Source organism: Orcinus orca, chromosome 10 (assembly GCF_937001465.1).
Source record: "Orcinus orca chromosome 10, mOrcOrc1.1, whole genome shotgun sequence".
Taxonomy (NCBI): Eukaryota; Metazoa; Chordata; class Mammalia; order Artiodactyla; family Delphinidae; genus Orcinus; species Orcinus orca.
This window is the reverse complement of record NC_064568.1, coordinates 12,260,080-13,413,512: the sequence shown is the minus strand read 5'-3', so window position 1 is coordinate 13,413,512 and position 1,153,433 is coordinate 12,260,080. Positions and strand designations below refer to the sequence as shown.

Below are 1,153,433 nucleotides of genomic sequence, written 5' to 3'. Positions count from 1 at the left end.
TGAACATTTGGAATCACCTAAACCTTATTATACAGGAAGTCTTCTGGCTTATTTTGAAGGAGAAAATGCTTTAGAGAGAAAAGAGAAAAAAATCAAAGCAAACTCTGTTTGCCTCTCAACATTCTAATCACCAATGACTGGAATTTTTAGGAACCAATTTCAGTTTTATGGTTCTAGCTAAAATTGAATTTATTGTATGTATGTATATGTACGTATGTACACACACACATTTTTTAATATGGTATTTGAAGTGCAATGAAGCCAGAACTCTTTCCTTGATTTTGTGTGTGTATCACTTTTACTCTATAATTCAAAAATATCAAGAAATCTATGTATATTTAATAGAAATTCAGTGAAGTTAGACACTAAAGGCAAATAAATATTAATAGCTCCTGGCAGCTAAGGCCCTACAAATCAGTTCAATTAGTTGATGTATTTATTTGTGCATGTACAGCCATGACATTTGTACAAATGTTGTCCCAACATATATACATAAATGGGGAGATAAAGATCCACTTCCTTGCTTTTGTAGCTGAACAAATTTCCTCAAGATGTTACCAGTGGTAACCACTTTTCCCATTTAAAAGGCATTTTCAAATGGGACAACAAGGTTGTCTTTTCTTTCCTTGGCATTCAAAGTAATTTTTAATCTAAGAAAAATACACTTAAATGTGTACAACAAAATACACTATTAATAATAACATCTGGTATTTGTTGAATATTTGCTGTGTATCCAGCATTGTGTTAAATGTTTTACGTACAGTATCCCATTTTAATTTTCAAGATGGGTTAGTCAGTGGCAGTTATAGATATTCTATATACTAAGGAATCAGTGATGGCAATTAGGGTTTAGAATAGACTCTAGTAGACTTGTTTTGAAGCTGACTATTTATTTTAAGCGCGTTATTTTTACGTGGTGTATATGTTTTGGATCAATATAAATTTCCTTAAAAAATACATTCAGCCATAGCTGAAATAACGTGCTTAATGTAGTAAATAGCTTTTGCACAAAGAAAAAAAAATGCATTCAGTCATGCTGTACATAAGACTAGGAAAATACCAGTTGTCCATTTCAGAGATTAGGAAGTATCCACATATAGGGGTTATTGTTGGAGTTTTGGCTAAAGCCCTTCTATACCACTCCTGGGCACCAATACTCATTGTGGGTTCCATTTTATCCATTTTACAGAAGATGAAACTAAGGCTTACAGAGTTTAAATGCTTTCTCAAGATCATACAGCTGGTAAATGGTGGAGGACTAACTCAAAACTAGTCTTTCTGAACCCAGAATCCGTGAGCTGTTAACCACCATGCCGCATCACCATTGTTAGTCCTCTGGCAATCTATTTTTCGTAAGTCCCAAGTTTATGACCTCTTTATTCTGATGTCATTTTCTCCATCCTTTTGGGTAGTTTAAAATAAACCCTGTTTGCAACTTCAAATATGATGGTGAGCAGCTAGACCAATGTGTGGTATTATTGCATAGGGTCAGAAGACCCCCAGAAAGACCATCTCACTACTTAACAGCTTTGCTTGCAGCACTTTCTGTATTATGGCCATCTTTTGTAGCAAGGTTTGTAGCATTCATCAAACTTCCTTTGGTTAAAAGTTTGTAACGCCAGAGAACCCTCAACTCGTCAGTCAGAGAAAAATAATTCCTTGGAGGAAGTTACATCAGCATTATTCATTACTGCATTAGAGAGTGTACTTGGGTCAATCCTCTAGCACACATCAAATTCCTGAGGGAATTAAATGGAGAAACAAGCATTCGGTATAAGTTGTATGAGGTTCTCCGTTGCCTGAGGTCTGAGTTAGCTGTCAGCAAGAGGCTAAAATCTCTTCTATATTGAGATTTGGAGCACTTGTTTCTCAAGCGATAAAATATTCAGAACCTCAATTTTGGGATTCTACCCCATCCCTGTTTTAGTTATGGGATTCTTATTAATAGAGAGCATGTCATCCACAGATTACAGGTGCTATGTGGTAGTAATATAACAAGAACAAGAGAGAAGACTAATGTACCAGTTACTTTCTTTATGAAGCACAGATTTGCCTGCTGAGTATGCTGTCCTACATTTTGGCTTAGGGGGAAAAGAAGGCTTAAGTAAATGAGGTTTCAGTGAGCACATACAGGAGTATGTCCTATCATATAAAGCAACCTGGTAAACTGTTTGAAAGTTTAAATCCTAGGATGGTTCAGGTGGCTGAATGAACATGAGTGAATATGAGTATGGGGCGAAATTGTTTCTTCACTTACTTGATTATAATTTGTTTAAAATGCCTTCTGGAATTCCTGAGTCCCTTCCCATGTTTCTGTGCCTCTCACTTCTCTGCCAAATTATAATTGTCAAGAATTTTTTATTTTTTTTTCATTTCGGACGGAACAAACTTGTTACTCTATATGACTAGGGAATAATATTTAGGGTTAATTAAAGAGTAACTGACCTTTCCATATATGCCAAGCATCGAAGACTAATAAAATTAGAAATACAGTGTATTCATTATGTTGAAAGTATACAACATGAAATTCTGTCTTTGATTGAGAAGGTACTTTAGGATCTCCTAGGGTGGAAAAATCGTTAGAAATAGTCTGCCTCTTGTAATGTTATGCAAGTGCAGGTTTATAGAGATTTTTCTGTGGTGCGAGAAGCAGATAATCAAATCTCTACAGAAACAAAACCCTATGGAAAATAATTCTGGCGCTCTGCTGATTTAAGCGTTGAATAAAATGGATTAGGTAAATAGAAAAAAATGAACATGTAAGTATTAGAGATAGTAGTTTCTAAATATTGAATTCAGAAACTTGAATAATGACTTATATTTCACATCTTATGGCTTAAAGATTTTTTTCTTTATTTCCTGTGGTTGAAAATGAAATGAGGTGTATATGAGAGCTCCAGTCGAATACAAACAGCCCATTATGGGATCATCTATTCCTTCTTTAACAAAGCTCTGTATCTTGTCATAGGGCAGCTTAGAATGATAGGGAGGAGGTGTGGATTTGTGTCCTATCTCTTCCACTTGGTAGCTTTGTGTATTATTTGGGATAAGCAACATAGTCTAGCTTGTGCTATAGTAAAAAAGTTTCAATGACACATCCCTGGGAATGTGTGTATTTCACTCACACTACATCTTCCAAGGGGATTTGTCACCAAGGGGCCTCTACTATTGATTCATTCAGGGACCTGGGCTGGTGGAGGCTTGCTCTTAACACCTGCTTTAAACACCATGGACAGTAGGAAGGGAAATGTAAATCATTGAGGCTATTTACATTTCTACCTGGAAGTGACACATAACTTCTGTCACATTTCATCTGCCAGCGCAAATCACGTGGTCAAAGGCAAAGAAAGTAGAATCCTACCATGTGCCTAGCAAGATGTTACTCATGACTACCACGCTGTGTGACTTTGTATAAACCTCTTAGTACATCTGAGCTTCCTTAGTCTGTTAAAAAAGAATGTAGAGGATTTCCCTGATCGGACCTCTCTTTCCAAAACCCTCCTCTGATCTTGCATATCCTGGAAACCAGAGTAAAGCCTCCCCCCCCCCATTCATTTAGCAAATATTTTTTTGAGTTCCTATGAGTCAGACAACTGGCTAAACTTTAGAGAAACTGCAGAAAGCAAAAACAGGCAAAATTCCTGATCTCGTGGATCTTATATTCCAACAGTGTTGACAACACACAAATAATTTGTGACATTTCACTTGGTAAAAAGTTGTAAGAAGAAGAATAAAGCAGGGTAGGTTTTTCAAGGAAAACTTCTCTGATAAGAATAAACGTGGAGACTTCAGAAAGAAAGGGGGATCAAAATCCATGATTATCAGTAGGAGAAGCCTTCTAAAAAGTGCAAGAGTGAATTCAGAGCCCTAAGGCAGGATGCTGCTGGGGACATTTGAGGACCAGACAGATCCTAGAGTCTCCAGAGTGCAGTGAGTCAGACAGACAGTGGAAGGAAGTGGGAGACTTGATCAGAGAACACAGCAGGGTGTCGGGTCTCGAAGGGCCCTGGAGGCACAGTAAAGAATCTGAGTGTTATTCTGAGAGAGAAGGGAGGGTTACAGGGCTTTGAGCCAAGGGGTGTCATGACATGATTTGAATTTCTCTGGCTTCTCTGTGGAGAATAACCTGTAGTGCAGCAATCATGGAAGCAAGGAGCACAGCTGGGCAGCTGCTGTAGTCATCCATGTCAGGTGATGTTGGCTTGGACTGGAATGGGGGTGGTAGCATTGAGGGCAAGGGATGGATTCTGGATGCATTTTGAACGTGGAGCCTTCAGGTTTCTTAATGGATTGTCTGGGAGATGTGAGATTACCCTGGTAATTATTACTCTGTAGATGCCGCAGATCTACGCTATGGAAGTAACTGATAACCTGTCACGGGCTAGTGCAGTTCCAAGAATTGGGGTTGCAGGGATTGAATTTTCATGGGGTTTAATTCTAACATGGGGATGTGAGCGGACAGGTAATCACGTAAGCCTGGGAGAGCTGAGGCCTAAGCGAAGAGAAGCAGACATCAAGAGATTGGAGGAATGGAAGGGGAGCCCGCAAGCAGACACACTGTACTGCAGGGATCCTTAGGCTTAGCCAGTGGTGGAAAGGTTATAGTCTCTGTAGTTTAAACATAACGTGAAGGTAGAAGATGGTTCAGTATTGATAGGGAAGCCCACAAAGGCCAGGTCACACAGGGCTTTTAAGCCAAGGTAAGAACTTTAGATGGTTGTGGTTCTGTGGCCATAAGAAGTCATTCTAAGGTTTCAAACTGAGTTTATTACCTGATTTACCCTTTTAATAAGAATTCGCCCTGACTACTGCAGAATGGACTTTAAAGGGATTTTAGCTTTGAGACCATTTTGGAGACTATTGTTTTATGGCTAATTCCACATCCTTTTCTTATCTTTGCACAACCAGTTGCTATTCCTTTTGTTTTTTAAAGTGAAATAAATATTTGCCCCTCTAAGCACCATTCAGCATTCTTAGTGAATAAAATGATCCTTAGAAAAAGACTTCCCAAATAGCTATGGGTTGCCCTTATAAGCTCTGCATTTTTAACAAGTTTGTGTTCCATTTAAATGAAAGTTTTCCTGAATATTTAACACTCACGCATCATTTAAATGGAGGGGAGCCGTACTCCAAATCTTTTCCTTTGCCTCACCCTTGTTATTAGATTGATGGAAAGGGATGACCTCAGACTCTTCAGATCTCCAGACCAGTGAGTTTTTTTTGTTTGTTTGTTTGTTCTGCGGTACGCGGGCCTCTCCCGTTGCGGAGCACAGGCTCCGGACGCGCAGGCTCAGCGGCCATGGCTCACGGGCCCAGCCGCTCCGCGGCATGTGGGATCTTCCCGGACCGGGGCACGAACCCGTGTCCCCTGCATCGGCAGGCGGACTCTCAACCACTGCGCCACCAGGGAAGCCCGACCAGTGAGTTTTATAGATTCTGCCTCTACTTTGTCCTTTGACTCCTGGCTGTGACTTCTTGTGCTTACTTCTGTCAGCCCTCCTCAAGCTCCCATGGCAAGCTTTTCTAAATAATTTTAAGCTCCTCTCCTATTGCACTGCTGCCTTTCTTGTTGAGTAAATTGTATGGGCTTTGTTAAGTAAATTATATATTCTTCTAAGGACTTTTTCTTTTGGTATCCGGTTCAACCTATTGCTTTTGCTAAAAAACTGTCATGTGGGTGAGGAATAGAGTACAAAGGGTTACATTCATATTGTAGAGGAATGTAAACAGTCCACTGAAGTTGATTATGTACATACTTAGCATCCAACAGTGGTAATTCTAGGTTTCTGCCCAAGAGCAACATGAGCACGTACACAAGAACACAGGTACCCGATGTTCACCGTAGCACTGTTTTAATAGCAAAGAGACAGAAGCAACCTAACGGTCCATCAGAAGGGGAATCAATACATAATTTCTTTATTCATATAGTCGAATACTGCATCATAAGTAACTAAATTAGAGCTATGTGTATCAATGGGAATACCTGAAAAAATGTAATATTGAGGGAAAATAGTAAATTTCAAAATAACATAGAAATGCAGTGCTGTTTATATACATTTAGAAATACAAAATTATATATATGATATATATAATTTTATTTCTCTATATATACATAAATACACATAACATACATATCAATATATGGCTAATAAAAGTATAAAAATATGCATGGTAATGATACATACAAGTTTCAGAAAACTTCTGGGAATAAAAGCAGGAGAGTTAAAGAAGGCCTTAGCCGAACCTGTCATTTTAAAATGCTATGTTAAAAAAGAGATGGATATATTTTAAACTAATCTGTAAATGTTATCATCTCTTAAATCTGGCTTTTGAGTGCAAGGGTGTCATAGTAATTTATGAACATTTCTGTGGGATAGAAGTATTTAATAATTGAAAATATTAAATAATAAAAAATACTTGTCTTTTTACAGTTACTTTTCCCACAAGCCATATCTTGATCAGTTTGATGCTTTTTTTCCCCTGTGCTTTTATACCATTCAAGCACATAATAAAATCTTTTTTTTTTTTCTAGTGAGTGACTGAATCATTTTTAGATGTGATGCTCTACTTTTAATGTTTAGGTTGACTCTTCAGTACAGTCACAGGGTTTGTTGTAAGATCTAACCCAAGAGTCTGAAATAACTTGACAGTAGTGAAATGTGAGGTGTTATTTCAACTATGTACTTAATAATCACATGAGATGATGATGGAGTTTGGAAGTCAACATCAGGTGGACATTTGTGCTCCGAGTGAGCTGGAGAAATTCAGGCAGAGAAAAATACTTAAAGCCTTTTCCCTAGCCCACCGCATAAACCATTTGATTTGAGCATGATTAATACTCTCAGAAAGACCCACTTGTTTGAGTAGAATGGATGGAAAAGGAAGTAGTGGCTCGAACTGTCTGATTCCCTATTGCTCCACCTTTGGGAGATTTCACCACGCAAATAATCTTTCTAGACGTGGGAGTGCCTGGGGATGCTGACAGCCGATAAAGTCTGGTCTTCCTCTCCTTTCATCATCTTCTGAGGTAAAATAATCAACAAGAGAGGTTTAAGAAACCCTCTAATACTTTAGCCAAGTCATATTGAGCCATTCTATGGAAAAGCTCATCTTTCTACTAGGCTTTCTTGAAAATAAATATGTATGCTTCGTGTGCTGATACGTTCAATACAGAATTCAAAACAATGAAACAGCTATTTGTATTTATACAATAGAGATAGTTCTCAAGAGCAGTAAGTTCAGTAGGGTAACTCTCTAACTTATCCTCTAAATAAGTTAATTAAAAAATAAGGATTATCAGACTTCTGGTTGCCAACGGGGAGGGGAGGAGAAGGATGGACTGGGAATGTTGCGTTGCTAGATGGAAACTATTACATTTAGAATGGATAAACAACGTGGTCCTACTGTATGGCACAGGGAACTATATCCAGTCTCCTGGGATAAACCATAATGGAAAAGAATATAAAAAAAGAATGTATATATGTGTATAACTGAGTCACTTTGCTGTACAGCAGAGACTGGCACAACATTGTAAATCAGCTGTACTTCAAGTAAAAATAAAAGATGTGAAAAAAATTAAGGACTATAAATGAGTTTCTTCTCATTGTACTTTCTAAAGAAAATAAATCTTTGGGGCTTGAAATATTAAATGCTAAATATATTTCCTATAGGCATGTTTCTATATTATATACATGTATATTTCTATAATATATAGTATATATTAAAATCATATATTTTCTCTTTTAAAAACTCTTCTATTTTTCAATTTTTAAATAAATTCTCTCCCTTACTATAAATAAAATGGTAATTTTAGATTTGCATAGCCTTACATATGGCATCATTTTGTTTCATTATACAAATGTCATCAGTGATTTCATACTCACAAAAATTTATTGTCTTCACCTTAATTTGGAACATGTTCACCCAAACAAAAATATATGTTTATCTTTTGTCCTTTTGATTTATTTATAATGTCTTATTGATTTCTCTCTCCCTAGACCTGCCCTGTGTGTGGCACTTGTCAGGTACTTAAATGTCTATTGACTGGGTAAAGCAGTGTCCGTATTATAAGTAAATATAAAATACCAAGTTTTACAAAAGCACTTGCCATGTGGTGTGCCACCCCCATCCCACTTTTTCTCCATAGTCCGTATTAGTATGTCTGTGCCTTTACTTGTTTGATTTTTGTCTGTCTCCTTCCATAGAATGTACACTCCAAAGAGATAGGGATTTTATTGTCCCTACTGCTTTACCCACCTGGAAAAGTGTGTGTCACATAACAAGTGTATTACAAATTTTTCATCAAGGAACAAATACTGGTTTGCAATAGCTCTAAAGCAGATTGTTAAAGAAAAGGCAAGGAATCGGAATCCTCCTTTAATTTTCTTCTCCCAGGATTTTAACACGGAATTAAGCTTTTTGAGCATTTCCTATAAGAATATTCAGGATTCACTTCATCTCTTCTTATCAAGGGTGCTGTTTCCAAATGTAGAAGTGATCATTTTGCTTCTACTGGACCTTTAGGAAATTGACTGCCTTTTGCATAGTGACCTAGGGTCTAGGAGAGTTTTCTTACTGTAGTGATTGTAATCTTCTGTTACTAAAGAAAAACACCCAAAATGTGAAAGAGTATCTCTGATACCTTAGTCCTTATTTGCATAATGAGATAATTTTATTTCTTGGGTAACCATCCTGAAGGCACTTTTTCTAAGTCTTTAGAAACCTGTGACTATTTTTAAATTACCGTTGCTGTACATGATAAAGTTTAAGTCTGTGGCCTTCAGAGATGATTCGGTTAATCAGTTCTAACATCTCTTTTTGGCAGCATTGCTTTTTACGTGTGTGTTTGCTCTCCTCAACTTTTTTGCAGTTGTTTCCACTGAATCATATTTCAGCACTTGGAGAAACTCATAACAACTTGTCATCTAGTAAAACCTCACACTTTGTGCATTTTGCAGTTGTGGGGGTGGATCGATGTGCTGTGAGTGTACAAAACCTTGCTGTAACAGCAGGCGGTAGGTGGAGAAGAAAACACGAAAAAAAATTGTGTTAGTTTGCTTTTCTGAGAAATTTAAGTATATCTTCTAAGACTGATATCAGAGCATTTAAAAATTATAAACATGCAGCCAAGTGGGAGGACAGCTATTATGAACATTGTAGAGTGTTTTATCTGAGAATGTGGTGGTGTTTTCCACTGCCAAAAAGAAATTGACATGGTATTCCACTAATAACTTGGGGGAAATACATTTTCAAGTATATGATGCAGGAAGTTATTTGACCTGGAAGGGGTGCTTAAATTTGTGTTGATTTTTAACACATTTTTATGAGGCTCTCTTGAACATTTAGGAAATACGGGTTGGAGGAGACTGGCCATGGTGCCTTGGCTCTTTGTAGTGTAACAGACTGCCCCTGTGGCATCTCTTAGACAGATGACTCTAAAATTTTTAATTACATTTTTTAACGTCAGGTGAGGTTTGCTTTTAAGTGCACCAAACCTATAGTGAGATGAACTACTAGGTGGCCTAGTTTTATTCAGACTGCATAGGGGCTGGAATATTGTAAAGCTGCGTCCACAAAGATTCTATTCCATATGCCCAGAAGACAACATTTTAATGGCTAGGAACACTGTAATGTGTTCCATTTGAAGTCTACTGTTGAACTTAATATAACCAAAACGTATATATGCTTTTGGAATTGGAGCACACGCAGGTGCTTTGGCAGCAGGTTTGAAGTCGAGATATGACATATATTAATACTAGTTGCACAAAGTAGAGAACGTTATTATTATTTTTTTCAATTTTTAAATTAATTTTTTATACAGCAGGTTCTTATTAGTCATCCATTTTATACACATCAGTGTATACATGTCAATTCCAGTCGCCCAATTCATCCCACCCCCACCCCACCACCACTTTCCCCCCTTGGTGTCCATACGTTTGTTCTCTACATCTGTGTCTCTATTTCTGCCCTGCAAACTGGTTCATCTGGACCATTTTTCTAGGTTCTACATATATGCGTTAACATACGATATTTGTTTTTCTCTTTCTGACTTACTTTCCTCTGTATGACAGTCTCTAGGTCCATCCACATCTCTACAAGTGACTCAATTTCATTTTTTATGGCTGAGTAATATTCCATTGCATATATGTACCACATCTTCTTTATCCATTCACCCATCGATAGGCATTTAGGTTGCTTCCATGACCTGGCTATTGTAAATAGTGCAGCAATGAACATTGGGGTGCATGTGTCTTTTTGAATTATGGTTTTCTCCGGGTATATGCCCAGTAGTGGGATTGCTGGGTCATCTGGTAATTCTATTTTTAGTTTTTTAAGGAACCTCCATACTGTTCTCCATAGTGGCTGTATCAATTTACATTCCCACTAACAGTGCAAGAGGGTTCCCTTTTCTCCACACCCTCTGCAGCATTTGTTGTTTGTAGATTTTCTGATGATGCCTGTTCTAACTGGTGTGAGGTGATACCTCATGGTAGGTTTGATTTGCATTTCTCTAATAATTAGTGATGTTGAGCAGCTTTTCATGTGCTACTTGGCCATCTGCCTGTCTTCTTTGGAGAAATGTCTATTTAGGTCTCCTGCCCATTTTTTGATTGGGTTGTTTGTTGTTTTAATATTGAGCTGCATGAGCTGTTTATATGTTTTGGAGATTAATCCTTTGCCCGTTGATTCGTTTGCAAATATTTTCTCCTGTTCTGAGGGTTGTCTTTTCATCTTGTTTGTAGTTTCCTTTGCTTTGCAAAAGCTTTCAAGTTTCATTAGGTCCCATTTGTTTATTTTTGTTTTTATTTCAATTACTGTAGGAGGTGGATCTTAAAAGATCTTGCTGTGATTTATGTCAAAGAGTGTTCTTCCTATGTTTTCATCTAAGAGTTGTATAGTGTCTGGTCTTACATTTAGGTCTCTAATCCGTTTTGAGTTTATATTTGTGTTTAGTGTTAGAGAGTGTTCTAATTTCATTCTTTTACATGTTGCTGTCCAGTTTTCCCAGCACCACTTATTGAAGAGACTGTCTTTTCTCCATTGTATATCCTTGCCTTCTTTGTCATAGATTAGTTGACCATAGGTGCGTGGGTTTACCTCTGGGCTTTCTGTCCTGTTCCATTGATCTATATTTCTCTTTTTGTGCCAGTACCATATTGTCTTGATTACCTTAGCTTTGTAATACAGTCTGAAGTCAGGGAGTCTGCTTCCTCCAGCTCCGTTTTTTTCCCTCAAGACTGCTTTGGCGATTAGGGGTCTTTTGTGTCTCCATACAAATTTTAAGATTTTTTTGTTCTAGTTCTGTAAAAAATGCCATTGGTAATTTGATAGGGATTGCATTGAATCTGTAGATTGCTTTGGGTACTAGAGTCATTTTCACAATATTGATTCTTCCCATCCAAGAACATGGTATATCTCTCCATCTGTTTGTGTCATCTTTGATTTCTTTCATCAGTGTCTTTTAGTTTTCTGAGTACAGGTCTTTTACCTCCTTAGGTAGGTTTATTCCTAGGTATTTTATTCTTTTTGTTGCAATGGTAAATGGGAGTGTTTCCTTAATTTCTCTTTCAGATTTTTTGTCATTAGTGTATAGGAATGCAACAGATTTCTATGCATTAATTTTGTATCCTACAACTTTGCCACATTCATTGATTAGCTCTAGTAGTTTTCTGGTGGCATCTTTACGATTCTCTATGTATAGTATCATGTCATCTGCAAACAGTGACAGTTTTACTTCTTCTTTTCCAATTTGTATCCCTTTTATTTCGTTTTCTTCTCTGCTTGCCATGGCTACGACTTCCAAAACTATGTTGAATAATAGTGGCGAGAGTGGACATCCTTGTCTTGTTCCTGATCTTAGAGGAAATGCTTTCAGTTTTTCACCATTGAGAATGATGTTTGCTGTGGGTTTGTCGTTTATGGCCTTTTTAAAGTGGAGGTAGTTTTCCTCTATGTCCACTTTTTGGAGAATTTTTATCATAAATGGATGTTGAATTTTTTCAAAAGCTATTTCTGCATCTATTGAGATGATCATATGGTTTTTCTTCTTCAATTTGTTAATATGGTGTATCACTATGATTGATTTGCATATATTGAAGAATCCTTGCATCCCTGGGATAAATCCCACATGGTCATGGTGTATGATCCTTTTAATGTGTTGTTGGATTCTGTTTGCTAGTATTTTCATGAGGATTTTTGCATCTATATTCTTCAGTGATATTGGTCTGTAATTTTCGTTTTCTGTACTGTCTTTGTCTGGTTTTGATATCAGGGTGATGGTGGCCTCATAGAATGAGTTTGGGAATGTTCCTTCCTCTTCAATTTTTGGAAGAGTTTGAGAAGGATGGGTGTTAGCTCTTCTCTAAATGTTTGAAAGAATTCACCTGTGAAGCCATCTGGTACTGGAGTTTTGTTTGTTGGAAGATTTTTAATCACATTTTCAATTTCATTACTTGTGATTGGTCTGTCCATATTTTCTTTTTCTTCCTGGGTCAGTCTTGGAAGGTTTTACCTTTCTAAGAATTTGTCCATTTTTTCCAGGTTGTCCATTATATTGGCATAGAGTTGCTTGTAGTAATCTCTTATAATCCTTTGTATTTCTGCAGTGTCAGTTGCGATTTCTCCTTTTTCATTTCTAATTTTATTGATTTCAGGCCTCTCCATCTTTTTCTTGATAAGTCTGGCTAACGGTTTATCAATTTTGTTTATCTTCTCAAAGAACCAGCTTTTAGTTTTATTGATCTTTCCTATTGTTTTCTGTTTCTTAATTCACTTATTTCTGCTCTGATCTTAATGATTTTGTCCCTTTTGCTGTCTTTGGGTTTTGTTTGTTCTTCTTTTTCTACTTCCTTTAGGTGTATGTTTAGATTGTTTATTTGAGATTTTTCTTGTTTCTTGAGGTAGGATTGTATTGCTGTAAACTTCCCTCTTCGAACTGCACTTACTGCATCCCATAGGTTTTGGGTCATCGTGTTTTCGATGTTTCAAAGATTTCCTCTTTGATATCTTCAGTGATCTCTTGGTTATTTAGTAATGTATTCTTAGGCTCCATGTGTTTGTGTTTTTTATGTTTTCTTCCCTGTAATTGATTTCTAACCTCCTAGCCTTGTGGTCGGAAAAGTTGCTTGATATGGTTTCAATTTTCTTAAATTTACCGAGGCTTAATTTGTGACCCAAGGTATGATCTATCCTGGAGAACGTTCTGTGTGCACCTGGGAAGAAAATGTAATCTGCTGATTTTGGATGGAATGTCCTATAAATATCAATTAAATCTATCTAGTCTATTGTGTCATTTAAAGCTTGTGTTTCCTTATTAATTTTCTGTCTGGATCATCTGTCCATTGGTGTAAGTTAGATGTTAAGGTCCCCCACTATTATTGTGTTACTGTAGATTTCCTCTTTTCTAGCTGTTAGCATTTCCTTATGTATTGAGGTGCTCCTATGTTAGGTGCATATATATTTATAATTGTTATATCTTCCTCTTGGACTGATCCCTTGATCATTATGTAGTGTCATTCCTTGTTTCTTGTAACATTTTTTATTTTACAGTCTATTTTATCAGATATGAGTATTGCTACTCCAACTTTCTTTTGATTTCCACTTACATGGAGTATCTTTTTGCATCCCCTCACTTTCAGTCTGAATGTGTCCCTAGGTCTGAAGTGGGTCTCTTGTAGACATCATATATATGGGTCTCATTTTTGTATCCATTCAGCAAGCCTGTGTCTTTTGGTTGGAGCATTTAATCCATTCACTTTTAAGGTGATTATCGATATGATGTTCTTATTACCATTTTCTTAATTGTTTTGGGTTTGTTTTTGTAGGTCCTTTTCTTCTCTTGTGTTTCCCACTTAGAGAAGTTCCTTTAGCACTTGTTGTAGAGTTGGTTTGGTGGTGCTGAATTATCTTAGCTTTTGCTTGTCTGTAAAGCTTTTGATTTCTCCATCGAATCTGAATGAGATCCTTGCTGGGTAGAGTAATCTTGTTTGTAGGTTCTTCCCTTCATCACTTTATTATGTCACTCCCTTCTGGCTTGTTGAGTTTCTGCTGAGAAATCAGCTGTTAACCTTATGGGAGTTCCTTTGTATGTTGTCATTTTTCCCTTGCTGCTTTCAGTAAATTTTTTTGTCTTTAATTTTTGCCAATTTGATTACTATGTGTCTTGGCGTGTTTCTCCTTGGGTTTATCCTGTACGGGACTCTCTGCACTTCCTGGACTTGGGTGGCTATTTCCTTTCCCATGTCAGGGAAGTTTTCAACTATAATCTCTTCAAATATTTTCTCAAGTCCTTTCTCTCTTTTCCTTCTGGGACCCGTATAATGCACATGTTGTTGCGTTTAATGTTGTCCCAGAGGGCTCTTAGGGTGTCTTCATTTCTTTTCATTCTTTTTTCTTTATTCTGTTCTGCAGCAGTGAATTCCACCATTCTGTCTTCCAGGTCACTTATCCGTTCTTCTGCCTCAGTTGTTCTGCTATTGATTCCTTCTAGTGTATTTTTCATTTCAGTTATCATGTTGTTTATCTCTGTTTGTTTTTTCTTTAATTCTTATAGATCTTTGTTAAACATTTCTTGCATCTTCTCAATCTTTGCCTCCATTCTTTTTCTGAGGTCCTGGATCATCTTCACTGTCGTTATTCTGAATTCTTTTTCTGGAAGGTTGCCTATGTCCACTTCATTTAGTTGTTTTTTCTTGGATTTTGTCTTGTTCCTTTATCTGGTACATAGTCCTCTGCTTTTTCATCTTATCTGTCTTTCTGTGAATGTGATTTTTGTTCCACAGGCTGCAGGACTGTAGTTCTTCTTGCATCTGCTGTCTGCCCTCTGGTGGATGAGGCTATCTAAGGGGCTTGTGCAAGATTCCTGTTGGGAGCGACTGATGGCGGGTAGAGGTGGCTGTTGCTTTGGTGGGCAGAGCTCAGTAAAACTTTAATCCACATGTCTGCTGATTAGTGGGGCTGAGTTCCCTCCCTGTTGGTTGTTTGGCCTGAGGCGACCCAACACTGGAGCCTACCCAGGCTCTTTGGTGGGGCTAATGATGGACTGTGGGAGGGCTCATGCCAAGGAGTACTTCCCAGAAATTCTGCTGCCAGTGTCCTTGTCCTCACAGTGACACACAGCCACCCCCCGCCTCTCCAGGAGACCCTCCAACACTAGCAGGTAGGTAGGTCTGGTTCAGTCTCCTGTGGTGTCACTGCTCCTTCCCTTGTGTCTGGATGAGCACACTACTTTGTGTGTGCCCTCCAAGAGTGGAGTCTCTGTTTCCCCCAGTCCTGTAGAAGTCCGGCAATCAAATCCCACTAGCCTTCAAAGTCTGATTCTCTAGGAATTACTCCTCCTGTTGCTGGACCCCCAGATTGGGAAGCCTGACGTGGGGCTCAGAACCTTCCCTCCAGTGAGTGGACTTATGTGGTATAAGTGTTCTCCAGTTGTGAGTACCCACCCAGCAGTTATGGGATTTGATTTTATTGTGATTGCGTCCCTCCTGCCGTTTCATTGTAGCTTCTCCTTTGTCTTTGGATGTGGGGTATATTTTTTGGTGAGTTCCAGTGTCTTCCTTTCAATGATTGTTCAACAGTCAGTTGTGATTCTGGTGTTCTTGTAAGAGGAAGTGAGAGCATGTCCTTCTACGCTGCCATCTTGAACCAATCTGGAGAATGTTATTATTGCTAAGGGAATTTAGTGAGGAAGATGTGGCTTTCAGTCCAGTAGAGTGATGCAGATAAAAGATATCTTCTGGGTTATTTGAATTAGGGATTTCATGTGATAAGCTGCATTTCTTATTTCTTACTCTTTAAAGAAATCAACATGTACTTTATGATACCTTTATTACAGATGGAAATAGAATAGTATCCCAAGATGGAGACATTTAATTTAGTCAAATTCAGCTATACAACCTTAAAATGAAAGGGAAGGGTGAGAGAAATAGCAATTTAAATAACGTGAGCAACTTCTCACACTTTTTGACACAAAGAGTGCTAAGCTGAGTGACCTTGAGATGGGAGAAGCGAATCACCTGGTGACTCAGTAGATCCCATTTCATTTCATGTGTGACTAAAGGAAGCATGTTAGGGCACTGCCCATGAGCATATGTTTAAAAATATAATATGGTTAAAATATATTTTGCATATTATAACAGGAGCCGGTAGCTGCAGATCAGTAGTGCAGTGGCATAAGGCTTGGGTTTTTTTCCCCCTGTTAATTTGCTGTGCCATTCTGAGAATGACCACTTAGGTTCCTTTCAGATTGCTGCCATAGTTCTAAGCCCAGATGGAGACTCCAGGTCCAGTGGAAAACATTCTGTTTCTTCTCTTATATTTTATTAGTGATCATACCTTCCCCCAGACACTCCCCCAGCCTGTTTCTCCTCACTTCTTCTTGGCCAGAATTGCATCACACACCTAAACCAGTCCCTGGCAAGGAAAATGATACCATGATGATTTGCTTAGATCAGCCATAATTCAATCACTGGCTTGGGAGCGGGCCCTTATTCTCTAATGCATAAGGCCAACCATTAGGTTCTGCCAGAAAAGAGGAACGGGAGTAAACAGTGGTAAGGTAGGCAAATGAGTTCTACCACATATTTATTCACTAACGTGTTGTAAAGCACTGGTTTTATTTCACATTTTTACATTCATAGTACTTTATGAAGTGGTATACTCAAGACTTCATTGTGCATTGTACTTCATGGGCAATAAAAAGGCGTTTTGTGGGGATAATTGTGACTCAGCCTTTTGCCTTAAGATTGGTGTTAGAATATAATGCACACATAAGGTGAGAACTCAAGTGTAGTATCAAGATCTGCCTAAGTTTACCCTTTATCCTTCCTGGGTGTATCATAAGCATTCTCCTTAAGGATGAATAGAGAACCAAGTTTGCTGTTAAAAAAAGTTTGATCAGCAACTTACGTGTTTGTCTTTTTGGAAAGAAAGCCAGTGTAGAGTAACTCTACATTAAATAAACCTCACGAAATCTATCCAGACACCTAGCTATTCAACCAAAAAAAAGAAAAAATACTCTACCTTCTGTATGCTTGTCACTGTTCTAACCATTGTGGATAGAGGACAGAATGAGACAGTTAAGGTTCCTGTTCTTACAGAGTTTACATTCTGTTGTGGAAAGAAAAAATAAGCAAATATGTCAACTAGAAAAAAAAAAAACAGTAAAAAGTTACATAGTGAAAAGTGCTCTGATAACAGTCAAATGGGTGGCTGTTTTGGTGGGTCAAGTAAGTTCGCTCTGAGGAATTGGCACTGAAGCTGAAATCTAAATGAAAAGAAGGAGCCTGCGTGTGAAAGTCCAAGGAGGTGCTGGCTAAACACTGGGAATAGCTAGTGCCAAGACCTGTAGGTGGGAATGAACTTAAAATGCAGGGAGCAGAGGGAGGCAGGGAGATGAGGTCAGAGAGGACCACAGGGGGCCAGATCATGGGGAATTGTGTAATCAAATGTAAAAAGATATTTATTCCAAGCACGTTGGGAAGCCATTGGAAAGTTCCATGTTGAGAAGTGATGAGCACATACTGGATGGGGTGGGGACAGTATCATAGGGAAGCAATCAAAGTACAGCTAGGGGATTAAGAGGTACAGACTATTATGTATAAAATAAGCTACAGGATATATTGTACAATGCAGAGAATATAGCCAATATTTTATAATAACTATAAATGGAGTATAACTTTTAAAATTGTGAATCACTGTATTATACACCTGTAACTTATATAATACTGTACATCAACTACACTTCAATGTTTTTTTAAATGTACAGTTGGGAGGTTGTTGCCCAGGTGACAGATGTCAGTGGATAAGACCAAGGTGGTAGCAGTGAAATGTACAAAATATGTACAGATTTGGGATGTCGTGGGAAGTAGGGAAATGAGAGAAAGGATTACTCTCTAGATGTTTGGCTTAAGCTACAGAGTAGAGGGAGGAATTGTTTTCTCCTAAGCTGGGTAGGAAGCAAGATTGTTGGGGAAAGGTGATGGGAAGAATCAGGAGTTCTCTTTTGGCCCTATTAATTCAGATGTGCCTCTTGTGTGCCTCTGGACATCCTGATGGAGATACCAAGTAAGCAGTAGGGTACAACAGCCTAGAGTTCCAGGAAGAAACTAGGTCTGGCGATAGAGATTTGGGAGTCATCTGCATATAAAAAAGCAGAGACGTGCCCACACAGTTATTTTAATTAATTCCACAGTGCATTGCAAAGTATAATTTGGATGACTGAAAACTGACGGGTACTTATTTATTGAAACATTTGTCTTGAAAATTTGTTGACAACATGATTTCTGAGAAATTAATTTATTGTTCATGACAAGCAGTGATGGCTCATTTCATCAAAGTTTCCCTAAAAGATAAAGAAAGTTTTATAGTATCAGCTTTGGCTTGCTTTGAAAATTGTTTTTGTACGTCATTGTTTGGAGTTAGCAATAAAATACTCTGCTTTTACTTCATAAATCAAACAAGGACACAATTGTTAAATAGTCTATATCATATTAATTAAGCTCTGAAACAAGGCAAGCATTACAGCCATTTATAACAGGGTATTGCATAAGTTGTTAATCAATGAGAAAAGCAACCAATTAACAAGCCAGTAGTCAGCATTTTGAGCAGAAGTCGGTGACTTTCAGCTTAATTAAACCTTGCAGGTGTCAGTGATGATAAGAAAGAATCTTTAATCTGTTTGTGTCTAAATTGCCCCAGATCATTTTCACATCTGTACATCTTTAAGTCCTCTATGTGTTTTGAGGGAGGTAAAGGGATTTGTGTCTTAAAACACTTTACATTTTTAACAGCGCTTTTTAAAACTAAATTGTTGATATTTCTCTTGGATTAAGACAACAGAATGAAGTTCTTGAACTATTTCACTCAAAAAGTAATATACTTAGAGTGTTGATTAAATTCCACATACAAAAAATAATTTTTAAAAACCTGCTGAAAGAGTAAGTGAGGTTTTTTTTTTTTTTTTTTTGTGGTACGCGGGCCTCTCACTGTTGTGGCCTCTCCCGTTGCGGAGCACAGGCTCCGGACGCGCAGGTTCAGCGGCCATGGCTCACGGGCCCAGCCGCTCCTCGGTATGTGGGATCTTCCTGGATCGGGGCACGAACCCGTATCCCCTGCATCGGCAGGTGGATTCGCAACCACTGCGCCACCAGGGAAGCCCAGTAAGTGAGTTTTTAAAGCATCCTTATTGAAGCATAATTTGCATACCATTAAATTCACTTTTTTAAGTGTAAAATTTAATTTTTTTTAGTAAATGTATAGGGTTGTACAGTCATCACCAAAGTATATTTAGAAAAGATGAAATTTTAAAGTTTGGACAAATTTATCCATGGTGCTGTTGAATTTAGCTTGCAGGGGAAGCTGGGATGTACCTAACCTTTAGAAATGACCTATAAAAGGATTGGTATGCCTTTCTTCTAAAATATTTCCATGAGTTGGCTAAAACTAACATCGAAAACAGGATTCTAGACAGGAAGAATCAAGGATTGGGATTAATTATTCTTTAAATAGTATTTAAGTAACACAGATTCTTCTGTAATTACATTATTTGGCAAAAATTAAAAATCCTAGTTCTTCACGATGCCCTTAGTTCTTTTTAGGGATCATTCTCTCATGGTTAATCTGAAGAATACAAATATTCTTTCCCTAATGATAATGTTCTTATTTCTTCTCAGTTATAATCTCTTTGCTGAGATGGTGTCATTTTCAAAGAGTTGCTTAGGAAATGGACAAACATTTTTACTTGAAATTTAGATAAGTGTGCATCTCAAAAATATGTGTCACATTGAACACATTCACATGAAATTATTTGAAATTTTCAAGAGCTAGATTGTGGTATGCCAAATACAAGTATCAAATAAAAATCATTATCTTAATAAAAATCAACACTTTCTATGTTTCAGGTACATTTTAAGCTAGAGGTATATTTTTCTTCATCTGATTTTTACAGCAACTTGTGGAATAGGCATTTATATTGGCCTCATTCCACAAACTAGGAAAGTAAGGCACAGAGAAATTAGTTTGCTCATGGTGCCCCAAATAGTAAGTAGCAATGCAAATTATCACCATTGCTCATATCATATGGCTTCAATTGTTTAACATCAGTAAGACCTAATAAAGTTTCATGTGTTAGTCCCAATCTAATAACAGATATGAGTTTGCTCTGAAATAGTTCTTTTAAAATTGTAAGATATTCTCAGACACATTGGCCACCTAGTGTTGTATGAAGAATAGTGAATTTGGAATCTGGAGATTTGGGTTAGAAATGATCATTCTTCTAACATAATTGCATGAACTTGGGAAATTATTTAGGTTCTTTGCACTTGTTATCAATAAAATAGAGAAGGAATTCCTTGGCTGTCCTGGTGTCTCTTTTGTATGTCTTCATAATAGCAACATGGTAGCCACATCACATTGCCTGGGAGTTTCTGTTCACTGTCTTTCCATAACAATAGGGACCTTAACAGTAGGGACCACATCTTTTTATCTTTGTATCTCCAGTATTGTTGAGGATACTCTCTGTCATCTCAGAAGTACATGTTCAATATGTGCAGAAATAAAGTATAAAGGAAGAGATAATATTATATATCCCCCAAAGAGTTGTCATCAAGATCAAATATGATAATACAGGTGACATGCTATTCTTGGGCTCTTGCTACCAGCTGTAGTTGACTGAAAATACCAATATGGGGCTTCCCCTAGTAGCAATATATAGTGATTCATAGGCACAGATGCAACATAGGAACCACACGGGGAGTAAATATTTTCAAACAGATAGCTTGAGGAATAAAGAACATTCCAGTCTTCACCTATGGGGAAAACATGTGCGGCATCTGTGTCTATCTTGATTTTCTGCTTCTATTATCTCTTAAAGTTATTCACAATTTCTTATTAGAGACCAAGTGTGGTCATTGGGTCACAGTTGTAAAATGGTTGACATCAGAAGAACTGTTTGGTTTAGTAATGAAAAAGGGCAAGTCATATTGAATCTAGCTTTAGGGATCACACACTTTATTTCATGACTGTTTTTTTTTTTTTTTTTTTGCGGTATGCGGGCCTCTCACTGTTGTGGCCTCTCCCCTTGTGGAGCACAGGCTCTGGACTCGCAGGCTCAGCGGCCATGGCTCACAGGCCCAGCCGCTCCGTGGCATGTGGGATCTTCCCGGACCGGGGCATGAACCCGTGTCCCCTGCATCGGCAGGCGGACTCCCAACCACGGCACCACCAGGGAAGCCCCGTGACTCTTTTTATATCCTTACAGAGAAGGCTTTTTATGTGCTGATGAAGAATATGAGGGAACAAACACTTTTTCCTTGAAATGTTTTTTGTATTGATCAGATATGTTAATAACATAACATAGACAGTCTACCAGGGCTCTGACTGCTTATAGCTTTTCTGGCCACAAGACAGTGCAGAGCATTTGTTATGCCTTCATTTTCCCAGAAGTACTCAGAGCTGATAGCTTTAACCCTTTCAATTTTGGAATCTCTTGTTCTTTGATAGAAACTATGCTCTTGTTTCTGTACCTGGTGTTTTTTTTTTTTTCTAATATAAAAAAGAGTATAAAGTTTTCTTTTTTCTAGTATAAAAGTATCGCTCTGCTCCAAATGTGTACTCAAGCAGTGACTTGTTCTCTTTCCCAGTCCCTGGGGAGCTTTGAAAATTGTAAGCTGGTCATTCATTTGGTTGTACTAAGATTGAGTAATTGAAAGCAGGGCAACGCCCTACTATATAAAATCATATTTGACTTTTTGCTTAATACAACTCTAGCTGAGCTACTCTAGTGATGCAGAAAGTGGTTTTGAATTTAAAATATTTATTAATTTATCAAGAGTACATGGAAATCTAAGTTATAGGACTTGTGGGGTAAAATAATAACCCTATACCTTTAATATGCTGATAAAAGATTCAGTAAATGTTGCTACAAGTTGGATTTAATCCTTTATAATTGCTTGGGTTTAAGTGAAAAATCTGTTTACACAAGAAAGTCCTTGTATAGGATTAATAGGATTTTAGGAAATCTGAAACCCTCACTTACAGACAAAATAGACACATCACTAGCCTCTGTAATAACCCCGTATCATTATCCCTCCTTTGAAACAAGACATTCAAACTCCAGAGCACCTCTGTTAAAAATTGGTTAGGTGTGATTTTATCTTTTAGACCCCTTTCCTGGATGTTTAACAAAAGAAGACTCTACGTTGTAAGAGAAACGAACCTAAACATAAAATAAAGACTTGGGCCTCCCTGGTGGCGCCGTGGTTGGGAGTCCGCCTGCTGATGCAGGGGACACGGGTTCGTGCCCCGGTCTGGGAAGATCCCACATGCCGCGGAGCAGCTGGGCCCGTGAGCCATGGCCACTGAGCCTGCGCGTCCGGAGCCTGTGCTCCGCAATGAGAGAGGCCACAACGGTGAGAGGCCCGCGTACCGCAAAAAAAAAAGAAAAAAAAAGAAAGACTTGATATCTGGTTCTAGAAAGTATATATTTGAACTTGGGTCAGTACTGGACCTCACTGAATCATAAGTTCAATCTTTATAAAATGAAATAATAAAAATTGTGTCTGCCGAATAAGGTGGTTGGGAAGATTAGATTATATGGGAAAACTGCAAAAACATTGACATCTTGTCAGACACATAGAACGTTCTCAGTAAATGTCAGCAGTGCCCATTCTCCTCCCACTACTCCTGCTCATCATCTTCAATGGGTTTAAAATTACAACAGGAGGGGGACTTCTCCGGCCGTCCAGCCGTGAAGACTCCAGGCTTCCAGTGCAGGGGGCACGGGTTCGATCCCCGGTTGGGGAACTAAGATCCCACGTGCTGTGTGGTACGGCCAAAAAGTTAAAAAAAAGAAAAAAAAAGAAAAAAAGCTCAACATGAGGAATCGGGACTGGACTGAGTCTGCTTAAGAAAATTCTGGAAAGGAATAGTCTGTGCTGCCGGAATTTGGGTTATAATTCTCAGATGTGTCACCCTATTTCAGTAACGATCTGTGAAAATACCTGGATGGTTCTTAACTTGTATTTTATTAAAAACGCAAAAAAGTATAAGTGGAGAAAGACTTAATGAACCTCATGGAATGAAAGCCAAATACAGTTTATATGCATTTAACTTGTATAGTTATAAGGAATTTTTTCAGTGCATTATGATACATTCTGCTTTTACAAAAATACTAGTGAAAACCTTAAGCAACTCTGGCCACAAGAATGAATCCTAGTCAGTTTCATTTTAGACTTCTCCAGAAGGGTGATGTCCTCCCTGGCTCCCTTTCCATGCCCTGCACAGGACTTGCTCCAGACTGTTACATGCTGTCATGTCACATCTGGATATCGAGGCTCATGTCCTGCTCTGTAAAATCGCAGGCTTGCTGCGTATTTAAGCGCATGAAGTTCTCATTAAGCGATCCTTTGTCAGAGAGAGTGCTCAGGCACTTTGTTTCATTTCTGCCCTAATTATTAGAAAATACCCCCTTTCTCTAAGTCCACTCTTGATCTGCATGTCGGCCATTTGCTTTGCTGTTTCAAGGTTCTGCTTTTTATGGTGTGTTCTTTACTCACTGTGACTAGATGAGGGGATTTTTATATTTGTTACCTTTTGGTAAAAAAGAGTAACTTCTAGATGGGAATCTGAGCTGTAAATGTAGTCCTCATTAGACAGAAGATAAAGACTTCACTTTGCCGGGGTGGTACCAGGAGACCCTTAGCCGCAGTAAATGTGATGTAACCCTTTTAAGAAAATCACACAAGTTACAGGACTAGCAGTGGCTAAAGCAGTTGTTGCTCAATAAAGATTCGTTGAGATGAGTTCCGATAACTAAGAATCTTTACGCAGATGTTGAATGACCTGTCATGGGCATCACAGAGGGGTAATGATTTCAAAAATGTACCTTTCTTTTGAAGGGCATGCAATTAGTATAATTTATTATATTGGGAAAGTCATCAATTCTGATTCTGAGGTATAGAGTAGTATAGATGTAGGACAAGTATGTTTTGCAGTAGAGGAAGACTGCTGAAAAACCTGGAACATGTGAGCAATTATGGAGGAATAGTAGTACTTAATATAATTATTATTGTTTATTGAATGTGTTAATATGTAACACACCTTCTGAGAAATCCCTTACATACATTATTTTAAGAGCGCCTATTCCACAATAACCATAAAAGAGAGAGTATTAATATATTCATTTATAAATGAAGTAACAGAAGCTCAGAAAGGTCAATATCTCACCCTAGATCACACAGCCAGAATGGAAAAGCTAGGATTTCAGCCCAGTGCACTCTGACTCCAAAACAAGTGCTCTTAAGGATTGGATCTCCTAGTATGAAAAGTAGGTCTAAAGAGGACAGTGGGGACACATATCTGTTTTCTTTTTCTTACCCAATATCAATTCTGTATTTATAACTAGTAATTTTTCTATAGCTATCAAAGAATTACCTGTAAAGGAGTGGACGAAATTAAAGATCCATGCTGTGTTTTGGAAGGCAAATTTTCTTTCACCTTAAGAAATGATGCAAAGGTTGTAGAAAGATAATTCTAACCCAAATATGATGAAATCCTTTCATATTCACCTCATTCAAGGATGATAATCTGGTGTGTCTGTAAATACTGAATATTAGCTGCTTTTTTTTTGAACATTAGCTTCTTGAAAAATCCCTTTTTGAGATGAATCCTCTTTTATTTCCATTTTTATTCTCATGTTTTCTTTCCTGACTTCCTGCCTCCTTGTTTTGCCCATTCATGGTCCATATATTTTTGTCATTTTAACTCCTCATCTTGAAGCTCCACAATCATTTCTGAGTTTTATGGATCAGTGCACAGATATTCTGGTGGTGTGTGCTATTAATCCTCCTCCACCACGTGGCCATTTTACCAGGGCTTTGGGGTGATATTTAGCTGTTACTGTGGAGCTTCCTTCCGGAATCTAGACAGAAGGGGGGCAGGGGAGGTCAGGGGAGAGGTAAACATAAATCAGCTTTGAACAAACAAGCATGATGAATGCTGGTTCCCAAAGTCCTCTGCCTTTTGTCAAACTCCTATTTAGCAGAGAGGGCTGTGTGGCGTGAATGATGAATCATAGAACTGCTCCCTGGTGAAAGAGCAAGCATGGGAACTACTGCAGTAGCACAGTCGCTTGGATACATCATAGGGCTTGGGGATACAGAGTGAAAAACCAATGGTATCTGTATCAGCCTGAATGAAACAGTACAAGGAGGAGCACACTGTCCCTGACTGGGAAAACCAAGTCAGTCAAAGGAAGGTGAGCCTGGAGAAGCAGAGTAAGATACAGTACACCCGGGTTTCTTAACCAGCGGCCACAGATTGAAGAAAACAAAACAAAGCCAAACAAACAAAATCCCAATTCTGTATTCATTCACCTTTCACTGAAATTTAGCATTCCCTTCAGTTATGAATGTAGATAATAATCATGGAATTATGATCAGTTACTGTACCTTCATCACCAGTAGAAATCACTGATTTATTTATATGTTAACAGTTATTGCAAATATCTCAAAATACTTTTATGATATTCACTACTTTGAAAGTTTAGAAGTTATTATGGTCACCTTAGAAATGTATATTTTATCACACAAGCTTAAAATATTTTATAATCATTTCATTATACATGGTTGCCTCTGTAATTCTATATATGTTTTTTGATGTCCAAAAAATACTATTCTAAGAACCCATAATTTTCACTTAAGTATCAAAAGGGTCCATAGCACATAAAAAAGCTACGAACTCTTACAGTAGGTATTGTTTTTAATGTTAGATGAAGTCTGACTTCTAAAGGGCTTAATTTTTTTTAATGTCTGAGGAAGCAGAAGTTGTACTTGGATATATTCAATGTGATATGTGTTGCCACGTCAGCATCTACCGTGAATAAAAATTAATTTGGGGAGTAATGTCTTACCTTTGACTTATCAAAGCTTGCAACCTGGATGCTAACCCAGGAACATGGCATGATTTTCAGACTAATCAATAGTAATCTACCCTTATATTAACGTTTACTTTCATTATGCAGGTACAGTTTGAATTGTGATTAATAGTCCTGGTTCTAGGAGTGGAATTCCTAGATGTCAATTTTAGCTACTACTTTATTAGATGTGTGGTGTTGGGTATATCTTATTTTACCTTTATAAGCCTCAGTTTTCTCATCTATAAAACTGGGAATAATAGCATTACCTAAATTACAGGGTTGTGGTAAAGGATAAAAGAAACAATGTATTTAGAGCACTTAAAACAGTTATAAATACATAGTGCTTAATACAAAATCACCAGTATTATTTTTAATACTATAATTATGTGTGTAATAAGAATTGCTGCCCACCACCATCGTCATCCTCCAAAAATTTAGTAGGTCCCTAAGAACCCATGCCCCCTCACCCCAGGATGCCACAAGAGTAGACTCGGTCATTTGGAGCATCCTGGTACCTACCTCATATGATAGCTTATCATATAGTCAACCTATATTCTACTTTTAAAATTAGCCTCAATAAATATTGGGTCATTATACAGGAATACTTATAAAGTATATGTAAGTTATAAAGAATAACAATGTAACGGATACTAATGACAGTTTAAGGAAAACATCATTACCATTATCTTTGAAATTCCCCGAATGCTTCTCTATGATCCCAGGTTCTTTCCTCCCCACAGTTGTAACCACCAGCCTGAATTATGTTTAATAGTCCATTGCTTGCTTTTACAGTTTTATCACGCATATCTACAAATAAATATAAACTTGATGTGAATGGAGTCATACCGAAATTTGTGATTTCCTTTTTTCACTCAGTTTAAGTTCTAAGATTCATCCATACTGTTACAGTTAGCTATAATTCATTTTACTTTATTTTCTCTTTTCTATCATTTGTCTCTAACTGGATGTACCACAATTTATTATCCATTTACTACTGATAGCCTTTTTATTTGCTAGTAATAATAAGTGCCACTATGAATCCTGCCATATATGTCCCCTGTTGTCCCTGACTCTAAGAAGAATTACTGAATCTAGGGTATCTTTACCTTCACAGTAAAGATAATTTGAAATGCAGATAATTCAAAATTGTTTTTCAAAGGATTGTTCTAATTTAATTTCTACCAGCAGTGTCTAATTGTATCAGTTCCTTCACATTCTTGCCAACACTTGATATTGTCAGACTTCTGCACATTTAACAATCTGTTAAGTTTGAAATAGTATCACAGTATGATTTTAATTTGGAATTTATATTTTTATTTCTCTATAGACCATTTATGTTTTTTCTGTGAATTGCCAATTCAAGTCATTAGATACTTTTCTTCAAGATTATTTGTATTCTTCATAATTTGAAGAAGTTCTGGACACTATTCTTTGCCAGATATATGTACATGTGTATATAAATAATATGTCTTCCAGTTTGTAGTTTGTTGCTGGCCTCTTCCCATTTATTTGGAGTCTTTTGAAGAGCAGAAGTACTTAGTTTTGCTATAGTTGAGGCTGTTAAGCTTTTTCTGTATGATTGTGCCTCCTGCCCTGTGTAAAAAATTCCACAATCTACTTTTCCTAATGGTAAAATGGATCAAATAAAAATTCCACAGTCTACTTTTCCTAATAGTGAAATGAATCAAATAAAACTCTTTCTATCATTAAAAGAGGAAAAATAACACAAGGGAAGAGGAAAGAGTTGTCTTGGAGTTGGTTCTGTTTACATTTTTTTCTGTAATTTTTTTTTTTATTGTACTGTCATTGATTTACAGCTTTTTACAGTTTTCGTCTGTGACTGCACTGTGGGTAAAAGCCAGAAACTTGCTTGTGACTACCCAGATTATTTAAAGAGAATCTTTAGTTAATAAAACTGTAATGTTTCTGTGGTGTCCACCTCTCATTTAACTTACAGGGTTTAGGTTACCCATTTTTACTCAAACATACTAGATGCTAGAGATATAAAGACTGTCATAAGGAGGGGAGGCATGTGCCTGGGCTTCTACATCTGGATAGCACGTCTCACAGTTACCATGTGACTGGGGCGTGATTCAAGGGTGATGCACAGAATTACATCTGCATTTCCTTTATAATCTTAGTATTTGCTGTGTCTATATCCAGTTTATACTTGGTCCTCAATCCCCACTCTGCTCATCTACTTAGTATAATTTGGTTTATGCCTCCTCTTCCTGCTGGTCTAAACATACTGTCAAGGCAGGATCTAACCATCCTGCTTTGGCTGAGTTTGAGGAGTTTCCTGGGATGCAGAGCTCTCAGTACTAAACTCAAGCTCCAGGCAGCTGGGACAAGTTGGTCACCCTCCTTTGAGGACAAGAACTGTATATATTGCATCTTTTTTATGTTGTACAACTCTTTTCACAGTGTTTCCACATAGTCAGCTGTTTTAAAAAAAAATGTGTTTTACTTCAAAATGGGAGATACTTAGTTCTGATTTGGATTCTACTGAGTCTTTTTACAAGTTATGTTTTTTTCCTAGCATATAATTTCATTAAGGTGGCATTTTTCTTAAGTACGTTTAATCTTTTTAATCTGGTGCCTTTAGGGTGACAGTGGACTTCCTTTACTAGCAGAGTCTACCTCCGTATGAGTGATGTATCCATTAGCCAGCATGTATTTTTTTTTTCATTTTCACAAATACATCGCAGGTTACTAATTAAAATAAATTTACTGTGAATTGCAATACTAATTAACAGTTTCATTAACATCTTGCAGACTTTAATTGAAGATACTGATTTGGTTTTTGTTCTGTCGTCAAATGTCTCTCTTTAGAATCATAAAAGTTTTAGTTGTCAAGTTTTTGACACTGTTGAATTATCCTGGAGGTGACATTTTTGTGTACAGATTGATGAGGGATTTGCTTCATGGTGTAATTTTAGAGGTGACTGAAATGGCTTCTGTAGCTGGCAGTATGTCTAACACTGGCCTAGTGTGTGCCTTAAACTCACCAATTTTCACCCATACGTTGGTTAACCCTGGTTGCCTAAACACCAATGCCTTGAGGAAGCTCAGCATATTAAGACAGTTGGATTAGTACCCCTTGTGGCAGAAATTAGTTTATCAGCTGCTTTCCAAAGTAACAGCATAGAAGAGAGAAAATTTGGACAAGAAAGGAATTATAAGGCAGCAGGTAGGAAGCAGTCATCGGGAACACAGAATGGCAGGCCCAGAAGACTGTGGCTGCATGTTTGGGAGATGCGGTAGGGCACCTTAAGGGTATTAGCTCCAGAGACCAACTTTGCTATTCCACAATGCTCTGATCTTGGGACAAAAAGTAAAGACTTTAAAAGGTTTGATTCATGAGATTATTTTCCACTCCAGATAGAATGCAATAGATATCTGATGTAGTTTTGTTCTAATCTAAGTGACTATTGAGAGAAGATTTCCAGATTTCTCTGATTGCCATCAGTAGGCAATGATGAAGTGGGATTTTTTTTCCCTAGTTGCCTTTTTCAGTGTCAGTGAAATGAGAGCAAGGCTCTCTACTCTCTCAAACTGGAAAGAAATCAGATCTGAATCTTTAAAAATCAGTTGAATGTCCTTCAACCTGTAGTTCCGTGTCTGGTTTGTACAAAGTGGTAACTGCCTTATTCAAAGCCACCTAATCATGTTCTCTGTGATAATTCAGAGCTGGACATATCAAAAAGTGCTATAAAAAACTCACAAAATAATTTTTCTTTATCATGCTCATTTAAAACTGGACAAAACCAAAAAGTTTTTAACTCATGATATAATTTTTTTTCTGAGAAAATGTTTCCCAATTATGTGGCAAATAGATTAGGGTAACTGTTAGGATAATAATCCAACTACTGCTACTATGGACCTTAGAATAATTTAATTTTGTCAGTTGTCGTTGGCTATAGTGAAATTATATCTTAAGGTAATATATCCAAATGGGCGTCTCATAGATTGAATTGTGTCCTCTCCATAATGAAGCCCTAAACCCTAATGTAAGTATATGTGGAGACAGGATCTTTATAGAGGTGATTAAAGTTAAATGAGGTCATAAAGGTAGAGCCCTAATGCAATAGGACTGGTGTCCTCATAAGGAGAGGAAGAGGTGGCAGGGATGCGTACACAGAGAAATAGCCATGAGTGGACACAGAGAGAAGATGGCCATCTACAAGCCTAGGAGAAAGTCCTCACCAGAAACCAACCCTGTCCACACCTTGATCTTGAACTTCCAGCCTCCTGAACTGCAAGAAAGTAAATTTCTATTGTTTAAGCCATGCAGTCTGTGGCATTTTGTTGTGGCAGCCGTAGCCGACTAATACAGCACCTAACTTTAAAATAAACATTTTGAAAACACCTCGTTTTCCCAGGGCAGATTATTACTGCTTGACTTATGAATTAGATTCTCTGTCTTCTATTAATGGCCTTTGACCTTAGTCCTTTCCATCCCAGGTTCATAGACTGACTTCTTGTCCTCCCTGTGGGTACTCCAGCCATTTGGTCTATTGACAAGACTTTGTAAGTTTAATACGAAGCAGAAGGCCCAGGTTATAACATTGCCCTCCTTGGTGATCTGACAGGGTGCATAGTCCCTCCTCTAGGCCTCTAAGATTCCTGACACATGCTTCCAGGTTTTTGTCATTCCTGAAATTGCTTGACTCTATAATAATTGAATTCCTTCAATTCAAATGATGCCTGATGCTGTGGTTTGTTTTATGGTTTTCCTAAAGGGGGAACTTGTGGATTGTTACAGAGGCCAGGATACTCTGGGATGAAATTATGCTACAAACTCCTATTTATCCGTGGTCATCCTCTACTCTCCCCAAAACTCAATTGGAAATTTTTCTGTATGTTTCTCTGTAAGATAACTTTTATCCTCTACTTAGTAATCTTTTTTTCTTTATCAGGGCTGGGAAAACTAGAGCTTTGGGCCAAATCTGGGCCTACACCTGTTTTTTGTCAGTGAAGTTTTATCGGAACAAAACCGCACTCATTGGCTTACACGTTATCTAGGGCTGCTATCATGCTACAATGGCAGAATTGAGATGTTGCAAAAAGAGCAAAAGAGACCATAGGAGCCTAAAATATTTGCTACCTCTACATCCATATATTACTAACACATTCACTATCTATATTAAATAAAAAAATTAAGGAAAAATCTTCAAATCCCTGGCTGTATACTGACATCTTTGCTTGATAGCCCCAATATACTCCAATCCCTTATTAATATGTAAAGCATAAATAATGCTGAGAAACTATAACTTAGTATTGTTAAATCTTTTCTTTCAAATTATAGAAAAATTTGAGAGAAATTAATATGACATATCTCTAGGAGCATGTTTTTATATGTAAATATTTATATATGCCATGTGTTTAATAAAATCTTAGGAACACTAGGATTTATTGAGTAACTTCCCTTTTTAAAACAAGTATAAAACTTAAAATCAAATAAATATTCTCAGTACAGGAGTCTTATTAGCACAAAGATGTACCTGGGTAAAGACACAGTTATTCTCTGTACTTCATCAAGCAAGTTCTCAACTTCATTAAGAGATGGTATATGTTACTTTCATCTTATCAGCCCTCTACTCATTTATTACCAGTTGACCAAGTTACAAAAGACTTTCTTTGTATTCCCATCAGATTTCATCCATATTGGCTGATGTGGGAGTAGTAGTATTATCAGGCAAAGTTTCTCATCCCTTCTCCAGAAGCTAATTAAGTCTTGAAGGTGTTTCCTAAGAGTGATGGCTCTCAGGCAGTGTTTTATAGTTTATTTCCACATTTGTCATTACTGACTGCTAAGAAGCCTAGATTACTAGGTCAGGAATCTAGCTTAGGGGAATGAAAAGATGGCAAACAGTCACTTGAAGCTTAAAATCCATACAGTGTGACAGGTTATTGCAGTGAATACTTAGTTTTGAGAGACTTCATTTATTATGTAGTAGCAGAATGCAGTTAGCGGAATGCTTCTGTCAGTGAACCTTACAAAATGTTTTAGTAACCCCCAGAGATTAGCTGGATGTTCATATACACTGTACGAAGGAAACAAGTTTGACACTAAAAACTATACATAATTCAGTGAAAATAAAATACCCCTAAGAGTTACCATGTACTCTAGAAAGCCCATCGGCCGTCCAGAGCCTGATGTTGGTCACTCATCTCCACCATCTGGCTCCATGCTGGTTCTTGTGTCTTAATCATAGTTTTGACAATGTACCAGGCCCTATACTAAGGGATTAACTTATAAATAATTGGATTTTTATTTTTCTTATCTGAGAATATTGAAATCAGGTTAACTAAGATGCCTTAGGTAAAATCTGATTCAAACCCAGTGTACAAGAATCTGAAATCTGTGCTGTGTTTAAAAATTATTTCTTGTTGAGCTGCATTGTGTTTACCTTCTCTCCTAATCTATAATCCCATGAAAAGCAGAGACAGTGTTTTATTAATTGTTTAATTCCCCTAGTGCTTATCAGGTGCATTTCCCACATGGTACAATCATACCTTATTCAGAACTTTATTTTTAAAAACAGTGCAGAGACGAAATTACTTTTCAGAACCTTTGGGAAAGGGACGTGTTGGAGATTGATATATTACTTCTCAGTAAATCCAACACTTCTGAATTTCCCCTTAACACTGGAACAAATCCCTGTTGAGCATTAGACGAAGTACTTTTCTTATCCTCAGTGGCCATGTTGTACATAAAATATGCTCCTTCATACACCAAAATCACGCTCAACATGGCTGTGAGAGGCATGTAGAGATCAAGGCTTACTCAAAGCGTTTCAGGTTTATGCCTGTCTTCACATGCTCACTGTAGGGCACAGAATCATGAAGAATGTTCTGAGCAGGATCCCCACGTGAGCTCCTTAGGTGTGATTTAATTCATGTAAAATAAATTCACCTGTGTTCCTAAACCATTGTACCAGGTGGTACATCTCAAGTTTCTTTAACACTTTTCTATGCACCATCCACATTGTATGTGCTTTGCAGCAGTAGTTCTCACGACACTGAACAAGACCTATGTTACCATCTTTGTTTTAGGGGTGATGAAACTGAGGGATAGAAAAGTTGGGTCAATTCCAGAGTTCAGTCTGCCATTGAGTGCCAAAATGAGCATTTAAACACCACAAATGCTCTTAACCGACCAAGCTGCACTGCCTGAAGTTCTCATTAGTATATGTTGATGTTGACGGAAAAACTGCAAGTAATAAAAAGTGTATTGAATTTAACACTGTACAGTAGCTGCTTTTTGCTTCAGGTTCCTTTTTAAAATTATTCTTCTGTATATTTATTATTTCCATAGTCCAAAAAGTGATTTAAGGTAGTAAAATCCTCAGTCATCTGGACATAGGAATCTGGTCATGTAAACCTTAGCTGTATCCCACCTACCGTATTGCACATGGTGCTTTATGTGAGCATCACCCCCACTTTACTGCAAAGTTGTGCAGAGCAATCAGGGTCCAGGCTCGCTCATTAGTCATTGGATTCATCATCAAAAGGGTTTGCCTTTATCACACAAACAGTTGTGTCTTTCTCCCACTTCATGAGTCACATTCATTGCTGTGTCTCCAGTTCTGTTCCTGCATGTATTTAATACACAGAGATTTCAACAAATGTGATGACGTATTTATTGTGCCTAACTTTAAGAGTGAAGATTTCAGCCTAGTGGACTTGGTGCCATAAACATGTTGGTTTGTCATGTTTGTAGACGAATCCAAACTTGATTTTAGGCTTCAATCCTTTGTGAAAATTCAGTCTTTTTCAATCAGGTGGGGATTTTTCTGAAGACATCTTTTATCTCTCTTTTTTTGGTGATGATAATGTAATCATAAAAACAGCAAACTAGGAGGTGTCATGCAAGCAATCACAGTAGTCTGCAGCCTGTAAAAGTCTTTTTGAAAGCAGAAGCACTGTGTTTATAACCTTGCTGGCATGGGGTTAATTCAGAAAGTTGCTTGGTCTTTAGCTCTTGACCTCAAAATCTATGTCCCTATAAGGAAGGAAAGAAGGGGGATTAAAGTATCTGCTCTGTCACTTCTCAGGAAATGAAAAGAAGAAATGCGACACTCAGGGTCAAGTAATATAGTGGAAACACGAATTTTCTACTGTTAAGTGCCATTACCTTCAGACGTTGTTGATATTGTAGAAAAAGAAATGCTTACCTACTCTCTACAAATCATACCTACCCCTTACAATCATTGCTTTTCGTGACCAGGGGAACACAGTGGTTGCAAAACGATTTAAATTGTTTCTGAGTTCTTTGGAGGATCTCATGTAAATTCATTAGTAACTCTGGAACCAGCTACTATGCATTTAAGTAATGAAAAATGTATTAGTTTCACTACAAAAATGTATTCGCTTCCACTCTGTAGTCAAATGAAAAATGTATTAGTCTCTATGTATAAATGCATTAACATTCACTCTCTGGCATTTTCTCTTAGACGTTACTCCACTTGAACTAGTCTGTGATGCAAACACTTCTTAAAGTCTCAATGCTGAAGAATTACACTGTAAAAAAAGATTCTCTTAAGTAGCAAGAAGTATGTGTGTCTCCAGTGGTGTTTGTTTATTATAGAAAATAAGCATTCCTTCCTAAGAAAATGTTGTTTCAGAAAATATTCGCTGCTGGGTTTTTATAGAGACAATAGTATGATTTTTAAAACTCTGAAAATAAATACATACATTAATCATTTGGAATTTCAAAAAAAATCTAGAATTGGGAGATAAAGATATTCTTTAGACATGGCATAAGCCACTCCATTATTGGAAAGATTCACTTTATGTCGTAACTAAATTTGTATCAGTAAGACATATTCCTCTGCACCATCCAGGGGAATTTTTTAATTTTCATGGAACATTTTTTGTGTTGAACATTATTGTTGCACTAAGTTTAAACTGAAACCTATTCATTCCTTACTTCCCTATTTAACACCACCACTCTGGATAACTGTTAAAATCCCTTCCCCTCTGTATCTCCTTGAAAAAATAGCCTGTTATGTTTGATGGGTCAATCTGACAATCTCCAAAGAAAGATAAATCAAGTTAGAAAAAAGGAACGTGTGAGATATCAAAATGTAATTTGCCATCAAGGTATTTTCTCTTAATTTTTCTAGTTCCCATACACTTTTTTCTTTATTAACATTTTAGTCATGCCTCATCTTCCATTAAACTGTAGTTTGAAAACAGTTTAAGAGTCAATAAAAGGTGTTCTGTCTCTGTATATCTCAGACACATTGATGTATCTGTACGTACATAACCTCTGTCCCCCTGACTCCTTCGCCTGAGATCCTTCGCAGGTTCTCAGTTCTCTGCCCTTCCGTTCTCCAGTTGTTTTGGGAACTCCCACCAGGGGTCCCTTGAAAGTGCCCACAGAAGGACATGCAAGCTGGAGGCCACCCAGCACTGCCTTGTTCTTTTCCTACTCTAGCTTCTTCTGGCTATGTTCAGAGGTTGCGATAATCTGTAATCTTGATGGGAACTGCCTCCACCCCTCACAGAAAGAGGAAAAGAGAGCTAATCCCAGATGCTCTCAGTACTTCCTGTCATCAGGACGTACTCCATCCCCTCTCCTCTCTGTCCCCTCTCTTACTGCTGAACCAGTTAAATATGCCTATTTAACTTACAGAAGATAGAATGTTGATAGTCTTTAGGGATTGTGTAATCATTTTCCCAAAGTCTTACAGTTTACAACCTGATAGGGATCTGTTCACTTCGAAGAGAAGAAAACCCAGGAACTGATGATCTCTACTCCTTAAATTCTCTGAGTTAACCTGGAAATGAAGTGGTTTATAAAATAAGTTTTTCTTAATGTATTTTGTTATTGGGCAGTTTCCAAAATCCCCAGCCTAACTCATACCGGTTCATTATTTTACAGCTGCCCCCCTACTCCTCCTATCAACAGTGAAATCCAAACAAGTTGATAAAATCCTAACAGAATCACAAGCATGAGGTTTTTAAATGCATCAGATGTTTTGAAGACTATTTTCTATTTCATTCAAATGCATTTTCTGCTGAAGGACAACACAGTATTAACTATCTCGAGGGCAGTTGCTTTAGAATTAACAATGCTCCCACATATACTTCTCTCTATTTTTAATTATTTGTAAATGCAGTGCGTAATTTCCATTTTTTAACACACACAGGGTTTTTAAAAAGTTAAGCTAGTGTCTTCCTTTGCCCTACTTCTAAGACAGGCAGAATACACACATTTTGGTTACTATTGAATTTGAAAGGCATACCTGGAACCAGAAGTCTTTGCACTTTTCAACTGTATGACCTTGAACAAAATTGTTAATCTATAAATTCTAGCTCTACAGTCGAGACTATAAATGATAGTCTATAATGAGTTATATGTATAAACTGTCAAGCAGAGTGCAACACATATTGTGGGAACTAAGCAAATGGTAGCTGTTGTTTTCCTCAAGCTCGACTTTAACTTCTAGCTCTTTAGATAAATTCCTCCATTGGCCCTCTCATTGGCTTTGGATTCATCATGACTCAGTGTATGCTGCCGACTGAAATAAAAACACACAAAGGGAGAGCTGTGAGTTTCAGTTTTATATGGGGACTTACTGAGGACTATAGCCCAGGAGACAGCCTCTCAGATAGCTCTAAGGAACTTCTCCAAAGGGGTAGGTCGGGAGGTCAGTATAAACTTCATTTTGTCAAAGGGAGTCCGTGCAACCAAGTGCACATCTAAGTAGAAGGTTGCTGCTAGTCACGGGGAACAGGTATCTTAGTTAATGGTTTTAGTGTTTTCTAAGTATGGGAAGATGCAAGAATCCAGGTTCATAAAAAATTTCTCCTGGAAATATCCAACTATTTGAAGGCCTGTTCTGCCAGTTTTCCCAGAGTACAGGGTGCCTCATTCCTGATCTCCACCCTGAACTCCTTTCAGAGTGTGTTAAAGGTTAGCAGTAGCTAATGTCTCAATCCTTTTAGAGCCTGATGGCTAGTGACATGCTTCAGCTGGCCATGCTTAAAATCTCTCAGTGTAATATTGTGACTTATAATAAGAAATCTATGTATATGGTTTTCATCGTCATTTCTGGCACAGAGGTCCAAAAACCCTAAGTGGTGAGAGTGATAAAGTCGTCTTAACATTTATAACATACCCGTTTGAACCACACCTGTGGTCCTATCTACCTCCCTCCACAATCATGGGTCTGTTTATCCTGTTCCATGTTTTCTTTTTTCTATGACATTTATAAGAATTTTCACCTACCATATATTTTATGGATTATATTTGCTTATTGTATTTCCCTCCTGCTAGAATATAAGCTCTTCAAAGGCGGACATCTTTGTTTTATCCACTCATGTATCCCAAGTACCAAGAACAGTGCCTACCACAAAGCAGGCACTCAGTAAATTCTTCTTGAATGAATACATGAATAAATGAGTGAGACTATCTGAAGTAAATGCCTCTGGAAAAGTTTAATACATTAGTGTTTTGTTGGGGGAGGAGGGAGGTTTGTTACTACTGCTGTTTCGATGCAAGGTTGGAATACAGAAGGGAAAAGAGAATCTTACCAGTTATCTCCCTTTGTGCAGATAAAGCCAAATGACTGAATGGTAGACCAAACTGACAGCTTGTTTGGACATTTTTAAAAATAATAGCTTAAGGAAAAACTGAGCTATTTGACTTCCACCTCCTCTCCTCTTGCTAGAGCTGGAATTGTCAAAAAGGCACATAATACACACTTGGTTTTTTAAAAGAACTTAGTTAATTGAATTCAATGAACCAAAAATACAATGAAAATCATCAACATTTACATGTAAAACAAAATCTGTTTTTGTCTGACTTAAAGGGGGTGTAGCTGGGGACTAAAGGATTACAAGCAAGTAAGAGAATGATCTGACATTGCTTTTCTTTCCATGCAAGCTTTCTGAACTCTGAAATGACAGTGTTTGGAAAATGCATTACATGATGGTAAAGTGTGACAAGTTGAAGAGTTTAAATTGAGTAACAGAAGCAAACCTTAACATATCTATCGTGCGTGAGAACTACTGTGGAGACAGCAGAGCAAAAGCTGAATTCTATAACAACACTGTACTCCTTAGGAAACAACATTCTCTGTCTTCAGAGATTTGGAAGGCCGTTTATAGATTGATTAGCATGGAAAGAATAGGTTTTTCACCAAAAGGTGATATGCAGGTTTTGTACAGAAATATGTCTGGCCGGGATTAAGTAATCAGGAAACGGTGGGTTTGTGGAAAGACTAGGATGTGAAAGAAGAAAAAAAATGTAGTTAAGAACCGGTGGTTACCTGGTAAAGTTCTTAGGGAGGATTGGGTGATGGTAAATATTACTTGGGAACAAATGTAAAGCTGAACAATGACTGACGTATATATAGAATCAAGAGCAGCTCTTTGTTATCCAGGGGCAGCTTATACCTGAGTGTGTGTGCATGTATGTATATAAAACACACATACACACATATAACAAGCACACACAGTGTATGTGTATATGACCAACACTAGGAAGATTCTTGATCAAAAATACGAACATCACTATTCAGCTCTCGGCATCAAATTTTCCGTTACTTATGGCTAATTCTTTTATTGTTGAATGACTTTGGAAGCAGAAGGTCCTTTGTAATAATTTTAATTATATGAATTATTAATGATTCTAATAACAAGTCCTAGGATGGTATGTCCTCGTAAGGATTGTAAAACCTCTTTTTAAATGTGCCACATTTGTCAGGCCACTTTCCTCTCTGACCCCAGGCAGCATTAGAGTGCTGGGCAGGGGGTAAGAGGGAAGAGGATAGGGTAATTAAAGGGAAAAAAGAAAAATTGGAGGTGGTCATGCAGACTTTTCTTGATTTCTCAATTCTGCATTGTCGCAGACCTAAGAAGAATTCTGCCAGATTGTTCATTACAATTTAGCGTATTCATTAAATACATCTGATACACAACTCCAAGTACATGTTTCAAAACAAACGCAACAACTGCATCGCTTTTTTTTTTTAGTTTTATAAATTGGGTATTACTGTTTGTTTGTTTTTTAACGTCTTTATTGGAGTATAATTGCTTTACAATGGTGTGATAGTTTCTGCTGTATCACAAAGTGAATCAGCTATACGTATACATATATCCCCATATCCTCTCCCTCTTGCGTCTCCCTCCCTCCCACCCTCCCTATCCCACCCCTCTAGGTGGTCACAAAGGACCGAGCTGATCTCCCTGTGCTATGTGGCTGCTTCCCACTAGCTATCTGTTTTACATTTGGTAGTGTATATATGTCCATGCCACTCTCACTTCGTCCCAGCTTACCCTTCCCCCTCCCCGTGTCCTCAAGTCCATTCTCTACGTCTGCATCTTTACTCCTGTCCTGCCCCTAGGTTCTTCAGAACCATTTTTTTTTTTTAGATTCCATGTATATGTGTTAGCATACGGTATTTGTTTTTCTCTTTCTGACTTACTTCCCTCTGTATGACAGATTCTAGGTCCATCCACCTCACTACAAATAACTCAATTTTGTTTCTTTTTATGGCCGAGTAGTATTCCATTGTATATATGTGCCACAACTTCTTTTTTTTTTTTTTTAAGATAAAACATAGTTTTATTCTTTTACCTACTGGGGAAGAACATGATCTCTGAGCCTTGTTTTCAAATTATGATACTATTATTTTACACCCAAATATATTGAAAAAGTATTTAAAAAACAAACATTAAATAAATACAGCCTTTTAAAAAACAAAATATAGCTTTAAGTAACAAGGCCTGCAAGGGGCAGGGCATATTTCAATTGACATTCCTAGTTAACAGAATGAGATAAAGAACAAATACTAAAAAAATTTTTTACTGTGTATTAGTACACTGTCTCCCCCAATTTTAAGTGTATAGTACTAAACATACCTAAATCTTTCTCAGAATTAAGGATACTTAAGCTTCGGAGGTAATCATTGGAACATCATTTTCACCAAATAGAGTAATGTAGATTTAGACGTAGTAAGAGGTGTATGTATCCATTCATCTTTCGATGGACAATTCGGTTGCTTCCCTGTCCGGGCTATTGTAAATAGTGCTGCAGTGAGGATTGTGGTACATGAGTCTTTTTGAATTATGGTTTTCTCAGGGTACTTGCCCAGTAGTGGGATTGCTGGGTCATATGGTAGTTCTATTTTTAGGTTTTTAAGGAAACTCCATACTGTTCTCCATAGTGGTTGTATCAATTTACATTCCCAACAGCAGTGCAAGAGGGTTCCCTTTTATCCACACCCTCTCCAGCATTTATTGTTTGTAGATTTCTTGATGATGGCCATTCTAACTGGTGTGAGGTGATACCTTATTGTAGTTTTGATTTGCATTTCTCTACTAATTGATGTTGAGCAGCTTTTCATGTGCTTCTTGGCCATCTGTTTTTCTTCTTAGGAGAAATGTCTGTTTAGGTTTTCTGCCCATTTTTGGATTGAGCTACTTGTATATTTTGGAGATTAATCCTTTGTCAGTTGCTTCATTTGCAAATATTTTCTCCCATTCTGAGGGTTGTCTTTTTATCTTGTTTATGGTTTCCTTTTCTGTGCAAAAGCTTTTAAGTTTCATTAGGTCCCATTTGTTTATTTTTGTTTTTATGTCCCTTCCTCTAGGAGGTGGGTCAAAAAGGATCTTGCTGTGATTTATGTCATAGAGTTCTGCCTATGTTTTCCTCTAAGAATTTTATAGTGTCTGGCCTTATATTTAGGTCTCTAATCCATTTTGAGTTTATTTTTCTGTATAGTGTTAGAGAATGTTCTAATTTCATTCTTTTACATGTAGCTGTCCAGTTTTCCCAGCACCACTTATTAAAGAGGCTGTCTTTTCTCCATTGTATATTCTTGACTCCTTTATCAAAAATAAGGTGACCATATGTGCGTGGGTTTATCTCTGGGCTTTCTATCCTGTTCCATTGATCTATATTTCTGTTCTTGTGCCACTACCATACTGTCTTGATTACTGTAGCTTTGTAGTATAGTCTGAAGTCATGGAGCCTGATTCTTCCAGGTCCATTTTCCTTTCTCAAAATTACTTTGGCTATTCGGTGTCTTTTGTGTTTCCATACAAATTGTGAAATTTTTTGCTCTAGTTCTGTGAAAAATGCCATTGGTAGTTTGATAGGGATTGTATTGAATCTGTAGACTGCTTTGGGTAGTATAGTCGTTTTCATAATGTTGATTCTTCCAATCCAAGAATATGGTATTTCTCTCCATCTCTTTGTATCATCTTTAATTTCTTTCATCAGTGTCTTATAGTTTTCTGCATACAGGTCTTTTGTCTCCTTGGGAAGGTTTATTCCTAGGTATTTTTTTCTTTTTGTTGCAGTGGTAAATGGGAGTGTTTCCTTAATTTCTCTTTCACATTTTTCATCATTAGTGTATAGGAATGCAAGATATTTCTGTACATTAATTTTGTATCCTGCTACTTTACTAAATTCGTTGATTAGCTCTAATACTGTTCTGGTAGCATCTTTAGGATTGTCTATGTATAGTGTTATGTCGGGGCTTCCCTGGAGGCTCAGTGGTTGAGAGTCCGCCTGCCGATGCAGGGGACACGGGTTCATGCCCTGGTCCAGGAAGATCTCACGTGCCGCGGAGCAGCTGGGCCTGTGAGCCATGGCCGCTGAGCCTGCGTGTCTGGAGTCTGTGCTCTGCAGTGGGAGAGGCCACAACAGTGAGAGGCCCGTGTACCACCAAAAAATATATATATATATATATATATATACACTAAAAGAGACAGACAGACAGAACCCTAGGACAACTGGTAAAAGCAGACCTCTACAGACACAGTCACACAAAGAAGCATACACATACACACTCACAAAAAGAGAAGAAGAAAAAAATATATTAAAAAAACAGGAAGAGAGCAACCAAATCAATAAACAAATCTAACAATGATAATAAGCTCTACATACTAAACTAAGATAAACATAAAACTAGAAACAAATTAGACACAGAAAGCAAACCCCAAGCCTACAGTTGCTCCCAAAGTGCACCACCTCAATTTTGGGATGCTTCATTGTCTGTTCAGGTATTCCACAGACTCAGGGTACATCATGTTGATAGTGGAGATTTAATCCACTGCTCCTGAGGATGCATGGAGAGATTTCTCTTTCTCTTCTTCGTTTACACAGCTTCTGGGGTTCACCTTTGGGTTTGGCCCCGCCTCTGCGTGTAGGTTGCCTGAGGGTGTCTGTTCTTCACTCAGACAGGACAGGGTTAAAGGAGCGGCTGATTTGGTGGCTCTGGCTCACTCAGCCCGGGGACAGGGAGAGGTATGGAATGTGGGGTAAGCCTGCTGCGGCAGAGGCCAGCATGACATTGCACCAGCCTGAGGCACGCCATGTGTTGTCCCGGGGAAGTTGCCCCTGCATCACGGGACCCTGGCAGTGGCAGGCTGCACAGGCACCTGGGAGGGGAAGTGTGGATAGTGACCTGTGCTTGCACACAGACTTCTTGGTCGCTACAGCAGCAGCCTTAGCGTTTCATGCCTGTCTCTGGTGTCCGCACTGCTAGCCGCAGCTCACGCCCATCTCTGGAACTTGTTAAGGCAGTGTTCTGAATCCCTCTCCTCACGCACCCCGAAACAATGGTCTCTTGACTCTTAAGCAGTTCCAGACTTTTTCCCGGACTCCCTCCTGGCCAGCTGTGGCTCACTAGCTCCCTTCAGGCTGTGTTCACACAGCCAACCCCAGTCCTCTCCCTGGGATCTAAACTCTGAGGCTTGAGCCTCAGCTGCCAGCCCCAACCTGTCGCGGTGGGTGAGCAGACTAGCCTCTCCGGCTGGTAAGTGCTGGTCGGCACCGATCCTCTCTGCGGGAATCTCTCCGCTTTGCCCTCTGTACCCCAGTTGCTGCGCTCTCCTCCGTGTCTCTGAAGCTTCCCCCCACTACCCCTCATCTCCCCCAGTGAAGGGGCTTCTAGTGTGTGGAAACCTTTCCTCCTTCATGGCTCCCTCCCACTGGTGCAGGTCCCGTCCCTATTCTTTTGTCTCTGTTTTTCCTTTTTTCTTTTGCCCTCCCAGGTCCGTGTGGATTTTCTTGCTTTTTGGGAGGTCTGAGGTTTTCTGCCAGCATTCAGTAGGTGTTCTGTAGGAGTTGTTCCACTTGTAGATGTATTTTTGATATATTTGTGGGGAGGAAGGTGATCTCCACGTCTTACTCCTCTGCCATCTTGAAGGTCCTCTCCATCACATTTTAATGATGGATGAAATTAAATGTTGTCATATGCTTGATTGTTCCCAAATTATTACGTTAATTATGATAGGTAGTTCCACTGTGGCATGCAAGTGTTAAAAATCCTATTGAATTTGTCTGTAAATGCATTTGAAATGATTTGTGTATATTCTCTTGGTGTTTCCCAGGGAGTACACATTATTCACATATTTCACGGAGACATGAAAAGAAGAAACACTTAGATTTTCCAGAAATCAGTCTTGGCATTAAAATATCTAGGTTATTTTAATCCTCATGACTGCAGGAAATATCTGATTAAAACCATCTTGCCAGAGGCCAAATAAATAAATGCAGATAAATTCTGTCATGGAGAATGTTAAATTCATCAACTTTAGTCCCCCTACCCCCCACAGTTTATAGACTTACTATTAAGACTGGTCCATATTTTCTTTTCTATTGATATTTTTCTACTTCGTCCTCAGGATGGCGCTTGTCTACAGTTCTCATTACTCTAAATAGCCCCCGAGATTATGGCAAAGTTTGTAACACGATGAATTACACTTCGGTATCCTGGGGGTGAATTTTTAAAATTTTGTTCTTTGCTGGTTTGCTGGAGTTTATTTGATGCCAGCAAGGAAAATTGCTTGGAAGCTAGGATTACGTTATAGCCCGTATTGACAGATGGAACTTTAAAATCCAGTCAGATTGCAAGCCATATTTGTATTATGTTGAATAATATATTTAATTATATCATGCTTTTTCACACCTTAACATTGGTGGATCCCAAAATGTTTGGTGAAAATGTGGGGAGAGAAGATACTCTCTTTCCTCATGTAAGCCACATAAATTATATAGAGTGTATTGGTTCTCTTCAGTACCAATACCTTCCAGTATACAGGTATGCGTACTTAGAAGCAGGTATGTGTATGCATCTTCTGTGTATGTTTATATTATGGCCAAATCTAATATCTTCAGCCTTTCTGTCTCTTGCTAATCCTCCCCCCACCTTCTTTCCTCCTGTTCCGTGAGTGCACATGTGTTTATTTCTGCAGTTAGAAGATTAAAAACTTTACCTACTTTTGTCCTTCTGTCTTTGTCCTTGATATTCCTTCCTCAGTCATCTCTATTTTTTTAAAACCCTGCCTGTACTTCAAGACCCAAGAGGCATAATACATTCTGATTCCTTGGATACCAATTCAAAATCCACCAGCAGATGGGGTGTATGATTTGGGGCAAGTGACCTAACTGCTCTAAACCTGTGTCTGCTTCTGGAAAAGGTTGATGGTATTAGTACATACCTCCTAGGGCAGATATGATTATGTTGAAATAATCCTTTTAAAGTACTGTGCACAATACCTGTCACATAGGAAGTGCTTAAACAAAGGAAGCTGAGCTGTATCATCACCATGGAGCCCTTTTTATCCCCGTGTATTAATCTCTTACCCTCAAGTGACCTCATAGTGCTTGGCTACTGGAATCTTATCAAACTGTGTTCTCTCATCCAGCGACTTGCATGTGTGCCTGTCTTCTGCGCACTGAGCATTTGTAGAACTCCTACAGTGCAAACTCTGGGTTAGATCCTGAGAATGTGGGAGTAAAAACACAGGCCAGGAATACCTGCTCGCCTTCCACCTGGAGAAGACAGATAATAAAGAAGTTAATATAAGTGGCCTAAGATAGTGATAAGAGAAAGGAAGGAAATAAAAGAGGTGATGTAATTGTCACCGTTTTGGTTTATATGTTTGGAGCTATGTTAGTAAGAGGAGAGTGAGACCGGGCCACTGCTTTTGAGTCTCTTTCAAAGTATCCCTGACTCCCCTCATCTGAGGTCATAAACATCTTATAAACTCTGCCGCACCTCTACATGCTAAGCTTAGGGAACTTCTCTGGGGGCTGCTTCCTTCTTTTTGTTCAAATTCATTTGTTCTTATCAGATTTGAACCCATCTTCCCCTGGTACCTGATCACTCCGTTGTGTCTTCCATTCCTCTCAGCTTAAGGGCACAGTCAGCCTGACCCTGATTTCAGGTTCATCCCTCGACACTATCATTAACTTAGATCCCTCTTTTTTTTTTTAATAGATTATTTATTTCTTTATTCATTCATTCTTGGCTGTGTTGGGTCTTTATTGCTGCATGCAGGCTTTCTCTAGCTGTGGAGAGCGGGGGCTACTCTTCATTGGGGTGCACAGGCTTCTCATTGCGGTGGCTTCTCTTGTTGCAGAGCACGGGCTCTAGGCATGCGGGCTTCAGTAGTTGTGGCTTGCAGGCTCTAGAGTGCAGGCTCAGTAGTGGTGACGCACGGCTTAGTTGCTCTGCGGCATGTGGGATCTTCCTGGACCAGGGATCAAACCCATGTCCCCTGCATTGGCAGGCGGATTCTTAACCACTGTGCCACCAGAGAAGTCCCTAGATCCCTCTTTATGATTCCATTTACTATAGCCAGGGAGCAGGAACACGGAGCCAGGACATCTGTTCCTGTGCCCGGCTCCCCACTTGGTGTTCCTACTTGCCAGGGAGGGAAGAGTAGGTAAGGAAGCCCCTAAGGGTAATTTCTAATTATCTCCCCAAAGAAAAGAACTTGGGCAGAGAGACTCTCAACAACAGTACCAGCTGTCATTGCTGATTTTTATTTTGGAAATTGAAGAGGGGTTCAGCAACACTTGTACTCACACTGCAGTAGAAGAAAAGTCTCCTTTGGACAAATTGCTCCGCAGCCTTCTTTACACCAGCTACCGAGATTTTGGTTTCTAATATGTTTACTATCTTATGAGCTCTTTTTAGAACCTCTCTTGATTCTTAGAGCCAAGGATGAATGCTGATGGCAAAGGGAAATTACACTCGTCTTGCTATGCTCATTCTGTCTGTCCATCTGTCCCTTATCCATCCGTCCTTCCATTCCTCTATCTATTTATCTATCTATCTACCACTCAATTCCAATACATGCTTTATTTGTCCACTGTTCTGCAAAATACCTGTGTCTAAACCTGAGAAGACAAGACTAAGGTGAAATCGGATTCCCCAGGATGAATCCATGAATTTAACTCACCATGGCCTCTGTGATCTGTCTGTAGGAGAGTCACAGAAACTAGGACCTTTGATCTTTGATCTGAGTCATTGAAAATGGACCCAGTCTTAGTGTGGCTAACCCCTGAGAAAACTGGCCTGATATTTCTGTTTGGGCTGTACGTCAGGGCTGCATAAGGTGGTGGACACAGTGGCGCTTCCCAATGGGGAGAAAAGCAGCTAACCCCTCATCTGGTATTTTGCAAATGTCTAGTATTACTCTGCTTATTCCCAAGATACAGGCCTCATGAATTAATGCCTCCTTTCCCAGTTAAGTATTTAAAACTCATTTGCCTAAACTGAGTGACAAAGAAAATAATTTTAAAGATGGGTGGTAGAGGGGGGTTGCTCTATCGTATTGGAAGCATTTGATTAAATAGATTTGAGAGCCACCGCTAAATTAACAAAAACTGGCACACTTCACCCATTTTTGTTTCTTAGTTTTTGATGTGTAAATTGCTCAGATTTCAAGTCTAGTCTGTGTGAAAGCAATAAGTGTTTCAGAAATCAACGTGTCTTATCAATCTAATGTGCTCTGGGGGTTAAAAAGCCCACTTGTGACATCATTTCCTTACGTTCTAGAAACCTGATAATACCTTATTGTACATCAGGAGTTTAAGCAGGCTTCATTGTAAAGAGGTTCTTGTGACAAAATCTATGAAGAACATTATGTTACTTAGATGTCTGCACTTACAGTATAGCTTTTCCAAGACAATTTTTGTTGGGCTACAGGTGGTTATTTAAGACAATCAATTTACATAGAACAATTTATTCTTTTTTCATGCTGTTAAAGCAAATTGGTATGTAATTATATACTGAATAATCTCATTTGCATATCCAATTAATTCTTCCTGTTTTAATTTGCCAGGGTTGAATTCACATTAGTAGTAAAACACTTAAATTATCAAGGACTTAAATTATCAAGGACTCAAATTTTCCTTTGCTGTGACTTGTTCAAGATGTTCCATTTAAAAATTGGGCCCCAGCATTCTTTTCATTGTCTACTGGGAGTATGTGAAAGAGTGTAGTTAAAAATGTCCTTAGCCAAAAAATCACAAAGTTGAGGTTTGCCTGTTGTTCATGGTGAACAGGGAAGTGGATAGTATAAAGCTAGTTCCTGCCTTACTACACATTATTCAAAACAAGGAAAAGTCAGGTCCCAGATTTTCATCCTCTAACATCTTTTCACATTTCAGAGTATGTTTAAACACAGAGACATATACATGCAAAAATGACATCTCTTCCAAAAATGATTTATACTAATTCTTCAATTGTATCATTTCAACTACTGTGGTGTATCACTGCAGTAGAAAATGTATGACACTGGGATTCAAACCAACCAGGGCCTAATATTTGTTTTCTACTTTTGCTGACTTTGATATTGGGCATCTGACTTTATCTGAGAGTCAGTTTCCTTATCTGTAAAAATAAAGTATAAGATGTAATGTATCAATACCTTCTAGAATTACTGTGATTTCATATGGCATAGCATGTGAAGGTATCTGCTATGATGGAGCTGGCAATAGAAGATGCTTTGTAAACAGTTGTATCTGGTCTGTACTAAAGATACATGAATGGTATTAAAATGAAGTCTCAATTTCTGGGACTCAATAATATTTTTATGAAACTCCGTGAACATTTATTAATGATCATTTTTATAAATCCAGCTAGATGCTGGGTTCAAATATTGGCTAAGCATTTTGTGTAAGTTACTTAGTCTGTCTATGCTTCAGTTTCTTCATTTGTCAATTAGGAAAAATAAAGAGTACTTACCTCATTAAATCGTGGTCAGAATTATAGGGGTTAGTACATGTTAACCCTTGGAATATTTTCTAGCACATAGTAAGAACTCAGTAAGAGTTAACCATTGCTATCATTGTTACCCTCTTGAAAGAATATGCACACATATCAGAGTTTACTTATCATTTTCTGTTATCTTGTGTATTAGTTTACTGGGGCTGCCATACCAAAATACTATATACTGGGTGATTTAAACAACAGAAATGTATTGTCTCGCAGTTTTGGAGGCTGAAAGTTCAAGATCAAGATGTAAGCAGGTTTGGTTTCTCCTGAAGCTTCTCTCCTTGGCTTGCAAAGAGCTGCCTTCTCACTGTATATTTAAAGGTCTTTCCTCTGTGTGTTTCCAAATTTTCTCTCCTTTTAAGGACATCAGTCAGTCGGATTAAGGTTTACTCTAAGGGCTTCATTTTAATTTAATCACCTCTTCAAAGGCCCTGTCACCTAGTCTGTCACAGTCTGAGGTTATGGGGGTTATAGCTTCAATCTTATGAATTTGGGGGGAACATAATTCATCACATAACCCCAAGATAGAACCTGACCTACGTATGGCAGTTATCCTGATGCTCTGCCTTCAGGATTTATACCAGGATGAATGTATTTAAAAGCATATGTAATGTATGCCTTATCTCAAAATCTCTGTCCAGTTTCTGTGGCTACAGTTAGTCTTTCAACACCACATGTTTATTATTTTTGTCCCTCTGATAATTAGCATGTGTGTCAGACTCATGCCATAGTAAGATGATAACATTTACGGTCCAGAGACTTGGGTTTACACTTCAGATTTGCTGCATATTATACAAATAGACTTACTGATATTATACAAATATAGGAATTATGTAAACTCAGGCAAGTCATTTCACCTCTAAAGACTTGCTTTTACTTATCTGTAAAAGGGAACACATATCCTCACAAAAAGATATAAACTAAGCCAGGAGAGGGAAAAGAATTTTGTAACTTCTAAATTGCTAAACAGGTACCAGCTTTCTGCTTACTGAAAAAGCGATATTAATTCCATTTTCTGTTTTACAGTCTTCGTTACTTGACAGTTATTAATATTAAATGGCTTTAATGGTTACTTTAGGAAAGACACTTACCTCGTTGCTGAAGCAATAAGTTTACAATTAGATGCGTTTCTTTCTAGATTTTAAGAAAACTGTAATTTTCAGTTGACATTTAAGCAAATTACTGTGTTCTGCTGTATACCCATTTCAAAATACAAACCCTTCCCAGTCATCATTCAGAGTATGTATAACAAATTCAAAGCAAATGCTCTAAAGATTTTTTTTTTCCCCTGTAAAATACCACTTTGCCTTTGGAACCACCATCTCTATTTAATTTTAATGTCATTTATTTTATTTGAATGACGGTATCCTATGTGTACTTTGAAATAGCCCGCAGATATTTGGGAAACTTTACCAGCTTCTTCTTCATCATTTCAGTTTGGAAGATTAGCAGTCTTTTACAGGTTAGACTATAAAGGCTTGTCATTTTATAGGCTGGAGAAATCTTAAAGAACAACTAACTTGTTTGGAATCCTATTATTAGACCCTTTCCAGTCTTTTCCTTTGTCATGTCTTCTAACCTAGCAGGATAAGGATTCAAGTCCAAGTGGCCACTGCAGTCTATTTAACTGCTCCATCCTTCTACCACCCTCCCCTCCTTTTTATCCCATCTCTTAGAGCCTCCTCTCTTACAATGAGGGTCTAGAGAGGGGGATAGAATTCGTTCTTAGGACTCTCTCTCATTCCTTTGTTCTTCCTGTGATCCCTTTGTAGCTTTGATCCATGGGTCTCTTTAATGCCTTCACTCCCTCCTTCTCTCTAAAATACAATTTCTTCTCCAGGGCCACCTATGTAGGTTGTCAGCCATTCAGTTCTATCAGATTTCTGTGGAGCCACCCTTTTCCAAGAATGACCTCCTCTTAGCATATACTCTGGATGTTAGGTTGAAATAAAATCCATCTCTTCCTCTGACTGGATAGTGTTATCAAAACGACCAAAGAGGGCTTCCCTGGTGGCGCAGTGGTTGAGAGTCCGCCTGCTGATGCAGGGGACACGGGTTCGTGCCCCGGTCCGGGAAGATCCCACATGCCGCGGAGCGGCTGGGCCCGTGAGCCATGGCAGCTGAGCCTGCGCGTCCGGAGCCTGTGCTCCACAACGGGAGAGGCCACAACGGTGAGAGGCCCGCGTACAGCAAAAAAAAAAAAGAAAAATGACCAAAGAAAGTTGAGAGCAGAAGAGAGAGAAAAATACTTCATCTCATAATGCATTCATTCACAAAACACATATTTAATAACCGCCTATGCTAGTGTCAACTGAAAAAAAATACACAACCTAACAGTTGAGAACTGTGTTTTATTCGGCAGATAATACTGAGGACATAGGTCCAGGAGACAGGCTCTCAGATTGCTGTGAGGGACGGCTCCAAAGAGATAAGGGAGAAGCTAGGGTAGACAGGCAAACTTACCACAACAAAAACCAGGCTACTGGAACATCAAGAGATTACTGTAAACTGAAGAAAAACCAGATATCTCAAGTTAATGAATTTAGCGCTTCTCTATGTATGGGAGGACTCAAGAGTCTGGGCTCAGTGAGATCATTCCTTTGTTATGCCCCTTAACTATCTAGGGCCAGTATCCTGTTTTTCTTCACTCTGAATCCCCTCAGGGTACATAGAGCAGGAAGCTGCAGTGGATGATGGCTTGGTGGCTGCAACATCCTTTGTTTACTGAAGTGGCCGGCAAAATTCTTGGTCCACACTAGTTCCTGGGAGTGTGTTCTAAAAAGCCACGCATTTCCCTCTTGGATCTGCTAAACACACACACTCCCCCTGAAATACAGTAAGTGTTGGACAGAAACTGAGCACTGACTACAGTGCAGCTACAATGAAGCATAGCATCCAACCCAGCCTGGGGTTACTAGTGGGATGTGAGAGGGAGTGAAGAGATAGAAGACTTCCCAGATGGTATTCTATTATTTCTAGACCCAAGGGATTTAGCAAGGAAACCTGGGCAGGGGCCCAAAGAATAGAAAGACTTGCCCAAGGATGTGAAGGAAGGAAGTAGTAATACAGGTCCCAGTGGAACCCATGCCTTAGTAAGTTAAGTCATTGTTTACACGGTTGACTCGATTTCTCACATGTGAATGTATTCTCCATCCAAGAAGTATGCTTCCCAAACTACATACTTATGATCACACTTCTGCTGTCGTTTAAAACATTTATTATGGATCTTCTCTTTTTGAATTTTCTTTATGGCTTGTGTTTTATTCCTCTGATTATTTTAAACTGCTGGTAAATCCTTCTCCTTTGAAGTCGGATTTCACTTTTGGCAACAGCTACCTTTCTATTTTTAGAAACGTATTCAGAGCCAAGTCACGATAAAAGTCAGTGTTCATGCTGGGAAACACCATTTTTGGTCGAAAAATGAATGGTGACTAAAAATTAGTGAAGCGCATTTTCTTCTGTGGCTCATAAATCAGTTCTGTATACAGTTTCAAAAATGTTTTAAAATTCACGAGAAAATATATGTGAAAGCTTTTTCAAAAAATTGTGGGGGCTTCCCTGGTGGTGCAGTGGTTGAGAATCTGCCTGGTAATGCAGGGGACACGGGTTCGAGCCCTGGTCTGGGAGGATCCCACACAGTGCGGAACAACTAGGCCCATGAGCCACAACTACTGAGCCTGCGCGTCTGGAGCCTGTGCTCCACAACAAGAGAGGCCGCGATACTGAGAGGCCCGCGCACCGCGATGAAGAGTGGCCCCCGCTCGCCTCAACTAGAGAAAGCCCTCGCACAGAAACGAAGACGCAACACAGCAAAAATAAATTAATTAATAAACCCCTACCCCCAACATCTAAAAAAATAATAAATAAATAAATAAATAAAATAGTTGGGTAGGAAGATATCACTCTTCATTTAAAAAAATTGTGATTCACTCTACAAAAGAGCTTATTTTTTATTCGTATCAGTTATTAAATTATATTGACATTTCAACACATTCCTGTAATACTCAATACACATGTTTTAAACTACCTTTTTAACTGCTAAATTCACTTCTTTAAAAATTGCTCCTTTGGTGGTATCTACGAGCTAACCTGTTGATTGAGCACTTTTCCATATTTTATCTTCAGTTCATAAGAAGTATCTTAAGAGAATTGTAAAATGAGGAACCTGAGGCTCAGGAAAGAGAAACAAGTGACTTATCTATGATGAAAAAGTTAGTAACTGATGAGCCAGAGAATATAATTCAAATTTCCTGCCTTTAAGTCCACTAAACTTCGCTCCTTGCATTTGTGTAGGTCAAGTGATTTAGCCTGAATTTAGCCTGAAGTATTCTTCTTTCTCCTGTTTTCTCTCTGAAACCTCTGCCTTCAACCTCCATAGTCTATACCAAACTCCTTGTATAACTTCCAGCTGTTTTAGGGTTTGAGTAACAAGCAAAGTCTTCTTTTTTTTTTTTTAATTTGTATTGGAGTAGAGTTGATTTACAATGTTGTGTTAGTTTCAGGTGTACAGCAAAGTGAATCAGTTATACATATACATAAATTCACTCTTTTTTAGATTATTTTTCCATTTAGGTCATTACAGAGTATTGAACGGAGTTCGCTGTGCTATACAGTAGGTCCTTATTAGTCATCTATTTTATATATAGTGGTCTGTATGTGTCCGTCCCAATTTCCCAGTTTATCCCTTCTTCCCTTTCCTCCCTGGTAACCGTAAGGTTGAATAACAGTCTTCTTGACTATTCATTTCCTTTCTTTCCCATAAGTTCCTAGTGTAAATTGATGCACATGCATATAATGGGCACTAGGTAAATGAACTTTTAATTCTTTGCAGTTTCCTCTTCCTTAAAGACCAAGGGACCAGTTCATCTGTGCCAAATCCAGGATGTGGTTTTGACTGAGTTATGAGTGGCTACATAGGGACAACTAGCAGCAGGTAAACAGAAAGGTTAAGAATATAGGTACTTATAGAAAAGCAGAGCATGTTTTGTTTTGCTATTGTTTTTTGCTTGCTTATTTTGTTTTTGCTTTGTTTTCTTTTGTTTTATTGTCCTTGGTAGCTAAAACTAACCTGATAAGCAGATGTATGTTTGCTAATTTCCCCAAGGCCTGGCTTTCCTTCCTGTAAGCAATTAATTGCTGAGTTTCTATTCAGGAGATGAGCTTTATCTACTCCTTCTGCCCCAGAGCTGAGCTACGAGAATTCAAGAGGGATATGGAAAGACCACCGAAAAAAAGAATTCATCTTGACCATCAGTTTTGTTGCCTTTGCCAACCACTTTGTTGTTTGTTGAGAATATTGTCTAAGAAAACCCCCATAAAGTTGGAAGCCTCTTAAAAGTGTACGGATTGTAAGACCTTAAAAGGATTCTGAATAATTTAAATTATTGTGCTACTTTCAAAGTTACATTTTTTGTGACCATAATGTTAAAATAGCCTAAAACGTGAGGTATATGTGTTGACTTTACAGCACATGTATTACTTCTCAATTGAAAGTGTCGTGAAACACTTACAGTACTTACGTTGTTTTAAGTGGACATGTGTTGGAAGGAGATGACCATTTTTACAATTATTGGCTGTTGTCATGTTATGAAAATGTCTTTTTCCATCAATATATTTTAAATCCCAAAGTTGAATTTGTTGATGAAAAACATAAAGCAAAAGGTTCTGTTTGTGGAAATAGAAAGGGTTGTATACCAGGGGCACAGTTCTTATGCTACCATTTCGCTTTTGTTTTTAGTGCTGAAGGGCAGCTAATTGGCAGGTGTAAATAGGCTCTAGCTAGTCTCATACTGTATTTACAATAATTTATCACGGATTAAAATGTCTGTTACATAGGGAACTGGGCACATTACTTCTGTTTAGAATTATGGAAGCTTAATGTCTCATTTCAAACATAGCTTGAATATACTTCTTTAGCCTAATCTTGCATTAATTTACATCAATTTTTATAGAATGTATACAAATGGATTGTTAGGGGCCTTTCTATTTGTGACTTTTTCTTCCTTCCTTCATTCCTTCCTTCCTTCCTTCCTTGCATTGGGTCTTAGTTGCTGCATCCAGGCTCTCTCGTTGAGGCGCTAGCTCAGTAACTGTGGTGTGGGCTTAGTTGCCCTGCAGCATGTGGGATCTTAGTTCCCCGACCAGGGATCGGACCTGTGTCCCCTGCATTGGAAGGCGGATTCTTTACCACTGGACCACCAGGGACGTCCCAATTTGTGACTTATTTTATACTTGCATAAAGTTTGAAAATTTGTATTTAAAAAAAGTAAATGCTTTAGAATCACTAAATTATTATTCCTTTTCCACCCCCCATGCTTTTTTTATGATTTGTATCTCCCTCTTCCAAAAGACTTCATGAGGCCAGCCCGAGGTATTAATTCTGAAAATGAACAAAAAATGGTGTTATTTTTTCTCAGACCTTAGTCATTACAAGCATTTAGCCCTTCCTTGCAATATGTATTTGAAGAATCGGTCTTTGGGGTGGAAAAGGAATGTTTGGGAAGAGTGTGGCGGTTTTCTTATAGGCTGCTTCATTTGTCACCTCCTCCTTCCCCAGTCCTTTCTTTCTAACCCCAGTAAGTCCAGGTGGGAGACCTGGATTTAGGTTTGTAAAAATAAATAGGAATCTAGCAGTGCTTTCTGGAAGGTCTGGGTCATAACTTCTTTGCTTCTCCTTATTATCTACTCTAGTAGATATTAATGTGTGGGATATTATGCCCCAGTTAATGCCAGGGAGGAATTTGACCCATTGACATCCTACATGCAGCCTACATCCTAGAAAGCAGAGAATTTTGTGAAGCAAGTTAGCATCTCACCCTTAAGGGCAGATAGCTTTGAAAAATTTTCCCTAAATAATTGTTTTTGATGAAATTCATGGTCTACCCAAAGCACAAAGTCACTCATGGTCACTTTCTCTCTAAAAGAGTCACAACCCATAAATGATATGAATCCTGATATTTCAAGGAATTTAGAAAATCTTTGTTTTAGTCTTCCTCCTTCCAGTGTGATACAGAATCTTAATGAGAAGCTTACATTGCCTTTTGAACCATTAACTCTGAAGAGAGTTAAGGGATGTTAGACTTGGGAGATTCATAGCTGTAACTGCAGAGAGAAATCTTGTCTGTTAAAGAATGTGTGTGCACTATTGCACCACCCAGTGTGTGCACCAGGCTTTCTATTTTTAACATTTTTAATGACAGGCTGTCTCTTTGGTTCTGTATGCCCTTCACCTTTCTCAAAATGAGATTGATAGTGAAAGTTTCTCTACTGTTCTCATAAAAGTTGAATTAAGGATCTTGATTTCGGTTTAATACACCGCAGCCTTAGCTCATATTCGTGTAGTCGTCTCCCCTCTGGTTCTGTTTCCTGCTCCCCAGTATTCTGACACGCAGGGCAGTTCACCTTGAAAAGATACAGCTCTGTATTGAGATATCTGACTTGTCTGTAACACAGAAAGGAAAAGGAGTCTCAAGAGCTGAAACAAAGGATTATACACGGCCAGAGCAATTTGAAATGATAGAACTTGAATACTTGGACATGTAGTAGCCTCGTACCTCTTTGCCGGAGGATGATAATGAAATGAATAGTCAAATTGTTGCAGTGTTACCAAGTTTCTTTCGACTCTTGGTTTGGGGTAATCCTACTCGGTTGTTAACTTTCAAAAATTTGAAGGACCATCATATAGAAGAGGAGGCTGACTTGTTTGCAGTAGCCCTAGAACTTGGACAAATGGTGAAAACTGAAGATATATTCTACCTCAGATTTAGGATTTACTTTCTCATGATTTGACATATCTAAAAAATAGGATGGACTTTCTGGAATGGAGAAGAAGAGTGTTGTTTCGTTTATTGGTGCTGTTTTCTTTTTTCCATCATGGAGCTGTCAGGATTGTGGCAAAAATTATCTGAATTATCTGGCAAGGGTGTTGAAGAGTAGGACCAAGGATCCTATGGAATTTTAAAAGCAATAACAATAGAATAATTTAAGTTACAAGGAAGGGCAGATATAGTCTTATTTCACTGGGTGATAGTAGATGAGAATACCCATCATATCTCAAGACAGGAAAATCTATTCAAAGTCCAAGAAATGGAAGAGAAATTCAAATGGATAAAAAAAGTAAGCTGAGAATAAAAGTACTTTTGCCATGCAAAAAGCAGTTTGATCTAATCCCAGGTTTAGTTGCACAGAAGCATCATCAGATCCCCTGTGTTGTCCTGTCTTCAAAGCATGTTTTACTGTTGTAATTGAGGGTTTGTCGTTATGACTGATTAATGTCCAGTTTCTCCCATGTGCTGTAAATTCCATGAAGAGAGCAGCTATATCTGTTTGTTCTCCATTTGAATCCCAAACTCTAGTACAGTGCCTGGAATATAATACAGGCTAAGTTAGTATTTGTTGGATGAATTAGTGAATGGATACATTTTGACAATTTTAATGGGACAATAAATTGAATAAGTCTCAAAGGGGTGGGTCTAACTAATGAATGTTTTGGATTTGTATGCAAGAATAGCTTAGTGTAGCAAAATCTTTTCAGTGTGGATAGATAGTAGTAACTGGAACTCAGTGTGGATGTATAGACCCAAATGTGGATAGGAATTCAAGTATTCTACTCATACCTTCCCATCTATCTTCCTTTTTCTGGGGTAGAAGGACTGCCAGTTTCATGTAAGTGGTGTGCCTCATCCTTCAGGAGAACAGCTCATGGAGAGTTCTGGTCAGATACTTGGAAATTCAAATAAACAAGCTCTCTGAAATATCTAGTATACACACGGCAAAATAATTTGAGATTACAGTGGTGCTCTGATGTGATGTGGAACAGTTCATCTACTCCTCCTTGGCAATGAAAGTAAATTAGATAATGGGACAGCCAACTGTTACAGCTTGGAAAACTGTTAAAGGCTGAAAATAAATATATAGGTTAATGCCATGAAGTACTTGAGCAGACAAGCATATTTTTCCAATTCTGGGGTCAGAAAGTGTCTGTAAACATTCCTGTATGTCAGAAAGCAAAGTGACCTCTAGCTTTGAGGCACTTATTGAAAACCTATTTTAAATTGAATACACAGCCAAGATAATATAGGTTGTTTGATAAACACTAGAGAAATCTATAACGTGAGACTTTTTATTATAGGTTTATTACATCAATCTCTGCAGTGGGTAATGGAACTTGTAAATATACTCTTATGTAGGAGTCCCCTTGCGGGCATTTTATTCATGCTGAAGTAAGCACAGCAAACTTATTTGCTGTCAGGGTACATTGAATTTAAGATTAGTATTTATTTTGGTTCTAAGGAGGTTTTGCTTTTGTGAATTGAAAGTTGGACCAGCTGGATGAAAACATGATGGGGCTACAGGGAGCACAGGAAGTAAATTAGTTTTTTCTAAATATGCATTCTGTAAACCTGCATATTTAGTTAGCAGAGGGCGTATATGTGTGGTTTCTCAGATGGGTGAGTCATGAGTCGGATGTGTATGTTTATGGCTCTGTGATCTGGATAGAGAGATTCAAAATGGCATGTTTTTCCAATGCAAAGAGTTTGAGGGCCAAAAAGAAAAAAAAAGGTATTTTTAGAAGGGAAATTTGTTAACCTCTTTTGAACTAAAGACTTTTTTAATTTCAGGGGAGAAAGTGAATCAATATAAATAAAACTCTAAAAGCTCATTGAGCTGCACTGTAGTTTCCATAAAATTAACAAATAGCATTAGCAAATTGTTCCAAATTTTCTTGGCAATTGAATTGAGTTCATCAGATATAACTGAATCCATGAGAATGGCTCACCACAGAAATGATTGGAAGAGTAATAATAGTAAATAGCTGTGACATATTAATCATATACTAGGGGCCAGATACTGTGGTACGTGATCTACATTATCTCATTTAATACTGTGGTTAAATCAGGTGATTATGAAGGGAGGTACCATTGATACTCCCATTTTACTGAGGAGGAAAAGTAAGCTCAGAGAAGTAAAACAACTTACTGAAGTTCACAAGAATAAAGTCCGTTCCATCTAGCTGTCTTGTATTGTTATTTTGTTACCTCAGTTCATTTTTTTTTTTAAAGATGTTGGAGATAGGAGTTTATTAATTAATTTATTTATTTTTGCTGTGTTGGGTCTTCATTTCTGTGCGAGGGCTTTCTCTAGTTGTGACAAGCGGGGGCCACTCTTCATCATGGTGCGCGGGCCTCTCACTACCGCGGCCTCTCTTGTTGCGGAGCACAGGCTCCAGACGCGCAGGCTCAGTAGTTGTGGCTCACGGGCCTAGTTGTTCCGCACCATGTGGGATCCTCCCAGACCAGGGCTCAAACCCGTGTCCCCTGCATTAGCAGGCAGATTCTCAACCACTGCGCCACCAGGGAAGCCCCTCAGTTCATATTTGACAAGTACCATCCTTCCCATTTCCTTAAGTCCCCAGAATCATAAGCATTTGTACCATCCTTTTCTTCTTATAGACATTTTCATTATTTCATTTAATCTGAGAAGTTAATGTTGTTATACTTATTTATCTAAGGGAACTGACAATAAGAAAGGTGGAATGACTTGCCCAGGCTAGGTAAATTACTCTTAATGTCAAGCCTTTATATAACAAAACCCATACTTTCTCCAGTAGAGCATGTTCAGGTTTCTAAGATTTGAACCCAAAAGAGGATCAACTGAAAATCCCATATCCATGATTTTAAATAGCTGCTTGGTAATTTTTTTTTTAACTTTTATGGACACACACATATACATACACAGAGCGAATATTTCAGTTCTCATAAATTGTATTTGGTTTTAAGTACAGTGGTTCTAGAGAGAATGTCTTTATTAGAATGACACATAGTTCGTACTCTTTATTGCACAATAAAATTCTGTAAGAACCTTCTTAGAAAAAGGAACACAGAGTAAATCTGTAGTATCTTTATAGTATCTTGCAGGCATCACCCTCATCTGCCATGAAGTTTCTCTTAACGCCCACAATCATTAATGAATTGTAATATCTTTTAATTTAATGTGTAACCTGTTCCTTAGTTGTTATTATTTACCTTTGCACTCGTTTGTCTTGGCTTCCTGAGCATAAGATGGTCAGTCTGAGACCAAGGACACTTCTTATTCTTTCTTTTTCATCCTTTAAGACTTTTCATAATATCTGGTATATATTTGGCATGCCCAAGTATTTAGTTGATTGTTTTATTTTGATAGAATAATGCTTTGAAGTCATCCTCAATGTACATAATCTTTTTGGGAGACATATTAACAACATGCCAACATGTGAATTTCTCAAAATGTTGCTTTTGTTCAGATACATAGAGCTAGAAACCTCCTCAAGGATTGTTTGAACAGCTTCATCTTTGCATGTATACTTTGTACATAAAATCCTGTTTGTGTTTGTCTTTTATTGGCTTTTAAAATAGCATGACAATTTGATGCAAAGTCACTGGGCTTTGTCAAATCTCTATTTCCTCCTGGCCAGAGAAATTTACATTTCTTCCCAAGCTACTCTTGTCAGTGAACAATCAGTCTGAGGAGTGACCTCAGTTGAGCTGAAAGCATCCAACATCCTGAAAACTGTAAAGCCACAGCACTTACTGGTTTTCTAAGTGCTAAGAGATGGTTTAAAAATGATAACAAAACTACAGGAGTATACTCGAAACATTTTTTAAAAGAAAGAAAACTCTCAGTCTACCGGGGCTTATTTAAGAACGATGTACTAATGCTGAGGGTGTTGGATTCAGCTACACTATTACATCAAACGAGTATTTCAGGTGTGTGGAGATAAAGCAGCAAACTATGTAAAATAAACAGCATGTGTTCAACTTAGATAGCCAGGGCATTTTACTTTGAATAGGTGCGCTCCTGGCAAACTAGCACACTGCTTTTAAGAATCCAAGGCTATATTGTCTATGAGAGAGATTCTGTATTTGGTCTGCTTCAGGCCTGTTTTAACCCTGTCATCAATAGGTGTACACCAGGCAATTAAAATTATAGTATCTGGCAAATTAGGAAGGTGAATTTAAGTCCCCAAAGTCACTGGAAATTGCAAGGTCAAATTAAAATGACATTGAGTTTTCTTCTTTGGGGGATTAGCCTTGACTCTGTGTACACCAGTGATAATAATCTAGACTTAATGCTTCCTCTTAGCACCTTCAAAAGGGGAAGACACGAGAACATGATTTGCTCAAGGGCAGAATGACAGATACGAGACTGAAGTTAAACAGGACTGAAGCCCAGTAAGTCAAAGCGAGACTAGGAGTCCGTGGCAAATTTAATCCCACTCTTTGCTTTTGAAAGACACTCTGAAGCCCAGAGTGGTAAGTGGACTTGTCTAAGGTCACCACAACGAGACTCCCACCAGTGTTCTTCCTGTTAATAACTACCGTAAAGAACATTCGTTGACCAAGCCCTCTTCCAAACTCTTTACATGTTTTGATTGTTGTAGTTGAGAGCACTGAGGTACAGGGCCAGCAAAATAAGTTTCCACTTCGTCATACTGACTCCCAAACTGTTTCTCTGTGACTGAGCCAATAGCTACAGTCCTTCCAGCCCATTCTTAGCCAGACTCAGAAAACAAAGGAAGTAAAGAGGCGGGATTTAAATTAGCCTCGCGTCCTAGTTCTTGTTCTTAACGTGTACTCACGGCAGAAACATCTCCGAAAGCTAGGTGACCCCAAATGAAGAGAGGCTCTGGCGTGAATACTCCAGAAACTCTTCAGCCCCTGAATATTCAAATTGACTATGTGATTTATGCATCTAGGACTGAAATAAAACATTTCAGAGTTTCTATGCAAGATTTTGCAGTATTTATATTATTAGTCAAGGTCAGCTGTTTTCCAAAATATGCTCTGTGGATCGCTCGCCTTTCAAGATGTTCCGTGAGAAAAAAAGCCTGTGATCAAATAATTTGAGGAACAAACTACATCATTTTTTTTTTTTTTTTGGTACGCGGGCCTCTCACTGTTGTGGCCTCTCCTGCTGCGGAGCACAGGCTCCAGATGCGCAGGCTCAGCGGCCACGGCTCACGGGCCCAGCTGCTCCGCGGCATGTGGGATCTTCCCGGACCAGGGCACAAACCCGTGTCTCCTGCATCGGCAGGCAGACTCTCAACCACTGCGCCACAAGGGAAGCCCCCAAACTACATCATTTTGATGATGCTTATTAGTATACAGAAGTTTTAAGAAGGCCTATGAGAAACATTTTGTTTTGTTTAACATAGCATTTCCCAAATTTGGAGAAACTCAGAAATTCTCCCTTCCCCCCCAACTCTTTGTTCAAAATTCCTGCAGAACAGACATGGGGAAAGATGTGTGAGGGGAACTTTAACTCATTCAGCAGATACTTATCAAATATAAGAGGTATATATATATACACCCCGGGTACTGTGGATGGTGTTGGGTCAAAGCCCCAGCCCCTGACATGGTGGAGTGCACAGGCCAGGTGGGGAAGGAGGTAAACTTGTAGATTGCAGTTACGTTACAGTTTGGCAGGTAGTGTGATGCACAAAGGGAGGCACGTGGAGATAGAAATGAAAAAGCCTTTTTGAGCATCTGCTTGTTGAAGAGTTGGATTATCCCTGAAATGTGAGGCTTTGTAGATGAGAACTTACTCACATAAAGATTCAGTGGAGGAGAGTGGCTGGAACAGCTGTGGCTCACGTAGTCATTCAGGGACCCAGGCTCGTCTTCAAATGGGACTTTCAAGGTGTCATCGGACATCAACATCCAGTCACTTGACAAGAGGAGAGAAAAACAGAGAGAGGAACATTGTACAGGAGGCTTTTATAATCCAGGTCTGAAAGGACCCATGGGCGAACAGTGAAGTTCAGCCACCTGGCCATGCCTGACTGCACGACAGGTGTGGTCTAGCTCTGGGTCCAGGAAGAAAGAGAAGGTTTGTTAAGCAGCTAACTAGTCTCTCCCTCACCGAACAATATGAAATTAGGCAACAGAAGAAGAGGAAAGGACATTCCAGGCAGAGGGAATAAACTGTCCAGTGGCATAAAGGGCAAGCAGTCTGATGTGACCGGATGAGAGGTCACCTGTGAAGAGGTGTGTGAGGGGTAAGTTAGAGGAATAAACAGAGATGAGACCAGGGAGGATTTTGTACCTTGCTGAGGAGCTTGCCGTTTATTTTTTTCAATGATGGTGAGTTATTAAGGTAAAAAGTGTTAGAGTCTGAAAAACTGGAGTTTAAGAGGTTAGGGCTGCAGAATTAGAGATAAATGATGAACTAACAAGGAATTAATGACATGGAATAGGGATGGATTCAAGAAATAGCAGTAGGTAAAATATACATGACTTGTGGATCCACTGAATGTGAAAAGTGAGGAAAAAAGAAGGTAGAGTCTAGAATATCTCCTGGGCGATATCTGGCTAAATTAATTAGATATTGGAAAAGATAATAAGTAGGAGGGAAGGATAATAAGTGGGTAGGAATCTATATGGGTCTGAAGTACAGAAGGGAAGTCTTTATACGTTGTGATTTGAGGCTTATCAACATGTAGGTTTCCTTGAAGCATGCAGAGTAAATGCCATCGCAAAGAGAAAGAAAACACCAAAGGCTTGCAGAGGGTATGCAACAAGCCTGCAAGGCAGAATTTAAAAGACTGGAAGAAGAGTTTGTCCATGAAGACACTAAAATGGTTACAAAGAGAAGTAAGAGAAGAAAGAACTATAGAAAGAAAGGTAGGAAACACCGCAAATGTCCATCAGCTGATGAATGGACGAGTAAAATGTGGTAAATCTGTACACTATCATTCAGGAGTAAAAAGGAATAGAGTACTGAAACCTGGTATGACGTGGATGAACCTTGAAAACATCATGCTAAGTAAAAGAATCCTGTCACAAAGGCCACAGATTGTATGATTTCATTTGTATGAAATGGCCAGAAGAGGCAGCTCTACAGAGATAGAAAATAGATCAGTTGTTTCCTAGGGCAGGATGCAGGGTGGGGAGGTTGGGTTGTAGAGGAGAAAGGGGAATGACTGCTAACGGGCTTTTTGGGATAACGATGAAAATATTCTAAAATTAATTGTGGTGATAGTTGCACAATTCTGTGACTATACAAAAAACATTGAATGTTAGACTTTAAACAGGTGAACTGTATGGTATGTGGACTGTATCTCAATAAAACTTTCATTTAACAAAAAAGGGAACAACAAAGTCTTGGGTACAATAAATATCCATATGTATTCTAAGCAAACTTCTGGAGGTAAAATTCTGTGATTTCTAAACCAATCATGTTTTCGTTTGTGTGTGTGTTTGTTTTTATCCAGAAATATATTTAAATTTCTGTGTAGAAAAGACTTTTATTTGTAATTGGGCATATTCTTAAGGTACTGAGATCACCACCCATGTTTTCTCCTTCTTAAGTCTAGGTCATCCGTAAATTAGCATTGAGATTTATGATAAGTACGTTGGGGAAGTTCTATTTATAATAAAAGACTTTTAATATCAAGATTAATGTCAAATTTATCTTAGAAAATATTGCAGTTACCTATAAACATGTAGCCTCCTATTATCCAGGGTTAGATAATCAGAACCACACCCTCAGTAGTGTCTGGGACCCAAAGTGAACCCAGCTAAACTTATCAGAGAAAAACATTTGGCATTTTACGTTTAAATTCTCCTCCAAGATATTCTCCAGGTTTTCCTGGAATGGCACAAATAACACAGTTATACATTATTTAGTAACCAGCTTGCTTTGCAGAGGTCAAGTCCATGTTATAGAAAATGTGATGCTTATAGTATGCAATAACACCAACAGATTTGTTGTTTTAAAGTAATAGGACATGATGAGTGAAACCAAGTTTCTCTGGAAGAAAGATGTCTTTTTTCGTCAGCATTTGATTTGCAAGCGTGTTTGGCTTCATTAATATTTAATTGTCTTTTTAATCTGTATGTCAGTTTTTATTGTGGCCTGCTTCTGGGGAGGTTTTCCTTAGAAATACCAGTAACACCCATTCTTCGCTCTAACATCAAAACAGGGGCTCTCTCGGGGACAACTAGCTGTATTTCATCTCTTGGGATATAATTATTTTGCGTTTATCCACAATTCCTCAAAAGGCTGGTGATGTAGGACACCCTTCTTGCAGGCCTTTAGATTTCAAAAGAGAATCTCATTTGTTAGTGTTGCAAATATTAATTCAGATGGTCTTGCATCATTCTTGTTCTTAAGCCAGCTTTGTGCAAGTTCTACTTTTTTTGTTAGCATGGTACTCAGGTCTTTGAAGCTGTGTTAGTCAATTTTTTCAAGATGTTTTCATGAGCTTTAGTAGTTTAAGGAACAGAGTATCTTTTCTGTTGATGTGTTTTAAAAACTTAAATTCATTTTCAGACTCATAATAGACTAAATCAGAACAGGGAATAGAATTATACACAACCCTCTTTGAATTTTCAACATGATCATATCTAGCAATAAAGCTACAAACAGAAACTCAGAATCAGTATCTCTGGAGATTGACATTGAGAAATGGAGCTTGGCATGTCTGCAGCAAGGTTGAACCTCTTTTATGCAAGTTCGTAATTTTTGTTTCCTGGTCACCTGGGAGAACCTGCGTGAAAAAAGTTGAAAGCCTCAGTTTTTGTTTCTGGTGGGAGAAATCCTGGTGATCAAAGCCTCAGCCTGATTTGGTGACCACTCTTGGGCCTCTCAGGAGGGAATGGGAGGGTAGATATGGTGGTAGAGACTTAAGCTACCCTCTCAATCAATCCCAGTGGGGCAGAACTGAATAATTTACCACATTCTTCTTTAGCTGGATACTTGGCATGTGAGGAATAAAGATGGGGTATGGAGGACGTATTTCTGTCCACATCCTAACATTGAAATGTTGCCCTGTTCTTACACAGATGGCATGTGGCATCAGTAGGATGGATGCTGTCATTGGCCTTTTCAGGAAGGTCAGTAGTGGCACTGCTTTGATTCTTCAAAGATTTCATCTCCTTCATAAAGGATATTATTCATTTATATACGTATACTTTGAAGTTATAGTATAACCTGTAATTATGAGCAGGTGAAGATAACCGGCCCTCCTAAAGGTCAGACCGCTCTACCCTGCAATGGTAACACATCATAGCTAACTACAGAATAAATTCATGGGGCTTTATTTCATGACTTTTCCTAGAAGAGGAATGATGATTCATCTTGTTATCCAGGCCAATTAATACTCTTCCTTTTTAGATTTCTCCTAGCTATTTTTGGTATTAGAATAACTGGTTTCATGTCCTTGGGGTTTTAATTTACGTTCAGCGTCTTGTTTTTGTAGAATTGCTTAAGTCTTCAGAGCCATTGTTTATTATTCTACAAATAGGTCATTATAAGTAAGACCTGATTTTTGAACTGGTATTAAGAAAATGTATATTTAAAAAAAAAAAAACTAAGTTTCAGGGAGCAACCATTTTTCTTTCTAGATCGTAGTGCAGTAAGTGACCCTTTTATGATCATTACTGATTTTTCCCAAAGTCATTGCTGATTTATTTTTATTTGTGTTACCATTTCTTCTCTAAAAATATTCCTTGAGGCAATTTTTTCCACTAGGAATGAAAATTTTAAAATATGTAACTTTCCACTGCTCAAGGGAGAAAACACCCTTACTTAGCTTTGTAACATTTCAATTAATTAACAAGGATTTCCCTGGTGGCACAGTGGTTAAGAATCCGCCTGCCAATGCAGGGGACACGGGTTCGAGCCCTGGTCCGGGAAGATCCCACATGTTGTGGAGCAACTAAGCCCGTGCGCCCGCATGCTTAGAGCCTGTGCTCCGCAACAAGAGAAGCCACCACAATGAGAAGCCCGTGCACCACAACGAAGAGCAGTCCCCGCTCACCACAACTAGAGAAAGCCCATGCACAGCAACGAAGACTCAACGCAGCCATAAATAAATAATTTTTTTAAAAAATTGAGAACTTAAAAGATATGTTTAAAAATTAATTAATTAATTAATTAACACATTTAGTAATAGTTCTAAGAAGTCTGCTATGAACCATCCAGCCACTGTTTTAGGCCCTGGGGTTACACAGATGATTAAGATCTGGTCCTTGCCCTAGAGAAGCTTTAATTCTAGTGGCCTAAAGAACATGCAAATAGGTAACTACAATGAAGTTTGATAACTGAAATAATAGATACACAAAGTACAATGGGAATACAGACTTACCACTTTTCCATAGTACCTTTATACTTCTATTATGGTAAATACCATATTATCTTTCAGAGATTTTTTTAACCATTTTTTTTTGAAGTATAGTTAATTTACAATGTTGTGTTTCAGGTGTACTGCAAAGTGATTGTGTGTGTATATATATGTATATTCAGTATATATGTAGTATATTCATATACTGAATATTCAGTATATATATACTGTATATATGTATGTATGTGTGTGTGTATATATATTCTTTTTCAAACTCTTTTCCATTATAGATTATTACAAGATATCTAATATAGTTCCCTGTGCTGTACAGTAGGTCCTTGTGTATGTATATGTATATATGCATGTGTATATATACATATTCTTTTTCAGATTATTTTCCATTACAGATTGTTATAAGATATTGAGTATAGTTCCCTGTGCTATATAGTAGGTCCTTGTTGTTTATCCATTTTATGTATAGTAGTGTGTATCTGTTAATCCCAAACTCCTAATTTATCTCTTGTCCCCCCCACCCTTCCCCTTTGGTAACCATAAGTTTGTTTTCTATTCCTGTGAGTCTATTTCTGTTTCGTAAATAAGTTCATTTGCATCATTTTTTTTTAGATTCCACATATAAGTGACATCATATGATATTTGTCTTTCTCTGTGTGACTTACTTCACTTAATACGATAATCTCTTGGTCCATCTATGTTGCTGCAAATAGCATTATTTCATTCGTTTTTATGGCTGGGTACTATTCCACTGTGTGTATATATATATATATATATATATATATATATATATATATATATATATATATATACCACATCTTCTTTATCCATTTATCTGTCAGTGGACACTTAGGTTGCTTCCGGGTCTTGGCTATTGTAAATAGTGCTGCTGTAAACATTGGGTTGCATGTATCTTTTCAAATTAGAGTTTTCTCTGGTTATATGCCCAGGAGTGGGATTGCAGGATTACATGGTAACTCTATTTTTAGTTTCTTAAGGATCCATACTGTTCTCCACAGTGACTGCACCAATTTACATTCCCACCAACAGTACAGAGGGTTCCTTTTTCTTCACGCCCTCTCCAGCATTTATTATTTGTAGACTTTTTTTTTTTTTTTTTTGCAGTATGCGGGCCTCTCACTTTTGTGGCCTCTTCCATTGCGGAGCAGAGGCGCCGGACGCGCAGGCCCAGCGGCCACGGCTCACGGGCCTTTATATATTTATATAAAGAACTCAATAAACCAATCCATTCTGAGATTTATCAGTTATGTGCAGTCAACAATTTTTATGGTGAAAATATCACATTGATGAACAGTAGCTGATCAGATAACATCGTTGAAAAAGATCTTTCTTATGGGTACTAAAGTAAGCCTTGTCTGAGTTCTCCTTAACTTAGGTACCCTCTGACAATTGTGATGATGGTAATAAAGATTAATATATTAAGTTTAGAATGTTTTACTGTACTCCAACTGGGGCTTTTGTCAATCTGTTTTTTTGTTGTTGTTGTTGTTGTTGTTTTTTGTGGTACGCGGGCCTCTCACTGCTGTGGCCTCTCCCGTTGCGGAGCACAGGCTCCGGATGCGCAGGCTCAGCGGCCATGGCTCACGGGCCTAGCCGCTCCGCGGCATGTGGGATCTTCCTGGACTGGGGCACGAACCCGTGTCCCCCGCATCGGCAGGTGGACTCTCAACCACTGCGCCACTAGGGAAGCCCACGTGTAGACTTTTAATGACAGCCACTATGACTGTTGTGAGGTGTTACCTCATTGTAGTTTTGATTTGCGTTTTTCTAATAATTACTGATGTTGAGCATCGTTTCAGGTACCTTTGGGCCATCTGTAGGTCTTCTTTTCAAAGATTTTGTTTGTTTTTTTCTCCTGTCAATATAGTGGGAAATGGTTGAATATTTTAATTGAGAATGCACACTCCATAGTCAGAGTACCTGGGTTTAAATACCTGGCTTCAATAACTAGTAACATTGGGAAGCTGTTTAACCTGTACAAGCTTCATTCCAGAGACAGTAAAATAGGCATACAAAAGAGCCCTATCAGGTAGCTGTGTACACTATTTCTATGTTTGCTGCAACATCACACCCAGGTTTAAGGCACCATTATTCCTTACCTGGACCCACTAGACCACTACGGTTGAGATAAATTGCAACCTATGATTATGAATTCTTGTCATCCTGGTGTACTCATTCCTTTGCAATGTGACTTTGCTGCTCGGCTTATCAAGAGGTGGACCTTAATCTGGGCTGGACTTTGGTTACTCTCTGACCTACTTTGGCCAGTAGAATGCAGCTGAAGTGACTCTTCTGAGGTTGGGCTCTAAGAGGCCTTGCAGCTTCTACTTTCATCCTCTTGAAACATTCTTTTGTGACCACTGAAAAGAAGGCCACATTAGCCTGCTGGAGGATGAGAGGCCATGTGGAAGAGAACTGAAGTGACCGAGCCAACTGCCAACACCAGCTGCCAGACATTGAGTGAAGCCATCTCAGACCTTCCAGCCCAGCTGATACTGCAGCTGAATATGGCCACATAAGTGAGCTCAGATGAAAGAATGGTGAGAAATAATAAATCATTACTCTTTCCCCACTCAGTTTCGGAGTAGTTTGTTACAAAGCAGTAGATAATTTAAGTACTTATCCCATTTGTTGCATATACCTCACAATAGAAAAAAGTGGCCTTTTAAACAAAAACTAGTGTCACAAGTCCAAATTCCTCATGTCATGTTTTAAAAAGGGTCCTACCTGCTCTGGCCCTGCCCACCTCTCTTTACCTTATCTCCTTATCTTTTCTCTAACTCCTAGCCACATTCCCAAAATGTGCCAAGCCTTTTCAGACTTCAAGACCTTTGTCCTTCCTCAGATTCTTTTTCCAGGCTTTCACATGCCTGATTCCTTCTCACAAATCAGGTCTCACCTAAATGTCACTTTCTCGGATAACCCCTTACCAACAGCTGGCCAGAAAGTACTTAATTCCCCTATTTTCTTTCTATCATCCCAACAGCTGGCCAGAAAGTACTTAATTCCCCTATTTTCTTTCTATCATAGTGCTTAGCACTATCTTTCATTACCTCGTTTATTTATGTTTACCTTATGGTCTATTCTCCCACCTTTCCATGAGGTCAGGAAAGACTGTGGACTCTGAGTTGTCCAGATCCTACAACAATGTGTGGTGCATAGTCCCTGCTGAGTAAATGCACATTGAACGAATAGGTAAAGTGGTCATTCTGAGGAATTATTCAGAGTTAGAGGCATGAAGGCACCTAGCAAAGGACCTGGGTCATGAGAACAGTACTGATAACTACAGTACTAACTCCCACTGCTCTTCCTACTTGTTGACATGTCTTGAATGCTTTCTTTGAACCAGGCACTTTTCTCCTAAGCATATCCATGATCTCAGTCTTCTATTATCTTCTTTTTACCAATAAAAAACTTAAGTCTTAGAGAGGTTAAACAACTTGGTAACTAGCTGCCTGTTACTCAGATAAAATACCCAAGATTTAAAGTCACAAGGTTTAACCCTAGAGACTCCTTATATAATACACGGGACTATGATTTCTTGAATAAATTGTTGCTATGTTATTATCCCATCTTTATGCTTCCCTCCAAAGTGATGGTAGTATCTTACTTACGTTTGGAACCTGATCAACAGGCACCCAGGCAATAAAACCGAAGGTTAACTCATACAGTTCAGGGGCATAGGGAAGGCTTCGTGGAGCAGTCTCATTTGAGATGGACTTTCAGGAATGGATGAGCAAGGTTTGGCCAGGCAGAAATTAGGAATTCCAGGGAAATGAAACTGAATGTACAAAGGGATTTTGATAAAGTGTTTTCAAAGGTTACAGTGTTTAGAAGAAAATGTTTTGGTACGGAAACCTTCCTGATGACCTTTGCACAATTTTCAACCTCTCTGGAGTCTTGAGAAACATACTTTAACAGACACATTAAAAAAACAGTGGAGAGAGACTTCCCTGGTGACGCAGTGGTTAAGAATCCACCTGCCAATTCAGGGGACACTGGTTTGATCCCTGGTCCGGGAAGATCCCACATGCTGCGGAGCACCTAAGCCTGTGAGTCACAACTACTGAGGCTGCACTCTAGAGCACACAAGCTACAACTACTGAGCCCACGTGCCACAACTACTGAGCCCATGTGCTGCAACTACCGAAGCCCGTGCACCTAGAGTGCGTGCTCCACAAGAGAAGCCACCGCAATGGGAAGCCCGCACACCGCAACGAAGAGCAACCCCTGCTCGCCGCAACTGAAGAAAGCCAGCACGCAGCAACAAGACCCAATGCAGACAAAAAAAAAAATAGTGGAGAGAAAATGATGAGACATCTGATCTTTCAGAGAAGACCCTAATTGGACAACATTCTTAAACGGTATATGGTGTTTGTCCTTAATTGGAAGATGTTTGTGTGGATCAGGGGGATCAAAATGGACTTTTCAGTCATTTGCACATAAACTTTTCAGTCTGCAGAATTCTGGGTTTTTAGACTAAGTGTCTATCTGAGGCATACCCTTCACATCAAACAACTTAAATCCAGTAACAAGTGAAAACTTTTCAGAAATTAACACACCAGGTTCAATTGAGAGGTTCAAATACCTTCTCGACTGAGAAGAAATTGTGCATGAAAAGTAAGTCAGGGCTTCCCTGGTGGCGCAGTGGTTGAGAGTCCGCCTGCCGATGCAGGGGACACGGGTTCCTACCCCGGTCCGGGAAGATCCCACATGCCACGGAGCGGCTGGGCCCGTGAGCCATGTCCACTGAGCCTGCGCGTCCAGAGCCTGTGCTCTGCAATGGGAGAGGCCACAACAGTGAGAGGCCCGCGTACCACACACACACACACACAAAAAAAAGTAAGTCATAATATACCACACGTTTAGCATCAATTTCATGAAAATAATTATATATATAATTATGTATAATTATATATGTGTAAACTTTTATAAGCATATGTATATATATAGAGAGAGAGAGAAAGAGAGAGAGAGAGAGACACATGACTGGTTTAATCTTAACAAGAGCTCTTTTGGGTGACTGGGAAGTAATATAGTCTTTATGAAGATAGGTTGAACATCATCAAACAGCATGGTTCGTTGTGAGATTTTTGTCTTAAGCATTTTAAACACTTGACTTCAAATTCCCAGCAGATGGTGGTGGCAGCAGGCAAACACTCTAGTCAATGAGAAATCAAAGAGAACTTTTAAAATAGCTGATTCGTAAACTTGGAACAACAAGGAGTGAATGTTAGAAAAAAAATAACAGATTTTCTACAATGCATCTTATTATGTGAAAATCGAAAAATTGAGAAACTGTAGAATTTGCAATAAGCACACCAATGTGTATTTTACATTATGGGAATGTAAAGCAGTTGATGAGTCTGTTAGCAGAGACCTGAATATTAGCTGTCACCAAATCTCTTTAGTATGTAATAACCTAGGAAATGCAGAGCAATGTGTTTTTGTCCAAAAAAGCTTACCAGAGGTATTTTCTAAAAGGTTATGGTTTTTCTATTAATGATTTAAAGTGGAAAAAAATAAGGGTACATGTTCTCTTAGTAGCCCGTTCTATAGCATGATGATGATGATCTTATTATACTTACTATTATTCTTACTATAATAACTACATTTTAGTATAATTTGGGGAAAAGAAATGATTATTTTTAATTAGTCTTTTAAATTACTCTTTATAGATTTTTAAGCACTTCAAAGTCTAGAATTCCATGAATTTGTGAAGAAATTATTATTCAACCCTGGATATGTATGTATATGTGTATATATATATGTATATATATTTATACATATATATGTATGTATTCTTATCTATCCTTGGTCACATTTATGCTTACCTTGACCTTAAGAATATTGATTATAACTTCTCTCTACAATGGAAATTTTACAGATTGTGCAACTTTATCTCAATAGATGCTCAAAAAACCAAACCAAGATGATTTATGTCACTGTTTTCCCCCTTAGTTGTCTTTTTTTATTTGTCCGTTTGATCTCTGCTCTATGGTAGTGGAAATGGCGGCTGTAACGGGGGTGGGGATTGGGGGTTATATTTGCAGTAACCACAAGAAACAGTCCTAGCACAGAGAGGCCATATTTGCAGATAACCTTTATGGTTTTTTGCTATACTGTATCTCGCTATGCTGTATCTTCTGTTATCCAAGATTCCCCAGGCCATTTTTGCATGGTTGGTTTATCAGCATGTAATGGAATAGCTCAGTATACAATTCAGCTCCTCCAAATGTCAGATACATGAGGTGGCTAAGAAACTTCATCCAATGCCAATAATAGGAAAAGAAGTACATATCTAATAAGGCAGGCCCACATTAAGTCTTTAGGGCTATATGGCTTTTCTCATGCCTTAGAAAGTCAACAGATATGGTAACTCCCCAACCAGCTGGTTCCCTTTACTTAGTTGGGTGATCAAGGGAGTAAAAGTGTAGCTGTCATTTTAGCTGCAAAGGTACAATTTTACATTAAACAGGAAAAGGGCACATGTGTTTTACTGAAATGCCCTCCATATCTGTTTTAAATTTCAGTTCATTGAATGCCCTGAAAATTAAATAAACACACAACAGGGCTTGCTAATATCTTCAATGAGGTGCTTAATTCCCCATCTTAATCAGCCGTTTTCCATCCCTTTCCTCCTTCCTGCCTATCTGTCAAATGTTCCTTAATTAAGAATTATTCTTAATTACAAAGTTTGTGTGTCATTTTATTTTAGAGGTAATTAATTAAATTTAGCACTAATCGTTGAGGATATTGCCTTTTCTGCACATACGTTGTTGCTTAATTATTGGAATACCTTGAATCCCTGGCTGAGAGTAGAGCACATTGATTTGTTTTGTGTCCGTGTGGCAGCTCATACTGAATAGGACAGAGACTCGGCCTGTTGAACAGACAAAGAAGTAAGAAGCATTTTTTTCTCAGTTGAAGGACGGTGAACAAATGCACTTTGGTCGTTCGGTGCATTATGTGTAGTCTCTGAGGGGCAAGGGAGTGTGATGATTATAGGTAAAATTCGATCCTAAAAGCAATAGGCATAGTGAAGCTATTCTGTAAGGGTCCTTGGATACTTGTTAGAATGGATTTGCCAATTTTTGTGTGTGGGGGCGATGATACTGAGGTCACTCTGAACAGGTCACCTGGTTAGAGGAAGGAGAGATCCAGTGAGCAGATTAGGAGAGGGGTGCATTAGATTTTGGTTCCCTCTTCCCATTCTTTCCCCTCCCACACTCTCCGACTTTATTTCTAGTATCATTTTCTGAGAGAAACCTTCCACAGCTAAATTATATACCTTTCCTTGGCACCAGTCAACCTTATTATAATTGCAGTTTATTTGGTTGATTATTTGATTGTCTGCCTCACCCAAAAAAATGAAGTCTCTTCAAGGGCAGAGGTCATTTCTAATTTTGCTTATTATTTATTTGTCATTTGTTTAATAGTAATTGACACAGAGTAGACACTAAGTAATTTTTAATGAATAATCTATTAAATATTTTTTCAAGAAACTGCAAGATATTTGACATTTTTTGAAAGTATTAAGTGTCCATTATGCTCAGTGATACTGTATTTTTGTGGGGGGCCAAGCCACGTGGCTTGCTGGATCTCAGTTCCCTGACCAGGGATTGAAGCCGGGGCCCCGGCAGTGAAAGTGCCGAGTTGTAACCATTGGACAGCCAGAGAACTCCTAGTGATACTGTGGTATTAGGTTCTGGGAGCAAGGAATAGATAAGTAAAATCTAATCCTTGCCTTCAAAGATTTATAATACGGTGGAAGAGAAAGTCATACAATTAAATATCATATAAGCCGGATGGTAATACATGCTGTAAAAGAGATAGAAACACACCCCTATGAGAACACAGAGAAAGCAAATCTGCCAACATGGACAAGGCTTTAAAAATGCAGACATTATTTGAAATCTGCCTTGCAGGTAGTTTTGGATACGTGGAGAACTAGGGAAAGGGCATATTGGGAAGAGGTCAGAAGATGAGCAAGGATCAGGTGCATAAATGTCGATAAACATGATGTTATCACATTGTCAAAGATTGGAAAACATGGTGGTCCTCAATCCTGACAAGGATCCAGTAAGACAGACATTTTCTCTGCTCCTAGCAGGACTGCAAAGGTGTGGACACTTTCTGGAAAGCCATTTGGCAGTACACATCAGAAGCCTCAATGTTTCCTCTTCTAGGAATCTGTTTAATGATCAGAGGTGTGAGCAATTCTTTATGTTCAGAATTCTTAATCACAGCATAATTAACAAATTAACAGCCTAAACAAACAAATGAAGGTTCATATTAAATTACAGAATTTCTATACTGAAGAGCTATGCATCCGCTAAAAAATGTTTTTAAAGGCTATTTAATGAAATGGAAAGGTGCTTGGAATGCAATATGTATATAATATAATGAAAATCTGAATGGAAAGTTGGACACCAGTTTTATAAGAGTGAAAATATAGCCTGGGGGAAAAAGGAAATAACAGCAATATGTTAATTTGCTATCATTAATTACCTTTGGGTGGTAGGTTTACAAAGACCTTCCATCTTCTTTTGCATATGTTTTCGTTTTCCACAAAAACTACAGTTTCTACAGTGGTAATATTGCTTTTGTAACAAGGAAAACAGATATTTGAAATTATATGTTATGAAGGAAATAGGATATGATATCATATGGCTAAACTATAAAATTTACAGAGAACAGTTTTAGAAAATAAAGCTACAGTTTTAAAGGTTTTTTAGACCCTAATGTTTCTAGAGCCTTGTATTAAGTATTCAAGGTAATAGGGAAAAAGTACATGATATGGCTCTTCACTCAGATTTTATAATCTGGCTTAAGGAAGCAAGACATAAATGTATAACTTAATAACAATGTCAGATAACAGTTCTAGCCATACCATGGGTCAGGATGCTAGAAATTGCCAAAAGTGTGGTATATAAATCATGACCTAGAAGTTCAGACAGAGATTAGCCTACTGAGTAACTACGTAGAATTTCTAAGTGCTTTTTGTTATGCCCCAACCATGTCCCTTTGGGGTACATGTGGTCCCACCAGCTGTACAAGGAGATGTGGGCTCTGCAATTACCTGCCATGGCAGCAGAGTCTGGGAGTGATGGGTAAACGTGTGGGCTGACTGAGAAGGTAGGGAGGAGGCGGGTAGAGAGATCTCAGACTTCCTATGACTAGAGGTCCAGAAACAAGTAGATGTTCCTCAGCAGCCTTCCTTTCTCAAGCTGTGTCTTCCCAAAAAAACCCATCCTTAATATCTTAATATGTGGTTGTACCTTCTCTGACATGTGATTAACATTAATTACACACACACCTATGTATGTGTACATATGTCTGTATTCTCTATATATGTGTGTGTGCACATGTGTGTAAGTTTTTTCTTTGCGTGAATCACTCAATCTATGGCAGGTGATTGTATAAACTCATTTAAATGGATTTACCATTTTCATTCCTGTTGCCACCAATTTGCTTCATCCTAAATTACTGTTGAATTACTAGAATGGTCAAAAATATGTACAATGTTATTGAAAAATGCCTGGAAATGTTTGAAAAGGACAAGAAAAATATATTCTGAATACCAAGAGAACCAGTAAATTTGCCTTTGAAAGTATCATAGCAAACTTAAAATATTAGGCAAATGGGATATTTCTTAGTTGTTTATTTAGTGTTTTTTGTGTTTGTTCTTTCGATATGAATTTTCATCCATTCACACATAGGTGTAAAGCTCTTCCTCCACTAGGTGTAAAGCTACTGATAAATGATACAGAAATATAAAGTACAAGTTAAGGAACATGAGTCCCTACTGTCTACAGATACTGAGATTCTAGAATAAATAAAATGCACTCCTTGACCATGAAACATTTATGATCTCTTAGAGGACTCAGGCCAAAAGGTACTGATTTTGCCCTCAGGGAAATTCTAACCATTGACCTTGACCTGCAGGCTGAAGAAATCAAGGACATCTTTATGGAAAAAGTGACCCATGATCTCGGTTCCAGGTTGCAGTGTTTCTTAACTTTTTTGGTGAGGAGGTCAGAGATCTCTTTCATCATCTGAGGAAAATGATTGTTTCTCAGCTCCAAAATTTACAAGTACAGTGTAATTCACTTTAACAAAGTGATGGATTCTCTCCAAGCCAGTCTGGGTGCATTTAGCTTACAAACGCCTACTTTCTTTCTTTTTTTTTTTTTTTTTTTTTTTTTTTTTAAGCAGTACGCGGGTCTCTCACTGTTGTGGCCTCTCCCGTTGCGGAGCACAGGCTCTGGATGCGCAGGCTCAGCGGCCATGGCTCACGGGCCCAGCCGCTCTGCGGCATGTGGGATCTTCCCGGACCGGGGCACGAAGCCGTGTCCCCTGCAAAGGCAGGCGGACTCTCAACCACTGCGCCACCAGGGAAGCCCACAAACGCCTACTTTAATTAGTAGTTAGAACCTAGACATGCACTAGGCTGGAAGCAGGCAAAGGGAATTAATTGTATATGGGTGAGTAAAAACACCCAGGTGAAATGCATGAAGTGTGTATAGAAGATGGGGAGTAGCTCTGTTTGAATACCTGGAATTGGGTAATAGAAGATCTAGATTGAAAGGTGAGGGAGGGGTGTCAAATCTCTAAGTACTGAAAGTTGCCATATTATATCATGGGTCCATTTCCAAGGACCTGCCTTTCAGCCATTGTTAATCTTAATTAAGCAAAAGTACCGTCTTCCTAGTTTCATTCTAGGACTTTAGCAACAACAAATTTTGCCCTTATCCTTCATAAGGTGGTTTTCCTTCTGCTGCCAGCATCCAGGTGTATGTTTGGCATTCTGTGAAACCAAAGGAGAGATTGGACAGACCGTACCAGTCATTGACCCCACCTTTCAGAGCGATTGAGGTCTGTCTTGTCACTTTCCTGTGTGGAGACATTTTTTCTCCTTAGATTCCCTATAAGTCAGAACAATCCACTATTATTGTGATAGCATGTCCATCTCTCAGAATGTCACAAACTCTTTACAAAAAGAAGTGGAAAAGAAAGATGATGCTTTGCAGACTTGGGTGTAGTTATTTTCAAACAAAGGGAAAATGACAAGAGATTGAGTGGAATAAAAGTAAAGATAAGGCTGCTGACTTGAAAACACAGTCAAGACAAGATTGATAGACCCTGAACAAATGCACATATCTCTCTTGTGTACACACACACACAAACACACACACACACACACAGTCCCAGCCAGCAACTTTTAAGAGTTTTGTTGATGATGTGATTTTCCTGGTATTAATTTTTAATCATAGGAATATAGTTATATGCTGATGCTTGAACATAGTTCAGTTAGTCCCCCAAATATATGTCCACATGTTGAAGATTAAATGAGTCAATACATGCAAACACTTAGACCAGAGCATAGCGCATATGAACACACTTCAAGTGTTTTTCCATTATTATTGATGTTAATGATGACGTTGATGGTGATGATGGCCAACAATGATATATTATTAACTTGTTTATTCCTTAGAGGAACCCAGTAAAATAATGATTCTTTTGAACCCTTTTGATATTTGAGCAAAGGTACCTGAGAGATGCAACTAAGTGGCAGCTGTAGGTGTTGCCCTTCTCATCCTTGACTATGAATATTCCAGTAGCCTTTCAGGTGGCAGGTATTTTATAGTGTACTCTCAAGACCACTTGCTGCAAAATCTCTTGTGTTGTTCCCTTAAACACAGATTTCTGGGCTTTCCCATAAACCTACTAAAACAGAGTCTCTGGGCATGGATCCCTGAGGCTGCCTTAAACTCTGCAACCATTGCTCTATCCAAACTGGAAAAACTCACCTTTATGTATCATTTGTAGGATTTACCTTAAAGGTAGACTTTCATTTGATGAGGACTAGTGGAGAATGCTGGCTCTAAAATGTCTTTACTTTTCCTACAATTCACACTATTAAATATTTATTCTTTTGATTTCTAGTGTACTTATAAGTGTTTCCATTTAAAATTTAAATACTTGGGGAAGCCATTAACATCCATTAACACTCTGTGTGATTTAGGGATTTGAAAGTCAATCATTTAGCAAGCCTTCAAGGGGAGAGGAAGATGAATGAATCCCATTGAGAACAAAGGAGAGAGAAAGCAGGGAGCAGAATAGATCAGCCTAACCAAAGCATTGCAACTGAGAATACTGGACAGGTAGGGAATATGAAAACAATGGATTTTGTAGCCAAAGGCAAAAAAGGAGAAATTGTAGAAAGTTGTATAAGTGGGTTTAAAATAAGCTTTGGACCCCAAGTACCTGTTTTTCCTGTTTCCTTCCCAGCGTGACCTGAAGTAGAGTCTGATGTCTGTCCCATGTATTTAACATGCAATGCAGAGTTCAGACATCTCAGTATAAATCATGAGATGAAGAATGGACCCTGAACAAGTCAGACAAAATTAAACGTAGATTTATCCAAACAATGGTAATCAGCTAATTTTGTTTTGGGAAAAAAGTTTTCTCTTCAATTTTGAATACTGTTTCTCCTAAATTATTTTTTAAACTGCTTACAAGTTTTTTTTTTCTTTTTAATGATCATAAATAAAATAATTCAACAGAAAGTCACAGCCATGTGATTTTCTTGTTATCTGTATGAACGTATCATTGTACACATTAAAATGATAAAAGAAGGATCCGAAATACTCAGGCAAGATGAATTGGGATGGACAGAGGAGAAATACCTTTAGGAGTATTATTTAGGAGTGTTATTAGCCAGGCCATTGCCTTGTTCAGCGATCGGTATGATAATTTGTACTTGTCAGAACTTGTGGAAAAGAAAGATTAGCTATACATTCTTGTGAAATGGAAGCTACATTCATTTAGCTATTAGCTCTTTACATAGCAATTAGCTTTGGTTATTTTAATATACATAAACATCTGTCATATTAATCTGCCATTTCTTCCTTGTATGTACATTATCTACCATCTGGTCTTTAACCTAAAAAATGTCTATACCGAGAATCGTCTTTGTCAGGTCAAGTAATGGGGATAAAAATGCACAGTAACTTACTGCAGAACTGAAGAAAAGGCATTGAAAGAGAGGTAACTTCAGCATCACATTTTGAGAAGTAGTGAGAGAGTGAATACTTAGGTGACCTAACCCCTTTCCATTCCCTTTAACTTATGCCAAAAAAAATGTTAAAAATAATCTTAAAATACAAGAATGCATATAAACCTCTGAAGAAACCAATGGAAATAGTATAATTCTTCCCCCATTGCATGTTTTCATCTAGTTTTATTTCACATCAAGAGGTAGCACTACCCCATAAATTTAGTAGCATTTGGTCTTACTCTAAGACAAGACATAAAAATAGAAGTGTCCTTCCAAAAATGTCACTGTTTTGATAATTTTAGAAACAGTTTTAAGGTTTAGAATCCAAGAAGTAAGCTTCATAGATCATCATAGTGGTTTTTTAAAAAAATATTTATTTTTTTGGCTGCGCTGGGTCTTAGTTGCCGCATGTGGGATCTTTTAGTTGTGGTGTGCGAGCTCTTAGTTGCAGCATGCGGGAATCTAGTTCCCTGACCAGGGATTGAACCCTGGGCCCCTGAATTGGGAGTTCAAAGAGTCTTAACAACTGGACCACCAGGGAAGTCCCCATTTTAGTGATTTAAAGGAGAAAACCTAACTGCTTTTTGTGGGCTTGTTTATTTTGTTAAAATATGAGACTTATCTATATTTTCTTTGCTAGATTAAAGCCTTGTTTTCCCTCTGTTTGAGCCCCTTGTTATTTAAATCGTATTGTAAAAGAATTAAAGAGTAGATGGTGGTGGTTTTGGTTTACATCAATGAACGCTTCACAATTGTGTTTCTATTCCAATTTCCAACCTCAGTTAGCAGTATTACACCTTGTGATTTTGGGCAGGAGAAAACCCAAACCACAGATTAAACTGATTTTTGTTTGGAGAAAATACACCATCCAGTTCCTGACTACCGAAGCTGTATTTTAATCCCAAAGTGCATGGAATTAAAATAATTTCAAATAAGAGTACCTATAAAGAGAATTACATCGTATACAATAAACTAGTTCCCCAGCTATTGGTAGGAGGACAAAGATACTTGCTCTGGAAAGGTATGTGATTCCTGTTATTGAACATTTATTAAAACAGCAAGTGAGGGCTTCCCTGGTGGCACAGTGGTTGAGAGTTCTCCTGCCGATGCAGGGGACACGGGTTCGTGCACCAGTCCGGGAAGATCCCACATGCCGCAGAGCGGCTGGGCCCGTGAGCCATGGCCGCTGAGCCTGCGCGTCCAGAGCCTGTGCTCCGCAACGGGAGAGGCCACAACAGTTAGAGGCCCGTGTACCGGAAAAAAAAAAAAAAAAAAAAAACAGCAGGTGAGTGCTGTAGGGGAAGCTAGCAATATGCCTGATGCCTGCAGCCTGAGAATGAGACAGCTTTCTGGCAGGGTTTAACTCTTACATCAATCCAAATTTACTGCCTTTGAACTTCCTCTTTTTGGCCCAGGTTAAGTGTGCCCACAACTGAATTCTTAAATGCTGTGGGAGAAAACTAACTGTATGCAAGTTGGTGCGATTTAGATTTCATGGCATCCAAGTGGAGATGCCTGGGAGGTTATTAAATATATAGCCTGAGGTTTAAGAATGAGAGCCAAGGTAGAGATCTTAGAGATTTGGGAGTCCTTAGCCTAGAGGTGTTAATTGAGGCCAAGGTAGGTGTGACCTTATCTGGGAAGAGAATGAGCTTTTAATAAGGAACTGTGATTTCCCTTTAGCCTACTAGAGTTTGTCCACAGGGAGTTTCAGTCATTTAAATATCAGGAGATCTAAGGGAAAAGTCTGGATTTCTGACTTCTCTTGATGGTATGGTGTCTTGCATTCCTGTATGGCTGCAGTAGACTGGAGCTGACAAGTTGCCTTTTACAGACGGGGAGTGTGCTCCTTGGTTCCCCAAAGTTCCCGCTACTCACTTATGGTTGGCTTCACACATTTATATTCAAGCCAGTCACCTTGTAAACATTTGAATTTGCAGTTTCTGACGGACAATTGTAAACACGTATCTCTGCTTTTGATTTCATTCTCTTAGTCCTTGAATGGGCAATTATTTTACAACTGAATGGGAGTTAAAAGTGTGGCTTTTTGGTAGGATTGTTTGTATCATTAGAGAGATGCAACTATCCAATGTTAGAGTAGGAGGAAACCTTAGCAGTTATTTAGTCAGCCATTCATTCTGCAGATGGAGAGGCGGGGCAGAGGCTAGCTTAGAGTTGGCAGTAAGTTCACATCATGGTAAGGATAGAATTCAGGTCACATGGTTCCCAGACCTTGGAATCTTTAGTTATTAACATATACTGACATGCTTGCTCTTAATTGAACAGAAAAGTTTGTATTTATATCTGGATGGGAATAGAGACACCAAAAATGAAGTTAAAACCTGTAACTAATTTGATATCTTATTGAATATGAATATATGGTGTACAGATTTTTGAAGGGATTGTAAATTTACTTATTGCAGTTGTGCTTTGAACAGTGCCTTTTAAAAAATAATCTGCTTATTTCTATCTATTGAGAGAGAAATAGCTATTTCCTTAGTATTTTCCTTTGGATCACATTGGTTTTTTTCCCAACACAGTTTGCAATGCAGCCAAATTAAAAGGGCCACAGGCACCGCCCTCCACCCAAGAATCAAAGGAATCATTTGGTGTGAAAGGTATGAGTCATGCCAGGCTCAACACCAGCCAATTACTGATTACCCAAGCTGTGTTTTATCATCCTGAATACATAGAATTAAAATAATTGCAGATGTGTGTATATACACAAAGAGAAATATATCATATGCACACAGCTCCCTGCTGTTGGTGGGAGGACAGGGTTATTTGCTGGAGTGGTATACGATTTCTGTTTTTGAGCAAGATGCGTAACTTGAGCCTGCATTTATTAAAATAGCAGATGAGTGCAGGCAACCTGATAATGAGGAACCATCTAGCAAAGTTAACTTTTCAACAAGGTTAGAGGCATGAATAGTCCCATCCAGTTACCAGCTGCAAGACCTTCAGAAAACACACATTTACCTAGTGAAGTATATATCCAACCTTATTCCCCCTGTGGGTCTTTGTAACCCTCACTGGGTGTGCCTGGAGCCATTATTTGAGTTCAGGTCAGTGATCTAAGCATTTCTGTGGCCCAGGCGCTAGTGAGAGTTAGTTGTTGAGAACATTGTAAAAGTTGGCAGTCTGGGAACCATTAAACAAAGAGCAGAGCCAAGACGAGGAGATATAATCCTTATTGAGTTTCAGTATAGCACCTATAGGGAAGGAACCATTTTTGCTAGGTCTAATAATCAAATTAACGATAAAACAGGGTAACAGGAGAAAAACAAATTTAAGTATGTATGTATGGGTCCCGTAAGAATATAGGACAGGAGGGCAAGTTGGGCAGTTGAAGCTTATATGCCATTCTGAGCTAAGGATGGGGATAGGGGCCTTAAAAGAGGACAAGGGTAATTCACAGGACAGTAAGCAGAGCAGATGTCTGTCCTGCCATACAGATAGGTCATTCAGATAAAAAGTTATCTCTGGTACTTGTTCTCTTTCTGGGCCAGGCCCCCTATCAAAATTCCTTTAAATAGTCAAGGGAGAGAGAAAATTTTTCCTTGAGTCTGCCAGGTCTTTATTGCCTTAAGCTGAGAGTAGTTCACATGCCAAATTGGAACCTTTTGGAGAGGCTTATCTGAACCTTTTCACACCTGAGGACTCTATACTAAGTCATCCACAATTGAGACTGGAAGTTTAACACAACAGAGAGTTCTGCAACTTGCAGACATAAACAAGTAACACTAGTGTGTAAGATTTCATTTCTTTATTTGCTTTAAAGCAACGTATTTCTGGCTATGAAGCTCCATCCAATCTTTGCCAGTTTGGTGAGAAAATTACATTTCCATTCTTACTGGAGCTAATCCAGCCTCTGAAGTTGAACACAGGAAATGGGGAAGGATATCTAAACGCTGGTCTGCTAAAATTGCCACTGACAGTCTCTGTCAAAGCCCAGATGGTTCCTTGCAATGTGGCAGCTCTCAACTCTGGCCTCTAGAAAAAGAATCTCAGCTAAAGTTGTAACATCAGTACCTTGGATAGCACCTCCCTAGGCACATCGCGGAGTAACCTGGTAGGGGGAGGCTGACTTGCCACAGATGCTCTACTCCCACAGAACTGCATCCCCTCCGCAGTCCAAAGGGATCTCATCTTTCATCTTGTTTATTACTGTTGCCTCTGTCTGCATCTTGCTAGAGACCACCTCTTTTCACAAGCTCTTTACTACTTCTTTTAGGAGAGAGAGAGAGAGAGAGAGAAGGGTGGGGAATGGGGGAAGAGGTGTCTCCTCCCCCTTCTTTTTTTTATTATTTATTTATTATTTTTGCAGTTCACGGGCCTCTCACTGCTGCAGCCTCTCCCGTTGCGGAGCACAGGCTCCAGAAGTGCAGGCTCAGCGACCATGGCCCACGGGCCCAGCCGCTCCGCGGCATGTGGGATCTTCCCGGACCGGGGCACGAACCCATGTCCCCTGCATCGGCAGGCGGACTCCCAACCACTGCGCCACCAGGGAAGCCCTCCTCCCCCTTCTTCAGGAGATATTTGACCATATGTGCTGTTGCTCAGCATCCCCCAATGCACAGAGCAATACCCATACAACAAAGAATTATCCAACCCTAAATGTCAGGAGTACTGAGGTTGAGAAACCCTGCTCTATCCCTTATTTCATGGGATCAGGTTAGAGATATTTGGAACCATTTCTGAGAGGGAAAAATGAGGCAGGGGGAGGGGCAATACTAGAGAGAATTAAATCTGTGGGAGGATGGTGATTCAGCAGGTCAGGATGAAGTGAACTCTCTGAAATTCACTCTGGGATTAGCGGTGGAGAGGCTGATATAAGAAGTCTGCGTTTTTAATGCAATGCCCTGGCCCCAGTTCCCTTCTCCTCCTCTCTTGTATACACTGCTATGAAAATTTATTGGTTTCTATAGAGACACTGAGCAACCCACACCTCCTTCCCTTCTTCCAGAACATACAGGAAAGTTCTTATCAGCTCACTTTTCATGTGTATTCTTTATGAAAAGTCAGGCATGCCCTGTGAGATGTCTGTGTGTGTGCGCGCACATGTGTGTGTGTGTTGCCACTGAACTAAGATTATATGTCTTCTCACTACTTTCTATTTCTGTTGCTCATGGAAAACCTGAACACTTAGAAAAGTAGTCATAACAGCCTATGATGTTCATACTAGCTAATAATTTCCCTTTTTTTCCCTTAATCTCCAGTTTCTTTGGTGAGCTATCAGAGCAATAGGTTTTCCAAATAAAGTTTCTATTCGGTCAGCAGGTAGTGTGTGTCCTACAGCTTGTGAATATTTTGCTACAACTACCGTTTTAGTTAAATTACATTCTCTGGGACAGGTAATAAGAAACAAAATTGCTCTACTTTTGGTTTCATGTGTTCTCCTCAAGTGAATATGCTCACCAAGAGACAAAGTAGTCTGGGGAAATGTCCCAAGTATGTTCAATTCACTATTTCTCAGAGAAGCCAATTAGCATAGTGGAATACATGACCTGTGGGTTAGTCTAGACACGAACCCCTATGCTAACTATGTGGTCTTGGGTAGGTTTTCAACTCTCCAAGCTTTATTTTCTAATCTACAAGTCGGGTAATACTGCCAACATCACAGTTTAGGTGAATAGTCAGTGTTCAGTCCATGAGAGGTCCTTTTGTTTTTAAGCATCCTTAACAATATCTTCTTCATTCACCAAGGAAAATGTATTACCCATCATTAAGTAATAAATCCCTGCACTCCTCACCCAAGGGCAGGGGGCAGCAGATTATGGCCAAAGGGGCAAATCTTAACAGTTGCCTATTTTTGTACAAACCACGGGCTGAGGATGGCTTTACAGTTTTGTAAATGCCTGAAAAAACTTACTAATATCTCATTATATATGAAAATTTATATATAAATTGTGTGTCCCTCAGTAAAATTTTATTAGAATACAGTTACATTCATTCCTTTATGTTTTGCCTCTGAGTGCTTTCACACTCTAGCTGCAAAGTTGTAACAAAGACCCTTGCTCTCAAAACTTAAAATATTTACAATCTGATCCTTTACAGAAGATACTTGTCAACCTCTGCCCTAGAGAATACCATATAGGGGAGACCACGTGAGAATCATCTCCATCACAGATAATCACCTTTACCCTTGTTATCTTTGATGTGGGTCTTACATTCAAAATCATTGTTTATTTTTTTATGTGTGCCAGGTATTCATATGCATAACTTGTCTCTATTGGCAGTTATCCTGACTTACAGTATTATCTCAGTTACGGCTCTTTGGGAGAATGTGTGACCATTTCTTTAAGGCGTTCCTCAAGAACGTCTCAAAGCTGATTCCTTCAGTGCCTCCTTGACTTTATTTTAAATCATGTCACCCATAGCGTGTCCTCAAAGTTTGTTGAAAAACTACCCAACACTTCTTACAATGGTCTAGTAATAAAGAGGCAGAAACGTTATTTTGTTTATAACCTATGATGATTGTGATGGTGCTTATGATGGAAGAAGTGGTGGTGGTGGTAGTGGTAGAGGAGGAGGACACAAAGGAGGAGGCAGAGAAGAAGAAAAAGAAAACGATTCCGTTTTCCTCCCACTGTGCAATGATAGCCCAAGGACTGTTAGGTCAACAGCTGGCTTGAGGATCACATGATCTCATTTCCAAGCTGGGTGAAATCAAGGTAGGAGTTCTCTCCTCTAGGGTACTGAGAATGAGGAACTCACTGGAAAGTAATAGAAGCTATTAACTGCAGGGTCTTCCAAAATATCTCTTCCAAGATAGTGTTTCATCAGGCTGTTTACCTAAAGCCATATGGCCTCCAGGGAATATACTAATTAGCATAGCTATCAACGACAGTAGCACATATGGATAAGTTTAAACATAGGTATTTTGATTAACAAATTGTCTCACTAACAAAAGAGGGTTAGATGTATTTTCTTGGTACTGCAAGTTAAAATAAACAAGTGTTAGAGCTTTTGTTTTTCTTGTTGTTTCTAAGCAAGCTAACACCCGAGCTGTTTGCCATAACAAACATATTTATGACCTTCCTTAGCACACCATGTGTGTCAGCATATTAGACAAGTGGATACCTTCCAGCTAGAGAGGATGATGTTTGTTCTTACTGCTTTGCAGAGTATCCAGGGGTGATGAGTGCCAACATTCTGCACCCGTGTTATTGTTGAACAGCAGAATGCAATCCAGTTGATTTTCATGTAGTATGTGGCACAAATTACATCTCAGATGCTTAGATTAAAGTTAAGTGACACACTTGGACCCAAGAGAAGTATTAAGTTTCTCACTAGGCAACTGGCAATTCTGTCTGCTTATTCACAAATATTTGAAGAGGCAATCCCTTGATTAAATATTTCTGCAAATAGCAGGAAGAAAGGTTGGCAACAAGCAGCTTTGCTTCTAAGAGAGTTTGATGTTCCCCTTTTGGAAAAGCGATGAAAACCCACAGTGCCCAGTGCTTTCCCTCCACTATCTCTGCCCTCCCTGCACACAGTTCCAGTAATTTCCCTTTTCTTGCCAGCCTGCTTTCTCCTTGAAGTAACTCATTTTTTTAAAAGAATGTAAATATCACGGAGATGGAAACAACCTAAGTGCCCATCATCGGATGAATGGATAAAGAAGATGTGGCACATATATACAATGGAATATTACTCAGCCATAGAAAGAAACGAAATTGAGCTATTTGTAATGAGGTGGATAGACCTAGAGTCTGTCATACAGAGTGAAGTAAGTCAGAAAGAGAAAGACAAATACCGTATGCTAACACATATATATGGAATTTAAGAAAAAAAATGTCATGAAGAACCTAGGGGTAAGACAGGAATAAAGACACAGACCTACTGGAGAACGGACTTGAGGATATGGGGAGGGGGAAGGGTGAGCTGTGACAGGGCGAGAGAGAGGCATGGACATATATACACTAACAAACGTAAGGTAGATAGCTAGTGGGAAGCAGCCGCATGGCACAGGGATATCGGCTCGGTGCTTTGTGACCGCCTGGAGGGGTGGGATAGGGAGGGTGGGAGGGAGGGAGATGCAAGAGGGAAGAGATATGGGAACATATGTATATGTATAACTGATTCACTTTGTTATAAAGCAGAAACTAACACACCATTGTAAAGCAATTATACCCCAATAAATATGTTAAAAAAAATGTAAATATCAGAGCCTTGAGGATTGGGGCAGGAGGAAGGGAATGTGAGTTCCATCCACGTTTTGAGCACTTAGATATCTTCTATTTTTCCCTTTGCCTCTTTCTTAATATGACAGAAAATTTGAGATTAAATTTATCTCTCTGAGATCTGTTGCTGTTTATGTCTTTGATTAAAACATCCTGCAACTGCATATCCTGAGAGGGTATCTTTCTTAATACTCTCTAGTAAATATTTTTTTGTCATACACACACTGAGACATACAAACACCATTTTATTTAATCCTGTGATGACTCTGTCAAGAAAGAGAAATATCCTTATAGAAAATTTCTGAATTAAAATGTGTAAAAAAAAAATCAGTAAAAAACATTTCATTTTTATCTTTTTACATTTCTTCACCATAGGTTAGAATACTTCTTTAAAAAATATGGTAGTCTCAAAAGACAAATGTGGTACTTCTGTAAATGTCTGTTCCTGATTTTAATTTTTTTATTGAAAATCTTTGCATCATTTTCTTATGAAAATTCTCAAACATACATCGTTTCAAATAATAGCACAGTGAACACCAGTATACCCATCAACTGGATTCTATCTGTAACATTTTACTGTCTCCATCCTTCTATCTATCCATCCCCCTTTTCATTCATTGGTTCTTTATTCCAATGCATTTCAAAGTAAACTACACACATGCATACACTTCTTCCTAAATACTTAGCCAAAATTCATATACAATGAAACATACAGATCTTAAGTGGCCACCTCTTGGGATTTGACAAGGGCATACACCTGTGTAAAACAAACCCCAATCAAGGTACAGAACATTATCCCAGAAAACTCCTTCTAAGTATGAATTGAGTTTTAAATAAAATATCAAAAGGTTGATTTTGTAAGATTTTCTATAAAAGTCTTTAGAACGAGAAGAAAACATCAGTGAAATTCACAAATTAATCCAAGGTAAATTTGCCTACAGCCTGAGTTTATGAATGCCCTTGCCTTGGTTTTCTCTTTGAATATTTTAGTGACATTAGGCAGACCCTGCTTAACTGTGATGAAAATTATTATCTTTGTTCTTAGGGTCATGCCTAAGATTATTATCTTTGTTCTCGTGGTCATCAAATGGATATATCCTAATCATGTCACATTTTTGCAGTTTCCTGACTGTTGTCTAGGAGCCTTTTAATGCTAATTGATCCTTAAATCTAAGTAGTGGGTCATCTGCAGTTCATAACATGTGTCTACAACTACAGTTACTCTGTGGAAGAGATCACTGATCTTATCCTTTGAATTTCTGTATGAAAAACCAAAAATCCCAGATATGCACGTGACTTTCCCAAGATGGCATATCTCAGCAATATAACAGCTAAACTTTGAGAATATACCTGTCTGGTTCTTTTTATTTATTTATTTTTAAATTAAATTTAATTTTTTTTTTAATACAGCAGGTTCTTGTTAGTTATCTATTTTATACATATTAGCGTATACGTGTCAATCCCAAGCTCCCAATTCATCCTACCACTGCTCCCCCACTTTTCCCCCTTGGTGTCCATACGTTTGTTCTCTACATCTGTGTCTCTATTTCTGCCTTGCAAAACGGTTCATTTTTACAGTTTATCTAGATTACGCATATATGCGTTGATATACGATATGGGATTTTTCTCTTTCTGACTAACTTCACTCTGTATGACAGTCTCTAGATCTAACCACATCTCTACAAACAACCCAATTTCGTTCGTTTTTATGGGTGAGTAATATTCCATTGTATATATGTACCACAGCTTTATCCATTTGTCTGTCGATGGACACTTAGGTTGCTTCCATGACCTGGCTATTGTAAATAGTGCTGCAGTGAACATTGGGGTGCATGTGTCTTTTTGAATTATGGTTTTCTCTGGGAATATGCCCAGTAGTGGGATTGCTGGGTCATATGGTAGTTCTATATTTAGTTTTTTAAGGAACCTGCATACTGTTCTCCATTGTGGCTGTATCGATTTACATTCCAATCAACACTGCAAGAGGGTTCCCTTTTTTCCACACCCTCTGCAACATTTGTTGTTTGTGAATTTTCTGATGATGGCCTTTCTGACTTGTGTAAGGTGATACCTCATTGTAGTTTTGATTTGCATTTCTAGAATAATTACTGATGTTGAGCATCTTTTCATATGCCTCTTGGCCATCTGTATGTCTTCTTTGGAGAGATGTCTATTTAGGTCTTCTGCCCATTTTTGGATTGGGTTGTTTGTTTTTTTCTAATATTGAGCTGCATGAGCTGTTTATATATTTTGAAGATTAATCCCTTGTCCATTGATTCATTTGCAAATAATTTCTCCCTTTCTGAGGGTTGTCTTTTCGTCTTGTTTATAGCTTCCTTTGCTGTGCAAAAGCTTTTAAGTTTTATTAGGTCCCATTTGTTTATTTTTGTTTTTATTTCCATTATGCTAGGAGGTGGATCAAAAAAGATCTTGCTGTGATTTATGTCAAAGAGTGTTCTTCCTATATTTTCCTCTAAGATTTTTATAGTGTCCGGTCTTACATTTAGGTCTTTAATCCGTTTTGAATTTATTTTTGTGTATGGTGTTAGGGAGTGTTCTAATTTCATTCTTTTACATGTGGCTGTCCAGTTTTCCCAGCACCACTTATTGAAGAGACTGTCTTTTCTCCATTGTATATCCTTGCCTCCTTTGTCATAGATTAGTTGACCATAGGTGCATGGGTTTATCTCTGGGCTTTCTGTCCTGTTCCATTCAACTGTATTTCTGTTTTTGTGCCAGTACCATATTGTCTTGATTACTGTAGCTTTGTAGTATAGTCTGAAGTCAGGGAGTCTGATTACTCTAGCTCCATTTTTCTTTCTCAAGACTGCTTTGGCTATTCTGGGTGTTTCGTGTCTCCATACAAATTTTAAGATTTTTTGTTCTAGTTCTGTAAAAAATGTCATTGGTAATTTGATAGGGATTTCATTGAATCTGTAGATTGCTTTTGGTAGTGTAGTCATTTTTACATTATTTATTCTTCCCATCGAAGAACATGGTATATCTCTCCATTGGTTTGTGTCATCTTTGATTTCTTTTAACATTGTCTTATAGTTTTTGGAGTACAGGCCTTTTACCCCCTTAGGTAGGTTTATTCCTAGCTATTTTATTCTTTTTGTTGCAGTGGTGAATGGGATTGTTTCCTTAATTTCTCTTTCGGATCTTTCATAGTTAGTGTATAGGAATGCAAGAGATTTCTGTGCATTAATTTTGTATCCTGCAAAATTACCAAATTCATTGATTAGCTCTAGTAATTTTCTGGTGGCATCATTAGGATTCTCTATGTATAGTATCATGTCATCTGCAAACAGTAACAGTTTTACTTCTTCTTTTCCAATTTGGATTTCTATTTTTTTTTTCTTCTCTGATTGCTGTGGCTAGGACTTCCAAAACTATGTTGAATAATAGTGGCGAGAGTGGACATCCTTGTCTTGCTCCTTACCTTAGAGGAAATGCTTTCAGTTTTTCACCATTGAGAATGATGTTTGCTGTGGGTTTGTTGTCTATGGCCTTTATTATGTGGAGGTAAATTCCCTCTATGCCCACATTCTGAAGAGTTTTTATCATAAATGGCTGTTGAATTTTGTCAAAAGCTTTTCTGCATCTATTGAGATGATCATATGGTTTTTATTCTTCAGTTTGTTATGGTGTATCACATTGATTGATTTGCATATATTGAAGAATCCTTGCTTCCCTGGGATAAATCCCACTTGATTATGGTGTATGATCCTTTTAATGTGTGGTTGGATTCTGTTTGCTAGTATTTTCATGAGGATTTTTGCATCTGTAATTTTCTTTTTTTGTAGTGTCCTTGTCTGGTTGGTATCAGGGTGATGGTGGCCTCATAGAATGAATTTGAGAGTGTTCCTTCCTCTGCAATTTTTTGGAAGAGTTTGGGAAGGATGGGTGTTAGCTCTTCTCTAAGTGTTTGATAGAATTCCCCTGTGAAGCCATGTGGTCCTGGACTTTTGTTTGTTGGAAGATTTTTAATCACAGTTTCAATTTCATTACTTGTGATAGGTCTGTTCGTATTTTCTATTTCTTCCTGGTTCAGTCTTGAAAGGTTGTAGTTTCTAAGAATATGTCCATTTCTTCCAAGTTTTCCATTTTATTGGCATAGAGTTGCTTGTAGTAGTCTCTTATGATGCTTTGTATTTCTGCTGTATCTGTTGTAACTTCTCCTTTTTCATTTCTAATTTTATTGATTTGAGTCCTCTCCCTCTTTTTCTTGATGAGTCTGGCTAAAGGTTTATCAATTTTGCTTATCTTCTCAAAGAACCAGCTTTTAGTTTTATTGATCTTTGCTATTGTTTCTTTGTTTCTTAATTCATTTATTTCTGCTCTGATCTTTATGATTTCATCCCTTTTGCTAACTTTGGATTTTGTTTGTTCTTCTTTTTCTAGTTCCTTTAGGTGTAAGTTTAGATTCTTTATTTGAGATTTTTCTTGTTTCTTGAGGTAGGATTGTATTGCTATAAACTTCCCTCTTAGAACTGCTTTTGCTGAATCCCATAGGTTTTGGATCATCGTGTTTTTGTTGTCAGTTGTCTCTAGGTATTCTTTAATTTCCTCTTTGATTTCTTCAGTGATCTCTTGGTTATTTAGTAACGTGTTGTTTAGCCTCCATGTGTTTGTGTTTTTTACGTTTTTTCCCCTGTAATTCATTTCTAATCTCATAGTCTTGTGGTCGGAAAGGTTGCTTGATATGATTTCATTTTTCTTAACTTTACCGAGGCTTAATTTGTGAGCCAAGATGTGATCTATCCTGGAGAATGTCCCGTGTGCACTTGAGAAGAACGTGTAATCTGCTGTGTTTGGATGGAATGTCCTGTAAATATTAATTAAATCTACCTGGTCTATTGTGTCATTTAAAGCTTGTGTTTCCTTATTAATTTTCTGTCTGGATGATCTGTCCATTGGTGTAAGTGAGGTGTTAAGGTCCCCCACTATTATTGTGTTACTGTCAATTTCCTCTTTTATAGCTATTAGCATTTGCCTTATATATTGAGGTGCTCGTATGTTGGCTGCATATATATTTATAATTGTTATATCTTCCTCTTGGATTGATCCCTTGATCATGATGTAGTGTCCTTCCTGCTCTCTTATAACATTGTTTATTTTAAAGTCTATTTTATGTGATCTGAGTATTGCTACTCCAGCTTTCTTTTGATTTCTATTTGCATGGAATATTTTTTTTCATCCCTTCACTTTCTGTCCATATGTGTCCCTAGGTCTGAAGTGGGTCTCTTGTAGACAGCATATATACGGGTCTTGTTTTTGTGTCCATTCAGCCAGTGTATGTCTTTTCATTCGAGCATTTAATCCATTCACATTTAAGGTAATTATCGATATGTATGTTCCTATGACCATTTTCTTAATTGTTTTGGGTTTGTTTTTGTAGGTCCTTTTCTTCTCTTGTGTTTCCCACTTAGAGAAGTTCCTTTAGCATTTATTGTAGAGCTGGTTTGGTGGTGCTGAATTCTCTTAGCTTTTGCTTGTCTGTAAACCTTTTGATTTCCCTGTCGAATCTGAATGAGATCCTTGCTGGGTAGAGCAATCTTGGTTGCAGCTTCTTCCCTTTCATTACTTTCAATATATCATGTCACTCCCTTCTGGCTTGTAGAGTTTCTGCTGAGAAATCAGCTGTTAACCTTATGGGAGTTCCCTTGTATGTTATTTTTCATTTTTCCCTTGTTGCTTTTAATAATTTTTCTTTTCTTTAATTTTTGTCAATTTGATTACTATGTGTCTCAGTGTGTTTCTCCTTGGGTTTATCCTGCTTGGGACTCTCTGTGTTTCCTGGACTTGGGTGCCTATTTCCTTTCCCGTGTTAGGGAAGCTTTTGACTATAATCTCTTCAAATATTTTCTCAGGTCCTTTCTCTCTCTCTTCCTCTTCTGGGACACTGATAATGCAAATTTTCGTGCATTTAATATTGTCCCAGAGATCTCTTAGGCTGTCTTCATTTCTTTTCATTCTTTTTTCTGTTTTCTGTTTTGTGGCAGTGAATTCCACCATTCTTTCTTCCAGGTCACTTATCCATTCTTCTGCCTCCGTTATTCTGCTATTGACTCCTTCTAGTGTATTTTTCATTTCAGTTATTGTATTGTTCATCTCTCTTTGTTTGTTCTTTAATTCTTTTAGGTGTTTGTGATTCAATTCTTCTAGGTCTTTGGTAAACATTTCTTGCATCTTCTCGATCTTTGCCTCCATTCTTTTTCCGGGGTCCTGGATCATTTTCACTATCATTATTCTGAATTCTTTTTATGGAATGTTGCCTATCTCCACTTCATTTAGTTGTTTTTCCATGGTTTTATCTTGTTCGTTCATCTCGTATATAGTCCTCTGCCTTTTCATTTTGTCTGTCTTTCTGTGAATGTGCTTTTCATTCCACAGGCTGCAGGATTGTAGTTCTTCTTGCTTCTGCTGTCTGCCCTCTGGTGGATGAGGCTATCTAAGACACTTGTGCAAGCTTCCTGATGGGATAGACTGGTGGTGGGTAGAGCTGGGTGTTGCTCTGGTGGGCAGAGCTCAATAAAACTTTAATCCGCTTGTCTGCTGATGGGTGGGGCTGAGTTCCCTCCCTGTTGGTTGTTCGGCCTGAGGTAGCCCAGCACTGGAGAGTACAGGCTCTTTGGTTGTGCTCATGGTGGACTTCGGGAGGGCTCGTGCCAAGGAGTACTTCCCAGAACTTTTGCTGCCAGTGTCCTTGTCCCCACAGTGAGCCACAGGCATGCCCCACCTCTGCAGGAGACCCTCCCACACTAGCAGTTAGGTCTGGTTCAATATTCTGTGGGGTCACTGCTCCTTCCCCTGGGTCCTGATGCACGCACTACTTTGTGTGTGCCCTCCAAGAGTGGAGTCTTTGTTTCCCCCAGTCCTGTCGAAGTCCGGCAATCAAATCCCACTAGCCTTCAAAGTCTGATTCTCTGAGAATTCCTCCTCCTGTTGCCAGACCCCCAGGTTGGGAAGCCTGACGTTGTGCTCAGAACCTTCACTCCATTGGGTGGAGTTCTGTGGTTTACGTGTTCTCCAGTTTTTGAGTCCCCAGCCAGCGGTTATGGAATTTGATTTTATTGTGATTGCCCCCCTCCTACCATCTCATTGTGGCTTCTCCTTTGTCTTTAGATGTGGAGTATGTCCTTTGGTCAGTTCCAATGTCTTTCTGTTGATGACTGTTCAGCAGTTAGTTGTGATTCTGGTGTTCTCGCAAGAGGGAGTGAGAGCACGTCTTTCTACTCTGACATCTTGAACCCATCTCCCTCTGGTTCTTTTTAAATGAATAACTTTTCCTTGTACATTTGTTGTCAGTTCCACAAACCCTCCTCCTCAGTTTATTTTGAACAGGGCTTGTGAAAGACATCTGATGGGGGATATTGGGTGGTTGAGGGGGTATTGTAGAGAAGATTAACAGGGCATAACCCCTGCTTCCCAAAAGTATATGCACAGCAGCAGGGGGACAATGATTTTGCCAGATTATTTCAATGTGAAATTGCAAATCATGTTAGCAATAAGCAAGGGGTACTGTGGGAGTACTCCGGAAGGTAGTTTAGTCCAATCTTGATTTAAAGAAAGTAGATTTAGTGGAATGTCCCCAGAATTGAATCTGAAATGATGACCAAATATTAGCTGGGAGGTGAAATGTAGGAAATGAACCAACATGAGTTAAGGCATTGAGGTGAGAAATGAGTACAGTGGGTGGAGGTTTTGGAGACACTATAGTTATTTTTAAGAATGAATTATGACAGAAAAGAGGGCTCATGAGGTGTGTGTATGTGTGTGTGTGTGTGTGTGTGTGTGTGTGTATACGTATATATGTTTGTGTGTGTATGAAGATATTTTTTGATTTTTTAATTATTAAGTTTTGCCACAGTTGTCTTGTTGGAAATTAGAATTTTTTCTCGGTGGCCAAGGCCTATAACTAATGTATTAGCTTTTCAAGGGGTCATAAAGAATCAGCGTTGATTATCATAATGACCTGATCATAATGACCAGAAATGTAATAAATAGTTTCTGCAAAGCAGAGTTTTATGTAGTGTGTGTGGTAAAAAGGTATAGTTATAAATCAGTAGTAAGTTGCTTCAAGTGTCTTAGTAAGGAGGTTTGCCATTTGGGGATGCTTCTTTACTTCTTTTACCTAAATAAACTAGCAGATTTGATTCTTATACTATTGATTTTTTTTTTTTTTTTTTTTAAGAACATAGATTTATTTATTTTTTTATTTATTTTTGCTGTGTTGGGTCTTCGTTTCTGTGCGAGGGCTTTCTCCAGTTGTGGCAAGCGGGGGCCACTCTTCATTGCGGTGCGCGGGCCTCTCACTATCGCGGCCTCTCTTCTTGCAGATCAGAGGCTCCAAACGCGCAGGCTCAGTAGTTGTGGCTCACGGGCCTAGTTGCTCCGTGGCATGTGGGATCCTCCCAGACCAGGGCTCGAACCTGTGTCCCCTGCATTAGCAGGCAGATTCTCAACCACTGTGCCACCAGGGAAGCCCTACTATTGATATTTGAGAGGAAGGTTTTCATCTATTTCAGAAGACTTGTGTCCCATGGATTATTTGCATCCCAGAAACCAAACTCTATTTGATGCTTTCCAACTTAAGATAGCCATTTAGGTAAGTAATTGCTATGAGTGGACTAAGCCATATTGTACAGTCGTTGTCAGTATTTAGAAAGGGAGGTTTATGAATTTTAAAAAATTACTCTTCACTCAATTTTATATATCACTCATCACAAAACTCACTGTGCACAATCTATGAATGGCGTTTGAGTTCCTGAATCTAGATTTGTGTCAAGAACAAGGGTAGAAAATTTAGAACTCACACTACTAGTGACCAGAGGAAATATAACAAGCTGTTAAGAAGTGGTCTTTTTAATAACTTTATAGTTTATTTAAGGAGATAATGTAGGTGCTCATGTAAAGATAGCCTGCAGTATTAAGTACTAATTGAGTGCCCTGGACTGTGTAGGGGGTGTCTGTGGTGTGCCTGCCCACTATCCACTTCCTCTGCTTTTGTGATAGCACTTTAATTTTCCTTTGGACGATTAGTCATCTCCTATTTTTAGTTCATTGGGGTTTCCCTGACCATCCCCCCAAAACACTTAAAAGAAGCCCAGGTTTGGCAGGATCAGTCTTCCTCATTCCTCAAACTCTTGCTGAGTCTTTGTGGAAAGAGAAGTGCCCATTGATTATGATGTTTGACATGGTAAAATGTAAGCCCAGGTGGCCAGTGACCGTCTCTTTTGCCACAAAGAGGAGCCCACCTACAAATAAAGAAAATAGACAATAGAGCTTAGACTTTGCAGTTGTGTCAGACAACAGATTTTTTCAAAGCCAGTTTTGGTTGAGTTCTCTGCCATTTGTTGTGTTAGGATTCTCCAGAGGAACAGAACCAATAGGATCCATGTATATACAGAGAGAAAGATATTTACAGGTATCTCCTGCTTTTGGAAAGTTCACTTTACACCACTTCGCTTGTACAAAAGACCTACTTAATACCTGTTTTCACTAACTGAAAGAAGTCCAAAGAGGATTTTTTTCTTTATCAAAAAAAAGTGAGAATAGTGTTCAGCATTTCTTTTGCAGTGAGCCTATAGACGGAATTGGTACCCAGAGTAGCCAGAGTGGCACCACCAACCTCCTTCCCCAGCAACTACACTGGGCATCTTAGCACTAAGCCACCATAGCTTGGAACTGTGTCTGTGAGCATCTGTGCTTTATCTCAGTTTAATCTGTGCATCCATTAGCACATGTGCCCTAAGGCACATCCATTAGCATCCATGTGCCCTAAGGTAACTGCTTCTCTTTACACCATTTCAGCTTACACAAGTCTTTACAGGAATGCTGTAGTTTTCGATAGCCAGGAAACTCACATTTTAAGAAATAGGCTTATGTAATTATGGGGACAAGCAAGTCTGAATTCTGCAGGCCAGGACTCAGGGAAGAGTTGATATTGCCATCTTGAGTCTGAAGGCAGTCTGGAGAGAGAATTCTTAGTCTTTTTTTCTGTTAAAGCCTTTTCATGACTGGATGAGACCCACCCACCTTATGAAGAATAATCTGCTACTCAGAGTTTACTGTTTTAAATGCCAATCCCTATCAAAATACTAGTGACATTTTTTTACAGAACTAGAACAAATACTTTAAAAATTTGTATGGAAATACAGAAGATTCCAAATAGACAAAACAGTCTTGAGAAAGAATAATAGAGCTGGAGGAATCATGCTCCCTGACTTCAGCCTATACTACAAAGCTACAGTCATCAAAACAATATTGTACGGGCACAAAAACAGACACATAGAACAATGGAATAGAATAGAGAGCCCAGAAATAAACCCATGCACTTAATGGTCAATTAAGCTATGACAAAGGGGGCAAGAACATACAATGGAGAAAAGACAGTCTCTTCAATAAGTGGTGCTGGGAAAACTGGACAGCTGCATGTAAAACAATGAAATTAGTACATTCTGTAACACCATATACAAAAAGAAAATGCAGATGGTCAACAGGCACATGAAAAGATCCTCAACATAGCTAATCATCAGCGAAATGCAAATCAAAAGCACAATGAGATATCACCTCACACCTGTCAGAATGGCTGTCATCAAAAAGAACACAAATAACAAATGTTGGTGAGGACGTGGAGAAAAGGGGACTCTCATACACTGTTGGTGAGAATGTAAATTGGTGCAGCCACTGTGGAAAACATTGTGGAAGTTTCTCAAAAAACTGAAAATACATGTACCATGTGACTCAGCAATTGCGCTACTGGGTATATATCTGAAAAAACCAAAAACACTGATTTAGAAAGATACATTCACCCCGGTGTTCATGCATTATTTACAGTTGCCGTGATATGGATGCAACCTAAGTGTCCATCAAAAGATCAGTGGATGAGGAAGATATGGTGCATATATACAATGGAATACTACCCAGCCATAAAAAAGAACAAAAATTTGCCATTTGCAGCAACATGGATCGACTTGGGGGGCATTGTGCTAAGTGCAATAAGTCAGACAGAGGAAGACAAATACTGTATGAGCTCACTTATATGTGGGACCTAAAACATACAGCAAACTAGTGACTATAACAAAAGAGAAGCAGACTCACAGGTATGGAGAACAAGCTAGTGGTTAACAGTGGGGAGAGGGAAGAGGGAGGGGCAAGATAGGGGTAGGGGAGTAAGAGGTACAAACTATTAGGTATAAAATAAGCTACAAGGATATATTGTACGACAGAGGGAATATAGCCAATATTTTATTACAACTATAAATGAAGTCTAACCTTTAAAAATTACAAATCACTATATTGTACACCTGTAACTTATATAATATTGTACAGCAACTATACTTCGATAAAAATAAATTAAAAAAAAATGTTGGGCTTCCCTGGTGGCGCAGTGGTTGAGAGTCCGCCTGCCGATGCAGGGGACACGGGTTTGTGCCCCGGTCCGGGAAGATCCCACATGCCGCGGAGCGGCTGGGCCCATGAGCCATGGCCGCTGAGCCTGCGCGTCCGGAGCCTGTGCTCCACAATGGGAGAGGCCACAACAGTGAGAGGCCCACGTACCGCAAAAAAAAAAAAAAATGTTAATGACACCTAAAAACTACCTCACAGCAATATCCATCTAGACTGATGTTTGAGCAAACAACTGGGCACCTCAGTTTAGCCAAGTTGACTTATAAAATTAACCATCACACTTGTAAGTAAAAAAGGCATGACCTCTTCAGACAGCCACTGGTAGAGGTGCTCAGATGTGGCAGAAGTCATCATGGGATAGATACAGTAAGGAGAGAGGCTATAAGGGGGTATACTACTTCATGGTAAGTTAGAAAATCCATACTTTTCTCTTCTGTATTTGTAAAGTGGGAATATATTTCATGGCTTAGGGAGACTTGAATAAGCTAAAATATAAGTCCAGTGCATAGGAGATGCCTAAATGTTCAATTTTCTTCGCCCTTTTCCCTTCCTCTTTCTATATTTGGGCCTCTGAGTAAGCCTCTTGCTCTGCCTAAAAACCGGAAATTTGCAAAGTACTTTGAGAGTTTCTGTTTTAGAGATTAACTGGTTTCTTACTGCCCAGGCAGCACTCCAAGAGGCTAGAGCTAGAAGTGTCCACAGAGAAAGTATTTCTCCCTCTGCCCATTTTACAGATATGAAGTTGCTCTCTGTGGTGATGACCTTTTAAAAAACATGAAGTTTGACTGCCATGTGCTTTGCCAGTCAGATGTCTGCATACATTTCCAAGTCAGTACAGCTGGAACATATGTTTCAAATCTTATTGACAGAGTTCAAGTTACTTACTCATGGTCTTATGTCTATGGACCATGGAAGTTGAGCATTCCATTAAGATATAAAAAAGTAAAATATGTAACGATAATCATTTATACATAATTTTAGTATCCTGGAATTGCTAGCATACTCATCCAAGGTGTTTAACTTACAACTGGGGGAATGCCTAATGCTTGGGAGAATCTGATGATAATCTTTTAAAAACTGAGTCTAATCAGTCAGCCCTAAAATACACCCTCTGGCTTATAACTGGAGGTTACCAAGGTCTACGACATTTGGGGAAGGCTTTGGAGTGGCGATTTCTATCATTGTAAATTTGCAGGAAGACATGTGTGGCGTGTTTCTGCAAGGGTTTCACACCTGCTGCTCTGTCTCCTCTGCACTTGACTGTTCCTTGCTCAGCTCCTCTCTGAATGCTGCACCTGGCTTGTCAAATACCACTTCAGACTAGATCTGTGCTCCCAAAAGTAATCTGCAACTTCATAAAAGAATTCTACCTGACATTTTCAAGCACAGCCCATTTGAACTCGTAAAAGTTAGGTGTAAATTGAGAGTGGATTTACACCTAAGCCTTTTTGGTTGATTTTGGTATTCATTTGGAAATGACATTTGGAGAATCAATCAGTTGCCATTAGAATCAGTCCCCTATTCACTCCAAAGTTGGGGGTGGTGGTGCAAGTGTCCAAATGGCTAGTCCAGTGTGTTTCAGGTGAATTTCAGACACTTTTATTTAGTGGGTTTGCATCCATTTGGAATGGAAGTCAGCAATGTGCCAATACCGTCATTTCACCAATGTGGCCTCTTGGGTCATTGCTGGTCTCTGAATGAATCACATTTGTTGCCTAAAGATGTTAATGGTTGTACAGCTTGGCCTCGTGGGCCTGATTCTTCAACAGAAATATGTTGATTATTGGCATTGTAGACATTGTTGGGGTTATACAGCTGCATCTCCACACAAATCTGGATCATCGCACAGGCTGCCGCCACTGGGTGAGCTGATGAAACAGATGATTCCTCCTCTCATAATGCTGCACCAGGTAGATGGAGTGGCAAGCTGTCTATTCCTCTGAGTGTGTGTGATTGGGAACCTGTCCTCTGCCCAGCACAGCCACCCCTCCTTCATCCAGTGTGCTGCTGAGCCACAAGGAGGTGACACAGTAAGACATGGTTGGTACCATAGGCCAGTGCAACTCTTGAACTGGACATTTAGTGCCCGTGTGAAATCCATCACATTGCAAACCCCTGATGAGATTATTATTTTCAAAGATAAACTTAGGGATTAAAAAACTATAAAGACAAAGTTAGAGATTGAAGAACTATAAAATCATCATACCCAGTTCTTTTCTCCTAGAGTTAATAAAACTGAGATCCGGAAGGGTTAAGTCCCTTCCCTAAGGTTACATAGGCAGTTGGTGGTGGAGATGGGGCAAGAATTCCAGTTGCTTTTGAGTCACAGTGTTATTGTTGTAATAAAGAGGGTCCAATGGATGCATGATTTGGATTGCGAGCAAATGTGAAATCCAACAGTGTAAACAAGTTGACTCTTAGCCACTCTTCGACCTCTTCCTGGATTTATTCAACTTCTCTTTTCACATTCCCGGAAGGGGGGACTCTTGACACATTTCTGCCTTGTAGAAGTACTCGTTTGTAAGTTGGTTTGAAAGTGGCCTGTCATCTGATTCACTTCGATAGAGTTAAAATAAATTCCTTTGGGGGGAAAAAAAATTGAGAAAGGATTTTATCATCTATGTGGCTCAATTCCAAAAGTTCAGTTCAGTTTAGTTATTAGTTTTCCCTACAGTATGAGACATTCAATTAAATTCTCTCTCAAATTGGCCATAAATTTCGATGAAAATGAAAGAAGTTCCATTTAGCAAACAATTTCTGTCAAAGATTCTAATAATGGGATGCAATAAGAATGATTTTCACTTATGCACCTGAATGAAAATGTTTGGTCTGGTTATTGTTCTGATTTATTTCATTGTTGTTTTGGTTTTGGTTTTTGTCCCTGTATGGTACAGCATGTCCAAAGTGGCTGGAATGTGGGATCAGATGCAATTGTTCACAAACACAAAGGAGTATTCTATAGCATTGTTTTCACCACTGATTTGGTGGGTCTTTGATATACTTGTGTAATATACTGTACCCACATCCTCCTCTGTTAAACAGAACCATATCTGTTAAGTAATGTTTGATACTCATTCATAGAGCATAACAAAACTCATCATGACCTTTCCTTGGGGCCTTCCTTTTAGGTACAGACACTCACTTACCATCCATGGAGTAGCCATCTGTAGTAATAACCCATTCTAAAAAAATTCCTCTGATATTTACTGAGTAAGGACTGATGATTGGCACTAATCTAGGTCTTGGAAATGAGAGATAAATCAGGGATGGTACCTCAGTGTAATTTATGGTCCAATGCAGGCAAAAATGAGGGAAAACATAAGTTAGGAAACATGGCACAAAGTCGTGAGCATTGCTAATGAAAACACAGTGATGTTCACCTTCAGCCTGGAGTAGCATGGATAAAATCGCATTTGCGCTGTAATTCAAATGTTTTGGAAATCTGCTTTATCCAGCTTTTGTTGGAAGTGACTTTTGTGAATAGTTTGCCCCTGGAGCCATGTAGGGAGTTGGGGGATGAAGACGGAGCATCCAGAGAGCATCCTGACAAATGGTTCATAGGGCAACACATGAGTGATAGCATCCAAGGACTACCCCACTTTTCACAGATGAGAAAACTGGGGCTTAGCAAGGTTAACAACTTGCCAAGTAAATTATATGCTCTAGGATTTCAGTCCTAATCTTGTGACTCCCCTTTCACAGTTGTTTTACTTGTGGAAATAAAACATCATTTTTCAAAATTTCTTGATCAGTTAGGATTCTGAGGATACAAGTAACAGAAGCTGATTCCAGATCATTTAAGTAGAAAAGGAATTCACTGAAAAGTTAGGAGTTCCCAGAAATTATGGAGATCTTGGCCAGATTCAGAGAAAATTGGAGACAGAGTAGAGTGAAAGGTGTCGGTGAACATCATAATCGAGTTTTCTGAAGGACAGTGTGGCCAGTGGAATGAATGGGCTCTAAAATTTGCTACAGTTTTCTTATCTCTGGCTTATTGCTCAGTATCCAAAATCTTAGAATAATATCTGATTGACTTAGTTTGGAAGATAGGCCAGTGCTCACCCCTTTGTTGAGGGAGGGCTGCGCGTCTTGATTATACACCACTGTGACAGCTGCTATAAGTTGTTATCCTAATTCTAGAGATGAAGAGACTGAGGCAGAGATAACGTTTAATAAATTGCTTGAGATCCTCCATATATATATGATCTTTTATAACACTTTCTATACTCTTCACATGGCTTTTTTTTCACTAAAGACTCCTTGAGGGCAGGAGTAATCTCTTATTCATATTTATATCATCTGTGCCTGATATAGTACCTGGTACCTAGCTAAGATTGAACAAATGATTGAATAAATTAATTAAAATTATATCGTGCAATGTAAGGGTATAGCAATGGTTAGGCAAATGGAAATGTAACAGCTTTCATGAAATGGATAAAAATCTAGCATTTCATAATTTGTTTATAGTTTTCATATCCATTAGCTCATTTGATAAGAAATGCATTTAGTTAAAGGGTATTATTATTGTTTTATTATCGTTTGACCAGAAAGAAAAATCTCAAGGATGTAAATTGCCCGTATTGATTCAATTGTAACAACTAGTTCTTAATTGTAAAAGATTTACAACAAAGAAACAAAGAAATCTTTAATAAATTCTATTATCTTTAATAAATTCTATTATCTAGAAATCTAAAAATTGTACAATCTACATTATCTTGGCACAGAATCACAAAATTAGAAATTGCAAATAAAAAACAAACCACAAAGTTATTAAACTTCAAAATCGAATCAAAGGAGAAAACTAAATTGCAATCATAGGGCTTCCCTGGTGGCGCAGTGGTTGAGAGTCTGCCTGCCGATGCAGGGAACGCGGGTTCGTGCCCTGGTCCGGGAGGATCCCTCATGCCGCGGAGCGACTGGGCCCGTGAGCCATGGCTGCTGAGCCTGCGCTTCTGGAGCCTGTGCTCCGCAACGGGAGAGGCCACAACAGTGAGAGGCCCGCGTACCACCAAAAAAAAAAAAAAAAAAAAAAAAAAATTGCAATCACAGTTAGTTATAAACCAGTGGTAATGACAACACAGTATATCTAAATTAACAGAAAATGCAAAGGCCATTCTAAGAGGAAAAAATATGGTTTACATGTGTTTGTTAGCCCAAAAAATAAGAATGAAAGAGTTAGGTATTTTACTACAATTTTTTTTTTTAATATGGTAACAAATGTAAAGAAAGTAGGATAAAGGAAACTTGAATTTGGAAAATCTCCATACAATTATTGGGGAAGAGGAGAAGAGATGGGAAGGAATGAACTAGCTTTTTCTCCAAGTTGAAGTTAACTGTAACACACTCTCTCTTATATATACTACTACTTCAAAACCCCCTTTAAAGTTAATGACAATAAAGAAGATAAAATAATGGGATGGAAAATAGGATAGCACTGTGAAAGTAAGAGCAATTTTAAAATTACAACCAAAGGGCTTCCCTGGTGGTGCAGTGGTTACGAATCTGCCTGCCGATGCAGGGGATATGGGTTTGATCCCTCGTCTGGGAAGATCCCACATGCCACGGAGCAAGTAAACCCTCGTGCCACAACTACTGAGCCCATGCATCTAGACCCTGTGCTCTGCAACAAGAGAAGCCACTGCAATGAGAAGCCCGTGCACCGCAACGAAGAGTAGCCCCTGCTCACCGCAAATAGAGAAAGCCCGTGCACAGCAACAAAGACACAACGCAGCTAAAAATAAATAAATAAAATAAATAAATATATATTAAAAAGACAAAACCAAAGTGATCTCTTAACGGCTTAAAAAAGAAGAGAAAATAGTATGGCTGCAGTGGATAGAATTGGTTCATCAGCACAGTGGCAAGACTGGTGTCCTTTGCTGGAAGAACTTCATATCGTACAGGCTGGAATAATGGTTCTCTTTAGTAAGCATCAGGGTCACCTGGAAGATGTGTTAAAACACAGCTTACTATCCTCATTCCCACAGCTTCTGTTCAGTACTTCCGGGGTGGGGGGAAGTACTAAAAATTTGCATTTCTAAGTTCCCAGATGCTGCTGCTACTGGTCTGAAAACCATATTCAGAACCGCTGTGCTAGAATACTGGGGGCCCTCTCCTATGAGCCACCCCTGGGAAGAGGGCTAGATTTCTCACTATTCAAGTGATGTCTGGGATTTATTCTTTATTCTAGAGATGAGCATTACATACACCTAGAAAAAGCATGAATAGCTAGCTTCCTGTTTGGGCCTTGCATTGTGTGTCTTTGTGTCTGTGTGTGTGTCTCCAAATTACTAAAATATGGATTTATATACAATCAGATTGACTTTAAAAAATGCATTGATGGTTTACCATTGTTATAAGGCAGGAACTTTGTATAGAACACTCCCTAACACCATATACAAAAATAAACTCAAAATGGATTAAAGACCTAAATGTAAGGCCAGACACTATCAGACTCTTAGAGGAGAACATAGGCAGAACACTCTATGACATAAATCACAGCAAGATCCTTTTTGACCCACCTCCTAGAGAAATGGAAATAAAAACAAAAATAAGCAAATGGGACCTAATGAAACTTAAAAGCTTTTGCACAACAAAGGAAACCATAAACAAGACGAGAAGACAACCCTCAGAATGGGAGAAAATATTTGCAAATGAAGCAACTGACAAAGGATTAATCTCCAAAATTTACAAGTAGCTTATGCAGCTCAATATCAAAAAAACAAACAACCCAATCCAAAAATGGGCCGAAGACCTAAATAGACATTTCTCCAAAGAAGATATACAGATTGCCAACAAACACATGAAAGAATGCTCAACATCATTAATCATTAGAGAAATGCAAATCAAAACTACAATGAGATGTCACCTCACACCAGTCAGAATGGCCATCATCAAAAAATCTACAAACAATAAATGCTGGAGAGGGTGTGGAGAAAAGGGAACCCTCTTGCACTGTTGGTGGGAATGTAAATTGATAACAGCCACTATGGAGAACAGTATGGAGCTTCCTTAAAAAACTAAAAATAGAACTACCATCCGACCCAGCAATCCCACTACTGGGCATATACCCTGAGAAAACCATAATTCAAAAAGAGTCATGTATCACAATGTTCATTGCAGCTCTATTTACAATAGCCAGGATATGGAAGCACCCTAAGTGTCCATCAACAGATGGATGGATAAAGAAGATGTAGTGCATATATACAATGGAATACTACTCAGCCATAAAAAGAAATGAAATTGAGTTATTTGTAGTGAGGTGGATGGAATAGAGTCTGTCATACAGAGTGAAGTAAGTCAGAAAGAGAAAAACAAATACCGTATGCTAACGCATATATATGGAATCCAAAAAAAAAAAAAATGGTCATGAAGAACCTAGGGGCAAGACGGGAATAAAGACACAGACCTACTAGAGAACGGACTTGAGTATATGGGGAGGGGGAAGGGTAAGCTGTGACAAAGTGAGAGAGTGTCATGGACATATATACACTACCAAACGTAAAATAGATAGCTAGGGGGAAGCAGCCGCATAGCACAGGGAGATCGGCTCGGTGCTTTATGACCACCTAGAGGGGTGGGATACGGAGGGTGGGAGGGAGGGAGACGCAAGAGGGAAGAGATATGGGGACATATGTATATGTATAACTGATTCACTTTGTTATAAAGCAGAAACTAACACACCATTGTAAAGCACTTATACTCCAATAAAGATGTTTAAAAAAAAAGAAAATGAAATGAAAACTGTTGAATAAAAAACTTTAATATGTACTATATTTTATTAAACTTGGCTATAGACAATGGTAGCTGAAGTTTAAGTCTTAAGAAGACTATGTTCCTTTTCATTTTCCTTAAACCATCTCAAGTTGTATCCCAAAGACTGTATGAGGGACGATGGGATCAGAGATCACTGGAGCACTGGATTAGGTGTATATTAAATCTGAGTTGTAAAGAAACTGCTCCAACTTCAGCAGTATATAGGCTGTATAAAGCATTAAGTGTAAAGTTTTTATCTCCACCGTTGGTGGAGGTGAGACATCTGTTAATCTAGTAAAAGAGCCAAATGACTATAGAAGTCCATTTTAAAAGTATGCTTTATATAATAGGGAAAGCCGGTGACATAATACATAACGTATGGATGTCATTTTTGTGCTAATCCATCGTCTGCTTTATGCCCACCATTATGATCAGTGAAATCTTCTTGATATCTGTCACTCAGACAATACTCCATTGTCATTGCTGAAAAAATAACAGTGCACTTTCTTAAGAGAAATGACAACTGTAGATGTTTCATTAATTATATAGTACTGTGAAATATAAATCAGTGAGGTAGAAGTGGTTGTGTTGGTCTTTAGTGTTACTGTTGTTTGACTCTGAAGTCAACATTTGCAATTCACTTTTCACAGAAGATGATCAGGCCTCGTGTCATCACATCAGACCCTGTGCCACACCCATTTCCTGTAGTATCGGGGCAGTGGGCTGGATGATATCATTGCACGTAAAAATGCAGCAGTTTGGACTCAGGTGATCTACCTGTGGTTATTCAATTTTACCTGCCATAGGAAAAGGATACTTGTATAGTGTAAGTGAGTATAGCCTACCCATGGGTAGGTGGGTGTCCATGTACAATTCTTTCAACTTTTCTGCATGTTTAAAATTGTTCATACAATGTTGGGGGAGGAAATAAAAGATCATACGGTCTCCAGAAATAAACTGCCTAGATTCAACTCCCACCTCTCCTGATATTATCTTGGGCAAATCCCTTAACGTCTCTGTGCCTCAGTTTCCTCAACTGTAAAACATAACTTACCGGGTTAGAATAAAATTAAAGGGAGTTAGTATTTCCGAAGTGCCTGGAAGAGCCTTTGAAATAGGGAAGGACTAGATTGTATATATGTGTGTGTATTTAGTTATAAAATAAAACTTTACCTACTATTTGATAAATATTGTTTTCTTTTTCCTTAAAATCATGGAAAATTAAATTCAAAAAATCTTCAGGGATAATTTAGTTCAACCCTCTTAATTCCAAAGAGACAACACAGATAGATGTGTAAAAATTCTCAGCTAGTTAATAGCAGAACCAGATCTGTAAGTCAGGTTTTCCAGTTGACAGTCCCCTGTTGTTGTCAGCACACCAGAATTTCTGCTTTGGCAGTGACAGGGAAGAAAGTTTATAGATTTTTGTTACTGTATCCTTTTTTAACTTAATTTTGTTTGACACTTATGTAAGTTAAAATATGTCTGAATTTTCATAAATCTGACTGGATTTCATGTGCTCGAATGAAAACGAATTACCATAGCCATAATTTTTTTTAATTAATTAATTTATTTATTTTTGGCTGCATTGGGTCTTCGTTGCTGCGTCTGCGCTTTCTCTAGTTGCGGCGAGCGGGGGCTATACTCTTTGTTGCGGTGTACAGGCTTCTCATTGTGGTGGCTTCTCTTGCTGCGGAGCATGGGCTCTAGGTGCATGAGCTTCAGTAGTTGTGGCACATAGGCTCAGTAGTTGTGGCTCGCAGGCTCTAGAGCACAGGCTCAGAGGTTGTGGCTCACGGGCTTAGTTGCTCTGCGGCATGTGGGATCTTCCTGGACCAGGGCTCGAATCTGTGTCCCCTGCATTGGCAGGCGGATTCTTAACCACTGTGCCACCAGGGAAGTCCCACCATAGCCATAATTAAAGCTAATAAGTATGGAAATAATTCAATAAATTTAATATTTTTATTTTACTTACTACATAGTCATATTGAAATATGGTGGACAAAGAAGGTAGTTTGTTCTTTATAATGCCAGCCCATTCTCGTCTTGGTTCTTCTGGAAACTGAGGAAACAAAATGAGAACAAATTGGCTTCAGGCTAGGGTGCTGATCAAATATTGAATACATTATTCTTAAGATTGTCTTGTCTTATTTTATATTTCACAATTGCAATGGGTTAATCACATAGTTACCATTTACTTAAAAATGAAAGCTAGTGACGTGAAGTTCAAATATACCGTCATTCTGGTCTTCATTATATACTTTAAGAAGCACAGTAATGATGACAAAGTATCTTCATTTGCTAATAACACGATGGGACTTAAAGAAGGAAAGGAGTGTCCAACAAAAGGTAATCATTTATAACCAAATACTACTTTCAAAGTAACCCATATTATTTACGAGGAGTTGTTGTAAGTGTTGGGAGGGGAGACAATGAAGGATTCCTTAGGAGACTCTGCCCGTTCTTGGAGGGGGCAGACTCCAGATTTTTGAGGATTACTCTATCTTCCACTGCTGTGCTGAAGCTCTGTGACATGAGTGAGCGCCATCAGTGACGAAAGTGGGAAGTTTTAATAAAGGAACATATGGGCATGGGCCCCAGGTGCTAGCCCTGTGGCCTGCGTCCCACCCTGTGAATATTCCTTCACAGCCTGAGGTCTGGAGACCTTCCTGGAAAGGCAGTCCACACACACAGAACTATGCGCTCCAGGAAAATATCATAGAACTTTTTCCTGTTGTAAAAATCTTACTATTTTATAATAGGCAAACAAACAAGTTTGGAAAAATATATACATTTGTTGGTGGTATATATCTAATACATATATATATAAAAAATATATATAACCTCTCCATTTTCTCATGTAAAATGTTCTGATAAGACGTTAAGTGTAAATCCAACTGTGTATGGATGGCTTCATGCTGGATATTGCATTGCAGAAATGTGTGTACATATTCTTTTAATGGCTATTACTACTGGCATCTTCAGAATAAAAGGTGGCATATCTCTTTCAGATGTCCCAAAGACCCCATCCTCCCACCCAGTGAATTTTGTTTTGCTTAGACCGCAGGAGCTGTGTTTTACACCAGAGCATCACAAATATAGCCTTAACATTTGATGACAATCCAGCAAAAAATGCATATTGCATTTATAACAGACAAGCCTAATTTTATTGATAGAGATAACCATCCTTTTAGAATACGAAATGTATTCATAGGGTTTTTGTTTATTTGTTTAATCTTAAAAGGGATCTGAATTTATAAGCATTATGGTGTGATTTTCGACCTTAGCTGCACATTGGCTTTAAAAAAATACGATGCTTGGGTCCTATTCCCAGATTATGATTTGACTGGTTCTGTGCATCCTGTCCACCAGGGGTTTGTGAAGCTCTCCTGTTACTGTAATATGCTGCCAAGGATGGGAACTGCTGAGCCTCAACCCAGGGAATTATAGCAAGTGTATGTATCAATAGTTAGGCCAAGGCCAAGGTCTTACACTAGATTTCCAGACCAGCCTACTTTCCAATTCTGTAAGATGAACAATTTCAAATATTAAAAACATTTTTAATTAATTATTTAAATTCTGTAATGCATGTGTCCCCAATTATTACTTATTGCTAATCCCCCACCCCGTTTGTTAACATATTTAATCATCACTGTAGATATTGTTACCTTTCTTCTGGAAGAGTCATTGATACAGACTAAACTGCTAGCCCCAGCTATAATATTTGGCCCATGTTATAGTTAGAACCACAGTTAGTAAATACACTATTGTAAAAATGCCTTGTGAGTATTTCATTGCATCACGATCATGTATTTTACATATGAGGGGTTTGGGTTTCTAGTTCATGTGTAGTCCGTGAGAGTAATTTTGGTTTGGGTACTTTTCATTGCTCGTTGTACAGACCTCAGAAGACTCCAAATAATAACAGTATTTTTATGGCATCCATCTTGTATGGGGTATGTATAAAGCAGTTTCCAGATTGCTTCTCTTGGCTAGACAGAAGTAGTCTTTGGAAAGGGAAAAGAAAAACCAGTCAGGAATCATTTTAATTGTGCATTACTGTGGCAATTTTATTCTGGGTTTTGTATTTTAATAGTGACAGGTGCACCCAGAATTTCTTGTTTCCTTAACTAGTGCAATTTCCTTTTCCTGAAAGCTCTATGTAGTTGTAACCTGGTCTTTTGTTTTCCAGCTTTGACTAAGGAAATTAATTTTTTTGTTACAAGACAGATAAAGGACAAATGTTAAAAGGTGTCAATTGCATTCATTTTTTAATATGGAGAAAGCATCCAATCCTGTGGTCTGTCTTTAGTTAATTTTAGATATGATTTTATTTTTCTGGCCACCCGTGGTTTTGTCACAAATTAATTAAATGCTCCATTTCTTTTATCTAATTGAGGCCATTTCTACCTCTGATGAATAATTTCATAAAGTTTGTCAGAAAGGAACATGCTTCATGAGTGACTATTTATGCAAAGTAGACACCCAGAACAGCTCTCAAAGAAGACCAATCTCTTCCCTTTTTACTTACAGTATGAAAATATACTTGACCCTAAGCTTCAAAGCAGAGAAGTCAGCTTTACCAAGCAGATACAACATGCATTTAATCAGTGAAATGGCCGAGTGTGAAACCAGTGGAATTGGGATTGGATTTAAGTGAAGGTCAATCAGCCTGAAGTGTTCTGACATTTTCTAAATGAACTGTTTGTAGCACTGGCCTTCAAAGTCATTGTCAGTTTTTGATGATTTCCTCAGCCAGAGTAGTATTACACATAATACAGGGTCACAAATCCAGATGCCTGTGTAAGGAAATAAATGAGTGAGACTCACCAGGTAGATGATAATAGGTGGTCATAGAGGCTGTGGTCCAGACTTCGGAGAATGCATGGCTCATCCAAAGTGGTCAGCATCTATTGAGTTCCAGCCAGTTTCTGCCTAGTAGGAGTGCTGACCCAGTGTGATAAGAGATGCCAGTTTTTTAGGAGGAGCTCTAAGTGTGGACTTTTATTTTAAATGTTGGGAACTAATTTAAAAGGGAGTAAAATACCATACCAGCACCACAATAGATATCTTTGGCCCAGCTTTAGTAAGGGACTTGAGACTTCATATATTGAAGAGTCGTCAACTTTTCTGTAAGAGGAAGGAGGAAGAATATCTAGAACTGGAGGGAGTTTAGGATGATGGCAAGGTCCCTGAAGATGTAGGAAGGGGACACCATCAGCACCACTGTCCAGATTAGAATTGCTAACCACAGAGAGGATTAGCATGACAGAAAGAAAACTACTCATTTAGTATAACCTCTTCATCTGCTAGAGAACTGGTCCAGTCACCCAACTAATGAGTGTTAGAACTGGGACCATAATAAATGTATCATAATAAAGTTATAAAACTGGTAAGAACCTTTGAAAGAATATAAATTCCAGCCCATTCTATAATAAGGGTCCAAAGACTGCTAAGGATAATAAAGAACTTGCCCAATCCTCTCACTAGTTAGTGACAGTTAGAACCTATGTGCATTGGGTACAAATATTTTCAAGCATACAGGTATCAACCAATTTTTTTCACCTCTCCCTTCATTGTATTAAGAACTTTAAAATATGTTATTCATAGCATAGTTCATCAGAGGGCTTCATGGTTGATCTGCTCTGCCTATTAATGACAGATTAGTAGTCACTCAGCATTTACTGAATTACACAACCATTTAGAATGCAGTTTATGGAGGCTCTGAAGAAGGATGGAAAGTACTTATCAGAACAAAAGCTTGATAGAAAATTCTACATACATTGTGATTACAACTATTATTATAGTTGAATTACAAAACAATGGAAGGAAGTATACCAAAAGTAGCTGTTTGAGGTGGAACTACATGTCATTTAAAAAAATTTGTTTTCTTGGGCTTCCCTGGTGAGAGTCCGCCTGCCGATGCAGGGGACACGGGTTTGTGCCCCGGTACGGGAGGATCCCACATGCCGCGGAGCAGCTGGGCCCGTGAGCCGTGGTTGCTGAGCCTGCGCATCTGGAGCCTGTGCTCCGCAACGGGAGGGGCCACAACAGTGAGAGGCCCGCGTACCGCAAAAAAAAAAAAAAAAATTGTTTTCTTTGAATTGTTGTTATATGTCTATATACTTCTTTATATTTTTATTTTATTGAAGTATAGTTGATTTACAATGTTACATTGATTTCTGCTATACCGCAAAGTGATTCAGTTATATATATATATATATTTTCATATTCTTTTTCACATGGTTTTTCACAGGATATTGAATATAGTTCCCTGTGCTATACAATAGGGTCCTGTTGTTTATCCATTCTGTATATACTAGTTTTGCATCTGCTAGTCCCATACTCCCAATCCATCCCTCCCCAACCTTTCTCTCCCTCGACAACCTCAAGTCTGTTCTCTATGTCTGCAAGTCTGTTTCCGTTTCATAGATAAGTTCACTTGTGTCATATTTTAGATTCCACATAGATTCCACATATAAGTGATATCATATGGTATTTTTTCTTTCTCTTTCTGACTTACTTAGTATGATAATCTCTAGGTCCATCCATGTTGCTGCAAATGGCATTATTTCATTCTTTAATGGCTGAGTAGTACTCCATTGTATATATGTACCACATCTTCTTTATTCATTCATCTGTTGGTGGACATTTAGGTTGTTTCCATGTATGTCTATATACTTTTAATACAAAACAAATGTATAGCAACCAGAATAAATTATTATTTGACATCTACTGAGAGTCCAGCAATGTGCTAGTTTGCCATAGTGAGATAAAATTCTATTACACAGTCATACCACTGCACGCCACACAGGGTGCTCAGACTCTTACTTGCTTGTTTTCTAAATTCCACAACAATCCTTTTAAAAAATATGTATAATTGATAATATAGTTGGCCCCCATGTCATGTGTGGGTTTCGCTTCTGACAACACGGAGGGTTGACTGTAAGAGCAGCCCCAGATTTTGATACTTGCCGGACAGGCTGTGAGGGGGAGTGGGGTGGTCCTGGAAGCAGTCCCCTGTGGATACCAACGGAGGGCTGTACTATTATAAAGAAATGTAATTATAAAGAAATAACATTATTGTATACTAGTATATATAATTATATATTATTATATTGAATATAATGTAGTATTATAATAATACTATTCTATAGAAAATGAGGCAAATAGAGGAGCTGGGATTTAAATCATTTATGATTCTAAAACTGAGTTCTTCCCACTGTTCTACAGACAAATACGCATGTAGCCCTAGGAAATGGCCGGGCTCTATATAGTGAACAGCCAAGTGAGGAAGGGTTCAGACTAGAGACATTTCATCACTAGTTGGACTGCCAGGGAATTAGATGCTATGCCAAAAAGGAACCTAAGAGTTTGAGAAGAAGATAACATCTTTTAACTTGCAGTTGTGGTGTAAGGCCACGTTGCCAAAGGCATGGGACCTGTAGTCCAAAGACAAAGCCAAGTCAAACAAGTATTCAGCCCCAAAGAAAACGCTATTATAGGGATCAATCTTCACCAAGAGAGCAGGCCAGAGTAATTACCAAGAGGGCCACCTGATGTCCAGTCCCAGTGTTGAGGTAGGAGGTTTGATAGAGGATGAGGTTAAATAGTATAAATGCATGGAAAACAACTGACAGTACTCAGATTATTGGGGAAAACCATGGCCTTTTATAAAACACACTTCTTAATAGAATATATTATTAAGGTTGAGGAGACCTTTGACCCATGGAAATCTCTAAATTCATAAACACCTAGTAGCATGACTTCGGGGTGGCATTTTTTTCTACAAAGAAATGAAGTTTAGTCTAAACCTTGTATTTATTCTGTGCGTGATGAGGTGCTAGAAAAGCCACACGGCAATGCTGAGTGAGTGTTGAATCTGCTTACTGATCTCTCAAGGGTTCCAGTTTAAAATGGTGCCTCAGCAAAATCACAAGATGTGAGGTGGAACTTTGGGATCACTTACAAAAATCCAAATCTCAAATGTTCATCCCGCAGCACAAAGATTCTGCTGTAATTAAAAGTGCTCATAAACTTTACAGAGAAATCTTCATAGATTTCGTAAAGGCTTCTCCTATATATAGACAAAGATTATATATTCAAATCAACAAAATTATCATTAGAAAATGACCCTAGATCAAAATATTCTCCTAAACTTTATCATACTGTATATACATATTATTTCCTTCATTCCTCTATTGAGTTCCATCACCTCCTTGCATCCATATCCCTGTGGCAGATTTAGCTTTGTGTTTTTATGTAGAAGAAAGCAGAGATAAAAATGCAGAAATAACATTGTGAATCTACCTGTTAATCTTCTTTGACGATGGTATATTGTTTAGTCATGAAGAAAATTGCTGTAGTTCTGAGCAATTTTGATCTGTTCAATTTGTAAGTGGTTAATTAGATGAAATTAGTACCACATAATAAGACAACCTAAACGAAATAATGATAAGGCCTCTTACAGAGGAGATGTGGCTCTTAAATTACATAATTGTGACCTCAGAGTAAAAAGGAACCTTTACAGTAAGAATCAGATTCAGCTAAATATTTCTTAGCCCTCTTCCAAGCATCAGATTTCATGGAGGTTTGGCTTGGTGAGCCATGATTTTACTTATACAGAATTCAATTTGAAGTAATCAGTGCTTTAGACCCCTGTTTGTTGCTAAATGCTGCCATTCATCTGCTCTATATTCTGGATTTTATGGAGTCCTTTATACATGTCATGTATAAAACTTAAACATTCTGAATACAGTTTCAAATGAGGAAGGTCAGTCAGAGTCCCCATTTTTACCCAAGGGAATATAGTATGAATTTAGTTTTAAACTAGTTCAAAGGTAACCTTGAAATTAAGGGAAGTAGAATACATATTTTTCTCATCTGCACATTTATCTAACTGGAATTTAGTAGAATGTCAAAAGTGAGATTGGTGTGTGTGTATGTTGGGGGGGCAGGAAAGGAGGGGAGGGAAGAGGGCAGGAAGGAGGAAGAGAGAGAGAGAGCAAGCTATTTTTGCTGAATTATGGTATATATGTTTCTCAGGATTTAGAAGAATAATTCTTCATTTTATTAGCTTCTGAACTACTAAATAGCTTTGGATGCCTTAAATGTTTGTGGAATTTGTGAATCCATCTGTGTCTGATTCTTTGATAGCTCTTGGACAGCTGTCTACTCAGCTAACTGACCTAATTAGATTTTCTACTTCCTCTAGAGTTAGTTTTTTGGGTTTTTGTTTTTTTTGGTTTTTTTTTGGCTGCGTCAGGTCTTGGTTTTGGCATGAGGGATCTTCGTTGAAGCATGCAGGACCTTTCTTTTTCGTTGTGGTGCCTGGGCTTCTCTCTAGTGGCGTGCAGGTTTTCTCTCTCTAGCTGTGGCACACGGGCTCCAGAATGCCTAGGCTCTGTAGTTTGCAGCACGCAGGCTCTCTAGTTGAGGCATGCGAGCTCAGTAGTTGTGGTGTGCAGGCTTAGTTGCCCCGCAGCATGTGGGATCTTAATTCCCCAAGCAGGGATCAAACCCACATCCCCTGCATTGGAAGGCGGATTCTTTACCACTGGACCACAGGGTAAGTCCCTAGAGATAGTTTTGAACATTAATATTTTCCTACTGATCATCTGTTTGCATAGAATTGAGACAATCTCTTTGGATTCTTTTAATTTTCTCTGCTTTGTGTTCGTGGCTTTTCATTTTTTATTTGGTGTTTTTGGACTTTTATTCTTTTCTTGTATAAGATTGTTTAACCATTTAAGTCTTTTATAGGTTCTTTAAATTAGATGAATTGAGCCATTATTCTATTCTCTGATCGATTTTTACTTTTCTCTTCCCTTCATTTTTAGTTGTTGTTCTTTTACTTTGCTTTTTACTTACATACTTATTTCATTATATTAAACAACATGGGTTCCTCTAAGCATTGCTTTTGTTGAATCATAGGTTTTGTGTGATATTTTACTATGTCATTCTGAAAATATTCCCCAGTTTTCAGTTTAATTTTCTCCTTAATCACTGATTGTTTTAAATTTTCAAGTGTTTTTTTTTTCTAGTTTGTAATTAGTCTATTATTTTATTTGGAAATTTATTTAGTTTGTGTGACTACTATGGTCAATTACACCTGTTACATGGCACATAAAAAGAAGTTCATTGCTCTGTTGGCCGTATTTTTTTATATAGATATAGATCTATCTATCTCAAGTAGATATAACTTAGAATTATTTCATTTAGAAATCCTATCTAATTAATTTTTCCCCATTTAAACTGTCACAGAGTGAAAGAGACAAATCAATGGTTCCTAGTATGATTTTGTTTTAGTCTATTTCTCCCCTGTATCTCCTACATTATTTCCATGTAAATGCTGCTGCTGTTCTTTTTAGATGTATTAATAACAACAATGTCTTCTTTGTGGGCTGGAGCTTTTATCCTTGTAAGGATTTCTCCTTTGATTCATTTGTTTTGCCTTGTCTACGACTAATATGGTCTCCTCTGATTTCTTTATACTTGCATTTGTTGAGTATACGTTTGCCCATCCTGTAATTTTTAACAAGTCGTGACACTTTTATTTAGGAAGTCATTAGACTTTGCTTTGTGATTCATACTGGGAGTATCTTTCAATATTTCTTTCACATAAAATAATTGTTTGCTTTTATTGTCATATTTTGATATGGTACCCATTTTTATCATTTTATTTATTTATTTTTTTGCGGTACGCGGGCCTCTCACTGTTGCGGCCTCTCCCGTTGCGGAGCACAGGCTCCGGACGCGCAGGATCAGCGGCCATAGCTCACGGGCCCAGCCGCTAGGCGGCATGTGGGATCTTCCCGGACCGGGGCACGAACCCGTGTCCCCTGCAGCGGCAGGCGGACTCTTAACCACTGCGCCACCAGGGAAGCCCCGTTTTTATCATTTTAAAAAATATTTCCACATGTAGTTGATGATTATTTTTGGTAGGTATATTTATTTTGATATTTGGGTGTGGTAATTATCTTCATGATGAGAATGCCATATGATGTAATTAATCATTCATTTCTTAAGGTAGTGTTTTTTGACTCCCTACTGTGAACAGTAGTAGAATTAGTAAATTTTTGCCTCTTGATTCCTTCCCACTGTCCCCTCCAATGTCCCATTTTAATGTTACATAATTTTATATAGTTTCCTTATATCTTTTAATGTTCACATCTTACTACCTTTAAATAATATCTTTTGAACATAAAAGATGAGGAAATCTGTGTACTTCCACTACCTCCCACTTTCTCCCCCCGTGCCAAATTTTGATAGTTGTAGAATTTGCATTGTCAGGTTGGTGACATTTCATTCTGTTGTGTATAATTTCTCATTTGTTTCAGTGTTAACCCTACAATTATAAGGATTCAATATTCACCTCTAGTCCTTTTGTGGTATTTTCTCAATTTTTCTGTCATTTGGCTACTGGTATGGTTTCTTCAAGAAAGGCTTACGAAAAGTAGATTTCCTGCATTATGCACATTTTAAAATATCTTTGTGTTGTTATTCAAATGACAGTTTGCGTATAAAATTCTGTGATCACACTTTTTTTTTTCTCTAAGGTGTTTATAAATGTCTTCAGTGTCTCACGTTAAATGTTGCTTTAGAGAAGTCTGAAGCAGACTTTCTTTCTAAATGATTTGCTTCAGTGCTTAAAGGATCTTTTTTTTTTTTTATGGTTATCTAGTGACTATACTGTACTTTGTTACATATCTGTGTTCATTATTCTGGGCCAGTTGTTTCTGAGACATGTAATGCTTTTTACCTTTATATTTATTTACTTTAATTTTACTTACGAAGTTTTTTTTTTATTATTTACATCTTTGAATCATTTGGCTTGTTTCATTGGTACAATTCTCTTCCATAAGGGTATGAACTAAGCACATGTTGAAAGTGCTATACTTCAGTAACCATAAATCTTATTATTTTCATGGTTTTCCTTTTCAGTTCTTAACTCACTTCTATTTCATTTTCTCATTGTTTTCCTTTCTATCTTCTCAGTCTATTATTATATTAACAATGCCTTTTCTCCTTTGTAGAATTTCTAATTTCATTTTTGTGTCCATGATGGTTTTAACATATCCCACATCTTTGTGCTTGAGCTTATATTCCTCTTCTTCTGATGTCACACCTTATTTCCCTGAGCTTTAGAATCTCTGCAACCAGTGTATCTTTTATAAGGTTATTGCTTTATTAAGATATTTAATATACGATAATATAGTTGATCACATTTAATCTGTTCTGTGGCAGTGTATTTTGGGTTCATGTTCTTTTTTCTGCCATTTACTTTTGCTGTTCCATTTCTCCTTTTTTTAATTCGTTCAATATGTTCTGTGCTGTTTTCTTTTTTTTACATTACCCGTCTTTGAATAGGGTGAGTTCTTTATTAACCACTTAGTACTGTAAAAAGCCAGTACTGTATTCCATACAGTAAGGGTTCTCCTTTTGTCTCAAGGTTTTATCTTTGTCATATTTTTTTAGGTTTTAATTCTCTCTAGCCAACAGAGATCAATACCTATAGTGATGCTCAAAATACAGTCATTTCTGCTGCCAAAACATAACTTTTGGCATATATATGTTTTCTGTGTGATTTCATGTTCATTCTCACCTTCCTCGTTTCTTGAGATTTTCTACAAAACCAGTTCCAGAATACCCTTGGTCTCAGTCCATAAAAACATATTTTTATTCCAAACAAGTTGCTGTTGGTTGGGCAACTTGCTTTGGAGAGCTGTACTCTGTTGCTTTGTCTGAGATTATCAGGTTCTTTCAGGACCTTTCTGAATTCCTAGGTGACTCCAAGAGATTTGGCAGCCCTCTGCTACCTTCAACAACTTGGGTTTGAACTACACAGGTCCACTTATAACTCCGATATTTTTCAATAGTGAATATTATAGTACTACAAGATCTGTTATCAGTTGAACCCACGGTTGTGGAGGAATCAGTTACGGAGGGCCACCTATAAGTTATACATGGATTAACCTCCATGTTGTTCAAGAATCAACTGTACCATGTTCCATAGATTTCCATAGATATTTCCTGTTTTTGTCTGGGATAGAGTTTTCACTTCCTTTTTACATGCTGCTTATTGCTTTGAGTGGTGATTTCCAGCAAGAGAAGAATTAAGCACTGCCTTTGTGTGCCCAACATGGAATTGGGTGTTTCTGAAGGAAGTGGTTACCGAAAAGAAATATAATAAAGGAAAAGGAATTGTGAAAATACATGCATAAATGGGTAAGTTATATATACAAAGGAAATTTTAAAACATGAGCCTATTTTATATTATATATTCTCGTAATTTGGAAATTTTTTCACAGTATCATTATAGTTTGAGGCAGTATAGAGTATGATGGAACATGGATTTTTAATATCGGGTAACCTTTCTTTAAATTCTACTTCGCTACTTGAGCAAATTAATCGTCTTAAGGCTTTATGTAAAAAGGAAACATGAATAGAGTTTCTCTCACAGCATTGTTTTAAGAAAATTAAGTGACATACTTTATGTAAAGTATATCGCATAGTCCCTGTCTTAGCTAGGATTACTTTAACAAAGTGAGTGGCTTAAATAACACAAATTTATTTTCTCACAATTCTGGATTCTGGGAATTTCAGGATGAAGGTACTGGCTGATTCAGTTTTGGTGAAGGCTCTCTTCCTAGCTTGCAGACAGCTACCTTCTTGCTGTGTCCTCTCATGGCAGAGAGAAAACACAAACTCTGTGGTGTCTCCCCTTGTAAGGGCACTAATTCAGTCAGATCAGGGCTCTACTCTCGTTTAACCTTGATTACTTCCTTATTCCAAGTACAGCCACACTGGGGGTTATGGCTTTATGTGAATTGTTGGGGGGGGGCGGGGAATACAGTTTAGTCCATAGCAGTCCTCATTACATTTTTAATACATCAATTATGTCTAGTACACCAAATAGACATATCTTATTTTACCATTGCTGAGTTTTTATTTTTCATTTGAGGTAGAACTCCCAATTGTAATGATTTTAAAGTACAAAATTTATGGGTTTTTGTATATTCACAGTGTATGCAACTGTCACCACAATTCTCTTGGGTATTGTACAGAAAAGAGGTAACTTAGTAGGCCTGCCTGCTCTGTTGGAAAGGATGACATAAAAGTTTAGCCCTTGACTAGCATCTGGGAACCCACATTTCTGTAGGTTTTGTCCTACCCTAACTGATAAGAATGCCTTACTGCTCCTAAGCTGCTTATACAAGCAATATGTTTTATGCTGGATACCCCTTTTCCTTCTGGGAATCTGAAAATTTGGTATGTGCCGAGCAGAGGCTGCCTACATGACCAGTGCCCCATAAAAACTCTCTGAGGACTGAATCTCAAATGAATCTCCCTGTTAGACAACATTTCACAGGTGTATTCAAAGTGAATTGCTTTTGTGTGAGTCAACTTGACAGAGGAATTTGGAAGCTTGTCCCCGGTTTCCTCTGGTCTTCACTCCATGTGCCTTTTCCCTTTGCTGATTTTGCTCTGTAACCTTTTACACTGTGATGTAATGAATCCTGTCTGTGAGTCCTACTGTGTGCTGAGTTCTGTGAGTCCTCCTAGCAGATCATTGAACCTGGGGTGTCTTTGGAGACCTCTGACATAGGTATACATCTAGGAGTAGAATTTCTGGGTCACTTAATTTTTTGAGCAACTGCAGACTATTTTACATAGCAGCTACACCATTTTACATCCCCACCAGCAATATTTGAAGTTTTAAGTTTCTCTACATTTTTGTCAGCGTTTGACTTTTTCTGTTTTTTTTTTTTTGTTTAAATACGTATAACACCTACTGGGTGTGAAATGGTACCTCATTTATTTGTATTTCCCTAGTGTCCAGTGACGTTGAACATCTTTTTGTGTGCCTGTCTGCCATTTGTATATCTTTTTTTGAGAGGTGTCCATTCAAATCCTTTGCCTATTTTTTTAAATGGGTTTCTCTTATCATTGTTAAGTTAAACGAGTTTTTATACATATTCTGAATACCAGCATCTTATCAGATATATGATTTGCAAATATTTTCTGATGTTCTATGGCCCATGATATTTTAAGTGCTTCATAAAGGTTGGCTATAATTATTATGTTTTAATAGTCATACCTTCACATCATCACTAGCCTTTCTTCAGTTTACCAAAATAGCCTCATTTATATTTTCGCCAAAAGCGTGTATTTTCATGGTTATTTTTTCTGACCCTGTAGCTTTTGCTGTATTGATAGCACACTGAATCCCCTATGTGTATTGGCCAAGTATTTCACACATTTCAGTAATTATCTGTGGAAGGTTTATAAATCCCTCGGTTACATGCTGGAAATTTTGCCAAGAGTAAAAGCCTTTCAACTGTCAACTGCCAACTCCTGAATTATCCTGAGGGAATGTTAACAATTGCTCAAATCCTACTTCAGGATGCATTTTGGGTCAAGATCCCGAAAGTTTGGTAATGAATGGTTCCTCCTCATTTGAGAGCAGTTATTACCCAGGCAAAATAGTTGTATTTCACTCAGTCTTTTTCGTGAGATTAACTTACACTTTAACCAGTAGTTCACTGTTGATTTCCCGAGGGTACAGAGGACTTCAACGGGAGTTGTACTTTTTGAAATACTTTTTCTTGTTACTTTGTTACTAAAAGAGAACAAATTATCTCTAATTGTTGTTTCCCTACCACTTAAAACATTTTATTTTCACTTTTGCAACTTCTCAATCCTCTGAAATACCCTAGAGACTTAGCTATAGTTAATATTTTGCTATGAGGTTTGTAATATGAGCTAAACATTTTTACTTTGTGTCTTTAAAGTAAGCTTAGACACACGCACACACGTGCACACACGAGCACATGCACATACACGCGCATGCACACACACAAGGTATGAAATGATGGACCCAGATTGGATCAGGGATTTTAACCTGAAATCCATAGATGGTCTTCAGGGAAGTCTGTCTGGGAACCCCTGAAATTTTATGTAAAAGTTTGTGTAGATATCAGTTCCTCTCTACCTTCTTATCGATATGTTCTGTGACTCAGAAAATGATAAGAACCAGTTACTGGACTAGGTGATGCCTTAGGCCTGTCCACATCAGGTTTTTTGTTTTATGTTTTGTTTGTTTAAGTTTCTAAGCATCAACTTGTCGGTGGTGAATAGATGTTTAATGAACAAAGGGAGAAACCTTATCTGTCTTCGTTCATTATTGTATCTTCAGCATGTGGAACAGAGTAGATGCTCAGAAGAAACTCATCGTATGAATGAGTGGATGAATGAATGAATGGAAAGGATTTCTTCTATAGAGTGACCTCTATAGAAGGTCATTAGAAACAGACTTTATAAAGATAAGACTCTATTTTAAAAGCGAATGAAAAGTCAATTTTCATAGAAAATTCAAAAATTGACATTCTTTATTGAATAAGCCTTATCTAGGTCTCTCAAAAGATCTTCCAGAAGCACCAACTTCTGTTGTAAATAGTACTTGACAAGCAATCAGGATATTTAGTTTTCCACCCTGGTTGTGCTACATACCACCTTATAATCATTGGCAAGTTGTTTCCTTCATTCACTAACTCATTCGTTAGAGATGGTTTAGATATCAACAGCATGTCAGAAAGGAAGATAAAGTCTGGGGAACTAAGACCCCATTGACTGAAGTTCCTATCTTGAAAGAACTTACAGTCAATATGCAAGTAAATAAAGTATCATCATAATCTGGGTAGCTAAGTATCAGAGTGTACAGAATGGGGGGCAGAAGGAAAGGTTGTTTCATTGGTGGGGATGTTTTATTGCCTGCCAAAAATAGACATGTCTCCTAATTTTGTTCCACATCGTACTTTGCTTTTTTTGATGTCGTTGGGATAGAAATGCTGTGACATCAATAGATAGAAACCAATCAGAGGGATTTATATTTCTTTTATTCCCTTTTAAACAGGGACATTGCCCGTATTCTTTTCAGCCCTTTCTGAAGACGACCTTCTTTGATTTAGACAAGTATTCTAAGCCTGAATGTTGGATCATTCATTCAGAAACCTGGGGGAAGATTAAAGATGGGTTGTGTGCAGCTCATACTTGAGTGTTTATCGAACCATCCAGACTACTAATTTGGTTGGGCAGGGGGATAAGAGGAGCAATATGTGCTGACCCACTTTACTACTTTTCTTGAGGCAAAAAAAAATTTATGTCCTTGGCGATTTACATTCAGAAAATTGTTATTGCATCTGGACTGCAGAGGACAGGGTTCATTCTCTCCTTTGTATTTCCAATACTCCCCTCCCCAAGTCAGAGACTTGAAACAGGGAATTTGTAGACATTTTGTGTTTCCTTCCTTATGTAGGACTCATTAGGTGCCAGGCACTGTTCTTAGCACTTTAAAAATATTAAGGCACTCCACACTCACAGGTAACCCTATAACATATGTGCTACTGTTTCACAAATGAGGAAGCAGAGGCACAGAATCTAAGCAACTGTTCAAGGTTACCCACAGGTAGAGCTGAGATTTAATCCGGGCAGTATTGTCTGAAGCCCATGCTTTTAATTCCTATACTGTAAGTAACGTACAGATCTTGGCATGTTCTACATAAGAAAATTGGTCAAGAATTACAGTTTCCTAATTCCATTTGCATCCCTTGAGAGAGAAAAAGAAACATTGTGGTAGTACCAGGGTCCCTCAAGTGGATTTTTGGTGTGTCTTACCTTGTCTGTCTGTAGACTGAGGATATAGCAATAATACCTGCTTTCACTGACACAGTGTAGGTTGGAGAACTGCCAGAAATATGGCAGAGGGAAGCTCTGATAGGTGGTATAGCTGCTACCTCTCCTCCTTGTCTCCTGTTACTGTTCCCTCTGTTCCCGGGCTCCACGTACACTGGGGATATGTGTATATATATGTGTGTGGAGGGGTGGAGAGCAGGGAACCGGGGAGTGGGGAGAGAGAAAGTGGGAAAGTGTTTATTACGCTAAGTACCTTCCCACTACCCCAGGAGTTTTGCAGTCACTTCAGTCTTTACCTGCAGTGTTTATCTCCCAGGTACCCTCCTGGTTTGTTTCCTCACTTCCTTCAAGCCTTACATCAGATATCATCTTCTCATAAAGGACTTCACTGGCAGCCCTATATAAAATTGCAGTACCGTACCTGGACTCTGTGCCCCTTCTTTTTACTTCCTGGCAGTAATCAGCTTTCAACACACTGTATAAATTACTTAGGGTCTGCCTCCCCAATCTAGAACATGAGCTCTCTTAGGGCAGTGTGTTGATCTGCTTCCCTGTCTATCCTCAGTGTGTTGAATATGGTCTAGCGCATAGTGGGGAATCATTAAATACTTGTTGAATGAGTGAAAGATGATAATCCAGTATCCCGTCAATTACTTCCTGGTTAGTTGCTGTATTGCTTAAGCAAACAGGTATTTTTGTTATAGAGAAGGTCATGGTCACGCACCTCCTCTCTGGTTGCAGGTCTATGGGAAGGAATTTGAGCATCAATTGTCAGTGAAATGAAGCAGACAGGTGGATGACTTATTCAGAGAGCCCAACAATTTAATGGACATGCTTTTTATGTTGTCTTTGGAAAGCGAAGGAAACGTTTTTCCCTCCTTTGATAAGCCTGTGAATTCACGTCAATGGCATTTTTTTTTACTGCCATTTATCCCTTTACAGAAGGAGTTTTTGCTTTGTGTTTGCCCAAATCAGCATGCATGCCACTCTACCTTAAGACAGAATGACATAGAAAAGGCAGAATGGCCAGTAATTAGATGCACATTTTATGCTTGTCGTTTTGAAAGGTTATGAATCCCCTCCTTTACAAAGCTTTCTATAGAGGATACTTTAGGACAAAATATCCTTTCTGTGCATCAATATGCTGGTAATTCCCTGAAAGAACAACTTTGTAATTTGAAAGAATTAGGAACAAGTATAGCATATGATGAATGCATTTATCCTTTCTGCTCTCTATTGAAAAGAAACAGGCTTTCACTTATTTTCTCCTGAAGTTTCAAGACATAAATATTGACAAAATAGATTATCCCCTTCCCTAAGGGATGACTTGGTCATTTTTCTCCACTATATTTCTAGGTAAAAGTGGACTAATTCTACTGTTATCCAAATAGTAAACTGGAGGGAACCTATGGTACTACAAAAAAATTCCACTAGTAATCAGAGAATCAGGATTCTGGTTCGAGCTCCATCACGGAGTATCTGTGTGCCCACTTAACCTCTGAAAACCTTTGTTTCCTTGCCTCGAAAAAGGAGTTGGATTAAAAGTCTGAAACCATTCACATTTAATGATACCATTCTTACTCAACATATCAGAATCTCCTTTGTTGTTTGTTGGGGGTAACATACAGAGGGCAGTTGCCACTGTATATCATAGTGCCGCTGAGTACTGGGCTCTAAGAAGAAGAAACCAGGTTCAGATCCCTGTCTTGACACCCATTATAAGGGTGGGTTATCTCCAGGCCTCTCTCTCTCCGTCAGCAAGTGAGGAGAAGCATAGGACCTGTCAGTAGGGTTGTTGTAGCCTGAGACAAGGCCTACTTAGTATTTTTATTCAGCACAGCCTTATTATGATGGAGAGTTGTTATTTTCATTACTCAGCGTGTCTCTAAATAGGAGGCACACGTGTTACCTTTTGAAGAAGGGAAGGTAGAAGTTGACTTGTGATTTCCTAAGCATCTTTTTGCCAAAGCGGAGCACATCTCTGCCTAAATTGAGTGGTTGCGGTTGTGTTTATCCTTCTCTAGCAGGACTTCTGGATTCAGTCAGTGAGGGAGGTAAAACCTAAGTCTGATTTGGGTTTCCTTACCAACTTTCAATTAACATACACACGTCCCACCAGGAAGGCTCATGCCTGGAGCCCACTGCCTGCCATGAACTAAATCTTATTTTTTTTCTCCTCCCCAACTTCATCAGGGACACAGTGACAGCCTTGTTTCCTAAGCAACGATATGCAAAATCACTAAAGTACCTACACACCAGAAAGAGAAGCATATGAAATTCAGCTTTAGTGGATCTTTCCTTTTGAAATATATTGTTAGACTTTTGCTTGAACAGGTCTCAGATTGCTCCCTTTCACGCTTCCCAGTGTATGTACGTGTGTGTGTATATATATACTGATGCGTTCACTATGTGTCAAATTGAAAACCTGAAACATTTAAGGAAAGACAGACATGGGGTACCTCAGCTGCTGAAGAGACAGGTGCAAAGGTTCATTAATATTCCTTGAAAAGCCACGGTGCATGTAACATGAAAGCAGTGCCTGCAGGCGTTCTGTGTTCAGGCATCTTAATGTCAGGGAAGGCAGTGGGGAACTTAGGGTGTCATTGAGGAGATAATAACACCAGCAGTTCACCCCAGAAGGGCTTAAAGCAGATGGTCTCCAAGGAAGTGTGAAATTATGACTGAGGGCAGAAAACACAACCTCAACCCTTTGGCTGTAGTTTTTTTCATTGAGAAGGAGGGTACTTTGGCTGTGGGAGGCTTGGAGAGAGAGCTGGGGAAACTGCAGAAGCTTGGACAAATCTGGATGATAATATTCTTAATACATGATAAGGAAAGCATCAGGGGCCAAAGCAGGTCTGGTATAATCACTGACACTTCCTATTGCACCGAAGAATTTATTCCTGTTATCATGTAGGTTGGGAGATCCTCCACTCACCCAGGGCATAAAAGAGAGGCATTTCCAGCATTTGATTTGAGAGCTACACAAATGAAAGAGCTCTCTTTCGTTGGTTACCAGCTGTAGCAGCCACCTGGTGCTTGAAACAGTCTGCTAGGGTTGCTGGTGTGCCCCCAATTTTTCTTTCTTAAATGGTGACTCATGATTATAGAACACATGCATCTGAGTAACCTGACACGCAGGATTCAGATGCATATACCTGTGCCCCACCTCCAAATCTATCTAATCAGAATTTGGGGAGAAGAATGTAGTTCTATATTAATTTTTAAGTGTCCCGGGAGTGTCTTTTTGCACCCAAAGAATATAAAGCACATTAGGAGTATTACCACTGTTTTAGGTTAATGATCTTCTGAAAAGGCCCCCATTAAAGTGTATGAATTTCAGCTGGAAGCTAAGACTTTGGGGAATGATTAACATATAGTTATATATATATATTTTTTCCAATTAGAAGTAGTGTCCTGTGATGGAGAAGGGCATGGGAAAGACCTGTTTTGTTGGGGCTCATACATATCCAGAAATCAGAAGAGGCGCAGTTCAAAGGAGGAGACTTCTAGGGTGCTGTTGACCATAGGACTGACCAGGTGAAGGTGGAGGCATAAAAATGAACTTTAGGTCCACAGAGAGAAAATCTTTGCCTGCCAGATTGCCGACAGCCTATTTGTGTGCATTTTTACGTACGCATGTAGACAATTGTCTACATGCGTAGACATGTAGTCTACGCATGTAGACAATTGTCAAAAGGAAATAGAAAGAAGAGAAAGAAGACCAATAACATGAATTAAACCCATGAATAAACTGATACGTATTTTCTATGAATACAGTTTCAATTAGGGCTCATTTAGCTGCAGCGGATAAAACAACTCAAATTGGCTTAAATAAAGGCAGTCGTTTGCTCACATATCTGGGCATCTTAGGAATAAATCTTGCTTTGGACAGAACTGGCTCCAAATCTCGATATCATCAAAGCTCAGTCAGCCTCCATCCTTCGGTTTTGTTTTAGCTTCATTCTTGTTTTTTTGGCATCATTCATTTTTTTTAGGCTGTCTATGTGGGGACCTTTGGAAGCTCCACGCTTCTTGCCACCAAGCAGTTCTAGGGTCTAAAAGGGACTTTTGCCCTAGTAGTTTCATGAAAAGCTCAGGAATAGCATTATTAGCCAAACTTACATCTTACGCATGGGAACCATAATTTAGTCAGGGAAATGGAATATTAACTGGCCAGGCCTGGGTTACCTCCTCCTGACTTGGACAGAGGATTTTAGCCTATCCAGACCACCTACTTTGAGAAAGTGGTTCACCAAAGAAAGGGTGGAGTGCTCTTACCTTAGAGAGGAGGGATGGATTCTGAGCAGGCAAAAGCCATAGATTTTCACTATATACTCATGTCACTAGGGAGACAATAGTAAGTGAATTAGCGACCCAGATATACCAGATATTTAGACTTCTTTAGCCAAAACCAATCAGTTAGATACATATGTGTTTTATATTCTTATTTGTTCTCATGAGTCAGTAGTAATATATTTGAATATAAATTAAAGAGCTGTAGTGGAGCACAGAGGTTTTTAGGACAATAAACTGTGTGATAGAGTAATAGTGCATACATCTTATGTTGATACCTTTGCCAAAATCCATAGAATTATACACAACACAAAGAGTGGACCCTATTGTACACTATGAACTTTAGTTAATAATAATGTATCAGGGCTTCCCTGGTGACGCAGTGGTTGAGAGTCCGCCTGCCGATGCAGGGGACACAGGTTCGTGCCCCAGTCCAGGAAGATCCCACATGCCGCGGAGCGGCTGGGCCCGTGAGCCATGGCTGCTGAGCCTGCGCATCTGGAGCCTGTGCTCCACAACGGGAGAGGCCACAACAGTGAGAGGCCCGCGTACCGCAAAAAAAAAATAATAATAATGTATCAGTTGGCTCATTTGTTACAACACATGTGCCACACTGAAGCAAGATTTTTTTTTAACATCTTTATTGGAGTATAATTGCTTTACAATGGTGTGTTAGTTTCTGCTATATAACAAAGTCAATCAGCTATATGTATACATATATCCCCATATCCCCTCCCTCTTGCACCTCCCTCTCAGATGTTAATAATAGGAGAAGCTGTGAGCAGGGGAGAAACGATATATGAGAACATGTACTTTCTGCTCAATTTGTTCTAAAAATGAAGTCTATTAATTAAAAGTATAAAGTTAGCTCTACTTATCTGATTGTCTGTCGGTCCTTCTAGAATAAACACTCCATGAGGGCAGGGTGGTTGCCATGAGGGCAGGATGGTGTCTTCTTTGCACACTGTATGTCCTCTATATGTAACATTGAAATGACATATAGTATATAGGCCTGTGAATGCTGATCAGAAACTGGGTCAAAATGTCTGATAATTAAGAATCCTTCTGATTTTAGAAAAGAAATATGGTGCACAAAACATGCCCAGTATTATGTAACATCCCCAGCTGAGTCTGGGTCAGCACTCCATAATCAAACACATTTATAATTCTGTAGCCAAAAAACGTGAATATTCATGCTAAGCTATATATAGCTTCATAGCTTAGGTCATTTTTTGCCTCCAGTTGAGCTGCACAGTATTTGCATTTGTTGAAAAGTCATCTTTCTTTTCATACCTGAGGCTTGACATCAAAATCACCCAATTACTTTTTTTTAATTGAAGTGTAGTTGATTTATAATGTTGTGCCCATCTCTGCTGTACAGCAGTGACTCACTTTTACATATATATATGTTCTTTTTTTTAATATTCGTTTCCATTACGGTTTATCACAGGAGACTGGATATAGTGCTCTGTGCTATACCGTAGGACCTTGTTGCTTATCCATTCTAAACGTAATAGTTTGTATCTACCAACCCCAAATTCCCAGTTTTTTTTTTTTTTTTTAAAGGAGTAATGAATCCATTGCCCCTGAAATGGGTCAGAGTTTGAGGTCAAGGTCAGAGTAGGATGTGTGGACACAGCTCCCCTTGCTGTTCTTTTCCACTCCTACAGACCATTCCTCCAGCAACATAGAATTTCTCTAAGCAGAGCCACTTTTATCTCCTCATGCTTTCTCACATCCCATCATTTCTAAGCTCTGGCATTACGTACGACTAGGTCCTCATTATGTGTGACATGATGTGTGATAGCAGTGGCATCGTTTTGTTAACCAGAGAACAAAGAAAGAGTAGAAGAGTTCACCTCTCGTTTGGATTTTCTTTCACTTTCTGCCTTCAAAACATATACCATCTGTCAGTAGACTTCTCTGTTGCTTGCTGTTTAAAATGCTCATTTGAGGGAGTTAAAATAAGGAAGGTGGGGGCTTCCCTGATGGCGCAGTGGTTAAGAATCCACCTGCCAATGCAGGGGACATGGGTTCGAGCCCTGGTCCAGGAAGATTCCCACATGCTGCGGAGCACCTAAGCCTGTGTGCCACAACTACTGAGGCTGCGCTCTAGAGCCCGTGAGCCACAACTGCGGAGCCTGCACACCACAACTACTGAAGCCCATGTGCCTAGAGCCCGTGCTCTGCAACAAGAGAAGCCACCGCAGTGAGAAGCCCACGCACCACAACGAAGGGTAGCCCCTGCTGGCCACAACTAGAGAAAGCCCACGTGCAGCAGTGAAGACCCAACGCAGCCAAAAAAAATAAAATAAAGATATCTTAAAAAAATAAATAAATAAGGAAGGTGGAAGCAAGAACGGATGAAAGAAATGTGTTATCCTTTAAGTAGGAATGTCTGTCTCCTCTAGTATCTGTTTTGCCTTTGCTCCATTCAACTGAACAACCAAATAGAACCAAATGGAATAATTATTCAATAAAAATGCTGTGTGTAGGCTAATTTCACACATAAGCCCTTGTGTGGGGCCTTTGAACATCCCCTGCTATTTATTTTATAAAGACGAACAACAGTAAATCGTATTTGTAATGATCGTTTGACAGCTGTCCAGTCATTTCTACGATCAGTAGATTCACTTTTATTAAATTTTAAAGGAATTCTCACACTCTGGAAAATCACTGTTACAGTATTTCATTTGTTTCTGAATTTCCTTAGGTTATTGCCCATACGTTTTGTGAGTAATTTGGATCCACGGAGATGCTGCTGACCTTACAGATTTTTAGCCAAAACGAATTTCCATGATCATTAGAAAAGCTGGAGGAGAAGGCTCACAGCCAGCCAGATACAGTGGGCCCTGTGTGAGCCCTTCTTGGAACATTTGGTTCTCCCCTTTGGGCTTCCCCCTTGAAAAAGCGAAATGTGTCCATGACGCTGGAGCACACCCAACAAACCAGCTTAGCGGGACTACCCGTTCCTTGTCCCCCGTGGCATGGCTTTGCTCTGCAATCCAATAAGGCAGCGTTGTTCTCCCTGATTACACACACAGACACACGCACACACCCGCAAACACACACACGCAGCATTTACTCTCTGGATTGGTCAAGGGCTCTGCAGGATGCAGAGTAAAAGACACAACACGGCAAAGCCTCTGTGGTTCGCGTCAGGATGCTTCTGTGCGTGCCGAATGCAACAGTCCACCTGCCCTCCAGATGTGACCCAGATAAAACTCTCATCTAAACCCATGGGCTCATGTTCTGAGCTTATATTTCAAGCCCTTGTTGTTCTGCATTAGGTCTCCTAGAGTTGGCTTTCTGAAATGAGATCGTTGCCATTTCTGCCCAAGACCAGGTGTTTAATCAAACAACCTATTTGATGTTGTAGGAAAATTGACTGTATATCATAGTCCTAGATTCTTGGCTGCTATGGCAGTACTTTCTACCTGCCGTGAGGATGAAGGGCCCAAACAACCCTCAAGTGTGACGCCTGGGAACTCCACAGCAATTACAAGTAGAATTGAATCCGGTATTTTTAGTTTTCTAGGATGAAATCATAGTACTGCATTTTTGTCCTTTCCCAGCAGAGTTGTGTCACTGAGTTTGCAACAGATGAAAAATAGTTCCAGCGGAAGAGAAGCACATTGACCAAAGGGCTATGCTTGCAAAACACGACCTTTTACCCCATCCCACATGGTAGCTACGGAGTAATCTAGCACACAGAACAAAACTCTGCAGGGTTGTTTTTCTTCATTGGTGTCCTTAATTGGTCTAGGGCTGAAAGTTATCTGTGCTCAATTCGTAATTGAAAGTACTAGTTTTCCAGCCGCAGAATGCACAGTAATGAACAGAGGTGCTGGGTTGGTCTGTCAGGAGCTCAGAAATCTGCCTTTTATCAAGTACCCCCAGGTAAGGGGGTATTGGTGCATGAGGTTACTAGACCACACTTTGAGGAATAATTATTTTGGAGATAGGTTGACTATTTTTTTTATTAAGTTATCTTCTATGAAATATTTACCCTGAATTCATCCCTGCTGTCTAATATGGCTCAGCTGCTAAATGACTTTCCTTCCCATCTCAGTTACCTTTTAGGACTGTTCAGAGATCCCTGTTAAAAAAAAAAAATCTATATTTAGCATCAGTGGATTTCTGTAAGCTCTACCTCCCCTCTCACTTGCTCCTTTATGCATGTTATCTTTTGCTGACCTTTCACTTGGAATCCAGAGTTTGCTCTACTCTTATTCCCTGGGACCTGATACTCAGGCCTCTGTTTTGCTTCCCTGAGTCTACTATCACCTGAGATTCAGCCTCATTTTTCTCTGGTCAGTCTCAGAAAACTTCATGCTGGCCCTATCCATTCCAATTCCTTAGCCCAGTCTGGCTTCTGGTAGCCTAACTGAGCAGCATCCTGCTTGACTGGGAGAGAACTTTGGGGACATGCAGAAATGGGCCAAATTAATTCAAAGAATAAAATAGAGAGTGAAATCAATGATGTCCCAAAGCTGCAGATAGAATGTGACATCTAGCTATCAGTTATTTTATCTGCAGCTTTGGGACATCAGTGATTTCACTCACATCTGGTGGTCCAATGTTGTTTTATTACTGTTTTTCTTAGAGTATTATTTTATTCTTAGGTGAAAATCATTTTTCTTTCTATTACAGATGCAGTACAGTTTTAGTCTGTGATCTGGGAAAATACATTTAGGAATAAATAATCTCTTCTAATCTAAAATTCTGTGATTCTCTGCATCTCTTTCAATAATCTAAAATTTTGAAGAGTAGCCCTGGCACTACAGTTTATTTCTGGGCTGCTTGCAGGAGGATAAAGGAAGGAGTTGGCTGACAAACATTGGTTTTATCTCTCCCCAGAATAGATTCTAAAAAGAGAAGCATCAAATGGGAAAAGGAGTTTGAGAATTGCTGGATGAGAGCAATGTTTTTCAGTAACTTTTAATATTTAAATTAAAAGTTATTTAACTTTTTATTAACTTTTACATTTAAATTAAATTTATTTAAATTAATATTTGAGCAAAAGGGGAGAAAGGTTTAGAGTAGCCTGATCTTTAACCTAAATAAGTTTCTGGTCATGAAATCTCTACTCTTCTCTGAAGATCTAAACATTCCCCACTCTTCATTGAAGCATGAAAGCAGGGTTTCTTTAACATAGATCTTCTCTCTTCTCTTTTAAACTATCCCTGAATAAAAATTGGAGAGCTTCTGTGGGCTAGAGTTTAGGGATCATGGGTGGTGAGGCTAGAGGTAACCTAGCGACCGATTGGCAGTTAGTTGTCAAGGAGGGGAGAACCCAGAAAATCAGGATGTACCAGTATCGGCATTTGCACTAAATCCCCCAAGCTGGGGCTGAGATCAGTGGTCTGGAATCTATGAGATTCTATCTGGGTTTCTGACCACCTGGCTGCTTCCCCCATCCTTCTTCTTAACCGTGATTTTTGAGACTTCCCGGAAGTATGAAAGATCCTTACCTTCTCCTTTCCTGAGAGATCCCTAAAAACAATGTGAGCCCATTTCCCTAACTTCTCCAAGGCAGGGGAGCACCACCGTGACTTTTCACCCTATTGGTAATCCCAAAGTAAAAACATCAATCTGAACAGCCTGTCATTTAAATAAGATGAGATTCATTACATATAAATAAAGTGTGGGTATAGCAGGAATGTTGTGTGTATGAAGTGAGGGTAAGATTTTACTACAGGGAAGTGGACTAGTGGGTCTCCCTGAGGATGCCTCTTGTTTGTCAACGGGGTTCAGCCCTGGGGGTTCTCACACTTAGCTTCTTGAGTTCAACTATGAGTGTTCTAAGGGTTATTTTATACAGCTTTAGTCCCAGAGTTTGACAAGTCCACCCATTTTCTTTGTGTGGGTCAGTTTTATAGTTTTCTGTTCCTGGCTTCTTACCTCTCAACTATTAGTCCAAACATGTGCTAAAATTCCTTCTCTAAATGTTTTCAAACAAGAATTTGTTGGTTAAACTTTGCTTAAGAGAGAAAGTCTAAGGGTGGGTCTAAAGCCAGTGTTGGCTGGTGTGCTGCTGTTAGGAAATGGAGAGCTAGGATCAGAAGGATCTGTTAGTACTTCTCAAATTTCAGTGTACAAAAGAATCCCTCAGAGAACCAGGTTAAAAGGCAGATTCATGGACCCCAGATTTTTCTGGTGTAGTCAGTCTGGACTGGGGTTTAAAAAAATAAGCATGCCATAATTACAACGCAGGTGGTCCACAGACCAACAGTGAGGTGTATTGGCTTATTAATCCTTTCCTCTGTTGCTTTCTGAGATGCTCCTTTACCTCACAGGCTGAAAAATCACGGCCACTCCACTAGTTACATAGGACAACTTACTGTGATAAAGGGAAGGGTGAAGTTAATCTTCTCAGCTTTGAAAATAGCACATGCAAAGTGTTTTGTGTATACCTTCAAGCCACTGGAAAGTCACTCTGTGGCTCCTACACACGGATAGAACAGACTTAGTGGTGTCATGCTCCGTGTTGCATTTGAGAATGTCACTCTCAGGGCTGTTTAACCCAGGCACCTCAAGGTTTGGGGGAAATAAAGCAACTCTTTCAGTCATTTTTCTTAAAATATTGGTAACCCTGGTCTTAAAGGTATTAAAGTTAGGATATCTGTTTTCTACACCTGGATAGCAACTTTCTAAAATCTCTCCCTCCGTCTTTGTGAAACCAAATAGTTCATGCTTGAAAGCCTGTGGATTTCCTTAGATGAGAACTGAAATGCTAGTCCCTTTATGCTAATGTTAATTTCTAGGCAGTGAGCTTGGTTAACCAAGAGAAAATAAAAACTTCAGATGAAATGTGTCAATTATAGCAAATGCAAAGCATCATTATTATGAATTCTTGTTACAAAATACACAGAAAAAATATCCTTTTTGTTATTTAAATACGGCATGGATACATTGAGAAATGTACAGATGTTAATCCAAAGTCTCTCAGCTGCATCCTGGATAATCATATTATGTTTTATTCTTATTTGGAATTACTAGTAACAGACCGTGTATTTCTGTATGAAATTCAAATCAGAGAACACCAATGAACTGAGATGGTTGATATTATATATATATATATATATACACACACACACACACATAATTTTGGAATTGAGACAACAATAGAAATATATTTCTCTCTTAAAGAAAAATCTACCAAACTTGCTGCTGTGTTAGTGATCTTGATGAGTAATGTTTGTCACTTAACTATATATGCTAAAAATTCACCTAATTCTTCAAGATTGAATTGAGCTAACTGATGACCAGTATCTAAATTTGTTTTGAAAATAACTGTCATTGAAAATCTGAAACGTAAATATGCAGATTTTGAAATATCTAGCTTTAAATGACCAGTGTTTAAAAAAATACTTTTGTGTACTTCTGCTCCATGCTTTTATTCTGTGTTCTTTGGTAAATCCTGTTTTCTTTGTTTAACTCCTTCATTAGCCTGAGATTATATACATGGACTGAGGAGAGAGGGTGGTGGTGGTAATATAATTCATGACATCTTTGAATGCAAATATCATGTGTATGTGCATGTGCGTTTATGGGAAAGTTTTCATGGCTTCTTTTTCACCCTTAACCAATGTAGAACCACTGAGTGAGTCCAACGCTGTTATTTTATAGATGAGAAAATTGGGGCATAGAGAGACTAGGTGATTCTCCATAGGTCATGGAGTTAGTAGCTGACACAAGGCGTTGAATCTCAGTTCCTAGTCTTTCTGAACCCATATCCTGCTTATTCTCTCAACAAGGTCATTGGCTGTCCCCATTCCTCTAAAATTCTGTTTGATTTTCTTGTGTCCTTAATTTTTCTTCTATCCCAACCTGAACATGCAGAGTTTTTAAAGCCTGGATCGGCTCCGTGGTGCTTTGTGACCGCCTGGAGGGGTGGGATAGGGAGGGTGGGAGGGAGGGAGACGCAAGAGGGAAGAGATATGGGAACATATGTATATGTATAACTGATTCATTTCGTTATAAAGCAGAAACTAACACACCATTGTAAAGCAATTATACTCCAATAAAGATTTAAAAAAAAAAAAAAACTTAAATTACTTTACCATGTTTCACCTAGATCCCCAAATCGGCTTTCTTCTTTTTCCTCAGTCCTGATTCACCTGAATGAGTTCAGTCTCGTCCTATCACCTATCAACAGAAAGCTGGTTTTGAAGGTTTTCCAGGATAGCAGTTAAAATTCACAGCCATCAGAATAATCCATATAAGGGGAGAATGGATTGTCAGCTACAGGGTGCTACTCAGTATCACTTTACATCATAGACCCTGGCCCTCTGTCTCAGAATTTGTTAGGCAGTGCCTAAATCAGCTGACTGAATACATTAAAAAGTGAAAAAACACCTCAGTTAGAACAAATCCTTATTGACTGTCTTTGATGTATAAGCTACTGTAGTTAGTACTACAAGACATGCAAAAACGGGTAAGATAGAGTCATGCTCTCGAGCTTACAGTCCAAAGAAGGGGAAAGAAAGGCACAAATGCATTTAATAGAAAAAGACGTGTCCACAGAGAAATATGGATATATTTTATGAATCACGTGGTTAAAGGAAGACCTGAGGGTCTAGAAAAGCCTTCTAGGAAAAAAGGGACTAGATTGTAAAGAATGAAAACCACCTTCATGGTATGGGTGGTGAGGGGCCTTTTGACCAATATTTATTATGTGTTTACTATAGAAGCATATGTACTCTACACTGCTCCTTCAAATCTAGTTTGTGGATTATTCCATTCTTTGAGCTTTGTTGCTGCTCCATGACAAAGTAAGTTTTATGCATTTAGTTTCTGTTACTGAGAGAAGGAATTTAGAAACTCATACCTCTTTGAACTTGGTATAGACCAGTCTGGTTATTACTGAACTCATGTGCTTAGTCAATCCCAGCTGTGTGATACTTACACAAGTATCCATCTATGGGTCCATAACAGGTTGAAAAAAAACAAACTGTTAATTTACCACACATAATTTGAGAATCATTAACTCTAGGTTATTCTTTATTTACCTGCATATCCAACTTAAGAAAGTTTTGTACATATTTTAGCAGTACACTGCTGCTTCTCCTTATTAATGTATTTACGAAATTATCATTGCTTGCTTCCAACTATAGTATCCCATTACAGAGCAGAGACATTCTAACTTTGTGACATTAGACAGTCTTCCAGGATGACAGCAGCACAAAAGGCACGTAGGAGGCACAAAATGTGAACAAAGTAAAAGGCCGGGCTAAAGACAGGTGGAACAATAAGAAGTGGAGGAGAGAAAAGGGAATGCCAAGCCGTTCGGTGTCTGGAAGTTGTTGGTAAAAATAAGTCATCGATATGAAATAGGAGAGTCCATATCTCCACTTCATAATGCCAAAGATTATTCTTCAATGGGAAATTTCATCCAGAGGCTGGAACGAATCTGTTGTGTATTACTCTTTTTTTTGTTAGTTTACCTCTTTTATTTTCATTTTGTTGTTATTTCCTGTCATTGTCCCTATTTGGAAGATGTTCATTTTTGGACATTTTCTCTTCTTATTTCAGATGACTACACACTGCATGGCCCAATTTTCATTCAAGAACCAAGTCATGTAATGTTCCCTTTGGACTCTGAGGAGAAAAAAGTGAAGCTCACTTGTGAAGTTAAAGGGAATCCAAAACCTCATATCAGGTTTGTTAACTTAAAAGCATGTGTTCTCACGCATATACTTTCTGTTATTAAACAACAAATGCTTACGGAGTGCTGATTACAGAAAGAGCTTTTAGATAGGCATCGTTGGATATCCTGAGATGCTCAAGAGATGCTCGTGCTCATGAAAAGTTTAGTACCCAGCTTCTGTTTCTGGCAGTACCAGGAATTAAATATCCTGATTGACTATCTCACTGAAAGCCTTAACATTACTTAACAACATATTTTTTTAAAACGCCTTTTTAAAAATGCATCAATAAACTGGCAGGAAAGAAAGAAATACTTAGTAAGTGGGTTTTGAACCCAGAGAAGAACACTGAAAGCAATTTTCACCTTGAAGAACTATGTGAACTGCAGCTTTGGATTTTGCAGTTTCACAGGGCACTGGGGTCACAAGACAAAGCCTAGACTCAACCAGAAGGAGAGTCTAACATGCGAACCCCTTCCAGAATAGACCCGGGACCCAAGGGCTACATTCTTAGAGTGAATGTAATAAGAAGTAACCTTGCCTCCCAAAGGACTTAAAAGCAAAAGTAATTGCCTGTTTCAAACCTTGGTGTTAAGTGGTTTTAATAACAGATGAGACGCAGCTGAAAGGAGAATTAGTAAAGTGCAAGATATATCTGAAGAAATCGTCTAAAAGCAGCAGAAATGGATAAAGAGGTGTTCCTCTTTATCCAAATATGAGAGAGACAGAGAAAAAAGAGATTAAGAGAAAACGTTTACACATATCTAATCAGAGTTCCATAAGGAAAGGAAAAAAAAAAATGAGACAGAGGCAATATTTAAAGAAAGGCTAAGAATTTCCCAAAGCTAATTAAACATTCAAAGCCACAGACTAAGTAAGCCCAGTGAATTTCAAGCAGTGCAAATAAAAGTAAAGCCCTGTCTAGAATTATCATGGAGAAACAGCAAAACACCAACCCTAAGACATGATCATAAAAGTAGGCCAAAGTTGTAATACAGCTAACCTTCAAAGAGATGACAATTAAACCAACAGCTGACTTCTCGATAGCAACAAAAAAATCAAGACAGAAGACAGAATCTTCAATATGCTGAGAGAAATTAGCTGTCAAATTTTTTTATGGCAGAAGTACTTTTTAAAAAGGAGAAGAAAGTAAATGTGTTTTCAGACAGACAGAAACTGAAGTTTGACTCCAGCAGATCCTTACTAAAGAAAATGCTGAAAGATATACTTTAAGCAGAATAAAGATGATCCCAGGTATACTGTCTTAGATATAAGAAAGAATGATAAGTAACACAAATGGTAAAGGTTAATATTTCCACATAAAAATCAATTGCACTAAACAATAAAAATAATAAAAACAATACTGTATTGTGAAGATTAAAAAAGAAAAGTTAAAAGTCATGACAATATTAGAAATAAATTGAGAAGATATATACTGCACAGTGGATTATCCATGTGTTTAAAAAAAATGGAATGAAGTTAGATCCCTACCTCACAGGGTACACAAAGATCAAATCCAAGTGAATAGAAGACCAACATGGGAAATTTACAAAACTTTTAAAAGGAAATAGGCATACATATTTATGACTTTGGAGGGAAGAAAAAACTTTTCAATAATGACAAATAAGCACAAATCATAGAAGAAAATATTTAACTTCACTAAAATTAAGAATTTCTGTTTAGCAGAATATACTGGGATGGGTAAAATTATAAGTTTCCAACTGGGAGAAGATATGTTTAATACATATTATTTGCAAAGGATTAATATGTAAACTATTTAAAGAATTTCCACAAATCAAAAAGTAAAAAACAAGTAACCTAATAAAAACATTTCCAAAAGACTTGATCAGATACTTCTTAGAAAAGAATATCAAATATCCATTAATCATATAAAGAGATTATCAGTGTATATTAAAATATACAAATTAAAACTAAAATGACACACTCTTTCAAACCCACCAAATTGACAGAAATTTAGAAGAGCAAATTTAACGTAATATAAATAACATACATAAATATAACCTGGCATATTCATACACGGTAACCCCATGCAACAGTAAAAATGAATGAATTATAGCTACAAAAACATGATGGGTCACAGGAACGTAACTTTGAGTAGACAAAGCAAGTCATAGAAGAATGCAAAGTTTATAATCCCGTATTTACTAAGTTCGAAGGCAGTAAGATGGAGTAGTTGTTTAAGGATACTAACATACATGATAAAATCATAAAATCAAAGGAATGAAAAAGCCAAAATTCAAGATTATAATCAACCATTGAGATAAGAGTGATTGCAAACAAAATGGAAATAGGAGACTTCAAGAGTAATAATATTCCTTTTCTTAAACACAGATCTTTATTGTCTTGGGATCCTTTATATAATTTACATACATATTATAAATATTATTTTACCTCTATTCAGATTTAATTGATGAAAACCTTAAGCTAATAACCAATATGTAGTGGTATATAAAGACCAAAAGAGTATATGGCACATGTGTCATAGTTTAGGGGAGGAAGAAATTGGAGTCACCCGGGGGGCACAGAAGTGGAATTTGAACTGAGGTAGGTATTGATAGTTTTCAAATTGGCAGAGGGCAAGGGACATCCCATACAGGATGGTAGTATTAACGTAGTGGAAATTGTTTTAGAGTTTAGTTTGTGTGCCCATTCATTCATCAAACATAGCATTATTCATCAGACCCCCCCAGTGTTTTTCAAACTGTGAATTCCAGGGTCCAAGGAGTTGACTCAGGAATTACCTGGGATGAGTTATTATAGAGTTTCTAACCAAGATTCCATCGTGGTAGGTCTACTTTGAACTAGGGTATATATTAGGATTCTGAAAAATACATCCTCTAGGAAAGATGTTTAAACCACTACATTAAAGCAGCTGCAATGTTCCATCCTAGGTTTGAGGTATTCAAAGATTAATAAACTACATATTCAAATAGTGTGCTTTGGGGGTCAGTGCCTGGAGGTGGAAGTACAGGACTATGCTGGAAGTGTGAATAAAGGATGTCCAAGTTCTAGGGCATTCTGGAGGAAAGAAAGTCTGCTTCAGGATAGAGAGGGAAGGTATCAGAGAAAGTTTCACAGGAAAGGAGATATTTAAGTGAATTTGGAGGGCTAATGACCTTTTGTCATAGGGACAAAAAAAAGAAGTACATTCCAGAAAGAAAAACAAAAAACAAACTCTCTAATGGACCATATAATTAGGGTGAACATGTAATTTATCATCCAAACCAGCACACTTCTGAGAGGAAAAGGCCACTGTTAATAATTATTCCAGGAGGACAGGTGTAAACCCAGCAATGTCCTGGATAAATCAGAATACGTAGCTATTCTCCCTATAATATGTTGAATTCAAGGCTAAATCAAACATTTTTAAATGCTTTACGTAGTAAAATAAATAAATGAATAAATGCAAGAGGCAAAGGTTCCTACACACATAAATGATGAGTTAAATGGCCCCAGTTTTTAATACATCGCCAAGTATAAGTTCAGATGTTAGCCACAAATGAGAAGAAATTTTGCAGCAGAATTTGGCAGGTTGCTGCTTTGTTTTTCCCCAAACTCTGACCTTTAATTAACATTGCTTTTGTAACATTGTGTTTCTAGATATGGGGGCTTGCTTTGTTATTTAAAACAAGCAGAGGAACAGAAACCTATTATGTTTTTAAAGATTGCCAGGAAAAGCTGAGAAGAAAACTTTTAATCAAATGCACTAGCAGTTGGTTGCAGTGTACTTCACTTTCCTGTATATACTTTTGGTAGTTTCTCTGTGACGAAATAGCTGATTGGTACCTGGGAGCTAAAAGCTCCCTTTTGTAGGAGGAAAGAACAAGAGAAAGAATGGAGAGATCAGGTATTTTCAAACATCTTTCTGGCTGAACTTTTTCAGTCTTCAGGCTGACTTTGAGGGGAGGAACCCCTAGGAGAAATTCAAGGTGAGTTCTTCATGGGGATCTTCGCCATTAGGTTTTCCCTCAGATGCCCCGACTGACCTCTCTTCTTTGTGTTTATTCCCTGAATGGAGCCTTCTCTTTTCATTGTTTCCTGCCCCTGAATTTTGAAAGGATTGACCCAGACCCAGAAAAACTTAAGAAGTTTTGACTTGTGCCCACTTTCCTTGTATTAAAGTTCCGGAAGGACATGTGACAGTACTTATGGCTGTCAGCCTCCATTTCCCGATGGAAAGAATGGTCAAGTACTTGGTGGAAATACTTTTGCTGTGAAGTTTGTATTCAGCTTGGTTTGCAGACAACTAATTTCAGGTCAGAAAGGTCCTGCCCCTTCTTCGGTGCCAAGCTGAAACAGGGAACAAAGAGAGAGGGTTTTGCTACAACACATGCTATAGACAGCTTCCCAGCAAGGTCTGAAAAATGGTACCTTACAGAGCTTCACAGTGTCAGTATTTGGTTGTGCACAACCTCACTCTCTGGAGAGAATGGGATTGTGATTCCCTGAATAATTCAGAAATCAGCTTACAAGACTCACCCATGTCCTGGCCCTTGGGAAAATCTCTTTGGGTCAAATGAGCATCGCCTCTATATTACCAGTTCTTAAAAGACTCCTCAAACATTGAAAATGAATTGTGAATATTTTCAAGAGTGTTTCAGTATAGAATAAGGAATTCAACGCAGTCCACATTCAGTTGGAATGAACAGTGACTGCATCGCAATAAAACTTGGTATAGTGCTGTGTAATGGAGACTCAACTGCATTTCACAACAAGCGCCTTATTTTCTAAATATTCCGTTTTCCTTTGCTATTTGTATGTAAAAGCAGGTAATAAAGTAGAGTAATGGACTTTCTGCAGAGCATTCTGGTTGAGATGACGAGTGTAGACAAACCCACAGAGGTGTTCTCATTATCCCTACGAAGACTTTTCTAAAAAGGCTCACGTGATCCCATTCCTAAATTCCGCTCTCTGCTTGCAGCTCACATTAGATTCCAATTTCCTCTTTGAGTTCTTACACTTGTCATATTAAATTGCTCGACTCTCATTTGAAGTGAGAGTTATGACAGAGATGTGACCAGCTGACTCAAAAAATTGTCTAGGGCAGGCAGTCAGCCCTGGAGATTCATGAGCATATAGACCTGCTAGGACGTAACCCAGTCGTTCTCTTTTTATTGCGTATTACTTTCTTGTCTGTGTCAGAACACAGAGAGAATTACTGTCAAGCTTAAGAACAATGTCAGTTTCTAATACCCATCTTCTTATCAAAAGACACTTAAAGAGCTATGTCCCATTTCCTGATCTGGCCCACCTTTCCCACGCCTCATGTTTCCGTATTTTCACCTTTCAAAGACATAGACGTGAACAAATGTACACTGCTGTGCTGTGGTGGGCTAGGATGCTTCTTAAATTGTGTATGCTCAAAGCTAAAATATCCAGCCAAGAAGTAAAATATTTAGTGAAATACCACAAACCTTTATTGAGCACACTGAGTGTCAAGTTCTAGGTTACTAAAGGGAGACTACGAAAGTGATATAGGCAAATTATCTATGGTGAAGGCAGAATTCCCACCTAAACAAGTAAGGAGAATTCTGTAGGAGCTTGGGGGAAGCTTTGATTTATCTTGACTAGGAATACTGAGGAAGACTTCATGAGAAGAGGTGTAGTTTAAGATTGACTTTGAAGTATGAGAGACGGACGTCTTGGTGGAAAGAAAGCACTCATTCTTTAAACATGTTTCTGATGATACCCAGTATCCAAAATCTTGAAACTAACTGGCCTTCATTTTTTTCATTTCAATGCTTTTACATTATGCATACCAGCCCTAGTGCCCCTGAATGTTATAAGAGGATACACAATGAGTATGTATATACACGCACACGTTTAAAGAGTGTTTTTTTTTTACCGTTTGAAGGAAATAAGATCACTGTTTCTCATTCTTTACTCCCGTTATTGCTTCCAATCAATTTCCTTTATGGTCTAGTGTTGCCTTATTTTTGGCCTCCCAGTGTGAACGCTACTAGGAGACAGTTGATAATTCAGATACTCTGACTATGCTGTATCCATTACCTGATATTTTATGTAGGATTGTGGGGAAGGAAGAGAAAAAAAGATAATCATTGTTTTGTATTAGTTCAAAAGTTTGTACGTATTAAAACAACTTACTGAAATGCAGTTTGGTTAAAATAAGGTCTCTCTGGAATGTTATTGGCTGTTTAAAAAAAAAAAAAAAGGAGATCTTGTTACTAAAGCTTTTCTGTTTAAATGTGTGAGTCCCACTAAAACTAATTTATTGGGCCAGGCCCTATACTCAGATACACAGATGATCCAAGTAAACAAACAGAAAAGCAAGAAAACACTCTTTGTGTCTGTTACCTAATGGCCTGATCTACAGTTTATTGGGCTGGTTGATTGATGTTTGAGTGCTGGTAGCTAAGGAGATCTTCAAAGTGATCCCTGTTGAAGGCTAGTTTGGTTCCTAAGATAACTCTAGATCAATGGAATTCCTCTGCTTTGTAGTCAGCCATTTCAGTCATATTAAGGACCAAATCAAAGCAACTCTGCAATTTCATCAAATACTCTGCAATCTACCGGAAAATGGTGTATTCTTTCCAAAAAAAAAGGGAAGTGTCTGTAGCATTGTAAGTAGTCACAAAAACAAGTGTTAAAATTTTAATATCTTGTTTACTTTAAAAGGACGTGCTCTTTTAAAGCATGTGTATGCATCTATGTTGGCACCATTGCTGGGTAGAGCTTTTCTAATTTTTTTTTTTACCATGGTTAAAAAACAGTCACAGATGATATTTCATGCGATTCATAGTTTTTATGTATTTTAGACAACTCAGAATTATTGATTAATATTACAAGGCTTTATCTACTGGCATTTTTATACTATAGGTGGAAGTTAAATGGAACAGATGTTGACATTGGTATGGATTTCCGCTACAGTGTTGTTGAAGGCAGCTTGTTGATCAATAACCCCAATAAAACCCAAGACGCTGGAACGTACCAGTGCAGAGCAACAAACTCATTTGGAACAATTGTTAGCAGAGAAGCAAAGCTTCAGTTTGCTTGTAAGTAGCAATTATATCCTGCTGCAAATGTGACTTTGAGTTTTTGTGCCTTGTACCAATCAGCCTTTAAAACAGTTTATCTTAAAACACCAAACAGATTTTACGTTTTCATGTTGATCTTCTTTACCCTTCTTTCATATTTGCAAAATATCTTTCATTGTAGGGTAAACTGTAAATCTGAATGGGAAGATGTATTCTTCTGCTTTTATAAGGGTTGAGATAGTTTGACTATAAGATAATTTGGTTATATGATGCTCTATACACATAAATTCACATACACTCAAATTTATACACGTATAAGTTTACATGTACAACAAATTGCACGTACACACACACACACACACACACACATATTTTAAAGTGAATATGTATAAGCAAGCAGTTGAATTACCAGTAAGTTAATAGTCCATGTGACAAGCGATTTGGCCATAAAGCTCACAGTTGGAAAAGAAAAAAGCTTGGTAGTCTCTTAATCCTATAATTCTCTAATACTTTTTCTTATTTGAAGGAAAAGGAAAAATTTAAAAGCAACTGCAAAAAACAAAAAGTAAAGGCAATCAAAGCTTTACCTTTTATATTTGTGGTTTAGAACATTTAAAAAGCAAATTGCAATCTTTTAGGATTATCAGCTAATGAAAGTTCATGAGCATGTGAAAGATAGTGGAATTTAGAGATCGCAAGTTGAAAATAAAATCCACAGGCAAGAGCAGTGAGTACACATTGAGTATAGACACCTTGAAGGATTGATGTTCAGTGGTATTTTTAAGGGTTTATGTATTTGCCTATGATTATGTATTTCCTTGTGTAAAATCCCAACTCATATAGCAGTGCATGAATGTCAAAGCTTTCCTAATTACAAAGTCGGTTGGCAGTAACGCTGTAGGATATTCTCATTAACAAAATCCTCTCCAGAAACTCAATATCAAATATACCTAATATTCAGTACTTAATTTCTTATTGCTGTTTGGTGGCATTTTGATGAGTTGAGAAATGAATTTTCTAAGTATTAGGTATATATGGGATACCAGGCTTATTTTCTTCGTGAATGTCTTCTGCAGTAGTCTTCCAAATAATCTAAGGTGAGCAGAAAAATAGGAGGATATGTCTGATTGAGTGCTACAGAACCAAAGTGTTTATTTCTTTTGGTTTAACACAAATGTGGTATCTATATTTTTAACAAATAGATTTTGTTGGATTCATTTTAGAAAATAATCATAGACTCTCAGAGTAGGGAAATCTCTGTATTCAGTTACTCTTGTACTTCATTGATTTTTGGATTTCACAGTGTAGGAAATTTTTTTTAAAAACGGTAACAATAACAGGAACAGAAAAGAGATTAACATAGCATTAACAACCTTTTGCTTTTCTAATTTATGACATTTAAAAAACAAATTACTAACTTTTAAGGCTCTCCTTTTGTAGAAGTCCAGGCATTTCTACTACTAAAAATATTGGAAAGATAGAATCTCATATGCAGGGATAGTCATTTAAATAGAATAGTTTAGCCAAAGTAAAAGCTCTGCCACTCGTTTTGTGGTTGAGGTGCCTGAGTTTGGAATCCACCCTGCTTATCGCACTTCTTATGCCTAACATCCTGCCACCCTCAGAATCGTCAGCTGATAAGCATTCAGCTTGAAAAATTCTGAAGATAGAGAGCTCACCTTTTCATCACAGAGCATCCTGACCTGTGATTGCTGTACTTGTTCAAAAACACAAAACCAAGCACAATATCTCTTCCTTAAAATTGGGCTAAGTATCTAAATCTCTATCACCTTCACTCCCAGTGCTTACTCTATGATTCTGGTTAGGTTCAGACACGTGAAAATATGTTCATGTCCCTTGTCCCATAATTCTTTTCTTCTCCAGGTACTCAATCCACAACCATCTTCTTCACAACACAATTTTATTCAATTATCTATTAAACTGTGACCCTGTAGAAATGTCTGTACCCAACTCTATGCGTGTGCCTTGACTTTGCAGAGGCCAGTGGGAACAGTAGTATCCCACGATGTGAGCTTCTCTTTTGATGAATGGGGCTGACATTGATATTTACTTTTTTTTAAAACCTCAGTCTCATATTTCAACTTTTTTCATATAAAATTAGAGGATTGATTTTTCATGAATGGCTATTAATCCAGAGCTACCCAATTATGTTATTTTAATGCCTAAATCCAGAATTTTATATTTACTCCTATTAAATTCACCTTCTGTGTTGTGACCCTTTGTTCCATCACAGTTGAAATTGTTTTAAATCTTTTTTTTAAAATCTGACATACTGATCCTTTTACTTCAGTGTCAGCAGAAAATGTGATAAGCGTGTGTCCATTCAAATAATTGATACAAAATGTTGACCAGGACAGGGCAGCCTGCCAGTAGAGAATGTCCAATAAAATGAGATTAAATTGATAAATCAATATCCTTCACCTACTCGTGTTCAATTAGCTACACATTTACCCATACATACTATACTTGAACCTCAGTATCTCCTACTTGTTCTTAGAGTAATGAGAATCTTTGCCAGATGCCTTGCTGAAATCAAGATGGACAATTTCTACAACATCCGCTTGTACCTGGTCTCTGTGAATCTTGTCTAGATCTTCCTTAACCATTTATCATAAAACAGCCAGAGTAATCTTTTAAACATGTAAATGAGACCATTCTACTTTCCCGCTTTATGCCTTCTACTGCACTTAGACTAAATCTCAAATTCATTACCATGGTCTTGTTTTCATTTCTCAAAAATGACAAACTATCTTTTGCACCAGTCCTTGATACTTTCACTCCCTCTGCCTTATTTGCTTTTCTCCTGATCTTTCACACGCTCACTTCCTATGATACTTAGTTCTCAATTTAGGTGTGACCTCCTAAGAGAAAGTTTCCATATCACCATGTCTAACCTAAGAAGCAGCTCCTTCCATTTCTTCTCCTGTCTTCTGCCTACCTTTTTGTTGCCCTCTACTTTTCTACATAACAACATCATTTTCAATCATTAGGACTCACTATGATCTGGAATGATTTTGTGTATTTCTTTTTTCTCATTATTTGACTTCTATGATAGAATCTAAGTTGTAAGAGAGGTGAGGCTATCTTGTCCATCCTTATATCTCCAGAGTCTAGAATAATTTATATGTAGGAATAAACAAATTGCTTTATTAATTGCCTATTCAGTGACACAACAAAGAAAATATATGTATAAAGTTATTTTGGGGGAGGATGTATTTTTTTGGTAAACCTGCACCCTTTCTATTCTAGTCATTTTCTGGAGTCTAGCATTTTGATCGTTAACATATAGTTTCTAGACCTTTCTTTTCTATCCTTTTTAAATTAAAAAAAAAATTAAAAGACATTGCCTCTATTCAAAAATCATTTTTAATTGGTTAGAATAAAATGTTTTTCTTCATTGATATAAGGTGGAGCATGACAATGACATCTTTTAAATGTTACCGAGTAATTGCTTTCTCCCAAGCATTTTCATAATCATTGAGGGAAAAAGATGTTGCCTTTTGACCATACTTACTGAACTATAATACGCAAGTAAGAATATTTCTTCATTTTTAATCATATGATCTTATGGCTGAAACGGACCTTAAAGGTTTCCTGGCCTGTATCTTAAAATAAAAAAAAATTAAATTGAAGATTGAAGTTACTGAATTACTTGTTATTTACATAATTAATAAGTGAGAACCAAGGAATGGCAGCTTCAGCTCCTATCCAGCACACCTTGATTTGTGCCTGTGTTAGACTCACTTTGATTTTATAAGAAAAAAAATCCCTTCATCTTTATCTAACATGTTACACCTTCAGATCTCATTTATATACCTTCTGTAACTTTATCCACACGATAATTTGATAAGGTAGACATCATTTATGATTTATTTAAAAAATATTTTCATACTGCTTTTATAGACAGAATTTGATAATCTCTTGTATTTAGCATTTAAAAAATGAATTAATTCACATAAGCAAAGAATCTAATTAATGGAGATGATGCCTCTAAGAACCCCCGCTTTTCTTAGGACAGCAAACTTTCCTTGATTAAACAGGCAGAGCATAATTGAAGTCACTCTTGATAAGGTGTGGACATTTTCACGAGCATAGAGTATTGTAATGTAATTTGGAGCACATTTTGTTTTCAGTCCCCTTGCAATATTAAGCCAGGGTCAATCACTTCTCTTTCTGTCATTTAGCCTGCTTCTAATAGTAGACTACCAATGCCCCTTCTACCATCTAGTCCTACTGTTTCACCTTGGGCTAGCAAACTTGATTGATTAATTTACCAGGGTCTACCCAGCGCCTGGCATTTAGTAAACTTGCAATAATGTTGAATAAATGAATAAGTTATAAGGATTGGATGTTAAAGTCATCAGGCCATGTGTGGGGTATGAGTTGAACCACTGCATTTAAGGACTTTCTGGCAGTCCTTTGGGAGTGCTTCAGAGGTAGATGCAAGTATTTCCACCTTGAGTTTGTGTAGAAGACAATCGCCATCCTACTTCCAGATAAGGGTATGTGTTGGGGCATCATATGTTAAAACATGCCATCAAAGTTTACTTGTATCCTGAAAACCTGGCGCAAGAGTATATATAGCTTCAATGAAGTGTTTAGGAATAGCTTTCCTTTAACCTTCCCTTCTCACAAGGGGTAAAGCAAGTTGAATGTTCTTTAACTCTTACGTACGTACCTGAATCAGAAGATAAGGCCAGGAGTAGAAGGAATTTCAGTTCATTACTTTCACTGCTTCATGGTGGGGATTTTTCCAGAGGCTGTGTCTATACAGAATGAAGTGCTACAGCTCTGTCACCCTACCTACCTACTTCCCAGCCAAGCATCCCAATCCAAATCTGCTTGAGAATCACCTTACACAATTAGGCAACAAGGCAATTTTGTTCACTGACATATAGATGTGGATTTTTTTAAGTAAGTTGTAATCTACACTTACACGCTTATAAAATACCCAAGTCACTGTTTTAAAAATTTGTGAATGTGGGCTTGAGAAACTGAGATACTATATTGCCTAAGTTTAGATAGAATGGAATGTTGTCCATTGCTCCATTCCACTTTATGTGTCTTATAATGTTGCTAGAACTGAAACATCTCATCAGAGCCCTGGGGATAACCATACTTCCGCCTTAGGGTGTTATGAAGATTAAATTATAAAGCATATGCAAAAGCCCAGAATAATTCCTAGCATGAGAAAATGATGAAAAAGCTGCTTCTGTATTTTCCTTCTGTCTTTTCTTCTCTTCACCTCTTTTCCCCTCTTTTTTCTGTCTTTTTAAAATAAGAATAATAACTAACCTTTATTAAACACTTAGGTATAGGGGGTAAGGGCACAAGCCCTGGAGTTAGGTTCCCTGGGTTGGAATTCAATTTATCCTGTAACCCTGTGACCTGGGACAAGGTTCTTCTCTCTGCCTCAGTTTCTTTATCCATAAAATAGGGTTAATAACTCTACCTCCTTTATTGTGAAGATCACATAAATTAATATTGCCTAAAATTCCTAGATCATTGTCTGGCACACATTAGGGGTTAATAACTGTTAGCTATTGTTATAATTTTTATTATGATTTGATTACTCTAGGTCGGAGATGAGGCTAAGCATTTTGGAAGCGTTATCCCATTTAGTTCTCAACATAACCCAAGGAAGTATAGTCATTATTTTTCTTTCGTAGGTAAAGAATCTGCAGATTAGTGAAATGAGATAATTTTCACCAAGGGTGCAGTGGAAGGGAGAGGACCCAGCATAGGAATCTGGCTACCTGACTTTTGAGCAGATGCTCATTTCATGGCATTTGACATGCATAGTTCCCTCATGACAGCTAAAACTACACTTTCCTTGTAGAATTCATGTTCAAACTATAGATTTGGGTGATTAATAAAATGTTTCTTTTGTAGACACAAACTTGGATTTTTCAGTGTGTTTACAACCTTTCATATAGTACATCCATCATTAGTTTGTTTTTAATTTTTTAGTTATAAGCTTCCTGATGCTGTCATAATGTTGATTTGCTGTTAATATCTAAAACCATAATGTTGTGTACCACAATTATGCATACATTTGTGGCTCGAATTTTAATATAATTGGTTTCAGGTTCCATAATGAGAATAATTAATAACAATATTTCTGCTCTAAAAGTTAATATGCAAATTTCCAGTTTATTGCTAGTAGGTTGTAAAACATTCTGAATATTGATATTTTATGATAAATAACTGTGAGTTGGCAAACTTTCTATCCCCAAGCAGTAAATGACATGTTATTATAAGTTTTTTTACTCCTGTATTATTCCTCCCCCACCTGTGAAAAAAGATGTACTTTAAATGTAGATTGTTAAGAAGGGCTTCCAAGAGACTAATCCAATAACTCTCAGATTTTAGCCTGTCAAACTGATTGCTTCATAAACATTGTTTGGGGCCTTCTTCCTGGAAGAAGTTCAGCTGTTTTATAACAGTTCAGATCTTCAAAACAGAAGACTTAATACTGCTCATCTCCTGCTGGGGATGACTATAATTCATACATAAGTACCTCCAAATTGCTTACGGTAAAATTAAATCACTTAACAAAATCAAGTCGCCTGCCTGCTGTAGGGAAACTGGCATGGTCTTGGCTGTGGGCGAGGTGGTGTTCTTTTGAAGGAAGTGATGGATATGCTGATCTCTGTTGGTACCTCGCATGAGGTGGGAAAAGAAACTAGATTGGTACACTCTATTCAAACCCTGCATGTGTACCTCCTGAGCTTGTATTATGAGGAAGGGAATAGAAGAGGAAAAGGAAGAAAAAAGAAGGATAAAGATGATAAATGAAAGGGAACCTTAGGTGCAAAAACCACCCCATATTGGCCTTCTATGACCTCTCTCTATATATATATATATAGAGAGAGAGAGAGAGAGAGAACTCAATAAACCAATCCATTCTGAGATTAATTTTGGTTTATCAGTTATGTGCAGTCAACAATTTTTATGGTGAAAATATCACATTGATGAACAGTAGCTGATCAGATAACATCATTGAAAAAGATCTTTCTTATGGGTACTAAAGTAAGCCTTGTCTGAGTTCTCCTTAACTTAGGTGCCCTCTGACAATTGTGATGATGGTAATAAAGATTAATATATTAAGTTTAGAATGTTTTACTGTACTCCAACTGGGGCTTTTGTCAATCTGTTTTTTGTTGTTGTTGTTGTTGTTGTTGTTTTTGCGGTACGCGGGCCTCTCACTGTTGTGGCCTCTCCCGTTGTGGAGCACAGGCTCCGGATGCACAGGCTCAGCGGCCATGGCCCACGGGCCCAGCTGCTCCGCGGCATGTGGGATCTTCCCGGACCGGGGCACGAACCCGTGTCCCCCGCATTGGCTGGTGGACTGTCAACCACTACGCCACCAGGGAAGCCCAGCAACCTGGTTTTTGAGTCTTGATCATTGCAGTTATTCGCAGTAAATTTCCAATGTTCATTGCTTTTAATGTTTAGTTTATCTTTCATAGCCAAAGAATAAAATGTGCAATCAGAACAATAACTGGGAGTTTGATAGATGGCCAAACTCAGGACTGACTTGACTGATTTTTAATTAGGAAGGCCAGCTGCTTAAATAGGCAGACTTTTGTTTCTGAGCAATAAAATGTTGGTGGACGACTGTTTGGATAAATAATTTGTGAATATTTAGATGAATTAAAACTTGATCAACTAAGAAGTATTTGAATTGCAAAGCTGCTAACATTTATCAATGAAGGGCTTTGATCCTCCATGAAAGAATTAAAATTTTCTCATTTGAATAGTTAGAAGAATTCAAACCCAAACTTGCTGAGTTTCTGAAATAATGTTTTTAGTAGGTATTGTCTGCTACTTACCATAGTACTAAAAAGAATGGTGACAATTGGTGTCTGTTGAAAATTTCATAATGCAGAACTGGTTAGTACATAGGTGTGCTGTTGGTTCTTAGTGGTGTGGGCAGTTGTGAGATGTGGTACAAAGAGTTGAAATTCACAAGTACACAGCATTATTCTCACTTGTATTTTTTTTTTCTGTCTCTTCCACAAAACCTGTAATGTACAGATGCTAGTTAATTGTAGCTATCCGTTTATTAGGTATATTTCCTTCAGTCATCCTGCAGTCCAGTTTGCGGTCTGACAAAGAGTAGTTTATGACTAAGTCAATGAAGTATAGAGAATTTTTTAAAATTCAGGAGCATTCTTAAGAATACAGTACACATTAAAATTGGCAACCAGGACCAGATAGGTGTTTATACAGGCTTGATGAGTCAGGGCTTTAACAGAAATCACCAAGTTAAAAACAATTAACACTTCGTATCTTTTTTTTTAAAGTAATGTTACTAAAATGTCATCCCTTTTTGTTTTATTGTTGGAATAATTCAGTCACTAAATATTAAAATAATTTTGTTTGATTGTTCTGCAAGTTTAGTTTTTAGACAATGAGGATCAAATCTGACCATCACTGCGCTGTAAGTTTGAAGTTTTGGTCTACCATCAGTTAGGTGTCACCAGTTAGTTGAAAGAGGCAGCAGTTTTTGAACGGGAGAAGGTGTCGACCTAGAGAACACTCTCATCGTATCGCATTCTTTTTCAAGAGTTTTTATGTGAGAGATTATGGTTCAAATTCAGAATCTAATTGACCACCTGTAGTGGTTAGAATAATAATTTAGTACAAGATACATGCACCTAGAACCTGTCATTGGGAAGACTTTGTTGGCAAAAATGGAAAACGCTTTGGAAAATTGCATTATACCAAAGGCAACGAATGATGAGTGAAAACGCAGTTGTGGAACAAATTGGAAAAACGGGTCTTTAGAGATGTAATTAAATTAAAGATCTTGAGATCATCCAGAGTTAAGCATTTGGACCCTAAATCCCATGGCAGGGTCCTTGCCGAGGCCTTGGTGGTATCGTGGTTAGCATAGCTGCCTTCCATGGCAAGGACTTTTCAAGAGACAAAAGTGGAGACACACAGAGGAGAAGGCACTGTGACCATGGAGGCAGAGGTTGGAGAGAAGAAGCCAAGGGGCACCAACAATTGCCAATGGCCATCGTAAGCTGGAAGAGCCCAGGGAGGATTAGAGCCTTGGCGGTGAACACAGCCCTGCCGACACCTTGATTTCAGACTAATAGCTTTCAAAATGTGAGAGAATAGGTTTCTTTTGTTTAAAGCCACCAAATTTGTGGTAACTTGTTTATGGCCACGGTAGGAAACTAGTAGATCATTTCTTTCCTGACCACCTTCATCAAGGAAAAAATAAAACCACCTAGGAGTGAGACCGAGGTCAGGTACTTTTGTAACTGAACTGTATTAGGAAGCAAAGTATTGAGAGGGACGGCCTTGATTAAATGTGGAATAATCTGGGCAAGTTTTGTGTCACGCTTTGTATTTTCCTCTGGGGAGCATAAAAGGGGTTTTAATCTTTGTGTAGTATGATTTGATGAAGTACTGGAAAAAGATAGTACTCTGCAGAAGTTCAGAGTAAGCTTTTCTTTTTGCCAGCACATTTCTGCCCATCTCTTGGAATAGCCCGGTATAAAATAGGTGGAATTGACCCTTTCTCCATAGTGTAATGATTTGAAGTGATTCTGAGTTGTTTTTTGGCCCCTAGACCCTCTCTCTGGACTTTTTTTTTCTAGGTCATTTTCCCTGAATTTGACCTTTTTGTCTGGCACTCTAAAGTCCTAGAAACTAGCTATTATCACATTTAGAGTATCTGACCAACCTGTGTCTGTAACAGTTCTACTGTGGTCTCTCATGCATTGTTACGATTCGTGTTATGACATTTCTGGCTGCAGAAAGAAGCCCCTGTGCTATCAAGGGCCCGATTCTGCTGCCTTCCCAATCAGCACCTTTCACTAAGTAGCCTCTAATCAGAACAAGCCAGTTGGCTCCTAGTGGACATGTATTTTATGCACCACGCTGGCTGGTTTTTACTTCACAGCTGTAATATGTGGTCCCTGGAGAGAACAAATGCTTTAGGGTTCAGAGGTTAAATCTCAAACTCAGGAGCATCATGATAAGGTGTGTGTGCATGTGTGTGAGAGTTCATGTGTGTGTGAGTGTGTGTGAGTGTGTCTGTTTTTCCAAGAGCTAAATTATTCTGTTAGATATTTTACCAGAGATGCAATTCTGTACTAGCCGCTAAACCCTTGACGGATGGTGTTGCCCGTCAGTAATCTATTCCTGATACGTGTATTTAGGGTACACACTCATGATATTTACAGTGTTGATCTGCTGCGAAATATTTGCATTGTTGTATATCTTTAGCGTTTCAATTTTTTTTTTCATAGCATTTACTTCTCTCCCACCCCAAATTCAACGCAGTCTTGTGCTGTGAGCAGTCTGTTAGCTTGACCTCATAAAGTTTAGTTTAATTATGCCTTATAGACTATCTTTTAAGCAGCACAGATTTATTTAATAGGGGTTAGGGGATGTGAGGGAGTCAACAAATGGATTTTCTTAATTTTAAGTTCAGCGATTGCTTTCTCCTATTGTATTCAAACGTTACCACCCAGAGGACAGGTACTTATGAATAGGTGCTGAATAAATCCTTGTGGAATAAATTAAGCTGAATGAATATATGAATCAGCCCATGTAAAACTATAAGAGAAACAGAAGCGCCTTGGCCTTTACTACCCTATGAGGTACTGTTTCCTCTAAAATAGTCTATTTCCCTGACCTGAGTACTTTTTTTTTAGTGTTTCTCTTTTAAAAACAAAATTCGTTAAAGCGTTGCCTCTGACTTCCAGTACCATCTTTTTTCAGTAACAATTTTATTAAGATATGTCACATACTATATAATTCAACAGTTTAAGATGTACAATTTAGTTAGTTTTTAACCTGTTCACAAAGTTGTATAACCATCACCACTGTCTAGTTTCAGAGCAGTTTCATCATCTTAAAAAGAATCCCTGTACTCGTTAACAGTCATTCTTCATTCCGCCCAGCACTGGACAACCAGTAACCTAATTTCTGTCTCTATGACTTTGCCCATTCTGGCCATTTCGTATAAGTGGTATCACGCAGTACGTGGCCTTTTGTGCCTTATTTCACTTAGCATGATGTTAGCAGGGTTCATCTATGTTGTCGCGTGTAACAGTACTTCATTTCTTTATATGGCCAAATAATAGGCCATTGTATGGAAAAAGACCATTTTGTTTGTCCATTCATCAGTTGTTGGACATTTGGGTTGTTTCCACTCTTTGGCTTTCTGAGTAATGCTGCTGCAAACATTGATTTATGGATTTTTCAATGTGGACACATGTTTTTATTTCTTTCAGTTATCTTCCTAGGAGTGGAATTGCTAGGTCGAATGGTAACTTTATGTTAACATTTTGAGCAGCTGCCAAACTATTTTCTAAATTGGCTGTGTCCGTTTATAATCTACTAACAGTGTATGAGGGTCCCAGTCTCTGCATATCCTTGCCAGCACTTGTTATTGCCTGTCTTTTTTATTTTAGCTGTCATAGTGGGTGTGAAGTGATATCTTACTCTGGTTTTAATTTGCATTTCTCTAAGGGCTAATGATATTGAACAACTTTTTATGTGTTTACTGACTATTGGTAATATTGTCTTTGGAGATATATATATTCAAATCTTATGCCTGTTTCTTAATTGGGTTATTTGGCTTTCCATTATTGTGCTGTAACATTACTTTATATATACTGGGTACAAGTTCCTTATCAGATACATGATTTGCAAATACTTTCTCCAGTTCTATATGTTGTCTTTTCAGTTCCTTAACGACGTCATTTCGACTACAAAGGTTTTCATTTTGATGAAGTCAATTTATCTAATTTTTCTTTTGTTACATGTGCTTTTTTTGTTGTTTTAATGTCTTTATTGGAGTATAATTGCTTTACAGTGGTGTGTTAGTTTCTGCTGTATAACAGAGTCAATCAGCTATGCATATACGTACATCCCCATATCTCCTCCGTCTTGCGTCTCCCTCCCTCCCTATCCCACCCCTCTAAGTGGACACAAAGCACCAAGCTGATCTCCCTGTGCTATGCGGCTGCTTCCCACTAGCTATCGATTTTACATTTGGTAGTGTATATATGTCCATGCCACTCTCTCACTTTGTCCCAGTTTACCCTTCCCCCTCCCCGTGTCCTCAAGTCCATTCTCTACGGCTGCGTCTTTATTCCTGTCCTGCCCCTAGGTTCTTCAGAACCTTTTTTTTTTTTTTAGATTCCATATATATGTGTTACCATAGGGTATTCACAATCACACTGGTCAGAATGGCCATCATCAAAATATCTACAGGCAATAAATGCTGGAGAGGGTGTGGAGAAAAGGGAACCCTCTTGCACTGTTGGTGGGAATGTAAATTGATACAGCCACTATGGAGAACAGTATGGAGGGTCCTCAAAAAACTAAAAATGGAACTACCATACGACCCAGCAATCCCACTACTGGGCTTATACCCTGAGAAAACCATAATTCAAAAAGAGTCATGTACCACAATGTTCATTGCAGCTCTGTTTACAATAGCCAGGACATGGAAGCAACCCAAGTGTCCATCGACAGATGAATTGATAAAGAAGATGTGGCACATATATACAATGTTACATGTGCTGTTGATGTCATATCTAAGAAACCATTGCTTAATCCAGAGTCACAAAAATTTACTCCTATGTTTTCTAATAAAATGTTTTGTAGTTTTAGCTCTTGAGTTTAGGCCTGTGATCCATCTTGAGTTAATTTTTGGATATGTTGAAGTTGGGATCCAACTTGATTCTTTTTAAATTTTTTCAAATGTATTCTTTTGCATGCGGATATCTGTTTGTCCCAGAACCGTTAATGAAAAAATGATTCTTTTTCCATTGAATGGTCATGCACTCTTGTCAAAAATCAATTGACTCTAAGTATAAGAGTTAATTTCTACCCCATTGATCTATATGTCTGTTCTTATCCAGTACCACACCGTGTTGTTTACTGTAGCTTTGTAGCAAGTTTTGCAATCAAAAGTATCCATTGATAGCATCATAAGGTCAAAGAAATATAATGCATATATCGTATTAACTGTAGACTCCATCTTACTTTCCTGTAAGCAAAGCATATTGCCTTTGGTTGTGTTATATAAAATTTAAAATTGATAAATTCTGAGCTGTGTAATCTTAAATAACATCACATTTGGAGCCTTGACAACCTAATTTACTGTTTCCTCAAATTTGAGGAAGAACTCATTTTTTTTCTTACTCCTCAGAGTCTTAGTTCTGTTTTCGTCAACCTCTCAAGGAAGAATGCTTGCAATTTCTTACGAGCAATCACTATCTTACAGGCCAGGCAAACTCTAAATCCACAGAGAAATAGTTTTCTCTAAGGCATCGAAGTCCTAGGATAACTACTGAATAAGCAACCAGACCATTTAACATTGGCCAGCGCATCTCCACTTCTAACTCTTCCAGAAACTGTGTGGAGGTAATTGGTGTATATTTGCACACCTTAAACGGTCCTTAGTGGGTTTTCTCAGAACAGAGAATACTACTGACCCAGCGTTTATTTTGAAATGTCAGTTTTCTTATCTCCACTAGAGTAATTTATAATAAGTGATTTCTCCTAAATTTGCTTAGACCTTACAACCCCCACGTTGCCTTTGGAGCTGACATTCTCTGTATCTACCACCGAAAGGCTGTGTGACCTTGAGAAAGTTTCCACACTCCTCTCAACACCAGTGTCCTCAGAAGAAGCATAATGATAGTATTTTAAAATTGTGAGAATGAAATATGCCAGGGAAATATAATTTGTATGTTTATCAACATGCCTTTACCTGTTCATGTACAGAATGTACATAGATACATGAGTGCTGTGCTTTCTTATCTCCTTTGTCTACAAGTGCTCCGGTACTTCATCTGCAAATGCTCCGGTACTAGGGTGGTTCTGTCTGGCCCTCTCACTGGTCGGTGTACACCCTCCAAATCCAACTGTATTCACGTTTTTACATTTTACTGAGCATTAAACATGGAAGATGTTCTAAGGTTTCAGAAACAGTTAGCAATTGGTCTCTCTAAGATACTAAGCTTCATTATACTCTAAACAACCATTGATCCTGTATATAATTCAACCTCAGTAGTCACAACCTGAGATTTCTGCTAAGTAATTATTTATATTATTAGGAAATTATTAATCCTCCTGCATATTTGAAAAATTAAGTACCTTTGGGAAGTACCACCACATCATCCAAGTACATGTGTTGCAAAAAACTGAGTTATCAATATTCAGTGTGGAGACTTCCTTTGCGTGTTTGTTTTTCTTTCTTTCCATAAATACTTAACAAATACCAACTAGGTAGTAAGTGCTGTGTTAGATGATCAGGAGCACATCAATGCACTAGACAAATATGAAACTTACATCCAGCAGGGAAGACAGATACTGGAGAAGTAACCTCAAGTGTGGTGAGTATTAGGAAGGTTGAAGTCTTGATTTCTAAGGAACAAAGGACAGAATGAGCAGCAGCGGAGAGGGAATGGAGCGATGGCCTGAAAGTGGTGTTTGTTTATAAGGTAGTTGGTTAGATTGTTGTTCAAGGAGAGGCAAAATGGAGGGGTACGGAGAAAAGAGCAAGGCATTTCAGCAGAGGAGAAAACTGTATATGGTGTTCATTAGTTCAGAATTTTTTCGGAGTATCCACTCTTTGCTGAGAAAGGAAAGAAAACAGGACCCAGTCCCTCTTCTTAGAGTTCACATTCTAACAGGGGGCAGGGGGTGTTCATCAAGTAATTACACAAGAAGTATGTAATCATCCACTGAGGTAAATGGGAAAAAAAATGGTTTTGGTACTTTGACATAGACATAGAACATAGACAGATGGTAATTTCCCCTGAGGAAGGGACTCTAATTGAGATCTGAAGGATATGTAAGGACTCAAGAGGAAGCATTTTCCAGACAGAAAATACAGGATGTGCAAAGGCACTGTGGTAGAATAGAATGTGGCACATTTAGGGGAATCAAAGAAGACCCACCTGTATGGCTGGAGTACACAGAGCAGAAAGAGGTGAATACAGCAGAGTAGAAGATGGTGATAAGGAGTGAGTAGAGTGAAGATTATTTATTTATTCTGCATTTTACCTCAAGACCTTGAAGTATATCTGTTTACTGGCTAAAGATTAGCAAAATTCTCATATATGTGCTTCTGTAAAACATGCTCAGTGCCTTGAAATCTACATCATGTTCAGTACAGTGGGAGCTTTCTGTAAGTCCGATCATCAGTTCACACATCCCCAACCAACCACCTATAATAACAACAGGAGCTAACAATTCTTACCTGATTTGCATGTTCCAGGCAGCCAGATATGAATTGTCTTTTAATCCTGTCTCAACTCTAGACACTGGTACTCTCGATATTCCCATTTTACAAAGGAGAGAGCAGAGGTATGAAAAAGTTAAATGACTAGCCAAAGTCCACTCAACTAGGAAGTTGAAAGGCCAGGAGCAGATTCCAGGTCATTTGACTTCAATACTTGCCTGATTCATCACTACACCATACTGTCGCTCTTCTATTTCTACTGCAGTGAAAATGCATCTCCATCAGAGGAAACAATTTGCCAAGAAACTCCAAACTGAGTTTGGAGTGTGATACTAATAAAAGAGCCAGACTCTTTTTTTTCTGGATGTCATATTGTTAACCAACCTCCACTTGCATCCGTGGGTGAAAAGGTGAAGTTGTGCTTTGTTCTTTGGCCAGTAAGAGACCGCACTGAGTGCAGTTCAGGATTTCAGTATCACTAGTCTTATTTTTCAACACCAAATTTCTGCAGAGGATGAGAGAATAAGATTGAAGTTGCTAAGGAAGTCATGATAGTAGCTCGAGAACAGAGCTCACCTGATGCCGCTGATGTTCTTTCTGGTTTCCCTGCCTCACTTGGTCATTTGAAGAATTAGGAAATATCTGCAAAGTTTCTGGTGTAGAGGAGAAAAGTGAAGCTATTTGTTTTCATGACGTTGACGGCTGATCAGGTTCTGCTCTAATAGTCTCATTTGTGTTTTTAATTTCACTTAATAATTTTAAATTATTGTCAAATATGATTAGATGTCATTAAATGTCGTTATGTTACACAGAGTTTTTATATCTGTGAATAGATGTATAGAAGGTCCTCTGTCTTTCTGCCTGTCTTTGTCTCTAGTAAACAGGTACCCTCAGAGGTCATCCCATAGATTTATAAGGCAAGTGCCACCTGGAGAAACCCCATTCCTTCTTCAGTAATTCCTCCTTCATTAGCCAAGAAGTAAACAAGCGTGTGTTAAATTTAAACCTGATCAAAACAAATATTTAGTGCCTATTCTTTCAACAACAGCACTGTGCCCCTAGACGGAGAAAGTAACAATACTGGAGGACAAACCACCAGCAAAAGAGAAAACATTTCATGAGGTTAGGGATTTGGGCAATGGAAAGTAAGAACCTCCCAGAATTTTATCTCCTGTCTGTAGCAATAAATCTTACTCCCCCTCCCCTTCCTAACCCCCCATGAGATGGTACAAGGCATCTCTTGTCACCACTTCTTCCAGATCAGAGTTAAAGTCCACAGTCACAATAAGGGTCATTTTTGGTTTTTTGGTGCAAAATCCTGCTATCAACTACCTTTGCCATGCTGGCTAAAGTGGCTTTCCTCAGTCCTATCTTTTCAATATCCTGTTGATTTTCTTTACATTTTCCCTAATAAGAGTCTATAATTGTATCTACCAGTTTGTCTATTGCTCATCAACCCCACTAGAAAGTTTACCAGTGCCTTGCTTTGTTCAGTACATTTTTGTTGGATAAGCAGACTAGTAAGTTACTCTACATGGAAGCAGAGGTCCCAAAGAGATGCTAGTAGGGATAGCAACCTTGACATTTCAACACTTTACATGCAAAAAAACCCTCAGAGACAAAGATAAACGTGCTTTGCTTTGGGAAGAGATGTTCTGCAGGAGAGAGAGGAGATCTCCCAAAGACTTTATTTCCTTTGTTGTCAGGTGTGCATGTAACTTTTTGATCAGAGGGCTGTTACGACCACTCCTGATGAACAGCTGTCATGTGCTTGGTTTATAAAATAGACCCACTGTTTGCCACAGCTAATCAGGGCCTAGTTAGTGTATTCTAAAAAAAAAAAACATGAAGTTTATAGGAGTGCTGTTTATTACCTTTTGTAAGTGAGCTGTTTTTTTGTTTCTTGGGTTTTTTTTGCGGTACGCGGGCCTCTCACTGTTGCGGCCTCTCCCGTTGCGGAGCACAGGCTCCAGACGCGCAGGCTCAGTGACCATGGTTCACGGGCCCAGCCCCTCCGCGGCATGTGGGATCTTCCCGGACCGGGGCACGAACCCGTGTCCCCTGCATCGGCAGGAGGACTCTCAACCACTGTGCCACCAGGGAAGCCCAGTGAGCTGTTTTTTTAAAATATTCATTTAGTGGTCCCGTTGGCAGATAATAGAGATAATAATTAGTCCATGGAATACTTCATGGTGGAAAATGCAAGGCCCATTGAAGAAATGCTCCTACCTGAGAGGACCAAACTTGGAGTCCCAGACACTGGGTTCTGATCCCCTTTCTTTCTCTGATTTGCTCTGTGACCAACGTCCTAATAATGATAAGGAGCAAAGTCTTGAATATGAGTTTACTGGTGGCAGCTCTGTGGCTTCCCTATCCTGATAGCCCAGCATGTAATACAGTGCTCCACAGGCAGCAGACACTCAGTAAAAGCTCTTAAATTAAATAGCTTTCACTCTTATTATTTTTGCATTTTTTTCTTTAATTGGTTAGAGGGAAGAACTTAAAATATCATTACATAGCAGTAGATGTGTGATGTCATTTACTGTTTGCCAACCAGATGTTGAAGCTAGAAAACATTTGTGTACAAATGTTACATGAGTTGAGGTTTTTAAATCGCTGAAATGTAGGTAATTTGGGCAAAGAGTGGCACTTAGAGATGAACGAATGTATTACATCTGTGGAGCCTTCATATTTATCACCTTGCCTGTCATTGCCATTTCCTGCTGGAAATTAAGCATCACACATGTATCCTTCATTTGACCAGGTGGCCTTGATGCCTCTAAAATGAACGGTAACTCCAGGAATATAAATTATCATCACATCATAAGCATCTTCCTCTTAACCTTGGCAGTGATGTAAAATAGTGCATTTTAAGCTTGCTCTGAAGGTTAAGCAGGAAATCTTGTTTTAGATAATTAATATTTCCACAAAATCAATGTTGCTACAGCTAGCAAGTAGGTGATCTGGCTAATTGGCTCAGTATTCAATTCATTAACTATGAAATGTCTTTTAGCTGAAATTGTGTTTATAAAAAAAAGAAAATCAGTGCGGTGTTTACTGGTTTGCTGGCACAGTCTCGTTTAGCCAGCTGTAGAGAGCTGAGGAAATGAATGTGGAGGAGCTTGTCCTCTGGTTGCCTCCAAAATAATCCTGATGATTTTCCCTCTTTTGTCTTGACACTGAAGACGGTAAAGCCAAGGAAACTGTCACTCCACAGAATATGTCTTGGTCCTTTCGTCAATGGCTTGCTTCACTTTCTCCTTGATAATCTAAGCCACCACTGTAATGCCTTGGAAAAATAATTAATAGCTAAATTGTCTATACTATTTTACTGTTTAGAGAGCACTTTCAAATCTATGATTAACTTTTGTCATCACAAAAGCCCCATGAGGTATGATTTATCATCATCATCATCCCCATTGTACAACTGTGGAATGAGTAACTCAAGACGAGAAGCAGCTTCCTCAAGTCGAGAAGCAGCTTCCTCAAGTCCCTGCCACTAGTAAGTGTCAGATCTCGGAATCAAAACACAGACTTTTGACTTCAAGTCCTGATGTCTTTTCACTACACCACATTGTTATTTTCAGTTAAAGTGGGCTCCTTTCTTTTTTTTTTAACATCTTTATTGGAAGTATAATTGCTTTACAATGGTGTGTTAGTTTCTGCTGTATAACAAAGTGAATCAGCTATACATATACATAAAACCCCACATCTCCTCCCTCTTGCGTCTCCCTCCCACTCTCCCTAGCCTACCCCTCTAGGTGGACACAAAGCACTGAGCTGATCTAAAATGGGCTCCTTTCTTAAGCCAAATCAATGGATCTTTACTTGTGAGGTGTCTGATGTCTGTCATTGTTTTGTGAAGAAGATATTCGGGGGTATACCTTCAAATGCAGGTTCCCCAAACTATATTGTTTTAAAAAGGCAGAACTTAGACAATTTAAAAAACATTTTTTTGTCCTGATTTTATACCCTGCCTCTAATTTTTAATGTTGAAAAATTATTTCTTGTATGAATTGAGGATGGTGGAAGATGGTAGTAAGAATGGTAGTAGTTTTTAGCACCAACACTTAGAAATATCTATGTTGGTTTCACACACCTCCCTTCTTAAAAAAAAAATTATCTTGCCCCATTAAATACAAAAGACTATGAACCACAAGAGGGAGGAGATATGGGGATGTATGTATATGTATAGCTGACTCACTCTGTTATACGGCAGAAACTAACACACCATTGTAAAGCAATTATACTCCAATAAAGATGTTAAAAAAAAAAGACTATGAACCAGTGCTTTTAAAAACAACATGAGCTGATAGAATGGGTGGCAGGTAAAATGCTTCTTGTTGGTAGTATCAACCCTTAGAAAACATGAGCAGAGCCAGCATCCCAACCAGCAGACTGAAAGTACCAGCAAGAGCAGCAGACTGTCTCCAGGAGTCAATGCTAGCCTCTGTAGTGCTCCCTGGAGCTCATTTCTTGGACCTCAGCACCTGTGTTATGTCTTGTTTTCAAGGTTAGATTAATTATATCCTGTCACTGAAGAAGGAAAGAGTGGCTTCTCTTCCCTCTCTTTCCATTTAGTTTTGTAGGCAGCTCTTGGAACTCTGCAACCCTTTAGGATAAGGCACTGTTGCATTTTGTTCCCAGGTACATCCCCATCCTTTAACCTGGGCAACCATCTTCCTTCTTCCCAAGAGAGGAAGTGTGTTGTAGAATCCCTCACCAGTCTGGCTCCATAAAAGACAAAGAATCTTGAAACCTGCCGATTTTTTAGAGCATTATCTCCTTTTTTCCACTTCTTTCTGCACAGCTATTACACGTGTCACTACACTGGCCCTACGGAGGGTGGAAAACGAACAAATAGAAGTGATCCGGAGATAGTCAGTAGACTGGACTCAGCAAAGGAATGTAAAATTCAAGTGTCATGTGGTTAAGAACTGTTGTTTGAAAAGCTGATGCAGTGGGAATAGCAAGGGTTTAAAAGCAGCACTCACTAGTTGGTAAAACATTCCGTGGGATTCTATTAGCACCTGAGGCACGGCTAAGGGACTCTGCTACCAGACACGACAGATTACTCCCGGAAGCACGGGCCATGCATACACAGCCAGTGTAGACCATGTGTTTTCCTTTTTTTTTTGCGGGGGGGGGGGGTTGCTTTTCTATGAAAAATTCAGAGTGAGAAGCCATTGTGCTTGAAAAATACTGCTTCTCCTGCACCAGTAGTGTTTAGAAGCAGGAGTGTTCTGGAATAGAGCATGGTAGGGTCTCACACATCTTCCAGGAATTTGTTTTCAAAGTCAGCACTGAAAGCAAAATGTATATACAGTACTTAAAATTACCCTCAAAATCCCCTGAAGTTGTGGGTCTAGGCGCCCACGTTGGAAAAAGGCATGCCGTTCTTTCTTCCTCCAGGATCAGAACGTACAAATAACTGTTTCTTTGGCTTAGCGTCAGATGGAGAAGTTAGCTTGAGTTTACAACCATGTTGTATGAAAAATAGATATCTTTAAATACAGAAAAAATATTCCCTTTTGTGAAGCTAGTGAAAATTGAAGCTGAGTAATAAAATAGATTTGGGTGCCCCATCTTTAATGCAAATGGGAAGTTATACAAGCGAGTGGCACGGTGGGCAGTTGCCCACACAGTTTATATGGCTGTCTCTTCTGTCTCCCATATGCCACCCCACTCTGTCAAGTCATTTTATTCTTCTGTGCCTCAGTTTCATTCTCTTTAATAAGGATAATATTAGTAGCAATGGCTCTTTTAAAAGATTCACCAAAACAAAGTATAAGGGAATATTTTCCTTCCAATTTTAAAAGTAGGACATGCCTTGTTGGAAAAAGACAACAGAAAAAGATCTAAAGAAGAAATGTCTGAAAGGAATAAACATGACAGAGAGGGATCTTGCACACTAATGGGAGAGAAAGGCATAAGGTATTAATAAAGTATTCCAGGAAATTATACGGTGAATGAAAACACAGTGGTGTGCACAGTATGTTGTAGAAGCCTGGAGGAGCAACATACAACCTATTCTGGGAGTGCCCAGGAGACTCCCCAAGAGGGACAGTGACTGAGCCTCGTCTTGACAGATGGTTGACAGTTAAAGAGGCCCAGTGTTGGCAGGATGTTTCATGCAAAATGAGCTGCAAAGACAAGAAAGCTGACTCTTCACTGATAGGCAGGGAGCATGGAAACACTCCAGATATCAAGGCTGTCAAACATGAATTGGGGAATGGGAGGCCAGGAGAGAGGTAAGAGGGAGAGGTAAGGGCCAGGTTACGGGGGGCCTCATTTGAGATGATGAGTTAGTCTTTTGGTGGGTGATGATTTCCAAGGTAATTTTAAGCAGCAGAATGATATAATCAGGTTTGCGTTTCAGAAGTGTATTACTCTAGCTTCATTTTGGAGTGTACATTTAGGGAGCTGGAATGCCAGAGCATTTTTAATATTCCAGGCAGGAAATGTTGAGAGTCTGTCCTAAGACAAAAGCAGAAGTACTAGATGAGGCATATTATACAAAATATTTACGGGGTAAAATCATCAGGGTTTGGTGGATGGTTTGAGTGAGTGTGGGGAGAGGGAGTGAAGAGTACAGAATGACTTGAGAGTTTTGTTTTGCATGGTGGGGTGTCACTGACTGAGTCTGGAAGCAGGTTAGGGTTGGAGATTAAGATAAGGCAAATTCATTTTAAGACATACCAAGTCTTGGGCTTCCCTTGGTGGCACAGTGGTTGAGAGTCCGCCTACCGATGCAGGGGACACGGGTTCGTGCCCCGGTCCGGGAGGATCCCACGGGCCGCGGAGTGGCTGGGCCCGTGAGTCATGGCCGCTGAGCCTGCGTGTCCAGAGCCTGTGCTCCGCAACGGGAGAGGCTGCAACAGTGAGAGGCCCGCGTACTGCAAAAAAACAAAACAAGACACACCAAGTCTTATGATTTATCATCTGAACTTGGGTACTTATGAATGTGAAAAAGGCCATTATTAATAATTTTGCCAGGACAGTACATGTAAACCACAACTATCTAGGGAAAACTAGGATGTAAAGTCACTTTACCCATAGGACATTCAAGTATATATGTCTGTGCTAATCAGACTGTTGGATATATGAGGATAATACATCAAACAGGAATGAAGATTTACAGTAAGTAGACATGAGCTTAAAGGTTAGAATTAAAATCAAGAGAGTGAATCAGATTGCCTAAAAAAGAAAGAGAGGAGAACAGCAGGCCAAGATCACCTTGAGGAGCGCTAGTGTTTAAAGGGAAGGGGAAGTTGAAAGAATTCAGGAAGGATTAGGAGTTAGAAGAGGGCAGAGAGCAGGAAGTTTCAGAGAGAGGCTGAAAATGTTCTGTGCAGCAAGAGAAATGAGAACTCAGATAGGAAAAGAACTAAAAAATGCCTACTGGGTTTGGCGATAGAGAGTTGATTTTGCCACTGATTTCAGGTGGAGCTGAGGTTAGTATCCAGATGCAGTGGGGTGACAAGTGAATGGGAAATAAAGTAGGGGAAGCAAGGGTGCACCAAGGGAAGGGAAGAGAAAAAGAGAGAAATAGCTAAAAGGAGTATAGAGTCAAAGGAAGTTTTGCTTTATATATAGATTTTTTTTCAAGTTGACAGAAGTTTGCATATTTTACTAGGCAAAAGAACAAGTCTAAAGACACAGGTGTGTTTTTTTTCCCCAATAGTAGTACTGACTTATTTAAGTTTAGTTCAAGTTGAAAGTCTGTACCATTTTCATTCAATGACAGTATTAACTCATTTAAGTTTTATTTTTCACTTTGCTCTTATAAGTAGGTAGAGCAGTGAATGAAACATGTTTATTGGGTATTTTCCATGCTACCTTGCTGCAGAATTATTTGAGGACACCTGGAAACTGGAGGAAGACCTCAGAAGGGTGATGCATGTATGATTCTGAGTGAAGATGAGACTGCTGCAGGATTTTTTTTTTTTTTTTTTTGTGGTACACGGGCCTCTCACTGTTGTGGCCTCTCCCGTTGCGGAGCACAGGCTCCGGACGTGCAGGCTCAACGGCCATGGCTCACGGGTCCAGCCACTCCGCGACATGTGGGATCTTCCCGGACTGGGGCACGAACCCGTGTCCCCTGCATCGGCAGGTGGACTCTCAGCCACCGCACCACCAGGGAAGCCCTGCAGGATTTTCTTAAAACTAGAAGCTAGGTGCTATCAGGAAAATAATACTATTGCATTAAAATACAAAGTCATAGTAATAGGTTAAGTCACTGAATGAGAAATACATGTTTTAAGAACGTGCTGCAGTAAGTCTACACCACTGATTTCCTTACTTGTGGATAGAAAGTGTGTCCTCCTTTCTGAACGACCTGTAGACATTGAGGTTTAGGTGTTACCAAAGCTCTGGTGTTACGTCATGATGAAGACTTCATCTCAGCTCAGTAGGCTTTTGACCACGACTTATGCTAATTCAGAAAAGATAAGTCAGCATCACCTCCCAGGCTCCATTTTCACTGCCAAGCTTGTTTTCTGAGCAACATACCATCCCCACAGCAATTCCTTCATTTCTCTTCCACATGAGTCTTAAGTTACTGTATCTCCTTTCTCTCCTCTACCTTCAAAGTAACCAATCACTCATTTTCTCCTTGTGCACATCAAGTGAAGGAGGGACTCCTTTTCTCTACAGATTGACTAAAAAATAATGCTTACTGTCCACTCTATTAGCTCTTGAGAACATTTAGACAGAAACTGATACATTCTATGTTTTGAGTTTTAGAAAGCTTTCAAGAAGCTCTGGACTTTGTTCTTGTGTACTAGACATAGAAGGGGAAGAGGTGAGGCAGCACCTTCAGTCCTTTAGACTAGCAGGTATCTCTTCGCTTTCATTTGTAAAGACTCCAAGAGGGATGACTGTTAGAGGAGTTCAGGAACCAAGATGTGACCATAGACTACAAGGCAACGTCATTTCGCTTCAAGATGTTTATTGAATACTATTTTCTCATTTCCATTAACCATCTAGAACATGAAAAAGATGCTTTGTGGGGGGGCAGTTTACAAAACAGCCTGTTGTTCTTGCAAGATTCCCAAGATTCTTTTGTCAAGTTCCATTCAACCATGGACTGACCAGCCCTTATCCTTTGGAAGCAGAGACGGCTATTTCAGCTTCGCAAAAGACTGGTTATGCTTGTGAAGTTCAGCAACCTGCTGGTGCTCTTTATTCATCATGTGCTCCATGGGACAGTGATGGCTTTCCAGCAGGCATAAGTGATGGTTTGCTTTTGCATCTTAAGAGCACTAATCTCATATGATATGATCCATATGCTTTGTACAGTGACTGTAACAATTAAAAATTCACATGGACTCCTTTAGGGCCCTGCTTTAGCTTGTTTTGGGGTTCAAATACTGCTTCGTGTTTTTATTTCCAGCCAGTTCATTCTTACAGATCTGTTTTCAAACCTCATTTCTCCCGTTCCTCTTTTACTCCTATCATCACCCTCTTCCCCATACAAAACTCTTTTGCATGAAGAGTTCCTGCAGAAGCACACCATCTCTGACGACCCTCTAGAAAGCCATTTCCTACCATTTAATCTCTTTAACATTTAAAACATGTCCACCATGGCAATTATTATCACATTCTGTGATCATCTCCTTTTTTTCTTATTTACTAAGTTATTGATTGTTTCCTTTACTATACTATATGACAGCAAGAACCTTTTCTTTTATATTCACTGCTGTGATACCAACGCCTAGCATTGGACCTGACCCACACAAGACAGTTAACAGATATTTGTTTTTAAATTTACTTATTTATTTATTTTATTTTTTTGGCTGCGTTGGGTCTTCATTGCTGTGCGTGGGCTTTCTTTCTTTAGCTGCAGCAAGTGGGGGCTACTCTTCATTGCCATGCGTGGGCTGCTTATTGCGGTGGCATTTCTTGTTGTGGAGCACAGGCTCTAGGCACGTGGGCTTCAGTAGTTGTGGCACGCGGGCTCTAGAGCACAAGCTCAGTAGTTGTGGTGCATGGACTTAGTTGCTCCACGACATGTGGGATCTTCCCGGACCAGGGCTCGAACTCGTGTCCCCTGCATTGGCAGGTGGATTCTTAACCACTGCGCCACCAGGGAAGTCCCAAGATTTGTTGACTGAAGTGTTGCTCTTTAGGTAGAACTAACCGCTTTACTTTGTGGCTTGCATTTTGTACACACTTACCTCATAGCATATTTGTGGCACACATTTATAGGACATGCCCTCTCCCCTCAGTAGACTTGATAGACTGAACTCTTTGAGAGAAGGGACTGCCTTCCTCATCTTTGATGCCCTAGCGCTCAGGCTTTGTGCTGGAGAGTCAGTGCTCAATAAATATATGATGAATTACCTGTAGGCATCCACTGCACTGTTTTATTTAATAAGATTTTGCTGACCCCATAGGGTTCAAAGACCTAGGTTATGCATGTTTGCCAACTGGAAATAGATGTAGCCCTTTCATTTGATCTTTTAGGCAGATGATGTAGAGACCAAATTTAGTCAAGAGGGGCTGAGGGTAGTGACTCATGGTTACCACTGGAAACATCTTCAACTGATATTTCTAATACTGTGTTTGGAGGCTTTACCAGGGAGTATAGCTGCTTATCAGTCTTTGCCTGAGTAAAGGTGTGCTTTAACTAATGAGCCTGGCATCAATTATCCATCTGACACCTGGCTGGGTGCACCCGACCCTTTCCGGCAGCAGCAAAGGGGCGGAAGACCAACTGATAGTTCAGGTTACTGAGGTTACTGTCAGCTTCCCTAGTTCCTATGAACTGAGTCACCTCACAAGTAACCAGGAGAGTGGGCTTTGCAATTCCCCAGTTACAGGCTTTCTGACACACAGCATATCAATGGGACAAACAGGAGTCATGAACTCTTGGTTTATTTGGGAGGAATCTTGCCCCAGACATCCGCAAGCAGTCAGATCTAATATATGTCCTTTTACACAACATAAACTCTTTGCAGTATGACTGGCATATTTCCAAACATGCCTAGCTGTATAATTGTATCTTTTTTTTCTATGAAAGCTCTTAAAATGTTTCTCATTCAACGACTTAACCTATTACTCTGACTTTATATCTTAATGCAGTAGTATTTGGTTTTCCTGATAGATAGTACCTAGCTTCTGGTTTTAAGAAAAATCTATCCTAGAAATACTTCGTATCATCTATATTCCATGGATGTATAAAAGAAAACCATGACACAGTTGTTTTAAAAATTTTAAATTTGATGAATTGGATTCCTCTAAGCGAAATGAATTAAATTAAGTTCCCACAATGTGAGCCACCAGTATGATCTTTGAGAAGCCAATTTGTCACTGATAGGTAAATGGATAAGGAAGACGTAGTATGTATATATACAATGGAATATTACTCAGGCATTAGAAAAATGAAATCTTGCCATTTGCAACAATATGGATGATCTGAAAGGTATTATGCTAAGTGAAATGAGAACAAGACAAAGTGAAATAAGAGAAAGACAAATACCGTATGATCTCGCTTACATGTGGAATGTAAAAAACAAACAAAACAAAAACAGACTCATATGTACAGAGAACAAGTGGGTAGTTACCAGAGGGTGGTGGGGTGGCGGGTGGAGGAAGTAGGCAAAGGGAATTAAGTGGTACCCACCTCCAGTTATAAAATAAATAAGCACAGGGACGTAATATTCAGCGTAAGGAATATGGTCAATAATATCGTAATTACTTTGTTTGGGGACAGAAGATAGTTACTCGACATATTGTGGTCATTTCTTTATGTATACAAATGTCAAATCACTATGTAGTACACCTGAAAATAACATAATATTGTAGGTTAATATATTTTAACTTAAAAAAATAAGCAAAGTGTGCCTGAAAATCTCCTAAGCTCTCAGACTAAGACCACTCAGCTTTCACTACTGTTTTTCCCTGTTTACAGCATATAACACCCTTTAAAATCCCTATTGCTCTCACTCATACCCATTATAAAAATTTTAATTTACTCTAACCATGACTACATTTAATAAATGCTGTTTCAGACAGGAAATGGAACTATTATAGTGCTGAACTCCTTTCCCCTAGTTATTAAAGCAAGCTGTTTTTATCATGATGATTCTTTTCAGCTTACTATAATGCATGGAATAACCAATACAGTTGGGTTCAGTATAATGTGAAAGAAAGGGGAAGAAAGCAACACATACAATAATAGCTGACTTTTAATGAGAATTCTTGAGGGCTTTGACCAAGCAGGTCCAAAATAATTTATCTATGATAGTAGCAAAAGCAAATTACTCACAACATTATACTGTTGAGGACTGTCGCAATATTCCCAAGGCTGTAATGCTGCCTCGTATAGATGTGCTAGAATCAACTTTCGCTATTAGTTGCTAAGAAACAAATTATAATTGCAACTCAGGTTCTTTACTATGTCAGTCTCTTAATGCCCCATAGTGGCATTTATTTACTTCAGATGATTAAATGATCAACATTGTCAGTTTTGAATATAACTGACAATGAAAGAATTTTCAGAAAGCAAGCCAGCCATGTTTGATTTTTATTGTGGGGGAGGGCAGGGAGGTAGAGTAATAATTTTATTGATATCAACATGTTGAAATGACTTGAGACTTTGACAGATATTTAATGGCTTTCGTTTCTGGCAATTGGTTATTAATTAGAAATCAATTTTACTATTTTAAAAATAATTATGGGGGCTTCCCTGGTGGCGCAGTGGTTGAGAGTCCGCCTGCCGATGCAGGGGACACGGGCACGTGCCCCGGTCCGGGAAGATCCCACATGCCGCGGAGCGGCTAGGCCCGTGAGCCATGGCCGCTGAGCCTGCGCGTCCGGAGCCTGTGCTCCGCAACGGGAGAGGCCACAACAGTGAGAGGCCCGCGTACCGTAAAAAAATAATAATAATAATTATGTTGGAATAAAAGGGATGTTTATAAGGGTATAAACTTTGGGATGAGACTGATCAGAGTTCATGTGGTAGCTCTTTCACTTAGCAGATGTGACTAACTTAGGATAAGTCATTTAATTTCCTCAAAACCTCAGTGTTCCCTTCAGAAGAGTGAGTTTAATAGTACATACCTTGCAATGAGGACTAAAGAGGATTATGTATTTTTCCAGTTTTATTAAGAAATAATTAACATATATCACTGTATATATGTAAGGTATGCAGCATAGTGGTTTGATTTACATATTATGAAATGGTTACCACAATAGGTTTAGTTAACATCCATCATCTAGTAGAGATATAATAAAAAAGAAAAGAAAAAAAATTCTCTTGTGATATGAGGGTCACCCTGCTTAACAACTTTCCTGTGTAGCATATGGCAATGTTAGCTATACTCATTATGTTATACCTGACATCCCTAGTACTTATTTATCTTATAACTGAAAGTTTGCACTGGTTGACCACCTTCCTCCAGTTCTCCCCCTCCCTCCATCCCTGCCTCCACCTCTAGTAACCACAAATCTGATGTTTTTGTCTATGACTTTTTTTTTTAGATTCCATATATAAGATTATACAGTAATTTGCTTCTTCAGTCTGACTTATCTCACTTAGCATAATGCCTTCAGGGTTCATCCATGTTGTAGCAATGGTAGGATTTCCTCATTTTTTATGGCTGAATAATATTCCATTGTATATATATGTACTATGACTTTATCCATTCATCCATTGACAGACACTTGGGTTGTTTCCATGTCTTGGCTATGGTAAATAATGGCGCACTGAACAAGGGAGTACAGATATGTCTTCGAGTTAGTGTTTTCATTTATTTTGGATATATTCCCAGAAGTAAAATTTCTAGATCATATAGTAGTTCTATTTTTAATTTGAGGAGCATCCATACTGTTTCCCATAATGGCTGCACCAATTTACATTCCTACCAACAGTGTGCAAAGATTCTCTTTTCTCCACATCTATGCCAACATTTGTTATCTCTTGTCTTTTTTGATGATGGCCATTCTAACAGACAGGAGGTGATATCTCACTGTGATTTTAATTTGCATTTCCATAATGACTAGTAATGTTGAGCATCTTTTCATATACCTGTTGGCCATTGGTGTGTCTTCTTTGGAAAAATGTGTATTAAGGGCCTTTGCCCATTTTTAAATTGGATTGTTTGTTTTGCTATAGAGTTATATGAGTTCTTTATTTATTTTGGGGGGACGTTAACCTCTTATCAGACATGTGGTTTGCAAATGTTTTCTTCCATCCCATAGGTTGTCTTTGCACTTTGTTGATGGTTTCTTTTGTCGTGCAGAAGCTTTTTAGTGTGATATAGTTTTGCTTGTTTATTTTTTATTTTGTCGCTTGTGCTTTAGCTGTAATTTCCTGAAAAATCATTACTAACACGTATGTCAAGGAGCTTTTTCCTTATGTTTTCTTCTGGGAGTTTCTTTTTTTCAAAACAAAAACGTACATTTATTGGCAAAGCAAACCCATTATGTTTCTATTCTTATGTATATCAAGAGCTTTAATGCACTATGTTTCCTACTGGTAATTTTTTTTTTTTAATCTCCTATTTTTTTTTATTGGGGTATAGTTGCTTTACAATGTTGTGTTAGTTTCTGCCGTACTAACAGAATCAGCTATATGTATACATATATGCCCTCTATTTTGGATTTCCTTCCCATTTAGGTCACCACAGAGCATTAAGTAGAGTTCCCTGTGCTATACAGCAGGTTCTCATTAGTTATCTATTTTATATATATTAGTGTATGTATGTCGGTCCCAATCTCACAATTCAACCCACCACCACCCCTCCTTCTCCCCTTGGTGTCCATACGTTTGTTCTCTTTGTCTGCATCTCTGCTTCTGCCTTGCAAACAGGTTCATCTGTACCATTTTTCTAGATTCCACATATACGCGTTAATATACGATATTTGCTTTTCTCTTTCTGACTTACTTCACTCTGTGTGACAGTCTCTAGGTCCACCCATGTCTCTACAAATGACCCAGTATCATTCCTTTTTATGGCTAATATTCCATTGTATATATGTATCACATCTTCTTTATCCATTCATCTGTTGATGGACATTTACGTTGCTTCCATGACCTGGCTATTGTAAATAATGCTGCAATGAACATTACGGTGCACTTCTGGGAGTTTCATGGTTTCAGGTCTTATATCTGAGATTTTAATCCATTTTGAGTTAATCTATGTGAGTGGTGTAATATAGGGTCAAGTTTCATTCTCTTAGATGTGAATATCCAATTTCCCCAGCACCATTCATTAAAGAGGCTGTCTTTTCTTTTTTCAGAAAAAAATTATTTATTTATTTATTTATGTATGTATGGCTGTGTTCGGTCTTTGTTCTGGCACACGGGATCTTTTGTTGTGGCGTGTGGGCTCTTCCTTGCGGCGCATAGACTTAGTTCCTCCACAGCATGTGGGATCTTGCTTCCCCGACCAGGGAGTGAACCAACGTCCCCTGCACTGCAAGACAGATTCTTAACCACTGGACCACCAGGGAACTCCCAGTGGCTGTCCTTTCTATATTGAGTATTCTTCTTCTTTGACAAATATCAGTTGATTCTGTGCTTGAGATTATTTCTTGGCTTTCAATTCTACTCCATAGGTGTATTTGTCTGTTTTTATGCCAGTACCATAGTGGTTTTTTTCTGTTTTATTTTGGGTTTTGGTATTTATTTTTTAAATTTTTTTTAGCATCTTTATTAGAGTATAATTGCTTTACAATGGTGTGTTAGTTTCTGCTTTATAACACAGTGAATCAGCTATACGTATACAAATATCCCCATATCTCCTCCCTCTTGTGTCTCCCTCCCACCCTCCCCATCTCACCCCTCTAGTTGGTCAAAAAGCACTGAGCTGATCTCCCTGTGCTATGAGGCTGCTTCCCATTAGCTATCTATTTTACATTTGTTAGTATATATAAGTCTATCCCACTCTCTCACTTCATCCCAGTTTACCCTTCCCCCTCCCCGTGTCCTCAAGTACATTCTCTATGTCTGTGTCTTTATTCCTGTCCTGCCACTAGGTTCTTCAGAAGCTTTTTTTGTTTTATTTGGATTCCATATATATGTGTTAGCATACAGTATTTGTTTTTCTCTTTCTGTCTTACTTTACTCTGTATGACAGACTCTAGGTCCACCCACCTCACTACAAATAACTCAGTTTCGTTCCTTTTTATAGCTAATATTCCATTGTATATATGTGCTACATCTTCTTTATCCATTCATCTGTTGATGGATACTCAGGTTGCTTCCATGTCCTGGCTACTGTAAATAGTGCTGCAGTGAACATTGTGGCACATGACTCTTTTTGAGTTATGGTTTTCTCAGGGTATATGCCCAGTAGTGGGATTGCTGGGTCGTATGGTAGTTCTATTTATAGTTTTTTAAAGAACCTCCATAGTGTTCTCCATAGTGGCTGTAGCAATTTATATACCCACCAACACTGCAAGATGATTCCCTTTTCTCCACACACTCTCTAGCATTTATTGTTTGTAGATTTCTTGATGATGGCCATTCTGACTGGTGTGAGTTCATACCTCATTGTAGTTTTTTTTTTTTTTTTTTTTTTGCGGTACGCGGGCCTCTCACTGCTGTGGCCCCTCCCGCTGCGGAGCACAGGCTCCGGACGCGCAGGCCCAGCGGCCATGGCCCACGGGTCCAGCCGCTCCGCGGCATGTGGGATCCTCCCGGACCGGGGCACGAACCTGTGTCCCCTGCACCGGCAGGCAGACCCTCAACCACTGCGCCACCAGGGAAGCCCCTAATTGTAGTTTTGATGTGCATTTCTCTAATGATTAATGATGTTGAGCATTCTTTCAAGTGTTTGTTGGCAATCTGTATATCTTCTTTGGAGAAATGTCTATTTAGGTCTTCTGCTCATTTGGGGCTTGGGTTGTTTGTTTTTTTGATATTGAGCTGCATGAGCTGCTTATAATTTTGGAGATTAATTCTCTGTCAGTTGCTTCATTTGCAACTATTTTCTCCCATTCTGAAGGTTGTCTTTTCATCTTGTTTATGGTTTCCTTTGCGGTGCAAAAGCTTTTAAGTTTCATTAAGTCCTATTTGTTTATCTTTGTTTTTATTTCCATTACTCTAGGAGGTGGGTCAAAAAGGACCTTGCTGTGATTTATGTCATAGAGTGTTCTGCCTATGTTTTCCTCTAAGGGTTTTATAGTGTTTGGCCTTACATTTAAGTCTTTAATCCATTTAGAGTTTATTTTTGTGTATGGTGTTAGGGAGTGTTCTAATTTCATTCTTTTACATGTAGCTGTCCAGTTTTCCCAGCACCACTTACTGAGGAGACTGTCTTTTCTCCATTGTGTATTCTTGCCTCCTTTATGAAAAATAAGGTGACCATATGTGCGTGGGTTTAATGAGGAGGCTGTCTTTTCTCCTTTGTGTATTCTTGCCTCCTTTATCAAAAATAAGGTGACCATATGTGTGTGGGTTAACTCTGGGCTTTGTATCCTGTTCCATTGATCTATATTTCTTTTTTTCTGCCAGTACCATACTGTCTTGATTACTGTAGCTTTGTAGTATAGTCTGAAGTCAGGGAGCCTGATTCCTCCAGCTTGATTTTTCTTTCTCAAGATTGCTTTGGCTATTGGGGGTCTTTCGTGTTTCCATACAAATTGTGAAATTTTTTGTTCTAGTTCTATGAAAAATGCCATTCTTAGTTTGATAGGGATTGCATTGAATCTGTAGATTGCTTTGGGTAGTAGAGTCATTTTCACAATGTTGATTCTTCCAATCCAAGAATGTGGTATATCTCTCCATCTGTTTGTGTCATCTTTAATTTCTTTCATCAGTGTCTTACAGTTTTCTGCATACAGGTCTTTTGTCTCCCTAAGTAGGTTTATTCCTAGGTATTTTATTCTTTTTGTTGCAATGGTAAATGGGAGTGTTTCCTTAATTTCTCTTTCAGATTGTTCATCATTAGTATATAGGAATGCAAGAGATTTATGTGCATTAATTTTGTATCCTGCTACTTTTCCAAATTCATTGACTAGGTCTAGTAGTTTTCTGGTAGCATCTTTAGGATTCTCTATGTATAGTATCATGTCATCTGCAAAGAGTGACAGCTTTACTTCTTCTTTTCCGATTTGGATTCCTTTTATTTCTTTTTCTTCTCTGATTGCTGTGGATAAAGCTTCTAAAACTATGTTGAATAATAGTGGTGGAGTAGGCAACTGTATCTTGTTCCTGATCTTCGTGGAAATGGTTTCAGTTTTTCACCATTGGGAATGATGTTTGCTGTGGGTTTGTCATATATGGCCTTCATTATGTTGAGGTTAGTTCCCCCTATGCCTACTCTCTGGAGGGTTTTTATCATAAATGGGTGTTGAATTTTGTCAAAAGCTTTCTGCATCAGTTGAGATGATCATATGTTTTTTCTCCTTCAATTTGTTAATATGGTGTACCACATTGATTGATTTGCATATATTGAAGAATCCTTGCATTCCTGGGATAAATCCCAGTTCATCATGGTGTATGATTCTTTTAATGTGCTGTTGGATTCTGTTTGCTAGTATTTTGTTGAGGATTTTTCAATCTGTGTTCATCAATGATATTGGCCTGTAGTTTTCTTTTTTGTGACATCTTTGTCTGGTTTTGGTATCAGGGTGATGGTGGCCTCATAGAATGAGTTTGGGAATGTTCCTCCCACTGCTACATTCTGGAAGAGTTTGAGAAGGATAGGTATTAGCTCTTCTCTAAATGTTTGATATAATTCGCCTGTGAAGCCATCTGGTCCTGGGCTTTTGTTTGTTAGAAGATTTTTAATCACAGTCTCAATTTCATTGCTTGTGATTAAACTGTTTCTATTTTCTATTTATTCCTGGGTCAATCTCAGAAGGTTGTGCTTTCCTAAGAATTTGTCCATTTCTTCAAGGTTGTCCATTTTATTGGCATATAGTTGCTTGTCGTAACCTCTCATGATCCTTTGTATTTCTGTGGTGTCAGTTGTTACTTCTCCTTTTTCATTTCTAATTCGATTGATTTAAGTCTTCTCCCTTTTTGTCTTAATGAGTCTGGCTAATGGTTTATCAATTTTGTTAATCTTCTCAAAGAACTAGCTTTTAGTGTAATTGATCTTTGCTATTGTTGTCTTCATTTCTTTTTCATTTATTTCTGATCTGATCTCTCTGATTTCTTTCCTTCTGCTAAGTTTGGGGTTTTTTTGTTCTTATTTCTCCAGTTGCTTTAGGTGTAAGGTTAGGTTGCTTATTTAAGATGTTACTTGTTTCTTGAGGTAAGATTGTATTGCTATAATCTTCCCCTTAGAACTGCTTTTGCTGCATCCCATAGGTTTTGGGTCATCATGTTTTCATTATCATTTGTTTCTAGGTATTTGTTAATTTCCTCTTTGATTGCTTCAGTGATCTGTTGGTTATTAATTAGTATACTGTTTAGCCTCCATGTGTTTGTATTTTTTACAGATGTTTTCCTGTAATTGATATCTAGTCTCATAGCGTTGTGGTCGGAAAAAATACTTGATACAATTTCAATTTTCTTAAATTTACCAAGACTTGATTTTTGACCCAAGGTATGATCTATCCTGGAGAATGTTCCATGAGCACTTGAGAAGGAAGTGTATTCTGTTGTTTTGGGATGGAATATCCTATAAATATCAATTAAGTCCATGCTGTTTATTGTATCATTTAAAGCTTGTGTTTCCTTATTTTTTTTCATTTTGGATGGTCTGTCTATTGGTGAAAGTGGGGTGTTAAAGCCCCCTACTATGATTGTGTTACTGTCGATTTCCCCTTTTATGGCTGTTAGCATTTGCCTTATGTGTTGAGGTGTGCCTATGTTGGGTGCATAAATATTTACAATTGGTATAACTTCTTCTTAGATTGATCCCTTAATCATTGTATAGTGTCCTTCTTTGTCTCTTGTAATAGTCTTTATTTTAACGTCTATTTTGTCTGATAGGAGAATTACTTCTCCAGCTTTCTTTTGCTTTCTGTTTGCATGGAATATCTTTTTTCATCCTCTCACTTTCAGTGTGTGTATGTTTCCCTAGGTCTGAAGTGGATCTCTTGTAGACAGCATATATGTGGGTCTTGTTTTTGTGTCCATTCATCCAGTCTCTGTCTTTTGGTTGGAGCATTTAATCCATTTACATTTAAGGTAGTTATCCATATGTATGTTCCTATTACCATTTTCTTAATTGATTTGGGTTTCTTTTTGTAGGTCTTATCCTTCTGTTGTGTTTCCTGCCTAGAGAAGTTCCTTTAGCATTAGAGGTAAAGCTGGTTTGGTTGTGCTGAATTCTCTTAGCTTTTGCTTATCTGTAAAGCTTTTAATTTCTCTGTCGAATCTGAATGAGATCCTTGCTGCGTAGAGTAATCTTGGTGTAGGTTTTTCCCTTTCATCACTTTAAATATGTCCTGCCATTCCCTTCTGTCTGGCAGAGTATCTGCTGAAAGATCATCTTTTAATCTTATGGGGATTCCCTTGTATATTATTTGCTGTTTTTACCTTGCTGCTTTTAATATTTTTTCTTTGTACTTAATGTTTGATAGTTTGATTAATATGTGTCTTAGCATGTTTCTCCTTGGATTTATCCTCTATGAGTCTCTCTGTGCCTCCTGGACTTGATTAACTATTTCCTTTCCCATATTAGGGAGGTTTTCAACTATAATCTCCTCAAATATTTTCTCAGTCCCTTTCTTTTTCTCTTCTTCTTCTGGGACCCCTATAATTCGAATGTTGGTGCGTTTAATGTTGTCGCAGAAGTCTCTGAGATTGTCCTCAGTTCTTTTCATTCTTTTTTCTTTATTCTGCTCTGTGGTAGTTATTTCCACTATTTTATCTTCCAGGTCACTTATCCATTCTTCTGCCTCAGTTATTCTGCTATTGATTCCTTCTAGAGAATTTTTAATTTCATTTATTGTGTTGTTCATCATTGTTTGTTTGCTCTTTATTTCTTCTGGGTCCTTGTTAAACGTTTCTTGTGTTTTCTCCATTCTATTTCCAAGATTTTGGATAATCTTTACTATCATTACTCAGAATTCTTTTTCAAGTAGACTGCCTATTTCCTCTTAATTTGTTTGGTCTGGTGGGTTTTTGCCTTGCTCCTTCATCTGCTGTGTGTTTCTCTGTCTTCTCATTTTGCTTAACTTACTGCATTTGGGGTCTCCTTTCGCAGGCTGCAGGTTCATAGTTCCTGTTGTTTTTGGTGTCTGCCCCCAGTGGATAAGGTTGGTTCTGTGGTTTATGTAGGCTTCCTAGTGGAGGAGACTAGTGCCTGTGTTCTGACGGATGAGGCTGGATTTTGTCTTTCTGGTCGCCAGTACCACGTCCGGTGGTGTGTTTTGGTGTGTGTGTGTCCCTATTATGATTTTAGGCAGCCTCTCTGCTAATGGGTTGTGTTCCTGTCTTGCTAGTTGTTTGGCATAGGATATCCAGCACTGTAGCTTGCTGGTCGTTGAGTGGCAGTGGGTCTTCACACTGAGATGGAGATCTCTGGAGAGCTTTCGCTGTTTGGTATTACATGGAGCTGGGAGTTCTCTGGTGCATCAATGCCCTTAACTCGGCTCTCCCACCTCAGCAGCACAGAGCTGACAACTGGCCGGAGCACCAAGATCCTGTCAGCCACACGGCTTAGAAGAAAAGGGAGAAAATAAATAAATTAATTAATTAATTAATTAATTAAATAAAGAAATAAATAATTATTTAAAAATTAAAAAGTAATTAAAGAGGAAAATAAAAGAAGGGAGCAACCAAACCAAGAAATAATCCACCAATGGTAACAAGCAGTAAAACCTATATTTAAAAATAAATAAATAAATAAAATTTAAAAATGGACAGACAGGCCCTAGGTCAAATGGTAAAAGCAAAGCTATACAGACAAAATCACACAAAGAAGTATACACATACACACTCACAAAAAGAGAAAAAGGTAAAAAAATAGACATATATCTATATATTAAAAAAAAAAGGAAGAGAGCAACCAAATCAATAAACAAATGTACCAGTGATAATAAACTGTAAACACTAAACTAAGATAAACATAAAACCAGAAATAACAAATTAGATGCAGAAAGCAAACCCCAAGTCTACAGTTGCTCCCAAAGTCCACTGCCTCAATTTTGGGATGATTCATATTACATTCAGGTATTCCAGAGATGCAGGGTACATAAAATTGATTGTGGAGATTTAATCCGCTGCTCCTGAGGCTTCTGGGAGAGATTTCCCTTTCTCTTCTTTGTTCGCACAGCTCCTGGCGTTCAGCTTTGGATTTGGCCCCGCCTCTGCGTGTAGGTTACCTGAGGGCATCTGTTCTTCGGTGAGACAGGACGGGGTTAAAGTAGCAGCTGATTAGAGGGCTCTGGTTCACCAGGCCGTGGGGAGAAAGGGGTACGGGATGTTGGGCGAGCCTGCAGTGGCAGAGGCAAGCATGACATTGCAACAGCCTGAGGCGTGCCATGTGTTCTCCCAGGGAAGTTGTCCCTAGATCATGGGACCCTGGCAGTGGCGGGCTGTACAGGCTCCCGGGAGGGGAGGTGTGGATAGTGACCTGTGCTTGCACACAGGCTCCTTGGTGGCTGCAGCAGCAGCCTTAGAGTTTCATGCCCGTCTCTGGTGTCCACACTGATAGCTGCGGCTCGCGCCGGTCTCTGGAGCTTGTTGAGGCGGTGCTCTGAATCCCCTCTCCTTGTGCACCCTGAAACAATGGTCTCTTGCCTCTTCGGCAGCTCCAGAGTTTTTACCGGACTCCCTCCTGGCTAGCTGTGGTGCACTAGCGCCCTTCAGGCTGTGTTCACGCAGCCAACCCCAGTCCTCTCCCTGGGATCCGACCTCCGAAGCCTGAGCCTCAGCTCCCAGCCCCACCCATCCGGCTAGTGAGTGTTGTTCGGCACTGATCCTCTGTGCGGGGATCTCTCTGCTTTGCCCTCTGCACCCTTCTTGCTGCGCTCTCCTCTGTAGCTCTGAAGCTCCCCCCCCAACCCCCCCATCTCCACCAGTGAAGGGGCTTCCTACTGTATGGAAACTTTTCCTCCTTCACAGCTCCCTCCCAGAGGTGCAGGTTCGATCCCTTTTCTTTTGTCTCTGTTTTTTCTTTTTTCTTTTGCCCTACCCAGGTACGTGGGGAGTTTCTTGCCTTTTGGGAGGTCTGAGGTCTTCTGTCAGCATTCAGTAGGTGTTCTGTAGGAGTTGTTCCACATGTACATGTATTTCTGATGTATTTGTGGGGAGGAAGGTGATCACATCTCACTGGTCCGCCACCTTGAAGGTGTTTTAATTTCTGTAGCTTTATAGTATAGCTTGAAATCAGGAAGTGTGATGCTTCCAGCTTTATTCTTCTTTCTCAGGATTTATTTGACTTTTCATTGTCTTCTGTGGTTTTATATAAATTTTAGGAGTGTTTTTTCTTTTTTTGTAAAAAACAAAAACATTGGAATCTTTGTAGCCATTACACTGAATCTATAGATGGTTTCTGGTAGTAGTGACATTTTTTTACAAATAAATAAATTTATAAATAAATTTATTTATATATTTATTTATGGCTGCATTGGGTCTTCATTGCTGCAAATGGGCTTTCTCTAGTTGCGGCAAGCAGGGGCTACTCTTTGTTGTGGTGCGCAGGCTTCTCATTGCAGTGGCTTCTCTTGTTGCGGAGCCTGGGTTGTAGGTGCACGGGCTTCATTAGTTGTGGGATGCGGGCTCTAGAGCACTGGCTCAGTAGTTGTGGCACATGGTCTTAGTTGCTCCGAGGCATGTGGGATCTTCCCAAACCATGGATCGAGCCCGTGTCCCCTGCACTGGCAGGCGGATTCTTAACAACTGCGCCACTAGGGAAGACCCAGTAGTATTGACATTTGGCAATATTAATTCTTCCAATCTATGAACATGGGATACTTTTCCATTTTTTTGTGTCTTCTTTGATTTCTTTCATCAATATCTTGCAGTTTTCAGAGTACAGATCTTTTACCTCCTTGATTACATTTATTCCTAAGTATTTATTGTTTCTGATGCTATTATAAATGAGATTGGTTTCTTTATTAGAAAATTCATCTTTACTGATTTTTTTTTTTTTTTTTTTTTTTTTTGTGTGTGTGTGGTACGTGGGACTCCCACCGCTGTGGCCTCTCCCGTTGCGGAGCACAGGCTCCGGACGCGCAGGCTCAGCGGCCATGGCTCACGGGACCAGCCGCTCCGCGGCATGTGGGATCCTCCCAGACCAGGGCACGAACCCCTGTCCCCCGCATCGGCAGGCGGACTCTCAACCACTGCGCCACCAGGGAAGCCCCCATCTTTACTGATTTTTATATGTTAATTTTTTATCCTGTAACTTTACTGAATTCATTGATTAGTTCTAACAGTTTTTTAATTGAGCCTGTAGGAATTTCTATATATAAAATCATGTTATCTGCAAATAGAGAAGTTTTACTCCTTCTTTTCCAACTTGGATATCTTTAATTATTTTTCTTACCCAGTTGCTCTAGCTAGGACTTCCAGTACTATGTTGAATACGAGTGGTGTGAGTGGGCAACCTTCTCTTGTTCCTGATCTTAGAGGAAAAGCTTTCAACCTTTCATCACTGAGTATGATGTGAACTGTGGGCTTGTCATATATGGCCTTTATCATGTTGTGATATGTTCCTTCTATGCCTAAGTTGTTAAGAGTTTTTTATCATGAATGAATGTTGAATTTTGTCACATGCTTTTTCTGCCTCTATGAAGATCATCATATGATTCTTTTCTCCCATTCTTTTAATGTGATGTATTACATTGATTGATTTACATATATTTAACCATCCTTGCATCCTGAGGATAAATCCCATTTGATCATTGCAAATGACCCTTTAATGTGCTGCTGAATTCAGTTTGCTAGTATTTTGTTGGGAATTTTTGCATCTATATTTTCAGGGATATTGCCTGTCATTTTCTTTTCTGTTAGTGCCCTTATGTGACTTTGGTATCTGGATAATTCTGACCCCCTAAAATCAGTTTGGGAGTGTTTCCTCTTCGTCAGTTTTTTGGAAGAGGTTGCGAAAGACTAGTGTTAATTCTTCTTTAAATGGTTGGTAAAATTCACTGGTGAAGCCATCTGGTCATGAGCTTTTCTTCATTGGGAGATGTTTGATTACTGATTGAATCTCCTTACTAGTATTTGGTTTATTCAGATTTTCTATTTCTTACCAATTCAGTATTGGTAAGTTATAGGTTTCTAAGAATTTTTCCATTTCTCTTAGGTTGTCCATGTTTTGGGCATATAGTTGTTCACAGTAACTTCTTATGATTCTTTGTATTTCTATGCTGTCAGCTGTAATTTTTTTTTTTAATTTATAATTTTGTTGATTTGGGTCCTCTCTCTTTTTTTCTTGGTTAATCTACCTAAGGGTTTATCAGTTTTGTTTATTTTTCATAGAACCAACTCTTAGTCTGGTTAATCTTTTCATTTCTCGTTCTCTATTTTATTTATCTCTGCTCTAATCATTATTGTTCCCACCCTTCTACTAACTTTGGACTAAGTTTGTTCTTTTTTTCCTAATTTATTAAGGTATGGAGTTAGGTTGTTTTGGAGCATCTTTTTCCTCCTTAATGCAGGCATTTATTGCTGTGAAGATCTCTTTTAGAACTACTTTTGCTGTGCCCTGTAAGTTCTAGTAGATTGTGTTTCCATTTTCTGCTTATCTCAAGAAACATTTTTATTTCCCCTTTAATTTCTTATTTAATCCATTGGTTGTTCAGGGGAGTGTTGTTTAATTTCCATGTATTCATAAATTTCTAGTTTTCCACTTGTTTTTGATTTCTAGTTTCATGTCATTATGGTTAGAGAAGGTACTTGGTATGATTTGTCTTCCTGAATTTGCTAAGACTTGTTTTGTGGCCTAACATATGGTCTATTCTAAAAAATGTTCCATGTACACTTGAGAAGGATGTGTAATCAGCTATTGTTGGATAGAATGTTCTGTATATGTCTTTTTAGGTCCAGGATTATGTATTTGAAGTACCTAGAAACCACACAGTAAGTTATGATAGTTATTTGTTTTATTGTTAACTCCTCAAATCAGGAGAGGAAATTCTTAAACTATTTATAAAAGCCTTCATAAGGATTAATGACTAATAAGGTAGATTAGCAATATATTACTTCAAATTACTGCGATTTTTACTCTCAATAGGCCATACCAAAATTAAATAGTGATATGAGAAACTCATTAATTTATTCATTGATTTGAAGAGTCAGCTGACCATTATTATTTTAAGATTAAACACTCACTGATACCACTGTTAAAGAAATGGGGACAGTCTTTTTTTTTTTTTTGAATTTTTGAATTTTATTTTATTTATTTTTTATACAGCAGGTTCTTATTAGTTATCCATTTTACACATATTAGTGTATATATGTCAATCCCAATCTCCCAATTCATCCCACCCCCACCACCCCCACCCCCGCTTTCCCCCCTTGGTGGCTATACGTTTGTTCTCTACATCTATGTCTCTATTTCTGCTTTGCAAACTGGTTCATCTGTACCATTTTTCTAGATTCCACCTATATGTGTTAATATACAATATTTGTTTTTCTCTTTCTGACTTACTTCACTCTGTGTGGCAATCTCTGGATCCATCACCATCTCTACAAATGACCCAATTTCGTTTCTTTTTTTGGCTGAGTAATATTCCATTGTATATATGTATCACATCTTCTTTATCCATTCATCTGTCGATGGGCATTTAGGTTGCTTCCATGACCTGGGTATTGTAAATAGTGCTGCAGTGAACATTGGGGTGCATTTGTCTTTTTGAATTATGGTTTTCTCTGGGTATATGCCCAGTAGTGGGATTGCTGGGTCATATGGTGATTCTATTTTTAGTTTTTTAAGGAACCTCCACACTGTTCTCCATAGTGGCTGTATCAATTTACATTCCCACCAACAGTGCAAGAGGTTTCCCTTTTCTCCACACCCTCTCCAGCATTTGTTGTTTGTAGATTTTCTGATGATGCCCATTCTAACCAGTGTGAGGTGATACCTCACTGTAGTTTTTTGATTTGCATTTCTCTAATAATTAGTGATGTTGAACAGCTTTTCATGTGCTTCTTAGCCATCTGTAAAAGAAATGGGGACAGTCTTAATCCCACCAACTGTAGTGGGCAACACATGACAGAAGGAAAAATGTTGGTGAGTATGTCTGAATCGTAGTATGAGTATTATATATGAGAGTATTATATGAGAATAAGAGAAAACTGGTTGCCAAAAAAATCTACATTGTGAGGGCCAAGTGCAGATGCAGAATGATTCTAAATATTTTAATTCAAGCTGTAGTAAGCACCGTGTTCTTACTACTAATGTCTTTTCTAATGTTAGACATTTAGTGCCTGACTACATGGACGTTTTCAGTGTAAGAGATCATTTATGCCTGTTAGCGTCTGTGAAATTGATTTTTCACACCCACTCTATTCATCCAGTAAACACATTTATAATCTCCAAAGGGCTCTGGACCCTCCAACCCTCTGTGTGTTCGATGTGAGTATGTTCTCTTTTATATGCTTTGTGTTTGGTGTTCGGCCTAAGAGTAAAGACTCTGGGTTTTTTTTTAAGTTTTTTTCCTCCAGAAAGTAATCAGGATTTCAAGCTTCTCTTAAAGACATAGAATTTCTAGCAACCATGGCTGCCATTGAGCTCCTGTTGATGAGACATGTTATTCCACCACTTTGATCTTATATGTAATATGCAATTAAACCCAGCCCATTTCACTCATTTAATGTTTACTTTTTACCCCTGTGGGCAAGTACGTTTGTAGTCCTTGCTCTACCTTATGTATACCCTTGCGCTTAAAATTCTATTCTCGCATTAGTAAAAAAGTACCACTTTCATATCTGTAATAATATATTTCATTTCCTGAGAAAGTAAATGGTGATGCTATTTATCATACAAAATTAAATAATCTTCTTTAGCGTTCCTGCATTATGAATTTTAGTCAGTGTGAACTCTTTGCTGATTTTAATTCTCTCTCAAAATTTCAAGCCCAGGTAAAGTAAAAAAATATTTTGATCTGTACTTAAATACCAACTGAGCACATGCCACTGTCTAGGAGCTCTGGAAAACAGGAGGCACATTAAATATGCTCCTGCCAAAATCACAGATGAGTAGAAAAGTGAGAAGTAGAAAGAATTAGACATGGAGTGCGTGGCTTCAATGAAAAGAAACCAATATGCCGTAAGATCAGTTGAAATAAAATCTCTGCCAGAAACCTAAACAAGGAGTAAAGGTGCTTTTAATCTTAATTCCGGTGAGTTCAAACTTGCTGAATTCAGGAAATACCATTTGTATTCTTTAGTCTTCTATAACTTTCATTTGAAACCTCCTTTTGAAAGTAGGGGGAAAAACACTCTTCTAAGTTTATCATCATTAACAAATCAAATATAAAACACTTTAAAAGACTTTTAAAAAATGGAAAAAAGAGTAAGCAGTAATACTGTTCTGCAAATCAGATCAAGGCTGTATCCTAAAGATATGTGTATGAAGTGGGCAAGATGCCTGGGAACACGGTATTAACCCTTTTACTCTGTCTTCCATGGAGCAGCTTTTTAGTAAATGGTTTCCTAGTGGCAATAAAGAGCTGAAAATGCATACCCATAACTGGTTCCTACCTTCCTATTGAATGTGTTTTTTTTTTAACAGGTAGGAGTAGACAGTTCATAAAGGGTTCTGCCTCCCTTACAAAGAATTAGCCTAAGTCTCAGAAAGGTCTGGTCGTTTCTCTAGGAAGTCATGATACACCACTGGGCAGACAGGAGACCTGGTGTCATGGCTCAGTTTGGGAACCAAAAGCCAGTAACACTACTTTGAAAATCTTTTTAGTGCTCATTCCCTGTGGCTTCCAGGATATGCTGCTACTTTTCTTTATCTCTCTGCTCTTCAATGCATAATAAAGAAAAGGAAAGGAAGGCATGTATCCTAAAGCCCTGGGGTGACGAAAGGCAACTTGATATGCATGAAGTGCTTTCAAGGGAGATCGTAATCTTAGGGCTAAAGGGTGACCTGAAATCAATTTTGTGTTTCTGTTGAGTGTCCTGCCCTGATCCGTGTATTTACTGAGCTAGGTAAGGGATCCCTAAGACCACGGATCCAGTTTCCTAATTGTAAAGTCGAGAACGGTTGAGGGCTTAGAGGTACTGCATCTTGAAGAAGGTCACAGTTGTCAGCTGAAGTCCAGATGCTATTATTAGGGCTTGTGGGTCACCCTTCCCCCGTCATACCCATGGTTTGCACGTTGGTGTCCCCTCTTTACCGCCAGAGGTACAACATGGAGGTTTACATGGGAATCTAAGGATCAGAAGGAATGAAAGGGAAGAGTAGGAACCAATAGAAGTAGTTAGAAGATAATTGTGATTTTTCTCTGTAGGATTTAGGCTTTTAAACTTTTAAAGATTTTTCTCTAGATTACTTGAAAATATCAATATTTAGTGCTGAAATGTATCCAGTGCTTAGAAAAACTGAAACCAATCTCATGCGTCCTATGTTATAAGACAGCATTTGAACTCAAGACTAGAAGAGTTGGCAGTAAAAAAAAAAAAATTCATTCCTGGCATTTTGAATATCATTCGATCACTGCAGGCTACCTACTACTGTTCCTGATTCACCAGGTTGACATCTAATGAATGTTCACGATGAATCCATTCTCTAATTGGTTGAACCCTGCAATTTTCTTGTCTGTTTTTCATTTTACAGTGTTTGTTATAAAGGTGCCATGCATAATTCCTCTGGAAAGGTCAATATACTCTTTTATTAATCATAACCCTTCCTGGTTTTCTGGGTGTATATTTGCCAGAGAACAGACAATATTGTGCCGTGATTTCAAATTTTAGATTATATAGATTATCTGTATCGTCTCATGACCTGCTGAAATATTTACTTGTAGGCATTTAGAAAATTGGGATAATAACAGCCAACACTCTTTATTGTTCCCTCAGGAGTTAGAAACTCAGACTCATGTACAATCCAGGTGGGTAACACGAGTGGATGGAAAAGGGGGATAGATATCAAAAGAGAGAGGTGGAAATTGTGCCAGACCAGAAGAGCACGTGTGTGTGCTTTTTTATCACATTCAGTGTTTTGAAAGCATGTTAATCATTTTGTTCAGCAGGCCTAACACACCTTGGACCGATTCTCTCACCTTTCTCCAGCTTGTACATATGATCTTCGAAATGCTATAGGGAAAATATAATTAGCCCCATTTTTCAGATGAGGAAACTGAATTTCAGAGAGGTTAAGGTCTTTGCCTGAAGCCATACAGCTAATAAGTGGTAGAAACGATACTCAAAGTCAACACAAAGCATCCTCTGATGCCTGAAAAACAGAAACTGTGTCCAAAAGGGAAAGAAGATAATATGATGAACGCAGTCTGTTAGTGCTGAAAGGACATCAAGCTATCAACTACGCGATTTACATTTCAGGCCAGACTTTGCCCTGAACAGAGTGACTTTACACTGATGTGGAAATATTTCGGTTTTCATTCTGGTGTGTTTATGGTTTTGTGCCCACTATGGAATCTCCCATGCTAAATTCTAGGAGGCATTTTTCAGATATCTTTTATCAAATGTACACTGGTATATCCACCCAGGTAGGAAAGATGGTTTACAACTTGAGCAATCTGTTTAACCTCTCAGCAACGAAAGAAACTCAGACCCTGCTGTCTTCTCTGATTTTTTTTGCGTAGGTGAGAGTATCACCTTGGGCAGGGCATCTACCTGCCTGTACTTCATTCTCTCTGATCTGCAGAATCAGGGTTCAACAGCTACATCATTTCTAAGCTTCCTTCTAGGTGTGATATACCATTAATATGTGTGATCTGATTAAAATATCTCACTGAAGGCTGAATCATACTGATACATGAGTCAGAATTGAGATGTTACCATGGGACACAGGACCTGAACCCAGAGGAAACCCAGCAGTATTTTCACTGCAGGAATAGTTTTTAGGCAGAAGGAAGTAGCCTAGAAACACTGTCATGACCTAGAAAGAGTAGAGTTTTGGTGGCAGACATCACTGGATTAAAATCCCGGCTCTGCTTATGACTTCACAGCTGTCTCACTTTGAGCCACTTACTTAACCTTTCTGAGCTTCACCTCCACTTATATGAAAGGATTATGACTCACCTCACCCGGTGCTTTTATGAACTAAATGCCATGGCTCGCAGAGGGCGTTCAATAAGGACTAGTTGCCTTTTCCTATAGAGTTGAAAGGAGCGATGGCATGAATCTAGAGATTCTTACAAAGAGTCCCTTTTTTGTGTACCTGGATGGTTAAACTTGAGTAGCTCCTGCTTGAATCAGCCCTCACATTTTAGCTTACTTGGCCCGGGACCTGAAAGTCCCTAGGTTCTTACTTGTTCCTCCATCTAATCATAGAGATGGACACATTCATCTGTTCTGTAACTATTTATTGAGATTGGCTATATCTCATAATTATACAGTGATGGATAAGACAAGTAAGTTCTTTCATGGAGCTTATATCCTAGAATGAAGCCAAATAGAAGATGAGAGAACACATAAAAATACAGAACCATTTAATACAGAAGTTATGGTATAATGAAAATACAACTGGTTTGTGTAGATGGGAACTAGAAGGAAACTTGGGAGTGAGTGATCAGGAAGACCTCTCAGATGACAGAACTATCCTTCATAATCTCTGCTACCCCAAGTGGTGGCTCTGCTGAGGTGGATGTTTGAGTTTAGACCTAAAAGACAAGAAGTGATCTCCACCCCTCATCACCACCTCCTGTTTGCCTGAAATAACGAATAATCTTGGTAACTCTCAAAACTTTTCTCATCTCTTTTTCAAGAGTTTTAATCATGTTCAGGAAAGAAAATAGGTCCTAGGGAACTAAGAGTGACTTGGCCTCAAGAAAAAGCACACTTTTGCATATGGTTTCCTGTATTTAAAAATTATGAGCTCCAGTTCTGTGAAGTGCAATTGAATTGTATGGTGAATACCATCACAGATCAGCAAGGGCATATTTCCAGGAGAACAAAATCTGGTGTCAGTCTTGTGGCTAACAATAAAATATCAACCTCAAATGCAGTGAGTGGCCTTAGTAATTCACTCAAATGATGCTATTTTTTATTTGAACTTTTTTTCCGACACTCATGCAGGCAGAAACTGTATCAGAAATTGATGTAACAGTAGACACATGGTATAAAATGAATGTGCAGTTTGACTTTGACGGTTAAAAGGAATAAGGAAACTTGACAGCTTTTCAAGAAAATAAAAAAATTGATTTTTTATGTTAATAAGAATTATGAGAAGGGTAATTTAAAAAGGCATATGACCAGGATTATTAAACCTTAGGAGAAGTAAATTGAGGAGACATACAGCAGTCATTATATCCAAGAATTATTGATATGAAAGCCATGGTGTTTATTGGATAAATGTCTGCACACTTCACTAGATAATGTAGAAAAGGCAAAATCTTGTAATGATTGAGTTGCAGGTTCCAAAATTCCCAGAGTTCAAATCCAGTCTCTGTCACGTATCAGCTGTTTAACCACAGGCAAGTTATTTACTTTTTCCATTTGTTTTCCTCATCTGTAAAATGGAGCTGATGTAGCGCATATTTCATAGGGTTATTCAGTTAGCTAATACATGGAATGTACTTATCACAGTCCTGCCACATTGTAAAAATAATAATAACAACAATAATAGTAATAATAATACTATCACATCATCATCATAACAGAAATAGCTAGTATGTTGTGAGCACTTACTTTGTGCCAGGCATTACTGTAACCAGTTTACATGTATTAACTCTCCTAATCCTCACACAAATTTATAAGAAATCTTATTATCCCCACGTAATAGATGAGAATGAAGCTCAGAGAAGTTAAGTATTTTACCCAGCATCACACAGTTAGTAAGTGGTAGAACCAGGGTTTGAACCCTGCTAGCAAGACTCTAGTACCCATACATTAAACATAACCCTGTGCCTTTTTCTATTAACATTAGCTGCTCATAATAATAATAATTCTAGCTATTAACTGAAATTAATAACAGCCACCATCTTCGTAATGCATACTCATTGTTATAATAATTTTTTTTATTGTTGTTTTAAAAGAAGCTTCAGTTTTTGCATTTAAAATTTAAATTAGAGCCAATAAAGTATTCCCTATGTAGTTTGTTAAATATCGGTTAGTATATGTAAGGGTATGTGCAAAAATTTCATCTTATTATTTTATTTGAAAGATTTTCTCCAGTAATGGTGTAAGGAAGATCCTACCAGAACACAGAGTCATTCATTTATTCAGTAACTTGTATCAGGTTCTTCTTCTGCTTGGCATTGTCCTCAGTGCTTCTCAGGTTGTTCTCGGCCTGAAGTATGAGCTCTGACATCTCCTCAGAGTCCCTTTCTTTCCACTTTGTTTATGAACCAGCATGCGTCTGTGCCCAGGCATCAGAATGGGGGGGGGGGGCAGTGTAGGCTGTCAATAAAGTACATGTGACTGTTCCCTCAGCTGGTAAAGCAGCACTCACTACAGAAATCAGGCATGATTCCCCCTGTTCTTCCTCTGTGCTCCCTACTCCAGAGGCTTGCTTCCTAGCATCTAGATGATGGGTGATGGTGGGCTCTTCTTTACCCCTTCTGTTTCTAAATTATAAACAGTCTTGGCATATGTAATGTCCCCCACTTTGGGGACAATTGAGGTGAGATTCCTCCTTCCTCAAGACACTAGCCAGCATCCCTAATGAATTTCACATCACTGGCAAGGAAACTCTTTGGTGAGAGAGTAGCTCATATGTCTCTTTCTTCGGGCATGAGGTGCAATGGGCCAAAGTACAAAAGTGCCAGTGGGCACTTGGGAGTGGAGAAGTCATGGAGGTACTCAAGGGAAACGGATTTCTGAAATGCGAATTTTCTTCTGTGTCCTGTGTCCTCCCTAATTGCAGGCACCCATTCATTTCACTGTATGATACAATTGGGGATTATTTAACCCAATGGAAGATAAATTGATTCAATATTCACTACCTCATAATGTAAGGATAAAATGGAGTTTGGAGATATAAATAATTGATTTCTCAAACGATACCGATACCTATTTACAACATTCTTATCGAGTTCAGATGTTCCAAATACACATACACAAAAGAAGCATCTGTGACAGGATGATTTTTAAACACCATTATTTGGCTAATGATTCTCCTCCATCTTTTGGAGAGTATGCTATATCTTTTTAAATTATTTTGCAATTAAATTGTAATAGTATCTAAAACTTTTATTCCAAAGGTCAAATTAGAAAGCGTTCATCCTCAAAGGCTCTAAGAAAGAAGTCAGTAGAATGCCAAGCCTTAAATGGAAAAACCATTAAGCTCTGTCCAAAGGTCTTTTGTTAGAACCATCCATCCCTCCAGCTGGCAGGGAAGCCTTGCCCGAACTCCCAGGGCCAGCAGGAGAACAGAACCACTGTAGTTGCTTAAGAAATGACAAAAAACTTTCTCCTTTTTTAAAAGCATAAAACTCTTAGAGACATAGGTCTTTACAAAGTTCAGCGTATCAGTTTTCTTAGAGACATGACAAGAAAGGGGAAAAAAGTGTTCTGATTCTGTCTGTCCGCCACGTATATTTATCTCTTTATGCCTTTAAGATTGTCCTCAATGTATAATCAGGTAGATCTTCACTGTGTGTGATGTTGTGTCCATCTAGTCTTAATTATACTGACACAGGATCCCTAGGAATTTGCCTGACCATTTGAAGGAAGTCTCTCGAACCAGACTGTGTAGGATCCAAGTTTGACTCCTTTTAATAACTGTGTGCTTCTGGGCAGGTCTCTTACTCTGAATATTTCTTCATCTGTGAAATAATAATAAGGATAATAATAACAACAACTAATCCATGGAGCAGTTGCAAGGATTAAAGATATGACCCGTGTGAAATGTGGAATGGTGTGTAGTTATTATTATTGTACCATCATCACTTTAAATTGACATACCTGAAAGGTCTTAGCTCTGACCTAGTTACCCAGGTAGATGCAACTCTGAAGTTTCCTTCTGATACAAAACAGAGGGATTCCAAAGAACAGTGCAGAGAGGTAAAGGGGAAAAGAAACTAACTCAGAGAGACTTGGAAAGGTATATATCTGGTTGCAAGATGAAGAGTGAATTTTTCACTTTGAACCCGACCTGTTATCCTGGCTCCATCAGACTAGGGAAGTGTGTATGGTTTCAGCCGTTTGGTGGAGTTTACAGGTGAGGTAGCTTTTTTATTTCCAAAGGTGGATTTGATAACAATGGTGAATATAATAATAGCGGCAGCTGCCGTTTAGCGCTTAGCATTCACCAGACGCCAGGTTACACAGTTTATGGACATAATATCACTTTATATGTAGGGAGAAAAAAATCATCATCTCTTTTAAACATGAGAAAGCCAAGGTTAAGATGAAAGAAGGGCAAAGTTAGAATTTGAACCTGAGTGTAGGAGATTCTTATCTTCTAAATGCTGCCGTTTTGCTGCGTCCCTCTTTGGTATTCCGGGCCATCTAAAGGGATTCGTTGTGGCTGAGTGAGCTAAAAAGGGTGGCATTGAGCCACACTAGATCTGGAGAGATCAGCTGTGCCAGCTCAGTGCCTCCATCAGGTGTATGACCCAGACATCTAGGACAGGTACTTGCTACTTTTCTTCCGAAAGATCTTCAGGGATAATCACTTCACAACATCCCCAGAGGGCAGAGGAGCAGAGCCGGGCAAGCATGGCAGAGTAAGGGCCTAAGTGGGTAGATGTGCTCCATGTGACCCGGGCCCCCAGCTAACAAGCTTACTGGGAGGTGTTCTGCTTGAGAACTTTCTGTTTAACATGGCAGGCAAACCAGCCTCCAAGTCTTAAGTGCAGGAAGATCACTTTGCTTTCTGTGAGTACTGTATGGATTTATCCAATGCCTTCCACTGTAGCAGAGTTTGATATTTGTCACAGACCTGTCTACCTTCCAGAAAAGCAGTTCAGAGGATGGCCAGTGAGTTGTCTTTTCCTGCCACCTGTAACTCCTACATTTTCTTGACTTCCTTCCTTTCCAGAGAAAGTGATCTTATCTTTGATGTAAATTCTATACATGAAATAGATAAATACTTAATGATAATCAGCGTCTGCCAGCATCAGTTTGCAGAAGTTACAGGTATTATTGCTCTTGTTTAATTATAAAATTCAAGTGAGATTGGATTTAGTTGCTTAATATTCGTCTTCCCTGCTAGGCTGTAAACTCCAGGTCAGCAGAGTGATCATGAGCACAGTGTCCTAATCATATTATGTATTGAATAAGGAAGGGAAAAAAGGAAGGTCAAGGGTGGAGTCCCTACAGGCTCCCTGTTTCAACAAGGATGAGTCATTTAACTGCTCTGAGATTAGTGTTAAAATGAGTTTTGTAACACAACTGGCAGGATTATTGTAAGGAGTTATGCACATGGTAGTAAAATGGGGCTGTTATTTATTCTTATAATTTTCATCATTTAATTCAGAAATAACTTTTTAAAAGAGAAGGGAACTAAAAACCTGTATATATCTGTGACTCTTTACCCAAGTTCAAAACGCAGAGGAATGCCCACCTGGTGTATTTCCCTGAAGCTGCTGTAACACATTAGCACAAATTGGGTGGTTTAAAACAGTAGAGGGCTTCCCTGGTGGCGTAGTGGTTGAGAGTCCGCCTGCTGATGCAGGGGACACGGGTTCGTGCCCTGGTCCGGGAAGATCCCACATGCCGCGGAGTGGCTGGGCCCGTGAGCCATGGCCGCTGAGCCTGCGCGTCTGGAGCCTGTGCTCTGCAACGGGAGAGGCCACAACAGTGAGAGGCCCGTGTACCGCAGAAGAAAAAAAAAAAAAAAAGTAGAAATGTGTTCTCTCCCAGTTCTGGGGCCTGGAAGTCCCAAGCGTGGTACAAATGTACTCGCTCTGGCAGCTCTAGGGGAGAATCTGTTCCTTGCTTCTTCCAGCCCCCGGTGGCTGCCCTGTCCTCCCCCTGCTTGTGGCCATATCACGCCTTCCTCTTCACATAGCCTTCTCTTCTGTGTGTCTGTCTTATCTCCCTCCTTCGCTCTTATTAAAGATACTCACCAGTTAAGTCCTACCCAGGTAATCCAGGATAATCCTCTCATCTGGAGATCCTTAACAACATCTGCGAAGACTTTTCCCAGATAGTCACATTCACAGATTCTGGGGCTTAGGATGCGGACATACCCTGTTTTTGGAGCATCATGCAGCCCGCTCTACCTGGTCTCCGTAAATGTAGATGATCCCTACGCTCTTCCAGTGTGGATGCTAATTGGACATGTTTTGCAGTGAGGAATGTTAGACCACAGGAATCAAACAATAGAAATTTCTACTACCTGACTACTTTGGTGATCATGGCTGTTTACAATCTTTATTTCAGAGATAGGTCATCTGAGGATCCACAATCCTGGCTAAAAAAAAGTGACATTAATTTGCGTGAATATTAAAATTGCTCTGAGTTTTGAGTGAGATGGTTTTAAAATATCTAAAACCAATTGATACATGCATCTTTTAGCTTGCAACTGAATATGTACTAATTCTGGCTGTGAGCTTCCTAAGCAAAAATTCTAGAGAGCCGGCTGAAGTAACAAATGCACTCGGATTTGGGTAGCATTATTCAGCTAAATGTGGAAGTCCTTCACGAGGAATCAGCTACAGAAACCGTCTTGCTAAGAGACACCTGTCACATCCAATTCCATTCACTGACCACTCACTTCTAATATTTAAGGGTGTTTTGTTTTAACTCCGTATCTTCCATCCCCAGAGACAGGGAGAGAGAGACCCTTAGTTTAGGTTCTTTGTTTTAAAATGAGTGTAATAACAATAAATCCCACAAAATTAATATAGAGGTGTATATAGGGGTGTATGTATACTGTGCATTTTTATAACATAGATTCTGAAATGCCAGTGTTCACGGGAACATTCCCCTGGTGAATAAAGATTTGCAAAGCAGAGAGTAGCCTTCATAAAGGATAGGGACATCTCTGTCACACCACCAATGACCTGAGACATGGAACCTCCTTGGGGAAGTATTCTTGTTTTCATTATGGTTACCGAGGAGCAGTAAGTGCAGTTGCTGAATTATTTCCACATTATGGGCAATGAAACGAAGAAAGCTAACCTTGTATAAAATGCTGTAAACAGGATGCCAGAGTTCAAATGAAAAAAACTTCACAATTAGTTTCATCCTAAATGGAAATAGGTGTATTTGCTGGAAACAGAGGTCATGCATTTCACTCTCAGCTCCTAACATATTTCTGCTTGTTTCTTCATAGCTTTGAGAAGGCTGGTTATTCATCTTATCTATCCAGCAAGCCCACTAGTTTCTCTTATTAACCTATGAAATCTTGTCAGAAAAGGTTCAAGAGCAAGTTTTGTCCTTGCTCATAAGTGTTTCTGCCTCTAGCTTGTTCCCATAACCATTTGGCTTATTTCCATCTATAATGTAAAAAAGGGATTTGGGGCTTTACTTTGGGATTTGGGGCCCTTAATTATTGGTAATTACCTTCTTGAAATAGGGGACGGTATAGTTTAACCAAATATAGTTGCAGTTATTGAGAACCTAAATGATTTTTCTTTTCAGTTCTTGATCACTGCTATTTAAGGGACTTTTAAAAAGTATTATTTCTTATCTACAGTTCCCAAGAATGATATACTTGTTCCAACTCTCAAATTTCCAGACCTTTGTGATAACCTCGTTTTTGGCTACCAGTATGGCATTGCCTCATTCCATGCAGCATAGGAAAACATAACAGGGAAAAAGGTAACCATTTCTTGCCGTGATCACAGTTACTGAATATAGAAGAAGGAGAGAACAGCAAAGTCATGAGCTCCAGGTTCTGGGAAGTTGAATGGACTCAAGTAACAATCAGGTAACCCACTCGTATGTATGAGTCACGAAGAAGACTCATACATTTCTGAGACTTATTCATATCTAAGAAGAATGACCAACTGCTGCCTCCCACCTTTCTGGTAGGCTCTGACTAGTTGGGAATACCAAATAAAAATGTGCACTGCCACACATCTTGTTGTCAATTTATGACACAAAGTTTACAGCATAGGAAAATTTAGCATGTTTCATATCTGCCATACTTTCAGAGATATTCTCCTGTCCATTCACCTCTTTTAGTATTTTGGGACAAATAATGAAAAACATGTCTCATGTTTTACAGATTCTGATCCTAAAAGTTGATTATATCATCACAGAAATATTTCAGCCTCTGCAAATAATGTCTGGTACTGTATCCATTAGTGAAAACTTAGCCTGATGCTCCACTGTAGCTGTTCTCAATGTATGCTTCGGAGGACACTACTTCAGGAGAGATCAGCAATGAACAGTTCATAGGTTTGTTTTCTGCAGGACTTCTGAGAGTTTTTGATGCTGTAATGTGCGTTGTATATCCCCAGGAAGGAGATACAGGAAGTAGTAAATCCCAGACTCATTTGATGATAAATCCCCTTTTTGTTCAGAGAAAAATCATTGTTCTCAGAAATGAACTTTAATAATAATGCAAGAAACATTGGCATTGTACAATATCGTGGAATGGAAAAGCAGGAGAAATGTCAACTTGGGTTCTAATCCCAGCTCTGTGACAAACAGGGCACTCAAAGCAAGTCACGTGACAGCTCTCAGCCTCAGCTTCCTTTGGGAGTGGAGATAAATGATCTCTTGAGTCCTTTGAAAATCTGGAATGCTGTAATTCTCTGTTCAAGGTTAAGTAGATTCCCATGTGATACCCACATTTCCATTTTGCAAGTATGATGATCTGCTGGTGTCAGAAAGAATCATCAAATCCACTGGTATAGTTAAATGATTTACATGAAAAGGGTTCATATTTTGAAAGTATCATAGTCAAGGACAAATAATCCCAATTAGGCAGGTTAAATATCAAAATTGGAACTAGCAGGCAGACACTTTAACCTTACACTCAAATAAAAAGCTAGAAAAGATTTGGGTGCAACACAAGATTTTGGGGATAGTGAGTGGGTGAGGGGTGAAGGGCTCAGACATTTTCCTGATGGCATTAGTTCAGTCATCCACCCCCCTCCCCTCTCTCCAGGGTCTGGTGCAAAGGTCGTCACATGTGTCCTTTGTTTTCCCATTCTCAAGAATGGAGTGCAACTTGTATAATTGGAATTTGGTGGGACCTCAGTACCTTTTCTCCCCACAACTCAGGGGACAATCCCGTCGGGGAGGGGACCCCTATTATATATTCTATTAAATAGGTATGAAACATCTCCTAGTACCCGTAACAGTCTTATTTTTGAGTAATAGAAAGGTATCTTTTGATTCAAATTTGTGGTTTGTTTTTTTTTTTTTGCTGTATTGGGTCTTTGTTTCTGTGCGAGGGCTTTCTCTAGTTGTGGCAAGCGGGGGCCACTCTTCATCGCGGTGCGCGGGCCTCTCACTATCGTGGCCTCTCCTATTGCAGAGCACAGGCTCCAGACGCGCAGGCTCAGTCATTGTGGCTCACGGGCCTAGTTGCTCCGTGGCATGTGGGATCCTCCCAGACCAGGGCTCAAACCCGTGTCCCCTGCATTAGCAGGCAGATTCTCAACCACTGCGCCACCAGGGAAGCCCTCAAATTTGTGTTTTTATCCAAAAAAATATGTATGATCAATGCAAAAACTAATCAGATTTATGTAAAATTTGATTGTGGGCAAAGTAATCTTTTCATTACACCTAATTCTTATGTGTTCATTACTGTAGAGAAGTTAGACAACTCTATCAGAATTCTGAAAATTACTTTTCTTATCCTTTCATTAATCACAGAAACAGCTGGAGGAAACAACAGGATGTTTTGTTCTCAGTATAGAACTGTTGTTTAGTGGTTTCTTGTGGCTTTGAGGCAGGGAGTTAAGTTTGTGTTTGTTCTCTTCTTTTAAAGTAAATCCAAGTGTATTTCAATTTCATTATGTACTTGGTTTTGGACAAAAAAATAGGGACTTAAGCTACACCGTAACTTGAACAAATTGAACTACCTTCCTTCTTCCTTGTAGTTCTTAACTAAAATAATTATTAGGAGATGTCACTTTTAGAATTATATCTGAAGGTTTTCAAGAAACCAAAATGTGGAAAGTTGAAGAACTCATCAGCATGGCTGGCATGAATTTGAGTTTTCTTAAAGCCAATCAAGCAGAATTTTTTGGCCTCCCCTGATCTAAAAATACCACTTGATTAAGTTCACTTTTCAATATCCGTTTTAATTCCATAGTATGGTTTTTAATGCGCCTTTACTTCTCTGAGGAAAAAAATGGAAATGAAAAGCTGGAATCTAAAAATAAAATCTGTACTTAATACACAAGCTAAATATACCCCCAAGTTTTCTCGTTGCTACATTAATTCAATGAAATCTAATTTAGGCTGGTACCAGTGTTCTGAATAAAGATGAATAAGTCTTACCAGTTCGCATTGTGTTTCAGCTTCTTTCTTTAAGACTTATCAGAAGAAATGTTAATTGCTTAAGTCCTTATATAAGACAGTGTGTTCTTTAAAGTTCTCTGGCAGAGATTAAATGAAGGAGGGCAAACACCTTTGTATTTATTTTTAGCTTCATCCTGTTCTATTGCTATACCCCCAAAGTGTTCGTCCTTAAGTTAAGAGTTCAGACCATTCCATAAGTTGAGTTAACTTTCCAAAATCCTGATAACTATCATGTTGCTCACGACATCACCCCTACTGCACACTCAAATTCCTGCTCTATCCATTGTTGTTTGTAAGAATGTTTCTCAAATTGGTGAACTCCGGTTCTACAGGATGTTAATAGAGGCACTTCCAAAGTGTACAGACTCAAATAAATTTAGGAAATAATCGATTTAATAAAGTTAAGCAAATCCCTTTACTGTGGATTTTTTCTGCACCATGAACGGTAAATCTCTAAGAGATCAATATAATTTTTTACCTTTGCAACTAACCACAAAACATTTTTAAACCATCTCTATTTTATTAGATTACTCTGTGGGAAACAGAATACGATTCCACGGTGGTAACAATGTCTACACTATGACCCTTACCTACCTTTCTAGCATCATTCCTCTTATTTTTGTGCAGACACTTGACTGTCATTCCATGACCATACTACATATATTTAATGCCTCTTGATCTTTATGCAAGCTGTCCTTTACCCCGTCATTCTCTTTCTTTTTTTTTCTCCTCTTGAAATCTTAATTTTTTTCTAGGTCAAAACTGAATGTTATATACCGTGTTGTTATATTTTTTTCCTGAAAGAAAAATAATTTGCTTTCTCCTTTGTGATCCCATAGCACTTTGTTTACACATCTGCTAAAGCTCTTGCCATTGTCTGTTGTTTTTTGCGGTACGCGGGCCTCTCACTGCTGTGGCCTCTCCCGTTGCGGAGCACAGTCTCCGGATGCACGGGCTCAGTGGCCATGGCTCACGGGCCCAGCTGCTCCGCGGCCCGTGGGATCCTCCCGAACCGGGGCACGAACCCGTGTCCCCTGCATCGGCAGGCGGACTCTCAACCACTGCGCCACCAGGGAAGCCCCTCATTGTCTGTTTTGAACCAGGTAATTGTCCACATTTCCTTACAAGATGAGGGACTCTTTAGGGGTAGTGGCTTTATCTTAATTTATCTTTACATCTTTCATTTCTTAGCACTCGGCCCAGGAGGTAATAGGCAGTCATTCTGGTTGAACAGAATTGAGTTGAATAACCACAAAACCATAAGTCAAACCATGTCACTCTTCTCAGACACCTGCTGTGGCTTCCACTTTGGCTCAGAATAGGAGCCAAGGACCTTCCAGGGGTCCCTACACGGTCGCCCCCGTATATCCATGACTCCATCTCCCAGCTGCTCCCTCTCTTACTCATTACACTCCAGCCAGGCTGGCTTCCTGATGTCCCTAAAACATGCTTAGTATCCTTACTTTCAGAGCCTTTTCTTCTACCTGGAATGATTTCCCCTAAATAACTACCTGATTAAATCCCTCAACTCCTTTAAATATCAGAATTGGAGCTCTTTGTTCTAATGTCCTCATCTTGCTCAGACCCACCCTGAGCGCATTATAAATTACAGCTCTCTCCATCCTCCCAGTTCTCCCAGTCCCTCTTACCCTGTTCTGGTTTTCTGTTTTCTTTTTCCCACTGCTTCACTACTTTCTAACCCACTACGTAATTTAAATTTTATCATGTTTATTATCATCCAGCCTCACCTGGCTAGATGTAGGTTCCACAAGCGCAGGGATATTTGTCTGATTTCTTCATTGCTGTGTCCCAAGCCCCTCGAGCAGGGATTGGCCTATATTAGGCACTGCATTAACATATGTTAAAAGAATAGAGCAAATGAACATGATTTTCATCCTGTTTTCTAGTACAGCAAGTGTGTGCTGTTGGTCACAATATGTTCATATGGAACTTAGTAAGATCAGGGTAGTTTCTGTTAGCTTTCATTATTGAAAATTTGTTCTCTCCACTTCAACTCTCTCAAGCTGTGAAGGTAGTAAAACATTACACCAATTAAAATATTCCAGTTAACAGTAATCGGGAAGAGCAATATTAATAACACAGCTGAATCAGATTGTTGAATCTTCATAGCCTAACATATCACTCTAGACACAGTGTGTTAGTTTTATCAGATCGTTTTTGTTCCCTCTGAAGAATTTTGGTAAAATAATGAAGTCTTCTTGGGGGGAGGAAAATAGAGCATTCAAAAAAAGTGGGTCCCTATTTGAAAATACCAGGTTTCTACTCTTTAATCCAACGCAACACTGCCTTTATCATCATCATAGTTAAGTGCAATATTTCATGGCATGTCCACTCCATCAGAACACTGAGATAAGTTTTTGGAGCCTAACAAATGTGATATGTCATTCTTGCCCTCAAGGAGCTTGCAGTCTCCACTGAAAGTGTTTTGAATTCTAGTCTCAGATCATTTACTAAGTTTTTCCAGCTTTACTGAGATGTAACTGACGTACGATATCATGTAAGTTTAAAGTGTACAACATGTTGATATGATCCACTTATATATTGCAAAATGTTTGCCACCATATGGTTCGCTAATACCTCTGTCACATCACTCATATCGCATAATTACATTTCTTTTTGTGGTGAGAACATTTAAGATCTGTCTTAAAAACTTTTAAGAGTATGATATAGTAATGTTAACTATAATCACCATGCTCTACATTAGATCCTCAGAACTTAGTCATCTTATAACTGGAAATTTGTATCCTTTGACCAGCATCTATCTCCCCATTTCTCCCACCTCCCAGTCCCTGGTAAACCCCATTCTACTGTCTGTTTCTATGAATTTGGCTTTCTTAGATTCCACATATCAGTGATATTATACACAATTTGTCTTTCTCTGCCTGGCCTATTTCACTTAGCATGATGCTCCAAGGTCCATCCACTTTGTCACAAATGTCAGGATTTCCTTTTTTCTCATAAATTGGATAATATTCTATTTTATATAAATATAATATACATATACATGTATATATGTATATGTCTCACATCTTCTTTATCCATGCAGCTGTTGAAAGATACTTAAGAAATGAACGTAGGACCTGAAAGAAATACCTGCACTTCCATGTTCACTGCTGCATTTGTTACAGTAGCCAATATCTGGAAACGACTGTATCATTTACTTATTAGAGGTTTAACTTTGAGCAACTCTATTAACTTTTCTGAATTTCAAATGTCTTCTTCTATACAGTACAGTTAATACTTAATGCTGTCTCCTCCTACTTTAGAGAGATGCTTTAATGATCAAATGAGTTATTAGAAGTAAAAATGTTGTTTTTTGTTTACTTGTTAAAAATAATTACTATACAAATTTATAGAGACGGAAGGTAGAATGGCAGTTGCCAGAAGCTGGTGGGAGGAGGAAGAGGAGGTTATTGTTTAATGGGTAGAGTTTCAGCTTAGCAAGAGGAAAAGAGCTCTGGAGAGAGACGGCGATGGTGGTTGCACAATACTATGAATGTATTTAGTACCACTGGACTGTATACTTAAAAATATTTAAGAAGGGAAGTTTTATGTTACATATATTTTACCATGATAAAAAAATTAGAGGAAAAAAATATGCATATCCCAAGCATCCTATGTTAAAGGACTATATTCATTTGCATATATGAGTTCAGGTGCCTTTCAGAATTAACGTGGTCCCAAATTCAAGAAAGCTCAACAAAAATGAAGCATTTTTTTAGAGTGCTATAAAAATATAAGGAAACATCATCATTGGTCCTGTTGCCGCTACTTTTATTATTACAACAACATCTAATAGTTTTAATGTTATGATTGTCATCATTGCTAAATTATTTCTATCATCATCATCGTCGTCGTCGTCATCGTCTTCTTCATAATTATTATATTACCTGAAACATGGCCTAAGAGCATAAAATGTCTGGTATCACCCATGTCTAAACTCTGTGTAAGATACTAAGTATTTAACTATTACATTTATCGAGTACCTACAAAGTATCCAGCCTGCAGTCATTCATGGTCATTCATGGACAGGTGCAGAGCAGTAAAATACTGAGTCACCCTACACACCCTTTTCCTTCTGAGGTTGAACAAGATGACTCTTTGCCTTCTTGGTTCAGCTCTCATACTATAAACAGTGTTCTTTTTTTTTTTTTTTAAACGTCTTTATTGGAATATAATTGCTTTACAATGGTGTGTTAGTTTCTGCTTTATAACAAAGTGAATCAGCTATACATATACATATATCCCCATATCTCTTCCCTCTTCCCTCTCCCTCCCTCCCACCCTCCCTATCCCACCCCTCTAGGTGGTCACAAAGCACCCAGCTGATCTCCCTGTGCTATGCGGCTGCTTCCCACTAGCTATCGATTTTACATTTGGTAGTGTATATAAGTCCATGCCACTCTCTCACTTCGTCCCAGCTTACCCTTCCCCCTCCCCATATCCTCAAGTCCGTTCTCTAGTAGGTCTGTGTCTTTATTCCCGTCTTGCCCCTAGGTTCTTCATGACCATTTTTTTTTTTTTAGATTCCATATATATGTGTTAGCATTTGTTTGTCTCTTTTTGACTTACTTCACTCTGTATGACAGACTCTAGGTCCATCCACTTCACTACAAGTAGCTCAATTTTGTTTCTTTTTATGGCTGAGTAATATTCCATTGTATACATGTGCCACATCTTCTTTATCCATTCATCTGTCAGTGGACACTTAGGTTGCTTCCATGTCCTGGCTATTGTAAATAGTGCTGCAATGAACATTGTGGTACATGACTCTTTTTGAATTATGGTTTTCTCAGGGTATATGCCCAGCAGTGGGATTGCTGGGTCGTATGGTAGTTCTATTTTTAGTTTTTTAAGGAACCTCCATACTGTTCTCCATCGTGCCTGTATCAATTTACACTCCGACCAACAGTGCAAGAGGGTTCCCTTTTCTCCACACCCTCTTCAGCATTTATTGTTTGTAGATTTTTTGATGATAGCCATTCCGACTGGTGTGAGGTGATACCTCATTGAGTTTAGATTTGCATTTCTCTAATGATTAATGATGTTGAGCATCCTTTCATGTGTTTGTTGGCCATCTGTATATCTTCTTTGGAGAAATGTCTATTTAGGTCTTCTGCCCATTTTTGGATTGGGTTGTTTGTTTTTTTGATATTGAGCTGCATGAACTGCTTGTAAATTTTGGAGATTAATCCTTTGTCAGTTGCTTCATTTGCAAATATTTTCTCCCATTCTGAGGGTTGTCTTTTCATCTTGTTTATGGTTTCCTTTGCTGTGCAAAAGCTTTTGAGTTTTATTAGGTCCTATTTGTTTATTTTTATTTCCATGTCTTTAGGAGATGGGTCAAAAAGGATCTTCCTGTGATTTATGTCAAAGAGTGTTCTTCCTATGTTTTCCTCTAAGAGTTTTATAGTGTCTGGTCTTACATTTAGGTCTCTAATCCATTTTGAGTTTATTATTTTGTATGGTGTTAGGGAGCATTCTAATTTCATTGTTTTACATGTAGCTGTCCAGTTTTCCCAGCATCACTTATTGAAGAGGCTGTCTTTTCTCCACTGTATATCCTTGCCTCCTTTATGAAAAATAAGGTGACCTTATGTGCATGGGTTTATCTCTGGGCTTTCTATCCTGTTCCATTGATCTATATTTCTGTGTTTGTGCGAGTACCATGCTGTCTTGATTACTGGAGCTTTGTAGTGTAGTCTGAATCAGGGAGCCTGATTCCTGCACCTCCGTTTTTCTTTCTCAAGATTGCTTTGGCTATTCGGGGTCTTTTGTGTTTCCATACAAATTGTGCAATTTTTTGCTCTAGTTCTGTGAAAAATGCCATTGGTAGTTTGATAGGGATTGCATTGAATCTGTAGATTGCTTTGGGTAGTATAGTCATTTTCACAATGTTGATTCTTCCAATCCAAGAACATGGTAGGGCTTCCCTGGTGGCGCAGTGGTTGAGAGTCCACCTGCCGATGCAGGGGACGCGGGTTCATGCCCCGGTCCGGGAGGATCCCACATGCCATGGAGCGGCTGAGCTCGTGAGCCATGGCCACTGAGCCTGCACGTCCGGAGCCTGTGCTCTGCAACGGGAGAGGCCATAACAGTGAGAGGCCCGTGTACCACAAAAAAAAATAAATAAAAAGAACATGGTATATCTCTCCATCTGTTTGTATCATCTTTCATTTCTTTCATCAGTGTCTTACAGGTTTCTGCATACAGGTCTTTTGTCCCTGTAGGTAGGTTTATTCCTAGCTATTTTATTCTTTTTGTTGCAGTGGTAAATGGGAGTGTTTCCTTAACTTCTCTTTCAGATTTTTCATCATTAGTGTATAGGAATGCAAGAGATTTCTGTGCATGAATTAAACAGTGTTCTTTTTGCAGTCTTTTTAGTGCCTTTTTTTTTTTGCGTTTTTATGCTCTTTGTTGGTAATTTTGCTGTTTAAAATAGCCCAAAGTGTAGTACTTTAGTACTGTCTAGGGTTCCTAAGCTAGAGAAGGCCGTGCTCTGCCTTACAGAGAAAATACTTGTGTGAGGTAAGCTTTATTCAGGCATAAGTTACAGTGCTGTTGGCATTGAGTTAATGTTAGTGAATCAACATTATATATTTAAAAGGTTTATTTAAATATAAACACACATAATACAAGGTTATATGTTGATTGGTGGAGGAAAATGTTATGAGCAAAGACTCACAGAAACCTAACCCTGTAATTCCCTTCAGAACAACAGTACAGTATTCACTAAATAAGTGTTTGCAGCAATTTTATAGGACATAATTCCATCAGTGCTGAGAACTGCCTGTTGATACCTGATAGTGTTGTGCTGTGATTGAGTACAAGAACTTAAATGAGAATAACAAAAGTTTAATCTTTTTAGAAAACAAAATAGCAGAGAATATCCTTATGACTTCGGGATAAGGAAGAGATTCTTAGGTAAGAAACTAAGAATGTTAGCCTTAAAGCAAAGATTGATACACTCAGAAGACTTCCATTCATCAAAAAATACTAGAAAGAGAGTGGGGAAGAAAGTCATATACGAGGAGAAGATAATTATAAAAATATAACTGACAAACAGAAGATCCTAAATATGTAAAGAACATCAATGAATTAGTAAGAATAAATGCAAGTCCACTAGATGACTAGGTAAAAGACATGAACTGGCATTTTAAGAATGATATAATGTGGGTGGCCCATAAACATGAAAAAAAAACAGCTTTATTAGTAACTGAAGAAATGCAAATTAGAAATTATGGACTGCCATTTATATACCAGATTGACAAAAATTCAAAATAAAGAAAAACGTCAGATTATCTGGAATCAGACAAGCCTGGGTTAGAATGCTGGCATTATTATTTACTATCAGTGTGAACCTGAACAAATGATTTCACTTTCTTTGCCTCCATTTCCTCATAGATAAAAGGGAATAAAAAGTACCTATTTCATGGTATTGTTGAGAAGATTAAATGAGTTAATACCTGAAAAGTGCTTAAAATAGTACCTGGTACATAGTAAGCACTCAATAAATCTTAGCTGTCATTACTATTATTATTACTGCAACCCAGAGCCACCCCTGAATTAGTACCAAACTTCCAACTGAGCAAGAAGGTTGTGAGCATTGCATCATCACTTAAGTCCCAGGATGCCTCAGCAGTGATCTGTAATACCTTCACTAGATCACCCAACTACACACATGCACACATTTAAAAATGGGTCTGTCACTTGCTGTGCTGTGTAGCATCCTTATACACAGATGTAGGCTTTGTCGACAATGTTTAAAGAAGTCTGTGGAAATCCAAGTGCCACAGTGAGGTTGTAAAGTTGCTGTAGAGTGTCTTGTGACAGTGGGGATTGTGCTGAAATATTCTCAAAACTCTAGCCTTAAAGTTGTGAGGCAGAGATGTTGAGCTGGAAAATGACCTCAGGAGTGATGTTGTGAAGATGGAAAGATGGCACGTCAGTGCTCTGAAGATATGACTAGAGCTGCATATGAGCTTGTCTCCTGTGAAAACTAGTAGTCTCAATGGTTGACAGAGTCTAGGTTTGATGGGTTTGAGCGACTGACCTGGACATACTTGATGCTACGGTTCTCATAAGAATCCAGTCACACCTTGAGTAGGAGTGAGGCAGTGCCCTGTGCCGTCTGTGCGCTTTGATCTGTAGGAGAGAAAGTGGGGAGAGTGAGCAGGGCTGAGAGAGAGATGGAGAGGAAGCAGGTCCTGGGTACTGACTTAAATTAAAACCCAGATCCAAGATCCATATACTTGGGTCCATCATTTGTGCAGCTGAAATGCTGACTGGATGAATCACCCCAGCAAAAAGTACTTCTTATCAACTCCCATAGTGCTTTCTCTCTACAGCTCGACAGCATTGACTACTTCCTTTGTACCTTGCAGTAGAGTTCTTTATGTGCCTATCTGATCGAAATTGGAAACGGCTTGAGGTCAGGCATCATGTTCGACTTACCCTAATATTCTCCACAGCATCCACCACACATGGTACCGTAAATTATATTGATGGAGAGAAGGGAAGAAGGGAGGGGGGCAAGGGAGGGAGTTCAGATTGAAGAAAGGATGCTGTTATGGACTGAATGTTTGTGTCTCCCCCAAAATTCATATGTTGAAATTCTAACCGTCACCCCCTGGCAAAGTGCTTTTATAAAGAGGTGGAGCCTTTGGGAGGTAATTAGGTCATGAGGGTGGAGCCCTCTTGAATGGGTCAGTTCTCTTATGAGAAGAGACATGAAGAGTTTCCTCTCTCTTCGCTTTCTACCATGTGAGGACACAGCAAGAAGACGGCCATCTGCAAACCTATAAGCAATTCCTCACTAGACACAAGGTCTTCCAGCACCTTCATCTTGGACTTCTCAGTCTTAAGAACTGTGAGAAATACCTGTCTGTTGTATAAGACACCCCATCTGTGGCATATGTGTTGTAGCAGCCTGAACAGACTAAGACAGACAGTAAGATCTTCCCACCTCTGAAATTCTCTAGCTTTGTAGGATTTCTGAGGCAGAAAACAGTACCTGTATCTAAAGCAGAGCATAAGTTATCACAATACTGGTTTGGTAATTGTCTTCCCTTAGGAAATCAGTGTATATTTTAGTATGCCTGCTCAGTTGTTTCTCCCACTTCCTCAGTTACCAAGAAGTTAGCACTCTTTGAAACTTTTAGATGGAAGACGAAAATACTTATTTATTAGTTTCCTCAGGTGTTACCTGAACTAAGGAGACTTCAACTTCAGTTATAAATAAGAAAGTACAAGACTAAATCAGGACGGCTGTGTCGCTTGACACTACTTTTTGCCCTTCTCTGCAGCCTCCGTGGGGGCCAGGAGCTGAGTCGGCAGAGGGAGGGTGATTTATTTCTCCACATTTGGAAGTGGGATGGAAAGTAGCAAGATCCTACTTTTATATTATCTTCCTCTTTTATAGTTTTTATGCCAGTTCCCAATCCTGTTTCCCTAACTTATTTTTTATAGCACTTGTCACCCTTAAAGATGCTATGCATGATTTATTTATTTTGTTTATGGTCCTTTCACCCACTTAACCTTCTTTAAGGGGAGAGATCTGTTTTGTTTTATTTTTCAATGGTGTAACCCCAGTGCCTAAAACAGTGGCTGGCATATGATAGATGCCCATTGGAGGCCTATTGTAGGTATTGAATGAATCTGTATTGATTCTCAGGGTGTATTTAAAAGCAAGGTGCTTGAGTGATGACATTTCCAAAAACTGGCAGTGTTACCACAGTGCAGCATTATCTCTGATTTCTCTCTGTGAAGGGAATGGTGAAACAGCCCCCATAGCAAAGTCTAAATAGATGATGAATAAACACATGGCTTGCATGTATATTTGATGATGGTTTTATTTTCAAAACTGTAATTAAATGAGATAAAAATATATGGTTGGAGTTGCCGAAGCAACTTAAATTCAACATAAATAACAGCTGCTCTTCATCTGGGAATTTCATCCATATACAGCATTTTTTATGCCCTTAAAAAATTTTAACCAGTATACAGCTAATTCAGCATCCAGTGTCCCAAGAAATGTTTTATACTCAGAGAAGGGGAAGGAAAAGAGAAAAGAAATAACCCTCTATGAGCCAGTGGTTAAACAAACCTGTTACTTCCAAAAGCTTTGATTTCCCCCAAATAGCTGTATGGCAGAACATGTCCAATTTCTTAGGAGCAATGAATTTAAGCATGACTGGCATTTTTCGTTATGAGTCATCAATCCCTATTTTATTAGTTCAGAAATCCACAACTGAGTACATAGTGAGGAGTCTTCTACTTGCTTTTAAAGCAAAACTTCTGCAGAGCATTGGTGTCAGGAAATACTAGTAAAGTTTGCCTCTCCCTTTAAAGTTAACCATCAGAGTAATTTCCTCCCAAGCTGCTTGGGGAAAATGCCTACTTTTATGGATAGAATTAAGAGCCAGTTTAACTATACGAACATCTACCTAATTTTATTTATGATCAAGGAGTGAGAAATTGCCCCTCTTCCTTCAGAGATTGTATCCACTGCCATTAAGTGTTAGGCAAATTCGGTAGCCATCTCGTTACTCAGGCTTGTACCCCTGAAAGCTTAACAAAAGAAAAGAAATGGACTGAAAAAGTCAGATATGAAGCAATTTCCCTTCACTTTAAAGCAAGGTTTTTCATGACCAGTCGCTTGGCTGGTAGAGTTGTGGTCTCTGGGTTTTTATCATGATCTGTGGCCCATATATCTCCATCCAGTAATACTTCCCCAACGTTTTTTCCTGTAGATTAGCAGCTTTACAATGTCCTCTTGATGCAGTGCCTTTTCAGCATTTCTTCAGGGAATATTTATTCTAATGTTACTTGAATATATCTGACTTGCCCACTAGGGTTGCCCGTTTCTTAGGAAAACTTGGGCAAGGGATTACAACTTTCTAATTTTAATTTTCAGAGGGGAGAAAAAAAGCCTATGAAGTAAAAGTTCAAAATGAAGATTCACATTTCTTTCCATCAAAACTGTAATGACCATAAGTCTATCAAGTTGTACAACTCTTACACTAGGTGAAGAACAGATAATTGTAGGATATTTCCCTGACTAGCTGATAACAGCCCTGATTACAAAGAGCAACAAGCCTGTGCAATTTGCATGATGTCCTTTCATGTTTTCTTCATCTCAAGTGTTCCCTGGGGCAGGTGTCAGTGGGTGAGAGAGTGTTTCTTTTGCCAAGCAATGCGTTTGTGTCATATGCTGCTTGCATTCCAATCTTAGTGTGCCTCTAAGCTTTCATTTTAAATTTCATTTTAAGGCATCGTGGGTGGTTCGGTGCAGTTGATTAAAGACCTTTTCTTAAAGTTATCTTTTAGAGCATCCCTGGTCATTGAGCACACAAAGGTCCATCGTAGCCAAGATGCTGGAAGACAGTGTGTCATATGGACAAATATTACAAGAAGGTTCACCCTACTCCAGCAAGTCTCCTGACCACCACCTCAGTGTGTGAAGCAGGAAAGGGAATAGTGCTCAGCAAATAGTAACTAAGCACATCGTATGTGTTAGACATGTTTTGGGCACTGTCCTATATATAGCCTGATAAAGACTGAAAAGATTCCTGCCTCTATTGAGCCTTCATTTTGGGGTGGGGCGGGGGGGAAGGAACAGTAAACCAAATATCATATAAATGAACAAAGTAATCGAAGATGTTGGTGATGATCTCTATGAAAGACATAATAAAGAGGTGATGTGGTAGAGAGTAACCGGAGCTGCGTGGTGGGCTACTTCAGATTAAAAACTCAGCGAAGGCTACTCTGAGGAGGTGACATTTGAATTGGATCCCGAAGAATGAGCGTGATAAGCTAAAAGATGGGTAAAGAGCATTCCAAGCAAAGAGAACAGGAAGTTCAAAGGTCCTGAAACAGGATTAGCCCTAAGGTGTTTGAAGAACAGAAAGCAAAACATGGTTGTTACAGTGTAAATAAGTAAGGGGGAACCTAACAGGCGATGAGACTGGGGACCTGGGCAAGGATCAGATCCCTAAGGGCTATTGTAAAGCTCAGCAAAGAGTCCATATTTTGTTCTAAAATTTTCTAGGCCAAATGGTTTTCTGAAACTTTTGTTTCTCTTTGTGTTATGTAAGTATGAAACCAAAGATAGAGAATGCAGATGCCTAACCATTAACACTCCTGAGTCAGGATGATATGCAAAAGGAGATGTGCTCCTGTAGAGAAAATTGCTGGTAATAATAGCTTGTGTTTTAGGGCACCTGTCTCCAAAGGAGAACAACAGTAGTTATGATGCCAGATTGTACTAATCACAGTAACCTCATGAGTCTGGTACGTGCACACTTTTATGGAACACGCAGGGAAACTCAAACATCTGAAACTGGGTTGTTCTTTGGCTTCTTAAATAGCATGAAGGTCTAGGTAAAATAGAGTATGTCAAAGCAACGAGGAAAGAAAAAATCTGAAATCAGAAATAAAAATAGCTATCAGGAAAGTCGTACACTTACAGGGAAAAGGGCAGCAAAGCAGCCTTTATTTTCTTGTAAAGTCAAGAAAATAAAAGCAGAGGGGTAAAAAATTATGAGTCTCAAATAGTCAACCAGAATATCAACATGTGTTGTTTCATTCCTGGTATCTAATTCAGTATAGAATAGAGGCTAAATACATGGACTTGTGGGTCAAAGAAGAGCTGGGGTCTAATCCACACTCTTCCTTATACTAGGACTGTGATCTCGGATATGGATTTTTAAAATTTCTATAAAGTGGAATCAGTAATAATACTTACATCATAGAGTTGTTGTGAGGATTTAATGAATGAATGCATGGAAAGTGAGAAATTGTGTTCTTTACATAAGTTAGTTGAAACTGGCCTTACATTTCTCCCAAAGAGTTAGTATTTACAAAAGTGATTAAATTTCAAAATCAGCCCACAGAAGCCTCCTTAACAGGTAGCATTCATTATGCTCTTTTCAGGTCTTTCCTAGGTTTTGTTACTGGAAAGAAAAAGTGATGTAGAAATGTGGTGCAGGAAGAGAAAGAGGAGAGTAACCTCTTGCTAAATGCAGAATTGCTGACCCCAGACAAATTTGTCTTTGGCAATCTGCACACACCTTTCTCACCCTATATGTATTTTTCCTTTTCAGCTCTTCTACAAAAAAATAAGGTAAAGAATTCTGAGTGAGAAACTAGTATTGTTTATAGATAGTTTTGTTGGTACATAACTCTTTCAGTAAGAAACACCTGTGAAGAAAATCAAATTTAAGAGTATTTTTAAGTCATTATTCCTTTCTTGAGCTTTCTCAGCCCTACGTTGCCTTCCTTATTACTCCATAGATTACATTTTCTTTGTTTCTTTTTTGGCTAATCAAAACTCACATTCAAAGAATCCATACTGCTCTTATTTATTTAAGAGGAAACAATCTCTTTGAATTAATTAATTCTTCACTGTAAGTGACTCATAGCAAGGTAATGCATTTGCAGCCATATGTGGGTTTAAAATGGCATTTCTATAATTCCAAAGTAATCCGTAAATTATAGACTTTCATCTGATATGACTAAATAGGTTGAGGAAAAATTCAGACAGAGGGAAAACATTGTGAGGGTCAGAATCAGCACCTGGGAGAGCTTCCATGAGTTCTTCCTTTTTCACTTTGAAACAAGTGCTCTAAGGATTTTCGTAGGGATGTCGATAGCAGTAGCATTAGGCTATGAAAGAAGAAGGTCATAAACAATTTCTATAACTGAGTCATTTGTAAAGTGTGTGTACATTAATTTAGGAATACTGATAAAGTCCTTTGTTATCTATACAAAGATCTCCAGGAAAGAGATTGGCTTTTCTTTTCAAAGTCAAACTGCTACCTAGAATCAGATTTTGATCCCTTACTTTAAACTGCCAACAAATTGGGATATTTAATGTCAAATCTTGAGCATATCCATAGGTTTTTGATTGTTTTGTTTTACTTAGTTGTTGGAGAGATAAAATGGCTGACACCAATACTTGGAGGAAAAGAGGAACTCAAAAATTATTTGCTGAAGGTTGGCTAAACAAATGGAAAAATTAATGACATAGGAAAAGCAAGATACTGACAAACATATAATGTATATATATATTTTTTCCAGTTCCATTTATATTCATTCTATTTTCATCTGGTATACAGTGTAAACTCCTCAAATTTTAAGTGCAACGAGTAAATTTATATAATCAGTAAATAATATGTTTTGTCTTTTATTTCTCTGTTAAAATAACAATATTTTGTATCCTTTATAAAGATACACAAACATCAGTTTTTACTGTTTTATGAAAATGATATTTCCCACCTTAACATTAAAAAGTAATACCTGCTCAGAATATACCATCATAGGAATTTCTTAAGGAAAATTACCTGAATTCAGTATATGGGAGTGTTTCTTAATTTTAAGTCACCTGAAGAGTAACTCCATGCACTTCAAAGGATAAGGTATCTGGCTTACTTTAGCACCAGTCTAGACTTGAAAACACAGTTAAGACCAGCAAAAGAAGAGGTGTTTTAAGTCTTAGCAGCTTATTTTGCCACAGTGGGATTGACCTGACTACTCTACTGTTACTTTATCTGGTGGAAGTTTGGAATCACTAGCTTTGCCCCAGTGAGTTACTTTCTGTAGACTTTCCTGTGGTGCTCAGAAATGATAATGATAGTGCTAGCATCTACAGACTACTGACTTTCGGCCAGTCATTGTGTTAAGTGCTTTATATTCATGATCTTAATCTCTAAAGAGCCGTATGAGATAGGAATTATTTTCCTGATATTAGAAATGAAGAAACTGAAGTTCAAGGAGAGTACTCACCCACATCGTACAGCTAAAGAGTGAGACTACCGAGTTTGTGCTCAGGTCCTTCTGACTGCAGAGCCAGTGTGCTAAACCATTAAGTGATTCTTCCTCTTGCTGTATACACTCTCACAGGAAAAACCCATCAGCCATGCCAGTCTCCCTAATGGTTTCTTCCTTCTTGTGTGGAAAGAATGTCAAAAATGTGACCTTGCAACTCATAAGGTTTTTGTAAAGTTAGACTTATTGTCATTCTGAGTCCCTAGAATCCAAGAAGCCATGCAAATCCACATATGTACACACTCAAGGAGCAAATGGCAGAGTCAAGACATAATTTTAGATATGCTGCATGATAACTGGTTTTTAAAGTCATACCCCCCAAATACCTCTTTTTAAAATAAATAGTGCAGTCATCATTATGGAAATTATATTCATAACAAATATATCACTTGACCATTTTTCCAAGCTGATATTGATTTTTTCATTGATTGCTTCTTGAAGGAAGCAGTAACAAAGGCAACTGTCACTGACAGTTTCTTGTTCTAAAGTCACCCTGTGAGAATTGATAGAATCCAGGTCTACCCAAGTCAGGAAAAAAGTGAATAGGTTTTTTTTTAACTTGTAGTAAATAATACATGCGTTAAAAATATGTGCGTTACTTGCATGGTTTACTGTATCATTTTTCCTCTTTCCTCTTCTCCTGCCCCTCTGTGGATTCTTGACAAAGCATGATGTTTGTTACTATGTCATTAACCTTTCCTGGCCATTTTAAAGCTGAATTTCGTATGCTCTTCTGCGCTGGCTCCACACTGTGGATGGCTTTAACTCTTCCTCTTCATAAGTGTGATGGGCAGTCCCTTAATGATGGCCAAAAAAGTTACTCTTTCTTATTTACTGTTATTACTTCTCAAAAAATATCTTGGACCCTCGATTTTGTTTTCGTTCAACCCATCCAGGTATTTTTTATAGACTACCTCATCCCCAGCTCTAAACATTTAATAACTTTCCAGACAGTAAATATCTGGGGATTTTTCCCCCTCACTCTCTGATTTACTCTGTGGGCTGAATTGCAAATGTTTTCATATATTAAGGCTTTTATTATTTATCTCATGTTGCAGCTTTAAGACCTTTGTACACTTTTACTTCTCAAGGAATTTAGCTGCTAAAGCACTTCCTCTAAGCTCTCAATGAGCTACACTTTCCAAGTACTATAATAGTGTATTTTTTAAAACCTCATGTAAAAATAAAGTGCTAATATTATATTCTACAGAAGAACAAAGGACAGTTGTTTTCACAGAAAAACATGACGGGAAAACACATCTGCCACAAAACTGTGCATTTTTTAGCCCATGATTTCTGGAAAGATTTATATAAAATGCTGATAAATGAAGTCAACACCAAAATGTATGGTCACTCATTTTTTTAAAAAGTCTACAAGTCACTTTTCAATGAACCATACAGAAAGCTGCAAAAAATGTTTTGAGAAACTACAGTACATGGATATTAATTCCTTGTGATAAGAGTACATCATTTATTCAGGTACCTTTAGTAACTATCATTTATCCAACTACCTTTAGTAACTAGCTGCACGGAGCTAAAGGGAATACTACCTAAGTGTCATGGTTCAGCTACCTCCCTAACAATGCAGCAATCCTGCTTTTTAATACGGTGGTTTCTGATTGTTTTCTCCTTGTTCCACTCCATCCTTTGCACCTGATGTTTAAAATCCCCCCATCAAGTGATCACCCGCAAGGAAAAGCAAAGGAATAGAAAATTTGGAATCAAATGTACCGACTCATCGCATTATGCATTGAAATGTGGACTTTCTTACATATTCACTGAAGAGCATAAAATTCATTCAAACAAACTTTTTTTTTTGGTCCCTAGGATGTGAAGTAACTAGTTTGAATGCCCTTTTTCACTGGCTTCACTAAGTCAGTGGGGAAATGATAGATTCTGGTACTTGATAGTGGTGGGTTTGGAGAGAGGCAGATGAGTTTGTACTCTTCTGGCCACTTTCTCAGTGTGTGAAGAAGGTTCTGAAATTCAGTTACATCACCTTAAAATTGGGAATTAAAACTATAATGGAATTAAATGAGATCTGTGTGAAAATTTGTTAGCACATGGTATGAACTCATTACATTTTGCAAGTAGATCCAATTATTGCTATGAGTGCTATGGTCATGATGACATAACATTATCTATAACGTATTCTAACTTGGAATGCCTCTTGCTACTGATTATTACCTAATACCAAGTCTTTGGAGATAAAATGACCCTAAATAAGATAATATATATGAGAATATTTCTGGGAAAGGCCTGGCCATGTCCAAGTTTCAAAAAAATACCCATTCACACACACATAGTTCTTTAATTTGGAAAATTATCATGCTGCTAGCAGTTAAGATCTGAATGGATAATTACATCTGAAAAGACCAATAATGGACATGCAATCTTTTCTTAAACATGTGCATAAATATGGTGGCCTTTGACTAGCCTCTTCACCTCTCTCTAGAGTACATTTGCTATTCAAAACCCTTTCTTAAATGGAATAATAGGGGTATGATTTGCCACTGGACTACATTATTCCTCAGTGAACAGAACATATAGTAAGCACCAAACTTGTAGTAGGAAAGGCTTTGTGCTTTTTAAATATTACCTCATTTAATCTTTTCCCATCATTTTTTCAAAATAAATTACATTTAATTATATCTCATGTTATTTATGGGAAAATTAAACCTTGCATAATACATGGCAGAGATGATTTTCAAACTCAGATCTGCCCAAATGCAATATTTCCATTCACTATGTAGGTAGGGTTTACCATCTGGAATCTATTTCACTTAACTGCTAAGAATCTTATCGAAATATTATCTCAAATACCAGAATTAATGCAATTTTCTAACTGTCCAAAACAAATCCTGTGGAACTGCATGGACTCATAAACTATAGGGAAATAAACAGGAATGCAGTTTTTAAAACTCAGTAAGGACAAGTTAAAAAAATAATTGCATATATTTCTCATTTTCTTTCCCATTTCCTAATGCTCTTTCTCTAGTCAGAATCAAGGTGGATTTTGCCTGGATAAGACTTGATCTCAATTACCTATCAGTTCTTAATTTTTCATGCCACTCTGGAGATTGGATGAGATGTCTCTGCCAAAACTTAGATGACTTATTTTAAGAACCTGTATGCAGAAGCGACAATTTAGAGTGATTCAGTATCATTTTTAGGGATAATGGTTTACAGTATTAATGCCATAATGAAGTTTTTTAAATCTCTAGTTTAATCATTTTCAAAGGCTTCTCAAACCATTTGCTTAAAGAGAAGAAAAAATCATGTCCTAGCCTCACCTGGTACTCATGGAATAAAAGGAATTTTATTATATCAGAAATGTAATGAAAGGAATTTTATTACATCAAAACTTAAATTGTAGTCATGTTTTGTTTTGCACTAAGTACGTGCGGGTCCTCAAGGTGTCGCTCTGCACACCTCAACTTCAGCAGTCTTTGGATTCCCATGATTAGGTGTTACCTGTCAGTCCTGCCCACCAAACTCTTGAGTCCCTACAGGGCAGAAGCTTTCTTTTCGTAATGTCTGTATCCCAAGCTGGCAGCCAAATTTGTATATGTTTAATTGATAAAAGCAATAATATATGAGCTTCAGATTTGCCTAATTCTAGAAGAAGCTGGTAATGAAGACATGTATGTGTATAGATTATTTCTTTAACATCTTTATTGGAGTATAATTGCTTTACAATGGTGTGTTAGTTTCTGCTTTATAATAAAGTGAGTCAGCTATACATATACATATATCCCCATATCTCCTCCCTCTTGCATCTCCCTCCCACTCTCCCTATCCCACCCCTCTAGGTGGTCACAAAGCACCGAGCTTATACACACTACCAAGTGTAAAATAGACAGCTAGTGGGAAGCAGCCACATAGCACAGGGAGATCAGCTCGGTGTATAAATTATTTTTAACCCTGTGAACACTCCCTGAAACCCAGCCTGAGTGTGGAAACATTCCATTTTGTAACTGCAGCAATGCTGTCCAGGTTTATTTCCTAGCTCCATCACTCCCTGATGTTGTACCCTTTAACAAATGTTATAGTGCCACTCTTTTCTAGTCTGTAAAATGAGGATATTAATGGTACTTAACTCATATAATTGTTGTTAGGATCACTTGAAATAATCACCATAAAGTACTTACCAAAATGGCCAAAATGGAGGAAATAGTCAATAATTGTTACTGAACTCTGATGTGCACAGCTACAGGGCTTGCAACCCTATAGAACATACTTGGCTTAGAATAATCCTCAAATCTGGTAACAGGTTATTACATCAAATGTTTCAGACAACAAAAAATGAAATGGCACTTAAAACAATCATTGCTGAGAGGATTTGCAGTTGGAAGGATGAAAGAAACATCTTTTTGAACAATAATATGTCTGTCACTTTATTAGACATATTTCTTATATTAACTCATTGTTATTGGCAACTGTGTATTTACTGACTCCAACTGTGATCTTTGGGCTTGTAACGTCTTATCTTTCTAACCAGATTTGACCTCCTTGAGAAAGGGGAACTTTCTTCCAAACAGAACCTTGGACAGTACCTTATAAGTATTTAAAAGTACACAGGAACTTCATAAAACAATTGTGTATGTATGTCTGTTTACACATTGTATGTAACGTGTGTGTGTGTGTAGACAGAGATAGTCATATTCTAGGTACATATAGAGTAACAAACATAATTGCATATAATGGAACGGTTTGTGAAGTAAACAGTTGACTATCAAAACCCACGAATTTATATCCTGATAATGATATTCAGTTACAGATAGAGTTGGGGAGGTCACTTACTCCATCCAGACATGTGCTACCCAATAAAACTTTCTGCACTGATGTAAATGTTCTCTCTCTCTCTGCTGTCCAGTGTGGAAACCAGTAGCTACGTGTGCCTCTTGAGCTCTTAAGATGCAGCTTGTGTGACTAAGGAACTGAATTCATACATTTTATTTGATTTTAACTGTTTTTTAACTTAAATAGGCACATGTGGCAAGTGGCTACCTTACAGTATAGATATAGAGTCATAGAGGATGAGACAATATCATGCAAGAAGACGGTAGAGTTGAATTTCCCTGATCCGGGTGGTGTAAAGGCCGTTTTACAGCAGAAGACTATCCTCTTTTGAAGTAGTATTAGTCTTCCATAATGTCTTAGGACTTAAAATTTTAAACTCCTTTTCCTTTATGTCTCCCAACAGATCTTGAAAACTTTAAAACAAGAACGAGAAGCACCGTGTCTGTCCGCCAAGGTCAGGGGATGGTACTGCTGTGCGGCCCACCAGCCCACGCTGGAGGTAACTCTGCACCGAAATGTGCACATGTCACCGGCTGCTATTTTTCTTGCTGATTGTTCACCCTCTTGGCATCAGAAAGGGGGACAGTGTCATTCGTAGAGATTCCCAAAGTCCCTCTGTGTCGAGGAAGCATCGTCAGTGCCTCCCATAATTAGGATAGGAAAATATCAGATGGTACCACTGTTCCATCCCCCTGCTGTCTACCTGGCTCAAGGGGAAAGATACCTGAGTCAATCAAAATCAGAATCCTGTTGCTTGGTAAAGCCACGTAGGTAAAACTGCCAGCACTTCTTCCAACTTGATCGTATTAAAAGATGGCCTTGCTTCACTTCATCTCATTGTTGGTCTGGGAAGGGATCAGACCCAGAACCAGAGTCCCTTGACCACAGAATCCAAGATGACTTTGTAAGGACTCATAATGACTAGATCAGTTAGGAATGCATTTGATTGCAAGTCCCTGAAAACCCAGCTAACACCGGCTTCAGTGGACTTGGGTTTGTGTTGTTCTCACACATAAGACTTCCAAAGGTATGTGGTATAAAGCTGGCACTGCTTTTGGGGGACATCTTCCAGGACCCAAGCCCTTTCTTTGATCCTTCTCTGAAGTCCTAAACATGGGGCATGGCTAAGGCACCAGTGCAGAAAGGTAGAAATGGGAAGAGGGCAGGGCACATGTCAGAAGTCTCTTCATTTCGATTTGCTTTTGTATTATGGAAGGTTTGCTTTGCCCAAGGACTTTTATGTACATTTCATTGATCACTCCAGTGGCAAAAGAGACACAAAAATCAAGTATTTTCTACAGATACACGATGGCCCTAAAAAATCATAATTTTGATAATAAGGGAGAATGCAGAGAGACGATGTGTAGGCAGGTTGCAGTGTCTGCAGAAAGGACTAATGACGACTGGAAGGTGACTCTGACTGCACATACAGAGTTCAGGAGTCTGGAGGTTTAGTAGTTAGTGATATTTATTAGGATTTCACTACAGTTTGTGCTGACAAGACTGATAAACTCCATTTGTGGTCACTTTGGCTAAAATTTAGTTTGATACCTGCTCTTCTTGTTATTAGCTTAATTTTCCATTTGGCTTTACATGTGATGGAAAAAGAAGATATTTTAAACTGAGAATTTGAAAACACCATTTTATTTTTGTCCTGTCTTCAGAAGTTTTAACTTTTCCTTCTCACCTAATGCCCTGGCTAACGTTTTTAGCAGGAAATAACAATTAGTGAAACAGCTACATGGCTTGCATTTCAAGCACGGTGAATAGATAAGCAGATGGAAGAGGCAGGCACCCCTCCAAGTCTGGATGGAGGGTATGGAATTGTTAGGGTTTCTGGTGTTTGAGACTGGCAGAGAATCCAGATTACATTTCAGGAGTTTGTCTTCTGAGAAATGGGTTTATTCTTTAGGACTTAATTTTCTTGCCAAGTTAGTATCAGAAGCATTCAATTCGGAGTCCAGGACATGAATTCTGGTCCTGGCTCTATTTCAAATCATTATTTGATATTGGGCTACTATGTTCACGTTCTCTATCTCTACTTATCTCTAAACGAAGAGATTAAAAGAAATCTCTCAGATCCCTTTTAGTTCTATCATTACATAATAATTGCTGAATAAAAACTAAACATATTTATAAACTATATGTGCATTATTGAAGTCCTGTCCTTTATATGAGGAGAGCAATTAACTGGACATCTATTTAGGTTAAAGTGATGTTCACTCACATTAACAGTTCTCTTCTTATTATGAAATTTGATCAAATAAGAAAGGAAGATTTTGCTAGTTTCTTCTGCAGGCTACCTTCACAGCATTAATCTTTCATAACATGGCAGCAACTCTGAAAATTAATCTTACAGCATATTGAGAAAAAAATACCCCACTAATCCCTGGTACAATGATATCTTTGGGAAACGCAAAACACAAGAAACACTGTTGTGCTGCTCCACAATGAATGAACCTGAATACTTTCCCCTTCCCACTCAGAAATATATTAAAAATTTCTGTGGACATCTACTGAAATTTGCTTGTCTCTGCTGGCAGCAGTCAGCAGCTCTGAAATCCAGTTCCTTGAGTAGTGCTGACATTCCTGACAGTCTTGATGTTGAAAGACAAGGAAATAAATATTCTCATTATGGGCTCTATTAGAAACTGTGAGCTCAGTAATACTGTAGGCAAGGCAGGCAAGGCAAGGAAATTTGAGAGAAAACAAGGTGGGTATTGAAGGTTATAAGAGAGCATCACAGACATCCATCAGTTTGGGGCAGTGGAGTCAATGATTATCTGATGAAATCTCCCCAGTTACTCAAAACCCTCCAATGCAAACTGTCCAGCAGTGATTCTCTCATTGCTTCTCCAGGCTGTGATCACCTTAAAGCTGGCAGCATCGCCAAGAGCCGCTGGACATACTGAGCGTTTTAAACCCAGCATATGGTATCCCAGTTTCTATTGTAACAGATCATGAAGAGGAAAGGAAATGAGTCAGCCTTTTATTGTATCAGTGGGATACTGGGTAATGGCATGAGATCCATTGTAAGGGATGCTGCATGTCCTATTTCAAAAGCTGTGCAGTGTCAGACCTTCTTAGGATAACATAGAAATGAGCAGCAATTAATCTACTTTGAAAAGCATTTCCATCAGCACGTAGTTCCAGTGCTCTACCAATCACCCTGCATAGCGTCTTTGTCATTTCTTGGTGAATAGGTACAAATTCAGATGTGATATCGTCGCATAGATTGTACTATTAAATCTTTAACACAGACACCAAAAAATAGAAATCACTATGGATGATGGGGTTCTGGTTGTCTATGATGCTTCTTTAGATTAGAAACAGTATTTTGAGATCTAGAATTTTCACTGTGCTTTCCATCAACTCCAGGGTCATTTGGCAGCAGGAATTTGTGATCTTCAACCACTCATTAAATAGGAACAGAAGTGAGGTACTTTGAGATTCTTCCTCCTAGCTTACTAAAACTGACAGCTCATTCACCAGTGAAATCCCCATGAACTGCTCACCAAGGGATGTTTTTGTTTCCACCTTCCTTTTATATGTCACCCAGATCCTTGCTGCTCAAAATGTGGTCCTTGTACCTGAAGTATCTACCTCACCTGGAAGATTGTTAAAAAGGCAGAGTGTTGGATGCCACACAGGGCCTACTGTATCAGAATTCAAATTTTAACAGGATCTCCAAGTGATTCATGTGCACATTAAAGTTTGAAAAGCCCTGAGCTTCACCTATGCTCCCCCCACACTCCGCACCTCTGGCCAGGGGTGTGCAGGAAGCGGAAGCATCACCAGGGCAGCATGTTAGAGCCACAGGTGCCTGGCCTTTGCCCACGGATATTCTGATTCCATAAACCCAGGGCAGGGTCCCCAAAACTGTTGTTCCAGTTGGCTGGAACAGATTGAGGCAGCGCCAGATTGAAGATACACCCACTTTGATCGCCTTCTACAAAACCAGCCCAGGTTCACCCTGCTGAGGTGGAGTACTTTGATTTCCACATCAAACCCAAGCAGAAGTGTTAAAAGTTTTTTATGTCCAATTCGTATTTAAAATAAAATATAATCACTTCAGGCTTTCCTATATTTTTTTCATTGTTGTTAAGAGAGGTGAACAACTAAGAAAAGACTGGCTTTTTCTCAGGTATTCACATGAAGAAGTAGCATTTTACATTTGGACAGCTCTTACTACGTCGTTGTTAGAGAAAATATGCCTTCCTACAGTATAAAAAAAGAAAGCCACATGATTCTGATTCTGAGATTATTTTTGTTGTTATGAGTTATAGAGAAACTAGCTATAATTGTCATCGTTGGATGCTTTTACGCTAAACACATCCCCGTTAAACTTAGATCCCATTCGCACGGCACCAGACTCAGGGACCTTATAACAGCATCTGTAGAGTTCCTTATGGTGTTTATAATCTTTAGTTTACCTTATATTATCTTTGGATCCTTACAATAATCCTATAAGAAATAAGGACATGTGTTTCATAGATAAGAAAGTGAAAGCAAAGAGATTGAGGTCACACGTTAATCAGTGGCAGATCTAGGAGTTACCTTTGCATAGAATGTGCCCCATTTTTTTTTATAGTCAGGAGACAACCGTACCACTACTTTTCTGTACTCTTATGCATTAGTTCTTTGGGTGCCATCCCATATCAATTGTCTGAATTTTTTTTTGAGATTGGTTCCCTTGACATCATTCATAGTTTTGAAAGCACTCCAGGTGATTCGAATATGTAGCCAGGGTGGAAAACTTGTGTGTCTGCCCTGCAAAATCAAGTAGGTCTTGTCCCAGCAAAAACCTTTCGATTTGCAAACATCTCCAGGGGCCCAGAAATGTGATTTGATCTAGACATATCATGAATATTATAGTCTTAAAAAAATCAATCACGCCCTCCCACAGCATGATTATTTCAGCTGGATATTTGTCTTTGCTGTAGGACAGAGGTAACAGCATGAAACTAGGACACCCACATTCTAATCCTAGTGCTGCTGTTAACTTACTTGAGCCAATTATATAACTTCTCTGAGCCCTATTCTTTTTCTATCTCCCCACACGTACTCAGCTTCCGGCATCAAGATGTCACCTTCAGAATCCGGCTCACCAGTTTCTTAATTAGTGCAAACTATGCTGACAGGTCACTGGGCCACAAGTAATCTTGCTATGCTAAAATGAGCATCCTTTATGCCCAGAATAATCTTCAAGACATCTACATGCTAGTCAAGAATGTATAATGAATAAGGCAGGAGTGCCTAATTCCCCTCTGCATGCCTTATTCCCATGCCTGCCCCAAACTGCTTACCAATTTTATATAACTTTAGATTTTCAGGGGCATCCGTATTAGCTCCAAATACCAACCCATTCCACTGCAGTCCAGACAGTTTAGCTCTTTGCCTTCATGTTTCACCCAAAGGTACATGCAGATTCCATTCTAATCCAGCTCCAAACCTCAAACCATAACACACTATCCTTTGGATTCTGAGTATTGCATCCTCCAGGTAGTCTAGTTACCAGGCCCCGCCTGCCATATCAGACGCCTTTGGATACTGACATCTTCCTGGCTAGGTTCTAATTTTCTTGCTCTGTTGATTAGACAACTGACCACCTTCCTCAGGAAGCAGTCCCTCCATTTCCAACTTATTCCTCTACTTTCTCTCACCGAGATTTCAGGCTCTCCTTCTCCGTATCTTGGTTCCCAGCATAACCCTCAAATCCTCACACAGCATTATGCCAGCCAAATGGAATTTATCTTTGTCCTTTAAATCTCCCCAGTGTGTTGTAAGGATTAAAGACATAATAAATGTGGCACCAGTTTGCAAAATTCAAACATCCAAACATTCCTGATTTTATTAATTAGGCCTGGTTTGATTTTTTCATTTGCCTAAGCCTGGAATTAAATCAGAAAATCGCTTGTCTTTGAAGACATATTATGATTCTTGATTTACATTCATTTAACAAATTTTAAGTAGGCAAATATTTTTCAGATATATCTTCCAAGAGATTCATCTGGAATATGCATCTATTGTTAACATAAACTCATCATGCTCTGGCATTGTGGCTTTATTAAAATGCTGATTTAGCCATTCTCCTAACATTTGAAAATTGCTCTTAAAGACTCAGCATGACAATTGAGATGAACTCTGCCAATCATCTTCTCAGAGGCCAAGCCCCATGTAATTCTTTGTTTGCATGTTCCATTAGTGTGCACAGTATATGCCTGGGCTCCATTCATTTCCTTAGAAGAAACAAAGCATTAATTGGGCCTCAGAGGAGCTAAGGGCTTTAAAATATTGCAGAGTTTTTTTTAAGAGACTAGGGAACATAATCTTCAGCTTAATTTGTATGGCTATTTTAAAACAAAATTTGAAATTTTTAGATGGTTATAAGATTAACAGTCACTTAATTGTCATGAAAAGCTATAAGAAGAGTCCCTTTCTAAGTGTGGTACCAATCTCTTCTTCTGGTTATAGTGGGGACATGGTTGAATGTGCACATCAGGATGAAGGGCCGACATTGCACTTGAGTCATCTTGTTCTGTGTGTGTGTGTGTGTGTGTGTGGAGTGAGGGAAGGTGCCCAAAATTAGACTCAGTTTTTAAGACACTTAAATAACAAGTGATAAATTATGTTCTTAGGATCTTGAGTCCTTAATGTTTGGTCAGCACTGAAATAGCTGCCCTTTGATGCCCATTTCATGTCACCTGAGAAGTGACTTACCTGAGAGATGCCCTATCTCCTGCAAATAAATTTTAGAACCACAGGTGTTCAGTAAGTTAAGAGTGACCTTGTTGGAGATCAGTGATTCTGGATGTGGGATCCCGGGAAATAATGTTTAAAATGCTGGTTGGAGCAGCATTGAAATAATACTACTGTTCTAGTCTTCAAGAATATTACGGATCAAACTCTGGTAAACCAACTTGGATGGTATTATTTCTATGGAAAATGCATTCTGGGTTCCACTTCTAAGCCCAACACATTATATATTCATTTGAATACACATCTATTGAAATTCAGTGAGGAGAGGTTAATACTTAGCTAGTGATAGGTTCATCAACACCATAGTACTAGGTATTTTCTTTAATCTTGTTTTAAATATTCTTAAAGCAATCCTGTTTGATACTCCTTGACTCTACCATGTTCCTTTGAAAAATACAAACCTGGATTCTTTTATCTGAAAGTTATTGAGCCAGTTCCTCCCTTTTTTCTTTTCCCACTTTGCCATCCAGCGGAGGTTATAGCACAAGAGCGATTTAATCAGCATAGAGTAATGGGAAACAGTTTGGAAGATGATGATTTTCTCCATTCATTAAACCTCCCTTTTTTCACCAACTGAGGAAAAAAAAAAAAAAAAAAAGCCACATTGATCAGGGACTACTTGTTAGAAAACTGTCTAACCTAAATGGCCTGGTGGAGTGTTTCATGTTTGGGAGGAGAGGCCACTAGGATTTTTTTGTCCTTACCACACCAGATACAGGCTCCATTTCTCTCAGCCATGAGATGACGTAGCTCAAAGAAGGAATCAACAAGGGAAGCAAAAGGGAGAAATCAGGCTCCACATTTCTAGAAGAATGGTGAGCTTCTCCATCACTAGATGTGACAAGAAGAACTGGGATGAATATTTCTGATGTCAGTTATCTCCAGAATTGGTTAAGCATGTTCTGTGATGCTACCAACATACTTTTTGCCTTTGAATTTTCCTGTCAGCTCTTTAAAACAATCTGAAGGTTTCATGACGTTACTTTTGAATGCCTAGATGTCAACAACTATATACTTATGAGTAGAAGAAATGAGTTTGTATAGACAGCAAGCATTCCCTGGTCATAGAATAATTCTGAGCCCCCCGTTTCTTAACCTGTATAGAGAATTGCTGGTCTGTTTTCAAAGAAAAGTTCCCCAGGAGTGGTAGTTGTACACTTTCTACCTTCATTCCACTTTCAGTTCTAGTAAGAGAGATGTTTAAGCTGTTTTTGCATCTATAGCAAGTCCCAGGCTGTAGCACTTAGAAATACACTTAGCTACTTAATAGCAGTTAATTAAATTTCTTAGTGTTCAGTAGCCTAAAGAGGATCATTTAGTTTAGAAAAAAAAATTAGCAGAAATACATTGCAAGAATTTTCTTCTCTCTCTTCTTTTTTCCTTGTTTGCTTTTATGTAGATGTTTCCATGTTCTTTATTTGGCTGAAACCACGGATTTTAGTAAATTAATGATGGCCCTAATTACCCAGCTTCTCTGCTGATAGTTACTCTGTACTAAATTTAATAATAGGCACTATATTTGTAGATTTAAATTCAAGTTGAGAAGGTCTCTATTTTCTTTTCAAACATTAAAAAAGAAATCAAAGTGATTATCTCCAGGTTTGATCCTTAGAACTGGAGGACCACTGATCCATCAGAATGAGGGTCAGACACATTAGCACCAAAAGGAAATGGTATTTGGAAAGTGAGATTTGATCCATAAAAGCAAAGTGTCTACAAACTGTGATCATTCAACAAAGCTCAGCTGCATGCAGAGTTCCCTTTCGGAGTTGTCCTGTCCCAGAAAGCAGGGAAAGGTGATGCTATGTGGAAACCCAGGTGCTAGGTGGGAGGTGGAGGGTCTGGAGATGTGAAAAACACATTACATACCCAGTTAAGAGTGCTACCAGGGATGTACCAGCCAGAGCGGAACACATGATCAACAGTGATCTTTCAACAAAGTAGACCTGGCTGAGCATTTCATAAATAATCCAGTGGACAGTCACTGCAGGATATATGGCAAGCGTTCTTGTTTTAATGCACACTGGAAATATGAATCTCATCTTTTCAGGTGAGAAAGAAATGAGCAGCCCTTTGGATACATTTTCATCAACAAATCGGTGTTTTGTCAGGTCAGTACATCATGATGTTACATTGAATTAAGCAGGATAATGGTGCAGTACATAGAATGAGGAAATGCTGGTTGAGTCCTGGAAATTTGGAAATAGACTCAGGTTGGGAGATCAGAAATTGAAGTCTCAAAAGTGGAATATTCACTACTCTCAGGGATCTTGATCCTCTGAGTGTGATGGCACAAATAAGTTGATGGGCTTCCCTGGTGGCGCAGTGGTTAAGAATCCACCTGCCAATGCAGTGGACACAGGTTCAAGCCCTGGTCTGGGACGATCCCACATGCTGCAGAGCAGCTAAGCCCGTGCACTACAACTACTGAGCCTGCACTCTAGAGCCCGTGAGCCACAACTGCTGAGCCCTCGTGCCACAACTACTGAAGCCCGCACGCCTAGAGCCCATACTCCGCAACAAGAGAAGCCACCGCAATGAGAAGCCCATGCACCACAACGAAGAGTAGCCCCCGCTCACCGCAACTAAAGAAAGCCTGCGTGCAGCAACGAAAATCAAAGCAGCCAAAAATAAATAAATAAAATAAATAATTTTTTTAAAAAATCTTAAAAAAAAAAAAGTTGGCCATTTTTCTGATATATTTTTTAACTCATTCAGTTTAGTTTTCAGACATTTAAGAAGAAAATACCTGGTGCTGGTCAAATCAAAGACCAGACAACACTATGCATTTGGACAAGTAAAGTTCACTTTTATAGGCAAAGGAATAGACGGTGGCATTTTGACTAAAGGTGGGATTATAGCTGCTGATTTAAAAGGAAATGACTTAATGAAGTCGCTTGTTCATCGAGGACAAACAGTATGGATGAAAAAGTCTTTTACGCATCATGCTTATCTGAGTTAACTGTATGCGCTAACGATTTTGGCATTTGAGACATATAGAATAAACACAGATTTTCACATGAAGTAGTAATCCTTTCACAGAGAGCCCAACTCTGCCTACATTATGAACTAAAAGAAATGTCCTATCTTTAGTGCAGAGGCTGGTTGGGAGAATGTTCATGATATTTTAGGTGGGTCCTGGCTGCTGATGAGACAGTGGGCAGCCGTATCATATTGAGCCAAGAAAGCTCCTCCCATTTCTAACTGCAACACACCCTGTTTCTCTCACATCAGCTAGTCACAGGTTAGCACATTATCACCATCCTCACCATCAAAATTAACCCCTGGGAAGTAGTTGTGCTATAACGACACTCCGCAGTAATTCATAGATCCATATGGTGGGCACAGCTGGAAAGATAGTTGCAGTTGCTAATGTAGCGTCTCAGAAATATCCACAGAATCTCTACTTTGTGAACTAATGTGGAATTTGTACACTTTCTTTTTCTCTCAAACCAGCACATACAATAGGAAACACCTGGGAAATGCCAAAATACTTCAGTTTTATAGGGGTTTGAAGCCCCAGTTCTTATCATTTCATGCAAACTCAGGTTTGCCTTTTGAGAAGACAAATGGGATTTTCAGAATAAATTGTAGCTGATTTAAGTATCATGTGTTTCTTCCCTTTGTGGTTCCCACTTACTGCCAAATGAGGCCTGTATGACACACCTCTGAAATCAACAACTATAACAAAGACATCCCTACACCTTCTCTATAAGTGTTGCTGCCTTTTGAATTTGTTCAGTATATTGCAAGCCAGCATTCTTTCTCAATGTGCAGTTCCAGGTTACTTCAGTGAAACTGTTGTGATGAATGAGATTTATGATTGGGTCCCAGTGGAGTATGTAAATCAGGATATTGAGGTTGAGGAGAATAGATTATTTTTTAAAAGTGAAAGCATCGAACTTTGGCAGCACCTCTCAGATGTCAGGGGTTTAGTAGACATGGCAGGTATAGGAGTGAACAAAAACAGAGTGGTTCCTCTTATCATGGGACCTACAGGTCTGCTGGGGAGTAAGAGGGTAATCAGAAAATCACACTGGGACGTGTGCTTTTGGTTGTGAGGTGGGAGAAGAATAGGGTTCAATGATCTGATCATGTAGAATAGAAGGACGTGATGTAGTCTGGGAGAAGGCTTCTCTGAAGAAGTAGCTCTGGAGCTTAGATTTTGAAGGATGAAAGATGGAATAGTATTACAGGTGGAACAGTGCATAAGTCTAGGAGGTTGCCTGCCAGGAGAGAAAGGCAGTGTGGTGGGACCTCCAGAGCAGCAGGGAGAGTAGGATAAGTCTCAGGTTGGGATACAGGCAGAAACTAGGGTCAGATGTGGTGGTAATGATTTGGGTGTTTTTCCAGAAAGAAGTTAGGAATTGCTAAAGATTTTTTTTAAGTAGCATCGTGAGATAAGTTATAAGTTAGAGTGGAAGGCAGTTTTAAAATGGGTTCTTGGAAGCCAAGGCTGATTTATTATTACCCAGCTTTCTATGAAAAACAAAGAAAGAAGCAATGTTCTAATCAGACTAGAAACAGAGGGTAACCATCAAAAATTTACTTGAAAAATTACCTGTAGTTGTAGCACAGGTCAAGTTGAGAAGTGACCATCTGACAGTCTTAGTCTGTTCGGGCTACTACAAAATACCACAGACTAGGTGGCTTATATACAACAGACATTTATTTCCACAGTTCTGGAGGCTGGAAGTCTGAGATCAGGGTGCCAGCGTGATCAGGTCAGGGCTCTCTTCTTGGTTTATTACAAGCACGTTTTCACTGTGTCCTCACACGGTGGAAGGAACGTGGCAGCTCTGTGGGATCTCTTTTACAGGAGCACTAATCTCATTCAGGAGGGTGCTCCCCATGACCTGATGACCTCCCAAAGACCCCACCTACTAATACCATCACCTTTATGGTTTAGGATTTCAAAATATGAATTCTGGGGGGGACACAAACATTCAGGCTAGAGTAAAGACTAATAACTAAAGAACTAAATTGACAACACGGGGAGATAGAGAGGATATCTTTAAAAGCTTTCAGCGGTAGCCACAATACCCACTTTGTATTTCTCTATGAAATACACATTAAATCTGCACACCTGTTTTAAAAATTAGGTGTTCACTTGTTATAAAGGAAACATTTTTCTAAGGAATCCAGAAGAAATGTTCTACCATACTTACCAACACACACATACATGCCGTACACCATCTTTCCCTGCCAAAAAATTACTAGGAAATTAACAATTCTAGCTAATACTTTATAGGGAAAGAGGCTCACATGGCATATTGGGTGTGGACATAGCTAAAGGGTGATACCAGCTTACTCTGAAGGTGGAAACTGAAGCAGTAGAAAGTTCCATCTGAGTTCCTCAGGTAGGAATTCTGGAAGCTGCCCCCCACACACTTTTGGAGGAATAAAGGGATACACCCACTTTTGGTTAGTGAAGCTAAGACCTGGATAGAATTACAACCAATGTTAATAGACAAAGTTAAATAAAAAAACTACTCCATCACGGTGACCTAAGAAAATATTCAGTGTTAAAAGAGGGGAGGGGTGGAAGGGGGGAAGTGTCACCTATTGCCTGAGGATGCAAAACAAAACAGACACCAGAAATGCATGTGAAAGAGATGTCTTAAGAAAATACAATAAAATTAAAAGATGCATCTCTGTTGTGCCTTCTGTCAAGCACAAGAAACCATGGAATCTGTGAAACAAAGATGCTCATGTGAAGAGAGACCTAACTCTGATACTAACTGGGGTTTAAAGGGCGCTAACAAAAATTAGTAATGAAAGAATTAAAATCTGGAATGCAGACTCAGTAAAAAGCCAAATGAGCATTGTAGGAAATTGAATTAGTGATAAGCATGAGTAACTAAAGTTGTTTTGTTTGGTTTTGTTTTTTAATATGTAAAAGGAAAGTATAATGATCAGGAAGCTTCGTAGATATGGCATTAGGGAGTAAAGATCTAATCTATGTATAATCAATGTAATTGATAAAGATATTTGACCAGTATATATGTGTGTACCATTTTGTTTTATATCATGACACACTTATTGTACTTTCTCCTCTTTGAGAGGGAGCCACAAGGTATTCTTTATTTTAATAATTAATGGAAATAGAAATCTAGGTAGATATAAAAACAGAATATGTACCTTCCAAGTTGCTGGAGACAGTTCAGTCAAAGAAATAGTAATCTATTAAAGCAAAGGCCAAAAGGAAAAATGAGAAAAACAGCATAAATAAAAAATACACAAGAAAGATGACAGGTAGGGCTTCCCTGGTGGCGCAGTGGTTGAGAGTCCGCCTGCCGATGCTAGGGGACACGGGTTCGTGCCCCGGTCCGGGAAGATCCCACTGGGCCCGTGAGCCATCGCCGCTGAGCCTGCGCGTCCGGAGCCTGTGCTCCGCAATGGGAGAGGCCACACAGTGAGAGGCCTGCGTACAGCAAAAAAAAAAAAAAAAAAATTTATAATACTCAACATTTGGAAATACAAGGAGAAATTACTAAAGTACGTTTGTGATGTAACTTGATAGTTAAGTAAATAGAAATAATGATACAGAACTTTGAATAATGTAATAATACAATATGTATTTATGTACTTCCTTTTGTGGTGCCCATATAATGCTTATTTTAATTGGTTATATATTAAGCCAAAAAAAGAAAAGGTTCAACAAGTTGAAATTGTACAGATCAGGCCTTATTTTCTGCCATAATGTAGTTACACTAGAAATTAGCTATAGATCAGTTTTACACAATGACAACCACCACAATTTTTTTTTAAAATCAACTCATGTAAATTTCAAGTCTGCTTTCTAGTATCTCCTGGGTTGAAACAGAAACAAAAACCATAATTTATAGACATTTCAAAATTGAAGAAATGAAAACAGATCTATGCTTAACGAAATTTATGAAAAGTTTGCTCTGAAGCAAATCAGTAACCTTAAATTCATTATTAAGCAAGGAATTCTGGAAATCAAAATGAGTAAACTAAGTATTCACCTCATGAAGTTAAAAAAGAACATGAAACAAACCTCAGGGAAACAGAAGGAAGACAAAGGTTGAAATTAGTGGATGAGAAAATAGAAACAGTACACAGGAGACAGCACAGAGGAGTTTTGATAGACAAAAGAAAAGATAAATACAAGTGTATTCCTCTTCAAATATAATCAAGAACGAAGAAGAGGAGTACAAATACAGTCAGCCCCCTGTATCCACTGGTTCCACATCCTCGGATTCAACCAACCAAGGATTGAAAATATTCATGGAAAAAAATTCCGGAAAGTTCCAAAAAGCAAAACTTGAATTGGTTGCTTGCTGACAATTGTTTATATAGCATTTACCTGTGTATACAACTAACTATGTAGCATTTACCTTGTATTAGGTATTATAAGTCATCTGGAGATGATTTTAAATTTACGGGATGATGTACGTAGATTATACGTGAATACTACAGCATTTTATATAAGGGACTCAAGTATCCACGGATTTCCTTGATATCCAAGGGGGCATCCTGGAACCAGTTCCTCACAGATGGTAAGCTAAGGGATGACTATATACAAAATTAGAAATTAAAAAGAGCATATAATTTTGTATATAATGTTTAAAATCATAAGAGAAAAACTAGGTACAACCCTATGTTCATTTGAACATCTGGATGAGATGAACAATCTGCTGAGAGTATATAAGCAACAAAATGGAACCAAGAAAATATAGAAAATCTGAATAGATTAATTATCATGGAAAGAATTCAAAGTTGTCAGGAATTACTTTCTCCAAGTACTCTGGCCTATAAATTTTACAAAGAACTCTTTCAAAATTTTAAGGTAATTCCCTTTCCAAATAATGTGTTTCAGAGCAAAAGACAAGCTGTCAGTTCATTTTATGAAATGGGTATAACACTGGGACTAAAACCTGACAAAGACAGCGAAAGGGGGAGGTAGCCTCACTTATGAATGTTAGTAACACATATAGTGTATAGTATATTTCAGGCACTATTTTAAAAGCTTTACATAAATTAACTAATGTAATTCTTACAACAACCTGATGATATAATTGCCTTATACAGCCATTTTATAGATGGCAAAATCCCTGCGACATTGTTTAAGTAAATAGGAAGTTCCTCAACACCTTATGAACAACCATTTTTGGATATGTATATAAAAGGAGCAAAAAGTTTTAAAGGTACAGATAACCCAAAAAGAGTTTTGCTTAAATTCTTCCCATATTCCAAATTTAAAATACAAAAAGTTATAAAAGAAAAATATAATGACTTGTAGAAAGATACTTCTGTGTCCTATTAAATTGTAGCCAACACCCAGAGAGAGTAAAGAGACAAGAATGAAACAATGTTGATAATTATTGAAGCTGGGTGATACAAGAGGGTTCCTTATCCCATTATCTCTACTTTTGTAATTGGTGTGTGTCTGAAATTTTCCATAACAAAAAATTTAAAAATACAAGTATGTGGCTGGATTTAGTGATCTCCAAGTTTGCTTCCAGCTCAGATTTTAGATGATCTTCCATTGTTAATTACTTTCTTCTCCATAAAAGTATTTTTGTATCAGCCTTTGAGGCAAGAAGATGTTTGCATTGCATGGAGGAGTCTCTATGATGTGCAGACGTATAGCTATTTTATTACTTATTTTCCTTCTGAAAATCACTCTGGTTATTAATAGCTGTCCTTGCTACCCTGCCTTGAGAGATGGTTATCACTAAAAATGCCTGGGTTGGCAGTAATATGCTTTGGTTCTGCCTGGAGCTGTTTTGAATCTCCAGTGGCAGACCTTCACTGTGTTACTGGGGCAAATGTGCAGTGCTGTGCATTAAATCTGCACTGATCAATGCTCAGATGATTTGACTTTCTGCAGGGAATGAAAAAAATAAACACCCCCATTCCCAAATGGCACTGTAGCCTAGTTAAGAGAATTGCCTGCAGGGGAGTACATTATGCTAAGAGGACTAGTTCATTTTCAGGTCAGAAAACTTTAAATTCAAGTTGACATAGCTTTTCTTTTCATTTCCGTACTCATCTCAGCTGGGGAAATGCGGCGTTTGCCACTAAAAATCAACCAGTGAAATATGGCAGAGGCGGGGGGGTGGGGTGGGGGGACAGGGGGAGTCAGTGGTCCAAAGCCTGAAAGTGGCTGTGATCTGAAATATGTCATGGTTTATTTCATAGCAGACACCATACCAAATTTGCTTTCCACTGGTAGACCACCTCCTTTTATTTTCCACAAAATCCCACGTACCCAGCAGCAATCTTTAACAGCAAAAATGCAATCCACACAAGTTATCTCGTGGTGTTACCAGCATTCCAGACAGTTCATAAGCAATTAAGGATCAAGTCTGAATTAAATCCAGAGGTTCAGGGCTGAGGATGTTAGGGTAAAGCAGAGAATGATGTTCAGCCAGTTTTCTGACCATGAGCGGCTTCATTCAATAAACCTCATGTTAGGTGCTCCCCCCTTAAGCACCACGTATGACTTCTGCTTTTACATCAGGGTAGATCCATAAAGTTTAAGGTGTAGAAATTTTCATGTAGCTATTGTAGGGGAGGGAAACTTTTCCTCTGTTCCCTCTAGGTTCTTTGGCTGGTAATAATTAAATTGGCCTAAGACAGATTAACAAGAGAAAAAAAAATTTAATTTTGTATGTACAGGAGCCCGTACAAATATGAGACTCCAAGAGGTGACCAAAGCAAGGAGCTTTTATACATTTTAGACACAAGAACAATAAACTTGTGAAGAATTGACAAGACAAAGAAGTTTGGGCCTAGGGTAGTAAATCAGTGAAAAAGTAACAAAGTTGGTTATATACATCCTTCTTGGCCCTGAATTCCCTATCTCCGGTGATAAGGGATGATCTCTACCTTTGGAACAGGGAGGGTGCCTTTCACGTGGGAGATTTATTTCCTGCTTTCAGGAGGACAAAGGAGGGTCAGAGTGTCTTGCTTGCACTGACCGTTTCTTAAGTAACTTTAATTCCAAGTAATCAATATGCCAGCATGGCACGCTTTGAGGTGACATATTCTGTCCTCCTTCACTGTACTGAAATTTTCAGGTTGAGAATGAATGGGCTCATTAAAAGACAGAGCTGGCTAAGACTAAAAGTAATCCTCCCTAATCCTAGCTTTAACAGCTTTCATCTTTGCTGTGAACAAGTGTCGTTAAAATGAGTTACAAGCACGTGAATGTGCTCTTCTGGACACCCTTTCACATACAGTCCTCTTCTAACAGAAGCTGGGAGACAGTCCAGGATTAATTAATTAAAGAGTCACTTGGCTTTTATAGATAGTATGAGAAATATTAAAGTTGTAAAGGTTTTTGTTGACAGACTAGTAGGATCTATTTGCCATTCAGACCCTATGCCTTGTAAGAAAAAAATTAAGAAGAATTTGGGGCGTTGACCCTGGGATGTGTAATTTATGCATGGCTCTTGTAAGCTGTTACCTCTTAATCACTCAGGAGCCCCAGCTCTTGAAGCAGACTAATGATCCCCTGCTGACTACCCCGCTCTGCTTGCAGTTCTGCCTTCAACACATCTGTCAGCACCACTTCCCAAGGGGACTCTCTGAAAGTTGGAAAGTCTGACATCCATACATTAACTACCCTGTGACTTTCTCCATGAATAATGGACTGGCCCGCTGTAAGCTGTGAGTTTCCTTCCCAACACCGACTGCTTTTCCTTTTATGTGCCACTATGCTTGTCATCAGAGAGACGGCCAGAGAAAAGACATCTGGCGTCTGTAACTCATAGGGGATTCATAAAAACTAAAACGGGTAGATTGTTCTCTCAAATGAAGTTCCTGAAAATACTGAATGATGAATGTCGTGCTAATGGTCTCCTTCCTCTAGCTTGGTGACAGCCTGTAACCAGTTTAAAAAAAAAAAGAAAAGAAAAACACCCTACACCCACAGTGACACACACATTCTAAATTTTATTTAAAAGGTATATTTCTAATTGTTAGGTTGAATCCTTGGAGATAGAGTGCAGTTATTTTGAAAACATTATTTCTTTCCATGTCTGCTACGGAATTGTCCTAGGATATGATAGATAAATATGTTGTCAAGACCTATTCTCCAATTAATTGTTAAAAAAAGAATTCTCTGAAGTAAGTCAAAATTGCCTGTAAGATTTTGGCTGGAGTGTTTATTAATTCACCTTACATGCAGGTAAAAACTAGGGGCTGGAAAGAGGAAATTGGGAACCCACTGGGCCAGGATGGCAGGTCTTTGCTTTTCTCCAGAAAACACAAGAAAGAACAAAGAGGTGGTCAAAACAGAAATATGTTAGACTCCTGTAGGTGAGTGATTTTTATTTCTCTAAAGGTCATAAATATTGAGAGGTTCAGTGCTTCCCTTGACAGGTTACTTGTCAAGTTACTGTAGGAAGAAATTACCCCACCCAGAATCTAGAACTGGGCTTGAAAACTTTCAGAAGTCACGCTGAAACTGAATTAGAACAAGCCAGGTGTAAGATGATAGGGAATGGCGAAGACTCTGGTGAACTAGAGAGCATACATTTCATCAAAAAGGGGCACCTGGGGAGCCGGTTCCGAGCGGAGTGGAGTGGAGGTCTTCCCCGGAGCGTAGCTGCCTGAGCGGGCGCCGAGCCCCCGCCATGGCCCGGAACACGCTGTCCTCGCGCTTCCGTCGGGTGGACATCGACGAATTTGACGAGAACAAATTCGTGGACGAACAGGAGGAGGCGGCGGTGGCGGCGGCCGAGCCAGGCCCGGATCCTAGCGAGGTGGACGGGCTCCTGCGGCAAGGGGACTGCTTCGGGCGTTTCATGCAGCCTTGCGGAACTCTCCCGTCAACACCAAGAATCAAGCTGTGAAGGAACGGGCCCAGGGCGTGGTGCTGAAAGTGCTTACAAATTTTAAGAGCAGCGAAATTGAGCAGGCTGTGCAGTCACTGGACAGAAATGGCATTGACTTGCTCATGAAGTACATTTATAAAGGGTTTGAGAAGCCCACAGAAAATAGCAGTGCAGTGTTACTCCAGTGGCATGAAAAGGCATTAGCAGTAGGAGGACTAGGCTCCATTATAAGAGTTCTTACAGCAAGAAAGACTGTTTAAAAAAAAAAAAAGACTCATGTTACCTTGAGAAGAATTTTGGATGCACAGGCTGTTGAAGAAGGGATTGACAATGGATCATCTTCCTCAGAACTCCCAAGTAAACTATTTCAGGACATGCATCCGCTAAAGTGTATTTTATTTTCAAGGTGGAGGGAGAAATTGTCTTACTGTTTCCTAAATCCTTTGCAGGATCTGATAGTCTATGCCTTTGTCCACAAGTAATGCAGAACTGACATTGTGACTGTCTACCAGAGTGGCTGGCCCGCATTGGTCAGGTGTACCTGTGTGCACTGCCTGTGTAAAAGTGGGGAAGGATGACTTGGGCAGGTGCAGATTCAAGGGGTGTGGTAAAAAAGGGAGAGCTTGGTTTTTGTTGAAGTGGAAAACCCCCAAGGGTCTGTACAGACATCCCGACCTCCCAAAGAAGGCGGGCTCTCTTGGGTTCATTGTAAAGTGCCTGCTGCATCAATAAAGCTCTTGGCTTATTAGTAAAAAAAAAAGGGGGGCACCTGGTTATATCTACAGTTCACCCAAAAGAGTGTTCATAGGCTGGACTAGACAATTGAAATGACATGATCACTGTGGATCACACTTAGCAACAGGTACTTAAGGGTAGGACCCAGTCCAAACACATATCTCCAGGGAGTTATTTTTAAAATTATTTCTTTTCCAAGTGATATTTTAAGAGCAAACAATTAAGAATCAGTTAAGCGTGGAGCCTCCTGACTTAGAAGGCCCAAGTCTTAAAAAGATATCTTGTAACATTTCTATTGACAGATCTTCCAAAGTTCTGCAGAGGAACAAGCCCAGTGGTGAAAATCATCACAGGCAGGGAAGCCCAACACCAGATATGTATGAATAGTTCATTTGTATTCCTCCCAGCCAGAGGCAGGGTGCCAATCCTAGGTCACTTTTACCATAACAACGTTGCCTGGTCACACAACTGACATTCACCTTCATCAGGTTTGTGGGGTCACAAGCCAGAAAGTTAACCCGAGATAAATTTGTCCATAGAGAAGAAGAAAGGGTTTTAACACTGAACCCACTGCTGTCATATGGGAGTGTGGACTCAGGTCTTCCTTTTTCTTTTCCTTTTTTCCTCCTCCTCTTCTACCCCCTCCTCCTCAGTGTCTTTCCTTTTCTTCTTCCTTTAAAAATGATAGAAGTCCAGAATTTTTAAAAGTTAAATCTCCCAAATTTCAAGTGAGAGTCCTATAATAAGAGCCCTGGACCAGAGAATAAAAGAGCTGTGTTCTAGTATTCTAGCAATTAGCTGTGTGAGCTACATCTATAAAGTAAAAGTCTTGCCTAAGGTCAAGTGAGAAGATATTGCTAATGATTTTGTTGCTATTTTCTAATTGATACTTCCTGCTCATATGCTCAATGCTAAGGAGCCTGTTTCTCTTCCCTCAGTTTTTCTATCGTGCTTTATCATGTGAAACCAAAGAGTGAGTGTAAACTAGTCAAAGGTCTTTCAAAACTATAAATGATTGATGCCAATCTCGTTATTGGACAAGATTTCCCAACAAAGACCAATATATCTGCTTTTGTTTGCATCACCCAAAGAGACTGGGCCCGAAATGTTATATCTGAGTGGATTTTGACTTTCAGTCCAGTTTTTCAGAGCATTGATATGTTAATACACAGCATAGAGATTATTACCAGGGTAGTTACAGAGGCTACAATCCTTGAAACAGCTTCATATTGGTATCCTGTTATAGCCTACAGTCACACAAATCACACACACACAAATATTTTGCCAACTCTACCATCATCACCAAGAAAAGGTGTGGTATAGAATTTACTTACAAATGAAGGAAATTAGGATTACTTTCATTTTTATATTCCTGGTACAATTTCATCAACAGTCTTATGGAGACCAAGTCAAGGATTCCATTCTTTAGCCAGAAATGAAGAAAGGAATTTATCAACTCCCAACCTGGTTCCAGTATCACATCTACAGTTGGCCAGTAGCCTAGGGATTTGATTATTTGCTCAGTCCTTTTCGAAGAAATCTTTTTAAATTTTGTGGGTCAGAGGCTCTTTTTCTTTTTTTTCTTTAATTAATTAATGTATGTGTTTGTTTGTTTATTTTTCTTTGGCTGCATTGGGTCTTCCTTGCTGCCTGTGGGCTTCCTCTAGTTGCAGCAAGCAGGGACTACTCTTCGTTGCGGTGCACGGGCTTCCCATTGCGATGGCTTCTCTTGTGGAGCACAGGCTCTAGGCGCATGGGCTTCAGTAGTTGTAGTGTGCGGGCTCGGTAGTTGTGGCTCATGGGCTTAGTTGCTCCACGGCATGTGTGATCTTCCTGGACCACGGCTCGAACCCATGTCCCCTGCATTGACAGGTGGATTCTTAACCACTGTGCCGCCAGGGAAGTCCCCAGAGGCTCTTTGTTATGTGGGAAAAGTGTATCCATGAGGAACAGAAGGGTCTAGGTTGAAAGTGATGATGCCTCACAGTTGTTAGAAATGCTCTCATTCATGATAACACAGGCATTTGTAGGAATTTCATTTTCCTCCACTGGCCACAATATTAAACATTTCACCAAGGAAATATTCAATGGGAGATTGTGTCTTAGGAACAGGATCTAATCTTTCATATAACAGTAAGAAGCTGATCAAAGGTGTTGAAAGCTAGCTCTTAAAGGATTAACTAGGTCATATTGTAATATATGATATGAAAACAGAGGGACCTTTTTTTCTTCTGTTGAAACATACAAAAAAATTACAGAAATTGCCTCCCCCCATTTTTTTCAAGACAACTTTCATTGAGAGAATATTTTGAAGGACTTCCCTGGTGGTACAGTGGTTAAGAATCCGCCTGCCAATGCAGGGGACACGGGTTCAAGCCCTGGTCCGGGAAGATCCCTCATGCCGTGGAGCAACTAAGCCCATGCGCCACAGCTACTGAGCCTGCGCTCTAGAGCCCGTGAGCCACAAGTACTGAACCCGCGTGCCACAACTACTGAAGCCCAGGTGCCTAGAGCCCGTACTGCACAGCAACAGAAGCCACCGCAATGAGAAGCCTGCTCACTGCAATGAAGAGTAGCCCTCGCTCGCCACACCTGGAGAAAGCCCACGCGCAGCAACAAAGACCCAACGCAGCCAAAAGAAAAAATTAAATTAATTAATTTAAAAATATTTTTTAAAGAAAAGATATTGAGCCTTTATTTAACATTTAAAATATTCTTACTAAGATTAGTTGAAGCCATATAAGGAGTTTTGTTCTGTAACGTAAGTGCAATGAAGAGCCATTTGGTTTTAGGTAATTATATTTATAGTTTGAAAATTAACTCTTTTGAAGAGTGCAGAAAATGGCTGCAGCAGGGCAGGAGTGTGTGCAGAGACAAAGGAAGTGGTAGTTGCAGTAGCCAGCTAAGAGGTGTTGATTCTTTGTCCTGTGTAATGGCTGTAGTGATGGATACTTTCTGCTCCCTCCCTGAAACCCAAACACAGAATCTCTCTGGGTTCCCATTTAGGGTCACCCTTGTGGCTGGATTCTCTCCCCTCTCACTCACTCAAGAACTTTGCTCTAGCCACTGTTTTCCTTCTCATTCCTGCATTAGGTATATTCTCCTTCCCTGATACGTCATCCCCATTTGCATTTAAAAATGTAGCAGCATCTCACATCTTCAATAAATTAGAAACTCCTCTGACCTCACTACCCAGTTTCTATGCTCTCCTTTGCAGCAAAACTTCACAAATCTTCTGTTTCACCGCCTTTCGCACCCAGCCCCACAGGACTTTTCTCCACAGTTGCGCAAAAGTAGTCTCGTCAGTGATCTCCAGGGTACTAATGCCAATGGTAAATTCTCAGTTGTCGTCTTATCCAACCAGTCAGCAGCACTCAATACAGTCGATCACTCTAAACTTCTTGAAATACTTTCTTCCCTAGGCCTTTGGGCTACAGCTCTCTTGGTACCCCCTTTATATTACTGGCTTAACATTTTGGTCTCCCTTCCTGGTTTCGTCTCATTTTCCTGTCATCTTCCCATCTTCTTAAAGTAAATTATAAGCATCCTCAGGCTCAGGACCCCCTATATGTGCATACTCCCTAGTCATGTCATCCAGTTCATGGCTTCAGTTGCCGTGTTTATACTCATATTTCCCAAATGTCTATCTGCAACACGCCTCCGTCCTAAATCCTAGACTCATGTATCCATTGTCTGGCCATTAGCATGCTTGGTTTCCTAATAGTTATGTCAAAGATGGTGTGACCAAACCTGAGCATTGATCTTCTTCCTAAATCTAATCCTCCTAGAGTTTCGCCAGTCGTGAGAAACAGCAACTCACTCCATTCAGCCAGTGGCTCAAGACTGACACTTAAGACATAGTCCTTAATTTCTTTCTTTTCCTATACCTCCATCTAGTCTGTTAACAAATCCTGTCTACTGTACCTTTGAAATATACTCTACATCTAGCCACTTTTCCCTACCTCCACCACTGCCACCCTCATCCAGATTCCCATCATATCCATCTTGGACTTTCATAACTGCCTCCTAGCTGGTCCCCCTGCTTTTGTTCCTGCCCCTCTCCAGCTGTTTCTTATCATAGGACATAGAATGATACTTTTGAGATGTAAGTCGTCTCATGTTTCTTCCTTGCTTAAAACTCTCCAAAGGCTTTTATATCTCACCCAGGAAAAAAATATATAAAACCATTATCTTGGCTAGTAGCCTCCATAAACTGGTCCCTGGCTACCTCTCAATCACCATCCCCTGTCTCAGTGGGCTCTAGCCATAGACTGTTTCTCAAAGACACTAAATGTGCCCCTGCCTGTATTGGGCCCTCTGTGATTGCTGTTTCCATGCCTTAAATTCTCGTTCCCCAGACACCAGCATGGCTGGCCACCTTCTCTCATTTCATAGCCGTGCTCATTTTTACTCCTTCCCTGATATTTCTAAAATAGTACCATGTCTTTCATTGTTTTTTTGTTTTTTTCCTAATAGTGTTTGACACCACATGACATAATGCTCATTCCTGAGAATTATATTTGTTAACAGATTTGAGGAATTTCATGGCAATATTTTAAAACATTTTATGTTAAATCCAGCATCAATGTATTATGCCACGGCATTCTGAAGCAGAATAAGTAAGTAATGTAAACACTCCAGACTTGCAGGGGAAGTGCTTCAGGGTTTGTTTCTGGGCCTTCAGAAGTGTGTGTTGATCTACTCCTCAGTGAGGGATACATCAGTAGAAAAGTTTGAAATGCTCTGTTTTGTATGGACTGGACAATCATCAATATTATGCAGTTGAAGGATACCTAGAAATGCTCTTCTCCATATGCATCTGTCATTGAGCTGCGATCATACCTGTAAAGTCCCACATTAGTCTCCCCTAGTGGTACCAACCACAATTAGAAGTCAACCTGCAATGCCTCTCTAGGCAGCCTTTGCAGAGACCTTGAGGTAAAGTTACGTGGTCTGATGAGCAAGAGTCTGTTTATGGAGCAATAAAGCAGAATATGACATTTTAAAGCACCATCCCTTAACTAACTTTCTGGATAAGAAGATTCTCTTCATTCCTTCTGTGATACACAGTGACCGTTCCATGTAGCAAGCTGTAGGCTCGTGGCTGGAAGGCTACTCTCAGGTAAACATGTTCCTACCCGTTGAGTTGCATACTTGCCAAGAATCAGTTGTTTTTAGTCCTAAACTTGTTTATGCCGGTTGTACTTTATATAAAGTGCTGAAATATCATGAAAAGGAAAGAATTTCCATTTCCATAAAAACTACAGGAAATCCTTTGGGGAAGACTCAATAAAGGCAAGTCAGTAAAAAATAAAGATGCTGTGGGCAAGACAGTTATAAGAGCTTGGGGGGAATCATTAAACTCTTGTAGGATTCTTTACTAATATATTTTTACAAGTCTGTTTTTAAGGAAATCAAGACGGGATATGAGGGCAGATTGTACGTGATGAGTGTAGTTTATATGAAAATGATAACAACAACCCCAGTCAGTAGTAAACTTTTTTTAAAAAGATAAAAAATAAAAAGACAAAGGGGCATTTGGTTCTATGTCAAAAGAATGACAAATAATAAATTTAATTTCCTGAAAAATAAACATTTTTAATAATGAATAATAAATATATGTAAACTATATAAATAGATAAACAATATGTAAATTTAATTGCATGATATGTTTAAGATGTAAATATGGAATTTTTTTATGGTCTCACACTTCTACCAACTTTTTTTTTTTTGCGGTACAGGGGCCTCTCACTGTTGTGGCCTCTCCTGTTGCGGAGCACAGGCTCCGGATGCGCAGGCTCAGCGGCCATGGCTCACGGGCCCAGCCACTCCTCGGCATGTGGGATCTTCCCAGACCGGGGCATGAACCCGTGTCCCCTGCATCGGCAGGCGGACTCTCAACCACTGCGCCACCAGGGAAGCCCCTACCAACTTTTTCAATTAACCAACCAACTACTGAGCCTGTTCTTTAGAGCCCACAAACCACGACTACTGAGCCCATGTGCTGCAACTACTGAAGCCCATGCACCTAGAACCCGTGCTCCGCAACAAGAGAGGCCACCGCAATGAGAAGCCCGCGCACCACAATGAAGAGTAGCCCCCGTTCGCCACAGCTAGGGAAAGCCTGCGCGCAGCAACGAAGACCCAACGCAGCCAAAAATAATAAATAAATTAAATAAAGACTGCTGACCTAATCATATATTTTACTTAATAGCTCCTGAATGACTATGACATTGTGATAATAGAAATGCCATTTTTCATCTCCAGTGACCAACTCTTGTAGCTTAAGAGGGTGTCAGGCTGTTCCCTGTTTTGGTAAATACTGCATATCAAATCTTTTGGAGATTTTACAGTGCTGAGATTAGGAAAAATGTAGTGAATAAATGTACCCAACTTTTTTCAATCCGGTATCTCCCAAACTTATTTGTCCACGTTTTTATCATGTAATGCCACTTTAAATTCAATTGAAGCAGTATTCCATGCACACATTTTTTAAATGTTGTTTTATAGAATGTGCTTATGTTTTCTCTTATATGCAGTCCTGTTCTTACATACTCTCAGCTTGTTGACCATAGTTCTCTGGTCTGAATCTTTTTATTGTACTCTTATTTTTCTCAGCTCTTTATCATATTCAGGAGAGAAAAGACAAGTGTTTCCAGAGATAGACTTGGCCGTTTCTTCTGATAGCTGAACTGTGACCTTGGCACCCCTACCCTTAGAGGTCAGTAAGGGCTCCATGCAACTATCCACAAGCAGAGAGTCAGCTAAAGACTGAGATCACCCCTTGCTCAACAGGTCTTGGTTGAGAAGCTTATGGGGAGCAAAAGAAGTTCTACCACAAGCTGAACAAGTGCATCTAGGGTCAGCATCATCAAAAAGAGTCAGCTAATCAGTGTTCACCCAGCAATTAGTGATGTGAAGGGTGGCAAGAATGCTAAAATTATATGTATCTTGTTGTCCCTTAGAGCTAAAGTTGACACGTCAGGAGGTGATAGCTCTGTGTTGTGAAGCCAGTTGAAAATAGCTCTGTGGAGACCTTAGCCCTGACCCTGCTGCAGCCTCAGGCTCTTCTTTGCAGGATAACCAGGCCATTTGTGGTTTACTGTCATTTGTGTCTCTCCTGTGCCAACTCATAGTGTGCTAGTTCCTGACCACCTAGCAAATATGAGATGAACAGTGAACGCTTGTGCTCAGAGCTTTTAGTGAGAAGGACCTTCCCTCATTCCACCCCGCACATATCTCCTGAATCTTCACCACCATCCATCAGAAGAGATCAACTACAGAGATACCTTAGGGAATACTTACCTGCCTGCTTCCTCATCCTCATGCTCTCATAGGCGGACTTAACGGCCGGACAGCTCAGAGAGTTGAAGTGACTTGCCCAAGATCACTTGGCTAACAATTGGTAGATGTGACATTGTATCTAAAATCTTAGCATAGGCTTTTAGATAACATGTTTTTCAATTAGAATGAGGCTGCATACACATCTGAGGAAGAAGAATTAAAGCAGAGATGCCAAGGATGTATTAGGACAGGAGCAGGACTAGGGCGGGGCAATGGAAATAAGTGTGCTTTAAAGAGAATTTAGAAGGTAGACTTTGAGAACAGATTTCCAGAAGTCACCATACAATTGGCCATTGGACACTTGTTAAGATTATATAACACTCTTTAATACTACATCTATTATCTAATTGTTCTGTTAAGCAGGATCCTTTTGGCTACAAGAGCCAAAATCCAAATCATATGGGCTTAAACAAAAATGAGAATCTATTGGTGTAAAATTCCCATTAGAGGCAGCTAGATTTTACTTCTCTAATAGTGTTAGTAATCTGTCTCTCCATCTCTTGGCCTGACTTTCCTCAAAGTGACTCTTACGGGCTTCCCTGGTGGCACAGTGGTTGAGTCCACCTGCCGATGCAGGGGACACGGATTCGTGCCCTGGTCTGGGAAGATCCCACATGCCACGGAGCGGCTGGGCCCGTGAGCCATGGCCGCTGAGCCTGTGCGTCCGGAGCCTGTGCCCCGCAACGGAAGAGCCCACAACAGTGAGAGGCCCGTGTACCGCAAAAAAAAAAAAGTGACTCTTACTGCATGGTAACGCTAGCAGACAGAGAATGCCGCATTCCCAATAATTTCTGCAAAATTTAGCGAAAGTTTCAAAAGTGCCTGTGATGTGTCACCTTGAGTCATATGCCCATCTCTAAACTAATTAGGATAACTGGAGGGTTATTTGATTGAGCAGAACTAGAACACGTGCCCATTCCTGGAGCCAGAATGAGGATCGGCCTCACTCATATAATAAAATCTACTGAGAGTGGGAGGAGAAATAGTTCCTGATGAAAAATGGAGATGAGGGTACATGGTGGGGGGATGCGAAGCAATAAGAACAAATGTAGATAAGTTCATTTGTGTCATATTTTAGATTCCATATATAAGTGATATCATATGGTATTTGTGTTTCTCTTTCTGACTTCCTTCACTTAGTATGATAATCTCCAGGTCCATCCATGTTGCTGGAAATGACAGTTCATTTTTTATGGCTTAGTAGTATTCCAATGTATATATATGTACCACATCTTCTTTTTCCATCCATCTATCGATGGAAATTTAGGTTGTTTCCATGGCTTGGCTATCATAAATAGTGCTGCTATGAACATAGAGGTGCCTGTATCTTTTTGAATTAGAGTTTTGTCCAGATCTATGCCCAGGACTGTGATTGCTGGATCATATGGCAGCTCTATTTTCAGTTTTTTTGAGGAACGTCCATACTGTTTTCCATAGTGGCTACACCAGATTACAGTCCCACCAACAGTGTAGGAGGGTTCCCTTTTCTCCACACCCCCTCCAGCATTTGTTATTTATAGACTTTTTAATGATGGCCATTCTGACTGGTGTGAGGTGGTATCTCATTGTGGTTTTGATTTGCATTTCTCTAATAATTAGCGATGTGGAGCATCTTTTCATGTGCCTGTTGGCCATCTGTATGTCTTCTTTGGAAAAATGTCTACTGAGGCTTTCTGCCCATTAAGAAAGGCAATATTTTGATGGCTTCTTCCCTTTAAGCTTGCCCTAGTCAGTCGCTGGAGCTCAGGAGTTGTTTAGTCACCAGTGGGAGCAGAAGCAGTTATCTGGTGCTGGTTCCACCAGAGTCGGGCACAGGTATTAGCTGCCCCCTGCTTCACACAAGAAAACCAGGAAATACAAAGTGGTTAGGACTGATAGAAGTCAGGAAGTTTATTTTATGAATGCATGGGATGTATGTAAGAGGTTCAGCCAGAGTTTGAAAACTCTTCTGTCTTTAAGCCCCAGGCATGTAAGAATGTCAATGAATAAGATAATGTAGGTCTGGCCAAGATTCATGTGCCCCACTCAACCATGCCAGCGACTACTCATCTCAAGCCAGTTATTGCCTTGAAGAAATATAGGCTTAGTATTGCCTGGTCTTAGGGTTTTTCATGAGAAACCATAATGTGGAATTCTATATGAAATATTTCAATTTTTGTCTGTTAGCAATCAATTTTTAAAAATTTATACCATAAGCATGGAAAATAGAACACAACTATTATACAGATCTGGCCCATGGTCCAACAGCTTGAAATAAATGTTGTCAATGCTACTGTCGTTTTATTTATTTTCAGTTTCCTCCAAAGGGTAGACTATTATTTACTTTCTCACAGACGATAGTAATGATACCACGTATTTTGTACATTTTACAGTTGAGGGTGACATGTGTGGGTAGGATAGATACCATCATCCCAATTTTACTCTTGAAACCACTGAGGCTTGACGTGGAAGGACCTAAACTTGTACCCAAATACCTGTGAAACAATGCTCTGTATCACGTGACCTCAGGTGGTTGCTTTCAAAGCTCCCCCTCCGGCTCTTTTATTTATCATTTATCCAGACTAATTCTTTCTCCTTCACATCATCGGAGAAAACTGAGGTTCTCAGTTCCCCACAATTCCTTTTGTTAGTCAAATGGGAGAAAATAAAAATCATTACCTGTGCGACCTATAGAAATAGGCTTGTGCGTTTAATAAATGCTATAACTAAGGAATTTAAATCATATAATATTTTCCATCTTGCCAGAGATGGATAGATTTTTTTTTTCCTTTTTTTCCTTAAGAAAGAATGTGTTTAAATTCCCTTGGCCTATTAGAATAATCATTAATGTTTACAGTTGCTATAGCAACTAGAAATGCTGGCAATTGAGTAGGAAAGGAGCCTGAGAGAGGAAGATAAGCTATGTCAGTTATTGAACATCTGTCAAACATTTAGCCAATTTAAAGTGACAGGCGAAAAGCTAGAAATTGAAAGTGGGCAAAATATTTTTACTAACATTCACTTAAGAACGTCAGTTTCGTATTGTTTTGTCTGTATTATGGAGGGGTAATTAACTTTTATTTTCATGCACATAAAGGAGGTATTTTCTATGGGTAAGATATGGCTGCATGTGTAATTTTTTTATGCTATAATAGTATTAATCTATCTCCACTGGAGGTTGCTTTGCAGTTTCTTGAGCTCTTCTGCATATAATATTTAATTGCATCTTCAAGACAGCACTGAATTTGGTAATTTTCATTTTACAGAATTTTACATTTTGTGGGAACAGAGAGGTAAAGAAAACTATACTGTAAAACATAGTCTCTTAATTAAAGACTTCCCCCTCCCCATCCTAGCCACTATTCATTTACACAGGGGCAGCACCCTAAATATTGTTACATGTGTTCCCAGTTCCCACTCTTGTACCCATGGGAGCATCCCAGATCTATTATGACTCCTTTTTCCTGTGGGTCCCAGTGCATCCTCAAAACCCTAACAGCATTCCAGATCGCCAATACCAATCAGGCAGGGCTCTGTAGTCAAGTTGAAATCTGTTCGCTATGCCCGTGAGATAATGATTTCTCACCTTGGCTTGGTGTTTTCTTGTTTACAAATCCTTTTCACATAGATGTCTTATTTGGTCATCAAGCCTCTAAAGTAAGGGTTATCCCTTCTTTACATGTGAGAAAATTGAGGCTTAGGGAGATTAAGTGATTTGGCCAAGATCACAAAGTTAGGTGGAGGACACCTCCTCCCCTCCCACCTTTCAACTACACTGTATGAAAAGAGAAGAATAGGTATAAAGACTAATGTCATGGATACCAAGTCCTACCCTAATCACTTACTAACTACAAGCAAAACAAAACAAACAAGCAAAAAACATGAAAGTTATCTAATGCCCCTCTAGGTGCCTCTCCCTGCTTCTGAAAAGGAAAGTGTTGGTCAGATTTTCTCTAGAGTAATTCTAGCTAAAATCTGTAATACATGAGCTCTGATTTTAACTTTAATGCTAAGCTTCCCCAGTGCAGTATTTATTACCCACAGAGCTCTGTTTGTCATTGCTTCCCTAGCTTCTCTCTGATCTCAGTTTCTAGAAAGTGAGAGAACGTATTAATTTTGAGTTATGATTTTGCTATTTCCACTTATTGGCATAAGTATACTAGCACTGTACAAACGGTCAGAAGATTTGATTTTCTGGGCTAGCTTTGTTTAATGCTAAGTTTTAATAAGTCATTTTTCTCTCTGTTCTTCACTTTCCTTTCCTGAAAGCAGATATTACCTCCTAGAGATGAATCAAATGAATAACATAAGTGAAAATAATTTCAGAAAAAGAAAGAATATGCTGAGATGTCAGTGTAGCTTTATTAATCATAAATCCTGATCTGGGGCTTCCCTGGTGGCGCAGTGGTTGGGGGTCCGCCTGCCGATGCAGGGGACGCGGGTTCGTGCCCCGGTCCGGGGGGATCCCGCATGCCGCGGAGCGGCTGGGCCCGTGAGCCATGGCCGCTGGGCCTGCGCGTCCGGGGCCTGTGCTCCGCAGCGGGAGAGGCCGCGACAGTGAGAGGCCCGCATAACGCAAAAAAAATAAATAAATAAAATAAAATAAATCCTGATCTGATTTGTTAATATAAGTGGATGATTTAGAATGTATCTTTAGAGTGAATTTGAATGAATGTATAATTTATCAGACAGTTCTAGTCACCATCTTTGCCTTATCCATAATAACAACAAATATTAACTGACATTTATTGAGTGCTTGTATGTGCTGGACATTGTGCTAATTGTAATTAAGCACTTTGCTTACCAAGTTACCCTTGATCCTCTCAAATACTTATGAAGTGTAAGTATTATTATCCCCACTTTTCAGATGAGAAAACTGAGTCATAGATCAGTAACTTTCCATGGTCTCATAGAAGTGGCAAAGCAGAGTTTCAGGAGCAGGTATGTCTAACTCCAAATACTAGGGTAGATAGTTGACCAGTTATAGAAAATACTCTAAAACACCTGAGGTAAGAATATTTATTTAAAAAAACAAACACACACAGATTTGCTTAAACATCAGATAAAGGGCAGTGATCATCACTTGTTTTTTTCCTACTGAAAAGTTTTCTTGAAGCTGCCTTTTTTCATGCAGGTCTTTGTTTCATTGCCTTAAAAGAGATAGAAGAGTCATTGGTAAGAATCCACAGTTCCTAAGAGTCACTAATTTAAAGAACAGTTTTAAGTGGTAGTGGGTGGATGGTAGATTAGTAAACAAGTATTTTTCAAAGGACATTCTGAGGGGACTTAATGAAGGATGGTAAGAAGAAGCCATTACTAAATTGGGAAGAGGAGGTATGGTAAATCTCTAAGAAGGAAAAGAAATGGCAAGAGTTAATATTAGCCAAGACACTTTTGATTGCAGGGGACAGGAATTCAGTATCCCTGGGGAATTTTTCTTTTTTAATGAACAATTTATTGATTTTTAAGAAAAAGAAGATTACATGAAGGGCAAGAATGTTTCCTCCGAGTTGATTTTTCTCAAGGAACTCAACACCACATGTACTCACTTGCTCTGCCTGTCAGCTTTGAGTCTTCCTTTCACCCATTCACACCAGCTTGTCAGGAGCACCTTAGACACGGGCATGGAGGACTCTGCTCACAGACAGAGTCTTGAAACTTGAGGGAAAAAAAGCCCTTCATGCTCAGATTGAATTTTATAAAATTCTGCTTGCTGGCTTATGTCATATGACCCTTACTGGACCAGTCACTGTGCCTTGGGAGGGAGGTAATATGATTGGTTTACCTCACGACTCACCCTCATTCGTATAACCAGCCTTTGAGGAATGGTGATTCCATGCTATGAGAACCAAGTGAAGAAATATTGATAAGAAGAAGAAAAGTGCCTTTCATGGCAAACCAGATAATGAACTCTAACTCATGGGTGATAAATCTTTCATCTGGTCCTGTCCACCACACCTCAAAGCAAAACTTGACCATTTCAGTCAGTACAAAACTTTTTTTGTTTTTAAACGTCCAAATAAAAACAGAAAATACTTCTCTTTGGTGAAGGACAGATTCATTTTTAATAGACCACCAAGCCGAATGCTTTGGTATGGGTTTCACTTCAGCATTGGCAAGATAAAGGGAAGAGACAAGAAAAAGTATCTTGGATTCCAGTGAAAAATAGTATTTTCTTGATAAATTTGATTGAGTTAAAGTTAATTTATACTCAGAATTTAAATGTCAGTTGTTTGAATTTTAGATCACATCTTTAACTGAGGAGGGTGTAGAACTGTTTAATAATCTGGTGAAAAGGTTGTGTATTGCTGACTTGTGTGGGAGTTGATATTGCTTGAAAGCTTATTCAGCTAACCATATTACTGCTTGAATCCTATAAAATGTAAGTAATTATAGTTTAATTGACTTTTTTTTTTACCATTTACTCAAAATTTTTCTTCATTCTTGTGACTGTATTTCATTTCCCACATTGAATATTTCTTTTTTTTCCCTCTGTTGCCAGAAATGGCTTAGCTTAAAGTAATAACAGATTTTGATTATGCTGTGACAGAAAGCACAAATTCTATTAATGATGATTGGTGCAGCCTTTTCTTAGAACATGGCTTTAAATTCTGATGATATACTTGATGTGTACATCCTGATATGTCAGGATTTAGCTGGTCAGCTAGTTCCCTGAAATTCTGAGCATCTCCTGAGTGCCAGCTCTGGGATTAGGTACTGTGGAATACAAAAACAGTCAAGATTGTCACGATCCTTGCCACAATCCTTACTGCAGCTCTGTCAGCAAAGGGGGTGGAGCATCAGTCATGATAACCCCTGGACCACCACATTACTGGCTCAGTTAATCTGAAGGTTGTGGTTGTGATGGTTTGTAGCACAGAAAAAGAAATCTCTGCCACAGTCTTAAGAGATGTCTGTTTTAATCCCAAGACTAATTCCACTGGTTCTCTCTGTGGTCTTGGAATAGATCCCTTGACTTTCCTGTGTCTTACATTTCCTCTGTCTCCAACGGAACTGATCTTTTTTTTTTTTTTAACAGCAATTTTTTAAAATTTATTTTTGGCTGCACTGGGTCTTCGTTGCTGCGCACGGGCTTTCTCTAGTTGCGGCGAGCGGGGGCTACTCTTCATTGTGGTGCATGGGCTTCTCATTGCGGTGGCTTCTCTTGTCGCAGAGCATGAGCTCTAGGCGCGCAGGCTTCAGTGGTTGCAGTGTGTGGGCTCAGTAGTTGCGGTGCACAGGCTGTAGGGCACGTGGGCTTCAGTAGTTGTAGCTCGTGGGCTCTAGAACGCAGGCTCAGTAGTTGTGGTGCATCCGCTTAGTCGCTCCACGGCATGTGGGATCTTCCCGGACCAGAGCTTGAACCCATGTCCCCTGCATTGGGAGGTGGATTCTTAACCACTGTGCCACCAGGGAAGTCCCCGGAACTCATCTTTATCCTACTTATTTCCAAAAATTGTCTGAGCCAACAAATGAGATAATAGATACCAAAGTGTTTCAGAAATGTAAGGAATTAAGCAAGTTATGGTTCTGTTAATGTATTGGCTTACCTCATTTTATTGCACTTCGTTTTACTGCACTTCACAGATATTTCCTTTTTTACAAATTTAAGGTTTGGGGCAATCCTTCACCAAGCAAGTTCTATTGGCGCGATTTTTCCAACAGCATTTGCTCTTTTCTATCTCTGTGTCATAGTTTGGTAATCCTCACAATATTTCAAACTTTTTCATTGTTATTATATATATTATGGTGATCTGTGGTCAGTGATGTTTGATGTTACTATTGCAAAAAGATTACAACTCACTGAAGGCTCAGATGATGGTAAGAATTTTTTAGAGATGAAGTATTAATATTTTTTAGTTTTAAAGTATGTACATTTTTTAAGATCTAATGCTATTGCAAATTTAATGGACTACAGTGTGGTCTAAACATAACTTTTATATATACTGGAAAACCAGAGCACCTCATATGAGGTGCTTTATTGTCATGGTCAGGAACCAAACTCGCAGTAATCTCTGAATTAAGCCTGCACTTATAAGATGTAGCCTTACTTAAAGGTAGATGGGAAAATCTGGCTCACTGGAGCTAGGTTTACCTTTCTTGTGCATGTAAATTTCTTAGTCCAGGGATTACTGCTAACTTTGAGTATCTGTGGTCTGGCCAGGGCACACAGGCGTCATCTGGCAACTCAAGTCATTTTTTCAATATATGTCACTTAGCCTGTTAAGTCGTGTGGGCCAGCTTCACCCCTGCATGCTTACCTCTCTGCTTTTCCTAAGTCTTTCTCACTCTTGGATATTCGAAAAACTATGAATCAGTCATCTTTTCTTTCTGTCATTTTGTAAACTTAGTAAACTGCATCCGAGTGTCAGAAAAAAAGAAAAAGAAAGCTTTTTAGGGAAAGGGCTTATGCATTCTGATTGAAAATATATGGACTCTGATATTACAGAGTTTTTGCCCTTCTCTGATTTCAGTGATTTTGATTTGCCATCAGTGGTCTGATGAAAGTCTTGTAGCCTCTTATTTGCAGTTAACTTACTTCTCACTAGCACTCTGGGCCTCGAGTTCAGTAATGAAATCGTGGCTCCAGGAAACTTCTAACATTTGGAATTTCAGTTCAGTTCAACTAGTGTTTACCTGAGTTGCTTCCAGAATGTGAGGGACCAGAGTGAAACCTGTGTTCTCCTGCTGTACGTATTCTGGTGCACAAGTAGTATTCAAGTTTGGTAGTCGGAGAGGAGACAAACAATTGAACCATTCTCATATGGGAAAAACATTTTAATATGTGTGAGAATGTGCAGTTGCTATGAGGCAGAAAAGACACACATGCTTATTTGGTTGTTGAGGAGAGAGCACTTATATTTCCCAGGCCAGAAAATGGCTTCTTTGCAGAAGGCAGTGTTTGAGTTAAGCAGAAGTGGGAAGGGAATCCTGGGAAGACAGTGCACTGGCCTGGGCAGGGAGACTCTCAGGGGAGCAGTGACTGTTTTTCCATGTTACCTTAAACGAACCTACTTAGCAGTATGAACCTTCCTTAAGATACAATTTTGTTGAGAAGTGCAAATCACACAAAAGATTTACAGCAGAGCTCTCTACTTAAAGCCAAACGGGGGGGGGGGGGCAGAGCCTTCCCTCGGTGCCTAATCTTTGTATCAAAAAGTGATCCCTGAGGGAATAAGGATGTATGGTATGAATAAATTAATCATGGCTGCCCCTCCTCAGCCTCCCTGGAATTTTGTAGAGTTTCGCTTGAGGAATCCTCTCCCAAATATAGATCTGCATGTAAAGAAGTGTGTAAAGCCAAGACTAGATAATATGGAGTCCTGCTTCGGAAGGACTTGAATACTAGTCTGATGCATTTTACTTAATCCAGGAGACATCGGGGCTCACAAAAGACTTGTGTGCAAAGGAGGGGCCTGATTTAGAATGGTTCCACAGAAGGATTCATCTGGCAGTTGTGTGTGGGTTGGTGTGGAGTGGCAGTCAGCCTGACGTTGGCAAAATGAATGTCCTTAAGCCAATGAGAGGTAATGGTGAGACAGCCATGGGTGCCAAAAACAGGACTTGTATGCTGATTGCATTTGCCCTTCCCCCTGCAATAGGAAATTTACACCTTCTAGAGATATCTCGGATCTGGGGGAGGGCATTGTATGAAGAGGGCATAAATATTAAGCTGAAAGAGTTTTGTCATCTGACGTTCTGTTCTCCCACTACCCCAGGAAAAGTGGTATTCTTTCTAGAATTGGGCAGTGAGCTCATCAACTTTTATGTGCTTTTCACATTTTATACTTGGCTTTTGAAGAGTATCTGTGCTTCACGGGATTAATACTTTTCAAATGAACTTTGGCTGTTGTTTGAGCTCTTCATAAAATATGGTGCTACTCTGACTGCTTTAAATGCTAAATATTTAACAAATAAGAAAACTGAAAGAAAAATCCTGTAATCCCCAATGAACGGTATTTTCATCTGGCCATTGTAGTCCACTCAAGCTGTGCTGTGGCCTTCCTAGTTTGACCACAGTGAGCAGGCTGGACCATTCCCTGTTACAATCACGCAAAGCTCTGATATTGATTCTGTGTCGTTTCAGCACCACCTCCACCTTCATCTCGTCAAAGTACTCAGGTTGGCTTGCATTTATGGTCTCCAGTACCATTCTTATGCTAACAAAAGCACGCAACTAAGGGTCACTCCCGTATCTTGATTTGTCTTTCCTTCTAGATACCAAAGCAGAGCTCACAAGCTAAATTGCCTACTGAGTACTATGGGCCTGGTGTACACTAGGGATTGGTAGAGACTGTGGCAAACAGAAGACTGCTTGCTTGCTTCCAAGTGGGAAGCTGGTGCTCAGCTCTGCCAGTTGTTTCCCTGATAGAATGAGAGCCTAATGTAGTCAGCCTTTTAAAGGAGTGTTTCTCCAAGTGTGGTCTCCAGACCAGCACCACCAGCATCACCTGGGAGCCTGTTAGACATGCAGATTCTCGGTCCCCATCCCAACGTCCTGAATCAGGAACTCTGGGGGTGGGACCCAGCATTCTATGTAGTAACAAGCCCTTCTGTTAATTCTGGAGCTCACTCTAGTTGGGGACCCACTAGTGCACCCCCCTGATTCCTCTCGAAGCCTGATATTTAAGAACTGTGTTTGAGTTTCAAGAAAACCCTAATTATCTAGATGTCTATTTGATTTTCAGTGTTTTCAAAACAGTTTTAGCCATAAAAGGCACATACACTTTTGTAAGCTAAATCCGTTTCATGTGCTATCACTTTCCTGCCTCCACTCAAGAGTCTGAGTGTGCTAACAGAGAGGATGCTATTCTGTCTAAAAATTATAGGGCTTCTCCCCTTGGAGTATAAAAGTTTGCTGACTCCAGGCCTAGGCAGTATTTCTCAGATTTTTTACTGATCCATTTCTGAGAGCGAAGGAGAGTCAGCATCTGCCCCCTGGGAATCTGGGAGCATATCCTAAAGCAATCCACTGCAAAGTACAGATTTTGTTGAAGTTTTTCCTTTAAATTTGTGTGAGTTTTATACCTGTTCCATCATATACTCATTTCTGGCTTTTTGTCAGAACAATGTGTTAAATTGCCTTCAAGTTAAATTCCTGAACTTCCACCTAAAAATGTTTAAAGAAAATTTATACTCCAGAAAAATGTCCAATTTCCCAATAAAATAGAGACAAAAAAAACAAGAAGTCACCCATAAAATGGGGGAAATCGTGAGCCATACACAAGAGCAATATTCAAGAGCTGTATACATGACTAGAAAATACTCTCTTTCCATCTTACTTCCCATACCTCCACTGCCACATCTGAGTGAGTAAAGAGCATGTACTAAAAATCACTGAACTCAGTGAGTGGTCAGGAGGCTTAGTCAGGAGGCTTATTTTTAGAAATGCTTGCCACGAGTTTGGATGAGTTTTAGCACTGGGTCTTATCTAATCCTTGCCTCACATGGTCACCATTTCATTTCCCCTAAATCACTTTTGCAAAGATGGTAAAAAGGTTTGACTTCATGTGCCAACATCAATTGATTGGAGCTAACAGCCTGAAGCGCTGCGTTGCGGATTGTGAATCTGTGTCTGGCATAGTCAATTTTCAGTGTCTGCCATGAGAGAAGGCATGGCATCTGCTGGTCCAAGTGATACATATATGCCGTCCCTACTCCACTCAGCACTAATGAATAATGCAAAACAGTGTCTGAACCCTGGGAGGTCCTGCTTGATGATGGGTTCCTTGTTTAAACCCAGTTCTCTGGGACACAGAGCATCTATAACAGGGGTCCTTTCAGCCACAGCCATGATTTCAGCAACCTAAGTTGTCAAGGGCTGTGGCCATTATCATATGTGTTAAACACCCATAAGTCCATCTTCTAATTAACAGAGGTACAATATGTGTCCTATTCCAGCCCTTCAATTTCAACTCGTCTCAGACACCTCCCCTCCACTCCTATTTCCCAACATGCTATTCAAATATACTTATATTGATCATTTAGTGTCTTAGTATTAGAGGTGTCATCCAGAGGCTTCAGCTTTCAGAAGTCAGAAGTCTATCGGTCACCCCCTCTTGGGATATCACTTCAGTATAGAAAAGCACACTCTTTCCTTTGACTCTCCCACTACCTGTTTATGGTGCGTAATCACTAGGGCCGCTTTGCGTTTAAGGTTCCTCGCTGAGTTCTTTTTTTTTTTCTGGAATTAATGAGATTACTTACAATTTATAATGTCTTCCTTCTCCTCAGGTCAGAGGAAGACAAATGACTTATCGATCAGTTTACAAGCAAAAACAAACAAAGCAAAACAAAAATAGCAGAATCTTTAAAAAATTGACTTAAATTAACATAGTTGATGTCCAGCTAGCAGGACAGGTGTTCTTTTTATTATCCCTGTTTTTCAGATGAGAAAACTTATAAGTAGAAATTACTTTCTAGCTGAGAAGCACTGAAACCAAGACTCAGTCTATGTTGCTTGACACCAAATTCAGGGATCTTTCCACTGGGTTATGCTCTCTGCCCCTTTGCCCACACAGACTACCCACTGATGGTGATCCCTGTCTTTCTAGCTGCTCTCCATTCCAGCCCTGAGCTCCATGCTTTTGTAAATGGTTAATGCCAGGTAAATATTTGGCCAAAAAGTAAACCAATGACTGCCTTCTCAAAACCTGTTTCATTTGTAGAATCATTTAAAATACATTTTATCACATCTACTTGCTTAGAATCATATCTTAGTTGAAATTTAACCTCACAAGACTGTGCAAAAAGTAGGAGAGGTGCGTATAAATCTATCTAAAGATCAGGAGGCTCTCGTGCTGTTGAAACAACTGTCAAAGCCCAAAATGGTTGCAATGCAAGGACTAGAATCCAGGTCTCCTGACTATCAAGTCAGTTATCCTTCTACACAGCACAGCTTAACTCAAATATAAGTGCGTATGCCTGTTTGTGTGTGTGTGTGTGTGTGTGTGTGTGTGTGTGTGTGTGTGTGTATAAAAGTTCTAGTTCTTGACCTGCCAATAAACTACCTGTGTGAATCTTAGCAAGTTACTGGGTCTCTTTGGATCCCACTTTCTTTATTTGTCAAAATAGGGTGTTGGATTTGATGGTGTGCTTATAAAATCATGGGATTTTAATGCTGCAAGATACTTAGAGGTCATCTAATTCTACTCTTTAAATTTACAGATAAAGAAAAGTGATCTCTTCTAGCTCCAGATTAAATCCTGAGAGGAACATATGGCTTGCTAACAGAACCAGCTCATCTGAATATTGCAACTACCCCATCATCCCATTTCTGCCCACTTATCATGTGCCTGTCATCCAGGCATGTAATTTCTCTAGGCCTCAGCTTCCTGATCTGTAAAATCACAGGGGTTGGATTTAGGTCCCTTTCAAATTTAAAACTGAGGATTAAGAACGGTATCTTCGAAAACTGACATCTTTGCTACCCCTTGGGATATGACTCAATGTTGTGCAACATAATATAACTCTAGAAAGAAATTAGGCAGCATCAAGGTGAAGTTAAGAGCATTCATCTTGAGGACTCTGATCAGAGGGTAAACTTGTTCAATGAGTACCTGAATTTGAAAATTCCTTGATTGATGTCTTCTTTTAAAAATAATAAACATCCTTCGCTGTTGGCCCAAAGATATGGAAAAAGGAACCAATTAAGAGGGTGATGTTTCATAGTTAATTTCCTATAGACTTACATGCTACGAGTTAGAAAACCATCGCTAGGTCCTTCTGCCTTAATAGCTATCACATTCTAACCAGTCTCAGTATTTTTCAGTTGAGCATCAGAAACCTCACAATCTATTAAATACTGCATTCCAAGTATCTGTTTACTCAGTTGATAAAAATTGCCAATGGGACAGGAACTGTCTGTCACTTCCAGAGCAATTAGTGTGTGAAAACTTATCAAAAGAAATCTGTCAAGTTTGAACAAGTATAAATATTGCATGAAAGTCCCTAAGGAAATCAGATGGAGTGGGATACATTTTTGCAGCACATGAGCATTTATTTTGTTTTATTTACTTGGCTTTATTTTTTCAGAATGTGGATAGCATTTCATGTAACCCAGTGAATTAATGTTCTGCTCTGATAAAAATAGACTGGTTCTTAGGGGAGAACTGCGTTGTCTCATGAGTAATATAACAATACTAACTCCTTGCTTTCAAACTCCAAAAGCTTTTACTACTTTGGGAGGGAGCATTGGAATGGGAGTGTAGGTAGAAGGACTAAGATGTAGTCTGTTTTGCCACTTTCTGACTCTCCAGTCTTACCTTTTCTAGGCCTCAGAATTGTCATATTTTTTGTTTGGTTGTTGTTGGCTTTTTGCTTTGTTAAAAAACACTTTTCTTTTTTTGGCCACCCTGTGTGGTTTGCAGGATCTTAGTTCCCTGACCAGAGATCGAACCTGGGCCCTCAGCAGTGAAAGCGCTGAGTCTTAACCACTGGACTGCTAGGGAATTCCCTTTTTTTTTTTTTTCTTTAATAATATTTAAGCTATGGTTAAAATCATGAAAAGCCTACAGGCATATAGGCAAGAATTGAAAAGGTATTCCGAACAATAGCTATCATTATGTTGAGGTAATGGAATTGCTAGGGAGTTTTGTTTTAAGATTTTATAAATTCAGTTTGTTTTTTACTTTTTTTTTTTTTTATTTTTATTTTTTTTTATTTTTTAACATCTTCATTGGGGTATAATTGCTTTACAATGGTGTGTTAGTTTCTGCTTTATAACAAAGTGAATCAGTCATACATAAACACATGTTCCCACATGTCTTCCCTGTTGCGTCTCCCTCCCTCCCACCCTCCCCATCCCACCCCTCCAGGCTGTCACAAAGCACCGAGCCAATATCCCTGTGCCATGCGGCTGCTTCCCACCAGCTATCTACCTTACTGCGTTTGTTAGTGTGTATATGCCCATGACTCTCTCTCGCCCTGTCACAGCTCACCCTTCCCCCTCCCCATAACCTCAAGTCCGTTCTCTAAGAGGTCTGCGTCTTTATTCCTGCTTTACCCCTAGGTTCTTCATGACATTTTTTTCTTAAATTCCATATATATGTGTTAGCATACGGTATTTGTCTTTTTCTTTCTGACTTACTTCACTCTGTATGACAGACTCTAGGTCTATCCACCTCATTACAAATAGCTCAATTTCGTTTCTTTTTATGGCTGAGTAATATTCCATTGTATATATGTGCCACATCTTCTTTATCCATTCATCCGATGACGGGCACTTAGGTTGTTTCCATCTCCGGGCTATTGTAAATAGAGCTGCAATGAACATTTTGGTACATGACTCTTTTTGAATTATGGTTTTCTCAGGGTATATGCCCAGTAGTGGGATTGCTGGGTCATATGGTAGTTCTATTTGTAGTTTTTTAAGGAACCTCCATACTGTTCTCCATAGTGGCTGAACCAATTCACATTCCCACCAGCAGTGCAAGAGTGTTCCCTTTTCTCCACATCCTCTCCAGCATTTATTGTTTCTAGATTTTTTGATGATGGCCATTCTGACTGGTGTGAGATGATATCTCATTGTAGTTTTGATTTGCATTTCTCTAATGATTAATGATGTTGAGCATTCTTTCATGTGTTTGTTGGCAGTCTGTATATCTTCTTTGGAGAAATTTCTGACCCACCTCCTAGAGTAATGGAAATAAAAACAAAAATAAACAAATGGGACCTAATGAAACTTCAAAGCTTTTGCACAGCAAAGGAAACCATAAACAAGACCAAAAGACAACCCTCAGAATGGGAGAAAATATTTGCAAATGAAGCAACCGACAAAGGATTAATCTCCAAAATTTACAAGCAGCTCATGCAGCTCAATAACAAGAAAACAAACAACCCAATCCAAAAATGGGCAGAAGACCTAAATAGACATTTCTCCAAAGAAGATGTTTTTTACTTTTTAATGCCCTTCACCCATTTCTCCTACTACCTCACCCCCTGCCTCTGGCAACTACCAATCTGTTCTTCATATATATAAACTTGGTTTGTTGGTTTGTTGCTTTGTGTTTTAGATTCCACATATAACTAAGATCATGTGATAATCATCTTTCTTTCTTTGACTTATTTCGCTTAGCATAATACTCTCAAGGTCTATCCATGTTGTCCCAAATGGCAAGATTTAATCCTTTTTTAATGGCTGAATTATATTCTATTCTCTGTATATGTGTGTGTGTGTGTGTGTCTCTGTGTGTGTGTATTTATATTTATACATGATTTGTTTATCCATTCATCCACCAGTGGACACTTAGGTTGTTTCTATGCCTGACTATTGTAAATAATGCTGCAGTGAACATGGGGGAGCAGATATCTTTTCAAGTTAGTGTTTTAGTTTTCTTGACGTAAGTACCCAGAAGTGGGATTGCTGGATCATATGGAAGTTCTATTTTTAATTTTTTGAAGAACCTCCATACTGTGTTCCATAGTGGTTGCACCAATTTATATTCCCACCAACAGTGCACAAGGGTTCCCTTTTCTCCACACCCTCTCCAATGCATGTTATTTCTTGTCCTTTTGATAATAGCCATTCTAACAGGTATGAGATAATAGCTCATTGTGATTTTCATTTGCATCTTCCTGATGATTAACGACGTTGAGCGTCTTTTTATGTGCCTGTTGGCCATCAGTATGTCTTCTATGGAAAAATACTTGTTCAGATCTGCCCTTCTTTTTTTTTTTTTAACATTTTTATTAGATTATAATTGCTTTACAATGGTGTGTTACTTTCAGCTTTATAACAAAGTGAATCAGCTATACATATACATATATCCCCATATCTCCTCCCTCTTACGTCTCTCTCCGACCTTCCCTATCCCACCCCTCTAGGTGGACACAAAGCACCAAGCTGATCTCCCTGTGTTATGCGGCTGCTTCCCACTAGCTATCTGTTTTACATTTGGTAGTGTATATATGTCCATGCCACTCTCTCATTTTGTCCCAGCATACCCTTCCCCCTGCCCGTGTCCTCAAGTACATTCTCTACGTCTGCGTCTTTATTCCTGTCCTGCCCCTAGGTTCTTCAGAACCTTTTTTTTAAATTCCATATATATATGTTAGCATATGGAATTTGTTTTTCTCTTTCTGACTTACTTCACTCTGTATGACAGTCTCTAGGTCCATCCACTCATGACAAATAACTCAATTTCGTTTCCTTTTATGGCTGAGTAATATTCCATGTATATATGTGCCACATCTTCTTTATCCATTCATCTGTTGATGGACACTTAGGTTGCTTCCATGTCCTGGCTGATGTAAATGGAGCTGCAGTGAACATTGTGGTACATGACTCTTTCTGAATTATGGTTTTCTCAGGGTATATGCCCAGTAGTGGGATTCCTGGGTCATATGGTAGTTCCATTTTTAGTTTTTTAAGGAACCTCCATACTGTTCTCCATAGTGGCTGTATCAGTTTACATTCCCGGCAACAGTGCAAGAGGGTTCCCTTTTCTCCATACACTCTCCAGCATTTATTGTTTATACGTTTTTTGATGATGGCCATTCTCACCTGTGTGAGGTGATACCTCATTGTAGTTTTTTTTCTTTTTTTTTTGAATTTTTGAGTTTTATTTTTTTATACAGCATGTTCTTATTAGTGATCAGTTTTATACACATGAGTGTATACATGTCAATCCGAATTGCCCAATTCATCACACCACCACCCCCTTGGCTTCCCCCCCGTGGTGTCCATACGTTTGTTCTCTACATCTGTGTCTCAACTTCTGCCCTGCAAACCAGTTCATCTGTACCATTATTCTAGGTTCCACATACATGCGTTAACATACGCTATTTGCTTTTCTCTTTCTGACTTACTTCACTCTGTATGACAGTCTCTAGATCCATCCACGTCTCAACAAATGACCCAATTTCATTCCTTTTTATGGCTGAGTAATATTCCATTGTATATATGTGCTGCATCTTCTTTATCCATTCATCTGTTGATGAGCATTTAGGTTGCTTCCATGACCTGGCTATTGTAAATAGTGCTGTGGTGAACGTTGGGGTGCATGTGTATTTTTGAATTACGGTTTTCTCTGGGTATATGCCCAGAAGTGGGATTGCTGGATCATATGGAAATTCTATTTTTAGTTTTTTAAGGAACCTCCATACTGTTCTCCACAGTGGCTGTATCAATTTACATTCCCACCAACAGTGCAAGAGGGTTCCCTTTTCTCCACACCCTCTCCAGCATTTGTTGTTTGTAGATTTTCTGATGATGCCCATTCTGACTGGTGTGAGGTGATACCTCATTGTAGTTTTGATTTGCATTTCTCTGCTAATTAGTGATGTTGAGCATCCTTTCATGTGTTTGTTGGCAATCTGTATGTCTTCTTTGGAGAAATGTCTATTTAGGTGTTCTGCCCATTTTTGGATTGGGTTGTTTGTTTCTTTAATATTGAGGAGCATGAGCTGTTTATATATTTCGGAGATTAATCCTTTGTCCATTGATTCGTTTGCAAATATTTTCTCCCATTCTGAGGGTTGTCTTTTCATCTTGTTTATGGTTTCCTTTGCTGTGCAAAAGCTTTGAAGTTTCAAAGGTCCCATTTCTTTATTTTTGTTTTTATTTCCATTACTCTAGGAGGTGGATCAAAAAAGATCTTGCTGTGATTTATGTCATAGAGTGTTTTGCCTATCTTTTCCTCTAAGAGTTTCATAGTGTCTGGCCTTACATTTAGATCTTTAATCCATTTTGAGTTTATTTTTATGTATGGTGTTAGGGAGTGTTCTAATTTCATTCTGTTACATGTAGCTGTCCAGTTTTCGAAGCATCACTTATTGAAGAGACTGTCTTTTCTCCATTGTATATCTTTGCCTCCTTTGTCATAGACTAGTTGACCGTAGGAGCGTGCGTTTGCCTCTGGGCTTTCTATCTTGTTCCATTGATCTATGTTTCTGTTTTTGTGCCAGTACCATATTGTCTTGATTACTGTAGCTTTGTAGTATAGTCTGAAGTCAATGAGTCTGATTCCTCCAGCTCCTTTTTTTTCCCTCAAGACTGCTTCGGCTATTCGGGGTCTTTTGTGTCTCCATACAAATTTTAAGATTTTTTGTTCTAGTTCCATAAAAAATGCCATTGGTAATTTGTTAGGGATTGCATTGAATCGGTAGATTGCTTTGGGTAGTATAGTCATTTTCACAATATTGATTCTTCCAATCCAAGAACACGGTATATCTCTCTGTTTGTGTGTATCATCTTAATTTCTTTCATCAGTGTCTTATAGTTTTCTGCATACAGGTCTTTTGTCTCCTTAGGTAGATTTATTCCTAGGTATTTTATTCTTTTTGTTGCAATGGTAAATGGGAGTGTTTCCTTAATTTCTTTTTCAGACTTTTCATCATTACTGTATAGGAATTCAAGAGATTTCTGTGTATTAATTTTGTATCCTACTACTTTACCAAATTCATTGATTAGCTGTAGTACTTTTCTAGTAGCATCTTTAGGATTCTCTATGAGGATTTTTGCATCTATGTTCATCATTGATATTGGCCTATACTCTTCTTTCTTTGGGACATCTTTGTCTCGTTTTTGGTATCAGGGTGATGGTGGCCTCGTAGAATGAGTTTGGGAGTGTTCCTCCCTCTGCTATATTTTGGAAGAGTTTGAGAAGGATAGGTGTTAGCTCTTCTCTAAATGTTTGATAGAATTCGCCTGTGAAGCCATCTGGTCCTGAGCTTTTGTTTGTTGGAAAATTTTTAATCACAGTCTCAATTTCAGTGCTTGTGATTGGTCTGTTTATATTTTCTGTTTCTTCCTGGTTCAGTCTCGGAAGGTTGTGCTTTTCTAAGAATTTGTCCATGTATTCCAGGTTGTCCATTTTATTGGCATAGAGTTGCTTGTAGTAATCTCTCATGATCCTTTGTATTTCTGCAGTGTCAGTTGTTACTTCTCCTTTTTCATTTCTAATTCTATTGATTTGAGTCTTCTCCCTTTTTTTCTTGGTGAGTCTGGCTAATAGTTTATCAATTTTGTTTATCCTCTTAAAGAACCAGCTTTTAGTTTTATTGATCTTTGCTATTGTTTCCTTCATTTCTTTTTCATTTATTTCTGATCTGATCTTTATGATTTCTTTCCTTCTGCTAACTTTGGGGGTTTTTTGTTCTTCTTTCTCTAATTGCTTTAGGTGTAAGATTAGGTTGTTTATTTGAGATGTTTCTTGTTTCTTGAGGTAGGATTGTATTGCTATAAACTTCCCCTTAGAACTGCTTTGCTTTGTCCATAGGTTTTGGGTCATCGTGTTTTCATTGTCATTTGTTTCTAGGTATTTTTTGATTTCCTATTTGATTTCTTCAGTGGTCTCTTGGGTATTTATTAGTGTATTGTTTAGCCTCCATGTGTTAGTATTTTTTACAGTTTTTTTCCTGTAATTGATATCTAGTCTCATAGTGTTGTGGTTGGAAAAGATACTTGATATGATTTCAGTTTTCTTAAATTTACCGAGGCTTGATTTGTGACCTAAGATATGATCTATCCTGGAAAATGTTCCATGAGCACTTGAGAAGAAAGTGTATTCTGTTGTTTTTGCATGGAATATCCTATAAATATCAATTAAGTCCATCTTGTTTAATGTATCATTTAAAGCTTGTGTTTCCTTATTTATTTTCATTTTGGATGATCTGTCCATTGGTAAAAATGGGGTGTTAAAGTCCCCTACTACGATTGTGATACTGTCGATTTTCCCTTTTGTGGCTGTTAGCATTTACCTTATGTATTGAGGTGCTCCTATGTTGGGTGCATAAATATTTACAATTGTGATATCTTCTCTTTGGATTGATCCCTTCATCATTATGTAGTGTCCTTCATTGTCACTTGTAATAGTCTTTATTTTAAAGTCTATTTTGGCTGATAAGAGAATTGCTACTCCAGCTTTCTTTTGATGTCCATTTGCGTGGAATGTCTTTTTCCATCCCCTCACTTTCAGTCTGTATGTGTCCCTAGGTCTGAATTGGTCTCTTGTAGACAGCATATATATGGGTCTTGTTTTTGTATTCATTCAGCCAGTCTGTGTCTTTTAGTTGGAGCATTTAATCCATTTACATTTAAGGTTATGATTGATAAGAATGTTGCTATTCCCATTTTCTTAATTGTTTTGGGTTTGTTATTTTAGGTCTTTTTCCTTCTCTTGTGTCTCCTGCCTAGAGAAGTCTTTAGCATTTGTTGTAAAGCTGGTTTGTTGGTGCTATATTCTCTTAGCATTTGCTTGTCTGTAAGGTTTTAATTTCTCCGTCGAATCTGAATGAGATCCTTGCTGGGTAGAGTAATATTGGTTGTAGGTTCTTCCCTTTCATCACTTTAAATTTGTCCTGCCACACCCTTCTTGCTTGCAGAGTTTCTGCTGAGAAATTAGCTGTAAACCTTATGGAGATTCCCTTGTATGTTATTTGTTGCTTTTCCCTTGCTGCTTTTAATATTTTTTCTTTGTATTTAATTTTTGATAGTTTGGTTAATATGTGTCTTGACATGTTTCTCGTTGGATTTATCCTCTTTGGGACTCTCTGTGCTTCCTGGACTTGATTGACTATTTCCTTTCCCATATTAGGGAAGTTTTCAACTACTATCTCTTCAAATAATTTCTCAGTCCCTTTCTTTTTCTCTTCTTCTGGGACCCCTATAATTCGAATATTGGTGCATTTAATGTAGTCCCAGAAGTCTCTGAGACTGTCCTCAATTCTTTTCTTTCTTTTTTTTTTATTCTGCTCTGTAGAGGTTATTTCCACTATTTTATCTTCCAGGTCACTTATCCGTTCTTCTGCCTCAGTTATTCTGCTATTGATTCCTTCTAGAGAATTTTTAATTTCACTTATTGTGTTGTTCATCATTGTTTGTTTGTTCTTTGGTTCTTCTAGGTCCTTGTTAAATGTTTTTTGCATTTTGTCTATCGTACTTCCAAGATTTTGGATAATCTTTACTATCATTACTCTGAATTCTTTTTCAGGTAGACTGCCTATTTCCTCTTCATTTGTTTGGTCTGGTGGGTTTTTACCTTTCTCCTTCATCTGCTGTATATTTCTCTGTCTTCTCATTTTGCTTATCTTACTGTGTTTGGGGTCTTCTTTTTGCATGCTGCAGGTTCTTAGTTCCCGTTGTTTTTGGCGTCTTCCCCCAGTGGGTATGGTTGGTTCCATGGGTTGTGTACACTTCCTGGTGGAGGGGACTAGTGCCTGTGTTCTGGTGGATGAGGCTGCATCTTGTCTTTCTGGTGGGCAGGACCGCATCTGGTGGTGTGTTTTGGGGTGTCTGTGACCTATTATGATTTTAGGCAGCCTCTCTGTGAATGGGTGGGGTTGTGTTTCTTTCTTGCTATTTGTTTATCATGGGACATCCAGCACTGTAGCTTGCTGGTTGTTGAGTGGAGCTTCGTCTTAGCGTTGAGATGGAGATCTCTGGGAAAGCTATCGCCATTTGATATTACATGGCTCCAGGAGGTCTCTGGTGGACCAGTGTTCTGAACTCAGCTCCCCAACCTAAGAGGAGCAGGCCTGACACCCAGCCCGAGCACCAAGACCCTGTCAGCCACACGGCTGCTAGTGTTGGAGGGTCTCCTGCAGAGGCAGGGCATGGCTGTTGCTCACTGCAGGGACAAGGACACTGGCTGCAGAAGTTCTGGGAAGTACTCCTGGGTGAGCCCTCCCATAGTCCACCATTAGCCCCACCAAAGAGCCGGGTGTCAGAATGGGAGAAATTATTTGCAAATGAAGGAACTGACAAAGGATTAATCTCCAAAATTTACAAGCAGCTCATGCAGCTCAGTATCAAAAAACAACCCAATCCAAAAATGGGTAGAACACTTAAATAGACATTTCTTGAAAGAAAATATACAGATGGCCAACAAACACATGAAAGAATGCTCAACATCATTAATCATTAGAGAAATGCAAATCAAAACTACAATGAGATATCACCTCTCACCAGTCAGAATGGCCATCATCAAAAAATGCACAAACAATAAATGCTGAAGAGCGTGTGGAGAAAAGGGACCCTGTTGCACTGTTGGTGGGAATGTAAATTGATAGAGTCACTATGGAGAACAGTACGGAGGTTCCTTAAAAAACTAAAGATAGAACTACCATACGACCCAGCAGTCCCACTACTGGGCATATACCCTGAGAAAACCATAATTCAAAATATTCATGTACCACAATGTTCATTGTAGCTCTGTTTACAATAGCCAGGACATGGAAGCAACCTAAGCGTCCATCGACAGATGAATGGATAAAGAAGATGTGATACATATATACAATAGAATATTACTCAGCCATAAAAAGAAACAAAATTGAATTATTTGTAGTGAGGTGGATGAACCTAGAGACTGTCATACAGAGTGAAGTAAGTCAGAAAGAGAAAAACAAATACCGTATGCTAACACATGTATATGGAGTCTAAAAAAAAAAAAAAGAAAGAAAAAATGGTCATGAAGAACCTAGGGCCAGGATGGGAATAAAGACACAGACCTAGTAGAGAATGGACTTGAGGACACAGGGAGGGGGAAGGGTAAGCTGGGACAGAGTGAGAGAGTGGCATGGACATTTATACACTACCAAATGTAAAACCGAAAGCTAGTGGGAAGCAGCAACATAGCACAGGGAGATCAGCTTGGTGCTTTGTGGCCACCTAGAGGGGTGGGATAGGGAGGGTGGGAGTGAGGGAGGCGCAGGAGGGAAGAGATATGGAGATGTATGTGTATGTATAGCGGATTCACTTTGTTATAAAGCAGAAACTAACACACCATTTTAAAGCAATTATAGCCCAATAAAGAGTTAAAAAAAAGTAAAAAGAGCCGGGTAGGCTCCAGTGCTGAGTCTCCTCGGGCCAAACAGCCAACAGGGAGCTTCTGCCCATTTTTAGTCAGATTTTTTTTTTTTGCTGCTTCGTTGTAGTTCTTTATATTTTTTGGATATTAACCACCTTATCAGATATATGATTTGTAAATGTTTTCTTCCATTCAGTAGGTTGCCTTTTCAATTTATTGATGGTTTCATTCACTGTGCAGAAGTTTTTTAGTTTGATGCAGTCCCACTTGTTTATTTTACCTTTTGCTTTTGATGTTATATTCAGAAAGTCATCTCTAAGCCCCATGTCAAGGAGCTTACTGCCTGTTATTTCTTCTGGGAGTTTTATGGTTTCAGGTCTTACATTCAAATCTTTAATCCCCTTTGAGTTACCTTTTGGGTATGGTTCAAGGTAGTGTTCCAGTTTCATTCTTTTGCATGTGACTGTCCAGTTTTCCCAATGTCATTTACCAAATTATTGTTCTTTCCCTATGGTATATTCTTGGCTCCTTAGCAGTAAGTTTACTAACCATATATGTATAGGTTTATATCTGGACTCTCTATTCTCTTTCATTGATCTGTGTGTCTGTTTTTATGCTAATACCATACTGTTTTAATTACTGCAGCCTTGTAGTATAGTTTGAATTTAGTGAGCGTGATGCCTTCAGCTTTGTTCCTCTTTCATACCTGTAAAAAGAACAGATAAGACAAGTTATATGTTGTGTAATTTTTAGTCTTACTACATATTTCCCTGCTTTCATGTCTGCATTATCATTATATTATATTACTCATGCTCCTTACTCATTGTTGTGGGCAAATAAAAATACAGTATTCCAGGTAGTGCTCTTTACTGTGAAGAAAAATAAATTAATATCATTTTTAGAGACTTTCCCCCTTCAAGGGGCTCAGCGTTTAGCTCAATGTGATCTCACCAGTGCACCAGCCAAGATTCTTTGGCTAACCTTTGCACTTTGGGGTTCAACAGTATTTTACAAAGGTTGCATGTTGAATTGATGTTAGTTACCATCCTTAGCACAATCCATTTGAGACTTGTCTTCAGAACTATGGTTTGTTCCTTTGTCTACAGCATTGGAAATGGTTACAGTGTTATATTACTATTACAATTTCGGAAACTTATTGCAACTTTATTTCAACATTTTCTTGTTTTCTGTTGTTCATTGTAACTTAATGGCTTTCCCCAGAACTGAAGTAATACAGTTAATAATCTTTATATTATACTTACCATTTCTTGAATTGAAATCATTGCATTAGTTCAGGGTTTCCCAACCTAGGTTTTGTGACATCTTAATAATTTCTTAGAAAAACAATGTGTGGGTGGAGGGGTTGGGAGGCAGTTCTATATCAAATAAGTTTGCATGGCTTACATACTCTAAGAAATTTGAGGAACGTTGGCATGTTAAAAACCTCTTGCAAGTCCTGAAAGGAAAAATTTTTTAATCAGTTAAACTTTACTTAATCCAGTGTTTCTTAAAGTCATTTGGTCATGTAACCTTTTTAAATTTGAGGTAGACGGGGGTGTAGAGAACTTCTATTAACAGGGAATTAATATTCCAAGGACCACAGTTTAGAAAATCCTGCAGAATATGTTTACAGTTGTTTGCATCTCCTACTAAAGCACTAAGTAACAAAATCAGTGAAACCAAAATAATTTAAATAGATCAACAGCATGTTCATTGACTTTTGTTCTTATATTTACTTTAAAAATGATTAACTTTTAATGATACAGATGTGCTTATGACTCAGAGCGCTTTCATGTAACTTGATCGTCACCACATATCCCCTTTTGATGGATTAAGAAATTGAAAGGGAGAGTGTTTAAATTTAAATGACTTTCTTTATGGAATATAGGTTTGAGTTTTGGTTTTCTCGTCATTTTTTTTTTTTTTACTCCAATTAGGAAAATAACAAAGCAGATGTCTTTTTTCCTGATATGCGTGGTCCATACAACTTTCTAGTTACTAAACTGTCCTTCTCCTACAAAATTAAGAAAGCCTTTTGGCACTAGCCACTAGCAACAGTTTTAAAAAATATCTTCAGGAAAAAATATATATGTACAGTTTATATATGTGATTATAACTCTCCTTGGAGAAGTGTGTGTTAATTAATATTTTGCTGGTAAATTACCTTCTAATTTCTACCTTGTGACTTTGGATATGTTAATTTATTCTTAAAACTCTCTTATAGTTAATTAGGGGATAAGCAGTGTTCTCTTCATTGTTCATATGAGAAAATTGAGAAGCTCAGAGATTACTTTGTTTTCCTGAAACTCACATACCAAATTGAGAGAGGAGTACATTGCTGTGTGCTGTTTGTTAAATCTCCTGTTTTTATGGGAAGATTGCCATATCACATGGTACTTCTTCATGACCTATTAGAGGGGCTTTTCCTCCCCCAGATTTTAGTTTCTTGAGGAAGTAACTAGCTTTTTGGGAAGCACTTGTTTATTTACACTGAGTATCCTCTTGACATCAGCATGGGGTTATTTATAATTACATGCACATGTGTAAATAAAATGATTAGCTATTCTCATATAAACATAATTATATCTCTCTAAAATAATGCATACGGAAATGTTATAATCCAGTGATAAAGGGAAAGAAATCTGCATGACCCCTCCTTTGTATGCAAACAGTGGGTTATTTAAGACAGAATATGTTTCCTGTTGCACATTCAGTTATTGAGGCCAGTTACAACTGGGGACTCATTGAAGTACTAAACAACAAGTGCCTTTTCCAATAGTTAGTATTCTCTATACAAAGCTGAGGTGACCTTTCTGCCATTTTCCAAGGACACTCCATACATTTAGAATTTAGGCCAGGATCGTATTAAAGAGCAGCATACAAGAACACAGCCAACTAGTTCTGAAACCTGAGACTCCCTTTGCCTCTAGTTGCTTCCTCTTCCTGCCTAAAATAACTTTTGAAAATAAAACAGGTCTTGTTGGCTAATCAGTGCCAGTGGGTACTATATCACTTCTCCAGCTTTGAACAAATCTGGGGATCACACTTTAAAGTGGAATGCCTGGAGCTAAAAAGTTTGGTTTCCTCAGAGCACAGTAGTTCACTGCAGCAAATCATTTAAACTCACTGTCATTTAGGTTTCTTTTCTGAAATTGAAAGCATGGGCGGACGTGCTCGTTCACAAAACATTCACCTAGTTCTTAAGAAAAATTAGATCCTTCAAAGGAATATTTTCAGGTATGACTGCCTATTACACTCATCCCACTGGCGTTCTGGGATGAGTAAGTGTTTGTGAGAAGGTCGCTCTTTGATGGCTACTTTATAGTCACTCCCTTACGTATGTAATAATATTTTCAGCTAATTTTCTAAAAATACAGATTTGCATTTATGGGACCAGGCAACCAGTCATTGTATGTTTAGTGAGTATTTGCTACAATATTAAATCCCCATCTCACTAAAACAGTGGGAAAGGAGTTCAACCTCACAAGTGAGAAAGGAGTAAGAATTTGCATCAAGAGTAAGAGGCATTGGGAAAAGACTGGATTGAGACTCAAAATTGTCTCTAATTAGGGCTGAGTTTAGATTCGTCACTTTGTTCCTCTGTGCCAAAGTTTCTCAGTTAATGGAAAACTATAAAATGTATTGGAAACCCGCAAAGTACTATGCAAGTATGTGGCACCGTGATGTACTATTATGATTATTATCTATCAATTGAAAGAAGTGATCTAAATAGTTTCCAGGGTATATCAAGATTGTAGACTCTCTGGGTCTGTAATTTGAGCATTAGCTCTGTAAGTAATTACATGGTGCTTGACACATGGTTAGCAAACTATAAATGCTTACTTACTCCCTTGATTTAAAGAGATTGGACTTCTCTTAATCGGCTATCAGTGTACCTTCTAGTCATATAGGAATAAAATCTCCCTGACTGATGGTAGGAAGACTATAAATGCTTTAAGGGACTGTAATTACTTCCTATTGATATTTAGCCCGCTGAAAAAGGACCATTGGGGAGGAATATGAATTTTTAACTTGACCAGTTCTTTCATGAGTACAGTAGAGTTCTTACAAAAGACATATTTGTAATGATGATTCCTTTTGCTTTCAGAGCTGAGCTATGCCTGGATTTTCAATGAATACCCTTCCTATCAGGATAATCGCCGCTTCGTTTCTCAAGAGACTGGGAATCTGTATATTGCCAAAGTAGAAAAATCAGATGTTGGAAATTATACCTGTGTGGTTACAAATACAGTAACAAACCAAAAGGTCCTGGGGCCACCCACACCGCTAATGTTGAGAAATGATGGTGAGTTTTCAAAGGGATTTTCGTAATTCTGCTTTTTGTGATCATAGGTTGAGTTCAGGAGGTTGTTATGTTATTGGCATGCAAAGCTTGACTGTGTCAATTAAATTTAAGAAAAGTTTAATGCTTTCTACATTCAGTATCTATCTGTCCTACACTTACGTAAGAAATAAACCCATGAATCCATTTTGGAAAACTAATTAGAAATCTAATTGCTAATCTCAACAGGAATGGAATGTGGATTTAGGTGACTATAAATAACAGAGGAATCTATTTCTTGTTTCTTTCCACTTAAATTGTGTACACAGGCAAAATGAAGTAGAAGGTTAAACAATTAGCTCATTAATCAATTCTATGTAATTTAGTATTCAGTGTCCAAAGAGAACTTCTAAATTATCCAAATAACTTCTGGATTTATGATACTGAAGACATAGTTCCAACCACAGTGAAATGCAAGAATGTCAAGTCTTATTTGAGATAGAAGTTTTCATTTCCCACACTTTGGTAAGAATATTTCAAGCAAATATATGAATTTCACTTTACTTAACTTAGATGGATGGCATAACAGTATATGGTAATTCATGGTGTGCGTTTTGAAGACAATCTTGCCGATTTGTATGCCAAATTCTAATAGCACCATGCCTTTTCCCCACCATGAGTCCTTGTACATTCACGATGAGTATTTATATGTATTCTGTTCCCTCTTCTTGAAATGCTCTTCCTTCTCTTGGTCTCTTGACTAATACTGGTCCTTCCAATTTCTTCAAATGTATTACGTTCTCCAGGAGATCATGTCTGTGTGACCCCTCCCCCTCATCTATGCTGTATCAGGTGCCTTCTTAAACCACCTCTGCAGAGAAAGTCTGAGCATCCTTACAGCATAGACCAAGCTTGAATTTTTGAGCAAATAATGTAGATTTCAATCATTCATTTACTTATTCATGCATTTAACATATGTTCATTTAGCACTTGCTATGTGACAGTCACTACTCTGGGCACCAGTGAACAAAAATCATAAGACCCCTTCTCATGGCATTTACATTGTTCAGAGGATACAGGTACAAACAACCAAACATAAACAAAACCCAAAATGCAGTATTTTAGATAGTAATAAATAAATGAGTATGATGAAACAGAGGTTCTGTGGGGCAGAATGTCTACTTTAGACAGGGTTGTCATGCAAAACCTTTCTGAAGGGATGACATGAGCTGACACCTGAATGATAAGAAGTCTGTCCTGTGAAGATCAGAGGGAGGAGCTTTCCAGGCTGAGTTAACATCACATGCAAAGGCCCTGAGGCCTAAAAATAAATCACTTGGCATGTTCAGAGAGCAAAGAGAATGTGAGCCTTATGGAGCATAGTGACCAGGGAAGAGGGTGGTTTGAGTTGAGGTTGGAGACTGTGTTTTGTTTCAAGTAAAATGAAAAGCCATTTGAGGGTTTTATGTAAGAGAGTTATGTATGTTTTTTTAAAAGATTGCTTAGCTACTGTGTGAAAAATGGACTTTTAAAAAAGTGAGGGTCAAAACTGGAAGTCCAGTTAAAGACTGTTGCCGTAGTTCACTCAGTAAACGGTGGCAGCTTGAACTACCGGGTGGCGGTGGAGAGGAGAGAAGGGGATGGATTCAGGATATAGTTTGCAGTTTGCTGCCAGGACTTGCTGATGCATTGCATGTGGGAGGTGGTGAAAGAGAAAATCGAGGATGACACATAGGTTTCTGGCACAGCAGCTGGGTGGATGGGAATGCCATTTACTGAAATGGTTTTACTGAACAGGTCTACAAGGGAGAAATTCAGAATATTATTTGGTCATTATTTATGAAGCCAAAAGCATGACTTCTCCCTTGGTAACAGAAAGAATTGTTTGTTTTGTGCTTCTTGGTCCATCTCTCTATCATAATATTCATCTGGTATATTCATATTTACTTGTCAGCCTACCCTCCCCCACCCCGCTGACACTGACATGTGATCAAGCACAGACCAGAGTTTTCATCCAGTTTGGTGCGAGGGTGCAACACAGTGCTTGCCACATGGCAAATGTTAAATGACTGTGTTGCATTAGGCTGAGTTCCATTAAATAAAACTGAACAATCTCATCAGTTTAGTGAGAAAGGTAGGCAAAGGATCGATTCTGTTAAAAAGCTATCAGTGCCATCTCTCTAGATCTAAGGATAAAAACTCTGTTTCGAGATATGTGTTCCAGGGGCATTCTGTACTGAATTATTTAAAAATACAGCCCCTCTGGCCTCTGCCCGTAATACGCTTATGCCAAAATGTCCGTTCAGTGGTGTTGTCCATTTTGGTATATCAAGGAAAAAATATAGTCAAATATTGACTTTGATGCACTAAGACACAGCCCAGGAGAAACATCACCCAGAGTTGCTGCTTCAGAGAGAAGGAACAAAAATTCAGGAACACGGGAAGTCCACAGTCTTCCTAGGTGACACAAGTTGGCCACAACTCTGCCTTCTGCTTGGCTTTTAGATTTATCTCGACTTGCTTAGTATATCTTCATAGAGATGACAAATGTGTTCTATTAGAATATTTTATCACAAAATTAGCAGACTGAGGATCTCATTCTTCAGCAATTAATGCCCATTCATTTCTAATTTCCATGAGAGCTGCATGGTGAAAATTCATAATATGTCTTTCCCATTTAGGCTGGAATACATAAAATGGCTGCTCAAACTGTATTACTAAGCACAAAAGAGATTATTTAATTAGCTCTTGTCTGGAGGTAAGAGAAAAGGGGAAAGAAATCAAGAAGAGATTGCAAAATAAAAATGACATTCTTGTTAAAGTGTACACTGTGAGAGTAAAATCAATGAAATCATCGTTCTGCACAGTCTGGTATTTAGTGACTGTATATTAGAGTGCTAAGTGCAAGGTGAGCATAGAATTTGTACAAGCATCTCGATAACTGAAGCTCGCTCAAAATTTCATAGCCTCCTTCTGCCTCCAAAATGTGGGTAAGCAAGGCAATGGAGCTTTTTGCCTGCACTGAACTAATTGGCATGGCTGATCATTTCCCTTGCTAAGTGCAGGTGTAGCTTAAAGAGCTAGGTATCCTCAATATTCAGGTTATTTCTTTAGAGTTTCAACTAAGCAGTCTGGACTGTGACTGTTTCCAGCCCCAAAGGTTACAGTGAGTCAGAAGTGAACAGCAGACAACTCCCATCAGTCCATGTTCCTATCAGGAACCAAGGGCGATGTGCTCCATGTTGATCCTACTGACCCTCTTTAGCTCTCTCCCCCAACACACTGTGGTTCTGCGAGACCTTCATACTTGTTGTTGCCTTTTCCCCAGCTCTTCACATGGCTCACCCCTGCCTACATCTCAGATCATGACTGAAATGTAGGGCAGGGTGTTGAGGAGGTAAGCCAGGTTCCCTGGGTGGAATCCAGCCCCACCACTTATTAGCGACGTGACCTTGGACATCAGTTTAACCTCACCTCACGGTGTTCTCATCAGTCAAATGAGGACAGCAGTACCTACCTCAGAGGCTTACTCTGTGTGTGAAATTATAGGTAAACTGCTTTGAACAGTGACAACACAGCAGTACTGTTTTGTACATCAATAACTTCCCTACCTAAGATATGCTCCACAAATTATATTTTTAAAAAGCAGATTACAGAGTGAATGGATACTGTTATCCTTGTTTTGTAAAATGTATGTGGCAAATGACAGAGAAAGCTGGAATCCTACTCTCCAAAATGCTAACAGTGTTAAACTTTAAAGCAGTTAACTTTTAGTGGTAAAATGTTCCGTTCTTATTTTCTTTCTGCTTCTCTGTGTTTTCTCATTTTTCTTCAGTGATTAGAGATTTTCTTTTTGTTTTAGAAAAATGTTTGGTGAAAGGGATATTCACATTTTATTGGATCTAGAAGGCACTTAGAGATCACCCAATTTTACACCTTTATTCTTTGAGAAAGAAGGGAACTAAGGACCAGAGAAGTAAGTCAGGACAGCAGTGGGATCAAATTCTTAGTCTCCAGTTACCATGCTATTTAACTGAGGTTCAGAAAAGATTTTTTGGCCTCTGGATTTACATATTTACCTTATGATTTTGCAAATTTTATTTTGGGAATTCTCCTAAAAACTGTATGTTATTTGTAGTGTTCATCACGAGGAAGTACTATAAAACTGAGAGCTGGACAAATGTGAGAGAATTTTACATTAGAGTTAATACTTATTTATCTAGTTTTTTTTCCCACACTGCACGGCATGCGGGGTCTTAGTTCCCCAACCAGGGATCGAACCCGCGCCCACTGCAGTGGAAGTGCGGGGTCTTAACCACTGGACCACCAGCGAAGTCCCTTATCTGGGTATTTTCAAATCTGCTTTGAAATGATAATAAAACTCATTATGTGGGAAAGTGCACCAGTTGCATTGGTACCGTGAAAGAAAGATTTAATTGAGAAAAATATATCATAATTATTTTTAGCACAGATACTAAAGTAGTCCAGGGATCAGTATTAACCCAGTTGCTGGTTATTGATGATAAGCTTGCTCCATTGTTTGCTTCCTCCACAGATTTCAAAGAATTGTACCTATATTTCCATAAACAAAGGTAATGGACCACCCATGGAGCATAACCAGGAGAGAAATCGTAGATTTAGATGATAATCATAATGGCTACTTTTTCTGTCTTTAGTTATTACCCCTGACTTGCTCTAAAATGGCTAAAGATAAAAAAAAATTAGCAAAAAGTAAGACAGTCTTGGGAAAATGAGATCAGGTCTGTGAGGTTGTTTATGTACTTTACATAAACAGGTATGTAACTGAGCATGAAAAATTACTGTATGGCCTTTGCCTTTTTTCTGTGTTTTCCTTGAGACTGGCTGGGGATTGGTTGGGCAGTTCCTTAGTTTGCTTATTATAACCAAGACAAATGTTGAGCAGTTTACAGCCAGTGTGTGTCTGATGGTTCTTTGCCTAGCACATTGGTTGTTAAATATTTTTGAATATTACTGCTAATTAGAACTCTCAGTAGAAGAGCTACTAGGGGACAGGAAACAAAGGATTTATCCTATCTTAGAATTCACATTCTGCCTCTCTCTGTCTCTCTTTCCTTCCTCCATCCCCATATTTTTATTTTTTATAGAGTTGCTTGTAGTAATCTCTCATGATCTTTTCATCCCCATATTTTTATACATTGATAAGCATATATATGTAGGATGTGTGTGTATAAATATACATGTATTTATATACACTATATATATTGTCTTCGGAAGTTAAAATGTAAACTACTTTTCTGAATGTTTATTATACTTCATTGTAAATTTAAATTATCAAAAATTTGTATTCTCAATATAACAAAATAACTGACCATATTTTTCTAAATCCTGACCCATTTCCCCAAGCCTAATTTTATTTAGCCATGAAAACATTGAACAAGGTCAGCATTGAAGCATTTAATCTTCTCAACATAAATCAAATTTTAACCTACTGGACAAGAGACCACCTGATATAACCCTAGCAGCCTAGAGTTTCAGAGCAGTCTAAGGTGGGACAGAAACGGACGTGCTGGACATAGGATTGAGAGTGTCCATCATCGGTTCCAACCAGCTTTGTCTTGTTTGCTGTGGCGCCACCTAGGATGCAGTAAAAGAAAGGTAGCACTAACAGTCAAGAAGAAATAAAAAGTCATAGGATTCTGAGGTGTAGTCCCAGGTCTACCACTAACTCATGTGAGACAAATCATGCCATTTCCTTGGTCCCCAGTTTTCTTAGCTATAAAAATGAGTGATTTATAATAAGGTATATCTAAGGGTCCTTCTAGTTGTTTTCTGAGTTGCCAGTCACAACTCTCTACCTTACTTTACTCCAGTCTCAGCATTTGCACAGGCCACATGATGTCAAATACAACTCACCACACAGATCCTGTTCATTGGATCAGATTTCTTCTTAGTGCTAACAACCAGTCCTAGTTGAATGCAAAACTAGGTACATTCACTCTTTCAGGCTATCACGGGTCATTTTGTGAACCTTCACCTCTGTGGCCATTGGATTTCCTAGTGGCTCAGAAGACTACATTCCCTTCAATGTTCCAAATTTAAGACCAAAGACTAAAAAAAAAGAAAAGAGAAAGCTAGAATATTCTAGAATATTCTGGATTATCGATGGAGTGTAATGTATTCTTCATTATGATACTACCATCTGTTCATAGTAAGCTTTCCTAATATTGCCCCAAATTGGGTTAGGTCCTCAAGTGAGCATTAACAACCACAATGGGTCTTCTTGAATAGATCAGCTTCAATTGTAGGCCATTTAATTAACCTAGGCGTCAGATTAAAAACCTAGGCATTAAGAGGATCTCTTTTTGATTGTAAACTTGATCTAAAACCTTTTTTTGATGATTTAGCCTTTAGACTGGCAAGGGTGAAACTTCTGCCTGGCAACAGGCAGAGATGTGCCCTTGACTTGCACATAATTTTATATTACCTAAGATCTAGGGTTTGTCCCAAAACACGTTGCTTTATTTTACTCTCACTTCTGATTGCAACTTTTGTGTGGCTTTGTCACAGCGATCATGTCTTTCATTTAATTCTCTGACAACCTCACATTTGAGGATCTGTGGGCATAAAACTTGTTTTATGAGAAGAACATCTGAATGACTAAAGGATGTGAGATATTTTGCTAAACTGCCATTGCTAATCTGATTTAATAGTGTCTCAATGATCTGGATATTTTGAAACCTTGACAAGCTTAGGAACTTGTCAGTCAGCTTTAGACCTCTAGCATAGTCAGATTCATTTCAGGTCCGTGGGAGCCAAAAGGTCTTAGATGGTCATTTCACTATTCAGTTAGGAAGCATCTATTAGGTACCTGTTGTGTATAGTACACTGTAAAATAAAAAGATGTGATCAGAGCCCCTGGGAGCCTGCAGTTTTAGAGAACTCCAAATTAATGAAAGGTCTAAAGTTTCATCCTTATTGGAATTATTGAATTGAGTTCCAGGAAACACATTTACAGATGGAGGGATTTGAAATGAAAGAGGACAGGAGAGGTGTCCAGCCTAGAATACAGATGACTTGGGCATTCATTTGATCATACATTTAAGCAAGAAATGTTCATTGAGTGCTTGTTGTATACTTGTCACTAGGGATACAAAAGTCTTCTATGTCCTCATAGATAATAGTCTAGTTTAGGAGCCTAATTACAACCTGAGGCAGGAGTGGAGCCAGACTGGGGAGGATGGAGAATTAAAGCAGGATTATTTAAGCTTCAGTTGTGGTAAGAGCTACCAAGGAACAGTGAAGGTTCAGTGAGATTATGCAAACAATCAAGGTTTGTGTGTAAGGAAGCCTGGCGTGGTCTTGGGAACCAGCTCAAGCTTCCGTAGAGTTGGCCAATCTAACAGGAAGGATAAGAATTCCAGGCAGTGGATACAGTATTTGTTTAAACCAGGAGCTGGCAAATTTCCTCCTGTAGGCCAGTCTTGCCTGTGGCCTGCTTTTCTAAACAAAGTTTAACATTTTTTTCCATAAAAATGTTGAGTATTCTTAGCTAACTCCTAGGTTCTCTGTAATTTTTATTGCTATTGTAAATAATATCTTATTTTTAATTACATTCTCTATTTTACTTGTCAGTGATTCAGCATTTGGCAAGCTTGCTGAAATCTTGTTAGTTCTATAGTTTGTTGATGCTGTTGACTCTCTCATACTTTGCTATCTTCCCCATTTCTTCCAAGCCAGGATTTAGCCAACCCTTAGTTTATGGGCCACATATAGCCCACCGCTGTTTTTGTAAATAAAATTTTATTGGAAAGTAGCCATGCTTATTTGTTTGCATATTGTCTCTGGATGCTTTCCAGCTACAATGGCAGAGTTGAATCAGAGACTGCATGACTCACAAAACCTAAATAAAATCCTTGCTATCTGTGTCTATGCAAAAAATAACTTTGCCAATCTCTGACAACAGGGTAATATCTTTAAATATTTTAAGACTGTTCATCAAGACTTGTTCTTTGTGGCTCCAAAGACTTGAACTAGGACCACCATGTACAAATTAGGGGGAGAGGGACTTCCCTGGTGGTCCAGTGGTGAAGAATCCACCTTCCAATGCAGGTGATGCGGGTTTGATCCCTGGTCAGGGAACTAAGATCCCACATGCCACGGGGCAACTAAGCCCATGCCACATCTACTGAGCTCATGCGCCTCAACTAGAGAGCCTGCGTGCCACAAACTACAGAGCCCATGTGCTTTGGAACCTGCACACCATAGCTACAGAGTCCACGCGCCCTGGAGCCTGTGTGCCACAACTAGAGAAGAGAAAACCCTCATGCCACAACTAGAGAGGAGCCCACGTGCAGCAACGAAAGATCCCTCATGCCTCAACAAAGATCCTGCGTGCTGCAACTAAGAACCGATGCAGCCAAAAATAAATAAATACATACATACATACATAAGAAAGACATAAAAAATTAGAGGGAGAGAGAGTTGTTTAGCTCATAATATGAAGAACTTTTTAGTAGGATCAATACAAAAGTACTTTGCCAAAAAAAGACAAAAGTCAGCTTTCTTTCACCTAAAAGATGGTGGCTTTATGATTAATTGCCCAAACTGGAAACTATTAGCAAAGTACTTCAGGACTTGTTGTAAACCAGGACTGTCCCAGGCAAGCTTGGATAAATAGTTACTCTACGTTCATAGGAGACACCTTTCTGGAATAGTTCAGGTTATCTCTGTACTTTAACTATTGAGAAGGAGGGAAAGAGATGTAGGTTTGATTGAGGTCAAATAATGGGGTTTGTTTTCACCTCCCACAGGCTTCTGAAGTTACATTAAAACCCCAAGTGTAAGGGACATACACCCCTCAGGTGTCTTATTCCTCTTTTCCAGCACTGGGGAAGTTCTTATTTGCACAATTATTGCCTCGAATGGGAATTCACTGATTATGGGCTGGGTAGTGGTGGAGATTCCATGGACAGTCCCCTAGATCCTACAATGTCTCCTTCAACACAGGGCAAAACAAACCTTTCTTAAAAGAGTAAAATAGTGAACTCAGCCAAAGAAATGTGTATGACTAATCAGATATTTCCAAATATTTTTAGATAAATGGAATATATATGATTCATTCCTCAAGAAAGGCCATGTGGGAACTTTTCATAGGACAATTTTTGCAGTTTTTCTTCAGTAGAAAATCCCACTCTGTAGAAGTTGGTAAAAGTCCCTTCTGTGGTTTAATTTACAACCGCAGATTCCAGCTAAGGCAGGTGTTGGCAAAATCTTACGGCACAAAATTCTGCAAACTGGCCTCCTTCTGCCAAGACAGCTGTCTGCAAATTGTAGTTAAACAAGAGTGGTGTGTGGCTGATTTCTCTTTTATATTCTATAATTTGGCAGTTATTCTGTCACATTCTAGTTCTTACATACATTAGCGTCAGCCTTAATAATTTTTCAGACTTTGAACGAGAGATAATCATTGCCACAAGGTCGTCTGCAGGATCCAGGCTCTTGATTGGCGTTTTGACTGGTGCGACTCTGCGTTACTAGTCATCTCCCAATGACTAGCCCATGATGCATGTTACTTTTCCGTGCAACTTCTTTCTTTGGCTCAGCACCTCATGGTTGCTACAGAAGTTCTTAAAGTACATTCCCTGGACCAGAAGCATCAGCATCACCTGGGAACTTGTGAGAAATGCACATTCTCAGGCTCCATCTCAACTTACTAATTGAAACTCAAGCCCTCCAGGTGATTTAAAGTTTAGGAACACTGGTTTTGGAAAAAACACCTAGAAATTTGTAGCATGTCTTCTTTAGGAAATAAACTCAGTTATTCCATAAACAATTAATTGTTCTGTACATATGCCACATCACTATGCAAGGCACTGGAAAAGGTTAACTACAGATGTCATGAAGATAATGATCAGGTCTGTGGTATGCACATCGTAACCCCATTGCTATAGTTGGTGTTAAATCAATATTTATTGAATTCATTGGAATGTAAATACACCTAAGCCCCTGACTCCTGAAGACTTTGATGTATGAAATTTTAAGTGATATAACTTTCACTTTTGTAGCAGCCGGTGCTCTCACTCCAATGAATAGAAAACATTGACAATGCATTTTAATGAATTAAGACTTTTTTCACCTTATGTTTAAAATTATAGATATAGGTATCTCTATTTAGAATTGAAAGCAAGAGTCTTCTCTATAGGCAATATATATATATTTCAGTCAGGAGAAAGGAATTATTGCTGAGATTATAAATCCTGGTTGATCCTGACAATATTGTATGCACTTTTACTTTAGCTGTACCTTGGTTGTGTAGACATACCTAGGCCTTGATATCTTCCCAACTTCCTAAATAGTTTGAAGATGGAAAAAGGATTCTGGAGCAGTTCCATCAATGGCCTCACCCTTTTTGCCTAATTGTTATGTAAATCACCAGAGCAGCTATAGACCAATTCAGTTCAAAAGTGTACAGGTGGTCAGAGGAATGACTTGGAAAATGCGCTCCTCTTTTAAGGGGCCTTTTGTTTCTTAAAAAATAAAAAAAGGCAACAGGTTTTTAAATTTAATGTAGAAAAAGGCCAAAATAGTTGAAATGAAAGAAACAGTCAAATAAAAATGTAGCCTGTGCCAGATGTAATCAAGTTAAATGGAACGCTTCACAGGTGTTCCAAAAAATGTTCATAATGTTGTTGAAGAAAATGGCTTCCTTCATTTTTTTATGACTTAAATACTAGGACAGGCTTTACATACAATAAAAATTCTGTAAAGAGCAGTGAAATGCATGCCATTTCATCTCTGATCCCTATCTTTATGTTCTATAACTACTGCCATAAATACCGTTCAATCTTCACCATTACTGATAACTTTGTTACTTGGTTCCTATAGCCATAAATACAGATCACTGTGTGTCCACCCTGAAATCACTCCACGTGACCACATAAACAGCCTACACAACTCATTTTAGAGAAACGTGATCTGAAGTGAGTGAACTTGGACAAGACCCATGATAATACTTAAAAACAACTTCCATGCCTCGGAAGACTTTCATGTTTGAATTAATGGCTATCATGTGTCCCAGTATAAAGAGCCACATTTCTACATCTTTTCCTCCCTTTCACAAATTCCTACGTATCACAGTTTTTTCCCATATGCCTTGTACTGAGCTAAGATTTGTGAGGAACAGAAAAAAATCAGAAGTACTTCCATTCCTCAAAGAAGTAAAAGTACAACAGAAGAGATGACAGATGTATAAATAACTGTAAAGATGATAGAAAACAGCAATGTTATTCGAGAGCGCCCAGAAGTTTATTTGTAAAATGTTTCATGGCACTTTTTTACTGAGCACCTATTAAGTGCAGAAACAAAGATAAAAGCAAGCATGAAAAAGATGGACATATTACTTGACATCATGGGGTTTACAATCTGGATGGAAGACAGAACTAAACACATGAACTAAACATGAGAAGTATACATTGTGATGGAGGCAGAAGTCACAAATAAACAAAATATTTCAGAAATTTGAAATCTTTGAAAGAGATGTTCTTTAAAAAATTGTTCAGTGAGGAGCCAACTGGTAGGCAAGACAAGATGGCAATTAAGAAGAACATGGCTATGACCCAGCAATCCCACTCCTGGGCATATACCCAGAGAAAACCATAATTCAAAAAGACTCATGCTCTCCAGTGTTCATTGCAGCACTGTTTACAATAGCCAGGTCATGGAAGCAACCTAAATGCCCATCGACAGAAGATGCGGTACATATATAGAATGGAATATTACTTAGCCATAGAAAGAAACAAAATTGGGTCATTTGTAGAGATGTGGATGGACCTAGAGACATACAGAGTGAAGTAAGTCAGAAAGAGAAAAACAAATATTGTATATTAACACGTATATGTGGAATCTAGAAAAATTGTACAGGTGAACCAGTTTGCAAGGCAGAAATAGAGACACAGATGTAGAGAACAAACGTATGGACACCACGGGGGGAAAGCGGCGGGGGTGGTGGTGGTGGGATGAACTGGGAGATTGGTATTGACATATATATGCTAATATGTATAAAAATAGATAACTAATAAACTAGAACCTGCTGTATAAAAAATAAATTAAATTAAAAAAAAAAAAGAAGGATTTAGATAGAGGGCCTGGTCCAGAAAGAGAGCTATTACCAGAGATAACTACAAAGAGTATGGCCTAGGTGTGGTAGACTGGGGAGAGCTCAGTGGACCTGTTTATTCAAATTCCTAACTCTATCCTATTGTCTCTGTGTGGCATAACAAACTTTGTTTACCAAACATTTGCTTTTCCCATATTTCTGTGAGTTGTCTTCCTCCCTTTGAAGACCCATATCCTCCCTATCCCCTCCTCCTTAGCTCAGGATGGCCTATAAGCTTTAACTGCCTGCCTGTCTTTGACCCTCTCATGCCTATGTGAGGCCCCCATATGTACAAAATTAAATTTGTTTTCTCTCCTGTTAATGTCTTAATTAATAAATAAGCCAAAAGAATTTTAGAAAGGTAGAGAAACAGTTTTTCCTCCCTTACATTCCCAGTTGTATTCCTGGCATCTAGGGCAGTAAAAAAAAGAAAGAAAGAAAGAAGCCGAATGCAAAAGACCACACATTGTTTGATTTCATTTATAGGTAATGTCCAGAAAAGGCAAATCTATAGACATAGAAAGCAGGTTAGTGGTTGCTGGGGGCTGGGATTGGTTCTGGGATTAACTGTCAACAGGCATGAGGGGTCTTTTTGGGGTGATGAAAATGTTCTAAAACCGGGTTCTGCTGATGGTTGCACGACTCAGTCAATTTACAAAATCATTACATGTTTTTTACAGTAAGTCATGGGAAACAGTGAGAACTGAAGCAAAAGATTTGATACTTTCTGGTCATTTAAAGACTGTTGTGGGCTACAGAGTGTAGGGCGTACTAAGGAAAGGGGTACAGGAGACTGGAGGAGGGGATTTTGAGTCGGGGCCATAATAGGTGGGATTTTAGGATGAGGAGATAATAGCTGAGGGGACCTGGGACACTGAGCAGTGCTATTTCGGTTGCTTAGGACAAGGATGTGTGAGACATTTTTGATCCTTGATGGACCTTTCATAGTTGGATTACAGAAACCAGGTTTATATGTAGTGTTGATAGAACGAGGGAGTAGGGGGAAAACCTGATCATGGCTGAGACAATCTTGACCCTCCGTATTTTAACCTTATCATTTCATCTCCCTTCCACTCACGATACGCCACAATGTAGTTTGTCTTGATTTCCCGGGAGGACCAAAGACCTCTTTCTCTCAAGGCAGTTGTTTTTCTAATTAACACTGCTCTCGGGGTACACAGCCGCACACACAGCACTCAAAGGTGTTAACTTATTCCTGAGCTCCGAGTCATCCTACAGATATTTATGGGATGGTGAGTCAGCTGTATGGGTTGTTTGTTAGCAAGTTGAGCAGAAGTGTGCGAATGCGGGCGTTAGCCAGCACTGTCTCTTTATGGTGCTGCTGTGAGGGCACATGCTCAAGGGAAGGCAAACTGAACGTAAGTGCAAGAGGACTCAGAGACTGACCAGAAAGGGGGGAATGGTTTTGTATCTGAACGTGTCAAGCATGGATTTCGTGTATTGGAATTTAGTTTTGGAGTATTACTCCTGCAGTGGCCAGAGGCCATAGTAAAAGATTAAGATGAGGACTCAGGGACCAGAGTTGCAACCTTGAACACTAGTCTGTTGTGGGGCTAAAGACAAACAGTTTAATCCCTTTGAGATTACAGACTTGCTTGTGAAAGGCAGGGACAGACTAGAACTGTGGTTTTAATTTTGCGGGGGTTAAGGTCCTTTCTAGTATGGGTTGCTAGGTATGGGTCCTTTCTGCAGGAAAGTATGCATCCGTGAATGCCAAGATGAAGAATACTGAACCAAATTAACTCAAAGGTGTCTTCCAAATCCATTCCTCCCTGTCAGTCTATGAAAGGATAAAAACGAACAAGTATGTTCAACTCTGCGCTTTTGATGACATATGTCACAGCAAACCTAGCTAGACTAATGCATCATCTGTCACTTGGGGTTGATTTCTTTTTTACACATTGAGGAAATCCCATTGCTGCTTCCCAAACTGTGAAGCTGCAGATAAAGAGGGTCACCTCTGCAAAATGAATGGAACTGTTTCTCTTAGTCATTGTACCTGTCCCTCTCTGTTCCTTACTTTTAACCATTCCATCTGAATCCTTCAGTCTCTTTTCCCTCTAACTGTGGGAAGCCTAAAGAAGAGATGAAACGGAGGATCCTATCATATTTTAGTAAGCTAGATAATTTTAAACTTTATATTGGCACAGTTGAACCAGAGACCACAGGAGATGACTAGAAATTGAATAGAAATAAATGTATTAAAACAATTAGAGTAGTGGTAGACAGTGTCAAGAGTGTATTGATAAGAAATCATTCATAAGCATTTAGTTATAAAGCGTGGACTTAATTTGTTAGGCTGTGCTGCCTTGGCTATAATTGTACAGTAATTTTCCAGGATATGGGAAAGTGGGAGAATATGACCTTCAAGGTAAGCCTGCCATTGCTGCCATTGGCAAGGTGGGTATAACTTAAAGGCTGTTTTCAATGGTTACTTCCTATTGTTCTTTTGTCATTGTTTCAGAATATATTAAAAATATGAGAATTTTGTGTTACCTTGCATATACCAATTTATGACTAATTCAGATTGACCTTCAAAAGTGAAAGAAAAGTAATTTGTGGTGATAAATTGATTACTCAGAAATTGTCTTTATATAGACACAATAAAGCATGAACATATTATTTTAATGTATTTTAAATTTTCTGTAGTACGTTTCCAAAAAAATAATATATTCCCGGTGACTAGGACTTTATACCCCTTACTCTTTTTCTTCCATGACTACTTTTTTTTTTTTTTTTGTGGTGCGTGGGCCTCTCACTGTTGTGGCCTCTCCCGTTGCGGAGCACAGGCTCCGGACGCGCAGGCTCAGCGGCCATGGCTCACGGGCCCAGCTGCTCCGCGGCATGTGGGAGCTTCCCGGGCCGGGGCACGAACCCGTGTCCCCTGCATCGGCAGGCGGACTCTCAACCACTGCGCCACCAGGGAAGCCCCATGACTACTTTTTTTAAAAAGTATTTTCAAGAAGCAATGGGGTATGCATGGAGAATTTACTCCTAGGCAGATGGTGTGGTGCTGTGATACAAATTTTTCTGTAGCAGTAACTGGGAGAGAAGCCATGATTCACGGCTGTTAAGAGATAGGAGCCGTTTTTGAAGGAAGGAATTAATTGCACACACAGTGATGTGTAGGAGCATCCTACGTTAACAGAAAAACACTTGTGTATGTTTTAAAAGAATCTCCAAGACTTAGCTCCTTTGTTTATTCACAGGGGTGATGGGTGAATATGAGCCAAAAATAGAAGTGCAGTTCCCGGAAACGGTCCCGACTGCAAAAGGAACAACGGTGAAGCTGGAATGCTTTGCGTTAGGAAAGTAAGTCCTGGTTTCTCTTCTCCCTTGTCCTCCCTCCAGCTTGGGCAAGTGTAGAATTTTCTTTGCACTGTTCGCCGTGATGGTTTCTGAAGTTACTGAAAAGCAAGCCAAGCCTCTCTCGCTGTGATTCTGCGTGCGCATCTTTGATTTCGCCCTCTCATCATGGAGAGGGGATGTGTCATGGAACGAGAGGGATTAGGCTGCCACAATGGACATGGCCACAAAGGAGAGGAGAATGGGCAGTTCTGAAAAAGTGCTTTGTTTTATTACAATGACCTGTAATGTACATGTAACCCAGAATGATAGGAAAATAATGGCCTTCATTTGAGGTACAGTGAAGTTGACTGTTTGGAAAAATGTGGACTTTCATTCGGGTCCCAGTTTATGGAATATGCATCAAACTTGTATTTCTTTTTAAATTGCCCGTCTCTTCTTTCTACTGTTCTGAAAATTTTACTTTATTGCAGTATAGTTGATTTACAGTATTGTGTTAATTTCTGCTGTACAGCAAAGTGAGTCAATTATACATACATATATGTATTCTTTTTCATATTCTTTTCCATTATGGTTTATTACAGGATATCGGATATAGCTCCCTATGCTATGCAGTAGGAGCTTATTGTTTATCCATTCTCTATATACTGCTTTGCATCTGCTAATCCCAAGCTCCCAATCCATCCCTCCCCACCTCCCTCCCCCTTGTCAACCACAAGACTGTTCTCTATGTCTGTGAGTCTGTTTCTGTTTCATAGATAAGTTCATTTGTGTCATATTTTAGATTCCACATGTAAGCAATAGCATCTTCTTTCTACTTTTGATTTCCTTCTGCTTTGGATAGAGATTGGTAAGACCTGATATTCTCTAAGAGAGTCTTTATTTTACAGAGTCATCTGAAAATTATTCACAATTTTATTATTCAATCTGTGGAGTCTTCTTAGATAAGCCCACTTGGGAACCAGTTAGATTTTCCGTTACAGTATCTGTCAGAGGGCATAAGGGAGATGAAAAGCAGATCAGTTAAGATTTTGCCAGTAAGCCTGCAAGAAAGATTTGGCATCAGTGATAAAAACTGTCATCTGAAATAAGAATTTTTTGGTCATCTATGTACTTTAATGATGCACGTGAATCTCTATGCCCAACCCCACCTATCTGGCTAACTCACTGCTAACTCCTTATCCGTTTCCTGTACCCAAATGTTGGCTAAGGCAGCAACACTAACTTTTACTCACCCACTGTGTCAGCATGTAATCTATATTCACATGATTTTGTGTTTTACAGCAACCATGGAAGAAAGCTGTTCCTTTTTATTTTCAATTTTATTTTTAGCTCTAAAGGAAGGATTCTTTTGGTTTTCCTGTTTTCAACTCATGGCAGTATACGCTGCAGTAGTATCTTTACTTTGGTGCTGAAAAATACAGTGATCATTTCCTATGTCCTGAAAACTTACCCCGTTAAATAAATTATGACATTGCTGTAGGATTGAACACTGTACCAACATTAAAAGTCAAGTTGTAAAACAACATGTGAAGCCTAGAAAATGCCCATGGTTTATTACTAAGAGACTAAAAGCAGATTGCCAAACAGTAGAAGATGGTCCTGGTTTTTACTGTATATAAATATATATTTATATATATATTAGGAAACTTAATTCAAAGAAAAGATGAGAGAAGGTAACTGGATAGGCTAGAAATGGGTTTGGTGAACTCTGCAAGGTGACAGCTTGAAAAATCTTCTGTGGAGGAAGACAGCAAAATTTATGTTGTTCCCACTTCAAAGGGGGTATGAATTACACACTATTCACGCTGCTTGAATGGCACTAGAATGAAAACAAAGGACCCAAATTGGGCTCCTCCAATCTACACAGAAATGTTTGGGCATGCACATCCGGCTGCGGAAACACATCCTCACGGCCCGCTTAAGAGCAGAAAGACTATCTCTAAGTACAGTTATTTGTAAAGGCACGTATTAAGTATCTATCTCATCACATGTAAAGATACCCATAATGTACTTTTGATAGAGCCCTTTCTACCTTTCCAGTTAGTGTCTGCCTAATGAACTTAAATTCCTCTAAAACAAGTATAGTGGAGTTGATGGCTCTAATTTTTTAAATACCATCTCAGGTTTTCCAGAGAAGATTAGCAAGTCTTTAGTGTAATTACTTGTCTGTGTGTGTTTTTGTAAAAAATAAATATGTAAACAATTGTATCCCCTGCTAGGAAGCTGCAATCTTAAAAGCTGTGGTTAGCTCACTAAACCATTGATTTGCAGATTCAGTGATGCCCTTGCAATTTAAGATGCGTCCTAAGAGTTTCAGCTGGAGGATGATAGATGTCTTGAGAGTACTTAAAGACCTCACATATTGTTTCTTTCCTTATCCCACTACTTAAGTAAAGTTTCCTGAAACCACCCTCCTAATGGACTGCTACAAGTTGATAAGGTTCCACAGAGAGTGTCCCAAGAGGCAGCAAGTAGAAGCTGCCAGTTTCTTATCCCCTGAGCCTTGAAACTGACACATCACTTCTGCCTTATTTCAGTAATCCAGGTAGCCAAAGAACCCACGAGTTTCAAGGAGAGAGGGGCCTGGACCTCATCTTAGTGGAAGGCATCTTTAATTCTCCACATTTGTGCATGGACATTTTTATTTTCATATTTATGATTTTAAAAGAAACAGATGCACTAGAAAAAATAGAATGAGCATATAAAAATCTGTTTTTATTTCATTGGTAATATTGCATATGGTATAGATTAACTTATTTAAGGTTAAGAAAGGTTATTTGATTTTAAGGAAAACACTAAGTATATAATAATACTGGAGATGTGGATATCACTAAAATCATAATAGTGATATGTGAATAAATGACATTTGGGGAGCATTGTCTAGTGTGAGCTAATAATGTTTAGAAGGAAGAAGGAAGGGATTGGAAGCAGCATGGCTTCAAATAAAAGAAACAGTCTCTCTAACTTGATTCACTGCCGTTTTTTCTTGCTATCAGTCCAGTGCCAACTATTATCTGGAGAAGAGCTGATGGAAAGCCGATAGCAAGGAAAGCCAGAAGACACAAGTCAAATGGAATGCTTGAAATCCCCAACTTTCAGCAGGAGGACGCTGGTTGGTACGAATGTGTGGCTGAAAATTCAAGAGGGAAAAACATAGCAAGGGGACAGCTGACTTTCTTTGGTAAGACTGTGATTCCAGTTTATCATTTGTTGACCTTCCTGGTATTAACTTTATAAGCTGGGGGGTTTGCATTCAGGTTTTTTCAGAAAGATTGTTCGAAATAGGATCGTGTAAAACCCTTGGTTTGCTGATTAATTAGCATGCCCTGGGTGATTCTGGGTGGGGAGAGTGAGGATGGGGGGCAGGGATGGAAGATATAGGCTGATACGTTTGGGGGATAGAAATTAGTGTGAACACACTTGCAAAGGACCTATTTTCTCTCCTGCCATCAAGCTGTAAAACTGGCACAGGAAACGTTTTGTTATTCCTGCTCCTGTTTTTTTTTTTTTTTTTTTTTTTTAAGCTCTCTGCTTTTCTTCATTCAAATTTTGATTTGGAGTTCGTGTTAATCCTTTGTAATTGCTCCTGTTTGGTAGTGATTTAATATGGTACTATGAACATTTCGAAATGCACATTGTCCAAATTTAGTTCTTACCAGAGTGGAGCATGACAAATCTCTCTCACCCCAAAGACTTTTTCTGCGCAGCTGCTCCTATTCCAATCGAATCATCGGCATTGATCCAAACATAATATAAATGTAAAACCTCTAGCAAGTGGTCATCAATTGAGCCTATCTTGGAAACCCTGTTAGGATATTGATTTGAAATCCAGAAAGGGATTTCATCGGATAGGCATTTTGAAAGCAAATTGAGTTCTCCTAAATTGGAACATGCCTGAATCCCATCTGTCTGGGGTATTGAAAATAAATATTATAGATCGATAAGTATTCAAGAATGGCTTAAATAAACAACAGTGTATATTAAAAGGATGAGAGCAGTTCTTTAGGCAGGGGCAAGTTGTAGCAAAGGCTTTAAACCTTCCTATTTCTTGCAGTAACTAATACCACGAAAGTGTATTTATTTCATCAATTCTTCTTCTAAAGCGTTTTGGTTTTAAGATATGGGGAAAGACTTTTGTTCAGTAATCATGTAAGGTTTTTTAGAAGCATGGTTAGAAACTGGGCGGAGATTTTGAATATCAGCTAGCCTTCAGCAACCTCCCCCATCTGATCCTCAGCATTTTGGACTCCTACTTCTGACATTGGCCAGTTGGTGGAAGAACACACATGATTTTACCAAGTGTTTCACATGATGACTTCAGCACCAGTTGTTTGAATAAATTTGCACTCTTTTTTAATCACCCATCTTCCTTCAACAATAAAGGACCAACTCTACTCATGCCAGAGGACAGACTTGATGCTTGATCTTTGCTCTTTCATAAACTGTCATGGTTGATACCTTATTTGATTGGTTGAAAAGCAAAAGACATCACAGTTCATTGGCTGGAAAAACATAAGACTGAAGGTTACAGATTTGTTCAGTGAGATGCACTTGCTGTCTTTTTTAAGTGTTTAGGGTACATTTTTCTCTCCAGTGTAATAATTATTTCTCCTGTATCAGGTAGGAACAACCTGAAAATATTCAGGTAAATGACCAATTTTTTTTTTTTTTAATTAGTTGGGTAGATATTTCCATCCAGTGGCGGTGGTTCCTAAGTGTTACTTGTGTTGCTCAAATAATTAATTGAAGTCATTTTTCACTTTCATGATTTTCTTTGAAGTGAAATATCTGTTTCACTATGTTAAAAAGGTGTGAAATAGTCTGTTACCAGGAGTTGACATAGTGCTTTCTGGTAGGTCAAAGGTTTCCTGCACAAGAAATAGAAGAGTCCAGTGTTACTCTTCTGGAAAATCAACCTTGTCACTGGCCTCCAGCCTTGTATAGTGAAAGGTTTTTTCAGGAATCCTGCCTGGAGATGAAAATCAGGTCCTAACGGTGTTTCCCTTTTAAAGGAAGTTGTCTGCATCCACGCATGGAGAAGAAAGCGGAATGAAATGTGCCTACTTTCTGAAGATAACTCAGCTTTTTCCTCAGTTGTCAACCACCCTAGGTGTTAGAAGCTTGTCTAATAAGTTGACTTTCATGGTGCTGGGCTTTTGCATCTATGTTTATTCTTTTGTTTATCCTCAACTAGAGTATCAGCTAGTTGACACAGAAACTATCAGATTGTTTTCATTGTCACAGGAGAGCTTAATTATACAAAAGTGCTTGGCTGTCATTTTTTTTCTTTCTTTTTATATATTTTTTCTGGTATCTAGTGGGTTTGTCCAATGCTGCGTTTCTGATATCCAGCTGCCTAGATCTCCAAGTTAAATGAGTTATTATCATTAAAGTCACCATATATTTCACAAAAGGGGAGAAAGTAGCCCCAGTCACTTATCCATGAACGTTCTGTCTTTGTTAACAAGAAAATTTCTTACAACATTAAGATGTGCTGTGCTCAGGGATTATAAACCATGGGTTTCAGTTTAGAAACCTGCTTCTCCTTTTTGGTTCCAAGTTGCTGCATCCCATTCATCACCTCTTCACTTCAACAACAACGGACAGGTGTGCTCACTTCTGTTCTGGCCTGACAAATTGGCAATTTTTCTGATCCTGCCCTAAAACCCTTTCACCTTCCTCCAAAGGCCTGCTGGGCATGGTTCCATTGCTCCTACGTTCCCTGTGTCAGGATGATAGAAGCCCCTGTTCCTGGTTGGTGTGTTTCCACTGTGGCTGTGTCTTTAGGTTAGCATGTGCTACTCGTGGCTGGGATATGGGAAGAACTGAAACTAGTTCAGACATAAAACATTTTTACCCATCTCCATTTTCCCAATTTATTTTGCCATGACCTATACTTGTCTGTGTGGTCTAATTTTAATCTGCTCTTTCAGATATTTTTCAGCATAAAAAACTTCCTAAAAAATAGATCTGTTAATATATTCAGGGTTAAAATACTACAGATCTTTGTTACTTAAAGATTGACATTTTCTAAAATGACTTTAATATATTATTAATTTGTTCAAAAGAAATTTTTATTGCCTACCATATGGCAGGCAATGTTGGGCACTTAGGGTTGTAAGACAAATCCCTGCCTTCAAGGAGCTTGTCTTTTACTAGAAACTGATGGGAAATTTACTATTAAGCAAATAAATGAACTAGAAAATTTCATAGTGTGGTAAGAGTTGTGAAGAAAATGAGTTGGATGATATGATAGCATATAACTAGGAGCAGAAGAAAGGCTTCATAAGATAAGGTAGTCAGGGAAGACTTGTCTGAGATTTGACTTTGGAGCTGAAACCTAAAGGATGCAAAAGAGCCAGGCTTTCAAGGAGTGGTACATTCCAGGCAGAAGGTAAGGAAGTACAAAGGCCCTGAGACAGGAAACTACTTAACATTGCAATTAACACTGCATTGTGAGATGTAACAAGGAAGCTAGTGTAACTTAGTCATGGTGAGAAAGGGCAAAAGGTTTGGAAACATAGGAGGGTGACAGCCAGCCACAGAGTTTGGGATTTATTCTGATCATAACGGGAAACCAGTGGAGGATTTTAAGCAGGGGAATGACTCAATCACATTCATGCTTTTAAAAGACCACTCTGGTTGTTTTGTGATGACTAGATTATAGGGAACCAAGAGTAAAAGCAGGACAACCGGTCAAGAAGCCAACCAGGTGAGAGAGGTTGGTGGCTAGGACTCAAAGAAGGAAAATAAATGGAGGCTTGACGTATATTTTGGAGTTAGAATGAGTAAGACACTCCCGAGTCATTCCTACACTTAGCCATTTTATAGATAAGGAAATTGATTCCCAAAGAGAAAATGTTACTGATTGAAGTTACATGGTTATATAGAGCTAGATTCCAAATGCTATGCCTGTTCCTTCATGCTAGAGGTTCTCAAACTTCAGTGTGCTTTAGAGTAATCTGAAAATTTTATTAAAATACAGAATACTGCGTTCAATCCCCAGAAGTTCTGATTCTGTAGAACTAGGGTGGGACCTGAGAATTTGTATTTCTGTTAAGTTCCCTGGTCATGCTTGTGCAGCTTGTCTGGAGTCCACAGTGTAAGAACCATTGCTCTCGTGCTAGGCTGTTTTCAAGTGGTAGAGCGAATCCTAAGATTAAATTACATGCAAGCAAAGGTGTTCCTGCTTCCCATGAAAGCTAGCAGCTTGCTGTCACATCAAGCATTATGGCCAGTCTACATAGACAAAGTAGGAGGGTGCTAAAGTAATTATCTTTGAAAAAAGGAAAAGGAAGTATAAAATGGATTTAATTCACTTGATAATTATTCACCTTTCCACCTCATTATGTCTGTATAGTCACTTCCTTTTTGCACAAATACACCAATAGAGTAACATCATTTAGAAGAATGAAGCATGAACTAAAGGAAGCTGATATTTAATGCCTTTTGTTCGGTTTCTCCTATATGTAACGGGTGTTAAGAGAGTAAAATCATCTTCACCATGAGGAAATAGGGAATATAATATTTGAGCGGTGAGCAGGCTGTTGTTCATAGAATCCTATAATGTTTGAGCTGGAAGGATCTACTGGGGCCAACTCATTGATTTTTTAAAATTTATTTTTATTTCTGGCTGTGTTGGGTCTTCGTTGCTGCGCGCGGGCTTTCTGTAGTTGTGGTGGGCGGGAGCTACTCTTGGTTGCGGTGCGTGGGCTTCTCATTGCAGTGGCTTCTCTTGTTGCGGAGCACAGGCTCTAGGCGTGCGGGCTTCAGTAGTTGTGGGGCGAGGGCTCAGTAGTTGTGGCTTGCAGGCTCTAGAGCGTAGGCTCAGTAGTTGTGGCGCACTGGCTTAGCTGCTCCACAGCATGTGAGATCTTCCTGGACCAGGGCTTGAACCCATGTCCCTTGCATTGGCAGACGGATTCTTAACCATTGCACCACCAGAGAAGCCCTTCTCTTTGATTTTTATAAGTTAAAAAAAAAAGAAAAAGAAAAAAAAGGCCCAGAGACATAAAATAACTTACCCAAGGTGATAGAATGAGTGAGAATCAGAGCTATGACTAGACCTGCTCTTCCTGTGTTCCTTTTCCTGCCAATAAGACATTTTAATAAAATAGGTAAAGGGAAAAAAAATTCATCAATCATCCAGATACTTCTGCTTATTTTCCACAACCAAAGACATACATTAAAACATCCAGTTGAACAGATGACTTATTCACTTCCTATTTTCCAAGGTGATCACCTGATTATTGAGTCCAAAAGAGCTCTTTTTTATTTTCCTCTCCAACTTACATCTGTGACTATATGTCTAGACCTTGTAGGCCATGGTCCTTTGGCTCTAAAGGCAAAACTGTAGCCATGATGACACTGCACATGGTGTTGGATTATCTGTAAGGTCAGAATACAGAAGCATCGTGTAGCATCTCATACTAATTTCCCCACAGATGTGCTATGTATATGTGATCACTAAATAATATTCAGCCCCACAAAGTGGCTTAAAGGATCGAGTGACCAAAAAATGAACACAGCAGATAAGGTTATTTTGCAGTAAAGCTGTAGTCTGCTTAATTGTCCTAGACAGAACTGATATCGAGACCCTCAGTTTCCTTGAGTGTCACTTCAGATAGTCAACAATTTTTGTTTCCTTCACTTCAGCTGGTAGTTCCAATTAAGTGGGTTGGTGCAATTTTTCAAGGGGTGCACATTGAAACATTTTGTAAATAATGGTCAGTGGGAAGTAATACAGGAGTAGGGTTATAGGGTCCTTACCCCACGAGAAGCTTCAGACCCGGGAAGAAAAAGTCACATCAAAGACAATGTAGTGAAATGCAGTTCCATTCCCTTACTCTGTCATCACAGAAGGCAGAAGTAGCTGTTACAATTTTTATCTATCAAGGAATATTGTTTAAATTTACTTGTAGCAAGTTTTGCATACATAGATTCATTTATCTGAAAGTTTCCGTGCTTCTCTAAAGCTGGAGTCCAAAAATTTTGGGTTTCAGGTCCCCTTTTCACTCTGAAAGATTATTGTATACTCCAAAAAACTTTTGCTTATGTGGGCTATTTCTACCAATATATAGCATATTAGAAATTAATCCCGAGAATTTGAGTACTTTATTTTAAAATGACAACAGTATAATCAGTGCATATTAACATAATTAACGTATTTTAAGAAAACTGTATTTTCCCAAACAAAAAAGAGGGATGTTGTTTAGGTTTTTGCAAATATCTTTAACGTCTATCTTAGCAGAAAAAACTAGATTCTGGTATGTGCTTCTGTATTTAATCTGTCACGATTGTTGTTTTGGTTGAAGTGTACGAAGAAAATCTGATCTCACACAGATGTGTAGGTGGAAAGAAAGGCTCTCATGGACTCTCTGAAAGAGGCTTGGGGAACCCCAGTGGTCCTGAGACCACACTTTTGAGAACCATGGGTCCAAAAGAATACTCCCTTCTCCATTGACAGTAGGGGCATAGTTTGAGAGCCTGTCAGGAGAGCACAGACGTTGAAGCCAAGCAAGGCCTGTGTACCAGTCCTAACTGAGCCACATTCTGAATCTGGACTTTAATGTCTCTGGACCTCATCTGTAAAATGGGGACAATGACACTTAACTTGCAGGTTATTATGAGGTTGAGAAATAACATATATAAAGTGATGCTGATTGAGATATTATGTAAGTACTTTAGTGTTTGTGATTGGTAGTACTCTGCTCAGAAGGTGAATAGGGGATGGAGAAAGGAATGTATTTAAACCAGTAAGAGCACATTCAGAGAAACAGTAGGCAGTGACCGAGTTGAGGATTAAAAATAAACATAAAGAAATTAGTCTGTGTTAAACTAGATAATAGCTTGGTTTGTTTGGGTGGCAGTGGGCTTGGTGAACCAGCCTTAAGACCTTTTTCATGAACATATGGCTAATTTCCAATCCTTTTTTATTCATTGATTCATTTCTCAAGTTCTGAAATGACTACAGCACATCCAGGAAGAAAAGAGAAAATGTATGCTCTTATAGAAATTAGGTAGGAGTAAAAGAGTTAAACCAACCCGTTCAAAACAATACACGTGATGGCACAGAACAGTTTTGCTGTTCGTGCCCTATGAGCTGTATGTGTTCAGGAGGATAGCAGTTGACAGATCAGGGAAGGCTTCGTGGAGGAGGTGTTTCCGCAGAGTGAACACTGGGTAGGGATGAAGGGGAGGAGAACATTCCAAAAACACAAGTTGTTTTGAACAAAGATATGAGGCAGGAGCTGGCTTATTGGATTTGAGAACAAAGAAGACCCTCATTTGACAGGAGCTGTGTGTTCACTGGGCATACTTGGACAGAAAGTGAGAGAACTAGGTAGAACCAGATGACAGAGTACTTTAAATATTAGCCTAAAAATATGAAATGATGGCAGTGTTCTCTTAATTTGTACAACATTTACAGTGTGCAAAGCACATTCGCACATCCTATCCATTATCTCATGCATGGATTATTCCTACAATCATATCTGTTTTATATATTAATGAGTACCTATTAATAGAAACGTACCTGCTTTTGGTTACCCTTAAGTGCGCCTTCACATTGTTAGTTTTTATATTCTTTGTGGCTTATCATTGTTACCTGTGAGACAGTTGGCCTGGTGGCACCTCCTCTGCCATTGCCAGGAGTAAAAGTACAGTGCAACTTACACAGAGATGAAGAGATCTCAAATAGGAAAGTCTGAGTGAAACAGTAATTAACAGAGAACCCAGGAGATCCAAGAATTCAGATGGTTCAAGAGGTAATTAAAGGTTTAGCACATTAAAGTCAGAAGGGACTTTAGACACCATCAAGTCCAGCCTCCCCTTGATTCAAATGAGAAAATGTATGCACTCAATCTCCAAGTTCCAAATTCAAAGCTCTTTCTACAAAAGGACAAGATTTAGATACCTCAAAATAGTACTTTTCAACATGTGTGTATTTTTAAATTGTCACGTTACTTTTTTAAACATGAAATTTTCAATATTTAAAACAAAGCAAGGCTGTCCTAGTTGAAGGACGTCCCTCCCAAGAACTCTCTGAGCATCATAGAACTGAATTTGAAAACCCTCATTAGCAGGGATCCCCAACCCCCCGCCACGGGCCGGTACCAGTCCGTGGCCTGTTAGGTACAGCAGGAGGTGAGCGGCAGGCTAGTGAGCAAAGCTTCACCTGTGTTTACAGCCGCTCCCCATCGCTCACGTTACCACCTGAGCTCCACCTCCTGTTGGGTCAGCATAGGCATTAGATTCTCAGAGAAGCGCGAACCCTACTGTGAACTGAGCGGACAAGGGATCTAGGTTGCGTGCTCCTTATGAGAACCTAACGCCTGATGATCTGAAGTGGAGCTGAGGCAGTGATGCTAGCACTGGGGAGCGGCTGCAAATACAGATTATCATTAGCAGAGAGGTTTGACTGCACTGAGACCATAATAAATCAATTGCTTGCAGAAACACTATCAGTGAGTGGCAAGTGACAATTAAGCTGCATCTTATGGAGTAGACTGGACATAAGGAACACACTTTGGGTGTCACTGTCTCCCATCACCCCCAGATGGGACCATCTAGTTGCAGGAAAACAAGCTCAGGGCTCCCAGTGATTCTGCATTATGGTGAGTTGTATAATTATTTCATTATATATTACAATATAACAATAATAGAAATAAAGTGCACAATAAATGTAATTCGCTTGAGTCATCCCAAAACCATCCCCCGCTGCCAGTCCATGGAAAAATTGTCTTCCACAAAAGCGGTCCCTGATGCCAGAAAGGTTGGGCACCACTGCTCATTAGGATATTGATTGCTGGTGTTGTGTGGGGAGTGGATGAGAGCCTGAAGTCAGAGGACTGGAGATTATGAGGGGAGATCAAATTTGGACCCCAGCACAGAACACAGTATGAGTCTTTCATGTGAAGCTCGTCCTTCCTTTTAGTGACTTCTGCAAATGAGAAGTTGAGGGTGTAAGAGGAAACTATAACAATAAATTGGAAGACGCTCTACAGTAAGGTTGGAAAATGAATAGTTCAAGTGCCAATACTGGGAATGTTGGATTCAAGGTAAAGATATTGACAGTATCTCAATGATTCTTGTCAACAGTATAAGAATTCCAGCTGGAGATAAAGATTTGGGAAGCAACTATATATGTGGTAAACTGAAGCCAAGTAATTATCTTCAGGCTCATAGAGCTCACTATCAGTATAATTCTTAAGTAATGTTAGCCAAACCTCTGCATTCCTTGGACATGATTCATCTTCTCCAAGACTGTATAAGCAGCCAGAAATAATTTTGAATGCCCACAGGTCATCATCCTAATAGCAGTTTAAATTGTTTTTCCCCATCATATCCTTTCTTTAAAATTTTTAACTTTCTAAGGTCTAAGGCTCATGATGGCATTTCTTTCTACCAGAAATTTCTGGTCTTGGACAGTCAGAGAGCCAGATATGTCTGAGCATTGTTTAACCACTAAATTCCAATTATATCTATCTGCAATATAAATTGTTATTGGATAAGATGCTTGCATGATTCCAGTGGCTGGAATACATTGACTTAGGTCATTTCTGGCAGTTACTGATCTAAAGATTGAAATGAAGAGCTTGTTCATTTATCCAAGAGACTAACAGTGTCACAGGGTCAAAGAAAACACAACCATTTAACCTTATATTTGAATTTGTATCTTGAGAACAAGACTTAAGATGTTTTAGAGGAGAGATTCTTCTATTCAAACCTTGAAAGAACATGAATGGCCAAAACAGATGGTTCTGTTTTAATATGTGAATATGATTAATTCTGTTTAGTATTGGAGATCTATATATATAATGCCCCAAAAGACGTTTAGACACAACCTTCTTCCTGAAATAATAGGGCTGAATCAACCTGTTCAAGCCTTCCTTGGAGCTATTTTTCAGACATGGAGTTATAAAATGTAGTCGAACCTAGATATTAAGTGATAAATACAATGGACCCAAATACATTATCAAAAGCAAGTTACAGGAAACAATATTTTCTATTATGCACTAAAATGGACCATTTGTCATCCAAGCACTTTGAACTGGGTGACCCGAAGAGCTATGTAGAGATATGAATAATTTCCATCAGGCACAGGACTATTCTATTACAAAAAACTCACCCACTTAGAGATGATTCATCCAATCTAAGTGAGTGGCAGGAGCAACCTTCACTGTGTGGGCTTTTGCCCTGTAGATCTGCAGTTGGCATGTTAAAAAAAAAACATTATCTCATTCTTTGCCCTTTATATAATATCATATTCCAATCGTGATCCCCCTGGGCCCGTGTCCAGATATTGACTTCAAGAGGAACATGTTTATATCATTTCAAATTTGGCATATATGAATTCATTTTACTTCGGGAGCAATAGGTTTTTAACCATTCAAATTTGGTTTCCACGAATTAATTTTACTTAAAAAAAGGAAAGTACCTGACGATGTCTCACAAAGGCTGAATTTACTATTGATTTCACCTTGACCAGCACAAATCACTACCACGGAGCATTCCTGTCGAGCACCTTAACCTCGATAACCCTGTTGCAAGAGACAGAATGAGCCCTCAGAAGTGTTTAATTAGTTAGAGCTTTGCAAGGTCTTCTCAAAATCCTCTCAAGCCTCTCCCTTCCCTTCCCCATCTCCTTTTTGAGATTGCAAGGTAGTGCTTCCAGCTTTCTGTATTTTTGAAAGAAAGCAATGAATAAGCCCAAGAGTTACAGGAAATCTATGACATTGAAATCTCTGTCTCTGCACATCGTTTTGATGTTTCCTTTTTGAACTTCAACTTGACATTGCTTCATAAGTTACATTTGCCCTTCCATTTTTTTTTTCTTCCTCACTCTCTTTGAAAAGTTTGGCTTAGTTGTTAATATTCCACACAGATTTCTGTAGCTTTTCTTTTTTGCTTTGTTTTCATAAACTCTGTGGGGGGTAAATATTCAGCAGGGTGAATGTGAAATCAGGCAGACAACTGCCATTAGCCTTATCAGGATTGCACATCAGATTTTCCAGGCAGAGAACTCAAAAGGTGTCTACCTTTTGAGCTCCTTTGCATTAGCAGCAGGAAGATAAAGAAAAATGGTAGGCTTGCAGCTCTTTCAAGGATAAAGGTTATAACCCTTCGTTCAAGTTAATACTTGTTGATGTTATAACTTTTTTGAAAGTTGACCCTTTCAGCCTCTCCGCATATGCAGCAATGCATCATCCCCATCAGTAGAGGATTTGTAAAATTGTGTTTTGCTCTTTGAAAAACATGAAATTGCTTATAGAGGGGTAAAAGGAGAAAGCAGGATTTATTCAGGGACCTAGAGACCTCTGCTGGTTAAGTGACTTGTTAGTGTTTTTCCAGTTTCATTTATTGCTGGGAAGATAAGAGAGCTTGGCCTCAACACTAGTCATTTCCTTTTGAATTAAATTACGGATGATCAGTAGCCTCACTGACTAAAGATACTGAGGTCAAGTCAGCAAAGAGACGAGTTAAGAATATTGAGTAGCGTCTTCTAATTAAATACTGATACCAGTTCTGACTGTTAGGTTTACATTGGTAGGCATTATCCTATGGAAGTGCCTTGTTACAAGATAACATTCCAGAATGACAGCTGTGCTTCTCTCCTGCATGAACTTTGTGCTGAGGGTCTTCTGCCTAAATATGTTTGCCATTATAGTTACCAATGGCACGAATTGTGCTTTAGGGAAGGCTTGCTATTGATGAAGACTTTTTAGGGAACGTAGGTTAACATTGTCTTTATCTCCCTTAAGAACAAGGAAAGAAAATATGACCTTAATTGAAGCATGAAAAATTAGGCATAATTTGGGTGGGGAGAGTGGAAGAGGGCATTGGGCAGTGTGGGAATTAACACATTAATTCAATTAATTTGAATTTCAATTAATTCAAATTAATTGAATTCCTGTGTTAGACTGTGGGCAGGACTTGATTTCCTGAGAAGGTTTTGGTAAAAACCAGGACTCATTCAGAGATTTGGAATTCCAGGCCCATACACTTGTGGATAACATTCTATCAATATGAAAGAAGTCAATAGTAGAAAATGATGATAGCCTCGAAGGAGAAAGGAGTCACAAAAAGTATCCATATGATGTGTGTGAGAGACACCCAGAAATATAGTGCCTGAAATAAGCTTATTTCTCTCCCATGTATCTCTCCAAAAATAGGCAGGTGGGTCTGGTGCCGCTTTCCTCCACAAGGTCATTCAAGGGCCGAGGCTGGCAGGTCAGCATTTTCATCCTACATAGCTTCATCTATGAGCCCAAAGCTGTTTCAGTTGTTACTTTTTCCAATCAGTGGGGAAGGGCAGTGAGAGTCCAGGACAAGTATCTTTAAGTCAGTAACCTGGAAGTTGCTCTCATCACTTTCACACACACCACATATCATTGGTATGAACTTAGGCCCATGGTTACCACCAGCTGCAAAGGAATCTTGGAAATGCAGTGTGTAGCTAGAAAAAACATGAGCCCAGCTAAAAGTAATAGGCTGGTGGTGGGAGATTTCTCTTATTAAAAGGAAAAAAGGAAGAACAGATATTTGGGGGGAAGGGCAGTTAATTTTACCATATGACTCATGGTAGTGTTATTCATTCTGCCTTTAGTAATGAAAGAACCAGCCACGTGGGCTGCAAAAATGTGACATTCAGAGTTGGACATAGGGTGGGGTGTTTTCTAAAAGCACCCCCTGGACTTCTACCCAGCTTTATAATTTGCATAACCTCTGGAAAAGGAATTTTATTATAAGCCCTTGACTGCATTTTGTCCCTTGACTGCATATGATAAACATGGATTGAACATACACTGAATGTATGTCTCTGCTTTGTGAACTGCTATAGCTCAACCTAATTGGATTCAAAAAATAAATGACATTCATGTGGCCATCGAAGAAAATGTCTTCTGGGAATGTAAAGCCAATGGAAGACCCAAACCTACATACAGGTGGCTGAAAAATGGTGAACCGCTGTTAACTCGGGTAAGCAACTGGGTGATGATTGTGTCTTAATATTTACTGTAATGTTGAATGTGGTGTTGTTGCTATGGAAACAGAAGAATGACCAGTTGTCTCCAAAATAGTATGCAGCCCAATGCCATAAATAGTGGAAAAAGTGAAAGCGAATGCAGGTGATAAATACAAACGGTACATAAATCTGATTCTCTAGCCTTGTTCAACCTTTGGTCTTCAGAGATTAACATCTCTGGCTTTACAGTTGGAAAGTTATGCTGAAGGTCTGGAACATGTAATTGTGCTAAGACACAAATTTGCGTGTATGCTAGACACGAATGAGTGAGTAACACCTTTCAGCATCCAAATTCTCCCCTTCAGTGTGGTTTTATTATCGTCTTCCGTCTGAGGAGACTAGTGGACAACATGGTCCAGTATGTTCACCAGCAAAATGCCCACTCTGCCTCAGATGTTTAGCAATGCCATATGCAAGCTCGAGACTAACATCTCTAATGCAACAGAAATAGAAGAAAAACTAAAAGTGATGAGTGAGGCGGGAGGCACCAGCCTATAGGACCTGAAGCAGGCAGTAGGAGCTGAGAGCTCAGGTATAAAAGAAATCCTCTCTGGAGACAAGGGTACAATATCCTTGTGCAAAAGCAAACAAACTGCTGCCTGGCTTAATAGGACTCTGTGACGTAAGAGAGGTAAAAGGTACCAGGTTATGCCCCCTACTGGCCCTGGATGGGAATTGCAGTAGTCCCAGCATCCTCCCAGATCAGGACCTGAGAGAAGCCTTGAGTAGTTCTGCTTCTGGACCAGCGGGCCAGCGGTTGAGGTGGAGGCAACCACAAAACTGCTAAATACAGGGGAAAATACAGACAAAAATAACTCCTTTTCAAAATAAGCCTGCACACCAATATCCCAAACCATATGCAAAAAAACTTTTTTTTAGAAAGATAACCAACCTGTAGAACAGTCTAAGACAGAAATCGGAATAAGTCTGTTAAGGATGCTCAAAGAGATAACGGAAGGAATAATGCCCATAAAAATAAGCGAAGGTGGGACCTTAGAATGAGGAACAATTGTGTCTAGTTTAATTTTCCTTATGTATTTTCCTCCTGAAGTCAAATGTTCGCTGAAATTTGACATTTTCCTCAGGCCCCAAGTTGAAGGCCAGTTTTTTGTGCTCAGGTTTCCTCCCCCGTCAGCCCCCAGAGAAGAGCAGCTGCTCTGAGTGCTGGCCAGGACGTCAGTGTGGTGTGTGCAGCTGCCGAAACGGGCTGGTGTGATGAGCCTAGCCCACACCCTGGCACCCACACCTCTGCCTGTCACTGCTGGACTCTTTTTGGTCCCATGATTCTCTCAATTCTAAAAGCCAAACTCAAATCGCTAGAGTGTAAGTACCCAGGTAACTGGCATCTTCTTCCCTTTATTTAATGTGAGAGAACATGGATGGTTAGATTTGATCAAAGCCTAATACGGTGTCCACCCAACTAAATCACAACCCTGGGGCAAACAGAAAACCAGGATGTCTTTATATATTTTACTTTCTTAAATGGCAGGTCTTCTGGAGAAGAGGAGATCCTTTTGGGTACTTGTAAAAATTGACCCCTCAAGTTACGTAGCCTCAGGCTGATGAATGAGGATGCTCTATTGTTCCATACACTAACTTTGCTTTCTTCAGATTGGCTACCAGCAGGTGGTCCTATGCTTAGATCGTGCCACCGATAGCAATCGAGTAAGGGAACATTAAATTACTAATACCTACTCTTTTTCTTAGTAAATTTCGGCTGACGTTAAATATTTGTCTCTGCTTCATCCAAGAAGATTACAATCCTATTAACCTTCAAAGTGTTGCCTGATTATAATCTGAGCGTCTTAACTACTCTAAACGGTAAACTTACTTGTATTTCCCACTCCTCACCCACAGTTAGCACAAAGCCTTGGAGTAAAAAAAGCATTTTAAATTTCAAGTTCATCTATTTAGAGGGGATATTAATCTGACTGGTTTCACTGTTAAATCAATGAGAGCTCAAGAGAGTCCTACAATTTAAATTCCATTTACCAACTGATGTACGGGTTGTTCCACTTAGCATCTGACCTGCCACAAATTTAGTTGACAGATAAATAGATCATGGTATGTAAATTGCTTATGTGATAGCTATTTTCTTCCCATTAAGCCCCTTTGATATAACATGCAGCAAAATTGCCTTAAGGTCTCAGTTGTAGAAGGTCATTGTTTTGTGTTCCTCTTTTCTTTCACAGGATAGAATTCATATCGAGCAAGGAACACTCAACATAACAATAGTGAACCTCTCAGATGCTGGCATGTATCAGTGTGTGGCAGAAAATAAACATGGAGTTATCTTTTCCAGCGCAGAGCTTAGTGTTATAGGTGAGTCTTTATACTGGAAAGAAAAAAAGTAAAAACACTTAGAATCACTAAACTACCATGTCCTCTGCCAAACATAAACATTCAATCCAAGAAAAGGGGGTGAAGAAATCTTTAGACCAAAGATATCACTCGAGAAACAAGGAATGCATTCTGCAAGCAATAAGAAGAGACCACTTTCTAAATCAGCTTCTCCTGATGTTTACAATGGGTGACGCAGTTCCCTTGGCGCTCATTTTTATTCCTCTATCAACCCCTCTTCTAAATTGAGTGACGTTTATGAAATGCTTTGGCGTCTGTTGCTATCACTCTGATTGGGCTTGGAGAGAGGAAGAGCGGGCTTGGTGTGGAAAGGTGTATTTGAACAGCCAGCAAAGTGCATCTTATTCTTTCACCTCTGAATTTTCCAGGCTATGCCCTGATGTCCTGCCCCTCCAGCTCCATTTTTCACCATGTGCCCCTTTCCTTCTGCTCTTCAGCAATGCTGAGCTTTCTGTGCTGCATGTTCACCACCCTCCCTTCCTCCACAGGGCACTTGGTCCACACTGTTTCCTCTGCCTAGAGTGCTTTTCTGTCTCCTCTTCATATATCATGCTACTGTTGCATTTTACATTTGCTTATGTGATTTTTCTGTCTTTTTCTCTAACTGTCCTATAACTTCCCCATGATGTCCCGGACCATATTTGGTTTAACTCATCATTTAATCCTCAGGACTTAATACAATGTTGAAGCACAAAGTATGTGCTCAATAAATAATGAATGAATGAATGTAAGGATGAACGACTGTACTAAGTGATGAAGGAGTTGAGAGACTGTTAAAAAATGAATTAATGAGTTAAGTAAATCATTGAAAACACAAGTTAAGTGATTTAACAAACCTATGGACATTAAAAAAAAACAAAACAAAACAAGGAAACAAGAACTCCAGGCCATCAACTTGCATTTGTCTTGTAGAAAAATCTTGACTCTGACTTCAGAATTTATCTTAAATATCTAAGCAGCAGTTCTTCTTAGTGAGAACATAATAGAAAGATTATAAATAAGAGAAAGGCAGCACACAAAGGGAACTGATTCCATAAGCCCTGATAATTTTCCCAGATTCAGAGACCTGACTTGCCCTTCTGTAAAGCACTCCTTGGTGCCTGGACTGTAGATCTAACGTGCATAAGTAGTTGCTGCCGAATTGAATGTCCTCCCACCCTCTGCAAGGTAAAAACGGATGGAAAAGCTTCCATAATTGTTGTTCTCACCACATTCTTTACTTGAACCAACATCCCATCAAAGACAAGAATTTGTGAGCGTTCACAAGGCTGCAGTCTTTCTCAAAGGGGCCTCGGAGAATTCTTTTCTCCCGGAGTCATCATCACCTTGGCTTGGCCTGCTGTAAGGATGACCTAAACACACATATCTCCCACCCTATAAATATTGAGAACAGTAATTCCAGCTTCCTCCAGGACAAGTACAATGATCCCACCATGGCCAAATGGGCTCTGATTATTGGTAGTTAGAGCCGATTCTTGTGGAGCGCAGTTCACGAAGGTAGATTGCTTCGGATGTTCTGCAGAAAGAAGTGTGTTCTCTGTTAAACACTATGTCAGCTGGTTAGCAGAACAGCTAAAACTGAGGGTGTGTGGCCTAAGAAATGAATCACATAGTCCTGAAACCTTCTAAGTGAGTGCTGGCCAATTGCTAAGTCTGGGGACGCCGTGATAATTTTAAAAGATTTTGTAGGTCCCTTAGTTAAAATGAAAAAATTTGACAGTAACAGATGACTGGAAATCATGGGACATAGTCATGGGATAAAGATAGAGGATGACTAAAGTCCCAAAAGCAGAGCCCAAAGTGAGAAAGGCTGGTAAATGATTTTTATCAAGAACACGTACCCACAGCTGAAAATAACAGTATGTAGAGATGTGTATGTGTGTATACGTCCATCTCTATATATCCATAACTATATCTATCTCTATATATGTATGTTATGATTTACATTTATATATCCCAAGATCCTCACCAGATCCTTTCCCTTCCCCCTTCCCAGGGTTCAAGGCCTGTGAGGTGGTAATCACTGCTTCAACTCTTACATTCAGGGGTTTATTTCAAATCATTTCCAGTTGGAACTAATTCCAAATGAATTCTTGATCTGAGTCCTTTCTTAAGTCCCTTGAGATCAGCAAGCAAGATCAGTAAAGATAAGATAAAAATGCCTGAGAGGTTATTTAACGCCCGATTTCAACCTTGTTGAGTATGAGAAGGGTAAGGCATGTCAGTAAATGATACAGGCCAAGCAAGTGGTGAAAATAGTAAGTCTTCCAGAAATTCAGGAAAGAGTTTAGCTAATGGACTGGGCTAGTCAGGTGAGCTTTGAAAAATAATTTTTGTACAGGCAAAAAAAAAAAAAAAGAAGAAAAGGACCAGGAATATTGCAGAATAGAGTGAGATGGCCTGAACAAAGGTTCAAAGTTATAAAACATCTGGATAGTTTCTCACCCATAGAGAATCCTGAATGTTTTTCAGAATTTTTTATTCAAATACATAAAGCGTACTGGCAAACTTTAAACTTGAAAGAGAAAGATGGAAAAATTAATTAACGGCCAATTTTAGAGGATCTTAAACAAGTTTAGAAGCTCCCTCTTTAATATCCCATTTTTCCTGCCCCCCCCAAAAAAAATCATGCTAGTATATTCCAAGTGACTTGAAGGGCAGTTAAGTATTGAATGGGTGAATCCTAGAGTCCATCTGAAGTGAAGGAGGGAGAAGACATTTGACTATTTAAAAATAGACATAAATTAATATTGGTTAACTTGGGTAAGCTCTAATACGATTGTGTTTCACAAGTCACTTTGTTTCTTGTCGAATGGTAATAGTTTGACTCTTACGGATCAAATAACTGAGCAGTTATTACCTGTATTAGAATCTTAGAGAGGTTGAAATGAACAAAGAAACAAAATGAAAACAAGATACTTCAGTATGAGGAAGAAAAAATGGAGGTTGGTTCCAGCTATCGATCAAATTTCAGCATCCTCCAATGCTAGAGAGGAGATTCCCTTTCATGCTGGGTAATAGCTCTAAGTCATGAATAAGAGATGGTTAGGAAGCATATATTTAATAGGCTTTTCCCTTGGTCTTGTTTTATGTGTTCTGTCTGGGTATTTCATGTATATGTAACGTATCTATAATTAATGGATTGAAACTGCTAAATAATTAACCTAGGTGCTGGGTGATTTACTCACCGGGTGGGTGAATGCCATAGGGAGACTTTTACTTTGAGGTCAGTGTATTAGAGTAGGCCTGGTTAGGAGTACATCAAATAGAAATGTCCTTGTTTGTGACTGACCTATTGCAATTGATAGTTTATTATTCCTCAAGGCAACTGTTCCCAGACTTTTTCTCCTGTGTTAGCCTAGGTCATGGATGAGATTCACTCGTGTGACATATGCTCGTGGGCATCCCTGGGGTGCTACACAATTCCCTGGGTCATACCATCATCGCATCTCCCTCTCCACTTATGAAGGCATGTTGGAGTTAGAGTGAATAGACTCTTATAATCGTGAGGAAATTTGAGTCTTTTATAAAAAATATAATTAAAAAAACCCAAACTAGTATTTTATTGATTTAAAAGTAACTTTTCTAATGAAATATTTCTATTCATGTTTAATGTTTGTGTCTACTTAGGTAGATGATCATATTGGTTCTAGGGAATGCTGACTGAATTGCTAAACTTGAGATGTTCTGTGCTGCTCCGACAGAATACTAATGTCATTCTGTATATATCGTGTGGTAAAGAAAGAGGATGCCTAAGCCCTCAAAAGCAGAGGCAGGGATTCAGGTACCTATGAGTCACTGCAGGAGTGTCCTCTGGGAAAAACCTGGAAGAGAAAGCAAGCTAGGGAGGCGATGGAGGGCAGCTGAGCAGGGACAGGGTCTCAGATGAAGTCTCGCCTATATCGCATCCTGGAGGGGGATGTCTAGAGTATAAACTGCATCTCAGAGCTATTCCCACCTTAGGCAAGGAGGCTGGCCTTTTAAAAAAATCTCCGTATCAGTTATTCATTGGACTGCCCTTTAGGTGGTGGTAGCAATGGCAGGGCAGATGGAGCAAAACCTCCCAGTCAATTTCCCAGAGAAGGGGAGACAGCTGGAGATGTTAGACAACCAATGCTCGCAGCAGCTGGGGCCAGAAAAAAGAGTCTGAGTGAGGGTACCAATAATTCTGTACAGAAGACAAGTGATTTATTTGCTAGAGCAAGATGCTTGGGTACTGGGTCCAGTTTACCTGGGTCATAACCAGCAGTGTCACTAGAGTACCTTTGATTTTGAAATGGGATGAACTATCTCAAAGAGCAAGTGGGTGTCTTCACATTCAAGTGGTCTTGAATGTGACCTGAGTTTGCCAAGACTGTGTAAGGGATAGAAGTAGCTTCACCCTGAGGAGTTTCCGTCTGATGGTTCAGGACCGTGGGGATTCTCCTGGCCCATGTGGTGGAGAACGTCAGACCCTGGCAGGACATTCCAATGCCATTAAGGAACTGATGGTCCAATTAAAGTGAGGTGCAGGCTTGAGCAATTATCTGGTTAATTTGGCATTTGTCCAAATGATCGGCTCACAAATTAGAAAAACATTAAGGCTAAACTGAAAGTTATTTCACAGGGACTTCCACAAGGGCTCATCTGCATCTGATTTCTCAACTGCCTCGTTGAGCCAGATTACAAAATAATCAAATATACTGATTTGCATCCAATGCTGAGTGGGATCAGCATCCAATGAGAGGACGGACGCCTTTCTTACCCAAATGTCATCTAGGCAGGAGCTTTGCATAACGCGTCCTGAAAAGGGGAAGCTATGCACTTGGATCTCAAATGCAAATTTGGTATCTTTTAACAAGTTGCTAAGCCTACATTTATCAGTAAAATGAGGGTGCTACTCCTCATTGCCAAAACTAAAAGAGATCACATGTGAAAACTTCTTGCAAATCTATAAGTGTAGCAATATAGTAAGATGTGTTTTGTTTGTTTTTAACTAGTATCCATACCAAAAGCTTATAATGTAGACAGCTGCACAATCACCAGAAAACCCCATGGCAGTGGTTCTCAAATTGTGCTGCATATGACAGTCATCTAGGGAGTTCTTTAAGAGCCCAATACTCTACCATCCTCCCTACCAACTAATTCAATCCCTGGGCCTGGGACCCCAGGACCCTTTATTCCTTAAAGCCGCCCAGGTGTGATTCCAATGGACAGCACAGTTTGGGAACTTACTGCTGTAATCGATTAGATCAGAAGGTAATTAAGTTTTCCCATGGTATTGATTCTCAAACTTTACCACACCATCAGAATCACTTGGAGGACTTGTTAAAACACAGATTGCTGAGCGCTACCTCCAGAGTTTCTGACACAGTAGTTCTGGGGTGATGCCTGAGGATGTGTATTTCTAACAAGTTCCCAGGTGATGTCGATGCTGCCGGTCCAATGCTGCCCTTGGGAAACCACGATCCTAAAATAGGAAATCTAGCCTGAACAGAGGGTTTGTTGTTGTTGTTGTCTGTTTGTTTAAGTTGAATATGGTCTACCTGGCAAACCTTCTGATTTAAATCAGGACTCTGAAACTGAAGTCCTTCTGCAGAAGAGAAATATCAAGCATCAGAGCTTCCAACCATGTCTTAAATGCCCCATTTTACCAAGATGGTGAGTTAGAATTAAGCCCACAGAGTGACTTTGGATGCCATGTGAGGATTATACTTAGATGTTCTTGGCGTCTCCCTTCGGTGGCTTAAAGCCAACTGAAGGGAGACTTTGAAATCTGAAGGATAAATATTATGACAGTTCCTTATGTCATTTCCCCAAAAGAAATGCCTTCAGTGAGTTAGAGTTTAAAATATAACTCAGGAACACAGCCCGAGGCATCACTGACTCTTAATCCCATGTACTGTTGGCCCACTGTATCTGCAAATTCAGTGTTGTTGGATTCAACCAACTGTAGATTTCGGAAGCTATGGGTACTGAGGGCCGGATGTACCTATCCTTCCACCGAAGTCTGAGTTTTCTGTAAAAGTGCTATGAAGGCATTATCCATTCCAAAGTCCTTAGTCCTTTCCATAAAGGGATTTCCAATAAATTGTTAAGGTGTAGAATCAGGAGGAAAGTTTGTCTTCTAAAAAATTATATGGTTTGGTTTTTTGTTTTTGTTTGTTTTTTATTAGTTAGAAAGAAATATATTCTTTTTCCCTCTGCCCGTCACGTTGACTTGTCTGTTTTGGCTTCAGAGTAGCTCACTTTATTGTACTAAGTCTAGTAAGATAGTTTCCTACCTTTCCTATATTTGACATCAGCCATATTTTAAATGTATTTATTACTTTATGTCTTTTATCATTATCTGCTGCAAGTCTCTGTGAATTACTGAATAAATAAATAAATGAAATATTTTTTCTCTCCACTACTTTCTGGCAGCACATTGATCCTCTTTTAGTAGCCTGACCCAGGGAGTGTTAGAATTGGTGTTCACAAAGATTTAGCAGTGAGTTTCCAACCTTGATGCATTTTTAAACTACTTGGGGGTCTTGTTAAATTCAGATTCTGATTTCAGATCTGGGGTGGGGCCTGAGAGTCTGCATTTTTAACAAGCTCCCAGGTGATCACCAGTGCTTCTGCTCTGAGGATCACTGTTTTAGTGGCAAAAATAGTAAAATTTAAATTCTCAGGTCCCCTTTCATGGTGGGTAGAGTTGAGGAGGACCTCCAAGTGATTCTTATGATCAGTTAAATTTAGGTGCCCCATCTAAGGTCTGCTCTATAGAACGCTTTGTTATCCAATCTTAAGCCATCCCAGCGGAGTAGCTAACTTGTAAAAGCAAGTAGGAGTTGGAGGGAGGAATAATGATTTGTTGGTATAACCACTCTACTTCCAATTAATCCATGCTTCCATGATTGAACCTAGTATTGACAAAAGCTCTATTAATCACGTGAGACAATTTCTTCTAGAAACAGAGCGTTTGTACCAACAACATTCCAGCTTTTTTTTTTCCCAACATGAACAGACATTGGCTCTTCTAGGCTCCTGAAGAAATTCATTTGTACTTAGTATGAGGCACGTTGCTTTTAATAAAGCCTTTTGAATATGGTTGAGAATAAGCATAGTGCAGAGGCAAAAAAAAAAAAAAAAGCAACAAACAAAAAAACAAAGCAAAAAACTCCTTCACTTAAGTGCCTTATTGAAGGAACATGATAAGCAAGAGATCAGTCACTGCTGGGCTGTATAAACATCGCTTGTCCACATTGCAGTATGTTTCTCTTGAGCCCGCTTGTCTAGGTCAGGGCACATGTAGCTGAAGCCCTTAAAACTGCTGTGTTATTGTCACTCACGAAGTGTCAGGATACAGATTCTTTAAACAGAGTGAACCAATCAAAGGAATTGGAAGGGAACTGAAGTTCCCATCTTCTCACCACTGGGTTGTCTGGGAGAACCCGGGAGGAAAGGGGAGACAGTCGTGTGTTGCCTCAGAGAAAGGCCCAAATCTGGGGAAAGCTGAACTCCCAGGGCCCACTTGCCCTGTACCCTTCTCTTAAGTATGTGCTTTAGGGAAGCAGGGAAAGGATATTATGTGCCGGAGCTAGTTCATATTGGCAGGAGCTGAGTTGGTATATCCTCAGTTCAGCGTTCAATGACTTCTTGTTGGTAGCCTGAACTCGGCCCTAATGGGAGTATTTAGACCACAGAAATTGGCAAGCACCGAAAACCAAATTCTTTGGTGTTTTGTTTTGCTTGGAGAGCCAGTTGTTAAACATCTACCATCACACCAGTACACGTGGTGTGAGAATACAGCCAGCACTCTGCATCCGCCAGTTATGGGGAGCTGGCTGTATTCCTTGCACTATGCTATTCGAATGAGGGACTATAGTATCTGTGGATTTTGGTACCTTCAGGGTCCTGGAGCCAATCTCCCTGTGGATAGCAGATGCCAAGGGACAACCGTATCAACAGCCCAGATTGTTTCTTGGGTAATTCTGCTTCATTTGACTGACGTCCAGAGAGGACAGAGTGTCCTGTACACAAGCCAGGAAGTTCAAGAAGCCATTTACAACCCCACTTGGATAAAAGAAAGGGTTGTGATATCCAGCCAAAGCATCATGAGAAGGGAATTTCCTGTTTGGAACTTAATTCCTGAGTTTTCTCCTACAACACACATTAATTCAGCACATACTGATCGAACATCTACCTCGTACCAAGGACTGTGCTAAGTCCAAGATCCATAATTCATAGTCTCTGCCTTCAAGGAACCGATGAGCTAATAATTGCTAATTGCAAGTACTACCGTTTCTTAACCACTGGAATTCCAGAATTCTCACAGTCTAATTACCCTCTTCTGTTAAGTCAACAAATAGAGGCTTCCCTGCTGGTGCAGTGGTTAAGAATCCGCCTGCCAATGCAGGGGACACAGGTTCATGGCCTGGTCTGGGAGGATCCCACATGCTGCGCAGCAACTAAGCCCACGCGTCACAACTACTGAGCCCGCGTGCCTAGAGCCCGTGCTCCGCAACGAGAAGCCACCGCAATGAGAAGCCTGCGCACCACAATGAAGAGTAGCCCCTGCTCGCCGCAACTGGAGCAAAAGGCCCGTGCGCGGCAACAGACCCAACACAGCCAAAGAAATTTTTAAAAAAATAAATAAAATTCAACAAAGATTTCGATCTCATGACGAAGTTACTCGTAATCAAATGTGACATTGTACTGCCATACACTACTTGTTTAACGAAGGACACAAATGTGTGTGAGTGTTTAGGACATTGTGCCAAGTGTAATGGAATGTCACTAACTTGGACTGATATAGCAAGGTCAAGTGCTTCCAGATATTTAAAAACACATACTGTCTTATGATCGTCATACAGATAGGGTAGCTCAAGGGAGGTTAATAGGGGTTTAGCAGCTAAAGCTTTTAAAACATGTAAGAATGATTTTCAATCAACATGTTAATTATTGTATAAGAAATGGCGTTCTAAAATGGCTTTAAAATCTTTTTCTTTGAATAAGAAAGATTCCACCTATGTCTACACAATTGATTTTTGGCTTTCAAACCTTTATAAAAAGAAAAAAGGGCTAATCTGCATCCTACTTGTTGACAGAGAAAGTGTTGAAAGATCCTGAAATGGTTCCTGTGCTTAAAAGCATTTGTCAGTTATCACAGTGCCTGAAATGCCAACAGTAAAGATGAATTTCTCGTCCATACCAGGATGGGTAAGATATAAGATATGACTACTCAGCAATAGAAAGGAACTCACCTAGCAACCTGGGTGGATCTCAAGAGCATTATGCTGACTGAAAAAAAGAAATCCCGTAAGCTCATATAATGTATGATTTTATATATACATATATTTTTTTTTTTTTCTCAAAACTATAGAGTTGCAGAACAGATTGGTAGATTCTAGGCATAGGGAGGACAGACAGGAGGGTGTTGGATGTGCCTCTAAAAGGGTAGCCTGAGAGAGATCTTTGTGGTGATGGAAGCGTTCTGTATCTTTATTTCAGTGAAAGTTACAAACATCGAAGTATTTCATAAAATAACATAGAACTCTACACCCTGTGCCCATGATCAATTTTCTTGTTTTGATGTTGTACTATGCTCACATAAGCTGTAACCACTGAGAGAAACTCAGTGAAGGATACACAGGACCTCTCTGTACTATCTTTGCAACTTCCTATGAATCTATAATTATTTCAAAATAAAAAGTTTTTTTTTTTCTGTTTTCAAACAAAACTATATTTCTTTAAGCTTTTCAGCTTAAAATGCTCTAAAAATGGTGGTGGTGATAGTAGTAATAGCAGAGGGGAAGAGTTGGTATAAAGGACTTACTCTGGGAAAATATTGAACTAAGTACTTTATGTACAGTACATGTATTTTATTTAATCTGCAAAGCAACCTTGTGACTGTAAATGTTATTTGTTTGGTTTTATAATAACTTTCCCGAAAGAGCAGGAGCCCATAAACAAGAGGTACCATGGTAGGAGGAGCCCTGGGGAAACGGGACGTTCAGTGAATGAGACCGAAACCAGCAGGGCAGACTATTAGAGACTTAGAAGGAACACATTATGTTGATGTTAGAACAGAAAACTCTTACTTCAGCATTTCTTGACAGTCTTGTGAATATCATCCCAAGTCACAGAGGCTGATTTTGCATCAGCCATTCTGAAATGATGGGTCCAGAAAGAAGAATATTTCCAGTATGGCCAGCTTTCTAGTTACCTACCCAGCAACCAGGAGAGGTTTGGGGTTTTAGTATCTGATACCAGCACTATCTCTTCAGTGGTGGAAATACTTGAATGAATATATGTACTCTGGGTTTATTTTTATGGAGTGATGAGGTAATAAAGATAATAAATAAAAGTTAAAATAATATGAAATTCTGAACTTCTAAAAGAGCCATCCTTAATAGTCTCCATCAACTGGCAGTGTTCCCAGTGTTGTGTCTACAGACTATGATAGAACAGGCACACATAATTATCCTTTCCCCTTCAATAATAGAGTAACACATCACACCCATCTATTTCCCAGATGGGACTGCCACTGCACATCCCATTAAGGAGTTATCATTCTTACTATCTCTCTGAGAAATGATCCTAAGGCACAACTTCAGTTTTCAAGGGTTCCGTTGGCCACTTAAAATACCCTTGACATGTGACCAAGAGCCATTTAATTAAGTAAAAACGAACAGTTGAGAATTGCACAGAAGGCTTTTCTCAGCCGGATGATGCTTCTCCTAGGTAATGTAATGTTAATGAATTAAAGATCATTGATAAATAATAAAAAGTTGATTTCCCACAGGGAAGAGGTGGCTTATTCCAACACTGGGTGAGCAGTGCCCCCTAGTCGTCCGTGTAAAAAATAATTGTCCTCGAAGTGTATTAGATTTAGCAAAAGAGGATCTCCCAGGATGGGTGCTACTCTCAGACTCAAGTGGGTAATTGGACAATTGGTTTTATCTTTTCTGAACTACTAGGAACCCACTGAAATCTCACCTTCAAAGTGCACTCACTTTTTCCAGTGCCAGCAAAGGTTGGATTCTAACAGTGCCCTATTGGGACCTTACCAATAACTTAAAACCTGATTCTCTGTGAATGTCAAATTAACAGGGTCCTTTTACTTTGCCTTCAAGCTCTCCTCTCCTGATTACTAACTCTCCTGGTTAGTAATCAGAATAAATATAAGGTACAGACATGAAAGAGTGTCATCCCACAAGCTTTAGGGTATCTCAAGTGTGAAAGATGGTCACAAAATGGCAGAGTATTAAGACACCATTAATGGATCAAGTACTCAAAAACAGATGAAGGTCTAACAATTTTGCCCTAGGAAGCATTGCAGCTTATGGTGGCAACTGATAGATTGGCAGAGTTTGGTAACACTAGAAATAAATTAAGCAAACGAAGTAGACAAAGAGAAAAGATTTAAATTTATAATTCCATTTTTATTAGTGAAAGACATTCAAAGGCAGTCTTATCTCTAGGATATCCAAAAGATAATATGCACATACATAGTACAGTACAAATTCTTTTGACACTGGGATGTGTGTTTTCTGCCTTCTGTGTGGCTGATATCATGCGATTTCAAAGCGTAAACGCAATACATAGTTTTTTGACAAATACACCCATGTGTTGTGCATGGTTTGATTTATGTAACTCATTTCAAATGCAACTGCAGAATTCCTGTTGAACAGATGAAAAATGTCTGCCTAAAGTGATAAAAATGTGTGTAGAAAGATAGAGTTTTAAGAAGGGATTTTTGTATGTTACAGATTTGTACCTCTATTTCACACAATACCCTTTTTTAAAATATTCTAGAAACTTGATTTTTTTTTTTTTTTTACATTAATGTGTCAGTTCAGGTGTTTCCATAAGATGGGAGTGAGTCTATTCTGCTACAAGAACCTTTCTGTGGGACTTCCCTGGCGATCCAGTGGTTAAGACTCTGTGCTTCCACTGCAGGGGGCACAGATTCCATCCCTGGTCAGGGAACTAAGATCCCACATGCCATGCGGTGAGGCCAAAAAGAAAAAGAAAAAGTAACTTTTCTGTGTTGAAAATTAGCATGTGTGGGAGTGGCAAATGAGGTCAGTATAGCAGATGCTGGCTTTGTGTATGTCACTAGTTCCAGCAACCGAGAACAAGGCCCACTAACTCAGGTCAACACAGCTAGCCAAGGCGGAAAGCACATTGACCGTGACTCCCATTCAGCCCACATTTTCCTCTTGACTGAGTTTGGTCACATACTCTAACATAGCGATGTTCAGAGCGTGGTTCTCTTCTGCACTTTGTACTTGTTTTATACTTTACCAATCTCAACTCTTCTCTCTTCCAGCTCCCTTGTTTCATCAAGCTGTCTTCATACACACACACACACACACACACACACACACACACACACACTGAAGTCCTGTATTTTTTGTAGTATTTATCTATTAGGGATTTAATCTGTCTTTTCAGTCATGCTAACATATTTACTAGAATGATTATTGTTTTTGTTAGTATTCCTGTTACATAAATATTGAGTATGTCTGTCCTGACCTTATCTTTTTCAGAACCCTATAATTTTTATTATGTGATTTTGCAGATCATACAAGGAATGCATCTATCTAATTATAGCAAAAACATTTGTACTTGCACTCTACTTATTAATTTCATTTATCATTATGGAATTACTCTTTGAATTATAGATTCCCCTCATGAATCCAAGGAGCACAGATTGAAGTATCAATTGCCTGCTAGATTCATTTATTTACTTTAATCTTCACGTAGTAAAACCAGCCCCATGTGTACATTGCATCACCCCAGTAAAAAGTAACCTTTCCATCTTTCTTTCTTTCTAGACACTGAAAGTATTTCCATGACAAAAGCACTTAATAAAGGTTTACCTTGCTTCTGCTGAAGCCTGCTTTTATTTTTTTAAATCACCAGCTTACAGTTTGGGTACGTTTAAAAAAACTGACCCCCGTCCTCCCCACCTACATACATACACACTCACTACCTGTCCTCTTTCAAGTAATTTGTGGTTAGCATTTAAATTTCACATTCAGCATGGTACTAAATCTTAAATTCCATCAGGTCAAATGGCAGTGAGTTTGGGATTTTAAATATGATAAAATTAAGATTCCAGGAGATGAATCTGTGCTCACAACATATCCTAAAACATGTTAATTCAACTAATGCAGAAGAAAATAGAGATTTTTCAGAAAGGCCCCTTCTATATTTCTGTAAGGATACAGATGTATATCTTTTGTTTTAGGAAAGAAAGAATTATTTAATGTTATATCCCCATAACTACATATTTGGTGTCAACATGAATGAATTTTTAGAATACTGGTAGTGAGGATAGAATCGAGTTTTGTAAGAGTAAGTCACAATTTATCCAGCAAGAACCAAGCACTGCATTGGGCAGTAGTAGTGGAAAGCTGAACAAAGTCGTTGATTTTAAGGAGAAGCTTTACAGATGGTGATGCTATAGACATTCCAGCACATCTTCTGATGGAGACATGCACAGAGTGCTATGGAAAAGAGCAGAGGTGGTAACTGTCAATGAAGGGAAGGTTTAGTCTACACAATCAGAAAAATACCTTATGGGTTTTTGTTTTGTCTCTCCTTTTTGCTTCCCTGAAATTTTTAAATTTATCTTCATTTGAACATGGAATAATTTTTTTTAAAGAATCACTCAGTAAGGTGATAGAATGTTCTATATTTTGATCTTCACGTTGGAGTATACCAAATGCATCAAGCTGTGTGCACTTACAACTGGTATATTTTACCATATACAAATTACAGCTCAACTTTCCATAATCTATCAAAACATCCAGTGCTACTCCCTTTACATCAGAAAAAAATGTAGCATCCTCCCTTTGATGCCCAAGACAGCAATAAGTCCATTACAGAAAGAAAAAAGCTATAAAGAATGGTCTAGTGGGTTTTTTCTTCCATAATAATTAATTATTCTATTTTCTATATTCTCTTCCAGCTGTGGGCCCAGATTTTTCAAGAACCCTCTTAAAAAGAGTAACGCTTGTCAAAGTGGGAGGTGAAGTTGTCATTGAGTGTAAGCCGAAAGCCTCTCCGAAACCTGTCTACACCTGGAAGAAAGGAAGAGACGTATTAAGAGAAAATGAAAGGTATTATCTTGAAGTAATTTTAATATTTGATTAACCTGCAATAATTTATAGGTCTGTTATTAATAGTCCTAGAGGGAAGAATTTACTCTCTGCTCTTCGTGAATTAACTGTTAATCAAAGAACTGAAGCTTTGGAAAAGGGTGGTAAATTAGTTGGTCTTTATAATCCTTCTTGATACTAGGATTCTAGAAAGCCCTTCCTGCACAGAGAGGTCACATGATCCCTCTTGAAGGCTGTTGGAGCTGCCCAAAGATGAGCAACTAGAAATAATCTTTCTTAATTTTAGCCTAAAATTTGTTTGTAGGTTTGCCCACTTTTCTCCATCCTACCTCCTTTTCGTATAAACAAGTAAATCCAGTTCTTCTTTGCGATGACAACCCCTTTAGATAGTTGGCAGTGGCTAGTATGTCTCTTGTTAGTCTCTCCTTTTTTGGAGCTAAATGTCTCTAATTCCAAAACTCATTCTCAAATAGGATGGTTTTGATCATTTTAATCATGTCTTTGTGAAACAGAGTTCCAAAAAGAAACTTGTTTTGAAAAGTTTTTTTTTTTTTTTTTTTTCTGATATCTAAACTCGTCACCCGTGTTTCCTATTGTAAGGGAATTACGTTTAGAAGCCATGTTGTTTATACAGTGTAATTACAGGGGTTGTTGGGGTTTTCGGTCACATTGTGACAGATGGCAGGTATCTCTTAAGACCTTTTCTTGGCCATCACCTCCATAAAATATATCCCCCACCCCTTTCCGTAATCTACTCAATCTGTTGGAAAATGATAATTGCACATGAGTCCATGTCCCACATCAGATCACATATACCAGCTCTATACATAACGATTTTCATGGATGCTAAAGGTCAAGTACTCAAAGATGCAATTGGGGAAGGCTGTAAAAATGTGTATGTATCAACTTTATACCTGTACACCTTTGGATTTGCATATGCAAAGTAGATCATTGCACTGATGATATCGTCCTTATTAATGATTTTTGCCAACAAACCTGATATGGTTTATAGATGGTGTATTCACATATATTAAATCTGTAATATACATCTCTCTCTGATTTCTGTCACATCAAGAAAGCAGTATCGTTTACAAATTATTGGCATGGCATTTAAATCTGGAGCCAAAGTTGGAACTTGAGAGCACAGTTTCTTATTTTATGTACCACATGTATTGCTTAGATTAAGGCTGAATTTTTAAAGTTTTACTATAACCATGATATGAAGAAAACAATTTTTTTAATAATATGAATAAGAGACAGACATGTCAAAAACCGTGAATGAATGAAGCTCGAGCAACATGGTAGATCAAAATCCAGGAGAGGCAAATAAGCTTTGCCACTGTCACAAGCAGCCTGCAGTGTTTTAAAACGAAAGGAAATTTCCCATCCACACTGCACGTGCACCAGGGGTCTGCTGGGGGCTTTGCTGCCTTCTAAAGTATAGGCTGGTAGAATAGCACTCTCTGGAACATTCGAATTGCAGAAGGAAAAGAGGGTGGCTAAACATGCATGGGCTCTTAAAGCTTCTGCCCAGAAGTGAAACACTTCTTTTTCACTCATGTTTCAATGGCCAAAACAAGTCACATGGCTCTGCCCAAATTCAACCCAGCAGGGAAATATAGTCTTACTATGTGCCTAGAAGAAAAGGGACAGCCTAACATTTTGAACAGTATTAATGATTGTTTACCACTGCTATAACTTAATCATTGCTATAAGTTGATTAAATCAACTATGGGAAAATGATATATCAATATCAAGAATTATTATTATTATTATTTTATTTTTTTTTTTTTGCGGTGCGCGGGCCTCTCACTGCTGTGGCCTCTCCCGTTGCGGAGCACAGGCTCCGGATGTGCAGGCTCAGCGGCCACGGCTCATGGGCCCAGCCGCTCCGCGGCATGTGGGATCTTCCTGGACCAGGGCACGAACCCGTATCCCCTGCATCGGCAGGCGGACTCTCAACCACTGCGCCACCAGGGAAGCCCAAGAATTATTTTTAATAAGTGAATTTAATTGACTGTTTCTACCACTTAGCTTACCACAAAGCTTATCTCTCTCCAATTTTTGTTTTTTCTCTGACTTGATTAATGGGGTTCAAATATTGCTTCAACATTTATGTGGCACTAAAGGTATCTTTAAAGCGAGGGAACTCCCCATCATTACTCAAGTCTTAGTATTTATCACTTCCACCTCCAGTGTCACCAGGCATGACCCAAACTATCAGTATTAGCACTTTTTCTCTCCATGGGTGCTGTGTTCTCACAGTTTTATTTCTCCCTGCTACCCCGCTCAAAATGTATTAAACGGGTAGGTTGATTTCCCTAATGTAAATGAATCCAAAAGCTGGCCAGGTGTAACTTAAAGGGGAATGGTGGGGACTTCAGTGTGTGCCCCGTCCAAGGGAGACACCTGCCACTCAATTCTAGCATATTTTTGCCACCAAATGGACATGCAGGTCCGTTGCCTCCCCACCATCTCATTTTTCAAGGGAAACTAGAAATAAGGAATTTAATTTGAAGTATCTTAATTTTTAATCATCAGCACCTTTTTAAAATTTTAATGTTAGTACAATATGGTCCACACATCCATGGACCAAGTTTACTCCATGGGCTGCTGGTTTTTAAGTTACGAGAAAGACATAATCTCAGCTGAACATCCTGTAATTTCTGAAAAGTGTAAAAAATAAGAAAGATATTACCATTATTTTCTCATTGGCAGAGAAGAAATTCCACCATTTTCCTCTATTTTTTTCTGATAGAGGAGAATCATAATTAAGTGGATAAGTGAACAAAACCAATCATATGCAGAATTCAGAAGTGAAAAATTTTAGAATTCCTATTTTAGGAAAGGATTGACATTGTTAGAACAACACAAAAGGAAAAATTCTTTGACTGTGTCCAGTGTTGAGTAATACTTTCTAATATACTGACTTGTTAGCCCTAATTCTTTTTTTTTTTTACATCTTTATTGGAGTATAATTGCTTTACAATGGTGTGTTAGTTTCTGCTTTATAACAAAGTGATTCAGTTATACATATATATATGTTCCCATATCTCTTCCCTCTTGCATCTCCCTCACTCCCACCCTCCCTATCCCACCCCTCTAGGTGGTCAGAAAGCACCAGTTGATCTCCCTGTGCTATGCGGCTGCTTCCCACTAGCTATCTATTTTACATTTGGTAGTATATATATGTCCATGCCACTCTCTCGCTTTGTCACAGCTTACCCTTCCCCCTCCCCATATCCTCAAGCCCATGCTCTAGTAGGTCTGTGTCTTTATTCCTGTCTTACCCCTAGGTTCTTCATGACATTTTTTTCTCTTAAATTCCATATATATGTGTTAGCATACAGTATTTGTCTTTCTCTTTCTGACTAACTTCACTCTGTATGACAGACTCTAGGTCCATCCACCTCATTACAAATAGCTCCATTTCATTTCTTTTTATGGCTGAGTAATATTCCATTGTATATATGTGCCACATCTTCTTTATTGATTCATCTGATGATGGATACTTAGGTTGTTTCCATCTCCTGGCTATTGTAAATAGAGCTGCAATGAACATTTTGGTACATGAGTCTTTTTGAATTATGGTTTTCTCAGAGTATATGCCCAGTAGTGGGATTGCTGGGTCATATGGTAGTTCTATTTGTAGTTTTATAAGGAACTTCCATACTGTTCTCCATAGTGGCTGTACCAATTCACATTCCCACCAGCAGTGCAAGAGTGTTCCCTTTCCTCCACACCCTCTCCAGCATTTATTGTTTCTAGATTTTTTGAAGATGGCCATTCTGACTGGTATGAGATGATAGCTCATTGTATTTTTGATTTGCATTTCTCTAATGATTCATGATGTTGAGCATTCTTTCATGTGTTTGTTGGCAGTCTGTATATCTTCTTTGGAGAAATGTCTATTTAGATCTTCTGCCCATTTTTGGATTGGGTTGTTTGTTTTTTTGTTATTGAGCTGCATGACCTGCTTATAAATTTTGGAGATTAATCCTTTGTCAGTTGCTTCATTTGCAAATATTTTCTCCCATTCTGAGGGTTGTCTTTTGGTCTTGTTTATGGTTTCCTTTGCTGTGCAAAAGCTTTGAAGCTTCATTAGGTCCCATTTGTTTATTTTTGTTTTTATTTCCATTTCTCTAGGAGGTCGGTCAAAAAGGATCTTGCTGTGATTTAAGTCATAGAGTGTTCTGCCTATGTTTTCCTCTAAGAGTTTGATGGTTTCTGGCCTTACATATAGGTCTTTAATCCATTTTGAGCTTATTTTTGTGTATGGTGTTAGGGAGTGATCTAATCTCATACCTTTACATGTACCTGTTCAGTTTTCCCAGCACCACTTATTGAAGAGGCTGTCCTTTCTCCACTGTACATTCCTGCCTCCTTTATCAAACGTAAGGTGACCATATGTGCGTGGGTTTATCTGTTCCATTGATCTATCTTTCTGTTTTTGTGGCAGTACCTTACTGTCTTGATTACTGTAGCTTTGTAGTATAGTCTGAAGTCAGGGAGCCTTATTCCTCCAGCTCCGTTTTTTGTTCTCAAAATTGTTTTGGCTATTCGGGGTCTTTTGTGTTTCCATACAAATTGTGAAATTTTTTGTTTTAGTCCTGTGAAAAATGCCAGTGGTAGTTTGATAAGGATTGCATAGAATCTATAGATTGCTTTGGGTAGTAGAGTCATTTTCACAATGTTGATTCTTCCAATCCAAGAACATGGTATATATCTCTCCATCTATTTGCATCATCTTTAATTTCTTTCATCAGTGTCTTATAATTTTCTGGATACAGGTCTTTTGTCTTCTTAGGTAGGTTTATTCCTAGATATTTTATTCTTTTTGTTGTAGTGGTAAATGGGAAGGTTTTCTTGATTTCACTTTCAGATTTTTCATCATTAGTGTATAGGAATGCCAGAGATTTCTGTGCATTAATTTTGTATCCTGCTACTTTACCAAATTCATTGATTAGCTCTAGCAGTTTTCTGGTAGCATCTTTAGGATTCTCTATGTATAGTATCATGTCATTTGCAAACAGTGACAGCTTTACTTCTTCTTTTCCGATTTGGATTCCTTTTGTTTCCTTTTCTTCTCTGATTGCTGTGGCTAAAAATTCCAAAACTATGTTGAGTAAGAGTGGTGAGAGTGGGCAGCCTTGTCTTGTTCCTGATCTTAGAGGAAATGCTTTCAGTTTTACACCATTGAGGATGATGTTGGCTGTGGGTTTGTCATATATGGCCTTTATTATGTTGAGGAAAGTTCCCTCTATGCCTACTTTCTGCAGGGTTTTTATCATAAATGGGTGTTGAATTTTGTCGAAAGCTTTCTCTGCATCTATTGAGATGGCCATATGGTTTTTCTCCTTCAGTTTGTTAATATGGTGTATCACATTGATTGATTTGCGTATATTGAAGAATCCTTGCATTCCTGGAATAAACCCCACCTGATCATGGTGTACGATCCTCGTAATGTGCTGTTGGATTCTGTTTGCTAGTATTTTGTTGAGGATTTTTGCATCTATGTTCATCAGTGATATTGGCCTGTAGTTTTCTTTCTTTGTGACATCCGTGTCTGGTTTTGGTATCAGGGTGATGGTGACCTCGAAGAATGAGTTTGGGAATGTTCCTCCCTCTGCTATATTTTGAAAGAGTTTGAGAAGGATAGGTGTTAGCTCTTCTCTAAATGTTTGATAGAATTTGCCTGTGAAGCCATCTGGTCCTGGGCTTTTGTTTGTTGGAAGATTTTTAATCACAGTTTAAATTTCAGTGCTTGTGATTGGTCTGTTCATATTTTCTATTTCTTGCTGATTCAGTCTTGGTAGGTTGTGCATTTCTAAGAATTTGTCCATTTCTTCCAGGTTGTCCATTTTATTGGCATAGAGTTGCTTGTAGTAATCTCTCATGAACTTTTGTATTTCTGCAGTGTCAGTTGTTACTTCTCCTTTTTCATTTCTAATTCTATTGATTTGAGTCTTCTCCCGTTTTTTCCTTGACGAGTCTGGCTAATGGTTTATCAATTTTGTTTATCTTCTCAAGGAACCAGCTTTTAGTTTTATTGATCTTTGCTATCGTTTCCTTCATTTCTTTTTCATTTATTTCTGATCTGATTTTTATGTTTTCTTTCCTTCTGCTAACTTTGGGGTTTCTTTGTTCTTCTTTCTCTAATTGCTTTAGGTGCAAGGTTAGGTTGTTTATTTGAGGTGTTTCCTGTTTCTTAAGGTATGATTCTGTTGCTATAAACTTCCCTCTTAGAACTGCTTTTCCTGCATCCCATAGATTTTGAGTCGTTGTGTCTCCATTGTCATTTGTTTCTAGGTATTTTTTGATTTCCTCTTTGATTTCTTCAGTGATCACTTCGTTATAAAGTAGTGTATTGTTTAGCCTCCATGTGTTTGTATTTTTACAGATCTTTTCCTGTAATTGATATCTAGTCTTATAGCGTTGTGGTCAGAAAAGATACTTGATACAATTTCAATTTTCTTAAATTTACCAAGGCTTGATTTGTGACCCAAGATATGATCTGTCCTGGAGGATGTTCCATGAGCACTTGAGAAAAATGTGTATTCTGTTGTTTTTGGATGGAATATCCTATAAATATCAATTAAGTCCATCTTGTTTAATGTATCATTTAAAGCTTGTGTTCCCTTATTTATTTTCATTTTGGATGATTTGTCCATTGGTGAAAGTGGGGTGTTAAAGGCCCCTATGAATGTGTTACTGTCGATTTCCCATTTTATGGCTGTTAGTATTTGCCTTATGTATTGAGGTGCTCCTATGTTGGGTGCATAAATATTTACAATTGTTATATCTTCTTCTTGGATCGATCCCTTGATCATTATGGAGTGTCCTTCTTTGTCTCTTCTAATAGTCTTTATTTTAAAGTCTATTTTGTCTGATATGAGAATTGCTACTCCAGCTTTCTTTTGGTTTCCATTTGCATGGAATATCTTTTTCCGTCCCCTTACTTTCAGTCTGTATGTGTCTCTAGGTCTGAAGTGGGTCTCTTGTAGACAGCATATATATGGGTCTTGTTTTTGTATCTATTCAGCCAATCTGTGTCTTTTGGTGGGATCATTTAGTCCATTTACATTTAAGGGAATTATCGATATGTATGTTCCTATTCCCATTTTCTTAATTGTTTTGGGTTTGTTATTGTAGGTCTTTTCCTTCTTTTGTGTTTCTTGCCTAGAGAAGTTCCTTTAGCATTTGTTGTAAAGCTGATTTAGTGGTGCTGAACTCTCTCAGCTTTTGCTTGTCTGTAAAGATTTTAATTTCTCCATCAAATCTGAATGAGATCCTTGCTGGGTAGAGTAATCTTGGTTGCAGGTTTTTCTCCTTCAACACTTCCAATATGTCTTGCCAGTCCCTTCTGGCTTGCAGAGTTTCTGCTGAAAGATCAGCTGTTAACCTTATGGGGATTCCCTTGTGTGTTATTTTTCCCTTGCTGCTTTTAATATGTTTTCTTTGTATTTAATTTTTGACAGTTTGATTAATATGTGTCTTGGCGTATTTCTCCTTGGATTTATCCTGTATGGGACTCTCTGTGCTTCCTAGACTTGATTAACTATTTCCTTTCCCATATTAGGGAAGTTTTCAACTGTAATCTCTTCAAATATTTTCTCAGCCCCTTTCTTTTTCTCTTCTTCTTCTGGAACCCCTATAATTCGAATGTTAGTGCGTTTAATGTTGTCCCAGAGGTCTCTGAGACTGTCCTCAGTTCTTTTCATTCTTTTTTCCTTATTCTGCTCTGCAGTAGTTATTTCCACTATTTTATCTTCCAGGTCACTTATCCGTTCTTCTGCCTCAGTTATTCTGCTATTGATCCCATCTAGAATATTTTTAATTTCATTTATTGTGTTGTTTATCGTTGTTTGTTTCATCTTTAGTTCTTCTAGGTCCTTGTTAAATGTTTCTTTCATTTTGTCTATTCTATTTCCAAGATTTTGGATCATCTTTACTATCATTATTCTGAATTCTTTTTCGGGTAGACTACCTATTTCCTCTTCATTTGTTAGGTGTGGTGGGTTTTTATCTTGCTCCTTCATCTGCTGTGTATTTTCCTGTCTTCTCATTTTGCTTATCTTACTGTGTTTGGCGTCTCCTTTTTGCATGCTGCAGGTTCTTAGTTCCCGTTGTTTTTGGTGTCTGTCCCCAGTGGCTAAAGTTGGTTCAGTGGGTTGTGTAGGCTTCCTGTTGGAGGGGACTAGTGCCTGTGTTCTGGTGGATGAGGTTGGATCTTGTCTTTCTGGTGGGCAGGTCAACGTCTGGTGGTGTGTTTTGGGGTGTCTGTGAACTTATTATGATTTTAGGCAGCCTCTCTACTAATGGGTGGGGTTTTGTTCCTGTCTTGCTAGTTGTTTGCCATAGGGTGTCCAGCACTGTAGCTTGCTGGTCGTTGAGTGAAGCTGGGTGCTGCTGTTGAGATGGAGATCTCTGGGAGATTTTTGCCATTTGATACTATGTGGAGCTGGGAGGTCTCTAGTGGACCAGTGTCCTGAAGTTGTCTCTCCCACCTCAGAGGCACAGCACTGACTCCTGGCTGCAGCTCCAAGAGCCTTTTATCCACACGGCTCTTTTTCATATTCTTTTCCGTTATGGTTTATCACAGGATATTGAATATAGTTCCCTGTGCTATATAGTAGGACCTTGCTGTTTATCTATCCTGTATGTAATAGATTGCATCTTCTAATCCCAAACTCCCAATCCATACTTCCCCCACTCTCCCCTCCCCCTTGACAACCACAAGTCTGTTCTCTATGTCTGTGAGTCTGTTTTTGTTTCATAGATATGTTGATTTGTATTATATTTTTAGATTTCACATATAAGTGATATCATATGGTATTTGTCTTTCTCTTTCTGACTTACTTCACTTAGTATAATAATCTCTAGGTCCATCCTTGTTGCTGCAAATGGCATTATTTCATTCTTTTTTTATGGCTGATTAGTATTCCATTGTATATATGTACCATGTCTTCTTTATCCATTCATCTGTCAACGGACATTTAGGTTGTTTCCATGTCTTGGCTATTTATTATAAATAGTGCTGCTATGAACATAGCGGGTGCATGTATCTTTTCGAATTATAGTTTTGTCTGGGTGTATGCCCAGGAGTGGGATTGCTGGATCATATAGCAACTCTATTTTTTGTTTTTTTCTGTTTGTTTTTGGTTTTTTTGCGCTACGCGGGCCTCTCACTGTTGTGGCCTCTCCCGTTGCAGAGCACAGGCTCCGTACGCACAGGCTCAGCGGCCATGGCTCACGGGCCCAGCTGCTCCGTGTCATGTGGGATCTTCCCACACCCGGGCACGAACCCTTTTCCCTTGCATCGGCAGGCGGACTCTCAACCGCTGCGCCACCAAGGAAGCCCTATTTTTGGTTTTTTGAGGAACTTCCCTAATGTTTTTCGTAGTGGCTGCACCAATTTACATTCCCAACAGTGCAAGAGGGTTCCCTTTTCTCCACACTCTCTCCAACATTTGTTACTTGTAGACTTTTTAGTGATGGCCTTTAATATTTGAATAAAAGATTATTCATCTCGATTACAAAATATCAATATCAACCAAGTTTCGGTGGAACAAAATTTGTGATCAAGCACCACTTTTTATTAATGTTCTCCCTAGAGCTTATGTTTTGACTTTGCCAAATGCTACTTAAGTGGTTTTTAATTTCAAATTTAAGTAATCAACTGCCTACAAATTAGTTTACAATAAAAGTATAAGAAGCAACATTTTTAAATGTTTACATTTTGATCTTATATGGTGGTATTATAGTTATCTCAGTGGGTATAGATTCAAAAGTACTGATTTAATGTTAACATGTGAGCAATTTTTAAAATACGTTTGTATGTCCTTACTTTGGTTTTTCAAGGCTTTAGAAATTTAAATCAGATTTACACTGGCCTTATCTATATTAAACCAATCATCTAAATGAAAGACTGAATCTTCAGTTTTTATAGCTTTGCTGTTGTGTAGGCAGAATAGCCATAAACATAAATCATTTCTTGTTTTCTTGTATATTTATCCAACAATAGGAGTGTAGGCAATAGCAGACATTTAAAACAGGGATGACTTGTCACAAAGGTGCAAGTACTTTACTTCTCAGGAGAGGCCTCTAGATGCCACCAAGGCAGTGGAATCATTTGGATTAATTGAGCAGTTAAGCCAACTAACTGAATAAAGTTGATAATTTTGTTTACTTTTAGTTTCTAGACAGAAGGCACTTGAGGCAGATGAGGTTGAAGTTGATGTATTACAAACAAAAACATCAAAATATAGAAATAACAGAACCATTAATAAACACCTAGGCTCCTACAATTATAGGGAGCCATTAAACCAACCTGGATGGACTGTTGATTGCAAGTGACAGAAACTCAGCTCTGAGCTGGCTTCAGTACAAAAGGGAATTCATTGGCTCCATGTTTGAGAAGACCAGGGATGGGCTGTGACTTGAGGTGTGACCGGGTTCAGGTGCTTACACGGTGACATCAGGACTGGATGGCTCTCTTCATCTCTCACCAGTGCCTTGCTCTTTGTTGGCTCCATTTTCTGATGGGTTGTCCTCTCCTGGCGGTAGGATGCCTGCCAGTAGCACCATGCTTGCCCTCTCTTCTAACAGTCCCAGAATAGGTGTTCGTGAAATTGAATAAACCTGCCTTGGTCAGTGATCTTCCCTGAACCAGTAACATTCAAGGGGGTGTGATGCACTGATTAGAAGCACATGATCGTGTGCTTATCCTAATCTAAGCTACGAGGCCCTTGGAGAAGCGCCACCTCAGACCTCATGGACTGAGAATGGGACAGGGGTTTCTCCAAAGAAATATAGGGTCCTACAACCAGAAAAAGAATAAATGGATACTAGACAGGCAGTAATGTCAAATTCCTACTCTAGTCATGGAGCCTAGCCTCCATTCCAGGACAGGGATCCCCACAATGGCTGGACCCTCACCTTCCCTGGTTACATCTGAGATGGAGACCTAACTAATTGTTAGATTATTTCTTTATAACCAATAGCCTTGTAATTTCCACTCTGAAGTTATACTAAACAATCTAATTCTTTTCCATCACCCCTCTTCCCCTTATATTCTAACAAGCTATTCTCAAGTCCTCTTTCAATTCTTTTCCAAGCCCAAATGTCCCTGATCATCTTCATATGACATTATTTGGCATCCTCTCACTGTCTTAAGCATTTCTTTCAATGTCTTTCTGAAAGCCAGAATTAAATCTGCCGTTCGGAATTAAAACAGTATTAATAAGGGAATAAATATCTTTCTTTATCTCTGCAGCAAACAATGACAATTGCTGTTTTATTATGTCCCTAAAGAGGAAAAATTATCTTCAGTGAGCTTAGATTAGTAAGGCAGGTGAGTGTACATCATAGAAAGACCACTCCCTCCCAGTGATAATTTTTAAAAATTAACTTAGTGCTTAAAGGGGTAAATCTAGCTGTCTGGAAAATTCACTTAGAGAAAATATTTTATTTCTCACTGAAGCTGAAGAAATGAGTGAAATGTTACTCTAATTAACAATGTGTGAATAATGATTTCTTATTCTTACTCATCCTTGAGAATTTCTCTGCTTCCTTTTAGACATTAGGCTAATACATTGTATCAAGCTAATGTATAATAACTAAGTAGAGATATGCTGCTGAATGTTTTTGAAAAGAATCTGAAACTTACAGCCTGCATGTCACAGGCATGGTTTCAGAACAGCAGCAGGGCTATTTTGTCAAACTAGCCAACACAAATTTTGATCAACGAACGAAATATTCATTGGATGCTTGCCACATGCTAAGCCCTTTGCTTGGCACTGAGGACAGAGAGAAAGCGGAGACATAAACCCAGCCCTCAAGATGCTCTTAGAGGACTTCCCTGCTGGCACAGTGGTTAAGAAGCAACTTGGCAATGCAGGGGACACAGTTTCGAGCCCTAGTCTGGGAAGATCCTACATGCCACGGAGCAACTAACCCTGTGCGCCACAACTACTGAGCCTGCCCTCTAGAGCCCCCAAGCCACAACTACTGAGCTTGCATGCCACAATGACTGAAACCCACGCGCCTAGAGCCCATGCTCTGCAACAAGAGAAGCCACCGCAATGAGAAGCCTGCGCACCGCAACGAAGAGTAGCCCCACTCGTCACAACTAGAGAAAGCCCGCGTGCAGCAACAGAGACCCAACACAGCCAGAAATAAATAAATAAATTTATTTTTAAAAAAGATGCTCTTAGAACAGTGCAGGGGGCCCAGTAGCAAAATAGCAATATGTTTTTCAATAATCCTAGGGCGTATGTTATAAAGGTGATATATTAAGATGGAGCATTGGAAAAGGTAGGTCAACAATAGATTGTGGAAGCCTTGAATTTTATGTTTGTAGAGTTTAGACTTGAACTCTGGGAGAGAATTGAAGGATTTCATGCAAGGGAGTGCAGAGTCATACACGTGCTGCAGAAAGGTTGCTCTGCCTGTGACATGGAGAAAGAATCAGAGTAGAGCAAGATTTGGCAGGTACAGAGACCAGTTGCAGACAGTAGGCTGGGACAGAAATCAAAAGGACTTCAATGATGTCAGTCTTCTGAGAGTATAGGAGAGAAGACAGATAGATGAGCTATTAAAGAGTAGAATTTAAATTTAAGCAGAAAGATTTTTGAAAGAAGGAAGCAAAAAAGAAAATGACTCCTAGGATTCTAACTTGAGCAGCTGGTAGATGGCAGTGCCATTTACCACAATACAGAGTCCAGAAAAAACAAGTTTGAGAGGGGAAAATAAAGACATTAGTATTAACATGTTAAATCTGAGGTGCCTGTAAGTGGTGATGTCACATTCAGATTGGAATTCCCATTCAGTGCCACCTTCTCAGCAAAGCCTTTTCCCAACTAACCTATTTCAAATTGTAAAAACCGCCCCATCCTCTTTCCATGCTTTATATTTTCCATAGTTCTTATCACCATATAACATGCTGCATATTTGCTTTTTTGTTTTATTATCTGTTTTCTCCACCCTCCATTTAATCATAATGTAAATTCCATGAAAACAGAGACGTGTGTATGTGTGTGTGTTTGTGTGTGTGTGTGTGTGTGGCTTAAACAATATAAATTTAATATTATACAGCCTTGGAGGCCATAAGTCTGAAATGGTTCCTCCTGAGCTAAAGTCACGTGTTCCTCCTGGAGGTTCTAGGGGAGACTCGGTGTCTGGCTTTCCAGAGGTCACCTGCATTCCTTGGCGCATGGCGTAGAGCTAACAAAGTCAAGTGCAGTCCAGTTGAGTTCTCACAACACAGCACTTCAACCTCCTCTTCTGCCTCCCTCTTCTACTTTGAAGGACCATCACGGTTACATGGAGCCCTTTGTATTTTGTCCAATTCTGTAACGGTAGCATCTAGGACAATGCCTGGTACAGAGTAAGTTTTCAGTGAATGAATGTCTAACAGGAACTATGGGTCTGAGTTCAGGAGGGTAAAGACAGAGACCTAGATGTCACCAGTAGATAATAAGCCATGGAGTGGAGAAGTGAATCCAGAGAGAGTTTTGTAGAATGAGAACACCTGTGAATCGAAGGAACCTTGAGGAACGGCCACATGCAAAGAATGGGTGGAAGCAGAGCCCACTGGGAGGACTGGAGTGGGAATTCAGAGACGTGGGGGAACAAGCAGGAGAGCGTAGTAAACAGAAACTAAGGGAGCAGAAAGTTTCAAGAAGGAGCAAGCGCTTGGTGCTTCCAGGCGGTCCGACAAAATAATGGCTCAAAGATGAGTGCTGGACCTAGGAACCTTAACATCACCTTGGGCGAGCACATTGAGGCCACAGTGGACACATTCTGAAGACAATAAAATGGTATAATTATCCATATTCTTAGGCATTCCTTCCCAGACTGAAATATATGTTTATGTTTGCCTGACCCCCCACGGTATAATCAGAGCAAGTCTAACATCCTGTGAGACTCTTCAACCCAAATAGGAATAAAATGCATGTGTCTTGTCTAGAGACATTGAAGTCTTCATCCAAGGTGAAATTAGATCATGGCTCTAATTTGCCTCTCTTCCCAAAGGCCTTTGGAAGAGTTGAAATGCATGTAAAACGTGGGGGAAAATCCCAGTACAGGGCAGCAAAACTCCATGTTGTCTATAAGGTATGAAACTCTGGTCTGAAGACACTGGCAGTCTGGGAGGCAGAGCAAATGTGATGGCAGGTATTTGCCCAGAAGGCTGATGCAATCCTTGCATGGAAGGGAAAGTTTATTGCTTCAGGCGTTCTGTTTCCCTTCTGGAGGCAGTGTGTCTATATATGTGCTCTTAATGAGAAACCTGCCCTCAGGATATCTCTTACAGGGGCTGCAGAGGCATACAGCTCTGTTATTAGGAATTCTGCCCTGGGGAACAATTATGTTATTGCAGTAATTAGAGGCACTTCATCTCCGTAATAATGGAAATCCTGTCTTGGAGGCAAAACATCATCAAAGCAACTTGAGCATCATTGCTCTAGGTAGAATCTGTTGCCCTGCTTATTGGCAGTACTATATCATTTAAATTTTGCATGTGTAGTCATGGAAATAGGCAGAGCTTATCCTGCTCTCCAGTTCAGAACTGGAACTTTCCCCCATTCCTTCCGTCTGACTCTCCTAGAGCCATGCATAAAATAGTTATGGCTTTGAGTTCCCCTGAAGAGCAGTTGCAGAAGAGTTTAGAGACATTTGTTTTTAAATGTCTGTAATGGTACACAGACCCTGTCCTGTGGAGACTCCATGAATTTAACTCTCAGCCACCAGCCTTTCCTACCTCAGTATAGTTATGTCATATTGTTTTATGGCCAGGATTTAAAGTGATCTCCAAATTCACGCAGGGACTACCTGCCACCTGTTCTATTCATATGCTCACAGTATTGGTTATCTCTCAGGATATGCTGGCAAGAGAACTGAATTTTCATGTGGAAGTATTTTCAAAAAGGTCCCCAATCTAAAGGCAACACCTGATAAAATCCTTCTAGCTGCCTCCCATGTTCATTGTTTCTCTGTCAGTCAGTCCTCTGCCCCTGTCCTAGTTTCTACCCTTATTATCTCTTGTATAGACTTTGCCACTGTTAAACTAACCTCTTAACTGGTTTATTTGAAACCAGCCCTCACTCAAATCTTCCACGAGATCAAACTTCCCACATCACATCCCTGGTATATTCAATTCAGTAGACATCTGTCACACCCTTCCTCCGTATAAGACACATTTGAGATTATGAACATAATTTAAAACACGGTTCTACAGGTGTCATTTTTTTTTTATTGGAGTATATTTGCTTTACAAGGTTGTGTTAGTTTCTGCTGTACAACAGAGTGAATCAGCTATATGTGTACCTGTATCCCCTCCCTCATGAGCCTCCCTTCCACCCTCCCCATCCCACCCCTCTAGGTCGTCACAGAGCACTGAGCTCTGTGCTATACAGCAGTTTCCTACTAGCTATCTATTTTACACATGGTAGTGTATATATGTCAGTGCTACTCTCTCAAATCGTCCCACCCTCCCCTTCCCCCACTGTGTCCACAAGTTCATTCTCTACGTCTGCATCTCTTTTCCTGCCCTACAAGTAGGTTCATCAGTATCATTTTTCTAGATTCCATGTATATGCACTAATATATGATATTTGTTTTTCTCTTTTTGACTTCACTCTGTATGACAGACTCTAGGTTCATCCACATCAGTACAAATGACTCAATTTTGTTCCTTTTTATGGCTGAGTAATATTCCATTGTATGTATGTGCCACATTTTCTTTATCTGTTCATCTGTCGATGAACATTTAGGTTGCTTCCATGTCCTGGCTATTGTAAATAGTGCTGCAGTGAACATTGGGGTACATAACTCTTTTTGAATTATGGTTTTCTCAGGGTATATGCCCTGTAGTGGGATTGCTGGGTCATATGGTAGTTATATTTGTAGTTTTTTAAGGAACCTACATACTGTTCTCCATAGTGGCTGTATCAATTTACATTCCCACCAACAGTGCAAGAGGATTCCTTTTTCTTCACACCCTCTCCAGCATTTATTGTTTGCAGATTTTTTGATGATGGCCATTCTGACCAGTGTGAGGTGATACCTCATTGTGGTTTTGACTTGCATTTCTCTAATGATTAGTGATGTTGAGCATCTTTTCATGTGTTTGTTGGCAATCTGTTATATCTTCTTTGGAGAAATGTCTATTTAGGTCTTCCACCCATTTTTTGATTGGGTTTTTTGTTTTTTTGATATTGAGCTGGATGAGCTGCTTGTATATTTTGGAGATCAATCCTTTGTCAGTTGCTTCATTTGCAAATGTTTCCTCCCATTCTGAGGGTTGTCTTTTCGTCTTGTTTATGGTTTCCTTTGCTGTGCAAAAGCTTTTATGTTTAATTAGGTCCCATTTATTTATTTTTGTTTTTATTTTCATTACTCTAGGAGGTGGGTCAAAAAAGACCTTGTTGTGGTTTATGTCAAAGAGTGTTCTGCCTATGTTTTCTTCTAAGAGTTTTATAGTGTCTGGCCTTACATTTAGGTCTTTAATCCATTTTGAGTTTACACACAGAAATCTCTTGCATCCCTATACACTAACAAGGAAAAATCAGAAAGAGAAATTTAGGAAACACTCCTATTTACCATTGCAACAAAAAGAATAAAATACCTAGGAATAAGCCTACCTAAGGAGGCAAAAGACCTGGATGCAGAAAACTATAAGACACTGATGAAAGAATCAAAGACGACACAAATAGATGGAGAGATGTACCATGTTCTTGGATTGGAAGAATCCACATTGTGAAAATGACTATACTACCCAAAGCAATCTATAGCTTCAGTGCAATCCCTGTCAAATTACCAATGGCATTTTTCAAAGATCTAGAACAAAAAATATTACAATTTGTATGGAGACACAAAAGACCCTGACTAGCCAAAGCCATCTTGAGAAAGAAAAATGGAGCTGGAGGAATCAGGCTCCCTGTCTCCAGACTATAGTACAAAGGTACAATAATCAAGACAGTATGATACTGGCACAAAAACAGAAATGTAGATCAATAGGAACAGGATAGAAAGCCCAGAGATAAACCCATGCACCTATGGTCACCTTATGTTTGACAAAGGAGGCAAGAATATACAATGGAGAAAAGACAGCCTCTTCAATAAGTGGTGCTGGGAAAACTGGACAGCTACATGTAAAAGAATGAAATTAGAACACTACCTAACACCATACAGGTGTCATTTTGAAAGGGAAAAAATTTCTACAGTGGTTTAAAGGAAAGAGACTTTTCATCTTTTACAGGTATAAATTTTATTTTTTAAAAGTATATAAAATATCATTGTATAGTCTCAACACGCATATACATATTCATATTTTGATATACATGCAGAGAAAAAGCCTGGAAGGAACTCCACCAAAATAGTAACGGTGGTTTGCCTGGGAGTTGGGAGTATGGATTTCTTTCTTTCTCCTTTCTTCCTTCTTTCCATCCTTTCCGTTCTCCTTCCTTCCTTCCTTCTCTTTACAGTTATAAATTTTGCGTTTATGGGTATGATTATTTTATTAATGTTTATTTCCCATAACAGGCTGAAATGACCATGAGCAAAGATGCCATGTGTGTTTGAGCACACGAGTGCCCCCACTCCTGGAACTGTGCCTAGAATACCGTAGATACTTAGGATTTTTGTACGAAATGAATGAACCAACCATCCTGCATCATCTGATTCTTAGAGATCAGTGGAGAAGGTGGTGATGGGATATTTAAGTGAAAGGAGCAGCAGGAATAAAACATATTCAAAAGGAAAGTACAGAGGAATTTTTGAACAGGGGGAGATCAGGCTGAAAAATTTCTCAAAAGCAGACTGAGGAACTGATACTTCACTGGGGAACAGACAGAGTTAGGAAATGATTTGGGCATGGGTCTCCGCACTCCTTTTAAATTGTTTCTCATCCTTGATCAGTTGTGTTCGATGTGTGTATTCAGAAAGCGTCTGCTGGGCCTTCTTGTGCACCCATCTGGGAACTCACTTGACCTTCCTAGGGTCTCTCCATCCCTCAAGCAGAGATCCACAGGTAGTTCCCAAATTCAGGTCTGCAGGCTGGTGCTGAGCTAACTGCATTGGGACCAACAGAGGTGCATTTAAAAATACAGAATCCCACTTTCTGTCCCCAAAGATTCTTTCTAAGGAATTCTGAGATGAGACCAGGAGTCTGAATATGTTTTTAAGTTTCCCAGGTGATTCTAATGCACAGCCAGGTGTGGCACTATATTAGTGGCTTCCCATTAACCTCAGGACAGACAGCCCATCACATGACCAACAAAACCCTAAACTGGTCACGCTCCAGCCACACTGTCCCAACTGCTCTCTCTTAGTCTCCCTGAATCTTACTTCTTGAGCCACATGGACCTCCTGTCATTTCTTCAAATGGCCTTATTCTTCCTGCCACAATGCTTTTCAACAAGCTGTTCTTTTTGCCCCAAACTCTCTTATCCAGTGCTTGACAAACTACAGCCCCACAGCCACATCCAGCCCTCCACCTGTGTTTGCACAGCCCTCATGCTTGAGAATGGTTTTACATTTTCAAACGATAGGAAAAAAATAAAAAGGAAAAGAGCATTTTGTGACACATGAAAATTAGATGAAATTCGAATTTCAGCATCCACAAATAAAGTTTTATTGGACCCAGCCCCATACTCATTCATTAACAAATTGTCTAGGCTGCTTTTGTGCTCCATGGGCGGCAGGGTTGAGTAGTTGCAACAGAAACCACCTAGCTTGCAAAGCCTCAAATATTTACTATCTGGCCCTTTACAGAAAAAGTTTGTGTCCCTCGATCTAACGCATGGCATGTTTCTAGAAATGAGGGGTATTAAAACATCTTCCAGCAACACAACTCTCCCTTTGCCTGGCTTTTTTATTTTGGTTTTATTTTGGTTTGCTGTCTTTTACCTGTTCTTTGTGACTTACGTTTTGATTAAATTGTCACTTTTACTGGGTCCATCAAATGCAAAGTGAAGAGGAAGTAAATTTGGCTGGAGACCTAAATGCTGTCCCTTCTGTCTCTAGAGCAGTGGCTCCCAAATTTTGCTAGAGGGAACTTCTTTTAATGCCCCCAAAGCCTTGAACTCCCTGGAGAAATCAGCAGAGGGGAGCTTGCAAAGTGAAGACCTGAAAGGTGAGAGATGTTGGCGATGGAGAGGGAAGTGTATTTCTGGATCCTCTTCCCCAAATTTCTAGAAAAGCAGTAAAAGAATGAAGCGATGGGAACTCTTCATCCCAGGTTAAGCATCTGTGGTTTACACTGAGTGTTTTGCAGAGGGGTTTTCATTTTCACTTTGATTATAAAAATTATTTTTTAAATGATAAATGGTCTATTTCAGTTGAAGGAGGAGAGAGGAGATAGAAACCCCAAGACTCGCTTCCTAGGGTTTTATAAAATTCAGCTATTATGACAATATATACACACATGAAACAATTTGGAAACCACCAGTGAAGTACAAATTAACATAATATCTTCCAAACAGAAATAGGCGGCAGTGCTTAGGGAACACACAGAGAAGAAACTCTCAGAGTTAGGCAGGGTCTGCCAGAACTGGCTTCCAACTGGAGTTTAAGCAGTTGTGAAAGAAAGTGGTTGACATAGGCAGAGGGGGAAGCGGGGGGTCTCCGTGTGGGAGTTCGTGTATGTGCAAGATGAAGGGACAGATGTGAGCAAGTCAAAAGGGATCCAGCCAAGTGGGAGACTGGGTGTTGATCGAGTTTAGATGGAAGAAATGGAAGAATAATCAGTAGGGAGATGCTTCAGATTTCTTAACAAGAGATGATTAACATTTTGAAATAATGTTGACATATAAAATAATAGTGACAGAAACACTGTGAGTCGTCTTGGCTCTGAAACAGCTCAGAAATCTCTAGTTATTAAGTTGAAATGAGACTTTGATCTCCCTTTATGTCACTAGTACATTCACGAATAAACCTTGTGCCTTGGGAATCCTTGGGGATTCAGGATACTGATTACTTTGGCTCTTTTCCTGTATTTCCTAGTTATCTTGTGGCCATCGCTTTTCTCCCATTTGTGAATAATATTACCTCACTTTTTTCAGTCTTTACTATGCCCTCTGCTAAACACTTTAAATGTGTTTTCTTTTAGTCCTCTGAAAAACTTAATGAGATCAGTCCTATTATTAACCCCATCTTTTAGATAAGGAAATCTAGGCCCAGAGAGGGTTTTCACCCTACCTAAGGTTGCAAAGCTTGGTAGTGTTAGAGCTGGGATTCAAATCCAGGTCACACTTATTCCAGAAGCCATGTCTCTACCAGCTTTGCTTGAAGAAGGAACAAGCATTAGATGCTTCTCTCTACTTAAAGAGAGCATGGAATCTGGTGGTAAGCCAATAAATTATTAGTAAAAATAAAGCTCTGCTTTCATTACCTCCCTTTTGAAACTGGAATATTGCTGATGCCTTTAATATAGATAAATTGGACAGAAGCAGCTTTTACTGTTACTCATTTCATATTTTCAATAATAAATTGGCAGCCTTCAGATCCATGGCTTTCTAGTTTCCTGGGGAAAGAGGCATAATGGTCTGATTTCAGGACTTGGGTTAGAACCATGTAAGCCCCTTGGAGAAGAGGTAAATTAAGTCCTCGAACTACCTCAGCAGTGCCTTTGTTCAGAGAAAATAGCTCTGTATCGTCAAATGGATTTACACGATCATGAAAATATTCAAACCAAAGTGGCATGTAATTCAGAGCAATTACAACTGAAGTGATGTGACTGGATATTAAAACCAGAAAGACAATATTTGTGCCTCCTCAATAGAGACAAGGCAGATAATTTGGGTTCCTCCTAACTTTGTCATCTCTAGCAATAGTATCTGCTAGACCGTGTAGATACTGTATAAATATTGAAGGTCTAGTGTCATGCACTATGTTTGACCCTATATTTCTATAGTGCAGTTTTATCCTCATATTTCAGTCACAGATATGTCAGAGTTAATTAGATCTCTACTAGTAAATATCCATCATGGTGTTTCTAAATCCCTTTTCTAAATGATCTAATTAGAGCAACATTTGGCTCTCTATATAATTACAACATATGGCACCTAGAGGGTACATATAGTAGAATTATAGGTTGCCTGATGAGAAACCCAGGTAGTAGATAAAAGACTCTATTAAACAAAGTTGCTCTGTGCGTGCGCGCGCGCGCGTGTGTGTGTGTTTCAATGCATACAATTCCTCCTCCTCTCCCCAGAATAAGAAATAGGTTGTAATTCAACTGTCCTTCCCACATGAAACATAATTATGTCATAGGAGTTTTACACTTTTAAATAAAACAAATCATTGATACTATTAGCATAAATTATTTAACCCTCCATACCTCTGAAAGTTATCATGTGAAGTAAGTCAGCAATGCTGGAAGCGGCTCTGTATAAGATAAGTTACTTGATGGATGTATTCCTCCCTCCAAGCAAAGTAACCTACCCAAATGGCTGCAAAATATATAGGCCTGAATCCTTTGACCAATAATAAAAAAGGGGTTTTTAATGCCTAGTTATCATCTCTGGAAGTAGACTAACCAGTTTGGTACATGATGAGTTCAGTGTCAGTGTGTTGAATTTGAAAGACTTATCATGAGAAGGTATCCTGGACTCCGCTTGGACGGGCTTGTAAGAGCCAAACGTGCACATCTCTCCTCAGGACCATGTTCAGTGATGTCACCTTGATAGCTTGACACTGACCATAGCGGGAGTATTTACACCATGGAAATTAGCACACATCAGGACATTCTTTTCCATAGAGGGCCAGTTGTTAAACATTTACCAGCACATCATTATTTGCTGGACATAACACAGCTCAGAGTTGGCAGTGCCAGTTTGGAGTTCATGGGAGAGATGAAGACTAGAAACAGAGCTTTCCAGCTCATCTTCTTTGAAGTGATGACGGTGAATAAGTTTAATTGAGAAAAAATGGGAAAACAAAAGAGTTCTGGATAGATTCTTCCAAACTGTCGAGTGCATGAAAGAGAAAAAGAAACCCCAAAACATTCATCAGAAGACTAAGAGGAGAATCAGGAAATTGGGGTGTTGTAAAATCCCAGGTAAGAGAGTATCATAACTGGCAGTTTTTGACACTGTCAGGTATCACTGAGAGGTCGTAAAGAATCAGGACCTCAAACTATATTTGGAGTGGTGTTAATGAAGTGAAAAGTAACTTTGAAATAAACACTTTCAATAAGAGCAAAAGTTTTTTCTGGCCGGATCAGCAACTGGATGCAGTAACTGATTTTTGCAGGTGTCATGTAATGAAAAGAGAAAGATCAGATACACTGGAGGGAAGTGACATGTTTGTGGCAAGGATGTTATTAGGATGGAGGACGTTGGGGCATATTTATAGCCTGAGGGGAATCACACCGAGGTAAAGAAGGAGTTAACAATGTAAGAGAGGGGAGGTATTCTCAAGGAGACAGGAGGTGTCAGACCTGAAATCGATTGTGGGAAAGAAGGATGAACCTGTCTCCTCTGACTGTGGGGAGGAAGGGAGGGTAGGTGAGGGCACAGAGAAATGTGTGAAAGAGGGAGTTGAGGAATTTCATGGAATATGGCCTTGACCATGATCTCCATAAAATGAGAGTCAAGGTCATCTTATGAAAGTGTGGCCATGGGAGGTGCTTGTGTGCTTGTGTGCTTCAGAAAGAAAGATGCCTAGACCGTCATCTATGGTCAATGTGATAGCAATTAGATAAGATTTGGACTGTGCTTTTTATGTTTTCTGTTGCTTCCACACACATTGACTTTCCCATATATTGATTTGCTCTAAAGGGTTTTATTCCAAAAGAGGTGGTTTGTTCCAAAGGGTGCATAAAATTGTTACAGAAAAAATGAAACTGCCTGCTCTTAACACCAAGAAAAATGTTTTTCAGCTGAATTCAATATGTTCTGACTCAGAAAAAACAATGCACTTTAAAATTATTCTTCCCCTTTCTCGTTTACTCAAGGACTCTCACACCTTTAGTCACCCCTGTTCTTTCCTTCGTCATCACACTTTCCTTCCGCTTTCACTTTCTGTTGCATCGTTCTGGTCAGCGTATCTTCATCTTCCTCATCTACCTCCTCCCATGGCTTTAAACTCCATCTGTACTAACAGCTCCCGAATGTACATCTTCAGTCTATGATTGAGCAATTTGGCCTTGACATGCCCCAAAGAGAACTCATTCCAGCCTCCAACCTCCACCCTAAAACCTATTCTTCCTCTGCTTACCCCATCTCCCTCTGGTGGTTCCAGCCAGAAACCTAGAAATCATCTTTGATTTTCCTCTTCCAATGTCCCACATATCCAATGCATTAGTAAATTTTGGTAATTCTTCCAGAGAATATATAGAATCTATCTCCTTTCCATCTGCTTTGTCTGTGCCCTAGTCCAACCACCATCATCTCCTGTTGGATTATTCCGGTAGCCTCCGTCTTAGTCCATTTGAGCTACTATAACAAAAACACTGTAGACTGGGCGGCTTAAACAACAAACACTTATTTCTCACAGTTCTGGAGTCTCTGGGAAGTCCAAGATCAATGTGTCTGCAGATTCAGTGTCTGGTGAGGGCCTGCTTCCTGGTTCATAGATAGTGGTCTTCTCTAACCTCAGAAAGACGGAGGGAGCTCTCTAGAGTCTCTTAATAGGGTGTTATTCCCATTCATGAGGGCTTCGCCTCATGACCTAATCATCTTCCAAAGCCCCACCTGCTAATGCCATCACACTGGGGGTTAGGATTACAACATATGAATTTCAAGGGGACACAAACAGTCAGTCCATGACATCCCCTAACCAGTTGCCCTGTACTGTACTCACCCCCTTCCAGCCTGCTCCCTGTACCAAGGCCACAATGGTCTTTTTGAAACATAATTCAGATCTTATCACTAACCCTTAAGACAGAGGCTGCTGACCAGGACCTTAAAGGCACTGCACGATCTGGTTCCTTATTGTATTATTTTTGTTTCAATATTCTCCCCTTCACTAATCAAAGTGGCAAAATATCTAAGACCGTGTGTATCTTGTTTTTCCTTAGATCTCCAGTGCCTGCTTTCCTCTTCAATTCCTCCTTGCATTTTTCTGAATTTGAGGTTACATACTTATGTCTGTTATACCTATTATCTATCTTCCCAGACTGGTGTGTAAGCTAGGTAGGACCGGACCTGGTTTCATTCACCACTGTTTATCCAGCACTAGTTCAGGAATAGTGCTGAGGAGTTGCATCAGTAATTGTTGAATAAATGGAGAAAAGAATCAGTAAACTTACAGTGTACCTCATTTCACAAAGGATTTGAGGCTGCTTTAAAAAAATACAAGCAATAGAAAAGATAAAAGTTAGTAATTTAGAGATTGGGAATAATGGGAAATCAGTAGAAAACAAAAACGTCAGAAGTGAAATTAGTACGTGGAAACACATTCTGTATAATTCACAGACTTGGCTGTACCTGTCTTACTACCTAAGCAAAGAGAAACATAATTAGTTAAAAGAACTGTAGTATTTGTAAAATGTAAAGTAGTTGTTTTGCCTGATAGTGAAATCTTAGAAGAATATTCCCCGTGAGACACAGTTACTATAGTAGATACAAGATTTCATAGATGTGCCTTATATTTTTAATACATTTGTCAAGTTATGTAGTGATAATAGGCAAGTTAGTAAATTCAGTTCTGCGAGATGGGGCCAAGAATGAATGAATGAATAGTTAATTTATTATTATTTTTAAATGGAGAGGCTCGACCCAAGGGTAAAGATTTAAGCATCTACAGCAGTATTTTTCAAAGCTAGTTCTTGGGGTGGGGGGTGGTGTGTGACACATTTTATATAAAGCAGTATTCTGTGATCAAGCAAGTATAATGTCTATATTTCAAACCTTCTCAGAGCCTTTACTATGCTATTTGCACTGAGAATCTCCAAGAATTGTGTTTCCCGAACTTACTTGGAGTTGAATCTTATGACACAGAATACCTTAAGGGACTGGGGCTTCAGGGGGAAAAGAACTTTGGAAAACTTTCATCTAAATGAGTGTATGGGTTCATTTACTTTAGAAATTCCATCATTAATTGTAATGGTCAGAATTTTAATAAAGGTTGGTTAGAATAAATTTCAAGATTGTAATTACTGTCAAGAATATGAGATGCAGCTCTTCTGTTACCAGTTTTGTGTTATCCGTTTAGACCAGGCCTATGCTATAAAATAAGTCAAGAGAATCATTAAGACCAATGGCAGAATGCTACTTTCAGGATGGTATGCAGATGCGGGTGGACAGGGATTCTAGCATGACTCTTCCAGTCCACAGTGTCAAAGATGGAAAAAGCTTGGTAAAAGCTACAGATACTCGCAAGTGTTTCCTGACGTATTTTTCCACAAGGGTGTTAGTTGTTACAATGAATAGCTGTATCAAAAGCAGACCAGCTCTGTCTATGTGGAATAAAAGCATGAATGACTCAAGCCTACAATTAACCAAAGAAGAGCAGGGCTTTATTCCTAGTTATTTCCTGGCTGAAAGTTCGAGCACCGTTCAGGAATATGCAGCAACTTCTTAGCGGTTTCATCATCTTCCTTGTTAATTTGGCATCCAGCAGTGTATGTTGATTAGTAAATACTTGGTTACAGAGGCATAGATATTATTCAGATTATTATATTATACAGTTTTAGAATCCTAGATATTTATATTGGCCACAAACAGTTGCCTACCAATTGGCTTGAAAGTGTTTGCTTTACCCAGAAGGAATGCCCACTTTGCCTACAGATGTATGCATTTGTATATGTGATTATGTAACAGTGGAATTGTGGTACCATTGTTTTTAAAAAATCCATTGGTAAGTTATTCCTCAGAAGTTCTTAGTATTTAATTCCTAATTACTTTTACCTTTGTCCTTCAAACAGGCATAGTCACAAGGCAAGAACACGGCCTAAAGAAAAGTGGATTTTGTTTTGTTTTGCTTTGTTTTGTTTTAGTTTTGCCCCGCACCTTCAAACACTCACAGAAACATCACACCTGGTTTATTAAATTTTATATTAACATCAACATTATGAGGTAACTAGAGAAGAAATTGTACTTTTCCATTTTATTACTGGGAGCACTAGAGCACAGAGTAAAAAAAGAAAGAATCCAAGTAGTAGAATTTTAGAGCTAAGAGTAGTATCCAGTTGAGAACTTCTTAAACTAGATCCTCCTCTATAATACCATGTTCGTTTGCTTTCTAATAATTATTCAAAGCCAAGACCCATGATGTTGCTGACGGAGCTTTTATCATTTCTGCTTCTCTATAAGGCCATTTAATATTTAGTTCTGAATTTATAATGTGTTTTGTTTTCTTTGACTACTGAGCTCTTAAGCACTTATCAAAAATGAAGCAGGGCTTCCCTGGTGGCGCAATGGTTGAGAGTCCGCCTGCCGATGCAGGGGACACGGGTTCGTGCCCCGGTCCGGGAAGATCCCACATGCCACGGAGCGGCTGGGCCCGTGAGCCATGGCCGCTGGGCCTGCGCGTCCGGAGCCTGTGCTCCGCAGCGGGAGAGGCCACAACAGTGAGAGGCCCGTGTACTGTAAATAAATAAATAAGCAAAGCAAAACGTATACAAACTTGGTATAAAAGAATAGTTTCAAAGTTTTCAGTGATGACCTTCATCCTTATTTAAGGCCACTTATTTGAGGCCACTGAATTGAAATAAAAATATAATATGAACACTCCCTTTAAGTTTGCTGGAAGCTTTTATAAGACCAGTATCTTAGGTTAGGCATTCTGGGAACAAACTGAGCTGGAGAGTTGCATGCAGAAGGGAAGCTAGGAAGGTAGAACTAGGCAGACAGAAAAGCTGCCCTGCTGTGTGGTCACAGTTGAGGCTTCAGTCAACCCCACTGGGAGCTTTAGAACTGGAATTGCCCCTCAGAGGTGTCCCATCTTGAGGCCGGGGGGACTGGTCTTTGAAACCCTGAATCAGCTAGTTACTAGCTTCAGGCCACCACCTGGAAGGGAGAGGGCTCATTTTGGTGTAGACAGTCCCCCACTGCAGAGGGCAGTTCAGTGAGGGACACAGCTGTGAGACAAGCAAGTCTCTTAGGCAGTGCAGGAGAAGAGTGTGCATTGGCCCTGAGGCGGGAATCTGGGTAGAGTGCACTTCTGTATACAGTTGACCCTTCCACACAGGTTTGAACTGCTCAGGTCCACTTATAAGTGGATTTTTTCTCAATAGTAAATAGTACAGTACTGCACAATCTGAGGTGGTTTGAGTCTGTGGATGCAGAACCGAAATACACTGCAGATGTGGGGAGCCTCATATACAGAGGGCTGCCTATAAGTTATATGCAGACTTTTGGCTGCAGAGTGTCAGCGCCCCTAACCCTCGTGTTGTTCAAGGGTCAGCAGTAATTATAAGAACTGTCACTTATCATGGGAGGAATGCTTGGAACTCTTCATCATCAAAAATATGTCTTACGTTAGCCAATCAGTCTTACATAGGAGGCTCGGAAGAACCTGCTCTGCGTTTCGTCATGGTCAAAGCCTAAGTTGAAACTGATGGAGAGTCTTTCCTGAATGGGAAACAACACATGAATCCTCTGCCTGATTATATCTTTCCAACCCTTTCCTCAAAAGGCAGATTCAGGGAGTCACCTACATGGTATCGCCTTTTCCATACACTTGGGGACTCTCTCTCCTCTGAATTATTGTCTTCTTCTCTCCCACAGACTCCTCTGTCTCTTAAAACCCTCTGTGTGCTTCCACCTCCCTATCTCTACCTCTCTTCCTTGACTTTTGTCTGAGATTGTCAGTCATTTCATTTCATTTTTTCCTTCCATGATGAAGGTGTAAAAGATTTATGATCCATATAGAAGGAGGAAGAAAGGAAGAAAATCAGGAGGGAGGGTAAAAGGAAGGGAGGGAAGGAGAGAGGGAGGGAGGGAAGGAAGGGAGGGAGGCGGGAGGGGGAGCAAACCTTAATCCAACTTTTACACTGGACCAGTAAGAGCACCTTTTGGCCTAGTGCCTGTGATTTTTTTATGCAAATAATGAAAACTTTCTGTGCTTTGAGTTGCATGAGAAAAGACCCCTTTAGTTAGCCTAACTTGATGCATGCCCTTGCCCAGAAGGTGCATATGTGGCAAGCCTAAAAAAGAAAGTTTAAAAAAAAAAAAAAACACTTATATACAAATATGACTTCATGTATTCATTTGAATTGATCTTGGAATTTTCAAAAGTGAGGTAGAAGATTTGAATGCTGGAACTATTCTCTGTAACTTATATATGCAAGTAGGAGTAAGTACATTATGTGTAGTGTCCAAAGATCCCCCTGTTTTCTTTGAAGGGTGGATATCTTTTCATGTAACTAGTGTCATCTCTGATTATGAGAATTTTAGGGTTAGATGAAGCCTTAGAGATCAATAGGCCAGTGGTTTTCAATCTATTTCTACCCCGCTGCGTACCTGTGGGCTGCAACATATTCCTACTGCTTGAAATGGTTCATCACACCCTGATTATGGGAGGAACAGGGGATGGAAAGCAATGGACGGAGGGAGCCCAGGAGCATATGATAGATAAGAATCTCAGGCAGGGCATGATTTGAAGAAAATCCCTCCAGAATATGCTATCATGCATGCCTTCCCAAACTATGGGAATCACTGGTTCCCTAGCACCAGCACTTTTGATCTACATTTATGAGAACACAGGAGTTAGGTGACTCATAGCAGGTCCCACAACTAACTGTTGGCACATACGTTGCTCATGTAATAGTGTGTCCAAACTAGAGAAACCCCTTCCCATTCTTGGTTTGGTGTTAAAACTTTATAGCAAGAGTAGGATTTAGAATCCCAGAAAGATACCATCAGAAGATCCCAAAAGTCATCTAGCCAAGATTCAATGAATTCAGCTTGCAGGAAGGTTTTCTTTGGCAAACACATGACATTATCCAGCATTATGTTTACATTTTTAAATTAGATTCTAACCATTAAAATTTGGAATATGTCATGTAAATCAGGTTTCTGATTTATTTTTGAAAAAACTAGATGATCTATATCAGCCAGCCTGCATTGCTATAGCTGAGCTGGCCAAAGGTGAGAAACAATTATCCTTTTAGCAAGGGCATGAAATCTTCTGTTTGCCACACAACCCTCGTACCCCATATTAAGATGTAATGTCAGTTGGCCATTTATCGCTGCTGTTGAATTATTGTTTTTCTTACAGTAGACTTAAAATAAAAGTAATATATTGACGGTATCTATTTCTCTATCAAAAATGGGAAAAAGAAAGCTTGGCCAAAAAGGCCACACATTTCAAAAGAAAAAAAGAAAAAGTGTGTTTTCTTATGCTCATAATTAAATTCTTGTTTTCAAATAGAAGCAGAGTGTATCATGAAAACATTCTCACAAACTTGGACTGTGTATAGTACCCACCTAAACCCTATAGGTCATGGCATCTGTAAATCTAGATCTAGTTCTATCCCTTTATGTTAGCAGTGATAATTTGGAGGAAGAAGATGGTTTGGAATCCCTGAGACGAGCCGAAGAAGGCTGGACAAGAATCTGCTTCCTGCTATCTAGCACAGTGTTGTTTTTATTTTCCCATGAATGGTTAAATAATAGAATCTCTGTATTTTGTCTTCCCTGGTGATTCTGCTAATCCACAGGTGTTTTTTTCCTCCTCTTTTTGTCTTCGTTCCCTCTGTCATACTGACATGCGTGACAGGTTGTCAATTATCCGTGTTTCCAGAGTGCATTAAAATTTGAACGTGAAACCTAGAGTCAGACCTCTCTTCCGTTATAGATATCAGGCATCTAACAACACCCCAGGTGAGGGTTTTTTCGGCTGTTTTTCCTGAGCAGCTGATTGTCAGCCTAACTTATTGCCTGATTGATAAAAAAGAGAATTAAACTTGCCTTTTAAATAGGAAATTATTCTATTCTAACATTATTGCTCATGTTAAACTCCTGTGCCATTAAAGCTGTCTCTTTTAAATGGATGGGCCCTGGGTGCATTGTTTATTCAATTTAATTGTAGGAAGAAAAAAAAAAAAACCTCATACAAGGGAAATGGTTGTTTGAACTGGTTTTTACCAGTCACAAGCCTTGTGAATGAGTGTCCAATTAAATAGTGGCTCGCTAGGACTGGTATAATAGTAACATCTGTTATCTTAATTAAACAAGTTACTATATAAAGGAGCTTTCATGGCTCACCTTAGAGTAGGTTCTGACCTAGAAACTCTACAAAGTCTTGTTCTCTTTGGGGGATTTGGTTGTGGGTCATGTTCCCAGTTGGTCCCATTATGTTGTAGACCTGACAGGCTCTGTGATCTGCAAACCTACACATTTGTTCGAGCCCACAGAGCCCAGGGATAGGAAGGAACTGAAGTTCATGATGCAAAGTGGAACAAATAAGGAAGAACCCTCAGCAGGAGTGCTTCGTTTTCACTCTGCTCTACTTGGATATTAGGACTTGGAGGGAGATGGGGGTGGTAAGTGATGGAAAAGGGAAAATTATCAAGTATGTATTGACTCTTCCTTACTGCCAGGACCAAGGAGCACCCTTACCTTCAGGCATGGAGCCACAGTTCTGTATCTGTATCTTAGAGATCCAAAATGCTCTGAAAACAGAAGAGTTTGTTTGTTTTCCTTTCTTCTTCTTCTTATTTGTCTATTTTTGGCAGTTTTGTAGCAAACTCATCTGGTGGCAAAATCAAACTGAGGCTACAGACTTTTTTTTTAATCTTCTGTTTGTTTTGTTTTGTTTTTTTATCTTGTGTTTAATTGCAGAAATTGTGTTTAAATCATGTATTGGATGGTTAGATGCCACATCAGACTTTTGGGGGAATGTTACCTACAATAAACTACGTGCCATAGTATGATTCTTAATATTAGAAATCCTGAATTCTAAAACACAGCTTTCCCTGAGGATTTTTGGTTTATGTACTAGACCATTGTAAAGAAGATCTAATAAACTGAGACTCAGTGATATTAAGCATCGTGCTCAAGGTACAGGTGTACCTTGTTTTATTGCATTTTGCAGATACTGCGTTTTTTTACAAATGGAATGTTTGTGGCAAGCCTGCATCAAGCAAGTCTGCTGGTGCCGTTTTTCCAACAGCATTTGCTTACTTCGTGTCTCTGTGTCACATTTTGGTAAATGTCGCAATATTTCAAACTTTTTCATTATATTTGTGATGATGATCTGTGATCAGTGATCTTTGATGTTACTACTTGCTGAAGGTTGAGATGAGGTTAACATTTTTTAGCAACAAAGTATTTTTATATTTTGAGGTATGTACATTTGCCAGCTCTTTCACTTAGTTGTAATCACACTGGATTTGTAAATAGTTTATCAAAGACATCAAGTTGTTCTCTGCCTCAGGGCCTTTGCACTTGCTCTTCCCTTGGACTGAAGTACACCTCGCTGATCTTCAGTGTCTGGCTTCCTCTTGTCCTACATCTCATCTGACATGCAACTTCTGCAGAGAGACCTTGTTCCTGTCATGCAAACCAAAAAGAGTGATGGTAAATTAGGCAGATTTCTCTTGGGTTCATAGATGAGATAACATCGGAAAGAATTCGGATATTATGAAAAAAAAGCATAATATCTTTTCAGGAAGTACCTTGTCACATTCATACCATCTCCCTAATTTATTGATCCCAGTACTCTGCCCTCTCTATCCAGTGGCTGGAGGTATGAGTGGGCACAGCTGAGCCAACCAGATTCTCTCCCTCTTCAGGAATTAGAACTTTCCTGTAGGCAGAACAAAGTCAGAGCAGAGTCCTTTGATGGCAGCTCCCTGGGGATACTCCTCCTTAGATTCTACTCCCTACTTCCCCAGAGCTACTTACTATTAATTTCTATCCTCTCCAAGACATTTTTGTTCAGTTTCTTCTCCAGTTTGTAAGCTACTCCATATCCTTCAGATAAGTTCCATAAGTTAACCAAGGTCTGTTTTGTTTACTTAAAACCCCGTATCCCTAACTGATATAAGCAAACAGATGGATCATCTGTAACAAGATTTTTTTTTTTCTTTAAATCTGCCTTAGAAAAATAAGAAGCAACCCTTTAATGTCATTTGGGTATTTATCTTAGTTCTTAAAAATGATTACACCTTATCCCATTTGAACTAGACAACTTATTATCTTGAATATCTAAAACCTATGAGGGGCAGTTTGAAGCACTGTGCTTCACAAAGGCATTTGCATTCAACTTAACTAGTTACCATCCTGATTAAGTACGTTGTCCGGGACTAATGGCATTAGTTGAGCATGTGGAGTGGCAGGATTCCCTGGAATTAAAACAAATGCATGCCCTCCAGAGAGCTCTTTTCTCTAGAAGGAGAGCACGCACTGGAGTGTGACACTGCCCACCGCCATGGGCATGTGCCCAGCATTCTGGTTCTTACACTGGCATCTGTGAAGTTCTTTGGATGAAACCTGTTGGCTGCCTTTGTGCAGACTCAGGTTGTCTGGCATCTGTATCCTCCCAGGAAGAATCATTGAACTTCTCTGCTTCATTGATTCTCGCTGAAGATTTGGACAATGGGGTTGAACATGCCAAATGAGTTTGGGAAACCCCTAACACATCAGTTATATAAGCATTTTGTGCTCAGCAGTTAGACCTGCCATTGTCTGCGATGATGAGCAGGTTCCCGTCCCAGTGACATCCAGATAGGGTACTTTGCCCATGTCCGTGCAGTACACTTGAGCCCAGAGATGCTGAAATAGACCCTCTTTCAGCAAAATGAGTGCCCGTTGCCCTGACAGCATTGTGATGGCATTGGGGCAGAATATCAAAGGCAACATGGGACCCCTCACCTAAGCTGAAATTTGAGCCCCCCCCAGCACCTTGTGGGTGTGGAGGAAGAAGAGATACTCCAGTATTCTTGGATGAATTGATTTCAACTCTGCATGGAGACCTTCCTGAATCCCAGGATGGTCTAAATTCCTGTTCTCATAGCTCATGCACTTTTCTTTTAGAGCATTTGAAGCTTCAGTTAGTGGTTTAGAGTCCATTTCCTACACTAGACTGTAAGCCCCATGAGGACAACATTGCCTGCCTTGGTCATTGTGGTATCTTAAGTTCTTAACACAGTATTTGGCATGTAATAGATACTAAATGAACATATTTATTTATAACTTCCCACAAACAAAGTTTCATTCCTTCATGTGTATATCAGAACAGCAAATGTGACTCATCTCTCTATGACAGTTCCATTTATTTCCTTTCATTGCAACTCTTTTTTTGCAAGAGTCAGAATCATAATATGTGTGAATGTATGCCTCTAGTGACTTCACCTTCTAAACACTATTTTAGAAAGTGATTTTGTTTTGGCATGCATGGATTTTAACTCCCAAACTCACCACATATGTCACGGATCCCTGTGCTGGGGGCAGTTAGATGACTGGGTGAACTAAAGGACACTTGACAGATTTAACAACAGCTACAGCAAGACCCAGGGGATTTCTAACCCTATACCCAGGTGCCTGGTGGGTTCTGGAAGTCACTCAACACAGAAAGGCCTGGCAACCACCCCTGACCTGAAGCCCCAAATCCTGGAGAGAAATCCTGCTGCCCCTGTAATAGGGAGCTTCTACTAAAGCAGAGACAAAAGTCCTCACAAAGAGAGAAGAAAGATAAACAGCATGAGAACTACTTTTTCCCAGAATAGGCTTGTCTAAAAGCCTTAGGTGGTTTTGCAGATGTACATGGAGCCTGTGTGGGCTCACAGCTTCCCATGTATTTTGAACTCAGTCCCGGAGACTCTCGGAACTTGAGGCTACTGCAGTGACATGATTTGATATGAAAAGGACTAGATTTGGGGAATGGAATCAGTGGCCAAGGTTTACCATCTCTGTGGCCTTGAGCAAGTCACTTAATTTCTTGTCTTTAGAATAGACTTAATAATAAATACTTACAGTGTTCTGGTGAGACTGCATTAAAGGGGAAAGTGCTTTAGAAATGGTAAAGCACTGTGGAGATTTTATTCTATAGATTTTAAACCTATACACATTTTTACAAAAATGGCATTCTCTCATACCTGTTTTATAACTTGACTTTTCGATTTAAAACATACAGTCGATATCATTTCATAATGTAAGTATAGAACATACTTTCATTTCTTTCATTTTTAATGGCTAGATCCTGTGGCATTACGTGATTTTGTCAATTCATTCAAAATACTTTTAAGTTTTAGGCAACTCAGTATCTTCCTGAGAAATGCTGTTTAACTCACTGAAGTTCACATCAGCCACTTTAAATCTCTAGGATTCTAATGAGAATTATAATAATAACCTTGGGAACTTCCAAGCAGTCATATTTTGGGCATCTCCACCAACATGACTACAGTAACAGCTAGCATTTTTCAAGTGACTAATATGTGCTAGGTGTATACTTTATATGAATCTCTCCAGAACATTCCAGCTCATTATTATCGTGCTCTTTTACACTTGAAGTAACTGAATGGCGCTCATCAGCGTTCACTAACTTACCCATAGCCTTTCAGATGAGTAAGTGGCAAAAGCATAGTTCATTTGTAGATTTATTTGACTTCAAAACAACATAAACACCATCATATCAATATCCTGTGTGATCTCAAGCTCACCACACCTATAGCTGATCTCACCATCTCACCCTTCCCTTAAATGTGTCCCCCAATGTACCCCATTCCTATGTGGGACACCATCACCTACCAGGCTGCCCTCACCTTCCCCAACACACCCTGAAACCACTCTTGTGAAAGTTAGTGACCCATGGATTGTCACATCTAATGGCCAGGATTCATTCTTCACCTTGGTCTCTCAGTAACATTGGACACAGGTGTGGATCACTCCTCCCAGAGTGAAACCCTTGTTTTACTTGATATCCAGGACCCTGGTTTTCTTTCTACACTGCAGTCACTCCTTCTTAGTTGAGTCTGTTGTATTCTCATCTCTACAATCTCCAAAGTGACCCAGGACCCAGTGTTTAGGCCTCTTATCTATCTGTTCCCTCTTCCTAGGTGTCTTGTCTTCATCTAATTCACAGCCTTATATGCTCTCTAAATGCTAAGGGAGCCCAAGTTTTATCTCTAGCCCAGACTTCTACAAACTTCAGAGTAGTATATTAAGTAGCCTATTGAACATCTACCTCAGTCTTTGCTTACTTGCCAGCGGTGCAAAGTTCTGACTCCAAAATGTGAACCATCTTTCCCCTCAGTGAAAGGTGGGGAAAGCCATCAAGCTTTGTTGGGCCTATTGATTTAGACGACAAATGTCCTCCAAACCACCTGCGGGAATTCATTGATTAATGGAGCCATTAATTCATCAATCTGTTCATTTAAATGTTATTTAGCAACAGCATCATGTGCCAGGTACTATGCTCAGACTCTAGATAAAAACGTTAGAGCCATTTATCTAAGCACTAAGTAATTCCAAATTAAATCGATAACTTTAGAATCAGCTTTTAGTTTTCATAATACACAGTGATTGGAGGATTTCTGAATCACTCGTCCCCGCATTTCCTTTTCTAAAATAGATATTAATTCTTTCCAAAATGGAGATTTATTTGGATGTCATACAAGATAATTGCACCCTAGTAAGGCTGACCTAAGGGAGATTGAGTTTTCATTCAGAAACCTTATCTTGATTGCCTACACATCACCCAGCCTCCTCTGGTCCCTCTGCTTGATGTCGTCATGTCAGCTTGTCTCCTAGAGAGAAAGAGGAAACATCACCAAAATGAACAAGGTCTTTCACCTTCTCCCTTTGGGTTACATGAAGAAGCTATTTATGAGCCTTGTCCCCCTGTGCCCAGTGGGAACTTGCAGAACATCATTTACTGCAGATGGACAGTATGTCTGGTCTTTCTCCCCTTTTCCACATATTAAATTGTCACAGTGTCAAATGTCTTGTCATCAAATGTGGTGCTGCAAGGAAATTGCAATTATATTTATCAATTTTTTTTCTCTGACCTTTGGATTTCATTCAGACTACGAAGAGTCCCTCTATGTGGTTCAGAGAACATGTGTCACCCAAATCAATAGGGCCAACAATGCCTGACTCCTTCCTCCTCTTTGCACTGAGGGGAAGGACCATTCATGTATTGGAGTTGGAACGTTTCATGCCTAGGATGGATAGCAAAGTCCTATAGTTTCAGTGCGTTTAATCTTGCAATGTAATAACGTTATAGTCATGCAATCTAGGTCCAGTAAGTAATTACAACAATACCATATAGAATTTTCTAGTGCTTTCATCCTCTGTGTCTGGTACTAATTTTAAGCTTCTGTCTCTGGACAATTTTGTTTAGATTTTTAAGTCGTGGCTTTTGTTCTCTGATCTTTTTCTCTCACCATAAGAAGTCCTACTGTCAGAATTAAGTAGGTTGTAAAACGAATGTTTAACCCTGGTCCCTCTCCCCCTTCCCATCACCTGGAATATTTTGAAGGGGCAGGTGGTAGATAACAGCAGGCTGATTCTCTAGCAGTGCAATCTTGTTTTAATATTGGCTAAAGCAAAACTAATCAAGAAGGCAAATCTGTCAAGAAAAGTCTTATAAAACATTCCAAAGTTAAAAGGACCATTAAAAAATAGTAGGCAGAGAAGACAGCCAGGTGCTCACCAAAATCTAAGAATTGAAAATTATAAGTCACACATAATGAGCAAGATAATATGCAAAGTCAGATTTAAAGATAAAATATTTCCCAGGACTCAAGTCTAAAATGCATATAAATATTATTTGTTAGCATGACTCAACCATCATCAAAGTAAGTGGTATTTGCACGTGTCAGTCAGGTGGAGTGTATTAGGCTTTTCTCATTGCAGGTAACAAAATAAACACAAGGTCAGCTCTTCTCTCCACCATGTTGACTCTTTTCCTTCTCTGGGCCAAAAAATAGTTGCAGCAGCTCCAGATCTTAAGTCTTCAGATATTTAATTCCAGAAGGAAAGAGTGAGAATCATTTTCCAGAAAGTCCCAGAACAAGTCTCATTGCAGATCATTGACTTAGTTGGGTCATGTGATCATCCCTAATCAATTCCCTGTGAAGAAATTAAATTCTGTGATTAGTATAAGCCTGGCTTCCATGTTTCACTCAAAGGTTTAGTAGTAGAAACCTAACAACATTATGTGGCTGAGACTGGAAGAGGGGTGGCTTTTCAAATGGCCATTATTAGGTATAGGACTAGTGGATGCTGGACATAGCTGTCTGTACAAGAAGGAAGGGTCAAAGTAGAAGATAGTGTGGATAAATTGTAACTCTCATGCACTGCTGGTGGGAGTATAAATTGGTGCAGCCACTATGGAAAAGAATATGGAGATTTCTCATAAGATTAAAAATAGAATTACCATATAATCCCACAGTCTCACTTATAGGTATATCCTCAAAAGAATTGAGAATAGGAATTTATAGGTTAACTAAGAAAAAAAAATAGAGAGGATACAAATTACTAATATGAGAATGAAAGAGGGGATATTGCTACAGATCCCATGGACATGAAAAGAGTAATTAATACCTTGAGGGAGTCTGTGCCCACAAAATTGATAAACTAAATGAAGTGAGCCCATTCCTTGAAGACACAGTCTGCTAAAACTCACACAAGAAGAAAACGACAATCTGAATAGGCCTATATCTGTTAAAGAAATTGGATCAATAATTTAAAACTTTCCGAAACAGAAAGCACATTACCCAGATGCATTCACTGGTCAATTCTACCAAAACATTTCAGGAGGAAATTATACCACATACCTACAATCTCTTTCAGAAGACAGAAATGGAGGGAATACTTCTTAATTCATTCTATGAAGCCAGCATTACCCTAATACTGAAACCACACAAATACATTACAAGAAAAGAAAGTACAGTTGACCCTTGACCAACTCGGATTTGAACTGTATGACTCAACTTATATGAAGATTTTTTCAATAAATACTACAGTATTACATGGTCCATGGTTGGGTGAATACACAGATGCAGAACCATGGATATGAAGGACCAACTATGGGACTTGAGCATCCGTAGATTTTGGTATCTATGGCTGGTCCTGGAACCAATCTCCCATGGTTACCAAGGGGCGACTGTACAGTATCTCATGAAAATAGACACAAACATCTTCTCCCCACTGGTGCGTTATCGGGGTAGAGGATTAAGAGGTACAAACTATTATGTATGAAATAAGCTACAAGGATATGTTGTACAACATAGGGAATATAGCCAATATTTTATAATAACTACAAATGGAATAAAACCTTTAAAGATTGTGAATCACTATATTGTACACCTGTAACTTATATAATATTGTACATCAACTACATGTCAAGTTAAAAAAAAATTTACACCTTATAAAAAAGAGAATGAGAAGACTAGCCAATGACTAGGAGAAAATGTTTGCAAAAGACATATCTGATAAAGGACTATTATCCAAAATATAAAAAGAACTCTTAAAATTCAATGATAAGAAAATAATCCAATTTTTAAAAAGGACCAAAGACCTTAACATACAACTCACCAAAGAAGGTATACAGACAGCAACTAATCATATGAAAAGATACACCACACCACTAGAGAAATGCAAATTAAAACAGCATGAGATAGTACTATAATAGGACAGTGAAAATCTGGAGCACTGACAACACCAAATGCTGGTGAGGATTTGAAGTAGTACCTATCATCCATTGCTGGTAGGAATGCAAAGTAGTACAACCATTTTGAAAGAGTTAGTGTTTTCTTACAAAATTGAACATTCTCTTACCATGCAATCAAGGAATTGCATTGCTTGGTATTTACCCAAAGGAGTTGAAAATTTATCTTCACACAAAATCCTGCACACAAATGTTTACAACAGCTTTATTCATAACGGCCAAAACTTGGAAGCAACCAAGATGTCCTTTGGTAGGTGAATGTATAAATAAACTGTGGTACATCCAGACAATGTGCTATTAATCATCACTAAAAAAAAAATGACCTATCAAGCCAAGAAAAGATAGAGAAGAAATACATATTACTAAGTGAATGAAGCCAATCTGAAAAAGTTAGAAATTGTATGATTGCAACTATATGACTTTTTGGAAAAGGCAAAATGGTGCAGACAGTACAAGGATCAGTGGTTGCTAAGGTATTGGACCATGGAAATTCACCAGCATAACTCAGACTATTGAATTCCCATAACCAGCCTTGCATCTTCCCTGCTACCTTTGCAATGTGTTCCTTTTAAACTTTAGCAAAAACAATCTGCACTTTTTAAATTATCTCTGTCATCACTCCCCCCCAGTGCCACTGTAAATGATAAAAAGAAAGCAGCTATGGAGTCTACCTCAGGAAGCATTATGATATAATATAGGAAGTAAGAAATCCCTTAAGAAGCAGTGAAAATGAGGGAATGCAAGAATCAGGGGTGGCAGAAAGAAATTCCAGGTAGGAGAATCAGAGAAGTCTCCATAAAAGATAACACCTAAGAGGTACCGCACATGATAATGAACATGTACGTTTGTGGAGAGGGTAAGGAGAGGTATTCCTTGCATTCCATGAGTCAAGTGGGGAAACTAAAACTAGACCTAAGGAATATAGATTTTACGAATTTCTAAATTCCTACATAACTGCAGAGCAACGAGCATAAAGATGAAACAGCCATTGTATTGACTAGTTAATTTGCCCAAATGATTTGTTAGACAAAAATTGTGCCCCTAGGAAACAGAAGGATCAGCATTTCTTTGGGTATCCGCATACCTACAGACAAAGACATGCCCATAAAGAGAGCAACTGAGGCATTAATTGAAATCAGAGTTCTCGGCATCTGTGCTAGAGCCTTCCCCTGGATCATACTGAGTATAATATATAAGCCCTTAACATTAGCTATAAACTATTCCTTCCTGCACAGGAATAAATATCATTACGGGAAATTACAACAATAATTTGACGTCAAGAAAAGAATATAGGGACTTCCCTGGTGGTCCAGTGGTTAAGAATACACCTTCCAATGCAGGGGATGCGGGTTCGATCCCCAGTCGGGGAACTAAGATCCAACATGCCGTGGGACAACTAAGCACACGCGCTCTCAAGCCCGCAGACCGCAACAAGAGAGCCCTCATGCCTCAACTACTGAGCCGGCGTGCTCTAGAGCCTCCACACCACAGCTAGAGAGAAGCCCGCGCACCACAGCTAAGAGCCCGTGCACCGCAAAGAAAGATCCTACACGCCACAACTAAGATCTGATGCAGCCAAATAAATAAATAAAATATTTTTAAAAAGAAGAAGAATAGAATAGAATCCTTTGAAGTCCTTTTAGGTCAATGAAATTAGCTTCTGGGGGAAATATATTAAAAAGAAGGAGGTGGGTGATATTTTCAGAGCAAGTTTTCAGAAGGCAATGTATTTTAAGTTATGTCCATGATATCTATAGAGTTTCTGTGGAAAGCTCTTTAAAATTATAAATACCTAGCCATATTTCATTGTGATGAAACCAGAAAGTCCTCAAGTCTACACAAGGTGTTTCTGAATTCTTCAGATTGATTGTAACTTTTATAGCCCTTTTCACATTGATACCTCTCAACCTATTGTGTGAAAATCACTGAGGAGGTATCCCTTGTTTTAGAATTGGTATAGACAGTCTATTATTTTAATTTCAATCATTTCCTTACCATTAAATTGAATACCTAGCCCATTCTTCATTTAAATGGGAGAATTCATCCTTTATTTTCAGATTCGTATTGATTTGTGACTGATTTATCACAAAGAAATCTTCAACTCATCAAAAATAATTTGGAATCTGTAAAAATCCTCTGGTGTCTTCCAGAGGTAAATTCCCCCAAAGACTTTTAACACCTATTAATTCTTTGTCTCACTAGCTATGAGAGTTTGCTGTCAGTTCAGAGGAAATATATAAGAAAATGTTAAAACCAGCTTTAATAACTTTCTAGTTCTATTTAATGTTGGTATAACTTGAATGAAAATATTTCAAGTCAGCATTTCAAATTCCACTGCCAAGGCTCAGGTAATATTTCCTGGACTCAATCATATGGATATGAAACACTGCCACTATATCTTCAAAGTGCTTTGAAGATCTGTCCCATGATATCTTTAGAGAAAATATTCTAAAATGAAATGAAGAACTTCATTTTTGGATGAATTTTCTTTACATCTGTCACCTTCTTCGGTGTGAGTTCAGAATTTTAAAATACCTCTCTTTTTGAACCTGTGGAGATTTTAAGAGGCTACATCCCTAGTGGAAATTGGTTTGAGGTAATTCCCAGAAAAACCTTTGTTGAGATGTATAGCTGTCACTTTGGTTCACAGTAGAACCAGGAGAATGTAATATGTAATAATGACTAAAGCCCCTTTCAAAAAGAAAGCTTCTCTCTCTTCTTTTGTCCACAGATATTTTGATGTCTATAGGTATACTTAATTGACAATGACCATATAGTCACTTTTGGTTAATATACAATCTCTCTCTGAAACAAATAAAAAAAATACTTGAGGTAGCTTACAAGTTATATACAGTAAGACTGTTAGACCTGTACAAGAAGGGAGAAGCATATATTAGTAGTGATTTGGATAAATACATATTAATATTTTGAGCTTCCTAGTAACCTAAGCCAAAAGAGAAATCAGTGAGCTACTAAGGTTCATTGTCTGAAAAATGTTATTGAAAAGAGACAACTTTCTCCTGATAGCCAATTATATAGCCAATTCAATTATTATTTGAATCCAGTAGTAGATTGGTTGCAGCAATGCCCCCAATTTTTTACACTTGCCTGCATTCATGCCCTTTGACGTTGCCTTCCCACTTGGCTCTGGGCTTGGCTATGTGACTTGCTTTGGCCAGTGGAATGTTAGTAAAATTAATGCAAGCAAATGCTTTAAAAGTGGTTGCCCATTAGAGCTTCTCCCTGGCTGCTTGTCACTACGCTGCAAAAAAGATAAGGGCAGTCTTCTGGATGAGGAAAAGACACACATCCCAGTCACCCCTGTCACTCCAGCCAACACTTAGCCAACGCACAGACTCATAAGCAATAAAAATGCTTGTTGTTTAAAGCAACTGAATTTGGTGGCTATTTGCTATGCAGTGATCGGTAACTAATACAGAGTCTCATATGAGAGATATTTGATAATACAATGAATAGTGTCTTACACAGTAGTTTTTCAGCAACTACTGGAATATCTTCATTATAAAAAATGACAACCCTTGAGGGCATACCTTATGTAAAAATAAAAACACTTTTTATTTGCCTCAGTGCCTACTACATTAAATATTATCGAATTCCTGCTGAAGGTAACATGCCCACCTCTGAACCAAACCACGTCATTAGAAACCAGCCATCCTTTCAGTCATGCAAAGCTACCCTGCTTAATAGCTGGGGAAGCAAAGGCTATTTTTACTTTCTCAAACACTTAAAATGTGGATTGGCGAGAATGAAATTACCAGGCTGCAGTTTAGCTATGGTGTCATGCTTTGAGGGTGAAAACAAAGCCATGTGCACAGAATAACCTTTTGTTTGTTTGTTTGTTTTTCAGAATAACCTTTGAGAAGCATTTTATACGGGGAAATTGGTCTAGAAAGCATGTCCTAACTTTTTCAATCCATTAGATGCTTGATTTTTTTGTATTTTTGCTTTTAATTGCACTTCCTATAAGAATCCATTGCCTTTTTTTTTCTCCATCAAAGTCTGTTTAAGCTTGGGGAGAATATACTGGCAAGAAATATGCCCAAAAAATTGCATTTGAAAATTTAAGTTATATGACAGATGTCATTTGAACCTTGAGAATTATTGAATCTCTGGACCTTATAAAAATAATTTCAACTATTCCCCGCCCCCCTGCCATTCTTGAAATCCCTCTAAGAAAAGCCCAACTTGTTTAGCTCTCTTCTGCTAAAAATACCTCAACTAATAGAACCTGGTGGCCTTTCACAGAGAATTGTACCCCTTAGGGAAATTTTATTTATTAAGATGTTTATCGATAAATAGAGTTTTTATCATTGAGTTCTAAGCCAGCTCCCTGGTATGGTGTAGGAGAAATCCAAGCTTTCTTTTCTGAAACAGAAATGTTTGGAAACAGCAGCTCTCCTGTCCCCAGGTTCACCCAAGTCTTTTGTTCACCAAAGCTAAACGTATCAGCGTTCTTTGGTTGCAGTTAACAAAAATAACTCTAGCTAACTCAAGCAAACAAGAATTTTACTGCGAGGATATGGGGGACTTTGAAAATCCATGGAAGAAGCAAGTTTTGAAACTAAGTGGCCCAGGTTGGTTCTCTGGGGTTAGGAAACAGGAAATGCAGAAGCTGTTTCTTTATGGGGGTAGTTTGATCAGGCTGCCACTGCTGAGTTTAATAAATCCCAACCATCTTCAGGCTGTTTGTCCTGCTATTCTAGGGGAAAGTGGTTGTGTGTGACCATTGTAGCATAGGTCCCAGGCCACAGGGGAAGAGAGAGCCCCTGACTACAGCCTCACCAGGTCAAATGCAGTGGGAAAAGATGTCCTCAAAAGAAAAAGTAGGTGCTACTATAAGGGGAGAAGGATGCTAAGTAGTGAAGAAACAACAACAAATGTTGAGCACCGTTCCTTCATTTTCATGTGAAGAGGCTTAGAGTTCCGTCCCCCTTCTTCCCACGCATCATCGATATGTCCTAAATAAACACAGAAAAGTTTTTCAAAGTCTGTTGAATGATGGCGCCTTAGCTCCAGCTGCAGTCTGATCAGCACAGAGTAGACTGGGGCTATTCCCTCCCCGTTCTGGATGCCATATATCTATTCATGCAGCCCACGACTATGCTCACAGTTTTGGCAACCTCATCATTCCATTGTATCAGACTCAGTTTAGGTCACCTGAAATATAGTAGTTAATTTCCTCCCTGTTCCTCTAATCTACACGATGTCTCCCCTGTTGTGATCATCTCTCTCCCCTCTATCGAGAATACACTCTCCTGCTTTCTGTTTTTGCCTAGTTAACTCTTACTTTTGCTTCAATTTCAGTGGCATCATCACTTACTTAGACTCAGTTCCTCTTATTATTAACTCTTATAATACTGTGTACTTGTCCTTTATAGCTGCTATTATGATATAATTTTACATTTCTGCATATGACTAGCTTCAAATTGGTTTAGAAATAAAATCTAAATTTCTTACTACACGGCCTGGCTCAAGCCTTAGCAACCAAAGTCATATCTCACCCCCTCCTCTCCCCTCCCACTAGCCTTCTTTCTGTTGCTGGAACACACAAATCTATCTTATTAATGTCTGTATTTTATTCTTGGCACATATTCCTGATCTAAATTACCACATTCATATATTTGCTTTATTGTTTCTTCTCTCTCTCCTTTCACTAAAATGTCAGCTCCTGGAGAGCAGTGACATTATTTGTCGTATTTGCTGCTGTGAGTATAGGGCTTCCAGTGGATGCTCAAGAAATATTTGTTGAATTAGTGAATGTGAGAAAAGTCATCCATAGAATAAATGGTCTTCTCCAAAAGAATTTAAGTTCCATGAGGGCAGAGACCTCATCAGCTTGGCTGACCCAGGCTTTTCCAGTACATTGCCCGCCACACAGTAGTTTCTTATAACATATCTGTTTAATGGATGAAAGAGTATCATATTTTCATTATTAATATTTTTGAACCTTCATAGAAACATTTATAATTATCCCTATTAAATGTCATTTATTATTATCTTCAGCCCAGCGTTCCAGATGGTAGAGATCATTTGGGAGTTTAATTCTGTCTTGCATAATGTGGTTTCTGCCTTCTGATTGCACCCTGACTGATACACGATATGGGAGGGCTCCCTCTCACCTTTGTAGCATCTGGAGAAGAAGTTGGTGTGTTATTCCTGTCCTCATCCAAGTAGTCAGCAATCTCACTGGAGAAATTTAGCCACCACCAAGACGGCATCTACATAAGAAAATTAGACTGGAGTCTAGCAATTTTCTAGGGCCATCAATTAGTTATGAACATCCAATGTGAATAAATCACACTTCAGGTACATTTGTTTCCCACCAAATTGGCTTAGTAATTGTGTTGATGCTTCATTCATTGTCTTCTAAGCATTGGAAGGCTTGAGTTGAAATACCAAGTCTGCTAGTAAGTAGTTCAGTGTTTCTCTGACTTTAAGAAGCATACAGATATCTAGGAATCTTATTAAAATAAAGATTCTGATAGAGACTATCTAGGCTGGGGACTGAGATTCTGCATTACTTGCAAGCGCCCAGATATAACAGTATTGCTGATCCACAGCCAGACTTTGAGTAAGGAACTAGATAAGCCTGGATAATAATAATAAACAATCTTATGCAAGTGAAGCTCTTCATAGTTTTAAAAGCAATATTTTGTAAGTTAGTTTTTTAATCCCTGCAGTGACCCAACGCTTCATTTATAAATGAGGAAACCAAGGTTTAGAAAACTTATAATTTGCCTATAATTCAACATCTAATTCATAACACAACTGGAAATTTAACCGTGTTTCTCGCTTCAGAAACCATGATTATTCCACCTTATATACTGCTTCACATCACACCTGGGCCTCATTCATTCACAGTGAGTTTATTTATGCTTCTCTACACATCAGGCATTATAATAGGGGCTGGGGATATCACAGTGAATGAGACAAAGGTCTCACTTTATTTTTCTGATATGTAAAATGAATGACTGGCCCCTCCCAACTCCAATATTCATTGATTCTATTAAACTATACCATATTTACAAAATGTAATTCTAGAATTAAGGCATTATCTTAGACATCATCTTCTGCCTGCATGGTCATAATTAATAAACCTAAATGCAGCAGGTCGTCACCACCATACAAAACATCTTCCCACATCCTTTGTCTCATTGCAATCAAGCACATCTGAACCTTTGTTCACGCCCCTTCTTATATCCATTTCATATGTTTGTTCACATAATTCTCCTCTGAAATGTTCCTCCTGTGCTGTTTTTGGCCATCCTGGCCACAGCTGCCTAGTTCAGAGCTACTTCATCTCTTGTCTGTCTAGTCCAGCAGCATCCAATAGAACTTTCTGTAAAGATGGAACTTTTCCATATCTGCATTGTCCAGCATGGCAGCCACTCACCACACATGTCTACTGACCACTCACAAGGTGACTAATGCAGTTGAGGAGCTGAAATTTAAGTTTAATTTAATTTTAATTAATTTGAATGTAAGTAGCCACGTATGCTTAGTGGCTGTCTCTTGGGCAGCATACACCTGGACTCTTTCAGGAGCTTTCTTCCTGGTTCCACTGGCTTCCGTCTTGTACTCAGATTCATTTTCCTTACTCATTCACTAGCGTGATCTCTTTAAAATGCAAATCCTGTGGTATGCCTCCCATGCTTGAAGTCCTTGTCCCCAGGGTAAAATCTTTGTTTCAAGCATGACATACAGGTTCTTTGTGACCTGGTCCCTTGCTGAGTCCTCCAGCCTCCTTTCTTCCTCAAGTTAATGCCTGACAGTGAGGTTCTGTTATCACATAGTGTCCTTTCCATGTATGTATCTAATTCCTACATATCCTTTAAAAATCAGTTTATCTCCATGAAAGAACTTTCACAATTCATTCCCTCTCAGCACCTCTGCCAAATGTTCTCAGTATATCCTACAAATATATATATCCCTTCAGGAAGGAAACAACTTTGTCTAATCTCTTATTTTTTGATGGTGATGGTGGTGAGATTTTCCTTTTTAGCCAGACTGTGAGTTGCTTGAAGGCAGGGACTATTTCCCATTCAAATTTATTGCCCAAGAACCTACCATGATTGGTAAGCACTCAAAGACATTGAATGAATGTAAGATAGAAAGGAGAGAGGAAACAAAGGAAAGAAGAATTAAACCAGTAATATACACGATTTTTTAAAATCTTGGCTCTTCATTATTTGGAAAGTACAAATTTCCAGTTCACTTTATTTTCTTATCATTAACAGCTGGTATAAATCCAAGTTGGACATAGTTTTTGGATGACTTTCCTAAAAACAACTGATATTTTGAATTTAGTTTAAAATGTGCAAAATAAAAGACATTATGTCCTCTACATAGGCAGATTGTTTCAATCAGCCAAATCGCTTTTCCTTTCGCTAAAGTGTCTGAATCTTTTTATTGACTGGCAACACGATTATGAATGTTTCAAGCCAGAAAACACTAAATCAAACCCCATCATTTTTCGGAAAAGGAAATTGGACACATGCCTGTGGTAAGTCAGTAAGTGAGTGGTGAATTCAGTCAGACTTTGTATGTACGTGGACACATTCTAAAAGGCTAAGTTTGGGAGGAAAGGCATTTTGTTTTCTACATACCTGCTTCAGAGAAGTTTATGAAAAACCATGACAACGATTTTGATGAGATTTACCTTCAAATAAAAGTTACAAAGTTGTGCCCCGTTTTAAAAGCAGAGTCCGTCATCTGTCCTTGAACCATGCACGTTTTCAGTTGGAAGTTGGGGAAGTCTGCCTTATCTCAAAAGGCCATGCCTTTGGGCTTCTCTTCAGATGTTATCAGCCGGAACAAATAAGCTGAGATTGCGTTTGCTGTTTTTCTGCATGAATCTCAAGAACAGTTCCAAAAATGTTTGTCAGCAGCTGAACTGAGTAGAGAATCTGTGGGCATGTATGTATTTTTTCTCACAAGAAAATCACTTTCTAAGCGTCTTGGAAGTTGATTACAATATGTTTTTTTTCTCCTCCTTCCTCCAAAGTAAGATAAATATCTGAATGTATCATTTCATACTTTGGAATGTGTTCCTAAACAGCTAAAGAAATGCTTCAGTGCTGAGAAAAAATGTGGAGGGGCCAACCTAAATGTATTGGGTTATATAATCCCTCCAAAGAACTCTGTCCCCAGGTAGACAAAGCAAGGTGAAAATTTTAGCAGTTATCCAGGGAATTTGCCCAGTTCAGACTTCTTTGTGTCAAATAATTTTTGCCTGAATTTTCTGGGAAACAGACATAGAACTAACGACAAACTTTGACTGATTTTGTTTTAAGGCAGAAAAGCATTTTCTGTTGAGGTACCAAAAGGAAAGCCAAACACTTCCTCTTGTGTGTCATACAATCAAGGGCATTTTGAATTCACTCTCTTTCCACAAGCTATTTCTCACAAGAACAGCTTCCCAGCAGCTCCACTGCCACTACCACAGAACAAACATGTTTATAGTGTCTCTGAGTCATCCCTGCACTAGGTTTTGAGCAGAGAGAGGAAAAGAACTATTTTTCATGAGCTCAGAGTCTGGTGAGGAGGTAGATAAGGAAGTGGACAGTTAAAATCAGCCTAAGCACCCACAATGACCCCTTCTGGTGTTTCACCATTTGACACGTCATCTCTCGCCATACAAATATTTCCTCTGTCCGCACTCTCACCAGTAAGACTGTGTATTTGTCCCAACTCCTTGGATTGCAGATAACAGAAACCCAACTCAAACTGGCACACAATGGATTTTTAAACAACTTTATGGAGGTGTAATTTACATACCATAAAATTCACCCATCTTAAGTGTAAAATTCAACGAGGTTTAGTAAATTTGCTGTTTTGCAAGTATCACCGTAATCCTGTTTTGGAATATTTCCATCACCCTTCAAAGAGAGTTTACTGGTTCACGTACCTGAAAACTCCAGAGTTTGGTCTCTGTGCTAGAGGAATATCTTCAAGACTTGGTTTCTTTCTCAGGCAAGCTATTCCCCGATATGAATTAGAGGTGACCCTTGGCAGATCATCTTCCGTTTTAGTAACTCCAGTAGGAAATGCTTACCTCTTTTCCATTTGTTTTAGTAAGTGTCTTAGGATAACACTCATTTACCCTGATTGGCCTAGACTAAGTCACATGCCTACCCCTGAACCAGTCACCTTAACCAAGAGCATGGGATACTCTCTCACTGGCCATGCCTGAGTCACATGAACAACCTGGTACTCAGAGGATGGTGTTATAACCACCAAACTCTGTGGCCTGAGAATAGGGAGACATGGATCCCCAAAGGAAAATAGGGGTTATTAATATTACTAGACAAACAGGAATGGATTCTAGGCAGGCAATACAGTAGATGTCCACTCCACAGGAGAACTTGCTGATCAGAGAAATGCTGCTTCTTTCCTTTTGAATCCCCTGTAGTGGTTATCACAGTGCCTTTTATGTAACAATTGCTCAGGAAATATCTGTGGCCTGATTATATTTAGGCTAAAACATAGAGCAGACCAAGAATGAAGGACTCTGTGTTTCCTTATTTTATTGCTTGAGAAGGCTACCAAAATTAGGAAGATGACTAGTATACTTAAAAGCTGATAATTTGGGGCTTATTCTGAGAGGCTACATGGGCAAATGATAGAGAATGGCTGGATGTGTGTAGAAAGTCAAAAACAGACTCTTCCCCTGTGTAGGGCCTCCCTTAATGCCCTTTTCTCAGAAAAGTGACCCTAGTGAATGACCTGGAATCATTTCAGTGGTATAACATAAGCTGGCAAGGAACCCCACGCGTGTTGTAATTTATACTCAGCAAACATTTTTCTTCCAAACTGTACAAATCTTTACCCGTAACGTAAAAACAATGCAAAATTCTGGAATGTTTGGAATAAATAATTTAGTACAATGAATACCTTGGAGTATATTGTCTGTAGAAAGAAATGAAGTTGAAAATTGCAAAGATACAACTTATATTTTAAAAGTAAATTTTATACTTAATTTCAAAAAAGGAAAATTGTTCGTAGTAAATTTTAGCATCCAGAGAAGCTTTATCTTCCAGTGCCTTTTAAAGTTTTATTTCTTGACAGGACCTTCAAAAATGGCAACCTATTTCTTTCTTAACTGCAATATAACTATTAAGATGCTCTAAAAACTTGCAAATTAGGTTGTAAATAGCAGCGATGGAAGCATCAGCTCTTTTAGCCACATTTCCTGAAGTGCACTTTACATTATGCTAGAGATAGATTTATAAAATTAAGTCTGAGTGCTTATATAAAAAGTCCAGTTTCTTATTTTCCAAGCACAGTAGTATAATTGTAGCTCTAATTTATGGCATACTTTGTAGGATTGCTGATTAATTATACAGACCTCCTGACGTTTTATACCCTCTTCAACTTTGTTTCACTCTGCTATTTGACCGCTACAAAGCGAATATCCTAAATCACTTGTTATTCAGGTTACTTCATTTTTACAAATGAATTTACTCTTCACATCAGTTTTCTCATATATCACTCTAACTCGTAAATATTAAGCAGCATTCTGCTCCTCATTTTTGGACCGAACTCATAGATGTACACACACATACACACACCCACTGATTTATTCACTCCCAGGCACACAATCAAGAAAAAGCTTCTAGTAAGTTCTTTATCTGAATCTTATCATCTCCCCAAGGCAAACATGTCTAACAATTCTGCATCACTGAGATGCTGGACACATAAGCAAAGCAAAGCGAAAAAGCATAGATGCTAAACATAAAAATAAATACGATAAAAACATACCTAAGATATCACATTCTGGCCGGGTGTGCTTATCTGCCAGGATGCTGAGCCGACAGCCTGCTTTTTCTTTGGCAAAAGAGCTATTAAGCAGGATTTCAAGAGTTTTGGGGCTCATATCAGCCAGTCTGATTTTTTAATGATTAGAGATATCCAATTTGAATAATTCAGTACTGTGAATTCTTTGAGAAAGAATGGTAGCACATTTGGTTTGTTGCTTGAGATTATCAGTATTTTCAGGGCTACTATATTCCTTTCATCATTCAAGTTTAACATTTATGCAAAAGCCTCATTTACCAGATTTTCCAGGAAATGTGGTGTGCTGATTATTAGAGGAGGATTTGCCAGAAAACTCTTTTGTACGTAAATACAGTACAAATATGTTCAGATATTATCCTGTCCTTCACTTTAAGTAAGTCAGATTCACGATGATCTTTTCTCTTCAAAACCCGCCCCAGCGGGCTTCCCTGGTGGCGCAGTGGTTGAGAGTCTGCCTGCCAATGCAGGGGACACGGGTTCGTGCCCTGGTCCGGGAAGATCCCACATGCCGCAGAGCGGCTTGGCCCGTGCGCCATGGCCGCTGAGCCTGCGCGTCCGGAGCCTGTGCTCCGCAACGGGAGAGGCCACAACAGTGAGAGGCCCGCGTACCGCAAAAAAAAAAAAAAAAAAAAAAAAAAAAAACCCGCCCCCGGCAACATCCTTATCGAACTCCCCTTATCACTGACATATCTAAATTACTATCTTCTGTCCGTCCCCAAGACACCTTTAATTATAAGAGCTTCCTGCTTCTTTCTTAAGCTGCTTTCTTAAGCTCTTCACCTCTTCTGTCATCAGCTTCCCCTTGGAATTAGGGAAAGGTCCTTGCAGACTTTGGCTATTAAGTAGAGGCGGACCCATATCAATTCCTTAAATGTTCTGTCATCATGAGAATTATTTATTGGAACCCATTACCTATGTGACTTCACAGTTCTTTTTAGGTGGTTTGTCCGAAAAGAGTGAAGACTCTTCCTTGAAAAGAAATCACTTTCTTTTCTAGCCAGGGAGGAAAAAATAGTATAACCATGAGGTTCCTGTGTACATTTTTCACATGACACTTGGTTGAGTATTTCTTGAGAGAAAAGAAGATTGGGGCAAGGACTCAGGTTGATCGTGAAAGTTTCTCCAGTGCAAAATAGACTTGCAGGTACAGGGCACATACAAATGATTCCCCTGGAAAAGAAAATACCCAGTATTAATTTCAGCATGTAGAGTCTTTTTACTGAGCTTCATAGAAAACAGTAATACAGTTTACACACGTTCATGACTAAAATTTTTATGGCATCTCTGTTTACTCCAGGGCAATGATTTCTCTTTAGCCTTGTGCCATGGGTCAGGGGGAGCTTTAGGAGGCTTATGCACTTTCAAAAACAATGTACATTGTTGCATTTGTGGGGGAGGGAGAATGTTATAATTTGCTTCCTGTTCTTAAAGAGATCTCTGACTTCCACCCACCAAAAAAGGTTAGAAATCAAGGTTTTCATCCAAGGAGGTGTCACTAGTGTCTCTACAGTTCTCAAGACTGAATTTTCATCCAATTATCAATATATTTACTGTGTACCTCTTTGTACATAAAGGAGTATATGAAATAATAAGGGGACAGAAAGAAGTGTAAGACCTGGGCCCTGATTTCTGGAAATTCTTTGGGTAGGAGGGGTGATGGGATATTGAGGCAGTATATGACAAATGCCATGTGAGTAGATTGGACAACCTTGCAGTGTCATGAATTTGCAGTAATGGCACCTGCCCAACACAGGTTGATGGCCCACTTGGTCATAATATTGTAAAGGGAGCTTGATCCTGGGAACATGGTTGAAATAGATGTGTGTTTCACAAAGTATAAGACTTGCGCCTCTCCAAGGACGGTACACAGTATACAGACATTGAATGCCAGTGAACCACGTAGTTCTCTGTCTTCCGTGAGTCCACCCGGGAGAAAGTCAGTCTGGTCCTACTGTGTCTGAACACTTTTGAAATCCTGGTTAATACCTCTTTTGCCAAAGAAAAAGCAGGCTGTCAGCTCAGTATCCTGGCAGATAAGCACACCCAGATAGAATGTGATATTTTAGGTATGTTTTTATCATATTTATTTTTATCTTTAGCATCTATTTATGACAAGTGATACTGGTTTCCTTTATTTAATTACTTTAATTTTAAACTTTGAGCCATTTAAAGAAAATATTGTGACTATTAATTATGATAATGATGCAGAAAATAATAATAGTAAAAATGATCATTGCAGCTAACATTTATTAGGTATTACTATGCACCACCACAGTTATAAATGTTTCATGGGTATTTTTACATTTAACCTTCTCACAAACCCTGTGAAATGGAGGTGCTGTTATTTTTATTTTAGAGATGGCAGACTGGAGCCCGGAGAGGCTAAGAGACCTTCCCAAGTCACGTGTCTAATAAATATTGGAGGAAGGATTCAAGCCATCTGGTAGTACATGAATATGACAGAAACTGGGAGCATGCTGGGGAGTTTGGGAAAGTTTAGACTGTACGACCATTACGGTGATACAGTTAGGAGTTTATGTTCTTTTGTAGAAGGCAAAAACTGATAGGTGCCACTCGTGTGCAGGGCAGGGGGGACTTACGGAATTGTTGCTGGGCCCTGATAGTGGGGTTCTATCGTGATATTGCAGGAACTAGGAGACTCCACTTTGATTTTCTCTCTTAGCAGTGTTATAAAGTCCTGGGTTGAGGGGTTGAAGCACATAAACCATGATCCTGCAATTCCCAAAGGAAAGTCGGGTACATAATCAAATTAAAACATTTTTTTTCTCCAGCATAGCCAGTATAGCTATTTGTGCTGTGGAAGCCTCTTCTACTTACTAAATTATGTAATCTATATAGTGACCCTCTCTTTCTAATTAATAATTAACATTGTCTTCCAGGCATTTTAGTCACTTCCCAGTAAAGGAACCTTCTGTGATTACAACTTTGCTGTGTTTTTATACATTCTTTCCTTCTGCTTCTGCTTTGAGACAATAGTGTGAACACACATTTCTCGATATTAGAAAAAGCAGTTTCAACAAGTAAAATGAAAAAGCCAAAAAAATGTATTTAATTATAATCAAAGATCTAATGGCAAATTTAAGGAAAACCTCTCACACAGTGGTTATAATGTTCTTCTGCTTCCTGTTTCGTTTCTTTCCTGGGCCCTCCAGCCCTGCAGGATGATTTGGTAGAAAGAGTGCAGGCTTTGTAGTGAGATCTGAGTTAGAAACTGTACTCCATCCCTTATTAACTAAACTTGGACATTTTCATTCACTTCTCTGGATTTCATTTTTCTCAACAGAAAAATTGGAATAATAACGCTTCTCAGGATTGTTGTGCAGATTAAATGTGATAAGTGCAAGCACTCAACAGCATCCAGTAGTACACTGTAGGTGCTTAATAAGCTTTCTCACACCTTGCCCTGCCCAACGCTCAACTGAGTATATTTACAGCTATTCCTCTGGGTCTTTTGGTCCATTTCTGTGCATGTCTTCTTTATTTCCAATGATTTCTAAAGACAGCTGCAGTTGGTTATTAAACTATTCTAGTGTCCTAAGAGGTTGTTACATAAAACTTCCTGAGTGCCTGTAGCTTAATAATAAGTTTTTTTTCTCATTTTCTTGCTTTAATAAAAACACATAGAGGTACAGAAAATAGAATATTATATTACCTTCCTGTCCCCACCTCGTTTATCTTCCCAATGCCTTGTAAATTAATTTGAAATTATCTCAGGTCATAAGAAACTGGAGAAAAGGAATTCTAAGTCTTATATTAATAGAGACACAGAGAAGTACTACCTGAATGAAAGGTAGCAATTTAAGAAACAAATTTTAGACAAAACCATGTCCTGTATTTTATTTCTTCTCCCCCAAACATGGTATTTTTAGTGTTATTTGTAATGCAGAAAATTACAAAGTTTTTCCTGCCCAAGAAATGTATTTCCTACGTTCATCCACACACCATGTCATAAAGAATAATTAAAATGAACTTTACAATATTAAATACTCTTCTTGCCCTGAGCAGATAGATCCTTCCAGGTTATTTTATGAATCTTTTAAAACTGTTGTTCAGAGAAAATTAGAGCCGGATCAAACCAGGTTAAACAAACATGAGTTTATTTTCTTTTTCCAGCAGTGCTGCAGGCAAGGGCAGTAGCTCTGAACTGCCAATTGTTCTGCAGGCAGAAACACACAGGTTGCTCACTGGTTTATTAAATTCGAATCTGACGACAGAAAGCAAATTATCTCTAAGGGAACTTTATCACCAGGGTGTCTGTTCAATAGCGATGTCTATTGCTGCCTTGGACATTACACAGAAAGATTAATGACAGGCTGGCCTGAAACCACCCTTAGAGTAAGTTTCTTCCCACTGACCTTCACTTAAATTGGTCATCCAAAGCATCCTTTATTCTTAAGATGGGGAGGAAAGCCATCTTCTAGAGCTCTCAGTTGACTCTATAAATTGCGTCTTACTACAAAACAGTCTTTCTTTCATAAACCAGGATAATTCATTCTCCCCAGTCAGGCTGAGCATTTCCATGTATCTTTTGAAATTAAGTATATAAACTCAAGCAAATTCCAGTTAAAAGTTGTAGTAGCCAGCATTCTTCAGAAAAGCTGAACCAATAGGATATATAGGAGAAGGTTTATTATAGAAGTGGGCTCACACATTTATGGAGGCAGGAGGTCACACGGTCTGCCGTTTGCAAGCTGGAAAAGCAGGAAGGCTGGTGGTGTCATTCAGAATTCCAAAGCCTGAGAGTAGGCATACGTCCCAGTCCAAGCCTAAAGGTCCAAGAATCAGGAGCACGGACATCCAAGGTCAGGAGAAGATGGGTGTCCCAGTTCAAAGAGAGAACGGATTCTCCCTTCCTCAGCTTTTTTATTCTATCAGGCCTTCTAAAGATGGGACGATGACCGTCCGTATTGGCAATGGCAATCTATACTCTCTCCACCAACTCAAATGCTAATCTCTTCCAGAGACACCCTCCCAGACACACTCAGAAATAATGTTTTACTAGCTATCTGAGCATCCCTTAGCCCGGTCAAGCTGACACGTAAAATTAACCATCACAAAAATTAAAATATCTTTTGAATTTTACGAAAATAGATAGCCAAATTCAAACCCAAACAAGTCCTATTTTTTTTTCTTCAGAGCAGTGTTTCGGTGTGTCTTGCTAATGTCTACAGCATATCAATGCCAGTTAACCTGCCAGGCTTTTCCTGTTTCTCAGCTGGCACAAAGCCAGGGATAGCTCTGAGTACATATGTCTTCAGGTCTGTTGGTCACAGGCTGATTCTCTAGTTGATAGGTTGAAAAGACAAATCTTTGTCTCTTCCTTACCACCTCTCCACTCCTTCAGAGTTTTGACTACTTCATGGGTGTCATATTCTAAAACTATTTTGTATTTCCATTGCCTCAAGGACAAGTAAAGATACGGCTGCTCTCCAGCAATTTGGCTTCTATGCAGAACTATTTAGAAAACCGTAGGTCACCATTTGGTATAGATCTCTACCTAATTTTGACCATAATTTTAACATCAAGATAAATACTAATTAATCGTCTAGACAACAAAGAACAGATAGAATGGAAGTTCTACTTGATTCCAACAAATAAACTGGGTTAATTAAAGAAAAAAATTGAAATTGGAGGTAGGCCTTAATCCTCGTTTTCCTCTTGGACTTTTACCCTTCTACACATTATCCATTACCACATCAAACTGTCCTTCAGACTCTGCATGTGATTATTTTTTTTTAACATCTTTATTGGAGTATAATTGCTTTACAATGGTATGTTAGTTTCTGCTGTATAACAAATTGAGTCAACTATATGTTTACATATATCCCCATATCCCTTCCCTCTTGCATCTCCTTCCCACCCTCCCTGTCCCACCCTCTAGGTGGTCACAAAGCACCGAGCTGATCTCCCTGTGCTATGCGGCTTCCTCCCACTAGCTATCTATTTGACATTTGGTAGTGTATATATGTCCACCACATGTGATCATTAGTTTATTACCACCTAAAAAGCGATAATTTCAAGTCTCTTTTAGCTACTCTTGGGGAAAAGGGCCAGGCCCATGGAGAAGGGAAGTGGATGCACTGGGGAGACCACGTGTGATGGTTCTGCCCCCCACATCACCCCTTCTCCTTATCCTCTGATGGCTGCGAAGTAGGCGCTGAAGCTGCTTGCTCAACCTAGACCAGTAATTCTGGTGGGTTTCCATTCTTAACACTTATGATTGGTTGAAGAATGTCCCTTAAGTTTCATATCTACCTGAAGTTCAAATGAAGTCATACAAGATTAGGATGGACCCTAAACCAATGACTGGGGTCCTTGTAAGAAGAGGGAGATTTGGGTACAGACACATGCACAGAGGGAAGACGACGTGGGGAGACACACAGTAAGAACTGCCTGTGAGGATGGAGTCAGAGATTGGAGTGATGCATCGGTAAGCCATGGAGCACCAAGGATGGTTGACTGTCACCAGAAGCTATGAGAGGCAAGAAGGACTCTCCTTCAGGGCCTCCAAAAGGAGCCAGCTCTGCCAGTGCCTTCATTTCGAACTCCTGCTCTCCAGAACTGTGGGACAAGAAATTCCTCTTGGTTTAAGCCACCCGGTTCGTGATACTTTGCTGTGGCAGTTCTAGGAAACGAATACAAAGCCCAATTTCTCCTCGAATCCCACTGCTCTGTTCTGTGTGGGATGTCTGGGGTGGGGAGAGTCCAAGAGGGAAGCAAGTGTGGCCTTAAACCTAAAGGCGAGATTCAGGAAGAGCAGCCCTGGGACACTGCAACATTTAGTGGTCAAAGAATTGCAGAAAATGCAGTGAAGAAGATTGAGGAGATTCAGCCAATAAGGTTGGAGGAAAATCCAGAAGCCAAGTAGAAAAATACTTCAAGGAAAGGGGAGTGATCAATTGTGTCAAGTTCTCCCGAGAGAAATCAGGCAAATTAAACATTGAGAATTGACTACTGGATTTTGCAGCATAGAAGCCACTGTGCTACACCCTGAGCTTGGCACAGATCCTTATGGAAGATGAACTTGTCATCAGAGAATGGCGGAGAAACGTATGTCTCATCCACCACCAAGCTGCTGAAACATGGCCTCCTGTTGGCGTATGAAGAGGTGCAGCACTGGCCAACCCCAGGGTTTACAGGAGTCTCTTCATGTCTGATACATAAAAGTCCAATAATAAGGTCAGCCTAATTAGGAGAATGAGAAAGAAGAAAGCAAGGAGAGGGAGCATCAGTCATAGAATTGATTCAGGAAAATTGTTGCAATAGTGTTTAATGTCCAGTAACTTATAATTAATTTACAGGAAAATTTGCTGTGTGTGTAGGGATCATATGCTGCCATATTGTAGATTCTTATTTACCCATTTGTTTGGGATAAACTTCAGCATTTAGTGACCAATGTTCCGCAAGTGATGTGGAAGAGAGCCACTTCAGCTATTTGTGTCAGCGATTTAAAACACATTTTCAGTTACATACAGACTTCTGAAGGGGAAAAGTCTCTGAAATCAATACGTGGCCTACATTTTCCATGTATATTTAGTTGAGCTTTCCATTTTATTTTTGGGATTCAGAGAATCACTTTCTGAAGTAAGAATAGCACAAACCTAACCCTTTCACATATGTACATACATACATACATACAGCTAACATGTAGTTCTAATTGTAAAGAAATAAGATGTGTGTGTGTGTGTGTGTGTGTGTGTGTGTGTGAGTCTGTGTGTCCTTACGGCTTTCCTAATGTAGAATTGGCCTACCTTCCACACTTCAGAGATATTTCTTAAACGCCTAACAATAACTTGTAACAAGGGCCAACATATTTTGTGGGCATACTATGTATCAGGCTAGTACTGAGTGAGTCACACAGATTACCTCGTTTAAGACGGCCATCCTAACTTTATTCTCAAATGTCAGATGAAAAGTCTCAAGCTTAGTGAGATAACTAGCTTTCCCAGAGTGACAAGACTCACAAGTGGTGACAGTGGGCTGGGAATGTAGGCAGGAGGCCGCCAGAACCTATACTCCTGAACCATTACACCATCCTGTGCCCCTGCATCCTCCCAACATGTGGGAGTCAATAAATGACAAAGATGATGCTTAAAAAAAAAAAAAAAAAAAAAAAAAAACCTAAAGGCTACCCCCAAGCCCTATCCCATGAGCTCAGCACATCACGAAGGTTTAAAGTAATTTCAAAAGGCCACAGGAGTGAGGTAGAGACATTAATGAGCTGCTCAAGCCAGGGATGGTGGGAGCTACAAAGCCCACCAGCTGCTTAAAGGAGTTTCCCCCTCCTTTCCTCTAGCCCACTGGTGCCCTGAGGGGAAGTGTTGCAGGACTACCCCATCTTCCCATTTGCCAAAATTAGCCAGGAATGAGTTTTTACATGACCTCTCCCAATTATTTGGTTTAAAAGAAAATTCTGTTGCAGAATGAAGCAAACGCATCTATGGCTAGGCAGTTCCTCATTCTAGGGCATCACCTGTGGTTCCTGGGATCAGGGGACCTGTGACGGCACCCCAGCATCCTGTCAGTTTGCTTGAGCTGAGACGTAGCAGTGCTTCTGTTGACCGTGTTTGAGGTTTTTTCATTTCTTTAATTTTTTTTTAACTTTTTATTTTATATTGGAGTTTAGCCGATGAACAATGTTGTGATAGTTTCAGGTGCGCAGCAAAGCGACTCAGCCATACATATACAGGTATCCATTCTCCCCCAGACTGCCCTCCCATCCAGGCTGCCACATAACATTGAGCAGAGTTCCTTGTGCTATACAGTAGGTCCTTGTTGGTTATCCATGCAGCAGTGTGTACATGTCAATTCCAAATTCCCTAACTATTCCTTCCCCACAACCTTCCGCCAGTGTTCACTCCCATATAACATGTAAACCGATTCTTTGACATTCAGGCTTTCAACTTCCAAACATGTTTTCTGGAACTCATCATGTATAAAAGAAAGGGGCAACCTGTTGTGACCCTTTGAGGTTTGTTTTTTCTTTAATTACGTAAAATTTTAAGTGAGTCATGATCTAACAATATTAAAGATAATATTAAATTTAACTTAACAGTTTGATACTTCCATTGTCTGTTGAAAGGAAATTATCAATCCATAATTCCTCCCTTTGCAGAAGGGGAGAAGTGATTTTCTAAGCTGCACTTTAAAGGGACTTACTTATAAGGGAAGTGTTTCCTTATGACTCAGAGGCAGGCGAGGACATGCTGCCTCTGTCATCAGCAACTGGGCTTCCATGGAGAATTACCCAGAACATCATAGGTCGCCATTTTAGAATAACCCTCCTCTGTAGGGTGACAGGATATTGCGGAGTTGGCAGTTTTTGTCCTCTGTTACTAAAGCCCCCAAAAAGAAAAGATCAGCATGTTTAAAGGTCCAATGTCCCCAGACAGGGTTAGATTTATAGGACTGACAAGGTCAGCTCTTCAATGGCTGAAACCCAGAGCCTCATACTGAGAAAGAGAGATTCAATTTGTCTCATAATTCCAAATATGCTCCCAGCCCCTATGGATCTGAAGTCTCCAAATGACAGTGGAGGAACAACTGCTTCTCTGTGTGATTGGTAATTTATTATGTTGTGAATTAGATGACCTCTTCTCTTGTAGAGAAAGTTAAGCCCTATGTCATACTTTTATTTTTACTGCTTGCTGATTTATCGTCTTTGACTTTTCTCTGATACTTATCAATGTTTTAAAAAGAGCAGGTAGGTCAAGGTTAACTTTTCTGTTCTAAGCCAGAAACAGATTTACATTTTCAATTCTTTTTATCTAACTCCATCACTATGCGTGAGTATTAGGAGGAGTCAGAGTTCAATATCAAGCTAATAGCTACAGGTCAGTCAGTAGTCTGAAACAGGGAAACAAAAATGAAGTAGAAACTTTGAAACCTCATGAAGAAATAGACGTGAAAGTGAAACTGTCCTTGAACTGGATTTAGGCACTTTATTCATAGAACAAAAATGGATGCAGTAGTATTAGGTGAAAAATACTTTTTCTAATTTGGTATAGGATCCACATTGAAGGGAAGCAAGTATCTAAATATTAGTATTGAGGTGCATTTCAGAAGTTCCTTGAGTTCATCCAAATTAGCCCCCAAGGCCAAGTGTTAGCTCTGTAGCTAATTCATCCCTCATCAAATTCCCAAAAAGCAGATTCAAAGCAATAGGTCATTGTATAGTTAGCTTTTATTTGCAGGAATAAATGGTATATGTTACAGCTGGGTGTGAAGAAGCTGATGTCAGTTTTTTCATACTCAGAACCCCATGGTTATTCCTCCATAGTGGAGTTAATCAGTCTCCTAGCAGCAAGTTCTATGGAGGTGGCATCACAGAATCATCTGCAGAATCTATTCCCTCCTCTCCACGTTCACTGCCACCATCTCCTGAACAAGTTCGGTAATTTCTTTAAGAGATTGGATTCGTCCAGTTATAAGGGCTGAGGACCCAATTTCTAATATCTTAAATTGGTGACTCGTATGACCGGAGCATCCAAAGGAAACTGCAGCCTTCAGGCATGGATGGAAACAGGGGTTCAAAGATGTTGTAAGGTCTCTACCTCTCCTATTCTCTGTGTCCCTTGGGCTCTATTTATCTTTGCTTGGCTTCTTGAAGACATGATTTCTTTGGCAGGCAAAACGACTGCCAACAGTTCTAGGCGCCCATCTCCAGACTTAACAATTCAGCAGAAAGATGGTTTCCTCAAATGGCTCCTGATTTTGGTGACTTGCCTATTTCTAAACCAATCACTTCAGAGAGGAGAATAGGGTCTCCTGATTGGCCAGGCCTCCTGCGTCCTTGCCCATCTTTATACTCTAGATAGTACGGGAAACAGCTTCTCCACTGGAAAAAGTAATGCCGCTTTTTCTATACATTTATACAAATGTGTGCATTATGGTATATAACACAGTGGAATCATTTCTAGTTATATAACCATCTAAGGTCCTCCTGATTTATAGAGGCCTGGTATACAGGAGGTAGATAGTAGATATCTACAAGTGCATGAGTCCAGTTTTTCATCCCCTTCCATGACAACTTGTGGTCACCGGTGTGTTCCTTAAGCATGATCATGTGTTGCCAGACTTCAGAGGGGAAGGACTACTGCAGAGTAGTCTTAGTCTTAACAGAGGCCTTTATTAATGCTTGAAACAATGGATCTAGGCGGGAACAGAGCTTTAGTTAATAGAGCATCTGGCTAGTGCACTTACATGGTGCATTTTATGTGCCATGCACTGTTCTCAGCACTGCACATCTCTACAACAACCCTATGGATATAGTTACTTTTATTTTTATTTATTTATTTATTTGCGGTACGGGGTCCTCTCACTGTTGTGGCCTCTCCCGCCGTGGAGCACAGGCTCTGGACACACAGGCTCAGCGGCCGTGGCTCACGGGCCCAGCCGCTCCACGGCATGTGGGATCTTCCCGGACCGGGGCACGAATCCGCGTTCCCTGCATCAGCAGGCAGACTCTCAACCACTGCACCACCAGGGAAGCCCTATAGTTACTTTTATTATTACACTATCTCAAATTAAAAAATTTAGATACAGAGACATTAACTTACCCAAAGTCACATAGCTCGTAACTGGTCCAAGCCTGATTTGAGGCTAGACAGTTGAGTTCCAGATCATATGTCCTTATTCACTACACTGCATTGCTCAGATAAGGAAGTGGTTGAATTTCCCAAAAGAGCAGTTCTCCCAACTTCATATTGCGCCCACAATTGGATTATCCCTAGGAAGAGTAAGCGGCCACAGAAGTGTGATGTGATTTAATGACAGCTACTAAAAATTACAAATCCTTCTACAAATTTTCTCCTTCACTGATCTTCTCCATCGTCTGGAACTCTAGCACTGGAGGCTTAGCTCTTTGTTCAGCTCTTTGTGAAAAACAATGGGAAGATTAACACACTAAACCCCTGTGAGCCACTAAAATCTTGAAGATGGGCAGTACGGTAGTTTGTAAATTTCCTTTCTCATTTCATGAGACCCGTAGGAAATTGGACAGGGAAGTTTTGAGGAAACAATGGATTTCCATAAAGGGAAAGAAGAGCCTTGTGAGAGGTTGTGAAGAGCTAGCTGGGTCCCATAGCTGAGTAGCCACAATATGTTGGGTGCCTTTTGTGCAATGGAAATACCAAAATTAGGGATGCACGATGGAAATGACACTGGGAAAAACGTGTACAGCACTTTACAGTTAATAGAAACTTTCACGTATATTATCTATTGTATAAGATAATCATCATAGTATCCTGTGTCATTAAAAAATAAAGACTGATGTAGATCAGTGGCTCTCAACTTGGGGTGATTTTGCCCCCAGGGAACATTTGGGAGATATTTTTGTTTGTCATGACTTGGGAGGAGGGGCAGAGCTACTGGAGTACAGTGGGTAGAGGTTAAAGATGCTGTTAAACATCCTCCCCAGGACAAAGACTTCTCTGGTCCAAAATGTCAGTAGTGAGAAACCTTTTTGTCTTGGAGCATAAGTCATTTGGCCACAGGTCATACACTTAGCAAGTATCAGGGTGAAGGCTAGGACCCAGGTCATCTGATGACAAATCCTGTGCTTGTTTCCTTATTCATATCCTTTGGCATTATACAGTATGCAGTGTGATACAGGCTTTTTAGGTTTGGGGAATTTTAAATGGTATAAATTTGGTGCTTTGAAAGAGTCAGCTCACCCCTCAGAGCGTTTAATACACCGTAGGCCTATGTTACTTCGTGGAAGTAGACTCCATGTCGAAAACACAAATGTCTGTCACCTTCCTTATTGAGTTCTCGTATGCCAACATTTCACAGTGTCCAGCAAATTATTTTGTAAATGGGAATATGATTAATTCCTTTAAAGCTATTTTTGTGATTATTGAGGTAATTAGGAATTCATCACCACTCTATTTTTGTAAGTACATTCTGCTCTTTGGCTAACGGGGTATCATACGTTCTTTATTGAGCAAGTGTTCTGTGTATATCTATGGTGTAAATGAACAAAGGGCCTCCTTGTCTGTATCCTGTACATTGATTTGGGATGACCCAGTTAATTCGTATATTGCCTTCAGGTTGTCACATGTGATAGGTGGAGTGCATGAAGCAGGATGATTTAATAACTATATTAAGAGAATGGTGTCCCATTTTCCCCATATATACCAGTGATTAAATAAGAGGACAGTTTTGAAGATAAAAGAGAACTACTACCTAATAAATACCAGGAATCTCACTGACCCTCTTACATAAGTTTTTACTGTCATCCTAGAAGATTGGTGCTACGAGCTCTATTCTCTAGATGAGGAAGCTAAAACTGAAAAAGTTAAGCAAGTTGCCTCCGTCCAGTCACATAGCTAGAGCTGATAGAACTGGAATTTGAACATCCATCCTTCTGATGCCAGCATCCTTTGTAGAGTTCTCACACCGTCATACTGTCTCATCAGCCTAAATCATAGAACCTGGAGTGAGTCGTCAGGAAGGCTGTCACTTCTCTATCCCTAAGAGCCTTTGAGAAAAGTAGATGCAGCATTTGCGACCCAGTGCATCTAAACCTTCCCTTGGTTTTAAACTGTTAGCCAAAATTCTATTAAGTAAAGCTGTGCCCATCCTAGTCCTTTTGTAAAGGACTCTGTTAAGGTTGGAACTACTGCCAAGTGGTTCAGTGACTCTGAATTCCTATAACATAATATTGATTTTTCTTTTATGATATTTATTTACTCATTCACTCCGTCACTTAACAGATGCTTACAGGGCATCTACTACATGTCGGTCCTGTGTACTAGATCCAGGAGATTGAGTCCTCAAGCAAACACTGTCCCTGCCCTCAGAGAAGCTGATATTCCATGTGATCAGACAGTTAACTAGTAAACGAAACTTCTGGATTGTGTTGAATGGGAGGAAATAAAGTGGCTGCAGGAAAAGAGAATAACAGGAAAAGGGAAATTCACTTTAGAAATGTGAGTCAGGAAAAGTCTATAAGGGACAGCTTGAGGTCCTGAGAGGGTATGAAGGTGAGAGCTATGCCCTGATATCAAGGCAGACAGAACAGCAAACAGAAAGGTCCTGAGGTGAGAAAGGGGTTCAGATACACTAAGAACTTGCAGAAGGCCAGTGTGACTAGAGTTCACCGAAGGGTAGAAAGATTAAGGTGAAATAAAGTAGGCTAGAGAAGGGCAAAGGCCAGATCCCTTAGGCTTTGTAGGTTCTAGCAAAGAATCTCTCCTGAGTGCAACTCAGAGCCAAAGAAGGATCTTTAAGCCTGGGGGGTGACGTAGTCTGATCTATATTTTAAAAATTTCCCTGGCCACTGACTGAAGAATGCGTTTGAGGGGCAGGCGTAGAAATAGATCATTTAAGAGGCTGTCGTGAAGGGTTGGGTGAAAAAGAGGGAGCAGAAGAGATAGACAGAAGTGGGTAGATTTGAAAGATACAGTGAAGATTCAACAGGCATTTACCTTGAATGGGCCATCTGTGTACCTTTCTTATTTCTCCAGCTAGCCTCTAAGCCATGCTGTGTGTCTTATTCATCCTAGCATCTCTCCCTTCAGCTGTCGTCAAGTTTAAAACAGGGTCCTCTCGAATCCTTCCTGTTCCAGTTTTGTATCTGTCAGTGAAAGTGTTTCCTTCCCACCTGGTAGTAGATATTTGTCCCTAATTGTGGGCCCTGAGATGCGCCATCTACATTTGCTATTTTACCAAAGTCATACCATGTTGTGGAATATTTTAATTTTTTAAGTTCAGTTTTTGCATCTTTTTAAAAGTGTATTGTCTGACATATTTCAGAAAGAAATATGCTTAATAATAACTCATTTAATTTAAGCCTTCTCATCTAGAAGAAAACACTTTCAATGAAAATGCATAAAGTGGCCCATCAAGGGATTTATTTTTTCTTATTCTTCAGCAGTTTTAAGACTAACGGTGATCTACAGTAAGCCTTCTCTCTGCATAATGTGGTTAGAGCTGTCGAAGAGAGAGAATGGTTACAACGAGTTTCCTTTTTCTAATAGTTATTCCAACAGACTGTTGAGACCATATTAGCCAGAAAAGTATTAAGAGTACTAAGTCATGCATCCTAATCATGTGTATGTAGACGAATATCCTAAAGATGAAGCTGTCAAGTGATGTAGCCATGATTTAATAGTTTGAAAATGACAGAATGACAGAAATAATTTCCAGTTGGTCATATGGGATAAACTTACCATTTGGGGTTTATTTGCTTTGATTTCAGAATTACCATTTCTGAAGATGGAAGCCTCAGAATCGTCAATGTGACTAAATCAGATGCTGGAAGTTATACCTGCATAGCCACTAACCATTTTGGAACTGCTAGCAGTACTGGAAACCTGGTAGTAAAAGGTAATTACTAACCCGGAGAACATATAGATTAATATGTGTGTCCTCATTTCAAACAATGTAATCTATTGAAGTGACATCCTTCATATTAATATGTACAGATATCACTGTGTCGCTAAATTAATTCATCATGGCAAACATGATATGATTAATAATTCTTAGGGAACTGTTGGTAATGCATATGATTGAAAAGCTATCTTATTTCAGGATCATCCAATACAATTTTGAGAATTACAGCCATTGTAGCTATTATAGTATTGTAACTAATGTTATCTTCAATCCTTTAATTAAATTTCTTTCAAGTCTCTATAGATTTGGAATTCATGTCTAGGAACACTGTGCTAACAAATTAAAAACCCACGACTCAAATACTAATTTTAGCTAACATTGTTTAAGCAATAACATTGGCGATTTTTTAAAAGAGCTGCCTTGGTTATTCAGAGGTATGGATGTGGAGTATTATACTAATAAAGGGCTTTGACCACCCCTGTGTTTTGCTTCAGTCACCCAGCCAACCCTGTCGGTTTTAAAGAAAGAAAATTTTCCACATCCCTTAGCCTGGGTGCTTTATAGTAGAGACAGAAACTCCTTTATGCTCTTGGCATGGCACAGGATGTAAGTCTATTCCAACACCAGGTTGATGGGATGGGCTGAAAGTACCAAGTAAGAATTGTGAGAGATGAGATTTTAATTTACATTTAATGTGCATTTCTATCACTTTATATCTTGCCCCTGAGTCAGGGATCTTGGCAGTGATCTGACTGAGGAAGATAAAGCTTAGGTTGGTGAGTTTCTCAGGGTCACCAGTAGCAGAAGAGGGATGTGAACCCAGGAATCCCGATTCTGCCTTCTCCCTGGTTCTTTCTACTGTGCCAGGAAATCTTACTCATTTTTCCTGTTTCTCTATAATAGATACAGATGTGTTATAGCATATTTATTATTTCCCTCTTGCCCATTTGTAGCTCCCTCTGTGAAGTAAGATAGCCTAAGGCAAATTAAAATATCCCCAAAAGAATATTTGCCTCTATTTTAATTTAAAGAAGAAAACTAAAAATCACCTAATTATGTATTTCGGAGTCATTAGAAGTTGGAAAAGTACTGCCACTTATGGAAGCCTTTTTATCATAAACATACTTGTCTATGCAGATAGAAAACTGTAAGTTCAAGAGTCAGACGTAAATCTGTATTTGGATGGACTCCAGCTATTTCAACCTATTACTCACTCAGAGCAATAGTGTGGGTATGTGACTATGTGTTTGTTCTGTTTCACAGGGCAGAGGAAAAAGAAGTTAGTAAGACTTGTAAAACAAAATTTCAGCTAGACGTCTTTGCTAATGTATAGCTTTCTCAGCTACAAAAGGAAACTTAGTGATGGACTAGGACCAGGAGGAACCGCAAGGTTTCAGAGCTGATCAATGACAGAGCTGACACCTAACTATAGTTGATTTGCTAGTTATGGAGATGAAAGAGAAGAGTAGGCAGAAGTCTTCAGTAGTGATGAAGAGGCTGGGCTCAGAGTCAGAGAGATCTGGCTTTGGATCTTATTTCTCCCACTTACTGGCTCCGTGACCTTGGATGAGATAATTAACCTGTGTGGGGATAATAGCAGTGCTGACATCATCGGGTTGTTTTGATGACTGAGATTATCCGTGTGAACCGCTTAACATGGTGCTTGGCACTTAGGAAATACTAGTAGTTGCTTTTGCTGTTGTTGTTTGTATTTTAACAAAATGGCTCTACATACCTTCTAAATCTTATTGAAATGGAAATTCATGAAGTTTCCACCCATTAGGAGAATCAGTAAAGAGAAGGGAGCCTGCCACAAAGACATGACTGAGACTGTGAAAGACTATGAACACCTGAGCAGAGACATCATATATATGTTATGTATTGTTCAAACTGGGGTATTTTCACATGTAGGAATAAGTTATGTCCTGTGTTTGGTTAGTATCCTTCTCATAAACCTGACTTCCTCAGCTCTCAAAATAGTTGGCAGAAAGGAAAGTCCTCTCTTTCCCATCAGAGTCCATCTCCCAGGAGTACCACCAGCCCCAGGATAAAAACATTCTTAACCATGCATAGAATTCCCTGCTGCTCCTCTTGTAGTGAATTATGGTGCAAAGCTTAGAGAGACACCAGTGATGAAATGCACAATGATCGCCTCCTTACTTGGGTGGCTGTAAATGTTGCTGACATAGTAACTTCTTTCTATGTTAAGAAACTTAACACTTCATTTTTTGCCTTCTAGTAAAATGTAAACAGTGATTCCGCATGTATGATATAACAGATTATTTTAGGCAATCCAGAGTTAAACTGGGTTTTTTTAATTTAAGTAATTATTTCTTTCAGTGTATATTAGGAAAATGCTAGTTTTTTTTTCCTCTTTGTTCCTGTGATCTGGTTCACATCTGCACAAATTTCTTTTTTTTTTAATTTAATTTATTTTTTTATACAGCAGGTTCTTATTAGTTATCCATTTTATACAAATTAGCATATATATGTCAATCCCAGTCTCCCAATTCATCCCACCACCACCCCCACCGCCACTTCCCCCCCTTGGTGTCCATACGTTTGTTCTCTACATCTGTGTCTCAATTTCTACCCTGCAAACTTGTTTATCTGTACAATTTTTCTGGGTTCCACATATATGCGTTAATATACGATATTTGTTTGTCTCTTTCTGACTTACTTCACTCTGTATGACAGTCTCTAGATCCATCCACGTCTCTACAAATGACCCAATTTCGTTCCTTTTTATGGCTGAGTAACATTCCATTGTATATATGTATCACATCTTCTTTATCCATTCCTCTGTGGATGGGCATTTAGGTTGCTTCCATGAACTAACTATTGTAAACAGTGCTGCAACGAACATTGGGGTGCATGTGTCTTTTTGAATTATGGTTTTCTCTGGGTATGTGCCCAGTAGTGGGATTGCTGGGTCATCTGGTAATTCTATTTTTAGTTTTTTAAGGAACCTCCATACTGTTCTCCATAGTGGCTGTATCAATTTACATTCCCACCAACAGGGCAAGAGTGTTCCCTTTTCTCCACACCCTCTCCAGCATTTGTTGTTTGTAGATTTTCTGATGATGCCCATTCTAACTGGTGTGAGGTGATACCTCATTGTAGTTTTGATTTGCATTTCTCTAATAATTAGTGATGTTGAGCATCTTTTCATGTGCTTCTTGGCCATCTGTATGTTTTCTTTGGAGAAATGTCTGTTTAGGTCTTCTGCCCATTTTTGGATTGGATTGTTTGTTTTTTTTAATATTGAGCTGCATGAGCTGTTTATATATTTTGGAGATTAAATCTGTGTCCGTTGATTCGTTTGCAAATATTTTCTCCCATTTGGAGGGTTGTTTTTTCATCTTGTTTGTAGTTTCCTTTGCTGTGCAACAACTTTTAAGTTTCATTAGGTCCCGTTTGTTTATTTTTATTTTTATTTCCATTACTCTAGGAGGTGGATCAAAAAAGATCTTGCTGTGATTTATGTCAAAGAGTCTTCTTCCTATGTTTTCCTCTAAGATTTTTATACTGTCCGGTCTTACATTTAGATCTCTAATCCATTTTGAGTTTATTTTTGTGTATGGTGTTAGGCAGTGTTCTAATTTCATTCTTACATGTAGCTGTCCAATTTTTCCAGCACCACTTATTGAAGAGACTGTCTTTTCTCCATTTTATATCCTTGCCTCCTTTGTCATAGATTAGATGACCATAGGTGCGTGGGTTTATCTCTGGGCTTTCTATCCTGTTCCATTGATCTATATTTCTGTTTTTGTGTAAGCACCATATTGTCTTGATTACTGTAGCTTTGTAGTATAGTCTGAAGTCAGGAAGTCTGATTCCTCCAGCTCCATTTTTTTCCCTCAAGACTGCTTTGGCTATTCAGGGTCTTTTGTGTCTCCATATAAATTTTAAGATTTTTTTGTTCTAGTTCCGTAAAAAATGCCATTCGTAATTTGATAGGGATTGCATTGAATCTGTAGATTGCTTTGGGTAGTATAGTCATTGATTCTTCCAATCCAAGAGTATGGTTTGTCTCTCCATCTGTTTGTATCATTAATTTCTTTCACCAGTGTCTTATAATTTTCTGCATACAGGTCTTCCTAGATATTTTATTCTTTTTGTTGCAATGGTAAATGGGAGTGTTTCCTTAATTTGTATTTCATATTTTTCATCATTAGTGAAAAATGCAAGAGATTTGCATTTTGTTAGATTGTTTATTTGAAGCTATCTGGTCCTGGGCTTTTGTTTGTTGGAAGGAATGCAAGAGATTGCTGTGCATTAATTTTGTATCCTGCAACTTTACCACATTCATTGATTAGGTCTAGTATTTTTCTGGTGGCATCTTTAGGATTCTCTATGTATAGTCTCATTTCATCTGCAAACAGTGACAGTTGTACTTCTTCCTTTCCAATATGTATTCCTTTTATTTCTTTTTCTTCTCTGATTGCCATAGCTAGGACTTCCACAACTATGTTGGATAATAGTGGTGAGAATGGACATCCTTGTCTTGTTCCTGATCTTAGAGGAAATGCTTTCAGTTTTTCACCATTTAGAATGATGTTTAGGGCTTCCCTGGTGGCGCAGTGGTTGAGAGTCCACCTGCCAATGCAGGGGACACGGGTTCGTGCCCCGGCTCGGGAAGATCCCACATACCGCGGAGCAGCTGGGCCCGTGAGCCATGGCCACTGAGCCTGTGTGTCTGGAGCCTGTGCTCCGCAGTGGGAGAGGCCACTACAGTGAGAGGCCTGTGTATAGCGAAAAAAAAAAAAAAATGATGTTTGCTGTGGGTTTGTCATATATGGCCTTTATTATGTTGAGATAGGTTCCCTCTATGCCCACCTTCTGGAGAGTTTTTATCATAAATGGGTTGAATTTTGTCAAAAGCTTTCTCTGCATCTATTGAGATGATCACATGGTTTTTCTTCTTCAGTTTGTTAATATGGTATATCACATCGATTGATTTGCATGTATTGAAGAATCCTTGCATCCCTGGGATAAATCCCACTTGATCATGGTGTATGATCCTTTTAATGTGTTGTTGGATTCTGTTTGCTAGTTTTTTGTTTTTGTGTGTGTGTGTGTGGTATGCGGGCCTCTTACTATTGTGGCCTCTCCCATTGTGGAGCACAGGCTCCGGGCGCGCAGGCTCAGCGGACATGGCTCACGGGCCCAGCCACTCCGCAGCATGTGGGATCGTCCCAGACCAGGGCACAAACCCATCTCCCCTGCATCGGCAGGCAGACTCTCAACCACTGTGCCACCTGGGAAGCCCCTGTTTGCTAGTATTTTGTTGAGGATTTTTGCATCTATATTCATGAGTGATATTGGTCTGTAATTTTCTTTTGTTGTAGTATCTTTGTCTGGTTTTGGTATCAGGGTGATGGTGGCCTCATAGAATGAGTTTGGGAGTGTTCCTTCCTCTGCAATTTTTTTTCAAGAGTTTGAGAAGGATGAGTGTCAGCTCTTCTCTAAATGTTTGATAGAGTTCACCTGTGAAGCCATCTGGTCCTGGGCTTTTGTTTGTTGGAAGATTTTTAATCACAGTTTCAATTCCATTACTTGTGATTGGTCTGTTCATATTTTCTATTTCTTCCTGGTTCAGTCTTGGAAGGTTATACCTTTCTAAGAATTTGTCCATTTCTTCCAGGTCATCCATTTTTTTGGCATAGAGTTGCTTGTAGTAGTCCCTTAAGATGCTTTGTATTTCTGCGGTGTCTGTTGTAACTTCTACTTTTTCATTTCTAATTTTATTGATTTGAGTCCGCTCCCTCTTTTTCTTGATGAGTCTGGCTGATGGTTTATCAATGTTGTTTATCTTCCAAAGAATCAGCTTTTAGTTTTATTGATGTTTGCTATTGTTTTCTTTGTTTCTATTTCATTTATTTCTGCTCTGATCTTTATGATTTCTTTCCTTCTACTAACTTTGGGTTTTGTTTGTTCTTCTTTCTCTAGTTCTTTTATGTGTAATGTTAGATTGTTTATTTGAGATGTTTGTTGTTTCTTGATGTAGGATTGTATTGCTATAAACTTCCCTCTTAGACCTGCTTTTGCTGCCTCCCATAGGTTTTGTCTTGTCGTGTTTTCATTATCATTTATCTCTAGGTATGTTTTGGTTTCCTCTTTGATTTCATCAGTGATCTCTTGGTTATTTAGTAACGTATTATTTAGCCTCCATGTGTTTGTGTTTTTTATGTTTTTTTCCCCTGTAATTGATTTCTAATCTCATAGCATTGTGCTCAGAAAAGAAGCTTGATATGATTTCAATTTTCTAAAATTTACTGAGGCTTGATTTGTGACCCAAGATGTGATCTATCCTGGAGAATGTTCCGTGCGCACTTGAGAAGAAAGTGTAGTCTATTTTTGGATGGAATGTCCTATATATATCAAGTAGATCTATCTGGTCTATTGTGTCCTTTAAAGCTTGTGTTTCCTTACTAATTTTCTGTTTGGATGATCTGTGCATTGGTATAAGTGAGGTGTTAAAGTCCCCCACTATTATTGTGTTACAGTGGATTTCCTCTTTTATAGCTGTTAGCAGTTGCTTTATGTATTGAGGTGCTCCTATGTTGGGTGCATATATATTTATAATTGTTATATCTTCTTCGTGGATTGATCCCTTGATCATTATGTAGTGTCCTTCCTTGTCTCTTGTAACATTCTTTATTTTAAAGTCTATTTTATCTGATACGAGTATTGCTACTCCAGCTTTCTTTTGATTTCCATTTGCATGGAATATCTTTTTCTATCCCCTTACTTTCAGTCTGTATGTGTCCCTAGGTCTGAAGTGGGTCTCTTGTAGGCAGCATACATATGGGTCCTGTTTTTGTATCCATTCAGCGAGCCTGTGTCTTTTGGTTGGAGCATTTAATCCATCCATGTTTAAGGTAGTTATCGACATGTATTTCCTATGACCATTTTCTTAATTGTTTTGGGTTTGGTTTTGTAGGCCCTTTTCTTCTTTTGTGTTTCCCACTTAGAGAAGTTCCTTTAGCATTTGTTGTAGAGGTGGTTTGGTGGTGCTGAACTCTCTCAGCTTTTGCTTGTCTGTAAAGCTTTTGATTTCTCCATCGAATCTGAATGAGATCCTTGCTGGGTAGAGTAATCTTGGTTGTAGGTTCTTCCCTTTCATCACTTTAAATATGTCATGCCACTCCCTTCTGGCTTGTAGTGTTTCTGCTGAGAAATCCACTGTTTACCTTATGGGAGTTCCCTTTTATGTTTTTTGTCGTTTTTCCCTTGCTGCTTTCAATAATTTTTCTTTGTCTTTAATTTTTGCCTATTTGATTACTATGTGTCTTGACGTGTTTCTCCTTGGGTTTATCCTGTATGGGACTCTCTGTGCTTCCTGGACTTGGGTGGCTATTTCCTTTCCCATGTTAGGGAAGTTTTCAACTACAATCTCTTCATATGTTTTCTCAGGTCCTTTCTCTCTCTCTTCTCCTTCTGGGACCCCTATAATGCGAATGTTGTTGCATTTTATGTTGTCCCAGAGGTCTCTTAGGCTGTCTTCATTTCTTTTCATTCTTTTTTCTTTATTGTCTTCCACAGCAGTGAATTCTACCATTCTGTCTTCCAGGTCACTTATCCGTTCTTCTGCCTCAGTTATTCTGCTATTGATTCCTTGTAGTGTAGTTTTCATTTCATTTATGGTATTGTTCATCTCTGTTTATTTGTTCTTTAATTTTTGTAGGTCTTTGTTCAACATTTCTTGCATCTTCTCGATCTTTGCCTCCATTCTTTTTCCAAGGTCCTGGATCATCTTCACTATCATTATTCTGAATTCTTTTTCTGGAAGGCTGCCTATCTCCACTTCATTTAGTTGTTTTTCTGGGGTTTTATCTTGTTCCTTCATCTGGTACATAGCCCTCTGCCTTTTCATCTTGTCTGTCTTTCTGTGAATGTGGTTTTTGTTCCCCAGGCTGCAGGATTGTAGTTCTTCTTGCTTCTGCTGTCTGCCCTCTGGTGGATTGGGCTTGGAAAATACTACTTTTTGATGAGGCAAATGAGTACTTTATTTTTTTTTATTTGCGTATAATTTCTTTACAATGTTGTGTTAATTTCTGCTGTACAGTGAAGTGAATCAGGTATATACGTATATCCCCTTTCTCTTTGTCCTCCCTCCCATCCCACCCATCTAGGTGGTCACAGAGCACCAAGCTGAGCTCCCTGTGCTATATAGCAGGTTCCCAGTAGCTATCTATTTTACAGATGGTAGTGTACTTATGTGAAACCTAATCTCCCAGTTCGTCCCACCCTCCCCATCCCCCCGTGTCCACATGTCTGTTCTCTACATCTACACCTTTATTCCTGCCCTGCAAATAGATTCATCTGTACAAATGAGTACTTTAAAAACTGAGATTTTGTAGTAGACGGGAGAGTGGGAAGGATGGGACCAGAAGAGCCCGGTGGCCTATGAAAAGAGGAAGGCAGAGATCTGTAGGCAGGAACTGTGAAGTCAAAGTATGATGTTTCCCCACCTGATTGTGGGGGGAATTCATTTGTTTCAAAGCAGAGTTCTTTCTGGTATTCAACTGTAGTCACTTTCTCCACAGAGGCCCTCTGATTCTTATATTATTCTTCCAGGTGAGGTGGGACAAAGAAATATGAGCTTTATCTGGTTAATTTGTTCACAGGGTTAATCCTGTTGCTTGGGTAAGGTCAGAAGATGTTTGAGAGAACATTTATTTCCCATTACTTGGTTCTGAGTCCCATTAGCATTAGTGGGAAGTACACAAGTGTGCAAAGGGGCACCCAGACCACCAGGTCTCCGAGAAGGACATTAATATAAATGGAGAAATACAGTTTAGAAATCTGCCCCGTAAAGCACAGTAAAGGCAGAGAAAACCGTTCTGAACTCTGTATGAACTGTGCCAGGTCCTGAATCTCACGTCAGAATACTTGAGTGCTGTACCTTTAATGTAAATGTAGCAGTTTAGTCCAAAATAGATGGAGCACTGTGTTTTAATTCAATTTAGAGATCTACAAAGGGACTAATTTATCAGAGAGGTTGCACTCTAACCTTAAAATGTGCTTGTATTCGTTTTGATCTCCTCCCATGTCTCAGATTAAAACACTGTGAAGGTCAGACATGAGAACACATCTCCTCTAACCTTTTTACAATAATTCTGTCATTAACAACACTTTTAAAATCCAATTCTTTTTCCCCCGACCCCCACCCCAGTGTTTTAGAGAGAAGCTGAAGATACTGTCAAACACAGGGACAGTAAGTAGAGGCAGGGAAAGAGAGGACAAATCCACTACAGCAGGTACAGTAGGTTTAAAATACATCTGTAGCAGGCAACCACAAAATGGAGAAATACCCAGATTATGCATGAGCAGGCTTCCAAACTGCAGAATTCTGACAGGTGCCCAGGGGGCTCTTGATTATCATCCCATCATCTGAATTTCTAAATTTGACTGATTTAATTTTTTTAGCTAGTTAGCGTCTATTTGGAATTTTGGTTTGCTCTTTCATTTTAAGCAAGAAGAGTTCTCAAGTCAGACCCTTGGATCCTAACAGAAAGCATCATATTTGACCTTTCATGGAAGAAGTGCTTTAGCGATTGTGAACATTGTTAAGAACTATATGGTAAGCAGGCCACATTTCCATGCAGTACTGTACTTACTAATTCATTTTTATCTCTAGAGCAGAGTTAAAGGCATGCCATTTTGCATGACACAGTGTCTTTACTGTACAGGTTTCCTATAACGGATATTTCTAAGTAGCAGTCCTCAAGATGAGTGACTTCTCTTTGTCTGGGATATAGTTCATCAAGATAATTATGGTAATAGCAGCCCTAGGTCTTATTGATCACCTCCAGGGCTCAAAATGAAATGCAGGGCTATAAGCTGTGCTGTTATCTAGCTGAACTACATCCAAAGTGACCTTGAGTAACTCTGTGGCTGGTGGTTCCAGACCATGCTTTGAGAAACTGTATCCTACATCAAAGAACTTTGTACATGCCACCTTCTAAGTGGAAGTTCAGTGGATTCCCAATGCCTCACCCCTAACCTAACAAATCTGTATCTTTAGGGATGAGACCTGAAAACCCTACATTTTTAATAAACTCATCATACACACCAAAGTCTCAGAAGACTGCATTTTCAGGGGTTGGAAAACTATGGCCCACGGGCCAAATCCAGCTAGCCATCTATTTTTGTACAGCCCAGCAGCTAAGAATGGTTTCCACATGTTTAACTGGTTGAAAAGAAATCAAAAGAATAATACTTTCAGATATGTAAAAATTTTTTGAAGTTCTTATTTCAATGTGCATAAGTAAGATTTTAATGAAATGCAGCTGTGTCATTTGTTTACCTATTAATGATGGTGGTTTTGCACAGCAGCAGAGTTGAGCAGTCATGACAGAGATCATATAAGTACCTACATAATATCCTCAGTTTTGCCTCTTGACCAGCAAAGCCTAAAACGTTTACTATTCAGCCCTTTACAGAAAAATACTTAGTAATCCTTTCTTTTGATAACCTTTTCCTTCCCCAGACAGATCATCAAAATTTGTTCCAAGGTGTAGCCTAGTCAGGTGACAACACAACTGGAAATTTTCACATCTCCTTGAGTCTGATTACAAGCTGGACCTGGTAGGGCGATTTCTTTCCTAGGCCCTTAGCCCCACCCCAGTATCAAAAGGATTGATCTCAGTACTTGGATGTAAGGTGAAAATCCAGAGGAGAGGCAATTGGATCACCGATTGAGAAAGTGGAGGATAAAACCTTGGCAGACACTAGAACAGTGTACTCGCTCTGACTGTCCAGGAATTGAGAAACCCTCACACTGCTAGAACCAGACTGTTATGCCAGGGAGAATCCTAAAGTGTATCAGCTGAGCATATAAACATGTCATCTGAGGTTTTCCAAGGTATTAATCTCTTCCTGAACTTCCTACTGTCATCAGCCTAAATCAGTTGAACTGTCCAACATGTAGAATACACATCTCTCAGGCTGCAGGCTGTTCTTTTACTAATAATTTCTTTTTTTTCTTTTGAAGTTTTTCTGTATACAAATTTTATCCTGATTCCATCTGGATTTTAAAAGATTTCTTAATAAATAAATTTAATTTAAATTTTTAAAATTTTTGAATAAATGTATATTTCTTTTTTTAAATTTTTATTCAGTGCACAGAATTACTTTTATTTTAAGAAAAAAATAAACTTGTAGTTTAACTGTCTTTGATAGAAAAAGCGTTCTCAGTAGTATTTAACTAAGACCATATATATTCCTAATAAGAGATTATTTTGTGTTCTCATTCTGTAACCCTGCAAAGTGAAGATGTTCCTTTGGCTTCCTGAACATTTAATTCATTTTTTTCCTTGTCAGAATTAGTCCTCATTGTCTATTCCATCAAGAGTTTACTTATGTTCAGAAGACAAGATAGTATCCTATACATACAGGTAGCAGACAGAAAGGAATTTTCTTACCAACACCAAAGAGTTTCTGCAACATTACTACAGTGCACTATAAAAAACTGTTCTTCTGTTTTAACTGTAGGAAATTCAGAAATATCAGCCTTTCCGTGCATGGCATGACCAACACGATAATGTAGAGTCTTTTCAATTGGAACCTTTTTTGAAAATGAGTTTGAAACAGCCTACATCTTCTATGTAAAGTTATTCAAGGCTTTATCCATATATGACTGAGGATCAATCAGAAATCAGTAACCAGCAATGACATTTGGCTACTAACCCACAACAAAAGCTTTTAACATCGGGCCCTTACAACAGAATACGTTTCAACCTAATTGGATGTCTTCTACTGGAACCAGTTATTTCAAGATGATAATTAAGGGTCTTTTTAATAGGACTGACACAAATTCTGACCCAAGGCATCTAGAATAGGAAGGAAAAGTTTGTTGTTAGAAGTGCTAAATGCTAATTATGTTAGATTTCCTGGTAGAAGAACAGTGGCCAGAACATTTCAGTACTACATCCTGTTAGATGTGAGAAGACCTACCACACTGGAGTTTGCAGCAGCTAAGTCAAATAGCAGACGCTTAAAGAAAGGGTAGATGATTGGGCCTCTTGTCCTTCCTGTGCTCACGGAGCATGACATAACCTAGAACTCTCTTTATACAAAGACACGAAGCCAAGATTTCAATGAAACAGAGTGTAATTATTTCCCCTGAGATTCTTGTGAGCCCTAATGAGGGCCACATAGATTTACTAAATAGTGTGCCTTTAGCAGTATCAGTCATGGGTATGATCGTCCTCTTGTCTGATCATCTCTGTAAAAGAGCTTCTCTCCTTTTATAATGTCGAGATTTAAATTTATTAAGACTGTATGTCAGGACAGTCTACCCTGACTCCATCCTACCCATCATTTCTCCATTCCTAGTCCAGAGGGAAGACATAATTCCTTACCTATTGTGCTTCTCTACGCCAACTCTGCCCTTTTCCTAGGAAGGCCTCTATGCTGAAAGCAGCTTTCACGTACTTGCCTTTAGTATAAAAGACATCGTGTGGATCAACAAGATTTTGAAGAACTGTCCGCCTCATTAGTAATCAGGGAAATGCAAATTAAAGTACCAGTGTGATATGACATTTTATATATAAGACTGGCAAAAGATAGACATCTAACCAAACCTTTTGTTGGTAAGAATGTGAAGAAAATGGTACTCACACAGTATGAGTAGGAATGTGACCTGCAATAGTCACTGGGGAGAACAAGTAAAGTTGGCCCAGCAATTCTATTTCAGGGTATTTACTCTAGAGGAAATTACACGTGTTCTGAGGTAGACTTGCAAAGATGTTCATTATGTTGTTTGCAATGACAAAAAAAAAAAAAAAGCAAGCAAATTAAAGAATAATACATATGGTAGTATTTCATATAATGCATGTAATATGATTTAATAGAGAATTAGTAATAAAAATAATACCATATAATGTTTAAACATACAAATACATGCTCAACATAAGCGCTAACTCGTGATTATATTTGCGAGGGAGGGAATCTGGAGGAAGGTTACATGAAAGAACTTTAGCTGTATTGATAATATTTTGGGGGGTAAATTTTTAATGTATATTCAGGGGGAAAAGGCTAGAGATCTATGGGAAAAATGTTAAAGACTGTTAATTCTAGAAATGGGAATATGAGTATCAGTAAACTACATGTTTTGTAGTTTTACATGTGTGATATCTCTAGTTAAAAAGAAAACCTCAGGTCAGAATTCCTCTAGGTGGTCAGATATTATAGTCAAAATCATCCAGAGAATGGTTCTGATTTTCTCCTTCTCTCCTAGACATTGTAGCATAGAGAAGACCTTATTCCTAGTGATATTTAACCCGTTTAATCCAAGTATTTTCTTTTAAGGAAAAAACCCTACTGTAGAATGAAATAAACGGTTATTTCCTAATGAGTACTTACCAATCAAAATAAACAAAACAAATAAAAAGGCAAACAGAATATGACTCTTTGGCTTCATTAAGTGTGAAGCACATAATTAATTGTTTTCCCTGCAATTCAAAGAGACTTGTGTTGTACTGGTTCAGTTTAATTGAACTTATTACCACAAGCAGATAATAAGAAGTATATTGAAGATATCCATCTGGCTTGCCCTGAAAACCTCACGTTTCATTCTTCACGGCTGTCATAGGCCATACTAATTGCCTCATTTCAGCTGTCTTACAATCAGTATGATTTAGCTATAAATGTGAAAAAATCCTTACTTGAGAGGAGGTTGATATTAAAAAGCATAGATCTCTGACCTACCTCTGCTACCACGTCTGAACACATGCCCAGCATTATTAAAGTTATATATTTTTCAAATACGTAAATAAAAATCCTCTCTTTCTCACGTACGTCCTTTTAAGTTACGTCTGTCCTCTTGTATCCTGCCATACAGCTAGTCCCCTACTGAAGGAAAAAAATGGTTTACATTGAGCTTTTCAGTGATAAAATGTTTCAAGATCCATGTGGTTTGTTTTCAACTATAGTGAGTTTTCTTTTTTATAATGTCCAATGTTGAAATGGATTTTGAATGGCTAATTGTGTTATCAATAAGGAGAAAAGTAAAATTAAGCACTTTTATCTTCTGTTCCCAAATATTGAAGCTCCCTGTGGTTTGAGAATAATGTTTTCTCATGCAGACTGGTTTCATAGGGACGTGCTCTCTCATAAGCAGAGGGGGGTGTGTGTGTGTTTCACATCATCCTGCTCCTTGTATTTCAGAGGCAGCCCCATGGGGGAAGCCAACACTTGGTTCCCAACCTTGAAAAGGAAAATGTGGCCTATTACAAACCCTGAACCAGAAAAGAGATGTGTCAGAATAATTCATGAGTGACTCTCACCTACCTTCCTTTCTTGGCATTTGTTCTCTATGCCAGAGGCAGGAGGGGTATTGCCCTCCCAAACAAGTAACCTCACCACACCATGATTGACTTTCTCTGGCTGTCATAGGCAATCACATCTGAGAAAACCATCCAAAAGACTGTGTAGGCCTTTAGGTTAAATACAGAACCTGACCAAGATGAAAGCAAGTTAATTAACATTTCCATCAACTCTCTCTGATTTACTCTAGCAAGATCTATTTCTAAAAGGTTAACATGGTTATCTCTTTTATGCAGCCATCTGAAGAGCTGAAAGTAGGCTACTGGTTATGGGAGAAGAAATGTAAGCAGAACATTTAGAACAACAGTGGATTTTTACATGGCCTTCTAGCAGTTCTATAATCAGTGTGCAAAAGTGCAAGACATGTTGCTTAGTGAAGATTAGCAACGTCTGCTTTGAAAATTTCCCGAACTGGAAAACATATTCCCTATTATCCTATTAACTCCCCCCCCCCCCGGCTTTCTCTCTCTTCAGCAGTAGAACTGCTTATAAATATAAGTCAAGCTTGGGCTTGGCCTAAAAGAGGGGGATCCAAAGGGTCCAGTCAGAAGTGCCTTCTCTTCCATACCTACTCTTATAATCCTAGCCCACATGTCTTCTGATATAACATCTATCTCCACTGTCTCTGCCCACAGCATAAGGAAAACATCTGGTGCTGTTTGTGCTAATACTTTTTGATGAATAAGACAAAAGAAACTGAATTATAAAGACCAGTATAGATGATGAGGGGACACTGATGCAGTCTGAATATGAGGGAGTAGTTAAAGACACAAAATATGTAGCCATCTCTCTCCCCCTAGAACACTGTGAGCCTTGGCCCACAAGCCACAGAATTGTCTAGGGGGTTTGTTTGTTTTTTTTAATAAATGCACCTTCCTGGACCCCTGACCTGATGAATAAAAACCTCCAGGGGTGCAACCCAGGAATTTTCATTTTTAGTAAGTTCCCCAGGGAATACCTGCATACATCAAAGGTCAAAAACCTAGGAGCTCACAGTCTAAGGATGCATACCAAGAGCCAAGAAATAGAGCTGTGTTCAGACTATGGAAGGAATAGGAAGGAAGGGAGGGAAGAAGGGAGGGAGGGAGAAAGGAAGGGAGAAAGGAAGGGAGGAAGGGAGGAAGGGAGGGAGGGAGGGAGGGAGGAAGAGAGGGAGGAAGGGAGGGAGAAAGGGAGGAAGGAAGGAAGGGAGAAAGGAAGGAAGGGAGGAAGGGAGGGAGGGAGAAAGGGAGGAAGGAAGGAAGGGAGAAAGGAAGGAAGGGAGGAAGGAAGGAAGGGAGAAAGGAAGGAAGGAAGGAAGGAGGGGAGGGAGGAAGGGAGGAAGGAAGGAAGGGAGAAAGGGAGAAAGGAAGGAAGGAAGGGAGGGAGGAAGGGAGGGAGGAAGGGAGGAAGGAAGGAAGGAAGGGAGGGAGGAAGGGAGGGAGGAAGGAAGGGAGGGAGGAAGGAAGGGAGGGAGGAAGGGAAGAAGGAAGGAAGGGAGAAAGGAAGGAAGGGAGGGAGGAAGGGAGGGAGGAAGGGAGGAAGGAAGGAAGGGAGGGAGGAAGGAAGGGAGGGAGGAAGGAAGGGAGGGAGGGAGGAAGGAAGGAAGGAAGGGAGGGAGGAAGGAGGAAGGAAGGAAGAAAGGGAGAAAGGAAGGAAGGAAGGGAGAAAGGGAGAAAGGAAGGAAGGAAGGGAGGGAGGAAGGGAGGGAGGAAGGGAGGGAGGAAGGGAGGAAGGAAGGGAGGGAGGAAGGAAGGAAGGAAGGGAGGGAGGGAGGGAGGGAGGAAGGGAGGGAGGAAGAAAACAGAGTGAGTGACTAACTAGGGGAGTGAAGGTAATCATTGAACTGGGAATTAAAAGATGAATAAGAGGGGCTTCCCTGGTGGTGCAGTGGTTGAGAGTCTGCCTGCCAATGCAGGGGACACGGGTTCGTGCCCCGGTCCGGGAGGATCCCACATGCCGCGGAGCAACTAGGCCCGTGAGCCACAACTACTGAGCCTGCGCGTCTGGAGCCTGTGCTCCTCAACAAGAGAGCCCACGGTAGTGAGAGGCCCGCGCACCGCGATGAAGAGTGGCCCCCGCTTTTTGCAACTAGAGAAAGCCCTCGCACAGAAACGAAGACCCAACACAGCCAAAAATTAAAAAAAAAAAAAAAAAAAAAAGATGAATAAGTTCACCAGGTTAAAAAATATAAAGGTAATTGCAGGCAGAAGAAATTTATCTAATGTATGAGAGGAATGAAAATCCCCAGCAAGTTCAGAAAAAATATATTTGAAAGGTGAGATGAGAACACTTCCAGAGAGGCAGCCCGTGAAACACTATCGATCACATTTCAGCAACTGTGGACAATAGAGAGGCAAACATTTTGATTTTCTTTTTAATGCAAAGAAAACAGGTTCCATCAACTGTACCTAAATGATCTTGACACCAACTTCAGGGGAAATTTTACATCTTCTAAGAGAATTTAAAAAGAAAAGCAGTTATCACCAACAGAGGAGTTTTAAAATTATTTTTAAAGTAAGTGATAATGCATATTATTTATAGAAATATTAGGGGAAAAGATAATCTCATCATTCAGAGAGATCCATATAATCTTTATGTTTTCTTCCAGAGTTACTTCTAGGCATGCATATATATGAAATATGTGTATGTGTATATACGTGTGTGTGTATGTTTAAATCTATGTCTGTCTTTTTTTTTTTTTTTGATGTGGACCATTTTTAAAGTCTTTATTGAATTTTTACAACATTGCTTCTGTTTTATGTTTTGGTTTTTTGGCTTTGAGGCATGTGGGATCTTAGCTCCCCATCCAGGGATCAAACCTTCAACCCCTGCACTGGAAGGCAAAGTCTTTACCACTGGACCACCAGGGAAGTCCCTATGTCTGTCTTCTAACCTGTAAATAAATATCCTTGTTACTAAAAGATTATACTATACACACTGTTTTATAACTTCTTTTGTCATTAATAGCTTTCTGCCAGCATAGATTTTTGAACAAGAAATAAGTACTAGCCTTATTTTCTTATAAATATGTTTCTTTCTCCTGCTAGTCAAAATAGCATCAGGAAGAAGCCTTTAAAAAGACTCTCTTGTGATACCTGTGTGGGCAAGATGGAGAGAGGATACTGGAGGATAATTTGCAGGACTGGTTAAAATATTGATTAGGGCATTCATGTCAACCTGGAGGGGAGATCCTGAACTATCCCTCTGCACTTTCCTCAACCTTTTCCTATTGGAATTTCTTATCAGTGACACATGATGTTACTAATAATACGCTGAGTACATTTTCTGATCACATGAACCATTAGGGAATAGATGAAATGACAAAGTCGGTATCCAAAATGACCTTGAAAAGATAATCATGTGAACCAAATGTAACAAGATTAATTTTAATAGTGGCGAATGTAAAGATTTTCACTTGTCTCCAAAAACCAGGTTGAAAGAGTCAAATTTTAGGGTGAGGCTCTGTGTTAAAGGTGAGTTAACAATATTCTATGCTTTAAAAAAAAAAAGCGGGTGAGCTGTGATGGGGCGAGAGAGAGTCATGGACATATACACACTAACAAACGTAGTAAGGTAGATAGCTAGTGGGAAGCAGCCGCATGGCACAGGGATATTGGCTCGGTGCTTTGTGACAGCCTGGAGGGGTGGGATAGGGAGGGTGGGAGGGAGGGAGACGCAAGAGGGAAGAGATATGGGAACATATGTATATGTATAACTGATTCACTTTGTTATAAAGCAGAAACTAACACACCATTGTAAAGTAATTATACCCCAATAAAGATGTTAAAAAAAAAAAAAAAAAAGCAAATTACATCTATACCTTAATAGAGGACCTGAAACAAGAGAGGGACAATCTAAAAACCTACAGTAGACCTGATGAAAGTATAACTGGAGGAGGATTGTGTTTTTATTTTGAGACTGACATTAAAATTTAAAATCAGCCTAGAAGAAGACAACTGAGCCGGTGATAGGAGACACAGATGAAGGAGGTAAGGCAAAGAAGAGGATTTAGGTAGGGTGAAAGGGGAGGGATAATCAATGTTTTCACACATTTAAAGAGCTGTCAAACTCTATGTGGTATCAAAAGGCAGTCCCTGAATAGATGGGTGATAAATGTTGGAGCACAGGATATCATTTGTGTTCAATAAGATGAAAAAGTTTCAAATAATTAGACCATGCAGAAGATGAAACTAACGATTTTTCTATTATCAATAATGTTCATTTCCAGACCGGACAAGTACTCCGGGGAAACACTGCATAAAGAATTCACACATCAGGTGGCAGTGTGTGGTCTGAGTGGACCACTATAAGGGGCATTTCCTAGTCATTTTAGCATTTTCATGGTCTACTTAGGTGACCTTGTAAACCTGGATCCACGTGAACCTCCCAGTTCTGAAATGTTATCGTTCTTTGATTTTATGGTTTTAAAAACTTATTTCTGCCCTGTGTGTTTTTCTAGCCCTGAGCAAAAATTTTGCCACTAGCTTGAATTCTGTCATGTTGACTTTATTTTCTTATGGCAGACTCTGGTTTTTTCTCCCAGCATGAATTTATCCATAATCAGCAGTGCAGCATGGGTTGAAAAGGTTATTCTGCTAATTATGAATAGCATATTCTTAAAATAAGAGTCCTATAAAAGAATGAATTTTCTCTTTAATTTTATGTTGCAGTTTGAGAGTGTTCAGTAAATGATACCTTTGTTCATTGCCTGAGTTTTGAACCCTTTGAGAGGTAAGCCAAGGCAGTCCGGCAGATGGCAATCAGATGTCAGCTTTGTAAGTCATACAGCGTATAGAAAAGAATGTGACTGGGTAAACAGCAATGGTGCGCTTCCTAAAACTGAACTCCAAATTGGGTAGACTTGTGCCACTGTACAACATCAGATCTCTCCCTTGAACCTTGCAACATGGAGAATCAAACCACTGTATGTGCTTCCTTCACACTTGCAGGAGAAAGAAAGGCATGGAGCCAGAAATTCTTTATTGCTTTTTCCCAGACTCACCACTGAATGAGAAGGACTGAGGCAGGGGAGGAGAGAGAAGAGGAGTGTTAGGAAACATCAAGAGTCTCTAAAAGTCAGCTGTAGACCAGAGGTTGCAAACTGGTAGCTGTCGTGGCTGACTTTACTTGAACCCACAGACTGGTTTTCTTTGGCTGTGAGAGTGTTTAAAACTTTTGAACTGGGATGCTTTTAGACAGGGGGGCATGTGCTCTCTAAATTGACCTCAGACCTCATTATTCCTTATTGTCTCGTATCTCTTAATCACACTTTGGTGATACTGCCAGGACCTCTGTAAGCATTTGACATGCAGAATTAAGTGGGTCTCATGACTCTGGGGGGAAGACCAGCCTTTTGATTATTTCCAATTATTAAATTATTAAGTCGATATAAATTGACCATGGTGGGAATATAAGAGAAAGAAGACTGGAAAAGGGAATGTTTCAAACCTTTCTATTTATAATTCTGTACAAGATTTTACTCCAAATCTGCATTTCACTCCCATATCTCTACCAGGAGGTTATCAGTGGGAATAGAAACTCAGTTATCTGAATGGACACGATCTTCTCAGGAGCAGCCAGTGGTTAATTGGGACAAGAGAACATAAGTCATTATCTTTGAGAAATCTGAAGCAAATTGAGGCAGGTTGTCGCCTCTCACCGGGAAACAAATTAGCACTGTCTTTAAAAAGACTCTGCTTTCGGGGCTTCCCTGGTGGCGCAGTGGTTGAGAGTCCGCCTGCCGATGCAGGGGACACGGGTTCGTGCCCTGGTCCGGGAAGATCCCACATGCCGCGGAGCGGCTGGGCCCGTGAGCCATGGCCGCTGAGCCTGCGCGTCGGGAGCCTGTGCTCCGCAACGGGAGAGGCCACAACAGTGAGAGGCCCGCGTACCGCAAAAAAAAACAAAAACAAAAACAAAAGACTCTGCTTTCTCTAGCTGCTGACTGAGGATTCCTGTCAACTGCCAAAGAAATAGGGAAAATGTGGCTTAATGGTACTAAAATAGTGGTCGTGAAATACCTACAAACCCATTTTCTCATGTTCATGAATGTTTCTAATTGATGTGACTACTGTGTTTGAATGACAAAATTGGTGCTAAGCTTCAGCTCCAGAAAATCGGGGTACCATCTTCCAGCTGCAGTCATTAATGTGCCAGTAAGTTTGGGAAAGCTCTGTATGTATAAAGGAAAAGCCATAAATTATAGGCAAAATAGCTCTTTCCCTTGGTTAACTTGTCTTCGTGGAACCCCTGGCAGCTTGGAGGTGGGTTAGAGTTCAGCTTTTGCATGAGAAAAAGAGAGAGAGTGAGAAAGAAGGAAACAGTAGACAATGTGCTGGGTTATAAAGGTTGTGAACAGTAAAAAAAAAAAAAAAACTTCAGAAGGTATGGCTTACTTTTCCTAAATTTTGTGAATGTGGGAATGATTGCCATCCAGTGGAAAGAACCGTGAGCAAGGTCCTGCCCACCTGGGTTCTGGTCCTGTAGATCTCTTAGTGGCCAAGTGGGTGACGCTACTTGGATCTTATTGCCTCAGACTCTAGTTTTCTCACCTGTAAAATGAAGAGCCTTGAATAGAGAGAGTTAAGGCCTCCTCTAGTTCTGAAGTTCTGTGGTTTGATAAAGAAGTGCTTAAGTTGGAATACAGCATGAAAGCCCTCTAATGTCCGATTTCTTTTTCACTCAGTGGCAACAACAAAAAAAATCTATCCAGAGGTGCTCTCACTCAGGCTCTCAAAGAAAATGAGATGAAATCTTCGTGCGCAGGAGATTTGCATTGTATAAACATCTATTTTCTCTTAGTTCACGCTATAATCCCTGAAGGAAAGAGAAAAAATGAAAATTATGTGGTGTGGGCAGTTTTATCAACCAGTCCATCCATGCATGGTCATGAGGTTGGGATCTGAAAGGACCCTGGGCTAAGTGTGCCTCAATCTTCATATACTTCTGAAAATATGATCACTTCACTGCACTGAATGGGATTCCAGTGTTTGACTACATGTTGATTTTATACATTATGGCCACCAAACACAAGCCAGCCATGTCAACAGGCTCATAGTCAAAGAGAGAGATAGTGAGAAAACTGGCTCATTTGAATAATGTTTTGATTTTTAAGGGCAATTTTCAATATACAAAACTTTTGTTTTACATACTGACTTTAAAACACAGCCCTGTGTAGATGTATGAGAAAGCAATGAAAACTTGTACATGAATGTTCATAGTAGCATTATTCATAATAACCAAAAGTGCAAACAACCCACATGTCCATCATCTGATGGACGGATAAACCAAATGTGGTCTATCCATACAATGGACTATTATTAATCCATAAAAAGAGATGAAATACTGATACATGGTACTGATACATGGATGAACCTTGAAAACATGATGCTAAGTGAAAGAAGCCAAACACAAAAGGCCATGTATTGTATGATGTCATTCCTATGAAATGTCAAGAACCGGCACATTCCTCAAAACAGAAGTGGATTAGCTTTTGCCGGAAGATAGGGGAAGGGAGAATTGGGATTGACTCTTAATAGGCACAGGGTTTTGTTTTGTTCTGTTTGAGGTCATGTAACGTTATGGAATTAGATAGTAGTGATGGTTGCACAAAAGTAAATATAGAAAAACCACTGAATTGTATACTTTAAAAGAAGAATGTTATGTGAATTATATCTCAATTTTAAAAGGAAAAAATAAGTTATGATCCATTTTGGACACTGAAAAAAAAAGAAAGAAAAAGAAAAGGGACTAATAAATATACCAACTCTGATATCCAGGTGTCATATAATTCCTAGAGCTTGACACATTCTTAGGGATCTCCAGCTTTATGATTCTCAGTTACTTAGGTGATTCTCCTGATCCTGCTTCTACTCTGATCACAGCCCTCCACTCTGCTCCTGAAGACATGGTTGGAGAAGTACTCTCGCCACGTCTTCCATCCGCTGTAGCTCTGCAGCATCCTCTCTATTGCTGTGACACCATGCCAGATATTAGCAGCAGAGTAACTGGGTAGAGAAGGTCTCTGGTATGTCCAATATGGTCCACCTCTTTCCTTCTCTACTAATATATTAAAGGGGGATGAATACAAGCATTGCAGAGAGACAAACGAGGTTCAAATCCCAGCATTATCATTTCCAAGCTGTTCAGAGTGACCTTGTGAAATGGGTATAACAGACCCTATTACACAGGATTGTTGGGAAGACTAAATTCGATACGTATTTCCATTCCTTAGCACATACCAGCATTCATATATTTTTTTCCTCTTCTCTCTGACTACTGTTCACAGCCCACCAATTGAGAGCTCCAGCACCTGGCCAGTCAGCCATGTTCTACAAACATCTTGGCTATGCCTCTGCGTACTTGGCTTCACAAATAAAGCATTTCTGCCACGTTAGCTCTCTTGTCCTCTCCCTTAGCTCTAGCACTTCCTCCTGAGCGCTCTCTTTCATTTGGTCGCAGCACCATCCATGGGGAGTTACCCTTATTACTCCCTGATACTACTCCCATCTTTCTTTGTGAACATCTCTCTCATTTCACCTATCACATTTTTGTAACCATCTAGTTATGACTCCCCCTTGATTCCTCTTCATTTTTGAATCTCTAATGCCAAGCATACTATTCAGTAAATTTTGATAAATCAATGAGAAATGAGGCATAGTTCATTTTTCTGGTGAAGAAGTAACTCCCAACTATTTGACATCCAATAATGATGGGCGCTTATTTCCCTTGGATGTTTATAACTCTTCTTTGAATTTTTTATTATTGTATTAAAATAACAAATATCTATAGGCCCATGACCAACTTAAGAACTAGATTATTATCAGAAACTTAAATCTACTTATGTGCTCCTATCCTAGGCCATCCCTCTGCCTTCCTTCCCAACCATTATCCTTTTTGTTTTTTGATTTTTTTGAGTTGAGAGTTACATTTTATTCAGCAGACATTCTTAGGACTTTAAGCCCAGCGTCTCAAATAACTCTGAAGGACTGCTCCAAGGAGGCAAGGGAGCCAACCGCTATCCTTCTTTAGCATTTTGACTGACTTAACATTTCTTAGATCCATGCCCGCTGGGTCCTGTAGACAAACGGCACTTACAGGCTTTGCTCACACAGTTTAGCTTGGGTGATTTCCTGTGTCATCTGCCACTAATATTTTATTCAAATAAATGAAGAGATGACTCTGGATCTACAAGAAAATAATACTGGCCCCTTCACACACTTCACGTAACACAGAACACACACCATCTTGACTGAGTGAGGTAAATAGAAACTAGTTTTATTTCCCCATTTTTTAAGGAAATTGAGGAAACTGAGGCTCAGAAATGTAATGTGACATATTTCAGATACCCAGCTATAGCAAATTGTAATCCTGGGTCAGAATCCAATCTTAAAACACAATGTCCACTGTTGTTTCCATTATACTCTACTATCTCTGAGTCTTTGAGTCAGATAAGCATACAATGAAAGTAAAAATGGTGCCTACCTCATAAAGATGTTGAGAAAATTAACTGAGAATTCTTTCAAATGCTCAGTACACTACCTGTCCATGTGGTAAACATAGAGTAAACATTAGGTGTCATTAGTATTGTCATTATGGTATAGATTGGCAATTTAAAGTTTGAAGCCTCTAGAAAAATCTCCTATGAAATCCCCTAAGCTAGCCTGGAGCAGTAGCTAACGTTGCTGGCTGTGTCACTGGGTTGAATTGATTACCTGAGGCCATCTTGGTGAGACACAAGGAGAACTTGTGTGTTGGACTCTGGATATTACAAATCCCACCAGTTACGCTGACTGAGGCAAACCTTAGATGCTATGGTACATGGTAGAGTCTGCTCCCAGTGGGCTTAATTAAACAACCTTAACTTTTGTCTATTTAGTTTCTCAGCCTGGGTGACCAGGACCAAAATTCACCATCTCTCTGAGCTTCAATTTCCTCATCTAAAAGACAAGGTGAATCCATTTCATTTATTTATGTATTTATGTGTTTTCTATTGCTTTTCTTTTTGTTTTACCAGTGGGCTTTGATGATGTAAATACCTACCAGAAGTAGGGTCTATTTGTGTGTGTGTGTGTGTGTGTGTGTGTGTGTGTGTGTGTGTGTGTTCGTGCAAGTATGCTTGCATGTTTGTCTTTGTCTTTCTTATAATTATAATAATATGAGATATTTGGATCATTTTTCTCTATATCATAAAGTTCTCCTCCTACCACCTTACTTCCTAACTCCATTTTGTGGCTGACTCTTGGTCATCCTTCAGAGCTCAGGTCTCCTTCAGGAATCTCCTCTAACCATCTTATCAAAAGAAGTTTCTTCCTATTCTCTAACATGGTCCCTATTCATTGATTTCATAAACACTTTTTCAACATCTAAACGTATTTTTTGGTTTTGTTTACTTATAAGCCCATCATCCATCACCCTACCTAGAATGTAAGCTTCATGAGGATCGGAGCTACCGACCCGTAACCACAGTCTTTAGCACCTGCCTTGCCCATATTAGAGGCTCTGTAATATCTCTTGAATGAATGAATGAACAAACGAGCGAAGGAATAGACCCCATTAACTAAGACTCCTTTTATAGCATGTTAAAATCATCCTATTCTCACAGTCTGTTCATGAATTCACCCAATTGAAAGAACCCGTTGAGATGCTTGGAAGAGAGTAGATCATCTCTTCCAGCCCCTTCTTTTTGTAGAGGCAACTAGAAAGGGCAAGTTACATATCCAAGCTAAGGTACAATAGCCTGTTCTTCCTTCTACTCTTTCATGTTGCCTCCCAAAGGAGCTCACCAAATTCTTGTTATTAAAGCAATGGCTAAGGAAATTAATAAGCAACAGACTAGGGGAAAGTAGAGGTCGATGGGGCACAGTGAAAGGGATATGGGCTTTGGTGTCTGAAAGCCTGGTTTCATGTACCAAGCCCAACACTTTTGGGCACGTCTCTGACCTAAAAAAATAAGTCTGTAGGAGTGTTAGTGTCTTCTTTATAAAATGGAAAGTCCCTCTGTTGTAAGGATTCAAATTCTCTGTGTAAAGCAGGGAACAGCCCCTGGCATTTAGTAGGTACCTTTAATTGACAGTCCGTAGTATTGTGCTTGTATTCCTTTCACTGCCTGCCCCCCCATCAACTCCACTACAGTGATTCAAGAGCACTGTCTCAAAGTGCTTAAATTTGTGTCTTACTAAGGTTCCCTACGACTGTGCCAAAAATCCAGCAGTGTTTTTGTAGCAGCACTGAGGTCTGAGAGATTAGTCACTCTCTTCTCAGAAAAAGTAAATCGTTATTTTTTATCTACTTCTTATATTTATGTTGTTTATCATGGCACATGTATTATAAAACCCACAAATCGATGCTCTCAGCAGGCAAAACTGTTCAGACCTGCAGAATGTCTTGTTTCGTACTAGGTGTTTTACAAACCAGGATCCGCCTGCCTTGAATTCTGTTTTCTGAGGGACGGTGGGGGTGCCTGGTGTCTGACTGATCTCTGCGTGACTTGTACTTTCTCGAGGAGCAGATGTGATTTCCCATGTATCTGAGTAACCTCTGTAAGATTGCCATCATTTCTGTAAGGCCAGAGGATTATTCTGTGCTTGGAAAGATGGATATCAGCTCCCTTTAATCAATACCTTACGCAGATGTCACCTGGATCTGCCCGTGGTTATCTGTAATATCTGACCAAAACGGTGCTGTCGTTTGTCATGTTTGGTTTAATTTAAAGCACCTTGGGATTTAAGTCAGCTTTATTTTAAAAACAGTATGTAGAACAATGCATTAAGTTAGGAAAATGCGTACTTGTTTTCTGGTTGATACCCTGTTAGAAAGCGAGAATACCAAGAAGGTAAGATGCCACCTTGTCCATCTCCATTACAAAGGACTGGCTTGGTAACACATAGGTTGGCATGGGAGCAAGAAAAGAGTAGGGGATGCAGTCGATTCAGTTCCTGCATACAAAAATGGGGGCAACAATGAATTATCTGTAGACTATTATATAGTTTTTCATCCAAAGTAGAATGCTGTTGAGAGACTGGACAACACAGATAAGCCAGAACTGACCCTTGTCATGTTAAGTAACTGGGATATTTGGGGTTGACGATGTTTCTCTGGTGTACTCCTCTGGATTCTCGGAGGAGAGTCCTTGGTGATATAGATTAACCATCACTTACTATTCAGCCATGTAGAGAATGTGCGTTTTTCCGTATTTGAGACAATGGCTCCTGCTAGGAGAGGAGAGCTGTTAATTCTTGGGAAGGATGATCTTATATCAAGTTTGGACAGTTTTCTGCCTGCACTAAGATCCTTTTCTGTTGTCAGTTTAGAGAAAATGCACATGTGTCACACCAAAATCTTTGTTTGGAGGTGTAATGAGTCAAGCAGAAAACTGCCTTTCTCCTAAATGAACGTTAGGTGACAGAATGAGAAATGTGTCGGGTAACATTTTAGCTGGTACAGATCCTCCAAAGAAAACAAACACATCAGAGTTGAATTTTTGATTCAAAAATAGCAGGTCAAAGAAGCAGGGCTTACATTGAGAAAACTTTTTAGGAATATTACATAAAGACTGACAATATCCCCAACTTATTCAATGTGATGGGAAGAATTAAAATATTCAGTGCTATGGGCTCCTTAGCATGGGCTTTGAAACCTCCCTTCGAATCCAGATCTCACCACTTCCTCTCGAAGCTTCTGATTCTGCCTTTGTAAAACGGGAAAAATACCCACCGCTCCAAGTTATCATGAGCCTCAGTGAGGTACATTATGCAGAACACTTAGCCTACAACCTGACGCATAAAAGACAGTCTGCAAAATGATGGGTCTTTTCCCTTCTAGAGGCAATTAGGTTCACCATCCTAGTTAAGAACAACCGCAGATCTGGGTTACAATTTCCCCTTTGCTACTTATGAATTGTGTGACTTTCTGAGCTTCAGTTTCCTCATCTTTGAAATAGGCATAGCAATGTCCACCTGACAAAATTTTGTTTTCTCAGTTTTAATTTTTTCTCCAGGGTTATATATGGAGTGTTAATATGAGAAAGATAAACTCTCCTGTTGCCTTTTTTCCCTTTCCTAGAGGTAACCACTTTCATTTGGGGGGACTTTTTTTTGGTTTTGTACGGCTTTTTATATCTTTAAATAACATGCTTGCTTTGCTATGGCTTGATTTTCCCATTTTAGGGATTATTTTTTGACTTACTATAGAAAATGAGTTTTTAGCTCTCTTTCACACACCCCATACCTACACAATACCCTTCTTATTGCCCATGTCCTCCTATTATAAACAAATCATAATCCTGGTTAGATAATGAATCCATGATTACATAATTATGACTATGCAAAGCTATTCCCAAGTGAGCAATGGAACGAACCGTGATTAATTTCCTTTTATTGAATATTTTCTTTTCACATCTTTTTTATTTCTCTACTATTTTTTGTTTATTTACTTAGTTTCTGTACATTAATTTCTATAACATAAATTTGAACCAAAACTTTTGGCCAGCTTTCAAAAAAATTTTTAGATGTGATTAAACATTTACTGTAAACTATCCTTCTAGGATGTTACTTCACCATCCTGTATCCTCCTGGAAACTTCTATCATCTCTTTCCTATTTTGGATCACCTATTTCCTGGATCTCATGTATTCCTTCATTTTTTGAAGCATATCCTACACTGATTTCCTGAAAAACAGCTTGCTTTTCTCCCAGTTTCTTTCTTTTGCTTTCACACATGATGATACTTTCGCTGGGAATAGAATTCTAGGCTAGAAGTTGTTTTTCTTCTGAATTTTGAAAGTATTGATTCATTGCTTTCCAAATTCCAACATTACTGTTTAAAAGTCCAAAACAGTTCTAATTTCTATTCCTTTGCATGTGACCTGTTTTTGGTTTTGTTTTTCTCTGTCTCTCTCTAGACACGTACAGATTGTTCTCTTCATTTCCATTATTCTGAATGTTACAGTATAGTGATTTGGTGTGAAATCTAATTTTCTCTTTTCTGTTTGATACTCAATGGGCCTATTTAATTTGGAAACAGATGTCCTTTTCTTCTGGGAAATTGGGGGTTTTCTTTTATTAAGAATTCCTTTCTCTCCTGTCTTTTTCCTGTAATTTTCTCTTTCATTCTTCCCATGTTTTATCTCTTTCTGTTTTTGTTCTATCCTCCAGAAACTTTCCTCAGATTTCTCTGCCAACTAATTTTCATCTCAGCCACTGCCAGGCTAACAGAGGCAAATATCCAGGCTGTACACACATCACACCTGCTGAAGCAGCATTCCCAGGGAGAAATTCATGGAAACATGAGCACTAGTAGGAATACAAGTCCCCCATTGTCCACAGCGTTCTAGGGCGACCCGCAGAAATGAAGTAAGCTAACTGTCACATGACAAAAGGGGGTGCTGAACCTTGGGCTATAGGGCTTCAAACTGCACGATTATGGAAGCACGGCTTCTTTCTTAGCACAATTTGCAGAACAGAGGCCAAGCCTTGTGGTTCCTAGTGTTTGAGCTAGTGCAGGAACACCACCTCAGTGTTCACGACTGGGGAAGAACACTGACATTACTGGGGACTAGAGGCCCAGTGTTAGAGTTGACTAGGATTAATTGCCTTAAACGCTAGGCCATGGTTAGTTTCCATGGAGCCTGGCAAAAAATCTCCTCCCTTCCTGGAGGCCAGCCCACAGGAGGTTAGTCTTAGACAAGTTACCCTTTACCTCTCAATTACCATGGCTTAAATTTCTAGCAACTCTCTTTTAGTCTCTGAATGTTCCCTAATTTGGGATATTGGGAAGTTTTTTTTGTCTGTGCATGAATTCAATCTCTCTTGTTTCTCTGAAAATATTAATGATAGATTTTCTGTACTTGCCTTGGACTTGATCGTTGATGTTAGAAGCTGTCCTCAGATGTCTAGTCTCAGTTGTTGGCTCATATGGAAGAGGGAGGCACTAACATGCTAACTTGAAGCCAGGAACCTGTGGGTCAAGTTTATTGACTCAGAGTTCAATATGACTGAGCCATTTTGGGGAGAAAACCCCTCCCCATGTCAGTATTTTTAGGTGTTTGCATTTGAATTCATCACAGTCCCTAGAGACAGATATCTCATTGCCAGTGTTTGGGGAGCCATATTGAGGAAGGGAGCTGGGAACCCCAACATTCACAGAACACATGTTCACTAAATGCTTGCTACCCTCATTTGAACCTGGTATCCTCCGGTTCAGAAACCTTCCTCTGTTATCTGCTTAGAAAGTAAAATCTCAGCATCCTTCTGGGGCAGGGAAGCTAGTCATCTGGCTGCATGGAATGAGGAAAAGTAACCGGGGACTTAACTAATTCTAAACAACATTCATCCAGTGCTCTATCACCTGCACCTCTGGTGGCAACTGAGGCCACCACTTCCTGGATTTTGGGGGGATAGTCTAAAGAGTAAGTCAGGCTGCTCCTTCTGTTTCCCCACTACCAGCTTAGGATCAGGGCTTCTTGTCTGCTGACCATCCAGTGGCTTCCCGACATCCGCAACCATTCTTCTATCCTTACAGTTTATGCCCTTTTGTAAACAATCCCTGTGCGACTGTTTAAAGAGATTTTAGAGAGGTCCCAGAATCCTAACAGTTATTATGAAGACGAAATGAGGTCACTTACGGAGAGAAGCTAGCACAGTAACTGACATATAATCATAGTGATTACTTTTTGTTGCTGTTTTATTATTCTATTCTCATAAAATCATCCCAGTATGTAAATTATTTTTGGCCAGCTCTCTGTAGTCAAAGAGCATGGAAAGGGAAAGCCCTGTGAAATCAAGACTTATGTAATTTATCTGATTTATTCAAGTCCCACTTGCCACTGTTCTTAGATTATCTGTATAGCCTTGATTCAGACTGAGCTTGTGAAAGAAGTAGGGACTGAGTGTGTGACACTCAGCCACTAGCGTGATGAGGATTCTAAATCTGTGTTTAGCATCATGTAAGTCCATCTCTGGATTGGAATCCAGATCTCTTAATGACTAGTTGATTCTACTGACTTCTGTCGAAGAGTGGAATTCCCTCGAAAGTTTGGTACCGCACCTCCCCACGTGTATCACTTGTACAGAGTCAAGCAGTATGCCTCAGGGTGACCCTGTGTGGTGAGCAATCTTACGGTGTCTTTGGGAATTTGTGCTGATGCTTAGTCCTTGCGTGATTTCTGGCCTCTGGAAAATTATGAAATAGAGGACAAGAGGAGAAAACAAAGATTTTAAAAGATTCTGTATTTAAAAGCTAAAGGTGGCACTCACCTAGGCTTTGCTCAGACCTTTCGTGTCCCCCAATAAAGTATATTTTTGGCCATGGCCCATAAATTACTCAAATAATCCTTTAAGATAGCTGTAGAAATCAGCATATCAAACTATCAATGAGCTAGTTTAGTTATTCACCGCTTATTAATCTTCTCAGCTCAGGGTCATATTGTCCTGTCTCAGCATTTTTCACAGTGTCTGATGATATCCAGAGAGTTAATGCAGGTCCTGGAATGTGAATACAACAAGCACAATAATCTCTTGACTTGATGTCATTCCGGGGAACGTCTTCAGCCTTGATGCGTGGCCCTGGCAAGTGTACAAGACAGCACCTGTGCTATTTATCTGGGTGTTTGTACACTGTTCTGGCAAAGAAATGTCTATGTACAATGATAATTTCCTTATGATACTTCCACTAGCAGCAAATTGTTTTGCGCATCCGTCATCACTTTTAGTAGCTGTCAATTTGCTTTCTCTTTTGCTTCCGTGTAAAGTTGAGGCAGATTTTTGTCATAACTTAGAGACCCACTGTATTGCTTTGGAGATTTATGGGGACATTTTTCTCTCACTAAATTTTGCTCTCCCCCTCCCCAATCTCTACATGTTAGAGGACGCTGATATTCTCTGAAGGTTCTTGCAGTTACAATGCATGGAACCCAGGCACAAATAAGCTCAGTGATGAAGATGGTGATGATGATGAGAGATAGCTTGTATCACACACTTACCACGTTTTAGTCCTATTCCACGTAGCCACAGGACTACTAAAGGTAGGAAACAAATTAACTGACTTACCGTCAAGTGACCTACCCGCAATCGGTCACCTAGTAAGCGGGAGAGATATTTCTGACTCCGCAGCTCAGTTTCTTACCCACTTCTTGTCTGTACGTGCAGCTGTCTACCTAGAATCTGCACCCTCTTTTCTTGTCTGGCGTCTACACAGCAGTTTTCATTTTGGATATGCATGGTACAGGTATTTATCTTTACACCTGAAGGAGGTTCTTCAGATTTCTATCTTCAGTAAAAGTGTCAGTTGAGGTCAGGTAGGGTGTTGTTGGCCATGATACGGATTTCAGCATTTACTCAGAATGAAATATGGAGGCATCTTTGTTTTTGCTAGAGTCTTACTAATAGCTAACATTATGTGGCAAGCTCAGTTTCCAAATCTTTATATTAATTTACTCACTTAATCCTCAAAGTAGCAGATATATGTTCTTATTCCCATTAAATCTGAAGAAACTGAAGCTCTGAGAAAAGAAATAATTTTCCTAGGATCAACACAGTCAGTAAGTGATTGAATTAGAATTAAAACTCAGGAAGTCTGGCTCCACTCTTCACATTTTTAATCTGTAAACAAAATTGTCCATCATTCAAGGAGTCCAATTTTCCAATATATAATATGTGGCAATGATTTTTTTTAACTTGGAAATACTTTATATCCATATATTTTTCCTCCTCGTGAGCTGAGCCTTCATTTATGGAGCTGGTTTCCATAAATAACTAGGACATTACTACCTTTCAGAGCATTTGAAATAAAGCATAATGATTCCTTTCTGGCTTTTCCAGAGCTGATTCTTGCCGTTCTTCTCTTGAATCCTTTTCTCACCTCATCACACTGGGCTCCGTTGGATTTCCTTTCTTTCCTCCTCCTTCTTATGACTTCACTCCTGCAACCACCTCTCGTTCCAACACATCATGTCACACTCTATCAGAATAAAAAAGAGAATGAGGCAAAGCTCATTTATACCTAAACGTTGGCAGCCACCCAAACGCCTCTTTCAAAATGAATTAAAGTGAGCGGTAAGCTGAAGTCATATTGGAATGGAAATCAGTAACATGTAGGGCTTTCCAGTCAACCAGCCCTGGGGTTGAATACCTGTTTTCTCCCTCTAATTAGGTCTGTGTCCTTGGGAAATATATTTAGCCTCTTTAGGGAAGCCTCAAATTCATTGTATATTAAATGGTGATAATAATGATACCTATTGTAGAGTAGTGAGGTTTAACTGCTGGTGATTCATTTAACTGCTACAGATATTTATCGGGCACCTATTTTGACATTAACTATGCTACATACAAGGTATCTATGCTGAACAAGAAAGGTATGTTCCCTGCCCTCACAATGCTTAAATTTTAGTGAGGTCATAAATGCAGGTGTTTAGCACAGATCCTGTCACATGGTGAATATAATGTTTGTCATTATGTAAATATATTCCATCGTGTATGTAAGCTGCAATGATGATGATGATGATGGTGTTTAAGGATGGTGCTGTGGCCAGCATGATCATCACCGTTTCACCAAGAACCTGAAATGATAATTCCAGCCAACAAGAACTAGGCACCATAATAAATCTACTTGTTTTCTTTTTTTTCCCCCTCAGATAAATTATTTACCAGGTAACCGCAAAGCAAAAGGGAGAAGGTTGCATTAACACATTACTTATCACCTTGATAAATACACTACAGTCTTAACTTACGGTTAGAGTAATACAGGTAAACATTTTAACAATTTCTGTTAAATCACCCACATTAAATCTTCCGTTGACAGATTTCCAAAAGTCTTTCCAAAAATTATAAATGAATGTAGCCTCTTCCAGCATCGAGAAGGATGGTCATCTTCATCGTTAGAAAACAACAGTGTTATCTTTTTTATCACCCAGTACTATAGATGCTGCATTTTCTCTATTCATGTTTTTTTAATATTTATTTATTTTTTATTTTTTAATTTTATTTTGGCTGTGTCGGGTCTTAGTTGCGACACGTGGGATCTTTCATCGCCGTGTGCAGGCTTTTCGTTGCGACGTGCGGGTTTTCTCTTCTCTAGTTGTGGAGCGGGCTCCGGAGCACATGGGCTCTGTAGTTTGTGGCACATGGGCTCTCTAGCTGAGGCACACGAGCTCAGTAGTTGTGGCGCATGGGCTTAGTTGCCCCACGGCATGTGAGAACCTAGTTCCCCTGACCAGGGATCGAACCCGCATCCCCTGCATTGGAAGGCGGATTCTTTACCACTGGACCACCAGGAGAGTCCCTCCCTATTCATGTTTTACTTCCTTTTCTAACCAGTAGTTTAATGATTCTTGTGGAATTTGACATCTTTCTCTTCAGTTTCACAATTACTCTTCCTCCCGGGTAATTTTCCGGTGACACCCTTTCCTTTTGGGATGTGCATTTATGCAGTGCTCTGACGTGAGAGGCCAGGATATTGTCGTTGCGTGAAGTGTCTTTGGTGTCTTTGGATTTAGCTGCTAGCTGGAAGCATCTGGCAATCGAAGTAAACGCCTATACTTGAGCATTCATGCTTGAACCAGAAATTACTTTGTCATCTTCACTGGCTTTTATTAAGCAGCCAGCAGCTGTCTTGGAACTATGACTTACAACAGTGAGCTCTTTCCCTTAGAATGTCACCCTCTTTTTATCCTCAAAATAGGTCTCTCCTTTTCCTTTATTTCCCAGGCAAATCTTCGGCATCAATAGTAATGGTAATAATAGTATCTCACACTCAGGTAGAACTTTATTGTTTATGAAGCATATGAAAGTCCATTAACCCAGTTTGAATTTCATAGTCATGCTGGGATGCCAAATACCGTCACTTCGAAATTACAGATGAGAAAACTACAGCTCAGATGTCGAATGACTTCTTGATGGTTATATACCTAATCACTGATGTATGGCCAAACCTGGAAACGAGATTTTTAAGGCACTAAATAAAGTGTTTTTTACATTTTATCATGCTGACATTTTTAGCCAAACCTATGTCAACATCAAAGAATCACTCAAAGAAGGTATTTTACTCCATGAGAAATAACTCCCAGGTGCCATTTCCGAGGCAAGCTCTGGGATTGGGCGTATTTGCAGTGAAATGAGCATCCAGCTTGATTCTGGTCACCCAGCATTGTTTGGGAGCTTCCAGACTGGGAAGAAATGACAGGGCATTCTGCTGGCTGCTGTCTTGCACAAGGTAACATTGCAGAAATGGTCCTCTCTGGAGTTAAGCAAGGTAGTGTATCCTGGTATAGTGGCCAAATGCAAGACGATCTCTGTGAGCTTGTTTGCTTTTCTACCTAATACAGAAATAACTCCCAGTGGAGTCTAAGTTAAGGTTCAAGAGAGCTGTGGAAATGGGTGAGAAACTGTTTTGTAAACTGTAGAATGATCTCCAAACGTAAAGGGCCATGTGCTTTATATATCTTGCTTGCTTGGATGAATGAATGAATTGATGTTTCTTACTTACCTCACTGTGAGTTTTGGTCTATTTGATGCTACAGCAATTTGCAAAACTCTGTTCACTCTTTTGCACCACAGCCCAGAGAGATACCCTCGGGACTTGGCACGAGTCATACAAATAATGTGTTTGTATTTGTTGTAACCTGTGCTGGGGTCTTGCCGTACTATCTTCCCTACCAGAAAGGAGCTGTTAGATTCTAATGGATAGTATAGGAAATGAGTACATTTCCTGTAAAGTCTAAAAGGATTTGAAGAATGGACATTTGAACACATGCACACACACATATACTTTTAGGGGGTTTGTTTGTTGGTTTTAATTCAAGTAATTAACATGTTTCTGGAATGAGGAAGTAGTTAATTTTTTTTTTTCAGTTAACCAAGACCTAGCCAGAAAACAATTTCTCTTTTTGCCCTTAATAAATCCCTTTCTAAAATATCTCACCAATTTTTAATGCTGATCATGACTCAGTATATTTAGATGATATTAACACTGCAGTGCTTCATGTAATCATCACGGCAAAGCCCAGTTGTCATTGTAGAGGACAGTCAATGAATATGTAGAAAATGTGGGACTTTGGGTCAAACTAGAACTCTGACTTAAATTCCAAGCACACTTTAGGTGCAAGTAGCAAGATGCAACTTTCAGGAAGGAAGACATTTTCCTCTACACTTTTAGGTTCTTCCATCTGGTCTAGGAATTATATTGACATGAGACAGATTAACAGGAGGAAAATCAGACAAAAGTTTAACCATAGGTATACATGGGAGAGACCCAGGAAAACTGAATAACTCCCCCAAATGGCCAAAACCCTCACTTTAAATACCATCTTCAGGTAAGAACAAAAGAGGATGTTGGGGGTACTGGTTTGGGACTCAAAAAGAAGGAAGGCAATGGACCTGGAAACGGGAAAGCAAATGTTGGGTACACAGATGTTTGCTGGGCCAGGCAGAGACACTGGGACACAGAGCGGCTCTGATCTCTAGGCCCTGCTGAGTTTCCCCTGCCACACCTAGCCCATATTCGTGGCAGATGTTTCTGGTGATGGCCCTGTTCTGGAAACAGGTGCTCTATCTACATTCTTTAGGCAGCTAAGGTGGAGGTAAAAAGAAAGATTTTCTGGGACTTCCCTGGTGGTCCATTGGTTAAGACTCCACACTTCCTGTGCAGGGGGCGTAGGTTTGATCCCTGGTCAGGGAACTAAGATCCCACATGCCGTACAGTGCAGCCAAAAAAAAACAAAGACTTTGTGAGTCTTCTGTTTCTTAAAAAGAATTAACCTAAATTAATCTTCATGCCAAAGAGACACAGTTCAGGGTAGCAGATTTTGCTCCCCTCCAGAACTTATCTGTAAATGACTAAATTTACAAAGCTGCATCTTTCCCAACAAAGGTTTTCTCTGTTGATAGCCTAAAAACCAAAGGATGGAATGTTTGTTGCTCCACAAAAGACTGCTATTTCACTTTCCAAAAATTCTTTTGCTTCTGCGTGCCTTCTTCTTGGTGTTTGTGTCCTTGATTCAGCGCGGAGTCTCTTTGGTGTTTGTGGAGAAGGCGACTCTGCCGCTCTCTACCTGTCTCTCTTGCTGTTTCTCTGTATTTTCATCTTTTCTCCATCTCCCTGCATTCCCACTCGCCCTCATCTCCACTATCCTTTATAGATATTAGATGTAAGTTTTAAATTATTTGATGTACCTTTAGAGTTTCATGTTCCCTGTACCTAGTTGGAAAGACATGAAAAGTTGTAAACATCTCTCTGAAAATAAACTAAATTAAGTTGCTTTCTACTTCCTGACCCTCAACTGATTTTTTTTTTCCCTCTTTGGGTCAGCAACTCTCAATAGAAAGAAAAGTTTTCCCTGTCTCTGGTGTGGAAGATTGAACTAAATGTGCAGTGACCCTCAAAATCTACCCCAGAAATGAGTTCTTCCCACCAGGAGTGTGTTTCCCAGCTAGTTGCCTGTTTCTCCTCCAGTGAAGAGCAGTAACAAAATCTTCATTGAGGACTGTCCTCATTTTCCCTCTTCTTCCTTTAAATTTCATGGAATGTGTATACAGATCACACTCTGAAGCAGGCAGTGCAACAGGGAGAGGAACCTGTTAGCTCAACTCAGGGTGTCTTACCTGCCATGCACACAGGAGATCTCAGCAGTTGAAGGGACCTGGGAGCTATTAATAGTTGTCCATCCTGAAGGGTTTCGGGAAAAAGTTCACTTAGAATTATGGACAAGCCTCCAGACAAGCTAGTCAGTAGTGGCCCAGGTGCTAGGGTGGGTGGCTTGTTTGATTCTGTTGTGCAGAAAGCTTTATACATCAATCCTTCCTGCACCACATAGAGGGAGGGGCCTAGTCATGTCCACAAAGATAGTCATACCTTCTTTTTTAAGCTTCATATACTCCTCGGTGACCCTCTCTTACATCAGTAGACAAACGAAGAAATACCACTTTAGAGTATGAGAATTATTGCCTCTTTTCCAAGTTGCAGAGTTCTTAAGTGGAGGAATTTGAAAACACGTAGAAAATTGCTGACAGGAGCCAGATAAACAGAAAGATGCAATGCTTTTTCCTTCTGCTGTGGTTTTGGCACCACCTACTGACCAGATCCTAATTCTTCCCCGTGTAGCAAACTGCAAGAATGGGGCACTAGTTGTTATTTTGCATATAATGACAGCGGAATGCATTGTCTGTGGAAGTCGTTGCCCTTGCCTCCTGATGTACGTTTCACTTCTTTTGTAATTTAGGTAAATATTCTCTTACCTTGTACCGGTAGATACAGCCAGATGCCCATCAAGTACAATTATATATTCTTTAATCAGCAAAGACCTCATTACACCATTCTTATGCATGGCATGCGATGGGATTTACTTTTTTTCACTGACACTAATGGGATTTCTTTGTAAATTTTTACCCAATGACTCATAAGGGAGAGTTACTCATGTGTAGTAGCTACAAAACAACAGGCCTATAATCTCTCCATCTCAAAAAGAGAACTAATTATTATATAATGAAAATGTTTCTCCGTGGTTAAAAGATACCTGTAACTCCCATTTATCATTCTTTTTCGTCTTCAGTCACAGTCCCAAAAATGTCATAGAGTAATTAATGTTAATTATATCTTGACTTGAAGATGCAATTTATTTAATTTGTCAATGAGGATAGTCTTTTCTAATAGTCTGTTTAGATCAGTCCTTTTAAATCTTAAAGAAAGCATCACAAAGAAAATATGAGAGGGCAAATTTAGCATATCCTACTCTACCTCTGTGACGGCTTCTAGTTTGCTTGCGGAATATCCTTATTCATAGTGGACACTTAAACACCTGCAGACAGTTCTTTCCATTTAGAAAGACATCCCAACTGAGAATCTTGCTTCTAAAACATGGCACAAATCCAAACCCAGGAGGGTGGCTTGCCCTGGTGGCAGGTAAAAAAAGAGCAATCAAGATGACCATGAATGATTTTAAGATAAATGATAATTTGGTTATTTAAAACAAAACAAGACAAAACAGAAAGTCATAATTAATCATTGTCACTGACTTGGAAGCCTGAAAGGCAACCGGGTGGCATGAGAGCAGTCTGCATAATTAAGTAGGTGCTTTACGCTACACATTTTGACCAGGCAAATCTAATAAGTTTGATTATCATTTGACTGCTTGTTTCCCAAGTACCTATAACTGGCCACCCTCAATTGACTCGTGCGTAGCAGCTTCCGTTTGTGGCAGTCAGGATTATTAAACAGCTCTGCTTTGTGTTTTTTCCCTAGTCCTTGAAAATAGATCTGTAAGCATTCTGCTCAGGGGTGATTTGTAAATTGCTTTACAGAAGGCTCCAGTTTCTGCTCAATCCGACTGGGGTCAGAATTTGCCTTATGTTTTCTTCCAGTGTTGTTTGTCAAGGTGCACAAGTTGTTCAAAGAACCAGGTCACAGTACTACGTGGCAGTGCTTCTTGGCATGGATTGCATAAAAACCGTGACTCGTTGAAGTGCCCTATGCCATTGCTATGGTTTTTCCACCACCAAAAATGGGAAGGTTTCCTTGTCTTCAGCCAAGATAAAATCATTGGTTTCTTTTCAGCTGGGCCCTTCACTTTTTCACTCAACAAAATCAGATTTAAATTGTGTTAACAAAAAGAGAGGTAAGATGAACAAAGAGAGTTGGTCTCCGTTTGTCTTAAAATTTTCTAAATTCTCATTTCACAGACCTAGCTGCTCAGTACAAAACACATCTAAGTGAAAAGTAAATGTCTAAAAGAAATCAAGTGTCTAAGAGATTTCCAAAAGAGTAGTAGTTATAACCAAAATGGAGACTTGGAAACAAATACCAAATACATAGATGCCTGATATTATCTAGATGATTTTACACTGAATATATTTTCTTTCATCAGGGTATTTTGGCAGGTAAAGCTGCCTAAGCCTTAAGTCAGGGCCTGGATCTTGGCTCCCTGCCAGGAAACAGGGGCAGGGTAGGGGAGAGGGAATTCTCAGATTTAAGAACTTTTAAAGGGAATTTATTGATGGCCAGAGTGAGCAGCAAGGCCACTTAAGGAAACAAGAGCCAGGCCTGTACAATATAAGGTGGGATGCCCTATATTTTGCTCCCCCATGGGGTGTAAACAGAAAACCCTTCCCATAACCTGTTCAGGGCTTTACAACCACACATAGGGAGGAATGTTCACGAGGAGGGAGAAACTCCCTTATAAGATGAACTTCCAAACCAAAATTAGAAGGACAGTGAGGGGGGACTTCCCTGGTGGCGCAGTGGTTAAGAATGCACCTGCCAATGCAGGGGACACGGGTTCGAGCCCTGGTCCGGGAAGATCCCACATGCCGCGGAGCAACTAAGCCCGTGCACCACAACTACTGAGCCCGCGCGCCTAGAGCCCGTGCTCTGCAACAAGGGAAGCCACCACAATGAGAAGCCCGTGCACCGCAACCAAGAGCAGTCCCTGCTTGCCACAGCCAGAGGAGAAAAAAAAAAAGACAGTGAGGAAGTCTGCCCCCATAAGAGATAGTTGGCAAATACAACAAAGAGAAGAATTCACACTCTCAAAAGTAGCAATAATGGAGCAATCTCAAAAGGACTTTTAACTAAGTAGTGTAGATTTCTCAAGGATGACCTTACCTACCCCATCCTTCCCTGCTTCCTACCTGACTCCCTGACAGAATGGATTTCTAAGAAGTAAGTCAGAGAAAAAGAACAAACCGGAAGCTATGCTCTTGTTTTGTTTTGATAGCTGCTCTCAAATGTAGAGCCAAATGACCTAGCAGAGAAGAATAATTAGAATAGTAATCAATTTTATTCTATTTAAAAATGAATTATTCTCTACAAGCTTAATTAATATTAAGTAATGCCTTGTTTTTGGCCTTAAATCTCTGTTATTTATTATTTATTTTTTTTATTGGAGTAAAATGGCTTTACAGCATTGTGTTAGTTTCTGCTGTACAATGAAGTGAATCAGCTATATGTATACCTATATCCCCTCCTTCTTGGACCTCCCTCCCACTCCCCCCATCCCACCCATCTAGGTGGTCACAGAGCACTGAGCTGAGCTCCCTGTGCTATACAGCAGGTTCGCACTAGCTATCTGTTTTACACATAGTGGTGTATTTATGTCAAACCTAATCTCCCAGTTTGTCCCACCCTCCCCTCCCCACACTGTGTCCACATGTCTGTTCTCTTCATCTACATCTCTATTCCTGCCCTACAAATAGGTTCATCTGTACCATTTTTGTAGATTCCACATATATGCATTAATATAGGGTATTTGTTTTTCTCTTTCTGGCTTCCTTCACTCTGTATGACATACTCCAGGTTCATCCACATCTCTACACATGACCCAATTTCATTCCTTTTTATGGCTGAGTAATATTCCATTGTAAATACATACCACATCTTCTTTATCCATTCATCTATCGTTGGACAATTTAAGTTTAAATTTTATTCTATTTAATAATGAATTATTCTCCAAAAGCTTAATTAATTTTAAGTAATGCCTTAGGTATTTTATAAATGTATTGACTTAAATTTTCACCCAGGTGTGAAATGCGGAACTCAGAGTGTTTCAATTTTAGTAAAGTGATACATTCTCTATATTCATTCTGCAGTGGAATTGCGGAGTCCTAATCCCTGGACTGCCAGGGAAGTCCCAGGAAAGCTCTTTTTTAAAGTAGAATGTCATCTAGTATATGTAGAAGAAATGATGGAGATTTGCCATTTTGCAACATTGGAGAGGTGGTTGCTTCAGGCAGGAGTCTTCAGTGGATCCTAAGGCTGGGAGGTGGAGGTTCGATGAGCATCAAAATATTGGTGTAATTTTGGAATACCTCCCCACAAGACGCTAATCAGTTGCAAGGGGGAAAATGCTAAATACAAAGTAGAGAAGCCAGGCAGACGCCAGCATGACCCATGATTAGAGTTATCATGGTCATTGGTCAGTGTTGAGATGAGTTCACATCACATCACACAGCTCCTGATTTGACACACTTTGAAGGTACCACACAGCGTTTCAGTGTTGTTCCTGCTGAGAATACAGACCTAAATCAGGTCATGAGGAAACATCCGATGAATCCAGGTTGAGAGTCATCCCACAAGATGTAAGGTCTGTTCTCTTTAAAGCTGTCAAGGATTTGAAAGATAGGGAAAGACTGAAGAAATGTTCTAACTTGAAGGAGTCTAAAGAAGCATGACAATTAATTGCAACATTTATTCCTGGGTAAGGTCCTGGACCAAAAGATAAAGAGACATTACTGAGAAAGTTAGCAAATTTTGAATGGGACCTGAATTGCATAGTGATGATGTGCCAGGGTTGATTTCCTTATTCGGAGGATTTTGTGCTGGTTATTAAGAAAGTGTTCTTGTTTGGTGAAATACACACTGGAATGTTTAAGGGTAGCATGTCTACCCATTAGATAGCATGTCTGTAGTTGCTCTCAAAAGGTTCAGAAAAAGACTAATGATAATAAGTAAATATAAATTATAGATAATACCATATATATATTACATATCTTTATTATATATAAGAAAGAACAGGAAATAAGCAAATGCAATAAAATATTAACAGTGGAGGGGTCTGTGCGAAGGTGAGTTCTTTGTACTTTTCTGGCTACTTTTCTATAAGTTTGAAATTATTTCGAAATAAATTATTTTTTAAATAAATTACTTTTCAAATGAATTATTTTCTAAAAGCAAGAAAAAATTCTAAATGTGGCCTTGGAGGCAAAAATCAGCAATGAGCACAGACAAAGGGTCAGAGTTTGCACAGTGATTGAGCCCTTAGATAGCTACTTTTTTCTGTTCAGTAGCCAATTTAAGTCAGGATAAATAATAGGAAATACAGCACAACAGCTTCCCAATGTACAGCATGTCAAGGTTCAAGTCCCTACTTTGGTTAGTCACCAACACTACCATTCATGGGTCATCACCCAATTAATCTTTAACCGACTCTCATGAGTAGGGACAGAGCTAGGCACGGGGGATTTATAAAAGTGTAAGATGTGGTCCCCGACCCCCAGGAACGTGATTACAAGGAAGAAACGGGATATATGTCAGTGCTATTCCACAACAGTGCTCAAGCTTAATGTTGAAGAAATAGAACAGACAGTTAACGCTGACAAGCTTTACACAAGGAAAGGATCACCCGTGAGGAGAGTGGTCAGGAAAGCATTGGGAAAGCGGTTTGGATTCATACACTCTCAGGAGAAATGACAGGCTTCATCTACCCTGGCTGGCTTTCAGTGTCTCCTGACACACCCTCTCTGATGGAGCCCACCCCCACTTGAATACTTCTAGAAATAGTGATGCATGTTCTCCTGAGGCAGCCCATTTTCCTGTTGATAAGATCAGATTATTTGGAAAGTTCTCTTTTATGTAGAGCCAAACTGTGCCTCTTTGTAGGTACTGTTGCTTTCTACTTTGGGACAACACAAAATAAGCTCAATTCATCTTCTGCCTATAAACCCTTCACATATTTGCAGACCAGTCTCATGTCTCCTCTCATTTCTCTTACTCCTGTCAAACATTTTCATTTTTTTTAACTGTTACAGATTTATTAGCTCCTTCACTAACCTAGGTGGACTAATCTGTCAGTGAATCCAAAGGATGTTCCTAGTAAGCTGTGGTCTCATTAATGAAGAATATAATGGGATTTTTACCTCTCTAAGATGGAATACCACATGCTATTAAATGCAGCCTAAGATTGCATTAGCTTTCTTTGGCAGCAGCATGGGCCATGTTGAGACTGGAATGCTCAAGTGTTTTCCATGTGAACTGCCAACCCAGTTTTTCCCCCAGCCTGAACCTATGTAGTTGATTTTATAAGTGTAGCTTTTTGCTTTACCCCTACTAGATCTCATCCTAAATAAAGAATTGGTCCAGCTTGAAATCACTGGGAATTTTGAGTCTCATCTCATGGGTAGGGCATCCCTTTTTTATGTGTGTTTTATGCAAAATCGATGAAAAATAGTACATCCAGCACTGGTTTTGTTTTTATTAAAAAAAATACGACCAACCAGAGAGCTTAAATCCATCCCTAGAGATTCTCCCTCCAGGTTGATTGTGATCATTAATCAACTGTCTTTGTTGTGGCCTTTAACGACTATTAAAAATAGTTCTCTATCCAATCCCCCTTGGTGTCATTTGAGGTGAGTTGACTGTCAGCTCTTTCACTAACTCTTGTTTTTGAAGGATCCCATTTTTTAAAGTTTCCCTACAAAATTTAATGTAAAAAAGAAGACACAACCTGACTGTGAGGCATCATCAAAACCATTACAGTTAAGAAATTCACTAACAAAAGGAGATGTATACCTCCCATGAATGAAGATGACTAAAACACACATTTTAAACACTTTCCTTGATAGGCACCAAGTGAATAGCTTGGCACTGTGAGGGAAAGGTAAAGAAATTATAAATTGAAACAGAAGCGTTGATGTAATAAAAGGCAAGCAACATCAAAATGGAATTCTTATCCCATAAACTATAGGCACTTGTTGTTACAGATAACAAAAGCCTGAAATCAGAAAGCTTTTCTTCCAACAGTGAAAGTCAGAATATAATATGACTTGAGTAATATGTTACAACTTATACATCTAATTGTTTTTTTTTTTCCTGCTCCTCAGAATTGATCAATGTTAACATCTTGGAATATGTGCAGCCAGATATCTTTTAAGAAAAATAATTGTTTTTATAAAAGTATACATGTTGTCCTTAAGCAATTTGAACAAAGCAGAAAACACAAAAATGAAAATTAAACATTAAATTTTAGCTAAAATTAATAGGAAAAGAAAGTACAGTGAACATAAAGTGTTTCTTCAATATGAGATAATTTTCTTTAAAAAAAAACCTCTAAATTTAAGAGATTACAAAAAACATTAAGTTAGAGTCCACATTTTTATTACATGCTTTAAATGTATGTGAGGTTTTTTTTTAACATTTTTTTATTGAAGTATAGTTGATTTACAATGTTGTACCAGTCTCTGCTGTACAGCAAATTGACTCAGTTATACACATATATACATTTTTGAATATTCTTTTCCATTATGGTTTATCCCAGGAGATTAGTTATAATGTCCTGTGCTATACGGTAGGACCTTGTTGTTTATCCATTCTAAATGTAATAGTTTGCATCTACCACCCCCAAACTCCCACTCCATCCCTCTCCCTCCCCACTGCCCCTTTGCAACCACAAGTCTGTTCTCTATGTCCGTGATTCTGTTTCTGTTTTGTAGATAGGTTCATTTGTGCCATATTTTAGATTCCACATATAAGTGATATCATGTGGTATTTGTCTTTCTCTTTCTGACTTACTTCATGTAGTATGATATATACACCACACCTTCTTTATCCACTCATGTCGATAGAGTGGAAATCGTGCTGCCATGAATATAGGGGTGCATGTATCCTTCTGAATTATAGTTTTGTCCGTGTATATGCCCAGGAGTAAGATTGTTGGATCATATGGTATTTCTAGTTTCCCGAGGAACCTGCATACTGCTCTCCATAGTGGCTGCATCAATATACATTCCCACCAACAGTGTAGGAGGGTTCCCTTTTCTCCACACCCTCTCCAGCATTTATTGTTTCTAGATTTTTTTAATGATGGCCATTCTGACTGGTGTGAGGTGATACCTTATTGTAGTTTTGATTTGCATTTCTCTAATAATTAGTGACGCTGAGCATCTTTTCATGTGCCTCTGGCCATCAGTGTGTCTTCTTTGGAGAAATGTCTGTTAAGGTCTTATGCCCATTTTTCAATCAGGTTGTTTGTTTTTCTGTTGTTGAGTTGTATGAGCTATTTGTATATTTTGGAGATTAAGCCCTTGTTGGTCACATCACTTGCAAATATTTTCTCCCATTCTGTAGGTTTTTTCATTTTTTGTGGGGTTTTTTTTGTTGTTTGCTTTGTTTTGTTTTTGTTTTGTTTTTTATGGTTTCCTTTGCTGTGGAAAAGCTTATAAGTTTGACTAGGTCCCATTTGCTTATTTTTGTTTCTATTGCCTTGGGAGACTGACCTAAGAAAACATTGGTACAATTTATGTCAGAGAATGTTTTGCCTATGCTCTCTTCTAGGAGTTTTATGGTGTCATGTCTTATGTTTAAGTCTTTAAGCCATTTTGAGTTTATTTTTGTGCATGGTGTGAGGGTGTGTTCTAACTTCATTGATGTACATGCAGTTGTTCAACTCTTCCAGCACCACTTGTGGAAGAGACTGTCTTTATCCCATTTTATAGTCTTGCCTCCTTTGTCAAAGATTAATTGACAGTAGGTGTGTGGGTTTATTTCTGGGCTCTCTATTCTGTTCCATTGATCTATATGTCTGTTTTTATACCAATACCACACTGTTTTGATTACTGTAGCTTTGTAGTATTGTCTAAAGTCTGAGAGAGTTATGCCTCCTGCTTTATTTTTTTCCTCAGGATTGCTTTGGCAATTCTGGGTCTTTTATGGTTCCATATAAATTTTTGGATTACTTGTTCTAGTTCTGTGAAGAATGTCATGGGTAATTTGATAGGGATCACATTAAATCTGTAGATTGCTTTGGGTAGTATTGCCATTTTAACAAAATTAATTCTTCCAATCCAAAAGCATGGGATATCTTTCCATTTCTTTGAATCCTCTTTAATTTCCTTCATTAATGTTTTATAGTTCTCAGCATATAAGTCTTTCACCTCCTTGGTCAGGTTTATTCTTAGGCATTTTTTTGATATGATTTTAAAAGGTATTGTTTTTTACATTCCCTTTCTGATATTTCATTGTTAATGTAAGAAATTATGCATCTAGTTGTTGACCTAATCATTAACAGAGTGCTTAATAATTAAATCTCCCTTCCATGGTTGTTTTGACCTTTAGAACAAAGCATAGTTTACTTTCTGACCTCTTGATATTATAGAAAACACTATAAAGCATAAAAGAATTTTTTTTACTCTAGGAAGGTTAAGCACTTGGTAAATATATATATATATATATATATATTTATATTTATATTTTGAGCATCAATCCTCTGGAGTTCTAAATTTATCATTCTCTGTGGGATGAACCAACCACAAGCTAGAAAGTTTAGGAGTGTTGTTGCTCCTATTTATTGTTGCTATTTAATTACATCCAAACCCAGACATCAATTCACATCTTGAGTTCTAATTGCTTTTGAGAGGTCTGTGCACAGAACAATAGCTGGAGTGACTCTTCAGAACAGAAGTTGTAAATATAGGTTCTTCCTGATCTTAATGAATTAAAACCAAAGGAGGGGAGACAGTTTTGTTTTGAAGAAGCCATCTGTTTATTTGTGTACAGTGTTTGTATTCAAATTTCAAGAAATTCATCAAGTATAAAGCATCAGAATTCATAACACAGAAAACAGGAGTACTGAACAAGCATACAATTTGAGAAAACCAAGTAGCTAATGAGGTTTTGAACCTCTTTAGTTTAATCTTCTCTAGTGCCAAGGAGAACTCTCTGGTGTGTGTACAGTGCTTGTCTTCCTTTGCATTGATTCTTGGTACTTCAGGGCTCAAAATGTGAATTGGTGACAAGTGCTAAGGTAATGAATTAGCAGCTGTCAGCTCAGCAACTGTGCCAGCATAGAGCACTTCTCTGGTCCTTGGTTAACAGGCAACTGAGTTCACCAGTAATAAAATCTGTCCCAGATAGCTACACGTGCATAAACGGATGAACATTTATTTAGGAAACAAATGTCAATTAAAAATGTCAGCCAGAATTGTATATGACTCTAGGCTTTAGGGTAGGTGCCAACTGCAAGACATTTTTAAGGACCTGAACCTGGACATTTGACTCTGCACTCATCAGTGTGATGTGTAAGCTTATAGCTAGAGCCGGCATTTTAGGCATAAAATCATCACTTCTTTTTACCTGTCTAAGGCAGTAACTTGATTACTCTTGCAGTGAAGCCCTCTGAAACCATCTTCACCCCATGGCCTTCTTTGACTTTCTTCTGCATTTACATATCCTCAGCTGACTACACGTAATCAAGAGTGCAAATTGCTATATTATGCCCTTAGCCTTGTTGCATGGATGATTTGTGAATGGATATCATGTTTTCAGCTAAATGAAGGGAGTCAGCTTAGCACAATAGATAATTCCTCAACCACCCTTAGGTATCAGTTTCCCTCATCTGTTAAATAGCCGATAATACTACGTATTTGTTGAGAATAAATGAAACAATCCTTGTCAAGCGTGTAACATGGTATCTGGAATGTGAGGGGCTCGATTAGTTTTTACAAATAAGTTTTTTCTATCTTTCTTGGTACTAGGGCACTGTTATCCTTATAACACCTAATGAGTGCTTGGTAGATAGATCAACAAATGAATGAAGGTACATTAAAATGAAAATCTAAATTGTGAAATCAGTGGACAGCTATTTAAAATAGAATAAGGTGACATCTTGCCAAATACAAACCACAGACATATATCATTTTGTCCAGGAATTATATGTTCCAATCTTCATTTTATAGGTGAAAATTTAAATTAAAAAGTGATAAATGACATGTTAAGTCAAATGGAGCTATTCCTAGATTTTCTGCTTAGCATTATACTAAGGTGATTGGCTCTCAACTCCTTCGCTCATTTAAAAAAATCTCAGTCTGTATCTTTTCCTGTGGGTCAGTTAACCAATGGAGTATATTTTGATTATGTGACTTGCAAAAAGCCTCAGGTTTTGAAACAAACACTTTTGTCTCCCATTACCTCTTAGCTAGGAGTACCTGTTTTTCACTTCTCATTTCATGGACATCATTCGTTCAGCAGTGACTAAAAGCACACCAGTCCACGCATCATGAGCTTTACCTACTTTCAGAAAACAGCAAAAGTATGTCCCTCCACTAGATTATAATCTATTTATGGACACAGACTTTCCTTTTTTAACAACCTGAGATGCTTGCTTTCCACAGTTGGATAAAAGGGTAGAAAAACTGTTTTAAATACTCTCTTTAAAGAGGAAATTTTAGTGGGTGGGTTGTTGGAAAAAAAAGACCAATCAAAAGTCTTCTATGAAACTCCATTACAAAATTCTCAGCTGAGATTTTAATCTAAGAGCTACATTCAGTAAATGTTTATGTGCCACACAGCGTGTGAAACACAATCCTGTGAATGTTGAAGGGGATTAACCATTGTTTTTATATTGTTTTTGTTTGCTTTTGATCTGTCTTCTTTATTATGGTTTGTTTGGTTGGTTTTGTTTGACTTGGTTTAGTACAGAGAAATTTCTGGAATATGGCTGAATTCATCATTTTATTCCTTAGGCATTTATATGACCTTTTTATTTAACTCAAATTGCTTTTCACCATTTTATTCTCTGACACCATTTATGAAAGCCAATTTCAGTGAGAAATAAGAGACTACCTATGTGTGAATGTAGTTTTAGAGTTTATAAACTATCTTGGCTAAGCAAGTCCTTTCTGTTCCCAATTAAAACTGTAATGTAAAGGGTGAATTTAAAAATGAATTAGTAGTCCTTATTTTAAAGAAGTAATATGTGGGGCTTCCCTGGTGGCGCAGTGGTTGAGAGTCCGCTTGCCGATGTAGGGGACCACGGGTTTGTGCCCTGGTCCGGGAAGATCCCACATGCTGCCGAGCGGCTGGGCCCATGAGCCACGGCCGCTGAGCCTGCGCGTCCGGAGCCTGTTGCTCCGCAGCGGGAGAGGCCACAACAGTGAGAGGCCCGCGTGCCGCAAAAAAAAAAAAAAAAAAAAAAAAGTAATATATAAGTAAAGTCAGACAGAGAAAGACAAATATTATTATATCATTGATATGTGGAATCTAAAAAAATGATACAAATGAACTTATTTACAAAGCAGAAAGACTCACAGACATAGAAAACAATCTTATGGTTACCGAAGGGGAAGGCGGGAGCTACGTTAGGAGTTTGGGAGGAACTGATACACACTACTGTGTATATAAAATAAACAAGGACCTACTGTATAGCACAGGGAACTATATTCCATATCTTGTAATAACCTATAGTGGAAAAGAATCTGAAAAAGAATGTATATATATGTATAGCTGAATCACTTTGCTGTACAGCAGAAACTAACACATTGTAAATCAACTATTGTTCAATAAAAAAAGTTATATATACATAGAATTTTGTCAGTGATGTTCATTACAGCATTATTTATAATTATAATAAAATTTGCCAAAATGTTTACTAGTTTCAAAGTGATTGAAACTATTAACAGCATATTATGCAGATTATAAAAATATGTGGATAAAGGTATAAGCCTATATTAAGTAGAGAAAAAAGGAAAATCACATGTGTAGCATGTTTACAATAATGCAAAACAAGACAACTGAAAAATTATGAATCCAAAAGACAGGAGGAAATTATACTAAAATGAAAATACGGGTTTTATCTGGATAGTCAGAAACTAAGTAGGATTTTGTTTTGTTTTGTTTTGGTCCCTTCTTTCAAATTCCCTGAATTTTCTAAATTCCCTATACTAAACATGTATCACATTTATAATAGAAAAAAACCCCAACAAACTTCAAATTAACATGGATTTTCCTGTTTGCACTCAGCTGTAGTATTGCTTTCTAGTGAAACTGGGGAGATCTAAAAACCTTTTTGAAGAGATAATTTCAGAGCAGTCTGCCAGCAGTAGGCCCTTCCATAAGTGTCTTAAGAGAGCTAACCCCAGTGCTCCCCAGCTGAGTTCTGCTGCTCTGTGAAGGTTCATATAATAAGTGTTTTCATCTTTTCATATTAAAAATGACCTCCTGGCCCGACTCTGAGCTTCCCAGATGACTAAGGTTTGCCGGGCACAGACTAAGACAAAATAAAGCAAAACTCCTTAGTATTTCATCCTGCACTTGGATTCTACGTTTTATTTCCACACCAGCTCACAGACTTTGTTGTTTTGCTTTGTTTTCACTCTCCAGATCCAACAAGGGTAATGGTACCCCCTTCCAGTATGGATGTCACTGTTGGAGAAAGTATCGTTCTGCCATGCCAGGTAACCCACGATCACTCGCTAAACATCGTGTTTACTTGGTCATTTAATGGACACCTGATAGACTTTGACAAAGACGGGGACCACTTTGAAAGAGTCGGAGGGGTAAGTATTAATATCAAACTATCCCCAGGAAATGCAGTCAGCAACTGAAGGTCTCCAAACTGACTCAGATGAGTCGTTTAGACTAACTTTTGTTCAAACACCTTATTTCCAAAAACTCTTGGTTAATATCTGCTCCTTTTTGAGTGATGATTGCAGCCCTGCTCATTGAGCCACCTATAGGCCATGCCTTTTCTTAATCCTCATAATCCTTAACCCTATAGGTTAGTTATTCATTACTGTGTATGAATGAGAAAACTGAGGCTAATGGGAGCTATGTGGCTTACCTGGCCCTCACTGCTATTAAGTTGCAGAAATCAGCTTCAAACTTCAAATCCCAAGTTTTCTGCCCCATACTGTACCATATGCCATTGAACCTGATGAAGAAAATAGCTTAAGGACAGTTTACTGAGATGCTTTTAGGCTGCTGTTTAAACACCCTTTGGCTCTTGTAGAAGACTTATCATTGTGAGGTTAGGGCTCTCTTTCTTGAATCTAAAAGTCTGATCAGATTATTTAATATCTCCAGATAATTTGAATTCTAATCGTTGAATTTTCAAAATGCCTTACTTTCCATAAAATACACATAGCATCATTGAACTCTTACACCAAGAAGAGGTTAACTCTGGAAACAGTTTGAATCTATCACAATCATTCTCAAAAATAATTTTTCTGCCCTTGGGACTTCCCTGAAGGTCCAGTGGTTAAGACTTTACCATCTAATGCAGGGGGTGCGGGTTCAATCCCTGGTCGGGAAGCTAAGATCCCACATGCTTCACGGCCAAAAAAACCAAAACGTAAAAAAAAACAGAAGCAATATTGTAACAAATTCAATAAAGACTTTAAAAATGGTCCACATCAAAAAAATCTTAAAAAAAAAAATTGCTCTACCCTAACATAGCCCTACTCTCCTATTAGCAATGAAGATTCGGGGGATGGGGGGATAAATTGGGAGATTGGGATTGACATGTACACACTACTATACATAAAGTAGATAACTGATAAGGACCTATTGAATAGCACAGGGAACTCTACTCAATACTCTGTAATGACCTGTATGGGAAGAGAATCTGAAAAAGAGTGGATATATGTATGTATAACTGATTCACTTTGCTGTACACCTGAAACTAACACAACATTGTAAATCAACTGTAGTCCAATAAAAATTAAAAAAAAAAAACAGGTTCATTCTGGCTGCTATTATCATGGAGGAGTCCAATCAAAGACAGCAGAATGTAAGCATGAGTCTGTGTTGAAAAGCCCTCCCATCCCTCATGCTCCCACAGGAATCGGATTTACTCACCTCATCTTACCCCCATCCGTTATGTTGGGAATAAATGGGCTAAGGCTTACAGATTATCTGTATGATATGTGGAGGGCCTGTGTTCCTCTCAAAGATAATGCTGTTCCTCTATTTACATTCTCGCTGCCTTTGTCAAACAGTACCTCTCCATTGAATTACAGAACACCAAAAATGATTTGAGTAACTATTTTCTCAACTCTCCCAAGGATCGTATACAACTGGTACCATTTTAGATGCATGAGACAGAAGTTAATTCATTACATCAGTGGATGACTCGAGTCATTAGTAATTCTCTCTTGGAGTCCTGGTTGAGGAAGGCTGGATGAAATTGCCATTATTAACCATTCTGAACCACTTTGATACGGTTCAGCCTAATAACTTTGCCCAAGTGAGAGTGACATTAACTACTTCACAAAGGCATTGAGGATGTTAAATACCTTCAGGTCTAGAAAACTACATAGCCCAATGCCTACCACAAAAGAAGTATGTGAGAAACATTAACGGTTGTATTCATTGAAGGAGGGTAACATTAATTCTAATAACATGAGCATATATACTGAGAAAACCTTCATAGATTAAGCAGAATATTTGTTTTCAGACTAAAATAAATGTCTTGGGCATAAGAGATAATAAAAAATAAAAATATTATCTCTCAGAATGGCACGGGCACCAACCAATCAGAACAGATGCTTGGGCAATCAAAATAGATGTCCTGCCAATCAGACAGATATGCACTTCATGCTGGACGGGCTGCACGTCAGCCAGGGCTGAGGCACAGATGGAGATACCCGTGATGGAGTCAAGCACTAGTGACCGCCTTTTGTCGAGACCTCTGTCCATGGAATCACTCTCATTAGCCTTTTGTATGGGAAGTGTTTGTCTCTTTTGTGTTACCAGTACTAGCACCAATCAACCATTGCTAAGAAGTAACTGCAAAATGTGGGACAGCGCTACAAATTGTGAGAGCTAAGTGTATTAGCCACCAGGATCATAAGTGTCTATAGAGTTAGCGCTGGATAACAGAAGAGGTAAGGAAGCAATTCTGAAGTCAAGCCCATTTCTCAGTTTCTGCTTCCTGTGTCAGTGTGGTACAGACGATGCTTGGGAGAGCCGACCTATTGCAGTGTTCGGAAGAGTTATTATTTCATTGTCCTCTGAGCGGCTCTGAGTGTTGGGTCAGGAACAGAGCAGACAACAGAGCTGCTTTGTTCTCTTTGGTAGGAACATAAATGTAGATCTCAGTAAACAGTTTGGTCTGTATGACTTTGAAGGGAAAGAGAAAGTTACTGGGGTCTGCTTCTGTGAGACTCATACCTCAATCCCAAGTTTATTTTTCTTGTTGTTTCACTTTTACGTTAAAAACACAAATGTGGTCAAAATCTGCAAATAAGGAGAGCACACTCCAAACCACACAGTCATAAAATTCTGTTAATGGATTGTTGTGCTCTGAAATCTGCTGGCTACAACTGGTTTCTTTGACCTTCAAGCCCTTGTTGAATAAAACAAATTATTGAGATAGTGTAGCCATTTCCTTTAAACCACTATGACTTCCCACTTTCCCTGCACATACCCCCTTGTGAGGCATATTTTTTGTTTAAGCCTCTGTTCAAAGTCCTAGCGCATGAAATGTCTTAGGTAAAGTAGTATTAATAATCATGATGATGATGATAACTTATATTTGCAAAGTGCCTAATCATTTATCAAGCATTTTCCTATATATCAGCTCTTTAATCCTCACAGAATCTCTGTGAAATATGGTAGCAATTACCCTATTTTACTAGCAATTATAAGACTTGATTAGTAAATAGTAGAATCTGGATGAGAACCCAAGTGTTATAAATGAAATATAGATTTCAGGTTTAAAAAAGAAATTCACAGATCTCCTTGAATGAGATTTAATGTCTTTGACATAACTGTTTCACAAGGAAAACTGATCGTAGCCGTCCGTAATACTAGTTTAAATTTACCCTGTGCTTCACAGTTTTCCGGATTTCACATACACATACAATCTCATTTGATTCTCACAAGCTAGCACGGTAGGCAATGCATCCTTCTTTCACAGGTCAATAAACTAAGGCCCAGAGACGTTAAGAGACTCACAGGAAGTCACACAGCAGGGATCCGCCCCAGACAACTAAGTCCCAAAACTTAAGCTCTCTCTTGACGACATGCTTTTGCCTTTCTTCTAATCCTGTTTACAACTCTTGGCAGTTCTGTGTCTTTCATTGCCGTGGGTAAATATGTAATATGCTGTACTGAAACCAAGGAGGAAAACTAAGTACACATTTAGAATGAGAATAAGATCTTTCCAGCCGATAGGACAGCAGTCTGGTAACGAGTAGGGACTGGAGCCTGAAACTCTGTGGGCTCACATTCTGGTTCTGCCACTGATCAGCTAAGTGACTCTAGGAAAGACGAATAACCTCATTGTGCTTGAGCTTCTTCATCTGTAAAGGAGGGATAATAAAAGTACCTACCTCACAGGACATGTCAGTATTTGGTGTAATATATGCCTGCCAGATATTAAGTACCATTAAGTATTATCCAATATTATTGTCATTTAGAAGCATAACAAGAGGGCCAAAATAACCTATGTTATCTTGTCATCCATCAAGGTTTAGAAATAAGAATAGCTTCCTGACTCTGAACCCTTGGGTGTTCGCTTGCTCAAGCAGTTGTTCTCCAAGTGTTTGATGAACAGAGCTCTGAAACCGAACTCCAAGGTGTAGCAGTGTTCTTCAGTTAAAATGCCAGCTTTGTGATGGCCTGTGGAGGCATCTCCTCACAATTATTAAAAGTCCCGTGCTGGTGAATGATGTAGAAATATTTCTAGGGCACATAGACATCCGTACCGGGATGTAATTAGTCCTATTCATCTGCTGATCAAACATACATTTGGCATTGGAAAACAAATTAGCACTGTTCCACAGTAGGTGATGCAAGATGTCCTTGGAGAGTCTGGTCCTCATAATTCATTAATTCAAACCTGGGAGCAGTCAGAATGATGCCTATAAGACAGGGTTGTGCAGTAAAATACAGATGCTTCCAAATGTGGGCTTGCCTCCCCTTTCTAAATCAAGAGTTCCCAAGTACTTCAGTGCCAGCGAAGGCTGTAGGCTGAGGGCATATCTGAAGAAACCCACAGGACTAGGTCAGCAGCTGCTTTATTACGTAAGTTTAAGTGCTTCCAGCATGGATGGCAAACTGCTCCAGAGACACAGAGAAGCCAGACACCTGAGGTCTTGTCCTAGGTGTGTTCTGAAGATGTTGCTGTTGTTATCTCTCAGGCAGGCTCACATATTTTTAATAGGCCATGGCTTGCATCACTAATGTTTTCATCAGCCAGTGTAAAATAAATCCATTAGTCACAGTGTCCTTCATGTGATAATGATAGTTAGAGCTCATTAAAAAGTAATTGTGGCCACTTTCCCCTACTTTATCAGCAGGATTCAGCTGGTGATTTGATGATCCGGAACATCCAGCTGAAGCATGCTGGGAAATACGTCTGCATGGTCCAGACAAGTGTAGACAAGCTGTCTGCCGCTGCTGACCTGATTGTGAGAGGTATGGGAATTTTGGGTTTTGTTCTTAAAATATATTTGTGATATCTGCTCCTGCACAGAGTTCTAAAAACCTCAGTGGTTTAGAATTACAGGGGAAAAGACGATAGAAGGTAAACATTGTAAACAGTGGTTAAGAGTCTACAGAAGTTTTGTGTGCAGCTATTTCTCGTAGGGGATCAGAAAGTGCAGAGCAAATTCAGTTACTCTGTACTGAAAATAACTCCTATAAATGCTCCCAGTACTCTGATTTATAGTGTTGGAGTTCAACACCAGAATAACTAGAACAGAATAACTTTAGATTAGGAAAAGCAAATAGCTTAAAGAAGGATGAAACTGTGCCTTTTGCTGTTTCGTCTGGGCTCAACCAAATTACAGTAAGTCCCCTACATACAAACCTTCAAGTTGCAAACTTTCAAAGATGCAAACTTGGGTTCCATCAACGTCAGGCGTGAGTGAAACTGCAGCTTGCCCTCCGTCTTCTGTTGTTGACAATCTTTCAACTCTACCATCTCCCACTTCCTCTCCTTCCTGCAGTCAGTAACTCTTCTTGCGTGTTGACTTGATGCCAGCCCCTGTATGCCAGCTGTTATACTGTACTGCTGTACTTTTCAAGGTACTGTACTGTAAGATTAAAAATGTTTTCTTTATTTTTTATGTTTGTTTTTTATGTATTATTTGTGTGAAAAGTATTGTAAACCTATTACAGTACAGTACTATATAGCTGACTGTATTAGTTGGGTACCTAGGCTAACTTTGTTGGACTTAGGAACAAATTGGACTTACGAACTCACCCTCAGAATGGAACTCATTCGCATGTAGGGGACTTACTGTAGTGAGTTAGGTCACTGATGTAACAGTGGCTTAAGTAAAATCATCACCAGTTTTTCCCATTTTTTTTTCCCCTAAAGTTAATAGTTCTGTCCAGTTTCTAAAATATGGCTTTAGGGCTTCCCTGGTGGCGCAGTGGTTGAGAGTCTGCCTGCCGATGCAGGGGACGCGGGTTCGTGCCCTGGTGTGGGAAGATCCCACATGCCGCGGAGCGGCTGGGCCCGTGAGCCATGGCCGCTGAGCCTGCGCGTCTGGAGCCTGTGCTCCGCAACAGGAGAGGCCACAGCAGTGAGAGGCCCGCGTACCGCAAAAATAAATAAAGAAATAAAAAAAATAAAGAAATAAAAAATAAATAAAATATGGCTTTAGAAGGAAATAGTTCCTGCCTGGGATATAGTCAATACGCAGGAAGTTGATGTCAAAACTGACATTGGTGAGATTCTCTTGCATGTGACAGACATGGCCTCACCTCATCCAAATGGCTGTGAATGACTTGACTGAGCTTCAACAAACCAATGTTTAAAGGAACAGTAAGTGGACTTTTAAGAACTATTTTTTAAATTAAAGTTCAAGTCTTTGTGAACCAGTGTACATGCCAGAATCAAACTGATGCATGCTCAGGGGTTTGCTAAAGTTAAATGTAAAGCCAAATCAGAACATCCAAATAATCTCTTAGCCAGCATCTCCTTCATTCGAACCCTAACTATTGGCGTTTAGGAATCTTTGGCCAGCAGAATTTTGAGTGCAAGCAAATACAGGAGGTGTCACATTTGGAGGCAGGATGAATCTGAGTACACAGAGAATAAGATATTATTGGAAGCCACAAAAAGTGTTGCTATGTCCTGTGGGCATAACATGAGGGGGGAGGTGTGTGGAAGTTAGCAACTCAAACGGATTGTCAAGAGAGGATAAGAAAAAAAGCTTTTCCATCAGATCTGCTTTGGTTCCCCTCTAAATCGCCTTAAAAAACTTTCTATAATGGAAGGAGTAAGGGCCAGAGAAGAGAAAGAACTTCCAACCTGGGTAGAGCTACCCACAGTATAACCTACGGGACCGGGTTTATTTCCATTTTAAAATACACCAGAGCTGGTCTGCTCTCCCACTGGGGACCAAAAGAATTCTGTTGTTGAAAATGTATCCTCTATTTCATTAGGATAATGTTCAGATCAGCAGTTTAAACGCCAATAAATTAGACTAATAAATATTTAAATTAGTAATAGTTGAATTTCTTAAATGATATTGTATACTTCATTTCACAGAAAATAACATGAAATACCAAGAGGAATTTGCAAATGCGGTCTAAGAGAACATCTAGCCTGATCAGTTAATAAAGCCAATAAATTAATATGCCATTTTAAACCATCATCTTTTGTTTAACCTCCTCCTAGCTCTGCCCTTTCAGCTTTTCTGCGTGTTGCAGAGGCAAGGCTGGTATGCGTTGCACTGACATGTAACAGATTTTTGTGTCTGAAACTAGTAAAGCTTTGAGTCTTGTCTCTGGCTTCCTTGATTCTCTGATATCTACTTTATTTAATCTAGAGCACTCGAACAGCAGCTACAAAGGCCACCCTTCCCTGAGAAAGAAACAGGGATGCAGGTGTAACACCTGCATTCCCTCTGCTGTTGCCTGTGACACAAACTGTTTGAGCCCCAGACCATGTTACCACTTTGCTCAGAGGATAAACATTTGCTCATTTTGTCATTTTGAAAGAGAGACCCAACTTCCCCAAAACAAAGGTGGTAAACATTCTGCAGGGTGTAGCATATCTACACTTGGGTGGGGCTGGTAGCAGGGACATAACAAACAGCAAACCGCGCTGTGAAAGTACCATCTTACCCCCCTTGGCCAACTTCATGCCACCCCTTCATGTCCTTCTTCCTAGTTGCCAACAGTGGGCTCAGATCTTCCTCTATCAATTTAATTCACTGAGGAATGTGGAGAGGAACACTTTTCTCCTTGTGGTACTTTGATTCTAAAGGCCATGGAAGGAGCATCTATTTTAAGAAAGGATGGGAATGCTAGGATGAGAAAGCTGGTGAGAAAAAAAAAAAAGATTATATTGTCTTCTGGACTTTTCTCTGATTAATAAGAGTCCTGAAGACCAGAGGTTACCTTAGTTCTATCTAGGTGGCATTAGACTGACATGCTGAAATGTCACTATGGAAAATTAATCAGTGCCAGCATACCGACTTGCAGACCTTTCATTCAGGAGTAGGAGGGAGAAGATAAATTTAGTCTCATCTGTGGGTCTATAAGAAATGATTTTTAAAAAAGGAAAGAGAAATTTAGGGCATCACTTAAAGGGTGCGGAAGTGAGTCCCAGAACAAAATGTTACTTCCAGAAATTGCCATTAACTTCTCAGCACTCTGTGAAAGGTCTCTTTCTTCCCTGCCCCTGCGCCGTGGCCTCGTAGTATTTTGGAAGAACATGTGATTGCTGTCCCGGGCCTCAGCACATCCCTCCCAGGAGGATCTCCTTCCTCCTGTCTAATGGACACAAGCTGTGTCGTTATGTGTCCCTCACACTCACCTTCTCTGCCCGGGTGGTCACTTGTTAGAAATGCCTTTAACCGCCTGCTAAGAGCGTTTCATGTTGGAATCAAGGACAGCTTTGAGTCTTTGCTCTGGCTCTGCTGTTATTTTGTGTTTGCTTACCAACCACTTTCCAGCCCTCCGTTTCTTTATGATTTACAAGCCTTCATTTAAAACTGATTTCCGCCCGTTTCAATGGTCTAAGTACAATGGCGGAAACAATGCACATCCAGAGCAGAAGGAGGAAAATACAGGTGTGAAACTTACAGAAACTGCCAATGTGGTCCTTCGACTCTCAACCCGATTTTGAAATCGCTTTGAAGAAGGCACAGTCTTGGGGCTCATGCACACAGGCCACTTTCACAGCAGTTCCCTGGCACGCAAGTGTGTGTTGGCATTTTACGTGGCCATTCCAATGCAGCTGGAATGTACAGAGCAGCACTGAGACCCCCAGAGTTCTAAAGTCACCTTCGCTCACATCATCAGGGGTAGAAATGACCATTTCCAGAAGGCTCCAGTCTTCACTTACCCAGATAACAGTGTCCAACCCATAGTAGGAACTTGTAATATATGATGGATGGATTAATGAATTTGGGCCCTGGTGGTACCACAATATTCTCTCTTGACATCTAGAACAAATATCCTATTGTAATTCTTTGTATACCTACTGGTTTTTCCTATTATATTGTGAAGCTGTGGAAGGAAGGGGCCGGGCCACGTCTCGCTCATCTCTGTAGTTTCAGAGCCTAGAAGAAAGCCAGGCTCCTAATAGCTATTCAAAAAGTAATTGACAAGCGATGAATCTGTGGGTGGATGAATCAACAGTTGAATAGGTCAGTGCCCCGTTCAACAAAGTGGTCACATCCTTGGACATTTGAACACTCTGCTCAACTTCTGAGGGTCTTGCTCTTTCTCAGGTCCTCCAGGCCCCCCAGAGGCTGTGGCCATAGATGAAATTACAGACACCACTGCTCAGCTCTCCTGGAGACCCGGGCCTGACAACCACAGCCCCATCACCATGTATGTCATTCAAGCCAGGACTCCGTTCTCCGTGGGCTGGCAAGCAGTTAATACAGGTACCATGTTGGATGCCTGGTGCTGGTGTCTCACAGGGGCTTCTGAAACTCAGCAGAATGGACACAGCTCTGTGGCAGAAGCCGAGAGGCGTCTAGGTTCTCATTCAGACACAGCTACAGATGAAACTTTATGGCAGTGTTTCCTATACCTCAACCAGTATACTAGTTGATATTTTTCTTTCTACTGATTCATATTTGTTTGTTTGTTAATTTGTTCTAAGCAATAAGTCTGCAATTATAGTAGGTCTGTTGTGTTATATTTTTGACACACATTTTAAAATACATTAGTTATAAAAATAAAAAGCATCATCTATCTGTGCATTGCCTAAAATCATATGTGTACCACTAGTGGGGCACTTTGAAAAGCAGTGGATTATGTTACTGTTTAATCACAGTCTTTGTAAAGTTTGTACACAGCTTTCAAGAAACCCGTATCTAAGGGCTGCGTGGAGCCTCTTGACTTGCTGCCCATTTTTTTAGATGGATATATTTGGGCATGAAGAGGCATGAGATTTTGTAAAATTAAAGAATACATGTGTTGGCCGTACCATCCCTGCTGCTGTCTACACCTCCAAATTGACTCGTGTTGTTATTTTATTTAGGTTTCATTTGAGGAAAATATGGACAAACAAGTAGTTATTGCAAGCAAGTTACACACTCTTCTGGTCTTTCCATGTTAGCTTATCTAACCTCTGAAATGGGTTTCTGTGTTTCCAGCTGAATCATTGACTTTCTTCTGAGTCACAGGAGTGTTTTAGGAAGGAAGGAAAGGAAAAATCTGGAAGTTACGGAGATAAGAATTCTAGTCCTGACTTTGCTAATCAGTAGATTTCTATACATCTTCATATTCCTCTTCTGTTAAATGGGAATAATAAGAATTGTTATGACCCCATACAGAAATGATTGTGATACTTAAAAAAAATAAATTGCTGAATAAATATAATGAAGGACAGGAGTGGGATGAAGATGCTGATTCTCATGACGATAATAATGATGGTTTACAAAAGAAAACAGCTGGAATTGGTTAAGCCCTTCCTATGTGCCGTATGTTCTGCTAAGTGCTTTTCTTGAGTGTTCTCAACTGCACTGTGAATAGATATTGTTATTAGCCTTATTTTATGGTGAGGAAACCAAGGCATGGGAAGGTGAAGCAACTTGCCCAAGGTCGTTTGGCTACTGAGTGTGGAGTTAGGGCTAGAATCCAGGTTGTCTGACTCCAGAACCCACTTTCTTCAACTTTGGAGGGAAGGACTCTAAAAGTGTGGCCCCAAGGAGGCTAGAAGCCGCTGAAGCCTAGTCACAGGGGCCTCAGCTTTGTCACAGGGGACGTCCCTCTGAGTCTCCTGGGCCCATTGGGAAATCTTCATAGCAATTAATTCAAAACCCAAAAGGTTGTGCCGTGAGCATAGAAGCCAAGTCCAGAGCTCCATGGCTTGTGGCATCAAGCAGGGGGCCCTGTCCTCTGTGAAGGGAGGCCTTCCCCAAATCCTGCTGGATGAACACTATCAAATTCTGCCTCTCTGACTCTTTTTCTATTCTTCATGGGCCGTTCCGTTTATGTTTACAGAGTCTTTCTTTTGGTATGCTAACACAGTTCATTAACAGCAGTTGTGTGGACTTATAACATTATTACTCCATTGTTATAATAAGTTACAGAGCTTGAGCCAGGCAGTCAGACGAAGGTGCAAATCCAGTATGACCTTGGGCGAGTCACTTGACCTTTATGTGGTACATTTTCCTCATCTATAAAAATGAAGAGAATAATTTCACCTTACTCATAGGATAGTTGGAAGGATTAAACAATATGCCCAGCCCGATACAGTAAATGCTGAAAAACAGGTGAGGTGAGAACAATAGTGATTATGGTCAAGTAGCTTTGGGCTTCGAAGACTGTCTTTTGTGATGTCATCTGCTGGTGTGTGATTTGAGTTTATTAGTCTGGCACAGAGAGGTCTGGGATGACCTCCCTGCAAGGGCTGTTTGTGCAGCTACCCTCAGATCTGCAGCAATGCCCCGAACACAGTAATGGTGATGATGATGGATAGACGTTCCCATCTTCCTAACATGGAATCCTATGAAACATGGTCACCTTTTGATGTCTTTCAGTCCCAGAACTCATTGATGGGAAGACATTCACAGCAACTGTGGTGGGTTTGAACCCTTGGGTCGAATATGAATTCCGCACAGTTGCAGCCAACGTGATTGGGATTGGGGAGCCCAGTCAGCCCTCTGAGAAGCGGAGGACAGAAGAGGCCCGTGAGTAGCACCAAGGATGCAGGAGCTCCTGTTCCTTAGGGAAAGGCTTTGAATCTCCCTGCTCTTCAGCCCTAACGAGGCTCTGTGCTAGCCCACCCTTCCCTGAGTGACTGTGATCATCAGAAATGAGACCAATAGATGCTCAGCTTTACCATCAGGGAGTTTCATTATTTTGTTGGTGTTTTTGTTTTTATTTTTATATATTAACTTTTATTGAAGTATAGTTGATGCACAATATTATATAAGTTATAGGTGTATAATATGGTGATTCACAACTTTTGAAGGTTATACTCCATTTATAGTTATTATAAAATATTGGCTATATTCCCCTGTGTGATATGTCCTTGCAGCTTATTTTGTACGTAATAGTTTGTACCTCTTACTCCCCTACCCCTACACTGCGCCTCCTCCCTTCCCTCTCCCCACTGGTAACCACTAGCTTGTTCTCTCTCTCTGTGAGTCCCAGCAGTGAGTTTCAATCCAGAGTTATGTTCTCACTCTTCCTTGGGTTCCCTGGTACAGGGCGAGACACTCTGCTTCGTTCTCTCAAACACCACGTCTTTCTTCACTGGTTCCTTTGTCACCAAGACTCTCCTACCAGGATTATTATTTTTTCAAATGCACACCCACACTTCAAATGAAATCAACTCACAGAAATGTCAAGTGGCAAAGAATAAGTTCTTCAGAAATGTTCAGTAAATCTTCTTAGGGTATAAACCCTTCCCAAAAGCTAAGATTAGGAACATCCTAGTAATTCACGCAAGCCCGGTCGGCAGTTTTACAGGGACTTCTGTGTACGCAGCTTGGGTGAGCACGGTGAGAGAACAACATAAATTCACCTGCATCCCTTGTATTTGTCTCACATAGAGTGGGAGGCCTAGTGTGGGTGTGTGTGAAGGTCCCAGCTGCAATGAGGCCAAATGTTTATTGAAGGAAGAGGAAGGCCCCAGAGCAAATGGAAACTCTGACCCTACTCTTGGACACAAATCCATCTGGCTGTATTTCGTTGGCTTTATCCAAGGGGACATTCCCAGTCACCAAATCTATACCCCAGCCGGACATTTTTAGATTCTGTCTGGAGTCTTTCATTTACAGGATGATACTATAGCTAACCGCATGCTTCCTTTTCCCCTCCAAAATCGTAATTTAATGAATTCCTCTCAGCAATCCTGAGGGGGAAGCTAGCATAATTTGCCCTCTTTTACAGAGGAAACTGGGAGTCAAAGAGGTTAAGCACGGTGAGCCAGGGGTCAACCTCTGTCCACCACTTCCTTCAACACCCAGCTCAAAACTCACCTTCCTCTGAGAAGCCGTTAGCCCAGCCTGCGCTTCAGATGGCCTCCGCACTCCTCCGTTCTGTCTGTGCCGCATGTTGTTGGTTGTCGACATCGCTCTGGAATCGTCCTGCATGTGCTCCCACCCTCCAGCTAGACTGTGAGCTCTGCACGGGCAGAGTGTGTATCATCACTTCTTTGTGTACCGCCACGTGGCTCATAAACGCCTACCCAAGCCTTAGAACCAGAACCTCAGTCCTTTCCTCATCCCCCTGAACTTTGGCCTCTAGGGGTGGAGCTGAATCTTTGTTCAGTCACGTCAGATAACAGGTGTGCCTCTTGTTGAATGGGAAAGAGGTAACTCATAGCAGTTTCCTGGGTATGTTTCACTTCCACGAGCTGATGCTTCGGGACCCTCGACCATACAATTTCTCATCTCAGAGCTGTGTGCATCCGAGGATCTGTTTAAACTGAGTCACCTCAGCCCGGCAACCTTGCCGGCCCTCTTGGCCTTTGCCGCCTGACATGACTTGTTTTTTTGTCTCCTGAACAGTCCCCGAAGTCACCCCAGCTAACGTCAGTGGAGGCGGAGGCAGCAAATCTGAACTGGTTATAACCTGGGAGGTAAATGAATCGCAGAACGAAAGGAACATACATTAGCCTAGGCTATTTTATCATTTTACTCTGTGTTAAACGTATATGGGAAGTCGCCTTCTCTGTTTTTAACAGCCAAAATCCGTTTGAGTGCAAACACCCGCTGTCGCGTGAATGGCTAGCAGGGAAAGATGGCGCTTCCCCGTCAGTTGTGGAGTCAAGTTTTAATTCAGTTGGTCACAGGAAAAACAATCATGAAAGGGAAGAGAACGTAAGAAAAAATGTATATATGTATAATATGCACATTAAAGAAGGCTGGTTTAGAGCAAACCAGTTTTTCTTTTTTTCCTGAATTACTGCAAGGCCAATTGATTTAAAACATCTGCCCACAATAGACTCCGTGTACCAGCACAATTTCCTAAGATTGGCTTTGCTGCAGGAGCCCTCTTGTGTAAAGTGTTTTTTCACCCACGTAGAGGTGTGTTAGTCACCACTTTATTAAAAATTGATTTTGAGACAGGAGGTCAGAGTTTCAGAAAGAGTCCACAATGATTTTGAAGGATTCTAGGCAACAGCCGCGGAAGTTCCAATCTGTCATTTAACCAGAGCCCCAGCAGTGAGAGAAACCACTCACCCCTTCCAGCCCAGCACTTCCGGGCTGAGAGGGAAGATCTTGCCTGAGCCAGGATGGTCCTCACTTCTTTGGTGAGAGCTCTTTCAATGAGTGTCCGTGTGACCCTGGAGGAAGGATCCTACTAGATGGTACATGTTGGGAATGTTGCTTTTTAGATCAACTGTCCAGTGTCTTCCACAGTCATTTCCTACAGTTTCAGAGCTGGGTCTCCCCCATCAGGAAGCCAGGCTCTCCACTGCAGGTTTTCATTGATTTTTTTTGAACCCTGCTTCAATCCCCCCCGAATATCTCTGGTAGACTGATGGCAAATCCCAAATTGAAGACTCTTGACAAAGCCCCCAATAAGATAGCATGAACACAGGGGCGTGTATGGGGGTGGGGAGTGGAATAAAACAATGTAGCATCTGCATCAAAGTCCTGCAGCCTCTGAAGACCGCCTCCCTTTCTTCCCAGACGGTCCCTGAGGAATTACAGAACGGCAGAGGCTTTGGTTACGTGGTGGCCTTCCGGCCTTATGGCAAAATGATCTGGATGCTGACCGTGCTGGCCTCCGCGGACGCCTCCAGATACGTGTTCAGGAATGAGAGCGTGCATCCCTTCTCTCCCTTCGAGGTTAAAGTGGGCGTCTTCAACAATAAAGGAGAAGGCCCTTTCAGTCCCACCACGGTGGTATATTCTGCAGAAGAAGGTATGATGTTGCTTCAATTCTGAGATGTTGACTTTAGGACGTACAATCAATTTAGCACTCTACCCATAAACTGAAGGCATATCCTGAATCAAGAAAAGCGTACTATGAAAAATACGATTCATTATCTACCACCAGTCCCTTAGAAAGATAGCAGCTCCACGGTGTATAAAAACAAATGCTTATCCTTTAGTAATTCCACTGCTAAGGACCAGAATCTCAGGTACCATATAAGATCTTCATGTCTATGTATTTATCACATTACTTTCAACAGAATTCTATTTTATTTTATGCCTTTAAGTGAATGCCAAAATATAATTTGTATTTCCTCTCAAGATGATTTTTTTCATAAATCACATTGTACTCAAAAATTTTTCTGTTATTAAAGAATAGAGTAAGTCACAGAGCAGTGTGATTGCTCTCATTGTCATCTCTGGTGTTATCATGTTTAGGGGTTCTCACTCATTTTCACTGCCTCTGTGCCATCCCTGCTCTCAGAATACCTCTCCTAATGGCCTTCATCTCCATCGGAGCTCGCCTTCATTGTTTCAAAGGTGATGTTCGGAATGAGACCATATTAAAAGTTGAGTCACTGACTTGGGAGTAAGTGAAGATGCAATAAATTCTTCCATCCAATTAAAAAAGTCAGCCCCTTAGACTCAGTGGTCCTCCATGATCTAGCCCCCACCTCTCTTTTCTGCCTCAACTCCTGCCCCTCTTCCCTGCATACTTCATGTTCCAACCATAGCCAAAGGACTTGCAATTCTCCAAACAAGCTTGAGCCCCTAGTATATGCTTCACCTTCTCTTAAAGTTCCCTGCTTTGCCCACCTTGTGACCTCATGGTCATCCTTCAAAACTCAACTCAAACAGCCAAGGTCTTCTCTCATTTTCCCAGGCCCACGGAGTGAGGTGCTTCTCTTTTTCCTTGTGTCTTAACATTGCTCTGTTATAATTCTCATCTCAATGTATTATGAATTTTGAATTTTAGTTTTGTGTGTTTCTTGAGGGCCGGCTATTTATTTCTTACCTCTGTGTCGCCAGTGTCGAAACGTGTATGACACACAGACCCCTAATAGATACTGAATGAATTAACACATAAATAGAATCACACATTGTTATAAATAGACAAAACCTTAGGGGTCTCCATGTATACCATTTTCTGGAACAGAATGTGCATTCCAGAGGGAACACACAAGTTGACTGTAAACGTACTAGATGAACCTTTAAAATTATTTAATACTTACGTATTGATTTGAGTTGCATCAGAAAAAAATACAGCTATCAAATCAAAACCAGGATTTCATTTGTGTTATAACTCACAACATGCCTGAGTTGTTCATTAAGAAAGACCACTGAAAGGAAAATCTTTACATAAAAGTGGTACACAGCTCTGGCAAAAATCTGGCAAAAAGAACTGAAATTTAGGAGACAGACTGGGTCCAGACTCTCCTTTGCAGCTGAGGAGGTTGAGGCCCAGAAAGCATAAATGACTTGTACAGCCAAGCTCGTAAGACGTGCAGCTGTCTGTGCAGAACTGAACCGTCACCCGGCCCTCCTGAAACTTAGTCAAGTCAGTTGACTCTCCTTTTTTCTGTCTAATTTTCGTAACCAGTGACTATGACTCTCACCTAGGACAAATGCTAATTAAGAAGGATGTGTGTTAAATAAATTGCTGGCTATGAAACGTGGTACTTAAACTTAAGTGTCCTGGGTTACTTCCCTTCCACCTACCCCTAAATGTAAAAGCCAAAGACTGAAAAAGTCTCTTCACCACCATCTCCATCACCATTCTCTCCCAGCTGTTAATGATGGTTTCTCTGTAAAATGAGGGTTTGGATCATAATCACTAAGGACTATTCTATAATCATTGATTCTTTGCCCATATGATGTCTTTGCATCTAGAAGCCTATTCTGATGCAGCTGATAGAGTCATAACTTTTTCCATACTTATCTGCAGAACCCACCAAAGCACCAGCCAACATCTTTGCCAGAAGTCTTTCTGCAACAGATGTTGAAGTCTTCTGGGCCTCCCCCATGGAAAAGAATAGAGGTCGGATACAAGGGTATGAGGTAAGCAAGAGACAGGTGCCTTGGTTCTGGGAAAGGGTCCCTACCCCTCAATGAGAACTTTCTAGACACCCTCTGATGGGAAAAAGACCTAAAGTTCCATTTAGAGGCATTTGTTTGCATTTGTTTTAGAGAATCGTTGTTTCTAAAGGAGCGTGAATGGAAGCCCTGAGCATTCCACTGTGAGATTACCCATTTCCATGGTACTCTCCAGAGAGCTCTGTCTAAATACATGCAGGTCTAAGCATGTATAAGATGGTTGGCAAAATGAGCTTTGACTTCTGATACACCGAGGATCACTTGGGCTCAAAACAAGGTGGGGAAAAAGGGAGAAGTACCCAACCATGACTGTGCCAGTTTACCATCTCACTCTGAAGCTAAGAACAAAAAGGGGGCCTTTGTAATTATCGATGATTTCTCAGCACGCACAAAGCTCTTGGTTCTGAAAGCTCTGCTTACGACTTGCTGTATAGAAAATTAACTCTGTCATAAGAATCTTGTATTAAAAAAAAAATCACCTGATGACGTTGGAGATATCCCCAACAGGTATGACATCCAAGGTCTTCCTTTTTATTTTCTCAGGTAAAATACTGGAGACATGACGACAAAGAAGAAAATGCTCGAAAAATACGAACAATAGGAAATCAGACATCAACAAAAATCACCAACTTAAAAGGCAGCGCTCTGTATCATTTAGCTGTCAAGGCATATAATTCTGCAGGGACAGGCCCCTCCAGTGCGACGGTCAACGTGACAACCAGAAAGCCACGTAAGAACATTCTTGCTCAGAAATATTTTAGAGATTCATCAAACATATTCCAAGTTCATTCCCATCCCCACCTCCCAGTGATCATTTGCATACTAATTGGTATCATTATGGAAATTCAGATTTACCTTAGCATTTTAACTGAACCTTTCCGAATACCATGCAAAATTCATTGCTCCGGAGGACAGAAAGATCAATGTTTTCTCCTCACTGGGAAGGGCCACTTCTTTTAGCTATAAATGTTAGGCGACCAACTGAATCTTTTTCCATTTGCAATGCTGTATCTCGTCAGATTTTAGTGACCTTGAAGACACATATTAGTGCAATAGCCCGTTAAATTGCCTCCACTCTCGAATTCTAGGAAGGAGATATTCCTCAGAATCCATTGAGACTTAATAATCTGTGACTTCGTATATCTTAAATTTTTACAGCGCCAAGTCAGCCCCCCGGAAACATCATATGGAATTCATCGGACTCCAAAATTATCCTGAATTGGGATCAAGTGAAGGCCCTGGATAATGAGTCGGAAGTAAAAGGATACAAAGTGGGTAATTTCTTTTTGCAGAGGCACCTACTCCTGCTGTTAGTGGGGACAGACTGTTCTCATGAATCTTAAGAACCCTATCTTCGGGGCTTTCCTGGTGGCGCAGTGGTTTGAGAGTCCGCCTGCCGATGCAGGGGACACGGGTTCGTTCCCCGGTGCGGGAAGATCCCACGTGCCGTGAGCCATGACCACTGAGCCTGCGCGTCCGGAGCCTGTGCTCCACAGCGGGAGAGGCCACAGCAGTGAGAGGCCTACGTACCGCAAAAAAAAAAAAGAACCCTGTCCTCTCTCTCCCTGACAGAGCTCTGGCAGCCTCTTTCTCCCAAACACCGAAGTGGTTTGGTCTGAGTTTTGTCAACAGCCCATGACAGCTGGTCAGGATTTAGAGAATCGTCTATACTTCGGGCTCAGGCAGAGACAATCAGAAATAGTTAAAGACCTTGTGGTTGGGTCTCCAAAAAATCATGAAGAACCACATTTTAAACATTTCTACTGTCAGTTTTGTTCTGTGCTTGTCTTGATGGTATTTTTAATCAACAGTAGTAACTTCTCCCTATTACTAATGGTTAATCTTTTTTGTTCATGTTCCTATTGTTAGGGGTATGTATACACACACACACACACACACACACACACACACACACATACGTACATATACATACATATACACAAGGATTTTTTAGGACGTTCGTTTGCCTGATCCCATAAATGTTAGCCTGACTTTAAAGAACTAGAAAAGAAAATGGATGTAGCCCTGGTGCCACAATTAAAGGGCATTTTAAGTATCTTGTTTTGTTTTACTTTTAAACAACATTTGAGGCAATGCAGGCCAAACAAAACTAGTCTGCAGGATGCATCAAGCCTGCAGGCTGCTATCTGGTGACATTTTTGGATGCAGCTGTTGAGAGTAGCATAGTGACAGTGCTGTCAGGCATTCGTTACAGTTAGTAAAGCCAGGGCTGGAATTGGGAGTTGACATAGTTGGCCATAGAGCCTTAGGTGATGTGATTAGAGAGGGATTCAGAAACCCTCGCTGCTATGGGCTATTTTTCCTTCATCCATGTGGCACAGTGATTTGTATTCTGCCAGCAGAGAAACATTCCCTAAGAACTAATCTTCAGACCTTTCACTGGATCCCTTTGTAAAAGCAAACTCTCTGGAAGGGTCTTACAGAATAGAGCAAAAACGACCACATTTTGGTGCTCTAGTCATTATGTGACTTTAGGTAAATCATGTAACCTTTCTGGGACTGCATTTCTCTTTTATTAAAGGGGAAATCTTCCAGTATCTTCATTTTCCCCTGAGCCTTTGCATCTCTATTCCGTCTCCCTGGGACTGCCACCTCTTGCATCTGCATCCTTAATCAGCCACTCATCTTTCGGGTCTAAGATGAGAAGCCTTCCCTGATGGCCAGAGCTCTCGCTGTTTGTCAGATTTTTTTAAAGTACTTTCCATCCTCTCGGGTAATTGTAATTGGCTGATGACTTATTGTGAATCCCCAGACTGTGGGCCTCACGAGCACAGTGCCTGAATGGTCCCCATGATTTCTCAAGCCAAGGATGCATTCACTATGGTGGTATTAAAGGGAGCCCTCATTTCTTGAACTCCTGAATCATTAGTCTCTTAATGAGACATAATGGGAAAGAGTTCATCTGATCAGTTTTATGTAAGACGAGAGAGATGTGGGGTTTGGTAGGCTGGAAGATGAGAGAGGAGAGTGTAGGCTCAAAGAAAGCAAAGAAAGAAGGCAAAAGTGAAGACAGACCTTGCAACTTTGGGGTCTGACCCAGGCTAACACTGCCGGGACTGAACACAGCACGAGAGAGATGCAGATGTGATCTGGGACGAATTAATTTAACCAAACCAAGGAGGAGAGTGAAAAAACAAACAAACAACAAAAAAAAACGGGAGCGAGAAAGTCTTCCTCCCTGCTTCCAGTGTCACCCAGTAGAACAGAGAGAGAAAACACAACAAAAATTCAGAAAGCTTTAGGAGTCCCTGTGGAGGGGCACAAGTTCCATGAGTGAACCTCTTACTAGATTTTAAGCTCATGTTGAAGCTGGTGCTGAAATAAATTTGAAAGGCAGGGAGCTGCCTAAAGTACTTCAGGGAACCAAGCAAAATGTTAGTCGGGCAAGAAATCCTGAAGATCATTCAGCCAAAGCCCTTCCTTTCGCAGATGTGAAAACCGAAGGCCATTGAGTAAAGTGACTTGGAGTGCCCTCAGCTTTCACAGGGCAGGGATCTGTATGCAAGCTGAATTTTACTTCAGTGAACTGGGTCTAAAAGACTATAGGCATTTTTAGAAGAAAACTTGGAAAATGAGTATTATTTAGTTGCTACTTCTTTGTCTTCCTGCCCCCTCTCAGAAACTCTCATATGAGCTTGTCTTGGTAGCACTTTTCCAAGGAGGCCCTTCTTATATATATATTTTTTAATTCAACAGACACTCTTGCAGACATTTAGAAGATTCCCCTGAGCAGCACAGAATCGGGCAGGTGTGGTGGAATCAAGCAGTATAAGACCAACACGGCAGTATTCAGCTCCCAGAAAAGAACTGGGGCTTCACGGAGGATTGGGGAAACTTTTTATTTCTATAGAGCTAGAATAAAACATTGGAACAAATTACAGCTGGAGAGCATGGAACCTTTTCAGATGTGAGCTGCAGATGGGGTGATATAGGCTAATTTGGTATGGGGGGGATCCAAAATGTATTTATTTAATATATTCGTCACAAGGGCTCAACCACAGACTTAATTAAAAAAAAAGAAAAAGAAAAGAAACAAAAAGGACACCACAGCTCAAGATAGAGTCCTATCCAGAAATCAAGGAAAGAACAGACTATCTCAGGAAAAAAATTAAAAGACAACACAGCAAGAGCCATGGATTTAGGCTTTTTTTTTTCCCCCAAATATGGTTTTTCACGTTGGAGCTAAACTGTATCTATGAAAAATAGAGTGGCACCTCCGAGTTGGGAATTTCATGCCTTAGGAAGCGTCACTCATGGCTGGGTATGAAGTGTGTAAAATGCTGCAGAAACCACATGTGCTGACAGTAGAGGAAAGACGATTAACAAGGTTAGACCAGGTGGTAGTAAAGGGCCCTTTGTGACTTTTGATTTCCAGTTCGACTCAATTCCTTCCCTGCCCTTTAGGGCTGGGACTGGAGGAGCCAGACTCCCTACACATCCTCATTTAGATCCCAAGGAATCTCACGTAGCTGGTTACAGATATTGAAATGCTACATATACAATGTTAATGTTCAGGGATATATATAGTTCTGTAAAAATTATACATCTGTGTGTATGTGTGTGTATTTTTGGTTTTCTACCTAAATTGTTGAGATTCGTGGGATTTCTGCTTGCATAAATAGTCTCAAAAAGAAGTTGACTTTAGAAAGTTTAAGGTGCAAAATATTCTTTCAGCACAAAGTGTCAAGCTACTTTATGATACTTGAGCTAAAAAGAGAGCGTCTGGTTTCAGTATCACAAACTAAACTGTCTACAGAGCCAGGCAGGTTATGTAAAGGGATTCAGTTAGCTTAATCCTTTCAATGAATACTGTCAGTATACGTGCCAAGCACTGTTTTAATTCTTAATTTTGTAATAACCCATGAAGTAGGTGCAGTTATTAGCCCCAGTTTTATAGATGAAGAACTCATGGCATAGAGTTTAGTAACTTGCCTACTTCACGTAGCTAGTATTTTTTTCACTGATTTATTGAGATATAGTTGACGTATAACATTGTGTAAGTTTAAGGTATACCGTGTGTTGATTTGATACATTTATATATTGCAAAAAGATCACCACCATAGCATTTACTAATGCCTCCATCCCATCACATAATTACCATTCCTTGTTTGTGGTGAGAACATTTTAGATCTACTCTCTTAGCAACATTCAAGTATATGGTACAGTGTTGTTAACACAGCTAGTATATTGAAGACCTGTGCTCTGAACACAGGCAGTGTGGATCCAGAGTCCCACCTTTTAACCACTCAGCTATTCTGCCTGCCATCAGTAAACAAACAGATCAAGTGGTAATAAAGTAGCACCAAGAGAAATAACTCAGAGTGAGGAGAATAAACAGTGCCATGGGATAGATAGGAGAGACATTATTTTAAATAAAGCACAGGGAAAGGCTCTGTCAAGAGGTGAAATTTTGATTGGGCCATGAAAAAAGGAGAGAATAAGATAGGCAGCTCTCTGAGAGTGTTCCAAGCATAGTGAACAGGATATGCAAAGGTCCTGAGGTAGATACATGCCAATGTGACACAATAGGAAGTGTTGGAGAGTGTGATAAGTTACAGAGCTTGTGATGGTCCAGGATAGGCATCAGCTTCTCAGCTCCAGCCAATTATTGCCAGACAGGAATGTAGACCAGTGTGGCCATATCTTCCAGTTTTTAGTAGAACCCAAAACTTTATCATGTATAGTTTCTTGGTTTGTACATGTTGACATCTAACTCAAAAAAAAAAAATGTAAACCCACTAAGGGCCCAATAGTTAAAATATGCAGGCCAAATGTTACCCATGGGCCACGAGCTTTCTATGATCTAACCGCCCTTGTTTTGCATTCATGAAGACAGAGACCAGAGAGGGGAAGCAAGTTGCCCACAGTGGTGGCCAAGCTGGTCTCAGTTACGAATATAGGCTGTGAACCCAGACTGCCTGGGTTTGAATGCTGGATCCCCCACTTACTGGCCATGAGACCCTGGGCACATTGCTAAACATCTCCAGGTCTCAGATTTCTCATCTTTAAAATCAGAATAATAACAGTGCCTACCTCAAGGGGTAATCTATATTAGCACATAGAATATAAAGTGTTCAAACACATAGTAAGCATTCAATAACGTTTGATTCTATCATCAGGATTCCCACAAATTCACTCTTCCTCTGTGTCTTCCACTCTGGATTATAGGAAATGCAAGCACAGCCTTTAAGTCAATCAGCTGAACCAAGTGTATTGTGTAAATAAAGGTTTTACAGGCCTTTATTTAGGTGCCACTGCAGTCCCCATCATTAGAAGACTGATAAGCAATGCTGATAAAAGGGCAGTTTTTTCCTGGAAGTCTTTCTTTTGGATTTACAGTTGAAACGAGTTGAATCCTCTGTGCTCCGGCAGAGCTGAATCAAAGAAGCAATTTAGTCCTCAAAGCCAGGTGTGCCCTTGCATCCCATCAGCCAGCTCATGTTCCTGAAGGGCCGTGATGAGATGCTGTGACGGTCCTGAATGCGCCTCAGGATTTATTTGAGCCTGATCGTTACTGAGGGGATGCTGAGTTTGATACAACTGATGCTCTGAGAAGGAAGGGGGACGCTTATGAATCTTTCCACCTCAAGGAAATTGTGTTTTCCACCTTGGATTAGAGAGACATAAATAAAGGTGATGAAATGCCAGGAAACAAATGGGATCTAAACCGTTTTAAGGGACTTTTATGAATTTCACTTGTGTTTGATTTTTTTTTTTGCAGTGGTAGGGCGGGTAACCCTATGTCTCTGACCTCAGCCAATCAGAATTTACAGTGGGTCTTAGGGAAAGAGGAGCCAGTCCTGTGGTTCTCAAAGTGTGGTCTCTGGAGCAGAGGCAATGGTGTTACCTGGGAACTTGTTAGAGATGCAGATTTTTCAAGTTCCACCTGAAACCCACTAAATCAGAAACTCTGGGGTGGAGCCCAGTGTTCTGTGTTTTAATAAGCCCTCCAGGCAACTCTGATGCAGGCTCAGGTTGGAGAACGCTGATCTCCTTCATGATTCACTGAATGAACATCCCCTGAAGATCTTTCTTAACCATGTGTCACGGCCTGGACCCTTCTGCTATGGAGCCTGACTCAGGAGGGCTGGGGCGAGGCTGGAGAAGGATTTCTCAGCCTCCCCACTGGTGCCACTTTGAGCTGGATAATTCTCTGTTGTGGGGCCTGTCCTCTGCGTTATAGGAGGACCCGCCCACCCGTTGTGACAACAGAAAATGTCTGCAGACATTGCCAGATGCCCCAGGGAACAAAACTGGTCCTCCCCGCTCCCACCCCTGTTGAGAACCAGTGGCCTGCAGCTTCAGTATTTTTTACAAGCTCCCCAGGTGCTTCTAACACACAGGACCAGAACCATTCATGTTACCCAACCCTTTTTTTTTTTTTTTTTTTTTTTTATTGTCAAGAGAAATGATGGGTTATGGTGATTTAAGAGTACAGGCTTAGGAGCCCTCTTCTTACCACTCACCAGCTCTGTGACATCTCTGGGCCTCAGTTTCCTCATCTGCAGAAAAGAATAACCGTGCCTGTCCTGTCAGGTTGTTGTGGCAGTTAAATATGGTCATGTCAATAGAGTGCCTGGCTCATTGTAAACATCAGAAAGTATTTGTGGGACAGTTCTCGTCACAATTATCATATCCAGAAAGGCAGGTGCACCTCTCTGGGCCTTTATCTTTTGTTCCTGGTGGGAATTGTTGGTGACCACAGTAGGCAATGCCAGGTGGTGAATGTATTTTCGAGAGAGCTAGTTGCCTATCTCTTCACATGAACTACCAGCCTAGTCTCTGACCCAGAGGAAACCAAGAAGGGGAACAAAGAGTGGCGCTGTTGAAGCTACAGACACTTCTAGAGTGAGAGTAATTGCCCCATAACATCCCCTCTTTTCTGTGTAGCTGAAAAAGCAGTCCAGTGTCCTCTGGGGGTTATAGCGCTTGTCTTTCAGAGATGCTCTCCCTGTTCTGAAATGTCCTCTTTCCAAAGGATTAATAATAATGATAACTTTTGGCCTGATTTTTACACCTTACTTTTTGCTTCTAACCTTTGCCGTGTATGTTTGTACCTTTTGTTCCTTTTAAGGCTTCATAGATACTGTTTCTTACATGCTTCCTTTGAGCCCTTCATTTTATTCAGTCCTGTGCAATTGTAAAGACTTCCCAGAAAAGTGGGTGTTATTGTCCCCGTTTTACAGATGTGGGCAGTGAGGCTCAGAGCGGGAAAGTAAGTGGACCACGGTCACACAGCAGCCAAGTCTGTCCTCATGCCAAAGACCCTCATGCGTAACTGAGCTCTGTACATCCACCTTCTCCATGTGTGTTAACTGACCTTCCAGAGGCTACATGAGGCCACACAGCACGTCGTTAGACTCATGCTAGCCCCGCTGCCATGCTGCACAACGCTTTAAACTCTTTCCTCATAATGAAATCAGTGGTGGCTGCAGACATGCCCCTCGCTATTAAATGAGCCTTCCAAATGCAAGTGGGCAGCCTGACAACCTCGGCGTCCCTGCATGTCACTGGTGTCCGGAGGTGAAAGTGAAGGAATGCTCCATCCTTGGGGCCTTTGTGAGCACAGCAGGTGATACCTGTTCTTTCCATATTGGCAGGTCTTGTACAGATGGAGCAGACAAAGCAGCACATCTGTCATTGAAACCAATGAAACATCAGTGGAGCTTTCTTTGCCTTTTGATGAAGATTATATAATAGAAATTAAGCCATTCAGTGATGGAGGAGATGGCAGCAGCAGTGAACAGATTCGAATTCCAAAGATATCAAGTAAGAATGTCTTTTTTTGCCTCTCTTCTCCCTGTCTGCCCTATCTCCTAAGCTTCCCAGTGAGTCAGGGCTAGGGTGAAATTAAGCCCGGAAAAAAAAAAAAAAAAGCTAAAATAAAAATGGACGATACCATCTCCCTTCCTCAGACCGCTGGTATTTGCTGACCTCAGGTAGTTTTGTGCAGAAGACAGTTTGACTAGTTTTGACTGATTTAATCAGCTGGCTATCAAAGATCAGGTTAAAGCAGCCCCAAATCAGTCACCCAGGCTTCTCCATGTGGACCCATGTAGTTTGCATCTACAATAACCCCAAAATTACAGCTTAGAAAGTTAAAAGCGTGACTCAGGAAGAATAAGCAAAGCGTTCTTCAAAATGCTCTGGAAACGTGTCCGTAGTGACACAATATAATGTCTTTGGCCGAAAATATTTTGAACTTGACACTGTTTATTTTGAACATGCGTATGTAACATATGTACATAAATGCACATGTCTACAGATAGTCAAGATTATCTTTGTTTACAAAGACTGTTGAAGAGTGTGTTCTTTTTTGAGCCAAATACATTCAACTTAGTTTTCAAATACTATGTTTGCAAATATCTCAGCAGCATATTATTTTTGGGGGTTTTTTTTGTAGTATGATTTTATTTATTTGAAATTAAAAGAAAAAAAACAGAACAGGCAAATCCATAGAGGCAGATTAGTGGCTGGTAGTGACTGGCCAGCGGTGTGAATTGTGGCTTAACGGGTACTGGGTTTCCATTCGGGTGATGAAAAAGTTCTGGAACTAGCTTACAGTCCCAGTTGTACAGCATTGGAGTGAACTTAATGTCACTGAATCGTACACTTTAAAATGGTAACTTTTACATCATGTGTATTTTACCACAATAATAAAAAGTATAAGATTGCCATTAGGTATCTAAGTATAGATTTTCATTGGCCTTTGGATTTAACAGTCTAGAGATAAGGGATTCAGTGAAGGCTGGAGATATGAACTTTCAAGCCATCAGTGGAGATACGATATTTTAAATCATGGGCAACCCTCACTACAGAGTTCTGAGCTTCAGCCCCTTTGCCAAGTGTCCATCATAGTAGTTTTCAGATGAGGAAAGGGTCTAGTATTCTTGCTGATATCAAGTTTTAGTAAAGCATCCACTAAGCCTTTTTAATTACATCTATAAAATTTGGATGCCTCAAATCAGAAAACAAAATGTTTAATGGTCATTTCACCCTTCTTCTGAATAAGCACTTGTTAATGTTAATGGACATAGAACAGGACTTCAGGTGGGAAACCAAGGCTGCCCCAAGACATGCTCCGAATTCAGGAGTAATTTACCAGTTTCCAGGTGAGGTTTATATTTACTGCACCTTTTTTGCATACAAACACTAAAGGCATTTTTGTCTTTTAAAACACTGGGGAGAATTGGTTTCTACATATCAGAAGAGGACTCTAACTTCCGTTGGAAGGAACCAGATTTATGGTGAGATGTGGAAATTATCTCCAGGCAAAAAAAAACACAAGATGAGAATTTGTTTTGGGATTAATTTATCTCACTTTCTTTAAATCTGACTTCATACTTGCTTATCATTGCAAGGATTATTTTTTTTTAAAGACTGACTGATGATTCTTGGTTTAATTCATTACAAAAACATTTTAAGCAAGTTTATTGGTAAAATTATTAGATGATAAGGATGTAACTGTGAGCAAAACATGATCTCTTTCTCAAGAGGTTTTCCATTTTGTTGGTCAGAGATCTTACGATCTTGATAAAACCTCAAATGACAGTTGGTAACTTCTTACTGTGAAAAATGTAAGATGTATAAGAAAAAGTTTTAAAAGGATTGAGATTATCTTGTTGGGCAAAAAAAAAAAAGGTATGTTTAGACAGACATGAGTTGGAATCCCAATTCAGTTATTTACTAACTGGGTAATCTTAGACTTATCTTACTTCTCTGGGCCCCCATTTCCTTAGCAGTTAAATGGTGTGATAACCATACCAGAGGTCTTCAGGGTTTTTATAGGAATTAAATGCCATGTGGCTCTGTGCCCGGCATTAAGCTTGAATTCGAAAGGGAACGTCAATGTTTATTTTGCTGCTTCATTGATATCATAGTATTTATCAGTAATGTTACCAGTCATATTGAAGTTTCTTCTCATGTTAGAGGGGGACACCCTCCTTTTACAGATGCTTAAACAGAGATCCAGAGATGTCCCCCACCTGCTCCCAGGTTCATAGCTAGGGGGTCATAGAACTGAGACTAAAAAAAGTCAACAAGAGATGGTCATTTCCAGTAGACTTCAGATAGTTCTTCGGTTTCCGAAAGCCCTGGGGCCCCGCCTCCCTTTGTTGCCGAGGTGAGTAAATTTCTTCTCTCTCCAGATGCCTATGCAAGAGGAGCGGGGCCGTCCACTTCCAACGCATGCACGCTGTCGGCCATCAGTACGATCATGATCTCCCTTACAGCCAGGTCCAGTTTATGACAACAGTTCTCTAAAGGACTTGCTGTTTATAATATAAGCAACATTTAGCTAGTTGTTTTGAAGACACCCAGTACTAAGTAATATTGTTGTTCAAGTACATCTTATTACTGGAAAAAAAAATGTTTTTTGCTTCTTTAGGAATGGCATTCTACAGTACTTCCTCAAAGCAAATCTAGCTTTGTCTGAAGTTTCTTTGGAAACTCTGCAATGCACTGAAGACATCTGTAATATGATGTTACCAAAGCAGTTTACATATGTCCTTATATGCATATTTTTTATTATATATTTAGTGTTTTATAGAATTTTTTAAAGTTAACATGAAATGTAGATATTAATTTTTTTCCTCTGCTGTAAAATGCTATGGGCAACACAATCATATGGTTATTATTTGAAAATAGTTCCTTTAAAGACAGAGTTGGAAACTCACCTTGGTAAATACATTGCAGATTTCTTGTACAGTTTTATAAGGGTCTAGTGGCAGAACAGCTGAAGACTTGGTCTGTAACTCAAGGCTGCTGTATGGAAATGACTCTTGGGATGACTAATGTACTGAATCAAGTCGTTTTGCCACGTACAATATGCTTTCCAGCCCTGTTGTGAATTCTGTTGTTCAACACAACCTGAGATGGTTTCAGGAATGGCTGCAATCTCAAAACCTAAACTAACTTGCCCAAGAGGCACCTTGTGCAATATTCCCATCCCTGAATTTAGCATCCTACGGTAAGACTTTCTTTTCCCTCAACTCAGTTAACATTGTCTTTGTAGCAGTAGCATTATCTTAGACATGACATTGGAAGTTAAATATCCTGTAGTAATATAGACCAAAAGTTAATAGAGTCAACCATGTCTTTCAAAGGATAAAAGATAATTTTACTATCTTTAAATGTATCTGTCTTGAATGTACATTTAACAACAAAAAGGGTAATTCTCTGTTGATGGATTCGTAACTTCTTTACAAAATTTCTTATAGATAATATGTGTATCTCTTTAATAATAGAGCCCTTCTTTTGAATCAAAATTATGTATGGAGTCTGGCAGATTTCTCCTATTTCAGCACCTAGCTGCCACAAAGAATTTTTTTCATGACTCTATAAAAGATCTTTAGTACAATGGTGTGGTATCTCAATGAGGCTCCTGTTTTGCAATAGGTAGCCTCATTGCTTTACAAGTTTCATCTTCTATGTCTTAAAATCACACATTGGAAAATGACAATATCAACAAAACTGTATTCTTATGAAAAGAACTATTTGTAATAATGGGGGAGGTTTTGTAAGCTGACACTAGTGGAACAGTGCATATAAAAGGCAATGAAATTTTCTATAAAAATTTTCACATGTAGGGCTTCCCTGGTGGCGCAGTGGTTGAGAGTCCGCCTGCCGATGCAGGGGACACGGGTTCGTGCCCCGGTCCAGGAAGATCCCACATGCCGCAGAGCGGCTGGGCCCGTGAGCCATGGCCGCTGAGCCTGCGCGTCCAGAGCCTGTGCTCCGCAATGGGAGAGGCCACAACAGTGAGAGGCCCACGTATCGCAAAAAAAAAAAAAAAAAAAAAAAAAATTTTCACATGTAGACACGCTGCCACCTTTTCTTCTTTCTCAGAGAGCTCAAATTTGCCTGTAATTTGTCATTTTTCCTTAACTTTTCAACCTTGTAGCTATAGTTATCCAATAAAGTCATAATCAGGATTCCACTTGTGTAAAAACTAGGGTGGTAACTGGAAAAAAAATATTGTCAGTATTTCAAGCTGTGTTCCTTTCTTAGTTTGATATGGTTACTTCTATGGTAAAATAAAACAAAATTTTAAATCACATGCAAAAAAAATCAACAAAATAATAAAATGAATGAAAAAAAAAAAGATACCCCAGGTAGTTCCCAACCCCAGTGTAAATATCTACCAGTGATCTAGCATATGTAATCTCTTTTTAAAGGTATTGTTAATAAATATTCTGTCATTTGTAAAGATACTTGTCTTTTGGGAGCATTTTTCCTGCCTGCCTGTCAGGGAATTTGTCAGCTCACCCTTGTGCTAGTTATAATTTAAGATCATAGAGGGACTCAGAAGTCTCTGGTCACGATCCAAAGCTAGTTGACCCAGAGCTCTTCCTTTGGAATTGACAACCCTGAAAACATCATTGCAAATCCTCTTTGGAGGTAGAGAGGGACAAACATCCACAAATAAATGTCCTGAAGATCAAACTTGAATAGATCCTCTGCATTAGCTGAGTCTTTTCTGTATTTAATCTAAGGCTATATCTGTTGTTTTAAGGTTTCCCCAACCCCGCTGCTAAAAGGATAGAATGTAAACTTGAGGCCCTTCTTAATGTAATAACAGCTTAACTCTGTACCCGGCCACACAGAGTCCTCACTGGCCCCTGAACACTGCTCGCTTTTGGTCTCACCTCTGTGCCTTTTGGGCACCTGGTTGCCCCTTCCTGAAATACCCCCCACTGTTCTTTATCACCTGAATCCCCACTGTCCTAGGGTAGGCTCGTCTGTGAAGCCTTCCCACACTCCAGTCCTCGGTGACATCCTTCCTCTGAATGAGCTGTAAGCCCTGTCGATACCCCTCATTTAGTAATTAATCAGGTACTACTTTTGGAAATCTCTTGTACTGTTATCTTGCATTTTAACTTAACTCCTGTATTGTTACTTAATTTTCCTTGTATGTATGCCTTGTCTTCCCAACTAGATTGTAAGCTCCTTGAGGGCAGGGACTTTGGTCTTATCTTCCATGTACTCTCCATAGTGCCTAGCACAGTGCCTTGCAATAAATAATCATTGTTTAATTGATCGAAAGGGTCTTTGAAGTAGCATTTTGCATCAGTTGCCTACCTGTGTGCCCTAGTGAACCAATCAGAGGAGACTGTGTCACTATTTTGCAAGGTGGCAGAAAGTGTCAGAAGGCCTGGCTTCTGACTTGATGCCTTGAAAAAGTCCTTTAATCTCTCAGCTTCATCATCTGATACATGAGGCCCTGGATTAGCTGAGTCTGACCGAGCTCAAGATGTTTTTTAAAAGTGCCCCGTGGACACCTTCACCCAAACGTGTCTGATTTGTTGGTTTCCATGGTTGTTGCAGGTTAGGCTCACTGGTTGCAAGCCACAGAAGCAACTCTGGATAACCTGAGCGAACAAAAAGGAATGACCCTGGTCAGATAACATGAGCCAAGGAGACACTGAATGCCCAAGCCTTGGCGAGAATAAGAAGCAGGCCACTCCGAGGATCAAGCCTGCAGGAACTTTGCAAAGTCTTTTGGGGGAGCTATTGTGGGGATGAATTGGCTCTGTTTCTGATTTTGATGCCACTCTGTTCAGTATCCAAATTCCTAGAAGAGGCTGATCGATCCAATTGGTGTCATATCGCCTGAGCATCTCGATCGTGCACTCAAGGGAGAGAGAGTTTGTTAAAGGAAAATTGAAATGATGTTTCTAGAAGATGGGATAATAAACACTAAGAAGGTCTAAGCAGCACACTCTCTATGCTTAGCCCTCCAGGCAGGATTCCCCAACCCCTAGTACCAGTTAATATGTGCAGGGGGGATGTATTACTGCTTGGGAGTTTTGCACAGAGACTCTGAAGGAGAAGCACTAGAAAAGCGCCTATTTGCTTTGCTTATTTAATCTTCCCCAGCACTTCCTCTGATGCTCATTTTGTGTGTGAATAGTCCACCTGTGATTTAACTGTATAAAAGGAGATTCTATTTTGCCAGATAAGTGGATTCTCTCAGCATTCCTGAGTTTTTATAAAGCCCACAGACCCTGTGTACGAAACAGCTTCTTTCCACGGGAGCAGAAGACATGGGTGATAAACTTCATCTTCAGGTGAGCTTGGAATTCTTCCAGCCTGAGGTGGGAGCTGCCGTAAGCTTTTATCTTAAAATAATGATTGAGTTATTCCTACCGTCAAAGTTTTGGTTATTTACATCTGGGAAGCAGCCTTCTATCCTGATGAACCTTTTCCCAGTCTCTCCCACCACCCGTACCTTACTGCAGATATGCTGCAGGAATGCTGAATTCTAAAAAGTACATAAATAGTACATAATTAGCTACTAAAATGTCATGTAATTTTTAAAGTATTTTAATGTAATCAACCACCAGATGACTTTTGCACACCGTATCGGATTGTCAATGCTACTGTTCACCTCCATTAACACAGATCATCAAGAATTGGCTGTATTTTCTTTTTCTTTCATTTTTATTTTATATTGGAGTATAGTTGATTAACAATGATGTGTTAGTTACAGGTGTACAGCAGGGTGATTCAGTTATACCCATACATGTATCCATTCTTTTTAAAATTCTTTTCCCATTTATGTTGTTACAGAATATTGAGCTGAGTTCCCTGTGCTAAACAGTAGGTCCTTGTTAGTTATCTATTTTATTTTATTATTTTTTTATTCAAACAGAAAGTCACAAAAATTATAATCATCCTCATCAGTTCACTCAGTTCCATGTAATTAATTTTTTTTCATCTTGATCTTTTGTTAGCACTTTTATGAGTTCATCAGTTTTCCGTTAGAGTTCTGAAAATGCTTATTCATTCAGTTCAGCAGTATAGTCAGTTACCAGAAACCTGTACTTGTCAGAGTCTTTTCCATGAATAGTTATCTATTTTAAATATAGCAGTGGGTACATGTCAATACCAAACTCCCAATCTACCCCTCCCCCCAACCCCATGCTTTCCCCCTGGTAACCATAAGTTCATTCTCTAAGTCTGAGAGTGTTTTTGTTTTGTAAATAAGTTCATTTGTATCATTTTTTTAGATTCTGCATATAAGTGATATCATATGATGTTTGTCTTTCTGTCTGATGATTTACTTCACTTAGTATGATAATCTCCAGTCCCATCCATGTTGCTGCAAATGGCCTTCTTTCTTTCTTTTTACTGGCTGAGTAGTATTCCATTGTATATATGTATCACATCTTCTTTATCCATTCATCTGTCGATGGACGTTTAGGCTGCTTCCATGTGTTGGCTGTTGTAAGCTGTGCTGTAATGAACATGTATTTTTTCAAACAACTGTTTTCTCTGGATATATACCCAGGACCGGGATTGCTGGATCATGTGTAGCTCTGTTCTTAGTTTTTTAAGGAACCTCCATTCTGTTCTCCATAGTGGCTGTACCAATTTACATTCCCACCAACAGTGTAGGAGGGTTCCCTTTTCTCCACACCCTCTCCAGCATTTATTGTTTTTAGACTTTTTATCATGGCCATTCTGACTGGTGTGAGGTGATATCTCATTGTAGTCTTGATTTAAGAATTGGCTGTATTTTCCTTTGTGACAATTGAAGAATCCTCTGGCCACCCATAGTGATTTCAGGAGCAAGCCTTTTAAAAATCAAAGACTTAGAGTCAATCTCTGGACCTACCCCAAATTATTCTATACAAAATGACACACACGGGGGCCTTACATATTCAGACAATTACCACTTATTCGACAGGATAACATTTGTGAAGTTCTAGCATCACAGCTCTCCAAATACTAGCAAATTATTCTATAAATCAGCCATTGTTCTTTTTCCCAAGTGACTTGAGACAGTCACAAAAAAACCGACATAGAATGTGGGTGCGTTCCGTAACCAAAATGAGTTGAACTCACCTGACACATCCATTATCATCTTTTTCTTAAGTATTTTCACTTCTTAGTATAAATATTAATATTTAATCATTTTAATAATAAAATTAATAAAATAAAAATATGTAATAATGTTAATAAAAGAAGTTAGGCGGTAGGGTCCTCAGTCAGATACCAAGTTTTCCACAAAGCCTCTCTCAATTTCCCTATCTGGCGTTGACCTCTCGTTTCTGTGATTCCAGAGCGTGTCATGAATACTCATGAGTGTCTGTCTATCCACTATCTGGTATTTAAATCACTGGCATTCGTGTCTTCTCCCTCCCTGTAGGCAGAGAGTATCTCAGGGTTACAGTTTGGCTATGATTCTTAACTTCTCTTACCAGGCTCGTATGCCCCCATCTCTGACCCTAACAAAACTAGAAGGTGGAGAATCCCTGGCACCATTTAGAGTGACTTCCCCAGGCTCTGCCCTCCTGCCAGGATATGATTACCATGTGCCAGTCAGACTGCCCATTCTGAAAGGAGGCCCCTTTCCCCTCATGCTAAATGGGCTATGCAGAATAAATGTTCCAATTCCACAACTCAAGGATAAACTACAACACTCAGCAGAGCTCACAATTTCAACAAAATCGGCCTCTGTTCTTTATCACCAACAGTCTGCTCCATTGTAGATGAGAAGCCCTCCACTAATATGGACCACACGGAGAGAAAGCAGTTTTTAAAAAATGTCAACCAAATGATAGAGCTGAATGTCAGGAAACTGCAAAGCCGAAGTAATTTAAATGTGATATTCCCAATCTCCGTAAATTGGACTTTCACTACATATTCTTACCGGTTGTTAGGAATACAAAACTATCCCAGGAAATGTGTATATCTTAGGATTTTAACTAACAAAGAATAATAACTCGAATTTTTTTCTAGTGTTAAAGGGCTCTTTACACTAAGAAGCAGCAGATGCAGGTTTTATCCCCTTTTCACTCATGAAATGGAGGGAAAGAGGTGATACGACAAGCCCATGGTGACACAGACAATTAGAAATAAGGATTTACTGAGACGAAGGACAAGCCAGGGTAAGAAGCTGGTCTCTTAAATTCAACCAGAGGGCAGTCAGGACACTGAGTCAGCATGAAGCCGGTGGTGAGGGGGGAGGGGAGCTGTGTGAGGTTGAGGTTAGGAGGGGGAGGGGTTCTGAACTAGGACCAGGCACAGGACAGCCATTCAGAGGAACCCAGTGCCCTCTGTGTACCAGGCCCTGTTCTAGGCACAGGGGAGTGGCCAGCAGTCAGGAAGGGGGACCCCACAAAGGCCGCAGAATGGAGGAGATGGGGACACTGTAAGGCTGGTGTGAAATCACCTGGTTTGGAATGAGACTGGGTGGGGAAGCCAAGAGACCAACCACGGCGTTTGTCACAATACAGAGTAATGCAATGATAATAGTAATTGTGGACAACAGTGATGCTCTTAGTATGTGCCAGTCTCTGCAAGTCATCCTGCTGGTTTAGTTCCCACATAGTATTCGTATTTGGTACACGGGGGACCAAGGCTGGGAGGTTTACAGGTTTGTTCCAGGTCACACAGCTGACCAGGGAGGCCAGGAATTCAGATGCTGGTGGCTTGTGACTCCAGGCCTCTCTCCAAAAAGTTAGATATTTATACCAACAGGGAGGGAGGGAGGAAGGGAGATGATAGATAGATAGATAGATAGATAGATAGATAGATAAGGATACCGGTTCCCAACAAGAAGGGTAGTGAGCTTCCTAGGAAGTTGTACACCGGGTTGTTGAAAAGTGACCAGGGGCACGGGCAGGGCTCCCAGGTGTAGGGTTCCTGCAGGGAGAACCCATACAGCTCAGGTGTGGTGAGTTCTTTGCTCCACAGTGGTCTAGCTCAGCTGCTTGGACTTCTTCAACTACAAAGGAGGGTCTTTGCTTGTTTGTTTTACTTGGCTTCAGGTGTCTCAGAGTTGTTTTTCACACTCGGGCTATCCTACAAGATCAGGGTAGACAGATAAAGTACAGGAGGCCCAGTTAAACTTGGATTTCAAAACTAGTACTTTTTTAGTATAAGCATGTCTCATGAAACATTTACCGAAAATTCAGATTTAACTGGGCCTCCTCTATTTTTATTTGCTACATCTGGCAAGTTTAATGCAGGGAAGGAGTTGCCTGCTCATTGAGGTAATTCGTTTCTAGTGCTAAATTCCAGGGTCTTGCCGATGTGTGATCAGTTCTTTGAAGGTTGAGGCCTCTGAGGGTGCCAGCACGAGGTTTGCTGTTTTAAGCTCTTTGGTTTGCTGAACTCTCTCACCCCCTTTCCGAGGATGGGGTGTGTGTGTGGGTCCAGGGAGCTAGGCCCGGATGGCTCTCACAGCTGAAAAGGTTTACTGTCGTCGAGCCCTTTAAGAGGAAGCTGGCCGACCTTTGAACTATGACACCAGTTGCGTAAGTGTTGATTTCTTACCCACAGTTTTCCCCCAGGCTTATGCATTCTTTCATTTTATCACCTGGCAGGGACAAATCTTGGGTTTTCATTTTAATAACTGAAAGAAAACGAATAATACACCTTCACGGGGAAAAGAGCCCACTGGAACTTTAACAAAAGGCACGTGAGTCACGTGAGCAGAAAGGGCGGTACGGGCTCCCGGAAGGTCGGTGGGCGGTAGAGGCTCCGGGAGCCCGGATGCAGGCCGGCCGCTGAGGTCGAGGCAGGCGTTTCTGAAGGGAGAGCCACGCCAACCGTGAGTTCTTGTAACTTCTTTGTTAAACTCTAGTGATATTTCTACTGTTCCCACACGGCGTTAATAAGAGAGTGCTGCCTAGAGTTCGGTTCTTTCGATCTGAGCTGAATAGAGTTGTCTAGTCTGGCTTCCACTTAAGAAACTGACTTTCTTTTTCGTGGTATAAGTTCAACCAGTTCCTACGCAGTTGTTCAGGGCACAAAGATAAACAGGGCCGCCTTCTCGATTTCGGAGTGTTTCTCCTTTAAAGGAGACAGAAAATTTTTAAATAATAAGTGATAAAATAGAACGCAACAGAAGGTACTTGGGGAACATAGACTTCCTGGTGGCAAAGAGCCGAGATTTAGAAGCTAAACTGTCTACAAGATGGGGGGGAAAAAAATATTGAAAGGGCTTGTCCATCAGAGAAAGCTTCAGCAGCGGCTTGGACGGATGAGGGACATGGTAGTTGTGATACAGGGGTGCTCCCCGGGGACGTGGCTGGAGAGCTACAGAGAAGCCAAGTCAGAGGGGACTTTGTTTTAAAAGGAGCTTGAACTTGAAGGTGCTGGAGTTATTTAAGGGTTTTGCGCCGGGGTGATATAGGTAGATGTGCTTCTGCTGAGATGCTTCAAAGTAATACCGGAGGCCAGGATACTGAGAGGCTGCTGCGTTGGTCCTAGCTGAGAGATGATGCAGACAGTAGTGTGGACAAAGGATGAGAATGTTTGGGGGGAAAATGAGAAATGTGCTCCTGTTCAACGTGCAGACGATTCACTGTCAATTCTGTTCGGCGTTTCTCGTTCTGAACTGCATTTACATTCATATCTATTACCTAAAAGGGGGATACTGTGGGGAAAAAACACTGTTAATTCTTTAACAAGAAATAGTTTTTGAAAACTTGGTACCCTGGAACTTGGTCTGTAGGCTGTGGAAGCAGGAATAGCTGCACAGGGGTCGTCGTCATGGAGACCCTTGAGCTGACACGAAGTCCTATTCTAATTAGGTTTTTCACCTTTAGTCGTGCGCTCAAAGACTGTTTTCAGTTCTCCGTTCTCGCTTCCAGATATCTACTTTTTCTTTAACAAATTAGCACCTAAGGAGTGTTAATTCCACCAGCAGATGGGCCTGACACATACGAGCCTCCCCCATGAAAACGTTTGGATTTTTAATCAGGATGTTCTCGGCCCACACGGAGTTCCTCCCCAGACTGCATCAACAGCTTCAGGCCTTAAGGCATTTCAGTGAGGCTCAGGTGGCTGAGCTCTTGGCAAACTGCCCTTCCCCCTCTGGTCTCCCCGGCGCGTCCCCTGCCGAGCTCAGCGCATCGCAAACGCTAAATTTCACATGGGGCTGAAATCGTTATTGGAAAGGCTGTCGTTCAGAACCACTGTTCTGAGCCTGTGACCATGAAGGCTCTTGGGAGGGAGGTGGCCATCCACCGTGTCCTGGTGGAAGATGGGAAGAGGTGGGTGCTTGTATCTCATCAACCTGCTGACGAGGGTATTTGCTGTGAAGCGTTCACACTCTGATTTGCCATGACAGGGCAGTGAAAACAGGACACACCACTCAAAACCCAAGTCCTTTTGTATAGTAATTTACACATTGTAGCGTAGTCACATCATCAGCAGAAAGAGACCCAGGCTCCACCAGCCAGATGGCCAGGCACACGCGAGCCTCCTGGTTATTTCCAATCATGTTCTCACTAGACACCCGTCTTCCTCTCCGTGCTTTCAATTTAGACCTTGATGATCTCTACCAGATAGCATTCAGTTCCAACTGTTTGCAAGGAACTGTGATGGGGTGGGAAGAGGGTTTAAGAGGGTCCAAGAAGCATTGATCCCTTCTAAGAGTCAGGGACTGTCCCAGAGGCTGCAGGTAAAAATGCATTTCACATGAGCCCCATCGTCCTGGATGGCCCATCCTACAGGGCAGCCGGTGGAAGAGGGGGGCTGAGGCCCAGAACGAGGCCCCAGAGGCAGGATCAAGCAAACTCTGCTTTGGAAGGTTTCACGAAGGAGGAGGCGTGGGGTACGCGTTCCCAAAGACTGTGAGTTCCACAAGGCAGAAAAGGAAGGGCCTAACCCTCTAGGGAGACACATGGGCTGCTCTCTGCTGCCTGACACTGATATCCCCAAATCAGGCAGTGGGTCGGGCTCAGTACCGGGGTGACGGCTGCTACTGAGGTGGAGGCAGGTGGGTGTGAAGCCAGCACCTCACCAAACAGAAAGAACTGGCCACACTGGGCATGGCTCTCTCCTTGTCCAGACTCCTCGGCAGAGGCCGTTTTCACAGCCCTAGGTTTCCAGGCCCCAGTTTGAAAGAGATCACATGTGGAGTAATAAGTCGAAAAAGGGGTAGGGTTTTTGTTGTTGTTTTTTTTTTTTTTGCAGGGCTTTGCCTGCAACAAAACAGTTGGTTTTCAAATTTTGATATTCAGCGGAATCACCTGGAGCAGCTGTTCTCAAAGTGGGGTCAGGAGACCAGCATCAGCGTCACCTGAGAGCTTAGGGGAAAGCAGATTCTCAGGCCCCCCGGACCTCCTCGGTCACAGGCTCTGATCTGCTTTAATGACCCCGCCAGGTGATTCTGATGTGCTCAAGCTTGAGAATGCTTAACCTAAGTCTCCTACAGATTCCTCACCACCATTCACAGAGCTTCTGCATCAAGTGATGAGCTATTTTGCCAGTCATTGCAGCCGTGCCCTCCTGGTCCCACCCCCTAAGCAGGCTTCAGCTTGTTTCCTAACCGTCCCCTCCACATTTCCGGGGTCACTAGTGCCTGTATTCAGCCCCTCAGTATCCATTTCTTATCTAACATGCTCTCTGAGCCACAGTGATTGCATCTGTCAGACAGGGGCAATCGTACCATGTGGGCTTCTCAGGATTAGAGGTGATGTCTGGGAGGCGTGTGGTACAGCTCCTGACATTTGGTGTCTTAGCTCAGGCTGCTGTAACGAAGCACCACAGTCTGGGGGGCTTATAAACAACAGAAATTTATTTCTCACAGTTTTGGAGGCTGGAAGTCCCAGATCAAGGTGTCAGCATGCTGGGGTTCTGGTGAGAGTCCTCTTCCTGGTTGCAGAAGGCCAACTTCTCATATCATCACATGGGGGGAAAACTCTTTGGGATCCGTTTGTAAGAGCACTAATCCCATTCATGAGCATCCCAACCTAGTCACCTGCCCAAGGCCCCACCTCCAGTTACCACTACATTGAGGTGTAGAGTTTCAACACGTGAATGGGGGGTGGGGTGCATTCAGTCCATAACTCTTGGAAATAGGCAGTAACTGACAGATGCCAGACTGCTGTGCCTACTATCCTGGGCCCAGGTCCCTGCTATTTGCAGTGGATGGTTATCAGAAAAACAACCCCTGGGGACTTCCCCAGTGGTTAAGAATCCACCTGCCAGTGCAGGGGACACGGGTTCGAGCCCTGGTCCGGGAAGATTCCACATGCCGCGGAGCACCTAAGCCCGTGTGCCTAGAGCCCATGCTCCGCAGTGAGAAGCCTGTGCACTGCAGTGAAGAGTAGCCCACACTCGTTGCAACTAGAGAAAAGCCCGCGTGCAGCAACGAGGACCCCACGCAACCAAAAAAAAAAAAAAGAAAGAAAGAAATGAAAAGAAACATAACCCCTGGAAGTATTTGGTAGTCAACATGCCCCATTCCTCGATCAGACTGACTAAATCAACTATGAAAAGCATGTAAAGAGTCTGCCATGGTGGAAGTTTGTTCTGAGCACTGTGACCTTTCCCTGTTCTAAGCTTCCTGCTCCAGGGCTGTGTACAGTCAGCACTGTTTGGATCCCTTCAAGTACCAACTGTCCCTCCTAACCCCTCTCTGCCCTGGCCACACCTGTACTTGGTTCTACCTGTAGCCCATGGCCCATTGCGGGGGCCACCGATCTAGTTGCAGACTCATACGGGAGGATGTTAGAGGAGGAATTCCTGTCTAGATTGGCATGTTTGTTGGGATACCTGTAGGACCCCTTCCAAACCTCCAAGGCTAGCGCTGACCCAGCACTACTTGACCAGATGCCCAACAGGTTGCTCTGAAGTCTTTGCAAGCAGACGTCTTTTCAGAAAATTCATTCTTAATTAAGTGATCCCCTTCCAACACAATTCCACCCAATGCCTTTCTCAGTATATTCCCAGAATATCAAGGCTGGCTTTGAGAATATAATCTTCAAACAAAATCCTGTCCCCTCCTTTGGTATGGACTGATACGTTAGCTTCTTAGGTTTTGAAATTAGTTTGCCTCAAATGATGCTAACTTGATTGTGCCCGTAGAACTTGAGATTCTCCCTCTCTCTGTCACACACACACACGCACGCACGCACGCACGCACGCGCACACACACACACTACTTGAAAAGAAAGTTGAAAGAAAAAGTATTCCCGAACTCAGAATAAAAGCACCATGGCTCCCACTTGCTATAGGGAAGACAGTCTTCAATCCAAGTTCACTATTCACTCCAGGATGGTGCAAAATGCTTTCTTCCTGAGATTTTAGCTGATCGTTACCGTTGGCAGTTGAACCAGTCAACGTGGCACTACCAGAGTAAACACAGTTGATGTTAGCCTTAATAACTGTCTCTCGTGCAGAAGTGTTTGAGGTGAGTGATGCAGATCAGGAGGCTGGCAGGTGAGGAGGTGCTGCCCTGTGCAGAGATCAGACCTGGCAGGACAGTCAGATGAATCAATCAACCTGTGTGAGTTAGGGATTTGTCTGGGTGTTTTTCCCCTTGCAGCTAAATTGAGTGTTCGGTAAACTCCAAACTCCTCTTAGCCAAGAAACAGTTGTTCCCATTCTTATCCCCGGGGCTCGTGAGTGTGAGTTGGTTTTGACAATGCTCCAGGGACAGTCAAAACACGGAGTCCTCCAGGGTCTCAGATCCAGCCTCCTCCGCATAGCTTATGACTTCAATTTGTGTTTCACTGGAATCAGTTTTCTGCAAAACAAATCATCCTTCCTTAGATGTCTTCTAGAGAACTTTCTGAGTCTTTGAATTTCTTTACAATTGGTTTCAAGTCAGTTTTGCTTATGAAAATAGTAAATGGTCACTGAAGAAAGTACGGAAAATAAGTAGGAAAAAACCCAAAAAATACCGATCAACTTAACTCCCAAGCACAGCCCACTGTTTGTCTTCAGCCCTTTTTTCTAGATAGAAAGTTAGCTTTACAGTTATATGAAGAGCTTTCTAAGTGGATTTCTTTCCACGTAGCATCACATCTTATTTTAAATTCCATACAGCCAGCCCTCGGTATCCACAGGCTTCGCACTTCTACATAATGGACCCGAGCGTCTGCAGATGTTGGTGCCCGCTGGGCCTCCTGGAACCATGCTCCCTGCAGATGCTGAGGGATGACTGTATGTTCTTTGGCTGCTCATTTTGAATAGTTCCATTGTATGCCATCCACAGTTGACTATAGTCTTCCCTTAAATAGGGGTGTTATGTCCAATTTGGGCTGTCATAGATAATGCTGGTATTAATTACAAAATTCATGACCAAAAAAATACCTTCTGTAAGAGATTGTATTCCTTGACCCCCTTTACTCATTCAGCACATCTTTTTCATATTTTTTTAAGTGCAGTATAGTTGATTTACAGTGTTGTACCAGTCTCTGCTGGACAGCAAAGTGACTCAGTTGTACACATATATATTATTTTTTTATATTCTTTTCCATTATGGTTTATCACAGGATATTGAATATAGTGTCCTGTGCTATACAGTAGGACCTTGTTGTTTATCCATCCTATATACAGTAGTTTGCATCTACCACCCCCAAACTCCCAGCCCATCCCTCCCCCCCACCCCGCCCCTGACAGCCACAAGTCTGTTCTCTATGTCTCTGAGTCTGTTTCTGTTTTGTAGATAGGTTCATTTGTGCCATATTTTAGATTCCACATATAAGTGATAATATATGGTATTTGTCTTTCTCTTTCTGACTGACTTCAGTTAATATGATAATCTCTGGTTGCATCCATGTTGCTGCCAATGGCATTATTTCATTCTTTATGGTATTCCATTGTGCTGTATATATGCACCACATCTTCTTTATCCATTCATCTGTTGATGGACATTTAGGTTGTTTGCATGTCTTGGCTATTGTGAACAGTGCTGCTGTGAACACAGGGGTGCACGTATCTTTTTGAATTATAGTTTTGTCCAGGAGTGGGATTGCTCGATCATATGGTAGTTCTATTTTTAGTTTTCTGAGGAACCTCCATACTGTTTTCCATAGTGGCTGCACCAACTTACATTCCCACCAACCATGTAGGAATCATTCCACACTTTTGTTTTTTTGGCTGCGCTGGGTCTTAGTTGCAGCACGGGGGATCTTTCCTAGTTGCGGCACGTGGGCTCCCAGTTGCAGCATGCATGTGGGATCTAGTTCCCTGACCAGGGATTGGACCCGGGTCCCCTGCATTGGGAGCGTGGAGTCTTAACCACTGCACTGCCAGGGAAGTCCCAGCACATTTTTTGCACTGGACACCACGTGATGCATTGAATACGCAGTGATGAACGTGGCACCTGTGCTCTCTGCCTTATGTACTTTTAATAGGTTGTTGTCTACTTAATCTCGGAAGGAACCCTCTCTGGTTACCAGCGTAGAAACAAAGAATGGCTGGAAACCAGTCTGTAACCAATGGAAAGCTGAGAATAAGAGTTTTTTCAGTGAGTCTTTTTTATCACTAAAAAGCTCATCCCCCTGCTTCCTCCCTCCCTCTCCTGCCACCAGAACCTGTGTCTTGAACGTTACAGAACAATTTCTGACTCAGGCCTGGACAAGCAAAAACATGCTTAACAGCCTCTCTGGGTTGGCAGCTACGCTCTGAACCCCAGGATTCTGGGTACCAACATCAAGCTTAGAGGTATGAGCGGTGATGAAAAGCAGAGGGTTTCCTTTCCCACCAGGGGGAGGCTTCCCGGCGGTTTGCCCATAACTCTAATGGGCCCCCTCGTTGTCCTTGTAGCAAAGGCCCCAAAAGTGGGTTGCACAGGCTCTGCCTTTGAAGGTACAGGCTGGGGCACTGCCGCACATGGCCCAGCTGTGGTCAGCTCTGTACTGAGGCACCTACTCCTCCATGTGGAGGTGGTAGAACTGAGGGCAGGAGGTGACCCTTCGTTTCCCCAGTTCTCCCCACTCTCCCCCTCCACGCTGCGGCCCTCCCGCCCCACCCCATCCCTCTCACTGATCTGGTTTTCCTGACCCGCTGCAATGTGAGGAGAGTGCATTGTCCGGAAGAGCTTGGCCGTGATGGGTTTTGACATAAATCCTTCGCTTATTCTGAAACCAGCCTGTCTACCCCAAGAGCTGTTGTTCTGCACACATGACTTGATGTTTTTTTTTGTTTTTTTTTTTTTTTGGCTGCATCGGGTCTTGGTTGTGCGGGCTCTGTAGTTTGTGGCACACGGGCTCTCTAGTTGAGGCGCTGACCTCAGTAGTTGTGGTGCTGGCTTAGTTGCCCCGCGACGTGTGGGATCTTAGTTCCCCAACCAGGGATCAAAGCCACGTTCCCTGCACTGGAAGGCGGATTCTTTACCACTGAACCACCAGGGAAGTCCCCATGACTTGATGTTAATTAACAACAAACCGCAGACTTACCCAGTAAGCTGTTAAGGCAGTTTCTTTTACCAACCTCAGAATGTGCAAGGAAATCTTTGGGGGCTGTGAAGGGAAATGAGATAGCAGCACTAAAATGTGCTGTTAAGAGGCTGGGTCAGATGACTTGAGTCTGCTGCTTAAACCACACGTGCTTTCCAGGCATGCGTGTGCCAGATCCAGGAGGGATCCACAGCGCGAATTCACAGGAAGAGAAACAAGGTTCACCGTGGGGCACACTTTCCTTCCAGAAAAGCTACGGGTTAGCAAGAGCAAGCCGGCGGTCCCCCTGATAAAGGAGACCACAAGGGTGGAACCGAGGGTAGGGGTGACTCTTGGGCCAGCCTCGATTCTCTGCTTCAGTAGGTCAGTAACTGTCATCCGCTAAATCATCCCAAACACCCGAACTGCAAACTCTAAAGAAAGGTCACCTCTTACTGCCGTGATGCATTTTGGTGAGTGAGTGATCGACCCAAACGCCCCTACAGCCAGTCACCAGTAGACTCATCCTACCATGAGTAACTTTATCAGAGAGAAAATGAAATTTGTTAAGAAAATTGCTGGATGAGGGTCTGCAGGCTGCAGCCTGTGGGCTGAGTCTGGCTCATTGCCAGATTTTGTAAATAAAGTTTTATTGGCCAGAGCTATTTGCATATTGTCTGTGGATGTTTTCCCGCTACAGTGGCCGTGTGATAAAGCGTTTGGCCCTTGAATGTTTACTATCTGGCTCTTTACAGAAAGTCGGCTGGCCCCTGATCTAAATAACCATTCAATTTAAGGACAGATTTAACAAGCAACCTGCAATACACTGAACATCCCAAGACCTTGCTGACAAAAATTAAAGAAAACATACAAAAATAAGTTGAGATGTCACATTTACAGATCGGAAGACTCGTTATGTTTAAGATGTCACTTCTCCCCAAATGCACCTATAATACAAGACAATCCTGATCAGGATCCCAGCAGCTTTTTTTGTTGAAATTGATAAACTGGCTCTAAAATTTATATGGAAATAAAAAGGACCTAGAATAACCAAAACAACTTTGAACAGTCATGTTTGGAAGCCTTACACTACCTGGCCTCCAAGTTTACAATAAAGCTCTAGTCATCAAGACAGTATTATATTAGCAGAAAGATAGACAAATAGATCAATGAAACCTAATAGTCCAGAAATAGACACAGATATACATGGACAACTTATTTTCAACAAAGATGCCAAGGCATTTCACTAGGGAAAGGATGACTTCTACCATGTGATGCTAGAACCATTGGATGCCATTGGTAAGTGAGCATTCAGTTAAGCCTAAGTGCTCTGAATGGTTAACAGCGCCTAAGAAAACATATCTGGGGAAATCATTTGCCTTTTCTATGGTTCTTTATACTAAGGAACTAGGAAAAATCCCTCTGAAGAACTTTACTGATTGGGGTACCCATGTGTAGAAACATTGATTGTTGGAACGTCAGAGATAAACAGGTCATTGGACCATCGCATCTGTGCCCCTTACTGTGCAGAAATGGAAGTCAGGGCCCATGGGGTTGAAGGAATTGCCCAAGGTCTGGGTGATAAGAGCTGGGTGATAGAAAATAAAAGTTCAGGTCTGACTGGTGAGGACACTCATAACTGAGTAGGACCTTTGCAATATTCAAAGACTGTAATGAACATATATTAAAAGAAGAGCAGAATGACAAAAGCAACCTGAAGGCACCTGGCCTCCTGGGTAAAGACCCTGCCTTGTAACATGGAAAACGAATGACCCAGTGACAGATCCCTGAGGACCCAACCCTGGGCAGATATGACATGTCATAAGAACCTTCAATATTACCTCATAGTTGATGGTTACAAAGAATTCTTTAATATTACTCTTTGGTGCCGGAACAGGTGGAAACACCTTGGTCCATAAGTGGCATCTGAAAACAGAGTAAAGGAGGGAAATAGATAAGCAAGAACAGCCTTTCTTGTCCTTAAATATCTACTCTAAAACTTGACCTAGTTAATCCCTGGACCTGCTGTTTTGTGAATTCAAAATCTTCATTGACTAAGACTTCCAATTATCTACATTGTAATAATAGTTGAAGAGCTTGGTGGTACTGCAAGGCTCTGATGGGACTTCTGAATCATCCAAGGGAGACAGAATGACAATTGCTTCATGTTGGTGCGTTCTGCCAGGCCTGATTTCTGAAAATGATGTACATCAAGTGCGTGGGGCCCCAGGGTTACCCACGATGCTGGTAGGCAGCCTCTCCCCCTAGGCGCCAGCTCTCAGGGTGTACTGTCTTTTTCTTCTCCTTTGAGCTGCCAACCGCCCCCCAGCCTATAGATGCCATCTGATAAGACATTTATAATAGTGAAGCTGTTTAAAATAAAAGTCACTTTCTAAATTATGAAAAAGCTAATAAGATAGAGCATGTTCTGCAGCCTCCTAAGTGGCACTCGGCCTTCCCGGACGCCAGAAGGGATGAGAAGTTCTTATGGGGCCGTTTGCAAGCTCTAGGTTTGGCCACCAAATCTGCATGACCCTTCTAGAATCTGTGTCTGACCTGGGAATGATCAGCCAGTAAGGGACTGTTTGACCGAAGGGCCACGGTAGGAGTTGGTACTTCATAATTGGGGATCATAACACAGGAGGCACCATAATGAGTTCAGCATCCAATGGGATGCCTTCCTTTACCCAAGACGTAACAAGCATGCCCTGGGGGCTCAACAGAGGCAACCAAGTAGGGAGTGGAAGGCAGTCAGGGAATCAAACAAACACAAATGTAAAAACCTTCATAGAGGGACTTCCCTGGCATTCCTGTGGTTAAGAATCCACACTTCCACTGCAGGGAGCACGGGTTTGATGCCTGGTTGGGGAACTAAGATCCCGCATGCCACGCTGTGCAGCCAAAAAAAAATCCTTTGCGGAGATGAATAGACTGTGGGCAGATTCAGGAAGGGGGTATCTAACGACTGAAGGCTGTGTTGTGCCCTGTATCCAGTTTCTGTAAATCACCTACTGTTCACCAGTTTTTTATTTGGTCCACACTCATCTTGGAAAGGCTGTCCAGGAAGACACAACAATGTCGTAAATTCCACCTGATAACAAGAACCCTGCATCCAGCGGATGCATGGCAAGAAGGTAAAAATCCAATATTTAGATCCCAGTGAAAGCACCCAAATAAAAAGAATACCTACATTCTGCAGATGAGTGAGAAAATTAACAAGATAAAGCAGATGGTTGCCATAACTGCAATAAGGAACCATTTTGTCCAGGGCTTCTGCTCATTGTTTCCTAATGGAAAAAAAAAAAAAAAATCAGAACTAGAATCATCAGCAGAAAAGAGAGATGACTACACTAGGGCCTAAGGGGGCTTGGGTCAGAGTTCAAGGTGCTGGGTGATGCTGGGAAAGTAGCTTAACCTCCCCGAGCTTTAGATTTCTCATCTGTAAAATGGGGCAGGGTGGGCAGGGAGCATCCATCTCACAGAGTTGATACAAGAGTGAAATGAAATAACGGCAATGGCAATTAGGCCACTTTTAATCTTGAGGCATTATTTAATCAGTGAGCAGATATTTATGGAGTATATTCTAGGTAATATGCCAGCTGGATCTCGGAGCTTAGCAGCTTTTGGTGAGTACTAAGGTTTTTAGATGAAAAAGGTGCAAAAATGTAAGCCTACTCGGTAACCTAATTGCAGTACAATCAAAACATTTTACAAAGTTGGACTTTTAGAGGAAGTACAGTGTGGGATAATACTCAGAGTTCACAACAAAGGTATCAGACTCCGTTGTAAATTTACAATCTGAATTATCCTCACAACACCTCTTACGTTTATACCTGTCATTCACAGATGAAAACGTAGATGCTAACTTGATTCAGTACAGAAAGTATAAATATGCCACATGCTGCCCGACTATCTAGTTAAATTTGCTTCTAATCTGTACTCAAGGATAGATTCTTCTGTGGGCTTTGATGATAGCTTTGGGGTGTGTGTAATTTTTTTTATTAAGGTACTGGAAATACCTTCAAGAAAAACCCAAGGCCATTTACCAAATGATGTTTAAAGGGTAACCTGTTTGCTAAACTGTCTGATTCATTTTTAGAGAAGAATGCAAATCTTGAGTTATCTCCCTGAATGCATGGGTCCTTTCTGTGTTCATTCATTCCTTTATTCACCCGTTTAGCCAATATTTACTGGGCTCCTATTATGTGTGGGACGTTATACACGTTGCTGGGAGACAGTGTTAAAAGAAAGCATGTGAACCCTCCCTTCCTGCAATTGAGGGAAGAAGTCGATAAGCAAATAAAGACACAGATAATTTAGTGACAGCAGCTCTAAGTACAGAGGTGAGATATACACCCCACCCCAGGAGAAGCAGGTCTTAATCCTTGGTTTGCCATTAACGGTTTCTATTATAAAATGAGAAGTGAATGTAAGTGGAATTTTCAAGTCCCTTGTAAAATATCTTAAGACTTCCAAAAGCCCCAAAATACTTAAAACTCACATCTTTCCAGGTATCAGGGTGGAGAGATGTCTCGAGGATTTAATGCTAGTGATTCCAATGTTGCCTTGATCTCGTGCCCTTTTTTTGTTTGTTTTTCTGGCCTCCTGAGAACTCTTAGTTGAGGTTTATCTTCTACCTCCCAAAAGCTTTAATCTCTCCTTCATCTCTTCCCTTCTGCTTTCAAATATTCATAGAGTCCTTTATCTTGAATAAGCCATTACTTTGCTCTGCCATCTCTCCCAACTATTATCCAATACCTCCTTTATTTCCCGGCCTCATTTCTTGAATAAGGGATTCAGGCAGCTTCCTTTTCCCATCTCAGAAAGCACTTTAAAAATTTGCTGGTGGCTTCCTCCTGGTTGAAGCCAAAGGATGGTCAGTTTTTTTTTCCAACTTTATTTTTCCTGACCTCCCTCCTGAATTCAGATTTGATGCTTGCACCCACCTGGAAACCAAGCCACTGGCTCCTTTACCCAAATATTCCTCTTCTTCAATATCATTTCCTTCCCCCCTTTCTAATTTCAACTGCCCCTCACTGCTCAGCCTTAACCCTTTGGTATTTTCCACTGTGGTCTATTCTTTGAACTTTGAAATGTTTGTTGAGCACAGCTTCATCTTTTAATTCCATGGCATCCTCTCCTGAGTCTTTATCCCTGCCCAGCTCCCAGTCTGGATCTGAGACTGCCTGTAGGCAGAACCCACTGGGATGTGTCTCAAAGCTGACAACATTCAAAACCAAACTCACACCCTTCTTCACATCAAAACAACTTGCCTCATAATTTCCCCATTCTGATCTCCCCTCTTGCAGGATCCCAAGCTGGCATCCTTGGAAGGCACTTGGCTTCTTCTCATTCTCCGTAGCCCCTCCCTCCTTTCCTCATCCACTTGGTTTACACCAGTACATCACACCCAACCGCAAATGCAAGAGAACCAGCCATATGTATACACATAGCCCCTCCCTTTTGGATTTCCCTCCCATCCAGGTCACCACAGAGCTCTGAGTAGAGTTCCCCGTGCTATACAGGAGGCCCTCACTAGTTATCTATTTCATACCCAGTGGCGTATATATGTCCATCCCAACCTCCCAATTCATCCCACCCCCCTTTCTCCCCACCACCGGTGTCCACACGTTTGTTCTCTACATCTGTGTCTCTGTTTCTGCTTTGCAAATAGGTTCATCTGTACCATCATAAATGCAAGACATGCATGCTTTTGTGTCATGAGTTTGCCTAGTCTGGAAACCTGGGTTCTATTCTTAGCTTGTTGTGAAGGTGGCCGTTCTGGGCCTCAGTTTCCTCATCTGCAAATAAGAGGAAGTTGAACTCTGACCCTAAGAACGCTCTCAATGCAGCACATTTTTTAGTACCCCTGACCCAATCCACGGCATTGTCATTTGGTGTATACTGACCTCTCACAAAATTGACTTTAGGATATTTTCATTGGTGAAAGTTGGAAAGTTGTAGAAAAGAACAAAAAATAAAAGTTATCAGAAACCAGCAGTCACCAATAGCTTATCTTCTATACATGCTTTGACATTCCCTTTTTAGGTACCAGACACTCTGCAAAGTGCTCACCTTGCAATCTCACTTGAATTCTCACAGCAGTGCTTCAGGGTGGGCGCTGCTGTCCTAGTTTGATGGATGGAGGAGCTGTCGCAGAGAAGGGCGGAGGGGGTCAGCTGAGGACCACAGCTAGTAGCCGGGGGTGAAGCCCAGGACGTGCTGAGCAGCCGTGCTCTTAACCACGGTGCAGGGACCCCGTCCCACTGCCCACCACGCCCAAACCCAGGACCCACTGCATGGGCAGACGCTTCCTGGAACACATCCTAAACATTCCTCTGTCACGGAACACCCTCCCGAGCGTCCTCTTCCCGGCCGGATACCACTTCCCTCCAAGGCAGCCCTGTTTTGTTGTGGTGTCTCAGCTGTTGGGCATGGCTGGGTTTGCGGGCTGTGTCTGCAGTAGAAGGGGGCTGCCTTGTAAGATACCAGTCTTCCCGATGCTCCCTAGGCTCTAGCCAGGACCGAATCACTTTATTTAAAATCTCTGACCATGGCGTTGAAAAAGAAGTTTCATGTATTTATAGCTGTTTTACAAACAGGTGGTAGCCACACTTTGGCTCTCTGAGGCTCTGCTTTTCATCATTTTACAAACCTTTTATTTTCCCAAGTCCCATAGACACTCACTGGTTCTAGGATTAGTATTCAGTTCTCTGGATTGTCACCGAGTGTCCCGTTAAACCTAGTTTTTACTGCCCTTGCACGGAGCTAATATAAAGAGCAACTGGGACATACTACTACCGTGAAGTCAAATACCAGCTCGCTTTATTTCCCACTCTGATTTCCTGAATAAGGGATTCTGCCTGCTTCATTGCCCCATCTCTGAAACTCACTGTAGTACACGCTGAACCATTATGCAAGTCCCCTAACAAGTACCTTCAGAATCTCTAGACTCATGTACATGGAACATAAATTTAGCAAGGGTTATGCCAAGTAGCAGAATGTTTCCTGTTTACAAGTAGGTTAAACAGGTGAAGCTTGAGTCCTGCAGAAAGAATGAGTGGTGTTATCAATATTATCAGGGTGGCACCCTGGGTCCCGTTGGTGTCTCAAATTGTGCAATTCTCTGCAGGCTGGTATGTCAGGTCCTGATAAAAGTGTCGTTCACTTCTGAGCGTGCTTACACAAATCTTTTCAGTTAAACCACTCTCTAGCTGTTCACTTGAGCGCTCACATTGATAAGGGAAGACTCTCTCTGAATTAACAGAACCTCTTTGGAGAGGCAACTGATTTTATTTCTTTCGATCAAAAAAAAGTTAGCGGTGCATGCAAGGTACTATGTGGAAAGCAAAGTCACCGTCACTGCCTGGAGGGAGGGGGCACATGAGTCATTTCTCCCCGCCTGGTTTCCGCAGTGTCCCACCTTGCTTCAGAACTGCTCCCCTACCGCCACCTGAGAACAGAGCTAACCCCCCAGACAGCAGAGCCGAGGTCAGCTTTACTGCAAAGAAAACCTAAACTGGCAGGTAAATTCAGTGCAAGAAAAAGGTTTCACATGTTCACTACCAAATGGAAATCGCTTGGGGATTATCTACCGTTAACGTTATCTATTAACGCAAAAACGAAGTTGAGAGTCAGTTATGTAAGTAAAATGAATTAAAGACAGCACCTCCTCTGATTTTACTGAAGGTAGAACAGGGGTACAGTTCCCACTGACAGTGTATATCCTTCCGGTCAAAATGATTAAGAATTTTAATTCTGTAAAAGTTGGGAGGCCCCTCGGTACATCATTAATTTGAATTTTGGGGTCTCTGACGTTGGACATTTTCTTAAGAACAAGCGTTTCAAGGTAACTTGAATCTTTTCTCTGACTCAAGAATGAGTTTTCTGCCATTAAAACGGAAGCCACGGATGTTTCTTTTCAAGAAATTGATGGGCGCCGCTGTTTGGTTATGCAGAGATGAGCTTTAGAAAGACGGAGTCGCAAAGCCTGTCCCGCCAAGGAGAAGAAGCCCTTCAGACTCTGCACCTCATTCTAGGATGTTCTCCCAATATTGACAACTTGGAGCATTTGGGAGCTCAGCTGTCTGGTTTCTTGGTGACCTCGGCTTCCTCAGTTTCTGACGTCTCGACCATTTAACCTTGACAATTAGCCAACTAATGAAAATTCTGCTCGTGCTGTATATCCCGGGAGTGTATGGTGGGAAAGGGACGGAGAGGGACGAATAGCTTGGTGGTTAAAGAGAATCAGGCCCTGGACCTCGTCCCAGCTCTGCCCTCAGAGCTTTGTCAAGTCATTTTCCTCCCGGTGCTGCAGCCCCACTTGTTCTAGAATTGTATGATCTTTGTAGTTCAGACTAATAACACTTAGAAGGTCGATTTGGTTTGGAGGCTTGTTCCACCCTTAAGCTGTTCATACAAGTATGACTTTTAGGGATTCCATATTGCATTTGAATCTAGTTTCAGACTCAACAATAGGTTCTGCAGGAAAAGAGCTCATTAGTAAATTGATGGCGCTCTTCCAGTGAAGCAGCCGTACTCCGTTAAACCAGCAGGCGCTGGGAGGAGTTCTGAGGGCACTGACAGGGCTGGATAACTGAGAGGATGCAGGTGCATTAGTCTACGAAGCCTCCTGCACTTGTCTCTCTAGAGCGGGAGGCCGTGGCATCGTCTGTGAAGGGACCCGCCAAGCCGGTCACAGGCTCACAGTGCCAGCAAAAATCATAAGCAAGCCCTTTGGGTGGGCGAGCTTTCTAAGGCAGCTGTCAAGTGGATTGTGGGAGGTTTTTTTTTTAGGGAAAAAAAATCCCTTTACCTGATTTCGGGAGAGTGAAAGAGAGGGGTCGGCAAATGCAGCCTCAGTGGACAGAACATAGGTAGTCCAGGGCCCAGAGCAAAATGCACAAAACGTGTTCTGTGTTCATCTGGGGAAATTGGGCTCAATGACCCAAAATATGGAAAGGACATGGAGATGCTTGGGATGGGGGGGTGGGTGTGTAGGTGTACCTTTGCGCACTCAGGATTCCCTAAGGGATCGCTGCCGTACTGCTGGTCTGCATTTGTCCCCAGTAGGACACGACCTGATGAAACTAAATAGAGAACCCTCTTCGCCATCTTCTGCTTCTTTGCAGACTTTTGCACACAGCACAGAGAGGTGTGTGCTTTCTGGGGCCCTAGGCAACCCAGAACTTTCTTCCCTGTAAGGGGTTTGCTGGCCCTGTTCTACCAACCTGCTAAAGCAACTGAAAGCTGGCTGCAGAGGCTGCAGTCTTAACATAGAAGTAAGAAACGGGTGAAGCGCTTTCGTCCTGGTTTGGCCACTTACAACAGAGGTGACCCTGAGCAGGGAGCCCTCAGGAGCTTCCATCACCTGCTTTGCTCAACGGGGATAAGAACTGGCTGAGTTATTCCTGCAAAGTGATTGGCCCGGTGCTAGTTCATAGTAGGTGTTCAGTGAATGTTATTATAACTGTGATTATGATTAAACACATCGTGTCAGCAGTAAGGCATCAAGATAATTTCCCTAAATCATGAAAGCCAGACTAAGGTTGGAGCCCTTTCAGAATCCTCAGAAGGCAGAGTCATAAGCTCAGGCCTGGAGGGAAAGAAAACACCAGATATTCAAGACACTAGGGGGTAGGAGAGGGCATAAAGCACGATGGTCCGCACCCTCAAGGAGGTTTGTATTTAAATGAACGCCATGGACAACTCGTAAGGGGGTATTTAGAGTAGCCTGAAGAGGTCAATGAAAGTGTCCCCACTGCTTGGGCTCCACGGAGGCTGACCAGCTCATGAGCTGCAGGGCAACCCTTTCACTGCCGCCAGTCCCCACAGCCAGTCCTCCTGCCTCTGTCTCCCTGGCTGGCACTGTCACCCACGGGGTGATGAAGCACCACAGAAAGAGCATGGCGTGGACCCAGTCCTGTGGCTGTGTTCTAGGTCCGGGTCTATCACTTCCTAGCTCTGTCACTTGGGGTAGTTCCTTAACCCCTCTGCGTCTCTTTGCTCATCTGTAAATTAGGAAAATCCTGTGTTTGTGAAGATACATGAGATAACATAGGTGAACACGCCAAGCACAGTGCCTGCCCCAAGAGGGGTGTCCCGCCTTCCTCCCGTCATCTGGCGGGCCCGTCTCGAGGCACAGGTCACGCGTGGCAGTCTGGTGTGGACACCACACCTCCAGGCGGCCGGGCCTGAAAGCACAGGGGAGCTCCCTGCTCCTCACATTTGGGGACAGAAGTTGAAGGCTCCCTGCTGGCCCGCCCTCAGGCCACGGCTACCAGCCTGGAAACCACAGGAGCCTGGGGAAAAGGAAACAGCGGATCAAAGCGGCCACCACATTTACCAACCCGGAAACCCCCCATTTACAAAGAAAACCCAGCATCGTCACAAGTTATATCCCCCTCAGGGAAGCCAGGTGGGTTTTTCAAGGTACTGACTGGGTCACCGTTTTATTCCTCAATCAGTTTTTGTCGCTAATGAGCCAGAAGCCCGCCATTTCTTCACAGAAGCTCTTGAATTTGCAAAATTCATTTGGAAGACCCAGGGAAAGTGGATCTGAGCTCTCTGCAGTGTCTCCCCTTCACCTTTCTCCTTCCTGGTTTTCTCCCTTTTTCACAACAGTGTGAGGATGTAGAAAGAAAGGTGGTGGCGAAAGGAAAAGAAAAAGCACAGGCGCAGAGTCTGAGGGTGGAGCCGGCAAAGTGTAAAATGTAGGAGGTGGGCTGGAGGATCTCGAAGGTGACACCACGCCCTCCAGGTTTTGATTCCACGTGCCCTGGGGCCGGTGTGCCGGGTTTCCTCACTCATTCACAGCCCATGAATGTCAAGTCCGAGGAAAAAGGCAGCAGAGTCTCCCTGTGGGACCCTTGCTTCCATCCCAGCCCCAGTTCTTACATCCCTCCCTGATTTTCTGCTTCCGACTCTTTTCATGAAGTCCTTACGGATTCTAGAATGTGTGATGTGACTCTAAGGCTCCCCCCACACACGGAAAGAAACTGTGACAGAAAGCCATGGCCAGGATTTCCTGTGAGTAACAGGTCTCAAGGAAGATGCCCCGAAAGGAAGCCGCCAGCCCGTGTCGACCTTGACCGCACAGCTGAGGCATCTGAGAAATGCGGTGAACTTTCCCCTACTCCCTGGGGTGTAAGTGCTATACATCTCAAGCCTAAAGCAATAGTTTTTTTTTTGTAGATACATTTTAATTGATACCTGGTACCATCATCGAATAGATCCTGGCCTTCAGATACGGCCTTCAGTGATGTCAGGGCAAAACCCGATTTTGTTTGAGGGGCAGGGCCTGTGCTGGGGGTGGGGGCGGGAAGACCCGTCACTGATACACCAGCAACACGGCTGGGTGGATGCATGTGTAACACTCTTTTCCACGGGGAAGGGCATTATTGTAGGAAACTTTGTTTTCATTATTCCTTGTTTCCTGCATGATATTTGAGCTTCCGGGAGGGGAGAGAGAAGAGAAGATGATGGACTTGAGAAAAGGAATATCTTCACTCAGACCAGAAACCACTCAGGAGACACCAGGTTTTGGTAAACAGGAGATGGCCCAGATAACAAGGGAGCAGAAGCGTCCGGAAGTTAAGAAAGTTGCAAAAGGAGGAAGAAGTGTGGAAAGTTAGCCCTTCAGATAAGGCAGAGAAGCCAGCTGAGGAAGGGCAGCTGATAACGAGGGCTGATAAGATGAAACTGCTCCTTCCATCTGAGAAGAAAAAAGAAGTATTCCATGTTCTGGAAATCCCAGCACAGGAGGGCAGCGTTTCAGGGCAGGTGAAGAGCACACTGTGGCTGGCTGGACCCCTGCTGGCTGCCCCTGTGCCTCTTGACTGTCCAGGGACCTTGCCAACTGGAGCAGGACAGCAGTCCTTTCTCCTCCGCCCTCCTCTCTCATCAGTCAAAACTTACTCATCTGGTGTCTCTCTCTTGATTCAATAACCCTGGGTGATGATGGGTTCATTAGTAAATTGAATCTATTCCAGTTTGCTAATTGACTCCTGTGTCACCTATTTGAGAATATTATCCATTAATAGCCACTTCTTGGCTGTTTGATAACTACTGAATTATTTAATATCTCTGGGCCTCCGTTTCCCTCAGATAAAGGAGGTGGACTTAATAATGTCTAACAAAGAGGTGATATGTGAGTCGGGCCTTGGTGTGAAAGTGGAAGGGGAGGGCTCCAGGGTGCCATTTTTAAGACAAGGTAGGAGTGGAGGAAGGATGTCTAGAGGAAATGAATGGAGCGGGAACCCTGCCTGGTAGGCTGCAAGCAGAGCATTATTATTGCTGCATCCTCGCGGGGTAAGGAAGAGCCATGTGGAATGTCCCAGAGGAGCCCGAGCTTCCTGTGATGTTTATTAATCATCCTGATGACAGTAGAGAGCCTGCATTGATTAAATTCACTAATGATCCTAAAGTGAGCGGGGAAGTCAATTCCAGAAAGGATGGATTTATAAGGTGCGTGGTAATATTAATCAGCTCATCTTCATGACCAGGCTGGCAGCAAATGAAATGGGATTTGCCGTGGATGATGGCAGTGAGGCACACCTGAGAGCAAATGATAATGAGCCCGGTTCCAAGCTAGGAAGCTGTTATTTAGAAAATAATCATGGGGCGCCAGCTCTACAGTGGAGAGTGAAAAATAAATTAAAAACAAGCTTAAAATAAACTCTCAGCACAGGTCACAATCTCTCTCTCAGCACTTCTGTCGGCGGTTGATAGGGGTAAGAGAACATGAAAGGCAGAGTAGGGAAGAACTTACAAGTGAGGAGACTCACATGTTACAGGTGAGGAAACTGAGACCCGGAGGGGTTAGAGGTGACTGACTAGGTCGGGGGCAGCCGAACTCTGCCACACTGGTCACCACTCTGTCGCCTGCAGGGGTGACAACAGATGACCGCGCCTTCGGATGACCTAAATGTAACTTGAGATTCCCTCTCAACACAGCTGTGGAAGCAGTCTCCGATAACTGGGCTCATGAAATATTATCTCCACATCTCTAACTTCAGTCAAAGAGTTAGGCACTGGCAGAGCCACGACCAAAACCTAGATCTCCTGATTTGTCTCTCGCTTTCTTCTGCTCTCTAAGTTCTAAACTCTCAGCAGACAACACTGATGAGAACTCAAAACCCAAACACTAAAAATCAGAACTGGCTCCATAGCCAAGATTCCCACCTTGGTCTCCAAGTTAGTTTGAGGTCCTCACACAGAATTTAAAAAAAAAATAAACTCTGAAACTATATGCGCAGTGATGTTGGGAAGACACTCAGAAATGCCAATAATTGGGGGCCAATGAGTTTTCGGCCTTTGGGGAATAACAAAGCATTAAAAAAAAATCCACCAAATGCGGGTCATGAAAATTAAGCTTCTGTCGCAGGCGTTTGAAGAAATGCATAGCCTTGTTGAAAATTCCCTGAGACGGATTCACGTTTCTTCTGCTGGTCCCCCTCTCGGGGCGTAGAGTGGATTTCGTCTGTGCAGATAAAGCGGTGTGGAAGGGGTGCCTGCATGTGGTGGGTCTGTTTGGTCAGGTTGGGGCCTGGACCTGGGGAGGAGGCAGGGGGGAGGGGGAAAGACTGGCTTTGGCAGAAACCTGAAGTAGGTGCAATTGGCCGGTTCTCAGTTCCTTTTGTCCTTTCTGCTTCCTCTCCCAGCAAGCCTCATGCTGGTCCTCTGAGTCCCAGTGCAGTGATGTGGTGGGCGTGCCATAAGGCTGTGCTGGTCGTGTCACACAGCTCTAGGGACTCCTTTCCCCTTTGGAAACTCAGCGACTCAGTAAGACCAGTCCCTTGCAGACTCAGAACCCAGCTCCATTTCTCGGGTCTTTCCTTGTCTTTCCCAGTCTCCCTTGGAAATCTCCCTGCTATGCGTCTGGTCTGACTTACATCCACATGGGCCCATGGGTCACTGCCCAGGAGTGTCCTGCAGAGACACCCATTAGCCTAAGTGAATGAATGAAATGATAGAAAATCCTAGCATGTGCCGAAAGAAATCTCTCCTTAGGTACACCCTTCAGTGGAGCGTTAACTACCTCGTACGTTGAGGGACAGTGATATTCACGTGCTTGACCAGCCATAATCACAAAGTTAGCTACCAGGATCTCTTAAATGCATCTTTAACTTGTTCAGCTCTTTGCACCTTGCAGCGTCCCGGCCCCCATGCCATAGAGCTAAGGTCTCTGGTGCTGGCATCAGTCAACTTGGGTTTGAATTCCTTCTCTGCCACTTACTGGCCATGCAGAGTTAAGCAAACTGTCTAAACTTTCGAAACCTGTTTTCTCATCTGCAGAACAGTTTGGTGGATAGGATTAGTGAAGCTAGTGCATGTGAAGCACTTAGCACAGGGCTTGGAGGATAGTCAGCAATAAATGTTATCTGCTGTCGTTGTTGTTTGTATTTCACAATAACCTGTGAGACAGGAGAGGTGGGTATTAATTACCTCCTTAGTCCTGGGAATCCACGGATGGGCAGAGAGAAGTGATTTGTTCAAGGGTATGTAGTCAGTATGTGCTAAGGCTGGCATTAAACCTGAGTTTTCTATGGAAGACTCCAGAATTCTTCCCTCCTCTTCGTGTCCTTGTAGCTCTTATGCAGCACTTAGCCACATACGTCTGCATCCCCAGGCTGCATGTCTGTGGCACATACATGAGCTACACTAGCTGTTTTTTAACTGGCCAAGATACGCAGATAGTATCAAACACAGGGTGTGCATGTTCTAGCATCACGGTGCAAGGCCACCTCTCCAGGTTATGGAATTGCCATCTGACATAAAAGGAGAATGGAAATTTGCCCTTTCATTCAGAGCCACCATCATCACCCTTCTCCAGTCCCACAGACAGATACAATGATCATATTATTTGCCAAGTAAGCTAGTCAGTTTAATCATAAACAAAAACAGCTGCAGAACCAATGCAGGAGCCCAGGTGATGCCAGTCCTTGGGATTCTCTAGGTCTGTTACGCTGAGGGCCCAGGGCTGGATCCAGATTTTGTGGGCCCTGAGCTTATTCAGTTTTGGAATCTTCTTTATGAAATGAAACAAAAGTATAAATTCAGAATTAGGTATAGGAAAATTATAGAAATGGAGACCAGATTAGTAGTCGACGGGTTAGGAATGGAGGAGAGGAGAGAGGAATGAAAGTGCTTAAAAAAGGGCAAAAGGAAGGACCCTTGTGGTGACATATACACGAATCTGCACATGGGATAAAATTGCATAGAACTAACACACAAATGAGTAGATATGAAATCGATGAAATCTGAATAAGATCAGTGGGTTGTAGCAATGCCACTTTTTTGGTTGCCATATTATATTACAGTTTTGCAAGAAGTTAGTCTTGAGAGAAACTGAGTAAAGGCTACATGAGCTCTCTTGACATTATTCCTTATGACTGCGTATGAATCTACAGTTATTTCAAAACAAAAAAAATTAATTTGGTAAAACTGAATAGAAGTAGGACCAGATAATCTGGAAAAAAAAAAAAGTACTAGACTTTGGAAGGGCTCTTGCTAGTGAGAAGCTGGAACACTGGAGCTTCATTGGCCTCATGGTAAATCCACTTCTGGTCAAAAAGGCAGCAGACTGACAGAGGATGAGGCTTAGTAGGGACATGAAAGCATTTCAGGACTCACAAGTGAAGGTGTACACTTTCCAGGAGGATCTGTTATAACTACAAGTAAGGTCATTTGCTTTAAAATAAACACGAGATACTCACCCACATAAATTGGCTGACTCCACTCACTGGAGGGTCCCACCGCTCTGCACACAGAGCTCACTGCTGCTCTCACTTGAATGGAATACTCAGAAATACCATCAATTACGGAGATGAATGTATTGGTCGTCATTTTTTCTGTCTAAATGGGAAAAAATATCATTGTAAGAATCCCTGGACACGCAATTTAAATTATGGCAATCATCAGGATGGGAGGTCGTATGTAAGTAATGTGACTCAGTATTCAGTGACCCATTTAAAATCAGTAAGACGCACATTGATTAGTTTATTCTAGACCACTTCACTGTGAAGGTGTTGGCAGTCACCCTTAGGGGGAAAGCTATGTAGTAACCAAAATAAATAAAACAGGCAGTTGTAAGATCTAGATGATCCATCCGGGTCCAACTGATATTTCCAGACTGAAAGACTGGAGTGGCACATAGCAGAATGCATAACCTCCCTCATCTTGTCCCTGGATATTCTCTAATCACCTAACTAACAATATCACATGGCTTCCGCCATATTCAACAGGATCCAGCAAACTACAGTCTATGGCCAGTCTGGCCTGCTACCTGTTTTTGTAGGGACTGCAAGCTAAGAATGACTTATATATTTTTCAGTGTTCGAAAAATATAAAACGAATATTTTGTGACTCATGAAAAGTACATGAAATTGAAATATCAGTGTCCACAAACACAGTTACTCGAACGCAGTTGCACCTATTTGCTTGTATTGATGGCAGAGCTGAGTAATTGTGACAAAAACGGTATGATCTGCAAAGCCTAAAATACCTACTCTCTGGCCTTTTACAATGAAAGTGCGCTGATCCCTGATACAGTGTCTCACCCCAAGCCAGAGGGCAAGGAGCAAGGGATGGAGGGGGCATAAGGAAGCAGAAAGAGCAAAAGGACCTTGAATCTAGGAAGAAGAGGGTTTGAATCCCAGGTCTACCTCCAACTAACTGCAGGGCAATTTCCTTTACCTCTCTGAGCCTCAGTTTTCTCATCTGTAAAATAGGAACCATACCACCTAATGGATTATTGAATTAAATGGAATTAACTTTGTAAAGCCCAAGTTTAAAGATATATTGGGTTGAATCATATGGAAAGTGATAATATTCACCAACCCATTTTTGACCTGCAAAAACAGCCATTTTGGGCAGTTGAACCTAATAATAAGCACTCAGTAAATGCCAATTTGCCGTAGGCAACACAGGCTAACATTGTCTGGTGTTGAAATGAGGCTGTTTTCTCACAATCAAACCCTCCGTGTATGTTCTCTCTACTGGTCAGTGTCTCCACCATGCAGCTAATACCCCAAACCCGAGATGTGTCCCTGGCCGCCTGTATCTTACCTACTCCTGAATGTGTTTCTTCCTTCTTTGTCCCTGCTCCAAAACCACTGCCATTTTAGGTTTCATCATTTTTTGCTTGGACTGTTGCAGTAGCCATGAAACCGGTATTCTATGTCCACATGTCACCTCTCCGTCCATACCCAGCTTTCATGCTGCTTCCAAAATAATTCTGCGATTCTGCAGATGTGTTCACATTTTTCTATCAAGCTAAACACTTTAGTGGTTTCCATTGCCTATGACCATGGTTTTAAAAAGAAAAACCATTTCTTTTTTTAAACAAAATCTTAGAATCATTCTGGGAGAAGTCCCAGTGTAAGAGCTAGAGTTATGATTCCAACGTTGGCCTTATGTCCAGGCTGACTAAATTACTGCCACTTGGCTGAAGGAACCATGCTCACTCATGCTGTGGAGTTGCTCCTTCTGCCTAGAACCCCTGCCACTCCAAGTGTGGTTGGAGGACTGGTGTGAGTCAGGAGCTGTTTATTGCTGATCCTTGAGGAGATAAATATAGAAATGGAGACAACACTTTGGGAGCTTTCTTAGCAACCTGGCATTGCCATGGCGTCCAGGACCAGGATCACTGGGCTTGTCTTTGGCTGTATGTGATTTTTCTAGCAAATCATTTTTATTGTATTTTACAGAAGTACCAATGTAGGGTGGATTAGAAATTTTAAAAAGAAAGCCAGTCTTTCACCATGTGTGCTTAAATACATGGGGAAGTGCTGGCTAAAAGTCCTTCTCTGCTTCTCCCACTAAGCAAGTTTCTATTCATCCTTGAAGATTCTGTTCAATTCCCCTCCCCTGGGTGGAGGCCCTGGCAGCTTGCTTTGTCCATTCCCTCCTTTGTATCCACGTTGACATTGACGATGGTCAGGCAGCTCTGAGGCTGAGGGAGTGCATCCAGTAGACCAGGCCCCTTGAGAGCAGAAACAGTAGCTATTTAGCTCTGTATATCCCACAGAGAAGCCAGATCGTAAATATTTATTAACCCGAATTGAATTGAATTGAATTTGTAAGGCAGAAGTTTGAATCCTGACTTCTATTCTATTCTTGCTTTGTGACTTTGGGCAACTTACTTAATCTCTCTGTGCCTCACTTTGCTGTAAAATGAGAATGATCATTACATAATAGAGTAACTGTGAGGATAATAAAGCATAATGCATAGTTGATGCTCAGTAAATATTGACTTTCATTCAGTTCCTTTCCCCTTGAACTTTTTGTCCATTAGGGCTGAGGAGGCAGTTTTTTTTTTAAGTTGTGGTAAAATGCACACAACACAAAAGTTACTATCTTAACCATTTTTAAATGGCACAGTTCAGTAGTAGAGTACATTCACATTATCTCCAGCACTCTTTTCATCTTGCGAAACTGAAACTACTCGTTAAACAAAAACTCCCCATTCCCCCCTCACCCCAGCCCCGCAAAGCACCATTGTCTCCCCATTGTCTTGATGAATTGGACAGCTCTAGGCACCTCATATAAGTGGATTCATACAATATTTGTCTTTTAGTGACTGGCTTATTTCACTTAGCATAATGTTCTCAAGGTCCATCCATGATACAGTACGTGTCAGGATTGTCTTCCTTTCTAAGGCTAACAATATTGCATTGTATGGATAGACCACATTTTGTTTATCCATTCCTCTGTCAATGGACACTTGGGTTGCTTCCTTCTTCTGGCTATTGTGAATAATGCTGCTGTGAACACGGATGGACAGAGATCTTTGAGACCCTGCTTTCAATTCGTTTGGATATGTACCCAGAAGTAGAAAGGTTGGGTCATATGATAATTCTATTTTTGATTTTTGAGAAATCCCCGTACTGCTTTCCGTAGCAGCTGCACCATTTCACCAACAGTGGTGCTAATGAACTTTTATCTGATCCATTGCATTATTTTCAACCAAAAGTAATAGATCCTTTCAAGACAAAAAGCCAGTAAGGTTTGATTTATTTTCATAAAACCCAGGTAGATGGGCTTCCAAGGGGTAACCAGCGCAGTCACTGACAATAATTTTTTAAATGTCTCTAAAAGAACTCTATCATCGAATATCAGAATGAGCTGAAGCATTACCTGCAAATACCCTTTCCTTGTGTTGTAAATTTTCACTTCGTAATCAAAGCAATGGACCGGAAAAGCAGAAACTGGTTTCTCCCATTGGATAGAGAGACAGGTTCCTTCAATCTCTGCTGTGACTTTTGCTGGAGGATTTACTCGATCTAGGTTGAAGAACCGAGAGGTCGGTGATCACGGCTGGTAAATCTAATCCACCCACATTTCTCAAGGCGTCTCTAAGCTGTGTCTTCTCGAGTACTGTACGCCAGGATTTAATCTACGAACCTGCAAGCCACAGGACTCCAGCGGCTCACATCTGACTCCCGTCTTGTGGTGCTAAAGGAGAGATCTCTCCCGTAAACCTCAGGGATTCCTACTTCAAAGGGCATCGAATGGTTAAATGCCTTTTCCTTCAGCTTACTGCAACACCCAGCGCACCATCCATTTTTACTTCTCAAGTTGGACGGATCTGAGGACAAACCTGATCCTGGAGAGAGAATGCCCTGGAGCCTTCACTAAGCCCTGCTCTGTGAAGCAGGTGTGTGGCTGGACCGATTATTTCCTCTTCCTGGGCCTCAGTTTTTATTTCATTTTGTTTTGTGTATCTTGTTTTGGTTTGTTGTGAGGATTTAGTTTTCTCTTACAGAAAAAGAACGGATTGGGCTAAACTTGTCTTTACAAATAACTCCACAGTTCTTTCCCCTGAGATCTCACATGATTGTTTTATGGCCACTTGATGTGGATAGAAATTATCTCTGAGTGTCCTTGTCTTAAGTTATGTGACTTAGATCTCACAGTTACTGAGTCATAGGGACGAGCTAAGAATGGGGCCCACTGGCTCCAGAGCCTACCATCCCCTAAGCCAGAACATTTTTCATCAAAAGAGCATTTATTTCTTTTAGTAATCTGAGAAATTGGTCTCAATAAAATGAATATCACACAAGAAAATGCCCATGGTCTGTCCCAGGCTGTGTCCATTGGTGTCTTAATATCACTGTTTCTCAGGTCCCCCTCAGCATTTTTTATCACCTGTTTTCATGAAAGTGATATTTTTAGGTCATCTAAGTAATACTCTATCGAAGAGAATTCTGTAATCTCTTTAGCAAGTGCTGTGATTCTTTAAACAAAGTTATACTCTGTTTGATACACATATAGATGATAGAAACAGATACAGATGTCCCATGCCAAACCACGTCCTTTAAACAATCACATTTTGCGTCCTTAATGGATACTTAGGCCAGGCACTCTTCTAAGAACTTTATAATTATCAACATACTTAATTGTCACGAAGACCTTGTAGGAAGTATTGATTTCTCCCCATATTTCAGATAAAAAGACTGAGGCCCAGAGAAATGACCAGCTTGTCTAAGGTCACTCAGCAAGTCAGTGGAGGAGCCAGGACCCAAGTCCAGGCAGCCTGGCTCCACAGCCCACGCTACTAAGCAGAGGCCACCACTGAAACCTTGAATGTTCAGAACCAGAAATGTTATGTGAGAGGCTCCTGATGAGCTGCCTTAATACAAGTATCTAGGGTGAAGGAGAAGGTCTTCAGTTTTGAGAACTGAGCACGTGAAAGCTTAAATAATAGGCTTAGATCTGAGAACCACATGGTAAGGGGGACACTCTAACTCAAGAACACCCAGAGGAGAAAGTCCAGAAGGGTAGAGGATCATAGAAGAGTACATGAGAAATTGGGGGTCGGTAGCCCGGGGAAGAGGGACCTCAGGATGGGAAACCTGGCTGCCTTTGGATAGCTGAGGGACCATCTTGTGGGGAAAAGAATCAGACCTGCTTGGGGGTGGCACCAGCCCATCACAGGACCCATGGGCAGAAATATTACCAAACCAGCCAGAGCTGCTGTGAGAGGATATGGGGTTCTTCCAGCAGTGAGTTTACTTTCCCTGGAGCGGTGATTCTCAACGAGGGGAGATTTTATCCCCTAGGGGACATTTTTATTGTCACAATTTGCGGGGGAGGAGGTGCTACTGGCATCTCGTAGGTGGAGACCAGGGCTGCTACTGAACACCTGGTAAGGCATAGGACAGGCCACACCCAGAGTTCTTTCGCCAAATATATCAGGAGCACGGAGGCTGAGAAACCTTGACACTGGTTCTTAAGCAGCGGGCAGATGGTCACTTAGCATCAGACAAGTAGCTAAACGAGGTGATCCTTATAACCCCTCCCAGTGCTGAGATTCTGCGATTCGGTTATTTTGGCTTTGAGTCAAGCCCATCTTACCAATGGCATGAAGGGCAAAGAGCTCATCGAAAGGCTTGATCACAGCTTCCTCGCTTGAGCCGTTAACATACACTGCAAGTGAGTCGCGTCCTTTGCTATTGATAAAAGTCCTGGGAAACCAGCAGGCGATATTTCTCTGCAAGGTGTCTTTGCTGTATTCTTGGCATTCTTCAGTCCAAGAGCCATACCTGAATTGGAACACTCATAAGTTTTTAAGGCTGGAGGAATCAACCCACTCGCGAAAGTGAAAACAGATACTAACCTATAGTAGAGAAAATACTGCGTATCCTCAGGGGCATCCTTGCCAACAAGCCAGGTGCAGTGAAGAGAAACTTGGTACGGCCGTAAGTGTGTGTAATTATTTGCCTTGGTGTTCGTGGTGCAAGTTAAATTCACAATTGAGGTTCCAGGAGACCCTAGATGGTCAAAAAATTTTTTTAGAAAGAGTGGATGTATGTATATGTATAACTGATTCACTTTGCTGTACACCGGAAAGTAACACAACAGTGTAAATTAACTCTCCTCCAATAAAGATTTAAAAAAAAAAAAAAGAGCAAGACATTGCCATGACAGCTTCTGATTGTTTCTTTAGAAAGGGTAGTGATTGGGGACATCAAAAAGGGCTTCACAGAGCAGGTACGATTTGATTTGGGCTATGAAGTATAGGAAGGATTCAGAAAAGCAGTCAGGTGAGCCCAGGAAAGCGAGGGCTCCGAGGCAGGACTGTGCTAGTGTGTAGGCATCATGGCTGTAAATCCATCTGAGAAGAGCGCAGGAATCACGTAGCGGGTGGTTGGAAAGATGTCCTGGAACCCAATTATGAGAGACCTGATTGGCCCAGATTTAGTTTATGACCCTCTGTCTTTTGAGCTGGGGAGGAGAAACATCCGCAATGCTGGCAGGGACGTGCCAGCCAGCGTTGGCTGGGTTATGACACTGAGAAGTGATCATGGTCTTTGGTGAGGATGTTGATGAGGTAAAAGGGTACCGGGCAGGAACTGGTGACTGACAAAAGAAGAGAAAACTGAGGTGTTTGTTTTCTGACTTTCCTATGTTTACAAAGCCTGAAATATAAAACTGGGCTCTTAGAGGCCTGCCTTACCTGGTGGGGCTCTAAGTTCCGCGGAAACCCAGCTGCTTGGCTGGAGGGAGCGGTCGTTCCATGGGACCGTCTGCACACTTGCTGAAAAGCCTTTATGAAGGATGGTTACGCGTCTGCTCTCAGTGTTCCTGGTTTCGTACTAAAAATAAGACCCACAAGTCACGGTATGCAAAGGGGAAGTGGCCTTGAGAGAACTATTTTAATCAACTAGGCGTTTTCTTCCACTTTTAAAATGGCACGTAAACACAATGCAATGAAATCGTTTTGCTAGAAAAAATTAAACCCACTGCTTCAAGGTTATGTCCTTATCCCTAAACTCATCAAGTTGTAGACATTAAATAGGTGCAGCTTTTTACAGGTCAGTTATATCAAAATAAAGTGGTTTTAAAAATGAATAAATAAATTACCCAATTCGAGATGTGTACATGTTTCAAAAATACATAATACAAATACAAAAATTAATTCTTCAAGGATACCTGAATAAATGCTTCTTATAAAAACAAACAAAATGTTACAATGAAGGCTCCAGTTTCCTTTGACTACCATCTCTAGTTCCAGTCTCCTCCCCAGAGGTAACTTTTGACGGAAAATTCTCTAGAATTCCATATTGACTGGAATTTAATTTGTTTAATTTTATTGAGCATCTGCTAGGTACCTGGTGCTTTAATATATGCCTGCAGTGAAGTTGGGGCTCTGAGAGGTTAAGTGACTGGTCCACGATTCTAAAGGCAGGAAATGGCCGAACTGACATTCGAACTTGGCCTCTTCGATTAGGTACCCTGCCCTCCTCCTCTTTTATTCGGCTTTTCTCTTCTGTTCTTTTGGCTATTTTAGAGGAAATTATATAAAACCAATATCTGAACCATTTTACCTCAGAAGTTACTAAACTTGATTTTTAAGTGGAAGAATTGTCCCAAAGTTAAAATGTTCCGAGCTGCTGTTTAATGCAGGTGTGGCACTGGTTCTCAGTCATTTCAATAGAGACATTGCTCTACTGGGAATATAACAAAAAGCCCTTTAGTGGTTTTCTTTTTTTTTTTAGTTAAAATTTCTTTGATAAGGAAAATGCAGTCAAAGTTAAAATTTTTTTTTTTTTTTTTTTTGCGGTATGTGGGCCTCTCACCGCTGTGGCCTCTCCCTCTGCGGAGCACAGGCTCTGGATGCGCAGGCCCAGCGGCCATGGCTCACGGGCCCAGCCGCTCCGCGGCATGCGGGATCCTCCCAGACCGGGGCACGAACCCGTGTCCCCTGCATCGGCAGGCGGACTCTCAACCACTGTGCCACCAGGGAAGCCCCAAAGTTAAAATTTAAATAAGGATTGCCATCAGAATAAACACTTACCTCTTCTTCTTGTGGAGCATTTATTTTCACGTGATACCCTAGCTGGACATTTCTTTGTTCTTGATCAGTATTTGGTTCCCAGCGTAAAAGAACTTGAGCTAAATTGATAGCTTTAATGGTGAAATTGACAGGTGGGAGAAGTAAAACTGTAGATCAAAAGAAAAATGTTTAATTTTACATAGCATTTTAAAGTTGTTAAGTATTTTTTTGTGTAGTATAGTATTTTATTATGGCTATCAGAATGTATAACACTGAAATAATCTTGGGAAAAGTTTCCTTAGAAATGTTTTTACTTTGCCCAGGTATTTACCTATAACATCTACAGGTATTTTATTGAAATCTGAATATTTTACTATATCATTACTCAGTACAAGCATAATTTTCAAAGGGTCATTATCCATTAATGGACTGCAGTAATGTATTAGTTTGTGGGTAGCAATGTGTTTAATGACATGGAAGAAAATAGAATAGAAAATACCAGGTGCATCAAATATATAAGAAGTACTGTTTCACGAACCTCTTGTTTCTATTATAAGTGTACTCACATATTTGCATGTGTACTGGTTCATGATGTTAAAAGGATTTATTTCTTATTATGATTGAAGGTCAAAAAAACTTCTGAGCAAAATTACTCAAATAGGCATTTATAGAAAGAAAAGTGTTCTCTTCCCCCCGTTAATGAACTGCTCTCTAATGTTGCCTTGAAAATAAAAGCTTTCACAAAATAAAAGGTTTCATTTAAATTACAAAACCAATGCCTGTTCTTTTTAGAAACCTTGGAAAGCACAAATGCTCAAAAAAGAAAAGAAAAATTTACCCACGCTTCTATCACCGAGAGTGACATTAACATGTGATACATTCATTATCTTTTTTCTTGGGCATATGTTTATACAACTTTATAATTTTTGCTAAAATTACAATATTGTACAATTATGAAACCTCCTTTACTACATGTGAGGATGTTTCCACTGACCTTTAATATTCAGTAGCCTTCCCTGACTCTGCTTCCACACCTGCCACATACAGTATTCTGAGGCTCTGTCTGTACTGCACTGCCCATTACGGTAGCCAGTGGCCACATGTGGCTATTTTATTTAAATAAAATCAAATGTTCATTGTCTTCATTGCATGAGCCATATTTCAAGTGCTCGATAGTCACTTATCACTGGACAGTGCAGATACAGAACATTGTCATGGCCATAGCAAGGTTTCTTAGACAGTGCTGATGGGGGAACCACGTGGCAGTTCTTCTTTTCTTTAAACCCATTGATGAACAAGTTTCTGAAGCAAACCTACTGGAAGCTTCTTATTCTTTGGTTGTGAGGACTTGGAACCATTCCCTTGCCTGGGAAGACGTTTCAAATACGGCCATCAGCTGCAGCTTTATTCTGAGTGCCCGTTTACCCACACTTGGAATATGAAGTGTGGGTAAACTGCAGCGTAAAATGTGCATTTCAGCCGACGTTGCTTTCTTAAAATAGAGCATGTTTAAAGAGTTTGTATTCTGATAAGAATAAATGTTCCATCCCTTTTTAAAAAATCATAATTTCCTAATTAATTATTATTTAGGAGAAAATAATGCTATCCTTTTTGTAATGTACTTTTTCTCAGAAAAAGAAATATTATTGAATTTAATAGACGGTGCTTACATTTTTTATCAGGAAGTAAGTCTACTTGCAGTATCACTGTGGCCCCCAAAAGAATCAGTGATGCAGGTGCCATGATGATGACATCCTACAGAAAACAGAGACAAAAATCCAAATTGCCACCTGTTGCCATTTTAAAGAAAAACTGGCAGCTCATTTCTAAAGAAAAATGTAGTCATTTTGCCATTTAACGAACATTTATGACCTTTCTGTTACGTGTTAGAAATACCAATATGAAGAAATCTTGGGCTTTGTCTTGCCAGTGTGGATCCGTAATCTGAGAGGCAGAATGAAGTGTAACTCGATAATTGTAATTCCAGTCTAAAAGCTGCTCCCATAAAGATGTTTATGGGGCACAGTAGGAGCAAAGGGACTTCTGAATTGAGTCCTAAAGGATGAACTAGAGTTCTTGACACACACACAAGTGAGCACAGGCATCTCTGGTGGCCTTGCACACAGCCATGCGAAGCCGGAAGAGAAGAAAGAAAATAAGAGAGGATTGCTATTCAGCGGGAGACCAGAGCAGATCTTTGAACAGTAAAAGTTCTAGGCAGAGTTAATCAAATTGAAAGTAAATACCATTGCCAGTTTCATTAATAAGTATTTAAATATGAGCCAACATGACAAGAAACTTAAATCTAAAACAATTTTAATGTGGGAAAGAGAAAATTTGTATCACAAACCTAGAATGTGTGTGGTACTTTGAACTGTGAAGAGGCTGAATTTTTTGATGAAGCCAGAAAGGAACAGGCTATAAAAGAAAATGAAGACGTAGTTAATAGGCCTGGAGAAGATAAAAACAATATTTCTATTTATTTGAAATAAGCAGACAATGAAAAGGAATCTTGAGTAGAAAAGTTAGCATAACTCAAGTGTGGCCATCTGAAAAAGTGGTTAGGTCATTTCAGCAACTTTTTTTTACATGTGAAAGAAAAGAATGGAGGATCTCTTGTTGGGAACTGTAGATTAGAAATCTTGAGTGTTTCCTCCAAAAATTTCGAAAGGCATTTTTCATATGAACTTAAAGAACAAAAGTAACATTCCACCTGCTGTGTGCTGCCCTCGCTTTTACAAAGCATTTCTTCCTGTTCTCTCTCATGAGCTACCTCCCACACCTCCCCACCAGTGAAATGGTGTGTGGTTATTATCCAGTTTACAAGGGTGAAAAGGTGTCTAACAAGTTAAATAATTTGCCAAAAATCACGTGTCTGGTAAATCATGGAACGTAGACCCAATCTCAGATCTTCCAACCATAAAACCTTTGTTCTGTACTAATTTAAATGACATGATTTTCAATTTAAAGATTTATTTAAATGGTTTGGTGTTTTCCAAACATAATTCTGGTAGAACCACAGAAGATAGAACTTGGCTAAATGGATACGTTCAGGAAGTACAAAAACCACGCTTTCTTCACTTTTACAACTTAACTTACTGTTATCACTGTTTAACTTGCTAATGAAATTAGTAAAATGTCACAACATAGAAAACAGAAACAGCATACAAAGCATTTAACTCCTTTTTCAAACAAACTTAAGTATTACTAATCAGAGTTATGCCGCTTTTGATAAAAATAATCCTGTTTCTTTCTCTCTGATGATTTCACACCATGTAGAAAAAGAATTTTTAAAACAACAGTGACAATAAAAGCAAGTATTCTTGTATTTTTAAAGTTTTCAATAAGTGAGAATGTTAAGGAATTAAAGGCAAGCATTAGTAATTTACTAAGCCTGAGAAGCAAAGATAAAAAATCGTTAACAAACAACAAAGATAGCTTCCTCTTCAAGTTTAGAAGCTGATGTCTTTGAAATGTCAGCATTTACGGAAATAATATCACATATGTTCTAACTTTGCAGTAATCGTCATTAACAGGAAGAATTCTAGGTCAGAAAAAAATGTAACATTGATATTCCTGAGTGACTTTTACTGCCTGGCAGAGTAAGTAGTAAGTTATAACCATACTTGTAAAAATAATAAATGTCTATCCTTTGCAGTTAAATTGTTGAAGTAATAAACTATTGAATGTCTCAGTGGGGAGATAATTGAATATTTTACACAACCAAGCAGTCTCCCCTAGAATTTGCTATGTGTTCTGCTTTTATAGCTGTTGAATATAGAATTATTTTTCAAATTTTCATTTGATCATTCAAAAATTTTTCAACGATTAATTTTTTGGCCATAAAACAGCCATACACTATTTTTCCCCATCTTATTGTGATATTTTCTCTTAAACAGGATGATAACTTTGACCGAAAAATGGTTGTCTTATAGGCAACATGAGATAGTCAAGTGGGAGTATAAATTTTACCAAGAATGACAATTTTTTGTGGGCCAGATAAATTCCATACAAGGCTGGGTATTACTGGAGTTTTGACAATTGATCCCGTATTTTCTATAATTCTGTTTGCTCTGCTTGTTCCCTGAAAACACCTTCAGCCTTTGCTCATGTCACCTTAATCTTTCTGGTTCCAGGCATAGCAATCACCTTTACTGGAAAAACAGCTTGAATCTCTTGGGGTCATCTCTTTAATCCAAAGATATACTGCTATATAGATGTCAACTGGGTAATATTTCATTGTGCAATAGGCTATTTCGCTACCTTAAAAATATATCGGAATGACATGTTCAATTCATTCTTTTCATGGCTACCAATTAAAATCCAGCAGAAAACCGTTACATTGTTAAAATAAGATTCAAATTCAGCAGAATGCAGCAAACATGGGTTTCCAGGCTTCCCTGGTGGCACAGTGGTTGAGAGTCCGCCTGCCGATGCAGGGGACACGGGTTCATGCCCTGGTCTGGGAAGATCCCACATGCCGCAGAGCGGCTGCGCCTGTGAGCCATGGCCGCTGAGCCTGCACGTCCGGAGCCTGTGCTCCGCAACGGGAGAGGCCACAACAGTGAGAGCCCCGCGTACCGCAAAAAACAAAAAAAACCATGTGTTTCCTACTTACGATTGTCAGAAATGTACGCTCAGGCTTCCCTGGTGGTGCAGGGGTTAAGAATCCACCTGCCAATGCAGGGGACATGGGTTTGAGCCCTGGCCCGGGAAGATTCCACGTGCTGTGGAGCAACTAAGCCCGTGCATCACAACTACTGAGCCTGTGCTCTAGAGCCCATGAGCCACAACTACTGAGCCTGTGAGCCACAACTACTGAGCCTGCAGGCCACAACTACCGAAGCCCTTGCACCTAGAGCCTGTGCTCCACAACAAGAGAAGCCACTGCAGTGAGAAGCCCGCGCACCACAAAGAAGAGTAGCCCTGCTCCCCACAACTCGAGAAAGCCCACGTGCAGCAACGAAGACCCAATGCAGCCAAAAAAAGAAAAGAAAAAAAAAAAAACACACTCAGTGTCTCAGAGAGTCCATGGGCTACCTGTTCGTGTGACATTTCACTGAGTCAATCTAAAATTTCTCGAGCGCTCTCTGAGAATCTGGCTTCTAGTAGGTGTTATATTCTTTGAAATTTAGAGGAAACCAGAGCACCATCTCTTGCACTACAGGTGTTTCTAGAAAGTTGGGTGAAGTCCTGACAATTGGCAACAAATTTCCCCAGTGTTCCTGAGAATTCGTCAGATTCTACTGAAGTTCAGACAATATTTTCCCCACTCTCTTTCCCACATATTTTGCTGCCCCGGTACATTTGTTTTTTATAACCAAAGTTGAATTTACCCCTTTTAAAGAAACTTTTTGAGTCAACTGTGGTGACAGTGAACTCAAACTCAATCTCAGTGAACAGAAATTGAAAAGCAACTGAGAGGATTCATGGTCTGTTAAGCCCTTAAAAGCAGAGTTTACTTTTTACTTCGTCTTTTCTTTTTTCCTTTTTTTTCCTGTACAGTGTAATCAGCAATAAAACCTATCTCTTGGGGGATGAAGAATAAATAAATAACCCAAGGTGTAAAATGCAAATGACATGTTTAGGTAGGTAGCTAGGTATGTTGCCTTACCCCCAAATGAGAAATCTACACATTCCTAGAAATACAAGTGGGTAACAAGGGCCATATATAAGGCAGGCAACTTTTTTTTTTTTTCCTGCTACGGAACTTCTGATTAATTTTCTGAAATAGTCCTAAAATGTAACTCAGGGATTCAGATTGTTGGCACAGTCATAAACGCTTGTTAGCCAAGGCAGAAAAGGTGCTGCCACCCTGAGTATTTGGAAACTGCTGGCAGAAGGAGTTTGCTGCAAATCTCCGAGAGGTTGGATGTCTTCTAGCGAATTGCACGTGGTGCACTGTCATCCCACATCCACGCGTTCCCTTCCCCAGACTCACCCCCTTTCCTGGGCTTAGCTGTCTCCTGCGGTCCTCCTGTTTCCCACGACTGTACTCAGTAGCAGAAAGCCAGGACCACGTCCATCAGCCCCTAGCACAGTGTCAGGTGCAGGGCAGGTGCTGCACATGCCTGGTCCTATAAAGAGTAAAGGCAAATTAACACACAACCCTTAACATGTCAAGCCCTTTACGGTGAAACCTAGCATAGGGACAAGTTAGATGAGAGCACGGCAGGCTGGGAACATATAACAAGCCTGGTCTGTTTTGGGGGAGGTGTGATACTTTTGGTAACTTGCCTAAAAATTTCCCCAAGCAGCATTTCAAGTAGTGAAAACAAATGAGGTGATTTGCATTCCAAAACTTTATTATGTTTGAAATGCAAACTTTGAACAAATAGCTACATACATTAACATATTTTTCAATAACTATGAAAGAGGGCATACCCTTTCACAAGAAGTAGAAGCTGCACCAGGTAATGGAGTTTTCGGCCTGATAATTCATTAAATTGGGTATCAAATACAGTAATCAATATGGCTACAAAAGCAGTCATTTTACATGTGTTGATGAATTTTAGGCTAATAGATTAATAAGAGATTCAGATTTTTCTTTGTCTTCCTTTCTCCTTTTTTTCTTCATTCCATCCATTTCTTCTGTATACATGGAGATATGTTTACATTGCTTTGGGTGAAAATTGAATTACTGAACATAAAACCAAGTGAGATATTTCAGCAAGTTTTTGTACATTTTATATAAAATCAAACGATTTTGAAAAAATTGTTTGAAAATCCTAGAATCCCCTGAAGATACAAAAAACAGAATGCCTTCTGTTAGAGGCAATGCAATCATCTCCTTCTTTGTTGTTGTTGTTTCTTAATTTGTAGCTTTCTCAATTAACTGAAACTTCCTCACAATATTGAGCTATTTTATTATATCCTGTACCCTATTTTCTAAATTCACATATTCCCTCAGAAATCTTGGCAGAATGCATGTTCTCATTTTAATCACTAAAGTATCTGCAACGGTGGGAAACAAACCTCTTACACAAACATCAACAAAAACTGTAGGTGTTATTTTAATGTGACTCACCTTCGCACGGATTTGCACACCTCAGTTACTTAGCCAACACACAGGAATAGAACGCTACACCCAGAGTCTATATGACCTGCCTGATACCATGTCCATAGCACCAGTATTAGTTCTGTCCCTGCTAGTAATAGAGTTTCAAGGGGTTTTGTTTTCCCCTTTATTTAAAAGTTGGCCGTATATTTATAAATCATTCTCTGTCACTTTTCCTATCCCCCGTCCGCCCCCACCGTGTAATGAAATCATTAGGAGGTGGAGCCCAGGGTATTATTAGAGAGAAAGAGACATTTGCTCACTCGGAGATGAATCAGCCTTGGATCCCCACTTACTGAGAAGTGCAGTGCCATGTCATCAGAAGCAGCCGCAGGGCATTGAAAATGAACCTTATCTCTGGGTGCACTTTTTGACTTAGAGACGGATCTCCTTCACTGTTTCATCATCGCAGCTGTAATGGTTAAAAACTCACAGCCAGTTTCCTTGACGATGGGATGGCAGCAGGGCTACTCTAAGCAAATATTCAGGAGCATTTGTGAGCGGGCAGTTCTGGACGAGCCTTAACCGAAACTCCCAAGCACTAAGCTGCTGCCAAGTGAGGGATCTCTCTGGTCCTGATAGCCACTATCTGATAACTGTCTCATCTGCATTTTCATTCTCTTTCAAGATGCTTTGTTCTCTTCAGGAGTTGAAACGAACGTTTGCTCCTGGGTGACAAGGTAATCAGGTTTTCTCTGGGCACTTTCCAGCCCTGCGTTTCTGTTTTCTTTACGTGCTTCAGTCAACTAGGGTATGTATAGCGCCTCTGTTACTTACGCAATACCAGGCACATGATTTGACAGAAAAACGGGGCATCCACCATTCCCTACAAGCTGAGCAGCAATTCTCAGTTTTCTGGGGATGCATGAACCCTTCTCTGCTATGTTAGCAGGTCCTGCGCCCTTAGGGAAATGGGTGTGTGCCATGGCAGGGGGCAGAGGAGGGAGAAAGAGTCTCCGGGTGCCATCAGTTGCTGGCGTCGGTAGCCTGGACGCGCCCTGAACAAACTGAGACGGTGGCTGTGTCTGCACGCACCCTGGGACCTTCCCTTTTCTGTCATCTCCCAGTTCCCAGTGTAGCACCTCAGCTGTCCTCTCCTAAGTACCTTCAATTTAAGTAAACCTAGTTGGGTTTTCCTGTCCTTTGTTCCACTTCTGTCTGGGGAGTTTCCAGCCCACTGACTTGCAAAGCTGACTTTAAAAAAAAATGTTGCCCGTGTGTGAATAGACAACAGTGGCACTTAATGTATCAAGTGTCTGAGCCAGGTGGGAGTCTTTGCCTTTGCAAGGGGACCTCCAGGCTTAGCCCAAGGTGGTGAGTGATGGCAGGCCCTGAGAAGCCACTGCACAACTGGGAACCGAGGGGCCTAGGTCCCCACAGAGGAGACGCAGAGAGAGGTGATGGCCAGGTGAGATAAGGGCTTCAGTTTGTAAGATGACAGATGATTGGGACCCTCAATGAGACATCCTGCAAGTCAGTGAATGTCATGTGCAAGGACAGCCATTGGGATCCCCAAGGTAATTGTTTTCGCAGTTGCCAAAAAGGAACCAGATCAATTGTTATTAGATGAGAGACACCTTCAAGATGGCCGAGGAGTAAGATGTGGAGATCACCTTCTTCCCCACAAATACATCAGAAATACATCTACGTGTGGAAGAACTACAGAACACCTACTGAACGCTGGCAGAAGACCTCAGACTTTCCAAAAGGCAAGAAACTCCCACGTACCTGGCCGTGTAGCTGACAGGGTCTTGGTGCTCCGGCCGGGTCTCAAGCCAGAGCCTCTGAGGTGGGAGAGCTGAGTTCAGGAAATTGGTCCACGAGAGACCTCCCGACTCCATGTAATATCAATCAGCAAAAGCGCTCCCAGAGATCTCCATCTCAACGCTAAGGCCCACCTCAACTCAACGACCAGCAAGCTACAGTGCTGGACACCCTATGCCAAACAGCTAGCAAGACAGGAGCACAACCCCATGCATTAGCAGAGAGGCTGCCTAAAATCATAAGTCCACAGACACCCCAAAACACAACACCAGACACGGTCCTGCCCACCACAAAGACAAGCCTCGTCCACCAGAACACAGGCACTAGTCCCCTCCACCAGGAAGCCTACACAACCCACTAAACCAACCTTACCCACTGGAGGCAGACACCTAAAACAACAGGAACTACAAACCTGCAGCCTGCAAAAAGGAGACCCCAAATGCAGTAAGTTAAGCAAAATGAGAAGACAGAGAAATATGCAGCAGATGAAGGAGCAAGGTAAAAACCCACCAGATCTAACAAATGAAGAGGAAATAGGCAGTCTACCTGAAAAAGAATTCAGAATAATGATAGTAAAGATGATCCAAAATCTCAGAAATAGAATGGAGAAGATACAGGAAACATTTAAAAAGGGCCTAGAAGAAGTAAAGAGCAAACAAACAATGATGAACAACACAATAAATGAAATTAAAAATTCTTTAGAAGGAATCAATAATAGAATAACTGAGGCAGAAGAAGGAATAAGTGACCTGGAAGATAAAATAGTAGAAATAACTACCACAGAGCAGAATAAAGAAAAAAGAATGAAAAGAATTGAGGACAGTCTCAGAGACCTCTGGGACAACATTAAATGCACCAACGTTCGAATTATAGGGATCCCAGGAGAAGAAGAGAAAAAGAAAGGGACTGAGAAATTATTTGAAGAGATTATAGTTGAAAACTTCCCTAATATGGGAAAGGAAACATTCAGTCAAGTCCAGGAAGCACAGAGAGTCCCATCCAGGAAAAATCCAAGGAGAAACATGCCAAGACACATAATAATCAAAATATCAAACATTAAATACAAAGAAAAAGTATTAAAAGCAACAAGGGAAAAACAAATAACATACAAGGGAATCCCCGTAAGGTTAACAGCTGATCTTTCAGCAGAAACTCTGCAAGCCAGAAGGGAGTGGCAGAACATATTTAAAGTGATGAAAGGGAAAAACCTACAACCAAGATTATTCTACCCAGCAAGTATATCATTCAGATTCGACAGAGAAATTAAAAGCTTTACATACAAGCAAAAGCTAAGGGAATTCAGCACCACCAAACCAGCTTTACAACAAATGCTAAAGGTACTTCTCTAGACAGGAAACACAGAAGGAAAAGACCTTCAAGAAAACAAGGGAGAAGACTCAAAACAATAGAATTAGAAATGAAAAAGGAGAAGTAACAACTGACGCTGCAGAAATACAAAGGATCATGAGAGAATACTGCAAGCAACTATATGCCAGTAACATGGACAACCTGGAAAAAATGGACAAATTCTTAGAAAAGCGCAACCTTCCGAGACTGAACCAGGAAGAAATAGAAAATATAAACCTACCAATCACAAGCACTGAAATTGAGACTGTGATTAAAAATCTTCCAACAAACAAAAGCTCAGGACCAGATGGCTTCACAGGCGAATTCTATCCAACATTTAGAGAAGAGCTAACACCTATCCTGCTCAAACTCTTCCAAAATATAGCAGAGGGAGGAACACTCCCAAACTCATTCTACGAGGCCACTGTCACCCTGATACCAAAACAGAGAAAGATGTCAGCAAAAAAAATTAAATGCAGGCCAGTATCACCAATGAACATAGATTCACAAATCCTCAATAAAATACCAGCAAACAGAATCTAACAACACATTAAAAGGATCATACACCTTGATCAAGTGGGGTTTATCCCAGGAATGCAAGGATTCTTCAATATATGCAAATCAATCGATGTGATATACCATATTAACAAACTTAAGGAGAAAAACCATATGATCATCTCAGTAGATGCAGAAAAAGCTTTTGACAAAATTCAACACCTATTTATGACAAAAACCCTCAAGAAAGTAGGCAGAGAGGGAACTTACCTCAACATAATAAAGGCCATATACGACAAGCCCACAGCAAACATCATTGTCAATTGTGAAAAACTGAAAGCATTTCCTCTAAGATCAGGAACAAGACAGGGTTATCCATTCTCACCACTATTATTCAATACAGTTTTGGAAGTTTTAGCCACAACTATCAGAGAAGAAAAAGAAATAAAAGGAATCCATTCTCACCACTATTATTCAATACAGTTTTGGAAGTTTTAGCTGCAACAATCAGAGAAGAAAAAGAAATAAAAGGAATCCAAATTGGAAAAGAAGAAGTAAAGTTGTCACTGTTTGCAGATGACACGATACTATATGTAGAGAATCCTAAAGATGCTACCAGAAAACTACTAGAGCCAATCAGTGAGTTTGGTAAAGTAGCAGGATACAAAATTAATGCACAGACGTCTCTTGCATTCTTATAGACTAATGATGAAAAATCTGAAAGAGAAATTAAGGAAACTCCCATTTACCATTGCAACAAAAAGAATAAAATACCTCGGAATAAACCTACCTAACGAGACAGAAGACCTGTATGCAGAAAACTACAAGACACTGATGAAAGAAAGATGATACAAACAGATGGAGAGATATACCATGTTTTTGGATTGGAAGGATCAACATTGTGAAAATGACTCTACTACCCAAAGCAATCTACAGATTCTATGCAATCCCTGTCCAACTAACAATGGTATTTTTCCCAGAACTAGAACAAAAAATTTCGCAATTTGTATGGAAACACAAAAGACCCTGAATAGCCAAAACATTTTTGAGAAAGAAAAACAGAGCTGGAGGAATCAGGTGCCCTGACTTCAGACTATACTACAAAGCTACAATAATCAAGACAGTATGGTACTGGCACAAAAAGAGAAACACAGATCAATGGAACAGCATAGAAAGCCCAGAGATAAACCCACGCACATATGGTCGCCTTATTTTTGATAAAGGAGGCAAGAATACACAATGGAGAAAAGACAGCCTCTTCAATCAGTGGTGCTGGGAAAACTGGACAGCTACATGTAAAAGAATGAAATTAGAGCATTCCCTAACACCGTACAGAAAAATAAACTCAAAATGGATTAAAGACCTAAATGTAAGACCAGATACTATAAAACTCTTAGAGGAAAACCTAGGCAGAACACTGTACAACATGAATCACAGCAAGATCCTTTTTGACCCACCTCCTAGAGAAATGGAAATAAAAACAAAAATAAACAAATGGGACCTAATGAAACTTAAAAGCTTTTGCACAGCAAAGGACATCATAAACAAGATGAAAAGACAACCCACAGAATGGGAGAAAATATTTGCAGATGAAGCAATGGACAAAGGATTAATCTCCAAAATTTATAAGTAGCTCATGCAGGTCAATATCAAATAAACAACCGTATCCAAAAATCGGCAGAATACCTAAACAGACCATTTCTCTAAATAAGATATACAGATTGCCAGCAAACAGATCAAAGGATGCTCAACATCACTTATCAATAGAGAAATGCAAATCAAAACTACAATGAGGTATCACCTCACACTGGTCAGAATGGCCATCATCAAAAAATCTACAAACAGTAAATGCTGGAGTGGGTGTCAAGAAAAGGGAACCCTCTTGCACTGTTGGTGGGAATGTAAATTGATATAGCCACTATGTAGAACAGTATGGAGGTTCCTTAAAAAACTAAAAATAGAACTACCATACGACCCAGCAGTCCCACTACTGGGCATGTACCCTGAGAAAACCGTAATTCAAAATGAGTCACGTACCACAATGTTCACTGCAGCTCTATTTACAATACCCAGGATGTGGAAGCAACCTAAGCGTCCATCAACAGATGAATGGATAAAGAAGATGTGGTACATATATACAAAGGAATATTACTCAGCCGTAAAAGGAAACTAAATTGAGTTATTTGTAGTGAGGTGGATGGACCTAGAGACTGTCATACAGAGTGAAGTAAGTCAGAAAGAGAAAAACAAATACCGTATGCTAACACATATGTATGGAATCTAAAAAAAAAAAACAGAAAACCAGGCTCTGAAGAACCTAGGGGCAAGACAGGAATAAAGATGCAGACGTAGAGAATGGACTTGAGGACACGGGGAGGGGGAAGGGTAAGCTGGGACGAAGTGAGAGAGTGGCATGGACATATATACACTACCAAATGTAAAATAGATAACTAGTGGGAAGCAGCCACATAGCACAGGGAGATCAGCTCGGTGCTTTGTGACCACCTAGAGGGGTGGGATAGGGAGGGTGGGAGGGAGATGCAAGAGGGAGGAGATATGGGGCTATATGTATATATATATATATATAGCTGATTCCCTTTGTTTTAAAGGAGAAAGTAACACACCATTGTAAAGCATTTATACTCCAAAAAGATGTTTAAAAAATCGAATTAAGGCATTAATCCTGAAATTTTATACTACTTAATATTAACTACAAAGGGGTTTGAGTGAATTAGTTGAGTATATGAATCACAATAAACCTGTTAACAAACAAACAAAAATTGTTATTAGATGATCCGAAAAAAAAAAATGTGATTTTTTTCCTTGGGGAAAGGAAAGTTGAAGAGGGAACAGAGAGAGATACATTTGTTTGCTAAGAAGGACCCAGAAAATTTCAGATACAGTCTCAGCCATCTGGTCTGCTCTTTAGAGTCCTATATCTAATTTTAGTTGTAGCATATTCGTCACTCTAGAAGCCTTAAAACTAGTTATTAATCATTGTGAGGGCAGTAATTTCTGGCCTGAAAGGCTGTTTTAACATTTTCTTAATTTCTTACATACATTTATTCATCGAATATTTAATGAATGCACCTATGCATTGTGCCAGGCACTGTTACAGGTATAAAGAAAATTAGACCTGGCTTGTACCCTGGATACCATCACTGTAGGTATATGACTATGCCAATATTAAAAGCAAAAACAAATGTGCATATGTTTTGTCCCCATGCCCTATTTCCAAATAAGCCCAAAGGAAAATAAGGGAGGGCTTTGTATAGTTGTTTTCTTGTTTGTTTTTTCTTTGTGTGTGGGAACGACTCTTCTTTAGAATAAATTGTAAATGTCCAAAGACAGTATAATGGAACATGCTAGAAGGATTCACAAAAATGGTTTTTCAAAAAGTGAAATCAAATTTGCCTGTTTTTCTTAAGCTAAATAGTCTGGGTTTCGCTGAAGAGTGTAAGTGAAAATATGAATAGTAATAACATGGAAATCTGGATGCAGTGGTTTTACCTTGAACCCTGGTTAAAGGTGCTTATTGAAGGTTTTACTTCTAGGAATCCATTCCTTGGAAAACGTGAAATGTAGAAGATTTATCTGAGAGAGGGAAAGTAAACACAATTCATTGTACTTTTACTTATAATAATAAAAGTAATGTAGAAATGGTTAAGAGAAATGTATGGCTTTTAAAGGTTGAAATAGGTGGATAATAAAAGGAGTGTTTATCAAGAACTTTTAAACACAGGGTATTATGGGAAAATGCTAAGTAAAAACAACAGGAGTGCAGATATGCATATATAAATATATAATTATTTTTCATAATCTCATTTTCTGTCAAAAGACCAAACTGATAGGAGTGGTTCTCTCTAAGTGGTAGGCATTTTAGTTAGGTATTGCTACAGAGCAACCAACCACAAATGCTGTAGTGGGAAACAGTGATAAGCATTTATTTCTTGCCCAAGCCTCTGAGTTCTGACTAGGGTCTGGCTAAACTTGGCTGGGCTCCCAATCACAGAGCGGGTTCAGGATTGTTCCAAGCATCTGTCGTTCATTTGGAACCTGGGGCTATGCAGGGCATATTCTTTTCATGTGATCCCCAAAGCGCAAGAAAGTAAGACCAACTGTACAAGAGCATTTGAAGTGTCTGCTTATGTCACATTCACTGACATCCTAAAAGTCAGAGCTAATTGCATGGACAAGCCCAGGGTCAGATGGTCCACACTCACAGTACATTTCCCCCACCTTGATAAGGCAAGGGCATGTGTGTATATAACCACTAGAGAGGTGTGAGAATTGGAACCAGTAGCTTGTTCTCCCACAGGGGAATTGATATTTCCTTTTTTTTTATTTTCTTGTTTTTGAATTTTATTTATTTTTTTATACAGCAGGTTCTTATGATATTTCCTTTAAATTTCTTCTTATGCTTCTATATATACCAATGTTTTATTCAAAGCAAATGCCGGAATAAAAATATTTTAAAAATATTAGAGACATAGAGAGCAATAGAATAGAATTGAGAGTCCAGAAATAAGCCCTCACATTAGTTATCAACTGATTTTTTTGGCAAAGTTGCCAAGATGATTCAGTGGGGGAGAAAATCAGTTTTTTCAGTAAGTGATGCATATACACATGCAAAAGAATGATATTCAACCCTTACCTCGCACCATATATAAAAATTAACTCTACAGGGACCAAAGACCTAACAGTCAGCTAAACCTATAAAATTCTTAGAAGAAAACACAGGCATAAACCTTTGTGACCTTGGATGAGGCCGTGGTTCCTTAAATATGATGCAGAAGCATAGGCACTGAAAGGAAAGAAAAGATAAACTTCACCCAAATTAGAAGCTTTTGTGCTACAGAGGACACCAGCAATAGTAATACCATTTGCAGCAACATGGATGGACCTAGAGATTATCATACTAAACGAAGTAAGTCAGAGAAAGACAAATATCATCTGATATCACTTACGTGTGGAATCTAAAAACATAATACAGATGAACTTATTTACAAAACAGAAACAGACTCACAGACGTAGAAAACAAATTCGTGGTTATCAAAGGTGGTGGCGGGGGAGGGATAAATGAAGAGCTTGGGATGAATAGATACACACTACTTTATAGAAAATAGATAAACAACAAGGTCTTACTGTATAGTACAGGAAACTATATTTAATATCTTGTAATAACCTATAATGGAAAAGAATCTGAAAAAGTATATATCTGTGAATTACTTTGCTGTATACCAGAAACTAACACAACATAGTAAATCAAGTATACTTCAATTAAAAAATAAAAACAAAGTACACGAGCAAGAAAGTGAAAAGACAACCCACAGAATAGGAAAAAATATTTGCAAATCAAATACCTGATAAGGGGCTTGTATCTGCAAAAAAAATAAATCTTAAAAGTCAACAGTGAAAAGAGAAATAACCCAATTTAAAAATAGGTGAAGGATTTGAATAGAAATGTCTTCAAAATAGGTACCAGTAGCCAATAGGCACATGAAAAGCTGCTTGACATCATTATCCGTCAGGAAAGAAAATGCAAATCAAAAGCACAGTGAAATACCTCTTTACACCCACTAGGATGGCTAAAATAAAAAAGATAGACAAGGGCTTCCCTGGTGGCGCAGTGGTTGAGAGTCCACCTACCCATGTAGGGGGCACAGGTTCGTGCCCCGGTCCAGGAAGATCCCACATGCCGCGGAGCGGCTGGGCCCGTGAGCCGTGGCCGCTGAGCCTGCGCGTCCAGAGCCTGTGCTCCGCGACGGGAGAGGCCACAGCAGTGAGAGGCCCACGTACCGGAAAAAAAAAAAAAAAAAAAGAGATAGACAGTAATAGCATTGGTGAGGATGTGAAGAAATTGGAACCCTCACAGACTGTTGGTGGGAATGTAGAATGGTGCCGTCACTTCGAAAAACAGTCTGGTAGTTTCTCAAAAAAGTTAAACATAGAGTTGCTATGTGACCCAGCAATTCCACTCTTCAGCAAATACTCCAAAGAATTGAAAACATACATCCACACGGAAATTTATATGTGACTGTTCATAGCAGAATTATTCATAACAGCCACAAAGTGAAACAACACAAATGTCCATCAGCTGATGAGTGGGTTAAGAATATGTGGAATTTATGTTAATGCATACATGTGGAACCTAGAAAAATGGTACAGATGAACCGGTTTGCAGGGCAGAAATGGAGACACAGATGTAGAGAACGAACGTAGGGACACCAAGCAGGGAAAGCGGCGGGGGTGGTGGTGGTGGTGGTGGTGGTGTGATGAATTGGGCGATTGGGATTGACATGTATACACTGATGTGTATAAAATGGATGACTAATAAGAACCTGCTGTATAAAAAAATAAATAAAATTAAAAAAAAATCCAGTTCACAAAACACCATATATTGCATAATTCCACTTACATTTAATGTTTGGAATAGGCACATCTATGGAGATGGAAAGTGGATTAGTGTTTTCCTAGGGCTGGATGGGGAGAACTTGGGCAGAATGGGAACTGACTGCTAAAGGGTTTGAGGTTTCTTTTGAGGTAATGAAAGTGCTCTAAAATTGATTACAGTGGCAACTGCCTAATCTGTGACTATACTAAAAACCATAGATGTATTTTATGACATGTGAATTATGTCTCAATAAAACTGTTATTAAAAAAATAGGAAGATGCACTAACAGGGTTTAAATAGAATCCCAGGTGTTATTAGAACAATTCCAGTGTAAAATCAGTCGGGATTTACTGTGTACAGCTAAATTTAAAAGCATGTGTTTTTTCAGTAAGGAATCTCAGTAACCTAAGCTTTTTCAGTTCTTTACTCAGTGATCAGTTTTATTTTACTGTTTTATTTTTTCCAGTTTTATTGAGATCTTATCGACATGTAGCATTGTATAAGTTTAAGGTGAACAACATAAGGATTTGATATAAGTCTCTAGTGTGAAGTGATTTTGCAGGGGCCAGCTCTTTGCTCTCAAAGCCAGATAAAGGAAATGAACTAGAATGTAAAAAAACTAACTAAAAATTAAACTTACTTTACTAATGTAAATTAGTGTTCCTTTTTAGTCTAGAAGGAACCTCCTATGTTCTGGGGACTTCGATTGCTTTACACACATTCCTGTAAACCTATTTTACATATAAATAAACTGAGGCTCAGGGAAGTTACTTAGCACAGCTTCTTTATGGTGCTTTCCAAAGTCACATTGCCCAGGATGGCAAAACCTTATATAATTGCCATAATTATTTTAAAAGAAACAGTATAAGAAGTACTTAACTGGGACTAAATATCTTAGTTGGTGTTGCTGGGGAAGCGGGAGGAGATTCGTCTTGAGAAAGTTTTAATTATTTTAGGTTAAGTCTGATTTCCTATGGGAAGACTCTCTTCTCTGACTCTATACTCTTTTTGCTTTGAGTGTATGTTCAATTGCTGCATTTACCTGTCAATTTTATTTTTATGCTGCACTGAATATTATGTTTATATCTCTGTTTCTACCACTAGATGTGAGGACAGGTGTTAATTTTATCTAGCTTGGTCTTGTCAGAATCCATCAGAGTATGCAGTCTTAAGGAAAGAAGAGAGGGTTTGTGTAATTACACTAGGGAATTCCATAGGAATTCCTATATTTAAAAGTAATAAATCTGATGGAGAACATCACAAGAAAGCTGGTTTACACTCCTCTTTTTTTTTTTTTTTTAATGTTTATCTGTTTGTTTATTTTTGGCTGCGTTGGGTCTTCATTGCTGCGCGTGGGCTTTCTCTAGTTGGAGCAAGCGGGGGCTGCTCTTCGTTGAGGCATGAGGGCTTCTCATTGTGGTGGCTTCTCTTGTTGCAGAGCACAGGCTCTACAGTCACGGGCTTCAGTAGTTGTGGCTTGTGGGCTCAGTAATTGTGGCGCACGGGCTTAGTTGCTCCGCAGCATGTGGAATCCTCCCGGACTGGGGATCAAACCTCTGTCCCTTGCATTTGCAGGCAGAGGCTTAACCACTGTGCCACCACTCTTGGTTCTGATCTGAGGCTGCTGCTAAGTCAGAATTTTGAAGGTGATTATTCTCAGTCTTTACCCTTGGGCCTCTGTTCTTTTAACTATTACTGAAGTCCCATCTTTTAAAACTAATGACCCAGTATGAAATTTCAGAACTGCTAAAATTGATTTGTCTATTTACTTACCTGTATTAAATGTGAAATAAAATTGCATTTGTGTGGAAAAACTCCTAGCACCAATGAAAATTGTGATTCTACATTTGCTGAGAAATATATTTGTCCTCTGGGACATCTTAAACTTTAGTTGGCTTCTATTAAACTTTTATGAGAACAAAACGAGTGAATGACTTTTTCTTCAAACAGGTACTTTTTGTTGTTTCAATGAAAGAATGCACTCTTGAAACAAAACTTGTTCTTGTAAACAAATTACTCAGTGTGCCTTACAAAGAAAAAAAAAAGAAAAGGGTGGGGGCCAGGTTTGAGTAGATCACTAGCAGCACTACAGAACTGCAGAATATTAAAATTTGCTTATAATTGTGTTTTTATGCTGCCTTTGTCTACATATTGCCTCAGATATCTCCAGGGGGCCTAACATGCTTTCATTATAAATTCATATCTTTATGCAAAGCATTAGTCTCCCTTCTCTGTCCTATTTTTGAATGCAAATGCTCCTGGGAGCAGTGATTAGTTAGGGCTTTTGCTAAAGGGTCCTGGAGTGAGGTGCTGCCAGGGGGAATGCAGAACTATGATCCCAAAGGCTGTCACTCTGCCACTTAATAGCTCTACCTCTGTTCAGCCTTGTGTTTTTACTTGAAATAAAACCACCTGCCTAAAGCCTAGAAAAGGAAGAAAAAAAAAAAGTATTCCTCATTAAGATCCATGAAGTGAACGTCCCAAGTTGAAGAATCAGTTGGCTTGTAACTTAATAATCCATGGTGTTCCTATGTCTTCCCATCCCCGAGTCACTAAAGCACACACTTGGGGTTGCAGTAGGTTGATATATGGTCCCCCATAGATAGCCACATCCTAATTCCCAGAGCCCGTGAACACAACCCCTTACATTGCAGATGTGAATAAGGTCAAGATCTTTGGATGGGAAGATGATCCTGGATTATCCGGGGTGGGGGTGGGGGGCAATGTCATCACAAAGGTCTTGTAAGAAAGTGGCAGGAGGCTGAGAGAGGAAATAAAATATTGCGCTGGTGGCTTTAAAGATGGAAGGAGGGAACGTCTAGAAGTTGGAAAAGACTACTACTGTAAGGTCGGATCTTAACAAACGGCACCGCGAAACAGAGGAAAGCTTCAAGTGAGCTTTATTAGGGAGCGCTCCCGGGCGAGGTCCACGGGTCCGAGAGAAAGGGGCCAGAGAAGTCGCACCCGGGCGAGGGTCGGGCAAGATTTTATAGGGGAAGAAGGGAAAGGGGTGTGGTGAGTCTGGGAGGGCGCAAGGTATTCCTTATTTGGTGGTCTTTTCGGGTATCCTGGGGGACCGTTAGTCCTGCCCCTCGAAAGGCGGGAAGGCTGGGCTGGGTTCAAAGTCCCCAGGTCAGTTCCTGGAACTGGGTGGTCCGGAATGTCTCCAGGGCAGTTTCTGGAACTGGGTGGTCCGGAGAATTTCGGTCTGATGCAACCTGTGAATCTGATTGTGTTCCCCTGCCTCAGGCCAGTTGGCCTTACAACTACTACTACTACTACTACTAATTCTTCCGAAGTGTCTCCAGAAGGAATTCAGCCCTGTGGACCCATTTTAGACTTCTGACCTCCAGAACTGTGAGATAATAAATTTATGCACCAGACCCTTCTAGCCATTCTCCATGCTACAGCCAGACCCACCCGGTGAAAACACAAATGGGTTTATAGAAAGCCCTATGTAGAAAACCTTTAATTTCTTTGTATTACCACTAAAAAGAAACCAAATGTCATCCTGTGAAGTGCCCTGCCCTGCATGATCTGGTGGTCCCTGTCTGTTTTTCCACCTTCTTCAGAGGACAGTGGTGATTTTTGAGTCAGAATGTCTGAGTTTGGCTTCAGCTTCTACCACTTACTACCTGTGTGACCTTGGACAAATTAACCTCTCTACGCTTCAGTTTCCTCTTTGGTAAAATACCTCATTGGCTGTTTGTGAGGATTAATGTGTTAATACAACGCCTGGCCCTGTTCTAAGCACAATATAAATAGTTAGATAAACTTATCTTTATTGTGAGTATTCATGCATGTCATTGGTCATAGTAGACACTAAACAAACATTTGATGGATGGATGGATGAAAGGAAGAAAGAAAAGAGTGTTACATTCATAACTGCTATACATACACCATTACTTCTCTCTAGTTTGCAGAAATGAATCAGTTTCAGAGGAACACAACCAAAACTTAGATGAGTGAAGAGACAACTAGACATTTGGGACCCAAATTTTGGCCACTTAGATATATAGACTGGAATCAAAGATCTGATTTCCTGTGAAGAAAGATGGAAGCTGTCCACTCTTGAGAAAATCTTTAACCAGCACTGAACTTATATCGCAACAAGCATTAGTGAGTTTTCAAACGAGCATTGATAACTGTTAAGGCCTGAAGTTGGTATATATAATAAATATTGATACATGTTTCTAAACTGTTCTTATCTCAATTTATTGACATTTCTTTTTAATAATACATTGCCTTCTAACTGCAGAATCATACTCACGGCTGTGATGTTTCCAGAGTATAGATACCTGCCGAACCCTAAAAGTCCTGTCTGTTCATAACATTTACTTTGGGGTATATACTATACAAAGAGAAAAACTTCCTTTAGGATTTCAGTGTGGTAATGTCAGCTTCTTGGCAGGTAATGTTTATGGTCCTCAGGATGGGTCTGTATTAAGAGATAATAGTAAACATCCTGTGTGGAGGACAGAGGACTTCTCTAGAGCTATGGTTAGCTTCACTACACTGGGGAGGAGCGTTGAGGGGGGCATTTTATCTACAGAGTTCTTCCCCCTTTAGTTTAATACCCTCAAAGTTCTTCATTCTCCTTTTCTATGTCAGTGCTTTAAAAATTGAATCCATTTGAATAAGCATTCCTTGAGAGCCTTTAAAAATATATTTTTAAAAAACTTCATGTTCTAGGTGTTTTTTTGCTAATACATAGAAAGACAATATTTTGGTCAGGTTTATTAAGGTATAACTTACATACAGGAAAGTTGACCCTTTTTCGTGTACCTTTCTGTGTGTTTTGACAAAGACACACAGTCACGTGATTGCCACGATTATCAACATATAGAGCCATTCCATCACCCCCCAAAATCCTCTCCTGCCCCTTTGTAGTACATCCCTCCCTCTGTCTCCAGGCCCCGGCAACAACTGATCTGTTTTCTGCCTCTCTAGTTTTGCCTTTTCCAGGATGTCATATAAGTAGAATCATTCTGAGTGTAGCCTCCTGACTCTGGCTTTTTTGATTGGAGTTTTAGACGTGTTGTGTGGATCAGCAGTTAACTTCTTTTATATTGCTGAGTAATATTTCTTTGTGTGGATCGACCACAGTTTACTTATCCATTCATCTGTTGGAGGAGAGTTGGCTTATTTCCAGGCTTGAATGACTATTGATAAAGCTACTGTAGCCATTCACATACATTTTTTTTAGGATGAACATAAGCTTTTATTTCTCTCAGGCAAATATCTAGGAACAGGATTGCTGGGTTGTATGGTGGGTAGTATATACATCACTTTATCAGAAACCATCAAACTGTTCTCCAGAGTGGCTGCAGCACTTCGTATTCTCACTAACAATGTCTGAGAGTTCCAGTTGGTCCGCATCCTCATCAGCGCTTGATATTACCAGGGGTTTTGTTTGTTTGTTTGTTTCTTTTTTTTTTTTCTGCGGTACGGAGGCCTCTCACTGCCGTGGCCTATCCCGTTGCAGAGCACAGGCTCCGGACGCGCAGGCTCAGCGGCCGTGGCTCACGGGCCTAGCCGCTCCGCAGCATGTTGGAGCTTCCCGACCGGGGCACGAACCCGTATCCCCTGCATCGGCAGGCGGACTCTCAACCACTGCGCCACCATGGAAGCCCGGATGTCTTCTTAATTTTTGGAGTTTTTATCATCAATGTGTGTTGAATTTTAAGTGCTTTTGATGCTGAAAACTCGGCCTCTGTGCACTGGTGCCGAATCAAATCTCAGAGAGAAAGTTTTGGGTGAAGTAGAAAAGAATAGCTTTATTGCTTTGCCACGCAAAGGGGGACACAGCGGGCTTGTGCCCTTCAAAAACTGAGAGTCCCAACCGGGAGGATTTGGTGGAGTTTAACAGCAATGGTTCTAGAGTGGAGTTGCTGATAAGGATCAGGGTGTGTGCAGGGCCTGCACTCCTTTAATCTAGCCTCAGGTGATCTACTAATGAGCTTCTACCGGTCCTTTCATCTGGCCTCATATGGTCTCATGATGAGCTTCTCTGCAATGAAAAATGCTAACATCTTCCATTTGTTGGGGGGTTTTAGTTCTGTAAAAGAGCTCAAAGATATTGTTATGTGTCTCCCTTGAGGCAGAACCAGGACCCTGCCCCAAGGGTACACTAATGTTTCTTGACTGCTCTTCGCTTGTCTCTGCATCCCCTCCCTTCCCTGATTAGCAAGTGTTTGAAAGGCTTCTGTGACCAGGAGCCCCACAAGGTCCTGCTAGGTTTCACCTTGTCTGCATCTATTGGGATGATCATATAGGTTTTATTTTTTAGCCTGTAATATGGTGTAATATGGTGATTGTTTTTGTTTGTTTGTTTGCGGTACGCAGGCCTCTCACTGTCGTGGCCTCTCCCGTTGCGGAGCACAGGCTCCGGACGCGCAGGCTCAACGGCCATGGCTCACGGGCCCAGCCGCTCCGCGGCATGTGGGATCTTCCCGGACCGGGTCACGAACCCGTGTCCCCTGCTTCGGCAGGCGGACTCTCAACCACTGCGCCACCAGGGAAGCCCACATTGATTGGTTTTTAAATATTAAATCCACTTTGCATTCCTGGAATAAACCCAACTTGATCCAACTGGCTGGATTCAATTTCCTAAGATTTTATTAGAGGTATTTCTTTCTGTGTTCATGTGGATGTTGAACTGTAAATTCTTTTTTGGGTAATATCTATTTCAGTTTTGTTATCAGTGCTATGCTGGCCTCAAATGAGAGAAAGAGTGTTCCCTCTATTTTCTGAACAAAAATTGTTCACAATTGGTGTTATTTCTTCCTTAAGTGGTTGATAAATTTGACCACCGAAACTATCTGGGCCCGGAATTATGGGAAGTTTGTTGAACAAAATTTGATTTCTTTAATAGTAAAGAGCTATTTAGATTTAAAAGTTTGATCCTGTTTCAGTTTTGATAAGTTGTATTTTTCGAAGAATTTGTCCATTTCATCTATAATATCAAATTGGTTGGCATACAGTTGTCCATAGTGTCTCCTGTTATCCTGTTAATGTCCATATGTCTTCAGTGATGGGCTCTCTTTTTTTTTTTACTTGTGAGCGTGGTTCTTTTTTTTTAATTTAATTAATTAACTAATTTTTGTGTGTGTTGGGTCTTTGTTATTGTGCGCGGGCTTTCTCTAGTTGCGGCGAGCGGGGGCTACTCTTCATTGCCATGTGCGGGCTTCTCATTGCGGTAGCTTGTTTTATTGCAGAGCATGGGCTCTAGGCACGCGCGGGCTCACTAGTTGTGGCTCGTGGGCTCTAGAGTGCAGGCTTAGCAGTTGTGGTGAATGGGCTTAGTTGCTCTACGGCATATGGGATCTTACCAGACCAGGGCTCAAACCCACGTCGCCTGCATTGGCAGGCAGATTCTTAACCACTGTACCACCAGGGAAGTCCCCATTGATGGTCTCTTTTACATTAAATGCTCTCTGTATTTTTTTCTTGGCCAACTTAGTTAGGAGACGTATATATATATGTATTTTCATTACTGTGTTATGGAGTTGGATTGAATCAATGCTTTGTCTCTGAGTGGCAACTTGGAAGGCTAGTCATATGTGCCTCAAAATGGGACGCTTAACCCCTCTGAAGATAAGAGGTCTCATCAAGGGAAGCCACAGAAATACCATAGCATATGAATTTTTCTAGGACAGTTTTAGGGACATTAAAGTTAAAGCAAAAAGACTACACTTACAATATTAAAACGACATTACACGATGCAGATTTTAGTTATTTTTTAGGTTATTGGAAAACTTCTTGGAAGTTTCCCATGTTAAGAATTTAGGGCTGTCCTCCCACTCTTCGGCCACTTTCTTCATTCTTCTCTGCTCTCCGAAAAACGAAAGCACTGAATCAAATCCAAGTTCTTCACTCTAGAGCTGCACAACTCTCCAGACCATGAAAGCCAACGGTTACAAACCTCAGATGGGAAAATTAAAATATGCCCAGTAATTTCAACGGACCGGAGGCTTTTAATTTAAAACGAATGTCTCTCGAACCCTCTGCCTAGGTCTTGTCTAGGTACGTGTATTTTAAAAAATGTGTGAGATAAGGTATAGAATAACAACATGAGTCAAGTGCGAACCGGGGAGCAGGCAACAATAACAAGTTCACATTTACTGAGCACTTCCTCTTTACTAGGGAATAACGTGACATTTAAGCCTGACAAGACCCTGAGAGAGGTTCTAGTGATCGTTTCATTTTACAAAGGAAGCCGGGGGTCACTCGACCAAGGTCACACAGGTATGCAGTGCAGATGGGCGCCTAACTACCTCAGGGCCAGAGAGAGGCGCGGTGAGACGTAATTAAAACAAGTGTACAGACCCTGGTCCTTCGGGTCGCCCAAGGAGCGACGACTGGCTGCTTAGCCCTGGGAGGAGCTGGGGAACCGCGCTCCAGCGAGCGGCTTCCGCCGGGAGGTGGAAGGGCCGGGGAGAGCCTGCGCGGGCCCCGCCCACGGCCTGCTGCGACTTCCCATTCGCCGTTGATCGGCGCGCGTCAGTGACGTCCCCTCGCCTGCCGCCGGGAAGTGCGCGCGGCGATGACGGCGCAGCGGGGCCGGTGAGCGGGCGCGCGGGATATTTGCGGGTGCGCGCCGCTGGGAGGGGGAGCGGCGGCGACGACGCGAGCTGCCTGCGGGCTCTCGCGCGGGCCGGGTCTTGGGGAAGGCTGGTGCCGGGGGCAGTGAGAGGCCTCTTCCGCACTAGGGGACAGAGCCCGACGTGGAGGTCGCGGGGCCGCGTGTCCGCCACGTCTCGCTGACCGCGGGCTGCTTCATCGGGCTTTCCCCGGGCTCTTTCCCTTCCTCGCGGCCGGGCCTCTGAGGGTCTCCCATTTCTGTCCAGCACCTGTCGTGGGAGGGGCGGGACACGCCGTTTCAGGGCCTGGGTCCCCCCTCCCTGGGTTTTTCTGAGTTGAATCGGAGGTGGAGGGAAGCGCCGTGTTTGTCCTCCCCAGTGGTCTGGATGAGGGGAGCTCGCCCTCTGGTGGGAAGCGCCTTTGAAACCCGCTTTCCAAGTAAAGAGATGGTTCTTCTCTAGTGGTTTCCGTTGGGGGTCACTTGAGCTCTGTTGTTGCCTCACGGAGGCCCACCTTATGTGGAAAGCGGGGTGGGATGATGGAGGACGGAAGGCGGGGTGTGGATGGGTGGGATTCAGGAGACGTGATGCGAGGGGCGGATGGTGAATGAGGAAGAAGCCGGGAGCAAGACCGGTCATGGGGGAATACCTTATTTTACAGTGCCTAGGAAATATCCCTGGGTCATAAGTCTCAGGTGCGTGTGGGCAAGTATGTGACCGTGACTTGTTCTGGAGAAGACCAAGTATTCCTGCACGTCTTTGAGTTACATTTTCTAGAGCCACTGTTCTTGGCAGCCCTCACGCTTTAAACCACCTCCCGGGAGAGCACCCTAACAGTAAAATACATATGCGGGTGTAGTATCAGTAGTATGCGCTTCATGAGTGCAAAACCGGATAACGACAAGCGTAGTTCCAGCTGTAATTCTCCCTCCCATTGTCGCTTTTTTCAGTCTCTCATCTGAACAGGAGATGAATGTCCCTCTCTGTTGATAAGTAAAATCACGGAATATCCCTTTATTGTCTTTCACTTGGAAGTTTCATTGTTGGGCATGCTTGCTTGTATTGTAGATGTGTGGTTGGTGACTTTATCTCCAGATGCTGAGGTGCCTGGGTCCCTGGCGCAGGCAGTTGCTGAGCTGCAGCTGGAGTAGACTGTTCCTTCTGAAGCACTCTCTGTTTACAATGAAGTTGCAGTCTCCAGAGTTCCAGTCACTTTTCACAGAAGGCTTGAAGAGTCTGACAGGTGAGAGATTAGGATGCCTCCTCTTGCTTTGGAAGCCTGTAAAAATGGAGAGGCAGAGGGTTAACGTTTTTTAGCCAACATTCATGGTTTTTTGTTGTTGTTAAGCTAATGAAAGCAGGGTTTACCATGCATGGGTAATCCAAAACTATAGCCAAATCATGAGAAGAGGCAAATAATGATTGCAGTTAAAAAGCATGGCTTTTGGGCTTCCCTGGTGGTGCAGTGGTTGATAGTCCGCCTGCCGATGCAGGGGATGCGGGTTCGTGCCCCGGTCCGGAAGGATCCCACATGCCGCGGAGCGGCTGGGCCCGTGAGCCATGGCCTCTGAGCCTGCGCGTCCAGAGCCTGTGCTCCGCAGCGGGAGAGGCCAGGACAGTGAGAGGCCCGCGTACCAGAAAAAAAAACAAAACCCAGGTACTTTATATGCATCACAGAATTGGGCCTACTAACTTAAGGAGTAGGTACTTTTTCTCTTGTTTTATAGTTGAAGAAACAGAGGCTTAGGAATGTGAAATGCTTTTCCAACGTTTTTATAGCTAATAAGTGGAGAGCTGGATTTTGAACTTGTACAGTCTTGGTTTGAGAACCCAGCTTGTAACCACTAAGCTATATTTCCACCCCAGGTATAAGTGCTTTGTGAAACAACTGAAGGTAGAAGGAAGTGGGAGTTACGTCCGTTTGTGCACATGCAGAACTTATCTGGAAGGAATACAGGAAACAACTTGAGCTAAGTGCCGGATTACAGCAGCTTCATCTTGCTTGCCGCAGTACTATCATTTCTTATGTTGGTTCTCAGTATTAGCTACTGTTGCAGTGCACACAGCTGCATTTCAAAGTCTATGGTATCTTAGTCACGCCTTCAGAAATATATTAAGGTGTATGGATGTAGAAACATGACCTTAACTGTTGGTTTGCCACCCTGGCTGTCGATTAGATTCACCTGGGGAGCTGTCCATTCGATTCACCTGGGGAGCATTTTATAACATACAGGTGCTGGTGTCCCACTCCTGCCCTACTGAACTGGAATCGGAATCTCTAGGGAGCATGGGCATTTATAAATTTTGATAAAAACTCTCATGACCAGAAGGTGGAGGAACCATTGCTTTAAAATGACTTTCCTTGCATTAGCTTGTTGACAAAGCTACTTTCCTATGCTTGAAATAAGGTGATTTTTTTTAGGTGTATGTCAGAGGTAAATGGTCCAGAACTTGTTGATTTTTATAGGTTCTTCATAGTCTTGAAGTGGAGGGCCTAAAGCAGATGCTTTGCTGTGATTTTTTTTTTTTTTTTTTTTTGTGGTACGCGGACCTCTCACTGTTGTGACCTCTCCCGTTGCGGAGCAACAGGCTCCAGATGCGCAGGCTCAGCGGCCATGGCTCACGGGCGCAGCCGCTCCGCGGCATGTGGGATCCTCCCGGACCGGGGCACAAACCCGTGTCCCCTGCATCAGCAGGCGGACTCTCAACCACTGCGCCACCAGGGAAGCCCGTGATTTTTAATTAGAGTGAAAAATGCTAGAGACTCACTGTCCCATAGAAGTGAGTCTCATATGCTACATAAACTTTTCTGGTAACCGCATTAAAAAAACAGAAATGGGTGAAATGAATTTTAATAACTATTTTTAGTACATCAACTTATTTAATTCCGTATATCTAAGATACCATCATTTTAATGTCAAATTTGTGTAAAAATTATGAGTGAGATAATTCCTTCTCTTGCTTGTAAATCTTTGAAATCTGGTCCTTAGCATGCACAGACCATCGTAATGCAGACTCGCTGCATTTCACAGTGCTCAGGAACCATGTGTGGCCACTGTTTGTATGGCTCACGTCTAGAGGCTTCAGGTTTGAGTTGGATTGTAGCTTGTTCTTTCTTTACATGCCTTTCCCAGTGCCCACTCTTCCCGTCTTCCATTGTAAGGGCCAAATGATTGGATGTAGGGAATTAACTCTTGGAGGCCTATCTCAGATCCTTCTGCATTTTTCTTTTGGAAACAAGGGTGTGGATGTTGATTACTGTAGGTCCTTGAACATTTTTTATTTTAACAGTTGCATTTGGCTTACTAACGCTGACTTCAAGAGCTGAGTTTTCTCCACCTTCAGTGGTGAAGTCCTAAGGAAGTTAGAGACGGAATAGTATGGTAAGAGAGTGGTAGTATTTGCCCAGTGGTCTGGTCCTCGAAAGACTGGCAAATGGGAGCGTGGGCATCTTCTAAGATTGCATTTTTCTAGGTTATAGTGGAACTGGTAAGAATGGAATCTTTTAGTGCAGTGCCCAATGGTTAGAAAATCAAGTAATTAGTTTTATTTGATCTTTGCTACTTTCTAAAGAGTATCCTGGTAAAATATAATGTTCTGTATGAAAACAATGCACAAAAACACACAAAGGAAAAAAAAGATGGCTGTGATGCTGTGCAGTTTCATACTGTACCAGTTCTTAAATCATGATAGCTGTTTTGCCAAATGTAAAATTAGTTCCCAGCGTGCAAGAATTTGGGAGATTAGGACAGTGTATTATGCTCATATAGCGTTTTATAATGTCAGTTTATGTCATGTAATTTATGTTTCCTTTTGCTAAGGACAGCCATATAATACCAGTGGCATATAAAATTATTTCTTCATTGTATACATGAGACTGAAGTTCCAAACCTAGTGCTTTTTGCATAAGTTACACGGTTAGTGGACAAGCCGGGGTTGCTGGGAGATAGTGCTCCATGGTTAGCTATCCACAGCTGCTTAGGTATGTGATGTCACCAAGTCGTATTAACATTTGGGACAGTTGGAATAGCTGATCACTCTTGAAGTTTGGGAGTTCCTAGAAACGCTAAGGAACAGATAGCTTGTTTTCTGGTAGTAACAGTCGTGCTGTGTAGTGGTCTTTTTACTAACACTTCCTGCCCGCTCTCCATCCGTACGACCTCCAATACTCAAAACTCAAAATTGTAAAGTGAAGCAGTTAATGAAAATTTGACTGAAAATTAAAATAAAATTTCGAAGGTAGAAGACAATTACAAGTTTTCTGACAAATTAATGTCTTGGTCTTTTGGTTGCTCTTCAGACTGATTAATAATAGCTTGCTATCAGTTGTGGCAGCTGACACAAATTAAGACCATTTGGAATGATGAGATCCTGCATTTCATGAGTCTTAAGCTTGAATTTACAATTAAATTTAGTTGTATGAGGTGTTATGTTCAGTTGAGTATGTATGTAGTTTACGAAGTTTGTTGGAATGTGGAATGTGTCCTTGTTTCTGTAAGATTGAAGATGTCAGTAACTGAGAGGAAAAAGGAGCCTCGTTAAGCTGGATAAGCCTTACTGTTTTGGGTCAATATAAAATCATGCCTTTCTTGCAGTTTCTATGACTGCTCTTTCACACAGGCACGTACATATGCCTTTATGTGCCATTCTCATTTATATCAAAATGTTAGGATTGTGAGAACTTTTGGACATAGTTATCCATTTCCATAGGGCTAATCAAAATGATGAATAGATTACTTCGAGTTCTGGAACATTTTTTTTCTGTAATGTAGTTAATACACTGGGTGACTTTGAACTTACAATTTTATTTTAGTAGACGGAGCTTGAGAATCTCAAAACAGTGGTTATCTTTGTGTTCAGCCTTGACCTTCATCCTCTTAAAGTAGGTTCAAATGAAAGTAAAACTTGCCCTTTTTTTGCATTCCAACAGTTTCTTATGTACTCTCTTAAGCTGAAGGAAGAAAAGCTTTTTAAAAAGTATACTTTTCAGTGAAGCGATCCCTCTTTTTTTTCTTTTCGTTCTTTTTCTTAAGCTTGTGTATCACAGTTCAGTTCCATCGTGAGCCAGTTTGGTATAAAGTTGAGTGAGATAGGTTTGCTACTCTGAGAAGTGGGGAGACAGAGACATAAACAGGTAATTTTAATGTAATTAAAGGTAGGCTGCTCTCCTAGCTTAGGTGGAATTCACTTTACTCCACCACGAGGAGAGACTTCCTAAACTGAATCGCAGGAGTTGAGTAAGGGTGAGCTGGGTCAGTGTGTGTTCCCCACTGTGTGACCAGTTAGTGGGTCATAAAGTCAACTTAGTGGTCATGACCAGCATTAAAAAATAGAGGAAAAGAGATAAAGAATAGAATAGATTAGATTGCATGGTATGTATAGTAAGGGTAAGTACTATTTCATGAAACTCTTACCTTACCTCTCTAAGTCTCAGGAAAACTTTGGACTAACAGATGATTTTTTATATTTTATTTTATTTTTATTTTAATATTTTTATATTTTAGTTTAAGGGGCCATGGACCTCATTTTAAGGACTCATTGGGACTTGAATGGAAATGTGGAGTTAAAGGAGTTTGCACACTTCCTCTGGGAGGGGACTCACGGAAGTGGTAACCCTGTGGGAGAGCCTTTAGTTAAGGCAAGAAGGTAGAGGGAGGGAACCATCCCTCATTTTAGGGAGTCTGCAGAGGTCTGCAGCTGGAAGGCCTGGGAAGAACAGGCAGAGGAGGAGGATGACAAAGAGCACAGAGACTGGCATGGGGACGGAGGATGACGTTTTGAGCTGTGATTAGTGTTGCTAGAGCTCTGATGCCTTTAGCCGAACGCTCAGGTCAGCGCCCTCCTGCCAAAGGCCAGCAGGAGCACCCCTCGCCGAGACGGGGAGCCCTGACCATGGGGAACCTTGGGGCACCTTGGGGCCTCTGAGTAACAGGGGTGTAGAAAGGACGTCTTGTAGGATTTGAGCTTGAATCACGTGTTTTTGGGGCAAGTTGAAGAAGCGGGGCTTTGCTGTGCATCAGGTGGTGTCAGGAAGCAGGGGTTAACCTGTGATTGTCTTAATGATTCTTACCTGGAAGATGGGAAGCCTACATACACAGTGTGAGGCTAACGCTGACAGGGAACTAAGAGTATCACACGTATGAACTGTTACAGGGTGCTGTCTGGACAGTGTGTCTCATCTGTTCAGACATGATGACAAGTTGTCTTGATCCTGGTCACAGGGTGGCCTTGTCTGCTGTGGATGTTCTCTGCCACGGTTATGTCCACAGGAGGCCACCTGGGCCTCATTGTGCGTGTCCAGCTCATAGCAACACCAAGGCATGGGTGGTGGTGTCAGGCCGGGTCCTGGACGTCATGCTCACTGGGTCCCTGTGGTGTCCCTTAGTCACATGGGTGGTCGTGGTGGACTCGGCCTTGTCCTCTGCCTGCTTTGGGTGTCCTGGACTCAGGTCCTCATGGTGGCCCCAGTGTCATATGGCTTCTCCATAGAAGAGCTCTGAGCTGGTTTCAGACATCAGATGCCGATTATTTCTTGAAGGGTTCTTAGCTATAACGTTTATCGTGTGTGGTGTGATCGACTGATGTTTGATGGCTTCCTGCATGAATATGTTGCCTCAGCACAATACACAGAGAGAAATATGTGCAGGAACACGTCACAATTCTAAAGTAGGCACATAAATCCGGAGGGAGAGAGAGAGCGGAATTATTCACCTTACTTTTTAGTAATAATTCAAATTTACATTGATGACCTTGAAGCACTGTGGAATTCTAAATTACCTTCCGAATTAACCTAAAAGAAATTCTGCACGTTCCCTGCTTCTTATGTTTGTTAGAGGCATTCCGCTGTAGTCAGGTCACTTCATTGCTGTGGGCCTTGATCTCCCAATTTTTATGTAAAAAGGCCGAGTTCAGTAATCTCTGCTGTCCCAAGTAGATGGGAAAACTTGTACTTGTACTTCTGCACTTAAAAGAAACACACTGAAACAGAAAACGTTCTTTTTCACCTCAGAATTATTTGTCAAAGAAAATCATGAATTAAGAATAGCAGGAGGAGCAGTGAGGGATTTATTAAGCGGGGTAAAGCCGCAGGATGTGGATTTTGCTACCACTGCTACCCCTGCTCAAATGAAGGAGCTGTTTCAGTCGGTCGGCATTCGTATGATCAACAACAAAGGAGAAAAGCACGGGACGATCACTGCCAGGGTGAGTGAAAAGTTTGACAGTAACTGCATTGCCTTTTTTGGTAAGTTAAAGAATTGTTATAGATCATTTCTAGTTTTTAAAAAGCGAATAACAAAAAGCCTAGTTTAACAAAAAAAAGTCAGTCTCCTCTACCCTCTATTAAATCCTGCATCCTCCTTTGCTGAAGGCCCTTTTATTTTTATAGTAGTTACTTTTTCCCTCCACATTTCTAAAAAAGACCTTTCTACGCTCCAGTGTTTCATTTTTGTTGTACGCGGGCATCTCACCGTTGTGGCCTCTCTCGTTGCAGAGCATAGGCTCCGGACGCGCAGGCTCAGCAGCCATGGCTCACGGGCCCAGCCGCTCTGCGGCATGTGGGATCTTCCCAGACAGGGTCACAAACCCGTGTCCCCCGCATCGGCAGGTGGACTCTCAACCACTGCGCCACCAGGGAAGCCCCATTTTCATTTTAAATTTCCAGTCTTAAGATGTTGCTTGTTGACTTCCTGCAGGGAAGGTGATTGAGCCTTCTTATCACACCCTTCTCAACAGCAAGCACATACGATGCTCCTTCCCTCACTTTCTCAGTACATATATGCCATAATTTTTGGTTAAATCAGTTCATAACTGTTGTTTATGGCTAGATCGTGCAGTGTGTTTCAACTACATTCCTCGTGTTCCGTGCTTTGGGTTTTCCCTGCATTTAACGGCATAGTTCTCTGACACAGCTCTCGTGTGCTGCTCTTTCATTCATCCTGTGCTGTGCAGTTCCTCCCGGTGGCTTTCACCACGTCAAGTTTCAGTTCCTTTTTCTGGAGCCAGCTCACCGGCTGCAGTCTGTCTTCTCCCATCTGTGCGTCCCAGGCCGGCTCCCCACTCACGTCCTGGGATTTCCCCACACCAGATCTTGTGAGCTTCCTTGGCCTCTTACTTACCAGACCTCCTGGTTCCTGACCCCGTGGTAGTCTTTCCTGGATTATGCCCTCATTTTGGTAACCTGAGAGAGCTTTCCATGTGTGAAATGTTTTTATTTTACCTTCACACTGATCTGATAGTTTGGTTGGCTGTGGAATTCAAGGCTGGGAATTATTTTCAGGCAGAAATGTAAAAAAGGCTTTGTTTTTCTACCTTCCAGTGCTGCCACTGAGAAGTCTGAGCTCATTTGGATCTCTCCTTTGTTTGAGACCTGATTATTATTATTCTTTTCCCCTCTTGGAAGCCTTTCTGATCTCTTTATCTCTGGTGTTTTTAATTTCAAGATGACGTGCCTTGGCTCGGATTTATTTTTTCATTCATTGTGTAGGGCACTTAGGGCCCCCTTGTGTTCCCCTCATGATGTCATCCCCTTTGTTAAATGTCTCTCCCTTTGGAAAATCCTGTGATGTTGGACGTTGGACCATGGGGGCTCATCTCCTAGTTTTATCTTTTGTCTCTTATTTTATATTCTCATTTGTTTTATTTTACTTTGAGATTGCCTTAACTTGATCATCCAGTTTTCCTATTGTATTGGCAACTTTTGCTGTCTTCTAAATTTTCAAGAGGTCTTTCTTACAGTATTTTTGAAAGCTTCCTGTTCTTGCTCAGATGCAGTATCTTCTCTTATTTCCCTTAGGGCATCAATTTTAGGTACTTCGACAATGTCTTTATTTCCTCTGAGCTTGTTCTGTCTTGCTGTTGGCTTTCCTTCGGTGTGGGTATTTTTCGGTCTCTCTTTATGTTTGGGTGATCTACTGTGTGCATAATGACCTGAGCACTTTACTGTAGTTCTGTGTGGGAAGCGTCAGCCAGTTAGTTATGGGACCACCACTGTCAATATCAGGAGGACTTTTCATTAGGAGACGTCAGAGGAATCCTCCAGTGTTACCCAGGTTAGAATAAGCCTGCTTGTTAGCATTTTGAAAACCAAGCGGGGAAAGGGATAGGGGTTATGTTGGTTTTTCTTCATGTTATTTTCATTGTGGTGCATCACTCCCATGGTCACGTGTCTGGTGCCCCAAGTTCTGATTATTTTGGAGTCAGCCTTTCTGGTTAATCTCTGTTTCTCTGCTTGGGTGAGGGAGTCACTCTGGAGGTCTAATTTTTTCTTGCATGGATTTTCAGCAGTCTTCATATTTCATACCCTTTTCTTTGGGATAACTTGTGCCTCAAATTCCTGATTCTGGAATTCTGTAGTGAGAACTAGTTTGTAGAGAAGAATATGCATGAGGTTGAGAGGAATTCTAGAACAGACTTTTACTGATCATTAATGACTTTCAGTTCCTAATGAAGAGATTCCGAACTGCTTGGCATGTAGCGACCTTTGCTGTCTTCCCCTACATGCTGATATGCTATTTGTGCAGTGTGCTTTCTCTTACACGTATCCCTCTTCCTCTCCATTGTGCCTTTGGTCATCTTTTTCTCTTCATCTGAATGTTCTTCTTCCCACATCTGCATGTACATATCCTACTTATTTTTCAAAGCTAAGACCACATGTCCCTCTAACATGAGGCTACCCACCTCTTCCCAGCTGGAGGTAATCTCTCTTCCCAAGATATATGTGGCACTGTATTTTAACCTCATTGATGATTACCAGTAAAGGAGCTGCAGGGTGTGGTACCTGTATTTCTTCCTCTGTCAGTCCTTCACTCAGTGGTATATATTCTGTAAATTGATATTCAGCTCTTTGCAAACTGGAGCTGTTAAAAAATATTTCAAAGAGTAGTCTGGTTTGAAATTGAAGAACCAGAATATACTGTTTTTAAGGGCTCTTCCCTTCTGCCACATGATTTGTCAGACATGCCATTTTTATATGTCAGACTCATCTTTTTTAATTAAGATGGGTTTATTATTTCTTAAAAATATTCTTTGGATCTATCTTTGAATACTGTGGGTGTCTTCCTGTCTCAAGGTATATGTGCACTAGTTGACTGTAAAAAGAAAGAAGATACCTGTCAGGACTAACATGTTATTTTCAATTCATCCAGTGATACTAAAAACAAATTTAAAAAAAACATATATTTACTTCCAGCTTCATGAAGAAAATTTTGAAATAACTACACTACGGATTGACGTTGCCACTGATGGAAGACATGCTGAGGTCGAATTCACAACTGACTGGCAGAAAGATGCTGAACGCAGAGATCTCACTATAAATTCTATGTTTTTAGGTAATATATGTAGATAATGTTTTAATTCAGTCCAAATGCCTTCTTTTTGAGTGAAACCTGCATCCTGGAAACGTTCCCCAGCGTGAGGGGTTGCATTAGTTTCTTCTAAGAGACAGCCTGTTGGTTAAAGACGGCCCTGGAGCCGAGATCCCTGGGTTCCTCGGACTCCATCATTCTCTCGCTGTACAATGAGGAAGGTGATATTAGCTTCCTTTGCAGGGTTGTTGTGAGGATTAAAGGAGTTGGTCATGGCGAATCCCTGGCACAGTGCCTGGCACCTTATTAATCGTATCTAAAAATGTTAGGTTTCGGGTCAGAAACGTGCACACAGACACACACACGCTGTGCCCCTGTTCCTCTGTCTTTCCTGTGCGCACATTCCACCCCTTCCTCTCTGCTGGTGCCGGTGGTGCACTTGGTCAGTGACTTCACCTCTTCCGTTGCCTGTTGCTCCGTGTGCCGAGCACCACTTCAGTCTTCTGTAGCACTGCATTTCAGGAACTGTCTGTACTCCATCAGAGTTGGCGTGTGAGAGGGAACCTATGTATCATCTCAGCTTAACTTGTTCATGAAAGGAGTGCGAATCATAATGGGAGTAGGTGTGAATTAGGTTAGTGTTTTGGTGCACAATTGAAGCATTGTTTTTTGTCCTTTAAATTTTAGACAAGCTCTTTAGGTTTAAATCTCTGGATTAGAAAAGAGAGACGGAGCATCCACTCTTCGTACCCTACTTTGGGGCACGGTAACTGTGAAAGGATGAAGCAGTGGGTTCCACTTCGTGGGATGGGGAAGGGGGCTGTAGGCCCAGATGGGATCTCTTGCTAATTACATTAATGCCAAATAACATTTCTAGAGCACCTACTCGGTTCGAGGCGCATCAGTGCTCACTTGATATACTTTAGCTCATTTAATTCTCAGAAAAGTTCCATAAAGTGGGTATTAAACTCATTCGACAGATGAGGAAACAGACTCAGGGATGTTAAGTACTTGAGCTCAAGTCATGGAGAGCCTTGATTGGTTTCCGAAGCCTGGGTGATTTATGACCAAAGGCAGCCCAGCTGGAGGCATACTTTCTCTCCATTAGGGGGTGGAACTCCAGGTGTTAATTTTCTTCTTACACCAGTTTTATTTAAACTGCTCCAACTAGTGCAGTGTATGAAAAATCTTACAACTAGCTTCTCATATGCAGACAGAACTAAAAGAAACTAATAGTCTTTTTCAAGATACTATTTTATAAAAATAAAAACTGTTCTTATTGGTACTACTGTTTTCTAACATTTGCTGAACCCTCATAATGTGCCAGCCACTGTTCTAAGCCCATCACGTAAATGTAATCTTCCCACCAACCCTATGAGTAGTTCCTGGTATTTAACTCACGATAATTTGCTCAAAGTCCTGCAGCTGGTAAATTGGAGAATTAGGATTCCAACGTACGCAGCCTGGCTCCAGAGGTCACATCCTTAACCACCACATTATGCTCAGCAACACAGCTTTATTTCTCATTTTTATTCATCATTTTTTTAAAAGGGTATTCAGAGCAAAACAAAGTACACACTGATGTATACTCAGTAATCCTTACCTTTAGCCCATTTTCCCATCCAGACTTTTCAAGCCTTATCAGATAAAGCATTCCTGGTTCTGTGGGTGAGGGTTACTTTGCTTTTCAAACTGTTATTTTCCGTTTTGTCACACTATGTTTTTTTCCTCCAAATTTGATCTTCCCTTCACTGAAAAAGATCTTATTATTTCCACATTCCCCAGGAAGTTGAGTCTCTTCATTAAGAGAAGTAACATGAAGAGACAGATATATACCACATTTATGTTCTACTTTGTAATCGTTATCTTTGTCTCTTTACGTAGTTGTTTATTTGTTTTCATTTCCTGCTGTATCTTTCTGAATCTGGAGCCTTATAAATTGGCTCTAAGTGTCAAAATGCCACATCAACCAAAAGAGCTTGGCAAGTATTAAGCCTGAGTTTACCAGTGTCTTTGCATTTGGGATAATCAAAGAGCACTCAGGTTCAAGAGAATTAAAATGACAAGTGGTTATTTTTTGTAGTAGTGGCAGTGCTTCCTTTCTGTGATGCCACGAGGTGAAGTCTCTCTTAGGCTCACAGAGCTCCCCGTTTGGGTGGTTGAATGGTACCTGTGTCTTTGCTCGAAGTGTTTCTCTTTTTCCTCCTTAGTTCTCAGGGTGACCATCTGTCTCAGTTTGCCTGGGACTGAACTAATTCCTGAGACCTGCGATTTTCGGTTTTAAAATCAGCAAGGTCCTGGGATAACTGGGATGAATTGATCACTTTATTCATACCTGAGGTTTTATGCACTTTATATTAAAATTGTTAGGTTTTTTTCATTTTGTTCAACATGTGAGAGAGCATATCGTGGTAGAACTTGGTTTACAACATTTTGAACGGATATTAGGTTCACATGGTTCAAAATTCGCAAAGTTTAAAAGGCTGCATGGTGAAGTGTCACCATCAGATTTACTGTCCCCTTGCTGACAGTGTAATAAGACTTGGATCCTTGCCAAGCTGATACAAAGCTGAAAAATGGTGTCTCATAAACTTGCATTTCTTATGACTAAGGTTGAAAATCTTCATTTTTAAAGAGGCTTTTTGTATTTCCTTGTATATATTTTTAGCTCATTTTTCCATTTATGTGGTCTTTTTCTATTTAAGAGCTTTCTGTAGATTATCAAAATTAGCCATTTGTCTCTATGATAGACTGAAATGTGTTTTTCCCAGTATGTCATCTGTCTAATGCTTTGCATTGTGATGTTTTTTTGCTATGCAGCCATATCTGATGTTTTATGTAGTTGGATTTGTTAATTTCTTTGAAGGCTCTGGTGTTGTGTTTTGTTGTTTCTTCTTGGTAAATATATTTTACCAATAGGGATGACGAAAGGTCATCCCTATTTCAGTATTATAAAATTGTTTCCTATGGTTTATTATTTATTACTTTTAGTACTTAGTTTCTCCAGAGAGTTTTTACTACTGTGTATTGTTTCCGGATTATTTTGGCAGTTCTTGTTTATTTTCCATTGTTCACTTGAAAATTAGCTTGTTTGATGTTGTCTCAGCCCACTTCATACTGGCATAGGTCTTGTTTAGTTTATTGAGTGTATTTAATTGCTGGTGTAAATGCAGCCTTTTATTCCATTATATCTTCCATTTGATACTGGATATAGATGAATGCTATTCCTGTCTGTATTTCAACCTTGAAAGTCTTCACTTTGCTTAGTTTTTACTGTTTGTGATAGTTTTTAGCTAATTTCCTTAAGTTTTCCAATTTTTTTCTCAGTTCCTTTTAATTTTTTGAATTGAGGTAGTAATTGAAATACAATGTTAGTTTAAGTATACAATATGATTTGCTACTTGTATATATTAAGAAATGATCACCACAAAAAGTCTAGTTAACACCTGACACCATACATAGTTACAGAATTTTCTTCCCCTTGTGATGAGAACATTTAAGGTCTTCTATCTTATATGGAATACAGTATTGTTACCTATAGTCACCATGCTGTGCATTACCTCCTCAGAACTTACTTACTTTATAGCTAGGAGTTTGCACCTCTTGACTCTCTTCACCCACTGCACCGGCCCCTGGCCTCAGCCTCTGGCAACCGCCAGTCTGTTCTCTGTGAGCTTGTTTTTTTTAAGATTCTATATAAAAATGAGGTCATACGGTATTTGTCTTTCTCTGTCTGGTTTATTTCACTTAGCATAATGCCCTCGAGATCCATCCATGTTGTCACAAATGGCAAGATTTCATTCTTTTTTATGGCTGAGTAATATTCCATTGTATATGTGCCATTGTTTTCCAGTTCTTATTTGTTAATAGTGATTTTTCTTCCCTCTTTTCTAATGCATAGGTTTCGATGGTACTTTATTTGACTATTTTAATGGTTATGAAGATTTAAAAAATAAGAAAGTTAGATTTGTTGGACAAGCTAAACAGAGGATACAAGAAGATTATCTTCGAATTTTAAGATATTTCAGGTAAGGATTTTTATAAATTACATTAATGATACAGTTTTGAATATTATTACCAGAGCACAATTCTGATCATGTGAAATGCACAGCAGGTTACTGTACACAGTGGTGACATCCCAAATGCCTGCTCTCCAAGAGACAGGATACTGTGACTCATGATACTTAGATACTTCATCTTTTCATTGTGCAAAGCAGTTATTTGCTTTCTGTGATGATCTTTTAAATAATTCAGCTTTAAAAAGGTCTTTTTTCTTTTTGATTATTTTCTGCACCAGTCATTCATTACACAGATATGAGGGCTTATCACAAGCCAACCCTTGTGCTAGGTGCTTTGAACAGAGTAGTGAGTCAGAGTATGCCTTCATATGGCTTACTGTTTTAGGTGGTCATGGGAAATCTGTCCGAAGAATTGGGAAGGTATGAAATGCATTTGGGTGGTCTTGTGGGTAGCAATGCTTTTTCAACTCTGAACTCTAACATTTAAGTAAACTACTGTAACTGGCTAATTTATGTCTGCTGATACTAATTTTTCACTGGTTGGGATCACTCAGAATATTCTTTGAGAGAGTCTACATATTTTGTCAATAAATGCTATCCCTTTAGACTTCAGTGTTTGCAAACCGTCTCTCTTTACAGATAATAGGACAGAGACTGAGGCACAGCCATAGCCATTTAATCATTTAATTTAGATCACTAATGAACGAATTTTGAAGATATGAGTGGTAAAAACAGGTATACTTTAATGCTTCCAGTTCTGAGAGTCCATGAAATACACTCCCTTGTCTGCAGCGAGATTTGTTTTATTTGAAGCTCTTAATTAAAAGTATTGATGTGTACAGACAGGCAACCTTTGAGGGATTAAGACTCCTCCAGCGTGGCATTTCAAGTCTTGTTTTAGTGCCTGGAGAAGACTGCTCTGGTTTATGCATCCAGTGTCAGTACCAATTCAGAGACCTCTTTTGATGGCCATTCTAACGTTTCAGTCAGTGATGTGAAAGTGCAGTGAGGAGGGGGTCTGGTTCTTGCTGACTTTAAGAAGGTTACTTATACTTTATTGGACCTCAGGTTTTCTCATGTGAGAAGAGAAAGGTGAACTGACCAAGATGGTTGTTAAGGTTCCTCCTAGACCTAATACTTCTCTGTTGTTTCTGATTAAATAGATGTCTGCAATAGTACTGGTAAAATGACAAGCAGATTTTTCTGGTGAAACACTGGCATAGAGGTAGTACACTCTGAGACTTTTGCTTTGTAGGTTTTATGGGAAAATTGTAGATACACCTGGTGACCACGATCCTGAGACTTTGGAAGCAATTGCAGAAAATGCAAAAGGCCTGGCTGGAATATCAGGAGAGAGGATTTGGGTGGAACTAAAAAAAATTCTTACTAGTAACCACGTAAATCATTTGATTCACCTCATCTATGATCTTGATGTGGCTCCTTACATAGGTGAGTCCAACTTAAAAAGTTTGCCTTTTTGGCCATGAAACACATCTGGTTTAAAAATTTCGTAAGAAAAAAAATGTTTTAACAATTCTAAAAGGAAAAATGGAGTATTTTAAAAGATCGTAAACTTTGAGGTCAGGAGTAGGACAGTTTTTTCACAGGTAGGGGACAGCTCAGAGACAGCACATTGTGGTGGAACAAAGTGGCCTCTGGAATCAGTCCATCCTGGGTTTCAGTGAGGCTTTGCCACTTAGCAGCTTTGTGACTTGCCTTATTTCCTTACGTGTTAGTTTCTGAATCTAACAGAGGGGTATGAAAGTGATGGCATCTGTCTAATGGAAGGGCTGAGAGCTTCCAGGAGCTTTAATACATGTACCGCACGGAGAAGACCTGCCTTATACATGGAAATAGTTCAGTAGGTTTAAAATTAATATTCAGAAGCAACAGCGGGATTTTGCGATGTGGGAGAGGGCAGCAACAGTGTACCAGTGGTTCATCTGTAAGATGGAGCAGCACACTGGACCCACAGTGAGCCCTGGGGCCAGGGCACTTCTGCAAACGGAAACAGTGTTTGCTTAAGATATGAATTTATTTTATTAAATTTATCCTTTCTAAAACTGGGTTAAAAATGCTTTTGTCCCTACAGGCTTACCTGCTAGTGCAAGTTTAGAAGAATTTAACAAAGTCAGTAAAAATGTTGAAGGTTTTTCCCCAAAGCCAATGACTCTCTTGACCTCACTGTTCAAAGTACAGGATGATGTCACAAAATTGGATCTGAGGTTGAAGATTTCAAAAGAAGAGAAGAATCTTGGTTTATTTATAGTTAAAAACAGGAAAGATTTAATTAAAGCAACAGATAGTTCAGAACCTTTGAAACCCTATCAAGACTTCATTATAGATGTAAGTATGTTCTGGGCTTGGTCAGAATATAAATCATCTTTGCTAATTGTGGAACACATTTATTAATACTAAGACCCACAAAGTATTATGTGAATTCCTTTTATTTTAAATGAAAAATTTCACATTGAGCATTTATTTAAATTTTAGGATAAGATCATTAGCAAGTGTGGTAATGTTTGACTTTGGCCCTTAGTCTAGAGACTCCGATGCAACTGCTCGTGTGTGTGAACTCCTCAAGTACCAAGGAGAGCACGGTCTTCTGAAGGAAATGCAGCAGTGGTCCATTCCTCCGTTTCCTGTAAGTGGCCATGACATCAGAAAAGTGGGCATTTCTTCCGGAAAAGAAATTGGGGTTCTCTTACAGCAGTTGAGAGAACAGTGGAAGAAAAGTGGTTACCAAATGGAAAAAGATGAACTGCTAAGTTACATAAAGAAGACCTAAATTTGATGAGAGCTGGCTACTAAAAAAGCAGAAACATTCTGGTAAGACTAGTTTTTTCCCGTCCCCCCTTAGTGAGATTGAAGAGACTGGAATAAAAGCCAGCTTAGAGGATCTCTTCAGAAGAGTAAAGGTCTTATTTTGTGAAATATAATTGTATTTCAGGCATTAAAGGAAAGTCTACCTCCTCTTAATCTGATTTATATCACTGAACCTTGTAATTCTTTTGGAATAGTTCCTACTGAGGAAAAAAAGGAGTTGGCTTCGCTTAATCTGTCTAGGTTTTTTTAAAAAAGCGGGTTTTTTGGTTTGTTTTTGCATAGGGCAGTACTAAGATTAATCCTAACACGTGGTAACTAACTGTCTTGAAAAAGGTGTTTCTTAGTATTTGCAATGGAAATACCTGGTTTAATTTTCTACAACAATTGTGTATGGTAAGTGTCGGTTTTTATCTGAATTCCAGAATAAACTTGTGCTTGAAAATAGCTGACAAATTTGCGTATATAAAATGTGAAGATCAGATGTGTCCCAGGTGGCCGTCATTCCTACACTCAGGACTTGTTCTAGGGAGCTGTACTTTAGTATGTAGTTGATACGTTTCTCTGCCATGATGAACAATTTCCGTAACTTCCTGCTAAGCCGGGAAAGATTAGCTTGAGGGTTAGTCTTGAGGAATTGGAAGGGGTGTGTGTGTGTGTGTGTGTGTGTGTGTGTGTGTGTGTGTGTGTGTGTGTGTGTGTGTGTGTGTGTGTGTGTGTGTGTGTGTGTGTGTGTGTGTGTGTGTGTGTGTGTGTGTGTGTGTGTGTGTGAGTGACAGGTGCCATATACATAGTGACAGTACTCCTGTCGCTTTAAAGTAAAATAAAGGTTATGGCCTTTTGCTCTTTAAAGATTTGAGGCTAGATGCTCGCAGTGGGTGAAGAGGTGTATGGCACAAAGTATTGTTCATTCTGACATTTTATGATTTTCCTTTCTGTGTAGCCAGTCAGAGCATCTTTGTGCGCTACTGGTAAATAGCAATTTTGGACCTTGATAAAACAATTTTGAAAAGCATATTTCTGTTAAAGCCCTGCTAAGAGGAAGTGTGACAGTGTACAAACAGGGGCTATGTTGCAAGAAAGGGAGCCTCAGAAACCACTGCACACAGGTCAGTAATTAAACGTCTTATAACCCACTGAAATATTTAAGATACATATTTGGAACCAACACTGTAGAATTCGTACTGTTGCTATATAGGAAGTATGCAGATTTGAGGTCTGGTTTCGTCATGTATAGAGAGACTTTAAAATAGTATATGCGTGTTGTTATATACCAGGAAATTTTATTTGCAAGTGTCAGTAAATAATATAGAACATTCTGAGATTACACTCTTCAGGGGGCCAAATGTTCCCTCACTACGCCTGGTTTAGCTATAAAGAGATGTGCCGTGCTACTGAAAAGAACTCCCTGGAATCCCCTTTAGAGGACGTTTTAGTTCAGTGTAAGACTGACTATATGAACAAATAGTAGAGTCATTAAAAACCCAAGGTTAACAAAGTAAAGGTTAGGCATATCGAATACAGAAGGGGCACATGCTAAAAAACCGACAGCGTTCTTGAGTTGCTTTTCATTTACTCTCTTTACATAAATGTGCAACATGATACTCGGTTGCCGATTCCAGGCCAGGCAGTCAAAACCATTGCATGTTTGGAAGAAGAAAATATTGACAAATTCAAACGAGAAATTTAACAGTCCATTTTTGGCCACATCCATTGTACCCGATTAGCTGAATTTCTCCCAATGAATATGTAAAGCAGTGAAGGAACATCAAAATTACGCAAATGTAAAAGTATCCAATAAACCCCTTGAATGTATAAGCAAAGAGGTAGGTGGCAAATCAGTCTGTCTAGAACTTTACCTTAAGAATTCTTACACCTAGATTATCTGCTTATGAGTAGATATTTTACATTATTTAAACAAAAGAACATGTTTAATTTAGTTTTGCTCTTACAGTTTACTTACAGAGTTTCTTTAGTTTACATTGAACAAAGTAGCCTATAAAATACATTAGCACATCTCACTTGGAGGAAGGGGACGTGTTTTAGCATCTGTGTTCCACAGTAGTCTTAGGTTCAAATGAAACTTTGGAACAGAATAACCAAACACTGAGCAAATACACAAAATACGATTTTCACTAACAAACATGTTGGGGCTCAAACTGTGTATTAGGTAACTCTTTAGTTTCTCTGAGATACTGATTTGTAAATTTTGAAAGTACTGATGAAAATCAGAAAGAACAAAGCCCTTTTAAAATAATACACACTGCCTTGCCTCTTTCAAAAAGGAACAGTACTAGCGCTTGGCACCCTAGCTTTTGGAAACTTCTGCTGTTTGGAGCACTGATACATTCTGTTCCATGGATCAGGATCGAGTGAGGAAACCCTCACATTATAAGAATTTATAGGAATTTCAGGTATGTTTTGCAGGAAATACTCTCACCAGTTTGTTTTACAGATGTCTTCATGTCCTGTCAGATCCCACAGAATAAGAGCACCAAGCTCCTAAAATAGGTAACTCCCGACCACATATTCTAGACTGCTTTTCATCCTCTTCAATAGTATATTTTAGTCTAAATCTTCAAATACTGTTGTTTGACTAGGAAACTGCAACCTTCCATGTAATGTCGCTTTTTACTTCGGTATGCATCAAAAGGAGTAATTTCCAAAGCAGACCTGATGTTAGAATACCGATTTTGCTAAGGAACCTTATCCCTACCGTATTCGTTTATAAGCAGAGTATTATTTTGTCTGGGCTTATGTCATCTTCAGTGTCTGGGATCGTGGGCAGCAGAGCAGATCGAGTCAAACCCCAGAATTTTTGAGGTGACATGTCTTTTTTGGTGGCTGTAAATTTCCATCCAATATGACTTGCACAGATCCTGCACTGGGCAATGGTCCAGGCGAACCTATAAAATTAAGGAAAGGTATCAGCTGAGGCTGTGTATCCCAGCCTATCACTGTATAACCTGTTGGGAAGACAGATCTTAGAGCCAAATTCTAAGAATGGGAAGAAGGAATACTGAGTTTGGATTTATATAGTTTCCTGAGACAAACCTCACAAAAAGATTTTCTAGTTTGTATGGTTCATCATGGTAATGCATCAGTCTTTATATATATATATATATATATATGTGTATATATATATATATATATATATATATATTACTTGATTGTGCTCTTAAGCTGTGCTTAAAATTTTTTTCTCCAATGCCAAGAAAGAAAAAAAAATCTTATTAATTAGTACAGATTTTTTATACAACTTGCTGGTTGCCAGGACCACTCTAAATTGCATCTGCATTTTCTTTGTTTGTTTTGTATTGCACTCAAGTTAGTTAGAAAACAGCAACCACCTGTAGAAATATGCACTTTTGTGTGAGTTAAAACTGGGGGAGGTAAGTGTTTTTCTCACGTAAGAAAGATTTCAGGACTACTCTTCTAAAATGAGACTGATTTCTAAAATGAGAAGGATTTGTCAGGTAATTCATCCAAAAATACAAGCCATGGCATTACAGTAAGTATAAGCACTAATCCCTACTCAGCTTGCCTCTTTCAAAATAAAAAGGCTGAGTCAGTATTTGGACAAATAATAGGGGGTCTTGAAAATAATACGGCTCAGGGAATCTAACAGGTGGTGCTGTTGGTCCCACAGTCATACTCTGAAGGGCACTGGGCTAAAGTAAAAGAAAAACAAAAAACATGCACACTAGAAGAAAAGCAAGCATGGTTTCTGCGTGTTTCGTGTCTATTATCATTAAATCCGCCTATAATTTACAGTTGGCCCTCGTATCTGCGGTTCCTCTAGCATCCAACGATTCAACCAACTGCAGACCAGGCAGTACTGTAGTATTTACTGTAATATTTTACTAGTGAAACATACCTGCGTCTAAGTGGATGCAAACAGTTCAAACCCACGTTGTTTAAGGGTCAAATGTAGTTTTACTGGGTCATACAACAGTTGATTTTCAGATGGAGCTGACGGGAAAATGAGTGTGGATTGATTAAGTGTATGTTAATCTGAGGAGAAGTACAGTTGCCACCTTCTTTGTCCCTAACCTTACATTCAGTGAGACTGTGCAAGAAGAGCGTTTTCTAGCTGTTCATGAAATGAACATTTAAATAGAATTATTCACTTCATTGTCTACTTCTGATTATAATTCTAGCAGCTCTGCTTAGGACTCTGGGTTTTTCTTCCCAATTAAGGCAAAACCAAAAAAAAGTGACCACCACCACATTACCCAGGAAACCAGCTGTGCTCTGTAGAAGGCCGGCCGATCAGATTCAAGTTGCAGGCCTTATACACGGTAAGCGTCTCATGCACGTATCCGTGAGGATTCACGTAAGCTGCCATCGGCCCACATAAGGATAAACTAAAACAAAGAATCAGTACAGAGGATAAGGCAAGTCAAAATGGGGTGGGGTGGGGGTAAATAAAAAGTTCACCAAGAAACAAGGTTCTAAGAGCTATAGTTTTGAACCTTTTAGTTAAAACTACTAATAAGAGGTTGGCAGTCAGCCCAGTTTCATTTGGTCTAAATGTTTTCCATGATGACAAAACGGAAAATACTGCTAGTTTTTTAAATCTTCCTCAAGATATACATTGTCAAATATGTGGACTCAACTTCCCCTAAAGGAGCCTGAGAGGGGAAGTCCAATGAAAAGTTTCCACTTGGTCATTCTTGGGCATCTGAGTACTCTGCAAACAGCAGTTCTTCCCTTCTTGATTCATAATGACTTTGTTGTCAGAAAATAATTTTCAAACAAACACTGTCACACAGCATCAGTACATGTTCAGAAGCATGTCGTCCTTTATCTTTGATGCTATGTGGCGAAACTGATATTTGAGTGAAATATCATAGGAGGTAGGTCCTTAAGCACTAAGAAGATATCCTCTAATTGACAGATTTTCAACAAGGTGGGCGGGTGGGGACGAGAGGACTGCTCAGCTGTTTTACTTCACCATGCTCATTACCTATGAAAAATGGCTTACATGCCCCCACTGTTCTGGGTACCCAATCAGGTACCCAATCAGGAAGACTGTCTTACCCAACGGCAGAGTTAATTCCCGCCCTATTTCATTTGCTGAGTATTTGTCATTTATATGGAGAATGGAAGTACCGTCTTGCCTGTAATTCTGTTATAGCAGTTGGCAAAACGTATTCAGATCTATGCTAAAAATGTAATAAAGATCTCACCTGAATATTTCATTTTTGGTTGTTATTTCTGTTTCTTGACATTGTTTACAGCAAAGAGATGTACACTAAAAAAATTTAAGAGGAAATTAGTGGGGAAAAATGCTCCCATGGTGTTGATCCGTCTGATTATCATATTTTCCTTCCAACTGTTCAACAACATAGTTTTAAAGATGGAACAAGAAAAACACAATCTGAGATCTAACACATACTCACAAAACTTATGACCTTCTAGGATAGAGAAATAGTGACTGATATATATATATGTATATATAAAAAACCATACATGGTTCACGTAGAAATCAAGTGTTCAGAGTCTAAATGAAGATCACATAAAGGTTATATCTGAGGAATGCAAAACAAGTCAAGTTTCTGTCTTATGATCCCAAATGAAATATATAAAATAATCCTTTCAAATATTTTTAATGCAAACCATGATGGACAACTAGTTCTCTAATTCCATGACTACATGAATGGAGCCTACAGATAGTTCTGTTGGTCCTAACAGTGCACCCTCGCTCTCTAGACTGACTGAACATGGGCATCCAAACGTATTCATTTTACTCACTTTATTCATAATGTCCAGTTCACAGCGAAGTCGTTGGATCGCACTACCAATTTTAAGGAGCTGAATTCTTAATACATCATCAATAGGAAGACAAGCAGCTACTCTGTAAGAAAAATCTTAAAGACATGGTGGGTTTTTCAAGCTTTAAACTTAGGAAGGAGTTAAGTATCAGGACAGCTTATGAATGCGGTAACATCCTTTTGAAATAAACCCTTCTCTACGGGGTTCCCAAAGAACACATTTCACACAATTATAAACAGTACTACAGTATACCAGCTCTCAAGTATATATACTCTTAGGAGGTTCTACAATGTAACTTCTTTTCCCATGCTTGTTTTTGTGAATGTCATCTTTTAAATTAAACATGAAATCAAACCCATGTTAGAGTAAGTCACTTATTTGCTACGAGACTCGAAGAATAGCTAAACTGTACCTAATTAACAGATCTGTAAGTAAGGTAATAATAAGTCCTGGTACTGCAGTCACTTTCAGTGGCACCTTGAAGACCAGGGAAAGGAAAGTATTTACACTCAGTGTTTTTGGATGCACACCATTTACTGCAACTTGAACTTTTTATGAAAACCTTGCCTAAAATAGGAGTGCTCAGAGAATTTAAGACCTTTGCTACCACTAACTAAAAAATACTCATTTTTTTGTAATTGCTCAAAGCAAAAGAAGTGGGTATGCTTTTCAGAATACTAATGTAAAAAACTGTTGGGGGTTTCATTTTCATTAAACAGAAAACAAAAAATTTCTTTCAGTAAGGCATCACAGGTCACAGGAAGGAAACTGATTTTTCATACCTATTGGATTTGAAGGAAGAGAATCCTCTTTCAGATTTTCATCCCATTCATGTAGCTGTCTCTTGATTCTCTCCATTAAGGTTTCCTTGTTTTGTTTGAAACAAAAGTAGCCATAATAAGGTTCACAGACTGTTTACACTTTACTGGCAGCTTGTCAACTCAATATTAGCAGCTATTTAAGTCATCACTACCTAGTAAAATTTCGTGTTTAAATGTGTCTGTTTTCTTAGGCAGAAATGATGGAAGACCCAGCTTTGCACAGCACTAGGCTGGCTTTCCAGGCCTCTCCTCCCATGCGCTGGCTATCTCAGAGGCCTCCTCTTCCCTTTTCTAGGAAGCCTTTTCTGTCGGTCCCTGTAAGCTGCACCCGCACTTGCTACCTACAACACCTTCCTTGGCACTTACTACATAAGATGCTCACTGTCTTTTCACCAGTGGACGCAAAAACCACTCTTGTCTAGTGTGTGTCTGTAATGGCTCAAAAGCTGCTGAAGGGCAGACGGAACTGTAGTTTCCTTTAGTGTTGCCCATGTGGTAAGTGCTCACAACCTATGGGTTTAGTTTGCCCAGGGCTCCATATCTGTGGGCGGGCTGATTCCCTAAGCGAAAGGCTAACAACATTTGTTGACCGTCTGCGACATCCCAAAGACAATAACTACCATTATCCCCATTTTATAGATAATCAAGTTTTGCCCCACACCACAGGAACAGTAACAGAAATCAGGCTTTGAACACAGTCTTTGCGTCTAAAATCCAGATTCTCTGAACTATTCCAGTAGTCTCTTAATGAATTTTTCAAGATGCCTAATAAAAAAATCTAAGGTGCAAAAACATTGGTGGATGCATCAGTTAGTACACCAGGGATCAGGAAATTGAAGTTAATACACTTGTTTAAGGACAAAACCACAACACTGTTGAAGGATTCTTTATTTTTCCTAAATGTTACTAGCTCTTGACTCAGCAAAATTTCAAATGCTTAATAAACCCTAAAATGCCTCAATATCTTGTCCTGAAGCTGCAAGCCACTATAAACTGAGGGAAGACTAAAAATCTATCCAATTAAAAGCCAAGTCTATCCAGCAGTATGATTCTTGCCTGTTCCACTTAAATGTAATGAATGGCATTAGTTCCAAAAATTAAACCCCACTGGGTATGAAAGCCTATTTTGTTCTAATGACCCTTAATTATGCCATGGCTTCCCCCAGGAGCACAAAGTTCAAGGTAAGTTACTTACAGCATCATATAAGGAATACAGCCAGCGAGGCCATGAAGTCAAATTTGCACAATGGAACTTTCTCTGAAAACAGAAAAAAAAGCCACTTAAAAAACACCACAGAATCAAGATCTTATAGTAGAAACACATTTAAAAAATGATCTTGGCCCAGGAAGACTTTCTAATTTCAAAAAGATGGAAAAGCTTGCAGATAATCCCATAATAGACGATTATCTATTATATTTGACAATGACGTTTTTACTTGAATTCCTGCAGCAGTTCAATGTTGCGAAGACCCAATAATTAAGATGTCAGTCCTCAGAGTATATATTCAATGCAATACCGATAAGATTGGAACTTAGAAGTATAAAGTTCATCTGAAAGAACAGATGTGTAAAAACAACCAAGAAAATCTGGAAAGGGAAGTGTTCTACAGGATACGAAAACAGGACTGAAAGGATACGCTGCGGTTGTAAGCAACCTAACCATCTCTCAACAATAGTTAAATACAATAGAATACTTTGACACCAGAGAAGATTCTGCACCCCACCAGAGAATGTATACAATATAAAGAATGATCACATTTTCTTAATAAACAAAACAAAACCTACATATGTACACATTTATAATTTTGTACACAAGCTGTCAATTGACAGGGCATGACACGTGAAACTGGGTGGGAAAGGGGTACGGGAGATCAGAAAGAACTATCAGAGTGGAACAAGAAAGGCAAGATCACCTTTAACAAGATAAAAGGGAAATCCTACGCTTGCACCTGCAAGACCAAGTGAGTGGGTGCGAGATGGGGAACGTGGGTACACGGCAAATGCAGAGAGGACTTGGGATCTTAGCTGACGGTTGTAAACTAACCAACGCACTGCAGAGCTCACCCCCTACTCCCCCCGCCCCACAATCTTACTCTAACGCTATTAGAAGAAGACTAGGCACTAAGATGAGACAGTAATGTTGCTCTTCTGTGATGGTCACAAATGGGAACTTTCACTGTCAGTGGCCAGGATGCTGAAGATGAGGTCTAGAGTTCACACTAGGGATGTGTGGTTTGGAGCTGCCTCTCAAGAGGATGTGATACTTGTTTACGAATAAATCAGAAACTGCTACGTGGATAACAACAGACTTGCCCTCAAAGGCTCGTGGGCTACAGCTCAAACCAGTGGATTCTTGTTAAAGAAGAATTTGGGACTCAATATAATTCTTATGTTTGAAGCTACCCAAAGATGGTCTGGGATGGCCTCTGAGCACAGGCTCAGGTAGTGATTTAATAAGCCTGAGGAGTCAGGCCAAAACCTAACGCTAGTAAGAATTTTTGTCAGAGTCCAGTTACAGAATAAAAAATGCTAACAGCCCGTCAGGTAACTGAATATTCAGTAATAGTAACAGCAACCACTTTACATGTCTTAAAAGATTTTGATAAGATTGGCAGCATTACCACCCCAATTTAAAGGTAATGAAACAGGCACAGAAGGATGCTTGCTCAAGGTCACAGCTGGTAAATGGGGACTGGCTAGGATGTGCATTCAGGGGGTCTGACTCCAACCGTTACTTATTCAACAAATATTCTGAGCACCTAGAATGTACCTGACATTATTTTTATGCATTTGGTGTATACCAATGATTAAAAGCACAGCAAAAGAATAAAATCATTGCCCTGTGGAGCTTACGTTTTAGTGGGCAGAAGCTTACTTTCTAGAGGGGTACTTAGCATTATGAAATGACAAAGATCCAATGAAGTTTCAGGTTGGATGACACACTCTGAATTCAGTCACTAATATATACTTTACACATCAAAATGATCACTTCTGTGATACAAAAGCAAGTAATTTGACACCCACAGAAAGATAAAAAGAAATTAATTTACTTATATATAAACATTACTTCTCACTGTAATATACAGCGAATAGGATATGAAGGGCAAGGCACCATCAGGGTCAGCGTCATGACCATCCGATCTGCTCCTACCAGGCTTCGTGAATGTGAACAAGCTGCAGCCTCAGGTCTCTGTTCCCTACTTTTCAACGTGAGGCGGCCTCTAAAATTCTGCATCAGGATTACCCTGACAGATTCTACAGCTGTATTTACAAATCAATTCAATATACGTACTACAACCTTAATACTACACCCTTTAGAAAGTCAAGTGCACAAGCTGAAGAGAAGTAAACCAGAAGAGATCAGCTAGCTTTTACTGAACTGCCAAAATTTAAGCCACTTCAATATCCTCAAATTTAAGAGTTCCATTTAGATTCCTGGCACAATAGGAAAGGCCCGACTTATATCTGGGTAATACTGACGATAAGTCCCAGCAATTTATGGGCATTCTTCAAGTCTATCAACACCATGATTTACTTCCTAAAAGGGCTATACTTCAAGAAAATTTTAATTCTAGCCAAAAAGTTAGGTGCTTGAAAGTGATCAATGACTGATTCTCCAATGAAGTAGTATTCGCGCCAGGAATAGGACTTACTCCTGAAAGCAGGCAGAAAGGCCCTTCAAATGACTGTCTGTTACGTGGAGGTAGTAATCCATCACATTTTTTCCATTTTTAAGCCTCATAACTATAGCTTCGGCTTTGCCTCCCAACAATGTAGAATGTTCAAAAAATGTCAAACTCCACTTAAATGGTTCTTTGAAGTGCAATGAAATTGGAAGAGTAACGTGAAAGGCTAAGTGTGAATAGTAAAACATTACCACTGGTTTACACAGTGACCAAAGGTGGTCGTTTGTTGTAGTAAGACCTATCACAATCAGCAATGTAAATGATAAAAAGAGTTTTCCAAATAATTCAAGCTTTTGAATTTTTGAAACAAGTTTCTGTTTCCTTCCTTCCTTCATCGAATCCTACTTGCTTATAAGAACTGGAATGGAATGGCAAGCTTTTGCTTGATCCCGAGGCTTATGAGCTCATAATGGCAGATGGACAACTATAAGCTTAAGGTGTATGCCAGGGAAATCCCTACTCTGGTTGGAGGAAGTCCCTGAATACACATAGCCACGATTCCAAGACTTTTCTTCTCTTTACGATAAAAATAGACAACAAATATCATTGCTCCTCCTGCTACTACTATTATCCTGGAACAAGGCAACCGCAGATTCTAATGTTCACATGCAAACATTAAGACGCAATAGTAGCCAAACAAACCTTAAAAAGCGAAGAGCAGTGAGGGGTTGCTGGTCATAGCTTACTTACAAGATTATAAACTGTCAACAGTTATAGCAGCATCCTGGTGAGGCATAAACAAACAGATCACAGAGCAGAAGAAAAATAAAATAAAAAACATGAATCTGGTCTATAATAAGAGCATCTCAGGGAGGGAAAATATGACCCTCTCAGAAAACGGTCACAGGACAACCGGGAGCCACCTGGAAAAAGGAGCACTGAAATCATACCAGGATCAACTACACTGGATCAGAGCTTACACTCTGGTCATTAAAGACAATGAAATCAGAAGTAAAAGATTACATGTTTTACTGTTCTTAAGGAATGAAGACTCCTTTGCACAGGGAAGTATTTCTAGTTATGATTCACAATATGGAAGTATTAAAAAGATAAATTCAACTATGTATGACAGCACACCAAAAACAAAGTTAAAAGACAAAAAAAATGACACTAAAGGAAATGTTTGGAACTCATTAATCACAGACAAAAGGATAAGCTTCCTAATGAGTAAAGAACTCCTAGCAATCAATGAAGGGCAAAGACTCTGAAGACAATACCAACTAAAGGAAATACGAACCGCTCTTAAACACAAAATGCCACACACCTCACTCATATTCAGAGAAACTCAAATTAAACCTCCAACAAGATACTGTATTTCACTTATCAGATCAGCAAAAATTAAGCTGGATACTCTAAAGCCTTGGTGAAACACTGACAATCAGGACACAGACAGGAACAACCTTCTTAGTGAGGTACTTTGAAAACACCTGTCAACATTACAAGAGCAGCTGCCCTGACATCCAATAATCCTACTTCTCAAACTCTGCCCTACATATTCACCTGTATGAAAGGTCATTTGTACGCAGCACTTAGTGCAGGTCTGTCGTCCAGAGGGGACTGGTTATATAAATTATAGTGCATCCATACAGAGAATACTGTGCAGCTTCCAAAAGAAGGGAGCAGTGCACCAAAAACGAATACAGAAGAATCTGCTACACTCTTAGGACAGAAGAAGGTGCAGGACAGTATGGATCCTTTTACGTAAGAAAAAGGAAAGAAGTTAGAATATTTATCTGTATTTTCATAAGGAAACTTGGGAAGAAGACTGAGATGCTAACCTGTGAACTCCTGTTTGGGGCCTCCCCCTTCTGAGTTAGTCCTCAGTTCCTCCCTGTTCTGTACGAGAAGCAGGAGCAATCATGGCTTATAAATTTAGCAGAGACCAGATGGATACGCTTCAGTCACTTTCTTAATATGTTCCCACATTTGATTTCTTTTTTTCTTTTTTTAACAAATTTCTTTCTTTCTTTTTGTTCTGGCTGTGTTCGGTCTTCGTTGCTGCACGCGGGCTTTCTCTAGTTGCAGCAAGCGGGGGGCTACTATACGTTGAGGTGCGGGCTTCTCATTGCGGTGGCTTCTCTTGTTGCGGAACATGGACTCTAGGCGCGTGGGCTTCAGTAGTTGTGGCACGTGGGCTCAGTAGCTGTGGCTCGCGGGCTCTAGAGTGCAGGCTCAATAGTTGTGGTGCACGGGCTTAGCTGCTCCGTGGCATGTGGGATCTTCCCAGACCAGGGCTCAAACCCATGTCCCCTGCATTAGCAGGCTGATTCTTAACCGCTGCGCCACCAGGGAAGCCCACCCACGTTTGATTTCTTTTTATACTTCATACTCAACTCTTTTTCTGATTAACATAGAAGGGCTTTACAAATGAACAAGTAGATAGATAGTCTGGGCAAGCAGGGAGTGTACTTAGAAACATTCACATTGTACTCCAAGTAGGTGAAACAACACTTTCCTCTCTTTCAGGGAATCCCACTACAGTAAACCCAGTGAAGAGAGAAAGGCACTGTGATAAGAAAGGAAATAAGTAAACATGAGATTCAAAGATCGAATCACTGAATGAGGAAGGTTTCCAGATAGAAGTGGGTTTGGAAGAGTGCTTCCTGATAATACGGGCCTAACTCCTTAATCAATAGGGATATCTTCTCCAATGTTCCCTTGTCAGGATGGAAGATAACATAAGCGTAAATAATTCTGTCATTTGGATTTTTTAGTTTTCAATGGCACATGTTAAGAGAGGTGTGTGCACAGTGTCAAGTTTAACTGAATACATGTCAGGAAGACTACACTCCACTCCTAGACCCTTTAAGTATCTTTTCTGGTGGAAAAGTGTGTGGCAACCCGATTACTGTGAGTTGGCTTAAGAATCAACTAAGCACCTCCCAGCTCTGGCCCCGTGAACCACTTCTCAGGCACAAAGATGCACAAGTCAGATGTAAATAAACGCATAGAGGGCTGACCCGAGCCCCAGATCTGCCTGAAGACAAGCGCTGTGACGCAAGTGAGTGTCCGGCTACGGGTGCAATAGGGCGACCCACTGAGATGGGACCAGGGCCAATGGAGTTCCCACCGGTGCCACCTGCCATCCCTTCCCTCTGCCCCACTCCACGTTTTGATGCCGGCAGGATGGCTGTAAGTGGTCTCTCTAAAGTAGAACAGAGATTGTAAGGCACCTGGAGTCCAAAATAGCTCAACTAGCAATTTTTCTTGGCCTAGTGATCTAGATCCAAATTTCAGAACCTAAGAAACTCTACCCAAAGTTTAAGCAAGGGAACCCCTTGAACGATCTGAAAAATACACGGGATGAGGCATTTCTATCTCTGAAAGCCTTTTATGTCTCTCTCATTCCTTAGCACCTTCTGTTTAGTTCTTGGCAACTCTGAATATGAAGATAACTGAGGGCTAATGTTTGAGAGTCCAGAATTACTGGAGAAATAAGACAACAGGGAAAGGTCAAAAGATCTGGTTCCAAACAAAAATGTGCTTCCTTGGCCTTTGCACATGTGTCCTTCCTCTCTGTTGTTGAGCCAGTGACAACCCAGCTGCAAAGGCCTAATTCTGAATTTAATGTGAACACGTGGAGGTGCTTTAACCACAGAATAGGAAGAGTTTAATCAGTAAGTCACACAAAAATTACATGTAGAAAGTTTTTTTTGCCTAACCCAAGTTCAGGTTTAAGATGGCAAGGACCTGCAAAGACAACATAGAACTAGTCGTCCAGAGCACTTAAGTCAGGAATTAACTCCAATCACTCTCACTCTATGCTTAGAGCTGTGCAAAGAGTTAACGATTTATAAGCGGTTAAGAGTTTTTAACAAAAATCTTGGTATGGAAGAACTATTATATAAATCAAAATACTACCTTCTGAAAACTTATCCAGTGACTGAAATACACAGCTGTCTAAATACTGAGAGGCTGTGGAGGCACACCCCGATGTGGTTACCCCACCAAAGGACCACATCTTAGCACCACCCAGTGCCAGACACACTGTTAGGCCCTAAATGACTCCACACGTTCCAAAACCGCTCCACGGAGCCATGTACCAACAGAGCTATCCTCCACATACTTATTTCAGCAGTTACACTGAAAATGACTATATGACAGCAAAAGCTTCCACTGTTCTACTGCTAAAATAAACAAGAGAAAAAGTATATTTAAAGTGCCTGTATCAAGTCTGAAAATACAAGTATTGCACAGCTATACAAAAGCTACTGTAAACTTATGGCAGTATCAATATTCTGAAACCTTCAAAAATTTTAGTGTCAAAGCTTGGGAAACTTTAGGCAGTCTAATTAAACTTTCTCATCAGAATCTTCTTAGAAACACGAATGAAACCACAGTATATCATGACACAGACTGGTCAGCTGAAACACAAAATAACGAGACCAAGGAGCCTACAGAGAGCCAGTCGTGAGCGTGCTGCCCATCAGCCACCCATCCTGCACAAAGCTCTCTGGAAACTGCATGACTTCTACTGCAAGACCACTAAAAGTGGAGGTCCGGTGACTAGTGTATGAGACCCTCTGATGAATCATATATGCTGATCACATCAAATTAGGATCCTATGCTAATCCACATCAAAATTAAAAACTTCACTACTCTACGTGACAAAGAGTAAAGGATGATCAGCACAGGATTTTTCAGGTTACTATGAAAATTGTCTTTCCATATTTTTAAAAGATAAATCTCAAAAAGCCAACTGATTCTAAAGTTAGGAACTAGCAAATTTTTTCCTTTAGGTAGAAATCATAAATATTAGGTATTTTATACTCGTAACTGATACATCTCACAAATGAGTACAAACAAGCTTCATCAGTATTTTTTCTAAGAGAAAGAATGATCTAGCCAAAAGGATATATACAGGAATTAATGCCCCAACAGGCAATGCTTTTAAAGAGTACCTAGTCTCAAGTCAATTTTTGTGATGTCAATAGTGTTGTACAAAAAGGGCAAAAAAAATCTTCCTTTCAGAAGTGCAGAAGGAGGAAAACGCGCTTCACTCCTGTGCGCTCTCCCAAACGCTTTTTCTGAGGTAAAGCGTTTCTGACTCAAGAGCCAAGCACCTCGTCTGACCACAGTCTAATTAGAGCCTCCTGCAGAACTTAACACCACGCGTTATTAGTTAATACATAACTTACAGGCATAATAGCTGGAATACCTCACAGTACGGTAACATTTTACTACTGTTGCAAACTGCTTTTACATACACAGCTGCCTATGACATTTTTAGAAGCTCCAGCATGATCAAACGCGGCTACAGTATTGTCCAGAAGGAGTCTGGGGAAGGAAATCATGAGAGTTGTTTGTTTTTCTTTCTTAAACAGGAAAAAAGCAACCTGTCTTTGTTTTTTTTGAAGAGGCATAAAAAATAAGTTTCTCACCTTCTGGTATTTCTGCCACCATTTATGTGAACACTGGTCTTCACAGGAGACAGGTTTTGAAGGAACCATCTGGCACTTATTGAGGGATTCTAACTGAACTGCAGACATGGTTGAAGGCAACACACACTCAGGAAGAATTTGCACTTTAGCTTGCTGGATTCTGAAATAAAGAGAACCAGGCATGTTGTTCATTTTTTAGATAATCTTAACTCCAACTATTAAGTTTCTAAACATTATGGGTAATTTTAAATACTAAGAGTTTCACAGTTTTCTTTTTTAAACATATTCCTCAAATGCTATTATGATACACGAAATTTTCAAAAAATACTATATTTCATAAATCGTACCAAAGTTAAAACCAAAGGTAACCTAAGATTTTTTATCTCACTGTGGAATGGAAAGGGAGATTTTTACATTTCAGATAGTCTGTAAGTGAAACAAAATTTTAAAAATCAATATACAACCAACCCCTATGCATATCCTGATAACTTCTAAATTAATTTCTCAGACATCATTAGACACCCCGCCCCTCCCCTCGCCCCGTCTCTTTACGCTGCCCGACTCCTACATCTATGCCTTCTCATAAATCACCAAACCTGAGGAGTAGGTAGAGAAAGGAAGAGAAATCAAGAACCCATTTACATGGATAAGATTAGATAGGACTAAAGAATTACACGTAGCCTTATTTCTATGTGCATTCCTTTTCTCATTCCTCAGCATTTACCCTGAATATGCAAAGAATCAAAATATCCATCATATTATCTTTTTTTACTTTAAAAATTACTTCAACTCTCATGACAGTAAAGTCATCATTCTAGAATGCTACTTGAGAATATCATAATTGCAAACATCTCATCATGAATTAATGCCAAGAGGAAGGTTGTACCTCCGGACCATCGTCTTACGAGCCATTTTATCTCCCAGCATACCTTTTCAAATGCAGAAGGTATCAACACATCCAAACGCTGGAACAAAACACTGTCAGACTGATGAAGTCAAATATACTACAAAGTAATTACAAAAATATTACAAGTCTCTGCTTCACTATTAATCATGCTTAGGAATTCTAAAGTGATCTTTCATTGTAACCACTGTCTCAACCCACAAAAACTTATGACACTTTGATACTTCTTCTGATTTATTAAATGAAAATAGCTAAATGTGTCTGAAAATATGTAGGTTTAATTTAACGATAATATTAGACTCACTTCACTAACTTCAATTTCTTCCTGCAAGCTCAAATTTATGTCTACATGACTTTGGAAAACGGTAAAATAAATTTGACTGTGTTCAAACTACGTTCTAATGTTCTTCTGTTATCAGAGCTCATTAAAAACAAAAGTAACTGAATAAGAATTATGTTTTACCCACCTAGTATGTAAGAGTTTATTATGATAAAAACATTAACGCTACTGAAAAATCAGCTTAGTGATCATTTTAATCATTAGTCTGTACACAGGCTGTCTGAATTGCCTCACAGGGTTAAGCACTGCTCTCTGTTCCTTCTGTGAAGCCGGCCCAGGGTCTGCTGCACACGGCTGCCGCTTCTCCCAGCAGCTGAGTTTGGGTTGTAACATAAACTAGTTTTATTCCTTCCTGACCTGTTTATGGCAGTTGTTCTGTGATTACAGTTGCATAATTTACATAAATATTTTTTTGAAGTTTTAAATTTTATTTTATTCAAGTATAGTTGATTTACAATGTTGTGTTAATTTCTGATGTACTGCAAAGTGAATCAGTTATATACACACACACAGATGTGCGTGCACACACACACGTGTGTGTGTGTGTGTGTGTGCGCGCGCGCGCGTGTCTGTATGTATATTCTTTTTCATATTTTTTTTCCATTATGGTTATCACAGGATATTGAATATAGTTCCCTGGGCCATACAGTAGAATCTTGTTGTTTGACAATTTATATAAATATTATAGCAACTGATAAAATATAAGTACAAAATTAAAACTGCTTCAATGAATACTAGGTTGAGCCAAAAAAATGCTTTCAAATTAGGTTCAGACAATTCTAACGGTAAGAAAAAAAGTGCACAAATCTGCAAGGCTTCTGGTGCTCAGACAGCCTTGTGAGTATCTTCAGAACCTCTCTTTGAAGAAAAACTACAGGTATAAACTGCAGATAGATGATGCAAAGTGAAAGCTGTTAATGCAAGAAAGACTAGTGCCATCTCTAATCTGCAGACCCAATTCGAAGAAAGTGTCCTGTCTTTCCATCAAACATAAAATGAACGAAGGGACATTTATATATTTTAAGTTAAAATAAAATGTTTAAGATATATATGTGTAAATTTTTATGACTTCCATTTTTAATTAACCCTTTTCACTAAAAATTATTCATCTCAATTATGACAGGTAAGAGAACTTCTTTGGTAATTCCAAATAGAGTATTAATCGCCTTTTCCTCTCTACATGTAAGAAATACTCAGGAACTCCTGAAGAGTCCTATGGTGATTCAATGATACACTTCCATTTTTTTAAATTAATTTTTCAAATAAATGTCCATGTGCTCAGAAGATGCCACAGAAATAAAGACTCACTCTGGAAAAGTAGCAGTATGCTTTTTACATATGAAGAGTCATTTATGTAGAAGACAAATGACTATTACCTGGTACTGCATTACTAAAGAAAAGGAAACTGGCCTGAGGTGCAAACGTGTGATGGAGGAATTCAGGTTTGGTGGGAAGAGCACTGGTTTGGAAGTTAGGGACCCAGAACCAGCCAGGTGGTGCCCTCTAGTGGCATGACCTTAGGCAAATTGCTTACCTCTCTAGCACTTCATTTCCTTATTTGAAAAAAGAGGAGCTTGCACTAGATTATCTCCATAGTTTCTTCTGTTTCACCATTTCCAGTGAAGGTAGTGACAGAACCAGAAGGGCAGTGGAGACAGAGGATTCTCACTCCGTGGAGGTCTTTTAAATTAAAACAGACTCACTTTTGTGAGAGGCTGTGTTAGTGGGTCTCAGGGATACTACAGAGAATGGGCCCTTTCCCAGTCCCGTCTGGCCCTATCAGTTTCACACTCATCTCTACTAGAGTCAAAGGTATATCCCTTGACTTGCTTTCACAGTTAAGGGTCTACTGCCATCTTGTGTTCAAACTAGTTGTCCACAATCACAAGGCACTGATGTCGACAGTCTCTGAAGTATACTTTTCCCCAAGTCAATTTGCCATTATGGTTTCTGGAATACAGTATTCACAAATACTCAAAATTTTATAAGCATGAGGATAGGAAGTACTTTAAAAATGGAACTGTTAGTAAAATCCACAGCAACAAAACAGCTTGCCAACTGTCTCAATGCAGAGCCCTCGGGGTACACTCTTTCATTCATTCACGTAACACTGATGGTCCTAAATGCAGAACACACAGAAGTCTCAGCCACTGTCCTAAGCAGCCGCCATGGCTCCCCAAGCACAGGAATGCCACGCCACACACAGCTTGCCAGGCTCTGACCTCCCACCCTTTTCAATCTGAAGAGAGGTCTTCAACCCCAAAGAAGCCCTGCCCCACATGACACTGCCTGTAGGGTTTACATTACTGTTCCCAAACCTAGAGGGACATTAGAATCACCTGGAAATCATCAGAAACGATGCTGTGGCCTCCCTCCCAGACTGACGGCTCTCTACGGACGGGAGGGGCGGTTGGAACTCAAGCATCTATAGTTTGAAAAACTTCCCAGGGCATCTGATGCACAGCAAAGTTGGAAACCCCTAAGCTATACTTTCAAAGGGAAAAGAACAACTAGTTAAAAGTCACAAAATGTGAAGGGTCAGCAAAACAGAAAAAATACAGGAAAACCATTTCATTTTATGATGTTCAAGGAGCTTTAAGACAGATGGTGTTTCTTACCCGTCTGACTGTGTCCTGAGCTCAAGGACTTTGAATCTTTGTCTTCCGATTGCTTTCACTTTCACGATCTCAATTCCAAAATCCTGTTCTTCTCGATAGGCATATATCTCTGCTGTTGTTCCAAACTGTGCTTCCCTTTCCTGTACATTACTTCCAAGGTAAATTTTAAAAAGGAAACAGTTTTGGACATTTAGTTTTCAGATATGCAAAGTTGACAAAAGCAATACACATGGGAAAACAATTTATAGCAATCGGCTCTCATTGCAAAGCTATTTAATTTTATTTATTTTAGAATCACACAGGGAATTGAGATATATAAAGAGGCTTCAGGAAGTACAGTTAGAGCCCATTAGGAAAAGAATAGATTGCTAGTCATTGAAAATGACCTAGGACTGATAGGAGTTTAAACTCTCCCTTCCCAAACCAAACATTCTTTTTATTCAGCAGACCATCCTTACTGCTGCTTATCGGCAGCACTGTACTGGGGGGCAGGGGCGGGAGGGGGACCTTCCTGTATGGATTTCCTGCCTCTACCACTGATTTCCTCTAGTTGTCATGGGATACTTGAAATTCAGCTTCAGTTTAGCACGGGTCTGTAAAAGGACAGCTTAGGAATTTTGAGACGGTGAAATAACTACTTGCTCTTTTGCAAAAGTAATCCTTTACATTACAATGTAAAGCCCTCTTTTTCTTTAAATAAAGATAGTTCTTGAAAATAAGATTCTAGAAATGTTTTTCATTAAATATTAATGATATAAAACCTCTCAAATACCAGAAAGTTCAAATGTGTGTGAAAGGTAAAGCCTGATTTAGATGGTAATGATCATACCGAAATACTCCAACTTGCACTTTCACACTTCTTATCCGAATGTTTTACTTCCCAACCTCATCCCATCTCCTGTGCATGCAGAATAGTAGTCAGTTTGGGCTTTAAAACCACCTCCCTGGGACTGCACGAGAGACTGTTAAGTCAGTCAGCTCTAAGATTTTACCTGTATGCAAGCACCGCAAAGGTTCTGTCCTTCTGAATTAAATTCCGCACCATACTGACTTCTTGGGGACTGAAAAGCTGAAGAGGTAAGGTCTGCCCGGGAATCAGGATCATCAGCACCTGGGGCAGAACTGGAATCACCGGACAGCTGTCGTCATCGTGCAAAGTCCTGCCATGAAACTCCTCCATATCAGAGCCCAGATACTACAGAGGGACACACACAAGGTCAGTGTCAGTACAGATATGGAACAGAAACAAAAGCTCGACAGACTGAACAGCAAATCAGCATAAGGAAACACACACAGAGGGTACAAATATTTAAATAATAAACTTGTTGTATCAGCTCCCACATGAAAATCTATTTTTGACTCTTAGAAGTAGAATTTCTAATTTCTTGTGAAGAATCTCTCACATACATAAAAATTCAAGAGCATTTTTTAAGTTCAAAATATTGGGTTGGCCAAAAGGTTCATTCTTTTTTTCCGTAAGATGGCTCTAGTAGTGCTTAGTTGTCTTCAACTCCACTCGAAACAATTTTGTCAGACTGTATCATGACAGCTGTCATATCAGCGTGCATTTTTAAAAAAAAACTGATAAAAATTGGTGAATTTTTGTGTATTCATTTAAATATTGAAGATAGAAGAAAAAAGGCAACATTTTCATCACAGTATGATTTTTAAGAAAGGTAAAAATGCAACTGAAACGCAAAAAAAAGATTTGTGCCACGTAGGGAGAAGATGCTGTGACTGAGCGAACGTTTCAAAAGTGGTCTCCGAAGTTTCGTGCTGGAGATTTCTCGCTGGACGATGCTCCACGGTCGGGCAGACCAGTTGAAGTTGACAGCGATCAGATCGAGACAGTAATTGAGAACAGTCAACATTATACCACGTGGGAGATAGCCGACATTCTCAAAATATCCAAATTAAGCGCTGAAAACCATTTGCACCAGCTTGGTTATGTGAATCACTTTGATGTCTGGGTTCCACATAAGTTAAGGGAACAAAACCTTCTTGACCGTATATCCTCATGCAATTATCTACTGAAATGTAACAAAAATGTTCCGTTTTTAAAACAAACTGTGACGGGTGATGAAAAGTGGACACTGTACAATAATGCAGATGGAAGAGATCGTGGGGCAAGCAATATGAACCACCACCAACCACACCAAAGGCCAATTTCATCCAAAGAAGGTAACGCTGTGTATATGGTGGGATTGGAAGGGAGTCCTCTATTATGAGCTCTTTCTGGAAGAGCAAACGATTCATTCCAACAAGTACTGCTCCCAATTAGACCAACTGAAAGCAGAAGGCGTCCGGAATTAGTCAACAGAAAATGCATAATCTTCCATCAGGATAACGCAAGACCGCATGTTGCTTTGATGACCAGGCAAACACTGTTACAGCCTGGCTGGGAAGTTCTGACTCATCTGCTGTATTCACCAGACACTGCACCTTTGGATTTCCATTTATTTTGGTCTTTACAAAATTCTCTTAATGGAAAAATATTTTCAATTCCCTGGAAGACTGTAAAAGGCACTTGGAACAATTCTTTGCTCAAAAAGATAAAAAGTTTTGGGAAGATGGAATTATCAAGTTGCCTGAAAAATGGCAGAAGGTAGTGGAACAAAAGGGTGAATACGTTGTTCAATAAAGTTCTTGGTGAAAATGAAAAATGTCTTTTACTTTCACTTAAAAACCGAAGGCACTTTTTGGCCAAACTGATTTTTTTTTTTTTTTTTTTTTTTTGCAGTACATGGGCCTCTCACTGTTGTGGCCTCTCCCATTGCGGAGCACAGGCTCCGGACGCGCAGGCTCAGCGGCCATGGCTCACGGGCCCAGCCGCTCCGTGGCATGTGGGATCCTCACGGACCCCGTGTCCCCTGCATCAGCAGGTGGACTCTCAACCACTGCGCCACCAGGGAAGCCCCAACCTGATATTTGATTTTGACTAAGCTAGACATCTCTATGTCCAAAGAGCATAAATGACAAGTATAAAATGCTAGAATGTTAAATCACACCCTGGGACCCAGCAGTACAGATAATAAGTACTTTAGTAGCCCTATTACTAGCAAAGACGTAAGAAGGGCACCAATTCTTCAAAGAATTACAACTAGTAACAGACATGGTATCAAAGTGCTTAAAAATTACAGCTTAAGACTGTTATCTACTGTCAAGAGCCCACGTCCTCATCCACAACTTCTGGTGTGAGGTAATTTCCAGTAATGCTAAAAGCAGTCATTCGTTTTCAAGAACTTCCATCTACAGTTAAATGCACGTATTTATCATACTAGATCTGTTACAAAATTACATACTGTATGTGATGTCGGAAGACTAGTGTCAAAATTTATGATGTTTGGTCTCTTGGGTTCTTTGCTATCCTGGTCTTCAACTTCCATTTCAATTTCATCTTCTTCCTCATCCTCTGCTGTAAAAGTACAATATTATAAGGAAAAAAACAAACAAAAAACAGAGGCATGAACATGTAAAAGCTATGTTCCCTTTCAAATACATAATTCCTTCATGAGGATTCTGGGCCCATGAAAAGAGAGGTTCTTGTAAACACCACACACACTTGGGAATCTGAACAGTACTGTGAAGAGGCAGCTGGAGGGCTGGGGTCTAGGCTGGGCTCTGCCACCAACTACTTTTTTTAAGTCAATGTTTAATTTTAGAAGAGTTTAAGACTTTCAGAAAAGTTGCAAAGATAATAGAGTTCCTGTATACCTCACATCCATTTCCTGATAGCTAATGTCTTGTATTAGGGCGGTACGTCTGTCATAACTAAGGAATCAGCATTGGCACATTACCGTTAACTAAACACATTTTATCTGGAGTTCCTTAGTTTTTATCTAATATCCGTTTTCTGTTCCAGGACCGCATCCAGAACACCACATTACATTTAGCTGTCATGTCTCCTTAGCTTCCTCTGGGCTGGGCTGGTCTCTCAGACTTTCCTTGTTTCTGATGGCTTTGACAGTTTTGAGGACTACTGGTCAGGCATTTTTGTAGAATGTCCCTCAATTAGGATTTGTGTTTTGGGGAAGAAGCCTAGGAAGGTGCAGAGCCATTTTCATCATGTCCTATCAAGGGTGCACACTATCGACGTCACCTATACCTACTGAAGCTGACCGTGCTCACCTGGATGAGGCAGTGTTAGTCGGATTTCTCCACTGGAACGCTACTTTCCCCCTCCTTTCCACATTGTACTCTTTGTAAGCAAATCACTGGGGACAACTCACATCTAAGAAGCAGCGATTATGTTCCACCTCCTTGAAGGGGGACATACCTGCATAAATGATTTGAAATTCTTCTGCAGAGGAGGTTTACCTCTTCTCCCTTGCTAGGAACTAATTTTGACACTTCAGACAATTCATCCCACCTGATTAAACCTTAGTTCCCTCATTTGAAAAATGACAGGCATGAACAAGAACAATCTCTAAAGTTCTTTCAAACGTTTAACTTTAAAGAGTTTCTGAAGACAGGAGGGAAGTAAGGAAAGAAGGAAGGAGAGAGGGAGGGAGAGAAGGAAGGAAGGAGGGGAAAAAGAGAGGAAGGAAGGAAAGAAGGAAGGAAGGAAGAAAGAAGCAAGCCCCCAAATAAACTTCTAAGTGGATAAAATGTCTTTACAAAATAATTATTTTCCTTTGTGCATATCATTATTTAAATCAAATCACCTCCAGCTAGGTCCCTGACAAGAAAATATAAATGTTTTTCAACATGGCAAATGCCTTGGACTCTCTATCAATTGTTATAAATTCCTTAGATACATAAGGCTTTGTCAAAGAGAACAACATAATTATTTCAATTTAAATTCAAATGTGCAGTGGTTGAACACTTCATACAAAATTTTCCTAAGCACAAAGGAATTTCATTAAGAGACCGAGAGATAACAAAGAAAAATCTAAACCGATGACAAAAATATTCTGAATCTACTTCCTTGCATTCACAATTCTGACAGCATGGCTTTCACTAAGCATTTTGACACTTTATTGCTCTATTACACAGAGTTTAAAAGGTCAAATTTTAGCTTAAAGGCTAGAATTCATAATTTTAAAATTTACATTTTAACCGCTCCAACTTCCGTCTCTAAATGATTTCCTTACACAAAGTAGTCTTTCTCGTGTATAGGGCAGAAACCCACTTCCCCCACTTGGCTGTTTATCTATTAATGTTTTGTTTGGTTGGGACAGATTCTTCAAATCTTAAATATTAAGCTAGTTCCTTAGCATTTAAAGTGGATTACTCTTCAAAACAATTCATTCTACATGGATGTATGGACAATCCAATGTTTCTACAAATAAAACTCATGTATGATTTGCAAAAGCACGATTATCGTATTGACAATCTCTCTGAGCCCTTTTGCACCCGATTTTTTTTGACAAAACGCACTGACTGTTGAGAGCTTCCAGGGTGAAGTGTGGTGACTCATCTCATGCAGGAGCAGCATGCGGATGCCAACAGAGCATCAGCATCTTCCCTGACACACTGGCTTTGGCACAGACAGAGCGGGGCTGATGCCTCTGAAAAAACAGCTCAACTCTTCAGTCAAGTCCAATTCATCTAGGTTGCTTCTGGATCGACCACTGAGTCTGATCCTGATTTATTTCTCTGGAAAAGGCCCCTCCTATATGGAGGGCATGCCTTCTAGTCTCTTCCTGTTCCAACCCACGCTACTCCCAGTGGGCAAATTAGTCCTCCAAGCACAGCTTCTCTTAGGTCTGAAACCCACAACTGTTTCTTTACAACCCACGGAAGAAACCCCCAGTCTCACTGGCAAGAGATGCAAGATTCCCGACACTCCGACCCAAGCTTCCAGGCCTTATCTTCTGCAAGCCTATCCTAAGTTATAGGTTTTGGATGTCTCCAGGACACCCCACAGGGCTTTCCCCCAATCCGTTTAGGCCCTGAAACAACCCCTCCCTCTGATGGAGGGTAAGAGCATTTGCTTAACTGGCCTATATCAACGGCCTTCTGCTAGTTATATTTTCAGGAGCCTCATATAGATGATAAACCTCCTCAGGTATCAGACTGTGTATCATACCTCTTTTCATCCCCAGGACACCTAACATACTTCCTGACACACAGTGAAGGGACTCAGCTAATAGTCTCCATTTGGCTGATACACCTCTTGGAAAGCATCTCCTGTCTAGAGCATTCCACGATAAAACTGTACAATCATTCCAGGTTTTTTTGTACCCAGTATTCCAACATAAGTCCAATGTATAAATTTTCATAAAACATAAAAGAGAGAGAAAACTGAGTTTAACATCACAGTCCTAAGTATCTCTAATTAAGCTTGTTCTACCATGTGTTTGAACTATGTGCCTAAGAACAGACCAAATACTGTCTTGGCTGTGAAGTGGTTGAGAAACACCACCTATGCAGACAGATAGACTCGGATAGGAGTCCTGGCCCTGCAACTGTGTGACCTTGGGCAAGTCACACACTAATCTGCCAATCCATTTCTCACCCACCAGATCAGGATTAGAAAAGAAATGTGGAGAGGATTAAACGGAGAAACGCATGCAAAGCGCTTATGGCAGGGCCCGTGACGCGGTAAACTAAACAGTTAATGCATGATAGCTGTCACCCTTACCAAAGGGAAGAAGTCGAGGAAAAGTCTGGGCTGCTGAGCTCTGTCCCAGTCCCCCTCTCTTCCCCTGACCCAGTTTCAGACCATTTCCTGGGAGCCAAGTTCTGGACACACGGAGGATGGACAGCATGGGATCCCTGCCTTTTGGGGGAGACCGCCCTCCCCGCCTCCCAAACCCTCGTCCCCAGCCCGGGGGACCCAGCCGCTGGGAGAAGCGCCGCTACTGGGTCCCTGGCCGGCGGCCCGATGCGCGGCCGCTTCCGGCGCGGCCCCGCCAGCTCCACAGCGCCCGCCCGCCTCCCCGGCCCCGCCGTGCCGCTCAAGGCTCGGGCCTCTCCCCCTCCCGCCGCCAGGGACCGGCCCCGGGCGGTTACCGGGCAGAAGCGGCAAGTGATTGCCCATGTTGTTCCCAGCGCCCTGCGGATCTCCCTCGCCGGCCATGTCTGTTTACCCGCAGAGGAGCTTGGGACAGGGCGGCGGCCGAGCCGCCGGGGGAGGGTCCTCGCCGCGCCGCCGCCGTCGCGCCCGGGGCCACAGCGCCCTCTGGCGGCGCCCGCGAAACAGCGCGCCGGCCCGCCCGGAAAGGCGCAGCGGGCGAGAGGGCCGTCGCCACGGGGGCCGAGCGCTGTGTCCGCTGGTCTTGGTGACTTGGTGCCCGCCTCGCTCGGTGAGAGCCATCGCCTGTTCCCACCCCTGGCACGACATTTTACACGTGGAGAAACAGGCTCAGATTCTTTAGTCTCCACCTCGCTCTTAACGAGGGGGCCGGGGAGCAAATAGAAACCCAATTATACAGCATTAGCTCCAATTTTTAAAATAAAAACCGTATACATGGAGACTGGGCCAATGCATCAATTACTCCAAGGCCGGTTGGATTGTAGCTGATTTTCTTTTCAACAGTCTTAAGTAGTTTACATATATAATTAACATGTATTGGTCAGAAACAAATACCAGAAATGATGATAACACAGAATACAAAAAGGCCTATGAGTGGCAAGTGAGATTGTCAGAATATAAAACAGCTTACTCATTATTACTTTAACAAAAATGAGTCATTATATGGCCAAAAAAAAAAAAAATACTGCAGAATGCAAAAAGATACATAATTCTGTTGACTGGTAAGGTTCCTGTTTTGGAGGATGGAGAAAAGTTTCCTTAGTATCTTTTCAAGTCATCTTTTCAGTGAAGGAGGAAACTGACAACTCCGTATATGCCATAAAACACCCAAACATGGTGGGGAGGAGAGGGGTGAGAGGACTGCTCTGAAGAAAACAATAGTGAATGCGGTATTTTAAAATATGTTTGTTCCAAAAGTTTGCTCACTGAAAAGTTAAAAGCCAAAAGAAAACCTCGGGAGAGAGGCTGATGAATCCATTCAGAGTCACTCGGCCTTCTGTCCCTGAACACACTCTCAGGCCTTGGTCGAGTCATTTGTAGCCTCAGTTTACCCATTTGCAAAATGAGAATGGGTCAAACAGCATCTCAGATTTGTTCTAATTAACAATGGCTGCAGTATTAATGATAGCATTGCCTTTTATAGTTATATATAACAATTACAGATTATAGGTTAATAACAATTACATAGGATACATTATTGTGATGGGTCAGTAGAATTAAGATGGTCACTATAGACAGGTGAAGGATGAGAGAAAGGAGAACGCAGGAGAGGGAGAGAGAACAATGAGAGAAAGGTTGGTGTGTGTGTGTGTGTGTGTGTGTGTGTGTGTGTGTGTGTGTGAGAGAGAGAGAGAGAGAGAGAGAGAGAGAGAGAGAGAGAGACCGAGAGAGACCGAGAGAGAGAGAGAGAGAGAGAGAGACCGAGAGAGAGAGAGAGAGAGAGAGACCGAGAGAGAGACCGAGAGAGAGACCGAGAGAGAGACCGAGAGAGAGACCGAGAGAGACAGAGACAGAGAGAGACAATGGTGATAGCAAGTACACATATATATATATATATATACATTAGCAGTCTTACTATGGTTTATAGAATTGCAAAGAACTGTGCTTACCTGCAGCAGAAGTTTCTTTACATAGCAAACATCTGGCCCCTAAACAAAGAAGCTCTGACCTTCCCGGGTCCTCCCCAGAGGTGGTACCAGCACTGTGCCCTGCACCCCGGGTCAACCAAGAACTCTGTGGGCAAGAAAGGACAGCTGTGAGCCTGGCGGGGTCAGCAGATGTGGCTGGAAAAGCACTCGCTCCTCTTTCTTCCTTTGTGCTCAGCCCCAGGGTCACTGATGCTACCATCTGTGTACCTTTCACTCCCCATTCACCTCCTTTTCCTCGCCTCCATTCACATTCACCATCTGCTCCCGCCTTCATTTCATTACCCTCCCCGCTTCGCTGGAGTCTACCCAGTCTTCCATAGCTTTGTCTTTCAATAGGGGTAACAACAAATGATCACTGAACAAAAACATCTCAGCAAGCAGGTTTCTTGAATTAAGCCCTGGTTATTAAAACCAGAAAGGAAAACATGATCATTCACCATTTATTTTTAATTGGGTAACTTTATCCTGAAATAAGGCATCACACCGAGTGGCTTACATTGCTTCTTGTTTGTATGAAATGTATTCATTGATAAGGAGCTCTGCAAACCAGTGGGAAAGGAAACTTATAATTTCATAGATCTTTGTCTTATAGTTCGAGAATTAACTTTAATAGCATATAATTAAGGCTGATATTAGATGAGAGAAAATGCGAATCAAAAAAGCCCCACTGCACTTTTAATTTCTGGCTTCTACACTATGTTAGCAGCAAGGGATACACATACTGGGAAGAGACATTTTGGGCTCCCTTCTGGCTTTTGTATCATCTGCAAATAGATTTTTAATGTGTTAAAGAAAACTACCGCCTTGGTCTAAGCAGCCAATGATCTCTTGCCTGGATTACCGCAAGAGCTTCAGTGATGGTTTTCTGGCTTCCACCTTTGGTGCCCACAGCTCATTCTCAACAAAGGAGCCAGAGTCAGACCACGTGACCACCCCGCTCAGAGCCCCTCCTTCCCTCCCCACCTCACTGTAAGCCACCTCCTCCCAGTGGCCTCCACATCCTGCTCTGACCTCCCTTCACTACCGTCCAGGCTCTCCCACTGCTCTGGCCCCTCTGTTACACAACCAGGCAGGGGCTGCTCCCACCTCAGGGCCTTTGCACTGGCTGTTCCCTTTGTCTGGAATGTTCTGCCCCCGTGTGGGCATGTGATTTGCTGCCTTACATCTTCCAGGTCTTTGATGAAATGCCCCCCCTTAGGGAGTCTTTCCCAGATTACCCAATATCTAACTGCAACCCCACCCCAGTCTCATCACCCTCTATCCTCCTTCTCTGTTTTATTTTCTTTCAGAGCACTGATCACCTTCTAAAATACTGTGAAGCTTACTTTTTAAAAATATCCTCCCCACTCCAAGAATGTAAACTCAGTGGGGGAAGTCAGAGATCTATGCCCCTTGTGTCTACTCCTGTGTCCCAAGGGCCTGTCACTTAATAAATGCTCAAAAAAATGTTTATAGAATGAAGGAATGAATGAATTGCACAGTTATGGGAGACATTGCTGATTGACCCGACACCAATTCCTCTCTTCTTCCTGGCCAAGAACCCTCATTTTGTTTGGGGCAACGGTGTGCCCAGCCCCCCAGAGTCACATTTGCTCTAAGCCCGTCACAGCCCACTCCCCTTCCCTGTGATTTTTTGCAGTTCGTGGCAGCCAGGAGACACAGTTCTTCTGGCTGATGTAACACAGAGAAAGTCGGCTTGGCAGCCATGGAGAACAGCGAAAACGGAAAGTTTTTCCTTCATGATTAAAGGACGAGATTTCGTTCCTACTCACTCCTGCAGGGATGAAGATTAAGCTCCATATTGGTTTGCCCAATAAAATCAGCCAAGCTAGTCCAAACAGCCAAAAAGAGCTTTCGAAGGAAATCATGAACTTCAGAAAAATCAAAGCTAGGTTTACTTGTAGTTATAATATTATCATTTTTAAATGAAGGGATTAATTCATTAATTTTGGAACTCTGTAAATCTTCTGACTCTTTACCTTTGTATGCAAAAGCACAGGTAAGTGACAGCTTTACCTCGTCCCCAGAGCCCTTTCCCAGTCTTCCAGTGTGACACTTCTGTCTACCACTCTTAAGACAGAGGTCAAAAACTGGTGACCCCCAAGAGAGAATTCGAAGGAAGTGTTTGGTCTTTGTGGTATTTTGAGTTTTTGAATGAACAGACAACATTTAGACATTGAAGGATACACATACAAATATTGATTTCCTTTTGAAAATGGGAACATTTGGCAACTGTAGTTTAGATTCATGTGTGGGAACAATTGCCTTGAAGAAACTGGCAGCTGCCCTTTTAGATGGGGTGGCCCTGCCTGGATCCGTTCGGCATTGTGTTTGCCACCTGTCGTATGGGCACGTATAGGGAGAGTGACACCAACCCTAACTGGTCCACGGCAGCCGTGGTGTGTGTCTAGTGGACCAGAGCACCCACTGCCCCATTCCCCTCTCCAAAGTGTGCCAGTTTGGACAATGAATTATATGCTCCTGAGGAGCTTGGAGCACAGTGCCGGGTCTATGCAGTCTTCAACCACCACTGTGGAGGATTCCAAGTCATGTTTAGCACTCCTTGACAAGAAAGGGTTGGAGTTAGGGATCTTCAATTCTTTGTAGCTCTGCAACATTTTCATGAAGTAGTGCTGTGACTAACTTAAGAGAAAAATCTTTGGAATTAAAATCCTGTTAAGTCTCATGTTCCTAATTTCCAGAAACCATAGCTAGTTTTCAAAACTTGCCCAAGTGGAGAGATCTTTTTAATTGGGGGGGGGGCGGGCAACCTGAATATCAGGAAAAGTAATATTCTATTGGGGCAATGCATCTCTTCTTTACTTCTCACCTTCAAGCGCTGGGTCTGGAAGCCATTGTCACGGGATGTACATTTTGGCACCTATTATCCTGTAAATCCCAGAGTTAAAAGGGAATGAAAGACGGATCTTGGCTGTTTATGCAGCCCTGGAGGGGAGAGAGCAGGCAGAAAACCAGATGTAGAAGGATATTTCATGGCCCCTTCAAAATGCTGACAATTTTATTAACTGCTCACTTTCATATTTCAGTAATATGGTGAATCATTTGGGATTCGAAAAAATACCTTTATATACATCTTTGACTGCTACGGTAATATTTTCAGATACACCAGAGCCTATTCAAGTCCAAGCAGGTTGGATTATTTGCAAAAATGATTATTTGTGATGATATTTAATGCTGCAATTTACTGAGACTTCCTGCCATCCCATCCATCTCTGACCTGACAGGTAAAAGAGGGAAGATTGTGCAAGACAGTAAAGTGTTGGGCAATTTATGGTTTTAAACTTGTATACTGTTTTCATGATTCATCCAGGAGCTTCTCCTGACGCCACGTGCTGTTTCCACTGCAGTTAAAGGCGTCCAGAGTATCACAGGGAGATGAACGCAAAGCAAGGAGTGCAGAGTCCTGGGTTCTAGTCACTACCTTGTTTCCAGCTGTGGTCTTGGCTGGGTCATTTCAGTGTCTCCCCCCCGCTGGCCTTTTAGTCTTAGTCTTGCATGTAACGGTTTACAATGGCCAGGATGTGTGAAGTTTTGCAATTAGAACAAAATCTCAGTGGATTAACACAAGTTTTTCTTTTTTTCTTTTTTCTCCCAAATCAGGTCTGTTCTGGTTTGGTGATTCTCTGAGATGGATCCCCCGTCTAGTCTGCTTCTTCAGCCTTGTGCCATCTCTTTATAGGTATATACGTCTATAATCACCGATTGCCATGGTATAGAAAAAGGTCTGAAGAATTCAGCACTGCCTCCTAAATGTTCCCGCCTGCTAGTGACACCTGTCCCCTCCACGCATATTGCACTGGCTGAAGTGAATCCAAGCCTGACTTCAAAATACTCTGTACTTTGGTTGCACCAGTAACATCTGCCACAGGGTGGAACCAACTCAGAGCTTTGCCTGTGTGTCCGTGGGTGTGTGTATGCATACATGAATGTACATATGTGTACAAACATATATACACATATACACACACATATTCAGACATATACCCATATATGTTTCAGAATACTTTGCCCAGATAAAATTTACACAGATGCATAAATAAATAAATAAACAAATGAAAGTGGAACGCTTGAGGTCGATGCTGTTAGCTCTCACCACACTTCTACACTTAAGGGGCACGATGGTTCGACAATCCATGGACAGTTCTAAAACGCTGTGATGTGACCCAAGGCCAGGAATTGAGTAACTCCATAAGCTACTAGCTCAAAAATAAGAGACCAGCACGATGACCAGTGCAGACGTAATGAGAATAAACTAGCTCATAACATCTGGGCTATATGAAAAGTCAAGCAACTCAAGAGGGAGATGAGAAGAGAGAAAGGAAAAACCGCTCAGATTAGGGTCTGAATAAATATGATTCCAATGGCGTGAAGAGGATTTGGGTCCCCAAATTCTAGTAAATGCATTCTTACCTACCACTGACTTTAGTTTACCTTTCACGTCAAGAAGAGGCAGAAAAGTTTAGATCCTTGGTGTTAACTGGGAAAGGTATGTCATGTGAAGTTATTAATGGATGCATGAGAAATGTGGCTTTCAATGAAAGAAAAATAGAAAGTTGGATAAAACAGTCTAATAATGTGTTCGGTAGAGAAACTAACTGGAAAACCAAGTAGACAGAAAAAGGCTTAGATGATGTGTAAGCCGGCTCCAGAGCTGAGAACAGAACCTGGACGTGTTCAGAGACAAAAATCGTTCTAAGACTCCAGACTCTGAATTACTTGGCTCTTCTTCAACTCAGATTAATAAGCATGTTCACTGCTTGTGTGCTGTGTGCGAGGTGATGTTACAGGAACCAGGGAAACTGACAGCGCGAGGAAACACACAGGAGTGGCTGTGTGCGAGGTGATGTTACAGGAACCAGGGAAACTGACAGCGCGAGAAAACACACAGGAGTGCCTGTCCTCGGGGAGCTTACATCCTACTGGGAAAATGAGGATAATGAGTTAGTTAGAGAAAAAAGATGACTGAAATGTAGTCTCTGCCCTTGGCTGGGTTGTAGTGTGAAGGTGAGGGGCGGGGGAAGCAGCATATAAACAACCTAACAAAGTACCCAGAGCAGCAGCCACATTATACGTTGCTTTTTTTGGTCAAAAAACACTGTATGTAAACCATGACGGTTGCTGGAAGGAGCAGACGCATTTCTATAAGGAGTTCAGGGACCTTCTAAGAGGAGAGGGTCCTCACCACTCTTATGAAACCACTGGACTCGGCATTGACACAGGGCTAGTTAGCGTGGCAGTGGCAACACGAAGAAGCGTCTCCTTCAATTGTCCACATTTCAGTGATGACATCAGACCGCTGCATGTGGCTACAGCAACCAGCAGTCGGTAGGCCTTACAGTGTAAGCATGTTAGATCGGCAAGCACTGAAGGGATGTATCACTCACTCAATTTCCTTCATAAAAATTACTTACAGACTTAATGTTAGCCATCTGAGAGCTTAATAAAAACTAAGGACCCAAGAAGAGGGATCTTATTATGTAAAAGGATTCACCTTCAGTCCTTACATCTAGAAATTTATCCCATGGAAATAATTCACAGAGCAGACAAAAATTTACACACAAAGATGTTCGAAACAGCATTATTTAAAACATGCAAGGTGGAAACCAAGTCAATGTCCAATATTTTCTGAGTCATTTGATCTCTTCCTTACAAATTGTTTCTCTGCTTGAATGAGTCAGCATCAGTTTCTTTTTGTTACTGAAAATCCTGACTGATATATATGGAACGAAATGGACAAACAAAATAATACACAACCAAAATAAAGAAATATTCTGACATAGTGGTTGCCTCTGAATACTGGGATTCCTCCCTCCCCCCACTGGCTTCTAAAACCTTTCTAGTTTTCCAAGATGTCATGATTACAATAATTTATGAGTAAACATAACTGTAAGTACTGTCATAATTTAAAAAAAATTAAAAGGTGTATTTTTTTTTTCCCAAAGGGATCACAATAGTAGTTGAAATAAGACGCACATAAGTGAGAGCACAGGCCACAATGTGACAAGCGCTGTCTAGAAGAACTTCCTGCCGTGGGAGAGTAGTGTATAAAGAATTACTTCACTAGATGGAGTCATACACTGGCCTCGAGGTTCACTGCTATCCAAACAGAAACATATAAAATCCACCTGAGTGGACCAAGTCTTGGGCCCAGCACCATGCTCTTGAGATTGTCCTTGTTTTATTATGAGTTTCCTGTGTGCTTGGGCCTCCTGGCAGCCTGACAGAGCACCTCCTCTAAGTTAGAACACTTAGTTCTGGTTCTGTTACTTGCAGACCAGCAAAAACACATGTTAAATGGTTACTCTGATCCAAAATTGATACGCATGCTATCCTTTCATTGAATCTACAGCAATCTTGAGAGGCAGGTGCTATCATCCCTATTTTTTATGATCACAAGTCACTTTCTCCCATTGAAGTGGGAGGTTCAGGCTGAATAATTTTCTAGGTCCCAATCAGCTTTCATTTTCTATGACTTGGTGAACTCAGATCTTAGCTCACAGTGTGTTCCTTAACCTTTATCCTATCCACTTGGTCCTCACCTCTCCACTGCCTAGATCTACCTCTAGATTTGTCCTTTAACTATAGATTTGGAGCACTATTCTTGCTTCTTTGTACCCCTCAGCTTCCCCCAAGACAGATGACATGGAGAAGCAAGTCCATGGGGCAGGAAGATGAAGAATGCATGTAGGTTTCTCTAGACTAGTAAAATTAGGTGTGGCCTTGACTCCACTGCAGGCTGCAGGGGTTTTCCTGGATGGATGGTAAATGCATCCCAGGATGAAAGTCTTTTCTTTGGAGACAGTAGACGCAAGCACATAGAGATTTTCATTTTGATGCACAAGGAGGACTATTTATTAATGAAGTTTAAAAATAAGGGTAACTAAAACTTGGTTTTCATAAACTAAAATAGGGGTATTATTAGACTTTGCTAAAGACTTTCATTTTCTGTTCTATGAAGAAGTCTGGAAACCACCCAATGCTTTGGCAGTACGGCAAGTATGGCAGCATAAGAACGTGGAAGCATGAGGTGAAGGGGTTCCCAGCACTTTCTGGAAGGGTTCTGGATTACATGGACTGTGTCTGTGCCGTCTCAGTCGGTCTTGGTCCTGGACTGTTGCTCTCATTGTTTCATGAATTGATGTAATTGAGAAATTATTTGGGGATCTGCCCTTGCTGATCATTATGTTGGTTGACTGAAGCATTTTCAGAGATGTGATGGTTACTGTGTTCACTCCATCATCTAGCCATCTTGGAGTTCTTTTGTTCTAGAAAGCCAGAACACATAGGATGGACAGAGGTAGGGCTTTTGCACTGCTGTAATGAGTCAAGAGCTAAGAAGTCAGAGAGCCAGTGATTTACAGTCCAGCTTGATGTCTTTTGTGCTTTATCACATGGCTATTGCACTCTCAGCAGGAGTCTCTCTGTGGTGGCTAAGATGCTGGGGCAGCCACCATATTCCAATCAAGCAAAGTGACTGTTCTGCTTTAAATATATGTCAGGCCTGCCCCTGGAAAAGCAGAGCATCCTGGGATTAGCCAGGCCCTCAGCACAAGCTCTCACTGTGCCAGGCTTGGGCTTAAAAGAACAGAGTGGTGAAGCTCTTGTTATTCTGAAATAGTCAAGTGTAAATCTTGCTGATGATGGTTTGGCCCAATGCCTTGGGCAGAGATGTAATCAATGAATTTGAAAAGCCATAAGCCTTTTCCTGAAAAAGTATTTCCTACCTCACTCAGCTCAAGGGTCCCTTCATCCAAAAATCTTTCCTGATCACTCCAAGCAACTATGGCATTGGCCACTTTATTATGAAATTTTATTTTTATCTGTCCCATTATCTGTGGAGTGTCTGCTGAGGACAGAGACCATGCCTCACTCCTCTCTGTATGCTCCGTGAATAGCCCAGTGCTGGGATGGGGTTGATAAACAATTGTTGGACCAAATTCAACTTGAAAAAGAACGTGACAGACAGAAAAGTCCAGCCTCTGTCTATCCTGTCACAGTATGTGCTGTTAGAGGGATGGCTTACAGAGAGAACCCAATGCCACTTGCAGCAACATGGACGGACCTAGAGATTATTATACTAAGTGAAGTTAAGTCACACAGAGAAAGACAAATACCACATGATAGCATTTATATGTAGAATCTAAAAAAAATGAATCAAATGAACTAACTGACAAAACAGAAATGGACCCACAGACATAGAAAACAAACTTCTGATTACCAAAGGGGAGAGGGGCGGAGGAATAAATTAGGAGTCTGGGATTAACATATACACACTACTGTATATAAAATAGATAACCAACAAGGACCTACTGTATAGCACAGGGAACTCTACTCAATATGCTGTAATGACCTATAAGGGAAAAGAATTTGAAAAAGGGTGTATATATATATACACACACACACACACATATATATATATATATATATGTATAACTGAATCACTTTGCTGCACACCTGAAGCTAACACAACACTGTAAATCAAATATACGTCAATAAAAAAAGGTAGTATAGGCCTCCAGGCCCCAAGTTAGGACAAAAGAAAGGGGAAACACATGGAAGATAATGATTGTAATGATCTACCTTAGCTGAACGCTTTCTACCTGCCAAGCCCTGGGAGAGAGCTTCCATCCATTATTTCAGTTAATTCTCCCAATAGCCCCAAATGTAGGCATTTTTAAGCCCACTAGAAGGGAACCAGAGAGGTTCAGTTTGGTTATTAAGCCTACACAGCACGGAAGCAGCAGAGCTGGTAATTCAAATTCACACCAGTTTGTCTCCAAAAAGAACTTAGTGACTCTAGTTGAAGACCATGAGAGGCATGGTCTGACCACAGGTGGGACACACCCTGTGGGACAAGGGGCAGAGCAGGAGGGAGGTGGGTGTGGTGGAAGCCTTGGCAAATATGAGGGACATGCAGCCCTTAGAAACAGGAGGAAAGGAAGGATGTTGGGGGGAGGGTTGCGGCATATGCTGGGTGCAATAATGATCCTCCAAAGAGCTCCGCAACCCAAGCCCTGGAACCTGTGACTATGTTACCTTATGTGGCAAAAGGGACTTTGCAGATGTGTGAAACTAAGCATCTTGAGATGGAAAATGACGGTAGACTGTGTGGGTGGCTCAGTATCATCACTAGGGTCCTGACAAGAAGGGTGCAGGAGGGTCAGAGAAGGAGATGTGATGCCGAAGCAGAGGTGCGGTGAGGAGGGACCACGAGCCAATGAACTCAGCGGCCTCTAGAAGCTGGAAAAGGCGAGGAAACAGAGCCTCCCCGGGGCCTCCAGGAGACGCACAGCCGACACCTTGGTTTCAGCTCACTGAGACTGATTCTGGACCTCTGACCTCCAGAATAATAAGATGATAAATTTGTGTCCTTTGAGGCACCGAGTTTGTGGCACTTTATTACAGTGGTGAAAGGAAACGAATGCAGGGCAGGATGGTGAAGATACAGAGGTCCTGAAATGGAGACAAGATTTCTGAGGTCAGGTTGGTTTGGGGTGGGGATGGAGCAGTGTGTGGCTGGGCCAGTGTGTTCAAGGTAAGCCTGGGGTGCTTGTTAAATGCAGATCCCTGGGCCCCGCCTGAGAACCTCCCAATCGGACCGCCCATGCAGTGCCCCCCACAACCTGTGTGTGTTGCTGTGACAGAGGGTGCCTCAAGCTCGAGCCTACTCAGACAGATAAAAACAAATGAAAGCAGCTGACACGAGAATATTGCTTTGCAATGGCCTTTGTGGAGAGGAAAATTCCGAGCAGATCTAGGATAAAGAGGTTGCTCACTGCCCCCCGCCAGCTGTGCTCATGGAGGTCAATTACCCCTTCACGACATCTTTTTTCAACGATGCCCATGTTCCAGTGAACTCTTAGGTGCTGAGGACACACGATGGTGAACAAAACCAGCAACTGCATCCTCCCCGAGAAGCTACATTCTGGTGGGAAAACCACAACAGACTTGGATTTTTTAGACATGCAAGCACATGTCACAAATGATGAATGCTGGAACAGAAAACTCCAGGGAGCTGTGAGCCTCTCACGGGAGGAGCTAGCCTGTCTGGGGAGGGAAGCCCCAAACCCCTTCCTCGGGAAGTGATCCCTGAAGCGTGCACAAGGGCCAACAAGGGGTGGGGGGGGACACGGTGTCTGTGAGGTAGGGGACGGCATAGCGGGAAGAACATACGTAAAAGCCCTGAGGCAGGAGGGACCCGGCGGGCTGGAGGACAGGGCGTGAAGGTGAAGGTGGCTGAGGTGAGGCTGCAGGGAGAGCACACCCTGAGGACCACACTAAGAATTTTCCCCTTCCCCAGAGCAGGGAGTCACGCCATCAGGTTTGGCAATTAGCATTTGGCTGCCAGGTGGAGAATCTGACGGCGTGGGGAGGGGAGGGCGAGGAGACGCCTGAGAGCCAGAGGGTGCCCAGTGAGACTTGGCTCCCCCAACTAATTCCACAAGAGCGCCGCACAGATTCAGCTTTTAAAGGAAGTCAGATTTTTAGCTCACCCTACACTTCAGCCGGACGATAAATGAACAAGCGAGCTCTCACAGTTTCTCCAAATCTCAGCATGTGGACGCAGCGTCCACAATGAGGAAAGTGCAGTGGCTGTGTCTATAGGTGCTTCAACTGCATTCAGACAATTGTGTATAGGAAGGGAACAAACCGGACAGTTTTCCTATTGGTTACGGCTTTGGGAGCAGCGTGGGTCTAGGTTTCGATTGTAGAAAAGGCAAAGGACTGTTCTCACCCAAAGACAGTTACCATCTGCGAGAACAAAGTACAGAAATCAAAGCGACAGTCAGTAAAAGTAGCTTCAAGCACATGCGTAGAATCTGTGGTATTTTTCACCACAGTGACGAGGACGCCTGAAAGACCAGCTGAAAGAAGATAAGGACTTCAAAAAAAGGTAAAGAAGGAAAGATATTGATGTCACCTGCCATATTTTTATGAGCTAATATGACCAGAAAATACTGATGACTGTAGAAGTGCCCTGGAGTCAGGAGACCTGCTATGAATTTTCCTGTCTCATTTACCATAATCCTGTACAGTTTTACAGTAAAGCCTCTATTTTTGGATTGGAGCATGAAGATAAAAATGAGTTAGATCGATCTGAATTGTTATCTGTTCTCCCTGGCACCTCCTGGCTGGATGACCTTGGGCAGGTTACTTAAACTCTCTTGCCTTTATTTTCTCATCGTTTCAGTAGGAATAGTGAGAGTGCTCATCCTAATGGGCTGATGTGAGATGAGGTGTGATGATGTGGTGAAGCTTTACAGCAAGCGGGTACACGGCAAACACGTGCTTAGCTTAGCTATTTTAACTACTAAAGGTTAGCTATTTTGAACTGCTACACATCTCAAGCCTAGATTCAAGCCCGTTGTTGTTCCCCACTCTTTGCCTTCGTGCTCTCATGATAAGTATTAAGCTCTCTGTCTCTCAGCTCCGACCCCCTTCTTCTCTATTTGCGGTGATGGGGCCCGACATGGCCCACCAGGCTCGGCTTGGACAGCCGCCGGTAGGGGGCGCTAGCGGGATACTGCGAGGCTGGAGCAGTTGGGCACCGAGCCTTCCTGCCTGCTTCTTGTTCCCAAGGCACAAAGCACTTCATTGCAACAGTGTGACTTTGCTCCCAGAGCAGCAATCAAATCCAGTTTGGAGCTTTTCCAGCACTCTTGCGTCCCGTCTCAGAGACCCAGCACCAGGTGTCTGTGCCTCTTCCTCAGAGACCCAAATTCCTGCTCAGCAGGCTGGGCGGGAGCCCCTTCTCAGGGTTTCTGAGTTTAATAGTGTCAACATTTCCCTGTGCTCCCCCGGTCCTGGGAGGCAGGTCGGGGCACCTCTTTCTGACGGTTGCTACCTCCGCGAGACCTTGGTGTTTTCTTTTGGTCTGATATTCCGTTACAGAGATGGCAGTTTTGTATCTAGCTAATAATTCTTTGTATTAAACTCTCTCCTTGCAAGTAACCGGGGGTGGTTTATGTCTCCTGACTGGACCCTGACGGAAGCACTCTTGTGGTGTCTTTTGATGAAAAGAACTTCTTACTTTGAATATAATCCAACTTATCAAAGAACTTGTACAATTCTTTTGTAAAAAGTCCAGAAGAAAAATGAGCAAAACATTTGAACATGTACTTTCCCAAAGACGATATCCGAACGCCCAACAAACATGAGAACTCGTTTCACTTTCTTAGTAATTTAGGAAAATGCAAATTAAAACTCTAGGGGACCTACGAGACTGATTACTATTAAATATACTAAGAATACCAAATCTTCATGAGGATGTGGAACAATGGGGACTCTCCAACACGACAGGCAGGAGTATAAATTGGTTGCAGCCACTCTGGCAAACGTTTTGGAAGCGCTTACAAAATGCTCACACGTGTGACCCAGCTATTACATCGCAGGGATGTCCCCGGTAGAGATGCATGTACAAGAACGTTCATAGAAATATTTTCGGGGACAAATCCCATCTGGAAGTAACACAAATATCCTCCAAACACAGAATGGATAAAGAAATTGAAGTCTATTTATATAGGGTGATACTATACAGTAACAGAAATTGGACGAACTATAGCTATATAGAGCAAGAATAATTCTAGCAAAACTATTGTTGAGCAAAAGAAGACAGAAAACAAAAAATGTAATGGGATTCCATCGATATAAGTTCAAAAACTGAAAAAAATATTTGGTGTTGGAAGTCAGGATAGTAGCCACCCTTGGGGCTGATGTGAGGCGTATGGATGGGGAGGAAAACACAGGGGTTTCTGGGTTGGTAATGTTCTATTTCTTGAGCCATGCCTTTTGATTTGGGAAGTGGGCTCTACTTCAGTAAAAGATTAAAATATTTACAACCTGAAGTTTCCCATCTTTATTGGGTATTTAGTTTGAAAAATTACCAGCTTCTCCCTTACTACGCTTTAGCTTGCTTTAGAGAGTCATCTCTATCTTGGGGTTCTTGGAATCCCCTGAAGATCTAGAAGACAAAACAAAGTTGCTCTAACCATTGGTTGTGGTGCCAGATATCGTGTACTAAGAGAACACTCCTTCAGAGCAGAGTTTTACTTGGTTTCAAATCTCCAAGACTGACTGCCCTGTCTGCCTCAAGTAAGTGCTCAGTAAATGTCTCTTGAATGGATGCTGGGGGACTTCGGCCTGGAATGTCTCACTACTATTCTCACCACTCTAATACAGTACCTTGCATAAAAAAGGCATCCAAACAGATATACTGAGTGTATAAAAATGAATTTTGAAAGCATGATTATAAACTACATGGTGCTCACTGAAAGATCAAATTCTTTTGAACTTTTCCATAAACTGTCACCAATTTCCTAGGTAATGTACATCACCGTCCAAATATATTTTTCTGCTTTGCTGTGGGTTTTTTTTTTCCCTGCCAAAGTTTTTAGACACCCAAGACACTGTTATTTCATTTCCTATTTTCTAGAAGTCATGAGGTGACATTACAGAGGTGGCCCGTCCTGCTCAGCCGCAGACCAGCTGGCTGACTGTCACCGTCCTTTGAGCTATGCTTGGCCTCAGGTTATTCATCTTTTTTCTTTAGTTTCTAATTTCAGAAAGTATTTTTTTTTAACATCTTGATTGGAGTATAATTGCTTTACAATGGTGTGTTAGTTTCTGCTTTATAACAAAGTGAATCAGTTATACATATACATATGTTCCCATATCTCCTCCCTCTTGCGTCTCCCTCCCTCCCACCCTCCCTATCCCACCCATCAAGGTGGTCACAAAGCACCGAGCTGATCTCCCTGTGCTATGTGGCTGCTTCCCACTAGCTATCTACCTTACGTTTGGTAGTGTATATATGTCCATGCCACTCTCTCATTTTGTCACAGCTTACCCTTCCCCCTCCCCATATCCTCAAGTCCGTTCTCCAGTAGGTCTGTGTCTTTATTCCTGTTTCACCCCTAGGTTCTTCATGACATTTTTTTTTCTTAAATTCCATATATATGTGTTAGCATATGGTATTTGTCTTTCTCTTTCTGACTTACTTCACTCTGTATGACAGACTCTAGGTCCATCCACCTCACTACAAATAACTCAATTTCGTTTCTTTTTATGGCTGAGTAATATTCCATTGTATATATGTGCCACATCTTCTTTATCCATTCATCCGATGATGGACACTTAGGTTGCTTCCATGTCCTGGCTATTGTAAATAGAGCTGCAATGAACATTTTGGTACATGACTCTTTTTGAATTATGGTTTTCTCAGGGTATATGCCCAGTAGTGGGATTGCTGGGTCGGATGGTAGTTCTATTTTTAGTTTTTTAAGGAACCTCCATACTGTTCTCCATAGTGGCTGTATCAATTTACATTCCCACCAACAGGGCAAGAGTGTTCCCTTTTCTCCACACCCTCTCCAGCATTTATTGTTTCTAGATTTTTTGATGATGGCCATTCTGACCGGTGTGAGATGATATCTCATTGTAGTTTTGATTTGCATTTCTCTAATGATTAGTGATGTTGAGCATCCTTTCACGTGTTTGTTGGCAATCTGTATATCTTCTTTGGAGAAATGTCTATTTAGGTCTTCTGCCCACTTTTGGATTGGGTTGTTTGTTTTTTTGTTATTGAGCTGCATGAGCTGCTTGTAAATTTTGGACTTGTTAACGACAGAACATATGTGCTCTGCCAGTGACAATTCTTTCCTCCTGGCCAGGGCAGAGATAGCTAATCGATCACATAACACTCGTCCATTGAGCCCCAGTAGCCAAAGAGTTCTTCTCAGCGTGGCATACCAGAGCCATACCAATCAATTGTAGTTGGCAACTATACAAAACCTAGTTATCAACCCTCACCTGAATGACATAAATTCCTGTTCACTTCCAAAGTTCTATGGTTCCATGACCTATAAAAGGCAATATTCTCTGCAATGGCTCCAAGGCACTGCATGATTTTAAAGTGCATTCAGAATGATCAAAGTAAGATAACATTTTTTTACTCACAGTTTCAAAGTTAAGAGTATTTTGTGGCATTATCAATCATTACAAATGGATAATCCACATACAGTACTCATTGAACGCAACTCGTCTTACATATGCATTTCACGTCTAGCATGAGATCTGAAACTAGCACAGGGACACCCATCAAGTATCAGAGTAGAATGCAGATACCCCAATTCTGAAATCCTCCCCAGTCCCTTAAGCATTAACAGTAAAATGAATTTTCCTAAAATGGTAGCACTTGACAGGTAAGCATTTTGGGTGCCTCTTCATTCAGAGAGTGAACTTAAGAGAAATCAGGAATAAAGATCTGAGCAATCTGAGCAAAGGCTTGAGGTTGGACGTATCTGAATAACATCTTCAAATCAGGTTTCACATCAAATTCAAGTTTATCTAATGACTCTGGATGGACATCTACTGTTAAGTATATTAAGCTGAGTGTCTGGATAATCACTGTGTAATAACACGGCTCACACAGTGCTACCTGGATGAGAGGAGAGTGAGTGAGGAATCTGTGGTTTTCCCAAACACTGTGGTGATTAGAGTATCAAATCACTGGCGAGTAACGAGTGCTTTCCATTCCAGTCTTCTTGCAAAAGCTGTGTCCTCAGCCTAGAAGTGGAATGCCTTTTATTAATTCACCCAAGAGTTGGGATTACAAGTCCATTTTTTTCCCCTCTATCGGAGAACATGACTTCTGACCTCAAGAGACACAGTTCTCAGACTGACAAGGTAGTACATGGGCTGAAACTAAAACCATTTTTCATGATGCTTCAAGAGTCTTCACTCACAGAAAAGCATCATGTAGGTTCCAGTGAGCAGAGGGCATGAGCAAGTGCCTGGGGGTTGATGAATGGGGCTGAAATGCTGGCTCTGCCACTAGGATGCAGCCCTTAACCTCTGGAGTCCGTTTCCATGTGCATGATTTGAGGAATGAACTAGACACTCCTAAGGTTTCTTCCAGCTCTGTCATTCTAAATGGTGATCATTAATGTTAGTCAAGGGATCAAACAAACTAGTGATGATATCCACATTTCCAGATAATTTAGGCCACAGTAGATTGTAGACCACGTTAAAGCAGAGATTCTGTTTATTATTTGGGGATGTGTCTGCCATTCTCTAGTCAGCCTGAGCTGACAGCTGTGTGTCAGCTCGTACATCCAGCTGCCTCGCCTTCCACGGCTGTCCCCTCAAATCAGGGTCAGTTTCCTGGTTTGGGGAGCAAGACCTCAAAACGTGAGGTTTTGAGGTAGGCTGAGGCAATGCGGATTCTAAGACACTGTGATAAACGTTTACTCTCCAATCCTGCTTTCTTCTCATTGATGAGAACGTCTGCTGTAGCAGAAAGAGTACCTCAGGTTTTGTTTTGGAGCAGTTCCTGATCCTTTGAGCCTCAGTTTAGTTCCCTGCAGGTGAAGGAGGCGGCCTGGGAGATCTTGACGGTCCCCTTCTGTTCTATCATTTCACATGTATCTGGATGCTACTTTTGGCTTGCGAGTTCCTCAGACCCAGACTCATTACGTTTATGATGCAGAGCTACATGATAGAGGCTAGTTGCCTCAGAAGGTCCTTCTACTATTTGTACTGGGTGTACCCACTGCAACTGGCTTAGCCTGAGTGGCATTTGTTATGAGTTATCAAGTGTGTTTTTAGACCATTCAATGGTTTTCCTAGGGGTGCTGAAAAATCACTCTAGCTGAATATATTGGTGTATGTACATATACATACACATATATGTACACACACACACACACACACACACACACATTTCAAAGGAATTCTTTAGAGACGCAGGTCAAAACGTCTAAAAGTGAGGATCCTGATGAGTTTGAGGCCAGGCCAGATGACCCTCACGAGTCCTCTCCCAGGAGGTCCTGGTTTTCCCACCCAATGAGCTATGGAAAGTACCAAACTCCTGACTAGTACTTAGATTCTTCGGGCATACTTGTTAGTTTTCTATTGCTGCCACAATAAATCACTACAAACGTGGCAGCTTGAAGAATACAGGTTTATTATTTTACAGCTCTGTAAGTCAGAAGTCCACTTCAGGTCTGGCTGGGCTGCATTCCTCTCCGGAAACTAGGGAAGGCTTGAACCTTGCCTTTCGCAGCTTCTGAAGGCGGCACGCGCTCCCTGGCCCCGGGCCCCCTTCCTCTGTCTTTAGAGCCACCAGTGACCTCTCTGACCCCCTTCCATCATCACATCTCTCTTTCTGATCACAGTCAGGGAAGGTTCTCTGATTTTGAGGACTCGTGATTAGACGCAGCCTACCTGGATGATTCCTGTTAACCTCCCCACCTCAAGGTCCTTAACCTAATCACATTTGCAAAATACCTTTTTCCATGTAAGACAGCACAGTTTTGGGGATCAAACACAGACATCTTTAGGGGGCATAATTCCACCTCCCCCAATATACTCAGTGGAGGCCTTCAGGAAAGTCTGTTTTTTGCTCCCAAGGATGAGGTATGGGGGGAAATCCAAAGCCTCGAAGTGATTCTAAAAAACATGTACAGCCAACACGGCCTTGGAGACCATCTGGTGAAACCTCTCACTTTACTGGTGAGGAACCTGGGGCCAGACAGGGGCGTTACTTGCTCAAGGTCACACGATGATTACAGAAGAGGGGCTGTAGGTGGAATCCAGCTGTTCTGGCTCACAGCCTACCCTGTTTCCACTGCCCCCCTGTAGCCCTTCTGACGGGACTCTCATGGCAGACGAGCATTTTGTTTTTATAAAACCATCGATGGGAGGCTTTGTTCTACTTGGAAGAAGAGTTTTGAGTGAGAACAGGAATTTGTTAAAAGGTTTGTTATGAAATGTCAAGATGGCTTGCCATTTTACAAAAATATCATTTTTAATCCCAAGTGACAAAATTACTCTGTTTCTAAAGAGAGATGGTATTTAAATAAAGGTCACAGAAAATCAGGGGGCAAATGCAGCATATGATGTATCAGAAATTTAAAGAGAAATTCAAAGAATCTGTGGAAACCTTAGAAATTTCACCATTCTCTCTTCTACTCTGGTGCACCCTGTCTTTAAGTTCCTGAATATACATAATCTTGCATCATTCCATCCAGCATCCCACCCATCCACCCATCCCTCATCCCCACCCTACAAGCTATCCACTGCATACCGACCATGTGCCTGGGGTGCTTGGGAAACAGTGGTGAAGAAGACAGAGGCCACACACTCCTAGGGCTGAGAGTAGTAAACAGCGGTGTCCCAAGGTGTGTTCTATGCCTCACCTGGTTACCAGACTCCTGGCTCCTACACATCTATAGACATAGAAGGAGCTGGACCCAGGACTCTGCATTTTAGCAAGCTTCCCAGGTGATTTTAATAAACATTAAGTTTTGGATCCTACTGTTGTAAATAACAATAATTCAGCTGGTAGAGCCCCACTTCCATACTCTCTCCAGGGTTCACTGGGATCCCCAGCAAGCGTTGAGCAGGCAGGAGGAGGAAGAAGGGCCAACCAGAGCACATCCCCTCCCCTAAAGATGAGCCAGACTTTACTACGGTGGTTAATTCCTCTGCACCCCATTTTCCTTTGGGAGGTTCTTGAACTTTCAGTAAAGTGGATAATGCCCCTAGAAGGATCTTCGGGAACCTACAAGATTGCTCTCTAAATTGAATGTACTAAACTGAACATGAAATCTGCACCGTGTCCACCTCAAATCCACGTGCAATTCAGTTATCTTTCCACCATTTCTTCTGCCGCTCAAGTAGGTTTGCATGATAAGAATATGTATGTCAGGAAACACTTGGCATTTGTCAGACGTCAAAGTACAAGTGTAGTACTATGATTGAAAATGAATGCTTCATATGACATGACTAAGTTCATGTCCAAGAAAGCAGAGCCCGAGCACTTTGCTTCCAATGCACTGACACCTACAAGCTCAGCGAGTTATGAAGTTCACAATGGTGGGGCTTAAGTCAGTTATCTAAACGTCACTTAATAACCCAGTGGAATCTGGCAAACATCCAAATGTGTATTTCCAGCTGTTCTTTGACTTGACTATTGATTCTGAAAGGCACCAGCTTACTGCTAAAGACCGCAGCCTAAATAAGGGGGCTTTGAAAACGAATGCCACCCCACTGAAAAACGGATGCATGCTAGCAGTTTTACTGTCAGAAGCATGGCCTCAAAAACTGCAGTTTCTGAAACTACCGGGGATATATCCATACCACTTTGACTGAATTTCTTGAAAAATGTTAGTCTACTTAACTCAGAGAGAGTTTTCTAATTTGGTTGTTCATATAAGTGCTTTTCTTAAATTTCAGGTTTTATTATGAAGTATTTTTAGTTCAACTAAATTCACTGACAAATATTTGTTGAGTGTCTACTAAAAGCACTGCGGGTACAAGGGTGAAAACCACAAAAGCAATCCCTAATCTTGTGAAATTTACTTCATTTTAAAAGCAATGCTGGAGGAAAAAGCAAATAAAAATAATAGGAAATTATAAAAAATAAATCTGAAAGAAATAATAAGGGGCTGAAGTAGAGAAGGATCAACTTGATATACCCTGCATCTGTGGAATACCTGAATAGTCAACGAATCATCCCAAATTAAGGAGCCCTGTGGATGAAAGGCTCTTGGTGCTGCAGCCAGGAGTCAGTGCTGTGCCTCTGAGGTGGGAGAGCCAACTTCAGGACACTGGTCCACAAGAGGCCTCCCAGCTGCACATAATATCAAACAGCAAAAATCTCCGAGAGATCTCCATCTCAACGCCAGCACCCAGCTTCACTCAACGACCAGCAAGCTACAGTGCTGGACATCCTATGCCAAACAACTAGCAAGACAGGAACACAACCCCACTCATTAGCAGAGAGGCTGCCCAAAATCATAATAAGTCTACAGACACCCCAAAACACACCACCAGACGTGGACCTGCCCACCACAAAGACAAGATCCAGCCTCATCCACCAGAACACAGGCACTAGTACCCTCCACCAGGAAGCCGACACAACCCACTGAACCAACTTTAGCCACTGGGGACAGACACAAAAAAAACAACAGGAACTACGAACCTTCAGCCTGCAAAAAAGGAGACCACAAACACAGTAAGATAAGCAAAATGAAAAGACAGAAAAACACACAGCAGATGAAGGAGCAAGATAAAAACCCACCAGACCTAACAAATGAAGAGGAAATAGGCAGTCTACCGGAAAAAGAATTCAGAATAGTGATAGTAAGGTTGATCCGAAATCTTGGAGATAGAATGGACAATAGAATGGACAAAATGCAAGAATCAGTTAACAAGAAACTAGAAGAACTAAAGATGAAACAGGCAACGATGAACAACACAATAAATGAAATTAAAAGTACTCTAGATGGGATCAATAGCAGAATAACTGAGGCAGAAGAACGGATAAGTGACCTGGAAGATAAAATAGTCGAAATAACTACTGCAGAGCAGAATAAAGAAAAAAGAATGAAAAGAACTGAGGACAGTCTCAGAGACCTCTGGGACAACATTAAACGCACCAACATTCGAATTATAGGGGTTCCAGAAGAAGAAGAGAAAAAGAAAGGGACTGAGAAAATATTTGAAGAGATTATAGTTGAAAACTTCCCTAATATGGGAAAGGAAATAGTTAATCAAGTCCAGGAAGCACAGAGAGTCCCATACAGGATAAATCCAAGGAGAAATACGCCAAGACACATATTAATCAAACTGTCAAAAATTAAATACAAAGAAAACATATTAAAAGCAGCAAGGGAAAAACAACAAATAACACATAAGGGAATCCCCATAAGGTTAACAGCTGATCTTTCAGCAGAAACTCTGCAAGCCAGAAGGGAGTGGCAGGACATATTGAAAGTGTTGAAGGAGAAAAACCTGCAACCAAGAATACTCTACCCAGCAAGGATCTCATTCAGATTTGATGGAGAAATTAAAACCTTTACAGACAAGCAAAAGCTGAGAGAGTTCAGCACCACCAAACCAGCTCTACAACAACTGCTAAAGGAACTTCTCTAGGCAAGAAACACAAAAGAAGGAAAAGACCTACAATAACAAACCCCAAACAATTAAGAAAATGGGAATGGGCACACACATATCGATAATTACCTTAAATGTAAATGGACTAAATGCTCCCACCAAAAGACACAGATTGGCTGAATGGATACAAAAACAAGACCCGTATATTTGCTGTCTACAAGAGACCCACTTCAGACCTAGAGACACATACAGACTGAAAGTAAGGGGATGGAAAAAGGTATTTCATGCAAATGGAAACCAAAAGAAAGCTGGAGTAGCAATTCTCATATAAGTTATATATATATATATATATATATGTATATATATATATATGTAGTTTGCTTGAGTGCAGTGTTTTTTGTTTTCTGTACTGAATTCATTAGCATGGGTCGGTATAAAATTTAGCATAGGTCAATATGTAATTTGTAAACTAATAAGGTCTTAAAAGTGAGGAATTAAGTCTTTTAAATTTAATTATTTATTGCAAAGAGCAGAATAGCATACATAAACAGGTGCCTAAGGAAAACTTGTATTCTAATATGGAACTCTCATGAACACCTTTTTTTTTTCTTCTAACGGTATGATAGTAGGCCATTTGATTATTTTTATGGCTTTAACTTTACAACAATGAAATATTCGTAAATTTTAAAAAGTATTTTTCTTTATTTGATGCGGGTGGGATACTGGAGAAATGAAAGGTCAAACATCTATTGAGGAATCCATACTTGTCTATATATTGTGTACTTTTATTTCAAGAACTGATTTAAAATTCCTAAAAGGATGCTATAATAAGTTATTATGCCATTTTACAGACTGAATTAAGTGAATTTCAGGGAGGTATGAAACTTGCCTAAGGCTATCCAGCTACCAAGCGGTAGAAGTGAGAATTAAATCCAGGTATACCTATAAAAAAAAATAAAAAAAAATAAAAAAAAAAAGAAGGCGAGGGCAGCACCAGGGTATGGGGTTGTTAGTTTTATAGGGGTGAGTAATTTCATACGCTGATGAGTGGGAGGAGTATTCCAGCTATTTTGGGGAAGGGGTGGGGATTTCTAGGAATTGAGCCACCGCCCACTTTTTGACCTTTATGGTCATCCTTGGAACTGTCGTGGCACCTGTGGGTGTGTCGCTTAGCTTGCTGATGTGTTACAATGAGTGTATACTGAGGCTCAGGGTCTAGTGGAAGTAGACTCGTCCGCCATCTTGGACCTATTTTGTTCTAATCAGTTTATGTTGTGTCCTCGGGCTATGTAATTCTTTTAAAGGTTGTGCCCTGCCCCCTTTCCTCCTGTTTCATATTGAATATATAATATTTACCAGAGTATGTTTTAATAATTAATACATGATATATTGTATAATTAATTTATATATCATATATATAATGATATCTATAGGTATTTGTTCTAATAAGTCATTAAAAATAAATGAATATTAAAAAAAATAAAAACAATAATTAAATAAATAAATAAATAAATAAATAAATCTGAAAGAAATAATAAGGGGCTGAAGTAGAGAAGGATGAGGGTTGAGGGGGGCCCCCTTGAGTTTGGGTGGAAAATAAAAGCCTTCCCAGCTGTCATCACAGACCTGGACAATTTCTCAAGCTTTGTTTATGGGTAAGAACCTGATAGTTTCGTATCTATTAAACTTTTAATTGCCCTTCATTTCATAACAAATATTTTACAACAAGCATCTAGTTAATTTTCACTTTGAATTCTAGTTAATATTCATGGCATCAGAATTGGTATCTAATGATTGAAGGTAATGAGAAATCATGATATTGATATTTTTCAAATTTGTTGTTCATCTTTCAAAGCGAAATTTAGGCCAGGTGCACCAATACCCATTTGCCACCAGATGGCGCAGTTGACACTTACAGAGAGTGCATAGGGGGAAATTGGATCTCTCGCTCGCGCTTTCTCGCACACACACTCTTTCTACTTAATGAATAAAGAAACGAAAGCAGATGGGAAAAGAAAGGCATTAAAAATTGCTCAACTAAGTTTTTAAAAGTGGAAAAATTTCCCCTAACCTTGCCTGTGAAAATTAATAAGTGGGTCAGTAGCCCCTCCCAAGAGGTCTGACCCTACATACTGATGCTAATGATTTGAATTCATCAGTCCCCAAATCATATTTACCACTAGAATAACCTTATTCCCTCTCACCAAGACAAGAAAAAAAAGAAAGAAAGAAAGAAAGAAAGAAAGAAAGAAAGAAAGAAAGAAAGAAAGAAAAAAAGAAAAGAGAAACCAAGAAAATATTCTCTTGGTTATTTTTAAAGCCCCACACTTCAATGCGTTAGACCATGGTGAGAAATTTCTGCATTTTAAATCATCAACATTTTCATCTTCTGCTGTAAAGCAATTATACTCCAATAAAGATGTTAAAAAAAAAAAAAAGGAAAGGAAATCCTGCTCTTCGTTCTTCAGCTAGCTCTCACGGTGAACACTTTTCTTGTATATTTTCATTCCTATAAAGAAATTTTAAGAACTCCTTGCGTTGGCTCTATAATTTAGCATCTGGATTTTCACATTATTCTCATAACCCCACTCCTTTGTACGGGCAACTTCTCACTCCCCCATCCACCTGCCCCAGCAACTAGCTTCAGAAACTTCAAGTACCCCATTGATTTTCTAAAATTCTTACCTTTGCTTTCAAAGGGTTTTTATTTCTATAGAACTAGAATGATTTCTTATGCCTACCCTTGGTCTGGACACACCTCAGATAAATTTCAATTTCATTCTGCTCTGCATTACAGCCAATATCTTCATCTTCACATTCTGCTACCTGATTTTCCTCACAGTATGGAGCCTTAATGGAAATGAGAGCAGGTCAGAGTCACCTTGTTTTAGTCACGTTTCCTTGTTTTAGGTGAAAACACTTCATACTTTTTATTTGTCTTGTAGGCGCTACGTGACTGGCATAAAATCAGGGATCTGGGCCACTAGTACTGACTTCCACACATTAACCGTGTGACCTTGTCTGTGACCTCTTTGAGCCTCAGAGTCCTCTGTAAAATGAGAGCCTTGGAAACATGCTCTTGGAGACCTCTTCTGGTTCTAACATTTTCTAATTCTGTAAATCAGTGGCTTCATACTTTACCCAACCTCCTCCAACAAGGTGTTTTCTGACTCATAACTAATACATGCAAGGCTGCTCTGGTGGAGTAGAGAATGGGGTGGTAAAAAGGAGAAAAGGGGTAGAGGGCCCTCCACTGCCCTCTCCTCAAAACCCTGTCTCCCCTGCACAGATATCCCAGAGGCAACAAAACTGGACTGAAACTTCACCTACTTAAGATGACTTCACTGGATTTTGTAAGCCATCTTAAGTCCCACTTGGAGCAATGCAGGGAATAACTATGACACATACATAATGATATTAAATCGTAAAGAAACTTAGCCTCTAAAAAACTTAAAGACATCGCTCCTTGACAGAGAATACAGGAAAGACAGCTGCTCCCAAGAGCATGAAAAGAATATCAGTCTTTGATTCCCCAAATCATTCCCCAGGCTAGTGGTTCTCAGACTTCAACGGTACGTCAGTATCATCCTAAGTGTTTGTTAAAATACTGATTGCCGAGCTCCACTTCCCTACAGTTTCTGATTCTGCAGGTCTGAGGTGAAGCTGAAGAAGGCACATTTCTGTCGAGTTCCCAGGTGCTGCTGGTCCAGGAAGTGCACTCAGAGAACCACTGGTCCAAGCAAAGCAGAGAGCCCGCGGCACACTGCTCACTGTTCAAGTTGTTTGTTACCTGCTTAGGACTCTGGGGTGGAATAATGGTCCCCACACGTGTCTACAGGCTAATCCTCACAACCTACGAATATGTTACCTTACATGGCACAAAGGGACTTTGCCGATGTAATTGAGTTAAGGATCGTGAGATGCGAGATTATCCAAGATTATTTGGGTGGACCTAACCTAATCACAAGCATCTTTCTAAGAGGGAGGCAAGAAGGTCAAGGGGAGAAAAAGGGAGATAGAACAACAGAAGCAGAGGTTAAACCAACGTGCTGTGAAGATGGGGGAAAGAGGCCAAGGAAAGCAGGAGGAATCTAGAAGGCGGAAAAGGTAAGGAAACAGCTTCTCTCATCTGGCTATTCATCTCTATCCTTTATTATATTCTTTATAATAAAGCAGTAAATTATGTTGTCCTGAGTTATGTGAGCCATTCTAGCAAATTATCAAACCCAACTGTTGCAGGAACCCCGATTAATAGCTGGTTGGTTAGAGCACAGGTGACAACCTGGGACTTGTGGTTGGCATCTGAAGTGGGGCAGTCTTGTGGGTCCGGACCCTTAACCTGGGGGTTCTGGCCTAACTCTAGGTAGTTATGTCAGAACCAAACTGAACTGTAGGACACCCAGCCAGTACTACAGAATTGATTGGTGTGGGAAAAAGCTGACACATCAGGTGACAGAAGAGTTCTGCACGAATAGTAGAGGCGAAACACAGAGTTCTTCCTATGTATACATTGTCTCCCCTGTCTGGCTATCTCATTTTAATAGATATGGGAAATTTCACCATGTTCATAGAAGTGGGGAAAAGCCCGGGCCTGGCATGAGACTGAACTTGGAGTCTATCATCCCTTTGGTTACACCAGGCATTTCAGAATATCTGTTTTCAAAAAGACATGCCAATCTGCTGCTCAGGGTGTGAATTTGTAAGCCTACCTGCTTCTAATACCATCCAGCAATGTCTGATGTACAGAATTTACACAATTAGAGGCACTTAATATATGTTTTCTAAATCATTCATTATTACATCCCCAACAATGGTACACTTAGGAAGAAATGCATTTGTTTGTATCTGGTGCCTCTTAAATCATGCCTGTTTTAAGGACCAATGAGTGGAAAATTTCTAAAAAATCCCTGATTCTTCCTAGTTCATAAAACGTACATAATTATACTCTGTAAGAACAGAAAGCTTAAGGATTTTCCCATCCCCTTTTCAGGGCAAGGAACTGGGCAAATCTTTACAACTTAAGCTGGAGTCTTTTCCAGATACATACAAATTATCCAAGTTCTAGTGTTCAAAACTGAAAAACAAAAAAACCAAATATCTGCAGTCAAACATATACTCCCACCAAGTTGCAAATACATCTCTCAAATTAGACTCCATGGCCTGCATTTCTTTTTTCTTCCTGCACCACCGTCTGCTTACGTGCTAGAAATTTGCACTTTCCTATATGGTAGCCACTAGCCAAGTGTGGCTATTTAAATATGTTATTTTATTTATTTATCTATTTACATCTTTAGTGGAATATAATTGCTTTACAATGGTGTGTTAGTTTCTGCTGTATAACAAAGTGAGTCATCTATACGTATACATATATCCCCACATCCCTTCCCTCTGGCGTCTCCTGCCCATCCTCCCTATCCTACCCCTCTAGGTGGTCACAGAGCACTGAGCTGATCTCCCTATGCGGCGGCTTCCCACTAGCTATCTATTTTACATTCGGTAGTGTATATATGTCCCTGCCACTCTCTCAATTAGTCCCAGCTTACCCTTCCCACTCCCCATGTCCTCAAGTCCATTCTCTACGTCTGCGTCTTTATTCCGGTTGTGCCCCTAAGTTTGTCAGAACCATTTTTTTTTTTTTTAGATATCATATATATGTATTAGCATATGATATTTGCTTTTCTCTTTCTGACTTACTTCACTCTGTATGACAGACTCTAGGTCCATCCACCTCACTACAAAGAACCCAATTTCGTTTCTTTTTATGGTTGAGTAATATTCCATTGTATACATGTGTCACAACTTCTTTATCCATTCATCTGTTGATGGACACGTAGGTTGCTTCCAAGCCCTGGCTATTGTAAATAGTGTTGCAACGAACACTGTGGTACATGACTCTTTTTGAATTATGGTTTTCTCAGGGTATATGCCCAGTAGTGGGATTGTTGGGTCGTATGGTAGTTCTATTTTTAGTGTTTTAAGGAACCTCCATACTGTTCTCCACAGTGGCTGTATCAATTTACATTCCCACCAACACTGCAAGAGGGTTCCCCTTTCTCCACACCCTCTACAGCATTTATTGTTTATAGATTTTTTGATGATGGCCATTATGACCAGTGTGAGGTGATATCTCATTGTAGTTTTGATTTGCATTTCTCTAATAAATAGTGATGTTGAGCATCCTTTCATGTGTTTGTTGGCAATCTGTATACCTTCTTTGGAGAAATGTCTATTTAGGTCTTCTGCCACTTTTGGACTGCGTTGTTTGTTTTTTTGATAATGAGCTAGATGAGCTGCTTCTAACTTTCGGAGATTAATCCTTTGTCAGTTGCTTCATTTGCAAATATCTTCTCCCATTCTAAGGGTTGTCTTTTTGCCTTGTTTATAGTTTCCTTTGCTGTGCAAAAGCCGTTAAGTTTCATTAGGTCCCATTTGGTTATATTTTTCTTTATTTCCATGTCTCTAGGAGGTGGGTCAAAAAGGATCTTGCTGTGATTTATGTCATAGAGTGTTCTGCCTATGTTTTCCTCTAAGAGTTTGATAGTCCCTGGCCTTACATTTAGGTCTTTAATCCATTTTGAGTTTGTTTTTCTGTATGGTGTAAGGGAGTGTTCTAATTTCATTCTTTTACATGTAGCTGTCCAGTTTTCCCAGCACCACTTATTGAAGAGGCTGTCTGTTCTCCATTGTATATCCTTGCCTCCTTTATCAAAGATAAGGTGACCACATGTGTGTAGGTTTATCTCTGGGCTTCTATCCTGTTTCATTGATCTATCTTTCTGTTTTTGTGCCAGTACCATACTGTCTTGATTACTGTAGCTTTGCCATATAGTCTGAAGTCCAAGACCCTGATTCCTCCAGCTCCGTTTTTCTTTTTCAAGATTGCTTTGGCTATGCAGGGTCTTTTGTGTTTCCATACAAATTGTGAAATTTTTTGTTCTAGTTCTGTGAAAAATGCCATTGGTAGTTTGATAGGGATTGCATTGAATCTGTAGATTGCTTTGGGTAGTAGAGTCATTTTCACATTGTTGATTCTTCCAATCCAAGAACGTGGTATATCTCTCCATCTGTTTGTATCTTTAATTTCTTTCATCAGTGTCTTACAGTTTTCTGTATACAGGTCTTTTGTCCCTGTAGGTAGGTTTATTCCTAGGTGTTTTATTCTTTTGGCTGCAATGGTAAATGGGAGTGTTTCCTTAATTTCTCTTTCAGATTGTTCATCACTAGTGTATAGGAATGCAAGAGATTTCTGTGCATTAATTTTGTATCCTGCTACTCTACCAAATTCATTGATTAGCTCTAGTATTTTTCTGGTAGCATCTTTAGGATTCTCTACATATAGTATCGTGTCATCTGCAAACAGTGACAGCTTTACTTTTTTTCCAATTTGGATTCTTTTATTTATTTTTCTTCTCTGATTGTTGTAGCTAAAACTTCCAAAACAGTGTTGAGTAACAGTGGTGAGAGTGGACAACCTTGTCTTGTTCCTGATCTTAGAGGAAATGGTTTCAGGTTTTCACCACTGAGAATGATGTTGGCTGTGGGTTTGTCATATATGGCCTTTATTATGTTGAGGTAAGTTCCCTCTATGCCTACTTTCTAGAGGGTTTTTATCATAAATGGGTGTTGAAGTTTGTCGAAAGCTTTTTCTGCATCTATTGAGATGATCATATGGTTTTTCTCCTTCAGTTTGTTAATATGGTTTATCACATTGATTGACTTGCGTATATTGAAGAATCCTTGCATTCCTGGGATAAACCCCACTTGATCATGGTGTATGATCCTTTTAATGTGCTCTTAGATTCTATTTGCTAGCATTTTCTTGAGGATTTTTGCATCTATGTTCATCAGTGATAATGGCCTGTAGTTTTCTTTTTTGTGTGACATCTTTGTCTGGTGTTGGTATCAGGGTGATGGTGGCCTTATGGAGATTCCCTTGTATATTACTTGTTGCTTTTCCCTTGCTGCTTTTAATATGTTTTCTTTGTATTTAATGTTTGATAGTTTGATTAATATGTGTCTTGGCATGTTTCTACTTGGATTTATCCTGTATGGGACTCTCTTGTGCTTCCTGGGCTTCATTATTTCCTTTCCCATATTAGGGAAGTTTTCAACTATAATCTCTTCAAATATTTTCTCAGTCCCTTTCTTTTTCTCTTCTTCTTCTGGGACCCCTATAATGGGAATGTTGGTGCATTTAATTTTGTCCCAGAGGTCTCTGAGATTGTCCTACATTCTTTTCATCCTTTTTCCTTTATTCTGCTCTGTGGTAGTTATTTCCACTATTTTATCTTCCAGGTCACTTATCCTTTCTTCTGCTTCAGTTATGCTGCTATTGATTCCTTCTAGAGAATTTTTAACTTCATTTATTGCGTTGTTCATACTTGTTCATTTGCTCTTTAGTTCTTCTAGGTCTTTGTTAAACGTTTCTTGTGTTTTCTCCATTCTATTTCCAAGATTTTGGATCATCTTTACTGTCATTACTCTGAATTCTTTTTCAGGTCGACTGCCTATTTCCTCTTCATTTGTGTGGTCTGGTGGGTTTTTACCTTGCCCTTTCATCTGCTGTGTATTTCTCTGTCTTCTCATTTTGCTTAACTTACTGTGTTTGGGGTCTCCTTTTTCGCAGGCTACAGGTTCGTAGTTCCTGTTGTTTTTGGTGTCTGCTCCCCATGGGTAAGTTTGGTTCAGTGGATTGTGTAGGCTTCCTGGTGGAGGGGACTAGTGTCTGTGTTCTGGTGGATGAGGCTGGATCTTGTCTTTCTGGTGGCAGGACCACATGCTGTGGTATGTTTTGGGGTGTCTGTGAACTTATTATGATTTTAGGCAGCCTCTCTGCTAATGGATGGTGTTGTGTTCCTGTCCTGCTAGTTGTTTGGCATTGGGTGTCCTTCAGCACTGGAGCTTTCTGGTCATTGAGTGGAGCTGGGTCTTAGCGTTGAAATGGAGATCTCTGGGAGAGCTCTCTCCGATTGATACTACATGTGGCCAAGAGGTCTCTTGTGGTCCAGTGTCCTGAACTCGGCTCTCCCACCTCAGAGGCTCAGGCCTGACACCCAGCCGGAGCACCAAGACCCTGTCAGCCACACGGTTTTCCCTCTTGGCGCTGGACTCTGTGTGGACCACTGCACCGTCCTCATTACAGACAGATGCTTTCATGTAGGTAGATGTGGAAGGAATGTGTCACAACTGGTGGAGAGGTGGGGGGCTGGACAGCCCGATGAGCTCCAACAACAGGTGAAACAGTGCCAGTGAAACACATTGCAAGTTCTCCTAAATATAAGTTATTTTAAATTAAGTAAAGTTAAATATTCAACTCCTCAGTAGCACTATCTGCATTTAAAGTGCTCAGAAGCCACATGTGGCTAGTGGCTGTCACAGTGGTCAGTACAGACATAGAACGTTTCCATCACCACGGGATGTTCAGTTGGATAGAGTTACTTCCGATGTTTCTCTACACTACTAGCTACAAACCATTCATGGACAATGGGAAGGATTCCTTTTTTTATGATTTGATTCCAAGAATTTTCGAGCTAGAAGAAACACTGGAGTTGACCTAGTTCCTTCATGGTGATGTTAGCGATAGTTTACTGTTTCATAGCATCTGGGACCGGAGTTGGTCAATAAATGTATGCTGAGTGACTGAATGAAGGCTTTAGAGTTTATGGAGTGCTCATTCACAGAGCATCTCACTTGATCTTTACCAAAACTTTGGGGTGGGCTGGGCTGCTGATTCCATTTTGAAGATGAAGACACTGAGGATTGTACAATTTGGCCAGTACCAAACCAGCAAAATTAAAAGATGAACTGAAAACCATGTTTCTTAACCTAAATTTAGAGAGGAAGATGAGCTGCAGAACAGACAGTTTCTGCTACATTTTCAGGAACACACAGCAGTTGATAGCAGAGCTAGGACTAAAATCCATGTCTCCTGAAAGTGAGTCCAATGTTTTTCTAATTTACCATGACATCATGTGTAACTTTAGAACATATTTCTTATTTCTCTTTGCCAGAATTCTTTGTAGCTAGTTCTTAGCCTCTTAGACACGGAATTTGTGTCTTTGGTAATAATCTTCTAGACACTGCCTTCAAACTACTTGTACATTATATTAACAATATTTATTACTAGATCTTACTATATGCTAAGCTCTAGTCTAAACACTTTACATTAATAATATCATTAAATCCTTTCAGAACCCTATGAGGTAGATTCTATTATCATCTTGTTTCAAAGGTGGGGAAACTGAGACATCAGCGGTTTGGGTAATTTATTCACAACTATCGGTGTAAACTCCTGTGGTGTTATTCCAGAGCCTAAGGGAGGGAATCTTATGAGACTTGATGAAGAGAAATGTCCCTGTGGGGCAACTGGAGGTTCCTAGAAGGGAATCACTGAGAAATCTACAAAAGTAGTCAACTAGAGAAAAAAATGCACCAAAGAGAAAGAGAGAGATTCAAACATCCTCCAAGTGCAGAGGGTCCTGATGCCAAATCATGGCAGCATCAGCCACATGCGACTGAGCTCTTTTCACCTGCTTGCCACCCCCTGGTCCCAGGCCTGGAGGGTAAATCAGCTGTTGAGGACCAGGAGCCCAAGAAGTAAACCACGGGGCTCCCTCTGTCTCCTCTGGCTTCAGCAAAACTAAGAGACTCAAAGCACTACTGAGCCTGGGGCTGAGAATCTTTACTATCAGATAAGAGTTTAGAGCTTTGATTCTTGCAATGAAAGGAAGATTTTTTTTTTTTTTGCGGTGCGCGGGCCTCTCACGGTTGTGGCCTCTCCCGTTGCGGAGCACAGGCTCCGGACGCGCAGGCTCAGCGGCCATGGCTCACGGGCCCAGCCGCTCCGCGGCATGTGGGATCTTCCCGGACAGGGGCACGAACCCGTGTCCCCTGCATCGGCAGGCGGACTCTCAACCACTGCACCACCAGGGAAGCCCTATGGGGAGATTTTATAATTATCTGCAAGTTCTGAGATCCGACCAAGATTTCATCCAAGTGGTGAATTCGAACATATAATGGGAGACAATAAAGTTGTCTTCTGCCTGCATGTCATGGAGCCCAGCTACGTAAGAAAAGTGTTACAGAAGTTAAAAAGCGAAGTTTGCTGCCATACAGGCTTTAGGACTTTCTAATTTTATCCATATCTCTACTCAGCTCAATTTGCCAACTCTCAGACTAAAGGCTGGGCTATTTTAAAAGCCTGAGGGGAAAATCTTTCACAATCTATGCTGCCCAACTTCTTTTTGGAATAGTAGTGAGGAAATGGATTTCTCCCAATGAAAATGTCGGGAGAGAGTTCGTGAGGGCCTGAGGCCTATGGCCAGACCCTGGTGAGAAGCTGCTTTGCCAGGCAACGTCCAACTTCCAAAATGAACCAAACCCACAAGGAACAGAAGAAGGGCTCTCATCCCTCAGGTATTCTGAGACCCAGCCCCTGAAGCAGCAACTTCCTGTAGCACGTCACTGGGTGAGTACCTATCCATCAGTAAGCTGAGAACAAGAAGCTATATCAGGTATTAAAAGAGGTAAGAGCTGTGGAGCAACAGGAACTTCATTCACTGCTGGTCGAAGGGCAAAATGGTACAGTCTGGCAGGTTCTTACAAGACCAAACATAACTGTACAATCCAGCAATCTCACTCCTTGCTATTCAGCCAAAGCAGCTGAAAATTCATATCCACACAAAAACCTGCACCAGATGTGTATAGCATCTTTATTCATAATCGCCAAACGTGGAAGGAACCAAGATGTCCTTTAGTAGGGGAATGGATCAATTCTGGTATAACCGGACCATGGAATGTTACCCAGCACTAAAAATAAACAAACTGTCAAGCCATGAAAAGACACAGAGGAAACTTCAATACATATTACTAAGTGAAAGAAGCCAATCTGAAAGGTTACATACTGTGTGACTGCAACTATGCGACATTCTGGAAAAGGCAAAACTATGGAGAAGGTAAAAAGATCAGTGGTTGGGGGGAGGGAGGGATGAAAAGGCAAAGCACGGAGGGTTTTAGGGCAGAGAAAATACTCACTGTGATATTATAATGATGGATTTGTGTCATACATGTGTCTAAACCCATAGAATGTACAACACCAAGAGTGACCCTAGTGTGAACCACGGACTAATGATGAGTCGGTGTAGGTGCCTTGAAACTAATGTGCCGTTTTGGTTCTGGATGTTGATAGTGGGGGACACTGTGTGGGAACGGGGGGTACATGAGAACTCTCTGTACTTTCCACTCAATTTTGCCATGAACCTAAAACTGCTCTAAAAAACAAACTCTACTAAAAATACATTAAGAAATCAAAAACAAGACCGAGGGCTTCCCTGGTGGCGCAGTGGTTGAGAGTCCACCTGCCGATGCAGGGGACACGGGTTCGTGCCCTGGTCCGTGAAGATCCCACATGCCGCGGAGCAGCTGGGCCCGTAAGCCATGGCCGCTGGTCCGGAGCCTGTGCTCCACAGTGGGAGAGGCCACAACAGTGAGAGGCCCGCGTACCGCAAAACAAACAAACAAACAAACAAAAAAACCAAAACAAAAAAGAAGACCTAGATAAACGTGGAATGGGAGGAGCCCAGGATCCTGACTGTTCTCTCTCCTTCTCTGTATCTCTGGCCGTCTCTCTCTCGGGCTTTCTCTCTTCTTTTGCGTCATTTGGTCGTCATGGAAGATGGAAGTGGGCAACAGCTCTGACCTGCTGAGTGTCTGCCTGTGTCCCAGGACTCCCAGAGTCTCTCTCTCACCACTGCACCTGCCCCAACCAGGGCCAAAGGAGAGAATTGGAATAATTTGAAAATGTAAAGCAGAGATGGAAAACCAGCAGCCTGAAAACAGGCCAAATTCTACCTGTAGATCTATTTTTTTGGCCCACATTTTGTTTTATTTTTTATTTTGAGCCACTTGTTACAATTTCGAGTAGATGATTTTCACACAAAAGCATTCACTTTTGGCTTTCTCCTTAAAAAAATCAGAACTAGTAACAGAGGGCTCAGATTTCCACAAAGCAGTAGTTGGCTAAATTTCATGTGCAGTCCCTCCCTGGCCCTGGAGGCAGGGAGGCTTGGGACCCCTGCTATAAAGGGTTGCATCTATTTAAACAATTATCTAGGGGCAGATATGCATTTTTTAAACTGTAAAATTCATCTAGGATATGAAAAGCATAAACTAGGATATTACCGATCTGTTGTTCCCTATAGAAAAATTCTGGAATCTTCTAAAAAGAAGCATTTATAAATGTGTCAATATCAGATGAGCTTCTGCCAACAGGCAGGCAGTGACTGAGCAAGAGGGAGTGGAGAGCCGAGAATCAGGGAATCTGAGATTTTATTTCTAGTTTGACCTTGAGTCACTTGGGTGTCCTCAGAAGAGTCTCTTTAATTTCCTGGGCTACAGTTTTATTATTTTAACAGTGGGGACTGGTGTATCCAATGTTCCCCAAAGAGCATTTCTTGGCACACGGATCTCTTGAGTCTCTGTGAAAACAGGGTTCCATTTCCACACAGTTTGGGAATGCTTTTATCTGGCTTTGGACAACTCTTCAATATCACCATATTAAAGAATGTTCCTATGGGAATAAAACTTGGTTAACTTTGTTTAATCTAGTGCATTTTTGCAAATTGACTTGACAAAAGATAGCATTCATTAACTGCCCAGAACTTGCATCCAGTGGCTCACACGTTGATGAGTCACAGCTACCCGGGGATCGATCCAGCCTGTGTGTCCAAGGGTCCTGGGAAGGTTTAGAATTTGAGGGATTTGCATTTCAGGATGCTTCTAATTCACTTGCACTTTATTTTTCTTGGAGAGAGCACTCTATTTTCCTCCCTTGCTAAGATAACTGCGAAAAAAATTAGCAATGGAAAGTATATTCTTTGCATTATCTGAATTTGATTTTCCAAGGTCTTCCTTCTCTAGATACAATGCGTGTTCATCCCTTCCAAAGTGACCCTTATGCTGCTAAAATACTGAAGTCTGGCAAAAGCAGGGCTGTTGTGGAAACATTAAGAAAACATAATTACTGTACAATGGCACCGCTAATCTGCATATTGTTGAAAGGCATCTTGACGGGAAAAGGAAACGGTTTTCAGAAAATGTTTTCTGTGTCATGATTTCTATTCTCTTTGTTTCTCTTATCCACATGGGGTCGATCTGAATGCTTTACTACACAAATCTGAAATAAATCAGGATTTTTACAAAAAGCTACTTCCCATGAATGAGGCAAGCTTAATCTTTTACAGTATCTCGGGGGTGAGTTTGGGAGCCCCTGAAAAATATAGCTCCTTCTGGAGCACTGAATTCCTTGAAAGAGCTTATGGAAATGCCATTTCCTTCCAGATGATGTGATACTCGCACGCAGGCATGGGGGAGGGAGTTAGCCTGTGAGCCGGGTGTGCCAGATATTAAGCAAACCGTTCAGTGTTGTATGGATGAACTTAGATTTATATCTTTAAAACAGTCTGAAGGGGAATGTTCAAATTCTTCATAGAGAGCTTCATTTTTTTCTTCCCTATAAGGGCAGAGTTTGCTTTATAGCAAACTTGCATATAGGTATTCTTTTCAGTGTTGAACCTCAACTCTTCTTGTTCCCTTTTCTAGAGTACTCCGTGGTGAGGGGTTTGGAAGTGACAGCGCCTGACTTCTTATAGTGCATTGCTTCACATTTGGCAGACCAGAGGGTCTGCTAGGGTCTGGCATCTAAACAGGATTTTGATACTAATAAACCACAAATCAAGAGTCCAAACCGTTAAGATAAATCTGATGGGAAAGCACTTATATATATAGCCTTTTACTAAAGTTTAAAGAAGAAGATTGCACCAAGACACATAGGGTATCTGGACCAGAGAGCTGCAGTTAAGCATATGCTCATCGCGAGCTGGCAGGTTCTTAGGTATCATTACCAAATACATAATGTTTAACACACAGGGAAGGTTTCTGTCCCACTACCTTCCAAACTGGTCAGGTTAGATAAACACTACTGGTTTTGATCCCAAATGCTGCATTTCACAGAACGATGATACATCATACAGTATGTGGAAAAGGCTCTTGGAAAGGCAGGGGAGGAGGGTGTGGAAACCATGACAATTTGGAGACTGTGAACTTTTTAAGGCAGAGGTTGAGTCTTGATCATCTTTGAATCCCTAAGTAGCTGGTTGCTTGGAAGAACTGAGAACATATGGCCCCATGAAGAAAATGGAGATGTGAGAGCTGCAATGTGGAAGAAGCAGCTGACTTTTCTAGGGGAAAAAAATAGGGCTGGTAGGTGCAGATTACCGCTGTGTGATACCGGAGAATATCATGTCCCCTGCACCCTATTGTCTGCCAAAGACCTGCGATATTTCTCAAGGCAAAAGGACCTTAAGTGGGTTTTCAGGAATTGATGTAGAATTACAAGATGGCTTTTGTGATGTGTTTCCCCTTCCTGTTGCTTCGACTAAATGCTTTAGAGTATCTCTGTTTTTTTCTACAGTATCTCTCTCCTTCTTTCCCCAGCAACTCCAATGATAAGCAAAATTTGGATTGTCAAATCACAAGGAGGTGAGTTAATCTGATAGTATTAATCTAGGAAAACCCAAGAATGAGATGAGGCCCCTCATCAGACTCCACATCCACGTCCTTTTTGCTACGTGGGACGCTGTGGTAATTGGGGAAAGCTATTGCAAATATCATAAAATTCAGCTTAAAAATATTTGTGAAAGTTTTCCTTCCCCAGCCATGCCTGAATTTGAACACAGCATGGTTCCTATTCCACAGGCATGTGATGTGTTAAGAAAGCCTCCCACGATCCTTCTAAACAGTCTTCTATCTTATTTGTAGGTAACCTTAGGTCCTGAAGGGATCACAACCATACGAAAACCGCAGGGGTTAGGCTGGTGTTTACATGTACATAGCAGTCCATAGCTGTGACATAAAAACCATAGAGGAGAAAGGTAAAAGTTGTAGAACTTGGAAACAAATAGAATCATCCAATAATGTCAGGGCAGTGATCTTTTGACCCTGGAAATCTTCAAGCAAGGAGCCTGAAAGTCTAGCCAAAGCAGTGAGTAGTTTTATGATGTAAGAAACATTGGACTAATGGTCTGTTTCTGAGTTTCTATTATTCCAAATCACTAAAAAGCAATAATCAAACAACGAAACCACAGAAAGGGTAGATATCCTTCTAGCTGTTACCCATACAGGAAATCAATTTTCGAGTCCATTACCAATGGCTGGCTCCATTCTCTGTCTAAACCTGAGAGGACTATCTATAATATTATGACCCAGAAAGACCTAGGTTTGCTTTATCGTGGGGACCAACTGTCTTCTATCCTCTAGGGAGCAGAGTTTCTGGGAATAGATGGCAAAAATGTTGTGGGAAGGGATGAAATTCAGCAAACATTATTGAGCTTCAACTGTGTACTAAGGACTGTGCTAGATACTTCAGGAGATACAGACAAGAACACAGAGTCCCTTCCCTCTAAGACTTAACAGTCTACTTGGGGAGACAGACACACACACAGGCATACACATCTCTAATTCTTCATTCCCTTCTCATCCCTTTGTAAAGCTAACTGCTAAAATCATGGAGTCGGCCCCCATAGAACCATTTTCCTCCTCTTATCCCCGCCTCCTACATCTTGACTAGTTTAGATTTATACCTCTGGGCTGTATACTAAGCGGCCTTCAAACCTCCAAACTTCCCACTTCTAATGCTTTAACACTATGCCACCACTAGTCTAATGATGTTACTCTCACCTGAAAAACGTTCTGACACCCTACATCCTCCTCAAAACCCTAAGCTTGGCATTCAAGCCTTGCAGTTTTCTGTTCCAAATTATTTTCCATCACTACCTATCGCTGCCTCTGTGATATTAACTACGGCTGCCCTCTGTGATATACATGCACACATGGCCACCTCTAGGCCTTTCCTGATTATATTCTCCAGATGAAATGTCTTTCTCCCAACCTCTAAATATCGAGATCTCACCATCCTCTGGGATCAGTTCAAACTCCACTTTCTCCATGAAGTCAGTCTCAATGGTCTCACCTGGAAGTAACCATTCCTTTGTTGTAAAGGGACTAGCAGTACTTGATTGTCCTTGTCTTACAGCAGTTTGCACACTCTAGCTTGAAATATATTTCAGTGTACAGAGTAAAACATTTGTAAAAGGTTATTTTAACTTAAAAAAGGTATGTAGCAAATGATAAAAGAAGAAAGATAAATGATGTGTTTTAAATTTATATACAATAGACTATTTCACATGTCATTCCATTCAATGGTTATTTGCCCTGGAATAGACCCAGATGGCAGATAAGAAGAAATATTGGGTCCCAGCCCCCATGGACTTGCTTTTAGGACATGCTGTAATACAAACATGTATCTTTAAACACTTGTCCCATACAGTTTACTGAGAGGTTCACATAGTGAACCTTGACTACAGAGGTGGGCATACGGCTTATGCTGCACCAGATGTAGTTCCCAAGGCAGGGACAGCACTGAGGATCACCAAATTTGACTTGATTTTCCTCTTTCTGGGAAGTCAACTCCTTCATATCCTACTCAATCAAAGAACTGATGATCTGTTCCAACTACTGGAAAACCTGGCTCTGTTGGACTTATTGAGCAAGACGTCTTGGTCCTCAACACTGCCCACACCTTTCCTTGGGACATCGTGCAGAATGCTGACTATGGGCATTTTGGGCCTCTGGTGCTGACTTTAGAATCTCCTTGTTAACTAGGTGACTCTGTGATAGGTATCTTATCTCCCCAACTCGAATAGGACTCTTGAGCTTTGGAACAGGACCTCTGTCATCTCACAACAATACCCAACGCACTTTGGGCACTTAATAGATGTCTTCTGAATGAGGGAATGAACAAACTCTCAATTCTGAAGATGCCAGAGTTAGGGACTGCCCTTTAAACTTTTTTTTTTTTTTTTAAATTCTAGGAGTAACAGTACCTTCAAATTGCCCCATCCTTTCTCTGCCACAAAAACCACCTTGGACATCTACACAGTGGTTAGTCTAAAGCAAGGATCTCAGTTATGGCTGCAGAATAGAGTGAGGCTAACCTCCCCACTTCTCCCCAACATCTCAATCCTGTGGGGTGCAACTAGGTGTCTTTCTTTCTTAAGAATAACATTTTAATGAAAGGGACTGAGACCCGTTTTCCTGATAAACAGACAAGTAGCAGACGGTATAAGTGCCAAACTACCTAGAGAAGTTGGTGGTGTCATCAAGCTGTTCTCCAGTCTCTGCCCTACACAGATGCTCTTTTCTCTGCTCTAAGATATACAATGCATCATGTAAAACTGATTCATGTTAATGATCGATTGCAAACAGGGCACAGCTGATGGCTGTTTCCTTATTTACCAACCTGTAGATCAACAATTTGTCATTCAGATGCACAGAGTGGGCTGTGTTGCAAATGAGATGATATCGCCCAAACCATATTTCAGTTAAGAATAACAGACTGTCAACTCATTGAAAATGTGTGAAAATAAATCTACCCGATATATATATTTTTGACCTGTTCCAATGGGACACGATAAAAATGTCTGTGGGTAAGTTTTTTTTTTTTTTTTTTTTTTTTGTGGTACGCGGGCCTCTCACTGTTGTGGCCTCTCCCGTTGTGGAGCACAGGCTCCAGACGCACAGGCTCAGCGGCCATGGTTCACGGGCCTAGCCGCTCTGCGGCATGTGGGATCTTCCTGGACCGGGACACGAACCCGTGTCCCCTGCATCGGCAGGCAGATTCTCAACCACTGCGCCACCAGGGAAGCCCTGTGGGTAAGTTTTATTACAGATGAAAAGGAGAGGATGAGAGTCCATGGGGCAGGTTTGCAGAGCACATCGCCTGTAGGTTAGGTCTCCACTCCACTGCCCAACAGCTCTCCTTTTTTTCCCTCCATTTTTTCCCTCAGATCTATCCATTTGAATCATGAAGTGTCAGACTTGGAAGGGGCCTGACGTATCATTTTCTAGGATTGTGACCTGAAGCACATAAGCTTTGAAGGATGTTGAACCCACTAAATCTTTCTTGTGTCTATGCTATTTTGGGGTCCTTGGCTTCTGCAAGACTTTCAAAGAGGTCCATGACCCCCGAAATAGTAATATTTAATTTTGACATTTTACATATGATGAAAGTAGACTCCTGGATAAAGGTTTTACTGCTATTCTTTCTAAGTTAAAGATACAGAATCAGAGCTGGTTCCTGGTTCCTAAGCCAGTACAGTTAGTGACCCAGAGCAATGTTACCTTGCAGAGTGGACAGTGGTTTCTACCGTTCAGGATTTCTCACTGTTCCTATTCTCCTTTTGTAATAAAGACAACAGAGGTGGGACATGGCTTAGGCTGGGCAAACATAGTTCTTATGCCAGAGATTGAGCCACCAGATAACCAAATTCACTTTCGTTTTCTTCTCCTTGGGCACATGGGGGAACGTTGTTATTTTCCAACCTGCTTTGCTATTAGGTGGAATCATGTTCCTTGGTGGGCTATGGATGAAAATGGTATTGCAACCTCCAATCACGGCCCTTAAAGACATCCTTTATCAACTTCTAGCTTTCTTTCCATGTCCCGGGACCTTGGAGGCCAGGTATTTAGATCCAGTGGTGTAAGAAGAAGGGAACCTAGAACCCTGAGTTATTTGATGGAGGAGAGCCCTGCTGATACACACTGGTATTTGTATGATTAGAAATAAAGTTGGATCGGCTGAGCCACAGAGGTGTGGGGAATGTTACCACAGTACAGCCTAGGCTACCTTCAGTAACATGGCGCTCCATTCCCCTGGCTCAGTCATTGGTCCAAGGGAGGGCATGTGACATTAAGATAACCAAAGGGGGACCCCTCGGCCTAACCGGCAGCTTTGCTGTAATAACAAACATCCTCAGTAGCTCAGTGGCTCAAAACAGCAAACATCTGCTTTTCATTCATGTTACACATCAGCAGATTAATGTTGGGTTTGGGCCTCTATGTATCTTTTCATTCTTGGACCCAGGCCAATGGAGCAGCCTCTGTAAGGGGTATGCCTGGTCTCATGACACAAGAGAAAAGCAAGAGGGCTGGCAGAAGCTTATGTTTGTAACTGACATACACTGTTCACTTTCATTCCAGGGACTAAAGCACGTCACATGGCCAAGCTCAAAGCCAATGAAGTGGGATGCAGGCTTATCCCATGAGATGCCTGGCAAGTCCCATGGCAATGGATAGGGAGGTACAATCCTCTTATTGGGGGAATAATTATTTTGAATAATAATATAAAATGTTATATCTTGGATTGGTATATAAATGTTAGAAGAGAGAAATTCTATTCTGTCTGGAATCTACAGCTGTAATTGCTAATGTCTATGTTTGACATCCTGTGGAAGAGGCCCGTCAAAGGTGGGAGACATTAAGTATGATGCTCAAGGGAAGAAGGCAATAAGAGGATGCCAGGTGCACAGAGAGAGAGTCCTACTGGCTCAGAGCCCTCAGTTCAGGTCCTGAGACCCCAGGTTCCAAAGCTCGTTCTTCGGTTCTATGAGTTACCTACCCCAGTATACTTCCCAGCCACACAAGTCAACAGAGTTAACTATCCTCTCCTTTACTTTATTTTCTATATTTTTTTCCTCAGTTAGTTTCTCTAGAATTTCTGCCACGTGTAACTAAGAGAATCGTAAGTAATATAATTTATTTTATAAGATATATTATCACACAATACATATTTTGTAATTTATATTTGCCTTGTGGAATTAAGGTTGATAGAATCAAATAAGGTTAGGGTCAAATTCACTTCATCTTTTACTACTTATGTGATCTTGGGCAATGCCTCAGTTTCTCCATCTGTAAAATGGGGCAACAATCCCTACCTCAGAGATGTAGGTTGACCTGATCCTGTCTCGGCCTTTCCCATTTTGGAAAATGGCAACTCCAATGGTCCAGTTGAAAGCTCTGGAGATCTTGTTGGCTTGTTTCTTCCTATTATACATATTCTACATTCAATGCATTAGCAACTGTATTGAGAACTCAACCACTTCTCACCACCTTGACCACCATAGTCCAAGCCATCACCTCGTGCTGACTCTTGCCGCCTTCTACTTTCTCTCCTGTGGTTTGTCACACAACAGGAGTGAATCTTGTGAAACACAACTTACCTCATGGTGCTTCCCTGCTCAGCACTCCTCATCTCACTCAAGGAAATCCAAAATTCTAACCCCGACCAGAGCATGCATGACCAGGACGCTCTCTTCCCTCCTGCCTTCACATCTACCGCTTGCTCTGCCGCACTCCAATCCCACCACACCTACCTCCATGCTATTCCTGGGACACAGTCAACATGCTCCTGCCTCAGGGCCTTTGCACTTCTGGCCCCTGTGCTTATACCGCTCTTCCCAGCGTGTTTATTCCCTCCTTCCTTCTGATCTTTGCTCAAGAACGACATTGTCAGGCAGGCCTTCCCTGATCCCTTTATATAAGACAACAATCCTCCCCTCTCCCTGTCTGGGCTTTGCTCATTTTCATCAGGGCACTAGTACCACCTGAAATATTATATATTTATTAGTTTATTTCTGTAAGTTTTAGGACAGCAGAGACTTCATTTTGTTAACTGCTTTATCTCCATATTTTGAAACAGCATAGATGCTTTGTAAATGTCATGAATATACAAACGAATACAATTATCTAGTGATTAACTTAAAGCACATAATATCTGTAAAATGCAGAGTGTGAGACTGAGCACATAGCACGACATCAAACTGTATCTATTATCTCAGGGTATTTGTATGCTGAGCCTTTACTTTTGTCCACGGTCCTTCAAAGAACAGAGGCTGACCTGGGAGAATTTGGGAGCAAGGCCCCTTCGGAAGCCCCTGAAACCACACATCATGAACAGCTGTATCTGAAGTCTGCAAGATCGGCCCTGAGCTCCAGACAGCTGGGCTCCAGGGAGGAGAATTCAGGACTGACACCCTCCTGTCCCCAGTGACACCCAGCTTCAACCTTCCTTATCAGGACCTCTCCAGCAGCTGCTCTGGACCTCAAGTAATGAAAATCTCAGGAAGAAACAGCCCTGGAAGAGGATTATTAAATTCTAACAGGATGGCTGAAAATAGACAGAAATCCCCCAAATCTACCTTGTAGAGAAAACAGGCAGCAGCAGCTGTAGAGCGTAAATAAGAGAAGAACCAGAATTGTGAGCAAGCAACACAGTGAGTTATTTCCATGGATGCTGAGGCTGGCTGCATCCAGCGGTGGTGGTGGAAGGGTCATCATTTTAGAGCTCATGAGCCTCTGAAAGGCTAACTCCTTCGCCCTCCAGCCCTTCCAACACTATAATTCCAGTGGTCCTAGTTTTAACACATTCTGAGATTTCATTAGAGCTGCGCACAGAGATAGCAAGGGGTCTAAGCAGCGACTTCATCAGAGAGCCTATTATATGTTCCCTCGCACAGAGAGCCCATTGCACATTCTCTGATGACCACACAGGGATACTGTTTACACAGAGTGGCTTTATTCTAGCAGAGATCCCACTGAAGAGCTGTAGGAGCCATTTACTGGCTGGCAGCAGCAACCATAGAGGGAAAACCATAGGCATATACCTCTGATCTGCTTTTCCTTCTCCCCCACTCAGTCCTTCCTTCCTCAGCCCTCCGGGGGTGGGGGTGGGGCTTCTCTTATATGTATCTGGGTTCTCATCTTCCATTTGCCTCTTCTCCCTCTGGCTTCCATTCCTCTCCCCTCATTTCCTTTCCCTCTGCCTCTCTCATCCCCCAGTGTTAGCACTTACTATCGACTGGACGCTGGCATTGGCACCGTGACTATAACTAAGATGACCAGGACATACTTCCTGTCTTCACAGAGTGTGTGGTCCACTGCGGACTGCCTGTCTTTCAGGGAAAAGAAGAGGAAGCAGGAGAGCTAAAGGTGACATTCAGAGGAGGTGGGGAGTCAGGAAGCTTTATGAAAAGGCACGTGAAGGATGGATTTGGACTTGAAGAGATGGGGTGGGAAGACTCTTTGAGGTGGAAGGACTAATACGCACAAAAGCCTGAAGCTAGGTCACCACTAGCGAACAGAGAGAAGTTAAATTTATCTTCGTAATAGCTAACATTTCTGGTACACCGACTTTATGTCAAACATGGAGCTAAGTCCGTGACATAGGCTAGTACCTCATTGAATCCTCATGTACGCCTATGATGAATAATGACCCCTTTTACAGTTGGAGACTATCTCATCCAGAGTCCCACACACAGTTAATGGTAGAATTAGAAATTAAACCCAGAAGCATAACCCTGGGCTTTACTACTTTCTGAGGGGAGCAGTAGGAAATCTGTTTAAAACACAGAAGCAAAGGCAAGATGGTGAAGGATCTTGATCGCCAGAAGCAGTTTCCAATCGCCTTGGAAAGTAATGGCTGGGGGTGGGGACGGGACTTAAAAGGGTTGAGCAAAGCATTAATAAGCTCTCTCATTTAACCTCTGTCTTACCGCCCCCCTCCGTAAATAGGCCAACCGCACAAATGAAGCTCCTTCACCACAGTTAACCATCTCCTATCCCTTTCATAATTCTATAGATCACTCAAGATAAAGGTACTTTTTTTTTATCACAGCTGTTTCATTTCTCTTTCACCCCTCCTTCCAAGTGTCTTTATTACTGTTTGATATTGTTACAGGGTATTTTAATACAGCTAGTTAAAACAGGATTCTAGAAATCCATATTTAACCGATGTTGGTCACGGCAGATCTTGTGGTAGTGGTTTGTTTTCTTTCTAGCGCATTACTTACTAATGAAGAAACTTTCTGGCTCAGAAATTGTGAGCTAATTATCATTTACATAGTTATATGGTAAACACATTCTCAAACTGTGATTTTAATTTTTTTCTGAAGAGTCCCCAGGAATTTTATTTTCTTTAAAAATTTCCTTACTACTTATTCATTAAACAGATTTATTCTGAAGTAGATAATATAATCTCTCTTGAGTGCAAGTTTCATTACCTTTCTTCGAGGTTAAGAGATGACGTCAGATATAAACATGCCAAAGAGCTTTTACCTCTCCTGTATGGCCAATATCTGGATGGTTACTGGCTGCATTTAAAAATATTCCACTGGAGCTTTGATTACGGACTTGACTTCTAAGTGTAGCCTCCAAAGCAGAATGTTACGTAAACGAGCTCTCTGTCTGTTGGGAATTGGGACCTGCTATCAACAGTTTTTTACATTCTAGAGATTTCTTTACTTGGAGAGAAGAAAAAGGTATTAGTCAGCTCTTATCAAGATAGGCAGGCAAGCATATACAGTGGGAAAAGGACGGTTTCTTCAATAAGTGATGCTGGGAACTGGACAGCCACGTGCAGAAGAATGAAACCGAACCACTCTCTTATACCATGCACAACAATTAACTCAAAATGGATTAAACACGTGAATATAAAACCAGAAACCATAAAACTTCTGGAAGAAAACAGGCAGAAAGCTCTCTGAGCACATGGAGAAGATATTTGCTAACTGTATATCTAGTAAGGGGTCAATGTTAAAACATATAAAGAACTATGGTGAAAAACTGAAACCACTGCAACTAAGATCAGGAACAAGACAAGGCTGCCCACTCTCACCACTATTATTCAACACTGTTTGGAAGTTTTAGCCACAGCAATCAGAGAATAAAAAGAAATAAAAGGAATTCAAATTGGAAAAGAAGAAGTAAAGCTGTCACTGTGTGCAGATGACAAGATACTATACATAGAGAATCCTAAAGATGCTACCAGAAAACTACTAGAGCTAATCAATGAATTTGGCAAAGTAGCAGGATACAAAATGAATGCACAGAAATCTCTTGCATTCCTATACACTAGTGATGAAAAATCTGAAAGAGAAATTAAGGAAACACTCTCATTTACTATTGCAACAAAAAGAATAAAATACCTAGGAATAAATCTACCTAAGGAGACAAAAGACCTGTATGCAGAAAACTATAAGACACTTATGATAGAAATTAAAGATGATACAAACAGATGGAGAGATACACCATGTTCTTGGATTGGAAGAATCAACAATGTGAAAATGACTCTACTACCCAAAGCAATCTATAGATTCAATGCAATCCCTATCAAACTACCAATGGCATTTTTCACAGAACTAGAACAAAAAATTTCACAATTTGTATGGAAACACAAAAGACCCTGAACAGCCAAAGCAATCTTGAAAAAGAAAAACGGAGCTGGAGGAATCAGGCTCACTGACTTCAGACTATACTACAAAGCTACAGTAATCAAGACAGTATGGTACTGGCACAAAAACAAAAATATAGATCAATGAAACAGGATAGAAAGCCCAGAGATAAACCCACGCACATGTGGTCGCCTTATTTTTGATAAAGGAGGCAAGAATATACAATGAAGAAAAGACATCCTCTTCAATAAGTGGTGCTGGGAAAACTGGACAGCTACATGTCAAAGAATGAAATTAGAACACTCCCTAACACCATACACAAAAATAAACTCAAAATGGATTAAAGACCTAAATGTAAGGCCAGATACTATCAAACTCTTAGAGGAAAACATAGGCAGAACACTCTATGACATAAGTCACAGCAAAATCCTTTTTGACCCACCTCCCAGAGAAATGGAAATAAAAACAAAAATAAACAAATGGGACCTAATGAAACTTAAAAGCTTTTGCACAGCAAAGGAAACCATAAACAAGATGAAAAGACAACCCTCAGAATGGGAGAAAATATTTGCAAATGAAGCAACTGACAAAGGATTAATCTCTAAAATTTACAAGCAGCTCATGCAGCTCAATATCAAAAAGACAAACAACCCAATCCAAAATGGGCAGAAGAGCTAAATAGACATTCTCCAAAGAAGATATACAGATTGCCAACAAACACATGAAAGAATGCTCAACATCATTAATCTTTAGAGAAATGCAAATCAAAACTACAACGAGATATCACCTCACACCAGTCAGAATGGCCATCATCAAAAAATCTACAAACAATAAATGCCGGAGAGGGTGTGGAGAAAAGGGAACCCTCTTGCACTGTTGGTGGGAATGTAAATTGATACAGCTACTATGGAGAACAGTATGGAGGTTCCTTAAAAAATTAAAAATAGAACTACCATATGACCCAGCAATCCCACTACTGGGGATATACCCCGAGAAAACCATAATTCGAAAAGAGTCATGTACCACAGTGTTCATTGCAGCTCTATTTACAATAGCCAGGACATGGAAGCAACCTAAGTGTCCATCGACAGGTGAATGGATAAAGAAGATGTGGCACATATATAAAATGGAATATTACTCAGCCATAAAAAGAAACGAAATTGAGGAGATGCAAGAGGGAAGAGATATGGGGATATATGTATGTGTATAGCTGATTCACTTTGTTATAAAGCAGAAACTAACACACCATTGTAAAGCAATTATATTCCAATAAAGATGTTAAAAAAACATATATATATAAAGAACTCATATAACTCAATAATGATAACAATAAAAAACCCAAACCATCTGATTTAAAAATGGGCAGAAGATCTGAATAGACATTTTTCCAAAGAAGACAAACAGATGGTCAACAGGTATATGAAGAAGATGCTGAATATCATTAATCATTACGGAAAGACATATCAAAACCACACGAGATATCACCTCACACCTGTTAGAATGGCTATCATCAAAAAGGCAAGAGATAACAAGTGTTGGCAAAGGCAACATTTGTGCACTGTTGGTAGGACTTCAAAGTGGTGCAGCCAATATGGAAAGCAGTATGGAGCTTCCTCAAAAAATTTAAAATAGAACCACCATAAGATCCAGCAATTCCACTTCGGGGTATTTACCCGAAAAACATGAAAACACTAATTTAAAAAGATACATGTACCCCTATGTTCAATGTAGCACTATGTACAATAGCCAAAATAGAGAAACAACCTAAGTGTCCATCAATGGATGAATGGATAAAGATGTTACATATATATATTTATATATAATATAATATAATGGAATAGAATATTATTAAGCCACAGAAAAGAATGAAATCCTGTCATCTGTGACAATATGAATGGACTTTGAGCATTGTGCTACGTGAAATAAGTCAGAGAAAGACAAATATTTTATGATTTCATTTATATGTAGAACCTAAATAACAAAACAAGTGAACAAACAAAATGAAACTCGTAGATACAGAGAACAGATTGGTGGTTTCCAGAGGGGAGGGGGATTGGGGGTGGGCAAAATGGGTAAAGGGGATCAAAAGGTACAACGTTCCAGTTATAAGATAAGTAAGTCATGGGGTTGTAAGGTACAGACAGCATGGTGACTGTAGTCAATAATACTGTATTCTAAAAATGAAAGTAAATCTTAAAAATTATTATCATAAGAAAGAAAATCTGTAACTCTATATGGTGACTGATGATAACTAGACTTATTGTGGTGATCCTTTCACAATGTATACAAATGCTCAATGACTGTTGTACACCTGAAACGAATATAACATTGTATGTCAATCATACTTCAATTTAAAAAAAGATAAGCAAGCAAATCTTTCCATTTAAGCTGAAATCAGTTTTAGATAGCATGAGACCTCCTTATGGTGACCTTATAAAAGGAGGAGGGAAGGAAGTAAAAAATGAGTAACTAAATCCAAGATGATTTTAAAGCGCTAAATACCAGAGAGAGACTTTTTGTTGTCTTGTCCTCTTTTCATGTAAATTTCTGGCAGAACTCAAACTTCTTTGGAAAAGGCATGGGACTGGGAATAAACAATCTGATAATCAAATATCCAGTAGACCAGTATAAAAAAACTCTCGGGTATAAGATTTGTGGTATACGCTTTCAAACACTGGTGGAATATCCCCATGGACGGGCTTCCTTGGTCCATAAAGCATATATACACACTTCTCTCCTGTGTTAATTCATTTGTTGATTCATACTTTTCGTGCCCTCAACAAGAACACTGTGATGGTTGATTTTGTTTGTCAAGTTGAATGGGTCACAGGATGCCCAGATAGCTGGTTAAACATAATTTCTGTGTGTGTCTGTGAGGGTGTTTCCAGATGAGATTCGCATTTCAATCGATGTCCTGAGTAAACCACATGGCTCTCCCCAGTGTGTGTGTGTGTGGGGGGGGGCATTATGCAATCTGTTGAGGGCCTGAACAGAACAAAAAGGCAGAAGCTTGAATTAGCTCTGCCTGACTGCTTGAGCTGTAACATTAATCTTCTCCTTCCCTTCATGCTCCCAGTTCTCAGGTCTTCAGACCTGGAGTGGAATATACACCATTGGCTCCCCATCTCTCAGGCCTTTGAAATGCAACACCAGCTTTCTTGGGTCTCAGGCTTACAGATGGCAGACTGTGGAGTTTCTCAGCCTCCATAATCACATGAACTGCTACCTTAAATAAGCCCTAATGGGGCTTCCCTGGTGGCGCAGTGGTTGAGAGTCCACCTGCTGATTCAGGGGACGCGGGTTCGTGCCCCGGGCCGGGAAGATCCCACATGCCGCGGAGCGGCTGGGCCCGTGAGCCATGGCCGCTGAGCCTGCGCGTCCGGAGCCTGTGCTCCGCGATGGGAGAGGCCACAACGGTGAGAGGCCCACATACCGCAAAAAAAAAAAAAAAAAAAAAAAAAAGTCCTAATGATTCTGTTTCTCTTGAGAAGTCTAGTACAAACTTTAAATGATGGAGAACAATAGGTTAAATCAGAGAGTGCCAACTCAAGTGCTGATGGGATCCCTGGGGGAAACAACTGAATGTAAGAAGGCTCCCTCCTATTCTCTGTGAGATAGGCAGCCCTCTCTGTTTTTTTCATCTTCCCTCTTCCTCTATGTACATGGATACATGAAATATTTCACCTCAACATCACTGTAAGAAAAAGACTCACACAAATACAACATAGCAACTGTTACAGAGGCTATAGGACTGGATGCTACTGAGGCACACTACAAAATGGGTGTTCTATAAAAAGGGGCCAGGTGTTACCAAGCCTTGGCAAACTGGTGCGGATTGCAAACTGATACTCCAAGATCTGCCCCCTTTCCAAAGAGAAGCTAGAAATTTGGAGTTATGTAAACAATCCAATTTTTGAAGCTGGCCACTAATACAAATTTTTTTAAATGACATAGATTTTAAAATTGACATAGGGAAAACACTTTTCTGGGCTATCTCTGGCTCATGGATCACCAGTTTGAGAAGCCTGGGATAAATGGGGTGGGTGGGATGCAAGTGGGGAGAAAAAACACTGTAAGAACATGGTGATTTCATCATCCTCAGAGTGTGACAAAAGGACATGCACTCATATGGCTTCTTATACAAGACAGTGAGAACTTGTCAAATAAGGACCATATTCAATACAAGGTAGTTGACAAGATTATCATACTGATATGTTGGTAATTTCAATTAACTGCATAGTGATCCATCACAGATTACACTAAGTGAAGGAGAAAATAAAAATAAACACTGAGCTGGAATAGATTTTCAGGAGGAGCAGCAAATGACTAATCCAGAGGCAGTGGTAAATACGGGATAATTCCTATTCACTTACTCATTTATTGAAAACATAAAGGGGACTGAAGAATATGGGCAAAAATAGTTATACTTTTTACTCTTATATAAATAAACAATTTCAAATTCAGAAGCACCAACAAAGGGTCTTCAAAAGAGTTATCCCAGGGCTTCCCTGGTGGCTCAGTGGTTGAGAATCTGCCTGCCAATGCAGGGGACACGGGTTCGAGCCCTGGTCTGGGAGGATCCCACATGCCGCGGAGCAACTAGGCCCGTGAGCCACAACTACTGAGCCTGCACGTCTGGAGCCTGTGCTCCCAACAAGAGAGGCCACGATAGTGAGAGGCCCGCGCACCACGATGAAGAGTGACCGCCGCTCACTGCAACTAGGGAAAGCCCTCACACAGAAACAAAGACCCAACACAGCCAAAAATTAATTAATTAATTAAAAAAAAGTTATCCTTCTTGTCTAGAAATTATTGTATTGGCCTATGGTGATCTTTATACTCTATTAAAATGTTCTGTATAGGGCTTCCCTGGTGGTGCAGTGGTTAAGAATCCGCCTGCCAATGCAGGGGACACAGGTTCGAGCCCTGGTCTGGGAAGATCCCATATGCCGTGGAGCAACTAAGCCCGTGTGCCACAATTAATGAGCCTGTGCTCTAGAGCCCTCAAACCACAACTACTGAGCCTGCATGCCACAGCTACTTAAGCCTGCACGCCTAGAGCCCGTGCTCCGCAACAAGAGAAGCCACCGCAATGAGAAGCCCACGCACCACAACAAAGAGTAGCCCCCGCTCTCCACAACTAGAGAAAGGCTGAGCATAGCAACGAAGACCCAATGCAGCCAAAAATAGATAAAATAAATTTAAAAAATGTTCTGTATAATTTGTAACCTTGGGACAGGTGACATTCTCATTCAGTCTTAAATTCTTTATTTGAAAAAGAGTGGTGAACTTGAGGCCTTCTGAAAATTCTTTCAACTCTACTATTTTAGGAGATGCTATTACAAAAGGTGATAGTTGTCCATGGATAATTGGTACTGTCAAAAGCCCATTTAAAATGAATGCAATTAATATGGGAACCAAAAATTCATAGCACATAGTGAAATGTTTGATTGGAATGATATCATGAAAAATGAAATCAAAATTATAAAATTTTATTGCAACATTAACAACATTTAAGTTATAAATGTAATTATGTATAAAATGTCAGAATGAGCACAGCTTGAACCAAGCATTGATTATTTGGGGGCGAGAATAATTTTTTTCTGACCAATCTGAAGCGTAGAGTGAAACAATATCCTTTATTTCATGTTTGACTTTCACAGTGTGATAATCAAGACAGTCACTTCTGTAAAAGTGTTTGAAGGCTTCATCAATTTTCCCAGGAGTCTCTCTTTAACTTTGATATTTAAATATTTCTCTTCTGAGGCATTTATCTTGCAGTCATTCTTGTCGATTTCCTCTTAATTGCTAACTGTCTAACTCTTTAGACCCTTATGTGTCAATGGCTTTGTGTTCAATTAGAACAGTTTTCCTACTCTAGACTTTCTGAAATCCTACATTTTGGGGGCAAGATTTGTAGCAGTTGAAATTTTATTTTGTAATTGCTTTGCATTGCTGAAGCACAGAACTGACAAATATTCGGTCAATAAAGTACCACCCAACATGGACAAATAGCCTGAGTTTGTGGGTAGGGGCTAACTATGTAAGGGGTCTGTTATTAGTAAACACTGTTGTGCTTCCAAGATTCCCAGCCCTCAGGTAATTCTAGGATAAAAATCAAGCAATTGAATATCCTTTCATTCTTTTATAAAAATGAATTTATAGACTTTTGCATGATTCGTTTCCATTTTAGGGGTGAAACCAGTATTTTTCACTGAACACAGGATAATGTCATTACAGAAAAATTCTGATGTTTTTATCTCCCCAGTGATAGAACCTTCAATGAACTAATTTTTATTTTCTGAAGTTTATATTGAGGAGAAAGAGACAAGAAAATGAGCTCATGTAATGTGCCTGAAAATTCAATTTCCGGGTATGGACCAAGGTTGGTACAATTTCAGACCAGGTCGCTGTGCATTCTCCAATATAGAAGCTGAGGTTCAGAATGCTAACATCACACCTGTTTAATTGCATGCTGTGAGTTATATGCCATTATAGAAAGACTGAAAAAAATAAAATATAGATTACAAGTGAAAGGGTAAAAATAAGCTAAAAGATAAAAATTGTAGGAAAATCTTCAATGAAATGGTCGAAGCAGCTGCAATAAAAACTATCACACTCCTTTGATCAGAACTACCCACATGACTTTCCTTTTTAAAGTTGAAACAATTAAAAAAATGGTTAGCCAAAGGCCCACACATCTGGTTATAACAGGACCAAGGACAAGACTGTAGCTCACTGCTGGAGCTCTCTCTGAATTAAAAGTTAAAATAAAGATACTTTATAATCAAATAATGTGTTTGGAACAAGCAGAAAATTACAACCAATGGTCAAATCACCCCACAAGAATTGTCAACCATAAGGTGATATCTGGCCTTCAGATAAGATAAGTGGCAGTAGCTGAATCACTTCCAACACTTACAGTCAGGGTAGAGCAGGGTTTCTCCCCCTCAACTCTACTGGGTAATTGTTTGTGGTGAGCTGTCCCGTGCACTGTAGGATGTTTAGCAACATTCCTGGTCTCTACCCACTAGATGCCAGTAGTACAACACCCATCTCCAACCTCCAAATTTTAACAACCAAAGGTGTCCAGACATTGCCAAATGTTCCCAGGGGGAGAAAACTGCCCCTGATGGAAAACCATTGGGACTGCAGCTCTTACTTGAGGGCAGGATTCACCCTTTTACAGTGGCTTCTATTAGGGCGCTTCTGTTGTATTTCAGTGGAGAATGTCTCAAATTTTGGTCTAGAATACACCACATTTACGTTTCTGAGCATTGCTGTTGTACTACTTTTCATGATTTTTACGCCACCTGTACTATTATTTACTCTGTAACATTCCTTAAAGCTATTTTTTCTTTGCACACAGATAGAACCATTCTAGATGCTTAGGAGGATAGTGAATTAATTTACTATATACAGTAGACACCTCTGTACATCAGAGCTTTTGATGCTTCCAGGAATCTTGGTTGAGAAAAGTTGAATCTAATCTGAAACCTGGCAGCCACCCAAGACAGTTCCATCTCCCTCACTCCTCCATCAGTTGCCCTCTTAACTATTTTTCACCCTGACTTTGCATGCAGGGAGCCTCACATGGAGATTTGCTGAGGAAAGCTCTGTCTGCTTCTCATTTTCCTGGTGGGAATCCCCTTCCTCCTCGTCCTCCTATTTATTTATTTATTTTTATTTATTTATAATTGACATACAACATATTGGTCTTAGGTGTACACCTTAAAGCTATTTTTAATGGAAGTAAATTTATAATAAATGGAAATATACTTAAAAAGGAAACATGTATCTCACTCCCATAAATAGAAGTACAGCAGTAATTAGAAATTAAAAATATGTACTGAAAGCAAGAACAGATATTAATTTCTAGCTAGATAGTACTGGCAACAGAAATCTCATCAGCCTGAGGTCTGCTCTCTCGGGGATTAAAAAGCGATAGAGGAGTTAAGAGATGCCAACACCAGGCTGAGAGGTTCTCCTCGTGGTACAAAAAAAGGAAGGGAGTAATTTTCTTACTATGCTAGTCAATGTTACTTAATGTCATGAACAACTTAAAATTATCTTCAAACAGCCAGGGGCACAATTGCACACAACGCGAAATACTCTCTTTTATCTGTGGATTTGTCTGAAAGAGGTTCTCCTGAGGACAGGACATAACACAAGGTCATTGCCAGCATGGACTTTAAAGCTGGAATACCTGCATGGTGACCTAGAGACCGCGATGATAATTGTACCTCCTCATAAAGCTGTCATCTGAGGCTTACATGAGATAACTGATGTAAAGTAGTTAGCATGCTTGGAACATAATTGGCACACAGGGTTTTGAAAAGTGCCAATTCTCAAAAACAAAGCCCGTCTTTGATGTTGAGTCTCGGGGGCAGTTAGCAATCTTATGGAAGTGAAACTTCGCAACCTCTGTCTCTCCCTCTACTCCCTGCCCCGCCCTTCTCTCTCAAATGGTGTAAGGTTCTGGATTATCACTGTGTAGAATAGTCACAGGTGCTTTCTGCCCTTGACATTTCTAATTTCTTCTCAGACTCGAGAGGTTTGTGAAGTTCAGCCAGGAGGGCTCGCCTGATAGGTAGGCAAACACTCCATCTGATAAGGTTCAACATCTCCAATTTGTGCCAGGTGACCTAACCTTCGGTTTACTTGGAGGCATGTAGTGAGTTCCTGTTTGGGTTAGCCAAAGGACCACATCTTATGGTGACTTCTATTCACTGTAGCTTCAGAGCTTCAGCAGTCACGTGCAAAATCCTGCACCAAGGACATCCACACTCATAGAGAGATGCTACCGACCCTCGTGCTGTGAGGAAGTAAGTGAATGAAACTAATGCTAACTGAAGCCCTGAGCCAGACCCTTCTTGCTTAATCTTCCTAGCTATGAAGTTCCTATTATTCCCAATAAAAGATGAAAAAATTAAAGCTCAGTGAAGTTACAAAATTTGCCCAGGCTGTGATGTTTAGTAAATGGTGGCTTTGAAACCAGATCTGATTCCAATAGGCATGTGATACCTGATCTGCAGCAAACATGCCTCCGTGGAATATGAACAAATCTACTGAAAATGTTAACAGTCTGCATTTGTGGCGTACGTTAGACCTTTCAAAAGAATTTCATATCTAGTATTTCATTTGTATTTACAATCTCCCACTTTGCAGAAAAGCAACTCTTTGATTCCAGAGGGTGGCTTACATGGAGATTCGGACATTAACCTCATCTAGTCAACTTACTTTGTCAATAGGGGGTCATTCTAAGGCAAATGTGTGTTCTCTGGTCACTTGGAGCCGTAGTGCCAGGGCTGGAAGAGGTTTTTATTTGTATGACTGCATTTCATTTGGTACTGATTTATTCTTGAGCTGAGTCCAGACTATTCTAGTCTCAAAATTTCACGAAAGCCGAATTAAAATAAGATTTAGAACACAGTAGCAAAGGGTATTAGAGGTTTCCTAAGTACAGAGATTTCATCAAACATACTCTGTGATTGCCATCTGGTACCTTTGTTTCTCCTAACCCTGGGCTGTGGACGAGTATACATTTTCATGGTCATTTTAAAACTACAGAAAATAATGGGCTCTAACATTCTAATTCAAATTATTCAGACAGGCTGAAAAGATTACACACGGCTTTAAAAATCCATACCCTATCCTGATGCCTTTATTTTCTATGGGACTGCCTGGTTTCTTTCTTTCCTCACCAGTTGTTTTACTTTACCAAAACAATTGGTAACGTGGAGGTAACTTTGTATTCAAGCTTAATTTTCCTGTTCCTCAAACCCAGAAAAAAGGCAACCCGATACTCCAAATCCTATCTAAAACTAACTTCAAAAGTACGGAAGGAAAAGCTTACCTCTAAAAGTAACAGGGCAGGACAGGAATAAAGACGCAGACGTAGAGAATGGACTTGAGGACATGAGGAGGGGGAAGGGTAAGCTGGGACGAAGTGAGAGAGTGGCATGGATTTATATACACTACCAAACGTAAAAGAGATAGCTAGTGGGAAGCAGCCGCATAGCACAGGGAGATCAGCTCGGTGCTTTGTGACCACCTAGAGGGGTGGGATAGGGAGGGTGGGAGGGAGGGAGATGCAAGACGGAAGAGATATGGGAACATATGTATGTGTATAACTGATTCATTTTGTTATAAAGCAGAAACTAACACACCATTCTAAAGCAATTATACTCCAATAAAGATGTTAAAAAAAAAAAAAAAGTAAAGGGGAAGTTTTGTGATGAGAAGAAAGAGGTGCTAGAAAACTAACTTCAACTGAGTCAATCTCCCTAAGAGCTCCTTGGACTCAGTCTGTGCTTTGAGGCCAATTCCCAGTTTTCTAATTTCTTTCTGCTTTTGTTATCTACTAATCAGCTTTAGAAAGCAAAATGGAAAGATATTTTCTTTCACTTAAAAAGTATTCCTTTTTACTTTTAGAAGGCATAAATTTGGTATCCTAGATGTTCTCAGTTCATCAGAGAGAACTGTCTCAGAGGAAGCAGTTCTATGCATATTCAGTGTGGATCAGCTCACTGGTCTCTGATCCAGCCTGGGACATTCGCAGTCATTCTGAGTTATTCCAGCAGACAGTCTGGCTCAGCCTCCAAGGCTCTCTGTCTAAGCCAATCCAGACTAAGCTGTTGACTTCAGACATTCAGACCTTCCCCACTCTTCCCTATGGGTCTTTGGCAAACTATAAAGTGGGAGCTTATCTTAGTACGTCTCTATTCCCTTCCAGTGTTTTTTTAGCCTCTCAGACCCTCCTCTGCCCTCATTTCTAAATTGGATTATTACAACAGCTGGAGAATGTGACAGATGCTGGTATAAATTTACAAAACTCTTTCTTTTGTCTCTTAGGTATCAACCCATATTTCCCAGTTCCTTTGAGTCTGGGGAGGAAGGCAGGCATGTGATCCCGTTCTGACCAATGGAATGTGGGGAAAGTGAGGTCCCTAATTCCAGGCCTTTTCCAGGCACATGATGATTGACTGTTTCTAACTGGCAATGGGCTACTAAGAATTAAAGCACCAAGTTTATTGGAATAGCACCAAAATTAAAAGAAGGAAGGCTCTGAGCTGGAACTCTCCAATGAAGGGAGTCCATGAACTTTTAACATATGGTTATTATGGCATATATTTGATTTATTTTTAAATTTATTTTTTGTGGTACGCGGGCTTCTCACTGCTGTGGCCCCTCCCATTGCGGAGCACAGGCTCTGGACACGCAGGCTCAGCGGCCATGGCTCACGGGCCCAGCCGCTCCGCAGCACGTAGGATCCTCCCGGACTGGGGCACGAACCCGCGTCCCCTGCATCGGCAGGTGGACGCCCAACCACTGCGCCACCAGGGAAGCCCCCTATGGCATATCTTTGGCATTCACTGTGGTAGGCTGAGTAATGCCCCCTCCCGCCGAAGATGTCCACATCCGAATCCCTAGACCCTGTGAACTTGTTGCCTTACACGGCAAAAGAGACTTTGCAAATGTGGTTAAGAATCCTGAGATGATCCTGGATTATCAGGGTGGGCCCAATGTAATCACAAGAGTCCTTATAAGAAGAAGGCAGGAGGATACGTGACCACAGAAGAGGAATGTCAGTGTGAGACTTGACCAGCCACTGCTGGCATGGAAGATGGGAAGAAAGGATCAATCTAGAAGTTGGAAAGGACAAGGAATCAGATTCTCCCCTAGAGCCTCCAGAAGGAATGCAGGCCTGCTGGCACCTTGACTTTAGCCCAGTGAAACTGATATCAGGCTTCTGACCTCCAGAACTGTAAGATAATAAATGACGTTGTTTTTACTTGTAGATTTGTGGTAATCTGTTATAACAGCAGTAGGAAAGGAATACACAGGCCTTTTGATTTTTGCCCTCTGGCTCTCTTTTATACTCTCCTTTGTATTGCTGTCTAAGCCACTTTGGCTAGATGAGACTGTCCTGTGAACGAAAACAACAATGGATAATACGTACTGAACCTTAATCGTGGGCAAGCAATGATGCCCTACCACTGTCCAGTCCTTATATCATTTAATTGTCAAAACAAGTCCATGAGACAGATCAAATGATTCATTTCCTATCTCTGGAAAATGAAGACAATTCTTAGAGAGATTAAGTAATTTATCTAAGGTCACAGAGCTTATTACTGATACATGTGAGTGGTCCGATACCTCAGTTTATGCTTTTAACTGTATACAGTGTATGTATGTAGGTATCTCCAGGTGTGGGGTATATGTGCTCTAGAAGCTCTGGTAAAACTTGGTTTAGAAAACTTAGCATAAATCATATGAGAGTAAAATCACGACTATAAACCCCCCATGTAGAATATGCATTCACATTTTCCCAGGCAAAAAGGGTTTTTTTTTTTACATGTTTACTGGAGTATAATTGCTTTACAATGGTGTGTTAGTTTCTGCTTTATAATAAAGTGAATCAGTTATGCATATACCTATGTTCCCATATCTCTTTATATTCATCTGTAGCTAGGGCTTAAAGATTGACCAATTAATCAGGTCAGGTTGGAGCAGTTTTATCCCAGTGGCTCAGTTTCTGTCATCAGACTGTGCTACAAAAAATAAGTTCAATAAAAATTAATATGTTTCCCTCATTGTATCATAATAGGTTATAAAGGACTGAAATTATATAGACTACTTAAATTTTTGCATAGAATGTATTAGGTCATTTTCAATAACCTGACTTTATTCAAGGAACTGTTAGGACTTAGCCAGCTTGAGAAAATCATTTCGATGGTGGAGAGATGATAAAGGACCACGGCAGTTCTTATCTTTCTAAAACAGAGGTGCCTGTTGTTACTGTTCAGACTTTATTGGGCACTTCACTCCCCCAAGTCTGCGTTTCTTCATCTATAAAATGAGGCACCTTCCTGTCCTATCTATCCAGTGGGGTTGTTGGGAGGCCGAACCAGATCGCATGTGTGAAAGCACTTAGAAAACAGAAGCCCTACTGAAATAGAAAATGATTCTCGTTAAACTTTAATTATAACAGAAAATACACAACATTAGATATTAAAATCTCAATCTTTCGAAAGCAGTTTTTAGGAAAAGGGAAACATATACTGAAATCTCCTTAGTTTTATGAAGTTTCAGTTTAAGAAGACGGAGATTCTCTTTGTTCTGCTGGAAGCCCGAGAAGAAGCAGCAGCAGCGTAAAGCTGCCTAAGCTCTACCTGGATCTTTACTTACATCTGTCCGGCTCATCCTTGTGATGTGCTGGAGTTCTTGGCCACACCCAGGTTTTGAGATAAGGAAAGGCCTGGATGATTATAAATACTTTAACACCCTTGCTATCTTCTCCCAAGATCAGCAGATACTCAGAGTATCTCACCGACCCCTTTAGGTCTGAACTGAATCGGAGGACAGGCTTCCTCTTAGCTCCTCTGAGCCAATTTCCGGCATCTGCTCAGGGAAAGATAATGGAATAACACGTGGGTTCAGGAGGAAGCTGCTAGCACTGACATAAAACACAGAGTTCTCACTGTGCCTCCAACACCTGGAATAGGGCCTGGCATGAGACAAGACCCGGTAAGTGTTTATCAAGTGTCAAATGAAGGCAGAGGCCACTTTCGAGGTAGGTGTAAGAAGTCAAAACAGAGTGCGATGTAATCGCTGCAGTAGGAGGATGAGAAAGAAGAGGAAAAAGGAGAAATTACTACAGAAACTGCCCTACCCTTAGTATTTATTATTCTCATACAATGAATTAGCAAGTAAAAAATATACAGCAGAAATGTGAAATACTGAACGTAATTCAAAGGTCCATGACACAATAAAGATGGAGATTTACCAGAAAGATGACCCCTTAGTCCAAACTTGATGGATTAAACCAGACTTTGAGTCCCAACCCTGGCTCCATCACTTACAAACTGAGTGATTTTAGTCAAATTCCTTATCTTCTCTGTTTCAGTTTCTGTTTTTGTAAGGTGAGATAATAATAATTCTACCTCTAAAGTTGCTGTGAATATTAAATGAGTTAATCTATAAAAGCTTAGAGAAGTACATAAGTATGTATTTACTATGGTATCAGCCTACCATAGTAAATAATATATGTTTATTATGGTAGGCAAATAATGTCTCCCAAAGATATGCCCACATCTGAATCCCTCCCTGGGTGATAGTTAATTTTATGTGTCAGTTTGGCAGGACCATGGTGCCCAAATATTTGGTCAAACATTATTCCAGATTTTTCTATGAAGTGTTCCTTGGATGAAGTTAACACTTAAATAAATAGAATTTGAATAAAGCAGATTACCTTCCATAATGTGTGTGAGCCTTAACCAATCAGTTGAAGACCTTAATAGAACAAAGACTGACCTTCTCCAAGCAAGAAGGAATTCTTCCTGCAGACTACTTTTGGACTTGAATGGCAACTCCTTCCTAGGTCTGCAGCCTGTTGGCCTACCCTGCAGATTTGGGACACACCAAGCCCCTCACAGTACCATCAGACGATTCCTTAAAATAAATCTCTCAATCAATCAGTCAATCAATCTATATGTGTGTGTGTGTGTGTGTGTGTGTGTGTGTGTGTGTGTGTATACACACATATATACACATATATGTATATATATGCATACTATACCTCATTTTATTGCACTTTGCTTTATTGAGCTTCACAGATATTGCATTTTTTTTTTACAAATTGAAGGTTGGTGGCAACCTTGCATCGAACAAGTCTATTGGCGTTATTTTTCCAGCAGTATTTGCTCACTTCATGTCTCTGTGTCACATTTTGGTAACCCTCACAATACTTCAAACTTTTTCATTATTATTATATTTGTTACGGTGATCTGTGATCAGCAATCTTTGATGTTACTGCTACAACTTACTGAAGGCTTAGAAGATGGTTAGCATTTTTAAGCAATAAAGTATTTTTAAATTAAAGTATGTACTTTTTTTTCTTAGATGTAATGCTATTGGATACTTAACAGACTACATTATAGTGTAAACATAACTTTTTTTTTTTTTTTTGCCGGTACGTGGGCCTCTCACTGCTGTGGCCTCTCCCACTGCGGAGCACAGGCTCCGGACGTGCAGGCTCAGCGGCCGTGGCTCACGGGCCCAGCCGCTCCGCGGCATGTGGGATCCTCCCGGACCGGGGCACGAAACCGTGTCCCCTGCATCGGCAGGCGGACTCTGAACCACTGCGCCACCAGGGAAGACCCTAAACATAACTTTTATATGCAATGGGAAACCAAAAATATCCATGTGACTTGCTTCATTGTGATATTTTATTTCCTTTATTGTGGCAGTCTGGAACCGAACCCATACTATCTCTGAGGTGTGTGTGTACATATATATACACACACATAGACACCCTATTGTGTGTGGACATATATATGCATCTTTGTGTGTACACACACACACACACACACACACACATCCTGTTGGTTCTGTTTCTCTGGAATACTGTGACAAATACACCCTGGAACCTATGAATGTTACCTTATTTGAAAGAAGGGTCTTTGAAGATGTGACTAAATTAAGGATTTTGAGGTGGAGAGATTATCCTGGATTATCTGGGTTGGGTTCTAAATTCAGTCACAAGTGTCCTTATAAGAAGCAAAGGAGGAGAAACACACATAGAAGAGAAGGTGATGTGAAGATGAAGGCAGAGATTGGAGTAATGTGGTCACAAGCCAAGGAGTGAAAGGAATACGAAAAGTCCCCCAGAAACCAGAGGAGTCAAGAAATGGGTTCTCCCCAGAGCCTCCAGAGGAAACATGGTCCTGCTGACACATTGATGTTGAACTTCCAGAACTGTGAGAGACTACGTTCCTATTATTTTAAGCTACCAAGTGTGTGGTAATTTGTTATAGCAGCCCTAGGAAACTAGTACACTTACCATATAGGTATTTTCTATTAATATTCAGTATCTCCTCACTTACTAACCATAAAACCTCAAGTAGTTTTAACAAAGCCCAGAACCAGGAAGAAAACAAGTAAAACTTCTGAATATCCTTATCAGTGTTTATCCATGGATATTCTCTCACAGTACTCCACAGATCCTCACTCAGAGGACCACTCTAAATGCTGACCCTTATTATTACAGATACTGATGGAGAAAATTGCCCTTCCCCCGGCTCCATGGAGGATAGTGCCCCCAACCCTGAGGGTAGGTGGGGGAACTCACGTTTGAGTCCCTCAATGAATCAGCCACCCGCCCCAACCGGGTTGTCTAGCAGCACTCAGCGGAGTCATCCCTAGAAGGAGGGGCTCAAACTACCATGATACTGGGAGAAGCATCATCAACACTTTCGTGTTTGAGGGTCCAGGGGAGAAGCTGGAACCTGGGTCCAAAGTTGGCAAACACAAATGGAGCTCGTCTTTATCCTGAATTCTGGTGTTGGCTCATGGACTGGGACATGCCAAATGTTTCGGACAAGGGAAAGTTTGCTTCAACCTGGCATCATGGCAATCTCTAGGGCAGAGTGTAAAATCAAGGACCCAGCTCTGCACAAGGCTCCTGGTAGAACCATCCAGGCCCGCTGCTGTGCGTGTCTTACCTGTGCTCCTTAAATCCTCTAGTGTGAGTGCCCTTGACCTCCAGTCATTTGTGTGGCCCTTCATTATTTTTCAATATCTCTGTACTGCCTGTATGTTTATTCTTTAAATAAACTCACCACTTCTACCATAGCTTCATCCTACACAATCCATAAATTCATGAGTTTGATGCAATGTGATAGCTATGTTACTCAAATAGTCACCGGGTACATATTTATACCATTGAAAACTATCCTGGGTATCTTCCGTCATCAGCCTATCACGATGTACTACATGTGCACTATGGCAACAAATGCTGCCATTATGGATACGTGACTTGGAGTTGGGGCTCACTGGGGCCTTCGAGGGCCTCCTTAGTGGGGCTTTAGTATAGGGTAGGGGACCAGAAACTCCTTTTCTACTTAGTGCTAACAATATCAGCAAATGGGCAAGATAAAACACCAATCTCCACCCAACTGCCCTAAATTCTTCTCATTCCAACCCCTCTAGGGGAGAAAGAGTCTCTCTTCCAATCCCCCAGAGCAGGGGAGGACTGAGCTATTTCCCTGACAGACTAGAAGTGGCAAAAGGACAAGGTGGCCTTGAGATGGCAATGACTAGAAGTCTGCTAACGGGAAGGAATCTGTAGAGACTCTGAGTCAGGGAGCCAAGGCACGACGCCTTGACAATCCAGTCAGGTGGGAATTGCACCGGGAAACTATATTCACATCTGGGGATCAAGGATGTAGGAATCAATCAGCGGCGACAGGTGGGTCTACTCCCATACAGTGGTGGGAATTGAATATCTGGGACTTCTGACAACCCTGAGCAATGGCAGAGGTCCTGGGAGATGAGCCTGGAAAATAAACTCACCATTCATGGAAATTCAGCAGCTGCCTTATTCCAGGGTAGGGCATACTCCTTCTTTCTCCTCAGTTTCTCCAGATACCTCCACATTCATGACCTAGTCACATTTCAAGTTTTTAAGCTGTTTTTTGTCCCCTCCCGTTACGTGGTAAAACCTGAGTAACATCCCTCTCCGGGGTTCCACCTTACACTGGTTTCATCTGCACTCCGTGCTGGGTCTCGTAGGCAAAGCAGCATAAGGGTGGGGGAGTGTCTGAAAGGGGGACGCTGCCTTGTCACACCAGGACTCAGGAGCATCTCCCAGAATGAAGTAGCTGAGTTTTATCCACCCCAGTATGTGGGAGTGACAAGCCCTCTGGATAACTCCCACATCTGTCCTCTCTGCTCATCCTCATACCTCAATACATCTGACTTTGCTTAGAAACCACCTCCGAAGAAATGGCTACCCGGCACTACTTTCTCTAGACAAATTCTATTGCTTCTGGCATCATCAGTCATAGAAAGATCTTTTAAAATGTGAATAACTTGATTCATTTATATAAAAGGTCAATATTAGAAAATGTCCTCCCCCGTGTCTCAGCTACACCTTAACATAATGTTCTATACTTGCAGTGCGCTGTCTGTGACACCGATGCAGGGAATAAATGAGTATAGAATGAAATAATTATGGGAAAAGGCAAAATTTATTCTGTAACTGATGCTGACTTTTTTCTTTCGGTCTATTTTTTGTTTGTTTAATAAGGCATCTGAAGCTAGAAATTAAAAATGAATGATACGATAATGTCAGTTTCCTTCTAGTTGATCAACACTGGCCATAAATCTAAATTTAAATTTAGATTTAATAAACCCCTCCACATTCCCTGCATCAGAGTCAGGAAACTGATTTGCTTCATCCCAATTGCTTTTCCTGCACATTAAGCTGAATATTGTATCTAATCATCTGCTTTGGTGCCTTCCAAACATACCCAACTTAAAACCTGCCTCAAAATTGGTCCAGTTGATAAACCTTGTTATCCTTTTTATATGATTTATACTGAGTCTACCTTTTCGAACATTATTCTTAATTATCTTTGCTGCCTTGCAATTTATAACTTAGGCCACCTAAAAATTACAAGTCATTATTTGATTTAGCTTTGCTCTCACGTCTTTGACAGAGCATACTTTAGCTTCTGAGAACTTTCACAGTTTGATTTTATGCTTTGCCTCTGTGTTTAATAGTTCTCTGAAGCAAAAACAACAAGATATTCTAAAAGCTTCTTCTAGTAAGTGTGAAAAAACAGAGATGCGATAGAAATTCGTGTGGTACGTGGGTGGTGGCTGGGGGAGAGCTTTGAAATGAGTTTCTACCAACCTTTTTGAAATAATGTTAGCAACCCTACACAGTTCAGATCGTGCAACCATGCCTTTTTACATCATCCAAACTTGGGAGACCAAATACCCACTCAGACTGAATATATGCTACCTCTTGAGCAGTAGTTATGGGCTGCTGAAGACACCATTTCGTACAGATTGTATAAAATATAAACTTCTGTGTTAGAGTGTGTTTTGATGAATCATAGGTTGACCTTTCTATGGGTCAAAGTGGTTCAGTGGTAGCAATTTCAAACGGTTCAACCTAAAAGTGGGGAAATCTAAACCTTCTCTGCCCTCTCAGTAAAGACTGCCAGTGTTCTACAAATCCCAGTGATGGAGTCATGTCACTGAATTCAGGAGATCAAAACTGCTGTTAGTGGAGTAGGGGCTGGGCATAGGGGTCTACTTCTAATGGTGGTGCACTAGGCACAGAAGGGGGAAAAGCTGTGGAGATTTAACCCAGCTCCAGATTAGCTCCTATGTTTTGGACCATATGAAAATTTTACATGTTTCTTCCAAATCTTGTCTGTCAATCTGTAGCTACTCTGCATTCACAGAAAGTTTAACTAAAGCCTAAGTAGCTCACTTCTTCCATGATGTGATTATTCCCAAGGCTACTGGTCTAATCCTTTTGCTACATCCTTTCCTCCCATAAGAATATGGCAACATATTTTTGAATTTTTAAATAATATAAACTTTCTGTGAAATAGTTAAACAATTCATCAGAAGTAAAATTTCCTTCATTATCCTGAGTCTCCATGAGATAACCAGATCATCCAGATTCTTTTATGCATACATATAAACACATACATCTTAAATGAAAATTAGGTCACACTATATTTCCTATTCTGTATTATGTTTTGATCACATGAAAGTACACTGTAGACATTTTCAAATGTCACTACATAAGGATCTGCTGTAATCATTAAAACCGTTGAACAGTATTCATCTCTAACACCATACCATCATTTAAAAAGTTAATTCCCCCAAAACTGGACAACCAAATGCAAAAAGATAAAACTAGACCACTATCTCACACCATACACAAATATTAACTCAAAATGGTTAAAAACTTCAGTATAAGACCTGAAACCATAAAACTTCCAGAAGAAAACATATATAGTATGTTCTCTGATATTGGTCTTACAATGTCTTTCTAGATGTGTCCCTTTAGGCAAGGGAAACAAAAGCAAAAATAAACAATTGGGATTACATCAAACTAAAAAGCATCTGCACAGCAAGGAAACAATCAAAAAAAAAAAAAAAAAAAGAAAAGACAACCTACTGAATGGCAGAAGATAGGTCACATCAGGGGCTAATACCAAAAATATAAAGAACTCAACAACAGAAAAGCCAAACACCCCAATGAAAAAATGGGTGGATGAGCTAAATAGACATTTTTTTTTTCTCAACAAGTACACACTGATGGCCAACAGGCACATGAAAAGAGGTTCAGCATCACTAATGATTAGGGAAATGCAAATCAAAACCACAATGAGATATCACCTCACACCTATGAGAATGGTTATTATAAAAAAAAACCAGAAATAACAAGTGTTGATAAGGATGTAGAGAAAAGGGAACCCTCATGCACTGTTAGTGGGAATGTAAATCGGTTCAGTCACCATGAAAGACAATATGGAGAGTCCTCAAAAAATAAGAACAGAACTATCATGTAACCTCAGTATCCCACTTCTGGGTATTTATTCAAATAATATGAAAACACTAATCTCAAAAGATATCTATAATAGCCAAGATTTGGAAACAACCTAAGTGTCCATCAAGGTATGAATGGATAAAAAAGATGTGATATATACATACATATATACATGTAAACATTAACACAATGGAGTACTACTCAGCCATAAAAAAGATGAAATATTGTCATTTGTGACAATATGGATGGACCTTAAGGGTATTACATTAAGTGAAATAAGTCAGATGGAAAAGATTATTTCACTCATGTGAGGAAGTAAAAAGCGAATAAACAAAAAAAACCCCAAAATAAATAAACAAAACAAACCAAACAAAAACAAACAAGTAGATACAGAGAACAGAGTAGTGGTTACCAGAGGGGAAGAGGCCAGAGGTAAGGAGAAATGGGTAAAGGGGATTAACTGTATGGTGACGGACAGAGAATAAATTTTTGGTGGTGAGCACATTCTAGGGTATACAGAAGTAGAAATATAATGGCATACACATGAAACATATAATGTTATAAATCAAATGTTACCTCAAAAAAATCCCCCCCCCAAAAAATTCCCCAAATAGGGACGTTTGGGCTTCTTCCAATTTTTTGTTATTATGAACGATTCTGCAGTAAACATTCTTGTATATGCACCTTTGTAAGCTTATACAATTATTTCCTCAGAATCAATTACTAGAGGAGGAATTGCTAGGTTAACAGGAACGCACGTGCCACATGCTGATTCACACGTTCAGGTGGCTTTTGAAGTTACACGCCCACCAGGAGTTTATAAGAGTTCACTTCCTGTACCTTAACCAGCCCTGAGTATCATTATATCTTTTGGTCTTCTTTAGTTTGATAGAGAGCTAATGATATTACTGTTTCACTTCATATTTTTAATTCTTACGGCGGTAAAGAACTTCACATACATACAATGACATTTGGACTTCTTCTTTAGTGATTTCTTTTCTATTTGTCAGGACTCTTGCAATTACAAGTTATCCATCTCGAATTAGTCTAAAACAAATCAACCAACAAGAATGCAATGTATTGGTTCACCAGCTGGGAGAGACACAGGAGTGGCTCAGAAGACTGAAGGAAGGACTGGAATGTTCTAGGAATGTTATACAGGACTCACTGAGGTAATGGATGGAAAACATTAAGCCCAGTTCTGGCACATAGTAGGTGCTCAATAAATTACTGAATGAATGAAGCAAGTACATCCCTGCTATACATCACTGTTTAATGAAAGATGTGCTGACTGGATATTCTGGACTAGATCCCAGGAGGTCAGTGGAACTAACAGAATCAGACTCACATTAATGAACTGAGACCATATTGCACCTTCCTTCTACTGAAAGTTACTTAAAGCCACCAATCCTTATTCTTGTCCTGTGTAAAGAGATACCGTAGAAATCCATTTGGTCTCGTGTAATGTGAGAATATGTACTGTGAAATTCACACACTTCATTTTTTAGCACCTTACTATATTGAGCTCTTAATTGGTCCGCATTACTTTGTCAACTGCGGTAGTATTTTCCTGGGATTTACTTGGAGGAAGATCAGCTGGGCCTTTGTTCCCAGTTAGGTCTGATGTGCAGTTCTCAGGGGAAATGACATGCATGTGGGGTTCCAATGCAGTGCAGGCTTCAAGGGGACAGATTTTGGAAACGGCTGGGCCTTTATTTACCCTTCTACAACTCATTTCTTTGGGATCAATACTACTCCTTTGAATGTATTTTATTTTTAAAATGGAAGCATATGGCATAAAGAGGGGAAATCTAAATTAATAGATAAATTTTCTATTTGACTTTGCCTTGCATGGGTTAAAAGGATAGATATGTGTATTCAAAATGGGCTCTGTGTTGTGAGTTGAGGAAGGAACACTTGACCAGTGTCAGGAGAGTGACTGAGGACAGTCACTAACCAGCTGTGTGACCTAGAGCAAGTCACTTGACCTTTCTTAGCTGCAAATTCCTTCTTACTTAATTATATCATTGGACCAGATTAGTAGTGTTCAAATTCTACTGTTACTATGAAACCACCAACAGGACCCAGACCCCCACTCCCACCACATACACACAGAGACACTCATTCAGCACCCAGAGCAGCTCCACACACAGTTGCTTTCTAAGAATTTCGTAGAAAAAAGCTGTGCAATGTAATGCTTACAAGAATGTTCTCCAGAATCAAACTGACAGAGTTTGAATGTCCACTTCACCATTGGCAGCTGTGTGAAGTTTTATAAGCCTCCATTTGCACACCTGTATAATTACTAACAACATATTCTTTATTATTTTTACTATTAAAAATATTCACCTTACAGGGATGTCTTAAGGGTTAAAAGAAGTAAAGTGCTTGCTGTAGTGTATGGCATACAGTATCTACTTAATAATATTATTGTATTTGGGGAAAGGATTCTGAAAACAAAAAATGATTTGAAAACTGATCTTAAAAATTCCTTCTAGTTCTAAGAATCAACATTGTGAAAATGACTCTACTACCCAAAGCAATCTACAGATTCAATGCAATCCCTATCAAACTACCAATGGCATTTTTCACAGAACTAGAACAAAAAATTTCACAATTTGTATGGAAACACAAAAGACCCCGAATAGCCAAAGCAATCTTGAAAAAGAAAAACGGAGCTGGAGGAATCAGGCTCCCTGACTTCAGATTACACTACAAAGCTACAGTAATCAAGACAGTATGGTACTGGCACAAAAAGAGAAATATAGATCAATGGAACAGGATAGAAAGCCCAGAGATAAGCCCACGCACATATGGTCACCTTATCTTTGATAGAGGAGGCAAGAATATACAGTGGAGAAAAGACAGCTTCTTCAATAAGTGGTGCTGGGAAAACTGTAGCTACAAGTAGCTCATGCAGCTCAATATCAGTAAACCAAACAACCCAATCCAAAAGTGGGCAGAAGACCTAAATAGACATTTTTCCAAAGAAGATATACAGATTGCCAACAAACACATGAAAGGATGCTCAACATCACTAATCATTAGAGAAATGCAAACCAAAACTACAATGAGATATCACATCACACCGGTCAGAATGGCCATCATCAAAAAATCTAGAAACAATAAATGCTGGAGAGGGTGTGGAGAAAAGGGAACCGTCTTGCACTGTTGGTGGGAATGTAAATTGATACAGCCACTGTGGAGAACAGTATGGAGGTTCCTTAAAAAACTAAAAATAGAACTACCATATGACCCACCAATCCCACTACTGGGCATATACCCTGAGAAAATCATAATTCAAAAAGAGTCATGTACCACCATATTCATTGCAGCTCTATTTAAAACAGCCAGGACATGGAAGCAATCTAAGTGTCCATTGACAGTTGAATGGATAAAGAAGATGTGGCACATATATACAATGGAATATTACTTAGCCATCAAAAGAAATGAAATTGAGTTCTTTGTAGTGAGGTGGATGGACCTAGAGTCTGTCCTACAGAGTGAAGTAAGTCAGAAAGAGAAAAACAAATACCGTATGCTAACTCATATATATGGAATCTAAAAAAAAAGGTCATGAAGCACCTAGGGGTAAGACAGGAATAAAGACACAGATGTAGACAATGAACTTGAGGACACAGGGAGGGGGGAGGGTAAGCTGGGACAAACTGAGAGAGTGGCATGGACATTATACACTACCAAATGTAAAATACATAGGTAGTGGGAAGAAGCCACATAGCACAGGGAGATCTGCTCGGTGTTTTATGACCACCTAGAGGGGTGGGATAGGGAGGGTGGGAGGGAGACGCAAGACGGAGGAGATATGGGGATATATGTATATGTATAGCTGATTCACTTTGTCATAAAGCGGAAGCTAACACACCATTGTAAAGCAATTATACTCTAATAAAGATGTTAAAAAAAATTCTTTCCAGTTCTAAAATTTCTTTTTCCAAAAAGTAACTCTTATGAGACAATAGCAAGGGGCCATCAGTAGACAGCGTTTCTTAGATTCCTTGACTCCAAGGCAGCTTGTCTTGCATGGATAATTTATACATATATTCAAGCTTACTGGGTAAAATTTACAAACAGTGAAGTTTACCCTTTTTTGGTACACAACTCTATGAGTTTTGACAAACACATACAACCATGTAACCACCACCACAATCTGATATAGTTCCTTCACCCCCTTTACCATCAATCCCCTCCCCCATCCAGTCCCTGGGAACCGGTGGTCTGTTTCCTCTCCCTATAGTTTTGTCTTTTCTAGAAAGTCATATGAACATAGTCACAGAGTATACATAGATTTTTGAGTCTGGTTTCTTTTACTTTGTTACATTCGAGGGTCATCCTTGTTATTGTTTGCATCCCTTTTCTTTAGTGAGTTCACCCCCTTTTTATTACTGAGCATTCCATTGTGAATATACCACTACACATTTATCTACTAATCAGAGATCAATTATGAAAAAAGTAGCAATAAACATTTGAGTCGATCAATGTTTAAATATCTAGGAATGAGACTGCTGGGTCATATGGTAGATGTATTTTTAACTTTATTAGATAATGCCAAGTTTTGCTTTCCCATCAAAACAGTTTTTGTACTCATTATGCATTCATCAGACATTTAGGAGCATTCCAATTAGTTTCTGTACTAGTTTTCTACTGTTGTTATAACGAATTGCCACAAACTTGGTGACTTTAAGCAGCACACACTTATTATTTCGTAGTTCTGGAGGTCAGACATCCAAAACACCTCATTTCTCCCTTAAAACATCTAATATAGGTTATCAGGCTTGTAAAACATGTAGTAAACACTATTCAAAAGAAAGAGTCAGAAGAATAGAGGACGGCAGGTGGTGGCAGACTGCACTTCTTTCTGGAGACTCTAGGGTGAGAAGATTTCCTTGACTTTTCCAGCTCCTCCTGGCTGTCCACATTCTTTGGCCTGTGGCCCCTTCCATCTTCCATACCAGCAATGGCTGGTGGAGTCTTTCTCATATGGCTTCACTCTGACACAGATGCTTCGCCTTCATTTTCCACATTTAAAGGATCCTTGTGACTACACTGGCTAGTCCAGGATAATCTCTTTACTTTAAAGTCAACTGATTAACAAATTTATTTTGATTTGCCATCAAAATTGCCCCTTGCCATGTAACATTACATATTCACAGGTGTGGGGGTGTAGGACGTGGACTTCTTTGGGGGCTGGGTAGGTGGGCAGCATTATTCTGCCAACCATGGTTTGCAACCTCATAGGCATATAATATTGTCAATTAAAAAAATTAAGTCATTCTAATGGTTGTATAATCATTGTGCATTATGGTTTTAAATTGCATTTCCCTAATGACTAATAACGTTGAACATCTTTTCATGTATTTCTTTGCCACCATATGTCTTCTTCGGTAAAATGTTTGTTCAAATTTTTGCCTATTTAAAAAATTGGGTTGTTTATTTTCTTATTATAGAGTGAGAATTCTTTATACATTCTTGACTGTAGTCTTTTATCAGATCAGAATTTTGCAGATACTTTCCTTTGGCCTATGGCTTTTATTTTCACTTTAACAGTATTGTTGAAAATAAGATTTTAATTTTAATGACATCCAATTTATCACTCTTTTTCTTTTATGAACCATGCTTTTTGTGTCTTAAGAAATCTTTACTAAACCCAGGGTCACAAAGGTTTTCTTCTACAAATTTTGCAGTTTTAGGTATCACATTTGGATCTATGATCCATTTTGTGTTAAATTTTTATTAAGTTTAGCTAATCTGGGTTCAGGATTATTTTTTTGAACATGGATAGCCAACTGTTTCAGGACCACTTCTTAAAAAGAAGAAATTTAATTTTTACCCTCATATACTTCTTGCATTTAAAAGACCTTGAAGGAAAACTTTTTAGCCATTTTGATTTTTCATTACTTCAGAGCTTTTCAACTGTTTTTGATTTTTTTAGTACCTATGTGCTAATGACAACACACTCTTGAAATCAAAACATTTATTCATTACAGACCAGGTTAGACACATACCAAGATGGTCAATACACAGCCCCAGAATTATGATAAATAATTGATTTCTCAGTGTCATGAGTGGAGCCTAAATAATTTGATTATGTGTTTAGCTAGTAATAGACACTCCTTAGCAGAATTCTATTTCATGCTTGTTTGCACCTGCAAACAATTTCTTGTTTAAGGGATTATTCCATTTGGTCTGCCTGATATAATTTTGCTCAGTAACACTATATTGATGACCATCACTGAAGCTCACCTAGAAATATAAAGAGATCTCACTCACCCCTTCCCACCTGGCTTAATTAATACTTCATACCACTCTGGTGCCTTCCTGGCAGAAAAGCCTTGGCGTTCCATGTTTGGTTTTGAGAGCTGACTCTCAGTGACTTAAGGGAAGCTAGTTACTCCAAGAATAAGGCCTGGGAGGCCCATAGAGCAGATTCTTAAAATCGCATCTGTGTGTATATAATAAACTTCTGACCTTTGTTTTTCGTGACCATTCAGTTTAAGTTTTCTGTTCTTTCTGTGTGGAGTGGGTCGGAGGGAAGAAGATTTAAAATACCGACTGATTTAGAAATCACTGGAAACTGCCTTTTACCATAAAGAACCAATGATGATGCCTCAGACCCAAATATCACTGGCTGATGCAGAACGTAGATTCTCCTTTCGTTTTGAATATGAGCTCACAAAGCCCTTGAATCAGATTGAAGTTGGATTCTTAGGGATGGGTGTGAACACTGACTGATCCAATGTATTTGTGACTGCCTCTTCTTTTTTTCCTTCATTATTTACAGGATTCACTTATCCACAGTCCTTCAGAGCAGAGAGTAGCAAGGATGCAACAACCCAGGGTTAGTGTTTTGAGTTACTTCACCAACTATATGGAAGTCGCTATAGAACCAAAGATCTTGGATTCCTGATGTAAAAGTCAGCAAGGAAGAGGCCTGCAAAAACCTGAAAAGTGGTGGGTTAATTATGCCTACCCACCACCTTTAGGAAATATTTTATACATGTTAATAAACCTAGGAAGACCTGTAGAAAAGAATTTTGTTAGTTTATTTTGTTAGTTTCCCAAACACGTTCGAGCATGGAACACTTGTGTTCTCGGCATACCTGTGAACCTGAGGCAGAGCGTCTGCAGGACAGCACTTTGGGAAATGTTAACCTGGAATGCTGAGAGCTGGAACGTGCTCAGAGGTTATCCCATTTATGCTACTTTTTCTTATTCTCTGAGTGTCTTAGCTTTTTCTTCCACTCCCTTAATCACAATGAATTTCAGTTTTCTTCCATCCTGTTAGACATTTAATGTTTCCAAGTAATATTGGGCTGATGAGATTTATGTATGTATTTTTTGCATCCATAAAGCAAGTGTTAGGCCTCTTGTAAAAAAGAAGATAATAATATTGACTAGCCTTATTATTAGGAAAAATTTTATTTTATTAAATAAAATATTGTCCTTGGAAATCCTTAGTAAAATGTATAGTAGTAAGAGGATGATATTTAGCTCTTCAGAGTAAATTTTTTTTTGCCTTTAAGTTGAACTGGGGACTAGGGCAAAAATACTGAAAAGATGAGGTTTCTCCTTCGGCAAACACTGCCTCTGATTTCTGTGCCACTCCCCTTTTTCTGTTCTGTTGTCACGAAGTCTTTTGTCCTCTGACTCAAGCCTGTCTCAGGAAGAAATAAGACAGAACCTATTTGCATTTCAAAACGAATGTAGGAAGTTGCATTTTCAGCCCGAGGTGAAGGGGGTGGGGGGGAGTGTGTTTAGATGGGCTCTCTCCTCTCTACTTGTCACCAGCCCTGGAGTCAGGGGATGCTCAAGGCTACTGTTATTCCATATTTGGTCCCATCAGGAGGATTTTACGGGGTGTGTCATCGTGGCAGCTTTTAGCCTCCTTGAGAATCTGCACATTCTTGTGTGATTTGGGGAGCCATCTTATACTCACCAATAGAACTTTCGACTGTTTTAGGAGAGGAAGAGAATGACAGGCATCTCTGAGAGTCATTAGAATCCTTCCTAGAAATGCTTTGTGTCTCTGAGAGGTGATGTGGGTCCTCCAGGAGTACACAGCTCATATCTGGGACAACGGGTGGCGCAGTAGGTGATTCTATGAGGTGGGGGGCGGGGGGACACTAGACTTCAAGCTCTAGTGTTCAGCTTCAGCGTTACGCTGATACCACCTTCTCCCACCCCCAAAGGTTCTGACAGCCAACCAATTCTTTGTTCAGTCCACCCCTGAGTGAAGGGACACAATTCAGGGCAAGCTTTCAGGTACAAATGTCCAGTGAAGAAAAATCTTCAGTGTTTTGAGACTGACATAGGACCTCAGACTTCTCTGGTTGAGTTGGAACAGCAGAGGAGTAAAGTCTTCGTAAGGACGGATAAAGAAAGGGGAGGCCTGGAGACTTGTAACTTCCGTTCTTTAATTTGAGTGTCAAATTTGCAAAAGAAAAATAATCTCTGAGGAGCTCCCCTTTGAATTGGATGATTTCAAGCATAACCTGAGAATCAGGCACACAATTAGCAATATGAGTCACGGTCCGGAGTGAAATCCCCTTGGTGAGGGGGTGACATTTCTCTTCCAGAGCACTTGGCAGCTCAAACAAAACTGTCTGCTGCGTCTGAGGCCGCCTCCTCCTGGGAGATTATATACCAATATGCCTGATAATATCTTTTGGTGTGATAGGCCACATGCTTAAAAACAAGACTTAAAAATATACAGCACCTCACTATGAGAAGAACGAAATCACATAAGTCCTAATCTACTTGTTCAGGAAAACATGGCTAAAATAGACTATTTGCATTACTTTTGATAGCCTCTTCCTTTGGAGGGCAAACTTACTATAGTTTAGAGTTTCATCAGAGCGTTCAGAAGGAGTCAGATAAACCTGTAGGCCAGATTTTGTGTTTTTTTTTTTTTTAACATCTTTATGTGGTTTTGTTTTTAATAATTTTTCCCCTTTACATAAACAAAAAATTATCTTTATGGCTCTCTGGAGAGTAACTGACCTGTAGATAAGTTGTTTTGTTTAGTTTTGTTTTATAGTCTCAAGAAAAGTTCTGAGAAATATTTTCAGCCAAAGAGAAGAGCAGCTTGGTTTTTACACTGACACATTGGGGATGGTTAACGTAAGGGGTGCTGCAGTAAGCTCCTGCAGTGAACCAGAGCTCATATTCTCCAAGAATTCTCCAAAGTATATGATTGGTTGGATGTCTGAGTATATTCTCCAAAGTATATGATTGGTTGGATGTCTGAGTCTTTAAGGCTGTGTTCTTGGGGTTGTGGCATTGGTGAACTGCAGTGCACCTAATGCAAAGTTCCCCTGATTGGATCTCTACAGGAGTCATTAGCTTGACGGTGACGTGGCAGCTGCCAGATTTCTTGTGCGTGGCAACAGCTTCACGTGGAAAATCTTTATTTGCATGATGAAGGCAAACTGAGGTAGGCTGTTATTACTCCTCCAAAATGTCCTTTTCTGCCTCTGCTTCTCTTTTTTCCCCATGTTGCACAATGAGATGAGACCAAGGGCTATATAGGGATCCGAGTCCTATTGCTTTGTCTCACAATACTCAGAATGCTAGAACAACCATGCAAAAGGACAAACATTGCTCCCGTGATGTTCAATGTTATTTTGTTAAATTCTCTCAGAATTTCATGCTTAGAAAAACTCCTTTGAACTGCTGTTAGAGTATGAGAGCACTGCAGCATTTTGTATTTCCCTTTTTGCATTGGTTGCCAGGAAGCTCAGAAGTTGCTATGTGCTCTGTCTTAGTTGCATTAACCTCCATTTTCTGTACAGTTTTTCTCTCCCAAGACATCTTTATTTCATTGATTTTGCTCTTTACTTTTTCTTTGTTTTTAATCATTCTATCTGTGTCTTTCACTATAAGCAGCTAGAAATAAGTACACAGAACACATTTATTCTACTGCAGGATATTTAACCTGGTATATTTTTGTTGCTGGTGTTCTTCAGAGCAATGGTTTTCATATTAGGGGATACTCTTTTTCAGAGTCCATTCTTAGGTATATTACCAGGGGTAGTAATGAAGGGAATACTTGGTATGTGTGCTTCCAAAGAGGTTCCTTGAATTTTACATCAAGCTCCTCTACCCAGACTGAGAGCTATTGGGGAAGAGCAATATTTTAAAACTTCACTGTGATATGTTCTGATCGAATAGGTCTGGCATAGGATCCAGAAATGTGCAGTTAAAATTTGTCTTAAAGGAATGTTCACATGGCAGATTTGAAACACTGTTAGGAAGACTCTGAGAAGCAGTGACTAATCACAGTTAAACAAAACTGTGGGGAAGGGTGGAGACTAACTTCATTCTACAGGTCAAGGTCAAATGCCAATTTCATTCCCATAGAATACTCCCTGTCTCAATGGAATTGAAAGGCAGGTGACCTGGCATCTAGTCTCTGCTCTGCCTGGCATCTTGGTGACCTGAGGAGTCCATTTAAAGCCCACAACTCTCAGTCACGTCGTTTGTATAAAATTGGTGAGCCTGTGATGAAAAGGACTCTTTCCACCCACAAAACGCAATGGTTCTTCACCACCATGCAGGGAGACGGCGAATTTAGAAACAGGAGGAATTTTAGTGCCACCAGATAAGCCATGTGCTGTGAGAATGATGGGGAAAGACTTTTCTGTAAAAAGTCAGTATGGCTTGGTTTTCTGCCAGGGAAGCGCACAGCCACTTTTGTTCTCAGCATTATATATGGGAAAAGTGAATTCACAAGTTGTACAAGTTGTACAAAATGGTTGTTTCATCAACAGGAGTTGGAAGCCAAATGCGATTGTTAAATATTCACAATCGATAAAACAAATCTGTACGCTTCATTTTTCTTGGAATAAGTGAAGTAATCCTGGCTGAAAGAGATCCCTGGAAGGCACTGAGCAGCTGGTAGGGTGAATAGATGAACACGCTCTGTCTCTTTCCTTCTATACTCATTTCACCTGGGAGATAACTATTTCCCCACCTCTGAAGATGAATATTCTTTTGTAGCAATGACCACTTGAAATTAATGAGTTCAAAATCCCGTGTCTCTCTTGGAAGCAGTTATGTCCAAGACTAATTACCTTCAGTGTAAAAAATACCTTTATTTTTTTTTAGTAACAAACTCCTTTTTCCTTTGCTGTACCTTAGAGTACAGCACATTTTAAACAGAGGAAATGTAATTAAATTAGAACTCGTGGTGGAAAGCAGTGGCGGCTGATAATAATTGCTTTTCAGAACACACTATAATTATTTCAAAGCATCACAGTCAATTCAGAAGACTCGCTTTGTCTGGACTAGAGCTGCTTTGATGAAGACACTATGCCTTCATGAGTCTGGGTTTTCTTAAATTTAACTAAACTATTTTTTTTAATGATTATATTAATAATTACAGTACCATGATGCTATTTTATGGACACTGGAAGATAAAATTCAAATTCCCCTTCTGTCTATTTGTTAAAGTTGTAACCACAAAATGTACACAATTTTTGCTTATTAACTGTTTGATAAGCCCTTGAAATTCTACAACCAATGAAAATACCTTTTTCATTTGGTACCTCCCATGTAGTATTTAATACATTAAATCAAGGCATAAGAGGGATTTTGTTAATACCCTGATAAACCACTAGTTTTTGCTCACCCTGTTTCCTCTACCTGGAACGTCTCCCCTTTTTTTCTGATTCCATGAGTAAAATTCTACGTTACCCTTCAAGTCCCAGATTAAATGCCATCTGTTATGGAATGAATGAATTCTCCCTAAAATTCATATGTTGAAATTCTAACATCCAATATGATGGTATTAGTAGGTAGGCCTGTGGAGGTAATTAGGTCATGAGGGTGGAGCCCGCATGAATGGGATTAGTGCCCTTAATAAAATAAGAGCTTGCTTCCTCCCTCTCTGTTCTCTACCACGTGAGGACAGAATGAAAAGATGGGCATCTGTAAACCAGGAAGAGGGACTTCACCAAGAACTCGACCATGTTGGCACCCTGATCATGGGCTTTCAGCCTCCAGTGCTGTGAGAAATCAATGTTTGTTGTTTACACCACCCAGTCTATGGTATTCTGTTATAACAGCCCAAGCTCACTGCGACACCACCTCTTCCACAAAGTCTTCCTTGATTGCCACAAGAGGAGTGCATCGTTCCAAATCCAAGATCCAAGAGCTTAAGTTTTCTTATCTACAGTACAGTGATCACAGGGATGTATTGACCATAAAATGAGTTAACATTTGTGGAATCTGAAAGGATACTGTTATCACCATTATGAATCTTTCTCTGCTTACCTCTTTAGATGCTGCCAGCTTAAAGACATGATATACAACACAAGTCAGCTAAACATTGGAGTCATCAGGGCACAATTTTCACCTCTAAGCAGTGGGTACTAATTAATTATCTGCAGAATGGTATTTTGTGTCTGAAAGAAAGCACTGGGGTCCTGAGGTAAACATATTATGCTGCTGTGTGACCTTGGGAAAGCCCCTTTACTTTTCTGGTTTTCAATTTTCTTTTGTACACAACGAGTTTATCAAACTAAAATTTCATTAAGATTACTTTTGCCTCCAGTACTCTATGAGTATAATTACAGGTGGTGCAAACCTTAAAACTGTGCCCAAGATATTTATAGCATGAAGACTAATTGACATCCTACCTAATCATGCAAACAGAGATCAAATTTCTTCTACGCAATTACCGTTTCTGGCTTCGTAAAGACAAAAAAAATCAAAATTTCATTACCTTACCATGCCATGCAAAGTTGATCAGTTTTGTGAAATATGCCAGGTAATTAATAACTGGAGGTGGAATGTTCCATCTCATTGTCATAGCATCATCTTGACAAAATTGCAGAGTCCTTCCCCTTCGGCAGAGAACATACTGGAATGTTTGCTGGTTCTATGGCGGATAGAAAAAAGTAAACTCAATGATAGATCAAATAATGACTAACATTATAATTATTATTATTTATAATAATAGCACTAGCAGTAAAGTGTGAACGTTTGCTGGGCCAGTACTCTGGGCTGGGCACTATGCTGTGATCCATATGGATTATATCATGTATATAATGCCGTTGAGGTAGGTATTCTCATTATTTGCTTCTACTGAGGAAACTGAGGCTCAGAATGGACAAGTAACTTGACTAGCGTTACACAGCTGGTGTGTGGTAGAAATGGAATTCAAATGCAGTTTGAGCTGACTCCAAAGTCCTGACCCTCAGCTAGAAGGTTAAACTGACCCATATGCAGTATCACTATTCAGGATTAGCATCCAGTTTGTAGAGGACCCGGCCTGTAAGGTATCAACAGAGAGCCTGATATTCAGCTGCCGTGTACATGAAGGGCTAACAATTATGTCATCCCGTTCCGATTTGTGTCTGTGTGTGTGTGTTTGGAGGGGGCAGTTTCCCATACATCCAAGCAATTCTCAGACACCAGATGGGTGGCCACTCAATTCCACTCAATTCCACCCATAATACCTATCGAATTCCACTCAATTCTGACACTATGTACTACCTGGAGACAGCATCAGATCCCACAGGTTAAGGGCTCAGTCCTACAAGACTGCCTTTCCCCACTTCAGATGCTAATCACAAGTTCAGGTTGTCACCTGTGCTTCTCACCAACTGCGTACAGATTTGAAGTTCCAATGCCCCCCTCCCTGAATTTTATTCATTTGCTAGAGTGACTCACAGAACTCAGAGAAACATTTTGCTTACTAGATTACTAGTTTATTGTAAAAAGGTATAACTCAGAAACAGCCAAATGGAAGAAATGCATAGGGCTGGGTAGGGGGAAAGGGCGTGGAGCTTTCATGCCCTCTAGAATCTCCAACCTGGAAGCTCTCTGAACCCTGTCCTTTTGGGTTTTTATGGAGGCTTCATTACATATGCATGATTGATTAACTAATTGGCTGTTGGCGATTGATTCAATCACCAGCCCTTTTCCCCTTCCCGGGGGTAGGAGGTTGGGAGGGTGGGACTGAAAGCTCGAACATTCTAATCACATGGTTGGGTCCCCTGCCAACCAGCCCCCCTCCTCAGGTGCGTTCCAAAACTCAACTCATAACCTAAGAAGAGACATCTTTATCACTTCCAAACTTATGAAATTCCAATGGTTTTAGGAGCTCTGTGCCAGAAATGGGGATGAAGACCAAATATATATTTCTCATTATAAATCATGGTATCACGATGGCTCTACCAATACTTAAACTACAGAAGCAATCCTACCAGTGGGAAACTGTTGCTGCTGAGTCCCCTGCATGCCTATCCCTTGGCCCTAAGCTGCTGTGGTCCTCCTATGGATCCCCCTTACACTTTCCACTTTCCCAGTATCTCCTCAAGACCTAGAAATAAAGGGTTGTAAATACCTGTCACAGGGGGCAAGTCCAGGACCCTGCCCCAGGATTTAGGCTAGTATTCAATGTGACTGGTTGTTGCCCATGCCATGATTGTGAATTTAAAAAAAATATTACTCTTGGTCAACACGATTATGTGTCAATGTGTTAGATATATTTAGGGCTGAGGGTTTGTGTTTTATGTTTTGTGGGGGGAATGGGGGTGGATGGGATGGGAGACTGTTTTAGTCTGTTTGGTCTGCTATAACAAAAACACCATGGATTAGGTGGCTTAAACAAAAAACATTTATTTCTCACAGTTTGGGTGCCTGGGAATTCCAAAATCATGGTGCTGGCAGATTTGGTGTCAGGTGAGGGCCCTATCCCTGGTTCACAGCCTTTTCATTGTGTCCTCACCTGGCAGAAGGGATGAGGGAGCTCTCTGGGGTCTCCTTTATAAGAGCACTATCCCCATTCATGAGGATCCACCCTCATCTGCTAAATACCTCTCAAAAACCCTACCTCCTAATGCCATCACGATGGCATTAGGATTTCAACATATGAATCCTGGCGAAGACACAAACTTTCAGACTGCAGTACCATCCGGAGGCCCCACCTCCTAAGACCATCACGCTGGGAGTTAGTATTTCAACATATGAATTTGGGGGGACACATTCAGTCCATAACAGAGACTTCCTGAAGCACTGACCTGGCAAATAAATGTTAAAAACGATGAATTTGTGGCCCTTCAATATCACCATTTTAAACACCATTCTCCAATAAAAGCAACTAAGGGCTCTTTGGCGAACTGGTTGATTCCAGGACTGGGGCAGGGAAAATAGAAGATGAATCTAGAGCATCTTGGAGTGCCAGATAGTGAGGAAGGGCTCAAAAAACAAAACAAAACAAAACAAGAAGGATGGGGCATATCGAAACGGTACATACTGAAAGAGCTCTGAATGGCTAAAGCTGGACCAACGTGAGCGTCAAATAAATGACAGTTTTAGATTATAACCCAAAGTACAAAATAAATATCCATGAGCCCACCCTGATATAGATGCATGAACAAATAAAACAGGGAGAAACGATGACTCTTCTGTACGGAAGAATTCCAATTAATAAATGTAAGCGGAATGAAATAGAAAATCATCCTTGGCACACCAGAGTAACAGCTGCTTCTGGGAAGATACCCTGATGGATGCTAACATTCATGGGTGAAAGTTTAAGCAGGAAGAGAGTATTTGCATAGTTTCAAAGGATCTCCTCTAAGTATTTAGCAATAGCAAAGGGAAAAAAGTAACTTTATATTTAAGAAATCTGGCAAACTGTCTTAGACAAGTGACCAAGTTAACATCACCCATAATACCTATCGATGATCACGTACCCCCTGATGTGATACAGAAAGAAGCACATCGCCTGTGTGGTATCCCTTCGAAGAATGCACACCCCCAATTTAATAGTGAAGAAACATCAGACAAATACAAATTGAGGGACTTTCTCTAAAACAACTGTCGGTACTGTTCAAAAGTGACAAGGTCATGAAGACAAGGAAAGAAAAAGAAGTTGTCACAGATAAAAGGAGACTAAGGAAACGTGCCAACTAAATGCGATTTGGGATCCTAACTGAATCCTGGAACAGAAAAAGGTCAATTGTAGAAAACTAGTGAGACCCAAATAAATTCCACAGTTTAATTAATAGCAGTGTAGAAGTTTCCTTTCTTAGATTTGATCAGTGTTTTACAGTTATGTAAGGGGTTAACAGAAGGGGAAGCTGAGAATGTGGGAACTCTGCATTATTTTTGCAACTTTTTTCTAAGTCTAAAATTATCTCAAAATAAAAAGTTTTGAAAAATGAATTTAAGAACCAAAACCCAGGAGAATTTTCTACATTATGGCATCTAAAAAAACCCATTTCTCCCCTTTCATGAAACTTATGGAATTGTGTATGGAATTTATCAAAATAAGCACGAAGTTTGAAGAAAAATTAAACCATCAACATCTTTTAACTTAAAAATATTTATTTAACCAATCGTTATGGATCTCCTACTATGAACTAAGTAATGTGCTCTCCTGAGTATACACTTTCCTTTATAATGTATAACTTTCACTTCAAAATCTTTCTTTCTGACATATGTAGTGGAATATTCTAGATATAAGCCTATCTGTTTTCTCTGGAGAAATTGTTTCTGGTCAGCTTGTGCCACCAAATATGCCCTGGGTGGCTGTTGGTGGCTTTTTGGTCTCCCTGTATTACCCTGGATGCCACTGGTTATGTGAGGGTTCAGGAAATTTTTGCTGTATTCCACTCTGGAAAAATAAATTTTAGTGCCTATGAGTTCCCTCAGTAAATAAATGAGACTATGCTATCACACCAGTCAGCTTGGGAAACGTGAGGCTTAGCTGGTCTCTCACCTCACAGGAGAAAGGAACCAGGAACGAAATCTTGACAGGGTGCTATCAAAGTGTCTCTCCCACACCCCACCAGGAACTCAGCCACTTCAACATGATGTGACTTGATTTATGGCTGCTGGACTATAGCTTCAATTATGTAAGTAACATGGGATGGGAAAATCAATCTAACCTGATAATTTTGCTCATGGATAATATTTCAAATGCACAGTTTGATGAGAGGATTACGTAGCATCTTGTAGGGTGTAACAGGAACATAATTATGGGACCTTACAGTGGCTGCAGCTCAGTCAGTTGATATGACATAGCCTCAACTTTTCTCTATCAATTTCTTCTGAATGCTTCAGCTTAAGTGTTTACCTGCCTCAAACTTTGGACTGCTGATTAGAAAAATTAAGGCCCACTTGATAGATTTGATGGCAGTGAACTGAGGATTAATAACCAACCAAAAACCCGAAAGAGCCAAGAGAAAAGGAAGGGATGCTTGAATATGAGGTCTTACAGGACTGGGAAATATTTGTGGATGTAATAATTGTGATAATAATGATGATTTATTTTAAAAAGCAGCTATATCTGTGAATCTGCTTCATTTTTGTTATTATATTCACTAGTTTGTTGCATATTTAGAGGACAAGCTAGTGGTTACCTTTGGGGGTAGGGGGCAGTGTAGGGTTGGGGGAGTAGAGGTAGAAACTATTGGGTATAAGACAGGCTCAAAGGCGTATGCTACAACATGGAGAATACAGCCAATATTTCGTAGTAACTGTAAATGGAAAGTAACCCATAAAATTGTATGCAAATAAAAAATTTTAAAAACGACAACCAATGAAAGAGAGAAAAAGGCAGCTAGAATTTATACATCCATATATATATATATACACACACACACACACACACACACACACACATATATATGCTGAAGGTGAGTAAGTTATGTAGGGGAGAAAAACAGCAGAGAAATAAATACAAGATATTTGCTTTTGGGGAATGAATATGGGTAAGATGATAACGTGTAGCCTAAATATATCTGTGGGCCTCACATGGTCCAGTATTTACACAAAGTTGCATTCTAAGAAGCACAGTCTTGGCACTGTAGGGTATTTAAAAGAAACCCCAATCCTTACTTGTGCCTCCTGAAAAACATTAAAGGAACCCCACTCATACTGATCAGCAACACTTCCCCAACATCCTCCCTATACTTATACCAAATCACCAAACACTCTTAAGCCTAAGTTCAAGGGCTTTTCTTCTACTATTCTTACTCCTTTTTTTCCCAGTTCTTTATTATGTAGGTCCATTCCACTAGTTGTCCACTTGCCCCTGATCTGCTTCTTGTAATTTTAATGTGTCCTTGGGAGGACGTGAGCTCAGGGTCTTCCTTTTCTGCCGTCTTGGCCACACCGCCCTCTAATCTTCTTATTGCTTGTGATTGTGTTTCATAAAAGATTAGGAAACTGGAGTCATTAAGACTCTCTTAGTGGGTAGATGATGATGGGGGAAGTTGTGGGGGTGGGGGTGGGAGGGGGCACTGGGAACAACCCCATGGTACTGAAGCACCAGAGAGAAAGTTGTGGCTTGTTCCGGTCTCACCCTGGAAGTGAGCAGAACCCCTTTTTCCATGAAGAGGTTTCTCCTTTCCCACCACACAGTGGCTTTGTAGCCATGCCCTCCATTACAGAAAGAGGTTTTCTCAGACTTAAAACTTGAGAAATTCAAGCAAGGAGCCAACTTGTCATTGTTACCCACGGGCAATTCAGACACAAGGGGCCCCTAGGTAGCACCAATCTTGTTCTTGCTAAGCAGTTGTCTCCTCAGCCAGCCCTCTTCCCCACAAAAGTTTCATAAAAGCTTTTTATTACGTAATTATACTTCTGTGCTTTGTAGTTGTGAGGTAACTCACAATTAGCATATTTAATCAGGAAATTAGGTGCTATAATCACAATATGGAACAAAAATTTGTCATGAAGTTTTAGTTCATAAACACAGGGATTTTTTTCTTTAAGGAGGGAAAAAAAACCCCACAAAATCAATGTTAACTTTCTGTTTTGGCAGATAATGAGATTTAATTTATGTGTGCTAAAAGGGAGCATTCCATCTGTTTTCCAGATGGATCCTGCCTTCCCCTTTAGCTGGGAATGAGTCATTCTGGAATGGAACTCTCCCTTCAGTCACTACCTGGGCTGTGCTGGGTTTTCTCTCTAGGGTAGACCTTGAGCTGATTTTCCTTGGAACATGTGGTGTAGAGGGTTGATGCTCAACGGATCCAGTTCACTGTTCAGGATATGTTTAGTGTGCTCTACTGTGTGTTAGGTGCTCTGAGGTGATGAAGATGAAGTGAACCAACTTAGATGGGAGGCCAGCTTCTAAATACACTGGGCACTGATACAGGGACATAGAAAATGGTGTGGGAACATAGAAGAGAGAGTGCCTAATCATGAGGGCAAGATAGCCACTTTATATGGTATTTCCCAGGAATAAAAATCTGTGTTTGAACCAACCAACCAAGGATGCAAAGAACCTGTTCACATACACTATATGTCCTACACCATAGTTCTTAACGTGGAGTCCAAGGACCCTCCTATAGATTTTAGGAGCAGGCTTGATTTTCTCCTGGGCCCGCCTTCATTCTATCGGAGAACAGGTGATGAGTTTACCTATCTTGTGACATGTAAGATATGAAAAGGTAAATATGATAGGTAAAGTTTTATGAATTTGCTTTTTTTTCTGGAGAAAATGTACATGGCTTTATCTCTATTTATATGCATATACTCAGTGGTGTCTGTGACCCACAAAATATTAAAGTTACTGATCTATATTATAAATATATATACATATATATTAATTTCCCAAATATTGTCTAGAGGATAGACAGAGGGACACAACTCCCACTTTCAAGCTATCAGGGAAGACAAAGAACTAAGGAATGGCACTGATAGTCAGTTAACCAAAGATATATGGTCCTTTTCCACAAGTGTAGCATTGCTGCTAGGAAGCAGTGGCCCTGTCAGGGATATTTCACAATCCTTCTTGCTTCCAAGTGTAGCCGCATGATGACTTCTTGACAATAGAATGGGAATGATGTGATGTGTGTCATTTTCAAGCTAAGTCAAGAACTAGGTCCAAAAATAAAAAAAGAACTGGGTCTAATTTCTTCACTCTCTTTTTTCTCTTCTGCAATGACTGTGGAAGATGGCAAAGCCACAAGATGGAAGGAGCCCGGGTTCCTGAATCCCAAGTGGAAGGCTGCTTTGTTGAATACCTGCACTGGTCAGGTTCAAGAGACTGTGGTTTAAGCCAAAAAAAGCATATATTCTAATGTCCATTAGCATTTTTGTGTTTATATATTATAGAAACTAAGATTTACTTATGATACAAAAGCCAAGTTCAACAGAATGTGATAAGTGACACAGAAGTGTTAAATGCAATGGGATACTAGAAAAGGAGTGGTGAGGAAAATTAAAGAAACATCCAAACTGAGACAAAACATAAGCAACACCTTAATGAGGAGTGGATACCAAGGGGAAGGGCCCATGGAAGATCAAAGAGGTTGGCAGAAAAGTGGGTGATGGGAGGTGAGCATTTCAAGCACAGGGAACAACACATGCAAAGCCCTGGAGATGACAGTGAGTAGGGATTGGCTGAAAGTAGCTCAGTGTGACTGGAGTGGAGGATGGGATATGGGTGGAGGTAAGAGAAATCTGCAAGGTCTAGATCCTGAAGGAGATTAGACTTGATCCAAAGGGCAAGATAATGGTTTTAATGAGATTTGGGTTTTTGACAGATAATTCTGGTTGCTGTGTGAAAGATGAAGGGAGCAAGATGAAAACAGGGTGGTCACTACATAGGCAATATTCTATTCCTGATACGTAGGGACGGTGGTCCAAACTAATGAAGAGGCAATGGGAAGAGAGAGAAGTGGCAGGAAGAATGGTGACTAGATAAGGAAGAAAAAGAATCTGGAGCCAGAGATAAATGTCGATATGAGAGTGGAAGGGGCAGAGGACTTCGAATACATGATAATGCTGCCACCCTTGGTTTTGCTATTAGGTTAGTATATGGTTTTTATCTCTGTAGGTTTAGTTTTACCTGCAAAATTGATGACAAAAACTAGTTTGCAGGGTTTTAGTCAGGATTAAATGAGACCCTGCCTGTGGTAGTGTTTTATAATTCCACAGTGCTTTATAAAGGAAAGGCTCTGACGTACAGATAGATTCCACATAACAACAGTCCAATTCTCTTTGCCTCAGGAATCTAAGGATTGGAGTCTTGTTAAGACCGTTTACAAGTGGAATTTTAGAGGGTCCACATGGAGAAGGATCACTTTCTACTCTGATGAATCAACCTCACAAGTATTGTGGTGTCTCCCCCAACGAGCCCACCATTTCCCTCGAAGTGAGTTGTTTCTAGGTGCCTCATTTTTCCTTAACTAGATGACATTTGGGGATATGACATGCCTGGATGTCTTTGAGGTCATCATATCTTCCAGAACAGCCCCTGACACCGTGCATTTGTAGCTTCCTTGAACTACACTTCCGTCTCAGTCTTCTGGTTACTAATGGTAGTAAGACGTTCTCCATGATGGAGATCAGTGTTCCTAAGTCTCCTCATTTCTACCAAAGGCACTGAGCCCTGTAGACAGTTGAACAATAGAGAATGGCCTTTGCTTCCCCAAATTAATTTGTATAAGGCCTCTTTGTGAGCACAGGGTGGAAACACACTTGAATCTCAATAAATATTTCCTCTGTGGCTCCTACTATCACAAAATGTGTCAATAATGTGGTTCTTTTCCTTGATTCCTAATACCAGCTGGGCTCACTGTACTGTATTTGACAATTTAATGATCAAGACACTGAGTTCATTAAAAAACAAACAAACAGAACACCTCTACATTTAACTAATAAGATCTAGATACTGAAGTCTGACTTGCAGAAACACTTGCCATTTTCCTACACATCTGGATCTCGGAGGTATTTCAAAGAACTTCTCTCTTCAACCAGATTGACGAAGCATTTTGGGGACCAAAAGAAACCTGATTCAAGCAATTATTCTTACATGTACTTTCCAAGTCTTGGCCAGTCTTGGAGGGTGGCAAGTCATTGTTTATAGGAGAATGAATTTTTGATTGAAGTATCTTTGGGTCAAAGATAAAAAGGAGCAGTTCATACAACACGGCAGCTGGTATGACAAACTGCATAAAACAACGATTTGCAACGAGTATAGATGTATCATCAGTGCTTTTGGAATCCTAAACCTCTCATTTGATTGCGCCATTTAAGATGTGTGATGGAGTGTGTTGTGATACCTAACTTGTGTGATAAAATGTGTGATAGAGTGTGTTGTGATACCTAACTTGTGTGATAAAATGTGTGATAGAGCGTGTTGTGATACCTAACTTGTGTGATAAAATGTGTGATAGAGTGTGTTGTGATACCTAACTTGTGTGATAAAATGTGTTGTGATACCTAACTTGTGTGATAAAATGTGTGATGGAGTGTGTTGTGATACCTAACTTACTTATACTCAGATGGCGGCATGGATGATGTTCCTCATTGGTGTTTGCAGTTCATCAAACGTCTGCCATTCTCCTGTGATGATACATGATTTCAAAAGGGAAAGGGAGGATACAGCGTGAAATATAGTGGAGACTGGGGCTGCCGCTTTGAATGTGCCACCTGCACCTTCAAGGGGGCAGCCGCATGTGGATGGTACTGGAGTCCAGGCCGGGCAGCCCTCTCAGAGGGTGGTTCTGCCTCATTCTGCCTCACAGCTTGGCAGTAAAGCCTTCTGCACGTGATGGGCATTGCAGTGGGCTGTGGTTTTACCTGCTCAGTGTATATTCCCATTTCCCTTCTGGTAACAGAACCCCCTTTCCTTTTGAGAAGCTCCTTCATCAGTACAGGTGGTCTTTGTGAGACTGTCAATCACAGTGCCCCTCTTCCAACACTGGGACTGGAGTGGGTGTGTAGACCAGCCTGGGCCAGTCAGTGTACTTCCCTCTGGAAATGGCGACTCGCTCAAGAACAGACCTGTGGCCAAAGTCAGACCAATCAGATTCCACGTTCAAACCTGACTAAATCAGTCAGAGAGACAGCTTGCTCTCGGTTTTGGCTCACAAGTTGTGAACACATAGGCCAGGGCTCTCAGAGACACAAGAGAGACACGACACAGAGAGAGCATCAGAGAGCATTCACACTCCGAATCCCTGCAGCCGAGAACTAAATCCACACTTGGACTCCCCAGGTATAAATACTAATACATTTCATTCCCTCCACTTCTTCAGGCAGCTGGTTTGAGTTGGGTTTCTGTCACTCACAACACAGAGTTCTCATACAGTTGTTAAACAAATGCAATTTCAATGAAGGGATCAATGAAACATTTCCATGTCTCACTGTATTGTGACCCATGTCTAGGCACGACTCATGATAGATTTCTGATTCTAGAGTATACAAAATGATTGCTCCTAGCATTTTTTTTTTTTTTGCAAGAGGAATAAAAATCATGTTAGGGTGGAGTCAGCCAAGAGCCCATTTTTTCCATGTGTGGAAGGAGATTGTTTTCCAGTGTTAGAGCTAGGATGTCACCGTCTATCACTGCCATAACAGCCCGGTTGTATACAGCAATTTCCTCTTGGACAAAGGCAGAAAGAGGTGACTTTAAAGGTGAAGAGTTGTCGTGGAGAAAAATAATCCTTTTCTACACTTGTATTCCGCCCTCCATTTCAAGACTCCATTTCCTATCACTTATTTTTTTTTTAAATAATAGCTTTATTAAGATAGATTTCACATACTGTGTAATTCACACAGTTAAAGTGTATAATCCAATGGTTTTTAGCATATTTACAGAGTTGTGCACAATTCACCACTATCAATTTTAGACTGTTTTAATCACCCCCAAAAGACCCTTTAGCAGGTATCCTCCAGCTCTCCCCTCTCCTCAGCCCTAGGTACCCACTCGTCTGCTTTCTGTCTCTTTGGATTTGCCTATCCTGCAATTTCATGTAAATGGAACTGCACAAGATGTGATCTTTTGTGACTGACTTCTTTTACTTAGCACCATATTTTCAAGGCTCATCCACTCAGGCATTCATTCCTTTTTGTGGCAGAATAATATTCTATTGTATAGATATACCATGTTTGTTTATTTACTCATTTGCTGATGGACATTTGGGTTGTGACCACCTTGGAACTATTAATGAATAAACTGCTACAAACATTCCTGTACAATGTTTGTGTGGACATATGTTTTCATTTCGCTTATGTTCCTAGAAATGGAAATGCTAGGTCATATGGTAATTCTATTTTTAACTTCTTGAGAAGCTGCCATACTGTTTCCAAACTGGCTGCACCATTTTGCATTCCCACCAGTGGGGGGGTGTGAGGCTTCCAATTTCTCCACATCTTTGCTAGTATTTACATCTCTCTGATTATAGCCATCCTAGCGGGTGTCAAGTGGTATCTCACTGTGATGTTGATTTGCATTTCCCTGATGGCTAATTAGGTTGAGCATCCTTTCATCTGTTTGGTGACCATTTTTTTCTCTTCTTTGGAGAAACGTCTATTCAGATCATTAGCCCGTTTTTAAACTGAGTGGTATCACTTCAATAGCAGTGGCAAGGTACTTTGGTGAACAGAACTTGGCCTCAGGTTTTGGAATGACCGAGTGCTGGGAAATGCACTCTGTATGATCAATGGAACCAGGAAGATGAATGTGGATGGGGACAGAGCAAAGAGAAGACAAGCATTTTATCCCCAGCCTGAGGCTGGGGTAGGGGAGGGGGCAAGGGCCAATATTTCAACCATAATTATATAATATCCTCTGGTAGGAAAGAAAGTAAACAGTTGATGCTAAGAATCTGGGGAGCTGAGTCCTGCCTTGGTACCTCTTTTCCACCAAGGCTGTTCAGGCAACAAGCTTACATCCAAGGAAGAATAATTCACAGAATGGGGAATAAGGTAAGAGCTTAGTAGTTACTTGGCAAATGCTGAATCCCAAGGGGTGGCCTTTTTTAAAAAAATAAATTTATTTATTTATTATTTATTTTTGGCTGTGTTGGGTCTTCATTGCTTCACGTGGGCTTTCCCTAGTTGCGGCAAGTGGGGGCTGCTCCTCCTTGCGGTGTGTGGGCTTCTCATTGTGGTGGCTTCTCTTGTTGTGGGGCACAGGACCTATGCACTTGGTCTTCGATAGTTGTGACTCAGAGGTTCTACAGCACAGGCTCAGTAGTTATGGTGCATGTGCTTAGCTGCTCCGTGGCATGTGGGATGTTCCCAGACCAGGGTTCGAACCCGGTTCCCCTGCATTGGCAGGCGGATTCTTAACCACTGTGCCGCCGGGGAAGTCCTGGGGAAGGCCTTTTTGATGAATACAAATCGGAACATGAATCTGAACATCTGGCCTCGTCCTTGGACTTGAGCTTCTCATCTCTATCATATGGAAGCGGGAACTTAAAAAAGGTGGTGGTAAGAATATCCTCCCAGAACTGGGACAGGAATTCAAAAGAAAAGTGGAGCATGGTTGCATTTCTGGCAAGGCACAGGTATCCCGCTGCTATGGACTGAATTGTGTTCTCTCAAATTCATCTGTTGAAGCCCTAACTCCCCAATGTGATAGTATTTGGAGATGGACCTGTGGGAAATAATTTGGTTAGATGAGGGTGGGGCCCTTATTATGGGATTAATATCCTTATAAGAAGACAGTAGAGGGCTTATTCTCTCTTGCTCTCTCTGCCATGTGAGGACAGATATCTACAAGCCAGGAAGAGAGCTCTCACCAGGAAGTGAGTCAGCTAGCACCTTGACTGTAGACCTTCCTGTCTCCAGAACTGGGAGAAATAAATGTCTGTTGACTAAGCCACCAAGTCTACGGTATTTTGTTATAGCAGCCCAAGCCGACTAAGACACCTGCTCGCTAGTAAAATATGGCCCCATGAACACCGCACATGAACATTCCTCCTCTGTGGGCTTCCTCCTCTTAGCATTCCCTCATGGTTTTGCCATATGGAGAGTCCCGGAAATGTAAGATGAGGGGCCCAGCTGTGCCCCTCCTTCTTCTGGCTATTTGAGCTGAGGTTGGGGGTTACCAGGCTATAGATGCCAGAGAACGTGATTTCCATATCTGGCATATGATCTACAAAAACAATACTTTCTTGATCTTTTAAGAAGAGTTCATAATGACTGAACACTTGGAGCTTATTATGCTCTTCATAGAACACCATGAAATATTGATACATTCAATTCCAGGAACAACACCACACAGAAAATGAGACTGTATTGTATGTCACAATATAAAATCATAACCACAAACACACATCCATAAAAAAGCATGCTGTTGAATTAAGAGTGATTGGTTGTTTGCCGTAACTTTTGCTTTCTACTTATTCATTTGATTTGTTATCAGCTAGCACTCACCAGCAGATGAGCAGTAGCAGATGCAGAAAGCCTAGGAAATTTTGCCAAGGAAAAGCTTAAAATTGAGAAAATTTTATCCATTAAGTTATACTTTCTGAAAATTGCAAAAACCCAGCAATTATTCCAATTTAGCGATGGAACACATCTGTTTTGCGCAGACTGAAAATCCCTAAGCTGGTTCCTAAAATTTCATACTACAAATTGTCCTATCCTACAAAGGCCATGACTTGTCTGTTAACAGACTCTTTTCTGTTTGTGGGGTGTGGAAGGTGGTTAAAGGCTAAACACGCCGTTCTTGCTTCCACACATAGAACCCTGGACTTGAACAGACCCGGTTGGCAAGGAGATTCTCCATTTGCTCACCACAAGGGTCATCACCAGCTTGGACTTAGGGAGAAAGGGCAAATAGTAACCATGAAGGTGAGCCCGTCAATCTAATTTTGGATGAGACCTGGTCTCAGGAGGTGGCCCAACTGAAGGACACCTGTCACATTAAGCTTCCCCAATCTAGACTCAGCGGTTTAAAAGTATCTGGCATTAAAGATGATCTCATCACTTCCAGTGGTTCCTGTTGAGATATTTATTGAGCACGTTCATCATACCAGGCACTGTTGAAACGGAAGTGCACACTAATCCTACAATTACTTTTATTACCTCATTAAGGGCTTAGTGTGAACCCACTTATCAGAAAAAATTCCTCTACAAAGGGTAGAGAGGAAAAGGTGGGAAAGAGAAAAACTGCTGAACACTTAGAAGTTGGAGATAATTGTGATATAGATTAATCAGAACTTTTGGGTGTAAGTAACAGGAGATAACCTGATCAATTTTAAGATACTGTCTTTTCAAAGAACTAGCTTTTGCTTTGGTTGATTTTCTCTATTTTAATTTTCAATTTTATTGATATCACCTTTAATTTTTATTATTGCTTTTCTTCTGCTTGCTTTAAGAATAATTACTCTTCTTTCTCTAGTTCCCTAAGGTCACTAGATTGATTGATACTGCTGTTCACGTCATCTATATCCTTACTGATTTTCTGCCTGCTAGATCTATCAATTACTGACAGAAGAGTGTTGAAGTCTCCACTATAATAATAAATTTGTCTATTTCTCCTTTCAGTTTTATCAGTTTTCGCCTCATGTATTTTGACACTCTTGTTAGGTGCATACACAGTAAGGACTGTTATGTCTTCTTGGAGAATTGTCTCTTTTTTCATTATGTAATGCGCCATTTGTCCCTGATAATTTCCTTGTTCAAAAATCTGCTTTGTTTGGAAATAATATGGCTATTCCAGATTTTTAAAAATTAGTATCAGTATAGAATATCATTTTACTTTTAACCTATCTAAGTCTTTACAGTTAAAGTGGGTTTCTTTAGATAACATATAGTTGGGTCTTGTTTTGTTTGTTTTTAATCCACTGTAACAATCTCTGTTTTTAATTGGCATAATTAAACCATTCATATTTAAAGTGGTTATTGATATAATTTCTATCATGTTTTCAACAGCTCTTTATTCATTGTATTTATTCTTTGATACCTACCCCTACCTCCTATTGCCGTTTTTTCCTGCCTTCTCTGCATTTAATTGAGCATTTAATATGACCCCATCTTATTTCTTGTTTAGAATATTAATTAAACTTTTTAAAAAGCACTTTTAGTGGTGGCCATAGAATTTACAATATACATTTTTATAGTCTTAAAAAAAATCTTGGTGAAACATACATAACACAAATTTACAATTTTAACCATTTTTACATGTACATTTACACTGTTATCTAAGCATCACCACTATCTCCAGAACTTTTCAATCTTCCCAAACTGAAGCTTTGCACTCATTATACAATATGCAGTTTAAACTAATATGACTTCACCTTAAGTAACATTATATTCGTTTTTGCAATTCAGGTACATTGTAACAGAGTATTCCGAGTTCATCCCTCCTGTCTCATGTGATGTTGCTGGCATTCATTTCACTGATCCACAGGCTATAATTACGAATATGTTATTACTCTTATTTCTTTACAGTTATCTTTTAGATCAATTAAGAGTAAGAAAAATATTTTGTTTTATTTTACCTTCACTTATTCCTTTTCTGAAGCTCTTCCTTTCTTTATGTATACTCAAGTTTTCAAGACATTATTTTCCTTCTCTCTCTCTGAAGAACTTTTTTACTATTTTTTGCAGGGCAGGTCTGCTGCTTACAAATTCCCTGTTTTTGTTTGTCTGCAAAAGTCTCTCTATAACCTTTATTTTTGAACGATTAATTTTGCTGGATATAAAATTATAGGTTGGTAGGTCAGTTGTTTTCCACCACTTTTAATATTTCACTTCATGCTCTAGCTTGCATGATTTCTAACAAGTAGTATGCTTTAATTCCTACCCGTTTTCCTCTACAGTTAAGGTATTGTGTTACTCTGACTTCTTCCAAGATTTCTCTTTGCCTTTGGATTTCTGCAGTTTGAATATGCTATATGTAAGCGTAGTTTTTAAGTATGTATCCTATTTGGTGTTTTCTCAGCTTCCGGGATCTCTGGTTTGGTGTCTGTCATTAATTTTGGAAAGTTTTCAGTCATTATTCAAATATCTCTTTTGCTCCCTTCTCTTTTCTGATATTCCAATTATATGTATCTTATACATTTTGAAATTGTCCCGAAGTTCTTGGATTTTTTTTTTTTTGCCGTACGCGAGCCTCTCACTGTGTGGCCTCTCCAGCTGCGGAGCACAGGCTCCGGATGTGCAGGCTCAGTGGCCATGGTTCATGGGTCCAGCCGCTCTGCGGCATGTGGGATCTTCCCGGACCGGGGCACGAACCCTCTTCCCCTGCATCGGCAGGCAGACTCTCAACCACTGTGCCACCAGGGAAGCCCTCTTGGATTTTTTTGTTCATTTGTTTTCTGCTATTTTTTTTTCTGCCTTTCAGTTTGGTTTCTGTTGATCTATCTGTAAGCTCATGGAGTCTTTCCTCGAATGTGTCAAGTCCATGAAGGCATTCTTCATCCCTGTTACAGTGTTTTTGGTTTCTAGCATTTCACGTTGATCTTCTCATAGAATTACCATCTACTATACCCACCTGTTCTTACACATAGTCTATTTTTTTCCATTAGTGTCCACATCATGTTAATCATACATCTTAAGTATCCTATCTGCTTACTCCTACATATATGTCATATGTGAGTCTGTTTCCAACAATTACTTTGTTTCCTCAGACTACCTTTTTTCCTTGCTTTTGGCTTGTCTTATAAATGGTGGTTGAAAGCAAGACATTATATCAAGTAATGAAATTTGAGATAAACAGGACTTTAGCATGAGGATTTATGGTAATATGGCTAGGAATGGAACTGTGTTTAATGTTTGTCGTAGTTACAGGTGACAGAAGCTTCAAATTTCTCGAGTGTCATCGTTCTCATCTCCTCTCTAGATTTTGGGCTTCCCCAAGTATACTTCCTCAGAAAGAGTCTGCATCTTGTAGCTCTTTCAGCTACAATCTACTATTATTATACTGAGGCCCTGTTGGTGTGGTACTAATGTAGGGAAAGGGGAGCATTATAATCTGATGAAATCTCAGTGTTTTAGTGGCCTGAATCTTGGGCTTGTCACCTTCACAAGTGTTCCTCGAGTGGTATAACTTTACCCACATGCTTCTTACTCCCTTCCTTGCCTACAGCATTTGCTATTGATTTCCCTGAAGCCCTGACCCCTGTTGAGTGGCCCCCCTGCTCCAGCCTCCACATTTCCTCAGAGGACAGACAGGAAGGCTTGAGGTGCTGGAAATGGAGGAACGTCCTTCCCCTACTGGCATAAGACTCTGGCAAAATCTTTTTCCTGGAGAGTAGATCTTTGTTACAGAGAAGGTTCTGGGTGAATTTTACTATAATTACTTTCCCGCTGCCCCTTCCAGAGCCATGAGTGGCTCATTCTGGGAACTTCAGACTGAGAATCTAGTGGGGTTCCTGGGGGTGATGATCATGGAAGAATGGGTTCTCCAAAGCCTGTTGGTCCTTGGGACTTTCAATAAAAGTCAAAGAAAATTAATTGATTTTCAGTTTGTCAAGTTTTTTCTTGTTGTTAGGATGGGAAGCTATCTCCCAGCTCTTTACATGTCAGAGCTGATACCAGAAGTCTCTATCAAGAAATGAGGACATGTTTATTTACCTATACAACAAATTCATGGGCAGGGCAGAGATAAAGCTTCCCTCAGGAATGAATAGGACTAAGGCCTTGAATGCTGCCAAGACTGCTTCTTTACATTTTGACTCTCTCTATTACAGCCTAACTCTTTACTATTGCTGATCGCTGACCTGTTTTCTCCATGGCTGCAGGCAGCTCTATACTCACACCCTAACAGCTCTTTTACCACACAAGCAAAGAACCTTCCTTTTCAGCTTCAAATTAAAAAGAAAAATCTGCCAAAGGACTGTGAATGGCTAACCTTGCTTCACATGCCCATACTCTGGACCAATCACTTTGACTGAGGAGGGGAAGGACTGCGATTGCCCCAGCCCGGACTATGCATACACCCTTGGGGCCCCATAAATGGGACCATTACCCGAAAAGACAATGGAGGTTCTCCCTAGGCATGAAGACAAGCGTTTTAGAAGCGAGAATGTAGAAGAAAGAAAGACAAATAATCCATGCCTAGGAAGGGGAAATAGGGCATAACTCAATGAAGGCAAAATTTGCCCACTTCATAATTTCATGTACTTGGAAATCCTTTTTAATGCTTTCTGATGTTTATGAGAAGGGATGATGTGAAGCCTTGCTTCTTACAGTCCTTTGGTGAAGTGGATAACTAAGTCTGTTACTCTGACAATACATTTAAACTGAGTTATTTTGACAACGGATTTCCATTATCTATTTCATCTAGTTGCAAACTGTCAGAATAAATCTCATGAAGGGGGAAGATCAAAGCTGCTTTGTTTTATTAGCCAGTTTTATATTCCATGAATTCTTAGATTTGACATGGTTTAATACACAACTCAGGACAGAGGTGTAAGGTGGTGATTTCCACTGTAACCTCCTACACCCCCAAATCTCACAAAAGTAAAAACACCCTAAAATGACAATTCCTGGCAGTTCAGTCTGAATGAGATTGTCATATTTTGATTCATTTGTTTGCTCGTTCAAGTTTGTTCTGAAATGGCCTGAATCTACAGGAAAAACTTCAAAAAAGGGACCCAAGTTTCAATAAAACTTTCTGAAAAAATATTTAGAAGGCGTATAAGAGCTCTTTCTGTTAAACCCAACTTCAACTCATGTAAGCCAAAAGGAAATTTATAGCCTCACATTAAAAAGAAAAAAAGAATCCACGGATGGCAGGGAGGGGGCTAAATCGAGGGGTTTAAATGTCACTGGGACCTGCTCTTGTTCCATCTGTTGGCTTTGCTCTTCGTAATGGGCTCCGTTCTAATTTATTTCCTTATGAGTTGATGTCCAGTGGAAGAGAAAGCATGCCTCTCTCTCACAACCCCACCAAATCTAAAGCTTACAGCTCACTGGTTAGACTGAGTCACATACTCAAACCACAATGCATCACTGTGCCAGGCGATGATGGCTCTAACTGGTGAGTCAGGACTAAGGATGGTGGAGCCAGCATTTGTAGACTATGAACTCAAGTAAAGCAAGGGGCGGGTTCCCAGAAGACATGCACGGCTTTTCACCAAAATAGTTGTAACAGGTGTAACAACAAGGATGATAACAACTACAGACGTTTACAGAGTGCTTAGTACGTGCCCAGCACTCTTCTGAGCATTTTAAATGTTTTAATTAATCTAATCCTCCATACCACCTCATGAGAAGATAGAGAGGTTGAGCAACTCACCCCAAGTTATACAGCTAACAAGTAAGAGAACCAGGATCCGAGCCCAGGTAATCTGGCTCCAGGGTTAGTGCTCAACACTAACCACTGCTCAACACTGCTGCTTCAGAGACATGGGGCAATACAACCCAAAGGGCCACCCTAGAAGGCAGGGTACAAGAGATGATGGTCAGTACCCCTTCTCAGAAGACAGTTCTTCATGCGATCTTTAGCTGACTGTAAATTGTATCCTGATCCCAGACTGCTTGGCCCATGTAGAAAATAAATGCATCTGGGACCAAAGGCTAAACATCTTGACTTGCAATCACATACATTATTTTGGCCCTATATCTCTACCCTCAGCTTTAGTAGATGGATTTCTATAAGAAAAGTTTTCCCTTTGAAGTGAACTTTGTTTATACGTGTGTGTCTGTATCTGTCAGTTTTGTTCCTCCCCTGAAGGAAAATATCCCCAGTTCACAAATATTGTAGAACTCAGACTGCTCCTCGATTCCTTTTCTCCACAACCCCCATGGGAAGCCTGCTGAGTTGGACGTCTGGAAACTGATTTCACCCTCCATGGCTATGCAAACCACCTGCAGTGCCCTTTGACAAGCAGATGAGTTTTAAAAGAATTCCAAAGAGAATTTGCACTGGCAAGGCAAAACATCTTGTCTCCACCCGATGGAGAGACTTGTGGAGTTTACAGGGAAAATGACTTAAGAAGATTTAAAGCCAGAAATTCTGAATAGCTTATTTGAAGAAAAAAATCTTCATGAAATCAGTGAAAAATATCTTATAAATGTACTTGAGTGTGTTTTTTTATTGAATAAGTTTATCAACTTATCAGTAACTGGATTTAATCAGTTATTTTTCTCCCTAAAATGATTTATGCTGTGTAACAAACCATCTAAAACCCGAAGGCATAAGACACCAATCATCTGATTTCTCATCAGTCTGCAGGTTGACCAGGGGTTGGCCCTTCTAGGCTGGCTGGGCCAGGGATGGCTCTGCTGCCCATGTTTTTTAGTCTCCTCCTGAAATCGGCAGGTCAACTTGGGCATGACCTTCTCATGACAATGGCAGAGATGGCAGAGAGAATGAGCCCAGATGTGTAAGCACTTTTCAAACCTCTGTTTGTACTGTCAGCCAACTTCCCACTGGCCAAAGCAAGTCACAAATCAAGCATAGAGTCAAGACATGGAAAAGATGTCCCACCAATACAGGACGATACTGCAACCTTATACAACGCAGGGAATGGATACAGGGAGGGATAAAGAATTGAAGCCTTTCATGCAGTCTATAGACCCTACCACCCAACCTTTGCTGATTAGACTGAGGGGTGATAGCTGACGAAAGATCAGCCCTCAAAAACTCTGACGTTGACTGGGGCACACCCACAGCTTGAGTGAGCCAATCACATACTAATAATAGCAAACGCCTACATCATGCTTACTATCTGCCAGCCATAGTTCTATTTTACAAATATTATTTAATTCTCCACAACAACCTTATGCAATAGATAAAATTATTATCCCATTTTACTCACAAGGAAATTGGAGCAGAGAGAAGTGAAGTAACCTGCCCAGCTGGTAAGTAGAAGGGCCAGGATTCAAACCAGGGCAATCTGGCTCCAAAGCTCACGACTTTAACTGCTAGGTTTTCTCTCTTGGAGAGAAACAAAGAATTTTCAATATAACGCAGCAGAACTTACAGGATGCCATGGCAAGCAAAAGCCACATGTCACCTTCATTTAGGAAGGAATAAGTGTGAAGAGGTTGAGGAAATTAGTATGGAGAGAGAGGAGGAAAAGAGAACAGATGTAGACAGAGATGAAGGCCAGAAGAGTGAGGAAAAGAAGGTAGATCCCTAGCACTGCTTTGGGTCCTGATAAGTTTCCAGTTCTCTCTTTCTTCCATGGAAATCTCTGCTTTTATGGTGAAATAATGACAGCAGATCCTTGTTTCCTGGAAAGTATATAGCTTGTTACTAGGCATTTAATTTGGAAAAGTGTTAAGAAGATTTAAAACACTTTATGATTTAAAAATTTACTGCTTGTTGCAGTGGCTTTAAACTTTTATAAATTCATTTGTAGATTTTAAAGCATGAGAAGTAAAAGCAGAACCGTTCTGAGCAGATGGGACATCTTCACGGAGCCTCTCCCTGGGGCCTCACCTTCCCATTCTCTGCTCTAAGGTTAAGCTCTGTTGAACAACGAGGATCTTTAGGAAACTGTTTTAAAAACACTGACCCAGACTAAGCACTGGCAACCTTTTTCTTAAAGGGACAGATAATAACTATTTCAGGTATTTTAGGCTCCATGGACTGTCATGACAACTCAACCCTGCCTTTGTAGAACAAAGGCATCCTTAAGCAATATGCAAACGAGTGTGCATGGCTGTGTTCCAATATAACTTTACTTATGGACCCTAAAATTTGAATTTCATTTCAAAATATCATTTTCATGTGTCACAAAATCTTCAATACTTTTTTCCACCCATTTTAAAATGTAAAGTCATCTTCAGCTCACAGGCCGTATAAAAACAGGTGGGGGGCTGGATTTGTATGTGGACTGTAGACTGCTGTACCCTGAACTAGATCTTTGTTAAGAACTCTGCTCTTCAGTAGAAATAAAAACAAAAATAAACAAAAGGGACCTAATCAAACTTACAAGCTTTTGCACAGCAAAGGAAACCATAAACAAGACAAAACAGAACATAAAAACAAAAAGACAACCTATGGAATGGGAGAAAATATTTGCAAATGATGCAACAGACAAGGGCATAATCTCCAAAATATGCAAACAGCTCATACAACTCAACAACAAAAAACCAAACAACCCAACTGAAAAATGGGGAGAAGACCTTAATAGACATTTCTCTGAAGAGGACATACAGATGGCCAGTAGGCACATGAAACGATGCTCAACATCACCAATTATTAGAGAAATGCAAATCAAAACTACAATGAGGTACCAACTCACACCAGTCAGAATGGCCATCATTAAAAAGTCTACAAATAACAAATTCTGGACAGGGTGTGGTGAAAAAGGAACTCTCAAACACTGTTGGTGGGAATGTAAGTTGGTACAGACACTATGGAAAATAGTATGGAGGTCCCTCTGAAAACTAAAAACAGAATTACCATATAATCCAGCAATCCCAGTCTTGGGAATATACCCAGACAAAACTATAATTCAAAAAGATACATGCACCCTTATGTTCATAACAGCACTGTTCACAATAGCCAAAACATGGAAACAACCTAAATGTCCATCAACAGATGAATGGATAAGGAAGATGTGGTGCATGTATATATACAATGCAATACTACTCAGCCATAAAAAAGAACAAAATAATGCCATTTGCAGCAACATGGATGCAACTAGAGATCATCATACTAAGTGAAGTAAGTCAGAAAGAAAAAGACAAATACCATATGATATCACTTATATGTGGAATCTAAAATATGGCACAAATGAACTTATCTACAAAACAGATACAGACTCGCAGACATAGAGAACAGACTAGTGGTTGCCAAGGGGGAGGGTGGGAGGGAGAGGGATGGACTGGGAGTTTGGATTAGTAGATGCAAACTATTACATTTAGAATGGATAAACAACAAGGTCCTAATGTATACCACGGGGAACTATACTCAATATCCTGCGATAAACCATAATGGAAAAGAATATTAAAAAAGAATGTCTATATGTGTATAACTAAGTCACTTTGCTGTACAGTAGAGACAGGCACAACATTGTAAATCAACTATACTTCAATTAGAAAAAGACATAATCAAATAAAATATCAAGTGGAATAAAAAAGAACTCTGCCCTCACTTATGTATAAGGGACAGGGACAATCTTGAACACAGGTTAAGTGGGTGTTTCCTGTATAAAATATGACTTAGCACCCAAGATGGTTTCAAACTTTGAATGTCTCCCAACCCCTAAGATTCTTCCTCAACCAACTCACAGATATTTTCTGCCCTTTTCAACCCATAACCAATTTTATTCCACAGTAAATAAAGAGACTTAAAAAGCCATCTGAAATTCTGCAGGTGTGAGATCCTTTTCTGAGAGCAAGTTTTGACCTGAGGGGTTGGGGAGGACACGGCTGAACTTTTCCATTCTTGAGGTTTTAAGATTCTATACTAATAAAGACAGAAGAAGGTGTGGCCGCTGAGGGCATTCCGAAGGCAGAACTCGGCTCTCTCCGCTGCCTTACTGGAGCCAATACCGATAGCAAATCCACAGAAACTTCCTAACTTGGGTTTCTGGAATTGTATTGTCAACTTTCAATTTGCTGGACCAACGAGCCGGTGGAGCAAGCGTGGATGATCAAAATCTAACCAACTCCCAGCAACTCTGCTACATCAAAGTCTTTTTAAAGCGTTTTTGGAGCACCTGTGGTTTCTTCCTTCCCACTTGGAGCCAGTAAACAGAAAGACAGGAAATGAAGGAAAGAAGAAACTCTCTAAAAGGCCCCAAATGTCGGCTTCAGAGCAATTAAAAATTGACTGTATTTTTATTATCATCTAAATCCCCTTTGAGGTCGATGCTAAAAACTAATTCACTTTGGCTGTATCTTTAGTGCATGGGATTTATTTTTAAAAAGTCATTTGCAGAAGAAAATCAAAAGAAGACAGAACTTCTATTTTTACTGACTATGATTTGTTAATCGCTTGACCGGTCAAATTAAATTGAGTTAAGTATCAAGTCAACCAAAAACGTCAAGGACTTTTCCATAGATGTAGATACAGAATACACAATAGAAAATGAATGGAAGTAATCAAACCTCTCTCTTACTTTCTGGAGAAAACCTCAGAATTCAAACTTCCTGTCTCCGAGACGACTGATTTAACCTGAAGCTTTGCTTTTCTACTTTTCTTTGATTAGATAAACCCCCTGAATAAAATAGTCTCTATTAATATCTGTTGAAAACACATCATTCACCTTGGAAAAACGTGATACGATGGTAATTTATGAGTGCCTCTCTCTCTCTCTCTCTCTCTCTTTTATATCAGCCACTCTGGAAGGCAGCTATGCTAACCACCATACCACCAACACTTGGGCACATCAGTCCCTCTGGTTTAGGTGCTATTTGTGATTAGCAGATCTGGTTTAATGGAAACATGATCCCACCGATACAGGAAAGGAGTAAGAGAAAACAAGAAGTGCATACCTTAGAATCCTTCTCTATTGGGGAATCAGCACTTATACCGACTAACTGTATGCTTGCAAACTCTAACTATTCTATAAAGTGCTAAAAAATCTTAATTCATGATTTTCCCCGAAGCTGTCATTTGTTCTCACTGGGTGGTCAGGAAGTGAAGTAGGAAACATCAGCGGGTTGTTTCTCAGTGAGTCTTTCCTTTCATCAAGCTTGGAGCCCAGACAGGAAACAATATGCTCATTGCTCTACTGCCATTGCGGATTGTTCATTAGTTTTAATTATTTGCTAAGATCTAGAGGGAGCCTATCAAGAAAAATTAATCATGAATGGAAAGGCGAGGCAGCCTTCTGTGATCATAAAAACATAAAGCATGTGGGATTATGGACTTTTTATGATTTACACTCAAACTTGAACTGAAGGGGGCATATGGCACAGCAGCATTTATTAAAAAAGCCTGGGGATTTATGATAAATCATAAGTTTTGTTGTAAAATAAGTGGCCTCTCTAATGTGTTTTTGAAGTCGATTTTGTGAGTATGTGTGGAGGAGTCCTTTCCTGATTCTGACCTTGCTAGAAAAATAAATTGAAAAAGTAGCATCTCACTGTTAGGAGGGAGTTTAAAGATGAGGCCGATTATGCAGTTTTTGAGTTTTCTCTAAGCAGTCCTACCAAACTCAGGCCATTCTCCAGTCGGGAGCAGCTTATTCCACTCTGGAAAGTTCAGGCATTCAGAACTTTGTTGCTCCCATACTTTACATACTTCCTGACAATCACAGTTTCATAAAATAACCCCAGTCTTCCTCCCATGGTATCCCTTCAAGTAAAGAAGCAGCTACTGAATCCTTTTACATTTTCTGAAAAGTTTAAGTTGGCAGGCTCTGGAAATCAACTGCTCAGGTCCCATTCAGGGTTCTGCCACTTACCAGAAGCGTCTTGGGTGATTATTTAGCCACTGTGAGCCTCAGTTTCCTCCTTATGAACATGATTGTGAAGATTAAAATAACACTCACCTAAGTGCTTAACAGAGAGTTTGACAAATGGTAAGCGCTCCATAAGTGCTAGTTATTATTACTGATACTATGACTACGTTTCTTCCCACCTCAGAGTACTTGACTAGGGATGTTCCTTCCCCAAATCTTTGAATGTATGGCTCCTCCATCATTTAAGTGTCAGCTCAAGATGTCTTCCCAGAGGGTCCTTCCCTGACTTTCCACTTAAGAGTTGCCCTCCCAGGGACTCTCCTATCTCCTCATTTCTATTTTCCTCTTTGCTTTACTTGATAATCTTCTCCCTCTGCCACCAGAATGTAAGCTCCATGAGAATGGGCTGTTGTCTGCCTTGTTTATCCCCCTGAACTCTATGCCCAAAACCATGCCTGGAACATAGTGTACTCAAGAAATGTTTGGTAAATAAATGAAGGAGCCTCCAAGACTCTCTGAAGACCAACAGTATCTTTCAGGTTTTAATAATCCAGCTGGGATTCTAGGTCTCACGCCTTCTGACTCTCTTGAGGGTTAATTCCATGAGCCCTATAACCTTTGTCTCTATGGAAACAACTACATGAGACCAACGGCACCTTGCAGCTGTCCCAGTCGGAAACAAATTGTAGGCCATGAATACTTCAGCAAAGAGCCACAGAACAGATTTTCCTCACTATGTGACTAGAGGAGGAAAAGAGATCCTTACAGAGCTAAGCAATCTTAAGAGAAATGGGAAATTAAACCATCCATAAATACCTCTAAACTCTGCTGCTGACTCCATGGATTGGATTAGGCTACAATCAGGAACAGGTGCAGCAGAGATAGGAGCACGTGTGTGTGTGTGTGTGTGCACGCACGTGAGTGTGTCAAATAAATATATAGACACAACATCTGTGGTTTGTCTAATGTCCTTTCTTTTAGGGAAAGCCCCAATCATTTCTTCTCTGTATATGTGGCTCTTGGTGGTGGTTTCCTTACCCACAGCTCAACGGCTGGACATGGGACCCAAGCCTAGCCAATCAGATTACTCTATTCTTCTCCTTTGTGATTGGTCAAGAGATATGAAACTGCATCATGCTGGGCCAATGAGAAACCTCTCTATGAATTCTCCTGGTGCTACCAGGAAATAGACTCCCTCTGCAATAATGAGAAGGATGTGAGCTTGGGGGCTTTCATGGTCACTGCATGAAGAGAACCTATCTGGGAAGAAAGCAGAATCTAGATATAGAGAGACAGAGTCATCAGTGTAGCCCCTAGATCCAGGTGTGCCTGAATCTAACACTTGGACTTCTTACTTAGGTGAGCACATTATTTTCCATTTGTACTTAAGCAAATTTGAAATACATACTGTCACTTACCTCGGAAAGGGTGCTGAGGGAGCCAGCAAGTCCCACATGTCCTTATGAGACTCTTCCCTGAATTGCCCTGCTGTGCTGTGTTATTTTTCTGTCAACACCTAGTTTGGAGGCAGTTAGGACCACCCAAAACACAGCACTGAAGCTACTGTGAATCTTGAGCCCACACACCGTTGCCAAGACAGTACAGAAAATGTTATTAATAACAAGGTCTCCATTTCTATGGAGTTTTCTTCAAAAGATGCCAAAGAATCTAGTATATGTTTCTTTTCTCTTTACCATGTTCCTGTAATGGAGGAAGGAAAACAGACACTCCCAAGCTGTGTGACCCTAGGAAGTTATATCACATCTCAGAGCAACCATTTTCTTAAGTGTTAAAACAGAGGGAGGGACATGAGACAGGAATTTTCTATCTGACATTCATGGGACTGTGAGGCATAATGTGAAATCATCAGTATCTTGACTTCAGGGTTTTCCAAAATAAAATGTTGGTATTGAATACTACTGTCTGCAAATAGGGTCTAAGAAAATTGGTTCTAGGTCGTATCAGACTCTTTCAAGGTGAACTAGAAGCATGGAAAAATCACTCTCATGCTTCTCAAGCGATCTTTAGCTAAAAGGAGCACAAGATGGACTGAAACAGTTTTAAGAGACCCACTTACTCTATTTTACTACCAACTTCTCTAGGGAAATGATATTGTAATTTTACCATAAACTTTGCGGCATAAGCCAGCATAATGTGCCCCCGAGTTAAGCTATGAATTACAGGTGTCCTCCTGGTTTCCTAAAGCAAATCTGACTCTGTGAAAGATGAGTTTATGTGACCCACACTTAGGAAAAATACATCTAATCCCTTCTTAAAGGGCTGTAATTCAACTGATAATCTGCATTCTGCCACTTTATTCAAAGCTCTTCGGGCTAGTGCAACTCAAACATGAACAAATAAGGAACCACTGGACTAACAGGGCATTTGTGTCATCATACATGTGTACAATATTCATCAGCCCTTTGAACACTCAGTGTGTGTACAATTGGGAAATATTTTATATTTATAAGATATAGTTATTGCTTCAGGTTATAAAGCAACCCATTGGAAGTCCATGGGAGATATCAGAAAACATTTTAAGGAAACATTTAACTACCTGCTAATTGATAAAACAAATAGAATAAAAATTGCAGAGAGAGAGGGAGCTAGATGGGATTAATGAGGAAAAGCTTATTGGAAGAATTGGGCTTTACTATGGGATTTTCTAGAAGGTAGGGACTATGTATATATTTGGGAGTATTTGAAGGGTTGTATGTTTTTTATAAGGGTGGAAGGAGGCTGTTTATAAATGCGGGCCAGAAAACAGTATTATGAGGCATAACTGAAAAATATTTCATTTTACAACATCTAAAGTACCAGTGAAGAGACTAGGACACTCTCTTAAGGATTGGTGTCTCAGAATCAACAGCGGTAGCAGTTGTTAATTTTTTTAGTTAAAGTATGCTCAAATATTGCATGGAGCATACTTATACTAAAAAATTATAATTTGGGGTATTGAAATTAAAATTTAACAGGGCATTCTGTATTTACATTGACTAAATCTGGAAACTCTATTTAGAAGGATCTCAGTTGACGCTTACTGTTTTTATAAAAGAGGGATTACCAAGTGTTACAGATATTCCTGTCAACACCATATTGCACTTACTATGTGCCAGGCTTGATTCTGGCCACGTGACACATTTTCACTGATTTAATTCTTACAAAAACCTACGAGGAAGGTTTTAGCACTGCACCCTTTTTCCCAGAGGAAGAAACTGAGGCACAGAGGAATTAAGTAATTTGCCCAAGATGACCAGCTAGTAAGTGGCAGAGCCAGAATTTGAACCAAAGCAGTTTGGTTGCAGAATCTGTGCTCTAAACTACCATGTAATTGTGCCAGATGAGGTATGTGGCCACATGGTGATCGGGAAAAACACCTCATCATGGCTCTTTTTTTGTTTTTTTTCGGTACGCGGGCCTCTCACTGTGTGGCCTCTCCCGTTGCAGAGCACAGGCTCCGGACGCACAGGCTCAGCGGCCATGGTTCACGGGCCCAGCCGCCCCACGGCATGTGGGATCTTCCCGGACCGGGGCACGAACCTGTGTCCCCTGCATCGGCAGGGGGACTCTCAACCGCTGCGCCACCAGGGAAGCCCCATCATGGCTCTTTTAACATAGTGAGTGCTAGTGCTTAACTGTTGGCTCAGCCCTTAAAACCAAAAGCACAGTCCTGGGGATAGAGCACTCCTGATCTTGAGAGAACCCCAGGCCCCGCTCCCTTGAGTCTGAACGCCATCTAGTAGTGCATTCAACTGTTTTCTCATCTTCCCATGCCTCCCAGCCACCCCCTCCTGACTCCCCCTAGGGCCCCCTCTGTCTCTCCCCGACTAGCTCATGACAGTCATTTTATGGTTGTATCACATGATGAAAAGGCAGCATTACAGTACACCATTGCTCTCATAGTAGGCGGGAGGGCCCTGCAGGAGCTGAGCAAGGGGATATGCCATCCACAGGCTTAATTTATTGCCAGGGATTCAAACACTCACTAGGCTAAAAGCCCATTCCTTACGCGCTATTTTATATCTGTCAAGGTTTGTCCTCAAGATCAGCCGGGAGCTCCTGATATATTTTCAAAAAGGAGCAAATACCATACAAATCCAACAGATATATTCCAAGAATTCCAGTGAGAAGAATTATATCTATCACTTAAGGGTGCTTTCCAGCGAACTGATGCTCTAATTTGTACAACGTAAATGAAAGCAAATCATAAATATGCATTGTTAGCATATTTAAATATGATTAGGTCCAGGTATTGACTGATTCGGGCTTTTTGTATTATTCTATCAATCTGTGGAGTGTTCAAGCATTTTATTTCTAGTGAGACATTTATTTCAATAAAGTGTTATAAAACCCTTCGTCCATTCCTACTTAAAGCTGAGGAATAAGCCTATTTGTAATGACTCTTACATGAGAACCATGTTGAATACTTCTCTATGGTAATCAGACATTACATGTAACTAGAAACAACAGGGGAGCAAAATCAGTCAACCATGGCAGAGGGATTGAGATAAAAATGACTCATTTGACTGGGTTGATTTGGGAAATTAATAACAACAGAGGTAACTACTAACCTGGGAGAGCCAGACTCTTGATCATTCTTTAACACTTTTAAACACAAAGTGCACAGAAACTCATCACTGCAAGGCGCAGGTCCGTGTGCTGCAGTCAACAACCACCCGGCTCAAGTGGCTCAAAACCCACATCCTCCAGATCAGTGGTTCTCTACTGGAGGTGACTTTGTCCCCAAAGGGACATCCGGCAATGGCAGGAGACATTTTTGGTTGTCCCACCTTGGGGCATGGATGCTACTGGCATGTAGTAGATAGACACCAGAGATGCTGCTACACAGTCTACGACGCACAGGCAAATCCCGGCAACACAGAATTGCCCAGTCCCCAGTGGCAAGAGTGCCAAGGGTGAGAAACCCAGGCCCTGGGCCCTGCCTCAGAGTCACTGACTGCCCTGACACAGAGCTCACAAGGTGGGTCGTGAGCACACAGGAAAAGAGGCAGTGGTGATAGGTCCAAGACAAATGGCCCTTCTCCCACTTCCTTTGACTGAGGTCTCTATTCTGCACAAAGTGCTTGGCAAATCCCTTCGTTTTTCTTCTCGCTCTATCTGCTCTCCAGCGCAGAGGCATAGATCACTGCCACCTGGCTGCCCGCTGCAAGACACCGCTGTGGGAACAGACAGATCAATGCATCAGAGAAAGGGCCACTCTAGACACAGCTGGCCAACAGGATGCTCGCTGGGGACATTTAACCTGGCTCTTTTCTCTGAGTCCTCAGCCCTTTGTTGTTTGGAGGCGCTTTGAGCCTTTCTATTGAAGACACTTACTGAGGCAGCTTCTGGGGGTAAAACGTATAAGTGCATATGAAAGAATGAGATCATTGAACAGACTTGCTAAAACCAACCGCATCACATGCCCAAATATTGCCTGTTTATGCCTCAAGTAATCCTACGTACACTTCGCTTTATGTTGTGCAAAGCTGACAATGACCACTTTGCTGGTAACCAAAACAATAGAGCAAATTACCTACCAAAGCCACCATCAGGTCCCCAAGAACTTGAAGTAATATTGTGTTCCCTGCCACCTTAGTCCATTAGACATCTGGCAGGTTTGGTAGGGGAGGATTTAGCATGCCTCAGATCATGCCATTTGGATGGCTTGCTTAGCTACTGTGTGAAACCCTCTTTCAAAAATCAAGCAACTATCGCCACTCCTGTATCTCACGTGATACAGACACTGCACTGTACTGTCCAGAGAAGTTACCCATTTTCCCAGCGACAATATTTAATCTCAGCCTGGATTTCCCAATATGCACCTTTCCCAGCTTCTCAAATGTTACACTCATTTTATTAGAAGCATGGGATTTTCAGAAATGCCCAATCCTATCCCCCCATTTTACACCTTAGGAAACTGAAGTCTAATACCTTCCCAAGGTTACTTTGTAGATTGTTACTCTTCAAGATATTTGCTGCCCCTCTCTGTGGAATGGTTTTATGTCTTCACTTCTCCACCATAGGCTTTTACCACGTTATTTACTTTGGCCAATGAAATATGAGTAGAAATGGCGTGTGCCGCTTCCACGCAGGAACGTTAGGAACCATCATGTGGTTCTATCACGTTCTGTACCGCCTTCTACAAAATAAGCAGCAGCATCCTGATTAGGGACTGTTTCTTCAGTTTGGGTTCCCGATCAAGGATGAAGCAAGGCAGAGCCACAGCCAACTTGAAACAATGCCATCAAGAAATAAAGCTTTGCTGTTGTCAGCTGACAGGTGAGGCCCTTTGTTAACGCACCATCATCAGCCTATACTGACTGATACAGTCACCCAGCTAGTTAATAACAGAGCTGCTTTAAGACCTAGCCCTTATTTCAGAGACCAGCTTTTTGTACCACAATGAACAAAATATAATTCAGCTATAATGAGCTACACAAAGAATAACATCCAACACTTGAGCAGAGAGGCCTCGGTTTTGAATATTTTGAGTTAGCCCGTATCCCAAAACTAATTGGAAAGTCTTTGCAGATTACCCACACCATGGATCGGCTGCATTTGTGGGAATAATTAAGGGCAAAACTCCTCAGCAACACCTAGCCCCAAAGTTTAGACTTTCCATAAACGTCTCTTTCAGAATATGCAGAAGGTAAACCTCACTTTACGCAGTACCAAACACAACATGCTATTTAAAATCAAAGGAAAAAGCAAAACACAACAAAAACTCCTGAAATTCAGAGAGCATCAAACACAAAATAAGACAGAGTGACACAAAAAAAGGAAGAAGAAAGAAAAAAACCTCCAGACACGGCACAGAACTGTAAACATCATTTCGGTGTATAAATTTACTGCATTATTTTCTAGTTAACGAGTTTTCAAATAAGCTAAGAACATTCCGGCAATGTCTTTACTTAACATTGTAATTTCACAAACTGTCAAGAATGAAGAACTCCAGTAGGGTAAATGAAGATATGCTTGAATTTTCTTAATTGCCACCTTGCTGAGGCTTGGAGCTCATTGTTCAGCTGTGTGACAGACGGTTCTAAGCACTGTCAGGCAGTCGCAGGGGAGACTGGGTTGCTATACAATGTGCCCATCTCATTACTGTGTTGCTGACAGCCCAGGCTGAGAAAGGAAACAACACTAGTTTCAGGAGTGGAGTTCCCGGGACCAGTGTGGCAGTGACTGACAAAGCAGAGGAGCTCTTGCTATTATTGCTGGAATGTTAGCTCTCCCCAGCCATCCATCCACCCTGGGAGAAGTATGGGCTTGAAGGTAAAGACTCAGTGCCCTACACTGGGTCTCCGAATCAGCCCCCAACACACAGTACCTGGCACATGGCGTGTTCTCAATAAATGTTTGTTGAATGAATGAATGAACATCTCTCCTACTCAAGCTTATCAGCTCCTTCCTCTCCTCTCTCCACTTGCCAGAAGAAAGACTGAATAAACTTAATGACACGATGATAACAGAGTGTTCCAGTTTTTCACTTTGAGGCTCCAGCCCACACTAATTACCTCCACTCCCACCTTCATTCATTCTTTTGTACCCACTTCTCTAGTCCCACCAGTTCTGAACTCCTCTGAGAGATGAGCCTGCAGCTGAGTCAACTCTCAATCCTTCCTAGTGTTTAGCAAAGCATATTGTTCTTAGCAGGTGTCCTGTGTTTTAATTTTTAAAATGATGTTTTGTATTCCTAATATTTTGTGTCTCTGAAATGTTTTATACTTAAAAGAGAGACAGGATGAAAATGGAAAATGATGAACACAAAAGAATGAATTGCTGAAGGAGGGATTTCAGACACAAAGGTGGGAGAGTATTTCTTGGAATCTTACTTCCTACGAGAGTGGTTTTGAATCCTGGTTCACAGACTGGCTTTAGTGTAGGGTATGCATTCTCAGCACGGGTGATATTGTTCCCAAGAGGGTGAAAATTGGTTCTTGGGGGCTGAAAAAATTTCCATATTTTACAATGGTTGGTGACTCTCCCAAGGGCCATAATACATACCTATACAGTATATCTGTTATATAAAATTTCATGGGGTTTTATGATTAGGAAAAAATTGTCTAAAAAGACTCTGTGGGGGAATGGGAAAGATAATGAAAACAAGGTTAAGAAACACTGGTTTGTAAGGATGCTTTTCCCAGCCCAAAGGAAAGTGGGTTGTGTATATTATTATGCATGTATGTATATATATCTGTATAGCATAGGTAAGACAGATAGATAATCCGTGCAATTTTGCTAATAGGACTTTTGGGGAAATAGGTAGCCTTTTTTTAAAAAGATATTGCCTTTCTTAGCAAATTGAACATTAGATAACTGTTGATATCTGCATTTAAAGGATGCCTCTGGTTATTTTATTCCAAAAATCCGTAAGTCATTATTTTGAACAATGGACAACATAATCCATGTGTAAAATGAGTCCTGTCGAATATTTAACAAAGCAAGTAGTCTTAAAGTCTGTGAAGAGAATTACCTCAGTCCCAGAGAGAATTTCTGAAAGAGATCACATTTCTGTAAGACCCCGTACAGGGGTTGAGTTAGTCATACTGTTCAGTTCAGAGTAAATGACTGCTGACTGTCTGGGCTATTTGCTTGAATCATTAATTCCTTAAGTCCACCCATACTCCACACCCATGCTTCCCTCCCTCAACATTTCAATGTGTTAATGTGCATTCTATTCGATATATTATTACAAAATGTGTACTGCTGTTCTATGTGCATGCGTTTTCAACTTCTGTACATGGCACTGTTAGATATCTTATTGTTTCTTCTTTCTATTTTTACTATGTTTTAAAGATCTCTCCAAGTTGTTCTACTGCTTACTCTCCTGCAAAATCCTCCTGGATGTGTGTCCACAATGATCAATCCACCACTATCCTGAAAACGCACACCCAGGTTCCATCCGAATCCTCAGTAACCCAAATATCCCGTCAATGCGGGTCAGAGTTTCCTGGGATGTGTCCCAGGTGGAGACTTTCCAGATTCAGCCTGAAGATGCATAAACCATTTAAAAAACTTTTTTTTTTTTACATCATTTGCCATAATCATATGAATTTTCTACTGCTTAGCAATACTTTATATTTCTGATATATTCCAGTTGATTAGGATATATATTTATACTTTTTTAAACAAATTTATTGGAGTATAATTGCTTTACAATATTGTGTTAGTTTCTGCTGTATAAAAAAGTACATCAGCTATATGTATACATATATCCCCATATCCCCTCCCTCTTGCGTCTCCCTCCCACCCCTGTAGGTGGTCACAGAGCACTGAGCTGATCTCCCTGTGCTATGCGGCTGCTTCCCACTAGCTGTCTACCTTACGTTTGGTAGTGTATATATGTTTATGCCACTCTCTCACTTCGTCCAGCTTACCCTACCCACTCCCTGTGTCCTCAAGTCCATTCTCTACATCTGCCTCTTTATTCCTGTCCTGCCCCTAGGTTCTTCAGAACCTTTTTTTTCTTTAGATTCCATATATATGTGTTAGCATACGGTATTTGTTTTTTTCTCTTTCTGACTTACTTCCCTCTGTATGACAGATTCTAGGTTAATCCACCTCACTACAAATAACTCAGTTTTGTTTCTTTTTATGGCTGAGTAATATTCCATTGTACATATGTGCCACATCTTCTTTATCCATTCATCTGTCGATGGACACTTAGGTTGCTTCCATGTCCTGGCTATTGTAAAGAGTGCTGCATTGAACACTGTGCTACATGACTCTTTCTACATTATGGTTTTCTCAGGGTATATGCCCAGTAGTGGGACTGCTGGATCGTATGGTAGTTCTATTTTTAGTTTTTTAAGGAACCTCCATACTGTTCTCCATAGCGGCTGTACCAATTTACATTCCCACCAACAGTGCAAGAGGGTTCCCTTTTCTCCACACCCTCTTCAGCATTTATTGTTTGTAGATGTTTTGATGATGGCCATTCTGACCAGTGTGAGGTGATACCTCATTGTAGCTTTGGTTTGCATTTCTCTGATCATTAGTGATGTTGAGCACCTTTTCATGGCCTCTTGGCCACCTGCATGTCTTTAATGGCCCCCAAAGGTATCCAGTCTTAATCCCTGCAACCGGTAAATATTACCTTATATGGAAAAGGGATCTTTGCAGATGTAATTATGTTAAGACTCTTGATATGAGGGAGGAGATAATCCTAGATAATTTAGGTAGGTCCACAATGCAATCATAAATATCCTTATAAAAATGAGGCAGAGGAGATTTCAGACGTACAGAAGAGGAGAGCAATGTGACTACAGAGGCAGAGATTGGAGCGATGCATCCATGAGCCAAGGAATGCTGGCAGCCACCAGAAGCTGGAAGAGGCAAGAATGAATCCTCCTCCAGAGCCTCTGGAGGGAACATGGCCCTACCGACATCTAGATTTTAGCCCAGTGAGACTGGTTTCAGACTCTGGCCTCCAGAGCTGTAAAACAATCAATTTCTGTTGTTTTCAAATGCCAAATTTGTCATAATCTGTGTTTTTTTCCTTGTCATAATTGTTAATAGCACAGGAAACAAGTACAAACACAGAAGTTTGTTTCTATTTAGTTTGGAACCAAAACCCTAATACAATCTACACTTTCTTATTACTATTTATTACTACTGCATGAGAGCTTGTTAGACGTGAAGAATCTCAGGCTCTGTATCTCCAGAATCAGAATTTGTAATTCATCAAGATTGAAGGTAATTTGTATACACTTTCAAGTTAGAGAATCACTGCTCTAAATTAGAGTCTGCAGCCTTTTGGTGAGAAGCTGGCTTCTCACTTGTCGGCAGGTGTGAGGTCACCATTTGGTGGAGGGCAAGTGTTGCATTGACAGGCTGGTGAGAGCCCTATGAACGCCCGAGAGTGGGGTTACACTGTAGGTAAAATCCCTCTCACACTGGAATTGGAACACATGTTAGTGAGGAGGAATGTGTAAATGGCAACTGTCTTGGAGCTGGATGAGGAGAACTTCAAGATTCTTTAAGATGGTGCTCAAATACCTAAAAATGATTCTGATATTGACAGGACCAAATCACACATTTTTCGTTATTCTAACAATTAACAGAAAGAAATTTCTGAAAGTCAGAGCTACCCCTAGAGAAATGAGGTACTCATAGCACCGCAGGTGACACACTGACAGGGATGTAGCAAGGACACAAGCTTTAAATGCGACAGGAGTGACCAGGTGACCTTTGCCATCCCTTTCAGTGGAAAGCGTGTATTTCTATGATTCCTGAACACCACTGAAAGTCATAGGTACACTTTTAACAACAGTTTTTAACAAAGCAAAATTGTTGAATTACGGTATCTACAGCCAAGGAAGGACTCATTAAACACTTTGGATGGATTCCAAAAGCTGTGCAGGACTCTTTTCTGACCTACAGAAAAACCCAGCAGAAGAAATTTACATGTCAACTCCCGCTTTAATAGGCAACGGCAAACTTCTGGAGTCAACAACACAATCTATAAATGTGGATGGGAGCTAATTTTTAATTGGCACTTTCTCTTGCACCTGCCATAGGAGTTGCACACATTTATCAACAAATTGAAAACGCTTACTTGGTATTTGCAATCCTGTTCCTTTCACATGCAATCAACACTACTCAAATTAGTGTCCCTCTGAATACTCAGAAATATTTGGAGGGAAGAAAAGATCATTTTACACTTGGCTAGTTGGGGAGGACCTCAGGGTTACAGTTCTAAATCTTTCACTCTACAAATGAAAAACAAAACCCTCTAAAGTTAGAATACTGATGCCAGTGCTTCCGCTTTCAACTCTCAATAGTATTGGAAGTTTCTAGAATGATATGGACATTCTAGCAGGGACGTGAGATGTGAGTAGAAACTTCATGAGGGGAGGAGATGAAGAAGTTAGAGCAAGAATCTGAATTGCCTATATTGAAGAGTGTCCCTCCAAATTTCATGTCTACCTACAACCTCAGAATGTGACTTATTTCCTTATTTGGAAATAGGACTTCCAGATGCAATTAGTTAAGACAAGATCATACTGGATTAGGGTCAACCCTAAATCCAGTAAGTCCTGCCCTTATAAGAAAGCCATGTGGAGACACAGACCCACACAGAGAGGAGAACACCATGTGAAGATGGAGGCAAAAATTAGAAAAATGGAGCTACAAGCCAAAGAATCCAAGGATTTCCAGCAACCACCAGGAGTTAGGAAGAGCCAAGGCAGGCTTCTCCCCTTCAGTATTCAGAAGAAGCACCACCCTGCCAACACCTTGATTTCAGACTTCTGGCCTCCAGAATAAATTTGGTGAGATAATAAATTCCTATTGTTTTAAGCTATCCAGTTTGTGGTACTCTGTTATGGCAGCCCTAGGAAACTAGTAACTTTCATCCCAATTTATCGTGAAAAATGATGGTAATGATGCTCAGGTAGGTTTCATTATTATCTTCATTTGCACTCACTTGCCCAAGGAACCAGAGCAAGTGGCTGAGCCAGGATTTGAAGATTTGTAATTCCGAACATGGCTCTTGCCCCTCACGACCACATTCAACTGCCTCCCAGTGATGATGACTGATTTTTTTTTCTTTTTTTTTGATGATGACTGATGTTGATGATGTCTCCCAAATTCACTGCTCTTAGAGTCAACTGTGCCCTCTCTCTGCTTCACTATCACTTAACTACTCCTTGAGTGTGAATCTAGAACTATCAGGCAAATGACCAAGTACTCAACAACTTCATCAGCAGAAAGCAAATAAAAATTTTTGCAGCAGGAAATTCCTGCAATCAACCATTAGGCCTCATGATAAAATGGGGCCTAACTGATCGGTTGTAATCAACTGGCCTAATTGATTACATTGATTAAAACTGTATTCAATGCCATCTTGTTGTCCAAGATGCAGTTGCTCTGATTAAATGGTCTTATTACTGAGAGAAGAGAGACAGATGGCACATGGGAAAAATTATTTTTTTTTTACAGGTGGGAGCACGTTTAAGAGCTACCTTGAGGGAGCTGGGTCATATATTCAGTCATATTTTGAATCTAATGGAATCATAGATATTTCACAAATGAGGAAACTGAGAACTAGAAATGAGAAGGGTCTTATCCAATATTAGAGGCGAGCTAACTAAACATTTGGGGTTGGAACACAGGTTTCCTGACCACTAGTCCAATGTTCATGATATTCACTCTTCCATCCACCCATCTACTCTTTTGTTGATATGTCCAACCATCCATCATCCATCCATCCATTTATCCATCACGCACCCATCAAGTAATTATAAAGCATCTGCTAAGGATAGCTACTGGAGATACAAGGCTAAAGGGACACTATCCCTGCTCCCAAGAGCTCCATAACACATGATATTCGAACATTTGTTTCACCATTTAAGACTTTCCCGAAACAGAGGGTTAGGAAAGCAGACACGGAGGTTAATCTGAGAGTGCGTTGGCTGTCCAAAACAGTTCCAATTCCAGCACCTTCTATATCTGACCTACAGTACCCATATTTCCCCTTTCCTAATTTTTTGAAATCAGGTGACCAGTTTCAGGAAGATACAGTTACTGCAAAATGACCAAGAAAAGAACAAACATCATGGGCTCTGTTTGCAAGATGTCATCATGGAATTAGTGTGTGGTATTTTTGTTTTTTTTTTTAGCCCACTAAGTTGTCGTGCATTTCTACATGTATGCACTTTTAAATGGGGTCTGTTTCATGTTATACAATGAAAAAAGTCTGAGAGAAGTGTTGTTACAGAGGAACTTCATCATATGATCACATTCAGTGATGCAGTTGTCTTTTATTGTTCTCTTTCCACTTCCTCCCAACTGTGCAAGGATATTTTTGTATTGAATGTCAGCACGGGAGAGGGGCTAACAGCTTGGCTTCTACGAGTCAGACTAATTTGGATTCCAGTCCTGCTTCACCTGCTGACCACAGGTAAAATATTTAATGATTCTGTGCCTCAGTTCCTTTAACTGTAAAGAAGAATTGATGAAAATACTAGGTCCACGGTTGTAAATATTAACTAAGTTGATAAACGTGAGCATTTAAATCATGGTAAAGTTATGAAAAATACCTCCTGCTCTAATATATGTTAATCTTATAATGGTTAGTCACAACAAAAGGAGCTCATTTAAGATACAAACCAGCTATGGCATCCATTGTCTGAATATATTTTGTACCATGACTCGGTTTTTATTTACACGTGGAGTGTGTTACTCGGCCATTCAGTGCCTCTACCTGTCTGACATATTCTTCGTGGCAGATACCATAAGGGTAGGAAAGTCACTGAGAGAGCTCAAAAGACAGGGCTTTGAGTGGTGGATCTTCTGTTTACTGCTTGTGGCAAGTTATTGGTTCATTAAGCCAGAAGGGACTTGTGCAGTGATCTGTTAGCAGTGTCTTCTCTACAGACGAAAACACTAAGATCCAAAGGGGCTCATTCCTTACAATTAGATTTTAACAAATGATTGTGCCACTAAGAGAAATGGGGATTGTGTGAATGACAAGTTTTGGAGGGTGAAAGAAAAAAAATTGACTAAAGGTAAGCACTGGATACAGAACAAAGGTTTGCTTATTTTTCACAACAAAATAAGCAAGTTAACTATCTTGTACAAATAAAGCTTGATTAGTTACAAACGTTTATGTATTTGTTCACATATTTAGTAATATTTATTTCTTTAAAAAATTTGGAGCAAACTGAATCACTTTGCTGTACACCTGAAACTAACACAACACTGTAAATCAACTATACTACCAAAAAAAAAAAAATTTTGGAGCAAATTTGACCAAATCTTATATTTGTTAAATCTAGATGATGAGTTTTTGTTATGTTATTATCTTTCTCATTCTGTTGTTTTAGTAATGTTATAATAATCAAATTTATTTTAAAATAAAGATTTCACACAGTGGATGATAAAAAACAAAAAAGAAAAAAACAAACAAAAAAACAAAGGGGCTCAGACGTGTTCAAGTTCACACAGCTAATTAGTGGCAGAACTCATTCACTTTAAACTAAGTCTTTCTTCCCTCAACACAGACTAGAAATGTTTCACTCCTGGCATCTAAATTCCTCTACTCTGGGGTCAAATTGCCTGGATTCAAAGCTCCACCCAACCTCTCACTAGGCATGTAAGCCAGGGCAAATGACTTATCCTTTATGTGCTCTAGTCTTGACCTATAAAATGGGGAAAAAATTAATGATCTCATAGTGATTTTGGAAAAGATTCAATAATATAACCTAGAGACAATACTTAGCACGCTATCTGGCACTCTATTATTATTATTATTGTAGGTTTAAATTATATCACTTGTCTTCAATTGTAAGAGTTTTGATAAACGCGAGAACTTTGAATCCTTCATATTTTCAAAACAAATTACTGAATAAAAGATCTTGGGACTTCCCTGGTGGCGCAGTGTTTAAGAATCTCCCTGCCAATGCCGGGGACACGGGTTCGAGCCCTGGTTCGGGAAGATCCCGCATGCTGTGGAGCAACTAAGCCCGTGCACCACAACTACTGAGCCTGAGCTCTAGGGCTGGTGAGACACAACTACTGAGCCCGCGTGCCTAGGGCCCGTGCTCCACAACAAGAGAAGTCACGGCAATGAGAAGCCCGTGCACCGCAACGAAGAGTAGCCCCTGCTCGCCGCAACTAGAGAAAGCGCGTGTGCAGCAACAAAGACCCAACACAGCCAAAATAAATAAATAAATTTAAAAAACAAATCTTAATTTCACTCATTAATTTATGTATTAATCAAATATTTACTGAATACCTATTATCTTCTAGGCACTGTTTTGGGTACTGGGATATAGCAAAAAATACACTTAGCTCCCTAAGAGTACAGTGACAGGGACAATAATAAAATAATAAATAAGTAAATTACATGTGTATTAGAAGGTGCTATAGAGAAAAAACAGAAAGGGGACAGGAAAACAGTAGGGATGAAGGGAACTGAGCAAGAGAGTTGACATTTTAAATATGGTAGCCAAGGAAGGTGACATTTAAGGAATATGTAAGGAAGGGGAGGGAGATAGGCAGGTAGATATCTGGGTGAAGTATATCCAAACAAAAAGAAGAGCAAATGAAAAGCCCTCGAGGCAGTAGTGTGCCTCACATGTCACTGCAATAGCAAGGAGCCCGATGCGGTTGGAACAGAATGAGCGTGCAGGACAGAAGTACGCAGTGAGACAAGAGAGGAAACTGGAGCCAGGCCATGAAAGGCCTGTAAGTTATCACAGGGACCTTGGTTTTTCACCTTTCATGAGTTATAAGCCATTGGATGGTTTGAAGCAGAGGAGTGTATAATCTGGCTTATAGTTTAATTGATTATCTAACTGCTTCTGTGTTGAGAATAGGCTAGAGGATTCAAGGGTGGGAGCAGAGACACCATTGAGAAGACATGACACAGACAGTGCTACGTGTTGACCCAAACAGCTTCATTTTCCTCCTAGTGCACAGGAAGACTACATTTTCCAGCTCCTTCTTTTTTTTTTTTTTTTTTTGAAAAAGAATCTGACTTTTATTTTCTGAAGAGAATAAACAAAAACGATGCCATTGATTCTACCAAAATTTGTTCCTCTTGATGACTTGAGATTTCAATTTATATCAGAAAAACTTGACTGTGGCCTAGCATTCTGGCTAGCGTTCAGACTCTCATGTTGTGAAACTTCATGAGAGAGTGCAAACTAATAGGGGTATTACATTTATTCCCACTTTGCAATTGTAAGACCATTAATTAATAGCTGATTTTATAACCATTCATTGCCTCCAGAAGGCCGGTACTTTTATCTATCACGGACCATTCAAAAACAATCAGTCATAATGTACAAATAGAAAGTAATTTGTTTGTAACAGCAAGAACAGTTTCTATCCAACAAAATCCTTTTTCTGTTTTTCCAGCAACCTGTAAAAATATTGCTGAATATATGCAGAATGAATGAACTGTTAATATGAATTTCATATTTGTATTACCTTGTGAATTTCACAACATTTTCAGAAATTGGTTATTCACCTTTACAGCCTTCGCTTTCAGCAAGAGGAATGTTAGGCCTATTTAGGATGAGGAAACTGAGGTTCAGAGCTGTTGCATGGTTTACATAAAGCTACAGAGTTCGCAAGCGATAGAGCCAATAATAAAACTAGTGTCTTTTGTACTAAAGGAAGGTATCTGACTGCCAATAAGCTCCTTTGTATCTGGGTATCTGAGCCATATGCCCAGTTCAAGACAACAGAATGTGAGTAGAAGAGATACATGTATATTCCTTCCAGGCCTGGCTCCTGAAAGATCTCATGCCTTTAGATGTTCTCTCTTTCTACTTTCTGTGGGGCTGGAAGTTAACCATTGACTAGTAAAGATGTGATGGAAGCAGCATGGATCCCCAAGGCATCACTTTAAGGGGAGCTACCCAAACAATGAGGTGAGTGAAAAATAAACTTTTATTACACTAGGCCACTGAGGGTTGGGGATGTTTGTTACAGCACCTACAGAGCTTCACCCTGACAAATACAGGAGGGTAACACAGTAAGTCAGGCAAGAGATCATGACTTGGATCTGGGACTGAGCAGTGGCAGTTGTCAAGAGTGGTTGGAACCTGGATATATTTTGAATGTAGTGGCTACCAGATTTTCTGACAGATCTGAAAAGGCATGTGAGAAAGAGTCAGGGATAACACCCAGGATTTGGGATGAACAATTAGAAGGATAGAGCTGTTGTTAATTGAGACAAAGAGGACCACAGGAAGAAGAGGTCTATAGGTGAAGAGACTGCAAGGCAAAAGGAGATCAGGAGGTCAGCTCTGGCCATGTGAGGTTTGAGATAATTATCAAACATGCGAGTAGAGATGCTGAGTAGTAAGTTACACAACTCTACACAAGGGTGGGCTGGAGTTAGCTTGCACGAGCTATGAAAACCAACTATAGAAATTCCAAGAGATTTATAAACAAGTTATTAAACTATTGGTAGCTTGAAATCAGCTGTGGTAGGAGTATTTATGCCACATAAATGCGTAAATGCCCATGTCACGCCTTTTGGTTTTTTTCCCAGGCAGCTGGTTGTTAAATATTCACTAGCACCCCATTAGGTATAAGAGTTGAGGGAAGAGGTCAGGTTTACAAATGGGATTATTTCTTTAGGACTTTTCCCTCACAAGACATCTTACAAACCTACCTCAAGTGTCAGAAACATCTTTCATTTAATGCTATTTTCTTGGCCATATTCTATTAACCAAAGCTTTTTTTTAGACAATACATACACAACCCACTTATATGGTTCGCTCTGTGTTCACAGCTATTACACACTGAAAATAAGTACCTTAATTCTATTTTCTACTGTATTTAAGGCAACAAATACAAAATTAAATAATTTCAATTTTAAATCCCAGAATGTACTTATACATCTTTGCTGAAATTTCCCATATTTATAATACCCCAAATATTCCCATCTAAATAAGGAGTCCACCCTCCACCCCCGCCCCACACTGCAATGAACACAACAATCTCTTCTAACCTCTGATTAACCAACTGTAAAATAAGGATTGTATTTTCCCTGCCTACACCACCAGATAATTGTGAAGATCAAATGAGATAATGCACATAAAAGAGATCTGTCAAATGTAAGCAAACAGAACAGATGTTTATAGATCTAAAATAAAATGACAAAGAGTCTCTACATTGATTGTGGTCTTCAGAAGATTTATTAATGCATTTTGTGGATGGCTAGGTACCATTCAGAGCCAATCAGGCTGATATGGACCGACTCTTCTAGAACTTCAAAATAGGTTGACACATAATGGAAATTGATCGGGAAGGACTCCATGACAACTTATATTGAACTTATGCAAGAGGAATGTAAGAAAATGCTTTCTTATTTCTTCACTTCATTACCTTCCTCACCCTGGACATATCCTCATTCCTGGAAAGGAATCTGATTTTCTTTCAAGGAAAAGATGATAGCAAGAATGAATCTCATTTTGTGACATCGGTATTATGTTTTTGCCTTTAGCTTTTAAACAATGTTTGTTGAAGAAGATGCTTCTCTCAATATTTTAATTCAAACTGAGTTAAGCTAAGAGGGGAAAGATAGTGACATAAAATAGTTATATATGTTTATGAGGTGAAGTGAATAAAATTATTTCTTTATCATTGATTCCATTGTAGAACTGACAATATAGTCCCAACAAATGGGATCTCCAATATTTCAGGCCTTTTAGTTTTTTATTAAAAATGGCAAATTTGAGCATTAATAAATGAGAACACTTATTTGAATACCTCAATATAAATTAATTGGAGATGTCTATAAATATAAAATGTCATAGGGGATTTTTATGTGTTTAAATGTCTTTCAATGCACTTAGCCTTGTATGCACCATGGTATCTTTGTTTCTGCTGCTGAAGCTTTAAGAAAGGGATTAGGTAAAACCTAGAGGATGTGTAGCACATAAAGTAGGAATTACTGTCTGCTCAGTTTGCTACTTTATTTACATGAAACTTCTCTAGGCAACTTAAACTTTAGTTTAAGTAAGTGGTGGCGCTAAGATCAGAACCCCGGTACTTAATCACCCTGTTATCTTGCCACTGCAAAGGTACAGACGTCAGCTCAGTTTTAGGGAAAATATTTAACAATCAGAGGTTTTGAAGGCTGCCCTCATGGTGATGAATTCCCTGATAGTGGAGATTTACCAGCTGACTTGCTAGGTGTGATGAGGCTGGTCCTCCTAAGGTGAGACAGAGCCAACACTGTATCATAGCTCTACTATTTCCTCCACCTAGGTGGGGCTGGAGGGCAGGACACAGCTAGAGCAGGGTCCAGAGGAACCAAAGCATGAATGGAGAGCATCCAGGACTTATTTCACAAAAGTGTTAAAGGCTCATGGTGGGGTTGGGGCAGGAGTGAACTCAGAGTTTGGCAAGATGGAGCACATCAGTGGGAACACTGAAGTCAGGATCAATAGATGTGATTGTTGAATGGGAAGAGCCACTATGCTTTAATCAACATGAATCTTCTCAGACCAGAGGCATTTATCCCTTAATAAGACCTCAAACAGAGTTGGCAAACGAGGTTTCCAGAACGGCCTGAATGTTTATTCCAGAGCTCTTAGAGCATGAATTCATGCTTAGTCAAGTGCTGGGCTTCATGACCTACGCAGCTGCTACAAACTCAGATAACCCAGCTAATTTAGGAAGCCTAGTAAGGTCTGGACCACTGGGAGAGGTTGCTTTAAGGCACAACAGTTTCTGATGGAAACCCAAGAAGTTGACCACACATACCTGGATTAGTTAGTAGTTGATTAGCAATGAAATGTTTCCTAATACAGCACTAGTATCCTTTGGGAATAAAAAAAAGTTGGTTCCTGTTTGAACCACACCAGACTTTTGACTTCTTTCAAATCTTCTCAATGGATGCATTTAGGATCATCCCTTTAATTCCTCCCTCAGCGCTTCTCTGATCAGTGAACACATGGAACTGCCATTCATGCACAGAGACAGGGAAATCAGCCTGGCAGCCCCTACAATGGTTTGCACAAGCTGGCACAAGACTACATGACTCATGAATAGCAGGCACATTTGGAAGGCGGAGAATCACAACGTTAGTAGTCCTATAGTCACGGGGAACTCATCATTTCTTACGGCAAGCTTCTCTTGTCTTTTCTCAATTATGCTTTATGGGCACTTATCTCAAAATTTAATTGAATTGGTTGCTTCACAGATGGGCTTAAAGGATATTTCAGTTTCCAAGCACGGGAGACAAAAGAATGACTGGTACTGTTCTCAAATTAGAAGCCATCAGAAAGGGGAAGTTTTTAGCGGGTTTGAAAGAATTTAACCACGTTTGAGCATGGTATGTTTCCTGTGCATCAGGAGGATTTAGTCCTCAGTGGGGGGAAGAGAAAGAGAGGCTGAAGCTAGACTGGGGATCAGGTCTGTCTGTTGCTGAAGAGAGGCTGTGAGTCTCAGTCCTGCTGGTGAGAGCTACAGAGGTGATAAAAGGAAGGAGGGCTCTTAGAGAAGTGAGGTGAGAAGCCCTGGAGGGAAGAGAAGGAGGCTTCAGGGAGGACTGGAAACTGGGAAGAGGGAAAGCCAGCTGGTTTCCTTCTGCACCATAACCCCCTGGCCACATAATTAATTGTGTTTAAGTTAATACTTATACTAACTGCAACACTAACCCCAATCCAGTCCCAACCCAAATATTAACTCAATGGAAGCCCAATTATCTGGTAGTCTAATGCTGAAACCTCTTAAATAACTGTCCTGAAAACATTTTAAAATCAGTTTCAGTCTGAGATTACGCTATTGTAATAACCAAACAATGATTTGCCTTGGGCTAGATAATCTCTGGTGCTTATTTTATGCAGGTTTTACATGAGGTATTAAAATTATCCCCAATTTATGGATGAGGAGTCTGAAGCTTAGAGGGGTTAAATGACACACCTAAGGTCAGACAATTAGCTTCTGGGGAGTGAGCTGGGATCGAACTCTGACATTCAATTCTGGAACAGTTGGTGAGGATGTGACAGATGGCCAGAAATGGGCCCTCAGTAACAAAGACTGTACGCTGAGGGCTTACCAGTACCCCAGGCGCCATGTTAAGAGTTCCTTTGCACTGCCTCATTTAATCCTCCCAATAATGTACTGTGATTTGGCACTAGACTAGCCTCCTTTATCGATGAGAAAACCAAGACTCTTAAAGGCAAAGTTAATTGCTCAAGAGAGCTTCTTTCAAAATCAGGGTTGAGGCTAGCACTCACATTCAGAGCTGCTGGACCCCAGAGTCCCACCTACTGAACTACACACAAAAACATTTTGACATTTTTGAAGAAGAGGTGAGAACCACATGGGCCAGATGGGAGGTGAAGGCTACTTGTATTTCACAGTCCTACTTGCTGCACTGCAGGTTATCAACAAGTATTTTAAAACCAGTTGAGTCAAATGGGTCAAACCACAGAAAGAGAGACTTTAATGAGACATGAAGACAAACAGAAAACTGAACAGTGAGACCAGTAGCCTGCGGGAAGCAACTCTTCAAAAACAAGAATAAGTGCATCTTCAGACACAGGAGTTTGGTGAACCAAATCACTGGTTTTCAACTCTGTTTTTTTGCTATTTTAGAGGCACTTTAAAAAAAAAATACTGATGTATGGGACTTCACTCAAGATCAGTTAAATCACAGTCTCTGGGAATAAGCCCTGAACGGTATTTTTTTAAACCTCTTCTGGTGTGTCCAGTGTGCAGCCTGAATTAAGAACTGCTGATCTTCCCAGTAGAGGCCCCTTTCAACCCCGGGGTGCCTTGAGCACTCTTTGAAAACCCTTGTTTTAATATATATTGCTCCCCTAAAACCCAAAGTGAAGACTATGTAAGCCATATGTCCTTCCCCTTCCAACAAAGACACTGAAGTATGAAGGTGACATATAACTTTCTCAAATTCTAGCATGTGCCAGGCTTACCTGGAGGGCTTCTTAAAAGACAATTTGCTGGGCCCCACCCCCAGAGCTTCAGGTGTGCCTGGGGCCTGAGAATTTGCATTTCTAACAAGTGTCCAGGTGATAATGATGCTGCTGGTCTGAGGATCACAATTTGAGAACCACTTTCAAGTCGAGTTTAAAGGAAACGTGGTGAAAAAGAATACACTTATTTTTTGTCATCCTTATCAGTGTAACATATTCAAAGGAAGGTTTACACCTAGTGGTGGAATTTCTGCATCAAAAGGTATCATTGACGGCTCTCTTCTCATCTGATCCCCATTTACTGTCATTTCTAACTCCTGCTTTTCAGAAGTTAAGTCAATCTGTTGCTGAACTGAAAGATCTTGTCTGATTTGTCACTTAGGCAAGTTTATTTTGGTATCCTAGAGAAGTCAAAAAGTAGCCAAAATCAATCAGATCCTTTACTTTCCCATAGTCACTTAAAGTTCTCACACTTGGGGCTGGGCAGAATCTCAAACCCACTATGTTATTATATGTTATATAAAGTGATTTGTGTTTATGACCAAGAAACTAAGTAACGGGGTGACGAGGAGGAAAAGCCAACTCTGATCTGAGGTGCTACGGAGGAAGTCTTCAAAAAACCATCATGATTGGATTCAAGGGCTACCATAGAAGAGCATTCTTCCAGTGCGTCATACAAAACCAGGAAAACCTGAGGGGTGGTGAGAGCATCTGATGTTTGTGTTAACTGATTCTGTCTGGTCTACACATCCGTCTCACCCCACTCCCCTAAATAATTGTTTCCCTTAATTTAAAGGGTCCACCCTCGTTTCTGACCAGCTTTCCCTGGGTATAATTTTCTGGTCAGTCTGGGAGTTAAAAGACTGGCTCTTTATTAGTGGACTGAGTTAATATAAGTGTTTAATTCCCAACTCACCAGCGCCCAGATTAAAAAAAAACCATATTATTACTCAAATCCTAGAAGCCTACATTCTATCTTCTTCTAGGGATTAAGCCTATCCACAGGTAACCACAACCTAACTTCTTACACTGCAGATTAGTTTTGTCTATGTTTGAACTTTCTTTATATTACTGGAATCATGCAATGTATCTTCATTTGTGCCTGGCTTCTTTCACTCAATATTATGTTTGTGAAATTAATTCATAAAAGCATCAGGAGTTTGTTTTCAATGTTCTATAGTGTTCCAATGTATAACTCAATTTATTTATCTAATCAACTGCTGATAGTTGGGTAATTCCTAGTTCAGGGCTATTAGAAATAACGCAGTTATAATTATTCTTGTGCAAGTACTTTGGTGACCATCGCAGACAATTTTGTTCAGTATATACCTAGGAATTTCTGGGTTATGGGACATACTTATGTTTAGCTTTAATGGATACTGCCAGATGGTTTTCCAACAATATATCAAGCTTTACTACCAGTAACAGTGCCTAAGTATTGTAGTTGTTTCACATTCAGGCTAATACCTGGTGTTGTCTTTCACTTAAACCATGCTGGTGTGTGTGTAATGGTATATCGCTGTGGTTTTACGTTGCATTTCTCTGCTGACTAATGATGTTGTAGTCTATTTATTGCCATTTGACAATCTCTCTTTTATATATCTAGTTCAAGTCTTTTCCCCATTTTTCAAATGTGTTGCCTCACTTATTTATTTTTAGGAATTGTTTATATTGAATATGAACTCTTTGTCAGGTTATCTATCTATTTAGTATCTTCTTCTGGACTGTGGCTAGCTTCCTCTCTCTTTCAATGGTTTTTTTCCATGAATAGTCTATATATTTCTAAAGGGTCTTTTGGCTTCTAACCCCCATATAGTCTTCCTTCTACAATTCTGGCCAACACGGAAACACACCGACTTAATAGAAATTAACAACTTGAATGGTATGACTTGTGACAGTCTGAGTCATGAAATTAATTAATACCCCTAATTCACTGATCAGAAATCATGGCCACATTATTCTTCACTAATTTATATGCTTGGGCTTCTGGGTAGTCATTTCATACATGTAGCCTGCCCATTACAATCTCTTCAAAATGGTCAACTGTCAGTCGACTTTGGTAACATTCTGTTAGATACAAAAAGATTTCTAGTTAGGATTCAATCCCGTCCGTCTCACAAGTTCACAAAGGGGACAAAGGGAAAAGGAATAAGAGAAGGAGAATATTCAAATACAAACAAAGTGACTTAAAAAGATAACTGGGGAAGCAGAGAAAAGAGGCAAGGTTTTATTCAGCTGCAAATGAGGCTCTGAATGAAGTCTTGTGAGGCCTTTGGTTTAAGTGTTCTCAGAGGCCAGTTTCTTTCGTACTTTTCCACAGAAGACAATTTACATAAGTAGAAGCCTGGTATCTGAAGTAACCATAGTAACCTTACCCTTCCATCCTATTCAGGGTGTGAATTTTTCTCCATTTAGTGAAATCTCTCTGCGCAATAGATATGCCAAACTTTACATGTTGATGTAACATTGAGTAAATGGATCAGAGTTGCAGTAAATGTTAGAGGAATTGTCAAGAGGATTGGGAGAAGCGGGGGTGGACAGAGACTGCCAAAACGGAGAAAACAAATCCTTAGGGGATTTGGCGGAAATCACACCTACCTGGGAAAATAGAGACCTAGTCTGTGATTACCAAGATGTATGATTTTTTTATTGCCTGGAATTACATAAACTAGGACAGAGAGGAAACAAGTTAGAAAGGAAAGGGGTTCTCTATAGCTGTGTTATACTTATTCTCTTAAAAATCCAGTAAACTTTATCGCAGCTCCAGCTTCTCGGAGATGTTCTCTCTGGGCAATGAGATGACATACTAATCAAGGAGTTGAGCAGGTGTGAGGCTGGCTTACCTAAAGCTTGTGGACTGAGAAGGTGATTCATGGAGCTGACTTGACCTGTAGGCCCAATGCAACTCCCTATCCTGCAATGCTCCTATCAGACCATCTCCAGATTTTTCTGGGTTCCATTAGTTATAAACTTAAAACTGAAGTACACACTGATGGCCTGTTCAGTGTTAAAAAATTAATGATCTCGTTCAAATGATTAACACTGGTATCAACAATATTATTCATCATGGAAGGTGTTTCTTTCCCTACTCTGGTGCCCCCTCTGAAGTGATTTTTGGTGTGACTGCTTGGAAAGGTGAGAATCTGTTCCACTAAATCTGTGAGAGGAAGGAAAACCAAAGACCAGTCCAATACAGCTGACTTAGCCGATGCTTTGATTGGAAGTGTCCTGAAATCCCAAGGAGGGGAGAGCACAACATTATCATATTTTGATTCGACAGCCCATCAGTAGTGCATTTATGTGTTTATGACCTTGTGGAGAAAACACTGAGATGATGTCATCAATAAATGAAGCCATGGAACTTTTTTCATTACAGAGATTCCAGTTCTGGGATTAAAGGGTTCATGACGTGTGGCCAAGTGGAAGATGCTGAGGAACAACCTTTTGACAGAAAACACTCATTTTTATACAAATACTGCCATAAAGTGCTCACTCATTCTAGTATGGAGTAAGTACGGATTTTCTAGTATAAAACAGTGTCTCAGCAAAAGACACTGCGAATATCAATTTTCAAGAAAGAAAGAGGAAAAATTGCATAATAAATACAATTCTCCAGAGTCACCACAATCATTTAATATATTTTAAAGCCTTCGTATATCAAGGTTTATATATTCCTTTTCACAAACACAATCTCTCCCTATGCACTGAATTGCTTAAAGAATTGTCCCTTCTGTTCTGTAAACATTCCTTGAAGGCAAAAACATGTACTAAATTTGCATTCATGAACCAAAATTTGGCTTGTGGTAACTTTAAGACTTTGCTTACTAGAAATGCCAGTTGTTTTTGCTGTTATTTTATAAGGAAATTGGGTTTCTAGCTAACATTTCTCCCTAATAGATGCCTACAGTGAAGTTTCAATTGTGAACAATTTCTTTACAATTTCTCATGTATAATTCTGCAGTAAATCTTATTTGTGGGTAATAGACCTATTTCTTTCAGAGAAAATTTGCTGATTGTACACAGTCTTTCCTCTTTGTCTTCCTATAAAAAGGGAGAAGAGGGCTTCCCTGGTGGCGCAGTGGTTGAGAGTCCGCCTGCCGATGCAGGGGACGTGGGTTCGTGCCCCGGTTCAGGAAGATCCCACATGCCGTGGAGTGGCTGGGCCCGTGAGCCATGGCCGCTGAGCCTGCGCGTCCGGAGCCTGTGCTCCGCAACGGGAGAGGCCACAGTAGGGAGAGGCCCGTGTACCGCACACACACAAAAAAAAGGGAGAATAAATGTAAATGAGTCACCTTAAATGTAATAGGCACTATATATACACTTTTCTTTTTAAAATTATGTTTGCATTACTCTAGCTATTTCATAAAAGCACACCAAAGGAACCAGAATTTGACTTTAACCCCGAAAACTTACTTTATAAGTAGTATTTTCTAATTCAGTTCCACAAATGTTATAGGGATTCTGATGAATTCATATAAAACACAAAGCAAAATCAGCGCAGACAATACCAAATACAGGAGTTTTAACTTGCTATAGAATAGCATATCAGAATATTAATCACTACCAATTTTAAGATCAGCAGTTTATGGTTTGCTTGTCACAGTGCTGTGAACATAATAGGTGTTTAATAAACATCTTTCAGCAGACTGATGGATATGTGGGGTTCAGGAGTTTAAAAATGAGGTGGGCTGTATTATTCACAACAGCTAAAACATGGAAGCCACCCAGGTATCCTTCAGCAGATAAATGGATTAGCATAATGTGGTATATGCATATAATGGAATATTGTCCAGCCTTAAAAAGAAAGGGCATTCTGACATATGCTACAACAGAGATGAACCTTGAAGAAATGATGCTAAATGAAAGAAGCCAGTTACAAAAAACAAATACTATATGATTCCATTCACATGAGGTATTTAGAGTGGTCAAAATCATAGAGACGAACAGTAGAATGGTGGCTGCCAGGGCCTGGAATGGGGGTGGGGGATGGTTAGTCTTTAATGTACACGTAGTTTCAGTTTTGCAAGATGAAAAGAGTTCTGTAGATGAACGGAAGTGGTGGTTACCCAGCAATATAACTGTTTTAATGCCACAGTGGAATATTACTCAGCCATGAAAAGGAACAAAATTGAGTTATCTGTGGTGAGATGGATGGACCTAGAATCTGTCATACAGAGTAAAGTGAGTCAGAAAGAGAAAAAAAAATACCGTATGCTAACGCATACATATGGAATTTTAAAAAGCGGTAGTGATGAACCTAGTGGCAGGGCAGGAATAAAGACGCAGACGTAGAGAACGGACTTGAGCGCACAGACAAGAAGTGGAAGCTGGGACGAAGTGAGAGAGTGGCATCGACATATGTACACTACCAAACGTAAAATAGCTAGCTAGTGGGAAGCAGCCACATAGCACAGGGAGATCAGCTCAGTGCTTTGTGACCACCTAGAGGGGTGGGATAGGGAGGGTGGGAGGGAGGGAGACACAAGAGGGAGGGGATATGGGGATATATGTATACATATAGCTGATTCACTTTGTTATAAAGCAGAAACTAACACACCATTGTAAAGCACTTATACTCCAATAAAGATGTGGGGAAAAAAGAGTCACTGAACTGTAAACTTAAAAATGGTTAAGATAGTAAACTGTATCTTATGTGCATTATACTACAATTTTTAAAAATGGGAAATAATGTACTCATGGCTATAATGTGAAGTGATATAGTTTATTAAAGAATTTTCTCAGATATTCTTATAAAAGTTGGTTAAGATGATGCATTTTGTTATAAAATTTTACGATTTAAAAAATTGAAAAAAAAAGAAAGATGGGATGAGAATCTTGATTTATCTAGTTTCCCAACAAAGAACAGAACCATTTGCCTCATGAGAGCTTTCTATATCCCTTCACCTCAGGACTTTAAACCCTCTATACATGCAGATGACCTGCAAGCTCTATCTCTGGGACTGACTTCTGTTAGGAACTCCTGGACACATGTGTCCCATCACCTGCTGGAGGTGTCCATATGGAGGTCTCACAGGTACCGCCCAGTTAACAGGACCCAAAGCACACCTTTCTACTCTCCCTCCTCCACCTATTTCTCCCTCAATCACTCCTGTCGGAGCAAATGGCACTATAAGCAACTCAGACGCTTAAGAGAGAAACTGGGGTGTCACCTCCTCTCCTGTGTCCCAACAGCAGGCCCTGTTGGTACATCCTCTAACCTGCCCCCCAAATATGCTCCTCCCCCACCCCTCTGCCCAGCCCGTGCCGCCATCTTCCCTCAGCTGGACAAGTGCTAAGGTCCTCTCTTGCTCTCTGTAAACCGCTCTCCACCCAGACACCAGAGAAGTCTGTTAAATAAATAAGACCGTAACATTCCCTATGGAAAATGCGTTCCTGTTTTCCCCTTGCACTCTAAAGAAAATCTAAACTCCTTCCTGTGGCCTAGGAGACATGACCCCTGTAAACCCCTTTTACCCCACCTTCTGCCCCCCACCCCGTCCCTTGCTCATCCTGCTGCAGCCACACTGCCCTGTGCTCAGTGACATCAACATGCTCCCCTCTTTCCTCCTTAGGGCCTTCGTCGTGCCATTCCTCCTGCCTGGAGCATTCCTTCCCTGTTCTTTGAAAGGCTGCCTCCTTTACAAGATTCTGGTCTCAGTTTACATGTGAGCCCCTCAGACCGTCCTGGACAGCCCTATCTAAAATATTTCAACTTGGTGTTTTCACTCATTTAACTCTTCCTCTTATGTGATTTTCCCAACTTATAATTATATATGTATAAATAAAATTGTATAAATAATTATACATATAATTGTATACAATTATATAAAATATATTTCTAGATATATATCAATATGTATATACTTTTATATGTATATTTAATATCTGTTTGTCCTATGAAGTGTAGACTGTACACTTCCTAAAAACAAGGCGTAAATTATGTTCACTTTTGTTTCCCAAGCTCTTAGCACACTGGATAGGACAGAGTAGAAACCAATGACCCATTTGTGGAATAAATAAGTGAATGAATGGGTTGCATCTAAATATCATTCAAGGGCTTCCCTGGTGGTGCAGTGGTTAGGAATCTGCCTCCCAATGCAGGGGACATGGGTTCGATCCCTGGTCCGGGAAGAGCCCACAGGCTGCGGAGCAACTAATCCTGTGCGCCACAACAACTGAGCCTGCGCTCTAGAGCCCACGAGCTACAACTACGGAACTCACATGCTGCAACTGCTGAAGCCCGCATGCCTAGAGCCTGTGCTCCACAACACGAGAAGCCACCGCAATGAGAAGCCTGCGTACCGCAGTAAAGAGTAGCGCCCGCTCACCACAACTAGAGAAAGCGTGCATGCAGCAACGAAGACCCAATGCAGCCAAAAATAAATAAATAAGTTTATAAAATAAGTAAATAATCATTCAAGAAAATAACTGTAGGTCTTTTCAACCTAAGTATTGATTGCATTTGGTAAAGAATCTGAAAACCCTTTGTAAGTCACTGTGCAAAGGTTAGGCATGATGCTTTTCATTTCTTACTGAAGAGCATGGCTGATTTAGGATCATAACACTATAATTTTATAGCTAAAAGAATCCTTTAAAGATAATTTTGTTCAACCTCATTTTAGAGCTGAAGAAACTGCGCAACTCATTAATTCAGATGCCCCACCCCCATCATTCATGGGACCTACACCACCAGCCTCCTTCCTACCTTTCCTGTCAATCTCTACTTTAGGCTCTGAGCATTGGTGGAATATTCTAAAACTGTCTGAAACTCATTTATGAGGACAATTAGCTGATGGTCATATTTAGTTTTTAAATGCAAAGTTTTGTGACATTGTGCATTGCTCTTTCATCTCAGGAGTAGAGGATAGAAACAGATTATTGAGAGATCACCTCCCATTTCTTCTTTTCCTAAATAATTGGGCAACAATAAGCATAAAAACCACAGAAATCCCTTTTTCTCTCTCTGTGTCTCAATAGTACTTTGGATTACCAGACTGGATGGGGAGAACATAAAAACAAACGAATGTTTTCATCTCCTTTTCTTTTATCCCAGAACTACTGATCTGCTATTCAGGAATATGATTACTTTTTCAACTTAATGGAAAATGAGAGATTCTCAACGGTTACATGCCACATCTTCTCAAACATCAAAACGTGTTGCAAATACCTAGCTCCTGTGAACTACTTTCATTTGTGTCTGAATGATTTTTTTTTACAGATGAGAACATTAAGGTAGGTAGGCTATTCTGATATCAACATAACTTCTGCAAGAGTTGTCAGTGTGTATGTGGTGTAGACATAACCACTCTGTTAAAAGTACAGACATTTACTGCAGTTTGAGAGATCCTTGCATAAAGGATAACAAACAAACAAACTTAAAACCTATGTGGTGTCTTCCTGAAGTGGCTTCTGCTGTATTCTTCCATTCTCCAGACTGCGTGCTCTGTACATTGTATCAAGTACAAACCACACATCAAATGCCGTAGTTACCGTTCTAAAGTAGGAGTATTTTGGTGGAGACAGCTAAGGTAATCAATGACTGCAGGCTGCTACGGGAGCCCAGACATGGAGCATAATTCAGACTCAGGGGTCAGGGAAGGCTTCCTGGAAGTTTCTAGATTATGGAATGAGAAATGCATTTCAAGCAAAGCCAAGCTCACAGAGGCAAGCGAGGGTGACAGAAAGAAGGAAGGGAAAACAATTCAGCTCACACAATGAAGTGGAGTTTAAAAAGAAATCAATAGTCCTTCTTGACAGTTTACGCTGGTAAATCTGGTTATTTGGAATCACTGTTAAACTTAACCTGTTAATATCGGTCATAAGGAACGGCCAATTTTGCCTGCATTCACTTGTCTGGAAACCTAATTATACGAGCACTCTTGGTGAGCAGGTCAGGAAGCAGATCCGCACAAAACCCAAGCATTCCCCGAGGAGAGTGCTAATTTGCTAGGATTTGCTCTTTTAAGTGATATTTTCCATTTCCTAAATCTTTCACACTCTGAGAGAAAGTCCTGTGTACTTTTTCATTTTGAGCAGTTTATTAAACTGCTCAAACAGATTCCAAAGGGAGCAGCTTTGGACTCTGACCTTTTTTATGAGTCATTATTCTTAACGTTTGCAGCTCTCTATCCACTAGCAAGGGCAATGACTTCTGTGAACCAGACGGGGTCTCGGTAACAAATCTTGGTATCCTCCTGTTTTCATCTACCTCACGGGTTTAAAATGACTCTCGGCCACGTGTGACAGATATGAATTATACTGTGCTCTGGTACACAAGCATAAATAAAATGCCGGTAGATGGAGGAATAATTGCAAGCCTCATATATGCATTTATCTTTGTATGAAGCCTAGTAACTCTGTACTATGTCAAAGATAACAAAAAAGCAGACAGCCTGAATTATGAGCATGTATGTTTAGCTACTGAAAATTACTCAGCTACTGAAAATAACACTGCTCATGATACTCACAGGCGTGTGTTTTCTGTGGGGCAAAGAGCAGGATTTAAACCAGAAAGCGGAATTTGCGTTAGTAGCCTGACATTTCTTTACATTCAATCTTTCCAGAGTTTATTTGATCACTTGCTTTAAAGCTGTGTCATATGAGGGTGGGTCCACAGACCACAAACAATTTTTTTTTCCTATAAGAAGAGTCAAAACATTAAACTCTGGATTTCCGGATCAAGCATGTCAGAAGCCTCTATCCCTTCCTCCACAACGTTCCTCCTTTTTATGTATGGCCCCCTCATCATAGAGTGACAATAGGCCTAGTCATGCTTGGGATCATGGTTAAGAAAAGTAGGAGTAACCCTCAAACTTGCCACCCGCAAAAGAACATTCTAGCCCTGCAGGAAAATATTCCCTATTGTGACATGGGATGAGGGGAAAGGAGCTTTCCTTCCTCAAAGTGCTATTTTTTTCCCATCTGTTAGAAACTTTGCCTATGATTAGTCACTATAAGGTAACAGATTGATCCTTTCTGTGTAACCTGTTATACTAATCTCATCTACACGTCTGTATTAAAACATCTGAACTCTAACCATATGTAACCAGTAAGAAGATAATTTTTACTGTGGAAGATATGAAGGAAAAAAGGAAAAAAGTTAGATAAAAATTTCCTTTCTTACACATCTTTGAACTGGTATTAGTTATTTACAGTTAACAGTTTTTAATTAAATGTTCCTTTCTAATTGCGACTCCTAGTTGTGACTTGGAATATCGTTGAAAAATATTGACTTTGCAAGGTATACGCTAAATTCTGCTAAAATATTCTTAGGCCCTAGGTCTGGGATTTCTTTAGGCACTTCTAGGAGGTGGAATTGCCAATAAGGGCTTTTTTCTATAGCTAGAATTGCTCTAAGCATTGATATCCTGGAAAGGTTTTCCCCTTCCCCCATAATAATTCTTAAGATATCAGCAATGACACTGATTAAAGCCTGACATTAAAATACCATTCAAAACATGTTTTAAATAAGAACAGCTATTTAAATACAACTGAGTACTTTATAACTAAGGTAGATTTTTAAAAATGAAAATCTACAATATATTCAAGATTCCTGGTGGTGTAAAGGATTGGCATTTGGCCTGCACATGCCAAATCTACTACCTACACTTACTCAACAGGGTGGCCTTTAGAGACCGGCATTAGTTGCACTGTTAGGGATGTAAAGCCACATTTGCAAACAGAAATGCCTGTGGGAGCCAGACAGGCAAAGGAGAGAAGCTGTCCCCACCTCCTCCATCTCTCCGCTGGCTCAGCCACGTTTCTCCGAATTGGAATCTCATTTCAATGTGACCAGGTCTTCAGTTCATTTTTACAAAAAGAGTAAAAAAAGTAGGTTTTTATGTGAAATCTGTGTGTTTTAGGTGTTGCTAAGTCATTAAAAACATTCACTTATACACAGTGTGAGCCAATACAGTGCTCACCAAAAAGATGACAATGGGATCAATTACAATCCATGGATGGCTATTCGGAAAATTCCTTAAAAAAAAAAAAAAAAGAAAAACGACTTCTTGTTCTTTATTTATCTTAGCTAGAATACAACCTACCCATTTTTGTCTCCCTGAGTTAAGTTTCTTTTACTTGACATTCAGTCTTCCCTCTGACTCGTTTAAGTTAGGTCTACTGAAGTACAATTTACACACATCAAAAATCACCCTTTTCAAGTGTACAGTTTGATGAGTTTTGGCAAAAATGTACAGTCATGTAACCACTACCACAATTAAAACACAGAACATTTCCTTCGCCCCCAAAAGTTTCCTGGTGCCCTTCTGCAGACCCTTAGCCTCTGGCAACCTTGATCTGCTTTTGATCACCATAGTTTTGCCTTTTCCAGAATGTTGTTGAACGTATTATTAACTTTTTCTTTTTTATTGCTGAGTAATATTCTGTTGTACAGATGTACCACAACTTATTAAGCCGTTTACTTGCTGATGGGCATTTGTTACTTTTTCTAATTTTTGGCTCTTATGAACAAAGCAGTTGTAAACACTAGTGTACAGGTTATCTTGTGGACATATGCTTTCATTTCTCTTGGGCAAATATCTAGGAGGAAAGTTGTTGGGTCATATGTTGTATATGTTTCACTTTATAAGAAAACTGTTAACTCTTTTCGAAAGTGACTGTACCATCTTGCATTCCCACCAGCAACATATGGAGTTCCAGTTACTCCATGTTGTACAGTGGTACCTCGTTGTAGTTTTAATCTGCATCTCTCTAATAATTAATGATATTCAGGTTCTTTTCATCGGCTCATTTGCAACTCATATCTCTTTTCGACAGGTATTCATTTAAATCTTCTGACATTTTTACTGGGTTCTCTGTCTTTTTATTGAGATTAGGAATTCTTTATTTGTTCCACATACAATTTCTTTACCAAATAGGTATTTTGCCAGTGTTTTCTATCAGTCTGTGACGTATCTGTTCAATGTTTTAAGAGCTTAAGTTTTAAGTATTTTTCTTTAGGATTTATATTTGCAGTCTTAATAAAAAAATTTTTGCCTAACCCAAAGTTACAAAGATTTTTCTCCTATTTTGTTTTTCTAGATATGCTATGGCTTTACCTTACATTTGGGTCTGTGATCCAATCTGAAGTATTTTTTTTTTTTAACATAGTATGAGGTAAGGGTCAAGGTCTTCTGAGTTTTGGTATTAAAAGACCCAGAATGCAAATATGGTAGCCAGCCATATATCAAATATTACCCTGTATGATGATTTTCTCCAAATCTGAGAAAGTTGTTTTTCAGTTCCATACCAACCTATGGCTGCCATATTCTCCCAGTTAAATTATTGTTAATTATTTTTCTCTAATAGTACGTTTAATGTCATCTCGACTCCTAAGCTTTATGCTACTGAATTAGATCGCTGAACAATTACTATTTCCCTTTTCAATTTTAGTTTCAAGCTTCGGAGAAGCTTTGCGTGCCTGTCCAAGAGAGTCACTTGATAGCTGTGAAATCTTGGGTAAAAACTCTGTCTCCTCATTTCTAAATGGGCATTAAAATACTGATTATAGACAGAAAGGTGGAGGAGGGGCAAAATAGCTGAGTGGGATTAAGAGATACAAACTAGTAGGTATAAAACAAATAAGTTACAAGGAAGTAATGTAAAGCACAGGGAAGATAGCCAATATGTTATAATAACTTTATATGGAGTATAATCTACAAAAATATCAAATCACTATGTTATACGCTGGAAACTAATATAATAATGTAAGTCAACTATACATCAATAAAAATTTTTTTTATTGACATATAGTGATTTTTCTACTCCTTGCAAAATTTCTTGGTACCCTGTAAAGCAGTTAATGTAAATATTATTTGAGGTAGCAATGTTACTGAAAGAGCTTTGCCCTGAACTTTGCTTCTGAGCGTTTTAAATGTATTGTGAATATGATAGAACTCTGCCAAACAGATCACAACACACACTGGAATTCAGATGCCGGGAGTCTGGCACACGGTCCAGGACCTAGGCCCCTGGCATCAAAGCCCTTCCCAGCTTGCCTACATCTCAGCAGTCAATAATTTAAGCTACTCCAGCAAGAGTGCCCTTCCTTACTCCTTCCAAGTTAATCAGAGAAGCTGTTGTGACACAAGTCACAAGGAATCAGAATATCTGCTTCCCTCCTTCAGCACAGCTTTAACAAGCAAGACAATGGGGATAACAACTACAAAGCAGGAAGATGTAGAAATGCCAAGGCCTCAGAACTACATTTCTGTTGTTTCCTTTTTCGCAATCAGGATAAAACTTTCCACCTTGTGCTGTTACAAGAGGACGAATCACTCTTTCCTTTACAACTTGGTTTTCCCATCTTAGGCGCAGCCTGGTTTTTATTTGCCACAGGGTGCTTCTTAACAAACCCCTAGCAGCCCTTAGCCAATCTTCCACTCTTAGAAACTTGTTTTGGTGGAGAGATGGGGACAAAAGCTTTAGTGAAATGGGTGCCAGAGAGAGTAAGAAGCCAGGAAGCAAAGATAGTGTTATAAAGAAATGTTGCTAGGAGAGGAAAAGAAAAATAGGATAGTGGAAATAAGGCTCTTTAAGCATGGAAGATACTGCTTACAAGGAATAAACAACTTTACTGCATTCAGGTGCTTGTGAAACTGATCACATGAATAGTGTTAGTGAGCAAGGCAGTAAACAGACCCACATACAACTCACCACTCAAACACCTTCTGTCCAAGTCGCCAATGCCTTACACTCACCAAACCCAGGGGTCCATTCTCAGCCCTCATTTACTTGATCTATGGTGCACTGTGATGGCAGGGCACTCCCTCTTCCTTGAAAGGCAATGTTGGGACATCTGAGCAATATTAAAATGTGACTATGCCTGGAATAAACAAGATGAGTCCCACATAAAGACTGTGCTAGTAGTAATTGGCATCTCAGTGTGCAAGGGCCCAGAGAGCAGGTTTCAATCCAGGGATGGATGAAGATAATTTGAAGGCATTCTGAATGTCAGTGAAAAGAGGGGAGGTTGCTGGGAATCTGACTGGGAAAAGTATAGGCTTTGTTTTGAGAAGGGAGTGAGTTGAATTCTGTCTCTGTTACTGCTACATAACCTTGGCCATGTTACTTAACCTCTGGGAGTCTCACTTTTTTCCTTCCGTATCTGTGAAATTGAGAGATAGGAAATAGTGCCTACCTCTTAAGGATTCTTTGGGGATTAAATTAAATGAAATTATGAGTGGCAAGTATACAATTGTACCTTAACAAAGTTCTTGGAAATTTGCAAGAAATAAGAGTGTCTTTTATGACAAGCATAAAATACAACTCAAGCACACATACAACTAGCTATCTCACCAAGAAATGGCAGCTGGGTCTGCTAGTTTCATAACGACACAGCCATGAAATATTAAAATTGTGTATGATTGGAAATTGCTAGGAGGGACACAAAAAAGAAAGCATCCTGATGAATAAAAATGGAATTTGAGGCAGCTACATTTGCTCTAGTAACATTGAGTAGCAAGTAATTCCTGCATTTTAAATACCAAAAAATTATGCTATGGCCATAAGTGTCCCTGGAGTAGATGAAGAAATAGTGACAAAGCAAGGGCTTTCAATCTGAAAACCACAATGACACACGGATGTTTTAAAAAAAAAGATGCCTGGGCTTCCCAGGTGGCACTGTGGTTGAGAGTCCGCCTGCCAATGCAGGGGACATGGGTTCGTGCCCCGGTCCGGGAAGATCCCACATGCCGCGGAGCGACTGGGCCCGTGAGCCATGGCCGCTGAGCCTGCGCGTCCGGAGCCTGTGCTCCGCAACGGGAGAGGCCACAACAGTGAGAGGCCCGCGTACCGCAAAAAACAAACAAACAAACAAAAAGATGCCTCATGTCTGATTTTTCGCACGATGTCAGAGTCTCTCGTTATTAATGTTCACTACTCCAGAACTTAGATTCTTGTCCATTAACCACCTATTAAATTTTTTCTGGCTAAGGGTTTTAGCCGCAAAGCCAGTCTCTCTATGGATATACTGGCATTGCCTTTGCTCCCAAATGGGGAGGCCAGAGACACCTCAATGCCGTTTATGAAAAAGGACAGCGAGGTCTCTTCTCCCTTCACTTCTTTCTGGCTGGATTTGAATGCAGCAGAGCTGGCTTGTGAAGTCAGAAGAATGCACCGCCAGAGACGGCAGCCTGGAGACGACTAAGTGGAGAGACCTCATTTCCCTGGTTTTGATGTGATCATATCATCTGTAAATTATAGCACTCGGCTGTTTTTCCATTTGGTCATTATTCTGCCGTTTGTATAGCTGCCACTCCTCTCCCTCCTCAACCATGTGCTGTTATAAACTCCAGAAGCAGCGGTTTCAGGAGTGAGCCAGTTCAGGGAGAAAAAATATACAGAAAAATAAATGGTATGAAAGTAGATTAACTTTTGTTTAAAATCATTGTTTACATTATCTTTTCATCACCAGCTCCTAATCTGACCCTTTAAATAAGTCCTGTCCTTATTCTGGTTTAGATCTGAATGTGACTTGAATCTTTACCATTAAACGTTTCAGAACTGGCCAAATACCCATTGTAATTATAATCTTAGGTTTGTTCACTGGTGGGAACTATCAATACTTTAACCTCAGTTTCTGTGTCTAAGTGGCTGTAGTAGGCATCTGTGGTCTTCGTTTGGCAACATCCATTTACCCTTCTAATTAAAAAAGAAAAACACTGTTTTCCTTTGGAGAAACAATCCTCTCCCACTCTTAGTCCATTTAGCTTGGGTAGTGCTGGCCCCACCCCATGGGATGGGTTCATGACCGAAGCCTGACCAATCACAGCACTCCACAGTTGGTGGTTGAGGGATGGGCATGTGAACTAAGGCAGGCCAATAAAATTCAGTTCTGGGAATTTTTCCTGGAACCACTGGGGTAAAACGCTGTTTCTACTGGTTGACTTAGCTACTAAAATATAAGCTTAAGAGTTGTTGGTGGCTAGACTTCTGTTGGAGAAGAATGACAATAAAGAAGCAGAGACAAAAGGTGGAGAAATTGGGGGGAACAATAGAGAGGGAGAGAGAGAAGAGAGGGGAATGAGACAGAATTTGAGCTCCTGGATACAGCCTTACCTGAAGATATAGTTATCTGTGATTTTTCAATTACATGAGTCAATAAATCCTCCTTTTGGCATAAATCAGTTTGAGTTGTATTGCTTTCACTTAAAAGATTCCTGACTTCAAAGCCCAAGACTAGGACACAGAATATGTTGGGATTATTCTTTGCTTCTTCTCCCTTTTTCTTAGATGTGCAACTTTAGATGAATCACTTAATCTCTTAGCCTTAGCTTTTGTTTTTGTAGAACAAGAAATAATGATGCAACATACTTAGCACTATTTTTAGCAATATTGTGTTCAATAAATGCTAGCTACTATTATTATTGTTGTCATTTATAACAATAGTTGCAGCAACAGCAGTCATAATAGTAAGGTACCTTCTCTTCCCCAAACTACTGGCAACCTTGACAAGAGTATCCTAATTTTGACAACATGACTTTGATACTATCAGTTGCCTCCCCAAAAGCCCAAAGATAGGGTTATTTTCACCAATTGTACAAGAAAATAGATATCCTAATTTGCTGGAAACCACATAGAGTGGTTCACTTAACATGAATATACATACACACACACACAAGCACTGGCATCTTCTTTCCTAATAGTAACGGGAATTCATCATGCTTGCTATGATCTAAAAGTATATTTCCTCAAGCATTGCAAAAATATAACTTAAATAAACTTTCAAAATGCCACTTCTGGGCTTCCCTGGTGGCGCAGTGGTTGAGAGTCCGCCTGCCGATGCAGGGGACACGGGTTCGTGCCCCGGTCCGGGAAGATCCCACATGCTGCGGAGTGGTTGGGCCCGTGAGCCATGGCCGCTGAGCCTGCACGTCCGGAGCCTGTGCTCCGCAACGGGAGAGGCCACAACAGTGAGAGGCCCGCGTACCGCAAAAAAAAAAAAAAAAAAAAAAAAAATGCCACTTCTTAACAATCATTCCTTTGGGAATGCAATTAACATGCTTGAAAATTGCCAAGGCAAAGCACCACAAGAATGCCTTATTTCACAACCTGAGTGGATGTGAAAGGCTTAAACAGAGCCTTACCTATGGGCTAAAACCTAGGGTTCTGGTTATCAATAAGAACAGTAATTCAATAAGAAAAAATGTAAAATGCCAATAACTGTGTTTGAGACATAAAACATGCTCAAATATGCTCATTCCCTCCCCTCTCATCCATCCATCCATATACCCACCCATCATGAATTCAGGCCAAAAATGTGCCAATACAAATAAAAATCACTCCAACACATTTCTTTTTACACTTCCAATGACAAAATAACTTAGCAAAATATTTCTACTCCTCCAGCTGTATGCAAGAGAAAGAGTTTATGTTGTACATAATAACATAGAGTATTAATATATTTAAGTATTACTTATGAAATCTGGTGTATATCACAATTAATGCTAACTTACACTGGCATGTAACAAAATTTGGTAGATGAGAGAACAACAAAACAACAGTTACTGATGCATAGGCAGGCCTTGTTTTACAGCAAGAGGCCCTCATCATCTAGTCTCGATAGATTAATTGAATGAGAACCCAAATCTGCTCCCCTCGTATTTTATGTGCAAGGGAGACCTATTCTACTTGAAATACCATGAGAATTTCAACTCGGCTTGTGCATGGTTCAGGAAGTAGAAACTAAAGATCTGTGATCGGCACCTGTTTCTAGTAATGTAAAAAAAAAGGTATCCTCTGTTTGAAGCAGAGCGGGAAGGGGCTCTTGATGTACAAAAGTAGCTTCAAATGTACTGAACAAAATAATTGATTTTCCCTTGAAAGAACAGGAAATAGTACTTCTGTTGCAACTGTTCTGTCACAACAAAGTTTCGCAACTTTTCTTCTTCTTTATTCCTCACCTTTTAAAACAGACCTTCTGAAAGTAGCTCACAGTTTAAGAGGAAAAACTCTTACTTTGACTATGTCCTTTCAAGAAGGGAAAAAGTGTTTCTACCTAGAGATAATTTATGCTGAAACTGAGAACCTTGTGGTCTGTGCAGCTGTCCTCTCATGCCCAGAGGGTGGTGGAGGGAGCATGGGTTCTAGATACAGAGACCTGGGTTGAAATCCTGATTTTGGTCTTAAATGTCTACGAACTTGGGCAAGGACACACTGCTTAAACTCTCTGAACCTCCATTCCCATATTTACAAAAAGAGAATCATTTAATCTACTTCAAACAACTGTAAGAGAATTATAGAAAAAAGTGTAAGCAAAGAGTCCTGTATTCTCATGTGGTTACTTATTTATTTTATTTTTGGTTGCATTGGGTGTTTGTTGCTGTGCGTGGGCTTTCCCCAGATTGCAGCGAGCAGGGGCTACACTTCGTTGCGGTGCGCGGGCTTCTCATGGCGGTGGCTTCTCTTGTTGCAGAGCATGGGCTCTAGAGCGCAGGCTCAGTACCTGTGGCACACGGGCTTAGTTGCTCCGCGGCATGTGGAATCTTCCCGGAGCAGGGCTCGAACCCGTGTCCCCTGCATTGGCAGGCGGATTCTTAACCACTGTGCCACCGGGGAAGCCCTCACGTGGTTACTTCTTAATATGCCCTTTCACAATGCTGAAGGAAATAGCTTGCACTATACATTAAATGTCCCTCTATCTTTTTCTCAATCAAAATTTACTTATGATGTATTTCATTTTAAATGCAAGTGGGATCGAGTGTGTCCAGGATGAAGGGCTGGCCTGTCCTCTTCACGATTCCCTCCTCCCCAACCCCAGCCCACAACCTCCCTCCATCATGGAAGAGCTCAGCTCAACCCTCTGGTAAACGGCAAGTCTGTTCTTGCCTCTGATGATGGACTCCAATAAGCAGTACTGGACAAGGCAGAAAACAAACAAACAAAAAACACTGAAAATGGGAAGTTAAGACACTCAAAAAGATGCAGGGTGGTATGCGGCCAGGAACAGAAGAGCTAGTTACCTTGTCCGCCAGCGCTCCACAGCCCATCTATTTTGGACAAGCCACTTGATGCCTCACGCTCAGCTGGAGTCTCATTTGCAAAATGATAATAATTTTACCTCTCTCATAGGGCTTCTGTTTAGATGATACATCATTCCATGTAGGAAAACACTGTATAACATATTGTGGGAAAGTACTGTCCACTAGCAGTTAATTACCGTTGAGGTGGAACAGTGTCTTGGCCTGGTAAAAACGCTCAAGAAATCCCAGTGAAAATAAGGTAGGTTTGTGATGTGGTAGAAAAAACCCAGTTCTTGAAGTCAAACTGACATAGAACCTTCTAATTCCATCACTTTCCATCACTGTGACTGTGGACATATTTCTTTATCTTTCTGATCTTCAATTTTCTCACTTAAAAAAAGGCTTTCCCACTCATCTTACAGATTTTGTGAAGATCAAATGTTATATGTATGTAACACAACTAGCAGAGTATCTAGTACAAATTTAGTCAAAAAACCGCCATTACAAAGAAATGGATTTCAGACAAGGTGTAGGTTGGGCAGTAGGGTCTTAGAGTAATTCTGCTAATATAGGTTCCTGCTGCTTTCCCCATCCACATGGAAGTTCAGCTTTTTCTTAAAACGTTGGGGTTCTCATGGAAGCTGGTATAGAGTTGAGTGCCTTTGGACTACTGTTGAGATGAGTGGGTAGAAGACAAGATGGTCCTTCATGTAATCAGTTGAAAGCACCCCATTTTCAACTGATTACATGAAGGACCATCCTGTCTTCTACTCACTCATCTCAACAATAATCCAAAGGGACTCCCATGTGTAAAATAGATAGCTAGTAGGAACCTGCTGTATAGCACAGGGAGCTCAGCTCTAGGCGTTCTGTGGTGATTTAAATGGGTGGGATGGGGTGGGGTAGGAGGGAGGTCCAAAAGGGAGGGGATATGTGTATACATATAGCTGATTCACTTCATTGTACAGCAGAAACTAACACAACATTGTAAAGCAACTATACCCTAATAAAAAAAGAAAATGGGGTGCCCTAAAGATCCCTTCTAAGTCCTGATTTTGGGAAACAGACCATAAAATGGGCTCCTTTTGCAATTGCAACTAATTAGAATCAACACAAAAGGAATGAGATTAGCTGACTGTAGAAGTACGCAGATCATTTGTAAATTGGGTCCTGAGGAGCCTTCAGTGTCTCTGAAATCTAATCAAGATAACAAAGGCAGATTATCACGTTGTGTTGACTGGTTTCCAAGTGCCTCACAGAAAGCTGTGCTATACTCAGTTGTTGCGACTTGACTAACAGAGTTAAAATGTGTAAGATATTAAGAAGATCTGTCCAAAGGTAAAAGATAAGAGGATTACAATAACTGCAGAGGTTTTACATGGCCCAGTGAAATACTCCTTCAGATCATTAACAAACAAACAAAATCTTTTGCTTTTTTCTTTGAAGGTTTCTGGAAACTAACTTGGTTTACTAGTTAAGTTCATAAAGATAAGGGTGTGCCATAGACACTGGAATACAGTATTTTATTTATTGGGTCTCTATTGTAAGTTAAAACACAAGCATTACAGTTCATAGACCAATCTCTGATTTTCTGGTTAGCATCGATGACTTCACTAGAGCTTAGACATGTTGGAGTAAATTGCTAAGATAAAATGATAAGAAATGGGCACAAAAAGGAGAGGCGAGAAGCAGCTGAGAGTGAGCAAGAATATGAATTACCTATTACTTCTGAACTTCTTCAAACTTGTTCAAGACTTAGTTCTGAATTTATTAAAGGTTTACATTGGATATTTAGAACAGAGTGAGCCCTTAGGAGAAAGGATTACAGAGGAGACTGAAAGTGCAGTTGTCAATGAATTTGGAAAAATGATGCAGTCTCAAGATGAGAAATAAGTGATAGAAGTATGTGTTGAGTGAGCCCTCTCCAAATTTTGAAAATAGTTCCAGTTTATAAATACTTTAAAAGCCTAAGTATATTTATTGTCAGTAAAAATACTTAGAAGAGTTATTTTAAAATGGCAATGACTTAGTATTATTCATGATTTTTTTTTTGTAAGTTCCTGGTACGTGTGTAAAGTATAAGCAAGAGGCTCTTATGATCATTTTCTCCCCTGTGAAAAGTAAACAAAGTACAGTGACTGAGACCATGGGCCCTGGGGCCCAATGGCCCAGGTTTGTATTTGGCTTGCTATTTACCATGATTATGGTTTCAGACAACTTAATTTACCTCTCTGAGCTTCTGTTTCCATTTCTGTAAAATTCTGTGTCTTAGTTATTTAGTGCTACGTAAACATGATCAAACCCTGGTGGCTTAAAACAACAGATATGTATTATCTTAGGCAGGTTCAGAGACTCAGGAATTCTGGAGCAGCTTAGCTGGGTGCTATTGGCTCATGGTCTCTAATGAGGCTGTAGTCAAGGTGTAGACTGGGGATGCAGTGATTTGAATGTTTGACAGGGGCTGGAGGATCCACTTCCACAATGGATGGCTCACATGGCTGTTGGTTAGAGGCTTCAGTTCCTCACCACAAGAACCTCTCCAGTGGGCTGCTTGAGTATCCTCATGACATGGCAGCTGGCTTTCCCCAGAGTAAGTGATCCCAGAAAGGACAAGATGAAAGCCAGAATGTCTTTTATGGTCTAGCCTTGGAAGTCACATACCATCATTTCTTTCACTTTCTATTGGTCACACAACCAATCCTGATACACTATGAGAGGGGACTATACAAGGACATACATACCTAGAGGTAAAGATCATTCTGGACTCTTGGAGGCTAGCTAAAGTAACAGTTTATCTTGCTGTTATAATAAGAATTAAATAAGATACTGCACACAAACCACTTAACCTAGACCCTGATACAGGAAAGGGCTCAATTAGTTAGTGGCCAAGCCTAAGTGATATCTTCATGCTTTATTCATTATAACAGCTTAAGTGCCTACTTATTATTATTATTACTGCCAATATTATTATTATTATTCTCATCAATTTACCAAAGACTTTAGTGCTGTAGTAATTGTGACTATTAGCAGACAATACATCCTTGTAGGAGATTAACCCCTACCTCCAAACATAAATACTAAAAAAGACCCCTCTCTAAATCCTGCCCACACATCAAAGCCCTTCCTTAATTGAATCAAAAATGTAATATATTTCCCTTTCTCCTGGCCAATGTATTCTGAGTCTTAACATGAGAGAGAAAAAGACAGAAAGCAATTAATTAATTCCATCCTACTCTTCTATTAGTGCTCTGAGGCAGATAGAGAGTATTATTTTTATCTTGTTTCATAGAGAAGGAAACTCAGACTCAGGGAAACGAGGTGGCTTGTCCAAGTTACCCCAGCAAATCAGAGGGAGAGCTGCAAATGAACCCAGGTCTTTCGCACACAACTCTCACTGTGTTTTCCCCTTTCTTAACTGTTACCTAGAACCTAACTAGAGCCTGGTTTAATGGGGGGTGCCCTGCTAGAGACCGGACTTTCTTTTTCATTTTTTCTTAAGTACTTCAGTAAAGAAGGAACCAGAAAACCACATGGAAGTCAGTAGCATCAACCTCCTCCTGGTGTTACCGACTATGATAACCCTTAGAAAGGCAGAAAGCTACTTAGAAGTAGCCTCCCTCTGAAGGATAGAGTCAGAAGGGCTAGTCCTGTTTTACATGAAAAGAAAATAGTTGGCGACCCTTTGAACTTTGAAGGCTTAAAAGAAGAGCTACCTAATTCCTGGGAGAAGAAAAGGAAATCAGGGCCAGAATGAGGACAAGAGCCATAGGTTCTACAGAATCAGATACCTGAAATCATCTCAACCCAGAGCTCTGGGGCTGACTCGTAGTTTTGCACAGCTGTCTATGTCCACGTTGACTGGGTAGATGGAGCTGATGGAGGTGACAGAGCTTCGTGAAAGGGCCTCGTGCCACCACCACAAGAGTAGCCCAAGTAGAGGACTTGGGTCTGTCGCCCCCTTCTATGCCTGACTCTCAAAAGAAGGTTTTACTCAGTGACTGCTGCCCCTACCCCATAGTCACTGTGGTTGATGACCTGTCCTCATGCTGCTACTTGTGAGATACACAGTTGCCCGCACCTTTGTCCTTGGGCTCGCTCTGTAAGGCCAGCTTCTCCTTAGTCCTCAGCACTTCCTCCTATGACAAACGGGGAACTCAGGGGCTTGGAAGCTGATTCTGTAACCCAAGTAACAATGAATGCTTTGAAGATTCCCCTGCATAAGACGTAATTCTTGGTGGTTAGAGAGGGCAGTTCCTCTAAAACATTTTAACGGTATGACTTTTCTTCTACTGGGGTGTTTTCACAGGTACAGTTTTGCACTAATTCTCTCTCTTTTATAGACCCCCAACCACTGTCCTGGCTTCTTCTGCCTGCGTAGGAATTAGCATCAGTGGACGCAAGACACAGTCTGAGTTGAAATTTCCCCCACCTTTCTGACATGAGCAGGAGACGGGCGTTATCCATGTGCATTAATCTTGTGGCAAGAGACAACACCGGGCTCTTATACTACTCTGACTCGAGTTTTTGCTTTTATTTTTATGTGGGCAGTCTAATCATCGGACTGCCCGTGACTTGAACTACTTTCTAAGTGGGAAGAACAACCAAAGCCCCCTTCATCTTGCTTCTAATGGACTGTCTTGCTTTGCACTTGGAAATCCTAGGGGTGCAGGTGGGCGGCTGCGCTAAGTGCTGAGTTCTGGGGCAATGTACGGTCTTGTTTTCTCCCTGCAAACACAGCCCCTGAAGCCACAATATAAAATAAACCCTGTGGAATTTCTCACCCTTGTCTGTAAAGGAGGCTGAACCATTCCTAAGACTGCAAACATTTTCTGCAAACTAAAGTACAGCTCTGTCCTCACCAAACAATTTCTTCCCTTTCAGGTGCTGAAGTATGAAGAGGAACACCTTATTTTATTGCAAAATGAACAGTAAGTAAACAGAGAAATGTGATTAAAATTCATCTGAGGGCAGGCAGGAATTAAGCTATCCCATGCCCGTCAGTTTGTAGTGCACCCAAAGGAGGGCAAAAGGAAAAATGTCACTGCAGCTCAGCTGGAAAATTGTTGGGGCATCTTACTAAATGAGTCTCTTGTTATCCTCAACTCTCTCTCTCTGCATGCTCTATGCTCTTGAGAGCACAGTGTGCAATACCATGTACTGTGATGTTCTGGGGTGGGGCTGGGGGGGTGGCAGTTGTGATTTGCTTGTTAACATGATTCCCTATGGGCCTTCGTATACATTACTGAATTCAAAAGCTTAAAGTGACTACCTCCTCTACCTTCTGAGCCTTTTGGAGCCATAAATGAAAGATGATCCAATCCCCTTTAAACAAAAGGCAACAAAAATCCTACAGTCTTCTACCTATAGTTTCATAGCAATTCCAAATCCTGAGCAGGACTGTATTAAAAAAAAATGTAGTTCAGTTGCAATGGGTCCTAATATTTCAACAGATATTAAGGTATTTCTCCTGAAACGGACCAGTAAATTTTATTTCATAGACTCAAGGGAGGCAGTTGATAACTAGTCTAGGTCAAGGGCTGCAGAGTCAGCAGATCTGGGTTTGAATTTAATCTAGACCATTTACCAGCTAGAGAGCTAACCTAGTACAATTTAGTTAACTTCTCTAAGCTTCAATTTCCTTACCTGTAAAATGGGTTTAAAAACCAGAGTGCTGATAGTATGACTATGATGACTACATGAGACAATGTATTTATCTTAGTATAGTTCCTGGCACATAGTAAATGCTCAATAAATGCAAGTAAGAACTGTTGCAGTAAACAAAATAATAAATTTCTTGCAGAAATATATGCCTGCAAAGGTGAAGTAACCTATCCAAGGTTACAAAGCTAATTAGTTGGGAGAATTTGTACTAGAAATCAGATCTCTTAATTCCTAGAGTACGACCATTTTCTGTTATTCTGAAAGATGGAGGTTGGACATGAATTGGGCCCTTCTAGACCACTGGTTCCCAAAACACAACTATGAACCTTTAAAAAATTGTGTGTGTGTGTGTGTGTGTGTGTGTGTGTGTGTGTGTGTGTGTGTGTGTGTGTGTGTGTGTGTGTACAGACAGACAGATACATAAAATTTGGGTTTGAGGGCTTCCCTGGTGGCGCAGTGGTTGAGAATCTGCCTGCCAATGCAGGGGACACGGGTTCGAGCCCTGGTCTGGGAAGATCCCACATGCCATGGAGCAACTAGGCCCATGAGCCACAACTACTGAGCCTGCGCATCTGGAGCCTGTGCTCCACAACAAGAGAGGCCGTGATAGTGACAGGCCCGCGCACCGCGATGAAGAGTGGCTCCCACTTGCCGCAACTAGAGAAAGCCCTCACACAGAAACGAAGACCCAGCACAGCCATAAATAAAAATTTAAAAAAAAATTTGGGTTTGAGTTTAGACCCATCAGATCACAATTTATGTTTTTTAAAAGTTTCCCAAGTGATTCTCATGAAACCCCTCCATTAACTGTCAATCAGAAAGAGTGACAGGAGCCTTCTAGGTGAGGAAGGACAGTGTGAGGAGGGTACAGATGTAAGAAGGTGTAATGGCATTTGGAGGAAGTGCCGGAGACGTGTGGCTTGGAGCAGAGGGCACCTGTGTAGGGTCCTTGGATATTGTGACCACATGGTCAGGTGGAGCCCCACAAGACAGCCCAAGCCATCTAGGCATCATTACATGATGATATCCCAAAGAAGTTTAAGGTTCTAAGAATATGAGAAAATGCACTATTCTATCTGGCACACAGACTGTCGACTTGGATGGAAATATCAGTCAAAAGAAGACTAGAGATATGCTCAAACCAATGAATAAAGTGATGAGCTTGGGTGGGCTGTGCACTTCTTTGTCAAAGAAGTATCAGGTAGGGTATTACCTGAATCCAGACCACAGGCTATATGTCCATACTCCCTTGTGACTTACAGAGTCACTGATGCACAATTACCAATAGTGTTTGGTGTTTCCCATCAGGGTTGCCCACAGATCTCAGTCAGGAGGCTAAGGTGAAATTACCTATCATTTCTCCACCTCAAATAATTTCCCAAAGGCATAGGATAAAATTATACTTTCCTTAGAGGGCAGACTTATTTTAACCCTTAGAAGATTTCAAATTAAATGTAGAAATGTTTATAAGACCCAAAGTATTAATATTTTTGAGTTAAGAAGTCTGTGCATTTGGCATTTTATATAATTGGGGATTTTATGTAATTGTAATGTTTAAGAGAGTTTGTCCTATTAACTTAGCCTTAAAATTCCACTGTAAAATGTGCAGTTCAGCAGTTGATATAGAATTGGGATTTCAGATTCAAATCTTCTACATTTTTACATGGCACTGGGAACACTTAAGGTGACAAAGTTCACCACACTTGTACATTTAATTTGTTAGATGCATAAGGATAGTTTAGGTGCATAAGAAACAGATGATTGAGGAACCTCAAGGGATCCTCCCACAGGCGTCTGGAAGAAGCCACATCAGAGTAAACCCCACCGGACTCCTTGTTAGGAGAAGGGTCATGACATTCAGCTCTCCTGGCTACACTAAGCTCATATCAAGGGGACCCAGAAATAAACAGGAATCTGGCTGGGACACTTGTTGGGAATTCACTGTAATGGGATCAGGGAGACCCTGCAATCAATAGTCATCGCAGAGCAGCTGCCCCAGCCTGTGCCAAACTAGAGTCATGGCCAGATGATGGCAGTGGGAATGGGGGAGATGTCTCATTGTCAAGGGACTACTGGATCCTGACCAAGCTGACAGAGTGTACCAGTCTTCCAATGCCAACAGCTTGGGCAGCTGAGGGGACACGACCGCAGAAACCCGTAAGGGCAGAGAACCCTTTTTCCATAAATCCTCAAGGTCAAGTAAGCTTTGCTATCTGACTCCCCCAGGTACCATTTTAGAGAGAAGCAAAGGGAGAAGAGAGGACTCAGAGATTATAAAGGACTTCCTGATATTACATTGGACTAGGTCATAGATTGGACTACAAGTTTAAGTGGAGCACATGAGGAAGATAAATCCGTTGCAGACAAAAATGAGGAAATATTTTCTCTGCACATTCCACCGGTAGTGTGAGCAAACCTGTGGCCCTCTTTCAAACTTGGTTAAATCTCATCTCATAGACTCGGAGAAGGGAGAGTTGGAAGCCTATTCAGAAATTATACCAACATCCTCATTTTGCATTTGACGAAGACAGGGCAAGAAAATATTAAGCGACTTGGAGAGGTAGAACAGCACAATGACCAAGAGCTAGACTTGGAATCCGAGAGACCTCCACCTAAACTCTGCTGCTGCCATTTCCTGGCTGCGTGACCCATGGGAAAGCTACTTAACCTCTCTGAGCCTTAGTGTCCTTTTTCTCTAAACTGGGAACACCATAATAGCTACCTCTAGGGTATTTGTGAGAATCAAAGAGAACATATTTCAAACACAGCATAGCACCTGGCATAGAGTAATTGCTCAGTAAACAGTAGTGGTGAGTGAATGCTGTCTAAGTTCACACTGACGGGAAGAGACAGGACAGGAACTGAGGGCAGGATGCACAGATCCCCAACAGCAAGGGTGGCCTTAGTTCTGTGATTAGCACTTGATCTGCTCAGTATCAAATAAGGCTGGTCATGATGAATACTGCCCATCTAGCTAGATTACAGTAAATGCCAGAGTTAGTTCCCCAGGAGTTAGCTGATCAAAGCTTTTCTAACATGCCATTTGCACAATTAGAATCTTCTATACTGTTCATATTGGGTTGCTATTAGGCTGTTTACCTTGAATAGTTTTGCTCTTTTTGAAGACAAAATGTGTCAACTCTTCCCAAGAAGTCTAAGTCAAATTTTGAATGAGCACTGCACTGTGGACGCATGACAAAGCAAAGTGGGAGGGATCATGGGGAAAGTGGAAAGTGCACCAGACTGAGTCTAGCCCTGCTTTGAGTGACTTTCTGAAACCCTGAGAGCTTCTCTGAGCTTTGGGCTCCCTATTAATTTTTTTTAAAAGGGTAGAATTTGGCTGCAATGATTAAGTGCTCTTCCAGCTCTGAAGTTCTGTGATCTTTTGGGCACAATGTCAAGTTGATTGAAAGCAAGTGAATGATTGAACATGGCAAATGTGACTTTCTCATCCATTTTCAGGTTCTATTGACAACTCTTACAACAAAGGGCAGACTGTTCCCCTTTCACAGATGATAGAATCGATATGGGGATAACAGATATTGACACCAAATAGACAAGTAAAAGCGTATACAAAATAGATAGCTACCCTTTATGAGAACTTAATATGAACCAGGGAGAAGGCTTTCTTTATACAGTATTATTTCATTTGATCATAGAACAACCCTGTTGGGTATGTATGAGTGCTATCTCCATTCTGAAAATATAAAAATGAAGTCACAAATGTTTGTATAGGGCTTTAAAATTTATCTCTACACATTTATTTTATTTGACTCTCATGAAAATAAGATGGGTATTCTTCTCAGACTACAGATGAAGAAACCAAGGCCCAGAGCAAGTTAAGAGATTCATCCCTGGCCACTATACCAAACTGGGGTAGAGCCAGGACTTAAATCCTTTGTTTTTTCATGATATCAGCTGCCTCTTCACCAAAACAACTACTCTAACTCTCCCCATTTTTTCTTCTTGCTCTGCAAAACTCCCATTTTTCCATTTGTTCTCCACTGGTACGTCACGCCACACTCACTGATGGAAGCATTCATCACCGCCCCCCACACCACACTCCCACACCTGCCTATGTCTGGATGCTCCTGATAAAGGGAGTGTGGCTCTTCCCATCAAAATCCAGTGCCCTTATACTGGCCCTGGATCCCACCCCTTTGCTTTCTTAGTATTTCATTCCTTCGTTTATCCTTACTCTATGATCCCATCTATGGCTCCCTTTCTACTGCATGCTTCCTGTGAGTACATCAACAGGCGCTGCTGTCTCCCGTCTTTGAAACACCTTCCTTGAATCCATGTCTTCCTCCAGCTCGTGTCCCACTGCTTTACATCCCTTCAGCATCAAACTTATCAAGAGTTCTCTATTCACAGAGCTCCACTTCCACATCTCCATTCTTTCTTCAACCTACTCCAATCTGGGCTCTCCCTTAACTTCTCTAAAGAAAATACCCTTACCAAGGGCATGGGAACGAAGGGCATGGGAACCACGTTGCTAAGTGTAACTATCTTCCTCTTACTCAGTCCCTCAGCACAACTGAACCAGGTGGACCCTCTGTTTGTCTTCACACATCTCCTCTCATGGCTTTTGTGATCCTGCACTCTTTCGGTTTTCACCTTGCCCCACTGGATGCTCCTTTTTATTCTCCTTAGGTCTGCTTCTCCTCTCTGAGACCCCTAAATGTTGGACTGCCTCACGGTTCTGCTCAGATTCCTCTGCCTTGTCTCTACATTTTTAATGTGATTCAATTCTTCCCCATAGCTTTAAATGTGTCTACATTATGGCCATTCCCACATTTATATCCCTAATCCCAGACCTCCTTCCTGAGCTTCAGATACTCATCTCCAATTGCTTAGATAATATCTTCTCTTGGCAATTTCTGGCATCTCAAAGTAAGTAAGTCTCAAACGGAACCCTTGACTTGCAACCTAACCTGTTCTCTTTACTCTCTTTCCTCACTTGTTTCAAGCATTTTGATAAATGGCATCACCATCATTATCCACGCAACTGCTGATAACAGAAACCTATGCAAGTCTAAGAAGCACGGCCTCCAAAATGGATCTCAAGCCCATCTCCACTGCTTCTCCTCCAGCCCAAGCCCAGTGGTAGTTAAAGCATTGATGAGGATGATTCATTAAATAATAAACATTTTTTTGAGGGAGGGACAGTCTTTTGAAATCAAATTATACCTATGCTCCATACATGTGAACTTCAGTATGTGGTCTGTAGACCAGCAGCATGAGCACAGCCTGGGAGCTTGTTAGAAATGCAGACTCACAGGCTGCACCCAGCTCTACTGAATTGGAACTTCTGGATTCTGAAGGAAGCGCCTGGGAATCTGTTTAGTTGCGATCTCTAGGTGCTGCTCATTCATGTCAGAACTGGAGAACTAGGGGGCTACACTGCAGCCTATTCTCAGAGTATCCCTGTTGAGAAGTGTAAGCTTCCTGCCCCAGTGGCCCTGGAACAATTTACAGCATGGAGAGAAGTATCTGGAAGTGACTGTCCCAAGGGATCTTAGCCTGTAACCAGGCAATGTTTGTATACACCTTCAGAAGGTAGATTAACGAACTGAAACACTGGGCTGGGAACCAGAAAAAAAATTTTTAGAAATGGTATTACATTTTTATGAAAACACAGTACACACATTGGTAAAAATGAGATTCAAACTGCAAAAACTATAAGAATTTTCCACTTATTCCAAAGTTCCCATTGCCTTTCCCTAGAGGAAACCAACATTTTATATTTCTCAGTTATTTGCTCCAGAAATTTTCTTTGCATATGCTAACATATATACATGTTTTTTACTCTCTCCTGCTTTAACAGAAAATAAATTATATCATATTACTCTTCTGTGACACTTTTTTCCCCTGAAAACTGTTGCTATTGACACATACAGAGGTTCCTTGTTCTCTCTAATGGTTATTCCTTTGAGTTTATCTAGTTTATTTTACTTTACCTACTGCTGGCCATATAGATTGCTCCTGAGTTTTTGCTATTACAAGCAGTGCTGTAAAAAAATATGCTTATCTTCGGATACGTGTGCAAATATATCTGTAGGACAGATCCCTGAAAACAACGCCTACACCTAGGTTTGTCTTGGTTCCCTCATCTGATGATTTCCGGGGACCATTATAACTCTATGAATCTTAGCTCTCTTCATAGAGCATCCTGTTCCAGCAACATTAGAATATGTAAACCTTTGTTGATTAAGAAAAAATCTCAGTTAATGCATGCCAACTTCTGCAGCGTGTTGTGATGTACACACAACGCTGATCAGGAAAAAGAGGGGTTTAAGAGGTTAGGGGAGGTAAACTGAATAGTGTAAAATGTCCCCAGCAATGGTCGATCAGTGTTTTAACATCCCTTCTTTCTACACTATGCAACTGCTACCTACTTTTATAAGACTGCAAGGGGAAAAAAAAGTATTAATTTTCTTCTCCCCTGTGTTGTTGAGCTCAAGGTATTTCTGAGAGCTCTACCTTTCCTCAGGTTTGCTTATGACATACCTAAGGTATAGCTTGGTGGCTTCTATTTGCAGGGGTCTATTTTTAATAAACCTTAGTGTTTTTTACCTAGAAGTGAACTCACAGCATTCAGCAGGATATGCATATACACGAACACATACACTGTCACACTCACACATCACCAATAAGATTATGTGAGAAAATTCCTCCGCAAGAGGGCTATGGACAAGATTTTCTTTGCTTCTTGGAAGATGGAAGACTCCCTGACAAGGATTTTATTTTCATTGCAGTGGGCTGTCAGCATAGCCATTTATCATAGCCGGAATTAATAAGGAAAGAACAGAAGAAAGACGGCTTGCTGCCAAACAGCTTGGGGACGCTCGGGGCTGCACAAATCAATCAGCTGGACACCCGGGCTATTGTCTGCTCATCAATTCATTTTCATTGAGTTTCAGAACAGATAACACCAGGCCTTTTTCTGAGGCATGATCCTAAACTGCCCGCCTATGCTTGCTTTCCATTCCACCCTTTTAATCCCATAGGACACTCATCAAGGTGGCATATTGTGCTTAGATTAAGCTCCTTCTCTGGAAATCAACTCATGGCAGACCACTGCTCCTTTCCATTGCCCAAGTGCACAACAGCCTTAAGAAACCAATAGGCAAAAGAGATTAGCATCAAGCACATCTGAGATGCAAAGTCAGACCTTTGTGCACTGTGACAGCATAATAAATTAAACAATAAAACGCTTTCTAAGATAATGCGAGACCTGCAGTCCGCAGAGGAAAACTACAACACTGATTTCCAGTGGGCTGGTATAGTGGACATTTTGTTGTTCTCTTTTATCCATAATTCTTTTTTTCCCCCACAACTTTATTGGAGTATAATTGCTTTACGATGGTGTGTTAGTTTCTGCTGTACAACAAGTTGAATCAGCTATATGTATACATATACCCTCATATCCCCTCCCTCTTGAGTCTCCCTCCCACCCTCCCTATCCCACCCCTCTAGGTGGTCACAAAGCACCGAGCTGATCTCCCTGTGCTAAGCAGCAGCTTCCCACTAGCCATGCATTTTACATTTGGTAGCGTATATATGTCCATGCCACTCTCTTACTTCATCCCAGCTTCCCCCCGCCACCGCCATGTCCTCAAGTCCATTCTCTATGTCTGCGTCTTTATTCCTGCCGTGCCACTAGGTTCATCAGTACTACTTTTTTTAGACTCCAATCCCCTTCTACCAAAGACAGCTTTCTGTTTTGTTTTGTTTTGTTTTTTTCAGCAAATCATATCCTCCACCACTTTCAGTTCTTGTGCTTCCGGTTGGGCTCCACACCTGTTTTCATAGTCAGAGCATGTGACTGAGGTGAGGCCCATCATAACATCCCATTCCCCAGGTCACAACCATTGCTTCATGAGTGGACCCATGACACAACAGAGCCGGTGAGATATAATTAGATTTCCAGGATACTTAGACATATTTTGCTGGCCTCAGGAGGGTAAGAATATAAATGTAGAGTCACCATGGGACAGAGAAGCTGAGAACTTCTGCCAACATGGCAGAAAAGTGAAATGAGAGAGAGTCTGAAATCAGTCCTGATGGTATTATTTGAGCTGCTGGAAGAAACTTTCTTGAAGCTTATACCCCTTTGAATTAAAGAAACTAATAGAATCTTCCCACTTGAAAAAATGGCCAGTGTGAACTGGGTTTCTGTTACAGTAAAAAGGATCTTAATTAATACAGGCAAAAATCTATTAATTGGGTTTATTGACTTTAGCGCCCTGAATTCTAAAACTTTGAAAGGATTCCAAGAGTTTCGGACAGACTCAAATAGCTTTTTAACTTGGAAATCAGAAAACATGAAAATACCATGGTTTAGCTAAAGAGCTAAAATAGCTAGAATTCCTCTATAAAATGAGTTCTACCCTGTGCTATGAGAAGTGAAGAACAGGACTTTACACTTCTGGTAATTTTTTTTTTTGCGGTACGCGGGCCTCTCAGTGCAGGGGCCTCTCCCGCCGTGGAGCACAGGCTCCGGACGCACAGGCTCAGCGGCCATGGCTCACGGGCCCAGCCGCTCCGCGGCATGTGGGATCTTCCCGAACCGGGGCACGAACTCGTGTCCCCTGCATCGGCAGGCGGACTCTCAACCACTGCGCCACCAGGGAAGCCCCTCTACTTCTGGTAATTTTTGACAGGGTAATATGGACCAAACCTTTGATAAGGATAACTCTTAAGGCTGGAAAAAAATAGAAAAGCAAAATAAAGGTATTGCTATGCTAATAAAATAAGGAGGAATTATTGGGCTAAGATAGATAGGAGAAGACAGTACTCGAGAGATGTAGTGTTCAGAATTTGCTATTCTGGAGGAGGAAGCTAAGAGTCTGAGCCATGTATCTGAAAGCTTATGGGGAGGGATAAAATCCCAGGGCTTTCTATGGAGGGGGGTCATGATAAATGCAATTTATGATGGGGCCCTGAATGTGTGTATCTTAGGAGGAAGAATAAATTGCAAGTAAAACGTTTCTCACATAAACTGATCTGAGCTAGGAGATATATGGATAATCTAGAAAATTAACCACCCCTAGAATTGAATTAAAGTAATCTCAGATCACTAGAGCCTCCATACATGTGGCAGAAACAAACAAAAATCTTTTATGGAGGAAGATAACATCACCATGGGCCACACATTATTTCTGTAATTCTTAGAAACAATGGCTGGCATACAATCAAATAAGACTCACAAGTTATTGAGATAACATGAAAGACGATCACCAGGGGAAAAAGCAAGAAAGAAAACAGAAAGCAATCCATAGAGCCTTCAGACACAGGCGCTAGACTTTAAAACAAACATGCTTACTATTTCAAGGACCTAAAAGATGGACTATATAGACAGATGATGTAATACTATATAAATTACAGAGATGATCTCAAAAGTATCAAATAGAAATTCTAGAATGAAAAAAATAAACCACTAAAATTAAGAATTTTGGGGAAACACTTAACACAGATTAGACCCAGTTAGAGAGAGAATTCGTGTCTTTTGAGGAATGGAATTTCTTAATTTTAATGTATTGAATAGCATAATTTGTCAACATTTTTCTTGTTGGTTAGGACTTTTTGTCTCCTTATTAAAAATTAGTTCCCTTTTCTGAAGTCATGAAGATGTCATCTACATCCTCTTCTAAAATCTTTACTGTTTTAACTTTCATGTTTATATCAGCAATCCACTATAATTATTTTTTGTGTATGATATGAGATGGAGGTCAAGGTTTTTTTACCCCACACTGTATCCAGTTGTCCTACTATTGAAAAGAACACCTTTCCTCATTACTCTGCAGAATAATTAGAAGATAATTTAGGCAACTATCCTCATGACTTTGGAGAAGGAAACTACCACAGAGTGGTAGAAGATCTTTGTTAAATATACAACAAAAAAGGACTCATTTACAGAATATATAAAGACTCCCAATCATAAAATGATAGACAACCCAATAAATTCATTCCCTCCTGCTTTCTGATCTTTTTAAAATCATTCTTTTTTTCATATGCTCTTTTGTTCTCTTCCTTAAAACTCCACCTCAACATTTGCCATTATGCTACAGTTATGGCACTGGATGGCAGTGACAAATCTGGGACATGGAAGCACAATCTATGCTGATTTTCTGTCAAAGTCTCTAAGAGTTTGTTGCTCAGTTCAGTTTTTTTTTTAATTTCCTTTTTTTTTTTTTTTTTTTTTTTGCGGTATTCAGGCCTCTCACTGTTGTGGCGTCTCTCGTTGCGGAGCACAGGCTCCGGACGTGCAAGCTCAGCGGCCATGGCTCATGGGCCTAGCCGCTCCGCAGCATGTGGGATCTTCCCGGACCCGGGCACGAACCTGTGTCCCCTGCATCGGCAGGCGGACTCTCAACCACTGCGCCCCCAGGGAAGCCCCTCATTTCCCTCTTTAATTGTAGTTGATTTACAATCTTGTAATAGTTTCAGGTATACAGCAAAGTGATTCATATATATATATATATATATATATATACACACATATATATATATATATAATTTTTCAGATTCTTTTCCATTATAGGTTATAACAAAATGTTGAATATAGTTCCCTGTGCTATACGATATCAGTTCAGTTTTCATAGGCAATTCAGACCTTGGAATGTTTACTCTCAAGGCTGACCATCATACAGATGTATTTGAGTTCATTACATAGAATGCCCTCCTTGAAATCCAAGTGTTAAGAAACACTCAAAATCCTACATAGTCATTCTTTTTCATGCCCACATTGGCACATGTACCTTTAGTCCTATTGTGTCATTGATATGGGAAACCACTAAAAAAAAAAAAAAGACTTGAGACAAACTCAGCTGAAAAATCTTAGCTCTAGAAGAGAAAATCAATGTTATACTTTTGTTTCCTTTTCTTATAAGAGATTTCAGGACAAGTCTTTAGAAAATTGGAAAACAGGACTGATTTTGGTTCGTTGGTTTCTCAATTGGCTTCTTTCTGCCATTCTTTACTCTGGTGAGAATTACTCACTACTCTGTACAGGGAAAGAAAGCTAGAACTAGAAGTCTAGATGTTAATTAATTTATGAAACTTTTATTGGGTGCCCACTGTTTTCCAGACATTGTGCTAGAGACTGAAGACAAAGTGGTAAACAAAATAAATGAAGTCCTGGCCCTCACAGAGCTTACAGCCTAGTGAGTTCTTAACTGTAATCACAGGCAAGTCACTTAATCATTCTAAGCATCGTTTTGCTTACCTCTCAAATGGGGATGATAATTCCTGCTCTATTTAACAGTACTATGATGATAAATGTGAGATATATTCATGAGGACCAGGATGTGGCTGTGTTGTGAAAATCTAAGTCCATTAAAAATGTCAGGTTGGGCTTCCCTGGTGGCTCAGTGGTTGAGAGTCCGCCTGCCGATGCAGGGGACACGGGTTCGTGCCCCGGTCCGGGAAGATCCCACATGACGCGGAGCGGCTGGGCCCGTGAGCCATGGCCACTGAGCCTGCACGTCCGGAGCCTGTGCTCCGCGACGGGAAAGGTCACAACAGTGAGACGCCCGCGTATCGCAAAAAAAAAAAAAAAAAAAAGTGTCAGGTTGGGCTTCCCTGGTGGCGCAGTGGTTGAGAGTCCCCCTGCCGATGCAGGAGACACGGGTTCGTGCCCCGGTCCGGGAAGATCCCAAATGCCGCGGAGCGCCTGGGCCCATGAGCCATGGCCGCTGAGCCTGTGCGTCCGGAGCCTGTGCTCCTCAACGGGAGGGGCCACAGCAGTGAGAGGCCCGCGTACCGCAAAAAAAAAAAAAAAAAAAAAAGTGTCAGGTGAGTTCTGGGGTCCAAGATGGCACCATAAAAGTTTCCTGAATCCACCTCCTCCCATGGACACAATGAATCTATAGTAATACATGGAGCAATTCCCTCTGAAAGAAATCCACAAACTAGCTGATCAACTCCTACACATCAGGCCAATGAGAAAACACCCGTATCACCCACATTGAAACAGGGAGGAAAGGCCATAAACCCCATCCTTGACACAGCACCACAGAGTCAGGATGGAACTCCCAATTCCAAGCTTCTCTCTGAGAACTGAAGGCTTCAGACCCCACATCTAGTATCCCTAATTTTAAGACACCCATCTGAGGGATGGGCTCCCTAAACACTTAGCTCTGAAAGGGAACAGGCAAAAAATGCACATCTTCCAATCTTTCCCTGAGAGCTGTCTATTTGCACACTTTAAAAGGTACTTTAGCAGGCATCTAGGGGCTCACTGCCATCCTCCCCAAAGACTTAGAAAGCCAGCAGACACTACCTCCACCTTCTCATTTGAGCCTGTTACCAATTGCCAATATCTCCCTGGTAAGAGACTGTATGCATGCCTGGCACCTCAGCTCTTCAGCTACTGCCCAAGGGATGGGCCCCTAGGTCACCTAGCTTGATAGCCACAGAGGCCTGAATCCACGAGTCTCACAGGATTGTAGCAAACAAAGAAGTTATTAATGGGTACAGGAGCACCCCTTGCAGCTATACACCCAGGTCTAGTGCAGAGGGGCAAGCATAAAAGCCCATCTCCCAGTTTCTTCTTGGAAGTGCCCTAACTACATACTTACCCAGCTGCTGCCTCTGGATCCAGCTTCTAAATCAGCCTACATCTAGACACTAACTGGAAAATCTGCTGTTAGTCTGATGGGGGTTCCCTTGTACGTAACAAATTGTTTTTCCCTTGCTCCTTTTAATATTCTCTCCTTGTCTTTAAGGTTTGACATCTTAATTAAAATGTGTCTTGGTGGGGGGTGGTCTCTTAAGGACCATCTTATTTGGAACTCTGAATTTTCTGGATCTGGATGTCCTTACCCAGGTTACAGAAGTTTTCAGCCATTATTTCTTCAAGTGATATTTCTGCCCTTTTCTCTCTCTCTCCTGCTGAGAGTTAACAGAAGGAAGGAAATACAAATATCTTATAGAAATAAATAAAACAGAAACTAAGAAGACAGCAGAAAAAAATCAAACTAAGAGTTGATTTTTTTGAAAAATAAGCATAAAAAAACAAATCTTTACCTTGTCTTACCGAGAAAAAAAGAGAGAGGGCTCAAGTAAAATTAGAAAGAAAAGAGGAGAAATTACAACTAATATCAAAGATATTCAAAGGATCATAAGACACTACGATTAACAACTGCTTCTAAAAAATAAAAGTAGAGGAAACACTTCCAAATTCCTTTTACAAGGCCAGCATTGCCCTGATATCAAAACCAGGCAAGGACACAACAAGAAAAGAAATTACAGGCCAATATCCCTGATAAACATAGATCCCAAATCCTCAACAAAATATAAGCAAACCAAATTCAACTGTACATTAAAAGGATTACACACCATGATCAAATGGGGTTTATTCCAGGGATGCAAGGATGGGTCAATGCACACAAATCGCTCAGTGTGATACACCACATTAACAAAATGAAGGATAAAAGTTACATGATCATTTCAATAGATGGAGAATAATTTTTGACAAAATTCAACATCCAATCATAAAAATTGTCAACAAAGTGGGTTTAGATGGAACATACCTCAACATAATAAAGGGCATATATAACAAGCCCAAAGCTAACATCACATTCAGGACAAAAATCTGAAAGATTTTTGTCTAAGATCAGGAACAAGGCAAGGTTGCCCACTGTCACCACTTTTATTCAACTCCTATTGGGAGTCCTAGCCAGAGCAATTAGGCAAGAAAAAGCAATAAAAGGCATCCTAATTGGAAAAGAAGTGAACTGTTACTATTTATAGATGACATGGTATTATATGTAGAAAACCCCAAAGAATACCAAAAAATTGTTAAAACCTTAAGAACAAATTCTCTAAAGTTGTAGGATACAAAACCAATATACAAAAATTAGTTGCTTTCCTATACACTAACAATGAACTATCAGAGAAATTAAGAAAACAATCTCCTTACATCAGCCTCCAAAGTTTTATGCAGTGAAAACAGTAAGGTATCAGTGAAAGAAAGTGAAGAAGGCGCAAATAAATGGAAAAATTTATCATGCTCATGGATTTGAACAACCCAAACTGTTAAAATGTCCATACAACTGAAAGCAATCTGCAGATTCAATGCAATACCTATCAAAATTCTATTGGAATTTTTCAAAGAAGTGGACAAAGAATCTTAAAATTTGTTTGGAACCTCAAATAGCCAAAGCAATTTTGAGAAAGAAGAACAAAGCTAGAGGCATCAAGCATCCTGATTTTAAACTATATCACAAAGCTACAGTAGTCAAAACAATATGATACTTGTACAAAAACAGATACAATCATTGGAACAGAATAGAGAGCCCAGAAATAAATCCATGCATACATGGTCAATTAGTTTACAACAATGCAGCCAACAATATACAATAGGAAAAGGATAGTCTCTTCAATGGATAGTGCTGGCATTACTGGACAGCAGATGTGTAAGATAAAACTGTAACCCTATCTTATACCATATTGAAAAATCAACTCAAAATGGATTAGAGACATAAATTTGACACGTAAAATCACAAAACTCCTGTAAGAAAACATAGGGGGTAAGCTCCTTGACGATGGTCTTGATAATGACCTTTTGAATTTGACACCAAAAGCAAAGGTAACAAAAGAAAAAATAAATAGGTGGGACTACCTCAAAATTTTCTGCACAGCAAAGGAAACCATCAACAAAATGAAAAGGCAATCTACAGAATGGGAGAAAACACTTACAAATTATATATCTGATAAGGAGTTAATATCCAAAATGCATAAAGAACTCAACAGCAAAAACAAAAGACAAAAAACAAAAGCAACAACAACCCTGAAACAGAAATATGCAATTAAAAAATGGGCAGAAGATCTGAAGAGACATTCCTCCAAAGTGGAGATACAGATGGCCAACAGGTACCTGAAAAGTTGCTCAACATCACTAATCATCAGAGAAATGTAAATCAAAACCACAACGAGCTATCACCTTACACCTGTTACAATGACTATCATCAAAAAGACAAGAAATGACAAGTGTTGGCAAGCGTGTGGAGAAAAGGGAATCCTTGTACACATGTGGGAATGTAAATTTGTATACTCCATATGGAAAACAGTACAGAGAGGTTCCTCAAAAAATTCAAACTAGAACTACCATGTGATCCAACAATTTCACTTCTGGGTATAATATATCCAAAGAAAATGAAAACAGGATCTTGAAGAGAAAGCTGCATTCCCATGTTCGTTGCATTATTATTCTCATTAGCCAAGATATGGAAGCAACCTGAGTGTCTGTCAGTGGATGAATGAATAAGGAAGATGTGATATGTATGTATGTATACATATATATGTACGTATGTGTGATATTTATAGATATGCATGTGATATCTCTGTCTATATACACACACAATGGAATAATATTCAGGCATAAGAAAGTAGGAAATCCTGCCATTTGTGACAACACAGATGGACCTTGAAGGTATTATGCTAAGTGTAATAAACCAGACAGAAAAGGACAAATATGGCATGCTAAGAGTTACATGTGGAATCCAAAACAAAAGTGAAACTCAGAGAGGGAGTAGAAGATGGTTGCTAGGGGCTGGTAGGTGGGGGAAATAGAGGTTGGTAAAAGGTTACGAACTTTTACCTATAAGGTGAATAAGGTCTGAGGATCTAATGTATAACATGGTGGCTGCAGTTGATAACAGTATCACATAACTGAAATTTGCTAAAAGATGAGGACTTATATGTTCTCACCAAAATGATAAATAAATAAGATAAATACGTGAGGTCACATATGTACTAATTAAGTAGATAAGAGGACTCCTTTCACGATGTATACCTATATCAAATCATCATGATGTACACTTCAAATACCTTACAATTCTACTAGTCACTCATACCTCAATAAAGGTAAACAACATTTAAAAATGTCAGATAATATTATACTATTATTCATGAGATACTCATATTTACATTCCTTATAATTAAAATGTGCTTCCAGATTATAGGGATTGAGCCTTCTTTGCTCACTTTTAAAAGCAATAAAGTTTCATAACTATCATGAAGTGAATGACTTAGATGTAAAAGAAGCCGAGAAACTTATCCTTAACCCAAGAGAACAGTATTTATCTTCTTGAACTGGACTAAGCACGATCCTTAGGATACAGGCATACCTCAGAGATACTACAGGTTGGGTTCCAGAACACCACAATAAAACAAATGTCTCAATAAGATGAGTCATCAATGTTTTGGTTTCTCAACGCATATAAATGTTTATTCTATACTGTAGTCTATTAAGTGCGCAATAGTGTTATGTCTAAAAAAAAACAACGTACATACCTTAATTAAAAAATACTTTACTGCTAAAAAATGCTAACCATTATCTGACAACGCAGGGTTGCCACAAACTTTCAACTTATAAAAAACACAATATCTGCAAAGCAGAATAAAGTGAAGTGCCATAAAACGAGGTGTTTCTGTGTATGGGAATGTGCCTGAGGGTATACAGAGATACAGCCTTATTTCATGGAAATGTGTCACTGCTTTAAAATTAAAACAATCAAAAACACATTACAGGTTGAATGTAAAGTTCAAATGACTTTTTAAAAATAAAATAAAAACTGTCAAAGATGTTTCAAACTGGTCGTAGCCTGCTATAAGCTAGGTCCCCAGAACTGTGGGGGGGGTAATCAATCGATTGTACTATTTTGCGCTTACAGATTATTGGGTGAAAAAGTTTGAGGTAGATCAGATAAGTGATCAAAAGGCACAATCCTACGTGGTAAAGATTAAATCAGAAACCCAGGAAGGTTCTCCTCCATCAAATCAATATTGTGGCTCTCCTGTTGTGTTGATTGTTTGCTTCCTGATGTTTCAATACAGGAAATAGTGTTGCCCTGATGGGGGATTGCTCCCAGTCAGCTGTTGTGGCCGTCTGAAACAACACCCAAGGGTACAAAGCAGCAGCTTCTCAGTAATGAGTTGGCAAGATGGCTAATGCTCCCCTGTGTTCAGCTTAACTTCTGGATAATGGTTTATCTGTTACCATTGCATGTTGCCTTTTACAGAGCACAATGATGGTGAGCTTAATGTTCGGAGAATGCAGATCTTGCCTTTCAAACTTGATGAGGAGCTCCTTGAGAGTCCAAATGTCTTACATTCTCCATATGGCCTAGAACAGTGTTGGGTATAAAGAAATTTTACCTCTCTTTCCAGCTAGCTAGACCCATCTTATTTTCCAAACATAACTGAGGTGGCTCCAGGCAGTGTAGACATTCCATGAATAAGACCAACTTAAACCTGTCTCTGTTATTAGATAACAAAATGTTACCTAGATCTTTTCCTATTACAATTTTGGCCAAGGTCTGAAACCCAAGCTCAACTGGTAATAAGCACACATTCTAAAGAGAGGTGCTTGGTGCTCCCCTGTGAGATATTAACAAAAGAGAGCAAAACCAGTCTAGTGACCACCACTCCATCCAAGCTGGTAAGAAGAAGGCAAGAGATTGATGGAAGAGGTTCTTTGAAGTTCATGTGAGTGGGAAAACAGGGGCTGGAGGTACTTGCTGTCTTTTCCCTTCTGTAGCATTTGGAGTACCTGTGAGAAAGGTACCTTATTCATTGGCTGGTGCTGCCCATTGTATCAGGCAGAGGAAATGGGCCAGCAGGCATATTTCCATGATTTGGAGGGACAAAAAGTATAAATTTTTGAGAATGACGTGAACTCCACCATGCTAAAAAAATGTTAACCAAGATCTGCCCACCAAAGTGAGCGGACCTCACAGAATTGAAACTGTGAGTACCACAGCAGGGGGTGTTTCAAAAGGTCAGCTGGAGAATACATCACTTGGATCAGAAGTCATGGGAATCTCCAAAGAACACATTTATATTTATGCACCCCACAAGAAAATCCAGAATTTGGGTGACTGCCAAGGCAGAATTTGACAAGTAAGAGAGAACTATAAACACAACAGGGTGAGTAAGAAAGCTTTTACTTCTTTTCCTTCCATCATTCTTTCACTCTTTGTCTCCTTTCCCTTTCCCAAATACTCCACTAAACCAACCTTTGAAGATTCAGAGACCACCACCACCCCCCCGCCGAGAGGGGGGGGCGGGGGGGGAGGGAGGGAGGGAGGGAGGGAGAGAGGGAGAGAGAGGGAGCAGTGGCAGACACTGCCCTTCTTTCTCCAATTTCATCTCTGAGCAAGGGAGTTAAGCCTGTGCTGGGGGAGGAGAGAAGCTTTAATTGACCAAGAGATTGAAGTTTTGACTTAGACTGGCCCAGGCTTTTTAATATCTATATGTGAGAAAACTATGGGGTCTAAGAGTGGGAAAGAAAGATCCAATTATTGAAGGCAATAATGGAGAAGTTAAAGATGCTCCCTGATTTTATCCTAATAAATGAAACTGACTCAGCAAATGGGTGATAGCTAATTGCTATAAAATGTTACAATTCTTTGATGATTCATCAATTAAATGTCCAGAGAAATACTTAATACCTCTCAGATCCCAGTATCAGAGGACTAGACCTTCTTTTAACTGGGGAGCAAAGGCTCAATACACTTTATAGAGGACAAACAGCAGCTCCCAGTACGATAGGAGAATTTTACGGGCAAGTAAAAGATCTTTTTTCCTCTGTTATCAGAAAATGCACAGAAATAAAATTCATACTGACTTTAGAGGAAGGCTAAAACTGGAGTTTTCACTGTTTGTAATCACCCAAATATCCACCAACAGTAAATACGTCTACAAATTGTGGCACAGACACACTATGGAATCAGAATATACCACCGATCATACAACTATGTGCAACACTACAGATGAATCTCACGAGTGCAATGTTAAGTGAAGGATGTCAGACACAAGTGTGCATGCCACGTGGTTCAGTTTATGTAAAGTGCAAAAATTGGAAAAACTAAGTGATACTCGTGGACATCAGGAAAGGGGTGACCTTCGGCGGGGAGCGGGGTTACTAGGGGTATGAAAGGGTTTCTGGGAGGTAACATTTTGTTTCTTGACTTGGACTTGTGGGTATGTTCACTTTCTGAAAATGTGAGTTATACATTTCTCATTTGCATACTTTATATAAATATATAATAATTCAATAAAATGTTCAAAAATGCTTTCCTACTCCTGCCAAAGTAGATTAACTATTAGAAGTTCAAGTAGGGGTTAATCTTATGGCTGGGGGTAGTAACTAGAAGGTGGCCTGAAGGGGCTCGTGAGTTTTTGTGGATGTTTCCTTTGTGAACAGTCATTGACCTGTGCAATTATGATATGTGTGCATATATACATGTGATACGTGTGCACATATATAATTCAACAAATTTTACACTAAAATAATGAAATACTTAATTCTGAAATTTCAAACTTTATTCTTGAATAATACCCTACAAAAAATGCAACCTATCAGACCTTAATTTATTTTTTTAACTTTATTATACAATAACATATTCCCCAGTTAGCCTTTTGCTATGCTAAAATATTATCAGTGATAATCAAATATTTATTGACCAGAGATCTAACTTTCTAGACTTATGAAACTCTTCTTTGGTTCTCCTATTGTGCTTTTCCGTCAGCCTGCTGGGATATTAAAATGACTATTTTGCTTGGGTTGGCGACAACTCTATCCCCCTGTGCATGCATTTAAAACACCCGTAGTCTATACATGTGGCATACCTACATGGCTCACTATCTCTCTGCAAGTCTTGCAAATACATCAAATTGGAGCCTGAAGCATGGCATCTTTGGGAAGACTCTCACCTATGCAGGCGAGTTGTGAGATAGCTCACTTCACAGCTCTTAAAAACTAGGCAAACACCTGGAACAACAGATGCTCCATCAATGTGACAATCAGGGGCAGATTTAATTTTCTGAGATTAAAGATTCCAGGCCTTAATCTGCTAACTACATAGAAACAAGGAGAGCAGTTACAGTCATTTTACCAGATAACTAATAAGATTTGGTGAGTAGAATCATTTTATCAACTAACTACATACAAGATTTCGGCTGGCAACAAATTTATCTGTTGTGACTGGGTAGTTACCGTTTTATTTATGCTGTTTTTTTTTTAATGAGGAAGGTTATGAAATTATGTCATTCAGCATATAGATGGGTTTTAGCGAACATGGAAAAAGAAAATACTGCATGTACCTTATTAACTTTTCCATCAGTAAAGTTAAATCTATTTAATTTGTCCCATTTGAAATCAGAAACCACCACATGCACATGAAAAATGCTGAGTCATAGGCCCTGTTTCATTCACATTTACATTAAAACAATCACAGAAGGGCAAAATGGTACACTAAAACAGAAATGGTGCTCTTCATCACTGAGCAGTAAATAACAAGAAGGAATCATGGAAGGAATAAGAAAAGAGTAGGAAAATTATTTCGGTGTCTGCCTTAAGCCAAACATGCTTGGCAGCTGTAGAAGACGTTGGATGCCAACCATGACTACTGAAGTAATCTCAGGAAAACGGAGGCAAATAAGCAGATTTGAATGTAACTCCCACCATCGTGATTTTGAATCTTTTTTTAAAAATAAAATGGTTATACTAGGTTGTATCTCATGATAAAGGACACTTCTCAAAACTCTGCTTTTAAGTTCTGATGGGTAGAAAATTAACTGGCCCTCAAAGTCTATGATTAAAGGAAGCATTTTATTGTGCTGGGGGAAAAAAATATCCTGATAGGAGAAAACCCGTCTGAGCTTTTGGAGTTTTGCCGTTCAGAGGCAGCAATAGCTCAAGCAGTCACTATGTCTGTTATCAGGGAAGTCACTGACACACGAAACAAGGATGAACCCCATTTGTCTGGGTAAAGAGCCCAGGGAGGAAGTAATTGCTAGTTGGGGCACAGCTGCAGATAGCAGCTGATCAAATCCAAAGTTCAAATGCTTATTTCATTCTGATAAAAATCATTAAATCACGAATAACTTACCCCAGGCTCCTGTACACTCAAGGAATGACTATGCATACCATCTGCACATAACTGTCCCTTAATACTTTGAAACGGTGACAGTAGCTTTCATTATGAAATCCCAAGATATAAACAATGTATGAAAGTGCAAGCGGTCATCATTCACATTTGATTCAGCTACCAGAATGAGACTCCACATTTGAACTCAGTACAGGAAATTTCAAAACAAAACCTAAATTTGGGAGAACACAGGCTCTAAAATGAGAAGTTTGCTACTAACATTTTTAGTATAATATTTCTCATTTGGCTATTCTTTATTTATTCACATTGTGCTGACTCCATAGAGGAAATTTCTGAAAGGTTATTACAAATTATATGTTATAAATAGAATAGTAAAGCTTGTTACTGAGTCCTAGCTCATACTGCTCACCGCACAAAAGGAAAATAAATTGAGAGATGAGGTGTTGGGACAAGGAATAGTGACTTTATTCAGAAAGCCAGCAGACAGAAGAGATGGTGGACTAGTGTCCCAAAGAACCATCTTACCCGAGTTAGAATTCAGGCTTCTTTTATACTGAAAGGGGAGCAGGTGTGGTTTGCTGTTCCTATAAACCTCCAATAAGGCAAATGTTATTCTCTGTTCTGCAACTTTTTTCTCTACATAAATGGAAGAATGTTATACCTTTAAAGGTCAGAGCCTTGAGAATGGGCTATCCTATACATTTCAAGCTATAGGCAATATTCTTTCAGTGATTAAATTATAGCCAAAGCAAGAGAATACAAAGGTTAAAGTAAAACAAAAACAAACAAACAGATCCAATATGGAGTCAGATTTGTTTTTCCCTATTACAAACTGACAAAGAACTATTTTTTTAAGAATTCAGAATATTTTTTCACCATGAAACATATTCATAAAATGTCTGCAAAGAAGTATCTGATGCCTTGAGCTCCAGAAAGTAGTAGCTTAAAAAATAATTCCATATTATTTTCATATCTAAGTTGAAAACAGTAGGAAAGTTTGGCATTGCTACCACCCAAAGACAGGAAAAGAGGTTTTACAACATACAGTTGAAAAAATGTATATGTGCAGTGAACTGTAATCACTTTGTTTTATGCCATCAGTTTTAGTTACTACCAATATTCAGGTGACTTGTGAATTTATATGTACAGTCTCTGTGCTCTTCTAACAACAAGATTCTACTCTGCATCTCCTTTTGAGTGTCTCAAAGATGCCTCCAACTTGACTTGTTTAAGAGTGAACTCAAAGTCTCCCTCACCTATCATATTTGTCTTTCTTTTTCCTACCACAGGACCTTTGCACATGTTGCCCTCAGCATGTTCCTTCTCCACTTATTAGTTACTGCCTACTTATGTTTCAGACCTCAGCTCAAATGTTATTTCCTCAGAGAAGCCCTTCCCAATCCATGACTAGGTTAGATTTATATTATTCATATAGTATAAATACATAGTATTTATACTATCCTATATGGTGATATCTCTGTGAAACTTCTTCATAGCACTTATCACAGCTCTAATTTTACATTTACTTGGGCCATTATTTGATTTATGTTTGACTTTACTATTAAATTGGCATGGTCTCTTCCACATATATACACAATGAATATTTGTTGAATAAATGAGAATACATGAATTGTGCTATCTTTAATTCTGTGGTAAATACCAAGCTGAAACTGATATCTGTGTTTGGTCTCTGTAGTTGCCATGAAAATGAACCCCTTGACTATGAGTAGTAGGTGGCATAATTGATGGAAAGTCCCAGCTGCTGGGCTCTGAAACCCTTCACTGTGTTTGCATCCAGGTCATGCCTCTCCTGGGTGGTTCTCAGCCAATGGATGATCATGACAGGGGTACTAAGGCAGTCTCATTCCTGGGAGATGCAAGGATCTTCTGATAGGAGGCAGTGACTGGAGGACTCCCCAAGGTTCTTGCCAAATTCTACCATACCACCTTCCTTCCCTCTGTCCTTCACAAGGGCCAGACCTAGATCATGATGTATGTTTCTCATAGGACCGAGATTAACACAGTTTGACAAAGACTGTGTGCTTGGTGGGTCCAAATGTGCTAACACCATACAGAAGACGCAATGCTGAAGGCATAGTGCCTTTGTTCCAGTTTATATTTCTGAGAATAATGATCTGTTGTATCTATTCAATATTTTACACATTTCTGCTGTGTGATATTGAAATATAGAGCATCCCTTTTGCACCCCAGGGAGAACATACGTAGTACTGTGCAGTTAAATGAGATATTTAACATGAAAACCTTAGCATAATGCCCATCATATAATAAAAGCACAGTAAAGGTGAGCTATCACAAGGATTACCATGATCACTGTCACTCTTCTCCTCTCCAACAGGTTCTGCTCTCCTTCGAAGAGTGGAGTTAAGTATACAAAGTGGGCTTTACCTGTTTAAATCATCCAGCATCCAGAAAATAGTCTATGATTGTTTCTGGTGATGGACACAACTTTACTAAATACCAACCAATGTTAAGTAATCTGTTCCTTTTCTGCAAACAGCCTTATTGTTTCATTCTACAGTTGATCAAATACAAGGCCAACCAAGCCAATTTTTCCCCCACTTTTTGCCAACCTAAGCTGATCAAAATTTATGGCTATATTAAGCAGATACCAGCAGTCTGGATACAGAAGATGAAGTCTTGTTAAGACTTACCTTGGTACAGAACAGTTTTCCTGTGATTTGACCCTGACTTCTGAGAAATCACACACTGCTTCTGGAACATTTGGTCACTGTGGAATATTTCCAAATGTACCCTTCTGGCTGTGCAGAAACATTGCTCAATAGCCTTAGTTACTAAAACTTGCTTCTCATTTTGTAATCTATTTTAGTAGTGTCAGAAGAGATTGCAGAGCTTGGATAAAAATATCAAAATGACCATTATTTCAAGTGAAAGAAACTCAGTGAAAATATTTCAGTCCTTTAATGTTTCCTGATCTGCTTCTGTGTCCTCTGACTTCTCCCTTCCAAAGGCCCCATGAAGTCGGCACAGGGCATGGAGCTACTGATCAAAAAGGAAAGATCTGCTTTTTTACCATTTGCCTACAGAATATGAAGGCATTAATTTAATCTTATTTTAAAGTCCCAGGAAAGAGAAAATATTGATAGTAATTTATTTTTCTAACTGAAAAGATGGTCACTGTAAGGATCCAGAGGAAAAAGACAACCGGATGTGAAAATAAAGAGAGACAATGACTTTTTAAGAGAATTTTCCTCTTCATTAGGAATATCATGCATATTATATTAATTAAATCTTTAAAATGTTAAAATTATTATCTGTGGGTAGTAGAATTTAGGGACTTCCCTGGTGGTCCAGTAGTTAAAAATCCGCCTTCCAATGCAGGGGACCCAGGTCCGATCCCTGACTGGGGAAGAGAGATCTCACAGGCCGTGGGGCAACTAAGCCTGCACGCCACAACTACTGACCCCGCATGCTCTGGAGCATGCATACCACAACTAGAGAGCCTGCGCACCACAACTACTGAGCCTGTGTGCTCTAGAGCCTGCATGCCACAACTAGAGAGAAGCCCGTGCACTGCAACAAAGAGTTCGTGTGCCACAATGAAAGATCCTGCATGCCGCAACAAACATCCCGTGTGCTGCAACTAAGAGCCGACAGGGCCAAATAAATAAATATTTTTTTAAAAAATGGGAAGTTATTTTCCTTTCTTCCAATTTTCTGTGTCTCAACATACTAGTGGGGAGTTAACAGTCTGAGGATTAAGTGAGAAGAATTGGTAGTGGGTCTAGAAATTAGAGATTAATAGGATTCAGGGTGTCAGATTAATTTTCTATTCTCTTGACAGCTCTGGAAGGATGAAGCTGATGTCAAGTAGGCCTCTCTGAAACAACTGTCCAAAGCTCTGCTAAATACAATCTCCAGACCTGCCCTGTGGCCAATGATATGTGGGGTTTTTTGCCTTCAAACAACTTAGAACTGTAAACTATTATCATTGAAAAGTAAAACTGAGATTCTGTAGAGGAACAGCTGACGTGCATGAGTTTTAACTCAGGATATGTTGCTCAGCTGGTGAAAATCTGTTCATGTCAAGCATTTTGCTAGCAAATTATTGTTGCTGAAAATATACCAACAAATGAAACAATCATGGTGCCTGTCCCAGAAGACCTTCCACTGTATTTGAACAAATTGAATAAAATTATGGTTAAGAATGATTTACTATTATGGCTAAACAAATATATGGTTTTAAAGTATATAAAAAATTTGTTTCCTTTATGTAAATATTCCTTTCTATAAATGTATTTTCTTGTACTATTTACTCCTACAGTAGGATTTTTTTCATCAGATGTCAAGTATAAATCACATTCTATATATCTATTATCTAAAGTTCTAAACTTTGGGGAGCCTGTATATGCAGTTTTACTATGTGGATAAATGGAGTTTTCTAGAAACAGAACTTAAGGTGAGAATTTGTGAGGGATCAGGACATTTAATGAGGTAAAACCCCATAGGGTGGTAGAGAAGCAGGATGGGCAAGGGGAGGTAAAACATGGGGTGAAATCCAGTAGAGTCTCATAAATGGGAAACATGGGCACATGGCAGAGGACCTCTGGAGACAGTATTGGTCATACCTCAGTTATTCCAATGAAGGGAAAGTACAAAAGTATTGATACCATCTCACTTATCCCCTTTGAAATAAAGTGTTCTAGAAAACTCAACTTAACACACACTCCAAAACTACAGCATTCTCTACAACCTGCTTGCCAACTGTCCCTATCCTAATCTTGGCAGTGAGCTTGGCTTCTACCTCCATCCAAGACTAATCAAGAGATGAATAGAAAATGACTGCCCATTACAATCCACTGTTTAGTCGCACCCTCAGGGTCTCATTTGAAGCTGGCCTCAATCTATATATCCAAATTGGACCTGTTACTTGGCTTTCTAGAATTATTTACAAAATGTCCTGCAAACTAAATAATTATACAGTTAATCTTTTGTGTTTTTTTAGGATCAATATATACAAATCTACTGAAAAGATTAGATTATGTCATTCAACTTGGCAGTTTCATAATAAAGACTGCAGGAGGTTGAAGTGGTGTGTCCAAGGTCACTGACTCAGCTAGACCTGGAAGAGTTAGGTGTCCTGACCCCCAGTCCAGTGGTGTTCCTCCTGTAATATGCAACCCTGTGCCATTGGTGTAGAATCAGGTGGTGTTTCTACTTATCATGATTCAATTCCCTTTTCTCTATAATCTTCATAGCAGCATTTCTTACATATTACACCCTTTCTGTGGATGTGGAATTCTCTTGTAATTTTTTAAATTAATCTATGCAAAATATAATTACTCTCATTTTCTCTTTTTATATATTTGCAGGGTCTGAATGGATATTTATAGGTGCAAACCAGAAAGCTCACTGAGAAGAGAGCAAATCATTTTTTCCTATACCTTCACACTTGTGGGCAGATTTGTAATGTTGCTTGGAGTCACTAAGTAAACTAAGTAGTTCTGTGATCTGGAAAATCCTAGACAAGTATCTTTATAAATAGGAAAATGCCAAGTTATGGAAAAGTGGAAAAATATCCCCAAAGTTGAAATGTTCCTCTTCTTATTGCTGAATAAATAATTAGCAAACCCATCTATTTCTTGACTTGATGTTTTCACTCCGTAGAACATACTTCATAATATTGATATCATTTTATTTTATATATTTAATAATATATATTCAAAATAATGAAAAACAATAATTTTTCAAAGACATTCTAAAGTTGGCATTCTTTTCCAAGCTTTGCTTCTGATCTGTCATACTTTAAGTTTTGAATGTAAATATGAGAAGCAGTTTTAAAGAAATCATTTTACTCCTAGAATTATGTTCAAGTATTTTCAGGGCGAATAAAGTAGATAGTGGAGGGTTATTCCTAAAAATTGGACTGATTAAAAGGTTTACTGTTCTACCAATGCAGAATTCTTCTTTCTATGTCCAATTCCATATTCTTTATTTCTGTATGATTATGACAAGCCTAAATATCTTGGGAGGAAAAGAAAAAAGAAGGAAACAAATGCAACTACACATGAGCTGTTAAACTAAATGTTCAATGCTATTAAAAGAACCTAAATTGTTTGCTGTGCACGTAAGTAGTTTGGTAGATTTACACATACTGAAGTCTCCAGAGGTGGAAAGTTAAATATAGCAAATTACTCACTAATAAGGGCATAACACTGAAGACAGTGGATATCGTTAACGCACTCAATTCCCCATCTTTTTCCTCTACTGTCATTCAGGAAAATAAGCACCAGGTCGGAGAACTAGAGATTTTGAAAAGGAGCACTACCTTTGAAATTTAAAATTTTATTTTCCCCTTAAAGTCAGAAGAGAGGGAGATGAACGAGCCCAGGTGTGTAATTCATATCTCGTCACCACCTGCATTTGGTCTCTCTTTATCTGACATACATGTTCTTTCTCCTGAGTTTCCCTATCACCTCCAATGACTGGCAAAAAGCAAATAAAGCAATGAGGTTTGGGGCTGAAAGGTACCAGGTGTGCTAGTTCATTAAAAAGAACTAATGAATGAATGTAACACACAATCCCCATGATTGTAAAGAAGCAACATATGATTATAAGACATTAGAAAAATACTGAGTTTTCTGCACGCAAATGCTAATATATAACTCAACTTCTCATGTACCTGGAAGACTATTTTAATGTTATAACTCCATTCATGAATGCCTCTTCCTCAGAAAGAGACACAGCACCGCTTTGCATAATGAATGACTCAAAGCCTGTTTCCTGCTCTCTCATTGGCCCAGGAAGCAGCAGGGGTGAAAAGGAAAGGAGTAAGATTTTTTCCGCTCTAGATATTTCAAGGTAACATCAGGGGATGCAGGCTGTGAGAGAAAACCATCTATTCCCAGAACACTATGGAGAGTTACCTTCTCCATTAGTCATGAGATTATGCTGTAGCCAGGTACTGGACGGTTTGTGCTTCACCTCCAGAGGCTAAGGTTGGGATGATGTCTTTGCTCTCTGGCCTCTTCGGCTAGGTGTTAAGGAGAAGAGAAAGAAACGCAAGGCAGGGCACATAATAATCTGTGGTACAAATTATAGACTGCGGTATGCAAAAGCATTACTTACATATGCTGATTAAAATGTAGATTCCCAGGACCTACACCTAGGGTAATGGTTACTATGGCTACATAAACTCTCACAAAACTTAGTGGCCTGAAAACAACCATTTTTATTTTGCTTACTGTTTTGTGCATCAGGAATTTAGCAAGGGCTCAGATAGGATGCTCTCAATTGGAGTATCTGGCATGGTTGGAATCGAGTGTTGGCTGAAACTACACTCAGCTGAAGGATCAACTGGTCTAGACATTCAATATGGCTCACACATATAGATAGCAGGTAATGCTGAGTGTTGGCAGGAGCTTAGCTGGGGCTGTTAAAAAGAGCCCGTTGATGGGCCTTACCAGCATAATGGTGTCAGAGTAGTCAGACTTCTTACATGACAACTAGTTTCTTCCACAGCGAGTGTCCCAGTGGAACCAAGCGGGAGCAGCAAAGCCTTTTTTGGCTTAGCCATAGTGGTCACACAGTGTCACTTCTGCTATAATCTGTTAGCTGACATACTCACAGCTCTGGTCAGACTTAAGAGGAGCATACATAGAGCCTACCACTCAATAGAATTATCAAAGAATTTGTTACTAGTTTATAAAAATAATCTTCCCTCTGAGATTACAAATTGTACACATTCCTCTCACTTGCAAAATATACTTGTCTCTTCACTTAGACCCCCAAAGTTTCCTCTTATTATGACATCAACTTCAAGTCTAGGACCCTGTCGTCTAAGTCAGGGCTACTGTGGATAAGGGTCCTTAGGTATGATTCCTTGAGTATGGGTCCTCTTGATCAAAAAACCTACCAGCAAAAGAAATAAGTTATTTGCCTCCCACTAATATAACATACAATTGTATATAGGCATAGGATATCTACTGTATGTATTCCCATTTTAAAAAGGGGAAAAATAGTAGATAGAAGCAGTCTCTGGTCCACAGCAATTCTGAAGTCCAATCAGGTATGTATTTCCAGTTCCTTGAATTAGACTCAACTATTTTCCAGGGATCTTTACTCTCCTTCTGGATTTTGATTCACCTTTCTAGTAATCCTTCTCCTTCTATTATAAATGGTCTGTGTTTACACAAGCCATTATAATGACTTTAGAAGTATGATGGCCTTCCTGCCTGTGCATTTATAAACCATTCCATTTAACAAAAGCCACACACACACACATCTTTGAAGTAAATATTTCTCTCTACCTTTGGTTCCCTTTGGGACTGTCATGGAAAAACACAATTAATATTTTTAGGAGACCTATTGTTTGCAGAAAGGGTTTGTGAGGTTTTCTCTTAAGACCCTTAGGAAGTTTCATTTAAAAGGGTCTATGAGGTAACACCTTAAACCTTTCCATATTCTTAAGAAATTGTTTTAATCACACACTTAATTTTACGGAGACATTGTACTGAAAGTTCTCTGGCTTTGATATTTGTCCCATGGCCCTTTCTTATTCCCTTTCTGGAAGATTTTAACAATCATCCAAAGCCTCAAATTATCTTTATCACTTTTCATATGTTCAACATTTATTCAGTAACAGAGGAAAAGACCTGTTTATGAACAGTGAGAACTAAAAACTATAAAAGACAGTCAAACAAAAATTCCACAACTAAAACTACAGAAATTTAGAACTCAAAGTGTGGGTTTAACAGCACATTAGACACAGAAGAATCAGGATTAGTGAACTAGAAGGTAAGTAAGGAGAAAATGTCTAGGATGAAACACAGTGAGAATAAAGGATAGAAAATGTAGCAAAAAAGCATAAAACATATATGGAACACAATGAGAAGATCTAATATGTGTTTTTAGAATTCTAATAGAAAGGAGAGGACATGAGGATAGAAACAGTATTTTAAAAGAATAATTACTGATAACTTTTTGAAATAGAAAAAATACACAAAGAATCGCCAGGAACCCTATAGGGTGAAGAGGTACTGGGGACCTAAAGTAGAAGAAATACCTAGTCATAGCATAATAAAACTGCTAAAAACCGAAGAGCAGGACAAAATCTTGAGAGCAAAGAAAAACAAAACATAACCTGCAAAGAAGGAGTAAGACTGATATTTGACTTCTCAACAGAAACAACAGAACCTAGAAGACAATGGACTGACATTTTCAAGATGCTGAAATAAAAGAACTCTCAACATAAAAATCTATACCCAAAAGTCAAAGTGAAAAAAAGAGACATTTTTAGACAAACAACACTTGGAAGAATTTCTCACTATCAGGCTTTCACTGAAGGAAACACAAAGGGAGATCTTCAAAACAGAAGGAAAATTATCTCAGATGCAACTACAAAGAAACAGGAGGGAACGAGGAGAAACAGGAAGGATAAATATGTAGGTATGTGGACTGTATAATAAAACATAAGCACAATGTTTTATGGGATTTAGAATATTTCTAGAAATAAGTCCATGAAAACAAATGTTTAAGAGGGGTAAAAAGGCAATTGTGTTGTCCGGTATATGGCAAAATTTCCAATCTATATTTGATTCTAGTAAGTCAATATAAGTATAGTAATATTTGTTGCTGTCTCTAAAAGGAGAATAGTAAGATGTATGACTAAAAAGTCAACAGAGGGGAATATGAGATAGTAGTTAACATAAGAGGCAAGAAAGAAGAGAAAAAGCAGCACAACTAATGTGACAAATAGAAAACAAATAGTAAGAAGGTACATTTAAACTCAAGTATATCAGTAGTTACATTAAAGGTAGATAAAATAACAACTATTTTAGAGACAAGATTGTCAAATTGAATTTTTACAGTCCAGTTCTATGTTGCTTACAAGAGCATGCCTTAAATACAAAGATTTTAAAAGGCTGAAAGTAAAAGAATGGCCACAAAAAAACCATGCAATTTAGAAAGAGCTATATCTAACAATAAGCATTACAGTGTTACTGATTACAAAACAGTCTTTAAGGGAAGAAGCATTAGTGGAAATAAAGAGAGGTATTTCATAATCATGAGAGAGTCCATTCACTAGGAAAGTATAGGAATTCTAGATTTTTAGGTACCTAATAAAACAGTCTTAAACTATCCAAAATTGACAGAACAAAAGGAGAAAAAAAAAAAAAACCCAGTCACGGTGAGAGACTAACACACCTCTATCAGTATATAACAGGACAATCCCCAAATGAGTAAAGTATTGATATAAAATATTTAAGTAACACAATTGACAAACTGATCTAATTGTCATATAGAGAATGTTTCTCCAAAAACTGCAGAATATGCACTATTTTAAAGCATGCGCAAAACACACCAAAACTGAGCATATGCTGAGCTATACAGCAAGAATCAACACATTTCAAAGGACAGAAACCTACAGCATATTTTCCCTGACTGCAGTAGAATTAAACTAGGAGTGAATAATAAAGATAATGAGGAACTCCCTAAATGTTTGGAAATTAAGTCTTAAACTACACCAGTGAGTAAAACAAGCAATCATATAAATTAGGAACTATGTTGATTTGAATAAATAACAAAATATAAAAATTGTGAGATGCAAATAAAATCATGAGTAGAGGGAAATATATAGCCTGGACTATTTATAACAGAAGTGAAGAAGGAAAATCTATTATATAAATATACATCTTAAGCAACTGTCCAAGGAACAGCAAATTAATACTCTGCAAAAATGAGGAAAGGAGGGAAATTATAAATATGAGTACAAAAAGTTATTAATATAATTAATTAATTAGTTAATTAATTTGTTGGAATCAACAAACCCAAAGATGGTTCTTTGAAAAGCCTTAATAAAATTGACAGTCTTAGTAAACTGATGAAGATCAAATAGCCAACAAAGGACTTATATCCATAAGATATAAGAAAATCTAATAAATACTTAAGAAAAAGATAGATAACCCAATAAAAAACTATACAAAATATGTGAAAAATATTTCACAGAGGAATATATTCAAATGCCCAATAAACAAATAAGAGTATTTGATTTCAATAGTCAATGAAAAATGCAAATAAAATCACCATGACGTATCACTCTAGATCCACCAACATAACTTCCAAAAACAAAACAAAGTGACCAAGAGTGCCATCTGACCATATCAAATGTTGAAGAGGATTTGGAGCAATTGTATATTTTAAATGGGGGTGAAAATTGGTACAACCACTTTGGAAAACGAATTGGCAAAATTTGCTAAACGCTGAACATGTGCAAAACCTCTGATCTATATATTTCACATCTAGGTATATACACACAAGAAATGTGTCTATATGTGCACCAAGACAAGTGTACTGAAATATCCATTGCACCATTATTTAAAGTAGCCCAAACTGGAAACATCACAAGTGGTCATCAACGGCAGAATGGATTTGGCATATCTGTGCAATGGGATTCTAACCACCAGGTAAAATCCATAAGTTACTGCCAAACAAAACAACATGGATGAGTCTCACAAATATGATGCTGAATGACAGAAAGACAGAACAGTAGTACCTGCTGACTGATTCCATTTATACAAAGTTCAAAAACAGACTAAATTCAGAAACTCAGGATCCCTCCTTGCTAGGTGGTAAATTAGCTTACTGCGGTTCACAGATACGGGCAGATATGAGAATTCTGGGTCAGAGACAAAGCAGCTTTAATACAGCTGACACAGCCAGCAGCTCAGCTCGTTTTCACATCAGTTCCCCTTGCCCAAGATGCACAAGGGCAATGCAAGGCAGCCTAGGTGGATGCTGTGCACGGAGTGGATTTGCATCCCAGCTGAAGATCCTCAAGTTTAGGAAACCCTAATCTTTTATAATGGGCTGCAAGCAAACCTGTCTGACCTTTGCACGGGAAGGACAAATATTTATTATACTATACAGTATAATAAACAGCAACTAAATCTGCCTTCTGCTCCAGAGGGAAACACCATCTCTACCATCCAGGGCTGTTCATACATTCTGGAAAAGATAATCCAGAACAAAAGCTGTCAGTGCCCTTGTTTGCAAGCCTTCCAGAAAGAGAGAGACTCATGGAGAACTGTTTCCCAATAAAACAACAACAACAACAACAACAAAAAAAAAAACCAGACTAAACTCACCTGTGATGGTAGAAATCAGGACAGGGCTGACCGCTAGGGAGGGGCCACAAGGCAGACTTCTGGGACACAGATAACGTGCTACTTCTTGATTTGGGTGGGGTTAGGCTTACATTCATAATCTGTAGGTAAATAAAAAGTTTATTGTAAAACAAATAAAATACAGGTATTCCTTGCTTTGTGCTATGTGCAGGAATGTAAAAATGACAGTGCAAACTGAAACTGTGTTCATTCTCACAAAGAGAATGAACTTGAAAAGTGACTTCTAGTTATCCTATTTTCATTTGATTTCATATGCACTAAAATAGTAATAAAAATTCAAACTATCAATATTTACTAATAGATTTTTATTAAATAGAAACTATGGGTCTAACATTTTGCTAGGTAATGAAGAATCAGAAATCAAGGACACAAACATTTGTGTCCTTCCTCAGGAAGCTTACATATTGGGATTGGGGAGAATAGGTGTGTTACTGAGGGCAACAGAATGAAGGCTGCTGACCTTTGCCTCTATTCATTATTAACATTCATGTCACCCATGTTGTGCCCTCCTAAGAAAATAAGCCATAATTTCAGTCTTTGCTGAGTTACTACCCAATGGAATGAAGCATGAGGTCGTTCTCAGCAGTCACAGAAACATGTGCAGAACGTAAAGCTGTAATTCATTCACAGCCTTGATCCTACAATGCTACTCACTTACAGCATTCTGTGTTCTCACCCACACCTAATCAAGTGAAACATAGAATCTTATTCTGTGGAGCTCAGACCCCTGACCCTCCAGTCCAGATCAAGAACTCCCCCTAGATGTTCTTACAGTACTGTATACCTTTCCTTCTAGCACTTCAAAATTTGCAATTATATATTATTTGTGGGAAGATTTGATTAATGCCTCTCTCTTCCAAGAAGAGCTCAGCTCCATAAATTCATACTACCTGGCACATAGAGGAGTCACCCAATAAATACAGCTGAATAAGAGAGCTTGGCTGCGGTTAAGCCAGGTTTTAGACATAAGAATGGGATAAAAGAGAGACTGTTCTTTGACTTTTAAATTTACTTTCTGATCATCGCCATTTAGCCAGAGTAGAACTGGTGTCTGAAGAGGTTTTGTCATTACATCATTTCTGGCCCTTATCCCATGACCTTATTTCTTCCCCTCTGCTCAGGAGAACATATTGTATAAGGTCAGTAAGATGGATCTGGAGCCCCAGCATAATGTCTTCCCTTGCCAAAAAGATTGCTTCTGCCCTGGAGCACACACCTGCTTCTTCTTTGTCTGCCAGCTCTGAGAGGTGAGGTGAATTAGAAATGCTCTTCTTTCTGGAGCTGGTGGGATGAAAGGTTCCAGCTCCTTATTCATCACTCTCTATTCTCCATCAAACAGCAAATATTCAGTAAGCACTTACCATGTGTGCAACACAGGACCGAACACAACAGGCGATAGAGTTACACCACCATGAACCTAGCAGCCGACTTTGCCTAATCAATGAACGAGTCCTATTGGTTTAAGTTCCCAAACATCTTTCCCATCAACCCACTTCTTTCTGCCATCATCACCATCACCCAATATCAAGCCACCATCTTCCTCTGCCTTTGTCTCCTAAATGGTGTCTCCACATTCACTCTTGCCCTCTCTACCTGTTCTCCTCACTGAAGCAGAAGTGATAAGTTTAAGTGGTAAATCAGATCTTTTGGCCTCTCTTTACTGACCCCTTCCCCTCGCACCCCCCGCATCTGTTCAAAGCCTGACAATGTAAAATCTTCTGCCATTGCTCTTAGGATCACAAATATCCACATGACACCACATCAGGCCCAGCATGTTCTGGCCCTCACCTACGCTTCTGGCTTTACCCTGTGCCACTTTCATACTTACTCTCTGTGCTCCAACCACTGTGACCTGCGCTAGGTTTCCTGAAGGAGCTTTGCTTCCACTCACCTCTGTGCCTTTGCACATCCCGACCCTTTCATTATTGATGCCTCTCCCCATCCCCATTCAGCCAATTCCTCCTTCACTTTCAGGTATCATCTCAACTATTACTAATAAATAGAACAGTTAGATTTTCAATCCAGGTCTGTTTCTCTCTAAAACCTGGTACTTTTACCATCACATTTTGTTTCCTCCCAGGAAAGAAAGAGAACATGGTGGGCAAAATATATGGGCCACACGCTAGTTCAAAAGCCACGGATAAACAGACATTTTTCCAAAGAAGACATACATAATGACAACAAGTATATGAGAAGTTGCTCAACATCACTCATGATCAAGGAATGACAGGCAGAGGGGAAGGAGGCCTTCGAGGCGAGAGGAAAGATGTGTGAGATGAAGCTCTTGACTAGCAGAAACGAGCAAGACATCTTCCTAGTGATGAAGGAAATACGACCAGATGGATCAAGTTGGGGAAAATTAAGGAGGACAGTGTCACTGTAGCCCCTACATGATCATCTTTGGGACTGACAGTCTGTGAAGCACCTCACGGGGGCTAAGTTCTAAGGGATGGAGGGTGAGGTACCTCCAAAGCTGACGGAGGTGCCGAATGGAGAAAGGAGTTGTTCTGCCAGAGCAGGGGAGCAGGAAGTAGGCTCTGCTGGAAGGGAAGGCCTCCTCCACTCCAGATGCTCGGTCAATATCTGTCACATAGAATTTAACCCCAGGGCAGTGGGGCATAGAAGACAAACTGTCCCCCGGAATCACTTACTAATCTACTCCAGGTGTGTTAGTCAAGTGTTGTAGTAGCTAAAACAATGGGAAAGGAGATCCAGACAGAGCTCTGAGAGTGTAAAGATGGAAAGTAAGAATGATGTGGGTGGGCCACATGGAAGACGGAGGAGGGAGGGACTGTGGCAATGAAAGCAGGGAAACAGTGGAGCAAGTTAAGGTGGAGCTTTCAGTGTCGAGGAAGGACAGAACAGGATGATTTGACTTGTTAATGCATGTACGTGAAGACATCCTACATTAGGGGTTACCTGGTGGAGCAGTGGTTAAGAATCCGCCTGCCAATGCAGGGGACACAGGTTTGAGCCCCGGTCCGGGAAGAGCCCACACACGGCGGAGCAACTAGGCCCGTGCGCCACAACTACTGAGCCTGTGCTCTGGAGCCCACAAGCCACAACTACTGAGCACGTGAGCCACAACTACTGAAGCCTGCGCACCTAGAGCCCGTGCTCCACAACAAGAGAAGCCACCGCAAGGAGAAGCCTGTGCAACACAACGAAGAGTAGCCCCCGCTCGCCGCAACTAGAGCAAGCCTGCGCATAGCAACGAAGACGCAACGCAGCCAGAAATAAATAAATAAATTAATTAATTAAAAGAAAAAGACATCCTACATTAAATTCAATGATTTCTGTGTGTGTGTCAGAGAACAGAGGGAGGGAGGAGGGGGAGGTGGAGGATAAAATGGAGAAGACAGAGAGAAAGAGAGGAAAGAAAGAAAAGATGGTGACGTGGAGCCAGTAAGAAGGGAAGGAGAGGAGGAAGAATGAGAGAGGGGGAAGAGAGAGGTCAGGCAGTGTACATAATCCAGTGGCCACCCGACGGTGTGAGCATGAGTCTTAGGTGAGCATGAGGGTGAAGCGTCCACAGGCTGGTACCGCAGCTGAGTTTCATTGCCTCTTACTTCTTATACAGTGTGAGCTTCTTGGCACGCTAGGTACGCTTTTACGTGATGGCTACTAAAAGAAAAAAACAAATTAATTCCTCTCATGTCCAAATGAGCAAAAAGCAATGTGTTGCAAGCCTAGAGGAAAATCTGGTTGCGTTGGACCTATTGAGAGTGGTATGTGGTCTCCAACTTGAGATTTTCATAGTTCAGTTTGAGTCTAAATGGTACCTGTTCTTTACAGGACTGAGAACACAATCCCTTTCTAGAATGAAGCTCGACTGAGGAATAGACTGTGCATCTTGGTAGCGCCAGCTATAGAAACGTGCTGTGCTGGCGAGCAGCCATGTAGAGATAGCAGCTGCCCCAAAGCAGTACCCAGTGCTTTCTGAAGAAATTGATTCTGCAGGGAAATCAGGGAGGCTAAGGAGAAATGACGGACAGGGAGGGAGCAGGGCTGAAGCCAGGCCAGTAGATGCAAGGGTTCTAACTCCAGCTCAGCTGAGAGGAGCCAGCGGCACGTCTCCAACAACCCCACACACCAGAAGAGATTTGCCAGACTGTCCAGGGCTGCTGACAAGGCGCTGAGAACACCTGCTGGGGAGTGAGTTCATCCATCATCTAGGGCAATAACTGTCCAGGATGAGCAGCTAGGAGAGGAAGAGAAGCCACTTCCAGGGAGAGCAAAGTGCGCTCTTTGAAGGAGGGAAAACGTCGAGAGGAGATTTGGCTTTTCAAAGGGAATAGTGCATGTTGGTTAAAAGTACGCTTGAGGGCTTGTGCTGTTTGTTATGCAGCCCCCTGTCATTTTAAGCAGAATTCATCACTCACTGCTTTGTCAAGCAGTGAAGGCAGCCAGAGACTTCCTCAAAGTTGATAGGATGGAACTTCTTCCATCTGCCAATTACGGTGACCTTCGACCTTCTGTCGGGCATATGCAAGCAACTTAATCGCGAGGAAAGCAAGAATACATTTGCACGAACAGAAGACCCGCTGTGTCTAAGCATCTTAGGTCACTTCAAACAACCAGGAGAAAAAATGTAAGTGTAGACAGACCTCCGCAGAGGAGCAGTAACAAGCCCATGAATGGCAGAGATGGAAGATTTTAAATTTTGTTACTTTGTAGGCTACTGTACCTAACTTTTGGAAAAACATCATTAATGACACTAAAATGTGTCCCAGGCTGACTATACTGTTGGGCCAAAAAGTTCTCTGATGCACATCACTCTCCACCACAAGGCTGCGTCTCTGAATAAACCACTCAGGGGAAGTTGGGGGACCTGGGCCTGAATCTCCCCTCACCAGAAGTCTCGACACTGCTTTACTGATAACACAGGAAAGGGCACCTAAGGGGTGATTTCTAACATGATGTGCTGACAATTGGCCTGGGCACAGATGGCCCAGCCCAGCTCACGCCGGCCCAGGTTTGGAGGGGTTGCAGGAGTGGGGGACACAGGTTTCCTGGGCTCAATCAATTACTTAAGGACCTGCAGGTTGGGCTGTGGACTTTTGAGTCCAGACAGTTGGAGGCATCACCCTGTGGCCTGCAAGTCACACACTGCCCTGCAGAATAATGACATATCAGCACCCTTATGTACACAAAGATGAAAGGCTCCTTGACTCACTTCTGGCGCTAGTGCCTGGACTGCAGGGGCAGCTGCCATGAAGCGTTATCACATGGTGAGAAGCTCAGACTCCGCAGATGCTGCAGATGTTGCCCATGAACTTTTTCAGCTACAACAAGAGCCACCAAATGTGATGGGGGAGGCACATCTAATCAATAAAATGAGTTGCAGAGATCAAGACAAACATCTCCTCAATGATCATACCTAATAGTTTAAGGAAAACCAAGAATGAATGAGTAGAACACTGCAGAAGAGAAAACATTGACTCCTCTATTTCAAACCAGTTTATCTTTCAAATTCCAGCTTAAATGCCACCCACTTAGCCAAGCTTTAACCCATCATCCTATTTCAAAATTATATTTGCTTCATTTTTATTTGCTCGTGTGCTCCTACATCATGGTACATATACCTCTACTAAAGCACTTTATAAATTCTATTTTGCACTTGTGTTAACTATTTTGTTGTTGGTTTCCTCTGTGATCAGTTATTCCTTGAGATGAAGTCTGAGTAATCAAAGAAAATGATTATGTGTTCATCCTTTAACATGGAAAGGGAAGTAGTGTACCTGTTTTTAAAGATGATAGGATAAATGCATTGCTTAAGATAAAGAAGGTGACAGGTCCAAACCAAAGCGTTCTTACCTGCCTACTACTAAAGGGATTGAATTCTTAGGACCAGTCACCCAAGGTTTAGAAAAAGTAGTTAGGTTTTGTTTATTTTTTAGTTTTTTAAGAAAATATCTGCTCATTGGGCTAACTAAAAGAACAGGCCTTTTATTTAACCTCCAGCTGAGAACAGAGTTTGGAGAGTGAAGTTAATATTGAGAATGGGTATTATTTTTTTAATCGCTTTTTGTTCACTGGAGCTTCCTAATCGGTGCTCCCACTAATGGTGTTTCGTTTGGGTTCTCAAAGAAAAGCAAACAACCTAAAAGCAACACGGTGGAAAACTGTTTAGATTCTCAAACACCAGCATCCTCCAGGGAGCGATGCTCAGATGGAAAAGCAATTGTGAACTTTTCCCGTGAGAAATGGATGTTCCTATGTTCAAGGCCCAGAGAGACTAAAAATGAGTTCTTTTAGGGAGACTCGCTTTTTTTTTTTTTTTTTCCCCCCCGGTACGTGGGCCTCTCACTGTTGTGGCCTCTCCCGTTGCGGAGCACAGGCTCCGGACGCGCAGGCTCAGCGGCCATGGCTCATGGGCCTAGCTGCTCCGCGGCATGCAGGATCTTCCCAGACTGGGGCACGAACCCGTGTCCCCTGCATTGGCAGGCGGACTTCCAACCACTGCGCCACCAGGGAAGCCCGAGACTCGCAACTTTTAAAATGTGTAGACAAAATGAATACAGAACTCTTTACCAAATCCTGTGCTCCGTTAATCAGAAATTTGCAGCACACGTGCAGGTCTTTTCATCTTTAAAAACAAACCTTGCTGCTGGATTTTAGGAATATCTGTTTTTAAAGAAAAATCTTAAGGAATGGTTTCCTAGCATAGTCATACACTCTTAAAAGCACAGTTTCTCCAGCCCAGAAAAGTTTTATTTGCCTACCTCACCACATAACTGTTCTGTTATCCTAATTGTCATTGTTATTTTTGTTGTTATTCCTAGTCTTTCCATAACCATCCACCCTTCTTCTGAGAACAATATGCATCTTTTGAATAGGAATCTGTTCCATCTGGTCTGAGTGAGGCTAAACTCTTTCCGCCAAGTGACAGGCAAGATATGCTCAGTCTCCAACCTGACCCAGGCTCAGCCCGCAACACTCCATCCCATGGGTTGCTAGGATGGGCACCTGACTTACAGTGTTAATAATAAGCTTCCCAGAGATTTGCAACGTGGGCACTTGGAGAAAGAGACTATCTCTGCCTTTTAGTCATCAGCCCTAGTGATATAGACTTGGGGTTATCAGGTGCCGTATCACCCTACAGATGGAAATAACCTGCCAGAGAATGAAGTCAATGCGTAGAGGTGGGCAGAGTCGAGAGACAGAGGAAGAGTCGAGGTTCTGAAGCTGTCATATAGGTCTCTGTGTCCAGTGGGGCTTGAGATTTAGTTAATCTGAACTTCACAGGCAAGTGAAAAAACAAATTGAGCTTTTTTTTTTTTTTTTAGTGAATTTGACTTTGGATCCTGTGACATGCAACACAAAGAGGTTTAATCAATGATCCGTAGTTTACCTGTTTCATGAAAACTATGCAACAGTGAGGCTCTGAATGCTTCAGGTGGACTCTCGCATCTACACATTTGGTCATGCTGCTCTCCCTGTTTGAAATCCTTTTCTGTCCATTGAATTCTTATGGTTCAACCCAAGTTCTGTTTCTTCCATGAGCGTGTTTCCTCCATTTTGGGGAACCTCTTACATAGGACACATTATACATAAAAGAATTTCTCAAACTGGAATTTAAGAATCCTTAGGATCCCCAAATTATCTGGGAAGGTTTATATTCTAATTTGTTATTCGGTATTAACCACTCTAGTGAGCACTTACTTTGAGCCAGACTCAAGGATACATCCTGAGAATAGAGAAATGAACAAAATATTCAAGGTTTTTGATGTAGTTCAGATTCTAGTGAGGGATGAGTAATGGGCAACAGATAAAAATCTAGTGATGGAAATAAATAAGTAAGCAAATTTCAGAAAGTGACAAATGCTGTGAGGAGGGAACCAGGATGTTGTGTTACAGTGATCTTGGTTAGAGGGAGCTGTTTCAGACAGGGTGGGCCCGTCTGAACATATACCTGAACATATTTAAGTAGAGAGCACAACAAAAATGACGACACTAGAAACAAGTAATACTTTTCCTTTATAAGTTGTCTCCAACATGCTAAACAGAGTTACCCTATGACCCAGCAATGCCACTCTTAGGTATATACCCAAGAGACATGAAAACGTGTGTCCACACAAAAACATGTACATGAACGTTCATAGCTGCACAATTCATAACAGCCACAAAGTAGAAACAAGCCAAATGCCACAAACTGATGAATGGATAAGTATAGCCGAACAATGGAATATTACTTGACTGTAAAAAGGAATGAAGTACATATGTGATAACAGGAACCTTGAAAACATTACTCTAAGTGAAAGAAGCCAGTCACAAAATGTCGTACGTTGCATGATCCCATTTATGTAAAATGTTCAGAATAAGCAATTCCACAGCGATAGAAAGGTGGTTAATGGGTGCCTGGGGCTGGAGAAGTGGGGCGTAGGGAGTTACTGCTTATGGGTACACAGGGGGTGTCTTCTGGGGTGTTAAAAATATTCTAGGGCTTCCCAGGTGGCGCAGTGGTTGAGGGTCCGCCTGCCGATGCAGGGGACACGGGTTCGTGCCCCGGTCCAGGAAGATCCCACATGCCGCGGAGCGGCTGGGCCCGTGAGCCATGGCCGCTGAGCCTGCGCGTCCAGAGCCTGTGCTCCGCAACGGGAGACGCCAAAACAGTGAGAGGCCCGCGTACCACAAAAAAAAAAAAAAAAAATTCTAAAATTAGGTAATGGTGATGGTTTCACAACTCTGCACAACTAAAAACCACTGTACCCTTTAAATGGGTGAATTTTATGGTATATGAATTATATCTCAATAAGGCTATTTAAAAAATTCAGCCAAAAAAGTCTCTATATCACTTGGGTTTAAGGGACACAAGTGTACAGTTCAACTTCATTTAATTAATCAAATAGTTTGCCTATTGATTGCACTGTGCTGTTACTTTGTATTTCCTACCTCTTTTGACCCAAACTAGACCATCAAGCTCGGGGCAGTAGGGATCGTGCTTTTCATTTCTTTAGTATTTCTACTATCCCAGGGGTATGCACACAATAGGGTCTCATTAAATTATGCTGACTGATGGGTCACTTTATGGAAGGCAACAAGGACCGTGGAGTCTGTGTTGGTTTTCCAGGGCTGCTGTAACAAACTGGGTGGCTTAAGTAACAGAAATTTATTCTCTCATAATTTTGGAGGCTCTAAGTCTGAAATCAAGGTGTTGGTAGGGTTGTTTTCTTTTGAGGGCTGTGAGGGAAGCATCTGTTCTAGGCCTCTCTCCTGGGCTTGTAGTCATCTTCATGCTCACATGGCATTTTCCCTATATATGTATATGTGTCTCTATGTCTAAATTTCCCCTTTTTATAAGGACACCAGTCCTATTGAGCTAGGACCCACCTGACTGATGTCATTTAACTTGACTACCTGTCAATGATGTCACATTCTGAGGTGCCGGGGATTAGGACTCCAATGTAACTTTCTGAGGGGAGGGGCACAATTCAACTCTAACAGAATCCATTTTCAATTTCTATTAAAAATCTTAACCATGAAGTGCATGATTCTGTAAACTCCCTGAAAGCTCCCAGGCCAGAGTATTTCGGCCATGACTCAGGTAGTGACTATCATAAAGCTATTATTAAATCTCCCAAGTTGAACAGAAAGTGTCTCACTCCAGTGACCAGGCTATAATTCATCCTTTTTGCTAAGACTTTCTTATTTTGCAGTCCACTACTTTGCCCTATGACCAGATGAATTCATTTGGCTTACCTTATTCTTATACCCACTGATTTCTTAATGTCAAATAAAAGGGCAAGCCAAGTGAGGTGTTCAATTTCTCTGAAAGGTACAAAGCATTACTATTTCCCAAGTCACTGGGAGGTAGGCCAGTACAAAGCATTACTACTTCCCAAGTCACTGGGAGGTAGGCCAGTCGGTGTGAGAAAAAATTTTGGAAAAATAAATGTACAGAAAGTTTGAACTGGATTCAATCCCTGTGGGTATACTCATACGCTAAGTATATATCCACCTGGGAGTGGGTCAAAGAAAATATTTTCTGAAATGGGTGCTTCTTTAACAAATGGAGCAACATAGTTTTTACATGGTCTTCTAGTTGTTTTATTTAAATAATGTTTCTAAGGAATTTGTTGTTGTTTCTTTCTCAGAATCAGGGAAATGTTTACCTTTAAATCTTCTTGGATGCTTCATTTGCTGTGTAAACAGTGTTTGCACAGATGAAGGCAGGCCTCAGCTGTGGTGGTGTAATAGGGCAGAACAAATCTGCCTTCATATCTGACTCCACTTTACTTTAACCTTTGTATTTTATTGCTTTTGCTACAAGTTAAGGATGTTGCCTACAGCCTGAAATATACAGGACAGCCTATTCTCAAGGCTCTGACCTTTAAGGGTGTAACACTTTTCCATTCATATAGAGATAAAAAGTTGCAGAACAGAGAATAACATTAGTCTCCTTGGCAGTTTACAGGATCAGCATGAACTGACCTATGTGGACAGATGCAAGAACAAAGGATTCTGACACCAAGAAGTTTGCAACTATCAACCACACCCCCTCCCCTTTTAGTATATACTAAATAAAGCCTGAATTCTAACTTGGGTAAGATGGTTCATTTGGGACACTAGTCCACCATCTCCTTGGTCTGCTAGCTTTCTGAATAAAGTCACCATTCCTTGCCCCAACACCTCATCTCTAGATTTACTGACCTGTTGTGCAGCAAGCAGTACAAGCTTAGACTCAGCAACAGTAGGAACTTTGGTCTAGAAGTTAGAACCTCTGGGTCCTGTTTCTGGATCTGTCCCAAATCAGGTATTCAACACAGACAACCTCCTTAACCTCCCAGAGCCTTATTTTGTTTATCTTTAAGAAGAACACAGTATTACCAGGGTAGCTCACCAAATTGTTAAGGAGAACCAGTTAACTATACCCTGAAGAAACTGCAATTTCGTAGAGTTTGTGTTAGAGATTAAATTGCTCACTGCTTATAACCCCACTGATTAGAAAAGTGCCTGGTACAGAGTAGGTGCTTTATAAATATTGGTTAAATGGATGCAAAGCCATGAATATATCCTTAGAAAAGTATAGTTTTAAATGATCTCAATGAAATGTTCAATTTCAAAACCGAATTTTGGGACTTAAAATTGTATTTCTATTTTTGAAACTTCCTGTGAATTTGCAATCATTTGAAAATAGATGTTCAAGATAACAATAACAAAGCAGCGTCTCAGCAAAACTGAGGTTTTCCCATGTCTCTAAAGAGAGTGTTAGCTGTCATGTGTAGTAAGCCTGGAAAAACATAGGATCTGTGGTTTAGGACAAGGTTGGCTGGCTAAAGCCAACAGATGGACAGAGGCAAAGGGTCTGAAGGAGAAGAAAGAAAGACAAAAACAAAACTCAGTATACACACACTCACACACATGCACAATGAAATAATTTATAGGAGAAGAAAGAAAGACAAAAACAAAACTCAGTATACACACACTCACACACATGCACAATGAAATAATTTATAGGAAAAGAAAATTTCCAGGAAGGTTTTGTGGCTTCAGATTCCTCAAGTTTCCAGACACAATTATAGTTGGTACACCAGATTACTTTTTTTTTTTTTTTTGCGGTACGCGGGCCTCTCACTGTTGTGGCCTCTCCCGTTGCAGAGCACAGGCTCCGGACGCGCAGGCTCAACGGCCATGGCCCACGGGCCCAGCCGCTCCGCGGCATGTGGGATCCGCCCGGACCAGGGCACGAACCCCTGCCCCCTGCATCGGCAGGCGGACTCTCAACCACCGCACCACCAGGGAAGCCCCCAGATTACATTTTAATATTTAAAAAATTTTAACTAGTTCTTCACATGATCAGTAAGTTGGGCTATGATAGGATCCAAATTAGAAAGTAAGTTACATCTACAGCTAATTTAATGTTCTGAGCATTTAGGGAGAAGTTTTGAGTACTTAGTTATATGATACAGAACTTAAGATATAAAATGTATAGAAAAAATTATTATATTTTTTTCTAGGGTTAACGTTCACTGATGGTTTTGTTTCAATCCTGAGAGAAATGCAAATGTTGAAAGTTACAATGTGTTGCTATTACAAATGCCTTTGTCAAGAACACATTTTAATAGCATTTAATTCTTTTTTTTTCAGATAAATTAAAAAGTGTGGGAAGCATTATGTAGGTGGTTAATTTTTTCCCACTTACAAGCTTTTTCCTTCTTAATTATATAAAAAAATTTTAACACCACGGTAAAGTGGGGTAAACTCTTTAAAGCAGCTCTAGATTACAGATGGACTCAGGCAAGCATGTCCTGTACACTGGTGCTATTTTTATGGACTGCTGATGTCTTTGGGAGGTCATCAAACACATGAATTTATGTTACTGAAGGCTATAAAATGGGGCAAGCTAGTGTTTGCGTTTTCAGTCTTGGACCATTTAAATTAACGTTATAAATATTGATTGGTTTTGATCATCTACCCACTAAATAATGTAAAGCACAGCTACGATTAATACCAAAGGCAGATGGTACCTCAGGAGCACAGAATCGGAAGGGGTGATTTAATACGTTGGATCAGAGAAGACTTCCCTGAGGAAAGCGAGGCTTGGGCCCAGGTCTGATGAATGAATAAGAGTCAACTAGACAAAACCCAAGAGAATTTAAAATACATGTTTGCACAAAAACTTGCACACACATGTTCATAGCAGCATTACTACTATTAGCCCAAGGAGGAAAACCTAAATGTCCATCAACGGAGGAATAAATAAACCAAGTGTGGTTTATCCATACAATGGAGTATTATTCAGCCATTAAAGGAAATGAAGTACTGATTCATATTACAATATGGATGAATCTTGAAAACATTATGTTAAGTGAAAGGAGCCAGACACACAAGGCCACTTATCGTACGACTGCATTCTATGAAAAATCCGTAATAGGTAAATCCACAGAGATAGGAAGTAGATGAGTGGTTGCCAGGGGCTGGGGGAGAGGAGGGTGAAGAGCGACTGCTAAGGGGTACAGTGTTTCTTTTGGGGGTGATAAATGCTCTGAAATTAGTGGTTATGGTTGTGTAACTTTGTAAATATACTAAACGTCACTCAATTGTGCACTTTAAGAGGATGAATTTTATGGTATGTGGATTATATCACAATAATAAAAGAACTAACTGGACAAAACAAAAATGTAGTGGGAACAGCCTGACAAGTAGGAGGAAATGAAGGAAGCCTGGTGTTGTTTGAGCGGAGAGCCAAGGGGCTGTGGGCGATGAAGCTGGAAATAAGGGAGGATTCGGACCAGACAGTGCCCCATAAGGTATGTATGCTTTCCTGTTGTTCACTGCTGGTCTCCATTACTGGGTTGATCTTGGCACCTTTTGACATGTATTCTAACCCAAATCAACTTGACCAACCTCTCTGGCCATTTTTGCCCCAGAAAGCACTCTCCCTTCATCAATGCTACCTGCTGGTCTCTAAAACAAACCATGTTCTTTGTGTCGCTATGTCTTTTCCACATTCTTCCACACCTGAAATACCTTGTTCTGCATTTGAGGGAAGAAGCGGCACATACCCCAGAGGCGGGCAACTCTCCTGCTCGGCACAACACCTGGGTGACCATTTCAGACAAGTGAGATGAGGTTCTTAAACACAGTGTTGATTTGTTAGGGAAAAAAAGGAGCTGACTTTTTCTGAAAAATAAAGTCACAGAGATGTGACTTTTGAAGGTTTTATTTTGAGGGTTTTGGGAAAGGAGGGAATGGAAAAGACTATCAAGACAAGATAGATCTTGAGACCGGAAATAAGACAAAGAAAGGGGTCTGCAAGGCAATAGAAATAAAAACAAAAATAAATAAATGGGACCTAATCAAACTTACAAGCTTTTGCACAGCGAAGAATACCATAAACAAAACAAAAAGACAACCTACAGAATGGGAGAAAATAATTGCAAATGATGCGAATGACAAGAGATTAATCTTCAAAATATAAACACAGCTCATATAACTCAACAGCAACAAAAAACAAACAACGCAATTAAAAAATGGGCAGAAGACCTAGAGACATTTCTCCAAAGAAGACATACAGATGGCCAATAGGCACATGAAAAGACGCTCATCATCACTAACTATCAGAGAAATGCAAATCAAAACTACAATGAGATACCACTTCACACCTCACACCGGTCAAAAGAGCCATCATCAAAGTATCTACAAACAATAAATGCTGGAGAGGGTGTGGAGAAAAGGGAGCCCTATTACACCGTTGGTGGGAATGTAAGTTGGTGCATCCACTATGCAGAACAGTATGGAGGTTCCTTAAATAACTAAAAATAGAGCTACCATATGACCCAGCAATCCCACTCGTGGGCATACATCTGGAGAAAAACATGGTTCAAAAGGATACAGGCACCCCAATATTCACTGTAGAACTGTCTACAATAGCCAAAACATGGAAGCAACCGAAATGTCTATAAACAGATGATTGGATAAAGAAGATGTGGTACATATATACAATGGAATATTACTCAGGCATTAAAAAGAATGAAATAATGCCATTTGCAGCAACATGGATGGACCTGGAGATTATCATACTAAGTGAAGTAAGTCAGACAGAGAAAGACAAATATCATATGATATTGCTTACATGTGGAATCTAAACAACAACAACAGAAGATACAAATGAACTTATTTACAAGAGAGAAACAGACTCACAGACTTAGAGAATGAACTTATGGTTACTGGGGGGAAGGGGGGAATAGATTGGAAGTGTGGGATTGACATATACACACTGCTATATTTAAAGTTGATGACCAACAAGGACCTACTATATAGCACAGGGACCTCTGCTCAATACTCTGTGATAACCTAAATGAGAAAAGAATTTGAAAAAGGATACATGCATATGTATAAATGAATCACTTGGCTGTACACCTGAAACTAACACAACATTGTTAATCAACTCTACTCCAATATAAAACAACAATTAAAAAAAAACTACAGGGCTTCCCTGGTGGTGCAGTGGTTGAGAATCTGCCTGCCAATGCAGGGGACACTGGTTCGAGCCCTGGTCTGGGAAGATCCCACATGCCACGGAGCAACTGGGCCCGTGAGCCACGGCTACTGAGCCTGCGCGTCTGGAGCTTGTGTTCCGCAACACGAGAGGCCGCAACAATGAGAGGCCCACGCACCGCGATGAAGAGTGGCCCCCGCTCGCCGCAACTAGAGAAAGCCCTCACACAGAAATGAAGACCCAACACAGCCTAAATAAATTAATTAATTTAAAAAAACCCAAAAAACTACAGTGAGGTACCACCTCACGCCGGTCAAAATGGCCATCATCAAAAAGTCTACAAATGACAAATAATGGAGAGGGTGTGGAGAAAAGGGAACCCTATTACACTGTTGGTGGGAATGTAAGTTGGTGAAACCACTGTAGAAAACAGTATGGAGCTTCCTTAAAAAACTAAAAATAGAGCTACCATATGATCCAGCAGTCCCACTCCTGGGCATACACTCAGTCAAAACTGTATTCAAAAAATACATGCACCCCTATGTTCATAGCAGCACTATTCACAATAGCCAAGACATAGAAACAAACCTAAATGTCCATCAACAGATGAATGGATAAAGAAGATATGGTACATATATACAATGGAATATTACTCAGCCACAAAAAAGAACAGAATAATGCCATTTGCAGCAACAGGGACTCAACAAGGCATTATCATACTAAATGAAGTAAGTCAGAAAGAGAAAGAGAAATACCATATGATATCACTTATATGTGGAATCTAAAATATGACACAAATGAACCTATCTATGAAACAGAATCACGGACATAGAGAATAGTCTGATGGTTGCCAAGTGGGAGGGGGGTTGAAAAGGGTTGCCAAGTGGGAGGGGGGTGGAAGAGGGATGGATTGGGAGTTTGGGACTAGCAGGTGCAAACTGGTTTATACAGAATGGATAAACAACAAGGTCCTACTGTATAGCACAGGGAAGTATAGTCAACATCCTGTGATAAACCATAATGGAAAAGAATATGAAGAAGAATGTATATATATGTATTACTGAGTCATTTGCTATACAACAGTGATTAACACAACATTGTAAATCAACTATACTTCAAAAAAAAAAAGATAAAAATGAACTGAGGTCTGACTATGGGCAGACCCCCTGGGAAAGCTCAGACTTTTGTGCTGTCCCTCAGATTTCAGAAACAGACTGTACATTCAGCTTCAAGTCCTTTTTTCCTCCCTACGCTGTAGTTACCATAGTTAACAGTTATACCCAAACTTGAGTAAAAGTCACAGGCTTGACTTATTGATTGTTGGCTGGTTCTTTTCTTTCTGAGTGCCCTGCACTCATTACTAGTTACTCTCAGGACCATTCCAAAGGCAGAATGAAAGCTGTCTGGATGATAGAGTCTAAAGAACAGAATGCAACTCTTCACATGAAATGCGTTTATGAGTTCCGTCTGTCTAGGTGTCTGTAGACCCATGTCTAGGTGCTGGTGATTCTGGAGTACGTAAGACCAATTCCCTGACCTCAGTGGGCTTCCATTCCGTACCCCTTGCAAATATTTATCAAACACCTTCTGCTTGCCTGGCACTATGCCACACACTGGAACAGAAGAAACTCAAAATGGGCTTTGGTAATCTTGCTTAACAGCACTTCCCATTGCTTTGTGAAAACCTAGAGCAAACTAAAATGAGCATAATTTATTGACCGGTGGCTAAATTACCTACAGTTCCTAAACTAACAGCTAAATGTGTCAATTCTAGGTCTCCTAGCAAAGATACCTGAAAAAGTATTCTTATTCTTTATTAAAGGAGAGCAACTACCTCCTGTCTAGTATCCCATCCCCAGTGCTTGGTGGGGGAGGAAATCTCATAATCAGAATCTGTTCTACTGACGTTAAGGTCAGTCTTTCAAGATACGAAGCTAAGCATAACGATGGGGCCACAGACTTACACTCTGTTTAAGGGATTTTGAACAGCTTACATCTATAGCTGAGCTCAGTTTCCTCGTGAGAAATATGAGCTAACAGCTGAGCTTTACAGTTTATCATGGGAAAAGAGTGGGCTTTTAGAAAATACTTTTCATTTTGAGATAGTATGAATCACAAGGAGTTCCTGCATACCCTTCACTCAGCTTCCCCAAAGATACCATCTTGCAGCGCACCACAGTAAGTGGTCAAAACCAGGAAACTGACACTGGTCCACTACTATTAACTTAAATATACACCTTATTCAGATTTCACCAGGTTTGCATACACTTTTTCACTCGTGATGTATAGCTCTAGGAAATTTTTATCACATACGTCAATTCTAGTCACCATAACCCAAATCAGGATACAGAATGGTTCCATCACCACAAAGAATTTCTTTCAGATTATCCCTTAATAGTCACAGGTCCCTCCCAATCTTAACCCCAGCATCTGCTTCATCACTATAATTTTGATCCCTTAATAATGGATTTTTTTAAATTATAAATTCAGTGACTTAACGACAAGCTTAATTATATTTTGGTGTTTTTTTGAGGGGGGCTTATGATTAATCCTATTTCCTACCATACAAACCGTCTCCTCCTTTTCTGCTGTTCCCCCTTTCACATTTTCCACTTAAAAAACTCTGAAGAGAATCTCACCCCTGAGCTAAGCTATCTCATGGATTTCAGATTTCTTTGTTACTTTCCTCTCCCCAGCCTATCACTGGCCCCAGCACAGTAAGAGGGAAAAGATTAATATATGTTTCTATCAGGCCCCAGAAGCCAGCATGTTCATGCTAGTATGGGGGAAAAGAAAAAGAAGAAAAGCAATCTAGAGAGTTCTGCTTCACGTCCTCTCCGGTCACAGCAGAACGAATAGAGATTCATTTCAGGCTTTGTGGATTTTCCAAAGATCCTGAAATTTAAGACCACTGACGACATTTTAGGACACTGCACACATAGCCTGGTTGCCATACTATCCCTGTGTCGATGTGATATATGACTCATTAAAAAGTCATTTTTGAAAATGTGGATTGAAAAAAACAAAACAAAGCTATGACTGTGACACTTCTAGTATGTTCAATGGGAGTTACTGACTGTCGTTCCATGGAAACCCTGTGGGAACACTCATAATGTTCCGTAGTTACCAGATGTCATCTAAAGCAAGATGATGAAGAAACAATTTCACAAAATGCTATGTCATATCACAACTCTTCTCAACATGGAGAAGCTGCCTGAAAAGAAACTAACCCTCAGGAATGCTGCCCAAAGTATGCAGACCTAATTCATTTCCCTCTATTATTACAGTGTTCTGGAAGGCTGTCTATGAAGGGAACAGGCTAAACACAAATCTTTAGTCCTGTTCTTTTACATAAATACAGATATGCTTCTAGAAAGTGAAGAATATGGAAGGACCAAGAAGTAATTTTTTAAATGTAACTGCATTTTAATGCAACTTTTTCAGTCAACAAATATGTTAAACTTTGTTTCGATTCAGCTTAACAAACCTGTGGGGAATGCCTCCTTCCACATGCCAGGTATCATGCTACTTACAAAAAGGAAAGGAGACTCTCCTGAATATCAATAGATTCACCCCTTGGCCCATGAAAGGAAGGACTTAAGCATAGAGGGAGGGAACAGATTTCCCACCACTGGGCCATCTCGCATAGAACCACAGGCTCCAAACCTCTTGTCCAAGCACAGCTTTCACCTCATTCGCCAGCACTCTCCAAAGAAACTAAAAATTCCCTCTGGAAGCTTTGTCCTCATAAATGTTCTCTGAATACTTGCTGCCTCTCCTATCTCTGCCTTTTTCTTTCCCACCTCCTTCCCCAGCCTTGATGACAGTATCTTCCATCCTCTTCTAGACCCACCTAATTACCCTGACCTTAAAGGGTCCGTTCAAATCCCAACAGCTCCATGGAATTTTCTTACCTTCCAGCTGGCTCCCAGGCCCCTCTGAAGTCCCACGGGAGGGAGCTGACATCTACTAAATATCCATTAAGGGTCAAGTATTTAGCATGTATTATCTAATTTAATCCTTGTCATGAGGTGAAGAAGGCACTATTCTCTTTAAAATGAAGATAAAAGAGCTCTCAGAAAGCCCTAGTGTCCTTGTTCTAATATAGCTGGGAGCGGTTTAGCCACTTCCTTCCGATTCTAAAGCCCGTGACCTTTCACATCTATCCTTGTCTGTTTCTCTCATTTGCAACTTCTTACCCCTAGGTGGCAGGTATTTTTACTTAATGTTTGTTAAGTCTCTGACTTTTCTTTCTATTCTGATTATCAACCTCTTTGGAGCAAGGACCCCATCTTTCCAAACATTTATCATTCAGAGCCCCTAGAGTGCCTTTTAAATAGAAACTACTCAATAACGTTTGCTTGGTTGAGAGTCTTTCTCCCCCTTTGTTCCCTTTTCATCTACTTCAGGTTTTCCTCACTGATTAATTTTTTAAACGGCTTAAGGGGCTCCTGTCTCAAACAGAAGGAGTAAAGTGCACACAGTGAGAAGGAAACACCCAGCCATTCTAGCCGGATCCCCAGGGACAATGACATCAGAGGCAGAGGTGAGCTGGGGAGTGGGCTCCCCTGTGTGCTTACTGGCATCCACAAGACCAGAGATTGCAGAGGCAAAGGAACTTATGGAAACCAACATCCAGTCCCCACATTTTACAGACAAAGAGTCCAGGGCCCAGTGAGGTCAGGTGGCACAGTGCTGTCTCCCAGCTCAGTGTTCTTTCCTGTGTCTCAGAGCCCTATTCTCCTAATTACTTTTTTCCCCCCTAATTATAGAAGCATGCATACTCAATGTCATGAAGAACCTAGGGGCAAGAAGGGAATAAAGATGCAGACCTACTAGAGAATGGACTTGAGGACACGGGGAGGGGGAAGGGTAAGCTGGGACACAGTGACAGAGTGGCATGGACATATATACACTACCAAATGTAAAATAGATAGCTAGTGGGAAGCAGCCGCATAGCACAGGGAGATCAGCTCAGTGCTTTGTGTCCTCCTAGAGGGGTGGGATAGGGAGGGTGGGAGGGAGGGAGATGCAAGAGGGAGGAGATATGGGGATATATATAACTGATTCACTTTGTTATAAAGCAGAAAATAACACACCATTGTAAAGCAATTATACTCCAATAAAGATGTTAAAAAAATGTGAAATATACTAGAAAGTAGGCGAAAAAGGAGAGAAATACACCAATACACCAATAACACCACTACGTAGTGATAATAACCCTGTCTACCTGGTGCTCTGCAGGCTTTGCCCCTGCCCTTGTTTCCTGCTTCATCTCACACTGCTCGCTGCTCAAGTCTCAGGCATAAGGACCTGGTCTGAGTTCTTTCCAAGGGCCCTGCTCTTACCCACCTCAAGCTTCTACCTTAGGTACCTTAATCTTTGTCCTACCACCTGCCATCCTACATTTTCTCACCTCCTGCTCCTTGACCTTTAATTCTCAGCTCAATCATCTCTTCCTCGGAGAAGGCATTCCTGATCCCCAGGCTAGGCTGGCTTCACCTTATGCAACTTCCTTGCACCATGTATTTCTCCTTGACTGTACAGGTCAGCTTTCTAATTACTTCTTTCCTTTCTGTGTCCCTTATGATGCTGCTGTGCTTTTGACCTCTAGTGTCAACCACTGTGCCCACGATGGCTGCCAAACAGATGCTGGATAAATGGTTGTGGAAAGGATGAATAAGTACTGTGGCGCTCTTATTTTCTTTCCTGTCTGTCCCCCTCTCTCCCCACTCCTCCCTCTCTCTCCACACATACACACACTCACACACGTCCACTTAATTACGATAATTCATTTGATAAAACTTTACTAAGGCCTATGAAAATTTGCATACTGCTTTTTTTATAGGTAACCATAGTATGAGCAATTTACCATTACAAAGGGTGTTTTGTTTTTTTTCTGGTGAAAGGCATTTTAAAATAATTGCATACTCTAATATATAAGCGTAATGTAACCTATATAATTCCCTTTTATTGGCTGCTTACAGCATTCTAATTTTTCGAAATACAAACAACATTACAGTAAATGTGCAAACAGCTGTCCTCAATTTGGATTCTTTTTTGGATGCATTCCTAAAAGTGGAATAACTGGATTAAAGGGGGAAAAAACATTGAAAAACAAACAAAACTCTGCCTTGAAACATGTGGCTAATGATTTCCAGAAGGAAAGTTTATTTTTGCAGCAGGATGCTTTTCTTTATGTTAAAGTGCTTATCCCTGAATTGTCCTCAACAGTAAAACTGACCTTGACATCAGCAGTCACGGGGCCATTGTCACCCAAGAGCAACTCAAGGGTCAAAATTGTTGAACAAACCTATTAAAAATATTTTTGCAACCTCTCAACCTTTGCTCTTGACACTTCCTTACTCTTCTCTACTTGTTCAAGCATTATTCATGCTTTAAGCTCTGGTTCAAATCTTGTTTCCTCAACGCAACTCTCGACTCACTTTGCACTGAGCATCATTTTTAGGTATCTTTGTTAACTTTAATGTTCAGGAGAAAATGCTTGAACCTTGTGTAACACAGTTGTACATTTTCTTCTGGTGCTTAGCAGACTGCCCAGTATGCAGTAAAACTCTTTAAGACATAAAGGTTGATGGACAGATGTGTTGGACTCCTGTTACTTTTGGAATATCTAGCAAGTTGTCATTTGAGGAACTGGCCCTTCTCTGCCAGCTGGGAGCAGTCATTCATATGGCCCCAGCTTTCTTAACTTAGGGCTGGACATGTATCAACTCCAATTCTGATTCTACTGTGTGTGGTTTTCCCCACATCAAGCAATTCTCCAACCTCAGCTCCGTGTCTTACAATTCAACCCAGTGCTGACACTACCTTCCTGGGGATGGTGTCAGATACCACAGGTTAATGGCTCAGTCACACAAAACTTCTCCCCACCCCACTTTGTCAGACACCAGTCAAAATCCCAGGTTGTTTCCGATGCTTCTGACTGGCTACAGATTGGAGGTTCCAATGACCCCCCTCCTTTGGTTTGATTAATTTCCTAGAGGAGCTCACAGAACTTAGAGAAACATTTTACTCACTAGATTAGTGGTTTATTATAAAAGGATACAACTCAGTAACAGCCAAGAAATGCATAGGGCAAGGTATGGGGGGAGGGCAGGGAGCATAAATGCTCTCCACGTGTACCACTGACCTACCTCTCCATGTGTCCATCAACCTGGCAGTTCTCCAAACCCTGTCCTTTTGGGGTATGGAGGCTTCAGTAGACAGGCATGATTGATAAACCACTGGTCATTGGTGACTGAACTTAGTCTACAGCCCCTCCCCCCTCCCGAAAGGTGGGGGACTGGGAGACTGAAAGTTCCAAACTGCTAATCAAAGAGTTGGTTCCCTTGGCAACCAACCCCCATCCTTAGGAGCTTTCTGAATGACACCTCATTAAAGTAACAAAAGTCACGTTTTATCACTCTCATCACTTAAGAGATTCCAAAGGTTTGAGAAGCAGAAATAAAGATCAAATATACATTTCTTATTATAAATCATATCACAACATGATACCCAGAAAGGCCAGTAGGAGCTCTTCCTGGGATTTCTGGTTGATGCTATTGAGCAAAAGCTTTCTGTTAGAATACTAGCCGGGGGCACAATGTAGCTTAGAGGGGCTGACGGTCGGGTTTCTACCCCGTGGACAAAGCCCAAGTGAGAATAAAACCAACGGGGTGGAAAGCAGAGCCAAGGGAGGGAGAAAGAATCCAGAAGACGTCATTTGAGTATCTGAATCTAACTATTACAAGGCACAAGCTCTGCTCCTCTTATATGACACAGTAAGTTCTCCTCTCCTCCTTTTTATTTTAAGTTAGTTTGACTTGAGTATCTGTCACTTGTAACTAAATGATTCCTCACTACCACAACTCTATTGAAACGGATAGTAATATACATTGAAATAAGCACATCATCCTATCTATTTAGTTGCCACTTTAAATTCAACACTTCATTTTTGGAATGGGAGTTATGTCCTAATTCCCAAAAAAGGTTCATTTTTATGAGTCTGTAAGCCCTTAGGAATCATTTTATACTAGTGTTTGCCTCTTGGCCCTCATATTTCCCTCAAGCCATCTCGCTCCTATTTGACTTTAAGAAAATGAAACAGTAATTTCAAATTACATTTTCATTATTTCTTTTCATAATAATAAACCAAATTAAATTTTAAAAGCTGAAGACATTTTCTGCTCTTGAAATTAGAGATGTAGCTTGTAAAGAAATCTGCTGTACTTTAAAAATTTTAATAAATTTTCTGCATCTCACCATGCAGCCTATCTTTTTTTTGAAAAAGATGATCAATGTTTAATTTTGCTTTATTATGATGTTCTTTTTATGAGAGTCATAGAGAAACTTCTCTTCTGCTTAGGTATTTCCTGGTAACCTATGTTCTAATTTCATCTCTGACAAACTTTGATTTAAGCTTTACAATTCTAGTTAACTGAATATTTTCCTCCTCTGAGAAACTCTAAATTCAGTAAAAAACTATGATTGAAGCCTATCTCTAGAAAAATCATATTATTTGCGAGGTACACACTTTGTAATATAGTTGGTCCACTCTACCCACTGATGCAAGCTTGAGTCATTCCTCATAAATTTCATTTGACTTGGTCCACATGAGACAAGTTTATCCAAACTTGTCAATTGCCCAAATGCTTATTTTCAACTCTGAATCAAGTCTGGGGTTACTTTTTCTTGGAATGGAACTACTCGAAACAAATTAAATATTTTATTGCTTATTCACACATACACACAAACTTCTAAAAATCATATAATATTCAAGTGTGTAAAATAGATATAAAAAATCCCAAGAAAGAACCATTAGCAATTTTTGTGTATAGCTTTCCAGACTTTTATGTATATTTAAACATATAAACATAATTTGAATCAAACCATACATACCATTTTGTATTGCCTTCCCCTCACCAACATACACATATAACACATCATGGTTATTTCTGCAATATTATTTCATGCAGATTTACCTCATTCCTTATATGGTAGCTTAGTATCCTTTTGGATCAATGTAACTTAAAATAAACAATCCTCTTCTAAAGGGCATCTGCGTTGTTTCTAGGTTTGTGCTATTATAAACAATGCATTGACAATCACCACATTATATATATACCTTAACACAATTATTAGAAAATTTCCTTAAATATTAAACAAATACCATTGTGAAATTATAAGAAGCAACTTCTTAAAGGGTATGCACATTTAAAATTTTAACACATATTAACAGATAGGACCTCCAAGAAGGTCATAAAAAATTACACACTCACCAAGATCACAGAAGATGACCTGTTCTCTTACTATTAAAACCCCTAGGCCAGTGTTTCTCAAAATACAGTTTAGGAACCACCTGCCTTAGACAGTGATACAGGTACAGCCAGCCAACTAGATAGTAACTGAAACGAGTTGAGTCTAAGAATCTCTATTTTTGTGTTTGAGAAACATTATCCTGGCCATATAATTATAAAGGTATTTATTAAACAGAATGGTTAAAGATATTTTCTCATCTTCTAAAAGACATTTATCTGTATATCTTTTCATATATTTATTGGTTATTTCTCCCTCTGTCTCAACTGTCAGTGTCTCTATTTTGATCATTTTTCATCTGGGATGGAGTTTCATTTTTATTGACTGACATATAACCTATTATGTATTAAGGATATTAACTTTCTCTTAGTACTATATCTTACAAGTACAGACTTTTACTTTAGGTGCTTATGTGGTGGGATTTTCACCATGCACAAGTTTATAGTTTTTATGTAGTCAAATCATTCAGCCTTTTTGACTCTCTCAGCCCCCCTGCCCACCCACTATTAAAAATATTTCTTTAGATTATCTTTTGCTACTTAAATTTCTTAACCAACCTAAGCTCTTTTTTGGTACATGCAGCTGACCCTTGAACAGCAAGGGGGACAATTCAGGTATAATTTATAGTCAGCACCCTGTATCCTTGATCTGCTCATCGGCAGATTCAACAATCCACGTACACTGTAGTAGTGTACTATGTACTATTGAAAAATATTTGCATATTTCGTGGACCCATGCAGGTGAAACCCACTTTGTTCAAGGGTCAACTGTATTTTTAAAATAAAAAACTACTTTTCTAAACATTATTTACTGAACAATCTCCTAATACTGCCTTACCTGAAACACTAAATGCTAGAATTCTGATGCCACTCAATTGTTTCCCTTGCCTGAATAAACATTAAAAAAAAAAAATCTTAGAATTCAGGAATTCTACTAGAATTAGGATACATTCGTTTATTTAGTGCTTGGAAAGCTTGATCAACATTTAAAAAATAAAGCTTCTTGTACTTTTTGTAAACCAGATATATTATTTATTACTTTTAAAAAAAATAGTTCTTTCATATACTCTGTTCTCTTTATACTTTCTATCATATAGAAGAAATTTGATGTTATGAGGCTTTCTTCCATGTCAGTTCTCTTTCTAAAAGTCTGCATAAATACTTTCAGGCGTTAATATTAACAGAAATTTTTGCACATAGATGACTATCTAGCTATGACATTATCTATACTCATACAAAAGGGGAAATATGATTCAATGTTTTTCTTCAGCCAGGAAATAAAATATGGGCATGAAGAGCTAAGGATAACATAAGGAAATACTTTTGCTTCAATGTTCAGAGGAAAAGGGGGATGCAGACTTGTAAGTCATAAGATTACCACTACATTAAATAGTAACAAAATCCATACAAGGAAATACACCAAACTCTTAACAGTTTTCCCTAGGATAGGAGACTGTGGATGATTATTTTTTCCTGCTTCTTTTCGGAGTGCTTTTGTATGCTTTTGGTATTCTTTTATAATGGGAAAACTCAATACATATTCTTACTTTAAAGCTAAGAATGAGCACCGAGTTAGCATCAATAATTCCTCTGAGTTAAAGAAACAACTGCCTTGGTGGTCTAAGAAGCCTATGTCTGATTGATCCTGGCAGCTAGAATAGACGGCAGGAGTGAAGGGGCTTTGCAATGAAAGAGGGAGAAAAATTGGAAATGCAGCCTTGAAAATCACTAAGACATCTCAGGCATGACCTTCAACTGCCCAGAGGGTGTGTTTCTTCTCCTTTGAGCTTTGACATTGCATGGCTCGTCATTTTATTTTTATTTCTACCTCAGACAAACAGAATTTCCCTTAGCAATTTTTGTTTTCTAAAATTTTATGCCATTTTAGGCCCTTTACCAGAAGAAGATAAAATGGCAGAGACAACATTATACCATAAGAAGTTTTTTATATTAATAAAAGATAAGATACAAATAGAAATAAGCAAAAGATTATATTTGGCTTTTATTCATTTTTTGTGTGTTTCATTTATTTATTTTTTGCAATAAAATTCTAAAACTGTTTAACCATCTCCCTTGTTTAAAATACCAAATCTCTTACATTTGAGTAATGAATGGTTTTTCTTCTGTGTAAAAATTATTTAAAAACTGTTAGTGATGAGTGTAATCAAGATGAAAACATAAATTCATACTTTTCATCTCATCTGCTGTATTAGCTGTATCAGTCAGAACTCTAACGTATAGTCAAGTGACAAAAACTCAAGGCTAAATAGCGTAAGATATGGTAATTTGTCAGTTTCTACTTCCAAAGCTCTAGAAGGATAAGGGATGAAAACAAGGACTGAAGGGCAGTTGGCACCCTTTCTTATCATCTATTTATCTCTTTCAGCTTGCTAGCTTTACTCTCTCAGTCTATGGACAGGCTCCCTCACATGAAAGTGTATCTTAATCAGACAGAGAAGAAAAAGACTCTTCCTGACAGTTCCTTTCACAAGAGAAGTGACGAGGGACTCTGATTAGCCTAGTGTGTGTCACGTGTCCATCTCTAAGCCAATCACTACTCTCTGTGACATGGGTACGACAGTTGGTCAACCCTGGTGTTGACTAGCGAGGGAAACTGTTTTCTTAGCAGAAGAGACTGTGAAAGAGGGCTGGGCAGACAAACACAGCCGGAGCCAGATTTTATACTTTCCACAGCAAAAGGGATTTTTAGACTTATCTGATTCTACCAGACATGTCTAGAAACATGCTCTTAGGTAGGTTTGCGTTCAGATGTGGAAAGTGTTGAATCTACACTACTCTGTAGATCACAGGAATATTTCCGGAAAAGCTGTTTGCAAAAAATTATGTATCAAAGTATTTTACATCTGCACTAAAGAGCTGGTTCCTTGATAGATATTCAGATTCTTCCACTATGAAACAGTGACCCAAATTCTTTACGGAGATAAGTGTCTGTAATTGGCATGCCTCCCAGGTTACCAACCTGAGAATCAGCCTAATAAACAGTTTCCTAAACTAACTAAATGTGTTCCATAGCAATTCTGTTTTGGCAGAAATGAAACCACTTTGAATCTACAGATGATGTTCAAATGGCCACAGTTAAAATTTTATCAGTTAGAAAAACAAATGTCTTAAACACACTTTGCCAAGATGGTGTTTTCTAGGATTATTTCATAGTCATCAAGGACTGCGTTTCTGTCTCTCACAGGAAGCTGGGACCCTCTCTGTTGGTAATATCTCAGATTGTTACAAGCAGGAAGTAAATGCTGTGACTAGGTCTTTGACCAAGATTGTCTGTCTGCCAGTCTGTGTATATGAAGAACACATTTCTCTGGGTGTAAGACCAAACACCCATTGATGCAGCCGTCTCATAATAGAAGACATTCCGCAGTTGGTCTTACCTTTCCATGGCTCAGAAAAGCCTTTAGGGCTATTTCTGGCCTCTGCTCACCATCCAGACTGGAAACAGAATTAACTACGTTAGGGGGTGCACTTGCACAAGGGGAGTTCTTTAGTGAGAAGACTTTGGGTATCATCTTTACTTTTTCTCAGTGCATTTGGGAGCCCAAATGATTATTTGGGTTATTCTCAAAAGTGTATTCAAACGATGTGTTACTATCTAAAGGACACGTTGAGAAGTGATTGCTATTGCTTCTTGAAAAGTATAACAAACAAAAGAGAATGTAAGTTCTTTGACATGTTGTAGCTTCAAATTGACAATTTTATACATGAAGAAAGCCATTCGGAATAATGAGCCTGCCAGGTAGAAGGCGACGTACACAGGCTTATAAAGTAATATCATATCTGATATATATAAAAACAAATCCCACTACATTCTAAAAGGGTAGGTAACCTGTTCACCATATTTAAATAGCAAATGGGGGGCTTCTGCTTCCACCCAAGATGGAACAGGAGGTACTGGATTTACCCTCCTGCCTGGAACAATCAAAAGTGGACAAAACACACAAAAGCAATTTTCAAGATCCTGGACATCAGGCAATGAAGGACAATGATCTCTGAAAGACAGGAAACAAATAAGGTGAGCCCTAAGATTATGCCTGCTTACTGCCCAAGAGTTTCCAGGTCACCATACAGGAAGGGGAAACAGGCAGAGTCCGGTGGACATCCTGGGTTAAGGAGATGGAGCTGAGATTCAGGGGAGACCACAGAACAGATACTGAAGACCAGGGGGCTGTACACAGAGACATCTGGGAAATGGCCAAGTGTCCCTATTGAGTATTCAGCAGAGCAGTCATCAGGGTATGTGTGTGAGAGAACTATGTACCCAAGACTCTTGGAAAGAACCACGCAAAGGAATGAGAGGGACAAATGTTCAGTGCTCACAAGGAGTTGGGGAGACTGAAAGTGTCCATTCATCACAATGGTTACTCCTGTATCAGTGAAATGTTTGTGCCACAGAATGGGGAAGTTTAAGCATAGGAATACTTCGTTATGCTAGATATATAGGCCAGGTTGTAACACAAAATGTCACAGGTCCATTTTACAAATGTCATCAGAAAATGCAAACAGGCCTGAATCTGCATTCAGGAGAAAAGGGACTACTTTTACAGGCTGTGTAGTGGATAATCTTCTCATTACAATCTTAGAACTTTACAGGGAAGCTAAGTGGTTTGGCCAGAAAAGTTAGTAGAATCTAGGGCTTTGACTCTAAATTCAACCACTTTTCCTTTGTCCAATGTTTTTCTTCCCACCACTATGACCTGTGTTAAGGCAACACAATTCTAAATACAGTGTTTCTTCTTATCTGAGCATTAGACCACGCGAAGTGCTGACAGAGACCGCAGAAGACTGCTTTGTGGACTTCCGTGTCAAGGCCACTGTCAAAGCTTTAGAAATACAGACACAAATCTACGCTGTTGCACAAGTCACCGGTTAGTATGAGGGCCCATTTCTCCACCATCTGCCTCAGTCAACAGCTCAGCTTCGTTCCAGCCCGCCGGGGCTGGGGGAGCGGCACGTGAGCAGGTTCTTACCAGTACAATGCCTGTCCCTTTTACGGGTGGACCACTCAATCTCTCTCTGCATGACCTTTCTCCTTCTTCATCTTCCTCTGGCACCTTAGAGCCACCTGTGTAACCGGGCCGTGTCACATGTAGGAAGAGGTGGGGTCCCTGAGTAAATCTGTGGTGTGGAGCCCTCCCCCTTCAGCCAGCTAACCGCACTGGGCAGTCTTAAACCACTGTACAATTTTCGGATTTACTCTCACTCATAAAGCAGGAATCCTAAGGTAAGAGATATATCTACTCTGTATTAGATCAAATAGGTGAAGTACCCCATCAGTCAGTGGGGGCAAAGACTTTTATATATTATCTAGTAAAATTAGCAAAGATGAATGATTAAGTATCAAGAGAACTTTAATGATTTTCTAAGAAAATGTAATAGCCATTTTATTCTTAAGACTTGTCTACGATTTGGGGTAGTAATTCCTATTTTATACTTTAATTAGGGAGGGGAACCTACTACCAAGGAGAAATACGTTCTGCCATTTTTCATTATCCATCTAAAGCTCTTGAAAAATTTATAAAACGCATAGGTCTCTTGGCTTTCATTTTTCAAAAGATTATTTTTCGTTTGTAACAAGTAAGATTTGGAGCTCACACTGTGAGAAGTTCACTGAGACCATTTTTTTATTGAATGCTGAGCACTTAGTGGTCTAAGGCTAGTCAGTTTCTCAAAGTTAGGTAGGGATGACCTTGCTCACAACTTGGAGAGTCAAATAAGGGTTTAAAGGGTAAATTTTTGCTTGGATTAAGTGTTTTCAGTGAATTACCTCCGTAGAGGAAACTGAGTTTCCTTTATAACACTAACTCTGTAGTTAGTGTGAGAGTGGCAGGGTGGCTTTTTATTTTCCCCCTCAATTCCCCTTTCTCCTTTCAAGGTTAAGTATAAAACAGGAGCAAATATTATTTCACAGTAGCAGCTCCAGAATTTCTACGGAAGAGGGCACAACGGCTGCAGACTGGTTGGAGAGGGGGCTAGGAACTTATCAACAGTGTTTGCAACACAAAGATGTTATTTTTTTTTTGGTACTGAAGTATAGTTGATTTACAATGTTAGTGTATGTTAGTTTCAGGAGTACAACTTTGTGATTCAATATTTTTATAGACTATATTCCATTTAAAGTTATTATAAAATATTGGCTATATTCCCTGGGATGGATAGTATATCCTTGTACCTTATTTATTTACAAGGTTGCTATTTCTGTTTTCAAATTGAAAGGAATATAAAAAACAGCAAAGTTTACTAAAGATGCTTTTACTCACGTGTTAAACATAGTACTGAGAAAATATCAACTGTTCATAAATATATATTTTTCTCTGGGATGGCTTGAGGAAGCTGCATATTTTAAGGGGGAGGTGATAAGACTGCACAGCTGCTATTTTTTGGAAATATTTATTGAGCACAAACCATGTGATAAGCATTGTTCTAGGCACTGGAGATAGAGTGGTGAACAAAACATACAAAATCCATGCCCTCATGGAACTTACATATTGTGAGAGAGACAGGTGATGAAAAATTACCTAAAATATATAAATATATAATATGCAATACAAGAGAATTTATATATATATAATTTATTTACATTTACATATATATGTATGTGTTTTCTTTATATATATATATATATATAGTGTGTATATATAGGTGTATAATGTCTAGCATACTATAAGAAAAGTGAAGGAAAGGACAGGAAATGTTGGCGGTGAGGGTAGAGAGACGGCATTTTAGAATTTTAGATAGGTTGGCCAGGATGAGCCTCAGGAGAAACCTCCTGTGTGAAAAATGACAAATGAGGCCGCACCCTATGATCTCTTTTTAAAATGTCTCCCCTTAGTCAGTCTCCCAAGACAATAGAAATAAAAGCAAAAATAAACATAAGGGACCTAATCAAACTTACAAGCTTTTGTTCAGCAGAGGAAAGCATAAACAACATGAAAAGACAACCTATGGACTGTTATAAAATATTTGCAAATGATGTGACTGACAAGGGCTTAATTTCCAAAATATACAAACAGCTCCTACAATTAAATAACAAAAAAACCAAACAACACAATCGAAAAATGGGCAGAAGACCTAAAGAGTCATTTGTCCAAAGAAGACATACAGATGGCCAATAGGCACATGAAAAGATGCTCAATCACTAATTATCGGAGAAATGCAAATCAAAACTACAATGAGGTACCACCTCACATCGGTCAGAAGGGCCATCATTAAAAGTCTACAAATAATAAATGTTGGAGAGGGTGTGGAGAAAAGGGAACCCTCATACACTGTTGGTGGGAATGTAAATTGGTGCAGCCACTATGGAGAACAGTATGGAGGTTCCTCAGAAAACTAAAAATAGAACTGCCATATGATCCAGCAATCCCATTCCTGGGCATATACGCAGACAAAACTATACTTCAGAAAGATACATGAACCCCTATGTTCATAGCAGCACTACTTACAGTAGCCAAGATAAGGAAACAACCTAAATGTCCATCAACAGATGAACGGACAAAGAAGATGCACCATGGAATATTACTCAGCCGTTAAAAAGAATAGAAATGCCATTTGCAGCAACATGGAGGTACCTAGAGATTTTCATACCAAGCAAAATAAGTTGGAAAGAGAAAGACAAATACCATATGATATCACTTATATGTGGAATCTAAAATACGACATAAACAAACATATCTACAAAACAAAAACAGTCTCATAGGTATAGAGAACAAACTTGTGGTTGCCAAGATGGAGGTGGGGTGGGGGAGGGAAGGATCGGGAGTTTGGGATCAGCAGATGCAAACTATTATAAATAGGATGGATAAACAACAAGGTCTTACTGTATAGCATAGGGAACTATATTCAATATCCTGTGATAAAACATAATGGATAAGAATATGAACAAGAATATATACATGTATAACTGAGTTACTTTGCTGTAGAGCAGAAATTAAACACAACATTGTAAATCAACTATACATCAAAAAAATTTAAAAATACATAAATAAATACAATATCTCCTCTTAGAAATCTAAGTTTAAAAAATATGCCTTAAAGAGAAAACTAAAACCACCTCATGGAGTCACAAACCTTCACAGGGGATGGAACACACTTAAAGATTATCTAACTGAATTCATTTCATAAAAGAGAAAAATGATGAAACTGATTTTGAGAGGTCAGATGACATGTCCAAGATGACACAGCCAGTTGCGAGCAAAATCAGATTGTCCGACTGCATTTTTAATGCTGTGTCCTCTACAATTTGAATGATACCTCCCTTTTTAAGTGTGATTATCTTTTAGATTATGTTCTGGAAAGAACTGGTGCTTTACAACACATAAACAGATACAGACAATATAATATAATAGAAAGCCTTTGACTGGGCACTCAGTTTAAATCTTGGTTCTAAAGGAATGACCTTGCCTACTGGATAGACTTGGCATATTGTCACTTTCCTCCTGGGTTTGCTGAGATTAACTGTGAAGTGCTTAGCACATAGTAGGAATTCATGAACTATAATTATGACGAGAGTCTCAGAAGTCACCTATATATGGAGGGATATCAGATTATGTCTGATTGCCGCAAACCAAAACATTCCTCATCCCAGTACATTAATAGCCACAGTGCCTCCAAAGGATCTTGTTCAAACTGATCCTTAGAATACACGGGAAAATAAGGCCCATGAGCCTTGCTAAGAGCACTGGAGATCTTCTCCCTGCAGGCGGTCAAGCAGTGTTGTAAAAAAAAATCCATTACGAATCAACTCTTAGTGAAAGTACATACCCTTCTCATCCTGTCCTGTCAGATGGAGTGCAAGACTGGGTCTCAGAGTAAATGCAGTGACCGCTCCACAAACACCAGCACGTTTCCAAGACAACGGTGTGTGAAATGATGGTGAAGCCCGCAATCACCAGACTGGTGAAGCAAATATTTTAATACTGGAACCTATCACGACTTACGAGTGAGTTGTGAGCTCTTTCCATCTAAATGCAGGGCAAACACTATCACATTTTTGGGAACAACAGTGTGTGAAATGATAGCCCTTGTTAAAATAGCTGGAGTGCACGAGCAAACGCTTCAAGGTAAAAAGCTTATTACGGATCTATGAGCTGTAAGCTTTGCTTCCCTCAGGCAACAGCCTGCAGATGTCTGGAATCCGCAGTCTTATTTCTTCAGTCAGGAATGTGTGGCCATAACACACATGCAGGGATTCAGTGAGGGTGAGGGCCTTTGTTCCACAGATGCTGATTGTTCCTGCCTGCCTTGTGCGCACCCCGGTGGGACTCTGAATAGTTGCTCGAGCGATACTCCTCAACCATGGGCTTTTCGAAAAGTATCACAAAGGCTCGTTTTTTTAAAAAATGTCTTCTCTGTACAAGTGCAATTGTGCCTTAAGTTTCAACATGCAATCCCTCTTGAGGCACTTTGCCACTTAGAATATAAATATACCCCTTGAAGGAGTCAGACATTACGCTATTTTCTACACAATATGAATTGATCCACCAGTGTGTGGTCATTCACACTTAAGGGACACAGTCACAGCAATAAACCTGCTTTACAGAGGGTTTGTCATGCCTGCAAATACATTGTGGAGAGTGGTTTGAGATGGGCCTTCAAAATCAGTAGAATAGGGATGAACAGGACAAAGATGAGAGAGCAAGTGCTTTGGAGACTGGTTGTTTTCCTAGAACTAAGTCTCCCCTTTTATTTGGAACATATTATATTTAAGGTCCCTTTTCATTTCAAAGATAATTAGAATTGGAAATATCATTTCTAAAGTTTTTCCTAGAAAAGAACAGACAGAAGTACTTGGAAGATGGGTTTTATTAGCTCAAAACTCATTTTCTTCGCTTTAAATAACGCTGTATAAAGACTTCTTGTATACTATAGAGGACAAGTTCAAAGTTATGTCTCACTTTGGCTCAACGTGAGGCTTTTCACAGCCTCAGAAGCCCAGGTCGCTCCATTTCCCTGAGTTGGAGGAGCTGCATCCAGGTTAGAAGTCAGTCGTGCTCACTCTATCTCGGGCTACCGAAAAGAAAGTTTGAATTTTGACCAGAATTCGATTCTACAATTACAGCAGAACATTACGACAAAACACTAAAAGCTGGGAGGAGACGAATTTTCTCCAAATGATTCATGCGTAAAATGGAGACGGACTGACAGATGGGATTATTTGGCTTATTGCCATAAACCATGAAGTATACTGGGGGCTCCCACGGTATCCTCAACACCATGGAAAAATACAGCAGATGATGACTAACAATCTCGTAACTTTAAGATGTTTACAATCTCCTTGAATAGACGTAAATTAAACGCAGGGAACAAACAGTAAGTATTACTAAGCACTAAATTTGTGAACGAACTTGAGCTGCCAGCTGGGAGCGGAGGGTGGGCTGGTGAGGAAAGACAAGGGGATGGAATCAGGGAAGGTGCCTGGTTGACCTGCTGTCTCGAGGAAACTGTGAATGTTAGATGGGTATTAGAAAGACGGACAGGAGAGCACAAGGCATCCCTCAGTCCAAAAGGAACACAACAACCGTAGAGGTTCACCTAAACCTACTGATGCACAAGAGCGACAGGTCCCTCCTGGCGAAGAAACACTGTAGGATGTGATGTAAAGGACTTACAGGAGTAATACCGCATCATTTCTTCAAACTAGAAGGACGGACACTGAAGAGACAGAGCACAGAGAAGCTGTCGTATGTGATTTCAGAGGCTAAGCAGACAATATAAATGAGGGAAGCAGGTTATGTCTGAGAGAAAAAGAGATGGTCGGGACTGTTGGCAACTGTGTACGCCTGGCCTACAGACATTCAAATGAAAACATAAAAGCATTTTATAAGCAACGTAGCTATGGGCTCATTGCTAAATTGCAACAACATTCCTACTTCCTCTGGGCTGTGCTTCTCCTTATCCTGGATTTTCACATACTCAGTATTAACAGCACTATTTTCCTGAGGACTCAGCTTGGAACTCCCAGCGACCCCCCGCCCCACTTACTTCTCCAGATGGCACTCCCGTCCCGTCCCTGCACTTCATCAACTCACACGAATGCTAAACTAAAGCATTTTGTTCCCTGAAATCACCCTGAGCTTCCCTACCTCTTCCCTTCACTCCCTTCCCTCTGTCTCGACTGTCCTTCCCTTGAAAGGCCTTCTCATTCTTAAAGGATGTGTTAATTATAACTCAGTTATGTGGGGGTAGAAACCCAACCCAAATGAGCTTAAGTAAAATACAGGGATAGCTGGGCTCAGGACACGTGAAGACTCGTCCGCTGTTTATCTCCCAGGCTCCCGCAGCTCTGTGTTTTGTTTCCTTTTTTCCTGTGTATTGGCCTCATTCTGTCCTTTAGTGGCCATTCTTCCTTGCAAATTCAGGGGTGGCAGGCACTCAAGGGGAGTATGGAAACGAAGCAGATCCAAGTTTTATCATCCTAGCCTAGTGACGTGCTTCCAGAGTCTAGAAATAAGAAAGTGTCAGAAAAGAACTCTGGTTGGCCTGACTTGCATAGTAACCTGTGCATCATCGGCACAGATCACTATGATAGGCCAGGCATGGGCCACATGGGTCCCTTTCAGTCAGAGGTACCACATGGAGTGGGAAGGGTCCTTTCCATCAAGAAAGGGGAGGGAACGCACTGAAATAAGGTGTAAATACTGAGCTACCGTAGCCAACACAACCATCAACCACACCAGCCCTGTTCTAATGTCTCACTTCAGGAAGCAATGCAGCTTAGCAGAAAGAGCACAGAATTTATCAGGCCTCAGTTTCTTTACCTGCTAAATGGAAGTGGCAGTAGCTTCCTCCCCCCGACCCCATGCCATATTTGTTGTGCAAATTAAGTGAAGCTATATACAATGTGTTCAGGGCAGTGCTTGGAATATAGGAAATGCTCAATACACAACTGCCGTAATGATGCTGATGAAAATTATGATCATAATTACTACTGCTGTTACTGCAATTACTACTCTGTTCCCCTTACTCTTTCTCTTTTCTTATGCTCTGAGCCAAAAGGATCTCTCTCTTTTACCTTCATCTGTGGACAAACTGAGTACCTTCACCAATCAAAAATATTTATTGGTAAAGGTACTTAGACTCCTTTTTTTCCGTCTTCATGCTAAGTAAGAATTTCTTCTTTCTTCACTCTCTTTCCCCCTTCACCCACTCTCTTGTACTAGCCTGGTTCCTTGATTTTGAAATTGGGAAACATAAGATGAGAGAGAGAGACAGAGAGACAGACAGAAAACAGGAAATGGAAAGGAAAGGACACAGGAGGAGAAAAGATGAGAGTCAGGTAGCCTGAATGAAAGGTATGACTGGGGGGTGTTGGTAAGAGAAGAGTTCCTGAGCAGCGGTTCTGTGTGGAGAAACAGGAGAGTAGATTAAAGAGGATAAAATGGAGATGAAATAGAAAGATCTATTCAGAATTTTCAAGATTGACAGCCTATACGCATCAAATACAGTCGTAGTCTGTCGACTTTCCTCTTCTCCTCCCTCCCAGCCTCCCTACATATACACCCCTCAAATCATTAACTCCCAACTGAAACTGGGAAATAGGGGTATATTTTTTGCTGTTACAAAATGTGTGCACCGATTATGAGTTCGCAGAACAAATGCAGGAAAGCCCAGGTAGACCTGCAGTTTTAAAAAGTCACATCTTTTCCCTGTATTATTTGTGTTTATTAAATTATGCATTAAGGCCAATGTTCAGGAACAAATCAAGGAATTAAAAGCAATGATCTTTATCACTATCTTCCCTTGAGCTAACGTTCAGACACAGGGCAGGGTATACCCAGGGGCTGGGCAGTAAAGCCGGGTTATCTGATAGGACAAAGGGCACTGCTGCCTCTGCTAACACAGCATACTGCAATGCAGTGCTTGCGTGTAAGCAGCCTGCCTCCAATGTGGGCTAGAAGAAGACCGAAAAAAACAAACATACTCTGTGACTACTGTTGATGATCAAAAACATTCTCCACGATCTATGACATGTATTACTTATGACATGTAGTTGGTATTTCACACCAGAGAAAGGATGGGAGCTGCACTAAACATTGGTTAGTCTATTGAAACAAATGCCAGTACTTTCTCACTTAAAGGATCCAACTGACTTATTTTAGAAGATTGGGGACACCTTTGTGCCTTAAACATAACAGAGAGGAAAGATTTACGGATGTTTCTAAGTATGTGTTTCTACTTCCATTTCCTAAACACTTCCCTTCAAAAAACAAAAACATGCAAGAATACTTTAGTAGAACTTCTCATGTAGCACAGCACGTTAAGATGCAAACAACCAAGACGCAATCTGTTATATTCTTTATTCTATTGGCTTCAGACAACACATTTAATAGCACGAGAGGGATGCTTATGTATCCAGCAAGGCTGGCTAGGAAGTTCAAACTGGAAATCACAAAGCATTTGGCAGGTAATGTGGATCGATGTTTAGAGAAAGGCTATTCCCACATCTTCCTGCCTTGGCTGCAACCTTAGCCCTGGAAACACAGGTGCCCTTGTGAGATTATCAGTCCAAGTCTAGACAGGGGATAAGGCTGAAGGTCTTCTGGATGCAATTTTCCATCAACACAGAATAAAAGACTAGAAATGTCTGGACTTCTTAGAAACACCAGTGCCACTCCTCTTCCTGTTGTCTGGTTATGTACATTTATTAATAGCTATTAACTGAAATGCTGATGCAGGTAAAATTAAGATATATGTTATAAAAGATAATAAAAATAACAAAAGGAAAATCTTAGCTTTGCTGAATAATAATAACGAACACTTGACAGTGTGTGTTATTCAAATCTTGCATCTTTAAAGATGAAGAATTTCACATTTAGACCAGAAAGGTTATGCCACTTGTCCAAAGTTGCACAGCTAATCAATGGCTCAGTCATGTGAATACATGAGGTCATGTGGGGACACAGAGATGATTCAAGGCTGAGAGGGCAAATGTTACCGCCAGAAACCCCAAATGAAAACCATAATTAATGCTTATCATCAGCCCTTAGGGTTTTAGATTTCAATACACAAATCAGAAATTTACAGCCTCCTAGTGTTATCAATATTTAATTTGATCCTGTTTATACTGATTATCCTTTTATCCCTCTTGCATATAATGCATTGCTCTCCATTTCTCTTATTTTTAAGTCTTCATTTAAATCTCCTACATTTGCAACAGACTCACTTAATACTGCTTGGGATGGATAGAAGCTACCAACTAGCATATTCTTAGAGTGACATCCAAGTAGCAAAAGGCCCATGCCTTAATTTCAGGCCCTCGTGCTGATGGTGTCGTCTATTTGGTCAAAGACTTTTTTTTTTTTTTTAAACATCTTCATTGGAGTATAATTACTTTACAATGGTGTGTTAGTTTCTGCTATATAACAAAGTGAATCAGCTACACATAAACATATATCCCAATATCTCCTCCCTTTTGTGTCTCCTTCCCACCTGCCCTATCCCACCCCTCTAGGTGGTCACAAAGCACTGAGCTGATCTCCCTGTGCTATGCAGCTGCTTCCCTCTAGCCATCTATTTTACATTTGGTAGTGTATATATGTCCATGCCACTCTCTCACTTCGTCCCAGCTTCCCCTTCCCCCTCCCCATGCCTCAAGTCCATTCTCTACATCTGTGTCTTCATTCCTGTCCTGGCACTAGGTTCCTCAGAACCATTTTTCTTTTTTTTCTTTAGATTCCATATATATGTGTTAGCATACGGTATTTGTTTTTCTCTTTCTGACTTACTTCACTCTGTAAGACAGACTCTAGGTCCATCCACCTCACTACAAATAACTCAATTTTGTTTCTTTTGATGGCTGAGTAATATTCCATTGTATATATGTGCCACATCTTCTTTATCCATTCTTCTGTTGATGGACACTTAGGTTGCTTCCATGTCCTGGCTATTATAAATAGTGCTGCAATGAACATTGTGATACATGATTCTTTTTGAATTATGGTTTTCTCAGGGTATATGCCCAGTAGTGGGATTGCTGGGTCGGATGGTAGTTCTATTTGTAGTTTTTTAAGGAACCTCCATACTGTCCTCCATAGTGGCTGTATCAATTTACATTCCCACCAACAGGGCAAGAGGGTTCCCTTTTCTCCACACCCTCTCTAGCATTTATTGTTTGTAGATTTTTTGGTGATGGCCATTCTGACTCGTGTGAAGTGATACCTCATTGTAGTATTGATTTGCATTTCTCTAATGATTAGTGATGTTGAGCAGCCTTTCATGTGTTTGTTGGCAATCTGTATATCTTCTTTGGAGAAATCTCTATTTAGGTCTTCTGCCCATTTTTGGATTGGGTTGTTTTTTTTTTGATATTGAGCTGCATGAGCTCCTTATATATTTTGGAGATTAATTCTCTGTCAGTTGCTTCATTTGCAAATACTTTCTCCCATTCTCAGGGCTGTCTTTTTGTCTTGTTTATGGCTTCCTTTGCTGTGCAAAAGCATTTAATTTTCATTAGGTCCCATTTATTTATCCTTGTTTTTATTTGCATTTCTCTAGGAGGTGGATCAAAAAGGATCTTGCTGTGATTTATGTCAGAATCTAATGCCTATGTTTTCCTCTAAGAGTTTGATAGTGTCTGGCCTTACATTTAGGTCTTTGATCCATTTTGAGTTTATTTTTGTGTATGGTGTTAAGGAGTGTTCTAATTTCATTCTTTTACATGTAGCTGTCCAGTTTTCCCAGCACTACTTATTGAAGAGGCTGTCTTTTCTCCACTGTACACTCCTGCCTCTTTTAAGGTGACCATATGTGCGTGGGTTTATCTCTGGGCTTTCTATCCTGTTCCATTGATCTATATTTCTCTTTTTGTGTCAGTACCATACTGTCTTGATTACTGTAGCTTTGTAGTATAGTCTGAAGTCAGGGAGCCTGATTCCTCCAGCTTGTTTTTTCTTTCTCAAGATTGCTTTGGCTATTCGGGGTCTTTTGTGTTTCCATACAAAATGTGAATTTTTTTGTTCTAGTTCTCTGAAAAATGCCATTGGTAGTTTGATAGGGATTGCACTGAATCTGTAGATTGCTTTGGGTAGTAGAGTTATTTTCACAATGTTGATACTTCCAATCCAAGAACATGGTATATCTCTCTATCTGTTTGTATCATCTTTCATTTCTTTCATCAGTGTCTTATAGTTTTCTGCATACAGGTCTTTTGTCTCCTTAGGTAGGTTTACTCCTAGCTATTTTATTCTTTCTTTTGCAATGGTAAATGGTAAATTTCTCTTTCAGATTTTTCATCATTAGTGTATAGGAATGCAAGAGATGTCTGTGCATTAATTTTGTATCCTGCTACTTTTCCAAATTCATTGATTTGCTCTAGTAGTTTTTGATTTGATTAGCTCTAGTAGTTTTCTGGTAGCGTCTTTAGGATTCTCTATGTATACTATCATGTCATCTGCAAACAGTGCCAGCTTTACTTCTTCTTTTCCAAACTGGATTCCTTTTATTTCTTTTCCTTCTCTGATTGCTGTCACTAAAACTTCCAAACTATGTTGAATAACTGTGGTGAGAGTGGGCAAACTTGTCTTGTTCCTGATCTTAGTGGAAATGATTTTAGTTTTTCACTATTGAGAATGAAGTTGGCTGTGGGTTTGTCATATATGGCCTTTATTATATTGAGGAAAGTTCCCTCTATGCCTACTTTTTGGAGTGTTTTTATCATAAATGGGTGTTGAATTTTGTCAAAAGCTTTTTCTGCAGCTATTGAGATGATCATATGGTTCTTATTCTTCAATTTGTTAATATGGTATGTCACATTGATTGATTTGCGTATACTGAAGAATCCTTGCATTCCTAGAATAAACCCCACTTGATCATGGTGTATGATCTGTGCTGTTAGATTCTGTTTGCTAGTATTTCCTTGAGGATTTTTGCATCTATGTTAATCAGTGATAATGGCCTGTAGTTTTCTTTTTTTGTGATATCTTTGTCTGGTTTTGGTATCAGGGTGGTGGTGGCCTCATAGAATGAGTTTGGGAGTGTTCCTCCCTCTGCTATATTTTGGAAGAATTTGAGAAGGACAGGTGTTAGCTCTTCTCAAAATGTTCGATAGAATTCCTCTGTGAAGCGATCTGGCCCTGGGCTTTTGTTTGTTGGAAGATTTTTAAGCACAGTCTCAATTTCAGTGCTTGTGATTGGTCAGTTTATATTTTCTATTTCTTCCTGGTTCAGTCTCGGAAGGTTGTGCTTTTCTAAGAATTTGTCCATTTCTTCCAGGTTTGTTCATTTTATTGGCATGTAGTTGCTTGTAGTAATCTCTCATAATCCTTTGTATTTCTGCAGTGTAAGTTGTTACTTCTTTTTCATTTCTAATTCTGTTGATTTGTATCTTTTCCCGTTTTTTCTTGATGAGTCTGGCTAGTGGTTTATCTATTTCGTTTATCTACTCAAAGAACCAGCTTTTAGATTTTACTGATCTTTGCTATCATTTCCTTCATTTCTTTTTCATTTATTTCTGATCTGATCTTTATGATTTATTTCCCTCTTCTAACTTTGGGGGTTATTTTGTTCTTCTTTCCCTGTAAGGTGTAAGGTAAGGTTGTTTATTTGAGATTTTTCTTGTTTCTTGAGGTAGGATTGTATTGCTATAAACTTCCCTCTTAGAACTGCTTTTGCTGCATCCCACAGGTTTTGGATCATTGTGTTTTCATTGTCATTTGTCTCTAGGAGAGGGCAAGAATCTAAGAAGGCATGGTCTTCAAAACTTTCTAAAACTGTGAGAGCCTTAAGAGCAGTGGCCTTCCCAGGACTCAGCACTGGGCTGCATACAGATGTACATAATTGGTGAATGGACAACAGTGTGACACATGGAAGAAACTGATAGTACACTCTCCATCTACTGAGTAAATGAGGTAGAGATTCTAGAGGTTTAACACTCTAACCGGGACAGAGCATCCCTGACTGACTTTCTCTTCCTCTGTTCTATGTAAATTGCAAATGAACACATTGGCAACTCTGAACCATGGAGTATTGTGTTGGCCAAAAGGTGCCTTCGGTACAATAAAAGTTTCTCTGTAACTTCCATAATCTTACGGAAAAACCAGTAGGAACTTTTTGGCCAGCCCAATATTTTCTGCCCTGGAGAGAAGCAGCCTGCGATCGTGGGCACTGCCAGAACCAGAGGTCAAGGTCAGCTCCACCCAGCCTCCATCATTCAGACCACCCACCTAGGTTAACTAATTTAGGTTTTTCTCACATTACAATTTTATACTTTTATAGAGAAGAATTGAAATAAGCAAAGTTAAAAATATAGTTAAGATATATGTTAGATGGATCTGTCCCTTGGGTCAGGGAAAGTAACAGGCATTATCTTTTTCCCATTCCAGATGGGACAGAGGACGGAGGTTATGGTGCTTTGAGGGAAATTTCCTGAACCCTGAGGTTTGGATCAGATGACAGAAGGGATAGGGATTTCTGTGTTTGTGGAAAGGCAGACACCTGCGTCCTGTTCACAGGACACTGACCCAAACTTGGATGGATTTCAGGTGGTGTATGGTCTTAGGATACATGTTGAGGCTGGATGGTAAGCCTGTTGGCCTTGGGAACGTGGTCAGTGAAAAGACCCCCTGTGAGAGGCAGCTGGGGTAGCAGCAAAGCCTCACTGTCAGTGGGGGAGCAGCCCTCCTCAGGAGCACCATGTGCAAAAGAAACACGTGACGCCCTGGGCCAGTGGACAGATATATAAGTCTGTCCTCTAAGTTTTGGGACCTGCCTTCATCTCTGAGTTCTAGTATCACCCCAGATTTAGGAGTGAGGGCAGCACTGATTCAGGACTTTTCATCTTCTCATTAATTTTGGTAAATGAGGTTTCCAAGCTGGATTTGGCTACAAGCTATCAGAAGAGAAATTTCTCACCCTCTTACTATGAAATCTCTCAACCTACCTGCATCTCTAACCAAACTGTCTACTTCCCCTCCTACTGCAATGGATTCACTATTCACTCTCCTGCCTCGACTCGTGCAGGAGACTCACTTGTCCCCGCCTCGTCCAATCAAGGACAACACTCCAGCCACTCTTTTTTTGTACACCGTTAATGCCCATCCCTATCTTTCCATCCACTTGCTGGAATAACTCCCATATTCAACACACATCCTCTTGAATCTATGTCCTTTCCCAGCCATGCATGGTCTCTCTGCTGCTTTTAGAGTAAAACTTCCCAAAATAGTTGTGTATATGCAGTTCCCACTGTGTCACCTCCTCAATCTCCACCATTCTTTCCTGAACCCACCCCAGTCATACTTTGATGTGTATCAGTCACCAGACTCAGAAACCATGCTGTGATCCTCACTTTCCTCAACCTCTCAGCAGCATTTGATGCTGATGCAGGTGTTACTTCTTCCTCCAAACGCTTTGTTGCCTGAGCTCCTGGTAGACCACCCTATCCTGTTTTCCTCCAACACACTGGTTGTTCCTTCTCATTCACCTCTGCTAGGTCCTCTTTTCTTACCCATTTCTAAATGTGGGAAGACCCCAGAGACTAGTCCTTGTTTCAATTCACACTCACCCCCTTGACAATCTCATTGAGTCCCATGCTTTAAATGTACTCTACAGGGCTTCCCTGGTGGCACAGTGGTTGATAGTCCACCTGCCGATGCAGGGGACACAGGTTCGTGCCCCAGTCCGGGAAGATCCCACATGCCACAGAGCGGCTGGGCCCGTGAGCCATGGCCACTGAGCCTGTGCGTCCGGAGCCTGTGCTCTGCAACGGGAGAGGCCGCGACAGTGAGAGGCCCGAGTACCGAAAAAAAAATGTACTCTACGTATAGATGTATCCCAAATTTCAACTCCAGTGTCCACTTCCCCCTAAACTTCACACTCATATTCAGTTCCTACTCAGCATCTTTACTTACCTTCTAATAAGCATTTCAAATCTATATCTTTATTCACATGCCCAGCCCCAACTATGCTTATTCCTAAGGGTTTTCTATTAAATATTAAATATTGCTGAGGGGGTGTAACAACAGGAACTATCAAAATGCAGGGGGGTAAGGAAAGATGAAACTTATGCACATTCTATTTCCCAGCAAATTCACTACTGGGTATAAAGGATAGAAAAACTCTTCCCTGTGTGTACAAGAAATCGTATATAAAAATGTGATTACAAACACATACACAGAACCAAAAATGGAAAAAAATCCAAATGTCCTGTAACAAGAGAAGAGATAAATACGAAGTTCTTTATTAATGTAGCAGAATATTATTTAGCAAAGAATATGAATTAACTCCAGCTGCACAAATCAATGTGCATACAACCCAGAAACACATTGTTGAGTCAAGAAACAAAACATCATATGATTCCACTTATCAGCATTCAAAACAAACAAAAATATATGTTTAAGTATACATGCAGAAGTAGTAAAAAAAGAAAACTATAATGGAAGCAAAAGAGTGAAACATAAATTCAGGATAGTGAGTAACTCTGGGATATCTGGGAGGGGAGATGCAACTGGGAGGCTTCTGACATACGTGGTCATAAACTTGGTTAGTACATGGATGTTTGTTTTGTTTCATCTTTATTTTATTATTATTATTTTTTAATTCTTTAATTCTCTCAACAGTGAGAGGCCCGTGTACCACAAAACAAACAAACGAATAAAAAAACCCACAGTTGATCCATAATACCAACTATTTTACACCGGATTCATTTATTCCAAGGACATTTATTAAGTATCTATTGTGTAGGCACACTATTCCAGATGCTGTAAAGATACCAAAGAATTTGTCACCAAGGAATTATGAGATATGATTCTAGCTTTGAGAACTGAAACGTTAATTAGAAATATACAGCAAAATACAGCGGAAAAACCTATAGATTAATTCAAGTCATTATCAATGTGCTATTCCCTTATGAAAGAAAATTAATCTATAGTTAGTTATTTAGAGCATTTGCTATTCTCATCATTAGAAGAAATTAAAGATTTCTTTTGCCATATAAAGCTAAAGCCCACCACGTGTGTTTGCCTTACAAATCTTGAAACGTTTTCTTATATTGACAGCAGCTTTGTACCTGTAGTTTGAAGGACCAAAGAACGGCACTTATAGAAAGTTTGGAATATTAACTTTAACAACTAATAGGGGACTGTGATTTCATACAGCCCTTTTATGTTATGCAATATGTTTGACCTGATTTATGATTCTGAGCATTATTGGTTTTCGATTTTTTTTATTCATTTAAAGTAGATGCAGACCTAATATTAGGTGACAATCTACTTCTCATGGTGGCACAGATGGCTCCATGATAAGATATATTTATCAAAACAGAGGAAATGGAAAAACAAGTCGTATTCAGCAACATTTAAATAAGGCTCTCCAAAGTGCTGAGACTTTCCAGGGGACTGAAAAATGAAAATACAGTTATTACGTCTGTCTTCTGATCATTTTCAAGCATACTTTGAAGTATGATTAATGGTTTTATAAATACTTTTCTCACTTCATCCATACCAACAAAGTACTTCAAATTAATTCACTATTTCTGACTCCTTCCTTTTTAAGTCCATGGCAACAAATCAATCTACGCAGACTCAAATCCATGAAATGTGATACATTCTTTTATATCCAAAAAGGAATGAGAATGTGACAATATAAATGATCCTGTGAAATAGATTGGTACTGTTTGCCCTAAACAGGAAAAGTGACATGGTCATTTTAAGAAATTTAATTACTAATACCAAAAAAGTTATATTTCTGAATTTTTCTAGGCAACAAATAGGCCCTGTAAGATTTTAAAGGCTTAAAACATACTATAAATTTTAACTAAATGTGTTCTTTATTAAAATTTATTTCCCCAGATATTTGAGCCCTTAAAAAAGCAAGATAAGATTATAAACACCCAAGAGATATAAATGGTTTCCAGCTTCACGGGATGTACACTCATAAAGGAAGATAACTCTGTCACTTGGAAAGCAAAAGAGTTTCAAAAACTGCCAAGAGGAAAGAGATTTTTGAAGGCTCATAAGGAAGAAAATTGCAAACATCAAAGGCTGAAAAGTTGTAAGAATAGACAAAAAGATAATTGCACAAAACAGACTTAAAATGATCAGAAAATAAATGGGAACATGGAATATGACAGAAGAGGGAGGAATAGCAAATCACGGAGGAGGAAGATTGATTCAATAAATGATACCAGGGAAATTCGCTCTTCAGGTAGAAAATGATAAAATTAGATCCCAACTTCACAGCATTTCCAGATGGATTAAATTTAGAAATGCCAAATGAAAAGAACTGAAGAAAACACAAGAGAATATATTTTGTGTATTGGACTAGAGAATACTTTCTTAAACAAGGCACAAAAAATGCAAACCATAATGGTGAACATCATTTGTCTTCATTAAAATTTTTATATGAAAAAAATTATAAAACACCATTAAGTGACAAGTTGCAGACTAGGAATATTACTTCTAACACTGTGAGGCAACCAAGGTTTAGTGATAATAAGAGAAATAATATGGCAGTGAACAAATAAATAATGGATTATCTACCTAGAATAAAAACATGGCAGCAAAAACTTTTACTTATTATGTGCCAGATGCTTTTCCAAGCACCTTTTATCAAAACCATTTAATCCTCACAACAAATTTTAGGTATAATTATTTAGGTATTCTTCCCATTTTACGGAGGAGGAAACTGAATCATACGTAAATTATGTGAGTCACCAAAGGTCACAATGCTAGCAAGTGGCAGAATTAGGACATATAAAGATCTCCTACAAAACAAAACAAGTAAAGATAAATAAACCAATAAGAAAAAAGAAAGGTTGTGGACTTGTAATTCATAAGAGGGGGACAGTAAATGGCTAATATATACATGAAGACCTGCTCAATTTAATTAAAAATGCAAATTAAAACACTAAGATACAAATTCACACGAATCAAATTGGCAAAATTTTAAAGGTCTGGAAACCTCAAGTGTTGGTAAAGATTTAACAAATGGGAATTATTATACTCAGCTGACATCCAGGAGAGTTCAAAAATTATAAACCCTCCAACTTAAGAACTAAATGTTTAACCCACACACCTAAGGTCAACTAACTACGACGAAGGAGGCAAAGATATACAATGGAGAAAAGACAGTCTCTTCAACAAGTGGTGCTGGGAAAACTGGACAGCTACATGTAAAAGAGTGAAATTAGAACACTCCCTAACACCATATACAAAAATAAACAAAAATGGATTAAAGACCTAAATGTAAGACCGACACTATAAAACTCTTAGAGGAAAACATACGAAGAACACTCTTTGACATAAATCACAGCAAGATCTTTTTTGACCCACCGCCTAGAGTAATGAAAATAAAAACAAAAATAAACAAATGGGACCTAATGAAACTTCAAAGCTCTTGCACAGCAAAGGAAACCATAAACAAGATGAAAAGACAACCCTCAGAATGGGAGAAAATATTTGCAAACCAATCAACAGACAAGGGATTAATCTCCAAAATATATGAACAGCTCATGCAGCTCAGTATCCAAAAAAAAAAAAACCCAATCAAAAAATGGATGGAAGACCTAAATAGACATTTTCCCAAAGAAGACATACAGATGGCCAAGAGGCACATGAAAAGTTGCTTAACATCACTATTAGAGAAACGCAAACCAAAACTACGATGAGGTATCACCTCACACCAGTCCGAATGGCCATCACCAAAAAATCTACAAACAATAAATGCCGGAGAGGGTGTGGAGAAAAGGGAACTCTCTTGCACTGTTGGTGGGAATGTAAATTGATACAGCCACTATGGAGGACAGTATGGAGGTTCCTTAAAAAACTAAAAATAGAATTACCATATGACCCCACAATCCCACTACTGGGCATATACCCAGAGAAAACCATAATTCAAAAAGACACACGCACCCCAATGTTCACTGCAGCACTATTTACAATAGCCAGGACATGGAAGCAACCTAAATGGCCATCGACAGATGAATGGATAAAGACGGTGTGGCACATATATACAATGGAATACTACTCAGCCATAAAAAGAAACGAAACTGAGTTATTTGTAGTGAGGTGGATGGACCTAGAGTCTGTCATACAGAGTGAAATGTCAGAAAGAGAAAAACAAATATAATATATTAACACATATATGTGGAATCTAGAAAAATGGTACAGATGAACCTGTTTGCAAGGCAGAAATAGAGACAGACGTAGAGAACAAACATATGGATACCAAGGGGGGAAAGCAGGGGTGGGATGAAGTGGGAGATTGGGAGTGACATATATACAATAATATGTATAAAATAGATAACCAATGAGAACCTGCTGTATAGCACAGGGCACTCTACTTACTGCTTTGTGGTGACCTAAATGGGAAGGAAATCCAAAAAAGAGGGGATATATGTATACATATGACCGATACACTTTGCTGTACGGTAGAAACTAACACAACATTGTAAAACAACTATATCCCAATTAAAAGAAAAAAAAGAACTATACTTTGGAGATACTCTCACTTGTAAGAACGAAATTAATGTATAAATGCACAATGGTTATAATAATTATAAATGTGAAAAATTACAATTTTGCAAGTTTCAGAAGGATACATTCAACATGAAAAAAATGTATATATGGATGATAAAAGCACAAAACACCACCATATGTTGTTTATGACTATATATAAACACATGCATACGTATACGTATATGTATACATATGTACACATATATACACACATACACACATGGTAAAGATTTTTGAAAACACATAGGAATGATACACATAAAGTTCAAGTTAGTAGTTACCTCTAAGAACGGAAAGAGAAGAACAGGGTTGAGGTTTTAAGTTTATTTCCTAAGGAACAACTTTACAGAAATCAAACTTGGAAAAACATTGGCACCTATTAAGTGTGTGCAATAGATATACAAGAGTCAGTTATATTGCTTTTAGTACTTATGTTATAAATATTTTTTCAATTACTTTTGTTTTTGAAATTAATGATACCTGTGGAAATAAAAAAGAAAAAATATGCTTTGAAAGTAAAAATGATGAGGACAGCACAACTATACTCCAATAAACACACAAAAAAATCCCCAAACAATAAACAACAACAAAGAATGATGAGGACAGACATAGCTATAAAAGGAAGATGTTTTCAGTTAGTAGCAACTGAAGGAAGACTACATTTTTCAGAGAGCCCTGTCAGCAGAAGAAAGAAGGAGAGAGTAATTTTCAAATCTAAGAAAGGAGAAGTCACAAAATGCTGACCATCATTGCCAAGAGTTGTGCCTGTTCAGCTAGCACAAAATTATTCAATATTTGAATATTTTTATCTGGTGCATATACTTTCTATTTCACCACAGTCCCCTCAAATCCCTTACAAATCCTTTGTATCTCCCATCAGGCCATTTTGTTTATTTATCTGGTTAAGAAAATTTCTGAGCTCGTAATCCTCGCAAAAGAATGAAAGGAACAGGAAGACAGAGGGCTAGTTTTGAAACTCAAGAGGAATACCTCTTCATCAGAAACCATACAGAAGGAGAAAGGAGGAAAAGAGATGGAAAACATTTGAAAAGGGAAATTTGGGAAGGTGAGGTTTTGAATGAGAAGAAAGTATTAGAAAAAGATTAGTGAGGATGTAAAATGGTAAAACACCTGGGTACACATTAAAATACCTCATAGGTCTTTGGTATGCCCAGATTGTTAAAAGCATCTATATCGGCAGTTTGTCCCAATCTCTTATATTACATTCTACCTCCAGACATCAGGATTGTTTCCACTTCAAATCTTACTTCTTCCTATAGGCATGAAGTATTATTTCTGTGACTTCTTAGTACCCTCCTTGACTACTCTGTATACTACTCCTTCTTGGACTTCTATGGGTAAAACCTTCCCTGGCCTCATCTGGAAAGGAACCTTGGGAATGTTTCTTTTCTTCACATAAACAAGATCTACTTACATGACTTTCTTGAATGCCATAAGAAACTTTCTTTTCATCAACTCTGGAAGGGTCAGCCATTTTCTCTTCAAGTCCATTCTCTTTATCTTCTCCTTCAGAAACTTAAAAAAACTTTCAATTTTACCATGCTTGAAAGCATGGCACTGGTGTTCAAATGTTGAATAAGGCTGTATCTCCAAAACATCAGAATAAGTGATTCAGTTGATTTTCTAAAACCCTCTCCTTTTATCATTGGGGAAAAAATGTCCAGTCAATTTTACCTCCATGGGAATGGTGGATTTACTCTTTCAATTGAACCGGCTGATCAATCCAGTCAGATAAGAGGTATATTGTTTTTGTCTAGTGAATCAATTAGTTGTTTAATTGAATTGAAGAGATTTGTTTATTGGGTATTCCATGGACAAACCCACAATGAAAATCAACAGTTTTATGTGTCACCTTATAGACAACACGATTTGTTTGATTTCTTTTCATATTTGCAATTAAGTCTTGGCTAAATTTCTTAACCTTGTGAACTTCGTTTATAGAAATTTAAAACTAACATTTCCCAAAATGTTCTGGGTATTGTGGAGGACTGGTGAAGAGGATTACTGTAAAGTAGTAGAAATGGAGTAGTAAAGAGATGGGTCACAGGCTTGGCACAAGAGGTAAGTTTATTCATAAAGAAATTGATGTACCTAGATCAAGATTTATAGACATTTTACATTTACATGCAAATATATTTTTAATGCAAAACATCGGTCTAGATACAAGTGCCTTCAAAATGAAAATAATAAGGTTCCTACCTTCAGTGAGTATACCAGTTAGGACACTTTTGTCTGCTAGAAACAGAAAACACTGTTTGGGCTCAAATGGGTTTAAAAGAATGTATTATTTCACATAACTGGAGTTTTAAAGAGAGGGCAGTTTTTTGGTATGATTCAATAAATGACTTAATTATGACACTAAAGACACAATTCTCCAGACTGTTCATCCTGATATCTTCAACATCAGCTGTACCTTAAAGTAGGTTCCTCTTTTGCTTACAAGGTGGCTGTTAGGGCAATTAGGACTATAACCTCTCTTGCTGATATCTACTATTTGTGAGCAAATATATGAATGAGGAAGGAGGATTCAGGGGAGCTAGAGAGCGAGAGAGACTGAACAGGGAAAAGACAAGAGCACAAAAATATAGAGAGAAAAACTCCCCCAGTTTTCGAATGTAAGCCTTTACCTTTCATTTGGCGGGGCCAATTTAACACAGTTGCTCTGCGCTAAGACTAGGTACTAGGAGGCATGCCAGGCATTGGCTTAGAATAATCAGTTTCCCCACCACCACATGAAAGAATGTGGATGTTTAGTGGAGGACTAGATAAAGAAATAAAATGGTGATTCTGTTAGGCAGTGAGAAGAAAAGATATGGATGTAGGGTAACCAACTGACAATATCTTCTACATTGATTTTGCAATTTATTTTTGCACGAGGATAGGGAAGATGGTAAGGCTACATACGAACAATTACAATATAAGACATAATGCAATAAGTGGACTTCCTCATAAGTCAGTCAGAGTTGGTATCATGCCTTCCATCCCTGAAATAAACCCTTAAAATTCTGGATGGAATTATCATTACCTTCAGAAATCCTCACTATGTGAATGCTAGTTTGTACAGATTCCTGAGTTCCTCTGGAATCATGTTCATTTTGATTTTCTTTTTTTAAGTACTCACACTGTACATTGACCTTTTAAACTTTATTGAAGATTTTTCTCTGATTTATGGCCATTTTTCACAAAGAAGCAAAGGTTTCAATTACTGCAGAGAAATTACCATATATTCAGTGAAGAGAGAATAATATGTCTGTTGAGATGTGGATGTCAGGCAGAGAGCTAGAATTACCCATTAGCTACAAGACTTGTTCCCACACATCAGCCTGTCTGTGTGCTCAATTTGAATATGTACCTCAGCAAAATTTCAAATCAAAGCATGTCATGGACTATCGGGTCATCTGCAAATAGTCATAATCACATATTAAATCCATAAATGTAAAGGGTCTTCAATACAAATGTAAGGTATTAATAAATTTTGTGAAAGATATATGAACCAATTATTAGGAAAACTTGAAAATCCCTTCCCAGCAAAGAGTCACTGGAACTATTAATGCAAACTGTCAAATTTTCATGGCAGATTTAGAAACTTCTTTTGCATCTTTTACGGTGATGATTTGATGTGGATGGCTAAAAAAAAGTCCACGGCTCTGCAATATCCTCATTAAGTTAAGAAAAGGAAGCAATTCTTGATCTAAAGAACAACTTTTGAAAAGGGAAATGGGAACACATTCAACTGTCTTTGTCTTCAAAGACACATGTAACTGGGCTTCTAAGGGATTCTCTGAAAGTGCAAAGAACAAATGTACTATTAAGAAAATAGGGAAAATATTTTCAAAAGAAGAAAATAAGCAGATCAAATAGGTCAATTTTCAAAACAATCACATAGCTTGCAATGTACAGAGTGAGTGCCCCACTCACATGTAAAGCAACAATTCTGATGGAGAAGGAAAAGCCAATTACTTAAGAAGGGGCTTTCGCCTCTCTCCGTGGTGCTGAAGGCCAGTGGGTGAAACAACACAGCCCTCACAGCTTAAACCCATGATTCTTTTCATGGACAGTGTAACTAACTTCATGCAATGATCAAGCTGGATGGTTAACATGTCCGATACTGTTAGTTCTAGAGGAGTGCCAGATTAAGTTAGATAGTAAGCTTGTCACCAAAGGAGGATTACTTACTTTTTAAAGCCTCCTTCAAGTGGGCTGTATAACTTTGCAGTAACAAATTAACTTATAATTAATCAGGAGATTCGGCTGGCTGTGTATAAAGACACACACATGTCTCAGACTTCACAATAATTTGGAAAGTAGCTTGTAATAAAAATATGTTCAGCTGTTTGCCCAGAACATTTAGAAATGAAAGTTACTAAGGCTCTGTTGGCTATAAATACATGGGATATGATTTCAACCTCTCTCATGAAAAAACCTCTCCATACTATCTGAAACTCACTATACTTCACTTTGCCTCACTAATGCACTCTCAAAATACAAGGATATTAAGAAACATTCACATCTTTTAAAATAAAAAACCCAAAGCTAGAAGGAATAAATGATTATTTAACATTCATATAGTTAAGGTAATTAATTTAATGAGAACTTTATACCTAACACTTGCTTGAGAGCGTATCTGCATTGAGGGAATGAAAGTTTTGATGGGGATAAAGAACATGTGAGCCCTCTAAGTGGAAAAGGATTGAGTGGGTCAATAGAGTAGGGGACACTTTGGGAACACTGAGAGTTCTTAGGATCTACAGACTAGAGAGGGAGATATCAGATGGATTTCCCAGGGTCAGTGCTGTATATCTGTCACTTAAGAAGCTAGGGGGCACAAAATGGGGACTCTCAAAGCTGATATGTCTCTTTAAAATTCATTGCTTCCTTCTCTATTAATTGTTCATTACCTATGGTTTTTTGCATCCGAGGGTCATCAATAATTTATTGAGTACCTACTATGTGCCAGACATCATAAAATTATTTTACAGAGATTATCATATTTAATCCTTAAAACAATGGTAAGTATATAATCCATGCCTTACAGACACAGAAACTGAGTAATTTACCTAATACCACTTAACTTGAAGTGACAGGAATAGTATGCGAATGCAGATATTCTGCCTTTAGGGACAAAGTCCTTAATGAGTATTATGTTTTCTCTGGATTCCTAGTTCCTATTTAGTCTGACCTTCTTCTATGTGGCTATAATTTTGGTTCATCTTACTTATTTTTCTACCTGGATACCTCCCTTGTTCTAGAAATTCCTTTCTGTTTTCTGACCACAGTGTTTTCTGTCTAAGGACTCTATTTGTTCTGGGAGAGTGCTGGTAATTTGCTGTTTCAACCTGTCTCCAGTGACCTTGCCTGTCTTTGGCCCACAGCAACAACTAAGCCTCCAAGTCCTTGATCTGAAAGAGAAGGCACGTAAAGACAGAAGAAGTGAAAGATGGGGAGGTTGATGAGGCCAAAGGCAATCTTCTCTTACTTTAAAACCTTAAACTTAACCTTAACTGAAACAGAAGACTCTCCTAAAGTTGACGCTATACCATGACCCTCAGATAAATTAATTAACTTCTCTGACACTATCAGTTAACAAATGATACTTGATGCTACTTCGGACAAAATGAACATGTTCTCTGCTCTTATGGGGCCTACAGTCTATGAAACTCTGGGTAATAATCAAACTCTTGTAGAGTTGTTGTGATGATTAAGGACCCTGTGCTCATAATAAGCAGACACTTGTTACAATTTGGTTTGCTTCTTCTGGGTAGAAATCAAATATTATCTATTCAACTTTAGTTATGCTAAATCTTGCTTCTAATATTGGTATTGCAAGTATTTGAGTTGTGAAACCAAGGCAACTGCTGATCACTTTCCTGTCCTTATAAGCTCCAGCCTAAGTACTAAAGAGTCTGTGGATATGTGAACTGACTAAAGTACAAGATTGAATTGTTGCTGAGTGCTTTTCCTGTATAGAGATTGTTGGTCTTTTCTCTTCTTATTGCACATGGAGTAAGAGCAAGCCTTTTAAAAGAAAATGAAAAGTGGCAACAGCTATGGCATCAAAGTATGTTCCCAACTACATGGAGGAAGACACTGCTAATGATAGTCTTAAGGTCTGTCTCTGGTTGGAATGGCACGAAGAAAGTCCCATACCATCATTCTAAAGCTTAGAATTGTATGAGTAGTCCAGTGATCTTGGGTGAAAGAAATATCCTCTGAAAGTGAAGTATGTATTGGTGTAAAGGGTGTCACCTCAATTCTCTGAGAGACAGGATTTATCAAACACAAAGTCGCTACTAACACTGCTAGTCAGCATAGCTCTGCTTCAAAATATCAGGCTTCTTCCCCACACCCTTTCTTCCCCATTCTCACACAATCCAGCTTCTGAGTGAGGCGACCAAGTTCATCTCCACCTGGGGCATGGGAGTAAATGGGTCTTATTCACATTCATGGAGACAAGGACAGTAACTCCTCTCCCCAAACCAAAAGGGTTTCAGGTAGAAGCATTAGGATTCTTTTGACTGTGAGTGACAAAGACACTATGCAAACTGATTTACACCTAAGGGAGTTTATAGATATGTGTACCCAAATTGTAGGACAGTGAATCTAGCTACAGGGATGGCTGGCTCCAAAGACATTTTCAGGACTCTACGTGTGTGTGTGTGTGTGTGTGTGTGTGTGTGTGTGTGTGTGTGTGTGTGTGTGTGTGTGTGTGTGTGTGTGTGTGTGTGTGTGTGTGTGTGTGTGTGTGTGTGTGTGTGTAAAGATAGATACACACATATATATACATACACACTTAAAGTGAAACACTCCAATCTTAAATATATAATTCAGTGAGTTTTAATAAATGTGCACAACTGCCTACTCAACATAGCAATCAAAGTAAGTGAAATTTCTATCGCCCCCAAAGTTCTCTCATGCACCATTCTTATAGACAAATCCTTTCTAAACTGTGTTAACCTAACAGCACAAATTTCAAGAAAAGTTTAAGCTAAGTTTATGAACGCCCTAAAGAATGCCTTATTAGAGTCCAAACATTTAAACACGTTTCCAGTGTTTAATTAACCAGTATGAATTGCTTTATTAATATATTTAATCCAAGTGCATGTTTGCTTTATAATCTCATTAAACTGTTACTGGTTTTGAGTGTTTACAAGTGAGATAATATAAGGCTAATAAAAGTGGCATTTTGGTGTTTAAAGCATTTGATATTTTGGAACTATGTTTTTTACTTTAGCTATGGTTTACATTTTCTAAGCCTTCTCTAGGTACTTTGCTGAAGATTAACTGTCTATCAGGTTTATGTAAACAGGAGAACTAAGATTCCTATGCATATTCATTCGTAAATTAAAAACAATGCTTTCCACCAGTTAGCTCTATAAAAGGGAAATAGACCTTGACTAGACATAATGAGGCATTTGTGTTCACTCTAACTGTAATTTACTATTACTGTTTGAAGAGCCATCAGTTCTCATTTACTCTGTTAAGTGACAGTAAGTGAGGCTAAAGTAAATTCAAATCAACACTCCTGGGTCACCTTAGTGAATATATGGAGCATCCCGTAACATGATTTGAAACAACGGTAATTTTGGTCCTGTTGTGTGATAGCACAAACTACTGGTCTGTCATTTTGTATATCCAGTGATACTTAAAGTGCACGTCCTCGGGAAGGATGAATTTGAGCCATGGCTATGTGTTAGGTGGTCTGTACTCTCATTTAACACGTGACGCTCAAGGTGATCCATGGGGCGAGACTGGCTTCACAGTCAAACAGGAATTGCTAACTATTTTAAGATGCTTCAGTAGAAGGCAACTCTGTGGTGTATGCAAATCCTAGATTATAATTATTTGTAAATATATATGTAAACATCTTTTTTTCCCTAAAGCTAGTAATAAAGGGAAGAAATCAATAATAATGCAGCGTTTTTTTTTTTCAGTTAGCATAATTTGCAGATTATCCAGAGGGTGAATTTTAGAAAACTATAATCCTACAAATCTTAATAGAAAAATAAACTAGAAATTCCTTGATGCTAAAGGTTTTTTAATGGTGTTGCCCCTGCCCTAACCGTTTTTAGAACGCATGGATTCAGGGGAGACTGGGCCCATGGGATTTTACCTCCTTGCCCTTCAAACTGAACACTTCTGCTTTTACCTAATGAATTATCTGAAGTTCTGGTGAGAGAGAGTCAGAGAGCGAACAGGTCACTGGCCTAGGCTGTACATCACAGAGCCAGTATACCAAATCCAGTTTATTCTTTAAGAGAGGCTCCATAACTCTAGTCATATGCAGGTATTATAAACTCGGTTGACTGGTGTTTTTAAGTCACATAGATTAGAAATAGCAAATGTGAGATGGGGTAGCAAAAGTCCAAGAGTAAGTACAATCACTGATACAAAGCAACAAAAAGCAATCACTGATACAAAGCTACAGGAATCAGAAAGGTGTAGTACTGGCATAAGAATAGACGTATTGACCAATAGAATAAAACTCAGAGTCCAGAAATAAACCCATACATCTTTGGCCAACTGATTTTTGACAAGGGTGCCAAGTCCATTCAACAAATGATGCTGGGACAAATGGATTTCAACATGCAGAAGAATTAAGTTGGGCCCCTCACCCATACCATATATAAAAATTTAGTCAAAATATGACAATGATCTAAATATAAGAGTTAAAACCTTAAAGTTGTTAGAAAAAAATGTTAAATATTTATAACCTTGGATTTGGCAGTGGCACCAAAAGAATTAGAAGCAAAAGAAACAAAAAAGATAAATGAGACCTCATCAAAATTAACAAAATTTTGTGCATTAAAGAACATAATCAACAACATAAAAGGATAACCTACAGATTGGGAGAAAATATTTGCAAATCATACAGCTGATAAGGGTTGTAATATCCAGGGTATGTAAAGAACTCCTACAACTCAACAGCAAAAAGACTAACAACCCAATTCAAAAATGGGCAAAGGCCTTAAGTAGACGTTCCTCCAAAGAACATATATAAATCACCAAGAATCACTTGAAAAAAATGCTCCTCATTAGTCATTAGGGAAATGCAAATCAAAACCACAATGAAATACCACTTGATACCTACTGCAATGGCTGTAATTTTTTAAATATGGAAATTAACAAGTGTGTGCAAAGCCTTGGAGAGATTAGAATATTCATACATTGTTGGTGAAAATATAAAATGGTGTGGCTGCTGTGGAAAACAATTTAGCAGTTCCTCAAAAAATTAAAAATAAAATTACCTTATGACCCAGCAATTCCACTCTTAGGTATACACTACAAAGAACTGAAAACATGGACTCAAACAAATACATATCCGGACGTGTGCATAGCAGCACACGACAGCCAAAAGGTAGAAGCAGCCCAAGCATCCACCAACAGGTGAAGAAGTAAAGAAAACACGATATATGCATACAATGGAATATTATGCAGCCTAAAAAAGGAATGAAATTCTAATATATGCTACACCATGGATGAACCTTAAAAATTACGCTAAGTGAAACAAGCCAGACACAAAAGGACAAATTTGTATGAAAACACTTATATGAAATGTCCACAGAAGGCAAGTTTGTAGAGACAGGAAGTAGAGTAGAGATTACCCGACTTGAGGGTTGTGGTGATGGGAACTTTACTGCTCAATGGGTACAGAGTTTCTGTTTAGAGTGATGAAAAAGATTTGGACATAGTGATGACGGTTTCATAATACTGTGAATGTAATTAATGCCACTAATATAATACACTTCGAAAATGTTAAGGCTTCCCAAGTGGCTCAGTGGTTGAGAGTCCGCCTGCCGATGCAGGGGACACGGGTTCGTGCCCCGGTCCGGGAGGATCCCACATGCCGCGGAGCGGCTGGGCCCGTGAGCCATGGCCGCTGAGCCTGCGCGTCCGGGGCCTGTGCTCCGCAGCGGGAGAGGCTGCAGCAGTGAGAGGCCCGCGTACCGCAAAAAAAAAAAAAAAAAAAGAAAGAAAATGTTAAAATGGCAAATTTTAACACAGCAATAGCACAGCAATAACAACAAAACCAATGGCTGAAAAACTGGAAATAAGGGATAAGTTTTTTAAAATAACAGTAAATATTTACAACTGGTAAAGCCCAGCCGTGCAGTAACAAATCAGCATGGATGCCAACTATAGACATGGGTCCAGAGGTACTGTGAGTTCAGTTTAATTACTACAATGAATCCAGCCAAAACTTAATAAAGCTCATATCTGAAGAAACACAGAGGAAGAAAGACTCAGTGCCCTCATTACGGTGTGAGAATATCAAAGCACAGCTTGTTTGAACAAAAGAGCTGTGTATATTTAAGGCCCTCATTTTGTGGATGAGAACAATGAGGTATGGAGAGCTGCAGTAACTTGTCAAAGCTCCCCTGCGTGACGCACAGAGCCTGCACCACAGTCCTGCGTACAGGACCATCTATCTCCCCGATTCTTCCACAACACACGTAGTAAAAGGGGGCACAAGAAATCTAGTCTGTATGAATACGAAACAAAGGCTACAAAAAGGAAACATCAATTTCTGTGATTGAAATGACAATAGGTGGAACATTTCTGATTTTCTTTTTTCTCATCCAGGTTGCTCAGTGAGCTACTACTCAGTCTACAATTCCACTGACTGCCATTCTTTTAGAAGCAGTGGTATTCCTAAACTTCCTTAAGTGGACTGAGGCTGTGAAGCAGAGTGGTTCAGAAAACAGGCAGACAGACCAGTCAGTGTTTGTTGTCACTCAGCCACGTACCGACGGTATGAACTGGAGCGTAGACTATGATTATGAGCCAATCTTGCTATCATGAATTAAATCTGGCTACACCTCAGTTTTGCACCTGTAATATGGGTATGATGAAGTATCTATATATGCCGCATGGCACTGCGGTGAGAATGGAATGAGATAGCACCTTGAAAATATCAATGTCTTACACGTAATCAGCAGCCAGTCAGTGGTAGTTACATTAGTTACTCCCCCCAACCTCTGCCCAATGCTGCCACTACTGCATCCAAAGGCTTGCCATCCTTATACCTATAGGGAAGACTTTTTCTGACTCCACTTTATTGCATTTCAAATCACTTTAAGTTACTACTCTAAAAGTATGGTCTTTCATCTTTGCTTCCTTTACAGTTATAAAACCTCCTTTGCAAGCTGTCTGTTCTGATATCGGTCCCGGCATTATAAAGGTATATTAGTCCTCTGCTGGCCCCCTTCTCCCCATCCCAGCACCCTTTCCTTGACTTTCAGGAGAGAGTAGGACTGATGTACACAGCTGACTGGGGGATGCTGAGGGACCTGCATGTAGCTAACAGTACACTTTTGTAATTTTCACACAGAAGAGAAAAAAAGAAGAGAAGAAGCCTACTCAAGACCAAAATTCAGTCAATGACGAAAATGGAAAACTCAATTCTCATACCTTTCATGCTGTTCAGGGTCAATCATTAGCCTAATAAGTCCTATACTTGATTAGGATTAATGAGAAACATGAACTCTCCATCCCTCTTAGGTTTCTTGAGGAGACATTGATGGAAAGCCCAGAAACACCCCCATCCAGGGGGGAAGTTACCTCATGGAAATAATCAGAGCTTATTCTTTGTCCCTGTCTCTGTTCAGCCTTGACCTTTAAAACACAAATATTTGGGGTACTTCTGCCAAATACCTGCCTATAACTAAGCAACACATGAATTTACATCACCTCCTTATAAAATAATAGTCCATCTAAAAAACACTCACGGAAAAACACAGTCTAGGCTAAAACACACTGACAGTGAAAGCTCCAGTTCTGACATTGCAGCAATTGATACGCTACATCACTGGGAGCAACATGATTAAAATCAATATGAATCTCTCAAAATGAATTCTTTAAAAAAAGCTAACACAATATATACTTATATTAATATACTTATAAAAATATACTCGAGATGTATTTTCTATATCTTTCAGAAATCAATAAAAAATATTCTACTTTTTACTATATCCAAGCTATCTTCTGTTAATTAACAGAATTTCTCCTTATGAATAACATTTTTTTTAATGTGTATATATAATGGCAAGCTCTTGCTGTCACTACCTTTATATTTTTATTTTTTTGGCCACACTTATGGGATTTTAGTTCCCCAACCAGGGATCGAGCCCAGGCCCTTGTCAGTGAGAGCTCAGAGTCCTAACCACTGGACTGCCAGGGAATTGCCTACGGATAACTCTTGATACTTTGCTGAAATGCACATCAGGGTACAAAAGCTTTAAGAATTATTTTATGTTCTAACCTAAAAGATCAATTTTTAAAGACTCTAATAACCTTGTATAACGATTCTCCACTGATAAAGAAAATTTACCTTTATTAGGTGAAATATAGATAAATTCATAAACTCATGTACCTAAAAATTCCAGGGCTCTGTCTTCAGGTACAATTTGATCCAGGAGTCAACAGATAGCCTCAAGACCTACCATATTTGATTCTGCTTACCACTTTTGCTTTCATTTAGAATGCTTTTCACTGCTTGCCCTCTGCAGCACCAGGCCTACAGCACCAGTGGCAAGAGGTCTAACTGCTCAAACCATGGTTATCCATTATTCCAGGATTGCTCTCATTAGAGTAGTCAAGAAAATGGACTACACCAAGCAGTCACACTTGGGTCATATTCTCACCCTTAGAGTCAGGGGATCAAACTCACCCGAAATATGAGGTCAGAAAGTGGGAGAAGTCTCCAGAAAACCCAGGCTACTGCTTACAGAAGACCAAATTCTAAGCAGGCAGAAACAATTTAAACTTTTAGGCCAGGTTAATTGTTTCTCAACATGGAAAACTACTCAGAGCTGTAATGTCAGTTCCTCACAGTGACTTAGAGCCCAGAGTAATACAGCTCTCTATACTGGTGCTTCCCCATTTATGATATCAGAATATTCAGTTACCTAGCTTACAGGCACACTATTTACACTTAATGCTTGTAAAATGCCCAGGGCCCAAAATATGCTACATAAATGCAAAGTAGCAATATAAATTGTGCTAAGAGAGATATTCCCCAGTTAACAGAAGGAACAGCATGCCTGCAAAGATACATCAAATGCTATAAAAGAAATGTTAATTTCTTTTCCTCCTCACCACATAATTTAAAAATTGCTTTACCCACATCCTATACTTTAGAGGTTATATTTTCTCTCAGAATGTCTGCACTTCAATCACTTGACTTTCCAAAGGTTATCATAACATGACCTTTTTTTTTTTTTTTAAACCAAGCCACTTCCAGAGGATGACAGAAGAGTTTGTTAGAATTCCCATACAGTAACAAAATTCTCTGTGCTCTCGCTGCCAGTCCTGAGAAAAATTGATTTTTCAAGTGCCCCTGATAAAGAATTTCAGTCATTTGGATTCTTTTTTTTTTGGTCTTTATTGAAAAATAAAAAGAAGTGTTTGGGGTTAAAGGTATAAATTGCCCTATTTAGGCACAGGCACCAGTTTAGATCTTAATAGCACATAGTGAAGATGAATGAAAAGCTAGCACCACACGGATACTGCCAGGATGAGAGGTAGAAATCTCGCCTGACAGGTGATCAGTGAGGCAGTAAAGGTTAGAAAAATGATTAATGTGGAGGCAGAAGAGCAAAGGACAGAAGAAAAGGCCCAAAAAGCAAAACTCTTTGGGGTGATTTCTTTTACTCACCACAAAGTAAAATGATCTAGATGTACCAAATTCTCTCTTGTAACTGTCACTACTGGTTGAAGGCCAAGTCAAAGCATTTTCAATTACTGACCTAGTTACATGCTTTGTTGTCATAATGGTTGTTTTCTATTTTTGTTTGGTTTTCATTTTTGTTTTGACTTTTAGCAATGAAAATTAATTTTGGACTAAAGTGCTAAGAAATGGGGTAGAAAGATATTTTTCATTAACTAAGAGTTGGTGAACATTAATGAATGATAATATACAACAAAGGAGATTACAAAACAGCATGAAATACAACCCATTTATTTTTAAAAGATGGCTATGTTATATTCAATGGTGCTTTGATGGTGCTTCCTATAAGCCAGACACTCTTCTGAGGGCTTAACATTTAACTCATTGACTCCTCATTCTATAGGTGGATACCAATAACCATCTAATACATGAGGAAACAGAGGCACAGGGAGAGGTTAAGGAAACTTCCTGTGGTCTCAGTAAGATGGAAAGAGAGAGACGGATGGGTGGATCAATCTACAATGATGCTTCCCGAGATATTAATGATGATTCCTTCTGAATATGGAAATAAGATTCTGTTATGCTCACCTTGTTAGTTAAAAATGCAGAAAAACATAAATATTTCCCATTGAAAAACGTGTATCTTTACATTAGGAAATAAACATCAATGGTATTGTCATTTTGGGGGTAATATTTCATAGCCTGAACACATCTTCATGCTTCTTTGATGATTCAGTTACCCCATCAAATACCTTAATCTGACTGTTGCACAGTCAACTCAAACTCAATCAGTTCCAAACGGATGGAAGTTCACCTTCTCTCCAGACCTTCTCCTCATCCCCATTCCTGTTCTTGCTGAGTGGTGCCATCACACCACCAGCCATACAAGAAAGAAACCTGGACATCACCTCAGGCAACTTACTCATTCTGTCTCCATCTGGACAGTAGGTGAGCAAGCTCAATTAATTTCACTACTGCCTGGGTCTCAAACCTATACCTTCCTCCTGTTTGCCCTTTCTCCATCACCATCTTTACCAACCTCGTTAAAACTCTCAGTATCTTCTGCGAGCATTTTGCAATAGCTTCCTAACCGCTTTTGCTCCCTCCACCCATCACATTCACTCTCTTCTCTCCATCCTTCTAATCTACCTTCCATCTTGCCTACAAAGCTACCTTTGTGGGAATATAACCGTATCATCCTCCTGATTAAAAATCTAGTGCTGCTCCTTCTTACGAAAAATAAAAACCAAACTCCTTCATGTTAAACAGAAGGCCCTCCATGATCTGGATCACGCATACCTTTCTCATTTATAGCACACGCCTCCCTGTTGCTCTGTTTCCTCCTGCATGGGGTTTTCTGGGCTTACACAACCATATACTAAGGTTTCCCACCTGCAGAACTTGACTTATACTATTCTCTCTGTCTGCAATGCCTTCTGCTGGATTTAAGTCTTTCTACTCTTAAGCCCTAGAACAAAGCCTAGCATCCATTCATTATTCAATTAATATTTATTAGCCACTTGTTATGCATCAAGCAATTTGGCCAAGCAGCTAATATAAAAGTAAACCTAATTAGACCTGATTCTTGCAAAAGGTGACCAACTCCTTCCCGTTTGCCCAGAACTTTCCCAGTTTTAGCACTACAAGTCTCACATTTCAGGAAGCCCTTCAGCCCTGGACAACCCAGGGCAGTTGATACCTCATTCCTGCATTCCATAAACTTACATTCTAACCAGAGAAGTTGGTTAATAAATGGCCGTTGAATGAAATTAGTAAATAGAGATTTCTTTTTATAGCATCTGAGGATGGTCATTATACACATCTTTTATCTTTATATAATTTTACAATAAACCTGAAGTCAACTTTATGATGAAGAGAAAAACACTAAGCAGCATAATACACTAAACACAAATCCTAACACGAAGTGAACCAGATTATCTGACTTGCAGAGTACAGAGGAAGCCAGAGCAGCTTGTGAAGGGCTCCCTGAAGAGAGGCAGGTGAGAAGGGAACAAATCTTTGTCTCCCACCAAGGAAGTGGAAACTGAGCTTGTGTCTATTCCCATGACACATGGCCAGCAGGACAAAATGCTCCTGAAACGGTTTCAAGGGAGGATGCGGTGGAAATACAGGAAATAAGGGAGAGGGAGTTCTCAGCCTCTGTCACTGAAACTCTTCGTTATTCTCATCTGTAAAAGGGCGGTAATAAAGATACCTAACTCACAAACTTTTTTAAAAGATTAAGTTAATTCAATGTATCTAAAGTGCTTTGGACAGTGCCTGGCACATGGTAATACTCGGTCAGTAGTAGTTAATACCACCACAACCTCACTACTCAGCCTAAATGTGGACCAGAAACACACGCAGAGGAGCTGGAGACAGTGGGGCTGACGGAGCTCAGCATCTCTATTCTCTGCCTTATCCAAGAACAGGCCTATGGCAGGAGGGTAGAAAGAGGGCTTGGATTTCTACGCCTACCAGGTTTCCCAGCATGCACTGGGGAGCAAAACAGTTTAAGACTTAACCTTCAAACCTACCCTACTTCAACTCCTGAAAACACCTGCATCCCCATGAATATGTGCTGACAGGATCACATTTTTAAAAGATGGGTCATGCATTGAGAAAGAAATCTCTCTTTCAAAATATTCCAAGACAAACTATTCTATATGAATAATAAAAATAAAACTTGGTAAATAAGGAAATTATTTTTCATTCTTTAGCTAAACATTATTGAACTTGAAAGGCATGGTAAATTGAGACTTTTTCACACAGATTAAAATTAGCTCTGATAAACCAAGAGCAAAACATGCATCTTTTGCCAAGAGGCTTAACACACAATCTGATATTTATACTCTAGAGAGAGGAATACAGTCATGTCCTTTTAAAAGTTAGTTGAATTAAACAGGCAAAATAATTAAACTAAGTATATGCATTGAAAAGTTTCTGGCTCCTTTTAAAATAAAAAAATTGGTTATTCTGAGTTAACTCAAATATGGAGGAATAATACACTCAGGGCTCAGGCACCAAAAGTGCAACCAGATGGTAAGACGAGTCCATTCGAGTTCAACGGTTTGCATTCCAACGATGCCCAGATGGGGTTCTGGAGTGTGGTGGGCCAATGCAGCACATGCTTCTTCTTCAAGCATCTTGCCCAAACATATGGCCTCAAGGAAGTACAGCTGATTATTGGGGATTGTAATTGAACTCAAATCTCAGTTACACTGATGGTTAAAAAATTTGAAAAACAGATGGTTTGAGTAAAGATTCACCAGGCAGAGGAAGGTAGAGTAGGGGTGGGGCTCTCTGCGTGGGAAAGACCAAAGACAAGCAATCATCCCCGAGGGAAGCGCAGACGCTTTTCTGTAAGCCTTCTGCCAAGGCTCCTTTCCAAGAGCCCCTACTCTCACAGCTCTGGGCAAATGAGAAAATGGCCATATTTTTCATGAACAAAACTGCATCCCACATTCCATCGGAGACTTTTCCAACCCTTTCCCCTACCTCTGCCTGCAGTACAACAAACAACCCCTTCTTGATGCTGTGTGCGTATGTTTATATTTAAAGCCTAGTCACCACTTTTAAAAAGTCTAACTCTTTCCTGGACCACAGTGCCCGGGTTATTTTAACATTGCCTCATTAGACACAAAAGTAGCCAATGGTTTACTAATCTGGTTTCCAATAGAAATCACAGCAGGCTGAATAGAAATCATTCAGTATCTCTAAAGAGAAATTGATTGTGAGCTTCCTTGTAGCTCTACAATCAGTAGACTAATAAGGCATGTACCATAGAAGGCCAAATGATATTCCTTTAACCTAATTATCCAATACCAATGAATACCAATGTGGCTAAAAATTCTTAAGAGCCTTAACAAGACTGAAGAAGGACAGGAGAAGGCTAGATCTTGACCTCCCATGCCATCTCCTCCATTATTCTCTGTGCTTGGTCCCTCTGCATTTTTCTGTTCTTCCAACTAGCCAAGTTCTACATCTCAGAGCCTCGGGCACATCCCCCCAACACACACACACACTGCTTCTGCTGCTTGCATGCTTTTACTACCCCTTTTTTGCTCAACTCAACTCTTTTGGTCTTTGAGCAACAGTTAATAACTTCCTTGGGAAGCCTTCCCTTTCTCTCCAGAACAACTGGGGACCCCATTATAGTTGCTGAGCCTGGAGTATTTTTCCCTTCACATGTCTCATTACAATTGCAGTCATTGTGTAATATGCGTCCCCCCCCAGTTGGATGACAGTTTTAACTTACAGCTCCCTTCCAGTTCCTGATACAGTGCCTGGCATCTAGGACTTGTAAACATATTTATATTGAATGGACATTCTTAATGAATGACTGATGGGGTAAGTAGATGAGAGGCAGTGGGACCATGAATAGGGCAAAGGCCCTGATGCTGAACACATAGGTGTGGGCAACGCGAAGTAAAAATCTGTTAATGTCATGAGAAAAGTGAATCATGGATTTTCACTAAATTTGTTTCCAGAATTACCTTCTTTAAAAAAATACAGACAGTTGAACATTTAGCAGAGAATTTCATTGCTTTAATGCCAATTCCAGTGTGTATTTGAAATTATAGTCCTTACAATTTTGACATCTTCACGTGCCAAATGTTTATTAAATGTCTTAAAGTAAAGCCTCTCAATAACTAAAGTAGACAATTTTTTTCTAATGTAATATTTAAAGATTTACAGAAACATAACATTTTCGCGCTGATTCGTGTTCATCTGAATATGACCTGGTCTTAGGAATTTTGAAAAAGGAGAAGAATATTGACAAGCCAATGCATAGTCCCTTCCTTAGCCTTATTGAAATGATTAAAATGCAGAACACGGCTGTTCCACATACTTGGGAGGAGAAATACCAAACCGTGGTTCCCAAAAGACACTCACAAATAGGGCACGCTGGGGACACAACTGCCTTCTGTATGTAGTCACCATACTTCTCTCTGGCCATGCTGCTTTTCTAAAGGGCATTTCTCGATGTTTAATTTAGAATTTTATCCTTACATGAACCTGGAATCCTGAAGAGTCTAAAACATCATATTGGTTATGCGTATGACCTCAATATAAAGTTGATTTACGAGGGTGACATGGGAATGCCTAAAACTCCAGCTCAACAAATTCAGTGTTTCATTCAGTGGATGATAACAGAATCCTTTGTAAAGTTGCTTTACCTGTGTTTTTAATAACAAGGTGACAGTTGTGAAACTAATAAACTGTAAAGTCCATTATGGTTTAACGACAATTCTTGAACATGAACCTTGTAATATATTCATTTATAAAAACCATTTCATTCATTTAAATATCATTAAACCATGGCAGAATAAACATGAGTTTTCTTCTCATGGGCTCAGGTGTAGGAGAATAAAGTTATTACTCGTGTTGGCTAGTAATTCGGTTTGGACCCTGATGTCTGATGGTGGCGAGCTGCTCCTGTCATCACCCGGGGTACGGAGTCAAATCAAGGAGTGTGTCAGTTTCCCAGGGTAAAACTGGGGAAACTCATTTTAGTCCCTATCGCACAGTCAGAAAAACAGTGAAGCATAATTAAAATCTTTCTCCTATTATCCTCGCTGTCCATGTCCTCTTCCATGATTCTCACTGTGTGGGGACTGACCATTAATTGAGAGAAGCTGTGGGAGTTTCTTTCAGAAATCAACTCTCTCCTCCCCATTGCCCTAGCTCACTTTCACATTCTTCCTCATCTGGAGTACTGCTCTAGGAGCTGGTCTCCTGGCCCTGGGGACCTTCTCTTTCCAACCAATTTACTCCACTGTCATTTTCCTAAATACATCACATTTCTGCTTAAAATTCCTCAGGGCAATATTTAAACTCCAAAGCATGGCAGAGAAAGGTCTTCATGTTTGCCTCCTCTCAATTCCTGAAGCATGTCATGTGAAAGTCATAGAGGGAAGGAAGCAGTGTGTACCCAGCAGTCTCCAAAGAGGTAACTTACATGGGTAAGCTGAAAAAATTTCAGGAAATATGTAAACTCTGTTTCTGACCTAATCAGGTTGATAAATCATTTCCTACAATAACACTATGAATTCAGGAAAAGAGCCAGAAGTTGAGGACATGATGAATCACATTTTTTTTCTCCAAAGAAACAAAGAATTTACTCAAACTAGCCTAGTCAAAACTCCTTTCTGGAGATTGTCTGCGTTTACTATGTGCCTGGGATGTCTGATTGCTATATTTGCTTAGTCTTTATTGCGTTCTTGTCTATAGAGCTAAATTAAGGAGGGAGTCAGCTGGACAGCCGCCTGGGACATCAGGCACATTAAAACATCCCTAGGATAAACTGTAAATACGATCCTAGTTAACTCAGGCTTCCACATGAGACCACTAAAATAAATGGCAAAAGTCGGCAACATTCTCAATTGGAAATTGTGAAAACACTTCTCCCGGTGCTGAACTTGCTCTGTTGAGTTACTTGCAAAGCATGATTGCAAATTGCACGTGGCAATTACAGGCTGCTCCAGTAGCCTTGAGACAGGCCAGCTGAGAGTCAGTTGACGTTTTAAAACTAAGACATGGTAAAGTGTTTTCTTTTTTGGTTTTTAATCTAAAAAAAGTGATTTAGTTCATTATCTAAATTTCAACCCTTGGAATATGGCCCTAAGAAACACTCTGTTTCAAAAACTTAAATATCAATTGGAAGAGAGAACAAGAATTGTGAAAGGTAGAAAATGATTTCTCAACCTGAAGACCAGAAAATTAGAATTTGGGGTTATAATTTGAACAAAATGTAACATGTTTACCTAAGTAAGTTACTTCTTTTCTTTGTGATTATGGGTGACTGCTAATATCCAGTTATTGGTGATTGAAAAAAAACCCTGAAAGACAAATAATTTCAACCAAGTTAAAAAGTTGGCCAGAAATGTATATAACCTGTCAATAGAAAAGCCAATTCTTTTGGTGTCTCTTAAATAAACGTTAAGTACATCTTTGGAGAACATCAACTTGAAGGAGTATCCCCATATGGTTAGACTGTCTGAAGTGCCCACTTGTCTCCATCCATCCTGGTCCCGGGTACACGCACTTTCACCCTTGACAAAAGAAAGCTAAAGAGGTTAATACCATCAAGAGGCTATTTCCAAGGAATAATTTTGTCAGAGGCCTGAGAGCAAGAGATAGTATTTCCATCCTGGATCCTTAGAGGTTAGCAATAGCCCATAGCCTCTAAGCCTCATAGCAATAGCCCACTTTTTTGTTGAAAAGTGTCTTTTTTTTTTTTTTTTTGGTTTTTAGTTTTTTGATATAAATTGACAGATGGCATGAAATAGAGATGGGTAATAAAAATACTAGATAGCAGAATCAGGATCCCAAGAGCTTGAAATGAGCTGATATGAAAAAGGTGAACTTAGTAAGACTAAATATAGTAGAAATAGGGTTTAAGTTCTACACTTAGACATAAGAAGGAGAGAAAGAAAAAAAATACAGAATGAAGGAGGCAAAACTAATATGTGAACAAAAGTACAGAGTTTTTATGTAAATGAGCAAAATAAAAGGAGGGAATGCAAAATATGGGTACTAATACTGTTTGAGGTTACATGCCTAATTGAAAATCTGATGAGGGAGGTCTATCACTTGTTTTACCGTAACATGCCTGTAACAAACCAAATTTGGGATTCAATATCAAGGGGCCGAGGGAGACGTGAAGCCCATTTACAGATCCCCAAACTATTCATAGATCTCAGATTAAGACTCTGAATTAGAAGAACTATCTTAGAGTTCATACAACCATAGGTTTGAATACCAACTCCACCACTACTAAAAGGATGACATCGGTCACATTACTTAAACTTGATCAGCCTTAGAATCCTCATCTGCAACACAGGAATAAAAATATTTACCTTGCAGGGTAGTGTTATGGTTAAAATGAGATAATTATTTAATACAGATTCACCTCCCACTCAGTAAGTACTCCCTCAATGGTTGATTTTCATGGAGAAGATGGTAACATGGAAGAGGGACCCATGTGTCGTGTATGACTCAAAGGGAGCTATGCAGGGCTAGAATTTTGTTCAAAATAAAGTGAAGTTTAAATTGGTTTAGGTGGTATGCAAAACAGTATAAAATTCCTCAAAAAATTAAAAATGGAACTACTATATGATCTAGCAATTCCACTCCTATATATCTATCTGAAGAAAACAAAAACCCTAATTAGAAAATATATATGCACCCCTGTATTCATTACAGCATTATTTACAAGAGCCAACACATGGAAGTAGCCTAAGGATCCATAAATAGATGAATGGATAAAGAAGATACAGTGTAGATATACAATGGAATATTACTCAGCCATAGAGAAGAATAAAATAATGCCATTTGCAATAACATGGATGGACTGGAGGGTATTATGCTAAGTGAAATAAGTCAGAGAAAGACAATACTGTACGATTTCATTTATATGTGGAACCTAAAAACAAAACAAATGAACAAACATAACAAACAGAAAGAGTTATAGATAACAGAGGACACAACAGGCAGTTGCGAGAGTGGAACTGGGTGGGGGGAGGAAAGAAATAGGTGAGAGAGATTAAGAGATATAAAATTCAGTAGCAAAATAAATGAGTCATGGATATGAAGCATACAGAGTAGGGAATACAGTCAAAAATTATTAATATCTTTGTAAGGTGATAGATGGTAACAAGTCTTATCGTGGTCTGAAACGTACAGAAGCATGAAATCACTCTTATATAATAAGAGCTAACATAGTGTTGTAGGTCAATTGTACTTCAAAAACAAACAAGCAAACTCATAGAAAAAGAGATAAGATTTGTGGTTACCAGAGGCAGAGGACGAGGGGAGGGGGAATTGGATGAAGGTGGTCAAAAGGTACAAAATTTCAGTTAAAAGATAACTAAGTACTAGGAATGTAATGTACCACATAGTAAATATAATTGTTACTGCTGAGTGTTATATATGAAGATTGTTAAGAGAGTCAATCCTAACAGTCATTATCACAAGAAGAAAAAATTTGTTTCTATTTCTTTAATTTTATATCTATGTGAGATGGTGGATGTTCATTAAGCTTATTGTGGTCAACATTTCATGGTGTACGTAAGTCAAATCATTATGCTCTATACCTTCAATGTGTATAGTGCTGTATGTCAATTATATCTCAATAAAACTGGAAGAAATACAATAAAATAAAGCATGGACAGTCCAAAAAATAAAAGAGAGAAATAAAGCATTCCACTTGTTGGAGCTACCCCCATCAAATCAACTTTCTCTTGAGGTACTGAGGCTTCCATTGGTGGATATGGTCAACCAGAATCTGAAGAACTGGTTACCAGAGACAGCATAAACAAGGAAACAGAGGGTGGCATTAAATCAAAATAGGCCAGCCTGGGTCTGTGCACACCTGGCAGGGGGTCACAGCATGGCGGGTGAGAGGTGTGGGAAGAGCATAGCATGGACCAGATCTCTGTTTCCAAATTGAGACATGATGTTTGTGAACTGTCAGCCTTGTTCGGTAGTTGACATCTTTTTTACTCCTATTCATAACTTGAATGCAAATAAACATCCTTTGAAAAGTGTGAAATGTTTATGATTGAGAACACTGTACATTATTAGATGTCTTTAGTAACTGATGGCTTATAAAGTTTGACTGATTTTAGTATCATGTTTCTTTTAAAACATCTTAACTACTCTGCTTACATGATAGATTTCCATGGGAAATAACGTTTTCTGTTAAAAGGGAAAAACTGAAGGATTCAAAGCTCCCCCCAATAAGGTCACTTCCTAAACCGAAGTTTTCAGATTTGGTAATCCCTAAGGCTAATGAGAATTCTAAAATAAGGGGGTGAGGAAGAGGGAATCTGGGAAAGGAAAGGGTGTTCTGAATATATCACATCTCAGGCGCTGTACCGGAAGGATGCGGGCAAATCTGTCACGGCCTCATGAACACATTCTGCAAATGATAGAACTATTCTCTCTGACAAGCTCTTCGGATGCAACACAGCACAGTGTATCCTTTTAAGGCAGTCTCAGGGATGGGGAGGGAAGAAGGAAGCTATGAAGACGAGGTAAGACAAAGAATATGACAGATGCATCCGTCATACAGAGTGAAGTTAAGTCAGAAAGAGAGAAACAAATACCACATGGTAACACACATATATGGAATCTAAAAAAAAGGGTGCTGATGAACCTAGTGGCAGGGCAGGAATAAAGACGTAGACATAGAGAACGGACTTGAGGACACGGGGGTCGGGGGGGTGGGGAGAGGAAGCTGGGACGCAGTGAGAGAGTGGCATGGACATATATACACTACCAAATATAAAATGGATGGCTAGTGGGGAGTGGCTGCATAGCACAGGGAGATCAGCTCGGTGCTATGCGACCACCTAGAGGGGTGGGATAGGGAGGGTGGGAGAGAGACGCAAGAGGGAGGGGATGTGGGGATATATGTATACGTATGGCTGATTCACTTTGTTGTACAGCAGAAACTAACACAATATCGTAAAGCAATTATATTCCAATAAAGATATATAAAAACAAACCCCAATGAAACAAGGAAGTCAATCTACAGGATTGAAGACTTCTAAGCTTGTACTTTCAAAACATGTATGAATATTGCCACTTGTGATAAAGGAAACGACTGTGCTTGCTAATCAAATAATGTATGGGTTCTTTCTGAAAGAAGTAATTTTCTGATTCTTGGAGATACCCTATCACTGGAAGTCATGCTTACTATTTGAAGGGAATAGCAACTTCAAATGAGACCGCGTTCCCCATTCTCAGCTTAGCTTCCTGGAAGCTCATGAACTAGGTAGCCACCTGAGCCCTCCTGCACGCCCACTTCAACACTCTAAACATTACGTTTTTAATGACAGCTGAGAGTTCTCACTCGTGTCTGTTGACAGAAGCAGCTGATAATGCACTGTCATAGCAATCTGGTAAGAACTAGTGGGATGCGGTTTTTTGTACTACTTCCCATGTGCAAAGTCACATTTACTATCTAACTGTATGCTTTAATGATTAAAAAATTAAGTAGAAAGTCTTGTTTCTCATTCTGCTTACCTCCACTAACAACCAATTTCTTAACCTACTTTTCCTTATAGAACAAAAGGAATTTATTTTTCTACAGGAGGCTCATAAAAGAAATTTTAAATTTCACAAACTAAACAGTTTCCCTGTTAATTCATGAGCACCACCAAGTGTTTGCATGAGCCATGTTCCTTTTGAAAGATCCAACCTAAGAGCAGTCTCTCTCTATCGAGTAAAAACGCTATTGGGCTGGAGACCGCAAAGAAACACGTAGTAAATGAAAAAACAGAGGTAAGTCAACAGTATTAGTAACATTTGTAGAGCTAAAAGGTGTTATTACAGTCTGATAGTAGCAGCTATCATTGACGAAGTGCCTGCTGGATGATAGGTGTATTGCTAAGTATGCCATATGCATTATTTCATTTAATCCTAAACAGTAACCCATGCGGTGGCCATTACCTTACCCATTATGTGGATGAGGAATCTGAAGCCAGGCAAGTTAATGCAAAACTTATATGCATGGATGGAGCCAGAATTCAAAGCAAGCTTCCCTGTTTTCATACCTAGCTGTTACACCACATCGCCTCTAGTGTTAAACCCCAGTTTCCATTTAATGGAAAAAAATTAACTGGACAACAAACTGATAAGACATGCTTTTTCTGTTCTAGAAATTGGAAAAGACATCTCTTCTCATATGAGGTGGTCAGTCGGGGCACATGGTCTGAAGTGCAAGTGTTTTTTCAGGCATGGGGCATTACACGTGCTGGGCTTTGGCAGGGCTTTTGTAACCAACGGGATCTTAGAAGTCCAAGTCCAAGTAACTGCTGATGCTTGAACCACCCTAAAATATTCCAGCTGAACTTTTCAGGAATCCTCCTAGAAATGATTCATTGCCTTCCAAGGTCATTCATTCCATCTTTGGATCATTCAGAAGCTGTCACGGCATTTCCCTGCTCGTGAGGCATGCAGTGTCACCTCGGACAGACCCATCCTTTTTAAAGGAAGATTCACTAAAAAGTGAGAATAATTAAGAGTTGTCATATCATGACAAACGTCGGTCCCTACAAGACCCCCAGAGTAGGCTGCATTGGTCACTGATGGGTAAGGGATCAATTTGCATAAGGCCACTGGGATATTTTGTGAGTAAAACGTCCTACATCCTGTGATTTCAAACTGGTGAAATTGCCTAAACCAAGATGTTTTTGTTTAAAAGACATGCAGAGGCACACACATACATTGGTTTTTGTTCCTGCTATTAAAAAAAACTTTCTGCCCCTCTCTAACTTCCACATATCCTTCAACTATCATGTGCCCCTAAGTCTTCCCTTTCTTAACTTAAGCATCTCTCTTTTCTTCAGTCACCCCTCCTAAGGTAAGATTTAATGCTCATATGCTTCTGAAGTGTTCTTGCTGCTTTATACCTCATTTTTAAGTTCTCTTGCATAAAACCTACTTCAGAAGCTCAGCTCTGGTATGAGGATTACTCCCTCACACTCTAGAACAGCAAAGAATGATACTTTCTCTCTCTCATTCCTAAAACCATGCTTGTATCCAAGTCACCAAGAGTGTACTACTATCTTGTACAGCCACATCACACAGCTGTCTTTTGAGTTAACTGTCAAGGCCACAAAACCCCTTTGATGCACTGCTGCACTTTAATGTACTATTTCTTCTTCACTCTTCATTTTATAGTTGGTATTTTAGGCTCAAGATCCAAAGTCTAGGCTGGAGCTTATCCTGTCAGATTCTGTCTATACCTTTGGTTTGTTGCCACCTTGGTATTTCTATTCTGCCCTCCAGAATATTCCCAATCTCTTGTTTTTTTAATCCACACATAAACCAAGGACACCTTCTTAATTCAAGCATGATATAGCTGGTTAGAGTCAGAGATTCTTTCTGTGGCTGTGGATCTCAATGGTACCTAACTAGCAAGATACATGCCCCCAATTTCTCTTAATAAAATGTTCAAAATAGTTAGGGGAGGCTGCTCAAAGTAAAATGGCAAATGCTGCTGAGAGTGGGTCTGTAAGAGATTTTTAAAACATTCAAAATCTTCAACACTTATTTGTTGAGTGGTTAAATAAATTGTAGATCCGAATTTCACCTTTTATATTCTTTAATGTCAACATTCCTCCAACACTCATTCATTCAATGAACTGTTACTAAGTACTTACTACGTACCAGGTGTGTGTTAAGCTACAAAGACAAGTAAGGCAGGCAATCTTACCTTTAATGAGCACCTAGCCTGGTTACAGTGGTAGGAACAAAGGAGAGGACACTCAATGAAAATGCAACTACGATGCAGCACATAGAACTGTGAGAGCACGAAAGAAAGAGCTAACTCTGCCCAAAATTTGTGTGTAGAGCTGAGAGTCGGCAGAACTTCCTGGAGAGGTTAATATTTCAGCTGAGTTCTGCAGGGGAAGTGAGAATTAGCCAGGTGAAAAGGAGGGGACCAACATTTTCCACTAGAAGAAGCTACAGAAAGTACAGCTTGCCTGGGTTAGGGCAAGTCATTTAGTACAGTGCAAATGCAGGTAACTGGGACACGGTATTGAAAGGTGAGTCAGGAGAGGCAGACAGAGGACATGTAATAGTGACCCTCAGGTGCCATTTCATGACATTGAGACTCTACTTATAATTTAAAGAGCAAAGAAGGATTTGGAGACTAACAGGATCAGATTTACATTTTAACAAGATCATCCAAGTTGCAGGGAAGGAAAGGCATCAGAGGTGGGTGATATTAGAGCAGAAAGGTCATTTAGGAGATGTTATATAATCTAGGTGGAAATAATTACAGTGTTAACTCAGACAATGGTTTGGAAAGAGTGGGATGAATCCCAAAGATATTAAAGAGGTACGTCTACATATTTTAGTAACTTTCTGCATGAAGTAGAAGAGGGAGAAGTTAAGAAAGAAGCCTAGTCTTCTGCCTTAGGAAACTGATGGAAGATAACCCTATTGACTAAAGCAGGAAGCTAGTGCGGGAGACAGGTTAGGGATGTGCGTTGATGGGACACACAGGAAGAGGTTTGTTGTGGCCACGCTGAGCCAGTGGTAGTGGGGCATTAGGATGGAGATGTCAAGGAGACAATCAGTAGAGAAATGTGGATAGGACTTAGGAGGCATCAGTATCAGTTAGCTGAATCCATAGGAGTAGATGTTATCTCCCAGGGACCTAAACAGAACAAGAGTAAGAAAAAGAATACAGCAGAGAATAAAGTCTGCTGAGCATTGCTAATGCTAACTTATTACCTCTACATAGTAGTTTTCTATGTAATAGCAAAATAATCTGTCTTAGTCAAATAACTAAAACCAATAAAAAAAATTATTCCAGGGGTTGACTATACAGGGACAAGGAAGAAATAAACGAAACAGACTAATGCAATTTTTAACACATGTATACTTTGTTCTTTAAAACACCTGGGAAGGTTATTTTCTTTAACCAAAAAATATGTTCTCCTCCATTTTTCTTGACACAAACAACTCTCTTGGTCTATATTTTGTTTTGAAACATTTTCAGACATTGGTGGAATTTAGTTTACAAAAAAAAAATCAGCACAGGTTCACAGATAAAAGGCATGTGAACATGGCATCAGGTATACAATAGGATACAGTGAAGACTGAAAAACTGGAACACTGATGCCCCAGTTAAAGGGGGCAGATGCTACTTAGCTCGTGGCCCTTGATGCCATAGAGCAACTCAGGCCCCATTTTGCAAGTTCTCCATTTTTAAAGCAGAAACAAAACCTCTGGATTTATATGGGATTTTGGTGGGGAAGAACTATTTTAAAATGTTAGGAAGCCCAATATAGGCCAATTTTTCAAATTAAACACATATGCTGGCCACTAGTCTCCAAATTTTAGTCGAGGCCCTTGATAAGCAACTTCCTAAAAACTGATAGTTAGTTGTTCCCCAAATCTCAGTGCCAAGTATAAAATTTCAACCAGTTAATGACATATTTAAGGTACAAATGCAAATAAAAATGTTTCATTTCCAGCTTCCGGATGACTTGTAAGACTTCGTACACATCTCACCCTTCACTCTTCCCAGATCCCGAAGTGATTTCACCTTGTGGCCACCAGGATGAGCACGCATTTTAAGTGGCTGATAAATACAGGCATCTTTCTGCTGAGAATTTGTCACTGTGATTAATTAAAGACCCAAGTGTAGGAGGGAAACTTCTGTATTCTTCCCTGTGCAGTGATTTTTTTTTTTTTTTGAGAGAGTATCTTATCACAATTAAAATCCAGTTCACAGTTTACCAAAATTTTTCCCGGCAAACACGACAGCATTCATAATGCCAAAGCCGTGTAGAGGAGCTGACATCCTGTCCACTGCTTGACTGCACGTTAAATTCCCACATGAAAAGCAGTCAGTACCTAGATAAACATGGTTTGGGGGAACTTAAAATGGCTTGTGCAAGATTAAACATGTCATTTTAAAAGGATTTTCCTTCAGGAATGCCTTTTCCTCCAACTGTGGAAGTAATTCAAGGGGTTCCTACCATTTCTTATTTGAGTTCTCTTATATCTGCATTTGACGGTCACCTAGATTTCTGTGGAAAGGCTGGGAAGTGTTAAGGAATTATTTTACTATAAACAGCCAGTTAGACAAGCAACAAGCATTTATTAAGTACCAACTACTAAAAAGAAGAGAGGGAGGGAAGGAGACACAAAGGAAGAAACAACCAAGAAACGTAGTACTGGCCCTTAGGAAGCTTGCTGTCTGGTTGCGCTGGCAGCCATATACCAACCTGAGAATACTTTTAAAGGAACAAATCACAATTTTTGACTACCGACATGTGCAAGCAGTGCTGTAAAGTAGGATGAGCCAGCCGTGCTACAAACTTGAGCCAATGTGAAAGTGACAAAACACTTTCAACAGAAACTTGAGTACTTCCTTTTGGTATGGACTTTTTTTTTAAGCTACCACTTGAACGTTCATTAAATCTCAGGAATGAATCTGAGCACTCTGCATGCATGAGTCTCCAAAACTAGTTGGTAAATATATAATTACTCTCACCATTCACTTGAGGAGTTTGAAGTTAGAGAGGTCGAGTAACTTACTGAGAATCATACAATCAGCAAACTGGGATTTGTCTCCAGTTCTGCCTGACTCAAAACCAAGAGTTTTAATTACCAGGTGACACGGTTCAGTACCTGTAACATTGTTTGGCACAAATTGAAGCACCCAGTAAATATGTGATCAAAGAATATTTTCTTGGAGAGATATTTATCACTAGCCACAAAGATTTTTCTCACCCCTCCCAAAAATGCCTTTGTGATTTAAATATTTTGAATCAGTACAATGCTTGAAAAAAGACATCATGATGTCATGCATTATTAAATATAACACTTTAATACACTCACTGTCTTTCTAGCCACACTTAAAAAATCCTACTCGAAATATCTTGACAATTTTTACCATGCCTTCTGAAAACAAGTATTTCTAAATTAAGTTACATTCAGAAAATAATTATCTGATGTTTGGCAAAGGAACATATAGATAAGGTTTTAGAAGGCTGCTTGTCCTTGGCCAAATCACTGTCCTTCACTGATATCAATTTCAGGGACTGTCCCATGAGAGTGCAACTTCCAGGTTTGCAAGTCTACGGTTCTGTGATTTGGAAACATCAAGTATAGTTTCAGATCAGCAAGTGAATAAAGGAATCTTTGTTACTTATAGGTCTTGAGGCAACATGGAGCCAGTGTGGATGGATGGAAAACCAGGACTCCTTGACCCACTTGGGGAAGAAGGACAATGGTCAAAGAAACTAATCCGTCTGTAGGGGCTACCAGAGTCCAAGGCCACAGCTAGTTAAAACATCATAATTTGGATCTAAAAACATAAAAGCCGTTTAAATAGCTGGCAGCCTTCTGGTTGAGACCCAGTGGGAGTTTTCCCTAACGGAGCCAATACAGTTCTACACATAGTAGGTACTCAGTAAGTATTTGTTGGATGAATGAATAATTTCCCCCTTATCTTTTATGAGAAAGCAAGTTCAGCACAACAAAGGGACGATGGAGGTCTGCTTCTGGGGAAGAAACCTAAGAGTTCAAGGGCAGATGTGCTTTCAAAGTTTCATAAAGTAGAGGATCCTTGTCGATGAATCAGTGCCCAGGGCTCTATATCTCCCAGACATCTAGCTGATGTGATGGACATTTTAAAGGAAGGTAATTTACGAGATCATTATAAGAAAATCAAGTTTGGATTTACACTCCAAACCAACAGTCAAAACTTTTATTTTCAATGATGTCATCTCTGAATTCTTTCGACTTCTCAAAGATTAATTACTTTGGGAAAAGAGTGTTTATAACAGTGCAAAAAGTTATTTTCTGTCAATGAGTATTGGACAAGAAGGCAGAAAATCTAGCGCTACTGCATTCAGCAAGCTAGGGCCAGGGGGTCTGATCTAGCAATGGGGATGGACATGAGCAAGCACTAGCTGTGTGTTCTGGAATCCCAACGCGGAGCTAGAAATCGTGGCAGGACTCCATTCTTGGGATGTGCGTACGGGAGGAGAAAGGAGGAGAAGCAAGGCATGCTTTAGTTCTAACAGCAGAATCAGCATGGTACACAGTGAAGGTAAGTAAAGTGACTTTCATAGCCTCCCAGAAGCTTCTGTGGGCCTGACAGATCCTTATGGAAGTAGGGCTCTAAGGAGGTAACTTAGAAGCTTAGTCATTGTTACCGTGACTCTGGTCCTGAAGCTGGTGTATGGCTGGCAAAAGGCATTTAATGCCATCAATTTGTCCCTGCTTCTTTCCAATAAACATTTACTGAAAATGGGTGATGGTACTAGACACTCTGCATACAAAGTTGAAATTGATTAAGATACAAAGATTCACCACCTCAAAAATCCCACACCAATCCTCTAGGGGAAGGATTAATTAATTAATCTACATCTTAATGAGGACCTTTCAGGGAAATATCAGAGGATCCAGGTATGAAAAAACGATAGAAAGACGCAGGAACTAAAAAATACTCTTGGGCCTGAGTTCTGGTTCATATTCTGTGGAAGACTAATAAATAATTTGATTCTGGGAATAGGCGAAGTGAAAGTTATGGCAGTTATAAAGTTGTAGGAAAGGGTGGGTTCAGGAATTTTACTGGGCATGGCAAACTGGCTTATTTAGAACTGATTTGTTTTATGAAGGAATAATTAGACATAAAGTAGGAAAGGAAGGAATAGGAGAAGCTGATGATGACATTGGAAATCTGAATTAAGATACAGAACAATAACAGGGGGGCACTGTAGATTCCAGAACAGGAAGGAGATACAAAGAAAAGGATGATTATGGAAGACTGTTCTGGCAGGTGTGTGCGGGATGGATTGGCAGAGGGAGGAGAGATGACAGAGACACACTGAGAAGCTATTTTAGGAACAGCTGTGAGGTTTTCATCTAGGGCAGTGGTCCTTATTTTCAAATGATAAAATGCTCTAATGGATGGTCTAATTTGGAAGATTAGAAAAATAAAATAATTATCATGTTGGTTCTCACCTCTCCCTTGAATTCCTTCTTCCAGAATACGGGAATATTTATAGGAACTTAGGTATAACCTAAACATTTTTTATAGAAAACTATTATTTGGCAGCTGGACACAAGAAAGGAGATTGTCTTTGCTCATTCCTTCGTCCACTCCCATGTAGCATCAGACAAGATGCTCAGAGATTGAGAAAATGTTTGAAAAGCGTATGTGCCAGGGAATCTGTAAATTAGAATTCTCTAACCAGGTCCCCAGGGGCCAGGATGAACTTCTAATGACTCAAAGAGAAATGACATTACTATTTGTAACAGTAAATGATGATAATGAGGATGACGATGACAATGTTCACCTTTTAGGAAAAAACTAAATGTACTATAAACCACGCCCTGGAGGCATTTCACACACAGTGGCTGTATAAGATGAACCTGACTGTTAAGTAGTTTAAAAGACTTGTTTAAGCTCTCAGCTTATAAAAAATAGTCTGGATTTGAACATAGGTGTGTTTGTGTCTATAGTACAATGTTCCCACTGCATTGTTCCATTAATTGGGAGAATGACAGAAAAAGGACACAGTGTCTCATAAGCTTGGAAAATATAGTTTATGCTCAGATTCTAGTGCTACAGTGTATGATTAAGATATCTGAAATCTGCCCTCCATGTTTGAGGTCACAGACCTTTTTTCTTTTTTTTTAACATCTTTATTGGAGTATAATTGCTTAAAATGGTATGTTAGTTTCTGCTTTATAACAAAGAGAATCAGCTGTACATATACATATATCCCCATATCTCTTCCCTCTTGCATCTCCCTCCCTCCCACCCTCCCTATCCCACCCCTCTAGGTGGTCACAAAGCACTGATCTGATCTCCCTGTGCTATGTGGCTGCTTCCCACTAGCTATCAGTTTTACATTTGGTAGTGTATATATGTCCATGCCACTCTCTCAGTTTGTCCCAGCTTACCCTTCCCCCTCCGCATGTCCTCAAGTCCATTCTCTAGTAGGTCTGCATCTTTATTCCCGTCCTGCTCCTAGGTTCCTCATGATCAATTTTTTATTTATTTCTTTATTTTTTTGTGGTACGCGGGCCTCTCACTGTTGTGGCCTCTCCCGTTGCAGAGCACAGGCTCCGGACACTCAGGCCCAGTGGCCATGGCTCACCGGCCCAGCCGCTCCGCGGCACGTGGGATCTTCCTGGACCGGGGCATGAACCCGTGTCCCCTGCATCAGCAGGTGGACTCTCAACCACTGTGCCACCAGGGAAGCCCCATGATCATTTTTTTTTTTTTTTTTTAGATTCCATATATCTTCATAGACCTTTTATGGAAATAGAGATGCCAATATTTAGCGAATTTGAATGTGTTGTCTAATATTGATAAACAAAAATCTGAGATGAAAATCTGTTTCATCAGTGTTTTGGGAGAATTACCAATATCTTTGGAGAAACATCAGAGATAAGTAAGAGGCTATCTCATCACACATTATTTCTCTAGCAAGCAGTCTCTTACCTGTGGACACTTAGCCAGTATTATAATAGACTTGTTGGAAGCCTAGTGGAAATAAAAATTTATGAGGCACTACTTTATCTTTGAAGTAATTCTGACTTCGAACTTTTGAAGAGATCGGTTCTGCATAATTTAATAAAATGCAAAACCTTAACCACATTTTATTTGTATATTATATAAATGGGAAAATATCTTTAATTGTTTAAACAATAAATCTGCTGCCCTCATCAAGAGCTCGCTCCATTCTACCCCCTGGTCAGTCTGCCTGGTTATCTTCCACTCATCCTCCTTGAAGGGTGCCTGTGTATCTGCTGGAAATGCTGCCCTCACTTCCCAGGCAGCATAAGGCCTTCTGATCCACTTCACCACCTCCCTGTCCAACATCTTGCCCAAGCCTCGATGACAGCAGCTACATCATCACTGGCTTTATATTAGAGAATAGCAACATGAGCTAGAGAAGTGCACCAGTCCTTGCTTGCACCACTTGAGGGTAACCCAGCTGAAATTCCAATCCCGGCTGGTCAAATTCTAGGGCCCATACTCTTAACCACTGCGTGAGGTCTTTACAGGACACACACTTTATATATTTTTGCATCTCGGAACTTAGCAAGATACCAGACATGTCAGTGGGACTCAATGAAGAAATGAACAAATACTTTGAATTAGAAGAGGGCTTTAGCTGCAGCCCACACCATGGTTACAACCTACCCAGATGGACTGTCAGCGAGTGAAAAGGCAACAATAATTGAATACCTCCTCTACACCATCTTCTGGAGGAAAATTAAGTTAAAAAAGGTACTTTGAAGAAAGCTCTCTCCTTGTCTGTTCCCACTGCTCACCTCCTCACACCCCAATAACAATAGTAGCTGGCTCGCTTTGCTGAGGTCTCTTTTGCCATGTGCCAGATCTCTTTCCCCCAGATACTGTAAGGAGAGGCCTTCACTCAAAGCTTTGAACAGTTTTCTACTTTTCTACATGTTTAATCAAAAACTCATCTCAGCTATAGATCTCTCTAATCCAGTCTTATTTCTCATTATTTCCCCAAATGCATCTTTTAATTTCCACAGTCACAAAAATATACCACTCTTACAATTCTCCTGAATTTCATTTTGTAGTCTCTTTATAATTTTCTGAGTAATGCAAGGGTCGGCAAACTACATCCTGCCACTTGTTTTTATACTGCCTGAAGAAGAATCATTTTTAAATTTTAAATGGTTAAAAAAAAATCAAAAGAAGAGTACTATTCTATGACATGTGAAAATGATATGAAATGCAAGATTCAAAATCTGTAAAGTTTTATTGCAACACAACCAATTTGTTTATACGGTATCTAAGGCTGATTTTATGCTGTAACAGTAGAGATCAGTAAGTTACAACAAAGACCATTTGGCCCAGAAAGCCCAAAATATTTACAATCTGTACTTTATGGGAAAAATTTGCCAGCCTCTAGGATAATGGGATAAAACAATGATGCCCAATTGTTGAGTATCTACTCTGCATGAGACACATGTCTATCCATTTGTTATTTCATTGAGACCTCCCATCTGGGGGAGATAGGAATTATTTTCTCAAATTGTAAATAAGAGACTAGGACTAAACAACTACACTAAAACGTTTTAGAACTAGAAGCAGAACTAAAATCTTTTGGATTCCACAGCTCATTCATGGTTTTTCCTCTGTGATGAGCTCTCTCTTCATAGTCTTGAGAACAAATGAACACATCAATGAGTGTGAAATCACACAGTACACGTTGAATACATAAGCAATGTGGGATGCCAAGTAATGAAGTGGCCCTAGAGAAATCCAGCCAATTCAGAAAGAGTCTTTGCATCAATACAGCTTCTTGGTCTCCTTCTTCTCAATTCCTAACTGTACCTGGCACATAGCTTCTTTTTGGGGGGACGGGGGGGGGGTGGTTAAACATTAAACAATTGCAGATCCTTTCAGGTAGAACTTCAGAATTACTTTTTATCAGTTTTGTCTTTTACCTGGTGATCAATTTGTTCTTTAAAAGAAAAGATTTTTAAAAGTACAATATTGTTCCTTGAATCCCATATGACAATTTTAAAATCAGTGTTTCATACCACTGAGCTGTCTGAGTTACCTAGGGTCACTGTCCTTTATTTTCCAGGACATATGGAATGTATTAAAGAGAAAAAGACAAAGAAAAAAGCTCATTTTTTCCCCCTAAGCACCCATATCTGAATCTCACGTCAAAACTAAGGAGAATCTACAGTGATATGGAAAGTAAACAAAAGAAATCCAACCAAGATAACATAGGTAAACCTGTGTGATTTTTTTTGTGACCCAGGTGAAACTGATGCATTCTGACTACTAGTTAATTCTGGCTCATATTTAGAAATAACTGACAGAGTGGCAGGTCCCAAGCTTAATCCTTGGAAAGGTAACTGACCCTTAAGAGAACAGTATTATTTTTCCATAGCTATCTTTTGGACTTGCCTCTAATAATGAGAGCCAACGTTTATTGATTATCACCACGTTTTATGCTCTCCACATATATTAATTTATTTAATCCTCACAATGGCATTGTGAGGTGGGTAATGTTCATATTAACCCCATTTCACAGATGAATAAGCAAAAGTACAGGGAGGCTGGGGGACTTGCCTACTGCCCTTCAGTTAGTGACGGAGCCGGTACTGAACAAACGTAACTCAGAGTGTGCACCCCTAACCACATGATACACTGCGTCTGGCTTGCTTCCTGATGTTTCACAACTATTTAACTAAACATCAAATGGTAAGTATATCATGTAATTAAATATTTTCACTGTGTAATGTGGTGACTGCTCCCCAAGAAAAACCTGTTCATTTGGTTGTCAGTATCTTTTCCTAAGGGGCAGTTGTCATGAAGATGGATTCCCCCAAAAGACTTTTGATAATATCATTTAGTTTGGTGGCTCTGCAAATAAACAAGAAAAACAACAGCAAACATGTCCTCATGGGAAATTCTAAATCTTACTTAGTACAGTCTTTAAGATTTTAGCATTTACATGAGCATACTGAAAACATCTCTCTATGTCTATAACTTGCCTGGAAAGTAATTTCACATCTTTAATGAAAAAAGATGATCAATAAAACAACAGATTATCATGTTTTAAATACAGCAACACACATGCAAAAATCAATATGAAGTCATTAAGCTAGTCAATATGGAGACCTGGAGACCAAAAATTATCCAGATTACAATGAATTTTTTTGTAATGACATTCTTATTACAAATCTATTTGTGCAATTCTGAAATAATCAGTCCTAAGGACACACCAAATTATACTGAGAAGTTGAAAAACAAGGGGAAAAAAAGCAAACCCTTTGCTTTCCCTCAAACAGCATTTGTTTAAGATAAAAGGAATAGCTCTAATTTCCTTACCTTCACAGTCTCGTTTATTTTGCTATTTCAGTGGGGCCACATATCACCATTTACTTAAGAGGAGAAATCTATGTGGTGTTTTTCATATTTTCTATTCTACCTCATTCCACAATAAGTTTATGGAGTCAAATAGAATATAAAAGAAAAGCGTCTGTCATGGACTTTGTTCTAGGTTTATGCATTAAGGTATTTAAAAAAAAAACAAAAACAAGGAAAGATATGGTGACCTCTAAACCAATCTCTAGTCCCTGAGTTAGCTGGGGAGTTTCAGGAGAGAACATTTGTAACGTAAGATTCTCCATTCTTGCACTATTTCCAAATCTTAGCTATCATCATTGTAAGTAGGGCAGAGAAAAAGACTGATTGGATTTTCCACAAAATGGCCACCTCCAAATTAAATATAGCTTGGGAGCTGTCCTGCTATTTTCTAGTGATATAGAATTACTGATTTAATCAGGTAAATAGAAAAATTATTTTCTGAGTCCCTTCACTTGTTTAGGTAAATTTCTATACTATGTTCCTGAGGAAACCAATGAATATCTTCAAGCTTGATTTATTTTCTTAGGATGCCATTTTAAGCTCAAAAAAATCCTAAAAGAAGATGCATTTTCTTAATAAAAGCAGAGTAACTGATGCTAAACTATTTCACATTATTCTTGCCTGCTGAAGTTTATGCTAGTGCCACATTATATACCACTTTCATTATAATACTTTGGCTGTAATTATCTTATGAGAAAATATGGTCAATAACATGAAAACAAATGACAAATTTGGAAAGTAGTAGAGTTAGTGTCAAATGCAGTATCACTACATATGCTTTGCTCTTTCATTTTGATCTTGATCAATCTGGATTATGGATACATATTTATTCTATTCTGAGTAAATTCAGTAACAATATAATGAAGGAAATCTTGTTACAATCACAGATTTGTGGATTAATGAAAACCAGTACTATAAAGCAATGTTATCCTCATCCTTTCAAGTATATTGAGAGAATACTGCTTCCAGTTACAGTGGTGTAGTTTCTATCAGACCCCAGAGAAAAACTATAAATTCTGAACAAAATTACCTGAAGGCACTAGAGAACAACAAAGAAAAGGCAAACTCTGTGTTGGAGAAGGCTGCGGGGAGCAGGAGGGAATATAAACTTGGAAGAAGGTAATGACACAGTGAGGATCCTGTTTTTACATCTTTCCTATCAGAGGACAGGCGCCCGTCAATACCATGTGAGGTACTACAACTCAGATATAAACCTGCAGTTTTACTGGCATGAAGAACCAGAGGATCAAGTCCGAAGTGCCCACAGCAAGGTAGTGAGAATGCTACTAAAGAAATATAGTCAGAGAGGGAAAAAATCCCCTATTCTGGGCAAAAATTCTGCCCAAGTCTCTGGCTGACCCCATGAGTGGAACAGACTCCAAGGAGCCCAACTAAGAGAAAAAGAGCTGCACAGATTCTAGCTACTAAAATCACAAAGGAGACAGGCATTTAGAATTTGAGTTGAGTCATGTCGACTGCTAAATTGTGTTTCAATATGCATCAGAAGAACATAAAAGAATACAGAGTTTCTACAACATACTGACAAAATCAAAGATAAAATCCAAAATTTAGATACACACAGAAACAAGAAAACGTGGCATATAATCAAGGAAAAGGAAATTAATCTAGATTGAGCTTGAGATATTCAGTTAGCAGAAAACCATTTAAAAGTAGCTAATACCAAAAGCACAAGCAACAAAAACAAGTGAAACTATATCAGACTAAAAAACCTCTGCACCGTAAAATAAATGATCAACAAGATGAAACGGCAACCTACAGAATGGGAGAAAATATCTGCAAACCACCTAACTAATAAGGGGTTAATATCCAAAATATACAGGGAATGCATACAACTCAATAGCGTGCGCGCGCACACGCACGCGCACACACACACACACACACACACACACACACACACAATCCAATCAAAAAATGAGCAAAGGACCTGAATAGTCATTTTTCCAAGGAAGATATTCAAATGGCCAACAGATACATGAAAATGTGCTCAATGTCACTAATCAACAGGGAAATGCAAATCGAAACAATAGATATCACCTCACCCCTGTTAGAATGGTTATGATCAAGAAGACAAGAAATAACAAACGTTGGTAAGGATGTGTAGAAAAGGGAACATTTGTGCACTCTTGGTGGAAATGCAAATTGGTGTAGCCATTATGGAAAACAGAATGGAGGTTTCTCAAAAAATTAAAACTACTATATGATCAACAAATTCCACTTCTGCATATTTATGCAACGAAAATAAAAACTCATTCCAAAAAAAACAAAACAAAACAAAACAAAACAAAAAAAAACTCATTCCATGACACCACCATCACTCTGATACCAAAACCAGACAAAGATATCACAAAAAAAGAAAATTACAGGCCAATATCACTGATAAACATAGACACAAAAATCCTGAAAAAAAAGTAAGCAAACTGTCTCCAAAAATACATTAAAAGGATCATACTCTATGATGAGGTGGGGTTTATTCCAGGATGCAAGGGTTTTCCAATATCTGCAAATCAATCAATATGATATACTACATTAACATAATGAAGAATGAAAAAAATCGTCATCTCAATAGATGCAGAAAAAGCTTTTGATAATACTCCACATCCAATGAGGAGAAATGTTAAACTAATAAATATGGTGGGGAGGGAAAAGGGTAAGCTGGGACGAAGTGAGAGAGTAGCATTGATGTATATACACTACCAAATGTAAAACAGTTAGCTAGTGGGAAGCAGCCGCATAGCACAGGGAGATCAGCTCGGTGCTTTGTGACCACCTAGAGGGGTGGGATAGGGGAGTGGGATGGGGGGTGGGAGGGAGATGCAAGAGGGAGGGGATATGGGGATACATGTATGGGGATACATATAGCTGATTCAATTTGTTATACAGCAGAAACTAACACAACACTGTAAAGCAACTATACTCCAATAAAGGTGTTAAAAAGTATAAATAAATAAATAAGGTGTTTCTTTCTTTTTGGAAAAAAAGTTCCACATCCATTTATGATAAACACTCTTCAGAAAGTGGGCATAGAGGAAACATACCTCAACATAATAAAGACCATATATGGCAAACCCACACCTAACATCATACTCAGCTAACATCATACTTAAAAAGTATAAAAAACACTAAGTTAAAATGATATATCCTCTCCCTGTTCACTGCAGCATTATTTACAATAGCCAAGACATGGAAGCAACCTAAGTGGCCATTGTTGAATGAATAAACAAAGAAAATATGATGTACATACAATGGTATACTACTGAGCTATAAAAAAGGAAAACTTGCCATTTGTGATAACATGGATGGACCTTGAAGGCTTTATGATAATTGAAGTAAATCAGACAAAGAAAGACAAATACCATATGATCTCATTTATACGTGGAATCTGTAAAAAAAAAAAAAAAAAAAAACAAACAAAAGCAAAACATAAAACCCCCCACAAAAGGGCTTCCCTGGTGGCACAGTGGTTGAGAGTCCACCTGCCAATGCAGGGGAACATGGGTTCGTGTCCCGGTCCGGGAAGATCCCACATGCCGCGGAGCGGCTGGGCCCGTGAGCCATGGCCGCTGAGCCTGCGCGTCCAGAGCCTGTGCTCCGCAACGGCAGAGGCCACAACAGTGAGAGGCCCTCGTACCGCAAAAAACAACCAACCAAACAAAAAACAAAACCTCCCACAAAAATCCTGAACTCACAGTAACAGAGAACAGATTGGTGGTTGCCAGAGGTAGGGGATAGGGGTAGCGGTAATGGGCGAAGCTGGTCAAAAGTTACAAAATTCTAAAAATAAATAAGTTCTGGGAATGCGTTATACAGAATGGTGACTATAGTTAACCATACTGTACTATATATATGAAAGTTTCTCAGAGAGTAAATGTCAAAAGTTCTCATTGCAAGAAAAAATATATAACTCTGAGAGATGATGGATGTTAACTAAACTTGTAATCATTTTGCAATATATACATATATCAAATCATTACTTTGTACATCTTAAACGATGTTATACGTCAATTATATCTCAATAAGGCTGGGAAAAAAAACACTAATGCTTGAAGAATTTGAATGATGTGCTTACAATTTCACAGAGAGCTGAAAAGTGAGACTAGCACTTACTTCAAGGACTTTCTTTGCAAATGTCATGCCTTTACCATAAGGCGGTGGTTTGAAAAAATCCACTTTCTCATTTAATGTCAGTATCTTCAGCCCTAACTGTCCAAGTTCGTAACATATTTCCAAGGGACACATGTAAGTCTTCCTTCAATGTGTTTTCTTGTTCTTTTTAAAATTTACATTTACATTGTCACCACTTAGAGCCTTTCTTATTTTACACATCAAGCCTTGCCTGTGCTCCTTCTCTAGTCGTATCTTCCTCAGATCTTTCCTTCATACTTTCTACTAAATCATTCTTTATAAAATATGGTACCATACAGCTCCAAATTTATTATAAGTCAACACAGTCTTAAAATAATATTCAAACCTAGGATACCTAAAGTTTTATTCATCTACCATCTGGCTAATGCCTTCAACCTTATTTTCTATAACCCCTTTATTCGAGGCCTCAGAAAAGAGAAAAAAAGGCCACATACCATGTATATAAATATTTAAAAGATATAAATCAAGCAACATAGTAAATACAATCTACTTATGCTTGTTTTATATACTTTCATATCAATAAAATTGAAAAATATGTGCAAAGTGAGCAAAAATATGAGCAAGTTACTTAAAAGGTAACTAATATAACTATGCTAAAGGTTATAAAGGAAAATATGCACTTAGTAAATAAACAAATAAGAATCTCAGCAGAGAAATAGCAAGTATACAAAAGAACTGAATGGAAATTTGAGCGCTAAAAATACAATACGTGAAAATAAAGAGTTAATTCAGTGAGGTTAAATACCATATTGAGGTGAAATAGGCATCAGTACCCTTGAAGATAAATATATAGAAAACATCTAATCACAAGAAGAGCAAGGAGAAAGGGTTGAAAAAAACAGAGCCTCAGAGACCTATGGGACAAAATAAAATGGTCTAATATAAAGGTAATTGGATTCCAGAAGATAAAGAAAGGGATACAAAAAATACTTCAGGGGTTTTCCCTGGTGGCGCAGTGGTTAAGAATCCTCCTGCCAATGCAGGGGGCATGAGTTTGAGCCCTGGTCCGGGAAGGTCCCACATGCCATGGAGCAACTAAGCCTGTGTGCCGCAACTACTGAGCCTAAGCTCTAGAGCCCACGTGCTACAACTACTGAGCCCACATGCCACAACTACTGAGCCTACGTGCCACAACTACTGAAGCCTGCACACCTAGAGCCCGTGCTCTGCAGCAAGAAGCCACTACAATGAAAAACCTGCATACCACAACGAGGAGTAGTCCCTGCTCACTGCAACCAGAGAAAGCCCGAGCGCAGCAACGAGGACCCAACGCAGCCATAAATAAATACTTTAAAAAATAAAGGCAAAATTTGTCCAAAATTTGGTGAAAGACATAAATTTACAGATTTCAAGAAGCACTGCAAATCCTAAGAGGGATACATGCAAAGAAAACCACACGTAGGCACATCTTAATCAAATTACTGAAATCTAAAGATTTCAGAACCTCACACCAGCCAGAGAAACACAACACTTTTACACGAACAACAATATTACTTACTAATGACTTCTTATCAGAAAAATTAAGTCCAGAAGACAGTAGAATGACATCTTTAAAGTGCTAGAAGGAAAAGAAAAACACTATATGCTCAGAATTCTGTATCTAGCAAAAATATTCTTCGAGAATAAAAGCAAAAGAGTTTCAGTTAAATGAAAATTAAGTTCTGTCATTAGTCAATGTGCATCACAAAAAACGCTAAATGAACTTCTTTAGGCTGAAGACAAATGCTCCTTGGATCTTTAGAAACGCACTAAGAGTACTAAAAATGTTAACTGTGTGGGTAAATATAAAAGATTATCTTTTTTCCTTCTAATTAAAAAAATATGATGCGACTTACAGCAAAAATTGTGAAACTGTATTTTGGGGTTTAAAATATATCTAGAGGAACTAAATACATATGACAAATAGAGAAAAAGGAATGAGGAGAAATGGGTAAATATGGCTAAACGGTAGCAAAGTTCTTTTCATTTCATGTGCAGTGATACAATATTAGATCTGAGTTGATGGTGGAAGGATATGTATATTATATATATATATATATATATATATATATATATATATAGTAACCACTATAAAACCTACCAAAAATAATTCAACGAGGTATAGTTACGAAGACAGCAGATAAATGAAGTACAAGGAGAACACAGACTCCAAGATTACCAAAGATGCAAGAGAGAGAATTCAATGTTTGATTCAATGCCAGAATCCCTTCTATAAAACATCTGACCCATTCTGCCCCTACACTGCTCAAATACTTCCAAATGAGAGGGTTCGTAAAGTAGCCTGTTGCCCTATTTTTTCTGATCCCAAGTTACACGTGTCTGGAACAATGCCTCTTCCCTCCCACAAAAGTCTCTATTATCTTTCAATTAAATGTCTAAACATCCATTTCTTCTCTATAGTTTCCCCCCATTTATGCCTGGAGAGAGGAAGTTGTTCTTTTCTAGATGAGCTCCTAGATGACTTCATGCCACTCATCTCCTCTCCCAGCATCCAATTTATTTCCTTTATACCATTTGCCAAAAATTTAAAGGGCATGATGGTTCATTTTATTTGTTTAGTGAATATGCCTAGAACATAACATGTGCCCAATCACAATAAAATGAAATTGAAGCAAAGAAATAAACATCACCAGTACGAGAAGCTAACATTCAGCGGGTGTGTATCATGAGACAGACACTCTTCTAAAATATTTTACAGGTATTATCCTATTTAATCCTCACCTTAAAAAGGTATATTTTATACATAATAAAGCTAAGACACCGAGGCGTTAAGCAACTTGCCCAGGGTTATACAAACTGATAAGTAAAGCTGGGATATGAACCAAGAATGAAGCATTTACCTGCTCCTGGGTCTTTACATAAGTCAGGGCTACTGTCCTGATGTCTTCTGCCACAGTCTATCTCTAGTTTTCTCTGCTTGCCTTTACACGACCTTCCTCCTTCTCTGGCCTCCCCATACCTCCCTATAAGGGATTATCTCTCATTCTCTTCCCTGATTTTCCCATTCTCCAGGAAACCTATTCCAGCTGGCTCCAGGGTACTTGCCCAGTTAACAATCCCATCTTGGTCATAGACCTCAATTTGTCTTCTGATGCCAAATGGAATCAATAAAATTGTATTTTGTCAGGGATTACTAATCTTGCTTTAAATAACATAATCAATATTATCATATTATATTATTGAAAGTACATCCTGTTTATAAGATAGCTCCCAATGTGTGAATTTCCAGACTTCCCTTGAATGTTCCTTCAATTTTCAAATTTGATTTAGCTCTATCTGAATTATATTCTTTATTGAGTTTCTTGGTGTATATTCCTGAAGTATATATCTTCTGAATAAAGAGCAAGCTGATGTATGGACATGTTCCAAGCAGCAAAATTCTGGTTTGCTGACAAGAATTTACTATTCTGTTAAAGAGTTACAGAAGTTACTTTTATAGGCTATTGTTTGACATAGTCTTGGTTTCTTATCCATGATACTGAATCAAATATACTGTGGCAATAGCCCATAGAGTTCAATTTTATATTTCACTGTCTCATAACATCAGAGTTCACAGGTATTATCAAATAAGGTTTGCTTTCTTTGCTATTCCCTTTGATAATTAATGTCAAAACTATGACTCTGTTTTGGTCTGTCTCCATCAAAATCTTCTGTCATGTTGAAAATATCACTTTGCTTTAAGTCTAAGTCAGTTTCATCAGTGATGGCATGAAGATCTAAAACACAGCTGGTGTTCTTTCAACAAACGTTAAGCTCTACAAATATACTGAGTGGCTACTATTTTTAAGACTGTGCTAAATTCTTTAAGAGGGACAGTTGAGTAGGTAATTGGTCTGCTTCAAGCAATTTACAGTTTATTAATGGAGACAAATATGTACTCAAATAAGTCATAAAATGCATCACAAAAATTATTTGGTAGCCTTAGCTTTGTAGCAACAAACTGGATACTGGCCAATTACACTGAATTACGTGCAATGCCCCAAAGCAGAGGTTATTAATTCACCATTGGTTACTGTTTGGGACAAATGGTAGACTTCAGTTCTCTAGACCAGACAGAGACAGAAATAGGTGTTCAGAAATGTGTATAAATATTTGAATGTAAATTTATGCCTACTGAATATAAAAATAAAATATTGAGGCTTGTATTTTTATTACTAATTTAGTTGACATTAATGATGAATTATGAATATTTTATTTACCTACATTCATCAGTTTTGAAAAGTTCTTAAAACTAAGCCAAGTATTACATTAGCTCTCATCACAACACTGATCAGTTTGTAAAAATTCCAATGTTCAGTTACCTAAACTGTGAAAACCAGGATGTTCGATGAGATATCTTCTTATGTTGATATTTTATTCTATTTTCATTTTGGAAGATAAATATAACAAAAACCAATTTGTGTTTCTGAAAAACTATTCAATTTCTTTATCATTTTCTAACTTCCTTGGAGTATAATGTTTCATTTTTAAAGTTAAGTCCATTTTATTGTATGGAATGTAACACCTTTATTGAGGGATCGTTTACATACAATAATATGTACACTCATTTTAGGTGTAGTTTGATGAATTTTGGAAGTTGGATATAGTCATGTAACTTTCACAAACAAGAATCATGAAAACACAATTACCCTTTGCATGAGGGGAAAAGCTACAAAACTGGGGAACTCACTTCAGATAGCTCCCTATTTTCCCTCCTGCAACCACATACTCCTCACCAGAATCTGTCTGCTTCTATTTACTCTTCACTGCTTCTGCATTTTATAATTGATTTCTGTGGTAGGAACCATCTGGTAGAATCTTAATCTATCATTCCCTGGGGCCTCTATCTTGTATTTGTCTTTAAGTTTCATTTTTTAGTAGTTAATTTTATTGTATTTTACAAAAGTATCAGTTTATGATGTTTGAACATTTTTTAAAAATCTGGTGCTTCATTATAGATAGTTTGAGAAGCACAGTTCCCAACCAGAGGGTATCAAATCTTGCCACATACCCATCTAAGGAACTTGGTAAAAAGCAAGAGCTCCAGGAACCATACTAATTCAATGAGCTCTGTATTTTTTCTTATTGCTTCAGGTAGTTCTGATTCACACAAACTCTGAGAATCAATCACTAAATTAATCTCTAAGTGATTTTCAAAATTTGAGTTTCACCTCTTCTTGAAGCCCTTCTGATGTCCCATTCATTGAAGGCTGTACAGTAGACAGAGTTAACTAAGCAAGCTAAGGCCTATTACTGGGTGGAGAATTTTTGAATATATCATGGTTGTTAGTTTACTATGAACCTTGGTCTCTTCACTCACGGATTGAAATTGGGATAGTGAAATTAATAAGGACCATGTTTTGATAGTACATACTGGCAGGAATATAGAAATTATTTTGCTATTAGTCGGTTAAATGGGCACAAAACATGAAGAATATAATTCTCCTGCTTGTAAAGCATAAACATTTTCTGTAAGTTGCTAATATTCTCTCAAACACAACCTTCCCATTTTCTTTCAATTTAACCTTCATGCAATGAAAAAAATCTGAGGGCCTACGTGATACCAGCAACAATCCTTACTTTTTCAGCAGACTGTGCACCCTCCTGCTTTTCCCCCAAATGCATGTCAGTTGCTTACTTAACAGTAGTTCTCCAGGTGTGGCCTCTGGACCAGGAGCAGCAGAATCACCTGGGAAACTCTCAGATTCTTGAGTCTCCCCCCAACCTGCTGACTCAGAAATTCTGGAAAGGGGCTTTATAACTAAGAGGCCCTCCTGGTGACTCCACAGCATGCTCCAGTTTGAGAACCATACTGTTAGGATATACTGCATACTAACTCATACCACTAACCTTGCTGGTGGCCTTAACAAAGGGGATCTAAGAATATAGCTGAATTATGTCATCAGACTACAAAAATGCAATTCCTTATCAATGTTCCCCAATCCTCCTCTTCTCCTTTTTCCCAGTCCCTCCACCTACATGGCCAGAGTTCCCAACTCACCCATTTTGACAAGGAAAACCTAAAGTATTATATCTCCTAGCAACATTAACACTTCAAAGAGATTGGTCGGCAGGGAGTAAGCTTCAGTAGAAGGTAACATTCTAATGCTGGGATTCGGGGCATCTGTCTTACATCTCTATACCCCATGACAGAAGACTGGCCCTGAGATTCATGTTTGAGGCTGGCCCTGGTCTAGAGTTCTGAGAATTTCTCTCCCACATTTATCTTAAATTCAATAGGAAAGCATTTACTTTCATCTACATCTACCTTTATTTCCCCATTTCATCTTTTAATCATTTATTATGAAATAATTGCACAGCAAGATTAAAAAATATATGAAGAGATTTTGCTGACTTACCTCATACCTAGGTTTAAAGTAATAAAACTTCTTTGCTATTTTAAACAGTTTAACTGTAGTTCTGAGCTATGATTATCCTGGTAGCTACGGAGCAGGTAGTGTCTTAAAGTCCCCATCAGAGTGACCAAATTCCGCTAAAAGTTCTAAAGTACTCTGAGATAACACAATATAACCAGGAAATCAAGATGTCTATAAATTTTAACCTGAATATTTACTTAGAAATTCCCTAAGTTTCTAGTATATATATAAGTTGAGCCTTCCTCTCAGAAGCCAATTAACATTACACAGAGTTGTTTGTATAAGCAACTGAGACATTCAACAATTTAAATGATATAATTCGGAAAGGGTAAAAAAAGGAAAATTACATCTCTCAATATCCCTGTTTTCTTTCAATGGAAAAATGATTGAAAGGGTCCTTCTTAGCATTCACTCCAGTAACCTATGTAAAAGTTGAATTGTAATTTAATTATTTTCCTTCCTAGTAATTAACTGGGAATTTCTAATCATTCAATCTGAGCATGTTTTGATTAAGTATTCTGTTGAAATTTTATTTTTTCCCCATCAGAGTATTAAATCCTCTTAAGAGTAAGCACATAGAGAAACTGATGTGTTAAAGCCAATAAATGGTTCTGACTGCCTTGCTTAGGTGAGAGAGGAGGGGAGGATTTCCGATCAAAATTATTTAACAATTATACAATCCACTGATGAATTAGCAGGGTGTTAATTGAATTACACCTGAAAGGCAGACACCACGTGACTCAGGAGAGATTAGGAGTGGTTTCCATGAAAACCACAGAGTGCAAATAAAATAACAAATGCTGACTACAGGATGAAAAGTCCAATAAAAATGCCATGGTAGCAACTGCTGGAGCTTATTTTTAATTTGGCAGAAATGGAAAAATCTTTGTTTTGCATCAGATATAAATGTATTCAGTGAGACTCAGCATGGTGAAAAATGTCATTCAAGTGTTTGCATCTTAAGAGTCAGTGCATGCGTTCATTAATGTGTCCAGAAGTCTCCCTCCAATCAACTGAAAATGTCCAAAGAGTTCCTCATTCTCTAGTAAGTAAGTTACATATCTCTGAAACGACAGTCTAGAAATCAACATTATGGTAAAGTGATATTTTATCCTTTGATTTTGGTTGTTCTAGAAAATGATCAAATGATAGAAAATTATTTTTCTGCCACTCTATTTTTTTCCAGGAGTCTTTGGTCCTGAATATGTAAGTATTACCTCCAAATAAGATTTCATTTGCATCTGTGGAGATATCACGTTTATTATTATATTTAGGTCATGAAATTCTACATATTAGCTGTATGACACTTGAAACACTGTTAAATTCTAACTGCGTCACTGCAACTTATAGTGAGTCAAGCAGCAGTGGGAAGCGACGAGAGAGGCACATATGGTCTCTGTCACAGTGTCAGCTCCTTATGGCAAGAACAGATAATATGTAAACTGGCAAGTATGGCTGTGTTCCAATAAAACTTTACCAACACTGAAATTAGAATTCCATATAATTTTCATGTGTCACAGAATATTATCCCTCTGATTTTTTATTTTTGTGTGTGTGGTATGCAGCCCTCTCACTGTTGTGGCCTCTCCCGTTGTGGAGCACAGGCTCCAGACGTGCAGGCTCAGCAACCATGGCTCATGGGTCCAGCTGCTCTGCGGCATGTGGGACCTTCCCGGACTGGGGCACGAACCCGTGTCCCCTGCATCGGCAGGCGGACTCTAAACCACTGTGCCACCAGGGAAGCCCCCAACGTATAAATTTTAGGGGATTCTAATTCAACCCATAACATACACAGTACTATGCAATACTGTGCCCCTCATCCCCTTATATATATATGCATAATGCTCTAAAAACTTATATACACATAGATGATTAACAGATGGATAAAATCTACCTATTCTTTACTTAATTTTTATAAAATCCCGTGAGTGAGGTCCTATTATACATCTATTTTATGGATGAAGAAACTGAGTCACATCTGAGTAAACATTCAATCATTCTCCCCCATCCTCATGTCCTCTCTTTAACGTTTGGTCTTGTACTTCATGAAGTCAAGAGAAGCTATCAGACAGGATTCCACCAGGCTCCCACCTGTGCCGCTGCACAATCTCCTTCCACCTCTGCCCTAGCCATGGACACAGCATCTTGACCCATCTTGTTGGGTATGGTCTTTCAAGAATCACCTTCTTCTTGAGCATCAGTAAGTAATCATTGAAATAAACGTATAGAAATTAACGTAAGTGCTATTAAAGGAAAAAGGGTTGTGATAGAAACTACAGGTCAGTGTGGACAGAACGCTGTATGAAAGGCAGGGGCACTAAATTAAGCTAGAGAGGTGGACAGACAGCAAACGGCAGAGAGCCTTGCATGGCATGGTTAAGAGGATCTATTTTATCCTCACTACGGTGGGAAGCCACTGCAGCAAATGGCATGGGCCTCTTTACGTGAAGAGAGATAATTACAACCACGTGGCCAGTGCTATAATTGAGCAGAGTATTGTGAGGACACAGAGGAGAGGTGACATCTCTACAAGGGGGGTCAGGAAGGTCTTAGAGAAAACGTTTGATTTGACAAATGAAGGGTCAGGTGGGAGTTCTCAAAGATGACTAGCACTTAATTATATTCTTTGCCTTTTCACACCAATAGGGTACTGTTATCTCATTGTATAAACTCATATTACGCAAGCTTCCTTGGGCTGAAATTCAGATTTTTATTTGCCCCATGCACTTAAAATAAAGAATGAACTCAGTAACAATAATATGGAAATCCTTTTTCAAACAGAATCTGGGGTGTTAAACAAATAATAAAATTTAAACTAAGCTGGGCGCAGAGCCCAGAAAACGTCACATTAAGGCAAACAAGTGAACATGAAAAAAAAAACCCCAAAGTGATGGCAACAAAGAGCTGGTGGCATAACAGATATAAAGCAAGGGAGAGCCAGACATGGGTGACAGAACCCAGGAATGGCACCCAAGTTGGAGTCCTAGCTTTGCCACTTCCTGGTGACCTTGAGCAAGTTACTGAACTTCCCCTGGCTCCACTCCGTCAACTGGGAAATAGGCAGGTGGGCCTGATGATTTCAAAAGTCCCACCAGGCTTTAAACATTCAGGGTATCTCTGAGTCAATGACAGCTGAAGCAGAAAGGCCTCTCCTAAGAGGTAAGAGTAAGAATGGATACATTTATGTGTGTATATATATATATATATATGTATATATATATATATATAAAACTGAAACAGATTTTAGTTTATATGAAGACAAATATGATAAACTCATCTCTTATGCCCTTGCTTTTAGGGTTGTACTATATCTGTGCTTCCAGGTCATCATAGAAAGAGTTCATGGTGGGAGAATTTCTGTATGTAGCTTATGAACTTGACACTTCATTAATATCAAATGAGCAGCCAACAGTTCTGTTTTGCCTTCCCTTAAGAGCCTCTTTCTGGATCCAAAGTCACTAAACACAGGTTCCTCCATCAGCAATTTATGATATCACAGTAGTGGATTCTATTCCAATAAGACACTTGTACTTTGGAGAGAAATGACTATAGATCACCTTGATGTTTTCTTTTCAGTTTTACTCTGCAAGGTTTGAGCCATTAATTCTTCCCATCTATATGGACTAATGTGTCAAGAATCCTTCTTTTATGCGTCCTCTTGGGATCCTAAATACAGAAGGAGCCCCAGCCCGGAAATCAAACTGCTGTATCTTGTTGCACCTCTATGAAGAGTCATAATCGAGCAAGGTGATGACACTCACACTTCTGGAAAGCAAGCTCCAGCAAGGGGAGAAATTCAGCCCAGCTGGCATCGTACTTGCTGCAAAAATCACAATCTCCCAGACAAAACAGTCCTCACATGGACCAACAGGAAAAGACAAGCACAGCTTCCGATCTCTTTAAATCACAGTAGAGAGATCATTATGTCATTAGTGTTCAAACTAGGAGGCACCATAGGTTTCCTCAGTAAAACGCCTCTTATTTCACAGATGACTTGGTTAAGCGATTTGCTTAAAGATAGTCGAGGAGTTAATGAAAAAAGCAAGATGAGAAACCATTTCTATTTTCATAGTATGCCTTTCTCCCAAAACACTAAGTTCTCATGCCTTAGATTATGCAGGAATTTAAATGAGGACTTCTAGTAGTATGCATGCTTGGCTATTCCTACTGGTCTGCAGGAACTACAAGGACCATTCCTTCAAGAACTGTCAGGACAATTTATTTACCGCATCACTATCTACTTCAGAACCTAAGCCTTGAATTCCCTCCCTCTACCACCTAAAACTGCTCTTCTGGTTCATTCAGTCTAATCTCTTAACTGACATCAAACACCATCTTTTTTTCTTTCTCTATCAATATTCTGGATAGTCAGAATTAGCGGGATTTAAGTTTTAGTCTTCGCACTGTTGATTATTCTCCATGCCATCTTGGGCAGGTTATGTATCCTGCCTACACTTCTACTGCCTCATTTAAACATACTAAACATAATTGGGTCTAGTCAGGGGCTCTTTTTGTGAGGTCAGATCTCCAAGTTCAGTAAGTCTATGAAAAATTGTATGTTTAATTTTATGTGCATATATTGTGAGCATTACATTACAGTACAGAAAGGATACCTAAATTTAATTAGTTAAGAATTTCTGGGCTAAATGATTTCTTGAGTCCATTCAAACTGATTCTGTAAATTACACTATATGATGAAATGACATCTCAATATGTCCATAGAAATCCATTTATTTAATCCATCTACTTTGTCTTCAGTTTACCTGAAGCCCAAGGGATCTGGAATAGTATTTCACAACACCTACCTACTGGTTACAGGTTATCCCCCCAAAAACTGCAGTCACCTTCCCTACAGTCTGTTTCCACAGCTGCTTCCTTGAGCTGCTGCCTTATTTCTGATAGTAAGTTCTAATTGCCTTTCTGACGTCCTCTACCACCTGCTATTGGTATGACATGCATAGAAATGAAACCTACCTACCAAAGGGATCATCTCAGTATAGTACACGTGGGCAGCTAGATGTTATAACCACAGAAATTATGTCACAAGTCAGGGACAAATCAAAATCCTGAGAACAAAAGTAAATATCAATGTCATACAGCAAGTATCAGAAAATAAGAGTGAATTCAGAATTTGAGATGGATTGTGACAAATGATTCAGATTAACATGTTAGAACGACAAAGGCCTGCTTTCTTTTTGTTGTTGTTGACTTTATCACTCAGGGAGAAGGTTTTAAGGTCTCTAGGAGAGGTACAACTCTCACCTTAATCCTAGCGAGAGGATGTAATTACAATCTCTGGTCCTTTTGCATCTGCATTATTGTCACAATGAACAGTAACAGCAACTACTACTGCTGCTGCTACTGTAAGTACTGCGTTGGGTACTGATTTCATGCCCAGCATTTCACTAAGAGCCTTTCACATGTCATTCCTTTGCTCTCCAGAGCACCCTTGAGATCCCTACCACAGTCCCCATTATAGGTGAGGTGGTGAGCTGTGGGAGAGAGTAGGAATGGCCCAAGGACTCTGGCTCATAATTAGGGGAGTCAGGTTCAGACTCAGTGTGGACTTACGAAATTTGTTTAAAGGCTGCATTTGATGTATATTATTTTCCTAGTGGTGCTATAGCAAATTACTACTAAAACAATGGAAACTTATTCTCTAATAGTTCTGGAGGTTAAAAGTCCAAAATCCAGATGTTGTGAGGGCCATACTCCCTCTGAAGGCTCTAGGGAAGCAACCATCCTTGTCACTTCCTAGCTTCTGGTGGCTTCAGGCAATCCTCGGCATCCTTTGCCTTGCAGGGGCATCACTGCAAACTCTGCCACCATCTTCACATGGCCTTCCTCCCGATTTATATCTCTGTGTGCCTTTCTTCCTCTTAAAATACCATCAGTCATTAGGATTTAGGGCCCACCCTAATACAGTCTGACCTCAACTTAGCTTAACTAATTACATCTGCAAAGACCCCATTTTCAAATAAGGGTTACATCCTGAGGTTGTGACCACACCTCTGTAGATATCTACATATACTGTGGACCACATCATTATCAAAGGATTCTCCATAGAGCAATGTATTTTATTGTGAACTACTGTACTGTTCATTGCAGAAAGCAAGCAGCAGTAAGAGAGCTTTGGATCCCTTAAGTCGCCTTGCTATGTTAGTACTGTGAGCATCATCTTCCTCTTAATACATGTGATGCTTCTTCCTCCAGGAAATAGCTTTCCTGGAGCGGAGCCGGCTACAGTCTGTGTGTCGATTTGCACTTAAACTTCAAAGCTCTGAGAAAACTTTCAAAGTCCAGGATAATCAGGTTAATGCTGCATTCGATTTACTCTGAGGAGAGATTTCCACCTTTAATAAAAATATAAATACAGGTTCCTATGTGTTCAAGAAGAAAAAGGTCAACAAATAGGTCGGGTCAGTTTTAGTTTCTGGTTCAGATCAAAACCAGATAATTCCAAAAAATATGAGGGTTGTGTGTTTTCACCCATCAATACTGGAGCTTCAGGAAAAAACTCTGTGTTGTATGGGCCTCTCAAATGATGCTCACTGTTGTACCAGGACTGTGTTTGGAGGGCATGGAAGAAGTAGGAATGCGCATTTGGACAGGGATGAGGGAAGGAATGAGAATCGGCCCCCCGAACACAATTATAAATGGAAAATAACGACTGCTTTCCCTACCTCTCCCTATCGCCCTTGTTTCTTTAAAAAGTCCACCCTTGCTACTTGAAGATCATACATCTTTGCTCTGAGAGTCAGGAGACTTGATAATAGTGTTAAAGAGGTAAGCCAAACCCTGCCTCCTAGCCCATGTCATCCCTGTCCCTTCAGTCAGCAGGGGCAATAATGACCTCACGAGACAAGTCCTTCTAATTCTAGCTAGAATTACCTTTGTTGTAAAGTGCTGAGCAAGGACCTAGTACAGCAAACCCTCTGTAAATTTTGGGGTAGTCTGTATCCTTATTTTATGGATGATAAAACCAAGGCTCAGGCAAGGCATCCATAGAAAAGCAAAACCACTTTAAGGCCTGTACTTTTAAGTTATGACACACATAATTAGTGGAACAGGTCAAAAATAAATTTTTGTAACGTTGCTGCCAAGAAAGAATCATCATTGCATGTCTTAAGCTTAAAATCAAATGAAGGCACTTGGCTACAAAAGGTGAAAGGCAGAATCCTTAACTTCTTATTTCAAGACCTGTGGGATCTTTTAGTGGCAAAAATGTAACAGTGCCAGAAAAAGTGGTGTCAAAAAGTATTCAGAGGTAAATGAATCTTTTGTGTCCTACCCCTAAAGTCAGTGCTCAAGTTCCAGGTCAATCAGACCTTTATGGTTAACAGAAACAACAGGAGGCCCCGCAAGTTGTCATGCGTGTTGATTCAATATCTAGAGCTGCTAGACCAGCACTGCAAGAAAGGCCCAGTGGAATTGATATTATTCTTTGTATTGTCTTCTGTGCAATGTCTCTGCACTGACAAATAGATTTTAAACATTACCCCTAGAGTTTTGGTGGAGGACCCAGTTTAATAACAATTTATTATACTTTGTGGGAGTCTGGGGTGCTGGCCTGGGTGCAGCTGTAATGAAGCACAGGCTAAAGAGGAAGGGAGTGTTGTCAGAGATAAACTGTTAATAGGTGAAGGGGGGGAGGAACTGGAATTCAACTTGTACCAGACCTAATGTCTTACCAAGACAAAGGGCTGAGGGAGGGAGACACAGACTTCAGGAAAGAAACCGGGTCACAAAATCTGAGTTGAGGGGGCTCAAAATGGAAGCAAGATATGGTAGCCAGAGAAATTCTCTCACTTTCTGGGGCACAGCACTAAGTACCCGACAGACAAGCCTGTGTCTTTGGCTATGGGGTTGAGGTTATTAGAAAAGGCTCCAAGCCTGCTTACACGACTTTTTGCAAAGCTCCATTCCTTTTCAAAGGACTTCACCCATTCATTATCTCATTTGACAACCTCTTTATTAGAAATTTAGGTATGATTATGAAGAACTACGCCTACTTTTAGGTAAGGAATGTAAGGCACAATTGGTTTTTAATTTCCTTTTTAGGGTCAACAATGTCCAATTTACCCCTATGTGCTAGGCAAGTTTGAAGTACACTGTGCATAAAATAGAGATCCTGGTCTCATAGAAGTTACCACTGAGATCACAGGGTGAGTGGGTAAGATTTGTAGAGATTGATCCCATTTTCAGATTTATAGTTTTGTTTTCATTACCTTCTGATCTCTCTTAATTAGATATACAATTCTCCAAACTGAGGGGAAAGTATTAACTATGCCATGAGCAGGCAAGGCAGAAAAAGGACATTAGTTTTTGGTGTTAACTGTCTAACATGAGGGTTGTAAATAATTTCTTAGAGATAATAAAGACATTACAGATGTAATTAAACTATTTCTTATAGACTTATGACTGGTATATTGCCAGGGTAAAAAGCAAGGCAAAAAGTGTCATCTAATTTTTCACTTTAATTTTTTTTAACAACTACTATAATCCTGGCTCATTGTGCTTCTACAGTTTTAAAATCACTATGCATATCCTGAATCCTCTACTTCATTTTTGCAAATACTAATCTATCTGAAAAGATTTCTTCTGTCCGAAATCTTAACAACAGAGGCAAAGGAAATAACTTCCATGTACAAAAATGATGAGAATTTTGGCTTAAGAGAGATCTCAAAAGATGGCTGGTGAGAGATTTCAAGATAGGGGCGGGATATCCTGAGCTCACCTCCTCCCACAGACACACCAAAACTACAAACTACCTACATAACAATTCTCTCTAAAATAAGACCTCAAGACTAGTAGAAGAGCTCTTCAACAAAAAAAAAAGCCTTGTTGAGACAGGTGGGAGGGACAGAGACACAGCCTTGCCAGGGCTCCCACCCGCTGCGTGCTGACAAGTGGAAAGGACATCACAAAAATGGAGCTCCTCCCTGAGGAGCAAGGGGTTCAAGTCCCACATTGGGCACCCCACGTCAAGGGACCTGCACCAGAAAGTCAAGACCCCAAAACAACTGGCTTTGAAGACCACTTGGACTTAGATCTGGGAGAGCCAGTGGCTCCAGGAAACAGAGACTCTGCTTTTGAAGCCCTCTCACACAAACTTACTCCATTTAATGACGTCAGCATTACCTGGCCTCATACCAAAACCATACAAGGACACCACACAAAAAGAAAATTACAGACAGTATGCTCAATGAACATAGATGAGGGATAAAAATCATAAGATCATCTCAAAAGATGCAGAAAAAGCATTTGACAACATTCAACATCCAAATATGATAAAAACTCCCAACAAAGTGGGTACAGAGGGAACACACCTCAACATAATAGAGGCTATATATGACAACCCCACAGTTAACATCATACTCAACAGCGAAAAGCTGAAATATTCTCCTCTAAGGCCAGGAACAAGATAGGAATGCCCACTCTTATTCAACATAGTTTTACTCAACATAGTTTTATTCAACTTTTATTCAACATAGTTTTGGAAGTCCTGGCCAGAGCAATTAGGCAAGAAAAAGAAACAAAAGGTATCCACACTGGAAATAAAGAAGCAAAATTGTCACTATTTGCAGATGTCATGATACTTTATAGAGAAAAGTCTAAAGATATCACTGAAAATTAATAAACTGTTAGACTGTTAGAACTGATAAATGAATTCACTATGGTCTCAGAATACACAATCAATATACAGAAATTGCTCACATTTCTATACACTAATAATGAACTATCAGGAAGATAAATTAACAGTCTCATTTACAAATGCATCAAAAAGAATAAAATCCCGAGGAATAAATTTAAACAAGGAAGTGACAGACCTGTACAGTGAAAACTCTAAAAGACTGATGAAGTAAATTAATGAAGACACAAATAAATGGAAAGATATTCTGCACTTATGGATGGGAAGAATTAATACTGTTAAAATGTCCACACTATCCAAAGCAATCTACAGATGCAATCCCTAAAGCAATTATACTCCAATAAAGATGTTAAAAAAAAATTCCAATGGCATTTTTCACATAAGTAGAACAAATAATTTTAATCTGTATGGAACCACAAAAGACTCAAAAGAGCCAAAACTATCTTGAGAAAGAAGACCAAAGCTGAAGGTATCATGCTCCCTGATTTCAAACTATACTTCAAAGCTACAGTAATCGAAACAGTGTGGTACTGGCATAATACAGACACACAGGTCAATGGAACAGAATAGATAACTCAGAAATAAATCTATATTTGCATGGGCAATTAATCTACAACAAAAATATACAATGGGGAAAAGGCAGCCTCTTCAATAAATGGTGTCAAGAAAACTAGACAGCTATATGTGAAAGAACCAAACTGGACTACTTTCTCTCACTGTACACAAAGATAAACTCAAAATGGATTAAAGACTTGAATGTAAGACTTGAAACCATAAAATTCATAGAAGAAAATATAGGGAGTATGTTCTCTGATATGTCTTAGCAATATTTTTTGGATCTGTCTCCTAAGTAAGGGAACCAAAAGCAAAAGTAAACAAATGGGATTACATCAAACTAAAAGGCTTTTGCACAGCAAAGGAAATTACTGACAAAATGAAAAGGCAGCCTACTGAGTGGGAGAAGATACTTGCAAACTAAGTATCTGATAAGGGGTTACTATCCAAAATATACAAAGAACTCATACAACTCAATATCAAAAACACAAACAACAGAGGACCAGTATAGACATCTTTACATAGAAGACTTAGAGAAGGTCAACAGATACATGAAAAGATGCTCAACATCACTAATCATCAGGGAAATGCAAATCAAAACCACAATGAGATATCACTTCACACCTTTCAAAGAAAACAAATAACTAGTGTTGGTGAAGATGTGGAGAAAAGGGAACATTGGTGTATTGTTGGTGGGAATGTAAACTGGTACAGCCACTATGGAAAAGAGTATGGAGGTTCCTCAAAAAATTAAAAACACAACTACCATATGGTCCAGCAATGTCACTCCTGGGTAAACATCTGAAAAAAACAAAAACACTAATTTGAAAAGATATTTGCAACCCTGTGTTCATTCCATCATTATTTACAGTAGACAAGATATGTAAGGAACCTAAATGTTCACCAATAAATGGCTAAAGCTTTTTGTTACATATACACAATGGAGTGCTACTCATCTGTAAAAAGAATGAAGTCATGCTATTTGGGACTACATGGATGGACCTAAAGGGTATTATCTTAAATGAAGTAAGTCAGAAGCTTAAAGACAAAAATCATATGATTTTGTTTATATGTGAAATCTAAAATCAACAAATAAACAAAACAAAAACAAACTCATAGACACAGAATAGACTGATAGTTACCACAGGGGAAGGGAGTTAGGGGGTGAGCAAAATGGGTGAAGGGGGTCAACTGTATGGTGAAGGATGGATAACTACACTTTTGGTGATGATCATTTTGTAATGAACATGGGTGTCAAATCATAATGATGTACACCTGAAACTTTTTTTTTACCATCTTTATTCGAGTATAATTGCTTTACAATGGTGTGTTAGTTTCTGCTTTATAACAAAGTGAATCAGTTATACATATACATATATTCCCATATCTCTTCCCTCTTGTGTCTCCCTCCCTCCCACCCTCCCTATCCCACCCCTCTAGGTGGTCACAAAGCACCGAGCTGATCTCCCTGTGCTATGTGGCTGCTTCCCACTAGCTATCTCTTTTACGTTTGGTAGTGTATATATATATCCATGCTACCTGAAACTTTTATAATGTTATATACCAATTTTATCTGAATAGAGAGAGACGGAAGGAGGGAGGGAGGGAGGGAGGGAGGGAGGGAGGGAGGGAGGGAGGAAGGAAGGAAGGAAGGAAGGAAGGAAGGAAGGAAGGGAGGGAGGGAGGGAGGGAGGGAGGGAGGGAGGGAGGGAGGGAGGGAGGGAGGGAGGGAGGGAAATATGGTTGGTTTCTAGAAGCCAGCTGAAAGCTTCAAGTTGATAAACATGTATGCCAAAGGGCTTCAGTGAAAGACCTTATTCCAGCTGCTTTGTTTTACCACTGGGTACTAATCTGCAGTGGGATTAAATGATTTGCCTAACTGTCTCCCAGCTAGTTTGTCAGAACGTCAGTCATCTTCTCTCTGGACCAGTGCTGTATGTGTCTCCACGTGGAGTTGCCATAACATAGGGATATGGGGCAGTGTGCCTGGAGGGCCTCAAGCCACCTAAGCAATGAAGCTCTTTCAGGATGGTGAATTTTCTTGTTGTTACATGATATGTCATTCTTACAACAAGAAACACCTTGAAAACATGTATCATAGAGCAGAGTGACAACCCTAATAAGATACTGCACGGCTTTGACACAACTTCCCTATGCGTGAGGATGATGGGGTACCACCATTTCAGAAATTCTTCGCTGTACCACACTCAATCAAGTATATACTATTTAAAAGATACTATTTACTTCTTTGCTGAAAGCTTAGCCAGGATGGTTTCGGGTCCCTAGGCCATCCCGACTAAATGGTAAATTGGCTGTGACTGTTTTCCAAAACAGCAGGTCAAGATCCATTAGAGGGCTGTGAAATCAGTTTAGTAGGTTATGACTTGTGTGGGTATTTTTAAAAGAAATTAGAATATATATACATATATATGTATAAATATATATATATATGAATATATATTCTATATATATAGGAATTGTACGTATAACAATATTCATTGTTTTGTAAAATATTTCAGTTGTGTACATATTTGTGCATGAATAAATCACAATGTATTACTGTGGATCTCAAAAAATTTTTGCAAAATTGCTGTTCTGTCTTACTGTGTTCTTAAAGGAGGCAAAGCTAGAGATGGGTTCACCTTATTGACAAAAAATATATTCTCCTTACAATAAACGAGATGCTCATACAGTGATTTGACAGGGCTAGGTAGAAGGTTCTAAACAAAAGTTTCCTCTCCCACTGAATATTACAGTGAATCAGATCCCTAGCCCAACCCAAACCAGAATCCACGGGACAGTGAAAAAAGTTAACATTTCAGGGTGGAGGAACTACATGGTGGGTTTCCTTTTTTTGCTATTTGATATATAAATTGAAATCAAGAGAGAAAAACATGCACTCTATAAAATTACCTAGGCTTGTGTAAGGGGTTCAGGGGAAGCAACAGTGTATACTGCTACTTGAGCAGGGTTTAGAATAACTCTTTTAAAGCTGAGGAGAAATTACCTAGATTATCTAGGTCATTCTGCCATCCTGTTCATGAAGTGGAGTGATTTATTTAAGATCAAGCAACGCATGAAACATGAGGAAATAAAACCAGCTCCTGACGGACTCCAAATCTGCTGTTTTTTCTACTGTACCCTCCTGCCCTAGTTGGTAGCTGGATGATACCAACAGCCTTTGCTGTAGAGTATATACTTAGGAGGAAGCAGGGAAAAGGAGGAGACACACAGCGCAGGGAAATAAAATCCCAAAGAAAATGCGAACAGACAACTTTAGTTCAGGCAAGAAACATGGTCTTTAGTTACCATATCCTGAAAAAGAAATCATGAGATTATCATACGCTGGATAGAAGAGATCTTACAGAGAATAGTCTGGTTCTTCTTTGACCTGGGAAACTGAGGTGAAGGGAGAAAAGACTTAGTGAGAGTCACACGGCAGCCTGGATGAAGAACAGGGATATAAGTCCCAGGGGCCCAATTCGCAGTCCATGATTTATCCATGATATCATGTCCTCTCTCATCCATAAAGATGGATTAAAGCAAAAAAACAAACATGAACAAAATGCCCCAAACCTCCAGGGGTTTAAAGGAAAACTGCAAGTGTTGATAGAAGTTCCTCTTGAAAACCAATCAACAACCGTTATGAAAGATAACTGGCTTTATAAATGCCTGTTCCACAGCAGGGCAAATGCTCTCAGGAGGACAAATCACTGCCCATTCCTCTAACTTAGTTTACTTAATAATCTTTACCTCATAACGTGTTTCTGGGCAAAGTAGATTGCATGGATATTTGGTGCAAAATCAGTTCATGAACTCTGGGGAACTTTTGTCCTTTAGTGACATCTTTCTTTTGAGTTCTCAAACGCTCATTTCCTACTGTTAGGAAAAATAAAGAGTCTTCAGGGGTTAGCTGGGCTTAGTAGAATTCTTTAGGAAATTTCATCCCCACAAGACGCAAGTGATCAATAGTTGTCATTACTAGTTGTTTTAATAGGCAAATGTCATTACTAGTTGTTTTCATAGGCAAAGAGGATAAAAATTCAAGAGTTGGTAAACTAGACTTCTCAGCTTTGCTGAGTGGATGACTTCATATACTGTGCTGACTTTTATGCCTTGATGACTCCACACTGAGGTGGGAGATCATCATAATCTAGCCTGCTTAATAGGCTTTGTAGAGCCTGTCAAACAGAACTCCTGGCAAGCAGAAACTTGATGATGTTGTTAATGGAGACATTATTGACTAAAATGCACGTCTCCTAAACAGTAAGTCAAAACTGTGCACATCTATCCATCTTCAAAAAAACTTTGAGAACTCACTTTACAGCAGGATAAAAACTTCAGCTTTTGTAGAGTTACAGAGACTTGTATTCAAATGTCAGCTCTGAAACTTTTCTAGGATTACAGGCTTGAAGTTCCCAATAGGAAAATAACTTACTCAGTTTTCCTAATTGTAAAATGTGGATATTAGTGTCCTCCTTCATTTTATTAGAATATTTTGAAGAGGTAATATATGCTCATAATACAAAATATATGAGGTAAAAGAGAGGATTCATAAAACAAATTCTTCTTCTTTCCTGTATCTCATAGCCACTCAACCCTTCTTTCTGGTACAACCATTAACCAATTCACGAGTTCCCTTCTGGAGATACTATATGCATTTACAAAACAAACATTTATACGATACGTATTTTTAAAATTTATTTAAGGAACACTCCTAAACTCATTCTATGATGTCACCATCACCCTGATACCCAAACCAGACAAAGATGTCACAAAGAAAGAAAATTACAGGCCAATATCACTGATGAACATAGATGCAAAAATCCTCAACAAAATACCAGCAAACCAAATCCAACAGTACATTAAAAGGATCATACACCATGATCAAGTGGGATTTATCCCAGGGATGCAAGCGTTCTTCAATATATGCAAATCAATCAATGTGATACACCACATTAACTAACTGAAGACCAAAAACCATATGATCATCTCAATAGATGCAGAAAATGCTTGTGACAAAATCTAACACCCATTTATGATAAAACGATACATATTTTAAAATCAGATCTGTGTACTTAGATTTAGCATCGGCATTAGGCAAAGAGGTAAAGATTGTAAAGCGTCTAGCCCATGGTCAGAGTATTAGAGGATTCTTCAAAACATTTTACAGAACCATTTATGAAATAGAAGGGTGCTCAAATTCAAGGAAGACTAACTGGGAGGAAGAACATCTGACATATCACTCAGCTGACACACTGTATGGTACTGATGATGCTCACCATCTGTTCTTTTTCCTTCCACAGCCAGGGAATCATAAATTATCTTCTGCAGCAGTCAAGTTCTACCCCTTTCTGTAGCAAGCCTCCATGGTGGAAGTAATAATCAGGCCAAATAAAGTTGGGGACAGAAAATTGGCTGGAAGGTCTTTGTATGAAAAGAAATGGTTGCAGAGGAAGTTTAGGTGGATCTTGGAAGGCAAATTGGATATTTTGCTTAAGTTTAACTTTAAATGAAGAGAAATTATTGAATTCAACTTAATAAATCAAAAATCTCAAGAGATGACAGACAAAAAATAGCCTTAAAACTACTGCACATTTAAGTTAGAAGTTCTCTCTGTATAGATAGCATTATTGTTCCTAATTCTCACATTTTCTTATGTTCATGCCCTTTGACATGTGATTTTTCAATTTTTTCCCACTAGAAGTAGAGCATATTTCATTACCTCTTTGATTCTGGTTTTAGCCATACAACACGCTTTGGCCAAAATAATGTACTTGAGAAGGATAGTTACACAGTTTTGAGCTCAGGTCTTAATAGGTATTGGATGTTTCTATTTGCTGCTCTGTGCTTTCTGCCATCTCTATGAGAGGACCCTGCTCTAGAAGGATGAAAGTCACATGGAGCATCAGAACAGGACCCTAGCGAGGAGACAAGCCAAACCCACATCTGACGAAGCCCAGCCAATCTGAAAATTCACAATTGAGAATGTATGATGGCGTTGTGAGTCAGTCAAATTTCATGTGATTTATTACACAGCATTATAGTGACTACAGCTGACTCAGATCATCACACCTTTCTGAAGGGGAAGGAACTTTTCTATGTTTCAGGTTAGCATGGTGATAGGTACATAATAGGCACCTATATTTTGATGCACTGAATTGAACCCGATTCAACAGCTTATTTTCAAATGAGAAACCCCCTGGGTTTAGAAAGGTCAAACTTTTTGCTTAATATTATACAGCAGAATAGCTGTATAGAATTGAATTTTCCTTTCTCCCAAATTAGGGGAATATGACCTTAAAGCACAATTTCTCAAGCTTGTCACTATTCACATTTCGGGCCATCTTTAATCTCTTATCTACTAGACGCTAGTAGCATCCCCACACTAGTTGTAAAAACTGTCTCCAAACACTGCCAAATGTCACATGAGGAGCAAAATTGTCCCCAATGAGCACCCACAATACTTTTGATAAACTGTAACTGCTGAAACCTTGTAGTCTTTATGGTGAGCTAAAATAATGCTTACAAGAATGCAGACTGGCTAAAACACAAGGTTGATATCTCACTTATACAAATTGTCACAAGTATTCAGGACACTGGAAGTCACAGCTTTTAATCAACTAAAATCCAACATATAACTCAGATGAAACATCCTCATTTGATTTCTAATACAGTTTTCTGAAGGGTGACAAGCCTCTGTCCCTGTGAAGTTCAATCTTACCTTTCGGGAATACTCTGAAGAGTTTTCTTCCTTGTACTATGGGCTGGACTTGAAAACTTCCAAGCTCCCTGCTAATTCTATGATGCTCTACTTTTTATTAAGCACTATGGTTATTAAATAATTATTCTCCTTTGCCTTGTTGTCCTATCGTAGCACAGAAAAAATGGCTTGTCTCTATCGCATCCTGAGACCTGGCTGCTGGGCCTCAGCAAGTGTGATAAGGAGCCCTGGAGCCCAGCCATGCCATGTCTGTCATTGCAGGGAAGCAGTCACCACAGCGCTCCCATCCTTTGTCACTCATCCTGTACATCACTCACAGGGGGAAGAGTAGAAAATCAGCAGTCAGACTTCCAAAGAGGAAACTGACAACTTGGATCCCAGCAGTTGGTTTTATTAATCCCCTACAGAATGTGAGCAGTTGAAGTTCCTCGTGGAAAGTCAGTCAACAGTAGGATCAGATTCCAAGTTGTTTATTTATAAGTGAGAGACATCTTCAAACAACTTTTAGAGGAAGCCTGCCACTAAGGACTGAACTGAACTTTCCATTTCAAGTCTTCATTCTCTAAAGGGCTTAGCTGTTTTTCCTACTGCTTCTACTTCCAGAAATAAACAAAATGCTTACAAAGTGACATCAACGGCACCACTTATCAGATAGCAGGCTGTTTTAGGAAGTAACAATGAGGTCTTTCCACTAGGTCCAAAGCAAACTGTAGAAATCCTGTACACTTTTCTTCTGAATCAGCATGATGAACTGGACATTTCATTTCTTTGTAACTCATGCCCCCACTGTAATTTTACTTCAAATTGATATTTTGGGGGCTAGGGCTAATAACCTCTTCAACTCTACTCAAAAGTGGTAAAATTCAAATGTTGATGTCCTCTATTATGCATTAATGCTTTCAGAAGCAAACCATAACTTCAAAGAATTACTTCCCAAAGGCAAAATTGTTGCTGACACTGTTTAAAGAAATCCTACTTAGGTTTGGCTCAGCAGGGTTAGAGACACACAAGTAAGGAGATGTTTACCCAGCTCCAGAGGGAAAGAAGAAGGAGAGAATATGTCTGGTGATGATGCCTCAATGCACCTTTGTCAATGGGATTCAGAGCAGACATTCACGCTGAGTGCTGAAATCTCACTCGTGCATCAACTCCTCGACCTGCCTTCCCTGACAGAAAAGGAAATTAACTCAGACACCATGATGGCTTACCACATTTTTGTTGCTATTATTTCCCTTCTTAATGATTAAATAAGTGTTTTGATGTCCTCTTCTCTGAAGGTAGTAGTTTTCCTTTGCTGCTGTAATATACTACCACAAACTTAGTGGCTTAAAACAACACAAATTTATAATCTTAGAGTTCCACAGGTCAGAAGTTGGTATGGATCTCACCATGCTAAAGATCAGGCTATTGGCAGAGCTATATTTCTTTCTGGACGTTTGGGGGAAGAATCTGTGTCCCTGCTCATTCAGGTTGCTGCAGAATTAAGCTCCTTGCGATGCAGAACTGAGGTCCCCATTTCCTTGCTGACTAAGGGCCATTCCCAGGCTCTAGAGGCCACCTGCATGTCTTGGTTTGTGACCTTTAGCTTAAGTCACAAGTTGCCAGTGGAAGATGCCTTAGACAGCAAATAGTTTGACCCACTTTTTGTCTCTGGTAGGACACAGCCCTTCTCTATTCCTACCCTCAGTCATTTATGTTTTCCACCAACACAATGACAGGACTATGGGCATTGATTGATCAAGTTCAGAGGCATTCATGAGGCTGTATTTTCTAGGGTATTAGAACTTTTGCAGAAATACATAAATAGGCCTACTTGGGGGAAATTCCCTTTAGGTATTTACTGGAGTAACAAGTTAGTTGAGAAGGTCCACTCCTGGTATTTTGTTTTCCTGTGGCAAGATAAGAAGGCTGTGCCTCTGCTTTTGAGCTATCAGAACCTGCCCCCCACCCAAAAAAACAAAAACAAAGAAACAAAAAGTATCCCTCAGGGGCTGAGAGATTCTGGGCGTTGAGATACATCCCCTCATGCTCCAGGACTTCTTTTCTTGGGCGTGATTTGTCTCATAGGAAGATGTGCTCTTCCTAGCAGGGCTGTTCTTGGCACTAGAGTGGTAAGGTCAGAGGACTAAGCATCAACGTGAACTTGGGGGAAAGTCACCAGCTGACTTCTTAGACTTGCGTTGCTTGTAGACCCAGCTAGGCATGAGCATGCGTGAAAGCAGCACCTGTCAGGTCAACAGGGCAGGAGGCAACCGAGGAGCTACAACTACAATTCCACGCGGTTTGGGGGCCAAGGGCATAACTAGTAACAAAAGCATTGCTTTGCCTGGTGTCATTCCCATTCTCTGGAATGCAAAGTATGTTAAGCAGCCAGGTATTGAAATATTCAAGGAGTCAGTAAACTGGACCTTAACTACTTCAGTTTCTCCCATTCCATAACCCTTCATTTCATAGATGTAGAAATGGTTTCAGAGATGCAAGTTCACTTAGTGATGGTTACCTTGCTGGTTCAAGGCAGAACTAGGAATAGGGCTCAGCAGACATTATACAATATTCTCTCCATACACTGGTGACTGAAGAAATAATTGAATACTCTTCAATTACTTGGCACAGCTGGGAAATAGGTAATTCTGGTTACCTCCGGGATAAACAATTTAGGAAGTGAAATGACCCAGTCCATGGATATCACCGCTCAACCTTGGAACCAAAATATCTTTTGGGGATGCCTAACCTCCCAGGTTGGGAAATCTCGCTCCTGTGCTTTCAGAAACGTAGCACTTTGACAAACACCAATCCTCCATCTAGGGAGAAGACCATCCATCACACTGTTACTATACTTGAAAGACTTCTCACAAAGGTGAAGAGGTCAGGTGGCTGCTGACAACTTTAGCTAACCAGGATAAATCTAGGAGACAAAATATAAATCTGTTCTCCAAACTTCAAAACACAGAAAGGAAAGTTCTTCAGCAACAGACTAGGAACAGCTATTTCTAAAATATCATTCTGATTCAAAACTAAGAGCTAGAAAGGATCAGAAAAATTGGCCCATGTTTATGAAGGCGATTACTGAGAGAAAATGTGAACTTCTGGATACTCCTGGTGTCCTCAGCTAGCCACCTAAACTGAGAATTGAACGAGGCTGTTGAGGAAATCTTAACACCTACTGGGTGCTCAGAAAGCAGGTTAGAAACCTCTGTTAGCCATTGCTGCCCTTTTGTAACAAAGGCTTCGTTTTTGATTTGCTAGAGGCCCCACAGTTAGAGATTTCCTCTTTATAAGGCAGAGAGATCACTGAATTTAGGGCTCCAACAGACATGGACCTCTCAACTGGTCCCACCCTACCCCAGGGGCTTTGCACAGGAACACTCCTCCTCTCAAATGTTTTCATTGCTATCTTCACCGTTCATTTCAGCTCTCAGCTCACATGTAACTCCAGAGAGGCCAGTCACAACCTTATGAAAGGACCCCCCTCCATCCCTCCGCCACCCCACGACCTCTTTTACTTTCAGCATGATATAGTCATGGGATTGAATCCATTGCTTACTATGTACAAGTCACTTAACCTCTCTGGGCCTCCCTTAGTTTCCTCATCTAAAACAGTAAAACATTCCCTACTGCAAAGGATTTTTTTTTTTTTAAGGATTAGATGATAATACATGTTAAGCATTTATACCTGGGACTGGCAAAAACTGACAACTCAATAATTCTTAACTATTCATATTACCATAATATGAAATTATTTATTCACTGCTTGCTTTTCCCCTGTTTTCTACCCTCCCAACTGCAATAGAAGCTCCCCACGAGAAGAGAGCTGGTCATTCTACTTCACAAATGTATCCCTAGTAGCTAGAACAGTGTCTGGCACATAATACTCAAAGAATTTGCCGAATGAATCAATCACTAACCTAGCATAGGTCCCAAATTATTTCAGCCTCAGTTTTCTCACCTGTGAAAGGGAGATAATGGCTACCAACCCATATGGTTTTGAAGAATCAAATGAGAATTTATGCCCCTATTTCTCCAGGTATAATACATGGGCCCTGGGGAAGAATTTGGAATCCTAAGGCTACATAAAGCAAACCAAAATACACAGCACAGCTACTCAGAGTTTTGATTTTGCAAGAATATTCAGGGGAAAAAGAATTTTGAATTTTTATACTCAGAATAATTTCTGAAAGTTATTAATTTGATTTTGCTCTTTCTGCATGAAGCCCTGCCCATTTAAGAAGTCTGACATTTTTATTCCTTTACCTCAGGAGTAGATGTGTTGGCGAGTGGCAACAGCAGCTCACTTTTGTCCCCCACCCCGCAAAAAAAAGGAAATGTTGAGGGTGATTATGTTAACTGAGCCAGCAGAAAAGAGAGGATAGAGATAAGGAGAGGAGGAAAGATTCCCCCACGAAATGGAAGAGATTCTTTGCAGTCGGGTGAAGAAGATAAAAGGACAGATATTCATACAGAAAAACTTTGGTGCCCACAGGGTCTCAAAGTGGAAAATATAAGATTCTGGGACCTTTAGATAGCTCTAAGGGACAAGGAACCCCAATAATGATTAAAACTAAATTTCCCACTAGCCCGGGAAACTAGGCACTCAGAGGAGTTGAATATTGGTTTAGTGAAATAAATGTGTCATTTCTTACAAAGTTAGAGAATAAAAATCACTCCAGTACATTGCTTTACAAAGCCTCACAAACCTTACTCAATCCTTACACAACAGGCAAAATACTGCTTTTCTGTGCCAGTCATTTTTTGTTTTGTTTTTCTTTCGAGTGTATGCGTATGTATAAGGAAGAACAAGCTCAAAGACTCAAAATATTAATTTGCAGTGACTGATTGGAAAATGTACTTTGGAATTCAAGGAAGTCAATGGTCATAGCGTCAACCCGTATTAGACAAACCACTTCCATGAGAACAGATTAAACTCGAATCAGTGGCAGTGACAGAACTAAAAGTATCCAGCAGAGCAGCCACTTGGGACTTTTTTGATGCCCACAAACTAGTTTGATGTGTGTTCTTACCACAAAATCCAGTTCCTTTATGTAAATTAGTTATATAAAATTATAGTATTCGTGGTAAAATAAGGCCTCTACCATTCACCATTTTTCTTCACCCAAAAATTCCTTTGATGAGTATTTCCCAGAGGTGATCAAAGAGGTTGACCACAACAGAGACCCTTCAATCTACCAATAATACAAGTACCCCTTGAAAATGTGTTTAGAATGGCCACTGGAGCCTGAAAATTGTGCTTGATCACCTGTGGGCACTACTTGGGAGCACTGCTCTTCGGTGATGAGTTTTTGAAACTCAAACTTACTGAAGTTTATAATACAATAAAAAATACAGTCGTCGTCTATACTTATATAATTACACGATTCTGGACTCTTGAAAGACGTGGCACCAAGACACAGAAGAAAATTGTCTGAACACTGAACCTGTTGTGTTGGGTGATGTTTAATTTGCTCTAATTTGACTCAATTGTCACAAATGGGTAGATTCAATAAAACAACATTTTGCCAATAACCTACAAGTATAAAACTACATTATTCCTAGTGTAACACTTAAAATATTATTTCAGTAAGGAGAGTAAATACATAGTAAAAAATAGAATACAAAATTTGGGTGAATGTGAGACTTGAATTTCTTCTACACATTCAGTAGTCCACTGCTGGCTTCCTGCGCTCAGGTGATGTTTGTTCACTCACTCACTTTTAAAAACACACTTAATATGCAAATGAACTTTAAAAGTAAAAAATAAGTGGTCTCCAAGTTCAAGGTACTTTTACTGCACAGTTATTCAAAAGGATTTCTGAGAGTGTTCTTGGGTTCTTTCTGCCCTACAGCATGGACTCTTATTTTGACTATGTACCAGAGTTGGTATTTGGTGTTATACACAATAACAGCAACACTGGTTGGTAAAAGATTGAAATACTTGCATAGTGGCTGGTAAATTGCTGTCACTCCTAGCTTCTCCTATCCCTACCCCGAGAGCCCCAGGATATCCCCTGATCCAGCAACTCTCTCTGCTGGGTCCCCCAGAGCCCCACAGACCTTTGTTCCCATTGGACAGTTCCCATGCTATCGAGGTTAAGTATCGTGAATATTCCCCATGTGTTACACTCTTTCTTTTCCTCTCCCCCTATGCCAGCCTTGAATGCCTTTTGCCTCCCTTCATCTCTACTTTAGCGGCAACCTTAGTCCTCATCTCAGTCAGGATGCCCTCCATGTCAACAGCATACAGTGACTAGTTAAGGAACAGAGTGTGCCACCTGACTCAGCCTTGAGAATTTTGCTGGAGTCACTGAGACAAAGGCACCTGCTTTCCCCTGGGATGTAACTGGTAGAATAAAAGCAGAGGCTGGTGGGCACCATCTTTGCCACCCCTGTGGAAGAGTCTAATGGGCGATTGAAGACAACACAGAAAAAGCCAAGCCTGAGGGTGGTAAGAGACTGTGTGAGCCCCTGGATCCAGGTACGTGATGCATCCCCAGATTTCAGGTAAGGAGCCCAGAAGTTGATTATTTTCCTTGAGCTGGTATATCACCCGGAACAGAGTTCTCAAACAGAACTTTTAAATCATTTTTCCATCTTCAAAAGGTGAAGAAAGCTTAATTTCTTCCCCCATAGGCTCTTCAGTCCTCATAGCTGGTTTCTTCCTCTTCATGTAAGTCTCTACCATTCATCACTATTTAAGTCATACGTTAACAAGTTCACAGAAAACACCACTTAGGGAGGATTACCTGGCTGAGATTTCCAAGGGTAGCATGAAGCCTAGATATTTTATAACATCACCTGAGATGGAAAAGTTGCAAAGGAAAGTGGTAGGGAACACCAGGAGAGGAATTTAATAAACTCTGCTACAAAATTACCTGATTTCTACCTGGGCAATTAAATTCTGATTAAACTAACTGCTGGGTACTAAGACACAAAAGGCAAAATGGTCTCACACCGGGGGAACAGTCTTTGTTCTCTACTTTCTTATGTCGCAAAGAATGGTGGAAGAACAGGAAGTAAAATTAATATTTTGAAAATAGAAGTGGGGACTTTTAACTGGTACTGTGCTTCTCTCCAAGGGGAGAGGGGTGAGGAGGAAGCACACTGTGTTGAGTGTCAGGATTTTAATTTTACTCAACTAGATGCCACTCTTCCAGCAAGTAACCTGATTTTATGCACTATAGGAAGAGCTCTCAAAATGCAGTACTTGGACGAGCAGCAGCATCACCTGGGAGCTTGTGAGAACACTAAATTCTTGAGCTCCATCCCACACCCACTAAATCAGAAATCTGCCGGTGGGTCCAGCAATCCGTGGTTTAATAAGCCCTCCAGGTGATGCTGATGCACTTGAGTGCTTGAGAATCTCTGCCCGAAGAGTTCCCCAACCATGCTTTACAGGAGCAACACCTGGGGAGCTTTTCAAACTCTCCAGGCAGCCCGCCATGCCAATTATAGCAGACGCTTTGGGGGTGGGAGTCAGTTATCAGTTATTTTTCAAACTCCCTATGTGATTGCCAAGTTCAACCAAGTTTGAGACCCACTGTGTGAAGGTGTCACTGGCTCAATAACTGACACCTTGGGGAGATCCCAAAACTCTGGTTTTTTATTCTGCTGGCAATCTCTTCAAAGTGGGTGCCCAGAGTGAAGAGATGGAGGCAGGGCTGGAGAGGGGTCTCTGAGAACTCCAGCTCCGCAGTGCGTCCACCATCTCAGTGCCCTCCTAGCTCTTAGCCAGAAGAGCTTCTCTCCTCCATTATTCCCTATCACGCCCCTCTCTCTATTTCTTTCATGGCATTTACCCCATCAATATTCACACCCGTATATGTTTATCATCCAGCTCCCCAAACAGAACTATAACCATAGAGGGCATGGGCGATTTGTTCACCATTGCTTCAGTAGTGATTAGTTGAGTGCCTGAGATACAATAAGCACTGAAACATTTGGTAGCTGACTGAATACATCTTGACATAACTCGTATCAGGTAAAGACAGCTGAACCCTTTCCTCAGCCATTGTGTTTCAAAGACTTGGCTGCCCCCAATTACACAAGTGAAGTGTCCAAGGCAATGAACCCCTGGACATAAAAAAGAAACGTACCAAACCTTCCTTTTAAGCAGTAGCATCACCAAGAGTCAAAATTCTTAATTTTCACTTTGACTAAGCACGAGTTAATCTGGAAATTTCTTGCAGTCTAACTCCTTCATATTAATAAGCATCTCTGTTTTTAAATATCCAAGTCCCTTCCACTTTTAAAATCTCACTTTAGACAAAATCTTTGTGAGGAACTTCAAGGGACCTTGGGCTACTTTCTCCAATTGCCATTCACAAAGTTCAGGGAAGGTTATTTCTGGTGTGGCTAAAGTGATCTATCTTTTGCTTAACTGAATAGAACTACCATTGGGTTGTATATCAGAAGCAGGTGGGAAGTAGCTCATTTATTACCTGCCATCATTTTCCTTAAAAATTCATTTTTCATTAAATCACTTAAACCCAAATTCACTCAGGCATTGCATCCCTGAGATTTAGATCATAAAGTTCAGTCAGTAACTCTATCAGTCCGTCTTGAAACTGATAACAAAAACATCGACAGTGATGAATATATTAAAATGTTAATATATACCTTGCCTACTTGTACTTTTACTATCACTTTGCCCTGCTTTACAGGAACGTGAGAATAGTTTACATAAAATATTTACTATAATAACAGTTCAATACATTTTACACCCAGCAAAAAAAAAAAAAGAAAAAGAAAAAAAACCAAAATTAATCCAAAAAAAAAGCTTAATCCCTCACAGCCAATCTTTTAAGCATAGGCACTAACCAGGAACCTTCACAGGAAGTCAGTCCACTCTCCTGACTACTTAGTCAGGCTGGAGGCCATGAGAGGCCTGCAGAACTTGATTACTCTGAGGCTGTAATGAGCACAGCGTGTCCTTATGTGAAAAACAACAGAAAGATAGAGGAGAAAACATTCACTACCTTGTGTTCTAAGACTGCAGGGACACCAACATTTCATTTCAGATGAGAATGCAAAACACCATACCTAGGTACTGCATGTGAACACCTTTAGAGTTTAATAACAAAAAAACCGTGAGAACAAGAGATGTGAAAGTACCTTGAAAAATGAAATGACTGAAAAGGAAGGGAAGCATAAGTCATACACAGCCAAGACCTTACTTTTTTAAAAGAATATTGTTGAAAAATGTCCTACCTGTCTCCACTCTGCTCTCCACCTCAACTCTGGAGCACGGAGAAGGAAGACTGGGTTTAACCTTTCCGCAGGACCCGCTTCCGGAGTTTTCTCACTAGTGTGGGCTTCCTAAAAGAGACCGTGAGGAAACAGCGAAGACTGAGGAGTTGTCTGCCTGCAGGTGCTGACAATACACAGACACACACAGCTGTGTCTAAGTGGGCCACGCCCAGCACCGGGAACAGCACGGACAAAGCGGGGAGGCCTTCCCCGCACAGCCGAGCTGAGCCTGCTCATTCAGTCCCGCTTTCACCAGCCCAGCAAACCCTTCTCATTGCTTTTCATTCGCTTCATCTCTCATGACCATCCAGCAGTGTTACGGGAGATGGTGAGCGTTCTTCTCTCATGGGCTCTAATTCCTTGCTACTCATAGTGTGGTCCATGGACCAGCAGCACCTGCATCACCTGAGAACTTGTTGGAAATGCAGAATCTTGGGCCCCACCCCACCTGCTGAACCGGAATCTGCTTTGTACCCAGATCTCCACATGATCTTTTTGTTTCTACTTTTTTTATTGTGATACATATACCATAAAATTTACTACCTTAGCCATTTTTAAGTGTACAATTCAAGTGTATTAAATACTTTTATAATGCTGTGCAACTATCACCACCATACATCTCCATAGCTCTTTTCGTCTTCCAAAACTGACACACTATATCCATTAAATAATTCCTCTTTTCTCCCTCCCCTAGCAACTGGCACTCACCATTCTACTTTCTGTCTCTATGCTTTTGACAACTCTATCTCACTCATATAAGTGGAATTGTATAGCATTTGTCTTTTTGTGACTGGCCTATTTATTAGCATAATGTCCTCAATGTTCATCCATGTTGTATCGTATGTTAGAATTTCCTTCCGTTTTAATGCTGAATAATATTACAATGTGTGCATATACCATATTTTGCTTGTCCATTCGTTCCACATTTTACCTATTGTGAATCATGCTGCTATAAACATGAATGTACAAATACCTCTTTAAGATCTTGCTTTTAGTTCTTTTGGGTATATACCCAGAATTACACTTGCTGGATCATATAGTAATTCTATTTATAATTTTTTGAGGAACTGCCATACCATTTTCCATAGCAGCTGTACCCATTGTATGTTCCTACCTACAGCACACAAGGGTTCCAATTTCACTGCATTCTTACCAACACTTATTTTTATTTTTTTGATAGTAGTCATACTAATGGGTATAAGGGTATCTCAGTGTAGTTTTGATTTGCATTTTCCTAAAGATCAGTAATTTTGACCATTTTTTCATGTACTTATTGGCCATTTGTATACCTTCTTTGAAGAAATATCTTTTCAGGTCCTTCGCCCAGCTTTTTTTTTTTTCTAATTTATTTATTTTATTTATTTTTGGCTGCGTTGGGTCTTCATTGCTGCACGCGGGCTTTCTCTAGTTGTGGTGAGCGGGGGCTACTCTTCGTTGCGGTACACGGGGTTCTCATTGTGGTGGCTTCTCTTGTTGCGGAGCACGGGCTCTAGGCGCACGGGCTTCAGTAGTTGTGCCGCAGGGGCTTAACTGCTCCGCGGCATGTGGGATCTTCCCAGACCAGGGCTCGAACCCATGTCCCCTGCATTGGCAGGCGGATTCTAAACCACTGAGCCACCAGGGAAGTCCTGCCCAGTTTTGAATAAAGTATTTTTGTTGTTGAATTTTAGGAGTTCTCTATATATTCTGGATATTAATCCTTTATCAGATAATTGATTTGCAAATATTTTACCTCATTCTTTGAGTTCCCTTTTTACTCTATTGATATCAACTTCTGTTACACAAATTTTTAAATTTTTCATGAAGTCCAATTTGTCTATTTTTTCTTTGGTTGCCTGTGCTGTTAGTGTCATATGCAAGAAAACTTTTCCAAATCCAAAGTCATGAAGATTTTGCCCTATGTTTTCTTCGGTTTTATAGTTTTAGGTCTTACATTCAAGTGTTTGATCCATTTAAAATTAATTTTTTTTATGGTATTAGGTAAGTGTCCAACTTCATTCTTTTGCATGTGGATATCCACTTTTCCCAGAATCATTTGTTGAAAAGACTGTCCTTTCCCATTGCCTGATCTTGGCAGCTCTGTCAAAGATCATTTGGCCGTATATGCAAGGGTTTATTTCTGGGCTCTCTATTCTGTTCTATTCCATTCCATTCCATTCCACTCCACTCCACTCCATTCCATTCCACTGATCTCTGTGGTTGCCATTATGGCAGTACCACACTCTTTTGATTACTGCAGCTTTGCAGTAGGTTGTGAGATGAGGAAGTATGAGCCCTGCAGTTTTGTACTTTTTCAAGATTGTTTTGGCTATTTAGGGTCCCTTGAGATTCTGTGTGAATTTTAGGATGAGTTTATATTTCTGCAAAAAATGTCAATGGGATTTTGATATGGATTGCATTGAATCTGTAGATCTCTGAGTAGTTTTGACAATCTAACAATATGAAGTTTTCCAATCCATTAACATTGGATGTGTTTCCAATTTTTTGTATCTTTTAAAATTTCTTTCAACAATGCTTTATGGTTTTCATCATACAAGACTTTCACCTCAGTGGTTAAGTTAATTCCTAAGTATTTTATTATTTTTGATGCTATGATAAATGGAGTTGTTTTTGTCATTTGTTTTTCAGATTGTTCATTGTTAGTGTATCGATATGCAACTGATTTTTATGTGCTAACTTTGTATCCTGCTACTTTGCTGAATTCATTTATTAGCTTTAATAGTTTTTTTGTGGAATCTTTAGAGTTTTCTACATATAAATCATATAATAGGTGAATAGAGGTAATTTTACTTCTTCCTTTGCAATTTGGTGCCTTTTATTTCTTTTCCTTGACTAATTAAACTCGCTAGCATTCCAGTACTAGTTGAGTAGAAGTGGTGAAAGTGGACATCTTTTTCTTTCAGTCTTTCACCATTCAGTCAGATGTTTGCTGTGGATTTTTCACAGATGGTTTTTATTATCTTGAGGTAGCCTCCTTCTATTCCTGTTTTGTTGGTTGTTTTTATCATGAAAGAATGTTGAATTTTGTCAAATGCTTTTTCTGTATCAATTGAGATAATCATGTGGGGTTTTTTCCTTCATTCTGTTTATATGGTGCATTATATTGATTGATTTTCTTATCTTGATACATTATATGCCCAGAAACACAAACTAATAATTTTTAAAAATGCATTAGTCTCCTAAATTATGTAGAAAACAAAATTTACAATTACAAAACCAAAATTACAATAATATTAGATTTTAGGCTAACAATTGCTTTTTAAAAAATATATTAGTTTTTTAAATCATGCAGAAAACAAAAAGTTGAGCTACAAACCATGTTCCAATTATACTAGCTTTCATAATTGCTCATGTATTTACCATAATTGGGATTTTTATTTCTTCATATAGCTTTGTTTTACTTTCTAGTAGCCTTTCATTTCACCCTGCAGAACTACCTTCATCATTTCTTGCAGGATAGTTTTAGTGGTAACAAATTCCTTCAGCTTTTATTTAGCTAGGAATGTCTTAACACATTATCGACTGGGGGATTTTTGCAGAAACTAACTCCTGTGACCGTAATACATCTCCCGTCAAAGATGTGTTAATTTTGCCCTCACTTTTGAAGTACCGTTTTGCCAGATAGATTCTTGGTTGACCATTTTTTTCTTTTAACACTTTGAATATATCAGCTCACTACCTATGGCCTCCAAAGTTTCTGATGAGAAATCTGATGATAATCTTATTGATGACCATTTGTACGTGATGAGTTGTTTCTCTCTTGCTTTCAAGATTCTCTCTTTGACTTTTGAAAATTGCATACAATATGTCTCAGTGTGGGTCCCTTTGAATTCATCTTACTTGGAGCACATTAAGCTTCTTGAATATTTATATCTTTCCTCAAATTTTGGAAGTTTTCAGCCATTATTTCTTCAAATATCCTATCTACCTTTTCTCTCTCTTCTCCTTGTGGGACTCCTCAGTGAGTATGTTGGTCCACTTGGTGTCCCATAGGTCCCTTTGACTCTGTTCACTTCTTTTCAATCTTTTTTTCTCTGTTCCTCAGAAACAATAATTTCCATTGGCCTATCTTCAAGTTTGCTGATTCTTTCTCTGCCTATTCAAATCTGTCTTTGAATCCCTGTAGTGAAATTTTTATTTCAGTTATTGTACTTTTCAACCCCACAGTTTCTTTTTTTTTTCTTTTCACAGTTTCTTGTTGGTTTCTTTCTTAGGTTTTCTATATCTTTATTGAAATTTCCATTTTGCTCGTACTTTGTTTTCTTGATTTTCTCCACATCTTCCTTTTGTTCCTTAAACATCTTTAAGGCAGTTGTCTTAAAGTCTTTGTGTAGTATATCTGCCATTAGGCCTTTTTCAGGGACAGCTTTTGTTGATTTATTTGTTGCCTTTGAATGGACCATTCTTTCCTGCTTCTTTATATGCTTTCTGATTTTTTGGATGAATACTGGGTGTTTGAATATAATAATATATAATATATTATAATGTGGTAACTCTGGAGATCAGATTCTACCCCTCCCTCAGGGTTTGCTGGGCTTTTTGTTCTTGTTTTTATTTATTGTCTTTTTTGCATTGTTGTAGGGTGTCTCTGTGCTGAGGAACAGCCTGCGGTGTAAACTTAAGGTCTTCATAGGTCTTTTCTGAACCTTTCCCTGGACATGCACAGCACATGTCACTTCCTAATATTTCCATTTGTGCAGTTGTTTTAAAATGTCCCAGTCTTTAATGTTTGTCTCCCAAGAGGGGAAAAGAGAGTAAAATGAAAGAAATGGTGAAGGGGGCCCTTCCTTTAAATCACCTGGAGGTCACTTCAGCCAGAGAGGGAGGGGCTTATAAAAACAGGGGGGAGGTACAACAACTAAGACTGCCCATGGTTCCTGGAATGAGTGGGGGATGGGTAGCTGGTACCATGCTAAGAGCTGAAATTGACCAAAATTAAACACAATTTATCACCCAAGCCTTCCCCTGAAAGTTGAAGCCTTCGATAGACTCTAGAGTTCCAAAATAGTTATACCAGAAAGATTCTGCCAGTGCAACTGTTGTCTGGGTGGGGAGATAAATTCCCACTGCTTCCTACTCTGCCATCTGTCCAGAATCCTCTGTCCCTGGGTGATCTTTATGCATATTTTAATGTGAGATGGCTGCTCTGAGTTACTTTTGGCTCCCCACTTGCTCCAGACCCTTTTCTGAGCACAATGTCTCCATCTCCAGGCCTTGGCTGGAACCTGGCTTTTCCCTTGAGGATTCTACTTTGCAAATCCTCTCAAGTAAAGCCTGTCCATTGTCACCTGTCCTTGAATTTGAGGGGCAAAAGATTGCTTTGTATGTTTTAGGAGAAGCCACTCTCCTCAGTGCCATTTCTCTGCCAGGCACTGTTAAGTGCTCATACATCCATTATCTCATTTAAGCCTCACTATGAGCTAGTGCAGGAGATGCTGTTGTTATTTCCAGTTTGTAGAGGAGGAAATCAACTGTTAAAAAGGTGTGGTCTCCTAAGTAACAAAACCACTCAGCTAGTAAGTGACAGCTGAATTTGAACACCATTTCATCCAAGTCCAGAGTCATTACCACTACTGCCTCTCTCCCCATGTCCATTCTAGATTTGAGTTTGTCATCTCTCCTGCAAAAACCCATTGCCTTTTTCTTATGTGTTTCTATTGCTGCCATATGAGAGTACCACAAATTTAGCAGCTTACAGTGACACACATTTATTACCTCACAGTTCTGTGGGTCAGAAGTGCCAAGGTGCTTGGACTTACTTCTCTGCTTTGGTCTCACGAGAACAAAATCCAGGTCTCAGACAGACCAGAGGCTCTGGAGGAGAATCTGCTTACAGGTTCACTTAGGACACTGGCAGAATTCAATTTCAAGTGGTTGTAGGATGGAGGTCCCTGTTTTCTCACCAGCTGTTGGTCAGGGGTTGTTCGAGAGGCCTGCACATTTCCTGGTTTGTGGCCCTTCATGTTCAAAGTCAGCAGTAGTGGGTTGAGTCCTTCTCACACTTTGAACTGCTCTAACTTCCCTTCCTGCCTCATCTCTCCTACTTTCAGCTGCAGAAACTTCTTTGCTTTTAAGAACTATTGTGATTAGATTGGACCCATGTGGACAGTCCACAAAAGTTTCCTTATTATAAGGCCCTTAACATTAATTCAATCAGCAAAGTCCCCTTTGCTATGTTATGTAACATACTACCAGTTTTGGGGTTTTAGACCATGGACATCTTTAGGGACCTTTCTGTCTACCATGCCTTGAACCTCACACTGCTCAATTATATCATTCCTTTCTTTCCTTGTCATATCATTAATATTTTCTGTTCTTCTTATAGTCACAGTAAATGTATAGTCATTTAAGTAAATGTGTGGTGTCCTTCTCTTCAACATTCTCTTCCTGTTTTACCCCTGACCTCACCCTGAGATACATTTGTGACCACTCTGGTGACTTTCTTTCTTACCATCAAGTATTTTCACCTCCAATCCACTTTTCACGGGCGTGCTTTGTTTCGCACTTGTCAGCAGGGAACCTGTAGGAAGAAATAAAAAGTTATCCCCCAGATGCATATGGGGGCTGAATTTCAATCACAGCATTACTGGCTTTTATTTGATAGTTTATATATGCAAAATGGATTAAAATCAAATTTAAGAAGCATGAACGATACCTGGTAATAGAGGATATGATTATACAGCACCCGTCAAAACATTTCAGTAAACTGATTTAAAAAAAAAAATCAAGGGTAAACAATTTCATCGACTCAAATGTCAGGGTTTGGTAGACAGAAATATGATTTTAGAATGAAACCTTTTAACAGTTCTGTGGAATGACAGGACTTGATTTTGGCACTGAAATTTGAATTTCCTTGCTGCTTTTAAAAACACATTAAGCAAGAGATCGGTACTAAATTTGGTTACATCAATATCATTTTAGAGGAGGGAGTATGATTTACATGCTATATAAAACCCATTTTCTCCACTACGGATAGAGACATGGGGCATCTTCTTGATGAAGTCACATATGATCTCAGTTAAGCAGGAGCCATGGAGATGCTGTTGTACATAATGAAGACTTGAGAAGACGCTGAGGTTTTCTCTGTGGGGTTTTGTTTTACTGCATCAATTTATCCACTGTAGCTGTGAAAGGCAACCCAGGAAGCATGATTCCATTGCTTCTGGACTGCCACAGAAGTGCTAGCCATGAGCCTCCATATTTTATAATAGGCGAAATAGCATCTTTCAAAATGAGGTTTTTATAAGTTGCTTATAAAAATAAGGTATTCAGGCATTGAGAAAAGATTATTTTTAATTGGGCTTGATTTTACTTCCCTGAATTCAAGCACACAGCCCAAATTGTTTGTAAACTTTAAGAGCATAAAATAAGGTACTTGTTTAAAAAAAAATCTTGTTTAAAACAAAAACCTTGTTAAAAAAAGAAATCCACATAACGTGGAGATTTTTCTGATTTGGTAGGTTTGGAGGAATGGTCAGGAATATGAATGTTTAATAAACAGTCCATCGAATTCTGTTGATCATCATAAATGGACCATGCTTTGGGTAATACTATTCAAGCACTACTTCTCCCAGCTGCTAGTTCAAATTACGGGGGAGGGAGAAAGAAAACAAACAAACAAAAAAGGCTGAGACAGAGGAAAACAGGAAGGGAGGGAAAGAACTGCAACTTTAATCTTCAAAAAAAAAAAAAGGTGTGTTCTGCTTTCTGTCTCCCCAAGTCTTCTCATATTGCAGCACTAATAATAACACCTCCAACTAAAAGTCAAATTTCATTAACAATTCATAGCTTCTGGAAAGCTGTGAGGCTCTAAGAGCCCTTCAGTGACTCAAGAGGAAACGCTTCTAAAAGGTTAAAGTAAGAGCCAAAGTTTGAGCCATGTCCCCAAAATCTCCCTGAGATGGGCTTCTATCCAAATGGATACAATAGCAATTTACTCTCTCCTCACTGTTCTTCTTTCAAAAACACCAAAAGAAAAAAAATATATATCACATTCTCAGTGAATGGTCATCCTAATCATTTCAAAATGCAAATGCTTATAGAAGTTTGGAGCAGTGGCGATAATCACAAATCCCCACTAACAGTGTAGTGGTTGAAAAATCACTGGCGTGAGCCACCCCTTCAAGAGTTTTAATTTGCAATCAAGTCAAGAGCTGTTCTAGTGAAGCAAGAAGCAAGAAACTTCTGTCTGAGGGACAGAAGTTCAACCCAAAGTGGGAAGCAGCACAATAAGCGTGCCATGACAACTATCCAAGAGCCTAACACGTAAAGCTCATCTCCCAGGTTTTTCAAGTTACCAAATGAGTCCACGCTGACAAATCTCCTATAGGTAGTCTTTCTCAAACAAGCGATTTAGATCCTTTTAATGAAATATAATACTGAACACAGGAAGTAAACCTCCAGTTGTAACACCGTACTTACTCTCAACTATATTTTTAACATTTATTGAGCACCTATTGTGTGTAAGTGCTACCCCATAAGGTTGGGGATAAGACGTAGTAGAATTAATAAGACATCATTTGATGCCCTCAAAGGGACTCACAATCCAGCAGGGATGTAACCGTGAGTAAATAATTCCCAGACAGGAACAGAAGGAACATGGAATATTCCATTCTCAAGGTTCAAAAGAGAAGTGAGAGCAAGGAAATAAAAGGAACATTTCTTTAGTGCTTTCTCCTTGCCGGGCACTATGCTAAGTTCTGTGTATTTGTTATTTATTGTTGGTCAACTATGTGGCTACTTTTCCATTATATCCTAGAAGCAGACTGCTGGAACGTAAAGCAAAGTTTTCACCATATGGCCATGATTTCCCCCATCAACCAAACAAACAACAAAAATAACCTTCAGTTTCTTGAAGCCTTCCTCATTTCTAAGTTCATGGCTCTTTTTACTATAAAATACCTCCTTATCAGGAAATAGGAAATGCCTTAGGGGTAAATATCCAATAGCAAATTCAGAATTCAAGAGAAACAGACTGTTTGCAGGTCTGTTACTTCATACTCATAACACCCAGAGGGCTCTCTGGGTGCCCCGTTCCCACCTAAAAAATGTGTTCTCGAATGTAGGACCTAAAATGAAGTCAGGGTGAAACCTACACTTGCTTTGACATAAAACCACATCGAGAGCTAGCCCCACCCTCAGATCTAGTGTCTTGAGTTTTCCAACACTACTCCTCTCTCCAAGTCAAATGCCTGCACTGCAGGGGCACAGCAGGGTTTGCATCTGTACCATATTGCTGCGCTCCCTCTGAATATGGGCTTTGGGGAAAGAGACCCTCTCCTTTTTCCGAAGTACAAAACTGGTACACTGAGCACAGAGCTACGCAGTCTTTTCGGGAGTGCTCCTGATACCTCCTGGAGATAAGATGCTACTATTTTTGAATGCCTGATTGAGGTCCTGAGCTGCAGGATCCCGGGTCTTGAATGCAAACACTGACCACCTGCTTGAGTCAAAGGCAGAGTGGAAAATTTGAAAACAGAACCAAGCAATTTAACATTTTGCTTCAACTTCCAAATTACTGAGCGAGAAAACTGAGTAATACCTATCTACCTCTCAGGATGAGACAATTAATGAAGATTTTTGCCTTTTTCTAAAATTCTAAAAACCAATGAAAGTTGATGTTTTATATTCTGCCCACATTGCAGAAATTAATGGGTTTCCCTGTTCAGAATAAGCAATGAGGACTTTGTCCTAACTGGGAGGAGTCCAAAATGTGGTAAAAAAATTTTGCTGATCCCTTCTCAATTCATTTTAATTTTTGTCTGTTGCAGGGTCCTGAAAGTTAATTTTCTGAAAGGGTAGCTTTATATATCACTATGAGTTTCTCAACTAATCTTTCTATGTGGGATTATAAAGTCAAAAATTGGTTGATTACAAGCAGGGAAATAATATTTTCTCTTTTGGCAATTGCTTCTTCTGATTAGATATATTGTTCTGTAAGTTATACTTGACCCTCTGATTACTCCAAATGAATAAAGACCTTAAATACCCTTTGGAACAATATATTCTCTTGATTTTTTCATAAAGTTAATAATAATAACAATAATAATAAATAACAGCAATATTAATAAGAATTAACTAGTTTAATTAAATGACACACTTTATCAATTAATCCAAATGGTGGTACATAACCCTTTTCTTCTGTTGTTTTTCTTTTTCATTTTTAAGATACCTTTTAAAGAAAGCCAGAATAATTGAGTAATTATATGTCCTACATGGCAAGACTTTGCTGGTGAGGGTATATTCTGGTAACTTTAGACAGCTGACAATTTTAATTGTAAAGTTATATCTGTTAGGATTACCTCTGAAAGCGTATTTCCTGTTGTATTCAGTTTATGTGAGATGAGCCCTTTGGATTAATTATTTCCTCCATACACAAACATCTATTTTCATGGTGGCTTGAAATGCAAACCTAATTTTACACAGTCACTTTTCTTTATAAGGAAGTGATGACTCTAATGAACATGTACCCAGAGAGCATATGGTGATATAAAAAAGAAAAAGCTAAAAATAAAATTCAGGGTGAAGAGTTTCCCCAAGTGTGGTACAAGTAACAGGCATAATAAAACAAAATCATTGCAGGTGGCACATGGACAGACATTTTTGTTTACATGGTTATCTATTTATTTGATTACCCCTTAGAGAAAACATAACTAGTACAATAAACCCCCAAATTTTCTGGCCCGAAATGCTTAGAATAAGTAACAGGTATAAAAAAGTGAGTTGATTTAGGATAAACATTAAGAAAGTACTATTTGGGTGGTATTGAGATAAGGCGAACATTACAAAGTGTACTGAGAATGACTGGTAAACATGGGCACAGCAGTACAGAGTGCTACAGAACCTGGCCCGGGACCCCGGCTCAGCCATTTAATAGCTGTCAGATTCTGCATTTGTAAACACCTTCCCACAAGAGCCTGCTGGAAGAATTTTTAAAATCCACCTAAATCTTGTAGCATGCTGCTGGTCACCTAGTAAACCCTCAATAAATGTCAGTTGTAATTACTCATCACAATAAAAGTCTCATCCCAAGGACTCACCTAGCAATAAAGCAAAGCAAACCACTTGCACTGGGTGGTTATAGGCACAGAAGAGTATTATTAGTAAAATCATACATAGCTGTTTAATTTTTTTTAAGAAAAAATTGATGAAAACATCAAACAAATTGGTCCTTAATAATAACTCTTACATTTTTTAAGCTAAAAATATGTGTACTCTAGCTATTTATTATACAGCATTAACCTTAAGTTTCTTTTGCATAGCGATAGTGTTTTTTTCAGTCTTGACATCTTCTAAAGTGTTAAACATGGTATTTTCACCTAACTGGCTCTCGATATAGAAGTATGGAGACAGCTATCATATATATCGCTTCACTAATTTTGAAGATTTCCTTATCTACTATGACTTTGGAAGGAAGTAAATATTCAGAAAACACAGCTTTTAACTGATGTGTTTTTGCATTCTTGGTAAGGAAAATCCTCATATTTCATAAAACGTTACCAGAAGTTTTCTAAATATTCTCAATATTGTTATATTCTCTGTGCTGCATATATCTACCTTGTTTCTGAAATCATACATACAAAGTCCTAAAACATCAGTGACAATGTGTGATTACTTCAGCCCATTCATCTTTTCCAGCTCTACTTGCTCAGAGAGTATAGGTTCTTGTATGAAGGATAAAAAAAAAAAATCCTAGATCTTTTCCTGTATCTGTACTGGGCACTTCATACCTGATCAATAAATACTTGCTTACTAGGTGGTTTTCTAGCAGTCAGGGGCAAATTAGTCAGAGAGCAATCCCATATTCCCCCTGAGAGTCAGTGGTTAATCACTGTTATTTTTTTAATGTTTTAAAACCTTTTTTAGATAGACAGAAGGCATAGCAATGATACCCTTTCCTCCCCTGAATCACACTAAAACCCAGAGGAATTCTGATTAATGGCTAGCATCATGGGACCTTAATAAATGTCATCCAAACTGCTTTTTAGGTGATACTTGAAGATGAATGCCTATTATACTTACCTGCCTTTTAGGATTTATAAGGGTGGATGATTACATTTTTAGGCCTTCTAGCAGTGTTTCTGAAATATGGTCTAAAATGAGTAAATGAGGTACTTTAAAGAGAATTGTTTCTGCTCACTGAAGTCTGGTATGTAATAGCAGAAATGTGGAGACAACCAAATACTCATCAGTAGAGAGCTGGTGCACCATGGTATATGCCATGTAGCTCTGAATATAAATGAGCCAAATTTGAGTGTATTCATACCTCAGGGCATCCATGGTATAATGTACAATCAATAAGGAGCAAGTATGAAGTGTTTGAACACAACCCCATTATATGCATGTATCTTGTCTGCCCATAGAAAAGCCACATAGAAAAGCCACATACCAAACTGTGCATAGGGGGTCCCTGATAACTGGAGTGAGGAGAACAATAGGAGAGCTTTTAGCTTTTACTTTATGTATTCCTGTCATAAAATTTTACTATAATAAGAACTTTTAATAAGCATTTTCATTTTTATAACCTTTTAAAAACAAAAAATTGTGTTTTAATAAAGGTAGTCTTAGACTAGCATTACCTATTGCTTAAATTTATTGCTATTCTACCAGAAGTCATTGTCTACACAGCCTCCTCCTTTACATATTTGTTTTTGTCTCCTCACTTGATAGCTCTAGAAAGACGTGTTGCTCCATGGCCATACTCACTGGGCCCTTTTCTTCCAGTGTGGAAGAAAAACAGAGGATGACTTAGAGCAAGCGTGGGCTTCCATTTAAAGTCTAAAAGCAAGAGTTTGAATCTTAGTTCCATTATTTGCAAGTTCAAACTTTTGGTTGCAAGGAATAGAAACCCACTGAAGCTACCTGAAGTCGAGGGAAGGTTATTGTAAGACTATAGATCACACATGGAAATGAATTGCAGTTGGAGCTCCTGGGAGATGCAGGTGGAAGCTATGAAACTATCAGAGACTCAGCCACCCCCACTCAACTACATGCTTCCCTGTTCTCTACATCTCTGCAAAATAGTTTCCTTTCCCATGGTTTCGATGCCCAATAACTTATTTGCAAGCTACTTTTCTTGCTATGAAATCTACTCAGGCCTAGACTTCATGGGATCTTTCAGCTTCTTATAATTCTTGTGATCTCTTATTCCTGAGAGATCACATGAATTGAATGAGACAACATTTTGTTTAAAAGGCTCTCATATTTCTTGACACAATATACAGAAGATACCCAACTTCTTTAAACATCAGTATCTTCAACTGCAAAAGGTAAATCCTAATCGTGTAACTGTAATAAGTTTTCTGTAAAATTCTTAGTGTGGTGCCTGCCATACAGTAATGCGTAATAAATGTTAGGTTATGTTCTTGTTACTGTTATTGTTATTATTAAATCCATCATGGTTATTAAGGATTTTAAGAAAATGAATGACCTGCCTCATCCAAGTGGGCAGACTTCACGCATGCCTCCATTTCCACATAGATTCTCAGAGAAGAGGACATCTTAGCACCTGATAGAGAAGTTCACAAGTAAAAATCTTGACAGATCTGTAAAACAATTTATCGTACATCAACAGTTCTTCAAGGCCATGCATGGAGACAGTAATGCATTTAAAGCAAAGGCAATCGAGATGCTTTCATTAAGCACCAACCAGAAACTTGCTTATAATGCAAGGGGGGAAAACCTGTGATGCTCACAGCCCTCTCTGTGTTTTGGTCCAGTGGAAAGGAATCTGACGAAGCACATAACAGGTAGTTCCCTGCCAAAGATGCCCAGGGAATTCAATAATGAACAGTTTCCAAACTGTGAAGTGACCCATTTCAGATCCACAAATGAGGAGGGCCTGGCATGAACTTTGGAGATGCTGTAACAGACACACAGACATGTTTTAATTTCATGTTTCTTATGAAATTAGCAAACAATGTGCTTAGTGATACTCTAAACATAACACGCCGCCATCTGATTAAGGCAACGTGTCAGCTCAGCTATCAACACTGAACATTTATTATGCTCAATGACATTCTTGTCTTAGCTCTCAAAATCACAGGTGTTTCAGCGAAGAAAAGTCAAGACAAAAGTGAGAAGTGAATGCTTTCACATATTTTTCTTCAAAGTTTGCAGCAACACAGTGTTTGACAGAGGGCTCTGACTGCTCAATTTGATGGCCATACAAACTTATAAAAGCTGAAGTACAAGGTTTCCCAGGGGACGACATAATGAAATAAATGCACTCATGAATATGCATGGCTGGAGGAGGCCATCTGTTCTCCACCAACCTCTTTTCTTTTGACAACTCACAAATACCCAGCCCCACCCCCATGCCTTCCCCACGTTCCAGAAAAAAGAGCCTTCATCCAAAGATTTTAAAAATCAGTGATGTTTCATCTCAGGCAAGAAACATAGTTACAAGAGAAATGCTTTTGTGGTCAGACTAAAAATAATAAATTAATAAATCAAAGAGTGCTTGTGCACACACCATGAACCTTGAAGTTCTCTGCTGCTCTCCCTTCCCTCAGGAATGAAGCTCTTGACTCTTCACCTAAACTGAAAGCCACATAGACCTGCCTCTTGGGCTACAAATATGAGAACAGGAGAAACTTCAATAACAGCAAAGTAGATAACACTGTATCATTCAGGAATTCCAAGTTAGTTCCAGTTGCTGTATATCCAAGGTCAGTATTAAGTATTTCCCCTGATCTCTTTGGAATTCTTTACTCATCACTAATTTTGAAGGCACAGGATGAGGCCAATCTCACTGTTCAAAGATGAAAAGAAAATTTTTTGAGAAATGAGAAAATATAGTTGAGAAAGAACAAGAGATAAGTTTCTTGGAAAAATTGATTACAAAATGATTAAAATTTTTTGGTCAACTGAATCATATTTGAAATGCATAAAGAACACTTTTGCATATTTATAGGATTCTTTTGGTAAATCTTTAATAAAGTGAATGCATATGAAAAGCATAATCATTCCTAATTCCTTTGCTTTGCAATTTCAGCTTTGAGAATATCTTGCCTTCTAAAAGCAAGGAATACTTCTAGTGAGTTTCTGTATTTCAGAAGAAAATAATCTAAGGTTAAACTCTTCCAACAACAAAATAGGACTTGGAAGCCTTCTCTGGTGGCACAGTGGTTGAGAGTCCGCCTGCCGATGCAGGGGACACGGGTTCGTGCTCGGGTCCGGGAAGATCCCACATCCCGCGGAGCGGCCGGGCCCTTGAGCCATGGCCGCTGAGCCTGCGCGTCCGGAGCCTGTGCTCCGCAACGGGAGAGGCCGCAACAGTGAGAGGCCCGCGTAACGCAAAAAAAAAAAAAAAAATTGGACTTGGAAACAACAACATAGTCACAGCAGCAGCCCCTGTGTTGTATTAAATTTTCTCAAACTAGCCTGCTTACAGATACAGTCTGTAATAAACTGTTTTATCAGGAAACTGAAAACTATAGGAAAACAATATCTTAAATTCCCAAATGTAGTAAGAGAGATTGGAAAGAGCATATACGTTCCGGAATGAGAAGACCAAGCCTTAAACACCGTCTCTGTTTAGTTAACGGCAGTGTGACCTTGGACAATCCACCAACAGTTTCTAATACTCTATACTTTTATCTGTTGAACTGGAATAGCAATACCAACCTCATGGTGCTATTAGGATGATGTGATAAGGTAATAATAAATATGAAAGCACTCTATAAACTAAAAAGGACTTTCTAAAATAAGCCCGAAACACATGTCAAAATGAATTAATTTATAAATTACATTCCTAATAAAAATAAAATGCATTTACTGCCCAACCACTTCTCACCATCAGGTCTTCCCTAAATAGTCACTTATACAGAGTAAAACAATTTCACTAACCTTTGCTCTCGGTAGCCTGCTACAGTAGCAAGATACTGAAAATAACTTGAACTATTAGAATTGTGCCCTACCTATATGAATCTTAAAAATGTTCCAGAACACCAGCACCACATCCTAAAAGGATGCTATCAAAGAGGAAGACAGTTCTGAGACCACCTTGCAGAACTTATTTCACATCTCTGTGGTCAGCTGCCTCTCTCTGAGGATGAGTTTTGACTGGCATTGTCCAAAGGCCTCTTTGGGCTCTAAAATTCTGAGATTCTGAGAGAGCAGTTTGACAGGACAAGCACTGGGCCGGGACCCACCAATTGGCTATGTGGTTTTGGATGAAGCAAGTTAAAGAACTTCCCTGGGCATTACTTCCCCCATGTGTAAAGTAAGGGGTTTGAGCCGTGTATCTTCTGAGGTCCCTTCAGCTCTGACACCATATGCTGCTGTAACACAGTTGAAGTGGAGACGGGGATCTGAGGACAAACTGCCTGGTGCGACATAAATTGCTTCCAAGGCTTAAAACAATGTAGGCAGGGCCTCTATAATTAAAAACAAAAATCTCATCTTCTTTTGTGGCATTAAGGCAGAACTTGAGACTTGTGTAAGCGATATGATTCTTCTTAAGGGGTCTAGAGAAAACATGTCACAGTTTAAATTTTTTTAAAAGACAGAGTGTCTTGTTCTTAATTAAAGAACAGAGAAATGCTACATCCTTGGAATAATCTCAGCCAGCTCTATAAAGCTTTTCACAATTGGAACATCAAAAATATATTTTCCAAATACTTCAAAGTTGTACACAATACAGCTTTTATCCAAGGGAGATGGTGAAACTTCAGTTTGACAGAAATGCCAAATTTTGATGGTTTGATGATTTGTTTCAATTGTGAAAATCTTTCTAAATTAGATCAGTTTCCAGAATGTACATTTTAATACTGTCCCAGATCCTGTACCAAAAAAGTCATTTAAAAGTAATTTAATATAAGGTTTTATGACAAAGGGACAAATGACCACTTCAAAAAGAGACGCTGTAGCCATAAAAGGACTTTGATGTGCACAGGACCCACCCCAGAATCTCTACTCCATGTTAATCCTAACTCCATAGCACACACTGAAAAAGAATTTGTATAAGATGCAAAAGTGGGCAAAGTCAATGATAATATTTTATAGACCTGCTACTTATTATTTATTTGGAATGCATTTCTTATGGGACTGGAAGCTTGAGTAAAGTAAAGGCTTAGTCAATGAAATACTCGTAGCGAATGGGTACAGAATACAATTCAACATTTGGCATTGAAATCCAGCCTGGATTCTGTCAGGAACTGCTCAGTTTTATGCATTTCATTCTAAATTCATTAGTAAAACAAAGTTGAGAGGGATATCTAGAATACAAACTCTCTCTTCTTTTGAGACCACTTAAAAAAAACTAGCTTTATTGATGTGCAGTTTACATAACATAAAACTGTTTTAAGTACACAATTTAAAACTTTTGGCAAATTTAGAGTTGTATAAATATCATTATAATGCAGTTTCAAAACTTTTCCATCGCTCTGAAAAGACCTCTCATGGCCATTGTGCAGTCAATCTCACTCCCTGCCTGGGCAACCGCTAATCTGCTTTCTTTCTATAGATTTGCCTTTTCTGGATATTTCACCTAAATAGAATCGTACAATATGTAGCCTTTTGCTCTGGCTTCCTTAATATTTCTGAGGACCATGCATGTGGTAGCATATCTGTATTTAGTTTCTTTTAATTGCTGAGTTGTATTCTACTGTATGGATATAGCACATTTTCCTGATCACCTGTTGACAGACATCTGGTGTGTTTCTACTTCTTGGCTCTTATGAATAATGGTGCCATGAACATTTGTGTGCAAATCTTTGTAGTCTTTATATCAAGATAGGTTTCATTTCCTTAGGGTAGTTATCTAGGTGCAGAATAGCTAGGTCAAATGGTAAGAATATATCTAACCTTTTAAGAAACTGACAAACTGATTTCTAGAATGGCTATAGGATTTTACATCCTATGGATGTAAGGAATCCAGTTTCTTCACATCCTTACCAGTACACATTACTGTCTATCATTTTAATTAAAGCCATTTTAGTGAATGTGAAGTAGAATATTATTTGATGATAATTTGCTTTTCCCTAATAACTAATGATGTGGTGCCTTTTTTCATATGCATATTACTCATTTGTGTTTCTTCTTTAATAAAATGTCTATTCAAATCTTTTGTCCAATTTTAATCAGGTCATTTGTCTTACTGGTGAATTGTAAGAGTTCTTTATATATTCTAGATACAAGTCCTTAATCAGATACATTCTTTGAAACTACTTTCTTCCAGTCTGTAGCTTATCTTTTCATTTTTTAAATTGTGTCCTTTGAGGGACAAAAGTTTTTAATTTTGATCAAGTTTGATTTATCAATTTCTGTTATGGATCATGCTTTTGATGATGCATCTAAGTAGTCATTTCCTAACCCAAGGTCACCAATATTTTCTTCTAAAGTTTCAGTTTTAGTTCTTACATTTAAGTCTGATTCATTTTGATTTTATTTTTGTGTACGGTGAGACTTGAAGATCTAAATTCATCTCGTTCCACGTACATACATAATTGTCTCAACATTATTTGTTTAAAAGACTATAATTTTCCCCAACTGAATTTCCTTTGCCCCTTTGATGAAAATGAATTGACGATAAATATAAGCTCACTCATTTTAAATGAGTCAATAGGGAATAGTGCTTAAAGAGTTCAGACTGTGGATCCAAACCACCTGGGAAGGAACCTTAATTCTGCCCTTTAGAAGGTATACGGCCTGGGCAAGTTACTGAACCTCTCTGTGCATCACAGTTCTTCTCTGTAAAAGGAGGATAATAACAGTACCTGGTTCCCGGGACTGTTCTGAGGATTAAATGAGATCATACATGTAAAGTACTTACATGAGGACCTGGAACAGAGTAGTAAATGCTCAATAGTTGAGAGCTGTCATTACCATCTCCTCTGGGGGCAAAGACAAGAAACCAGGCAGCGTTTTTGTATCTTAGGGTACAAATTGGAGCCAACTGGTCAAAATTCAGATGATGACTGGGAGGTGTGAGTGAAATCCCTGGGGCGGACTCCACTTTTCACTCTGTCATGCTATCCACTCTCCCCTTATTGTTTCATCTTATTTTCTTTTCTTTATTCTCAGCTTTATTCAGGTACCAAGGTGACTTTTTAAACTACTCTCCTCTCCAGACTCCCCTGCAGCTAAGAGTTGCTTTGTTGACCCAGTTTTGGCCAAAGAAATATAAGCAGAATAAACTATGTGGGGTTCAGAGAAAGCTATTGATTTCTTGATAGAAAGTAGCCAAATTCAACTGGCATGACTCTTTTCAACCACCCCTCTTCATCCTGCTTGGAACATAGTCAAAATGCCTAGATGGGGAGCAGCCCTCCTGCAGCAAGATTTACGTTAAGGATGATGGAGCAGAAAGTTAGAAGTTGCCTTGATCAGCTGCAGCAATGCGGGATTGCCTTCCTCTGACTTCCTGTATCGCCTTGTTACACTTGTAGCAGCTACTTGCAATTGCATGTCTACTGTGGGCAAACGACTTTGTGTGCCCCTCCAAACACTATAAAAAGTTCTGTAAAATAAGTTTTACTATCTCCACTATACACTGAGAATCAAATAAGTTTAAATTAGGTGTCTGAGGACAGGCAGCGGTGAAGAGGTCGGGCTGGGCTCAAGTGGGTGAGCCTGGCTCAAAGTGTGCCCCTGTCACTGCAGAAGTGTTCATGTGCTGTACCCAGTAAGCAAGAGGACTTACCAGGGCAGGAATGTGTGTCTCTTTGTATCACACACTCAGCCTAACTCCTTATACAAAACAGGCAAGGTGTTTTGCCTCGTAAAGCTTACAGCCAAGTCTTTACATTTTAAGCAGATATTTTTCTTCAGGGAAATTAGCAGTTGGCTGCAAACAAAGTTTCTGGTAATCATTTTTAATCAAAATGGCCAAGTAATTGACTATCGGTGGCTGTGCAAGCTCCACAGATAAATGGTTAGCAACAGAGTAATTAAAAGCATGTAGGAATTCACTTCACAGAAATCACCCTTAGGTGGAAAGTAATCCAAACATTCCCCCTGTTCTCTCCAACTCAGCTGGTTGCCCTTTCCCTGCAAAGAATATTAATTGTACCGCTCATGCCTTCTAGAATATGAAAGGTTCTAAATAAATGTATAGTCTATAACTCAGATAGAGTGGCTTAAAAAAAAAAATGTTTATTATTGTTGTTGTTTTGGTTTGCTGTGGTTGGTTTTGAAGAATAGTTTCACTTTCCCAAGCAAATATCCTGGAAGGTGTTAAGATCCTCAGGAAAATGTTTCCATGGTCAATTTCGGAAATAGTCTTTCTTAGAAATTATTCATTCACATTAGCATATAAAAGGTTCCGGGGGATAAAAACTTTTTAACTTTGCTTAACTCAGTGTTTCCCAAATTTATTTGATACAAGAATTAATTTATTTACAATACCTATGGATATTTGTGGGAGAAGAGTCTAGGAGTTGCTATTTTAGGAGAATTAAAAGAATATCCCAGCTGGTTTGTTTAACTATTTGCTCCATCTAGGCCAGGAGTCAGCAAACAACAAAAGTTGGCCAGTCATCTGTTTATACATGGCCCAGGGGCTAACAATGGTTTTTACACTAATAAACAGTTGTAAAAACAAAAACAAAACCACAAGGAATATGCAGTGGAGACCTATGTGGCTCAGAGGCCTAAAACATTTACTATCTAGCCCTTTATAACTAACATTTGCCTGCCCCTACCCCAGGACATTAAAATTTTAAAAATTAAATCCATATATCCTGAATACATAAAGTATGGTTAAGAAAAGGGGAGAGACGGTGGAGGGAAGGAAGGAACAAGCCTAGTGTCTAAAATGTAGTGCGTGGTGTAACACAAGCAGTAACCCTTAGGGCTGCGCAGAATAATTTTCTACCATCTTCTATTTGACAACCCAAAGTATTCTCTCATCCAGAGTAAATGTGTCTTGTTCCTTCACCTTTCCTCATATGTGTCTGAGTCTCCTGGCCACCATGATCCTTTGTCTCTAAATATGTTCCTGTTGGTCCATGTCCCTCTGCAACAATGGTACCCAGACCGGCTGTTATTCTACTGAAATCCCATGCAGGCCAAGTAGAGCAGGCCTTCCTCTCTGGTCCTCCAGACCAGAGGACACAAAGTGGCTAACTACATGCCCAGTTACACACATGGGTGTCTTTTTTGAGACTTGCCCAATGTTTTAAAATATAGGAAAATCACAAGTTCAGACTTTCAGTTTTTCGTGGAGGAAGGACTACATGGGAAGATCTGGCAGCATCAGGCCCGCATTTCCCCATGCCACAGTCAGCTGGAGCTGAGTAGCAGCTACCCCCTTGAGACAGGGTACCAGCTCTCTGGTCCGCCACAGTCCCTACCAGTCCCTAGCATTGACAACAAGATGGTTCCCCTCATTAGCATGTCCTGACTGGTCCCGGAGGCAGTTGAGTCTGTATGTAGCCTATGCTGCCCCTCACCCCTGATGGCCTAGTTCTAGAAGTATTCATTTAGATATCTATATATTTTCAAATCATTTGTTAGCAGAGAATAGGCCTAAAAGAAGCGATACATTGGCATGAAGTTGTGATGCGGAAAAAGCTCAGGAATAGAGCCTGGCTGGCCTGGTGGTTTAGACTGGCCTCAGTGAAGAGGTGTGCTACACAACTGGGGATGAGTGGGTAGGGAATGTTCAGAACAAGAAAGAAAATGGCAACCTAAAGCAGAGGCCAAGCGGAAAGAGCAGTGGACTAGGGAAGCAAATCCCTGGCTTCCATTTCCCACTTCCATTTAATCTACTGTGTGTTATTGGGCAGCTTGCTTAGCTGCAGCCAGGGGTTCGGCCAGCTCTTCTACAAACTGCAGGAAGGGAGCACCTAGCCTTGCCTTCCCTGGTTTGTCAGCACCTGATAAAATCAAGTAATAGATGAGATGTGGAAACACTTCAATATCTATAAAGTGTAACACACAAGTAAAGCGTCATTAATCTTCTACTTTCCAATTTGGCCTAAGGCTGACCTGGTAGAAAAAAATCAAAAGCAAAAACAAAACAACTAAAAGATTTAGAAAAATCCACAAACTAAAAGAGCTAAGTCCCTCTAGGACTAAGACATCCGTCTTTTACACTGTAAACAGTGAGCTGTTAAAAGGCACAGATGGACCCAGCATGAACCGCTAAAGATGGATAAGGATGGTCGTATATTTACCAAGAGTTTCTGACCAGCTAGGTTTTTTGGCACAAGATACCAGCCTCTTGGACTCAGACTGTCAGAGGCGAGGTGTGAAGTAGTTTGAGACTATCTGGCCACCACTGAGATCAACAGGGTTCCAATGGAAGATTTGGAAAGGGCTTTTCAGTCTAGCCTTGGTTTCAATTCTCCCTGCTCAAGTTCTTCCACATTTCCACATAAGTAAGTTCTACAGTGACTCTCTATCTGCCTCTCTCTGACTCTCCAAGGAGATCTGGGTTGTTCAGAACAACTCCTGCATTCACACCTTCTTGAAGTCTGGTGCCAAGGACAGACACATCCATACGAACACTACTTGCTACACTCTCAGGAGGGATCGAAGGATACACTGTGCCGTGTTGTTGTAAAAGACAAAAGGAAAATTCTGAAAACTCAAAGTAGGAGAAAATATTCCTGTTGGGAACGATTCAAGCTCAAAACCCATCCCAAAGTCATGCATTTCAGTATGAGTACCCAATTAGAGATTTCTCCTGACTGTAAGTTCATTTGACAAATTTCCCATGCCTAAAGCATTGTTCACTTTAGAATAACTAATGGTTATTGAGCCAATTCTTTTCCTGCAGAGTTGACCTCAAGCTAAGGTTTTAATGTGAGGACTGTACTGTAGCACAAAAGCTGTTCTCACACTAGTTCTGCAAACCATATAGAAAGTTCTTTGCAGAAGAAGGGAAGCTAAATGGGAGGCTCATTTGGACTCAAAGTATGAAAGAATGATCCACAGTCATCAGAGCTGACAGAAGATGCACTTTTTGCTTTAAGAGGCTATGCTCAAGTAGAGTGGAACAAACTTTTGCCCTGGGGATGTAAAAGAGAATCAAACATCCAATAGAGTGATACACTAGAATCCAGATGACTTTCCAGGTTCCTTCCATCTCTTTGATGCCAATGTTTTCTGTTTTATCCTTGGATAAGAGTCTTGATCCAGGAGCTGGCTTGCATCAAGTAAGGCCAAGGCACACACAACCAGCAGAAAATGGCTGCAGTTTGATTTGGAGGGTGATGCAGGTGTTCTCTGCCCCACATAAACATGCCCGCCACTCTAGCAGACTGAACTTGAAAATAACAGTTTAACAGAATGCCAGGTTTGGTCTGCATATTTTAACAGAACTGTAGATAAAGTTGGGTGTTACTATTAGTAGGATGTTCAAATCCATATTCAACGAGTCAAAGGAGAACAGGCTGTGATGGTTAATTTTTTTTTTTTTCTCAATTTGACTAGGTCATGGGGTACCCAGATTAAACATTATTTCTGGGTGTGTCTCTCAGGGTGTTCCTGGATGACATTAGCATTTAGATCAGTATACTCTGTAAAGTAGATGGCCCAATTGTCATCCAATCCACTGAGGGCCTGAATAGAACAAAAGAGGGAAGGAAGGAGGAATTTGCCCCTCTTTGCTTGCTGTCTGCTTGCTTGAGCTGGGACATGTGTATTCTCCTGCTCTTAGACTGATTCACACCATCGGCTGCCCTAGTTCTCAGGCGTTTGGTCTTGGACTAGAATTACATCACTGGCCTTCCTGTGTCTCCAGCTTGCAGATGGCAGATTGTGGGATTTCTCAGACTCCATCATAGCATGAGACAATTCTTCATAATAAATAAACCTTTCCTATACATATCTCCTCTTGGTTCTGTTTCTCTGGAAAGTCCTGACTAATACACAGGCAGACTTCCTCTAAAACAGAAAGCATTAATGAAGGGGAGAGATGGTATGGATAATGAAAACGATAGTAATTTCTATTATGTGCCAAACACTATACTAGATGTGTTACATAAATGACCTCATTTAATTCTCACTATTACCCATCCACCCCCATTTTAAATATAAATAAATGAAGTCTCAAATAGGCTAAGACACTTTCTCAAGGAATAAGCCCCAGGTATATAATTCCAACTAAGACACTGGGATTCTTGCCATGAAGTAACAGTGTTATGGGCAAGAGAGGAGAGGTCAGATGTGAGATGGTAGTACAGGATGAGGACACTGGAAATGTGATGCTAGGTAAGAAAAATCTCAGCATTTTAGACAACTTGGAACAAGCCACAGAGCCCTCTGGGCATCAATGCCACACCTTCCTAGAGTGTACAAAATGTGGAGTAAACCCATAGCTTCCAGGCAGAGACTTTCTTTTCAACATCAGTCTCTACCTCCATTCTATGCCCCATCTTGGGAATCTAAAAGTTGTGGAAGCCTGAAAAGGAAACAAAGTGAATCCTGCAGAGGTTTAGGGGGACCAACTAGGGGACCAACGCAGGTCAGTATACACCATGACAAGGGCCTCCTAAGCTGAGATCATCAGGAATGTAAAAGAAGGAACAGATGTGAGGCGTTGAAGAGGAAAAAGTATTAAGAGTCTCCTGGCTGGTGGCAGATCAGACAACAGAGCAGGGAAGAAACGAGAGACAAGACGGTCTCCAAGTAGCCCTTGTAGGTAGAGGCTGTGCTACAAGCTCCATGAAGACAGAACTCCTGTCTGCTTCAGTCACTGTTTCCACAGTACCTAACACAGCACGATAAAGATTTATTTTTAGTTTTTGAGTATGAATGATTGAAAGATCTTTGGTAACACTGAATGAAAATTTATAGCAATTGATTTCATGAGAACTGAGGGAGAGGGGAAAGATGGCGATTCTGCTTGAGACATTACTCAGTTTTAGATATACTGAAAAATAAAGCCCAAATCGGCACTAGCTTAGAAATTACTTGTTATTCAAAAGGAGAACAAATATAAATGCCCTGAAACGGTTCTCTCTCATCTCAGGTTCAGTGGGGTTTTGCTAATCCATTGGGCACTTAAACTTGTGCAGCAAATGACTTCAAACTTTTTGGGAACACACTGGACTATACCTGTTTCCTCCAGTACATATTCCTATCCAGGATTCATTCAACAAATATTTATTGTGCAAGGCCCAAAGGAAGTACTCAGGATGATTCAGTCATGGAGACTACCCTTTGGAAGCTAACAGCCTAATGAGGAGATGAGTCAGATCCATAAGTGAACAGAAATGATATTCAGAATACTTAACAAATAGTAGAGTCTGATGATGGATGTTCACTAAACTTATGGTGGTAATCATTTTATGATGTATATAAGTCAGATCATGATGCTATACACCTTAAATTTATACAGAAAAAGGATCATAGACCCTGACCCACCAGAATAGATTCCTGCTATAGAATTGCATCAGAGTGTTGGAGGATCCTAGACAAGCCAGGCATTACTTCTTTAGTTGTTGGATTATAGGGAGATCCAAGGGTGCTTGGAGAGAACCAGGGTTAGGGAACACTCAGGGAGTTTGGAAAGAAACTATTTACCCACTGATTCAAAAGCATTTCAATACTATAGCCACTGGTACATAGAATTAGCATACACCAGTTGATTATCAACCCTGTGAATAATATTAACAGAGATAATAAATGTATCAGGTAGCTACTGCTGCCTAGAAAACCGCTCTAAGACACTGGCTTTAAATAATGGCCATTAATTATTATGCTTCACAATTGACACATGGTTCAATTCATCTTGGCTGGTCCTCTCATGTGTCTTTGAATCAACTGGGGCCTCTATAATGGGTTGGGCTTAGCTGAAGTTGCTTCAGTTGGGGAAGCTCTGCTCTGCATGTCTCTCTTCTTCCTCTGGGATGAGTGGGAGAGTCTCCTCATAGTTGTAGCACAGGTGAAAGAGTCAGGTCCAGTCAGTAGGTATTTTTCATCTCTCTGCTTGTGTCATTTCTGCTAAATCTTATTTTCAAAGCAAGTCTCATGGGAAAGCTCACGGATACAGGAGGGGGTTACTGATGGAGTCTACCCCAGCAAACATCTCTTTTACTGTCTGTTCTGTATCGATTCCTACTTCTGGAAAAGGCACCTTAACTCTATTTTACAAAAACACTCTTCCTTCACTTTTGGTCCCTGTGTGGTTGGTTCTACCTCCCAGCTCCCAAGTGTGGCATCAGTCTCAGATCTGCACAATGACAGCGTTCCATCCACTGCGGCCATGGTCATTGGTTCAGAAATAGGCATGTGACCCAAGCCAAGCCAATGACATTAAACTCTAGGAATCTTGTTGGCGTTATTGGGAAAGAGATGTCTCTTTCTGAGGGAAGTTACTGAGATGCTAGAACATAAACCTAGAGCTTTTGGTAGCCATCTTTCTACAATGAGAAGAGAACCTTGAGAAAGATGTCAATTCAAGGAACACAGTGAGAGGTAGAGCACAAAACACTGAATCAGTTGTTATATTTTGATCTGCTTCCCGCTGTGCCTGAATCAGTCACTCCTGAGATTTTTAGGTATATATATCAATATTTCTCCCTTTTTCCCCTAAACTAGTTTGAGTTAGGTTAGAGAGGCATAAAGCCATTATGGAAAGTAAATGTTGAGTAAATTTGTTTGGCCAGCAAGATTGTGCTAAGCTATTTAGAAAAGTTGTCATTTGAGCTAACCACAACCTTGTTTAATATTTTGATTTTTATTAGTGACTAGGGGACCCTTTAAATTCTCTCCTTTCCCTGGAACAGATAATTTATATTAAAAGGTCTAGCAACAGGAGACATGTTTTGAAAAACGAGTAGTTGGACACGTCTTCCATTTCTTTTTGGCAAATTTTAGCATAGAATGAGATCTCTCCAGTCAACACCTTAGTTAATTTTCCAGCTGGTCTAACAATGTATTTAAGGAACTTGCTTCCTAAAAGATTAGTTGAGCCCCACTGAGTTAGGGAGACAATGTAACCCAATTGCTAGGTACTTAATCTATTCATTATGTATATTTTCATTCTTAATTTTTTTCCAAGGACCAACTGAAGCATGAGAGATAATATAACTTTCTTAAGCAATTGCTTTCAAGCTCTGATGACAAAGTTCCAAGCATAGATTTCAACACAGTTTTTCTCAAAGTTGTCAAATGGAATTCAGCTCAAAATCTTTTCTAAAGGATGCTCCTTCTCCCAAACAGAATTCATATCCCAATCAAAGTGACCCACACTTGGTCTTGCTCACATTTAGACATCTTTCCATATATTCTGTACCTCTTTAAAATATCCTCTAGGACTGAAAATTTAATACATTACCAAAAAACCACTTAACAGACACTCATATATCATCCCAACTGTTCCACTCAAATGGATAATATTGACTATTCTGTTGATGCTGATGCTAATCTTAGAGATGAAAAAAATATCAAGGGGGAATATCTGTACACTTTTGCGAATGCTCCTAAAACCACCATGGTAACAATTCCCACAGCAACGTTAATATCCCAAGCTAACAGACAGAAAAAGAAATAAGCACACATACATTCCTTAGGCATACCATACCCCATTCTGAGACACTGAAGCATAAACCTTTACTCGTGTGTTTGTGTGTGTCTGTGTGTGTGTGTGTGTGTGTGTATTTTCTTCAAACTCAAATATAAAAATTATCCTGCAAGTCTCAATGATGTGGAAGACCGTGTTGGTAATCACCAGCCACATCCTCTACTTCCTAAGCTTAAATATCCTGATAATCACCTTCATATGTACCCCCTCCACCCCACCCCAACTCACATACACACACTCTACCAATCTTGGTGGTTTAGCAGTTTCCATAGTCCTCAGAGCACAGGCAGGTACAGGTCCTTTTGTTCTGGGCAGCCCCTTCTCACATCTGCAACTGCTGCACTGTTGCCAAATTTAGAAATCAGTCATCATTTGGCTAGAGGAAATATTTTGGAATACTTAAGCTGACGTTGGATTCACTTTCCTTGCAATTAACACTCAGAAGATAACGCTGCAAAATGCCACCTGTGACGTCCCCTATCCAGTTTTGCCTACTTTTTCTCCATATTCTCCTCAATATTTGTTAACTCATGTCTTTTTACAACAGACATTCTAACAGATGTGAGGCGATATCTCATTGTGGTTTTGATTTGCATTTCCCTGATAGTGATGTTGAGCACCTTTTCTTGTACATGTTAGTCATTTCACATCTTCTTTAGAAAAGTATTTTTTCACGTCCTTTACCCATTTCTAATTTGATTATTTTTTGTGGTTTTTATGGAGTTGTATGAGTTCCTTACACATTTCAGATATTGATGAGATACATGGCTTGCAAATATTTTCTCCAGTTCCATAGTTTGCCTTTTAATATTGTTGATTGTTTCCTTTGTCGTGCAGAAGCTTTTCAGTTTGATATAGTCCCACTTGTTTATTTTTACTTTTGTTGCTCGTGCTTCTGGTGTCATATCCAAAACTCATTGCCAAGACCCAGGTCAAGGAACTTTTCCTTATGATTTCTTCTAGGAGTTGTATGTTTTCCAGTCTTACATTTAAGTCTTTAATCAATTTGAGTTAATTTTTTGTGAGTTATATAAGATATAAAGGGTCCAGTTTCATTGCTTTGCATGCTGATGTCCAGTTTTTCCAACCCCATTGTGTGTTTTTGGCACCCTTGTCAAAGATTAGTTGACCATAGATTTGTGGGTTTATTTCTGGGCTTTCTATTCTGCTCCACTGTTTTATGTGTCTATTTTCATGCCACATTTTTATACTCTTTTGACTACTATAGATTTGTAATATAGCTTGAAATCAGAAAGTGTGGTACCTCCAACTTGTTCTCCTTTCTCAATATTGCTTTGTCTACTTGGGGTCACTTATGGTTCCATACAAATTTTGGGATTTTTTTTCTATCTCTGTGAAAAACACAGTTTAAATTTTGATAGAGATAGCATTGAAGCTGTAGGTCTCTTTGGGTCGTATGAAAAATTTAACAATATTAATTCTTCCAATCCAAGAACATGCGATATCTTTCCATTTATTTGTGTCTTCTTCAATTCCTTTTCTCAATGCCTTACAGTTTTACAGGCCTTTTACCTCCTTGATTAAAAGTATTTTATTTATTTGATGCCAATGTAAATGAGATTACTTTCTTAATTTCTTTTTCAGATAATTCATTGTTAGTATATAGAAATGCAACAAATCTTTGTATGTTAATTTTGTATCCTGCAACTTTACTAAATTTGCTTATTAGTTCTAACAGTTTTTTGGTGGAGTATTTTGGATTTTCTATATATAATATAATATGTCATCTACAAACAGAAACAATTTTACTTTTGCCTTTGCAATCTGGAGGCCTCTTATTTCTCTTGTTGCCTAACTGTTCTGGCTAGGACTTCCAGTACTATGTGACTATAGGTGGCAAGAGTGGATACCATTGTCTTCTTCCTGGTCTTAAAACAGCTTTCAGGTGTTACTACTAAGTATGATGTTAGCTGCTTGTCAGATATGACCTTTATTATGTTCAGGCACATTCCTTTTATATCTATTTTTTGAGAGTGTTTATCATGAAAGAATGTTGAATTTTGTCAAATGCTTTTTCAACATCTTACTGAGAGGACCATATGATTTTTATCCTTCATTTTGTTATGATCTTTTGTATTTCTGTCAACCAGTTGTAATGTACCCTCTTATTTCTGATGTTATTTATCTGAATCTTCTCTCTCTTTTTCTTAGCCTAGCTAAAGGTTTATCAATTTTGTTTTCCTTTTCAAAAAACTAGCTCTTAATTTCATTGATTTTTTCCATTGTTTTTCTAGTCTCTATTTTATTTATTTCTGCTTCAATATTTATTTCCTTCCTTCTGCTAACTTTAGTCTTAGTTCTTCTTTTTCTATTTTTTTGAGATGTAAAGTTAGATTGAGATCATGTTTTGCCTTAATATAGGTATTTATCACTATAAACTTCCCTCTTAGAATTGCTCTTGCTGCATCCCATAAGTTTTGGTATGCTGTGTTTCCATTTACATTTGTCTCAAGATATTTTTTATTTCTTCTTTGGCCAATTGATTGTTCAGGGGTAAATTATTTAATTTTCACATATTGTAAAATTTCCAGCTTTTATCTTGTTATGATTTCTAGTTTTGTACCATTGTCAGAAAAGATGCTTAATATGATTTCAATCTTCGTAAATTTGTTAAGACTTGTTTTGTGATCCACCACACGACCTATCCTGGAGAATATCCATATGTGTTTAGAAGAATGTGTCCTGCTGCTGTTGGATGAAATGTTCTGTATGACTGTTAGTTCCATTTAATCTAGAGTATAGTTCAAGTCCAAAATTTCATTATTGATTTTCTGTCTGGATTATCTATCTGTTGTTCAAAGTGGAGTATTAAAGTTCCCTACTAGTTTGCATTGTTGTCTATTTCCCCCTTCAGATCTATTAATATTTGCTTAATAGATTTAGGTGCTCTGATGTTGGGTACATATATATTTATGATTATTATATCTTCTTGAGGAATTGATCCCTTGTTCACTCTATAACTACCTTGTTTTTCTCTTGTCACAGGTTTTGACATAAAATCTGTTTTGTCTGATAGAAATATAGGTATTCCAACTATCTTCTGGGCTCCATTTGCATGGACTAACTTTACCTATCCCTACACTTTCAGCCTGTGTGTCCTCAAAGATGAAGTGAGTAAAACTGTATGTGAGCAACCATACCTTTGGGTTTTGTTGTCTTTTAACCTATTCGGCCACTCTCTGCCTTTTGATTGGATAATTTAATCTATTTACTTTTAAAGTAATTATTGATAGGTGAGGATTTACTATTGCCCTCTTGTTTTCTGGCTGTTTCGTTGTTTCTTTGTTTCTTTCTTCTTCTCTTGCTGTCTTCCTTTGTGATTTGATGATTTTCCATAGTGGTATACACTGATTCCTTTCTTTTCATCTTTTGTGTATCTACTATAAGTTTTTGCTTTGTAGCTGTCATGAGGCTTAAACAAAACATCTTATAGTTATAACATTCCATTTTAAGTTGATAAGAACTTAACTTTGATTGCATACAAAATCAGCATACTTTTACCCCCTGACACACATGCACATTTTGGTTTTGATGTCAGCGTGTACATCTTTTTATATTGTATAGCCATTAACAAATTATTGTAGCTATAGTTATTTTTAATATTTTTGTCCTTTTACATTTATACCATAGTTAAGTGATTATATACCACTATTACAGTATTATAGTATCCTGAATTTGATTGTATACTTATCTTTATCAGTGAGTTTTATACCTTTGTATGTTACTAATTAATGTCCTTTCATTTCAGCTTGAAGAACTCGCTGTAGCATTTCTTGTAAGACACATCTAGTGATGATGAACTCCCTCAGCTTTTATCTGGGAAACTCTTTATCTCTCCTTCATTTCTGAAGGACAGTTTTGCCAGGGAAAGTGTTCTTGATTGGCAGTTTTTTCTTTCAGCACTGTGAATATATCATCCCACACTCATCCCCAAAGTTTCTGCTTAGAAATCCAATGATAGCCTTATGGGAATTAATTTGTATGAGAGAAGGGTTTGTTTTTTAATGTTTATTCTGGCTGCTCTTTGGAGAATACACTATAAGTAGGAAAAACTGAAATCAGGAAGAGTAATAGCGGCTACCGCAAAAGTCCAGGAGACAAGGGTGGTGGCTGCGGTGACAGAGAGAAATGAGTGCACTTGGACTATATTTCACAAATATCAAAACAGGGCTTGTTGCTTGATTGGATGTGAGGGGTGAAGGAGAAGGAGAAATGCAGGAAGACTCCTTAGGTTTTTGGTATGAGCAAATGTTTGGTTATCAATGTCCATGAGGAATAGTGGAATAAAAGGGGATAACTTTTAGATCAAATTGATAATCAATACAAAGATTTACTAGTGCTTTTCTCATCTTTCTCCACTAAGGATATCTGCAGTGAAAAGGTATTAAACAGGCATTTGAAGAGAACAGATACATTCAGGGAGGGATGGAGTGAGACTGGGCATTGCTATTAGAATGTCCTACTGAAAACAGCCACGTAGTCCACAGGCCACTGAGACATAACCTTTATAAAGGTGTTTTGTTTGTGGCAAAAGATGGGAAGATGCTCCTTTTTTCAGTAGATGGTCTGCCTGTAGTGTGAGACATACCTTGTAAAGGTGCCCTCATTCTAAAGAATTAACTTGTATTTTTCATGTATTGTTTTCTGTCATTTTCATGCACCTTAAATTCAAAAGCATCTTGTCTATTTTTTCTTAGCCCCCAATACAAAAATCCTATAGTGATTCACCTCTTGTGAGCATCCCTTGAGTTGGAAACATCAAAGGAACAGATGTGATGTATTAAGAATTTGTTAAAAATAGAGAGTGAATAAAGGGATTAAATCCAAATTCCTCAGCTTGACAGCATGGGTTTCTAAACAACTTGGAAATGAGTGGCACTCAAAAGTGCACTGAATTGACTTAATTGCCTCTCCCATTTCCATACCTGATTCAATATTTTATTTTGAGAATTTTTTTTAATTGAAGGTTTAATTCTGAAGTGTTCTAATTATATTGTATCTTGGGGTGAACTAACTTAGAACTGTATTACCTCCTCCCAAGGCACAGGACTGGCTAACTTCATTAATTGTCTTTTGATTTAAAGGACCATTGAAATGTCAGCTTCTGTGGGTCCCTGCTGAGTGGCTCCGGGTCACCAGTGCCCTCAGGGTTTATAATCTTCTTAATTTCAATTATTCCCTCCTTGTCTCCGTAACCTTTTGGAAGGCCTCCTCCCAGGTTTGCTTTTGCCTAGAACTGAATTTCCTCTCCTGCTACCTCTTTCCCCAACTGCTTTACTTCTCTGTGCCTTATACTTTCCCTTGTCACATTACTAATATTGGGGGGATCCTCTGGCTGCACATTCCTAAAATATATTTCAGCTGTAGTAATCAAGGTCAACCTTGCCACTCACTATGGAAATAACTACTAGAATCATTTAACCCAGAAAAGATCTTGACTTCCGGAGTAAAACTGCTTGGAATTCAAATTCCTGCACTCCCACTACCTGGCTGCGTGATCTTAGATGAGTTGTTTAAATCTCTCTGAGTTTCTGTTTCTTCATCTGTAAAGTAGGCATGATAATAAAACCCATAAAAGATTACTGTGAGGACAGGAATAAAGATGTAGATGTAGAGAATGGACTTGAGGACACGGGGAGGGGGAAGGGTAAGAGAGAGGGGGACGAAGTGAGTAAGCTGGGACGAAGTGAGAGAGTGGCATGGACGTATATACACTACCAAACGTAAAATAGATAGTTAGTGGGAAGCCGCTGCATAGCACAGGGAGATCAGCTCTGTGCTTTGTGACCACCTAGAGAGGTGGGATAGGGAGGGTGGGAGGGAGACGCAAGAGGGAGGAGATATGGGGATAAATGCATATGTATAGCTGATTCACTTTGTTATAAAGCAGAAACTAATACACCGGTTATAAAGCAGTTATACTCCAATAAAGATGTTAAAAAAAAATTACTGTGTTTAATGAGATAATACACAGACAGTGCTTAACACAGTACCTGACCCATAGGAAACATCCCCTAAATGTCTGCTATTACTGCCATTATTATAATCATCATCCTAGGGATGTGGTGCAGTTTGTATATATCTCCTTTGTATACAAGAAAAGCATTGATCCCCGTGACCAGCACTGGTTAAGCATTCAATAAATTTCAGGTGTTACTACCTATGAATCATCTAGAATCACACGATAGCATGGAAGCGGAAAGTAGAGATTAGTTTAATCCTCTCATTTTACAGATGAGAAAACATGTTAGAGAAGGAGAATTAGCTGCCAAAGAGGACACGGAGGACAGCTCTGAACTCCACTGTAGTCTCTTTTCCAGGTCAACCTCCACCCTGATTAGCAGGCAGGGGACAGAGGGAAGAATTTTTAAGCTGGTGAGGAAGTGAGGGGCAGGAGAAAAAAGAAAAATGCATGAAAGAAATGGATCCAACAGAGATCAGAACAAATATAGAAATAACATGGTGGAGAATGTTTCCAATAATTTGCAGGCATAATCGGAGCCTCCTAGAAATCAAATTCTGACAATAAAAATTGAGACAAGGAAGAAAAAAGTAAGAGGGAACTAAAAAAGCTCAACAGAGAAGTACAAGGCATTCTGTAAAAAGCTTAGGGACATAAAGTGTTACAGGGTCCGTGACTTTGGTCCTGAGATAAAGGAGCAGCTTAAGCACAGATGTTGTCCCGGAAGCTTGGACCCATTTATCACCTGTGGGTCCCCGCAGATTATTTATGGTGGGTCCAACAAGGAACTGCAACAGTTGCCACAACTCTTACTATTGCTACTGCTAAACCTGCAAGGATGTGACTTCATATGGTTTGACACTGATGACCCAGCACTGATAGGGTAGAAAGCCACCAGTGACAGCAATGGGGTAGTAAGTCTTAGACAAGGCCAAAAGTGGGAAGCCCAAAACAGAACTGCCAACCCAGTGTCATGAAGGGATGCTAGGGCTAACTTGTGGTTTTCTTATCATGAAAGGAACATTTGACTAGAATGTAAAGGCACAGACACAAAACACAGCGGAAGGGACTGGAATGGAGAATAACTTGTCTGTAAAGAAGACGCAGATTAAATGGAAGATTACCAAGGGCTTTATAACTTGTACTTTGGCTTCCGTATTTGGCTCCTGCTGTGTCTCATTTTCATGGAGGGGTCCCTGGGGTGCCCAAGCCAGTTAGAGCGTAACTACTCCCCTGTGCTTTGCTATATTGGCTTCATAGGTCATGCAAGGTCATGGAGCATGAATTGTCTACCTATAGCAGAAAGAACCTGCATAAAATGGAAATGGGCAGTACTCTTCAAATATGTCAAGGTCATGGAAGACAAAGAGGTTGAAAATCTGTTCCATATTAAGGGAGACAAAACAACTACATGCAGCACGTGGACCTGGACTGGATTCTAGACCAGAAAAAGAACATTAGTCAGACAATTGATGAACTTAAGGACTGTGGATCAGATAACCATTTTTGCTAATGTTAACTTTCTTACTTAATCATTTCTCTGTGGCATGAAAAATGATAACATTTGGGTAAACTAGGGGATGGGTATTCGGGAATTCTTTGTGCTATTTTTCTCACTTTCCTTTTTTTTGCAAATCGAAAGTTATTTCAAAATTAAAAGTTGAAAAATGGAAAAATGTATCCCAGGATACATTTGCCCTTTGCCTGACCAAAGGCTAAAGGGAAGACTAAGCAAACACTTTCTAGGGCCACAAAATGGGCTTCAGCTTTCAACTAACAATACTGACAACAGGAAGGAAACCACCCTCCTCACCTCCACTGTTTTCGTCTCTCCCATGAAGGAGATGAATGTCTCTCCAGCCTATGTAGTATGTGCGCAATATGGCTCTAGCAATGACTAGGGACAGAGAAAATTGGAACATGGACTGTGCCTCAACAATTTAAGGGATGTCAAGCCTCTTAGGTCTTCAAGCAAAAGTCCTCCTTTTAAGTGACCTCTTAGCAGCCTTCGGCACAGCTAACCAGCTAACCTGTATGACGCTTGCTCAGAGTCCTGGAAGAGATCAGTGTACAAGGAACACATGCTATTTCTCAATTTTGACATGTCCTGGAGTCTCCTATGTTAGGGCCCCATAGAGATGAAGTGAAGAACGATAGTTTCTGAAGTTCACATGTTACACTTTCCAGGGAAGGAAGTCCCTGGTGTTCATACCACTGTCACAGCACCCAAACCCACAGACGCACCACTGAGCCTAGATACGGCCTGAGCAACCTTCCTAGCACCACACTCCAGGCAATGCTACCCAGGCAACAAGATGTGAAACAAGAGATGCTCTTTCCAGCTACTCCCCAGCTTTTAAATATGAGTTAGATGCAGAAGTAAGATTAAGATCCAAGTTCTGCGACACCCAGCTCAGTGCCTTTATACCTTAATTCTGCCTCCCCTCCTCTCTCCTGTGCTGATGAGGACCCCCAGCTGCTCTAATAATGCAATATCCTTTGAAATTCCACATTTTCCAGATGTGGCTTCAATTCACAGGACGGCCAGAGCTAGTCTTCTGGGTGAAAGTAAGACTGATGATATGGGAGGCTCACCAAGGTCTGCTTGCCCTAAGAGGATAGACTCTGGCAGGCTCGCCTCTGTGAGTGCTGACTGCCCTCGTCCACATCCCCCAGCTTCGGTACAATGCCGACATGTCAGCCTGTCATGACCAGAAGTCAGTGTACTTACTTAAGGAGACAGAGAGTTCTGTGAAGAATAAGGACTTCAGAGTCAGCTAAAGATGAGTGGCAATCATAGTTTCCCCTGCACAGAGAGGGTGACCTCTCTGAGGCACAGTGGCTTTCTACGAAACAGGGCTAATATCACCCACCTAGAAAGCCTCTGAAATCAAATGAGATACTACCTAAAAAGTGTGTCATCTGTTGTTTAAATCATGGTAGGAGACAAATAAATGGTGGCTATCCATATCATAATTGTGAGTTTACCAGGACTGCTGAAGACAAAAGGATCCCCGAGGGAGTAGGATATAGGTAAATGATATATTAAAATGAAAATTAAGAGCAAGGGGCTTTATCTGACCTCTGAGGTGGTGGGCAACTGGGACAGAGGAAAATGCAAAAGGTCAAGGTGAGAGCAGGACAATGATCACAGACGAGGCTGAACACAGCCTGTTTGGCTACGGGTGCTGGAGCTGGAGCTAGAGTGACACCGGGAGCCAGAGCAACTGCAGATACTGAGGAAAAACCCAGCCAGGCAGGCACCGCAGAGTATTCAAAGGGCTCAGCAAAAATTTGGGTCATGGAATAAGCAAGCAACAGGCACCTGGGATTCGGGGAGGGGGAGGAAACTTGGCCAGAATCACCAAAGGGAATCCAGGAGGCAGACTGCATCTGGGGAATCTCTGGGCAGGCAGTAGGATCCCAGGGACAGACCAGGGTTCAGGGTGACCTCAGCCTTTGGCAGGGACATTGTGAAATCTCATAAGGACCTCTGTACTAGAGGGGCTCTTGTGACAAGCTAGTTCCTATGGTGTTATCTCAGCTACAGAGTTCAGAGGCCAAAGGCAGGGCTGACTTACAGATGGGGGTCAGTTAGCTCCTAGATGTGGGAGAAACAGAAGAAAGAGTGTTGGAAGCGGGTAAGGTCAGACATGCATAGTAAGAATAGCAGAACCAGAGAAACCTAAGGTAAAAACCATAGCTGGCTTTTTATCTCAGGAACTGAGACACTTTGGACAAATGAACTTTTCAAAGCCTCCAAGTGTTCACCTGTAAAATGAGAATAAAATCTAGCAAATAGCATCATTGTGGGGACTACATAAAATGAACATAAGCTATTTTTCTTCACAACCTCATCCAAAGGTAACTTAAACTCTCACACACATCTTAATAACTATATAGATAAAGGCATATAAAATATGATAATATATAGAACATTGTAGCTATAGTATATTCAACGATGGTTACTATAGATGATATTAACATCCTGTACATGTGCATATCACTTTTCTTTCTTCCTTTCTTTCTTTCTTTCTTTCTTTCTTTCTTTCTTTCTTTCTTTCTTTTTCTTTCTTTCTTTCTTTCTTTCTTTCTTTCTTTCTTCCTTCCTTCCTTCCTTCCTTCCTTTCTTCCTTCCTTCTTTCCATCCATCCTTCTTTCCTTTCTTTCTTTTTGGCTGCGTTGGGTCTTCGTTGCGGTGCGCAGGCTTCTCATTGTGGTGGCTTTTCTTGTTGCACAGCACTGGCTCTAGGTGCACGGGCTTAAGTAGTTGTGGCTCACGGACTCTAGAGCGCAGGCTCAGTAGTTGTGTCGCATGGGCCTAGTTGCTCCGCGGCATGTGGGATCTTCCTGGACCGGGGATTGAACCTGTGTCCCCTGCATTGGCAGGTGGATTCTTAACCACTGCGCCACCAGGGAAGTCCCATATCACTTTTCAATTGATGCTCTTTTCGCATCCGTTGTCTTGCTTTATCTTCACACTTTGTGAGGTAGGCAGAAGCATAAGAGCAACTACAAAGTGGACACAGCAAAATCTCCAGCAGAGAGATACTTATATTAATGACATTTTTATTTTCTATATTTTACAACGCTTTAACATCTTGGGACCTTGTTAATCTAGGAATGGACTGCTCCTCCCAGGGTTAGCTAATGCTTGGAGATTACAAACAACTTGCCTGCAAGTATTCCTTTCATATGCAAACCAACCAATCCAAAGCCCATATTCCAACCACGTCCTTTATCTAACTCTCGCACACTGAGCCAATAATCTCTCTGCCCTAAATCACTCCAAGGCCCGGTACCATACAATTAGGAACTATCCTACAACCCAGAGTCCACTGACATTACTTCAACTATGCAATCTTAAGCTTGCTTAGTTTAGCTACCCTGCCTTGTCCATTCCTTTCCACAAAAGCGACAATAAAGACTACATTTTCCTCCACTCCCTCTGCTTCTTGACCAACACTGGTGCTTCCCCATGTGGCCCTGCATGGCATGGCATAGTGTGTCCCCTCTTCTTGGGAACTGTAAGTAACAAGCGATCTGTTCAATGGCATTTGTCTCCTGATCTGTTGACCTCACCACATCTGAATAAAAACAATATCCCAGGTACATTTTAAAACAATGTTAAATCAAATAGCACCAGGGTCTTTGGAAATACTTCAAAAATCTTTAAAAAGAAAGAAATAGAAGCATTGTATTAAGTTAAAATGGAAAGATCTCCTCAACATTTCAAGTGGAAAAGAAGTCACAGAACAAATTGTATAGTATGATTCTATTTATGGAAAAAAGTTACATTTGTTTCTGTACATGCATATATACATGCATGTGTGTGTAGCAGGAAGATAAAAGATTTATGCTCGTCTACTGACTGTGGCTACAGCTGGGAATAGGGGTGGGCTGAGGCAAGTGGGAAAAGAATGTTGAAGGAAGAATTTCAAATTATTTTAGACATATGTCTGTAATCTTTGAGTCTCTAAAACAAAATTGGATTCCTGTTTTACTGAATAATGATAGCCAAAAAATGATTATTCAGCATCCAATTATTAACATGTACACAACACAATAACATAGGATAGATATTATTCAATCAATAAATATTATTTGGATATTATCACAGCAAATCTTTCCACCAAAGGGAAACTAGGAGTTACCAGTTTGGTACACAATGAGATTTTTAGAGCTTCTAATCAACTCTGATGAACTATTAGAGAAGGGCTTATGTCAGAACCCAAAACTTTCAAAAGGCATTTATCATCATTAGCTCCCTATTTCCTAATATATAATGATTCATTTTCCAGCATCTGTAGCTTGCAAGGGACTTTTAAATTAAACCTTAAAAGCTAAATTTTTCTAGAATCTGTCTGGACTTAGCACTCAATGCCAATAACAAAGTCCAGGGTAATTTGTTTTCCTCTGTAATTTCAAAGTAGATTGATACAAGAGTCCTTTATTGCCTCTGTGGCTTCTATAGCACTTGATGGTGAATCATTAGAGAACGAGAGGTCTGGGATCCATAGATTGGAGGTGGCCAGACTCCATTTTTCATGTGGTTTCTGTGGTTTCAAGTGAGTTTGGGGCAGAAAGAAGAGAAGCTAGCTTTGTACTGTGCAGTCCATGGAACTGAAGGTATGGGCTGCTGAGGATGGGAGGGTAGGAAAAGGATTATGGCTCAGTAATATTGCAAAAGATAACGCGTAGGCTTTGAAGTCTGACTGGCTTCCAATCCCAGCTCTACCCTTCTTGGATGTGTGACCTTAAGCAAGTCACTTCACTTCTTTAACTCTGAATTTCCTCATTGGTATAACAAGGATAATAATGGTATCAATATCATACAGTTATTATAGGGAATACAAATTCCTGATACATAACAAGTGCTACATACATGATAACTATTTTCCTTATATTCTAGATAGTACACAGTGTGGTAGAATCTGTGCCTTCAATCAAATTTATATCAGTATATGTAATGACAAGGCATGGCCCTACAACAGTTCTTCCTAAAATGAGGTCCCCAGACGAGCAGCATGATCATCACCTGGGAACTTGTGAGAAATGTGAATTCTCAGGCCCACTTAGACCTACTGATTCAGAAACTCTGGGGGTGGGGCACAGAAATGTGTGTTTTACAAGTTCTGCACTTTATGACAGTTACACCACAATCTCAGTACATTCCTTTCAAGCTCACATATTTAGCATTTGTATACTGCTTAACACAGTAAACTGCTCCATTATTACTTGCAAAGAGTCCTGTAGCTGTCCTGCCATCCACTATTTTAGAGAAAATTCTTGGAAGGAAAAAATCCTGAGGATGTCTTAAATGAGATTCTTTTCCCCCAACAGTTAAAAGAAAAAATAATAATAATCAAATGGTTATTTTAATAATACAATTTAGCTTCTTGTAATTTGACTCAATAGAATCACCATGGAGAATTTTTAGAAGAATAGCCTTTGTAATTGGAGCTTTATGGTTTCGTTTTCTTTTGCTGAAAATGCTTTAGCTGTAGATGGGCCAGATTCCATTAGCAAATGTACTCTGGAGCCCAGAGGAGCTTTCTGACAGGAATATCCTGTCATGGTAGTAACAAAAAGCATAAGAATTGATTTTAATTATTTGATCTCCAAGTGAGGGATTGATGATAGAAGGTTAAAATGTTGCTAGTACATTCGATGTCCCTTTGTAAAATTTTCTTTTTAAAGAAAGATTTTTACCTCAAAACATCAAAACATGTGAAAGAATAAAAAAGAAAGAAAGCCAAAACTCAAAGTTCCAGAATAAACACAGTTTAGCTGGATTCCACTGTTAAAGCCCCATGGAGTTATCAAAGGACTAGCCCAAAGATCTTTCTTCCCATTCTTAGTACTGGGACTTGAAATGTTTTCCACAAACACCCCCTTGCTTGAAATGCCTGTTTTGTTGTATCTGAACACCATTATATCTAAACATCATTAGTTCAACATTTCTTTTAGATATGCTATTTTATATTTTGAAGCAAACTTTGAGGCCAGACACACACACACAGCCCGAGTGAGCCAGCAGAGTCAGAACTGAAGTCCTCATCATGGCATACCAGTCTCTCCATACCATGGCTCCTGACTATTTCTCTATACCCTCATCTACTACAATTCTCTACCTTGCTCATTCTGTCCCAGCCACACTGGCCTCCTTACTATTGCTCAAATCACACACCAAACATGCTTCCAACTAGCCCTTCCCTCCATGTTTATATCTGCATGATTCTCTACATCATTTCTTCCAGCCCTCTTTGCCTATCGCCTCCTGAGACTGCCCTTCCCTGATCGTCCTCATATAAACCTCCAGGGCTCCCTATCCTCCTTTCCCTATCTTATCTTGTTGACATACTACCTACTTTACTTGATTTTGTTCGTTGCCAATTTCCCCCTCCCCCAGTACAATATAATCTCCATTAGGCAAGGGCTCTGTATATTTTGCTGACCACTCTAACCCCAAGGACTAGAAGAGCACCTGGTATATGGGAGACATTCCATACTGAATATTGAAATAAAGAATTGAAGTGATAGAACTGTAAAAGAACGACTGAATGGAAAATAGTTATAGAAAAATCTAGAAGGTTTCAATTTGCCTATTAGGATAGACAAGGAAAAACATCCATGATTATTTGCTCACAAATAATTCTTCAATAAAAAAGTAACTCTTCATATAAAAATTGATTAGCAGGATGCACCACCATAAGATCAGATGCCTGTGTTGCCTGCAATACACAGAAGTGAGCCTTAAAACCCCTTCAGGTCCACCAAGGAAATGGGCAGGCCCACCCCCACCCCCACCCAGCACCTATTGGAAACCAATTCTCTGCCTCTAATGGAGTCCTGGAACAGTACATTGAGAACCAGGTGTCTAGAGGGACTATGGAAAGGATTTCCCAAGGGAAGAAGATACCACATTCATTCCATTCCCTGGACACAGAGCCCTGTACCTGAGAACTGGCTGTCCTGGGACACCCAAAGTGGGTCTTAAAAGAGACCAGATGATTCACTTGGATGTTACCCTGCATCTCAGAGAAGAGAAAGGAAGATTTTTAACTTCTCTCCATCAAGGAGAGGACAGATCTTACTTAGAGCCCTGAGATCGGGGTTCTAACCCTAATCCTACCACCCAAGCAGATAATCTTGGGCAAGTCATTTCTCTCTGAGCATTAGTTTTTTCATGTCAGTGATAATAATAATAAGAAAAGCTACCATACACTGAGAACTTTATAATGCTAAACCTTTGAATATGCCATCTGATTTGGCCTTTAAAGTAATTCTTTGAAGAAGGTACTGAGGCCAGAAGAATTCCTATAGTTTATATAAGATCACACAGAAAGTGGCCAAGCCTGGCCTTAAACTCAGGCGGGTCTGACTCGAAAACCCAAATTCATAGTAACAGCAGTATAACACCTCTCTTATGGACCTCAAAGGTGGATAGGGGGAGAAAATGGCAACCTGAACAGGAAAGCACTTCGAAAATTAAAGCACATTCATCATAGGGGATTTGAGTAAGCACAGGTTTCTAACAGTCTACGATAGAGGTATACAAAGGTGAGGGAGCCTTGTATTTTCCCCTCAGAACTAGTGGCAACTTTCTCCATTCAGCCTTCCTGGATTATCATCATTCTGACAACGCTTATTCAAAATCTCCTTGGCACTTATTTATTCCCAGGTTGTTTAAAAAGTGGACTCAAAGAGACAATGAACATCACCTGAAGGCAGGGGAATGGCTTGTGGCCTCTCTCCTCCACTTTAGCCTGTACATGCTATGGGTGAGTTGGATGACGTCAATTAAATATAGGCCACTACCTACTAGTAGAATAATTTTAGACAAACCACCTTAACGTAAGTTCCAGTCTCCTAATGAAAAAATGACAACAATCATTCCCACTCCCTGGACTAAACTGAGGAACTAAAAGATCATAAACGTGAAGTTTCCAGCTGGTACCAGCCCTCAGTGACTGCTGACAGTGAGCTGACACACCATTAAGGTCCTGAGTCTCAGCCGCAAGTGTTCTCTGGCCTCTGAACCAACTTTTGCCCTCATGTAGCACAAACCAGAAATGTTGGAGTATCACTGTCCCTTGAAACAACCTTTTATCAACCTATGGTGGTGGGTAGATAAGAGCAGTTCTGAGGGATGTGCTACTCACTCTTAGAGGGTCCCATAAGGACTGAGCACTCATTGTTTGCAGTAGTAACTGACTCCTTCAGGCATCCTTTCCTGCCTTTCTTCCCTTCTGGGACTTACTTCCTACTCTTTCACTGTGCTAAATAGGACAACCTCCTAAACAAACTACTTGTGCCCAAATTTGCACACACTTTTGGGATAACTCAAACTAAAACAAAATCCTAACTAAATTTTGTAAGTAACCAAGTGTGGTAGGTGGAATATAAGATGGACCCCAAGATTTTCGCACCCCATGGAATACATGCCCTGAACAATCCCCAAGTCTGAATATGATGGCTTTTACTTTCATGATTAGGTTATATTTTAGGACACAGTTGACCTTCACATAGGGTCATTAAACCAAGTCCCCCTAAAACTGAGTTCCTCTGCCAAGTTTATGATTAGCTTCTCTATCCAAAATTTTATTCCCTTTCTTGTCCGGAACCTGTTCCCCTTAAGATTGAGCAGTATCAAAGAAAAGGGGGGATTGAAACTGCATATAAGCCCCTGTGTCCCTGTCCTTTGAAGTAAAAGCCTTTTGCTTTAGTCTCCCAGGCCTCTGCTGAGTCTCAAAAGACTCAAGAGTTAATGATTAGGAAATGTGAAGATGTAGAAACAAAGAACAGCTGATGAGCCAGGAAACAGGTAACAATTTAGACTGTAAACTAGCCACATAGCAGAGTCACCAAACTCCTAGTTTTGTGAAGGATATATATATAAAGGTCCAGCACACATTCCTAAGTTGTTTTTAAAGGAAACAGACCACAGACAAGTCAAAACTGCAGACCACAAGCACGTAGACCCCAGACCAGTTAAAACCTGAAAATTGGTGATGCTTGAAAGTTCACCTTGATACCAACCAACCTGAGAATTGTGTACGAGCTGATCATGCAGCCTGAAGCCTCCTCCCTCACACTGCCTTTAAAAACCTTTCCCTGAAAGTCATTGAGAAGTTTGGGTCTTTTGATGAGCTGCCTGTTCTCCTTGCTTGCCACCCTGCAATAAATGCTGTACCTTCCTTCACCACAACCTGGTGTCAGTAGATTGGCTTGACTGCATGGGAGAGTGGATGCAAGTCCAGGTTCAATAATAGGACTACCCAGCAGCCCTGACCTAATCACATGAGACCAGCTGAGAGCTTTCTCTGGCTCATTGCACAAGAGGAAGTCAGAGAGATTCGATGCAAGAAAATGATTTAGCACATGCACCTTTACTGTCTTGAAGATGGAGGGGGCCATTTGGCAAGGAACACAGGCTGCCTCTAGGAACTGAGAGCTGACAGCCAACAAGGAAGCAGGGTCCTCTGTCTTAGAACCACAAGGAATTGAATTCTCCCAAGAATTCATCTTTTCCACGTAAATGAGGACGATGTGGAGCCACCAAATGAAAGCCAGTTAATGTGTGCTGAACTCATGCAGAGAAAGAGAGAAACACCAGACCATGTGAACTGATGGCAGCCCAGGAATCCATTTCACGCTGTTGGTTTCCATCATTCAAGTTTGGTGTTGGTTATAGCTTATGATTCCAGTCTTGGAAATTGTACTACACTCAGAGAGGCCTAGATCACTCAACCATATAATGTTAGTGTGCAAGAGCACTTAGGAGGGAATCTAGTATTAAAGACCATTTTTTTCTCTCTCCACTAATGTGACTGAGGCTCAGAGAGGGAAGGGACTTTTCTAGACGACAGGGCAAGCGAGTGACAGAGCCAGGCCTGACTCAGACTCTGTTTGTTCCATTTGCTAGGTAATGGCACGTCTTCTTTCCAATTTTCTCTGACTTTTAGGAACACTGATGGGTCCACTCTTTTATCCACCCCACCCCACCCCATACAATTTATGTTGGTTCACAGCCAGGGAGTTCCCTGGGTAAAATCTGAAATCTGAAACCCTACACGGAGGGCAGGGAGAAACTGAAGAAAGAGGCAGAGCACTCCAAATTGGTAGGGGGCAGGTTTAAGAAGCAAGGAACTCGTTGGGCTTCCCTGGTAGCGCAGTGGTTGAGAGTCCGCCTGCCGATTCAGGGGACATGGGTTCCTGCCCCGGTCCAGGAAGATCCCACATGCCGCAGACTGGCTGGGCCCGTAAGCCATGGCCGCTGAGCCTGCGCGTCCGGAGCCTGTGCTCCGCAACGGGAGAGGCCCGCATACCGCAAAAAAAAAAAAAAAAAGCAAGGAACTCGCATAAGAGGTTGGTCTTGGGTGGCCATGAGACAATCAGATCTCTGCACCCACCCGCTGAAATCTTAAAAGTTTATATAGAGGCCTTAACTGGGTTCAGTCACGCATACCATCCAGATGATCTCAACAACACCTTACTCTTTCAAGGCTACTTCCTTGAAACAACTGCTACTATGGGAATAATAGGGAGGACATACATTCCAAGGACACGGAAGGGCTAAGGAGCCTCCACTCACACAAGTCCAGCTGGCACGTCTACTAGCCATCACGTCCTCTCAACGATCTCCTCCAACAATCCGTTGTACAAATAGCTGCTAGAGTAATGTTTTAAAATATGCATCATACCACGTCACTTCTCTGCTTTAGCCCTCTAATGGTTTCCCGTCACATACGAAGTAAAATCCCAGGCTTTTTAAACCTCAAAGCTTCAAGGCTCTGCATTATCTGGCTCCGGCCAACCACTGTGACCGCTCCACCCTACTTTCCTGGCTCACAGCATTCACTCCACCTCACACAGGCCTTCTTTCTGCTCATTAAACCCATTTACCCTGCTTCGACTTCAGGGCCTTTACATGTGATGGTCTCTGTATGTTGAAGATCTCTTAGAACTTTACAATATTGGTTCTTTCTTGTTTCGATCTCAACTGTAATGACACTTCCTCAGAGAAGACTGCCCTGACCACCCAGTCTTAATCAGGCCTACCCTCCCACAGCCACTTTCTAATCCCAGGACCCTGGGACTTTTCACTATTTGAAATCATAATATTCATTTATGAATGTACAGGTTGTCTTCTCCCACTATGAGATCCCAAAACAGCAGGGATCTCATCTGTCATATTCACAAGCATCTTATATCCACAGTATCTAAAATGGTATCGAGTACACGGAAAACACTAGGTAAACATTTCCTGGGTGGGTGAGTGAATGAATGAGGACCACAGCTGCCAACTGCCACAACATATATGATAACCTCTATTAATCAGAATATTTAGCTAACCAAAATAGTGTAGCCCTTCCTGGACATATGAGAAAACAGAATTTCTAATACACTGATCAGCATTACAGCTGCCTTAATGGAATCATTAAGTACCCAACTGATCAGGCCTATATAGAAAGCAAGAAAAACACATGTAATTTATGTCCACTGGAAATGGACCATGCAGGATAGAGCTGGCTGTTAGAAACCCACTTACACTTTCCTTTGAGTTCTGGAGATGAATTTGTTTATTTTCCCCCAACTGTGCTAAAACAGTGTCCTTCACTGTTTCTTTCTTGTGGGGAATTAACAAATTTGCAAAGGAGATGGGATCTCCCTCCCTTTGTTGTTCCCTTAGGGTAAAAGACAAAGCTTTTTCTCTTCCTGGAAACTCAGAATCACTTCTCATAAAGCTCATAACTGTCTCACTGAGTGACACAGCCAGAAAAAATGCTCATGTCAAAATGTTTCCTACATAATGCCAAAGCCCCTTCATTCTAACAAACTGTGTTTTTTCTTAAATTAATATATCTAGGTATTATATTCCCAGCCAATATTATTATCATCAAGTGTTTATGTGAAAGAAAATATGCAAACTACTAATATGTTTCCCAATTCCTGACAAGTTATACATTTAACATATGAAGGGAGGATTTAAGTTTTCTTCCAACAAAAGCGTTTTAGATGTATCAACCTCATATCTGAGGACACTCACTAGTCAGAAACCAGCAGTTATTTTTGTTTCCTACTCACTTTTTGTCCTTGATAAGAACTTAACCCTTGGGTCAGTTAACCTGACAAATAAAGATAAATTACCAGTCTAGAGCATTCTAACTAACTAAGCCACTGTAGTTACTTAAATGAATCTCAAAACCCACATTTTGCTGTGTTAGCGAAAATTTCTCATTGTCTTCTACTATGTGACTAAGAATTACATTACACCAAGAAAAAGTTGTAAAAGCCAGGTTTATTATCATGCTGACTCTACCTTTGGACTTAATGATATTCCTTTACCAGAAAAGGGATTGCTTCATGCCTAGAAAAGTGTATGATGCAAGTCTTGTACTTTCTCTATCTTACAATCATAAAACTTCTCTTTTTCATATATAACAAAGCATATGACTTTCAGTTGATTCTAGACAATGTTATAGGGTATGATGAAATTAAAAGTCCTCTAATTTATTTTAAGGACTGATATTACTTAATACAGAAACACATTTCTAATTACAACAAGAATAGTAAAAGCTAATATTCACTGAGTTTTTCAATAAACTTTATGTATCATACTCCCTTTAATCTTCCCAGTGATCTCACAAGGTAGAAATTTTAATAGTATGATGATGAACACACTAAAAACAAGGCATTCTAGAGACAGACTGCCTGAGTCTGTACCCCAACACTGCCACTTGCTTGTGACAGGACCTTGAGCAAGTTATTTAATCACTCCAGGGCTCAGTTTCTTAATCTGTAAATTGGGAATATTAGTAGTTACCTACCTCACAGCATTTTGTGAGAAATCAATTATAAGCTATATATAACAGGCTTACAATAGTTAATCTCACTACAGAGAACATGATACTAGAGTTTCTCAAACTCTGGTCATTTTTATACCTTGTATAGGACTTGGGCTATATACCTGTGTACCAGTTTAGTATTAAATAATTAATACTGCTATTTACTTAATATTGCCTTTGTGCAGTGCAATTCTGACACTTACTGCCTGGAGTTAGGTCGAAGTTCAAATGTGAAGGGAACAATTCTCCACAAGATTAACCTCACTTCAGACACCAGAACCAAGTTCCAGGACTCTCAGACAATTCAGGGGTTCCCACTACCTCCTCAGGTTGAATAATTTCCTGGAATAACTCACAGAACTCAGGAGATTTCTATATTTATGATTATAGTTCCATTATAAAGGATACAGTCAGGACTAGCCAAATGCAGAGACACATAGGGTGAGATCTGAGAGGGTCCCAAACACAAAATTTCCACGTTCTCAGGATGCATTACCCACCCAGCATGTTAATGTTGATCACCAACCAGGAAACTCAATCAGAGCTCAGTATTTTTCTTGCAGTTTCAGTACTTGATTACACTCAATCTCTAATCTCCCCAGAGGTCGGGTTGATGTCCCTTGGCTCAAAGCCCCAACCCTTGAATCACATGGTGGGTGTTTCCAGCATGGCTGGCCTCTATCCTGAAATGATCTAGGGGTCCACCACGAGTTACCTTGTAGTATAAACTCAGGAAAAGCCCAATATGAAGAACAGAAACACTTCTATCACACTTGACAATTCCAAGGATTAAGAGGTTACTTCCCAGGAACCAGGGACAAAGGCCAGTCAAATTATTTATACAACACTTTTAAATCAACTCACTTTTGACCTTAAATAAGTTTACTATTATTATAAGCAATAACATAAGGTAATCACAGGTTTGATATGCTAGACATACCTTTTCTAATACACATTAAGAAAGATGAGTGACTCAAAATTTAAAATGTTTATCTGCATATCACCCAAAATCAACTCAGGTCACCATATACTCATTCATTTTAAGAGTTAAGTTTATTACATTATTTCCCCCCAAACTCCATGTTCTTTTACTTCATGTGTCTTAGAAGTGTTCCATGTGAGTACAATCAGATTGTGTGAGCTCCAAGGAACTGTCAGAGTCACACTGTCCCATCTGCTCATTTTATAGATGAGGTAACTGAGGCCCGGCCCAGGGAAGTGACACATCCAAGTCCACACAGCTAGAACTCCATCTCAGTCTTTTGGCCTCCTGGAATACATGCTAATATTCTATACCTGCATTTAAAACGGACTCTGATACTCTGATATGTTTTGACTCCCTGTTCTTTCTTTTTTCTTCCACCCAGTAACAAAATTCTGCAATGTTCCTGTGCAAAATCTCTCACTGTCATCCTCCTCGTCTCTCCTCTTGCGACCACACGAGTCCAGACCTTCTTTACTTTGTTCTGGGATAGCATAAGCAAACTCTGAGCTGGTCTGTCAGAATCCAGGGTCCCATCACTGTGTAGCACCCCTCTCTGTGTACTGATGTTCTTCACCAGTCCCTGGGGTCCCCGGATCTTTACTCTAGCTAGGGAGCTAGGACAGGTAGTGTTAAGACTCAGGCTGTGAAACTGATTTCAGACCCTGACTCCCATGGTCATTAGTTCTGTAACTCTGGGAAGGTGAATTTATCTTTCTGAGCCACGGTTTACATATCTGCAAAAGGAGGATGAAATGCATACCTCCTTTTACTACTTTTAGCAAGCTCCTTGGTCAGTGTGGAATGGCTCAGAGGCGTGACTGTAAGGGAGGAGGTAAGGGAAAGGCTGACATGCTTCTTTTGGTATTAAATGCTGATGGCATTGTAAGGAGTATGCAGTGTGTCACGTGCTGAGGATGTTGAGTTGGGCTGACCAGCTTTCTGAACCACGAAGCAAATTAAACCCGGCTTTGTAATCTGGCTTTGTGGTCACTAATAGCCGGTTTATTGCCATTCAGGCCCTGAGTGCTATTTCTTCTCTGGTATTTAATGGACATTTCCATGCTATACCCTGACCCCAGCCTGCAGGTATGAGAAAACACAGTTGCTATCCTTCCTATTCATCTATCTCAACTTGAACCTTAAAAAACTAAACACAGTGTGAATCACTATGAAAATAAAACTGAAGAAAAACTAGGATAAAGCAATTATATTAAAAAAATGAACTCGATTTTAGGGACTTTCTTCAAGCCTGTTAACAACTCCACTCTGCACAATGTTGACTTGTCATTTGCCTAATGGGAATGATAAACTGAGGGCCGAGACGGGCATCTATTTGTAAAATTCACCATTGATTTCCCCCCTCCTTGTATATGTGCCCAGACACAATTGCGGCAAATGGTCTTATAAAAATTTTAAAATACATTAAATGGACTAATGAGCCTCCAATAAACGTGTATGTGAATAGCTTTTTGTCCTCAACACAGCTTTCTACCACGAAAGCTAAACGCATTCCCGGAATACATTACAAGTAATCTCCTGACAGCTACTATTTTGGATGCTGACATTTTATACCTGCATTTAAAATGGACTCTGATACTCTGATACATTTTGACTCCCTGTTCTTTCTTTTTTTTTTTCTCCACCCAGTAACAAAATCCTGCAATGTTCCTTTGCAAAATCCCTCACTGTCATCCTCCTGGTCTCTCCTCTTGCAACCACACCAGTCCAGACCTTCTTTACTTTGTTCTGGGATAGCGGAAGCAAACTCTGAGCTGGTCTCTCGGAATCCAGGGTCCCATCACTGTGTAGCACCCCTTTCTGTGTACTGATGTTCTTCACCAGTCCCTGGGGTCCCCGGATCTTTACTCTAGCTAGGGAGGCAGGACAGGTAGTGTTAAGACTCAGGCTGTGAAAATGATTTCAGACCCTGACTCCCATGGTCATTAGTTCTGTAACTCTGGGAAGGTGAATTTATCTTTCTGAGCCACAGTTTGCAAATCTGCAAAAGGAGGATGAATTGCATACCTCATAAGGTTATTATGAGGATTAAAAGAAATAATCCATGTAAGGTACATAGCACAGTGTCTAGCATACTGTAAACGTACACTAAATGGTAGCTGTAAAAAGCTATGTCATCTATTGAACAAGCCTAGAGTTCCTTGATTGTACTGCAAAATCCTCCAAAAACTAAACCATTTCCCATGTTTTCCAAGTTTTTATTATTTGTTTCTTAAACAATATAACCAATGAATGATTCAGTCCAATCCTGAAAACCCTGAAGTTCTGAGCAATCTATCCCCCAGGAACTGTGCTCCTGTTGACAAGGCAAGGCAAGGCACCCCAATATACCTCTTTATTAATTTCCATTAAACCCCAGGCTGGAAAATCCTAATTACCAGGCTGAAGGAGTCACCACTCATCACTCCAGATGAAGCTGCGTGGTAACCATGTTGGTAGAAATACAAACCTTCTGAGTCTGCTGCTAGCCCTACCAAAGGGTAAGCGCCAAGATCACCAGAGGTCGGAATTTTTGCCCTGACTACTGAGACTTAAACCTTTATATTGTCCTGTTTTCATATTTCCGCATTTCGTATTCTAAGCCTATCTCCCCAGCTAAACTGTGAATTGCTCGAGGACAGAAAAAACCTCTCATATATTTTTTTGTCACTTTCAGGGACAAAATTCACTTTGCATATGACATAAAATAGTTGTTTTGTTCTCGTTCTGAAGTACAGAGCTTAGTCAAAGATATAGTAGACCAAACACTGATTCTCACTCTAGATTCCCATTCACTTCACCTGAAAATTTAAGTGAAAAGACAAGATTGTGTCTGATGAGGAAACTTTCAACTTCAAGAACAGGAACCTGATTCAAACTGGCTGTAACCAAAAATAGGGACTTACTGTCTTGTTAATTAAAAATTTGATTTTTATGCTACATTCAAGCAAGTCTAAGTCCCGACGCTCTTAATGATGTCATTGAGAACTTCTCTCTTTCCATCCTTTGTCTTTGATGCTCTTTCTGTTGCCTTCCTCTCAAGCAGCTCTACTTGCCTGGTGTCCTGATGACCTCCAGCAGCCCCCATCTTACCTTCTATCCTCCTAACGACTAGCAGGATACAAGTTCTCCTTCCCAGAACTGATGCCCACTGCTTTGACTAGATTCTGCAAAACTGTTCATTGTATTTGGGGGAGGGCAGAGTCCTTGGTTGGTAGTCTCCTGAGGATTGGATGCAAATGAAAGAAGAATAGTTCCCTAAAAGGCAACCTACAGAACGGGAGAAAATATTTGCAAATGATTCAACTGACAAGGGATCAATCTCCAAACATACAAACAACTTGTACAGCTCAATATCAAAAAAGACAAACAACCCCAATCAAAAAATGGGCAGAAGATCTAAATAGACATTTCTCCAAAGAAGACATACAGATAGCCAAAAGGCACATGAAAAGATGCTCAACATCACTAATCATTAGAGAAATGCAACTCAAAATTACAATGAGGTATCACTTCACACCAGTCAGAATGACTATCATCAAAAAGTCTACAAATAATAGATGCTGGAGAGGGTGTGGAGAAAAGGGAACCCTCTTTCACTGTTGGTGCGAATGTAAATTGATACAGCCACTATGGAGAACAGTACGGAGGTTCCTTACAAAACTAAAAATAGAACTACCATACGACCCAGCAATCCCACTACTGGGCATATATATGGAGAAAACCGTAATTCAAAAATATACATGCACCCCAGTGTTCATTGCAACACTATTTACAATAGCCAAGACATGGACACAACCCAAATGTCCACTGATGGATGGATAAAGAAGATGTGGTACATGTATTCAATGGACTATTACTCAGCCATAAAAAGGAATGAAATAATGCCATTTGCCACAACATTGATGGACCTGGCGATTATCATACTAAGTGAAATAAGTCAGACAGAGAAAGACAAATATCATATGATATCAATTATACATGAAATCTAAAAAAGTGATACAAATGAACTTATTTACAAAACAGAAATAGACTCACAGACATAGAAAACAAACTTATGGTTACCAAAGAGGAAAGGTGGGGAGGAGGGATAAATTAGGAATTGAGGAGTAACATATACGTACTACTACATATAAAAATAAAATAGATAATCAACAAGGACTTACTGTATAGCACAGGGAACTATACTCAATATTTTGTAATAAGCTATATGAGAAAAGAATCTGTATGTATATGTGTGTGTGTAATTGAATCACTTTACTGTACACCTGAAACTAACATGATATTGTAAATCAACCATACTTCAATGAAAGAAAGAGAGAGAGAGAGAGAGAAAGAAAGAAAGAAAGAAAGAAAGAAAGAAAGGGAGGGAGGAAGGGAGGGAGGGAGGGAGGGAGGGAGGGAGGAAAGGAAGGAAGGAAGGAAGGAAGGAAGGAAGGAAGGAAGGAAGGAAGGAAGGAAGGAAGGAAGGAAGAAAGAAAGAAAAAGGAGAACCGGGCTGTTTCAGATAGAGGATAAATTGGCACTATATAGACAAAGGCAGAAGATGTCTAAGACCAACGAAGTCTCTCTAAACCCTGACTTTCGATATGCAGCTACATTTGGAGCCTTTTAGCAGCTTAAAGAGCCAGTCTATTCCAGTGAAGAGTCCTTTGGGCACATTCCCCTCTGCAGTAAGATTCTGGTTTCCACTACACATCCTTTGGGTAAGTTGATCCCCTATACGTTACACATCTTCCCTGTTCGTCTCATAGTATTCTTGTGTGGGTTCTCAGGTCTGTGAGGAGCTGATCTGTTAAAACTGGATTTCACAGGAGGCTGGCACTGGCTGGTCTGAAGCCAAGTGGAAGAGGATAATAAATACTTCATTTTAGTTTGAGTTCTATTACAGTAAAGCCAAATGATCCCTCTCTTGATATCACAAGGACACTTGTGTTTCATCCTGTATGCTTCAGTCAGTCCATCACCAATTAATATTTATTAATTGCCTATATATGCCAGGCACCAGACTAGGCGCAAGCACATTGGAATTGGCATTCAAAGTCCTTCTTTGGGGATAGTTTACTGTTCAGTGAGTAGCTGATGTGCTGGTATGTCATAAGCACTGTTATGATGGGGTTACAAAATATTAAGGAGTATAAAGAAGAAAAAGAGGTGAGGTCAGCAAAGCCTTCCTAAAAAAGATAGGATCTGGAGTGTTGGGGACTAAGATAGAGTTTGCTGGAAGAGAGATGCAGGAGTGGCAATCCAGGGTGAGGGGAAGGTGATGTGAAGGCATGGAGGTGGAAAACAGGAGTTTTTTAAAATCTGCAAGTGGTTACTCTGGGGTGGGGGAGTTGGGAGAAGAGACGTGGTTTGGAGGTGATGGTGGGAAAAGAGAAGTGGTGTGAGATGAAGCCAGAGAGGTGGATGTAGGAGATGGGCCGCTCAGATTGCTTTTTTTTTTAAACATCTTTATTGGAGTATAATTGCTTTACAATGGTGTGTTAGTTTTTGCTGTATAACAAAGTGAATCACCTATACATATACATATGTTCCCATATCTCTTCCCTCTTGCGTCTCCCTCCCTCCCACCCTCCCTATCCCACCCCTCTAGGTGGTCACAAAGCACCTAGCTGATCTCCCAGTGCTATGCGGCTGCTTCCCACTAGCTATCTATTTTACGTTTGGTAGTGTATATATGTCCATGCCACTCTCTCACTTTGTCACAGCTTACCCTTCCCCCTCCCCATATCCTCAAGTCCATTCTCTAGTAGGTCTGTGTCTTTATTCCCGTCTTACCCCTAGGTTCTTCATGACATTTTTTTTTCTTAGATTCCATATATATGTGTTAGCATACGGTATTTGTCTTTCTCTTTCTGACTTACTTCGCTCTGTATAACAGACTCTAGGTCCATCCACCTCACCACAAATAACTCAATTTCGTTTCTTTTTATGGCTGAGTAATATTCCACTGTATATATGTGCCACATCTTCTTTATCCATTCATCTGTTGATGGACATGTAGGTTGCTTCCGTGTCCTGGCTATTGTAAATAGAGCTGCAGTGAACATTGTGGTACATGACTCTTATTGAATTATGGTTTTCTCCGGCTATATGCCCAGTAGTGGGATTGCTGGGTCGTATGGTAGTTCTATTTGTAGTGTTTTAAGGAACCTCCATACTGTTCTCCATGGTGGCTGTACCAATTCACATTCCCACCAGCAGTGCAAGAGGGTTCCCTTTGTAAGAAAGGACTTGCTCTTCAGCGGCAGGAGTGTAGTCTGTAGCCGGCCTCCGACTGTCAGCACTCCAGGGTCAGCCTAGCTGCAGAGAGTTGCTTTGTCTGAGGTTTTATTCCGGAGGCAGCCTGCAGGGTCTAAAGGTCCAGTCACTCTGGCCCGACAGGAGATACTCTGATTGGCAGGACTCCTCCAGACACCCCTGATAGGTAGGCTGGCTGAAGATCTGTCAAGGCCTGCACTGACCTTTCACTTCTTTAGTTAAATACTGCTCCCCCTCCTTTTTTTCACGGACATTGCTCTCCACTAAATATCTTGAGCCCCAAATTCCATCTCACGTCTGCTTCCTGGAGAACAGTCTTAGAGGCCAGTGTGGATCAAACCACAAGAGGCTTTGTATATGAAGCTAAGGCTGGTCCCTGTGCTTAAGAGTTTCAAAAGGGGAACCAATGTATGAACTGTCCTCTGATAAACTCTCAATATCTCTCAAGTCTGAAATAAATATCCTGGGAAAACAAAGTAAGGAAAATAATCACCTCTATTGTATTCATTCAATAGGCATTTACTGAATGCCTATTCAGTGTCAGATACTATCTGAGACATTGGAGACACAGTGAGACATGACACAGGGCTCACTTGGAAGGCTCCTTGGAGATAGCCCCTGAGATGACCCAGGTTGGTTACAAAGGACACATGAGCCAAACAATGTGAAAATGAAGATCCAAATCACACGATTATAGAATGGGCTCTGTATTTGTTTCCTAGGGCCGCTGTAACAAAGTACCAGGCACTGAGTAGCTTTAAACAACGGAAATTTACTCTTTCACAATTCTGGAGGCTAGAAGTCCAAAATCAAGGTGTCAACAGCCTCCTCTGAAGGCTCTAGGAAAGCATCTGTCCTCGCTTCCTCCTAGCTTCTGGTGTTGTTGGCAGTCCTTGACGTTTTTAACTATGCCGCCATCATCCCGTGGTATTCTCCCTGTGTGTTAGTCTGTGTCTCTGTTTTCTATTCTTATGAGGATACCAGTCATATTGGAATAGGATGCACCCTAAAGGAGTATGACCTCATCTTAATATGATTACATCTGCAAAGACTCTATTTCCAAATCAGATCACATTCTGAGGTCCTGGGGGTTAGACTTTTTGGTGCACACAATTCATCCCACAATAGGCTTCAACAAGAATGTCACTGGCCTAGGCAGGCAATAAGCACAATAGGAGAAGCAATGCTTTTAGAGTCAGAGAGTCTAATATTGGAACTATGGTTTTCCACTTACTACATGACACTGAACAAGTTACTTTTCCTCTCGAAGTCTTATCCTGTGTGTGAAATAGGAACAACATCAGTGTGTGCTCATCCAGATTTCTGTCTCTCCTCTTCTTTCAGGCATACTACTCCTTGGTGTTATACATGGTCATTTGACTTTGGCTAATTCAAGCAGAAATGGCGTGTGTCACTCTGGTGTACAAGTACTGAAGAGTTAGCACTCCATTCTCCTGGCTCTCTCCCCTGCCATGGCTGCTTCTACAGTTTTGTGTTGAGGGACAGCATCATCCTCCATCAACCTATCTTCCTGAATGACAGTGATTAGCAAACCTTCCTATCTATCTGCATTGGAAACATATTGTGAACAAGAAAGAAATCTTTGTTCCATTAAGACATTGGTGTTATTTGCTATTACAGTATGACCTACCCTATTCTGAAAGATACATAGTGTTGACCTCAAGGGACTGTTGAGAGGTTTAAATGAGATGAAGCTCATACAGTGTTCATTCTGGGGCCTGAAACATCGGAAGCCTCAATAGTACTGTTTTTATTCTGCCTAAAGGAGCAGATATGTTGCAGCATTTACACAGCAAAAATTTTGTGAGGTTCATTCTCATTCTATTGTACTGGGAAAAAAAATGAACTCTTGTATTCAACAGCTGATATATTTCACCCCCATTGGTAACATTTGTTTAATGCTTACTATGTGCCAAGTACTAGTCTAACAGCTTTACGTGCATTAACTCATTTAATCCTTACAACTATCATGGGAGGTAGGTAATAGGACGATCCTTTTTCACAGGTAAGGAAATTAAAGCACAGGTTAAATAAATTGTCCAAAGTCATAAAGTCAGGAGATGATAGATCAGTACTTGAACTCATGCAACCCAGCCCCAGCCTGAGCCCTGTGCTAGACTCACATTCTTACACAAACAAGGACAAAAAACAGAGTGTGTTTGAGAACTTCCCAGGACTATCTTGGAAGGGAAAGCAGAAGTAGAGGAAGAAACATCTTGCTCTCAAGATGCCCCAGGGTCAAATTACCCATTATCCCAGGAGAGTAACAAAATGCTTTCAGGTCTCATCTGCTAACTTGGGCAAGATGGATAAAAAATATTTGCGACCTAGAGACATCGTTTTGCAGTGCCATCGTCAATAGACCAACACACTTGGTCTTAGCTAGACACTTAAAAACAAACAGGGCACACTGCCTTGAGGCTGAGCACACACAGGAGTGACAGATGCTGCCCACAAACGCCCTTCCTCTCCAAGGCTGCCAGAGAGATGGAGTGATTAAGAATTCCTCTGGAACCCAGAGTGATGGATTTATAACAGTCCCCTTGAACTGATTTCACCTGAGTTTATGTGGGTTCGGCCCTTATCCCTGCTCTCCATGAAAAGCCCTAGTGTGGCAGGTAATGAAAGCACAAAGCTTTTTCTAGAGCCAAGTTTTATTTGCTGAAAATACTCTAGGATCTTGGAGTCAGAAGACCAGATGTGCATTTTATGTGCTATGGCTTTCCCAAGAGAAACATTTAGAATGACCCATCTACATTAGTTTCTTAGTACTTTGCCATAACAAAGTACCACAGACTGGTGATTTAAACAACTGAAATTTATTTTCCCACAATTTGGGAGGCCAGAAAGTTGAAATCAAGGTTTCAACAGGGTTGGTTTCTTCTGAGGGTTCTCGTCTTGCCTAGCAGGTAGTGGCAAGAAACTGCATCTTCACATGGTATTCCCACTGTACCTGTATCCTAATCTCTGCTTATAAGGACACCAGTCATACTGGATTGGGGCAGCTCTAATGACCTCATTTTAACTTGATTACCTCTTCAAATGCCTTACCTCAAATACAGTCACATCCTGAAGTACTAGGGGTTAGGTCTTCATCATATGACTTTGGGGTGGGGGGACACAACTTGGGCCATAACATGTCCAGTACAGAAATTATAGCTCTCTAGCAAAAATAAAAATTTCCACCACCTCTTAGGTAAGGGAAATGGTTCTGGAATATTCTGGATGGAAGGTTATTCTTCAAATTTAGCAGATTTTTTTTTAAGCTTGTTTTGTTCAATTACCTATTCTTTCGTATCCACTGCAAAAAAAAGTGTCAATTAGTGGAAAGGCTAAGACCCTTGATGAAGATGATTTTGTGGTCAGAACTAAAGAAAGGTGGTCACCAGTTGGTCGTACCGAATATAAAACCATCTTATAGTCAACAACATCTCATTTTTCTACAGAGCTCTTCACAGTGCAATCACTTTCATATGAATTGTCTATTTCTATCTTCACACCATGTTACAGATTAGAATGCAAAGATGCCCAGAGAGATGAGGTAACTTATTTCACATCACATGGCGAAACAGGCAAGAATACTAGTCTCTGGAATCCTAGTAGGACTCAATAACTCCATAAGTACTAGCACTCATTTTTCTGAGAACTGGCTTTCAGATGGAGAAATTTTTTAATGGCCAGGACAGTTGGAAGCTTACAGCTACGATGGCAGATGAATAATGTCTCCAAATAGGAGAAATTATTTCATATATGAACATTTTTGTGGAAAGAATTATATTGGCATTCTAGGCCAAGATTTCTCAAGCTCAGCACTATTGACATTTAGGGCTGGATAATTCTTTTCTTTTGGGAATTGTCCTGTGCATTGTAGAATGTGTATCAGAATCCTTGGCTTCTACCTACTAGATGTCAATAGGACACCGCCCTTTCCCCTCTAGTTGTGACAACCCCCAACATCCAGGTAAATGACCTAAATGACCTAAATTGCTAAATGACCCCTCACACCCAAAACCACCGCTGATTAGGAATCACTATTCTAAGTCAAAAGAGGAAAGGCCTGCAAGTCTTTAAAAAGTATATATTATTAGCGTATACTCTTATAAACCAACCTAACCAGCATATTTATATCTCAACTTAGGTACAGTATTCTACTCATTCTTCTCTAATAACCACCAAATGGAGCAAGTGGCTTCATAATCAAACACTTAACATCTACATGCCCAGTTGCCTCACTTACAAAATGAGAAATAATGGCCTTTTGGATCTGTTCATTTCTTGAGTGCCTACCACTCTTGAATTTGTGATACTAATTTTGACTCATTAACAAAAGATAATTTGAATTTTTTATTGAAAATCACTTAGCAGTGGGGCTTATATCAGCTAGGTCATTGCAAAGCACCGAGCAGATCTCCCTGTGCTATGCCACTGCTTCCCATCAGTCAACTATTTTACATTCGGTAGTGTATATATGTCGATGCTACTCTCACTTCACCCCAGCTTTGCCCTCCCACCCCATGTCCTTAAGTCCATCATTCTCTATGTCCAGCTCTTTATTCTTGCCCTGCGACTAGATTCATCAGAACCATTTTTTTTTTTTAGATTCCATATATATGTGTTAGCATACGGTATTTGTTTTTCTCTTTCTGACTTACTTCACTCTGTATGACAGACTCTAGGTCCATCCACCTCACCACAAATAACTCAACTTCGTTTCTTTTTATGGCTGAGTAATATTCCACTGTATATATGTGCCACATCTTCTTTATCCATTCATCTGTTGATGGATACTTAGGTTGCTTCCATGCCCTGGCTATTGTAAATAGTGCTGCAATGAACATTGTGGTACATGTCTCTCTTTGAATTATGATTTTCTCAGGATATATGCCCAGTAGTGGGATTGCTGGGTCATATGGTAGTTCTATTTTTAGTTTTTTAATGAACCTGCATACTGTTTTCCATAGTGGTTGTATCAATTTACATTCCCACCAACAGTGTAGGAGGGTTCCCTTTTCACCTCACCCTTTCCAGCATTTATTATTTCTAGCTTTTTTGATAACTGCCATTCTGACTGGTATGAGGTGATACCTCACTGCAGTTTTTTTGTTTTTTTTTTTTTGTGGTACGCGGGCCTCTCAATGTTGGGGCGTCTCAATGTTGTGGCCTCTCCCGTTGCGGAGCACAGGCTCTGGACGCGCAGGCCCAGAGGCCATGGCTCACGGGCCCAACTGCTCTGCGGCATGTGGGATCTTCCCGGACCAGGACACGAACCCGTGTCCCCTGCATTGGCAGGCGGACTCTCAACCACTGTGCCACCAGGGAAGCCCCTCACTGCAGTTTTGATTTGCATTTCTCTAATAATTAGTGATGCTGAGCATCTTTTCATGTGCCTCTTGGCCATCTGTATGTCTTCCTTGGTGAAATGTCTATTTAGGTCTTCTGCCCATTTTTTAACTGGATTGTTTGATTTTTTGATATTGAGCTCCATGAGCTGTTTGTATATTTTAGAGATTAACCCTTTGTCTGTTGTTCCATTTGCAAATATTTTCTCTCATTCTGAGGGTTGTCTTTTTGTCTTGTTTATGGTTTCCTTTGCTGTGCAAAAGTTTTAAGTTTAATTAAGTCCCATTTGTTTATTTTTGTTTTTATTTCTGTTACTCTAGAAGGTGGGTCCAAAAAGATCTTGCTGTGGTTTATGTCAAAGAGTGTTTTTCCTATGTTTTCCTCTAAAAGTTTTATACTGTCTGGTCTTACATTTAAGTCTTTAATCCATTTGGAGGATGGAAGGGAGGCTCAAAAGGGAGGGGATATGGAGATATGTGTATGCATACGGATGATTCGCTTTGTTGTGCAACAGAAACTAACACGGTATTGTGAAGAAATTATACTCTAATAAAGATCTATTAAAAAAATAAAAAAAATAAAAGTGTGGCACCAAGTTCTTAACCCTAAGTATCATAGTGTGTTTATCTCAGAAAATAAGTTCTATTGTAAAACAATTCACCATTTTAAAGAATCAGCAACTGAGAATATTTTAAAAAGAAGAGAAAGGCAAAGCTATAGAGGAAAGGGAGAATAATTTGCCCTTGCAAGAATGACTTACACTATGTACAGGACAACATCAAGTGGACTAACATTCATATTATAGGGGTCCCAGGAAGAGAAGAGAGAAAGGGCTAAAAAAATTTATCTGAATGAATAATGGCTGAAAACGTTCCTAACCTTGGGAAGAAAACAGACATCCAGATCCAGAAAGTCCAGAGAGTCTCAAAGAGGCCCAGACCAAGATACATTATAATTAAAAGTTCAAAGGTAAAGATATAGATAGAATACAAAAAGCAGCAACAGAAAAACATCTTGTTACATACAAGGGAACTCCCATGAAACTATCAGCAGAATTTTTTAGCAGAAAATTTGCAGGGCAGAAGTGAGTGTCCTGATACATTCGAAGTAATAAAAGAAAAAAAATTCCAACCCAGAAAACTATACCTTACAAAGTTATCATTCAGAATAGAAGGATGGATAAAGATTTTTCCAGACAAGAAAAAGATAAAGAACTTCATTACCACTAAACCAGACTTATAAGACACATTAAGGGTGCTAACTAGTAACAAGTGAACATGTGAAAATACAAATCTCACTGGTAAAGGTAAATATATCGGAAGGGTAGTGGATTAATTACTTATAAAGCTAATATAAAGAAAAAAACAAAATAGTAAAACTAATTATAATTACAATAATTAATTAAGGGATACACAAGATAAAAGATGTAAAATGTGACATCAGGAACATAAAAACATGAGGGGGAGAAAAAATGTAGAGCTTTAGATTACATTCAAACTTAACTTGCATTCAACTTAAAAGAGAATGTGGATAGGAGCATTAAAACACAGCAAAACTCAACAAGCTACTTCCTGTCAGCTGCTTCTCAAGACTTTATGGGCTCATAACACTTAATAAAAAAACATGAGCTGTAAATAATACCTGATTTCAACTGCATTTTTCATCAAATGAACTGAACATTGGGAAGACAGTTTTGTTCTCACTGAGGAGTAGATAACTCCCATATGCATGAGATGTTCATTTCCTGCTCCTTCACTGAGGACCCACTATGTGCTGGCACTTCACTTTTGGCTTCACTCATAGAAAATCGTTGCTACCCAAACAGCTTTGACCAAAAAAAAAAAAAAAAAAAAAAAGAGAGAGAGAGAATGTTATAAATATATGTTTTTATTTGTAAGCCTCTTGGTAACCACAAAGCAAAACGTATACTGGATAGACAAAATGAATGAGAAAGAGTATAAGCATACCACTAAAGGAAGTCATCAAATCATAAAGGAAGGCAGAAAACGATGAACAAAGTGGTCATAAGTATATACCTATTGATAATTACTTTAAATGTAAAGGGACTAAATTCTCCAAGCAAAAGACAGACTGGCCAAATGGATAAGAACAAGACACATCTATATGCTGCCTGCAAGAGACTCACCACAGATGTAAGGACACAGACTGAAAGTAAAGGGAGGAAACAGATGTTCCATTCAAATGGAAACAACAAAAAAAAGCTGAAGTAGCTATACATGAGACAAAATATACTTTAAAACAAAGATTGTACTAAGACACAAAGAAGGTCATTACATAATGATAAAGGAGTCAATCCAAGAAGAGAATATAACGTTTGTAAATATTTATGAACCCAACATAGAAGCACTTAAATATATAAAACAAATATTAACGGACCAAAATGGAGAAACAGACAGCAACACAATAATAGTAAGGGACTTTAATATCCCACTTACATCAACGGATAGATAATCCAGACAGAAAATTAATAAGGAAACATCAGCCTGGTCTAATGACATGTTAGACCAGATGGACTTAACAGATGTATATATACAGAACATTCCATCCAAAAGCAGCTAAATACACTTTCTTCTCAAGTGCACATGGAACATTCTCCTGAAGGGACTATATGTTAGGCCACAAAACAGGGCTTAATAAATTTAAGAGAACTGAAATCATACCAAGCATCCTTTCTGACTACAAGGGTATAAAATTAGAAATCACTGTGAGAAGAAAAACTGGAAAATTTACAAATACGTGGAGATTAACCAACATGCTACTGAACAAGCAATGAGTTAATGAAGAACTAAAAAGAGAAATCAAACAATACCTTGAGACAAATGAAAATGGAAATACAACAAACCAAAATTTATGGGATGCAACAAAAGCAGTTCTAAGGGGGACATTCATAGAGATAAATTTCAAATAAAATTTCAAATAAACAACCTAACTTTACATCTAAATGAACTAAAAAAAAAAGAAGTAAAAACGTCCAAAGTTAGTAGAATGAAGGAAATAACAAAGATGAGAGCAAAAACAAATGACATAGAGACTAAAATGACAATAGAACGATGAATAAAACTAAGATAAGCTTCTTTGAAACAATCAACAATATTGACAAAACTTTAGCTAGACTCACCAAGAAGAAAAGAGACAGGGCTCAAATAAATAAAATCAGAAATGAAAGAGGACACATTACAATAGATTCCACAGAAATGTAAAGGATCATAAGAGACAACTACAAACAATTATATGCCAACAAATGGGACAACCTAGAAGAAATGGATACATTCCTAGAAACATACAACCTTTAAAGACTGAATCACGAAGAAACAGAAAATCTGAATAGGCCCATTACTAGTGAGGAGATTGAATCAGTAATGAAAAACCTCCCAACAAACAAAAGTTCAGGACCAGATGGCTTCACTGGTAAATTCTACCTAACATTTGAAGAGGAATTAATACAAATCTTTCTCAAACTCTTCCAAAAAATAGAAGAGGGAACACTTCCAAACTCATTTTATGAGGCCAACATTTACCTGATACCAAAGTCAGAAAAGGACACCACTAGAAAAAAATTACAGTCCAATATCACTGATGAATATAGATGCAAAATTCCTCAACAAAATATTAATATTAGTAAACCAAATCAACAATACATTAAAAGGATCATACAACATGATCAAATGGGATTTATTCCAGGAATGCAGGAATTGCTCAACATCTGCAAATCAGTCAGTGTGATACACAACACTAACAAAATGAAGGATAAACATCACATGATCATCTCAATAGATGCAGAAAAAGCACTTGACAAAATTAACATGAATTTATGATGAAAACTTTCAACAAAGTTGATACAGAGGGAGTGAACCTCAACATAATAAAGGCTATATATGACAAACCTACAGCTAACATCATACTCAGTGGTGAAAAGCTGAAATTTTTTCCTCTAAGTTTAGACAAGGATGCCTACTCTTGCCACATTTATTCAACAAAGTATTGGAATCCTAGCCAGAGCAATTAGGTAATGAAAAGAAATAAAAGGCATCCAAACTGTAAAGGAAGAAGTAAAACTGTCACCATTCGCAGATGGCATGATATAAGAAGTAGGAAACCCTAAGGACTTCAACATAAACTGTTAGAACTAATAAATTCAGTAAATTGTAGGATACAATAGCACTATACAAAACTCTGCTGTGTTTCTATACACTAATAACGAACTATCAGAAAGAGAAATCTGGAAAAAAACCATTTACAATTGCATCAAAAAGAATAAAATACCTAGGAATAAGTTTAACCAAGGATGTGAGAGACCTGTATGCAAAACTATAATATGTTGATGAAAGAAATTGAAGGAGAAACAAGTAAATGAAAATATATTCCATGCTTATGGATTAGAAGAATTAAGATAATTACAATGTACATACTACTCAAGGCAATCTACAGATTCAATGCAATCTCTACCAAAATTTAAATGGCATTTTTTACAGAAATAGAACAAACAATCCTAAAATTTGTATGGAACAACAAAAATACCTTGAATAGCCAAAAAAAGTCTTGAGAAAGAAGAACAAAGCTGGAGGAGTCATGCTCCCTGATTTCAAAGTCTATTACAAAGCTATAGAAATCAAAACAGTATAGTATTGGCATAAAAACAGACACATAGATCATAGATCACATGGAAAAGAACAGAAATCTCAGAAACAAACCCGTGCCTACATGGTCAATTAAATTACAACAAAGGAACCAAGAATATACAATGGGGCAAGGTCAGTCTCTTTGATACATGATGTTTGGAAAACTAGATAGCCATATGCAAAAGAATGAAACTGGACCACTCTGTTACATCATACACAAATATTAACTCAAAATGGATTAAAGACTTGAACCTAAGACCTGAAACCATAAAGCTCCTAGAAGAAAACAGACAGTAAGCTCCTTGCCATTGGCCTTGGTCTTGGCAAAATAAACAAGTAGGATTGCATTAAACTAAAAGGATTCTGCAGAGCAAAGGAAACCATCAACAAAATGAAAAATTAACCTACAAAAGGGGAGAAAATATTTGCAAGTCATATATCTGATAACACTTTAATATCCAAGATATACAAAGAACTTGTACAATTCAACAGCAAAAAAGCAAACCAACTAAACAATGGGAAGAGGATCTGAATAGACATTTTTTCCAAAGAAGACATAGAGATAACAAATAGGCACAGGAAAATATGCTCAACATCACTAATCATCAGGGAAATGCAAATTAAACCCACAGGAGATACAACCTCATACCTGTTAGAGTAGCTATTAATAAAAAGACTAGAAACAACAAGTGCTGGTGAAAGGGAAAGCTTGTGCACTATTGGTGGGAATGTAAAATGGTGCAGCTACTATATGAAACAGCATGGAGTTTCCTCAAAAAAATTAAAAACAGAACTACCACATGATCCAGCCACTCCAGTTCTGGGTATTTATCTGAAGAGAATGAAAACACTATTTAGAAAACATATAAGCAACCCCCATGTTCATTGCATTGTTATTTACAATAGCCAAGATCTGGAAACAACCCAAGAATTCATCAATGGATGAATGGATAAAGAAACTGTGGTATACATATACAATGGAATGTTATTCAGCCATAAAAAATGAATGAAATCTTATCATTTGTGACAATAGGGATGGACCTTCAGGGCATTATGCTAAGTGAAAGAAGTCAGAAACAGACAAATACCATATGATCTCACTTACATACGAAATCCACAAAAAAACCCAAGCTCATAAATACAGAGAACACATTTGTATGTAGTTGCCAGAGGCAGAGGTGGAGGATGGGTAAAATGGCTGACAGGGATCAAAAGGTACAAACTTCCAGTTATAAAATAAGTAAGTTATGAGGATGTGAGGTACAGCATGGTGACTATAGTTAATAACGTGCTGCATATTTGAAAGTTTTTAAGATAGTAAATCTTAACTTTCTCATCATGAGAAAAAATTTTTTGTAACTATGTAAGATGACAGATGATAACTAGATTTACTGTGATCATTTCACAATGTATACAAGTATCAAATCACGCTGTATACCTGAAACTACTGATAATATTGTGTTAGTTATTGAGTTATACTTCAATTTTAAAAATTGACCTACCCTACCAGATATTAAGACATATTATAAAATTAAGTAATTAATACATGGTAGTGGCACAAGAACAGCCAAATAAACAAATGGAATAGGATGTGTAACAATCATAGTTTAGTATACAAAAACATTAGTACAAATATTAATGACCAATAAATGTCAGAAACTATGTTTATTGTTATTAATATTAAAGAAATACCAATTAAAACATCAAAAATACTACTTACAACTATCAAATGGCATATCTTAAGAAGAAATTTGTAAAATTATATTATTAACCAAGGAAAGCACTCAGGGAAATGAAATTATTGACTAGCTGACTTTGTAATTAACTAGCTTCTGGATTTGGATACATAAAATATTACTTTTAATTAAATAATGAAATATTATTAAAAATAACAAATATCATTCATTTTTAAAAGTGTAACTATGAGACATGATCTTTGTAGGCAATTTTGAAAATATGAAAAAATATAAATAGTAACATTGAAATGACCTTAAGTTCTATCTCCCACACATAGCCATTATTAACAGTGTGGTAGGTTTTTTAACTCCATATTTCATTCATATATATGATCATGGATTCTGTTTTTTTCTCATCTAACATATTTTGATCACTTCCCCACTTTATGTAATATTCTTTGAAAATGCATTGATGGTTACAAAGCAGTTGATCATTTGCATATATGTGTATATATGTATATATATGTACATATATATCACAGTTTAATTAGTCATTATTAAACAGAAGGTTTCTGATTTTTGTTAAAAATAAATAATAATGCAATAAATATACCTATAGGTTATGATTTCTACACATCTCTATTTCCTTGCACTTCTAGAAATCAAGTGATTGGGCCAAAGGTCATGGATATTTTTAAGACTTTTGATTGCTCTTGACTCCCTCTAGAATGGTCATATTAATTCATACTCCTTCTTGTGTAGCAGTAAAAAAGTGTAATAGCTTATCCTGGTTTTCCACCCACAATTCCCATGCCTACTTTTGTGATCATGTCTTGAACATGATGCCACTAAACATTATCATTTTAAAAGTTCTGCCAAATAATTTTCACCCTCATAGATGAAAATTAATATATTTTATTAAGATATTTTATTAGAAATTGAACTCTTTTATATATTTATTTGCCATTTGTATGTGTATTGCTTACTTGCACCAAAACCTACTTCTGTGCTATCTGTCCAATCCTGAACCATAACATCATATTTTGATTTTAGGAAACTTCTAGTATATTTTAATATCTCAGAAGTCAAATGTGCCCTTCTCTACTCTTCTTGCTCAAAATTTTCTTGGTTTATTGCAACATTTTTTAATGTTAACTTCCGAATAACTATGGCAAAATCTAGAGAATGTCCTTCAAAGATTTTAACGGAAATTGCATTTAACTTGTATATTTTTATGAGAAATTAGTGTTATGGGTATTAATTAATTCTAATATTCAGTTTTTCTATCCATGTGTTAAAGTGCAATATTTGATCCCTTGATTAAATTTTTTCTCTAGGAACAATATATTACTTTCTAAGTTTATTCCAAAGTCTTTAGTATTTTTCTTGCTATTTTGAATATCATCTCTTATTTTAATAAGTTGTCTAGCATATTACTGGTACAGAGGCAAAGTAATTTTTAAAATATTTATTTCATGCCTCACTTAATTTTGGAGTTTTGTTGGTATCTCTAACAGCTTTTCAGTTAAGTTCCTTTCTAATCATTCACAATAATTTTCTAGTTTCTAGTTAACATTTATATAAGTTAAAACCTATATTATGATATAAACCATATTTTTTTGAAAAATGAAGTCCAACTCTCAATGTGCCCAAGAAGTGAAACTGCCAGTCCAGAAAAACATTAGACAATCTACCTATCAGTGAAGAAAGTATAAAAAAGGTCATTTTAATATCTATGTTTTCACGGCAAGGGCTACCTTCCTGTTTTTTGTATCTCTTTACCCTGAATTCTCTAAATCTATATTTTTCAGGACATTCCTTCTCACTTCTGACATTAGCTTAGCATTAATGATTAATACTGAGGGGCCATCAGACATTCAGTAAATAGTTGCTTATTCTGTTAGCCTTTGAGCTAAAACAGAAAAAAAAAATCTTTCCAAAGAAAAGTGCTAAGTTAGAAGAACCTAACTGAGGGATAAGTTATAATGGTGTATAAAAGGACCATACTAAAATTGAAAAGAAAAAGTCTAGGTTTGAGAATTTCACGCCAATGTTTACTATCTGGGTGAGCTAAGATAATTCACTTAACTGTAACTTCTTCTATAAAATGGAACAAAGTAATAAATAAATAGACAAATAAATATCAATATTCATAGCAATAATAATAAGCTCACCTTCAAATTCCTAATGCCCAGCATACAGTAAGCATTCAAATGCACCTGGCTGATTTGTCACCATTCTAATTTGTGTATGTATAATAAGTATTGTGCAAGTATTTAATGTTGTAAACCTCAATGGAGAAAATAGATATGAAAATACCTTGTGAACCATAAAGCATGTATAAATGCAAGGGATTTTTACAAGCCCAAAGGAACATGTTAGTTTTTGCCATTAGAAGATATAAAATCCAAAACACTGTCTAAGTTCCCATCTGCCACAATAAAATGGCAGCAACAGCAGTTTCAGCATTGGGTTAGACTGGGGTTTAAGAACTAGGCTCCATGCCCAAAAGCACAGGGTGCTGGAGATAGGGGAGGTTCTTCCTGACTCAGCAAAAGGGAGTTGAGAAGCACTAAGTGAGAAGACATAGCCCTTCAGAATTGTATTATGACCCAGAGGCAGCCCTCCAGGCAAGCCACAGACTCCCTCTGCTTCCTCTGGGCTCTGGGAAAGGCAGTGTCAGAAGACACAGGGAAAACATATGGAGGGAGACATGCTGACATCTGAAGCACTGTTTTATAATAACACATAAAAGTAACAGCTATGCTAGTTAAAACAGGATTACTTTAAAATACAAGCATATATGTACACACAGATGTGTCTTGAAAACTGGGATAGAGAGGATTTCTGAAGAGGCAGATTGAATCAGATGAAGAGTCAGGAGTTTGCAAGCTCTTGTCGACAACGCTGACATACAACAACGCTGGAAGTTGGGAGGGGGCCAAGACTCCCCCCTCCTAACCTGGGTCCTAACTAATGGATTCAAGAAACTGATATAACCCATCAGCTTTACCCATGGCTGGGCAAGCACCCAATGACTCTCAAATGCGGGGGTTCTGGTAAATGGTTTTGGTGAATATAGCTTGGATTTGAGGTGAGCACCTCTTATTTCCTTCAGAAAGCTGAATCCTAGGGTCAACCTGGGTGAGGATAGCTAGATCTGCAGAAGGGATGTATTCTCCCACCCAGCCAGAGGAATGGAAGACAAGGGCCTGCCCCAAACATCGTCACCAGCAGGATGCAGCACACAACACCACAACAGAAGGTCCGGGGTTGCCTTTTTAAATTGGTCATTCTGTCCCCTAGAAAATGTGGCTCAACGAATGTCCCCAGTTTTGATCAATCAAGTTATTCCTTTTAATTTGGGGAAGAATAATAAGGAGGGAAAGCATGGGGACAGAACTTCTAAATAGATAAATTATGAGAGAGAAACTACACTACACTTTTCCCAAAAAATTATGCATGGTGTCATTGTCTGCTTTATACCTAAATGATATACTGAAGGAACTCCATGTAAATAATACGTGAAATCCAGAAGATTGCAGTGACTTTAATAACTATTCTATATTTGGGGTGATAATTCAAGCAATTGGCTATTGCTTGTATATTGGTACAACTATAAGCAGCTAGGTTCAGAATCTAAGGTACAGAGTCATTTGCCAGGGAATAAATTATCAATATGGCGCAAAAAGGTCCTGAGGAGAGAAAGACTGTTAGTGTTACCACCTGGGCCTGCTTATATGCTCAACTATGATAACATCTTCCTCATTTAGACACCAATGATTTGCATTTATTGTCATTCTAATTGTATCAGGATAGAGATTTCCCAGCCAGAGCATAATGCTTCGAGAAGATATTCCCCATCTTAATGAGGTTCAAATATTAAAGATAATTGGAAGTACGTTTAGGCACTAAGTTCTATAGTGAGAAGCACTGAGTTCTATACATAACAAGGCAGGACTGAGAGCTTAAGAGGAATTTGTGATTTTTAATGAAAGCTACTCATTTTGTAGATGAGAACAGTGAGGCCCTGGGAGGTGAAGAGACACCCCAAAGACACACAGCAGCAGAACCAAAATCAGATCTTCCAGTCACAAATGAGAGTTTTTTCTGCACCGTGCTGCACCCTCTCCCTGTTTGATTAATGACGACTTGCTCTTATCTCTTAAGTAAATCCTTATGTTTGTATTTGGCCATATCTGGCTGCCGACTTTTCCTACAAAGCTGTTTATTGTTAACTACTCTACAATTTGGAATTTCAGGAAAGCAGATAGTCTTTCCATCCAAACATCTGCATTAAGTTTGCAGTTATTGTTTTGTTTTACCATGTTCTGTTACTATTTTTACTACAGCACATTGATTCATGAATGGAGAATGAAGGATAATGGATATTACTACTTGTTTGTAAACTACAATGTAACTCTGGAGAAAATGCCCATTATTTGCTTAGATTCTTCTATGTAAATCTCAGAAGGGACATATGGATTTTCCATGTGATCGATATGATCAACGATCTCTATAGTTCTCCACACCAGGTAGAATCTCAAGAGATAAGGAGGTAGAGAAGAAGCAAGAAGAGGACAGAGAATTTCACGTTAAGAGCATACACTAAATGAATTTAGGTCAAGTTCTATTGTTCATTTAGCTTTTCTTAATCTATTCTAAGGATGGGGAAACCCTAAGGATGGGGAAAATTTGACCTTATATGGAACTGAATAGCCACCTTGAATTTTTGCCCACTCCAATCCTGTTATGTTAGGCTCCTAATTCCCCAGTCACACTTTCCCCTCTCTCCTTTATGTATGCCTGAAAATATCTCTAGTGCAAATAACCGTGTTTACTCTCCCAGCTCAGAAGCACTTCCTACTCTCTTCTTTATTTACCAAATCCTTTCACCTTTCAATATCTAGCTCTAGGAAACCTTCGTTTGAATGCCAGCTCTGTGATTTACCAGCTGTGTGACTAAGGACAAGTGAAGCAAATCATTTAATTTCTCTGACTCTCATTTCCTCAGCTGTAAAATGAGATAATAACAGTATCTGTTTTATAGGAAGTCACCATGGAAATCGTGTGTACATCACAAAAATACTCAACAGCATTACTTGGGTGATAGTAAGTGATGTTTTAAATTATTATTATTTTCTTCTTTCCACTAGTGACACCTTACGACTCCAGCAGGGTCATTTCACCTCATGTGAGGAAACCTGAGGTAGCTGGTCCTATAATTTCTAAATGATTCCAGTCATAGTTTAAAACCACCTATGGATTAGCGACTGAGAAGCTGTCCTGTTAAACTGCCCTCTCTCCAGCTCTGAGAACAGGGCAGTGTTGGCTTCCTAGGGCTGCCAGAACCAAAAACTGGCAGCAATGTATTGTCTCACAGTTCTGGAGGATAGACATCTGAAATCCATGTGTCAACAGAACCATGCTTTCTCTGCTGGCTGTGAAAGAGAATCCTTCCTTGCCTCTTCCAGCTTCTGCTGTGTGCCTGCAACGCTTGGTCTTCTTAGGCTTGTAGATGCATCACTCCAGCTACATGGCTCCTTCTTCCTATGTGTCTTCACATCGTTTTCCCTCTGTGCATGTCTGTCTTCACATCGTCTTCCCTCTGTGCATATCTGTGTTTATGTCCAAATTTCCCTTTTTTATAAGGACATAAGTTACAAGGGATTAGGGCCCACCCTAATGACCTCATTTGAACACAGTTACCTCTGTAAGACCCTATTTCCAAATGAGGTCACATTCTGAGGTACTAGGAGTTAAGAATTTAACATATCCTTTTTTGGGGAGGGGACACAATTGAACCCATAACAAGGATCAAACATAAAGTTGACATGATCACACAGAAAGTTGACCATGAACATAGGCTATTATTTTTATTATATTATGGGCAGAATTACTCAATACAGCAGTGTATCTTCTCTATTTCATGTACATTAGTCTTTTCTCCTCAACTGAACTTAGCTTCATTGAGAACTGAAGCCATGTTTTAGTTATTTACTTTTAGATGATTGTATTAGTCTGCTAGGGTTGCCATTACATAATACCACAGACTGAGTGGCTTATACAACAGAAATATATTTTCTCACATTGCTGGAGGCTGAAAGTCCAAGATCTAGGTGCCAGAAGGGTCAGTTTCTGGTGAAACTTTTCTCTTTGGACTGCAGATGGCTGCCATCTTGATGTATCTTCACATGGTCTTTCCTCATTTCATGTGCATCCCTGGTATCACTTCCTCTTCTTATAAAGACACCAGTTCTATTGGATTATGTTTCCACCCTTATGATCTCATTTAACGTAATTATCTCCATAAAAGCCTTATATCCAAAAACAGACACATTGGGGATTAGGGCTTCACCATATGAATTTTGGGGGACATAATTCTATCTATAACAATGATATTTTCTCCTAAGCAGAGGTCTGGTCATGCGATGATAATTAATCAATATGTTCCACTTAGCAAAACCTTCACAGGTTCACTGGAAGAAAAAGAAAAAAGAAGTTCCCGAATGTCTGCATGTGGGAAGGGTGATGGGAGAGTGTTCATCATAAATTCTCTAGTTGAATTACTTTATTTCATATATGGCCCTACTTTGAAGGACAAATATGATGCGAATTTATAGATAAAGCAACTCCACAAAATGATCCACATACTTGTTTCGGATCAGGTATTTTGCTGAATCCACAGGAGGATTCACAAACAAAAATTACATTTTCAAACCTATCACATAGTCCTCATTTTGTTGGCAGGGAGCAATCTATGGGTTGAAGGCAAAGTATAGTATCTTTTTTGAGTCTTCTGGAATGTTGCAGTAACAGTGCCATGGGTCTCCGATCAGGTCATGTGTATAAGGCTCAGAAATCCCTTTTTGCACAGCACCATAAAAACTGACCTCTGTGACATTGTCTCCTTATGCTTCAAGGGACACAGGACTGGCCACAACACAGAGTCAAAAAAATCTTGAGATCCACCAGCATCCTGCATCCAGCTCACCTGGGACTCTGGTAAAGCTACATGGTCTTTTCTCCCATGAGTTTCTGCACAAGCTTTGAGAGCTGAAAGTCTCTCACCTTATAACCACCAGACACTCTCTCACCTACCTGAAGGACAGTTCCTAGGAGTCCTGCTGTCACAAATGTTCCATGAGTGTTTGGCGGGGGCGGGTCTGGGCAGTTTAATCCCCATAGTCTTTATCTTACTTGATCCTGTCTTGGGATGCAGGAGGAATGGGCTCCAAGGGAGGCTTTCCAGAAGTCTGACATCTTCTTACAGAACCTCATCCTGCTCTGATCATTCCTATATTCTGTTACCACCCTGCCAGTGTTTACATATTTAGTTTGAAGTGGGTTATTTTGACATTGTGTAAGTGGTCCCATAACTATTCATTAATTCATCCATCCATTTCTTAGCAAATCATTTATTAAAGTTAATGACTGTGAGCTATACCTGGTACTAGGCAATGGGATATACGGGCGAACCAAAGAGACCCGAGTCTTTGCCTTCAAGGAGGATATCAAATTGTAGATGGCCTGCCTCTAACTAGAATTGAAGGCAAGGAAAAGGTCTCTGGAGTCTTTTGTGTTTCCCCACAGTGGCCACGGCAGGACTGTGCTCACAGCAGGTGCTCAAGAAATAACTGGTGTGTCACGAACCAGATGTCCAGGGTCAGCTTTGTTGCCCGGGTAGCTACTGATTTATGGCCCCATATGGCCACCTTCTCTACCCTTCTCATTGCCTTCTATCCCAAGGCTGCATCCTTTTCCCTCTGTATCTGTTCCTCCAATTCTAAGAGCAATGAACTCTTTCCCTATCTGTCCTCATATCCTGACCAGCCCAAGTAGAACAGAAAAATTAGAAGGAGTTGGGGGAGGTTTCTTCCTCCGCCCACAAAGGTTACCACACAGACTGTCTGGGCTTGTTTCTCCCGATGAAATACACAGTTATTCCCAATAAACCATTCCCCATCACATTAACCATTGTCAGGAATGAGCTGATTAGTTACAAAGCATGATAATGCAGAGAAAATTCTAATTAAGAGAAATGAGGGAATCTAACACATATCATCACTCATCATGCTGTCATCCTTACCCATATAATAAGAGGTGGTTTGTGCCAGAGTCTGCCTGTCGCTTTTGAAAGAGAACTATTTATAATTAGAGTTGTGTTGAATATTTAAAAGTTGCAAAATTACCATGTCTCCAGGGGGGAAATTCCTGTGGAACCATACAACAGCAAATCCAGAAAGATTTCTGATGCATTTAAGAGCTTCCAATTTCGTATTAAACAAGGAAAATGGGCCATAGCAATTAAAAGCAATGTGCATTTTATAAAGCTATCCAGCTAATTAATTGTCAGCTCTCAAATGCTACTACGCTTATAGAGTCATAATGAATGTCACATTTAGCATTTATTCAGTAACTGAAAATTTGAGGTTCATTTTTTCTTTTTGCAGATTTTATAGAGTTCTTAATAAACAGTTCTTTCTATGTCCAGGGCCATCTATCCAGCACCTCTAGCTACCCATGACACCAGAGAAAAAACACCAGAAATAAAACTCTAAGTACCAAAATAGCTATTATAAAGCCCATGCGCTTTTATTCACTGTGAAGACCTCAGAATCTCACTGAGACACTTATTTTTTTAACTTACTGTTAAAAATGTTCAAAGTACAGAAAAGCAGAGAGTATGGTATAATGGCTCCCTTTTTACTCATCACACAGCCTCAACAAGTATCAACCCATGGCCAATCTAATTTCATCTACACCTATCTACTTCCCCTCTCAACCAGATTATTTTGAGGCACATGCAAGATACAAACTTTCATCCGTAAGTACTTTATTTTTTACCTCTAAAAGATAGAGGCTCTAAAAAACCCATGAAAATGACCATTATTATACCTAAGATAATTAACAATAATATCTCAGTATTAGGTACTTTTCTACTCATTATGGACACAATTGTATCAGACTTGCATATGTGGCTTTCTTTTCTTCAATATACTCTCAGAGCAGTAAATATGATGGGGTGGGGATAGAGATGGGGGTCATGGAGAAATGAACAGAGGCCATGTAGCCTACCTACTAGCTGAATAATTTGGGGAGCTCATTCACTTTCCTTAAGCTTTAGTTGCTTCAAAAATAAATATCGTTGTTATAATGGTTAAATTAGAGGTGACATAATATATGAAGAACCCAATACAATGCCTTGCATACACTTAATGGTGCAATGTCAGCTATTCTACCTAAAATGGTTAAAATAAAAATATCAGCAGTGTGAAAAGTCAATCATAGGGCTCTGGAAATTTACTTAGATGACTCAGCAATGACCACCTTGCTTCCAAATCAATAAAGGATACTTTTTGAACTCATTTAATGTAACTTCTCATTAGCTTTTGAAACTACTATTGAGCACACTCTCTTTTTGGAAATTGTCTCTTTCTTGTCTTGGCTTCTGTGATACCAAGAAAACTCTCTTGCTTTTCTTTCTTAATCTCCATTGAGGGCACATTCTCCATTCATGACCATTAAATGTGAGATTTCTTCAAAGCCTAGTCCTAATTCCATTTTGTGCTTTTTTTTTTTTCCATTCTACATTCTCACTAGTTTTTGTTTGTTTGTTTGTTTTATCAACTTCTAGGGCTAAAAACATGATTTATATGCTAGCAACTCCCAAAGTTATATCTCTAACCCAGATGTCACTTCTCAGCTCCAGGCTTTATAACCAGCTGCCTGAGAGCCATCTTTACCTGAATGTTCCACAGCATTTCATAGACATTCCCCAAACTGAATCCCTATCTATCTCTGTTTTGGATACCTATGCTGTATAAAGAATCACTCCAAAATTGAAAGCTTATCTGGATATTATTCTGCTCCATGTGGGGCAACTGCTGGAAGGTCTAAAACTCACATGGCTAGCATCTGATGCTGGCCACTTGCTATAAGTCAGCTGGGGTGATCAGCCATGGTCCTATTTCTCCTCCGTGTAAGCTTCTCCGTGTAGCTGCTTGGGCTTCTTCACAGATGGCAACTGGATTCCAAGAAGAAGTATTCCAAGAGATGAAGGCAGAAGCTGGAATTCTCTTAAGGTCTAGTCTCAGAAGCAATACAGCATCACTTTCATTTAATTCTACTAGACAAAGAGGGTCATGAAAGCAGCCCAGATTCAAGGATTGGGGAAATAAATCCTACCTCTTTAGTAAGGTCAGACTGCAGGAAAGCAGACAAGATGGGAGATCTCACTGTAGCCATTATTGGAAACAAAATTTACGACATTGTCTCTGTGTTCTTCCTGCAGAGTTCCCCCCTTTCAGAAATGCTCTACCGAGATGATCCTCCCATGATGACCCTCCTTTAACTTCATCCTCCATGTCTCCTCAGTCACTGAATGTTGTCATTTTTACCTCTGATATTTCTTATAAATCTATCTCTATGTGTCCTTCTATATATCTTCTCTCTATACCCAGTCTCACAACTTAGTTCAAACCATCATCATCCCCTGTCTGGGCTCCTGAAACAGACTCTTAATGGTCACCCCATTTCCACTTTGTCTTTAATCCATTCTTCCTAGAGCAGAAGGACTAATCAGTCTTCCAATGAAAGTAAATCAGCATCTTTTTCTTGCTGTTCAGTAAATTTCAAATCCTTAACCTAGACCACAAGGCCCTGTCCATGTTCACAACTTTACTTTTCATCACTCTCTCCCCCATATACAAAATCATCCTCTCACAGTGGCCTTCTTTTATTCCTCAAACAAAGCACACTCCTTCCTGCCTCATGGGCTTGCCCAGGATGTCCCTTCTATCTGAAGGGCTCTTCCTCACACTCTGGACTCAGCTAATCCCCACACCTCTTTCATGTCACAGCTGAAATATAACTTCTTCAGGAAAGCCTTTCCTACCCTCTCTGATGAAGTTCCTCTATTATATACTCTCATGGTATGGAGTGCCATTAATTTGTAATACTTACCATAAAAGCAATTAAAGAGGTTTTCATTAATTTATAGAGGATTATTCAAGTACTTATGTTCTATAAAGTCATCATGAAAACTAAATTAGTGAATACTGAAGCATTGCTCCTGGGAAAATGTTATAACAGGGTTATGTTCCTGTGAATCTTTGGCCATTACATTTTTGTCAACTACTCAATCCAAAACACTGTTTATGTGTATATCTGTTTAAAGCACCTTTTAAAATATATACAGTTGATTCATTAGCATTGAAATCAGAGCCAGCAGCACCATAATTATGGCTGAATGACGCTGATCTAACACAGGGATTTTCTCTGTAAGGCACAGCACAGCCTTCCTGTGCTTAGAAACACTAGACAGCAGTAAATTGGGGGCGGGGCATTTTAAACAGCAAACTCACCAACAAAAATACAAAACACCTTGCACTCAATCTGCCACGAAAAGGATACTTGTTTACAGCATGTAAACTGAAATAAGAAGGCAGTGTTTTTTTTGTTTAATCTCTACTGGGATCACGGGGGTTGGGCAACTCAGATTCTTTGCTGTTCAGTGCCTGTCTGCAGATGACCATGAAAGTGCTGATTTCGGGGTCACAATAAATTTTAGTGAGTCAGTGAATTTGCAAATATGGAATCTGGGAATAATGAGGGATTGACTGTCCTAGAAAAATGAATGCTTCCCTTGCTAGATCATAACCTTCCTGGTAGGGATCTTGTCTGTCTTGTTCGCTGTATCCCACTGTGCCTGAGACATGCTAGGTAATCAATACATATGTGTCCAATTAATTAACTTATATGATTTGATTCTTCCTTTAAGGTTATAAAATCAATTCTTAACCCTAACTGCCATATAAACTGTAAATAAACAATAGGATGTACTTGGCAAGAGTAGATGGACTATATAAAGACTAAAGCTGGTTGAGCCCCTGTGAAAAGGGTAGGCTTGGATACGGGACAAGTAAGCACTTCTGTGCCTGGGCTGATAAGGAGGAGAAGCTGGGTATGGGTGAAAATCAAGGGATGAGGGAAAGTGACCAGGTGTAGAACCAGATCTTGGTATAGTAGATGACAATCCAAAATGCAGGTCCAAAAGACAGAATCTCTTTTGAAATTGTGCCTGGGGCAGAGTAGTCCTCATAGAAGGGTAAGAGGATCAATGAATAAATAACTGGATAGTTAGATGTTTGAATGGCTAAGGAAAATAGAAAACTGAGGTGAGCAAATTCAGTCAGCATGATTCAATGTCATAGATGTAAGTGACATCAAATTCCTTAGGTCAAGTGTGTGGTGGAAGAATAGTCTTGGTCCTAAATACATTCACAGGAGAAATACAGACAGTGGCTTAAATTTTTTTCATATGATTCAGCACCTTGGAGAAGGAAGTAGCATGATTTAAGCAAGGTACCAAGACCCCAGCTAAGTTGAATCCTAAACAAGTTGCAGTTCTAGTGAAGAAATAAGTGCTAATTAGGGAAGAAAATCAAGGCAGAGTCACAACCATACATCCTAGGTGCCCACAAAAGGAGCATGCTAAGGCTTAGTAGACATGTACCCTCAGGTACAACAGATTCCAAAGTCAAAGCAACAAATCTAATCCCAAAGCCCACTCTTGGCTTGGGTCAATATTCTACCTACTCCCACAGGGACTCAGTAATCTGAGTTTACAGTGGGACTCATAGGGCATTGCAGTTGAAAGGGACTGGTGAACACACAGCTCAACTGTTTGGAAATATTCTAGAGTGTTAACTGGACAGAGGACTTAAGGACTGACTTTGAAAGATTTAGAAGACACATTTATTTCAACCAAGATTTACTGAATACCCATTAGGTGCAAAGAACAGGGGGATGGGGAATTGAGGAAGGATCAATGCAAGATGAATGTGTCCTTCATCAAGTATGTGAAACTTCAGGAGGCAAGAAATAGCCAATTATGTTAATTTTCTGGGCGATTCCAAAAGACTACAAGGGCCGATGATTTTCTAATTAGCATCCACAGGACTACTGTACAAAAATCGTTTTAAGGTATACTAATGGTCCTTGAGAAGTACAGAATAAATAGAAAACTGCTTTGGATGAAGAGTTCAATCAAAGCAAAAGAAACTTTCAGATTCTAAACTGTTCATGGGATTCCATTTGTATGCATATGCAGAATGTAATCTGCAGATGGCCATATCTGGGTCACACCAGTGAACATACATAATTGCAGCCTTTGCCACCATAAGCACTGACAGACACCTGAACAACCCTTGCTGAAGAGCTAAGTCTGATTTGCCTCACTCTCACTCAGTCTGGAAGTATAACGTCACACATGCTGATTTTGCTCCCCAAAATAACATTCTTCAAGAGAAAACTGAGATCGCAGAAAAGCCTCGTGGGTTATGTTCAAGATAAACAGCTGAATTCTGTAAGATGTCCTGCTTCTTCATTAAATTAATACTATTTACTCAGTCTTTTGGTCTTCAGAGACAAGTCGTGGTTTTGAAAATAAGTCTGAAGAAAAGTGTTTTAAGACAAGGGACAAGTGGGGATCCATGGGTTGCATTAGGGTGTTGAGCCTAATGCAAAACCTAAACAAGACAAAGTATCCCTGATTTGCAGTCTTGTGGGTGCATCTCCCAGCATATGTACATGTATCACACACTCCCTGGCTCATACATGCGCACACACACACACACTCACACACACAGAATTTTGCATATCTCACCCAGTCTGATCCTAGGCTATTACCGAATTTTGACCCTTTGGGGGCTACAAGAAGTTGGCAAATGATCTGTTCATGTGATTCTTTCTGTATCTGGTGATAACTGTCTGGAAAATCTTCAGTAACAGCCACTGTGTTTCTTCTTCCCTCTCTTTCTCATCTTGAGACATTTAGCTTCCTCTCATGGCAAGATCTTTGCTGTTGTATTTCGATAGCTAGACCCCCAAGCCCATTTCTCCAGCCCCTAACTCTCAGTGTAAATCTAAAATGTCTGCTGGGACAAGAAGGATTGCTAGGAATATAAGAGTCTAATCAAGGCCCTCCAGACCTCAAGTACTTAAGGAGGTATGGGCAGAAGCCCCACCAGTGGTGGAGGAAGCAGAAGCTTTGGGTACCTTCTCCACATCCTCTGCCCTCTCCGTGTCAGTGCACACTGCCTGACTTCCACCTGCCAGCACCGAGGGCATTCTCCTACCTCTTGAGCACCCTTTGCCGTCCCAGTGGCAGACCAGGGAATTAATGCACCCTTGGAGCAGTCCTCAAACAATGACTGACAAGAGTTGGTGTGTAAATACCCAGCTCCTCAGCCTGTTGGGTAGAGAACTCTGGGATATGTATTCTTTCCTGGCCTCCAGAATTTCCTCAGTAGGATTAAACTCCATCGCCCATAGTAAATCTGGCTTGATGAATGCCATTCTTTATGGGCTGCCTTTCTTTCACTGTCCTCCCCAGTCCTTACTGGCGCTCTCTTTATCATCCAAATAAATTACTTACGTCAAATCCTATCTCAGGGTTTGTTTCAGTGGAACTCATAGTAAGAAAGTAGGTAACATTAGTGACATACATTGGTAGTGTGTACATCATTCGATTCTTTCAAATCTGTTCTAGCGGAGCAGGCACATAGAAGAGTCAGCATAGTGTTCAGTGACAATGACACTCCAAAGATCCAAGTGAAAATGGCTGTGGAAGAATGGGTTTCCATCAGAGTAAATTAAAAAGCATTAAAAGAAAGAATGGTGAAGGCAATTCACAAGGCTGCTGAGAACGAGAAACATTCCATGGAAATCTTGTAAGTTACCATAAAATTAAATGATCTATTCTTCAGAGTACTTGAAAAGTAAAGTTTTCAGAAAGAACAAATGTGGAGTTCAAAGTTAGAAAGAATAGGAAAAACTAATGAACAGCTCTAATTATAATTTTTCCTCAATAGTATTCTAAAGGAAAAATTGAGGTATAGGTTTGGTGAAATATAAGCCAATGTCAATTAACCTCCACATAACTTTGCTCACCTCTGCTAATAGGACAGTCTTTTCAAATGGGCCACAACCATCCTGTTGCTGGTAATTAGGTTCAGAGTTTGTGTCACAATTGTAATGGATTATTGATTGCCTCTTAAAGAACTTCATAGTTCCTCAGGCTTAGGATCCATTAATGAATGCCGGAGCTGATAAAGCTGAGTTTAATTACATCCTGTATGTCTTGTTAGACATTAAACTTGCATTTTTTTTATTATTACTATTTTTCCTCAGTTGAAATTTTATTTTAAGCCTTTACAAACTAAATGCCTGTCTTAGCTGTACTTTATTCTTCAGAAGCTATGGGCATTGATGAAAATTTAATTTGGGGGAAAATTAGCACATTCTTCTTTATGATGTAATATTTTATGCAGGAGTAAAGCTGTATTTGTTCTTGACTGGGTATTCTGCAAGGAGATCTGTAACCTGATCAGGTATTCTCCATCATGAGGAGACTTCTTCCTGTTCCTCAGCTCCCTGTTACAGTCCCATGCCCCAACATTTGCCTGCCTGAGAGGACATTGTATATCCTCCCCTCCTTAGAAGAGGCAGATGTGTGAATGGCACAGTGGCCAGGCTGACCATAGACTTTTGAGCTTGTACAGAAATGAAGAAGCAAACCTCTCACCCCAGGTTGCTATTATCCAGGTTAGGAGTTCCTTGTTTGAAGAACTTCTGAAGGCTTCTTTTAAAGCATCAGTGGGCTTGATGTGAAGCCCCAAGCAGTATATGAAATGCATTAGCAAAATAAAATACCACCGCACTTTATCATTATTCATGAGGATATGCTGATAAGGGAAACAGCAGTTTCTAGTGGGAGCTCCACTCTCCCTAGTTTTCAAAACCCAGATCAAGTCTCTTCCTCCATTGAGCATTCTTGGACTACACAAAAATTTTTCTCTCCCCTGAACTAAAAAGTCTATTTTCTTTTTATTCTTCATCTGGAAATAAACAGTGCATTATGACCGTTCCTGGGATCAGGGGTGATCTCTACTTCTAAGCTTCCCACTGGGGCTGATCGCATTATTCCTGTGCAGGGGTTTGCACCTTACTGGAAGCCTAGGGAGGCACTGACCACATAAAATTCTCTTTGAGGAGCAAGGTAGGCGACGGGAATATCAACAGAGAAATATGTTTAAAACACAGGGGAACCAGTAAGAGGCCCCACAATCTCTGACGGCTTCACCAGTAATATTGTACTGGCTGACTTTTGACTGTTTCAGAAAGCAACCTTCCTTGTAGAATATTTCCCAGGCCAAAAGCAAAAACAAAACAAAAAACTGGGAAAATCTAATCAAAGTTTGAGTATAAAAGAAAGCAGTAGCTTAATCAACAGTATTAGCATATCTGAAGAAAGAGCACATCTATATAAATAGGGGCGGTCTGCATGGAATATTAAAAAAAGCATTCAGGCCTGTGGAGATGCAGTGACCTCCACCAGTCGGCCCTTAGAGAGTCATTTTAAGGTCAGGAGGGGCATTCTTTAAGACTGCCATCATTCCTTAAGCATGGCAAAGCAAAGGGAAGATAGAGGTCATGTGCTTCAAATTTTTCAGAGAGGAAATAAATAGTATGTGTCACTATAAAGAACATGAGAAAAAGATCAGAAATGTATAAAACTATCTGAATAAACTGTGATCATAAGTCATCATTCTATCTGAAGTTCAATAATTGAAAAATTGCAAAATTTGTTACCCACATGGAAAACAAACAAATGAACAAACCTTATCATCACAGAAGAACAAAACTAATACTGTATGCAGTTCTACTAATATGCAGAAGCATGTGTGGACAGACCTCCCCTAGCATATCTAAACACTATGATCACCCCCGTGCTCTCCTAGGATTTTGCTTTAAGGGTCAAAAGCAACTTTGATAACGTAATTTCACTTCCCACAGTGGGTGTGACTCCAGGTGCAGCATTATTTAAGGGGGTTCTTCCCCTAACTAACTCTTCTTTGGACTTCATGAAATATAACTTCCTCAGGGTGCCTAACCAGGCCCCAGTCATTATATTAGTTGCTGCCCTTCCCTTGTAACATTCAGTGCACATAAAATTACAGGCTTACAGTCCTGTCTCCATGACGCTGTAATTTCCATGAAGTCAGGGTCTTTTTATAGGATGACCAACAGTCCTGGTTTGATGAGGCTGGATGGATGGAGTAGGGGGTTGCTGGATGCGGGAATTTCAGTGCTAAAACTGGGAAAGTCACAGAAACTAAAACAGGACAACATAATCATTCTGTTATACACTGCTGTTCTTGGGACACCTACTTCAATGTCTACAAACTTTGTTCAAAATATGTACAGGAAAAAATGTGAGAAAAAGCACAACAGATAATTGTTTGCACACTATAGTATAACTCTAAAATACATAATCCCAGATTGAAAGGGAACATAAGAGTAGTTATTCTGGTTCCATGATAGGGTGATAGTTTTGTTTTATTGGGGGATTTTTGCATTAAAAATTATGTTTATTATAATTTTTAAGTTGATGTGATGCCGATTTTTTTGGACTCCAAATCATATTCCGCTTTCCTTTGGAAACCTTTCCAGAACCTGCTGGAAAGAAATAATTTTTCCTCTCTAAATTCATTCACAATTGTTGCTCATGACACTCATTTATCATATACCATTTTAGTGACTTGAAGTTCTTTCTACCCCCTCACTTGTGTCCTAACTGCTTATCTCGAATAGACTCTGTTCCTGGAAGAGAGGCATATGTTTGAGGGCCTCCCCCAGTGCCTTATAACCTCTCTGTCAAACTGCCCCCACCCAGCCCCTTCCAGCCCTGCCTGGGGAACCTTACACTCCATAATCCAGCAAGCTGCAGTTTGCAGCTGATCCTGCCATCCTCTGAAACTCAGACCCTCTCTGGAGTACAGAGAAATTCTCATGGAAATGGCTGGGCCATTCCTTCTCCATAATCCCCTCCTTTAAAAGTCTTTATTGGCCCCAGGACAGCCATTGTGAGCAGAGTCTCTGTAAATCAGTCAGCCCGAGCTGTGTGGCGTGGAGGTTGAACACCAACCCTGCTGCAGTTCACTTATGTTTCTGTGGTGCCCAGAAGCAAGAAGCAGTTTGCTTTTTTAAGTGGGGAGGGGAAGGAACAGGATGTAGCCCAGAGACAGAGCAGCAGGTGTTTTTAGAGGCGAGATGAAATCTGGTTGGAGAAATACACTACCACGTTTAGGTGGATGCCAATTGTAAGACTTAGACTAACAAAGTTCTGCAAGTTAAACGTGAGGCTTCAGAAGATGGAACTGAAGTCTCAGAGACCTTTGAAAACATCTGTTTTTTATGATCACATACAAAATTTAGAGAGAAGAAATATTGGCCATAAAAGGACATTGCTTATACCTGCTACACCAAAGCATCTCTCCCACGTGTAGGCAGAGGTCTAGAAGCAGGGCTGACACATTTAAATCAGAGAGGAAGATAATCTTGCCTCTAAAAATGTGCATCTGTCAAATCACAGGGAAGGAAGGCCAAGGCAGAGAAACTACAGCTCTTGAATCTGAAGTTAGAAGAGAATGGAAGAGTGCTATGGAGAGAGAAGATCTCTGAGAAACTCTGCATTATGCCTGTTCAGAAGCCAAGGGGAAAAATCTCTCTTCCAGAGTAGTCGAGCCAGCACTGAATTCACATCTATTTATTGGGAATAAATGAAGCAGCCAGGAAATCATATTCAAAATGCTTTGTAACCATTGTACTGGAACCAAGACAGAGCAGGTGTGGTACCTTTTCATGGAGGGAAAGTCATGGGAGGTTGCTCAGAGGCTGTAAAACTTTTGAAGAATAAGTAGGATTTTTCCAAGTGGAGAAGGAGCCCGGATTCCTGGTTTATGAAGAGAAGAAGCCATAAGAGGGTCTTGGTGCTCTGGCCGGGTGTCAGGTCTGAGCCTCTGAGGTGGGAGAGTCGAGTTCAGGATATTGGTCCGCCAGAGACCTCCCAGCTCTACGTAATATCAAATGGTGAAAGCTCTCCCAAAGATCTCCATCTCAACACTAAGACCCAGCTCCACTCAACGACCAGCAAGCTACAGTGCTGGACACCCTATGCCAAACAACTAGCAAGACAGGAACACAACACCACCTATTAGTGGAAAGCCTGCAAAAAATCATAATAAGGTCAGAGACACCCCAAAACACACCATCAGACATAGTCCTGCCCACCAGAAAGACAAGATGCAGCCTCATCCACCAGAACACAGGCACCACTCCCCTCCACCAGGAAGCCTACACAACCCACTGAACAAACCTTAGCCACTGAGGGCAGACACCAAAAACAACGGGAACTACAAACCTGCAGCCTGCGAAAAGGAGACACCAAACACAGTAAGTTAAGCAAAATGAGAAGACAGAGAAATGCACAGCAGATGAAGAAGCAAGGTAAAAACCCACCAGACCAGATAAATGAAGAGGAAATAGGCAGTCTACCTGAAAAAGAATTCAGAGTAATGATAGTAAAGATGGTCCAAAATCTTGGAAATAGAATGGAGACAACACAAGAAACATTTAAAAAGGACCTAGGAGAACTAAAGAGCAAACAAACAATGATGAACAACATGATAAATGAAATTTAAAATTCTCTAGAAGGAATCGATAGTAGAATAACTGAGGCAGAAGAATGGATAAGTGACCTGGAAGATAAAATAGTGGAAATAACTACTGCAGAGCAGACTAAAGAAACAAAGAATGAAAAGAATTGAGGACAGTCTTAGAGACCTCTAGGACAACACTAAATGCACCAACATTTGAATTATAGGGGTCGCACAAGAAGGAGAGAGAAAGAAAGGGACTGAAACAATATTTGAAGAGCTTATAGTTGAAAACTTCCCCAGTATGGGAAAGGAGATAGTTAACCAAGTTCAGGAAGCGCAGAGAGTCCCATACAGGATAAATCCAAGGAGAAATGTGCCAAGACACATATTAATCAAACTATCAAAAATTAAATACAAAGAAAAAATATTAAAAGTAGCTAGGGAAAGACAACAAATAACATCCAAGGGAACCCCCACAAGGTTAAGAGTTGATCTCTCAGCAGAAACTCTGCAAGCCAGAAGGCAGTGGCAGGACATATTTAAAGTGATGAAAGGGAAAAACCTACAACCAAGATTACTCTACCCAGCAAGCAACTCATTCAGATTTGAAGGAGAAATTAAAACCTTTACAGACAAGCAAAAACTAAGAGAATTCAGCACCACAAAAGCACCTTTACAACAAATGCTAAAGGAACTTCTCTAGGGAGGAAACACAAGAGAAGGAAAAGACCTACAATAACAAACCCAAAACAATTAAGGAAATGGTAATAGAAAAATACGTATCGATAACTACCTTAAATGAAAATGGATTAAATGCTCCAACCAAAAGACATAGACTGGCTGAATGGATACAAAAACAAGACCCATATATATGCTGTCTACAAGAGACCCACTTCAGACCTAGGGACACATACACACTGAAACTGAGGGGATGGAAAAAGATATTTCATGCAAATGGAAATCAAAAGAAATCTGGAGTAGCAACTCTCATATCAGACAAAATAGACTTTAATATAAAGACTATTATAAGAGACGAAGAAGGACACTACATAATGATCAAGGGATCAATCCAAGAAGAAAATATAACAATTATAAATATTTATACACCCAACATAGGAGCACCTCAATACATAAGGCAAATGCTAACAGCCATAAATGGGGAAATCGACAGTAACACAATCATAGTAGGGGACTTTAACATCCCACTTTCACCAATGGACAGATCATCCAAAATGAAAATAGATAAGGAAACACAAGCTTTAAATGATACATTAAACAATATGGACTTTACTGATATTTATAGGACATTCCATGCAAAAACAACAGAATACACTTCCTTCTCAAGTGCTCATGGAACATTCTCCAGGATAGATCATATCTTGGGTCACAAATCAAGGCTTGGTAAATTTAAGAAAACTGAAATTGTATCAAGTATCATTTCTGAGCACAACGCTACGAGACTAGATATCAATTACAGGAAAAAATCTGTAAAAAATACAAACACATGGGGGCTAAACAATGCACTACTGAATATCCAAGTGATCACTGAAGAAATCAAAAATACCTAGAAACACATGACAATGAAAACATGACGACTCAAAACCTATGGGGTGCAGCAAAGGAGTTCTAAGAGGGAAGTTTATAGCGATACAATCCTACCTCAAGAAACAAGAAACATCTCAAATAAACAACCTAACCTTATACCTAAAGCAATTAGAGAAAGAAGAACAAAAAAATCCCAAAGTTAGCAGAAGGAAAGAAAACATAAAAATCAGATAAGAAATAAAAGAAAAAGAAACGGAGGAAACAATAGCAGAGATAAATAAAACTAAAAGTTGGTTCTTTGAGAAGATAAACAAAATTGATAAACCATTAGCCAGACTCATCAAGAAAAAAAGGGAGAAGACTCAAATCAACAGAATTAGTAATGAAAAAGGAGAAGTAACAACTGACACTGCAGAAATACAAAGGATCATGAGAGATTACTACAAGCAACTACATGCCAATAAAATGGACAACCTGGAAGAAATGGACAAATTCTTAGAGAAGCACAACCTTCCGAGACTGAACCAGGAAGAAATAGAAAATATAAACTGACCAATCACAAGCACTGAAATTGAGACTGTGATTAAAAATCTTCCAACAAACAAAAGCCCAGGAACAGAGGGCTTCACAGACGAATTCCTTTGAACATTTAGAAAAGAGCTAACACCTATCCTTCTCAAACCCTTCCAAAATACAGCAGAGGGAGGAATACTTCCAAACTCATTCTACGAGGTCACCATCATCCTGATACCAAAACCAGAAAAAGAGGTCACAAAGAAAGAAAACTACAGGCCAATATCACTGATGAACATAGATGCAAAAATCCTCAACAAAATACTAGCAAACAGAATCCAACAGCACATTAAAAGGATCATACACCATGATCAAGTGGGGTTTATTCCAGGAATGCAAGTATTCTTCAATATATGCAAATCAATCAATGTGATACACCATATTAACAAATTGAAGGAGAAAAACCATATGATCATCTCAGTAGATGCAGAAAAAGCTTTTGACAAAATTCAATACCCATTTATGATAAAAACTCTGCAGAGAGTAGGCAAAGAGGGAACTTACCTCAACATAATAAAGGCCATATATGACAAACCCAGAGTCAACATCATTCTCAATGGTGAGAAAATGAAACCATTTCCTCTAAGATCAGGAACAAGACAAGGTTGCCCACTCTCACCACTATTATTCAACATAGTTTTGGAAGTTTTAGCCACAGCAATCAGAGAAGAAGAAGAACTAAAAGGAATCCAAATCGGAAAAGAAGTAAAGCTGTCACTGTTTGCAGATGACATGATACTATACATAGAGAATCCTAAAGACTCTACCAGAAATCTACTAGAGCTAATCAATGAATTTGGTAAAGTAGCAGGATACAAAATTAATGCATAGAAATCTCTTGCATTCCTATTCACTAATGATGAAAAATCTGAAAGAGAAATCAAGGAAACAATCCCATTTACCGTTGCAACAAAAAGAATAAAATACCCAGGAATAAACCTACCTAAGGAGACGAAAGACCTGTATGCAGAAAACTGTAAGACACTGATGAAAGAAATGAAAGATGATACAAACAGATGGAGAGATATACCATGTTCTTGGATTGGAAGAATCAACATTGTGATAATTACTCTACTACCCAAAGCAATCTACAGATTCAATGAAATCCCTATCAAACTACCAGTGGCATTTTTCACAGAACTAGAACAAAAAATTTCACAATTTGTATGGAAACACAAAAGACCCCAAATAGCCAAAGCAATCCTGAGAAAGAAAAATGGAGCTAGAGGAATCAGACTTCTGGACTTCAGACTATACTACAAAGCTACAATAATCAAGACAGTATGGTACTGGCACAAAAAGAGAAATATAGATCAATGGAACAGGATAGAAAGCCCAGAGATAAACCCACACACATATTGTCACCTTATCTTTGATAAAGGAGGCAAGAATATACAATGGAGAAAAGACAGCCTCTTCAATCAGTGGTGCTGGGAAAACTGGACAGCTACATGTAAAAGAATGAAATTAGAATACTCCCTAACACCATACACAAAAATAAGCTCAAAATGGATTAAAGGCCTAAATGTAAGGCCAGCCACTATCAAACTCGTAGAGGAAAACATAGGCAGAACACTCTATGACATAAATCACAGCAAGATCCCTTTTGACCCACCTCCTAGAGAAATGGAAATAAAAACAAAAATAAACAAATGGGACCTAATGAAACTTCAAAGCTTTTGCACAGCAAAGGAAACCATAAACAAGATGAAAAGACAACCCTCAAACTGGGAGAAAATATTTGAAAACGAAGCAACTGACAAAGGATTAATCTCCAAAATATACAAGCAGCTCATGCAGCTTAATATCAAAAAAACAAACAGCCCCATCCAAAAATGGGCAGAAAACCTAAATAGACATTTCTCCAAAGAAGATATACAGATTGCCAAGAAACACATGAAAGGATGCTCAACATCACTAATCATTAGAGAAATGCATATCAAAACTACAATGAGGTATCACCTCACACCAGTCAGAATGGCCATAATCAAAAAATCTAGAAACAATAAATGCTGGAGAGGGTGTGGAGAAAATCAAAACCTCTTGCACTGTTGGTGGGAATGTAAATTGATACAGCCACTATGGAGAACAGTATAGAGGTTACTTAAAAAACTAAAAATAGAATTACCATGCGACCCAGTAATCCCACTACTGGGCATATACCCTGAGAAAACCATCATTCAAAAAAGTGTCATGTACCACAATGTTCATTGCAGCTCTATTTACAATAGCCAAGATATGGAAGTAACCTAAGTGTCCATGGACAGATGAATGGATAAAGAAGATGTGGCACATATATACAATAAAAGGAAATGAAATTGAGTTATTTGTAGTGAGGTGGATGGACCTAGAGTCTGTCCTACAGAGTGAAGTAAGTCAGAAAGAGAAAAACAAATACTGTATACAAACACATATATACAGAATCTAAAGAAAACAAAAATGGTTCTGAGGAACCTAGGGGCAGGACAGGAATAAAGACACAGACGTTGAGAATGGACTTGGGGACATGGGGAGGGGGAAGGGTAAGCTGGGACAAATTGAGAGAGTGGCACTGACATACATACACTACCAAATGTAAAATAGATAGCTAGTGGGAAGCAGCTGCATAGCACAGGGAGATCAGCTCGGTGCTTTGTGACCACCTAGACCGGTGGGATAGGGAAGTTGGGAGGGAGACGCAAGAGGGAGGGGATATGGGGATATATGTATATGTATAGCTGATTCACTATGTTATAAAGCAGAAACTAACACACCATTGTAAAGCAATTATACTCCAATAAAGATGTTAAAAAACAATAAAGTGTTTTGTAGAAGGGCCTTTTGCCCTCAAACCTAAGCTAACTTTTCTTCTTTCATTACTCCTCTTTCCTCCTTCATTCCTAAATGAGTTCTCCTGGGTTTGTATGAGTACTCAGGGAGGAACAAAAGGCCCATTTGTCATGCTGGAGACTGAGAACACATCAGGTCTAATGGGATTCCAGCCTGGGCAACTCCATCATTTGTTCTGACATCTAATCACTTTATCCTGATGTTCTGTGCAATTCTTCTACTTCTAATCTACATGACCCCTACACTGCATCTTCACAACATTGTGTAATTAAAACCTTTAAACAAATCTTTCTTCACTACCATGCCCTAGTAATTTCCTAAAAAGCTTCTGCCTTATTCCTCAATCTTGGCTGAATTAATACACTGTGAAAGCAAAGTCATATGCAGAGGACAAGAATAATTACTCATAGCATACTCAAGAACGAGAGAGAACAGGGACTTCCCTGGTGGCGCAGTGGTTAAAATCCGCCTGCCAATGCAGGGCATACGGGTTCGAGCCCTGGTCCGGGAAGATCCCACATACCACCGAGCAACTAAGCCCGTGTGCCACAACTACTGAGCCTGCATGCCTAGAGCCTGTGCTCCACAACAAGAGAAGCCACCACAATGAGAAGCCCACGCACCGCAACGAAGAGTAACCCCCACTCTCTGCAACTAGAGCAAGCCTGCGCCCAGCCACAAAAACCCAACGCAGCCAAAAAATTAATTAATTAATTAATTTAAAAAAATACTAACTTTAAAAAAATGAGAACAGAAAGGAGGGAACCCTAACCTATCATGTTATTGGATATGATTCATAATATCACAGCACGAATGCACTGCTACAAAAGACCATGAACTCAAATGATTTATAAAACTGCATTTCTAATACAATTTGGCTTTCCCCAATTGGATTTTGCTTTATATATAGAATGGAGGTATTCTGCTTTTTTATTTTGATTTTATCCTTTAGGGCAAATACAAAGAGGGATGCATTCTGTATGATACTATAATGGTGGATATATGTCATCATAAATTTGTGTAAACCCACAGAATGTATGACACCAAAAGTAAACTATGGACTCTGGGTGACTACGATGTGTCAGTGTAGGTTCATCAGTTGTAACCAAGGTACCACTGTGGGGCTGGATGTTGACAGTAGGGGAAGAGGTGTGTGTGTGGGGTCAGGAGACTTACAGGAAATCTCTGTACCTTCCACTCAATTTTGCCTGGAACCTAAACCTTTAAAAAATAAAGTCTATTAAAACAAAAAGGGAAAAAAAGGCAGGGGGAGGGAGGTGCAGTGGTGAGAGTGAGTCCTATCAGGAATGTTCTCTGCACTCCCTGGAATGCCCTCTGCTTCTTTCAGCCTGTCTGAATGCTCCCTGTCGCTCAATACCCATCCCAAGTTCCACCACACTCAGGGAGCTTCCCCATGGTTCTTGCTTGCAAGCCTCTGTTTTGCTCCTGCTTGTGGATTCACTGTACTCTGATTACCTTGTGTGAGGCAAAAAAGAAGTCCAAGAAAGAACACCCCTGACTGAGAATCTCATGGGGAGAACTGGGTCCTATTCACCTTTAGAAATAACTGGGTTGAGACTTGGAGTAAATCACTTAGCCACTAACGGGTTCCTTCTCCTGAGAAAGGAAAAGACCAGATTAGATCAAAGTTTTGCTGAGTTGTTTTAGTTGTCCCTCAAGAAACACTGGTCTTTTTAAAGCAGGAACTTCTCAGAACTTTCATATGTTAAAATGAAAGATTAATCTAGAGCAGTTTAGAGTATGTGACATTTCCTAAACTTCTTGGACAATGAAGCATCTTACATGATTGAGGTCCTACAGAAAACTCTCTAGAAAATACTGAACCCTATTTCTAGGGTGTCTCATAACCTTGATAGAGGGATCAGCTACTTTTGTGTTGTCATTTAATTCATGTTTTGGGGGGGGTTACTATAAACCATGCAGCAATATATTTTATCATGAATGGGTTTTTTAAATTATTTCTTCAACCTCTACAAATACAAGCAAAAAATAAGTATACTGCTTAACATATTGGAACTTGCAAACCTGATTATTGCCTAGAGAAGGAGGAATTATCCCTAAGCCATGTTAAGCCAGGAGGCCAATTCATCTGCTGACCTCCAGGAATGTGGGCATGAAAATGATAGACAGACTGTCCCACATCTAAGCCTTCCTTCACCACTGTTCTGTAATCCTTCTTCAGACCCAGATCAGCAGCACATTTCTTGCCATCAATCATTAAATAGCCAAGAAAATTTTTGTCATCACCTTCTGCTACAGAAATTTAAGAAATATGTTTCTTAGGTATCACCAGAAAATGTGTTGGTGCCTGAGAGGAAATATCATGCAAAGCAAGATAGCAGTCACCCTCAAAAATGATTTCGCCTGGAATTTCCTTGCAGGTAATCTTCCCAAAGATCATACTGTCATCAGACTGGACAACCTGAGCCTTGAGAACTCATTTACCATCACAGCCACCCTCCCGTGTGATAGCTCTGGGAGAAGTCTCATGTCTTACTTCATAATTTGTTTCATGTAGTTGTGTCTTGTCTTTCCAATTGGATCGTGAGCCATTTAAGGTCCAGATTTATGTCATGTATGTCTTTGTGGTTTCACACATAGGAAAACAAGAATGCAGTAAATACTTGTTGAAACTGCTCTTGCTTCTCATTTCTGTGAATCTTTATTATTGCCATTGTTCAGCTACCTCTCCCCATAAATGACAAGTCCATCTCGCATCTTCACCTGTGTAGATTATCTAATATCCACTTCAAATGGTCCTTCTTTACTAGGTCTTCTTCGTTCTTCCAATTTAGACTCCAAAGTTTCGATTGCACCTTCACTATGACATCTGTCATATCTCATTTCACCTCTCAATACCTGTCCAGTTTTCTTGTTTTCAGCTAAACTGTACATTCCTTGGGGATAGCAATATATCTTACTCATATGTATTCTCACGTGCTACTCGTCCAGTGTTTGATGCATTGAGTTGAGCACGAGTCTGTGCCAGCTTCTGCTGCATGACAAACCACCCCAAAACTTAGTGGTTAACACAGCCCCCATTTCTCCTCAGCTGGAGAGGTTCTTCTAGCGTCTGCCGGCCCCCTCGTGCAAGTGCAGTCACCTGCTGGTCAGGTAGGCAACTCTGCCTGTAGGGTTGGCAGGCTGTTGGCTGGGGTAATGTGGGCAACACATCTCTCACTTTCCATGAAGCTAACCAGGCCTTGTTCATACAACAGCTGTCAGGCTAGGCTTCTGAGACAATGAATGGAAGTACACCAGGGCCCTTGAGGCCTAGACTTGGAATTGACATAAGGTCACTTCTGCCACATTCTATTGCCCAAAGAAAGTCACAAGGCAGCCTAGATTCAAGGGGTGGGAAAATGAACTCTACCTCAGTGGGACAAGCTGCAAAGACACGTTACCAAAGCTCTGCACAAAGGGGTGGATGTGGAGTTCCGGCCGCTCTGCCATCTACCGCAGAGTCTCTCCTTTCTGCAAGTCCAAAACTATTGAAAACACTCACTTGCCTAACTCAGCCACCAGCCCTCATGTTCTCCTCTTTCACAGGGCATCGAGTCACACACATTTACCAAAGACAGGGTTATTGCTGAAAATATTCACCATGCATGGAAATGTGAGGGCATGTGAAATGGGAATAGTCATTAGTTCTCTAGAATCAAATGCATAAAATGTCTAATTCACCTCTCTTTGTTTCATTCATTTGCAGATGACTTAGCATTGGGGAGTCATAAACTATTAAAACCAGGAATAAACTTAAGGTCATCTAGTCCGGGGGTTGCACACTTTAATGCCTCCAGGGACCAAATAGGTAAGGTTAATGAGTAAAACTGAATTTAAGCCAAGATGGGTTGGGAGACTGTGAGAGACTCATAGGCAACTGTCTCAAATGAAGGCATTAAAAATCTTGCTTTAATAAAAAGAAAGAAAAACTGTTCAGAATAAATAAAATACACGTGTAGACAGAATTCAGACCCCAGGCCTCCATGTCGTCATATCTGATACTAGATCAACTCTCACTTTACAGATGAGAAAGCCAAGGCCCAGAGAGGTCAAAATGTTTTTCCAAGGGGGCCCAGCTGGTCAGCCAAAGAAATGTGACTAGAGTCCCTGAGAGTCCCCTGTGAATTGGCTCTGGCATCAACACTGCCTAGAGTATAATTTTTAAAGTTTTCTTCCTGATGGGAAAGCTAGATTCAATCTCTTCACAAAACAGCTGCCTCCTGGGTTTTGTCAGAATAGAAGAAGCTCTCCTAGAAAATGGGTGTCTCACGGGAGTGACTGCCTGGGTCAGTTTATAAAGGGAATGACAGTTTGATTTGTGGCACTCACCCGTGGGAGCCCAGCTGTGTCTGCTGTTTCCTCTTTGCAGGCAGGAGGCCCAGGGACACCGAGGTAAAGCACAGAGGCAGCCGCGTTGATGGACGCAACCAGCCTGGGCACAGGCTGTGCTTCCATACAGCCCAGAAGACATATCTGACTTGGCCACCCGGCCCAGCAGAAGATACTGCCTGGCAGAAGTGGAAATGGCAGTACAAGACAAGAAAGGAGAGAAATCCAATACGATTCAGGTCACTCACAGCTACATATTGATGTTTTACCTGTCTTTCCTTTTATTTTCCTTTTTAAAGTGGCCTGGTTTTTGCATTCTTGGCCCAGACGGATAAAGTGTTGTTTTTTTTTCAGGGAAGAGAAGAAGATAAAGCCAGTGTGAGAAGAGTGAGGAAGGATTTGTAAATCAAAGGAAAATGTTACAACAGAAAAATCAAGTACCTTAATCTGTCCAGTCTGTTGTAACAAAGAGCTATGGACTGAATGGCTCACATAACAATATAAATGTGTTTCTCACCGTTCTGGAGGCCGGAAGTCCAAGATCAGGGTGTCAGTGTGATCCAATTCCGGTGAGGAACCTCTTCTGGGTTGCAGGCCATTTTATCACTATGTCCTCACATAGAGGAAGGGGAGAGGGAGCTCTCTGGGTCTCTTTCATAAGGGCACTAATTCCATTCTTGAGGGATCCACCTTCATGACCTAATTACCTCCCAAAGGCCTCACCTCCAAACACCCTCATGTTGGGGATTAGGTCTCAACATATGAATGGTGGGGAGACACAAACATTTAGTCTATAGCGCCAAGTATATACAGGAGTGCAAACTACAATTTGGCCTGTGGCCTGGCTCTACAATGAGTGAGTGGCCTTCCTGTGACCCTCTCAGGGAGACCCCTCCAAGCATCTGTCCTTGACGGTCACAGCAGGGATGCCCTTGGTTTAGATCTAAAAGTCCTCTCAAAGCTGGCATCTCTGCTCTTGATCCTGGAGTATTCTGAATAGATGAAACTGATAGATGAGATAAGAAATTGCTTGATTCCAAATTTTTTCCTTGCACAAAAAAACACAAACCAAAAAGATTTGACTAAAACACATGGAGATGGTAATTAAAACATTGGACACTGGGTGTGTAAACATCAAAAAAGAAGTAGGAACATATGAGCCACTTAGAAATGGATTTTAAAAGCCAAACTTATATTGTCACCCAGACAGGCAGTCAATTCCTTTTAGGCCAGAGTACAATCGGGACGGAACTGCCATACCTGTTCCTTCTAAAGACCTTTACAGTCTTTTTTCAGGAATGAATGGAAGCGCTTGCTTGAGTTGTCTGTGGTCTATCCGAACTAATAGAGAAAAATTTAAAAGGCAAACAATTTCAGGACAAGTATCGCCCCTGGGTATTTTCAGAAATATATACACCCAGATAGTATCAGTTCCAAATACTACACTTTGGTTGCACAGCACCCATCAACAACCACACTGCTCTTAAATGTGACATTTTGGTACACGACAAATGAAAAACAGGAATGTGCTGTCCAGGTGGTCAGGAGGCCTAGGCTCTGCTCTGGGTCTGCTAAGAACTGAACCTGTGACCTCCTCAGCCTCATGTTTCCTCATATGTAAAATGAAAGATCTGAGCATAAATTTATGAAATTTCTTTTAGCTTGATAGTTCCGTTTTTACTGATTTTGACATAGTGGCTATTCATTCATGCATTCATTTATATTTTTTTATTCATTTAACAGATTTTATTGAGCTCTATCTACTTCATGTGTAACTAAGCATTGTGCTGATAACTAAGTGTAAAGAAGTGAGCAATGAAAACAAAGTCCCTGTCCTCATGGAGCTTCCATTCGGGACAGTGAGACAGATGATACAAAACCAAATATGGAAGCAAGATAATATCAGACTTGTTTGAGGGAGTATCACCAGGATAAGCGACAGAACCCAGGTTACGTGTTAGAGAGTAAATGAAGCTGAGAAGATTGCGAAGGCTAGAGCAACAGACGGTCAAAGGTCCTGGGCACAGCTCCCAGCTGGGCTATAGACTAGGTATGTGACATTAGCCAAATCTCTTTCCCTCTGTGTCCATTTCCTATTGCTGCCAGAACATACTGCCATAAATTTAGCAGCTTAATACAGTATAAACCTATTATTTACATTTAGGTCAGGAATCCAATACGGCTCTTGTTGGGTTAAAATCAAAATGTAGGCAGGGCTGTGTTTCCTTCTGGAGGCTCTAGGAGAGAATTCATTTTGTGCTCTTTCAGGTTGGTGGCAAAATTTAGTTCCTTGCAGTTGTGGGACCAAGGCCCCTGCTGCCCTGCTATCTGTAAGGGGAGGGTCACTTCCAGCTCCTACGGGACTTACATTCTTTGGCTGGAGGTCCCTCTCCTACATCTTCAAAGCCAGCAACCACTGGTAGAGTCCTTCTCACACTGCATCTCTCTGATCTACTCTTTTGCTTTCCTCTTGTATTTGTAGGGACTCATGATTAGATTGGCCCACCAGGATAATCCAGGATAATCTCTCAAGGGCCTCAACCTTAATCACATCCGCAAAGTCCCTTTGCCATGCAGGGTAACATTTTCACTGATTCTGAAGATTAGGACATGTGCATCTCTGAGGAGCCGTTATTTTGCCAACCATAATGCCCCAGTTCCCTTTTCGGTAAATGAAGGCACTGATGAGAAACATATTTTGGCCAAACTAGAATTCATGTTTCCTTTCCATAACAACTCATGAAAAAGTTTGAAGAGGGTGCTCATCTAGGAGCATTGATAGAGAGTAAGTTTTGGTGTTGTGGCTATAACCACTGGGCAGCCTCAAAGATGGAGTGGGGAGCATGCTCAGGGTTGATTCCTTAAACTAGTTTTTGAGGCCGCCCTGTGTTCCATGACTGCTTGTGACCCTTCTGAACCTACTAAAATAGAATCACCTGTTGGAGCCAGATTTTACTAGCAAGCGTGCAAGTCAATGTGATGGACTGTTTAAAGGTGTAGCTACAGGGAAAATATGGGCAAAGCTTCCCCAGAGATTCCTCTGAGCGTGTATCCCAGGTGTGGTGACCTGGTATCATGTCATTTCCTGAAATGTGAGGCCATCACAGGCTTCACTGTGCCCGGGAAAGCACACATACCTGGAAGAGTGGAATTCCCATTTGGTCAAGCCATGGTTGGTGGCTTTACAACTCAGTTCTTACATATTCTAAGAATTCTAACTCGGCTGGAAAGATGTTGATATTCTCTACTATTGTCTCTTTGTCTTTATAAACTGAGAGAAAAATCAGACTGGGGAGGGTGGCAACAACAAGAACTGTGGTACGGAGCCTGGCAACCAAGGTGGGTGGGAAAGAACCTCCATATTTACCTGGACCTTAAATGGGCTTTCCCAAAAGCAGTGTTGGGTCCTAATAAAGCAGGGCTAAAATCTCAATGGCTTTCCTTGGTATTTACAATCTGCTTTGGGAGGAACTGGCTGCGATTAGAACCACAGCCTAGAGGTACGCTGGTCACCTGGTCTATCCAGGAATTAAAGCCTAGAGCTTGGGCTCCAAAATACCATTTGTATACAAGTCCTTTGAGAGACACATCTATTTCTGGAAGCTGCTAGGCGAGGTTGGTAATTTAAAAATTCTTATTCTGCAGGTTATTAGAAAGCATGCAGAGTCTGGAGACAGAAGATCCTGCCTTAAGTCTTTTAACAACATTACTGTGTGACCCTAAGCAAGTCATTTAACTTTTCAGTTTCTTGATCTCTGAAGTGGGAATTAGTAATATCTGTATCACACCACCGTTATAAGGTTCCAATAAAACAAATAAGTACAAGGGCTTTGCAAGAGGTAAAAATATTACTTGCTAATGTTGTTATGCTTCACAGTTCCTTGAGCAAGGGTAAATAGAGTGTGTGCACTAATTTTGGTTAGCTGTCACAGTTGCAATTGTATATTCATGCCATTGTTGGATTAATGACTGCCTCCTGCCTCCTACCTCTGACATCCTGTAAATTCCCTGAGAGCTGGGACAGAGTCTCTTTTGATCACTTTTGAATCTCTTTTGTCTTCATGAGTTTTTGCCCATGTCATGCACTTACTGGGTACTCAAATATTTAAGAACGAGTTGAGAGAGGTAAGGAAACAGGGAGAGAGGACAATGGAATACAGAAAGAAAGGAAGGCAGAAAGGTGAGATTTTTAGAAAAGGGGACAGGGCAGTGTAAATGCTACTCCCTGAACTGTAGTCTAAGGCTACCTGTAGCCTAATGCTATACTTCCCAAGAGAAAGTTTAAAATAATAATAATGAAAATAATAGCTAATAATTATCGATCGTATAATAACTATTATGTACCAGGTACTATTAATTTTCATAGTTAAATTTTAAAACAGTTGTATGAGGTGGTACTATTATTATCTCCATTTTACAGATGATGAAACTGAGGTTCAGCATGGTTAAGTAACTTGACCAAAATCACACAGTAAGTGGCAGAAATAGATGAAAGTCACCCCCAGATAATCTAACTCAGAGCCATGCTATTCCATGCTAATTTTTATTTTAATTTTTAGTTCAAAAAGTATTAGGGGAAACCTGCCATGGAGATAAATGACTGAAAGCACAACTGTGTCACAGGAAGGTAAAAGGAGGCCTATGAACTCCCCCTACTAAAAACTGCATCTTACAAAAGGAAACAGGGAGAAGTACAGTATAAGGTCTACAGATAGAAGATATTGTAATATGTTACCAGGCTGCTTTCACATAAATTCTAGAAATAAATTATTTTGCAAAGATTTAATAAAAAAAACAGGTGATATTTAAAGACATGGCCAGGTAAAAATGACAAATAGCTTACCATTTCATTTTCTCTCAGGCATGCAAGTTTTAGCTGAATAAACATAAAAGAAATCAATCTACATGGTGCAAATGTGGGGGAAAAAAACCCAAGATCTGTGTCAGCAATAATAAAAGGCATCTACTGTTCTATAACAGTCAGCTCATTGTAAATGGATACCCAGACCAGAGAGAGAAATGTATGATGGGAAAGCCAAGAACCTCTTCCAGTTAGTTCTAAGCTGTCAACATTCAATTAAGAGCATATCTCTGGAAAAAGAGTTTGCAAAAAGATTGCATGATAAACTGAATAGAGAAATCCTAATAATGATAAACTCTTTGCTTTTGTCCTTCTATATGTGGTTAGCAGCAATTACAGATGTTTGCATGATTTTCAAATATTAATTATCCTTCAAAAATCCCAGGAAGCAATCTTTATGTTTGATGTCATAGACCATACCTGCATGGAAAATTGGCAGCACAAACTTCATAAGTAAAAGTTGACTGAGAGATATTTTGGGAAAGATCAGATCACTCCAAAATTAACCACAGTTTCCTAATCTTAGCAATATAAGTTTAAGGCATTCAGCAAAACAAAGAATTGGAGATTATTAAAATATTGAAGATCATCTAGTCTAGAAGTAAAATGCTAGTGACCTGTGGGCCCGATTTGGTCCAGAGACAGATTTGCTTGACTTGCTTTTTTTTTTTTTTTTGAATTAGTAGCTAACATTTAAAAACCAGAAAACTCTTATTAAAGTTGAAAAATCTGGATTTCTCTTGAAAATGTGAAAGATCTGCAACATTAGGTTTTTATTCCTGAATGGAAATAATCTGCTGGATTGAGAAGAGGTAACCTCTTCCAGATTGGGAAGCTTTCTAGATTATACCATCCCTACTGGCTCCCATTATCTTGCCCTCATTCTACTTCATTCATTTATACTGTCAGCCTGGTCTCCATGGTCTCCGACATCTTTTCATTTTACAAATCAAACCTAGAAAGTCTGTGTCGTTGGATCAAGATCACAGAAATAGTTACCATGTTAGGACTGGCTCTAGGACCCTAGACTTCTGAAGTTTGAGCTGAGAGTGTTGACATCAGTTTCACCGGTTCTTTGGAATCTAACAAAGATCTATAAACACCCGGAACATTCAATCTGCTGTTCCCTATGGCTCTTACTACTTCTTACCTTATGTTAGAGTTATTTCTATATACTCAATTGGTCCTTTATTCATTTATTCAATTAGTAGTTATTGAACATTGACTGCATGCCATACATTATTCTAGATCCTAGGGAAATAGCACTGGACACAGTTTTGCAATCTGGTGGAGGAGACAGACAAGCCTTAGCTCCTTGACTATCCTGCAAGCCTTCAAATGCAGTTTCCAATCTGATTCACTTTTGAGCTAATACCCAACATGACAGTAAAAACATGCAAGTGTCCACTAAAATATAGAATAAATAAAGGAGTTTGTTCTTTGTTTTTCACAACAAACCTAAGAAGGAAGCATGGCAGAGATTATTTCCACTAGCCAACAACTAAATCATGACACTGAGATTAAGTGACTTGGCCATAGCTTCAAGGTGGCAGAGACAGAGATTTGTCCATTCATCCCTAATTAAAACAAACATCTTTATCGAAAGAGGTTTTACCAGCAAGTAAGCATAGCAGTACTCTGTGAAAAACACTACTTCCTGTTAATATAGCTTACTTTTATTCTAGAATCACGTGGATTCTAGTTCTAGATCAATTCCTGATTAGCTGTGTGATTTTGGATAAATCACTTAGCTTACTGATTCTCAGTTTCTTCATTTATAAAGTATTAGGTTGGACAAGATGAAATCCAGTACTCTTCATTTGGGTAAAATTCTACAGTCTTTCAGAGACAAAGAAAAAGCTTTCTCTGTTTATTGAGGTAATGCTATGGATTTATTCATTTCTTCCTGGATTTATGCTCTTAATAATAATCTCTCTAGAGCTTATTTGTGTGCTGGCAGCTTAAATAAACTATAGATAATGTGGTTTCATAATTGGGCCATGACAAATTTTCAGAGACACTCAATGCCGACTCATTTTTAACAGAATAATGGTTCCAATGGGTTGATCCCCACTTCACAGGAACATCATTGGAATAAAAATATCAGTATCTCATTATATTGTTTTAACTATCTTGATTACTTTCTGACTTACAATGAAAATGAAAATCCTAAACCACTAAGTTCTTTTCTAATTAGCCTAGTGTACATAAAGACCAGTTCCTTTCATCTTGCAGCTCTTCAGTGGTTGAAATGTTACCAGTTTATTACAATGGCGTCTTTATTGAATTGCTCTAGAAGCACAAGAAACCAGGGTCCTATTTTACTTTAAAGCTACTTAATGTTAATATTTTATATGGAAATTAGAGAGTTATATAGGCTCTGGAACTCTTAGAATATTATATTTTATTATGCACAGTGAAATGTTTACAGATAGTAAACTAGCTGAAGGTCCTTTAGGTCTTCATTTTGGGAGACTTTTAAGTTCCAGGCAATATCTTGAAACAAATCCCACACATACATATCCCATGCTAGTGTCTCACATACAGTTTTTCTCTTGATGCTTCATGGGAAGGGCCTATGTAATCCTTACAGCAAAAGAGCTAATGAAATACGACTCTTCTCAAGTTTAAGGTCAAGTAGTAGATATCTAGGTAGGTACATGGGCAGCTTCTATGAAAGATACAGTTCAAGATCTCCCAAATTAAATACTCTTTAAATTAGGCCCAAGTTTTTAGTACTGATCATTTGTTCATAGGACCTTTTCTAAACAAAACTGTATTAAAATTTTTTCAGTATCATTTTTTATCCATCACCAATCCTTCTGGTTGTCCTCTCATTCCAGAGTCTTAATTCAATCTCCCTAATAAATATCCAATTCCTTTGCTATACATGACATCATCTATGTTCCATGTTGAAAATTAGTCTCTCTACTTCCGTGAGGTTCTGCATTTTGAAACTGGACCAGAGGAATTGCACTCAAAACAAATGTGTCCCTCATTCATGAATTTTTCCATTCCCACCACCACTGCCCTAGTTACAACTGGGTAACAACCATAATAGATTAATTGTATGGCAGTGTTATAACTCACCATTTTCCCTTAGCCTACACTCAACCAGAAACAAAAACTTAAATAATTAGCTGACAGAATTAGAGACAGAAAAGTTTGAAGAATTTGCTTTTCTATAAAAATAGATAAAATGGGGCTAGAAACGGGGAGGTGAGATTAGAAATATAACTCAGACTGTAGGCATAGAGAAACCAGTGTACTTGAAGCAAGAGTGAGGAAAAAAACATTCTACCTGGAGAAAGAAAATGGATTGGGAGCTGAGTGATGAACTCCACAGCCCAACCTGCTGGCCACTGAATATCCAAAGTCTCCATCTTCCCATGAATCCCAGGATCCTCATCCCTTGTTGTTCCCAAACAGAGGGTGGGGAATTAGTGGGAAATTGAACTCATGACCCACCGTAACTGGAGAGGACAGAATCCATTAGATATGGCCCCTATAAAGGAGAATACTGGTAAGCACAGCAACATCATTTCATATGCTGTCTCCATAAATGGCATTCCCCTTTCCCAACTGTGAGCTCTTGCTCATGTCTTCTCCACCTGTCATAGCTTCCCTCCAATGACTGGGGTGATCACACATCCCAGTTTTCCCAGGAAAATCCCAGTTTATTCCTATTGCATCAGTATAATCAGTGCAATTATCTCTCTTATTGTCCAACTATGAACAATAAATTGTCATCTTACCAAGTCCATTTTTAGCTTTAAGATTTTCCCCTTTCTTCAAGGTAGAGCATAATTACTACCTCTTACAAGGAGAACTCCCTAATTTCATAAGTTATAATCTCTCCCTTTTCTATGACTTCGTAGCTATTTGAAGGGATATGATAATATTCTACCTTTATAAAATAGTAATTTGTGAATATATCCTTCCACTGCTAGACTTGTAAAGGCCAGGACAACATTCCTTTTTTAGTGTTATCAATGGTGATTGGTATGTAGATAGCTAATATATATTCTCAAATTGGTTTAAAGTTAAATGTAATTTCAAATATCATAATCTTTGAATGTAAAAAAGGGAGAGATAGATTTTCTGTAAAACTAGTATTAAATTATAAAATATGTACCACAGTGTCAGTCTCACAGTAAGTTTCATAATTGACAACCGTTTTAATGTCATTATAGTTATAAATTATTATTATAAATGATTATTTTATATTATGTACTGATGAATTAATTGGTTTTTCCTCTGCATCACCATCACACTTTGTCCATACATCTATTACAGCAATTTTCATGTATTATTTAGATATACATCACAGTTCAAGTACGAGACACACAGAACAAAGATAATATTTTGTAACTTTTTTAGCACAATGCCTGGTTTATAGTAGAGCTGAAATATATATATATATATATATATATATATAACATATTGAATTAGATTGTTGTTGTGTATGCAACAAATTCATTAATGTAATGTATGATTGTACATGGGCATTAGGTGATGGAAATCTTCTGAAACTAGATTGTGGTGATGGTTGTATAACTATGAATATACTACAGTTTATTAACTTGTACACTTAAAATGAATGAATTTTATAATATGTAAATTATACCTTAATAAAGCAAATGAATTTACAAAGCAATTAAAAGACAACCTACTAATTATGGAATAGTTACGCAGAAAACCTGGATGCATCTCCAACTTGCCAGTCACCCTTTTGCTCCAGTTGCCCAACCCAAGAGTGGTCTTCTTCCCTCTAACTAGGAAGAAAGGCTAGAAAGGTGTGACAGACATAATACACCTTTGATGATTAAAAAAATGTGGAGCGAGCAATGTGGTGTGGACTGTAGAGAATAAGGAACCCTGGGTTCTATTACTATCCATCAGTCAATAACTGGCTACATAACCAAGGACAAATCACTTCCCCCCACAGGTGTTCGGTTCTCTTATCTTTAAAATGAAAGTCTACCAGACCTGGTGTGCGACACTTGCCCATCCACAACACGGGAGAAGGAGTTGGCCCAGGTAGCCAGAGCTGATAGGATGAAGAATGGACGCATAACTCAGGCTGAGCCAATCAGATTCTTCTAGAAATTTGGCTTTGGGCCTCTGGGCCAGTAAATGTGTGAAGTTAAGGGGAAGTCACGTCAACTCCTGCCCTTAGTCCAGTAGTTGGATTGCTGATAATTTGAGGAATGCCAGAGGAAAACAACCCATAGCGAAGGCAAGAAAATGAAGCAAATGAAGCAGAGGCAAACAATGTTGAGGAACGGTGGCAAAGGCGGACCCAGTTTCCGCCAGCTTCCTGGTTCCCATGAGATCAAGCAATGCTCTGTGTCATATTCGTGGATTCCAGGAAGCCTGCTGAATCCTTATAATAATGTCCAATTTTCTTGCTCTAACTTGAGTGGCCTTGTTCCTAGCAATCAAAAGAATCCTGTCTAGAAAAGAAGTCATTGCACAGATTTCTATGGTGTTTCCCAGCTCTTATGCTTTCTTTAGACTTGATGGCACTGCCCAGCATGCCTTTGGCACCCAAGCCCAGCAATGAGACAATGACTTCCTCACAGATGAGTCAGTAATTACCCCATTAAAAACCACTTTCTTTCTCTTCAATAAAATTAGCCTTGAATTGACCAAACCAGAATATGCAAAAGTGAAACTTACATCAGTGTGTGTCAATATTGAAGTACTATACAAATGAGTTGATTTTTGTTTAAACTCCTCTATTCTTCTCCTCTCTGCAGTTTCTAATCTTTGAAACAGCATAATAGCACGCAAGACGGGAAGTCAAAACTCTAGTGATTAAAATCCAACTATACCATTCTGCTTCACTCCCACTTCATAAAATGGATTTTTAAAATGGCAGGCAAATGCAAACCACCACATTATCTCATTTTACTGGGCCTAAATGATTTTATGTGCCTTCCAAAGAAGGAGTTATTATGGCCCATAAATAAAACAATCAAAGTGTAAAGCCTCCAGCCTGCTTTCTCACCGGACCACCCACTGTGACTTCACAGCCAGACTGTAGGAAACCAGACATCCTATCTAATCACACAGAACCTATGAAACTATAGGTTTCAACTCAACCATATCATTGAGTCATAAGAATTTAGAATGACCACAGGTCTTTTCCAGATATCATATAAAACTTCTTGGAACACAGCACACTGGACTTAAATGTGCTACCAGTTGCCTACTTAGCAAAGGTTCATTTATGCTCTGGAGCGGCAGTTCTCAGTCAAGGGTGATTTTGTCCCCCCAAAGGCACCTAGCAATGTTTGGGGACATTTGGGTTGTCCCATCTTGGAGAATGTTGGGTACTACTGGCATCTGCTGGGTAGAGGACAGGGATGAGGTGGAGTGTCCTGTGTCTGAAATTTGGTTCAGATATCAAGACTGATGATCACATGCACACACAAACACCAAGAGGGTATGAAAAGGTTTATCGCTCACATAATAAGCCTTCCTGGAGAGTGCAGGTGCCCAAGCCAGCCTGAAAATAGCTTGGGTTTTTACTGTGGTTAGAAAGTAATTCTAGGGTAAGGGTTCCCACCCACAGGCCTGGGGTTGCCTGATTTGAACTTCCCTGCTAGAGCCAAGGAAAGGAATATCCTAGCTTTCTTAGGACTATTCAGCTGTGGGGCAAAAAGGCAATGGGAAGTGGCAGGGTTTGAAAGTTGTCAGTGATCATCAAAAATGGAGTCAGTTTCTTTATCACATCCTGCAGTACACAGGACAGCCCCCACACAAAAGGTTTTCCAGGCTTGAATTCCAGTAATGCTGAGGTTTTAAGAGCCCCTGCACTGGAGTTGGGGTGGTCTGACTCAGGCTCCATCTAGGTAGTGGCTGAGTGGATGCTGTGGGTGCCTCCAAGATGGCCCCCTTCAGCACCCAGGCCCTCACTTTTCCAGCTGCGTAGGCTGCTGACTGCTCACAGCAGAGTTCCTCTGCTGGAACTGCCCTTGGCCAACGAAGGGAGCTACCTCACCCGTGGTAATGCCCCTCCCCTGGGAGCAGCCTACAACCGGTATCAAGCTGCGGGGGTACAAAGGCCCTGCCCCCTTCCTTGGTTGAGTACAACTGCAGGTCTTCCAAGCCCCCAGGCTCCCCATAGGGATCAGCTGAGACCTCTGTTGTGACTGCATCTCTGTTCAGTTTCTTCTTCTCCCCAGTCCTGCCTCCTTCTCCTTCTCTCAGATGCTGTTCCTGCACTGCACTTCCCCGTAAACCCAATGCACACAAATCTCCATCTCAGAATATCTTTCCCCAGGAACTTGACCTTTTTGTAACCAGACCTAGAGTGAGAAATAAAATTTACATTGTGACCAGGAACATGTATGCATATACATGTGTTCCCTGTATATAAATAAAATTAATTTTCACAGATCAATACTAATCCTTATTATGATATACTCTGATATCTTCTATTCTAGTCTGTATTATTTTTTTAAGGCTGCCCCTGAGCCAATACACGGATCTCAAAACCTGCCAATCTGTCTTGATCCACAGACTGAAAAGTATTTTAGATGTACAACTAGATTAACTTTTTTGGAAGACTATACTTTTTCAAAGGTAACTAATTGTTTTTTCCCCCTTACTCAATTTGATAGGCCAATTTGGATCCAAAGGCCTAATTAGTTCTATGTGTATAGCCACAAACAGAGTAAAAAGCCTCTACCATAAAACCCCCCTGAAAGAAATGGGCCTCATTACTTTCAATCATGTTTTATAAATCCAGCTAAGGCTAACAGACTGTGAGCCCTTGCCAGAACCTACTCCATTTAGTTGTGTCATTATTGCATCATTAGAACAACTGGCTGCAATGCTTAGAGATAATTTTCTTAAGGAAATCAAACATTCCCCTTACAAACCTGATTTGCATAGTTTTAAGTGACTGCCACTTTCTTTTCTGAAAGAGAACAAAGAAAAACTATGATAAGGTTACAACAGAGAAAGTTTTACAAGTTTTTTACATGTAGGAAAAGTGATTTAAAAGATGAAGAATTGATACGTGTGCCTCTTACCTTATAATTATCATTTCAAGGGTAGAGAGAAGCTGTACCTCATAAGGATACAGTGCCTCTGGGAGGTGGATTCATGAGAAGCCTGGGAAAGAACCATAGCTAAATCACCAGAAAAGGACATACACGAAAAAATACTAGTGAAGCCTTAGAAATGGTCCGTTGCCCTCCTTCTACAGAGGGAGAAACTGAGGCACAGGTAGGGTAAGTGATTTACCTAAGGGCAATATCTGATAGGCAGCAAAGCTGGAAGAAGAACCTGGAAACTCTGCTACCCTGTCCCAATGCTCTTTCTGCTACATCATGGAGCTTCTAGCAGTGAGATTTTGTTATCAGAAAGAGCTTATTCTTTGTGATTTCCCAGGAGATTTATTCAAAAATAAGCTCAAAGAAACAGGTGGGGTCCTTTTCCATTCAAAATACACCTACCACCAGTCTTGCTACCAACATTAGGAATATTTTGACATCTTAGAATTATCTCTAATAGAGGCAGAAGTTTACTCTATTATTTTCTTTTGATAAATCAGGCAAGTCCCAAATTTATTCTCTCTTCTAGAAATCCGAAAAAACTGCTAAAACCTATGTGCTTCATTCTTTGCAACATTAACTGAGTCCTTGGCAGTGAAAAGAATTTAGCAAGATTTTGGCTTTTGCCTTAAAGTCTTGGGAAAATTATGCCTTATTTGCTCATTTTGCAGGGGTTTGAGCTAGTGTAGACTCTTCAAGTCAAGATCTTAAGGAAGTTCTTATTCTAAATGAGCCTTATTTTCGAACTGCCCTTTCCAAATTCCTATCTGATTCTTTAACAGGCTTTGTAAGGAAATCCCTTTATCTCTTTTGGATTGCTGGAAATCCTGCTGGTTGGACCCAGAAAAGCAAACAATTTTGGTTAAGTAAATTTCAGATCTTTAGCACATACTAATGTGAATGTTTGCTCTTAGAGCATGTGTAAATATTTTATGAAAAGAATGCTTGCCTGGGCTTCCCTGGTGGCGCAGTGGTTGAGAGTCCACCTGCCGATGCAGGGCACACGGGTTCGTGCCCCGGTCCGGGAAGATCCCACATGCCGCGGAGCGGCTGGGCCCGTGAGCCATGGCCGCTGAGCCTGCGCGTCGGGAGCCTGTGCTCCGCAACGGGAGAGGCCACAACAGTGAGAGGCCCGCGTACTGCAAAACAAACAAAAAAAAGAATGCTTGCCTAAAATAAACATTTCAAAAGGATCAAATGAAACTTTCATTTAGAAAGTACCTTTGTCTAAGGGGTTCAGAAATGCTTTATAAACACTTGCTTGATCATAAATCAAGATTTTTTTTTTGGCTTGAATCTATCAAAATACATTTCGTCTGTTGTGTCTAATGTTTGAGTAGTCTCTCTTCAGGGGAAAATGTCCATGATTTCACTCAAAGTTCCCCAGGAACTTTGGAAGTCCAGTTTGGAAATCATCTGGAAACCTAGAAGCCCGGCCTTTGGCCCTTTTTGTACTGTTAACCAGCTTGGTGACCTTGAGCAAGTCAGCACCTCACTCCTTGTCTTAAGACCAGGACGCTGGCCTGAAACTTCTGGAAGAAACTTTCTAGTCTGATTGATAGGGACTCACCTAACCCTGAAATATGGGGACCCTTGGCGCGATATCATCAGCCTTTGAATCTCTCATTGTTTATGGTCAGTTGTACTAAGGAGATTTGCAATTTATTTGACAAAGATAAACCCCATTCAAAACAAAGCCCAATTTTCCATTTCTCTTTTTAGCATGTTTACAGTTTCAATCCAAAATTCTAACTGACATGAAGCGTCCATAGGGACTAAGAGGTTAAGACAAAGAACTGAGTTCAAATCCTAGAGCTCCTCCACTTCCTAATCTGTAAACTGGGAATAACAACACCAACACCATAAATTTGGTAGAACCTTTAAGGGAAATAAGATACGTCAGGCCCCCTGCACACGGTAAGCACTCAAGAGACGTTAGAGTCTTAGGATAGTTAACATGGACACATTTATCCAGCTCATGAGAGGACTAGGAATAATTATTTCCAGGTGAGTTCAGGGGAAGAGGAGTGATTAGAAAGAATGTCAAAATTAATAATGTTCATTTTGAGAATAAAGGGAATATATTCATACAATGAGAATCTTCTGGAAGCAAGAGGATTTCATAAATGAGGAGAAGGATGTATCGTGCAGATCAGAATAATGCAGGTTATAACAGGATGAGCTGGGCTTTAAAAGGACCCTACTCGATTTGGAGAATGAAATTATTGATCCTCTGTAAATTCTCAGTAGATCTACAAGTCACTGAATGTTCTATGAAATGACAAAAAGATCCATGTGCTCCTGAGAATGGCTGAGATTTTCTTTAAGTAATATGCAAAAAAAAATGATGCTGAAAAAATGTAATGTCGAATCACATTGTCACTGAAAATGGAACTGGAAACAATGATTTCTGAACTCTGCTACTTCTTTAACATCACAATTATTAATGTACAGTCTTAGAGATGATACAGATCCCTCATTTATTTATTTGACACTTAAAGACCACCAACCATATGCCAAATTCTGTAGTAGGCACATGAGAAAAAATATGGTAAGAGTCTCTGTTCTCTAGAATTCTAGAATCATCTATCATTACTCCCAAAAGATATAAGAAAACCCTGTACAATTATTATGTTCCATTGACCAAGCACCTGTGACATCCCCATGTACTGTGCTAAATGTTTTCTGCATTATATCATTTACCCTGACAGATGCACTTCTGCCTCTGCTGGAAAATGACAAGGGATTCTTCAACCCAAGGCCATACTCTCCACTTGTGAACAGATGCTGTAACCAAAATCTGCACCCCTATAACTTCTGCCTAGTCTCTCTGGAGCCACACAGTATCAGGCTAATTCTTTTTGCATATGTCAGCTGTTCAATGGATGTCAGCTACCAAGGACCCTCATATCATCTCCAGATTAATCATCCCCTTTCCAGATTCACCATGTTTAACTCCTGTTTGCCACTATATCCCTAGTATCTAGGACATTGTCTAGCACATAAGAGGAATTCAGAAACATTTTTTTTCTGAATATAAAATCCTAGCAACATACCTTAGATATCCTACAGTTCATTGATATCCAACCCAGAAGCTAAAAATCAGAATTGAGCACACTCTTTCAGGTATAGTTTGACCACTCCAAAGTACAATACAACCCAATGAAACATTACCTTTTTGGCAAAAACCTCATCTATTCAGCTTGAGTATGAAATTAACTCAGATGCCCAGGTCATGCTCACAGAAATATTTTTTCAGGCAGGCCTTGCCCAGCCCCTCATTTGTTTTGTTTTACTCTTTTAAATTCTAAACCCAGGTCTTTACATTTATCCTTGTATATTTTTTATCTTGTTAAATCTGGCCCAATTTGCCTACCTGACTGGTTTTATTTAAATCTCTCATGTGGTTTCTAACATAATGTCTACTCTCTCCTAATTTCAAACCTCTCAAAACTCTGACTGGCAAACTTTTTATTTGTTATCTAAATTATTAAAATGTTGAACAAAGCAGAGCCCCACAGAATGCCACTGGTAACCTGGCTCAAAGTTGATGCTGATAATACCATTCAACTTATGAATCCCCTCAAATCACTACCATCTGGCAGACATTTTTCTCAAGGGCATTATGTAAACTTTATCAAATACTATGCTCAAATTTAGTTACCCCAGAGAGCCTAGCTCAAACAATAGTAATTCCAACCTAAATCTCAGTATGCTGGGGGCTATCCTGTATTTCAGTTTATCTAATCTATTGTTTATTGCATAAATATAAAACCCTGAGTCCTTCAGGACTTCAAATTTTGAAGCTAAGCACAGGTTCTTGAGATGGAAATGCCTTAGTTTTTGGTACTTAAAAGTAATTTCTCTGCTTTTCTGCCATATTTCCCCCTTACTTGGGGCAATGAATGCTTATTAGTAAATAAGAGAAGAACAATTTGTTTAAGAGAATGGACAATGAAAGGGCCCATTTTAAGGGAACTCTAGTTAAAAACCTCAAAATACTATCAAAATATTACCTAGCTATATAGGTTTAGAAACCAGTCTCCCTCACAGCTGGTTAACTTTTCTTCCTGATGCAGGAATCTCAAGGCATGGACTAAATGTACATGATGACTTTCTATCCACCTATGAGTAGAGTAATTGAATAATCATGAGAGGGGCAATTCTTGGTATTGCACACTGATTGAAGATTAACATGGAGATTAAACTTTACATGAAATAAACTTTTCAGGAACTTTACCAAAAGGAAGAGTATAGGTTTTTGGAGATTTTTTTTTTTTTTTTGCGGTACGTGGGCCTCTCACTGTTGTGGCCTCTCCCGTTGCGGAGCACAGGCTCCGGATGCGCAGGCCCAGCGGCCATGGCTCACAGGCCTAGCTGCTCCGCAGCATGTGGGATCTTCCTGGACTGGGGCACGAACCCGTGTCCCCTGCATCAGCAGGCGGACTCTCGACCACTGCACCACCAGGGAAGCCCGAATATAGGTTTTTATAAAGAAAAATTTATTATTTGGCCTTTAGAACAATTGACAAACCTAGACATTTAGAATATGCTGTCCTTAGTTGTTCAGGCTTTACCATCTGCTAGTATAGAATAATCTATTTTTCTTCGGGGGAAACCAAACATCTATGACATATGTTTGCTTTAGAAGATGGTTTGGATTCTTCTATAGATACGACAGATGGCAAGCAAAACTGATAGACATGACTGTCTCCTGAAGTGAGTACACCAGGCCCCACTTTCCAGTGTCAAGTTTTCAGCTCCATGGAAATGATGCTGTAGTGGTAGCTACAGAGATGGTGGCAGCAGCATAAATTCCTGGGCTCATAATCTCAGCCTCTAAGATATTTTGAGGAGCAATCAAGATGGCAGAGTAGAAGGACGTGCTCTCACTCCCTCTTGCGAGAACACCAGAATCACAACTAGCTGCTGGACAATCATCAACAGGAAGACACTGGAACTCACCAAAAAAGATACCCCACATCCAAAGGCAAAGGAGAAGCCACAATGAGATGTTAGGAGGGGTGCAATCACAGTAAAATCAAATCCCATAAATGCTGGGTGGGTAACTCACAGACTGGAGAACAGTTATACCACAGAAGTCCACCCACTGGAGTGAAGGTTCTGAGCCCCACGTCACGCTTCCCAACCTGGGGGTCCAGCAACGGGAGGAGGAATTCCTAGAGAATCAGACTTTGAAGCCTAGTGGTATTTGATTGCAGGACTTTAACAGGACTGGGGAAAACAGAGACTCCACACTTGGAGGGCACACACAAAGTAGTGTGCACATCGGGACCCAGGGGAAGGAGCAGTGACCCTGGGGGAGACTGAACCAGACCTACCTGCTAGTGTTGGAGGGTCTCCTGCAGAGGTGGGGGTGGGGGGTGGGGGGGGGCTGTGGCTCACCATGGGGACAAGGACACTGACAGCAGAAGTTCTGGGAAGTACTCCTTGACGTGAGCCCTCCCAACGTCTGTCATTAGCCCCACCAAAGAGCGCAGGTAGGCTCCACTGTTGGGTTGCCTCAGGCAAAACAACCAACAGGGAGGGAACCCAGCCCCACCCATCAACAGTCAAGCAGATTAAAGTTATACTGAGCTCTGCCCACCAGAGCAACAGTCAGCTCTACCCACCACCAGTCCCTCCCAGCAGGAAACTTACACAACCCTCTTAGATAGCCTCATCCACCAGAGAGCAGACAGCAGAAGCAGGAAGAACTACAATCCTGCAGCCTGTGGAACAAAAAACACATTCACAGAAAGACAGACAAGATGAAAAGGCAGGGGACTATGTACCAGATGAAGGAACAAGATAAAACCCCAGAAAAACAACTAACTGAAGTGGAGATAGCCAACCTTCCAGAAAAAGAATTCAGAATAATGATAGTGAAGATGATTCAGGACCTCAGAAAAACAATGGAGGCAAAGATCGAGAAGATGCAAGAAGTGTTTACCAAAGACCTAGAAGAATTAAAGAACAAACAAACAGAGATGAACAATACAATAACTGAAATGAAAACTACACTAAAAGGAATCAATAGCAGAATAACTGAGGCAGAAGAACGGATAAGTGCCCTGGAAGACAGAATGGTGGAATTCACTGCTGTGGAACAGAATAAAGAAAAAAGAATGAAAAGAAATGAAGACAGCCTAAGAGATCTCTGGGACAACATTAAATGCAACAACGTTCACATTATAGGGGTCCCAGAAGGAGAAGAGAGAGAGAAAGGACCTGAGAAAATATTTGAAGAGATTATAGTCGAAAACCTCCCTAACATGGAAAAGGAAATAACCACCCAAGTCCAGGAAGCACAGAGAGTCCCATACAGGATAAACCCAAGGAGAAACAGGCTGAGACACACAGTAATCAAACTGGCAAAAATTTAAGACAAAGAAAATTATTGAAAGCAGCAAGGGAAAAAGGACAAATAACATACAAGGGAACTCCCATAAAGTTAACAGCTGATTTCTCGGCAGAAACTCTACAAGCCACAAGGGAGTGGCATGATATACTTCAAGTGATGAAAGGGAGAGAACCTACAAATAAGATTACTCTACCCGGCAAGGATCTCATTCAGATTCGATGGAGAAATCAAAAGCTTTACAGACAAGCAAAAGCTAAGAGAATTCAACATCACCAAACCAGCTCTAATACAATGCTAAAGGAACTTCTCTAAGTGGGAAACACAAGAGAAGAAAAGGATCCACAAAAACAAACCCAAAACAATTAAGAAAGTGGTCATAGGAACATACATATCAATAATTACCTTAAACGTGAATGGATTAAATGCTCCAACCAAAAGACACAGGCTTGCTGAACGGGTACAAAAACAAGACCCATATATATGCTGTCTACAAGAGACCCACTTCAGACCTAGGGACACATACAGACTGAAAGTGAGGGGATGGAAAAAGATATTCCATGCAAATGGAAATCAAAAGAAAGCTGTAGTAGCTATACTCATATCAGATAAAATAGACTTTAAAATAAAGAATGTTTCAAGAGACAGGGAAGGACACTACATAATGATCAAGGGATCAATCCATGAAGAAGATATAACAATTATAAATATATATGCACCCAACATAGGAGCACCTCAAAACATAAGGCAACTGCTAAGAGCTATAAAAGAGGAAATCGATAGTAACACAATAATAGTGGGGGACTTTAACACCTCACTTACACCAATGGAGAGATCATGCAGAATAAAAATAAATAAGGAAACAGAAGCTTTAAATGACACAATAGACAAGATAGATTTAATTGATATTTATAGGACATTCCATCCAAAAACAGCAGATTACACTTTCTTCTCAAGTGCGCACAGAACATTCTCCATGATAGATCACACCTTGGGTCACAAATCAAGCCTCAGTAAATTTAAGAAAATTGAAAGCATATCAAGCATCTTTTCTGACCACAATGCTATGAGATTAGAAATGAATTACAGGGAAAAAAACGTAAAAAATACAAACACATGGATGCTAAACAATATGTTACTAAATAACCAAGAAATCACTGAAGAAATCAAAGAGGAAATCAAAAAATACCTAGAGACAAATGACAATGAAAACACGATGATCCAAAACCTATGGGATGCAGCAAAAGCAGTTCTAAGAGGGAAGTTGATAGCTATACAAGCCTACCTCAAGAAACAGGAAACATCTCAAGTAAACAATCTAACCTTACACCTAAGGGAACTACAGAAAGAAGAACAAACAAAACCCCAAGTTAGTAGAAGGAAAGAAATCATAAAGATCAGAGCAGAAATAAATGAAATAGAAACAAAGAAAACAATAGCAAAGATCAATAAAACTAAAAGCTGGTTCTTTGAGAAGATAAACAAAACTGATAAACCATTAGCCAGACTCATCAAGAAAAAGAGGGAGAGGACTCAAATCAATAAAATTAGAAATCAAAAAGGAGAGGTTACAACAGACATCGCAGAAATACAAAGCATCCTAAGAGACTACTACAAGCAACTCTATGCCAATGAAATGGACAACCTGGAAGAAATGGACAAATTCTTAGAAAGGTATAACCTTCCAAGACTGAACCGGGAAGAAATAGAAAACATGAAAAGACCAATCACAAGTAATGAAATTGAAACTGTGATTAAAAATCTTCCAACAAGAGATATGGGAACATATATATATGTATAACGGATTCACTTTGTTATAGAGCAGAAGCAAACACACCATTGTAAAGCAATTATACACCAATAAAGATGTAAAAAAAAAAATAGTTTTCAACTTGGACTAATGGCACATGAAAACCTTTTATATTGGGCTTCCCTAGTGGCACAGTGGTTAAGAATCCAACTGTCAATGCAGGAGACACGGGTTCAAGCCCTGGTCCGGGAAGATCCCACATACCACGGAGCAATTAAGCCCGTGTGCCACAACTACTGAGCCTGCACTCTACAGCCACGAGCCAAAACTACTGAGCCCGTGTGCCACAACTACTGAAGCCCGCACACCTAGAGCCCATGCTCCGCAATAAGAGAAGCCATTGCAACATGAAGCCTGTGCACCACAATGAAAAGTAGCCCCCACTCACCACACCAAGAGAAAGCTCACATGCAGCCACGCAGCCAAAAATAAATAAATAAGTAAATTTATTTAAAAAGTAATAAAAATAAATAAATTTTAAAAAATCTTCCAACAAACAAAAGTCCAGGACCAGATGGCTTCACAGGTGAATTCTATCAAACATTTAGAGAAGAGTTAACACCCATCCTTCTCAAACTCTTCCAAAAACTTGCAGAGGAAGGAACACTCCCAAACTCATTCTATGAGGCCACCATCACCCTGATACCAAAACCACACAAAGATACTACAAAAAAAAAAATTACAGACCAATATCACTGATGAATATAGATGCAAAAATCCTCAGAAAAATACTAGCAAACAGAATCCAACAACACATTAAAAGGATGATACACCATGATCAAATGGGATTTATCCCAGGGATGCAAGGATTCTTCAATATATGTAAATCAATGTGATACACCATATTAACAAATTGAAGAATAAAAACCATATGATCATCTCAATAGATGCAGAAAAAACTTTTGACAAAATTCAACACCCATTTATGATAAAATACTTTCCAGAAAGTGGGCATAGAGGGAACCTACCTCAACATAATAAAGGCCATATATGACAAACCCACAGCAAACATCATTCTCAATGGTGAAAAACTGAAAGCATTTCCTCTGAGATCAGGAACGAGGTAAGGATGTCCACGCTCACCACTATTATGCAACATAGTTTTGGAAGTCCAAGCCATGGCAATCAAAGAAGAAAAAGAAATAAAAGGAATCCAAATTGGAAAAGAAGAAGTAAAACTGTCACTGTTTGCAGATGACATGATACTATACATAGAGAATCCTAAAAATGCCACCAGAAAACTACTAGAGCTAATCAATGAATTTGGTAAAATTGCAGTATAAAAAATTAATGCACAGAAATCTCTTGCATTCCTATACACTAATGATGAAAAATCTGAAAGAGAAGTTATAGAAACACTCCCATTTACCACTGCAACAAAAAGAATAAAATACCTACGAATAAACCTACCTAGGGAGACAAAAGATCTGTATGCAGAAAACTATAAGACACTGATGAAAGAAATTAAAGAGGATAACAAAGATGGAGAGATATACTATGTTCTTGGATTGGAAGAATCAATATTGTGAAAATGACTATACTACCCAAAGCAATCTACAGATTCAATGCAATCCCTATCAAATTACCAATGGCATTTTTTATGGAACTAGAACAAATCATCTTAAAATTTGTATGGAGACACAAAAGACCCCGAATAGCCAAAGCAGTCTTGAGGGAAAAAAACGGAGCTGGAAGAATCAGACTGCCTGACTTCAGACTATACTACAAAGCTACAGTAATCAAGACAATATGGTACTGACACAAAAACAGAAACATAGATCAATGGGACAAGATAGAAAGCCCAGAGACAAACCCACGCACCTATGGTCAACTAATCTATGACAAAGGAGGCAAAGGTATACAATGGAGAAAAGACAGTCTCTTCAATAAGTGGTGCTGGGAAAACTGGACAGTTACATGTAAAAGAATGAAATTAGAACACTCCTTAACACCATACACAAAAATAAACTCAAAATGGATTCGAGACCTAAATGTAAGACCGGACACTATCAAACTCTTAGAGGAAAACATAGGAAGAACACTTTTGACATAAATCACAGCAAGATCTTTTTTGATCCACCTCCTAGAGTAATGGAAATAAAAACAAAAATAAACAAATGGGACCTAGTGAAACATAAAAGCTTTTGCACAGTAAAGGAAACCATAAACAAGATGAAAAGACAACCCTCAGAATGGGAGGGTTGCAAACAAATCAACAGACAAAGGATTAATCTCCAAAATATATAAACAGCTCATGCAGCTCAATATTAAAGAAACAAACAACCCAATCCAAAAATGGGCAGAAGAGTTAAATAGACATTTCTCCAAAGAAGACATACAGATGGCTAAGAAGCACATGAAAAGATGCTCAACATCACTAATTATTAGAGAAATGCAAATCAAAACTACAATGAGGTATCACCTCACAACAGTTAGAATGGCCGTCATCAGAAAATCTACAAACAACAAATGCTGGAGAGGGTGTGGAGAAAAGGGAACCCTCTTGCACTGTTGATGGGAATGTAAATTGATACAGCCACTATGGAGGACAGTATGGAGGTTCCTTAAAAAACTAAAAATAGAACTACCATATGACCCAGCAATCCCACTACTGGGCATATACCCAGAGAAAACCATAATTCAAAAAGACACATGTATCCCAATGTTCATTGCAGCACTATTTACAATAGGCAGGTCATGGAAGCAATCTAAATGCCCATTGACAGATGAATGGATAAAGAAGTTGTGGTACATATATGCAACTGAATGTTACTCAGCCATAAAAAGGAACGAAATTGAGCCATTTGTTGAGACGTGGATGGACCTAGAGACTGTCATACAGAGTGAAGTAAGTCAGAAAGATAAAAACAAATATCGTATATTAACGCATGTATGTGGAACCTAGAAAAATGGTACAGATGAAATGGTTTGCAGGCAGAAGTTGAGAGACAGATGTAGAGAACAAACGTATGGACACCAAGGGAGGAAACCGCAGTGGGTTGGGGATGGTGGTGTGCTGAATTGGGCGATTGGGATTGACATGTATACACTGATGTGTATAAAACTGGTGACTAATAAGAACCTGCAGTATAAACAAACAAACAAACAAAAAACAACTAATAATAAACTTTCTTTGGGTTATTTGTATGGAAATATGTTAATATAAATGTTTCAGACATTACATGAAATTTCTAAAAATCTTATATGTTCTGGCATAATGTTATAAGTCATAATTCTAGTTATTACTTTAAAATGTATATCTCAGAAATAACTAAATTTCCTTGTCAACTGCATTATTATGAACTTTCATCAATCTTTAACTGTGGTCATTTTTAAGTCTTTTGTCATTTACAGACAGTTCTGGGTGTACTCTGATGCTTTTGCAAAAATGTTCCAATAAAAGGGTTTCATCTTCAAGGAATTCATGGAAAAGACTCTGACGAGTACAGGTTTCTGGTAACTGACTATACTGCTGAAGTGAATGAATAAGCATTTTCAGAACTCTAATGGAAAACTGATGAACTCATAAAAGTGCTAACAAAAGATCAAGAAAAAAAAATTAATTACGTGGGACCGAGTGACCTGATGAGGATGATTATAATTTTTATGACTTTCTGTTTGAGTAATAAAGAAAGAAAGAAAGAAAGAAAGAAAGAAAGAAGATGGTTTGTTTGAGTTGTTGGAATAAATCACAATGTCCTGTTTCTATTTTGTCCTTTCACAAGGATTTCCACAGTCCCTATTAAGATATATTTTTTAATAAAGGGAAAATATCCATTCAATGGATACTTGAAATTCTATCATGTGCATTCACCAGTGTAAAGATCTTACTCTGGAGGAGCTTAAAATATAATAAGGATCAACATTAAGGTCAATCACATTCTTTAATAGCTAATTTATTTATTTTAATAGCTAATTTATTTATTTATTTTATCTAACTGGTTATGTTACTGTGATGCTAGCCTTCTCTTTTTTTTGGACCTTGTAATATGAAATAATGAGTTTCTTGCTATTTTTTTTTTTTTTTTATGCGGTACGCGGGCCTCTCACTGTTGTGGCCTCTCCCGTTGTGGAGCACAGGCTCCGGATGCGCAGGTCCAGCGGCCATGGCTCACAGGCCTAGCCGCTCCGCGGCATGTGTGATCCTCCCGGACCGGGACACGAACCTGTGTCCCCTGCATCGGCAGGAGGACTCTCAACCACTGCGCCACCAGGGAAGTCCTCTTGCTATTTTTTAGTGTTGGTTGAAAAGTCCCATATCAACGTTTATGTTCTTCCTTAAACAGTCTTTTGCGATTAGATTCTTAGCTGTAGTAAGCCTATCAAGTTGTTCTATATTTGACTCATCGTATATTTTAATGAAAAGGAGGGTGCCCAAAATCTCAATAATATGTGATTATTAGAGTGATTTATTAAAAATAATATCTCATGACAACAATGCTTCTGATATGAACTATTTTAAAACCCTCTTATAAGCTCAGCCTTTTCATTGCTCTTTGAATATAATATCACTTATTTTGGTGTATAGCAAGGATGATAAATAGAAAATTAATACATTTTTAACCATAAATATTCCTTAGAACTTGTTCCTGGTCAATCTGTGCATCTTTCTTTATTTTAGCTCCTATTGTTTCCTTTCAATTCTTTCTAGTCCTTCTGCTAGAAGCCAAATGGCCTAGTCATAATTCTGCAGGATTTGTGTTTTCTCACTGGTGAAGCTACTGACTGTGCATAACTTTGAAGGAAAAAAATTAAATGATACACGGAGAGTTCACTGATGACAAATGTCTTACTGATTCTGGATGAAAATTAAAATAAATTATTTGTTTAATAATACTGCTTAAGAACTGCCAGCCTTCTGGAAAATGACATATAATTGTCACAGTGAGTTTTCTCTCCAGTTGAAGGTATTTAAAGATTGTAGTCCCTTGAGGATAAACTAATTTGAATTCTTCTGAAAGTCTAATACATTTATTTTAAAAAGACATTTAAGTAAAGCAATAAAAAGGGAGTCCTCAATTTATTAACAATTTCTCCCTATCACTTATCGTACTGTCATCATTTCCAGATGAAAAACTTATTTTCAATATAGTCTTAATATTTATTATAGACCCAGAAGAAGAGACACAGATTTTATCCTTGTTTAGGGAAAAGGTAATAAAACAATTCAAAAAGTATAAAACATTCTCTCTTATGTGGTTCAATAAATGGAATGGGATATTCTGGCTAATCAAATAAGAGATGTAATATTAAGAAAGTTCTGGCTAATCAAATAAGAGATGTAATATTAAGAAACCTGTAGAATCCTAGTAGAGTTTTGATTTTTTAAAGAATTTACTACATTAAAATTCCTATGGAAGTACAATGGCTGCTTTAGGACATACTTTAAGACTTTACAGTGCCTCAGAAACATTATTATGTCATTAAAATGTAGATAAACTCATTCTTTCACACAACAAATATTGATTGCTTATTAGGTGGCAGGTTACATGTTGGAATACAAAGACATTTAATCCATGTTCCCTTCTGTAAAGAAGATTCTAGTCTGAGAGGAGGAGACAGACAAAAATGCATATATCTAGTGATAAGTTAAATATGGTGTTTTAATTTGGATTTTCCCAAAAGCAGACTCTGTTACAAATACATGGCTACATGTAGTTTATTTGGAAGACGATCCTTGGATCACAGATGAGCAGGTTACCATGTGGGCAACTGAGGTTCAATTCCATGGGTCCTTGTGAGGAACCCTGTGCAGCATACCTCAGAATCAACCCAGTGAGGGTTAGAGAGACTGAGTTTTCCATTATACACTTCCTCATTGGTTGAAGCTTGTCTTTGGAACTTCTAGGCTGTCAGCTAGAAAACACCCTTCGACAGAGAAGCAGAAAATGCAGTTTCTTGAGGTGGGAAGCCATTGCCATGCAGGGGAAAGTATTCATCACAGATGGAGGTAGGCTCTGAAGTAGCCCAGAGGGTATGGAATGTATAGTACTAGCAGTCTCTGCTGCACATGATGCTGTAGAAGTCTATCATTGTGGAGTAGGGACCCAGAAGAGGAAAATATTAGTCCTATCTGGTGAATCAGGGAAGACTTCAACGACAGCCGATGCCTAAGCTGAGTAGGTGTTCTCTGGGAAAATGTAGTGGAGTGATGTGGAGGGCTGCTACTTACTTGCAAATAAATATAGTGGAATACCGGATTACAGAGAGGCCAGGGAGCATGGAGTCCCACCTATGCAGTAGCCAGGGTCAAATTCACTGCTGAGATAAATACACATGTGCTTTGGCTTAGGTAGATACAGGCACCAGTGGAGCCAGTTTTCAAAGCCAATGTAGATATTTTGAGCTATTGACCATGTAACAGGCAGTTTCTTGTGAGAATTACAGAAACAACTGCTTTACTTCTCAATCTTGGATTTGATCAGAAGATGTGAAGGTGGAATCAGGAAGCTGGAAGCAGACAGACTAGAGTGTGACTCCCTGGAGTTCTGTAGGTAGAGAGACTAAGTTCCAGGAGAACAGAAGAGGGCGGGGTGGGGCCTTGGCCTCATAGAAAATGGGAAACTGGATCAGTTTTCATGGGAGGTACTAGAATGTAGAGTATGAGGTAGAGACCAGAAACACAGTTCTTGAAATTGTGCTCCAAATAGAGACAGAGAAACAAAGCAGGATCCTACTGACTAGAACTGAGACACCAAGTCAGAGCAAGAATAGTAGCAACAGTGATAGCCAGAGCACCTAAGCTATAAAAGTATGATTTCTGTATTTCCTTCTAGACCAAGTCAGTAGTTTGGAAACATTTATGAGCATAAGAATCATTTGGCAGGCTTCTTTTAAATATTCAGATTCCCTAAGTTCTAACTGTACCCTGCTTACCTATCACACTTCCGTAAATTTGTAGGGAAACGGAGGAATCAGCATTTTTAAGAAGGGTCCCAAGTGACTCAAATGCAGGTGATCTGGGCTCTATGTGATAAAAAACAAGACAAAAACCCCTCTGTATTAAGGTAAGGTTGATTCCAGGATCTGGGAAAGAAGTGAGTTTCAACTGACCCCAACAATGAGTAAAGCAGAGTGATCAACACATCCCAGTATACCTAGAACTTCCCCAGTTTTAGCATGGACAGTCCCATGTCCCAGAAAACCAGTCCTGGGACAGTCAGCCACCCTAACATAAAGGGAAGTTCCGTTGAACCAGGTAGCTCATGGAAGACCTAAGAATTATCACATCAATTCTGTGCATCCCTGTAGACTCCATATTACACCAACATTCTATTCTCCACACACAGCTCATGTTACTTCTTTCTTAAGTCAACTCTATAATTTTTGTTGAGGTAAGATCTGAAGTTTAAAACCTCATGACATGCTGGGTTGAGGTCCTGCTCCCAGAGGCTACCTACCTACCCCAAATTCCCTTACCCTCATGCTTGGAAATAGAAGAACTCCAGAAAATAAAAGGGAATCAAAGAAAAGCAAATACAAGAGCACACTAGCTTTTGGATAACTATCTGCAAAAAACACCCTAGTATCATGTGCAAGACTGGCTCTGGGGCCAGGTACCTGGGTTGTATCTCTGCTCTGCCACTGACACGATATGTGAACTGGGTCAAGTTACCTCTGCTCTAGGCCCCTGTTTCCTCATCTATAATGTAGAAATATTCATATTAATCATCATAAGAATCATAATAGTGTCTACTTCATAGGATTAAATTAGTCAACGCATGTGATGCCCTCAGGACAGTGTCTGCCACATAGTAATCACTCCACAAATGGAAGTTATTATGATTATTAAAACCCTAAAATTTAATATAACTCCAAGTCATCCAGTTACTTGTATGAATAACCCTAGTCTTTCAGGACCTAAACAAATTAAATTGTAACATTCAAAGTCATTTTATACAAAGAAACTTCTTTTCCTATCACCTAAAGTACCATGTGGGAAAATTTACCCCGCACTTCAGCCTCTCTCTGGCGCTGGTGGAAGGAAGGATGAATCAGCCCCACACAGGATGTTTATTAGGGCTCCAGTAGGGCTGGAAAACTCACAAGCACAGGGAGGAGGCTTGGAAACACTTCAAAGCCTGCAGACACTCAGATTGCTTCCTGAGGCGGGTGGATTAGTATTGGTGGTCTGTCCTTAACCACACACTTCACCTCCATTTTTCTCAGCCCTCTTCACCTTTCCCTCTGACTATGACAATGAGAATATTGAAATCAATAAGTTCACCCTCCTTGCTCCAAATACTTAAGTGCTTTGAAATGAAAAATGGTTCAGGAGGAAGAAGCCAAGGCAGAGGCAGGGAGGACATAGGTGAAGTTAGAACTGGCAATGACTACAGTCTAAAGGGAAAGGGAGAGAGGACAGTGGACTAAAAGGGAGAAGACTCAGGTCTCACACCCGTTTTTCCACTAGTCAGTAGTGGGGACAGGAAATTTTAATTCAACAGACCCTGCAATTCCTCCTCTGTAAAATGAAGGCACTGATCCAGACAAACAGCTATTATGCCTTCTGGTTCTAAAAGTCCTCAACATATTTTTATGATAAAATGTCAGACAGTTGGTTTTAGCTTTATTCATCTCTCTCATAAGTTCCCCTCTCCTTCTCACCCTGTTACATGACATTCTTCCAACATCCATTCTCAATTTAAACCAACTTACACGTTTGTCTTCCCTGCTAGACTAGAAGTTCTTCAATGGAAGATATTTTGTTTTAATCTTGTCTTATCCCCAGAACTTAGAACCACGCCTGACATGTAAAGACGTTCAGTAAGTGTTTTGGAACTGAATTACTACGCTAACCTCCAAATGTGTATTAGTCAGGATCTCAGCTAGAAACAGATGGCCCACTCACCCTGAATAATTGAGGAGAGTTGACTAAAGGGGATACTGACAAGGTCTAGGCAGAGTGAGGGTAAGTTCACCATGACTGGATGGTGAAGCACCCTTGGGTACAATAGCGAAGAGTTACTACCCCTTCTAGTCCTGAAGGGGTAAGGGAAGAAGGCTGTTGCAGAAGCCCTAAGAAAGCTGCTGAAGCCATAGACATTGAAAGAGGCCTGCCTGATAGGAGCTGGGACCCTCCTTAGAACGAAGCAGCCAACCTGCATCCTAGTAGGGAAGGAAATGGGGGCCCTAACCTCACCCTCCCCTGCCCGTCAAGTCCCTCAAGCTCCTGCCAGTGCCTCTATTGGCTGAACACAACAGGAAGGTGAGAGCATGGTGGAGGATCTAAGCTCTTCACCAAGGTGAGCCCCTGGGGCACAGAGTGGGGTGACAAGGGCGGAGAGCAGATCCTGTGGGGCGAACAGAGAACAACCAGCACACTTGTTCCCTGCATCACCGCCTCCTCCTTTCAAAATGACCTTGAATGACTGTGTTCTTTCAGGTAATTTCTTTTCTCCACAAATATATGGACGTTTCTTCATCAAATATGTACATACTATATACACACACTCCCTGACCTACAATGGTTTGACTTATAATTTTTCAACTTAATGATGGTACGAAAGCCACACACATTCAGTAAAAACCTAACTTCGAATTTTGAATTTTGACTTTTTCCTAGGCTAACAATAAATGGTACCATCCTCTCTCATGATGCTGGGCAGCTGCAGTGAGTTGTATCTCCAAGTCAGCCCAGGATAAACAACTGATACACTTACAACCATTCTGTACCCATACAACCATTCTGTTTTTCATTTTCAGCACGGTATTCAATACATTACAGGAGATATTCAATACTTTATTATAAAATGGGCTTTGTGTTAGATAATTTCACCCAACTGTAGGCTAATGTAGGTGTTCTGAGCACATGTAAGGTAGGCTAGGCTCAGCTATGATGTTCTGTAGGTTCGGTGTATTAATGCCTTTTCAACTTACGATATTTTCAACTTACGATGAGTTTGTCAGGACATAATCCCATCATAAGTTGAGACCTGTACACATGTTTACACATTGCTTAATAGGCTTTGCTTAGTTTCTAGCATAACTTTTTTCTTTTCTCACCAATGAAACTGTAAGCTCCCTAGGGGCAAGAATAATGTCTTCTACTTCTAGAGCTATCTCTAGTGTATTTTTGCTATACATACAACAGGCACTCGATATTTGTAACTTTAATGATCATCTTTAAGTTTTCATATATCAAATTATACAATCAGTTAACTCTGTCATGTTAGCCAATTTCTAAATCTCTAGGAAGAACTCAATAAAATATATGGTGTGGCTAATTGCCTACTAACTGTGTTTCTGCTGTGATGATCATGGTGGCAAGGTAAGTCTCCTCCCTTAGAAGACAGGCTTTGCATTTCACTCCATAGTAGTTCCTGGAATTCATTCATTCAACATGCCCTTATCAATATTCACTAGAAGTAAAGTGCTATACAAAGCACTGTGAGAAATCAAAGACCAATCTGACTTATATTCTGTCCCAAGGAACTTAGAGTGCAGTGGGAGAGAGAAAGTACTGATATAACTGGATGGAAAGAAGGAAAGGAGAGTCCTTTAAAAAAGAGATGAAATGCTAGGAGAGTTCTAAGCAAGAGCAACAGTTTTGATGGAGGAATTCTGTATAGGTTTGAGTTAAGTCTTAAAGAACACAGGCTCTTTGGTCAAGAAGAGATAGGAGAAAGGATACACAATATGCATATGCCTCGGGTGTTTCAGGGGAAAACAATTCTCTTGGTTTTCCTGTAAGTTAAAAGAAAGCGTCTAATGAGTATGTGACTAGGAAAACAATATGCTGAAATCAGATAGAGAGGGCCTTGAATGGCAGGCTAACTCTGAACCACCTTTCTGTAGGCAGTAGGGAACCACTGAAAGATTTTGAGCGGGTAATGAGAGCTGGAACTTCAAAGATAAATACAATGACAATGCACTGAGTGACAATACACTGAGAACTTTCTGTACCAAGCACTGCTCTCAACACTGTGTCCCAGTGGTGTAATCAAGGGTCAGGGTGGAAGGAGCCGTCCACTCCAGGACTGATATTGTTTAGAAAGTGCAACCACATGAGGATAGCAAAAAGCTTCCAGACTTCCAGTTGGTTTCCTTATTCTTGCTAAACTCTCCATGGACAATGCATCCCTCTTCTTCTTGCCTGCATCTAGGGCAAACCAATATACACATATTAACTCATTTAATCTTCAAAACATCCCTGAGAGGTAGATACCTTTATTATTGCCAGAGAGGCACAGAGAGATAAGTGATTTTCTCAAGCTAACAAAGTTAGTAAATGGCAGAGCCAGGACTTAAATGCTGGCTGTCTGGTTCCTAATAACTACTCCAACTGGCAAGAAGATGATAACTTCTTTGAAATTAGAAGTTGTGCCTATTAAACATAACTCCATGTAAACCCATGATAAACAGGAACTTAAAGTGGGTTTTTTTGTGATGATTCCAGGCCTAAAAAAATTGATCCATTTTTCTATATACACATAGGATTCTAAAGAGCTCTATCCTGATTTTCAGTTGGTTCTATTTTGAGTCCCAATATACATAAATCAGGGTGTTTACTAAGAATCCAGGTGTATTTGACAAAAACCAAATAACTACAATTGTCTAATCAGGCATATAGAGGTAAGTTCTATGTCAGCAGCTGTATGGGCAGGTCAGGGAGTTACCATTCTCAATGGTTAAGTGAAATCACTTCTTTCATTCTGACTGGACAGGCTATTTGCAACATTTCTTTTCAAGTGGTACAAGCACTGTTATTCAAAATGGTTGCTCTTGATATTAAACCGTTTAACTATTATAAATGCCAAGGGCAGAAGCTCCTTGTCAGACTACGTTTCAAGCATGATTAGGCATTACAAGAGAGTTTCACATTATTATTTTTTACTCAAAACTTACATTGCATTTTGGATAAGAAACCCTTCTGATTTGTGGATTCGGTACTCATAGTTTCGACTGTGTGATGCTTCCTGATTCTACGTGTTCATCCAGCCTCCTCCTCTGCACCATGCCTGCTTCCCCCAAACCCTCTTCTCTCCCTCTCAGTCGCCACCATCTCCTCCACCACCACCACACACCGTTGCCTCAGAACCCAGTGGGACTATTGGCACAGCTACACAACCTGGCAAATTATGACGGCCTGAACTTGAATCAAACCCCTACGGGTTAAAATAATAGTAACAGCAACAATAACTACAATTGCTAATACCCATTTAGTGCTTACCATTTCACCTGCACAATTTCATTTAATCCTCAACTCTAAGTAGGAACTATTCCTATCCCCATTTTCTACATGAAAAAAATGGAAACTCAAAGGGGTTCAGTGAAGTAGTCAATATCATACCGTTCATAAATTATAGTGTCTAGATTTGCTGGGAGGCCAGCAAAGGACTTCAGAGTCCTTTCTCTTAGCCCCTCCACTGCACAGAGGGTTTCCCCTGCAGTGGTACAATCAGAAGAAATAAAACAGCAAAGGAAAGATGGAGAGTCTGAAAAAAAAGGAAGGTTTAAAGCCATTTCTGAAAGAAGCAAGACTCTTAAGATAGTTGTCTCTTTGGGTGGGTATGGCAGGTAGGAAAGGGTCTTTTTTCCTCTTGGGCAGAGTTGAGCATTTGCAAAATTCTGTGAACCCCTACTGGGTCATCCCCATGGCTGTGGCTGGCTGACACTCCTACTATTAAAAAAAAAAAAAAAAAGATTCTAGGAAACTTAAATCACCTTCCCCAAAATATGAGAATCTCAGATCTCTGACCCTCCCCAGTAAGACCTTAGTCTATTTATTTAGTGCATAGAACTCTTTTGCCTTGCATTAGCAAAATAAAGTTTAAAAAAACAAAATGAGATTTTATCCACAATATGTTAAATGAAACTCTCCAAATTAAGCCCATTTTTTAAGGTAATTGAATGGCTTGTTTAAGTTTTTTTTTTTTTGTCTTTTTTTTTTTTTTAACAGCTTTATTGGGGTATAATTGTTTAAGTTTTTTACTTATTTAAGAGCAATTCCATTCCACCGACTTTGCCAATTAGCATGTAAGACATTTACCAGCACACTGTAAATGTAAGGGTGCTTCATCTATTCCTCTCTTCTCCTAGTCAATATATCTTTTTAATCAGAGAGGAAGAGGGAAAAAAAAAAAAAAGCCCACCAAATACCCCTGCACAGCAATGCCAGACCTGAAGATACATTATAATGGCAAACATGTCCTCAATCCAAAATGAACATACTTCATTTCTCCCTTGGCTTATCTCATTTTCATCTCATAATGTATGTGTAGATCCTTCTGGATCCAAATAATGTGGAGTATCCACAGAGCTTTTTTTTAACCTCTTCCAGCTTTGCATTCCAGATGCTCAGATGGCCTGGTACAGGAGAGAAAGATAAAGTGGTAGAAGACTTGCTTAATCAGCAAGTGCATTCGTGCAGTAAGTTCTCTCCTAAATAAGCAAGACGGTAGATAGGCCTTTTCAAGCATAATAATCCTGAACAATTCTTAGACACTGCTTGGAAAGTTCATTTACGAATGTTGATTTGAAAATGGTTCTTTGACCCTGCCAGGGCTCAGAAGGAGAGTGCTGTGATAAATTAGTCGTGTCTTCCATAGGTGCAGAAAGGCGGGGCAGCAGGAGGCAGTTTAGGGGATGGCATAATATGCTGGATAAGATGACGGTGTAATCAGTCTCGGTCAACTTCTGCTGATACTAAGGTTGGGCTTACCATAAGCCAGTTTTATTATTTACCCCTGGGCTCTCTTATGTATTCATTTCCTGTCTAGGACTTGGAGTAATGGATGCAGTTTAAAATATTTCAAAGAATGCTGTGTTAACTCCTATATATCTATCCAACTAGTCCCTTTATCACCATCTTCACTGACATCACTATAGGGCAAGGCACCATCACTTCTCACTTGGCTTTTGGCAACAACTTTCTAAACAGCCTGCATGAACCAACTCTTCTTAGCCCTACAGTGCCTCTCCTCACTACCAACAAAAGATTCATTTCAAAATATTGACCTGGTCACGCCATACTTTGCTGAAAAAAACTCAGTGGCTGTCCATGGTTCTTAAAGTCCAGACTCCTTAACAAGATGAACAAGCCCCTCATACTCAGCTCCCAAGTCCCCTTTCCAGCTTCATCTTTTACCATGTTCCCCCTAACCCCTTCTGAGCTCCAGCCACATGGGCCTTTCAGTTCCTCAAATGTTCCCTACTGACCCCCACTATGGGCCTTTGCACACACTGCCCCATCCGCCTGTCTTTCTTCCCAGACCACTCCCTCCACATTTGTCAAGTCACTCATCCCAATCATCTTTCCTCTGGGAAGACTTTCCTGAAGTGACTATGTAACCTGATATCCAAACCAGGATACTTTTGAGAGCTAGAGTGCTATCAAAAATTAAGTTGGATCACTGGCTGGGACCCTCACATGAAATGTGTTCATAGTAGCTCATACAGGTATATAGCTCTCTATCTTAAGGGATGAAAAAGTAAGGGTGGAGGAGAGCATTAAAAACTATCTTGCTTATTGAAACTCAAATCACCTCTCCCATACCTATTGCTCTAACGATTAAGTACAACTCAAATTGTGGCCACCATGTGTTTAAAAAATCAAAGATGTGGCTTTATCTCCCAATTCTACCATAGGAGAGAATCAGTATGGAAAAGAGAATACATTCACCATGTAGACACTGTGTGGAGAGAAACAAACACATGGTTACTTGGACAGATATCCCAGTTTCTATTTTCCATTTAGAATTATTTTAATTTCTTGTTTTGCTTGTAAAAATAATGTGTGCTTATTGTTTTAAAATTTTTCAAACAAAACAGAGAAGTAAAAAGTGGAAAGTTAAAAAAATATCCCACAATCTAACCTTCTTTAATGGAGTCATTGTTGATAATGAGGAATCTAGTCTTCCAACCTTTTCTCTATGTTTGAATGAAACATATGTTGCTATTTTTGAAATCAGATTAGGTCATAAGTAATGTTCTGTGACTTGCTTTTATTTTTTACTGAATATACCATGGTGTCTTCAGAGAAAGAGAGAAGCAGCCTCTGATATCTGACATCTGGACTGGTACTACAGCTAGAACTTGATGTTCTTCTGTTAAACGTAAACAACTTCACAGAGCATCAACATAGACAAGGCCACTCTGTGACCACGATGGATCAAGACAAAAACAAGACAACCTGTACCAGGTCTGAACATGGACAAAACGTGAACATTGTCCAAGCCACCACAAAAATAACCAGACATTTGCCTTTCCTGACTCATATCAGTGATTGCTGCTTCTTTACCAATTACAGCTTTAGCTTTGCGCTACTCTGTCTTCCTTCCAGAAAAGATTGATTAAGATACACATCCACTGCTTGACAGCAACCAATCCACAGCAAAGCCCTGCTTCCTTAAACCCTCCCCCAAACCACCTGACACAAGGACAAGTCCCCTATAAGTCCCTTCTAACACCTCTGAGATGACCCACCATTCTCTGTGGTGTGGTTCTCCCTCCTTGTAGCAAGGAATAATCCCAACTTGTTCAACTACATGTGTATTCCAGGTGAGCATTAGCTGGAGGAAATTTGATGTCAATATGCATATATCTATATATTTATTTTCAAAAATCATTTTATGGAATTCTACTGTATGAATTTACCATATTTTATTTAACCGAAGATCCACTGATAGATATTTAGGTGTTTCTAACGGCACTATAATGCATACCTTTCTTTACATATTTGTATACAATTGCTTTAATTATTTCCTTAGGATAAATTAAAAATATAATTTCAGAGTCAAAGACCAGGCTCATTTTCATTTCATTTTAAACTAGTTTTTTATAATATAAAGGTAATATATGGTCTTGGCAAAAAAATAAACAAATCAAATGTTCAGATGAGCATAAAGTTATAAATAAAAGCTCTCTTTCTCTCCACAATCCTCTGGTATCATTCCACAGAGATAACCATGTATATACTTCCATAACTTTTACCCAAATAAAAAAATTGATATAAATATAATTGTGTGTGAATGTGTGTGTGTATAGATAGATAGATGGATGGATAGATAGACATTCTCATTTTTTAAAAAGGTTATGTTATGCTTGCATTTAATTTTGATTCCTTTGCAAAATTATCTACTACAACATTTACATTCTTACCAACAGTATATGAGCATGTCTATTTTTCAGGATGTAAATTTAAGACGTATAATATTAAGAAGAAAGACCTACAGCCAAACTCACTCAGCTTTGCTTTCCTTATTTTTAAACATCAGCTAGCAATATCTATTTTGCAAGGCTGTTTTGGACATTAAATGAGATGATATTTAAAGAGAAACTCCATGCATTGTCTGGCCAACAACATATGTATAAATACATAATAATAATTGATATTATTATCATCATTTGGTTCATCTGCCACATTTAAGTAGCTCTATGTAGCAGTCCTAGTTCTATTCTTTAATGTTAAGAAAATAAATATAACGTTTCTAATCTTAAAACCTTGAGTTACTATCTTTAATAACAGGGGGCTAAGAAATTTAAATGATGTGAGTTAAGCCGGCTATAGTCTCTAGGAAAGAAAAATATCTTCCATACTATCTTGCTAATCAGTCCTCTGCTACAATTTTCTATTGATCTCTCCCTTGGAGAATTTGAGAATTATTCTAATAGTGAGAACTTTGGCACACCAGCACTTGATAAATGTCTCCAGATTCTATCTTAAAGAGCAATAACGCAATTTGGGTGAAAATAAATAGGCAGCCAAGCAGAGGCTCTGAAGGATGAACGGATAGATTTCATGGGCCCATTTCCCCGTTACAGAAAGAGATATTTATTGCCCGCAGCACAGCTGAGGGACTGCATTTGGAAATGCCATAGACAGTGGTCTGTGGCTGAGGCCCTGGGGCTCAGCCCAGGATAAGGCATTTGGCAGGTTCAGGCCCAGAATGGCAGGAAGCCTGCTTTCCAAACAGCAGCTGCAAAGAGAGACAGTTTGTTAGAACTGATTCGGCCTCGTTCACATCGCCCACGGCACCCTCAGCACTCTCCCAGGCACAGTGCCGTCTTTGTAATCCAAGACAGGGAAGCAGGAGAGGAGAAGAGAGGGAAGAAGGACAGTGTAGGAAGAGGGATGAGGGGAAATGAAAGGAAGAAAGGGGGAAAGACTGAGAGGGAGAAATGGGAGAAACCTGGAGAAAAGATTAGAATTCACTTCTTGACAATAAGAACCATGTTCAAGATAATACTAACAAAGGGATCTTTTCCACAAAGGAAACCTGAGGTCTTCCTGCCTTCAGGCTTCTAATCTGAATCTATAGATGCATTATTATTGTTATTATTATCATCATAATTATTTCCTTTATTAAAACCCTTGATATCTATTATTATTTTAACTTCAATAATAAAATTTTAAAAAAATAATTTTCTATTTTTCAGAAGAAACAGCACAGAATTATTAAATAACTGTCTTAATATTACTTCAGACGCTGATGACCAAGGAGATATTAAGAAATAGATTCCCAAGCAGCCACATAGCACAGGGAGATCAGCTCGGTGCTTCGTGGCCACCTGGAGGGGTAGGATAGGGAGGGTGGGAGGGAGAGAGATGCAGGAGGGAGGAGATATGGGGATGTATGTGTATGTGTGGCTGATTCACTTTGTTATACAGCAGAAACTAACACACCATTGTAAAGCAATTATACTCCAATAAAGATGTTGAAAAAGAAAAGTTAAAGCTTGATGTTAAACAATAAAGAAAATAAAAGGTGTTGATAACAAAAAAAAAAGAAATAGATTCCCAGAATCCCAACCCAATGCTTCCTCTGCTATACCAGCCTTCTGATTACTTCTCTGTGTTTTCCCATTTGTTTAAAAGATTGATCATACCATTACCTAATGTCACCTAATTGACAGAAACAGTTTGATAAACTAGGTCATGTTCCATAAACACATTGTCTCGGTGTGCGTTTGAATTTCACTCATTAGCTTTTTGACTATTAGCAAGGTCCTTATCGCTCTGTGCTACAGTTTCCTTATCCATAATGGCAATATCCAAAATGGGAATAACAATACTGCCTACCTAAACGGGTTATGACAAAAAATGAAATAAAATAATGTTCATGAAGTGCTTAGCATGGTGCCTGACACATAGTGAGGACCCAATAAATGTTAGGGTAGGTGGTGGTAGTTAAGTACTAGTGAATTATTATCAATATCAACAGCAATTCCCACTCACATAGCAGACACTATAAAAGTATTCTCATGATCACGGCTAAATTTTTGATGAAACATGCAACTGAGATTGGGCCTAGAGTAGAGTTGTTCTAAGAGAACACACACCAGAGGGCAAACTTTGGTCTTTATTTAGCTAAAGGGTCCAAGTTTCAAAACATTTGAGGGTGGGAGGTACCATGAATTCTACACTTTACCAGGGCAACATTAGGAGTCACTCAATGCCATGGAGAAAAACCAGCTCATCATGCTGGTGATTCTTTACCTTTAGGGAGAAAATTATCTTTTCAAGGCTCTGATGAAAGCTATGGAGAAAAATTCCCTAACATGCAAAATGTTGCATCCAATGATAAGAGTTAAGCCCCTACTAGATGCCAAGCATGCTTTGACAGATGAAGAAAAGATATAAGACGCATTAGGTGAAAACAGCTTTGCCTTTCTGCATTTAAGATTTGCAGCAAAGCGGAGTTTTGATTCTAGATTATTCTCCCGGCTGATTTGCTGCTTTGGAGCATTAGCATCTCCTCTAACCTATTGAACTGTTAAGTGTTCAAATGTATATTAGGTCAGAAGTGGAGAAACAGAACAGAAGTAAGGGGAGGAGATGTAGCAAATGTGTAGCTAAGAATCTAGAACTTTTTATTATGCCTCTCCTTCAACTTTCTCACATGATAGGGGGAAACAAAACAAAACAAAACAAAACCCCTGGATGTTTTATAGGAGCAAAGGAAGGTCTCTTCTAGTCCTGTGATTCACTACTGAGAAAATTCAATCTCCTCCACATTTTCAATAAGGCTCAGATGCTGTGCATAGTTATTAGACAGCAGATTATTAGTAGTTCTAACGAAAATACTGAACTACAGTCGTCCTCAGGAATACCTTGCTGCTTAAGCTTAAATGTCACGAGGTATTTGATCATAGATGCAAACAGGGAAGGCAAAAGCCTACATACAGCCCAGAAAGAGAAGGGCACAAAGAAATGACAGAGGTGGGCACAAAATAGGTCTGGGGATGACAGACAGATAATACCTTCTTTCTGGGAGTGGTGATTTAGCATTAGGATGTGGCTTGCAAACCTCTAGTTGTCTTCTTTTCGCTTGTTCAGCTAAGGTAGCCATTCCCCAGCCTTAGATTATAGTAGTTCTTATCACTTATTTGATAAAGCTGAGAATAAGAAATTCCCAGCAATGGCTTGGTAGTAGAAGTTTTCACTCTCTTTCACCTGGCCTCCCTATGGAAATAAATTCAGTATTTCTAAACTAGCTTTTGCGAGGATCTATTCAAAATAATAGTAAAAATGAAAAGTGTGACTCATTCTATTTTATATATCTTAAAAATGTAACTGATTCGTAGCATCAAAACCTCTTGGTGTTGAAAGGAATTTCTAAAATCACCTAGATTTAGCCACTTCAGATGTAGCAGAAGAAGAATAGGCAAATTGAGGAAAAGGACAGAATCAGATTTCCTTCCTTCCTCCCTCCCTCTCTCCCTCCCTTCCTACTTTTTTTTTTAATTAAGGTTTCATTAGCTCAGGCACACTGTATACACTTGAGTAACTAGAATTAAGCTGACAATGTATTGCTGAGCAGAAAACCAGCTGTAACACAGGTAAGGGTGGTTGATAATCATGTATCAATTACTTCTGTACACACAGATTTAAGATTTCCTAAAGGCCTTGAAGGTACTGTGTTTGTCAGTCTCCCTATAAGCCTATTCAGCTCTGAGTTTGCTAACCACTTTTTGTCTTTCCACATACAAGACACAATCTCATTTAATCCAGACTCTACCCCTAAAATTGTGAATTATGGGGTCTGTGCAATGCAGATTTTAATGTGCACGAATTTCTGTCTGTATGTCCCTAATTTTACCTTCAGCCCATCCTCTCTCCTGAACTCCATACATTTCCAGTTCTCCACTGTAGCAGTCTTCAAACTGGGATTCTTGTGCCCTCCTGTGTACAGACTTTCCAAAGGTTATGGGGGCAAGAATAGTTTCATGGAAATACATTTGCAGACCTTCAGTTTCCATGTATCCTTTTCCCTAAAACTTACCTGACTGAGAAAGTGCTTCTAGTCAGCATTATGCCAATTTCCTATCCATCTCCCCCACCCCCATTTTCTCTCTTTTACAAAGAAGGAATAGCTCTCACCTATCTTGATGTTTACTATCATAAGATACATTGGATGGTTTCCAATCCTTTGCTTTCAGTACATCTGAAGGAGAATTAAATGAACATATCCATTAACACATCATTAAAAATAAGTTGATGATAGATTATTATGTGACTTTTTTGCAAGTATCTTTAAAAGTGTTCATAGCATTGAGTAACATGGCTATTTAAAAAAATAAACAGAGAAGTGACAGAGAATTGATGTTGTATAGTGTCTCATCCTAACAAAAAGTAATTTTTATCCTTAACACAGGAGCTAAGTATAAAAGAAAACTGGCCCCATTTATTTCATCAAAAGATGCATTTCCAGTACAATTCTACTTAGTGTTTACTGAAATTTGTATTATTTGTTATTTTGATCAGTAGTCAACTAAATGTAACAAATAATTTACTCCAGAAGAAATTTTAAACATTCAAACCTTATGGACATAAGAAATTTTAATTTTTAAAATATTTCAATTTATATGCATTTTTGTGGTAGCTAAGTAGAGTGATCAATAAAAGATTCCAACAGAAAATTGTGTCACTTTAGGATAAAATTCTGTGGGGAAGTAGAATGGAAATGTGAGTTCAATGAGAAATAGGAACAGCGTATAATTTTTTGACTATGTAAGAAAAGCTTGTTCAAGTATATTGTTAAATAGATGATGATCAGATCCCTACGGTTTATAGACCTGGGGATACAGTTAAAAGAGAGATGTAATATTTTACTTTAAGGTATGAAGTGACAACACACTGGAAATCATACCCTTTTTAACTCTTTAAACACAATGAAAAATGTTAGATGTCAAATTACAAATGTGCTAGAAGGTAGGTTTTCTTTTTTGTTGTTGTTTTTAACATCTTTATTGGCGTATAATTGCCTTACAATGGTGTGTTAGTTTCTGCTTTATAACAAAGTGAATCAGCTATACATACACATATATTCCCATATATCCTCCCTCTTGTGTCTCCCTCCCACCCTCCCTATCCCACTCCTCTAGGTAGGTTTTCAAAATGCTTTAGATGGTTCAGAAAAAAAGACATGTGAAGTCCTTTGCTCTTAAACCCTGCTCCTGGAAGTGTGACCCGTGGACTCCATCAGCATCACCTGGGACCTTATTAGAACTAGAGATTGCAGGCCGCAACCTCAGACCTGAAGAATCAGAATCATTTTATTAAGATTCCCAAATGATCCACACCCCACTAAAGTTTAAGATCTGCTCTACAAGATTCCTTCACCTAAGTAGGGTCTCCAAGTTAACCTATTGTCCCCTTAACCTTCAACATTTCCTCCACTTGTTTCCCTGTCTTGGTTAATATAATAGCAGCCGCATTCAGATAACCCTTGCTAGAAACCTTGGGGTCATCCTTGAAGCTTACTCCTTAGTTACTCCACCACTCCTCACATCCAATCGGTAAAGAAGCCCAATCAAGTTTACTTCCTTCATTAGTCACTGTGAACCAGGCAATAAGGATAGAGTTAAATAAGATATATTCTGGGCCTCCCTTGAATATATGTCTTCCAAAACCCTCTCTGGAGGACAGACTCTAAGGTGGCCCCCCTGAATCCGACCTTTTGCTCTTCACACCTTTCTCTAATCTCCTCCCCTTGCTTTGGAGGGCAGGGGTCGATCTGTGACTTGCTTCTAACCAATACGCTACAGCAAATAGGTCACCCTGTGATTACTTCACATTCTGGACTCCTAGCGGGGTCACTCTGGAGTCTCCCTCTGCACTACTGGTCTTGGAGAAGTGAACCGAGAGGATGTAAACTGCATATGGAGAAGGCCGTGTGGCCCAGAAATGAGGGCGGCCTCTAGGAGCTAAGGGCAGCCTCTCGCTGACAGCTGACAAAATACTGAGGCTCTCAGAACTACATCTGCAAAGATAAATAAATGCATAAATTCTGCCAATAACCTGAGAGAGCTTAGAAGCAGATTCTTCTCCAGTCAATCCTCCAGAAGAGAATACAACTTGACCAATACAATGATTTGTGAGTGACCCAACTGAGAGAGAAGCCAGCTAAGCCATTCCTGGACTCAGGAAAGTGAGATAATACACAGAAACTGTGGGATATTGATATGTGTTAGTGTAAGCCACTAAGTCTATGATAATTTGTTATGCACTGTAGAAAGCTACACCTGTTCTAACAGTCTTAGCTGGGCAGGTGCAAGAAGACTCTCCTCATTGCCTTTCAGTCCATACTCTTTCTCCTCTCTTTATCCTGCCTGACACTGCCAGCAGGGTAACTGAAAAATAAACCTCACCACCTCACCATGTCAAACCCATGCTTAGAACACTTAGAAGGCCTAAAAACAAAGGTTTTCAATAAATATGTTAAATGCATATAAAAAGTCCTAAGAAGTTACTTGTATATGATACAATCCTGTATATACGCAACAAACCAATCTACTTAAAAAGACACAGTTCAGGCTCTCAAGGTACAGAAAGTGAGCTGAGGCCGTGGTAGTGGTTATTCTGCTTTCATTTTAGCTTTACAGCTATTCTTCGCATCCTTTGAAAAATTATCTTTAATACCTGAATGCCCTTTTCTTTAGTAACAAACAGTAGGCGATCCTCCATAAGTGCCTAATTTATGTATTTTAAAACCATGTCCAATTTCCAACCGCAGCCAGAAAGGAAATTTCTGTTTACCGAACACTGACTCTCCTGCTGTACTTTTCACTGGCTCCCCTTGATTTGGGGATCCCACACATGCCCAGCAGACACACTTGCTCACATCAAAGTAACTTTCACATTTGCCTCCATTTTGCTTTATTCATTCACAGAGAGCTTTGAGTGTTGCCAAGTTCAAAATGTGTTGCTAAGAGACAAACTTGCTCTGTGGATAAGAAGCAGGAATCAAAGGCAGCTGGCTAATGGATTCATTACTAACTCATTTACCAACTTTGGAAGACACAGGGCTGCTCTGCCTCTTGGTTTCCCCAAATGGTAATTAGAAAAAAATATAAAGATGGATGTTCCACGCAGGGATATATCCTTGTTCATTCCCATTATGACAACACAACACTGGGCTGTAGTTACCACACCCCACCACCTGTCTTACCTCTGTCCAATCCATGTTGCACACCAGTGCCAGGTTAACTTTCAGAGAGCACATCTCTTATATTCTAAAGCCCTGCAATGACTCCCCAGTGCTTTAAGGACCCATTCAAACGGTTCAGTGAGAGCCCTTTAGGCTCTGGCTTTATCTTTCTGCTACAATTCTCTGTGTTTACCTTGCAAGTTCTTTGTACCTCAGCCACCTGGCTCTCTAGCTAACCCATGCCTTTCTGTCCCAATATTTTTCTGCTGCCATCCTGGTTGGTTTAGAATGAAGTCCTCTAATATTTCTGCCAGTTGGAATTTCCCCCACCATTCAAAGCCTTGAGATGCTTCTCTTCACAACATGCCCCTAACAGAAGGAATTCTCCCATCCGTTAATTCCTATGACTTTTCTTTTTTGGGATTCCTGCTGTCTTCACTGTGGTGGTTACAGTGTGTGTAACCATGTCTTTTCCCCACAACTAGTCTATTGAGCTACTTGGTTATATGTACTGGGTCACCCACACTTGTATCCCATATGATAGCTCATAAAAGCAGACACCCAATTTGCTTATTGAATAATAATATTAGTTGAGTGTCTTATACCAAGTTCAGTGCTAAGTATTTTACATAGATGATCTTACTTACTCCTTATAATAACCCACAGAGGTACTGTTGTTGACCCAATTTTGTAAAGTAGGAAACTGAGGTTCTAAAAGGTTATATAGTCTAGCTCAGGGTCACAGTCACAAAGCTATTAAGTGCCCAAGTCAAGATACGAAAGATAGTTAGTACAGCACTATTTGAAACATCCAATATAAGAAATAATTCTAAAATCTTTAAGTATCTGGATAAATTTATTATGGTTTGCCAATACAATGTGATAATGCTCTGTGTACACAGTTACAGTACATGGTTAAGTGAAAAAGCAACTTCGAAAACAGAGAGTAGAGCATAATTAAACTTTTAAATAAATATATCGTATATAAATTAAAATGTTCATGTTTTACTTTATATGCTCCTGTATTGTTCTAAACATTTTCATCAATGACTATGTATTACCCTTATAATGACTTGTTTTTAAGTTAAAAATTTCATTATCAAAAAAAATAAAAGAGCATCTTTAACCTGAAGTTCTTTTACATCCCTTCATACAATTTTCTTTGTTATTTCTCTTGCTTCTGTCTGGTTTCTTAACATGGAGAAGCAGCCTTATAAAGCTTCCCACTCAAGTCTATTAGGAGATTGCTTTTTAGCCACTCTAGGAGAGTTACTCCCGAGGTTATCACTAACACCTCTTCCTTTAGACTGCTCCAGCCCTATCCCCTTAGGCTCTTTCAATGCAGACCCAGGAAACACTGAGATTCGCAGTTCTGTAATGAAGTTTCATTATCAGGAAGTTTGGGAAATGCTAAGTTAAAGTAAAATGGATTTCCTTTCTACAGGATTTTAGAACCTTTATTAGTGAAAGATTGTTGTAAATCTATAAGAAAGGAATAATGCAGTAATGTGTAGTTTTTAGAAAGCACTTTACCAAAAAGAAACCATTCTTTTTTAAAAATAGGTTTTCAGGTCAAACAATGTTCAACCTTTAGCAAACTCTGTTCCAGAGAAAAACTTAGGTAAAGTGCCCAAAACACGCAGGTTCTTTTTTTTTTTAAATATATACATATATATATATAAAAAACATCTTTATTGGAGTATAATTGCTTTACAATGGTGTGTTAGTTTCTGCTTTATAACAAAGTGAGCCAGTTATACATATACATATGTCCCCATATCTCCTCCCTCTTGCGTCTCCCTCCCATCCTCCTTATCCCACCCCTCTAGGTGGTCACAAAGTACTGAACTGATCTCCCTGTCACACGCAGGCTCTTAATGGTCTGATGCCATCAACCTTTCTATCTCCCAGCACCAGCTCACCATTCCTTTTGGTCCACTTAACAAACTCCTGTAGGTTTTTCAGATTTATTCATCTTTTGTTTTGCCCTTCCCACCCTTTTTGCTAGACAAATTTCTACTCTTCCTTCAAACATCTACTCAAAAGTTAGCTCCTCCAGGAAGCCCTCCTTGCCCATCTTCTTACCTCTCCTACCTGCCACATGCCGCATAATTTTCTTTACTTTGACCATAGTAATGCCACTCTGTATGTAATGTCTAATTCACTTATCACTCTCTACCAGTAGAATGCAAAGCCCTCAATGATGAAGGCTTAAGCAAACTGACAGGAACAGAGAGCAGAGTGGTAGTTTCCAGAAGGCTGGGGCGTGGAAGAAATGAAGAGATGGTGGTCAAAGGTTACAAACTTCCAGCTATAAGATGAATAAGTTTTGAGAATCGGATGTACAGCATGTTGATTATAGTTAATAATAATGTATTATACACTCGAAATTACCAAGAGGGTAGATGTTAAATGTTCTCAACAAAAAAAGAAATGGTAATTATGTGACATGATGGAGGTGTTGGTTAATACTCTGGTGGTAATCGTTTTGCAATATGTATCAAATCAATACTTTGTATACCTTCAACTTACAATCGATAAAGCTAGAAAAAAAACATGTGAACAGAAAATCTGACATTAATAAATGCATAGTGGCAATGGAGAAAAAATAAAATTTCTAACAAGAAAAAATAATATTTTTATGTTATAATACAAAAGCTTAAGTATCATTTGCTTCTGTATGTTCAGGGCCTAAAGCAGCACCTGGAATATAGGAGATAGTGTTAAACATACTTTTGGATGAATAAGTGGATAAAACTGATAATAAAATAATATCTTTCTTTAGAATAAGTTACAAAAAAGAGAAATTCATTACTATATTCCAGCTAGCAGAAAAATCATTATTTAAAAGAAAAATAAGAAAGTCAAGAGTTCTTTACAGGAAGGAGGTTTCATGACTGAAGGCACATATTAAGTAAGTTTTCAGAATTTCAAATAGCTGTCATGAAATAAAAAATTTGAGCTACTGAGGATGGCAAGTGTTTGAAGTGACACTCTCAGGATGGAATCCTCTCTGAAGTTCTTTCAGTCTCAGGGCACACCTACCCCCCTCAGCATATTTAGCGAACTTGAGACTTGGGTGCCTTACTGTGTCCAGTGTCTATCCCAACAACTTTGGGAATCCATGGACTTCCTGTTATTGCTTCCTCACTTGGGACATTCATCAGGAGCTTCTGGGCTCCAGAGGCCCTTGAGACCAAAGAAGAGGGGCCAGGTCTCCTGGGAAACCAGCTGGAGGCACCGAAAGACTGGTGGTGAGTTGCAGCTCTTCTGAAGGCCTGACTGGGAAGCCACAAGCAATCCCGGCCAGCCACCACAGAGCCCTCAATAGCCCGACAGTAGGGCTCATTGGCAGGTCATGCATGTAACTGTCACCTCAAACAAAAAGAAACAGAGACCTAAGGGAAATAGTAAGATGGAATTTGTAGGTCAACCCAGGAATTGGAAGAGGAAACCGGAGTCTGAATTAGTTTATTCTTTGCACAGATCAAGTCCTCAGAGGGTTCCATGAAAGATGGGTTCCCTGGGAGACTTTGAAAACATGGATCCTGGGGAAATTAGGAATCATGCCTTTCCATGTTGAAAATATGTTTGGATGGTAATAAATATCTTCAGGAAACATGAAGAAAAAATTTGAGTTGAATGCTTATTTCTCATAATCATAAGTCCTGCTACATTTTTCACATTAGGATGTAAAACATGCATTGTTTCCATTAATAAAACGGTCCTGTCAGCAAATGTGTAGGATGTTGTCGTGGACTGAATGGTTTCTCTTAAAAAGATACATATAGCCCAAACCCCCAGTACCTGTGAAGGTAACCTTATTTGGAAATAGGGTCTTTACAGATGTAATCAAATTAAGATGGGGTCACACTTGATAGGGTGGGCTCTAATGCAATATGACTGGCATCCTTACAAAAAGAGAGGACACACAGAGACACAGAAAGAATGCCATGATAAGATGGAGGCAGACTGGAGTGATTCATTTACAAGTCCAAGAACTTCAGGTGTTACTTACAACACCAGAAACTAAGATAAAGGCATGGAACAGTCTCCCCTGGAGCCTGTAGAGAGAGTACAGTCCTGCTGACACAATCTTCTGGCCTCCAGAACTGTATGAGAATAAATTTTTATTGTTTAACACCACCAACTTTGAGGTACTTTGTTACAGCAGCCTAAGAAACTGATACAGATGTTTATTGCTCCATGTAATTCATGTAAACCAGTGGCTCTCGGAGTTTTGATCCCAGGTTATACTTCTACAGCATCTGATTGAGTAGATCTGGAGCAAAGTCCAGAAATGTGTGTGATTAATAAATTCCTCTGGTAATTCCAGTAACTGTGGATTACAGAGAAAATTTTACAAAACATTGATTTAAACATCTAAGATGTTTTGTTTTTTGCCTGACTTTTATCAAAAGCCAGGCTTTTTCTCCTGTGCTTTTTCACAAGTATTCTGGAGAACAAAAAACAAACGCATGTATTTGGTTCTATACTAACTCAAAAAGGTCAACAACGATTTTAATAATAAAGCAATGTTAGCTGAACCGACATACCATGTCCCAAATTGTAGACCAGAGGGAAAAGAGTTAGCTAAATGACCCTCCCATTGAATAGGGGGAATAACGGAAATTCTGACAGACCCTTATCTTGCACCAAAGGGAGCAGGTGTTGCAACAATGCAAATAACTTGTGTTGCCAAAAGCCTTCCCTTCTCGTCCTGGTGGCTCATTTCAAATGTTGTAGTGTGTCCTCTCACTCACAGAACACGTGCAGCATAGCCAGCACGAGAATGGAGGGCTATTGGGGGCTCATCAGAAATCACGTTGCTTCGACAAAGCCCTGACTTAGAAGCTCAGAGCGCGGTCGGCACCAAGTTCACTGCCTGAAACTACTCCAACTGACCAGAATCTGAAGGATGTGAGAAGCATATTTAGGTGGAACTGGTTAAAGTTCAGGACCTGGATCTCAGAACTGAGTGGATCAGTTAATGCTGCCACTCAGATCAACAGGCAAACCAGTCTTAATGGGTTAATAATGGGTTTTAGACCCTGTGACTTGTCTTAGGCATGTCTACTTGGTGTGTGATTAGGCCCAAATCATCTAACTTCTCTAAACCTCAGCAGCCCCAACTAGAAAACAAGGATAATTCCTACCTCCCAAGGGCTATTTGGAGGTTGAATAAAGCAGCATATGAAAAATTATCCATCAAATACTAGTTCATATGGGTAAGCAGTCACACAAATTTTTTTGGCCATGTAATACAATGTCAGCCCTAGGTGCCTGCTTCATAGTGTGAGCTCAAAAACACCTGCTCAACCCACCACCATCACTGGCTGTTCCCGAAATAGCTTGCGCTGTGGATAGCAGATGTATCAGGTATCACGGTGGGTACCTTGGACAGTAGAAACCCTCTATTGTCATCTACTGCGAACAGACAGGTAATGTGTCAATTCATAAAATTACTGGTTAAACTGGGAAATCCTTACAAATGATGCATACGTACCTTAGATTTACATTGTAACTTAAAATGTAAAAAATAGATTCACTCCTAAGCTTTGGATATAGGACAAGTTTTGTTGTCATGGTTGACTTTAAGACAGTACAGTACAGTGATCAGAGTTCACACCATCTCTCTTTCATAAACAACTCAAACATCATCTGCTAGGATTTCCAGGTTTGCTTTCTATAAAGCAGACAGAGAAAGCAAAGACCTTTGTGAAACCATCTGAGCGCAGACTCTTCTGGTTTTTATGATTCCCTCCACCCCCCAAGTTTTTAGAGTTGTCTCATCCACATCTAATTCAACAGCACTTTTAGCAACTCAACCTTACTGTTTCCAAAACATTCACTGAGTGGACAACTCTCTTTCTGCACTTACATTAAATCAGTTGTGAAACATTTAATTGAAATATGTAATTACATAACAAACGGAACTGGCATAAACAGATATGGGCAGCAACACAGCTGACTCTTGGCAAGTATGCAACTGCACTGATGGGAACAGAAGAACCAGGATGAAACAGAGCAGCCCACTAGGTGGGAGCAACCCGCATTCTTCAGGCCTTAGGCAATATGTTTTATAAGGGATAGAAAGCTCTGGTTGATCGAATGGGTAGAAGGAGATTGGTTAAGAGTTTCTGATGCATCACTTTGTCTAACAGAGAAGCACTAGGCTCTCAGCAAAGAGACACCCTGGGGCCAGCAGAATCGGAATGGACCAAAAGGCGGCGTGTTGTAGAGCTGCAGCCCTGGGATCTGCTATCAGAGGTTAGGCAGAGAGCTCTGGAGCTCTTTGTAAGTTCTACTTTAAGAAACAGTTTATTTCAACAGCTCCTTGAATATTGAGATATTCAGCCCCCCAATGAAGCTTCTGTCGATCCTGACCCAGGGAGAAAGAAAGCCCTGAATCATCCTGAGTATCAGACTGTGAGCACTGGCAGATGGCGAAGCCTCCCTCCCTCTTGATTGTAGCTCCAGCAAGAGTCCCCAAGAGGAAACCCCCTTGCATTAGGCCACATGGCTCGCTCTCAACTCAGAGCCAGACTAGGTCTCTCAGGACAGCTTCTTCAACAAACAAACATCACCAACATCAATGACGAGAGCAGCGGCAACTAACACAGCTATAAGGCTCTTTCCTATGATCAGTTACAACACTAAGCGCTGTACATTCATTTTCATACAGTAACCCTATACAGCATCCTCTTATATTTGCCCCCTCTCACAAACAAAAGCACTGAGGATCAGGAGATTTAAAACTTATGAACATACAGCTGGTAAATAGAAGAACTCGAATTTAAACCCAAATCTGACTTAACAATGGGACAAAGGTCTTTAATCACATGACAGAACAAGGAAGAGAGAAGGGGAGTGTTCATGGGTGTGGTGATTTACAGGAGCATGTTGTGACTTTAAGAACAACAGTTGAAATTATTTACATGGCATCCTTGAAGGCAGGGAGAAGCTTAAACTTCCAAATCAGCAATACGGATGATGCAAAAAGTCTTTAGAGTATCTTGGGAAAGACAGTGGTCAACATCACTTTCCTGGTGAGGAAATCTGGACTAATCTGTTTAGGATGATGATGATGACATAGTGGGGGATAAAGATATAAGAAGAGAAGGAACTAGTGTTGTGTGTATGGGGGTGGGGGGTGTTCAATATCAGGCAGAAGATAGCCCTTCCAATTTATTAATATTTTTATTGTTCCCTCTGAGAAAATCTCATTACAAAATATTGCCCTAAAACATCCCTTTTGTGGCAGGCCAAACCTCGGTCACTAAGTACCTAATAGCATATGGTACATCTCTCTCACTATGGTCAACAGAAGGGACCCTTATCCCTGGAAGCACATCAACCATAAGTTAAATGCTTTGGAAAATACTTGGTCCTTTTTAAAGAAAATTCATACATATATCATGTCACTTTCTTTCTCTAACAACCCAGTGTGACCGGGAGAGAAGTTATTAAATTAGAATCTCAACTTTAGCAAAGACAATATTCACTCAAATTCACACAGCTACTTATAGATGTTAGAACCAATTGTTTTCCATAAGTACTCATTTGGTTAGAAATAAGACAGCACAGCAGAAGAAAAAAAAAACTGACCCCAAATTAATATTTCCTACTGATAGTTCTCAAACCAAAAATAAACTTGAATAGTCAAGAGATGACCAAGTTAATATTTTGAGATACTTGGTTGAAAGGCACATTATAGAAATTCCAAGTCTAATTTTCCTCATTCATTAAATATGTATCTATTAAACACCTACTACATACCTTCCAAAGTGCTGTGCATTAGGCATACAGTGGTAGATATGAGTGCAAGATCCCTGCCCACGATCTCTTAGCTGTCCGCTCTGCCTTGTCAAGCTTGTACTAAGAAGCCAAATTCTCGAAGGCAGGTCCACAACTGGCCTACAAGGCATCCATTAACCTCCTGAAAATAAAGATAGAGTTTTGGTTATTTGTGTATTTACTTTTCTAAGGAATGGGTTCACAGCTTTTATTCATTTCTCAAATTCTTAACTTTATAAGTTAACAACCAATAGTAAAAGAACCATGATTGAAACCAAGGAATAAACAAGCAGTTATTATAAGTGAAGGACCACACTTCTCCTCTCCCTGTCTTTTCATCCCACCCCAATCTCTGGTCACATCTTATCTAACAAATCCCACAGGCACTAGGGTGTAACTGTATAATATTTGCCTTGTAAATCTCTAAAGTACTATATATAAATAATAGTTAATGTTATGGTCATTATTGCTAAATTTGTAAGTTTCTTCTTCCAACATTTCCAAAGAAAGTCAAATATTTAATGACCAGCCACTGTGTTTCAAAAACATTGCCTCACAACACAGGTCACTTCTGAAGTAAGGGAAGAGAGACTTGGCATTCAAGCTACTGTACTGGCCAGTTAAGTTTGATCTGTTCTTCATTTTCTCTTTCTTCCTTTCCATCCTGCCTTCCTGGCTATGTTTCCTTTTGAAGGATACAAAGACAGTGAAAAACTTAGGTTTCTAAGGGATTTTTAAATGGTTATTAATTCTGGATATTTTTAAATGATATTAGGGTATCCTGAGGTTAAATGGGACCAAGTGGCTTTTAATAATACAATAAATAAATAAAAATGCATTCCCACAGGGCTAGGAATAAACACCTATGTTCCAAAACCCTTCTAGGAACTAAGGGAAATTAATGTTTTTCATCATAAGAAGCCTGGGCACAGTGTACAGACTGCATCCTGAACTGTGCAATGGCTGGCTAGATTTATCCTCCTCCTTCATTTGATATACACTACAGTCAAAAATCCTCTGAAGAATTTCAGCAAGCGCTGTCAGATGATTGCAGCCTTTGAAGACAGACACCTAAAAACAACAACCACACGCGTGCACGCACGCGCGCACACACACACACACACACACACACACACTCTGCTTTCTACAGCTTACATTTCCAGACTGCTTCGCCTATAAAGATGACTTACTTTTTAGAATAATCGCACATATTTTGACTAGTTTTGTTTTTTAAAGACAGTTCAGCTATATTCATTGCAAAAGCATTTGGAAATGGTCTATTTGTTTCCTCTATCCCAGCTCAGGCACTATCAGTTCATCTTGTGATTATGATAGAAATACACACCCCACAGGAATCCTCTGCTTTCAGAGTCAGGTAGGTGTGTAATATCTCTAGGTTTTTCAGGATTTAAAGCAAAGTAAATCTAGAGAAAGTGCCGCTGTAAAATTCAAAGGAAACATGGTTATTCGGCTTTGCAGAACACGAGCAGTTCCCTTCCTCTGACAGCTCTTGCAATAGTGGCTGGAATAGAGGTAAGATCCCAAAAACATGAAAATCACACTCTATATAATCCGCTTACAGGGGAAGCAAATTAAAAGCTATTTTTGCGAGTTTCTGAGCCCAGCACATGGTCTCCTTCACAAATCGAATTTGACACTCAATCCATCCCCACCACCGACCTGAGGAATGTAAATGTGTCAAGAAGCTTAAAATTAGCTAACAAGTCCACATGAGCAATGGACTATCCAGTCCAAATTTAAGATATATTTGCTTAAGCTTTCTAAACAGAATCTAATTCCTACTTTTTGTTGGTAGTTTTCCTGCAAATCACTTAAGCATTCTAGGTTACCGCATTATCTCAAGAACAGCATAAGTTTCAGCCTCTTTCTCTCAGTCATAAGATATTACGATGTCAAGTCTAAGCCATAAACATAAGCCTGTCTGAAAGCAGCTCTGCTGAGATGCTATTTTTGTTGTTGTCGCTGTTACATCCACTCTTGAAGGAGGTAGAGATGATGCTCTAGCCTCCCTCACGATGACCGTCCGCTAGCTCACTGTGCTCGTCATATTGCTACAAACCACACTAACCACTTACAAATACAAAAGGGAGTTGGATTCTTTAAGGCAAGTGGAAATTTAACTGGAGATATTAAAGATTTATTTTATCTTATTGCATTAGGTACTTACTAAAGGGCAAATGTTTCTAAGGATATAGCCTAACAGTTAAAAGTGTAAGTTTTGCCATCAAATACAATGCATTCAAACTCACCTCTGTCAGTAGTTAGCTGTGTGGCCCTGGGGAGGTTACTAAACCTTACTGTGCACTGTCTTCTATTTTATATGAGGATAACAATGGTATCTCTCTCATACACTCACTGTGAAGAATAAAGTATATGATTCTATAACCCCTCCTTCCTGGGCCAACTTTGGAAATTGGACATTCTCCAGCTTCATCACAAACAGCTTTAAGATCTTTCCATATCCTGCTTTTGCCCATAAAAAAATGAGATGCAGGGAAGACTTCTTCACATACATCCAGAAAAGCTACCAATCCAAGCACTTCCCTAAACAGAAACAATCCTCTCCTTAAGAGGAATTCTACTTTCGGCTTTACAATGAAATAATATAGGTAAAAGCATCGAGCACAGTGTGTAGACTATGTTAAGTTCTTAGCAAACGTGAACTGAATCTGAAGCTGCCATAGCTTGTCCACTTTTGTTTCCTCAAATTCTTGGTGCAAAATCTTCTGGCTACTGTTCAGAATCAACTGTCTGGCTGTGTACCCCTCAATACCATTCCATGGGGAGATGCTCTTTATCCTGCCTCAGACCTTTCACTGGGCCTATCTTTGTCATATATTGGATTTTCTGCTTCCTGAAGCCTCTCCTGGCAGGAATCATAGAAGGAGGAGCAGAGGTTAGGAGTCAGAATCAAGGAATCTGCTCTGCTGATGGGCAGTGTGACAACAGAAAGGTGCTGGATTCCTCCAGTGTTCAAACCATATCCAAACCTCTGAGAGGATCCAGTGCATGGCCAATATTCTTGTCGCCTCTCTCCATCCATGAATCAGTATGATAAACCTCTGGATCCTTAAGGTACCTGAGTGTCTCTACTACCAAAAGAACCTACCTCACATGCTTCCCATCACACTGGGCATTTTGTCCTCTTTACTCACACAACTGACTTTCAGGAAGCAACAGTGGGCTGTACCTGCGCTTCTTCCTCGCAAGGTAACTGGGAACCATGCAGTCATCTTCAGTTATGAGCACACACCTGGCTCCAATCAGAGCTCCAGCAGAGGATGTCAGGTGGCATACAACCCTCCTTGAAACCACTATTTCCCTATCATGCCTCCATATGAAAACAAGAACTAAGTGCGAAAGAGTCATACAATCCTTGGTGGAACCCGCGCTTCTGGAAATGTGTTCCCTCTAGTCCCAAGGAACAGTTCCCAGGGAGAATCATCACCTAAGCTGCCTCGGTCTACAGAGATCCCTGAACCTTGACGGCAGGGCTCGCCTGCCCTATCCTCGGTGAATTCTTGGGCAGCTGGAAGGGTGGGCTTGACTTCAACTCACCAGTTCTTTGACTTCTTCAGTCATTAACCACAGCTATCTGACCCTTGAACCAAGTGCTATGTGTTATTCTTAGCACATGCCTGCAAACCCCACAACCCAGCTGCTTGCTGTGATTCAGAGTTCTCCACTGTGTCTGAGCCTATGCTACCTCTCCAGGTTCCTCCACATCTCTCATCTCAACTGGAGAAGAGGATGATATTCTACTTAACTCCTGCTCTTGATACTCATCAGCTGCAGAGAATGGTTCATGTCCTCTTATGCAGCCCTGGCACCTATAATCAGTAGAATCTGAAATTTTCACATCACGGCACTAGGAATCAGAAAATCCAGGTTTTAGTCCTGGATCCATTCTTATAGGATCTCGAAGTCACTTCCTAAACTCCACTGATGTATTAGTTCACTAGGGCTCCTAACAAAGTGCCACAACTTGGGTGGCTTAAAAATGCAAATTCCTTGTCTTACAGTTCTAGAGGCTACAAGTCCAAGATTAAGGTGTCAGCAGGATTGGTTTCTTCTGAGGGTCATAAGGGAAAGATCTGTTCCAGTTGTCTCTCTAGTTTCTGAGGGCCTCAGATGTTCCTTAGCTTGTAGATGACCATCTTCTCCCTGTGTCTCTTCCCTCTATGTGTGTTCGTGTTAAAATTTTCCCTTTTTATAAAGACACCAGTCATATTGGATTAGGGACCCATCCTACTCTAATATGACCTCATCTTAACTAATTACATCTGCAGTGACTATTTCTAAATAAGGTCACCTTCTGAGGTACTGCAGGTTAGGGCTTCAGTATGTGAATTGGGTGAGGCTGGGGAAGGGGCAGGGGAGACATAATTCAACCCATACCAACTGGTAATCCCTGTTTTACCTACTTGCAAAGTTGATGTGAGAGAGATTGAATATAAAAGCATTTTGCGAACTGTAAAGTACTACACAAACACAAGGAATTATTAGGACTTAAAATACTTGATGGAGTTTGTTTTTTGAGACTTACAGCACACGGCCATCCTACTGATTATTCTGTATAATAACAACAGTCAAGAAGTGGCCATGCTACACCCATAAAAGTGAATTTATTTTTCTGCAAGTGGTGTTTCCTTCTCATTTATTGATTTGCATAAAATGCCACTTAATGGCTTAAATATTTATAATATGTGGACTCAGTAAGAGCTTAATTTCCACAAAATAATAAGGTGCATTATCTCTTACTGCAGACAGAGTCCTTTTTTTCCAAGCCATTTACATTTCCCTCTCCCCTAGACAGAACTTATGTAAATGGATTAGTAGCACAGAAACAAAATATAGTCTTCGCAGGGGAAAAGTTGACTGGGAAAAGGGCTTGTACTCTGAAACTGTTTGAATCTTTTCATCCACAAGAGTTTCTCCAACGCCTAAGTAAATAGAGGGACACTTGAAAATCGAACTAACTGACATGACAGAGATTTATTATTTCCCCTAAGGAAGAAAGACATGGGAAGCTTTCTGATTCTATCCGGGTGCTTATCCAAGATGTTACTATTGGGCCCATCTACTGCCCATGGAAGGAACAACAATAATCAACAACTGTTTTCGTAGAGTAGCTATAGAAATCTTTTTACACCTTTGAAAACTGGTTTTTAATTGCACAGCAGATTAGTTCCCTGTGGCTGCTGTAACAAGTTGCCACTAGCTTAAATAACAGAAATTAATTCTCTCACAATTCTGAAGGCTACAAGTCCAAAATCTAACAGGACAGCGGTCTCTCTGGGGGCTTTAGACAAGGATCAGTTCCTTGCCTCGTCCACCTCTTGGTGTGTGCTCCAGCTTTCTGGGGTTTGTGATAACATCACTCCAATCTCTGCCTCTGTCTTCGCATTGCCTTATCCTGTGACTGTTTCTTCTCCTCTTCTGTCTAAAATCTCACTCTCCTCCCTCTTGTAAGGACACTTGTGATGGCATTCAGGGCCAACAGGAGGAATTTATTGTAATGTCCTCATCTCAAAATCCCTAACTCAATCACACCTGCAAAGACACTTTTTTCCAAATAAGATAACATTCACCGGTTCCAGGGACTTGATGTGGATATATTCTGGTTGGGGAGGGCCCACTTTTCATGTATCACACATGAGTAGAGAAAAGAAGCTTTCAACACAATTTTTTTTTTTTTTTTTTGCGGTATGCGGGCCTCTCCTCCCGTTGCAGAGCACAGGCTCCGGACGCACAGGCTCAGCGGCCATGGCTCACGGGCTCAGCTGCTCCGCGGCATGTGGGATCTTCCCAGACCAGGGCACAAACCCGTGTCCCCTGCATCAGCAGGCGGGCTCTCAACCACTGCACCACCAGGGAAGCCCTCAACACAATTTTTTAGATCATTAATTTTCAAGCTTTTTCTAGGAAGCCTTGTGGCCCTGAGATGGAATAGCTGGCATGGCAGAGGGAGGTGAGCTGTGACCAAATCTTGAGCCCCTCTTTCCTCCATCAGATTGAACAGCTCTGCTCTTCTCTTGGAAAACGGTGCCTGGTGAGAAATGTTATTTCAAGAAAGGATTCAGTGGCTTAAAAACAAGATTGAAAACCATTGCTCGAGATTGGTGATTCTGAAAATGCTTTTCTGGCTACACAAAATGCATGTGGAAAAGAATTTTCATAAACAGGACATATATTCCATTGTGGGAGATTCTGAGTCATAGGTCTGAGGAGGAACCATGGAATCTGTATGTTAAGAAGTACCACAGTGACTTGATTTCATCACCAGCAGTAGGGGTCATACAGCTCCAGGTAAATCAAAGTCCTCATGGACCTAGTCTTGATCTATTATTTGAAATTATTGGCAAGAGTGAGAGGGGTCTCTAGTACCCTGTAAGAATAAGAGAGGGCTGGGGAGGCCATTTCTGTGACGTAAACATTTCAGGGCACTATTTCTTAAAGGATTATTGGCACTTGTTGAAAAACTTTACAGTTCCCCAAAAGGAAAGATACTGTATGATTCCACTTTTATTCGGTACCTAAAATAGTCCAAATTCATAGAGAAAGAAAGTAGAAAGGTGGTTGCCAAGAGCTAGGGAAAGGGAAGAATGGAGAGCTATTGTTGCATAGGTACAGAGTTTCAGTTTTGCAAGATGAAAAGCGTTCTGTGGATGGGTGGTGGTGATGCACAACAATGTGACTGTACTTAAGGCCACTGAACTGTACATTTATAAATGGATAAGATGGTCAACTTTACGTTATGTGTATGGTATCACAATTTTTAAAACTTTCTTATGAAGCAAGGTCATAGACAATGTTGGTGGTGCACCTAGATCCCATTTGATCCCTGTTTAACATATTTGTGCACCCTTTTCCTGTATAATTTTGATTCTAAAAAGCAGCACCCATAGCTTATCCTTGGAGAACTTCCCTCAGGCTATTTGAGCCACTCTTTCCCCAAAGATGCCCAGGGAGTGAGTGGGTGGCCCTTATCCAAATGACAGGTGCTCCCTGGTGAGGGCAACTCTAAGGCACAGTTCATGCCCCAGAGTTCCCAACGTGGTCAGGCTGCACGTAGCCTCTGAAAGATGCTGCATGAGATCTCACTTTTGCCTGGCTTCCTCCCATACCCTGGGTCCTTGTCATAAAAAATCACTTATGCACATAGACACACACACACACACACACACACACGAACGTACACACACACATACACACAAAACGTTACTTTTCATAATTTGACTGAGTCTAAGAGAACAAATTCATGCACCAGGACCAACCACATGATTCTTCCACCAAGAAGTATAAAGAATTATGCCGTCTTCTGGAATTTGTTGAGATTTTTTAAATGTTCATAAATGCCATCAGAAAGTATGTGAAGATGGCCATAAGAGTGATACAAAATGTTAAGGCACTTCAGGGCAGGAAGAAAGTAATTCAGGCTGGAATAACCAAGAATGGATGCATGGAGGAAGAGGTTGGGCCTGAGAAGATAAGAAGGATTTGGTTAAGTGAAAATTGGGGGATGGCAGCTCAGAGAGTCATGCCAGAAGTGAAGACAGGAAAATTTCTTCTCAAAAGTGTGTTCTCGGAAGGACCATTAGAGAGAGCATGTCAGATGCTGTGCTTCCCTAAGCTACTTGGCCCGTAGGCATGGCAGAAGAGGGAGTTCGAGACCAGAAAGTAGTAGGTTACTGCAAGATTTAGACTAAAGCTGCTGAGCTGGAAGAGAAAGAGAAGCCAGGGGCCAGAATCAGCAGCCCACAGGGGTAGATGCACAGGTATATGAAGAGATCAAATTCATAACAGACTTGAAACAAAATGAGGTTCTGAGTATAAAAGCGTAATTTTTAGAAAAGAGAAAAATCATGCTTCTCCTACAAATATAAAATAAAAATGGGTCAAAATTTTTTTATGATAAATTTATAATAAATAATGAGGGAACAAGTAAGATGTAAAAAAATGAGTTCAAAGGAGAATTCAAAGAACAGACACATATATAGGCAATCAGGAATGCAGAAATAAAATTGCTAGCAGATGCATCTATGCAACTCCACCAGAAAAAGAAATGCATTTGCACGTCAAGAACAAGAATCATTTACATTACTATTAGTTGTTTACAATTTACAGATCTATAAAAGTTTGGTCAAAGACAGTAAGAGACAAAGACCCTATAAAATCAAATAATCCAAAAGGCTAAGGTAGTTAATGCCTCACATTCAATTGAAAGGACACCCAGAAATCCTGTGGCCATTTCAAAGCCTTTCAACTTTTCCTGACAGTGATCAAATAAGCTTGAGTTGCCCTGAGTTAAAGTTATCAGGTATCTTTTCTCAGAGCCTTTAATGGGTAACATACATTTAGAATCAACAAGAAGAGAACATAGTAAGGACCGTTTCCCAAATGTGTTCGCTCATGAGGCCCTTTTTCATGTAATTCTTTTTAAGATATTATAAAACATCAGTATAGAGCTGCTTAGGGAACCTGCACATGAGCACTTTAAGCTCCTGGTGCTAAAGGAAGGAAAGGGTGGAGGACATCATTCCCCTAGCCTGAGGATCTGGCTGGTTTTCAGAGTTATTCCTCATTCCTGTGTGAGCAAATAGCTCCAACAGCTTTCTTGTAACTTGTCCTTAACTTTTCTTACATTCCCACCTTCCTAGCCCACCACATGGTACACAGCACACATTCAAAGTAGCACATGAAGGGCTAAAAGGATTAGACTGGAGACGCTGGGGAGGAACTATTCTTGTCCCTTCCTCCACTCCACCCCACTTTTATATTATCTGTTATTTGTGTCTAGTGTGCCTTGGGCTTGATTACAGACCAAGACATTTCTCAAAAGAAAGGAATTATGGCTAGGATACACCTGCCACACTTATGTCTGTCAACTTAGCTGTCTATTTAGAGCCCATAAGAGCACTCACTGAAGAATGAACAACTGTTCTCATCAGCAGTGAGCTGTTTGGAGACAAGGATATCTTCTTCCACCCTGGCTGAAAAAACAAAGCAAAGGCACCAAGCCACTGGAAGTACCTTTTTTCTGGGGCCAATAGAACTCCTGGTCATTCTGTGGACCAGTGGACAAAGCTTGGCATTTGAAACCAGAAGACATGAATTCAAGTCCTAACCTCTTCATTCATTAATTGTATAACCTGAGGTCAGTATTTCCCCCTCTCTGAGCTTCTACTTTTTTATCTGTAAAACAAGTATAAAAATAACACTGAGTTCAGAGCGTTACTGTGAGCATTAACCTATTCACTGAGATAACATATATGAAGCACCTACTGTGTAACTGCATATAATAACGACTCAATAAACATCCCCCCGGGGCTTCCCTGGTGGCGCAGTGGTTGAGAGTCCGCCTGCCGATGCAGGGGATGCGGGTTTGTGCCCCGGTCCGGGAAGATCCCACATGCCGCGGAGCGGCTGAGCCCGTGAGCCGTGGCCGCTGAGCCTGCGCGTCCGGAGCCTGTGCTCCGCAACGGGAGAGGCCACAACAGTGAGAGGCCCGGGTACCACAAAAACAAATAAACATCCCCCCAACTTATTTCATTTACTTAAATATGATAAAACATTGTTATTTAGAGAGCAGACATATGGTGTGCCACCGTTGATGGTACACAGATTGTTTTACCTGGTATGTATATTTATTTTTATACATAACGTAAAAACAATACTTCCCCTTTAAACCCATAGTTTCACAGATATTTTGTTTAGGACAAAATTAAAGCATTTAAGTTTAAAAAATCCGTTAAAAGGAAAACATCCAGTTGATAGTATTACAGACAGAGCACAGATATAGAACAATTGTAAAGGTGATGCACGAATGACAGAATTTTGGGAAACATTGAGATTATATGTGCTGAGTGGCCCAAAGAGGTTCTAGAAGCAAAAGATGGAAGTTTCTGGGAGAACACTTCACTCTGGAAGAACTTTCTAAGATACCTGAACAAAAATGGACTGGACCAGATAAGTATCCCACTGTTGCAGACACTGCAGCAGAGATTAGCAGACCTGTTTGCAGAAATGGCATAGCGGGGATTCAGATGTCAGATGGGTGATTAGACCACATGCCCATTAAGCTCCTTTTGAACCACATGAAGCTATGCTTCTGTGATTAGAAGGACTTCTGCTGTGGAAGCCTACAGATCACAAGCAAAAATACTTAATAAGAGACTCCTGGGAAAAGGTCTCAGGAGTCCTGAGAAGTTTCCTGACGAAGTTTCTGTGGCCTGTCTCCATCTCTTTTTGCATGCCAATTTCCATCACATTTCACAGGCTCTGCACTTTCTATTCACTGAATGCTTCCTTTGAGAATAAAGTCCAGATCCTCTGCTGCAGTGATTTCCTTTGGGTGTGAACTATGAGAAGGCACAGGGTAATTAAAGCCCACGCTCGCAAGCCTGTCTGACTGACTGATGTGTACTCCCCTCTGATTGGGGTCTGATTTGAATAAGAATGCCAGCCGGCAGGGCAAGAGAGAGCAGAGGCGGAAGGAAGCCTCTTTAAATTCTAACAATGATAATGTCAGACCAGGGCTGGGTTGGCATCTTCAGCCACACTCTTCCACCTTCCTCCGGTAAGACCCACATGCACTCAAACTGAAGACTTGCTCTACCATTCCGGGGAGAGCCTCTGAAGAAAAAAATCCGACCTCCTAGCTCACCTACCTGGTTGTTCCACATTAAACACGTTGTATAGACTGTCGGAGTATGCCGCTGCCCAAGTGGCATGCTTTCCAAGGAGCTTGGAAAGCCCCTCAAATACTCCCTTTTGACTGAAATCCCTTTAACAGCTAACCATGTCTTTATAAAGCAACTGCCTCCAGAGAAAGGAAACACCGTGATTGAAATAAAGGCTACGGTGGAAATGACCACCTTGATCCTAGACCAGAGAATTTTACATTAGGAATATGGCTGCTACTGCTGCTACTACGAACAGTATGTGCCAGGTACTATCCTAAGAAATGCCTCGTTTGCACTGACCCTTCTGCACCACTACCTGTGAGGTAGGGGCTTCCCTTCTTCCCATTTTAAAAATGAGGAACTTCAGAATTGGGGAAGGTGAGGGCTTGTCCAAGTTCACACACCTGGAGATCCTTAACCCGACCATCTGCCTCCAAACCTATCATTTTAAACTAAATTAGCAGGTTATTCAGACCAGCCCCTTCCTTTTTAAAAATGAGAAATTGAGACATGAAAATATAGAATTAACGTGTCCACCGTCATGCAGCCAGTAAGTGGCAGAGCTGGAACCCAAGTCTAAGGGTTTCAGAAAAATCCAAATTCCAGACTCTTTCTAAGAAGCAAGGGAAATGTGGGTATAGGCAGAGATGTCAAGAATTCTGGGTGCCTGAAATTTAGGAAGACAGAAAGGGTAAAACTGAGAACAATCAGCATGTACTGTGTCTCCTTCACAACTCTGCCTTGGTGTCAGTGCAGGGTCCGAGGCTGAACCTTTTGAGCCTTTACTATGTTATGTGCCAACACCTTTCTAAGAGGAAGCACTGTGTTTTGATACCAACAGAGGCACAGGATAGAATTCCAGCCATGCCACATGAGCCATGTGGCCTTAGATAAAGTACTTACCCTGCTTGACCGCAGGAGAAGCAGAGGCTGGGAGAGGGGAGGCCACTTGCCCAGAGACACATGCCAGGGACTGGTAGAACAGAAGTTCAAATCTAGGTTTTCTATTACAACAATTGGTAACACAGAATAGAATAAGCAACTATAGTTATGGTTGTCGTTGTTTTGCTTTTTGTTATTGTTTGCTCGTTCTTAATCCGAGAAACAGGAGAAGAAAAATGAAACAGGCTGCTGGCCTTCTCGGTGCTGTATCCTGGCTGTGATATCCCTGCTAAATGGAAGAGCCCTGTGGCTCATTAGCACGGAGCCTGCCTCCCTGGCTCTCCCCAGGCACCCGGTGCCGCTCTCCCGAGCAGGCCAGCTCGAAGCAAGAAGCAGCCTCTCTGACTTCCCGTGGGAAAGGGTGCCCCGGTGACCTGGAGCAGACAAAAGGGTCTCTTGGAGAATGGAGCAGTTAGCTGCCCAGGATGAAATGCTGTCATCAGTGACCTGGTAAGTGAAGGCCAAACAGCCCTGCCCCCATCCTGATACTACAGCACTCATGAGGGAGGCTGGGCCCAGAGGAGGTCTTTACCACCTGGAAGCTGACAAGCCTAGCAGCTGCTGCTACCCAAGATGACAGGTCCATCAGCTCTGCTATAAGAAGAAATCCATGTGCTCCCAGGGCTTGCTGGCATTTACAGGAGTGGATTTGCTGTAAGGAACCAGCTGGCTTGGAGGGATAACATGTCTCAGGGCCTGGGGCAGGTCTGGGCCCCTGTGACTCACTACTCCATGCCAGGTTTCCACGTGATGGATTGTAGCCATTAATTAGACACCTGGGCGATGTTTATGGCCCATGACCTCAATCCCTGTTAGGTTTCATGTTTGTTTTATTTGTTTGTTTGTTTGTTTTTAATAAGTCAAACCCTTCTGAAACCATCTGCAAATGGAGAAGAAACAACTAAATGAGAGGCAGCTAACTAAATGGCAGAGTTCTGTGCCTGAAATCTTACAAATCTGGGTTTAAATCCCTAGTACCTCTCAGTTTCTGTTGCCCCTGGGCCACTTCTCAACCTAAGCCTTGGTTTCCTTATATGTAAAATGAGAATAATAATATTTCTTATTTGTATTAGAACTGCTTTTGAGACTACACAATAAATGCTAGCTGTTAGCATACTGTAATGGGATTCCCTATTCTCTTGTCTGCAGCCCTGTGAGTAAATCAGTTATGTAAGAATAGAAACCACAACCTCTCTGCTCACCACTTGACTTAGGCTGACTTGTCCTAAAAGTCATCCCCTAGACAGGTATTTGAGAGCAAGAAGTCCATTTAAAGCTGATCCCATGAAGCATGGGTAGGGAAGTAGGAAAATAAGGCAAGAATGGAGGATGGAGCCAATCATGAGGATGTGCATTATGTAGCCAGGACCTCCATGGGCAGATGGAGCTCCATCCTATTAGAAACCTCTGGGAAATCATGCTTCTGTGTCCCATGTGGGGGTGGGAATCAGGGGTGCTTAACCACCAACAACCTTTGGGCTGCTCCCAGGGGCATTAACTCCCGGGCACTGCCACCTGCTCTGGGCTCCAGGTAGAAAACCCTGGGGCAGAGAGTTGTGGAGGTTGCACAAGACACCATCAGCACGTACTGCAACAGTGGATGCCAGCAGGGAAGTGGGCAGGGCACTGGCAGTGTCTGCTAAACCTCTGTTACCTGGCCTTTGGTACAATGCCTGATACTTGGGTGGTGCCCAGTACATACTGAATGAATGAATAGGAAAAAGAGACACAGATATTGATAACTATAACACAAGATAGTAAGCGATCAGAATCATAAAAGAGGCAATTAAATTAGCAAGGGAGGTTAAAAGGAGATAACATTTATTTTTATCCAGGAGTTATTATCAAGGTTTTAAAGAAGAGATAGCAATTGAGTGGGGGTATTTAAGGATATGTTATGGGCGGAATTGTGTCCCCCAAGAAATTCATATGGTGAAGTCCTAATGCCTAGTACCTCAGAGTGTGACTGTATTTACTGACAGGGTCTTTAAAGAGGTGATTAAGTTAAAATGAGGCTGTAAGAATGGGCTCTAATCTATTATGACTGAAGTCCTTAGAAAGAGAGGAAATTAAAACACAGACAGTTACAGAAGATAAGACCACGTGAAGACACAGGGAAAAGACAGCCATCTACAAGCCGAGGAGAGAGGCCCGGAACAGATTCATCCCTCATGGACTTCAGAACGAACCAATCCTGCTGGCACTTTGAACTCAGACTTCTAGCTTCCAAAACTGTGAGAAAAAGTATTTCTGTTGTTTATGCCACCCAGTCTACGGTACTTTGTTACAGAAAACTATAGAAAACTATACAGGATAGGTAGCTCTGAGCTTCTGCAAGGTTGTTTCTCCAGCCTAGCAGACTGCTTACACAGTGTAGGGGCTTAAAAACTTTATTCTGTGATGAATTTGGCTGTGTGGCAAGTGGAGGAAAGGCATTCTAATAGAGACAAGTGCAAGAATAATGACATGGGGACCAGAAAGTGTGGCAGCTACTAGAAACAGCAATTTCAGTTTGGCTGGAGCCTAAGTGCTAATGGTGTACAGTGTGGCATAGTGTTGGGATGCTAGATTGCATTCAGAATGAATTAATACCTTGATAAGGGGTGTGGACCTTATTAAACGGTGTCGTAGCAGTGATCCCCTGCAACAATCACAGCTTCCTATATCCCTGTTTGGATTCTGGGCTTGACCAGTTGGACATTAGCAAGTGTGGTGCAAGCAAAGTCTTAAGAAGCACTGGGACATTGGGGTTTGCCCTCTCTTACTGCTCTTAGGAACCCTGAGATCACATGTGAAGAGGCCAAAGCTAACCTACTGAAGGAGGAGAGACAGCTGCACTTCATACAAGCTGTGCCAGGTAAGATTCCTAGACCCACCAGTCTACTCACCTCCAGATATATGAATGAGGCCATTCTGGACATTCCAGCCCAACAGAGCCAACCCAGACCAGAAAAACAACCGACCGAATTGCTACAAGTATAAATATTTATTGTTTGAGTCCACTGAGTTTTGGAATGGCTTGCAGTGAAAGCTACCTGATATAATTGGGAAGTCATTGAAGGTTTTTGGAGGTGGGAAGGGGGTATAACTGAGGCTTTAAGATTAATCTGGATATCGTGTGCATGATTTAGAAGGAAATTGTTTTAGCTGTTCTCTAACAGGAACAAGTAAATCAATCCTTTGCTCTGCCTTCTCTGAATTTCTCTAGTGCTGAGACCAAGATGGGCCACAGACTGGAAACCGTGTTTATAGTATAGATCTGCCATCTAAAGCTACTGTTCACAGCTACTGTGAGATCTGCTTTTTTGGATCTAAATTTCTCAAGGAAGGAGCAAATGTTAGAGGTGGAATTCCAAGATAATAGAGCAATGGAACTATTATCAAATGCCAAGACAAGAGGGAGCAAAACAAAATAACAAAGAGGGAGCAAAACAAAATAATCTAAAATTCATAGTAACTGAACTATAGGGGAAAACAGCTGGAGTTTAGGTCAGGCTAAAGGAATGGCTCTTACAACTCTAAAAGACACAGCCCATGTCTGAGCTGATTGTGGCTGGTTGCTTATAAGTTCCTGGCCCTGTCTCTTTCACCCTTGGAGACAGCCAGTGTCACTTAGCATAACTGGAATGTGATGAAAATTTGGGGGATTATTTTGACTTCAAAGCTATGATAAAAGCCTAGGTGAGAAAGGAGGTAAAAATCATTGCCTGCTATTAGCCATGATACTCCTCTCCAACTTTTCTAAGAATTTAATTCACTGTGTCACGCAAACAAATTCTACATAGAGGCAGGGTTCCATAACAGTGGCCTTCATTTTTGGAGACCACCATATTTCCAATCAATCAGAATAAGCCTCCCAGCAACTTTGCGCTGCAACTCTGGACTATGTTTTTCTGGAATTCACAAGTAACTCAAGCAAAGTCATGGGAACAATGTGACTTCCCAGAGGGTCAAAGCAAGCCAGAAGCAGAACCTAAATTAGAAACCATATCTCCAAATGTCCAGCCTATGACTTTATCCACAAAACCAGCTCTGCCTCCACTTAGCTATTCATAATTCCCCCAAAGATGAGGGTGACGATAATTTATGAAACTAGAGAAACTTCATGCTTTGTTTTCCACTAAATTCCAGTGTATTCTTTAGCATGGCAAACCACATGAGACTTCAGCTGAGATACAGAGCACAGAGAGGATGAAAAATTTGGGTCTGGTTCTGCTAAATTTGTTTCACCCTAAAAAAAAAATCATAATCCACCTTAATTATGATAAAGAACCCAGAAATGATTCTCTGCCTACCCCAAACGCCTTCCACACACACATTTTTGAACTTCAGAGGAAGCTGATCCTCTGATTACTGGTAAGCAGCATCTCTGACGCATATGTTGAGAGCGTGAGTCTTTGTGTCTCTATGGAACCAATTATCTGCAGGGCTGGAAAATTAAGAAGTTGAATTGTGTTTCCGTGGATGCATGTTCAGTTGCTAGACATTAGTGCAGAGTTGAGAGCTATAATAATCCTCTCCAGATAAATCCTCATCAAAACACAGGACTTTAACAATCTGTTGTCTTCACTTGCTCAGGGTGTAGGGTTTCAGGTTTGGGTGGGTATTACGTACAAGGCCTATAGTTAGTGATCTTTTCATGAATTTTCTCTCACAGAGTTTCACATGTGTCTCACATAGACTGTTAAGGGCACATTTCCTTTAAGTGGGGACTAACTGTATCTGAACTTGGCCAGCTGCTCGCGTATAGATAACTGATTTCATATTCAGTTTTGAGTGAGATTGATGGGTTTCTGAATCTGTGACAAGCAAGCCCCAGTTGTAGCATAGTGGATGGATAACAGTATAGTCTTAGGAGAAGGGAAACAACAGCCCCAAGTTTTAGTATTAATAATAACATTAACTATTATTGCTAATGTTATAACTAGCAGATAATATTTATTAAGCTCTTAGTAGGCCCTATGTCCAAATACCAGCTCCATCACTTGCTGTTGGTTTGACCCAGAAAAGTTACTGTATGAGTTTCCAGAGCTGCTTTAACAAAGTACCAAAACTGTGTGGCTTAAATAGAAATTTAGTGTCTGCAGTCCTAGAGGCTAGAAGTCTAAAATCAAGGTGTCTTCAGGGCCATGATCCCCCTGCTGCTCTAGGTGAGAATCCTTTCTGCCCTCTCCTGGCTGCTAGTGTTTGCTGGTAATCCTTGGGATTCTGTGGTTTATAGATGCATCACTCCAGTTATGTGGGCATCTTCCTTCTGTGTTTGTTGATATCTGTGTCCAAATTTCACTTTTTATAGGGACACTAGTCGTATTGGATTAGGGCCCTCCCTAATGACCTCATTTTAACTTGATTACCTCTGCAAAGACCCTATTTCCAAATAAGGTCACATTTTGAGCCACTAATCGTTTAGGACCTTAACATATCTTTGGTGGAGGTGGAAGGGGACATATTTCAACCCATAACAGTTACCAAACCTCCCTCCTACCCTCACTTCCCCTTTACAGAATGAGGATACAAGGAGTACTGACCTCACAGGGCTGCTGAGAGGATGAAATAAGATAATGTACGTAAAGTGTTTAGCATAATGCCTGGCATATAGCAGGAAGGCAGGAAATGCTAGCTATTATTATCGTGAACGTGGGGATATAAATCCATAAAGCTCAGTTTGTTTTGCTTTGCTTTACAGAGGAGAAGCCCATGCTGATAATATTTTCCTCCAACTCTTAAGGGCATAATGATTTTTCGTAACAGTATGAGTTGATTTTTACATCTTGTATTTTACGAAAGAACTGTGTGTTTGAAAAAATCTACTTTTTATTTGAATATTGCCATCTATTCATACTATGATAAAATCACTTTGAATAAATACCTTACTCCCAGCAAGTAAATAAACCTGAAAGGTTAAAACCCTAATCAATTTTAAAAAGGTTAGTAAATCTTCTAGATTATCACTAACATATGAGAAATAAAGGCTCTAAAATGTAAAATTAAGGACTTCCATCCCCCTAACAATGCTGATACAGGTAAAATATATTGCAGATATTGGGAGATGACCTCACAATCCTGAAAAGAGCATGACTTTTAGATTCAAGTATATCTGGGCTTAGCTTGTAATGCTACTGCTTATGGCTCTGGGACCAAGGGGAAGTTACTGAACATTTTTCATTCTCGGTTTCGTCATCCATGAAATGAGGATAATAATGCTCCTTCAAAAGTAAGATAGCCTAACCATTGACGGATAAAAGGTAAACAAAATGTGGTATATATGTATAATGGAATATTATTCAGCCTTTAAAAAGAAGGACAGGGCTTCCCTGGTGGCACAGTGGTTGAGAATCTGCCTGCCAGTGCAGGGGACACGGGTTCAAGCCCTGGTCAGGGAGGATCCCACATGCTGCAGAGCAACTGGGCCCGTGAGCCACAACTACTGAGCCTATGTGTCTGGAGCCTGTGCTCCGAACAAGAGAGGCCGTGATAGTGAGAGGCCCGCACACCGCGATGAAGAGTGGCCCCTGCTTGCCGCAACTAGAGAAAGCCCTCGCGCAGAAACGAAGACCCAACACAGCCAAAATTAAATAATAAATAAATAATTTTAAAAAAAGAAGGACATTCTGACACGTGTTACAGCATGGATAAAACTTGAGGAGGTTGTGTTAAGTGAGATAAGCCAGTCACAAAAAGACAAATACTGTATGATTCCACTTATATTATACTACATGAATAATCAAATTCATAAAGATAGGAAGTAGAATGGTGGTTGCCAGGGGCTGGGGGAGAGGGGGTTGGGGAGTTATTGTTTAATAGGAACACAGTTCCAGTTGTTCAAGATGAAAAGAGTTCTGGAGATGGATGGTGATGATGACTACACAAAAATGTGAATATACTTAATGCCACTGAATGGTACACTAAAAAAATGGTTAAGATGGTAATTTTTATGCTACGTGTATTTTACTACAATCTTTAAAATAAGTTTTAAAAATAAATTTTCAAAAGTTATAAAAAAGTTAGAAGGCCTAAGTAAAGCCCCTAATTACTATCTGGCATATAGCTGGTAGCAATAGGCACATCCTATCATTAATACTCTCCTTCCTCCCTACCAACAATCCTTGTAAAAAGAATTGGGGTATGCACATAGCAAGGGATTCAGGGTAAAAGACTGCAGATAATCCACTAACATTTGATTTTGAAATGAAGCTAATTAAGTAGGTAGATGACATTGGTCAGGTGATAAGAAAACTGGTCCAAGTGCTGCTATTATCTAGTTCTGTGATTGTGAGCAAGTCACTTAGCTTCTTTGAACCTATTTTCTCATCTGTCAAATAAGAGAGGGTTGAACTAGATGATCAATATTACATCCCAGTCCTTAGAAGCTTTCATTACATAAATAAAGCCAAGACATGGTACTTAAGAACAAAGGGTCATAGCTTAGTAGTGTCCTCTTTATGCAAAAAATAGGAGAGGGGAAATAGGTATCTTTTATAATGCTAGCAGAGTAAATTGGCCAAAGGGAGGGAAATTGATTTAAAAACAGGATGAAATGAGCAATTAATAGCAAAATGTTATACTATTCCAATGTTACTGTATTTAAAAGAAAATAGCTTTGCAAGATGAAAAAGTTCTAGAAATCTTTACACAACAACATACATATAATAAACACCACACTGTATTGTGCACTTAAAAATGGTAAAGATGGTAAGTTTTTTTGTTATGTGTTTTCTACCACAGTAATAAAAAATAAAAAGAATATAGGCATACGATTTTCTTTCTTTGACCTCACTTCTCACAAACAATACCAATGGCGTGCAAATTTTTTTAGTTAGCAAATTCATTCCTCAAAGGAAGTTTTATGGGAAAATGATTGTAAAAAAAAATGAAACTGAAAATGGAGTACTAGATGGAGGGGGACTAAACCTCCCAGTCTGGGTCTTTCCTCCTTGTTCTCTGGGCCTATCCCTGAGCCCTCTGAAGATGCCTAGGTCTCCAGCAGGCAAGTTTGGAAATCAATGCTGTGTACTCTATAAAGAAATGTAGATGCCTTCTCAGTGCACTCAATTGGAAATTAATCAGTAATGGTAGAGCTTTACCAGTCTAAGTCCTACAGTCCACCCAACCATTTATTGTAAGTACTGTTTAAGTGGACCTTAGAGGAGGTATTTCACCTGTTTCATGAAGAGAGTTTATGGATATAATAGAAGGGGAAAGAAAGCATCAGTGTCTGATGCCTCCACTAACCCCAGAGTTTAACACATACTGAATAAAGATATGTATAAATGATTACATTCCAGAAGGGACCCAAGCTCTTGGAAAGACATAGCAGGAAAAGAAGTATTTCATTCATTCAGAATGAATGATTTCCTTATCATCAACTATATTCCAGGCAATTCTAAGCACTAGGGATGAAAACATGAATCACACACAGTTTCTACACTGAAGGAGCTCAGTGTCTGGAATGAGAGACATGTTTCAACAGGTCATTCTAAAAAACTGTGGGAAATGCAAGGAGAATTCTGCACAGAATATTATGGCAGTGCCAAACCAGCTGAGAGGGAGCCAGGGACGGTTTATTGAAGGAAAGAAAGGAGAGCTAGCAAGCCAGTGATGGGGTCAAGATTTGGGGACAAGTCCAAAACACGAGCGCATGTGAGAAAAACTTGGTGTGTTGGGACCACAGAACATACATATAAAGAGAGAAATGGGAGAGATGAAGCTGAAGAGCTGGGTCGTGGAGAGTTTGTGCATGAGTAGGGCCACCTGTGTTTGCCTTCCCTGGCTTTGCCTGGCCCCTTTCATCCATCCTAGGGAACCTCCAAATGACATTTCCATGGAACCTAAGAATTCTTTAATCCATGGTTTACTTGTATTCCATGGAGTATGCAGGGAGAAACAGGAAAGAAGATGGCTAAAAAGAAAAAGCAAGGAACGTTTCACCTCCTCAATGGAAGCAACCATTAAAAATCACAACAGGGGCTTCCCTGGGCGCAGTGGCTGAGAGTCCGCCTGCTGATGCAGGGGACGCGGGTTTGTGCCCCGGTCCGGGAGGATCCCACATGCCGCGGAGCAGCTGGGCCCGTGAGCCATGGCCGCTGAGCCTGCGCGTCGGGAGCCTTTGCTCCGCAATGGGAGAGGCCACAACAGTGAGAGGCCCGCGAACCGCCCCCCCAAAAAAAACAAACATGAGTCCTTCATAGGCGTCTGAGAGGCAGAAATATTTGACCAAAAGGTACTGTGCTGAATGGGCCCAGGAGGAATACCTACTCCGTCAGCTCCAAAGGACCAAGCTGCGTACAGATGCTGGGTGTCCTGGGTTGACTTACTTGGCATCCAGCAGGCCTGATCCCCAAGCCTCAGCTCCGTGCCTTCAGGCGCTCTCAACTCAAGACTTTCCATTCTTGGGACATTTCACTTCCCAGTTCTATTTAATAAAAACGTTCACTTATGATCTCATTTTCTTACCAAATGTTAGGAAATTCAGGCATCATTTCTCTGTAGGCCAGTGTGAACACCTGAGTAACTTTCCTTTGGCTGTGGGGTGTGGGGTGCTCTCTAGAGTTTGAGTCAAGATGCTGCCTCTAAGGGAGGGACTTCTTGATATCATTTTTCCTTTCCTATATGAACAGCCACCTGCTCAACATCAAACAAGCATAGAAAATGAAAATGCTGACCTAGGGAAGACTTGAATTCAAATCTGATAGTAAAGACCTCAGAATTCTCACTACTGTTTCTAAGAAAAAAAAAATGTATATCTTAAGTTTTAAAATCCTTTAGTTGATAAAAATCAAAGCAGTGTTTTGTTCCATGTGCCAGACTACATGCACTGTTCTCGTGTCAAGGCACACCTCTGGAACCCAACAGTCCCATTTGCTACATGCAGACCACAGGTTACTTAGGATAACAGGGATTTCAGAATCAATGAAAATCAAAAGCAAATATCTGGAAGATCCCACATGCCGCGGAGCGGCTATGCCCGTGAGCCATGGACGCTGAGCCTGCGTGTCCGGAGCCTGTGCTCCGCAACGGGAGAGGCCACAGCAGTGAGAGGCCCGCGTACCACAAAAAAAAAAAAAAAAAAAAGCAAATATCCTTTTGGAGTTTCCAAATCACTGTTTTCAAATCGGAATTATATTGGTAACCAGGGAGAAGCAAACATTTGTCTTCATTGCTCAAAGTCCTAACATTTTCCTTGTGGATTTGATTTTCAATTTCAGTTTATTAAAGAAGGGACAAAACATGTTGAAGGCTTAGACTCTCCTATTTATCCCCCCTTTTCATTGTCTGAATAGCAAAGTACTATATTATTCAGGACAATAGATTTTGCATATACTGTCAGATAAATCTAAAACATTTTTGTGACTAAGTTTAGATTTTTGTATAACTGACACTTCAGAATAAAGTTTTAAGTGATTTTGGTACGAGTACTCAAGAAAAGTATTCCTACACTTTCAGTAAAACTACAACAAACTGTTTTGGTAAAAATGGAGACATGGTTAAAGTCTGAAAATAAAAGTTTTAAGTCTTACATTGAAAAACAAAAGATGCCAGATCCACAATTCTATGAGTTGGTGTAACAACTTATTGTTTTTAAGACTTTATTTTTTAGATAAGTTTTAGGTTCACATCAAAACTGAGCAGGAAGTACAGAGTTCACAGGTACTCCAAACCCTGCCACATGCATAGTCTTCCTCACTGATTCCCCACCAGAGTGCCACATGTGTTACAATCAATGAACCTACACTGACACATGATTATCACCCAAAGTTTACATTTGAATTCGCTCTTGGTGTCATACATCCTATGGGTTTTGACAAATGTATCCACCATTATAGTGTCATACAGAATATTTTCACTGCACTAAAAATCTTCTGTGCTCTGCCTATTCATCCCTCCCACCCTTCATCCCTCAGACAACTAATGATCTTTTTACTTCTTATAGTTTCGCCTTTTCCAGGATGTCATATGGTTGGAATCATACAATATGTAGCCTTTTCACATTGACTTCTTTCACTTAGCAATAGGCATCTAAGTTTACTCCACGTCTTTTCATGACTTGATAGCTCATTCCTTTTTAGTGCTGAATAGTATTCCATCATCTGGATGTACCACAGTTTATTTATTCATTCATCCATTGAAGGACATCTTGGTTGTCTCCAAATTCAACATTTCATTTTTAATCTCCAATTTTAAAGTGTAGCTATCTGAGATCAATTGCTGTCTTTATTTCCTCATTGAATTTCTGAGGCAACCCAGCCAAACTCTTAACATATGCATGAATTCCCCTCAAAGACAAACCCACAAGGCTGCCAGATTGACTTTGCTTGCTTCCTATAAAAAGTAACTCGCCATTTTCGTAAGGCAGACCATTTCATTACAGGAAGTCTCTAATTATTATTAAACAGTTCTTCCTAATGCCTGACTTTTCTGCATCTCTCAAAATAGTCCTCGTTCCTTTCCATGTATATTTCCAAATGTATTTTTTAATCAAAAATCTCAGTATTTTTTCTATTGTTTAAAGGAAAAAACCAGAATTGTTTTATTATTTTTTTCATCCACTTTTGCAATTTATTTTCTTAAAATATTCATGACAATCATAGATACAGACAACCAATATGACCCCTCACAGACTCTTCTCTCTCCTAGACAAGCACTGCTAACACCTGAAGTTTGTTCTTACAACATCACTTTGAGTCTCTCACATTATTCTGGCCATCCTCTGGACATGCTCCTTTTTTAAATATTTTTTCTTCAGACTTGGGCACAATCTTCCATGAGTAATCAGATGAATGTAGTGGAGAGGGAAACGATTTTCTCTCATGTGGAGTGTGTATTTTCCAATTATTGCCGTTGGAGGCTGCATCAGCTTTTCCACCACACTACTCTGACACCACATTAAATCTACAGTTAATTAAAACTCGCTCCTTTCCCATCTGCTGTACTGTGCCTCCTTACTTCTTTGTCATATTTTCCATCTTAAATTTCATCCTGTTACATTTAGGCCTGTTGTATTAATCTGTAAAGGTAACTTTGAAAACTGTATCTACTATCCAAAGTATCAGCTCTCCTACCCTGTTTTATGGTATTTGTGATTTTTATCAATTGCCTTTATTTCATTCATTCACTCATTCATTCATTCAACCAATATGTATTAAGTGTCAATTATGGTGTCAGGCTCTGGGCCAGGCTCTGGGGATACATGGCAGACATAAGTCTCTATTCTTAGGAAACATAAGGTGTAGTGGGAATAACAGATTATAGCTGATCATATTAATACACGTGTAATTACAAACCGATATAACTGTCCTGAAATTTTTTAAATGCAATTGTATTAGTGATTAAAACCAAGTAATCTAATATGGATATAGGCAGGGAAGTGGTAAGGAAAGGCTTCCTTAGAGAAGTGATGGTCAAGCTGAGACCAAAAGGAAAAGTAGAGGTTAGTAAGATGAAGGTGTAGGGGTGGGGAAAAGCACTCCAAACAGAGAAAAAGTCCTGGAGGAGAAGGACGCATAGCATGGTTCAGGGATCTGAACCAATGCCAGGGTATCTGGAATACAGAGTGATGGTTGCAGGAGAATCATCATGTAGTGATGCTACTGACATAGGCAGGGCCAGACCCTGTAAAGTCTTTGTAGGCTGGACTGATGATTTGGCTGTATTTTAATAGCCCACAAAGAATCTTTCTGATGCAGACTCCCCTATTATGAATTTTACCCTTATATCCCCAAATTTTCATAGCCCTTTCTCCCATTAGTCAAATCCAAACCCTTCAGCTTGCCATACAAGGTCCTCAAAATTTGATTTTCCTTTTCAAATGTGTCTCCGATTAATTCTTGATGTGAGCCCTGTGCTCTTGCAGAAACAACCAATCAAGTGGTACAATTTCCCACCTTTCTACTTTCACCTAGACCATGCTACCTCTCCATTCCAGCCTCAGTTATGGTCTTTAAAATGGTTATGTGGTCAAATGCATGGCCACTCAACATCTTTTCAGACAATGACTCTGTCTTCTCAGTGAGACTGTCATTTCTCAGTGGCAGGAAACATTTTTGTTACTTCTTTTTTTGTTGTTTGTTTCTTGTTGTTACTTCTTTTGAGTGCTACTTAGCTTCTATACAATTTCTACACACAATAAGTAGCTAATTCATGTTTATAGATTGTATAAGTAGTCACCTCTAAGAGCTCCCTACTGAATAAGATTACCGCTTCTGCCTACACTGTGCTCTGTGTGGTAGGCACAAAAGTAATGCCCGGTGATTATGAGATTCAGTTTCCTTAGAAGAGATGCTATGGAATCTTCTGTGTTAGGAGTCTTTATACAATGGGAAAGCCAGATTAGGGCATGTGTATTTCCTCTTCCCTAATGTTTTAGGGCAGCATTTTCCAAAATGTGTTCCACACTACTTCTGAGTGATATCCAAAAAAGTTAGTTGAAAAGGTGTCTCTTGCCCTGATATGTTTCAGAATATCAGGTTATGTATGAATTCAATTTGCAGAACTTCTCAGAGCATTAACCTATTGGTGGGTATTTTGATTGTTCAAGAGACAATAAGTCATTTGTTTAACAAATATTAAGAATTTAACATATGCCAGGCAACATGCTAACAGAGGTGTGCTGGCAGATGTTTAAAAGCCAGCTCTCTAAGGAAAAAGAAACCAAACACCCCAACTTGAAGTGTTTTCCCATTTCTTTAATGTATAGATTCCCACATGGCTGATTTCAAGCTATCAATATGACATCACTGAACTCAGAGTAGGAACTAAATGCACACAGTCAGCCCTTTCCAGCCAGTTCAAACTGGCTTCAGCAGACTGGGTGTTAACCAGTGATGAATAAAACAGCCATAGTATCTACATTTGCAGAACTTACAGTTTAATGGAGGCAACAGAAAATAAACAAGTTAGTAAACCAATATGTAAGGCTGAATTGTAAAGGGGATGGCCAAGGGAAAACACAGAGACCTGTGAGACAAAGAAGCACTGGAAACTGGGGAGGTGGTCACATGAGTCCTCCCCAAATAAGGGCTGTTCAGAACTAAGTTATTAGCAGAAGCTTGTCAGAGGACAAGGGAAGCGAAAAGCATTCCGGGGGAGAAGAACAGCATGTGCAAAATCATAAGTCTGCAAAGAATATGGTTATTTAGAGGACTAAAAAAGCCACTGTGTAGGGAAGAATGACAGGAGACGAAGTTGCAATGGTAAGTGGGCTCTACGTGCATGGCCTTGGACACCCTAGTAGGGAGTTTTGATATTAAAAGGCAAAAGAAAGCATTTGAAGATCATTTTTGTTTTGTTTAAGGAGGAACTGAAATATCCTTATCAATTTTACAAGCTCATTTTGACTGCTGTGTGGAAAATGGCCTGAAGCATTTCCCACACTTAGTTGACAGGGAGCCCTGCTTTGTCTCAGGATCTTCCTCTGGAGTACCCTTAACAGTGCATTGTGGAAAATGTTATACTGGGAGTTTAAAGACACATGTAATTAGTTAACCTAATTTTTCAACTTCTCAGGAAGCAAGGAACAAATTCTTAAGCATGATTAGTAGAAGCTTCTCCTTTGCTGCTCCCTACCAAACCATCTTAAACTTTCTCCAAAGTCTCAGTATAATCTCCACTGTTTAGACATATGTTAAAAATAAAAACAGCTTAAAAAAAAACATCTGAATTGAAAGACTTAGAGACACTGTGAGATCCAGGCTGTTGATGGTTATGTCCACAGCCTGGCTGTTTTCAAGAAAACAGATGAAGCTGGTTCTAAAGCAGCACTGTGCAATAGAATGCTCTGAGACAATGGAAAGTTCTGTATTTTCTCTGTGCAGCATTGTTGTCACTAGCCACGTGTGTCTCTTGAGCTCTTGAAATGTGTAATGTGACTGAGGCATTGAATTTTAAATTTTATGTAATTTTAATTCATTTAAATTAAAGTTAAATAGCCACACATGACTTTGGCTACCATAATAGATGTTACAGTTCTAGAAGATATTAGTGGTAAAATAAAAAGTGGTGACTTCCCCCTTTTTATGGCTAAATTAAACACCTGCCCCCAAATAAACTTAGTCCCATAGGAGAGTGGTAATACACTGAAGGCATTTCAAAGGTCATTGCAATTTAGTCCTCAATGCTATTTTCTGCCCTCCGCCCCGTTTTTTCCCTATTCAAAGCCATGTATACACAGGAGAACTTATTAATGTCTCTAAATAATAGATTAGTGTTATTTATTACTTGTGCTTGTGTACTCATTTTCTTCTAAAAATATCACCACATTTTAGACATTTAAGGCCTCTTCTTTGATGGAAGAAAAAAGTTGGAAGGCAGTAGAGAACAGAATAGTCTTGTGACTTTGTTTTGTCGATATGTAGCTGCAACGCAACCAACCAATGCAGCAACTATTACCTGACACTCCTATTTTTCATGTCACCACTCAGAGTTCCTTTAAATCTGCTTTAAGCTCGCCAAGCCCTTTTAAATCGCATCATACCAAGTCGATGGCTCGGAAAAATGGCCGGGAATATACGGTCCATTAGAAATTCCCTATTGGCCTTCTATTACAAAGTGTTTCTCAAAACATTCTGTTATTTTGCGAGATAAATCTTTCTTATTGATTTCAGTCTTTAGCACCCCAATCACAAAGAACTGAGCTTATAAATGGTCGAATGCATGAGGTTTCAGTTTGCTGTGTTCAAATGATGCTGCCTGTCATTTTCTAGGTAGGCTTGCTGTCCTTCATTTTCTTCATTTTTATCCTTCCCTCCTTCCTCGTCTGTTCCACAAACTTCTCCTGAGAGTTTCGTCTGTGCCTAGTACTGGGGCAGGGGCTGGGGACGGAGCAGTTAACACAGAGAGGTCTCTACACTCATGGAGCAGTGGAATGCTACCACACAGGACAGCATGTGGGGCAGCATGCGGACGTCAACAAACAGGTTTGAGAAACAGATCAACATATTTGTCTAAAAAAAAGAAAGAGGAAATGAAGATATGAGCTTACAGAAACAGCACATGGGCCTCGAATTTCAACCAGAAATTTTGCCTTTGTAACAAGGAAAAGAGAAATATTTCCCAGAATCATCTTTAGGGGCCACAGAAAGAATCATTTGAAAATTACTGAAAAAAGCATCAAGGTAAATCTTATTCCATCATCAAATAAAGCTGTTACCCATGTGTGAATGGTAGAACAGACAAAATCTCTTGCAGGAGGCTTATAGTTTAAGATCACTACGTGGACCATTAATGTTCCCTAATGCTGACCAGATAGTCTGAAATCCTTACCCAGGCATTCAAGACTCTCCAAAACTTAGCTCCATCTTACTTTTCCGAATGTATACATCTCTGCCCCTTCTCAGGAACCTTCAGTTACAGCCAGATGGGTCTATTCACTGTGTCCTGAACTGTTTGGGGGCTCCTTTGTTTTCTTTCCATATTAGCTATTCTTCAAAGCCTAATTTAAGTCTTATCTCATATATAGCATTGCCTGATCACCCCAACATCTAAAGTATGCTCTCTTTCCCCTCAGAACTGGTAGGGCAACTTATGAATATGATACTTTTTGACAGTGATAATTTATTACTTTGCAGATAGCAATTTTATTAGGTATGTCTGTCTAAGTCATAAGAGCAATGTGCCTTACAGTCTGCTTTTCATCAGTAACACATTTGAGTGTACATTTACAGTATATAAAGCATTTTGACAAACCTACCTCATTACATGTAAGCCTCACTATAATCCAATTAGCTTAGTATTTTCTTCACCTGTGTATAGAGGTGGACCCAGAGGCCCAGAAAAGGGAGCCAGTTCATCTGAGGTTGCACAGTTAATAAGATACAGCTGAGTTTAAAATGAGGCCTTTTGACTCTAAGACTAGTGCTGTTTCTAATAACAGCATAATAAACCTAGGACCCTTGATAAATATGCCTCTATGTGTTTCAGATAGCTTTGATCACATAGTAGGTATTTAGTGGGTATTTATGGAAAGACTGATGGATTTCTGATTAATGAATAAAATAAGGGAGGCCTCTTTCAAAATCAGCTTTATCGGTAATGCAAGAGAAGTGGGGTGGCGATTCATCTTTTATAGCGCCATCCAGGATAATTTTCGAATTTAAAAAACAACTACAAAAAGAATTGCCTGTGGTTATGGCTGTAGTTGCTCTAAATACATCTGAGTCACCTAACCTTTAGATCTGCTTTTTCCTAATGGTCTCAGGCCAAGCCATCCAATCCTTTATGATGTAACAGCTCCTCCATAAATGGAAACGGATCAGAACAAACTGTTAATACCCAAGCAGATGCAGAAAGCACCCAGATGGATAATTTCAATGTTAATGCAAAACTATTTAAAAGAGCTACAGAATCTCACATAGAGGATTGGCAATACAAAAGAGATAGAAGGCATTTATTTTTGAAAAGTAATTTTTTTTTCTGTGTATCACTTGTACATTTTAAATAGAGCTTCTACAGCTTACACATGAATTCTACTTTCTAAGCAAGCGGTATCTTGCATCATGGGTAAGTGTGTCTCTGGGTTATGCATGCTTAATCATGACAGCTTCCACGTGCCAAATGTGAGCTCTGTGTTATGCACTGTGAGGGAACTTCTTTACTCCTCACAATAACCTTGAGAGCTCCATGTTATTAGATTCCTACTGAGGAGGTGTGTGGGCTTTCCGTACCAAGCAATTCTGACACTAACTGCCTGGACTTAAGGCAGATCCCACAGGTTATGGGCTCATTCCCACAAGACTGCCCCCACTTCAGGGGCCAATCTTAAGTAGTGGGGCCCCAGGTTACTCACATTCTGTCCCACTTGGCTACAAATGAGAGGCTCCCACAACCCCTACCCTCGAGTTCAGTCATCTGCCAGAGTGGTTCACAGAATCCAGGAGAAGTTTATTGACTACTGCTGACTTATTACAAAGGATATTTTAAAGGATACAAATGAACAGTCAGATGAAGAAGTACACAGAACAAGGTCTGGAAGGATCCCGAGTGCAGAGCTTCTGTCTCTGTGGAATTGGGGCGCACCACCACCATCCCTATATGTGAATGTGTTCACCAATCTCGAAGCTCTCCAGACCCCATACTTTGGGGATTTTTATGGAGACTTCATCACATAGGTATCATCAGTTATTAACTCCATTTATTTCTAGCCCCTCTCACCTCTCTGTAGAATGGGAAATGAAACTGAAAGTTCCACACTTCTAATCATGGCTTAGTCCTTCTGGTGACCAGCCCTCAACAGGAGACCACCAAGAGTCACCTCACTACAGTAAAAGATGCTCCTATCACCTAGGAAATTCCAAGGGATTTAGAAACTCTGTCGGGTACAGGGGGAAGAGATCAAAAAATATATCTTATTATTTCAGGAGAGAAAGAACTCCTAAACTGACTATTGATCGGTGAAATGTAGGAGTATATAAGGAATGTTAACAGAGATTATACAATTACAGTACGGTTGAGGAGATAGATTTTTTTTTTAATATGGAGAATTACTTAGAAAATAATATTTTAGGGAAGATTGATAGACATAATAGCTAAATTGGAAAAAATAATATGAACTCTGTTTGTTTTTTCTCTAAAAATGACACAACAGCGTCAGCAGCCCTTAGATCCCATCATCTCTTTATGTGGATCTCTAGGGCCCAGATGTTAGTTTCTAGTAAGTTTCTCCTAAAAAGGAACCTGGGATTCTCAGAGGGTAACTGATCCCCTGCCTTGGAACTCAGTAATAATATCAGGAGAGCCTGGAACATCCGAATTCGCTAAAGAATGTTGGTGCTCTTGAGGCCATCAGGACAAATGGCCAGCTTAAAGAGACTCTTACCAACCAAGTTAAGGCAATCCGAGCATCAAAAAGAGAAAAATAATTTCGGCTAAATGGAAGAAATTTCAGTCTGTGAAAGGCTGATTCCATCCTGATAACAAATGGGGAAAGTTAACACAAAGTGAACTACAGGGTAGTTCTAATGCAAAAATAAGAATGGCTATAAATATATATACTTGCTTTTTAATTGGTTATAATAATTAAAAGAGAAACTATATTTAGGTGTGTTGTTTCTTCTATTTATTCTTCTGTACATCTGCTCATAAGGTATAGATATGTACTTGCTATATATGTAGACAAGGGTAGACATAGGAATTATGAATCAGCCAAGGAATTTTGGAACTAAACCCCTAAATAGGAAAGATGGATTATGGCCGCAGGTACAGGTAGAATGAGGTTCAGTCAATGGTCACACTCAATGACCAAATAGAGGGTTCAAAAGAGAATTTTGAACAGAGAATTGGTTAGCCAGATGTCCTCAGAGAGTTAGATGGCCCTACTAATTATAATAAAATACTAATGAGGCTTAGATAAGCTGCTAATAACACATATGGGACAGGGCAATGTATTATTATTGGCAGGATAATCGATGATACGGTGTTGGCCATGCAAAACTTAAAGAACACCTCACTCTGGGGAAAAGACACAAGTTGCAAATATCTACACCTCTGGGGAAGACACAGGACTAAAACCATGCCATTAATATAACAAATAAAGTATAGTTTTATAAAGGACCATGCCAAACAATCAGTGGCTAATTTGGGACCAGAAATCAGCCTCACTCACAGATCAAAAATCAGCTTGTATTTGGGTTGTTTTGTTTTGGATTTTCTGGGGGGGAACCAGTAAAGACCTTGTAATCTTGGAAACAAGTCAATATAGACTCTACTATAATTTCTAAATTAACTTAAAACAAGTACTGTTGTAACCCTACAAAGGTATATAAGAATATATAGAGAAATAACAAGGAAATACATCAGAAGATTGATGATTTTGAATAGTTTAAGTGTAATTACAGAAATAAGTTTAGTAACCATTATAATTATAATTGTCTACCCTTTAAGGTATTTATAGTGTCCAAAAGTTTCAATCACACTAAAATTTTAATTGTAATTTGCACTTCCTATGAGAGTTTAATTAATTACATGTGTAATAAATTTTAAATGATCAAGTTGATGTGTCAAGTTTTGTCCATTAGGTATGCACATTTAATAAATTGAGCATTTTACAAAGTAAAGACAGAACTTTATGTTCCTCTCAATTAAATCAGCCCCCAGGAAATAAAAAAAACGTAGCAAGAGAAACAATCTCAGAGAGGTTAATTTGTCCAAGGTCACACTGCAAACCTAGATCTGTATGAATCTAAAGGCTGTGTTTGTATCTACTGCACCACCAACCCTTTGTAGACATTTTTTGGAGTGGCTTTTCTCATATTATCTAGGGAATTTTTTTTTTACCTAACAGTAAATGATTTTGATTTGTACAGACACAACTGTCCAAACAGCCTCCTCATGGGCTGAATTAAATGTCATTAGAACTAAAAAAAAAAAAAAAAAACCTTTAGGGCTTCCCTGGTGGTGCAGTGGTTGAGAGTCCGCCTGCCGATGCAGGGGACACGGGTTCGTGCCCCGGTCCGGGAAGATCCCACATGCCGCGGAGCGGCTGGGCCCGTGAGCCATGGCCGCTGGGCCTGCGCATCCGGAGCCTGTGCTCCGCAACGGGAGAGGCCGCAACAGTGAGAGGCCCGCGTGCCGCAAAAAAAAAAAAAAAGTCATTAGAACTATTGATTTGGACCACATAATATATTATTAAAAATGAAATAATTAGTTGATAATATTTTAAAATAAAAGAACGTCTCAGAGAAATGTAGATTTCTAGCTTCTCTTGAAAAAAATGGCAGATCTGGCAATGATGGGCTCTCATGTGACAAAAATCAATAGGAACATAGTGAGGGCTACACCTGCAAGGGGCACTCATGTCCATTTTGCCCCTGGGTGCATACAAGGTGCTATTTCCATAGCAGACTTGATGTACTGCAACCAACTGCACAAAGACCTTCAAGTCTCTGCAGGCATGTAGAATCCATCATCAAAGGGGAATTTTGTTATTACCAGGCACAATGTAGAGATGGAACTTATTTCAAGACCTCAAGGACCACGTTTCCCAGTTCTAAGCTGCAGATTCTAGAATGGTGATGTAACCAAGCAATAAGTTCCCCTAACATGGAATTGGATATGCAGATTACACACACACACACACACACACACACACACACACACACAGTTAGACACTGAGAAAATGGGAAAAAGCCAGCAAAGGACCCCAAAAAAGAGCGGCCAAAGTAGTCAAATGAAACTCGAAGAGTTCTTCCATCCATTCATCTATCCATTCATTCATTCATTTACAAAGGAGCTCTGCCAGGTACGTGAGAACCTTATAACTCTTTCCTGAATTCATCATTCATTCACCAAGTGGTTTTGAGTGCCCACTTTGCTCTAGGCTATGGAATATACATAGGGTAGATAGCAGTAAACAAAATTAGTAGGATCCTTTCCATCACCTATTGGACCCTAAATGGATAATCATGCAAATAAAACTGTGCTAAATGTTGTAAAGGATGTTATAAAAGTTTATACCAGGGATTGCCTACCCTAATTTAGGGAATCAAAGCAAATTTCCCTGAGGACAATACATTACTTAATTAAGGCCCATAGGCCATTGACCATCCCTTTCCAAACCTGGTCTGCTTCACTGTATGTTCACTTGCCAAATGAATAAATGATAACAGTAGTTAACATAAACTAAGGATGTATCATGTGCTCAGCTTGTGGTGAGTGCTTTACACAGATCAACTATTTAACCCTTAATTCCATTTTAAGATTGATACTCTTACCTCCATTGAGTAGATGAGGAATCAAGCTGAGTCACAGAAGAATTAAATACTTGCCCAAAGCTGGAAAACTAAAGTCAAAACCCAAATCCAGATCTGCCCTTCTAGAGTTCCACACCCTTAACCCTTGACTTTTTTAAAAAGGAGACTTACCTTTTTGAAAAAGTTAATCTACGTGGTAAATAGCTGCATACTAAACACACACACACACACACACACACACACTCACACTCACATACACACACGCCAGAGCAGCTTTTCCCAAAAGAATAAATGTCACTATTTCTTAACCCACTTTTATAGTAAAGAGTTGATCCAGTAAGAACATACATATTCCTCCCGTAATACCTTTTATTAAGGACAAATGTGAGTTAGGAGGTACGGTACAGCATTCAAACTCAGAAAGCAATTTTCAAGGATTGAGTATCTGCACTTTGTGTTGCAAAATAATGAACACATGGACACCCCAGAATGCTTATCCAACAGAGTTTGCCATGTTAGCATTTAAAATAGGAGAACATTTGCTGAGAGATATAAAGAAATGTAACTATACAGATGATTTCTTCCCTATTTAGCTCAACATTGATCATTCACTGTTAAGTAAACACTTTAAAGTAAAAAGAGTCAATGGAAATTTGGATCTTTCAGAAGAAATTATGTGGCAAAAGCTCACTGTGGGGAGGTGAGAAAGAGAAAGCAAAGGAGCCTTTAGTAGTGCTGAAGGAAAAGCAAGAAAAGCTGATAACCTTGGCTGAGAAAACTCTTTGAGATTCAGTTATTTCCATATGCAAGGAAGATCACTGCTTATGCAGTTGCATATGAAATAAGGAGAAAGCTTTTCCCACTTATCCAAGTGCAAGAAAGATCATTCCTTAGATTAACATTAGAAGTGTAAAAATATTTTCTTCCCAGGTTTTCCTCCATCTCCCAGCTCCCATGGCCTTTCTTAACACTTTGACACTCACACCTTTGTAAATATTAATTCCTAGGAAAGTTTGTTATGTAGCCTGAATTCCAATCCTTGAATGCTCTACAATGCATGGGGAACAACCAAAGCCAGAAATGTGTTGTGGAACCCTGGGACTTGTTTTCCTTTCTCTCCCAAAATGCAACATGTTAGCTTAAGTTTTCTCTACATCTTTCTGAGTTGGAAAATCTGGACCTATTAACATGTGATAGCATGTACACATTCTTCCTAAATTTAATGAACATTTGAAAGGCTTTACACAAAGCTGAAGCAGTGCAGTAGAACAGTTTTTGTTTGTTTGGGGTTTGTTTAGGGGGGTTGTATATTGAGAGAGTGAAGGAGAAAGAAACATCAAATGTTTTCGAGTGCTATGATGTGGCATGATAAATAAGAGCAAAACTTCTGAAGTGTATTTAGTTTCAAATTGGCTTAAGTTTTCAAAAGGCCAGAGCTTGCGGATAGATGTGTCCTGAATATGAAACATTACTATATTAATGATGTATTAAATCATTTTTATAAAACAAAAAAACACTGCTTCTAGAGTACATTAAAAAAGTGTCCACAGCTCTTCATATATAGCACATGAAGGAGAGGGGGTTTTGATCAATTTCAAACATCAGTGAGTTCAAGGAAATACCATCATCTAGCTAAGCCTGTGTCTTCATTTTATTTAACCCACAGATATATATTTAGGGCTTACTAGGGCCAGATAGTCTTCTATGTCCTGAGGACATCAGAGAATGAAGCAAAGTCCCTCTTCTCCTAGGGCAGGTGTTCTATTATGGGGACACATGATAAACAGAGAGCAAATAAACATTTAATAAAATGTCAAGGAGGGACACAGTCTCTGAAAATGAGTAGAGCAACAAAAGAGTAGGGGCTGTGGAGTGGAGGGAGAAGTGGGGTTCAGTGAGGGAAGGGCTTATAAAAATGGTTTGCCGTTGCTTTACTTCCGGTCACTAGCCTCAAGAAAGGGAATGGTGAAACTGTGAAAGAGCGCTGGGTTAGGAGCCAGGAGACATGGACTCCAGTTACCACTCTCTCAACAAAGGTTCATTTTAGTTATGGACACTTACATTCAACACCTTAGTCAAGTGTGGAAAAAATGAGGAGACCTGAGAAATTCAGAAACTGGAAAGAGATCCTTTGGCACTGTCAATTTGAAGACCAAGTCTTTTGCTTTATTGAAAGGCAGGAAAGAACAGGAGCATTGGAAGCAGAAAGACCCAGTTCAATCTCTTCTTAGCTGTGTGACCCCAGGCGAGCTGCTCCATCACTCTAGGTCAGTATCCTCATCCATCAGATAGAGATATACACCTACCTCAAGAAGTTTCCATAAGGACTAACTGGGAGCAAGCATGCAAAATTAGCTCAATGCTTGGCTCATGGTAAGCACTCAATAAGTGGGATATGTTATTAATTATAATAGATAACAAATAACACAACAATGCCTTCAAAACAGAGCCAACAACGCCTTTTGTTTTCTCAAGATGCCCCTTCTTTTTTCAGGTGAAATAACCTGATTACGGTAAATTGCTTTCTTTAGGCTGGTGAATGGTACTTGTCATGTTATGGACTGGTCCACTAAATATTTTTATTTTTTAAAGAATAGAACACATTTGCAGCTATTCAGATAAGCATAAGTTAAAAAATCCACTGAAAACTAACGCTATTCATTCAGTCACTGGGTCTGAATCATTTACAATTGCAGGGACTGGACTTCCCTAGATTTGGACTCACATGCAGACACCAGCCATGGAGAGAGAGGAGCCCTGGGTACTGAGCAGGTACATTTATATGTGTCTGACTGATTGCATCCTAAAAACAAATATAAAAATAAACTTTAACTTTGATTCCTTCATGGATTATTATTACCCAGAGCCCTCTACTAAAGCTGACAGAGATATTTAAGTGTTCACTTGACATATATTTTTGTTATTTATATACCCTTCTCAGAAACAAAAGAGAAAGAAAAAATACAGAAACAATTTTAAAGCTTTGAAAGAAAACAACATGCAGCAAAGAGGAGATTAGCCATTTGGCAAATGAAGGCAGCTGGGGGAAAGCTTAGGCCAGGAATGTAGACAGAATATGACAGAGAGACATGGTGTAATGGGATATAAGGATCTCCCAAAAGGTATCTCTTACGCTTGATCCATGAAGCGACAGGTGTCCTTGGAAATAGGATCCTGTGTTTGTCTCAGGCCATGTCCTCTGTCATAGTAGGGACAAAGGATTGGGAAAATCACCACCACACTGACAATTCCCATTAACCTCTGGCATGGAATAACATGCCCTTATCTACCGGCAACTGCTGCCCAGCCTGCAGCCCGCCTCTTATCTTCATTTGCAGGCTGTGGAATTACCCCAGCCTCTGAAAATGCACCAAGAGCAAATACTGCTGCAACCTGAACCTCTCTGGTGATTAAGAACCCCCTGAGGCCCAGAGAGGAGGGTGGAGGATAAATGTTTATCTTGATGAGCACAAATCACACCACCTGGGCTTTTTAAGGAAGGCCAGGACTTGTTCCTCTTTGTTAGGAAAACTCACAGGGATTGAATATTGGTCAAGCTAAATGAGGAGGGGCAAGGGAAGGACAGGTAGGTAGAAGTTTGTTGCCATATGCCCTTGGCCACCCTGCTGTCTCAGCCAGAATGTAAGTGTACCTGGGACAGAAATGACATCCTTCTCTCACCTGTAAGAAGCTTCTAAAGAAGGGATGGCCAGTACAGGACACTGCCCAATCTGTCACCTACAACAGGCAACCCAAATCAGTGAGGACTGTTTTACTTGGGCAACCATAAATACCCAATTTCAACCCAGTAGTTCACACACTCACATCCAACTGATCAGAATGGGCACAAGAGAAGAAATGTGTTTCATACATTTTAGATAAGAGTGTGGTATAATCACCATGAACCCCTTCCCCTATAGGACATGAAATCCTAAAACACCCTTAAGATTAGTAATTTTAAAAACCATTCCTGGCTAGATTTTTTTTTTTTTTTTTTTTTTTTTTTTGCGGTACGCAGGCCTCTCACCGCTGTGGCCTCTCCCGCTGCGGAGCACAGGCTCCAGACGTGCAGGCCCAGCGGCCATGGCTCATAGGCCTAGCCGCTCCGCGGCATGTGGGATCTTCCCAGACCAGGGCACGAACCCATGTCCCCTGCATCGGCAGGCAGACTCCCAACCACTGCGCCACCAGGGAAGCCCTCCTGGCTAGATTTTGACACACATGACAGCATTTTAGAAACCACATGATCTACAAAGGAAAATGTTATCACGAAGTAGCAGATGTGAAGCCTTGAAATGTCAAGTGGATTTAGAGAAAAACTATACTTCTACATGGCAACAGGTGGTCTTTACTTTCCATATGCATTTTAAGAGCAAAGATCACAAAAGAGAACGCATTTTCCCCATCAACACGATAATGGATAATCAAGCAGGAGGTGAAAACATAGTGTTACAAGTCAAAACATTTGAAAGGGTTTAAAAAATGTGTTTTCCATGATACTCAGTGGTTTCAATCCTTTTGTGGGAGGATGGTGCATAAGCATGCATTGAATCACTTCCAATAATTATTCCTTTCCTCAAGTAGAAAAAAAATAAGTTTTGCAGAGAAGGGTCAACTTGTATTTTACATGCAAAGGAAATGGAGATGGTAGAGAGTGAATGACAAAGAATTGTTCAGGTGACAAATCTTGCATGTGTCTTCTCTACAGTGTAACCCAACTCTTCGAGGAAAGCGATGAGTGTATCCATATTTCAATAGATTCACAGGTAATATCCCACCTGGAAGAAAACTAAGCCTTGCATTTGCAAGGGGCTCACTGTGTGTACAGCCAAGGTTAGGAGGTTTTGTGCACAAGCAATTGTCTTGCAGCTGTTTGTTGGCTGCATTTTCAGTCACTCAAATCTAGCCATTGTACATAAGCAAAAGTTTTCTCAGCACATGGTATGATGAACCAATGTCTTGTATTACAAAATATAAGAACTTCAAGATGGAGAAACTCTACAGAAGAATCTAACCCATATTCCTGCCAAAAATGGCAGTCTTGCTTGGCAGGTATTTTCTAGTGCTTTACTTGCTCTCCTTGTAAATGTATCAAGCAAGGAGACTTTCACTGCCTAAGACCTCTCATTGATCAGGAGGTTTCTATTCTTACCTTAAATGTGCACTGGACTATGTTCACCCCTTTAGGCCTTTTTGCTGCCTCCCATTAGGACCTATTTTGTTTCCAATAAAAGTATGTATGGAAAAAGGGAGAACAATAGGGAAACAGAGAATTGATTGTCAGAGGCTTTAAAAAGAAAACACACATAGGAGGAGGCAGTTCAAGATGGTGTCATGGGAAGATCCTGAGCTCACCTCCTCCTACAGACACAATAAGTCCACAGCTACACATGGAAAAATTCCCTCTGAAAAGAACCTGAGAGCTAGCTGAACAACAAAAAATAAAAGTGACACATTGAGATAGCTAGGGAAGGCAGAGACACAGTTTCACCTAAAAGCTCACCCACTGCACTGCAACATGCAAGCAGGAGGGATCTCATAAATACTAAGCATCTCTCTGAGGTGCAAGATGTTTGTGCCTCACATCAGGCACCCCAACCCTTGGGACATGCACTGGAAAGACAAGCCCCCTAAAAAACTGGCTTTGAAAACCAACAGGACCTACATTCAAAAGAACCAAAGGGCTATAGGGAATGCAGATTCTGCTCTTAAAGGGCTTGTGCACAGACACAGCCCAAAACCGAGCTCAAAAGCACCCATTTGCAAAGAGCCTACACCATATGTGAAAGAGATTCATTTGCCAACCTTAAGGCATCTTCCAGAGGAGCAGAAGCCTGTTGGAACTCCTTCCAGGGATAAAGGCTCTGGCAGGCACCATTTTTACATTCTCCCTCTACCTTGCTAGCATTAGAGCTGGTGGATGCCATTTTTACATTCTTACTCTAACCTGCTAGTATGGGCAAGTGAATGCCCTGCCCCCTGCGCCATTCCCCCAGCCCCAACAAAATCAGTGGGCATTCACAGCCTACGTAGGGGACACCCCTTGAGTGCCAGGCTCTTGTGCACAGGAGGATTGTGTTTCTGGGTACCACAGGTCTGAATAATTGGAGAGACAGTTCAAGAGACAACCAAAATGAGGAGACATGGGAATACATGCCAAACAAAAGAACAAGATAAAACCCCAGAATAAAACCTAAATAAATGGTTTCCCTGGTGGCGCAGTGGTTGAGAGTCTGCCTGCCGTTGCAGGAGACACGGGTTCGTGCCCCAGTCTGGGAAGATCTCACATGCCGCGGAGCGGCTGGGCCCATGAGCTATGGTCACTGAGCCTGCGCAGCCAGAGCCTGAGCTCCGCACGGGAGAAGCCACAACAGTGAGAGGCCCGCGTACCGCAAAAAAAAAAAAAAAAACCTAAATAAAAAGAGATAGGTAATTTATGTGATAGAGTTCAAACTAATGGATATAAAGATGCACAGAGCTAAAGAATACAATTACCAAACTGAAAAATATACTAGAGGGATTCAACAGCAGACCAGATAAAGCAGAAGAAAGAATCAGTGATCTGAAAGAGAGGGCACTGGAACTCACCCCAACAGAGCAGCAAAAAGGAAAAAGAATGAAAGAAAATAAGTAGCTTAAGGGACTTATGGGACAACACCAAGCAGAATAATATATGCACTAAAGAGATCCAGAGGGGGACAGCGGGGTGGGGGTGGGGGGGTGGCATGGGGAAGACTTACTTGAAGAAATAATGGCTGAAAACTATCCTAACCTGGTAACCTGGGGAAGAGAACAGACATCCAGATTCCTGAACTCCAGAGAGTTCCAAACAAGATGAACACCAAAAAGATTCACAGTAAGACGCATTATAATTAAAATTTCAAAATTAGAGATAAAGAAAGAATCTTTAAGAAGCAGCAAGATAAAAACAAACCCTTGTTATATACCAGGGAACCCCCATAAGACTATCAGATTTTTCACCAGAAACTTTGCAGGCCAAAAGGGAATAGCATGATCTACTCAAAGTGCTGAAAGGAAAAACCTTCTAACCAAGTATACTCTACCTGGCAATGTTACCATTCAGAATTGAAGGAGAGAAAAATATTTTTCCAGGCAAACAAAATCTAAAGAAGTTCATCAGCACAAAACCAGCCTTACAAGAAATGTTAAAGGACTTCTTTAAGCTGTAAAGAAAGGTTACTGATCAGTAATAAGAAAACATATGAAAGTAAAAATCTCACTGTAAAGGTAAATATATAGTAAAGGTAGTGGATTAATCATTTATATGGCTAATATGAAGGTAAAAGACAAAAGTAATTCAAATAACTACAACTACAAGAATTAGTTAAGGGATACACAAGATAAAAAACTGTAAAATGTAATATAACATCAAAAACACAAAACATGGGGTGGCAGGAGTAAAAATTCAGAGTTTTAGAATGCTTTCAAACTTAACTTGCTATCAATTTAAAATACACTGATATATATATATATATATATATATATATATATAGCATACACCTCATGGTAACTACAAAGCAAAAACCTATAATAGATACACAAAAGACAATGAGAAAGGAATCTAAGCATAACAGTACAGAAATTCATCAAATCTCAAGAGAAGAAAGCAAGAGAAGAAGAAAGAAAGAGAGAAGGACTACAAACAGCCAGAAAACAATGATAAAAATGGCAATAAGTACATACTTATAAATAACTACTTTAAATATAAATGCATTAAAGTCACCAATCAAAAGGCATAGAGTAGCTAAATGGATAAAAACAAAACCCATGTATATGCTGCCTATAAGAGACTCACCTCAGATGTAAGGACACACACAGACCAAAAGTGAAGGGATGGAAAAAGATATTTCATAACAACCTAAGCCAAAAGAAAGCTGGGGTAGTTATACATATATCAGACAAAATAGACTTTAAAACAAAGACTCTAATAAAAGATGAAGATGGGCATTACATAATGATAAATGAATGAATACAACAAGATATAATATTTGTAAATATTTATGCACCCAACACAGGAGCACCTAAATATATAAAGCAAATATTAAAACACCTAAAGGGATAAAATGGCAGCAATGCAATAATAGAAGGGAAATTTTATTCCCTACTTTCATCAATGGATAGATCATCCAGACAGAAAATCAATGAGGAAACACTGGCCTTAAGTGAAACATTATATCAAATTGACTTAACAGATATATACAGAACATACCATGTAAAAGCAGCAGAATAAACATTCTTCTCAAGTGAATATGGAGATTCTCTGGGATAGATCATCTGCTAGGCCACAAAACAAGTCTCAATAAATTTAAGAAGATTGAAATCATATCAAGCATCTTTTCTGACAATAATGGCATGAAACTAGAAATCAATTACAGGAAGAAAACTGGAAAAATCACTAATATGTGGATATTAAAGAGCATACTACTGAACACCAATGTGTCAATGAACAAATCAAAGGAGAAATCAAAAATACCTTGATACAAATGAAAATGGAAATACAACATATCAAAATCTATGAGATGCAATAAAAGCAGTTCTAAGAGTGAAGTTCACAATAATAAATGCCTACCTCAAGAAACTAGAAAAGGCTCAAATAAATAACCTAACTTCACACCTAAAGGAACTAGAAAAAGAAGTCCAAAGTTACTAGAAGGAAGGAAATAACAAATATTAGAGCAGAAATAAATGAAACAGATACTAAAAAGACAACAGAGAAGATTAATAAAACTAAGAGCCAGTGCATTGAAGATAAATAAAACTTAGACTTGCTAAGAACAAAAAGAGGGCTCAAATAAAAATCAGAAATGAAAGAAGAGATGTTACACTTGAAACCACAGAAAAACAAAGGCTCATGAGAGACTACTGTAAACAATTATATGCTATTAAATTGGATGACCTAGAAGAAATGGATAAATTCCTAGAAACACACAGTCTTTCAAGACTGAATCAAGCAAAACTGAAAATCAGAATAGCCTGATTACTTGTAGGAAGGCTGAATCAAAAACTCCCAACAAACAAAAGTCTAAAACCAGATGACATCACTGGTGAATTATACTACATATTCAAAGAAGATTTAATACCTATCCTTCTCAAACTCTCCCTAAAGATTGAAGAAGGAATGTTCCCAAACTCATTTTATGAGGCCATCATTACCCTGATACCAAAACCAGACAAGGACACCACAAAAAAAAGAAAGAAAGAAAGAAAGAGAGAAAACTATAGGCCAATATTCCTGATGAACATAGATGCAAAAATCCTCAACAAAATATTAGCAAATCAAATTCAATACATTAAGAGGATCATATACCATGATCAAGTGGGATTTATTCCAGGGATGCAAGAGTGGTTCAACAGCTGCAAAGCAGTCAAAATGATTAAACACATTAAAAAATGAAGGGTAAAAATTATATGACCATTTCAATATGTGTAGGAAAAGCATTTGACAAAATTCCACAACCACTTATATGATAAAAACTCTCAACAAAGTGGGCATAGTGGGGCTGTATCTCAAAATAATAGAGGCCATATATGACAAGCCCACAGCTAACATCATACTCAATAGTGAATAGTTGAAAGCTTTTTCCTTAAGATCAGGAACAAGAAAAGGATGCCCATTTTCACCACTTCTATTCAACATAATATTGCAAGTCCTAGCCAGAGCAATTAGGCAGGAAAAGTAAGTAAAATGCATCCAAATTGGAAAGGAAATAGTAAAACTGTCACCTTTGTGGGTGACATGATTTCATATATGTAAGACCCTAAAGACTCCAACAAAAGAATTGTTAGAACTAATAAATAGATTCAGTAAAGTTGCAGGGTAAAAATCAATATGGAAAAATCTGTTTTGTTTCTATATACCAAATACTATAAGAAAGAGAAGTTAAGAAAACAATCCCATTTACAATTGCATCAGAAAGAATAAAATACCTAGGAATAAACTTAACCAAGGATGTAAAAGACCTGTACACTGAAAACTATAAGACATTGATGAGAGAAATTGAGGAAGATACAAATAAATGGATTTGCTCACGGATTGAAAGAATTAATATTGTAAAAAGGTCCATATTACTCAAAGCAATATACAGACTCAACAAAATCCTTATCAAAATTCCAGTGACATTTTCACAGATAGAACAAACAATTCTAAAATTTGTATGGGACCACAAAAGATCCCAAATAGCCAAAGCAGTCTTGAGAAAGAAGAACAAAGATGGAGGCATCATGCTCCCAGATTTAAAACTATAGTTGACCCTTCAACAACATGGGGTTAGGGGAGCCAACCCTCTGTCCAGTCAAAAATCCATGTATAACGTTACTGTAGGCTCTTTGTTTCTGGATTTCTGCATCTAGGGATTCAACCAATCTTGGATTGTGTAGTACTGTAGTATGTACCTATTGTGAAAAATCCACACATAAGTGGATTCATGCAGTTCAAACTGGCTTTGTTCAAGGGTCTACTGTATATTACAAAGCTACAGTAATGAAAACAGTATGGTATTAGCAAAAAAACAGACACATAGATCAATGGAACAGAATAGGGAGTCCAGAAATAAACCCATACCTATATGGCCAATTAACTTACGACAAGGGAGGCAAGAATATACAATGGGTAAAGTCTCTTCAATAAAATGTGTTGGGAAAACTGGACTGCTGTATGTAAAAGAATGAAGCCAGCCCACTATATTACACCATACACAAAAATTAACTTAAAATGGATTAAAGACTTGAATGTAAGACCAGAAACCATAAAACTCCTAGAAAAAATATAGGCAGTAAGCTCCATGACATCACACTTGGTGACATTTTTTTTGGATCTGACTCCAAAAGCAATGGCAACAAAAAGCAAAAATTAAAAATTGGGGGCTTCCCTGGTGGCGCAGTGGTTGAGAGTCCACCTGCTGATGCAGGGGACACGGGTTCATGCCCTGGTCTGGGAAGATTCCACATGCCGCGGAGCAGCTAGGCCCATGAGCCATGGCCACTGAGCCTGCGCGTCCAGAGCCTGTGCTCTGCGATGGGTGAGGCCACAACAGTGAGAGGCCCACGTAACGTGAAAAAAAAAAAAGTTAAAAAATGGTACTACATCAAATTAAAAAATCTTCTGCATGGAAGGAAACTATCAACAAAATAAAAAGAGAATGTGCTAAATGGGAGAAGATTTTTGCAAATCATATATCCAATACACAGTTAATAACCAAAATACATAAAGAACTCATACAGCTCAATAACAAAGAAACAAACAATCCAATTTTAAAAAATGGGCAGAGAACCTGAAGAGACATTTTTCCAAATAAGACATAAAGATGGCCAACAGGCACATGAAAGATGCTCGACATCACTAATAATCAGGGAAATGAAAATCAAAACCAAAATGGCACATCACCTCACACCTGTTAGAGTGGTTATCAACAAAAAGACGAGAAATAACAAGTGTTGATGAGGTGGAGCAAAGGGAAAGCTTGTGCACTGTTGAAGGGAATGTAAATTGGCACAGCCACTATGGAAAACAGTATGGAGCTTCCTCAAAAAATTAAAAATAGAACGACATATGACCCAGCAATTCTACTCTGTGTATAGTTCCAAAGAAAACAAAAACACTAATTTGAAATGATATACACACCCCTATGTTCACTGCAGCATTATTTACAACAGCCAAGATATGGAAACAACCTAAGTGTCCATCAATGGATGAATGGATAAAGATGTGGTACATATATAAAACTGAATACTAGTCATCTATAAAAAAGAATGAAATCTTGCCACATGCAACATCATGAATGGACCTTGAGGGTATTACACTAAGTGAAATAACTCAGACAGATAAAGACAAATACCATATGTTTTCAATTATATGTGGAATCTAAAAAACACAACAAATGAATAAACAAAACAAAACTCATAGATACAGAGAAGAGACTGGTGGTTGCCAGAGGGGAGGAGGGTTGAGGGGTGGGTAAAATGGGCAAAGGGGATCTATAGGTACAAACTTTCAGTTGTAAAATAAATAAGTCATGGGGATGTAACGTACAGCATGGTGACTATAGTCAATAACATTGTATCGAAAATTTGAAAGTTGCTCTCACCATAAGAAAAAAAAGCAAATTCTGTCACCATATAAGTGACAGATGATAACTACACTTATTGTGGTTATCATTTCACAATGTATACAAATTTTAAATCATTATGTTGTACACCTGAAACTAATGGAATGTTTTATGTCAATTATATTTCAATAAAAAAGAAAAAAGACAAGAAAAGATGTACAGAGTTGAAGAAATAGTTCCTAATTCTGCTACAGAATTAAGAATGTATAAAATGCTTTATAATCATTAGAGAGTGGATCCCCTGCAGTAGCACATGAATTTCTTACCCAGTGCTTCAAATTTTTAATGCCTTTTGATGCCTTCTTCATTCCCACATGTAATGTCTCACCCACCCTGGTATATTCTCCAGGTGTTCATACACACAGCTGAGTGAACCCAAGAAAAAAAGAGTCACAGAAATTCTGAAAGAGGAGCATCTATTATATTCGTTTGAGAGTTAGGAATTTTTTTTCTGCCAAAAATTCCTAAAGGACTCTATTTATCTTTTGTTATTCATTTTAGCAACCTTCCACAATTAAAAAAAAATATTTTACTGCATAACTAAATTCTTTACACAGTTAATTATTAAAATGAGTTCAGAGGTTAGGCAAAATAATGCAAAATAATTCTAAGATCTTATTCTTTAATTTTGCAACAACTTTGAATTTAAGCGTAAAGAAGCATGTTGGAAATGACTGTCAGAGAAGCCATTTCTTAAGGAGAATTTATAGGAGCCAAGGCCTCAATTGTTATAATTTATGCCTTTAGAAAGACTCAATTTTTCGCATTTCTCCTTTCCATTTCATGTCCTGTCTTTGTTCCATATTCCTTGTGATAATAAGTGTGTGCATTTATGGGAGAATACAAAAACACTTAGAATAATAATAAATGACAGTGGGAATTTACTCTAATCTATTAACTACTAGTTTAAGATATTTATGAGATGATATATTTCAACCTAAAAAATCTCTATACGTTTTATTATTATGCCCATTTTATGAATGAAGAAATTGAGGTTCAAAAGGTTAAGTAACTTCTCCAGCCTCATCCAACCATTAATGGTGGATCCAGAGTCAGACTCCAGAGCCTATATTCCTAACTACCACATTTCACTATATCCCTCAAAAGAGCAAGATAAATTGATGTCATCTATTATTCCCTTAATGTTTTTCTCATCCTTTATTCAACATTAAGAAGCAACCACTTCGTAGCAACTGTCTGAATTGTTTGCATTCAAATGCTGCTGAGGCCAGAAGAAAATTCCAAAATTTCTCTACCTATCTTCATGTTGTTGAATGTTATTTCCCTCCAAATAAGATGATATACCACCTCAAAATGGTGTGCTTGGGAATAAATGGCAATATCTTGTCCAGTTTTGAAAGTAGAAGTTAGGACTACTGACTAAGTTAGGACTACTGATTAAGGATCAAGGTAATATCCCAAAGAATGGTAAGGAAATAAATATCTTGCACTGACATTGACCTTGGAGAAGATTAAAACATCAGCAAAATAAAACAAAAATAAAAAGCATTTCTGACATCAACCGTTGACAATCTCTTTTCTCCCTTTTGTTTAGTCTCCATCCATGAAGTCTACCCCCAAAAGCCTTACACCCACCATTCCTTCCCTCCTCTGAATTTCTTCAGAATTTATGAGCTGCCTTTATTTTTGCTGTCATCTCATGAAACTTGTGTAGTTACTGAGTGATTCCATCATCTTCCCTCCCTGCAAACTCCTCTGGGGATTTATTGTATATGCTTAACAGATTGCTTATGGTCATGGTATTCTAGAACAAGAAGGAACTCATAGAAAGCATCTGATAGAAACCATTATTTACAGAGAATAATGCCAAGAGAGGTCCAACAGCACATCATAGGTCATACAGCTAGTTAAGGAACAGATTATGCACCAGTATCTAGATGTTTTTATCCCTGATCCTGAGCTTTTAACCCCAAATCAAGTTTCTCAGCTGAAGAGAAGCCTTGCAGAGGAAAGATGATACAGAAATACATGCCTGCTTCCATGTGTTCATATCCACATGTTCAAGCAAATTATATACTAGGGTGCCTGGAAATGAAAAGACTATCATAATATTTAAGAATTTAAATAAATAGGAGATTTGACAAAGAATTGAAATCACCTGTATAGGATGACAAATTTCAGCCAAGAGTAGACCGCAGAAACCCTAGAACAGTATACATAACATCACATCTATGCAAACTACAAGAATCAGTGATCAAAAAATGATACATGGACATTTAGAAACACATTTCTTCTTCACTAGCTACTATTGTGAATTTACTGAGAACAAGTTATACTAAAATAATCTCATTCCTTTCTTGATAATCTTATTAGTGATAATAATTAAAGCTACCATTTAAGGGGAAGTTCCTACATGTAATGCTGTGTTCTAATTGTTTTAGTAGTTCACCCTTCAATTCTTGAATCCTTACCACCACACTGAGGGTTAGAAAAGCATTTTCCTAGGTGAAAGGACAGACATAATTTTTGAACTCAGGTTTCTCTGACTGCAAAAATTTCTCCTTTGACCCCGACATACTTATAGATAGCATGATGAGAAGCTCTAAGCTACTGGATCAGGGGAAGGGTTTAGATACAGTTCATATCCATTTTAGCAAAGTACTTCACAGAGTCTTCCATAATCACAGTTATAAGGGGGATAGGAAATTATTTGAACCAATGAGTGCCGCTTAAGAGATCAATACTGAATTGGAAAGGAGTTTCCAGGAGAGTGCCACAAAGTTCTGTTTGGGGTCCAATCCTCAAATATCTTACTCAATACATGTGATTAAAATGTAGAACATGCACCTACAATAAAAAACTTGACAACAACACAAATCTGGGAAACACAGCAGTATAATGGCCAACAAAATGAAGTTTCAAAACCAGCTTCACAGACAGCAATGCTGGGCTAAAACCAATCAGGATAAATGTAACAAGTATGAAAGTAGATTCCTAATATTTAAGTTTAAAAAACAAAAACTAAAAATGCAACAAGAGCGAGACCCAGCTTAAGAATCTTTAAAAAAATTCATGACTTTTGTCTTTCCTCTGTCTGAGCTCCCCTTTCAGACAAAAGAGTACATGGGATTCTGTTATGGACTGAATAATTGTGTTTCCCCAAAATTTGGCTGTTGAAATCCTAAACCCTGTTATGATGGTATTAGTAGGTAGGGGTCTTTGGGAGTGATTAGATCACAAGGGTGGAGCCTTATGAATGGGATGAATACCTTTATAAAAGAAAGCCCAGAGAGCTCTCTCACCTCTTTCCAACAAGAACAGAGAGAGAAGGTAGTCATCTGTGAACCAGGAAGTGGGCTCTCAACTAACACTAAATTTGTTGGTACCTTGATGTTGAACTTCCCAGTCTCTAGAACTGTGAGAAATAAATATTTGTATTTAAGCCACCCAGACTATGGTATTTTGTTAAAGCAACCTGAGCTGACTAAGACAGATACCATACTGGCAGATGAACTGGAAGTAGGGGTGTGTGGGGCTAGATTATGGTGCAGAGCCATCTTAAAAGGAAGAAATTTGGGATCTGGCCATGCAGAGCCCTACTGGTGTGTCCCATGAAAGTGAGTAGGAAGGGCAGAGAAAAATACATGCAAGGCTGTGGGGCATGACAGGGACATGTGGTCTACGGGCAGTGCTGGCAGATTTGGAACTGCGAGAAGGAAGCAAAACACTGAGGTACTAGAATGACCATGGGGCTTTTCTAAGCCATGACTCACCATAGATAATATGTAAACAAATGAGCAAGGCTGTGTCCCAATAAACATGTATTTGGACACTGAAATTTGAATTGTGTGTAATTTTCCTGTGTCACAAAATATCATTCTTCTGCTGCTATTTTTTTTTCAACCATTAAAAAAGGTAAAGAACACTCTTAGCTCTTGAGTAGCACAAACACAGGCAGCAAGTCTTAGTTTGTCAGCTCCACTGGTGGGCTGTAGTTGAATGAAAAAATGAATGAAAATGCTTTATTAGGTGTTTTAGGCAACAGATATAGGTAAGAGCAGGAGCAATGGAAGATGGACTTCAACAGGAGAAAAATAATTCTATGAAAATCCAGACATTTTAGGAAAATTCTGGGGAAAAATTGCTAATCTGTAAAAAATACCAAAAAATCACAACTGTACAGTAGTAACCTGGGCCAAAAATTCACCCCAGGAAATGTGAAACTGCTTCCTTCAAAAGAGAGAAATGTCATCTTCCCACAGCTTATGACATTTGTTAAAGCTGAGGCCAGGACAGATACATGAGAGTTGAGTATATACAAAGGACAGAGAAAAGCAGCTTCTCCGAGACAGGATTGGATTCCCAGTTACATTACTTCAGACTGGCAATGCAAAACTTTTCTCCCCAGAAGAAAAGCTTTTTAGAAATAAGTACAAATTAAGTTTTCTTCTAGAACACTTTGGGTTAGCCATAACAGTATTTGATTTTTTACCCCAACTGATCTGAGCGTTTCGATTTCATTTTCCTTGTACTTAGAAGTCGAATGAACTTAGCAACTGAAATGGCAGCTGCCCCCCTGCTGAAAGAGAAATATGAGAGCAAAGTGAAGGGATTTTCTTATTAGATGTGTACTTTACATGGAAAAAATGTGCTCCCAAGTTTTAGTACCATGGAATTGTTCAGAATTGAAGATTGTCCCATGATTCATGTACTGCAATTAAACACTTAAATTCACTTTCCAACAAATATTACTTTTATGTCAAATATGATGTTTATAAATGTTTATAAATATGGCACGTGGTTTACTAGTTTCTAAACGAACAATGTTAATACAAATTCTAGGGCAAGAGTGACAGCCTGGTTGTATATAACACTGTTTACTAGTGTTATACTAGTTTCTAAATGAACGTGGTTTACTAGTTTCTAAATGAACAATGTTAATACAAATTCTAGGGCAAGAGTGACAGCCTGGTTGTATATAACACTGTACAGTTTGCCATCATCCTCTTTACATTAAAAAATAATGAATCTGGTCTCATGTGCGGGTTCTTAAAAGCAAGCATCACCTGACCACAAGACAATATGAAGCCACAGCTCATAAATAGTAAATGCAAGAAGGATTTTCTTACCGTTCTGAACAAGTACAACTGAAAGCTTTCTGGTCCTTTAGGGACCCAAACTTATTAACAAAAGTTTGGAAGTTCAAGGGAAAAAAATATTTTTTTAAACGCTTTAAGGAGAGTGATATATTAAGGATTTGTTTCTCCCTCATTTTCCAGAAGCCTATCATTCTATAGGCATAATCATTTTTAGGTTGGAAAACCTCAATTTGCTCCTTTTTGTGAGTAAGTATCACAACTGCTCCCTTTTTCCCAGAGTAGCTTTAGGAAGTCATGGTCATTAAGTTTAGCATAGTACTTGTATCAGTTTCCTACAGCTGCTATAACAAAGTACCACAAACTGGGTGGCTTTAAAGAGCTTAAAAGTATTCTCTCACAGTTCTACGGGCTAGAAGTCCAAAGTCAAGGTGTCAGCAGGGTCGTGCTCTCTCTGAGACTCTGGGTAGAATCCTTTCTTACCTCCTCCTAGCTTGTGGTGGTGACGGTCAATCCTTGCAGTTCCTCTGTTTGCAGGTGCATCACTCCCATCTCTGCCTCCATCATCACCTGGCATTCTTTTCCCTGGGTCTCTTTCTCGTCTTCTTATAAGGCATCAACCATATTGGATTAAGGACTCATCGTACTCTACTTTGACCCCACCTCAACTAATTATATCTAAAATGACCCTATTTCCAAAAGGATTACATTCTGAGGTTCTGGCGGTCAGGATATCTTTTGGTGGGGACATAATTCAACCATCACAGTACTTAAAGAAATCTGACTCCAAAAGGTTTCAGTCTACATGAATGAAGAATACTGAACGTAGGCCAAGACCATATCAACAAGCATTCGTGTTGAACTTCTTCCACGCAACAATAAGCCTACCTACCTCTTTCTGAGCATCTTTTCCATCACAGGCACTATATAACATGTCCATCACACAACACTGTTAACCCTACAACTGCACTGCAGGGAAGATATTTCACCTCAGGTTTATAGATGAGAGAAATGAAGATCTAAGCAGTACAATGACTTGCCCAATGCCAAATCAAGAGAACAAGAGAAGCAAGCAAGGATATTCAAACCCAGGTTTGTCTGATAGACAAAGCAGTGAGCAAACTTATAGGGCCATGTGGTTTAATAACAATAAAAAATTATTATTAATTGGCAGTGGAGTGGTATGATTTAGAAGGGTTGTAAATGTTCAGAGAAATCAGGGTGTAGGCTGGAAGTCTTTATAATGTTTTATTCTGAACCTTCTTACAGATTAGAATTACATTTAAAATTACCAATTTTTGAACACTTATTATCTACTAGGCCTTGCAGTAGACACTTGAGATACAAGATTGAACAAGATATACTCTCTTCCTTCAAGATGTTTACTGCTTAGTAGGTGAGAAAGACAAGTAAATGGACAATTAAAATTTGGTATAATCAGATAAAAATGGGTGATATTTATCGAGCATTTATTCCATTCCTGGGTCTATTATGAATGTTTAACATGCATTAATATACTAACCCTCACATGGACTCTGTGAAGAGGTGTATTTTAAATCTCCATTTTACAAATGAAGAAAGCAAAGGAAGGTTAGTTTAACCCAGAACGACACTATCAGAGCATGGTGGAGCTGGGTTTAAACCCACAGAGCCTGGCTCCAGAATCCATACCTTTAATTTGTTAAACTGTACTGTTTTCCCAATAAAATATAGACAAATAGAAGAAAGTAAAGATAGTAAAGAAGCTCAAAGGAGACAAGTATAATTAGGCAGGGAGTGCCTTGCAAGGGCAACAGTACATGAGTAAAAACCTAGAAGAAAGTGAGATCATAGCCAATTCAAAGACGTGGGATAAAATGTGTGTATAATAATCTTATCTAGCTCCTGAGATTGTTATATGTAGTGTATGGGACAAATTAGATAAAGCCTTAGTCCAGTGCCTAACAGTTAGAAAGCACTTGGTACCTATGGGCTTCCTTCACCATCATCAACGTCATCCCCAGGCTGACTATCAAGAGGTATGCTGTTAGAGGGAATCCAGGCATCAGGCGGGGTGGAAGGAGGTGAATTTGATCAGGATTTCCCAAACCAGAATGGTTAACAAAAACACTTCAGGAGACTTTTTTTTTTAATACATATTTTAGAGCTCCACAGCAAACTAATAAATCAGAACCTCTGAGCGGTGGAATACAGAATGTGCGATTTGACAAAGGAGACAGGTATAAGATTTGGGAACCACCAAGCTCCATAACCTTTATCTTTCCAAGCCTGACATTCCATGATTTCAACTTAACACTTGATCTGGTACCTAGAAATTTGGAAAAAGCGATACAGGTAGAAAAGAGGGAGGCAAGAATATTCGTAACATTATATTCCTCAAAGCCAGAGTAAACAACATTCTGCCGCAGTTATTCTGGCACAGGGTTATTTTGATGCTGCTCAAAACGGAAGTCACCAAATGTAATTTTAAGAAAATCACCCAAAAAACTGTCATATTTATTATGCTGAGTTTCAACCAAGGGCTGATGCTCAGTCCACCCATGAACCTGACCTCACCTCCCACCACATACTTGAATCTCTCACCATTCCTGATTCTCATGCTGTTCTTCAGTCTGGTCCACAGTGAGGGAGCAAAAGGGGGCTCTGGGATAAAGCATGTCCAAGCATATCTGTTATGTATAATCCTTAGTAATTACATATAGGTTTTTTATGTTTTTGGGGTTTTTTTGTGGTACACAGGCCTCTCACTGTTGTGGCCTCTCCTGTTGTGGAGCACAGGCTCCAGACGCGCAGGCTCAGCAGCCATGGCTCACGGGCCCAGCCGCTCCGCGGCATGTGGGATCTTCCCGAACCGGGGCACGAACCCGTGTCCCCTGCATCGGCAGGCGGACTCTCAACCACTGCGCCACCAGGGAAGCCCACATATAGTATTTTTTGTATGTGACAGAGCAGAGCAAAAATTATTAATGGGGGAATATTCCCAGCCTTACCTTCCTCAGTAGTCATCTAGTGAGAATTGTGTCTTTAATAGCTTGGTTCCTGGGATTTTGTGATGGAGACTCTGGGTAATGGCTAGACAGAGATGGTTTACGGCTAAATAAAATAAACAACGACAACAAAAAAAACATGGCAAGTGGTAGAATGAAAAGGATAAGATATTAAAAACAAGAACCTGCTTAAAATAAAAGAAAAAGTTTGGAGTGTTGACAGTGGGGAGGGAAAGAAAATTTCAAGTTTAGCTACCGCTCTGAGAGATATTTGAGAAAATTAGGAAAAGATAATTTTAATGAAAAAAGATGGTAGTTTCAGACTGTATCTGCCTTGACATTATTCAAGAGGTTTCAGAAAAGATTCAAAGTGTCTAAACTACTTTTGATTTATGGACTGTGTTTTTCTTCTAAGGCAGCACTGACGAGCACTGGACTACACAGAGTGCTAGCTTTTATTGGGGTCACACACATGTCAACATAGCCATTTTGATGAGATCAGATCTAAATAACTTCCTAAAAATTCCAGGAGCCCAGGAACCTGGATGGACTCTTTATTCAAGCCTCAATCTAGATCTTCATAAAGTAACAGCAGAGATCCAACTACCATATCTCCAGAAGAAAGAGGAGGATTTCTACTTAGTTGTGTCAGTTAATCTGCCTAAACACACAGGTGTCAACCGTACTCCTGTTCAATTTTAAAGTTAATAGAAAACTGGGTTTGTATTAACTCTTTGCCTCTCAAGTGTTAATTTCCCAGTTTAAATGTATTTGCTAAAAATATCCAAACTCAAATTAACTATGGGTAAAAGTAAATATAACAGTAATTTTTCTGAGACCTAAACAGGCCACGTGGATATTTCATAGCTGGCAGTGGAGCTGCTATGAGACTAAGACACAGCCGGGTTGAAATCCTGGCTCTATCTTTGGCATGATACAGGCAGCAGGTAAAGAGATGGAATTTGTTTATAGTCCATGAGGAGTAGAGGTTCCATCCAGGCAACTCCAGAAGTTACTCAAGAGCCAGTGACCCATTAATTGAGCACCTGCATTTCTTTCACCAGGACACAGAGAAGGCAAGCTCCTTTGAAATGTATATGATGCTCTGGACAGAGGCTCAAAGCGTCAACAGAGAATCTGGCCTGAGGTCATAAAAAATCCACACTGAGAAACCTCAGAGAAATAGCTTTCATCATCCTCAAATTAGCAAATGGAGTCCAGGAGTTTTTATTCCTCTCACCTGTCCCAGTGGAAATGTGAAATGCTCTCAGGTCACAGCCTGTTGAATATACTAAAACTTTCCACTGTGAGTGAAGAACCGACTCCCCCACCAAAATTATATAAAACATGCATATGTCACTCATTTCTCTTCACCTACTGATTACAGTAAGTAAACTGAGTCATTCTCACTGCAGTATCCAATTAGGTATTTACTTGAAGTCTCAAGTTAAAGAACCCCTCTAACTATCGGCAAACATACCTTGACTGGGGGGACTCTAATGATGAGAGCAGAATGTACAAATCAGAAGCCCAAGAGTAGAATGTAGCCCAAGGGCATGTAAGAGTTCTATGAAGCTTTTAATCACTTGAATCAGCTACCAGCTTGACAATATTTTTAAATGAAATGTTTCACATAAAATTCTGGATCACCAGTTTCTCTTGGCAAAACCAGACCCATATTCTCACAAGATGACAATCTAACATTACTGAATGGCAGCTGCCCACTTTAAACAGGCCATGTGCTCGCCACTTTGACACAGGCCTACCAGGTCATCTTCCTCACTTAGCAGCCAGCCTCCTGGAGACATCTTTGTTCTACAGGTTTGCTGTAGTAAAAGTTCTGACAGCCCCATGAGCCTAACCAGAAAAGCAGCAGCCCCCTCACAGAGCTCTCATTTAATACTGTTTATATCTGTCTCAGTATGCTACTTGTTATATTTGTATCTTTCACAGCCCAATGTCTTTCACAGAATAGGTGTCACGCTTTTTAGTTGAATAAATGAATAATTTAAGCTGAAGACAGCTGCTAAAACTTCTCCTCCCTTGCTTTAAACACAATACTTCTTTTAATGCAGCCTGAGGTCACATTAAGCAATTATAAACATCTGTTAGCAATTATAAACATTCTATTGAACTCTCCCCCCTTCTCAGATCTTATTATAAAAATAAAACACAGGGAATGACCTCTTATAATCTGTGGACACAAACTCAGGAACACCCTTCAAGCATCAGAAGAGGATGGTTCTAGTTATACAATTTTAGATTTCTCCAGCTTGCTTTAGGGAATAATCCCAAAAACCTGGTGTTGAGCCATCTCTCAGAATCTATGGTGCCTTTAGTCCTAAGTGCATCTGAAACATCTGATTAATCATCAGGAGAAGACACCTGATGTGAAGACCAACACAGCCGTTGCACAACACCATATGTCAATACGCCGAACTTTTGGCATAAAAGCAGTGGCAGAAACTGCCTAATGTGAAAGAGATGGAGGGAGGCTGGATAAAGAGAAATGGGGAATTAATATAGGAAGAGTCAAGCTAGCTGCTAATGGGTGACATTTTCTCTCCTAGCTGGTACTTTAAGAGAAAGCTCTTTACGGTTTCCTAAATGATAAGAATGACTAAACTATTAGGTTAACATGGAATTAGAAATTACAAAGAAGTTTATCTCCATTTGTCTAATGTGGGGTTGTATGTGCTGGCTTGTTGCTGCTTATGAACTCCAGAACTCACACTGTTAGCTTTGTCAAAAAAACCAAATTCAACGGAGTAAATTTGAAGATCTAATTTGCTTAATTTCATGATTCATGAATCAGGCAGCATCCCATCTAAACAGATAGAAAGGAGCTCCAAGAAGCTGTACAAAGTGGAAAACTTTTATAGGCAGAAGGAAGCAGGGCAAGGAATCTATTCTAGCAAAAACCAGATTGTTTCAGGCAAGGTCACCCTCCTTTTGGGAAAGGCAGATGTCTATCAGGCAGATTATCTCACTAGTACTGACCAGGTAATTCCAGGTTGACTGGTTAAAGATCACATTCCTGGGAGAGGCCAAAACTGCAATTAGGTTAGGTATGAAGTCTTGGTTTGCTGACGTGGGTCTTAGCACAAGTGACTCCATTTTGGGCCTGCTGTTCCTTTTTTTTTTTTTTTTTTTACCAATTTCCCCCCTTTCGATCAGGCTCACAGCTTCACTGACAGATGTGATCCAAATTGAAGATATTAGCACCATTCTCAGCTACCACTCTGTGTTCTCCCAATTTTTGCTAATATACCATGTGGTACTCAGAGGTCATGACATTTTTGGTAAATCTCTGAGGTATTCACAAGTCATAACTTTAGGTTCATTCTTTTTTTTTTTTTTTTTTAATTCTTCATTCTCTTTGTTCCTTTTTTGATGTTCCAGTCTTAAGATCATTTTCTTGGTGATTAATACCTGCAAACATTCATTTAAAGATTTTGAGAGAATACAGTGTACCAGGGGAACTACTATGATTATTATAAGCAGGATAATTTCCAATATCTGGGGTGTACTTCAGAGCCACGATCCCCAAGGCCCAAGCCAATCAAAATCAAATAAGTCAGAGAAAGACCCTGTTGAAGGAGTCACCTTTTTAAGGCAAGTGGCTTGCTCAGTGATCTAACGTAACTGAGTTTCAACTTCTCCAGAAGTGTTAATCCAGGTACAGCAGGTGGTGTTGGCCACAGCACAGACACCTCCTTACTCACCTAAAAGACAGTCAAGAGCTGTCCTATTACCAAGAACGACTTTGGCCAGAGATTCTTAGGACTTTTTGGGGTAGCTATTGTTTTAGCAATGGATTCCGCAGTACTTTCAAGAGTTAAGGAGAGGTTCCTGATCATAGCCTCATTTACATTTACTCCTAACCAGGGAATTAGAGGCCTACCAAAGCAAATCCTGATTTATGAAAGCATCCTGGTAGGTTCTTCCTAATTCAAGGATGTAAACTCAAGGGAGTGGACTAGTGAGATGTCTCAGTCTGTCTGTGAAGAGGTAGGGGCACAGTTAGGTAACCTAAAAGGCACTGATCTGTTATACATCAGCCATCTAGGCATTCACTTTTTAAAAAATGTAATTGGATCCTTTGCAGTCTTAGCCAGCTTGTCCACACATTAAAGTTTCTTTCTAAAGACTCCTTTTCCACAAACCTTCTACAACTTTCTTTTTAACATTCAGATTCTGTTCTGTTTTTCCTCTTTCCTACTCTGAAATACCCAGTCTCACATTAGGACAAAATTACTTTCTTTTCCCTCAAAAAAAATGCATCTCTGTTTCTCATTCCTTCTCTTACCAAAAACACAATCCTACTTTGCATGCATACAGAGATGTTGCCCTTTTTCTTTCTAATAGCATTAAACAGTTGTGAACAGTCTGTTACTGACAAATTTATGAATACATTTCATAATTCTTAAAAGTATATTTTCCTCATAGTACATTTCCAATGTGACACAAAACATGTTTACCATTAGACCAAAATATCTTTAGTTCCTCTGCTAAAGGAAGCCAAAAATGTATAAACCTGTTTTTAGTAATGTTTCAGTTTTTTATTTGGAGATAATCTAGATATTCAGTAAATTTGACTTAACTCATCATTTAAATTAACTTAGCAAAACCTCAAGGTTACAAGTAACCAAAACACTTTGGCGAAAAGTTCACCTAGAAACTCTTATTCCATTTACATCTATTACATCTTTAACCACTTGTTCTTAATAATCATGTTTCGATTACCTGCAAAAACTTCATTAGACATTATACAAAGGTAATCATCATCCTAAGTTATTTTTCTGGCCAACAAATTTTGTAGGAGATAACATGAACTTAATTAGTAAACCCAGAAAGAATGAAAGGATTATATTTAATGCTGATAACTCTAAAGATATGCCTGTTTTAATTAAACCAAAAACCTTAAACTAGCTTTTATTTACTAAAGATTAATCCTATATTATGAGAACTTGAATTTGAGTTACGTTTTTATATTTCCAAGAGCTTTAGGAATCTTTAATTTATATAAGCACTTAATTCTCTTCAAGCCAATCAAATAGGGCTCTTCTACAAATCATTTATAGTAATATCATCCAGAGGTAGAAAACACCATATATCTACAACACATATACATAGATACACATAAACATATAGACAGACACAAACAGACACCTTTTAACTTCTATTTAAAAATTTTAGCCATGAATCAGACACAATAATACAAAATTCACTAGTTATAAACATGGTTGGATCCAAATTACGTTTCTGGCAGCTGGAAAAATTTAAAGTTACCTGCTCAGGTAGCTAAAGCTTTTTTTTTTTTAATATTTAAAAAGAGGGTCAAAGATAGAACCTTAAGAACATCTGTATTTAACAGAGGACTGCAGAAAACTCAGCTAGGAAGAAAGACTGAGAAAGCATGATCTTTATTAATTTTTTTTTTTTTTTTTTTTTGGCCGCATCACATGGCTTGTGGGATCTTAGTTCCCCAGCCCAGGCCTTGGCAGTAAAAGTGCTGAGTCCTAACCACTGGACCGCCAGGGAATTCCCTAAAGCTTTTTATTAATAGTAGTGAAGAAGACACTTAAGATTTTCCATTTGCCTAAGTTTCAAAATAACCTTTCTCCCTTTACTTTTTTCCTTCTGATAAGAATTACCTCCCTGAAGTTTTCATTTCAAGGAGATGGCCTAGATAAGAAGATAAGAGTTCTAGGCGAAGACCAGGTAGAACATTTACATCTCAAAGGCACAGAGAAAGAATGCAGGATCCTCCAATAAGGACTTTTGTTCCCTAGGACCAGAATTTTTACACCTACAAGTTGTTTGCCTTTGGAATGTTTCAGTAAATCTTTTCACAAAAGCTTCAGAAGGTTTTTCTTTCCATCTGGGTACATAGTTTTCTTTTAGCTTAGGGGAGAAGGCTTAAAAAAAATTTTTTGTCTATCAGGCTCTGAATATCAGCTTCACATTTGGCCAACTTCTGATGACAGAGCTACTTAAAACAAAACAAAACAAAAAAATCCTTTCAAATATCTTGTTACTTTTTAGCCTGGACAAACAGTAAATAATTAAATAATTTTGGCAATATTGAGTAATTCCCCTTCAAGAGGTGTCCCCAAAAAGGATGCAAAAGATATTTTCTTTTCCTCTGTCTACCTGGTATTACAGACAGATTCAGGAGAGCAGACTCTGGTAAGAATTCTCACCCTTTACTGACTTCTGCCAGTTTTTCCAGGATACAACATGCCGGCTATGAATAGGGTTCAAAGTACAGAGTATAGCTATGATATCCACCAGAACTTGGCAAGATTTTTTTTTAATTTTAATTTCAGTTTTCCCTTGGCTGTTTAAAAGTATTACCGGTAGCAGTTTACCAGAGCGTCCCTCAGAGGCCCATCAGCTCTTGAAGGGGCCCACATGGGGGCCCTCCTTTAGGGGGACAAATGGGAGCATTTGAGATGATGCTGAAGACTTTTCATAGAGCCTTTGAGAACTTTTCTTCCCAGTGCCCCAGCTGATTACAAGAGAGACATCAGTCCCTGGGCCAGCATTTTGATGTTGCTTATGAGGGTGTGACGTAGAAGGCCCAGGTGTTGTTTTGGGTGCCAGGACTTAGAGCTGTTGTAGCTGTAAGGCCAATAGCTTAGCAGATTTTTGCTTGTGGTCTTGTTCCAAAATATTTGCAAAGTGCTCAGCAACGGTCATGAATTCAGTCAAACCAGCAGCCTTCCGTCCTATTTTCTGCCCTTTTATTAGTCCATTTATCTCAGGAGAGAATTTCTCTCTCTTTTTTTTTGCGGTACGCGGGCCTCTCGCTGTTGTGGCCTCTCCCGTTGCGGAGCACAGGCTCCAGACGTGCAGGCTCAGCCACCATGGCTCACGGGCCCAGCCACTCCATGGCATGTGGGATCCTCCTGGACTGGGGCATGAACCCATGTCCCCTGCATCGGCAGGCGGACTCTCAACCACTGTGCCACCAGGGAAGCCCCAACTCAGGAGATAATTTCTTTACAAACAGGGCACCTAGAGCACACTGGGTGACCTCGTTTATTGAATGAAACCTGGAATGTCTTAGGAAAAGAGCTTCCAGACAGACTTTAAAATCTGCAACAGATTCATCTTTCTTATGTTTACATGTCTGAATAGTAGACCAACCAATGTGGGTAGCGAAGACTTTAGGAATGGCTTTTAAAAGATTGGTTGTTATTTCTTGAGCTTTATTTTTTGGTCCATGAGGGGACCATGTTGAACACTGAGGATCTCCTCCTCAGGGTTATGTCATTATGCTTCGCACATCCATTTTTTGGCTTCATCAGGTCCTACCAACATGTGCACAAGCTGACAAAGATCTGAAACCCAGGGTCATACACCCTGATAAAAACTCTAAACTCTTCAGAAAACTTTTGGGAATCCTCCCTAGGTTTAGAAAGTTCTTTAACTACTGCCTTTAGTTCGGTGTGTAAAAGAGGAGTGAAAGATACCTAAAGAGGATCTCCTGAAACCTCAGGTGGTGTTATTTTAAAAGGCAACTGTTTAATAGTCTCTTTGCAGTTGAAAGGCAGTTTAGGTGGAGGATTAGTAGAATATGAGCACCCTGGTAAAGGATAGAGGGGAACAGTAGGAGTTATGTCAGTTTTATTGCTTTTGTTTTGAAACTGAGCAGGACTCTGTGGGGCTCCTGGGCATGGAAGCCTTTCTGTGTCCCCTGTTTCTTGTTTGTAGGGAACAGACTCCAGCCTCCATGACCTTCCCTGAGTTCCAAAGGGCAGATTCAAACAGTTGAATCAGGGAAGGGAGGGGATGCAGAGACAAGGGAGGAGCAGTCAAGAAACAATAGTGCAGCCTTGGGGCAGGGTCCTGGTTCTCAAGGGATACACAGAACAATATCTTTAAGCTCTTTATAGAACTGAAACTCCCAAGAATGGAAGATATCAGCATTCTTAATTCCAGAGAAGACCACCTGAGGCCATATTAAAGGAACTAGAGAAGATCATCAAGAGATTACCTGAGACCAGGCTAAAGGAGTGCAGGCCCTGCACACACCCTAATCTTATCAGCAACCCCACCCTTGAACCATTGCTATAAAAACTTCCCACCAAATCCTCCCAGGTTGGGACCCACAGTTTTCGAGGGCAGGAGCCCGCTGTGTCCCCCTTTGCCTGGCAAAGCATTAAAGCTCTTCTCTTCTACTTTACCCAAAACTCTGTCTCTGAGATTTGATTTAGCACAGTGCACAGAGGCCGAGTTTTCAGCATCAGTTTTAGGTACCTCTTGGGTCTTTAATTTTCCATTAGTCTTTTGCAACAAATTTTTCATTGAGGCTATTTTGGAATCTTGAAGGCTTTTGGATGTTTCTGCGCACCAACTAAAATAGGTATCCCATTCTGGTTGTTTAATTCAGGAACGCTTGCTTTCAACTGCACTTCTTAAATGAACAATCTTGTCTAATTGGAACATTCCCCATAATGGCCATTGTAATACTAGATTGCCTTTAGTAAGATTTTGCCATTTTTGTAGATATTTATAGCTTCTGGGACCATAGTTCTTAGACATAAAATAAGCACCTGTGCCAGAGATGGCATGCCCAACTCTTTGGAATTTAAGCATTCCATTTTATTATCATTAATTAATTTATTTATTTTAGCTAAAACTTTGGGTCTCTTGGAGCCAAACTAATACCTAAAAGGGATGTGAGGCCTTTCTCACCTTCCGAGATGGCCCACACTCTACGGAGTATGTTTCTCTCTAAATAAATCTACTTCTTAAAAAAAAAAAAAAAAAAAAAAGGGATGTGCCTCTGGGTTGGGAAACTGTGTCATGTTTTGCAGTGTACCTCATTGCACAGAAATTTTCTCGAGATTGGCAGGTCAATGTCAATCTAACCCATTCCATGACCAACTTAACCTAACATGGGTGTGTTAGGGGTGCGCAAACACCTTTTAATTGCTTGACTCATGTACATTTCTGTGGCTTTCTGGCTTCTGAGATGCCCATTGGCAATAGCCTCTACTTCATGTGCACATTAACATACCAGCATTGAAGACATATGGGAACATATGTATATGTATAACTGATTCACTTTGTTATAAAGCAGAAACTAACACACCATTGTAAAGCAATTATACCCCAATAAAGATGTTAAAAAAAAAAAAAATACAAGCATTATCACTGAGATGTTACTGTGGAATGGCCAATAGAAGGCCCTGTGTACACCAACAGCAGTTCCCATGGAACTGGGGGCTGGGGAAAGAACTGAACCAGCAGATCCCAAAGAAAGGGAACTGCAGGCTGATTCCAGACAACTGAGGAACTCCAGACTAAACTGCCAGCAGTTCCCAATGTGGAATCTAGGGATAGAACCAAAGGCTGAGGTTTTCCAATCAAATGGAAAACTGTGGACTGAACCAAAGGCTAGGGTGTTGGGTTCTGGATGGGACCATCTGCTCACTCATGCTGACCTGCCCTGTACTGCAAAGCCAATTAGATCAGGAGCTTGACACAAAGAGAACAGAGCTCAGAACCAAGAAGAACTTACCCACAGCCCTCAGAAACGGTGAGAAAGACATAACTCAGAAGAGTTTGCAGTTACTATGCCTCTGTTTCTCATTGTCCCTGAAGCCACTGGAAGTCTCCTTCGACTCCACCATTGTCACCAAGTCTGTTAAAAAACAAAATTCAACGGAGTAAATTTGAAGATCTAATTTGCTTAATTTCATGATTCATGAATCGGGCAGCATCCCATCTTAGCAGATAGAAAGGAGCTCTAAGGAGCTGTACAAAATGAAAACTTTTATAGGCAGAAGGAGGCAGGGCAAGGAAGCTATTCTAGTGAAGAAAGGATTGTTTCAGGCAAGGTCACCTTCCTTTGGGGAAAGCCAGGGGGCTTTCAGGCACATTACCTCATTAATACTGACCAGATAATTCCAGATTGACTGATTAAAGGTCACATTCCTGGGAGAGGCTGAAACTGCAATTAGGTTGGGTATGAAGTCTTGGTTTGCTGACTTGGGACTTAGCACAGGCAACTCCGTTTTGGGCCTGTTGTTCCTTTTTTTGACATTTCAACTGTGTTTTCTCAGACTCATGGCACAGAAAGATTTCTGCCTACTTTACATGGCAAAATGTATATATCTGTCCTGTCTCTGTCACCTTTCCTTTCCCTTAAATTTGCACATGGCAAGGAAATCACGCAGATAAAGGGATTAAGAGGCAATAACTTAGGTAAGGGGGGAGGCTTCAAAAGGATACGGTCTGAGCTGGCTCCTATGATTTATACAAAAATAACATTCATCATGGTAGACTTGCATTTTAAAAAACACATAAAAAATAAACATTTGCTGCATATTTTATCTCTGGGGCCTGACAAAGTAACCACAGCACTTTGTGTTCCCAAAATGTGACCATGCTAAGTTCTAGAAGCTTTTAAAAGATACCCAAGACATAAAAAGTTCACACCTGCACTTGGAGTTCAACCAATGAAAACATTTAAAGAGAATTTCCAGGGCAATACATGAAGCACAAATGACAAAGCTTAATGCAGACCAGCACATGTATATGAAATTTCTTATTTTTAAGCCAGGGTAGTATGTTTTCTTAATTGAAGACAGAAAATTTTTAAAATACTGCATTTCTTCTCTGTGCTAGGCATGTGTACTATCTCATTTAACCTATTCAAACACACAGAGGGTAGGTATCTATACAATACCTGCTTCTCTAGATGAGGGAGCTGAGGTTTGGAGAGGTAATTAATTTGTCAAGGGTTATCACAATACCAAGAGCTAGGGCCAGAGTCTCATCTGCCCTCTTAAACCCCACTCCAGACCACTTTGGACTGCATCACAGCTACCTCCCAGCGTAGAGTTTCTCATTTTAGATGCAGGGAGTTAAAGTCCTCCAACGTAGAGAGGCTGCCTAATAGTGGATATAAAACCTGTTAGTATGACCAGCTCACTCTGGTCTAGACTGACCTTTCTGGTTTTGGGCACCAAAATATTGCATCCTGGGAAATCACTCAGTCTCTGTTTGAAAAAGAAAAATTTTGTGCACCAGTAAACCCCTCAGTTGCAGGCAAACTGGGACAGTTGGTCACCCTACCTGTGGTTTTCCCACATATGTAGGGGCAGAGTCAATCCTAACATCTGCTTCTTTCTCCCATGTCCCCACCACAGCCTACATCTGATCCCCTGGGGCCTAGCTAAAGCTCAGAGCCAAAACTAGCCCCTAAACATCGTAGAAACTCAACATATATTTGCTGAATTTGTGTCCATGTTTGTCCAGCCTCCCAGTTCATGGACCATGGTGTTTTGCCTCTAGTCAATGTTCATCAGTGTTTACTGAATCGTATATAGATGAAATCAGTCTGTAATAAACACTAATGGCAATCTTAAAGAAATAAAGAAGGTTCCAAGCAAGAGAGAGCTCTGTGTCTACAACTTGATGATGGTAGAGGACTTGGGGGTCAATTGAACATTTATGAATATCACATCTCTCTCTGCTAGAAGATCAATTGGTGGAGCCACATTTCCTCTCCTGGGCAGCAGCCTCCCCAAATCACTGCTTGACTGCCAACACCAGCTGGGCTTCCAAAGGAGCAAAGGTCAAGGTAGGTGTCCCAAAGACTGTTCTAGAAAACAGTTCTCATGTCTCAGGCAATGTGCTAATAATTAGCCCATTTAATACTTGCAACAACATGACACCGTTACTATTATTATTCCCATCCTATGGATAAGTTGACTAAAGCTTCTAAAGGGACTGAATCCAGAAGCCAAGCTCTTAGGCACAAGGACATAGTACGTTCCATGTTATCATACAGTTGATGGATATGCCATGCGTAATAATGTGGTACCTCACTGATTTCTGTTGTCTTTGGGGTGTCCAGATAATAACCAGAATAGTTATTTTCTGGTAACTGACAGATGTTAGGGAGTAAAAGATAACGTAAACGGATCTTTGTATATTTAAGGTAGATTAAGTTTGCTTGTTCTTTCTTCTGATTTTTGAAACTTTGTACTTGGAACTTGTAGATCTGAACCTGTGCCAAACACTAAGCAGTTTTCCTATACCTGCATCTGCAAGTATTTGCAAACTTAAAAATGCTTCCCTCGAAAGGCCCTAAATATGCCCTTCTGAAAAAAACAATCCCGTGCAATGTCTTTTTCAAATGTCCCTCCTTTCTTTCCCTTTCCCTCCCTTTTCTCTCCTTTTGTGTGAATTGGATGTTCTTGTACCAATATAACTAACTGAGGGAATCAAGCAAAATGTAAATGTAGGTGAAGCCATACTCCTTGAGTATAATATCCTTAACTACTCTAATTATAGAGAATATATTGGAATTGGCTGAATCCTACAGGAAATAATTATTTAAACTTCTCTAATTTAACCTTAGAAATGCATAGAATCAAGAAATTTTAACACTAGAGAGAATCTTAGAAATAATCTAGTTTGGTGGTTTTCTACCTTTGGTCTACAGAACCCTGGGAGCCTGATTAGCGAGCGACCAGCCAACAGGGTCCCATCAGCATCAAGGAACAGTGACAGGTAATGGTCAAAGAGGGGCTCCTGCTCACCTTCAATGAGCACCGATGGCATATGTTGTGAGCTGACCCACCCAGCACGTACTGCAACCCCTTTCTAGCTGGCCTCCTGTCCTGCACAGTGCCTGGGTTCAGTCAAGCAACACACCAGGTACAAGTGACCTACGTGAAAAGGCAGCCATAGGCTGTGGGTTCAGATCTTCTGGCAAGGACAATGGCAGCATCATTAGGCAGAGCTGTGTAGAGTTTCTGGATTCCAGTCTATAGTGTGGTAGGTATCAAGTGATGGGCAAGTGACAATGTGGCTTCCACCAGAATAGGGGCATGGTGGAAAATTCTCTAGCTGCTTTGTTCCTGGATGGGCAATATGCATGCCCAGCTGTCCAGCCTTCCAGAGACCCTGTAGGCTTACTTGTATCTTTTATTAAGCTCTTCCTACCTGAACTACCTACAGTAGATTTGGTGGTTGCAACCAAAAACCCAGACAAATTTGCTTTTATGTCTTGATGTAGTGTTTCCTTATGATTTTATTTAACCAAAGAATTCTGGGAGGAAGAAAATGTGACAACTACAGATTCTATCAGCTGCCTATCAGTTCTGATTCTATCAGTACTCTTATATACAAAGAACTTGGGGTTCAGAGAAGTGAAACTATTAGTGGTAAAGCTGAGTTTAGAATCCAGTTCTCATGATAGGTTCACCAAGTGATGTTCCAGAAAGTGACCTTGGCAAACCAGATCCCATTCAATTGCCCAGTCCTTAAGAATCACCTAGGTGGGACTTCCCTGGTGGCACAGTGGTTAAGAATCCGCCTGCCAAAGCAGGGGATGCAGGTTCGAGCCCTGGTTCAGGAAGATCCCACATGCCACGGAACAACTAAGCCTGTACGCCACAACTACTGAGCCTGTGCTCTAGAGCCCGGGAGCCACAACTACTGAAGCACTCGAGCCACAACTATGGAAGCCCACACGCCTAGAGTCCATGCTCTGCAACAAGAAAAGCCACCGCAATGAGAAGCCGGCGCACCGCAACGAAGAGTAGCCCCCACTCGCTGCAACTAGAGAAAGCCCACGCACAGCAACGAAGACCCAACGCAGCCAAAAATTAATAAATAAATAAAATCTACATTTAAAAAAAAAAAAAGAATCACCTAGGTGGCCTTTGGCTGGCCCTTCCTGCACACTTTTTAAAAAGCTCCAGTTTTACAAATTAAAATATTGTTTCCTTTTACATTTCAAAAGTTTTCAAATGTCCTGCTGTAGACTATCAAATCTTACTATTTTGTGAATGTCTCCATTATTCTAATAAAATGTGATTTGCATTCCTCAGATTTCTCCTTTCCAAAAGTATTAAGATATTTGGTGACAGTTCCTAGAATGCTACATCAATCTTTTTTTGTTTTAATTAAAAAAATTTTTCCCAAAAGGTGTATCTATGTCAATATGACCAACATGGTGCAGGTCTTTCAGATTATAGTACTGTATCACAGATGGAATCTGAGATTATATACTATAGCATAGCTAAGAGCATGAGTTCTGATATCTGGGGCATATTATCTACCCTCGTTAAGATCTCAATTACCCTATCTGAAAAAAACAAGTGATAATCATACCTACCCATCTCATGGGATTGTTGTAAGAACTACATGGAATCCATGCAAAAATCGCACCATGCCTAGCACATAATATATGCTTAATAAGAGTTAGCTGCTATATTTTTCTTCTTCTCCTCCTCTTCCTTCTTCTTCTTATTAAAACAAAATCTTAACTATGATAAGGAAACTTCCAGAGAAAATTGCTTCATGTCTTCCAATCCCAAACTCCTTTCAGATTTCAAAAGGAACTGCCCCAGAGGGCATTTAGTTATTTGTCCCAGAGTCTGCTGGTAACTTTTTTTCTGCCCAGGAATGAGGGTGAAGGGAAAAGGAGCAGCTGGCCGACACACTCCACATTAGAGCCCACCCACGTCATGCAGGCTGTCACAGTCTGTGGAAGCCTCATGCTGGAAGCCCATCTCTCAGAGGACCTTCCATTTTCCTGGCATCATGAAGAAAGGCTGACACATTCCAGAGTTTGCAAAGTGCTTCGCTGAAGAGTTTGACTTGATCCAAAACACCACCTTCTGAGGACGCAGGCGGGACAGATGTCTTTACTCTGACTTTCCAGGGTGCACATTTAAGCTGGCAGATGGCACACTGGGAGGTACATGGCCGGTCACTGGCACACTTATATCTTCTGTCTTTAGCCCAGGACTCTTTAGAGACTTATATACAAGTAACATTTGCATAATATATTTGAAGAGCCAGTTCTAAATCAGTTTATAAATCATAGGTTGTACATTTCACAACCAAACAGGCCAGTAATCTAAGTGTGTGAGTCAAGTCTGGTGTAAGGCAATAGGCAGGGTGGTTTCTGAGAGCATCTAAAATTCCCTGCCTCCCTGAAAACATTCACCTTCAAGAGTCGTTAATGTGCAGGCTTACTGTCACTCTTACACACTGCTGCTGGGAATAAAAAATGGTACCACCACTTTGGAAAACAGTTTGGCACTTTTTAAAAAGCAAAAAAAAAAAAAAACAAAACCAACCCACCTACCGTATGATGTAGTCATTTCATGCTTGGGTATTTACCCAGGAGAAATAAAAGCATACATCCAGATAAAGACTTGAACACAATTACTCAGTGTAGTGTTATATGTAATGGGCAAAAACTGGAAACAATTTAAATGCCCATCAACAGGTGAATGAATAAACATATTGTGGCATATCCACAATGGAGTTCTACTCAGCAGCAAATAACAAACTATTAAAACACACAACAACATGGAAGGACCTCATAATAATTATGCTGACTGAAAGAAATTCTAGAAAGTACAAATTAATCTAGAGAAAGCAAGTGAGTTTACTGAACCTAGGGATGGGCAGCAAGGAGGAGAGCACAGAGGGTAGGAAGGAACAGAATACAAGAAAGCACAAAGAACCCTTTGAGGGTGATGAATCTTTTCATTATCTTGATTGTGATGATGGTTTCATGGATGTATACAGAGGTCAAAATTTGATACTATAAATATGTGCAATTTATTATATGGCAATTGTATCAGTTTGCTAGGGCTGCTATAACAAAGTATTGATACCACAAACTGAGTGGTTTAAACAACAGAAATTTATTTTTCCATAGTTCTGAAAGCTAGAAGTTCATGATCACGGTGTAGGTAGGGTTGGTTCCTTCTTAGGACTGTGAGGGGGAATCTGTTTTGTGACTTTCTGCTACCTTCTGGTGGTTTGCTGACAAACATTGGTGTTCCTTGGCTTGTAGAAAAGCATTACCCTGACCTCTGCCTTTGTTTTCACTTAGTGCTCTGCCCATGTGCATGTATGTCCAAATTTTCCCATTTTATAAGGACTCAGTCATTTTGGATCAGGGGCCCACCCTACTCCAGCATGACTAATCTTAACTAATTACATCTGCAATGACCTTATTTCCAAATAAAGTCACATTCTGAGGTCCTGGAGGTTAGAACTTCAATATATGAATTTGTGGAAACACAATTCAACTCATACTAGCAATTATATGTAAATAAAACTGTTTAGAAAAAACCAAAAAACCTACCAAACCAGTTAAACTCAAATTCAACCATCAATTTTATGTAAGAGTTGAACTTTTCCCCTTTTTTCCGTAAAATTAAGTCAACTTTTTAAGTGTGAACATGGTACTCATGCTCTCTCTCTTTCCCTCTCTCTCTCTCTAGTGTAGACTACTCCATGTTGTGGGGTGATTCAGTTCTCTTTTCCTTTTTTTTTCTCCCCTCACTTTTCAACTCATGAAGTTCCTCAGGAACCTTCTTTCTTGGAATGTGCTGAGACATCATGTGGCCTTTACCCAGTGAGAAGACATCATTTCTACATCGAAACCACCCCGTTTTCCTCTCATTAGTTCCAAATACTTTAAGTGGTACTGCTTGGCATGAACGTGATCATAAAGACAAGCACTGGCACTAGATGGCATTTTTCTTCGTTCAATTATAAGGATGCTATTCAAATGACTCAGAATATGCTTATATTAATTTTTCAGATTATTATTGGAATTCAAACAAATAACATTTTCTTATAGCAACCTAGCAGACTCCTGAGAGTGTATCCACAAAATCCTGGGGGCCCTGAAGATCCCAGTTAAAGTTATACTACTGCTAGAGAAAGATTCCTCACCTAGATATGGGAATATATGTATATATATAACTGATTCATTTTGTTGTGAAGCTGAAACTAACATACCATTGTAAAGCAATTATACTCCAATAAAGATGTTAAAAAAAAAAAAAAAAGATTCCTCACCTAAATATCAAAGAACGAGATTAGGTTTAGTGCTTCTATTAACCAGCAGTGTGACCTTGGATAACGGCTTAAATCCACCCAAACTTTCCAGATGCTCTTGAGGTACACGGAAATGTTAGCATTCTTGAGACTTGAATTTGCTCATCTGTGAAATGAAAGGGTTGAGCCAGATTACCTCTAAGGTTCTTTTCAGCCCTCAAATCCTATGGTACTTGCTGAACTGAATTGCAATACAGTCTCATTTCTAACGACAAGCCTAAGTCACCACTTACATATCGCACATCTTTCTGTGGTTTTTTCTTCTCCCAAAGTCACAAAACTCAAAACTAAGTCCCTTTTCCAAAAGACTGTGTACAGTGCAAGGTTTGGGCAGGATACAGACTCAAGGGTACAAGTGAATCAAACTTCAGAGGAATAAGGATTGCATTAGATGATCAGTCTGGTAGGAGAGTAGTTAAGTTATCCATGAAAATGGAATACAGGCAATGTTTTACTCAGAAGAGACTGTTAACATGCTCAGAGATATAAAGTGTGAATGTCTGTTATAAAATGGAGTGCAGTCAAAAATGCAGACAAACTTGACAGAGGAAGGTGTTGGATGAAATGTAGGGGAATTCTGTGAGCTTCCGTGTTTCTGCAGGATGTGTATAAACCATTTGTGTCTACTCTGCCTGATAATCTTTCTTTTATAGCCTGGTAGGCCCCTAGGACTAAAAGTAAATGTGGACATTAAATTTATGGTAATAGGGGCACTGAATTCCAGTGCAGTAGTCTCTAAGCATTTTCTTACGAGGAAATATTCTGAACTTCTTTAAAGTTTTACGGTTACTGAAAGAAAAAGGATGTCACTGAAAGAAGGAGTACAAGCTGCTATTGGGGCAGCTGACAGTCACCCTTCCGTGCTTTAAGTTCTCTGGGAACTTCGGGAAGGCAATATGGTGAGGGTAATCAGGTTAGCCATCCACTAAGAACAGTTTTTTTGTTTTTGTTTTTGCTGTACGCGGGCCTCTCACTGCTGTGGCCTCTCCCTTTGCGGAGCACAGGCTCCGGACGCGCAGGCTCAGCGGCCATGGCTCACGGGCCCAGCCGCTCCGCGGCATGTGGGATCTTCCCGGACCGGGGCACGGACCCGTGTCCCCTGCATCGGCAGGCGGACTCTCAACCACTGCGCTACCAGGGAAGCCCACCACCAAGAACAGTTTTAAGAGGAAGTGAGAGGAGAATATAGCCAATATTTATAATAACTATAAATGGAGTATAACCTTTAAAAATTGTGAATCACTATATTGTCCATCTGTAACATATACTATTATACATCAACTATACTTCAATTTAAAAATTTTATAATAGTTAAAAAAAGGAAGTAAGAATTGGAAAGCCCTGTCTAGCAGCTGTTCTATGTATGTTTTGTTTGCTGTAATTATGGCCTCTTCCTTGCTGTATGACCCTGAGTCAGTCATGTGCTGGCTCTCCTACCTTGTCAAACTTGTTATGAGGACGAAGCAAGATGAGAACCAACAGTAAGAGAGATTGCTGTATTTCTAATATATGTTGCTATATATTTAATACAGATCGCTGTGTGTTGCAAACTTTCTTCTACTCTTAGGCACACACCTCATCTACCTTTGCCAGTTTCCCTTGCTATTCGGTGTAGCTATGTATCTCAGTTCTTGCCAATAGAACGTAGGTGGAGGTGATGTGAGCCATTTCTTAGCCTGGCCCATAAAATTTTCCCGTGTGGTCCTTTCTTCTGTCTTTCTTTCCCCATCCTCTGTGTGAATGGGAAGGAGTCTGCAGAAATAGAGGAAGAAGAATCAAAAGATGGAAGGAGCCTACACCCTGAATGACCATGTGGAGGCCACCCAGCCAGGAACACACTCTGTTACACAAGTGTGAAATAAACTTGCCTTATTTAAGCTCCTGGGGTTCTTTATCTGTTCCAGCAGCTAGCATTATATTTACTAATACATTAATATTTAGTGAATGCTTGCTATATGTTAGGCACATAAACATCTCTTTAATCCTCACAAACCGCATGATATAGATGCAAATACAAAGAGGACTTAAATAACTTGCTCAAATCCATACAGGTTGTGCTGGAATATAAACCTTAGTAACATGAATAAAGAGCTCTAGCTTATAACTATTATAGTATATTGCCTCTTTCAATATAAGAAACATTACTAAGTGTATTACCTGGCACAGAGTAAGTACTTAATTTATGTTAGCTAGTATTATACAGGCAAATGAGAAATCAGAATGGAGAGCAAATAACTGAAAACAAACATATCAACTAAAATTTTTATAACATAGAAGCAAAAAACCTAAATAATCCTTTATTTTTTAGTAAGGCCTGGCTGTCTAAAAATAAATAGTAATGAAAACAGAAAAAATTGAATATGTTAAATTGATGATCCAAGCTATAGTTTATGTATCCATAGTTCAATAACCAAAATGGGCATTTCTAATGAGTATGTTTACTATAACATACGTTTTAGCAAATAATTGATAAAGGCCTTATTTCTCACCAACAGAAGACTGGTGGAATGATACAGCCATAAAGCATTATAGTTTTAAAGACTTTTTAATAATATGAAGAAAATGCTCATGATATATGTGTTCTAATTATATAGAGACATTAATTTATTAATTGATTCAATTCATCCATTCAAAAAATGTTTACGGAGTACCGATTACATGCTGGGTGCTGGGCTAGGAGACGGCCATCTGGTCTCTGCCTTCAGACAGTATATAGTGTAGCTTTTTAGTGTAGGCTTCGTCAACAGACTGGCACAGTCCCTTTCTACGGCTTAGTTTTCTTATGTGTAAAATAAGGAGGTTGGCTTAGATGATTGTCAAGGGCTATGTATGCAGCAATAAAATTAAGTGGAAATGGGATTCTTGATCCAGTCAGGCATAAGGACATTATTTGGTGTATGTGCAAGGTTATAACACAACTAAAGTTGCAAAAGTACCATAAACCTATCAATGTGAGTTATTTAGAACAATGAATCATCTTGGTTTGATGCAGACTAAGGGGTTTCTGAGATGTGAAACTTCTAGGACTAAAACCTGCAAAGTCCTAGGCAAACCAAGATGGTTGGTCACCTTAGTTTCATGTCAAATTATTAACTTAAATGCTAAAATAATTTTAATTAATAATAATCAAATTATTTTGCTAATAATTAATACATAATAATTACAGAAACCTTAATGAATAGTTTTTTTGTATTGGAAAGATTTCATATGCAGTACAAAACTGAAAGAACAGGAAATATGAATATGTAGTAAAGTCATTCAACTGTCAAAAATTTTTAGAGAAGTACACATTTCATGTGAGAGTTAACAATGATCACAACAATCACATAATTATGAGTTTTACAGTCATCATCCTCTGAAAGCTTGGTGAGGATTACAGTTTTGAAACTATAATCTTAATTCAGAGGCTGTAAAGAACACTATTAATATTTCAATTAGAGAGAGATATATTTTCTTTATTATTATTTTTTTATTGAAGTATAGTTGACTTACAATGTTGTGTTAATTTCTGCTGCACAGAAAAGTGATTCAGTTATACATATAGATACATACTTTTTAATATTCTTTTCCATTATGGTTTAATCACAGGATATTGAATATAGCTCCCTGTGTTATACAGTAGGACCTTGTTGTTTATCCATTCTAAACATACTAGTTTGCATCTGCTAACCCCAAACTCCCACTCCATTCCTCCCCCCTGCAATCCTTGGTAAGCATAAGTCTGTTCTCTATATCTGTGAGTCTGCTTCTGTTTCGTAGAAAAGTTCATTTGTGTCATATTTTAGATTCCACATGTACGTGATATCATACGGTATTTGTCTTTCTCTTTCTGACTTACTTCACTTAGTATGATAATATCTTCATCCCAGGTCCATCCATGTTGCTGCAAATGGCATTATCTCATTATTTTTTATGGCTGAGTAGTATTCCATTGTATATATATACCACATCTTCTTTATCCATTCATCTGTTAATAGATATTTAGGTTGTTTCCATGTCTTGGCTATTGTGAATAGTGCCAGTATGAACATAGGAATGCATGTAACTTTTTGAATTATTGTTTTGTCCAGATATATGTCCAGGAGTGGGATTGTTGGATCATATGACAACTCTATTTTTAGTTTTCTGAGGAACCTCCAAACTGTTTTCCATAGTGGCTGTTCCAGCTCACATTCCTGCCAACAGTGTAGGAGTGTTCCCTTTTCTCCACATCCGCTCCAGCATTTGTTATTTGTAGACTTTTTAATGATGGCCATTCTGACTGGTGTGAGGTGATACCTCATTGTAGTTTATTTGTACTTCTCTAATAATTAGCAATGTTGAACATCTTTTCATGTGCTTATTGGCCATCTCTATGTTTTCTTTGGAAATATGTCTAAGTCTACTGCCCATTTTTCAATTGGGTTGTTTGTTTTTTTGTTGTTAAGTTGTATGAGATGTTTATATATTTTGGAAATTAAGTCCTTAGAGAGGGATATATTTTCAACTTTTAAAAGTTGTGGCTTAAAATGGCATATTATAATTTTGTTCTTAAAATACAGATGTCCTTTTAAAGATTATTCTAAGATGATCACCTTCTAAAGTTTCACCTTTCTTTCTTCCCTCATTTACCACATACACCAGTACAATTAGGCTAATATCAATTATAATGTTTCTTCAAACTGAAGCTGAAGAACCTCAAGGGGATAATGAGGGAACCCAAAGGGATTTGTAGTGTCTCAACAAGGCCAACTCCAGGAGCAAGAACTCCTCCCTACATCAACAGTAAGACCTGGCTCCCTTGGAAACTCTGGGGCCCTTCTATCCATTCCATTCTCCTCCAAAGCCTCCAAGGTTTTCCAATATGTAAGAAATAAATAAATATTTACTAATAAATTTAGGACCCCAGAACTGGGTGAGCTCACTAGGAGTAATTCAGATACATTTGAGGATTCTACAAAAGAAACAAATGAGTTTGGTTTAGTTATCCCTGTCTGTTGACTGTTTCCTCTTCATTCATTCCAGCGACAAGGGGCTTTGAAGTGTCAGTTGATAAAACAATCCTGAAACCACTTCGCAGAGTTACAAAATGGCAGTTCCTAAAATTTGGACCCATAAACCATTTAGGCAATTCATCAAATTTCCAATGACTGAATCAAACTTCAGATTTCTTTATAAATGCTCTGCCTACATTTGTCCTCCTCTGTCCCACAGCAATCTTTCCAACACACAGCAATCTTCATGCTCCTCCACAACCAGGCCCCCTCCCCAACTCTGGCACATACATTTCTTCCTAATGATAATGCTCCTTCTGTCAGGAGCCAAATATATGCAATGGTCAAGGGGAAAGAGGCAGAGGTTCCGTTCTCACCCTTGCCTTGGGGAAGAAGGAAATTAGTTTAAATAAATGATATGGTGATTTAAAAAGAAATGAACAGTGGAGAGACAGAGTCTGTTTCTCTCACTGGAGCTGCTAGTGCTTTTAAAATATTCTGTCACCTGTGTCGGTTCTGTGAAATAATCATCCCACCTGTCTGACCTGATGTCTTGCTTTAGTCCTCACTACCTGGCTAATAATGCCTAGTGCTTCCATGTGTTGAATGCTTACTATATACCAAGACCTGCACCAAGTATTTTACAGGCTTACTCTTACTTAACCAGCACAACCCTTTGGGATAGATACTGCTATTAACCCTACTTTATAGCCAAGGAAACTAAGGCTTAAAGAGGTAAAGTGACTTACCCCAGAGGGACACAGTTCCTAAATTGCAGTGCTGGGATTTAAAGCAGTGTCAGCCTGGTTTCAAAGTTCATACCTTGGAGTCTGACTCAGTTTCTTCTTAGCTGGGCTTCAAAACCATTCTCATGAAGTCTCTTCCAAAACCTGGAGGCTGCTAGATATCTTGCCCCTGGGAAAAGGAACTCCAAACCACCAAGAATTGCTTCAACTGCTCCCCAGGACCTACCTCTGTAAAGCCCCACTGTGCAAGGTACAGCATTGTTTCCCCTCCTCTCCCAGAAAAACCTAAAGGAGACTCCCTAAGAAACCTGTGTTTTGTCTTTCCCTGATCATTCAAGTTCTGTGTTTCTACCAGAGGCCAACCTTCTTTCGGACAAACTCCAAGCTACATGTAATCAGCATGAGAAAGGGAGGAAGAGACAAAAGTATGGCTCTTGAGAAAGGTTCTAGACAAGTTATTTTGAAAGTTTTTAAATCTTCTTTTATAGGTAGCACCCTCCCACTCTAGTTGCAATGGGCCGTTTCCTATAGCTGTCCTTCTACTCTTCATTTACCTTCTTCCCTAAATCCTAATATCTTCTTTCCCTAGAGCCTTCTAAGGCACACTGTGACCCACTGGTGTTTATATGACACTTTCAGGATAATATAGAGTAAATGGACATATGAGAGCATCAAATATTTATCAGACATCTATGAAAGACACCAAGAAATGCTATAGGAATCAAGATATAAGATTATTGTTGTTAAATTTCTACTATGTTTTCAAGGAATTCAAAAGATGATTCTATAATAATGAATGTATCCGTCCTAGTTCCCCAGAAGTTCTAAGCTTGGACATCATGAGGAAATGTCACCACATTCTCTTGCGTGAAGTTGCTTGGCACTGAGAGGTTAATAATGCTCTAGCTTAAATCAGATCCCCCAGTAACAAGCACCAAGGGCTTCTCTGGAGTCTGGCTCTAAGCTGGCCACTTGGAAGATGAAACTCAGGTTAATGAGCAGTTTCCAAAAACCCGTCTCCACCTTGCTCTCTGACACCCCCCCTCTCCAAACAGACTATATTCTCAGCCCTCCGCTTATTTGAACACAACTTTCACACCTAACAAATCAGAAAGCCGTAATTACAAAGTTTCAGAAACGTTTTCCGAAAGCCTCCCTAAATAAGAAGCTGCTTCACCGTTCATTTAAGTGCCACAATACTCTCTTTCCGCGGCAAGGGCTCAGACCAGTTCCGCGTGCACGTACACCCAGGCATGTACACACAGCACAAGGAATCGCCATTCATTTTAGGAGGAAGGGTCAGATTTCATACTGAGACTTGGTTCTGTCGGGTTGCATTTTATCTGCTTCTCAGTCCCCGGAGCCCAAGTTCTACGTTGCACACAGATCTGGCACCGTTGTGCCTAGCTGGCCTGCTAGCGTGGGCTTTTTTTTTTTCTGGTGTGTCTCTTGCTAAGAAACGGCAATGTGTTTTGCCTGCCTAACCCAGCCGCAGCCTGTCGTCCCCTAGACAAAAAGCGGCAGCCCGCTGCTGCCTGCAGCGGCCGCGGCGGCGACGCACGGAGGCCGGGCCACCTGAGACCCGCGGCGCTACGCCTTTGTTGGGCGGGCTACAGATGGTGCCCCAGCACTGGGTTGAGCCGGGGGCGGGCGTGGGGGGCCGGAGGACCGGAGGGGGAGGTCGGGAAGGGGGTCGGGCGGGAGGGGAGGAGACCGTGGAGCAGCCAATCGGAGTGCAGCCCATCAGCTGACCGCTTTTGCTTACACCAGGTGCACGCCGGCTGCGGGGAGCACAAAGCCGGGCGCACCGAGGGCGCCGGCAACAAGCCGGCGAGCTAGGCGAGGCCAGTGCGTCCGCGCCTGCAGCGCCCTCCGGGCGGGGAGAGGGGCCGCCGGCGTCAGCCCGGGCAGCGGCATCCGCGCGGTGGCGTCCCTAGGCGCCCCGGACGCCGTCCTCCGGACCTGGACGCTCGCTGCCCCGCCCTCTGCACCCCACTTCTGCCTTTTTTCCCAATCCTGACTGCCCCTGCCCCGGCCCCCGAGAGCCGGATTGAGCCCAGGCCCGCGCAGCAGCTGTTGCTTGTGTGGCTGCCTTGCCTCCTGTCTTGGTGTTCTGCCGGGAGCCCCCCAAGGAGCCAGTGCCTGTGGGTTGGGAGGGAGGCGCCGCTCAGCCGGTCCTCCTCCTCCTCCTCTTCCTCCTGCTGCCACCGCCGGTGCCTGGTCCGTGCGCACCCCGACACCCCCGCCAGCCGGGCCTCGGGGTAAGTGCGCTTGCCTAGCCGGGCAGCGGCGGGAGATGTGGGCGGCAGCGAGGGGAAGTCGAGGCAAACTTGGCGGTGCGGCGGGCCGGAGAAGGGTCTGGGGAACCTGGGACAAGATCGCGGGCCTAAGGGGTACGAGGGGGCGCGGCTCATGAAACTGGGGAAAATGACGAAGTCGGGGAAACCGGAATCTAGTGACCTCCTTACTGAAAAAAATCACTGGGGTCGGGGAGAACGATACTTCGGAAGGAAGGCCGAACAGAAGCGAGCAAAAGGCATTGACAGGAGGCGAGCCTGCTAGATTTCAGGGACCGACGCGGGGGAGGGTGATGCCCGGGTATCCGGAGGAAGGAGGGCTGCTGGAATGTGAACTGAGGAAGGCAGCCGGAGCCGGAGAAGAGCGCGGAGAGCGGGCCCGGGGAGTTGGAAAGAGGACTAAGAGAAGGGGAAAGAAGGTGGCAGGCTGTGGAAAGAGAAAGGATGTTTTGGCGGTGGCCTTGTAGGTAAAGAAAGGGACAAGGGGCGTAATTCACAAAGCATCGAGTGTACTGAAGTCAGGGTATTGGGAAGAATCTGCTCAACTGTCGCGCGGTCGAAGTGGGGAAAAGACCTCATCCTACACGTTCTGAGTCCAGAAGGGGTGGCAGCCTCAGGAGGCTTGCCAAGGATGCTGAAATGTCAGGGAAGCCTCGGTCCGCTCGAGGCACGGAGCCGGTGCTGGGTTCCCCGCGCGGCCGGGGTCGATGGCGAGTAAAGTTTGCCAGCGAGTGTCCTTTGTGCTGCGTGGAGAGGGGTGTGGGCAGCCGCCGACTCGGCACTTCCCAGGGCCCTGCACCGACTACCTCCGCGGAGGGGAGTCCCTGCTTGGCAAGCCCAGGTAGAGTGGAAAGATCGAGTAGATGGAGGGGCGCGGCGCACTCGGGACTGGTGGGAAAACCCGTCCCAGGACGGTTGTGAGGGAGCCGGCCTGCCTACTCGCACTTGGAGGTTCGGCGGTGGTACCTGCTCTGGGAGACAGGGGACCTTGACTGCTGGGTTCACCGCTGTAGCCACAGTGCCTGGAACTGAATGAATGAATGAATGACCGGGGTGAGAATGGTTTTGAGGCATTCGAACCACAGAGGAAAAGGCCACGGGTCCAGGAAAAGAGACGCTTTTCTAAATCTCATGCCACCATTAGCATTAGCATTTTCACTCCCAGACCCAGAAAATAAAGAAAAAGTGGAATTCAGTGAGGGGACAGGTATTACTGACTTGAGCTGTTGCTTGTAGGATTTTTTTGAAAGACAGTATGTTGTTTTGTTTCGCAGTTTGCCTTGCCACGATGGTCTAAAGAACTAATATTACCCGAATACGCTCATTACTTCATTTTTAAGAGCTAGGACTGGAGAACTGGAAAGTTCAGGAAGGTACTTGGATCAGTGTAAGTCTAGAGTAAAAGTGGTGTTGTTGGCTCCAGGGCCATGTGTGTCCCGAAGTCTCTGATTCGCATGCAAATGTGAGCGAATCCTGGCAGATGTCTGGCCTCATCCATTCACATGAAGGAATTTGAAAAGACAAGGAGTCTTTAGTTAACAATAGACCTTAAGAAAATGGAATAAAGGCGCAGTGAGTTTTTCTCTTTGGGAATTCCAAGGCGTGCTGACACCTTTATTCAGGAGCCAAATTCCCTGAGTGCTATTGTATTGAAAGCCTCAAGTCCTGCTTGCTCTTTACCTGGCTGTGTGTTTTTGTGCAATTTCAAGCTGGATGTTCTGAACTAGTGAGCAAAATGGTTATATGAAGCAGACAGTAACTTAATTTTACTTCTGGTGGTTTCAAGTAATTTCTGAATTGACCCCTCAACTTTTATTTAGAGTTTCTTCTCTTTTTCTTTTAGTAATCCCACCTCCTGCTCACATTTGCTCTCCATCCTCAGAAATATACAATATAGGAGAAGATAGTTGTAGGTGACTAACAGGAATCTCTCATTAGAATGTCCATAGTCCAGTCAAAATCATTTTAGTAACAAGCACCAAACTTGTAGAACTGCAGGTGATGAAACCATCACGTTCCTAGTCACCTGAGGGGTTTTCGGGTCACAGGACAGAACAATGAATAGCGAGGCAGTCATGCAATAGACCCCAAAACAGGGACATTTCTGCCTTGTCTAAGAGTAGCTAATAGACCACTGCACTGCTCACCTCCTGGCACTGATCAACCGGTGAACAAAAGGCGGGCAGTGTGGGCCACACGTGAGTCCCAGGGATTATACCTACTGACAGGCCAGCCCAGTGGCCTCTTTTGTCAGTCTCAAACACTGTTGAAGGGAAAAAGAACCTATTCACTGAACAGCGTTTGCCACTGTATGCTATATATTCACTGAAAGGGACATTAAAATACAACCAAAAAAAAAAAAAAACAAGACAACATTGTTTTGAGGACTCAGTGGAGTGGGGGTGGGGGATGGGTAGCAGATGTTAGTCTGCAGTTTTACATGTTTCCTTAAGTTATTTTCGCTGGTTCAGTGACTTTTTTACATATAAAGCAGTACTTTCCCAGGAGGGGAAAAATGAATTGAGTCAAATTTAAGTAAGAAAATGTTATAGCCAAGATTACATTTTCTGTCTTAGAGCTATCTAGAAGTCAGAAAGTAACAAATCACTATAATAAACTCTTATGTGACTTAAGCCTGGGATTTTGTCTTTATTATGGACTTGAGGGCTACCTGTACAATGCAGTTGACATTTCTAAACTAGGCAATAAGCCATTTTATTGTAAAGTTATCATCTAGGTATTTTTGAAACAAATGTAAGTTTAAAATGACCAAAGCCTCATATTTTGTGAGAACTTACTTCGGCTGTTACCTGCCTGTGTGAAATCTTTGTTCTGCAAGTCTAATGAAAGGGAAGATTAGGGCTTACTCCTTGGTAAATAAAAGTAATAAAGTACTTATTATTAGAAAAGGATCACTCTGCTAAATAAAATCTTAGACCGGATCCAACTGCCGACTCTGGTTCTGAACAATAATATAGGTAGTTCTGGGCAGTGTCTGGAATTCCCAAAAAGCAGGGAAAAACTCAACCATTGATTTCTCTCTGGTTAGACCCTGCTAAGGCTAGCTTCTTGACCTGAACTGTTAGAACAATTATCACATATTCTAAACCAGTGACACTCATGGGAACAAACCCAGTAGGTACTAAAGAAAATATGTCTCTACAGAATTATAATGCCACTTCCCAAGCCAGTTGGGCATGATTATAAATAATTAGAATGGCGGACTTTTTAATGTCACCATAAATAAGCCATGAATAAAGTATGGTAAATTATAGGACCTGGGTGTCACTTTTTACTAGACTTTCATAATGCTTTCTTATCATTTATTTTTAAGCTACAAAATAATAGTTCTTTGAATGATTTGCTTGAGCACTAATGTAAGCTTGCTCAAATATTGTATTTAACTTTTCAGAATTATTATGCTGAACACCTATTTTGGGTTAAGGCAATCTGGAGATAAAGCAAATTCCATTTTAGATTCATAATTATATTTTGGTTTGGGGGAACAATGTAAGTATCTTTAACTCATGAATAGAGCTTTGATTAATATTTTATTCAAGATGAAATTATAATTATATAGATGAAGTCAGAAAAACATGTATTCTCTCTTGTTTTGGCTCAAAGTGCAGAATAGAGACAAAAGTTAAACCCTATATGTAAAATCCAATACTTTAGTGACCAAGGGAACCATTCATTCTACAAGTCTTCTTAAATGAAGTTTGCCTTTTAAATTTTCTTGTTTTACTTATTTTATGGATACATCACTGGATGTACCATCCAAGTCTCAAAACATTGACAAATGAATAATAAATTGTTTACTGACATTAAAATTACAATACATGATAAAATAATATAGTATATATTTTCAGACTTTATGGCCACCCTATAGAAGTGTTAAGAATATTATTCAATAATTAAAACATATGCTGTTTTATGTTAGAGTTTTTTTTTAAGAAACAATATGTAGGCTTATATATTATTATTCTTATTTTTACTTTTTGAATATTTCCAAAAGGTCTAACAAAGGTAGGATATTATTAGCAGTTTTATCAGTTATTTGGTTGGTAACTAAGCTAACTAGTCATAGCCAGTTGATCTTAGATCAGCTTCTTAACCCCACCAACCCTCAGTTTCCTCATTTGTATCGTGACAAGGTTGGGAGAATAGGGCTGGAAGGACTAACTACCATAATTAGTGAGATTGCTAAAAGGTTTGTGGAAGCTGTGTGTGTCTTCAATACCACAACTGACATAAACATTTAACTTGGATGGAACCATTACACTTAATATACCAAAAGTCATCCTGAGATGCACAGAAACTAGGCTTAAACTTGCATTGATACAGACTGGAGGTCTGTCAGCTCTGATTTGACGGTACCCTCCAAAGATGCTGCTGCCTTGACTTACAACATTTAGTTTTGAAAACTGTGTTTACGATGGCTTATTGCCTTCCATTTACACTCTTCATAGCTGAGGGGTTGAAATGTTATTTGAAAGCTCTGATTAATATAAATGTCTTGTAATTTTCTGGCCATCCTAGCTCACATCTATTATACCCCTGGCAGACATGTGGACTCCACAACTGCCCCCTCATTTGTATATGAAACAGACACACTGGTGGCATTTTTTGGTTACCATAGTTACATTAACAATATACACATGACCTGACATACTTCTTCGTGAAAGCTTTTTGTTGCAAATATTATGTTGACCTGGGAGTAAAGGACAACTATCTAAAGTTTGAGGCATACATAGATTAATCTGTTGTCCATTTCTGGAGCCACCATTTCAATCATGGGAGAAGAGCCATCCTACAGTGAGGTCCAGGAAAAGGCAATCGCAAGACTTTGACTAGCAAAGATGTCCAAGGGAGGCATTTCCAACAATGCTTAACCTCTACAGGAGGATGTCTGTTACATATTCATTTCAAAATATTTGCTTCTCCTATTCATGACTGCCCTTTGTGAGATAATGTATCAGCATAGTCATTTTTGGTCCATACAGGGAAGAAAGCACAGCATCTATCTCAGTGAGACCTAGGGGACAAAAAAATCAATCTGCGCTATTAAGCAGTAAGCACAAAGAGAGAATCTTCATTTAGGAAAACTAAAAAAGCTTTACAAAGAAAGAAAGATTGCTTAATTGGTTTCACGCCTATAATTTTCCCCTCTAGAAAAAAATGTTAGCATGGCAATAAAGAATATCACTAACCTGCACTGTTATTTCACAATAGTAATAAGTCTTAATTTGCATCTATAATAATCACTGTAATCAAGTACTGTACAGAGACTCAGGAAGGCACAGGCTCATTTCCCAGCTCTGACACCAATGACTGAATGTGTGACCTTCTGGATGTCCTGCATCCCTCCTGGTGCTTCACGCCCCTATCCGAGTTGTGTTTTAAAGGATCCAGGAACACTGGTAGATATTTCTAGTATTACCACTGCAAAGAATTTGATTTCTGCCCTATACGTCATGATGAAATGGAGAGCTAAAGGTCTGGGGGACACGGCAAGGTGATTTTTCTGGTTCCTAATCCCACAACTGAGATATTGCTTTGTTCTTTTAAAAATTTTCTCCCCCTAATAGGACAATTCCCCACCACCTCACTTGGACTCTCTTGAGGGAAAGAATTTTACTTGGGATATAGGAAGCTGCTTAGGATTACAGAACCCTTGCACACTCAGTAAATATATACTGACCACCAGCCATGTACCAGGCATCATAAGAGGGACTAAAACCGAAAGAAATTAGCTTGACTTTTCTGCATCTTGTATGCTTAATCCATCATAAGCATTTTAAGTATTTATTGAGTGCCTGGTCTGAAAAAGCACTTGGCTAGATCTAGCATGGAGGCTTTCAACTAGGGATGATTTTGAGCACCCCCCACCCTCAGGGGACATTTGGAGACATTTTTGTCAATTATTGTCACAACTGAGGGTGGGGTGTGCTACTGGCTAGAAGCCAGAGATGATGTTAAACATCCTAGAATGCACAGACAGTCCCTCCACAACAGAGAAGTATCTGCTCCACATGTCAGTCAGGCCAAGGTTGAGGAATCCTGCTCTGGTAGAAGTAGCTCTGCCCTCAGTGAGTTTAAGTCTCGTACAGGTTACAGAAAGGAGACTGGCAAGTACAGTAAAGCATGCTGTGATGGTAAAAGTGTGAGCTACAGAATCTGTACACAAGTAGGAGCCTTCATTCAAAGTCTGGCTGCCAGCAAAAGCTTTAAGAAACATTCTGATCAATTCCCAGAACGGGCTATCACCTGGAACAGCAGTGTTCAGCAGGAGACAATTTTAGATCTAACCTCATTGAACATAAGTGAGTTGGATGGTTGTTTGAAAGAGGGTAGACGCCTTAAGTTTGTTGGGAACTCTACACTGGGGATGGAGTTCTTAATTCCTCGTAGGACTCAGAATTCAGAGTGTCTTGAGTCGTTAGGAGAGGAGGCTGGAAACAGAATGAATGTCATTGGCAAGAAACATAGGGCTGTACAAGCTGCTTAAAGAGAAGATGTAGCTGAGTTGACAAAGTGAATAATGCCTCATGTTTTAGAACCTCAAATTCTGCAGAGTCCTTAAATATGTATCTCGTTTGACCTGCCGCAATCTGAGACACCAAGTATTATCATTCCTTCTCCCTTTTTTCAATAACTAAGGAATCAGAGCCATGGAGAGATTCAGTGTGACCTTGGACGAGTCACTTAATATTTCTCTAATGTTTATCTATAAAAGAAGAGGGGTTGCAAGGCTCTTCTTCCTAATGCAAGTTTAGTTTGTCTAAGGACACATCTAGGGAAACAATGGAGCTGGGATAAGACCAGCCTCACTGCCTCTCTCAGACCCAGTGCCTTTCCCATTCACACCAAGGCTGCTTCCTGGACCGTGAAGTCAGAACAGGTAATAATATGACAGTGATTCAGCATTGTACCTCTTGGGTTACCAAAAAGAGCAAGGATTTTGGATGCATCAATTATAATGTATAATGCAGAGGAACTTAAGCTGGGTTTCCCAGATACCTAAGGACTAATCAGACCTTCCCTCTAATATTTTATTTTAAGCTGACCTTAGAAGCTTAAAAAAATACTGTGACAAGCTGGGAAGAAAGGTTCATAGGAGAGTGATGCTAGGGTAAGAAAATGATATAACCCAGAATGTGTGTGCAGAACTGAGGATGTTCTGCCTAGAAAAGAGATGCAGTAGTGGCGTGGCTTTCTGCCTTTGATTTTGCTCTGTTCTTTGGCAGGGGTATTTTAACTTTTCCTCCCAGAGAACGATGACCAGTGTGTACATACACACACATGCACACCCACATACAACAGGGATGACATACTAGATTCCATACTGAGACATTTATGTTTTTGCTTTAATTAAGACTGGCACATTAAAAATGAGCTTTGGGGAGAGCCTTCTCTCAAGATTTTAAAGATTTAACTACTTCTCACTTCTCTGCAATGGAGTAATGTTTTCTTGTTAGAAGGAAGACTGAGAAGCTGCCTGACTGCTCAAATTTCTTTTCATCTTCATAATTCTGTGATTTCCAAGATCATGAGCGAGAGTTATGTAGGACTTCAGCCATGACCTGAGAGTTTCCGAGACAGTAATGGAATGTATATTAACTTATCCAAGCATGATAGAACCACTGAAGACTCTGGAGTGGCAATTAACTGGATTTCTCCACTTGTTCTTCCAGCTGATTGTAGTTCTTTGCAGGGAGAACTACTCATCAGGTTTAACCCCTCAAAGGACCAATTAGCTTTGCTGTATCCCATGGGGAAAGTCTGTCTCTGGAATCCCAGCTGACCTCCCGCACATACCCACAAACTCATCATTTCTCTCCTGGGAGGCCAGGTGAAAAATTTGGGTCTCTTCAAAACCATCTGAAGGAAAAACACAAAGTATGTGGGCAAATACTGGTGGGATAGTTTTCTCTTCATGCATGAAGATAACACTGTCAAAATAGAACCCTAGTGAAGAAGTTTCCAAATGGCTTCACCCTCAGGATAGAGCAATGGAATGAGAGATTCACTCCATGCACATGAGATGCTTTAGTTTTTAGGAAGAAAATATTATATAGAACTCCCAAATAGCATCCCCAGGGCCCACCATATTACTTAATATAGAATGTAGAAGCAGTAGGAGAAAGGTAATGCTATTCAACATTATTGTGCCTTTCCAGTGTGCCAGGAACTATCTCACACACCTTACCCACATTCATTCATTTAATCCTTGCAACTACTGTATAATGTAGACACTCGCTTTACAGCTCAGGAAACTATCGCACAAAGCAATAAAGTAACTTGTCCAAGGCCACAAACTAGTGTGTACTCAATAAATATTTATCAAATGAATGAATGAATGAATAGAATATACATCTGTTTTAGAGGAGAGAGTCCTTTATTCGAATTCTCAGTTTATAGCAGTCCTGCTTTCTAAGCAGGGCACTTTCAAGAATGATGACAAATGAAGTCTGGATGACAGATGAAGTCTCAGAGCTGGTAAGTGACAGAGCAGGGATGTGAACTTGGGTCCGACTCTGCAACTGCACTGTTAAAGCACTCGGCTATGCTTCTTTCTCTTTAATTGCAGCTACGAAACAAAAGGATTGGACTAGACTAGCTTTCATAGCCCATCTGGCTCTAAAAATTCTACAATTCCATTACCAAAGTAAGGTTTATGTAAAATGAAACATGATGTATATTTTATTACTTTAAATTTTAAAATCTGATATTTTTATTTAACCAATCATCATGGAATTATCCTTAAAAATTACATTGGAGTTATTAACAGCATGTTTTTAAATTGTTTTTAAGATAAGTATTTTAAATAGATGAAAATGCATACTTAAAGATTGCATTCTCCTAACCAGTACCATCACATGGCATATTGAATTATATCATCATCTAAATTTAGAAGGTTTCTAAAAATTGAAAAACATCTTTCTGTTACACAGAGAAAAGAAGTCAAATTATTAATTGTGAAAAAAGTTACTTTGATATTTGCAGAGATAAGGAGATTGCTGAATATTATGAAAAGTATTGAGTGATTTTTACAAGAGCTTAAAGCTGCTAGCAATATTAGAAACTACTTGAGATTTGCTTCTAAATATTGTTTTGCTTTAAGAGATCCTTCTGGCATCCAAGTGATGCGTCAGAACAATGTGAGTCCCTGCCATAGTATTACAGGACGTACAATCCGAGGCAGGGCAAAGAGAGTGGATAAATAGGCAGGTCTTAGAGTTGGGAAGAATTGGTTCCAAAACTGCATCCTAGCTGTGGCCTGGAGTGATTTCAGTGAGCCTCAGTATCCTTATCTGTAAAATGGGGATAATAATAGAACCTGCCTTATAGAATCATTGGATTCATTCAATGAGATCATGTGTCTAAAGCCCTTTGCACATTTCCTGGACCAAGGTAAGTACTTAGTAGCAATGGGTAGTAGTGGTATTATTATGTGGAAATCTGGCATTCTGACTGCTATTGTGTCTGGATGCTCTTTTGGAGGCAAGTGGAGGTATTTTAACAGACAAGAAGAGTCAGACTAGATATTTGAGAAGTCGATAGTTCACACCATTGTCACCTTTTATGATGAACCCCAAGAGAGCTTTATATTTGTCCAGACATGCAAGAAATCTTGAGTCAGCGGATGTACTTTGAAAGAAGTGGCAAACAGATGAATACATTAAAGCTTTTTGATTTCTAGATTCTGCTTTGTATCCACTCTCTCTTTTCTCTCTCTGAAAATATTATAATACCCCTAAGTTGTGATTCATAGAATCAGATTTTCTAACCAGAGAGAAAAGGTTCAGTTCAGAGCTATCATTCCCCAAAGAGGAGCTGAATTCAAGACATTGTTAGAACTAACAGACCCAAAAGCTTCAACTCTCTGAAATCCACTGTTAGATAATAAAGTTGTTGAGGCATATAAAACTCTTAGAACAATGGCTAGCATCTTGTAAATGCTCAATAAATCCTGCTGCTACCACTGTTATTGTTGATTCTGTGTATCACCATCTTCATAACATTTATCTTCTTGCTTCTTGACCAAACTACAAAGCTCCTGGTTGGGAGCAGATTAGAACCCAATGCAGTGTAACCAAGAGTCCTCCTGGGAACAGGTCAGTCACAAAGCAAGAGGAAGTATCAGGCGAGCCAAATCAGGTGACTTAAGAAGACCCCTGGTAGATTGACATAGGAAAAAGTTGCTATGATTTAGCTTCTATAGCCTCTACCCTGTTTCAGCTAGCAGATTCTCCTTTACTCATGAATGGGAGTGTTGGAATACAATTAAGTGCCTCATTTTCTTTGAGTTCTTTGAGGGCTGGAAATAATAATTATATACAGAGAACCTTATATTCATTGTCTGTTTAATCCTTCTAATCAGAGCTTCCCAACTGGTAGCTGGGTGCATTTACAGGTAATTGGAGATACTGATACTCTTAGCCCTTGGGGAAAGCCAGTACCACCCAGTTAGTCACCTCTGGTTACCCTTGCCAATAAACAGCATTTTCTAGTGTGCTGAGAGGACGGCATAGCAACTATTATCCCTGATTTAAAGATAAGGAAAAAACCTGAGACAAAGAATTTGTCCAGTATCTCACAGCCAGTTAGTGTATAGGACCAGGCACTTTTAACTCTGGTTTTCCTCCAGGCTGAGTTAGTCACACTGTCTTTGACTTTCCCACATTTCCTTGTCCTCACTTCAAGCATAGTGTGTTATCTTAGTTTAAGATTATTTATTCACATCACAGTGATACCACCCCTCCACCAAACAGCTCCTTAAGGGAAAGGCTATGGCTTACTCAGCCTTGAGTCCCTGGCACCTAGAAGAGTACTTGGCACATGGAAAACACACTTACAAATATTCAGGGGATGAAAGAGGAAAGGGATTTCCATATCATATGTCTTCTTCATTTTGCCACACTGTTTCTTCTCATAATTAAAAAAAAAATTATTTCCTAAATAGTTTGGTAGAAATTAGTAGCTCTTAAACCTGTGCTTATACTCAGAGATGTTAATACATTACTATTTTAGACAGGTTATTATAGAAAGCTGAAATCATTTGAGGATGCTTTTATGTTATTAATGCCAAGGAAGTGTTATTAATCAAAAAGTATTCATTAAATGCATGTAGAATATCCAGTGCTATTAGCAGGGTGATGTGGAGGAATGAAAAAAGTGTACAAGGTGTTATTTCCATCCCAGATAAGCTTTGAGACTCATTGGGGAAACAGAATGAATAGAGACGAGACAAAATAATTAAGTGATCATCTGTGGAAATTCCACAACAACAGAAAAAAAGAGGGGCTTGGATGAGATGGGTCTGGGTTTGAATTTCAACGCTATCACATACTAGCTGTGTGATCTTGGTTAAAAGACTTAACTTGTCTGATCCCCCAAGCTGTCTCATCTGTAGAATGGAGGAGTGATATGACCCCACAGGGTTGCTCTGAAGATATGTGGGAAAGCTCTTGCTATAATGCTTAGAACATGACAGTCATTTACTTCAGTCACTTGGCAAATATTGACAGCATCACCTCTGTACAGATCTTTTTGTGTGAGCTGGGGATACAGTGGTGAGCAAAACAGATGAAATGCAGTCCCCTCCTATGTGGGGCTTGCCTTCTGAGGGGGGATAAAAGCATTAATCCGATTATCACACAAGGAAACGTAAAAGTATGGCTGTGTTAAGTCCAGTGAAAGAGAAGTTCATGAGGCCAGAATAGAACATTACACGGAGGCTTCTAAGAGAAGACCTGCCTAAAGAAGTGACATTTCAACCAAAATCCCAAGCATAAGTGAGAATTAGCCAGGCAGTGGGGTGCAGGGGGGAGCTTTGTAAGCTAAGATTTGGAGGTTGGAAGAAACTCGATGGGTTTGAGAAACAGAAGACCCGTGAGGCTTAGAATAGAGCAAAAGGGAGGCCATTAATCTCAGACCTTCCTTTCCCCCTTCCTCGAAAGTACACTGGAGTTCAGACAAGACAGATTATTATGAAGTTCCGCAAAGGGGGGAGTTTGCATTATGTACAGAAGGGATGGGATGTGTTGAATCTAGTCATGGAAAGGGGAAGAGAACAGAAGGCTTGAATTCCTGGAGAGAAGAATTGCAGGAGCAAGGGTTCAGGTGCCTGAGCTGGCTGAGTGGCATGCCAATGCCTTGACATATTTGGACTGACATACCAAGACTAAGAGCTAAAGAGCACAGGAGGAGAAAGTCTCTCCTTCCTTTCTGTGTGGTCTTGGGCATGTGACTTAACTTTTCCACCTCTTGGTTAAAAATAAAATGTATGTGAGAGTGACACAGTGTCTAGCAAACTAATATACATCCTTTTATTTCCTGCTCTCCATTGCCTTTTTCCCCCCCGTAATACATTTCCTTTTATTGTAGATGAACCCCTGATTAAGACACTAGCTAACTGACAACACATCAACTGTGTTGCCACAGATGTAAATTTTTAAATACTAGTTTAGGGTTATCTTAAAACCCTCTTGCTTGGTATGCAAATGTTTCATGTGTGGAATATCATTCTTGTTCCTGGTCTCCATCATGTAAATTGCACTTAGCCACATCTGGCCGGGTGTTAACATGAAAGACGTGACTGATGTTGAGTGTTCAAGATCCTCCAAGAGATTTAGATGGTGAGTAATTTCATTAGGGTGCTAATGACCATAAAACCTAGTTGTTATTGATTTGTCCTCCATGGAGAGATCTACTTTTCTGCCTGATCTCAATTATGGTTCATAATACAGAGGTCGTTTCAGCACTGAGTTAGCACGCTGCCCCTGTAATAATTTGTTTTCGCTTCATCTTTGTATTGACATATAACTTAATTCAGACACTATCACCAAATAGTTATCAAAGGAGATGATGGAGATAGTCATTTATTTTTCAGTAAGATGCCATTATCCTTCATCTTTGTACTGTGCTTTATAGCAGTACATCTCTGGTTCCCTGAACACTTTTATTACTATTCTACTTTTTTTTTTAATAGTAATCTTTTATTTATTTATTTATTTTTATATTTATTTTTGGCTGTGTCGGGTCTTCGTTTCTGTGCGAGGGCTTTCTCTAGTTGCGGCGAGCGGGGACCACTCTTCATCGTGGTGCGCGGGCCTCTCACTATCGCGGCCTCTCTTGTTGGGAGCACAGGCTCCAGACTTGCAGGCTCAGTAGTTGTGGCTTACGGGCCCAGTTGCTCCGCGGCATGTGGGATCCTCCCAGACCAGGGCTCGAACCCGTGTCCCCTGCATTGGCAGGCAGATTCTCAACCACTGCGCCACCAGGGAAGCCCTATTATTCTACTTTTCTCTCCATGCCTCTTGAGATCTTCTTAAGTCTTACGAATTTCACTTCTCATTACCTCTTATTTAGCTTATTGAAAGTGCTTCTTAGTGGGTTTCCCCATATCCATTATGTTCCCTCTCCTGTCTTACACACAGCTGGTGGATCAATCTTTCTGAATTGTAGAAATGATCCCATAGTTCCCTGCAAAGACATTTAGTGGTCCCCACTGATAATGAGATTGTGCTGGATATTTTCCATACCCCTCCAGAACCACCCTACTCCACTTTGCTTTGTAACCTGAGAATCAGATTGTATGGACTGTCCCAGTGGGTCCTCTGCCATCTGGTTTTTGTTGACTTCTGCTTCGTGCAGTAGCTAGCTCAGGAGTGTTTGGCCATCCTTTGTGAGTTTACCTTAACCTTGTCCATGCCTTGTAAATGGTCCCTTTTTTAAAATTTTCTTTATTCACTCGTTTTGAACGTACCTTCTGTTTTCTGCTAGGTCTCTGACAAGGATAATAAATTGAGAGAATACTTCCTAGTGAAGCATAAAAAGCCCTCCATAGCTAGGCAGCATCCTTCTTTTCTGTCTTGATTTCCATTCCTATCTTAGAGACCTTGAATCTCATTCACAATGAAATAGTTATGATTCCATGTACCTATTCCGCCTCTGCTACTTTGGTGCCTTGACACCAGCAGTGTGCTGGTAAATGTTTAACAGTCAGCTCTCCAAAAAGATAAGCCTGATTCGTAGTGCTTGCCAATTTCTGTAGTGTAAAGTACACTCACCATGACCAATCGTAAGCTAACAACATGATGTCTGTAAACTTGGATGTGAAAAGAAATGCTCACAATTGGCTCAAGACACCACTGCTTTGCATACAACTTCACCTCCACTTATGACACCTGCTTCCCCCCACTCCCCAACAGTGCCTTACACAGAAGAACTGCCCGGTCAGCTATTCTAATTCATTTCTATTGTTCCTTTGAAGGGTACAATAACCTAATTGCCAGCCACATGTTGATGGTAATACTTCTGAACTCAGAATTTTCTCATGAGTGCTAACATGGGTGATTGTTAGATTTTGGAGACTTAAAAGTCCTGAAGCAAAAATCAGTTACCTGTCCATATTTTATCCCAAGTTGCTGAAGCTTACTACAAGTTGCTTAATTCTCCAAGAAAATAATTCTCATTTTCTGGTCTTGTGTTCAAATTATGTCTTCATTATCCTCATTTAAATATAACTTGAAGTAATAATAAAACAACATTAATATATTTCATCACTATTATAACCAGTTGAACATTCCACAGTTTAAATAGTGTACTTCTTAAACCTAAAACTCTACAGAAAGCTTTTAAGGTGCATGTTAGTCCTAGATAGATAAAGATTGCACTGCATTTTATTCTAAAATGTACTTTATTATGAAATAACCTTTTTATTTAGTCAACCTTTCTAAGAGATAACTTTAATTTTGCTTCATTAAAAATATCATTCCTATATTTAAAGTTCAAAAAGTAACTACAATTTCCATTAGAAAACTAGGGAAAGTAATAAAGATGATCTTATAATAGCATTGGATTATTTTATATTTTAGTGGTTATGATGGCAATACAAGATATTTAACTGAAACTATTCTTTTAACTTTTAATTTAATAAGACACACGAATTGAAGAGAGTATAGAATGCGTTATGATTTACAATGCCTGCTGGCATTTTAATGTTCTCAGCTGTTCCTCTGCATCATTGATTACACAAAGCCTAAACTGTGTAATTAAGAACCATCCCACTAATGTGCTCTGGTGGATTTATGGCACCCAGGTCATCCATGAGCTGAAGTACTTTGAGTATTGGACCATTAGTTTCGAATGCATACTAACATAGGTGAACACATTGGCATCAAAGAGAATCTATAATAAGAAACTATTTCAAATTTAGGGAGGTAGCTTTCACCTGATTTTAATTTACTAAACCAATTTAAAAACCAGATTACTAAAATCCTAATTAACTGGAATTCTTTTCCTCTAGAGTCTACTTTTAGGAGAAAATGGGAAATTGGAAGAAAATAAGTTAATAACCAAGGCTTTAGATTTTTAAAAAATTTCCAATATGAATTCATTATCAAGGCCTTGAAGAAAAAATGTCTTTTAAAAAAACAAAAATTTAACTACCATTATCAAAGGTAAGAAAGTGGGTATTAGAGATTGAAGCTAAAAGCTTTCTAGGAAACCTTTAAATTTGCAAATTCCCTGAGCCTAATCTTCTGATTAACCAAGGTTTTACTTTACAAGTTAGTTTTATTCTGTGTACCTGGGAGAACGCTGCAGTGTATTCGTGCTACTTACTGGAGGTGCCATAACATCACTGAGGCAGGGCTTCCCTAGTGGCGCAGTGGTTAAGAATCTGCCTGCCAATTCAGGGTACACGGGTTTGAGCCCTGGTCTGGGAAGATCCCACATGCCGCGGAGCAACTAAGCCCGTGCACCACAACTACTGAACCTGTACTCTAGAGCCCGCAAGCGACAACTACTGAGCCCACGTGCCACAACTACTGAAGCCCGCATGCCTAGAGCCCGTGCTCTGCAACAAGAGAAGCCACCGCAGTGAGAAGCCCGCACACCGCAACAGAGTAGCCCCCGCTCGCAGCAACTAGAGAAAGCCCGCGCACGGCAACAAAGACCGCCATAAATAAATAAGTAAATAAATTTATTTTTTAAAAAAAAGATCACTGAGGCAAGTGGGTTCACAGAAAGGGTTCTCAGACTGTAACATACTTGGGTTGAATATCAGCTCTTTTACCAATTAGCTGTGGGAATTCTGGTAAGTCACTTGATCACTGAGCCCTAAGGTCATTTATAAAATGAAAATAATCACATCTGCCACCATCTCGTGCTGTGAGAATATAGGCAAAGCACTTCCCACGGTGCTGTTCCTCTTGCTCTATATCCTGCTGCGCACCCCTGGCCTTTGGCTATCTTAGCACTCTTCCTTACAGAGCCACTGCAGCCCCCAAGCCTTCAAAGGGAAGGTTTGAACAGGCAGGCACACTTTTTGCTATATTTATCCTCAACCAATGATGAAGAAAATCAGGTTCTTTGAGTCCTTATTAGAACAAAGTCATATAAAAATAGTTTAGAAAAAGAACTGAAACCAAGTTTATTTTAAGAGTTCAGGGACAGATGGCTTTATTTTGCTTCTTTAAAAAAGATGGCATTCTGTAGAAATACAATGTGCTTAAGGTCTATCAAACTGAAGGGCAAATACTGTCACTCCCTGAAACACTGCAGTCTTTAACCTTGAGTAGCAGGAACTTTTTACACTAAAGATATGTATACTTCTATATGTCGGTCTCCAAATTTTAAAGGAGCATTTCAATGTGGAAGGGATATGTTCTTGACATTTTCTCAGTCTGAGATTTAAACAGCACTTAGTCTCCTATTTGGCAAATTCTAAGCAGTCAGATTCTTTAGAGAAATATCGCTAGATGAGATCTAAAAGTATAGGCTCCCCTCTGAAGGACATTGGATGCTTTCATTTTTTCAATGAAAATATCAGGTAATAAAGATTACTACTGGATATAAAAAAATATAACAAAAGATAGTACAGAACTCTCTTTGAGCAAAGAAAAATGCAATAAATATTCTGAAATGGATGTAAAAATGTTTGCCATTTTTTAGATGAGAAGTTATTTTCACTATTACAAACTAAACTCTCGTTCAGTCTGGGAGCAAAAGAAAATACAATCTAATGGAGTTGCTTGACTTAGTTGGCATCCAAAAATCTACAGCGTTTGTATTAGCAGCCTACATATTGGCACCTTCAGTACCAACCAGGATGAGTCTATTTTTTTCATTGGTCTATCTGTAGTTTTGAATGTATAATCAAGAGTCATTGTAGCAACTGGCTCCTTATGGAACATTATGGAACATTTATTAACATGGAACATTTATTAACATTTATTAACATGGCATTAACATGAAATCCATGTGTGCAGTGAAAATACTAAGCAATATACTGTGAAGTTCTTAAAAAGAAGTAGTGAAACTCAGCCTTCTAGGCATGTTAAGGCTGCCCAACTAAAGATCTCGCATTTATTTAACATTTAATCATGTCGGTAATTACAGAGCAATTATTTTATATAGACATATTATGGGAGGAGAGTTAAAATAATTTGTAAAAAGACTAAAATTAATTAATTTCATGGTAGTTTTTATATCACTGCGCTTACTGGTACTAAAAAGGAGCAATAAAAATAGCCCAGTTGTTGGTTCATGTTTTGTTCTGTTTAGCCTTCTGTCGGTTTCTCAATTCAATAATGTTAAATTGCTACCTTATGATTCCAGTTATGCAAAAATAGCTCATTTCTTACGAAGAAAGAAAGAAAAAAAATTTCTTGATCCTGCAAGTAATGTAAACAGAAAGAAAAATTTTTTTCCTGGTCCAGCTTCCTTTGCCTGTCTTAGAATCTGAGGTTTAAAAGGGATTTGAAAGACTGTAGGTTCAAGAAGTCTGCAAACTGTAACTGGCACATGACTTTCAAAACAGTGGAGGAAAAATGATTTTGGCATGGAGCTGAAATAGCTCATGAGTAAGTATTAGTCTTGCTTGCTAAGTCCTAGAGAAGAAGCTCTAAAGATCGTCGAGTTTACCACGACATTTAAAATTAAGAATGGGTATCTCCCTATCCACAGGATGTACAGGCAATGGTAGAAAACAACCTCTTTTCATAATCAGTGTATGTGTTGTATGTATGCAGTGGGGAGAAAGGTGGTGAGCAGAGTGAGCACCTTAAATATTAAATAAAATAAGCATTCATGTAAAAATAATTAGGAAAGTAGTTAATACACATATAGCACTGTATTATTTTCAGGACTGCCATAATAAAGTACCAAAAACTGGGTGACGTAAACAACAGAAATTTATTGTTTCACAGTTTGGGTGGCTAGATGTCTGAAATCAAGGTATCAGGATATCAGCAGGGTCATGCTTCCTCTGAAACCTGCAGAGGGTCCCTTCCTTGCCCCTTCCTAGCATCTGGGGGTTTGCTGGCAAACTGGTGTTCCTTGTGTACTGGTGTAGCTGTATAACTCCAGTCTCTGCCTTCATTGACACAGGGCATTCTCCCTGTGTGTCCCTGTATTCACATCATCTTCCCTCTTATAAGGACACCAGTTATATTGGATTAGGGGCCCACCCTGCACCAGTATGACCCCATCTTAACTAATTACATCTGCAACAACCCTATTTCCAAAAAAGGTCACTTTCTGAGGTCCCAGGGGTTAGGACTTCAACATATCTTTTTGAGGGAGTACAATTTATTTGAGCCTTTTAAACGACCCCATGAAGAAAGGATGCTCACACTGCTCTCAAAGGAGGACCTGGAGTCTAGAAAAGTGACTCTCATGCATGCAGAGCTGGAGTCTGTTGGCTCCAAATCCTGAGTTTACTCTCATCTTCTCAAGAGCTGCCTTATCAGTTGGCATGTTTTCCCATCCCCTTTCTTCTAGCAGGAAATATAGAGATCATTTCCTGAGTTCTCAAAAACGATTTTCATCTTTCCTACCATAATATGAATTTGCCTTGCTGTTTTTTAGCATTACTTTTATCTCATGTTTTCTACTATTATCTTGCCCAAGGGTATGATCCCAAAATGACAAATGTTTTTGATGGGAGCCAACTAAAATGCTTAAAACAAAACAGGGGCATTAGCACCTAAAGGCCTATTCATTCCACAACGGATTCTGAGTGACCCCTAAACACTCAGCACTCTACCAGGCACTGTGTAGCAGACACCATCAAAAATTCGTAATTTCTAAAAAGTTTCCTACACTCAGCCTTGTCTTTAGGAAATAGACAAAGAATCATGGCATTTGCTACAGGGACAGACATTTTTTGTTTAGGTTAGTTTTTATGCAGGATGGTTTCTGACAACTATTTTCAAAGAAGGTAAGGAGAACAATGGTGCACTCTGATACTTGGTTTGAAGGCAGGAGTCCAGACTTGTTTGCCTTATCCTGAGATCTGGACAAAAGAATTCTTTCTTTATGACTTTCCTTCTGGGGTCAAATTATGAATCTTTTAAAGAGTGCATTGGCTTTCCTATGTTTGCCTTTTGCACACCATCATCCATACACCCGTTTCAGGTGGACTTTGTTCTCTGGGGTGGCAGGCCCCATGAGTGGAAGACTCTTGAAAATGTGTTCTGTGACATATCTTGGTTGTTTCATAGGCCAGGCACTGTGGCACAGTGCCTACCAAGAGGAATAAAACACAACCTTGGACCTCAGTTATATATTAGCTTAGAGTTTGGGTCACCTCTAAAAACATCTGGTTGAGTAGATAGAGGAAGGAAACAGAGTGGCTTAGAGCAAAGCCAAGTCAAGCGACATCTTTGCCTTTATCAGGCCCAGGCCAACGTGGCTGCCAGACCCTCTGAGCCTGTGCGTGGTGATAGGGCAGAGCCCAGCTAGGATAGCCTGAGGCTGGAGTATTAAACTTGGTCTGCTTTAGAGCCCTGTGTGGAGCTTTATACACCCAAACCCTATCCCAGACCAACCTCATCAAAATCTCCATAAGGAATGAGAATCTGCATTCTTAAAAAGATCCCTGGGTAATAAACAGCTAAGTTTGTATGTCTAGGGCTCTGCTGCCCAATATGGTAGCTGCTGGCCACATCTGGCTGTTTACATGTAGTTGAAATAAAAATTTTAAATTCCATTTCTCATTCATACCAGCTACATTTCCAGTACTCAGTAGCTTACTCAATCCCCTGTTGGGAAGCGCCAGTACAGAACACTTCTGTCATCAGAGGGTTGGACTGGAGAGCACTGATGGAGCTGTCACATGCTGGCAACTCTGATCTCTCCTTCCCAAGGATCCACATATCTACTCACTCCTTCCTTTTGACATGTATCTTATTTTACAGAGTCACTTGTGTATTTGTCTTCTTCTCTCTCCACAGGATTATAAATTCTTTAAGGGCAGGGTCTGGTCTTTCTGGCTCTGTGACACAGTAAACACCCAATGAGTATTTGTTTGATTTAATGAATCTAATTAAAGTAGGCATCAGTTTATTAGATCTCTTTTGCATTTAGTCTGAATCCTGATTTCATCAGAGTCTGGAAAAAAAATCAGAGAGCAGGATTTTCATAAATCACAAGCATGAGGATGGATGGGGAGCAGATATGTGCTAAACTGCAAGCTTTTTCTTCTTCTTCTTTATTTTAAATAAAAGTGTGACATTTAAAAGCACAGGGTTTATATCAGCCCAAATGTAGAAGAGACCCAGTAGGACTGAACATTTGCAAGCTTAATATCATTGTCATATCTGGGCACCTGGAAAGCACATTTTAATTGATTCAATTATTTTATTTATTTATTGAGTGCCCACTATGTAGATGCCAGGGCAGTGTCATTGTGAACAAGATGGAAACAGGGTCTCTACCGCATGAAACTCAATTTAGTCCTGGCAGATTAAAATCTTGGCAAGGACTCCCCCTGCCCAGACAGACTGGGATAGAAGAGGAGCATCATTTGGCCTCTGGCCTCAGGTGCCTGGATTCACAGACTCTCTACCACTCTACTGGCTCCAAGATCTTGGCCAGCTTATTTCATTTTTCTGAGTCTCCATTTCATCATCCATAAAAATAGAAAAATTAATGTTTCCTACCTCATAGGGTTGTGAGCATTAAATGCAATAATTTATGTAAAGTGCTTAGTGCAGTGCCTGTGGCACTGTAAGAGCTAACTGCTGTTAGCAAGTACTGACTGCTATTATTATGACTACTACTCAGCCAAAACGACTCCACAACAAACATTAGATGTAAAAATGGGAAGTGTCTACAAGGCTAGAAAATACCTCATTATTTGGAATAGATGCTTCCTATCTTTCTTGGGCTAACAATTTAACTCCCTTTGCTTTTTGTTTACATCTTTGCAGCCAGAGTATTTAAGATTGATACATAAATGTGTTGGTAAATGCCCATCCCTTGCTTTATTTTTTGTTTCTTTGTTTGGCGAAGGATTTAACTCATTTGGAAATGGAAATGCTTGGGTTGTCATTCAACCTCTCTAAAGGTAGAGAGGTGTATGCACCCTTTTAGCATAGTGCTTGCAAAGGAGAATTCCTTAAAGGGTTTTACCATTAAACTGCAAAATTGAAACTCTAAGTAACCAGCATGTAAAGATTTAATTAGCATTGTCTCATTAAAATAAATGTGTGACATAGTCTTAATTCCAAAAATGACATTGCCTTTGAAAATGCATTTTGGAAATGAGCTGGGGAAAAGGGAGAATTGAACTTTGAAGGCGGTAATGTGATAATTGGGGAGTTTGCAGGTTGAGCCTTTTCTGAGTCCTGCCCATTGTTTGGTCTGAGGGAGAAGGACACCTGCTTATATACCTGTATTTCATGTTAAAATAAAACAAAATAAAAATCGTGGTACTGGGCTTCCCTGGTGGTGTAGTCGTTAAGAATCCGCCTGCCAATGCAGGGGACATGGGTTCGAGCCCTGGTCCAGGAAGATCCGACATGCCACAGAACAACAAAGCCCGTGCTCCACAACTACTGAGCCTGCGCTCTAGAGCCTGCAAGCCACAACTACTGAGCCCACGTGCCACAACTACTGAAGCCCATGCGCCTAGAGCCTATGCTCCGCAACAAGAGAAACCACCGCAATGAGAAGCCCGTGCACCGCAGTGAAGAGTAGCCCCCACTTGCCGCAACCAGAGAAAAGCCCGCACACAGCAACAAAGACCCAACACAGCCAAAAATAAATTAATTAATTAATTAAATTTAAAAAATAAATTAATTTTTTAAAAAATCGTGGTACCTACCAGATTCTTCTGTAAAGATTCATTGCAACCAAACTGCAGAACTACTCTTGTGCCTGTGTTCTAAAATCTTTCTAATATTCTAGAAATCTATTCTGTCCTCAACTGAGGGATAGAAGATGTCTCAGTGGTACACAAGATTTTTGGCATAGAGATGATCCATCCCTAGATCTTCACTCTTATCTCTTGAGCTCCAGTCATTTGGGAGGTATCTGTATTGCCTTTAAGAGCTATAAATGCTCCCAGCCAGCCAATCTATACTTTTGATACTTCATGGACAGTCCCACTCCTCTGATTCAAAAGCAAGGGTTCTTTGGGATTATCATGTGACATGTGGGAGGTGGTGTTTAGGGCATGGGCTTTGGAGCCAGGCTGTCTTAGTTTAAGTCCTTCTCCATCACTTTCTAGCTGTATGTCTTGAGCAGGTTACTTAATATCTCTATGCCTTGGTTTCTTCAGTGTGAAAAGGGACAATCATAGTTCCTACCTCCCTAGGATGTTATGAGGGAAAAATAAAGCACTAAATAAGGGTTGGGCTTGAGAGCGAGAGTGAGTGAGAGAGAGAGAGAGAGGGAGGGAGAGGGAGAGGAAGAGGGAGAGAGAGAGAGAAGCAAAAGAGGAAAAGAAAAAAGAAAAGAAAATCTGTTCCAGATAATTTTCAGGAAATGTATTAATTTCCTTGTTGGAAGAGTAGATATTAAGTCGGTTTTCAGCACCTGACTCTAATTTTCTAAGTTGAGAACTCCAAAGGAAATGTATGATTATTGAGATTCTACTATGTACCAGGCACTGCTCAAGACATGCTGTCTCATTTAATCTTCACAACACCCATGTGAGGCAGATAAATGTTGATCCCCTTCCAACAGGTGAGGAAACCAAGGCCCAGAGAGTTAGACTAATCTGTCCAAGGTGACGTACGTAGTTCCAGGACATGGCCCTAGCTCTGTCTGCCTCTTTAGACCATTTCTTTTTTAAAAAAATTGCTAAACACAGTTTCTCTCAAAAAGCCAGGATCAAGTGTTTTTCGCAGGTGTAAGAAGTGCTGCTTACACGGGTGCTATTAAGAGTTGAAACTCAGAAAAAGAGTCCTAAGACATCATCTAGACTTGCCCAACCTCACCACTTACAGGCAGGAAAGATGGCCAGCATGATCTGAGTCGGAGGAAAAACCAGAGCTAAGGACTCGGGTCACCTAACTCTTCATCTAATACTCCAATCTCTGCACCACTCTGATTTTTGAACTACCTCCAAACCAGATAAGATTCAGAACTAGACAGTATTAGGGCATGAGCCTTATATCCTTGACTCAGTCTTATTTGAGATCTTGGACAAGTGACTTGACCTCTCTTTGAAAAATAGGGACGATCACACTTTATACCATATACATGTAAGTCACTCACTATAGTGGTTAGTACATAGTAAGTCTTCTATTAAAGTAAGTCTATTAATAAAGTTAGCTAATTCATATTATTATTATTCATGAGGCATCTCCTGTCTTTAATGCTTACTTTCCAACTCCTACTCATGTTTGAAATCCACTTTACACTTCTCACATTTGAATATCTATGCCCTTATAGAGTTTGCAACACACAATCCATCAAATTAAAGGAAGTTCAATTTATGCATTTTACAAATTAAAGTTATAGAACAAATCAACCATTATAATCAATTCACTGCCATGTTTTAAAAAATCAATGAACATTGTTTAGATGACCTGACTTAACTTTTTGTAATAAGTTGGCCATCAGCATGATTGATTGAGCTGTCCACCCTATCTCTGATCTACCTAAGCAAAGGTCAAGACAGGTTACTAAACAAGCCACAGCACTCTTCCTAAATTGAATGTTTTCCTATGCGTCTAATAAATGGTAACCGATTAATGGAGTGCTAGAGGCCAACATCCTTCAGAGAGTTTTGGACCCTGCCCATTTAGACCCTGCCAGAATATGAATTTCAACTAATCCCAGACTAAGTGAAGCAGTGTAGGGTTCTGTAAAGGACCCTGTTTTTGGAGAGTAGGAATGCAGTCCAGCTTGGCCTCCAAATATGTGATCTCACCTCTCTGAGGTGTCCTCTGTGAAATGAGAGGTTTTTTTAGATGTGCCAGGTGATCTCTAAGGCCTTATCCAATTTTCACAGTTTGTGTTCCTCATTTCAAAGGGAGGCTAGCCTGCTAGCCTTTGATCAGTTGAAGCCAAATCAGAATCTGAAGTCGATGTTCTTCCCCAGGGCTCTTCCACAAGCACCTTCCTGATCATGCCAAGCCAGCTACTTCGATTTGGATTCACGCCAGGTGGCTCTGGGCTTTTGGCTTTCGTGTTTCTTTTGCCTTTTTAAAATTTTCTTTTGTACTTCTTCAGTTCATGCAGTCCTAGCCTGCCCTGTTTACCATTCCTGGCCAACCCTCCTACAATGGCTAATGTGCTGCCATGCCCAGCTCCTCTCAGGAGCCTAATGAATTGTGGCTCCAGCTTATACCCTCAGCTTGGAGGCCAGCTGCGCCTTTGAGCTTTTCCCAGAGGTGTTGGCTGATGCTGCACCTGCGGTGTGATGGATTTGCCCCAGCCCAAAAGAGGAAGGAAAATGAGGGGGAATCAAAGGATCACTTGTGTCCATCCTCTGCTTTACACACTAGTGCATTTGTACCGCCTAAGTGTGCCAGAGAATTTTTGAGTCTTTGTTAATTAAGAATAACAAATACAAGAAGAAAATGAAATTAGGGAAAGGACAACCAAATTTTTCTCTGGGAACCAGAAAAACCAACACAGAATTTTAAAATGGTCAGAGCAGGAAATGCTGAATCGGGGATCAAGACATTTGTGTTTTATTTTGTTCCTCTGCCAATTAACTGGGTCATCCTGGATCACCTAGGGTATCTCTAAGGTTCTGCCTGCCTTTAAAAGTAGGTCTTCCAAAAGAAAAGGAGTGTAAGATGAATTTTTGTAAATGTAATGGTTTTTTAAAAAGCACTAAACAGGTTTTCTTCAGAGCAAAGAGTCACACCGTAATATACTGTTTCTAATTATAGGTTTTCACATATGGAGTATTTGCCAATAATATTTGAAAATTGATATCTAATTATCAGATCCTCCCATTAGCTCAGCATTATTGGTGATAATGGTTATTTATGGTGATATTTAAATAATTCAGACGTGTCAGACTGGCCACATGCCATAAAAAGCCTCAAAAAGTAGATTTTTGTTTTTTTAGCTTGTACAGTTATAAACATCCATGGGTGCCTCTTGGAGTGCATGCACTCTCCAGCTTTTTACATGACCACTACTTCCTTCTGTGTTCTACTCAACCGACTTGACCTACCTGGCCCCTGAAGGCACTGCAGTTCGAGATCAAACACCATGCCTCTACAACAATTTAAGAACCAAAAAAGGGAAACAAAGGAAAGAAAGGGGGAAAAGAAGAGAAGGAGGTAAGAAGAAGAAGGGAAGGCAGGAGGAAGGATTACCTCTCTGAAAATGGTTCGAAGTATAGTTTTCATGACATGGGAGAACGGGCTAAGATGACTTCCCGAGGTTCATGTTGGTCTAGGAAGCTGTGACTGTCCCTCCTCTCAACCCACTTACTGTAAGACAAATAAAATAGGACACAAAGTCACTGGACTTGCTCACGGTCACCTAGAAAGTTTGTGGTGAAGCCAAAAGTAAGAATCCTTTCCCTGGCGTCCTCATCCTGTTGCTCGGCCCACTCACACACTGCTGCACTGTTTGCTGATGAATAATGTGGGCTCTCAGGAACAGTTCCTTATGCAAAAGAGCCTCAGCAAGCTCCGTTATGTCCTTGCGAGGGGATGCACTTCACTGTTTTCTTCATGCATTATGGAGATGACTATAGCTCCTCCTCCCATACGCACCCTCCATCTGTGATCACTAACACACACTACAGGGTGCTTCACTTTGGATAATGTGTGAACAAGGAACTTAATTTTGGAAAATGGAGAAAAAACTCTAAAAGGGTCAGGGGCCAAACAAAAGTCCAAGAAACTACTGTCTTTAAAAATAGTCCATGCGGGCTTCCCTGGTGGCGCAGTGGTTGAGAGTCCGCCTGCAGATGCAGGGGACCCGGGTTCGTGCCCGGGTCCAGGAGGGTCCCACATGCCGCGGAGCGGCTGGGCCCGTGAGCCATGGCCGCTGAGCCTGCGCGTCCGGAGCCTGTGCTCCGCAACGGGAGAGGCCACAACAGTGAGAGGCCCGCGTACCGCAAAAAAAAAAATAGTCCATGCAGATTCAGCATTCAGAATGCATTTGCAAGACCTTCTTTCCTGCTCAAGGGAAATAAAATATACCCTCCATAAAGAAATCTCTGTAATCTCTCTCTCTCTCTGGCTCTACCTACACTAGTCATCTACACTGTTAGAAGGTCTCCACCTACACTAGTCATCTACATTGTTAGAAGGTCTCTGGCCAGGCCCTTTTCAGGACTTGCAGTTGCTAATACCACAAAGGGCACCTCTACTGATTTCCACTACCCTGTCATCCTCAGTGCCCATAAAGAGACTCAGATTCAATATGAGACATCAAAACTGTAAACAATAATAGCTAACATCTGTTGAGTACTTGCTATGTGCCAGGCCCTCAACCAAAAGCTCTGTGTTTAACATCTCATTCTACTTCTCTTAACCACCCTTGGCATAGAAGGTTTTATTATATCCATTTTCTAAAACAAGGGAAATAGAAAGCTTCAATAACTTGCCCAAGTTCACAGAGCTGAATTTGAAACCAGGTATGTCTCTCCAGAAGCCACACTCTTAACTCTATGCTAAATTCCTGTTTCAAAAAGCTTAACAACCTTGTGAGTCTAACAATCAGCCACTTGTAGCTGCAGTAGAAGTCAAGGTGGCCTTCAGACCCGGGGGGATTCCCTCTGGGGGGTCAATCCATCAAGGGAAGTCTGGCTGTACCTTAGCCCCCCATGCAAGCCCCCACCCACATCAGGAGGGTGGCTACAGGGAGAATTTGTATTGAGACAATCATTGTTTATAACCAGAGGAAAGCTTACTGGAACAAAAATCCCATTTCTCCATTATTCAAGCCATTCCCAAAAGAAGACATGCAAATCTGAATGTGGCATTAGCCCTGGATTTTTGGGGACTGACAGAGCTAAAAGACTGATTTTTCTGAACACTATGTACATGGTGTACATATGTACATATGTACATGAATTTGGCCACCAAAGAAACTTTGCATAAAAGCACATGTCCTATGAAGGCATTTTCTTCATATTTTAGGAGATCAAACTTTTAGTTCCTCATTGCTGTGACTAATAATGTCTCTGAGATGATGTTAGTTTCCATGTGGGGAGTTTGTGTTTCATAATATGCTTGCCTGCATCAGGTTTTAATTTAGCCCAAGTGTAATATTTGGTCTCTGAATTTCTAACACTATTAATTCCAATAATACTGATTGAAAATATAATGGAAATGGTAAACAATAATAGTTTAGAAATAATTAGAAAAAATAATTATTTTTTTAAATAAAAAAAGATATAAATTTAAAAAAAAGTACCTGTTATGCCGAGTCTTAAAGAGATTTGCCTATTCATTACCTCCCAAAAGCCTTGCAGGGTGAGAATGAAATTTAACGGCAAACTTGATGAGGTTCCAGAGATTCAGACAAGGATTTGAGGTCTCAGTCTGTGCTGGACTCTTCCCCAGATTCTGGGCTGAATACTTTCACATAGAGTATTTTATTTAGTATTCATAGTTTTCATATATGAAGTATGTATAATTAGCCTTAATTTAAGCCATAGAAACTGAGACACAATGAATGTATGTAGCTCATACAAGGTAACACTTCTAGTGAGTAAGTGAAGAAGTTGGACTCTGAGTCCAGATCGCTTGATTCCCCCAGGACAGAGTTCTTTCTATAAGTTGAGCGCTATTTGGATTTAGTATACCTAGAATTTACATAACCGTCATGTTACTGTGATTGCTTATTTCTTTTGCTCAACTCCCTAAGAACTTAACGAATGAGGATCCTAGCCCAAATTCCTATCAACTATTGTGATTTTGTTAAACTAACATCCCATCTCACATGATTCTATGGGAGAAATGGGGGTCAGTGCCAACTTCACGGATGGTGATGACCATGCAGCCCATTCCTATGGAATTTTATATCCAGAGCAGAGTGTTCCAAACATATATTGTTAGAAAAAGAAGCATCAAATTTAATTATATAGTTGTTTGTGGGCCTCTTTGAAAGGCATCCCTTGCCAATTCTGGGCCTTTAAAGCCACGGTTTGTTATTTAAGGGATTGTTCCTTTAAACGGCCAGAATTGTTTGTGGAAGACATTTTCTTCTCACATTTGACCAACTTAGTTCAGTCAGCCCTAGAACAAACCAATTTTACTTTTAAAAAGATCTGTGCCAGCCATTTTATATTTGTTGCAGAATTTAAGATCTTAATTTGTATGTGGGTGATAAAAGTTGGCCTGTATTATAATTAATTTACTTCATTATAATGAAAAGCCCTAACATTAAATCTACCATCTTCCATTTTTAAGTGTATAGTTAAGTAGTGTTGAAATATATTCACATTGTTGTACAACAGATCTCTCAAACTTTTTCATCTTGCAAAACTGATACTCTACCCATTAAAATCTAATCCTCTCTTTTCTCTCCCTACAATCCTTAGCAACCACCTCTCTACTTTCTCTTTCTATGATTTTGACTATTTAAAATAATTCATATGAGTGGAATCATACAGTATTTTGTCTTTTTGTGACCGGCTTATTTCATCTAGTGTAATGTCCTCAGGGTTCATCCATATTGTAGATATGACAGGGTTTCCTTCTTTTTTAAAGCTGCATAATATCCCACTTTATATATATGCCATGTTTTCTTTTTCCATTCACCCATCAGTGGACATCTGGGTTGCTTCCACCTCTTGCCATTGTGAATGATACTGCAGTTTCCATTGGTGTGCACATATTCCTTTGAGATCCTGCTTTGAATTCTTTTGAATACATACCCAGAAGTGGGATTGTTGGATCATATGGTAATTCTGTTTCTAATTTTTTGAGGAACACTCCATACAGTTTTCCATAATGGCTGCACCATTTTACATTCCAACCAGTAGTGCACAAGAGTTTTAATTTCTTCACATCCTCACCAAAAGTTTGTTATTTTTCTGTTCTTTTGACAGTAGCTATCCTCTTGGGGCCCAACTTCATTCTTTTGCAGTGGTTATCTAACACCACTTGTTGAAGAGACTATCCTTTCCTCATTGTGTAGTCTTGGCACACTTGTCAAAGATCATCTAATCATATACGGAAGAGTTTATTTCTGGGCTCTCTGTTCCATTGTCTATATGTCTATCTCTGGTTATTATTACTTGTAGTATGTTTTCTGGGGTTTCTTTAAAGATTTTTTTGACGTGGACCATTTTTAAAGTCTATTGAATTTGTTATAATATTGTTTCTGTCCCATGTTTTGGTTTTTTGGCCATGAGGCATATGGGATCTTAGCTCCCCCACCAGGCATCAAACCCGTACCCACTGCATTGGAAGGTGAAGTCTCAACCACTGGACCACCAGGGAAGTCCCACTTGTAGTATGTTTTGAAATCAGGAAGTGTGAGGCCTCCATCTGTGTTCTTTGTTTTCAAGACTGTTTTGGTTATTCAGGGTTCCTTGAGATTCTATATGCATCTTAAGATTTTTTTCTATTTCTGCAAATATTGCCATTGAGATTTTGATAGGGATTGAATTGAATCTGTAGATTATTTGGGGTAGATAGACATTTTAACAATATTAAGTCTTCTAATCCATGAACATGGAATGTCTTTCTATTTATTTGTATCTTCTTTTATTTCTTTTAGCAATGTTTTGTAGCTTTCAGTGTACAGGTCTTTCACCTCCTTGGTTGAATTTATTCCTAGGTGTTTTATCCTTCTTGATGCTATTGTAGGTGGGATTCTTTCCTTAATTTCATTTTTAGATGGTTCATTGTTAATGTACTGAAACACAATTGATTTTGTGTTCTGAAACTTTCCTTAAATTGTTCATTAGTTTTAACAGTTTGGAGTTTTTTTTGCATGGCATCTTTAGGGCTTTCTACATACAAGATCATATCATCTGCAAACAGGGACAGTTTTACATCTTCCTTTCCAATTTGGATGTCTTTTATTTCTTTCCCTTATCTAACTGCTCTGGCTAGGAGTTCTAACATTAAGTTAAATAGGAGAGGCTAGAGTAGCAATCCTTGCATTGCTCCTGATTTTAGAGGAAAAACTTACACTCTTTCACCACTGAGTCTGATTTTGACTGTGGGCTTTTCATATAGGGCTTTTATTATGTTGAGGCACTTTTCTTTTATTCTTAGTTTGTTGAGTGTTTTTATCATGAAAGGGTCCTGAATTTTGTCAAATGCTTTTTCTGCATCAACTGAGATGATCATGTGGGTTTTGTCATTCGTCTGTTAATATGGTGTCTTACAATGGTTGATTTTCATATATTGAATCATCTTTACATTCGAGGTATGAATCCAACTTAGTCGTGGTGTATAATCATTTCAAAGTGTCATTGAATTCAGTTTGCTAGTATTTTGTTCAGGAATTTTGCACCAATATTCATCAGTTATTGGTCTGTAGTTTTCTTCTCTTGTTGCGATAATGGATTTACTTTTAAACACTGTTAGTGAATAGGTCCTGAGATATAACCTAAGTTTTAAACATATAAAATGGTATAGGGGCTCTGAAGCTTTGTTTTATATATAATTTCATGTTCAAAAGTAAGTCTGGGAAAAAATGCTAAAGAGAATTTACAATGTTATACAAATAGAAACATCTTAAACACCTCCTTTTGTGTTAAGGAAGTTTCATTCTCTACTCCCAAAGGAGCCAAATGCAGGTTTGAGAAAGGAAAATGTCTTCCCTCTGTGTTTGATATGACAGCTGACATTCTGAGCTTGTGAGGTTTGTTTGTGTGTTTAAAGAGGTGTGTGTGTGTGTCAAAGAGAATTTTGAATATTTCAATATAATAACCTCAAGTCATATAACTTAAACTAAAATGGAGGCATCACTCATGACAATATTCAAAGTATAGCCCCATAAAAGGTATTTTTTCATGGTAACAGATTGCTTTGGGAGTCTCACATGACTTACTAATACATATTTTACTTCCTGCTGTTTTCTTCAATTCAGTCAAAACAGAAATTAGTTGAAATTCCATCTCAGTTACGAAAGGTAGATTTTATTCTAGTTTTCTATTTTGAATTACAATTAAGGAATAACCTGTGGCAGAAATGTTCTTAACTGAACATTTATTGTGACTACTGTCCCTGTTTTAGGATTACTCTATATGGAAACAAAAGAGTGGAATAAACTTGTGGAGTTAATAATATTTGGAAAATGCTATTCTCTGAGGTATGTTTTTATTTTATGGAATTTCTTGATAAAAGTCAAAATCAGATAGTGTTAAATACTGAAAAGTTTTGCATGTCCATGATACATGGTAAACTATCCAGATCAGGGGAGAGGAGAATGTCAGTGTGTTTCTCCCCACAGAGAATAGCAAGGATCCAGCATTATGCAACACATACACTTCCTTCTCCCACTTCTGATTTGCCAGACCTGGACTGGATGGTTTTTTAAAACTCCATCTTGTTAGCTGGTAACTTGGTTTGTGTATTTTGTAAAACAAACCAAAAAATGTAGAATTTTTCATTCTTTCTACTAAACTATAACAAATACAGAACTTTAGGACTGGCTGTTTGTAGTATTATACTTCTTGGTCCATCACAAGGATAACTGTGTTTTGCAAAGTATGAAGGTAGTAATAGTAGCAAATATGAGTTGAGAGCCTGCTGTGCGTTGAACACTAGGGCTTCAAATATATTATATGCTCTATTTTATTGAATCCTTACAGTAATCTTATGAAGATAAAGAAAACACTAGTTACTTAAGTTCCTTCAGTACTGAAAGCTGAAGTACATTATAACAAGACAAGTATAAGGAAATATATATCTCTACTTTCCATATCTTAGCAAGTGACTAGAGTAGTCTTGGGAAAGCAAGACAGACACTGGATCCATAATGGCTTTTTACACCTGATTGGAATCCAGAAAACTAGCAGCATTAGCTACTATATGATGTTTACAAGCAGGTGAGCAGTACATATTTGACCTCAGAAGACCTTATCAAAGTCAACAGATGATAGCTAAATAAAATCAAATATCTCCAGCTTTCCTTCTTTTACTTATCCTCCAATAACCACTACATAGCTAAAATTAACTAGATGAGCGATATAAGAAGATGATAATAAATACAATTAACCTTCATGAGAATTTAATATCTGCCGGGCACTACACAAAGAGCTTTACATAGATTCCTTTAATTCTCTCAGTAGTCCGGTAAGAGAGATACTTTTATGACCAACCCTATTTGATGGTTGAAGGAGCTGAGGCTTTAAAAGGTTAAATAACATATTCATGGTGTATATCCATGACTATTAAGTGGCCATGACATTCCCACGAGATTGATGAAATCATGCATGTGAGATTATATATATATATACATGTATAAGTGTATTTGTATTTTTAATGAAGACCAGTAGTGTGGTGGAATAGAGTCCTTTTACAATTTTATTCAGTCAAGATCAGATGTGGCTATGAGAATACAAGAAAAACTGGTATTTTTCTTTTGTAGTTCTGTTAGATTAATTTTTTGCATAAGAATAATTAAGCTAGATCAGGTTTGGCTGAATATTTCTACAGAATGTACCATTTGGAAAAGAAAGAATTCCTAAAAACAAATGAAGTATTAATTAAAATATAAATAACTAAAAATGAACTTTGAATCTTTAATAAACTGGCTTTCATGTTTTGCTTTCATGAGGAATTACCTTTTGATTTTTTTGGAGCCATGAATATATGTAGTTTCTAAGTCACCTTTGTTTTTAAAGAAATGACATCTGTGGGCTTTTCTAAGTGTTTCTATTATGTGTGTGTGTGTGTGCGTGTGTGTGTATGTGTGTGTGAATGGGTGTGTATGTGCAATGTGTGTTTAATGTTTTTACCCAGTAATACAAGTGGACCCAATTTAATTGTAAATGTGAAGGAACACTAAAACTACTAAGTGTAATAATATATGAAAAGTATTCTACAGTTTAAAAGCTTGAGTTTCTTTGAACATTGTTATTAGATTTGTAAGTGATTATGCCTTTTTAGTAGACAAAAGAAAAGCTATAATGTATTAGAAAGTATATGGAATAAACATAATATTTGTCCTAATCTAATTTTCAGGCACATCTCCAGACTGTGATTTGGCTGAAATAACTTATGCCACAGAGCTGTGCGCATGCCTGGAATTGAGAGACACAGGTAAAAGACTCCAAACTGTTTCCTGCCTTTCAAAAACTCCAGGAAACCATCCCTTCAGACTCTGGAATTCTGCACATCTCAACAGAGACCTTGCTTGAATGTTTACATTTTCTGCTTGCTGTCCTTCATACCGCTATACAGTGTTCACCTTTTGTTAACACTTAACAATTATCAGGAGTCGAGCTTGCTCAGCAAGCCAGCATGGCTAGGATGAGCTTTGCTTTAGCAGTTTGCCGAATGGTGCTGAGCTTGCTGATGACTTCATTAACTGGGTCTTCCCTACAAAATAGCGAGTGTCCACAACTTTGTGTATGTGAAATTAGGCCCTGGTTTACCCCGCAGTCAACATACAGAGAAGCCACCACCGTTGATTGCAATGATCTCCGCTTAACGAGGATTCCCAGCAACCTTTCTAGTGACACTCAAGTGCTTCTCCTACAGAGCAATAACATCGCAAAGACCGTGGATGAGCTTCAGCAGCTCTTCAACCTGACTGAGCTAGATTTCTCCCAAAACAACTTTACGAATATTAAGGAGGTAGGGCTGGCAAACCTGACCCAGCTCACTACTCTGCATTTGGAGGAAAATCAGATTACGGAAATGAATGATTTTTGTCTGCAAGATCTCAGCAACCTTCAAGAACTCTACATCAACCATAACCAGATTAGCACTATTTCTGCTAATGCTTTTTCAGGCTTAAAAAATCTTTTAAGGCTCCACCTAAACTCCAACAGATTGAAAGTGATAGATAGCCGCTGGTTTGATTCAACACCCAACCTGGAAATTCTCATGATTGGGGAAAACCCTGTGATTGGAATTCTGGATATGAACTTCAAACCCCTCTCAAATTTGAGAAGCTTAGTTTTGGCAGGAATGTATCTCACTGATATTCCTGGAAATGCCTTGGTGGGCTTGGATAGCCTAGAGAGCCTGTCGTTTTATGATAACAAACTGGTCAAAGTCCCTCAACTTGCCCTGCAAAAAGTTCCAAATTTGAAATTCTTAGACCTCAACAAAAACCCCATCCACAAAATCCAGGAAGGGGACTTCAAAAATATGCTCCGGTTAAAAGAACTGGGAATCAACAATATGGGGGAACTTGTCTCTGTGGACCGCTATGCCCTGGATAACTTGCCTGAACTCACAAAGTTAGAAGCCACCAATAACCCCAAATTATCTTACATCCACCGCTTGGCTTTCCGAAGTGTCCCTGCCCTAGAAAGCTTGATGTTGAACAACAATGCCTTGAATGCCGTTTACCAGAAGACAGTAGAATCCCTTCCTAATCTGCGTGAGATCAGTATCCACAGCAATCCCCTGAGGTGTGACTGTGTTATCCACTGGATTAATTCCAACAAGACAAGCATCCGCTTCATGGAGCCCTTATCCATGTTCTGTGCCATGCCGCCTGAATATAGAGGGCAGCAGGTGAAGGAAGTTTTAATTCAGGATTCAGGTGAACAGTGCCTCCCAATGATATCTCATGACACATTCCCAAATCATTTAAACATGGATACTGGCACAACAGTTCTCCTAGACTGTCGGGCCATGGCCGAGCCAGAACCTGAAATTTACTGGGTCACTCCCCTTGGAAATAAGATAACTGTGGAAACGCTTTCAGATAAATACAAACTAAGTAGTGAAGGTACATTGGAAATATCTAACATACAAACTGAAGACTCAGGAAGATACACCTGTGTTGCCCAGAATGTTGAAGGGGCAGACACTCGAGTGGTGACAATTAAGGTTAATGGAACCCTTCTGGATGGTACCCAGGTGCTGAAAATATATGTCAAGCAGACAGAATCTCATTCCATTTTAGTGTCCTGGAAAGTTAATTCCAATGTCATGACGTCAAACTTAAAATGGTCATCTGCCACCATGAAGATTGACAATCCCCACATAACATACACTGCCAGGGTCCCGGTAGATGTTCACGAATACAACCTAACACACCTGCAGCCTTCCACAGATTATGAAGTGTGTCTCACAGTGTCCAATATTCATCAGCAGACTCAAAAGTCATGTGTCAATGTCACAACCAAAAATGCCGCCTTCGCGCTGGACATTTCTGATCAAGAAACCAGTACAGCCCTTGCTGCAGTTATGGGGTCCATGTTTGCCGTCATTAGCCTTGCATCCATTGCTGTGTACATTGCCAAAAGATTTAAGAGGAAAAACTACCACCATTCATTAAAAAAGTATATGCAGAAAACCTCTTCAATCCCACTAAATGAGCTGTACCCACCACTCATTAACCTCTGGGAAGGTGACAGCGAGAAAGACAAAGATGGTACTGCAGACACCAAGCCAACCCAAGTTGACACCTCCAGAAGCTATTACATGTGGTAACTCAGTGGATATTTTGCTTCTGGTAGTAAGGAGCACAAAGACGTTTTTGCTTTATTCTGCAAAAGTAACAAGTTGAAGACTTTTGTATTTTTGACTTTGCTAGTTTGTGGCAGAGTGGAGAGGATGGGTGGATATTTCAAATTTTTTTAGTATAGCGTATCGCAAGGGTTTGACACAGCTGGCAGCGTCTCTAGGCTTCCAGTTTGTGTTTGGTTTTTATTCTCATCATTATTATGATTATGATTTTGTTTTATTTGTTGTGCTAAACTCAATAATGCTGTTCTGACTAAATGCTAAATAAAATGATTAATGACAGGTTGGGGTTCCCCTGTGCTTTTACCAGTAGCATGACCCCTTCTTCTGAAGCCATGAGCAGACAGTACCATGTCCTCCAAAAAGCTAACACACAGTTGTGAAGCAGCATTGAACTTTTTGTAGCAATTTGGTCTACAGACTTGTAACTGGAGAAGCTAAGGCTAGACTTGTTACCTTTGTTGAATGATGTTAGTTGACTGTACTGTAATGTTGTATCAACTGAATTGAATGTTTGCTTTTGAACAACGACTTTTTTTTTTTGTAATAGTTAAAAGGCTTAGAACAAGCTAACAGGCAATAGAAATATGTATATCAGATTTTTTAATGTAACTAACTACATGTTAATTGTTACCTTATTCTTTTTATCTTTAGTAGACACTTTTAAAAGACAATAATTTTGTTGTGTTTAACTCACCAACATGTGGTGTATAATGAAGACAGAACTATATAATAAATTAGTTTTGTTCTCATTTTTTTAGAACACTTGCAATAATGTATCATTTATAGTTCTTTCTAGTTGCAGTGGTGATATTTTTCACATTCCCCAAAACAACCACCAAAATAAATTACCTATATAGCATGTTGCTTTTTAAAACTAGGCCCTAAAAAGTTTTGAATTCTTTTTCTAAGGGAAGAAATAAATATTTTAATGAAGATATTTTACTGAATAGGATTTCTATATTTTAAATATTACTGACCAGACCTAATGGAAGGAAAAGTTCATTTGAAGAAAAAAGGTATATTACTGTATCCCATGTATAGCTAAACGTGGTAAAAGAGATATATACATTGGATATGTCACATTCCTTTTCTGTAAGGGTCTTGTTAAAATTTGATTTTTTTTTTAGTAGTATCATATTCCCCATCAAAGTCTAAATCATGCTGCTATGTAATATTCCAAAATGTATTACATGTTATTCCTCTTTTAACAGCTGTCATTACGCCTAGATCCATATTAGTCCACATATCAGTGGGGGGATATCTGCTGAGACAAGTAAATGATTGATAGAAAACAGAACTTCTCTACAGTTGGCATTTTTCATCCAAATAATATACAGAAACAGTTTTGCAGAATTAAGTGTTTCACGGGTACTGTGTGTGAAATTTACAACAGAAGGAGCTAGATTTAGGTAGGATCCCAGTTCCACAAAGTGGGGGAGGGGGAAGATTTAAAGGTATAGGTGGAGGAAAAAGGACCCACTTGAAAATGCAGGTTGATAAAGCAGAGAAACTTTTTTAAAAGGCTGCTCTAGATGGCACCTGCTTCCACGGACATGCTATCACACCAGGAACGATGAAATTGTAAAAAGGGACTGAGAGCAAGCAGGTGCCAGCTGAGCAAAGGCAAGGAAAAGGGAGAAAGAAAGCGCAGGCAAGGAAGGATGAAGGATTTCTTTCTTGGTAAAATTCCTTGTTTCATGAATCGCTTAGGAAAAAAATCGTCACCTTCCTTCCCATTTCTAAGGTGGAGAAAAGAACTTCAAATGCTGAAGCAAGTAAGCTGCACAGGAAACCAATGAGTGTCTGAACCAGGAGCATCTTTGTCCACAGCCCACATTTGTTGGCAGAAAAACCTAGGCCCAGGGAGGAACTGTTAACTTGCCCCGGTCAGACTCCTGACCATTGAGAACTCTGCCCTCCCTCTATTGCTCTGGGTCCAGCAGCCTTCTAGGTTGCTGTGCAGAGCTTATCTTTTTCAGTTCTCAACAACTGTTGATGCCCTTGCTCCAAAAATGCACTATATCCTCAAGTTCTCATTTCTTCAGGACATATTTTAGCACAAGGGCAGAGCAGAGGGTCAGGAAAACTTCTGCATTGTGGGTATTGCCGAGTACATGTGGGAAACATCAAGAATTAGAGATGCCTTGGATGCAGCCTTGGGCAGGGGTCGGGGTGGGGATGGGGGTTCCTGTTGGGGATTCTTGTCTTCAAATATCTACAGAGAGTAGTGGACTATCGAAGAAAAGTGAAAGGGGAATGACACCGAAGCATTAGGCCCAGAGCAGGGAGCCCAGAGCAGGGAGGAGGCATTGTTTATCCCATAAAGCAATGATTTGAACCTGGCACATAATCAACACTCAAATATTAGTGGAATAAATGAAAACAAAAAATAACAACCATTTCTCTATTCTGGATATATAGCAGTCACCAGGAAATCCAAGTGTTTTTTTGCCAACTACCTTTTCCCAGGCCACTTTGGGGGGAAAAATATCCCTTTTATTCCTCCTCCAATAAAATATTTGAGCTTCTTTTTCCTAGTCCGTGCTACTTGGTTTGGTTTTCAGTTGATAGAAAGCAAAATGGCATAGCACTTTTTTTTCCCTAGCCAAGTATTTCCTCATTTGTACTTAATTTAATTTGATAAGTTTGACAGCCAGTAAAATTAGACATCAAACTAGGTCCTGATTGGTAATGGAGGTTATGTCACCTTTACCAATGAAGTGACTATTATAGGTCACTTTCTAATTTCATATTTTCCCTTTTGCTTCGGGCTGCCCTCAGGGCATATAATGTATCTCTAACCTGATTTTACAAGGTTATTTCTGGATCAGCTTCTTAAAACAGGCATTCCCAAATTTGCCTGTTTAATTAATGAGAAACTGAACTGATGCCATGAATATAAAAACAAATGCAATGTTTGATTATCAAATTTTCTAATTTGGCTGTGTGATTGACAAAAAGGAGTCATCTCCATTCTTGCACAAACAAACAATACTGAAGTCCATTATTTTCTCTCATGTGGTTTTCTATTTATTCATTCCTTTATTTGCCAAGGACACCACAATCAGTCCTTTACTTGGTGTTTGCTTCCTCTCTCTGTATTCATCTTCCAGGGCATTTTCTTTTCTTCATTACTGGAAAAAAACATTACACACCCCTAACACTTTGCTGGGAAAACCATGCCTTCTGCCTTTCTATTCACTGATAGGGGGATTTTAACTATTTCTGATGCATTCTAACTACAACCGAAAATGCTTTCTTCACCTCAGTTCTTTCACTCTCACCCTGCTTGCAAATAGAGTTTTTTATTATTATTCATAAGGGATTACTTGGAGGAAAAATGTTTCTTAAAAGATGAATTTGAGAGTCATCATCCATCCAGAGCTCTGGAATGACTTTGGCATAGGATCCATGCAGGACTTGATCTAATCTGGCGTGGGCATGATTTCTCAGTCCTCCCCGCCTCCCCCCTTTGCAGTAATACTAGCACCAGCTCCTTCTCTCTGTACTCCAAGTCAGGAACTTAGTGTATATGGTAAGAATAAGGAGATGGCAAGGGAACTCATTATTTTTGTACCTGCTGGTTCAGCATTGCCCAGCACATGTTAACAGAACTAAATGGGTTTCTTGTATTGTAGAACTCCTCGGCGACTTGATGGTACTAATATAAATTACATAGCATTTCCCACAGCTGTTTGACCATTAGTATATTTCAGGCTACTATTCTGTACTACAGATCCTGAGAAACTGAGGATTTAATTTAATCTCCAAAACAGTCCTGATAAATTGGCTATTATTCTTCGCAATTTACAGAAAAGACAACCAAGGCCCATAGGAGTAATCATTTGGTGACACCCTACAGTTCTGTAAGTGGGTGATCGTGATGGGGCCCGTCACTTCCAGTTTCCTCTCCATCCATCCAGCACCCTTCTAAGGTGGAGGTGGGAGTATCTATAGAAGGCGAGAGGCTGGAGGTCACAGAGCACCTGGGGAAAGCAGAGTAAGTACATACAGGAGAACCCATGGGAGATAACACTGAAAACTTTCTCTATGTCTTAATGTTCTTCTCTCTTCCCCTTTAAAGATTTATGTGCTGGGAAGTTCTAAACTACCCATCAAAACTGTGTTCACATCAGGCTAAATTTTAATTCTAACCTTCAGTTCTCCTATACTCTCCTCTCTGTTACCTGCTCAGAAAATTTGAAAGATTTTGTGGAGGAAATGCCAAGCTCATTCTTTCCTTAGCAGTAAATCATGGAAGGCGTATGTAAAATTAGTAACAAACTCAATGTTTAGTTCCAAAGCTTAAAGGGGGAAATGTGAAATTCATATAACTGGGCAGTTGCAAGGGTGTATATGACATACCTGGAAACAAATGGCTTTTGTACAATCACCAAGTTTATGGAGTTGGTGGGATATTTTATTCAGGGTTCTCTCTGTTCCCCAGAAAAAAATTCTATCCAGAGGCCGTAAGACATTAAAAGGATGTCTTTCTTTTTTTTAAAATAAATGTGATAGCCCTCCTGACATACTCCAATTTTGTCAGTTACATTCTACTTAATATGAAGCAAAGCCAGTTTCACTCACTTCATGAAAGTAGCTCTGGGTGCACAGTGGGTCAGACCATGCAGTCCTCTCCTTTCCACCTTGCCTCCCTCCCTCTCTCCCATAAGATTAAACTGACAAGGTAAATTTCAGCCTGGGCCCTGACAAAATGGTCACGAATTCCTAATGGGGGGCTGCCCTGAATTACCTAGCATTTTAATGGGAATTGGGTATATTAGTAAGACAGTCTGCACGCAGCCTGTCTTACTAACATAAACAAGACAGGGTGGTCCTGGAGGGAAGAAAAACAAATTTACAGTGGTGACTTATGAAAGAAAAAGGAGGGAGAAACATTCTTTGTGTACATAGCCCTCTGCTAGGAACTTCACATAGATCATTTACATTTAATCCTTTTAATTGACCCGCCTCCCCTAGGGAGTGGGTACAGGGCAGGTACCATTGTCCCTCCATTAGAGAGGAGAAAAATGAATACTCAGCCTCAGAGATGCAAGCAATTTACCTGAAATCACACAGCTTGTAAAAGGCAGAACTTAAACTTGAGGTCTATATGCATAAAACTTATTGTTTTTCCATTATAAAATGGTCTGCAGGCTAAATCTGGACCAGGAGTGTAGAACACAGAGCCCAAAAGCCAATTTGGCACTTGAGATAGAAGGAAAAATGGAGCAAAGAGAGGCACTGCCCAGAAGTGAGGACTCAGAGTACAGGGGTCTAATTTAAGACCCAAACCTGAGATCAATATACGGAAATAATAGTAAGTCAGAGAGAGGAAAAAGTAAAGGACTATTTGTGATAACAAATACATGCAAGCAAATGGAAGACACTGAAGCTGAAGAAGAAAACAACAGTTTAAAAAAAGGAGGAGGGTAGTCTGGGTAGGGGTGGAACTCAGAGTATGGTTATTTC

At 39.7% G+C, this 1,153,433-nt stretch overlaps 6 protein-coding genes across 19 annotated transcripts in view; 4 read left to right on the top strand and 2 right to left on the bottom strand.

Moving 5' to 3' along the window:
- CNTN4 (contactin 4) overlaps positions 1 to 471,020 on the top strand; it is a 966,359-nt gene extending 495,339 nt beyond the window's left edge. For 4 of the 5 annotated variants that reach the window (XM_004274769.3, XM_049715562.1, XM_049715561.1 and 1 more), the window contains 21 exons: positions 138,032 to 138,158; positions 145,003 to 145,178; positions 221,829 to 221,924; positions 275,908 to 276,105; positions 291,448 to 291,550; positions 294,544 to 294,728; positions 307,389 to 307,525; positions 309,764 to 309,893; positions 323,878 to 324,028; positions 389,634 to 389,761; positions 439,936 to 440,111; positions 444,855 to 444,975; positions 449,253 to 449,411; positions 451,518 to 451,667; positions 453,495 to 453,565; positions 454,623 to 454,857; positions 456,814 to 456,926; positions 457,506 to 457,692; positions 458,121 to 458,233; positions 465,584 to 465,752; positions 468,131 to 471,020. In XM_004274769.3, the coding sequence (XP_004274817.1) occupies positions 138,032 to 138,158; positions 145,003 to 145,178; positions 221,829 to 221,924; positions 275,908 to 276,105; positions 291,448 to 291,550; positions 294,544 to 294,728; positions 307,389 to 307,525; positions 309,764 to 309,893; positions 323,878 to 324,028; positions 389,634 to 389,761; positions 439,936 to 440,111; positions 444,855 to 444,975; positions 449,253 to 449,411; positions 451,518 to 451,667; positions 453,495 to 453,565; positions 454,623 to 454,857; positions 456,814 to 456,926; positions 457,506 to 457,692; positions 458,121 to 458,233; positions 465,584 to 465,752; positions 468,131 to 468,231 (3,026 nt within the window). In that variant the 3' untranslated portion in view covers positions 468,232 to 471,020. The remainder of the gene's footprint in view (positions 1 to 138,031; positions 138,159 to 145,002; positions 145,179 to 221,828; positions 221,925 to 275,907; positions 276,106 to 291,447; positions 291,551 to 294,543; positions 294,729 to 307,388; positions 307,526 to 309,763; positions 309,894 to 323,877; positions 324,029 to 389,633; positions 389,762 to 439,935; positions 440,112 to 444,854; positions 444,976 to 449,252; positions 449,412 to 451,517; positions 451,668 to 453,494; positions 453,566 to 454,622; positions 454,858 to 456,813; positions 456,927 to 457,505; positions 457,693 to 458,120; positions 458,234 to 465,583; positions 465,753 to 468,130) is intronic. The other variant, XM_033437184.2, reaches the window with a different exon arrangement.
- On the top strand, positions 239,719 to 240,754 carry LOC101280917 (actin-related protein 2/3 complex subunit 5-like protein). The gene is given in 2 exon segments (XM_033437187.2): positions 239,719 to 239,947; positions 239,950 to 240,754. Coding segments are annotated over 2 exon segments (459 nt in total). The 5' UTR covers positions 239,719 to 239,793; the 3' UTR covers positions 240,255 to 240,754.
- A 9,881-nt stretch (positions 471,021 to 480,901) lies between the features above and the next one.
- Positions 480,902 to 513,915, bottom strand: IL5RA (interleukin 5 receptor subunit alpha; the record flags this gene model as incomplete). Its single annotated transcript, XM_012534825.3, has 11 exons — positions 480,902 to 481,473; positions 485,953 to 486,037; positions 487,302 to 487,398; positions 499,828 to 499,966; positions 503,249 to 503,394; positions 505,469 to 505,656; positions 505,731 to 505,884; positions 506,571 to 506,709; positions 507,912 to 508,057; positions 509,561 to 509,645; positions 513,832 to 513,915. Coding segments are annotated over 11 exons (1,350 nt in total), but the record flags the coding sequence as incomplete, so codon positions are not given.
- A 19,574-nt stretch (positions 513,916 to 533,489) lies between these two features.
- On the top strand, positions 533,490 to 550,831 carry TRNT1 (tRNA nucleotidyl transferase 1). Of its 4 annotated transcripts, none has more exons than XM_004274770.4 (8): positions 533,490 to 533,512; positions 534,598 to 534,772; positions 540,539 to 540,732; positions 543,719 to 543,857; positions 547,735 to 547,861; positions 549,108 to 549,301; positions 549,945 to 550,198; positions 550,392 to 550,831. In XM_004274770.4, the coding sequence occupies exons 2-8, from the start codon at positions 534,625 to 534,627 to the stop codon at positions 550,638 to 550,640; spliced, it is 1,305 nt and encodes a 434-aa protein (XP_004274818.1). In that variant the 5' UTR covers positions 533,490 to 533,512; positions 534,598 to 534,624; the 3' UTR covers positions 550,641 to 550,831. The 4 variants fall into 4 exon arrangements, with proteins under 4 accessions (XP_004274818.1, XP_033293083.1, XP_033293082.1 ...); XM_033437192.2 differs by lacking the exon at positions 533,490 to 533,512 and adding an exon at positions 533,549 to 533,968; XM_033437191.2 differs by lacking the exon at positions 533,490 to 533,512 and adding an exon at positions 533,549 to 534,224.
- Positions 550,832 to 551,932: 1,101 nt separating this feature from the next.
- Positions 551,933 to 1,096,864, bottom strand: CRBN (cereblon). 4 transcript variants are annotated; one of them, XM_033437190.2, is made up of 17 exons: positions 1,096,742 to 1,096,864; positions 1,033,692 to 1,033,851; positions 892,351 to 892,419; positions 885,861 to 885,968; positions 763,333 to 763,451; positions 657,978 to 658,128; positions 578,793 to 578,916; positions 573,506 to 573,618; positions 571,196 to 571,398; positions 570,204 to 570,353; positions 566,342 to 566,501; positions 558,470 to 558,532; positions 557,236 to 557,320; positions 556,433 to 556,548; positions 555,868 to 555,932; positions 554,911 to 555,042; positions 551,933 to 553,581 (listed from the first exon to the last, which is right to left on the bottom strand). In XM_033437190.2, the coding sequence occupies exons 6-17, from the start codon at positions 657,978 to 657,980 to the stop codon at positions 553,401 to 553,403; spliced, it is 1,395 nt and encodes a 464-aa protein (XP_033293081.1). In that variant the 5' UTR covers positions 657,981 to 658,128; positions 763,333 to 763,451; positions 885,861 to 885,968; positions 892,351 to 892,419; positions 1,033,692 to 1,033,851; positions 1,096,742 to 1,096,864; the 3' UTR covers positions 551,933 to 553,400. The 4 variants fall into 4 exon arrangements, with proteins under 4 accessions (XP_033293081.1, XP_033293080.1, XP_004274819.1 ...); XM_033437189.2 differs by having other exon boundaries at positions 657,973 to 658,128; positions 1,096,742 to 1,096,863; XM_004274771.3 differs by lacking the exons at positions 578,793 to 578,916; positions 657,978 to 658,128; positions 763,333 to 763,451; ... (2 more) ...; positions 1,033,692 to 1,033,851; positions 1,096,742 to 1,096,864 and adding an exon at positions 577,161 to 577,301.
- Positions 1,096,865 to 1,111,601: 14,737 nt separating this feature from the next.
- On the top strand, positions 1,111,602 to 1,148,708 carry LRRN1 (leucine rich repeat neuronal 1). 4 transcript variants are annotated; one of them, XM_004274772.4, is made up of 2 exons: positions 1,111,602 to 1,112,088; positions 1,145,496 to 1,148,708. In XM_004274772.4, exon 2 carries the CDS (start codon positions 1,145,775 to 1,145,777, stop codon positions 1,147,923 to 1,147,925), a length of 2,151 nt encoding a protein of 716 aa, XP_004274820.1. In that variant the 5' UTR covers positions 1,111,602 to 1,112,088; positions 1,145,496 to 1,145,774; the 3' UTR covers positions 1,147,926 to 1,148,708. The 4 variants fall into 4 exon arrangements, with proteins under 4 accessions (XP_004274820.1, XP_033293079.1, XP_049549553.1 ...); XM_033437188.2 differs by lacking the exon at positions 1,111,602 to 1,112,088 and adding an exon at positions 1,124,386 to 1,124,765; XM_049693596.1 differs by lacking the exon at positions 1,111,602 to 1,112,088 and adding an exon at positions 1,137,573 to 1,137,668.
- Positions 1,148,709 to 1,153,433: the final 4,725 nt, after the last annotated feature.

Bases quoted from the DNA above. Each gene is read 5' to 3' on its own strand.
- TRNT1 (XM_004274770.4), top strand. From the start codon at position 534,625: ATGCTGAGGTGCCTGGGTCCCTGGCGCAGGCAGTTGCTGAGCTGCAGC. The intron at 543,858-547,734 runs GTAATATATGTA...TCTAATGCATAG, and splicing joins TATAAATTCTATGTTTTTAG to GTTTCGATGGTACTTTATTT. The intron at 549,302-549,944 runs GTGAGTCCAACT...TTGTCCCTACAG, and splicing joins TGATGTGGCTCCTTACATAG to GCTTACCTGCTAGTGCAAGT.
- CRBN (XM_033437189.2), bottom strand. From the start codon at position 658,059: ATGACAATGAGATGGAACATTCCACCTCCAGTTATTAATTACCTGGCA. The intron at 573,619-578,792 runs GTAAGCACAGTT...GTACTTTTACAG, and splicing joins TAAAGAAACTTCTGCTGCAG to CAGAGGATGAGGAAGAAGAT. The intron at 558,533-566,341 runs GTGAGAAACTTA...TTCTGTTTTCAG, and splicing joins GGTGGCAGAAATACCAGAAG to AGAAAGTTCCATTGTGCAAA.
- LRRN1 (XM_004274772.4), top strand. From the start codon at position 1,145,775: ATGGCTAGGATGAGCTTTGCTTTAGCAGTTTGCCGAATGGTGCTGAGC.